Raw genomic sequence first — 1,018,610 nt, 5'->3', positions numbered from 1 at the left:
CCACAAGTGTTGCCGAGAAGAAATGAAATTACCTTACCAGATTGCTTTAAGGTATTAAAAAAATACTGCAATGGTTACTAATATCATAAAGGTAAGATGGTAATAAAATCATAAAGGTAATACAGTGAATCAGATTAAATTTAATTACAAGTGAAAATGTCACCTTTATTTACATTAACCAAACATGACTTTGAGGTTATGTTTTGCCTCCAGTTTATCTGAATTTCTGTATTTTATTATCTGTCTTTGGGGCATGGACAAAACTTTACCTGATTATCTGGAGTCAGCAAAGAAAGACATAACTTCAGGCTTCTTAAGATCTACAGATGGGCCACTTGAGAGTGCTAGCACTGTGCGCAGACACGATCAACTGACTGCTGTGGGGGATTAGGGTATCTGGTCACCAGTTCTAACACTGATAGGAAAAAACAATCTTTCCTTGTACAGATACCACCTAAGGACCAAGTGGAAAAAAGATAGAGGGCTGGAAGGAGAAGGAAAGCCAGTTTAGATATGCCTATGTCTTGTTAATTTTCTTTTTGCAAAGTTCTCTTTGTGTCAGTTGTTTAGGCACAGGAGGAGATATCATATATCGGAAGAGGAATGCCATCACTCCTCCTACAGGGTGACCAATATCCACCGAGGTCTCCTAGGAAGGTACAGAGTTGAATTCCTCCTACTTGAATTTAAATGCAAAAGGGTAATCTTGAAGTCTTAGGAGCTGAGTGTGCAAGAGCCAAACTCACTGCAGGTAATCCAAAGACAAACCCTGAGATGTTCCAGCCTGTGCCCTGCAAGCAGACCAGATTAGGAATAATGGAAATAATGTCCCTTTCTCCCACCTTGCAGGACTCCCTCAGAAATAATGTGATAAGGTATCAAAGCTTCAATCCTGTTTTGCTCCATTTTCCTTTCAGCTCTACAAGGACAACATGGGATGAATTTATCATACAAGACTGATGAGGCCAATCAACAATATTGGGATGAAGACCCTTTCCAAATTTAACACCAGATTTGCCTATGTACTCCAACTGAAACAGCTGTATTACATGAGCATAAGTAACATGGGAAGGTCCTAACCATTTTGGAGACAGTCTCTTGATGTATTTTTTTGTTTGTGATATTTTTCCATTGTGTCTGAGCATAGTTTTAGTTTAATGTCGAAGTGAATCCGAGACTGATAATTTTTATTATTTTTTTACTGAGAAAAGACATTAAGCTACTTACTTTGGCTGCACTTCCTACCCTGCAGAAGTTATTTATCCAAGCACAGCAGCAAAGTGGGTCAGGGGAGGAATAAAAAAGAAACTGCCCACAAAAATCTTGAATCCCTTGCAAAAGTTGGATTAAGACTCAAGACACTGGGCAAAAGCTGCTTGCCACATTCTCCATTTCAAAGGAAAGGTGTCAGCTCAGACAGGGATGTGAAAAGGCTGAAAAGACTGCAGAATTCAAGCTGGAAAATCACTCTCCGGTGGTTTGTAAGGCTACCCACAAAGCAGGCAGCAGAGAGGATTCATCTCTCAAAGCTGCTCTGCCTTTTCCTCAAAGGCATGTAAATCCCAGAGAGTGAGTTGCTTCCTTGACTCCATGAAAATAAAGTGGAGAAAGTGCTTGGGAAAATGTAGGTAAGCAGCAGTGCTCACAGGGAGGATGGGAGGAGGAGGGGGGAATAGAAAGCTTCTTTTCCTGCAGTTTCTACTGCAAACTGCTCTCTTTAAGCTTAATGGAAGAGCTGCATCTTTTCCTGAAGCGAGGGGCGCTTTGCTGAGCCCTAGGAGTGAACTGGGATGTGCACAGATAGCATTGGTGACTGAAGGACTCGTGAGAAAAATAAAGAGCTCAAGTTGCAAAAAAAAGTGGTCTAGGAGTGAAACATGAGAGAAGTATGTAGTCTGCCTGACAGCTCCCTGTATCTCCAACCTAACTATGAAGGCTGCAACAAAACCTTGGACTAACTTATTGCTACAGGGAAAGTCACTTCGGTGCAGCTGGGGGGACTGGAAAACATGCTCGTATAAAACAACATTTGCAGAGTAATCAGAGAAAGAAGAGAGTGCACCATTTGTGAAAGCGATCTGTGCGGATGAGCAGGGAAGCACAAGCAATGCTGGCAGCTCAGCTAATCAAGCAGGATCTAACATTAATAAACCAGAAGGAGATAAGCCCTGGCACGGCTATTGGCAGAAAGGTGTTTTTCTCGCTTCGCAAACAGGAATCCAGCCACCCACAAAACCTCAACATATTTCTCCTTACATTAGCCAATTAAAACTCCAGTCTTAACTGCGATGAACTTCAGGTGGTACTGTACACTGTTACTTATTTGTCCCTCCCTGTACTGATGAGCGATCCTACCGGACCACAAGCAAGCAGTAACACATTTCCACTGCTAGTGCAGCTAAAGGAAGCGATATCATCCCTGGGGAACCCACAGACCAAGGTGATGAGACAAATGAGATTTTCAGAATCACTCTAAGCTGTACAAGGTCTAATCTCACTGATGTTAATTGGAACTTTGTTCTCGGAGCTTCCATAGGAGCTTCGTTACCCTGGTTATCCCAGCCAGGGCCAAGATGGGCTGTGCAGCGTCAGGCAGCGTGCATCAAACAGATGTGGTTGGGCAGGCTGGAAGTGTCTCCTGGATCCCAGCCCTCCCAAGGAATCTGGCCTTGATTAAGCTCGCAAAATATGTTCTTGGGAGTGACATTGCCAGTGACCTCCATTGGGCTATGCAGGGCATCAGGGCAAGCGACCTGTGAGCAAGCTCCACCTCTCCTCACCCTCCAGGAAATGTCTGAGAAGACAAAACTCACACATGGAAAAGCTGAAAAGTGCATGAGATAGTATGGACAGGCTTTTGAACAGAAAAATGGGTAACTTCTGGGGTAAGATGACTGGTAATTGCACAATAACATTCCAGAATTACTCCAGATTCCCCTGATTGAGGCCAGATTTGTTCTTTCACGTTCAAGCAAGTCGGCTGTTAGGTTGCATCTTTCCTGAGGTGTTTCCATGACTACTTAATGAAGCCTTCCCACTAACTCCTTATTGAAAAGTAGGAATACAGACAAGTTTGAAGCCCCTTTGGGGAAAAGAAAAGATAGCAAAGTGAATCTGGCTTCTCCTCTGATCATACACCATAGACATGCTGGCTTCCACAAAGTGATTAGAACCAGAGGTGAGACCCATGGGCAAACTGGAATATACTGTTTGGCTCATCCCACATGATCTTTCCACACCAAAATGTTAGAAAACCAAGCTGCGTTCTATGGAGCAGCCTCAGATTGCTCACAGATGTCAGGATGAAGAGAAGTTCATTTCCGCCTGTGAAAGAAAGGTCACCAAGGAGCATAGCTCATGGCAGCCTCCACCAGTGCATATGTACCCACCAAAGATGACAAAATACTGTTATCAGAGACATTCTCCACTCAGAAAGAACATTTTGCAACTCCGATTTGCATTAGGGTAAGGTTAGGTCTAAGTGCATACTCAACCTCCAACACCCACTACCTTCTGAAAAGTTTTTGAAGTCTTTTCCCCCAGTATTTGCAAAGCGCAGTTCCTCAAGATGGGTGATTTCCAAAGAGGCTGATTGTGCAAACGAGTCATGGTGGATGGTTAGAGCAGGAGAATGCACAGCTGGAAGAGCGGTGGGGCTGTATATTTTGCAGTGTTTGGACTGTTTGTGAGAGTAGCCTGAGTCAGCATTCTGTGTTTTCTCCCAGGCAAGAATAGATATTTCAGACAAACTTTTCCATCCTGTTCTTGTTTCCTGTGTATAAGAAATGACCCGAAAGCAGAGAAGACAATGCAGAAAATTGTTACGTATAAAGGCTATTAACAAACCTTTTAAAAGGAAACTTTTCAGCATCTGAATTATTTAGCAGCAAAAGAATTGGAGAAATAGAGGGGGTTAGTGATTGACTATGGAAACAGGCAGCTGCGTTGGAGCCAACAGGGAGATGTAGCAGTCACTTAAACAAAGTGAGGAAGACAAAGACTTTCTGCCTGAAGTGTGTTGGTATGTACCACTCTGGAGCAGGATGAATTGCTGTTTAATAACTCTGTTTGGGCCCACAGGATTATGCATGCAATTAGCTGCTTCTGTGCCTGATGAAGGCAAAAGGCCTCCTATCGCTGCAGTCCATATGCACCTCTCTCAGCTCCATTTGCATTGCTCCTCGGTTTTGTCCATAAGGCTGGACTGAGCATACCCCATATAAGTACTTATGAATTTGCTCTTGGAGTCTGCCCTGAAGAAAGGAGTTCAAAAGTTTTGAGAACTGCAGACATCTCGTATCTTTGCTGTCAGCAAAGCAGTATATCCACAGGACCTTCTCACTGTGGGTGCCACCTGTCAGCACTACCATTTCAGATTATGATCTTTTTAGCCCTTCTTCTTTCATTGCATTCATGAATTCCTTAAAAATCCAGCAGTTTCAACCAAATACGAATTCTACATTTTTTTAAACAAAAGTACTCTAAAAGGCCTGTATATGTTGTACAACAGTGAATTAATTTCCTTTGCTAAAATTTCCTCTCTGAAAATCAGCTCAGCTTTTCGGGGTTTGACTGTTCACGAGGGCCAATGTACAGCCTGAATTTGAGCCAGCCAAAGCTCAAAACCTCTGAAAATTCATCCTTGGCTCTTCTTGGAACCAGAAGCTAAACAGGCCACGTGAGAGCTGCCAGAGGTGCAGAGCTGGTATCTGGCTCACACATGACTGGGACCATCCGGATGGAAGCGTGCAAAGCCTGGTAGTTTGGACTCATTTTCAGTCAGGGATTCGTGTTCACAGGGTCTGGAGCCGGCCTCTTCTGCTGGCTCAACTTCTCCCAATCAATGACTCCCTCAGTACTTCTTCCCTTCCTCGTGTATATATCTCTTTTGAGACTGTCATAGATCAGGAATTTGTCTTCAGAGGCACTGCTTCTTGCCCAGAGTTTGTCACTGCTTTGGGATCATCATCAGAAAAATTCATCGTCATTATCATAATTATTTCTGTGATTGCTGCTCATTCCCCAGAAATCAATATAAGTTTCTTACACAGCAATCCCTGATACACCATCAGCAAATCCTTTTTTTTAAAAAAAAAATATTTCCAACAGGAATAGCACACACTTCTTTCTCCTTTGGCTGATGGGGGCTCGGAGCTCTCTATGTGTAAGCAGCACGCTTATATGAGTACCAGTGCCAGGCTCTGTATAACCCAAGTGAAAACAGCAAAAGGTAACTGGGAAATAGATGTCAGCAGTGCTTTTAATCATCATGGGCCTCCTTTAACACATGTTTTTAATTGCTTTAAGAAAAAAAAAAAAGGGAAAGAAAAGAAATAAAACCAGTTATGAATAATCTAATAATCTTACCAACCACCTGTGAAACGTGGCTTCCCAGCTGCAGAAAATCAAGCGCAAGAATAGAAAACAGAACGTTCTCCGAGGCAACACACATTCACATTAGGTGCGCGTCATTCCAAAGCCGCAGAAGAAAAATGCATTAATGCCATTTTTGGCTCACAGCATACATGCTGCTCTGTAAAAATTATTTCGGAGGAGTGTTTATTTAAGGAACACAGAGAATCTGCTTTAAAGTCAAAAGGTGGATGGGGAAGATGGAAGAGGGAAACCTGCTCCTTGGCATAATTTCAAATGAAAAAAAGAACATCATCAACAAAATCCCTCATAGCACTGATTTGGGGGCTGGCAGTCCAGCAGGCAGAATTGCACAGGAATGATAAAGAACATTTCCCTGACATAAAGATATTCAGGAATAAGTATTCAAACACAGTTAAAATACAGAGCTGTATAGGCATAGCTTTATTCGAGAAGTAATTTCTTTTCCTGGTATGAAAAGTAGGTTATTTTTGCTGCATTTTGGAGCCATCCGGCAAGTGTCCTCATGAAACTATTTTTCATGGGAAAGATCTGTTTCATGGAGGGAAAAGGTAACATCCTAACATGGAGGGGAAAAAAGTGAACTGTATTTTCAAGGCTGTTTTGACATGTTATTCTTCTACACAGAACCAGACTTCAAATACAGCTTCTTAACCACGACAGCTAAATGACCCACCCAGAGAACTCTTTTTCCACAAACAATATTGTGTAAGGAGAAGGAGCTAGAGAGGAAAAGCAAACAGTCCTTAAAGCAACTGCTTTATTTGGATAGTTCTGAACCACTGGCACTGGGGGCAGGTTTTAAGTCGGTGGGCATGAGGAGCGGAAATCTCATGGTTTTGATTTAAAGTAGCCACATCAAAAACTGTTCTAGAGAAGGGAATGGCAGTATTTTGAAAAATACATCCTTCTTAAGGGGATGTTAGGGAAAACAATTCTATGGCCTGTTGAATGATAAAAGCCAAGATGTTGGCTGAACAAAAAAAAAAAATGCCTGTAAGTGAGGTTCTTGGATAAATCCAGCATATACATTTCCCAGTTGCAGCAATATGTTTAGGTAAAGGAAATTGTCATGCATATATGTTCCTATTGGGAAGAAAAGAGTCAGCGAGCAGGACTGGCGTCAAAATGTTGATTTTTCTTTGGCACCAAATAGACTGCAAACTTGCAGTCATGCACGCAGTGTCAGCAAGAACCTAAAAATCAACTGTCCCACCCTAGAAAGGTCTCAAGACTCTATTATGGATCCATCCACGTGTCATGTCTGGGTGCCTCCTATCAACCAAGAGTCTCCAAGTCATTGCTGATGTAGCATGACGGATGAGACAAAGATCTGCTCACTGGCAGCTGTGGGGTAGTGTTGAATAATAACATTGAGAGGAGCTGCTGGAAAATTAGGATATCTCTTCCAGAGTCTTCTAGCCTTTGACTTCAGCTTTCCCATGCAAACCTGATAACTGTATTATAAACCTACTCTGTGGTTTTTGGTGATAGTATTTCTTTTCCCATGCTACCACAATGTTGCATCTCCCTCAGACAGCTGCTCGTACATCCAAAGGAGATTTTCTTATTCTTTGTGAACCACTTTGCACATTTCAACAGGTGAAGAAAAGCAATGCAAAACATCAAGAAGTTTTTCTGCATTGCCAGAGGCTTCTGGGCAGGCAAGAGAGAAAGCAGAGAGCATAAGATGGGTGATAGCTCCAAGTCCAAGTGTGGGGTGAGTGGCCATGGCACGGCTGGAGCAGGCAAGGACCTACACGCCAGCCACTTCTCCAACGGGCCATGAAGTTTCAGGTTAAGGCAGCCAGAGATCAGAATTGCACTTCCACTAAGGTTTCTGAGGTCTGGAATTGCGTTTTAATTCGGGTGTTGAACAAGAACAAAACTTTTCAAAAGCTTCCCTGAAATGGGTTTGTTTTTTTGTTATTGTTGCCATTGAAACATCTGTTTTCAGATTGAGAAGATCAGGGTCTCTTTTAGATCCTCCTCTGTTTGGAAATTGACCCCAGAAACTCTGAAAATTTTCCCATGGAAATGTTATTAATGGGACTATTTCAGTGTAATTGCAAGATGATTTGGTTTGGGTAAAGTGGTGTTTTCCAACAACAATGACAACAAATCTCATTATAATGTTTGAGTGGCTCCAGTCCCCAAAAGGTCCAAGGCTTTTTTTGAGCATCTTTAGATCCTGCAGCATAAAACATGCAACAACAAAGTAACATTATCATCGCCCATCAGATAGGCAATAATATGGAACTGACTTTGCATATCTGTAATGACTCATCAATGGATCTTTGTTTGCCACAAATCTCTTACAAAAATGAATAAAGGAAAATACCATTATATACCCCTAGACCCTCAATGCCATTCAGCAAGGATGCATTTTGGTCATTAATCACCCACATTTAGGCAAGCAGTTAGAAAAGCCCAGCTGTTTCAGGCCACAATGCTTTCCTTTATTACATTAACATTTCCCTCCTAACAAGACAACTTCAACACAGGATGTTCAAGAAGGGCCATAATGCCTTGTTCCCAAAGTGCTCGTGGTGGCATTATTTTAGACTGAAAAGTTCATGGACTTAATGCCTTTATAAAATCCCAGTTCAACCTAATTATCTTCTGAAGAGTTTTGTATAGGCAATATCTGATTTCAAACCAGCACTGCTCCCAGGAAAGCCTGGGGCCTCTGGGGGGTATGAAAGTGAGCTCTTGTTTTCCCCTGAAAACCTTCACAAAAAGCACATGCTGGAGTGGCTTTGGATACTCCCTTTCAGAGACACACTTTTGGGGTAGGGTCAGGTATGGAACAAGTTCTGAGCTTCAAGTAAGTGAAAGCTGATGTGTTTTGCCTGTGCTTAGTGCCACATCCTGCTAAAGCGCTGACCGAATGACACCTTCCCCTTCCAGTAATGCGTAGTGCAGAGCTGCCGTGTTTCCTCTTCTCCTCTGTATTTCAGAGTCTTTTTTCCCATGAATCAGACATCCTGCTACCGGCCTTTTTTTTCTTGATACTCACACCCACTTCTCTGGCAATATGGTCTTTTCTGCTTCCCACCATTTGCCCTTCTACTCACCGGTGTCTGACAGCACCTGTAGCTTCCAAGTCTGGGCTTTCCTAGGGGATTGGTGCTGGGAGGGATCCGGGCACTGCAGAGGATTTCCAGTTAATGCTCAATGCATATTTTGCTGGATCCAGCTGATGAACATCCTCCAGCACAGGACCATGTGCCCTCATCCTCACCCTGGGGCCAGGGCTGCATGTCTGGAGATGATCTCAGCCACCCCCTCTTTTGGCAGTACCTCTCCCCATCCATGCCTTCCAGGGACTAAATCCACCACTGTTCAAACCCACAGCTTTGGAGTGGGTTTAAAATTTCCCAGGGCACATTCCTATGGCCTCCAGTTTCCAAACTCGGAGGAATTTGCCACACAAACATGTTCCTTCCCTTTATTTGCTTCTTCCAAGTGATTAGATGGGGGATTGTTTGCTACCTGTCATACCTTAGTTTAAGCCATTTGGGAACAAAGTGAGAAAAAAAAAGAGAGACTTGCTGTGGATTAAGACTGCTGATTGTAGTAACAAGAGGAGGTATTTTAATGACAGGTTTAAGACTTGCTAAGTAACTGCCATGAGGATTATGAATACATTTTGTAACAGGGTAAGATTAACAGATAATCCTTTAAGAAAAATATGGCGAATAGGTTTTTTAAAAGAAAAATAAACTATAAAACAACAAAAAGGCTTTGGAAGTTCCACATAAGAAATAAATTTCCCTAGAAATGTTGACATCATTAAATGCTTTCAGGTCAGTGTCTTTGGCAGGATTAAATTTGTGTGTCTTAGTGTGAACGGAACGGTGTTGACTTATACCTCATTTAACTTGGGCATTTTTCAAGTGAACTAACAAGCTTCTTGCCAAGGAGCAGCCTGGCATCCTCAGCTGCAGGGAGCACAGCCCACAAGGAGCAAGCTGCCTTTCTTAGAAAATGAGCTCTTGCTCTAGAACAATGCTGTTATTGATACCTAAATGTCATATGGAAATCTCAAGGACACTTGGGGCCTTTTTCTTTCCTGACTCCACAAGAGTTGATCTTAACCCTCACCAAACTGAATCTCTGACGAGCCATTAACTTTTAGATTTGACCCTTTCATTCTGTATTCATCGCAAGTAACAGAAAAGGCTGTATTTCCACACATTATCAGCAGTGGGAATGTACTGGCTGTAGCACCTTCTTGGCTCTGCATGCACCATTTAGTATCACAAGATCATGTGGGCAGGTCCCTGCTGAAAATGAGTGAGTTTCTGAGTGGGTTTTGGGACTCTGCAAAATCTTCTGAAGATTCAGATGCTTTTTCTTGGTGAGGGACATGGCTACTCAGATGTCTGCCAGCTGTGATGCAAGCCTAGTATCGACGGGGAGGACTATGCATGTTCTCTGCCCAGCAGAAATTTGGGCTGATTTCCATAGCATATTTTTAAAGTGTCACTTATACCAGTACAAAGAAGAGTATAAATTTAGAAGTCACATATAAGTATTTTCAGGAGATGCTATAGGCTCTTTCAGATGACTTACAGCTGAGCTTCACCGGGTCTGTTTTCCAATCGCAAAATCAGGGAGCCACTGGATGCAGCAGGACTTGGAGTCCATAGCATGAATTTCTAATCCAAAGCATATCTGAGCTCTACCTTGGCAAATGATACCATATTTTTTTCCAAGAAGGGAGTACTGATATTACCATACCATGTACAGTGCCCTTGAATGACAGACCTCAATAACCCTTCACTTAAAAGCATCAGAAAAAAACCACTCCATAAAAATAAAAATAATAGATTGGTTTTGGTAGGAAGTATCTCATCAACCTCTTTCCCTCAGTAGAGAGAGATGAAGATCACTGCCTGTCACTCAGCAGGATAAATCCCAACTACCAAAGGCTTCACACACGCATGGGTCTTCTCCCCATCTCAGACAAGCTACTGCTGCTGCTGCTGTGACATTAAATTGCATTTTGGGACAGCAGAAGGGCTTTCTAAGATTAGAGACAGAGAAATGAAAGCAAAATCTGATTTAAATGAAGGCGGGAAATTTAGCTTAAAAGGACAAAATGGTCTGGACATAATCTCCCTCAAGACTCACCGAAATCAGTGCAAAGCATTTCACTTATCAGGACAGGTCTTGCAGCAAGCTTCTGGTTAAGTGTCCAGCCATGGCCTGTGTTTGGTCCACAGCCACAGAGAAGCAGAAACTGCATTTTCTCCTAGATAAGCAGTTTCTCGCGAAGTATCCCCACACAAAGAAAACAAACACACCAGAAGACACCATCACAGATACCTAGGGAGATAAGCTGCAAAAACATGTGCTCTGGGCAAAAGTGCAAGGTGCAGAATGTGAGTTCATGATCTACATGTGTTCTTCACTCTGCTTTGTTTATTTTCGCTTGGTTTTGATGTGTTAAATTAAGGGATAGTTCATGGCCATAAGTCATCTTCTTGCTGTTGGAAGCCAAATAGTGGGAAGCAGGTATCTTGCACATCAGAGGCCAGCTGTTTCACAGGGAGACTTCAAATGACTGGAGCGAGAACACGAGCAGTTGTTCTGTGGCTTGAAGTGTTGAAGTAACTCCAAAGCTTTAGGAACAAAAATTGCCCTAGGTCTCATCTGCAAAGCAGAAAGGGAAGAAAATATCTGCTCCTCAAAGTGCTTCAATTGTTGAGATCATTAAACTACCAGGGGTGAGTCTGAGTCTCCATGATCCTTTGTGGTACTGTTCCTTCAGCTGAAGGCTTTGCTTGGAGGAGGAACAATCTGTGCAGCACACATAGAGGTAAGTCTAAAGGGCCAATTCTGGCCCCATGGTTCAGGAGAAAGAAGGGGAATTACAAGAATCCTTTACCTGCCTCTGGCACTCAGGGTGCAGACACACACACTAGCCCAGCTGTGTCCTCATAGATGACTGTGATGGTCCTGTCTCCCACTGTCATTGAAAGGGGAAGGTCTCCTTTCTCAACTGCTCCTCTCTCCAAATCCTTTTTCCTCCTTCCCTTTCCTGTGCTCCCATCTACAATAACCCATGCTTGGCCATTCTTTGCTTTCTTGCTCATCAGTGCCTTTATCAGCTATGTTCATCTATGGTGGGGACAAAAAAAATGATCCTTCCTTTCACAAACAGATATTTCCTGCTAGATCAGTGAGTCAAACTGGCTTCTGAAGCTCTGCATACAATATGCAATACACAGAGGCAGATAGTCTTGAGAAGGCACAAGCAAAGGAATCCCATAATTTGGAAAAGAGATAGGTACTCTCAATGTATACACATGGACTGTTGAACACTTTTCTTCCCCGTGTCCAATACATCTTTTCCCACTCAGTAGTTGACTGCATTATAAAATTAGTACATAGTAATCTGTAAGTAGACACAAAGACCCCTTAAGGAATTTTAGATAAAGTCATGGAGGGCTTCCCCACTCCTCCAGATGTTTGGCTGTTGGTGTCTGAGAACCAGCATGTGTTTTTCTGGTGCTTGTTTACACAATGCTTGTGATCTTATTGACAAGGGAAACTCAGGCAGTGACAGCAAGACAAAGAAAAATCAAATTTTCTACAGAATTTTCAGTGTCACAGCAAAAAAAACCTGACTATAAATAACACAGCTATTGACATTTAGAGTCCATCATGCTTAAAGTGCAGCAATCCCTTCCGAATGAGTAAACTCTGTGGATTGTCGCAACCTAGATACTAGTGCACCTGGCAAGCATGCTGTCAAGCACCAGACTAAAAGCAGCAGCAATAAAGGCTCCAGAATGATCAAATAATTTCTATTGTGCGTTTCACTGTGATCACCATTTTGATCTTTGGGTTTGTGATGGAATTTTTAAGTGGGAAGCTTCCGGAAGCTAAAATCATGTCATAGCACTAGGATGCACAGACAGTGGCTGGGAACCCAAATATTGTCCAATTTTGCATGTACAACCAATAGGGGCTGCTGGATCAAGTAATGAAAAAAAAAAGTGAATAATTTGCTCTTTTTTTCCCAAAGAACAAACAGTGAAGTTCTCAATTTGTTATTTATGGATTTCATAGCTTCAGCTCTTCTCTGGCAGTGCTTCCAATTGATGAGGTCCACTGAAGTTTGCCATGAACATGAGTTTTCTTGTAAAATTCCAGAAAAGAGATATTCATTCCTAATTACTCAATATCCAGTTCCCCAAGTAAGAAACAGAGGGTTTAAATCATCAGTGGAACACTAGGACTTCAGAGAAATTAAACTAAGTAGTTTTCTAACACGCCTCGGTTGCCAGAAGAGCTTGCATAAAATGCATCCCAATAATGAATGCTTTCATAGACTCATCCATCATTGCAAGCAGGAATTGAATTCATTTGTTAATAAATTTCCAGTGAATAACCCAATCTGTTCAGAATTGGACTCACTACACTGTTTTTCTCAACCATTAAGCATTTCCTATTTACATCCACCCCAACTCACTGATACCTGTGATGTCAACAAATCCATCCAGACAGAATCAGCTTCACCAGCAGTCCTTTTGCTAATGCATGGCTCAGTATCAAGGTTGTAACTCTACTGTATGTTTTCCCAAATCCAGTTTAAGTTCATAACATACTTTATTATCTGCAAACAGAATATTTAAATTAAAAATATTTTTTTTTAAGTTTCATCTTTTGAAATGGCAATTGATGATATTTGAGCCACATGTTAGCCACTTGTTTTTAGGATAGAGGGTGTACCTTAGTACAAACCTTTCTCTGTTTCTTGAAAAAACAACAATAAAACACCCTTTGCCTTTTATCCACATCTGGTTGCAGCAAAAACAGTGACCCATGGAATTCAAAATTTCATACTTCACTGCTGCAGGCAAAGTCCAGAGGTTATTCTTGCTGTGTTTGTGAGAGATGTAGCACTGTCAGAAGGAGAAGTGCTTATTAGAAAAACACATGGGGTTTCTGTTTCCAAAAATTATGGAATTAGCTAGTGATAAGAGACTTTTTAATGCCCTCTAGCCATTCATGGGACTTAATAGGGAATGGCTCAGTTAGTTAGCTGCAAAGCAAGAGCAAACAGTCCGTGTCAGATCTTATGCACAGAGAGTGCTGCCACCACAGTTCAACTGATCTGTGTTGCAGAAGCAATATCTCTACAAAGGTCTACAATTCCAAGGAGATAGTTAGACATAAATAATGAAATAATAATAACCTCAAATTTAACCTTACGCTAAAGATGTTGTAATACTATAATGACTCAAGCTTCTATTAAATTCAAGGAGAAAACAAGTTATCAGAAAGAGGCTGATGAATTTAAGCCATTTTCCCAATGCCACCATCCATAGATTACCATTCTACATTCCTAAGGACCATCAAGTCCAAAGACCATCTTTATTATGTTATCATCCCTTTAACGTATGGCAGGAGGTGCCCAAACTCATCACTCATCGTGCTGCCCTCTAGTGAAAGGGGTTCTCTATGTATCAAGTTAGGAATGAGAAAATATAGTTAGGTGAACAAACTCCGTGGCAACAGAGATGAGAAAAGCCTCTGTCAACCTCACCATTCCCAAATGAATTGTCTCCCATATAGGAGATAGATAGATAGATAGATAGATAGATAGATAGATAGATAGATAGATAGATATGTACACAGAACGGTAAAGTACGCAGCTGTCCTTTGCTGCAGCGGAATTCAGGATTATACCCTGTGGGGGAAGTTGTGCCCTGGGAGCAGCACAAGGTGATCTTCCCACATTTAGCAGGCAGGGAACCTGGAGCATCCAGAAGAAAGACTAATGCAATGTGAGTGACACTAGTGATTCTAGTGATATAATGAGCCCTGTGTGCAGCAAGAACAGGCCAGGAAAAATATTTCTACAGAATAAATGCAGGTCTTTAGAGACAGTGGTAATCAAACCCCTCTTCTATTGATTTTCTACTTCTTGTGTGGGAAGAGGCAGCAAAACATGGGCACTGGCCATGAGCAATGACTTGGCTTCCAGGGTAGACCTGCCACTGTGGTAGGGTACTTGCACAGAGATGCCAGCTGATGCAGGGACACAACGGCACAATAGCAGAGGACAAGGACCTGCCCAGTATGAATGGGTCCCTGCTGCACTTTTCCCCAGTGTTTCCACTGCAAGGTCAGCATGCTGCTGCTCTGAAGGGAAATGTCTGATTCTCAAATCTGGTTTTGGCTGGCATGCAAATCTCATCATCTTTCATGTGAGAGGGGCAGGGGGGTGGATGACTTTACAACCTTAATGATTGCAGAAAAGTATTTATCTGCCAGTAGGACCTTTAGGAAGCACATTTCCTTCTGCCTTGCATGAGATTCTGAAAAACATTTGGTTGACATCTTTCTTTGAAGCTTTCCGATCATCCCACATATCTACAAAATCTGAACAGCAAACCATTAACAGAACCACAGTTTCACAATATTTTGATTAAGAAACTACTCATCCTCTTTGCTTTGATGCTTCCGTGTCTGTGTTTCCTGGAGGCAGGATTTCAACACTGAGAAGGCCATTGGACGTGGTCCATTTAAAGGGTTCCTCTTTGAGGTCTGAGTTCAGGAAAATACTCTGAAAGCAAGGTGTGAAACAGGTATTTAAATGCTTTTCTGTCTTCGTATAGACTTAAGGATGTTTAAGTCCTTTCCTGACTTACCATCGTAAAGTCTCTGAACATGTCATAATAACTACATTGAACATGCTTTGAACAGATGCAGAATAAGGACAGTATTCTTACGCTAGCGTGCATGTGCTCACAAAACATTATGCACTGCAATAACCATTGTAATTCAAACACTGACAAATGAAATAAAATAGCATACCAAGTGGAAAAACTCTTTATATATGTAGTGCCATTTGCCATTCTTATTAGAAGGGAGGTCTGGGTAATAAACTCCCTATTATTTCTTTTAAATTCCAAGCCAAGTGATACGCTGTATCATATTAGTCATATGGGAGCTATGGTAGAAGTATTTCTTTCCATTTGGATTGCCTAAGAGTTAACCTAGGAGAGAGACAGAGCATACTGATGACACCAGGCCCATGTAGATAAATATCATATGTTTTCCAACTCCACCACATTTGGTTTGTATCAGCAGTGCTGAATTCCTCCATAATTCCCGAAATTGCATTCCAACTGGTTGACATCCACATTAGCGGGATATTAATCCAGTTAAAATAAATGCAAATTTCGAAATGAAAATGAACTCATATGTGTTTGGAAAACAAACGATTCCCAGTTTGCTATCTTCTGGGAGACATCAGCAGCCATTCTTCCCCCTTCCTTTTAAAGTCATTTGAGAGGGGTGCCTGAATAAAGTATTTTAAAACAGAAGACCAAACGAAAATGCAAGAGAGAAAATGGCTCACCAGCTTCTCTGAAGGCCACCTTCATCCTAACCTATAAACCAGGTCTTGTGGTTTGCACAGGAAGCCAAGGGATTCGAATGGCCTTGCCACCCACCTGAGTCTCTGTCGTACACGACGTGTGGCTTCCCAGCTGCACCATCGCAGCTGTGCTGCTGTTCCAGTTGCAGAGAAGTGTGATTAAAGACAAAATCTTTCCTGGCACTACTGCTGTCTTTAAAAGGAAATATACTCAAACTTGTATTCTTGTTTTCCTTTTCCCCACAAAATCTGCTTGCCCATCCCGTCAGCCATACTCTGTTTCTGGGGTTACCCATAGTAGCACCATCTGGTGAATCCCAGAGATATTACAGGCTCATTAAGGAAGTCTTAAACTGAGAAAGGAAGCACCAAAGATGTGAGGGGTATCCACTCCTGCAAGAAGAAGCTCCAGGTGATCACGGATGAGCCTGGTCCATGCAACACTTGCCTCCAGCTTTATTTACTTGCCTAGTTCGCTCCCCAAAGCTCTCAGGCTTCCCATGCAATAGTGCACAGTGGCATTTCCATAAGCCTGCAAGGGGGCTGGCCCATGCTGGGCTGGAGTCTGTGTCCCTGATTACAAGGGCTTTAATGTCCATTTACCCACTCCTTTGATCCTGTCTATGGCATGCAGAAGAAAGGAAAATCTGACTTTTTTCTGAAGCACATTTAACCTCCCTGCTCAGAAATGGGACCTTGTCAGTCATTGGATTTCATGGGTGGATGAATGAGATCACAAGTCTTCAATTCATTAAAAATAAAATGCCTTCCTAACTCTTGCTTTAGATCTATTAGGAAATTAATGCTTTTTATGTGAGACCTTAATGACATCAGAACATGGTATTATTACTTTTATAAATACAAGAAGTAGCCAAATAAGTCATCAGCTTCCAAGCTGGGATGGATTTCAGATGAGCTCTTGGTGTGACATCCCAAATAACAGACAGATGGTACCACCATAGATGATACCACTGCAACCAGGGGTTGAACAGTTATGCTGTTAAATTGGTCTGCCAACAGTAACCTGGACATTTGGATTGAATGTCTTTGTCTCTAGCCAGGAATTTCAGAGGAATTTGATGTCAGGAGCAAAGCTGGACAGAATATTTTTTTTTCCTTTCCACTTTAGGGACTTCCAGTATCCATCCTGAGTTCAAGACTTCTGTAGGCACTTCTTCTTTAAAGAAATTAAGCACTTGTAAGAGAAATTTATGTGTCTCCATATCTCTGTTTATAGCAGACGCTGATCAAAGTTTGAGCTATGCTGAGTTAGTTCCCCGATAAAGCAATGATGTTGCTGAGCCAGAGACTGGTACTTTCAAATACAGCCTTCCAAAAACCTGCCCTGGGTTTTGTCACCGTAGGGTCTGCAGCATGACATCCGCTTCTGAGAAGGAGTTGTGACAGAAACAAGAGAGAAGGGTTAAAATTGAGCCCTCTGAAAATTTACTGCTGGCATGAAGAGGAAGAAACACCAAATGCTCAGTGTATTATCTGCTACTGTTTCAGGACTAGCAAGCACCTGCTTTGGAAAGTGACTAGAGCAAGCTGTGTTTAAAATACATCCATGACATGGTATAGGTATTCTTCTTCTGAGCCTGTATTGTTGCATGATCTCAAGTATTTGCCACCACTGATATGAAGTGTGACGTTGGTGTCAAACCAGGGGCAAAACATCATCTGAATTTCTGGGGTTGAACAGATTTCCCATTCAGGTCCCACCAGAGCTGTCACCCTCACACTGGAAGAGCACCTGACACTTGGCAGTGTGCTGTCAGTTCACATTGCATTCAAACAGTCACTAAAATAAATTAAAATAAAATAAAATAAAATAAAATAAACCCGTCAGCAGCAGTCAGAAACAAAAGGTTATTTCCTTGCTCATGCTGAGACCACTGTGTGTCAAGGATGGATTTTTCCTGTGCTAAACTATCTGCCAATGCCAAGGTACAGAAGCAAACAGCTTACTACCTGAAGTAAAATGGGAAAACCAGAAAAATCTTCCATGGTTTGTTTGTAATAAACAAGCTGGAAGCAAGAGCCAAAAGTAGTCACGGCCAAGACTGGAATTATCTCTGTGACAGATATCTGTCCATCTGAAATTTCCTGGCTTAATAGCTGCATGCTGTGTGCACCCATGGGGATTGAAACAGCTTCTTCCTTACCTGCTAGATGATATAGTCATCTATCGGACAAAGAGAAATCTGTGTATATCCAGCAGCCAGAATTAAAGCACTTTCAGCCAGAAAGTAATCATGTTTTGAGCCATCTCAAGGGATGTGGTTGACTCTTCGTCACTTGAAGATTTCTGACCAAGGCTGAGTGTCGGTTCCAGTGCATCGTTACAGTCCTACACATGGGCTCAACACAGTGCTGCAGGAGATGTAGACAGCAAAGGGCAGGCCTTGCAATGCCAAAACAGACAGTGCTAGGAGCAATCAGATCTCAGAGTTCATGTGTTGGTACCTGAACAATGAATTAAACTGGCACTCGAATCCTCCCATTAAATCCAGCAAGCATTAACATTTATTGATGGTAATTAAGACACTGAACATATGACTGTGGAAATACTATGGTTATACAAGCAAGACTCAGCTTGGCATTATCCAACAGGCTTAAAAGGCATGATACCTAATCCTTCGTGTGCTCCTACCTTCATGTCTGAAGTGAGTGAAAAGGAGTCTGTCCGCACTTGCTTTCTGCTCTTGCATAGTTTTTTTACTGACACAGAGACTGCATTGCATCTCTCCAGTGTGCTTTAATTGCAAATAGCTAAAACATCTGATTCATACTTAGCCTAATTATATTAATCCCAGAACAAATAATCCCAGCTCTTATGTTGTCAGTATGTAATTTTGCCATTTCTTCAAAATCACAGAAAATGGAGCTGGAAGGATTTTGCAAGGTCATAGGGCATGACCAGGTGCCAAAAGCTCTCTTAACCATCCCTGCACAGTGGAGGTACCCACCTTCGTACCAAGCAGAAGTGGCAAATCCACAGCCTGTCACAGAAATCCACTCCAGAATGTCCCTACCTTTAATCTAAATCTCCTCTACTACAGATAAGCAATTTCTTTCTGTGATATCTTTCTTCATTCCTTAGTGGGCATAAACCTAGTTTATTAGTTTCCCCTCTATTTAAATATTTGAGTTATAATATCACGCCTTCCCACTCCATCTTCCCTGCTAAGGACAACATGAGCTCAGTTCTTGTCATCGACCTGCAACAATCACATTTTCTAGACCTCTCATCATTCTTTGCTGAACTCTTTCCAGATCTTCCTTGAAGTCTGGGTTGCAAAAGCTGAACCATTCACTGCCGCTGAGGTTTTGCAAGCCTCAAGCAGAGCAGAAGTGATATGCATCTGCAGGTGATGGATCGACACGTAAAATGCACATGATACCTTGTTTTACACACTCCAGACTGTGTTCTGCATTTTATGCAAGTTGTTCAGGATATTGGAATGTCTGTGGCATTTCTGGAACAATCATCCCAGTCTATGGCCCAATTCAGCCCTTTTCTGCAGCAGGCTCCCAGTTCCTTGTGCACTCTTCCCATCTGTCCTAGGGATTTGCCAGGGTTTGCCTTTTTCTGCTCTAAATTACATCCCTTTCCTTTCAGATTAATTCTTTGTTATTTTATACAGATAAATTTTTAAAACACACACATGTACACAGAGTTGCTCTGTTACAACAACCCTTTTCCTGGTTCGGCAAGGCAGGATTGTGTGAGTTGGTAGCACATTAACATCTGGGCTTTCACATCCTCCACACTTCCAGCTTCCTACATTTCAGAAAGCATCATCTCTGGGGCACCCCCAGAGCCGCACTTTGTCCAGATCATTTTGGGCTCTAGTTTTATCCATGAAGGAGCTGACAACACCTCTTGCCTTGTTATCACCTAAGCGTTATTGTTTGAAGTTATTCCAAGTGCAAGGGAAAATTATTTTTTCTCTTGTTACTATTGTTTTTAATTAACCAACAAAGATAAAACCCAAACAAACACCTTCTGGCTTTCCAAATCACCTCAAGTGCTGAATGTCATCATACAATGATAAAGGTAGATTTTCTCAAAACTTGTCCAGCACCTCCAGGCTTTGGCTTCCTCTGTTGGAAACACTAGGATAAATGGTTTTATTTATAGGAGTTCATTATTTCCACTTTCTTTCCCAACTTCTACAAACTCTGAAAAGGTTTGGACACGTTATTGGGAGAAGACTCCAGTCTCGTATTATTTTACACAAATCTGTCTGTTTGCTATTATTTAAGCGTAGTGTTGAGCTAAGCTTAATGCTGCTGTAGTATGAAAATAAGAAAAACTCTAAAATTAATTGTAATCCCAGCATAGGCAGTTTTAAACAGTTCCGCAGAATGGGGTTGACCAAACCTAAAGGTTTTCTCTGCTGCTTTTGAAGTTACCTCAAGTACAGGGGCAGTTTAGGTACAAGAAATGGTATTTTAGCTCAGCTGAATTGCTAAACTTCATGACCTGATGTACTGCTGACCAATGAAACTTGAGTACCTCTGTACAGCCCCGTCCTTCACAGCTGTCTTGCAGGGGATGTAATAAATTTGGAGCATAGAGGGAGAGAAGGAGAATTTGCAAATGAAAGAAAATAAAGATCTTTAAAAATCTATGACATTAGAAACTCAACAAGGGAGCGTTTGGAGAATGAGATCTTTAAAAATAATTGCGGTCCTGTGCACTCCGAATGATTAGCCATGATACTAGGAAAATGTGCCTTATTTCAACACTAGATTAACCCCGAGGATTTGGGGCCATTGCAACACATCCCTGTTTTCCTTCGGTGAATGTGATGATGAAGGAGAACTTCTCCACTGCTGTGAGAAGCTGATCCCAAGTAAAATAAAAAGACAATAGTTCTTGGCTACACCGTGAAAACCAGCCAAGAGTTTCCAAACTGTGATCAAACACCTCATGTGTACTGCCAAGGAAGATGTCAAACCATCTGGGGTTCTGCAACTATTTTCTTTAGCTGCTCTGCAACCGTGAGGATCCCAAGATTGAGAAGAGCCTTGCAGCAAGGGTAACAATTCCTGAACCTGCTTTTAATGTGAAGTTGGATTTGTTTATGAAATGGGTCACATGAAGTGCCAGCATGTGATGGGCATTTCAGCCTTAGGATCCATCTACCCGTGGAACCTATCTGTTCAGCAGAGGGTGAACTTTCACAAATAAATAAACCAACAGTTTTCAACCTGTGCACTGCAGACCCATAGGGGTCCATGGTTTATTTCCAAGAGATCTGCAGAATATAACTAGGAAAATCCTATCATCGTCAGGTTTAAATGTGTTGTGAGGGAATCTGCATGTCCGTGAGTGAATATTGAGGTCTCTGTAAAACAAATTCAAACTGTTAAGCCACTAAAGCATCATCTGGTAAGAGAAAAGTAAGGCAAAAAGTAAATAATAGAATACTACACTTGCAAATCACTGCTCCACTGTGGAAGTAAACACAGAAGAGTAAATGCATAAATTGCACAACATTAAATGCAAAAGAAAAAAAGTCTTCCAAAACAAAAGCCGTCATTGGGGCTGGTGGGTTTCATCTGGGCTTCATAGAGCCGTGTCCTCTGTATGCACAGCACTGCATCATGGCATATATAGCTCAACATCTCTGTGTGTTATTAACCAAACTGAAGTGGATTACAGCCAAACTGTCTTGCTTTCCTGGCTACGTATCAGAACCAACCAGAATTTAACAAGCACTTACCACGATTTTGATGTACAGCCATAATCCAGGTCTGCTTGATTTGCAAAGTTCAGTGAACTCGTAGCTGGACTGGGATGAGTACCATTTTTCCCACCACCCAGCAATGATACAAGCCTGCTTTGAAAGCTTCAGTCTTTAGACCTGAGAAAATTCAGCCTTGTGATTTTGTATTTTCTCCCTTTGTACAATAATGGTATATCCCAGAGCTAAAAGCAATGCTTGTTTCCAGAAAAAAAAAACCAACAACAGAAAATCTTCGTTGAATTAATTCCTTGCGCATATACAACACGACATTCATCTCAGCAGCTGATCGATGTGCAGCTCAGTGAAACCTACTCCCATCACAGCTGGGACAGCCTTCTGGGCTGGGGTTTTTCCTAGCCGTTCACTGTGCCTTAGACTCCATCGATGCTTCTGGGGAGTTACAGCTAAGAGAAAGGAGACTCTGAGTTCTGGAAACATGTATGTGGGAGCAAAATCCCCGTTGAGTCACCTGGCTGCACAAGTACTGTGTCCTCAGCTGCCTCAGCCCCGCTTGGGCTTCTCTGCATGGCAGAGCAGACAGCCAAGGTAAGTGCAAATGCTAAAAGTGAAGTGTGTTTAGGTATTCATCAAGATAAGACACTTCTAGGGTGATGTGAAAAACTGATCTATGCTTGGAAGCATGCATAAGAATAGAGATTATACCTGCAATTATGCCAGGTAGGAGAAAAATGCAAGGCAAAGAGCCAAGATCAAGGAAAAAAATACCTTCCTGTGGTATATTATTGTGCAATTAGTTATGTGTGATAGGGAGCAGATGGGGATCCATCTTACTACGAAACTTGGCAGCAAAGAAACCCTAAGAGCCCCGTAAACTGTTCCCATATGACAGTCCCTAAATTCCTAGACATGACCCATGTTCAGTCTTCAAAGGTACATCTGTAGGGTGCACAAATCTTTTACTCCCTGTCACCATGCTTGAAAAAATCCCCACTTACGCTGCTGTATGAAGCCAGCCACAATGCATTCATTAGAAATGTGTTTGCATGCTGTCTTCTTACACGGGAGGAAGGCATTTTTGGGAGGCCAAGAGCACAGCCTAGGACTGAACATGAGATGAGAGCAGTCCAATAACAGAAGGCACGAACCCAGAATGCTCCACCACTAAATAATCTCCTATACCACTGAGGATTCGCTTTCCGCTAACCATCCCCTAATTAATGCCGGTAGGCCCTGCTGTAATTCCATGCCTGCATCACAGTCCGAGTCTAAGCCTACTCCCACAGACATCAATGTCGAACTTGCCATTTATTTCAGTAACAGCAGGATTGGACCACAAACATCCACCTTTGCTCGACCTTCACCAGGCAAGGGAGTTAAAGCTTCTCTGCCTCTGGTTTTTCTCTTCTTCTTCCCCTACTGGAAACTGTAGGATACTAAAAAGTTGCACCTGAAATGACACCAAGAGCTGCTGCATATGCTATGCATAGCCCTCAGCACGAAAAAATGCATAAAGGGCATTTTAAGGGAGGTATCATTTAATGAAGTATAATCGGGGGTTTCTAAAATTAATAACACCAGAAAGGTTTTGCATGGACCCAGAAGCACGCCACATTTTCCAGTGATGTGCCTCCCATATGTTATAGAAAACCAACCCGAGCCCAAACTTTGCTGCTTCTTCTTTGATGTGGGTGATTGGTGTGACCACGATTTATCCCTCCTGCCCAAGCACTGCTGCACATTTACCATGGCAGTCCAGCACCACCAAGCAGTAGCATTCACCGATCTGTCCTTGATTTCATATTGTGAAATTACATATTGTGATGAATCTCACTGGCTTCAGGTGGCAGCAAGTGTGTTTGTGGCTGCAAGAGAAGATGTTCAAAGCCCTTACTGTGGTTTTCAGGCATGTCAGTCCCAAATCCAAGCCACTTTGATGTGACCTCATGCCCTGGTTTAACAGTTTACAGTCTTCTCTTAGCTTTTTTCCCTATTTCATAAAAATTTGTGGGACTGATTTTAACAAGCAAAACCATTCATTTTCATAATTCTAGTCTTCCACTGGAGGCAGTGAGGGGAGCTGCACGGCTGCAACAAGTTCCAAATCGTTCATTTGAAACACCATCATGAAATAATAAAATGTGTTTGTTGAAAGAAAAGAGTCCAACAATCTCTGTGCAGGCAGCTTGTTAGGGCCAACTTGCCTTTCTCGATGGCATTGGCACAGAGAAACTTGAGCAAAGTCAAATTTTGTTAATTTGGTGTGAATTCTGCATGACTGTCAAACAAATTGACTCTTGAAATGAGTGGTTTTCTTCCTGCAAATGGCATTTTTCCTTCTCTAGAATCACTTTCATTAAATCCTTCCACTGAAATGTGCTTGGTGTTTAATGATAGATGTATTGCATATTTAAATGCAGTTGATTTATTCAAATTAGTTCTATTGATCTTTAGCAAATTTATAAAAAATATCTCAGTACTTTCTTGTTGAATGTAGATGAAACCAAGGATGTCTGTCTTCTTATGGTAGCAGCAGAAGAGAGTAAATACAGTCAGAATCACACCCAGGGCACGTTGAAAGGAGAGAAAATGCCTTCCCACAATGAAACCAACCCACCAACCCCCATCAGAGAGCCTTGGCCCTTCTTACTTTGTGAGAGTTTTTCATGAACTCTCTCCCCTCTTTCAAGCACTCTACAGATGATATTAAGGTACTGAAAGGGCTTTACACAATCAGACATGTCTTCAAAATATCATTATGTTTTTAAATTATCCTTTCATCATAATATGAAATGAGTTTTTCTCCTTCCTTGAATACTTCTATCCACTGCACCAAGCATTCAACTGGACCCATCTCCTTCCCTTCTTCCTCCTGTACTCTATGTCTCTTCCAGGACCATCCCACCATTTATCCTCCCCAGATCTCTGTTTTCCAATGTCAAGCCCTGGATCCTAGCAATGATGCTATGCTGGAAAAATAATGTATTTTATATTTGGCCTTCAAGAAGTCTTATGAGATTTACAAATTTTAAGTGAGAAAGGGAAAGGTGCAATTATCAATAGCTATTACTTTTGTCAGCTTCTTTATATATCTATACTTCATTGTTTTGTGTTCTTTCTACCTGCAGAGGATGCATCCATTTCTCTTCTCAGTCTTTCATGCCTCTAAACAAGGCAAGAGCCTTGATGTCATACTCTCTTTTCAATCTGCTATATAGACTTCTTTGCCCATACAACTTACAGCAGTTGTGAGATCTGGGAATTTGGCATGGGCCAAGTATTTCACTGGATGGGATATGCTTTTCTGATGTTTTTTTTCTGGCAAACCTAGAAGCAGGCTGAAGCCTCCTGTCTGTCCATGGACACTCCCTGCCTGCTTGGTCCTTAGTGTGACAGGCATCATTTGCCCTCACAGCACACCTGATTGTGGCCTTTCTGGATCATATGGTGGGATCAACAGGGTGAGGGGAGAGATGAAAGCAGCCAGGCGTGACTCACCTTGGTGTTTCCCATCCACATCACAGGGGAGTGTCCCTGCCAAACCAATTCTGCTGAACTTGCAAGTAAAATAATTTGATTGTGGATGTTCAGGGGAGTAAAATGAACAAAAATGTCCATAAGGTCCTTTTCAGGAGGTTGCACACAATATGGTCAGGGTCAGGGTGAAGCTGAGAAAAACACCTCAGCTAAGCGTTAGAGGATTTTGTATTCAACAACTCTTATGGCCGGAAAAGAGACTGGATCTGAACTTTAGTTGTTTCCACTTATCCCTCACTTACTAATCCAGAATTTCTAACATTTGTAATATTCTGCTTTATTATTATGCGTTAGCGTAAGCTTATAATGAACAAGGTATGAGATATACATGGCGCAGCATATTATGAACAGCTCTGATTGACGGTGCCGTGCAGTGATGACAGCACTGTGTTTTCCTTTCATTTCTGGAGACTAAGTGACTTACATGTGGTCCCATTTAAAGGATGTCTGGGTGACAGCTGCATTCTCCTATGTGCTTATGAGAGGAAAATGGAACTTTTCAGTCCCGAAATACTGTAAAAAGGGGTTATGTAAAAAGGCTGCATGTAGCTATTGAAGCGGGAAAATATCCTCTCCAGACAACGTGACTTCCTGTTTACAAAATACAAGCATTTTGGACATAGTCTTGAAATATCACGCAAGATTTTTGATGCTTTCCAGAGCAGTGTCCAGCTTGGGATCAGAATGTTTTTTTGAGAGCACTGTCCTCAGAGAATGAGATTTCTTTGAGTCTGTATGCCTGAAACCACCAGCCTGTTTCACAAATATTTAAACACAGAAACCTCATGTTTTACGGATGCTGAGCCTGTGCCCATAGGGACATCCTTCCAGAAATAAGGAGCCCACTGCCCTTGTCTAGATATACCTGTGACTTCTTTCTTTTCTGTTTGCAGACACTTTGCACTTTAAAAACAATGCAGCACTGAAAATGATCAAACCCACGTACCTAATGTAAAGTTAGGATGGGAAAAAGGAACTCTACTCCTGAATGCAGCCTGTTTGGTTTCTGGACACAAAGACAGGAATGTTACTAGTCTGGGAAATGTTGTGAGCTGCCATGGCTGTCCCATGAAATGCCTCTCTTCACCAAGGCCAATTTATCTCTACTGCTTTCTAAGGGTGTCTCGAAGCCAGGGGTGGGAGACATAAACATCCTCTGCAGCTCTTCCTATGGGCCATGGTTGAGGAGGACTTCTCAGCATGTATCTGCTCTCTTTTCTTGGATGCTGGCAAGCAGTAATTTTTTTCCCTTGTCCTTTTCTACAGCATGAACTGTCCCCAGAGCTCAGTGCTCATTTGCGAAGCGGAAGCCAAGGGCAATTGAGGAGCTCTTGTTGTGCTTTGGCACCAAACATCAGAGCTGAGGAGTGAGTGACTAAGCAACCAAGTCCTACCAAGATAAAATGGTCACTTTAAGCGGAGTTGTGGCCTCCAGTCACAAAGTACAAGGAGGTTGCCAACAGAGGGCTGACCCAGCAAAATGTTGGTTTATTTATACATTTTAGCATATGCTGAATGTGTGCAGTGTACTACATTCCTTGAGGGGAGAGAAGGGTGGAACGAGCCAGGGGGAACCATGTTTTGAAAAACATAATCTGTGTGCTTTATACACATGATAGGGCTGCACATCTGAGAGCTGGACAACAATTTTCAGACAGAAAATCTCCCAAGGGACTCCCAGAGGTCCCTACCTCCTGCTTAGGAATCAGACTGACACTACTGAGGGTTGGTGCATATAGCATTTACTACATCCAGTACCCAGAAGGAAAATGGGCTGTAGGCACTCCTGACACAGACTTCCCATCCCTGGTGCTGAATGCAGACATGAACCACTAAGCTCCCTCCTGCACCCACCACCATTATTCAGGGCAGTCACAGATGATGGACTGCACAAGGCTCTCCCCTGGGATGCCAAAGGTGAGCAGTTCTGCTGATTCTCTGCCATCACAGGCCCCTCATATTTGGTGTAAATTTCCTCCTCCTTTCAGCCACCTCTGTCATACAAAGGGGAGGAGATAGAGAAGGAGAATTGGTGTCTATGGTACGAAATCTGCACCAGTCTGGATCGATCCTGCTTCTCACACGTCTGCAAGAATTTCTCATTTCCTTTGGTTTCTTCAAACTTTTGTTTGCATTGTTGTTTTGTTTTACTTAATGTTGTACAGGCTACTCTGAAAAGCTGTGTCCATGAAGCAGTTAAACACGAGTGCATGTCTTCAACTAGCACAAGTCATTGTCTGGGTCATTCCCAGCATGCACACGATGTACCTCAAATGCTCCTTAGATAGTCAGAATATAGGCTGTATCTACATGAGCTAGATCTGCGTTTTTTTTCAGCACTAGAAGGCAAGCACAGAGAGCAGGAGACCTCTCTCAGGCTCCTTGCTTCTGTCTGCTCCCTAAATAAAACATTAATCACACAGACAATGTAACTGAACTCCAGGTTTCTGCCTTCTGCCTTGAAAAATGCACTATCATGTCTGAAATATTAGTATCTGGGAAGCACAATCATTGTCGTGTTTTTCTGAAATCTGACATACTCTGGAGAGTCTCTCCTCTTGAGAGCAATGACTGGGTCCAAGGGTTTGTATGAAGAATTTGTAAAATCTTCCCTGCTGATAAGCTGAGGAAGAGTGCAGTGCTCTATCCTCCACCACACCTAACCTGGATGAACCTTATGTTATTGTATAGACAAGTCCTGTTTTGGTTCAAAGCAGCTGTTTTTATTGTTTAAATTGACATTTGACTTTTTTCACCCATTGCATTTCTGCTCCTACTGCCATTCAAGGGCTATCTAATTCCACTTGAGGCCATGAGGGTTTCTTAAAGTGCATAAAATATCAGGCTGAGATGAATCGTGGATGGTCCAAGCAGAGTGTTAAGCCACGTACGAAGAATATGTCTTTCTGACAAATCCCAGAACCAGCCTGGCAAGGTTGTTGATGGAAAAGTCATACCAAAGCATGGTCAGTGTTACGTGACGGGGTGGGGGGGTGTTCAGCCAAAGTAAAAACACCATGGGGTTCATTGGGAGGAGAAGCATGGCCTTCAGGGTGTCCCAAAGGGCGTTGGTGGCCATGGGCTGGCTGCAGACTGGCCTGATGAAGGATAATCAGGGAATCTGTCCTCCTTACAGAAGGAACAAGAAGAGTAAAACTGAAAATTATTTTAAAAAGACCAAGTGTGAATCCAGGTCTCAAAAACAATAATAGGAAAAAAAAAAAAAAAAGAATTGCAGAAGTATTACCTTGCTAAATGTCTGCTGGAGTCAAGGAAAGAATATGTCTGTGTGGCATTAGGGTATAATTTATGGTGAGAAAACAAGTTAAGGGTGAAAAGAGAGAAGGAGAAGGCACTGAGAAAGTCTAGGGGCATTGTCCTCTCAGAGGTCCCATTTTTATCCCCAGGCTCTGTGCTCTGGCTGATGGAGAAAACCGTGCAGCTCACACCTTCCATCTAGCAGGGCTGCAAGTCTTAATTTAAGATGGCAGCTAAAATTGCTTCCTTTGGACTGTGACAAACCCACTCAGCTGCAGGGCAGAGAGGGCTGAGACATTTTGCAACGAATGTCTCTTACTTTGAGTGAAAGGCTGTTAGAGTAATGGGCAGCTGATTTAGCCTGAGTCCCTTCTGTAGAAACAAAGGAAAAAAAATCACACTAGTAACAACATGGAGTCAGTAATAAAAGAAGGAAAAGGGAGGCAAAAGGAAATGTTAAGTGGAAGATACTAGGCAGGTTTTGGAGTATTGCTTCCCCCATGGATGCTCATGAGACAAAGCATCTTGTCACAGTGCTGAACAAGACATGGGTGAGCTGAGTTCTTGTGCCCTTTAGAAGTGGCATGGGAATCAACAAAGAGAATCTCTGCAGTACATCAGAACCTGAGTGACTATAACATCTTCCTCATGGTGCTGGGGAGACAGCAAGGCGGCGTGCAAAGGGAGGTTACCATTCAGCTACACAAACACACTCGGCTGTCGTGACGAATCTACTTCATGACCCCATCACATCTGCCTCTATCAATCTTCAGTTGGCTTTGAATATTGAGACATGGCGCAGCAGGTTTTGATTATGGCAATGCAATCAGGGCTAGTGATGAGCTGTGGAAAAATCCTCTCTTCCCCCTTATCTCTTTATACTTAGATGGGTGGCTGGGCATTGCTGATTTTTATGCTGTTGGTGGATCAGACTCGGAAGGTTGACCAGAAAGCAGCACGCTCAGAGGGAGTGGGAAACAGATTTTCCTCACCATTTCTTTCTTTTAACACTAACAACTTGGTGACGCTTCCCAGCTCCCTGCTTCCTGCGGCCAGACGTGTATTTGTGGTTAGTGATGAAGTTTGCCCTGCTGAGCAATTCCACTTTGTTATTTTTAAATTATTATAAAAAAAAAAAAAAGAAAAAGAAAAAAGCATTAGGCATGATTTTTTTAGAGGAGGGAAGAAGGCAATCTTTTCCACATTTGATGGGAATGACACTTGCTCTAGCAGAAGTTATGAGTATGGTGCAATGCTGCTGAGTGAAGCTGGTTGGACCATGTAAGGCAGATGGCTGCACTGGAGTGTCACACCAGTTCCATCAGGCCCTAAAACAAATTAATAAATCTTAAAAAAAATAATCATTTCCTTTTTTTCCCCTGCATATCAGAGAAAGCTGAAATGAGCTCAGGGAATACCCAGGGAGTATTCACACCCTTATGGCTTTTTGTGGCTGGTTCATCTTACTGTCAGCTTTACACTGGCAGCATTTATTGGTTTACAGCAAAGTCTACAGACGTTCTGCTGCTGACATGCTATAGACCACGCGCTGCCTTGCTGGCCAGTGCTTCCCTGTTGTTTTGCCGGCTGCTGCGCATGGTGGTCAGACAAACAGAATTTGCCCACTCTAAGCTTACTTGCCAGCAAGGACTGATGGCTCCATGCTATCCCTGTGGTGTGAACGGGCTGCCAAGTCACTCAAAACCACCTCTACTGTATTTTAGCACAGACCCCCCCATTTATGCAGCATCAGCAGTGCAGGAAGAGCTTGAGTGCATCCCTGACACTCTTGCTTATGATATGGTCAGGCTGCCAAAAACCACTAAAGCGCTGTGTCACCTAACGTCAGGCTGTGATGTACTCATGCAGAGCAATGCTGACAAGAGACTGCTCCAACTTCTAGGGAAGCGCAATGCCAGCATACTATTGGGGCTCCGCAGTAGCAGAAGAAGGGGAAGGATGGCATTTGCTGCTGCTTGCAAGCACTAACATTGCTTCATCAGCTTGTGTGCAGCATATTTTGGTCTTTGGTCCAAGTTTCAGCTAAGAGAAATACCACACATAGTGGTTATTATCACCATTATCATTTTACAGAAAAAAAAAGAAACATCGGAGCTTCCCTCAGCGGAGTCACAAATGCCAGCAGTGCAGCTTTTAAAATAGGCAAATATGAAAAAAATGGCAGTTTTGTTTTTTTCTTAGATATTTTATTTTTTTACAAGACTGGTGTGGCTCAAGTCACATTTTCTGGGGAAAGAAAAGTACAAGTCCCACAGCCTGGAATGGCCACATTTCCTGAGCTCTGAATCAGAGCCCTTGATAACAGGGAACCAATGATATGTTTGGAACTGTGCAATCTAGAGGCTAAACAGCAGCATCAGACCAAAGACCAGTTCAGTTCTTCTAGGCAGAGCACACATTCATTGCAGAGTCTCATGGTGTTGTTCAGGGGCCAACTCAAATGGAAGCAAAAAGCTTCCAGGGAACTACTCTTGAGAGGGTGAAGGGATATTCAGAGGAAGATGCTTCGCAATGGCTTCATCATCTCCAGGACATCTCATCTGCATCCATGCTAATAAATGAAGCAGGACCAAAGATGAGTAGCCCATGGATGCCTGTACTAGTCTGTACTCTTCAGTTGCTCACATGCTGCTGTTCTACCTGCCCAGGGGTCCTTCAGGGAGTTCAGCACAAGCAGAATTAAATACAAATCATAGACAGGGCAGGTCCCTCTCTGCCTACAGACTGGTCCCCAGTTTGAGCCCTAGTGGCTGTGGGTCTTCTAAGACTAAAGACTGCCAGTGGCTGAGCTGAGGCCAAGGCTGATGATGAGAGATGGTGGTCCCCTCTGTCCTGTGGTCCATACTATCCTCACACCCAAAAGCCTCCCAGGAGATAAAGGAGTGCTATCACACCATGTCACACGGTTCCTCTGGCCCTGGCAAAGCCCTTGTGGGAACTTTTGTACCTTGTATGGATTTATAAAAGAATAGTCACATTTTGGGACAGGGAAGGTTTCTGTATGATGCACCTACAGCCCTCCTTTCCTTGTATTTTTTTTTGTTGAGCATGGGTGTCCTAGAGGCTCTCAGCCATGTCAGTAAATGCTTTGAAGTCCCCACTTTCCCCACCAGGAATAAGGGTGCTCGAGGTATGAAGGGATGCTGTCATCAGGCAGATCGTGGTACCCAATTTATGCAGTTCCTGGTGATTTCCTGTATTGTCTTTTAGTTACTCAGACATCACTACTCAATTTGAGCACAAAGTGCTGCTTCACTCTGAATTGTCCCAGCTCTGCTTCCTGAGCTCCTCAGCTTGTACCCTCCCCAGTCAGTGTTTGGATTATGATCACAATCGGCACTTTTGCACTTTCCACTTATTTATGCTATGTAACGGCATCATATTACACCCATTTGGCACTGACATGCAGGGGAATCTATTAAATCAACCCCAAAACCCAATATGATACCACTTAGTATACTCCTAAAGCTGCTTAGACAGTCTCCTGGAGGTGTCAGTTGGATCTCCTCTTTCTACGTTCTCCAGAGTGAATTAAGTTCTTCCCTCTAAATATATACAGCCTAGGTGGGACAGAAAACAAAACAGACCATTTCTTTGAGGCCACTTGGCTGGAGGCTCTGAAAAATGCCTGTGATGGTAAGGAAAAATAAAACAATCCCAGATGGTACCACAGCTTTGCCAAGCCTCCTCTGTTCCCCTCTATGAATTTTGCCACTTTGGTGCTCAAAGCCAGCCAGAAGCAGATCAAAGGGACACCCTCACAGGCTGGCTCAGCTGGCTGCCGGCCACCATAACTAAGCACTTTCCCATTCAGGCTGCAAATGGCAAGGGGACTTTTCCTATCCTTTTATTTCCCTTTTTCTTCTGGTTCAGTGTGAATGACAAATAATGTCTTAAACTCATCGAGGAAATTACCTCAGATTTTAAATTCCTTCCTGGGGCAGCTTTGAATATTTAAATATATGTGTGTGCTTTCTGCTTCTTTCTTCTCTCCTATGTATCCGATAAACAGCTTCCTCTCTAGAAACGAATAGGGGATGATATCATAGCTCAGTGAAATGCACTTGTTGCTTTATCCCTCCCTGTGTTTCTAAGGGCTCACTCAAATTTCACTGAAGTTGGCTCTATTTCAAAGCCTACTATGATGGATCACTGGGCTAGATTTCTCCTCTCACTTTTACCATTACAGAGGTATATAAGACAGCAAAATTAATAATACTGTGATTTTACTAGCAAATGTTATATATTAACAACCACGCACTCTTGGATGTAGGTATTTGCCATGACTGACTTGCTGGCTTATTTAAGCACTTCCCTCTCTGTAAGGTCTGGGTCCTTATAGCAGCTCTGACACATCCATTTCTATTTCATAGAAAGAAGGAAAGAAGCACAGGCACATAGAGACAGGAGTCACCTCACTCACCCACAGCTACCTACATTAATTAGCTCCCATTTTAGCCAATGAAGAGATACTGGCACCTCCAAGGTGTGGATCATAGATGTCCACAATATACTCTGGAGACTTAGCCCTCTGTTCACCGAGTACAGACGTCGTTGCGTCACAGTGAAATGAAAACTGCCCTAGCTGCCTTAGCTGAGAGCCCGTATCAAACGTTTATGGGATGAAAGTGCATTAAATCTTACTCTTCCACACCTTTGAACTTCATGGTCACTTCTTCAGAGTCCCAGCACTTGCCTCTGAGCTCAGTCCCACCCTAAACTTAGCAAAGATCAGATCTCTGGGCCATCTACAGAGAAGCATTTGCAGAACAGAGATTACACGTTGTGGACACAATGGTGCTCAGGATTTCAATGGAGAAAAATACATTTATCCAAGGAAAGATAATTTCAAGCTGAACATATTTTAAAGATTATTGTCATTGTTACAGCTACTTCTATACAAAGGTAAGTTTCTTCTGCTGCATAAAGTAGGGAATGTTTATACAGGTTTGCAATCTTTCATTAACAATGGCCCTCCTAGGCCAGGAAGACAGTGTCTTATGAAAAAACATATGGTGCTTTTTTAAGGATTAATCCTCATAAACCATTTGATTTCTTCTGATCCTATCCAAATTCCTTCTATAAAATTGAAGATTATTAAAAACCTCATTTTTAAGAAAGCTTGACACTTATAGCTTTTCTTTTTAGGGGGAGAGGAATAAATATTTACAGTTTGTTATACTTTCCCTAACATGATTTGCAACTTCATCAAGCAATCACCAAAGAAAGAAGAGGGAGACTCATGGTGCCTGGCGTGCTTTTTCTCAGGGATGTTGATTCAATTTTCATCTTGGTAAGTGAACTTCATTCTGTAAAGTGCCTGAGCACCTCACGCAAAAGAAGTCAGAATAACCCTGTTTAAGAGTGATTCTGAAGAAGACAGATCCACAGAAGAGCTAAGGAGGGTTAGATATCAGGTTTGCATCCAAACCTCAGTCAGTGGAAAAAGGATGATATGTCCACAATTATGTTTCTCCAGCTGTTCTGTTAATATCTTTGCCACATGAGTGTAAAATGCTACATCTTCTTCCTCCAGAGAATTCAGTCATACTGTTTCTGCACCAACGGTGATAAAAAATATACCATTCAAGCTAGGCTTATCATGAAGGTATTTAAAGACAGGCAGACAAGCTGAGGCAAAGGCAGTTGGTTACAGAAGGCTGATAAAGGCCAATGGATGAGAAAAGCTTAGGACTTGGTGTGAGTAATGTTTCACGGTTTGTTTGTTAGAGCTGATTTTTTGAACGGTCAAATGCATGTTTTTTTATACATACAGGCATCATTATGCTCTGTCTCACTGGTGCTCACACTGCACCCATGAGGCAAAGTTTTGAGGCTACTGGGACCTAGGAATTCATTTCTCATCCAGACCACAACAGAAGAAATACCACTGCCAGATCACTGCAGCTGACTCCACTGGACAGTTTAGACCAGGATGAACATCAGTTCAGGGTGATGAAGATAGTAAATGAAAAGACTAATTAAAGTTATGCTTAAAATGGCACTGTGCCATGCCAAGTCTCACTGAACACAAATATCTATGAACAAAGAAAAGGAGTTTATATACCTAAAAACTCTAATAATGTGAAGTTTCCAGCTTGCAGTGGGAGATGCTGGTTGGTTCTACACCATTTGGACATATTTTTGAGTACAGGAGATGTCATACATCTGAGGCAAGCACCTGAGAAATTTTTTAGCACAATTTTAATGAACTGCTTAGTTCATCAAAATAAAGACAAACCAAGCAGAAAGACTAGCAAATGAATCCTCAGCCTAGGACAAAGCAGCAAACTCATAACTGATGAAAAGAGCAGCAGACATCAAAGTAAGGAGGATTTAATTTTCAACACACCTGGATGTCACTTCTCCCCCCACCTCACCATCAATGTTTCATGTCAGCAGAAATACATTGGACCCCTCAAGAGCAATAGTAAAGACTTGGGAAAAGATCCAGCATGCACTGAAAGTTTTCAATAACCATGCTCATCATGAGCTCAAGCCCAGTGAGACAGAGTATTGGTTTGCACATTTGGGGTTTTTTTCTCAGGTAAAACTTTTCACCTCCTCGTTCAGTGAGAACAAGTCATTAGACATTTTTAGGATCTTGCCTTTCTTGCATGAGTTGACAGCCCAAGAGTATTTGACAAAAGTTGGGAAAATGCCAGGTTTTCATTAAACCTCTTGTAAACCCCAAGCTGCTGTCCTGCGAGGCTACATCTGGCAAGGAAGCCATCTGCAATGCGTATAGTCTTGCTCCAACAAAACGACAGCAGTGTGAAAAACTCTTTTCTCTGGTCGGCAGTGAACTGTAAAAGTAACATTAGTAATAGCTTCTGCAGGCTCAGTAATGACATAATTGACATTGGCTGAAAGCACAAGCCCCAGCCGCGAGATCTTGCCAAGGCTCTGGATTGATTCATATCATCCTTCAAAAGTAGAGGTTATTGTCAATAGCCCTCTTGGACACTGCTTCTCACATCGGTGTTGAGACTACTTTCCTTCTGAGCAGCGTCTGCAGCAAAATCTCACTGAGTATGAGCCTCCTGACCCCAGCTCTAGTTAAAAAAAAATAGTAGAGGTCTGTTCTGCTTGACTGAAGCCATTTGCTTGATCCACAAACATGGTCTGTATTTCCAATTGTTTAAAAACCTGCAGTTTCACAGAGAAGTGCTCATTGCACCTAGTAATCTCTTGTATCTGTAGCAACATGACTTGGTGCATTTTTTATAATGCAGAACCACAGTGTGGAGACTGGGCTCTAAGCCATCTGCACATATGTTTCTTGGATGCCTGATATTTTCATTTTGCTTCAGATGAGCTGCACTGTTAGGGGGCTCCCATTTATAGCATCCGGGATTTTTTCCAGTATGTTGTGCTCACCCCGTCTGCAAACCCCTCAGCCCCCTTCACCCCCATGACTCAAGAAATACAAACCCCAGCAGATGTCAAAAAAAAAAAAAAAAAGAGAGAGAGACAAAAAGAAAAGTACTGATTTGCTCAAATCTCTTGCTAAAGAAATTGCCCCCCAGCTCCCTTTGTGTTTAAAAGCTTGAGGCCCCTGTTTTAGAGAAATCCTAGAAATACAATTTAAAGACCTCAGTGGGACCATGCAGCGCTGAGAGACTGCCTGCTTACCGATGGAGAATGTTTAGAAAAACAACACCTAATGCCACCAAGGTTTCTAATCACACCTCTCCCCTTCTACACATTTCACGGAGAGCCTGGCTTGCAGTGCAGCAACTTTTCCTGCATTATTTAGACAAGTAAGTGACAAAAAAACACTGGACTGTAGCCTGAACTCTTTACTAAGTCTTCAGACTTTCCTGACTCAGGCAGCAAGTGTGAGTTTAACCAGCTGAAGGAAGACCAAAAGAAGATGAAAAAGAAAAACAGATAGCAAAGGATTATTGAGTAGCACAAAACCAAGTGCCTGGTCTTGACCCTTCCCTGTGCCATGAGTGAATACACATTTGTGAAGATCAGAGGGGTCTCATTGCTGACTGACGTAGGACAGGGACAAAAAAACACTGATAATGTGATTTTTGTTTTAAAAGATGTCAGGGCCAAATGGCCAAATCCAAAGCTGGTGTCAAGGGGTGTACTTCTCTCAGATTCCTTCCTGCTCAGAGTGCCCGGGGGTTTGATGCGGGAAAAGATGAAAAAATCAAAGCCCACACCTGAGCTGAAATGTGATGGTTCAGCTGTTGATGATATTAATGAATGCTGGGTTGGCCAGCGAGACATCTCTCACTACACTGCTTGACATCCTTGCAGGGTGACCTCTGCTCCTTCTCAGCAGCCTCCTCATTGGACTCCATGGTTTTGTCCCTGCTTTTGTAAGACTCCCAGGATCAGACTAATAAAGGGATTCCTCTGAGCTCCATTTCTCCCGCAGTTCCCTCCTTTTGCCATCTGTGATGCCAGAAGCAGAGCCCACACAGACTGCCAGACTGACTGTGTTTCCAAAGCCAGCACTTGAAACCAAGGTCAGGATGCTGGGAACAGGCTCTGAATATGCCCTTCTATGGCTATAGTGTCCATTGGCTCTTTTCTTTCCCCTGGTTTGAAGCTCCCACAGGCCATAATCTGTGGTCGCTTTTTTGTTTCACACTGACTCTTCTACATGAGCCTTTGGGGGATGTTGATGGCCAGCTTGTTGGGTGGGAGGCAGGGAATTCATAAGCTTGCCGGGGCTTGTCTGCCAGAGCTCCCAGCTGGCAATGCAAGGCTCCTCCACAAAGGAAAAATCATGGTCCCTTTTCAACACCCATGCTGATGGAGAGTTGCACAAGCTAGTCATGAAGCAGGGATGGGTCTCAACATGATTTTGTAACACGGATACCCCAGGACAATAGAGCTTAACTGATGCCTTCCAAAAATAAAGCCATCCTCTCCTAAGCATGGCCTGAAGGATGCAAGATTTGAAGGATGCAAGATTTTAAAAGCTCCAGTGCCTCCTGCACAGCTGCTGTCTCCGTTGAACGATGCATCTCTGCTTCAGAGAAGGGTCAAAGGACACCAGGATGGGCAGACACTCTCCATGTCACCGAGACAGCATTTTTTGGTGTGCCAAGGAAAGCCTGGTACTTTGGGGCACCACCAGGCAGATTTCCCCAGTCAGTGGGGACTTTGGGCCAGTCACCCCAGAGTTGCCTTCCCTTCAGAAACCTTTCCACATTGAGGATTTCTGCTTGATGATGCCTCGTAAATCACTCCCTGGGGAGACCTCGGCCCTTTCAGATTGCTGTTCTCACTGGCTGGATGAGTATTAATTCATCAGTCCTGTTAAAGTGGAGTCGGAGCTGATTGCAAAAAGGAAAAATCTGTAATGCAGGCAGGGAAACAGGCAACCTGGGCAGAAATCTGGTCAAGGGTAGTCACTTCCACCATTTGTATGAGGATTCAGGAAGTCCATTACAAAGTACTCTATCACTGTCACTTCATTCCAGCTAGATTACAAAAGATTAATAGTTCAGCTCCTCCTACACCCTGCCAGTGTGTTGCACAAGGTGGTGTTATCAGTCCCTTGGTGTGTGCCAGAATTTCCCAGGACTTTGAGGAGATTTTTTTTGACTCTCTAATACCTTAATAATCTAAGCCAAATCATCACAGGAGCCATTAGTGTCCTTCTAGGCATGTTGATGGAAGAAACATACAGTGGTAACAACAGGGAAATAGCATCATGGTTTTGGGATGCAGGACTGAGGCTGTGATGTCTAAGAGTGACACAGCTGCACTTCCTGGAGAAGGAAGCTTCTTTTTATTAGGTTGCTTCTCAAGCCGCTGTTACTGTCACCACACACCACAGGCCATTAATAACTCTGGGATGCAGCACGAGGGCGATAAGCAAGGCCATTACACACCGCATTCCTGTCTTTGGCCCCAATCTTGTGGTCCTGAGGAATTCAACTTGATCTCCAGATGATTTATAGCCTCTGCTTTTGCTTTTTCTTAATCTTTTCCCAGTTAGCCTGACTTTGATGTGAATTAGCTTTGAGTGAGGAAACCATGACAGCAACCACAAGCAAAAATAGGCATTTGCCAGAGTCTTCACGCTTCCACTACCTATTTACACACCTTGAAACCAAGCATCAGATACCCTTATGCTATTAGCCAGGCATCTTGTCACTATTCAGATGACATCTATACTTCCACATCCTCCACTTTCACCCAGGACCATGATATACTACTATACGTGGCTACCAACCATACATAAAATTCAGAGGGATCAGAGTAAGATGTTAGTTTATGGATGGGAAGGAGGGCAGACCCAAATAGCTTAGCCACACCTGCTCCCTGCCTCGAGCAGTTATAACTGCAGAGGTGGAGAGAGTTTCTATTATATGTTCATTCCTCAAAATGGGATGTGAGGAAGAGAAAGATTGTGAATGGATTCAAACCTGGTGAATAGTTTCTGTGAAAAGAAGGAATGACAGCCTTTGAAAATATCCCTATTTTTCTATTAGTGTTTCTTAAATGCAAAGATTGGCCATGCAAATGCTGCACCGTTTCTTTCATTTTGCTGTTTTCTGGATGTTCATGTGTTTCATCTCTGCTTTTCAAAATGCTTTGCTTTCAAAAAATTAACTTGAACCAAGGAAAAGATTATCAAAAAGATTATATAGCCCCCAAATGAAGTAAAATATTGAATCTCACGTTCAGCCAAAAGTTACAGGTTGATCCACTAATGAAAGTTTCTCTTATCTCTTCCATTTCATTGATAAAAGAAATATGATTTGAGCATTGGACTAGATACAAACTGGTATTCCCTCTCCAGTGATCAGCAGACCGTAAGAACTAAAGGAGAAGAAATGTAAGCTGAAAAGACATGTTATTAGTATAATTATTAATATCGCTGCTGTAGTAGCTACTGGTCCTTGGGTACACAGGCAAATCTTGGTGGTGAAGACGGGTACATACCTCCCTAGTCTGGGGTCCAGAATTACGGACCTGTTTGTATTGTTTTCTTCAAAGCTAATCTGACTAGGGATGCCAAAATACCTGGTTGCCCCTTTTGCTTGGTCTGGTTGGTCTCTGCACAGGGCAGTGAGCAAATAATAATGAATTTAAAAGAGTTGGATAGCTGGCAGAACAAAATGTCAGACTGAAGATCTTGGACACAAATGTACAGGTTGTTCTGATCAACTCCCTTTGAGAAATTGTCTGCTGAAAGACTTGGGTGCTTCTGTACCTTATAGTTCATACATAACAACTTACGTACATTGCCTTGCATTTTTCATTGTCATAATCAGGTAAAGGGTCTTCACTGGTGAGTCTGGATTTTGTGGTCACAGCAAATGCAAGAATAAGCTGCGCACTTTAACTGAAGCAAAGCATGGTCTTAGAGCCATTTTTCCCACATGCTTCTTCAGGGCTGGCTCTTAATTCACTGCTGGCAAAAAAAAACACAAAGATTTTTTTCTTTATTCTTCTAGAGTTTCTTATTCCACTAAGGACATATAATCATTTTAAACTTAGTGGGAATTTAATCAGAAAGGAGCGACGCAGTGACTGGTCACCAGCTGAGCTCTGCAAAGCTCCAACGAATGGGGACCAAGCCCCAGTTCAGCCTGCCAGAGCTGTCTTTTTGGTTTGGAAATCATTACTGCTGCCTCCTGCGGACGGCTCTGTGGTCGTGGCAACTGATTACAGTAACAGCAGAATTAAAACCCTTCACCTGTTGTGGCTCTCGCTCAGCTTTATTGCATGCCAAGTGCTACCTTTGCTGGTAACAGGCTGCAAAACTCCACAGCATCTTACAAATGCGGCAGATGGTTTGCCTTAGTAGGGGGGGGCAGGAGAGGAGGAGGAAAGGGAATTGCTGACAGGTCATGAAGAAGAAAGGTGGGAGGAAAAACAGCAAAATGGAACCGTCCTATGTTCTTTTATAACTCCGTTAGTTGACACAGTAAATAAGAGTGGTACAAACTGTTTTATCTGGGAGGGATGTTATGCTGCCGAGTGGAGAACAAGCTGAAAGTCTCCACCAATTAATTCTCACTGTGTTAGAGCACTTAAAGAAAAATAATCCAGAAGAGCCAGGAAGGTCTCAAAATATAACCCCAAACTAAACTTGGTCCCATTTGGTGCCTCATTAATATCAGTCTAATTTTCTATCCTGTTCCCATACCTCTGAGTTCAGTCTGAGATTTTGTTTTAAATGTCTCTGAAATTCGCAGTTGTTCTGGTCAAGGGTTTTGCTTTGGCACTTGCTTAACTCTTCCTGGCTATTCTTCTGTCACGGGAGGTCCAAGAGTATTTCCAGGTTTATCAGCAACATTTCTTCTGAAAGTTGCTCCTCTAACCCTGCATTTTTGTGTGTGTTGCTGATAACCCATGTCTGAAATAATGGTGTGACTGTGTGCTTGGCTGGAATCCACCTGTATGTTAAAAACGTACATGCCGGAATGGTCTGGTTTTGCCAGCTATATTCCCACTGAGGAGCCTTCTAAGCTAATGAAGACATTCAGGAGGAACGAAGCAAATCCTCAGTGAAATATCAGGGAACTTCAGTTGAACATTTCTCCTCTGCTTTTACATTCTACGCTTCTCAGATGTCTCTTTTAAGCAAACAACAAACTGCCTCTTCTTCCCCAGCCTCATCAACATCTGTAAAGACATCCTCTGTTTTCTTCTTCAACTTTGACACTTCCAAGCCAACAGCAACATCAAAGAAATTTGCAGAACTTCTGAGGTTAGCAGCAAAAAGGAAAGGTGGGATGCCAAAGTTGCTGTGGTACAGCAGGAAAGTAGGAAAGTTTTGTTGGTCTGGTTAGAACAAACCATAAACAAATACAGCTACTACAAGCAGAAAAAAAATAAATCCAACGGATCTCCAGCTCACAGGACTCTCTTAGAAGACCCACTGATTGTGGGGGTCTTCAAAGACAAAAAATAAGAGATGTAGATTATTTGTTCTTCTGCAGAAGAAGAAACTTGATGTGGAGAAAACCCACCTGCTTTCCATTTTTAGGGCATTTTTCCATTCTTGGGAAAGGCTGTGGGCAATTGTGTAACTATATAAAAGCTGTTTTATTTCCACGATTAGAAAAAAAATATATGCAGGATTTGCAACTGTTCTGAGGACAAAATGCGTGACAAGAATGAATGACTCCTTTTTATTAATACGTATGTCTTTTAGCTAAGCTTTTAGTGGAAAAACAGCTCTAAAAAGTCTAAATGTGACTTGAAGTCTGATGCTCTGCTAACTTGGCAAATACCTGAGGATAAAGTATGGAGAAGAGCTAACCTATAAAGTATCCTGCATTTTAACAGCCTGTTTCTCCATTAAGCATTTTTAGACATCAATAGAACAAATTGTCCTGTATTGTATGTTACATGTGAGTGTGCTGTAAAAACATTAAGACTTTTGTCAGCTTGCTTCTTTAACCCTTAAAGATGTTACTGATGGCTGGTCCTCCAAAGTCGTTGTCCTCTGGCTTTTGTTGAAAAGCTGCTGTTGATTTTCTGGCTGTGCAGCCACTTCATCAGTCGTTTGCACCCTCAAGAAGATTCAGATGCTGGTGGTGATTTTATTACAGTTGCTATTGTTATTTGCTTTTGAGCTTCTCCATAGACCAGGATGCTCTCAGATGAAGAAATACATAAACATTAAGCAAAAAGACACCAAAGGCGTTTGTAATTTCATCCTCAGTGAGGCAGGTTCTGCAGGGCAGGAACACCCCTGCAAAATGTTGGCAAAAAAACATCTGTAGCCCATACAGTTATATTCATGTCCTTGGGCTCTTTCACTTGAAAAACTAAAGCATTACAAATGTAAATCTAACCTTGGCAGCTGGAGGTATGGGAGGGATGTAGGGGTAGATAGGGTGACCCTATGTGTAGTGTTAAGGGGAAGCAGTGGGGACTCAAGACCTGTACAAGGAAAAGCTGCAGATGGGCTTTGCTGCAGCTTAGGTCTCCCGCTGTTGACAATGGTTGGTTGTTCTGGCCAGACTTTGAACCTTCTCACTGCGGTTTCTGGCACCATCTTCAATTCTTCCTGCTTCATTCTTGAGCCGGGTGACTCCCTGCATGTCCTGCCTAAACTGGGAAGCACCGATAGCCCCGCCAGTAGCTCCCATTCACACAATATTCACATCGTCCTGGTTGCTTCCTGCATATGTGATGTTGAGATAACCGCTGTCCACCCTGCCTATGGGTACGGCCTCTTGAGCAGGTTCCCACCAGGCAGAGATGGTGGTAACCGCTTGAGCAGTGGCTGCTCTGTGTGTAATTGTCCATGTGCTCACCTTAATCAATGATAAACACAAGTTGACTCACTCCACTTTCATTGAGTGATGAGGACCCCCAGGTCCCATCCCTGTTACCTCAGGACTGTCACAGAAGTGGGGCTGCCACTCTGGAGAGCCCCTTGAGCTCAATCCTAACTAGGTTAGCCACACAACATGCCTCTGCAAGAGCTATTGTCAGGCCATCACTGACTGCGATTTCATGGTGTCTCTGCTTGAAAAAAGAAACAAAATAAAAAATTCCTTGCTGCCCTTTCCCAGTGCATAGTGCTCACCTGTTCTTCACAACTGCACGTTTGGCTGTGGAGAAATTATACTCGTTTAAACTAATTCTCTCTTTCTTCTCCTAAATATATTAGTTACAGCACAGACCATTTCCAGAATCTGGTTCATACCTTGGCAGTATAATTTGGGCAAGAAAGATGATGGAGGCAACACCATTGTGCAGATGCAGGAAGTGTTTAAGCTGATCTTGTATTACAACGAATTATTCACCTTAATGATTCAATCATTCATGACAACCCTCTGGGGTAAGCACAGAAAGCAAGAGCCCTTTGCTAGTCTCACTAGCCATCAATCCATTGGTCCTCAAGCTTCAGCTGTGGACCACCAGGGCTGTAAGAAATAGAAAGAAGAGCTGTGAAATGATTGCCAACTTTCCTCCCTATGGCAGACAACCAAACATGAAATTCAGTCCAATACATTTTCTCAAGAGTGCAACCAAAAAGAAAAACCAAGTAGCATTTTTTGAAAACAGCGCAACGAGTATGCATCTTAGATGCTTTTTTATTTTTTTAGTACTCTTATGAAAAAAGGAGACATGTGATGGCACATGCATAAAAGGTGTACTCTAAGTGCTCCTCAAAAGGATCTATGAACTCCAGTTGAAAAAGCATTGAGGCAAACTGAATTACTGCAATATTTATGCCAAGTTTTAATAAGGGGGTGAGGGGTAGCAGCTGCAAGACTAACCAGGAAATAACTGAGTAGCCGGTGCTTGACCAGCTTGTGGAAGGTGTTTGTGAGGAGGTGGTGACTGAGCCTCGTGATGTAGGTGGTCCCTTCCAGCCCTACATGCCTGGGAATGGCCATGGCTTTCTCCCAAGCACCGTCGGCACTAATGTATTTATGTTCCTTTGCCATGGTATGTGAAGCAGCTTCACTGGAGCCAACAAGTTTTATACCTGGAAGCCCCATAAGAGACTCCCACGGAAATCTGAAGAATTCCCCTAAGGACTGAGATGGTGGTAGCAGCAGCAAGGTCTGCAAACATTGCCGCTGTGCTGCTCAGTGGGAAGAAATACAGTGCCATGGCCCTGTCAGCTTAGATCCCCACTCCCTTATCCCTTTTTTTTAGTGTTTTATTCCTGAACATATCGAAATCTCTCTGTCTGCTGGTGAGCATTTAGCTGAGGGGTAAACAAATCCTCCTCTCTGTCTCTCTTTGTGTTCAAACATGGGAGTTCACATCCTCTGCCTCTTCCTCTCTGCTGCTGGCCCCCTGGAAAGCAGCACACCCCAGGGACAGCACAACAAACAACGCTGAGGGGCGGCAGGGTGAGAACAAAGAGCCCTTCAACTCTGTGAAAAGCTTGTCCTGGAAAAAGGAGTCAATCCCAAGGCAGTATGCATACGGGATTAAAAAAGCACCAGGAAAGCAGAACAAAAGCGAAGATAACGAGGCTTCAGTGGTCTTCTCATGCATATCTTAGACTTCATGCATACGTGGGTTTCCATATATATTTCCAGAAGGGAAATATGAGCCTTGTTTATAAAAATTACAGGCTTGCTTCTGAGTTTAACCTCTACTCTTTGAACACCAGCCTAAGCCTAGGAATTGTTTTGTGCAAGGCAAAGTGTTCCTCTGGCTCAATTTGTATTTGAAAGGAGTAAGCAATTCAAGGTTTTCTCACTTATTTGTTATCTGCCTTTGTCTCCCAGGATTCCAGTGACAGGCAAGAGCTTTGCAAAGAGCTTCAGGACTTACTGTGATTGTATCAGTCCCATCCTTGCATCCATACACTGGCTCCTATTCCTGTGCCCCTTCACACTCCCAATTACAGGCCAAAAGCCTTGTACCTACCTCTGGTACTTATCCTGGTATCTACTTTTTGCAGTTTCCTTTCTAACTACTTTGAAAATATTTCTTGTAAATTACCTTTGCAACTAACACCTGTAGTTATCCCTTGTAGTCATATCTGGTTGCCCTTGTACCTGCAGCTCTGCTGGCTGTAGACACAGCTTCCAAGAACTATGTGATACCTATGATAAACACATATATGTCTATATGGCCTAAATCATGCAGTGTAAATCAGTGGAAGGGTTAGGTATTTACCTAATACGTATATTAGATGCATATATCTATATTAGAGCTTATCCCAGGCTTGAGGACGGACAGCATCAACAAAATCCATATATACATATGCATGTAGTATCATAGAATCATAGAATGGTTTGGATTGGAAGAGACCATGAAGGTCATCCAGTCCAAGCCCCTGCAGTGAGCAGGGACATCTTCAACTATATCAGGTTGCTCAGAGCCCCATCCAACCTGACCTTGAATATTTCCAGCGATAGTGCATCCACCACCTCTCCGAGCAATCTGTTCCACTGTTTCACCACCCTCAGTGAAAAAAGTTTCTTCCTAATATTCTAAACTTCTTCTCTTTTAGTCTAAAACCATTACTCCTTGTCCTATTGCTATATCCTAATATATATTAAACAAACACCTAACTTTTCCATTCATTTATACTGCATGGTTTATGCATGTAGACATACATAGTGGTAGATAGGAACTCAGTCAAAAAAAAGAACTTTCTTTGCAATCCACTGAATTTCACAGAAAATGCATAAATCAGAAGAGGTGGTCAGGGACCTAATAAAAGCCACTGCTCATAGGGATGCCCTTGTAATCTCATGGGCAAACCACTGCTCTGGTCAAAAGAGAAAGTGAAGGACCATAATTAGGTATGGCCTGTTGGCCTTTTGACCCGAGGAAAAACAATGTCAAACTGGATTATTTTTTAATAGCTGAGATGGTAAGAACATCAAGGTACAAGGATTCAAAATCCTCATTTGCATCTAAACTTTGGATATCATGGGGCAATCCAAATTATCACCATATTATGCCTGGGATGGAAGCCCTCACCCAGGAACTCTACTTTGGTTCAACAACACCTATGAGAGATCTACCCCAGCCTTAAGAAGGGACAACACCAAAAAAATCCAGCTCACAAATGACAGAAATTTGTTGTTGTATTGATCATTGCCCTTCTGTCCAGCAAAAGTCCTGCTGGGATCGCCCAAAGTCTTATCCAGTCTTGCATTGCTGCATCAGAGCATCTGGTGACAGAAGTATCAAACCACACTGTTAGATAAATGTGAATTTTCTTGCCCTGAATCTGTTGTTTCGGGTCGCGTGATTCATTAAATGATTCTATTGGAGCCTGTAAATAACTCACTCTCCCCCCTCAATTATTACCCTAATAATTCTCCTGAGATGGAAAATGTGTTTATTTTGACTCTGAGGCTATAAAACCAAAGGAATAAAACAAGTTTAGGCTGCCAGTTCTTTATTTAATTTCTTGCTCTTTTGCCGAAGGTCTGAGAATAACTTCTGTTTCCTGCCAAAGAAGGAAACAGTGTTTTCCTTGTCTTATGTAAATATGACTTCCCTGCTCATATATTTTCCCACTGCTGGAAATAGGCAGGAATCTTCCCTGTGCCTGAAGTTTGAAGCCCATGTATAACATTTTGCCCTGCACCCAGTTCACCATGGACTGGCTTGGAGGGCTTGGAGTTTCTCCAGAGGGAGGTTAAGTCCTTATGGGTGTGCAGAGGCTCAGCAGCATGAGAGGAGATGCCCGCCACATCTGAGCATGGACCTGCCTACAGACCAGAAGGTTCTGACTTCATTTTGACCTCATCTGTGTTCATTTTTTTTCTATGATTTAAGTCATTTGGCCATAACGTATAATTTAGACTTCCCTAACCAAGAGGAACTGCAGCAAGAACAGAGGGAGTAAAATATAGGCTAGCTCTGTAATAGGAGCGTGTGAATGTGGGATGGGAAATGCTAAGGGAAGGACAGGGACGCAGGGATGCAGTATAAAAGCAGCACTGACATAGGGAGTTATTTCTTTAGCATGTGCATAATCACACAATAATATCCAGTCAGGAAAACATGGTATAACATTTCAAACAAAGAAAATGGCCTGTGCCTGGAGCTCCTCTACGTATTTATTACATCAACATAATGATATAGAGCAATAAAAGAGAGGAAGAGGCTGGCATTACAAGCAGACAAGCATTGCCGCTACAGTGTGTAGCACCACTCGGAAGGTGCCTAGCTCAGGCTTGGTGTGGAGGCCGGACTTTGGAGAGGATGTCAGTGAATTATTGAAGGTTTAGGAAAAGCGCTCCTGATAAATGACATTTGAAGACCCATCTGGGTGAGCATCTCACAAGTCTGACCCACTGAGTTCCTCAAGGAGGACAGGACTTAGCTTCATCACAGCTGCAGGGTTCCACAGCAAGGAAAGGGCTGCTGATGGTAAATCAGACATTCACTGAGCCAGCAGAAATAATGCCAGAGCTGGAAGCTCATCCAGATAAGATCAGGCCAAATGGGAGGTGGAAATGTTAAACCATTTCTAGTTGTGACCCTTTCTAAAGGGCAGCTGTAAAGACTGTTCAGGGAGGCATGAAGCTTCTTGGGGCATTTGTGTTCTGGCTTTTTCTCAAAGGCAATCAGGGAATTACAGACTTGATGCAAAGATTATAAAATTTAATTATCTAGTCTCTGTTATGCAAGAAGCCAGGAAAGATAACATTCCTGCCAGGCCTTTAATCAATGATCTGCCTGTTTGCAAAAGCATTGAGTGATCTGGGGCTCCCTCAATTTTCAGGGGTCTTCCTGCAAGAAGCCTGACTTTCCCAGGAGAGGTACCAAGTGCGTCCAGGAAACAGCATCTTCCAGGGTTTCTCCATCTGTCTCTGCAGAAATTAGGCCACTAAAAATTGCTGTTTGCTTCTGAAAATGGTGTTTCCATCATTGTGCTGACAAATGAACTCGTGATCTAGAAAACATAAACCCTTAGGGATCCCCAATCCCCCACTTTTTCCATGAAGACAACTGCTTTCCAATAGCTTGGCTTTTTCATACAAAGATTTTGCAGAGTGCTGTCTGCATAAATTAATACTTTCACCTGAGGAACACATCTATCTGCTTCCCTACTGGGACCATTTCTCTTTTTACTGAACTCCCTGGTATCTTCCAGTTATTTATCTATTTATCTTTTTTTCTTTCCTCTATGTTAGTTCTGAGGTGATGGCAATTCTCTGTAACAATATAATCCTATGTAATTTATCATTAGAAGACTGTCCCACTAATGCAATGGGGTCCCTGCGAGTTAGAAAAAAAAAAATTACAGGCAGGAAAAATCAGCGTAAGCCATATATATCTTGCTACTGCTGTGACTGAAGATGTAAATGGGAAAAACTTGCCTTCTGCAGATAATCAGTGCTGTTGTAGTCTACTCATAATGCTTGAAATGAATTTTTAATTCCTGAAGTCTTGCACAAAGAAAAGAGTTGCACAGAGAGACTGAGGTGGGGAGAGAGGGGCAGTGACGTTTGCAGTGAACTCACATGGAAACAACAATGTATCTCAGCCTTAGCCCGATATTTTTTTTCCCCACAGAATGAAGTCGGCTGTTGGAAACCCAGAAGCACTGGCTGTCAGACACCAGCCAGATCCTGCATGCTTTGTTATTCTAGTATTTAATCCCCAGGGAGGCCAAATCACACTCAGATTTTAGACATGGCAACTAGGTCTGCATTCTTATTGCTCTGGGCGTATTTCTAGATGATCAGAAGTACCCCAGAAAAGTGATCATGGTGATGAGCAGGTTTTGTTGCTGGAGTAAGCCTCACCCATACTCTGGCATCCTTATGCAGTGCACCGATTTCTTTGCAAGATCTTCTTTGTCCAGAACACTACAGATTAAAACATCCAAAAGGAATAACAATGAGGAATGAGTCCCATTATCCCATATATATTATGCATATTATATATCATACATCAAGCATGCAATATTATGGTGAACACTTATTTTTGATGCAAATGATCCATGAAAAATAATTTAAAAATTCCAATGATCCCCCAACTTCTCTGCATCTCCTCCAGTTATTATTTTTTCTCTTGCTCAGAAAAATGTGGCAGGCTGAGGCTCCAGTCTGAGGGTTGCTTTCACACCATTTTGCTTTTGCTGTCTTTTAAAAAGCCATTTATTTCCCCCTTGCTCTTTTCTGTCTAGGCTGCTTGTCATGAGCACTGTTGCCCAATGTCCCCTTACCACCACAGCAGAGTTTGCTGCTGTGGTTATTGTGTGAGATCCTGCACTTCTGAGAGCAAACAAAAAACACCCAAGTTGCTGTCTCTGGCTCCAAGCTTTTCCCCATCAGCCCCCATCTCCGCAAAGAGCAGTCCCATTTCAGCCCTCACTGGAGCTCCTCAGGGTAAGATTGCAAGTGCCAGTGGAAGACACATGTTTCCCATTACACGCCTAAGTCTTCGCAGAGCCCTGGTGACAAGATCTTACAAAATAGCACTCAGTGGAAAAAGGCCGCATGTCGACAAGGGAGTTGCTGGTTAGGGGGTCAGATTAACAGGAGGGAACCCAGTTATTAATAAAATAGGGGAGACAAACAGAGGATAATAGAGAGGATAATCACTTGCAGTGGTTAATTTTAGCTCAAATAAACAAAACCAATTAAATTTATAAAATGGCCTGGTCTGGGGATATGTTGTGCATGGCATTTTTTCAAATCCATGCTATATTGCATGAAGCTGCTGCAAGAAAAAAAACCACCCAACACCTCTGTCTACTACGTAAGTCACTTGATTTAATCCAGGAATCATTCTGAGTGCTGCTCTCACACACCACTGTCCCGTTCTCTCACTCTGCTTGAAAACACTCCCTTGTTTCCAGGGTTGTGTTACAATCCCATTTGTTTCTCACTATAAAACCAGCTCATTACGTGGCTCTTCCCATCCCTGCTGTTACAATACCGTATGCAATTTTGCATTTGCTTATGACACACCATGGTCTGAGCAATATAAATATCATGGCTGATCTGGTGTTTATCATCTTGGTCCTGTCTTATGGGAGAGCAATTGAAATTACACTATAGCTCTGCAGGTTATTCATAGCATCAGCTCACTAATTTTTGCTGGAATACATTCATGTTTGAATGACATGTTTATTGGAACTTCTTTTGCAGTCAAAGAGAGTTATTATGGGCATGGGCTAAATGCATTCAACTGTTATGTTCTGCAAGCCACAGTTAAATGCCAGACCAGGGTTGAGCTTTACTTGAACAGCCTATCTAAAATCTCCTTCGTGTGCCACCAAAACAGACTCGCAGGCTACTAGCTTAATTTATTAGCTTAATACCTTAGTTCTTAGCCTAATATTAAAATAACAATAATTGTCAGAGGTACCAATGTTGCGGCGAAGCAGAGAGCGCTTGGAAAAAGCAGTCCTCAAAGGGAGTGGGTCATCAGCCAAGAGAAATAAATTACCTTCAGTCCCCAGTACACCAGCTGTATCTAAATCAGCTTAAACATATGATGTCCAGGAATTGGATTTTATCTCCTTGGAAGTGGAGGAGGGTTTGTGGTGCCACTTGGTGGGAAGCAGCTATCAGGGGTTCACTTTGCAGCATCCTGTGAGGATGACCATCACCTGCCAGGTCAGAAAGCCTTTGCCTCACAGATCTGCTGGCCCTATCTCCTACGGCAATCTGGGTCCTCTTCCGTTTTCTGTCTCCATATCAGATCCTAAAGTACTTGGCAGTTACTTTGTATGGCAGTGTGCTCTCCTCTGGCTCTGGCATGGGCTCCCCGGGCAGCTGCTCAGGGTTCCACCCCAGCTCCTGAGCCACCCCGAGACCTGCCATGGAGGAGATTCACTTGGGAAGTGAAATCAATGCAGAGATCCTTTGCTAGTTTTTATAGTCTAAGCATGTGCCGTCCTAGAGGACTGGTATTTAGATAAGCTCCATCGGAAAAGCCACTTTCCCGGCAGGATGGTTTTATTAGGCACATTAGCACCTCTGCGCCAGATCCTCCTTTGCTGAGGGCGAGCAGCCTCACTCAAGATGGGACTTAATTCCTCTCCCTCTGCCCCGGGAGCTGTGTGAAACTGGAAACAACACACATTTCAGGTTCACTGAAATCTCGGTAAGTCTTGCACAAAACCTGGTGGAGGCACAAAGCTGCGCTGGAGCTGCCCCCGCACCCCATCACTGGTATGTCTTGCAATAAAATGCTGTGCAGCTCCTGCGGGACACGAGGGGTTGGAGCCTCCAGTTCGGGGTTTTGGGTTGCCTTTGTGAGTCTGAAACCATTTGCCTCACTGCGGGCCCTCTGTTTTTGGCGGAAAAAAAAAAAAAAAAAGAAAAAAGAAAATCTTTGTCCTGCCTTTTCACAAACCAGTGCGAAGCACAGAGCTCAGCAGAGCTGATAGTTTGGCTTTTGTTGTGAACCTGCCTCCACTCAAATGCAAAATTAAATGAATGGAAGACAATCTAAAAAAAAAAAAAGTTGCAAAGTGCTCCTTCATATTTAAAAGAGCCTGGGATTCCAGTCTTTCTTTTATCCCTAATTTGCAAACTCCTCATTTTTTAGGGAGTAAGCCTGTCCCTAGTGAAGGAGATCAGGACAATAATAGCAATAAAAGCTTTCGTGGAGTTGATTCAGACAAGGATTGAATGAAGTGCAGACTTGCAGACTTATGAGAAACAACTTCTTTCCATCTTTGAGATCTCAGTTCCTTTCTAACACCAAAATGTGAATCAAAACCTGAAATAACTCTCACTGGGTTATTTTATTTTTTTTGAAACTTTGCACAACTACAGGCAAAGTTCCAAAACAATGCTGAATGAAAAACACAAATGACTATGCATTACAAACCACTCCAGCTCAAGTATTGAAGAACTGCTCAGAAAGAATCAAAAGGAAGTTTTTTGTTAGTTTCTTTTTTTTCTTCAAGAAGACAACATTTCATATTAAAAATATTACTATTTTTCCCAGACCTCAATTTTGGAAGGAAACTGGAATCTGATTAAAAGTGATGTGAAATGAAAATGTACAATTGGATAATGCAGTATTAACGTCTTTGTCAAGAGTATAAGGCAGAGCGTATCGTCTTTTTAGTTTTACTCTCTTATCTTGCAATTCTTGTTAGAAGAAGTGACAAAAGAAAGAGGCCATGCAAGACTTAAGTATAGGCAGGAAATTTCCCACGAGGATGGGCAGAAAGATTTGCTGACATGTCAAAACAGCCCTACTCACCAGGAAGTAGATGTGAGACCAACACCTTTCAAAGCTACTCGGTAGGAAGAGAGCTCATGCATTGTCCCACAACTCATCACAATCCAGATGTTGAAGGATATGAGCATTTTAAGTATTTTTTGAGAAATAATTAAAGCAGGAGTCTGACAGCATGGAAGATGGCTAGCTGCTATGTATTTTCACTGGATGAACCATGCATTTGTGAGTAACCTGGACCAGCTGCTCTATGCTGGTTAGATGGTGACTTAGAAGATCATCGGGGGTGGAGAGGTTTGGTCACGAAAGTCTGACACAGGATTTGAGTTCCCATATCTCCAGTGAGGGCGTCTGTGGCTACATACACATGTTTTTTGACCACAGAGTACCTTATGATGTTAAGAAATATTTCCTCAAGAGAGCTTTGTTAGGAAGACATGGTTCTTGCAAAATGTTTCTTTTTGAAGAAAATAAAGAACAGAGAAGAATTCTTTCATCTAACACTTCCTAGCCATCTCCTCGCCATTAGGTTTTGGGCAACCTCATGCTAATCTATTTGGGAAAGTAGGTCAGTAGCTCATCTTTAGACTTAGGTACCATGGGGATCCTGATTCTTGCCGCCCCCCTCACTTGACCCCTAGTTTGGAACAAACAAGGTGTTTACCTTTCCCGTACCTCATTTTCTCTGCTGGTAATAATGGGAAGTGATGATTGCTGCCTGCTTTGATGAAGTCTCCTGTGATCTATAAACGAAAAATGTGGTGCAAATGCAAGGAATGTAATTATTATTATCACCAAGAAGCTGCCTGGTGACCTCAGAGCTGGTTTATAGATTCATAATTGGTTCAGATCAAAATGACAATGAAGCAATGTGTTTGAACATGACATCATGTTTTCAATATACCCAATCCAGTCTTGAGGAATAGTAAATATTGCAAGTATAGTTAACCTGTGTTTCAGGACACCACTTATCTTTGCCTTTGATAGTCTTCTGAGCTCCAGCTGCCCCAGTGATGCTGGGATTTGGAAATTCTCAGCCAATACTCATTCTGTCATACGAATCAGGTTAGGTTTGAGCCCATGTTTTGCTACAATGAATAGTGTGCAGACCTTAGGAATGAGAATCAAGTATTATTTTATGTATATGGAGAGTATATAATCTCAGAAAGAGCCTTTGGGTATAGCAGAATCACATAGCAACGAAGAACCCTTTGCGGCCTGAAAAACAGCTGCTCTTTAATATGATACAATAATTTTACACTGCCCTCAAGAACAGAAGTTGAGGATTCGAATGCTGCATCCTGTTAAAATTACAGGAGAAGCCCCTATATACTGAAAGCCATTTTCCAAATGGGAGTTTAGTTGTAATTATGGGTCAAGCAACACCTCTTAAGTAAAAAGTCCCCTTAGGTAATTGATGTGACACAGAATCGCTGTAGGAGCTTTGTTTTTCAGCATTTTTTTCCTATCTCTTTTATTAAATTAATCTGGCCAGAAGGAGAAAACAACACAAGCATGGGGAGGAATACAAATCTATCTGCTTTTGAGCAGAATTTGAGCTCTAAGTAAAGAGAGGCTGGGAAACCACTTCCTCCATCAGCAGGTTGTTCCATGATTATCCTTGCCCAGGCTCTCTCCACCTTCCCCTGCAGCTTTTGGCCGCAGTTAGAACCAAGATCCTAGACAGAGTGGGCACACCAACAGGTCCACCATTTCCCAGTGTTTTGCAATACATTCTCTATTATCAGTGTCCTCAGGATCTTCCCACAGCTGAGACAAAAGATCAGGGGTTATTTGTAGATGACTATAATTTGCAGGGTCCTCCCTTAGTTTGATTTGCTCTTAAATATAGGACTGGTAACTCCTGTGCAGAGTTGTCCCTCTTATTGCTTGATGTTTCCTGTGTACTGAGCATGCTGTCAAAACAAATATTCCCCTACCCTTGTTTACTGTGTTCAAGTCTTTGGCATCTCATATATCAGGCCCAGCTTCCTCCCAGCTCCTTATAATCACGATTGCCTGAATAGGAGCTATTAAAGGCTTTTAGCAGACCTTTTCCTCCCAAGAAAATGAACCTAATCTCTAGGATGTGACATTCGGCTTATTTTTGTGAAAACGGTGGTTAGAAATCCAATTAGCTGCTCAGTAATATCAGGATCATCTGTCATTAGCTTCCAGCCCATCCCCTTGTAGCCAAACTGGCTCCTGGCTGGTTTCCTCCATGGATATTTAAAGACTATCACAGTATTTATCTCTCCTTCCTTTGCTATTTGCGTGCTAGATCCTTGGGGTTGTGTTTCATTGCTGTTTTCATCACTCTTCCCATGTTTTAGCAATAGACAATAGTTGCTTCCGAGGCTGCGGATGGAGGAGAAGACCCATGAACAGGCTGTGCATGGCAGGGCTGGGACTGTCGCATCCTACAACTGCTCCCAAGGTGCCATGTAATGTAGGGCTGGGGTTTCCTACGGGTCCAGCCTGCAGACCCGGCCTGTGCACCAACTTGTTCACACCAGAGCACAAACTCTGTGATGGAAACTTTTAAGCGGAGGCTGAGTTTTTTTCTCCTTTAGGACCACAGGCTGTTCTGGACTTGTGAGCTGCAAGGGGACAAACCTGATGATTTATCCACTAAGCCACACAGGCCCCTCAAACAGCTCCTTAATGTGAAACATGTGCTGCCGAGCCTTGGCAGTTAGTTGTCGCTTCAGCTTAGCCCCTGTTTGCTCGAATGCCAAGCACTGTTGGACAACGGATATTTTTTGGTAAGGAAAGCAACATTCCTGGAAATGCTGTTGCTGTAAGAACATGCTCTTTCTGCTGGCATTTATTTGGACTCTGGCCTGAGTTATTTACAGAAAGTGAAGGATGTTTTGTTTGACTCTTATCTGACTATGATGGGCTTGTGAAGATTAAGCATTGTAGGACTTATGCTATTTATGGCAGACTTGGTGTGTTGGTGCAGCGTGCAGGGCTCATGTTTGGGTGCCGGGGCCGTTACATAAAAGGTTTTTAGACTGGTTGTTCCCAGTTAGTACCAGTTCCTGTTAAAATCTGCAGAGACCTTTAGATGCTTGGCAGTTGCCACACAGCGAACTGCATGAGGAATCGGAGCTGGCCAACTTGTATCACTGGAGTTATTTTAATTTCCATCCCTTCATTATCATCGGCATACTAACTCCCACTTCACCTCTGGGCATTGCTCTGGGGAGAGGAAATTGGTCATTACAACAAATATCACCTTCCCAGAGGTTTTAGCACAGTGATGGCTGTATCCCTTCTAGCATCCTCTAAGTCCTTAGGGGCAATTAGCTCGGGGCTTCTGCACAGCTCTGGGGAAGGAGTCAGGTAACCTCTGCTAACAAACCTGGCAGCTGTGCCGGGAGGACTGAGTTTTGCTGAGCTCAGGAGCGATGCTCCAGGCAACATCTCACAGGTTGGTAAGCAAATACACTCACACAGATGTCACCTCAGTGAACACAAGCTTAGATTATCACAGCTCTTCTTCTACCCCAGCTGGTGGGTTGGCCAAGAGCAAGCGTTGCTACTAGGCTTGCTTAAAAGCAATAAATCTTCTCTTTCTGTTTCACCATGTCTTGAGTTGCTTAAGAAAATAAAAATATACTTGTTGAATCCTTTGAGATTTTAAGTGATGTTGGAGTCAAGGATGCTTCTTTTGTGCTTACGGCTACTTGGGCCTGCATTGTAATTGGGTGAATAGATTGTGCAAAAATGTTTAACGTTTCCTAATGGGGACTTTTTAGAATTTCCCATTCCATGAAAAAATAAAAGTCATATCTTGACTTTCTGTCTCAATTCAGAAGGAAAATGCACAGACAAATATTGGAATTTCTCAAGGGACAGAAGCCTCAGACTGAAAGCTGCTCTAATAAAGTGAGGAATGGCTAGTAGAAACCAAACATTTTTGGTAACTAGAAATACCAGCAGATCTGCTTCCTCTGCATAAAGTTACCTGCCTCGATTGACAGCATAGATAGGGGGAAATACCATACGGATGCCGCTTGAGGATACATTTCTCTTCTGAATCCTGATACCTGCCCCAGTTTCCTGGAGTACCCACAGGTTTTCCACAGGCAGAGAATGGTGATGGCTTTAGAGCCAAACCCATGTCCATGACCCAGCCTCACCCCACTCCTGCCCACCTCAGCACCATACAAACAGTTTTGCTTCTGTGTGTGCTTGCGCTCATTTTCTGTTTGATGAAACTCTTGATTGCCTGACTCTTACCTGCAAAAATGCATAATTCCCCCATAACAAAAGATAAAGCACAGCAGTTGATGTATGGCTGTGAACCACCCCAAAAAGCCTCCCCTTTCCCATGCTGACTCCCCAAGGGTTGCAGCAGTCAGTAAAGGGGCAAATGAAGAAGTGAAGCTCCATCCATACAATTTTTTCCTCTTCTGTACTTAAGCAAACCTAGCTGCTCATAAATGCAACCAAGTTCAGAAAAAAAAAAAAGAAAGTCCTGAGGCAAACTGGAAGTTCATTACAGGCCCTGTACTGGAAATGTTTGTGTTATGTTTCAAATAAAGTACAAGGTGTATTTTGGGAGGTTGGTCATGGGCAGCTTGTTCTCACTGAACCCTCTGGCTCCTTGCAGAGGTGCCAGCATGTCAAAAGCTGTACCGCTATGTGCTTATATTTTCTCTCAGAGAGGTCTGATGGATGGGAGGTTCATTAGCTTAAGCACTAATCCATGCTGCCTTGTACTTGTTTGTATGGAGACCTGCTCTGCAAGAAAGCTACTTTCCATGCTCTTGCCTCTGAACAGTTAATCCACCTGCTCGGTTCCTCTTCCTTGCCTGGCCCATTTCCACAGGGAATTGCTCCCTTCTTTGCAAGATAAGACATGCATGGCTTAACGCCTGGAGTAAGCTAGGCTTCTTTATTCAAATCTTCCTGGAAGAGCTTAGAAAGGCAATTGCCTTCGTATTTTCAGTGCCCATTTAGACAAGGAGCAGGCACACAGTTATTTGAATATTTTGTCCTTAATAAAGAAAACTGAAGTTGTAACCCTCTGCCTAGCATCCCTCCCCTTACTCCTCCAGCCTATTAGCATACAGGTGGGTGGAAAGTCTTCTGCAGCCTTTTGTTCAGCTCATGTTCTAGTGTTTGTACGGTTATTTGTTATCAATCCAGTGTGCTGCTCTTTGCTTTCAGTAAGGTCAAATCTGCATTCAGCTTTGCTCTAGCTCTGCTGGTACATCAGCTGCTGTGCAAGAACGTAGCATAGAGGTAAATTCTAGTTCCTTTGTCGCTCCTTTGGAAAGCTGAAATGATTTCAGATAGTTTTGCTGTGTGAATTTTTAGGTACATGTCAATCCATGATAAAACCCATCTTTCCAAGACTTTTTAACCTTCCAGCTTCACATCACCCCAAGGGGTCATCTCCAGTCCTCCAAGATTTTTGCCATTGGTACCTTAGCTCATGGAGGCTCAGTTCACATGTTTAACAGCATCACACCTGATTTATACCAAGTGTAAAGTGAGTCAGAAGTGACTGACTTGTCCTCCAAGCTCAGAAATGCTGCCCACCCATCAATGTGTCTTGAAGAAATGCATCTTACACATTTGCACAGAAGTCATTAACAAGAAGCCTCTACTGCAGCTTCACACAACTCCACGAGAGAGGGTTATCTGTTTTTCAGAAGCACCCTGAGGTTTAGCAGATAAGGTGCGTGACTGAAGAAGGCATCAAGAAGGGCAAATGCCATCAAGCTGCTATTCTCCTGGGGACTGGAAGGCAGAGGGGTTAAGACCTGATAAAGAATCCACTTTCCTCTTGGAAAGCTCAGATTAAATCTGACCTACAAGCAGAAGGTGCTCGGATCTAATTGCTTGTACAATTAAAAATCAGTCCTCGGTGAGTCCCTTCCCTGCTGACTTTGTATTAACTTGAAGCCTTACATTCTTGCAAGGGGAAAAAAAAACTGAGCAAAAGAGAGCAAGCTTTAAACTTAGAAGCATTATTTATGAGGGTATCCCACGAAAAGCTAACCAGGGGATTACACTAAGGGAAAATTGCCTGATTTAATAAGAAAAAGCTTTTTTTTTTTTAATTAATAAAAGCAAAGGGATACAGGGGATGGGAATGCAGAGGCAGTTAGCAATGAAAAACAAGGGAAGTGTTAACAACACACTTTTAACAGTGAGGCCAGTGAGGTAGTGGGATGGCTGGCCAAGGGATATGGTAAATCCAATGTAATCTGGCACCTCTACTTCAAACATGGATGTCTTTCTAAAGGACATGCAACACCTTAGTCATCGGCTACAAGGTTAGACTCAAGAGCTGCTGGATGATTTCTGGAACATCCTGCTGGCCTTGGCATTGATTCATTTGTTTATGGTTGGTGTCAGAGACTCTTAGTAATAGGTGAGTTGAAAGTGCTATATGTAGCCTGCCCAGCCTTGCCCCACATCCATTCAAAGGGACACTTAAGCTGCCAATGCTGAAAAGAATTACCTCTCTTGAACTAAGCACTGTTTTTTCAGCTTCAGTTGTGTCTTCCTTTACAAGCAGAACTTCTATAGATTTTTCCTAGCTTTTATTATTTTTCCATGGAAAATACTATGCAAAGAAAAAAAGACTCAAACCAAACAACATCTTTGTGTTTTAAAGAAAAGTTTCAATGGGCTTTTCTTTCCCTAGGCTTTGGTAGTTATTCTTCCTTTAATTTAAGCAAGGCTTGTATCAGTTGAAGTTGTACTTGTGCTTACTTGACTTGAGGTAAACAGGAATAATCCTGCTTAAAACTGAACTAAGAATATCTACACAGTTTAATGAAATGGATTAAAATTTTACCCCATATTAAACATTAACAACTTTTCTTGTTCAGACAAGCTTGGGGAGACTCGAGCAATGTTATTCATTTACCTTCAACATCACTAAAATTTCTTTGAAAATAAGCAAATTATGCATTTGTGCAGAAGGTAGGTCCCTTTGCCGGGGTTGTGTTCAGGAGAGACTTGGCGCTCTTTCTCCTTTGATTAGAAAGAGGGTTTATTTATTTTTTAGATTTAAATTTATTTATTTATTTTATTTTGGTTTATTTTCTTTCTGAGTTCCTTATTAAAATAGCACACACAGCTTTTCCGGTTCCACTCATGATGTTTCTTTCTGAGAAAGACCAGCCAGCACGAATTAAATGCTCCTTTATTTATATCTCAGGGTGACCTCAGCTAGCATGTACCACACACCTGGAAATGGAGATGTCAAAGTGCCACTGGAAAGCCAAACTTTTCACACTTGTTCCCCTACAAAGTAAGTGATGGCTTTGTTTCATTTTATTCATTTTTCAGATGGGAAAGAGAAGATACATTATTTCAAGTTTTGGTATAATCTTCATCACTTCAAAGACTTCAGGAGCAGACTGAATTCCTCTCAATTCCCATCTCTCTCATTTATAGGTGTGTGTACACATATTTTGGTGTTGTGGTTCTTTTTCTCAACTTTCTGCTGACACGTGGAAACACTGAAAGGTGTTTTTCTTCAATAATAGCCCATTGTTCCTGCTGTTTATGAACGCTTAGCATAAAGTGAGATCAAACTTTGTAGAGTTCATGCCTTTAAACCCCACAGATACTGGTGCCTTTGCCTCCAACAATGAATTAGCTGGCAGCCTTGCGCTTCATGTGTCCTGGAACACAGCACTGTGAGTCACCTGAAGAGAGATAAAAAAAAAAAAAGCCAAGACGGTTATTTTCTGGGTTAAAGACGAAAATTAAATGCTACACAAGGCTGCATCACTATATATTAAAAGCAGCATTGCCTGCAAGCTACCGCCGCGGTGGCAGCTGGCGGCTCTCGAGCAGGGCAGGAACTCGCAGAACGAGTCTTTCTAAGGAAACTGGGAGATTTTCCCCGGTGACTTCGCTCCCTTCTAGCTATAGATAGGATGGGGTGGGGATGCATCACAACCAGTCTGATCATTACTACTTAAACACATACATAGGTGTAGCCTATGCCCTGAGGAAATTATAACTCAAGACAAGCTAACACAGGCACACCCGTGCTGCCTGGTGCCAGTGGGGGTGGCGTGCAAAGGTGATAATTGAAAGTTGTTGGGTTTTGGGGTTTGTTTGTGTGTTTTTTTCCCCCTGCTGAGTCAACAGGAGGTTGTTTTCTACCTCTTGCTTTCTTCAGTGAAGGCAACAGCTTCTATTCAACCTTGATGTAGCTTGGCAGACAAGCAGTTGGCCATCCAGCACTCATCACCCAGACGACAAGGGCAGGAAACTCTGGAGGAGATGGGCAGTGGCCCCTGTTTGTGGGCAGGTCTGTGGACCATGTTTACAGAAGCTAGGAGGCAAGTGATTCACTTCATTCATAAAATCTGAACCTGTGTTCTGGTCTCCTGAGATAGAGATAAACACAAGACAGGACTTACCTTTTCGAAGGACAGTGGTGGATGAAGGCAAGAGGGTGTGTCAAGAGGAATGGGAGATGGAGGGGAGAAATGCAGCCAATGTGGAGTTCTGGCTCCAGGGATGGCCATGCTGCACCCTAGCCATGGATGCTGGCTTGCCATTAGCCCTCCAGTGCTGTAGGACCTCAGCCCAAGATATCCTCTGACTCCACTGCTGGCTGCTGGTTTTATCTTTACAGACAGTTGGATGAAAACTTCAGACACTCAAAACAAGCCAGGCTTGGAGCATGGTAAAAACAGGTCTCTGCTTGTGGGAGGAATCTCCTCCCTCCCCCTCCCTTGATTGAGAACTTCATATCCGAAAATCATTGAGCAGAAGTACAACAGCTTCAGCCTCTGAAGGCTGCCAAGCATTCTTGCTGAGTGAAGCTGTTTAGGTACACCAAAATACAGTGGCTTGCGTAAACCTTTCTTACCTTGGAACAAAAGACCTACTCCCATAGCTGTCAGGTGCATCCACGAATCCCTGCCTCTAAAAACATGCTGAACCGGTCTCTGCACAAAAAAAGACAGGTTTGACCAGAACGGCCCTTTGTGCAGAAAAGATCTGCCAGCCAGGCCTGAGCATCAAAGGCAGAGGGCTGCACTGGCTGCTCCACAGCCTCCAATTACCATTGACATGAGCAGAGACCTAAAGCAACACCAACGGCCACAACCAGAACGCAGCCTCCGGCTCCAGGAACGTGCCTTGTTTGCATGAGAGCATCTAAGTTTCTTTATCCACCTCCCTCACTGGGATAGCTGCAGAGAGCAGCAGCATGTGGAGCAGCATGCAAATCAGCAGCCCCAAAGTCTCCTGGCTGTTCAGCATGCCTGCTGACGTGAAGGACAAAACATCACAATGGTGCAAGCTCCAGCTGCATGCACTGATGCTGCTTGAGGACCACCCACAGAAGCAGTTGCCTTAAGATCCTAGCACTCATATGGGCTTTGGGTTTGGTTTTTTTTTTACTATTTCACCCATTTCTCTTTCACTTCCCTCCTGCCCTGCAGGAAGTGATGGTGAGAGATAGGCCCCCATCACCATGCTGACTGCTTCAAGTATGCGCAGCTCTGTTCCTTTGGCCAGCCTACCAAATGCTTTCACTTCTCTGCAGAGTTTCATTGAAATGCTTATTTAATATCAGTGCTTGTTCCTCCTACAGCACCTAAACCTTCATTCTATGCTCTCTGATGCAGAAAGGTCTCTGCAGACCGTGCCACCATATATTGCCTTCTTCCATCCACACCTTCAGCAATTATCACTCATCTTTATTTCCTAAGGTGTAAGCAGGGGGAAGCCCTGGCAAAGCTGCACCCTCCCCAGGCACAGGCTGCCGTGGGAAACTGCCCTCCCAGCTTGAGGGCACGGATGGGATCCGACGGCACTGGGAAGTGGACGGGAAGTGGAGGAGGAAACAGTGACAGCACTAAAACCATCATTCAGCCACAAATAGGAATTGATGCTGCTGATGCTCAGCCCTGCCCTATAATGTTCAAGTCTGTTGCCTTCCACAAATTTATCCATGGCTTTTTCTCCTTCTCCACCACTTGACCCACACATCCTGAGCAAGGTCCGTGACTTTCCAGCCCCACAGCCACCAGCTCTGCCCTGGATCTTATCATCTCCTGTGCTGTTTCCCCTCTGACACTTCTCCAAGCCCTCCTCTTTCACCCAGACATCTGTATTCCTGTTTTCTTCCAAGTAGCTGGGGGTTAAGATGCAAAGCAAACACTTTTCTCAGCCCTGTACTCAGTGTACCCGAGCCAGTCGTGCACGTGAAGGAATCTCTGAGGCTGAGCTCTTGCCAGGCACAGGCGGACACAGGGGGGTTTCCTCCTCCCAGCTGGGTTACTTACACCCAGGTAGCATATTTTGGAGATAAATTGGGGATTAAGAGTCTGTCCTCACAGCCTTTGCCCTGAAGCTGAAGTTCACCTCTACAACACTCAACCCCCAAATGCTTTCAAATCACATACAGCACCACAAAAACTCCCTTTGCATTTAGGACAGGTGCAGGTTTTCAAATTTTTTCCAGGCATAATAAATATTACTGCTAATTAGGATAATAATAGCAAGTGCTGAGTTCTGCCTGCTTAATTTCCACCTGCTATTTATTTTCAGTTTGATGTGGTATTTGCTTCCTGTCATGCATTCTCAGAAATTATTTTTGTGCCATGTTATCTTGCTGATGTGGTTCACCCAAGGAGTGGCCGAAACACAGCCCTGACCGTGTGTCACTGCCAAGACATTAATTTTCTTCTGTAGGAGGAAGAAAAAATTAATAATTAAAACAACAAAAAAATCAAGGCTGCCTTGTAACTGTGTGTTATGCACGTGTACACATGGAAGCACATGCTGTTGGGGGCTTGATTTTTTCTTCTTTTCCCCTTCCACGCACATCTTTGCAACCCATCGAGCTGCAGATTTTTTGTTCAGCTGCAAAGCACACGTTCCACATGGGAAAGGTGGTGGTGCAGCCCAGCTGAAGTTCTTCATACTCTTTTTATTTCAATAATATGTATTTAAAGCCTATAACATTGCTAAAGACAAAGGGAGGCCCTAAATTAAAAGGGATGTGCTCAAAGACTGGGCACAGCCAAGAGCAGTGCAATGAAAAACCCTGTGTGTCCCCACTGCACCTTCCCCAGCCGGGAGGTAGTGGGACATTCTGGAGCGTGTCCAGAGAAGAGCAACGAAGCTGGTGAGGGGGCTGGAGAACAAGTCTTATGAGGAGCGGCTGAGAGAGCTGGGGTTGTTTAGTCTGGAGAAGAGGAGACTGAGGGGAGACCTTATTGCTCTCTACAACTACCTGAAAGGAGGTTGTGGAGAGGAGGGAGCTGGCCTCTTCTGTAAGGTGACAGGGGACAGGACAAGAGGGAATGGCCTCAAGCTCCGCCAGGGGAGGTTCAGGCTGGACATCAGGAAAAAATTTTTCATGGAAAGGGTCATTGGGCACTGGAACAGGCTGCCCAGGGAGGTGGTGGAGTCACCTTCCCTGGAAGTGTTTAAGGGATGGGTGGATGAGGTGCTGAGAGGCATGGTTTAGGGAGTGTTAGGAATTGTTGGACTCGATGATCCAGTGGGTCCTTTCCAACCTAGTGATTCTATGATTCTTGCACGCCCAAAGAAAAGTGGCTTCAGGTACTTTTTATAAAGATGCTACCCTCACGTTTTATCCAATGCCAAAGGGTCACCTCCAGTCATCCCATCAGGCAAGGATTAAATTTGGCAGGGGGAAGTCAACCCAACGGCAGAAGGCAACTTGCATTTGGCTGTTTAGTTGTGTTATGAGCTTTTATTTAAAAAGCACATTTATACAGCAATAATTTCGCAGATACAAACTTCAATTTTGTATTCTACAAAAGTCTTTGAATATTCTTCTCTTTACAAAATGGAACATTACAAAAATACAGACAATTTAATATGATTTTTTATACAAACTTCTCTAATTGTAGTTATTTTCATTAAAATATTACTACCACAGAACTACAATATTTTAGTTGACTATAAAAAAATTAATTCAATGCTTTTTTAAGCAGCAAAATGTAAATAACACAGGTCAGGACACAGTTTATAGTCATAGTGGGTATATCTAAAACTGTTTCAGAAATAATATTTTACATAGTTAATTTTTAAGGTTTTATACATTATTTATATAATATTTATATATAAAAAAATCATAGCTTGCTATAGTTGAAATGATAGGACGGATTCTGTAAGAAGGATGTGCAAATGGCCGTTCTGCATGCTTTGCGGGATCCCTTTGCAAAAGCGCTCTGTGAAAGGGCTGCAAACCAAGAACCTGTGGTTTCTGGGCAAAAAAAAATAACAAATCACACTCGCTATAGGCACAACTGATATACCACCAGTGTCACCAAGTGGAGCACAGAACCTGGTACCTGCCATGGTGTGCACCAGGCTGCCCAAGGGAGAAGGTGGGGGGGATGCACAAACTGACTGACACCCAGGCTGGGACGTGCCGCCCAGCAGCCCGTCCCAAAACCGCAGAATAAAAGTTTCCCCGGGACTCAGCCCCGAGGTCGTAGTGCGAACGCGTCTTCGGCAGAGCTGCTGCTACCCACTTGCAAACTGCCAGCTCCCGCGGGTGCACAGAAAGTCTGCTGCAGTGTTTTTGGGAGGATGGCCGGGAAGCGGAGGATGCTATTTTCAGGAAGGGCCATTTGTGGGTCCTGCACACACCTGGGGGCTCAGGCAGGACGAACTCTCACCAGGGAGCGAGCAGAGAGGAAGAAATGTGGCTTCTCTGTGTGGAGGATGGAGTTATTCAGCCTCACTGTGCATCTCAGGACTGCTCATTAAAGGTGTGTAGTGTGATCAGAGACCCTTCGGAGATCTTTGACTGGGCAAGCTTCTTCTAAACTAAGTCACAGTATGGAATAGAGGAGGCAAATAAACTAGTATCAAAATGAGAAAAAAGCAACTCTTACAAACCATTCCCAGATCTTGACTCAGTGCTATTTCTCATATATAGTGCTTTACTATTTAGTCATAAGTTGGTTTTGGTTTTTTTTCTCTCGTAGGCATTGGAAATCTTCATAGTAAAAAAGACCCTAAGATGGCCAGCTTTCCAAAAATCCTTTAGTGTTCATTAGGCTAAGAACAATTTGGCGTTCACTACAACATGAACACTCAAACCAATTGCACATCCAGAACTCCGGCACCTCTCTTTGTTTGTTCGGCTTTTGTTTTTTGTTTGTTTTTCTTTCTCACTGTCGTTTTTGACTTAGTTGACCACCACCCCTTTCATCCAAATGTCACAAGTTGAAAAGACCACAGAATAAGACTTTACTGGTCGGGCAAGAAAGTCTCTCCCTACATTCTACTGTCTGATGAGATTTGAGAGCAGCAGGTAGTTGCTGTCAGCAGTCATTTTTTTGAAAAAAAAAAAAAAAAAATTAAAAAATTAAAAATAAAATGCAACACCCATTGATTTCTCAAAGGTCTACACCATGTTGTGATGGTTATTCCGTTCAATGATGTCCACAGATGAAAGGATCTCCTTCCGGATGGATGGTGGAGGCAGGCAAGTCTTTGTCTTGGGCTTGAAGAGATCTGAGACGTAAAACACCTGTAGGTACAATCAGAAAAGGCAAACTTAGCCAGACTGGGAGATGCCTTGTTCAAAAATTTGGTTTACAGAATATATATATATGTATATGTTTAAGCTGAAAAAACAGCACTTTTGTGCTACTGAACACTTGTCTATAATACCAACAGTTGTGAAATCTCAAGCGCCTGCTACCACAGGCGCTTTCTGTACAACATGGAAAAAGGCTCAGACCACAAAACACAATGTAAAAACAACACAGAACAATTTTATTTCTTACTGAATAATCACTGAGTGCAATACCCAAACCTCCACTGAACGGGTTGAAAAGTCAGGAAACAGATACATGGCTCACACTCCAATAGAACAACAAAGGTCTTCAAAGGGCTGACCTGACTCATGGTGAGTGGGTTTAGGGACAGAGTCAGTGCGAAACCATTCATTCATCCAGACATCAGGTAGGTAATTAAAAGCTTTAAAATCAAAGCTGCATTAAAAGTTATCAGCAATGAGTCAACATTGAGTGATACTCTCCTCATGCCCCACTAAGTCAACTGGTATCAGAGCTGAGGTCTGGTCTTGAAGCCAAAGCCTAAGGAGAGGAGGAGCTCTTCCTGACTACTTCTTCCTAAATAGCCTGTGATGTAACCACTCTCCTGGATGTGAAAAAGTCAGCACTTGGCAATTTCGGAAGGTAGAAACACAATGAGAAACAAAGTGCTGGGAGGAAACTTCCACATCCTCCCTTGGGAGTCGCTGTACAAAGCTTATCAGTCCTCCAGAACCGGGGCACTTTCTCCCTTGCCAAACCTCAGCCCTGTGCCAGAAGGGAAGAGAGAGTCAGACACCACAGATCCTCTGGATGGAGCAAAAAGTGGTGAGGATTCACCATTTTGTTAGCTGGCACCGATGCCCCAAACTTTGGCCCTGCTAGCAGCTGTCTCTTCAGCCCAAATTTGCTGGCTCACCTCAGACATCCCTGAACACCAGTAATTTGGACCAAGCTGTGGGTTTGCTGAGCCTCAGGAAGAGCAGCACACGCTTGCAGGAATTAGCAGCACACTTGAGTTTTCTCCCACAGTACTCAAATGCAAAATTTAGGTAATAAGGTAATTCAGGGAGGGGAAAAAAAAAGTCCAAGGAGCTCATATATTAGATTAGTATATGCAGGCTAGGTAACACACGGAAGGAGCAAAAGTTTTTGCCCATTTGTGTCTCCATGCTTTCTAGCTACCCAGTGCCCTCCATAGCAGGTTTAGCTGTCCTTGAAAAAGAATTCTGCAAGTCCCTATCAACACAGGCAGATAAGGAACTGAACATACAGCAAACTTGCTGTGAGTGGCAATTTACCGCTAAAATTATAACCAGGGATGCAGGAACCCAAGCTGTTGTTGCTCTGCTTTTATTGCTTGGTGAAAAAGCAGGGAAGGAGCTGACATATAAAACAGCCCCTTTTTTGGTGTAAGTCCTGCCGTCTGGCTGTCTAGTTGTATAACAGAGCTGCTAAAAGCTGTTTACAGGGCAACAAAGTGGCAGCACTTGTGCCTTCTGTTAAATAACAGGATCCATCTGAACCCACCAACGATCACAAGCTGGAGTCTGGCCTCTTGCTGCATCGCAGCGAAAAAGCCCATTGAACTGCTCTGGCAATGGTTTTCTTTTGGGTCATTAATAACTGTAAACCCCTCGTTCAGCTGGCTCGGTGCTTTTCTGAGGCCATCTCACTCTCTTGCCCACCTCAGAGAGCTGGATTCAATCAAAAAGATGTCCAATTTCTGCACCAAAATAGCCATGGCAAATCAATTTGTGGGAGGAGATTGCTGAGTGCAAGAAGCATATGCGGATTACATGGAGTCTGGTCCTTATTTTGGACAGGAATGAGTTATGGTGGAGTGTCATCTTGGATATTTTAGCTTTTGCTGTGCTGCTCGCTGCTTTTCAGGGTTTAAATCAGAGACTGGGTAAGAAGTTTCATTTCTCTTTAAACTGTATTTCACTTTAACACGGTTGGAGGTTATATAAACACTTATAGGAATCATGAAATGTGATCTTTGGGGTTAAAACAGTGTGTTAAGTCCTCCTAATGCTTGAACTGTTTAACACAAAAAAAGGACTAATAAATGTGCAAAGTTTTTCACTTGGATTATCTCCATTTCCTGTAGAAGGTGCTCTCCACCCATAAAGAAAACTTGACAGCAGAACACTGAGCATGTATTATACAAAGTAAGCCAATAACTTATATTGCCACTTAACAATTCCTATTCCTTTTCATCATCTTAAAGAAATCTTCAATCGCATACAGAGAGGTTAAAACCTCCTCTATGCTAATGAGAGTCCTTCTGATGTCTTCCTTTTTCTCTCTCTCCATCAGATGAGACATAAACTACACAATATAGAAGGCTGCCTACAATGCACAAGAAACCCATTTCCATTTAAGAAGTTCTCATCGTATTTCACTCTGGATCTGAGTCCAAATGTTTCATCAGCTGGAAGCGCTTGACACTAATGTCTTCTGTTTGTTATTTCAGGCACTGAAGGACAAACATGTCTGCTGCAGCACAACCTCTGGCAGCCCTCAGAGATGAAACCCACAATTGGTTTCTACTGAGTATTACAGCCTGATAACTATGGTATTTTAATGGCCGTTGACTATCAGAGCGGACTCTTCAAGGCTTTCCTGGGAGCACCCCGGGTAGGCTGGAGGTGGTGAGTCTCCAGGTCCATCCTTCTGCTTCAGAGCTCCCTGTGCCTGAGATCTGGATCCCAGAGCTGGGCAAGGACCCTCAGGATATACTATTAATTTTCCTGATACATGAGTAATTTTAGGAAAAAGCTGATAAATTCTGCATTGAACACAAACAGCAGGGAGTTTTGAGGCAATGGTTGGACTTGATAATCTCAAAGGTCTTTTTCAACCTAAATGGTTCTATGATTCTACATCTCCTCTCCCTGTTCCTTTCTACAATCTCCCAAAAGAGGAAAGTCTGCCAACCTACCCTAGGCAACAGCTCATGCCAGTAAAGCTGGGTTTCAGACAACAAGAACATATTGACGGTTCTTTGCAAGCTGATGACACAGGACAAAGCTTGGGTTTAAACCCTGCCTTAAGTACTCAGCTGCTGCCCAAGATGTCCCCAGCCACCAAGCCATGCACGCAAAGGGTATGAAGACAACTGCCTCCTCCACAAGCTGGCTGGCAAGAGCAGCGCAGGTTGCCCCAGCTCGCAGGCAAATTCAAGCCTGCCTGTGAAACTCCAGGCAGCTGCTTCCTATGTTGGTTTGACTCAACACAGGAAAACCAGCCCAGCACGGTCACAGTCTCTCCTTCCCAGCACAGCTTCCAGCTGCCAGAGAACTGGGAGGGGATGGCCAGCCCTGCTGCTCATTCTGGCCAGAAAGCATCCGGATGCTTGTCCTGAGCATCCAGAGAGCTATTGTCTTCCTGAAACCACTGCTGGTTTCCATGGAAGGATCACCTCATCCCTACTCCCCCTGCATACTGCTGTTATCCCACTTCCCAAGCAGGAATGCACATGGAGAGAGAAACACCCCCTTGTAAAACAGCCCGGAAATGTGCATTGGGTGTCTTGACAAACCCACATGACACAAATTCAGGCATTTGGACTGAGACAAGCTGCTTCACTGCTCCCTGCTCTGCCGAAGGCTTTTTCTCTCCAGGACTACCAAAGCTGCTGTCATGCTGCTCCAGATGAGCGCTGGCATAGGAAAAGATTTCCAGGAATTGGAGAAACACCGTGACAGTACTGGTATGAAGGACACAGGACCTGTAATGCTGTGAGCAGGCATTACAGCAGCAGCATGCATCCGTACACATATACTTCTCAAATTTCTCCCTCTAAATTTGCTGACACTGCATGGGACATTGGCATCAGGCAATGGCAAAACCCAACAGCTACCACTCAGAGAGTTAATAATACTTCATAAAAACTTCCCAACAGTAACATTTATATCTTGGCTTTGGAATATTATCAATGACTGGAAAGTACATAAATAACCTATTTTTACACCTTGATAAATATAACATTAGTAAACTTAATTCCTTGCCTCCAAGGACTTTTAGATCAGTACAAAAAAACAACCACCAACCAAAAAAACCCCAACATCCAACAAAGCGGTAAGCTGTTAAAACCTCACTTTCAGGAGTTCATATGGACACAGGAATGATGATAATGCCCAGCCCTTTTGTTTCTTTGTGAGGCAGCTGCCCGACCAAGTGCCCACCACCCTGCCTGCTTTAAACACTTACATCTGTCACTTCAAGTTACAGGGCTGCGCAATCAGGTCACTCTTTGGAAAGTAAATGGCATGAGAACAAGCTCAGCAGCCGCAGACAAGGAAGCACAGCTTTTGTTCACCATTTTCTCACGAGTCCCTTCACTACATTAAAAACCCACCATCAAATGAGGCACCCTGCCTCCCCTCACCAGGCAGGCACTGGGTCCTGCTCCCAGGGGCGGCTTTTGGCTGGGTTGTGTAGGGAAAGGCCATAATCCCAACTGCCCCAGATTCCCCACTTGGACCTGGCAGAAAGACTAGCAAAAAAGGTGGTGCCCATTACTGAGCATGTCTGGAGAATCAAGTGGCAGCAGCTGAAAGGGAAATTCTCCCCCTCATTTGAACACCTTTGCAGCACACCAAGCTGCCTGGGTGAAGGGGCCTTTTGCCCAGGAGCCTCCTGGAATTCAAGGCTAATGGAGGAAAAACCTTAAATGTTGCTTTGTTCACTAAATATGTTGTTTGTTCAGTGGGGCACAAGAATTGTTTCACTCCTCCAGCATGACCACGTTGTTGCTCACAAAGAGGCAAAAGCACCACCAGTGGGTGCATCCTCCTTTGCCAGGTGCCTATCAGAGCACCCACCACACGGCTATCGGGGTGCTCCACTCCAGAGTAAGAGTCCAGCTGAAAATGATATTTGCACGCACTGTCACTCAAGGTGACACTTGCCTGAGCCTCTAGAGCATGCTGCCTCCTGCCACACAGAATCATAGAATAGTTTGGGTTGGACCTTAAAGATCATCCAGTTCCAACCCCCCTGCCATGGACAGGGACATCCCACTGGATCAGGCTGCTCAAGGCCCCATCCAACCTAGCCTTCAACACCTCCAGGGATGGGGCAGCCACAGCTTCCCTGGGCAACCTGTGCCAGTGCCTCACCACTCTCATGGTGAAGAAATTCCTCCTTACGTCTAGCGTAAATCTGCCCCTCTCCAGTTTATAGCCATTGCCGCTAGTCCTATCACTACAAGCTTTTGTAAACAGTCCCTCCCCAGCTTTCTTGTAGGCCTCTTTTCAGGTACTGGAAGGTTGCTAGAAGATCTCCTTGTAGCCTTCTCTTCTCCAGGCCGAACAAGCCCAATTCTCTGAGCCTGTCGTTGTATGGGAGATGCTCCAGCCCTCGGATCATCTTTGTAGCCCTCCTCTGGATCCATTCCAAAAGTTCCATATCCTTCTTATGTTGAGAATTCCAGAACTGGACGCAATATTCCACATATCCCCAGCTGTAATGTGGGCATACATAAGCTCACAGCAGCATGGGCTGGGGAGATGCCCACTGTTCCCCTAGGACTCACATCAGTGCCCCAGCTGCCCTTCCTGGCATGGTTTGCTGTACTCACCACGCAGTAAGCCACCAGGGCTCCCTGTGCGAAGCCTGCCAGCACATCGGTGGGGTGATGCTTGTGGTCCGACACACGGGACAGGCCAGTGTAAAATGCCATCATGATGAGGGTGAACTGGAGGAGGGGACGGAGCAGGCGGGCTCCCTTCCACGTGAATCTGGCCTGCAGATAGAACTGTGGGGAAGAGAGGAAAACGGAAAGTTCCATTAATTTGAGGGCAGCAAAGGAGAACCCATGCCCAAAATGTGTATATGTTGCAGCAACCACTCTGTGAGGCTGGTTGAGGAGCACCTGCACCCTCATGTCTCAAAGAGCAGAGAGCTGGCAAAAAAGGATGCTCTTTGCAGACATGTGGTCTCTATCATACAGAGGGGAGCGGAGCTGGTGGAATTTATCCTGTGGAAGGGATGCAGGCAAAGGTGGCGGGGCACAGCCCTCCCTCAGTGCACCAGGGTCAGGAAACTTGAACACCCACAGCACAGCGCGCCCTCCAGCCCTGCTTCAGCCTCCAAGTCCATCAAGGTCACACATAACATCTCAGCAGGCCAAGCAAGGAAATTCCTCCCCACCACTATTCATTGTGAAACTGAAGGAAGGTCCCAGATTTAGGGCATGCAGGAATCAGCAGCATCTCTTGGAGGAAAACCAGGAATCAGTGCAGCATGCCACACCTTCAGAGCCAGCCTTAAGGATTTCCAGCCACAAGTCCTTTGATGCTGACAATGTGGATGCAAAATGTGATCTTCTATCATTGCTACCATGTTTCCCAGCCTGAGCCCCAGGGTTTGTAGGACTGCAGCAAGCACCCACCCCACCACATGGCATAGGAAGTTGCTCTTACCCAGCAAGGGAAAAGCAAGGTCCCAGCTCAACCTGAAAAGACGAAGCTGACATGACGTCAAATAGACATTGTCGTATTTCCCCATGGCTATCTCGGGCCTGCTTCTGTTTGGGACGGTGGGCATGGCCGGTTCCTGCGGGAACTGGGTAGTCAGGCAGGAAAAGAGGACAGGAAAAGGGCAACCCACTGCCCACAGATGAGCAGGGCCGGGTGCAGTGCAGGGAGGAAGGCTGCAGGAAGGGAGGGACACCACAGCAGCCTTCGGGCTCAGGAGGTGAGAGGCATGCAATGGCTCAAAGAATATAAAAGTGCTTGGAAAATGCTGCTCAGATCCTGCAGCTGGGATTGGCTGCCCATGGGCTCAGCTATAGCAGCTATTTTCAACTTATTCCTAAATGAAGAACTGGAAATCAGACCCAGCATGCTTTGTGGGACTCTGCAACATCAGAGGGCTGGAAAGTGGTTTAATATCCATTTACGATCCCTTTTACACACCCAGAGCAGTTTACACTGCCTTGATATAAAAGGGAATGAAGCTCTTGCTGGGTTCCTGTAACCACAAATAACCACAAATAACTTAATCACATCATTTACCTATAAAAGCAAAATTAATTGGAAAGCTGATAAGGGGGAAGCATCATTTTCGCCAATTTAGTATGTTTGGCTGTTGCATAAACATTGTATTTATCCCTTTTTGGAAAGAACACATGCTGGGCTCTTTAGAGGAAATGAAACATCATGTCATTTGAATGGAGCAGATGCTCCAAATTATCCAAATTGTTAGCCAATTACTAGGGAAGACAGCAGTACCAAAACAGCTCTGCACTGGCTAATACACATTACGATTCTAGGGAATATATCTGCAAACCAACCCGAATCTGGGAACAGAGCCACGTCACCACGGTGCATACTCCACTCCATGCAAACTTGTGCACGCCGTGCTATGGGATGAATTACAGCTCTCTAGATCCTTACAACAAACCCATGCTGATGTAGCCTAGCAAACAGACTGCTGGACTGGTTTTCTAGTTTGCAGTGACAAATTCTATGCTTGGGAGAAAAATGAGTCAACGATCAATGTTATAAAAATAACATGTTCTGCCCAAAAGGATCTAAAAAAAAGACAAAACCAAACAACCAATGAGGAGGTACTTTCCTTCCAGGTAAAACGCAACCACCACTAAGCTGGAAAGCTGGAGCTGTAAAATACCACAACCCCATCCTGCACAGTCACTTGCAGTGATTTAACAGCATGCACTACATCCTGCAAGCAATTATCTACACAGTTCATTAGTAGGGAACTTTATTTTTAGTTTGCTATGCTTAGGCTGGCTGAATTTTCATTGCTACAGCACTTATGCACCCAGAGATCTGCCATCAAGAATAAACTGTGCAGGCACGATGCTCCTGGGAAGTATTCAGGGAAGGTGGTGATAGACAGGCTGGGGACCATCTATCTATATTTTTTAAATACAGCTTCTCAGTGTAGAGACAATGTTCCTGTAAATGGTAGCATTTGTGGAGAGCAGCATTTTTAATGCACACAAAAAATATAAAATACCCTTCTATTGCCATGGTTTTAGCGTTAGGATTATTTTCAGGTTCAAAAGTCTCAGTCCAGCCCAGGCGTGAATGCAAAACTCGAGTTCCAGTACACTGTTGCAGAGCAAAATTAGCTCCAAGTTATGTCTTATAAGCTACTATCCTTAGTTCTACCAGGAAGACTTGAAACCTAACATCTTTAGTCTTGAGGCTCTCACATCAAACCCCTTAAGAAAGAAACTTGCTGCTGAATAATCTGACATTTGACCCTTTTGCACAGCCTTGATATCCCCTCAAATCATTACAAGCTTGGACTAACTAGGTCATCTACAGGTGAAGATGCTAAGTATTAATAAAAAATTAGCAATAAAAAGCTAACACTGAGTTTGAGCACATAACAAAGCAGACACTGTTGGGGCTGAAGCGATTAAAAAATAAACTTGTTTGTATACTGACCCACTCCTTCCAAAGCACAACTCTGAGCTGCTCACCTAATGTACAGTCTTTAGAAAAGGTGTGCAAAGGCAGCATGGCATCATAGTGCCATGCTGGGTGCCACCCATGTCCCCAGCATCTAATTCACACATGTCTACACATCTTGGAAGACTAAAACTCACCCAGACAGATGCATCTCAGACAACAGTATCAGTGTGAATATCTCAACTGAGCTGCTTTTAATACTGCAATAAAAGTCTTGGAAAAAGTCACTTTGCAATCCCTTCATTCATAAGAAAAAAGGGGTAAAAAAAAAAGAGGATAATAGCACTTTTCCACCGGCATATTGTGAGCAAGCAGTATGTCAAAAACTGCTCAAACACCAGAGTGCTGAGGATCCCCTAAGTGCTTTAGAGGCAAGCCTCAGGGTGCTCCAAGCTTTATCTCAGTATGAATGAAAAACCAAGTTAATAAGGTAAAAAAGGAGAAGGGAGGCTTAAAGGACCACAATTTCCCTGAAACAGGAATTACTGCTATTACCAAGAAATCGGAAGTTCCCGGCTGTTTATCTGAAAACCTGCTTTGGAAGGGTTTTTTTTCGAAACCTGGGAGAAAATCTGAAGTACCACCCAATAAAGACTGCCAGATTTGGATGGGAATGTGAGGCACGGAGGAGCAAGACCACAACTAGTGTTATTTCTGCCACAGACCATCACAGGGCAGCAAAAGTCGGAAGGAGCATCAGCAGTAGCAAGAGTGAATTGAATGAAACGGGATCACATGAAGCAAGAGTTATTTGGAGATCCTATCCACTGTCTCCTGGCAGAGGCAGCTACCACAAAGCAGATGGCTTGAAGGATGTCATAGCGCTCTTCTGCCAGGGGACTTCCACAGTGCTGGGGTGGGGATAACCCATGGCCACATGCAACCCCATCAAGGAGGAGCAAACCCATCAAGGAGAAGCTAGCAGGGAATATGGGCTAAATGCATCCTCTCCAGCCTCCTAGGGCTTTCTCCCACTCACAAATCCCATCATGTTCACACTGCCCCCACCACAACACTGAATTCCATCAACCACATCCCTTAGTCACAGCTAAGTTCTCCTTCTGGGAAATGGCTGGTCTTGTTTCTGACTGCCTGACCTGAAGTTACCTCCATCTCCAGCCCCATCCGCACACAAAGCAGTACCCAAAGGGGTATGGAGACAAAACCTCGCAAACCTAAACTCATCCCAGCACAATGCCCCACCCTGGCTGGGCAAAACCAGCTGAAAGTAGGAGAACTGTAGAATTCAGCTTTTAACACCAAGATAGTCAAGGGGACACAAACAGGCAAAGACCTCCCAGCACCAAAGGGATGCCCTGTTTGCCTCTTCCCTGCCTTTGCTGAGCATACAGCATCCTCCCACCCTGCTTGGAATATCCTCATTTAGCTCAGCAACACAGTTCACACCTCAGCCCTGGCTACTGATGCAATTCCAGTTTATTTGCTTACTTAGGTTACTGCTAAACTTGACTCCAAATCCACAACCACCATGGAATTTCCTTTGCACAGGCCATCATCGTTCAATATTGTCAGGGCACTGAGACCTTCTGAACCCTTCAGCAAGAAACCCCAGTGCAACGCTTCACACTTGTCCAAATACACTAAACCAGCAACACCTCTAATTTTTCATATAAACGAGTAGGACACACTAAAACTCAACCTGACCTGATGTTTTCAACCTCAGCCACCAACACATTAAATATGCGAGCTGCCTTCTTTTACTTCCATTTTAGCCAGAATCAGCCAGTGTTGCTGAGGGAATATTAATTTAGGTTTTCTGATATTAATTCAGCTTTCCTGCATCCTTTGTGTTGTTGTCTGTGATTTCAAGGCAACTTTGTGCCATAAAAATACTAAAAATCATCAGCATTACGGCCTCATGTGCTTAAAGCGAGTGGAAAGCCCTCATTGCTCTTTGCAAAACTTTCTCACGTCCAGTGAAACAAAACCGAGAGCTGTGGGTCAGGTCCAGAGGGCTGTGTGTAACAAGCTGTTACCTCCTCTTTCCTCAGCCTACTATAAATATGTATTACAGGGTCACTAAGCCAAGGAGTAACAAAGCAAGGAAAATTAAGACAAAGCAGATTACCCAAGTGTAATTTCCCCTTTTAATTTTTTTATACAAAGGCCTGATGTTAATTGAGTATTCTCAGTGACACAAAGGCTGCAAGAAACTTAGCCCTGAGGTTTCAGCATTTAGAACTAAACCCCAGGAGATTTTACTGTGTTGCAAGCATATTTCCCTGGGACTTTTACCCCAAAGCCCTCTGGTGCTTGGAATCTATCTGTATTTTCTTATCAGAAGCCCTTAGCCAAACTGCCAAACTGTCTCTCCTTGATGGATATCACAAGGCACTGCTGCTGTGCCAGGTAATGGGAAAACCATGGTCACCCATCTGCCCACCAAACACCTGGGAAAATCCAGCCTTGCGCTTCAGGCAAAGCCCCATAGGATGCGTGGGAATCCAAGTATCTTTCAATAGACCAGCTAAAATTTTCTGGCACCAGTCTCCATAAGGTGAGGCAAACTTATAAATCAGAATGGGCTCCAAAAGCGAAGCCAGGGAACGCCAGGAAGGACAGGAAGTGACTTATCCTTGAAATATGGAGTATTGTTCAACAGGGAATGCACTCAGGACATGGCTGACCAACCAAGCCTCTGCAGCACATGCTCAGCCCCACAAATACCCCCACTCTGCAAATACTCCCATCAAATTCCCAGTACCCAATGTATCAGTAGCAACCTGCTGACGCACAACCCTCACTTCCCAGGAACTGCAGAACAATTGTTGTTGTGATTGAGATGATTCCCTGATTAAATCCATCACATCCACCTCTTGCAGGCTCTGGCATAGTAGATAGCATATTTCTAACCAGGCTTTTAAAACTCCACTGGTCCACTGAGCTGGGCAAGACAGTAGAGTCTATTTTGCATTAAATAAAATCTCTCTGGGATATTATAACCTCATATAACGTTATTTTTATTTTTTTTAATATTGTCAGCCTCTCCAACATGACAGCTCTCCTGCCTCCCTTTTTCCAGGCGCTGGCCAGGGAGCTGGAGTGGTGGAGAGCAGGGTGTTGCTAGACATGTTAGAATCACTGAATTACTTCAGTTGGAAAAGCCCTTTAAGATAATTATATCCGCACCTCCGATATGCACTGCATCACACTGTCTTGTCTCAAGCTGCCTTTGTCTCCCTTCAATTTATGACCAAACACTCGGTGAAATTTTTCCCCCGAGTTTTCAAGTGATAAGGCAAGCATACAGCTGGTCAGACAGAACCTGCTACCAACCTTATCCTAGTTTTGGGACAAGGAAAAAAATGACATAATTCTTAAGGGACTGGGCGTCAAAATCCCTCCATGGGGAGGGATAAATGGAGCAGCCTGTTGTCCCAGATCACGGCGGGAGAGGGGCAGAGATTGCTGAGCACTGATAGCTTGAGTGATCCCATATAGGGACAGGGAAGGGCAGCAGAGTTTAAAGGCAGATTTCTGCTCCAGAGTGTTATGCGGGAGCTAAACACCACTTTTGAAGCCTTCTGCAAAGTTAAAAACAAACCCAGCAGCAGGCACTGGTGCAAAGCTGCACTGAAAATATGAGCCACGCCAGTTTTCCATGCAACCCATGAAAATGTTTCATGTATGCTGCAGTTGTGAGGTCTCCAGTTTCCCAGGCATCAGTGTTGCTGTTTGTTTCTTACTTGCTGCATGATTGCTGGCTTTTCAGGAAAACAGAAAAAAAAAAAGGCAAAGGAATATGGTCTGCCTGGTGCCCTGCAAAAACAGGGCAAAAAAAAGTGTATGGAGTGGCAATGAGGAGAGGGGGCAGGCGCTTGCCCAGCTGGGCACAATCCCATGGGTTTGCCCACTATCCTGAAGAAGCTGCACAGTAAAATCCAGTGCGAAAGGTAAAACATCAGTCTTGGCTTCCAAAAAGGACCAGGAGCAGCATCTTCTAAAAATATACGTGGAGGAACAACCAGGATCTTGCTGAGGATTTAGAGAGAAACCACCAACAACTTAATAAGGACTGAAGAGACTGGTAGTCCTTGCTTTTTCTGGATGCCAGTCTCAAAAGCATCCCTGGGCTGGCTTATCTGACCACCTGCAGATCTCCTTGGAAATAAATAATTGTCAGTGTGAGCAATGGTTCCAAAGGCAGCTTGGAAAGTTTTGTGAAGGCAGCAGCAGAGGGCTGAGCCTCCTGAGAAGCATCAATGGGACAGCTCAAAAAGTTTTCCAAGAACAAAGAAAGGGGAGGAAGAAAGAGAAAATAATTTAATATGCTACTCCCAACAGCTTTAAAAGCTTAGTAATTAAATTACAGAAATTGCTTAGAGGAAGAAGGGAACCAGGGCTAATATTCCAAGAGGGAACAATGGTAACTTGAGGGTAAAGGGACAGGGAAAGAGCGTTGCTGATCGATAAAAGTTCACGTTTAATGTTTTTATCAGTGTCATGCTGCTTTTTTGCTTGCTAGTTTGAGCTTACAGGAGATGGGGGAGTACAAATCTTAAAAGGAATCCAAAACCTTTTCCTTGTTTCCTTTTTTGTTTTGTTTTTTTTTTTTCCAATAAATAAATAAAACCCAAACACCACCATCACCCCAGTGGCTATCCAGATCCTCCCAAGAAGCTGCATGTGGGTCCAGCCCCTCAGGGGCGCGGGCAGCGTGCCTCCCACAGCCTCGGCAGGAAGCACCTTGGCAGCCGCCCCGGCCCCAGCCCCACTGCAGGAAGGGTAGAGCCATTTCTCACTGACAAAGAAAAACAAGTCCCAACTCTCTGCATTGGATCCAGGCGGGCAGAGGCTGTTCCACCTGCTCTGCTGGCACATTTGGAAACCAGCCTTTACCCCCTAACAGAGCTGCAATGGCACATCTTCCTGCTCCATTGAGGTAACCTTGTGGCTCGCCCCAAACTCCCTCCAGTGTAAACCACAACGTGGGGTGAACAAAATTGCACAGGTCACCCACAGATTTAGTAGGATTTAGATTTAATTGCAGCCTTGGCTACATCCTAAAGCTGCACAGCTCAGCTGTCACCCCAGAAGTCTCCGTTCCAAAAAATACCACAGGGGCTGGGAGTGGATGTTTCCATCACTGGCTTGTTCAGGCTCTTTTTTTCAACTGACCCTACGTCTCTAATGCTCATCATGTCATTACTGCCACCAAACATGGGTGAGTGCCTCAGGAAAGGGGGAGAGAGGGTAAATCAGCTCAATCGCAAGCAAAGTTGAGGCTACTTACCACCAAGTACAGCATTGTATAGAGGGAGAAGGACGCATGCCCAGAGAAGAAAGATTTCCTGCAAAACAAAGCAAGTGCTAAGAACCAGCCACTATAATCTTCAGTATTATAATTTTACATGTAATATGGTGACTTGCATGCTGCTACCAAAAGGGTGCCAAAGCACAGGGACTCACAATCCCCAGTCTTTCAGGTTATAAAACTTCCATTATCCACCCTGCTCGCTCACGAGGCAGAAAGCAAACGGATGGACAGGATGCTTGCATTGTTCGTCCCTTCCTGGTCTACTCATGGGACAGCAGTTATTTCCAGGGTAGTCTCATAACTCATAATCTCACCTCAAATTACCAGGAAACTGTAAAGAAATAAGAAGTGAGCAACTTCTCTGGTCGCTTAATTTGAGCACATAAAATGTGCCTGTGGAAACGTCAAAATTGAACAGCTGATGGATTTGGTAGAGAACTCGCAGGGGAGATGCTGGCAGTCCTGCCTGCACGAAGCCTCCTTGTAGAAGTCCTCTGTTCTGCTGCATGGGACAGCTTGAGCTGCTCCCCATGAGCCCATCTCTTATAGTGAATTCCCACATTGAGCAACCACTCAGGGAAACAATAGTGTAGGAGTAAAGAGAAAGGAAAAAAAATATTATTCATCCGAATCCTGTAACTCCCAAGGGAAACTGCCCGTCACTGGCAGGCAGTTACAGCTTTCACAGAAAAAGCAGCATTTGAATTATCTACTGCTGACAGAGAAACGCTCAAAAGTATTTAGCCTGAGACACCATTTTGGTGGTGGCAATCCAATGCTTTGCTGCCACAAGATCTCACCTGGCTTCCTGGACCTTGCTGTCACTTCCCCTGCAGGTGTAGTTTTGGATGTAAACTCCCTTAGTGCAGTTGATGGTGGAGAAATCCAAATTGCAAACTTCCAGGAAATGTGGCCGCAAGCGCCCGACGGACACTTTGGCAATGTCTGTGAAGGACTGGCTAATGGCGCAGCCAAAAACGAAGCAGCCAACTTGCTTGTAGAGTGCTGCCACGTACGGATTCTGGATAAAGGAGTGTGACTTCTCCTTCAGATAGTGGATGCGGTAGAGCTCTCCTGTTATAATCTGTGGGGGATATACAACAGAGAGGTTAGAGAGCAAGAAAAATGCTGTGCAAAACCAGTGATGGGTGGCTGAGAGAAGCTCTTGGCGCTTTGAGCATCTCAAACCAGGAATCTGTTTCCTCAGTGAGGAAGGAGAGTCCATAGCCCAGCATCTCTCCATCCTCTTCCTCTTCCCTCTCAATAAAAAACTGCAGGCTTGAAATGCTTTTTACAGAAACATTCCATACACAAGAAGAAAGAAAAAATCCTAACTTTTGGTTTAGCACGTTGGCATATCTTTTCAGTAGTGAAATATTGCCCCAGATCTGTACCAGTGTAATGGAGAAAAAACAATTAACATAAAAAATAGATAAAGAAGCAGCGCGTGTTTGTGAAGAAGAGGCCAGATCCACTACCCTCTTATCAAACTGATTTTGGAGGGGAAAAAAACGGACAACCTTCTTATCTTCCTCTCTACGAAACATGAACACAACAAAGAAGACTAAATAAGCCCCAAACTTTTCAGATTCTGGCCCCAAATTTGCCACCACCAGACTAAATTCAAGCAGCTCAAAGTCTCCATAAATGCCAGCGATTACTGGGCATTTCAAGGTGTTTTTCCATCGTGTGGCAGCAAATTCTATGTTTCTTGTGACAGAGGTGTTGGGGTTTGACAATATTGCCATAAATTACCATCAGGGAGCAGAGGACCCAGCTTCTCATAATCTTAACTCTTAAAAGGCGAGTTAATGAAAATCAGGCTGTGAAATTAAACCCAAATGTCTCACCTCTCCAAAAGAGGCAAGGGCTTAAATTGTACTCCATCACGTTACACACCTAGGTTTTGAGCTCCAGATTTACAGCTTTAGGATTTTATTCATTATTTTAAATGTTTTTATACCTGAGTAATAAATCGAGGCAGCTTTTTTCCAGCTGCTCCCTTGTCCCTGCCCCTCTGTAGTCACGATGACTGTGATATGTAAAATTAACTGTCAGAAAAAATGCCTTCATGTTAATCCCTTTCTGGAGCAGCCAGAAATATTCCTCCCGGTATGGCAGCCTGCCAGTGGCATGCAGAAGACAAGGCTCCCCTGCTTACCTTTTAAAAGCTTGGCACAGCCTTTGGAAACTAATAAACTGGAAAAGTATGGCAATTAGACTAAAAGGAGATGAAGCTGTATCACTGTTTGAATTCACTCACAGCATGGCTTGAAAAAAACAAAAGGTTGACCTAAGGCAGCTGAAATTGCAGCTAAGCAGGCTTTATCAAACAGAGGTACAACTATAAAAATAAAAAATAAAGGCCAAGCTAGAATACCTTTGCTACCATGCACAGGATGACTTTGGGTGGATACACCTCCATTTGGGGTTTACATGTCACCACTGAGATTTATACTTTTGGAAATCTGGTCATGACCAAGAGTTGTCTGGGGAGCTAACCGGCTCCAGCATCATTTTAATCCTCTCAGACTCTGAAGACCAAAGTTTACTTCCATTTTTGACCACCTTCCAGCATAAACTGGCAGCCAGGAAATCTGCTGGGATGAGAACTGCAAAGGGAGGTTGGAGCATCTCCTGCTCCTTTGGCAGAAGGCAACTCCAGGGTGTCCTGGATGGACACAGATGTTGCTGCACAATGGCATGCCCACTGCTTGCAGCCTCCAGAAAGCAAGAAGGGGAGCCACGAAGTTCAAAACTCATGGCTTTTGCAGAAAGGAGACAAGATGAATTAAGGATGACATCCGATACTAGCAGATGTGTCATTACTCCAAACTCACAAACACATACATGTAAACCTGAGGCTCTTGGCCTGGGAAAGGCATGTGACCATTTTAAACAAGGACCAACAAAAGTCTGGGGATTAATACTTTTCTCTCACCGTTGGTGGTCTGGGTAATTGCACACATGTAGCAGATTGTAAATTGGAGACTTCATTCCCTCTCTAACACGCTGCTGGGCAGCCATGAACCCTCCCCGCTTAGTTAAAGCCATGGCTCAATCTTAATGAGAAGCTAAAAAATGGGTAAAGTTGTTTTTTTGGCAGTGCTGTCCCAGATAAAGCAGGACGGTGAAAAACTAATGCAGCGCAGATGTGCATGAACCGAAAAGACATCCTGAAAAAAAAGCCCAAGTCTTAAAGATATTAAGCTGATCTTTTGCCTTGCGCTTCTAGGCAAGCCATCCACATAGGACATGTGCTGTGCCTATGTGATTGGCACAGCTCTGGGCAGATTGACACAAACACTTTAGAAAGAAGATCACTAGAAAGAAGCCAATATCAAACTTTTCTGTCTGTGAATGCCTTTTGCTTGTCATGCAAATTTTAGTGTTATTATAAGGTATCACCAGTAATCCAATTAGCCTGTAAGTACCTTTAAAGCCTTTCTAATCACCTACATCTCTAGTGTAACATTCTCTGTGCCTCTCACACTGAAGCAGTGTATCACCTTCAACTTAAAAACAACTGGCTAATCCAGCTGCGTAATTTAGATGATCTAGGAAATGAATTTGCTGGAGGTATTTTTCATAGCCTTTCAAGACCTATCAGGCGTGGGGACACAGGATGGCTCAGCAGCAGTACCTGTACGAGGCTCAGGGAGAAGAAAACACCACCTTTCCCTGCCCATCCCAGGGCCCATCAACATGCTTCCGTGCCAGTCAAATCAACCACCTTCCACCAAGAAGAGCCATCAGGAGAGATATGAGAGCACACAGCCCAGGGGCACAAGCCTCTCCAGGGTCATCTGCACAGAAATTTTCCTGAGGTCAGTAAATATAGGTATTAAACCCAAATGCTTATCCTCTCACATCCGGATTGAAGTAAAGGTCTTTCGCCTCTGCCATTTATTTAATGAGCACTCTGGGTCTCCTCAAGCCACTCAAAACACGACCTAGACCTTTTACCCAAGACTACACCGCCTGTGATGCCACATAAAGCAAGGCGTGAAATTTTGGCTGTGCCACCCAAAACACCATCTCCCTGGAAGTCCTCATAATCACTGTCCTGCCTTCCGAAGGCAAACACTGTGAGCAAAAGGAGCAGAGTCAGTGCTCTGTGGATTTGGAAGGAATTCCTATTATGCTACAGTAATTCTGGTATCTGGGTTACATCTGAAAAAAGAGGTCAGGCTGACTTCAATTTTCCATGCACGCTGCCACAGCAAAGAAATCTGTTGCTTCAATTCCTCGTTAGCCATTTGTATCACTCAACAGCAAATAACCAAGCTTTTGAATTTACCTTATTAAGTCACATTTGTTGTGGGTACAGTGAAACCAGGGCAGAAACATCTAATCCTTTGGGGATTTTCTTTCTTTTAATTGACCTGCTATTTCGCAGTAGAAAGCTGATGGATCACATAGGCAGCCGATTATGTTTCCAGTTTCTGTTCCAACCCCTGTATTTGCCACTGCCTCATTACTGATCAGAAGCACACTCCACACGGAGCCGGAGTGCCGATAGCTCAGGCAGTAATGTGAAAATGAGAGGCTTTTTCATTTTGTTTTTATGGCTTTTCCACACTCAGAGGTAATTCACCTGCAGGGCAAAACTCTGCCGTGTTTATAGAATTTGGGGTCTGGCACCTTCTGGGCTTGTTTGTGAAGGCATAGCAACAAGGCCATTTTGGGGACCTATTTTGCTAAGCGAGTATCTGATCAGGAAACGATGGCGAGATGAGGAGATGATGGAGATAGTCAGAGCATAAAGCAACAAGTCTTGGGACAGGGTATTACCAAAGCAGGCACCATGCCATGCCTAAATACCTATTGCTCTTACAAGGAAAGATGAATGCTAGGAGGGGAATAAGTGGTCCTGACCTCTCCCTCTCTATTGCTTCCCAGCTGAAGGACCAAGAGGAAGGCGGTGCCTCTAGGAAACCACCTGAGCCATACTGGCAGGAGGTGAAAAGGAAAATGTAGGTACTTTTCATAGGGGAATTTCATCATCAGCTGGAAGCATTTAGCCAGCTACCAGGAGACAGCTCTCATCTTCTACCACACCACCAGATAATACATGTTGGCACGAGGAGGTTCGGCTCCACAGGCTGAATACAGTTTTTTGGCTGACATATAAAGCTTTCACGGTACAACTGTTTCCTAGCACAGCTCTAGGAAACCTGGCAGAAAAAGAGAAACGAGGAGGCATCGGGAAGGTGGTGCACTAACTACTTTTTACAGTCTGCACTCCGGGAATATGCTCTCCATGGAAGGTTTTAATTATCTTTTTAATATGGCTGTAATATAAAATCTCTTAAAAATCTAACGCTAAGCTGTGAAACTTTTCCAGGCACTGGTTAGCTGAAAAAATGTATCCTTTTGTTTTGTTTTTATAAAACAGGTAAATACCAAGAGTTATTTGAATAGGGACAAACCACGCTAAGACCTTATTGACACTCAAGTCTTTCTGCTTCTACTCTGAACTTCTGCTGGAGGGTGAAAAAGCTCTTGTGGAGCTCACAGACTTGCCCAAACAGCTTTGGGCCTGTTTACAAGCTTCAGGAGTAATCTCATTTCTCCTGTTACAAGCTTTCATTTGGAAATATTTATTGCTCCACACTTTACGTGGCAGTCAGATATTGAGAGGAAAAGTGCACCCCGGTAGATAACCCAGACACACTGTCAAGACTGCATTAAAGCCTCAACATCGACAGGACACTGGTGCCATCATCTAAAGAGGTGACAAAAAAACATCAAGGATGTGCAAGGGACAGGACAGGAGGTTTTGGAGGTGGTACTTACAGCGAGGATGGCAATGAGGATGCCTGCAGCACACAGCACTGCGTCATTGATAGTCTCCATCGTCTTCAGCGGGTACCTGATGCTGTCATCATCACAGTAGAAACCCCGCTGATAGGGCTGGATTGTGCTTGTTTCAATGATGAGGAAGGGCAATGCAGCTACAGAGAAAGGGAAGACAATAAAACCCCATTAGTAACACAGGTAAACACAAGTAGCTTGCCAAAAACTAAAGACTCAGCTAGAAAACCCCTTGCAAACCATACAGCACCATTGCTAATGCTTTTTTTCCATACTGCTATCTTTCCAAAGGGAATAGCATTGGGATTTGTTTTTCCAAGTTGCTTTTGCAAGGACAAAGCATCTCCTCTGTTATGGCTATCAGATGTCTCCGCTGCCTGGTTTCAGTTAAGCCTTGTGCATTGCAAATATTAATTTACAGGAACAGACCCCTAAAGCAATCCCTCTGAAAAAAACCATGAAAACGAATCTGGCACTTTTCTCCAGGGAGGGTCCAAAGCTCTGCCGAGCGCCCCACAGCAGGGCAGCCCAGAGCTGTGCAAACAAACACCAGAGGATCAAATATCAGCACAGCTTCTCCTACCTGGTCAGCCCAGCTACACTCCATCCACATTACTTTTATGCCTTTGAAGCCTTCCTTGGCTTCCTCCTCTCTGTATTTACAGGGAACATGAATGTTTGTACCTACTAATGCCATAAGAGTACATGCTTTTAGCAGCTACGGGGCACCCATCCTTGACCCATCTATGCAAGGAGAAGTTGACCACACACCTGACCAGCCCATCCAGAAGAACTGTTGAACCCCCCTCAGAGCCCATTTGCCTTCAATCACAATAAAGCCGCGTGAAATCTGGTTTTACGCTGTTTGTGAGCCCTCTGTGCAGGAGATCTGCATCTGCGCAGCTCAACTGGACCATTGCACCAGGCATGGCACAGATCTGCTCAAAACCACAGGGTGATGTGTTAGGACACCCTGTCGAGGGGGACGCCTTGAAAGTGCTGTGTGTATGTAACTGCATATTCTTCTAAGTATTTTAGAGAAATACAGCATTGCCTCAAATCTGAAAGAGCCCTAGGGTATTTCCTAGGCACACGGTTACCTTGGGCAGGTCACCCTCCTTCCCTTTCCCTCAGTTTCCCCATCCATCTTTACTATCAAGCCCATCACCAAGAAGGACAGTACAACTCCATAAAAACAAGCCTCAAATTCCCCAACACTTGTCTTCATAGTAAATCACAAATCACAAGGTACAGGAAACCCTCCTCCCACTTACAGAGCGAAACCCAGGTAAGGAGAAAACAAACACAAAGTTGTTCAAACTCTCCTTGGGCCAAGACAACAGGTCTCACACCTAGATCCTACAGAGTGCACTAGGGAATATTTGTATACCACTAACTTGTTTAGGTATCTGTGGATTTGTTTACACAGCTAGAAGTCTAAGACATCAGAGGGTTTTTCCTTCTAAAATTAAAAAATAAAATAAAAAATGAAGTGCAGTTGTGTTTCAGAGAAATTTTTCCACATTTTCAGTGATAGTGATCTGCTAGATGCAATTAGCAAAGGTACCATCCAGAGAGTTAAGAAGTGTGATCAAAATAATGTTTCCCATCTCCACATGAACCACTTTCTGCATTTCAGTTTGTACAATGCATTTTGGCTCCTTTTCCTGCATGTCAATAGATTTGCCTCATCTAGGATTACTAGGGGTTTTTGTTTTTTTTTTTTTTTTATTCTTAAGAAAAGGGAAAGTTCCCATTATCTGCTGCGAGAGCAGGGACAACCACATATAGACCTTGAAGCCTTTCAGGTACCCAAGAGCAGTCAGGGCCACAGCTCAGTACCCGTTTCAGATTCCCTCTAAAAACTCAGGATAAAGGTTAACACAAGCGCTGGGCCCCAGAGCACTTGGCAGGGCAGCACAGTTTCCACTGCATGTGTGAATGGGCAAAGAAAGGTTTCAGAACCGCCTGCCCAGCCCAGATTTGGTAAATAAAACTGGAAATCTCATGTGAATCCAGTTGATCTTCATTCCACTATTTAATCATTTTGATGCCTAGCTAGCTTGGCCCCCAAATGTGCCTCCGATGCCAGCAATCCGATATAAATAGGCCACTTAAAAAATCCTTAGGTTCCCAATGAAAAATTGCAGGAGAAGAGCTAATGTTGCTTGGCACGATCCAATTTCACATGCACTTGAAGAAGCGGCGTAACAGTTGAACTCGGGGAATAGACATGCCATGGTTACGTGGCTTATTGTTATTTCTCCAGTTCCTCTTGTTAATAGCTTTCACATGACAGGTCTGTAAAACACATGTTCCCACAGACAATAAAATACATCTGAAAGCTAAAACTGGCTTTAAAAAGAAAAAAAAAAAAAAAGAAAAAAGGACAATAGTGTTCCTATATATTATGTGACCCCAGGAATAATAAAGATTTGTTTTCCCTTCATTCATTGAACAGCAAGGGGTAGTATTTCCGCGTTTCAATTATATGTATGCCTGCAACAGCTATAATAAGAGCATAACTGACCTATATGGTACATATTTTCCTAAAGTGCACATAGGCACAGTTCAGAAAATCCAATGGTTTTGTTTTCTCTCCTACAACCTTGTGGTTTAGTGGGATATTGCCAATCAAGTCTTGACATTTTTCCAGCAAAATAGTAACCTCAAATTCCCTTATTTTTTTTTTCCCTTCCCTCCCTTTTTTTTAACAGGAGAAACATAAACATACTCTCTGTTGCTGAACAGATAGTACTTAGAAGACAGAACATGCCCTTGATTTCAAGGGCTGGGTGAGAGGCTGCTCTTTCAGCCCAAGGAAGAGAAGACCCCTGGCTCATGCCAAACAGTAAATCACGCTCTAGATGGCTCTTCTTCCACGAGGTTATTTCTTAAAGGACAGGTTGTCTAACTTACTAGGTCACCACCCACATTTCTTTTGCAAAGGGGGTCCAGCATGGAGAGCCTGTAGCAGTGCCAAAAGGCAGCCGGAGAATGGGTTTTGCAGAAAAACACTACAGAGGGAAGTGTGGAAGAAGACGGAACATTAATGCAGAAAGAGAGATGCCTTTGGATCCCTCAGCAAAACACCACAGGGACATTATTCACACTAGGAAATCTGTCAGGGGCAAAGGTATCCAGAAGTGGGGCTACAGCCCAGCAGCCTTGGAAATGGAATACAAGCAGCATAGGGTTGTACAATCAAGTTGGTACATCTGGCCTCCTGACTTCTTCTGCTCCAGTTTACCTCTCTGACTCAGTGTTTTAATAGGAAATTCAGACTATGCATTCCTGGCTACAGTGATTTGCATCTACAAATTCAGCAGCTGAACCCCATGAAGGCGCTAAGTTTTCAACCTCCATCACCTCCCATCCCTACCTGCAGTACAAAACTATTGAGAAAACAAGAGGTAACATTTCAGAAAATGGTAACAAATGGTGACTTGCATAGAATTCAACAATAGACATACGTGGCCAGCAAAAGAATACACTGGTTTTGGGATGGTCACTCTTCTCCAAAAAATAGTCCTACTTGGCCATTCTATCTGTGGCTACAATGCTCCTACTGCAAAATCCTTAGTAACATTGTAGAATGAGCTCATATCCCTCCTAAAACCAGTATCTATGAGAAATTACACAACAGCCTGTGAACCATGCCCTGGGACATGGAGGCAACCATGGCACATCCATATAGGACTGTGTAACCAGAAAAGCACTGTTATCCCCATTTTACCGACAAACTAAAGCACAGAAAAAAAGGGATTTGCTTATTCTGATGCAAAAAAAAGGTAAAAGGAGCTGAGATCACCTTCTGAATTGTAACATCCTGCAGAAGGTGAAAGAAAGTTTTTTTTCCCTTATATAAATGAGGTTTTTTTGCTTTATTAACAGAACAAGGAAATCCTAAACACATGCCTTTATCCACACCATGCTGCAGGAGGAAACAGGGGTCCAAACTAAGAGTGTAATAGAAAGCTCTTGGGTACTAATCCTGCCCCATCCAAACAGGCTCAGTACCATCCGGAGCAGCATGGAGCAGGTGTGGACACTAAAAAACTGTGCCAGGCACCATGGGACACTGCAGAGCTGGACATTGAAAAATGATGTTGCTTTTGTTGGGAGGAAGTCCAAGTGACTTTGTGACCTCTAACCACTGGTGTCCTATGGTAAGATAGCTCAGTGCAGGGTTTAAATTTATTTGTCTTTCTATTCAATAAAGTCAATCAAGTTTGGAAAACTAGCACCAAGGGAAAAAAATATTCCTTTCCTTGATGATCCCCTTTATTAAGACACAATTAATAGTCAATAATCTTGGGAAGGTTAGCAGCATGAAAGCTAAAATCCCATCACTAAGCCTAAACAAAAAACCCTTGCAAAACCCCCATGTACTTTCTGATCAGTTTGAAACATGCATAAAATCAAAAGGCAGAACTAACAAGGGCTCTGTGTTGGGTACAGCACTTTGAATCTCAGAGACTTTGAAAAGTTAATACTTGTGCAGATTTAATACGGAAAAAAAAATTTAAAAGGGGATAAGCTTTCATTGGCTACTCATCAGAAAAGCAGGGGGAGCAGGAGCGGAAGGCATTTCTGCAGTGACCCACTCATGCAGCTCTCATCTTCTCAGCCCAACCTTCACCTTTACACTAAATTAAACACCATTTTTTGTCTCTTTTTTTTTAATGTTTGGTTTTGATGGAGGTTGGGTTTTTGCCACTAAATCTTTCTTCTTTCAACTCTGCAGGTCAGTGGGATGCTGCTGGCTATTTCAACAAAGCAATGATAATTTCTAACAAGCACTCTGATGTGTTTGGCTGCCAGTGTCCAGGTCCTGGGTGTGTTTTTAAGGTTTCGGTAGATTAGATGCCTATCTTAATAAGTGAAAAAGATCATTAAATAATCTGGCAAGGCTGAGTAAGGCATCTAATTCTCATTCAAGACACACTCTGTAAATATTTGGGTACCTACAAGTGACGGGCTTTCTATTTGAAGTACTTAGCGACTGATCTTTAGTACATATAAACACTATTTGGTTTACAACATTTGTACATATTTTAAAATGCATAAAAACTAGATTAGCCTATGGTAGACTTTTACTGAGGCTTTAAAAGTGGGCTTCCCAACTTTTAGAGAAATAATGCAGCACTGCAGACCAGCCCAAGCAGCTGCTGCAAGAGAGAACGACTCTTGAACCACTTTACACTATACATACACGCATACACATATAGATAGAATTTACTAACATGAAGAACAGAAGTATTTCCACATTTCCATCATATCAGGCTTGATTCTGCACCAGCATCAAGAAAATGGGAGTAGGAAGGAGGGGTAGGAACTCTGTGAATCAAAAAATAATCTCAAAGGATCTGATTCACAGCTCAGCAGCAGCCAAAAGAAGGATCTCCCTGCAAGCTGGATTGGGCCATTATGTTGGGATTTTCAATGGTCATGAAAGTGTCGGTGATGTGCCTCCTTCCAATGGTTTCTAACTGAATCTGGATACTTGATGTCCATATATTTGCAAGAGACTACTAACCTAACATCAGAAATACAGAGTACCTTCAACTCTGTATTTTATTACCTCTTCAGTCTTAATTGTTCTCCACCTTGGTTCCAGCAGCCCAGAAGACTAATGCGTGCATCTGCCTGTATTTTGGAAACACACCCAATATTTGTGTTTGCAAAAGATTCCCATCCAACTCAATTACAGTTCCACCACTCTTAGTTACACAGACACAAGGATCGACAATTCTCTAAACATGCAAACAAAACCTAGACTTTACTGGAGAACAGGTACCTGCGTTAGAGTACTAAAGGAACTTATAAACAAAGATCAGCATATATTGCATTTCAGATTTGACCAGCTTGGTAAAGTCCTAGAACACAACTGGTTTATTTCCACAAAAAAACCCAAGATATTAGTTAATTTTCTGCTTGCTGTGGGTTGTGGCATGTAAAGTCCAGTTTGCACTGAACTTTTCACCCACCTGTACCAATCTGTCTGGTGTCCTTCCTATCAGGAGGGTGATGCTTCAGTCCACTTTATTATTATTATATTTCAGCCAAATCATAGGAATTTCAGCATAAACCTCACCATTATTAGGTCCTCCAGGTGGTACAGAGTCCAGGAGACTTCCTAGTGGGCAGATACAGGTTAATTTTGACCTAGATGATGATATTGTCTGCATTCTTACTTTTTTTTTGGGGGGGGTAGGGTGGGGTGTTTATTTATTTTTTTAATAAGAACAGGTTATTCAGGAATGCTGAGCAAAATGCCTACTGATGCCAGCTAGTGCAATAGCAAACAAGAAGAAAATCAAGAATATTGATTTTCTGTATGACAAACCCTGTAACACTGATGACCCCAAGCTGCAGAGATATTTGACAAGAGCCTGTAGAAAGAACTGGCAGTGGTGGCAGGAATGAAAAGTATCTCTGCCTGCTGCACAAACCCATGCTCCAGAGACATACCCAACCTTTGCAGTAAATACAGCCCTGTGCAACCTGGAGTGTGCCTACTGACCCAAACACCCTGGAAAAATACTGTTATAGAAAGGCTCTTGGTCACAGACACTTCAACAAAAATGTCTAATTATTCTCACGCACAACAAATTCCGCTCGATTTGAAATCTCAGTAGAAACACTTCTTCATGCCGCTGCAGCACAACATGCCCACCCTACACTCCAAGAGCTCCAGATGAACAGGACTGCTGCCACTGTTTTTTTCTGGAAGAAATATTGCTTTTGGAGCATACCTGTTACCTATTCCCAGAGGCAAAGACCACATACAAAGGAAGAAAGAGGAGAACAGAATTCTAAGAAGTGCGTTAAATTATTCCTCCTGGGAGTTTGGCATGAGTTGATGTATTAAAAGAGCTTTATATTAAAGTGCACATATATTTTTTAATACCTAAAAAATGCATTAGTAAGAACAAAAGGTCTTATCCAAGCCACAATACCTAGATGTATATAAAATTCTGCATTTGTAGGGTAAAAGAGATTCAAGCGACACAAGCAAAGGTTGGAGAGGGTGAATATAAAAGACATTATCAACGGGAATCCAGAGCCAGCTCCAGTCAAAATGTGATGGAAACAATGCCATCATTTCACATTGTCTACAGCAAGGAATAAAAAGTGATATGCCATGAAAATCCCAACATGTCAGTGTCTTTGGTGGTACCTCTATACATCCAAGTGCTTTGGAAGATCTTGCAGATATGAAAAGCCTGACCTTGGATGACCAGCTTGAATAGACGGAGGAAAAAAAAAATAATTAAAAATGTGTCTGTGAACTCTGCAATACTGAGGGCAAACAGATCGTGTGAAAAATATACTGCAGCGACTATTATGTTTTCAATTACAACCGAAGCGAACACAGTTTACTCTGCCGGTTAGTGGGGTTTGGAATAAGCTCTGCCTCTCCATCACTCCTCTGGGCTCTGCCTTCGAGGAAGGGCTCGGACCACTGCCCAGCCTTGACAATGCTCATGCTGCAGGAAAGGGGCAAAACACTGCATTTTTGCAGGGGGAATCTAGGAGCTTTCTTCCAAAACAATGTAATGGTGAGCAGAGTTGCAGCTCCCCTTCACTGATGTCATCTCACTGATAGATATTGGCTGTGTGAATCCCAACATCTCCCCATACAGTAAAAAATCTGCTCCACTCCATCAACTCATCTATTCAAGTAGAAAGGTTTGTGGGCTGTAGGTGTTGTTTTAATATATAAAATACCAAGCAGAAACTCCTTATCTTAGCTTACCACCACATATAAGCCCTCGATCCTTCTCTTTGCATAGCCATGCCAAACCCTAACAAGAACGAGCTGAAATATAAAACTGCAGCCAGCGTGAGGCAGTTGACAAAATTCTCCCTTGATTATTTTAAATCAATAAAGGCACAAAGCTTTTAAAACAAAAATAAAGCCAGTTCACCTGGTTAACATCAGGTCTCTCAAAAAAAATTCATCTGCTGAACTTCCCAAACTTCCTCTCTCCCTTCCCAGAGCATCCCAGCCAGGCACTGCAGCTGTAATTAAGCACGTTTTGGGGAGCAACTGCCCTTACGCAGGAGGCAGCAGAGCCCGTGTCCATAGCACTGAAGCCTGCCGCAAGTAGCTTTCTGACCCAGTTCTGTCAATGTACCTATTGTAAATGCAAAATCCTTCTTTGGATTTGAAGCAGCAGCCACCTGCATAAATAAGGCCAGGTTATAACTCTGTAACCATATACAAGCATTGAAAGCTTAAAAAGTTTGTAGTCCAAAAGGCACTTCTGACCTCTTCCCCAAAAGTTCACTAATCACTTTTAATTTAGAATTTATTTCCTCTTAATATACTTGCTTTATATAATACCCCCCTTTTGTTTCCTCCTCCTCCTCCTCCTTTCTATTTTCTGGAAGTTCCCCAGGAGAAAATGGTATTACACAACTCCCTTGATTACTGGAAATGAAATTTTTCCCCCTTGGTAGTTGAGAATTGGTAGAGCTTCCAGGATATAATGCACTGTACGCAGTGCTGAAAGAAAGGTGAAAAAACATGAACATAAGTGGAAATGATCTCAAGACCCTTCAAGTGATGGGGGTTTGCCTATTCACCAATGGGTTAAAAAGGTATAGGATGCCTCTTTTCTCCCTTCTCTCTATTTTGACTGCAGTTACAGCACGAGAGCGGCACCCTAATTTATAATAATGCATGATATAACTGAGATCATACTGGTACTCAGGTAATATTTAAAAAAGTAAATAAATTATACTCCTAATTAAAATAGCTTGTATTACAGGGAGGACACACTTTGTGGGAGAATGCAGAGGTATGACAGCTGCTGACTTGGCCATGCTGCCAGCAGAAGCTCGAACTAGCTCAGTAGAAAGCAGCTGAGAATGGGATTCTTTGGTGGCAATCCATCACTTGCAGTGACAGAGGCGCCTGCCCCACACTGCTCACAAGAACTCACCTGCCCTGACACACTTGCCCCTGGATGAGACCCTGTGAATTATCTGGGCACCTGAAAGCCAAAGAGATTTTCCTGGGGATAGTATGGTTCCGTGCTGGACACCATCTCAGACTCCTGGGTGCTTTTTATACCCCTAGTAAACTGCATAACTTGCAAATCCAGGCGATGCAGCTTGTCCCACCTGTTGTCACGACAGCCCCTTTCCTATGAACAGCCCCAAATCTCGCCACGTTGTCTGTATTTTGCAGCCAAGTGACATTTCATAGCCCTGCTTCCTTAGGGGATGGTATAAACCGGGTCAGCACAGGCAACAGCCAAGACCCTATTCACACTGACTCAAAGGACACAACATGTACTGTGCTCTTCAAACCCCAAAATGGATAACTCCCAATTTCCCTCTCCATCTCCCCTACAACAATGCTGTGCCCTGCTGTCAAGGAACGTGTGAATATATTGAGAAAAAAATGTTAAAGAAGCCCAAGGGAATAGCAGTCCCTTTTTCTTTATTGTGGTTAATTTTGACAAAGCCTCTTCTGTTCCCCCCACTTTTTTTTTTTTTTTTTTAGAAGGGCTTCATGCCAAGTTACATTCTTCTTCTTCACCATGGTACTGCCATGAAACGCGCCTGGTATGTTTGCCTGAAAATCACAGGTTTTCATGTAAATTGTTTCTATCTCAGCAGCAACTCCTTTTGTCACCTCAGATGTGAAAAGAGGAGGAGAAGGGCTTGGGCTCAAATCTGATCCCAGCAACAAAGCATCCACAGAAAAGCACCATGACTCTCCAAATCCAGCATCACAAAAACCTGCCCTCCCAAGGGGACAGAAACTCTCTAAAAAACATTTTACCACCTTCCTCATAACAGTGATGCAACCTGTGCGACAGGCTGCAACCCACTTTGCACCACCACCATTTTAAACACTTTGAGGCTTGGGAAAAAGCGCGTACCATCAGTGGGGTTGTTTTGAAGGATTTTTAAATGGAAATAGTTTCTTTTCTTGCAGCCCATCATGGCAACTCGAGCCTGCTGGCTTCTGTCAGCAAGGCAGGAGCTCAGCAGCTCATAGGGGGTGTCCTCTATTTCCAGTCTATTTACTGCTCTGTTGAGAAAGGCGCCTATAGATGCTCTAGTTCTCACATGGGAGTTTGGAGGGACTTGGTTATTCAACAAACCAATCCTTTCTAAACGCTGTCAAAGGAGTGATTTGATGCCTTTCAGTGCTTACTATACAAAATGCTGAAAGACCAGCGAACTTCAAAAGCTGCAGAAGCGGAGCTGGAGTTTGGCAGGAGTTCATTAGCTGCCTGTGTCCTTCTGTGTGTGGCTTGTAATTACATGCAGACCTAATGCCAAATCCTCATCTACCAAGGGGTACCAATTAACATACTGCTGAATGATTCACAGGTAGCTAATGTCGAGACTTTTACAACTGGTGTGCCAAATATCCCATGCGTTATTATTATATATATTTTTAGGCTAGCTTCCCCGCCCCCGCCCCCCCCCTTATTTTCAAGTTATTGTACAAGTAAAGTTTTGGCAGCTAAACTAGGATGGACCAGCCTGTTCTCAGGCCACACACTGGTGAGTCTAATCCTGCTGTCACTGTGCACCAGTGTCTGCATCCCTTGGTGCATGGGCCAAGGACTTGCAGGTTGAACCACCTACTGTATTTTTCCTTTGTATAAAGCATACTTTTCTGCTCCAAGGAGAAACACTCTGAAATCGAGGTACAATTTGCACTCCATACTTGCCATTCCTGCTGCTTGTACCCTTTTACTCCTACAGCCAGTACAAGAGTAACAGCAGGAGGTTTAACAGCTGCTGGAGAAGCTAAGGAAGCAGGTACCTAAAAATGATAACCCAGTTTTGGGGAGAGAAACATATATGAAGCTACATCTCCTGCATGAAAATATAGAATTTATTAGACCCTCAGACCAAACTAAAAAAACCTTTCTTCTCTTACTTGAGATCTGCATCCCTCAGCAGCCAGTTGGCTTCCAATGCGACTTGGCAATTAAAACCTTGGGAAGTCAAACACAACGGTATGGAAACACATCTTTTGTTTTATTGCTTTTTCATTCTTGTCTTGTACTTGATCCCCAAGCAGAAACACAGGCACTGATTTCTCAAGTGAAGGAGGAATCATGGGCCCAGCAAAGCATTTTGGCACTGACTTGTAGCAGATCTCCAAGCAGGCTGGTTTGCCGCCATCACTGACTTTCCCATAGAGAAAAAGAGAATCAGTCCTTATTTCCTTCTTTTGCTTGACTTTCTACTTTCCAAAAGCCAAGGCAAGTCCACCAAATTCTCCTCCCCCTAATATGCAGCACCTCAGTGGCCTCCTGTTCCCAGAGGCACCATGAAAGAAGCGAGATAGACATGATTTCAGATTTACTAAAGGTTTCATGCTCCTGGGCAGAAAGAAGCCTGGATACAGGAGGCACAAGAGGGAATTCGCAGAAACGGTCCGCCTTGATGTAACATTGCTCCCAAAGGTATCAGCCACAGGACAACTATGCACTTGAAAATCACGGGTTTGGATGCATTACGGATATACATATAACACCAAGAGACCATCATTACCAGTAATTTGATAGCTTTTGCTTTTCTTCCTTTACCTTTGTCCTACAGCCTTCCCCAACAGCCAGTTTCTATGCTAATTTTTCTGACAGTTGTTCAGCACACAGAAACCTGTGTCTCCCACTCTCCTCTCCAGACACCCCTATTTCCATACATTTCTTCGCTCCATACAAGTAGCAGCTTCTCCATCCCGCTACTCGCTCCCACACCTTTGCAAAAATGCCTTCAGTCCTGCAGGATAATTCAACATCAGAAAAGCTGTGAGCACAACCCAACACACACACCACTTTATCCTTCTAATAAACCTTTCATTACATTTGACACGATACAGGTCTTGTCCAGCCATGAAAGCGTTCCTGCTTATCAGAACAATTTTTAATCAACTAGAAGGAAAAACACGACCTGGTATTTTATTGCTTCCTTGCTCTTTGCTTTTAAATGTTTCAGTTTTCTCCAATTCGTACTCTTGCTAGTATCTTTAACCAGGGATGGGTGGAAATCCTCATCTGTCATGTCCAGAAGCTCCCCCTGGATAATGTGGAGGCTGGGCAGGCAGAGGAGTAGGGGAAGCAGTAGGGGGAGGCCTCATGGTGGGGTGGGAGAAGAAGGCACCAGGCACCAAGCTCTCACACTCCCCGCAGGTTCTGGGACATGGTTTTGTCCTGGCCACAATTACAAAACAACAAACAGCGTCTGTGGGGAAGGGTCATAAGAAGTTCAGCTTTCCTCTATTAAAACCATCTGGTGCCTATAAAAAACCCTAACTTGTTGGTTGGGATGGTTGGTAGCACCTCCTCTGTGCTCGGCTCCCGCGGCAATTTGAGAGCGTGGTGGCACTCGGAGGTGCCACCGTGAGGGACAGGGCTGCTGTGAGAACTGGGGGCCTGGCAGATGCACACCCCACTTTGCATCCCTCTTGCTGCAAAGAAAGTGCTCCAGCATCCACCTCATTTCACTCCTCCTCATCTGAGCCAGGTCCTTCTTTAGGGGGTGCCTGTTCCTCCAGCACCGTAGGCTCCGCAAGCCTGTAGGTGGGTTATTCTTTCTGAGCAAAAGAAAAAGCTGGAAGGCCAGCTTGTGACCCAGGAAAGGGTTTCTCCAGGTTGGAAACACTGATGGGTCCCCCTCCAGCATAGACAGCAAGACGCATCACCAAACCTGCAGGAAAGGCGGGGCAGGGTACGGGAACCTTTATTTTTCCTATATCAAAGAAAAAAAAAAAAAAGTCTAAACCTCTCCTTTGTTTCCAACTGAAATAAAAGAAAATTAAAAAATAAAAAAAAAGGATAAGAAAAGTGAGGAATGCTTACAGCCAGTTCCCCGGCCTGTAACACAAAACCGCTCTGTACTGGGAAACCTTACACCCCGCAGCATCCAGCTCATGTACTCCTGCTCCGCTCACCGCCTCCCGGATGCTTCCCCAAGCCCAAACTGCCCTTGAGAGAAGCCAAGCCTCAGTCTCTGCTGAAAAGCCTCTTTGTTTGGATTCCCTTTACAAATCAGCGTATCCTGAGATTGAACTCCCTCCCACCCCTCTGCAGGGCTTTTTAACGTTGAGATGCCTTGGCAGCGGCCCGCTCTGCCAGCAGGTCTGCGGGCCTGGAATAGCGTTCAAAACCTCGGTGCCGGGGCACGTACAGTCCTCGGAACTTTCTTCACGTTAAAGGGAGGGGGAGAAAACATTGCAGAATCACTTCAAACGATCTTTTAATCATGAATTGTGACCAGAGGAGCTAAGTTCTCCTTAATTAAACAATAGCTTTAATCAGCCTTCAACAGCCTACATTAAGATACACCAGTGAGCTGGAGAGGTGCTTTTTCTCCCCCCACTCTTAAAATGGGATAATTCAAGGACAACTAGACAAGGCATCGCTGCTCCCAGGAGAAACTCAGGCATAAGGTCTGGCCCACACAAGCACCACCAAGAGGGTTCGACTCCAACTGCTGCCATGAGCTGTCCGTGCAGCTTCAAGTCCATCACGCACTGCACACAAAAATTAAATGCATTTTCCTGCGCTGCCCACTTGGTCTGCAAGCACAGTGGGACAAAGTGTGCTACATCCATACAACACTTGGCCCACGAACGGGTCCTCCATCTCCCTCCTGGCTTGCAAGCACCCCAAAATCCTGCAATCTCACAGAGGGCAGGAGATATGGTACTCCCACGCCAGGACCTCTGGTCCAGCACAGACCCACCCAAGACCCACAGATAGCACCAAGGCAATAATTTCAGTTACCATTTGCAGTGAAATATGGCAGATGTTGCAGCAAAGGATTGTAAGGGTATGTCAACGCCAAATCTTGTCCTGAAACCACATGGAGAATCAACCCTGTTCGCTGAAACCAGCCTTGGGCCCAGGACTTAAAGCAATTTCACCGGGGAAAAAGTTACTTTTCAGCTGCAGTCAGCTTTTTAATCGACCTCAGCATTATATCTATCTCTGTGAAAGCAAAACGCTGAGCGTTTAAGCAGGTGGATTTTCAGATTATGGACCCAATCCTGCATTCGTAAAGCAATACCCAGTTTTTCAAACAACTTTAGCGAAAGCAAAAGCAAAGTCCCTGTTGTTATATCCACAATCCAGAGGCGCCCTAAACCCTATTCCACTTGTCTGGCTGTTTTAAATGTGCTGTGTTCCCAGACCCTGCAGTAGGCTCTTAGAGCTTTAGGCACTGGAAAACTTCTTTGTGCCTATGCATGCAGTAACTTATCAAAACAGGCTTTCTCTAAAACGCTGTTTTATTTTTCCCTGGGTTTGCATCTGACAAAGACTTGTCCCAGCTCAGTCGGAAAAATACATGCCACAAAACTTCTCCTTTAAGGAAAAAAAAAAAAAACCAACTAACTCTCCCAGCCCAAAGCTTTTAGAAATGCTTCCACATGCTAATCAGCCTCCTATTCAGCCTAGAGCTGAATAGGACTCCAACAATGACAAAGAAATACGCTGAACCTATTCCACATTTCATCCCCTTCACTCAAAATGTTGCTGTTACCTTGGTTTTCAGCTGCTTTGTGGGAGCTGCAGCAGAATGACAGCTGCATGTTAAAGCTGCAGGGACAGTCAAGAAACATGGAGCGCTACATGAAAAAATATTCATTCTGGATTATGGGAAAAAGTATGGAATTATTTGATGAGAGTGTCATGAATGCTGCAAACTTTGATAAGAATAAATAATTAACCTTCTCAAAAAAAACAAGACCTCTACTGAAAACATAGCCTCTTCTGATCAGGCAGCAAAGGTATTTTTTTTTTTTTTCAGCTTGGCAAGTATGAGTGGGCTACAGCCCCCTCCAAGCCTTTCCTTTGAGAATTAGCCATTTGTACTACGTATTATCAACTAGCAGATGTCTCCGAGGAACTCTCCCCCACCCTCCTTATCCTTAATCAGAAAAATTTCAGCTCTTGTTTTTGGGACCGAAGAGCCAGTTCCTGCTGCAATGGGTGATGCAAGGTCATTTCCCTTTTCTGCAGAACACAGAAACACGGGAACAGAGCCAACCGGGGAAACTTTTGCATGCATCAAGGTGGGAAGCTCTGGGACAGGTGCACACATGTCCTAGGGACACGCATTGGCCTGAGCCCTCCGAGCTGCAGACTTCCTCCGTGGCTGCACATCACTGAGGATCTGATTTCCAAAGGTACCTTTGGAGGCAGGCAATGGCCTGGCTGGGAGAAGTACTGAGGTTTGCATCTTAACGGAAATTGTTAGGAATTAGAGAGAGCTCCGAAAACTCCATGGGGCACCTAGGTGCATCCATACTGGAAATATCGCCTTCAAAATGTGTCTTCACTGGGCTCCAGCTTCCTGCCCACGCATGGAGGTGATGCTCCTCCACATTCCCTGTATCCTTAGACTAGAAATTCCCAGAGGCACAAACCTTCCCTGCAACTTGTCTAGGCAGGACCAAGAGCAGGAGGGCTCAAATCCTGGATTCCTCTGGGGCTTCGTCTTGTTTGCAAGCCAGGAAGCAAAAGGAGAAGCAGCTCCCCAAAGAGCAAAGGCCATCTGACCAGTGATCAAAGAGCAGCTTAAGAAACCTGCTAACACCAAACTGATTCACAGCTATCAACTTCAAAGGAGTTTTGCTGCCTGCCATCAGTTTACTGTCCATGCAAAAAATAGTCCACGAGCATAACTCAGAATGCACCCAGCATTCCCTGGCCAGACCCGCTTACCAGCAGTTTGTCACACTATTTTCCACTTTCCCTTTGGAAACTATTACTTTAAAGAGTGGTAGGCTTTGCAACAAAGCCTTGGAAGCCTTCAAAATGCTTGGAGTGTGGAACTGTTTACCACAGCCACTGCAGGGCTACAAAGACTAGAGCAAAGACCTTGAAGTCATCAGTGAAAACGATAACCAGGGTGGGGCTGGCTGCTTGCTCCAGCCAGCCTCAAGCTTAAAGAATGGCCCATCACACCACCCCAAAACGGAGGTCATAAATAACATCAAGAAGGCAGGAAGCCCAGCTCCCATTTGGCACACTGGCTTTCAAATTCAGTGGCTGGACATTTTGAGGCATGCGATGATGTCTCAATTTGCATAAGCACATGCTAAATTAACGGTAATGCAATTAAAATCTGCATGCAGTGCCCATCTCCAGTACATGCATGGCCAGACACAGGGCACTGCTCTAAAACCTTTCAAAAATGGCTGTCATTCTCGCTAATTTACAGTAAGACCATTTGAAAGCTAATTACAGGATACCATAGAGCTTGTCCCGTCACGCAGCAACCCTGACACTGCTGGGCAAAGTGAGCCCTCACAGGGATCATCATTTGTTGCAAGAGGGACAGCTGCCCAAAACCACTAACCAGTAACTTTCACTTTTCCATTTAACCCCGTGGAAGGAAGAGCTATGCTGTTCTCAGCTCCTCCAACCAGCAAAGCTGAAGCAGGAGTTTTGCAAACTCAAAAAGCAGTGAATGACACCTCCATGCCACAGTTACCTTCACTGTTCAGGGCAAGGTCTGGGTTAGCCCAGCAATGCCAATCCAGTCTCAATCCACGCTCCGCAGGCTAAGACCACTGGTATGTTTCATCAGGAAGGCTGGAGGCACCTCCTAAGCTTCTCTGTGCTATGGTCAACATAACTTTTGGGTATTTTTGAGGAACAGATTAAACATTATGGGAAAATACTAGAAGATTGCAAACACTCATAACTAATTTAGTGTCAACATCATTGTCAGACCAACTGCAGCTTCATTTGGGCTTTGGCTCACAGCCACAGCCTAGCCCTGTAGCTCCTGACTGAGAGCACCATATGCTTAGATAAGACAAGCTCATATATGGGTGCGAGTTATGGGCAGCATTGAACAAGAATACAATGACAAAAAGAGCACAGGCATTTTCAGATCATCAGAAGCTCTGGAGTCAATTTACATGTTCTGCTTCTAACATTTACTTGATGTATAGAGTCAGTTTCCAACCTCCTGTCTTCAAAACATCCAAGATATATGGAAAACAAGATAATTTACATGACCAGTCTGAAAGAATGGAGTTTATAGAGACTCCTGGTAGTTAGAAACCCACTAGGATAAACCTAATTTTCAAACTTATTAATACATTGTCTTGGTAACAAACTTATGCTTAAGGCATGTTTTCCAATAGTTTGTGTTGAAAGTTATATCAGATCTCTCTTTTTGGTGACATTCTGCATCCTCAGATCTAACTTGAGGAGCAGTTTCTGCTGATCACAATCCCACCATCGCACTAAGCCATCGCGTGCAGCTAAAAGGCGAGAAGAGATCCTCAAGCATAACTTCCCAACAGCTGCCCCAACACAGCCTCGAACACAGGCATCTGATCTGCATGAGGAGCTTTTTTCTTGCTAAATTTGTGGAGCAGGCAGTGCTTCAAGGTAGGTGTCATGGGAAAGAGCAATACAGGAATGGATTGGGTGGCTCTGAAAGGGATATGAGTGCCCTTCTGAGAACAGGGCCACACCAATCCACAAGGACACATGACAGACATGTCAGCCTCTTCCCAACTCGTGGCGAGATCCTTCCAGCTGAAGTATCTGCAAAGCCAGACCAAAGGCTGGGGGCAGGCAGAACCCTTGCACGTGCAGCGGGTAGCCTGCAGCATCACTTTAGTGAGGTGGGGAGCACAGAGGACTGCTTTAGCCTCTTCTCTATTGGGCGTCCCACACCTCTGCCACACCAGCCAGTGAAAAAAAAGAGTGATTATGAAGTATATTCAGAAAACTGACTTCAGACCTCATAACTATAGAATAAGTGCTGGATTACCTCTTCTTTTGAGGCTTTATCATTCACTTGATTCTCATTTTCAAGCTTTTTGAAATATGAATCCTGACCTATCAAAAAAGCCCAACACAACTGCCAAAGCCAGGGCCCTAACACAGAAGAAAAGGAAAGAAAGAAATAATAATGTGACTGCACTTGTTCTAAAACCCCAGCTGGCATCCTGCTGCGCAGGAGGAAAAGCCACATCCGGGGAGGGGGTTCCCTACTCCCCCCACCCCATCTCCCAGGACACAGCTCCGTGAGAACGCACAGGGTTGGGAGAAGCTGCTGTTCTCAGCGCCTGCTGTGTTGGTGCTGGGATAGAAGGGTTTGAGGGCTGCTGCCTTTCCCCACGCTGCCTTCAACAGGCATGCCCTTGTTCAAGGCACAGGCAGACTGGGCGACCACAACGGTCCCTTCTGGATTACCAGGCATGAAGCGGGAGCATTGTATGAACGAAACAGAGAGGACGGAGTCTGCTCTGCCAGAGCAAGCTACAGAGAGGAGGGCTGGGCTTTCCACCCCCTCCTCTTTTAAGCTGATTGAGACAGAGATGCAGGCATGCAAACACCCGTCCTATCTCAGAGGCAGGCACTAAAGAGAAGCCCTGGTTCACAAGAGTGTGCCTGCCTAGCGCGGGTTCCTTGACTATGGTATGCAAACCATCTTCAGACGGTATCCGGAGACACATGCATCTGGAGGATATACCATCAGCCTGTACCTAGACAAACAAAGTGAGACCAAAGCAGCCTTAGAAAGGCATGCATATTAAATTGAGATTTAAAGGGCATAAAAATAATCTGTTTGATCTGGGAGTGATGTTTATATTATTTTCTGTGCTCACTACAAACAGAGACGACTGAAAACAAAAGTGTCATCTACTGTAATTGTGATCCCATCTCCTGCCTGTCTCAGCAGCAGGTACATAGGATTCAAAGCACTTCTGGCCATGGAGCAGTTGCACATAATTCTGCTTTCCTTAAGACACATCTTTAGGCTGGCCAAATTCCACCAACTAAGGAAAGCCAACAGATTTATACCCCCCAGGACTGGGTCTGCCACAGGTACAGCATTTCCTTGTTCTGCAATTAACACCTCAAGTTTAATTGTCATTAATAACTTGCTCTTGATAGGTGGGGATTTTTTTTTTGTTTGCCTTTTTTAAAAAAAAAAAAAGCCAACACCAAAAAAAAAAAAGTATTTTAAACACCTCCAAAATATTTCTCTCTCATATTTCTTCCAGTCATCTTTGCCTCCTTTGGTCTTTCAAGGGAGAGCCAAAACTCAGGATGGGTATCATGCTTAAATGCTGACTGCTGATTTAACAAGAAGCTTTTCAAGGCCCAGAAATGCTTCTTTACTCCCAGGTGGTGGTGGGACACAATCACACAGTCCCATGCCAAGATGCCAGCTCTGCAAACCTGCCTTTCCCAAAGCACTTCCAGACTAGTCATCCCTGAGAGAGACCCAGGCTGCCTCGCAGGGAGTTCACTGCCGCCAAAGATCCTGCCAGTATTAAAATAAGCAATACATAAACATTAACGACCAAACCTCATCTAGGGATGCTCAAAACATGATGACGACTCTCTGCCCACACAGCTTCTCGTGTGCGGTATGGACTCAGCCTTCCCCCAACACAGAGAAGACATGGCAGGGAGAAGACAACATCAAGGCACTGGCAGGGCTGCTTGGCTAGTTTAGCACACTTGGATCTTGCTGTCCCTTGCCGAAAATAAGAAATGTCTGGGTCAGCAGTTTCTTCAGGAGTGTATAGAAAGACGTTACCTACACCATGAGTGAGCCCTGCACGGCAGGGTAGTTTTAAAAATACATTAAAAAAAACCAAACCCAAAAACAAATGCCAAACTGAACAAAGAAAAATTGCTTAGCTCATCAAATCAACTTTCAGCATCCAAATAACTCTAACCTCATCCCTCCTCTTTAATTCCTCCCACTCTTTACTCTTAAATGACAATCCCAGGCTGTGTGCGCTGATTTTTGTGATGGAGTGACAGGGCCTCCGGCACAGCTCAAACTCTTTTTGCTTCTGAAAGCTGGATGACAATGCAATTTTCTACACAGAAGAGGACAGTTAAGAGTAATCTAAATTGTTAGCCCAAATTATAAGATTATATCCTTACTTACATAAACATATCAAGGTCCTGCTAGTGTAAATACTAGTTTCAAAGTTCATTTAAGCATCAAGTTCACTACAGAAGAGGAGGTGCCAAATTTGTGAGAAAGATGAAAAGATATTAACATTGTAAGAGGCCTATCCATCTGCTGCTTTAAAACCTCTCAAAGGCAGTAAAACTTGTGCTGTACAGATTAACTGGGGTTGACAGAAAAGAGAAAATTAGAGACAGAAAATAAGAAGGGCAGTAAATTATGTGCAGTTTACATCTCACCAGCCTGAAACATATGCTCCCATAAACCCAATTTCCATGAGCCTAGGAAGCAGGTACGCCAGATGAAATCCCTCTATTTTATAGCTCAAGCAGAATTTTTTGGAAGTTGACGTACCTGCACAAATATAAGCTACCAAAGACCCTAATCTGCTCAATCAGCCTTGCTGACACAGTCTTCCACTCCTTCTTCCAAGATTAAACGCTCAACTTAGCCCCCGCCCATCGGCTGAGCACAGGTGGCTGCTCAGAGTTTGATGAACAGGAACACGGGGAGTCTGTGTTAAGGGAAAAAAAAAAGGAGGAGAGGAGTAAACGTAACCCTAGATGCTACATCTGTGGGGCCAGGCTCCAAAACATCCCACCGCAAGGGTCAGGGCAAGATGCTTTTCCCCACCTGGCCCACGTCTCCTGCAGAAAGGTGGTGGTTGGTTGCAGCAGCTCCACGCAGAGCTGAATCTGGGCAGCAAAAGCCCACAGCACCAGCGTAAGCTGCCCTGTCGGACCAGCCCTGGCCAGGGTCACACCAGTCCTCCTCCTTAGTAACAACTCTATGCTCCAGGTAGGCAGTCCAAGAAACTCCTGACAAAAGGATGGGGCTGAATCGGGCTGAGGATTATCAGTTGAAGTTGGAGTGAGGTCCCCCCATTACACCTCATTTTGCTGCTCAAAACTTCCTCACAGTGCTCTAACACGAAGCAACCGAACAGCTCAGCAGGGGCAGCTTCAGGCCCTTCCAGCTGAGCTCCTCAATCACATTTTCAGATGTGTCACAGTGACCAGCAAGGTAAGGATGGGGTAGCACAGACTCTCCCACACCATCAAGCTCGCCTGCAGCCCTAACAATTTCAGGAAGCATCTTCTAATTTTCTAAACAGAGCCCTCCCAAGAGGAGGAAGCAGATGGAGAAAGTTATTTTCCCCTTCTCAGATGACCTGCTTTAATAAATGCACACTCAGTTCTTTACTGCCTTTTTTACCGAGTTAAATGCCAACATGAAATTTCTGGGAAGTTCATAGTGTCAGTGATGAAACCTCTTGTTCATGCAAGAAACTGGGGATTTGTCAGTGCCAAGTGCACTCATTAGAGAAGTGGGGTATTCCAAAATAGTCATCTCCCTGCCAACCCAAGCTGGAAAGGCAGGAGAAATGGGGGGTCTGGTTCAGCAGATCTTCATCCAACCTACTCCACTTCTCTGAACAGCTCAACAACTTTGCTGCCCATGACCCCCAAGGAACAAAGATACAAATCTTCCCCTTACCATTTACTATCAAGATAACCATTGTAGTTAAGGATGGAAGACAATAGTGTATCTAACGACTCCCGCCAAAGTTAAAGTTGAAGGAAGCTCCTGATAGCTCTGCTTTTCTTATTCCAGCTTTCTTAGATGTTTATGATAATTGTCTTCTGGGTAATTTGTTTAACTTTGTATGTAAACAAAGAAGTGTTTGTACACATCTACCATCTCACACAGAGCTGACCTGTGGCATTCCTGAAAGACATTTCAGTCACAGTGTATTCTTTTCATTTTCCTCCCACAGAAAACCAAATCAGGTCAGAATTACAGCACTACCTGCACTAGAAGCCAATGCAGTGTCACAGACCTCTCTGCAAATCAAATGACCAGTTTTAATACTTCCTAAAGTTGTCCTCGAATGAGGAAAAGCCTTCTGTTTCCCTGCTACCCAACGTTTTTGGGCAGCTGCTCAAGAGGCGTAACTCAGTTTAACTGCACTGGAGGCCATTGGCCATGTGCCTACAGGCACCAGCAGAAGACCTATACTGAGTACCTCCACTTTAAAATCAAGTTGTTTCACTCGGTTCTGCTTGTCATTATCACACATAAGATTCAGGTTTTTTACTGAATGTGCAAAATACCCATTAACTTGTATCTATCCAACTTCCTCCTACAGACTTGAACTAGAGCACCTTTCTCACTTTCAAAGTACTGTTGTTTTTTTGTTTTGTTTTGGTTTTTTTTTAACAAGTTCAGGAAGGAAGAAAGTGGGAATCAAGTGCTTGGAAACTATAACCTCTTAGTCTTCCCCAGCAAAAGGCAGAGAGAAAACCAAGCCAAACCTCCTGCAAGTGAGGCAGCTGGCTCTCACAGCAAGTTATGCCCAGTCATCCACCAGCAGGTCTGATACTACTGGTTTGGGTGTACTTGAAAAGCCCATCCCTAAACACACATCATGGGCTATCCATCATATAACCACCTCCCTTACCACAGTCCTACCCATGCTGTTCATCTGCCATCGATCAGCCAGATCTAAACTTTCCTTCAGCTGTTGAATTCCTGCTCTTACTTTTAAAAATGCTCCTCACGCTAGGAAAAAAACAAACAACTAAAGCCATCAACTCTGGTGTTTACTTTCCGATTTCCACCTGTAGTAATATGAAACAAAGCAACAATCACAGTTTCTGCTGTATCACATTATTCCCCACTAACAATAACTTCCAGTGATGTTTGATAAGTTCTGTTTACCCAAATTATCACAAGTAGAATAACAGATGTCAACTAACTTTTGCTTTTTCATTTAGCACCCTTAGTCTAGAGAAGGGGAAGAAAAACCCCTTTACCCACTCAAATAGCACTTAGTCATGCCAGGAACGCTAAAGTTAAAAAAACTTGGGTAAATTTAAAAGTTGAAAAGTTCTAACTCCTAGGAGTTGTTTTACCAGGAATCCAGCCTTCTCTTTAAATAAGTGAGGTAAGGCAAGCTAGTTACGTTTCTACTTATATTAGTTTCATATATTGAATATCAAGTATTTTTATTTTTTCCAGATACAAGAAGATGAAGCTTTCTGCACTGGCCTCTACTCTTGTGGGAATATAAAGAGAAAACCATGCCTCTCTTCTTAATATGTTAGTGCCTTGTAATACACACCAGATGATCAATAAACTACATAAAAATTAAATCAAACTGACAGTCTTCTAAAAAATGGGCTCTAAGCAGAAACAATTGTTTTTAAGACTGCGGTGTCTGGAGTATTAAACTCACGTGCTGTTGCATTATTAATCTCTTTGTTGGAACCCAGCTGATTTCCCCTGCCTGTGTCTGTCAATTAAATATTCAGCATTGCAGCCATAATTGAACGATGGATGTTTTGGCATGCAAAAATCTTTTTGAGACAGCCTGTTGACAGTTTCCTCACATGCCATGCCGTTCCCAAAAGCCAAGCGGGCTCAGACCTCTGCCAGGGACTACGAGATGCCCAAGAGCACTTCAAAGCGATCTTTTAAAGAAATGAGTTTAGATGCCCGCCCCGGGTGCGAGGAGAGGGGAGGGAGGGCAGGCAGATGCAGTGCTGCACCCGACAGCCCAACAACACAAACTAACCAGAGTGCCAACAGTATCGCTTCTTTTATTCCCCCCAATCTTTAAAAAACAAATGAGTTTAGCGAGACGCCCGCCCCGAGTGCGAGGAGAGGAGAGGGAAGGCAGACGGAGGCAGTGCTACACCCGACAGCCCAACAACACAAACTAACCGGCGTGGCACGAGTATCTCTTCTTTCCCCACTATTCGTGAGCTCCGAGGCGGCCCCACTCGCTGGAGCCGTAGAGCACTACCTCCACCTGGAGCCGGCGGGGTGCGGGGCGGGGTGCGGGGCACGACCGGGGACCCCACGGCCCGCACCCCCCGCCCTGCCGAACCCCGGCGCCGCGGCAGCGGGGGGGGAGGGAAACGATCAATAACTACTAATCGGCACCGACCCGCCGGAGCGGGGCTGGGGGCGGGCGCTCCCCCTCCGGGACGCGCTCCCGGCCCGCGCCGCTCCGCGCTCGCCCCGGCCCCGCTCCGCTTTTGTTCGGGAAGCCGAGCTGTGCCCGCCCTCCCTCCGCCAAACCGTCCCAAAGAGCGAGTCCGGGGGGAGCCGGGAGGGAAGGAGCCCCGCGGCCGCTCACCCATGACGAGGCAGAGGAAGTCGAGGCAGATGAGCAGGGCTTTCTTGCTGCTGCTCTTGGCCGGGTTGTTGTTCAGCGCCGGGCTGCCCCCGTTCTTGCTCTCCGGCGGGATCGCCTTATCGTACTTGTAGCTCTGCATTATCGGGGGCGAGCGCCCGAGCCGTGCCGTGCTGTGCCGAGCCGGGCCGTGCCGAGCCGAGCCGCGCCGGGCTCGCACGCGGTGTGCCGGGAGGTGCTGCCCGCGCCGCTCCGGCCTCGCCGGGGGGACACGGGAGGAGAAAAAAACAAAAGCAGGCGGGTCTTCCCGAAATAAAAAAAAAAAACAAACAAAAAAAAAAACAACCCCAAACCAAAACAAAAAAAAAATAAAAAAAAAAAAAAAGTAGCAAAACAAAACCAAAACAAGCACAAAACCACCAGCAAAGGAGGGGCGGGAGGGAAGTGGGAGTCAAGAAGTTTGCGGGTGTCCCAAGGCGGTGGAAAAGTCCTGGAGGAAAAGCCGGAGGGATAAAAATATGTATAGATCTGTTTGTCTGAAGTCAAAGGACGAGGGGGGGAAAAAGTTTCGGGGCGCTGCTGACCCCGCGGGCAGGTGGGCTCCGCGCTGCGCTGGGGGCTCCGCCGCACCCGCCCCGGCCGCTCTGGGAGCCACCGGCTCGGTTCTGCACTTTTATTTCGCGAGGTCCTTTCCACCCCTTAGGAAAAAAAAAAAAAAAAGGAAAAAGAAGGAGGGGGGGAAATCAGTCACTTCGCCTCGGATGGGATATCCAAGTAAGCACAGCCCCTTTCCTGCATCTGACATTTTACATAGATAATTAAGTCCACATTTTTTTCCTGAGGGAAGTTAAAAAAAAAAAAAAAGGAGTCAGGAACTAAAGTTTTTTCGCAGACCAGAAGGAGCCTCTAGCGTTCACAAACGAAAGAGAGGAGCGCAATGGGAGAGAGAGCGGGGGAAGGAAAACAACCGGCCGATCCAAGGCTGGAGGACTCCCGAGAGGTGGTAACGGTGTGAGGAGAAAACTAGTAACAAATAACTTTAGGCATCTTTCTTCTCTTTTTTTCCTTCCTGCCCTCGAGCTGCGCTCCCTCTGCCGAGACAGAGCCTTTTTGAGGGGATGCGCTGTGTGTGGTACCCACAGACCCCGCGGGGGCCCTCGTGGCAGGGCTGAAGGAGGGGTCGCCGGGTACCACCGCCGAACTGCAGCAGCTTTGCTCCTCTACCCCAAACAACACCACCTTCCAAAAGTGAGGGTAATGAGAGTGTTCGGAGTTGAGTGAGGGATTATTATGTCGGTTAATCGCCCTTTCGGTCTAATTAAAAATCACCAAGGAAGTAAACAAAAGGGTTCCCAGGAACCCTGGCTGGTGGGATGGTGATGCTGGCAGCGCTGAGCGGGCAGCTGCGAGCACAGGTGGTGGGAATGAGCGTGTGGTACCAAAGGAAACTGCTCCGGACAGCATCTAACCACTTTTCCTCTTTTTGGGGGGTTTCGTATCTGACCTCAGCCTTCTGTCTGTGTGCTGGCAAACCACTGCTGGGCCAAATCCTGTGCTGAGGTGCACATCCTGCCGCGTCCGTGGTGTTTCCCTCCCTGCATTCGCAGAGAGGGCAGGCAGGGATGGCAGGTGTGACCCCCCCAAAAGGACACATTTCCCTGCTGCTTTTTGAGAGGCTGCAGACTATAACCTGAGCACTAGAGGTTGCAGTTTGGCAAGGGCAGGTTTTCCAGGAATCTGTTGAGACACATGCCTGGGCATATTGAGGCCAGCCTAGGAGGAAGAAAGCAAAGTGGCTGTTTTCATATTTTACTTTTATATGTACCGTGTAAAAAGAAAGGGGAAAACTAACCTTGGACTTTTGTCCAATTCTTTCATTACACCTCAGTGACATGCACTCAGGTGCCGTCTCCCCCTTATTTTTGAGGGCATGGCTCTCTTTTTCCTCATAGCACTCCACGGCATTAAGCACAAGCCTATCAGGTTTGGACCAAAATGGTGCCCCATGGTGACGGTCACCCATTCAGGGGCCAAGCTGCTTCTGGAGGACACATCTCAAGGTCTTTTTCTCTATCCCCTGACCATGGCAGAGGTGTGGGTGCCTAATTTAGTCTCCTTGGATGCCTGAAGCAAGTGGAAAGAATCCTCACGTGGGAATTCTCCCCCAGCCAAGGGGCACAGCCCCACACCAGCTGTGGGCACGCTGCCCAGCCCAGCTCAACACCTCCTCTGCAGGGGCCAAGCATCCACCCCTCTTCACACCCTACAGAGCCTGGCCCTTGTGAGAGGAGCCCATCACTTTTAGCAGCAGGCTTCAGCCTCCCCGCATCCCCAAATCTGCTGATTAAAAATGATTCTCATTCAAATTCCATGCGTTAAATTAAATTTTGAGTTTAAAGTGAAGAGATAATTAAAAAGGGACATGCTGTCATTGTAACAGCAAACAAGGAAAAAAAAAGACTTTTTTGTACTTAAAGGGAAATTGAATTTATTGTGTTATATTTACATTTACAAGACCCCTCAGGCTATTAATGTTTGCATTTTCATGACAAAAATATTGTAATGTTAATTGATGCAAGCAAGAGCACACAAATAAGTGAATCTTGACAATTTCTTAAGGGAGCAGCCACTACAATTGGTTGGTTCACACTTGACAATGGGTGACTCAGCAATGCCAAAGAGCAGCTTCTGTGCCTTTGTCAATAATATGCATGAGATTCATTGATAATAATTAATTGTTTATTCATAAATGCAATTACCGAATACACCATGCAACAGCTATCTGTGTAGGGCTCAGCTTTTCCTTTCAGTCAGATTCTAAATTTCCCACTGTGGACTGAAGGTTTTTTTCCTTGACATAAATTAACTGAACCAATTGCATTTATGTTATCAATTAATTTTGTCCCACATTTTTGGAGACCAACTGGTCTTACATTTTCACCATCTTCAAATCTCACCTGGACCAGACTTTCAGTGAACGAGGAATGTGACATTGATATAATCTATGGGAAGATAAAATATTTGCTGTAACACTTGCTCTTGCCCCGATTTAAACATTAACTGGGATATTTCAGAACACAACAATATCAAGACATGAATTGTATTGTATTCATTCAATCTTGCTATTTTGAGAGAAGAAGCTCCTTAAGACTACTCCTGTACAGGAAAAGGGGAAGGAACGCCTTTGTACCTTTGTATCTGTGGGACATGACTACGTGGAAACCTGTTCATTATGTGGCAATCATTTAAAATTGAGAAAAGCTCTTCCTCATTCAGCATGACCAGTTGTCATGATCCAGGCCAAAGGGTATCACTTCTGGCAACAACAACAGTGAAAAGTAAATAAGTTTCTATTTTCACTTTTTATCGGTAGCCCATAGCAAAGCACATCTGAGGGAGGCAGTAAGGTCTGGTTTGGGGAAAGAGGAGCCTATCTAGAGCTCATGTTTCCACCTGGTAGACAGGGTGGGTTTAGGAAGAGAGAAGGAAAGGGAGGCAGCTCCATTTTCTGTTCTGAGGCTCATGGACATAGTTTATCTCACACATTATTTAATGGAAAATAACTGTTGGAGCGGGGAGTGGATCTGTAGCCTGCCCTTACGCTCCCATTTACCCCATTCCGCTCTCCTTGTCCCAGCACAACTTTAATTAGTCTCTGCAATGTGTTTCCTCAGTCCAGCATTTCTGCTGGGGTACAGCGACAGCCCAGCAAGCAGCACTGCCCTTCGCTGGCACAGACCCTGTGTTCCTGGGGCTGCTCCTCGGCCAGGCAGCGGCACTCCACGCTGCTCCACTTGCAAGTGTAGAGAATCTCTACTGCTTTTCTTGATGTGCTGCAAACACATCAGATGTTACAGAGCAGTTTGTTATCTAAAGTGTGCATGGTTGGACATTCATTTTGACGCACAGCGTAGCACCAAACTACCACTGCCCCTCAGACCTGCAGCACGGATTTATATAGGAACCCACTTTGCTTTTCCATCATGGGGAGGACTTGGCAGCAGCTCTTCTGGAGAGGGGACATGCAGTGGGGAAGGACCAGGCCCTGGCTATTATATTTCTTGGAGCTGTTAATGACAATATCTCTAGCAAACCTAAAATAAGATAGTGAGCTGTGTTCAGTCGGCTGTATGTTATCTGAGATTGTTCCCCACTGAATGGGGAAATTGGAGCAAAGTTACATACTGTGCATCAGGTGGCGTAAACTGAAGTCACGAGATTCGAATACCAGTAAACTTCTGGGAAGTCCAGAGCTGAACCACCACTACCCTCTTCAAGACTATTTTTAGCACCATCAGCTGCTGCTGGAGAAAACACCTCGAGAAGGACTACGTGTTGCAGAGAGGGAACTGGGGCATTGCCAGGCCCACCCCAAGGCAGGAGGAGGGTAAGGGCAGGAGAACTGTCATGTCTTCTGCTTGCTTTCACACGTGGGCCACCTTCACTGGCGCTGAGTTGTCCAACCTGCGCAATCATTGCTGTCCCGTTAAGAAATGTTTGCTAAAGTTGGACTTAGACCTGTCATTGCAGAGAGAGGCAAATAAAAGTGAAATCCAAAGGAGACCCAGTTCTACCCTCTCCAATGCCACTGGGAAGAATCAAGCCTCATAAATCCTCAGGTCATTTTAAAATATTAGCTGATAAATGTCATCCTGATACAGCATTTGCTGCTGTTCGGGAAATCATGTATCCAGATTGATGCAGGGCAGGAGGGTCATCCCTCAAGTATGTGCCTCAAGTGACCCATGGGGTGGGAAGCTCTGTGGTCACAGACCCATTTCTGGCATCCCAAATCACTTGGAGTCAGATGCATTCAATTTACCAACAACCTTCAAGTCCTGTTTGCTTTGAAAACAGCACCCATACTACTGCCAAGTTTCCTGGTGTTTCTTCTTAATTTAACTTAGTCCACCCAAATCTTGCTGCCTCCTGACGTGGTTACAGGATTCCACGTCACATTTGTACAAATGGGGGGGGGGGGGGAGGGCAATAAATTTCAAATGACATGATTACGACAAAAAGCTTGAAAATGTGACCTCCAAATCTCACCTGAAAGATCAAGATGCGCAAGCTGTAGAGAAGGACGCCTTTTGAGTTATTCTGAAGATTTTCTAAACGCCAGATCCCACTATTGGAAGGAGCCTGATTTATGATTTGGGAGCACCGGGGACTGCTAACACCTTGTGTATAGTGCCAGTTTTGCCTGTGTCTTCAGTCTGCGATCGCTGTCCCCAAAAAAGAGAATAACAGCACCATCTACTGCTCTTCCTTAGCATTTGCTTGGAAAAAACAAACCCTTCAGCTCCACCAGAGCAGCTCCAGCAGGTCAGGGCTATCATTTCCCACTGCCTGGTGATACAGCCCAGTAATGGTAGGGAAACTGGAGGAAACTTGGACTGCAAAAATCAAAAGCAGTGTCTTATTTACAAAAGATACACATTAATTATTAGAAGTTCTATCCCTGAATAATGCACCCTCTCCCCAGCTGGTGGCATTAAAATGTATTTTCATATAATTCTGTGAAACTCTTTCATGTGTTTATTAGCACAGCCTTAAAGGACTGTCTGTATAATTCACAGTTTCTACCGGGAAGGCATTTTCTCCTTCAACAGCAGTTAGTGAAAGAGGTGGTACATCGCCACCCTGTTTCAACCCTGGTAAAATCTGGGTCTGTGTTCTGCACTAGTGAGCTCTCAGAAGTTTGTTTGAAAGTCAAGAATGTGCCATGGTTTAATTACACTTCTAGGTCAGGATCTAAATGAAAGCCCCGTTATAAACAGCAGTCTCAAAAGAAAGGTCCACACTGGAGTTTTAGCCCCATATTGATTACCAGTTAACTGGGGGTAGTTAACACATTTGTAATGTCTGGTCCAGACACTTCCCAGATGTTTGTTGCAGGATACAAACATTTGTGGTTTATAATGTAAACAGGTACACTGACATTTTTTCAGCCTGGACTGATTTCTGTTCACAAACTGTCTCAATAATCTGGTTGAAAGTGCTCAGCATCTAAATGAAAAGTGAAAGAAAAAGAAAAAATTATTTTCCCACGTCTAGACCGAGCCATTTAATGGGCCACCCAACAGCTTTTGGCAGTGCCTTCAAAGTGTGAAGCCCCTGTCAACGAATATGAGCAGTGGCGGGGCAGGTGCATAGCTGGCTACTGCACCGTGGGGCAGCAGGAAAGGCAATGGCTGCGTAAAGGAGCAGACTTGAAGGTGGAGTGCATGGGCTTGCATCTTCTGAGCATGAGCCAAACCGCTACTCTGATGGGTTTATACTGAGGGATCTGGGCTCTAAGTGGGGAAGCAGGGAGAGGCTTTTGAAAGGTAACTTCAGCAAAATATATGTGAAGCAATGGTGGGGCTCGTCAAGAGATGAAGCAGTGCAAGAAAAAGCGAAGCACATAGCCTCACATGTGGAGGTCCCTTTGTCAATCCTGTCTTGCACAACCACACGGCATGAAAATGGAGATGTGCCAGGGAAGAGCTTCAGCATCCCTCTTACTGCTGCCTCATGTGAGGGTCAGAACATGTATTTCTATACAATGTGCAAGTCCTTGGGCTTATCTGATCTCAAGTCTCTGTCTCAATAATGCATTGTCAGCAATCCTCAAGCATTTAAATGTGTTTGTGGGGGCCAAGCTGGACCCTCCCCAGATATTTGCTTCAGCACGCAAATTTGGTTTGCTGTAACCCTGGCCATCCGTGTCTTGATCCCTCTATGCTACACAACGTCCAGGGAGGTGTGAAGGGGCTGCACAGACTGGTTCTGCCATGGAGGAGCTTCCCTCCACCTGCAGTCACGCTGAAAAAACCCTTGCAACAAAACAGGGAGAAAAGAGGTATAATGTTGGATGGGTAATGCTGTAGTACCGTGGACTGTGCAAGGTTGTACCACAGGCTGGCAAAATTTAGTTGGTGATGCTGCAGCCAACCCTTGAGAAGCCCAGGAGCAGATGGGGGTGGTAGGACCTCAGAGTCCCCGCTTGTGGGCTGCAAGTGCTGTACTGAGCCTTTAAGGGTCACAACGCACACACAAAAATCTCACCAACAGCCTTCAAAGCCTGCTCTTTGCTCCCATTTATCTTATCTAGCACTCCACTGAAGTATGGATTTACATAATACATACCTAATAGATTAATGTTCCTATTCATTGAGAGGATCTCAACACTGTTTTCATTGAAAGCCTCGCCAAAACCAATCGAGCTCCTTACAACAGAAAATGGGTTTATAGCTCTGAAAAGGATTTTCTCCCCTGTTTGTCTTCTGAATATTTTCACATAGGCTGTTTGGTACTGTGATAAAAGGCAGGGCCAAAAATTCAAGAGTGGTGGAATCCACCGCTTGGGTTAGTAGCACATTAAAAAACTACAGCACTCCACTTACTGACTCGGTATGAACCCTTTGGTTCACACACTCTCTCTAGCTACAGTGTTTTCTCAGATTATCTTGCAATATAGCCTTTTAATAGCCAGAAGGGGTCAAGCCCAGCCCACTCCCATTTGTCACACACATTTCCAGTTAAATGCCTTTTTCCCCCTCCTTAACTGCACAATTCTCCCTTCCTGCTTCACTTTTCTGTGCCAGTTTAATTTTGCTTGGGACATTGGATTTCAAAAGGTTGAAGAAATTTCTGTAAAGAAGAAAAGCCACTACAAGAAATTATGTTCAAGTTATGATATTGACTTTAATACAGCTCAAATGACTTTACAAATGAATGCAAGCTACCTATGGACCACAGCATCAAACCCCTGGAAGGATGCTGTTCTATTTTCTCTGTACCTAGATTCACTGCAATATATATATATAGCTTATCTTTTGCTTTATTTTGAAAGGGCTAAAGAAATATTTGCTTTTATATGAATGTTTGGGCATAAATTCTTCTTCTATCCAAAGGCAGACAAAGAAAAATGCTAAGTAAATTACTCATTTTATTTCAAATAATGATAATGATCAGACCTTGGAACAAATTATTGGGTTAGTGGTTGATCTTTCCACCTTCATATCATGCCTTTACAGAGGATGTGCTGTAGCTGAACACAAAGTATTGGGCTCAATACAGGAGAGGATGAAGTTAGGTGGTTTGGGCTACCCAGAGGCTCGAACTACAGCATCAGTGGTCTCTTCTGATCTTCAAAATCTGCAAATTTGCTCTGAACTAGGGATTATGAAACAGCAAAGAGTAAACCTCTTTCAAATTCCCAGTAAATATCAGGAATTTCACTTTAAACACACAAAGACACAGGTTCACTGACAGTTGTTGCACAATAGATCACAAATAGCTCATGTGCTCCGTCACAGGCCCCTTTATCTCCTTTATCAAGTACTGCCAACCCCAAATAGTAAATATCACAATCTTTCTATTTCAAAACCCTGAGATTGTTTTGAAATACCGGGATTCAAAAATGAAAGACAAAGACACGTGCCCTCCTCCCCTCCCCAAAGTGATCCATTTTGAGTTCTCGTTTTAGTCGTCCTCATCTGCCTGCCTTTCTCCAGCCACACACCCACACTTCTGCCCTTAGCAAAGCCTCGTACCACCAGCTTCTAGGAAAGTGAAATAAATTACAACCATGAGGTGACTGTTGGGGTAACAAACTTGATGCCAAAATCACAAATTGCGTGAGTCTGAAAAGGCATCATTTCAGTTTGGTTTTGTTTTCATCTTGTTTTCGGAGGTACCAGCCTGGGTGGCTCTGCGACTGCATGGGCACAAGCACCCAATAATGATCCCGAAAAATACCAGTAGCTCACAATGTGCTTTAAGGAACCCAGCCCTGGTTTTACTCTTTCCTACTGGACTTTGATTGAAGGGTCCTGATAATGGTTCTCAAAGAGAAAACATGGTATTTTCCTGTTTCTTCACTCTCAGTCACATTTTCCATATTCAGATAGCAACTTGCTGTTGGAAGCTGAGAAGTTGTTGCTTTTGTATTACATACTCTACCTGAAGGCATGAGGTAGAACAGACTAAAACAGAAAGAAAGAAGTGCAAATGAGCTTAGTACTTGAACTCACATGAAAAATAATTCCATAAAAGGGGAATCCTTCTTCCTAAAATAGCTTGGCACCAGGCTGTAACAAGAGACCCTTTTGCTGATGCCAGCTGAGGAGAGCAAGCACAACACGACTGCTTGCCCTTACAAGAACTCAGCCTGGACAATGGGGAGGTTCCTCTGCTGCGACTGTCTGCTTAATGCCATAGATTTTGAAAGAAAGCAATAAACAACATCTTGCCTCAAAAGTTTCACAGTCCACAGAAATGAAACCCGGTCAGTCCGAAAGGCTATTATTACTGTGCCTTCTTGTGCAGATATGATCTCAAGAAAAACACACATCTAGGTCTAATAATAATAAATAATAAAGCTATTCATACAGCCTGCTGCTTACATGATGGCAATTTCCCCGTAATTACAGGTAGAAGAAACAGGCACACAAACAGCCGTCTGTAGTAACTCCGGACTACATAGGGCTTGGGTTGAAACTATTTCTTAGATGTACATATACTTTTGGGAAGAAAATTATTTCAATCTCCAACCAAAACTCGATAAACCTTTCCTGCATCCCTGCCTGGAGCTGTATTCATACCAGAAAAACACAAGGAAAAATAAAAAAAAAAAAAGTGGGTAAGCACAAACATGTTTCAGAAGGAAAATGTTTTTTGGGTGGTGATGACACCCAGCCCACTTTGCTGCTGGACCTTCAGGCAGTGGAGCAACCATCAAACCCCAACAGCTCCTTCCCCACCTGTCATGCGAACTGGAAGACAAATTTAATCTCAAGAATGAATGTCTATGATTAAGCAGTCCGGGAAATCAAGCAGCTACCCCCATCCTTTCTCCCTCACGGGGCTGCGGGGGTGGCAAGGCGGGGTGCTGTCCCTGATAAGGTCAGGGCAGGTGTTGCCTGCTGTGCTCTGCCTGGCTGCTGCCTGTGCCTGCAGGGCAGCCGGGCTCTGCGGGCAGCCTGGCAGTGCAGGTGCGATGATGCTGCCCTGAGACCCCGTTGCTCATCCAGAGAGAGAGAGAGAAAAGGCTGGGGAGAGATTGTCATAAAGTCACCTCCAGCGTGTGTTGGGACATGTAACTCGGCACTCTCCTAACCAGGGACAGGGTACACGCAAATGATGCTGAGGACATGCAAACCAGGGCTGAGCCGTGGGGCCAAACACAGCTGCCCCTCCCGAGGAGCTTGTTCATGGCTGCTGCTTATCTGAGAGGTGATAAAAGCAAATAGTTTGATACACCAGCTGGGGGTCTAATCCTGCCTGGAGGTGAAGTTGAATGCTCCGTCCCAGGAGTGCACAGAGACATGGGGAAGCAAGCGATGCTGGTCACTCCCCCTCCTCATCCCATGGCAGCAGAAAGGTACCTTCAAAGTAAAGAGGAGTATAAAATCACTCAGGCAAGAGCCATCACATGCAGTTGCTTCTGCATTCTTCTAAAGCCTGTTAATGGCCCACGGACAACTTGGTTTATTTAGAAAACAAGGTGGATGAAGCAAAGGTAATTCCCGCATTAGGAAATGTTTTCCAGCTCAGAGCAAGTGCATTTCCAGTGACCTGCAGCTGTCTCTCAGCTGCGCACCTTAGGGGACACCAAGGGACAGCACATGAACAGACAGCAGCATATGCAATGTGCATCCACGAAACTGGCAACACTCAGGGCAGGAAAGAAGGCATGAATGAATGTGCGCATTCAGGCTTTAATGCACTTTGACTTGTGGATGATGCCTTTACTCTTCACATCCTTGTATTACTTTCCTGCCCTCATGGGCCCCCAACTTGGCTGAGATGGTGGAGCAGACCTTGGAGCTATCTGTACCCCAATGGGATGGCAGCAGAAGCTGGAAAAAGTCCACCTCCTTGGCCCCTTTTGGCTTTTTCCCCATCCAGATGACATCCCCATTTTTTGACCCAGGTGCAATTATTATTTCAGAGCCTAGGACTGCATTCAGGAGCCCAAATTGCCCCCTTGGATGCCATCTAGTGCCCAGTGCTGAGAGTGGAGGAGATGCTGGGAGCTACTGAGAAGGGAGATCTCTGTTCAGTTTCCAGGGGCTGCAGCCACTCTTCTGTTCTTGCTCACATCAGGCTTTATTTCCCAAGATCCCGCTGAAAATCACTTGTGATATGGGTTGGTAAGGCCATTTCCTTCTTTACCTCTTTTTTTTGGCTCTCCAATATTGTATAAATTCAGGAATAAGCAAAGATAGGGCAGCACAGACTAAGGAGGTAGGACTCCTTCATCTGCTGGACTTGTCTAAGATGTGTTAAAAGTGCCAGTCTATCGGATTTATAAGAGAAGGCTGTGGTAGAGTGGGAAGTGCCTATTTCTTTTCATTTGATTGTAAAGTTAACCAAAATGGCTCATATGGATAGTGCCACCTGTTGAGTGGGCAGCATGGATCCCATGCAGGGCTGTCCTCCTGCTTTTGAGGGAATGCTTAAGTGGATTTTCATGAGCCAACACGGTGAATTCAAACATAGGAACTTTCTTCATGGATTATATGAGGTGCGGGGTGTTAGGGGGAAAACAGGTAGAAAATAGCCTAGCACTTAAGAAATACAGAAATATGACTTGCAACTGGAATATAAGGAATGCTGAAGGAAAAATAACCCTAAAATTTCACATGCATTGCAATTTCTTTCAACCTACCTTTTTGTATTCTTTTCATGAGAAGCTCGTTTCACTTGTTTCTACTGTTTTTATTCTTTTCTTGCTGTATGTCCTCATGCATACGGAGCTCAGAGCATTAGCGCAACCTTCAGCCACAGCTGCTTGCATTGACCCACCACATATGCCCATGCACCCCCACCTCACAGCTGGGCACCCACTAAATGCTGCACCCCTTGTGTCTTCTCACACCCTGCAGAGATGGTTTTGGTCTCCAGGAGATGAAGCACCCAATTGAAGGGTTAGGGCTTGTACTAGTGCCAGGGTACCAGGCTGAGGATTCTCAGTCAAACTCCAAGGTTCATGTATCCTAGGGAGGGCAGAAGTGTATTTTACCCAAATCTTCAGTGCTACCAGCCATGATTTTCCTGGGTGATCTCTAGGGAACAGCCATCCCACCAGTAAGCACAGTACATGCCAGCCCATAAGGTACTTTCATCATCCAGCCTCAGTCCCCAAAGTGTCACAAGACTCACTGAGACTGGGAAACCTCAATCTTCCTCCTCTACACCTCTCCCAGAGCCTAGGGACACACGTCCTATATGCCCCTGGTTCATTGCAGCCCCGCAACTCCTAAGTGCTAGCTCAGGTCTGTCTCACCAAGCTCATGTCTCACCTCTGCACTGCAATGTAGACATATCCTCAGGGCACGTCTATTCACCAGGCTCAGGCTGCTCTGCTCCTGCTCAGAGCTGGCAAGGTGCAAGTCAAGTCTGGTTTGGAAGTTGCAGAGCGGCGTAACAGTGCAAAGCAAGACGAATTTGCCTGGGCACCACGCCACGCTGAAATGGCTCTACAGAATGCATCAAGCTTGGGGCGAAAGCAGTGGAGGCTGTGCAGACCTGCTCCTCAAAGCCTCCTGCTCTGGCTCCCAGCTCTCCCATCGCCAGCACTCTGAGAGCCAAGCTGCACTCCCATTCACAGCTAATCCTGATTTCCTCTTCCTCCACTGGCATCTCCCCATCCCAAAGGTGGCATATCCTCGCTCTTGCTGTGACAAGACCATCAGCAGCATCACATCTTAGTACCCTTGGAGTAACGCATGGCTCCTGCCAGAGTCATGTTCCCATTTACTGAAGCACTGGGGCTGAGCCTGCTCTAGCAGAAACTAAAATGATTCACTTGCAGGCTTGCTTGCTGTTTTAGTAATCCCTTTTTTTTTTTTTCATCTGCAATTTCAAATGGTGCAATTTTAAGATCAAAGCCCTTCCCCTCCTCAAATGGCTCCATCTAACTCCTGGCCTTCGTGCATACAGGAGCCTCTGCCTCAAGGAAAGACAGGAGGCTCAATCTTAGCTAACATGAACCAGTTCACCAGAGAAGACAAGCTGGGCTAAATTTTCCTCTCACTCATAGCCCTCCAAAGTTAATTGGCTTTAATGTGGGAAGAACGTACCTATTCAAGTGATCTTAGTCAGATCAGGCCCATCCCTGCTGTGTATTTAGGAAAACTCATTGGATGGTTCTGCCTGTGAAATAACTGCAATTACCCCTGACCTGAGGCAAGAAGGAGTAGCTGGAGTGTGCTGCACAGACAAACAGCCAGCAGGACACAAGGCAGGGGGCTGCTGCACCGTTCCATCTGGAGGAGGGGTGTTTGTGTTGGTCTTCCTGAGCAATACTAACTACGCTATTTACTCTCTACCCAATTTCTTCAACATGCTACAAATAGTCCCATGCATACCCTTCCCTCCCCCATTACAACACTGCTATTATGCAGGACAGGAAGAGATTAAATGGGACCAAAAATGCATGGCTAAATGTAGGTCTGAGAGAGAACAGAACTCCTGCCCAGATGGAGATGCTGGTAGGTGTTGTCCAATGTCATTCAGCACATCAGGAACAGGAAAGCCTGCACTTGGGACAACTGCCAAAGTTTAACATAAGACGAACCTCTACAAAAGGGTAGCAGGGCTGTATTTTGGTTTAGACCTGTCATAGTAAAGCTCAGTTTAAATTGATTAGGTGTTGTCTTATGGTAAAATAAATAGAAAGAAACATCAGAGCTTGCTGTCCTTTGTCCTCCAAGCAGCAGGTCAGTACAGCCGTGCTGGCCAGGAAAAATACATGGCAAGAACAGAGCCAATCTCATCAATTGCATCTGAAGGTGAACATGGTTCATCATCAGTGAAACCACCAGCCCAAAAGCATGGGAGAAGAAGCTTGTGTTGTTTTAGCTGGACCTACTCTCCAGACTCAAGCTCCCCTCAAACATGGTCCCAAGGCAGCCTTCAGATGCCTAAGTGATGCCATCTCTCCCTTGGTTGCTCTCTGAGGCCATGCTGAAGAAAGCATTGAAGAACCCCCAAGCCAACAGTCTCAATTATTTGTTCATTGGATTCCCCTCTCCCTCAAGGCAGATGCTTTGCTGTCACTGTGTGCAACGCAACAGGCTGTCCCCTCCTGGAGGTGCAGCCCAGCTTCACCTCCTGGCCCTTTCTGTGTCACCCTGCCCTTCTGTTTTAGAAGACTGCTCAGGTCATGCGTGTTTTCAGAGCCAGACTGGATCTGTCTCTGATGTGTGACACCTGATGAATCGCTGTGAATCAGGACCAAACTAGCTTCCCTCAGATCTGAAATGAGTTGAATCTTTTTCTCATAGACCTACTCCATCATTCCCCATTTGAAAACATAACTAAAAAACAACGCTCACTCTTTGTTCTCTCACATTTAGCGGAAGCACCTCACAGAATGGGGTCTTTCCCTATTAGGAACTAAGTACATTTGTTGTGCACAGTGCCATTTGATGCATTGCTGATATAACATAGACTCTAGTTTAACAAATCAATACAACAGTCCTGTTCAAAACTGCTCTGAACAAAGGGCTGCTTGATGTTTCATGTTTCCCTATCTGATCTTTCATACTTTGGCATTTCTTTATTTAAAATATCAATAATTAAGAATGCAGAAAGGGATGATCACAAGGAGAGCTTAAAGAACTTTAACAAAATATTTGAAATAATAGCATCACATGATAGGGAACAATGTTTCCTTATTAATTAACTGCTGTGCAATAGTGCCAAGGGATCTCAAGCAGTGGCTCAAACTCACTCTGAGTTAGGTGCTATGCAAAGACAAGAGCTGCTATAAAAAGCATACAAACTCTCTAAGGGATGCAAAAAGCAGCCTAGCAGATGTTTACATCTCCAGTTCCTTTGAGACCGATCCTTAAGTTTTTCTTAGTTGTTACTGAATTCTAAAGGTTGATAAAATGCTGCCTGAACCAAGAATTTAGAAGCTCTATTCTTTGAGCTACTCTGCATTTCATAAAGAGATGTGCATCAGATGACACATCAGTTAAAAATAACTGAGAAATATCAAGCAGTCATAAGTACATGTCCCACAGGTTTGCATGCACTAAGTGACAAGTCCCACTTTTTTTCACGGGAAATAGTGTATGCAACGGCTTCTTGTTTTGTAGGATTTTTATTTCAGAAATCTGTTTTAGTAGACACTGCTCGCTGTTAATGGTAAAGAAGACAGACCAGAGACCTCTGCTTTGCAGCTGGAGTAGAATAAGATTATAGGTTAGTTCTTGTGGGATTTTTCTCAGGAGTCTCATAACAACCCTGTAGCAAGCCTACAGTCACCAGCCTCATCCTTCATAAAAATGGGAGAGCTACCATTGGACTCCAAATGAAGAATAAGCAGCAAGGATTAGAGGCTTTCAGCTATGAGTACCACAAAAACACCACATGCTTTCTTCACTAGGGGTTAATAAATACCAGGGCTGCCTTAAGAGTAAAAACTGCCTCTACTTCACATCAAGATCCAAGAGCATTCTGTGTCATGACCCTATGTAAAGGGCTGGTTGCTATGGATTGAAAAGACATGGAGTTCAAAACCCACCTGGATATCACAGCTACTCTACAAGACAAGATAAATGAGTAAATTCATATTCCGCTCAGAATACAGATCTGGCCATCCAGAGTCATTTCACTGCACAACTAAGCATGAGATGGAATCAATTTCTATTTCTTCCTTTCAACCACAGTACAGCAAAAAAAGCTCATGTAAACCACTGGGGGGAATCCCTGTACAATAGCCCCAAATTGCCTTTAATTGCTAAAATAGTCATTAGCCAACAATCCCATCTACCGTTTCTCATCCATACACACTGATCACTTCAGAAAGGAGGAAAAGCAGCACCCATCATTTATGGGGAGAATACAATATAAATTAATATAATTCCTCAGTTAATGAAAAAGTCATCATGAACATCCTGTGAATTATCTAAAAAAGACATCCTAGCTCTGCAATGAGGCTATGTTCATCTCATGTCTTTACAGAATAAAATAAGATTAGGAAAAGGATGATGGCTCAAGTGCCCACAGGGTTTCTCTAAGCCTCAAATTACTTTCTCCCAGCTCCTTTCCACCCTGTCCCCAACATGTTTGAGAGGCACTTATGGTCACACTTTGCACACTTATCCTTTCCAAAAGATGCTCAGCAGCAGAGAGGACTGCCTCAGCTCTTCCTCACAGGAATTGAGGATGTGGACCAGTGTAGAAGGCCACTCAGCTGAAAGACTTCTAACATGTGGAAGATACACACTTAAGACTTCGTGATCTCAAAGAAGCAGGAACAGGAGCTGAAGGTGAAGACTACTTGTAACAATAAACAGTTATAATTCTCTGCCCCCTTTCCCCCCAGATTTAAGAGATCAAAGGAGGGAAATATATTGGGAATAAAAGGAGGCAACATTAGAGGGATCTAGGCAAAGCACAAGAAAAGTTTGGGGATATCCATCCAAGAAATAGGCAGAAGGGGAAGAGGAAAGGAAAAGCAAAGAAGCAGTGGAGGTGGGGGAGGGAACCTAAGAAGGGAAAGGGAGGTGAAAGGGGCAATGGGAATCAAAGAAGAAGAGAACCAGGTTAAAAAAATAGGCACTCTACAAAGAAAACTGAAAATAAAGACTCACAGAAAGTATGGTCAAGTGAAGGAATAGAGAGCATAAGCTGGAGGCCAGAGGCCAAGATGCAACAAACAGTGAGGAATTCAACAAATAAGAAAGTCTTCAATAGTAGGATGCGTGAATTTGTTGAGCTAATCCCTCTGTTTTCACTGGCTCTAACAGAGTTCGTGTCTGAAACAGAATTTGAAACACAGGCAGGGTAAGTGAAAGATATCAAAGAGGTGAAAAGGATCAGAAGCAGCATTTTTTTTCCTCTATAACCTCTCATATTTTATAGCTCCACCTCATCAGGGTACATGATCATACATGGTATAACCTTCAGGAGGTGAATTTGTAGGTTGTCCTACATGACATGCTGTCAATCACTGTATAAATCATTGCTCTCTTGATTTTTCTCATGCTGCATTCCAAACTAGTCTTTCTCAGGAAAAGCTGCTGTTCAGTCTCAAAGAAGGTTAAATCGTTTTCCAGCTGATCCTTGGCCACAGTTTCTTTCCACTCAGTTCAAAATTAGGGCCAAATCCAAACCTGGCTCTGTGCCGCCTGTTTTCAGTATTACTTGATAAGTTCCTTTCATCTGGAAAAGCTTTCAGATTTATTTTCCACTTTTCTCCCATACAGAGATAATGGCCAAATCACAAGCATTTTCACTGAACATGTGCAACTCAGATGGTTGTGATACATAGCAGGACTTCATTTCGACATGCCGACTTACAAGACCCAAACTCATTTGTTGTTTCCTACTTGTTAGACACCCCATCCCAGTCCAGGATGTCAGAAAGGGACTTAACAAGATCTCATTTAGTTGCTGTGGCAAAACTTCATTAGCAATCCCTGGGCTGCACAGCGATACATGCTGGTGTGGAAAAGGTGGCCAGGAAAGCTCATGAGATTCCACCTACATCTGTGTATCCCAGATTTTTCCTCCCAGCCCAGCAAATTTGGCAAAAACGTTTTAATTTCTAATTAAGTGGGTTGTGGGAAACTAACGTTCTCATCTGAGAGCAGGTCTCTGAAGACTTCCACAGAGGATGTAAGTGCGGCTCCCATGGTCAGGCTAGCCCCAAGGCTCACATCTGAGAGGGCACCCTCAGACTGAAAGTGGACCATGGCCTTAGCAGAGCACAGTGGTTTAAAACACTATAGCTGATTTACCAAAACGATAAAAACAGATCAGGAGATCTAATCTCTAGGCAGCAGAAATAACCGATGGGAAGGCCGGCTGAGAAAAAACCTTTATTTTACAGAACACACAAAAATAGAGCAAAACCAAAAAAAAAAAAAAAGCAACTTATAGAGTGAGGTTCTTCACTAGTTGGTCAGAAAATACTTGCAGAATTACTACAAATTTCTCAAATTAATCAGTACATTTCCGATACAGAATACACTGAAGTCCATGGGGAGAAGCCAACTGCTTTCAGCATGCATCGGAACAAACTGGAAAATTACACTAATGCATAAGACACAAGTAGATTGATATCACTGCTTATAAAGGCAGTCATATCAAGCAGACTGCACAATTAAACTGATGCACTAACATGCAATATGGCCTAAACAAAAAAAATGATATCCCTAGCTATCTAGTAACACTGCTACGTACATCTTGTGGTCATGATTACTGTGTTATGAGGCAGGTACTTAGGTACACAAAATATAACCAAAAGATGTTATTTCTCATGAAATGTGTTTTGGGTTGTTTGTTTTTAACATGGATGGTCAAATTTAGGTTTATTTTTGCAATATACTGTTGAGTTATTAAAGAAAGCATTGTACAGAGGTTAACTCAGAAGTCTAGGAATCAGGGAAAACACCCTTTATTATGTGTGATTTGCGGTTTATCTTCCGATTAGCAAAATACAAGTAACATCCCTTTGGTAAAGCCCTAATTCATTAAGATCTTTTTACATGGCAGTAAGACACCCAGGTTGGAGAGGAATATGACTTCTGAGTGCTACAAGTCAGAATTTACATGCCCTCAGCATGTGTTAGTGGCTTTGACACACAATCAGGTTGCTGCACTGTAGAGCGTTACCGCACTATGGTTGATGGATAGTTATTGCCCATGTGAGTTGTCTTACCCACGTGTGAAAGCAAGGCAACTGCAGGCAGCTTGCTCCGTCAGCGCCAGGGTAAGCCTGAGCAGATGAAGTTCCCGTGGAGCAGCCACCAGACAGCAACTTCTTTGACAATGGCGACTTGCATTAAAGCCTTTAGCAATTATTTCTCATTAAAACCTCTAGACAACTAAGTCCTCTCTCCAAATGAGTGCAACAGTTCACACGTTTCCCACTGCTGTCTTGTTAAGCTTGGTGACCTACATGAACGATGCTGCTGCAGCCTTAGACAAGCCTCCATCTCACAGACACACAAAAATGCCAGACATGTAACTATCCCTGAGCATCTGTTTTGTGGCAGCCTTGGCACAACAATTACAGACACTGAACTTTTCATCCTAGAAGACTATCCGACCAGGATTGATGCACACAGGGGAAATACTCACTTTTTCCTACTGGCCAGCAAAAGCCTGAATTTCTCAGTGTAGATCCAGAAGCAAAGGCATCTTTGGCTAGTTTTCCATCTCCGGGAGGCTCTGATATTTACTTCTGATCTGGCTGGAGTTCAGAAGTGCAACGGAAGTGAAAAATCTCTACTGATCTTGCAAATAAATTGAGCCATCCTGCTGCCATATCATACAAACTTGTAAGGTAAATTTGCTCTCAAGTTTCAACTCTCCTTGCTGTGTATAGCTCTAGGAAGATACAAGAGATCATTCAAAGAATGTCGGCAACTTACAGCCACCCCATCTTAATGGCAGCATACCCTATATCTTTACTAGATTCTGCCTCCCCCCTACCCTGACACATTTTCTTAATTCACCTTCAAAATCCAAGTGGGTGAGAGTGGCTGAGAGGGTCCTGATGCACCTGTGTCCACACACACCCCGTATGAGCCCCTTCCCCCAGGAAAGCAATCCCTGTATCACTGCTGACTGTGGATATTCAAAATTATTCCAGTTGTTTGCAACTGGGGATGGATGGGAGAAGTAGCATGATTTATACTTTGCCAGAAATTAAACTTTTAATTATTTTTTTTCACACTATATCCAGATCCCTGTGACCAGCTGAGCATCCCACTCATTTTGCTTAAAAACTCCTAATTTAGCCAGCTTTCATTGAAAGAGATAGGTAGGGTTTGTTATAGGAAGAGGAACAGCTGCATTATAAACACAGCAGGCAAAAAAAGATGCCCCATGAAGCTTATTGCTCAGGCGGTACCGCCCTGTGCTCCCTGCTTGAGGTAACTCCCCCAGGTGACACTGAACAATACATAAGCTGCACTTAGCAGGGACATATAAAAAATTCCCTGCACAAATGCTCAGGTAAAACAGAGTTGATTCCTAAAAAAATAAAAAAGTCACTTAAGAACTGCAAACTGTCTAAATTCATCCTCCCTGGAAAAAGCACACCCTTTCCTCCACAATTCCCTGAGCACGCAGCCGAGCACACATATCTCCCTGCCCCTCGCCTGCCTTCCTGACAAATCCCCGAGACACAGCTCTCCCCACTCACACTCTACTATGCAAACTGCAGACTCACAGTTCAACCATCTTCCTAACGTTACCATGGTTTCCCAGGTCTCTTATCAAAGTTCGTTCTCACGATGTAACATAAAATGCTTTTCCTGAGACCTACAGGAGATTCCTATGCATGGGCTAAAGTCAGGATCTTTTCTTTTCCCCAGCAGTGGATTTATTAAAAATCCCTAATCCCAACCGTGTCATTTTCTCAAGAACACACCCTGATGGTTTCCATAGGAAGGGCAAGCCTATATAAAGATACAAGAGGGAGGATTTCACAGCCAAAACAGCTAGGAAAGCATCAAATCTAGGGACATAATCACATCGAGTTACAGATGATCCTTATAATGGGGAAAATTATTTAAAGTCATACATCTTTCAGATTTTTTTTCAATTTAATATTTGAAAGAAGCCACTCAAGCCTCTCAAACCAAGATTCCTGATGCAAGCACACCGCAGACCAAAAATAGCAGAATTATGAGTGCTAAAAGTGTCTAGCAAGGCTTTTTATTTTAATTCATATTTGAGAAAGGTTTCTAGCAGCTGGGGAAAGTAAGAGCTGCATTCATGAAATCTCTGGCTATTTGCCACACAAACGGTGCTTTTATTGAAAGATGGGGGTGGGGTGGGGTAGGAAGGGGGATGGGGAATGTGCCTATTCCACATCAGGAATGAGTTTCTCTGATTCATAAATCTTCCCCTTCTCTTCCAGCTGACTAAAGGAAACCTTTCTCAGTTTGCCACTGAGGTGAGAGAGGGCGAAAGCAATTCTCCAAGAGCGCCAGCCCCAGAAAGAGACATTTCAGTTGAAACAACACGCTTATTAAAAACATGCACACAAATAGGACTATGTGTTACAGGCTAGTTGAGGGACGCTCAGACTCGGCACAGACAACAGTGGGGACAAATCACTCAAAGGCGCAGCCAACCCATCACATTAGCAGCCTGCCACGAAGTGTAATGTCCTGCCATAAATACATACATTTTTCAGGACCAATCTGAGAGTTTCCAGTGTAAAATGTCCAGTCAGATACAGGCAGGGAGAAGGAATGAATTACAAAGATGGGGAATTGAAACACAGACAGAGACACAAACAAAACAAAACAAAAAAATCTATATTTACTTTAAAATTGGTGATTGAAGAGGGTACAGAGACACAACTAGAAATGGGAACCAGAACCCCTGATTTTCACCAAGCCAAGCTTTGTCCTGAACTGCAGATACCACAAGGCACTAAAGATGCTCCTAGGATGCAGCTGCTAAGGTGCAGGGGAATATCTGTACCTTGGGTTGTTCTGGGTTTAGTGACTTCACAGCTCAGCACTGTTCAAAATGGAGCAGTTTGTGTTACTAAGAAAGGTCTAACTTTTGGGAGATTCCCAGGAGGGGAGCTTGAAAGTAAAATAAAATAAAAGCCACCTAAACATTAGGGCTTGGCAGCAGCCAAGTATAAGGAGGTTTGGATAGGGACTTATACATTTCAGCCCAGCTCCATCTCTCCCATTTTGGGCACTTTTGCCCTTAACTGTGTGTCATTCTTGCTGGTTTGTCTGGCATCCCACAGGGGCTGAACTCAAAACCCAAGGCCCTGATCAAGACATTAACCAAGTGCTACACGTGCAGGGACCTTGCAGCATCTCTCCACTCCAGGCAGGAACATCTGCACCCCACAGTCCTGTCCAAGTAACAGATTCTGATGCTTGAACAAGCCTAATTTTATTTCTTCATTTCATACCATCTGTGTGTGGTTTAATTTTAGCCCTATTCTTCTCCTAGCCATCATGGATATGGTGAACATGCCGTTCCACCCTTTTTGCAGTAATGCTTTGATACAGAGCAGCAATGCAGAAAGGGCAACAAAATAGTGGAATAACTCTGCAAGACTGTGAATCTTTAAACAGCTTTTCATATCAAGGTCAAAAAAGGCTAGATCTACTGAACTGTTTTAACAGACCAAATCCTAAACTCTTCCTCAGTCAGTCTCTGGAATATAGATGCTCATAGGTTCAAATAAAAGAGTGAGGATAAGGTTCAAGCTCCTCCTCACCAGCAAGTGCTTGCCCAGCTGAGCTAATTAGGCAACGCCAAGAGAAGGTCTGCCAGCTGTCACAGATTATGCCCTAAAAGAAAACGTACTTGGGAAGCCACTGAAAAATGCTATAAGCATCTCACATGGTCACTGCTTTTCACTTTACCTTGCTAGAAGTTATCTTCCAGGATTTGCTGCTGAGCTCCAGGCTACAAATTTTCTGTTGGAATTGTGTTGTCCACAACTTGTAAGCAAAATGAGGGTAAGACTGCATGAAAACAAAAACCACCCTCACCTTTCCATATAGCTCACCTCAAATCCATATTATGCTGCACGTTTTTGGATAAAGCGTAGAAGATTGTTTCCATGATTACAGAAAAAGGACTAGTGTACATACCTGCTTTAAAAATAAACACACACCACCACCACCCCCTCAAACAAATCATCACCCTAACCACAGAGCATATAAAAAATAACAGGAATTCATAACTTCTAATGGAATGAGAAATATAGCTCCTCATTTGTGCCCTTAAAAAATCTTATCCATAAGTCTCATTCTCATGTAGAAGGAGAAAACTACTCAGAAAATGTGTCCTTCTCTAACTGCTGGTTACAGTGTGTATGCTCACAGTACTTGCATATGCAAGCAGTCCCTTTTCAGCAGTCTCCCCAGTAAATAAACGTTTATCACATCACAAACTTAAAATGTTTTATTTTCTATGTAAGGAATACCACACTCCTTCCCTACTCTGACTCAGAGAGGGTTTTCAGCACACATTCCCAGCAGAGCATCGTACATTGCCATACAGCCTAGATTTTCACTTAATACCAAAAAGAGAATGTAACAGACTTTGGACCCATATGCACTATGTTTTTGGAGTAATACTTCCATATTGCATGTTGTTACATTATATTACAATGAGCTAATCACAAGACTGTTTTTTAATAACTAGCCCCCAGAAAAGTTAATTTCCAATGCTGTGGCACAACAGTTTAACATCTGCTCTTTGCCAGTATAGGGGGGGCTGATAAGTAACATCAGTTACAGAATATAAATTGGAATATTTGGTTACAAATCTAATGTGCATAAGCCTTTGATGCATGTAGTTTCTCTAATTAAAAAAAAACATTTCACATGTCACAGTTTACCCACTGATGCATTATCTCATTAACTATCTCCTCCAAAAACAGGCAGGGAAAGCAAATCCTACTGAAAATCCACAGATTTAGGGCACTTACAAGGGTTGGATAGCATTCCCCAGAACCTAAGCTTCTGTATAAACAGATGCACAATGTTCCTGGTCTTTTTTGGTCACATTGAACTGGAAAAATACAGCATCCTAACCTCTTCCCAAACAGGCCAAGAGGCTCAGGGTGCTGAGCTTAAGTCCTTTGAAAGGTCAGCTTTGGCTCAAGATGTTTAGCTCTGAGCCCTTTTGCAGGTTCACGATGGTAAGTGAACCCAGTGCTGCAACAGGCAGCACCCAGCTTTGCTCAGGTGCCCTTCCAACCATGCAGCATGCAGATATTTATCCCCATGTCACTGGAAAAGCCCCTTCCATGTTGACTGAATGGAGTTTGGTGTCTGAGAGAGGAATCGGCAAAATGTGAATGCACAGCATGAGCCCCTGTAAGAGCTGAGAGCCGCCTGTATTTTTGCCCAGGACTCCAGCACACCAACGTGAGTGCAAAAAACCCTCAACGTTTTAGCATTCAGATCTAATTTCTACTGTAAATCCACCCCTGGTAGCACACCTGGGAGAGCTGAGTGCCCCACGCAAAGGCGCCCTGTGGCAGCTTTCCCCATGCTGTCACATAGTCATTGTCTGTAAGGTGCTTGGATCTGACTCCTGGCTGGCACTAGGGTGCAAGAAGGAGCACAAGCAGCAAAACAAGAGAGAACAAGCCCTGGTGGGATGCGTTTAATAAGAAGAAACACAGGAAAAAATGTCTGCTAACACAGTGTATGAAAAAGCAGAGACAAATGGCCACAAAGGAAACAAAAGCATGTGAGGATACCTCCGCTAAACAGAGACATATATTCCGCTGCTCAAATGAAGGATTTCTCAAGGGGGGAGGCAGGGGAAAAAAAACCAACACAAAACACCAACAAAAAAAGCCCAGGGACTCCAAACCACACAGCCTCTAGCTGAGCTGAACAGCACCCAGAATACATTTGATTTCCTTTTTAAACAAGCTGTAACACCACTAAGAACAGACAGATCATTCAGAGATGAATGTGAGCAAAGGGAAGAGATTTCTATTCTGCTTCACAGTCAAACATAATTTCTTATGATCTATACCAAAAATAAAAATGTCACTTTCCAGACACTGGAGTCTCCATCTCCTAGCAACACCTCCCCATCCCAGTATTTTACTCAAGACCCTCCAGCTCCTGCCTATAAGCACAGCGTCTTTCCCCAGTGTGGGCAATTGAGGTACATAGATACATATACATACAAACCTGCACAATACATGGTTTTATTTAAAAGCCAGAGGGAAAATTGAGCAAATTCCCTCAAGCCTGAGCCACAGCACTGCGTTCCAGGAGCACATCAGACTCTGCACAACAACTGTTCTCAGCTCTCACTGACACTGATGCAGGTGGAAGGTGTTCACCCACCTGTGTGGGTGATGTGCTTGCTGCCAAGCAAAGGGCTTTCTATAGTCTCCCGTAAGCCTTACAGCCCCCAGATAGATCTAAATAAAAAACATGTTTAATATTAATTCAAGATTTCTAGTAAACAGCTTCAGTGTGTACAACAAGCTGAAGAAACACTCAGGATGCATTGTTTTGCTCCAAGATTTAGTTACCAACTTTTAAGAACAAGCGTGATAGCAAAATAGTACATCTATATACAGCAGCTCCTGTTAAACATATTAGTTTAATCAGTAAAAATATACTATTCAAGATCTCAACTATTTGTTGTGGTGCTTCATTCAGGCAATGTCAAGGCTTGCCAAGACTGGAAGCAAAGATCAAACAAACCTCACGTGTTCTCATGTGCTAAGACAAAACAGAGCTGCCAAGAGCCTGCAAGGTAAAGACTCGCACAGACTGACAATTTTGCAGTTGTCTGAAGAAGACAGAGAGTTTTTTAAGCTTTCCAGGAGATAGTAAATTTTAGATAATATTTTTTTAAATATCGTTTCTCTTATGCTTTTATGTGCATCTATTGTTCTGATTGAACAGATATGGTTTCATTATACTACATGTGGTTTTGTATTGCAGCAGCCTTCCTGTTTCTATGCCAAGCTTGTTATTTTATAGTTATTTATATCATTTGATTTGTTGAATTAAGTTGTCATTTTACTATTCACGATAATACAGTTGCAAAGTCTGGTCATTATTTTATCAGGTATCCTTTGTTTATACACCTTTCCAAATAGCTCTCTACTGCTTTACTGTGGATTGCATTTGTGATTGCCTTCTGCTACTTCTTGAGGCTGAATAAGAAATGGAGAAGTCAGAATTGACACTATTAAAATGTGGCAGAACCACTCTTCAAATAAACTAGATCAGTGTTCAACTATGCTACTTACTCAGTATAAGCATGCTTTTTTTTTAATATTTTTAACTGTTCACGTGGTCCAGATTTGAAAAAAAACAAAAATCCTGTTTAGGAGATAAGGGAGAACATCCTGCTTCCCTTAGGAAACTTTTTGGACTTCGAGCTGAAATTGTCCACTGGGTGACTCCTTGAAAGAGACAACAAGCTCCTTCCCCTAGCAGAGCTCTCTGAGCTGAGGAGCAGCTCCTTTGCCTAAGCTCTGGTCTGGAGATGCAGAGGTCCCAGGACAGCAGTCTGATCACCCAGGAAAGAAGCAACTGAAGCCATAGAACTGCAAAGCATGGAAACCACCTTATAGCAAACACACCTCACCTGCTTGCCAGCCTCAGGTACCATGCAGCATAGCAAGGGCTTTCTTTTGGGGGCTTGCAATTGTCTTTTTAAATTAGTAAAAAGGGATATCTTCATCACAGAAAAAAAGTTGGGATTCCTAAATGGACATTTCCTTCAGGATAGGGATTTCTCTCCCTCAAAGTGCATTTCTATTGAGATGTTCTAGCAAGAAACAGCCCACTTAGAGCAGCTATGTTATTATTTAATATACGTCAGCACCATACCAGACTGAAGGCTGTCCCATGGCTGAAATGCTAAGGAATGGATAATGCTATTGTTAGGATGAGTTGTTTGCCCATGACAAACAGCAGCTGACAGCACTGCCAAGATATGGAGATGGTTTCAGCTGGCTGCACTTGCTACTAATGCACTGATGTTTTCTTCCTCATGTATTTGTTTTGCTCCTTTGTATTAACACAGCTACTGACCCACAAGAAGGCTCTGGTAACTACTTTGCTAAGGGAGAACCCTTTGTCCACCGTCACACCCCAATGCTTCGCCTAACGGCTGCTAGTGGTAGGTAGCAGCATCATCACCCCAAATCCAGCGCTTCACAACCACACACATGAACTTACTAATACACATCAGCTCTTTACTTCTCCCAGCCTCCCATTCAGGGGAAAGGCAGCAAGGACAACACAACCCCCCCACCTGGCCCTGTTATTTCATTATCATCAATCCCTTCTACCCACCCACCTTGTCTCCCAGCCCAAGCTACAGCTGGGTCTCACAGGATGCATGGGAGACATGCTTCCCACCCCACAGCACATCCCTCATGTGGGGATGTACTTTGTAGTTCAAACACAACTTCCCTGGCTGGTGCCACTCCAAGCAAAGCGTGAGAAAAAGAGGGATCAACCCAAGGAAGGTGGACTGAAAGGAGGACATACCCCATGGACAGTGTCACCGTCAGGTGGGTGTCACTCTGAAGAGGTTCACAGGTTCACACTCTTGGGTGTATGCTCTTCAAGGATGGCACCACCTCCAAGAAGGTGCACCTCAAGGAGGGTGCGCTATGAGAAGACTCCAGCCCAAGTAGGGTGCAGTGTAGCAAGCTGTGTCCTAAGAGGGGTGTCACTCTTAGGCAGCTGCACCCTGTAAACAAGTTACCTTCCAAGGGGGTGCCATCAGCTGACAGACACACCAGCTGACAGGCACCATCCCAAGCCAGGCACACCATAAGGAGGTTCCACCTAAAGGAGGGTGCTGCCCAAGAAGAGCATCCCCATCAGGTAGATGTACCCTAAGCAGCGCGTACCCTAAGGGCAATGCACCCCAAGGAGGGCGCCACTCCCAGGTGGGTGTACAGCAGGGAGGGTGTACCCCGAGGACAACATCCTCCAAGCAGGTTGTCCCTCCCAGGCAGGTGCACTGCAGGGAGAGCCTGCCCCAAGGACAGCATCACCCTAGAAGGTGTCCCTTCCAGGTGGGTGCACAGCAGGGAAAGCATACCCTGAGGACAGCATCACCCTAGAAGGGTGTCCAGCAGGGAGGGCGTACCTTGAGGACAGTATCACCCAAGAAGGTTGTCCCTTCCAGGTGGGTGCATGGCAGGGAGAGTGTACCCTGGGGACAGCATCACTCCAAGAAAGGTGTACTTCCCAGACGGGTGCACACAGTGAGAGCATACCCCTAGGACAGCATCACCCAAGAAGGGTGTCCAGCAGGTAGGGTGTACCCCAAGCACAGCATCACTCGAGCAGGGTGTCCAGAAAGGAGGCTGTACCCTGAGGACAGCCCCCGAGGACAGCATCACCCCAAGGGTGACTCTCACAGGAGGGTATCCAGCACAGTGGGCATACCCTGAGCACAGCATCCCCCAGCAGGATGTCCAGCAGGGAGAGCATACCCTGAGCATAGCATCACCCCAAGGAGGGTGTCCAGCAGGAAGAGCGTACCCCAAGCACATCATCACCCCAAGGAGGGTGTCCCTCCCAGGTGGGTGCATGGCAGGGAGGGGGCACCCCCAACACAGCATCCCCCCAGCAGGGAGGGGGCACCCCCAACACAGCATCCCCCCAGCAGGAAGGGGGCACCCCCAGGACAGCATCCCCCCAGCAGGGAGGGGCACCCCCAGCACAGCATCCCCCCAGCAGAGAGGGGGCACCCCCAACACAGCATCCCCCCAGCAGGGAGGGGGCACCCCCAGCACACCATCCCCCCAGCAGGGAGGGGCACCCCGAGCACAGCATCCCCCCAGCAGGGTGTCCCTCCCCGGCGCCGCCCCCCGAGCCAGGTGCGCCCCTCGCAGCGCCCAGCCCGGAGCGCAGCAGCAGAGGGCCCGCCCCGGCCCGGGTGCCGCTCCCAGGCAGATGCCGCCCTAGCGGACCGTCCCCCCCCCGGCAGGTGCTCCCCGAGGAGGTGCCCCCCCCCGCCCGCGTCCCTCCTCCCCGCCCGCCGCCCCCGCCCGCCGGGCCGGCCCTGTGCATTGTGGTCCTGCGGCGGGGGGCGAACATGGCCGAGAAGCAGAAGCACGACGGGCGGGTGAAGATCGGCCACTACGTGCTGGGAGACACGCTGGGGGTCGGCACCTTCGGCAAAGTCAAGAGCTGAGTACCGCGGCCGCGGGGAGGGGCCGGCTCGCCGCCCTGCGCCCCCCGCTCTGCTCCCCGCGGGGCCTCGCGCGGCATCTCGGGGGGCGGCGGGGCCGGCGCGGCGGCTCGGGGGGAAAGGGCTGAGGAGGGGTCTGGGGGGGGAGGCGCAGACCTCGCCCTCCGGCCGTGCTCCCGGCGGAACCCACCAAAACTTTGCTCCCGAAGTAGGAGGAGGTGATGGGGAGGATGGGCAGCGAGCCGGGCAGCCTTCCCCGTCCGCGCTCGGGCTGCGGTCCCTGCCGCACATCCCTTCCCAGAGGATGAGCGTAGGGAACGGAGAGAAAAAAGGGGTTTTTTCGTGGGAAGCGGCTCCTGCAGCGGGCAGGGCTGGAGGGGTCGGGTCAGGCACGGGCTGCGCGCAGGGATTCCTCTCTCATCCCTACGGTGCAGCCAACCCGCCTTTTCGAGCCGCCAGCTTTGCTTTACCCGACCGTAGGGTTTCCAGATATTTACATTTATTTCTTCTGTGAACTCTGCCGTTACGTGCCAGTGTTATCTTTGAATCAAGATATTAAGAAAAAACCCCCAAACACCAAAGTTTATTGTCTAAGCAAAATGGACAGCGATGGTTACTGGCTGGGAATGGGTTGAGCTCCCACCCTGCCGGGCAGCTGTCCTGCTGGCTGTCTCCCCGGCCCTCTGGGAGGTTCCCCGCGCTCCTGGGGCTGCTCCAAGGGGTGATGTGCCCGCACTTAGCCACTGCAGTTTTAAAATAAACCAAAATTGACAGCAGGGGAAAGAAACCACCGCAACCGCTGGAGCTAAATCCACCTGCGACCATTAATCAGGCCCCTAAAAATATATTACTGTGTTTAATCCCAAACCACAAATTTACTGGGTAAAGAGTTATAAGAATAAATACTTCTAACAGTAAGGACCATTTAAATCACTCGTATACCAGCAGACCTCAAAAGGGCTCCAAAGGCATTTTTTTTTTCTTGTGGCCCAAATTAAGCCAACAGCAGCCTTTTTTTCCTTAACTGCTTTTGAGGTGTAACTAGTACAAACACTTCCCCCTTCCCTGTACGACCTTACTTTGGTAAAAAGGCTTTGGAAACTGACAGTTTCCAAAGAAACATTGCAAATGACATGAAAGAGATTTCCTAGCTCAAAATCCTTTAAGGCTAAGTAGCACCCTTTATACTTTTTTTCCCTTAATCTTTTGCCTGCAGCTGACAGGTGAAATTTGGACTTCAGATTGGAAACTGAGATGAAGAAACTAGATCTCCTATTTATAGAATTACCACATTTTAATCAAATGAGCTTTAGAAAAGCCTTTATACGCCCTGTTTATCAAGAAACATAATAAAAACAAAGAGATTTTTGCCTGAATTGGTTCAGGCTTTGTTTATATTGTGTATAATAATTGCTATTTCACTAGGAAGGCTGGTGCTATCTGTGACATTTCTTGTTGCTGATATGTTTTGTTCAAACTCTGCCTTGCACGAGACTTTGTAAGAGACATTTTTTTCCTGCCTTACTCCTCAAAGTTAAGAAATCATAATTTACAAAAAAATGGCAGTGAAAGGAAGGATTTAGTGATGATAGGGTACTAACCAGAGCTTGAATTTGTGGCTGGAGCTCAACAGTCGGCTTGAGCCATCAGAAATCAGACATATGGTAGAAAAAGTCCCTGCTGCCCTATTGTGACGTTCATTCTGGCTCAGCACTGCTAGTGAAATCCTCCTAAAAATTAGCTAAATGCTGCAAGAGTTGGTTAGTTTTAAGCTTATTCAGTTCCTTGATGTTGTGTATAGAAACACAACATACATGTCATGGACGGGAGCAAATAGCTTGGCAGATGAGAGCAGGATTTTGTCGATAATACTAAAATTCCAACTGGAAATGATGATTAAAATGCAGCAGTTTTTCGAAGAGAAGAAGGTGGAAGGAGTTAATGGGGTGAGTGTGAATGGATAGGAGGTCTCATGACAATTGTCAACATTACTACACAGAATTATGCCAAATACAGGGGGAGCTGGTAACAGTTATTTTCCCTGTCCACCAAGCCAGAGGTAAGATTAATTTGCAGAAAACAGAACCATGGAAATTATCTTGGATTTTGAATTCAGTGAAGCAGTGAAGTAAAGAAGTAGCATCTCCTCCAATGCTGGTTGGTAAGAGCAGATTAGACAAATTGCTGCTGTGTTTGTCCTGGGCACATCCCACCTGTGGGTCCCTGAAGAGCTCTCAGGTGACCACAGCCCTTGCACAACAAGGTTCAGTAGCGGTGGCAGCTTGGAGACCTTAAATCAAAATACATTGGACTAACACAAGTATTTTTCCGTGTGGTGCCACACATGACGTCCCTGGTGGCCACTTGGTGGTTTCTTACCTGACACTTGTTGGTCACCAAGGTGATCAATTTGTGGTCCCTCAAGGACCAGCAGTGGTTGGGTTATGTTTATGCTAGTTATGGTGGCACCTCCATGGGCTCGAATCAGGGTCAGATCCCATTTTTCTAGGGACTGTACCATTGCTGCTGAGGGACAAACCTTGCATTGGAGGGAAGATAAACTAAAAGAGGCTGAACAGATGAAGGAAAGGGAAAGGAAGGATGGTATAATATATAAGCCAGTGGCATTGGGGCTGAATTAATACAGTGTTGCTAAATATATGCTTTGGATGGATTTCATTTTTAACTTTGGGCTAAGATAAGGGCTGCAACAGCTGATAGGAAAGGAGTTCTCTCAACCCTTCATAAACTTTTATCTTTCTCCTCATGCTGCCTGAGCTGCATCAAATACTCACCCAGAGCTGGGCTTCATTGGTACCTGCTGTAAAAAAAACATGCTGTCAAGGGGGTTTAATGATTATCTCAGTTTATGGTATTATAAACACTATTCATCTTCATTTTTTCTCCTATTAAAAATAACTAATTTATTACCTTTCAGTAACTAATTCTATTCTCTCCCTTCCCTTCTCTCCTAATAGCATCTGATGCTGAAGCATTCTCATGCCCAGGCAGTCACATGTGCAAACAGATTGGGTAGCAGCTAAAGACACTCACACTGTGATCAGTTTAATGCTGCTTTTTAGAGTTTAGGGTCAGCGTTTATGGCTGGTTTTTTTTTTTTTTTTTTTTTGTGGCACACTGTGCAATGCTGCTCCTTGTTTCCGTGTCAAATCTATCTCAGTTGCTTGCCCCAGCAGAGTCCTGGTTGCTAGTTTTAAGCTTCAGTGGAGCTTACCTGAGTACTTGTCACTAAAAGACAAGACATGTACAAATTTGCTTTCTAATACTGCCTCTGAGCCCTCCTTCCTCCCGCTGGGCTTTTAATCCAGGGAGGTAGTGAGAGGGAAGGAAGAGCCTTCCTTACCACCACCTGAGACCATTGCCTATCCTTGGACAAGGAGAGGATAAATCCATTAGAGATGAGCTGCACAAGCATCCCCATCCGTGCCTGTGGGAGGCATGGAACCTGCCAGTGCTCCTCATCCTGGGGCTGGATCATCCCACCAAGGTGCTCCAGCACACGTCACAGTGTCTCCGTGAGCAGAGGGAAGGTTGTCCTTACTGCTTCATGTTAAAATTCCTGCATCTACAGGATGCAGCCAGATGGTCCTGAAAGGCTTAAAAATCTCCCACCACATAGCAAATTATGTTCTCTCTTTGTCTCTCTCTCAAGGCATTCAAGTAGGCTTAACAAGCCACTGGGGACCGAAACAATAATATCTCTGTATCGAATGCTTACTGTAAGCAAAAGATAGATTACAAAATAGATTGTTTATTTTTAATTATTAATGTGTTTGAGCTAGCAGACCTTTGCAGAGTTACACATTATTTGTCATGCATGGAAAGAAGATAAACTATTCGGCAATGGTATTGAAAACAATAATTATTCATTCTGGGCATGGCCATTTCCCCTCCCCCAAGCGTATAATAAAAATTTTTCAAAGCATTTACAGGGATAAGGCCAGAAGAAGTTGTCTTGAAACAAAGGATGGCAGAAATCAGGATTTTCTTCCTAGTTCAGCAATAAACTTCTTTGCTATTCATCAGTTTCTCAACTAATGGCTTAATGCATTATAATTCTTTAATGGAGCTGAATGAATCACAGGCAGCTTTCAAAGTACATCTTCTTATGCTCCCGGGAAAGAGAGAGCAGAGTTGTCGCAGTGCTATAGTTGACCAAATCAAATGCTGCTGTAGAAGACTTGATCTCGGAGATGTCCGTTGAAGTTGTCTTGTGCCTTCCCCAGCCTCCTTGGTGTGACATATGCTATGCACATAGCATGAGAACATTGGCAAAGGAAGATCAGTGCCCTTTATAAATAGGCTACTATTGGCACAGTGTGGGAAGAATTTCTTGCAGAAAACAAAAGAGGCTGTACCCCAGTCCCCTTGCAAGCCCCAGTAAAGACATGCTTTGCAGTCTTGGTCCAGTGAAGCCTCCCTGCCACGAGGCAGGCTCAACACTGCCCTGCTCTTCTCTTCCCCAGGGGTGCACAAGGGAAAATGCCTCCTTGTACTGCTTACAGCACTCTCCTTGCACTGCACAAGAGGAATTATCTGTCTCCTCCAGCCCTCAGCTAATCCCTAAATTGCATCTAAACTGCAAAGCTTAGTTTATTTTCATTTCATCTAGTATTTTTAAGTACTGCAAGTAATAAAATGGACATGCAAAGTGGTGCTTTAATTTTCAAGGGCAGTAAAGTGTTTTATTTTTAGGATGCTCTTACTGAGGAAAGAATCTCTGGCGGGTCTTATCTGATGGCTAATAATAGTGACCTCGCGTGCCCTGAGCAGTGCCGGTACTGCTGCCCTATCCTTCTCATGCCGTCTGCTTATGCTGTTTGCTTCTGATCGGCTCATTAAAGCCTCCAGAATTATGGAGTCTAGTAATGTAATAACAAGTTTTGCATGTAATTATTAACTCCTTGCGCTCTATGTTATTACTGGAAGGGTAACGTTTATAATTAGAGAGCACAAATATTTACTGTAAGCAGGTTTTCTGTGCAGTCTTTAGAAAACCATCTGTACGTCACCATTTTAGGATTATACTGGAAAATACTGAGAAAAGGTAGCTTATGGTTAGACAACCCTTTTTAAATATAAATATCCAACTGACAGTTTTCAAGCAGTTTCTGCTGTTAACTTCAGTATAAATTTTGCCTCCAAGGAACTTCTTTTTCATAGTCTGTTTATTGATAACAAAAGGATTAAAAACTGAATTCATTTCACATTATGTTAAGTTAGTGCAATTCCATCAGTGACAGTGGTGCTACACCCAGTCTGTGGTTACCTGTTTGTCCCTGTACGCAGGAGATAAGCATCAGCATCTCGTGCACCAAGTGCATATTATAAAACCCCATATTGAAGTTTGTATCTTTTGTAAAACCAGAATTTGCTCGTGCCATATAGCAGTGTTTGTGCAGCTTGTCATCAAACCAAGAAGCACACTTGAGAAAGTATAAATAGAAATTCATTTTAGTAATGCAAATCCCGTAGTCCTATTTTGAGCAGGGAAAATCCCTATATCATTTTTTTAAAGTTTAGATTTAGTTTTAAGACTGGGCTTCTTAGGGATTTACTTAACCAGTGTGTTATGACAGAGATTCTCCTCTGCCGTTTAAGTATATCTGTTTCCGATTGGTCTAGCTTTACATATTAGAAGTCCTTGAAAATAAACTTTGGGTATGACCTCCTCTAGTAACTCACTCTGTTTTATTTACTTGAGTAGTGTTGTCAGATATCTCCGTTCTCTCCTGCCTTCCATGACTCCACTGGGAAAATAATAAATGAAGAGACAAAACACAAATTTAAAATCTCCTCCCCCAATTTTTTGGGTTTTTTCCCTTTTAAGAGTTTTTTTTACTTATAAATCACAGCGTCCTAAATTGCTTCTGTGAATGTTGCTACTCTATTTAGTGACTTTGCAATGCTCTCTTTCCAATAGTTGGTGAACACCAGCTGACAGGGCACAAAGTAGCAGTAAAAATACTCAACAGACAGAAGATACGCAGCCTGGATGTGGTTGGGAAGATCAAACGAGAAATTCAAAACCTTAAACTCTTCCGGCATCCTCATATTATCAAACTGTAAGTACCCTTTCTGCCATGTGTTCTGCTTACCCTTCGATCTGCAAAGACATACACCGCTGAACTGGTTTCAGGAGATGGCTTAGAATAGTAGAAAATGTTAGGTGCGTGGTCAAGTTTGTGCATGTAAACGCCAAGCATTGTTTTGTGAGAGTCTCCCACTAACTTACAGGGGGGACAGTTGACGCTTTGAGAAATGATGGAAGATGTTTCTTCTGTTGAGAGCCTGGGATATTGCAACAGCCAACAGACTAATGTCCCTGCATCAAATTTGCTCTGTGAAACCTGTCCAAGCTGTCTTCGTTTCCATGCGAAGGCCATTATAAAGATGCATTGACATGCTGTAGAAGTTTTTGTGATGACCATTTTTAGGCTTGATATCTCTGGACTTGGAAGCTGATGAGAATTGTGCCTGAGGAACTGCAGCACAGTCAGACTTGTAGAGTGAAGTCTTGGCCTGAAGTCAATAGGATTTACGTTTTAATGGCCTGATTATCCAGAGCTTAAAGGAACATATTTTTTTTTAAATTTATTATTCAGACATAAGTTTTCAAAGTTGCCACTCTGATAAACCTGAATTTAAGTTGTAAATCAGCACCTGCACTCCAGCCTCTGGGATTCCTTCTCAATCCTCAGCTTGTGCAGCCAGTCCACATTAATGAGGCACTCGATAATATCTTTGGCATTTCTATAAAAGAAATCTGTTGAATGGTAACTGCAGGGATAAGTTGACATTTAGGTCAGCCTTAAAACTGGCATGAGATATAGTAAATACCTGGGACTTAGAGGCAAGGGAAAACAAGTTCTCTCTACAGTTAAATAACTAACCATGCAGCAACTGTTGACTTTAGAGTAACTTCACAGTTCCATGGATTTATTGGAGAACAGATTGGTATTATTTCACAAAAAAGGCAGCAAGATTCCTCATCTGTGCATTCATCATCCTGCAGTTAAGTCCTGTTCACACATTCGTCAAACTAATTATCCCAGTTTAACAATATCAGTGTCCTGTAGTACATACTGCAATTATGAAATACAGTGATTGAGAAAAGACGTGAGGAGGAGACCGTGGTATGTAAACTTCCTCTCTCAATAGCGTTTTACACACGCACACATATATATAAAAGAACTAGTGGGGCAATTACCATTAACGTAGATGTGCAAGTCCAAAGCACTTCAGAAGAATAAGTTGAACCTATTGATCGTTATGGGACTCTCACCCGTTCACTTGCTGATCTCTGAAAATTGTTTGAAATCTGTTTGTTTCAAATTACAACACACAGAAATTCAGCAGAAAAGAAAAAGTCAACAACAATGTGTCTGAAATAAAACCAAGTATGGGTCTCAGCTGGTGCTGATAGGAATTGCTGTAGCTGCATTGACCTCAGCTGATCACTGGCCGTTTGTACCAGCTGGGACACTGAAACGCCCTTGCAGCTCTCAGGGATCATTTTTAGTGAAAAAGGAGAATAAATTTCTGAGTCAAGGGTGATACTCTTCCCTCCCCTTACCTCCTCATTCTAGAATATAGAGAGATTTAATATTTTTAAAATAACTGTGATCTTTTGGGGTGCAATCTTTTGGGGTGCTCATCTTTGTTTCTGTACTTCTCCAAAAGAAGCTCCCTCTAGTGTCTGCATTCTTTATTTTCTTTATCCTTCATATGAGGGACACCAAATAGAGCCTCTCTCCAGCCGTGGCTAACAGTGCCTTAATTTCTAAAGCTGTGTTTGCAGATCTTGGGAAAAATAGAAATTTGAAAGTCGGGAGAGTCATAAATGGGATAAGATTGTCTGGCAAATATTTCAGAGGATTGTTTAAAAGCTTGAAGGGAAACCATAGGTCTGTAAAAGAGATCCTTTCATAGACAAGTGAAAGATGATTCTTGAAATAAGAGATGGCTTTTCAGAAGTGGAAAGCAGTTATAAATGCAAGATCCAAACAAATGCTTATTTTAAGGGTCAATATGAAATCAATAATCTGTTTAAAAGTCTCTCTTCATTCTTTATTATTTTTTTGCTAAATTCACTTGTGTTTTTGAAGGTACCAGGTCATCAGCACACCAACGGACTTCTTCATGGTCATGGAATACGTATCTGGCGGTGAATTATTTGATTACATCTGTAAGCACGGACGTGTAAGTGCCAGTACCGTGTCAGCCCAAACACTTGTGTAGGAAGAGGATGGTGTTTAGAAGCAAAACGACTGCTAAAGGGAATGCGGTTAAGGTTAAGGCCCAAAATAGAAGTTGCTTCACAGCAATCCCATCTGGAGTGTCTCGTATCCGGCTCCCACAAAAGTTGTGTGCGATTTTTTGCAACGTTCTCTGATGTATTTCGATACGCAAACCAAAATATCCAAGGTAACGTGTTGCTTAGTCCAAATATTTGGAAAACTGTCATATTTCTATAATTTTAGCTATGGGTTGCCAGTTAAAAAAAACAGCAGTTCAGCAGCAGATACACATGCGTGCAGGGTGCTGTAGGGGGAAAGCACTCAGTGTGGTCTCCATCTCAGTCATTTGCCTCCCCCTTGGCTCCACATCAGTTTTTTTGAAGACTTTTTAAAGATGTGGCTTATCTGAACACGTTTTCAGATGCCAGTAATCCTGCTGGGTGTAAATCACCTGAGGAATAGGTTGAGTCCATGAAATGTGATATTATGTTTACGAAGAGAATAATTAGTGTCTGCCCAGTGGGCATAGTCATAGGCAAGGGGCAGTTGCAGGGCAAGGAGATAATGGGCTGAAGTGGCCATGCAGAATAAAGCTTCAGGTGAAGGATCAGCCCATTGTACGTTTCCTCTCTGTACTACAAAAATCAATACATTTACAATAAATTGGCTTAGATTAGTGCACTGGTTGATGGAGCTGACTCCCTTTACTTTTCTATGTACGGTTCTGATTTCCAGCACATTTTATCTGGATTTTTCAGTGACTAATTTGGATCCTTTCTGAACTTCTGCATTCAGAAACTAAACTTTTCATTAAGAAACTCTTTAGTCATCAGCAAAAGTAATCAATCTCACCGTTATTTTAAATATAATTTCTCTAATAAAGCTCATACAAGTTCATAGCTAATATAGCTAATTAAAGTAATCACAGTATTCCACCTTTAGCTTTTTTTCCCGAAGCCATCTGTCCATGAGGAATTGTTCCCTGCAGCATCTTCTGCAGTGTTTTTTTTCAGCCTCGATCTCCATAGCAGAACTGGTCCTGTTGTGGCACTGGGGCCATTCCTTCATAAGTGCCACCAATAAGTTCTTCATGATAGCTCAGCTAAATATAGGTTTCTGATTTCATCTCTGGGCTGTATCATTTGCAAACACTAGCACATTATAAAATGCAGAGGGGGGGAAATCTGCTTTATTTGCTGCTTATGGTCACAAGCACGCTGTGATTTTCTCTCTGTACCCTGGAACATTTTGGCTCTTTGCTAAGACAAACCTTCCCTTGCCAGCTCCACACACAGACCAACCTTCAGAACTGTTTCCCTTTGCGTCCATAGGTTGAAGAGGCAGAAGCTCGACGCCTTTTCCAGCAGATTCTCTCTGCGGTGGATTACTGCCACAGACACATGGTTGTCCACCGAGACCTGAAACCGGAGAACGTGCTGCTGGATGCACACATGAATGCAAAGATAGCTGATTTTGGTATGTGACCCCAGCAGCATTCCAGAAATGCAGCCAACTCTGAGGCGCTTGCTGGAGCGTGTCCGTGTAGCACGCCTTACAAAACCCAGAGCCTGTTTTCCTAACCACTAGCAGTTGCTTTACCTGAAAAGCCCACAGTTGCACACAGTGACCTTTTTGCAAAAGCAGGGATTACTTATTGTAGGCTGCTTCTGTACTGGCATTAAGAATGGAGCAGTTAAGTAATTTGCAAATCTTCACTATGTTGTAGTATAATCACCTAATATAAAGATTTAGCTAATTTATGTTTAAGACAGCCTGGGTGCAGTTAAATCCAGAGTGAGCTGGCTGCATATGTTTATTTTCATGTGTGCTCTCTGTACGTTTGGCCATGTGCTCTTGGCCTCACTTCATTTTATAAATGAGCAGTAGTAAGAGTCTTTAAGTGTCATTACTGATTGAAATCCATTGAAATAGCTGGGCTACCAGCTCAGTCCCGGTGAGTCCTTTCTAGCAGTGATAAATCCTTTTAAAGATTTACTAATTTCAAACCTTGCACAATTCCCATATAAAGTAAGTGCTCTGGGATTAATTATGTCTCTTTTTCTCTGTGCTCTGGGACTTGCAGCTTAGAGAAGGAAAATTAGCCTGCAGTGAATGTTCCTTGGTTGGATGTGAAACTAACAACAACAACAATAATAATAATTTGCAGGTCATTTTGAAGGAGTCACATCCCCTCCAAATTTTCCCCTCCACTTCCTATACCTCTCTTCCTCTGTGCAACATGGGAGTCCTCTGTGGCTGAACCTTCACATCGAACATCACTATGTAATAAAAATATTGTTTTTAGGATTGTCCAACATGATGTCAGATGGTGAATTTCTACGCACCAGCTGTGGTTCCCCAAATTATGCAGCCCCTGAAGTCATCTCTGGAAGGTAAGACATTCCACTTCTTATCTGTTCTGGCAGTGGGATGAATGCCTTGCCAGTGGGTGTGCAGGGCAGGGGTGAGCTGGTTCCTGGCACCAGTGGCCTTTGCTGGGTAGGGCACAGGAGCAGCAGAGCGTGACAGCTCAGGTTTCAAAGTCATAAGAGCCTATCTCATTTGGGCTTAGAAGTCCAATCAGCTGTTGAAGCAGAGCAGTTATCAGCAAAAGAATCAGGCTTCCTATTTGTCAGCATTGGAGGAAGGATCGAGGGGGTATCTAGGTATTTGTCCCGATTTCCAAAGTGTATTTACTTTACTGTTGTCCTTGGCCTCAGCAGGGAAAGTCTTGACTATTGGACAAGAAGGTCTGGTGTTTGGGTGGTGTTCAGAGAATGAGCATGTGCATGACTGGTGCTTTTTGTACATCAGTCTATCTGCAGTGGTGTTTTTCAGGAGGAGCAAGTGCAGGATGATGAGGTTTCATGCAGACACTTCTGGATTTTCATTTCAACCTCTGTGTTTTGGTAGGATTTTACAACCCAAGGGCGGGCACCATCTCCCAAAATCTCTGTGAAAACATAGGTTACAGCAAAAAGAGAGAAATCAAGCAAACAAGTAGTAGTAAATCCCATTTATTTGGGGTGTACTGACTTGGTGATGCCAGGGAGCACATTAGCAGCTTGTTGGAAGCAGGAGCACTTGCATACCAGCACACAAACTTCAACTGAAAATAGACACTTGGAGATATAGTATCTGCTGCCATTTAATCTGCCTCACTGAATGAACAGAAATTGCTGGCTAGACCCTTGGAGTGAAGGAGCAAACAGCCTGGTAGAGCTCTTGGATACATGTGATTTAGCTCTTTGGAGGGTCTGTTGGAGGCAGAGACGTACCCGATCCTTATGCCACAGCTGTACAGAGGAGCGTGGGCAGCCCATGCCAGCTCTGCCATGTCATTTCCTCTCACCAATGAGTGATTTTGGCTTAGGCAGGTTTGGCTGGGGGCATCCATGTCAGCAGCCCTGGGGTGGGGTGTGGCTCTGGCCCTGGTGGAGCTGGCAGAGGGTACCCCAGCTCACCCAGCAGGATCTGCACCCTAACTAGGAGAGAAGGATGGAGGGTGACACCTTTCTCCTGCCGTTGCATTTGCACAGGCTGTATGCTGGCCCTGAGGTGGACATCTGGAGCTGCGGTGTTATCCTTTATGCCCTTCTCTGCGGCACTCTGCCTTTTGATGATGAGCACGTCCCCACTCTCTTCAAGAAGATCCGGGGAGGTGTGTTTTACATCCCTGAATACCTCAATCGCTCCGTTGCCACTCTTCTCATGCACATGCTGCAGGTTGACCCCCTCAAGCGAGCAACCATCAAGGACATCAGGTAAGCCCAGGTGGGATGGGGTGGGCTGGCTGCATTTGAGGGGTTCCAGTGGCATTCCAGTGGCAGTGGACAGTAGCTGTCCTGGGGGTCACCTGGTGACAGGTGGGCAGGGTGGTTTACAGGAGTAGTCAGCTAATTCAGATGGTGTTTGTCCCAGGTCATTCAAGGAGCACTACTGCATCCTTGTCTGCTGATGGAGAGGTGGGTACTGCCAGCTGGCAATGGGTGATGATAAACAGGGTGATGATTTGAGATATATATATATATATAATTTATATATATTTATATAATAAATATTTATATAAAATGCTGGTTTTTTACATTATAAAATAGCCTCAAAAATCTCTTAATAATACTTAGCAAAACCAACTGTATCATGCAATAATCCTAAAAACTTAAAAACCATCGTCTGTTTTTCATTACTTTATCTCAAGATGATCTCCGTCTAGGTACCAGTTCAGAATAAGAAGGTAATCATTGCACTTAGTTTCTGTCCAATAAGAATGGAGAAGAAACACAAGAATTACTAACTTAATCCTTAAATATAGGACATAGTTTAAAATGTGATAAAATGGCTCATCTTTAAGTGCAGGGTAGTTTTGTTGTTTAGTCAATGAGCGCAGTGCCCATAAACTTTTTATCTGCATGCGTTACTGTGGAAATTCAGGATAAAGGGAACAGTTGGGCTCTTAAGCAGATATTTGTGCCTTTGGAGATCATTAAAGTTTTGTGGCTTGTAGTAGGACTTCAAATTTCTCGTAATCTGAGTCACATTATGAATGTTTTGTAAAACTGGAACTTGACACACATTTTATGAAATTTACAGTGATCATTACCTCTACCTGGTGTGCTAAACATATATGCAAATGTTACTAGGACTTTGAGGATTTCTTAGAGTTTTAGTGCATTTGCAATGGATGGCCTTAATTTTACACTTCAAGTAAAACTAAGTAAAATGCCTTTTTTATTTCTTAAGTCCTTAAGACTGAAGGATTTAATTACGTGTTAGAGCAGCAGCACATGTAGCAAGATTACAGCTGATAAGTAGAACCTATAGACATGGCATTTAGCCACTTAATTATCATTGACTTCATCATAAAGCAGTGGGAATCAGGTACTTGGATAACTTGGATGCTCTGTATCTCTGTCAGACCCATCATAATCCCAAAGCATGGGTGTCCCATAAGTGCTGAGGTCTTAATTTCAGAGCCAGGTGAGCAAGCAGCTGTGCTTGCAAACTGCTATCACTGTTGCAGTACTGAGGGGCCCATGCAGGGCTGGGTTGAACTTCCCATTCTGAGTCTGGGATTAGTCTTAGCTAGACCAAACAATACAGTTGAGGTGAACGGAGCTATCCAGTTTCTCATCCCCAAGGATCATTTTGGCTGCCATCTCTCTAGTGCAAAAAACACCGCTGTTTTAGGAATGTAGACCTAATGTTGTTTGCCAGTGGGTTTTGGAGACACCTTGCTAGAAACGCATTGCTTATTCTTCAATGAAATGATTTAAACATCAAACCAAAGCTGCCCAGATGCTCTCGGGGAGAAATCCAGGGACTGGTGGCAGTGGTTGCCCCAGCCTGGTTTGCACAGAGCTCACACAGCTACTCTCTGCCTTTCCTCAGGGAACATGAGTGGTTTAAGGAGGAGCTGCCCAGTTACCTGTTCCCAGAGGACCCTTCCTATGATGCCACTGTCATTGACGATGATGCAGTTCGGGAAGTTTGTGAAAAGTTTGAATGCACAGAGTCGGAGGTGATGAATAGCCTGTACAGTGGTGACCCCCAGGACCAGCTGGCAGTGGCTTACCACCTCATCATTGACAACCGGAGGATCATGAACCAAGCCAGTGAGTTCTACCTTGCTTCCAGCCCGCCCACTGGCTCCTTCATGGATGACAGCACCATGCACATCCCTCCTGGTGTGAAGCCGCATCCCGAGCGGATGCCGCCGTTGATAGCAGACAGCCCCAAAGCCCGATGTCCTTTGGATGCCCTTAACACAACAAAGCCAAAACCCTTGACTGTCAAAAAGGCCAAGTGGCACCTGGGAATCCGCAGCCAAAGCAAACCCTATGACATTATGGCCGAGGTGTACCGTGCTATGAAACAGCTGGACTTTGAGTGGAAGGTAGGGAGTGCTGGTGCTTCGTGATGGTTTTCAAGCATCGTTTTCTCACGAGCTGAATTGCTCAGGGAGGTTGGTAGGTATCGTTACAGCCACGTGTTTCCAAATGAATACCCACACCTTGCAATCATCCCTGCTATTTCTCATTTATTCAAGCACGCTGCTTTAAGGTGCTAGGTGGGGTTCAATATCTGTGGCATTGATTTATGGTGTGAAATAAGAGTTCTGTTTCTTAATGCTCTAAGCCTCTGACTGGAAAGATGATTCTGCCTCATTTAACTGCAGGGATAAGAGGAGCCTGTCCCATTTCTAATTTTAGTGGCTAATTCCTTGTGAGGTCATCTCAAGTGCTTCTGAGTAAAGAACTGTCATTATTTCTGCTTGTGTGTGCTGAAATGGCATGATATGCATCTTCTTAAAAGATGTATAGGTAATGGGCAGACGGGACAGGTGGAACTTAAGTTAGCAGTGGTCACTTCAGATATTTCTTCAGAGATACACAGCATTTAGTCACAATCTTTTTCAAAGTCTGATTAATAAATCCCTAAATTAGCCCTTAATATTTTCTCATGAGCCCGATTCCCTAAATCTTGGTGCGGTCGCCGGTGTGAGCTCTCCTGACTCATGGCATTTTGCAGCAGCCTTGTGTGTACATCAGGAGACAGGTAAGGAGAATTTCAGCCCAGATCTTCATCACAAGAGGAAATACTCTCCTCACTCAAGGTCCCCAGGGTTGTTCAATGTGAACATCCCTGTGCCACTTCTTTAAAAGCTCCCATCTCCTCTTTATTTTTGATAATATCCTGTATTTAAAGCAACATAGCACCCAAAAACCTGATTTCACTGCACCAGCCAGGAGATGAACTGTCTCCAGATGCATATGCCTACACTAGCCAGACATTTGTTAGCTGTTTCATTCTAAAGGAAGTGAACAAACCTGATATATTTCTGGTACAGCTTCACAAACCAAGTCAGCCCAACGTCTTCGTGTAGGCAGCGGAGCTTATTTTGTACAAGGAGGTTTCACAATAGTCTTCCCCACCCTAAGAATAACTACAGACATGACTCTTCATCAAAATAGCTTTCTCATCCATGCAATTGCTTCTTAAGCATAACACAGAAAAAAAATCTCATTGCAAATGAGATGCAGCAGATTGTGGGGTGTGAAGCAGCAAGATAAAATATGGCTCAGGGCTGATTCATCAAGACTGAATTTAACTGTGCTGGTCGGAGAGGTTACTCTCCTCAGCTGCCCAGACTGCTCTGGTTTCAGTCCTTGTATGCAGGTCCACAAGTGGACTTTTTGGCTTATCTGATCATTGCTGCTGGTGAGGAAGGAGCAAACTTCATTTGGTGTCTGGCAGGTGGGTCATGGCAGCTTTATCTCCAGCAACAGGTGAATCAGAGAAGCATTTCTAAAGATAGGAGGAAATGGGATATGAAGCCTTTTGCTTAATTTCATAGGCATTTTTCTTTCTAGAAGCTGTGTTTTCCTTAGAAGGTGTCTTTCTAGTATTTAGAAAAAAATAGGGAAAGAAATGTTTTTCTTACTACCTTGAATCTTGCTTCTGAGAGTAAGTTTCCGATTGCAGGTTGTGAACTCCTACCATCTCAGAGTGCGCCGCAAGAACCCAGTGACAGGCAATTATGTGAAGATGAGCCTACAGCTCTACCAGGTTGACAACCGGAGCTATCTCTTGGACTTCAAAAGCATCGATGGTAAGCAGGAAATGGTGTGACACGAGATGTAAAAACACATAAAATGGCAAGTTTAAAAATAAAATTTAAATGATTCTTTTAATTTCAAAAGACTTTCATGCAGCTGTTTCAAGTCAGCAAAAGCCCTTTTGATCCATTTGTCTCCACTATTACTGGGTCCTTACCAAACATGCATTGCAGATGCCAAACTAATGCCACTTTTTTTTTTTTTTTTTAATGTATAAGACGAAGTGATGGAGCAGAGGTCTGGTTCGTCCACACCACAGCGCTCCTGCTCTGCTGCTGGCTTGCACCGACCGAGGCTGAGCATCGATGCTGCTGCAGCTGCTGAGTGCCAGTCACTGATGGGCTCTCTGAGCGGCTCCTTTGTTGGCAGCATCCCCTCAGTGACACCACGCCTGGGGAGCCACACCATGGACTTCTTCGAGATGTGTGCCAGCCTGATCATGGCTTTGGCTCGCTAATATGCAGCACTGAGGCACCAGTCCCTCCACACATGGTATTGCACTGTGAGGATTTGGTCCTACTTGTCTGTTCCTTGTTTCTTCTGCTTCGTCGCTCCTCCTTCCCCACCTCCCCTCACCGCTCCATAGCCTACGACACAGAGCCAATTCCAGACCCAAAACATACTCCCCTCTAACGAGGCACTGAGAAAATTAAGAATAACTTTATTTCCCTCATTATACTGTGGTGAAATGTATCCAATACCTTTTTTTTCCTAGGGAACTGAATGAGAAATGTTGGCATGGCTGTAAAGTAGCCAATGTATTACTGAATTTTTGGAAAACACCTGCCCCCTGGTTCATCCTGAGTTAATGGAGCCACAGCCAAGCTTTCTATGATGTAGGTAGTGTGCAGTGAAGTTGATGTTATGTCCGCTTTGCTGTGCAAAGCAGGGGCAGGATAGACTGAGCCACATCAAAGGGGTCAACTAGGAGCTAGGTGAAAGAGAGTGTAGGGGTAATGAAGTAGCTCTGTGGCAGGTGCACCGAGGTGCCAGCAGGGCTGCTGGCCTCTGCTAACACTTTCCTCCTAAAACTAGCAGCTGCATAGATGCTTCTTGATTAGTGCAATATGCTGTCCCTCCCGTTTTTTTTCTCCTGTTAAAGACAGGGAGGGTAAGGTAGGATGTGCAATGGGCCTGCTGCAAACCTGCCATGGGAAAGCATCTGTGTGTCAAGTCTTTGCAGAGAAGTGTCCCATAAGATGCTTTATTTCCTGCTCCAGAAAGCCCCAGAGCACTGACCTGCTCACCATGTTCAAAGGTGAAGGCTGCTTGCCTTTTTTCCAGCTCTTAATGTCAGTCCCCTCCAACGTACTTACCCTCCCCTGCTGCACTGCCAGCTCCAGGGGCTGAATCCCAAACAGGATTCAGGTGAGCCACCGATGGAGGGCAGGATGCCAAAAGCCACCTGAAAACCCAGCACTTCACAAAAAGGTGGGGATCATCATTGCCAGACAACAGCCAGCAGCATCACGCAGCTCCAAAGCATTTACCTCTCACCTTTCCTATAGGAAGCCTTTGCCTGTTGTCACCACCCTAAAATCGCTGCCAAATCTGCCATCCCTGCCTTCCCCGCTTGCAGTTTTGTGCTGCTGGAGACTCACTTTTAATGCTGAAGGGCTCTCTTGTCCCACTGATGCTCACCAGACTGGGACCTTCACCACTCCGCTGATAAGGCAGGGAAATCTGATTTCAGAGTTTTACTGTTTCTTTACTACTGGCTATCTGAAGGGTAGGATTTTATTTTTTAAGAAAAACTACAGGGATTTTTAAGGTTAAATTCTTGTTATTCAATGGTAAACTCTTAATGCATGTGTGACTTCTTTGTTTGAAAGTTATTTTTGATTACATAGGCTTAATCTAATGGGCAATGTTGGCATCTGCTTGGCTTCACTACGGCATTTAATCCATTTACTTGATTGCAAAGGAACATAATAGTCTAATCAGTCAAGGAACAAATGCTTTATGAAAACTTGCCAAAAAATTCCAAGGTGGGGTTTTTTTTTTCCTTTTTTCTTGGTACTTTTGGGTTTTTTAAGAAACAAAGCAAAGAAGAACTTGAGCAACATTGCTGGTTCCAGGTATGTGGTCATTCAGTTTTAAAAAAAATATTAATCCATCTTTTTGATAACTTCTTATGACCCATCAAGGTTTTTTGCTAGGCTTTTTTGAACAGTTGCACTTTAATTTATACTTTCTGCAAGTTTCTATGAGAAGCAAGGGAGAAAATGATGCATTAAGCCTTTTGTACTAATCATTTTAGGTAATGAAGACAAATGCGGGATGTCTTTGCCATCTACTGGCAGTTAAGTGGACATTTTCAGCTTGAAGTCAAAGTATCTTTTTTTAAAAACCACAAAATTGCCTTACTTTTGTTACAGATTATGCTCGGATTCTCACTAATGTGACTTTACAACTCCAATTATTTCAGCAGCTACCCAAAGTAGAAAGTTTCCAAAAAAATAGTAAGTTTTGCTGTTAAGTTCTTGTACTTTAAATCCAACGCAGCGGTGGTTGGATTATAAACCTGACAGCAAAATAGTTTTGTTTTTAAAAGAAACACCAGAAATATTTGTAGCGCTCCTGGTTTTGTTATGAGCTTTTTATTATATTATCATTGTTAAATGACTATTCTAGAGTCTAGGATGGCTTTGGTACTGTGCCTAGTGGCTCTTGGATGATGTGTGTCTCCAGTGCTGGGGTGTAAGCAGGTCATACCTGGTGAGGATGGAGAATCCAGACTCCTGTATGCAAAAAATAAACTACCCCAGAGCCAAGGCTGAGCAGCACCCAGATCTTCAGCAGCTTTCGGATCGCTGCTGAGACCCAAGCAAATGCTGAGCAAACAGCCTAAATGGGTTTGGGTGCTGGAGATAAATGCCTCTGGAAAGGAGGAGGAGAGGGCGGCTGAGAAGCCATAGGGATAGACATTAATTTCCATCCAGGAAAGAGGAGTGTACATACTCCTGCCATTAAATGTATTTGAAATGTAAAAGGCTGTTTAAATCACTACTCACAACTGAGCATCTTGCCAAGTCGTCTGTCCTGGGAACACCTGAAGCCCAGTTGATAAGGGGCTGGCTCATTAGCTATAATCTGTGGCTCAGAAGCATGTAGATGTACAGATGTCTTGCCTTAAAATAACACTTGTCCTCTTACATTTCCTTCCCAGCAGAACCAACAGTATTAAATGGCAGTAAATGCCCTTGTGAGGAAATATTTCTGTCCTGGCGTCAGGTGAGATTTCCAGGTGGTAGAATAAGCCCTTGTGGCCCTTGGCATCTTAGACCCATGCAAATGTTAACTCATATATGGATCTGCAAAACTAGTCCTGCCTAGAAGGCAGTAGGAGTGGCTCAATTTCTATATGGAGAGACACAACGAGATGAAGCAACTTTCCTATATTGATGTCAGCAGAGGCAGTGGAGCAAGTAGGACCTATGGAATTGCATCCACAATGAACGCATTGGATTAAACTGTCCATTACAGCCTTACTGAAATCCACTCAGCCCATTTTGAAATATTCTGAGAAGTTTTACTTCCTTATTTAGTTTGTTTTACCTTCATATAGGCTGTTTTCTGGTTCCTGGCTGCAGAGAAGCTGCTGACCTCCAGTTACGTATTTCCAGAGGAAAAGTTTAACTTTTACACTGTGGTCAGTGTAAAACTTTTTAACTTCTACACTGTGGTCTAGTTGATTTTTTTAATTTTTTTTGAGTTATGCTGGTACATGCATGAGCATCAGGAAAAACAGGGTAGACTTATTTGAACTATAGAAACTTGAATTACTCCAAGTGCAATTCTTCAAAAGCCACTGGATGGCTGTGCTTTGCAAGCCACAAGCTCACCCAAACTCCGCTTCAGCCCAGGGAGGAGAGAGGCGAAAATGCAAAGGATACAGCATTCAGATAGGCTCCAGCATTAACCTCCAGCTCCAGGTTTATGTCCTTGGCAGGTTAGGTGTGTGCCCTGGACACCTGCCATTGCACACAATAATCCCGGCATGAGAGAGGACCCAGAGAAAGGGGATGATATTTTTACACCTTTTTTTAGGTAAAGCCCATGAGTAGCTTAGCTGACCCTGTCAGTCCCAGCACACCTTTCAAAGCTAAAGTCCTGGTGCTGATGGGGTTTGGGGCAGTTTTATTTACAGGAGTCAGAGCTGAGCAGGCAAAGGCAGCAGGTTTGGGTTTTTTTTAATCTAAAAAGGTCAGAAATGTATGCAGTGTGTGCGTCTGGTTTAGCATTTCATAAGATAAGATGTGTAGAAGCACAGGGGTGTATATATGGGCAGTGTTGTAAAAAATGAAGCAACTGGTTAGTATCTGTTGTATATACATTTTTTTTCTGTGATTATAATGCCGTTCACGTTGGAATAATGTTCAGGCAAAATAACCATTCTGTCTACTCCTTTTCATTTTACTGCTCTTTACCATCAGTGATCTTGTGTGCACTTATGTAGAAGGGAGAGAGACCTATACGCGGGACATGAAATTGTGCCTTCGATATACATCAGGACTGCTGGAATTCTCAGCTTTATTTCAGGAGGTGCACAAATCCCCCAGCTTACACAGGATCCCACCAGTGAGACATGCAGGCCATGTTTCTAAATACTTGAAGCACTGTTTGTTGTGCAATTATTTAGCTTCACCTTCTCATTAGCTGAGAGGAGAAGGGAAGACATATCGCACATCCATCCCTCCGGATGAGCCAAACAAAGCGTCACTCCACCTATTACAGTATTTTACTGGAAAGTTTTAGGATCTGTTTGTTTCACGTGTATGATGAGTCACGGTTCTTATGGTCTTTCCTTCTTTGGTATGGGCTTTCCATTTAGTGCTTTTGTTTGGCTTCCTTGTGTTTTCCTTTTCATCATTCAATTATAAAAAAGCAACAGCTTCCTGTAATTCTGAATTTCCAGTCTGCCCTTTGGACGAGAAGTTGAGGATTCATTTAGAGGTACCTCAGTCCCGTAGCTGAGAAATGAACTGGTTTTCAGAATTCCTATGTTGTACCTATTGACCAAACTCTGACTTTTGCTGAGGGCAAACATGGTGTTACAGGTGTTTGATGTACATAGCTTTGCTCATTTTAATGATCAAAGGAGAACTGGGTGGTAAATCAGAGTTCTATCTGCAAAGCACGACTATGCGTTGGTGTTACAAAAACCTGTTTTCAACAAAAGCCTTGAAATTCCTGCTGAAGCTGCCTTAATTTAAAAATCAAAGTTTATTTGTAAGATTTATCTCCTGTGGGTTTTTTTCAACTTTTGAATAGTCTATTTATCCTCATCTTACAAAACTGTGAAGTAAATACTGTAGACATGGTAATATTTATTCTTGTTGCTGAAAGCATGTTCATTTTTTGTATCATGTTATGTTCACATATTTTGTACCTCAAAGCATTTGTTTTTTTTTCTTTTAGAGCACAAAGCAAAACTGAATCTTAAGATAACTGTAGCACCTGTGGCCCAGCATCTTTGGGTAGACAACATTCAGCTTTATAAGAAAGATGAACTGGACTAGTCCATTGCAGTATTTTGTTCATACTATATGGAGGATTTATGATATCATGTGTTTATGATTTTTTTGTTGTTAAGATACTAAATCTTAAAAAGCTCTGAATATAAGCATCTTTTCGAACATATTAACATGAAGCTCAGAAAAAAACATATCGAGCTCTGTAAATACTCTCATCTTTCTGGGCATTTTGTATGTTGTTAGCTGATGGACTGGAGAAGATTTTGTTTTCAAATTAAATGCTTCAGTACTTTCTGGGTGCACTTTTCTGGTGTTATGGAAGGGCACAGAGCCTAGGTTCAGTTTTGTCCTTTGTGCAAGTAACTGCATTTGATAATCATGATGAAGCCTTTTACCTTCCATTTATGGTGTGGAAAGTGTTTCTTGGTGTATTGCACTGCATGTGATAGCTGTCTCCATGGTTGACATTTGCACTTTAATAAACTCAGAGATGAAAAGAGGCAAAAGAAACAAATCCTTAAAATTTACTTGTTGCACAGTCCCTTTTTGCTGGCTAGGAGTTTCCCTTTGGAAATGCTCCCAGCACATCCCAACTGTGGGGCCATGGGTGCCCCCAGAACTTGGGAGTACGAAGGGGAAGGGAATTAAGACATTTATATGAATAACAACTTCTCAAGCCAGAATACGTGCCGTGAGCCAGGCCGAAAGGCTTCCTTGTACATTAACATGCATCCAGGAGAGCTGATGGACCTGTGCTGACGCAGATGCCAACTCCTTATGCAAAAGCATGGAGAACAAGATTTTAAAGATACTGTGCAAAATAACCTTTCATTGCAGAAAAGGCACCCAGGCTGCTCAGTTCGCCTTCAGATTCAACAATTCAGAACAGTTAGCATGATCTTTTCCATTTTGAAAAGGAACATGGAGGAACAGGGTTTAAAATTCACATGAGAATTACTTCAAGTTTTGATGTGTGTAGCAAGGCTATGGAAGAATAAAGGAAGAATTTGATTTCCTGACCAATATCTTGACTTAAATACAGCCAACCTGTGGTTTAATTGAAGAAATCTTAAGTTGCTATACGTAAGGCATTTGTGTATTGTCTTCAGTCATCCCATATCAAGCACTTTCGTCCTGTACGTGCATTGGATTCTCTCCATGAAGAAAAACAGTTTAAGTGCATTGCAAGGCATCCTTGCATTAAGTCAGCTGTCAATGCTAGTGCAAAAGTTCATGTTTTGCATTGAGTTGGGTCACAACCCTACAAGGATTGTGCATAATTGCGCTGGGAACAGGGCCCAATCACGTATATCACAGGATATATGGGGAGATTTTTTTTTTTAAACAATTTTAAAAAAAAAAGAAAAAACGTTAAATAACTTTCTTAGGAGACAAAAAAAAAGACCTAGCGCATCTGGCTAATATAAGATTTGCCTATAGTGCTTACAGAGTGGGTTCAAGAGTTGTGAGCTAGTGCTAGGTAGGGAGAAGGATGAGGAAGGACTCGAGGAAGGGGACATTTTCTTCACAGGATCTCCTAAACATTGCCATGAAAAGAAAAGCCCCACCAGATAAACTGTTTCCACAAGTTCCATCAGGACAATTCCCTGCAAAGGCTGTAGGTGAAGGGTATGGTGCACATCTCAGCCTGCTCTGAAGCCAAACAATCTCTTCATCTCCCTGAACTCTCATCTCCGTTTGAGAAGTCTAAATATTTGGGCTGGCAAGCCTGCAAAGCTGCGCATGCTTAGCAGGGTTTATTTATTTTTTTATTGAAAGCACAGATACAGGCCAACACACTTAATAGTAACCATATGGTAAAATAAATAAGAATGCCTGTATAGACTTAAAAGTAAATGTTAAATAGTTTGCTCAGTTTTTCTGATGTCTTCTATGCCAGCATTGAAATGGCTGTGTGGCAAACAGCACTTTTCCTCTGTTTTCTTAAGCCAGGAACAGTTAATAATTTCTAATTAAACCATCTACATTTTTAGGATATTTATGAGCAAACTGATACGGCCTCTTAAAAAATGTGCCTGGGAGGGGCAGAAGCTGTACGCTAGAGTCACATTTAAGGTTTTTTTTTTCCTTCCAAAGGCATGTAAAAACCCTATCCACATTTTTCTGCTTTTCAAAAGGTATCCACTGGATACACCAAGGAGAAGCCATTAGTAATTTATATTTCTCTTCCTACATTTAGGAGCATTTTTCTTAAAATAAGCAATCATCTTCCAAGCCCACAGTGGAGAATAGGCTGAACACAGAGGCAACTGTTGGGTAAGTGCCTGCTGCTGCGAGGCAGGGGAAGTCAGAAGTCAGCCTTTACATATCTGGGATGCCAAAGTTAGCTTACAAAAACAAAGTAAATTTTGACTGAATGCCTTATTTACTCCTCTTTAATTTTTTTTTCTTTTTTTTTTTTTAAAGAAATGAGTCAAGTTTGCCACTATTTTAAATATTTAACACAGCAAGAGTGGCGGTACATAACTTCTTGTCCCAGTACTTTTGTCAAGATCAAAACCAGTTCTAATTTATATGGTTTGTTTTTTAAAGAGCAAATCTTTTTGGGAGTCTTGCGATTCCAGCACCTAAACAAGACAATAATGCTATGGACATGAAGCAACTAAACTGTTATGTTCTGCACAAAACTTTACATGCAAATGGAGAAGTGTTATAGCCATTTCAGCGCTGACCAACAGGGTACTTCCAAAAGTGAGTAGCACTAAAAATAACTAATGTTGAGATAATCATTGAAGACATGCTCTAATCAGCAGACAAAAAGAAGGAAATGTCTCTTACACATTTAACAATGTAAGTGTAAAAACCCCTCTTTTTTACACTTTCCAATTTATTTACACTCACATTGGCTCTCCAGTTGACCAATGTGGAAAGCACATTCAGAAAGAAAGAGACCTTCAGGGATGCTCCAGGGGACAGCAGCTCTTGAGGCAGTTAGTACTGTCTGTCTCAAAAAAAAAAAAAGAAAGTTTCACGACACTGGACAACAGGAGGTTCATTTGTATCAATTATGCATGAGCATGCAAGGAAATGATATTGCAGCAGGAGATTTAAGGGGGTGTTTTGGCAAGGCGATGCACGCCAAGTGGCCCATATTTGCTGCAGATGTGAATTAATATGGTGTATTTGCAGGCAGTCAAGAATCTCAAATTTATACAAGTCATGACTGGATGGGTCTTTTTTTTTTAGCTGCAGTTGGAGAGGAAACCTGTATAACAGCAGAATATCAGACTAAAACTGGAAATACTTGTTTAATATTTAATACTGTCTGTTTACATTAAACTTTCCCTGCCTTCAGAAGTTTTAAGTACATTTCTCCAGATCTCGGATATCTATACACAGGAAGGAGAGGAAAGTATGCATCATCATAAATAAAATCTGAGTTTACCTGAAGTTCAAGTGCTCCACTAGAACATATCCGTCTGAGGGAAGGGGGAAAAAAAAGTGGTAAATTAGTAAACCCCTGAGAAATGCAGTGAATAAACACAAAGAACCTACTGTTGGTTGCAAAGCTGGTTTGTCCTGCAAAATTGGATTGGAAAGTGACCACCCATGCCAGAGACTTTCTGCAAACTTACATCTGCCCTCCGAGTTGCGGCAAATGACCATGTTGCCCTCCGTGACATCAATAACATCCAGCTGTTCTCCAGCTGTGACCGGGAGATCAGTTCTGCTCTTACTGGGGACTGTGCACTTGACAGTGGCTGTGTTGATGACACTGATCTCCTTGTCATACTGCAGAGAAGAAATAAAAGTATGAGACATTCTATGCTCACATGCAATGTCTTTAAGGGTAGTAAGGAGGGACAGAAACAACAGATTGCAGAATGGGTGTGAGTTTTTACTTAAGGCTGAAGAAAAGGGAAAATACTCAGCAACATCCCTGATGAAGAACACTGACTTAAGGAGAAAGCAGCAGGTCAGTTGGACATCTATCCCAGCACAGACTGGAACCAACAACTTTCCACTCTAATAGGAGTTACATACCATTGATGTTTCTCTAAAAAACTTCTCCTCTTTTTCCATCTTTTTTCTTTTTTCTGCACTGCTCTTCTTGAATTTGAAGTTACTACTGCATTGAGAGAGAGAAGAGAGACACACACACTTTGGAGCTCCATTTAAATAACACCTGGCACACTGGGAAATGCAACCCAATGCCTAACTCTGGCCTTCTCTGCAATGAAATCTCGGAAGACCAAAAACACACTGTTCACGTCACTGTTTCTCATGAAAGGATGAATATGCAACTCATGTTGCACTCAAGCATGGCTTGAGCCATTTTATATCTCCATTTGGAATAACTGTTTTCTCTCTCTAAGCAGTGTGAGAACAAACAAACTCTATCAAGTGTTTCAAATCAATTGTGTTTTTATAGAAGATAACAATTTGCTCCCGCCCCTCCCCCCGAAATTTGTCTCATTCTGGTTTTATTTATTTATATTCAGAGATAAAGGGTCCTCAGATAACTCTCATCCCGAGTCAATTGTAGAAGTGGGGCTTGACACAGCTCTGCAGATATTTGTTGCTTTTTCAGTGCACAAAGGAGCAAGTCACCCAAACAGACATTTGTATGGCACTGTAAAGTCAAATCAAGCTCTTGTAACAGGCTTAAGAGGAACTATAGCCATTCATGCTGGGACATTCACTGGGTGTGGAGATGCCACACTTCCTGGCTTGTACCTGAATTCCAGCTGTGGCATTCAAACAGGAAAAAACCCAACAACCAAAAACACCCACCCGCAATAAATTGTTTGCTCTTAGCTAACGTTCACGCACTTAAAATTAAGAGGAGAGGAAACAAGAGCTGAAATTAGGGAATTTTAAGCTCTAAAGAGATTCCTCTTTGGCAGTGTCAGCCTGCAGGACCTGCAACCTCTGAGGAATGGATGAAATCACATCAGATTCCTGATGCTCTGTAAAACTATATGTGCGTAATTGCACGACACAACAAGAGGCGTTTGAGCAATCCCATGCGGGAACTCTGTGGTGAGAACCCAGGAAATATGTCTCTGATTTGCATTCATTTGTAAGGCCCACATATTTGGTCATAAAAAAGCTCATTGCAATGTACATTTTTTTGATCTAAAAGGGAAATGAAATCTCTTACTTCCAAGGGAATTTTCACAGCATCCATAAGATAAAGCTTTTTATTTTTTTTGCTTTTATTGACAAATAGTACAGCAAGAGGCAATGCAGTAAATCCAACTGGAAAAAGAAGACCCAAGAAATCGCTGCTTTAAAGAAAGGGCAATAGGAACACATGGGCAATTACTACGCTGTGTACAGGTCTCCTAAACACAGTGGTTTTGCCGAAATACCAATAGCTGACCCACAGAGATCAAATATTTAATCAAGGCACAATTAAAGAAAGAATGGGTCTGAGCACAGCAGAAAAACAGCCCAATATGTATCAACTAATGCCTTTTTGTCTTGGCTAAGTGGGAAGACATGATACAATTTCAGGATGAGATCCTCAGGGTATGTTTTGCCCTCAAGATATTTTCTGCAGTTTCCTGAAAGCTGTGTTCAAAGGGAAAGGACTATAGAGCAGCAGTGAAACAAAATGTTTGTGCAATCAGAGGCAGCCCACTCCTGCAAATGACTCAAGAGAAATGCATATAAAGTTAGACAATGTGGGAAAACACAGAATGGAAATCAAAACCTTTCCACATCATTGTTGCTTTTCCTTTGGTCCTTATCATCTTTTGTCATCAGAAATTTTGGCATCCAGGTTTTATACTTGTCTTTCTCCCTGAAAGGAGAGGAAAGAGCAACACAGAAATTCCTTTTTTATTTTTTTTTCTAGCAGACCATGTCCCTTCTGCAAACCCATGTACCTAAACAGTCACAGGTTTTCTCCCTGTTCCCCCTCCCCAACCACCACTGAAATGCACACACTTGCTGTGATTTGTACCAGCACTTACTGCTGCCACAATCATCTGGCAGCAAGACATCAAGACATGCTGTTCCTATTAAAAGTAATTTTTTCAACAAGGAACTTGCCAGGACGGGGCTGATTATTGGGTCTGGGGGCCACATTTTTCCTTCCTTAGGAAAACTGAATGAATTTTCACTTTTCAGGGAGTAGCCCTCTGCTTTTCACATTTCTGGCACTAAGTAGGTAACATAAAAGAAACATTTTGTGGGATTCTCCTTGCCAAACTAAACAGACATGGAGAGGGCACCTGAACTGTCTCCAGAGGACTGATCCCGACCAGCCCATAACCCTTGGTGGCTTACAGTACATCAGGGTCCTCGTGGCATGGGTCTGTGCCAAGAGGAACATCTCCCTGGCCCAAGGTCAGCCCCAGGAGAGGGCACCCTCCTCACCTCAGCTCTCTCTGCCCCATCTGGATATCATCATACACTGTGTCCTCCTGGGAAATGACCACTGTCAATGAAAATTCAACACAGAAAATTATTAGGAGATGTCATTCCAAGCCTGGTACTCAAATCAATGTATTGCAAAGGAAAATTCAGGCTGCTGTTAGTTGCACAACTCAAAGGGGCCAAGGCAATGCAAAAGAAAGGTCCTTACGGCTCCAAAACCCAGCCAAAACTGCAGCACAAGGCAGTTTGTTAGATGTGTCTGAGGGCAGTTTTCTGGATGGGTTTGTCTGTCCAGCTCCAGGCATGGAGCAGGAGCTTCCCATTGTGGCCAGCCCAGGCAAGGTTTCCATCCTGAGGAAATGGGTACATTCATTCACTCCAGCACCTTCTCAAGGCTTGATTAGTGGGGACGAGTTTTGTGCCCACCCCCACTTACACAAGCACGAACTGGTCCCTCCAGTAGACAGTGATAAGTAGCTTTACAGAGAACTCCTGGGTGGCTGTTAAACACCACCGCCAGTCTGGAAGCAGTAGTTCAGCATGGACTGCTTCACATATTGCCTCCCTAAATATATTCAGATCTGCAGGAAGAATGCTCTTCAAAGAAAAAAAACACCCACAATTGAGAAACCCTCCCCTCCTTAAGTTCAACCTCCACCAACAAAGTTAGCACTGCCATATTACACGATTTTCAGAGATGCACAAGGCACAAAGTTTCTTTTCCATTGTGCAATACATTTGCCTCTTCATACACGCACAAATACTCGAGAGTCAGATACATGTCTGTTGCTTACCTAAATTTGGTACTGAAATTGAAAGCGATCTGTGGATAGAAAGAGGCTTTTAGAAACAAGTTTGCACATCAGTCTCATCCAAAAAACCATGAACACTGACAAACCAGCAGTGCTCACTGCTGAAACAATGGAGGCAGGTCTAGGTGCACAGGTCCCCTGACACCAACAGTATTTGCCAGAATTACATCCCTTGCTAAATAAGCATCTCCATCCTCCAGCAGCAGCAAGAACCATGTGTTCACCAAGTAGGATATGAAAGGATTACATTGCATCCAAAGAACAGTCCGAATCTGCAAAACACCCTCCTCCGGCCCACTCCTAACCCTCTCCCCAGTAGCTAAAGGGATGGTGGACGGTTGGTAACTGTAGTCAGTAGTAATACCCTCCTTGTAGCCTGTCAATATGGGTTGCCCAGGAATTTAAATGTGAGAATGATTACAGGTATCTAAGATACTTGTGGGAGCTTTAAAGGTTCTTTGTGACTGAAGAATGGTATGAAACCTGGTGGCTTCTTCCCAGAAATGGTATTTAACAGTAATGCAGGAAGGAGCCACTGACATGGCAGAGCACCTAGCTTGAAAAGGTTTTTAAGTAAAACAAACCTTCTTCAGATAGAAGAGGAAAGGCTTAATCTGAAATTTCCAAAGAAATAAGAAAAAGTAGCATTTCCCTGGACTTCAGGCATTGTTCACAGGGTGAAGCACACACTGGCAGTGGTGGAGGAGGGGTTCTGCAGGTAGCTAGTATGCACTCAAGAAATGAAGGCATTTTCCATGAAACTTAAACAGGGTTTTGAACATTACGTTAGAGTACCCAAAAGGGTACTATAGGAAGTTATACAATGTTCTCCATCCTAAATTGTTAAAACTACAGACTCAACAGTAAACTTCTTCAGCAGATTTTGTTGCCAGCTTGACTATAAATGGTTCTTGGAATAAAAAAATTCAGCCCTTAGGAGCTACATCAGCAAGCCTTTATCTAATCCTGGCCCACAGGTCTAGGCAGAAGGTGTGTTCTACATTCCCATGTATATCTGCATCATGCTGAGGTATCAGAAAGGTACCAAAGGCAGCAGAAAGCCTGTGAAAACTTGGACACTGCTGTAGGACCAACTCCTGTAGATTGCCGATGCAAGAGACTTTGGAGAAGATGCACAGATGGACCACTGGCCACATCTGCTATAGCAGCTCCTAATGAGTTGGCAGAAATACTTTTGGCATAGCTTTCCCAATAAAGCTGTATTCCTAGACCTCCTGCTCTCAAAATACGGCAAATATGAACAAGTTCAGGTTTGAAGGGAGGAGGAGTTGGACAACAAACATATTCTTACCTGAAGTTTTCCTTCAATCTAGTATTCAGCTTCAGCTTTTCTATCTTAAACAAGTTTCCAAATCTCTTCTGTTTTTCTATTCTGTCCAAAAGAGAATCAGATTTTAAATTGAAGTGTCACTAGGCACTGAAGTATGCGAGAGCTGTAATAGTTGTAGGCCCAGAGATACTGAAGCAGGTAAAAAGGAAGGTCACTAGACCTTAGATGTCAGCTCAACAGTAGGCTTTAAGATTTAACAGCATCTCATGGATGAATGATGGATTCAAGAGGACAGGCACCAACACAGCACAAGCCCAAGCTCTAATACTTGCTTAGCTTTAAACTTTTCTCTGTTAATTGAACTTGTCCTCCTCTGACCCAACAATTACAGAATGATCCAGGTTTATTTGGAGTAAAAATTCCTGTTGAAAGTACAAAAATTACCAAGAAGCATGCAGTGCATATTAAAGGAGTACATCAGGAGCATCTGGCCATTCCACCTTTCCTCACATATTTCTGTTGTGTGTGCTCTAGAGAAAGATGTTCCACTACACACCCTTCCGTCTCAAGTTTATAGGGGCTCTGCAAAGCTACATAGCGATTTCCTACTGAAGTACCTGTGAACAACCAAGATCCTCACAGGGGGCATATTACCCATGTGCAAGTACTATTAAAAATATTTTATGCGTATCAGCACACTTAATCCTGCATGTGGGATCAACAGAAATATTACGTAAAGACTGGTTTGGGCATTAAGACACTGACCTCTGTACCCTGTGAATTTGTACCCTAGCTTTGTTGTGGTATTCCCTTGCAAACCCAGCAAGATGTACGGCTCTTCTGTGAATTAGCAATAGTATTGAATTTCTGCTGCTGTTCAGCACCCAGGTTCAGAGAGGTGCAAAAGAGGCATGGCTGCAATTCCCAGTGGGTAGGGGACATGCATGGTGGGTCTGAGAGCCAGATGCAGATACCAGCACGCTACTCTCTGTCCAGAGAGGTTTGTGCACCTCCACCACACAACTCCCACGGACAATTTGCAGAGAAACGACACTTTCACCTTTTAAGAACTGCCCAGTCACCTCCGGGTTTCAGGTTTCCCACACCTTTTGTCCCCCTTCTCTGACACACACAGACTCTACATGCACATATAATCTAGATTTGAATCCAGATGCAAGCCAGTACAAGTATCACATCCGTAAGGGAAAAGCAGATGTACAGCAACACATTATTATTATTCCTCCCACACTGCTCTTTAGAAGAGAGCCACCAGATGCACTCAAAGCGATTGTGTGTAGCATCCCCAACCCATATGCAGTTCCCAAAGGCTGTCTCTATTTCTTACAAAGGGACACAGGAAAGCTTTTACTGCATGAGCATAAGGAACCGCACAAAATTAATACATGAGAACACAACTAACTTTACATTTCACCTCTTATTCAATTTGGGAAGCTCAGGCAGCGAATAAACCCGAGGCTGCAAAACTCATTGCTTTATAACACACCCTGTGGAAGCAAATATCTTGAGAAGCTATATAAAAAAAGAGCAGGTTGCAAGTTAGTTACAGCATGTCAGCACGGGCTCCTTTCAGCTTTCCAGCCTTCTGTGATCTGAAATATGAGCATTTTGTCCCTTTTACGAGGACAGTGTCCCCATTTGTCCCTTGAGCATTACCTCTTTTGGCACACAAAAAAGGTGCCACTTCTTAGCTACAGCTCAGCAAAGCTTTAGCTCAAGAGAAGCATAGCAAGACTGTCCTGCGTGTTCTATATGAGCAGAGCTCTGTAAGAGGAGTATTTCCAATGCATGAAGAGTGCTACAGGCACTAATAAAAAAGGCCTCACTGCTTAGAGATTTAATTGTTGTAATTATTTTTTGCTCCCTAAGTATCAGCCAAAGGAGAAAGATGGAAGAAGAGGGGGAAGAAGCCATACAACAACCATACAATGCCTTTCTGCACTTGCATTAGAAAAGAAAGACTACGAGACAGTACCTGGCGCGTGAGATTGAAGAAGTACGATTAGTATTTCAAAACACAGGCTAAGAAATTGCAACTTACTCTGGTTTTGCTGGATTATCATCCCCAATCTCAACAACTTCATATGTTTCTTCATAGCCGTTTTCTGAAACTTAAAACCAAGGCATGCAATTATCTCAAACCACACTCAGTAGTGAGGAGGTGAGGTTTACTGGACAAATTGCACCCAGGCTGTTACATTCTCTTACAGAGGCTTCAAGGTTGCTCAAATTAATTCCACAATAGACACGTTTATTTATCTACACTGGTTTTAACGGGGATTTAGAGCAACCAAGCCAGAAGGAGATACTATAGATGTTGAAAGTTAAATAAAGTTATTCACATAGTTTCCCAGGGACCAGCCCAAATTAAAAGCAGCTCCCATTCAAGCTTGCTCATGTGCTGCACTTACTGCTGGCTGAAGAAAACAAACTTGAGGCATCCGATGCTTGGCTGCTAAAAGGCAGAAATATTACATGGGCATGTGTTGCAGCATAATTTTAAAAATACATTTCACAGGCACGGCCATTGTGGGGAACCCAGGTCCATACTCACAGTCTATCTTGCATTTCTTCAACATCGTCATATATATCATCCTCTGGTACCTGTAGAGACTGCCAAGTGCTTTGGTTCAAGGCTGTTCTTTCTACCCCTGGCTTTGGAATACCAATATGCCTGTAGCACACTGGAAATGAGAAAGGACCTTTACTTTAGAAGCTTTTCTGAGGAAGAGCCTGCAGACATACTTTTTATCCCAGGAGTCCAAGAAAGTCTCTGAGCCACTTTGAGAAAGAAAAGTGAAAATTGTAAAATATTTTAAAGTTTTTAAACATTTAGCTCTAAAATATTTTAAAGTTTTAAAATACTATAGGTTTAAAAAAATTAAATCATCTGTCAATATTCTCAGTTGTGGCAGCTCTGACCCAAACACTCTTCACCAGAAAACATCCCAAGTGATTATTCATGTATGTTCGGAAAATTGATCGAAGGGACAAAATTGAAGGCTTGGTGGAGATGCTAAGGTCCAAATAATGGTCCAGTGCATTGGCAATACACCTGTAAAACAACATGTCAGAAAGTAGAGAAGGAGGGGGAGTATCCCAGAGATGTATTTCAGCAAAGGCTGGAATGATGCACAAGAGTTTCAGTTCCAGAAAAAGTTTAGTAATGAAGGACTCTGGTTAAGTGGCAATATTAAATCATTAAAACTGGTTCAGGAGAGTTGGAATAATGTGGAAATGCAGTCACATAAATAAAAGCAGATAATGTTTCTAAATGAACACAGGCTCATGCAGTAAGCCTAACCAAAACCATGTACCACTCCAATATGATCCAGTTAATGAATGAAATTTCTGCAAAATATTCAAGCCCCTATGAAGAAGAAAAGGATGCAGGCAGGTGAGGGAGTGGGGTGGTGTAGGAAAGAACCAAATAAAAGGCGATAGCAGGTTGCTCACCATAAGTACTTCTGAAAAAATTCCTCCCCCCCAAAAAATTACTGCCATCTGTTCAAAGCTCAAGCAAACCCCCTAGATTTCTTACAAAAACAGACACCAACCAAGCCAGAAATTGTTATGAAGTGTTTTAAAATGAAAGAAACCAACGCAAAGACCACACCAATAACAAACACAGCCACCATCAATTTAAGCTTTCTCTTTCACGCTCCTGACCTGTCCACAAGGCCCGACAGAGCTACTTTTTTCTCCTTCATCCTTTATATGCTACCGTATAACACTAACGGCTTGTAGAGTCAGGAGAAAGCATTTGCTGAAGAGAGCTTATGTACACTTACACCTGAAGTTGCAAAATAGTATTTACAAAGGAGACTGGGTTTAACTGCGCAGCTAAGGTGCATATCACCTGCTCTGGGTGCTGTCTCAGAGCATTGCAACAGAAGAAGCCTGTGAAGAGCCGAATTAGAACATTTTGTCTCAAAGATTGCTAAAAGCCACTGCCAGGTTGCTACACAAGAGCCACCTAAATCACAAACTCAGCAAATCAGCACTCCACAGAAGATTGGTTTTGCGGGACAGTGGGGAATGCATGTGATTGCCACGTGCAGAATGAGCTGCAGACACCAGGTAGTAATGCACAAGCACATGTGGGTGAGGATGTATGGTATGTGTAGTATGTGACAACCCGAGCTGAGAAAAGTTATTGAAGGACCTGCCAGAAGCCCACACATGCCTCTGCCCACTACCAACCCTTTGTGGGATCCCCGAGATGCCAACCTTGAAGACGCTGCAGACCCATGGCGGTGATTATTCTTGCTGCTCTATTCCAAACCCTGTATGGCATCTGGCCACGGTTGCGTCTCAACCTTGGTCTAGGGGGATGATAAAAAACCCCTCCAGGCTTCAGTCTGGGACAGATCCCAAAGTCAGAAAAAGACTCACTAGAACTACTAAGAGGATGGAGCAAAAAGCCATCATCCATCTTGGTAAGGGGCAGAGGGAGACTTCAGGCTCTCATCCCGCTCACGTGTGTTTCTACCACAAGCCTTAGCCAAACCCTTTTCTGAGACACAATAAATTACGAGAACCAGAGATAGATTTCAGCTCTCTTGGATAAGGGTAATCTGCTAGAAAAACAAACACCTTGGTCTGAGTTGCGCAGATGGTTAACCAACTTAGGAAGCTATTTGCAAAGCTGAAATAAATTATTCAGACCAGAATACAAATGTGCATGCAACCTTTTGCCCTGGTTTAACTAAATTGGTTCAAGAGTTGCATCCAAATTTCACATCATTTCCCATATGGAATAGACATTTGGGCAACAGATGGGACTGAGAATTGAGGAAACACAACAGCAATGAGATACTCACAGAGTTCTGCTCTGTCTTTTGTCAGCCATTGTCGGGTAGGATGCTCTGCATTCTGGGTACTCGTCACATTCTGCTTCACTTGCAGCACCTTCATCCTGCCTCTACCATCTTCCTTGGTTTGGCTATTGGGAGACACATATTCATTTCCACCTGTCTGAGATCAGATATTTGGTTAGGTCAACACAGTCTTTAGAAACAGCTTTCCAATGTAAATCGATACAACTTATACATTCTTATAGATGTATGTGTATAAGTTATCTTTCCGTGGGCTTAAAACACTTTCACCTCCTTTTCCATCAGGGCTTTCTGGTAGACCTAAGTGCAGCTTGGCAGCACTACCTGCCTTTTAGCCAGCAGCAGTTGAGCAATGGGCAAGCGAAAGTGAAGACAGAAGAAACCAGGTGATTAAGGACTCAAATTTCAACTGTTTCCTGAACACAGGGGGAACAGAAGGAGAAAAGTAATTATTAAAAGTAGTTTTGAGGACACAATACCTTGAAAATGTTCTTTGCTTCAGGTTGCTCTCTCTCAAGTCTTGTTTTTTCCTCTTTTTCACTCTCTATTATAGCTCTTCCAGGACTGAAAATTTCAGAAACGAGAGAGATCTCAGAACAGAGACACTTCAGCAAAGTCACAGAGGGACGGATTGCTTTATGACTACACCAAACTAAGCTGCTCATTTTCCCTTCGAATGAGCCAGGAAAGACCACCATTACTAAACGTAAGGGCAAATCTAAATCTAAAGGCCAGTGGTTGCTTGGAGTAATAGCAATAAGTCTTGGAAAAGTGACAAACTAATATGATTGCTCCCTAGTAGCAGTAATGGACAAGCTAGATCCATTTGCCAGTAGTGGTACCTGTGTCACAAGACTTGCTTCTTATAGTAATATTTTTGTGACACAGAAAAGCATAATCATCTACATTGTCCTGGTATAAAACTATATAAACTATATGACTTTTCTTTGTATTTAATGAGTTCTACAATATTCTAAACATAATCTGGGTTAGTTTTGGGGTTAGAAGCAGCTTGAGAGAAAGACAAGGAAATTACCTGGATTTAGCAAAGAGAAGAGTCTTCTGTTTCTAGAATAAAGAAGAGGAAACCTTCAGTCACTGTGCTTTTTTTTTCAGCAGTCAAGCTTCTATACAAAGCCTCAACTGTCATATAGTATTTAAAGAAATATTTCTTTAGAAAGCCTAGAGACATTTTATGTTTGGAATAGTCATCAGGCAAGGATATTACCTCTACTTTGCAGGACAGCAGACACATACTGACAAACTATATAGGGATAATATAACAGTGCAAGGGATCAGGCCAGTGAAGCTACTGGTCAGAATGAAAGCAATTGCAGGTTGGAGAGCTTACAGAAGAGGAGGAAGTTTTTTTAATTAAATAAACATTTTCCAACCTGCCATAAAATAAAACTACAGCCAAGCCAGAGAAACTCTCTGCAAATCATGCACAGATAAGTGCATTTGGAAGCCTGTACTCTTTCCTGGACAATTTGATTGCTTTGCAAGTCAGGACCAAAAAGTGGACTTTGACATTTTCCAAGGAATCGTTTTCCCTCTTTTAGCAGGGCCAGAACTGATACCCAGTACATGATCACCTCCTGGCATACAGTGACATGTTCTTTCAGCCCAGCTTCCCACTGTGAACTTGGCCAGGCAGTCAAGAAGGTCTTCTCAAGGGACGGCTGGAGCAATTCCTGCCCTGTGCAATGCATTATCCTGCCTTCCCTGCAGGGTGTCTATCTCCACTGCCAAGGTGAATGGCCACCTCCTTTGCAGTCAGGGTGAAATGAAAAGTCAAGCAGTAGTTTGTAGCAGAGAGAACCCTGCAGCAGGGGATGAAAACCCATACAGTTGTGCCTACAAGAGCTGCCCTTGTTTACGAGCCAAAACTTGAAGAGTGCTGCCATGACAAGGAATACAGCTCAATTTTGCTTTTATGCCTTCACAGACGGATTACCTTTGGCAGGAACTTCCAGGTGGTGTTACCACCTCTTTACACATTTGCAGAAGTCAAGGGAACCGACTGTCTCTGTTAGTGTGTCTAGAAACCTCATTAGTCTTTATGCTCCCTCTGCAATTTCTTATTTATTTTTGAGAGTCTTCACAGACAACATACATAAAGAAATTCTTTACAGAAAAGAAACTATAATTTCTGAGATAGGAAAGCATGGTATGTATGGTACAGTCAAGCCTGAAAGATCAAAACTGGTTGTGATGAGACTTACCTTGTGTTCTTGAGGCTCTGCCTTAGGTACTAGAAAAGATATTTGTGAATACATATTACTTTTTAGTCCATGTTAAAGTCACTTGCGAAACCTAACTTCAGCCCACTTATTCAACATCCAGGTAGACACTCACAATTTTCATAGCCTTAGGGATAAACCCAAGAGGGCTGTGGCAGGTCCTCTCAAGGAAGTTGTTTGGCTCCTGTTCCAAGGGGAGAGAAAACCAATGCACAAGGCAGAAACTAACCTCCCCCCAAAAGAGGCAACTTTGAAAAATGTAAAAGCAGAGTGGTGGCAACTCTGATAGAGAAAATTATACTGGGAAGAAGTAGTGATGGAGATGGGAAGCTCTGTATCCTGTGTCCTTCTGTTCCCAAGATGATGCTGAGATTTGCCTCACTATTTTCCATCTCTTTGACATGAGCAGATTCTCATGACTTTTCCCTGATGGAGTTTTATTGTAAAGAGCACTATCTCACCACCAAAACATTAATTCTGTTTTTTGTCTGTGCCCCAAAGTCCTTATACATTGTCACTACACAGAGGAACAGTACAGACAGTCCTATTTGGTCACCCAGAACAATACACAGTTGCTTTTCTCAGCTTGAAGAAACTGTATTATTTCCCTTTTTAGAGGCTTTGTGCCAGATAGCATTTGATTCACGTAGCAGTCTTGCCTTGCAATGTACCTTCAATAACACACAAGGTTGTGGTGTCCCCAGACTGATTCAGGTACGTCCGTGTTTCTTCATAATTATGCTGCTCTTCAAGCTGAGCACTGAGAAGATGAAAGAAAAGAGAGAAGAGATTTTTCTTTCTGGCCCTTGTAGAAGTCTGAAAAAAAAATATTCATCTTAAGGAAAAGGAATTCAAGCGCTTTGATACCATGCCTACAAGATAGCAAAGTGATCACAGGAATTCCTCAGAGGGAGAGGAGACCTGTGCCAGATGTAGGGCTCAGATGAACCCCCGGCTCCACAGTCCCAATGCTTTTCCTTTGAGAGGACAGGCTGTGTTTGTAAGGCTCAAAGCACATAAGGGAACTTTATACTGGGATTATGGTCTTCTGCCTATAAGTAGAAATTTCAAGTAGAAACAGGAACAAAAGTCCAAGAAAACTGGTGTGCACCATTTTTCAAACCGACCACAACTACTTTAAAATTAATAATAACCCAGCCGCACTGTTTGGCATGCTGTTTCTCAACTAAGGAAACCAGAAGGGGAAAACAGACATATCAGATGGAATGTCTAGAGATCCTGCTCCTGAGCTTATCAAGCCACTCCATCCAGGCTGACATAGAGTGCAGCACATGTCAGCCACAAAAGGAGGAAAAGCATCTCAGCCCCAGCACTACACACAGCCTCAGGTACTGGGCTTCCCAGCCCTGCCCCCATCTCCTCATTCTCTGCTTTCCTTTCCTCGTCCAGAAATTCAGATTAGTGTCACTTGGGAATGGGTGCAGAGAGAAATCCAAGCCTTCCTAGATCACCCATGCAAATATAAAAAAATCTCTGCTGCTTCTGCTCACAGCAACAGAGTTTTCAGCAATCAGGAGCATACCAGGAAGTGGCAAATGTAGAAAGTGCAGCATGTAGCATATGCAGGGGATGGGGTAGGGTGGTGAAAGAACACCAGGAAAAGCTATAATGAGAACTTCCAGCTTTTAACAGTAAGTCTATAATAAACATCAGGAAGGGTTTGGTTTTCCTTGAGTCACGCTACTGTCACAATTCAGCTTCAACAGAGTAACGACTAAGCAGTTGTTGCAAACCAGAAGGGGAAGGTGCATTTTAACAACAGCAAAATCAGACTAAGAAACAACACTGAAAGTCTAGTAGAAGCTTGTGCTAATCCCAAAGGCTGCCCCAGCCTCCTGTAGCCCCACCCCCCACCCCTTCAAGGACTGGGAGCAGCACCTACTGGCTTGCTGGTCCCACAGCATGTTTTGGACACGTACATCTCACTGAATAGAACACACATATATATTGCATTAATACCACAAACAGGCATTTTATCCCTGGTGCCTTCGCTTGAGGAATAGAGCAGGAAAATCCCCCACATTTCACTTCCCCAGCTCAGATAAAATGGTGTCCTGGGAGCTTGGCTGGATACCAGACAGTCCTTTGTATACACCACAGTGCTACACCAGACCTGAAATACAGCTAGGCTGGTGGATTCCTGACTAGCATCAGTGAAGGCAAAGTATTTATCCCCAAACAAGGAGTCAGAGCCCAAGGTTAGTTGGTCCAAGCAACTACATCAGGCTTTCCAAGAGACTAGACCTCATTACAAGAGAGGCTTTAAGGGGAGAAATTTCTGGGCCCCAAATACTACGATTTTGCTTTTGTGCTGGAGTTCATTTAATTCATTTCCCTAGTTATCACATGGCTAATATTTAACAAGCAACCTATTTTAAAGATCATATCAAAAGTATTAGAGCAAGATAGCTACTCTTGCTGCAAAAACAGCTTCCTCGTGGTGCATGACAACTTTGGAGCTGGTTATTTTTTGACCAGTCCTCTTCTGATAAGTACAGATTAAAAGTTAAACAAAACACCAACCAACACTGTCAGGAACACCTGTTGACGTGAAAAGCACAACTTACTGTATTGTTGGCTGAAAGAGTTTATTGTTTGGGCACAAAAAGTATTTTAAGAATTCATCCTTCTTTGCTTTGGTTCAGCCATTCTGTTTCCTAATATTCCAGCTGCATATTCCTGAAGCTATAGCAAAACATGTATTCAAATATTTTTCTCCACTTTTGTTATTCTTGTGGCACAGAACTGAAACCACTACAAGTCAGAGACATAGCAGAAAAAGTCAGGATTCCCTTGTAAAGAAAACCAATTAGGCTTTTGAGCTGTTTCAGATGCTTGCAGTATCAGAACCTGAACCAATCAGCTCTGGTGAGTGAGTTTGGACCACAACTCAATAAAATCTCATATCAGCATCTGGAGACAGCTGGAGTCCTTAGGATAGGGAAGGCAGGCAGTGTACCCTGGCTGTGCCGTCTGCACAAACATGCAGGAGGGCAAGTTCCTCTGCTGCTGGCAAAAAAAAAAATCCCCAACACCTGCTGCTTACACCAGAGCTTTGTTTCAGCAACAGTTCTCAAAAGCATCTCTTTTATAAAAACATCAATCTTGAGTACATGGAAAACAGAAAGAGAAAAAACATATGGGTGCCAACTGATCTTTGCAACCAAAGCACTGGCAGTGTTTTCCCCTCAAACCAGCTAAACCAGACCTAAAGACACACAGAGTTCCCATGCTGCTCAAAGAGCCCAAAGGAGAAAATAGAGTTGAAGCTTTCTGCTTTAGAAGGTCATCCCAGCCAGTTTTGAGCTTCCCATATAGGTTCACACAACACCTGCAGCAAGCTGCTGCCTCTGGGAGTGGGATGTTCTCTCCAGAGTGCATGGGGATGCTTTAGCATCATGGGATGGATAGGCTTCCATTGCCTATGAGCCACACCTTCTACATGCTCACCTTTTGGGGGTCAAGTAGTCCTCTTCATGAGCAGCTGCAAACAAATACACAGAGGATTAGTGTTAAAGGCAAGACCATTCTCCCTCAGAACACAGATTGCAGCAACAGGGAGGTGTGACAGGGGTGGTCCTTCCTCTAGGCAGCATGGCATACACAAAGGCAAGCATGAAATAAGATTGCCAGCAGAAGCTAGGGATGTGCCTATGTTAATATGTCATTATTTCATGTTTCCAGGCAACAACCTCAGGCCTTCTAGAGATCAATAACCAAGCAATATTGAGAGAGCATGGAGTTGATGACATATAAATGTAACTACTTTCCTCCATCAAATTAATATATTTAGAAAACGCAAGTTAGTTAGAAAAGAACACCAGTGGAAGCCTCTCTCTTCCCTTCTTATGAAGGCCAGGGCAGACAAACAAACATTGGCATAGTAAAGTCAAAGAGAATTTAGTCAAGCCCTTCCTAGAAAATCAGCTCCCTTTGAATTCAGCCAAAGTTATGCCTAAAGATCTGGCTATAATTAAGGCTATATCTATAAAGAAACATTATTTAGTAGCTTAATAAGCAGTCCAGAATATTCTGTTATGCAACATCAATAGGGTTTTATTATGGGAAACTGAACTTTTGCATTTCTTGATGTTGCAACATTTAATGATGCTGCCCTCTGTTGTATTTAAATCCGAAGGGGGGGATTAGCAGGCCGGTTTCTACCAATTTTATTGTGCCTTCCCACAATTGTGTGCTGCAGAGTCAAGGCATTTTCCATTGAAGAGGCGTGATAAAGATCAGCTCGTGGCATATGCAGCTGCTGCTGTTTTACAGCCAGCTGTAAACTGCTCACAACACACTGCAGTTGAAAGGAAAGTAGTTTTCTGCGTGGGAGATGATGTCCAACTTGGAAGATCACCTCCCTTTTCCAGATTAAGAGCAAAAATCAAACTGCTGATCCCTTTTCAATGTTTGGGGATGTTAGAAAAAAGAAACATCTTATTTCTGTGAAGTTGGAATCATGGTCTTATAGATGTTGATAAACTGTAAATTATGCGTTATTCATTTTCTGCAGAAAACATTTGGGGAGAAAGGCTAGAAATCTCTTACTTGTTTCATTTCCTCTGTGGACTGCAGGCATGCTGCTTTGGAAAGTGCTGAGGTCAAACTTTGGGGGCCTTGCTGGCTTCTCAGGGGCTGGACCCAAAGATTCAGCTGAAGGGAGAGGTTTAATTCTTGGCCACTTGCTCCCAGGGCTGTCAGAGCATTTTCCTGCTCCAGGTTGGCAGAAGGGAGTCTCCAATTCTGCACCAGAGAAGCACAAGGACAGGCAGCAATTGGCCCTCATTTCAGCAAAAAACTGTGTACGATTATTAGTTGTTATACTAACATTTCTAACCATCTCTTCTTCCTCCCAATTTCAGCATCCCATTACACAGTAGGGCTCTTACCACATTACTAGAATAGAAAAGTAAATGGAAATGTCCATTTTTACATATTTTTACAAGGTCAACCATGTTGGGGCTTCAGCTCTTGACAGCTCCCTTCCTTTGGATTATAAAACACTAGCCTAGTTTTTGGTACTGACAACACTTTAATCTGCCACAATTTAGTGGCATAGCTGTTTTCCATACATGGTGCAAGTGAGGTGGCTTTCCAGGGTAAATAAAGACTTAATCTTCTCAGGGCATGGGTATTCAGCCTAACATTAGCAAGGGGAACTTCGTGGCCTTCGAATTTCCTAGTACCAATTTCTGCAAGATATATTGCAAAGATATGCTCAAATATGACCTTCAGCAAAGCAGTGAGGATGCAGAGAAGGAGTTCAGTTTTAAGCCATTTTAATTTGAACTAAACTGTCTTTGCAGCAAAGCCAAACCTTTATATTTCTGTGTGAAAATCAAATAGTAAGGCATAGTCACGTTTACATTGTAATTGCAAAAGGCCAAAGCAGAACATAACTAAAGATACTCCCCTGCCCTCGCACTTCATCCTACTCTCATTTTGGTGACTCTCCCCTTATCCAAGCTCAACAGGAGCGTGGGGCCCGTTTCTCTCCTCCAGGACCTCTGGGGAAGGAAGGAAGCACTCCAACGGGCCCACTTGGCCTCTTTTTTGAAGGTCCCAACTCATAACAGTTTTTCTCTCCAGCTGCTCTATCCTGTACTCTCAGAGCACCCACGCACGTATATGCTTATAAGCAGATAGACATATATAGAGAGACATATATGTGCTCATTGTCAAGAGTATAGCTTACTATACCTTTTTGGTGCCAAGGTTGCTCTATTGGAGCACGAAAACCTGGCTGGCAGAATGCAGTGGCCACTGTGCTTTTAGCACCTGTTTCATCATAGCTCCTGTGTCCTCTGGGAGCCTGGGGAAGAGCCAGCCCACTGCTGCACCGAGTACCCTTCTTCTGAGCATGCAAGACCAGCATGGGCTCACTTCCAGATCGTTGCATCTTACTCTCACTCAAAGCAGCACATGTTACCCTTCTATCCGAGCACGGGTGCATATAGAAGTTTGTTGCCCATTGGGTTGGGAGCAGTGCACTTGCTTTCTCACTGCAGGATAAAGTCTTTTCCCAGATCTGTAGGGCATGCTGGAAAGAATTTGGGACTGAAGGGTCCTCTGGAGAAGTCTGGGCTGATCCTTTTTGGTCAGTGCAATACAATGGCAGAAGCTTCTCTGGACAATTCTTCAAAGAACTCTGCCCTTTGTCCAAGACAGTGCCATTGTACTCTTCATTGTGCCCTGTTGGTTCCATGTAACGCAGTTTGACTCGAGGCAATGCCAAGGGTTTGCTTTGGTTGAGTATGGAAGGTCGGGCAGCAGGATGGGCAGGTTCATTCTTCGGTTTTAGTATTTTAAGTTCTTTCCTTCTCTGGGTCAGAGGGCTGGACACAGCATTACCTCCAGAGCCCATCTTGGGAGGGATTTCAGTGGGAGGCTTCTTACATGGCTGCACCAGCTTGTTGGCCAAGTTGGAATCATTTTGAAATTTTGCTCGTAGAGTTCTGAAATCAGGCACATCCTCCTGGGTTGGGGAAAAGAGGAGAGCACAAAACATCTGCTTTCAGAGACAGCAACAGGCAATTTATATGATCACGATCATTTCAGATAGAAAGAGGCCACAGACCTCACCCTGGTCACCAAAGATATGCAGAGCCTGGTGAAAATTTTAGAGCAGGAGAGGGGAATTAGCTCACTCAAAGGATCCTCCAAAGGCTCACAAATCACTGCTGATAAAGGCAACAGAGCAGAGACAGGGGGAAAACACAGGAACGGAGTGTGGAAACACAACCAAGCAGAGCCTGCAGGACCAGTGGAGTTAGCAAATGCTAAAATGAACATTAGATCTTCCTGGCAGAGCTGCTGTGATACCACTCATGCACCTGTCGTGCAGGAAAGCTGCACTTTATTTTCAGTACACAAGCAGCAGGCAGGGGAGGGGCTGGTGCTGCTCCAGAGATCCTCAGTCCATCCCCCACCTCTTCTAGGAAAATCCAGCATGGGAAGAGAAGCACCAGATGTCCTCCTTGGTGGGCTCCAAATGACCCCTGGGTCAAAACCTTCTTCCTCCACTCTGTTAGTTCAGGGCGGGTTACCCATGGGTCTTTGGATGCTTCTCTTGCTGTTGTTCCCACCCCATGAAGCGGAGGACATACAAATCAAGCATGTAGGACACAAGAACTTCAAGAGCATCTCTCAGTACAGGCGATGAATCCAGGCTAAGATACTCAGAAAGAGAGCTAATCAGTCACAGTGCAGTTTAAAATACTTAAAGAACTTTTTTTTCCCCAGGCCTTTAACCCCAGGAGCCTCGTTGTCCCACGCTGGAGAAAGGGGACCTCATATTTTGTCCGCAACGTTGTGGCTTAAATCCCTGAATCAAACTAGGGAGAAAATATGAAGAAAAATTTATGAGCTACTTAAGTCCTTGAACTGCTCTATAACTTTTTATATGCCATGATTACATTAGATGCACTACTCTGGCAGCTTAGTTCGGTGCAGAGAACTGTAAGGCTTCGCAAGGATCTGTCTAATGAGGAAATTGGAAAAAATTATCTAGGACAGAACTTCGTTATTCTGAAAAAAGCCCCAGCCTTACGTGTTAAGGCAGAACAGATGAATAGCATACTGAGGTTTTATTGCATTTAATTGCACGATTTATTAAACACTGACAATTTCTCTTGAATAACCCCTTTCACTGACTTTATTGCTTTCACAGGGTAGTGCATGATGTAAAGAACCAATCCTTGGGGGAGAGGTTTGAATTGCTCCAATTATATTTCATATTAGTGGTCAGCAGCGTGATGCCATGTAAGCTGCCCAGACAGCCTAATCTAGTGGCGAGCCGATGGGAGTGGGAATTTTCAGAAGCATACGGAGGATGAATCAGATTTTGAAAAAAAAATAATCCCACATGTATCCGATCCCTCCAGCTATGCCAGACATGAAATAAAGCAGCAAAGTGCCCTAATGCAATTGCACTGAGTTTTTGCACATGCTGCAGCAACAGTTGAAGAGTTCAATGCTGTTTACCTCTCCTTACTGATTTTCTTTACTGTAGCTCACCGTTCCTCATCAATGCCCTTGGAGAGATAGAAAATAGAAAAGGAATAGTACCTGCATGTCTCAATGTGCCACAGGCGAGGACTTATGCAAAACAGAGGTTTCAGTCAGGCCTCTTCCTGGCACCAGCTGTAACAGAAAGGGCTGTGACAGTCGCTAGCTTGGCTCTACCTTTAATAAAAGAGGGATGGATACAAGCCTCCCTTCCCCCCCCCCAAGCTGTTGTCCTTCTTGCCTTGAAATGGCAGCTTCAAATGATATGCCTAGTTAACTGGAAGATTATCTGTGCTTAACGCATTCTTGGTGCCCTTCTCTAGAATATGGTTTCCCCCAGTTTGCAGCCTGCTAGAATCTTCACACCACTGCCACAAGTGTACAGCCCCCATTCAAGCACATCAAACCACCCAGGAGGATAGGACTGAATTGCACCCCATGGCCACCTGTGGTACACGCACATTTGGTTGGCCCCAGCTGTCCCTCCCAACAAAGTTCCTGCAAGTACTTCTTCCTTGCACAGGGCTGAGCTTAGCATAGCCCTCTGAGATGCAATGAGTTCTCCCAGTCCCTATGGGGATGATTTTGCATCAGAGCTGGGACTGTTTCAAAACACAGATCCATCCAAGCAACTCTCCAGCTCAACCCACACACCTTAGGTAGCTCAGCCTAAACACAGTGCCAAGTAGGTCATAAACAGGCACAACGCATGTGAAGTCCCAGCCCCAATGCCCCACCAGCCCAGGGAGGGTCCAGCACAGTGGGGAAAGGCACTTTCCTGAAAATGAAACCAGTTGACAACTGGGGAGAAAACGCTAATAAATTTAAAGGACTGCCAAAAGCTCACTATGTCTATTACAGCTACATATGGCCTAATAATTCACTGTGTATGATAATGCATTTGGCAAAAGCCCATGCAAGATGAGAGAGGGAGAGAATAAAAAGGGAAACAACTTTCACTGTCCAGAAAGCTATGAGCATTAGAGTCAGGGGATAGCTAAACTTTCCCTATTTTCTCCCTATAAATAAAATGTTCTGCTAACGTTTATATCACCCTAGGAAGCAGAATAAAGCTCACCTTAAGCCCATGGTAATGATACCTATAGAGCAGCCAGACTTTTCTGCTGATACCAAAGACTAACCAAAAGAAATCTGATTTCTCATTAGCTTTCTGCAGTTGCTTCTGTAAAAACAGTCAACGCTAGGAGAGAAAAACCCTACTCAAGATGTGACATGTAGCACAGCCGAGAAGTAGCGCACGTTCCTTTCCCGAAATTTTAATAGTTTCATCTCATCTTTATCTTGGTGTCCAAGGGAGTTCCCCAGGGTAAATGTTTAACCAGCACTGCCCTCTGGCCCTCAGCAGGGCTGTTGGAGCCGAGCCCAGGCACCCCGGGCATGCAGATGACAACATGCTGCAGATACCATCAACTCATTAACCCACCGGCTTCTCTCAGAAAAAATAAATAAATAAATAAAATCCATTTCTACTTTTTGTTAAGAGGCGGCAACTGCATCTCATCTCTAAGAAAGAGGGGAAGGGGGAGGAAAAAACAGGTACTGGGAGGCCCTCAACCCCTGCTTTGGCGCAGAGAAGCTGCCCCTTTGTGGTCCCCACGCAGAGCAAATGCAGCACCAAGAGCACACACCACCCCCAGGTTAAACTGCTGCTGGGGCTTGATGGACAGAACAGCCCCAAAGCTACCAATCAGCAGCAGAAAAACAAGCAGCCAATATTTCACCCGAGTCGGTGGTGCAAAGGAGACAGAGCAGCCCATTGCTGCAATGAGAGGGGAAAGGATCAACTCCCAGCAGTTACCACATCCATCCCTTCGCTGCTACACACGGACTCCAGCGGCTCAGCCTGGCAGCATGTTTCTCTGTCCTGGCTGCTCCCTGCTCCCGTTGTCCCTCCCTGCCGCTGCCACAGCGCCGACTGAGGCGGGGAGAGCCCCAAACCACACCTGAGCCTCGCACGGGGCTGCCCCCGGGGCGGGGAGGGCCTCACCTGGGCAGGGCGGAGCCTGCAAGGGCACTGCCCTCACCGTCCACCTTTCCTTGACCAAACAAGGTCAGATTGCCCAAAATCACAAACGTCAACACCACGGTAGACTTTAGATGGGCCCAGAAAGGGAAGAATAGGGTTTGGCTTTTTTTTTTTTTCTGGAGAGCTACAGAGAGGAGAAGGACCTGGGGGTGCTGGTTGACAGCCGACTGAACACGAGCCAGCAGTGTGCCCAGGTGGCCAAGAAGGCCAACGGCATCTTGGCTTGGATCAGAAACGGCGTGACCAGCAGGTCCAGGGAGGATATTCTGCCTCTGTACTCAGCACTGGTGAGACCGCACCTTGAGTACTGTGTTCAGTTCTGGGCTCTTCACCACAAGGAGGATGTTGAGGCTCTGGAGCGTGTCCAGAGAAGAGCAATGAAGCTGGTGAGGGGGCTGGAGAACAAGTTTTATGAGGAGCGGCTGAGAGAGCTGGGGTTGTTTAGCCTGGTGAAGAGGAGGCTGAGGGGAGACCCTATTACTCTCTACAACTACCTGAAAGGAGGTTGTGGAGAGGAGGGATCTGGCCTCTTCTCCCAAGTGTCAGGGGACAGGACAAGAGGGAATGGCCTGAAGGTCCGCCAGGGGAGGTTCAGGCTGGATATCAGAAAAAAATTCTTCACAGAAAGAGTCATCAGGCACTGGAACAGGCTGCCCAGGGAGGTGGTTGAGTCACCTTCCCTGGAGGTGTTTAAGGAACGGGTTGATGAAGTGCTTAGGGACATGGTTTAAGGGAGTGTTAGGAATGGTTGGACTCGATGATCCAGTGGGTCCTTTCCAACCTGGTGATTCAATGAAAGAACAGCGCTTCAGTACCCATGTCCATAGGATGTCCATATACATGGGAGTTCTCAGGTCCCTTCTCACACATGAGGCCAGCGAAGCTGAGGAGAGCGACGGAGTCCCGCTACGCAGGGACAGTGATCCTTACTCCCCTCTTTATAGGTTCTCCCATGTGTGACACACCCTGCTGTATCAGCCGAGCCTGTACCAGACTCCTCCCTGAGATGAATCCAGAAACCTCAGAGGAACTAAAACAGACATTTAGTTCTGTAATCCTCAATGTAAGAAGGATATGAAGCTGTTGGAATGGGTCCAGAGGAGGCTACAAAGATGTTCAGAGGGCTGGAGCACCTCCCATACGAGGACAAGCTGAGAGAGTTGGGGTTGTTCAGCCTGGAGAAGAGAAGGTTCAGAGGAGATCTTATAGCGACGTTCCAGTACCTGAAGGGACTACAGGAAAGCTGGGGAGGGGCTATTCCTAAAGGCTTGTAGTGATAGGACAAGGGGGAATGAGTATAAACTGGAGAGGGACGGGTTTAGACTAGACATTAGGAAGAATTTCTTCACCATGTGAGTGGCAAGACATTAGAACAGGTTGCCCAGGGAAGCTGTGGATGCCCCACAAAAATGAACTGAAAGCCCCAGGACTTCTTTTTTCCCCCTCCATAACCGGTCAAATATTATTTCATCGTTCTCTGCAGGAGTGCTTGATGATTTCCTTCAAGCTGAGATGGCTGCTACACAGAGTTTGAGGGCTGGGCAGTATTCAGAGGAGGCTGTCAACAGGCTTTGGGTGGGCAGGGAGCCATAGGCAGCCTGGATGATACTTACCCAATCACAGCCTGCTCCTAGTCCCACATACCAAGACACAGTACCTCTCATATATACACTTCACAAAGAACTGCCTGGAAAAAAAAACCCTGCAGCAGTAGCAGGCCTTGAGGATAGGGAAAAAGGGAGTGGTAAAGCTTGTCTATGAAGTGTGGGGACCTGATAGCAAACCATGTGCATACAATTGTTTGAAGGTGTCCTAGATTTCTCTCCACTGATTTGAAGGGAATGTTGTGGTGCATGGACATTTCTCCTCTGCACATAAGCATCGGGGAAAGCACTGCCTCAAGCATCCCCGGCACTCCTGGAGTGGGACTGATGTTCTCCCAGCTTAAGCTGACCCTGCTTTCCAGAGCCAAGCTTGATAAGACCTTAAAAAACAAAACAAAACAAAAAAAGTCTCAGTCATCAGAGACATGACTTGAAGTGCAAGTCTTGTTCCTCACCACATGAAAAGCCCTGCTGCTGTGTGGTGGTCTCAGAGAAGAAAGGGGTGTCCCACCAAGCCAGGAGTTGGCAGGGAAGTCCCCCAAGCCGGAGCCTGTGATGAAAATGAATGCTGGCTTTGTGTACAGGTAGCTGGGGAGGATTTATGATGTGCCCAGGGTTACAAACACAGGCTATGAATTAAAGCACTGTTGGAGAATCAGGAGGCTGTGACTTCAGAACCGTGGTCCTATGGAAAAGGACAGGGCAGATTCATCTGTATGGGCTCCAAAAATTAAAAAAAAATATGCCAAAGATTTCTTTAAAACATGCATTTTGTGAGTGCTAGTCCTGGTGGGACCTTGCTTGCTTCACCTCCCTTCAACAGCAGCCCCAGGGCTGCCATAAATCACGCTGGACTGTAATATCTGCACAGGGAGCATGGTTTAGCTATGGTGTTGTATAGATCAAACACCGCAGAAGTGGAAGCCGACCTTTTTCCCTGGCTCCGGACCACAGAAATGTGGAATGTCTGATGATAAGGAGCTGGCACTGCTCCATGTAAGTCACCCTTTAATGGGTCACATGGCACAATTTCCTTAGAGAAACTAGACAGATACCTCAAGAGATGAAAAAAGCAGGACTTCACACTCTGAAAATGCTGGAGGCAATGCAGGTAATCCCTTTGATAGCTTTTACCCTCCTACCTCACCTTTCCCTGCAGTGCTGGTGCCTCCCGTCTGTCCCCACCAAGCTGCAAATTGCCATGAACAAAGATGTCCCAGCAAAACACAATGAACGCTTTGTCCATCATGTGTACTAAACAGCAGTTTGGAGCAGAAGCTTGGGGTTTGGTCTGGGTTTGTGTACCAGAGGCACTGACCCAGAACAGGAGCTCCTGGGCACAGGCCCAACTTGAACAAATCCAAATACCTCTACAGGAGCAACAGGACCAAGTACTTCCTGAGACTGCACAGTCTCCCCAAAACAAACAGTTCTAACCTGTTAAAAAATTTAAAATGTTATGATTTGGATGCAGTTTTTGCAGTAATGCAAATACTATTGTACACAGACACATCAGCCCAAAGGCTACAAGAACAATGTTCAGCAAATTTGGGTTTTCCCTGCATTATTCTTTTCAGCTACTTAGTGACTGGTGGGATTTGTCATCGTTTATAGGTATATTATTTTTAGGTTTTGGATTTTATGGAGGTCTTATTATAAACCAGAATCAACATCAGGTTTTGGGAATATAATTTATTTCTAATCTTCCAGACTTCTCAGTAAGGAAAGGCAGTGTGACTGCTGAAGAGCAGGAAAATTTTTGGACAATCCAGTCTCCTTTGGAAGATAACTGAATTTAGGTGCCGCCCATGACATAATTGTTGATAATGTCAACCCAATGCTATAATATTATAGATCAGGGATGCTCTAACAAGTTGTCACAGCTACTGGCCCCGCATGCAGGACAGCACTACAGGAAGGAGACAGGGCACAGAGGAAGGGAAACAGCTGCTCCTAGGTGCAGTGCACTAGGGTCCATTTATCTGAAAAGCCATGTCAGAAACCAGAAAAAAAGGCTGAAGTGGAGAACAGGGCACAATCTTGTGCTAGAGGGGATTTTGGCTTAGTTTTTATGCCCTAGTCTGACCCAGGAGGGCCAGAGCAGCTACTCCAGCCCGGTTCACTGCACATCTCACCCTTTTTCTTTCAGGAGGTCATATCGTGATTTTCCAGCAGAGGGGGAGATAGGATTACTTGTTCCACCATCGAGCTGCTTGCTCTGTTTTTCATTACTGGCGTTAACAAAAAATTAAAGAAAATGCATTATTATCGATCCTCACATTCAAAAACCTAACACTTTCTTTTACTGCCCAGAACGAAGTATTGTTTAGGGGGAGCCAATGTAGATACCAATGTTGTTCCTTTGGAAGTTTTAAGATCAGCCCCCCTGAAGCACTGTAGCAGTAAAGAAAATTAATTTAAAAGCCTTAAAATGTTTAAGCTTTTTACCTATCCAAGGTACAGTGTTGTCTCTGCAGTATGGCCCTGATCCCACACTTAAGTCCATACTTCTTTTTCAGCAGTATAGCATATATAATTACTTGTGTGTTTAAGTCTTTATGCTGATAGAAAGCATGTTATCAGACCAGTTCAGTGTTCAGTTGACACTCAATGAGGACTGGTGTGTCCAGTGCTAGAGCTGTGGTTATCTTTTGGTCCTTAGGTAGACCACTGGGTTCAGTGCCTGGGCTCCCAATGCACATAAATGACTAAATATTGGTACTTAAAATGCACAACATCTCACCGTGAGCACTCAGTGGTTGGAGAATTTAAGCTGGGCATGAAAAACACAAGAACCTCAGAAAATGAACTGGACGGCTGGTGCACAGAGGAAAAGCATGTTAGTGGTTGCAAAGGCTGGCCAGCCCTACTATCAAAACATGACCACTGCCTGTGGTGTTGGACCATCACTGTGACAATGACTACTCCTGCCAACACCTGCAGACTGTGTTTGCTGTCACCCCACTGACATGGAGGATAATCACCAGGTCAGGTACAGCCTGCAGCATCCTTTCCTTGCCCTGCAGTAATGCAGCACACATGGGCATGAGGTCTTCAAGACTGCAGAAACATCATCTAGGGCAGAGCATCTGCTCAGCAACATAAACTACAGCAAACACATTACGTGTTTCTTATCCTTCTTAATACTTTTACTTATGTCTTCTGTTTGCTTCAGAGCATAAATCTAAAGCCTTCTTTTGAAGGTCTTTGTGCTGAGATTTTGATTTTGAAGTTCAGAGATTAAGACCTTGGTAATAATTTTTGCCTCCCTGGCAAAACAGCAGTTATTTTACCAAGCTACTGTGCAGAGAAAGCTCTGCAGCGCTTGCAGAGAGGACGGGATGAGAAAGCCCATGTGTGCTGCAAAAGCACGTGTGAAACGGGGAACTTTGCAAGGGCAGAGCTCCAACTGCTGGGCATAATTTCTTGATTTTGCTATATCTAACCTCTCCATAATCTCTAGACATTGCAGAAATTTTTATATTTTTGAAAAAGCACCACCCTACTTCTGAATGAAAGGCTGTCTGCTCTGCACTTTTCCCTGGGGAACCATGAGAGAGCAAACAGCACATGGCAGCTGTCAGTCTCATCGCTTAATGCATGACAGCAAGAAGTTCAAATACAACTTTGTGAGCATGGTGTAATGAACAGAATAAAAAAGAGCAAGACTCTTCCTTTAGATGTTCATGGTCTTCAAGTCAGGAACAAAATCTAGATTTACAGTGTTGCATGAATAATGTACTACAAAAAATTATAAAGACAATATTGGTGTAAAAAAGGATTATTCTTTTAAGTACCTGTATTGCCTGCAGCAAAAACTATCAACATACGAAGAAAGTACAAATGCTAATTGCTGGACAACAACAACATTGTATTAGCTCTCGTAATACAACTTCACCCTGGAGCTGGACTCCTGTAGACAGCTACGTTACTGAATGTACTGTTCAGGTGTTATTTAAATGATCAATGTATTTTGTAGGAAGACATTAATTTTCCTTATTTGGCCAAAGACATTTGAAGAGGAGACTTTTAGAAGTGGAACAAAACCCTGTATTGCAATCAGAGAGGAAAAGTAGATGCCCAGGCTTGTCCACATTGAGTTAATATGCTCCTGATTTCAGGTATGAAAGAGTTGTAAATGAGGACTTACGTGTCTTCTATAAATAATTAGAGGTTGGTAGTGAAGTGTTCTTCAGTGTTAGGGAAGTTAGCTTTGCAAGGGGAATAGTCCCAAAATGACAATGCAGACTCCCACCCAGGTGTTGCTGCAGTGAGCTCTCTGCGCAGCCCAGCTCACTCTCAGCCCGTAGTACAATATTTTTTAAAAGCCCAAAGACTCCAGTTCATGGCTTATCATTCTGAAGGTGACTGCATAGCTATAGACAGAACAGCTACCATCACAAGCCAGAGGTTCTGAGAGTTAATTCAGGTTTAGAGGCAAGGATCCAACACGCATTTTAGACAAGTTCAATTCATAATGTTATAAATGGAACCATAACTTTTATATATATCACTTTTGGAACATAATACCTTTGAGAAAGGTTCTTTAATTTCACCTCTAACGTGGTGTGCCTTGCTTGCCGCTTAAATCTCTCTCACATGCCTCCCTCCAAACGACCTCACCTATCAGTGCGAAATTGTTGTTGTGCCTGATTGCACAAACCAGCCCAGCCTTTTACCTGAGAGACGTGCCACAAATAACTTTCATTATATATATGGTGTGCTTCTGATGCTGCTATCAGAAAAGAAAAGATATAATGCTTTGACAGTCTTGCTGAGATGCTGAGGAGGCACTTGACTGTGCAAAGCAGCCAGGATGACAGAAGTTTGGAAGATTTAGAAGACAGATTTAGCAGACATCCAGTGAGGATCCCACCACGGGGGCAGAGGGGCCCAGACCTTTATAAGCATTGCTAAAACCTTTTTATGTCCTTCTATCTTAAAAGCAACATGCAGATAGGCAGTAACATGTAATAAGGAGGTAATGATGGGGATAGCCTTAGGCCAGTTTCAATTCCCTGCTTTTCTCCCAGGCAAAAGCAATTTAGGTTTAGTAGTATGTTAAAAAAATATTAAAACCGTTATTTGAGTTGTACTTGTATAGGCGAAGGAAGGAGAAAGACTTTCTGAACTCATCCAAAGTGCATTAGTAGGTAAGGGATTACATTAACATATTCTCGAAGGTCACAAAAAGGCAGTTTTCATTTCATTTCACTGCAGAGTTTACCCATGTGCTCCATTTCTTCGTGTGTAGCAAAGACAAGCCCCAGGGTCATTCTGAACTTTAATTACATTAAAATAACACAGTAAGAGGTCCTTTTATTTTGATAATTTACAATACCAGCTATTGAAATGAGGTTTGCAATTAATTTGGGAAATACACAAAGTGACACTTCTACCCTAGTCTTTTGTGGACAGAGGACAATTCACTGTCTACTTAATAGCTGTAATAGCCCAAGACCAGATTTTCTTACAATAATTACACTTTCTCTTGAATTTATTGAGGTTCAAGCTTTCAGTTGTCTGCTGGGAACACTTCATTTTTGCATGAAGACTCTCAGTCCACTATGAAGAAAAAAAACAAGGAGATACAGACCCTTGTTCAAACAGAAGTGTCCATCGATCTCTTACTCTTTTTTTTTTTTTTTTTTTCTGTTTAAATGATATCTAATGAAGTTAAAGATTCCTTCTGCAATTTAGTGCCTGCCCAGGAGCCTTCAGGAGAAGGGAAGGCTATACACCAACTTGAAGGAAGAGGTATGGGATGACTTGGGTTATAGCATGACCAAATGTGTTTTCTAGTGACCATTTTTTGTTTCTTCAAACACATGAAAACTGAATATTCTTATCTTGCGACTCTTACCTTGATAATAAATAACCCATGGTATTCTTGCTTTGGATGGTTTCTTGCTTTCTTATACTTCTGCACGTTCACTAATTCTATGTTAAGATCCCAACCAGCTAAAAGCATTAGAACAACCACTGACAGATAGGTTCACACAACTTATGGGATAGAAGACAATTTCAGATTTAGAGGGTATCTTTCTTACTCCAAATCACTTTAGAAAACAAAGATTTAGATTTTCATGTTGTGGTGACTCTGTAGAGCCATCCAAAAGCCAGATGGTAACTCACATCAGCTTTGGAGATGGGACACTGCCTTATAGAGATGGCAATGGGAAGAAGCTGAATTGACATTTCCCTGATGTATCTAGAAGCTACATGTTCCTCATAATACAATTTTATGATAATCTTCAATTTGCTGTACTGGGAAGCTTTTCCCCGCTCAAAACCCAAATGCACCAAAATTACAGTTAAGTCACTGAGGGAAATAAAATGAGTTTCCTCCTCCTTCAGATTAAAAGGAGGATACAGACTGGACAAGAAACACACTGATGCAATAGGACTTGATTGACTTTAATGTGGGAACAGTTGCACAGTTTAATATACTCCCTTGACAGAAAACTGGGAATTTGTTTCCAAAAGGGCAAAGGCCCCAGGGATGTGTCCTGATTCTTTGTGATTTGATCTGTGCCATTGTCAATGATTGACCACAGCATTTTGGAGTCCAATGGTCTCTGTGCTTCTTCTAGCGGTGCTTGCTCCATGGAGTCCTGAAGCCTAAAGCTTTTGCTTGCAGCTAATCTACAGAAAACATTTACATATGGAAAAACAATGTGGTGCAACCTGTGTCAGCTTTCTCCTCTGATTCTCTCTATATGCTCACTGTCTTTAATGGCACATCAGGCCACAGCTACGGCACACAGGGAGTTTCAGGCATTGCCTTCCCACAGGTAAGTCTGCCACCCCAACAACTTTACGTATAGGAATTATGGGCAGGTCAGTCAGCCCATCAATTTTGTCCTGACTTCAGGCGTGTGCACACTGTGCTCTCTGTAAACAGCTACCAGAAAAGAAAATATTGGCAGTTGTCCAAAGCCCAAGGTAGGCATCGTAATTCCTTCTTATATGAACTGTTTGCACAATGTTTTTTCTTTCACAGAGAACTACTAAGCCTCCTGAAACTTCCTTAGAAAAATTACCCTACTGGTTTTGGGCACTTGGAATGAATTCCCTATGTAGGATAATTTGCAAGTGAATATTTTTTACATTATTTTTCATTTAATTATTTTAAATTTATCAATCTGATGTTAACAAGTGCATGTTGATAACCCGATTTTCAACCCAAGTCAGATCCTCATGCCTCTGGTTTTTTTTTCTCTGAACAATATAATTAACCTATACAAATATCATTTAGGCTTTGAAGGACAAGAATAAACAAGTTACCTTTTTTATAAAGGTATAGTGTCATGATAGGAAAATGGTTGGATTTTCTTCTACAGCTATTAATTTCAGCCTTGTTCTAAAGGCAAATATGATTTAGAAGGATCAAAAAAGGTATCAGTGATAATTGGAACGTGGAGACAAGGAGAAGGTGGAAAGGAAAAAAAATGTGGTAGTGATACACTTAATTATGAAGGCTTATTCCGATAATCCCTTTTGAAAATGAACAAAGACGAGATTTTTGATGTTTGATGAACTTATCAAACAAGGCAGAATAATGAAGAGGTAAATGTAAAATCCAATCGAAGGTGAGCCAATTAAGTACTTCGTGAATTGCTGAATGATACAACCCACAAATCCTCCTGTCAGAGCAAAAAGGCATCAATACATGCGTGTCCTCCAGCTCTGTGTTTGTCTGCAGGCTCCTGTTGTTTTCCTGGAGACATGGTGGCTTTTCATCTCATGCACTGATCTGCATCCACAGGCTTCCTTACTGAGCTGTTTCGGCTTTCATTTAGTAGACTCTCTTCTACAGCCTCTGATGAATCCCCAAAGTGCTCCACACCTCTGCTAATTATCAATATTTCTCTTTGGACTGCAGTCTCGTAAGTAAAACAGACTGCTCATTAGTTAATCACCAAAATAATAATAATGTTTTGGCTCAGAGTAACCCCTCACAATGCTTTGAAGGCAGTGACAAACAGAGTTGGGTTAGCATGCCACAGATTGCTCCTCAAGATAAAGAAACACATTATAAAAATAAAGATTGTAGGAGCAGGGACAGAAATAGAGATCATAACAACTGATCAGGAAGGCAAGAGAAGTATTTTCTTGCTGTTGTATAATGATAGTCACTGTATGCGTAGAAAGGCTGATCCAAGGGCCATTGTGATACAACTTCCTTACCATGTTCTGCTTTTATACTCTTCCTGTATTTTTTTCTCTCTTCTCAGAATTTGTTTCCTTTTAGAAACAGCCAGCCAACAAATTCCCGTATTCAACATGGCTTTGTACCTTGCCTTCTCAGCTCTGTTGGTGCAGCCATTCCCACCACTTCGCAAAACCCATGGGAATCAGATCCTGATTTCATACTTGTTAGGGAAAATACTGACCATGAGTTCACAATGGTGTAAAATTGTGAAATCAGTAGATTTCAGAACAGACCCAAGGTGATAAACACTTGGACGTTTTTAACGTGCTTTGGAGAAGAAAGCCAAAAAATAAAGCTTCTCCTTGAAACCTCTGTCTTTCCCACATTTCTTCCGTTTACTCAGTGTGTTTGGTCTTATGACGCATATAGATTTTATTGCAGTTTACCTATTGGAAAGGTTTAGGACCTCTTAGGAGAGAAGGAAAATCAAACTGAAATTCTCAGGCACTGCATCTGCTGCCCATGACCAATTCTGATGGTTAAATACTTGGAAGGGGCAGATCAGGTAGCACAGCCACCCTTGACAGAAGTCTGTCCCTGGTGGTGCCGGCTTCCCATTTTCTACAAACTAGGTCCCTGGTGGAAAAACACACACATGTATACAACTTCAAAGACCTTAGACTTCTTTCTCTTCCTCTCCTTAGAAGAAGCAGCAGAGATGTTAATTCTCCAGCTCCTGTCGACTGTCAGCTGAGCCAATGGTCAGAATGGACTGATTGCTTTCCTTGCCAAGAGAGGAAAGTAAGATTCCATCATAATGTATTCATTTATCTTCAGCTGTGTCTGTGATGAGGATGTACACACATTAATTATATATATTATACATATTCATCATTCTGAAGCATCCAGTAAACGCATCCAAATATGATGAAGATGCTCCTTGACTAGAGAGGCTCTTACTTAATCTGGTGTAAACTAGGGAATAAATGCGTTTAAGCTAGCAGAACAGCAAAATGCAAAATCAAGGCAAATAGTGGAAGAATCAGGCCAGAATATTTGCCCAAGACTTTCTTCTTTTCTGTCTCAGATTTAATTAAGTATCCCTTGATTCTTAATGCAAATATTCCAATGAAAAGAAACTAAAGCAGCCTTCATTTATCAGCTCCTGTTCACTATTTTAATATAATTTCACATATGTCTTCATAATTCTAGAATTTATTTTCAAATACCTGACATAATTTTGCTTTCTACCGAGTTCATATTCCTGCGTTGTTTGTTCCTGTGCTTATAATCAGGAGATTATTTAGCTCTTCTCTCTTTCTTTTTTATTTTTTTCCCCCTGGTTTAAAAAGCAGCAGTTCTCATTAATAATCCATCATAAATGTTGCAGGATCAGTGTTGTAATTAGTGTCTGTGTCCATCTGAGCCTGCTACATCCCAAGACAAAACATATGTAGCTGGAAAAATTCCATATTATTTCCAAGGTATAAAATAGGGAAGAGATTTTTTAAAACCACTTATTCCAGCCACCACCCCAATTCATTCATATGAACTTGAAGCAAATCTCCTGAGCTCCCACCTACCTCTGTACTGACTCTCCTCCATTTATCATGGCAGAGTCTTTGGGCCACACAAAAAAGTAACAAGATAGATAAAAGCAATATCTTTAATTGCTTTATAGCCTGTGGAGGGGATCTCTCTGGGGGATAAATGTTAGGTATTGGCAATGTTTTTCTCTCTTATGTGCTTCAGCACCGGTACAGGAGGCTGGTGCAGCCGGCAAGATTCCTGGGGCGGCAATGTGCAGGGCATCTCTGGGGCGAGCAGGCTTGCCATGCCGAGACAACATGTGCTGGACCCCCTAGCTGTGGGAAGGACTTTCGGTGTGAGGAAACAGGTGAGTGAACTGGGCACAAAATTCTGCCAAGGAGATTTCGGTCCCAGCTGGACAGACCTGCGATGATTTCAGTTCCCTGCCACGGGCAGACCTTTGCCAATCTGTGTTCAGCCCAACCAGCAGGATGATGAACTTGTACAAGAGAAAGCAGGAAACGTCCCTGTCTTTGTATTTTCCCCCAACTTTTACAGAAATCCATCCATGTTACACTCATATTTGGATTGAAAGGAAGGCAGTATGACATGGAAAAGGTTAATTTTTTCAGTGGAACAAAGAGATCAGAAATATTCTGCTCCAACTGCTGTGCTACATGCTTACACACCCCTCTATGGGCACTATCACTCCCACAATGCACCACTTTCTCTCCCTGAAAGAGACATAGTTCAATCATGAATCCAACTAGCAATCTGTTGAGGTGACATTTATTTTTAGCCATCCTCAGCTCCGAGGACTGAGATATAATATGGCTGTTAACTGAAAGTTTGACTAGCCTTGACAGATTCTTGTTTTTATACAAATGGCTTAAACTCCAACCTTGAGCATTTAATGAAAATTCTATTGAAATTTAGAAGTACAAGCCAGCTCCTTAAACAGATTATCATCTGGAGCAGGTCATCATCACTCCATTGAAGCAAGAGCAGCAGTACCAGTTCTCTCCTGCCATGAATGTCATGTCAAGGCTTTCTCCTCAATCCCAGAAGCAAAAATGTTTTCAAGTTGCCCTTCCTGCAAATATCCATTCTTGACCTATAATTGTTGCAATTAATTAAATAAATACCTCCTGTAATGGGGAGACGTAAAATTGCACTCTAATAGGATAGATCAGACTTCCTTAAGCCAAGTGGAGAAGCTCTTGCTTCCTGTAGCTTGTTTCCAAGGGCATGAATTTAGATAAAATTATCAGACCAGGGAGGTAACCTGTACTTGATTCCCATCTCATGGGAACCCAAAGGAGCAGCAATCTTGGACTTCTAGCTGCACTCACTCCGGGCTGCAAAGGCAAACCTCCTCTGAAGGATCTGGGAAGAGTAAGCCCCCAATGGAACAGCACTGTGTTTAACACCTAGCATGACTTCTTGTGGCCCCAAGATTGGAGTGGCAAACGTTTTCTGAAGGGTAGATAAGAGACATCTGTACTTGTGCACTTTAGGTCGCTGTATTAAACGGCATCTTGTGTGCAATGGAGAGCCAGACTGCAGAGATGGATCTGATGAGAATAACTGTGAGGATGAAGACATTGAAAGCCCTTGTGAACGTCTGTTCCCAATCCCAGGGTCTGAAAAAGCAGCCCAAGGGTGAGTAGTTAATCTCACCGCTACTTTCACAATCAAAACAGGATTAAGTTTTTCATATTGCTCTTCCTTAGTGATAACAGTGCTCTGTGAATTGATAGGGAGCTGTACAAAACCCAAAGGAGAGTCGCTGTCCCATGTGACCATGGGTAGCAATGAGGGAGGTAGGAGAGTTCATTTTACCTTTTATTTCAAACTCTGTCTTGGATTTACTATCTGACCTTGGCCTTTCCCAGCCACTCTGTATTCGTGATGTTCTCTTTGTACTCACATAAAAATACATCCCAGTTATCTCACAGCTTTCTCCAGCTGATAAAAGCAATATATTCAACCAAACTGTAGACCCTGGAGATGTGGCATCCTAGTGGCATCCATCCTTAAGGAGAAGATTTAACTCCAGAATTTAGGACCTCAGAGCGCAGATTCAAGGCAGAGAGGCTGAGCTCCACATGAATATACGAAGGGTACATACTCCCATCCATTAAAAAGTGTTACCCTCTTCAGTTTCAAATTTTGGCTAGGTAACGCATGCAGCAGAGAAATCAAGAACAACTCAAAAGACAAATTGTATATCATGATATTCTTGTTTTAAATATTGTGGGTTTACAAAGATACTGCCTAGTTTCACTTGTAGAATACAGGCTACAGTATGAGAATGTAGTCAGCAGTTAGACAACTTTCCCATCAGTTTGATTCAATGGTCTCTACAGTCCATGAGATAAATTTCTCTGTGGCCCAGGATCTGGGAGGGTCCATCGAAAGTTTTTCAAGATGTACATTAATTTTCACTGAGTACCCCATGTAATACTGCTCTCTGATGCATTTCTGCCACAGAACACACAAAAGAATAGTCTTGGTCTTAAAGATGATTCCTTGTTGTGAGGAGCAATGCTGCAGTCTAGTTTGAATAATGCTTGCATTTGGGGCCATAGAATTACAGGGAATATTAAGTAACAGCTGTGATGACTGGAGAGCAGGAAGTAAGAGTCATAAGGAAATAACAAGCTAGAGCCTTGGCAAAGTTCAAGCAGAATGCAAGTCTGCTAACTCCTGAGAAATGGGATCATTCCTAAAAGGAAGAAGATGAAATTAAGATAGAAAACAATTACAGGGAATGCCAGGAAACACTTTGTGACAGTGAGATGCATTAGTCTCATGGAAGACCTGGAGGAATTCTGGGACTTTGAGACTTTCATAACTGTTCTTGCTGGGATGGACTGGACAATTTAACTTATTTCTTCCATTTCTAGCAGACTGGTCCAAAGCAATATCGTGGAAATAAAATGGCTGTTTGCCTCCTGTTAGCTTTGGGAAAAGACATAGCAAGGACATAACAAACCCTATCCTTGGATTTTAGGTGATATCCAAATGCAGAAGTCAGAAGCCTAAAGGCAGATAACTTGTCAGGAGAACAGAAAGAACAGAGACTGTTGGGGAAATGAAACGGGAGCTATGGTTAACTTTCTGAATGCTACTTCTTTCCAAGATACAATATATTAACACAGGAAGAGAGACAGTATGTATATGATCCTAGTTTTTTGGGGGGCCACTGTGAGTATGTCTACAATGGAGACTGGCGGGAGCTGAAGTATGACACTGCATGTGAACGTCTGTACTACGGAGATGATGAGAAGTATTACCGCAAACCTTACAACTTCCACATCTACCAGTTCCTAGTAAGTACTTTGGTTAAATTTAACAATGCTTTCCCAGCTAAAAGCAAAAACTTCCCATAAAGATATTATGTACATTTTATCATTCATTACAGATTGTCTTTCAAGATACCTTTCTCTACCTGTCCCCAAGACAATGATATAAACAAGCAATGATATAAACACTGGTTTATGGCACATAAGGAACTAATATGCTTTATTACCCAGACATGCTTACTACTTACTCTAGCCGAGTCAGAGCCAAAAAAAATGGATTCTCTCTAAATTATGTTATTAATGAGCTGTAGAACTTGCACAAGTCACTTGTCTCTCTAGGGTGGGCATGTGTAAAAGGAGAACAAAGCTACCAGTTCAATCTTTGAAAGCATTTTAAGTCTATGGCATGGCTACAATGGACATAAATCCAAATTCTGAGCGAGACAAAGACCCTGAAATCCATCACCCTGTATCACAACACCTATGTTCTGTAGGGTCACATCTGATGTTGGAAACTGAACCAAGCAGAGCAGGGATTCAACACAGGTCTTCCACATCATAAGTGAGTGCCCTAGACACACTCTCTAACAGCTATCATGCTTGTCATAGTATCATAGAATAGTTAGGGTTGGAAAGGACCTTAAAGATCATCTAGTTCCAACCTCCCTGATGTGGGCAGGGACATCCCACTAAATCAGGCTGCCCACTGCCCCATCCAACCTGGCCTTGAACATCTCCAAGGATGAGGCAGCCACAACCTCCCTAGGCAACCTGTTCCAGCGTCTCACCACTCTCATGGTGAAGAAATTCTTCCTAATGTCTGGTCTAAATCTGCCCCTCTCCAGTTTATACCCATTCCCCCTGGTCCTATCACCACAAGCCTTTACGAATAGCCTCCCTCTCCCGCTTTCCTGTAGGCCCCCTTCAGGTACTGGCAGGTCACTACAAGATCTTCTCTGAGCCTTCTCTTTTCCAGGCTGAACAAGCCCCACTCTCTCAGCCTGTTCTCATAGGGAAGGTGCTCCAGCCCTCCGATCATCTTTGTGACCCTCCTCTGGACCCGTTCCAACAGCTCCATATCCTTCTTACATTGAGGATTCCAGAACTGGACGCAGTACTCCAGATGAGGTCTCACAAGAGAGGAATAGAGGGGTAGAATCACCTCCCTTGCCCTGCTGGCCACGCTTCTGATGGACACAGTTGGCCACCTGGGCTGTGAGCACACATTGCCAGCTCATGTCGAGCTTCTCATCCACCAGCACCCCCAAGTCCTTCTCTACGGGGCTCTCTCAATCACATCATCCCCCATCGTGTACTGAAAACGGGGATTGCCCTGACTCAGGTGCAGGACCTTACGCTTGGCCTTGTTGAACCTCACGAGGTTCTCACAGCCCCACTTCTCCAGCCTGTCCAGGTCCCTCTGGATGACATCCTGTCCTTCCGATATGGCAACTACGCCACTCAGCTTGGTGTCATCTGCAAACTTGCTGAGGGTACACTCAATCTCACTGTCAATATCATTGATAAAGATATTAAACAGCCTCGGTCCCAGTACGGACCCCTGAGGGACACCACTCGTCACTGATCTCCATCTGGACTCTGAGCCATTGACAACTACTCTCTGAATATGACTATCCAACCAGTTTCTTATCCACCTTACTGTCCACCCATCAAATCCATCTCTCTCCAGTTTAGAGAGAAGGATGTTGTAGGGGACTGTGTCAAAGGCTTTACAGAAGTCTATATAGATCATATCTGTCGGTTTACCAGTGTCCACTGCTGTGACTACCCCATCATAGAAAGCCACCAAGTTGGTCAGACAGCACTTGACCCTGGTGAAGCCATGCTGGCTGCCACTAATCACCTCCCTGCCCTCCATGTGCTTTAGCATAGCTGCTAGGAAGATCTGTTCCATGATCTTCCCAGGCACAGAGGTGAGGCTGACAGGTCAGTAGTTCTCAGGGTTGTCTTTTCTATCCTTTTTAAAAATGGGCACAACATTAGCCTTCTTCCAGTCACTAGGGACTTCTCCTGATTTCCATGACTTTTGCAATGACTTTTGCATGACTTTTTGCAATAACATGACACACATTTTATTCCAGGGGAATATTACAGGCACTGGCTCAATGCAAGTGGCTTTCATGTCCTCCCAGCAGGCAGAGTCCCTTGCACCCCTTAGTCCCCAGTCCGACTCATCACACAAGGCCAAGTTTTCTCACCCCTTTACCTGCTGCTGTCAGTGGAAGGACATCTACATCATGGTCAGGTACTAAGGAACACTTGAGCACTCCCCATATCCATCTTGACTTAGGAGCTATTACCTTCTGGGGTCTAAGAAGTAACTGAGATGGTTTTTTTTTCAGCATTGGTAATTTTGCTGGCTTTTTATAGATATGGCAAATAGCACAGCCCAGATTCAGCAAGGCTGCTCGGCTCCTTATGCCAGCAAACTACACCAGTCAAGGAAAAGGTCACTTCTCTAAAACACAGGCAAAATAATGTTTGCTCTCTAGTGTTGCCATTGCAAGTGGCTGGATCACTACTGTTGAATTTTCTTCCTAAATAAATTCATCTGGAAGCAGGCTGGAGAGAAAAAAAAATCATTCCAAATCATTGAGATTTGGCAGAGCTGTAAGAAACTGGAAGGAGGGTTTTATTACAGGAAGTGACAGGCTAGCTTAACAGGCACTATTACCAGCTCTCGCTGTAGGGGTACTGCTTTGAGTGGCTAAACACAAACTCTTCCCCTGCCTGGAGATGGATGAAACAAAAGGCATGGCTCTCTGCGTTTCTCATATATTTCCAATGAAATGGCATGTTACTTAATTCTTTATTCCACATTCACTGAAACCAGTGTCAGAGCAGCCAGGAGCATCATGGGCTTCAACAGAGGCACCATCAGCTCCTTAGTGAAATAGGTAAGGAAGGGAAGTACCTGAAAAATTAATGTCTGCTCCTTTCACTTTAGGCTCATGCTGATTCTGGGTTTGCTTTTGAATTTTACGATGATTCAAAGGATCTGCTTGATGCTCTTAAAAGTGATAAATCCAAAACAAAAGGCTTTACCATTGGAATTGGGTCTGCAGGATCAGATTTGCTGTTAAACCTGGGCTTCACTTTATCAAGTGGCAAAGGATCCCTGAAGAATTTCACACAGTACACTGAAAAGGTAAAAAAAAAATAATCAAAAAATTAGTGATGCATATGCTCCAATCCCATCATCTTTGCATCACATGGTCAGGTCGTAACTTATGTCAGTTTATGCTCTCAAATGCATTTTTTAACACATAGTAATTGTACCTTAATTTGTTCATGTAATTGCAAATGTATGATCGTTAGTAATCCTGTTTGTTGTTCTTATTACGTTTTAGAAAACAGGGAATGGGAATAAAATTGAATTACGAAATACCACAACACATGTTATATCACCCCATTCTGTTTCAGGGCTACATTAAGCACATAAATAAAAATATGTTTAAAATGATGATGAGGGAGGAGGAAATATCAAGATGTTGATCAAAACAGTTGTCCTCAGGGAATGATCGCTGGTAGCAAATATATCTTGTCCAAATTAATACAAGCTGTCTTATGGTAGGGAAAGATGCTACTTTTTATGGGAGGTTAAAATACTGTATTAAAAAAAAATACCTGATAACAGTGTATATTTCTCAAAGTGGGTTTATATTATGGACTAGGTGTGACAATCTCTTTCCAATCTAATAATACGAGTGCTGGTATTTCCCACATTTACCGTCCCCATCTCCACTTCTCTCATGGCTGTTGGCAGAAAACAATAAAGAGGAATTACTTTGATGGTGTTCCGAGTTCAAATGCCCTTAAAAGCTGTTTGAAATAGGCACTTTTACCGCATTTACTATGCCCTTGTCTACACTCACACGATGTTTGCAGCTAAATGATGATCAATGATTGGAGGAATCATTTAAAGGGCTGTTCTGGCTGCATGCGAGCCTTGTCCAAGGCAGGGGGCAATCTAGAAAAGGAGTTGTGGATTTAGCAGTATATCTAAGAAATCCTCCCCCTGTCAGCACTCTCCTGACTAAGGCAACACCCCACTGCTGGGGTTGGGCTAGGCTTGCCATCAGCTCTTGTCCTGAATCACTGGCTGAGGCTTAGATAAAAGAAATAGTAGAAATGAAGGATGGAGGGGGATCATGTGGAGCCCCATTCTGAAAGTACTCACACATCAATAAAAAAATCCGATAGCATCCAAGCTCATGGCTTTGCCCTTTACCTCATACAGCACACAAGAAAAAGACACTAAAAATAAATTCTAGTGATTTAATTTAAGCCTGGGCTTCTTTTCATGCCTTCACCATACACTGACAGTCAGAGATTTAAGCTTTCTTCTGCAAACTTAATGACTTGGAATGGTTTTTTTGTTTGGTTGGTTTTTTTAAGTGAATGGTGAGTGGCACCACCTGTTTTCTTTACCTGCAGGAGGTTGGATTCATTAGAGGTGTGACAAAGGTGCAGACAGCCCGATTCAAGATGAGAAGGGACAACATTGTTTTGGATGAAGATGTGCTGCTCTCCCTGCAGGAGCTTCCAGACATCTACAACTATGGCATGTATGCCAAATTTATCAATGACTACGGCACCCATTTCATGACATCTGGTACTATGGGAGGCATCTTTGAGTACATCCTTGTCGTCAATAAGGAGGAAATGAGAAAAAAAGGTTAGAAAACCATAAAGTAGTCCCTGTGCACAACTTCCTGCTCTAAATTAGACATTTCTAACATGGATGCTATGGGGCTGGGCTGGTCCACCAGAGTAATTCATCCATCTCCGGCGGCTCCCCACAGCCATCACATCCCTGGTCCATGGGAGGGCGGGTGCTCATTGGCGCCTCTTTGCTGAGCTAGCTGGCATGTCCTGTCACATGACGGACACATACTCTTTACAAGCCCAAAAATGCACAGGGAGGGGTGGGTTAGAGGTACACATGTGTCATTCACAGGATGGATGCACTACTGGCCACACAGTGGGGGCTAAGCTTAAGATTTTGGTAGCTTAGGAAGGAGCCTGAGTGTCTTTTTCTCCCTTTTTTTCAGTCTAAGGTTCTAGACTTCTCTTAACTTCTCCTGTTTCTTATAGTCTTTGTTCTGGCCATTCATGTACACTCAAGGACTGCAAACTCATCCATAATAAAAAATGAGAGCTGACTCATGATCTACCCTCCTAGTGGTGAGCATTTCAATTTTCTGTAAATTGAAATAATGCATTGCACTTGGCAATACCACTCGACTTTACTCTGGTTAGTGTCAAATCTGAAGACTGACAGACCTCTGTTAGCTCCAGTTCTCAAGAAGTTAGAGTGTATGAGACTGAGAGCCATACCTCTAAATCTCAGTTAAATAAAATAGACACTGCAGCTATCTAGAGTGCAAGAATAGCTATTACTGTTGAGCCAAAGCATAACATTTTTCCTAATCAAAAACATAAGATGCATAATAATAATAATATAGTACTTTAGTACACTAACTGGATCGTCAACTTTTGCAAAGGTGTTGACAATTCAATAGATCCCAGTTCCCAATAGGGCCATCACTCTGCTCTGCTGACAGTAATGCTGCCTTGGTAATGCCAGACTGGACATTTATGCAAAAGAAAAATGTGATTTTGGACAACAGCTGCAAATTGCTGCAATTCCATTGATTCCATTACTTTCCATGTTTCTGCCTCACATTCTGCCTCCAGTCTGGAATGGTTTTGTGTCGTCAGCTCTATGATTAACTGTGCACTCCATACTGAGCATTAACCATGCTATTTTTTCCACAAAAAATTAACTGAGAGAATTTTCATCAAGTTCCTGAACTACTAGTGTTTGGAAACATGATGCCTCTTCATTTATTCACTTTGAAGAGTGATATAGAAGTGAACAAGATCTTGGCAAGCAAGTCTTCAGGAAGCAGACTGCCAATTTCAGAGGAAAAATGAATCAACAGTATGTAGAGAGGGGCTATTATTTTGCTTTATCTTGTGCTTGCTATTTATATAAGGAGGACATTTACTGCTATGAGATGCCCTGTTTTAGGAAAGAAGGATGTTGAAGTTCAGCAAAAGACAAAAATCTGCCACAGCAGAGAAGTAATTTTCATTCTAATGTAGCATGCTTTTGTGATCTTCATCTAACCCAGACTTTGCTAGAAAGTCCACATTTACCAAGTCAGCAGTGCTCTACATCATACAATGTAGATCCAAAAGGACTCGCTTGCAGTGGCTGACATGCCACTGTCTAAAACCATTTAATGAAAAGTTGACTTTCAATGGCAACAAGAGCCATGCTTGAAGGCTGTGTTTGCAAGAGGATTAGCTGCCTCCTCTGAGGAATAGTAAAGATCAGGATATATAGTGCTCAAGTCTTAAAATCATAGCTTCAGAAGACGAGTTTGAAGCCATGCAGGTGCCTGGAGATGTACTGCTGAGTCCCCACGGGGTTGAGCAGCAAGGCACTTACTTTAGATCAGCCACTGCATCCTGAGAGCCCACCTAGCCCATAAGGCTATGTGTTAAATGCTCTGGAAGAGAAATCACTCTTTTTAGATATACCAGTGACTAAAGCACATGCCCAGGAAAAAGATTCCTAGTCTGAATCCTCCCTAAACAAGCGATAACTTGGATGGTTGCTGAGCATGCAGCTAGGAATAGGCATGAGCTGGACTTCAGCCATCTAGAAAACCTGAATTTTGAAAATTAAGTCTGCTCCTGGGTTTACCCAGGAATAGACCACAGTTCAGCAGCACAGAGCATAGGACTGCAGTTTTGCTGCCAGACGCATTTCTAGCTATCAGGCTGCAAGGGCTTGTGTGAATGTGGTCATGAGTGAAATATATACACATGTCAGAATGAGGTCCCTTGTTGCTTTGCCATCAATATTTTTCATTACTTGTTTTTAAAATAGATTGTTACGGTTCTATTATTTAGCAGAAAACAGCATAATGTGTTCACACATTACAAGAACATTTATGGGAGAAACATTATGCACAGAGTAAATTAGAAAGAGTCTTCATATATTCTGATTAATCCAAAATGCAGCAGTAAATCTTATCACTAGAGCACATTTAACTATCGCAAATTATATCATATAAAAAAAACTATCAGGGCTCCCCCCTCAAGAGCCAATATATTCTATGGCCACCCTTTTGCAATGATAACCACTTCTCATTTATCAAGACCCAATCTTGCTGCAACCAATAGCAAATTGTATTGACAGACCCTCGCTGAACATAATTACTCAACAGGAACCATGGTGAATCAATTAATCAGGGTGTTCCTCAAGCTTAATTTTGTGGCACTCCAAACCCAAGATAAGCAATCACTCACATTGCTTTGGGTGAATGAACTTTACCCACTGTGTTTACAACTGCTGAAGAGTTTAGTGTAAGTAATTGAGTGCTACACATTTAATCTTTCTCAAGGGCCTAGTTTTGCAATGGTATGTAACTCCCTTTGAAGTCTTGAATATGCTTCAGCTCTCACCAGTCTGAATTCAGGACTTGTAGTGCTGAGCACCTCTGCTGGTTAGGAACCCCCAAGCCAACAAGCAGATCCATGCCCTGCATGGCTCCCATGAGCCTCTCCTGTAGGGTGTGCAGAAAGGAATAAAAACAGAACTATGGGTATTTTACCAGTATTTTAAACACAAGCAAGACAAGACACTGCTCCAAGGAGATGAGGTGAGACAGTTCAGCAGACAACACTCTGGGTTGGGGCTCAGCTGGAGGTTCAATTTTTAAGCCACGATGCACAAATCCCACTGACCTCTGTGCCTCCCTTTCAAAACCAGGGTATTGATCACCAGGCTGCTTTGTAAAACACTTTAAGGTCCTCCAACAAAAAGGGCAATATAAAAGTTACCTATTACTTACAATACTTATTTATTGAAATCAATGGATTTTCTAACTACTAGAGAAGATGGCCATATATTTGCACCACACTGAAGTGCGTATATTAAACCAGGCTGTATGAAATATGCGCGTTGCTTACCTTGGTGAAACCACCTCATTAGTTCCCTTCTTCCCTCTGCAGTTTCTTCATAGGTCTCCAGTTACATATTTTCATGATGTACGTGATGGTGATGATAGCAGCAGCCCACCAGCAAGCAGAAATGCTTTGGCAGCTCTCAGCAGATGCACCTTTTGCAAGCTGCTGCTGAAGGGTTCTACTTAAACCATTAATACATGGTTCAGACCCTGAGTTTAGGTAAAGTAGCAGGGATCTATTGATTTCAGCTGCTGTTCCCAGCTTTATCCCAGTTACAAGTTAGCTTTATCCCAGTTACAAGTTCTGTCCTCTGTGCCAAATAGCTCTTGACTTTGAAGAAGAGACCATGCAAATAACTGAAAAAAAACTGAGTAGGAAAACGAACATTCTTTCATTCTGAATGAGTCACTGGCTTTACTCATTTCCTTTCTGTTTTGCAGACATCAGCGCTGAGGAGATAAGTGCCTGTATTGGCTATTCAATTGGCCTTACTGGCAGCGAGAGCAAACTGCATTTGGAAGCGTCTGTGTCATCCTCTGACTGCGCAAAGAAAGGATTTCTGAAAACTGGTATGATAGCAGGGTAGATGTCTGCAAAGACATCTTGAGTCACTTCTTTTGGTCACTGGGGCATGGAGTTTTAAGCAGGGTCACACAAGGGTATGAAGAAGGGAGCTCTGGTGCCATCCCCAGCTATGGCTCAGGCCCAGTTGTGGGACCAAAGTGACTCTGAGTCCAAGTCTCCACTGATTGCTCTTGACAGAGCAGGAGTTAAAGTAGCAATACTTGGATTAGAAAACCATGTAAATAGAGGCAGAGGGGTGGCTGGAAGGTTGCAGTCCCTATAGCCACAATAGGGCATGGAGGGCAAGGGCAACATGACAAGCCGCCCAGGGAGGTGGTTGAGTCCCCATCCCTGGAGGTATTTAAAAGATGGGTAGACGAGGTGCTCAGGGACATGGTTTAGTGGCAGAGAGGAATGGTTGGACTTGATGATCCAAGTGGTCTTTTCCAACTTGGTGATTCTATGGCAACTATTATTAAAGAAGTAAAAACTGACTATATGAAGTACTCAGAGAGGTTAGGAAGCCCACGATTTGTAAATCGCTTAACCAGATACAGACAGCATGATCTACTATCCACATATTAACTAAAAACCAAGGCCAGAGGTGTGCAAGCTCTTCAGGTCCTACCAGCTTAGAGCATTAGGGATGCTCAACTTGTCCCCAACCGCTTTGTGATAACATGGCAGGGCTTGCCCCACGAGCAGGGCATACCGAGCTCCCATTGATTTCAGGAGGCAGCATCAGTGCCATTCACTGATAGCCTCTTGCATGATCGATCTTACCTCCATTAAGCAGTTTCTATTGTATGTGTGGAAACAGTAACTAAATAATACAGGTGTAATTCAACTTTTCAGATACTGAGAGCAACAGTGCAGTTGTGGAAGATATTATTCCTCGGATTAGAGGTGGAGATACCAGTTACACCGGAGGGCTCTTAAACAGTTGGGATGGCAATATGTATCGTCACTGGGGAAGGTCATTAAAATATAATCCTGCTGTTATTGATTTTGAGGTAAGGCTTTTCTGCAGGTGAAGAAACTCTGCTGCTATAAGGAATGAAAGTGTAGTCGAGCAGATCATTTTGTATTTTTATTGTGATCCCATCACAGAACAAGATTAAATGTAATGGGCCACTGATCTGGTAACCTCTTATTCATTTCACAATGGGGAGTACATCTCCCACCAGCTGCATCTGCAGGGAGACGGACAAGGAGCTTAATGCTGGATTAGTGCTGAGTTAAGTTTTTGATGTGCCCCCAAATAGCTTCCCAATGAATAGCTCTCCACGGTTGCCTTCATCCCTATTATTCTCCCTGATTCAGTCCACTCTCCTGTATAAGCAGGGCACTCTCAGTAGGCTGGGGAAGGACTTGCTTCCCCAGCAAAGGCTCTACGTAGACCCCCCTGCTTTTCATCTGCCTCAGAGCTGCAGCAGCTATGCCTAACCTCTGCAGACCATGGTGGGTATAGCTGTGAGTGCTTCCAGCAGTTATTAGAGCAGGGGGCTTGTCAGGTGGGTCCTGTCTTTTTCCACATTCCAAAAAGATGGTTCGTGGCCGTAAAAATCAGCCAGGATCTCCTCCTCCTTTTTGTGTAATAGGATGCCCTGTAAAATTGAAAGATCACTGAAGCATCCTACAGGGCTTCAGAGATGGGAAGAAGAGAGGATGGAAAGGGAGTGAGAAGAGGAACCCTACAGACAAATAATCCAGGGACAGAGACTGCAGAGGTGTGTTGAGCTGGGCACAACTCCTTGGCTGGGGTCAAGAGTACCACATCTACCTCAAGATGCTCTCATCGCTGGTCTGCCCCAGGAATGCAGCTGGGGAGTGTGGTGGAGGGAACCACAGTCATGGCAGGGACACGTTGCCACTTCAATCCCTCTCATCTTCATTTCAAAGCACACCCACTCCTCACTCTGACAGAAGGTGGGAGAAGGGAAAATGGAATCAGGAATTATCTGTGTTATTGGCAGAGTAAGAGAGACTCTGCAAACCTTCCTGGGCAGCACCCTGGCTACAGAAAGCCCAGATAACATAGAAGAACTTTCATGTCCAGCTGCAGGTTATTCACCTTCCTGCACAAGTTCCCATCAATTCTGAGCAAAATTTATTGCAATTTTCCAGTAAACCACGGGCTGAGCTCTCTGTTGGCTGCTCTGAAGCTCAGCAGTCACTGTGCAACCAGAGCTACAGATAAGGGCTCATGTCCACTTCAGCAGCTCTTATCTGCAGCTCCCTCTCGTTTGTTAAACACGCTTGGGTAAATTTGTCTAAGAGCTCTTCCCATAGCCCGGCTGATCCTCCCCACAAATTACTCTCAGTGCATCTTGTGCAATGAGACAATGCCCAGCTCTTCTCTGGGACTGGTTTCCACCAATTCCCAGCCAAGATCCACAGCGTTAGCACAGGCATATGGATGGATAAGTGTAAATACGTGTCCTTAGACCAGCCCTGAGCTTTCAACTTTAATATTCAGTTGAATATTAAGATTCAATTGGATGAGTTATAATTAGTTGCCCAAACTGAACTGGCTTTGCTCAATGGCATACAGGAACTGGATTTTGCTGCTGGAAATATTATGAGCATGTTATATTTTTAAACCTGTAAATGGCACAATATTATTTCTCCCAATCAAAGGGCAAAAAGTAGGTAGGCAAAATTCTCCAAGCTCAGCATTTACTGGATGTTTCACAATCTAGTCACCATTAGTGGTAAATTGGCATTAAGTTTTGATGATAACCACTGTCCAAAGCTCTTGCCAAGACATTTTGGTTCAAAAAAGCAAAAAGCATGCAATAATCTCTGAGATCGTGACAGCACTAAGAAATCAATCAAAAAAATGGGCTTACTGGAGTGTTCTAATTTATCATTTGAGTCCACACTGAAACGCCAAAGCACATCCAGAAAAGCCAATCCCATAGAAACCTCTAAGATGAGGAAGGTTTTGGAACGGTGGTTTCTCACTGGGGCCCATCAGTCGTGGCAACACATTTGCATGATGTACATGAATCTGTCGAGGAAGACAAATGAGATTTTTCTGGGCCCTGAGTTTATCCAGCGATATCACAGTTCTCTGACTGTGGTATGGTAGCATCTCAGTGAGTGCCCAGCTGAAATTTCTCTGTGCTCTCTGTCTCCATCCCATGCAGCTGCAGCCAATCCATGAAATTCTCCGCAGAAGCAACCTTGGTGACATGGAAACCAAACGGCAAAACCTCAAACGGGCTTTGGATGATTACTTGTTGGAGTTCAACGCCTGCCGCTGCGGACCATGCCAAAACAACGGTGAACCCATTTTGGTGGGAGACACCTGTTTCTGCCAGTGTCGACCAGGTTACGGAGGCCCTGCCTGTGAGCAGACTAAGCGCCGAGGTAAGAACCTGGTGTGTACACACAGCATAGGAGGGCAAAAAGCAGCAAAGGGACAGGGTTTTCTCCACCACATTGTTAACTGACAGCTCTTTACACCCATGCATGAACCAAGCCTTTGTTTCTCTATCATTTCTGTTTCTACGCTATCCTAAGCAGCCCTGCAAGAGATTTGTATTAGCAGCTCAGATGATTATTATCAACAATTTAGTGGAAATGAGGAGGTGTTTAATAGCTGGAGACTTATTGACACATTGCAAAGAGCTGAGGTGGGGTGCAGTGTGGCAGCAGCCTGGCAAAGCCCAGCTGCCCACATTTCCCACCAAGGGCTGGGCTCTGCTTGCCTGCAGTGCTCTATGGACACAGCTCATTACTGCAAATGAGATCCTCATCTGGTCCTTACTGACTGGCATGTCATGTTCCCCTGGAGGGAATCCCTGTGGCATCCCCCTAAAGATGACTGCTGCAAGGGTGAAAGCACAGACCTCAACAGGCAGGGAGGAAAGGGAGGCTGAAAGAGTCAGGCTAAGCAGCAGGGAAGTGGTGCTCCAGCAATGCCCACCAAAACAGCTGTTTTAGTGAAAAAAATGCCACATTGCCAAATTCAGTGGCCTCCATGGGAAACACTGTAACCAGGAAAGTATCTATTTTGAGGGAGAAAAAAATATGGTTTTCCAAAGTGACAGGCTTTTATTTATGTTTTCTTTATTACTTTATATGCTATCCTAAAAAATTAAATGGGTGGCAAAAAAAGTGAGTCTTGGAATAAGTTTTTTTTAAATTAAAAAAAGTCACAGCTCTTTCTGGATATTTTTGTCCTGATTTGTGATGACGAAAAAAAAAAATGATCCAAATCTCAGTACATGAAGCTGGCAGAAAAATCTATCTTCAGAGCAGTTCCACCAGGCAGAGCTCCAGGCCTTCCACCATGTGCTCATAACTAGGATCTTGCCACTGGAAAATCAAAGCTGTGATGAGATAAGGAGTTAGGGCAGAGCTGGATAGAAAGTTTACGAAGCTGAACTCAAAAGCACTGCTTCAGTGACTGAAATGGGGGTTTCTTTAAAAATCTCAGGTTGAGTTGTCTCCAAATCCAAGGAATCTGCCTTAGAGGACAAGGTTTGAAAGCTCAGGACCTGGACCCAAAGCAGCCCACCAAACTGGCCAGTCCCTGAGCTACCTGCTTTTAGCAAATATTGGGTACAGACACACTTCCAGCTCATAGACAATTTCTAGTTCTATATTTTTACTTCCAAAACTCATTTAGGATCAAACCCAGGTTTTTTTTTTAAAGCACAATGTTGCAGCAGACTGGAAACTCAGCTTCCCACCCTGCACTAAGTAAGAGTGCACATATCTGTTTTTGCTGTCTGGATTAATAAAGTGCCCAAGCCAGGCATGAAGGCCAGTTGAGTAAATAAAAAATGACAGTAAATGACAGCCATCAAGCATTCCCATCATTCAGGAGCACCACCATAATCCATAGTATCAAACACTCCTGACAACTCAGTCTGTACTGTAATGGAAAAGTTTTGAAATGACCCATCCCCAAACGGATGGCCAGAGTTTTCAGAACACCCCCATGATGTTAGGAGACTTCTGTCCCTCTGCCTTGGTCTGAGGTGAGAATGTTAGCGCCCAGAGAGCTATCAGCTGCCCTTTGGGAAAGGAAAGCCAAGCTGCAGCCTTTCATATGAGCAGAGAATAAAAGGAAACAGCGTGTCTGGAGAAGGAGATGCTGCTTGGTCTCCCATTTGAAAGCACCTTGATCTCTACAGCCTTCTGTGGACCGGGGTGGATCAGGGAGTCCCTCTTGCAGCAGAGGTTGCACTCAGAGCTGAAATCATGAAACCGCTGGGGGAATTCAGCTCAATCTTCCTCCTCTGGTCCCACCCAAAATATGCTGCTGCAGTCAGACTATATGTAGCACTTCCGACTGAGTACTTTTTTCTTTCTTTTTTTTTTTTTTAATGCGTTTACAGGCAGTGAGACCAATGGGCGCTGGAGCTGCTGGTCACAGTGGGGTCCCTGCCAGTCAGGCACAGCTCGACGCAGCCGGCAGTGCAACAACCCAGCCCCACAGGGTGGTGGGGAGCCCTGCGTGGGGAGGGATGTGCAGAGCAAGTCCTGCTGAAAGCCCACCGGACAGCATCGCTCCCCACAGGCACGTGGTTGACAGCGGTTTACAGTCTGTGCTGGGCTATAAATACAGGCATAATCCTCCAATGGAATTACGCTGGCAAGAAATAATTGTCAACTACTCCATCTCTCTATGTATGGAGACATTGGATTTGCTGTATAAAACCAGACCAATTGCTCAGGTTGACTGAACGCGTGTCTGGCTGCCCTCTCGCCCCACAAGATGTGATGGGAGCCCCACCAGTTCACAACAGCAAGGCTGCACTACAGGAGATGCTGGAGAACCCACATGGGTGGCTTTGCTGATACAACATGTCATGAAATAAATTTAATAAAAGTGTTTACATAAGTAAGCTTGACTCGCAGAAATTTTTATATTTGCTTTTGGAAAACACATTAAAAGCTCATGATCCTTGCATTTTTGTGCAGTTGGTATTGACATATGTACCATGAAATTTTTATAAGTTAGCGCTGTCAGATTTTTAAGTCCAGCATATTGGCCATGGCTGCATTTGCAGCAAAGCCATATGCTGCTCTGTATGGGAAGCAGCTTAAGCCTAAAGACGCCAAAGCATCATTGTATAATGTGAACCCAAACTGACGAAGAATCTGAAATAAATAAATAAAGCAATAAATAAAGAGGCTTGAACAAGACCATTCGGCAGAGGATGTTCACACACAAGCAAAGGCTACTCTTCTTTAAGATCAGTGATGAATTGACTATTAGCACACAGGCATTTTATCTCCCAGGCACCCAGAGTTGGAGAAGATGCTAACAGGCTGCTTGATTTAAGGGGCTTTTTTGAATGTAAGACGTAAATCTCGGCACAAGAATACACACAGTATTGAACTGCATCCAGAGACTGCGGTGAGAGCCTGCAGCTCCCTCTTCTTAATGAACTGCCACAAAAACCTGGGGTGGATGGGAGTCCAATGGCACTTCATTTAATTGTGCTTTTCATTACAAGGAAAGAAGACAAAAAAAAAGCCATGAGAAGGAATCAGGCATTATGACAACCAACAACAGCAACAAAACCTCAAAGCACAAAGGAGCACTTCTATATACATTTGAATGGAAAGAGAGAACAGAAAGGAATCATGGTTCAGTGAAAGAAATTGCCCATCTATAGCTCTGATTCTTGGAAAGGCTTGATTTTCAAGCACATCAGTGGTGATTTAGAGTCTGACTCTTAGCTGATGTAAATCAGTGTCTCTCCTTCACCGCAGCTGATTTATGCTACCTGAAGATCTGGCCCCGTATTTTATTTGATGTGCATGTTTGCCAAAGGACAATTTTTTCACCACTTCTCTTCTGCTTGAAAATGAAACTATACACTGGGCTTGTATACCAAAACAATAAACCATGTTGTCTTTAACACCGAGATGTAACTCTTCTGTGAAAAATCACTATAATGAGTGGTAAAGTTGTGGCCGTTTTGTCAACTTTGCTCTTCCAGGTAAAGGTGATATTCATCCAGACACAGGTTTCCTCCCGAAGGCTTGAATCTAATGTCTTATGTATTGGGAAAATGCTGATCACAGGTATCACCATGATTAAGAAGCCTCAGAGGAACGTGAAATGTAGGATCCAAACAAGTTTTCTCATCAATGGTTTTATCAATACTGTTTGGCATTGAGCTGGCAGGATACGTAGAAACATGAGACAGTACTCTCACACCAAAGATTGTTTTGCTCCTAGGTGATTCTTACCTTTACATCAACTGTTTAGAACTCAGAAAAATGCCTGAAAGTAAATGAATATAAAGTCACCTTAGTTAGAAAGCCAAGTACACTTCTTTTGTGACCAGAGGGAAGAAATTAATGAAGAGAAAGATTGGATGCCTTGGAGGCTGGGGAGGGATGAGGCCTGCAGGAAGGCAATTTCCATCCTCAGCTTTCCGAGATGTTTCTAGAAGGGTGATCACAGGCTGGAGAACCAGAGGAAAAAAAAAAAATCTAAGTGATTAAAAAAACCACATGTGAAATACAACCAAGAAGCCCACATAAAGAAGTGCAAAATCTGGGATTTACCCGCAGTTTTTCATTCTCCACTTTGAATACCGTGGTGTTGAAATATAGAGATGAAAGTGAGGACACGTGCTGGGCAGAGTTCACCACTGACCTCGCAACCCAAGGCAATGAAATACAAACCCAAGTATTTCCTTCGAATACCAAAAGCAGCCTGGTAGCAGCCCCTCTCCTCCCATTGCAGTCCCCTGTGCATCCAGGGCTCAGACACCTGCACAGCTGAAACGTAGGAGCAGTGAAGCTGAAGTCAAAAGAAAAGAAGAAGCTGGAAAAAAAATTATGAGCAATTACACATTTACAATGCCAGTCAAAGAAGCTAATATATCTCATGCTGAAGTGTCCAGCATGAGAGTTGTGCTAAATGAGATAAGCTGCGAAAATGAATGTTTCTTACTTAAATTAAAAGCTTAGAGGGTACAGTAAAACACTGCAGTTCCACCCTGCTTTTAATGAATGGATTTTCTCTTCTTGCACACTGACATACATTTGATATAGTTATTTATCCTATATATTTCTTGCAGCATATTTCCCGGGAGACCTTGTTTATCTCGCTCATAAGTACATGATGGATGTATGGTGCTTTGGATAAATGGTATCACAATCAGATATTTTTATGGATATAGGCAAACTGGGTTATTAACAAAGGAAGGGCAGAGAGGAACCAGTACGCAAAAGAAAATAGCAAATGATTGATGACAATACACCTGAGGTTGCAAGGTGCAGACTCCAGATAACCAGCTAACAGAAGAGTAGATAAGGGCAGTGCTTGAGACAGTGCTGTTTTCTACCTCAGGGTCAATGTCACGCTGACTATCCACACACCTTCCTCCCTCTGAGCCTGCAATTTTAGAGCAGGCAACAATTCCCCAGCAGGACCAGCTCAAAAATTATTGCCTTCCTTTTTATATAGTGTAAGGCAGAGGCACCAAAAGAGACAAACCAGTTAATTCTACCCCAAAAAACCTCAAACAAAAGAAAGGCCAGATTCTGGAGAGTTTGGGGAGGGACCGGCACTTGTTGTGCTGCTCTGTCATGTGCAACACGGTGGAACTCTTAGTGCTGCATTACAAATAAATAAAAACTATGTGTTCATAACAGTAATAATTACTGTCTTTCTCCCTAGTTTTGTTGATTTACAGAAGCAGAGGGGTGTTAAAACAAGATATAAAAGCAAGACAAATTTGCAGGCATAATTTGACCTGAAATCTGGCAGTTGTCTTGGGTGCTCCCTGGGCTCTTCAGCTATCAAGTTACAAGCACTAGGAGTTGGAAATCTGGGGACTGTTAACACCTCCATATTGACTTACTGGGTTCCTTTCAACAAAATCTCTCTCTGGGAGAGAACCTGAGGAGGAACAATTATATACATCTAATAACAGGAGAAACAAGAGCATGGTAAAGTCATTGAGCAATACTACAGATACAACAGGGTTTGCAAGACCCCAGCCACAGCCTAGACCATGTTCCAGCCTCACAGATAAATGTAAGGTGTCTACAAGACAGGAAAAGACAGGGAACAAGTGAATCCAGGCTGGAAACCAATCTGATTTACCCATTCCTGATGGAGATGTTAGGAGCTGCAGGAGTCAAGTTGGTTTTGTCCTGGGAAAGTTGGATATGACAACTACAACTTACCTAAAATCCTCTTTTGGGAGCTTCCTAAGCCATGCTGACCAGATTCAGCACACACTGCAGTAGTAAAGTCTTCAAGCAAGGAGTGGAGACAATACAGCTACTCCACGTTTACTGAAGTGGGCTTCTTTTTCACAATGAAACTGCTTGTGAAAATACAAAACAGGGCATAGTAAAGCCCATTGAGATAAGTGTCTTAACAGCAGAAATGGGTTAGAGCAGCACAATCGGTGCTGAATGTGCAGGCAACCTGCCTGCAAGCCTTCCCAAGTTTTTTATGTGGGTTATTAACATAAACTTACATAGAAAGTGGAAGTTAGAAACACTAGCAAAAGATAGTACCAAAATTTAATGTATGCTAAAATGAAACAATAAAAGTTTCTGCACAGTATTTTTTATTACTCTCCAGGTGATAATACATCATTAGCTAGATGAATTAAAGCACAAAATCACAAGGACAAGATAAAGTTATGTCCTTTATGGGAGGCTTCTAAGCCTGTAGGCCCAATATTCAACGACTACGGAGATCATACTACAGTTAGACTACCCTGCTGATCTTGAAGATTGTAAAGATCTCTCTTCCTCCAAAAAGTCCCTCAAATTTCCAAATCCAGGCACTGCCACTTCAAAAAATCTGAGCTTTTCTGATCTGGGAACAACAGTCAAAATTCAGGTTGCTACTTTCGGCTTTGCTTGCTGCCTATGTGTCAGAGTGTTTTCTCCAGCTTGATGACCAGGAAAAGTGGTCAAATTTACAAAGCCACTTAACTTATCTGAGAAAGTTCCTTAATCAGATTACATCAATGCTCTGCAAGATGGGTAGGTGGCTGCACTGCAGTATGTGTCCTCACAGGCACCCACGTTCTATGATTACAGTCCTCTGCTGCAGAGGTCCTACAGGGTCCCTTTACAAAGCTTTGAAGAATATCTTACTTCACATAGCAGTGACCGCTTTGACCATGACCCAAAATGAACCTCTTTGCAAATTTCTATCATACAAAAGATATCACAGTTACACAGTGGATAACAGAAATGTTTTGGTTTGGCAGCTCAATTATGAAGCCCATAATGAGTACGGAGCACTCTTCTTTTACATATGCAATGTGCTCTTCTTTTCTTAAAGCTGTCACAGAAACCTTGTCAATAAGTGTGGAGGCGGCATGAGGGCTACAACTAAATGCATGTTCCATTGTTCAGATGTCAGAGAGCCTGAGCTGTTCTTACAAGAATTACATTTAGACAACGTCAGTCTGAAAGGAGAGAAACTGGCAATACCAACGCATCAACACCAGCACTGTTAAAAACCCTGGAAGAGTATTTGACCTTGCAGATATTAGAAGACTCACACCACTTCTGAATAACTTTGCACTGGTGGAATTGTTTTCCTGGAGCAAAGCTATCACTGGTTATTTTACAGCATGAATGTCTTTGCAAAAATCACTAACCACCAACAAAGCTGTAAGGAGGCAAGTCCCTGGAATGATCCTGATCAGGTCAGTTATGAAACAATGCACAATATTCCTCTTTTGTTTGACCTGGATTGTGATGCACAGCTCCAGGGATCATAACAAAGGGCAAACCATTCATTTTGCTTTGGCTCCATCTCAGATGTCCTAACCTGAGTGGATGAGCAAAGCTACTGCTGAAATGCAGATTTTCGCAGAATCAAACTAATGAACCAGAGCCCACTTGGGTCAGAGGCAACTACTAAGTGCTAAAGACCTCGGGAGATGTGCAAAGATGTTTGTTTCAAGATGTTTCATTTACTCTGCTCATGACAAAGGGTTACAGAAAAGCTGGCTGCTGTCCTTCTCCAGTGGAGGATCCTGGAGTTACAATCTCTAATCAGAGTGCAGGAGGTTCAGCCTCCCCTGCAAGTGCAGCCATCTCTCCTGCCTTCCAGTATCCCCAAACAGCTGAAGGAGCAGCAGCTGCTTTACAACTCCCCAACCTAGTAGCATCCTTCTGCCCTTCCTTCTCCTTCCCAAGAAACCAGAGCACTGAGTGTATCTGAGCATACCCAGATGTATTCAATACTCTCAGCATCTCTGTTCTGCTTCAGAAATGCACAGGAGGAAGCTCATTGCTGCAGTAGGAATACCACTGCTCTACAGTCTAACAATGCTTTGGTGTCACCAGACTCTTCTTCACAATTCAATATTTGCTCCTTCAAGACAATATCTAATACAACAGACAATTTAAGCTAAATAAAATAAATTGGGAAACTGGGATAATGAGGTACAGCAGTTTTAAATGTCACACTAGATAATATTGTGCTCATTGAGACTTAGACTTTAATATGCTGTGTTTTGCTCCACATACCACAGCTGTCTTCACAGAAGCTGCATATTAGCAACACATTCTGGTGCACATAAGATCAAACGGTCTTTTCTTATCTGAAAGGAACCTTCAAAAATGAGACAGTAAAATTTAAAATCATACAGCTACTAAATAACACTGGAAGCTTGTTTCAATTAGCCCATTGCAATAAAGACAGAGAAAAGTAAAAATATTAAGAATAGTAAGCACATTCAAACCCACGGGACAACTGCAAAGCACACCCAAAGGTGCGATTCATAGTGCACACTCAGCTCCCATTGCCTTCTGAAATATTTCCAACTTGGATGAGACTCATAAGAAGACTTTGGCCAACTTATCAAGCCGGTCAGGTAAAAACTTCCCACTTAGTTTGCAAACTGCTCATAAGTTTTGTGTAAGTTCCTAATGATTCCCTCTAGCAAGTAACTGTCTCAGCATCTGGCCCTGAGCACGATGAACCACTATTTTGCGGTGCAGGGTTGTTGCACTGTCTTCTCCTTGTTTGTTGACCTCCTGAACATGGAGACCAGCTGGCCCAGCATCCCCAGTTTCCATTAATAGCAGCATCTGAAAAAAACCCAAAGCCAGAAAGGACAATAAAGCCCCTCTTTCCATGGGAAGAGCTGTCAGCTTCCATGAATCATACCTAAATACAAACAGCTCTGTCCCTGTCCACACCACTAACAATATTATCATTAACAATAAGTGATTGTTTTAAAGATGTTAATTCTCTGTTCAGCATTTCTGGTGTTTGTTCAAACTACACTTTATGCAGCAAGGACAATGGAAAAACAAAAAATCAATCAGCTCTGTATTTGCATGTAGGGCATTTCTGTCTCTGATGTAGTCCAAGCCTAGGGAAGAAAAACAGCAACTAAACTTATGTCAGCCACATTTTGAGGTGCTAGGGGAAATGTTCATGTTCTTCTTCAATGAACAACCACTTGAATATTCAGTTTTCTATCCATTGCTGTTCCTATTACACTGTTTCTTCTGGACTCTGAGCATGTGAGTGACATGAATTCAAAATCCTGAGAATCACGGACCTGAACACGGAGGCAATACATAAAAGGAGGAAAGGGGAGTGAGAAAGGAAGTTACATGTTGACAAGTGAATGCATGTGAGTGTTTGGGAGGGTTGGATGTGATTACATGTGTGCTAAGCAGACTGGAACAAGGTGTAAGCGACTCCACAGTTTAAAGCTCCATGGACTTGCTTAGAAACATCTACAAAATTGACCCTCTGCTTGGTGAAATCTTGGCTTAAAATGCATTTCAGCCTGGCTTAGGACACAGTCATGCAGAATGAGAACTGAATAAAAGACTGTAAACAAAGCACAATGATAAATGCAGTGCATCAAATAATGGGATGGTGCCAGAGCTCTGTTTGCCTGAGATCTGGTATTACTTAGTATTTAAATTAATGAGCTGAAAGAAATAAACAAAACGTTTAAATTCACAGATCATCCTCAACTAGAAGGAGTTAAGAACATCAGTCAGGAGACAGCAGTGATATAAAGTGACCAAGAAGCTTTAGTAAATGCTTCAAAACAACATAATAAGATTTTAAGATTAAAATGTGTGGTAGCATATCTGAGGGGAAACCAGTTTGCAACATACTGGCTGTATTAAACAGAAAAGAATAGAAACCAGAGCTGTTGGAGAAGACGTAAGGCTTGTCACGGATTGCAAATTAGGTGAGAATTCATATTTTGATACAATAGCAAGGTGTGTTTATGCAGCTTTGGATTGCAAGAGTAAAATCCCCTCCTCATGAGTGCAAAGAAATTTAGAAGAGGGGAGGCAAAGTATATCCTGCACTTTGCAAGACCCTAACCCCTTGTGCATCCTGCACTTTGCAGGACCCTACCTCCTTGTGCATGGGACCCTAACCCTTGTGCGCTCCTTGCGCCGGGAAGAGTGGGGACAGCCAGCACTGGGCATTACTCCCCATCTATCAGCCAACATCCCTGGACACTCCTACTGCGGGAACTGTCTCCTTGGGCTTGCGGTCCCTCTTACCTTTCCTCTTGCTGATCTCACAGGCAGTGCCACTGTAGCCAAGGGGACAAAGGCATTCACACTTGGTTCCTGGAAGTAAGCAGAGATGGTGGGATTAGAGACTTGGAGACACGTTTGCCTGCAGACACACATTTCTTTTCAGTGCTTCATCTTCTGTGAGGAAGGGACAGCTAGTGAAGTGAGATCAGCGTTTTTCTCCTATGGTGAAAGTATGAAACAGCAATAAAACAGGAGAGCTGTGACTACCCTGCTACCTCTCTCACCTCCCCAGTCCCTTGCTCCTGCTGCTTCTCAACTTCAGCTACATTACTGCAGTAATTCAGCAACCAAGGGAACCCTTGCTCCTTTCTGAAAGAGGTATCTTGGTAGAGCAAACTGCAGCATCAGGAATGAGCACAGCTCCTGGGACAGGAGCATCCTAGCTAAGATTTTGTGCCAGAGGAAAAGCCCATGTAACCCCATGCGAGTTGCCCAGGACTGCAGTGTGCATCTCGGGGCAGGAACCAGGAAGAGATCTCCCACTTAGGAAAATAATGGTAATTTAAAACCTCTTGTTGAGAAGATTCTAAATGAAATACCAACCTGACTCAGCTTCTAAAAAGTTATTTAAACAAGGGTAATCATGAGACGAACTCCTTAAATGCTACAATCAACTAGCTGGTACCTGAAGGGATTGTTTCTGCATTAGGTACATTTAGAGGATAATGATTCTCATCAGGACTTGCGCAGATGCAGATTTGAATTGGGCACTTGACAAAATGGTCCCTTTGTTAGAAGCTCTCATCACATCATATATCTCTGTTTAGACAGTGCAGTTTTCATTCGATTTGATCACTTTTCCCCTTCATTTTTTAAATCACAGCCTGCTTACAAAGGAGGACAGCTTCTCTTAGAAATGGGAGGAGGTGACAGTGATAACTCTGCTTGGCACTTATATGGTGCTTTTCATCTTCAAAACACTTTTACAAACACTAATTAATGCTGAGACAGTAGTCACTTCTCTAGGAGGAGGACGGAAGCAATCTTAAAAGCAAAGGAAGAGACTTAAGGATGTCAAGGTTTTTTTAAATACATAAACAAGACGGAATAAATTCTTCCACAAAAAGGATACAGATGGATACAAAAGGATACAAAAAAGGATACACTCCCTTGACTTTGCTGTCTTTACTTACCCATGGCACTCTACAAATAGACCAGTTTAAAAAATATATTTCATTACCTGAAAGACAAATGACAGGAGACACTAAAGAGCAGATTACTCGCTAAACTTCCCTGCTCCCCACAGATTCCCAGCTCATTTCGTTTAGAAGACAGAGAAGAGGTGCAAAATCCTTCTACCTTGCAGAAAGGGGATCCCATTGTTGTGGCACGGAGCACAGCGACAAGAACTGGTCTCCAGCAGAAACTCATCAAGAGCCCGTCGCAGATTTTCTTTTATTGCCATTGCATTAGCAAAATCTGTTGGACCCACCAGCAGATACAGAGGCTCTGCCTAAAGGGAGGGAAGAAACTGCATTAGTTTCCAAGTTCAAGATGATGTGAGCATTGCAGGGCTCCATGGGAGCACAGCTGGACAGGAAAATTAAAGCCTTGTGGTACAGGCTCCACATTTCCCATTAGCATTGCCTTAAACCTCATGAACAACAAGGTAGTGATGCCAGGAATACTTAAGAGGGATCCTTCCCTAGGTTTACAACACCAAAGCAGTTGCAAATGCGTAACAAAATACCACAGCCATATAGCTGAGAAATGGACAAAGTTTCATGGAAGTTTCATTAAATCCTTTCTAATGCATTTTCCTATTATTGACATTTTAAGACCAGATTTGCTCGTTTCCTGAGGGCTCTGTTACTCTGATTGAGAAAGGATCCCCAAAACCCACCCACAAAAATCTCCTTCCCTCCCTGGAGAGCCACACAGCACAGCCAGAGGCATGTGGTCACAGACATTTGCGTCTCCACGTTCAGCTTGACCACTTCTGCATTTCAAGGCTAATTTCTATCTTTATGAAGCCAAGAAGGGGTTTTGCTGCCTTCAGAAGAGAAAAGATCATCATCCTCATCTGCAAACACCACAGATGGGGTTGGTGGGAGAAGATAAGGGAGTGAAGAAAACGGTGAATGTGCAGTAGGGATCAAGGAGACTTTGGCCTGCTCATTTATTTTTTTTCTGAAAACATAAGAAAGTAAAAGTTCAGTCTTAATACTGCCAGTCACCCACTAATGCCAGTGGGATGATATCGGCATGTGTCATCAGAGAATCCATCCCAAATTCCCACCCTTGCTATAGAGATGCCTGCCATAAAGGCCACGGCAATACAGTAAGCATGAAAGATCACCCTACTGCTAACACAGGCTCTAGCTACAAGAAATAGAAGTATGCTTCAATAAAAAAAAAATGCTAATTTCCTGCTGCTTTACATCCACACTTCATCAATTACCTGTGATTCATATTTTGCTTTTTGAATTCAGATTATATAAATGAGGAAATACACTAAGAGTGACCTGCCAAGTCCCTTCAGCAGAAGATTTATGAACTGATTTGCTTTACTTTTCCCTAACTAAGCATTCTTGGGCTGATATTTAGTCACACTCTGCTGGTACTTTTGATCTTCAAGCCCCACAGGGATATTGGTATGGAAATGAAGGATTATAGATACCAAATCCAAATTACATCCGCCTGGGGTTTTTCACTGGGCAGCCTGGTCACTAATGCCAGGCAAGACAAAGAACATTGCAGTTTCTTGTGGGAGCATTTTCTGTATGTGGGATCTAGTGGGGAGGGTTGCATTGATGTTGTTTCCTGCCCAGAGACCTCCCAGCGCATTTCTGGAAGGTCTATTCACAGCACACCAGGGGCTTGGGAAAGCCGTCTCTGCTGAGCAAGCATCAGACAGGCACTGGCTGTACTTCCAAACTGATTTTTGCTTTGCTTCATATTTTTTGGAAATTATCTTTAAAAAAAAAAACCTCAGAATTTTCAATGATAAACAAACACCTTTTACAAATATAAATATCTTTTGCCTAAAATTAAATTTTACCATGCAAAACAATTATTCAATAATAAAATCAACTTCTACCACCACCAGTTAAAATTCCTATTTAAAAGGACACTCTCTTGTGCCTTTGTACTTTTCCCTCAGAATGAACTTACTTGGACCTTAAAAATGATGATGCAGAACTGCTATATACTTCTGCTTGCTTTCTACTTTTATAGTGCCTTCCAGTTCTGAAACTCTTTGGGATCAAAAACCTTAACTCTTCAAAATCTAACTCAAACGTTTAAGGTCTAGCTCTGCTGCACAAACAGCCAGGCATACATGGTGAACCACCTGACCTTCTGAACCAGAGAGAATTATTACTAAATAACCACTGGTGCTTATGGAAGACAGGAGAAATTGCAAGAAAAAAAAGAAGTTATTGTAAAATAAATGCTGCCAGACCTATTTTTGATAAGCGAGACATTGGTAAAGCAGAAGCCTGACCTGTTTAATTCATGTACTTTCAGCCATGCAACTCTTTTTAACACATCACGCCTTCGACCTTCTGAATACCCATTGCACAATACAGGTCTATTATTTGCACTAGAAATTTCCCTGTGTGGTTTCATTTTGTTTAAATTCAGTTTATTTAAACACAGAGTTCTCCAAGGCATTCAGCTAAGTGAGGCTGAATGAAGAGATGGATAAGGTACCTTTAGCTTTATGATTTCAGGGTTGTACTGCACAGCATCTCCCCACTCCTGCATGAGTGCAGCCGTTGGCAGGTCTTTGTAAGCCAATGTGGTAATGTGTTCACTTGCTCCACCACGAACAAGGACGATGAAATCTTCCACAAACTGTTTTTCAGAGGTGCTGTCTGCAAAAATGCATTCAGAAAGTGGCTGGCTCTGTTCAGGTATGTCTTTTTGGATTGCAGATGAGATATAAGCTCACAGCAAAACACCCCTGTATACGACCCATCCCACTGAGAGAGGAACGGAAAAAGGCTACAAGTGTTTCACACCTGAAGCCTGAGTTTCCGTGCTGTGTGTCCTATGCCGCTCCTGCTCCCACGCAGCAACACTACAATCCTCCTCTCCTGCACCCTACCTATATCTCTCCTCCCAAATTTCTTCCCTGTAAGAAGAAATAAGCTTGTAGGTCCTTCCACAGCCTGAACTCCTCACCACCACAAACATTGCCCGTTTGCTTCTGCATATCTTCAGATACCCCCTCCTCCCACTGCACACCCCCACTTTCCCAAATGTCCCCCGAGGCTCCCATAACACCACTACCTCCCTGCCTTCCTCATTTGGGAGGTGGGTGGATTGGTAACACAGAACCAGCCAGACAGGTAACAGTCGATCTGTCCCTGTTTCCCTAGAACACTGAGCAAATATTTCTTCTCTAACCAGCAAGGAAAACCTTGCAAAAAAACCCCAAGCTTTGAGATATCTACATCTCTGCTAAGCTTAGCTGAGGTTACCCAACAGAATCAAAAGTACCTGCGAGGAAGTGGGGGAAAATTTCAGGCAAGTATGATCACGAAATCTTCTCTTCACTATAACAAAGGCTAGAAATTCAATGGCAGAATTGTTCCATGCTTACCTCCAATCTCTTTCAAAAGGGATTTACAGCCAGCTTCAGTTATTCCAAGCCTCACAGAAATACTTGCATCGATGTTAAAACCATGCTGTGCACATTTCTGGACATCGCTCAAAGAATAACCTTAAATACAAACCAAAAAAATTGTAGTGTTTTAATACAACTGTTGGATGTTTTATGTCCATATACACAGAAAATGTGAATTGATAAATATTTTTCCTTTGGGGGAAAAAAGGAAATAAGAAGCAGCCTTTTTCTGGATATTTAACAGATCTATGTGAAATGAAACTGTATCACGGGCTACATCAAAAGCAATGTAGCCAGTTGGTGGAGAAAGGTGATTCTACCCCTCTACTCTGCTCTCGTGAGACCCTGCCTGGAGGATCGTGTCCAGTTCTGGAATCCCCAACATAAGAAGGATATGGAGCTGTTGGAACGGGTTCAGAGTAGGTCTACAAAGATGATCAGAGGGCTGGAGCAGGTCTGCTATGACAATGGGCTGAGAGAGTGGGGATTGTTCAGCCTGGAGAAGAGGAGGCTGCCGGAAGAACTTATAGCGACCTTCCAGTACCTGAAGGGGCTACAGGAAAGCTGGGGAGGGACTTTTTACAAGTGTATGTAGTGATAGGACGAGGCGGAATGGCTTTAAATTGGAAAGTGGAAGATTTAGACTAGACATTAGGAAGAAATTCTTCACAATGAGGGTGGTGAGCCACAGGTTGCCCAGGGAAGTTGTGGCTGCCCCATCCCTGGAAGTGCTCAAGGCCAGGTTGGATGGGCCTTGGGCACCCTGATCTAGTGGGATGTCCCTGCTCACGGCAGGGAGGTTGGAACTAGATGGTCTTTAAGGTCCCTTCCAACCCAAAGCATTCTATGAGTCTATGATTGTTTTTCTTTCTCTGCTGCAATCTCCCATGTTTCCCTGAAATTTTTAGTCTTTTAGTTAAACCCTTTTCTTAATGATACAAATATTTACATGAGCTTGCAATGCAAGGTATCACTCTATGGCTGTTCTGTTCTTATGCTTTTCTCACACATCTAATATTGGCCATTTTCTATGTCAGAAAAGAGGATGCAGTGGGCTTTGGGTTGATGCAGGATAGCCCAAATAATGTCTGTAGTCGATACACACTTGAAGGCATGAACAACTATTTTATGATATCCTTGTCCAGCACCTGGCACAATCCAGACCTGGCAGTCTACTGCTGTCTTTCCCACAGAAAGCAGCAAATCATGAACTGCAGACACATTTGGTGTACTGGATTATATGTGAGAGAAGTGAAAGCTCCAACCATGTGACAGAGCCCGTGCTACTAAATCTGCAAAAGAAGACTTGATTTCCAGCACAGACAGTACAAACAGAATGATGGATTTGAAGGGAAAAACCTGAATTCTCAGACTGGACCTACCAAATCCCAATACTTACAGCCCAGCTCAGTACTGGGGATAGTGTGAAAATGCTGGTACTACTGCTGGATGCTGATCTAGGACAGGTAGTATTTTGATGCAAACAATAATACAGATTAGTTCAAATAAATGTGGCTTGTGATGGGCCACACCAACAGCTGAGAAATTGGGCAGTGTTTGTTTTTTGAATATCTGAATCTAAGTTCTGCCCCTCTGGGCTGTATTTGACTACAGGATAAGCAAATTCCTAGGGAGCAGAAGAGCAAACAGACGGAGCATCACACACAGCAGAGTCCACTAAATGCTTTCGCAAATAGACAGCAAAGGCAGTTACTCACTCCCATGCCAATGAATACATAAAAGAGTCCAGCTATTGATTAATGTCACATGGCTTGCTCCATCCTACACAACAATCATCATTTCTTGCAAAAAAGGAAGTCAGAGTCAAAGAGCAAGAGCAATGTCAGGCGTAACAGTCACCCACAAAATTATTTACAGTTTCCTACATGCAGGAAAAGCTCTTGAGGCTAAAGGTGTTCCAAAACTGTCATTTGAAAGGCAAAGGAAAAACGAACTTCGGTGAAAATTTTGAAAGAAAACAAAAATGTTAAGCTACATCATCCTCATTCATCTCAACATCCTGTCAGCCTCCAAAACATGTTGTCTAAAATACTTGCTACGAGGCCCCTTTTTTATAGGCACCCATAGTTTAAGAACTAGATGAAGCCCATGATGCTGAGTGTGCTTTGAGAATCAGGCTCTTTATTCACTGCCATAAAGCACTTCTACTCCCATATTTCCTGCAGGCTTTCTTTGAGATGATGTTGACTTCTTCCACCACCTTCCTTTTCTGATCTCAGACCCGAACCATCACTGGGTAACTGCAGAGACGTTTTCCCACCAAAAGTCTAGCCCCAAAGCTTTTTCACAATCATCAGGTGCACGTACCTGCCTTTTGGAGCTCATTGCTGTTCAGGACTAAAGTATACTCATAGATGCCACCAACAGTAGCTTCCGTGACGTAATGGGTCCCATAGTCTCTGTAGAGCTCTCTGTACTCCCCGTAGCTGTACTCTGATGGGAGTTGATGGAGTCTCTGGAGGAACTCATAATGCAGCATCAGGGCTCGGGGCTTCAGCTTATAAACAGCAACGGCCAGCTCAGAACGGGCATGAATGAATTTGCTGGACTACATGAAATGCAGGAACACAAGAGAATCCAGAAGAAGTGAGGGATGCCATTCTTGTGACAACATGTAGTTACTTGCTATTAAACAATTAATGCTGAACAGGATTTATCAATTTAAGTTTCCAACTGGGAATCTTTTAGTTTAGCAAAGCCAGAACTTTTAGTGATAAAGTCGCTGAAAATCAGGATTCTGGTTGGTATTAGAAAGGCATGAAGGAAGAAGGAGAGGAAGATTAGGTGATGGCTCAGGCCATGACTAGGACATCAGGAAAAGCAGGCTCCAGGCGCTGCTCTGACAGACCCAGGATGCAAGGACACAGGCAGCATCCCACAAGACTGCTCTGCCCCTAATAATGTTGAATAGCCTTCATTTCTCACAAGCTCTTCCCTAAAAAATTCTGACATCTGAAATCACGATGCTTTATATATGAAATGTTTAATTCTCTGGCTGACCCAAACTAATATTTATTTTCCACAGAATATGCCATTAACAAAACTCAAAGGACAGAAGAAAACACAAACATACTTACTATATGTCTCTATAGATACATGTACCTCAATACATACTATATCTCCCCTTTCTGGCACAGAATTTAGTAGCAGAAAAGGTCTTTTGTCATGTTCAAAGGACTTAGTGTCCAGTTGTTTGGACCAGCCAGACAAACACACAAGAGTGGGTTCAATGTAAAACCCTGTAGCTTCAATAACAAAACAAAGACGCAGGATTGGGCTTCTTTATGGATATCCATTGCAAATGCTTCTCATATACCTCTGATCTTGCCATGGGAAATGCCTCTTTGCAGGAAGCAAATGCAAGTTTAATAGCAAAAAGGAATACTCCGCCATTCCCCAGTGCACTTTTTAATGACAGGAGACATAGATCAGTGGTATCATTAAAACATTGACAAGAGCTAGGTTTGTCTACAGCCATGACAGAGGGAAAAAAAGAAATCAAATGATGGTGCACACTACCTCAGACTGTATCTCATAAACAAGTCCCAGGAGTCATAGATCAAAGTATCTCCAGCCAGCTTAAAGTGTGCATCAGATCACAGCTGTGACCAAATCTCTGCAGATGAGACTGGGAAGGCTCTGCCATCCGTATTCTGTGTTGTGTGTGTGTCCTGATCTGGTGAATGATGTACTCGGCAGATAGATCACATCAGTTGAAATAAAATGGTACGTGTTAGTCTATAATTAAACCCATGGAAGGCCTGCTAGCAGTTTTCATTCTCTGTTACTGTCAAAGTCGCCCTACAGTTGAACAGCTTGGCTTCACTGTTTGCAATATCATTTACCAAATTGACAGCTCTTGCCTTGCTGAACCCACCTGAAGGAAGGATGGCCTTTCAAGTGTGAGATATTCACATCCAGACTGATTTCTGGACTGTGTGTACAGGTGCAGAAACTCCTGGAACTGCAGAAAATACTATTTGCCCTTCATTCACCCCAAATTTCTCTATTAGTCACCGTAACTCATCCGTAAGGCAGAGGGAAATCTGGGCTCTGAGGTTCGTTACCTAACCTCCAGTTCTACCTGTGCAGATTCCTTTGGGGAATTCACTGTGTTGGTTGCACCGACTCACCTCCCATCTGCCAGGCTGCTTTGGCACCAGTGGTAAGAACTTTTTACCGGCCGACAGGGCAAAGTGCGCAGCATCCCATGGCTGACGTGCAGCATGGAGACCCGGTCACGAGTGTCACTTGTGCACCTCCTACTAGCAAGTTCTGAGAGAAGGCCATTTTTTGAACCTTCTTCTTAGTTTATTTTTTTTTCAGAGACTTCACTACAAACATCCAAATGTGGATGCCCAGCAGGACACTGGACACACTGCACTCAACTGCGGCTGACTTCAGGGGTCAGGCAGTCCGGTTCCTGGCTGACAGGTGAAAGGAAAAGCCCCCAAGTGCTGTAAACACAACGGTGTTGTGGTCTTAGTAAACACTTCACCAATGCAAACTACAAAATCCAGTCAGGAGGAAAGATTTAATTTATCCTAGTAATAGCTGCTGACCCGATGAGGAGGATCAAACTGATACGCGCACACATACAGATAATGCATTAGCAGAGAATTAAGTGGAGCAGTGCTTACAGTTGAAGAAAATCTTTTCATCCTTTGAATGAACTTCTTGAACCTGTTGTCATTTGAATTGTAACCAAGTTCAAACACTCCCGGTATTTTTATGCCAAAGCTGAAGCTAGACTGCGAAGCTTTTGCCTTCAGGACACTGCTTTCATAATTTGAGTAGGAGTCATATTCAGTCATTGTAAATTCATATTTGCCTTTGGTCTAAACGGAAAGCAAAAACAACATGTTTAATTTCCTGCACTGTGATTGTATACCTGAAGCATGGGGAAGGAATACAGATACAAATATACTTGTGAATTAATGCTTGCACTTTGAAGATGAAAAGTCTTGTATAATTGCAAAGCACTATTATTATTAACACTCGTACTACAAGAATACTCGATTTACAGCAGCCAGAAAGCTACTATCTCCTCCATACTGCAAGGACCTCAGGCTTTTATTTAATATGTCAATCTTACATGAAGAAGGTGAAGTCTTGAACAAAAGTGTCAATTAAAGCATGAATTCTAAGAGGAAAAGGTTTCCTAATGGGCAACGCTCAAAAATACCTCAATATATCATCAGAAGCATTAAGGTGAACTACATAATGTGTGAAACACAGCTTTGATGCACCAAAGAAATGAGTTAGGTGCCTTTGCTTTTGGACAAAGTACACAGGGTGCTGTTACATCCCAGACTGTTGCTCAAGGGAAAGCTTTTCCAGCCCGACTCTCAAGGCGTTCTACAATTCTGCCTAAAACTAACCTCCTCATGCCCAGCGGGTGGCTGTAGGGCCCTCCTGTACAAATTGCACCAGCAACATTAGGCTCAGTTTTTGCATTAACAAGGTCCAAAGGAACATTGCTATCTACTTCAGTGCACACAGATGTTATAAGGGGACTTGTCCAAGTTCACAGAGCGCATGGGGTGTGACGGTTCGAGGTGAGGTGAGGAGGGGGGTTAGCAGAACGGCCACATTAAACTTCAAGAGGGCAGACTTTGGACTGTTCAGAAGGCTGGTTGATAAAGTCCCATGGGAGGCAGTCCTTAAGGGCAAGGGAGCCCAAGAGGGCTGGGAACTCTTCAGGAAGGAAATCCTAGCAGCGCAGGAGCAAGCTGTCCCCTTTGCTGGAAAATGAGCCCGTGGGGAAAAAAAACATCCTGGTTGAACAGAGAGATATGGGTGGGCATCAAAAAGAAGAGGAATGTCTACGAACTTTGGAAGAAGGAACAGGCATCTTGGGTGGACTACAGGGAGGAAGTTAGATCATGCAGAGGAAAAATCAGGAGGGCTAAAGCCCAACTAGAGCTCAGATTGGCCAAGTCGGTGAAGCATAATAAAAAATCTTTCTATAAATACATTAATAGTAAAAGGAGGACCAGGGAGAATATTCAGTCCTTACTGGATGCAAAGGGAACAACTATGACAAAGGATGAGGACAAGGCTGAGGTACTTAATGCCTTCTTTACCTCAGCCTTTAATAACAAGGAAAGTTGTTCCCTGTGTGTACATACCCAGGAGCTAGAGGAGCAGAACAAAGCTTCCATGATCCAAGAGGAAGCAGTTAGAGACTTGCTTGGCCAATTAGGCACTCGCAAGTCTATGGGGCCGGATGGGATACACCCAAGGATATGGAGGGAGCTGGTGGACGTGCTTGCCAAACCCCTTTCCATCATCTTCCAACAGTCCTGGCTGACTGGGGAAGTTCCACTGGACTGGAGGCTGGGTGATGTTGTGCCCAGAGAGTGGTGGTAAATGGAGTTAACCCCAGCTGGAGGCCGGTCACAAGTGGGGTTCCCCAGGGCTCAGTACTGGGTCCAGCTCTGTTCAATGTCTTTATCAATGACCTGGATGAGGGGATCAAATGCACCCTAAGTAAGTTTGCGGATGACACTAAGCTGGGTGAAAGTGTGGATCTGCTGGATGGTAGGGAGGCTCTGCAAAGGGATCTGAACAGCCTGGACCGCTGGGCTGAGACAAACAGCATGATGTTTAACAAGGCCAAATGCCGGGTCCTGCACTTGGGGCATAACAACCCTATGCAGTGCTACAGACTAGGAGAAGTCTGGCTAGAAAGCTGCCTAGAGGAGAAGGACCTGGGGGTGTTGGTTGACAGCCAACTGAACATGAGCCAGCAGTGTGCCCAGGTGGCCAAGAAGGCCAATGGCATCTCGGCTTGTATCAGAAATGGTGTGACCAGCAGGGCCAGGGAGGTTATTCTCCCTCTGTACTCAGCACTGGTGAGACTGCACCTTGAATCCTGTTTTCAGTTCTCAGCCCCTCACCACAAGAAGGATGTTGAGGCTCTGGAGTGTGTCCAGAGAAGCGCAATGGAGCTGGTGAGGGGGCTGGAGAACAAGTCTTACGAGAAGCAGGTTGGAGAGCTGGGGTTGTTTAGCCTGGAGAAGAGGAGGCTGAGGGGAGACCTTATTGCTCTCTACAACTACCTGAAGGGAGGTTGGGGAGAGGAGGGATCTGGCCTCTTCTCCCAAGTCACAGGGGACAGGACAAGGGGGAATGGCCTCAAGCTGCACCAGGGGAGGTTCAGGATGGACATCAGAAAAAAAAATTTCACAGAAAGGGTCATTGGGCACTGGAATAGGCTGCCCAGCGAGGTGGTTGAGTCACCTTCCCTGGAGGTATTTAAAAGACGGGTAGATGAGGTGATCAGGGACATGGTTTAGTGGTTGATAGGAATGGTTGGACTCGATGATCCAAGAAGTCTTTTCCAACCTAATGATTCTATGATTCTATGGTGTTCTAGAAGTAGGGACAAATTCAGCCTCAACCCATTTGATCTCATTGGTTTTGTAATTCTTTGTAAAATGATTTAGTTACGATGCTTTGTCAGTACTGCACACTAAATTTATTGGAATATATCTATGTGTACTTATTTGCAGGACAATCTGACACATACCTCTGGCGTGTAGCTTTCCACATTGTATGGTTTTCTGAATCTTGTGTCCCCGATATAATGGGGAGAACATCCCCCACCATAGTACCTGTGATCAAGAACTAAGCCTTCCAAATTGTTTGTAAAGATGTTTAACCTGCAAATGAAACATAACAGCACAATATTATCATCAATTTAGAGGTAAACATAAAATGACTCGGTTGAGAAAGTCAAAAGCTTTTTTTTGCTTCCTTGAGGACTCATTGTTTTGTTTTTGAGGTCTGCTTCATTTTGAAACCTCAAAAGAAAGTTTTGCCTCCTTCACTGTCCGATCAAACTATTTGCTCTAGAAAAACCTAACTGACTAACAAGAAAGCAAAAGACAAAGTAAAATTTTGACACTTCAATGAATATATAAATTACAGAAGGGCAATTTTCACCATCTAGATATGAATGACACCAGAGCATCACTGCCAACAGCACTGGCAGTTTATGTGGCCTTCACTTGTACTCTTTGGGAAGAGCAGAACAAACCGGACCAACCAAACCTGCACCCTACCAGGCTGCCCACTCAAGTATCTCCAGATGTCCATGGCAGTGCAGCAGCATCCAAGAGGAGCTTCAAAGACTGGTTTGTCAACCCATTACATCAGTCCAGGCTGATCTTTAACTCACATTTCTTTATTCTGGTTTATCAGTCATAATCTCTGCTGGATTGGTCAAGGATCAACAGAAGCCAGCAGTGAGTGAAAACTGCAAGGGAACAAGGTCTAGGTACACAGGCAGTTGTACCACTAATCCTTGAAGTCATTGGAAAGTTTTCTTTTGATTTTAGTTGATGATGGACAGTAATCTTAACCTGTCTGCTCTGAGAAAGGTTGCAGCGCTGCAGACATTTTAGATGAGGTGATTAAACCAGGCTCATTTGCTTTTCATATTGCTGCTGGTGTGATCCTTTTGAGTGAAAACCCTTTTGTTGCTCAGTCAGGACACCCTCACATCACCCTTGTGGCACACAGCGGAGGACATGGTACTCACCTCCACAAACTCATACTCAAATAGTAACATGAGTCACTAGAAGAAACCACCAAAAAAAAAAGAGATAGATTGCTAACATTCCATGTTGTGTCCCTGTTAGTGTTCCAGGCCTCTGCTAGATCTGCTTTTCATTCTGGGGAGAGCGACTTGCATGATAATGACTGGGAAGCTGTAAAATATTAACTCTAATTTTAGAACAATCTGAAAAGAAGGGAAGTCCACTAAAAGCAAATTACTGAGCAATTGTAGCTTCAAAGAGATGAGAAGCATGTTCCTATAATTGTCCAACATAATTTTTAATTTTGATTAAACTCAGAAGTACAAAGCATTAGCAATGACATTTGCAGCAGCCATATCTCCAGAGAATAAGGAGGAAATTATATTTTTTCCTTGCAAGACGATTTTTTCTTTTTTTATGTAAAAAGCATTTTTTCCTGCGGAGAGAAAAAACTCTTTTCACACAGTTTGATCTTACAAAAAGTTCCGCAGCCAGCCTAGAAAAGCTGGATCAACTCAGACATAGAGCTTAATCCCAACAAAGTTGCGGTTTGCTAGCATGCAGGTTAATCCTACCCCACTCATACAAAAGACACAAGTTCCACCATATCTTATCGTCATGGAAGAAACCCAAGAAATTCTTGCTCCCTGCCCCGCCCCCAAAACCAATACACTGCAAAAATACAAATCCATACTCAGGTTCAGATTTTAGGTAATCCAAGATGCTGATTTAAGTCACTCTATAAAGACTGCTATAACTGCCAACAGGACCAGGGAAGTGATTGTGCCCCTGTATGAGGTGCTGGTGAGACTGCACGTCAAATAACATGTTCAGTTTTGGGTTCCACACCACAAGAAGGACATTGAGCAGCTGCAGCGCATCCAGAGAAGAGCAAAGGAGGTGGTGAAGAGTCTGGAGCACAAATGCTATGAAGAGCGGCTGAGGTAACTCAGCTTGTTTAGTCTTTAGTTAGAAGAGGAAGCTGAGGGGAGATCTTATTACTGTCTACAACTACTGGAAAGAGGTCATAGCGAGGGATTCTGGTCTCTTCTCCCAAGTAACAAGTGATAGGACAAGAGGAAATGGCCTCATGTAGCACCAGGGGAGGTTCAGTCTGGATATTAGGAAATATTACTTCACTGAAAGGGTTGTCAAGCACTGGAATGGGCTACTCAGGGAAGTGGTTGAGTCACCATCCCTGAAGGTACTTAAAAGAAGTGCAGATGTGGCTCTTGGGGACATGTTTTAGTGGTAAGCTTGGCACTGGTAGGCTTACGGTTTGACACAATGATCTTAAAGGGCTTTTACAACCTAAACAATTCTGTGATTCAGATTTTAACAAACCTTCCTTTGTTTTTATTTCAAAAGCACAGTTTGAAGTAGTCTATTGGTTCTTAAAGGTTAGGATATTCCTGTTCCTCACAGACTGAATTAGGCCAAAATCTAACTTTACTTACATCTGTGCAAAATAACTGGATTACTGAAACTCCTCCACTGATTAATTTAAGCAGACGTACCTGCAGATATTAGAGAAACATTTGATGTTGACCTTTCCTTCTTCACTCACCAAGTTCTGGCAACACGAGCATGGATGGGCTCTTGCAGTACCTATTTTCAAGCTGAGCTGATGATCTCTGGAGCGTGCACAAGTACTTCTGGGTACACCTGGGACTTTTACTCACATCATCTCTCTCTGGAAGACTTGTGGTGTCAATAAGAATTTCCTACCAGGAAGCTGATCAGGATCCCAAAAGCTGTTGGATCCTAACTCCAGGATCCAGCAATTACTACAGCTTTTCTCTGTTCAATATTTACGGCTGAAGACACATAAGATCATTCTTATCCTGAAGTAAGACACCATCTCAGGAGGGTCGAAGGTCGCTGACTTACCCTTTTGCCAGATTCTCTATTCCCCAGTATTCCTCCATCTTCTGGTCACATTTTTTAAACACTTTTTTGCAGTTTTTTTCATCTGATCGGTCCCCACAGTCATCATCCCCATTACAGAACAGCCTCCGTGTAATGCATCTCCCTAGGATCCAAGGTGAAAATTTACACATAAAACAATCTATTATCATGCTTACTCGTACAACTGCAAAACCACTGTCCTTGACTTGTAGTCTAGAAACAAAATAAAATACTCTTTTAGTGCATTGTCCAAAACCACCTGGAAAATATTTTTTCTCTATCTGTTTAGGAAACCTCAGATTTTTATATAACTACATCTACTCAGTTTTGCTCAAAACTTTCAAAATCTTAAAAATTCCTTGTTTATCTAGCAAAAAAACCCCTAAACCTCTAATTAAAAGTATAAAATGGATAGACTTTTTCTGTTGGTAAAATTTTTTAGTTTTGAGCAAACAGACATGCAAGACTGTTCAGACCTTGTATGTGGCATTATTCTCCCCTGCCCCGGCTGTTTCTACAACCATAATTAATGAATTCTTGGTTTTCCATCTCACCAAAACACCAGCTCGGACAGAGATGAGTGACTTTTCTTTGCCCCATCTCCTGTGCTGAGTTCCCTCTGCCCCAGCACACCGCTCCCTGCACACTTCCCTCTCCACTAGCACAGTGCAAATGCAAAGCAAAGGCTGATCAAATTTTGGCTACAGCTAACTGCTGCCTTGCTTCCCATGCTGCTTACAGTGTTCCTGACTAATCAGCCATTGATACATGTGGAAGGAAATGCCATGAGGACCATCATCATAATCTGCTGTGCTCTTGGGCATGTGTCATAGAACCATGGAATGGTTTGGGCTGGAAGGGACCTTAGAGATCATCGAGATCTAACTCCCGTGTCACAGGCAGGGACATCTTCCACTAGACTGGGTTGCTCAAAGCCTCATTCAACTTGGCCTTGTACACCTCTATGGACGGTGCTTCCACGACTTCGCTGGGCAACCTGTTCCAGTGTCTCACCACCTTCACAGTAAACATTTTCTTCCTAACCTCTAATCTAAATCTCCCCTCTTTTAGCCCAAAACCATTACCCTTCATCCTATCACTACACTCGCTGAAAAAGAGCCTCTCTCTCTTCCCTGTAAGCCCCCTTTAAGTACTGGAAGGCTGCTGTAAGGTCTCTTCTCTTTTTTAGGCTGAACATCATCAGCTCTCTCAGTGTTCTCATATGGGAGATGCTCCGCCCCTCTGATCACCTTCATGGCCCTTCATGTGTCAAGGATGCCAAGTGCATGTTCTCCTGTTCCTGTCAGATCCAGAGTTTACTGATACAACTGAGCCTTCATTTCCTTTTTGGAGACTCTAAAGACACACTTTAGACTGACAGATGTTGGCTATTAGACTCACTCAAAATCACTGATGCAAACACAGCATAAGTATGGATGGACCTGGATCAACTCCTGACATCTCTTCGGCCCAGCAAACTCCTGTAGAAGCAAAAAGTTGAGTGTGGTAGTGTCAGAGCTGCCACCTAAACACCACTGCCTCTGACTCTGTAGGTTCTTACCTGTAACTGCACACACAAAACCTTCACATCTAACTTTATTCCTGCAAGGATTATTTGTAACACAGTCTTCAGTTTCTTTGTCAGAGTAATCGCACGGTTCTCCATTGAATTGAGATGGTTGTTCCAGGCGGGCAAATCTGTACTGTGATGAAATAAAAAATACTGAATCAAGTGTACAGAAATTGTGAATTTCATATTGGCCTAGTTAAAAAACAAACTTTGTGTTGGGGAGATATGATCTAAGAGTACTGTCATATTAAAAACAAGTGTCAGCAAGGAAGTGTGATGCTGGTAATGTGCCTCATTTCAAAGGTTTCTGACCTGCAACAGTTCTAATTTTACTAAGGAATAACTGAGGACTGGAAGGGATGAAGGAAAGTTTGCTTTTCTTTGACAGTTTGTTTAAATGAGCCTGACAGGGTAGTGCGGGCATTTGCAAGAGTAAGGAAGAACTCAGTTATATCTCCTCTCTTTCAATTAGCACTGGTAATGACACCCCTTGTTATTTTCTGTCAGTGTATTTACTTGGCCCTCTGTATCATTAGGGATTTTTTTTTCCGCCCACAAGACTGCTGTGAAGCAGTCAATTACTCAGTCCAATATGTTAGCCCTCCTTTTCTTTCCAGCTTTTAAGATTAACTCTTTGATACAAAGCTTCACTGTTCCAAACTCCCATCATTGGTTATTCCCGCTTAAGCCTGGGAACAGCTTCTCCAACTCGTTAGCAGAGGTCCTGCTAGCAACAAGGATTTTGCTCTTCACATTTCCAGGATCACTACTTTCATTCGATGGGGCTTCTCAGACAGAAAATGCTTGTTGGCAGACAAGAAAAAGCATCTTAATCCTGAGAGGCTTAATCCTGAGTGTCTCCAGGTCTCACGGGGGACCATTAACGGGGATGGTGCTTTGCATTGATGGTGGAAGAAGAGGACTGTGTTTGAGAGAATGTCCCTGCAAAGCCTGGACTTCCTGCCTGTGTTTTCACCAAGTCTGGACTTAACACCTTCTCAGTTCTGTGAGGTGGCCTGGAAACCACTGGAGCTACCAGGAGTGAAGAGCTGAACAACTAAAACCACCTTAAAGCAAAAGCCCACAGCCTCACTTGCACAGGGCTTTCCTCAGCAGCTCCTCACTGTTTGCCCAACCCCATGGACAAAAAAGACAAGGCTTGGACAAGGTCCTGCCTCCCAGTGTCTCATCTTTCATGCGTAGACCACAAACACTCACCCTTTTCTTTTGGCAAGGATCACACTTGCTCCACGAGGACCAGGCAGAGAGTGCACAGTCGCGAGGCTGCAGCAGGCTGCTCACAGACCGGGTCTGCCTTCTGTCGGCCAGGCTCTCGTTGGTGCTGCTGAGGTTAAGGGTCTCATTTACCAGAATGCAGTTTTTACCACTGTGTTTAACAACACAAGTGCTTCATTACATAAAAACACTGAGATGCCAGGACAGAGTAACTTGGCCTATAACAGTACAAAGCTACACACCAAGGAGAACCAAGGCTTGTTAGATCTCAGCAAATCTTCCATCTGACCTCTAGATTTTAGTACTCATTTCATACTGCCATTAATTCTGTACAAAACCTGATCCACTTGTCAATGCACCAAAGTAGACTCAGTCTTCTACACCAGCACCACGAGACTAAGTTGGCAGAGCTCTCAGGAGGGGTGACCGCAGGACACACATTTCATCTAGCCAGCATGGGAAACTCAACTCATGTCCTACCAACGTGGGCTTCATCTCAAACTGTGCAAACCCTACCAGATAACTTGGCAAAGCAGTCAGCAGCAAAATCTGTATCATCAGTTGCTGCCCTTGTCCCACTGCTCCCTGTTGCTTGCCATACAGCATTTTGGTACAAACAGCTCTAAGGTCAGAAACCTCCATGACAAACACCAGTTGCAACGCTAGGGGCTGGCACACACTCAGCATTTTTGAAAACCAGGTTTAAGTGCCTCCCTTTGCAAAGCAGGCTATTATTCTCAAGCTCGCCAGTGCCATTAGTCTTAGACTCTATTCTCACTTCACAATAGAGTCATTAACCCGTTAATCCCTTTCATCCCAGTAATGAATTTGAACCCCAAATGTGAGTCTTTGCTCTTCACTCAGCCTCTCTCTTGCTCCCTCACATGCCAACTGTCTCCAAGGTTTCTGCAACGCCACAGCTAAAATGCTGCCTACTCTTTTGGCAGATTCAGTATTTCTGATTAAATTCTCATCCCAGACAAATGCTTCCTTGTAGCACCTAATCTAAGGGGGAAGCTTTAGTAAAACACTGACAATTAGTTTCTTTCCATACCCACTTTGACAAGTGAACTACCACAGCAGTGTTCCCAATTCCTGCACCAAGACAAGCAATAGCATCCTCTGAAGCTTTACATATGGTTTAGTGTCTGGGAAGAGGCTCCCATTACTGCATATTAAAAATCATATGGAATACAGGAAATACAAAAACTCATCAGCTCACTGAGGCATGAAATCAGAGCTCAAAGTTCAGGGAACAGTGGAAGAATATAGTTAGAATGGAAAGATTATAGCCACTGATTGACCGCAGTCCTCTGAAAGAGCAAAATCTACTGAGCCAGCAGAGAAAGAAACAATTATCAGCCTGGTTCTTGCCGTTTAAGTACTCAAAGAAAATAAAACTGTCTTTCCAGCACAGTTGGGCAGCTAGCATGGGAGAAGGCTGCTTATTGCAAACTGAATTCCACGCTACAACACAACCGTGGCAATTTGTCGTCTCAGATTTATCAAATGGGATTACTTTTCTAAAGGCAGACACATTGCACTATGTTAACTTCAAAACAATGTCTTTTGCTATTCATTAGAAATACAGAAATCACTCAGGACAGCAGTTACGTGCCATACCAAGTGAAAGCTGAGAGTTTGTACTGATTTTCACTGTTTACCACATCACCCCACGGACATGGCTTCAGAAGCATTCACTTACCCAAAGCAATGAATGGTTAGGATGCCGAGTACAGCATAAAGCAGCAACAGTTTGACAGGGTATGGAGCAAACACGGTGTGTGCTGTGCTCATCGCTCCAAGGTACCATCGGTGATTCAAAACCACCACCACTCCCATTCTGTCTGCTGCAAGGGCTTGAAAAAGTAGAGAAAGACAAATTACTGGGTTGTTTTTCTACACTGTAAACAGCAGATGACCCACCACCTGGCAGACTCACAAGGTAAATGTTGCAATTGTTAGCACATCGCTTTCTGGAGTCAAGTGGGAAGGAAATAAATATCTGTCTAGAAGCAATTTATGCTTTCATTTTTAATGCTCTTTTCAAGAGACGGGAAAAAATGAATATTTCAACAAATGAAACATACCCCAGTCTTGGCAAGAAGGAAGCGATAAGTAAACTAAAGTCAGCTTTCTAGGAATAGAGTAGATGGCAAAATAATTTATTTATTTCTGCTTTTCATGCCTGCCTTACAGAGGAAGGCCAAGCATGAAGCATCAACAGTCATTCTGGTGGCTCAGTGAAAGCCTTCATCCCTGGCTGGGCCCTTTCATAAAGATCCTCTGCCAAACACATCCGAAGTCAAAAGCCTGTGGAAACACGACCTGTCAGGGTAACAAACTAAACATCTTGGTGTTTTCTAGCTATTACGTCACTCACTCTCTTAAATGGTGCTAACAAGGGCAGAGAACTTACCAAGGACTGATTGCCACCAGTTCAGTTTGGCTTTCCAAGTCAGATAAGGATCTTCAAAACCTTGCAGAATTTTTCTTCAGTTGCTTGTTGAGGCAGCCTTCACATTCTGCTGCTTCTCACTTCAGGTATGGTTCTCTTTGATTGCCGAGACACAGCAGTCTTTCTCTTCTTCTAACCAGTCTTAACCTATTACTGTAGGATCTTAGAAGGAGAAAAGTTCTCTGCATCTGTGTTTCCCTGTACAAACTGATGAATAGCATTTTGTTTTTCCGTCCTTCCTCTTGTTGCAAGGGTGAGCAGAGGTTCTTTGCACTGTGTGCAACAATGACTTTTAACAGCACGGCCTCTCATCCTGGGCTAAATCTGAGTCCTTAGATGATATAAAGAATAAATACATTTGCTCATTGTAGGAATGATGAATGCTCTATATAGAATTAATCATATTCACTAATATAAAACAAACTTGACAACCTCAACATCATTACCTGACCACGTGCTATACCACTTAATGGGCCACGGTTAGCTTACAAATGACAGTATCCTGACTGTGGAGCCATGCCTCCGCACAATCAGCTCCTGGCTGCTGCATCTTTCAAGTTTGGCAGCTTGATGATAAAAATTTAATACAGAGAAGCACATTAACTGATTCCTTGTAGGAATCTGCTCCGAATAAAAAGATTGTGTTTGAGGCAGCCAGTTTTTTAAGCCAATGTTACTGAACAGGCAGTCAGTGATTAACTACCCTTTTATTTCTAGACATGTTGAGCAAACTGTTAGGGAAGATAGCTTAGACTGTTCAAAGCTTTTTATTTGCCTTTTTTTTTTTGCTATATATTTTTGTTTCAAATGACTTTGTCCCAGACCAAGCCCAAGCTGATGCGACACAGCTTGCTCAACCATTGACACAATTGATTGAGCTGTTAATAATTTATGCATGACAGAAAAAACCCAAAACAACTTACAGGAAAGACCTCTCCATCTGCAAGGCTTTTGCTGGCTGGGAAATGCAGTACACATCCAATATTTCAATAGGAGCAAAAGAGAAGCTAAGATTATACGCAGAGCACTCTTTAGATATAAGTGCAAACCATGACAGTGATCCCCGTGTGTGAAGATCTCAAAACAACCTGCTCCCCTTCTGTTGTCTCTCACCACGCACATCTGAGCGGTGATCATGGCTGCTCCCAAGTTAGCGGAAAGAAGTTTAGTTAAAACGCAAGCAGGGACTCCAGAGATGGAACTTCCTACATGTTAACATATTTCTCAGAGAAAAGCAATATCAGGTTTGCTACATAATTTATAGTTTGGTTTAATACGAGGTAGATCTAACATGTAAAATTTACAACAACCACCACAGCTTATTTTCCATCTCCTTGCAGTTTGGGCCTTAGTGGGTAAATGGATCAGTGGGAATGTTGCCTTGTAACACCGCCTGTGTCCTCTTCGCCCAGCCCTGATCCTTGTTCGTTGCTGTCTGTAATCGCTGTGGCTGTCTGTTGAGCTGTTTTTAAGTCCCAAAGCACTTAGTGCTAACAATACTGTAAATCACTGAATGTGGGTTTCATCACACCTGAAAATGAAACTTCAGTAAGGGTCCATCATGAACACCAAGCTTTCAAGCACCACACATCCTTTGCGGAGTTCATAACACCAACGTAACTTTGTGACCCCTCGCTCCCTGTAAATTAAACCTGCACAGCTTCACCAAGGATTTTTTTTTTTTTAAAATGACATTTTCCTGTCCAAAGAAAAACTGTAAAACACATCAGAGATTAAAGGCCTTTCCTGGGAAAGATTATATTGGAGCCAGCAAGCAGTTGTTTATGGTACTGTTAGTGCACTTTTCTAAGAGTTTCTTTTTCTTCTTCTCTGAGACAATCTTTTCATTCCCTGCTTCATAACTCATAAAACATTTCCTTCCGCAGAAGAACACAATCAGCTCATTCAAAGGTAAGAGAAGGTTCACCCACTAATTTGAATGATGAAAAACATAAGGTGGCAAATATATGGTAGAATTTACAAGTAGAAACCCTAAGGAATGTTTTCAGATGTTTACTACAGCTGATTCTGTTGCATCATCATTTTTGTTACTAATACAGTTACTCTCTGGTGGAGGAGCTACTCTCTGAAAGGCCCCAGACAAAAAACTCACCTTGTTGAGCTTAAGTCTCCATTTCTGCCTTCTGTTTCACTAAAAATAATGCCTTATAGGGACTCAGTCCAAACGTGGCACAGGTTTACCTACTCTGAAAGCTCTGATTCTAAGGTCCTCTGAAGAGAGTAAGACAGAGTCTACAGTAATGAGTAGACAAAGAAAGAAAACCCCATCATGCCCCATCTCTAGTCTCCATCTCCTTTCCATTAGATCCCAAGTTAACACACACACACAAACTCATTTCCAAAATAGAAAGAGTATTTTTTAAAGAAAAAACAAGACATTCATAATCTGAATATGGCAAATACTACAACATCTACAAAAAACGTAGCATCTTACAGCATTGTAACTTCTGTTTATTTCTAATAACAACTGGCTTCTGACACTGAGAGCTTTGCTTAGACCTCTAATAAAGTATCTGTTACAGAACAAAAAGATGCCACAAAAGGTCTTCACACAGCTAGTACCTGGCAATAATTCTTCATAATCCTTTATTGTCACAAATGTCTGAGGCTGAATGGACATTGATTTGCTGCCCATTAACCTGGTTTTCTTTTAATCTATTGTGATTTCCTTTCTTTGCTGGTGAGGAGCATTTATGGAAGTGGTGCTGCAGGAGCTATGAAATAGGGTTGAAAAGCCAGAAAATAATATCAGACCTTAAAAGATCTTTTTTTTTTTTTTAAATATTTTCTGTATCTGAAAGCCCCTTGAATGGGTAACATTCTTCTTAGTGAGATTTTTCTGATGCTGATAAAACATTTTAGGGGTGATAGATGAGCCAGAGGGCAAACACGTCCACTGAGATAAGACTATTTAAAGCTCTAAAAACTAATAGCTGGAGAGTCGTTTCACTAATAGACCTGATATTTCCTGCCTCTACTAGGATAATTTTAGAAAGAGACAGGCAATGTTACAGGTAATCAGGAAATCGTATCAGGATATCTCTCCATATCCCTCAATGTCATGCTGAAATGTATAATTCAGTTTCCTCACACTTTCAAACAGCAAGTAAAGCAATAAAAAAAAAAAATACCCTTTTTTCCTTCCCCATGCCTGCTCTTTGCTTTATCTTTGGTATTAAAAAAAAGAAAAAAAAAGAAAAAATTCTAAAGGGGGAAACTGATCCTCAAAAGCAAAACCATATGAGAAGATCTCACCCCAAGAGAGCTGACTGAAGTATATCATGATTTTCGCAGTAGCAACATCAGACCACAGCCAGGAACAGGCAGCAATGCTCACTGATTCCACATACAGAACCAGAACCAGAACTAGAACCAAAAGCAGTGCATGCAGAGTAAGGACAATAACAATAGTGTTGGTATAGATGCTTGTAAATACGACCCAGGCTCACACATTCAACCAAAATGTCCATTTTCTGGTTGCCATATGGACTTACATTTTGTTCCTTTAACAGTGTGTGCTTTCTATGTTGGCTTAGAGATACAATTGTAGACAATGGATTCAAACCTCTGTTGAAAATAGGCAAGACATAGCCCCTTTCATTTCTTTGAAATTATATTCCTCTGATGGAGAACAGTATTTGCCAGAAAACTAATAAATATGCACCTGACAGGGCAGGAGTTATTTAGAAAGAAAAGAAAGAAAACAGGAAACAGTGCATGGAAACATGTATCACAACCTAGCAAAAGGAAGAAAGAGGTGAGCTTGCCTGTTGCAGCAACTGTTAGTGTGTCGTGATTAATGCACATAAAACATCGCCTTTAATCCAATGTAAGCAAGAGAAAATTGCATATTCCCAGTCTATACAATAAATTGCTTTTTTCCAGTCTATACAATAAGTCACTGACACAGAAAAGAAAGATCTGTCAGAGTCCTTACTTCTGTAAAACCACAGGCTGATACTTCAAAACATTTGCTAAATAAGTTCTCACTGCTGTAGGAGATCATGGCCTCAATTAGCATCAGTTAAATTGGGACCACTTCCTGAAATAGTCAGGTTTGAGTTGGATATTCTGCCATACCATCTATGGACTCCTACTGCACTTACGTAACAACAGTATTATTACAAAATATTACACTGAATTAGCACAAACATTTTTTTCCTCCACTTCCAAATGATGCTAAAGCACAGCCAGGTCCTTCCTACTTTGAGATTCCTTACCATCAACATCCTAGATCTCAAACCTACTCATTCTGAATTTTTAAAGTATAGCAACTGTGCAACATGAGCTATTGTAACATAAACCAACTTCACAGTGGGGCTACCAGATGAATAACAACAAAATCAGATTTGGCCTACATTGTAAAAATACATTCCAGTTTAAAACCATGCTTAGCTGTGTCTTATTTCACTTTAACTTGATGTTTCATTGCTTGCTGAAACTGAAACAAATGATTTTCCCTCTTCCAAGGACATCTGAATACAGTTATCTACATACAAAGTCAAAATTACATTAATGCTAACATGTTTTCATCACATCAGAATGACATTTATTCTTACGTGGGATCCAAGCATTTCAATAATGTCCATTGAGAAAAGCAAGTAATGTTTTGGCATGACCTACTGGACGTTTCTGGTAGATGAGAAAGGGATGAGACTATACACACACACATCCACACCTCTCTCTCTTCCTGTTACAGACATGTACTTCTTACTCGTACAGTTCAATATGGTACCTTGCGTATCTGCATTACCCACTTGGAAAAAAAATGGTATTAGTTCTTACAACTGAGACATTGGGTACCTTTTCATATCAAACAATTTTATTTTGCACGTAGCACCAAGATTTTCACACCTACAAAACATTTCAGCCTACCCTTCACATTGCCCCAATCAGCAGAAAGGACCCAGAAGGTCGAATCATTGGTATGTTTTACTGGATCAAGGCTTTGTTCTCAATTCTGTGCCTATATTGGAACGTTTGGGGGCTTTTTAACTTTCAAAATTGTCATGTTTAAATGCACATTTTCCACTTCAATCTTCCACTTCGGTAAATCTTATTTGAAGAGGAAAACGTAAGCAAAATAGCTTCTCTTGCCACAAGGGTACTCCAGCTTTGGTAGTATTAATTTGTTTCTTCTACGAAGATGACATTTTCTAGGAGGTGACAAAAATACCTACTGGTTTGGGATGCTTATTCTCAATCACCCAGAAAGAGGCCAAAAATAGGAAGGAAGCAATTAAAAGCAGCAAATTAAGTATTTGCAAAATAACTAACACTTAGAGTCTTTAGGATTAGGTATTCTCCACACTGAGGCACTACATTTTCTCTTTTCCCAAATGTTTCCACTGTCAAAAATATTGGCAGAAATATGACAGAACCACACTGCGGTGTAAGAAGGGCAGAATTATCACAGAAGAGCAAAAGCTATGAAACAACCTTAGTGAAATGACATCTTTTTTTAATGTTTTTATTCATAACAGTATTACATGGTGTGTTACAGAAATTAATGGAAAATTTCTAAAAATTTGTTGGTTTTTTTTTTGTTGTTGTTGAACGCATTATACATAAAGTTAAAAATAATATGTCCGTATATGTTAACAAATGGTCATTATCTGAGGTAAAGTTAAAGTAGGTTTAGAAATGTACTGCAACAGTCATTTTCTCTTTCTCATCTTTATTAAAAAAATATGCGTCAGAATGCAGAAATAAAAATGAATGAAAACCACGGAGTAAACATCTTTGCAAAGAAGGTGCCCAGTACGTTATTAGATGAAAGGTTTCATCAGACACTTGGATGACTACGATCTATCAAAATATTTTTTCATGACAGGTAAAGATCAAGAGCCTACAAGGGATGATAACAGGATGGCTGGTGGGATTCCCTGTTTTTTAAATTTAAAGTGACGAATTTAGTGCTAGTGAAGGATGAGGGATTAAACAATTGCACAAGCTGGATATTTTAGTTATCTACAATACTGGTACAGTGCGGAGGCCTTCCAGTCCTTTCAACTCAGCATCTCAACCATGACAAGGACGATCTAAATCGTATGACATGACAATTCAGAATTTGCTTTTATTTATGAGCATTGGTAAAGGTAAGACAAAGGTCCATGTTGATGGCCCAGCTGGCTCTCATGAGACACTAAAATCCCAGCCTCATTCCTTCAGCACGTATTCATTACAAGGACTATGTAAATGATCTGCTTCCTACAAATGTGATGTCAATGGATCCTCTGAGACATAAATCTCTTCCTCTTTCAACATTTTACCCCGTAAGTGAAAATGCACTGATGATACTAAACCTCAAATGTCTACGATGAACCAAAACTGTCTTCGTGGTTCCATCTGTAGGAAAAAAACCCAAAAGCCACTGAGGAAGAAAGTAGCACCACTGTGCAAATTAGGAAAATATTCTTAAAGAAATGTCCTTCAGAAACCTTTTTACCTCTGTTTTTAATTCTGAAACACTCCATCTGCCAAGTTGTAATTCATCTTCTCCATTTAGAAAACTTGATCTTTTTTCTGATGGGAAAACAAAGCTGTTTGCACATGACTAAGGAATAAGCATCAAATGACCGTGAATGGGGATAGAAGTTCTCTTCTCTTCTCTGCAGGTTCATTAGGTCTATTCAGAGCTATTTTTTCAACCACATGCTTTCTGTAACGCACATTTCTCTAATTTCTCTAATTCAAAATAAAAGACTGGAATAATCTTGTGAGATTTGGTTGTAGACATGAACAATTGCCATCCCAGTTTTTCTGTCTTCTAAACCACTTTTAGCTTATAATAGAGATGAAATAAAGTAAAATACTTATCACTCCAGGCCTATTTTAATAATGACAAAAATGTAAATCCTAATGTGTCAATTTAAAAACAAAATTTGCACAATAACCCTAAAAACTGATTAACCATTTGATTTCTTTAATTTTTTCCCTTTTTCTATTTTTATTTTTTTTTAATTTTTTCTTTTTTTTTTTTTAATTTTAGTGTTAAATAATTCAATATACTGTAACTGCATAGGAACATCAGGAAAACACATTTGACCTGTATAACAATTCTCTGTAGGGCAAAAATATATAGATTCTTTATGAAAATCATGTGCTAAACATATGAACCCAAACACTGCACTTTTGCTTCATAAATGTAAAAAAAGGAAGTTTTAAATTCTTTTGTTTTGTGTGTAAACAGTTTGATGACTTCTATGCAGAGGTTCTGGAATTGCAAAGGAATGTCAATGAAATGTGATTTCTTGTAAGTGGAGTATGTCCGTGTGATAATGCTAGATCACAAAATCATGTGTTCCCATTAATTTCACTAGTTGCTGATAAGCTGACTGCTTTTGGCAAATGCACTTGAGCTTCAACCCATTACTGTAAGCATGTGAAAAATATGTGTGATGTGAGAACCACAAACTGGGTTTGCCACACCTCCCAAGCAATGCAACTTGCTACCTTCTCTACTGTGTAATGGCATTAGTAAAAGAATTTTCATAACATTTATATTTACAAAAAAACTGGCAATTTTCATTCAAACTCCTTAAAGCCATTTCCCCTTAAACATTTAAAGAGTTTAACAGTAAGACTTTTTTCAAGTTATAAAATAAAAATCCCATTTGATTCTTCTGATGTACAAAAAGTGATAAAGATGAACAATTTGATCACAGAATCAGTTTGTTATTCCAAAATCCATGCCATCCTTGTCCCATTTGTAAAGTCCACTTCATCCAAATTCCTAAACCAGAATCATACCAGTATTATTTGGCAAATGATTTTTTTTTTCATCAAAAATGGCACACAGAGAAGAAAACGCTTGTCTGCATAGCATTACAGCAGCAAGATATTGGAGAAATAAAAATATTCCTTTTCTGCACTTTGTTTAGAGTTTCCTAGGAAATACTGACTCTTTCGTCTTTCCTCAGTGGGACTCGATGTCCATTCTCTACCCACAACATGAGTATTCAAACAGAAAAGCAGCATTTCTTCCTCATGATGCGCTAGAACTTAAAGGTCCATTTGGCAACATTTTCAGTCAGGATGGACAAACAACCAAGTTTTATTCTGTGGTTTCAAGTTAGGAATCATTTCCAAAGGAGGTGTTTTGCTGTTAGATGTGTCACTCATACAAAACTACAGAACAAGAAATAAAAAAAGAGACACCGTCAGTTGTTTTTTAAATATGTCTACACCGGATGGGGGAGGTGGAAAGTCGGGATCAGCCTGACGTAAATGATGATGATAAACATGTCACTATGACATAAAAAGTGCTGACTTGTGCCCAAAAGGCTGTTGAATGATAATGCCACTGCTACATACAGAATCTTTTTGCTCAAAAGAAAAAGGATGTCTAATACTTGATAATTTTCAGATGCTCATTATTTATATGTGGCATACAGAAGACAACAAAATGTTTAGAAGACCGAGGAGTGAGATTTCCTAGTCTGGGTACCCATGACTTGTGGGGACGGGGCTGGACTCGTGGTATGATAAGCCTGAAGAGTTTTTATTTGTGCTGCCATAGGAATCTGCCATTGGTTGCCAAAAAAAGTCAGGAACGCTCAGAGAGCCAGTCCAGGAGGGCACTCATCTCTCCTTTTCAGACAAAATCAATCAGAAAAAAGCATGAAAGCCAAAGGCCTGCCAGGTTGCTGGGTTTCATTTGAGTCTTGGAGCACCACAAGCCTGTAACAATGCTATTTCTTAGGTCTGTTGATCTGGGCGTAGAGAGGTTCTGCTTCCTGGGGATAACAAAAATAAAATAAGTGGAAACGTCTCCAGACACGTTTTATAACATTTGTAAAATATCTGCTTGAGAATAGCAATACCTCATGAGCCAAAACCCAAAGGAAATGTTTGTTTTCTGCACTGCTTTGAGTGATCACAGCACCCCAGCTGAATTGTGAAGAAAATGTCACATTATTTCAGAAAATGAATGCTTACTATCAATTTCCTCTTCCACCTTTGGCTGTACACCGATCCTCAGGAGGTATTGCTGGGCATAAACATATGAAGAAATGAAATGATACTTATATGACTAGATGTTTTGAAGTTTACAGGCCAGAAATGCAGCTGGCATAAAATGCTTTTACTCCAATCAGGTTGAGATGATTCCCCCCCAGCAGCACAACAGCAGAACATAGCTGTGGAATGTTCATAACTCATGGAGAAAACACACTTGCAAACAGAAAACGCTGCCGAAAGCTGAGCTAATGAAGCTGTGATGGAGTTTAAAGTACCAGTATGAGTTGCCTGTGAAGAATGAGGAAAGCCAGCACTGTGCAGTTTGATTAGGAATCTGTGTAACTACTAGTACAATCATTAAAGCTGGAAAGAAAGCAGTCTCGATTTGCTAAGATACTTTCTTGGGAATTTCCTGGATGACAGGGGAAAAAAACCTGCCACGTTCTTCAGTGTTTCTTCATAGCTGACACCCTGTGCTTTAATACTACGTTAATCTTGGCTGCAGTGGGAAGCTAACTATCCATGGACCCTGAAATCCAGTCTACTTCATTTCCAGAAACTAATTTATTAAACTAAGAATGACATCTAAAAAAAGAACAAGAGAGACAGAAAGGCTAATTAATGCCATACTGCATTAACTCTCCACAGCTTGATAAATATTCAAATACCATGCCGTGACGTTGAATTTAACCAAGTTAGAATCAACTCAGGTTAGAGCAGCATCAGCAGAAGCTGACTTTGAGTAAAAAAACCCAAATCTCTGAAGGCTGGTCAACCACTGGGCACTGCAGAACATAAAAATATCAGGGCATGGCAGAGGATTTGAATCACTTCTTATAAAAACGATGCCGGCGGTGAGAAAAACAGCCCAAAGGTAGATCCCTAGGGCTACATTTACTCCCTGCCCAGGGTGCCTGGCCAGTGCTCCAGGCTGTGACCTGTCCCAGTGCTGTCCTGCCTCATTGTGCATCTCATGCTGAATAAGGAGCAACACCACAAATAGAAAATACGACCAGTTTCCTCCATTCCAAGGAAAGTTGCCTCTTGTTCCTTGAAACAACTACAGTTCTGGAGCTTGCAGAGACTCTCTTCCCCATTTCCTACCCATACGAAGCCCTGAGTACACTATGAGCACGGCAAGAGGATGAGAGCAATCCTTTGGAATGATTAAAACAAGGCTGCTGAAATTATACCCAGCAAGAAGCAAATATATTTAGTGACCTTGAAAAACCAAACGTAATCAGAAGAGATGACTGAGAGTAAACAACTGCATTTCAAATACTGCATGTTAAGTCTACCTATGCCAATTTTCATGTACCGCAGACATGAAGCTGGCAGAACGATCCATCACACGTAGTTCAGAGAAAATCTGTACTAATTAATGTGCGAACCTGACACAAACCAGGCCGTTCTTCAGGCATTTGCTGAACCTGAGGTGATTGCAAAGGGAAGCGAAAAGAAAGGAGAAGAAAAGGGGAGGGAGGAAGAACATCCCTTTGGAACAAAAGATGCCAGTTTTTCAAATGCCTCCGAGGGAAAGAATAGCTTTCCAAAATGTCAAGAGTGCTTGTTAGAGCTGTCCTCAAATATCTTTACGATATGCAGATGCACTTTAGTACACCTGTTACTTAGGTGTCATGGAACTTGACATGATTAGGAGAGAAGGAGTCCACCATCGGTCATCAGTACAATGCATGAGGCAGCCTTAAGAATTAGAAATTTCTTTTATTCATACCCGATATTTACCTGAACATATACTTCATGTGGCAAAGTCCTGCATTTCTCATTGATTCAAATAATTTTCTTTTTAGTAGACCAGAGCATTTTCACTCAAAAGTGTGCTCTTACGTTTTCCTTTTAGTTGATTTCCCCCTTCAGAAGCCTAAACACGAAATTAATTGTAGTAATTGTGTGCAATGTTTACAGTCATTTTTTTGGTCAATGACTGAGATTTGTTTTCTAATATTATTTCGAGGCAATTCAAGCAGTGCATCTTGACTGTAGTCACTGTTGCAAGCAGCACCTGTAAAGCATTGATAATGATACTTGAGACAGCAAAAGAGAGTAGAAAGGGACAGAAAAGAGGCAAAAGGAGAGTTGAGTGCTGTTGACTTCACAGATGGCTTCTCTCACAATGCCAGGCAAGGGGGCTTTCACAAGCATTATTTTGGAGGCTCTTGGAAGCAAAAATAACCCTTTTTTTTTTTTTTTTCTCTTCACATCGTCCACAGAAAAGTCACAGGGAATGTCATTAAAAGGCAGGCGAGCCTCACTCTTCTCAAAGCACTGGAATCAACCAATGTTTTCTGCTTTCTGCTTCTACCACTGCATTAGGAACAGATCCAGAAAGAAGGGGATGAAAGAACAGGTCTTCGTTGGGGGGGGGAAAAAAAAAGCAGCATAAAAAGCTTCCAATTCACATCAACACCTTGAATCTTGAAGGGTTTTCCTTTTTGTAGGATTGGCCCAGAAGCACTTCTGATGTGCTTTCATCAACCCACAGGGAGAAACCAAGATGACAACTGGCAGCACCCTTTTTTGCTGCTAAATCCTACTTGACGGCTTCTATCAGCTTTGGGGATACACAATTTCTGGCAGATGTTTGAAAAGTAACTGCTTTCCTTTATGTTGGGAAGCTGCTATCAAAGTGGTGTTTAGCTATATTCTCACATACCAACAGGGCTCTTTATGCTGAACAGTAGCCTTTAAATAATGAGCTATTGCAGGAACAGGCTAGGAATTCACAGGTCAGTTATCTGACCAAAGTGACAGGCTGCAGAAATGTCTATGCACATGCTTTAAAGTTAGAAATACAAATATTTACAAAGCTACAAATATGTCGTGTAAAAGTTGAGGTATGAACCTCAACTTTAATTCAACAGAATTAATTGCAAAAACTGCCAAAGAGAAAATTTTCCCCATATATGCTACGTTTACATATTCTAGAGATACCTCATGCTTAAAACCAGCTTATTTTTCCCATTTTAAGGAACATTTTGCAAAATAAGACTGTAGCAAACAGTAAGCATTGCTGGTATAGTACACTACTGCATGAGGTAACAAGATTGCTAATGGTTTTGACTAACATTATGTAAAAACTAGAAGTGAATTTGCATCCTATTTAAAGTTATTAACATCTGCTCCCTAGCAGAACTAATCACTGGAGAACATCTCCTGAAAGATTCAGCATCTACTTGGGCTTTTGCAGGTGAGCTCACTCACAAAACATAACATGGGACTCGGTTAGGAAGGAACTATTTTTACATCGGCAGTCCTTTCATCATTGTGAGGCACCCTGCTATGTGCAAAGCTTCAGGCAAGATGTACTGAATTGTAGAGGTGAGGCCCGCATAGATTTCTTTGCCCTTTACAATAGATTCTCAGCATCAGGTTTACTTCTGGCTGACTGATCAGAAAGGGCAGGCTCAAACGGCAGAATTTCATGAAATAAGTGTGCTGTAATGCCAGCCAAAATGAGAATCTTGTGCTAGGGATGCAAGTGAAGGGAATGGGAGTGCAATGCATCTTCTCTATTGCATGCTGACTCAATAGAATAGGATATAGTAAACCTGGCAAGCAGAATTAAAATTAAATATCTTTGGTGATAAGACAGGTAATTCCTATTGGCCCAGTGGCTTATCTTTAGTTATTTTTCTTACAGTTAACTTCTATTAGCAGCATAAATACAGCAACCTTCTAATTTGGGACTATGACTGGAGAGTGTTTCTATTTATGGGAGACAGTCCTTAAGGGCAAGGGAACCCACGAGTGCTGGGCACTCTTCAAAAATGAAATCCTAGCAGCTCAGGAGCAAGCCATCCCCATGTTCCGGAAAAGGAGCTGTCGGGGGAAAAAACCAGCTTAGTTGAGTAGGGAGATCTTGAGAGATATAAAATAGAGGAGGAATGTCTATGAGCTTTCGAAGAAGGGACAGGCATCTTGGGTGGACTACAGGGAGGAAGTGAGATCACGCAGGGAAAAAATCAGGAGGGCTAAGGCCCAACTAGGAATCAAACTGGCTAAGTCTGTGAAAGAGAATAAAAGATCTTTCTACAAATACATTAACAAGAAAAGGAGGACTAGGGAGAATATTCAGTCCCTACTGGATGCAGAAGGAACAACAGTGACAAGGGATGAAGACAAGGCTGAGGTAACTTAATGACTTCTTTGCCTCAGCCTTTAATAGTAAGGGAAGTTGTTCCCCCTGCGTACAAATCCAGGAGTTAGAGGAGCAGAATGTGGCCCCCGTGATCCAAGAGGAGGTGGTTAGAGACTTGCTTGTCCAGCTAGACACCCACAGGTCTATGGGGCCGGATGGGATCCACCCAAGAGTATTAAGGGACCTGGCGGATGTCGTTTCCAAACCCCTTTCCATCATCTTCCAACAGTCCTGGCCGACTACGGAAGTTCCACTGGACTGGAGGCTGGCTGATGTTGTGCCCATCTACAAGAAGGGTCAAGGGGAGGATCGAGGGAACAGGTGAAAGGTTCTGCCAAACTAACCTGATCGCCTTCTATGACAAAGATGACCCATCTACTGGATAAGTGAAAGGCTGTGGATGTAGTCTTGGATTTCAGTAAAGCCTTTGACACAGTTTCTCACAGCATTCTGCTTCAGAAACTGTCAGCCTCTGGCTTGGACAGGCGCACACTCTCCTGGGTTGAAAACTGGTTGGATGGCCGGGCCCAGAGAGTGGTGGTAAATGGAGTTAACTCCAGCTGGAGGCCAGTCACAAGTGGAGTTCCTCAGGGCTCAGTACTGGGTCCAGCTCTGTTCAATGTCTTTATCAATGACCTGGATGAAGGCATTGAGTGCACCCTCAGCAAGTTTGCAGATGACACTAAGCTGGGTGGAAGTGTGGATCTGCTGGAGGGTAGGGAGGCTCTGCAAAGGCATCTGAACAGGCTGGACCGCTGGGCTGAGACAAATGGCACGAGGTTTAACAAGGCCAAATGCCGGGTCCTGCACTTGGGGCACAACAACCCTATGCAATGCTACTAGGAGAAGTCTGGCTAGAAAGCTGCCTAGAGGAGTAGGACCTGGGGGTGCTGGTTGACAGCCAACTGAACATGAGCCAGCAGTGTGCCCAGGTGGCCAAGAAGGCCAATGGCATCTTGGCTTGTATCAGAAATGGCGTGACCAGCAGGTCCAGGGAGGTTATTCTCCCTCTGTACTTGGCACTGGTGAGACCGCACCTTGAGTACTGTGTTCAGTTCTGGGCCCCTCACCACAAGAAGGATGTTGAGGCTCTGGAGCGTGTCCAGAGAAGCTGGTGAGGAGGCTGGAGAACAAGTCTTATGAGGAGCGGCTGAGAGAGCTGGGGTTGTTTAGCCTGGAGAAGAGGAGGCTGAGGGGAGACCTTATTGCTCTCTACAACTACCTGAAAGGAGGTTGTGGAGAGGAGGGATCTGGACTCTTCTCCCAAGTGACAGGGGACAGGACAAGGGGGAATGGCCTCAAGCTCCGCCAAGGGAGGTTCGGGCTTGACATCAGAAAAAAATTTTTCATGGAAAGGGTCATTGGGCACTGGAACAGGCTGCCCAGGGAGGTGGTTGAGTCACCTTTCCTGGAGGTGCCGAGGGACATGGTTTAGGGAGTGTTAGGAATTGTTGGACTCGATGACCCAGTGGGTCCCTTCCAACCTAGTGATTCTATGATTCTATGAGTCTATTCTTACCATAAACCTACCCAGGAATATTTCCTAGTCTCTGATATCTAGTTTAATTATTAGCATTTTAAAAGTCTCTTGTCATTTCGTTATCAAGAAAAATACTATAAGATGAAAAAGCAATGAGAACTACTTGGGAAGATGAGGCCTGCTCCATCTTGGTCCTGGCACAATAATGAACTGCAGCAAGGAAACACGTCTTACTTATAGGCCCCTCTCCTAACAAACCAGTAGACACTCAATTGTACTTTCCATCTATGTATCTGTCAATTCTCCTTCACAAATTTTGACCCAACAGCCAACGTGAAGCAAATTTTTTGAAGTCTCAAAGAAAATAAACTATCACAAGTGCCTTTTTAAAATCAGTTGTTGTGCAGAAGACACGGGACTTTTAAATGACCTCATTACAGAGAAAGCTAGTAGAGCTTATTCCCTAATTGAATTGCTGGATTGCCCATCAACAAGTACATGACTCTAGACAAGCTACATAGTATGTTGTCTCTTGTTTAATGGAAGAAGTTGGAGAAATGGAAAGGTGCCTGGCTACTTCATGTGGGCTTAGAGACATTGGAAGAGCTGAAAAACCCACATATGAGCTGGTTGTATTGAAATGGATAGCCTGGAGGACACTGCAGCAGCAGAGAGGAAGGCAAATCTGTAGGATGCCTCTGTTCACAGAGCAGCCTGGGTTTCTCTGGTTTTATCCCTTTAGATTCTCTGGCGAATACGATGATGAACAAAGGAACGTGAGGCCTGAAATGACAACTATTGGATTTCTCCGGAACAAAGCAGTACTTCCCAAACTGTGATCCCTTTCCAAACTAATTCTTCTCTCACAGGTTCCCAGCTCTGCTCAGTGCTGTGTCTTTAGTTTGAGAATGACAGCTCTAGACTCTACAGTAAGAACAGGTCACTTAAAATCATTATGAATTTCTCTTTGGACTCTATTCAGGTTCTGTTGAGCTACATGAATGATAGTAACAGATTCTGCAAATACAGCCTTTGATTTTTTGAGACCCTTCAGAGTCCTAGAGCAATCAAAAGGGTGCAGAAGGAAAAGGAGGATGCAGAATCGGCTCAATATGCTTTCCCGAAGCTCACTAAGCTTGACAGATGAGCCAACGATTTGTTCTTAAGTTGCTATGTTCTTTCAACTTCCTAACAACAGCCCAAATAAAGAGCTATAGTAGTCCATCCTGGATATGACTAAGATTATTGGGAACGTTTATCACTAAGAATGGCACTTGCTCAAAGATGGCTGATGGCAGTGAGCCACCAAATGCTGATAGACAAATATTCTAATGAACTGTTGCTCTCCTGACAGTGCTGATGGCATCATGAAGGCTGTGACATATTCTGAGGGCTTATAATTGTCTGCACACATTTCACAGAACAACAGAACAACTTTTTGAAGAAGATATGCTGTAGCCATAAATGTTTTGAAGGTTTCCTGCCAGAAGACTGCCAGTGCAAGTCTTGAACTTGGGCAGCATATTGAGTTGCATTTGTTAAGGCGTTTAAAATGACTTCTACTGCAATGACAGTGATATCAAGTAGTCCCTTATTCACAGAATCATGGATACAGCTAACTGCTGCCTTGCTCCTCATGCTGCTTACAGCATTCCCGACTAATTAGCTGTTGATATGGATGGAGGAAAATGCTGTGAGGACCATCATTGTAACCTTTGGGATATCTGATCCCAGTATTCAGGCCAAATTTATTCTTTCTACAAACACAATGCTTTGTTAGGTGATGCTGGCCACAGCTATCCAAAGAAGCCTGACATTCGACAGTTAAAGTTTGCTCTTCTCCTTTCCTTTTCTTATCATACTTGAAGGTTCTCTTTTCTACAGCCTTTGCAAAGCTTTCAATTGTATAGCTTCAGGGCTTCCTAGAGTCAGGGGCATGCTAGACCCATTGCCGAGGCTGAGTTAGGGGCTGAGGCTGAAATACCCCCAAGAACAAATATCCACCCTGGCAGGGTCTGCACCTAACACGCAGTAATTCAGGCTGATTGGGTGCATTGATGCAAAGAGAATGATGAGGTGAGAACTCCTCTATTCAAACTTCTTGCTTTATTCCAAAATGTCAGTAGTCAGAAATGTTCAACACGTTTGGCAGAATCATAACACATACAGTTCTTTCCCTCTCCCTCCTTTCACCATACTTATTCCCCACACAATGTCTAAAGACAGCAGCAGGGATTAAACATAAATCAACTGAAGATGGCAGTCTTATTACTCAGTGTTCTCCTCACTCCTTTTGGAAAATCACTATCCATCCTCAACTCTGCTCATGAACAAAGGGAAAACAACAAAATACAGATCTTGCTATGAGCAGCTCTGCAAATAGTTGATTTTATTTTACCTCTGGAAGTTAGGTCTGTCTGCTTCTCATCTCAAATCATAAAGGTACAAAAATGTAGCTTATTCATAAAACAGAACATTTACCTACTAAGAATCCATAGCTATTTGTAGGAGTATGACTTATAAGAACAGCTACTGGTAGGATGAAGATTTTGAGAGCTGAAGTTTAAGACTGTAAAAGGAAGAGAGGAAAAATGGAGAAACAAAAATAGTACTGGAAAGATGCTGAATTATTTCAGAATGAGAATATCGATTATCATTAGGAATAAAAAAAATCAAATTGCAAAGGTACCTTCAAAGATCAGCGTACAAAATACAAGTCAGTGAGTAATCCGAATAAATCAAGATAAGTAAAGATATTGTATGGGCATAGCTGATTTCATAGAGATGTTGGGAACAGACGTATTTGAAATTTCTGAACACAATACCATGTCACGCTCCTGAGAGATCCATTCATCTGAGTTGTATACTGTGCTGTTCTTGGTGTGAAGAACCATGTTCTAAAGAGCAGAGTAATCTCCCATCTAACACACAAAAGTGGCTTTTATGCAGACTGTGAGTCTTTTGTACTACATGTTTCCCCCAATTAAGTTTCTCTCCAAATGTGGAGCTCAGTACACAACACAGTAGTAAGTCTTGAATTGATAATTTTCCATGGGGATTAGACTTTTCATTGCTCTGATGATACCAGGCTTCAGAATTAGATGGTATGGTTTTAGCAAGCAGGTTGCCTGTGGACTACTGTGGAATGGCACTGCACAGAGGCACAATGACTTCAGTGTAACTTCCTTGCATAGAGGCTTTCTTTTTGTTCAGCTTCCTGTTCCTGCTTACAGCATTTAGGAATTACTATAATAAAACAATCAGTAATTTTATTTAACTTTTCCTAGAATATATTTCTGGGAATTATACATATTTTATGCAAGACTCTATAAAGATTAACAAAAATTATGAAAGAACATATAAAATCACTGATAATATACTGTTCTTGTAGCTCTTAGATTCCCTTGACAGATAAAAGAATGTATTTTACTGAGCATTATATAAAAGCAGAACAAAAGGAATCCCTCGCTTTGCTGCCTTACACTGTAATACACATTAAGAGGCTTAAACTACTCTTTCAAATTATCTTCAGAGCTCCTGGTAGGTATGTGTGTGATGGTAGTTTACGAATGATGCTAACTATCTTTGTGACAGTCAGAAAATTAGAAAGAGATTTTATCATGATTCTCCTTGTAATCAATTTCAGAATTAACCTGACTGGGATAAACCATAATAAACAAATGTATATGGGTTTGCAGAGTGTGGGGACTCGGGTAAAAGTCAAACCCTCTTCCTTGATGTAGGAAAGATCTCTTGAAATGGTCTGAAGCTGGGATAGCTGGCAGTGTCAGTACTAGCTGAGGTCAGGCAATGGTAAAGCCAATTTACTATGTGGCATCATCAATCCGCAGAAGCAGTTCTTGCTGGAGTACAATAACCAACCAACGGATTCTCTTGCTAGAGCAGCTCATCCCAGCTTGATTTCACTCTTACACTCATTTTTAGACTCAACGAGACACAAAACTTAATGCTACTTTTGCACTAGCTCCAGAGAACTGAGCATGAAGCTGGTGATGCTAAAGAAGGGGGAGATGTCTTCTCACAGTACTGCATATTACTAAGAGATAATCTTATTACTCCCAAGTGGATCAAAACTATGCTACTAGAAGATTTTTCCACCATATTTAATGTACAAAGTAAACTGATTCCTAATGAAACTATTAATTTTGAGATGAAACCAAATTATTATGGCTTGGGGTGCATAAGTCACTGATAAATACAGTGCAATTTCTGTAGAAAAATAAAGAGGGTTCTACAATTGTTAAGAATTTGCTCCCGGAGCTCTGTGCTGAAGCACAGAAGCCCTACCAGATCATGTATTTGGGTAATACAAAACATGAACAGCAGACAGGAAGAAGATAATGAAACATATCCTTCAAATAGTAACACTAGAGAGTATGTGGATGGAATAACAATGCTCAGCACTCATAAAACTTTGTAGCTTTTCTGTCTTTTTGGTAGAACACATATATTGTATTGAAACAAAGAACATTCAATGGCAGTCACATTTCCTAATGTGTTCTGTAACACGAAAGATGAAAAATCATCTTTCCCACCTGTCTGGATTCAAATGACTTTTGTTCGATGAATAATTTTTAAAACATCAGTATGGCAACGGTAATATGAACCATCATAATTTTCAGATGTTTGTAATTTGCAGTTGGAGACAAAAATACACAAACCCATTTCAATATTTTTTACATACAGATAAATGTGCTGTTTCTACTGATTATGACATTGATTTAGGGTAGAGGTGTTCATGTATCATTACATAATTTTATTTAGTATTTGTTATGTATGTGAGTAAGAGGTTTTATTCCATTTAATATGTTACACCTCACTAAAGGCCAGAGTGAATCTGATATGAAAAAAATGTTCTGCCTAATACATTAGTAATGGCTCAGTTTCCCTATTTCCCCTTAGAATATCAACACAAAAATAAGTCTACATTTCTTTAAAGCATGCAGGCAGCTGAAACACACATTATTTGCATAAGTTGCAACACTTAGTGAATGGCAAAAGCCATGCAAACCACTGAGCATGAAGAATACACTGTGGATAATGGAGAGGAAAAACAGAAGAGATGAAAAGGAAAAACAAACCATGCATCCATGAAAGCAATGGTAGGCACTGGTGGAAGAATAAGTGAGCACCTCAAGTCGTAGAGAAAAAAAGGACAGATACCTACCCCAACCTGCGCTATCTAGCTACCGACCTGTGGACTTATAGTATCACCAGTTGGCTCACCAAATGGATCACTGTTGGATGAGGCCTGAGACCCATCAGGCTAGAATACAAGAACATAACACCTTTTTTTCTCAACCATAAGAAAGTGAAAAGTCAACATGAGGTTATTTTCATGCTGTGGGCATAACAAGTACAGCCTATCTCATGAAAACCACAAAGTGAGACCTCACCAATGATACATTCTCAAAAGTCATAATGGTTTCCTGTAGGTGATGCAGGCAGGAAAGGACCACACCAGTATCTGCTGGAGCCCATGCAGGAGCTACCACAGACTTCAGAAGGTACTGGATCAGCCAAATTGCAAAAGGCCCTGAAAGCCAGTGAATCTATGTAAATCAGAAAGAGTCCACACTTGCATTATCTTGTACATTTGTGTCCCTTTTTGGGACAGACTCCCTCTTGTCTCTGGCTCACTTAGGCTCTCATCTGCCGAAGATACCTTGTGATTTAAAGTCATTGCTTGGACAACATTTCTTGCTTTGGTCCGCTGAGTCTAAGGCAAAGAAATCACATACTGAGGGCCAGAAGATTGAGGAAAGTAACCAGGCAAGCAACTGCGATGCAAGAATGTGCAAGACAGTATCAACAATCATCTTTTAACACACCAACTCTCACACCTCTTTCTGCAGCCTCAGCACGTATGTTGTTTTACCTTGGACTCCCTTACCATCAGTAAGTGAATGCTGGTATGCTAAAAAGGACATTGGATACAACCAACACACATAACCTTACATACAGACTCTGAGTTTTGTTCCTTGTATATAATATTAGTGCATAACAACATAAATGTTATGCTTTCCACTATCAAAACTGAACTGTGAACTGAACGCTGTCTGCTGCTACCCCTTAAATACCACCCAGCCCTATTAGAATAATTATTTCTGACACTATCAAACAATATTTAAGTAACTTTGGTCTTTTCTAGCTAAAAAAAGCTAATCAGTATTTAGAAACCTTGTTGCTACTCACAGCCTCTTGCTCCTCACTTTTGCTTGGGCTTTCAAACCCCTCTTCAAAGAGGTCATCTGCAGCAGGATCACTGGTATGAGATGCTGATGATTTTGATGGAGAACTCTGTCTGGGTGCAGGGGTTGGAGCTAAACAAAAATTAAGGTAACAGCAATAGAATATGTCTGTTAACTTGTTCAGAAAGACACAATAGCACAAAATTTGCTCATGCTTTAGAGCCCTCATCTTCTATTACCCCAAAAATTATTTTCCGACGAGGACGTGTAGAGTTAAATCTGAACACAGAACTCATTACCAATTCCATATACTTTATTTCATTCAGCCGTTTCCAAATTAAGTTTGGCTGCATCTGGCATATGTCTTTAGGAACCAAAGAGATGCCACCGCATTACATTAAGAATGCATGAGTCCTATGGTAGGTAAGTGAAACAGGTCTCTGTCTGGACCCTGGTAAATCTCTGTCTTACTAACTCTTTTCAGCAATCTGCAAAATCCTCCATCTCCTTGCTACAAACACAATGAGCTTATTTTACAGTTTTTCAATGAATTTCCTCAAATGTGCAGTACATCAAGCTATTAAAATAAATATACATCCTCTAATTTTTGCAATGTGTAGTTTGAATGGGACATAAATGAAGCCATTTGTAAGGTTGAATGTAATGGGCATTTTTGTACTAGCTTGCATGTCCCTAGCATAGAATATATATTACTCTCTTCTTATAAATTAAATTTCAGACTGCAGCTGTTGGGGCTGTTGATTTCAATGGTGTCTGAAATTCTTCTCTGATACTTTTCTTTACAGCTGGAACACATTTAATAAGTTAGACCATGCATGAAGGTTTTCAGTTGCAATTTACTGTACAAAAAAGAGGAAGAAATACTTAGAGGAGAAGTCACGTCTGAGGAAAGGTATGGCTGAAAGCATATGAATACTCACGTGAATTTGTAGATGGTGTCGTGGAAGTCACAGGAGTCAAATTTAACTGAGAGATGTCAAAGTCATCACAATCATCTGCTTCCTGTGCCATCCCAACTTTGTTAAAGTAACTTGAGAAGGCCTCTGAGGTACAACTGAGGGAAGGCTGATCTGGTTTTCTTGATGGCACTGGTGGAGGCTGAGCCATCTGAAAATCTTTGAACATTTCTTTTCCCATTTTCTGTCTGGGCCTGTCTGTCTGTGGACTTGATCTGTTGGAATCACTTGTGGGTGGAACAGTAGCTATAGGAGCAATGGTACCTTGAAACATGGCTGCTTGTAAAGGCAAAACAGTTTGTGTTGGCATGAAGGCAGTTGGTTGGAACTGACCAGCGACAGAGGGCCACGGTTGCTGAGTAGGAGGAAAAATACCGGGTTGGCCCCATGCTATCGGCTGTCCTCCCTGCATCACCTGAGCAACTGGAGGCTGAGCACCCATGGCCAACTGCTGTTGAACAAGTGGTTGCTGTCCCCAGAATGAGGGCAGAACAGCTCCCATGGCAACATAACCTTCAAATAAAGAGAGCAAGGAAAAGGAAAAAAAAAAAAGAAAGATTTTAACACTACTGACTAAAGCATGTAGGAAAAAGCTATGCAATGAATCAAAAGCATGCAGGCTACATTAGGGATCCCGCAGCTTCAGTAGACATAAAAGGAAAACTAAAAGACATAGTTGAATTCACACCACTGAACAAATATTTGTATACAAAACCATAAAATGGTGGATGTCGGCAATAATCCATCCTCCTCTGAACAAAAAAGTCACTCTTCCTCAGTGAGTACCCTCATGGGTCTGAGAAGACCTGTGTGCACGGACCTTGCCAGCAGCTGGCCATCTGGCAGCTCCTTTCCCTGGGGCTCTCTCAAAGCACAGCCAGGATCAGTTTGGTCAAACCACTTGCCAGAACCACAGCAGCTCCCAAAACATTTCCTGAACTCACTCCCTGGCAACACAACCCTGCTCCTCACCACAGAGTTTTGCAGGCTCTTCTTGCTTCCTTGACTGCCCACATCCATTTCCTTCTACCTCTGACTGTCTTGCTCCTCTCGAGTCAAGGATCCCGAAGACTGAACATGACGCATTGCGTCAGGCTCTGATGTTGTTAATCTTTTCAAAGTAGCCGGTATGCTGCTAAAAACTGAGTAGCCAGAGCAAGCAGAGGGAAAGAACAGGATGCCGAGGACCCTCAGCATAGCATAGCTTTGCCTCCCCTCTGCATAGCTTTGCCACAATTCCTCACCCTTTTTGCTTATATTAGTTGTTGAGGAGAGTGACTTGAACACCGTTCTTCTGCTGCCAATGGCACAGTGACAAAACTGGTTCTAAGTTACAGGACAGCACCTTCATATACTTTAGATAACATCTTAAGGGCCCTCGAATGACAGGGTGACCTTGCAAGAGAAAGACTCCGTGCCATCGCTTCTGACACAGTCACAGTTCAAAATGCTGGGACTCTGAAGAGCAAAGCAAGTGTCTCAAATTGTGTAATAAAAAGACAGAGCCCAGAAGAAGTCAGATTAAAAAAAAAAAACCCTCACACTTGGTTACGCTATTGCTTGACAACACCAAAAAGTTCCTGAGCTTCTCCTGTACTACATACCTAATAATAACAAACTGCTTCAGGTGTTATGCTAGCACAAAGCCTCTCTAGCTGGGGAGGAAATTAAAGACTAAAACTATAATTACAATTGCTTCTGTCAGAGCTGAACCCTCTTTTCAAGCTACCAAGAGTTCAGCTGTGTAGGAATTATATGATCAGGTGCTTTGCTATTCACAATTTTAAAAACATCACTGAGACGAAACCTACTTTAACAAATGTTACAAAATAAACCACATAATAGAATTATGTTCCACTGAGAGAACTATAACACTTTACAGATATGTTGTTTCACATTTAAATTACCAATTTACTGCTAATACTTTAGAATTAATTTTAACACTGTCACCACTTGAAAATCTTGTTTCTGACCTGATTTCTTAGTCTTCCTGTAGCTTTTTCCTTTTGCTTTATTTGTAGGCTGGTTTGTAACACTAAACATAAGGGTGTGTACAAAACAGTAAAGGGAAAAGCCCATAATAAAATTAAAATAGAAACAGAACTTTGAAAGACTAAATTAATGAGTGATGAAAGAACAGTGACTCAGATATATTTTAATCTACTTCAATAGATGGCTATGATGGATTCTTCAGATGTCCTTTTACCTTGCCCCTACTGTAACCTCATCCAAGCAGCAAGGGTCACCTGCCATTATCCCCAAACTCTTCACCATCAGTGTAACCTTTCTGAGATGCAGTGGTTAATCTGATTCTACAATGCAGCCCATCAGAGGAGTTAACCAATTAAAAAGTCACTGCTGAATGATTCAAGGTACTCCTCCTTCTTTTTCCCCCCCTAAGTGGAGCTGAGAGCACTGCTCTTGCAGTGCTAAAAGTATCCCAGGGAGAGATCAGCAGTGAAAACCACATGCCTTGCATGTCAGTGCAGAATGGTACACAGCTTTTGAATTTTCTGCATTTTGAGGAACACAGAAAAGTCTAAAGGAAATAACAGGATTTGACTAGGTGCAATACCTTTAAATACAATCAAATTCTCCATGTCTCATTCTCTGTTTACTAAAGACAGCACAGGATATTCACTGCTACAAAAAAAAAAAAGGCAACGCTAACCTTAACGCTTTTTTCTCTCTTGCTCCTGTACCTAGAAGGTATATTATCCAGATGGCTGAACTATGGTTGAACTCCCAGAGACTTTATTGGCTTTTGTTTTAAAAAATGTGCGTACATTCAAAATAATGTACTCCCTGCTTGTTAAAGACTTGTTTTGCCTTGCCCTGCAGCATTGTCCTCAAAATCCTTCCCCAATTCCACTGTACTAAATTAATGCACTGAGTACGAAGCACAAAGCAGAGCTGAGAACTCATCACCAAAACTGAGTCAAGTCTATATTTCCAGTAGATTTCTTACCTGAGGGTACGGCAGCAGTGCTGAAAGGTACAGAACCAAACATGTCTGTACTAGCAGGAAGTGACTGGGATGAAGATGGGATAAAGGCATCACCTGGAGTAGCGGGAGTCTGCAAGAAACAAATGAAAAACAATGATGACAAATCAGCTGCAGCTTCTGCAACACATACTTTGCTGTCACATCCTCAGTCACTCTAACAATACAGATTTGGAGGGAAGAAAGAGAAAGAAAAGATAACAGAAAGATGTAGAAGGAAGAAATAGAAATAAAAGTATTAGAATTTGCTGGAGATAGGAGAAAAATAAAGTAAAAGACTTTGTACCACAGAGTAAAAAAAAAGAAAAAAATTCCCTGAAATACACAACAAGCATAATATAAACATCACTTCTTTCTCCAGAACTTATGTACTTGCAATACTAGGTTTTAGGTAATAACCAGTAGAGACAGCAACCAAAGCATCGATATAAGAAACATAAAGGCAGATAAACTGTCTGCAGGGTTTATGGGAAAGCGAATACATATTGTTTCCAATTAACTACCTGCACCAGAACCATAGGTCTACATTACAGGAGAAACATAATCTAACTGAGCAAGCTAAGGATGAGGAGACAGCACGTTCAACATCTAGTCCCAGACATGCTCCAGAATACCTTGCAGATATGAGGCTGCTGACTTCACAACACCTCAGTTTTCTTGGTGTATTCATACTCTTCTACAGGTTAATGTAAGATTCAAAAACTTCACAGTGATTGTGTTTTCATTTTATGATGCAGAAAAGCATGTTGAGAAAATTCTCTTTCCCCTCAAACCACATTGAGCCCTCTCCCTCTTCACTGTTATGTCTTCCTTTAACGGCAGTCGTGGGGTATGTACTTGGTGGAACCAAAGAGACATGATATATAAGGTGTAGCTGGACCTTTCTGCAGTGCAGTGGAGAGACAGAGTGCAGTGAAACATGCACCTCTGATAAACACCAGGAAAGGAGATCTGAAGCTCAGTTTATATCTTATGTGACACCTAGCCTTATATCAGAAAAATAAATATTAAAGATACTTTTGCGTGTCATCATGAAGCAATGACTCCACATTCAATTTGTTTCACTTTTATATTCTTGCAACATAAAAACTACTTTGGAACACTCCCTGTGGGAATGGCTGATGACCTGAATTGTAAACGTGCTCAATAAATGTGCTGAAAATTCAATGTAGAAAAACACACAGTTCAGTTTCCCTGAATACTCACTGGGGGAGAGGTTACATCAGGAGGAGTGGACATGTCCCCAAAAAGCTCTAGTTGGGTAACAGCCTGTAAAAAGAAAAAAATCAAAACATTTCCATTTATCTTCTGAGGAGAAGAAATGGTGAGTGAAGTTACAACGTGTAAGGTTAAGTAGTAACAGCTAGCAATATAAATCCCCCAAAGCCAGTAGGTTTAACTGCCCAGTCCTACATGGAGGAAGCACATGGATTCAAGCTCTGGGATTTTGATACTGCTGATGGACCCAAACAGCCAGCAGCCGACTGTATAAAATGATTCTGTAGGGAATTCTCCACCATAAAAAATGAATAAAGCATGGGAAAACTTTCCAGAATGGGACTGGATGCATTACTGTTCTGCCTTTAACATCAGTGAGCACCGAGCATGATTTATGGCCAGTCCATTTCCTGGCTCCTTTTCTAAATCCACATTTCAAGGTCTTAAAACACAGTACACCGTGGAAATGACAGAAGGATACAGAAGGGAATGGCTTTTAAAAGTGCTGCCTGATTTCCCCTTGCCCGTGGGACAGGTGTGACCTGGATAAGTGGACCTGAAGAAGGATGCACAACTGGGTTATTACAAGTTTGTTGCTCTACATTTAACTCATGCAAGAAATGGTGTCCTTCAAACAGATCCTAAAATAGGTCACCCATACAGGTCTCATTCAACTGGACCAGGAGAGAAAAAGTAACTTCATAATAAGGAGGATCTTGAGTAGCTGCATAATCAAAGCTCCTTCACACGTTCTGGAGTAAAATGACTCTCTTCCACCCAACTGCATCTGCAAATCAGTTCATCTGGAATCCAAGGACAGTAAAGCACACATCCCTTATAGCTCTGCAGGAAACCTAAACACCATCTACTACCCTTATCAGGGTGGCCCTTGTGGAAGGCTTTGATGGGAACTCAAGAATGACTCCTTCTCCACTACCTTCACTCTGCTTATTTGTTTTCCTCCTCCCCTTATATCTTAATCACACCCATGCATAGAGGAAGCCACATCTCTCATTATGAATGGAATTTAATGCAAATCTTAATTCGGTTCATCGAATCTCCTCCCTAGCTTAGGCACATAAACCTTGCAGCCTCCTATAAAACAAATATGCTTGAAATTCAGTTGAGTCTTGACCTACAAATGCAGCCAATGTAGCTCTTTGGACATGAACCACGTAGGCTGGTCAGTCTTTATAACCCAAAAAAGGAGCAAGATTGCCCTAAGATTTCCCTCTGCCCCCAGCCTTCTATTATAAGTCATGCTTTAACAATTAAGACTATAATTCAAAATATAATAATTTCAAAGGTTTATACAATTTCACAACCCAATCTCTATTCCCATATATAAAAGCAATGCTACAATCTCTTGGACTGGAATTTGTGTAGCAGATTGGATAATTTTCATCTAGGGATGAATTATTTCGTATTTCCACACACCATGTCTTATATTAACTAGATCACCTTGCTTTAGTGATATATTTTCTTCCTATGTGTTTATTTATCCCTCTAAGTATCTGCATGGAAATGGAAGAAAGAGAAGAAAAGCCATGTTTTCTTCGGTGTACACCTATTCTTGTATACATTACTCAAATAGTGCTAGAAGCAGTTTTGTGAAAGCAAAAGTCTGTAAGTGACTTCTGCAGTGTGCAAATACACTAGACAAGCACTGCTAAAATGCCAAGAAAAGTTGGAATAGGGGCAACAGCAGCACTCTTTCGGTAGTCATTTCAAGCCTTCTGTAGGCACTACTGACTCAAGAGATGCCAGATGACACCAAATCACATAGAGAGCTGCTTTCTTCTCATGTTTCCAAATTGCTTGTTCAGCACCACCTCTGAATCTGCCCTTTTCCTGCATGACTGTCTTCTCTTCTCTGGCTTGATAACATCCATTCCTTCGAGGAGGCCATGAGCCAAGGCTTGCCTAGTACTTCTATCCCAGGTGTGGAAGCAGGAGAGCAACGCAGAGGGGATGTGAAAGGGTAGGGCAAACTTGGTTACACAGACTAAGAAGTGTTTGTGAAGTCACATATCTTTTGTGGAAAAAATATTATAAGTTTCATATCAATACTGAAAACTGATAGCATACTTTTGAACTTGGGATTATATGGTATGTATTTGACAGGTGGCAACTCGGCTCTCTATGCCTCCATATCCCTGTGAAATGGGAATAATAATACTTTTCAGGGTGCCTCAAGGTGATGGATCTTTGGAAACTCTTCACAGATAAAATTCTGTTAAGGCTCTTAAAAGAAACTCTGCAGATGGATTTCTAAACAGGCGGCTGGAGAATGTGATAGGAAAGCCAACTTCACTATTTGTTGTAATAAAACCTCATTCGCAATATTCCCCAAGCAAAAGAAACATATTTACACGAGAATCATTTCTCACAGAACAGCATTCTTATATTCAACAGGAGCTATAGAACTACGTCAGAGAATGTAAATAGAAATTTAGTGGGAACACAACTTCATCATTTACGTAATAGATACAGTCATAAACAGCCGCACTTAGAGGAGAGATTTTGAAGTCTCAAATAGCTCTGGATTCTTTGTTTAGTTTATTCCTACTACCCAATTCTCAGCCTGAATAAATGAGTGCAACTACTCTGACATAGATGTAGTTTTACCCAATTTCAGCATATGAGATTCTGAACATCAAATAATTATCTTTTATTTGTGTGATTTCACTGTCACTACAGAACTGATTTCACCCATTATAATTCTTTAAATTATTCACATCTGATATTAGCTACGTTCCAGTGAAATTAATCCCAAGAAGAACATTTTCAAATAACACTATTCCTATAGGTGATTTTATCTGTATTTCCTTAAAACATTTTTAGTGTCTCAACCTTACCTGAGTGACTGAAACAAGATTTTCATCAATGTCCAGCAATAAGTTTCCATTCTGCAGCTGTAAAGCATGATTTATGAAATGAAATGAATGATTTATGAAAATGACATGAATTTCTGAGCATGAAAGTGATAACCTCCATAATTATTGACTTCGCTATTGAAATGAAAACCCTTCCCATCTTGCAGTGAGCACAAATATGAAATCACACAGTTAAAACGGTGAGTCTGAACACTGCTGGGACGTGGAGCAAACATACACTTAATTTGTGCTAAATCTCATCTTCCACTGTATAAGGCAATTTCACTGCTGGCATCATAGCTATTTATTTTCCCAGATATTTATTAATTCAGCAATAACCATACCCAGCGAGGTCTGATCCTGCTTACATTAATGGAAATTTTCATTGGCTTCGTGAAAGAAAGGACAACATCCTCAAGGCGGGGGTGAGGGATTGAGTTTTGGACAACAAAAGCTTTAAAAGCAAGTACTTGCAGAAGAACACAGCTTCTTCTTAACTAGGAGAATTATAACATCAACGTAAACATATTTAAGAGGCATGTTTTCTTGCCATAGTAATTTTTAAAGACTTATGTAAGTCAATAAAAGTTAGATTTAAATCTGTCATTTGTGTGTAAACATATGTGGGACTATATTGCCCACACATACATATATATCTATATCCATCTACATATTTAACATATAAATTATGACTTCAGTGTCATCAGAATGCTAAGATTCAGATAACATTTACTGAAGTGTTAGAGACTTTATTTCTTACGAAACCAACATTGACAGCAAGTTATCAAAAATCACATCTTTATTGACTGAAAAGCTTCATACGAGTTACCAACTGGTAATCCCATGCCATCCTTAAACAAAGAAGTTTAAAAATCTCAGAAACAGCCCAGAATGCTTTTTTTTTCCCCCTCTCTCATGTCATGAAAGACCTGATGAGGAAAGAAAAAAAAAAGGCTGGCAAATGGCAAAACTAAAAGAGGAAAATGCCATCATGCACAACCTAAAAAGGACCCAGTCCTGCACTTTCTTGGTGCTGAGAGCATGTTCCCCCAGCCCCAGGTAAGGAAAGTAAGACAAAAGCTACGTCCATGTATTCAAATAATTCCAAAGACCTTGAAAATATTCTTAAACTGAAACCAAAAGGGTTTACACCTTTAGGAGCAACCAGTTTTGTCCAGTAGTTAATCATTTTTTGTTTTGACAGCCGTCTTGTTTAACCTTCCCATCCTCCAGCATCCAGGGTTGCAGCTTGTGTGGCTCTGAAGTGGATCCCGCTCCCAGACACACCAATTGTTCTGTGAAACCAGCTGAGAAATAACCATGTCTCAGCACAGAGAAAACATGTGCACAGTGTTCAACAGCCCATTAGAAATTCCCACCTGTGCTACAGAGGGACCTTGCAGGAAACTTTTGCCCAACATGTCATGGCACATCCCCAAGTGCCCAATTATTATGTAGCACTCAAGCTGCATCTCCCGTCAGCTCGTGTTCTGCATCACACACTGGTGAGGCGACACGTCCTAAGGGTGCAATATCCCTGTCTATTAAGGCATGGAACAGCCTTCAACAGCAACCACGCCGAGGCTGCAACATGGCTACTGAGGGCAGAATTTGGCCCTCTGAGCCTTCCTCTGGTTCTGCTCTTCAATATAAAGTGCTTAACCTTCGCAGTTAAAGCCAACAAACCTTCCCTCCTTCCCCAGTGCACAATAGAAAATAACCAGAAAACTGGAAAGATGCTCCAGTCCTTGATCTTCCTCGAGGACTGCTGTCTGGATTTCTTTGCAGTGATGGAAAAGCTTGGTTTACTTATTCAAAAATGCATCCCCAGAGTATGAAAACACCCCAACAGCTTAGTCAACCAGGAACACACCAGTCACTTCCAACCAGCCATGCAGACCAAGGCAGAGAAAAGAGTATTAATCCTTTTATCGTGGTAACATTAAACCCATAATGAAAGCTACATCTTTCTATACAGACATGTGAGACATACTGTAAATCTTTTAAACGTGAAATATGTAAATCTGGTTTCTAAAAGCAGCAGAAAACTTTTTAAACCACATCAGCCAGTAATGACATTCCTCATGACACTTTTCACTGTTCACTAAAGAAAAACATTCTCTAAGAGCTGGAAAAAAAAATGAGGAGTACAGAAGCCATGACAAGAGATAAATAAACTGCAGCTTTCATAAACTTGAACCAAACCCGATCCACCTCCACTACAGCAGTCACTCTGATCACCAAGTACTCTGAAAAATATCTTCTCTAAGCAATGCAAAAGTTCAGATTTTAGAAGTGAAATGTAAGACATGCCTCTTGTGCTCATAAAAGTGTGAAGCACCTTACTTGTTTCAGTCCTTTAGACAGAACAAGCCAAAATATTCAACTTCTGTTACTCAGTCTAGTTTTACCAACAGCAAGAGATCTACAGTAACTTATAGCATGAGAAAACCGGCTTAATACACTTTTGCAAACAAGATGATAAAAGCAGAGTTGCACAAAATGGGGGTCTGAAATCTCAGAGAATGAAGCAAATGTGGTGCTTAAAATGCATGAAAAATATATCGTAATTAACTTATACTTTGATACAGAGTTCAGCAAGTGAAAAAAAAATGTATGAAGGATACTAAATATAGCAAATAACCAGCAATTAGCAATTAACCTTTGAGCTAGGTATTAGCTATTCAAATTTTTTAAGACAGCAGAGGGATTTAAACTTGGTTTCCTGCATTCAGGGTAAGTGCCGTACCACTCAAGCCAGTAGGCAAAAGAGGGATCATCCACCTGCACTGCCTCTCTGCATTTCCAGTTCTCTTTTTCTAACATGTATTTTACACTGGAAGTCTAATGACAAGTCAAATGGTTAGTTAAACTAAAGATTTTTGTTCTTAATTTAGTTGAAAATGTAAATATTTTGGCTATGTCAAATATTTTTTCTGACAGTTTGAATCATTATTTTAGTTAAGAAAAGCTCCAGTTATTTGCACAACCTTATGCAAGTGTTGATATTACTATGAGATCTATGAGCTGCAAGCAGCTTGCTAATTAACTACAATTCATTCTACAAAACAATTAGAACTATAATGAAGGAGCACATCAGAACCGTGACTAAACTGATCATCAGTCAGACCACGTCTAGTAGGTTGAGACACGCTGAAAACATGCAACAGACATATTGTTTTCCTGCAAAACTACTGTTGCATTAATGAAGTAGCATGATAACCCAACAAAGAATTCCTCAATTACTTACTAATTAATGGCAATACACTGAAGAATATATACATGAAAAAAATACCGTCAATGCTTTTGCAATAATCATCCTCCTCCAGACGCTAAAGATCCTTAAGTGCCATAACCTTTCTCAATTAGAAAGGTAACGGCAGCCACAGTGTTACTATTGACCCAAGTTTACACAGGTATAGCTGAGGACAATCTTTTAGTTGTAAGGCTGCTGTGAACATTTACAGTCATTCCCAAGTGGTACAGGTCACGTCAGCAACACAGGCTGGTATAAAACTACACTGATTGATTTTTATCCAAAACATATGCATTTGGGGATCCATCACTTATATGGGGTTCAAATTCAACACCCATAATCCCATGGGGCAGGTGAACCCTGCTGTTTGAAGTTTCTCTTTTTAGTTTCATAGGCCAACTCTTACTTGTGAGGAGCACTCTCCAGGTAATTCCTCTCCTCCTTACTTCTATTTGCAGTAATAAACCCAAGTACTGACTTTGGTATGATGCACTCAACTACAGGGTAGCCTTGCGCTTCATCATATTCATAAACTGTCCAGTTTCCTTTGTTTTTTCATTGGGAAGCACTGGATGTGCTGGTTAAAAATGCTGCTAAGTCAACCCCGCACAGCTGAAGAGGTGGGATGGTTAAGGATAATTGACATAATAGATTATTGAAGAGTGAGTGAATTGCTTCACTCTTGCTCAATAGCTTCCTTTAAATTAAGGATCTCTTCATAAGATCAAAAGATATGCTTACTCATTCATTATTTTGTTTTCATTTGAAGGGAACTCAATTCTGAATCCCCTGTGTACCTTAGGTATTTACTCTTATAGGAAATGGTATATAAAACGCTTCAATTACCACTTTTCTCTGACAGACTGTAATAAATCAAGAGTTCAAAAGAGTGACTTTAGCTTAGAGCCAGACCCACGCTGCCTCCAGGCAGCACAACACCCAAAATAATTAAAATTCCCATTCTCAGAGGATGCCGATACAAAGGTCTCAGCCACATCGCCACCTCATCGACTTCTTCTTTGGACCCTATGCAGTGGGTTGAGTGTGTGGCATATACACCATGGTGTACACTAGTCACTTATTTAAAACAAATGCTTCAAGTCTAGAAATATCAGCATATTGTTGAACTAAACACTGAGGCTTTCAAAATGCTGATGCAAGCTACAAAAGCTGTTGCACTTTACTATGTGCATTTACTACGCACTAACAAGCCCTGTCTTCAAGCTCCAGATTTAGGAACCTTTACAAATATGTGCAGTTTATTGCATGTGGCTGATGCAATGCAAAGATATTGAAATGAAACATTATTCCACTCAACAGAATACTGGAAATAAAAGGGAAGAGCAAAATATTCATGCTAAAGACTACATAAGTCACGTGTATCACACATGAAGGAACTTCAACACTTTATGTTACAGATACTATAATGTTGAAAGACCAGGGAGGAGAACCTGGTTTCTGCTTCCTGTGCTATTTTTATTAAGGAGTAAAACACAAAATACCCTCAGAAAAATAGCTTGAAGAAAAGAAAAAAAAAAGGAAATAGTTTATATAAAGTCAAATAAAAAAAAGAATGCAGACAGATTTAGTCATTACAGCGCTTGACCAGGGAACTAATGTGCCACCAAGTACAGCAGCCACAAGCTGATGGTTGTGATCTCTGTGAAACATCCCTAACGGTTGCAAGTTCCTCTCCTTGGAAAAGAGGCACAGGTGTTTGAGCAAAGTCTCAGACCCTGCCTCGCACCTCAGCTGAAGGTCAATGGAGTCTGCCAGTGAAAATTCATGTGTTTTAGTGTTTTTTTGTTGTGTATGGAGTCCAACCTATCAGCTGCATAGCTCTTTATGCTAGTGCTGGGTGAGAGTTAAAGGCTTTTATCCAGAGTTTTTACTTGCTTTTTGCACAGGTTTAAACAGAAGCAGAAAGTAAAAAATAGAAGAATATGAGGGCCACGTATGTTGCTAAAAGGAATGAAAAAACACCTTTGTCAAATCTCAGTGACCTTTTACAATATAATGAAATCACACATAATGATAGACCTTGATGAGTAACATGCACACCTAGCAGAAGGTCCAAATTAAACATATGTGTCGGCTATCTGCCCAATGGATCCGGCTAATGCCAATCTCTCCTGCATTAGCCAGATCCACCTGAATGCCAGACACTCTAACCCCAAAGGAAGGAGGTAAAACCCCACAGATTACAAGTATCTCAAGACATGACAGTGCAACATGAGCAACATCACTGGGGATCACCTAGAAACATCTGCTGCAATTGCCCGGAGAATAACATAGGGCAGGTGAGGCATGTTGCAGAGGGGATAGTACCCACACAGCAGACAGAAACAAATGGCTGATGTGTGGAAAAGGTGTTATAATAAGGGTCTCCTGCTACAAGATAAGTCTCACTCTTGAAGACATGTATGTGACATCATCATTTCACCTTCGGGGCTCAGATGTTACCTCTGGCATGGTGCTAAATGCTTCCATTATAAGCCAGTGGTAGTATCAGAGTTAATACTGATATTAAATCAAAAGGCAGGCTGAGAGGAGGAGCACACAAAGCAGAGGTGTTTTCAGTGCTGCACAAAATCTTCTTGGAATAGTTAGTGTGACAACTATTCTAGCGATATTGGTATGTATATCCACTTCTAAGTAAAAACAAAACCAGCAACAGCCCACTAAAGTATCAAAGAAACTCCTGCTACAAGACATTAACACAAGAAACTAATATAATTCCAAACTTATAGCTGTGTTTGTTAAAAATGCATGTACCATACTGTCATATTAAGCCTGGTTGGTGAGGTTTAATTGAGTATAACAAAGTCAGGGCATTTGAACACGGGTATCTCTTTCAGCAAAGGTAAATAAAAATGAGTGGCTTTGTCAGCACAGGTGATCAGAGACTGTGTCAGTCTCTCTCTTCTCACATTTGAAAAGTCGATCGTGAAAGCCCGATTGTGGAGGCTGAAGTCAATGTCACCAGTCTGCAAGCTGCTTCTGTAAAGCCACTGATGCAAACATTGGGAAAAGTCAGAGTTACAAAGCTCTTCTCCAGACCAGGTGTCATAGGAAGACACTTTGCAGAGGCTGGCGAGAGTAGTCAAGAAATCTGCTCTGAACAACTCTATTACTAGACATTTTTGTATGCCATTACTACAGGGAATGATTTTCCGATGCCTTCAAAATGACTCCAGGCACACTGCTCTGAACAAATCAGACCTGCAAATGGCACCATAATGCCAGCCCAAATTCAAACTGAGCTTTCCCAAGTGCAACATCCTATTTCAGGCAGAAGGAGCAGGCATCCCTTCTGTTTTTTCCAGCCCAGCTTCATCCACTTCTCCCATGCCTTGCCCTTAGGGCAGTCGAATTATTCCCTGTCCATTCCACATGGTGTAATATTTTGCACAAGTTGGTACTAGCTAGGAAGACTGCCTACATTGTAAAGCATCAGTTATAATGCTTTAATAAATGCTTTCAAGCTATAATGCCTTGAATCTTTATACAGCAGTAATATGAGTTGTTTGAAAGCCTTCATAAAATTGTAAGCAGATAGTTTAGACATTTTGATGAGAAGCGGTTTTATTGTGATGTGACTGACAGTCTCCGTGAAGGGTATTTACAGTCTGACTCATATTACTAAAAACATCATGACAGGTAGAACTTGATGTGGATGTATAATGGGGAGACGATGGGAAATTATGACAAAAAGAGCTCATTAAAACATTCTGCTTCTTTAGAACAGTTAATTTCATATATAGAACTATAGTTTTTTAGTGGAGCGAGTACTACTTAGCACAGTTTTTTTTGGGATAAGCTTTCTTTATGTGGCTTGATATCTATTCTCAGTGAATGGAGAATAGGAAAATTGGTCTAAGGAAGGATCGGAGAGAAAACAAAAATGACTACCAGAAGTGTGAGTTGATATCAAGGAAGACAGAGATACTAGGAGGATACTAGACATCATGAAAAATATGTGTTTGGAGTTGAGCTGCTTACCCAGCAGAGGAAATCTACAGGACAGCCGGAATTGCTGGGAAGGGATGTAGGAAAGAGATGGGGAAATGCAACAATTACACTGAGTAAGTAGTCTTCTCATCCCAATGTCAGAGAAACGACTTGGCAACCAGTCACCACTCATAATTGAGTTCAATGGGTACATTCAAATTCTGAGATCTGAGACTCATTCCTTTCCACCTCATTTGCACCATATTTACATTACTTGATATCAGAGATCACAAGAAGTCACACTATCAAGTACTTCACCATCTTCTGACAAATGGCCTCACACAATGGCATGGTATTGTGTAAGTACATCTGCTATCTTGATACATATGCATTGTCTGCTTGATGGCACTACCATGATGATGTTTCATACCTTCAGCCACAACGGGATCCCACTATGCCCAGATAAATATTTGCCCAAACGGTTCCGGTTTCTTAGGAAGCTATATCTTATTGACAATCAGTATGAATTACGCTTCCCAGTTTCAAAGTAGTTTTTGAAAAAGGGATTCTGGCTTTTTGTTTTTACACTGTAGTAGATCTCACCTTGCCTAAGTCCAACTATTTAGAAGTTATTATACCTGCAAGTCATTTAAAGTTCCTCTGCAGTCACGGAACAATAATGTCCAGATGTACATTTATTTCCACCTCAAAGGGACACCTCATGCAAACAGGACGAATTTCCCTGTAAAGCAGCTATTTCTCTCCATTGGCTTCAGTGCCCCTCACTTTTAAGTGCAGAGTCTAGAGATAACTTGCCTGAGAATGCATGAGAGGAAAACAATTCCAAGACGGGAAATGAACCTCTGTCCAGGGAACATAGGCAATTCTGTTTGATTTCAAGCAAAACTTACTGCATTTTTATTAAGCGTTGTACTTATTGTCGGGAGAGAGAATTCATGGTGCCTGAAACCTATTAGGAGCTAAAAGTTTCTCTATTTATTAATCTATTACAAAATTAATAAAAGCAAGACCTCCTAATAAAGAAAGTGTCCTTCTATGTTTAAACCAGGTAGATGAGCTAGATTATTTGCCCTCAGATTGAATTTTAGAGGTTTATACAATAATGACAGCTATAAATTGAAAAAAAAAATTATAGCAAGTGTCTCAATGACAGAGATTCTCAGATGTGGAAGGGTAAGCAATAAATCAGATGGGCAGTGGAATATTAAATTGCTCATTTTAAGAGCTATTGCTGCTTTTCTTTTTTTAAATATATACTAATAAAAAGGTGAAACGAAATCACAGCTACATATTTCTTCATCTTCCTTTCTTCCCTTTTTCTTCATAAATTAAAGCATATAACTTGTTTGGACAAAGAACTGTAGTCACTTTAAATTTAACCACGAAATAGTAGGGGAAAAAAAAAAGTCTGCAACCAGCTTCAGGAGATGACAGATTAAATATATATGATGATTACAGAGTAGGTTCCATATGCCATGTATCTCAGAGTCATTACCAGGACAGTCTAATACCAAAGTGTCTGCAGACATGATTGCAAGTGTACTGTACATCCACTCATACTGCAACCACCTAAATTACAGACTATACCCAGAGTAAATTTGAAACATCACTGAAGGAATAATAAAAGTCACAGGAAATGCACAACAGAAAAAATGTAACACTGAATTGTGTGAGAAATGAGTGAAAAAATCTACAGCTATACTGTGTCCACAAATACCTTAATTAGTTATGCAACATAAGTTATTTTACTTGATTTCCCCAGGCAACACAATGTCTCCCCTCATCCCAGTGGCTTATAAGGAAAAAATATGGCAAGTTTTTTTTTTTTTTTTTGTGCAAACCACAGAAGTGTCACAATTCAGGCCCCCATCCAGCATTTATCTTTTTTATTCGGCATCTTGGTCTCCATGCTCAGCCCAAGCTGAGCAAGTAGCACAATTTTATGTGAAAAAGAGTCTGGTTTTCCTCTCTTAAAAACAGGCATTTCCCCCATGCTTACAGCAGACTGAAATTCCTGATCTATCCTTGGTTTTTTTTTTCCATTCTCAGGCAAATCCTCCAAAATACTAATTTGCCATGTAACCAACACAGCTGAACAATTTCTCAAGGTGTTTATAGCAAAAATTTGTATTAAACAGTATAACCCACCCTTCAACAAATGCATGCCTTATTGTTCAGGCATCACTTCTCTGATTCTCTGCTTCTTCTCTCAACCACTTGTTACCATTCCTTATGCATTCTGGGGATGTACACTTCATCTTTTCAAAATGTTAACACACAGGAAGGCAGTGGTGCCATCTGGCTATAGCATCGTATTACACTTGAATAGAGTCAACTGTTCATGCAACGCCAGGACAGAAAGAATTAAGTTGACAGTCTGTATTGACCCTTAGCCTCTTGTACAATTAGACCACTACAGAAATAATACATACCAATACTGGGAGGAAATCTCCTTGTGCCAATTATTGCCCATAATAACCAGGAGAGCAAGGTGATACATAGAGCAAAGATTCTGTCACTCAGGAATTTGTCAGATGAAGTCTTTTTGCATGCTTAATGTTGATGCACTTCTTTTCAGAGCTTCCCAGAGCTGTTTAAACCAATGGCACTTAGATGTGTATCTGCCCTACAACTCTACAGCTCTTAGGAAGCTACCATAGAAGTTGGTTTTATTGGAAAAATGATTGCTTTTTTTTTATGGTGTATGTTAGGTGGGATTTTGATGCAATTTGTTTGGGTCTTTTCTTTTGAAATGACAGAAAAATAATTCCAATGCAAGTTCCCATGTTTTGGTAACATTTGTGGTGAAGGCCCTTATGAAATCTTTACTTATCAGCACACTGTATTGACCAGCAAGTCTTCTGAGAGGTGTAGACGTTCTAGCCACAGAAAATCATCACAGAGGTCACCGACAACGTTCTGACACACCTTTTCCTAATGCTACTACTCTCAACCCCCACTCTACTCAGACCTTGCCTCCTCCACTGTCCTACTAAACCAAGCTGTAAAAAGCACAATATATAAAGCACAACTCTGATTGAGCACACAGGAGAAAATGCAGCCCATGTTCAGTCATTGTGATTATCCTTGTACAGAGGTGGGTAATAGAGGAAATCTTCTAATCCAGGCAATGATGACTCATGCATTAACACATAGAAGGCTCATTGTCGACTCTTAACCATAGATAACACATTTATAAATGGTGACTTTCATAAGAATGAGTTGGAAAAGATAGAAAGGAGAATTAAGTAATGAATGAGATGGATATAAGTGACATTACAACCCTGGTTACTCTTAACCAACCCAATCAACCCATAAAATTCACATTACAAGGAATGTACCAAATGTTATGTACAATAATAAAAGTCACAGAAGCTAAGAAACACATCTTCTTTACTGCATATAAATAAGGAAGATACTTACACTTACAGGTTGACTTTTTGGCACATCATAAACACCTTCCTTCTTTTGGCTGGTAGGAACCTGCAACAGCAAATAGAAACTAAGATCATTACTGATTTGATGAAAAATTGAAATCAGTGACTAGTATTCATGTACAGGGTAGTCATTTAATACAAATGAAATCAAGGATGGTTCCCTTGTCATTCAAGCAGTAAAGTTAATGGAGAATATATTGAAGAAATAAAATTTGCATCTGAATTTTTAAAATCCCAAGGACCAGTAGTGTTCAGAAATGAGATTTTCATCCTCAGTTAAATTTGGTCACATTAAGCCCAGGTGCACATGGATCTCCTTCCTACTGGTCACTATGTCATCTTTCTCCATGGCAGAGATCTAGAGTAGAGCTACCCATCCGAGGAAAAGAGATGTTTGGCCTATGGCATTAGATTCCTTCTTTCCAATTCACTTAATCATCTAAGTTGAGTACAGTCGTAAAACATACCCTGCAGTAATGGGGCCCTGGGGCTGATCTAAGTGACATTTAGTTACAATTCTGCAATTTTATAAGGAATTACCAGCCTGTCAGAGCCTGACACAACCAAGGGAGCTGAAGTCAACAGCCTTGCACAGACAGGCGATGACACTTAAAAATATCTTTGAGTGAGTCCTTACTTGAGTCAACAGTCATGATTTACACCTTGGGCATTTCTAGCCTACTCATGTAAATTCAGTTGCTTTGTAATACTGGCTTTGCTTGCCCAAGGAGTGATGGCTTATATATTACAATTTGTGATTATATTTATTTTCCTTCCTAGAAGCACTGAACATCTATTGTAAATGACAAGAGCAAAAAGAACAACAAAAACATGCTCTAAACAGCCACAAATGTTCTACGTAAATCAGTGTTATTTCTCCACTGAACAAAGACATTCAGTGTTAGAAGATTACATTTCCATTTCAGACATCAAGGAATCCTTATAGGTCAATAAGAGAAATAGTATTCCAAATATAGCAAAATTATTAACTTTTTGTTTTCTAAGATACTTATTATCTTAAAGTTCTGATATTAAGTAGGTCTGATGAAGGGGAAGCTGAAGTAATGTTGGTTATTCATTGAGATGTACTATCATTCCTTATTCTGTATAATAATCAAAAACTCTCTTCTGTTCAAACATTCGCTTGCCTATATTTATATGTCAAAGTCTTCATGAGAAACCATGCATCTTTAACTTGGCGCACATCGAGAAGTTTTTCAAGAGCTTTCAGAGGCATGAACACAGAACCCTCACAGAAACTCAACAAGCTTTGTAAAAGATCTTTTATTCCCATCCCGGGAATGACTTGCTTGCCTTGGTTTTCTCCATGCACTGACCACTTCCATTAAAACAACCTATAAAATTAGATACATGAAACTGGTAAGAGTGGAATAATGCAATTTCACGGAAATAACAGCCTGTAAAGAGAGAGCTTTAAGTGACAGTGTAAGGGCAGAAACCAAGAATGGTCTATTTAGTAAGTCCCTAGAAAGCTTAGTTTTCATAAAAAGGACAAATCTGGTAACAAACTATTTAGAAACTATCATCAGAGTGCATTTTTCTTTCTGGAAAGTTTCCCCTTCAGTCTTTCTCTCCTTCCTCCTTCCAACTTTTCCATGAAGTCATCCCAGTTTGCACACTCCCATCCACAGCAGATTGTGGATTGAGCATTTTCCTGCACTATCCATCACCCGCCTCTCACTCCCGCTTATAATTACATTAAAGAAAAGCTCCTGACTTGTAATATCAACAGAGCAACTTCTCTGAAAGACACTTTCTCTCCCAACTCGATAGCACCTGTCTTCATATTGTCTTACCCATCATGCATCTTCACATTTTTTCATTGCTACTTAGACTGGTGGTCTGCAAGGGGTTTCTCCTGTTTTTCCTTCAATGAGTAAGATCAACAGAGGTACCAGCACTATTGCTGCAAACAATGGTTTGTGGTTCACAGCTCTGTGACAGGCTGTGAACCATTTTGATGTACTCGCATCTTACCAGCTATACAAGCACCACAACTCAGAACCCCCCATCTCAGCTTGTCAACTCCTGACGGAGCAGAACTTGCTCCTCCATAGAGACCTACACAACACAAAACCACTAAACAAAATCCCATCCCCTCCTCATTGCTATAAATCAACAGATAGGCAAAGAGATGCTATTAAGAAATCTGACACTAAGTGAGAGGATCAGTACATAATCAAATCCCTGCACAACCAACACATTAGAGCAACTTACATAGACAGCATTAAAAGAACAGATAGACACAGTCTTTGGGGGCATGTATCAAAGAAAGGTGACAGACAGAGGAAGAACTGTTTAAAAAGGAAACTGTGACCTCTTCTATGTTAAAAAGAAATAAATATTGTCACTTTTAACGTGTATCTTCCACCTCCAGTAAGCCACTGCTTAGGAATCTTTTCCACCAAGGGAGCTCTTGGCTGGAAAACCAGAGCAGCAACAGAAGAAAGACTTGTCGAGGCTTAAGTGACAATGCATGAGGTTACTGGACAGACATTTACCAAAGCATAGTATGCGGAAGGCTTTGTAATAAATAATAGAAGTTGATACCAATTTGCATTGAACTGAAAACAATAAAAACCAAACCAAAACCACCAAACAAGCAACCACAAAAAAAGAGCACCTTTTCTACTTTAATTTCTAACGGTAGCCTGGATGGTTCCAAGATCATCAAGATCTTGTAAGGGAAACAATTTTGCTAGCGATCCAAGTGTAAGATCTGAGCTGTGGGAACTCAGATTTACAGCAAGCCAATTGCTCACAAAGTTCATGGGAACTAGGAAGCTCGTGGCTTTGGGCACGTCTATGGAGCAGTACTTCAGCATCTGTCAATTACAATAGATAACAGAAAAAGACTCATGAATCCCTAATCTCAGCATTTGTTTTACTCGGTATTGCCTGAAGTAAATACAGAGAAAGACAATGCTAGACTGCATATACTGACAGTATGGCATATTATGTATCACAGCTATTTTCTGTGCATCACAATGGGAGGAAAAAAACCCTTAATCACATCCAGACACTTCTATGAAGGTTTAAGCAATTCTCTGGTGACTTACAGGATGGTAACAGCAGTACCTCCAGATGAGGCATGACTTCATTATCTGCTTATCATCTTCCATTTCCACTTCAAGAAAAATAAACTACCCAAAGAGTCTGCCTGTTCTTTAGGCCATTCCTCAGAACACAGTTCCTACTTCTTCCCTACCCACTAGAGTTTGCTCTAAGATCTCCAAACACTGGGAGCGATGACCTCATTTTGCTTGCTTCCACTGGTACTTCTCTACAGTGTCACTAAGAGCTCTGCACTTTGGTGAACTACAAACAGAAATTTCTCATCTGGATGTAGTTGTCATAATAATTTTGTTTCCAGCATAAAACTGACAACTAGAATAGTCATTTATTAAAAGACTACATGCCTTAAAATCGTCAAAAATTCAACATTATGTGGTAGAAAAATCTTCAACCTCAGGCAGAGTCTCACCTTGAGAGCTTTGCATGTCTCGGTCTAGAGAGGCAGAAAGATGCATATTCTAGTCTGTGTGGCAGTGTGCCAGGCAATCAACAGAGACAGGTTAAATGAATCTCATCTTAATGACCTTGTGATGGGATTTGTAAGGTGGCTGTTTTCTAATGTTTAACTTGCATTTCCCTTTCCCACTTAGCTTCTTTCTACTTGGTCTTACAGCTACTCTACCCTTTCATTTTTTTTCTATTATCTTCCTACCTTTTTTCATTACTTAAAAAAAAATACCTTTCCCTTTTTTTTGTTCTATCCCCACTCCTGTCTCCCTCAAGAAAAGCCTTTCCTATTAGCAACCAACATCTAGTACAACTAGATTAAGTGCTTAACCACTGCTTGAATCTTCTTCCTCTCCATACTAAATGATTTCCTCAAATCACAGTTTTCTTACAGCACAGAGACTCCTATCTCCAGATTTGCCTCTGTATGTGACACAAAATGAATTACATTATATTTTAATACACCCTGTACCAATCTCTCGAGTATAAACTGAACAACAAAACATTATTTTATATTGCTTTCAATGCAATTTTTTGTCAATGTGAAGAACGCAAGCCTGGACTCTAACATAACACATGCACTCTGAAAATATCTTCCCTAGTCTGGGTAATATCCACTAAGGGCTCTTAGATTTTCCTCAGTTATTTCCTTGGTTTGTCAGAAAGAAGAGCAGCACCATCGAAACGCCTTTCTAAGAATTGCTTGGATGGTCTGCTCTCCATGAGATTTCAGTATCTGTTTTGTAGACTAGGTGTAAAAAGTTTCAAAAAACAGCAAAGAAGAGCATCCACTGTTTATCACCTTATATGGTGTACTCAAAAGTTTAAGACCCTTAATAATTTGACATGTTTAATAAAACGTGCAGAAGTTGAAATGACAAACAACAGAAAAATCACACTGAGACCAGGCAGACTATTCATGCCACGTTGTCAGAATGAAATTCCAGACGTTTTTGTGATGAATGAAAACTAATAAAAGTGAACCGTGTATGAAATGCACTTTACTAAATGCTTGCAATCTTTGCAATGAAAATACCGAAGTTAGCGAATTTATACCTGATAAATGTTTTCTTCCATTTCAGGCTCACGGATTGGCTCGTGTCCAGCCTCAAACACAATGTACTATTACACCAGCCGCCAGAGAGGAAAAGTCAAAGATGAAACAGAAGGGAAAAAAGGCGATTTGGAATTCCAAGTGAAAACATAGGCAGGCATTAAAGAAACAAGTTCAAAGTATAGGCTGGCAGCAGGACAACCAGTTTGTCAGAAAGCGCAGAGTAAGGTTGTTTCATATTTCATAAACTGGCAATGAATAGACCTAAATCTCCTCTAATGATCATTAGAGCAACTTCCTAATTCTTTCTCACTAGGGAGGCTGCCTGTGGCCCAATATTAATTTTCTGAAGTCAACGTGAAATTTGCCTCTTTTACATAAAAGCAATTATTTCCACATATATTTATTCTCTATGAATAAAAAAAAGCTAAATCCAAACTGGGAGAATAGGCTGGTGCTCACGTAACAGGCCACATGGCAAACTTCTCACAACACTTTTCATATTCCAGTTCTTGCTTTATTGTGAAGAGCACCAAGTAAAACTCCTGACATTATAAAAGCTGAACAGTAATTTAGGACATCCTAATTCTTATCATCTTTCTTGATGCACCTTAAGCACTGCTTAATATTCACTAATGGTTGAATCAGTTTCTTTCAGCGTGCCTCCCACTGACATGCCTAAGTGGAAGAACACAAAATCTCCAGGGGTAAAAAAAAAAAGAAAACTATCATATATTTTGTTTCAGCACAAAACCATGAGAATTAAATTACATCTTTTTCTTCTTCACACTCAGTAGGGTATCGAACATGAATATACTGACATATTTCTGATAATCATCTTTACTCCCAGACATTTTGCTTGGATGAAACAAGACTTAAATTTATTATCTATTACTAAATCATAGCCCAAACACCAACAAGGGAGTGTGTTGCAATTCCACTGTTGTTTTTTTCCAAATATTCACCATTTGAGTTAAGTTCTGGCCTCACAGAAGCCAAAACTAAAATGTCAATTTATTGCTATCAGAACAAGATGTCACTCTTCTTATTCTCAAAGTAACTCACTTTTCAGTTAGAGTTTGTATTAGAAAATGATGACAAATCTCATTTGGAAACATAACATCTGGACTCACCAGCCTCATTTTAGAAAATATACTAATATTTCTATACAGAAATATTGTGCTGTTATAGCTTAATCTCTAAATATGCTACTTTCCGTAAAAATCTGACAAGTTTTTCAGAAGACCAATGTCAGTACATTTCAAGACATCTTGTTAAAAGTTTTGGCTGCATTTGAAGATAATAGTTATCTAGTCATTTCTGAAACTCCAAGGCCATACAGCTTCAGAAATTACCTGGTATACAGGATCTTCTACATCTTCTTCCAAAATTGTCTACAGTAAAGTAAGAGGACAGGCAGTAAAAGCAAAGAACATAAACAGTAGAGATAAAAGAACTGTATTCAGAAATTAAAGGACAGCAAAGAAACAAGCAAAATTGGCAGGTAAGTATATAATTTTCTTTCTTTAGAGTATAAAGTCATGCTACTGTACAAAGTAACTTTATTCAAGTTATTAAACCCAAGTTTAACAAACTGCACCTTATTTGATTTGGTTCAAATACACACAGTCAGAAGTATATGGAATATTCCCTGAGGTATGAGACACTGTTAAAAACCTTACAATACACTGACCTTCATTAAAATTTTCCTCCTGATATAGGAGAAACACTACATGGGAAACAAATAGATCATTTCCAGTTGCTAGACATGTTCATCATCCCCCAAGTGATAGCTGTCATCACTGTTTAATCCTAATTCTGAGCTCACGATGACTGTTAGGTTCATCATTGTCCATTTGAAGCTAGCACCGTTCAAACCCCTTGCTGTTAAGAAATGCTGAAGATACTAAGTGATTCTTTGGAGCAACTTTGGGGGATAATTCAAACCATATTTTTCTTGGCAGTAGTCTAAGCTTACGTGTGTACCTGGTATACCGCTTGTTCACACTGTTTGTCCTTTTGTGCCTTTTTTTCCATTTCTTCCCTTTGTTTCAGTTCATAGATGAGCTGAAACAGGTCTCGCAAGTCCAGAATTACAGGTTCAGCCTATGGAAGCAAGAATAAGAAGCAAAGTTTCTCTATGGAAAATACACACCTCCTACCCTGCTGACGGAGCAGTAGTAGCATCTCTCCACAACTGGAGTGAACTTCCTACAGAATTAGTTTCTACCTCAGCATCCAGGTTCAGGTTAATTTCTATCAAACTAACTACATTTACAAATTAATGATAAATATAATGATGACTATAAAAGGCACTAGGAATATAAAAGGCACATATATGAAGATAAAGGTATATTTATTAGTGGTTCCTCATACAATGTAATTACAGCAGACTATATACAGAGTAGTAATTTGGTATTTATCACTTTCTATTTAAATGAGTGTCGGAATAAACCCAAACATATCTGTATTCAGTCTTTTTTTGTTAGAAAGGAAAACAATAAACAATTATTAAAAAACATGAAGAATGTGAAATAGTGAAATACATTACCCTTTTCTCAAGCTGATTTCATTAAGTTGCTATTTCAGAACACCTAAGCAGACACTTGTAACAAGTCTAGCACAATCACAAACAATACCTGACTGGCCTCTTGAACAGCTTCTTATGAACTTGGCTTTTCTAGTGAGTTACTGTAGAAAATGACAGTGATCCGATACTTACTGCCTGGGCTGTTTTTATTGCCACAAATCTATGATTTCCCTCCTTTCCACATACGTATCCAAATGCTCGATGGTCTGTGATATCCTTTGCGATGTATGAAATTTCATGAACTGCATGGTGGTGCTGTAGTAGCTATTAAAAAAAACAACAACACAGTAAGAAATATCCATCAAGATGTTCCATTAAAAAGCTGTATAATTTCTCTTTCACCAGTGCCTTGCCTTGATCTCAATACACCTATCGAATTAAACCAACCAAACAAAATCTGGTATCAAAATAAATTAAGATTTGAGCTACTTAAGCCTACTCCCTTTTCAAAATCTAGCTGAACTTTACTTGCATTAATAATTTGACCGGAAGCTTCAATAAGATATTTTTCTCAGTATCTTTTGGTGAGATACCATTCAATGTAAAATACATGTTACCTAGTTACTACCTACACAGCATCCTAGGTACAGAATCAATATTTGTAGGTATGTAGAAGCAGCAGCAGCAGCAGTAGCTACCTGTAGCTTCATACAGGGTGAGTCTGAGAACAGACTGATCTACAGGGACTGCAGAGCTAGAGCCAAGATAGACAATCTCTCTAAGAATCGGCACCAGACTCACTTTATCTCTGCAACCCTCAGCATTAGCCAACAAGTGATGCTTCAGTTAAAGCATAACAGAATTCAAGAAACTTCTTTTTCCCAGAAAACTCATGGAAGTGCTATTATTCAACTTGAAATCAATGTTAAAAGTGAAAATGCACATTTTTAAAAAATCCCACTTTGATTAATTGCAATAGTAAAAAGACTCCATTTTGTTTTAAATGTATGACTAAATCTCTCTCTAGAGCCAGGAAATGCATCTGAGATTCTTCTAAGCATGTCTTGGAGTGCCAGAATCTTTCTCACTTCAGCCTAAATACTTGTGTATTTCTACTTAGAATAATGTCCCTGAAAAGTTTATCTAAAACAATCTATCAGTTTGAATTTCTACCTTCTGATATATTGACCTGCCCTTATATCATCTAGGGATAACGCTATTTCTGAGAGCAAGCAAAGCCTCACAAAGAATTCTTTTGAGGTCCAGACTCCTGCTGGTTTTGAGAAAAGCACATTTTGAAAATCAGCATGATACCCGGGCAATCTCTAAACAACTAGTCATTTTTAGAGTTTAAGAAAACATTTTAAAATTCAAAACTGGAGAGGATGTGCGTGTGTAGAAGCAAAAAGGCTGAGCATGTGCAGGGCAAGTGATAAGACCTCTGCACAACACAGACTGAGATTTAAAAGGAGAGGCAGCATGCAAGAGACAGATGACTACATATAAAATAAAAGACTGGACATGTTTCATTTTCATTTTGCAGTAAATGACTCCTAACTTCCCAAGATCAAGATTACTTGCTCATATGAAAATGGAAATGTTGCCATTGACTTCTGGCTGAATGTGGCTAAACTGAAGGTGCACTTCAGACTCTGCCAATGTATAAAGCATTTAAAATTAATGATGGGATCTTACTTAGATAATAGAGGGATATTGATTTATTAGGTTTTTCTGAAAACCAAGTTACATGCTATCTATTACAATGAAATGAAATGTTCCCATCTCTCTATTCTGCATATGACAGGGAATGTTATCCCTGGCTTCTATTAAATCAAAGTTCTTTGACATTGCTTTACTGATTGTGAGACAGCATTTTGCACTGAAATTAAACTGTGATCAGATTTCTTTCTCCTGGAATTAAATTTGAAGATCATTCTACCATGGAAAAGTTATCACCCACAACGTAAGGCAGCAGACGGAGACACTCCAATTTATTTGGGAACCCTCATTAACTGTTCAAAAATCATTACTTTGTAACTGTTCTGATATTTTACACACTGTATCAATACAAGTACCAATTAAGTAAAGGTGACTGCAACATTATCGTTTCATATATTTTACTGTATGGAGTGTTTAGCAAGAGTTTTTTAATTTGTTTGAGGGATATACTCTTTACCATGACAGTGGTGAGACACTGGCACAGGTTGCCAAGGGAGGTTGTGGATGCCCCATCCCTGGAGGTGTTCAAGGCCAGGTTGGATGGGGCTTTGGGCAGCCTGATTTAGTGGGATGGCCCTGCCCATGCCAGGGGTCTTTAAAGTCCCTTCCAAGCCTAATTATTCTATGATTCTATGATATTGAGTTGGGACATACACAAGAAATGCAATGTTACACATCTGTACTCCAATATAGATATAAACAGTACTTTGAACCTGTGTTTTCACAGCTCTTGATTCTAATGTGTCCTTTCTATATATTCCAATGCTCTATTCTAAATATTATTTAACTGGGGCCATTCTTTGCTATTGTAAAGCAGAAATAAAACTCCTGTTGCAGTCAGTAGAGATTTACCACCATAAAATGGAAGGTCAGAACTGCACCCTTTCTGTAAATCTTTTGTTTAAAGGATGCAGCCTGCCCAGTAGCCCAGCACAGCCCTTCACCAGGGGCAAGGCGTGCGCTAGACTCAAGGACAGCCAAAGGGACTGCATGACAAGAAACATGGTCTTATCCAGACACCCAAAAGAGTCTTACAATTGGGGTTATGTATAAATACATGCTCTTTTCATGTGTGGATTAGATTTGCATCTGATGCATTCAGACACATTAATCTGTCCCGTAAAATAAGACCAACCAATAGAAATAGCATCTTTATCCCTCATTTGTAGCTTTCAGGTAGCCACCTGCTCAGTACTTGACATGAACAGTCCTGAAAGGAAATGAAAGAAAAGCCACACAAAATTGCTTACAACAGAACTGTCTGTGCTCAACAGCGAATATTCACAAGCTGATCGGACCATAGAAAGGTGCCCCTCTTTCTCCCCAGCCTCTTTTTAATATCGTCCAGGTTTTATCATCACTTAATCCTGCCTCTAGTGGGTCAGAAGCACATAAAAGAATTATTTCATAACTCAGGGATGTTTATGACACCTCCGTGTTGATGGATTCCGTCAGACACTATTTGATGCTTTTACTATATCTTTGCTACGAGCCATTTACTAATTCATAACTGAAGTATCAAATTGTTTTGGAGGGCTGCAGTATGACAGAACAAATCACAGAGAAGACAATTTATATTATGGTTCAATACAGTCAATTAAATATTGCACAGATTAGAAAGTAATTTAAGATTTAAGCTTCGGTTGTTAAAAAAAAAAATCCAGTGTACATAGTCTCCAATTTATTTCAGGTCCCCTGTGACTTTAGTTACTGTTGCAAAAGTTGAGGACTTTAAATAGAAACAAAGACAAAGTCTCAGACTGGGTAAGTAAGCCAATCTTGAGATGCATGAGTCTTTTACAGGCTAAACACGACATCATTATTATATTTTATTCATACACCATGAAGTTTTTCCCTGGTGTTAAACATAAAGTCATCCAAAATACCCACTTCTACCAAGGCTGCAGTAGTCTTTCTTCCCCTTGAGGTGATCTCTGGTCTCTCCCACTAGCCATTATTTTCTCTCCTTTTCTCCATTCTATCCCCTGCTTCTCCTCTTCCCCCAGGTTGCTCCCTGTACATCACACTGAATTGATTTAGCTGCCTCTGAGATGTGTAGCATTTCTAATTTCCCTCAGGCCGCTTGGCACCTATCATAAATTTTTTCACCCCTTATCCTCATCTTGCCCCTTTATTTCCATGCTGTAGCCTCCAGTGCCACTAAATCAATTAAGTCAATCAATTAAGTACTTGGAGGGTCCAGCAATCATGTCAAATATGTGAGTTAGATGGCAAGAGAAAGTCACTGCTTTACTATCGCTATTTCTCTTTTAATGAGGTTGTCTATTTAGTGGAGCCTGGGGCACAGTGTTAAGAGCCACAACAAAAAATATCCTGCAAGCTCCAAAGCCTTCTATAAAAGCAGCCCCATTGAAAACAGGAAGCATGTACCATACAATATTATATCCATAAAGACAAGTTTCACATAGATTTAAGTTGCACAGCAGTTCACCTTGAATAAGTAAACAGTGAGCCTGTTTTCAGATAGGTGGTAGCAACTGAGAGCTCCGCTGTTAGAATTTCCATGCAATCAATACTAGGTCGTGGGTGACACACATGCCCGAGCATCCTTGTATTTCTATTGCTATATACGCACTTCTATTACATTTGAATAAGCAATAATACATTTTGCAGATCACATAATGCTCCCAAAACATCAAAGCTACTCACCAAACTGCAAAATCCTTAACGGATTCATAATAGAATAACTATAGTTCTATAGAACTATATTAATAATAAAGTAACTATGTATATTCCATTAAGTCATGCTGCTTATCTGCAACTACCCCAAACTCCAAATGATGTTCTGATTTCTCCGCTTCACATTAGGAAATCAGGCCCTACATGTTTAGGAAAACCACCAAACAAATTACAGAAACTGATCCTAATGTGGAAAATTACAGCAATGCCTTAACAACAAGCTTCGCAAGCCAGCGTGCAATAGTACAATGACCATTATTTACAGCAACACATTAAGAGAAAACAACGAATTGTAAAACAGGTGAGTGGTTCTGAGATGAATTTTATCTCACTGCTGCAAGAAATGCTGCAGTGGTACAAATGTGCAGCCAGCTCCTCCATTATACCTAGGAGGCCATTGCGCTCCTCAACAGTGCTCAAGACACACATATTACAGCACTTTGTCAAATGTTCTTCATGGTCATTTTCTTACAATTCCTGCTTGGTTCAGCTGAGATTTGCAGGGATCTTGGGAACAACAACAGGTCACAAGCATGTCTCTAATTGCCTATCTTTGTGCCGCAATGCTTCTCTGCTGTTTTGTTAAAACGTAGTTAGCAGAGGTGGTTTGGAGCTGCTCATCCCCATCATAAACACCCCAAAGTAAAAACACACTCCTAAGGAGCAGATATGAAACCCCTAAATTCTCTGGAGTTACAGATTCAAATCCTAGACCTGTCTAGTTTTATAACTTTCAAGCAAGGATGGAGAGCAGTTGCCTGTATGTAGACAACTAAAAAAACTCTCGCCCATATCCCCAAAAAGCCTTTGCTGGCATGGAGTTGTCCCTCATCTCCATTAAAGGCACATGGATAGCTGTTAAGCAGTTGTGAACCTTCCTTTCCCCTTAGAGACAAATATAGAGTCCCCTTAGGACTGTGTACAGACAATTTGAGGAAAAAGTCAACAATCTCAAGTGAAATGGAAAATGAACCTGTAAATTGAATTTACACAATAAACTTTCCTGTTGTTTTCTGGAACTCAGTTTCTGGGTGGCAGATGGGATGGGAAGGCATCAGCCCACCGAGACACACAGGGAACAAACAGATGGGGGAAACGCAACAAGCTTTTCTCTAACCACTGCTGCAATTTTTAGCTTAATCTGAAATAGAGAAGAGGAGGCAGCTTGTTGTGTTTCAGAGCAACAGTTACTAATGACTCCAAACTCCCTGTGTATTATTGCTGGAAAAAGCACAGGGTGACTGAGAGCAGGGGTGGTGACAGAGCTCCTCCGCTGCCATCAGTGTGCTCACCTACAGCCTTTCCCTGCTTCCCTTGTACTTCCTGAGCACTTGGCTCAGCATAAAAACATTTTAGTGGCATTGTGGGTGTTGATAAAGCATGAACAAAGAGTCAGAACATGCAGATTGCTGTCAGAGGTAGCTAGAATCATAGAATCACTAGGTTGGAAAAGACTTTTGAGACGATCAAGTCCAACTGTACATGCCAACTACTAAATCATACCCCTAAGCACTTTTAAACATCTTTTAAACACCTCCAGGGATGGGGACTCAATTACCTCTCTGGGCAGCCAGTGCCAGTGCCTGATAACCCTTTCAGTGAAGAAATTTTTCCTAACGTCCAATCTGAACCTCCTCTGGCACAACATGAGGCCATTCCCTCTTATCGTATCACCTATCACTTGGGAGAAGAGACCAACAACCACCCCTCTACAACCTCCTTTCGGGTAGTTGTAGACAGTGATAAGGTTTTCCCCTCAGCCTCCTCTTCTCTAAGCTAAATCCAACCTGATAAGGCTTCGCGAAACACCTCGTGAATTTATCACTGCTGCTGATTTCTCAATTAGCAACAGGCAGCTACAAATCATGGTGTTATTGCTGCAGTTTCCTCTGTCCCCACTAGGCAGATGCTTTTAATAATTGTTGTTCTTTTCTATTATTTTGGCCCATGTTCCAAAGATGAACACAAAAAATTCTTTGGATTCTGCTCCGGTATGTCAGAAAGGCAAGAATGGAGGGGTTTACCTAAGCTATATAATACAAAAGGGGATGTTTGAGAAAAAGAGGAAAAATAGTGCACAAAAAAGACACAACTTTACAAATTATGTGTCTAAACAAAGGGCAAGAGAGAAAACATCATATTTCAAATCTGACAATCCTTTCCTACCATGATGAGTACTTCAGTTGCATGTCCATGGGGAGAGGACAGCAGAATAAATAATATATGGCAGATCACAGTATGGTAGAGGCAATATGGTAGACGATGCCGTGTATAAACAATTGATAGACCAGAAGATCTGTTATATAAACACTTACTAATAGTCTGGAAAGACAGCAGTACAGTTTAAACTTAGCAAGTTATCAAAATACCAAATTCCTACTAGAACACCCAAGTCTTGGAAGAAAGTACCATTTTGATTCAGCTTTCAAAAGTTAAATGCCACATATAAATACCTGAAAAGCAAAACCCTCTAGAAACCTTGCAGTTATGGAGATTGCAGAATTGGGAGGTATTTCCAGACACTGGCCAAGACTATCCGAACATACTACCATGGAGTGAGAACTGAACTCTTTTGCTGAGGGAGACTGAACGTGCTATATACTACACAGCTGAAATGAATGGTCCTGAATCCTTTTGACCTGAAGCCACCCACGCAGTTTAGGCTGTGCAACAGGTCATGGACTTCCCATTTGCAAAAAAAATCCAAGAATGGAGCAGAAAAGGAAAATGTAACCTCTAGGATGTCCTCCAAGCCTGAAGGGACTTCACAGATGGCAGCCTTTAAGCATGTCTTCAGAATGAGAAGAAATCCATCTAATCCCTGAGCTTCTTCCACAGACAGATTTTGCAGACAATAACCCAAAGAAAGACTCTTCCAAGTGCCAACTTCTAAAAGGTGTTTCAGTGCACAAGCTTTGCAATAAAAGTAGTTGGCACAAAAAAAGCACACTTTCAGATTACATGCAGATCAAAGCTTGGTCTATGTATCATAAAGGGGCACAAAATATGCTGCTGATAAAGAAAAGAATCAAGATAGATTTAGTCCCAGTTATCACAGACTTGCCCAGAGGGTCAGCAGTCTAGCTGTGACACACAGCAAAACACCCAAAAGATGTGTAAATTTAATTTCCTTGTAATAACAATAATAACAATAATAACAATAAACTATTAAGAGCCTTTCTTTTCCTGCAACTGAGAAGACTGAAGTGAAAACCCCGATTATGTGACTTTCCAAGCTTACATGGCAACATGCAGCTGAGTCAGGAAGGATGGAGGTCAGTGAGCATGATCGTATGTGTGAGGATAAGCATGTCTTCAGGAGCTTAGACTAAGCTAAATTTGTACACTCCAATTCATCCTACATAAAGGCAAGCACTTGGTGAAAGTACCCCAGGTAGGTGCCTGCTTGGTTGGATTCAGGAAGATGGCTTAAAAGGGTACTTCAGCCTCAACTAAAATCTGAAATAATCCTTACCACATCCTTTGCTTGATGAAAAACGTATTCTGCTATTGTCTGTATCTTACCTGGGGAGCAAGAGCAGCAAGTTCTTTAGAAAGCAAATGTGAGTGTTCCTGTTTGTGCTTCCCGCAATCTGCACATGCAGTGGTGCTCTCAACTGGCCTGCAGTCGTCCGTACTTGAGACCCCTGGCATACACCAGGAGTCAATTAAGTTGGCGCGACTTAACTTTGCCAGTGCAGCAGTTTAATTGTGATGAATGGCTCTACAATACTGAGCGAGCTGGATGTTCCAAGAACCTAATTTGTGAAAAAAAACCACAACTAAGGTAATAAACTTCTGTCTGGCTCTCATAATTTGTAATAATGCCTGACGAAGACCAGATATGAATTTAGTTATTGTTCATTGTCTTAGAAAGTAAATGCTAAGTTGCTCATGCAGGAGATCCATTTATTAGATATATGAACTCGTGAAAGGAACAAAACAAAACTGGAATGCACCTGTGGCCAATTTTGTATCTTCACTTCAAAAGGTTTTCCATTTCTTATCATAACAGGAGTGAAACTAGCTAGCTAAATCTAAACCCCTTATTTAAGTATTATTAATCCAGAGTTATATTTTAAATATGTACTTGCAAATATAGTTACAGGACAAAGAAAACTCTAAGGGGCAAGGAATAATTTTCACAGAGCTTTGGAAAAACAAATGTGCTACACTAAAGCCACGATGCTGGATCTCTCGTGAGTCTTGTACTACTTTCTTATTGTTTCTGCATCAGACACGGTCATTGTTTTATCAGGATGGTTAAAACAAAGGATTTGTATGAGAATACCAAAAAGCAGCAACTCTGACCCTTCATACCAAGTTCAATGGCCTCACTAGGCCATAATCATCTCAGTAATGCAATATAAACTTATATTTCAACTGTATGAGACCACCTGTAGACTATAATACATGAGGTTGGATGAGGCTTTCAGCGAGCTGATCCAACGGGAGGTGTCCTGGCCCATGGCAGGGCAGTTGGAACGCGATAATCTTTAAGGTCTCTTCCAACCCAAACCAGTCCACGGTTCTATAATCATCTTGTCTTGCCATTTCACTATTTCAATGTGGTACACAAGTAACAATACTTGCTTATAAGGATATTACTTTATTCTTTGGGATGGCAGCTGCTCAGTGGCCACTGCTGGGTTTCCAGGGCTGTAACGCATCTGTCTGAGCATATTCTCCCTTAGCTCTCACCTCATCACCTTCTCCAAAATGGTCAGTAGATCAGAATAGCCACAATTAGGCCAATATTGCCCTTTGCCCTCATACCAAAGCCTGCATACAGCCTAAGCGTACCGCCTGTAACGAGGTGAACATATTTTGTATTATTTCCTAATACACTCTGAAGTTTCTAAGACTCTTATTGATTAAACCTTAAATTTGAGGGAGCATAATATTCAGTAATGAAACAGTCAATTCATTACAGTATCACTGAACCGCTCCATATTTTTATTGTGTTCATCTTTATAGCCTATGAGTGTCTTTCAAGAAGCCTTTTCTTTCACAAGGTTCTTTTATTCCTTTACACCAACATTTCTCATCTCCTGAAAGGCTTTTTACATGAGCAGCATCAGAAACTCCTTCATACAACTCCTAGGAGCTTTGGAGTTAATTTTGGGGGGTTTAACTGCCTCAGATCTTAACTGCTTCAGATTCAGCAGGCATTATGACCCACCATCTTCTTGTAATCTGTGATTTGAAAAGCTCATCAGTGATAACCAGCCTCTGATTCTCTTCATTTGTCATGCAAAACCTATAAAGCAGACCTTATAAAGATCACAAAAGTCCCGCTCACAATGGTAATACTAAAATTTAATTTGCACTGGATAGTAATCCAACAGCAACTTTCTTAATTCATAAATCTGCTTCCATAATGTTACAAAATTCTCTGGAAAAGAGGCAAAATTACAAAATGTATTTGTTTTATGTTTATCTATCTGTCTCCCAGATACTCATATCGACTTAAGACTTTAACAGGGGCAGAAAGCACATATACAGAGAATAAGAATAGAAAAGGACTCTATGATTTCACAAATTTTGTATAACCAATGTCTTGTTCATAATGCAACTGAAAACGAAGGCAAAAAAGTTGAGAAGTTCACACATCAATGTTTTATATCTTTTAAATACAGAAGTGATTTCCTAATCAGAAATAAACCAAAGCTTGCAAACAAGAAATGCTGTGTTCCACAATGATAGATTGGTCTCAAGTGGCACTCAACCCAACTCTTCACCTTTAATGGCTTAAGTTTCTAGTGGCCAACATATATAGTACCAGCTAAAGGAGATATCCTGAAATGTCTCCTACCACAAACATCAGTTTGTTTCTGATAAACACTTTATTTTACCTTTTCATACCACAAACACTTAAGTTTTTCATCCTGGAATCACTCTTCTCTACTACTACTACTTTTGCCAAACTTCATTATCATGAGAAATTGTCCTGGTTCCTGGCAGACATGTCTGAGCTGCTGGATATTCTTCCCAATGCAGAACTGGCTTGTGAGACTATGGCAGACTTTTTGAAAAGGCTAAGGAACAAGCTCTATCAATACTGTACGATTTGAGACTGTTCCGTAACTGGAGGTGTACAATCACAAAGCATTACAACATCTGTGTTGAAGCTGTCTGAAGGCTTTTGATGGACTCTGTGTATCTGCAGGTTAGCAAAAGATGGCTCCACAGCAACAGCAATGAGCTTTACGATTTAGAACCAGTATCATTAACTACCTATCCTGATCATAAATACCACACTGGTACTTCATGCCATTTTGTTTTTATTTATTTTGAGCTACAGCAGCATGTATAAACAAACTTCAGATAATCCTATAAACGTGCCATGCCTTCGTTTGCTCAGGTCCCACAACAGACACTTAACCTAGGATATAAAGCATCTATAGCAGCACAAGTGCACGCAGTTCTTGCACACTAAGATAAGAATAAAATAGAATGTAAAAGGCAAACCTCAAAGAGACTCCAAAAAGAACAAAGAATTTGCAGTAATCTTTGTCTTAATTTGGTTCACCCCCACCCACCCCCACCACATTATCCCGAGGTAGGAATTCCTGCAGTCACACTCAGTAGGTCCTTGGCACATTGTGTGGCGACAGTTCTACATTACAATCAGGCAAGAGAGAGCATTTGTAAGTCCTGCCCTGGCACCCTCCGAAAGGGAGCCCTAAAGCTCTAATTTGCACATTTTAATGCCCAGACGTGCTTCTATGCTCATGTTCATGTAAAGCAGGCCAAATGTTTGAGTTTAGCCTTCTGCTAATTGAAATCTCCAAAAGCAAACTTTGATTAAACAGCCTGCATGCAGACGCGGCCCAGCAGAGAGCATGGTTCAACCACCCTGGTTTTTCTCCCTGCCTTGCTTTTCTGTCCCAGTAGTGGGTGTCACACAGGCTCTGCCTTTCACAAAAGCTGTCAGGTAGTGTTGCCCTCACTTTTTCACTTCAAGGCACTCAGCAGAGCTTTTCATAGTTTTGATGCATGTATGCTGGCTTGTTTTCTACTACTTATTCCTTTAGCTCTTCCCCACCCTTTACAACTTCTGTGCACAGCATGGCTTCTACTTCTCCTAATCAAAATTGATTTTCCTCATTACTTCAGTCTCAGCACTAAGCCTTATGAATGTATAGGTTACACTCTCATGTGTTTTACACTTTAAAACACTTCCAAATTCCTGTATCATCCACAGGAGCGCATTTGGCTAATTAAAGATCCCATAAGGCTATAAAACCTTCTACAAACCAACTCAGCCTTTTTAAAAGCAAGGACACATCAAAAAAATTGAATTCAGATCCATAGTTTGACTACCTACAAAGAAAAAAAAAAACACCTCAGAGCAACGCAGAGCAGGGGCTGGGAGCTAGATGCGATATTTTCAGATACTGAGACTTCTCATTTGCTTTAAATGTCAAGACACTCAAATTAAATAGTGCTCTGCCTCACCTATTCCACAACACTCCCTTTAAAGTCTGCAGGAATGTTGCTTCTTGTTTCACTGGGAGTACAACGATGTAGACTTAGGACAGGAATCACAAAGGATTAGAGAGTATTAACAGAAAGCTAGAATCCATTAAATGATGCTTTTTCTTCAGGAGTGCTATAATTTAGGAACACGTTAGGCACTGCTACAATTCCACGAGGTGCTGGGTAGCACAACAGGAGATGTTCCAGCCCTTAGGCTCTGTAAGACATGGTTGCCTGCAGGCTGAACATACAGCGCACACACCAGAAAGGTTATGAGTACAATCGTCTCATTTACGAAGACAACATCTATGAGCAGTAATTTATATATTAAGCAAAGACCTATTAGTATCTGAAATTTATTACTTATTGAATTGAAAGACAAGGGTAAAAGCAGGTATTTGTGTTTGGTATCTGCTGATAAATATTAGCATCTAGTGGGATCCAGCATCTTTCCTCCTCTTTTTCTTCCATGGGACCACCTATTACATAAACTAAGCAGAAAAAAAAAGGTATTTACTTGTCCCCCTGGCCTATCAGATTGAACAAAACTTTTGCCGACTTCCCTGTAATCACAAATGTGTTCCTGAGGGCAGAACACCATCCCCTGATTTTATTGTGACTAGAGATCTATTACTATAATCTCACAAACTCCAGGTAACTTTAGAAGTAAACCTTCTTGTAGTTTCCCTCTCCCACGACATTGACAGTGAAGGTCATCTGTCTCCCTTGCATCTGACCCCATCAACAGGAGATGTTAACCAGCCTATGAATTAGCACAGAAATTCAGAAGCATCATGAGTAGTACTGCTATTACCGGGACACACAGAAAATTGCAGAGCAGCCTACCAGATAAAATGCGCTGAATAGGAAGGAAAATCACCAGCACACCTGGGGCATAATGCTCCCCAAACCACCTCCAAGAGGAAGGAACAGCAGATTTCAAAGTGGGACGTAACTTTCTGTCATGGCATCTGCTGCTGAAGGTCCCCCACTGCTCTCCAGGGAGGTTTCAGTGCATCTCAGCTGCCTGCGCTATTATTATGTCAGCATTTCTTTTGCTAAATCCTTTCCTGAGCAATTTGAAATCCAGCCATAATAATTCCGCATGTGCTGAAAATGGGCTTGATTCTTTTTTTTCCTAGTGTGTAATACATTAACCTGGGTTAAAAATATCAGTACTTGCAAGCAACTCCCCTGTCCCAAGGAAGTCTGCACTTTGGGTGCTCTTCTATAAGGCAAAATTGCACCTGGAGAAAAAGAATATAACTCTGCTGGAGTCAGCAGGACTACAATGTGGCTTTCATATACTAATTTATGTATCTGAATCATAAAAGAGTAGAGATTATAGGCAACCACCCCTCCAGTATAACTCTGTACTTCAGGATTTCTACTGTGGGACAATACCTCACCAGAGGGATACTGTGCAGCTCCACTATATAAAGGGATCCATTAACAATAAACAATTTTATAACCAAAAGCTGATTTTCAACATTTTAGGAAAATTCACCTCAAACTCTGTTTAAGCACACCAAACATTAAAACTAGACAAAATCAGAAGTGTTTACATAGTAATTATTACTTCAGCAGCTCTATAGACAAATACCCGCCCCTACATGCAGTGGAGGCCAAACAGCAATTGGGAATATGCATACAGTTAGATTTCCCATACCATAACACAGAATGCAGTAGCAGTACCTCCCTTTCTTAAATCCCCCCTGGGGTGCTTAACAACAGTCTTCCTTAAACAACAGGAGGCCATAAACAGCCAAATGGGACCATTGCTATAGTCATAAAATCTAATTTTCTGCCTTTTTGAAAGCAATCAAATTTTTACCCTTTTCACACTGAAAAATACATCTACAACAAATTCCCATGAATTATTTTCGTTTGAATAAAACATCTGGAATAGTTTTAGTTTATCTTCACGCTAATTAGTGTAAAAAATATCATGAGGCAGTTCATCCAGAAACTCACTACAAGACGGCTGAATTCAGCTCTGGATCACAGCATTTTCAGATGAAAGGAAGGAGAGAAATCTCAGCCTTTCTCTGTATGCCAGGCGTTAGGAGGAAAGACGTATGGTTCAAACCAAAGCTCTAGATCTCAAAATCCTCAAACTTCACAATGAGCAAAATCATATCCAAGTTTTGTCTTTAAAGTTTTTTTTTTTTCCCCACTGTGACAAAACCTTCATAATACAAAACGCTTTTACAATCTTCATACCAAACTGGGCAGCTAAAAATGTTTCTCTATGAGCTTGTGGCTATTAAAAACCCCCGTGGAGCACTCAGAACCATCCAAATTGTCTAGGGCACAGTTTGGAAGGCCAATAAGAAATGAATTACAACAGTCAGTAAGGAGTACAATTATGGAAGTAGGTTCTTCTGACATTTACATTTTGCTAATTGTCAAATGTTATTTATGAAATGTGTTATTGTTTCTCTTTAAGTATCAGAAAACTATAAATACCTTTTTAGAGTAATATGTGGGGGTTTTAACTCCTCCACTCTTCATATTCTAATTAGATATATTTATTGCATGCAGAACAGTAAATGTCATGTCTTAATATTCATATTTACAAGTAGAAAGACAGGAAATTGCCAAGCAACAGGGCAAGCCTCCCAATAGGCCAGAAGGTTCTTTCACAGGCAGAAGCTGCGGACAACGCATACGATTCCTGTAACGCATCAGAAAGGCTACAGATATCACTGTTTTCCAACATCCATGCAGAATTTGACTTTACTGTTTTCCAGTATGCTCTTTATTATTATGACATAGTATTGACCACCATAGTACAGTATGACCACTGTAGTCTACAGAAGACCTCCACATGGCCCAAGACCCAAATTTTCCTATAAAAAGCTCCTATAAAGAGAGAATTCTCATTTAAAAAAAAAAAAAAAGAATTAAAAGGTAATCCCAGAGATTTTACACTTTAATGTCAATCTCTGAAAGCTAAGGGCTACATGGCCCTTGGAACATCTCTCAGACAAGGTCACAAGACAAGACAGCCAGAGGAACAATGTCATGGGCTGGATCTACAAGCCGCTGTATGAGCCGTCCACATCTCAGGCAAATGACAACATGGCAAGAGGCAGCACAGCTCTGCATGACAGGCTGCGATCACAGCGTAGCAGAAGTCTAAGCACCATTGATTTGAACAAGTCTCTAGTATGGAAGTGTTTTAAAAAGGGATATGAAATAAAAATAGGGGGGCACTGCATTAATTCCTGCACAGTATGATGGGCAGGATAGGGAAAAAGCTTGGAGTTGTTTATTTGAAAACTGAATAAATGAATGATGAAAGTTGGTATTGTGGAATGATTCTCTAAAAGAGGATGAAGAGTAAAGACAGCCACGAAGAGCCTGGGAAGAAAACAGTTAGGCTATAAGTTGATAAAATAGAGAAGGCAGATTCAGCGTAGGAAAGCAAAGGGAAGTGTGACATGATCAAAAGAATAAGCTGAGACAGCAATCTTGGCAGTCACGATGGGTTTCAAAAATAAACGTCACATTTGTCAAGGACAAAGCAAAGGATAACAACTGAGATGCAAGATTAAGAGAGGTAGGACTGGATTTTAACTCTAAGTATGACAATAAATGCTGTATTTCAGAGAAGTTGAGAATAGTTTGAAAGATCTGGCTGGAGCTATCCTAGATGTGACAATCAAAAACAAGGTTCAGTCAAAAAGGCTGCTAAATTTACAAGGCTGAACAATAGATGGTGCTGATACTTTCCTCAGCGCTCCAAAAATGGAGGTCAGAGAAAGACCTTTGGGAGTCAGGATTAAAAGGCCTGTTTAGACACGTTAAGCTTGAACTGTTGGCTAAATAGGTAAGGAGAGGGCTGGTGAGACAGGTCAAGACTTGAACAGAAGGAAACAGGGCCTGGCATCATTTGGTTTGACACAATAATTAAATTTATATTTGCAAATTAATAACTCCGATAAAAAGTATAGCAGGAAAAGAAAAAGATATAAAGGAGAGAGCACCCAGGAAATCCCAGATGAAAACTGTAGGAGAGATAAATTAGAAACACAGAGGTAAAATCCAGAGATGAGAGTCAGAGAGGCCAGGAGGAAGGACTTTATTCAAAAGTAGCTCATAAATGAATGATGCTAACAAAGTACCGTACCTCAGATCATCATGAAGAGGCCAGCAGGAACTCTGGGAAGATCAGTCTCAGAGAAATGAACGGATCAAAACCCACCTCTGGAAGAAGCCCCAGGCAGAGACCATTAACATCCTAGCCAAGACCATGTTCTGGCAAACACAAAAATTCAGTGAACTAATAACACCATCTCTCATGCTAACTACAGAGTGAACAGAGAGCAGATTCTTTCTTTTATTTCTATTTTTAAATATCCAGAGACGCTCAGTGATAGAGATTTGACAGTTTGACATTTCATCTGCTTCAGCACATGTGCTTCAAGGAATAACTTCAGATCCATAATCGTACCTCAATTTCTGGTCAAAGTTGCCAGAACCAACAGATTTCCAGTAAAGTCAAGAAGTACCTTTGGTACATTTTAAATGAGGTATCTTCTGCCAACAGTGAGATTTTTAATCTTTCTAAATTTTTCTTTCAGCCAACTTTAGCTGTCCTGTTAGCAATCTATCAGCATAATTAACACTATCATTCTCTTCAAATGGAGAAGAGCACTAAATCCGGGGGTTATCAGCAAAAATCTGATGAAGTCTCAGAACAAGCTGGAAAATGCTTTTTAGAAGCGTTAGCAACAATCTGGGGAAAAAAGAGTTCATTATAAGGTCAGAAGACCTTAAAAGGTCAGGAAGATGGGCAAGATGTAGGCATCTAAACCAGTGGCTGGATCATATCAGAGCCATAACACTATCTCACTAGAACAGAATAGTCTGAGGGCAGCAGGATTATAACTGCCTGCTACAGGTGTTATTTGGACATCATTAAAAATTAGAGCAGAAGCACAATGACTACTAGTTCTGTGGTCAGCATGAACAGGCAAATTAGTTTTTTTTCTGTACAGAACATTACAGATAAGGTCTGGGCACCTTCTACGGACTGAGGAGGTATTATTCACTGAGTAACACCTTCTCAGGCAGGTAAACCCTCCTCTGCATGACAGTCACGTTATTCTCCAAAAATAATAAAGGTTAGAGATGGATAACATGAATGAGGCTAGGCAGTCAACAAGCTGTATACATATATATTTACTGGATTTCATACTTATGCCTACAGATTAAATTCATAAAACATGAGTAAAACACTGCAATGCTTCTCTGTGTTATCATAACCCTATTAGACACTTAAGGTATTCCCAGAAATTTTACAATCCCACAGGCTGTACCCGAGCCCTGTATTTTGAAAAGATAGGGGTCAACATCCCTGAAAGACTAGCCAATCCCTCCGAAGTGTATAATAGAGAATGCAAATCAAACTCCCTCTCAGAATGCTGCATATGACAAAATAAGAAAAACAGGTGAAATGACTGTCAATTTCATAAACTAGGTTACAGTCCATCTGCTTAGGGTACGCCTCACAAATAAATGAGATACTGATACAGGTCTATCATGCTTTTTGGACAATTGTAGAGTCTAGAAAAATACTTAATATATAACAATAACTCATGTAGATATGAATTGCAGTATATTCTGGAAATCTGCATATCCGTGAGCTGAAACAAAATTTTACTTTAACAGAAATAATTCCTTACTTAAATCTAAACAGTAATTTTTTTTGTTTTCTCTCTCCAGCACCCGGGTCTTCTGTTAAAGTCAACAGGATTTTTCAAAACGTGAGTTTATAAGTATACCTTATTAGAGTAACGTAGAGAAAATGTTTTCCCACGTACTTTATAGAACTTATTATTTTTAAATACATTTTTGAAAGTAACCTACAGTAAACAAAGATTTATTGTTACATAAATAAACAATGAGACAATTACAGCCTTTAATGGAGATCCTATTAGTCATGCATGTCTAATGAAGCATTACTAAGCTATCACAGGGAGATAGCCTGATTCGTGTGATTAACAAAATAACACTCATAAATAGATAATGAACAATGATGGTCCTTTAAAAATTTTCCATATACTGCTATATTAAGAATTATGGGTTTTGTTGCTTTCCAAGGAACACATTAACCACCAAGTTCCACCCTGAAAAGGAGAATATTAAATAGGCTAATGCAACTATTTGCATTTTTGCTTTCTACTGACCATGATTTTGAAAATACAGAAGTAGTCTCATGAAAGTCTACTGATGAAGACATATTTCAGCTTGTTCTGTAATGTGTTTGAAAGATTATGTTTTGAGATGTCACCAGGGTGCAGAGGGAGTATGACAGAACAAGTAGTCAAAAATTATTTTCATATAATAGGCAGCCAAGAAAACCTTCAAGTGGCATTAGGTAGAAAAAAAATCTGAGGTTAGTAATAATTGTGCTAGATTTTTTATGTTGTTAGTAATAATAATTTTAAAAGTCTTTCTTTCAGGTGAGCTATATATTTGGCAAGCATTCTGGAGATGGCCAGCACATGACAGCAGACAAAAAACGTACATTTCTAAGAAAAAACAGGGTCAAAGCTCATGTGTAATGACAACTTCCGGCATACAACCGGAGAACACCCTGCTAGTCAAATTAAATACAATTTTGGACTATACACCTACATTTGACAGTTGGGACTTTATCAGCAGAACAATTCGTGGTGTTCTGCCTACACAAGCAGGCTCCTCCAGCAGACGAGTGACTCTATGCAACAGTACATGCAAACTACAGGCTTGCAGGGCGAACTCTGCTAAGCAGGACCCTTACTATCATGTTCTAAATACATAGACAAGAATTTGAGAAGTGGTATGAAGGGATCTATTTAGATTAATTCATGGAATAGAATCATGGCATTATAAGAGAGGAGTGTTGTTATTTCTACCTCAGTGACAAAGATGAACTAAATTGTACTGCATCTACAGCGCAAACTCAAATCCGTATTTTTCTTGGTGAGACAAATTCTTCCCAAATGATATTCCACCTTCAACCTAATCTCCTTCATGGATAAATTTACTCAAAGGGCAGAATTCCTGATGGTTGGAATAATAGCCTTATTAAAATCAATATTCTCTGAAGACTATTAAGTCTGGAACATATTAAAGAGAGCTATAAAGTACAGGGAGAAAAAACCTTACTTATCATTTTCAGTAGTAACCCAAATACAACCCTTCATCTGTAATGAATTATGGAGCGATTCCCTTAAATCATCTGTATGAAGTCAGCTATGACACTGCCAATTTTAAAAAATTTCCTCGTTTTGAGCTACAAATTGATTTTTTATTGTGATAAATTAAAATCCAATAGCAGCCTACAAGATACTAAACATACAGAAGCCTACATCTTTCCAGAAAATTTCTATCACATCAGACTGCTGTTGTGGCAGACATGATAGCAATAGCCAAGGACCAAAACTAACGAAGGACACTCTAGAGAGGTAAATAACCTTTTTCAAATAAGGAATAAAGGAGCACTGTGGCCCAAAATATGCTTTTGGGTATTCCAATATCACAGAAACACAACTAAGGGAGATAGCATTGTGGGAGACAGGGAGGGCTGTTAAAGGAGAAGAAAAGAAAGGAGAGATTATCCAGGCTGTTCCCTACTAAGGGCACATTTTTTTTTGACCTGTTGCATGAATGTGAACATCAGTCTCCAAAGTTTATGAACTCTTAAGTTTAATATGGATATCAGAAGATCTGTGAGAGCAAAACACAACCTTTTTGCAATTCTTTTTGCATCCTTCCCGTTACAAAAGCCTCATCAATTGTACCTGTTCAGTTTTGTCAGCATGTGGTACTTTCCTTGTAGTCTCTAAATCAAGAATGGTATTATCGGTGTCCTGCATCACCCAATTACATGATCCTTATTTTGCCTTATAGTAGGGTCCATATTATAGCAGCAATGCAGCTTTATTTGGGGGTGATTTTACCACACAGACATTGACATGAGACTACATAAACAGTATCATTTATTACTACAACAGCTGACATCTCTTAACATTACACCAGGATGAACCAAAACCATATGGATGAGACAGTGCATCACCCCAATACATGTGTCTCTTGTCCTGTGGAAAGCCCCTTACCACAGGAGTGCTCCTGCAAACTCAGAGAGCCCAGAGACACTGTCGGGAGTCAGTCCATGACTCGTTGCTGATGTTACCCAGTGTACCTTAGATGCTGAGATCGCATGTGACTACCAGCAGAAAAGGGAAAGAGATGACAACTTTAGGTTGGCAAAGCAGAGACAGTCTGGATGAGAGAGACCTATGAGAAGAGTGGCTCAACAAGAAGAAACTTCAGAACACTTTGAGACTCAAGTTAGGGGAAAAAGCCAATGGGACAGTTGCTGTGAAGAACGGGCAGAAGAACCCATGTACTCCTGCTTCAAGGGCTTGACAAGGAAAGCATGATTCTCCTGCTTTCTAAAAAAACAGGTAGAAACTGATGTTGAAAGCTCCCCATATCCTTCTGTGACAGACTCACTTCAAGAGGACAACTCAATATTCCTGTCCATCACTCTGGCAGCTCAGGGGCAGACACGTGGAAGGCGGATTTAAGGGTTTCAGTCTAAGCCTCAGTGAGTGAGTGACAGGGTAACTATAAGGATGATATAAATATGTCAGATTTGGAGTACATGGTGTCAAAGTTATGGAATGAAGGAGACTCGGCCTCACGTCCCTGCCTCACTAGTGGCAGATAGGAGAGCATACAGGACTGCAGGAAAGGAGATTTGGGTAAAGCACACCTTTGTTTCTAAATTCATCCCCTTTTCCTTCTTTATTTTATGAAAATAAATTCTATGTTTGAAAAACATTGAGACAAGTGCCACAGGACAAGCCTCTCTCTTTCTTCTTCCTTATTTTTCCAAGAAAAGACTTAAGTCTTAGGAAAGCAACTGTGACCTCTGTGCAATTTGCAGATGAAAAAGTAAACAAAGTATTACCACACTGTTCAGTCTATTACACAGTGTTCTGCAGAATGAATGAAGCTGGTATTGTGTGGCCAAAAAGAGGTGTGTCATTGCACAGTACTATCCTAATGCCTATTTATTAGAGGACCCAAAGACAACTGCACTGGAAGCCCTAATCCCGACATTTCCTGTCTTCTGAGCACAGGCTGAAACTTCAGCAATGTTCTCTTAAACACTGCTTTTGTATGAATACTTTACATATGCTGTACACAACACATTCCAAATGAGCTTTTCATTACTAACTACTTGTATTATGTATCAGTGAGCTCAATGACATTGATTTTCTAATAATATAAATTAACTGGCAAAGATAATTTCATCTATCATCAGTAGGGTTTTATTTTTGGTATCATGTTAAATAGTTAATCTTTCAAAAGATTAAATCAAGAGCTTTTTAAAATTCAACACAGAGCTTAAACTGCTGTACAATTCTTCTTAATTAGGATTAAAACAGTTTGTGTGTTGTTGCTTTATATCTAAGTAGTATAATATTTTGCTTAGGTTTCTTCTTTCAGAGCAATTTAAAAAATCAAACATGATATTGCACTGGCAAAAAATGTGTAAGGCATGGGAGCATTCTGCAACTTTGTCAACAAGATGCTACTGGACGAGTTGCTGTTTGGCAGCCTCAAACACCAACCTCAAACAAAAATATGTTGTACCTCCATTTCGATACAATATCTATTTCTTCTACCACTGACGATACAAAAGCTTTCATTGTTTTAGTTACTGCGTACCTCAACAAAGACCATCACTGCTATTTATAGGACTATATTACATTGTGTTGACTACAACTGCATTCAATTAGGGACCTGACAGAAATTCTTAGAATTCCCCTGGGACATGCTCAGGGCAATCCCAGCTAAGGCTGTGCCACTCCCAGGAGCTCCCAACCTCCCAGAGCCCTTCCATTTCTTTTTCTAGTTCAGGCAGCAGTGAGGAAATAAAGTTTCACTCTCCTGGAGTTGTTTGCAGCTCCCTGTTTCAGCTTGTTTTCTTCCCCTTGGTTTCCTATGACACAAGGGGCCCAATCCAAGACAATCCCAGCTTCTAATCCCAATACTTTGTCATTAGACTTGCAAAAGCCACTTGGCACTGCTGAGGACTCTTAAACAGCATCCAGACGACTGGTGCAGTGAGGCCCAGGCTGGATGAGAAAACCTATATGAGCAGAGATACCAGTCTGTACCACGGACTGCTAAAACGAGTGGGCTGATACATCCGAGAAGCATTTTTTTAATCTGGCAGAAGGAAAATAAATCCCTTTTTGCCACATTCTGGACTCAGAACTGTGAGAATTTATGCATGCAAAGAGCGCCTGTGTCCTCAAGTAAGTGGTTCTGCAGAAGTATCCAGTACAATGCTTCACAATAAACCACATCCCCATGCTACACTTCACACCTCAGTCACCTAATGGCTTGCTCTGATACATGACGACATGGAAGCCCCATCCCTGGAGGTGTTCAAGGCCAGGTTGGATGAGGCTTTGAGCAACCCGATCCAGAGGAAGGTGTCCCTACCCATGACAGGGGAGTTGGATCTCAATGACCTTCAAAGTCCCTTCCAGGCCAAACCATTCTATGATTCTACGATAACCCTTCATCAAGTTTTTCAGATACTTCATGTGTGCTTACACTGGTGAGAAATTACTGTCCAGTCAGGAAATACTTCTACAGAGACGTTCATGAAAAGACTCAATTTTGTTACATCACACGGTTATTTTACTTACCCCTGTCTTTTCATCGAAGATTTTTATTCCCCCAAAGGAGACAGTTAAGAAGATTTTTTGTTTATGTTCTCCTTTTGAACGAGCCGCAGCAACAATTGCCTATTGAAACAAAGAACAGTTTAGCTGGTTTCATTACTCTTTTAGGTGCCATAGCCAAGCACAAAGACTTGCTTGTGGACAATTCACTACTTTTGAAGGAAAGAGTAAGGACTTCCCAGGAATAGTGCCCCTATTACTTTTAGCTTCCTCCTTTTTTTAGAGGTATGACATCTCTTTACACTGCCCAGACAGCATTTCAAATGTGCTCCCACTTTCAACCCCTGCTAGTTAATCCTCCATGAAAATTGTTTTCATAGAAGTTGAAGGTCATTCCTTGCATACTCTTCACAGATATAAGCTGTTATGTTTTGCTTTGTTTTTAAAGAAAAAAATCCAAATGCCAGTAGCTGACTTCATGGGCACACTTACCCAAAACAAGCAAATAGAGCTTTTTATGGAAGAAAAATATTCTTCTCAAAATCAAACTACACTTTTGCTGAATAAAATGGTTTTGAGCGTTAGTGGTTTTCCTGATCTCAGGTTTTTACTTCACAAATGAAACTGCCTTCCCACATCTCATGTATTATTCTCCCACAGCATAAGTTTAATAGTAACTTCTATTTCCACTGTCTCGGCAGCCTGCCCTGACCAATAGCACTGTACTAACACCAAATGTAATCAACTACACTGGTCAATAAACGAAAGTATTTAGCTTTTATCAGGTGCTCTGCAATTTTGACATGATCTAACAACTACTAACTTATGTCTTAAGACCTTCATGAGGTCATGGTTCTCATTTCCCAGGCATAAAAATTAAAGAGAAAAAATGGAATCATTTGTCAAAAGGCACTCCGAAACCTAGCCTTAAAATTCATGCTGCTAGCCACTAGCTTTCCAGAGCCCATAACTTCATCCTATGCTGTCTTACATACCAACATGAATTGCTAAAGCTCATTTCCCACAACAGTTCTAGTCACCTCAAAACACTGTTTAGATCAATCTCACCACTATGCAAACACATACTGAACATCTGGGAGACATGGAAACAGTAAAGACAGAAAGGCTTGAACAGCCGAACAGTGATGACTCTCTTGGGTTGCTTCTAGGAACTATGAGAAATATCCACTATTCTATTAAACAGATAGGAATATTGTGGCAGATGTGATAAATCAACAGTGCACCTTTTAGAACAGATTACTTTTTGCTCATCATAAAACATTCGTAACTGATTTGTACATTATCTACCAGATCTTGCTTTCTGATTGCTGAATCATAAAATGGATATCACCCTTCGCTGTTTCTTCTTGAATAGCTTATTCCTCACAGCTGCTCAGAACTGAAACCCTGAGATTAGTAGTGTAAAAGATACTATTTATTAATTTAGCCTCCTGAAACTATTAGCAATAGGAGATCCGTCAGCTCTCTTGGTAGACACCTCCAGCTCTTCCACATCTTCCAGGATGCTTCCTATAGAGAGTGCCTTTGTTCCTTCAGGGTTGTAAGAAAACACCGAGTCAGAGAACAATGTCTATCAGGCTCCAGGAAGTCCACTCTACTCTACCAATTAGCGCTTTCAGGACCCTATATACTCTCTAAGTTTGCAGTCTATCCAAAATCTGCTATGCATTTCTTCCCCCAAACTTCTTTAACTCCTCATGATCTCTCCTCTTAGTGCACTGCCTCTTGATCTTGTAACCCATCAACCCTGCCATGACAGGTACAAGATATTCTCCTCCTCCCAATGAGGACACCAGTTCCTCTGGTATCTGGCTACTTACACCATACAATGTCACTCACCCCTCCCTGCCTGTCCCAAGAGGAAACAACAGACAAAGGCAGGGCTGTACTTGATTAGCATCATCACATAAACTGTTCTGATATACCATTTTTCTTCATACTGCTTTACCTCCTTTTGCATAACAAAATTATTCAATTTGCAGATGTGTTGTTTATAATTTGTGGACAAATTGCAGTAGTGTCAATCACGAATAACTACTGAACTCAGAGATAATGTATTAAAATTAAACTCGGATAAGCAATACCAGCCAGGAGTTCATGTAAAATTGACTGATTTCAATACATAATTAACCAGCGTGACTCGGTGTCATGAAATGAGGATGAGTAAAAGTTCAGGTTGAAACTGGCTCCCCTTGACTCCATAAAATTAAACATGAAAAGTTTCACTGCACCTTGAGCTTCATCATGGAGTCTTGACATAACTTGTCTCCTCGTGCGGCAGAAACCTCATCTATCCCAATCAGCTTTGCTTTGTATCGGACACCGTCACCTTTAAACCTCTTTATTAAAGTGGCTTCGCTGCGATCCTGACCTGAAAAAACATAAGGGAAATTAGGAAATTTGCATGAGTGCAAAGGAAAAGAAATGAATAAATACTTGCAATTAAGTGGCAAAGGCAAATTAGAACTAACTCCCTCCTCAATACTTAAACATGTGAACATTCGAACAAAACTACTAGAAAAGTACTAGTTCAATAAAATCTTTTGACCTTACCACCTTAAAAGAATTCACAGTGAAATTGTTGCCATACAAAATCTTCTCCATGAATTTGCATACAAATTAGATTTACAGAAATAAGAGATAAGCCTGAATCAGACCTCATGGATCTGAATACTTCTTATCTGTATGGGTTGTTTTAACCCAAATATACTTGAAAATTCTTCATTGCACAGACAAAACTCTAATACAAACACACTACTACAGCCTCCTATACCAACTTATCTAACTGGATCAGCAATATTTACACTATTACCATTTGAATGGTGAAAAAACAAATGATGCTATTTGCCTATAGAATATTGCTGCTCTGAACCTCACAAGAAATACTGTCACCTTGTTCTTTCTGCTTATAGACTTATACAGAGAAAACATAAACATCAATGTCAGCTCTCACAGGCTCACCCTGAGAACTTTAAAAAAATTCACAAGCACTTGTGACTTAATAAAAAGGCAACTGGCAATAAGGTAGCACAGTATTGATAAGGCCAACGTACATAAATTATAATGCTCGGACTAGCCTGAACTAGATGATGATGACACTACAGCAATACATGCCAGGGACAGTTTTGTCAGGAAGAATTTTTTCTCAAATATCTGCAGAAGGGTTGGTATTGTGTCTTAGCTGGAAGAAGTATGTTAGTTTGTGAATCAGTCTTCTTAAAATTGATTAAAGATATATTTTTCAGTTATCTGTAGAATTTAGGATCTCAAAAAATCAGCGAACTGTAAATAATTGCAAACAAACAACTAACATCCAAGGCACAGAGAAGCAAGCAAATATGTGAGATCTTAAAGGATCTGAAGTTTCTTGGACCCAACAGATTCCACTAGAAAACTTGCTTAACATGGACAGATGCTACTAAAATATATACTACTACTGCCTAGGAGCTTTAGTCATAGATTTTGTCCCATCCTGCTAGCTACTGTACAAAAAGGAAAACAAACAAAGATAGAACCTGCTATAAATGAACCATACATAAGAATCTAGTATTGGCACCTGTATTTGAGAATTCTGGCCTGTATTTTCTCCAAAGCTTATTTGAAAGGTCAGATTCTAGCACAAAAAAATAGTAAAACCGGATTCTGGGCAGCTGTTTTTTTGATAAGCAGAAGTACAGAGCTTTCAGGGAAAAAGGTATTTTGTTTTGCATTTCTATTAAACGCATCTTTTTTCAGCAGTCAAAACTTGGGCCTACTTTGCTGGTGTCACCAACTGGACAAATAAAATAGATTCAAAACTATGGAACTGAAAGTTTTACAATACCATTATAGAAAAAGCTAGGGAGCATACACCATCGTGGAAGAGAACTTCCAAATGAAGATACTCATTTGGTTCTCTTTCCTCCAGAGTACAGCACAGCCCATACTGTGAACTAATGATGGACCAAATGTATGATAAAAAATAGAGTTATTTTAAACTTACTGTGATCTTTGCATGTGTTTGAGGACAAAAATACTAGCCCCTTAGAAATAAGGCAGTTGATTAAGCGTCATTGTGATAGTTCAGAAGCCACTCAAATGTTTCCCTTGATTCTGTTCTGCTCCCTCAAAAAGAATTGAAGTGTTGAAACCTCAGACTCCTACATTATATTTTGCTTTAAAAAAAAATAAATCTAGTGAGACACAAATGGTAAAGCAGAAACTCACAAGTAGTGCTAATCTCATTCCCCAGAGAAATGCCAAGGCAAATGTTGGCACCTTCAGCTAAAAACACTGGAAAAATAATTTTCACTTCCAGCTCTTGAGTAAGGCAGGAGGGAGAACATCTGGAAAAGCAACAAAGTACAACAATAACAGTGGACTTTTCCATATGTCTTTTATTCTTGCAAAGATACCCTGTTGATTTGCAGTAAATAAAATCCAATTCCAACAGCTTTCTAGTCAACAATTTTCAACCTTACGTCTTCATTACAGCTGAAAGCAGCTGTTAGCTAATAGCATGAACATATAAGTGTTCAAGAGTGTTTCCTGGGTCCAAGTGATGATAGCAACCTTGCATTCATCACTTATTTGAGTTTTTATATTTATTTTAACCTATGATCTATTTTGCTGCATGTAGCTAAATCCCTGACGTTAATAGCCCATTCAAACACAAGTTATAGCTGTGTTTGCTTACGCACAAGTCTCATGTCAATTATGACCCAGATTAAGTAGGATAAAGTGCTTTTGGGATAAATGACTAGGAAAAATCATCAACCTGAAAATGATGTAAATATTTTAAACTGTGCAGAAACTGCAAATTACTAGAGACTACAAATTCATCCATAAAACCCCAGAGCATATGTCCCATGAAAAAGCATAAAGAACGAACGTGCGCATGCACACACACACACACACTGCCCTGTATTACACATCAGCAATTTGCAATAGTCACCCTTTCTCCGTGTACATCCAGATCTCACCAGTCAATGCTCATACTGTACTTCCAAATTTTGGTGCTGTAACCTGAAAAAGCTTTCTACCTGCTTAGAAAATTGCCACATGACAAACACTGTCGGTACGTTTGATTTTACAGCACTCATGAGACATAAGATTTATGTAGGGCAACACTTCATTTGCACACTGGACACTTAAAAGGCAGACAGTCCAGACACCCATAAACATCTCATCATTAAAACAAAAAAAGGTTATTTTTTTTTTTTAATGACAAGTTTTGAACAAGGTTCTTTCTGTGTTTGAAAATAAGTAAGAGATAAGAAAACAAACAAGAGATGCCTGAATTACGAGGCTGTAATTCTTCTTATGCTTCAGAGGAGGGCAAGGGGTAACATCCACTAACCCAGAGCTGAGCCTGTGCCAGAAACCTGCCCAGGAAAGTGCTGCCTCTTTCTTTCCATGTACCAAGCAGAGTCAATCTTTTCTCCTTCGCAGCTTCTGCCTTTGTTAGTGGAGACCTGCTGTCACATTCGGCTCTCCAGCCACCCCCTGCCACTGCACTTGCTCGATCCCAGCTCGTGGGAAGGAGGATTATCCTGGATGTGGGGCTGCACTTACTGCTCAGTTAGAGCTCAGTTTTATTTGAATAATGAGAAGCTGTGTTTTGGGGTTTTCACTCTCAGCTTGCCTTCCTCAAACTACCAATAACATCTCAAGGGCAGGAAAGGGGACGTTCACAAACTACGAAGATTTTATGGAAAACTGGAGCTTGAGGTCTCAAATCATTACTAGATAATAATCTACAGCAAAATTAGAAGCACGAGTTTAACGATAACGGCTTCTTTCCGGAACATCCATTTCCTGAGATCACATTTCAAGATTTCTTGAGTACAGAGAACAGGACAGTTGCCAAAGCCATACCAGGTGAGCAGCTGGTGCCCATCTCATTTGTCCACTGTACCCTGTGCAGGTAAGGATCAGCCTGGCATTCTTCATCAGAGGACCAGCATTATTAGGCCATTCTAAAATGACCCTAAACTAAATTTTTCTATCAAACTATTTTTAACTTCAAGACTATTGGATATTTTCTAATAGTTTTCTCTAAAATGTTTTCATAAACTGCCTTTCATAAGCAAAGAAATATGCCAAGCATTTGTTCGCAACTCAACAACAGCTCTTTACAATCCAATATGGAACTAGATTATGAACAAAACTAGAACAATTTGATTCTCATGCCCCAAACTGAGAAAAAAAGTAAAATCGAAAAAATCACTAACATCATCACACAAATTCAAGGTAGACAGGTGATCACTTGTACTTAGAAAACGTGCACTGTTGACAAAGACAAAGAAATGTTTTGTTTGCAGCATATAGATTTATAATCCCCAGAGGTCCTTAAAATGTAAATGTAAGAGTAATTATTTTATCTATTTCCATAGATGTCACCATTTGCCTCTAAGCCATATGTGTTCCAGCTGGAGCCAATGCTCCTGCGTAAGTGGAAAAACACAACCTTTGCTGCTGAGCTGCGACATTGCACTTGGACCTCCACAGTTCCTTAAGAGAATAATAAATCCCCAGAGCCGAGTGATGCAACATGCTCCTGAGCTTGCACCTGCAGTAGAGAGACACTCATCATCACGATCGGCATTGTTATTTTATCCATCTCACTAAAGCTACTGTTGAAGTAATAAACAAGGTTTTTAACACAGCCAATCATTTGTATTCAAGGAAATATGCCTTAATTAAACTAAGATTCCCTCAAGCACGCTAGACAGATCTGAACCCAGTCCCTCAAGTACTCAACCCAAGTACGTCCAGTGCATTCAGTCCCAATACATGACTGGTAAACAGTCGAAGAGGAATGTAAGCTGTTGTGGGAGATCCAGGTCAGAGTGGCCCAAATGGAGTGCCAGAGGTGGGTGTTCCCCAGGCTGTGCCCATCAGCAGCTGTCACTGCAGCCACTCAGGGAGCTGCTCTCAAGATGTTCCCATCACAGGAGCGTACAACCTGCCACTCAACTCTGTCTTTGACATCAAGAGGGACAGTTGTGTTTACATTAGGTTATCTGACTAGATATAATGCTCGTAACTTTGCAAGTTGAAACTCACTTAAGGTTTTAAAGGCCCCTTCCAACCTAAATTATTCTATGATTTTATTTCCAGGCACTGTGTATTTTGGCAAGTATTTTGAGAAGATTTATCCTCATTCTTGGTACAAATCAAGAATTACATCTTATTTCGGCTCTTAGCATAACAGAGCGCTGTAGTAATACTGTATTAATATGCTAACATTTAGAGCAAATACTGTTCATTCTCCCAGAGGATCTGTAAGCGAGCGTATTTCATAAAAAGAAAAAGAAAATAAAATAAAGCATCACTGTAATAAGCACACTATTGCTTTTTCTGTATGCTCTTATAACAAACTACACATTCGTCACAGCACCTGCTAATCTAAACCAATAGCCCTGGAAATGGCTATATCCTTTATTTAAATGTGTGAATCCCTCAGGGCATAACCTGAATTTCTTGATTTTACGACTGTAAAATATATAATGATATTATCAGCAAAGTCAATAACACGCTCCTGGCAATCAATTCGCTGAAGAATGACATATCACCGTGTTGTTTTTTGTTATTTTCTAACTAATAAACTGTCAAAGTTGTATCCATCACACATTCAAATTATAAACCTGAAATAACACCTCCTTAGATCTCGCAGGGCTGAAAACCAATCACACACACACTTACAAACAGCCTACATCTTCATGGGGACAATTAGCATTTTTATAGCACCAACTCAGTGGAAAATACAAAACACTATGATGCAGAATGCTCTCTAAGGTGCTGCTCACACTGAAGACTACCGAATTAATTGCTAAGTGAAAGATATTTCCCACTAGCAGTGCATATATATGTTGCTATGTCCATATATATATAAGCACCCATAATTTTATGTATTTGCACATATGCATACACACATGGTGCACAGCTTCATTTGGCAACAATTACCTAACAAAAATTCATAGTAATTTTAATCAACTACAGATTTCCCTAGCGGAAAAAAACAGTACATAAGCAGGTGTAAAAGAGAAAATACTGATACATAATTGTATGTACCTTTCAGCACAGCAGCAACTAAACAGCAATCCATGAAGGAATCATGAAAAGCTCAAACAGATTAGCCATTTTTAACTCTTTTCAACAACAGTGTTACTTAAGGCTTTAATTTCAAGATGTGTAATTCATCTCAAGTGACCAGAGTACATTCGCAGCAAGATATGCTTGCAACATCAATCACTGCCACCTTTTAAATGAAGATGTACTTCAGATTTCACACTTTATTTCATTGATAAATGTTAGTTCCTAGCGACTGAAAAAAAAAATACTGATGCAGTGAAATGCAATCTATTTATGGGGGTGGATTACAATCTTAAAAAACATGTTAAAATTTTATAGGAAATAAGTATCTCTTTTCTACAAAGGACCCTATACAAACCCCTCGGTTACAGTATATGATACAACTTGATGCAAAGTTCTCCTTTTACTAACTGTTAAACTCCTAAGAAGTCTGCAGGATGTGTTCCCAAGTGCTTTTAGCCTTCTCAGCTGCAAAAAGCTTGCTGCAGAGTCAACAGATGAACCCTGTTGAGGTCTACTGTATTAACGAATTGATATTACCAAAGTACAGGTACATACAACCTCAGCAAACTACCTTTAAAACCTCCTCCTGCCAAGATCCCTACCTCTGCCTATGAGCTGCCCCTGCTGCCATCAGGCGTGCCTCCTAACCCTAAGAACTAGAGGGAAATCCTCCCACCCACTCTGCTGGTGTTTCTGCTCAGAGAAAGGTAAAATGCCTCATTTTGACAGCAACGCAAACATTTGTCCTGAATGCAAAGACCAAGAATATTTCTATGGAACATGATAAACCATTTAAAGAAGGAAACAGAAACCACTCTGAAGGCTCAACAAACTTCTATTATGGTTAAATTTAAAAGCATTACCTACAATTTTAAACACAGATAAGGGCTCTCCAGGAAAACTCAATCATCATTCAGACTATCATCTCAGCAGTACTTCCCGATTGTTCAGCACTGCTATTCACAGTAACCTCCAACTGAGAGATTTTATGGCTTCTGGCATTATTAGCCTGTGAATTACCGTACTCGAAGACACCTACACATCCCCATTCTGAGAACCAACTTTCCTATATAAGTAACTAAGATGTTCCCATATTATTTGCCGTCTTTGATCAGAGGTTTATAAGCAGAGATGTCATTCACAAGGTGACAGCAACTGCACTTGCCACATTTTTATATTAACACTTTGAACTCTACACCAGCTAATACAAATCAAGATGCACGTTTTTCTGTCTCCAAAGCAGATCATCTGTGTGGACTAGATTAAATTATTTCTTTACAGTACAAAGAAGTATGTGTGAGTATGTCAAGAGAAGAATTCAATTATTTACAGAGAAGGCCTCAGTATAAAATAATGTTTGATCAAAATTTTGGACAATTCTCAGTGATGGAGAGTCTAAGGCGAGCACACAGGAGACGGCAGTGATGGAGCACATGTGCTCCACAGGCAGATGACAAAGGACTCATTTTAGTTTTAGCCAGAAGGCTTACTGATCAATTTTATTTTCTTAGATGGTCTTTGAGATGACAGTATATGGCCACATCCTCAGACACAGAAATGACCAAAAGCTGAACATAATTAAACTTCCTTGCAGCCTCTGTACCATGTAAGTCTTCATAAATCTTCAAAAGCCACTTTGTAAGGTGCCTTTTACAGGCTAGACGCAAAAGCAGCTAAAATCCCAAATTCTACACTGTTTAAATTGAAATAAGACACTACAATAAAACTTTGTTTTGGGCTACTAGCCTTGCTCAGTAAACCCCAGGGAACAATCAAAAGTGAAACACGGAAACCTTGGTGGTCCGTTTTCTGCTCTTAAGAGATTAAGAACAAAAATGATGTTTTCTGTACAGCTAGAGGGGAAGGGAGAGGACAGGTGTCTGTGGATTGTTCTCTTTAAAAGACAGAAGATAGTTCAGCAAACTTCGTTCAAGGCCGGAGTAAATGTTTAAAACGAGCAGCCTGTCAAGTAAATAAAGCCCTTGGGAAAACGGGGTCAACAACCAGTTCATTCTACACCTGCTTACCTGAATGTCAGTATGAAATTGGTTGTTTCTGAGACAAGATCACTAAGAAAAGGTAATTGTTTTTATAGTGATCCTTAATTGGCATCGTACATGTGTACTGCAATTGGACAGGGCATGGTATGAACCCAAACGCTTTGAAAACAAAGGGACCCATTACAGCTGCACTAAACATGCTCAAGCAAAACAGCTCTAAACGGGCAGTCAGTAAATACCAACTACTGCTGGAAATCTCCACAGAAGTCTTCCACACTACCAAGAATTGGCCTGTCCAAATGGTGCTGCTAAATTACACCATTTGGTGTAATTTACATTTTCCAACCTAAACTGAATTCCTGGGGAAAAGAAAAGTAAATTAGAATTGCCTTTCCTTCCAAGCTCCACCATAGCACCAAGAGGCACTTTAAAGCAGCTGAAAAACTAGCCAATGCTAGGAAAACTGGTCATTTTAAGACAAGCATCTAAATAATTATTTTGGCATGTGAACATTTAACAAGATTTGCAGAATTGCTGAATTCCCCTGACTCTCTTTAATCCTATAAAACCCAAAAGTGCTCAGAACTTACAAAAAAAATTCAGCTGCTTTTATGTGTCTACCTATATCTGGATTCAAGTATGTAGTTTTCAGGAACAATTTTAATTAGACTTTAACTAATACAGGACACAGACATGCACGTGCTTACACGTGGCGCCCCAAAGTCATGTTGAGACACACAAATTCACAATTTACACTTCAAAGCCTACAAATACATTCTGTTGATGAGTCTATCAAAGAGTTCAGGTTTTGTTATGTAGAAAGAAAAAGAAAGGGTGGAGAATCAGTTCACTTCATACAAATGCCAAATTCTTGTGCTGACCTAAGATAAATGCTAATTCTCCGGGACTATTAAAAGAGCAAGTTATGAAAAGGTTATGCTCTGCTGATTAACATTACCAAATTTCTCACACATTCAATAAGAGAAAAATCTTTCCATTCCAGATAACTAATTACAGACACTAATGTCCTCAAAGAAAAGAGCAATAGCCCATAACAGCTAAAGCAGGAGGACAAAGCCATTCATTGATTTGCACTTTACCCTCTCTTGTCAACATCCCAGTCTCCTACTGCATCAGTGCTGCATGTACATACAGAAATGGGACTGCGCACCACACTGGATGAAGTCACAGCTGTATATCACAGGGCCATTCAGGGCTGCAGCCCTTCTCTTTGAGCCACCCTCTTTTGTCAGTATAGAACTTCAATTTTGTCAAAGACTCATGCCAGTAGTACTTGAAACAATCACAAAACTGATGCAGTAGATCACAACAGGCTGCATCATGCATCACACTGTGATGGCAACTGTGTCACTAATGTGACAGTGGAGATGCAGAACCACTTTGCACCATTCCTCCTATGGAATTAGTAGCACTGACTAATTTCTGGATTTATTAGTTGTCCTGATGATATTGCTACACAACGCAGTTCCGGATTGTGCAGACCTGTGAGTTTCTTGCTTAAAAAGCTTGCTTGAAGCCATGGCATTACAGGCAGCACACGGCCTCAGAAGGGAATTATATACCCACCTTACAAAGCCTATTCTCACATGGAAAAGGGAAAAGAATGAAAATGACTTGTTAAAAACACACAGTAAACAGATTTGTAGAAATTATCCTATGATCATATTAATTCAATAAGAAAAGCAGCTTCTATTTATTTTCCATGGGCAAATGGAAATACCAGTATTCACCACATGGCAGTAAACAAAAAAACCAAACGACTGTTTCCCTGATGAAATTGTTCACATTTTGCTATTCCATCTTTCAGGAAGAAAATTATTTTCGTTTTGGCCTCCCACTGCCTCTCCAACAGCAGAGAATGTCTCGCCCTGTTGGAAAAACAATAGGAGACAAACAGGAAAGCAGGGGTTTTTTTTTTCCCCAGACTTTGGGCTAAAAAACGCCATCAATTTCAAAATTACAACAGTGGCAAAGTGCTTCTTTCAATCTGGTCCTTTCATTTTTGCCTCCTGCTGCTGTTCCTATTGTCAAAGTGGCAGCATGAGGCAGAAACGAAAAGACTACTGCCAGCAATCACCCTTGGGCAAAGCATTAATAAGAATTCAAACCCTCCTGTGCCATAACAAATTCCAGAGGTAAGAAACAGGGATTTGTGCATCTGTTGTGTGTGTAATGCCACAGAGGAACAGCCCATCCCAATAACTGTTCTGTTTCTGGGACTATATTGATCAGGTATCAAGCAGCCAAACTGTTTGGGTTGGTACTCAGGAAACTAAGAATGAAACAGAATATTGTTAGGAAAGCAATAAGATACAACAAAAACAAACTGACAAAACCCCACCTGAATAACTCTATCACAAGAGGAAAGGAAATTACTAAATGGGGAAAAGTTGGGGCACTTTTTAAAGACACTGGGTCAAAAGTTGAGTTGTAAGGGCATGAGGATCCAACTGCTTGCCAAGCCAGCCTAGAATGTTTGAAGACAAAGACTCCATTGGTATGTAAGGGGAAAGTGGAGAAAAGACCAAAGCAGAGTGTTTAGTACTACCCCAGTTTTTACCAACTTTAGCAAATTTGCTGAGCAACCTTAATACCAGTCTAGTATTTCAGAACTGTTCACCTAAAGAACGGCAGGAAGATTTAGTGTGAGCAGAAAGAAATTGCTAACAACCCTTCTTTTCAAGCTCCCTGCAAGCCAGAGAGAAGCTCTTGAAAAGGGTGACTTGTAACTAACCCTGCCAAATAATCACCTCTGTCTCACGACCTTTGGTGAGGTTTCCAAAGGACCCGAGCTGCCCAACTGCAAATCAGTGTTGTACCAACATGATTTATTTAAAAATGATATCTTCATGACCCAAAACGAGAATCTCAGTCTCCAGCTGAGCAGTACCCAAGGCTGTCACTGGTAGCTGGGCAATGCAAGGATGACCAAAATGTACCCTTCTGGGGAAAAGAATGGCTGTTAAAGGTATAGTTTAAGCTAGTGCTAGGAACTTTAAAGCAGCTGGAGTAAATCAAGCTATAGGGCAGGAGCTGTGTCATAATCCTCTGAAGACCTTGGGAATAAAAGTATGAACAAAGTTGACTTTTTCCACAGAAGTCCTTTAAAAACAGAGAAAACTGGGAAGTGAATAAAGGAACAAATGAAACTGAATATAGTATTATTTTTCTGTTGCATAAATTAAAAGAGAGGAGGGTTTTTTTCACTTATGAACAACAAAAATTTATGAAGCCTGAAAACTATATTCTGTGAAAATTGCATCTAAACCGTTTCATCACCTGTGCTTCTTGAAATAATAAAGAAAGTTAATTTCAAAAAAATTTCCACAAGAACTCAAAAGGAGGTTAAGACTGTTTCATTCTTAGTTCAGGGTTCTTTATTGACTTAACCTGTACAAAATCCTTGTTGTATTAACTTTAAGGACATACAGATGAAATCAAAACAAGCATAAAGAGACGCCTCAAGGGAAAAAATACATTCTATTTAAATCATTAAAGTATTACCAGACTTCTAAAACATTATTATTCCTCCTACAGTTGTGCTTATCTTCTGAGGGGTATAAGACCTAACTACTTGGTGCAATACTCTAGTTATTTGGTGGCTGGTACCATCAAGCTTTTGTAGCTGTTTCTACCTCTAACAGTATTTTGTGAGACCATGCTGAAAACACTGTTAGAATGATGCATAAGTCCTCCTTTGGACTGCACTCCAATGCCTCCTCAATAACTTGCCTATAACTTATTCATTTACAAACAAAATTGGCTGTGTCTAATCGCCGTGAAAAAAACCCAACAATCTAATAATTTAATGTCTGTATGCAGCTTAGTGTAATATAAGATAGGGCATTGCTATGCCAGGTTAGTATGCTATTAGCTGGGGGATTCTCAAGCATCTGTCATGCAAAGTAGGTCAATTCCTAGCCATATAATTCTGATTATGTCAAAATATTTATTCATGAGTTTCCTAATTCAACATACTTCAAATAAGTCATATTTACGTTAAAAAAAAATACATCTAAATTATAGTTGTTAACCACTGAGTTATTGCAGTTTCACTCTGGTAATCCAAAGAACGTAGATAAGGTTTTTCCCTTAAGAAGTACCATGTAGTCACAGAGCTGTTTTTATTTCCTATTTGGCATCATTTTAGTTTGGTTCTCCAAAGAAACAAGAGTAACACAACCACATGCTCCATGGGTGTATGCAGGGATTTGCAAACCAATCGAATCCCCCACCTTGTCTTCTCGTGCCTGTTCTTCCTTACTTTAACATTTGAACCTGTGGGTCAATTGCAAATCTCTACTATATTGTGAATTTTTCACTTTACCAGTCAGGGATAAATAGGTGGGTGAATAGAAGCAAGAGATCCTACTAATGGACTTGCTGAGGAAAGGCCATGCTGTGATCCTCTCTTTCCTTAGAGCTCAGTATTCACACAGAAGAACAACACCAAGAAGAAGCCAGGCTTTTGCAGGACTTCAACTCACAGAAGTCTTCCTGTCAAAATTAAAAGGTAACCAGGAGGAAAGAGGGGTATACAATGACTTACATTATCCACATGCTCAGCAAGATCTAACCCCTTCCTGTGAGAGATTACGAATGACATCGAGCTGTAGGTAACACTCCCACAATAACAAAGAAATGGAAAAGTTCATTACCCAACCAAGACCATCTGTGATGATCATATAAAAACAAGAACAAATAGCATCCATAATCCTGATTCAGGATCGTAATTTTCTTCATTGTCTGTGGATTTCCCCTTGCTTTTACCAGCACCCACATGATGGATTTCAGTTATTACTAACTGTATCACTATTAAATGTCTAAAAACTTTAGGCCTCACAGAAGTAAAATCTTATAACTTTCCTGCCCAAGAAAGTGATGATTAAGCCAACATTTCATCTTCCAATATACTGTCAGGAGGTGCAACTGAAAAACACATAGTATATTCCTAAGGGAAAAAAACTATGAGCCTAACTCCTCACTTCAGTATGTTTTCTTTTACGCCATTCTAGCACCGTACTGGTAAGTCAAAATGAAGAGACACTCCTCAGAGCAATGCACACAGTGAGACGCAAATGGCACGAAGACCACATGCAGGTTTCTCCTCTCAGGTCATATAGAATAGCTTATACGTGTCAATAATCTATAGGATTCTTTGCTTTCAGGACAAAGAAATTATCCCTGAACAACAGAAAATGATACATAAGACTTAAACCCTTTTGACCGTTTGTTACTTTTGTGTACTAACAAATCTTTCAATTGCCTTGAAACACCAAAGATAGAAAGGCTGCACCTGAAAAAACTGTTAGAGGATCATAGAATCATTGAATCACTAGGTTGGAAAGGACCCACTGGATCATCGAGTCCAACCATTCCTAACACTCCCTTAAACCATGTCCCTAAGCACTTCATCCACCCATTCCTTAAACACCTCCAGGGAAGGTGACTCGACCACCTCCCTGGGCAGCCTGTTCCAGTGCCCAATGACTCTTTCTGTGAAGAATTTTTTTCTGATATCCAGCCTGAACCTCCCCTGGCGGAGCTTCAGGCCATTCCCCCTTGTCCTGTCCCCTGTCACTTGGGAGAAGAGGCCAGCTCCCTCCTCTCCACAACCTCCTTTCAGGTGGTTATAGAGAGCAATAAGGTCTCCCCTCAGTCTCCTCTTCTCCAGGCTAAACAACCCCAGCTCTCTCAGCCGCTCCTCATAAGACTTGTTCTCCAGCCCCTTCACCAGTTTCGTTGCTCTCCCCTGGACACACTCCAGAGCCTCAACATCCTTCTTGCCATGCAGCTACTTTTATAAGCTTTTAAACACAAATGCACATTTCTGGCCACCATGAAATTTTAAGAAGCTCTGTACCCCCCCCTGCGAGCCCAGTCATCTGACACCTACAAGAGCTGTACAAAGACCTGAGCACACCGCAGCCACTACTCCCACATTTGCTTGAGGTACCATGTACCACATAGCTATGTTCTGTCAACAACCTTTTTAATCAAAGGAAAGGAAGGCATTAACACTTTTAGACGCTTTCAGTTATCAATGTTCTAATATTAATTTTCCAAATGCTCTTCTATGGGGATAATCCAACAGCGATCTATGTTCCTTTGTCTGGCTGCTTCTCATGCTAGCATTTAAATGTTATGTTGCGTTTCATCTTAAATAGTTTTTCCCTTAGACCTTTCTGGTGGAGTCTGCAGGCATTCAATATAATCTTATCGTTGATTATGTCCATAGCAGTTATTTAACTGCTTTTTGGGCTTGTTTGAAAGAAAAGCAACAGTGGCTAACAAGACTAATCGCGGAACTACCATTTAAGAAAAATTCTTTTAAAATTTAAATGCCAATTCTTTCTTCAGCCTCCCCTCTTACTTGATACCACCAAAATAAAATCTATTTCATATTAAAAACCTAAACAGGGAGCCTTAAGAGGATAAAAAATATCGATTCATACGTTGAAAAAATATTTCTATTGCATAATTCTATAATTAAAAGACCACTGTTATATGAAACACCCTTCATGTTTCAGAAAACCTAACAATATAAGACACCACAAGTCACAGCAGCTGTTGTAAAACAAGGAAGACGTGATCCTTACTATTATATTTTGGCAAGTAGCAATTTAAAAGTTATGCAGAACTCATTATGCAAATGCTAACATTTGGTAGTCTGCACTGCCTCTGCAACCCATCCCTCTCACAAATTTCAAGTTGTTTACCTAAACCGTCAATATTTTCCTTCAGAAAATGTGTGGTTAGACTCTGTTTCAGATGATCTGATCTCATCTTTTCACAATCTGAAATATTGGGCATTTGTAAAGTAGTGAGTGCAGATATGCATGACATACAAAAGGGAGATGGTTTCAGCTTGACTTCGATTAGAACAATCTTGTCCAGCAGTGCTTGCAATACCGGTGTTGGTCAGGACTGAGCTGACTAAATATCCGTCTGAATAATGCCACTGGAAAGCTCAGCAAGGGAGGTAATAACAGTAGAAAAAGCAAGCATTTTATCAGCTATATATTTCTCTGATTATAAGAAACAAAAAAACAGGATTGTGTGACAATTTTGAGAGCTTGGTAAACTTCAGCAGTGCCATGTAATGAAACCTTGGCAAGAAATAAGTGAAATACAAAGATTTTTCATATTGAAGCTGTGTAAACAGTTTCCACTTTTAGAAATGTATCCTAGCAACTCACAGAAATGGTTTTAAAAGACAGCTGGACAAAACCATAATTTGGAATAAAACCAGATGTAATTGCTAAACCAGCAAGCCTGGTGGTCCCCAACTGGTCTTGTAGCCTCATCTGAACTACGATTCAAGATGTTGAGAAAAGAAACACCAGGACAAACAGATGTTTTAAAACTAACACCTGCAGGAAAAACTATTAAAAAAAAGTGCATCAGAGTCAGTGGAAATTACTCCGAATTTTGTATTCTTTCCTTACTGATGCAGAAAATCTCTCTGGCTTCCAGTAGAAAGGTCTGTTGGACCTACACCTCATGTTTCATATTTGCATGTTGTTAGACAGAGGTACAAGATTCAAAACTGAGTTTTATTTATCATGTGTTCACTCAATTCCACTGCAAATCAAACTTTTTATTTCATTATTCAGGAGAAAATTGAAAGAATTGACTTGTATAACAATGCACAGACCTTGTTTAAGTGTCTAACCCATAATTCAACAGAGAGATTCTGCTGATATCACCAGCAACAAAAAAGGTTTATAAAGTCTATCATGAATTTAAAAGAAGCCTGAACTATATTTCAGGATTAGTACTCAGACTGCAATTGCATAAGCATTATTGGCAATAGGGATAAATGATGTTAATATATAACAGGTCACCTTATGACCAACCCCCCCCAGAAGCTGAATAATGAGAGAACCCTGCTTCTGAGATGAGAGAATACATTACCACAGAATCATTTAGGTTAGAAACCTTTAAGATCATCAAGTGCAACCATAAACCAAACACTGTCAAGTCCACCAGTAAACAATGTCCCTAAGTACATCTACATGTCTTAAATCCCTCCAGGGATGGTGACTCAACCACTTCCCTGGGCAGCCTGTTGCAATTCTTGTCAACTCTTTTGGTGAAGTAATATTCCTTATATGCAGATTAAACGTCCCCTGACACACCTAGATGCCATTTCCTCTCATCCTATTGCTTGTTACTTGGGAGAAGAGACCAACACCCGCCTTGCTATGACCTCCTGTAGTCAATTTTATTGTGCAGGATTATTTTGCTTTCCAGTGAGTGCTTATGTGTAAACTACAGTATGTGGTATATACAGAATAATTAACTATCCAGAAATAAATTCAGATACTGCTGGGTAATTAGCTCAGTCACAAATCTTCACAACTGCACTCAAAAGTGGTTGTACTCAAAAGCAATAGCAGATACCAGCAAGTGGGCCACAGACTGGGTCCTGCCTTGGTGTTCAAGGACTAAGCGAGAGATTCTTGGGGGAGGGAGAAGAGTTAGGGCTTTTTAGGGAATGAAGTTGATTTTTAAGCCAACACTTGCCATAAATTCCCCTGGTTAGCTTACCTATCAGCAAGAAAGTATATTATACTGAACACCTAATGAGTAAGATGACTTTTTAAACTAACATAGATACGTATAACTTCCTCAAAATTTACATTTAACAGTTTGCCAGAGTATATTTTTCCAAAAGAAATGTCAGTTAACTTTCAGTCTCACAAGCATCCTGCATATTCCAAGAGAGGTTCAACTAATTCTTTGATTTTTCATTTCTCCAAAGATGGAGTTTTAATAATTCTACTATTACGTTTGTCAACGGATATATTATCAAACCAGTAGTACACATTGCAACATATCGCACATTTAATTTTGTTTCCCTCCTTTATGACATATTCTCCAGGTTGCATACAAGTGACCAAACCAGAAATCTGGTTCTGATTCACAGAAAGGGAGTCATGATCTGACAGATCGCAAGCTCTAGCTTTATCAAATCCACCTTTCTAGTGACATAAAGTAAACCACTTCACAGAATCAGAAAATAGTTTGGGTTGGAAGGGACCTTAAAGATCATCTAGTTCTAACCGCCCTGCCATGGGCAGGGACACCTCCCACCAAACTAGGCTCCTCCAAGCCCATTCCAACCTGGCCTTGAACACCTCCAGGTATAGAGCAGCCACAGCTTCCCTGGGCAACCTGTGCCAGTGCCTCACCACTCTCATGGTGAAGACATTCTTCCTAATGTCCAGTCTAAATCTGCCCCTCTCCAGTTTATTCCCGTTCCCCCTGGTCCTATCCCCACAAGCCTTTACAAATAGCCCCTTCCCAGCTTTCCTGTAGGCCCCCTTCACGTACTGGAAGGTTGCTATAAGGTCTCCTCTGAGCCTCCTCTTCTCCAGGCTGAACAACCTCAACTCTCTCAGCCTGTCCTCGTAGGGAAGGTGCTCCAGCCCTCCGATCATCTTTGTAGACCCGTTCCAACAGCTCCATATCTTTCTTACGTTAAGGATTCCAGAACTGGACACAATACTCCAGGTGAGGTCTCACAAGAGCGGACTAGAGGGACAGAATCACCTTCCTTGACCTCCTGGCCACACTTCTTTTGAGGCAGCCCAGGATACAACTGGCCTTCTGGGCTACAAGTGCATTGCCAGCTCATGTTGAGCTTCTTATCAACCAGCACCTCTTTTTCACGGAGAACACATTTCACACCTCTGTGTAATAATCACATCTGCTGAAGGACCACCCATCCTGGACATGGCATTACATCAAGTAAAACCTCCACAACACAGCACCTATGACTTAGTACCAACCAAAATATAAATTACCCTCTGGAGATCCACTGACAGGAAATGGATGCTAAGACTATCAGCACCCTGTGCTGAACATGTCAGTGAAGTTCCTTAAGTTTGGCAGGACAGAAAAGCAGATGGAGATACCACCTTGAAACGCCCTTCCAGACCTCAAGGACTCCTGCACTGGAAGGATCAGCTCTGCAAATCGGTGGTCTCTGATATACTTTTTAACTCCTCCACCTTGCCTAACTGCTTTCTGAACTTCAAGCATCCAACACAAACCTGCTGCCCAAACCATCCCGCAGCAAGGAGTCCTGCTGTTGAGCAACACAGTGTAGGCAGAACAGTGTTCTCCCTCTGAACACAGCTCCAATCAGCTCTCACTGGATACACGCAGCTTCTGCTCAAAAGAACAGTGAACATTTTCTCACTTTGTTTTGAAGAACTAAACTTTCAGATGTCTTTCCAAAGTCGTGGTTGAGAAATGAACGCATATCAGTCTACCTATAGATTTATCATTATTTCTTCCTATGATGAAGAAATATAATTTTACATTATCAGCATTGAATTGTATGTGCTATTTTATTGCCCAGCTATTCAATATAATCATACCTTTCAATTCTTCACTGTTAGCTTCTGGTTTTACCACTTTGGATAGTATTTTAGTGCTTGAAAATGTCTATGCCTCTCTATCTGTCCACTTTCTGGCTTATGTTACTGGTTCAGGTTGACTGACATCAGTCCAATGCAAATGAAGATCACCATTTTATTACAAGTTCCCCTCTTTCCCAATTAGTTTATTACTTCTGAACTTCAACACTTTTGGATTCATGTCACTTCTCAAGAAATGGACTGGAAAAAAAATCAGATAAAGACTAAACTGAAATTCAAATGGAGAGCACACCTAACACTAAATTTGGACTTAATTTAAAAAAACCTTAAGATCTTTTGTTCTAAATAGAGTTACTGACCTAGAAACATATACCCATCTCTGGAAATAAATCAAAATTCTTCCTACATTAATCTAATTGCACCAGTGGAAGCTAAGTAGTCCCTTAAGTAATTTAAGTTTCCTTATTTGAGGGGAAAAAAAAAATCAACCTTCCCCATTGCTGGGATTGTATTTTGTAGAACAAGCTACTTATGATTAATTTCTCTGTTTGCAGTAGTAAATGCATTTTCCCTTAAAACAGGAATAGGTGTTAGCAGATAATCTGGGTGATAGTGAGCACTGTATTAGTGAGTAAATAAATAAATGACTTCAAAGTATATAAAATAGTATTGGTTTGGGGGTTGTTTCTTTTACTGTCACTGCCATAAAACTCCCCACAGAAACTAATAATTTCTGAAATATAGTAAGCCCAGAAACTAGGAATCTTTTTTAGGAGTAGCTTTTAAGAAAAAAAAAGTGGAAACCTTAAGGAATTAATGATCCTTATGGGTTTCTTACCTCCTGCTCCAGTAATCACCAAGCTATTTTATAAAAGGGCAGCAGTACCAATCATCAAACTCATCCCCCTTTTCCTGCAGTGCCAGTACTTACAAGAAAGGAGGATTGCTTGCTCTCTGTCCAAAGATGGGTGCGAATCCCTGAAGCATTCAGGTCACTTGTCTAAATTAGAGGAAATTGTAGCTGTGTAGCATGGCATAGGGTCCTTAAGACACAGAGCACGGTGGCACTTCAGACTCTTGTCTTGATGTCCCTACAGGATCTTCTGAACCTCAGCCTGAGAAATCTGGCTCTCCCTATGCGATACAGAAGGGGTGTGGGACCTGGCAGAGCCTGGACCTCATTGACTGAGTGAGAAGATGGGGACTACACGCTCTGAACTGTACATTGCAGCGTTTAGTCCCTATGCACATGATATGAGACACACCTATACATCTTGTTATACGCAGGTCACAAAGTTACTTTTGGAGGCTGTGCAACCATGTTTCTCAGCTCACTTAAGCACAGATGTAAAATCTTATGAGAAGTCCCCTCTCCCTTTTACAAGTCTATCCAAAAAGTTCTTGCTCGTTTTCAAACACAAGACTTAAATACTGAGAATAAAATTTCAACCCCACCAACCCAAGAAGGATACATCTCTATGGGCAGAGGTACCATTCCCCTAGCAGCTGTTTAGCAGCATGACCCAGTTGTGATTTAAGATCAAGGACAACCAGGGAAACCTGGTCATAGAACACCAAAGAATTTATTGGGGTCTGCGATTTCTTGTGAATCCCCTTCCCTTAGACAAGATGTTCTCTACAAATAGAGTAATTGTTTGGGGATTAGGAAGAGCTAATAAAACCCTCTCTTGAAAGGTTGGATGAATTTGAGATGATAATAAGGTTGTGATGTGCCTAAGGGAGCAGGGACGTCTTTCTGATTGTAATTTAATCAACCTTGATTACAAGAAAGAAACATTTACCTGTATCCTGTTCAATAAATTTTGGTAAAAGTCTATATTCCTGCAGGCAGCCAATCTATTCTTCCTAACATGCTTACTGTAAACACGCTAAACTCAGATTTCCTCTGCTTTTGCTCTATCCCAAGAAAACCAACGGAAGACACGATGGTACACTATATATGCAGTACATATGCTAAAATCTTTGAAGAACACACCTAAAAACCAAAACACATAAGCTGTGTTCTTGAGAGATGTGGTCATGATTTCTGCTTTTAATGGGAGGTTCAACACAAAAATTCAAGACTAAGTCTGCAACTTGGTAACCAAGAGTGGGAGAGAGTCAAAGAGATGGTTGTAGAACATATTCTACCTTGTCACAGTGAGACAAGGCTCAGCTCAATCTCTTCATTCAGTATGTGTGGACACGTGTTCAAATATAGAAATTTTCTTATCCTGAGTCGGAAAATGTTGGTGTACAAGACTGAACAGCGAGTTAACATCATGTGAAACTGAAGAAATCCATGATGGAAATAGGCTTATAGCGAAGAGATATCAAAGATCAAGCTGGTGCCCAAAGGAATCCACTTTTCATCATCAGAAGATGTGACAACAAAGACACAGAGATCCTCAACAGCTTTTCAGAAAATGATCTATGGAATTACTTTGAACATTGGCAGTATCACGTGCAGCTGTGCGTCACCTCAGAAGGGAGCTATTTTGAAAGTGATTGTAGTTGATTTTCCCAAGTTTTTAAAATAAAAATTTAACAGGCAGAGACTAATTTTTTGTGTGTGTGTGTTGAACCTTTAACCTCCAAACTCGCATATCAGTATTGGGGGTAACTGCTTGCTTAGATAAGGGATATACAGCTAGCAAAGCAGTGCTGATGCATTTCCACCACATGCACTCCTAAGCATCACTGCAGAGGTGTAAAATTAGACTTGTGACTCAAAGGACTTTCCTTCTCTGAGAGGAAGGACCACTGCAGAGCTTCTGGCTTCCTGCTCATTGACAGCACTTGGATAGAGTCTTCTGCAGCAGTGCAGACTACTGTTGATGAAATGCTCCCACAGTGATTATCTTTAAAGGAAGACCAATTTATATGAGCTACTTTTTCTTGATATGCTGCAGCTGAGGGGACAACAATAAATAGTAATTATCTGTACTCTTCCCGAAATATCAAGTCTCTGAAATTCCAATTATTTGTTCTCACATATACCAGAGCTCACCATCAGTGTAAATATTTCCTTTCACTATTTCCTTCAGTATTTGAAAGAAAAGCCTATGTAGCGAAAATCTAAGGATGGGATGGATTGGATATGAATAGCTTATTACTTCTGCAAAGTAGCTCAATTATTGTAGGTCTTACTAATCCAGACAATTAAGGCTTGATTAGGCTAATGTTATTTTTCCTACATTAGTCATGTAGTTACTTTTATATACATGAAGAGCCCTAAGCTGCATATGCTTAGAAAGAAACCAAAACATTCAAATACTTACCTTCCAAGTGAATGAGTAGAGAAATACTAGTCAGTGTTGCTTAATTAGAATAGCAATTGCTTAATCCTAGCAATTGACTAAATTTTCCATATTCTTTTAGATAAGCTGAAACAAACCAATTCCTGTAAGATTTTAGACCCTGAGTTTAAATAGGTCAAAAAATAAGAGCACTGAAAATTAAAGACACTCTGCACTCAATACAAATTAACATATTGCAAATCGCCTTCACTAAATGCAAATGGAAGATGAAATTCTGATATGCTTACTCCAGTATTAATTTGAGTGTGCCTGCTGATGAACCGAGGTGCTAATTAACTTGTAAAGCTATCAGTATCTGGCTTTAACTGATTGGCTGTATTACAGAAATCCTAGGATGCTCAGAACACATCAAAAAAAAAGAAAAACAAAACTGAAAAGACTTAGATTCTCACTGTTTTGAGATACTGGTTGTTTTAAAAGCAACAGAAAGGAAATCCAACAGATATGAATTGCTTTGCAAAATAAGGAAGTGAATTACATTAAACTATAGCCTGATGAAAATCACTTAGGAAAATTGCACTAATGATTCTAAGAATGGAATATAACATCTCTCTGACTACACCACACATTCAATAAGCACACTGTGCACATAAAACAATGTAGTGAGTGCAATAAACATAAACCACAATAAAAAGGAGAATGTGCACTTTATATTAGGCCCTACACAGAAACCTAGGCCAATTATGTACATAAAATATTGGTATATGCTTCACACACACACAAGTAAAAGAACAATGAGGGAAAAGCAGGGCAGCAGGCGACATTTTCAAGATGAAAAAACTCCAAACTAGAGCAACAGGAGCTAATTAAAGAGCATATAACATTGTAGGCTCTTCTCTCTCCCTTACCTTGTTGCAAAACGCCTTCAAAATACACGAAGTAACATCAAATGAGGCAGGAGATCATACAGCTATTGCTCTCTTCCCTGCTTATGAATAACAGCATAAATTGACTGCCCAGCAGCTTTTGTTTAAAGCACTTTCCTCTTTCTACTTCTGACTCCGCAGTGCTGGTTGGATACAGAAGACTCCCAAAGAGGCACTTCCACATCTGGCACAGAATAAAGTTCCACATCTGAAAGGCAGAGGGGCACATCCTCACCTGCTGAAAACAGCAGGGTGACAATGCCAAGTACAACTGGTGGCCCCACAAGCTGGAATCTGTATTAGAGCCTGATTAGTTCACTGAAAAACTCACAATTGGCAATTACAGCATAGCTAAAGGAAGGAACCCACCTGTTACCTGGTCATTTATGCACCATTTTGTGTTAATTAAGGATCACGTATACCAAATTTTAAGCCTAGATGTCACACATTTAATACTGAACAGAAGACAGTCACTAGCCCAGTAAAGAAATATACAGGGGAAACCAATTAGCTGGGGGGGAACTCAAAATTGTTAAATACAGATCCTTAAGCGTCTTTTTACATAAATAGTTAATTAAGAATAATTTACAGAAACAATTATCATTACTATATTAACACTAATTGTTCTACACAGGAAGACAGCATTGTATGAAGCAAGATTGCCTGCCTGTTACTTCAGCACATAAAAATGTCAAGGGATTTGCTTTGGTCTCCTTAATTCCCTTCCAGTCTTTTACCATCTTAAGACAGAAAGACTCTAAAACAAATTGATAGAATGGGGGGTTAACATATTAAACACAGCACCTGCCTAATCTTATTGAAATAAATCAAATTATTCTATTAAAAATATTCATCTTTTTTTCCCTTCCTTCATGAAAATACATCACTTGCAACCCTGCCCAGGAAAATGTGTCATTGCTAATATCGTATGGATAACAAGCAGTAAGATTAAATAAATATGAAGAGACATAATTATGTCTACATATGGTTTAAGTCTTGAGATTTAAAATTCAATGAAATTGTCTTCAAAGAGAAAAGAAACAGTGGATATAAAAGGGGGGGGGGGCTCTCAAAAATTAAATGCAGGAGGGATGAAAAGAAAGCTTTCTGCTCACATTTTTTATGCCAACATTGTTTTCTCAAACCTTATAGACAGAAACAGAAGTTAAGTGCATGTGTCTGAGCTCAGAATCTGGCCCATCAGCTCAGGGCTCTCGTGCCTGATTGAGTTTAATTTAAGGCTTCTTCAAATTGCCTCCCCTGTTGCCTATCTGCCAGCAGCTTTCTCTGCACAGCATGTCCTGCCTTCGGGGCAGGGAAGGAGGGAAGCACTGGCTGCAACTCACATTAGCACAGGATTTGCAGCTGCTGCAAACAGTTGCAGCTCTCCAGGTTCTTACTCCTAAGAACTATCCACCTTCTCACCTCACCCATGAGTACCCAAAAGTTACCTGCTTTCAATCACAAATCTGCTTCAGTAAGCAAACGCAGATGTGAACATCTTCTTCTGGATCTCAGATGCGAGTATTTCACTTCAGCCTTCCAAAGTTTTTTTTTCATAGGACAAACGTGAACTTTGAGATTGGAACATTTAATCCATGTATCTCAACAAATCATTCCAAACCTCTCATTCACAAAAACATTACTACAGCGCCTCCCCTAAATACGGTCACTTTCTATTTGCTCATTTAAAAGACAACCCACCAGCGTCCTTGGGTGATGGATGCACTTTATCCCTCTTAGCGAAACCAGCAGCAGTTGATTGAGGCTCCAGAGGAGGCAAAGGTCTGAGCCGCTGCCGTGCCAAGAACTCCTCTAGGAAACCCACAACATGGGGAACAGCTGTGGGTATAACAAGCCTCGTGCTCACTTCTCTTGCATTCAATTTGACTATGAGTCAATCACTTTTATTCCATAAACATGACAGTCTAAGTGAGCCTTCTTTGAGCTCTCCTAGCAGTGTGGCTGCACAGCGATGCTCTCCCCTCGTGCTGGGATGCCCCTCAAGGGTGCTCTTTGGAGCAATGAGATCTTTTACACATGACAGATCGCTGGTGAGCCCCATTTGAATCCTCCCTGAACAGCAGCTGGATTGCACGCCAGGCAACTCTCCTCTTCAGCAGGGATTAGTTGTTTAGCTTAGATAAGTAACATTTTAAATAGAATAAAGCACTTAAGAGTTATAATATTGCATAATTTAGTATGCTGTTTGCTTAGCTTAGCATGAGCAGCCAGACTTGCTGAAGCACTAGGGCACAAGCTGTGATCTTCACCATGTAACTTCTTCAGTCAAAACAAGGCCTCCAGAGTCAAGAAAACCCAAAAAAATACAGAGGCTTCAAGGGTACAGATCATCAACACCAGCTACTCTAAGACAAGATAACAACCCATCTGAAAGACAGAGAAGGAATCTAACGAGGAAATAAGAAGTACCCTAACCCAAATACATCTACTGGACTGAACCATCGCAGGGAGGGCAGGTAAATAATCTGTAAAAGTATATTCACCCAGGGGTTTATTTGTTCATGTTGGTTGTTGTCTCCGGAGCTGACCATGCTGCTGTAACCTTCCATTAAACTATTTATTTCATGAAATCTGATGCTTAAGAGTCTGCTTTGTGAGACCTCAGATTGGGACTATGCAAAGCGACACCTGGCAGCAGTCATCAGGATGCCAAGACAGAATGCGAGTAAAGTGGAGAAGCCCAATTAAACTGGGAAAGCTAAGTTATACAGAGAATCAGGTGTGCACATATAATCTTTTAGCTATAAACACATATAATCCTTACCCTCCATATCTCTTAGACACAAACTGTTGACCAAGCCTGGGGCTAGGATTGGATCCAGCTGCACCTAGGCTCCTCTCTGAGCAGTTTAGAAAGCAAGGGGGTCCATTCTGCACCTCATGACTTGATGGGAGGGCTTCCCTTACCTTTCTACACCTCCAGTTCCTATGCAAAACACTTCACACTGACTATATCTTGATTGTCTCTCCATATAGTTCCTCCATGTAGTAAGCAATAGTGTGACCTTATCACTGAACTCTGTTAATTCACGCTTTTAACTAAATAAGAGATTTATCTAAAGAAACTTTCACTTACAACACATTGGAATTTTCAAGTAACATGCTACAAACCCAGCTGTTTTCCCTTGGTCTGTTCAACAAAGATGCCTGTTATCTCTTGTCTGTCTGCTCAAAGAAAAACTAAAATCAGAAACAGATTATTTATTTACAATTAGCCTTGTTTTTCCTCAGTTGGCATGTAAATTAGAGGGAAGTGTGGAAGGAAAGCAGAGATATTTTCAGTTGTTATCTTCTCATGGGCCAATTCCCTAACCTTCCACTGAAGTCAGAGATATGCAGCACTATGAGCTCTGCATAACCCAGTCAGGTTAGCTCTCATTTTCTCCAGATAAAAAAGGAAGCATTTGCTTCATCTTAGCTAAACACTGAATATTGACCTATTATATAGCCTAGCACAGGAAACTAAGAGAACATTCTTAGCTTTTTTCCTTTTTTGTCAACATCAAGGTGGAAGAGGATGAAACTGTTGTCTAAGAACACACACGAAGGAGACAAACACCAAAAATGGCCTTTCATGAAGACTGTGTCAAAGTACATTAGATACTTAACATTTACGCCAGCAATTACAAAGGTGGTGCTAACAGCTGGATAAGGAGCTTCTAAAACTGTCTTTTCCAGTAGTCGTGGCATATGGAAAAAGGCAATACAAATCATTCACTCCAGTATCTTCCTCTGAGGTGTGTAAGATTTACAGGGCAAATTGGAAAGAGAGCTCTGGAAAATGATATGGTGATATAAACCTCAGAAACTGGCCATAGGCTTGAGAAGAAGAACATCTACTGTAGTGACCCGCAGTGAGGATCAGGAGACCAAAGAAAGAAGGTCAAAAGCAAAAAAACCAGCAACTACATTGTACCTTGAAGGTCATCTGCCTGACATTCAAGAGCACTGGCTGTTCACAGCCTAGTCTAGCGTATGCAGAAGACAACTGGAAACAGCAACGTGACACTGTAGAAGCAGACTACAATAACCCTCTGTACATACTTTGCATAATTATCTCTGACTGTGAGAGGCCGGACTCAAAGTTTCTCCCAATCCAATGATCTCATAAACCAGAAAGTTTTAAGTGCTTGAAGCAAAACTGAGCTTCATTTAGAAACAGCAGTAGATCCTGATGTCTCTGTACAGTCGAATGTCAGTCACTAAAGCTACCTCTTCAAGCTTACAGAGGTCCCAGTAACTACCACCGTCCCACACTCAGTGCTACGTCTGCCGTTCTAGCTCAGTCCACAAGACAGGACTAGCCCATTTTTTGTGGCCAAGAGGAATATCACGACAACCTCTGCAGGCTACCCTGTCACATGAGAATTAGCCAGTTTGAGGGTTTTGCTAAAATAGGTTTCAGGAATTAAGCTTTATTTACTTTGAATCTGAATCCACAGCCTAAATCTTTACTTAAAGTTTTCCCAACCAGCACCTCTTCATCTTAACAATAAATAAAGTGACTGATGCTGGATCTTAAATAAATGCACTGCGACAGTAAAATAACAAAGTAGACATTAATACTCTCTGTGTTAGTGCTGTCATTTCAAAGTTCCGCAGACCTAAAAAAAGCAGTAAAAATATGCACTCATTTATACAAGGGCATCTGCTCACGCCAAGGCTAGACGTGTCATTATTATCCTCTACAAGTTCAGCTTGTGAATAATACAGTAAAATCTGAGAACAAATGCTGAAGACGGACAACTGAATTTTACTATTTCTTATGTTCAAATACTTTCCTCATGTACTTTTCTTGTACACACTAAAGTGTGTACTTGTCCTGTAGCCACACAAGTGCATGAGGAAATCCCATGCACAACAGCAGGCATTTTAATGTGCTAGGTTACTTGTTTAACACATTTTGGTTGACAAATAGGATTTTCAGGCCAGCTTTTTAATAATGATTCTGTGTGGAGCTACTAAATAATGAGGACAACTACTGAAAGTCTTAATGCGTGTCTGGTCTCAGTGTTAGACTTGCCTGGATTCCTGAAGCTCCCCTCAGTGATATCCCACAGCCTCCTGTCATTATGAGCAAAGTGAGCAGCAGCCCAGTGTGCTGAAATCAGACCTCAGCATTTGAGAGTTTCCCTCAAACAATGCTGGCTAATGAAAATGATGGCGGAGGAGAAGAGAATGGTAATGAGACATTTCAAAAAAGTCACGTGTTTGCTTTAAGGTGTGGAAGCACTGAAGAACACTACCCTATTTTTTCCAAATAGATAGAAGTCTAATGACTTCTGTAACAACTGTAGAAGCTTCTATCCAGGTAGCAGCAACTTCTGATTTAAAACAACTTGTAACATGGAATTACACTCGTAAAACCATGAACCTGCGCCACCTCTGGTTAACCCCTCTGTCCCCCTGTACAAAGGTTCAAGGGGAGGATCACGGCACAGGAATGGAAAGGACCTACCCACCAGTAGTGCAGAACGGTAGACTTAGCTTCTCACTCACAGCCAAAGTATCCCACTTAACCACAGACTTCTGTTTCTCCATGAACTTTTACCCTTTGCCGACAGTCTTTGATGCCTGTGCTCATCCCAGCTTTAGTCACCTACTAAGAGCACAAAAAGGCAGAGGTGACCTTTTCCCATACGCATACTGATTCAGAGAGTAATATTTAACATTTAAATGAGGCACAGTAGGTAAACATTTACAGCTGCCCTATCTCTGACTCTGTGCCTCACTGGCTAACATCTAAGTCTTCTGCCTCTCAATTCAGTCAATAGATTTGCAAAATCCATTATCAGAAAGTCTCTGGATGTGACTTGACAGGGTTTTGTCATTTTGTTCCCTCTTTGTTTGTCGTTAGTTTTTTTTTAAAAAAAAAAACAGGCTCTCCAGGTGTTCAGAACAAGCACTTATTGTTTAAAGAGAATTTTATCAGCAGTTCTACCTTGCAGCGCTGAGTTCCACGGGGCACATACCAATTTTATTTTTTAACTTAAACTCACCGCTCTTCAGGTTTTACTTCTTGTTTGATCTATTAGCATGAAACACCTGATTGATCTTTGCCAAGTCACAGCTCTAACCATTCTTTTATCTAACTTCTCTTGTGTTTTCCCGTATGTACCATCTTTTTTACTATGCTTCTCTGTACAATAATGGCATTACAAAATTTTTGCTTTTTTTTTTTTTAATTTATTCCCCTCTGCAGAAATACCATGACATCGTCAGCATCAAGGGGCAAGCAATTCATTTTTCTTGGCATGAAAGGAAGATATGAAGAAATCAGCTAACTTTACAGGGCAGGAATTAAGGAAAACTTTCTGTCCCCTATTTGGTCCATAGGAACACCTACCTACTGACAGTATGCTTCTTCATTAAAGCTTTCATAAAGGCAGCTTAGACGGTCATCTGCCTGGCACAGTCCTGTTATGGTCTGTTATTTCTCAAGAACTTTCAAGACCCATAAGTATGTAAAATTATATCAATGTTTTACTATCATTTAGATTTTTAAGCTAATGTTTTTCAAGGATAAACGGAAGCATTTGTAATTTACCCACCACCTGCAACTGCCAGGACAATGGGGAATGGCCTCAAGCTCTGCCAGGGGAGGTTCAGGCTGGACATCAGGAAAAAATTTCTCATGGAAAGGGTCATTGGGCACTGGAACAGGCTGCCCAGGGAGGTGGTGGAGTCACCTTCCCTGGAGGTGTTTAAGGAACAGGTGGATGAGGTGCTGAGGGGTGTTGTTTAGGGATTGTTAGGAATAGTTGGACTCGATGATCCAGTGGGTCCTTTCCAACCTAGTGATTCTATGATTCTATGAAGTCTAATGAAAAAATTCTTAGAAATTATTAAGCCAAAATGTTCTCATTTGAAGACTGCTGCCTTATCATCTATTACTTCAGTCAAAAATTTACAGCCTTCATCTTCAGCCTTTCTCCTGCAACCATTCTTTGGAGTCATCATTTCTAACAATATTCTTTCTACTCCTTGGCATCAGTTCATTTTGTGTGTTTCACTTGAGAAACATATCCAAGTTGAGTATTATCTCACTGAATTGCTTAGGATTCAGATGAGCCAAAAAAAAAATCATTAATTTTCACTCTATTTTATATTAATAAAAGTTATTAACCATGATTTTCCGAGACACAATTCTGACTCAAATGTTACATCTATAATCTAGTTCTATATATAAAATACATTTTCATGTAAAGTTATATATTTATATATAATGATATATATATTTTATATATATATATTTAGTTATATATTTCGCCCTATGTATAGGAGAGTTCCCTAGAGTCCCTCTAAGTAATGTCACTGTGGTTTGTTTTCTAACCTAAGACCTTCACCATGCTCCTATGGAGGAGAAATATATGGCTATAGCTGTTCATCACTGAGCCCATCAGTGCCATAGCTCCTCTATTAAGTTGGCAGATTACAAGACAAAGGATTTTTTGTTTTTTTTTTTTCCCCCCAAGTGATCCTTTTCCATTCTCATGATTCATAAGCTTGTCTCTGATACAGACAGGATACCCAAACTTTTGTCTCTCTTGTTGAAAGCATTTGAACTACTAATTGCAATTCTATTCAACAGGATACGAAAGATATCAAGTTCCCATAAATTCCATGAAGATCAGAAGCCAGAAAGAGGGGAAAGATTCAAATGAAGGACCCCATGAAGAGAAAAGTTGCAACACCAGTTCAGTCTCATCATTAGACGTTAAATAACCCACATAAGATAAAGTAAGACTAACCTGACACAGAACTACTCATATCCTCTTTTGCTGCCAATCCTGTTCAGTTCATAACCTGGACCACTGACAACCAACACAAGTGATTTTCAAGAAAGCAAAAGTAAAACCTGAAAATCCTCTACAGAATTATATCCGTATTCTCACAGCACAGATGAAAGCAAAAGCCCTGGAAAAACATAAGTCAAGTTAAATTTAAGTTACAAATTATATGCAATAATGACTTCACATCCACTTTCTTTTCCAAGTGCTTCAGATATACATTTACATCTATTAACTGCAGAAACACTTCTGAGAAAGTTGCAACTCAGCTTTTTTTTCTGGGTGTTGTGCTTTTTTTAATCAAAGATATTTCTACATTTTTTTGCCAGTCTGTTTTCTTTTTTTAAATGTCCCCTTGGAGAGCTGCAGAGTTGAGGTGCTTCAATGACTCCCCATCTCCCAAAGGCTGCCAGCATACCACCAATCTCCCCAAGTCTGAGCCTTTTACCTCTACATGAGTACTTGCTGTTCGGTGACACTAGCACCTTTTTCTCAATCAAGAGGAAAGATGAAGAGGCACCCAGGTAGTCTGGTTCAATTTCACTCCATAGATCAAGTAACTAAGAGAGCTGCAGCACAGTATAATTTACATCCCCCGTCAAAAGTCTGAGTGTAGCTGACGGCCAACTTCACACAGCTTTGTCTGATCTTAATCCATTTCTGCACTTTGAGTTTCAGCAGCAACTAACTCAGCCAAATTGAAATGTTTTAACGTCTGATCTATAAACTGCTCATTTGCTCTAGAAAAGCCTATTCTTTAATATATTTTTTAAAAAATGAAAAGACTTGAGCATAGCAAAAGAAATAATTAGAAAATACAGATTAAGCATTCAGCTCTTACCAACAAAGGTATAGTGAAATCCAGGTGAATGTTTCCCAGTAAACAAAAGGGTACATCTGTCTTAATTTTGATTAGTTTTGTATAATTTCTGAGAAACAGATGTTCATCTTTTTTAATCACCTACAAGTCATTCCAGGTCCAACTAACGCATTCACAACTTTGCAGATAGTACAGCTAGCACACCACTTAACTAGGCTGAGCATTTCCATCATCACCTAAAAATGGGTTTGCAATAAAATGGTATCAATTACAACTAATATTCTGACACAGTGTTGATAAAGATGATGTACTAATGAGACACAGTCTCATTGCATTTAACTCTTGCAATTTAATGCATTTAACTCAATGCATTTAACTCTTGCGTCTGTTCAGTGGCAGATCCCAACACAACACTGCTCAGAGCAGCAGCATCTTGCTGAAGCTGTCACCTAACGAACTTATAGACAGCTTTGAAATTTTCACAGAAGTGACAGTGAGGTAAAATTCAGCTCCTCACTCACATTGAGACTGGAAAGTCAGCAAAAACCTTATTTCTTTCAGACCCATTGGTGGTGAGTCCTTCCATAGAAACAGGTACAACTTACCTAGTCTTGAACAGCTTCCAGCCAGCAACATACAAAAACCTGAGTGATGTCATTTAATACAGAAAACCAGCCTTTTCTTTTGTAAAATCAATGTAATGTATCCGCCTTTCATTGATATATAGGATAAAACACAGAACTTGGTAACGTATCATCACAGAAACCACCTGAAGACATTCACGTCTGTGAAGACTCACATTCAGACAGCAGAATCTTTTTTCATTTAACTCTGATGTTATCTAGCAGTTAGGCAAAAAGCCTAACTCTGACTACTGAGTCCATAATTTCACGTCTGGATTTCTAAGATTTACATCTGTCATAAATATCAGAAATGTGAATCTTTGAAATCAAATATTAAAATGAGGGATGATACTGTAATGCGCTGCAGCATATGGTAAATTGCTGTCATTTCTTGAGAGGTGGCAGCATTTCAGTGGTGGCTGATTGCTTTATTACTTTTGCATTCATTGCCCATCACTGATGTATGCAGGTTCATTTTCATTTTCAAAAAGTAGCTCTAAAATAAAATTTTAAAAAGCACTGTCCACAATAGGCAGAGTGTACTCGTGATTTCTACGCAGCATTCTGTGAATCTTGCCTTTATTTAGTTTTAAACTCTGGACAATAAGATGCAGGATAAAAAAAGAAAGAGCTCCATCTCCATACAGAGTATTTATAGATGTGCACAGCATCTCTACCAATTCTGTATTCAAACATGCTATAAGTATCTCTAGCAACAGAAAATGCAAAATGTACATCAGCATTACTAGCTTCATAAAGAGCAGGTTCTCAAAAATACTTCTTAAATTAATCAGGTTAGACCAAACATTAAGCAGCCTTACTCATCTGCCCTTTCTATTCTATAGAAAGAGAAGAAATAAAGCAGCATTTCAAGTTTTTTCAGTTCAAAAAATAACAGAACAATACTAGCCTGTATCCTGCATGTGAACCCAGATGATGGTGTCAAGTAATACAGGCTTGCAGTCCTTCAGTGCATAGACCTCAATCCTAATCAGACCTTTCAGTCACCAGCTCTCCTTCCTACACTGAACCCAAATACTACAATTGTGGATGCACCGGAACTCCATAATCACACAAATACATAACAACTGACAAAGCACAGCATTACTATATGCCTGCAAACCTTCTTTTGGTTTCCTAGACAATGTGCAAGCATAAGGGAAGACTATACAAAACCACATTAAGCTGCTGTAAATCATGACTGTTGTTCAGCCTTCCCCCAAATTATCTTCAGCGTGAATTCAATAAAGTGAAACCTTTGTCAGGATCTTTTCATCAGGTTATTTTCAATTCCACAGTAGCAAAACAGCGCTTATTTTTAAAAGCAGGTTAATTCTGGAAATCTCCATGGGAAGTATATTACAAAAGAATATGCATAGAATAACTTTTTCGAGCAAATCTCAGACTACCATTAGGAAGGATGTATGCATGAGTAGGATTGTGAGGAAGCTCACAGGATACATGGGTATAATAAGCAAAGAAATAACAGACAAAATCGAGGGCAAGCCAGGTTTCAGGCGGCTTCTAGGATGTAGATAGAGAAATAATCCTTGCACGTGGCCAGCAACACCTCTCGGGATAGTGTTGTAAACCAGTTTTAGTGAGAGAATCCCAGCAATATAGGGACGGAAAAAAAAATCTGGACAGGGCAAATAAAAATAAATGTCACAGTTCACTGCAACCCATGACACTTCAGGAAAATAACTGATTACCATATCCGAAACAAATATACAGACACGACTGGTGACTAACCAGAGTCTCAGTTCTGAACTCAGTAGCCTTGTGATATTTTGTTTCATAATTACAACATGCTGCTTCCAGTAATTCATAGAAGTTAAGCCTTGGCTCTTTTCCATGAAGTATGCTGAGCACTGTTTCACGTCCTTGTGAGACTGCATATGCATTATCATTTTCTATTCTGCATCACTGTTATTGCTCTTTACCGGCAACCTCTGGAAAAACACTGCAGAAACATTGCATTTAGACAGAAATGGAAGCAAGACTGTAATGATGCCAAAGAGCTGTAATTAAAGTGAAACAAATCAAATTGGGAAGACACTGAAAGACAATTTATTTGAAATACTGTATTTCAGCCCACCTAAGGAAAAAGAGAACCTACACAGTTTTTCATTTAGAGTTATGTTTAATTAATTCTGAAGGTAAACCCATAAAGATTAACAGCTGTACTAGAAAAACCTTCCACCTGTGTACTTGCAAATACTGCAATTCCCATGTTCCCAAAGTCACTTCTGGGTTGCCAGTTTTGATGAGGAGGTGAGGAAGACTGGAGCTTTTTCAGGACTATTCCACTAAATCCAATTGAAAAGAAAGTTTCATTCAGATTGAGATTATAAGAAGAGGTGAAGAAATCCAAAGTATTAAACATGACAAATCCTAAACAGTCACATGTATTTACTTATTCTTTGGACTTCTAGTAAAGATGCTGCCCCAGCCAACAAGCAGCTAAAATGCAAAGTTGCCCTGACAAAGATTAGCAGTTCTTCAGTACACTTCTCAGTCCATTAACAATAAATATGTATCTGGTCTAACACTCAGTCTGTATACACAAATGCCTGCCTACAAATGGTTAAATTGGACTACAATGGTGTCTTGGCATAGAGGCGATGTTGAGTAGAAAGTGACAAATTTATGTACGTGTTTTCAAAGCAATCACTGAGTTCAGGAAAAATGTACAAGTAAAACTGCACCAGTAAAACCGCTCGATATGCTCCAATAACATCTGTAAATAGTCTTAAGGAAATACCTGAAATTATAGACCAGCTAGTATGTCTAATTTTGATTCAGCATGACAGTTTTCCTCAAGGGAAGACAAGTCATAAATATGAAGCTGTCAGAATTTCCTTAAAACTCAAGGATGATATAGCCTAAATCTGCCACACAGCTGAATAAAAGTGCAAGAAAAAAAAAAAAAACACCAAAAAAGACACCTCAGAAAACAAGACTGAATTGATTTCTGCATGTCTTTTGAAAAAAAAACAAAAACCAAGAGGATTTTCTGCCAAAGTTATTTTTACAAAAGTTATTCAAACCCCAAAATCCTTTTTTCTGTGTCTTGAGTAGAATTCTTGATTTCCTACAAACAGAGTCTGGAGTGCGTTTTAAGACACACCGACACCTTCAGTGCTGTGCTGATGCAACACCTGCCCCTGAAGTTGTCTGTCGTTTTCTCTGATGCGATCAACACACTTTTCCTACTTTTCTCCCTCTGCCAACTCATAAAGGGAAGCTGGAAAGAGATTAGCTTCTGTTGCTGTGCTGCAGAATGGATTCATTAGGAACGTCCTGACAACATGCTCATGAATGAATGGAAAAAATATTTAAGAAATACAGTGAGTATTTTTGTATTTTAATTACATCACACTGCATATTTTACCTGTAGAAGATGAAAATATTCACAGCCTTTTACAGGTTTACAGTAAGATGTATAGCTTTATCAGAGACTGAGGGGGAAAATGGGTCTAAAAAAGAGAAATAAAGGTTTATTTCAGTGAATATGGTCCTGTTACGCGACACCAATGAACCTGCACCTACACAGAACAAGCATTATTTACAAAGGACCAAATCTAGTAGCTATTTAGTTTCTGAAGCAGCTTTTCTGTTCTCTCTAGCAATGTCATTCTTCTTATCTGCAAATGAAAATTTTAGAGACATTCCAATTTACTTTCACTCCATAACCTCTCTGCTTGTTTCGCTAAGAAAGTAAAGCATCTGCATATTTAGTAGCAACTTGGTGTTAAAACATTTAGTTGCTCCTCTTCCAACATGCTTTGCTGTTGGGATCTGCCACATTCCTCATATTGCAAGATTTCTCACAGCATTAAATTGCCACATATAGTACTCTTATTATGATGACCATTATGCATTGAAAAGTCTATTTACTCACATTTAAAGGATAACTAGAAAAATCAATGATATTTATCTTCCTCAAAGTTTTTTGCACAACTCTGCAAGTAGCAAATCTGAAGCCTTATATGTTTACTCTTACAGCTGGAGACCTAAATCCCTTCACAACAACAAGATATTTAAAATCTCTCCTTCCTAGAGAACCAGCTTAGTTTCAGGTATCTTTGACAGACAATCACAGTCTCTTAGCAGAGTGCTCTCCATTAAAAGCCTGGACATGGTTGATGCACTGCGCAGCAGCCAGCAATGAGTAGAATTCAAGGCTTTTAGCCAATCTGAGGCTTTATCTACACAGGAACATTTTGTGGGTTTGCTGTCCAACTGAGTGGGAAGAAAAAAACAAACATTTCACCTTGAGGATACCACTATTTTTTCAGATTTTCTTTTATCTAAATATCGTGCCATGAACAGACACCTGTACCATCGATTCCCTGACATCACTGCAACATCCCCTGCCCTAAGGAAAGCCACCAGACCACTCACAACACTAACGGAGGATGCTTATATTTTATATATTTTTATGTTAAAATATATTAGTTATTTGATTTCTAATTGTCATGAAAATAAGTTGCTCTCAATTTCCTAGTAATGTTTAAATGCTTGGTTTGAACTTGAACTCCATAAATAGCTTCAGAGGAAGCAACAACAACAAGCTGGAGCACCTCTGCTATGAGGATAGGCTGAGAGAGTTTGGGTTGTTCAGCCTGGAGAAAGCTGCGGGGAGACCTTATGGCAGCCCTCCAGTACCTGAAAGGGGATAGAAGAAAGCTGGGGAGGGACTTCTTTATAAGGGCATGTGGGGTGGATGGCTTCCAATTGGAAAGGGGAAGATATAGATTAGTCATTAGGAAGAAATTCGTCACTATGAGGGTGGTGAGGTGCTGGCACAGGTTGCCCAGGGAAGTTGTGGCTGCCCCATCCCTGGAGGTGTTCAAGGCCAGGTTGCATAGAGCTCTGAGCAGCCTGGTCTGGTGGGAGGTGTCCCTGCCCATGGCAGAGGGGTGGAACTGGATGGGCTTTAAGGTCCCTTCCATTCTATGATTCTATGATCTTATCATCCTGCCTAAGGGTACTGCTACTCTCTCAGCCAACACCCGCACAGGAACTGGTCACCTCCAAAATCTTCCACATGAGTGTGTGTAGAATCACAGAATGGTTTGGGTTGTAAGGGACCTTAAAGACCATCTTGTTTCAACTCCCTTGCCATAAGCAGGGAGGTCCCACCAGATCAGGCTGCCCAAAGCCCCATCCAACCTGGCCTTGAACACCTCCAGGGATGGGGCAGCCACAGCTTCCCTGGGCAACCTGTGCCAGTGCCTCACCACTCTCATGGTGAAGAAATTATTCCTAATGTCCAGTCTAAATCTGCCCCTCTCCAGTTTATACCCATTCCCCTGGTTCTATCCCCAGAAGCCTTTACAAATAGCCCCTCTCCAGCTTCCCTGTAGGCCCCTTCAGGTACTGGAAGGTCGCTGTAAGATCTCCTGTGAGCCTTCTCTTCTCCAGGCTGAACAAGCCCAACGCTCTCTGCCTGTCCTTGTATGGAAGGTGCTCCAGCCCTCTGACCATTTTTGTGGCCCTCCTCTTGACCTGTTCCAACAACTCCATATCCTTCTTATGCTGAGGATTCCAGAACTGGACAAAATACTCCAGACGAGGTCTAACAAGAGAAGAATAGAGGGGCAGAATCACTTCTCTCAACCTGCTGGCCACGTGTAGCTTGAATCAAAAAAACACTACAGAAAAATGCCTGACTTGTGCCAGCAGTAATATTGCCATCATTTTTTACAGCTTTACAGTTCCGAAATGAACATAGGAGACTGAAGACCTCGTCCATACAATGAAGAGAACAACAATGCATCTATAATGATTTCAAGAAAAATGTTTTACTTCTCAAGCCACAAGATTTAAATTTCACAAGGACACTAATAAACCCATCAGGATCACAGTATTTCTTGCTGTATCACAGCCCATTTTATAATGGGCACATCTCAGTTTCCTATGATGTTTAGATTTTAATAAAACAGTTTAAAACCAAACATTACTGTTTATTTTCCATAATTATCCACTCTTCAATTCCAGCAAAACATTGTGAATCTAAATTTAGTGGTCACTTATATTTGGAAAGAAAATTATAATAGATAAAATCAATGATAATATAAAAACCAGGCACATCAGCACTACCACAAAACAATTTTGAGTCCTGTTTCTCCAGGACGTTAACAATCCTTACATATTTCAGCTAGTCCTAATTAGGATGAAATGGCTTACCTTGAAAAACAAACATAATTTCATCATACAGCCTTAAAAATACAATGTATGTATGTTCTAGAAAAACATTTCGGTACTGAAGAAGTCTGGCTTCAGCTAATAGGAGATACAATTTAAAATCTTGTCTTGTTTTGTAACTTCTGGGAACACTGTCTGCATTGATTTCAGTAGATGTATTTTGAAACAACTGAGAGCTCAGCCCACCACATTAAATGTGCGAAGCTTTGGAATAGCTCCAAAGTGGAGTCCACAACAAATTTGCCTTAAGTGGGATAGCTCTAGCAAACTGAAATATTAATTCTCTCTTCTTAGTTTCCCAGAAGAGTGTTAACAATTTGTGGCAGGCTTCTTGCTTACATAAATCTCACTGAATATACTTCAGCCTAGAGCTTAATGAACAATACAGCACTGCAGACAGCATTCAGACAGAATAGAGTTTACTAAACATATTCTAATGAATCGACGACCTCAAAAGTCAAATTAAAACTGTTATTTTACAGCATCATGTTTATTCATACTGCAAGAGCTCACTATAAGCAGAGAGCTTTCTCTTTCAAGCCCAAGCTTACCCAAGAGAAGTGAAGAGTAAAGAATCCTGCTCTTTTCAGGCAGGTTTTTACTTATTTAAAATGCATCTATTTCACTATCTCACTACATGTTTCCAATTTGCAGGTTAGATTTTCCACTTAACTGGAAAAATGTGTGGAAGCTGTCAAGAATACTGCCTGAACAACGTGTCAGCATATCCCTGCCCAAGCTGCCCTACGCTGCTATATTGGTGAGGAACTCTTAATTGCCAGAGGAAGCTGCAATTAGTTCAAGCCACTGAGAATAAAATTCAAGCCACTCTTCCGCTGGCATTACAACAGTCACCTACTAGCGATTCAAACTGGGTGCTGCTGCTCCCTGAGAAACATAAACAAAAAAGGTCTGATTGCTTCATTTCCCTATGCATCTATAGTTATCACCTACACGGCTTTCATTAACTTCCTTAGCTCCAGAAGAACCTCTGAGTCCACCACAGTACGTCCAGTCTAATTACAGAGTCAGGACCAGGCACTCTGGCATACAGCTGTGACAAACACTGACCTGCATATTCTAGAGGATAAAGACTCAACTTCTAAGACAAAATAGCAGTCCTTTTGCTGGTATTGTTGTAACTTCAGGAGTTCCTGGAAACAGATTCTTACCTTAAGACAAAATCTTACAGTGAGTCTATGTACAGTGAGTCCATGTTCGTCTGCATAGTTCTATAAAAATTCTTAAGCACAGAGGAACTGTAAGCACAAGGCTGGTTTGACATTTTCTGGATGCATCTAGGATGCAGCACTTCTGTATCTGGAAAGGTAAAAGCCACCAAAATCAGTGGTGACTCCAGCCAGATATAGTGGCCACCTCAACAGCAAGAAATCAAGGCACACACAGAAGAAGAACTTCAAGTTATTCAATACTGATTCAATATTGAAATCCTCTTTCTTGCACTAAAATAAAAATGAAATATTTTTATGTATTTTGAACCTTATTAAATCCTAGTCTTCCTTTTAAAAACAAACCTTAATTGAAACCAGCTATAGTAAGAAAGTTTCACTTATCAAGAAATGATATTTTGTAATTAAAATACAGTTCAGAACAAAATGTTTAGCTTCAAATGCATTTCCCTTCTTCACTGTTGCTGCCAAATTGCTATTATTATGAGTGAAGTTAAAACTAGAAAACTGGCTGTTGCTTCTTTTCACTGAAAATTAACTGAAAGGAAAACAGAGATAGTTTGTCGAGAAATGGCTCCTGACTTCTTCTCTTTTTAAGGAGACAGAGCATGTCAGAGATGCAGTGCTGTGACCACGTACTGAGTTCTGTGGGGGTGGTTCAGGCACGATGGCTAGTGAAAATTAAAGGCCTTGCCTTCCAGCAGGGCTGCCTTCAGCCAACAGCTTCCGTGGGTGACACAACTGCCTGCTCCGAGTAGCACTACGCAGCACACAGCCGAGGAGTAGCCAGTCTGCAGATAAGAGGTGAACCCAATTAGTAGCACCAACCACATGGAGAGATGGAAAACAGCACTGCACTGCAGTCACACAGGGTCAGAGAGGCAGGGCGAGATTGCTGCCAGCCATGTGTCCTATCCTTGATGCTTTTGAGGGGGTAATAAAGGAGAAAACTCACAGGCAAGCAGTACAGGTGGAGTAATTAGATGCCTGAAATAAACTGTTACTCTGGATTAGTATCAGGACATGTCTTAATCGCAGGTTTTTGGTAGCCCTCAGTTATATTTAATGTCTGCATTTCTTCTGGTCCGTGGTACTTCCAATCGTCTACTCTTCCAGGCAGTGGCTGATGACTTGCAGCTGGAACTACAACAAAGAAGTTCCCTGTGCCCCCAACAGTGATGCCCCTCTGCCCTTTTACAGCAGATCCTTTCCTTGACACAGTACAATTCCCTGGAGTTGCAGTAATTATCTCCATATAAACCTGCACTAATAGATTTGCTAATATGGAAAGCAAAAAGGACACAGAAGTTGATCTTCTAATGATAAGTAAGACATGAAACCCTTTCTAAAGATAGCCGTTTTTTTCAATAGATTCTGAAAAAGCTGCGTTTCCAAATCATTTCCTGTATGTAGAGCAATCCTATTCCTCCATTCCTTCACCGCTCTTAATCTTCTGTCCTTGAAGGCTCCATTTTGGGGTCAACGCAGATTTTATTGAAGAATTTGCTGCACGCGATTTCTTCTGAGCATAGTTTCATATTAATGGGGCTGTTTAAATACAGCAGTACCCTCAAAATCATGCTAAAGAATCTGGAAAGCTGAATTTCAGGTCTATGTGGAATAACTGCAAAGAGGCACCAGGTTACATATGGTACCTGACTCTACTTAAACTTCTGTATGCGAGTCTCAACTAAAGAACCAGGTTAGCTTTAAATACATGGATTCTTTCCATATGGTAACCATGAAAACTGTACATGGTGCACATGAGCACTGCCTTTTAAAGAGCTGAAACGGTTCTGCTTGTAGTGACCGTAAGCTGTTGTAAAGTGGAATCCAAAATTGACTGGCAAATTACTTTTGAGATCTACCAAGTAGTTAATTCCTTTTCCTAAAACAACATTAAAGGTGCTAGGAAAATCTCTAACTCTGTGCACAGCAGCAATAAATACAAACCTCATGCAGGCACAGAAAATGCCTAAGAAGTTCCTATTCTTTTAAATGGATCGTAAGATGGAACAATCATTTCCACTGTAGCCTTCTACTTCAAGACACAAATAAAAGGAACATGATTTGGTTTCAAAATCTGTCAGTGAACTATGAGTGATGAAAACACTCTTACTACTCTCACAAAGTGAGTGTGCTCCTAAGGCTTTGAAGTAGGTTAATACCATGATTACAGCATTTGCAGAGTTTTGCAATGGCATGCTGCTCCAATCTCCTTTCATACTTACCAACTACATGAATAAAAATGCTTCTGGTACAAAGGTTAAGTACATTAAAGAAGAGTCATAGGAAGCTTTAGCCACACCTCTGTCTTATATATGAAATAAAAATCTGCAGGATACAATGGCTTAATATACCCACAGTTGCACATACTTTTGGCATCGTCTTGCCATCTTTGACACTGCTTACATGTCACGAGGTTTATATAAAAAGGAGCATAAAGAGCTAACTCTAATCATACAATCAACCTGGTGCTTCAGCTTAATATAATGACTGTTTGGATTCACTGCCAGCCTTCACACGAGGCTGTGATCTGGTTCCCTTTCTAAACTGGTACATGAAATATCATCATTTGGAGAAACACAGTCACTATCATGGGCAACAACTGACTCTGCTGTGTGTACACTCGCACAAGGCTGTTCTAGCTGGACTCCAAATCCTCTTACCTCATTGCTGAATTCCAGAGTAAGAGTTGAAATTTTCTTAAAAAAACCTGTTTTTATCAACAACTGTGACTAAGTAGTAACTTAATACTGGTATCAGGCTTAGCATGAGTAAATTCATAAGTTAAGATCTCAAGTAAATGAAGTTTTGATGAATAGAAGCATATAGACAATGAAATCTCAGACCTCAAAGCCCATCATATGGAACAGATCAAATGAAAGCTCACTCTAAATGCTAGCAAAAGGAACTGTGAAACATAACATACTATAATGTTTTGTCTTGGTCATAGCAGCATAAACGTATTCATGTTTTCTAGACATGAAAGTCTGTCTGGCTAAATAGTCATGTTCCAGGGATGCTTGGCTTACACAAGCAGAACTGGCAACAGGGAACAGTGGTGTTATACACCTACTACTGGCATTTAAAATCATTCACTTCTGAGTGTGAAAATATAAATCTATTAATTTCTAGGAGAACACATCCTCATTTCAATCTTACAAATCTGGCAGTTTTTTCTCCCTCACAGATCACCATTTCTAAATCCTTCAGCTTGTCAGCTCTGAATTGGTTAAAAAAATGATACTTTAAGGGTTTTGAGCTTAATGCAGGCCAGTAACCTGGAATATTTTAAAGTAGCACAAAAGAAGCTTAACCACACATTTCAGCACGTCTAAAGAGACGTATTTTGAAAGGCATTTGTAGCTAGCGTCTCTCTGTTTTCACATCTCAGGCTTTTAGAACCTTTGGTCTAAACCTAAAGGGGTGAATTTTCCCTTTGAACTAGGTTACTTCAAATGGAAATTTCATTACTAACCTTAGAGAATTCAGTCTCCTCCAAATATCATCTGCTTTAGAAAAAAAAAATCACTTGTATTTGGTTATAATCGGTGTGGTTACATAAATGACAAAATCCATCCTGCATAGCAGTGCATTAGCAAAAGATGATGTTGGAATGGCTTAGACTTACCTGCTGGAGATACACAGTATAGAATATAGCATGAAGAAAGGAACCAATACGTAATACTGACCTCACTAAGTCCATCTGATAGCCAGCAAATTCACACGAGTTTCAAGTTACATTTCTCAAGCTATCTTCCTATTTTTGAAAATAAAACCACATCAAGAGATGTGGCTTTGGTATCTTCCCCCCCCCTATCTCTCACGAGCACATTACCGTGCAATTCAACAGTGGAAAACAATGCCTAATATGTGGCACACAAATTTAGAATTTTATATAAAACACAGAAGTCCTCTTTGATAATTCTGTAGAAAACTATAGCTCTGTCTTACCTTTTTTTGTTTGCCAGCAGCTATAAATGAGAGTTTTTCAGGAAGAAGAAACCCCACTGCCACCTTTCAGTGTGTTCTGTATGTCTTTTCAACTCCAGCCACACAAAAACTCATTAACAAGTTTATTCCATATCGTGTCAGACCTTAAATGGTTAAACTGCTGGAGATCAAGTGCTGTGTTTTGCCTTGTGTTACCAATGGGCCCTCAGACTCCGCAATGTGAAAGAGACAGCGAGTGGCATTTCAGAAGAATAGAAAAGCTGCCACTGTTGATTTCAAGCTAATACAGAAGAGTTGCCAGGAGTGTGATAGTTTGCTACAGAAGATTGCTGTAACACAAATGAGCTTTCTCATTATGAAATATTCAAAAATAGATTAAATGTTGATATGACTTTCCTGGAGGCTGAGCTTTAAATAATAGGTGAAAAACAACTCCAAACGTTGATTTTGCAAATTATAAGGCTTCAAATTTCATCCATTGCAGAAGTTATTTTATATAACGGGACTCTAGCAACAAAGACTCATCAGGTCAGGTTAAGATCATCTTAACAGTGATCATCAGGCAAAAGAAAATAGGTTTTCATAGTATGTTTATGAAGTTCTTACTGCATCTTTAAATTTGCATTGATTGCTTTATTATGAAAATGTTCCAAATCTTCCATCACTCTTTTTATTACCTTTTGTTTTAATAGCCGAGGAGTTTAATACAAATATATGATGTATTTCATATAAACACACAATCATTTCACTTACAAAAATTCCTCCATCCAACTATTCTATGGACATTTAGCCCCAAACAATCCATTCCACCAAAAGATTAAAAGAAAAGCAAACTTCTTCTGTGATCTTCATAATCCTTTCTGTATATTGGCAGTTTATGCATTGAATAGAGCATCAGGAATTAAGAATCACTGTAGAGAGTTTACTAGGTTTTCAAATAGATTTCAAACATATTTACTTTATCTTTATTTGCTGAAATGACCGTGTCCCTGAAAACAGTTAGGAGATTAATTATTCATTCCTTTTAAGGTAATTATTATAACATCCTAAATAATTTTAAACACGATGAAAGTTCACTGCTTTCACAAGATCTGACCCCAGAAACCTCGTCACTACCTAAAATATCTCTACATTAAAAAAAAAAAAAAAAAAAACACACCCAAAAAAGCTCTCAAAAAACCACGAATCTACGAATTAGCATCAAAGTGGCTTTCAGGCTGCTGGATCGCTGTTCAAGCTGTTTTTTAACACTCAAGTTGTGTTTGTTTCATTGAAGTAGTCTAGCAGCTAGTGGGACTACCTATACTTGCCTGGTAGGGAATGACTTGGCCCAAAGAGAAAGAAGATAAAATTGCATTATTCTGGATGCACAGATGAGTTGCAAAGTAGGGGCCTTTCTCTCACTTCAGATCAAATTAGAGGACCTCTAATAAACCTCTTCTTAATATAACCCAAGACTTTTCATCCCTCTGTTCTAACAATGTGGCCATGTTAAACATATGTCCCTTAGCCAACTCCTCAACTGCTGCAATCTCAGTCTCTTATTGTTCATCACTTGTTCCTGGTCATCTCTTATTTCTTTAGAAAGCACAACCAAGACAATCCCTCCTGAATACTGCACTGTCTGCATCCCTCTGAAGCCTTGCACTGATTTCCACTCATTCAGACTATTCATTTCAAACATATTGCTCCCTTCTTCCAGCTAAGGTTGGCTCAAAAATAAGATCCACGTTCAAAATATTCAGACTTTTCCTGTTCTGATACTCTCCAAAAGGAATGAGGAGCTGCAAAAGAAAACAAAGGAGGGAAAAAAGCAAGAAGAAGATGGTGAGACGTGCACATATGCCAAAGTGTCACAGGGTAATCTTTTGGGGTATGGCACTTCTTACCCAAAATCACACCCCACAATCAGCACAAGGGTCAAGCTCTTCTCCTTCCCCTGTGAGTGGGAAGGACCCCCAACTCCTCTGACACAAAGTTTCTCCTTCTGAAACACTCTGTTTCATCTGAGGAAGTTTCCCTAATAAAGCAGTAGTTGAAAACAGTACTTTAGAGAAAGTTCCTCTTATTTTGTTGAAAAAATATCCAAGAATAATTCCTGAACACATACCATTTCTATGCAGTCCTTATTTAATTCTGACCTGAACAGTCTGTTTTCCTGCACTGAAGCACCACAGTCAGTTTGGATATTGTGACTATCTTCTCCTTCCAGAAATATTTCCCTGTTCCTTTTGTGTCCCGATGTGACCTTTTGCAAAAGCTATTTATCAAACCACTTCCTCCTTAAAATAATTAAAAACACTCCTAAAAAATTACAAACCCACAACTACCTGTTGGTAGGGTCTGGTTTTTTTTAAAATAAAATAAAATAATTTTATATATATATGAAAAGAATGTCACTAAAACTTAAAGAATTTAGATCTTCAGGTGTTCCTATCAACATTCATTTATTCACATTATAGTTGGAGTATTGTGCAAACAAAGCAGGCAGCTCCATCTTGACTGTCAAGTATAGAAAGCAGCACCAAACGGAGCACATTCCCTGACCACTGTCCTTCCATTCACTGAACAGGGCAAAGGTCTCCAGGAAACAGCAATACGAGCTCAGCTCATTAAAAACGGTATGAAAATGTATATCCAGAAGGGATGTTAAATTAGGCTCACACAGGCAACTTCAAGTCTATGCTTCCTTAGAATTTTAGTGCTTAACCTTATAGCCTCAGCATTTCTTTAATGCAATTAAATACAGAGATATAACATACTGCTTTAGTTATAGTCTAGCAAACAGAAAGAAAATAGGTGAGACAGATAAAAGAACTCTGTAGGTAGCTTTCATTTTGATCTCCAGTGTCTCTCTAGCATTGCCATCTCTTTGACATGCTCACAACAGTAAAGGCTGTGTTCTTCCACATCCAGTCTTACTGAAAGGGCTGATAACACATTATTTTTAAAGACGCTTCAGAGTCTGTGCATTTTTTTTTTAAAAAAACTACAATCCATAAATGTCCCCTCACTAGCAAATATAGCAAACATTAAACACACATAGGTTACCACATCAATATTAAACCTAAGCGATGCCAAAGTAAAGAGAACATCTAATTTCCCTAACGTACTTAATTCGCTTTACATGACTTTGTACATTTGAGCTCAATGTATAAACTCAAATAGGCAACCTAAGGTATACAAAAAGATTAATTCAGTCAAGTACTACTGGTACTTTTGCCTTACACCTAGTTATCAGCACGCTAGCCTACATTATTGTGACATGCAAATATTACCCTCGTATTACTTTGATAGCAATTTTATTTTAAAAATGAAATTAATAGCTAGCCTCAAAAGACTTATTACGCTTAATTTCATTTCGGTCCCTGAATCATCCTTTTTACTACACAATTTCTCCTCTATTTAAGCTAAAAAGAATCAGAGGTGTAATTAGAGATTACAGAATATAGTTAAAATGGGGAGGAGACATTAAAAGCACGTTGACTCCAGAGAAAACTGCTCCTCCTGACATATGTAGAAGAGACTGCAGCAAAATGTTAGTTTTTGTGAAGTCAAGGCTAGAGCCTTCAGTGCTTTCGTACACCTTTACAGGGCTCTCCCAAAGCGGGTCACCCCAGCACCACTGAAACTACTGCTAGAAGGATCTCCTGCCTTCCCCAACTGCATTCACTGAGGTCAATTATGGGTAAAGTAGGAGGCACAATTCCCAAGAATTCTTCACAAGAAACCATTCCCTTCACAGCCATGACACACTGGGGAAGGGCTGAGGCTTGTCTGTGTTAGACAGTCACATAGCAGCCTCCCAAAAAAAATCAGCCCAACAACCTGGAATACATGAATGACATGAAGCCTCGTTCCCCCTTGAGTTCACTCTCTATCCTGGGTCAGGACTTGACTTGCTGGTGTGCTCTCCATTCTGACCTGTGTAAGAGCACCAGCGAACTGCAAACCAAACGAGCTGACAAGTAGGAGGAGAGGTCTGAGCGCCAGCCACCGAAGCAAGGACCTGAAATCCTGAGGGGCACATATGTTCAGTAGGAGACTGATGTTGGGAGGGACAGCTATGGGGCAAACTGGATGCCTAACATCACCTGTGGAGAAAACTGCAGAGAGTGAGAGAGCAGGAGTGCGTGTGCCCATGTCCACTAGCAAGCTTCATACCTGATAAACCAGAGGAGAGGAACGGGACTGAGCCATTTCTGTTGTTCATGTTTATGTACATACTGTTTCTGACTACGCGGGTGCTGGTGTAAGCTTTGCTCTATGTGGAGTGATACGTACGGCTGTTTATACTGCGTGCGTGCATGTGTGTGTATTAAATGGCTATGAGGAGTACGTGCCCAGCCTTGCTGCATCCCGGACCTGGACACACCAAACCGCAACAGCCTTGTATCAGGCTGGGAGAGGATGAATCCCCAGGGTCCTGTAGCCCACCAGACTCAAACAGCAGTAATGGTAGATTCTGGAAACACGATTGTGTTTCCATCTTTGGATCCACTCACACTGACTTTTGTGCTGATAGAGCAACAGCTTGTTTTCTTCCCTAATGCAAGTATCACAAAGCAGACACAAAGCCCATACAGACCACACACTATTTGCACCTCCACTTCAAACTCGATCTTCTTGGAACAAGGAAGGGCGTTTTTACAACTCGGCAGCCAAATGAGTATTTGCCTTACTTCTGTTTTTATTGCTGTTTTGCAGCAATGACTAACGCTGTCTCCACGAAATGGAAGTGAAAGCTACTCTGTTCTTGTCAGAATAATAATGGATATTGTGTTGTCAACTGCCCTCCTGCACTGCACAATGGCATAAATAAAAAGAATTGGGAAAAGCAAACAGCACTACAGGAAATAAAGTGTATAAACTTATCCACCTGCAAATAAGCAATAGCTTCTATAGTTTGGTGTTTCAGCCTGGGCAACAAGAACAGGATAAACACTATCTCCAAAACAGAAGTGAGTCAGCTCCACTGATCCTCATCTATGGAGAGAGGTTGTGGGGGAGAGGCACCAGCTGCTCAAGGAGGGCCAAAGGAGAAAAGTATGGCGAGTAAGATATCAAGAGTGCCTCCCATACATGTTGTGCAGGCAGCAACAGACTGAAAGACGGCCTTCTCCAAATGTCGGGTTAATTCAATGCCGGAATATCAGCTTTGGCCTCACTAGTGTTACTAGCAGAAGGAAAGATGTCAACAAACGTTTTGCTCCTTACAGCCTGGATTCATGTACAGTTTCTGTTCACAGAGGCTACAGATTCACCCAGGGAAGACATGCCTTCTTTCATGGTTTAGGAAATGGATCATCTTTGGAAAATGCCTAACTACAGAGCACAGTAGTAAAACTGTGAAACATGGTGCAGCTCCTACTCGGGATGATCCATTAACGTGTCTGTGCAGCTGGACAGATAGAGACCTCTTCAGCCTGACCTTTGGGCTAGTGGGACACAAGGCAGTTCTGGTGTGAGTGATCTGTATACAGAATGGGAAGTTATTCAGGAAAATAAAAGGTTTCAGAAGGTGGTCCCTAATGATGGAGGTCTTCAGTGAACAGCTGATGATTACCAGTAACTTTATACATTAAATTTACAATCTTTCTGAACTTCATATAGAGCGTTGTATTTTTCCTAAGCAGCAAGAATTCTTAATACTATCAGGGAAAGAACATTTCTAGAACTTTAAAGAAGTGACTAACAGGATCATAGGCACATCATCCATCAGTCTACCACCGAGTTGTTCAGCATTTTTGTAATGTAGGTACCAGGAAACTAGCAAGGGAAACCACTATGGCAGGTGAAGAGGAGAAGAAAAACTCTTGAGATACATGATATGAGGACTATCCTTTATGGGTTTGGTACAATTACTGTACAGTACCGCTCTGCTCTCAAGAGACAGGTTTCTCCCAATTTCATGGCATCAGAACCCATTTAGAGAAGCTACTCCGACGCTTGGTAATGTCTCCACATTTTTTCCTGGCTCTACTAGGGCTTCCTCCACTGTCACCCTCCAGAGAGGCACCTCTTCCTTTGCATCCAAAACCTATTATTCCATGCAGGACTCTAGGATTTTATATGTATCTTTTTTGAGAGATATTTCTGGGAGTGCAAAGTTACTGAAAAGTACTCCTGAGTTCTCTTTTCCTGCAAAAACAGGAGCATTCAGTTGTCTTTGGCACTGGTTGCTAATTTCTCAAAAAAATTTCTCTTTCTTTCTGCTGATATCACAGGAGGCCTTGATTCTTTTTCACACTCATTATACCCGTTTTAAATCCAAAGTTACACATTAAGATCTGATCATCTGGTGCTTGCATTAAAATACACATTGAAAGAACTGTAAAAAAAAAATCAATTAAGTGCATATAATACACCTACACATGATTTCATCAAGAAAAAAACCTGAAAAAAATAGTTTGCTTTTTATTCAGCTTTCTTCTTACAAAAGACCCATATAAACACATTATTTAGCTAAACAAACTAAATATATTGTTGTCTCATCTGCAAAACCAACCAACTGTAAAAGCACAGCAATGCATTTTTTCCTGTCTTTACACTAACACTAGCTATTACAGATAACAATGTTTAGTTAAAAATAATACAAATAATATGTAATTATTTCCAAAGACAAGTTTATCTCTAAGAGAAATTCATTTTCAAGAGGAATGTTATACTTAAACACATTCATCCTCTGCACCGTTAGACAACCCAAATACATAACATATTATATTACCTTTATTCTGGATGGCCAATAATGTGAATATTGATTATATAGCAAGAGCACATCATCTCTAAGAATCACAGCCGCATCTTTTCTTTCCTTCTGAGGAGCACAGAGAATGTCTGGGCCTGGCAAATTTATCACAGGGTGTCTAAGGCTATTACTTGGCCAAATTCACTATATATTTCTTTGAGCTCTTAAAAGAGGAATATGCCGTAAGGCACGAATGAAGGGCTTACAAATTCAGCCACAGTACATTTCAAAAGGCTACTGCAAAGACCACTTTACTTGACTGTTGTGTCTTAAATATTGTCTGAGTGCAGAGCTGCCTGTCTGCACCTGAGGGACTTTTCTGTGGCTCCTGGGTTGGCTGCCGCTGCCAAGAAGGCACTGCAAACATGACGACCCCTCATGGAACCAGCATGAAGAAGTGCTGCTGGGTGGACCACGTTTTCCAGAGGAACTGCTGTGCCCCACAGGAGTGGTGATTATTTTTTCTCTTCCCACTCTTCTATTGCTACCTTACTTACATTACTGTACCTTCATTTTTTTTTTTCCTCAGCTCTATGGTGTATCACATTGAATCAGAGTTATGTCATATCATAGTTTGCTTAGCACCTTGGCTGTGTTCAGACTGTGATCTGACCAGATTTGGATCTGATTTTGCAACTTCGGGAAGTTGCGGCACAGAGGGCACAAGAGTATCTGGTTTGTTATTTTGACTGTGTTCAAAATAAATACTGCATTTGACTTTACCCTGGGAAATTTGTCGGCCTCTAATTTGCCACAGACATCAAAAGACACTCCCTATTCGACTGTGCAGGTCAGGGGGTGGGGGGCAAACCCTTGTGGTGTTGGGAGTGGGCCCTGACAGCTACCAATTCCGTGGGCAAGCTTTTCTTAAAAGTAAGTGATCAGTGTTCAAAAGGTCTGTGACGTTAAAGATTAAGGACACAGTTATTTTTCAGCTACAACTTTGTGACTAATTTACTAAGATACTTGGCTAAACAGAAAATACAGAAACCAAATCTGGCATTTTTCCCTTAACTTGTACGTGGCTCCACACTTTTTTCTTCCCACGCTGACTCTAATGAAATTACCATGTATCATTACTGAGAGAGCAAAACATAGTGGTTGGAGCACAAAATAAGAAATGGGACCCTCAGTTACATATCAAGCTCTGGCCTGATTTGTGCTGTTATCTTAGGAAAGTAACTGAGAGATCAGCACTGGCTTTGGATGCAAAGATCTAACCACCTTCAAAATCAATTTAACTTTCCCCCATATGTACACAGATCATGGAAGCTCATTCCTTTCCATAAATTATCTAAGATTATTTCAGTTTTGAGGAATTTTTCCTAGCAATATGAAAAAGTATACATTGCAACAATGTTGACATTTATGCCTCTATTTCAGGGAAAACTGGTGAGCAGTTCAATGCTTCCAAGATCGCTGGGATCAAGCTCACTTTCCAGGTTTACTTGTCTTTACTCTCCCTTCAGTAAAATGGGAGCATTTCCAAGACAGCTGACACTTCTAACCTACACCTACAATGAGGAACAATGACGTACTTTATTATTACTTGCAAATTTCCCATAATGTCAATGGAAAAGGGAAAATGTTTCAGAAAAGCAGAAATGTTCAAATGCACATAATGCAACATGTTGACAGAAATGCCATTCGTTAATATTTATCAGGCAAGCAAGAACGATATAAAATGGTATTAAAGATATGAAGAATGAAATAAAATGGTATTAAAATCATCAACATACTTGTCCCTGGATAATATTTCTATGTAAGCCACATCAAGAATTTCCACTAATTCAAATCTCTAGAGACATGTTAGCTACTAAGCTCAATGAATTAAGCCACTCCTGATCAGTTCCATTCACTACACGACGGAATTTTCTTGTCTGAACTCTTAAAACAAAGCTTTTTGTTCACAAATATTCTAATATAAACTTCCCTGGAAGTCTTCTCAATGACTGCAAGTAAAGAAAAAGTTTCCCTGAAAATTCCTTTATTTGCCTGTTTTGAAGTTCTATCTCCTTACGAGCCTCAGATCCCCATTTTCTCCATATTTCAGCCAAATCTCATATGTAGTTTAGTAGTGGATGAAGCCAGAAACAATGAACAGCCCAGGTTGAATAGGATGTGTAGGTGATCCTCACTGCCAGCAGCCAACAAATTTCCTAATGCAGAGCCAGCCTTAGAGCACAGTAATACCTACCTGTACTTAATGACTGTTACACGAGTCAAAACCTGTGCAGAACATGCATTGCATTAAGCTCCTAATTACTAGCTTCAACTGAAATGTTTTGACGATTGTTAAACCATTGAGAAATGATAACATAGAAGCTCTCATGATATGTTATTCTTAACACTCAACAGATTATTGATTGCTCTGCTGAGGAGAAGCAAAGTAACAAGAGCTCCAACCTTTACTTAGGCAGACCTGCCTCTCAATTAAAAATGAGAGCAAACATTTTAACCGCAACAAGAGACAACATCCATCACCCACAAAGAATGCCTCAATTAACACAACCATGGATCCCCTTCGGTTGAACACAGTATTTAAAATAGAATTCATGAGCTCCCTAATTTATGATCGGTTATTGGATAACTCTTGCTAATTATAGTTACACAATGTCAAAATTAATGATTTTCCCATCCTCTTTCAAGTTGAGAATGAATTCATAACTTATACCAAGACTCAAAAGATGAACAATTAATATTGTCAGTAACCATTTCATAGAAGAGATTTGTTAAAGGCAGGCATGTGGACATAATTAGTGTATCAATTAATGTTGCTGTTACTTGATCTATAAATTATTGAAAAACTCATAACTACTCCAAGGAAACAAAGCAAGTCCACTCCCCATCAATGAAATCAGCTCCTGACTGGGTCCCACTTTCATTACTCTTTGAATCAAATTTTAATTTTGCTGCATTCCACGAATCTTAGCTCTGAAATCAGAAAAATAAATGAAACCTATACCTACCTCATAATTTGAAATGTCTTACTACAGCAATGATGCTTCACTTGTTGTTAGTTGATCATAATGTTAAAAAAAAAGTTAAATCATTAAAAAAAAATATCCACCATCACTGTTCGTAGCCCTTATTAATTTAAACTGAAGTTCCAATCTGGAAATCAACCATTGAAAATCCCATTAAGATTTCACTGTATCAGCAAAACTAACTTCCACATCAACTGGAAACCTCCACACCACTCTCAAATTTAGCAATGATTTGTCCTAAGATTAGATTCAAATGAGGTCTAAAAAAACCCAAACAGGACTTAGGTAGCATTAGGCACCTATGATGAAAACTGAAAATGACAAAACATAACCTTGTTTAAAGGCTGTTTATCCCCAAAGGCTTTTAAACTAACTAGGTACCTTCTGTCTGATCTTAGCACAACTAGAGTTTTGCTTCTGGGGATGCAAAGGTTTTCCTTTAATAGTTAGACAGACTTCGGTCCCTCATTAGAGTTTAAAAGACCCAGGAAATAGATATGACTCTGCCAGAGGCCCAATCCGATATACATGAATGGTCCTGGAGCCACTGCAGTCCTTTTAATTATTAGTCAAAACAGTTAAAATGGGACAGAAGCTTTTTCCCATCCTGATCCCAAGAGGATTAAACTTTGATCTTCTACCACCAAGAAAGCATTGTCACTCAACACACTCTGCTCTGCTGGTGCAAGCAGGGTAATTCCTTACCCAGCGTTAAACAGCTCTCACTTTCCTTCCTCAAGCACAGCTTCAGATCTTGTATATTCATTCAGCCAAAACAAAGTGCCTAACTCATGACTACGAGCAGACATCTAGCTCTGGTAGAGACATAGCACATCACATCCTCTCCAAATGACAGGTTCCTACTGGCTAGTTATTGCGAGCCTCAGCTTGGCGCCCTGCCCACTGTGAAATCTGTTTCCAGACACCATGGGCTCCCATGCATTGCAGTGGAAATCTATTAAATAAGGGAATTTCATCCCTGGGGTCCCTTAGCATCAAAGATTGTTATGCTGAATGTGAACATGCCTGAGCTCCTCTTTGTATCTTGCATCCATTTTTAGTAGGCCCATTATTCTGAAAATTGACTCAAAAGTCTTACTGTAGGGGATATAATGAGAGACGATTTAAAAAAAAAAAAAATCCTAAGCTTCAAATAGAATAATTACAGAATTTAATTGCAAGTGGAATAAACCAAATCCCTAGAAAAGTCTTCTGGCCTTCCCCAAGTAGAATCATAGAATAGTTAAGGGTTGGAAGAGACCTTAAAGACCATCTAGTTCCAAATCCCTGCCATGGGCAGGGACATCCCACTGGCTCAGGCTGCCCAAGGCCCATCCAACCTGGCCTTGAACACCTCCAGGGATGGGGCAGCCACAGCTTCCCTGGGCAACCTGTGCCAGTGCCTCAGCACTCTCATGGTGAAGAAATTCTTCCTAATGTCCAGTCTAAATCTGCCCCTCTCCAGTTTATACCCATTCCCCCTGGTCCTATCCCCACAAGCCTTTACAAATAGCCCCTCTCCAGCTTTCCTGCAGGCCCCTTCAGGTACTGGAAGGTCACTATAAGATCTCCTCTGAGTCTTCTCTTCTCCAGGCTGAACAACCTCAACTCTCTCAGCCTGCCCTCGTAGGGAAGGTGCTCCAGCCCTCCGATCACCTTTGTAGCCCTCCTCTGGACCTGTTCCAACAGCTCCATATCCTTCTTACATTGAGAATTCCAGAACTGGACGCAGTATTCCAGATGAGGTCTCACAAGAGAGGAATAGAGGGGCAGAATCACCTCCCTTGACCTGATGGCCACGCTTTTTTTGATGCAGCCCAGGATACGGTTGGCCTTCTGGGCTGCGAGCACACACTGCCGGCTCATGTCGAGCTTATCATTGACCAGGACCCCCAAGTCCTTCCCTGCAGGGCTGCTCTCAATCACATCATCCCACATCGTGTACAGAAAATGGGGATTGTCTTGTCCAGGTGCAGGACCTTGCACTTCGCCTTGTTGAACCTCATGAGGTTCTCACAGCCCCACTTCTCCAGTCTGTCCAGGTCCCTCCGGATGACATCCCGTCCTTCCAGTGTGGCGATAACACCACTCAGCTTGGTGTCATCCACTACTCAGCTTGGTGTCATCAAGAAGTAGATGCAGATCTGCATTCAAATTTGGTAGCCTGGCTCACTTCTCTACTGACTTGCCATTACAGCTTCCTACGTAAGTTAATTTTGCAAGACAGGATTTTCCGAGGCAGTTATCAGAGTGGATTCACCATCAATGCAAAACATTTTCCCCCAAGAGATTACAGAATCAATTTTAGTTTGAGTAGGCTCAAGTACATGTTTTCAATTTGATTCAATAATCCATGTACACTTATAAAATGGTTTTCCCTCCATGTAATACAAGATAAACATGGTTTATGTTTCTAGCAACTCTGACTAATAAAAAAATTCAGATTTCCTATCCTGAATAGTAGAAACACGTAATGTTTCTTTACCTCTCAATGAACAACACGACATAAGCAAACGGGGGAAAAAAACCCTGATCCAGCCTCTAAGAACATTATTTGAATCATTAATTCTCTAAATGCTTCTTAAAAAGACATTATTTTTTGCAAAGTGAGACACAGACAAAATATTACCACCAAAAAGTCCTAGAACACAGCTTTTTAAATCTCCTGAGAATTTTGAATTATTTCCTTTTAGAAAGCAACATGAAACCTCTTCAGGATGTGTCTTAAAATTTGAGCAAGTTCTCAAAAAAGGTAATTACAATGCAGTTACTAGTAGACATCAGCCAAGAGTGGCATGAACATTAGGGCTGAAGGTGCAGGACACGAAAAATACAATCTTCTCCAACAGCATCTAATGTGCTGTAAGCTCATAAGATGGAGTAAGGTGCAGAAAGGAGGGCCATGGAGCTCATGGTGAATTGATAAGTACCTTCACAGTACACAGAGCAAAAAGTCACAATGCACACAGGAAGGGAGATGCTTGGCTCACCTCTGTTTTCATGACTATGTCTTCAAGGCAGCTAAAACTCCTATCCTATGCTGTGACTATGACTATGCAGCATTTCTAAAGGCCATTGAATTTTAGATCAGACCAATATTGACTAAATAAAAGGCAAAATTAGAACTTGATTTTTAATAGCCTATTTTTAAGATTACCCAGGGTGATAATGTTAAAACATAAAATTACAATTTGATACAATCGTGTTAATATTGAACTTAGCTACCGTACATTAGAGTTAATTTAGTGGCTGCAATTCTACTTAAATACCACCTTCTGAGAGAATTTTGTATGTAAGTTCATGTCCTAACTATAGTAATAATCCTTCAGTGTTGAAACAGAATACTGTCTTATAAACCAGCTCTGACGATAATGGAGAGAAACTAAAGAGTTGACTATGACTAGAAAGCTTATGGCCATAAAAGCACCATGCCTCATGAGAAACGTTTTAATAATCTCTTGTAAGAGAACTGGATAAATACAAAGAGAGACGTCTTCCCAACACATAAAAGTACTATTTGGTAAGACCCGTAACTTTGCAGGAGCATTCGTGCTGCGTGCCCCATCTGCAGCAGAAATCAAGATATTTACCTGTCACCAAGAAAACAGAAATCTATGCCACAGCACCTAGGAGCGATTGTAAGAAATCATAAAAGAACTTCACACATCCCACTTCACCGCAGGGATGTTAGTCCGTCCCAGCAGAAGGACTTTGCATTCACCCTTCCTGAATATCACGAGACTCCTCCAGGACCTGTATTCTAACCCATCCAGGTTATTTAATTATTTGCTTAACTAATGATAATACAGTGACTTTAACGCAAGACTGGCACTATAATACAAATGTACAAGTCATATCATCTGAATAACCACCGTTTTTCTTCAGCCACAGTTCTTTAGTAAGAATAGAAGTTTGCATTTCTCTAGCATTTTATCATGTTTTGTATTTATATATATTACAAATCTTAGGAATTAAGATTAGTATTATTTCAACAATGCAAACAAGACAACTACCTTACTATATCCTTACACAGATACAGAGAGATGTTGAGATTTAGCTGATGCTACACAGAAGACATGCTGAGATAAAGAAAGAACGCTGTCCCGAGCTTTAACTCCACCCAATGAAGCTAGCAAAGAGGGTGGAGAACAAAGTGTATGAGAGGTGGCTGAGGGGACTGTAGTTGTATAGCCTAGAGAAAAGAAAGGTGAGGGGAGACCTTATCGATGCCTACAACTACCTGAAAGAAGGTTGTAGTGAGGTGGATTTGCTTTTCTCAAGAAGGTTGTAGTGAGGTGGATTTGCTTTTCTCAAGTAACTAGTGATAGGACAAGAGGAAATGGCCTCAGCTTGCACAAGGGGAGGTTCAGATTAGATATCCAAAAGGGTTATCAGGCAGTGGAACAGGCTGCCCTGGGAAGTGGTCGAGTCACCATCCCTGGAGGTACCTAAAAGATGAGCAGGTGAAGTGTTCAGAGATATGTTCAGAGATAGTGGACAGGTACAGCTGGACTCGATGATCTCAAAGGTCTTTTCCTACAAATCAGTTCTCTGATTCTATGATCCTAATCCTTACTCCCCTTCAGTCAGCCCAGATCTTCAGCATGGGATACAACAGTGAGACAGTCATTCCATTAAGAAGTTATTATCAAACTTACTGCCCTTTCTCAGCGCAGCGCCTTGAACTGCGGATGGCGGAACTACCAGAATGGTAAATAATACAGGAAAAGAGGCTCCTCCCTGTTCTGAATGAAAGTGATTGCATGGCTCTTGCAGAAGTACAACAAAACCTGATTAATCAGAAATACATTGGAGTTGAAATTTCTGTTTATAGAGCAAAGATTAATTTCTTGGGAATACTCAGAGTTCCACTGCATAATCAAACTCATTGATTAGTAACATTAGAGACTTCATGTTACCACTTGCTACTTGTCACTCCTTGCAGTTAATGAACTTGGGGAAAAAAGAAGTAGAAAAAAATTCCTTGTTTTTCACACGTCCATCATTTAGACTATAGAGAGGAAGGGTCATTCACTGAAAGATATGCAAATACATACAATTCAATGACAAGTAAATGAGCACACCAAGTTTCTCCTGACTTTCATTATATAGGATTTGAATAGGAAACACTGTCTGAATTGTATACCTTGCCTATATAAAGCCCTGTACCACAAGGGCTTTGGATGGCTAGATGTGATCAGATGCACTCAGACTTGCACATAAAATACAGAACAAGATTAATTCTGGAGATGTGCTACTGCCATACACTGCCCCTTTCAGATCTTCACACAGCTGTAAATGCTGCATGACGTCTGACTGCTGCCACAGAACATTTTATAATTCTCATCAGTAAAGGTAATTCTCAGAATTTCCATTTGGAGGATAGAATCAGATTTTGTGCAGAGAAGCATTCTGTTATTATGATTTATGAAAATGTTTCTAGAAGTTGGATGCTGAATTTTATTAACATAAATATCAAGTTCCTAAAATGGCTGTTTGCTGTTTTCAAAAGTTTCACCCTTCAGCAGAAGAAATAACGTAGAAGACATATAAAAAAGATAGTATCCGTACCGCAAAGAACTGGCATTTTTTAATTTCTTCCCTCCCCGAAAATACTGAGCGTTCATACAACCACACCACTGTTACTTTCCTTATTTGCCTTAATGAGTATCTCTCTCAGATCACGTTCTCATCGATATCAAAGTTCCCCAATTTTTGCCTTTACAAACTACAGTTTTATATCTTAAATGAATCATGTTCTCCTTGTGAGTTCAGGCCTAGTGTAGTCATACGGATTCTAAACCATCTTCTCAAACAAACACTTAAAATTTTTTTAATCGTTCTTTTTAAAAATTATAATAAAAAGATTTCTGATACAAAAGCTAAAACAAACACAAGGCTTTAACCACTGGGTTGGTAGAACTGCTACAGTAAAAGGTACAGCTGTCAGGAAGTTGAACAAGCTATTTCTTGGATATCTAAGATGAGTAAAATTTGCTTATATACAGATATATAAGCAAAGATTAACATTTTTTTGTCTTAAAAAATGTAAAAAACCCCATCAGAAATGGCTATATCACACACCCACAAAAAGAAATAGAATGACAAACTGAAAAGCTCACACAGAAGCTCAAATTTTGCTGCCTCAAGTATTAGAACTGTTATGATTTTTTTTGCTTTACTTTCTTATTTTATTTGAGCAATTCATACTAAATTTGTTTTCAATCTCACTTTCATTATCCACATAAGTTTTTTTAAAAAATGAAAGACAGTGACACAGAACAACGTGAGTTACTACTAGAACTCAAGGTCTTGCCCTCCAAGTTCATCAGTACTTAAAACCACAAGCAATAAAATGGCTAATAAAAATCTAACGACAAAAAGGCCCTACTAAAAAAAAATACTTAGTACTCCTATTCATAAGCACAAAATTCATATAGTTCTATTTCTCACACTTGTCAATCCAAAGAACTGCCCTACGATCTCATTCAAAATTGTAAATACAAATACAAACTTATCCAACCAACTCATTCATAACTTCTCCCTAATTCTGAGTTTTCCTCCTTCTTGTTTATATTTCCTTTACCAGATTACAATTAATCTATTTCTAGATGGCTAACTTCACAAAGTATCAATAAGATTCAACCTCCAGTGACAGAAAGTGCATTTATGCTCTGGTTAGTTCAAAACAAAGTAGAAACAAAGCCTTTAGAAGAAAACTTATTTATCAAAAAAAAAATTTGTTATCTTTGTCTAACAGTAATTTTTAAATTGCATTTCCATTTGTGAAACAGTTGCAGTCGACATACAGATTAGACATTAATTAACTTTGATGCGTAATTTCTTTCTTACATTTTAAAATACACTTCAATAGGATATAGATTTTAATGTCAGAGAATCAAATTCCATGTTCCAATACCAGACTTCATCTAGGCTTAACAAATTTTACTTTCACTAAGCACGCACACGACAGAAGAATCAGAGATGCATAAAAGGTGGTTGATACAAGAGCTGATTAAGTACAAAATACATATGAATAAAGATAAATGAGTCACTACCTTTCTTTTTGGAGTCTTTCTTTGTGCTGGTTTTAACAGCCACTTGAAGTTCTGTCTCAGTTGACATCCTATATTCTTAGTCCTCTTCACACAGATCCAGGATCTCGGTCAGGCTCATTTAGAACGTCTCTCCAAGAGAATAATTTAGCCTTTCAGATACTATAACCCAAACAGTTCATCTCATTCACTCCTTTCGAGTGCTGTTAAAGAAGGAAACAACAAGTAACTGTCATTTTCAGAATTCAAAACATAGAAAAAGCTCAACCTTTGCAAGCTTACTGAGAAAGAAACCTATGAAGTTCTCCACCTACAGAGTCCACTACCCACAACTTTAGATGCTTAAACACAGTCATCGAGCCCTGTCTGAGATGTTTTGGAATATCTGTGATGTCTTCACAAGCTCGAGACACCACGTAAGGTGTACAGAAGACCTGTAGTTCTGGACCAGCAGCTGGAGGACAAAGACTATGATCTGAGAAGTAGCCAGAAATGCCACCAACACAAAAAAATTCTGCAAGGACTTAATTCTTAAATGCAACACTTCCAAAGTAAAAACATATTGTCAGACATTAAGTTCAAATTTTTACTCCATAAATGCTCTTTTAGTGTTCTTTCAACACTTTTGTTCTCCTACTTGAATAAAAACAAATGAAAAATGTATTCATTACTTGTAATGAGAACATCATACTTCACCACCCCTCTTGCTTATGATAATGTTTCCACTATAAAAGAATCTGCCTCCATGTAAACAACACTGTAATTCTTGACACTTACTCTGTAATTTTTCTTGCAAAAAACCTCCAAAAATACACTTTATTAAACCTTACAGTTTCCACAAAATATAAATGCAAAAAAGATAACATTTAAGGAGCAAACTACATCTTTACATAACATATATTTGTTTGGGAGATACACAAATGTGCCAGCTGTAAACCCACAGCAGTTAACTGCAGAAATGTGCTGGAGCAGTATGAGGCTGTAAGGTTGCAAGTAGGACTGGGGACATATGGGCCACAAAGAATACACAGAAAATAAACAACTGAGCAAAGAATAAGCTGTCACTACGATTCTTACTGCTGGTCCCTCTTGCTTTGAAGAATGAGCCACTTACTTCAGCCAGTCTGTCAAGGGCAGAGGACCAGACTGTCCTGAAGCCATTTGTCGTGATGTTCCCTCACTAAATGCATCTTCTTACTGCTCTTTGTTTTTGTGAAAAAGTTCTCATTATTAGCACAATTACAGTGAAGTCCATCTGGCTCGTCTGAACAGTTGCCCAGTTATTAAATAAGCATTTAATAAAGAAATTAACCCGGCATATCAGCTGGTTAGCTGGCCAGAGATTAACTACAGCTGTATTTATTTACTAATGTTGCTTCTCTGTAATTTAAGAAAGTAATACACTGCAAACACTCAAATAATTTTGACAGTTTAAATCACTTTTCACAGTAAGGGCTGTGAACCCACTATTGCTTTCAAATCCATGCTCTTTTAACATTCTAAAATGCTTCAGCAACATTACACCACCGTGCACCGTCTGAAGTGATTTAATATTGCTGAAGTGTGTCAGAAGCTTTCTTTAATAAGCTCTTCAAATCTGTATGTGTATTATGGAATACTGAAAGATAGCTTTTCAAAATCTGCTGAACTGATTTTGAAATACAAAACTCCCTGTTCCTCCTCTGTGGAGTTTGCTTAAGTGCCACACAGCTAAAAGGAGGAAAAATAAAGCAACTCACAAATCAAAGTTGCAGTCCTTGCTAAACACGCCCTTCTTGGAATACCTGCATAAACTAAAAATATTTTGATTAACATTTTTTTTGTTAAAAAATATCTGAAAAGGAAAAAGCAAATTAAGGCTGATCAGAGAAAGAAAAGGAATAAGGCATCAGCCCCTTAACTGACAGTCTTTTGGGATCTGAAGCGCCCGTTGGACAGGTCCACAGCCAGGGAGATGTCTCTCCCCCAAACACAGTAACAGTCGGACACCACGTGCACTGACCACTTGGCGTGGCGTGGACCAACGCATTTCACTGTGCTGTGAAGGAACCATCTCACCCTACCACTGACAGACTCACTCTTCACTTACGCTTGAAATCCCCCCAGCAAACAGGGAGGAAAGCGCTGAAGAGAACAGATGTCCCTCACAACCCCCATTCTCCTTCCCCTCCCCCTGCACGCAACCCAATTTAATAATATTTAGTTTTACAGCACAGTAGGGATGCATCAGTCTTTACAGCTCAATGGCACTTGCTTACAGCATCTCTCAAGTCACAGCTGGATTGACTGTTTATTTTTCTAGAATTTGTATTTATATTTATGTAAAGGTTAAATCTTTAACTCTGCAAGAAGCACTAACATGGACCAGTTAACAAAAGAAAAAAATTATAACAGGTCCATTTACAATAAGAACAAACAAAGTAAAAAAAAGAAAAAAACAACACCAAACAAAATACCCCCAGGGTCAAGAGTTAAGCAAGTTTTAATGTCTTATATCTTAGAAGACTGCTTTGGGTCCAAAGAATCAAGAATGTCATCTCCTGTTGTCAGCTACTTTCAACAGGAAAGCTGAAATAGCAGCATCTGAATGGCACTGAATATTTTAAAATAACAACATATGACTGCTATCTCATTTGAAACTCTCCAGAAAAGCTATATCCCCTCGAGGCTATCCCACTCAGTAATATTTTTTGAAATGAATGCATGTCTATTTTTGGACAGGTTCAGATATTGATTTACTTTAAAACCTAATCAGGTCATACTCTCGCAAGCTCATAGATCCTTGAATAAAGTAATAGGTATCTTTGTAAAGGAGCACATAAACATCTGTCAGATGCAAGCCATAGTTCAAACTGAATTTGCTACAGAGACAATTCCTCCAAAAGTATAGGTCTTTATGTAAGCTACATTAGTAAACTTTCATATACTGTCCATATTTCAGCCATTTATTACCCAGATGAGAATGGCAGTCAATCTGCTCTTCACCGCAACAGCTTTTATTGTCTCCTCCAATCTAGGTCACCGTCGTTAAAATACTACGCTCTTCCAACTGTGGGAAGTACAGCAGCATGTGTTTTATCAATGAGATGCTATTTTCTTTGATCAGTCCTGCCACATTTCTCTTCCTGTTCTAAAGACAAATTTTGTTAGCTGCATTTAAAGAAAAAAAATCCATCACTTTACACATATCCAACTCTAACGATCTTGCATGCTTTGTTACTGTTCCAGCTATTACAGTGCTATGTGCATGCCTCAGCTTTTCATAAAGAGGATTCAGAGTTCTTCATTTTAACAAAATACTGACATTTTCTGTTCCCTTATTAAGTGGATACAGCAGAAACACAATCAGCGCATTCGGGAATTAACTGGCTTTTAATTCCAAGTGAAGTCTTAAGCCTGCGTTCTGTATTACTCCTATACCAGCATAAAACCCAAAGCCTTAGTGAAGGAACATTTTTGTAAATTCACTTTGCGGTTAGGATTAGAACAGGTTGAACCTTTTATGCAAAAGAAAACTAGTAACAATCTCCACCAGCCTCCCCTACGCGCTTGTAAAACAACACAATTTCTGTCAAACCATTTGTCTTTTCAACCACGCTTGAGTGAGCTCATGAAGGGGTTAATAGGCGACTTCCCCTGGCCCAAGTTATGAAGAAGGTCAGACAAGATGATCATAATACTTCCCCTCTGGCTTTAAAATACATGAATTTATTAATTTTCTTTAGGGCTTCAATACTTAAGAAGTTCCCCCCCTTGAAACCAGTTTCCATCTGCTTATGTAAAGGAAAAGCAGTCTTAGAAAGGATTTGTAACTAAGCCCTGGCATTCCCTAGGTATTTAAGTTCTCCACAGCCCCAAACTGGGATTTGACAGGCTCTTCCCAAGAGGATGGGTACCTCCCACACCCTGATTTGACAAAACAAAAACCATGCTACCATCCCCAAATCATGCTTTTATACCTCTGAATTCTTGCAATTAATTTTCTTTTCTCCAAATCACCCCATAGACTCAGGGAATGTTAATGCCCACAATTATGAAAGTGTGAAACAAAGCCCAAGCAGATTAAAAGGGCAAAATAAAGGTGACAAAATTATTTTAAAAGTGCTGTGATCTGGGAAAACTGAACAGTTCAAGCGTGAAAGACTAAGAAAAATATTACTCATCAACTTCTCATATGACCATGAATCCCAACACAGAGAACTTGTGTGACAACATACAAACAGATGGTGGAAAAAACCATCCTTGCCACCAGTGCCGTTTATATCCTCCAGAGAGAGGAGGCCATGAAATTTTTGGAGCTGCTCATATCATTTTGTACTCATCAACTCATTTCCCTAATGGTCAGGTCTTGCAAACATCCTGCAGGAAGCTTTTTGGTATCACAGTATTAATCTTTTACAGAAGGCACTACACTAACTCCAAACTCAAGGGACTGGTGCAAAACCAACTGAAGTATTTCAGTTAATAAGGCCTATAAGTAAGAACCAGAAAAGGAGGATGACGAGGTAGAAGAGAAGGCTTAAGCTACTGACACAGAGGAGAAAATGACAAGGAAGAGAAAAGCAAACAGGAGAAGACATCTATGTAGATACTTCATTAAAGGAAATTCTATAACAAAGTGCATTACAGTTCTGGCTGGCCTGCAAAGAACAATCGGTGACGTTGCATGTGACTGGCTTCTCTTCTCCAGTTTTGTCATTTACCCACAGAACTGCATAATAAACTGCTTCTAGTGACAAAGTTGAACGACTCTGTCATTGCATAGCATGTCAATCCCTACTTTTCCTGCCATTCCTTACCACTATTTCTGTACCCTGTAAAGGTGAAAGGAAGTTTACTGTTCACGTGCACAGAGATCCTACCAAAAAGCCATTCCCTCAGCAGACGTGGTGAAGGTAAATGCCCAGTTTAGCTTCTTGATTCCCCTCTAGCAAACTGCAGACGCTTCTCTGAGACCCAGCACCCTTCTCCTGCCACCTCCCCAACTTACAACGGCTTGCAAAGACTCACAACCACCTTCATACTTTGCTTGGCTTGATCTAAAATAAGCAAGTACTCCTCTCCACCATGGATTTTCTATATATTAAGGTGAAGGAACGATATTTCTGTGCTTTATTATTCTGACTGTACTACGTCTGTAGCGAGTTACCAGGACGATTATTCCAAATAAACCCTCTTCAATTCTTCTGACATCAGAAAACTACTTGGTCCTCAAACCACAACATTTAATTTCCCTTTGAATATTTGCTATTTGTTTAATTGTATGTATAAAATATGTACTACCTTCTGAAAACAAGAAACGTGTTTTCTAAAAACACCTACGTGTAACTAAGGCAAATAACACATTTTATTAAATTTATTTTGGTTTACAATAGGCTTCATTATTCTATCTCTAAGGGCATCTTTCAGGCATGCCACGTAGTTCCTCAAATGGTGTAAATAACATCACTGAAGCTGATTCACCACCAAAAGTGCATCTTGCCAAAAAAACTGACCTATAAAATATCTCCAAAGTAAGATGTTTATTAGTCTTCCAATGACAGCAGGAATAATTACTAAAATTCCTCCTGGAAATCACTCCATGTAGTGGTGAGTACTACATTCCACCTCACCAATTATTCACCAGAAGTGCTGTCAATTTTCTACTCATATAAAATGCTGACTGGATTAAAATACGCTCTTCACAGAAATTAATTGATTTCATCAACATTTTTAATGGGAAATTACTAACTGTTCATTTTAATATTACAGTTTCTATTTTATATTATAGAAGACATAAACACTGGAAACAAAGGCAACACAGAAGAAATCGACTTTGCTGTAACAGGATTTTTTAAATATTCAAAATTATGCCATTTTGCATTTAGGAAAAAATACATGATGTTGGTTCATAATTTCTCTGAGGAAGAATATTAAAATATTTAAAAAAAAAAAGCCAGATTTGAGTCAGTCACTACAGACCGATATAAAAATATTCTTATTTTTTCTTCTTCAATGCTTTCAACACGAAATTTATCCTCTTAAAATAATTACTGTAATCACAATGTAAAATATTTTTTTCTTAAAAAAAACTAAAACAACCCAACAACCACCCAGCACCGAGAACCCAGAACTTGCTGCTGTCCTGTGCTCTGCTCTACTGCTGGCCAGAGCTAACGCTGTGTAATTCCAGTGCTGCTGTGGTCCCTCCAGCTGTTCTCAGTCTATTTTCCAATAACCAGGTATTGGCTTCAACTCTGCCAAATCCCTTCCACAGGTTTTGTTAACACCTACCTGTTCTTTGAGCTATGTATATGCCTGGGAGCATCAGCAGGCATCGCAAGTAGCATTACTTTTAGCAGTCTTGCAAGGCTAGATTGGACAGAATCAAATCCCAAATCTATTACCACAGAAAATTAGAGGCTAGAAATCAAAATGGAAATTACAATTACTAAAACAGGTGGTGGTAGCACTGTATGCCTTCAATTCCAGGAGAAAGCATGCGAGTCTGCTGGAAAAACACATTTGCAGCCTCGAATGAAACAACTCGGTCCTGGAAAAGGCTTAACACACCCAGACCTCCCTGCACTCTCCCATCGGACCCTGGGAAGAACACAGGTACGTGTTTGCTTCTCCTCTACCTGTGTAGTAGGGAATGCAGCTCCAGCCCAGGGAGCTGAAAATGAGTTAAACCTCCTCCGCATTCTGCGGGGTACTAATAAAACACATGCTGTTCCTTTAAGTGTTTTTTTCCTACTCAGAGATGCGAAAGTCCACTCAACGTGGTATTTGTAAGCTTTTGTAGAGTATTACATTTAAAAAAGCATTGCCACTGAATGGAACAGGCTTAAAACCTTCACATCATTCCCTCCAACACTGAAAGGCTGCTATGTTACCAGATAACATCGGAAGACGATCAGATTGGACTAGAGATTCACTCTTATTACAATGAAACTGAATTACCTAAATGCTTTTCCTATATAAATTCCATTATGACAGGACTTTACTACTCCCAGATTACCACATTGCTGACACTGAAGCAGAAAAGAAAAGAATTTCTGATAATACTATGCAATAACAAACACGAACCAAAGTTCACAACTGCCACAAATACTACCCAGGCACAGCTTGACCACGATCTGAGTTCCACTAGCAGAAAAACTGCTTCACCTCCATTAAAGCCAATAAAGTCACACCAGCACAAAATCAATAGCGTTACATTTGACTTATATTGGTATAACTCCATTGATTTTAATGGAGTTGGAGTTACACCAATTTTATGCTAGTGTATCTGCATTAGTGTCAGTGAAGTTATGCCGGCGTGACTGATGTCAACAGCCCCAGACCAACCAACCCCTGTATGTCTAAAATTCAATGTCATTAACTCTTAAAGTAATAACAAAATGCAAACCTGTACATTACCAAAACAGGGTCTTTGAAATCTATTTTTGCAAAGCAGAATAGCTCTTTTGCGATCCTCTGGAACACAGAACAGAGCGAGAATAAGAAGGGAAAAAGGACAAAGTACACAGTTGGGATCACAGTATTCTGTAATTAGAGCTGTTAAATGATTACTAAAGTGCAGTGGTGCAATCATCACACTGAAGGAGAAGTATGCAGTCACAAACATCACCAGAGAGAAGGTAAAAGCAATGTCAGAGACATCACGTTTTATATTTAAATGCAAATTCCTCACAATCAGAATGTGCGCCTTCTAATTGGAAGAAAAGGTTATGGAATTAAACGTCTCACATCCTGGACAGCTCAGCATGTTTTTAAGTGGCACAGTAAGTTGAAGGCAACTTATTCATCTCCTGTCCTTTATAGGAATATCTTAATTCAGCTTTTTAATTTCAAGATTACTTTCCTAATATTGCAAAGAAGACTGAACTGGGCTTATTCTCTCATTCATTTTAAATAAAATAGAGCATGATACTTAAAAAAGATCCAACTTAAGCTACACTTGGAAATCTGAAGCATGGCTTGAAGGGATGCTTTATACTGGCTTTCTTAATGGACGTGAATTTTGTACCAGCTTTTCCAGGTCCCTTTGAGATTTGTTCAGCCACACGAGTTAACCTATACATCATGGCCTTCAATTTTCTGAATGCTTCCTGACATTACAGCAAAGCAAAGCAAACTTTCTTAATGTCAACAACAACCAAAACCCACTATGCCAGGATCTTTATTCACTGCTATTTTTCAACACTCAGCCCTTGTTCCCTGACAGTTAAGTATTAGGAAAACTAATCAGAGGACTTCACCTCTCTGTAAACAGCCTTTTGATTTATTACACCAAACCCAACCACCAGACTTCTACCAAAGTTCATTGACTAGCAAAGCAAAGGAGAAAAAGCAAAAAAAAACTTTCCAGGACTGTAAGTATGAATTTACACAGACAAGCAACAATTATCTTTACCTTGTTCTACAATCAACAAATATCAATTTCTTTAAATAGTAAACAAGCTTTAGCTACAAAAATACTTTTGACAATTCTGTTTAAATACTCCAGTCTTCAAACCAGTGACCATTCATACAGGCAATTCCACACAACTGGCTAAGACGAAGAGAAGGCAGATTGGTGAACATTACCAAATAGAAGCACTGTGGCTGCCCTATCCCTGGAGGCATTCAAGACCAGGCTGGATGGGGCCTTGGGCAGCCTGATCTAGTGGGAGGTGTCCCTGCCCATGGCAGGGGAGTTGGAACTGGATGATCTTTCAGGTCCCTTATAACCCAAACTATTCTATGATTCTGTGATTTGAGAACAGCTGCTAGATTTTACTGGACAAATTTCAAACCACAGATAATTTTCTTGAATTCACTTACCTGTTTTCATCTCATTGTGAATGCAGTACCTTGTATCTGATTATGTCATAAACTGCCCACAAATGCCTCTGCTTAAATCAGTAAGAATGTTAACCACTTTAAAAGTGCAGAAGCACCTCCCATAAGAAGTCAGGCTCTCTGCATTTTCTTTTCATGGGTAGGATTCAGCAATGTTTATAAATGATAAAAGACAGCACTCTTCCTACAGCTGGAAAATATGCTATAGGGGGAACAAAACCCCACCCAACAATCTAACTCTTGAAACCGCACAGGCCACATGTTGTCTTCTGTATCATAACTCCATACAGAGAAATATCCGTACAGGAAAACACACTAGTCTCCACTCTGTTATGAACGTGCAACTGGAGAGGTCTACATAAGCATATATGCATGCACTTACAGATTCAAAGCCTAAGTGCTCAGGTTAGGGACCCTGTAAAAAGTATTACTTAAAGAAGAAGAAAAATCAAGGCATTTTCAGGCTAGAATGTCAACAACAACAAAAAAAGACGCTCTTGATTATTCAGATGGGGAACTCTTAAGCAACTAAATGGGTATATGGACCTGCACGAGTGGTAATGCATCACAAAGCCACGCTTAATTTCTAAACATTTTTTAAAATAACCCACATAGGATGCAGTGAGGAACCATTCACCTTCTACTGTCATGCTACAGTTTATTCTCTCTTGGAAGCAATTATAGGACAAATGCCAAGCTACAGAAGGTATTTTTCCAGCAGCAGCATCTGGCTTCTTGGCAGACTCCTCAGGCAATTTTATTGGAAGCTTTAGAGATGCTATTGGGTCAGTCCTAGTTATATTGCTTGTGAGCTGTCTGGCAGTTGCTTCTTCCTAGATGTCATAATCCTTCTGATTTACCTTGAAGGAATTAGCACACTTTTATCCATTTCAAAAACAGTTGACCTGCAAGGCATTTAGCGGCTATCTACAGAGACACAGTAAAAGTCACTGGTCTAAATCAGTGTACCTTCAAACTAACAGCATTTCAGCACCCATTGCCTAATGCATCATCAAGAAAATAAGCAAGCCATTCAAAAACTGTGTGTGCATGTCTTACTAGCAAATTGAATGCATTCCCTATGATTAAAGGAAAAAAATTTAACATGCATGAAAAATTAATTAGTCAAAAGAAAAAAAGGTAAGCTGGGGCAACAGCAGATCTGTGCCTTTATTTGATATGAACTGCTCTCCCACACTGAAGACAGTACTGCGCTGTTTCTTGTAGTAAGGAATAGCGAACATGAAGTCAACGAACGCTTCTGGCATAAATTGAAATACAGGGGGATGCACTTAGTCAACAGAAGGAAAACAATTCCTAAGAATCTGCTTCTTGCATATTGTCCATTAAATGCAGTGCTTCTGAGGGTAGAAGAGGCACACAGAACTAAAGACATCCTATGTCCTTTGCTCTCTCTGCTGTCCGTCCCTTCCCCCCCTCCAACCCCAGCAGCTAAGATCTGCATTATTCTGCAGCTGTGATCATGATTAATCCTCATCCAGAAGGACGAAAGACAGGATGCTGTTATTACTCTCCCTTTTCGCATACCAACAAAATCAAGTCCAGGATAAAAAGGCTTTATATCAGTTTAGCGCAGACCTCTAGAACTAATATAGAGAAAGGGGACAGAATGTGCATTTACAGTCCATCACACAGGTAGGATCCTCCTTTTCAACAGACTCCCATGCAATTACTTACAAGAAATTAATAATAATTTAAAAAAAAAGTGCAAATACGTTCATTACTACTACTGGGGTTTTTTTAAGACTTTCCCACAAAGGTATGCCTGGATGTCTTCTTGTTCCTTCCCCTCCTGTAAGCTTTCAGAGAGGTTAGAATAAGAAACTCTCACAAAGCCCTGCACCAGGCTATTTTCTAGGAAAAACAGTCCTAATGCCCAAAGGTAAATATTACAGGTACAAGATACGTACTCCATAATTCAATAAAGGGCTATAGATCTTGGATTTTCAGTCACAGTATGCTGAGCAACATAAGAGAAGATTGACAGCACTAAGAAAGATGCACATATCCAGGTCAAACAAAAAGCCAAACGGAGCTCTGTCATCAGCAGGGTGCAACTAAATCCAACCAGACACAGAATTCAGACTTAGCTAATGTGAATTGACTAATATAATTCCATTTTATGCAGGGCAAAACATATTCTGATTACAGGCCAGCAACACTCACAAGTTCTAAATTTAGGTAGCATTAGGGTTAGGTGAACTGTTAAGTGAACTAATCCGAATTTTATCCATATCAAAGATTCGTATTATCCACAAATTAACTTCTCAGATTTAAACCATGTATTCACTCTCATTACTTCATATGTCTTTTGGATATCCCCAGTCATTAATTACAATTTCTGCAGAATCACAGTATGCATTGACAATATAGCCCGCTTTTTAAAATGCTGTGTAACAGCACACACTGAAAAATCAATTATTTAGGCTCCAGTACCTGAACAGAAGTTACCGGCACACTAAAAAGCAAGCCATATTTTAGAGGAGATGTAGAACAGATTCCCTTGTTTACAAGCTTGTTTCTGCAAAGTATTAAGCAGTCTCAATAATCAGGTGAACATCTGAATATACGCTGAAGACTAAACTTCCAGAGATGCCCTAGATTTCACTGACTACACAACTCAGATGAAAGTTGCACACACAGGCAAACAGAGGGCTTCCTGGATACAGCAAAGATCTAAAATATTTTTATAAACTGTATTTGATCATACAGTCTCAACAAGGCCTGTGAGTTGAGAGAGCAATTAGGAACAGCCAGCAAATGAGCCTTCTTCAGCACAGCAAAGAACATCAATCAAAAAAAAGAAGAAAAACATAGATCTACCTTGTACACTGCTTTCCTGAAACATCTGGTACACTTAAGATAACGTACATTATATTCAGGGATAATATAACCTAATTTGAAGTAAAGACTGCTATAATGAAAAACTGTTGTTTAGCCAGCCAAGTTTCAAGCCAAAAGGTGAAGAACATCTAATCATCTACAATGAGAGGGAATTTAGAAATGCAGAATTTAATTACTCCACTTGGAAGGTAGCCAGGACTATTGGGTTAAGCACCTGTGCCCTTGTGAAAGGGCCATGGGAACTCAAATGACTACCAGTGGTCCGGCCCTCAGCTCTTTCTCCTTTCAGCAGGACACCCTTGGCAGCCACAAGCCCTCTAGGTATGCACCAGGTAAGAACGGCAACTCCTGCATTACAGCATTCCCAACTGCTCCATGGGAGCTTCCTTGCAACTCCCAGCATTAGGCAGCCCTGGCCTTGCTCAGCTTGTGAAATCCGACAGGCTCTCAGTACAATATGGTGAGTCTGTAGATGACGTCCAATTAAAGCCATTCAAATAAATAAATATTCAATGAAGTTGTTGCCTATGTGTCACCAACACTTTTGTTTGTTTGGGGTTTTTTCAGTTCCACAGACTAAATAGCAGGCAGTAGTAATATTAGTTTTGGAAGACATGTGATGTTTGTATTACCCACTCAAAGTTAATTAACGAAAATAATGACAGAGTTACAAAAATCAGAGATGATTAAGAACTTGAAGACCATCCTACCCATTTCTCTGCCAGGGATGATTTATTCTTAACAGCACGCTCTTCTGTTCTTCATCAAACTTTAAAAATTACACCAGCAGTAAGAGTCACGTCTCCTTCCTTCAGAGGCATTCATACATTCACACTGATTTAGAGGAAGATGTAAAATCCAAGAATAGAGGTTTTGCCAACTTCATATGATTATTCTGAGTTAAATTCTAGGAAATTATCTTGAGCAATTACTCTCATCCCTTACTGCACATACATTTCAAATACCTGTAATCCTCAACTCTATCAGTGTTAAACCAATCTATCCCCTTCAGGTAAGATCTAATGGCAAAATCACGTACCACTGGGTTTATAACCCAGACTATTACAGCCTCCATTATTCAATATTGCTTATTATTTTGTACTTACAAAGTCAGGGAGATGTGATTTTATTGCTTGCAAATCATTCTTACATTAGTCTTACGCTGTTATAACTTCACTCTGCTCTTCCAGATAAGCTTTTTGCTTTCTGCATATTTAAATAGTAACTCTAATTATCCCTACTTGATTGCCCTGCTCTTGCAAAGCCTTTCCACAGTATCATCTGCAGTGTATTCTTCATCCTACTTAGATTTGAAGAAGTCCAACATACAAGGAAAAAAAAATACTATTGACATGGTAACAGATGAGCAACAAAAAATTTGTTCCTTTGTCTAAAAATACTGCTTCTTTCACAAACTATGCTTACAAGAGTCTTCTGGATTTATTTCCATCCACAGTCACACAAAGCAGTTCATACTTCTAGTACACAGGGACACAGAAGCTACACGTGGATACATAGGCACTAAAACTAATACTATTTAACGCATTAACTCAGGCAATCCAATCAAAGAAATGCAAATTATGGTATCCCAGATCACAACAATAAAAATCTGATTAAAAACTAATGTTTCTTACAAGTATTTTATTAGTCTTTTTGGTCACTTTCATAGTGATTTTGCTGCTGTGGTTACTGACGAGGCATTTTGGTTGAATTATAACAGTGTTCGGTAACACATGTTGTTAAAGTTGCCTGATATTTCCCATTATGAACATATCACCTTAGTATCTTATAACTTTACCACAGTGTATCTATTGAAGCTGAAACCTTCCACACCACAGAGCAAAAGCAATGATATATACAGTTAAAATTCCAAGATTTTGTCCTGCCACCCCGAGGCATGAGATCATCCCTTCCTTCTACCTTGCTCACTGAGCAAAGTTTACTACAGTGACTGCCTTTATCATGCAATGCTGATTCCTCCAGCATGTACCTGTTCTTTTGCACTAAGACTTTATGTGGAAAGAAAAGTTACTAAGTGACTGCATACAGAACTCTGCATTGTTATCTTCCATCTGGACAAGGTTAAATTTAGCATTTCTTTACTGACGTGCTTGGTTCTGTAACAGTAATTAACATTTTTATGTATATGTGTAACAACACACAGGAAGAAGAGGCAATGCAGGTGTACCACAACCATACTGCAGTGCCTTCTTCAATTCAGCTTGCAAGCCACATTCCATCAGCAAGTGTTCCTGCAAACATTCCTTCAGCAATATGTGGTAAGAGTCTGGCAGAAGTGACTTTCTCCCAAGCAAGACTCTGGTAGAGCAGGATAGGAAAGAAACAGGAGGTCTAGTTGTGACCTGTGACTTTCAGGTCTGTTTGCATCAAAGCAGTATCAGAAAGTGTTTGGAAAGACAAACACAGTCTTGAGGCTCTGAATGCTCGCAGAGGGCTTCTATTATCATAAGCAATGCAATACTTTACTACATAAAACAAACCAAGCAACCACACACAGAGTAGTCCATCTTTGAGCCAAAGACTTGCCTAAAGCAATGTGACATTCAGCCAAGAAAAAATAAAGCCTCTCTCATTTTCTCTGTTCCTCACCACAGACTACACATCACTGAAAACTGATGGTATTTTATCTACCACCACCACAAATGCATGTCACAGTACCAGGGTCACTCCCGATGCAGCTGGTTTCATATACAACAGTGCCAAGAAAGCAGGGTGGCAGGGTACTGGTTCTACATGCTTTGGCAAGTCAATCAATGTGCTGACCTGACCAAACTCATCAACTGACTGGGAATAAAATTCTGCTGCTGTGCACGTCCAGCACCAGGACACATTTAGAAGCAGACTGGTTGAAGAAGGGAAGACTATTTGCCCTTTTAGTTTCCCTTATAGCAGCTAGCTCAAAATCTTGTAAGTGCTTGAGATGATGATAGAGAGAGGTCATGAGGCCAAATTCAGAATACCTACTATAGAGCCTCTGGTTCAAATAGACAAGAAAGGATATCTGTCAATGTTCTGGACAGGGGTTTATTTCATTTTATTTTCTCCAGATTGATGACTTTGAAAGGAACACATGCCCTGAGACCCACAGAAGAGATGTCTCATTGTGATTTATGCTTTGCTCTGCTATAATGCTAAATTGCTGATAAGGGTAGAAGCAAGCATATCGATTCCACCAGCTGGGTCCACCTGCACAGACTGGGCCTGAACTGGAGTCAGCCCCACAAGATCGGTGATGGGTCCTCATCGGAGGAGAATGGTTCAGAAGCAACTCAAGAATAACAGAGAGAGATCCACAGCATCTTCACAAAAGCCTTCACAAAGCTGGCCATGATTTAAGAGAAAATTACATTGGTAACTAATGTATTAACAGGTTGAACACATTCTCAAAGCAAATACTTCATATTAATAAAAGCCTTTAAATTATTTTTTTTTAGTAAGACCTAGTATTCCTATCAAGACTGAAGTATAACTGAAGAACAACTGATGTCACCAGATCATAAGCAAACACAGGTGAGGTTGCCTGGCCTTTTAGCAGCCAAAGGATTTTCTGCCAGTCTCAAGGCCAAAACATGGTAACATTCAGAATATTATTTGAGTAATAATTCTGTTTGAAGCTCAGCCATGTTTTTTTTATGTGAACTAATTTGACTCTATTTTTATCCATTAAAGAACAGGTGAGTTAACAAGAGTGAAGAAATTCATTCATGTCTTTATACCTATGAGTGTTACAAACCCTCCCCTCTGCTGCCCACATAACTTAAGAAAATAAAGGCAGAAATTACATTTACATAGTCTTAATCTTTTAAAATCATCATTAACATGCAATTTGAGATTACTTTACTTCTGAGTCCAAAGTTGTATCCTGAATGTCACTTCTGTAGAAATTAAGTGCCAAATATTACCAAGTTCCAATTTTACTATCTATTTTAAAATATCCTGACAGCATTCAGGCAAATTAAATTTAAAATTAAAGCAAAGCCTTTGCATGCCATCATAATATTTCAGGCAACAATTTCAAGAAAGGAAAGGCAAAAAACAGACTGTGTATACATTATAGTTCAAAACAGATCACTCATGTCAAATGGCATAATTTTTCCTTTTTTTCCTCCATTAAAGAGTTATTTTAAGTCTTCTGCTGAATATATTTAAATGGATAAAGAAACTCCTTCAGCCGTTCTTTCTGAATTACTATGTATGCTTTAACAGTGCATACACTAATAGCATACACATATATACAAATCCATACATAAATGTATCCACTCATGCACATAACAAAAGAATTAATGGCATTTTTTGACTGGATCTTACCCCTGTAAATATGTTAAAAGTGAATAGTGCTTACAGCTGGGTCCATTAACCAAAAATGCTGCTGTTGTCTGCACAGCTCCTGTTGCTCACATAAGAATGGATGACATGTAAAATGCTAATTTACAGACTCAGTTTATTTCAATGTACCATCAGCGTCTTTTGCCAATAGGAAGTTCAGTGGTTGCTTACTGGAGTCCTCATAAAATAACTTGACCCGACACCTCACTCAGCACCTTAAGATAAAACTGCAGACAGACTCCTCCAAGAAAGACAGATGAAGAAAATGAAAATAAAAGTTTTGAATGAGCTCTAAACACATATTCTGAACTGCTGCCAAGGAAAAATGGTATCCCAGAAGCCAGAGAATCCATTGTGATTGACAAACAACCCATCTTCCAAGAGAAGAGGCATTATATACTTAGAATAGTAGCTAATGTCATTGTAGATAACTCTTCTCACAACTTCAGCTGCTCATCATTTTCCTCTTCAGTTCTTTTCCTAAAATCCCTAGCTCTAGACCACATGCAATCGGAAAGATCTGCTCACATCCAATCTCAAAGCTACCCTGAACCTCCACACCAAGCATGGAGTTTCACTTCATCAATTATGTTTGGACCTCATCTCCCCACTATAGGTTGTGCTGGATAAACAGATACAATTAAGATATTAACTTTTTATTTCTCCAAACTGAAAGTAACTTTCCACAGGGCCTCATCACCTCTGTGTCAACAGGGCTCCCTACCCCTCGGTGTACAAACTATTTTGGTTTCGAAGATCTATTCTACAGTGTAAGTCTTTTAGTAGCATGTTAGTACCTTTAAATTCTTTTCTGTAGTCTCCGTTTTAGGTTATCAGAGCAGTCATTAAACCTGGGCCCTTTGAGGCTGATGGGTATATCTAAGCCAGCCCACGTCGAGCTAATTGCATTCAATTTAACGTTCTCAAAGCACTGGCAGTCCTCATTCAAGCCAAGTGTGAAAGTTTTTAAATTAGCTTTCACAGTTTGATTCACAGACAGCAAATGCAAAATGGCACAGGATTAATTTTTTCCTGAACAACACAGTGCAACAAAATAGCCCAAAGGCTATTTTAGTTCACTTGCTTTAACTATTAGGGAAGATTCACAGCACAGAGAATGCTCCAACAGAGACAAAAGCTCCAGAGGACTTTCAAAGCTTAATATTGCCCCCATTAATTAAAGCACCATACGTTTGCACAGCCTTCCCACTTTGTCACTAGATGTTAAAATGGAAGACCATTTAAGATGAGCCACACTGATTATTGCTTAAAAGATTAAAATGTTGATACATTTTAGTAGTTTTTATTATGGATCACATTTTTAATATTATTTAATAAAGTCTGGTAGTAGGCTATAAAATGGGCAATACAGAAATCCACATTTTCCTTGGGGAAGTACAAGTCCTGACTTCACATGTATTCTAACAATGTCCCTTTTGTTTGCTCTGCCTTCATTTGCTAAGATATAAATTAAAAAGTTAGCCAGAATATTGCATTACCTTGCGAAAATGATTCCGTAGCTCCCACCAAACAATGGCAGAGCAGGATGGAAATTCAGCTTTCTCGGCATTTGTCATTTTCAAAGCAATAACCACTAGGCCTCCGCACTGAATTTCCATGGTAAACTTTCTGAATATGCAAAGTCTCTACAACAAAACTTTCAAGTACACAAATTTCCCTCTGAGCAAGTACAGACGCTGTGTATGAACTGCTGCATCGAGAAATAGAAAAGTTCGTCACAAAACCTGATGAAATATTCTACACTTACTCTAAGAAAAATACTTCTCCAATTTAAGAGGCAAACTAAAATCTCCACTAAGAATTTAGCTCATCTTGTCGTACTACGTACCAGGATATTAGACAAATCCCCATTCTTATAATGTGGATTATGCATACTAGGCTGCACAACTGCAGACTTAAGTATCAGAAGAAATAACGCTCAGCAAGATCAACGTCAGCTAACTCCAGTGGGAGTTCTTCCATTATCTTCAGAAGTTTTTACTTAAGGTCCAAAAGCCATAACCACTCTTTAATTAAAATTATTTCTAATACTCTAATAACTCATAATTCTAATCTAATTTAATCTAGTAATCTAACAAGTATATCAATATCCATTACAGATGGGAATTTTTTTAAGAAAAAAGTTTTGCATGCACGCATGGATGCAAGCTTCATACTTCAGATTCCAGATTGCCTAGGATATGCAGGTCACATCTGACAAACTGTAAAGTCAAAGGCCCATCCAAAATGTTAAGTCACTGAGGTGGATATAATTTATGCACTTCTTGATAGGTTTCAGAATAATCTCAAAATATCAACCTAGTTTTACAAGCATTTTCTATTTTGCGCTAAGAAGTTACATACTTGCATTACCACTATCATCAATATCACTTTATTTTCTAAATAAGCCTCTTACACAAATTTGCAAGCAAAGGGTATCAGGAAATCCGAATTTGTTAAAATTTGAAAAGAGGAACCACACTGTCTCTTTAGTAAAACATATTTACAGGATATTTTAAAAAATCTTGCAACTCTTTTTCAAGCCAATTCCAGTACTATGCAAAACGACAGACAAGTCCATGAGACCAAATACGAATGCATCACCGTGTCAGCAGACGGTTGGAGGCAAGGGGATAACTGTCATGCAAAGCATCACTACAAGACCGCACACAAAATCCACTACTTACACCTTTGTTTCAGTAGATATTAAAATTTGATGTTTACATTTCAAATCTCCAGTTGCAGTAAAAATAGCCTACACAGAAACCAAGACAGTAGAAATACAGCCTGTGTGAATATAACTATGACAGGCAGAATTCACCAAGACAAGGCTGTGCCAGAGAGCACTGAGAGTGATGGGATGGCTCGCACAGCCTTGTACCCTGAGCTGCCACAGCTGGCACACGAGCAGTACCCTGCTGCCGACATTAAAGATTACTTTGGTACAGCTACAAAGGCCAGAATTGCAGAGTAATTTGTGTATGTCCTTAACATTTATTTTATGACATCTTTTCTGATGATGCTTATGTAACAGAGTAGATGAAATTTTATTGATTTAAGCATACTGAAAAAATATGAGGAAACACAGGCAAAATACAGAACTGAGAAAACAGGTAATTTTAAAAGAACTAATGCCTAATGCTAATGCCTTTAGACCATTAGATCTTGTGTATAACTACAGACAACATAGATCTTTAAGACAAACAATCATGAAGCTTTCCACCCTTAAATATAATCCAGCCCACTATGTATGGAACTCCTTCGGTTGTAAGTACATCGCAAATGTTCTCTGAATTAATTTCCAAAACCTGTAAAGCTTTATCAGCTCAGATGGTAAACAACTACAGGTTATTTGAGAGCTAAACTTGACAGAAACTGCAAGAGATACAATCCAATTGTTATTGAAAGTAATGAATACACTTTTCTGGTCACTTCATGTCAGGTGCTAACAGACATCAGAATCACTAAACACCACATTCACATGAGACATCATATGTTTGTGAATATTTATGCTTAAGAAACTCTGAATTCTATCCAAATGTAAATGCCACAGTATAACTGATCAATCATGATCATGAAAACCTTCCAGGGTATTCTCATTTCTAAAACAAACAAGGATTGTGAAAAATTCAGATTCTGGTGAAAGTGAGCAGTCAATGGATTATTGGCAATTCCACAGCAGGGGCAAAGCATTCCGTCGGAACAGAAAACAGCTCCAATATAAACAAGCCCATGTAGCATGATTGCATAACACTTTGCAAATATCATAGTAAGCAGTAGATGTATAGGCTATCCAGTTGTTAAGCAATGTGCCGAATGTCACCTGACACGTTTTAGATACCAGGAATCTGACATTAAAAGCAGAGCACACAAATGACACAAGCAGCGTGCCCAAATTTTTTGTGGTCATGTCAAAGTCTCAACTGCTGCATTTCAATTTTTGGAAATCCACATGCACTTTAATTTCAAGAAACTAATTACGCTGATCTCTACTGTACATATTAAAGTATGTATGTGTTGATGAAAGACACTCCCCCTAAAAACATTGATTCCACCTGAAAAGGGCCATGAACCCTAGACAAGCACAAACCACAAGCATTCCTATTCCATGTTCTGTCCTTACACAGCTGCAAGCATCTGCAAAGGACAGAACATTTTTTTTCCCAAGCAGATATTGCCATTAGTTGGAGGAAAAGAATATATAATTTCAGCATAATATTGGTTATTCTTACTGAATCTTAGCGAATAAAATGATTCCTGATATTAAGAACTGAGGACCAAGGTGACTTATTTGCATTTGAAAGCAATTATGAAGTGCACTAAAGGCAGCAAGCACAATATACTGTACACTTGCATATACATTTCATCTGCTTTGAAATTTTTTTCCTTCACCTGCTTATTACACTAATTTTATCTTTGGATCCTTAAGCTCTTCAGATGGGTCTTGTTGTTTAATCTTTTCTGTGCACAGTAAGACAGGGACTCGACAGAGACCAGCAGGGACCTTGTTAATGAACATGCATCTCTGCTGAAAAATCACAATATAAATGTACAAGCACATTCAGATCAGTTCTCAGAGAGTTAAGTCCAGTTCATAATTATTTCTTATCAAAATGGCTTCTAGAACTTCTCTTTTTCTACCGCCTACCAAGTGAACTTAATTTACAAAAGTATAGACAAAAGACCACCTTTGAGCTACATACCACCCTTCCCAAGGGTACCAGTGAAAACTCTAGGACCATCAAGTGTGCTTCTTTACAAAGAAGGACAGGGAGTCCTTTACAAAGGACAGGGAGTATTGCTGATGAAAAGGAAGGTAAGATATGAAAAGGCGCTGCCAGTCTGGTGTCCTCAAATTGCCTGAAATTAACTGTTAGCAGACAATTGTTGGGGCTTCCCCATAACTCCTTACCAAGAGAAAACATCCCCACGTAAAAGTTTATAGTGCTAATGATAACTCTAACATCTCCCTGTAAATGCATTTTCGCTCTTGTGAAATAACATGATACCAATACTTTATTTTTTTCCCGTTGAACTGCTGCTCTGAACAAAGTGCAGTTCATATCCTTTCCGAAGCCTTTCTCCCATATCCAGCTTAAAAGCTCACTTTTGGCCTAAGACAAAACTAGGTCTCTGTCCAAACACACCATAAAAGTGCATTCCTTCCGTTCTCACACTTCAGTCATGATGCATCCCACTGCTTTTCTAACATCCCCTTTCACAACGTTTTTCCTATCTTTTAACAGAAATGTCTTGTCAGCTGCTAAACGAGAGACCAAACAAACAGCAGTGTAGTATGTGTGGGAGATGAGTAACGCTTGCCCTTTTGACAGCAATGAGCTGCTCCTGGAAACGTAGCCTCAGTTGTCAAAAAGATACCAAATATAAAGAAACATTGAGCACAATCAGGTCCCATCAAAGTGTAAACCACTGGTAGCAGCATCATTTAATTAGATGTATAAATATATATTTTAGTGCCTAGTTTTAAAATAAACATCTGAAATATCAGTTCAATGCATATACATACACATTTTATAGACTGAACCAAAAGAGTAGGCAAACTGAGATGTGCAAAAGTTATGCCATTTTTGAGGACAAGGCAGCTCCTTGAAGTAAAGGAGAAGTAAGGCTAACTGCTAGGGAGTGGTACCATTTGCATTTATCAGGAACTGAAACTACAAGGAAGACATTAGATACAGCAAAGAGCCGTTGCAGGGGGAAAACCTGCTAAACACATTCTCAAATGAGTAGTAAAACAATGCCACTACTTCAATATATTGCTTTATAGGTTGACTATTTGGTCTATGTGTGTGTATATGTAGAAGGGCATATAGATACACATGAAAAATCCCCTGACAATTTGTAACTCAACAAGCAAGTGTTGCTTAAACTAAATGCTACCAAAGAAAGAGCTAACATGCAAATAGTCATGCAGTTTAATGTAGCTTCTGATCTATAACAGCATGGAACAACCAACTTCCAAACAGCTATGCTGGTGCAACCGAGCTATGCCATTTACTTTGGATCCAGGATCTGTCGCAGTGTATAGTTCCTTCATTCACACCATTAAATCATGTTTGCCAGCAACTACATTGTACTAATGGGTGCATAAAGCTATTCTGCACCTGTCGATTGCCAAGGCATCTGTGCAAACACAATGAAATGGAAAGAAGTGAAGCAAGGAACCCTACCGTTAAAAATAAACCTAAATCAATACAAATGAAAACTTAAGCACTTGGCATGTATGGTTGACTTCTTGCTAAGTATAAATGGCATCAAGGCATGGTTTTAGCCCAATACCACCTAACAGTGTTTAAATAAATCCTTTTATATCCTACCAAACAATACTGTTTGCACTTAACTGTCCTAATACAAAATGAAGTAAAGCTTCAAGTAGCAAATGCTCAAGATGAATGAACATGCTGAGTTTCAGAAAAGTTTGTGTTTCTTTCAAGGAACTACAGAGCTACTTCTGTTTTCTCACAGGGTTTAGTGCTGTTTTATTTTGATGGCTTGGAAAGAACCACCAGTCCTGGGAGAATACCTTCAGCTCTGCTTTGCGTTACCCCTATTTCCGAGACAACCCATACAAAGCAACAGTACAAATCCAAGAAGTGGAATTTTCACAAGATGTTACACTTGCATGAGTAGCTGTTATTGCCAGCTGCAGCAGCCAGAATATCAATTTACTCACTGCACAGATTTTAGAAAGCTTGATACAAAAGTGAAGGCAGCCTTATCATTACCTGCTTGTTTTCATTTCTGAAAGCTGCTTCCCCTTACCTTATTTAAGCAGCTACTAATACTTTTTTTTATTGCAGTTCATCTTGAAAATTAATCACCATAAATTTAAAAACATTTTCTTGCAAATCTGTCAGGTTTGTAGTGTCATTTCATTTATTACAAGACCACATGATGCACCAGAGCTCTGTATTTGAACATGACATATTTTCATTTTGTTTTGATACCACATTCGAAAATTGTTCCTATCAATCTTTCACTGGAGCCAAAACTTAACTGTCTTGTTCACTGAAACATTAAATGCCAAGTCACACAGATGAATAAAAGCACTTGCAAGTTTAACATCTGCATTTGTAGTTGCAAACATTTGCAGAAGTTTCCTGTTGAAAAGGTCTATAGAAGAGAATTCACAAAAATTAATTAACCTCAGTCAGCAGAAAAACTAATTACTCCTAATAATTTTGGTCATTAGATCACTCTGAAAGTCAAAGAGACTTCATGAACAGGCTGATCTCTAAGTATAATTTTCAAAATGTTTACAGTTCAGATTTCTGAAAAGTATTACAACTTGTATGCATTTACTGGACTCAGCTAAGGCATTGTTTAAGAGCCATGATTTTCTGCATCATTCACTAGAGAGTAGTAAAAAACCCAAACAAATCGGGCATATACTTACATTCCCCATAATGCATCATTTTCTCTCTAAACAGTGGCAGCAAACAGGCACATCCAATACTGTATTACTTTCTTCTCTCATTCATGACGATGTCACACACAGGTTCTTTGATTCTGAAAAAGAAGCATTTCCCAGGTTCTAAGAATAAAGGTACCCCAACCAATCCATCATGCTTTGTGTGCTAATGATAGACTCATGCATAAGAGGCACCAGAAGCAGTCAGAGGCAGCAGGCATGAAAAGGAGTGAATCAACTGTCAAGGGTTGTGATCTGAAGGACTGCAAGGCTGTGATTAGAATTTTCAATCAGGACTTCCACAATTCATCACGCTACAAGGGAAGGGGCGGGTGGGGGGCACACATTTCTTCATCAGCCCTTTCTGCTATTGGCATAGCAAGTTCTAGGGCATTAAAAAAAGGAAATCTTAATGTCTTATGCTTATAAGCGGGTATGTTTGAATCCTCAGGGACTGGAGAGTAAAAGATTTTCTGGGACTGCAGAGCTACTACTTTTTGCCTGTATACCCAAAACAAAAATGAGATTATTGCAGCACAGACTTTCAGCTGATGAAAAAGAGAACACAGCTTTTCCTTCCTGTGCTGTTGTACCAATACTTAGAGACACCTGAGCAAGAAGTAGCCCTAGAAACCTTTGACTGTTATCTTTAGGGATATGAAAAGGAATAAACCCCTGCAGGAATCTTTCATCACAATTTGCTAACACACTCTCTGAAACTTCAGAAAATAAAAAGGCAGAGCTCTTCACAAGGACAGTATTCTCACAATCTGCATGAAATCATCTGCAGCAATTGACAGCTGGCATAGTGTCACATTATCTAAATGTAAAAAAGACCAGTGAGTTGACTGAGTCCAGTAAGTTAAGAGTAATCAAACAAGTGGTCTACTCTTTGCTTTCCTTAGGGTGTTTCCCTTGGTATTACCACTAATGACTCACCAAAGAAAAGGCAATCCCACACAGAATAGGCTAAAACAGGACTCAGAGCTCAGCTACAGCCTCCATTTTCAAAACATCACAAAAGCTCTTCATGGGTTTTGCTGCGTCTTCTTCCTATGAAATGCTGTACCTCTGTCTCGCTAAATAATTTTGCAAGAACTCATTCACAAAGGGGATTGCTGCCTCAGAGAACGGGCCTTCTAGTAACAGTGACTTGACCCAAGTGCCACAGGCAATGAGAGGTCTATGTGGATCAACATCACTGCAGAGCCCTTGTCTCAAAATCTAGATCCAAGTGACAGCCCAAGCAGATTAGACATTTATTGAAATATATGAATGCAGCATTATTTTAAAAGGCAATTTTCATGTTAAACTATGAATAATGAACAGTAAAGACAGTTCTTATTTGCATAATTAACGTTTCAGTTATTGATATTCCTTCAGAGGGTCGCTACCCTTTTTTCTCCAAGTTAATTAATTAATAAAGCAACTCCTTTTATGTAGGTAATTGTAATCACTTTAATACTCAAAGGCACATACACTATCTGGCAGGGTTCTTTTTTAAATATTGCAACCCCAGTGACACAACGATCATTTGCATAAATGTAAACACCGAACGAGTCCATTTAACTCCTGACTAGAAAGAAATCCTTCAAAACTAACAGGAAAGAAACATATAAATTATGGACAAACATGGCAATATGGGCAAGACAACCTTCTGTCCTTACATCAAAACAATCCTATCTTCCTTAACGCAAATATCAGCTTCAAGACAACATACTGCTAATGGTGCAAATCTGTCCTCAGATTTAGCTGAAGATTGCTCTGAGGAGTTTAGATAAGAGGAGATGTTTATGGGAAAACAAATGCAAACTAGAAGCCTGTTAACAAGCAGAGAGCTTTAAACGCTCAGTACTGTAAAGGTAATACAGAACTTTTTCCATTAAGAAATACACAAACAAATCCTGTAAACAAAAGTCTGATCCTAGAAAAACTTGTTGCAAAAAGTCTTATTGCCCATGGTCTCACTCCAAGTCAGGTGAGATGGTTATTTTGCCCAGCAGACAGAGCTCACATGCAGGCGCAGCAGATCAGGCATCATGCGAAATTCAACCTGGAAAGATCAAATGAATGAAGTGCTCAAAGAAACTAGGAAAGCTACGAGGTTATACCAGTTACAAAAACTTGTTTCCCTTCCCTCTTCAGAGACAGAACTGAGTGACTAAGTTCAGTACAATATTATGAACATCTCAATCCACAAGTTAAGTTTAAAAGCTACACAGGCTGTCTGTGAGCTGTCTCACAAGCCAATGACTATTGCTTCTTTGTCTGTAAATCTGTCTTGCTCCATTCATAATCCACCCAAAATACTACTGCAAAAATCATTTTAGTGGTCTCTTCCATGATATCTCTCCTTGATGTGGGAGAATGATTATCGGGATTACCATTTTTATCACACATAATATTCTTAAACTACTAAATAACTTGTATTCATCCTGTTTCTGACCCTTTCTATCTACATCATCTCTTTCCTGCCAGATAAACATCTTCATGGGGGAGGGTTTCCAGGCTGCCCTCCTAAACCAGTGCCACACAGTTCTCCGAAGTCAGTTCTCTGCTGTTAAAATTTCACCTCAAATATCTCTTTTATTGCATGATGTAATGAAAGAGAAAGAAAGGGATAGAAGATATCAATATCCAAGTCGACACCACTGACTGGCTGATAATCGGAGCCCCATTATTGTGGTATTTCCTCATCAGAAAACAGCTACTGTCCCTACTATCAAGCTTTCTGAGAGAGAGATTTTGATTTTTCCCATTTTATACGGCACCTAGCATCCCCGAAGAAAACTGAAGGGAAGGCAGGCCCCAATCCACTGCCACAGTTATGGGGAATGGGATGGCAACACAGGTAACAAATGCTATTGTTTTATGCACTCATCTTCATCATATCAGCTGCTAAAACCTTGCAGATATTCCAGATATCATCACGAACCACTGCAACCAGTTTACACACTGTAAATCTCAAATTTGCTCTCCATCTGAGACATTATAACAGAACATGAAATAACCTAAAAACTGGAAGTCATTTCACAGAAAATGGAGACAGATATTGTAGGAAAAAACACCTCAGACTTGCAAATTCTCTCTTTTTTTGTAATCGTTATCCACGAAGTTCCAAGGGGCTATTGGATTTCTCTCTCAACAAGCACACCTCAGAATTTTTAACCACTGCAATCTTTTTAGCCAGCAGTTGATTGTGTATTCAACTGGTTGTTCTAGGCAATGGTATTCAAAACATGCAGGAGTAAGGAATGCAGCCACTAAGTAAGATTATGAATAAAACAGTCAGGTATTCTTTTCCGTATTTCTCAGTAATTACTCAGACTAGGAGCTTAACACAGATCTGCTTCTTCAGTGTCTCACTTCCAAAGGATCGATGTGGTGCAAATAGAGGCACCACAGGACTTAATTGCAAGTTCCAACTGCTTCTTGCAAGACAAGAGTCTCTTCGGCAGCTTTCTCCCAGGCACAAAGGCTAACTAAATAGCTGTTATTAGGGTTTATTTGTGTCTTTTTGTCAAAATCATATTTAATAAACACAAAGCACCTACAACAGGCAGATCCAAGAGAAGTTATAAATGAAATTCTAGATTAACAAAGCTCCATTAAATCAAGTTAGCGACTTTATCTCCAGGGATAACAATTTGGCTTGCAGTGGTGGGCTAAATAATGCAGTTCAACACATTAAGAATAGATCTGTATTCTGACTGAATGGACTGTTAGCTCAGAAAAAAAGGCAGAGGGGAAAAGAAATGCTGAAGTAGCTCTGCTTCCTGCCCCCAGCACACTTTCTCTTTCTTGATCTTCTAAAACTATCATGATCATACATCCATCATCATATCTCGCACATTCTTTGAGAAAGAGACAAAGCAGGTCTCAAAAATTTGAGTCTTAATAGGTCTTATCAAAATTAATACTCATCCATTTGGATGCAGCACAGGTAACATGCATAAAACATCCAGAAATCAGTGTCATCCATCTTTGCCATCCAGCCACTACAATAGTAAGGTCTGTTTCTATCATTTAGAACTGCAGACACTTTCACTTCCCCAGAGTACATTTAGCAGCAAGCCTGGAAATTTCTCCTCTGACCAAGAGGCAAGTCACCTCTTCTCCCTCTCTAGCTGCAGTTCAGCCAAGCAGTTTTCCATGAAACAGTTCACTGTTGCCCTGAAAGCTTCTCCTAAAGTAGTTCTTATTTTCAGTATGCGTCCTCATTTTCATCAAATTTTAGTTCATACGTTTTGTGAAACTGTTTGAAAATCTCAGGATTTCAGTTAGAAAAAGCACATGAAAGGTAGGCTAGGCTATAGTGGGCTTTCTAGGGAATACCCCACTAAAGGAATCACTTGATAGGTAAAGTATCTTCTTGCTGTAAAAGCAATGATCGTTGAGCACAGATTTTCAGAAGGACCTAATTTTGTTAAAAACTATCTGCTTGCTTCCTCTGGACTTTATATCTGTGTGAGTTCAGATGGAATACAGAATTGGGCAAAAGCAACAATGATACTTCACTAATAAGAAACTTTGGTTTAATCTTCTGTATCTTAAATACCATCTAATGCGGTCACATTTGCTACTGAATATTTATTGTTTTGACTACCTAAAAAGGACTTCTTTCAGAACTAAAACCACCACCTAAAGATAAGAAAAAAACCCCCTGTTACTAAATAAAGTTCCGCGGAAAGTGGGCAGAAGGGGCCGGGTGTATTTTTAAAGCACAGATATAAATTTCTGCCAAAGCTTTTATTCCTATTTTTGCTCTACTTGACTAATAATTTGTACTCCAAAAAGGATCCATTTTCACAGGTATTCACACCACTCATCCCATTCCAAAGAAACAGGATTTATTTGTTAGCTGAGTGGCATTTCAGTTTAAACATTCTGCAACATCAACACATAAATCATCCTGAATACAGTTAAAAACTTCTCAGCTGTATATACTAACTAGACAGACAACAAAAAAATTCTAACACCCTGTGTTTTAATCCTTTATATAACTTCTATTGCAATGAGAACCTTGTAAGTAAAAGGATCCCGGACTCATCCTTTGTGCTGCCATTACACGACATGCTAAACATCACAAGCAGTTCAAAGACTGCAAGCAGTGTAGATGACAAGACACTCTAGTGGGCCTTTTTTTTTTTTTCTTTCTCAAGAACTATTTCAACTCATATGTATGACCTCCACAGTTTAACTGATGACTATGCAGTGCATCAGTTACAAAAACCAGCCATTCTCATCTCCTTTACACTCCTCCTCAAAGAAATAAATCAGTATCTTGACTGATTGAAACACTTAACTGCCAGTCATTTGGCTCTGTCCCCTCACTGCATCACACCATCCTGCATGAACTCAAGAGGCACAGAGCAGTGATTAAATTGTAACAAGGAGCACTGAGAGCAATAACTGAGTAGTTATAAACAAATAACACAGTTCTTCATAATTCAGTAAAATACATTATTTGATTTTGTGTGTGGTTCTGAAAACCAGTCAAAGTAGCAGTGCATTTTTACTAATGCAATAACATTACTGCTTAATGGTTTAAAGCACAGGAGAGCAATACATGCCGTACAAGTAAGAGTAAAACGTGCAAGCTTAACAATACAGGTTTATCTTCCTTATCAATTACCTAGGCAGTGCTTTTATTATATGAGATCCATTGTTTCCTGATCTGCAAATTGCTTCCTGAATCTATTAACTATAACAAGAGAAATGTATTTTTCAGTCTTTTTGGAAAAAAACCAACCAAACAAACAAAAAAACCCAACCACCAATGCACAATAGATCAGTCTAAGCAGGTGAGCCTAAACTGGCAACAAGGTCAAGGTATTTCAAGTACTCAGTCACTGGCTCCCTATAACACTAAAGGAATTTTTTGAGGGTGGGAGCACAGAGAGGAAAGGATTTAAGTGTAAATTATACAATGATAGTACAATTCTGGAGTATTATCATGCATGTGAGAGATTATTAAAGATCAGGTAGGATTTTTCTAGCCTTACTTCAGTCACCTCCAGGGAAACAAATTCTGCAATGCTTGTAGGAGATAAAGAACAACCTGAGTATATTAAAAGAGTCATAGATGTAATTCCACGAACTACAAGCTTTCTTTGTAACTCAAATACCTTAAAGTGCACCACACTTCTAACACAGTCCTTGCATTTCATATGTTTTTGAAGGATAACACTTCAACTCCTTCAGTATTTGCATGTCTTGAATTCTCTAATGAGGGCCCAAGAAGAGTAATATTATTTTTATTCATGTATCTATCTTCTTTCCTCTAAATTCCAACTCCCCAAACTCAGTTACCTAAGCAAAACACTTCATAAATGCATAGCCATTAAACCCACCATGATTTTCCTGAATATGAAAGGTAGAGGTGGAAGTACTACTATGTGCTCCTGAATACTGAAGACAACAGTCAATACCAGTATTGTGTGGCAGAAGATATATTTATTTCCTGCTTGCTAGAGACATACCAACTGCTATGAAAAGTCTAATAAGTCAAGTTTGAATCACCACAGGGTGTTTCGGCGGCATTAGAACTGCAAAATAAATACAGAAGGTAAGGCATCTGAATCTGCCCAAGTGCTGTGACTACACGTACCACACTCCCTCTTCTTCAGAAGTTCCTAATCACTTCCCATGTTTAAGAGCTCATCAAGCTGGATTCATTTTCCAAGCTACTCACATTTCAAATCCTCTTCCCACCAAGGCCCAAACACCAGCATAGTTTAAATTATGCTTTAACCAGTCTACTGGAGCCAACAAGACTGCTGGTATCAACGACCTTGGCACTTTACCTCACAGGAGTCATCAGCTTTAATATATGTCCTCAAAATACTCTCTGTCACATGTGCTGATAGGAGAAGGTGGGATTTCCTCCTTCAGTTGCCAGACGGAGCTGTATGCAATACCCTCTTCCAATTACCTCTCAAATCTTTGATCTCAAGGTCAGATATTACAGTGAGAAGTTTAAGCAACTTAATTATGATGCCGCTACGAACAGTAACACTGCTAATTCCCTTTAAATAAATCACTAGTTTAAGTTTTCTCTACTCAAGAAGCACCACCTGAGTAAGGCTGACTGGCACTTTCCACTTGAAGAATCTGTTCAATTGCATGCAGCTTTGCCAGGTTTTTAACTGTTCAGGCTACAATTGTACATTTCAAATGTGTCTGCTTTGGGGTGATTTTCAGTACATGAGGGAAGAAGAATGAGTTTAACCATTTTCAAGACTTAGACTAGAAAATACTGTGTTTTAACCATGTTAAATAATCATTACAAACTTACATTTAAAAAGCTTTCTGGGTTTTGAAACTAGGAGTAAGATTTGGTCTTCATATCATGATCTGTTTTTCTTGCTAATCCTAGAAAAATGCCCCAAACACCAAGAAAACCCCCAACAACCCCCCCTCCACAAACTATAACTATCTAAAATAGTGGTATAAACTGGATATATACGGGTGTAAACTGGAGAGGGGCTGTGGATGCCCCATCTCTGGAGGTGTTGAAGGCCAGGCTGGATGGGGCCTTGGGCAGCCTGATCTAGTGGGATGTCCCTGTCCATGGCAGAGGGGTTGGAACCGGATGATCTATAAGGTCCTTTCCAACCCAAACTATTCTATGATTCTATGAAAATAAAAAATGACAGATTTTATACTTGTCCAATTACGACTCCTTAACACTAAAATTCCTCTACACTATTAACCTCTTCTGCAGCCTCCAGAACAAACTAAAATGAGTGTGCACATTCCTCTAAACATCTTGGAAAATGGGCTATCGCTACAATTACCACTCTGAACTGAAATTGCACAAAACAGTGTTACTGGCAGCAAGAGGTTCGTCTTTAAGGCACCCAGCAAGCTGCTGAATTCAAATGCAGAAGGTACAAGAATCAGACCACAGAAGATAGTAACAGACTTTGACATGAAGTCTTGTATCACAAGAACCAGAAGAGAACGTGTGACTGCTATTTAATAATGGAAGACTTGGGAGGCTTAGTCTGGGAGACGAGGAAAAATGGGTTCATGGGAGGGAAAGGATTAGGGTGGACAGAGACAGTCATCTATAATAGAGGTGCTGCATCCAGATAAGGAGCTAGGAAGAACACAGACCTAACTCATGGTACCCAGGAAATTTGGATTAAGAACTAACATGAAGAATAGGCATTGTATTTGCCTCTATTTAGGGTCACAAAGAATACAGCAGAAGCTTCTGTCACAGCTACTCAGTTAAGCCTCAGGTACAAGAGTGTAGATAGGAAGGACAGAAAAAATCTGGTCTTGATGATACATATGGTTCTCAATGTACTTTGATGTCCCTCTACCTCCCCCAAAACAAAACAGGAACTGCACTTTACTTACTATGTTAAAAAGCAAGATCATTCTACCACTATTGCTGCACCTCTTGCTGAATATGGTAAGTGGAATTATTTCAAATACTTTATTTCATTGGACAAATTTTCTAAGAAGACATAAATTAGGGCATATGGTTCATAACATTTTCACTTCCTTTCCCTGCAACCCATTTCACTAGTTTTACACTTCATCGATTTAAGCATTATTGCTAATATGTAACATTTAAACTGTCAGAAGAGAAAAAAAAAAATCTAAATGTCTAATTAGAAAGCCATGATGGCCATTTTGCAAAGTAGCATTACATTTTCTATCTACATCCAATACATATGAAAGCAACGAGCTCAGAAACAAACGCAGAGCTAACAGGCCTACAGGTTTCTGTGCAGAGCAAGCGCTTTTTTACTGCTTACTTGGGTACAAGGGAAAACTGAATCCCCAGGGTACATAATCCCCATCTTTAAGATTTACAGCTACAAAACAACAGCATAGAGCATTAAAACAGAGCATGAGAATGTCTGTTTTACCAAAGCATAAAAGCAAGGGCAAGTAACATTTTTTATGTTAAGCGTAACACTTTCCTACACATAAATGAATCAACAACAATAATACATGAAGATCACAGGAAGAGCATCTCAGACTAACACCAGAGAAGTTAACTGCTAACATCAGAAAAGCTGCTTTCTACCCAAACCTTTGTAATGAAATGTGAAATATTTCAAACACCAACAGGTGCCAAAAAATCATGCAAGAGGACAACAAAAAGAAGAAACACATGGAAAAGCTCTCACAAAATATGAAGAGAGCTAAAGTCCCCACTACAATGCATTGTATGACTTAGAGTTGCTGAAAAATTTAAGAGGATCTCTTAGAATCTTTCTGAACATACGTGAACTTCACTTCTTCAAAAGAAGCAAGACACATTTCTGTTGTATGCTAAGAATTCTTCTACGGGTTGTATTAGTGTTTTAAAAGCACCACTAATCAATCAAAATTATCACAGGAGGGGATTCATAGTGATGTCAGGTTTATGAATGCTAGAAACATGAAAGCCTTTGTACTACAAAACAACTGGGCTGTTCAAAAATAGAATACATAACATACTCATGCTCCTGAAGAATTAGGCCAGCAGATAACACCTTTGAAAACACCAGCAACTAAAACGTACCCCACTCCAGTTTATTAACAGACCATTACACTCTTTCACAATTTACTGTTTAAATATACAACTATTCACCACACAGAAAGGGAGGCCTTAGGCAATAACACATTATACCTATAGCAGCCACTGTTTCTTTTCCGTACTGAGACCCTCTCCTAATTTTTTTCACACTGCGTTTTTTAAATAATATTTGGTACACTGTAGCACAGCTACTAAGGCTGTAATAGTGAAACGCAATAGACTTCTTTGAAGAGGTAACCTTTAGCATGTAAAACTGGAGGTGGGAGGGTCAATAAGGCTTACTCTCTTCTGTCTGCTTCTCAAGCTCTTATGACAAAAATAAAGAAAGTATGCAGTCAATCAGTATTTAGAAAAACATTACTCTTCTACTTGCACCATCCTTATAAATTGTTCTCCTACAAATTAGTTATTTGATCTCAACATATTAGAAAACAGCACTAAAGTGCAGTTCTCTGTACTGCTCTATAACCTATGAGCTTGTCTTCTTCTAAAAGCTTCTCCTGAAAGTGCTATTAATTGTCAAGCATCAGAACTGTTCCTCCAGACATCATCCCCTACTTTGGAGACAGGCACACACCACTTTCTCCACTTTTTGCAACTGAAGTACAGTACATCTGAATACACAATTCACTCTGTTTAGAGCCGCAACCTGTGAGGCCGAATTCTTACAGGAAGTAATTGTTAAAAAAATTAGGACTCTCATAAGGACCTAAGACCAATACACACTACATCACCACATCTGCACTTTATTTCATACAGTGATACTAAAACGTTAAGGATGCAGTCCAAGAGCAGTACATCAGCAGCGACCAAAATCTGTACAACAACATTCTGTAACTCTAGGCTGCATTTTTGAGCACTTATTTATTAATGTGGAAACTATAGAGCTTTTATGAACTACTTTTTCTTTAATATAATTTAAGTTGCTCTTTCTACTTAACACCTGCAAAATTTGTTTCTGAAATGGGAAGGAATCCTCAAGAGCTGGGTTCCCGCTTGTTTTTTCCAGCATTGTTTGAATACAGAACAGTAATCCTACGCTGATTGAGAATGTTCTGCGAGAAGAAACCCTCTATGTACCCTAATATCTCAGAAATCAGCACAGCTCCTGCTGGTTTCTTGATGCCTGTTTCTCCTAACAAATCAAGCACTAGACAGTCTTGGAAAAATCCAGTGTTAGTCTCTCCCATGAAATTTATGTTCATATATGAAAATGAAATACATTCAATACCATTCAACATGAGTACTTCTCTTTAATAAATGAAACATCACTGTGAAGCAGCCAAAGATAAGACAGTGCAGTCCAGCAAAAATAAGAAAAAAATCTCAGAGGTAGTCCATTACAAACATTAAAATTGATATTATAGCTGCTTTACTCATTGTCTACATGCAAATTATGCACACACTTTCAGCCACAAAGAAGAAAATTAACATTGTATTCATCAAGATAATTTATTCTTGTGTTATTGGATCCTCAAAACAAATTACATCTACCTGTACTATCTTCCTTCTCTGCACTGTACTTCTTACCATCTCCACCAAAAAGTTCCATCTAAAAATACTGATTAGCAGAATCAACCATCCATGATGTTTATGGGTCACTTGCAATCTGTTCTTTGAACTAAAGATGATCTTTGCAATAAAGAACAGAGTTAGTTCTCTACAAAGGCTTGAGCAATATTTCAAAGTTTGATGCACATGATCTGCTCTCCTGCATTTCTACCAACTGGGAAAAGCAAGGCAACTAAAGTTCAGTGACTGAGAATAGGATTCTTGTCACCTAAATTTTAGCTATAAGGATAGGGCATCTTGTGAGTGATAGTACCATCCTGAGGAGAGTCTCCTCCGCGCCATCTCTTCACCTTATCCAAGAGCCCAACAGAACAAAATATGCAAAAATTAAACACGAGAAACACTACGTTCAAAAGGGACAACTGCATCTAAGTAGCTTGTTGGGTCAACAGTCCTGCCACAAAAAAAAAAATGGAGCTGTATACAGAGAGCTCCTTCCTGAAAATCACTTCTTGTTCGTCAAGACAAAATTCAGAATGCTGAAGCCTCACAGCAGTTTTGCAGCTGTGGTACAATCATTTTTCTAGTGCTGTTTCACAATATAAAGAGGATTTCATGTCCTGTCCAGGTTCATACTTTACTGAAATCCAGAAACGGATGTTTGGCACAGAGGGATTTACACAACAATTCTCACTTTCCTCTGAGGATCTGTATGTAATAAAATCAATTAGCCTTTGCTACAAATGTAACATAGCAACAGGACCAAGCCCTCATTTCATGTAAATCAGTGTAGTTCTTCTGACTTGGAAGAACTTTACCAAATGTCATCAGCTGAAACTCTCACACAGTGCTTTTGAATAGCTTGCTCTATCACTAGGGAGGTAAGGATCATAAAATTTGAGTGCCAAGAACAGTACGTGGTCAATTCAATTTGTTATCCTCTTTAGGACTTCTCAAACATTTTATTCCTCTTGTTTTCAGAGGGAAGAAAAATGGGTCTGAATTTATGAAAGCTGTCACACAGGGATAGTGGGTGGAAAACTGTCCTGAAGCCACAATCTCAGATCCAATTACTTCAGCACCAACAAAAAATCCATTCATAACCTAATCTTTACTAAAGTCACTGACATTTCTTTACTGTTTTTAAACTTGAGGGAACTGGCAACACGCTGTGTGAAGCAGCACTTTCTGTTGATTTATTTTGTATTACTTACAGTGTAATTAAAAAGGGTAGTGTCTATTGTAATTGACTACCAGGCTTTTTAAAACAACAAACAGGGGCTTTAACATTTTCAAATTACTGTTACTGACCAAATTTTAAAATACATGCACATTTAAGGAAGAAAATCCTACTATAGGAAAACCTTTATTGTGTCAAAAAAGGGGGGCCGGGGGAATCCATTGATAAAAAGCCTGATATTAGTGGTACAGCTGCTATACTTAAGACATGAACACCTAACAGGTCATCTAATCTTGCCATTAAAAGGTCTGAATTTGCTAATGCACCTCAGAGCTTAAATAAAGCTGTCATAAAAGGCAGTAACAATATAACTTAATTGTGTATTTTGTTATATAAAGGAATGAAATGGAAAATGGAAATACTAATGAAATATTCACTGCATTGACTGTTGATGAACTAAATGGCAATATGATTTCATGAACATCAGCTGGACTGCATTAAAGTTTAAAAGTGTTTTGGGTTTTTTCTTAATTACCTTCACGCTTGGCTTAATCACATAGCTAGTTAGGAATTCCACCCCTGAATCCTCTACTGCAACAATGCACTGAAGTCCAAGCTATCCATGTACTAGCAACCCATCATTGTTACCTTCAAGAGATAGCAAAGATCAAGGAGGCAGTCTCTCCTACACCACCACAGCCACAAGCAAGGTACAGCATGTTAAAAATTATTTAATTGGTAAAGGTTATCTAAGAAAATAAAAAAGGAAGATAAAGCTGAAATTCTTCACACTAACTACCTGTTTAAAATACTCACCATCCTAAATACAGAAAGCTTCACTTTCCTCCCATCAATACTGACAGATTACTGTGAGAGAAAATTAAATGAACAGTATAAACTCAATAAGGGGAGAATTCAAGTGACCCTCTACATGTTAATCTGTCAAAAACTACATGCCAAATGAACTGTTATGGCCAGGCACCAGGCAGAGACTGACAGGTCCTGGAAACACTGTCAAATCACTAACACACTGTCCGCTTCTGCATGAGCACAGAATTCTGCCTGCTTGCATCTCTTCATTCTGGCTTGATCTTGGGAACTACTTGAGGCACCTGAATAAATCCAATGACGGTTAAGATAGCTGAAGTGCTCTTTTTCTTTCCCATTTTAGCACAGTTTATTAAGAGCTGCATCTCAAGTAACTAGGAACACAAATCAAACTTTTTTTTTTTTTTTACAGTGTACAGAGTTAACTCACATTTTTTCCCTCAGTTACTTCAAGTACTGAAAAAATAATTATAATCCTTTAGATTGAGAAATGACCAAGATGACACCCGCTATTCTTTAAGTAGCCAATCTGTCAATGGGTTAGAAGACAGTTATGTAAACGAAAAATAAGATAGGTGTATTGCATCAATTGGATTCCCAGTAATCCAAGTTAATCGTCAGTTAAACATTTCAATTGACTGACAAAATTATTTTTCTTTGGTACAACTAAGACAACCATATGTTTAAGAAGTTACTTCATACTATGCATTAGTGACTCAACTTTTAACCAGCAGCTGTTGGTATGAGTGCAGGTAGCAAAGCAGATGACCAGATACAATAAAAAAGAAACTCTCCCATGACTTCAATACAGTAACACTGCAGAACCCATTGCAACTCTGCAACTTCGTACTGGAAAGCATTCAATCAAACAATTTACTACCACTTAAAAGTAATATCAACTGATATTCTTAATACCCATTGTTGTTCAAATACATATTTTTTCCACTTTTAAAAAAAAATAATTTAAATTTTGTAAGTGATCATCTTCAGACTGTGGACTTTCTTCCAAGTATGTCATGAATCTTAAAGACAGTCAAAGAGAAAAAAACTGTAGCAATGTGACAGTGGAATTACAAATTTATTTGTTGAAGAACCTCTTTTGGTTCTGAATATGATTTACAAGGGCTAAGAACATCATACAGTACATTATTCTATTCTCTCTCTAATGTTGGCCACACACACTCCAAGACAACTGTAACCTCATACAACTTGTTCCACAGCTGGAAAAGAAGCAAATCCTTTCTTATTTTAGAGACATAAAACAGTAAGTGTCACCCAGCGACTGTCAAACTTACTAACTTTCTAATCACTCACCTGTTCTAAAATGGTGTTCATGCTAAGCTGTCCTAAAATGAAAACGGAGGGGAAAACAATCTCTAACAGGAAAGACAAAAGGTTTTAAACACTACGCTTTAAAAGAGAAGAGATACACTTTTAAGCAAAAGAGCAACTCTTGTCAAAAGAGATTAAAGCAAAAACTCCCTGAAGGGCACTGAATAAGCATGAGTCCTGCAGCTGGGATACCTACTCACTCTAAAAGCAAAGAACCATTTACAAGTAACCACCACCATGATCTTGAATTTCTGCAGACCCACAAATTTCCTAAGCTTCCCAAGAATAAAACAGTGCAGGCTTAAAAAGTTCTTCTCTAAAACATGAACATGTGTAGACAGATTGGAAGGCTTCATAACATACCTTGGGACCTACCACGGATAAACTGATGAGTCTTATTACCCGAACAGTAACGCCAGAAAAAGTATTTGCACTCCAGGAACTGCTCTAAGAGGACACAACTGCAGTGCCTGGATGTTAATCAGCTCCCAATAAGCTTCAAAGCAAGCTGGCCCCATATTCAGTAGCACTTAGCAGCAGCCCTGCAAAGATGAAATGCAGCAGTCACTCATAGCAAAACACACCTATCAGTATCCCTATCACGTTGATGACAAAGATATTCATACCGCTTTTTCCTACAAAAAGCATTTTGGGGAGATTCCAGCTCCATCTTTACTAATAATTGGGGGACTCCATATTAGAGGACTCTTGACTACCCTCAGTACTAAACAACGATACAGTCACATTCAAGTATAAGCAATTCTAGAAGCCTTAGTATCATGTCGTGATTGTCTGCCTTTTCACAAATGTCCTGTAAATGTAATTTCCCAGTAACTACTCACTGAAGAAAAGCACCTCCTAAAACCACAGGGACACTGCCTAACATGTAAATCTGAAGTTTTTGCAAGACAGCATTATGCCTGTTAAAAGAAAACAAAACAGCAAGCACACGTGCATGATAAGATTATTTGATTCAATACAATATAAATTAGGTCAGACTCCTCTTAGGAGAATTCTGTGTCAAAAACTAGGTGGTCCACTAAATTTCTATTCATTTGCCTTCAGGCTTGGGGAATTGCAAAGACTGTCAAGAAACTGATGTCCTTCTACCCACAAGAGTAATCACTTAGGGGAGTGTGAGGGGGGCAGAATCTCTCAGTGTAACCACTTGATAATATCCGGAAACTTGAGAAATCTTTATACAATAAAAAGAGGGGCTGACAAATCTTTGCATATATCTAAGACATACCTACATGTAACCATACACACAGATATACAGAATTCAATCCAGAAAAAAACCCTCAATGCTTTTTTGTACTTAGGCATTACACTACCCTACTTTTTACAGTTGTACATATCCTTAAAAAAAGTAACCATTTATGCATCCTCATTAAACCAACAGTAATGGAATGACAGAAGAAGCACTATCTGTAGAAAGTGCAAAGAATTATGGGCTGGAAACTCTGCCCTGAATCTGCTCCCCAGCAGGCTCCTCCTGCTCAGAACACTGCATTTCTAAAAGCTTACCCACCACGACCATCCCTTCTGATTCTATAAGCAACTGATGTAAATCTTAACAGCTCCAAGACCATGCCAGCTACTTCATATACCTAAGAAGAGAACCAAGTCAAAGCAAGATGTGACAAGTAGCCCTTCAGCAGTCCTGTTGCTCTGCTGTGAACAGATTTGGTCAGGAACTGCAGTTTAGTCTAAATAGCTCAGTCCTTGATAACTGCTTCCCCCACAGATGGGACATAACAGCACACAGACTCTGCACCTGCACACATACACAACTGGTCATCCCAGGATAAGAGCTTCACTCCAACTCTTCAAAAAGCAATACATTGATTAAGAGACAAAAAATGGAAATGAAAGAATGATTCATGGATGAAATTCTTAAATCAGCACAATGAAATATAATTTTGCTGTAGCTAGACTGGGCAAAATCTAGTGTTAAGGGCAAAATACAGAGTTGCAAGTGCTCTACATGACAAGTCAAAGTACGAGAATGAAAATATTTAAATCTGATTAATTACTTCATTTAGAATATATTCTTTTCACTTTATTGCATCAAAATAGTCATAATAAAACAGTGCAGCTGATTCAGTCAAGCACTCCCTTACAAAGGCTGGCAAATTTGCAGAACAGCACTTGAGGTTTAGATTAATAAAATCCTAATGAGTATCTACTCTAATACCCATGTAATTGCATGGACTACATTTCCAAGTCCTACAACTATATAAAAATAAAAAATGAAACCATACTAGTGCAACTTAAGTCCAGAATGCGTTTTTAGTGTCAGTTGAAGGAACTTAAGCGACAACCTGGAAGAATGAAGATTCCTACAGGAAAGGAAGAATTGCATTGAAGACTTTCAATTCTTTCCCACATTCCAATATACTTCAATCTAAGTGCTCCAAGTACCGATGACAACATAGCAAACAGCATTGTTCTTGTCCCAGACACCAAAACTGCTTCCATATTCTAACGAACGATTGCAGTATCTGAAGTACATGCCTCTTCATGCACACTATATGAGGAGCTGGGTGCCCAGCAAAAGTTCCTGAAAGACTGTCTTCAAACTACATATGCAAATGTTGCTGCTGCCACACTACACGGTGTAAGGCTATACACGTCCTTTTGGGAGCCAGCACATGGCATCTCTGCACCCCATCTTCCTACCCATGAAAATAGGATAGTACTTATCTCACAGACAGATGAATGCTTTAAAGACAGAATTAGGATTGCAAGAATGAAGTCACAGAAGGGCTGAAGGCAAATGCTGCTGAAATAATATCAAGCCTTATAGAACATACGAGACCAAGTAATAACATACTTTTATTCCTAAGTAACTGGCTGAGAAAACATATTGTGATCTGGTAACTCTGATTAATTTTGCAAGAATACTTGAGTAGTGTTTACAAAAATCAAGTCATTACCTTGACCAAACATTGACTTGGATGCTTAACTTTAACCATCAAGACTCTGACTAAATATTGACTGGGAAAGTTAATTTGAACTACAAAGTCTAGAAAACCTTGGTCCTCTTTGCCAGTATTTACTATCATTTTAAAATGTAAACACACTAAAAATAGAGGTTCTCCCACCAAACAAATATTTAACTTGAATAGCTTGTCTGTTGTTAAATTCAATGCAACTATCTTGCAAAATTTGATATCTAAAATATTTAAAAGAAAACATGCCTCTTAGGAATGAGAGGAAAAGGTCAGTCTTCCTGTGCTTTATTTGAGCAGTAACCTCTCAAAAGCATTAAAAAATAACCACAAAGTTTATGGTTTATAAATATTTTGATATATGTAAGCAGAAGTCTGCCAACATATATTTAAAAAACTCTGCCTTGCCCAAAGAACCAAGCAGGCTGACCACCAGGACAAGGTGTTCATCGTGGTATATCTACTTTTGAAGCCGTAGAAGCAGCTACTTCAAGTCTACATGCTCCACTATTGGTATCACTTCATCATGTAAGGCCACGGGTCAAAGGATATACACAGGGTCTTTCACTAGCTGAGCTAAAAAAAAAAAAAAAAAAAGAAAAAGAAGAAAATCAATTTCAATCCTCCTAAGATGAAACCACTGATGTGTGCAGTCACTAAAGTCCCGAAGGTAATCCTACAAGAAAACATGATGGTGTCCTCCATCACTGTGCTGAGATATTGTTAAAGTGCAGCAAAACCATCTATGAGGTATAGTCCAATATCAGCATCTATATCAAAACACTCCAAACAATAGATCTGAACTTTCAGACCAACGCAAGTAGCGCATTTTAAATGTGTAATGAAACAAAAGTAGTAATGATAAAGGACAAGGAATCTCATGTTTCAGAAAGGTGTGATGTATGGGCTAAAGAAATAAACAATGACTGTGAACCACTAATTCCACCTACGCATTTCAAAAGTTTGAAAGTTCTTTCTAGCTTTGCACCTCAATTCCTTTTCTAATATATCAGTTGTTTTTAGCGCACTCAATGAAAAATAGCTTAAGAGCAAATATAAAAGATATAAATTTCATATCTGAATGTAAATACCAAACTAATCAGTGAAAATTTGCTCTTTCATTATTTTTGAGTATAGTAGTAAGGGACAGATTGATACTGGCGCTCTGGGGGGGGGGGGTGGAGAATGAAACAATAAACAATACAATCATCAGCAGTTTAACACAGCGCTGTGTCTTGCAACGGAAACATACTGTGAAACAGCTTGCAAGATAAGCTTCATCAACGATAAGTAATTTTTATTCCATTTGAGTGGCTGAAAACAATAAACATGATTAAAAGCTTCAGACATGCATTCAGAACTTAGACAAATGGCCAAGAGTCCCAAGGACTTTGCATTAAAAAACTACTTTGGGGAAAGACCTAAACGTTAGCTTAACCAGTTTGAATAGTACAATAGAACAGAAGTTGATAGGGAAATTTAAAACTTCCCAGTCATCTGCCAGCTCCACGGCTGTCCCCGACACAAACATGCCCTGTTCTTCGCCGTTCAGATGAATACCGGTGCCGGTTGCCCACCTCGCTACTTTACCATTCACACAGGCATTTCAATGAATGTGGTGGTCATGAGCGTGAGCTCCCACGGCGAGAAACCCCCTGTGAAGCACCGCGGGAAGAGGTGGCTGTGGCTCCGGGGAGTTCCCAGCCCCGTGCGCTCCTCCTGCCCGCGGCTCCCCAGTCCCGGAGCAACGCACTCATTCAGGGGTGTCTGCGAAAACGCTCCTGCTGACTCGGTGACTACACACCAACACCCAAAAGCACGCGAAACATTCACACCAGGGTGTCTGTTTGGGTTCGCTTCGGGTTTTTTTTTTTTCGCAAAACATAACCGTGACGGTGACGGACACGAACGCACCGCACCCGATAAAGCCACTGCTCGGCTCACCCCGCTGCCAGGCGAGCAGCGGCCGCGGCAGGAGCCCCCCGGCTCGGAAGGGCGAGCCCGTCCCATCGCGCGCCGCTGCCCGCAGCCCCAGGCTCCGCCCGCGGCCGCTCAGTGCCCCGGGGCGACCGGCGCCTCCAGCCGGAGGGCGGCCCCGGGACCGCGGCGGGGCTCCCACGGCGGGGGGGTCCCCCCGTGCCTTTTTCCTTCCTAGCCCCGCTCTGGAAGACGGCGCGATGGGGCTGCAGAGAGCCCGGCTGCGCCCCGGACTCATCTCGGAGAGGGGCAGCCGCGCCCCCCGCTCCCCTCCGAACCGGCAACTTCCCACCACTCGCGGGTGATTTTCCCTCCGGGTGACGGGAAGGAGCAGGGGGAGGGCAGGCGAAAATCCTTCCCTCCGAGAGCAGCTGTGCCCGCGGCCGGACACGGGCTCCCCAACTCGCAGCCCCCGCCCAAGGGAGCCCTCACCTGCCCCAGCGAGCCCTCTCCTCCTCGCATTCCTCTGCTCCCCATCGTGGGCGCAGCAGCTGCTGTTATTCCTTAGGATACACATGGCTCGTCCATGCTGGGAGAGCCGCCTCCCGGCCTCCGCCAGTGCGGCGCTGCGGCCGGAGGGAGGGGAGAGGGGAGGCGGCTGGGGGGCCGGTCTCCTCCTCCTCCTCCCCCTCTCGCAGGGCCGGGGGTGCAGCCGGGCAGGGGGTTGGCGGGGCGGGGGGGAGGACGGTGCTGCCCCCCCCAGGCTGTCACTGGCGCCCCCGCCGAGCCCGCAGCATCTCCCGCGTCCTCACGCCCGACCCGCGGTGTCGGAAAGGTTTTTTTTTGCCCGTGTCGGAGGAGCGCTGGGAGGGCGGTCCCTCCCGCCTCGGCCCTCGCTCCGTGCGCACAGAGCCGCGGCTGCTCGGCGCGCGCCGGGGGCAGCGGGACAGCGGGGTCCCCGCCGCACCGCCACCGGGGCCGCGCTTTTCTCAGGGCTTCTCTCAGTCACCCATGAAAATTTAATGAGGCGTTTAGGGCTGTTACCTTCCGAGTCAATGGAGGAAGCGTATTTAGCCTAATGCACTCGCTGCCGAGCCAATAGGTCTGTAGCGGGAGGATCAGAAGTCGTGAGGAGACTCGCCTTTCAATACAAAATTCACGACCCATTAAACTTATTCTGCGATAACAGCTTCTTTACAAACGAAGCCCCGTGGAAAACGGAGGCCGTCATGCACTTCCTGAAAGGATTTACATACAGCAGAGAGTACCTCGGCGAGGTTATTGCTATTTCTCCAGTATTATCTCCAATCAAGGCATAAAAGCAGCTCTGCTGTAGCTGACTGAGGGAAATGACTGAAAGAAAAGCTTTTTGCAGCCTCCAAATAGATCTGATTCACCTCCCGGGTCTGAGTGGCAGCGTCTCCTTCGGCTGAGAAGAGGGCTCCGACCATTCCAGAGTATCCAACCTGATCAGGAATTGGCAGTGAGGTGTTGTGCTAGGCACGCAAATAGCGAACTGCTGCTGTGCACTCCGAGATGACAGTCAAGGAGTCATCCAAGATGTTCCCAAAGTAGAAAGCCATCTACAGGTTATTTTCCTTCCAGCTGTCAGGCAGGAGACCTGCACCAATGCGGGAACGTGCGTAAAGGGCAGGGAGCGCCCACCCAAGAGCGGAGGGCAAGGCTGAACGAACAGATCGACGGAAAGCGCACGCAGAGATCCAATAACATTCTCTAATATTTTCAGTTTCATCTTCCTCAATTATTCTTTCCGCAGCACATTAGCTATTAAGCATAAAAGATAACCTTTATGACGTGACAAAAATGCACTTCAGAAGTCATACCACATTTATAGAAGCAGTTGATAGAATAGGGACTCTTACTATAGACCTGTTTTCTTCAGTTCCATTTATTACAGAAATGAAAGGCAGGATTATCAATTGAACCCACTTATTCTAATGTGGATGTAAAAAAATAAGTTCTAGTAATAAACTTAATTGCAGCAATATTCCCTATTGGTGAGAATCTCGCTGTCTCAGGAAGACAAAGAACTTAAGAAAAAACAAAGTAATAGAAGTCACCTTTCCATTAGGAAATGACAGACAGCGTACACTAGAAAACATGTGACTATGCTTGCCTATAAGTATCAATTCCAATAAAATGTTGGTGATCCTCAGTTTCCAAAAGATTTTGTTGTTGTTGTTGTTGGAAAAACAGTAAATTAACTGGTCTGTGCCCTTGCCCATGACACTGTAGAATGAAGCACCATTTACCATGTTGCTGGCCTTTCCGAGGTCCTGCAGTCTACAGGAGGGGTGCTAGCTGTTGACTATGAGAAGAAGAGATTTTGAGTAAGTGTAAACTTCATTCTCATTTCTGAAATTTATGGATGCAAGTCACACTTCCTAACAATATTTTTTAAATATAAAAGACTGTACTAGCTCACAGCTTGTAATATGAATGCAAATGAACTTGTAATTATACTATGCAATTCTCTACTTTAAAAAAAAGACCTATGAAAATAGAACAGACCTGAAGAGTGATATGAACTGCAGTTTTTCATCGTGTTCCTCCATTATGCAGAAGTTGCCATAAGCAATCTGCTCTGGTTTAATATAAAATATTTTTTGGGGGGCCATACCTTTGCAACACAAATTTTCACATGACAACATTTATATGGTCATACTTCCTTCTCTCCAGTCAAAAACATGACAGAGAAGCAAAGGAGCAAGAAATCTGTTGTGATGATTGGCATAGTCTTATTTTGGTTTTATCTGTAAAGTTCATTTAAACTCTGCATTGCTGTATTCTGATGATGTACTATACCATCACAGATTAAATGATAAACCATTAAGAATTAAATATATTAAGAACTGTAAGATAAAGACATCATTTCCACTAACCAATGACCAGCTGGAAGAGCTGAATATAGGAACCTGAAAAAGTAGTTATCTAAACTACTTTTCCTGTGTGTTGAATAGTTGCCTCCGCGGCATGCAGTCCCTTAGAACTTGTTAAAATAATTGAAGGGAAAGTATCTTCTTAGTTCTTTATCAGACTTGAGCTAATAGGACAATGATCACAAGCTATTTAAATGTTCCAGTACACATTAGCTGAGATAGGCATGAATTCAATGTTACAAACAAGAGCAGTGCGTAAGTTGTTTAAAGAATTGCCTCAAAATGACATTAAAATATCCACTACTGATACCTGCACATTTGGATTTTAAGTAATTTGTTATATTACCCAATGTACAATAAGAACTGCAGTTGCTAGTAAATCACTGTGACAAGTACCCCACAGAGCAAAAATGTTTATCTGGTAATAAGAGATAATTCGCAGGATAGTTATTGGCAGTGAATTCACTGATAATTCACAGTCAAATTTTCTGACTCCCTAGGAAAAGGGTAGTCAAAACTCTTCCCAGTTTTACCTCATATGCCAGTTAATCAGCATCAGCTAACCCTGGTCAGGCACACAAGCTAAGAATGGAGGTAGTTTCCTTCCAGAGCAGACTCAAATGAGGACCATTTGCGGAAAGATGGATCCCCAGAGCTTCTCTTCCTAAGATCTGCTCTGGTGATGTAGTTGTTTTTTTTCATTCTGCTGGCTACAGAGAAGAAAGTTTTCTTTTGTTTAATCCACTGAGGCTTGTACAGCTGCAAGCCTATATGTTTCTCACATTAAATGCTAAAATAATATCCATGCTGTAGAACTAGTATCATCCTGCATAAACAGTAAATCACTAGGCCGTAAGACCTGTATCGTTATTGTCAGTGCACATGTAACACCCCTTAGTCTTGATGAGAACTAAACATTCTCTGAGATAGAATACAGGTCTTATTATCATTATACTAATTAACGTATTTCAAGCTGTGCTCATTATAAAGGGCTACCAAGCAATATTACAGAGAAGATTTGAGATGTTTAAGAAGGAGCTTTAGGTGGTGCTTTCAAAGAACCTAGAAGTGAAAGATATTTGTAATACTTTACTTGATTAAATTGTAGTTTTTGGAGTGGGTAGTCAAATATTTGAAAAGAGAATCAGCCATTAACATCTTACTAAAAGATGCAGACCACCCCTTGCCAACTGAGCTCTTAAAATGTCAGCTTCCTCACAAAACCACTCTTCACATTCACTGATCTATGTTGTAGCCCCCAGCAGGATCATCTTGATCACTCTGGAGAAACTCTACGTGAATAGCTGCTCACACAATAGTGGTTTCAGTTTAATAAGTTCCTCTAAGGCAATTAGGCACTGACTGAACATAATACCTGCTGCATTATCAGTGGTTATCGTAGTCCATCTCTTACCATCGTAGCCACACAGTTAGCTCCCTAGCCATTCTGTAGAATTAATCATTATTTCGTATTCATCCTCAGTTTTCTTAGATGGGAAGAAAATAAGTCATCTCATTTCACTAAAGATCTATTATGGATATTTTCTTACCCACTCAGCTGATAGGTGACTGAACAGAATATGTTGCTGAGCACTAACTACTCTTGCCCATCAAAAAGATCTACGTAGAAAATTTGTGGTGATCCTTTATGGAAAATTAGATGTCCTTCTATCTTCCAGCAGAGAGTGGCACATCAGGAAGACATTATGATAATTCTTGTCCACACAGTGCAGTCTGGTGAAAGATGTATTATCCTGAAAAATCCCAGATATCTATTAAAAACCAGCACATGAAAATACTTAAAATGAAATTAAATCTGGAAAGTTCCAGAGGTGCATCACTGATTTCTGAAGATGGACCTGTGTACATTCCCACTGCGTTACAACTTGGTCACAGAAGGAAATCTTTTCAACCATTTCATCAAAGATTGCATAATCTTGTAGTTAGACATGCAAAAAGGATTCAGGAGCTTAGTTCAAACCCCAGCTCTGTCAATGACTGGTCGTGTGATCTTGGATAACTCAACCTGTACTTTTTCTACATCCAGCTCTACCACACCTATTTCACAGGCCTACTATGAGACTCTTCAATAATATTTGGAAAGACCACAAAGACATGCAAGGATGTGTAACACTACATAGACACTAACCACTGCTACACGTGTGACCATTCATTCGATTTTGAGTCCCAGGAGGAAAAATAGCAAGAAGATCTTATTGTTGTGTCTGCTAACTCCTGTAATTCTCCATCACATATTCAAAATGTTACTGAACTAACCCTAATGAACTCTTTCCTCACCTGCAAAAGAACAGCTGCAATGTACATTCTAAGACTGCCTCTCTAAAATCAGTCTTCAAGTAGATGGTAGCCAGCAGATGCCCATCTTGCCAAATAATGGAATTCACAAAAGCACCTGGAGATTATGAACCACATTATTTTCCAGATGCCCACAAAAGAATCTGCGATTCTTCAAGTACAGTGATCAATTTCTTCACAAATCCAAACTGCTTCATATTTCAAATCCTTTTTGGCAAGGTGTTTTTCCCTTCACAGACAATTAACCACAAACTAATTTAGAGTGGGTTTGCTTTTGCAAACATAAGTGTCAGGTTCCAACAGAGAATGTGTTGCTAAGAGCATGATATATGCACACATTTTGAGTTCCATTGTTCTTTCATCCCCTCCTCCCCCCCAGACATCACTGATGATCCACCAGAGAAATCTCTGAATTTAATAAGCTTCTTTCTAGGAAAAATTCACAGATGAAGAAAATTTTCGGCATCTCTTATATACTGAAAGCCCACGTTTCCTGCATTACTTTGGAAAGTACTTATTTAAACATACATAAACTTACAGCAAAGGACATCTATTATAGTATAGAAAATGTATATCTAGTATGGAAAATATAGCAAATCTGCTTTACAGAGAATTCTGAAATTTTACATTATTCTGAATTAGAGAGTAAAAGGAGTTTTGAAAATTTTAAACTGCTTCTCCAAGAAGAAAGCTTATTTCAGCTTGTTCTTAAGATGCAGTCTGCTTTAACAAGCACTCAACACATTTAAGCTCTCTGATTTGGACAATGCTGCAACCTCCTCTTACTAAGTATATATTTATCTTCATTATTTCTTCATTTTCAAATGTTAGCTTTACAATCAAAACCTCAGTGGTTCCTAAAGATCTTGGCTGTTGTCATATTCCATGATTCTGACAGCAAAAGATCCACTTGCCATTGTAAAAATCATTTGTGTTAAAAAGAGACAGACAAACATGATATTTAGGACTGTATTCCCCTCAATTTCTGCCAAAATAACAGCTATTCAGAAGACAGCAATTGTGTGTAGTGAATGTCCTCAACAAGTAAGCCAGTTTTTCATTTCCTCCTATGTCACATTACATTTTCCTCTTTATATTTTCCTTTAAATATTTAGACAGAGCAGAGACTTTTAAACGTGTCATTGACACAAATAAATGTTTAAGCAGTCATTCTACCTTGGGTCCAGCTCTTGTCAGATCTGATAAGTTAAATATCACTGGATCTGGTCAGTAATTGGATGAAAGACCTCTCAGGAAAACTCAGGGGCTGAAGTAAGTGGCACTAGTTATTCAGTAGGTGTTTTTCTTAACCTCAGACTTGTACTGAAAAATGCCCTCAGTGTGGTATTATGAGCGCTAGCTGAACAAGGCATTCTCAGGTAAGATTTCTGTTAGGCACCAGAAAAGATTCCCAACACTTTCCTTTAAAACTTCCTTAGCCCACTTCCAAGTTAGTTGAGCCCACTGCTATGTGAAACTATCTTTGAAAGTATGAAATAAATTTTTAATAATGTTTCTTTTAATAATAATACATTCTAAAAATCTATTGTTTAAATACTAATTCCTTTGCCTTTACTACCTGCATACCTGACCTTTCCTTTTACCCTCTCATTTTGTTTCTGAGTGGTCAGCCTCTCATTCCAGCTCATGGTTACCAAAGCACAGGCGTGTGCTTTTCCCATTTCAGAACCAACATCAGCATTTCCAAACCCAGTTATAATGCCTCTTCAACAGCTGCTGCTGATTGACTGTTTTGCCACTGCTCCATCATGATGGAAATAGAACTGACACTGATGGGACCACCCCCAAAGCTCATCCACCCTTCAGGCTCTGGAAGTAGGTTGCGGCCAAGGACTAAGGAATTAAGTGAGGGTGCTTCATTTGCTTAAGAACTCAAGAGTTCATGTATGCAGCTCCACAGTAAACAACTGCCAGGGCTAACACCTGCAGTTCAACTACAAGGTCTCTGTTTTTCTGGGATCCCTACAACATGCCATGAAGTCAACATACTGGTAAACTAACTTCTGGGATGTCAATTTTCTTTGTCCAACAAGGAGTTTGGACACTAAAGCTCCCAATCCCCACTCACTCTGCACAGTAAAGATATGCACAAGTCTGGAAACCTCAGCTATAGGCAGTGTACCAGAGTTCATGCAAACATATTTGCCTAAGTTGATATTTCTGTAGTACATTTCAAAACTTGACAAATCATTACTTTCCAGCGTTTGGTATTCACATTTGTTTCCCTTTAAGCTTTCCAGGCAGAAATGTAAATTGCAAGTGCCACCATAGCAACTCAATGCAATAATATAAATCTTCAAATAACAACTTAAATGAACGATGTTTGAAGTATTTTTATTTTGTAATACATTTATAGGTGTCAAATAGAGCAGGGCTTCTTTTCTAAAGAGGTTTTGCTTTTTGTCTAAAAAGACAATCCTTCACTTGAAAGAGATTATAACATTAGCCTGAGACAAAACATAGGGATTTAACAAAAGATCTCAAATGCATAATATTTATTTATATTAGGGAACTGCTCCATGGCACAGTTTAGGTTCCTAAATGTCTATGTCACTTTTTATTCCTGGCTTTTGTATTTGTATTAGATAGGAAATTATGACAGAACTCAGACAGAATGTATCTAATCCCGTTTTGAGGTCCTCATCCACTGCCACAAGACCAAGATAATTTCAAAGATTGTTAACAAACAGGAAATTTAAAACACTGGTGATTGTCATATGCTTAAGGCTCAGTTTGAGACTATGCAGCATATACATAGAAGATATGGCAGACTTCAGATATGTGGTGCCTGTGGCTAAGGTGGTATTTCTCCAAATCAGGATAACACTCAACAAGTCAGACAATACAATGGCACCCTTTCAACCCAATATGAGGGCCAAGTTCCAGTTTTAGATGCTAAGCACACACTATTCCCACTTTGGTAAGGCTTACTTTCATATATATTGTGCATCAAAGACCAAATCTATATGCCAACCTCTAGCAAAACTGACAAAAAGCAGCATCAATATCCAGAGAAGAAGTTACATGTAATCAAGGTTACATACAGTATAAAAAGAAATCCAAGTTATTGTTAAGCTGAATAACCCGTTCCTTTCTGATTCTTTCGTTTCGTATTAACATCTGCCCAAGTTTATTTCCCTTTACAATGAAGCTTGTTTCCTCAACATAAAAATAAATTTGAAGAAGACATCAAGATGTTTGTCAGCTTTCACAGCAAGGAAAAATCCATGTTGTTTGAAACCCAGGCCTTTTGAACATGCAAGCATGTTCACTCTGGACTTTAAATACATCATAGATATGGTCTTTAGCAAGCAATAGAATCCAAATTTGATGAAATAGGTAATGGATCACAAGAGATCTACACCATTCAACTGACTAGTCACCTTCTCTTGAATTATAAGCACTTGAGACTGACAAATGCCAATAAATAACACAGCTCAGGAGTGGGTGGTAAGCAAGACAAGATCCATCTGGCCTGTTGATGAGGTAGGAAAAGTGCTGTAACACTCACAGCTACAGGACTGTGACCAGGAACACATATGCAAGGGCACATGCTGGATGAGAAATGGAAACGCACGGCTTCCTCAGCCTCATGCCCTTATGTTAACTTCAGATCTGTAGTAAAGTATGCTCCAGTACTGCACATCCCCGGTCCATGTTCGTGCTCGGTATGTATCTCCCATGAACACACAAGCATGAATTGGATTGGAAGAAGTTCATGGGAAAATCTGCCGAAATTGAACAGTACCCCTAAACCAAAGGAGAAGTTGGTAACATTTGTATCCAAGTAGCCATAAATACACCTTCCCACTTTTCATATTCTACTAACATCTTCCTTTTCTAATTCATAGTGGGGTTTGCAGTCTACCTGACATGCTTTCACACCGCTTTGCTTATAACATAGTCTGGAAACTGAATCCTTCCCTTTATAGGACACTAATTTGCTACACCTTCAGAAGATGATTTTGCACTCAGCTCTGGAAGCATGGATTTTGTATGTGTTTTGATGAGCCATCAAGTATTTTAGACACTATTCAAGCTCACCAACAGATTTCAAAATGAAACAAAATCTACCTCTCATCACATGCACAACAGGATATAACAGATGTCACAGAGAAACCAAGTAATAGCAGTTTTCATGGTTGAATTTAACAATTACCTCTATGCTCCACTTTGTGGACTCTGCTATAAAGCTCAATAAGAACAAAAGAGAAACCTACCCCAGGAGTCCAGTGTAAGCTTCTATAAACAAAATCTAGCAACGCACAAGCCAGAAAACCATCCAAATACACCTTTCACACTGAAACCCATCCAAGACTTAGCTTATATGTAATCTTGAATACATTATGTCCTGTTGGAGCAAACAAGGGCATACACTCTTGGAGAAAGAACAAAGCTGATGTCTCTTCTGGGAAGAACAAAGAATATTGTGCCCATATTTAAACTATGATTTCACTTTCATCCATAGTACTTGCTGGCAGGAATGTTCCCTGTTGGTAATTCCATCACTGACCACTTACAGCCTGTATGAACACACTGTAACCCCTCTTGTACAAAATAACAGCATTTGGCAGCTCCTTCCAAAACCCTCTTTAGATGAAAAGTCAATGAAGATCTTTTTCTTCGGCTCATTACACAGGAGTTCTACATGGTTTTTCTGTCCCTGTGTAATTTTCTCCTGCACTGTGTACTCAAGGTTAAAATGCTGTCCTTTCCCCTTCGTGGTGTCTGTCAGTGAACTATCAAAGTAAACACGTTAAAGAGCTTGCCAAGAGGATAGTCAAGTGATGCAAAGATAGGCTTTTGATGTGCATTGTGACCTTAGTGCATTCCCTTTAAACATCTTTAAAAAAGGAAGGAAAAGAGCCTCTTCGCTTTTCCATTTTGGGGGAGGAGGGAATTAAGTGGCTCTTTGGGTACAGTAGCCTTGGCATTTATTGCAATTATTATAGCCCCTAGAGGCTTCAGCTGAGACCAGAATTCTTTTGTGATGAGCGGTGTAAGGCCTAAAGCAAGAGAGAAGCCTTTCCTCAATAATGCATAAACTAAATACAGATAAAAACGGCTGGTAAGAAAATGTCCTTATCACTGTTTCCATAATAAGGAAAGGAGGCATCAGGAATAAGTGAGCTTTCCCCCCCAAATCCTAGTGAAATCTGTGGCAAAGCCAAGGGAAGGACCTAGATCTCTTCAAGCTGCTAGGCTGACACCTTTGTTTCAGAACCACACGTCTATGACACAGACCTCATCTTCGGCGGGTTGCAGCTCTTTCACATTGTGCATAGCCTTTGAAGAGACCTTGTAGACCAGTATATTAGCATTTACAAAGCTAATTGCATATATATATATATATATATATATATATAAATAAATAATTGCCTTTCTGGGATAATGGCAGTTTGTTAGTTTCTCTGTATTTGTCACATAACATGGGAAGAGCAGAAAACCCCATGCTATGGGCAGTACTAATATGAGCTGTAGGAAGCATTCAGACTATGCATTTGACACAACCTCTATCGCTTCTCTTTTACCTGGTCTGCATATCCAGCTAAGAATGTCCAATTTACTACCTATTCACTTGGCCTAGTGTTTGGATACTCACTGTGATTTAAATATTAAAGCATTAAAGCTCAAAGATGACTTAGAACATAGTTTAACAACTATCACAAGGGAACCATCTCAATTTAGTTAAAAGGGAGTGGGATTAAATGCAATTAAGAATTCCCAATGATGCAATGAAGACAACTGAAAAAAAAAATTAAGGCAAGTGGGCAAGAAGCAATCACCTTACTGTCTAGAAACAGTAAAATGACAGTTGGATTGTTCTTAGGGTCACCAAGGCCAAAATGTGCAAAATGACCTTCATTAAGTCATACTTTGTACTTTTGCTAGGGAACTGTTGCATCTGCTCCCTTCAATTTGGCTTGTTTGAGTAACAGAGCTCCCAGTGATCATCTAAACCTCATTTGAAGCACCTGTGAACAATTCATTATATTAATATAACAGCAGGGTAGGAGTACAGATACTAATAAATAGGTTGTTGAGCAGCTTTTGTTGCCAAGGTTGCTTTGGCCAGCAAGGGAATGTCCCCTCCACCCAAAAGCTGGAGCACTGCACTGAGACACTGGGACCTGTTGTACCATAACCTGTCAGAACACACATCTGGTGGTAGAGAAGCATGTAAATTAATTTTTCTTCTCAAAACAGTTGATAAACTTATGTCTAATAATTCTGAGAGATTCCAGCATGATTTGAAACAGTTTGTTCTCGGTTAATGTAGAACAAATGTTCTACAGCTAAAGGTGGCTATGAAAGGCATTTGGTAACGATTTGCACCAGCTGGGCTTCTCACTACTTTGAATAGATTTGTGTAAATCAGCACATAAAGATGAGCAAGTGGTCAATGCCTTTAATTGCATTTGGATGTAGTGCAGTAGTGGCAAATATCTGAACTTCTTCATTTTTCCCTGCATTCTGCAGTTTCAGGAAATAGATTTTTTTTAACAGAAAGAAGAGCAGCAAAAAGATTTTGCTGTTAACATCTATTTAGTGTGGTTCCATTTAGTCACATCTTGCAAATGTCAGTGAAAAGCAAAGGTCAGCTGGGAAAAAACAGAATGCTATGGATCAGTACAATTACAGAACACAGAGTAGTGTGAGGTTATAGAATAAGCTTAGGAGGAAAACATCTGCACTACTGGATGTACACGTGGTAAAATACTGCTCAATGCATCTGCACATCCATCACCTTAAAGCAGTAGGGAAAAAAATATTGTTTATGTTACTAAACTTTAAGATCTTTTTCAAAGAAAAAGAGGAGAATGTCACATTTTCAATTCATTACCTCCTTTTTTTTATATTTGGGCAGCTTTGAAACTGCCTTGGTTTTGAATATCAGTTTGCAGGCCAGGGCATTCTAGTTGTGCTCTTGCTGCAGTGAAATTTTCTTCCACTGCAAAAAGAGACCATAAGAAATAATAAACCATGTCTCCATCAGAGATGTAGGCTGTATTCCTCACCCTATAAAGGACCCTCGGAAAATACCATAAGGCCTAACTTTTAGAAGTGTTTAGTATTATCTAAATCAGTATGCATTAAGCACCTAAAAATCTTTATAGCTCTCTAGCTCTGTCTCTATTATTCTGCTGGGTATGGGAGTATTTCCAGCCACCTCAAGACAGACGATAAGCTTTGACAAGTCAGTGTTGGTAAGGCCCACCAAGGAACTCAGAAGGAATATACAGTTAATAATTGTAAAGTATCTTGCCCTTACATGTGGTTGAAAGTTTTTTACTATTATTATTCTGGAAGGCAAGCAAAATCCATACAGAAGTGTCTCAAGACAGTTGAAATGGAATAGACATTGCCCCATTTTCATTCCTTTACATAAAGAACAGAAAATTAAAAAAGGAAAACTATTACATATACCAACAGCCAGGAGGGAGAACATTTTAAACACTGAAGTTAATACAATTAATATGATTTTGTATCAGTGTAACAGATATTATGTAATTCTCATAACATCACAACCTCACATTTTCTACATCACCACAGACGCGGATTAAAGATCTTCTCTTTATAAGACAACCTTCTTATTCTGTAAATACATGTGCTGGTTTCTCAACATCTAATTAAACATGTAAAGAAAAGCCATAAGGATATCCAATTTATGTTTTTTACTTGTGATGAATTATTTTAAACTTAGAAGCCATAAAGTAACCAAGATCTACTACTATCTCTTTACTGGAATTGTTTTAGCAAAAATTGTAATTGTCACACTGCTTGTTAGGGTGTCAGATATCAACAAACATTTGCACAAGTACTATGAAATCCTTTCCAGCAACATGAAATTGAAAAATAGATAAAATTGCTGTTATTAAAAAAAATAATTTTTATCATTTTTGTGTAAGGGACAATCATTTGAAACCTTTCTTTGAGCTGAAAAGAATCACAGGACAGACGCAGGTTGAGGGATTTTCAGTAACTGTATCTTTCACATCTATCTTCTGCATAGATGGCTATGAAATAAATACTGGATGTGAGCAAGTATAAAAATGTACTTGGGGTACTTCTGTTAGATAGAATCTCATCCCCTTGAAATTGCCTTTCACATGAAAGATGCCCATTGACAACTAGCAGTTTAACTAGCTAGGAATATATATAGTCAGCTACCACTCAGCCTTAAACTGTTATCTGATTTGTCCCATAAAGCAAAATATATGAGGTACATGCTACAGCATGGGGATAATGTACAGTAAATATAACTTACACTGCAAGAAAATTAGTTCCCTTTGGATCATCTCACAATAGAACCAACTGTGTAAGAATCCACCCAATCTGATCAAACTGTTTCCTTGTTTATATTACTTTATCCCATAAGCATAATTAAAACTAGTCTTTTGGGTAAGATAGCTATATGATAGCTTTTAAATTACTTATTCTAGTGAAGCCTGCCCAATTTCACCCCCCTTTTTGAAAACAGAATGTGCATCGCTTGCTGCAGTGGCAAGGGAAGAAAAATCACACTATTCTTTTCTCAGCCTTTCCCTCTGAATTACAGAGCATGCAATCACCATTGTCTTTTTAAGGTTTCTTCTAAGGAGAAGAGGAGCCAAGTTTCAAAAAGAATGGAATATATTTTAAAGTCTTTCAAAGATCATGAAGTTTAACAGGAATCATTACATTATGTCTCCATTAAAAGATAATGGTAAAAGGATTTCTTTATAGGACTTTTTACAATAGTTATTATTTTCTCCCAGTGAATGCAAACTCAATGTTAAGTCTTATCCATTATGCTAAAGTTATGTAATTTTGTATGTATTAATCATCACTTTAGACATTTTGTATCCCTTTAAAGGTATAAGTACTTGTAAAGAAGGTCTTCGACACAGCTTGCATTCTCAAGTAATTGCTATGAAATCAAAGGCGAGGGTTCTCAGTTAACTTTCTTCACCTAAGTATGTGCTTTCTAAATGCTTGCACTGAGGAGTTCCCAACACGTAACCCACACACTACGGAAAAGTACAGAAGCTGTGGCTTCAAGACCCAGAGGCCCATTATAAATTTGTCCTAGATATAGAATAAAAATAGGTCAGGAGGACCTCTGCCCTGATGAACCTATCCTCTAAGTTGCTGATGCAGTCTTTGGCTGAAAGGGACCCCTGAACGCTTGTTTTGATAGCAACAAGTTTATTATTCTAAGTTGTGATTTCTGAATGAAGAAAAAGAGCATTATTAGGTAATCTAATGAGATGAGAACAAAAGGAGATGAGGCAGGGAATTCTGGCAGAGAAAAGCACGGTGCAGGAAAGCTGAAATGGGGATATTGTGCCAAAGGGAGGATGGAGTCAGAGCAAGGCTGTGACACAGGTTCCTCCATGGCTTGTAGGTGGGCAACAGCACAAACTCCTATAACAGCGGCTTTTGCACAGGCAGGTCTATGCACAACAATTCATTATTATTTTAAAAAACAAGCATGTGAAAACCAGTTTTTGGTTCATTTTGGCCACATTCCTGATTTACACCATGGGCTTTTAAGTTCTATGGTTTGTTAGCATTATGCAGACTTCATTTTGAAGAGCACAATCCCTCCCCCCATAGCAGGCTGGAACAAATTTGGCCATAAGTGGGTTTGTACGAAAGAGTAATTCCTGTAAGATTTCCCAAACTTCCCCTTATTGCCACAATTTCACTGCAAACACAGTATGGAATTTTGTCTGTTTTCATTGACCATTTCTCTCTAGCTTTCTTGTGTTGTGGCTTTAATTATTTCTTAATTAGATTACAAACACTTTCTCCAAAACTAGTAAAGCCTTGCCTCTGAGCTGGTTCCTGGTAATAGCATGTTTTAAATGTATATTAACTCAATGTTTTAATTTCAAACTGAATGCAAATTAAATTAATCTTTCAACAGAAACAGTAACTTGTCGTTTTCTTCAGTGCATGTCTCAGGCAAAATTTGTTTACAAAGCCATTTTTTAAACTTAAGTCAACAAAATTAGTTAATGACTTCAGAACAAGCCCTGTTGTCCTCTGTTATTCCAGATTCGTACTTGGTGGAGGGATGTCATCCGGATAGTTTTATCATTTTCCAGTCAGTGCTCTTGCTACAAGCTTATATAAAATCTTACAAGCTGTTGGAAATAATATTATACCTTTCTGGAGTACCACTGCCTGCTTCACTGTCTGGGAGCCTACTTCAAGGTCTTGATAAACATATTTCATTATTTCCTTGACATAGTTAAAAAGCTTGTTTTAAACACAAAATTTGTCTTCCTAATAAAGAGCTATAGGGTGATTAGTTTTTGCAATTAATTTATTCTCATGCTACAGCACTTAGCTAGCTTGGTCCAGAGAATGGTGGGGTAAGGGAGCATTATTTGCAAACAAAGTGACACAAACATCTTGCTATTTGGCCAGCGACCCTTCCTGTGCCCAGAAAGGATGACTGGGGAGGCATCCGTGATTCCCGTGGGGCTTCCTACTTCACAAGTCATGAAAAGGGCAATCAGTGCCAATTGCTCATTAACCTTCTCTACTCTTGGAAATCTGTTGGCGTGCCTGGTTATGAAAACATCTTTATGAAAGCTGAGCTGGGGAAATGGAGGTGCAGGGTGTGGTGGGAAGGGTCACACGTCCTCATCAGCGAGCAACAAAAAGAAATGAAAGGAGGGGTGACATTACAGGATTTTAGTTTCTATTAACATCACAAAAATAACATATTCAGCATAAAACCAAGATATTTTCCACATGACGTGTTTACCTCTAAGACCAGAATGTCTTCCTCCTAACAGTTAAATTACAGAGGAATATCTCCCAGGATTAATCTTAGATTTTAAGCAATTATTTGTTTGTTGTTTAAGACACCTCTGAACAATTTTAGCCAGTACTGCCTAAATACATTCCTAATACATTCCTTCATTCCAGCATGAAGCTGATCACAGGAACTAGGCAGGCACTAACTATGTTTCAGGCTCAGCCAAGTTTCTTTATCGATGTGTCAATACTGAATCAGAGTTGAATGACACCTAATTCCAGTATAGAGCATGACTGCAAAAGGCCTCAGGCACTTGGGGCAAAATAATGCCTCTACTGAAGTCAAAGATCTTTGCAACTGCTTTCAGCAGTCCCAGTTTTATCAGCTCTGTGGGGAGAATATAGAAGTGACCAGTTATTCTCAGAGGTTTTCTGTGTCTTGAGTTCTTAAAAATAATGTTAACTGTAGAGCTTAAATCAGCCCTGTTCTTCCTAACAGAGCAGCCCAAGGCTGCCAGAGGCACTACCAGTGCTCTATTGAAGCTAGCTGTGAGGTGGAAATACAACCCTGGAGTTCCTGACTTTGTAGCTGTAAGAGAAGATATAACTATCAGATCTTATTATACCATCTTATGCCCAACTCAGTAAAAAGGGAAAATCCCATACAGGACTCTGAGGACCAAGAAATCCTAGAAAAGTCATTTGTGGAGGGGGAAAAAATCTAAAACACAAAACCCAAATAGGTGGAAGAAGCAGGTTTGACTTTCCAGCTGCACAGTACAGACACTGAAAACTGGAGAGTTTGCATCCTTATGATCTTTATGTGACTGACACACTAATGAGCAGATTTCCCTCAGGACTGCCATCCCTACTAGTTTTTAACTGTGCATGCTAACCAGCACAACTTGTTCATCAAAAATACGGCATTTGATGGGAGGTTAGTGAGAAATCAGTTTACCTAAAACATTTTTTTTGCAAATATTTCATAGATTCAGGATGAATTTTCTGATCAAAATCCACAAAAGAGACTAAGATAAGAGAAACCCAGTTTAAGTTCATGTTCTCCCTAATTCAAGTTCAAACATTCAGCCTCTCATTCCCTCCCCATTTAGTTCAATGAATATTTATTCTTACAAAGTAGAAGGGCTTTCAAGAGAAGAGATCAAGAGCAACAGAATAAATTCGCAGCCCTGTGGCTGAGTGCCCCTCTACATGGACCGTACAAGGAGAGGTTAGAAACCCCTGCTCCCACTTAGGTGCCCACCAGTGTTCCCCAGGGTTGTTCCTCCTCATCCGTACTGCCATCTCACAGTACTTCATAAGGCTGTGAATAGAAAACAGCTTCTGACTCTTGGTCGTTATGCACGCTGTTCATCTCTTTTTGTGTTGTTATTAATAAACATTTTCATTTTTAGAGCTGCATGTCTGCATTTGATGTTCACCATCCCACCCTACCACCCTTTGTAGGAACGCTTATTCGCTATCTTCCCCCTTAATGATAGTTCATTGAAGGGAAACACCATTAATGTTTCCGTGGTGTTCATTGTAAGCAAGATAGCAACACAAATATTAGCTCAGGTTATTTTTATGTTAGCTTTGCGCACTGAGTGGTAGTGTCGCCAGCAAAGTGATCAGGCAGGATTTCACACGTAATTACAGCCTGAGGATCAACTTTGATGACTTGCAGAAAATATCATGAGATTGATCTACTGCTGAAGAAGACCTGATTCTAACAACTATAAGAAATGAAACTAAGCATTCACTTTCCAGGAGACATTTGTTTTAATTTTAACACAGACCTATGAGTGACACTATAAATATTGCAATTGTTAAAATATTAACACAAATATCTATGCACAAGGAAAAAATAATTGGGTGGTGGTTTCATCTTCTGACAGAGGAAGGAGCCAATTTAAAAAAATATATTACTTACTTTCCTCAGACAGGCCTTGAACGTTAGCTACAAGGAACTCATAGGTCACATAAAAGTGCAATGATAAAAAATGCAGGTGCTGTGAAACATTTATAAAGTGAAAGTATGAGGGAGTATGTAGTTTAGAATCTGAAATGACATTTCGGCATGGAACAGATCTCCCGCAGGGCAGTTTTGAAACTTTCAGAAATTCTTAAAATGACATCTTTCAAAATGAACAATCATCAAATGTGCTATAGTCGTTACCTCGAAGTGCTTTTCTGATAATTCAGGCTGGGAATACGCTAAAAATAAGTTGCCCAGTTTTACAGCTTGCAGGACTGATCCAGCAGGCACATCGATCCAGGAGCTGTGACCCATGTGAGTAATGCCCATGCCATGCACTGTGGGTGAATCCAGTTACAGTTTGCGTTAACTCAGGTTTATTTGCACAGACCAGAAGGAGCACAATGGGGAAATGCATCCCTAGAGGCAAGCGCAGGGCACAAATACACCATGCAGAGGGACACAGTGGCTGGACGCCTAGGCAGGCACTGCCACAAGCCATCCAGAGGTGTGAGCTGACCCAAAACAGCTCCCAGGAGGCAATAACACTTAGTGGCATGTCTGCCCTCTGACTGCTGGGACACCATACGCTTGTTTTGTCTGGTTAGTGGCACAAAAAGCACTCTCAAAAGGCTGAGCTTATAATATTGAGTCTGTTTAGTTTAGTGAGGACATGAGAGGGCAAGAAATGAATGGTACAGTGCAGGCATATAGCCATTTATTTAATATGTTCTGTGGGTCACAGGAAAAAAAAAACTCTTAAAAGGAAATTCCTTTTCTGTGCAATGCATAATTAACCCATGGACCTCTTCTCCCCAGTCTTTGCTAAACATTAAAGTGTAGTAGGACAATATGAATTTGCTGCTGTTCTTAGGTTTGCTGTGGTTCTTTTCTTTCCTAAAAATGGAAAACCTGAGGTGCTAACCATAACCTGACAGATGTCTGGCACTTACAAGTATAGTATTTCACAGTTAGTTTCTTCTATCTGCATTAGAGTTACTAGCCATTGACAAAAAACAGAACAAAGGTATAAACCAGGACAAAAGTATAAACGTTCCATTGCTTTCACCCATTACCATTTTGTATTAATTTCGCTTTTGTATTAATTTCCTTAACTACTACAGATACAAGCAGAAGTCTGCCTTCTGCTCCCAAATGAAAGGTTCATTGAAAATAAGACCTCTCAATGCAGATTGGAGTAATGCTTTACACAAAATCTACTACTGTAATCTTTTAGAAACTCTTCCGTCACCTTTGCCTTGACTATGTGATTCTGAGAGAAGCTGAATTCCATTGATGCCCCCATGTGAGTCCTTCTCCATCACCAGAGGTGCTATCCATGCCAACCTGCTGGCACAGCTCCACATTTGATCACCCACTTCTTCAGTTTGGTTCTACTACAGGAATCTGTGTTAATTTAAACATAAGTGAGTAGTAGTTTTTTTCCTCCAATGTGTGCCTCCCTAAATCCAGGTTAGTAAACAACATTGTGTGCCTTCTCTCAGTCTTTGGTCTTCCACACAGCAACTGGGAAAAGGAAACAAAAACTCCTGTGAAAACCTGAAATAGTCTCTTGTCTGCAGAGGATCCCAAAGATAGGAGGGAAATACCGGTTCAGGCCAGACCCAGAGCTGCAGCTCTCACACTGCATTAAAACCGAGACCTTCAGGAATGTCTTTTCCTGGCAGTTTCAATTCAGCTCAGTTCTACACTGCCCCTTGATGCTGCTTTTCATTTCTTTGTTGCAGGATAGTTGCACATGGAGAGTCCATGAGGGCTGTTCATGCAGCAAGCGGCTATGCAAGAGTACTTCATCTGTCTGACTACAGTGTAATTCCACATTGTATTTACTGCACACCATTCCAGACTGTCTCTGAAGAAAGAGATTGCTCATTTCTTTATAGACTGTTCCAGGCACTCAGCATTATGAAATACAAGCTTTCCACAAGGGTTTATTAACCTCCATAGAAGAGAACGTGTTCTCCCATTTTGTAGACAAGAAACCAATAAAAAGGTTGATTTAACCATTCAAAATCAGTGACCAGCTCTTAAGGGTGTAGTCCAAAGGGTGAGAATCTACAAAGAAAAGGTCACAAATATTTTAGGGTACTTCTTACAAAAACAAAACCTTTCTCCTTCTTCACCTGATTTTCAAAAGCCATACTGAGTTGCATGAAAATTATCCCACTCCCCAAAGACAGCTGGAGGCAAACATTTGCCACGGATCTATTAGTTAAAGACAGGATATATAAAGATCTTGCTTTCATTGCTCATATCATTTGAGCTATAGAGGAAAAATCCACTTCACCAATTGCACAATGGCAGGGCCAGGGCACACACTTCCCAGTAACTAAATGTTTTCTTTGCAAGTGTGTGATCCAGGTTTATGTCAGTAAGGAAGCTTTATAGAACGAAAGAGAATTGGTGCCTATGGAATAACTTAATTCAGAGGGACTAAATCCAGCAACCAGAGCAAATGATGACTTTATTAGGTGCTATCCCAGATATTTGTGTGCTTTTAGTACACCCTGATGTGTAATTGCTCAGCTGGTGAAATAGTGGCATAGCTTCACAAAAATCAACAAAGCTGTAACAGTCCAGCTAAGGATGATGTACAGAGCTATATACACATTTTCTCTCTCCTTCCTTCCTTCCTTCCTTCCTTCCTTCCTTCCTTCCTTCCTTCCTTCCTTCCTTCCTTCCTTCCTTCCTTCCTTCCTTCCTTCCTCCCTTCCTCCCTTCCTCCCTTCCTCCCTTCCTCCCTTCCTCCCTTCCTCCCTTCCTCCCTTCCATAATTTCATAATTTATTCTGATTCCAGAATTCTGACCCCAGACAGGGACTGCAAAAAAGATAGCAACACAAGCTGCCCCTTTTTCCGTATCAACTTATCCCTCTACTAATTGTGTGATTTTGCCTTAAGCAAAGAGTTAAAATGGGACTTCGTTCATTTTCTCTGTGTTCTTAACCACAGATGGAAAATATTTGTAATACACTGCAGATGTCAAATTAGCTTCCAATCCATTTCTGATCTCGCGTAGCTCCACAGGATTTACTGTGGTGTAAGGCAGAGCAGAAACTGTCCGAACGCTGTCACAACTGAAATCCTGCTGGCTCAGTAACACAACAAAATGCAGATGAAAAGCTTTGAGCTATTTCTGCTTATATAGTTCTATGCACAAATCAGACATAACTAGGTTGACTTAACTTCGCTCTAAAATTCAGTGATGGTAATGAATTTTTACATCTTTTCTGCTATTAATGACTTGCATGTAATAATCCCAATAATATTATCTCAAATTCCTATGATACCACAATATTAATGGAAATGTAAAACTAAACTGCTAAAACTTAAAACCGATTAATAAAATATCCCGTCGAACACTTCCTAAAGCAAAGAACTTCACTTGATCTCAGAGCATTAGCTATTTGAAATGCTAAAATATTTTTCTTGCAGTTCTAAAAGATTTTTCCATAGGCAAGAACTTGTTTGTCACTACTCACACGGCAGCTTTCCCACAAAAACAAGAATCCTGCTCTGTATCCTTGTTTTGGCACTGGAGTGTCTAATTACAATAGTTAGAAATTATTCCAGTGAGTTAAATGGGTTTCAGAAATGGTTTGGAAAGAGATGCTCTCTCAGGTTTTCTCCTCTGTTTGGAGGAATATGATTTGCCATTCAAAATAAGGATCTCTCTTAGGAAGGGTAGTAGGAGCAGAACTTTACTCCCATCTGCTTACACAGCCTGGACATGAGACTGAAAAAGCCAACTTGAGGGGAGTTCCACAGTAAAGCCTCAGACGGGAAATGTCTTGGATTTGAATATCTGAGTTCAATCTAAATTTGTGCTGACCTTATCGCAAGTGACTTGTCATGGAGATCCATAACTGGGTTTTACAGAAAAGCCAATTTGAAGCAGTAAAGCAACCCAGCACATCCTCATGACTGCCAGATACAAACATATTTTTCTGGCCTCTTCTCTGGTTTCAACCAAGTTGAATACTCAGTACCCTCACTAGGGACACCAACACGATGAGAATTCCCAAAACACAGGAAGGCGTGATCCTGGTTCAGACATGTTCATGCTGGATGCCAGCTAGGACTAGCACACTCCTCTTCGATGCATCCAACTGTGTTGCAAACTGCTGAGGAGCATGCAGAGCACTGCAAATTAGCATGGCAGTGACAGACATCTCATCTTATCTTTCCGTCAGGAGAAGTGCGATTCACAAATGAGAGAGCAGAAGAGAGAGCTTGGGGCGCAGATGCTGAGAATGCACCCCACTGAACTTCACTCGTTCGTTTAATCCCACTGAAATTGTATATGTAAATACTTGTAAAATAGCAACCCTCATTTGTGCAAGTGGAGCAAATTGATACAGCTTACAACTTTAACACAGCACTGCCACCCATGGAACAGATGGGTCCTTACATGAGATGCATTCAAGCTACCCAGACACAAATAAATCACAGAACTAGAAGCCTCCAGCTTTCATACCACAGTGCAACGAGTAGAGATAAGCTCTGTCCTCAGTCATCTGCCATCATGCAAATCTAGAGTTGCTGGTTTGACTTTGTCAAGGTCACTTCAGGCTCACACCACCACTCATGGGAAGTGGCACCTACATGGCTATCTTCAGGCAGTGAGAGACGTTTTGCTCTCCTGGGCTTTAAAACAAGTAAGAGAAAGAACTGTACACACCTCCATAAAGCATAGCTTTCATTTAAAGACATCTAACATAAAACTGCTCATAGGGGTTTCTTTGCTTTCACCAGAAGCTTCTTTGTTTTATAAGCTCCATTATTACATGCTATTAAAAGGTTTAATGATTTAAATAGCATACTTGATTTAAGCCAGATGCTTTCACTCTCCACCAAGTAACAGAGCTATAGGCAAACACAACCCTGAGAAATCCTCTCTGAAATCTATTAAGGCCAATTGTACTCAATTTAGAATTTTTATTTTAGCCAGAAACTCCTCTGGAAATATTCAAGAATTCACAATATTAAAAAATAACCCACTTACTAAGTTATAAATAATATTTATTTTAGCTAACAGCAGTATTTTAAAAATCCTTGGTTCTATAAGCCTATTAACTTCTAATACTACCAAGTTCAGCTACGGAAAAAAAAACCAACCATCCTCCTCTTGCTGCTTATTGACACAGGATGTCATCTAAATGGCTACAATGCAATGCCATTCCTAGGATTATTACTACACCAGAGAAAAGTATTTAAGAATGGGCTCAAAGGAGAAGCCACACTCACAGAACAAGCAGCACAGAGCTAAACTGTACAGGCAAATACCTCTTATAATTCCAATGTATTTATAGGTCAGCTAGTTTTATTTTGAAGCACAAGAGATTTACTAGGAAAATTCATTACTGCCACTTGCTCTGATTTTCTTTCTCAATATAATTAAGCTTTGCTAATTGTCTCTCATGATTAAAATCATGCCAATAACAACCTTGTTTCCCCATTTGGCTGTGCTCCAGACTCTTCAGAGCTCTTGTTTAAGGGCAGCTCTTCCTGTAGCAGTTGTGAAAGGTCTTTTACCAAACATGTGAGATGAGCTGCTGGCCTGTTTGCCAATAAATTCATAGAAATCAGGAATCTACCCTTGATTTTCTGAGGGAAAAAAGATAGTGAAAAACAAAAGATGCAACCGACAACTGTATTTTAAGTAAAAAGTGAGATTCACTGAAGATTCAGAATTGCAGGTCAGAAAAATGACCTCGAACTACATGCAAAGATATGGAGGTGTTGAAATGAATGATTACTTCAGGGCTGTATTATTCTCCCAGCAATACAAAGCTGATGTTAGGATGGAAATTCAGCCAGAACACAGGAAAGGAGAGAAAAGGAGAGAGAAAAGGGGTGGGACTGGGGAGAGGGAAAAGAAAAAGAAAGAATCTGTGCTGTTCTTTTAGTACAAACTGCTACTTCTCAGTGTCACCCCCTCAGTGGAAGCCAAGCCAGGGGTGCAGAGGGCAAGACCAGGAACTGAAGGCAGCTCTGCTCTGCGTTGAGACCCGCTGCCCGACACGAGAGGACCAGAGAGCGCCCTGGCACGGGGAGCAGGACACAGCTGGGTGGCCAAGGCCACACTTGGCATCTTTCTACCTTCACCTCTTAGGAACTTCCCTTGATGAACAGAGACAGAGCTTGGCTTTTAGCCGTGCTCATCAGCAAATTTCTGACAAAACAGATTTTCAGAGAAAAATATTGATTTATTGACACTGGAGGTGTTTTAACCTTCAATGCTCTTGTTTCCCAATAGCTCATTTGGTGGTTTCCTCGGGAATCAGGACTACCACTGTGCGCTGCCTCAGGCAGTCCTACCTGGCACATACTTCTTCCTGCACCAGGGACAGCAATGCAGGGCGGTCTAACTCGCCACCAGGGCCCCCAAGGTTTTGGCGCTCTGTGCTTCCCAGTAAGGGAGACAGAGATATAAGAAACACTGCAGGTCCCACAATGTGTTTAATGTTTTTTAAAACACTACCTCCACACAGGAACCCAAACCAGCTTCAAGTAAGTGCTTATGTCTGCACATCACTTGTGTCCCAGAGTCCCAGTTCCAGAAGTAAAATAACCAGATGACTACGTGCCTCACCTTTTGGCAGTATAACACGTGTATATGGACTTTTCTAGCTCATTCACAGTCAACTCTGTGCACTTCGGCTATGTAACACATTCTGTGCCTCCTTTCTCTTAGGAAAAGAAAAAAAAAGCTACTGCCTTTCTCTCCACTTCTGTCTAATATTCACTGTAACCTCTTTGGGCCAGGACCTATTCCTTGTTACGTGTTCATACAGTGCCTAACACAAAGGCAACCTAATCTCAGACCCCTTTTTAATGCAAATGTAATAGAGAACTCGGCTGTTTGAACAGAAAGGGTAATTTTGGTTCCCCCTCGGTAATGGACTTTTTCTCTGGGAACAGATAATTGGGCTGTTTTGTCATTATTCTTAAGTGAGGTTAAGGTCTTATTGGTGGTAAAGTGAAATATGTATTGTGGGCTAATCAGCAGTCCACATCAAAATGTGCTGGGGCAGAGCTCACTCTGCATTTACTGAACTCAATAGATAGGTTGTACTAACACAATTAAAGGAAGAATTTGGCTATGTACACATGTAGACCATTATATTAGTGCATCTTTTTTTACTGCACATCATGCAGAGAAGGGTTTGAAGACTAGAATCACGTCCATAACAATTATGGGTCTAGACAGATACTTGCCTAAAAGCATAAGCTACAGTTAAAGCACTTTAAGTTACCACCTCCTCCAGAGGATGCAATCAAAGAGGCACTGGTACCCACGTTCCTCGTCTACCACAATGTGCAGTAAAACAGACTTTGGCCCAGTGGCAGGTTAGGCTGAGCTGTTGCAGGGGACTAGAAGGACACATACAATCAGTCAGTGCATCTCAGCTTGGGGCAGTGGCTTTTAAAGCAATGGAAAGTGAACTTCTTACATTTTCTTGCTCCAGTCAATAGGGTCAGTGAAGATGCAACCCGGTATATCCTACCCAAAGAAAAGGAGATTTGAGTCTTCATTCTTACATGCTACCAGTTATTGAAAGGTTGCTTCTCCTCACAGAGGGAAGCATGTTTTTTACGGTGCCAGGGTACAGAACTAAAAAAAAAATTATTCATCAACTTTGTTGTCAAATACATTTCAAATGCAGCAGCCTCTATCTTGGTGCTATTTGTTTCAGTCCAAGAGAAAGCAAAGGACTGCCAATCTTCCATCATTTCTTAGCAGGAAGGTCAGCTTATCAGAAAATAACATCAATGGCAGGCATTTAAAATACATTTATTCCAAGGTTTCTCCCACCCTTTCCCATGAATAGTAGATTTAAAACTGCCACTACCTAGTCCAGTATTTGCAAAGCAATAATGGGCTATTCTGGTCAGTCTTTTAATGCAGTGAATCCGATTTGCTTCTGGGTGCAAGTCAGAGTGTTGATATGAATTACAAAGCCATATTAGAAACTTTCATATAACCAAGATTTAAATCAAAGAGGTCCTCTCCACTAGCATGCAGCAAGAAAAATCCTTGGCTCCAGGATTTACACCTTTCTTTAGTAAGATGGATCCTAATTCTGACAACCTCCTACAGACATTGCAAAGAAAACCTGCTCATTCCAGCTGTTACCTGAGCCTCAGAATTCCTTTTACACTTAGATTTTAATCCTCTAATTACATGACGCGTAAGCTGCTGAAGTCTCTGTTCATGAGAAATTGCCCAGGCTATCTCGCATTAAAAAAAAAAAAAAAGTGGTACATTTCTGCAATGCTTAATTCTCGCACAATGAAGAAATATTGGACCAAATCTCAAAAGCTGATCTGAGTAAGAAAATAATTAGCATACAGTCATTCCTTTAAATGTCCAGTATATTTGAAATTTCAATGCCTTTTTATCCAACACCTTAGGCATTAATGGCTTTTTAACAGCACAGGGTACGTAATTTTCTTAAGGCAATTTTCAGTGGTTTTCACCTTCAGAAAGAATGCACTGGTTTAATCTTGCCCTGCTGATATCATAAGGACGATTTCTCCAGTTAAAAACGTCTTCAAAACAAAAGGAACAAAAAAAAAAAGAGTTCATTTACAGTTTCTTTGCTGACCAGACAACCCACACTTTAGGATCATTCAATGACAGCCTGTGGGATAATTGTCCATTCAAGTGATTATCATACTGCAATATATGTCCTAGCAGTCCCTGAATAAATTCTTACACTATAGTCCAGACACATAAAAGAATTTAACCATCTCTCATTTGTGACTCAGGAGACCTGGGTTATGCTCCTGGATTTGCCATCGCCCTCTGAAATGCTGCTCTGCAAAAATCTCTTTGCCTGTCTCTCTCTGTTTCTCCACCTCTGTGATGGGGATCAGGATATCTTTGTAAAACACTCTCCTGTAGAGGGATCAACGTATAATTGCTACGTTTCACCCTTCTGAATGGCTCTCCTGGAAAGCAAAGAATTTCGGTCTTCATTTAGAGTACAAAAGTCAGTGTGTCTACAGCATTTTTAAAGGCACTTTCACATCAAGCTCTGAGAATGTGTAAATGAAAATACCTCTGAACAAATTCTGTTTGTTTTTCATCCATTGTCTGTATATACTGACATGCAGTTTATCTTATCTTCAAGGGAAAGAAAGTTAGCACTTAAGCACTTATTTCTGCTGAAAAACCATTCATATAAATAAAAGAGAGACAGAGAGAGACAAAGTGCTCTGTATGGACACTTTAAGCTGACAGAGAAAATGTTCCTACCACAACAAACTGGAGCACGCTCTGGGAGGACGCACTCTGGATTTTCATCTTTTAAAGAAAATGAAGAAGAATGAATAGCTATGCCTCACTTACTCTTGAAGCAAATCAAAAGGAATATTCTGCTATCTATTTTTTATCCCCCTGTTCTTGTTAATGAAAACAAAAGACCTAAATATTTGATTACTTCCCCTCTGTGTGAAAAATAATAGTTCATGTCCTTTCTAGTTTGACAGAAAGGAGACTTGTTAGATCTAAGTCCTTTCATCTGAAACACTATCACACAGGTTTGTAACCAGTCTAACCTATTAAAATAAAGTTGAGCTCTGAAAAGCTGCGGGTTTTTTTTTTTCCCTTTAGGAACTGCACTGCAAGCAATGATTAGATTGCATTTGCCAATAAATCTATAGGGATCAGTGAACCAAAATAGCTACTCCCTCTCAAACCTATCAATTAACAGGCTTCCTCTGTTAATGATGTTACCATTTCATGATTTGCTTTAAACCTTACTCGGTTCCATCCTGTGCCCTTCAGAATGAAAAAGACACACGCTAAAGGCTGTGCAAAATGCATTTAGGACATCCATGTTTGTGAATTTATATTTTAGCAATTTCAGCAGCATTCACAGTTTTAACTAGGTGAAATCTCAGACATGCAGGATCTTTCAAAAACGTGGTTCAGGTGAAAAAACTATATCTGTACAGCAAAAAATTGAAGTGACCAGAAACTGATTATAACTAATAAAGACCTAAAATGATAAGGGAAGATAATTTTAAGACATTTGTATGTAGGGATAAGGAATTATATTTCAGAAAATCACATGTAGCATACAGTTACAAAGAATCAAGGAAGTCATGGAAGAGTGACCTTCTCCCACCGAGGTCATTCAAATTATTCTAAGAGCAACATCCTGCTTGCCAGTATTAGCCATAAATATGGGTGATTTGACTTGTTAGTGGTATGTTTCTTTCCTGATATACTGAATAGTACATTTTATTACAACAGATTCTATTCCATTCCCATCATTTTCCTTCCAACTGCATTTCCAGTTCAGTTGCTGACCCAAAGAACTCAGTCTTTGCACCCAGCTGTACCCTACCTCTGCCACTGTCCCACTCTGGCTCCTCATTTTTCCATCCACACTGAATATGTTTTATACTGTTCTTGAAAATCAATGCTTAGCATGACACATATATTTATTTAAATAGAACTTTTATTTCCAGTAATTATGGGTGCAACAGTATTTTTCTTGCTGATGTTTTAAGTAACCTGAAAAGCAGAAAAGAGAGAGAGAAGCAGGAGATAAAAAAGCAGTTTAAATGGCTCCAACCTTTTAGTGGAGTTGTGCCAGTCTAAGGTGGAATAGATCATTTGGAGTGTTCTTTCCAAATGGTTTTGTAACAAAAAAAAAGGGGAAATAAATCAGGGCATGATTAGTCTCTGTAGCAAGAACTAGGTAAGAGAACAAATCAAATTTAACACTAGGAAAGCAATAATGGAAAATGCCTGTCTCAACGACAGTTCCCTTGAGATAAACAATCTGACAGCCCTGAGCCAAGCCGGGCGAGTCTTCTCATAGATAGCGTGAAAGCCACTTGCCCATGCAAAAGAAAAAAATTCAGCAGCAGTCTGTCCCTTGTTAGCGTTATGGATCTCTACCTTTAGCAAAGATAAGCAATTTAACAACCTGTTATACTCCAGAAACTTTTTAGTCACCCTTTGAGATACTCAATTAACATTTTCACAATTCCAAGGAGTTAATAGGACCCCAAAACTCTCAAGTACCTTTGAAATAGTTAAAGCTATATAAAGACAACAAAATTTTTTTCTTACTGTTTTCCCTTCCCAACCTCATCATGCAACAGTCTCTCTAATGCTCACCCTCAGATCATCACTATGCTAAACATTTCCTACCACACACTGCCTCCTCATGAGCGAAAAACAAGTCACAGGGACTGTAGAGCATAAAAACCCTGCATGCAGATAGACTGTTGATGTAAGAAAACGAATATGAAAACCGCAATAGCTTTGGATCCGTATGGTGAAAGCCAACATCAGTATCGATTACATCGCTCAAAGAGAAGCCAAGCTAATAGAGCACTCACAAATCTTAATTCACTCACTTGGCAATCAGAATTCATTTCATACTAATTTTAGAAGAGTAACATGGCTCTGCCTAAGGCACTACCATCTACTCGAGACAACCCAAACAGGTACTGCATTGTTCAACAGAATATCAACTGCCTATGTGAAATTGGAACTAACAGTTGAACAAAGTGATCAGAGAACCTCATCCTACAATTAGCAAACCAAATTCACTTGATAACCGCTATATGAGGTATTCATGGCCCACTCCTGTGGCACAAGCAAGCCCCAGTCCCTCTGGCTCAGGCCCACAAAGACAGGTTCGGTGCATCAACCCTCACAATCCTGGTTTGTGATCCCCTAAACTGGTAAGGAAATTGTGAAATAGATTCTGCCTCCGCTGTATTAGCTGATACAAGTGATATATCCCTGACACAGAATTTAAGTGGGAGATGCAACCCCATCGTGTGAGCTACGACTGCAGCCTCCCATCTCACCCTACCACCCATTAGGACAGCATTTCATCCCTGACATCTACCAGCCAGGAAAAGTTAGATGGTGAGAAATTTATTAGGCTTTATAATCATGCATAACAATCTGCTGTACATCACAATTTAAACTGGAAAATATGCCTGACAGCAGAATTTCACCCTCGTTAGATAAAACAAGGAAAGGTGATTGTGTGTGATCCTTGTGCCATGCTTCCATTGTGAGACAGAGGAGGCAATTGGCAACAGTGTTTATTATTAATTACATATTATCTCTTTAAATAGACAGGGGTATTGAGATCTGTTTTCTCACTCTCTTCGCTGGTGCAATGTAATACTTATTAATTGGATAACAATACTTCAAGCTACAAGGTATTTAAACTCCTAAACCCTACAGATTAATGTGGAACTAAAACCAGGTTATTTAACTTTCCATTACACAGCAAGGGGAACCAATAGTGAATTTTAACATAACTGAAACTACTAGGCCAAAAAGCCATTCAAAACAACAAGCAGAGACACACGTGCCTTGCTTTTGTCAAATCTCTCTCCTGCAGAAGAAGCTCTGCCCCATTCAATACGCCACTGCCCGTGCCATTTCTATTAAAAATGGATAAGCAAGGAGAAATTACTGCATTTATTCAAAACCAGCTATATAAAGTGTCCCTCGCTCTCTCTGTGTTCCTCCGTGGCCAAAGTATCAGAAAATCAAATTCCACCTAGAGGATCTTCCCCATCTCGTGCAAGAGATCCTGCCTACTGCAGGTTACCCTCAAGCAAATTCCAGATAAACTAAACACAAACATCCGCTGCTCCATTTCCCCACTATGACAAATTTCTAGTTACTCCTGGAACCACTTACCAGTGTCCAAAAAAAGCCAGGTCCCTGATAAGTCTCCCTCCCCGCTCGCAGTCCAGCTCAAGAGCCAACTCTCTTTGCAAGTGTTTCTGTAAGCTCGCAGGTGGACAAGCTCGCTCACCCGCACAGCAGCTGCCCTCCAGGGAGGGCTCTCCCTGGCTCCCTTCAACCTTTTCGCAGACCTTCTGTGAATCATCTATGATCATGAAATTAAAAATTAATGCATCCCAGTGTTTATATTTATACTCATCTCCTGGTTTGCAGAGAGGTTTCTGAGCATTTCAAGTTTTTCCTCCATCAAATATAAAAGCAAAGCAAGCTGAGAGGTCAGATGATGCCCTGAGAAAAAGAGAAGACACCTGAGAGCTGACAAAACTCATTTGAACACTGGCATGATGCTACTACACTGAGCTGCACCGTACATGTCCAGAAGTGACTGGGTTTCTAAGTACTTACCCTGTGCTATCAGAGCACTTCAGAAACCTAAAGCATTAGAGATTAGCGCTTTAAAACCTAACCTGACCTAAAGCAAAAGGGACGGGTGCCAAGGAATAGCTGTTAATCGTTTGTCAGTGATCTTATTCACCCTTACTCCTGCAGTCCTCTGATTCTGCTTGGTGGGTAGTGCCAGAGTAAGGACCATCCCTTCAGACTACCAGTACGGGTCAGGGATGGTAGTCTGCATATAAATTGGCTGTACTCATTTATAATGTTTTCCTTCCTCTGTTGCACTGCTTCTTGATTAATTAGTACCATTAAAGCACCCACACAGAGTACACATGACAACTTGCCTTGCATAACAGTGGGAAGAAAGAACAGGTCCTTCTGAATTCAGGGAGAAGTCTCTGAAGTGTAAATATATAAAGATAATCAAATTCAGACGAGATTAAAATTAACAGACTATCAACCAAGTGACACTATTAATAAATGTCCACAACAAGCAGGGACAGAAAGGACTCCGAAAAGACCAAACATAATTTAATTAAACAAATGAGAGTGTATGAAAGAAACCATAGCAGATAACTGCATGAAAATACAAATGAAGATTTCAGCAATAATTGATGTTATATTATTCACTGATAAAATGAACTGTATCAGTGTTCCTCTTTATTTACATTGCAAGACGTAGGTGGAAAACCTTAGGATTTTAACTGTAACTTTGTACTACATATATATATATACACACACTTGCGCTTCACATTAATAAATGAAGTTCTGTTTTCTGTGTAGCATGTGACATCAGGCCATGAGTGCAGAATTTACATGTGTACTCACAGCAAACTTGTGATGCAAGAGAATACTATTATTCTGATTTTATGGATAGAGTTTTACAACCTCATTAGTCTTGAGGCAACAAAGCTTTGTTGGTAGGGTTTGGCTTGATAGTACAGAGTGTGAAAAATCACATCCTATAATCTACATGACTAAAGTAGGCAAAGTTTCTGATGTAAATGCAATGAGGTTGACAAAACCCTGCCCATCAGCTTTCTTATGTTTATTTACTACACTGACAGAATACCTCTTTCACTGTTTCTCCACTGGAAGTTCAGCCCACCAGGCTAACTGGCGGGGAGGAATTTTGTGGCAGAGCTAAGCCTCAATTCACAAAGCAACAAAGGGACTTGCCAAGGGACATGGATGCCTGTGCTACAGCAGGGAACCAGTCTGTACAAGAACAGCCCGTCCCGGCATACAGGAGAGGAGCAGGCACAGCAGAGGAGTGGCTGTGCAAGGGGCTTCTCTGAGCCCAAATGCAAAAGGGATCTGAACAGGGTTGGGAGCATGGACAGGCTACAGAAGAAGGAATGTGGTCGCATTGGCTGGACATGGCAAGTATAGAAGGTCTCTGCTTTAGACTTGTTTCTTCAGTTACTCAAACGATAAAAGGGAAATCTCGTTTCCCTATTAGCATTTGAAGAAAGAATGCTGTATGTTACCCAAACTCGACAACCATCCACCAGCTTGCACCGAACTTTTGCTGCAATGCCTGCCCTGCTGCTGTTTAGATTAATACTCAGAAATCTCCATTTCTAGTGAGGTAACTCACCAGCCTCAGCTACTACACTTAAATAACAATGCAAACCACTCCAGAAGAAGGCAGCGTATCAGACGGTACCAGCTTTTTCTTTAACCTACTGTCAGTACAGATTTGCCTACACAGGTGAATACATATTGACTCCTTCAGGCAAAAACAAGGCCAGAAAGAAAAGAAACTGAAACAAAACACAACCTTTTAAAAATCATAGCCATGTCGATACTGAAACTTCCTCCAATATAAAAATTCTGCCCTAAAAATTCCCAGTCCAGAACTGTATTATAACAGGTTATTTTCTCTACTGAGACAGTAAAAGTTCTTTTAAAAGACAAGGCAACCAAATGATTTGCCATCAAATTCTACCATCAGAACACTGTATAATGTGGCAGTTTCCTAATTGTCACTGTTTCCTATATCACTTTACTAATCAATTAATTTGATTTTACTGTGTTTCAGTCACACCACACAGGAATGACAGAGTGGTGGGTGTTTCTAATGAGATCCTGTGAGGACTCTGGGTAATTGACCCTCAGCTATACAACATTTTTATCAACAAGCTAGAAGAAAATACGAAAACATTATTTGATAAAAATGTCAAATGACTGACAAAGATCAGGAGAGCAGTAAATAATGAAGTGGAGAAGATATTGATTCAAAGCAACCTGATAAGATCAACACAAGCAAACATTATGTGCTCTGCAGTATAGCTATTGAATGAGTCCTAAATCCTAATTAGGATAAACTGAAGCCTAGGAACAAAGAATATACAGCACTTTTATAGGTTGGAGAAGTCTATTTTGGGAAGCCAGGGGCTAAAAACCAGAAAAACTTGCAAATCATGACCAGGCATTGCCACTGTAGCATAGGGCATATCACGTTCAGTGACCGTGTTAGCAAAATAAAGCCACAGAGGAATAGAAAAGATTATATCATTCTGTTAATGTGAATTGGTACAACTACAACAGCAATGTAGCAGTGTTGTCTCTATTCTGGGTCTTGCAGGAAACAGCCACAAGAATGATTAAAGGAATAGTAAATATATGTTAAGCACAAACAGTAAGGAACTCAATCTATTCAGTTTATCAGAAGAAAGGAGAGGGCACGAGTTGATCACAGCTATTAATACCTACATGGGACACCAGAGTTCAATAATTGAAGCCTCTATGAAATAAACAGAGCTATAATATGATCCAGTAGCTGGGAATTAAGCTAGACAAGTTCTGACTTGAAATGAGATGCTGAATTTCAATAGCGAAAGTAATCAACAACTGGAAATGATTCATCAAGAGTTAAGCTGCATTCTCGAACATTGTAAATCTGTGTTTCACAAGTGGATATTTTCTGACAGATACACACCTGGACTAATTCAGGGTAGCCTTCAGGAGGTCAGAGAAGACTATTACACTGGTCCCTTCTAGCTTTACAAACCACAGGTCTCTAGATCAATCCCCGTTCCTACACCTCTGGCCTTGAGTGTTTCCTTCGGGTCATTAAGTTTAACATCTACTCTCCTTTCATTGAGAATATGCAATTTAAAGCATTAACTGCTGCCTTAATTTAATGTGAATTAAACCCGAGTCAGCCTCAGTGTTTGCTTTAACCAACTTAGTACTGCAAAGGAAGAGTTGAACACAGTCTTGTGGAGCCACCATCCGACCAGGCTGCCAGAGGGGCACAGAGACAATGGCATGGCTAAGCCTCCCACACAGGACAGCCACAGCCGGAAATTTAATTAAGGGTTGTGTCATTAGAAACCATTTTTGGCATGCAGGACCAAAAGAACCGAGTGTCAGTTAAAAGACAATTCTGTCACTAAGATAGGCTTCCTACAGTAATGCAGACCTTTTCCTTGTCTACATTCATTTTATTTCATCAGCAACACAATATGACCAACATTTCCCTTCCTGAAAAAGTTTTTCCCAGTCCTTCTCCTCCCATCTCTTGCCCCCAAGTATGAGCCTTCTCAAGCCTCATGCAGGTTCAGTTAAGCACCACAGTCATTTTGTTGTGGCAAAATAATCCAATTCCAACATCCCGCTCACATGGCTTCTGAAAGAAGATCTATTGGTATTGTATGAAAATACACAGGCTCTTATTTAAAATAAATATGATTTTTAAAGGTTTCCCCTGAAAGCTGGTTCAGCTGGTCAACAAATTGTGCAATGTTGCAAGTATTATTTACAGCCAAAGAGTGCAGGATGCAATATATCCTAGCTGTATAATGCACTCTAAGCAAGTACCCATTAGTGATGATGATTATGCACCAGAGCACCTCATTAAGCCTTTGACACTCTGGTATCCATCTAATCAAGACAACTGTGCACCATTGTCATGTTTCTCAACTACGACATGACCTGCCATGTTGAAAAGGGGCATCTTCTGAAACTGCAAAGGCTCTTGTGCCAACAGCGGAGTGAAAAATAGGAAAGGCTCCATACACTTCAATGGCTCAAAGAGAGAATGCTTAAAAACTGACTCCAATTCCTGCTGTCCTGAAAGGCTAATGTTTCCTCTGAAGGAGTGCACACACAAAACTCCATCAGGAGTGCTAAAACATAAGTGAAGTCTATTTGTTGCTCCTGGTACACTCACACACTTCTCACTACATGCAGCGAGAGCTGTAACTCCATACTCAGGCCTTTGGAGAACTATAAAGAGAAATGCCTTCAATCTTCATAAATACATATGCCTTTATTAAGCTTTACATTTAATTAAATCAAATAAAACAGCACTCATTAAACTAGGCCAATGGAGGTACAAACTTGAAAACTTTAAAATGAAAACTGAACTGGTTTTTCAGACAACACACAGACCAACTGTGGACTCCAGACCAGCTGTGCACTCCCGATTGGCTGTAGACTCCCTCTCACTGCCTGACACACAGCGTAGAACTAATCTGTAAAACGTTAATTATATTGCGACCACCAACCAGGTATTTAGTACTTTTTCATTTGCAAAGCACTTTCCAATCATTAGTTTGGAATCATTAAGTTATCTAACAACTACTTAGCAAAAACATCCCCCAAAACATAGAAAACGAAAAATGGTATGTATTCAGTGATCTGCAAAATCAAGTCTAACAGGTATGCTTTATAATCCCTTCTAGTTAACGCAGAAAGCAGAAAAGAATTTCCTCATTATATATCATCATGCACAGGACTACTAAAGGACTCAATAAATTGCTAGCTTATAGAGAAGAGAGTATGGGATTTATTTAACTACATTGTTTAGCAGACATGACACAATCCATAATCTCATCACTGAAATAAGGAAGAAAGTCTTAAAGCGATATATAAGTTGCTGCCGCCACCACCACCACATGCCACTTAAGATGACAATATACATAAGCAAAACATTTTAAAATAGATAACCTCAGATGAAAAACATTACAATCCTGTCTTTGGATTTTGGCCTGGTCTTAAAATACAACTTGGATTTTATAGGAATACAAGCATCCTTAAAAATGAAAACTAACGCTTCTGTACTACTCTATTTGTAATGCTATAGATCTATCAACCGAAGTGATAAGGAAGACTGAGTCCCAAACACACCACGTTATTTGGTTTCATTCTTTTTATTAGTGAAGGTAATTTATTCTATGTTGTAAACACACGCAGCTCTTGGAAACTATCCGAGGCCTGAGTGGAGAAGACTTTTCTGAGTTGCTTGGGTGAAAGCAGCTTTCCTTCTACTAAACTATCAGCAGGGACATCAGCAATAAAGAACTTAATGTCTTATCTCAAGTGGAATACTAAAAATCTTCTAAAATGAAATTAATTTTCCTGATGTGCTCATGGGAGTTTACATAGAGATAAAGAAGATAACCGTCACGTTTATTCCTCTTGTATCTGATTGTGCAGAACGCAAAAGCCTTTATGCCGAACAGGTTTCAGTTGCAGAACCTCCTGCTGGCAAGGCTGGGTGGCTTCTCCAGCAAGTCAGCATCTTTCTTGCTGATCCACAAGAGAGAAGTGGGGACCATGATGGATTTCTTCCTTAAGATGATGTTGATGGCACCACAGGACAATCTCAGAAGTTTCAGTAATATAATAAAAGTCTCTGTGCTCTGAAATGCGATCAGGAGACTAATGTGACTCTGTGTTTTTCAACAGACCAGAGCCTTGTTGGTATATTGCACACAGTTTAGTGATAGTCATCCCTTTCACAGGGTGCAAAAGTGCCTTTTTTTCCTTTTTTTTTTTTTTTAATAACAGCTACAGAAAATCAATAGATTTCATGAGTTCAATTAATCCCCACAGCTGCTATGCCAGTGTCAGAAGGAAACAAAGAAATTTTCCATTTCTAAGCTTTGGGACTAAGCTACCTGCTGTTGTCTGTCGAGGAGGATGGCACTTGAGTACCTTAGACTGTGGTTCTCATTAAAGCAAGTATTCCTGTAATTTGTGATTTTTAAGGTTAAGCCCTTGCATTTTACAAAGGTAAACCAGTGCTAGACCATGTTCTGAACTAACAGATTCAAGTAGTCATTTATATTTAAATGTGTTGGACAGCCCTTAAATATAAAGCCACTAAGGGTTAGGTTTGGATAATGGATAAAGGTCCTCCAGGCAGCCTCCTCTTAACCTTACTGAGTTACATGGAGGTTCATGCTGGAAGACTTACCTGCTACTGGTATTTATTCTTAAGCAATTAGAGGAACATTGACTACTTGAAAATCAATTTTTACATTTTTTTTCCTAAAGTGCTGTCTTTTGTGACAGTAGGTACTCAGCAGGAGGTTAGCAAGCCTTTGCAGGCAACTTTCCAGAGGAAAGTCCAATATTCAAAAGCTACTGAGCACCCGTGCCCTGGGTGCCACCAAAGCACATCAGACTTCATGTTTTCTTTAGGGACAACTATGTAGGTTGTTTGATCCCAGTTTAACCCCTTTCAACTGTACAATGGAAATCTTCAAGTTACCTCTTATTTATTATATGTTTCCTTCTCCAAACTCCGACTCAGCTGTGACAACCAACTGTTTGGCGGGGCCCTGGCACCTGTGGAGCTGACCTCTGCACACAAAGGACGTTACTGAAATGTGTGACATGTAGCCTACGTCTTCTCCCGGAAAAAGATTAGTGTTCTGTTTCTGCTAAATAGCCAGTTTGGGTCCTGTAAAGGGCCTATAAAGCTGATCTTGACTGATTACTTTGTGGTAAAGCTGTGACCTCAAGTAGATCACTATCCTTTATTACTGCCAGATTTTATACCAACACAGTTATCCCAGTGTAAAAATATGCCTTTTCACGTTGCAGACAAAGTAAAAGCCTTTGCTTTTTCAACTCTCATGTGATATTTTTTGCCAGCGGCATATCTGAGCTAAATTTCAAAAGTTTATTGAGCGCTTCACCTTTTGCACAGCCCAGAACAGCTGCCTCGTGCCAATGCCACTTTGTCCAAAAAAGCAACTTCTACAGGAGCATGTAGCATGTGGTGACAATGTGAATACAGGGGACATAGTGAGGAGCTTTCATGGCCAAGAGAACAGTGATGTGCCTGAGTTCAATGCTACAGCTTTGATCAGGCCATTCACAGCCCTCGCGACAGAGGCAGCATCCTTTTGTCAGACTTGGGTGTGGAGTCTTTGCAGCAACAGAAGATCATCTTACTCTATTCTGTCTATCAAAAAGCAGGGAGAGAAAGGCCAGTACTGGGATCTCCGAACTTCTGGCACTTTGCATACTGGTTTCATGTACTGTTTTATCAGTGGCCACACACCACAGCATTGCAGACACTCGTGTACTCACGGAAGAACGACGAGGAACGTTTTCTCTTGTTGGAGTGTGGATCAGTTTGTATTTTTCAACATGACGATTGTGGCTGCCAAACCCGATAATGAAAAATTGAAAGTCAAATAACCCCTATTAGTCTGTCAAAGGTTGATGGAGCTGGTATTCTATTTTCCCATTGTGAACGACTACCATTGTTAAGAGCTGACAGGCAAATCTCTGCAGAAATATGGACACTTTGTGAGAGCTATTTATAGTAACATATGACAATGCAGTGCTATAATATGCATAGTAAAGCATTGCCTGGGATATGCAAGAGCTCCCTGATACAATTTCTGGATTGTAAGGACAAATTCCATCAAGATAAGAACATCTGATAAGCCCAAACAGATGACATATGGAGAAGTGAGGAGGAATGATTTGGGGTTTGTTATGGCATGGCACCAAGAGCATAAGTACATACAACAGCCTTTTAGGGATAACTAGAGAGCACATTTATCAATAGCACAAGAGAAAGAAATGTCAGGTTTGTGTTTACTTTGCTCTGCTTTTCTTTTTTTGGCAGACTTCTTTTTTTTTGTGGTAGCGATTTATTTTGCGTAAGTTAAAAAGCAAACCAGGTCTGTGCTTGGATCTCAGAAGAAGAAGAAAGTGTTGTTCACGATGACTGATAGGGAATAACAGCAGGATGGATGGCTGTGGGAGGGATTCAGAGGCACTCTCTAGCAAATATCAAATATTATCTGGGAACGAGTACCTATTATGGTTAATGTATGCAGAAGCAGGCCCAGGCTTCACAGCAGTGTCAACAAAAACAGGACAAAGCCTATAGATGAGGATCAAATGAATAATTTCAGCAGTTTCAGAAGATCTGGATGACAGATCGGGAGGAAGTGAACACAGAGTACCGGTGGAAGATAAAAGAGCTGACACTAGTATGGTTAAGCCTCATGCAGATGGCCTTCCCCTCCTCCTTGGATGACAAATTTCATTTTGGGCAGGCAGAGCGGAGCCCTCTGCGCTGCCTGGTCCCCTCCACAGCACATCTTCTTCTGTGTGCAGCCGGCCCTCTCCAAGCTCAAAGTGCCTTTGTTGCTGCTTCTGCCAACTGTTTACTGACACACACAACCTTGAAAGAAGGGGGAGGGAAAGGGAAAGGGGAAAGGGGGTAAAGGACAAGTGGTACCAAGATGTTAGTTTTTTGTGACAGTGTTTGCTGCATGCTTTCAAAGCTCCTGAAGTATTGATGGCCTCTGCTATGCCCCGTCTGCACTAGCCCACAGCCTAAAAAAGCAAAGCATGTCAGAACTTCTCCCTCCACTCAGAAAACCAAATTTTTGAATTTTCGCTTTTCTTTCCCATTTCCAACTTTGAGACATTTCTGTGCTCCTCATTCAAAGAAGCTGGTAAGCAGAAGCACTTTGATTGGATGGCAGAAGGCATCAACGTGTGCTTTGTATACTGCACACTGCAAACTGGGGTTCACTGCCACTGTCGTGGCTGTGAGGGATTTTCACCACTGTCTTTGGTGCTGTTATACAGCCATAATGCTTTTGAACCCTGTGGTGTATCAGTTGGAATAGTAAAAACCAGAGTTAACAGGACAAGAACTCTTCAAAGACAGACTCCGTATGTGGTAATAGCGTAGGCAGTAGAAATATAGTCAGGCTCCTCACTCCCCTAATGCAGGTGTCACTTTTGCAAAGCTTCTGCAGTTTGCATTCCCTTACCTGATACAAAACTTCTGAGCACACAGATAACGCCTTTACAGGCGCCCTACAGTTATCTATCCTGCTAGATACTATTATGGTACTGAGATCAGATAAGAACATACACACATATAAAGGAAAGAAGCTAAGACTGATAAAACTGCACAAGCACAGGGAGCAGCATAAGATTCTCCAACCTTTCTGTCTCTCATTACCAGCTCCTTTAACTAAAAATTCCCACAAAACTTGGAGAAAACCTTTAAAATCCTTGCACAGTTACAGTGAGGTCACCAAATTCCACCCAAGCCAACCAGTGCCTCATGCACTTCTTGTAGTCATCCCCACAAGCTTGCATTTGCTCCAGTCTCTCCAGTTATATTTTCTTCCCTTTCTTGCCTAATTTTCCAGTTACCATAAGAACACTGGATATAAAAGGCAATCTGCATAGTGTCTGGGTTTACATCAATGGCATGCAGTCCTACACATCATAGCCAGATACTTCATCGAGAGAACGGAAGGTCTCCTAAACTACATACAAGTATTAATGAAGCTCCTTTTGAGGAGAAGAAAGAAAGAAAACTGTGCATTTAAGTGATGATTAGAAGTCATATTGGCTCCTCGTGTCTTTTAATAAACATATTTTGGTTAAAAATCAGGATTTTGTTTGGTGCTGGCATCCCACTAGTCACAGGGTGTCTCATCACTGCTTTCAAGGAGAGAAGGGTTGGCCAGCAAAAGCTACTTTAAAACATATTCATGAAATTTTCTATCCCTGCTTTATTATTGTTTTCACAAAACATCAGAGAAGCTCCAAGTAGAAGCCTCTTGCAAGAAACGCAGCCACGCTGAAGACCAAACCCTTCTATTTCAACTTTTCTGGTAAAAATAAAAATGGATTAAAAAATTACTTTAAACAGTCAAAAGTTTTGCTGTAGTAATGCTAAGATGCTTCAGCTTGACCCAATGGAAGAAAATTTTGGATCATAAAACAAGAGAATATAGTATGTGCTATGAATATATACAGTGAGGATTAATGTTTAAGTATGATCTGAAGTATTAAAATACACCTGAACAAAACAGTACTGTGAAAATATTTTACAATATCAAAACACAACAACAAAACCACAATTATGTGTCATTATTTCCTATTTAGAAAGTTTCCAAACTTTTCAGGGTCAACAATTTCTTAGCGATTCTTTACCTGAAATGTTTCCAATGACCCTCTCTGTCCTGACTCTCAGCGTGAGCTGTTGCTTAAAAAGCTGATGCAAATCTCTCTGTTTTCTTTACTTTCCTGTTTGTTTCCTCATAACAAATATTAAACAGAAATAAAAAATCAGAGTTAGCTACTATTAACTAAAAGTTATCTGTTGATTCCAAAGGCTTTTTATTTTAAAATTTTCTTTCCCAACTGTAATTCCCCATAAATGAACGTTGCTTTAGCTATCTTTCTGCATCATCATCTTTCCCATTAGCATTATCAAGCTGGTTTCAGTTCAGAAATCGCCAAACATATATCTTTTTTAAATACAAAATTAAAAAAAAGAATATTTTTTTGCATCAGATCTGCACTGCTCAACCACATTTGACAACTAACTGGCTCCAACACTTAAAAGAAACAACTTATATATGATTTAAAATAATTAAAATCTTAAATAGTATGATTTCAGATATAGAACTAGCCTCAAAGCAAGGATTTCAGTTCTAATCTCAGATGAATAATTAGCTGATTCAGACCTGTATTTATGGGGACAATAGTGTTCCATTAAGCAGGAAGACACTAAAGTAATGACAAGTGAATTAAAGAACCTGTGTTACCAATGTGAGAAGATGACAGCTGACGCCTGTGTTGTCACATAGAGGATGGGTCTGCTATTATTTGGCCCTTTATGAAGCCTTTACACTGCTGACTGATTCAGAAGGTGGAATTATATTTGATTATGGGTACTCAAAATATTTTGTGCAATCATGCAGTGCATTTCTCACAAGAAAGGAAAGAAAGAGTGGGAAGGCGGGAGCTGAACTTGCTGTGAGACATCCTTCTCCACAACTATGACAAAGGTGGATGATTAAAAAAATGCAAATTAATAACAAATCCCTATCAGGCAATACTGGCTGACTGCACATAGCCTCCCTACACCATAACCACGTCAGCCACCCCTGCCCGCAAAGTGTGGGCCATGGCACCTCTGGGTAATGGCAAAGATGCCCTTCTCCTTAATGAATCTTGTCACTGCAAGCCTGGTGTCCGCCTTGCCATCGGAAGTGTTGTGTTCTCACCCTACTCTGTGGATTGGCCTCGAGGCAGCTCACAGACACTGGACATTACTTCAAAGAAAAAATGTCAACATTTGGTTCTACAACTGTTTCTCAAGGCCTCCAGAGAACAAGAGTACAGCATAATTTGGGTTGATTCGGGTGCTAACCTGCCAAACTTGCAAACAACAAGGAGAGCACACTTACAAGTCTCTGTGTAGAATAAGAATTACTGATGTAGTTCCTTAAGTACATTAAATAAGAGACTTTTGACTTTAAATCAATAGAAAAGCTCATAAAATTAAATAGAGAACACAACAGATTATGCAGAAAATGACCCTTGAAAATTTTTGCACTTATGCAGTACTGGAAGATTTTATCCCCTCCAAGACTGGAAGTTTTAGCTCATTAAATGCCAATATTTTGGGCTATTGCTCCAGTTTGTATTAGGGTACCAAGCCCATAAATTTGAGCTGGGTGTATGTGAATAACTGCACTGGGGGGTAGCAATTAAAAAAAATATACAGGAAGGCACAGGATCTTCAGTAAGGAGGAAAGCTGTTGTTCTTTACACAAATCTCTGGAGACTAAGCAATGGAAAAGTGTGTCAGACAGCAAGATTTCACGGTCCAGAAATTAAAAAATAAGATAAAACTCCAAAATCGAATTACCACTTCTGCCAATAAGCTATTACTGTGCAGTTATTAAATACACACAGACATACACATGACCACGTTGCACTGTAAATCACACTTTCAGACAGTTCATTTAATGAACAGCGTTTGAGCAGACAATCTGTTTTGCATTATATTAAATATATAACTTCACTTACTTCAAAATGCATTCATACTTAAACTTTGTTGCAATCCTCACTGGAAAAAAAAGGGGGGAGGTTGAGAAGAAGAAGTCATTGCCAACTAGCAGTTTTCAGTTTTAAGAAGCAGCAAGTGGGAACCAAAGCTTAATTTAATAATTTACCTTTAAAGAATTTATGCTGTGAAGCTGGATGATAGCCCAGAAGAAAATACGTAGGATTTTGCCTGAAGTTTTTAGTAATTAAAATATTACACCATTGATTTTACTTGTGTTACAGTAAATGTTTTCGCCTTGAAATGCACTTTGAGGATGTAAACATTCCATACAGCCTCCTTCTAGCTGCCTCTATGTTATAGCAGTTCCCAGTGCCCCATAGTCACCAGTTAGCTGGGTTCTGCCTTCGACACTGTACATCTCTCTGGTCCTAAACACAGCTCCAGCACCTCCCTGGCGTGTTTCCCTCCCCACCTTTGCAGTCCAAGGTTCTGGGATCGTATCTCACCATGGGCTCAGCAGTAATTGTCCATGATGCCTGACACAGATATGCTGCAATCCCAATTCCCTGTTTTATACGGGAGTTTAGCCGCCTTCTCCCAGGGTCATCTTGTAGTGTGCCCAATCCTCTGCAGCTGCAGCTCAGCTCAGTCTCCACCACGACAAGAGGAGAATACAAAAAAGTGACTTACTCAGTAACTGAACTGTACCACACTTTAACTGCACTGGAGGCAACACCCGATGGATGTGGGGATCACATGAATACTGCAGCTGTAATGTGCATTTTATAAATAGAGAAGATTTAAATGAATATACAGTCTCATGCTGCAGGGGTTTAGCCAGACTCCATTAGGTTTTACATGCAGATTCTGTTGGAGAAAAAGACATTGTCTTAGCAGGGATCTGCTGCCTGAGGACTTTCTTGCATTTTCCTTGGCAGCATCTGGTGGCCCCTCAGCCCTCATCCACAACAGCAATTTTTAAGCCCCACCATTACACCTCAGACTAATGTGCCATAAGACTGTCCTGACTGAGAAGTGTGATGGCACAGGCTCTGTTCCTGCTAGGAACTGAAGGTCACGAGCTGCTGTGACTATGAAGCCCATGCATGGACAGTCCCCATACAGTCCCAGAAGCTATCAAGGACACCGCTTCTAGACCTGATAAATCAAGTTAAAGAGCATCTCAGAATGCTCAGCCAGATGGATCACTTGAATGGCTAAACACTCTAATACATCTTTTTAGAAAAGATATTGGCTTGTGCAATGAAACAGATAATTGACTATTCCATGGAAACTGTTAGGGTTTTCCCTCTGGGATCAGCAGGAACCCATCTCTCTTGCTACAGAGGTAAGCCTGCAAGTCTTTGGGTTTCAATTTATCCTCCCTTCCTTCCAAAAGGAAGATTCAGAACAGAAGCCAAGCCCAAGCTGGTCATCTTGTATCAATCCACTCACTGATGTACTGCGATAATCTGCAATTGAGCACAAGCACAGCAGCCTCATAAATCAATGCAAATAGCATAAGCTTCTAGAACAGCCACAGATGCAGGATAACCTGTCCTTCGCTCAGGTGGGTCAGACTGAAAGGAGCTCTTCAAACCTCCACCATCAATCACAGTAAACTCTCCCTCACTCCATCAATAACACGAATCCAGTGCTTACTCTGATCTGCTGTTATACTGATGAACACAGTGATAACAAGGAAATAATTGTCTTTTTCCTGGATTGCAGTAGAAATGGATGAGAGGAAAGTGTGCCACCTCCCTGGCCCTCTCCTCTCCCACACACAACATCAGCGCCACAATTTCTGAAATTATGGGGAGGAGTAAATATGAAAATTGAAAGAAATCCAGATTACAGTGCTGTAATTCCAGGGCAGAGCTCCACCAAATGCACAGGACTCTTAGCGCTTTATTTCTGTGGTTTCTCAAGACGTGAGCTCCTTGATGGAATTACAGTGCTGTCATTCAAGTTGCTTGTTATTTGTTCTGAATGTAAATAAAGGGAATGCATTTAAAAGACTGCACTAATGTATTCAAATATTTGTAGATAATCCACTGTAAATCTCAAGACTGGAGGATTTTGCATAAATGCTTGAATCTGTAACAGCTAGGAGGGAATTCCAACTCCCTGACCAAGCAAATTACACAAAAAATAGCAGGATGATTAGACCAAACACATTAATATTCACAATAAGTTTTGTCTGTCAGCACATAGACTGAATACAAGGATTGCATCTTTCTTGATATTTGTATAGCAGGAGGAGAAGCCAGCCACAATCAGGGGATAATAATAATAGCAATACACATAATTTAATTTTTATACAGCACCCTAAAACATAAGGGATTGAGCTATTTATTGTATTTACTTATAGCTTTTGTACAATTTTTGAATGACAGCTGATCAGCTGAGAATTTTTATTGTCCAAATATTCCTGCTTTTTACATTTTGATACGTTAGAGAGAGGTTCTGACAGCTCTGAGTCATTTGGATCTTCCACAAATTGCTTGTACATTTGTCTACCAGGAAGAGAAACATCTCCATCAGTAAAGGTGTTAATAATATATACACACATATTATTAACTGAACTTATTTTCATTTCTTGCCCTGGAGTCATCATTAGTGAAGATTAAACATGCATAAATCAGTCTCTCTTAAATTAGTGACATCAAATGTCACCTTGTTGAAAAATAAATATATAAATATTGTTTATTATATAAATTTTTATATTTTGCTGAAACTAAATATATTTATCTATTTATTTATTTTTTAAAAAATGGATTATGTTGAAAGATAGATACAATTATTCCACAATCCACCATTTCTCTTAGCCAGGCCACCAGGCTGCATCTAGTCACTGGTCCCATAAGTCTCTCATTATCTCTAAATCAGAGGAAATCAATGTCAGGGGTGGAACTACCGACTTTTGCCCACACCTCTTATACAAAACCATCTCAATTTAACCAAAAAAATCCTTGGTGGTTTGCAAATCTTATTTTAGGGAGGACTAATTTATGTCTTCAGCTATACATATACTCTGCTATGCCAATCGTTGGAAGTCGCACATGTATAATATAGAGGGGAGATTAACTGTCAATATTGCAAATAAAAACTAATTAAGAGTGAATAGTTTAATGATGGAAGATCATATTTCAATATTGCCAGTTCCTAGTATTTTATCACAAGTCTCTCAAGGAGTTTATTTAAAAGCCTTGCTCTTGAAATAAGGTGATTACATGAGAATCTCACTGTCATTAACCAGAAGTAATTTCCCAGCCTTTCACTTGCAAAGAAAAGCTTAAAGCTGTTAGCTAAGTACACCTTCAAGGCTCAGAAATGAAAACATTCAACATTTATTAATCTCAGTAATTTTTGAGGGCCTGCTCACATTATTAAATGTTTTGGGTTGGCTACACTGAGATAGCAAACGTACCAGAGACATCCCAAATACCAGGAGGCTCTTTGTCCTTTTAAAAAGGGGAACACTGATGCTGTTTATTCATAGCTGCTAAGTTTAGCACAGCGCCAGGCATGAAGTATTAACAAATGTACTTATGTCAATTTGCATTTCTGCTAATTATTTGCACAGAGCTGTCACCTCCAATGTTGCAAGTCAGAATTTGCTCCCCTAAAGGTCACTGGATAGACAGGGACGGAGGGGTCAGATCTGAGACCAGTCAAGCAAAATTGCTCTATGCATCCCACCTCGGGGAAAAAAATAGGAATTCAACATATTCTAGGTTACAGTTGCCTAAATGAGTTATGCACTCGTTGGGATAATCTAGTGATAAAGTGCACACATCCATTCTTTGTATTGCATCTGCAGCATCTTGCTTCACCTTTTCTTCATTTACTTGCTGATCCAGATTTTTTTCTACAAACAGATAATTAATTGGAGTTAGCTTCTGAAAGCCCTTTAGTTGTCTGACAGCTCGAACTTCAGCACAAGTTAGGCATGCAAATGCTTCTGAAAAGTCCATGTTTAAGCAAACAGGGAAGACCTCTCCCATTCTGCAGCCACCTGGGGAACCTCTAACTCTCACTCTTCTCCACTGAGGTCCTTTGGCCATCATTAACACACTTCCCCCAGCAGCCACATGAACCTTTAGGTCTTGCTGACCTTGGCTGGTCTCTTCCTGGGAGCTGCCAGGACTCACAAAAAAAAAAAAAAAGAGTGGCACTAATAGAGTTGCCCTGTTCCCTACTAGCAGTGAGACAGTGGCAGAGCAAGCACAGGAAGGTCTAGAGTGGTTTTGGCTAAGCTGGTTGTGGTTCAACAAGAGTCTGAGCCTGGGCTTGCCGTTATCTCAGCACTGTCATTTGAGGCTGTCCATGTAATGGAGAAGGGCTTTAAAATCTCTGAGTTCCCTCCCTTTACAATGATGATAAAACTCAGAACGTTAAGTGCTGTGCTGACACAGGGCATTAATCTTTACATCCTCACATGCTTTCTAAGTGTTGATGCAGAGCGACAGAAATACTGTAAAATCACAAAATCAAAATATTATCTTAAAAAGAATGCTTTAAAAGTTATTTTTAAATATTTCTATAAAGTTTGAGAGAAGTACCTCAGGACAGACTAATGAATCACCCTAAAACTGGAGCTAAAAGTGGTTTTGATCACATCAATCCTTCCTCCTAGTTAGCACAGCTAAAAACATTTGCTGTAGACCCAGGAAATACTGTTCCCATTAACCAGCTTGACAGTATACTGTGAACATGTACACACAAGCAGATTTTTTTGTGTACTATTACCCTTGAACATGAGTTCAGAGAACACATCTACATATGAAGTAAATAAACACACGGTATAATACAGAATACAAATAATGATAGTTTAGTTCCTGTTGTTCCCTATTCCACATTAAGACCTAGGGGCTGTGGTGAAATTAAGCCAAAATTAACTAAGTGATGAAGACAAATTGACTTTATTGGGTACTGCCGCAACCAGATTAACATTTTGCTGGCACACGGGAGTTTGAAGTTCAGGTTCTTGCATTACCAGAAGTTTAATTTTTAATCTTTCTATAACAGTAAAGGTCTAGAAGAGTAATCTAGACAGGTCCTGTGCTGACACAAAGGAACCTCAGACCGTAAACTTTAAAAGCATTGATAATGGGCATCTGATATTTGCTTCTCCATAAGAAGGAAGTCTCTGGCCTGCTGAACTAGAGGTACTCCTGGAATTAATCACATCTCCATTGTGCTTGTTTTGAAACCAACGTATCATACTGCTCCAAAGGATAAAAGCAGCGATGAGAGAAAGAGAGCAAGGCCCCAGTAGACTGCTGCAACTCTTCTGTTCCCACCTGACAGCCAATGCCACCTCTAAGGACCAGCTCTCAAAGCACCTGTACCTTACCCCAGCCCAAAGTTTTAGTGCACCAAAGACCACAAAGGCAACAAGTATTTGTGACCTACACACGCTTTTACCAGCGCTGTTCTGCCCAACCCTTCACTTCACAAAGACCATCCCTGCAATCAGAAGACACACATTCTTAAAAATTTGCGAAGTCCCACATTTCTGTCAACATTTTATTGTCTGCCTTTATTGTACTTATTAAAGTTGCTAGCAGAATTACTTAACCTAACATCAGTAAACACTTAGCAATAAATGTTTTACACTTGACAAATCCTTTGCTGCTGGTCTTTTTAGATGTTTTATCTCACGCAACAGAGCTTTGATTAAGACTCTCACATCAGCTACTACCTACTACAAAGGTTACAGAAGAAATGAGGGACCTTGTCTCCCACTCACCCTCACTATCCTCTCATAATCAAACCAATTGCTCTTGGATGTAGATGGGGGACATTCAGTACTGTGACATATGGAGACCATATTCTATATGTTGAACATGCCTGCAAGGTAATATTTCAGCTGAATCTATTGTCTGTCACATCTGGTATTTTGAATAATCGGTTAAGTGAACAGTAAATTAAATTAAGCCAAGCCAGTGTCATAAACCTAAAGTGCATTTCCAAAGGTTTTTCCATATGAAAAGAGAGTTAGCTTAGAAGGCTTTAACATCCTGACTCTGAGATCCTTAACGGCAAATAAATCAACAGGCTATGTAGTTGCACACATGGAATAGCCCACTACAATGGATTAAAAAAAACCCAAAACACTTGTGAGAAAAGAAAATGAAAACACAGATGGATTTTCCAGCACAGAAATCTGCCACAAACAAAGAGTTTAGGACACTGGCAACGAGAGCTGACACTAAACCGGCAATATTTGGGGGACACTGTCCCGGTGGTTCTTGCTTTGCCTGCCCTGGGTCTGAGCAGTTGGCTCTGATAGAGCAGGAGAGCCCAGATGCCCTAAGCCCATACCGGCCCTGCCAGCAGCCTTCCCAAGCCGTGATGGCAAAGGCACTCTAGGAAAGATAATGTTGTTTCATCCACCTGACACTGGAATGAGTGATTCTGGTGTCCTAAGCAGCTGCTCTCCAAAGGACCTACCCCAACATTTTATTCCATCTCCTGTCCACAGCTACTGGCTGAATCACTCCAGTATCAACCAAAAGAATGATTTCACTGACAAGGTAAAGCAGCAGTTAATTTGTAAGTTTGTCCTTAGGAATGCCCTACACAGCTTTCTAAATGCAACAATTGTACTAATTTCAGCTGAAAGATTGTCTTTTTGTACACCTCTAATATCACTGAGCACCATGCTTTGCCAATAAATGGCTAATGAACCAAAACTTTTGTTCCTTAGTCCTTCTCCAAAATGTCACAATAAATCTATATTGCTGGATAACAGCAAACAGATGGATATCGTAGCTTGTAATTTGGCATAGGTGTTCTCAATCAAGTGAAAGATTAATTCTCCCCAATGATAACCAGCTTTCTCATTTATTAGAAGCGCATTATCATTTTCTGAAAGGTTTTTCTCAGGACAAGGGTGAAACCAGCTCTCTTTGTCCTATTGCTTTATCGATTGCAGAGAGAATGAGGGATGAACTTCTGGAGACAAGGCAGAGTTAACTACAGAAAACGACATATTCAAATAACCATATAAACAATAGGAGAAAAATACTAGAAACACACTTTGAAGGAGTACCTGGCTTCATGGAAAGTATTTCCTCTTGTTTCCTGAGTAGACCAGGAAAGACTTTTGCCAGCTTTGTTATGATTACTATTTCCTCAATGAGACTGAAAAATAAAAAAGATTGGAACTGAAGAAAAAAAACTCTTCTTGAGAAAGACACCTCTGGCAATAGCAAAAGCAATACATTCTTTTTTGATAAAGCCATCAAACTACACAACAGAATAGAAAAACAATGCAGATTTTACTAGCTGAGCAAAATAAACTGGGGATGCAGTGCCATTTGTAATGATATGGAAAGGCCTAAAATTTGTAAGTGAATGCAAACACTGGCAAATAAGATGAGCTTCAGTCCTGACTTCCAGATCCTGCCTTGTCCCCAGTCCCTCAGGAGGTATGTAGGATGTCTGGGAAGGAAATGTAAATTTTATGTCTCTTCTTCCTCTGCTTTCCTTCCCTTCATGAAATGTTCCTAAAAACATGCCCTTAAGGTATTTGTTACTCTTGAATTTTGTTTGCTAATGAGCTCCTAATCGTGGCATAGCAAGTTCATCAACTACTGTACTTCTGTAAAACAAAGAGGTACGGCAGCAAATGATTTGTTAAACTCATCAGAGCTCTGCTATTGTAAAATTTTATAGCTGTTGAATTTTCCAGCTGACATCCCTCCGCAAGACATTTTGGTAAGGACTCTAGCAGAGGTCTTCTGCCAGACCTTGGTGGGATAGGTGCAGATATTAAAGATGAGTATGTACTAATGCGTTATGCTGAACTGCAAGGAGCACGAAAATGCGGACACTTGCTCCTTCTTCCTCTTGCTGTAGAAATCATAAATGTGGCAGAAGAAGAATGTACATTACTGGTCCCAACAAGCATCAGCAGTGTCTATCCAAACTTAATATACACATCATATCCCAATTTAAAGTATTTTAGTGTCAGTTATTTTTTTTCCTAGTTGAAGAGGCAGTTTTGCATCAAATTTACCAGTAAATACCTTTCGAAGAGAATAAAGACAGAAAGTATCTTCAAAAAAGCCTAAGACTTAAACACCCCAAGCTCCCTAATATTAATTGGGGTTAGGGCTGCTTTGAAAACCTTGAAGTAATAAAACAGCGACTGTGTCAGGAGCTTTAGAGTTCCTACTTTTATTGCAACCTTAGCATCTTCATTGGGGCATCTCAGGGCATTCCAAGAAACTCATGGAAGTCCAGGGAAATCTCTCCACTGACCTTAGCAGGCACTGAGTAGGAATAGTACAGGTGATCGACAAGTTTTCACTCTCTGCACACTAAAGAACGATATATTAGTAGAAAATTAATAGCTCCGTTAGTTATTGATTAACAGAAATGCTACAGTGCTCTTACGATTTCAAATTGTTCCTGATTAATGGAAGAGGCAATGAAATGTAAACAATGATCTTACTGTGTTGGAAGCATCACTGGCAGAGCACAGACAGAAGAGCTTGGACAAGTAGGTGACTAGAGCATTGACTATATTGACTATTGTCTTACATCTGGCCCTGCAAGCGTGGATTACCCAAGCCTGACTAAATAGGGAAGCTGAAATGGAAGATGCGTTTCTGCATCAATCCTGGGGTTAAAACACTAAGATTCTGCCCAGCAGATAATTATATTTCTTTAATCTGTTGGGAGAATGTTTCATTTCCTTTACTGACTCTCTGTTAGTACAGGAGCTCAGGCATCTGGTCTGAACCTCCCTAACTGGTGACACCTGCCATCCCAAAACCCATCATTAATTGTGGTAGATAATAGTTGCTCCCAGCCATTCCCATCTTTTCTTTCTCCTCCCTGTAGTGCATCACAATTAGGGAGCAATGAATAAACAATATGCCTACACCCCCTCCGGACAAATGAAATGTTCTAACCTGAGGAGAGGAGATCTGAAAAAGATTTAAATACAGTTTTGTGTCATCCACCCCAGCTTTGCAAACCTGAGCTTGGAGTCAGCCATCCTCTTCTAAATCACTGCAATTGCAACGTCCTGCAATTCTTCCCACAGCCCTTGGGAATGCAGACTTCTGGGAAGAGTCAGAAGCCAGCACTGAAGTTGCAGAAACAAAACTACTGAAACCGCTCGAGTGCTTGCTCGGCAATGGCATGCCTTAAAGCAGCGCGGACTGAATCAGCAAGTCCCTTCCAAAGACTGTCTGCATACAGAGAAGCCAACTAGAGCAACTTCTAACGCCGACATGAGACACTATATAAAATCAATAAATCACTACAACTGTCTATTAGCAGAATCATATTTCTAAAATTATTAGTGATGTTTTAGACTAGAAAGTTTAGGAAAGAGGGACTGCATTTCCAGTTCTGCCACCGACCTGCCTTGGATGTGACCATGGTCTTTGCTCGCTGAGTAACACATAATACAAATCTGCCATGCAGTGAGCCAAACAGATTGAAAAATAATCTGGGAATCCTCAAAGTAAAACTATGACATTAAGAAATTACATTTCTACACAATATTCATTCTTCTGTCTATTTAAGTAGAACATGAATGCAGGCTACTATGATCTCGCATTACAAAAAAAGACCAACCAACCTCTACTACAGATATAATCACAATAGGTTTTATTGCCTTGAAGGCAGTATTTCGCCATGATAATCAAAAAGAGTTATGCATTTATACTTAAAAATATGATAACCCTACACTATTTGATAGCTGGTGATATTGAATTAATAATTTTAGACAATCAGGAGGAAGTTAATATAATCCTCAATTTGTTTTACATCTTCAAAGTCACCTACGGCATTTTACAAGGCAGGTAATATTATCACAGCTGGACACCTGGGTAATCTTTTGACCTCCTTTTCAAAATAAATGTTACAGATTTGTGATGATACTGCTAAAACAGCTGTTAATTTACTTCAAAAGATGAAAGAAAACAGGTGAATTAACAGAGCCTTGAACACCATCAAAATGAACAGAAATGCCAGCAGAGCAAAATATGAATGTGAGATCCAAAGCTGCAGATGGACCAGCAATGAACCTCCTGCCACATCTCCCCATTTTGGGGGAAGTTTGGATCGAACTTCTTGCATCTTGGGTTCTCGTTTGTCCTTTGTTCCAAAGCTGTGTGATTTCAGAAGATGGCAGGTGCTCTGCAAGAGCAAAGCTGCTATTTGAAAACATTAGGTTGGCTCTTTAAGACTGAAACTGAAAGGACTCCAACAGTGAACAACATTCCTCTTTTCAGTCTGATGTTCACACTCTGGAAACCACTCAAAAAGCTTAATGGGCTCAAAACTGACACTAGGAAAGATTTTACTTTAATTGGCATCCAGTCGATATTTGAAACATTGATTTTAACTCTTCTTCTTTGGGGCACAACTCCTCTTGAGTTTAGCCAGTATCTCGCTTCCCGGAAAAAGCATGGCTTTGCCTATAAATGAAGTTCAGTTTAAAACCTCAAGAGAAACGTACCCATCCCATAAGAAAACGCTGTCAGCTCTCTCTGTGCTTAAGGATCCAAAAGTTTGGTTTAAACCAGTGAGCACAAATTATTTTTCTGCAGAAGACAGTTGTTAGGTTTGTCATCACTTGTTGCCCAGCTGGATTTCTTTCTTACTGAAAAATCCTGCCAACACAAAAGGCCTGAGCAATACCCACTGTACCCACCCACATGGGGCTGTTTAAAGCCCCACAGTGCTGCTGTGGGACCACATGCAGGGTGCTTTCTTATGGACACCAGGTAAAACATACTAATTTACTCTGTAGAGAGATATTATTTAAATAAATATCATAGGATGTGGTGATCTTATTTACCTCTACGATGCTTTTCAGCACCGTTCAGGACATCTGAAAGAGAGCAGGCTCAAAACCTGCTGTACAGAGGCGTACTCTCCACTTGTCATCAACAGTGCAAGGAGCAAGCCCCACCAATTGCTATGCAAGGACCCAGTATAGGAAATCACTTGCAAGTTCATGGTAGTAGTTTGATGTTATCGAGTGCTCCACTGGACAACCATCTCATTTTGTGGCTCTAGTCTAACTTTTAGCAATTACAAAATACTATAGCCAAGGCACACTGACTGCATAAGAGCCCTGCATAAATACATGGTGAATCCTAGAGGGTCTCTTCGCTAACTTTCTGCATAAACTAGCCAACGTTCACTGTTAAGAGTTTCTTTAAATACATGTTCCTCACACAAACATACATCTCAGGCTCCTCTTTAAAGAATAATTGCTATGGGATACTTTTGCCTACTTGTTAAACAGAACTTAAAAAAACCACCAAACATATATATAAAAAATTCACTTACAAACACTTTATCAGAAAAGCCTAATCAAAACCTCCCCGATCTCCATGTCAACTGTCATAGATGTTTTAGCAATCAGCAAGCTTACATAAAAAAAATCATCAAACTGTATTTGTCTTCTTATACAAACTATTACAATAATATAGCATAAAAAGAGAAGAAATCTGAGTGACAGCTGAGTAGGGGGAGCTGTAAAAGCTGGAATGATTGATTTCATAATGTTTTCAGGCATTATAAATAATCCTTAAATGTTTTTTCTACCCTGATTTGCATAAACGATTGACAGTTCATTAGATATGGAGAAAAAAATGAGACAAAACCAAAATTAAGACAATACCAGGGACTTCAGTCTAAACAAGGGTTTAAGGGAGTGACTGTAACTTTGTAAAAGAAAAAGGCCAGTGCACAAAGTCCTTTTGCAGAGCTCATAACTAGCAGGGGGTCAATCAGTGCTGCTTCTCAGATCACTAAAACATGTATTGTAGATTCACCAAGATTAGCACTGGGTTTGCACTGCACTCTGGAAAAGCTGTGAAAATTAATGCAGAAATCAGGGCTGGAGAGCACAACAGCCTGAGAGAGTGGGGCACCTCCCTACAAACTTCATCGGACCTCCACAGGAAATTCACAGGATCTTCAAAGGAAATTCTTCTCAACTTCCAAAGCATTTCCCAAGAGTCCTCCTCACCACACCTCGATGAGCACTCATGCAGCCTCACAAACACGCACCTGAGCTTGCGGCGTTTCTTACCCATGTAAAAAATGAGAGAGTTTTGCTCACGGTCAGACACATCTATTATATTTGCTTTGTGCTGCAGCCCAAGGTAGCAGTTATGGGGCGGGAAAAGGGAGGATGGGAGAGCAGGGGAAGGAATGAAGACAAGAGAAGATAATTGAAAGTACCAGTGCATTAGTTATGTTGCATATATCTAATGTAATTAGTATTAATAAGCTGTCAGTCAGAAGATGTAGTTGTTAAAAGGCAGTTTCAATAGGCGGAAAGGATAATTGAACTCCTCCATGTACTTGTCTGTACTTATTTATTCTGCTGGGTTTTTCTGTGTGTTGCCACAAATACACGTTTAGCAAAAGTGAAATGGAAGAAGTATACTGAGATTTTTGTTTATTAAATACAAAAAACCAAATTATCACACTAAGTTGTACCACCCAGAGGGGCAAGGCTCAGAGAGGTCAATGGTTCAGTCCTGCACTCTGCTTTCACTCAAACCACAACATTTTCAAGCCATGCTGGCTGCCACTAATCTCCTCCCCGTCCTCCATGTGCTTTAGCATAACTTCTAGGAGGATCTGTTCCATGATCTTCCCAGGCACAGAGGTGAGGCTGACAGGGCGGTAGTTCCCAGGGTCATACTTTCTACCTTCTTTAAAAATGGGGACAATGTTGCCCTTCTTCCAATCACCAGGGACTTCTCTCAACTGCCACGACTTTTCAAGTTTCATAGAGAGTGGCTTGGCCACCACGTTAGCCAATTCCCATATATACTTGTTCCTGTGGTACCTGCCATGGTACTGCTGGCACTTCTATTCTCTGGTAAAGACACTTTAGATGCTCTGCAGGGTCCTACCTTGTGGTTTAACACTGCTGTTCCTAAAGGCGGTCAAATCATGTGCGGTTAATAATGTATTCAATGATTTCCCTTTTTTTTTTTTTTTTTCCATTTTCCAATTGTCTGCAAGCAGCTTACAGTGTTCCCTAAAGCATCTGTAATGAGAAATTAGCCACTAAATATTTTATACAAATAGTTATTAGTCTGTATCTTGATCTCAAGCAGTTTGCTGCGCATTCAAGTAGGATTTGGATTGGATTTGTGGTTCTGACTGTAAATTAGATTATACCTAGCTCCTGGAGACAGCTTGCTTTCTCTGCTTCTCTAAACAGCCCTCACAGAATCACAAGGTTGGAAAGGACCCATTGGATCATCGAGTCCAACCATTCCTAACACTCCCTAAACCATGTCCCTAAGCACTTCATCCACCCGTTCCTTAAACACCTCCAGGGAAGGCGACTCGACCACCTCCCTGGGCAGCTGTTCCAGTGCCTGATGACTCTTTCTGTGAAGAATTTTTTTCTGATATCCAACCTGAACCTCCCCTGACAGAGCTTCAGGCCATTCCCTCTTGTCCTGTCCCCTGTCACTTGGGAGAAGAGGCCAGCTCCCTCCGCTCCACAACCTCCTTTCAGGTAGTTGTAGAGAGTAATAAGGTCTCCCCTCAGCCTCCTCTTCTACAGCCTCCTCATGACAACAGTTCAGGTATTCCAGGTTCCAGCATTCAGATGGCCAAGCATAAAGTTACATTAGCGGTGATTGCTCTCAAATATCCGCAGTACATCATCTATACTCAGAGTATCTCTTAGGTCTCAGAGCTACATACAAATGCCACATCCCTATTTTAGAGTGGGCGAGTGGAAGAGGCCTTGACCTATAGATAAGTCTTGACTTTTTATACCTAATATCAAGAAACCTTTCCTCTTCACCTTGACAAAAGAGCCCAGTCCATGTGCCAGACTCTGCATTGCCCACCACATGGTCCTTCAGGTGCCCCTCCATACAGTCATCTGCCTCCCACTGCTCCTCACATCCAAATGGAGACCTGAGAGTTACCATTAACACCAGGAATTTCTTTTCTATGTGTCCTTTAAGTAAAAAATGCTGCTTTTTTTGTCATTTAAATCTATTCCTAAATTTAAGGAGTCTGTAAGTAGTAAAACCATAGCTAGCTTTCCACAAGGCTGGAAAATACTAAAAGCTCCACTCTGACTTCTATAACCAATTTTTAAATTGTGAATTTGTAAAATCCAGGATGAAGTAACTGTCAGGCTGCACTGCTCCTGTCAGCTCACGTTATCACAATGAAGCGGTTCTACCAAGGGATACATGACATATTCTGACTCAGGCTACTAAAGGGAAAAACAGACCTTTGAGGTGATTAGGAAGCAAAATGAGAAATGGGATGCTACCAGAACCCCTGCTCCTGCTTCCAACACCCTGCCCTCCACGGAGTAGCCAAGGTGAGGCTGGAGACACGCCAGACCTCTGGCCTAGCTGTATCAGGGCTCTCCAGTAGCTTAATGTGACTAATTTGGATTACTACAGTTGGAGCTTTGTTTGGAAAACGTTGATTGTTTTCTAAATGTAATTAATTGTCATAATTTGTTGCAGTGATTGAGAACGAGGCCCCATGTAGCACTCAGCAGAACGTGAGGATGCAGAGAAGCTCACAGCTCATTAGCACTGTCCTGGGAACTGTCTTAGACTCGATCAGGCACAAAGTCACACAGTGAAAATGTGCTCCTGGAGCTCTCTGGGACCTTCCTTTGGTGTTTTCTGCCTTCCCTCATCCTCCTGATAAGTACCAAATTAAAAATATGTGATTCTGGTGGTTTTAAAGACAGGAAAGACTGAAGAAGAAAAGACATCCTTTCAGGGCCTTTCACTTTTTCAGGATGAAAGGTTTGCAAGGAGGTTTGGACAGGGGAGAGTTTGTGGTCATTAAATAGCTTGTCCCATAATTGCAAATAAGGATTCAGTTGAGGCAAAACTACTCTGTACAGAGGACTTGATTCTGAACTTCATGCCAAGAGGCAGTGCTCATTTTCAAGATGTGTGGCTGTTCCTCAGCCTCCCCAGCCCTGGGGGGACCTCTTGTCCACCCCTTTACAGAACAGGAGACCCCCCAGAGACACATGGGTGACTGCTGGAGGAATTCTTCTTGAGGCATTGCTGATACAGGAGCTGGATTTCCAGTCCAACCACTGGAGACAGGATTTCAACCCATTTACCAAGTCATTTATTGACACAGGGACAAGAATTATTTTCTTCCAACCAGGTTTTCTTGTGTCAGTCATTCAACGAGCTCCTATGATTTTTTTCCTCCCTTTCTTATTACCTTTTCTGATAGTAAAGACGTTACAGATGGGCATCAAACTGTGCAAAATGTAAATTATGATTGGGTAGAGTCAGAACATAAAAAATAAGTTATTTGGATGCATTTTTTTTTTCCTAAGGACCACAGCACATATGGCATGCTAAAAAAATGTCTCGTGTTCATTAAGGCTAAATGAGACAGGTTAGAGAATCACGGGCACCAAATGGAAAACTCAGGGAAAAAAAATGCTGGCTGGCAACTCATTCTGCTGATAATATTTTTTGGATGTTTCCCTCCTGTCCTCTCTCCCTCATTTTTTTTTAAACTGCAAGGACATTTTTGCAAATATTTCACAAATATCTGATGGCTGTTGCTTAGGAATCTGTCCTCCCCGCTGTGCCTTCCTCATTTGAAGGTCATAATCTTCAGTTTGTGAAATCATCATTATCTTGCTAGCCAGTAACTCTGATGTCACAAATGGAGGATTATGATGACTTCAATGAAAAAGGCAGCAGCGGAGGAAAATGAACTCCTGAGCCACTGAGAACTTATTTTCCTCCCCAAAAAAGATACAGTGGAGAAAAATATCAGCAGAATGATCTCCAAATAGACTATTTTCCGTTTGGTATCAGTGCCTCTCTCAGAATATGAGGGTAATTTCTGCCTTGTGCCAGTTTAACAGAGACTTCCACTTTATTTTAACACATAGCAGGTCTTATATTTAATGTAATAGCAGAATCTTGATACTTCTTGTGGAGCTCATACAGAGACCTCAGAGTTCTATAAAAATGAAATGAGCTTCACTTTAACCCTTTGCAAAATGAAATGGCCAAGATTCATCACAAGGTCACCTACCTGAGGCTTTGGTAATGTTGGATAATTTGGCACTGTATCAAAAAATACAACAAATCAAAGCTGCCTGTCAGATTAATAAGGCGTACTTAATGCGTAACTCTCCTTATTGCTTGTTATTAAGAATCCCTGCCAGCCTAACTCACAGAATTCAGTGACTCGTAATGGGTGATAACTTCTCTCCACGAAAACAAGGTTGAAGAGGGACCACAGCAGAGCCAGGACCACCCTGATGCACTTCCCCTCTCAGTATTCATGGGTTATCCCCTCCCTGTGGTACAGACCAAAATGCGCATCTGCCTCACTTAGATGTTATTTAATTATTGGAACTGTGACTGACATGACAGCACTGACTTTCCTCCACAACAGACACTCTGGGAACACAATTCAGCAATTCTGAATGCCATTATTTTGAATAAAGCTATCAATGTTTCTCCTGAAGAGTATAGAATACAAGTAGATTTCCACTGTCACCATAAATGCCAATGTGTGTCTCTTGGGCATCAAATAAAATACTTTTCAATGTTACTATCTGCTTGAATGAGATATTAAAAGAGCTATATTCTGAAATCCTGCTGTTTTATAAAAACATGAACTAATAGTGCAATTACATGGTTCTACCATCTCTTCTGACTGCTGATTTCAGGCACTATCTTATAATACACTGATGTGCAAAAGCAGCACAGCACTGGGACCAACCTCAAATCTGGAAAATCCTGCCACACCGATGAGAACAAAAGTATTTAAAGCTCAAGGCTTAGAAAAATCTGATATTCCCAAAGCATAACCTTGTTCCCTGTCACTTGGCACTGGTACTCAGCTGTGGAACTGTCACGGTTTGGTCCTCAGCTGTGGAACTGTCACGGTTTGGTCCTGGCCTGGCCGGTTTTGGGGCACAGGATACATTTCCAGCCATCCAGGGTTGATTCAGCTGATCCGGCTGGCTAGACAGGCGAGCTCCATTCTCCCTGGAGTTTAGCTCAAACCACAACAGTAACTAGGGGAGATAAGTGGCAGCAACTGCATCTCCACAGAAGTCTTCCAAAAGCCCGCAACAGCATCCTCAACTCTCTGGATGCAGAGGGGAGAATACAGGGGGAAGTAAAAAGCACAACAGCTGTAGTGCCATAGACCCCTGCCCTAAGGAATATGTTGGGAGACTGACACATACACCTACTGCTCTCATTCATTAGTAACAACATATGGTGGGTTGGTGTTCATGCTGCCTTTCTCTGCCTGTCCTGTTTCTGCTCAAGGTATAAGTACATTAAGAGGGAGTCAGACTGCCCATGTGAGCAGAGCATTGCAGAAAGCAGAACTGTATGGCATCAGAAGGATGCGTAAATTCTTTATCAGGGTTATTTAAAATCTTCACCACATCTTAATCAACTCTAAAAGAACACTGAAAAATTATCCCATCTTGTCTTTGTGGCCGTAACCTTCCTGCACCTTTTTCTGTTTCCACTGCAGATGGTAAGCCCAGTTATCTCCAACTCACAGAGCACAGGGCATAAAAGAATAACATGGTAATTGCAAACAAGGTGACAATAATCGAGATGGCTGACCCATCCCAAGAGTAACCCACAACCCCTCTCTATGTATTAACTACAAACACAGAGAGGTACACATTTGCTTGTGACATGGGTCTAAACACGTGTTGCTTTCCTTGGGAACAGTCCCACAGTGTCAGCTAAACACACAGATGTGCCCAGATGTGGGAGACGGGTCCAGCAAAATGCCTTTCACATGGGCTGCCCTGCAGCAGCCACAGCTGCCACATGAGTATGGCAAGCAAAGAGCAGTCCTGGAGCAGCAGAAGAAGACACAGGAATGATATGGGGTAGCAGTTCAGATGAAGTCACAGGCTCACAGCACTGCCAGGAGACAGATATATTACTAACGCAAGAGATGTGGAAGAGAGCAGGACCAGGACCCTGCTCCACGAGGTCTGTTGCAAAGCAGGCAGCTACACATATCACGGAGTAACTGAGAAAGTTGCAGCGCGCATGAGACATGCACGAAAAAAAAAGAACAAAAGCCTTTAATTCCACATCTGCCAAAAGCAGGACTATGAAATTTTCCTAACATTTAGGCTGACGCAAGGAATGCCATTGCTGCCAGAAGACTCGGGGACGGCAACACCAGGCACCGTCGCAATACTGACTCATCGCGAGAGCTCAGGAGAAATGACACAAGAGTTGGTGTCATGACTGTAGAGTTAACCTTTGTCACTTCTGTATTTAGCTGACTGAGTTTCTCTCTTAATGAAGCAGTCTGATTTATGTCTAAGCCATTTGCCTTCATAATAAATTTATTAAATGATCATCTTTTTTTCCCTCCAGATTTGTCACATGAAATGTGGTAATTGGTGTTTAAACCTGCAACGGCATGTCACCAAATGAGTTCAAACAACGTTACACGTTCCTTGCTCTCCGTGTCGTAATGAAGCTTGGCTGTCAGCACTAACCTGGGGACAGGAGGACTCCAAATATGAGGAAAAAATCCTGGCATGAAGATGCTGCCTTAGGATGCTGATAGCCTGGGAACTGCAGCCTCTTCACTCCCACTGTAACACGAGACTTAATAAGGATGGGGAGCAGCAGGACATGCACTGGTATGTGAAGTGGCAACCTGGGGGTCAGTGCTGGCTTTAAAACACCATCACAGTTCAGCAAAGTGCTTTAGAAAACAAGAAATCCAATGAATTCAATGAGGACTAATTACATGGTTAACGTTAGACATGTTTGAGTACGTTACTGAATCCGATCCTAATCTCTCACTCTCTCGGCATCTCAAAAAATGAAAATAAGTAAGACCATGCCAAGAATCTGCTACAGAAATAATCACTTTCAGTTTAAAAATCTAAGTTTTAAAATACCTATAGAGTTGCAATGGTCTTATTTTCTGTGCAAACATCATTTTACATTACATCACTGTTTTTCATTTACAATTTGAATCAAAAAAGTACTTCTGTTTTAATTAGTTTTATAAATTTGCTGAGCTAAATGAATACAGTAGTAAAACCAAAACTGCAGAAAAATGTGCGTAATCTGAGCAGACTGTATTACTTGTGGAACAAATTGTAAATCTATTGCTTAATTAAAATTATTTGAAATGCCAAGATGTGAAAACTCTGAATTATGCTGCCATATAAAATTTACAGCTCATCTTAATAAACTACGATAGCCTCAGCTACAAAATTTTGTCATTTGAAAGGTTTCTATCTAAATGTGTAATTTTTTTTCCCATGTTATATATACACCTTTAGGACCTTATTTGCATCCTGATTCGATCCATGATTGCATAAAACAGCACTTGTGCTTCCGGTGAGAGCTGCAATGACTGAGAAAGTAATGCAATTGGAACACATGAATAAAGCACAGCTTTCGAGGTGCTAATGCAGGACCCCATTTAACTCATGAGTCTTTAAGGTTTCCTCAGTTTAGCCAAGAGGAACAGCAACGTGCAACACTGCAGTGCAGCATGCCAGAATTGCCCAGAAAGGGTGGCTTTTCCAAAGAGTTAAGCGTCCTTGAAAGTATGTCACTGCTGCACCCTGTGGGTGATCAAGCCAGCATTCTGCTGCGTTTTTGCAAGGACCACGGTCCAGATATAAGCCTTTTTTTCTGGGAATATCATAGACTGCCAAACAGATTAAACCCTTTGCCCCAGAAGCAGTCTGTACAAAGACACCGAACGTGTCATGCTGCAGGCGGCTTCGGATGCCTTGAACCACACTTAAAACTTTGCTGGAAGGATTCTGCAGATGATCTGCTCTGGAGAAATTCACTGGTGTGCAAAGATGAACAGGCCTACATGGCCAAGGGTTCAGATGGAGAGCAGAAGAGTTTTAAATTCATTCTACAGCACTAATAGAATTTTGTTCTATATGATAATCTTAGTTTTCTCAAAACCCATTATGCTCAATCTATAACTTAAACAACACTTCCCTTTCCTTGCAATGGCTCGGTGTCAAAGCACTGTGAGTGGCAGAGATTAGCAATATTTCATTTCAGCTTCCAGGGCATTAATAATCATGTAAAATTATTCTTATAAGCAGGTTTTCCTTGCCCACTGGCCACTCTGTAGATTGCTAGGACAAAACCTACCCAGAAATACAGAAACTATTTCTGTACAGCTCTGCCAGCTGGCCACACCATTATGCATGTAATTCCTTCTACTTGGGTTTCTCAGTAGGAAAAAAAACAAATCCCAAATTGAATACATCTTAGGAATTTCAATTTAATTAAGAGGATGACATAAGGAGATAATAGCAGGAGGGTGTTTATTGTCATAATAGATTTCTACCTGCACTGCACTGATACGCCTATGCCCATGTATTGATACGTTTAGTGGAAAAATCTGTGCAATCTGTACTATGTCATAGCGGACATCAGTATCACATGTACCTGTTTGGAACTGAGCAAAGAGACAAAAAAATCTCACTCCGTGCTGCAAGAAAGGGAACAGATGGTGCAAAAATTCATACACACACAAATTCACACTTTTTTATGACACAAGGTTACTAGCAAGATACTTCCATGCTTATGTTTAAAAAGATCACAGCTAGAGTTAGTCATTCTGGATTAGCCACTAAAATTGAGCTGTGAAAGGACTCCAGCAGGTGAGGAGTTGTGTGGTGGAAGAAGGGATTAGCAGATATCTGCAGCCATGCATACAGCACAGAGGAAGCCACACACACCCTCTCTTCCTGAGCACAGAGAAGTTGGATTGTCTCTTCAGGTGAGTGCTGAGTACTGTGCACGCCTCCACGCGTTCCCACAAATCCCACAGAGCTGGCTGTTTGTACCCAACTCAACCCAACACACACAAACTGCAACCCAGCATCTGCAGACAGTATCCCATGTGTTTTATTTAAGAACATATATGCAGATGGTTCTCTAGAAAGCACACTCTATAAATAAAACATGTTTAATAACCCAAATAAACCAAACAAAATAAATAAACCATGTTACTGAATGGCAACTTCCTCTGCAGAAGAATCTGTAAAACACTTTCTGGAGTTTGCAAAGTGCCTGCAAAATATTTTGCATGATACATAATTACTCCTTAAACGGCTGCAAAGTTGGCACAGCACATCAGCGAACGAATTCCCTGCTGTACAGCTCTCCTGCTCTGAACTGCTACAAACCAAAACAATTCAAATGTCATCTTGAGTCAGTGCTTAATTGTAAAACTACAAGTTATAAATTACTAGAAAACAGTAACTACTAATTTATTTCTCAGGCACCACTGCCTCAGTTCCCACTCCTGGAAGTCAGTGTGTCCTTGTGAGGTTAGTGACGCTGGGCCAACTTGTACCAGCACACTGTCCAGCCTGGCAGATTCCCCACAGCCCATTAAGGAAAGCAGTGGAGCCCTATGTGCTGAATGATGTTCCTACAATATTACATCTTACTTCTGAACACCCTCCTTTCAACCTGCAGAGTTGGGTAATGTGAATGGCATTGAAGCCTCAGCTTATTCTGGGTTTATTTCCAGCTCTCAGATGAAGGGATGAAGTCGACTCGCCTTGGGCTGATGCTGGAAGGATCAGGCAGCAGTCCTGTTCCTGCTTCTGCCGCAAAGACAAGGGCAAGAAATGGGGCACAGTGAAAAAACGTCCCGTCTCAGACAGCCAGGAGGGAGGTGGCCCCTTGGGAGGCAGTGCAGGTGCAGTCTGCTGGAACCTGCTGTGAAACCGCTCTACTAACATTCTGCAGCTGCCTCTGCAGAAGGGATTGTCCACTTCAACTACTTTGTATGTGGGCAGCGGCTCATTTCTATAGGAAGGGTTGGCAGGATTGAAGCCAAGCTTGTAAAGGTGGTTTCCAGAATCAATTTGTTCTTTTCTGCCCTTTTTTATTCTCTGTATAAAGCTCAGCATGCAGGAGGAGACCAAATCCAACTAAGCATCGACTAATTTTTCTCAGGACAGAAGCTCCCTTTCACTACAAAAAAGTAAAAAAAAAAAAAAAATTCTCTGTATTTCCATACATGCCACAACCTGGTGAATTACCAGAATGTATTATTTATATAAAGCCTCCTGCTTTGGAGAGATCCATAATTGTTGGCTTCCTTGCTATGTGCTACAACACAGCTTGCCTTGTTTCACAGCCAGAAGTGCTGCTGTATCTTTTTGTGTTCCTCTCCCCGGCAACTCGGCTATCCTTTTGAGACATACTGTAAGTGTCAACAGGTGGGATGGGGCGTTAGGAGGTAGAGGCTGCCGCGTTACTACAAAGGACCATCTGTGCACTACGTGTGGGCACAGAATGCAGAATACACAGCCAACAACACTGGAACATCTGTCTGCCTCCAGCCCCTTCCCCTATGGTAAAGGTTACACACCGTCACAGTGCCAGCTGTGTCAGGTTCTAGTTCTTAAAAAAAAAAAAACAAAACAAAACCCAAACAACCCCACCCCTTCCATGCCCCCAAAAAGCCCAGCAGTAGCCTGTAGGGACATATTTTTGGCATCTTTACACATTTTAAAAATCACAACATTCTGTTTAATTTGAAGCTAAAGTATCTTCCCACACCTCCCCACACAGGAGATCTTATTGCTGCCGACTACATAGATGTGTTTACTTACTGAGATTCTCCATGCGGATGCAGGACCTGACTCTACACGATAGCAGTGGATCCTATGTGCTCTGCCAGCATGAAACTTTGGAATATACAGACAGCCAAATATTTTTCAGTCAGATTTCCCAATGATATTATCGAAGCAGAGAGCTTAAAACTATTAACACGCTATTAGTCATTCACTTACAAACCCACAGACAACAACTGCCCCCATATCCCTAACAGATTTTTACTATAAATAAATAAAAGCACTCCCACTCCGCACTTTCCCTTTCAAAGACTACTGCCAATGGACATTTTTTATATTCCTCTGAGTAAATCAGTGCCAAAAATTCCCCTATCTTTAATAGTAAGCGAAGCAGCAGCTACTAAGGACTCCTGCAATCCTCAATGCATCACCACAATGACTGAGCCAAACCCCAAAACTTTCAAACAATTCCTCTGGCTAAATCTCAGAGTTTAATCTCTCCTGGTTTTTCAAACTTGCACCATCCCTCTAAGGAAACTGTGCTCCCCATTGATGAGCAGGCAAAAACCAAGGAGGAGGATGCTACATTTCTTGGGCAGCTTGAGCTCAGCAGCCCCGTGGATGCTCCCCAGCTGGCAACACAGGAGGCTGACCTGCATGGGGCACAGAGTTGTTTCCAAGTTGACATCTGAAAAGGAGAAACATGAAAAGCTGGCCAGTTATCTAGCTAGTCTAACATAACCTGAGGACTTTTGGTCCTTTTTATTTGTTTGAACATAGTGCATTTTTAACACATTTTGTTAATACTTCATGGCTTTTTCAGGAAATAAGGGGCAGGACGTACCACCTAAGGGAACAGGACCTTCAATCTCAGGTATGTCCAAATGGCAGGGCCAGACATGAAATGTGGCTCCTCTCCATGTGACATTTTTTGATTCCTAAAAGCTAGACGTTCTGTTTCAATGCCTGTTTGTACACTCCTTGACTCTCCAGGCTTCCTCCCTATTCTTCATCCCAAACAAGCTTGCTCACTGAATGACACCGACGCGGCTGGCACTGCAGCATTCACACTCTGCAAGGCATCACTTTCCAGGGTTATTTTTTTTACACCAACAACTGGCAAATGAGGCTCGCGTGACAGACCACTGGCTGTATAATGAGTTCATTCTCCAGACCCACCGAGAGCAAGGTACTTTCCTGGCCCATCTGTTCACTGAGCTCCTCACAGCAAGGCTCCAGGAATGCTGTTTCTGAAGAGAGCAGCAAACACCCGGTGGACCGCTGATGTGCAATAGACCCCAGTTTGACGGCCTCTGTAACGCACAGGGCAAAGCTTTCTCAGCCAAAAATGGAAAGAGAGAGCACTGGGAGTACTTCAGAGCCATCACTGGAAATTCTTAAACTGAAAAAAAAAAAAAATCAGGGTAGGAAGAAAGCCTCCAGAAGGCTAAACCAAATCTTTAAGAACAGAAGTTGCACAGGCACAATGCTTTTTCTCAGCCACCTCTATTTCCTCACATTTTCTAGGAGAAATAAAAGCGCCAGGAAAGTCACAGGTCTGTAAACAGAAGCAGTCAGAAAGTCAAAATGAATATCTAGAGAGACTAGAATAAGAAATGACGCTGAAAATACCAAGCCAGAAAGTGTATCCAACCTCAACTGAAAGACTAGCACACTTGACCTCAAACAGAAGAAGAAAAGAACAAAGTTTAAAAGCTTCGATACCAGAAGCAAATATTTTCAAATACAAGGAAAACTGGTAGTCTTTTCAATTTAGAGAAGGGATGTATAAAAAGTGATGGGGAGGCTAATATATTTGAGTGGCAAGTAGTATAACGAAGATAAAGCAGGCTCATTAGCATACCATTATCTAAGTCCAAGAGTGGGGCAAACAGATGAGTCTGACAAACATCACATTTAAAACTGCCTTAAAAAAAACACTGTATGTTTTTAAACAGAGCATTGTCCCACAGAACTCACTGCTATTCAATACGAACCAGGTGCAGACGTAAATGATTCATTAATGCACTGAGGGAGATGGAGGTCAGGAGACTATCCCCACTCACATCCAAGAGTGCTTCTTAACAATTAACTCTCATGGTTACGGTTGGGATATGAGCCAACTATTAGCAGACTTCAACAGATGCCTATTCTCTCATATCACGCTTTTTCCTGACATACATAGCACTGTCCATGTAGAAACAGGATCAGATACACCAAAGTTGCAGTACAGTACAGGAAAACCTATTTGGTTGTGCAAATACATTACTGTCTTCTCCCTGACTGTACTAATGTCTGAATTAAACATGACTGGAACTTTTCTTTAATTCATGCTGAAGAGCTCTCACACAATCTGTGGCACTGAACAAAGTAGCAAATTCACCTCAACATCTTTACGCTTTCCCATAGTCTTTAATCATTCATATCCAGACTTTCTGTGTGTTCTGGATGAGACGGAAACGTTTGTAGCCCATAACTTTTCCATTAATTTTTTTGAGGAACAAATTCTTTCAAGAGAAAGCTCTGTTCCTTAATCATCAGGATAAAGAGCTACGCCCATGGTTCAATGTTGCAGGATAAGCCTCAAGAAGCCCCTGGGCTCTAAGCTACCCTCAACTAGCTTGAAAACTGGCAGAAATAAGGCCCTAAATACATCCCTAGTGAAGACCACACACTGCAAATGGAAGGCAGGTGAGATGCCATCTCCCACCCTCTGTTTGCTTGCAAGGGAAGGAAGGGTTAACAGTGCTCAAGATGTCCTCCCCCTGTACGGGCACAGAAGTAGTTAGGCAAACTCTCCCATCTGTCATTCAATGTGCTTCTGTGAATGAAACTTTACAAATGTGCTTCCCTGTAACATATAATGCAATTATTCTCCAGAACTCGATAAAAATTTGAAAACAAGTTTGAGAACAGACTCCGCTGCATCATCTGAAGAAGCCAAGTGGGGCGAACAATAGAGCTGCACAGTAGGAAATGAAAGACTTCACTGCACTGCAACTAATTTGCAAGACAGCTCCCAACATTATCTTCATTGAGAAACAGCATGCCAAGGGCTCACAGGTAAAAAGCATTACTGAGTAGAGCAAAACACATTAAAACAACATTAAGGGGTTTGGCTTAAATGTGCAGCAGAGTTCTGTAAAATTCAGAGAAAGACCTTCCTTAGTAAGAACCCGTTACATCACCATATCAGCCTCTAGGATATTGATGACATTGTCCCTCTCTTTTGGTAACTGCCCTTTTCTTCATTAACTCTTTTTATTCCATGTGTTTAACTCGGAGCTATAAGGTCCCTATAATCATTGCTACAGATGCTGGTAGAAGAACCCCACAGGGTTGCTCTACTGTGAAATTCCCCAAACTAAACGTCATTGAACGTATTTAGCAACGACATAAAGCAGACTGCAGCGGAAATCCTCCTCTCTCTTCATGGAGTCTTCACTGGCAGCTTTGGAGCCACCTTCTACTACTCTGACCATGAACTACCCAACATGACCAACAGCTCTGCTTGATCCCAGTTTGCTTCTGGGAAAAGGATTCTTTGGGGAATCCAATTCCAAAGCATGACATGAAGGCATAGGACACATAGCTGGATAATCTAGAAAGTCCCTACCATTCCTCTGCCCCTACAGCCACTGCTGCTTCAGGATGCTGATGGTAACTTTTGATGCTGTTCATCCATTTTTGCAACTGCAAGGAGGAACTGCTTCTAACCTCCTCTTGCACGGTAAATCAAGCAACATGTGCGGGCAGTAATATCTTTTCTGGTTCCTGCAGAGACTCAGGACATCCCTCCTCAGCACAGCCCTGGGATTTACTCTCAGCAGCAGTAGGGAACTGGAGTCTGGATGGTCCTCACTACAGCACTGCAATGCTGGGGATGTTTATGTGGACACTTGGAAGGACACACTGCTCTCACCAACAGATGACAGTGGCAGGGTCCACAGGGCAAAGCTTCTTTTAGGCCCTCCTGTACCCTGTGTGCCTAGGAAAAAGGACTGTGACACCAGCTGAGATGCCAGCAGCTGACTACTAAAGTCATCCAAATTATCATGGTTTCTTTGAGCCACATATGACTTAAAACTCTTGTAGAGTTTTACCCCTACAAGAACATTTTACTGAAAGCACAAACTTGCTTTTGAAACAGCAGAATACTGCCAGCAAATACAAGCACGGTACAACAGCATATTTCTAGTCTGTATTGTTTCCTTAGATACTTCAAATTTCTGGCTTGAGGCCGGTCTCTCAAACACACTGGGCTCTCCTCCATTCCATGTGTTACCGTGTTTCATGTGTTTCTCCCTACTTCTGAAACTGCTCTGAGATGGTTTGTCCTCCTGCAGTGCTCCTCAGATCCCCTCTTCCCAGCTGCTCAAAGCTTCTGCCTCCAGCCTCTGACCTTTTGATGGCTACCTGGGAAAACCTTAACTCAGTAAGAGACTTTTTAAAGCAAACAGTTTAGTTATGATTAATTCTTCCTGTAGACCTCAAAAAAACCCTCTACCTGATTAACAAAGGTCACTGAATCTCAAAAGTTTATTACAAACAATTCAAACACATTACAGCACCCTTCTAAAAAACCAAGTAAAAGCAAAACCATTTTTCTTTGGACAGATAGACGTGAATGAAGAAAAGGCAAGAAGCTGGCCAATACAAGCTAAATAACCGATGGAAGAGCAGTTTTGTATTAACACCACCAGCAAATTGCTTTTATAAAATGGAGAAGGGCAGGGCAGGACCTCCTGCCAAAGCAGCCCTAAAGGCTCACCAATCACAGCAGGGTGGAAAAAAAATATGTATATATCGTAACAGCAAGTGCTGCCCAGAGCTCCTGCTGGAGTAGGATATTCTCTACATATTTCGAGGCTGCACTTTTCCTTCATAGATGTCAAAACACTTTGCAGAGGTATGACATGACGTTATCTTCATTTTACAGACAGGGGGACTGAAAGGCAGTGAAAGGAAGTTATTTTCTCACGATGAGATAGTGGGTCTTCAGCAAAGTTAAAGCTGTGGTCCTTAACCAATCCAGCATCGCTGCCACTCTCCACAGCCTTCTCACGCAGGACAAGATTTAAAAGCAGCAGCAATTCCCGTTGCAGGTGCTGTGCCTTAGAGCACTCCAGGACTTTTGAGTAGTGACAAACAGCGACAGTGTTAAATAAAGCACAGTATGTAGGGCCATCCAGCTGGGCTGGCACACCAAAAAGATGTGGTGGAACAGAGACCATCTTCCTGCAGAGTAGGTGCTCCTCAGGCAGGGATGCTCCAGCCCTCGCTGGGCTTTTGCAGAAGGAGCAGGATATGAAAATATTAAGAGGAAATCCTCAATCATCTTCCCTCATGTTCCCATCATACCTTTCTCTATTAGGCAGCTGTGATTTTGCTAACCTGACTGATCCATAATTCATAACTATTATCCATGCTCAATAATTACAATGTTAATATTTTGGTAATTTAAAAGTACCTTTCTCTGGCAGGGTTCAGTCTGTAACACTGACTAATGCACAATTTAAGTGTTTATGAACAAAACTGTTCTCTCTCCTCTTTCTTTTCCTCCCCAATTCATGCCTTCAAAATATTTTCAAAATGTTGAGGAAAAGAGGAAATGTCATTACTTTAAGAACAAAATTTAAAATTACAAAATGCATAATGACTGATCTATCAATCAAAGCAAATTCTGCAGCACACAAAGCCCTTCACTTTCTAATCACTAATAGGTAACGCTATCAAATTCAGCCCTACACTCTGTTAGAACTGCAGTAGAAAACCACTTAGTGTAATATCCCAAGACAGCTTACCAAATACCATTTGGCTCAAAGACAAGACCAAATATGTTAAGAATCTGAAAGCTTCCTTAAACAATGAACTTCATCAGCATGCTCAGAAAAGGAAATAAAAATACCTAAATTGAACTTCCACGGATGATTAAAAAAAAGAAAAAAGAACAAAAATCTGAATTGTGTTCAGCCAGAGGACTTTGACTTTTTTCACTATACAGGCAATGATCTGGGAATTACCTGTGGCTGTGTTTCCACCCCGGCTGCAGAGCCGATCATCTCCCAGCTGCAAACCCCAGGAATCATTTCCATTCCCTGCTGTTCCCCACCTTATTTACCTTTTCTTCTGACCATATTTATTTCAGGCTGGTTTGTAGCAGGATTTTTTAATGTCCTCACCTCCCATTTCCTCATTTTCCCATCAGTGTCCTAAGCACTACACACGCACAGTGTTGGTGGGGCTCTGATGACTATTCAGCTCTTCTCTCTCTCAGCTGTGGCTCTCTTCTGTGACCTCCTCCAAGGCATGGACATGCAGAGACACTGAGCATCTGTGACCAGGGCCAGTGCTCACATCCTCTCTTTTCAAATTATTGTCAACCCCAAACTCAATATTTTCTAAGGTTTTCTTGCTCTCCTGAGTAAATGTCACTGACAATGCACTGCTGAAAAACACCCAGAGATTTAGCAGAACCGCCCACCTGCAGGCAGCAGCAGAGTTTCAGTGAGGGGATACAGCAAACATTGAGTTTACACACATAGAGAGACACTGCGTGCCGATGACAAGCAGTACAAAGGCTTATTTGATGCGAAGACAGAATGACTGCATTGCTCATGTCAAAAAGGGATCACTGGAAGCATAACAACAGACCATTCTGCATGCTACACATACCACATAAAACACAGAAATACTCTTTATGTTTCCTACACCTTTTTAGCCTGGTTTCCTGGAAAAAAAAAACCAAGAGACATGTAATTGTTCTGTCAGTCATTGCTTCCCCAAATAACTTCTGAACCTGTTGGCTGATCTCAGGTTTGACAGATAGGCAGAGGTCTTAAAGGGATTACATTCCTACCAGATGCATGAAAATAATAGAGACTCAAAACAGTGCCTTTACTGAACTCACCTCTGCACTGTGCCTTATTCTTGTCTGTTCCTCAGGGGTACCAATTAGACCACAAGCCACTGCAGCTATGCGGATAAGGGTACAGCTGGGGAAATGCTTACTTGTATCATCAGACAATGCACACAAGAAAAATAATGTTGTGAACGCTCCAACCACAGAAGATGCTGAGATGAGAGCTCCTGCCTTCTCAGATCCATCATCCTCCAAGCACAGAAACCCAGAGCAGAATCCAGAAATGCCCACAACCTGAGCAGCTGGCCTTCATGTCTTGGCTCCTTAGTTTGTTCTCAAAACCAAAGTCGCTTATGACATCTGCGAACTCCTACGTGATGTTGGTGCTAACGCCCCAAGGACTGCCCTGTTTCCCCAGGACACAGTCATAAACAGCATCACCTTCCTCAACCTCCCCTCTTTGCCTCTTTGCCCCTTCAGAGGTGCAAAGAAATGAAGACATCTTCTGAGCTGCTAAACCACATGTGGATACATTTTCTTGCTGGCACTACAAAAAAAAAAAAAAAAAAAAAAAAAAGGACAGAAACATTGCCTGGCAAAGAGTGAGATTGGAATTCAGTTTTAAGGTGAAGTCGATGGCAGGGAAGCTACAGGACTCTCATTCTAATAGCCAAGGCTGCTAATTAAAACTGTTTTGGAAGATCTGCAGCTAGCATATAAATCACACCACTATATGCTATAAATAAGAGGCAGATACTGAATTGAATAGCTCCCATTTGTCAACTGAATGAAGAGATTTGATTGTGCCTTTTTGAATAATAAATCCAGACATACCTAGCAGGGCACGGAGAGTTGCTAGAAGTGTCTCTTCTATCAAACAACAATGATTATATTATAGGGTATGCATTATGGGGGATCATCCATTTCTCTTGTTTTCTCATTTATTGCTGACATTCTCCCTCCCAGATGAAACATTTTGCTCTGTACAGCATGCCTTGGTATAAAGATCTTGGAAGTGAGGCAGGAACGAACACTACAGACTCTCTTGTTTTGATGTGCACCAACTAGGATGTGTCAAAGAGCAGAAGGAAGATTTGTAGGGAAACTGAGCTTTGGAAGCCTAAATACGGAGGTTTTTCCTCTCATCCTTTTTCCTATTGCATTTCCAAATGACACTCGAAATGTATCAGATCTCAGATAGAGGAGTCACACAGCTATTATTGGCAATGAATGTCCATTTATACAAAACAACGCAGAGAAACAAAGCTAAACCCCTTAAGATTATCTTATAACAGCAGTGAAGAATGGAAACTCCAAAAGGCACCCATGCACAAGCAATAGATTCACAGTAATAAAAATTTACCTCACTCCTGTGTGGAAAGCTCTTTTCAACCATGAACACTAGATCCCACTCACAATGACCATATTGTTCTCACTGTGGAAAAAAAACAACAAATAATCGGGCTCCAATTAGGAAATGGCATATATTAATCCTAAATTCAGAGTAGCTTCAAATCTTGCACATATACTCATAAAAAAGAAGATTTACACACGGAAGTCTGCAGAAGGTTAATTGAGTTCACTGTGGAGGTATCATTACCTCTATAACGTCTACAGAAAAAAAAAATACTGCATTCAGGTTATGAAGATGGATTTATTTTAAGCCTTTAGATCTATTTGTTAAAATTTTGCCCATTAACAGGATGACGATTCCTCTTGCTTTGCCCCCAATACCCTCTGCAACTGAACAGCAACTTTGACAGAATCCCATCAATCAGTGGGTTTCACACCTTCCCATGCACAGATACTCTCATCCCACCCACCGGAAAGTGTAAGACAGGTGAGCCATGACCTCCAGCTTCTGTTTCCATTTTCCCGAAGGAAAAACATCCTCTGGTCTCACCATGGGATTTAGCACAGGCTTTTCTCCCCTCTGCTGAAGGAACGACTGCTGGCTGGAAGCCAGCAAAACGAGCCCAAGGGCTGCAGAGAGCTTTCCAGGAGCTGTGCCCGTACCTTCTCTCCTTCACCTCCCTCCTTTCAAAACGGCAGCAGCTGCCTATGGTCCTTTCAACATCACCAGGATAAACGGCATCCTTCTCATGGCCGGCTCCTAACCCACTCAAGCTAGTAAAGGCAAAACCTACGTGTACTTATTTTGTCAACAATGACTGCAAGTCAGGACGATTTTACTGTTTTGGGATTATATTTGCCAATAAAAAGGAAAAGACAGCGCTAGGCTGAAAGAATTTGATGGTTACATGTCGATTTTGAAATCTTGGCCATGCTGCCTGCATCCTGAAGTGTGCACCTTGCTGTCTGCCCTCCCCTTGATTCCTTGACTGCTTGAATTCCTGAATTTAAATAATGTTCTAGTCACTACAAGTCAAGCCATGGCTTGTACATCACCAGCTCTGCAAAGCCTTTGCAGTCACTCTTTAGTGCCTGATGACACAGAAGCTACTGCAGAACAATTCACGATATAGGTACAAACACAGAAAGCACAAATGCTGCTTTCCTCACTAAAGCAGACTGGATTCAGGCCACAAAGAAGATAAAACATCATTTTAACAAAGTCAGTTTGCTCAAATGACCTGAACTTGAAATTAAGGTCCTAAAATCCAAGACACAGAGGATTTCTGATTGGCAGTCAGTGATGTCATACCTGTGCCAATTACAGAGATAATTCATGTGGCTGCCTTTAAAAAGAAATAATTCCCTCTCAGATACAGCAATAAGACATTGTAGACAGCCCATTTGCAGAGGATTACATGGCACTTCTCAGGTAGTTAAAGTCACTGAGCCTTTTGACCTTGTGGCTCCCAACACTACTGGAGGCATAATCGCATAGGAATGCACTGCTTATCATGTGTGTCTTATTGCTTAAATAAAGTCCAGCCATCCAGCAACCTAAGCTGTGGGCCTTAGGCTCATTTTCTATGAATTATTATGAGAAAACAACATGAATGTAATAAACACCGCTATTAATTAGTTTATTGTATCAATTCAGCGATAGACTACGCAGAGGAAAGAAACACTAGAGGAAGCCTGTGCCAGGCCAGAATAAAAGCATTTCTCAGGTCATTGCCTTAAACTCAGATATTTCATGCTACCATGATGCTTAGACAAGGCAAGTAAATCTTTGCACAATGCAGTCTCGAAGTCACTAGAACTAATTGCCTTGCCAGATGAGACCCTTGCATGCTCACTGTCATAATATCCAGCATATAATGAGCATCAGGCAAGGTGAAAATTGATATCAAGAGCATTTCTAAGAGCTAAAAAGTTAACACCTAAATTGGAAATCAATATACGCTTTAAGTATTGATCAGCGGAACAGAAATATAACGTGCTTGCCTCTGCTGAGTGAATACTGTTATAGGTTGAGCTACAGTTCACTGAAACGCCATACTTTTAACAGCAATTTAAAAAAATAAAACCCACAAAGCAACCCAATCCTATGCTTTATCGAATGATTGCCTAACTCTACCATAAGCATGTGCATCTGTGCAGAACAATGCTAAGCCAAATACCACTTTTTTTTACTGTCTCTTAGTTTTTGAAGACGTGCTTGCCTCCTGAAGACAAACAGCAAAGACCAGAAGAAACTACAGCCACGGAGAGTCATCTTTGAGGAAAACGGTCTTTGGAATGCGCATGGGGAGGGCAAGTCCTGGGGTGATGGAGCACAGGGCAAAGATTTTGAGCTTACTCACTACACGGAAGCTCAGATCTCATCTCTGCAATGCAGGTCTTCTCACTGTGGGGCAGGTACCATTGCACAAAGGCAACTATTTTGCTTTTGGAAACAAAGTTAGGACCTCTGCACAGTGCTCTGCTGTATGGTGGGGACATATCTCCTTGAGTCAATACTAGGTGAAGAGCAGCTGCAGAATATGTCATCACATGCTGTATATCTGCTCAAAGCAAGCTTTTCAGACTCACTGATGAATGAAATAGCTGTGAAAAACAAATGTCTTACTGTTTGAGTCCTCCAGCCTGCAAGGAAGCAGTAATTTCTGTGCACTACATCAAAGAAACACTTGACCCTATGTGATCAATTCCACCTCCTAATTATTACACTCCCAAAGACCTGCATTTCTGCTAACTTTCTCAGGTGAAATGGGGCAAAAATACTTCAGAAAAGGTTAGAAAAACTGTACATCTCGATAAATATTTGTTGGTCTGAATTCCTTTAACTTTGCATGATTAAATACAGCCCGCTTCTGTTCTTCCATTTAATCCTCCGGGGAAATTTATCATCAAAATTATTGTACAGCATTCATTACTCTAGCCTCATTTAAAACCTTGCCCTACTTATTATTTAGGCTGAAAAAAAAAATGTTGCTTCGTATAGTATTTCCTATAATAGTCTCAATCATTACATTTAAAAGATTGCTGTAAGGCAGCTTAGCCTGCATTAGAGAAAAATAAAGTGGAATTCCACAGTTAAAGTGTTACAGTTCTTATTCAGCTTTTGTTTCCCAAATCACAACAATGCAATGTTTCAGCTCCTTAAAAGGCTCTCGCTGCTAATTAACACAGGACTTCAGGCTTTGAAAGGGACATCTAGTGGCTTTTCTCTGGCTGAAGAGGTAGTGGAGAAAGGCAGAGAGATGGGAAGGGAAGGTGGCAGGAGGCTCCATCAACTCAGAGGTGCAGTGGTCTTTTAAATTAGTAGTGCAAGCAACAATAGTCAGAGCAGTAAAGCAAAGCAAACAAATGCGGGTTTTTAGCTCTTATTCAAAAATTTCTGTTTCAGATAAAAAGACAGACATGGCTATTTAAAAGAAAGAAGACATAGTGCCTGAAGGGCAGGAGAACATCTAACTTAAATCCCAGTAGTAATTTGGGAAATTGTACATACTGATATGTGAAGCCTCTTAATTCATGTTCCTTCACCAACAGAACTACCATAATGTCGGGTACCATCACTGTTTTCTTAGATAATGCTATGGATGTGTTTGTCTAGCCCTTCTGTACTTCTGAAAAAAGGATCATCAATCGGAGTCTGCAGTCGATGCGTTTTTTCCTGAAATACAGACGCTACTGGAGAGGTTATCAGTGAAAGAAAACAAGTCATCTCTTCTCCCATGAGCAGCCTCAACTAGATCTTCTCCTACATGAACTGCAGAATTGGCGACTGCTCTATATCTGATTTGAATATAACAAACTCAAAAGGAAAACACAGGGTGGGCAAACACCATCCACTAAAACTGAACATTTTTTCACAATAAATACGTTGTGTCACATACATGTTGTCTTGTTTAGGTTGTTCCGAGATTACTGTCTTCCCTGGATTTGACTGACCTAAGTAGCTTTTTTGCTGCCCGCAGATCTGTCTACCCTTCCACCTCTTCTCTACCCTAGATCAAAGTCCTGAGCCAGAAGGAACAGAAGGAACCCAAGGAACCCCTGGTTTAACTTTCTGCAATACTGAAAATTTCCTAGTTAAACCTAAAATCTTTGATTCAGGTTTTGATTCACTACTCTACATCTCTCTTTTGCCTGCCTACCTTGTCGCCTTTTTGACCACTTTCTACAAGAGGCCTTGCTAAAGACCTTTCAATATCATAAATAAATGAGATAAAGCAGTTCCTCTCTCTTCATTTCTTATTGACAAGTTCAAAGACTTCTAAGAGATTAAGAGTGAAAGACTGTAAGTGACCTGCTGGGTCATCAAGCGTAGGCTTTTCCTATCACCTCCAGCCATATCCTACAGTACCTTTCTACTGGATAAGCCTGATCTTATCTGCATCTCCCAAATGTTTTCTTTTTTTCTTATCATTCAAACCAGTTTACCAAGTACAAATGAAAGGCTTAGTGGTCTGTAACTCTCTGGATCGTTTTCTTTCTGCTGTCACATGAAGGCATTTTGTTCCTTCACACTCCTCACCACCCATGGGAAGGTAAAGGAAAAGCTAAGTCTTGGTGGAAGGAAGAGAAGGGAACAGGACAATGGAGCTGATGTTCCTACAAGAGGTACTGCCAACTCCAGCACAGGTGATGCACTGACAAACTGGCAAATCAATGAAAATTCCTATTTTATAAGTGAGAGGTGTCAAGGTAGGGATCAATATTTTCCATGGGTATTATTTTATCACTCGACTTAACAGATAAAAATATTTTTTTCCCCCTAATCATACAGATTCAGTGTTAAGAATGAAAAATATGCAGCATCTTGCTATTTGCTGTGTAAAAAAAAGATACAGCTTTTTTTTTTTTTTTTTCTTTTTTTTTTGACTCTGGTCAGCAGAGGCTGTTTCTGATCTGTTATGATGAGTGTCTGTGTGCTTCCTATGACTGGAGGGACTGTGCTTATTAGCTGTGCTGTGCTCTGGAGGGGCAAATTACCATACACGAACCTCACAGCCCCCTGACACCCAGCTCTGTTTGCCAGCAGCTGCTCAGCACATACAGATGCACAGCAGCAATCTTGCTGCCTTTCAACAAAATATGTTAGGGAAATCCATAACGCTAAAATATACCTAGCACCATAAAGGGGGTTTACACAAGAGGAAAGTATTTTGTGCGTCCTCTCCCCAGCAGCCATTTTAAGTGCATAAAAAGCCATAGACTTGTAACTTACTGCAAAGAGCAGCAGAGATCTCACCCAAAGGGGACACTGTTCTGGTTCAGGGCCAGGAGAGGTCAAACGCCACCGCAGTGCTATGGTCACAGGCAATTTCCAGCAAGTCTGAGCTGCGCCCCATTAACCCATGTGCTATACAAACACACCAGGTTATAATGTTTACAAGGGAGGGAGCAGCTTGCAATCCTCTCTAGGTCCATAACAGCCCCAAAACATCTTCTTAGGTTCAGCAAACATTTTAATATGACATGAGTTCACCCCCAGGGACTGACCCGCGAAACACTGGTGCAACCAAAATATCTCCCCAAACCAGGTTACTGGAGCAACCTTGAAAGTACGCTGGGATGCACAAGGCTCGAAGTGAGAAGCGCTCACTAATGCAGCAAAAAAGATCAAGAGGGTGAAGCTAAGTAAATCCTCAGCACTTGCAGAGGAAGGGGAGGAAGAAATTCAGCTTTTTTGTTTGTTTGTTTTTCAGAAAAATTAAGAAGCGTTCTGTTTGTTTTCTGCAATCAGAGCTGTCCTCTGTTTTATAAGGCTGTACTCTGTTTGTACTTGGATATTATGAAATCCTTTACACAAGCATTTAAAGAAAAAAAGTTTACCTTACGAAATGCTTGTGACTTAACGTAACTCCCAGAAAGGGAGAACACAGCTACCTTGTGTCAAACACAAAGCACAGCTGGGGTTTTGGAATCTACAAGGAAAACACATGGAAACCACCTTTTCACCTCATGGACCCACAAACCCAAGCGGGTCCCCGCCACTGCCAGCCACAAACCCTCTCAACAAGGAGAGGCAACCCTCCTGGACACAGCAGCTCTGGTGCCTCTGGTCACGGGGGCAAATCTCCTGCAACAGAATGGAGCAGGATGGATTCTCCTGTGGAGAGGACCACACCAGAGCAGATATCCATGCTTTAATTCCTGGAGCAGCTCCTGGAGGACTCCATGCTGGAAGAGCAGAGTATTTCCTGGAAGAACTGCGTCCTGCAGAGAGCCCATACTGGAGCAGATTTATCATGAAGAACTGCAGCCCATGGAAGGGCCCATGCTGTATCAGGGGAAAAGTGTGAGAAGGAAGGAGCATCAGAGAGGGGCTTTAATGGACTGATCGCAACATCCATTTCCAATTACCATATGCTCTAGTGGGGAGGATGTAGAGTTGAGGATGAAGGAATAGAGTTGATCCTGGGAAGAAGTGCGGAGGATACGTTTTGGTATTCATCTTTGGTTCCCGCTATCCTACTTTATTTTTAATTGGCAATAAATTAAATTAATTTTCTCCAAGTACAGTCTGTTTTCCTCATGACAGTAACTGGTAAAGTGATCGCTCTGTCTTTACCTCAACCCACAAGCTTTTCCTTCCCATTTTCTCCCCCATCCTGTTGACAGGGGGAGTGAAAAGTGGCTTGTTGGACATTTGGCAGCCAGCCAATGCCAACCTGTCACACTTGTCCCCTCATTGGCAAGCATGTCTTTCTTTCCAAGAGTTTATTTGGAAGAGCTTGCTGTCAAGCCAGCATTCAACAGAGAGTTAAGTGAACTGTACAGGACCTGCAGCAGGTTTCCGAATGCCATGATGGGGACCATTGGATATTAGCCATAGTCAGAGACCCTGATAACCACTAATACAACAGTGCTTTTGCTTAAGCAGAACCTCTAAAGGGGCCGGGAGCTGGATAGTCCAGAAGACAGAAAAGTTGATTCCAGCATGACAGCCTTTCTGTCAATCCAATCTCTATCATTTATTTAAGTGTTCTTCTAATCTTCCAGGCTACAGCTCATACATTTATAGTCTTACATTCTTTATGAGGAGCGGGATTAACACCTCTTTCATCAGGCTGGAAGTAAGGCTGACTAGTTTTGATCTGTTCCAAGAACCTCAAAGCATTCAACAGTTGCTGTATTTTGAGCTGTGGTTTCCCCCCAAAGAGATAGCTGCAGATTTTCCTGTGGTACAGCCTACAACAACTTCAACATGTTTGTATCCCATCCTTTCTATGTGAGAGCCTTAACAACTCCACACGCTTCCTGACCCCCAGATGACTTTCCATCAGCAGAAAGGGAAAATACCAGCACTAAGGGGATGGTTGGGGATTATCAGTTTGTTGTCAGAACATGAGTCACAGAAATCACACCCCTCCTCCTACATCTCAAAGCAGAAGAAATGAACTGTCAGGATGGCAAGAGTCTTTTCTGTTCCAGAGTATCTAAAAGAACAGATTTTAAATATTTTAAGCAGAAGTATCCAGGTGCCCAAGTCAAAGGGACGCCTCTTTTTCTATGGTCCTTTTCGCAGGTTTTACAAGAGGTCACCCAGCAAAACAAGATGGTCAAATCATCAGATGCTTGTGGTGTTTCAGGTCTCCCGCAGGTACATGTCAGTGCAGATCCTTCTTTTGCTGTCCCATGTGTAGAACAAAAGAGGTACAGAAACAGGCTGACTTGCCAGGGTATGTCTGCAACCATTGGCCTGAGCCCCAGCTTCTTTCTAGCTTTACGTTCATTATCATTTACACAGAAATGGGAAGCCAGTTGAGTGTTCTACCCTTGGACTTGCCCCCAAACATCATACCACATCTGGACAACCTTTCTGAATTTATTTCCCAGATGCTTCCAGCACTACCTGCCCTTTCTCGGCATTTCATGCCAGCAGTATCCCGGTGATGAGCATAAGAGGGCCCAAGGAAGTTATTTCAAGGGGTGCCGGACAGGAGTTGAACCTTGCTTCCATTGATTTTGTTCCACGGCCAAAAGCCCCCCTGTCCTGATATCAGCCCACCTGCACCTCATAGACGTTAAAATCATATGGGCTTCTCTACCGTTTACAGTGCCTCCCCAAAGCCATGGTTCAGGCCAGAGACTATAAAATGGGCATTTTCCCCTCTGTAATAGTCTGACAATTGAAGAGAAAGAAAAACAGCTCTCCAAACCCCACTTCGGGTAGCAAACACAAACGCGTCAAGGCTGTGGAACTTACCTTCCATGCCAGCCTTCTCCCTCTAGAGAACATTTACTAAATTCAGCCACCTCCCCCATGCTCCTCACCTGTTATTTGGGAAGACTCCATTCCCATCTACCTCTCTTTCACAGATGTGTGAGCTTCATGCAGCCAAAACCTGCCTGATAACATCCAACACCATCTTGCGCACTGTGGATTTCAACTTATGTGCAAGTGCTTGCACTCCAATGAAAATAATGAAAACTGATTATCTCATCATGCCATTTGCAGTGGAAAGAAAGGCTGACTTTGACTTCCGAGTAGTTGGATCTCATTCTCTGTTATGAGTTCACTGCCGCTTTCCCCTCCCCAGCTTTTGTGTCCCTTATCTGTTAAAAATGAAAGGTTTTGAACAGGAACGGGCAAGGGTCATCTCTGCCTCCCCTTCTGTTCCACAGCCAGTGTTGTAGAACAAATACTGATGAGGATCATGATGATAATGAGGAAAATAATAATGAGCATTGATCTCAATGGAGATGCTCCTCCATTCTACCAGGCCACTGAGATGAGAATCGGGAATCCCCTGACATAAAGGATGTGTCACACTAAAGTTTAATTAACAGCAAATCACAACCCAAATGACATATTCCCCCCTTCACACGTTCAATATTCATAACTGACTTTTCACAATAAAACCCCAGGGGACATTCAGAAACAGAGGAGAAAGTAAAAACTCCTGTCCCCACGTACAGCTTTTACACTGAGGGAGTCATCGTCTGTGATTCCTCTCTGCTTTTCTAGAGTGTAAATCATGAGCAACTTCAGTGCAGTCCATGGAGAGACATCAATACAGACAAGAGTGGAATTAGGACCCAATGTGTTTCAAGAAGACACACTTGGCATGTTATTTCACAGCTTCTTTTGCTAATGGCAGCACGTTACCTTCTGATAACACCACCATCCATGCGTCTCAGCTGAACACATACCATCACTCTTTTCAGCTCTTTTACTGCTAAAAAAGGGGGTTACTTACGTCCAGTCAGAACACTTTGCACTTCTCCAGCACTGTTTGCTAACACTTCTCCAACATAAACCAATTAACCTAGGTGAAATGCTCAGAAGAGCCCCATTAGAGTGACAGCATGAGGCCTCATTTGTGGGGTCAGCTCGATTACACATCAAGCCATGCTGCTGTGGTGGAGGTGGGCTTGCTCTAAGACCCCACACCTAAGCCCTCACTACCTGGTGCCACCTTGGCTTTCACATGACCATGCAGAAAACCCCACATCAAACAACCAACCACTGCTGAAAACATTTATTTCTATTATTATTTTTTAAATTATTTTTCAGCCAGATTTTTAACTTGATCTATGTCCCTAGGAGCACTACCAGTGGAACAGGAGAGCCAAACCAAGAGGGGTAGGGAGGGCAGTACCTCCCGGTTTTTTGCAGCAAGGAGGATCTGCATTGGAGTCAATCATGTCACTAAAGCATAAGGAGCTCTACAGATTTATAAGGTTGCTCATATCAGGATCAGAAGAGAAATCAATGCTCAAGGGAAATTCATGTAGCTGTAAAATAATCATGAAATACTGTTCAGGACTGAAATGTTTACTTTTCAGATATGATTTTTCCTACTGGTATTTCTGTAATATAAATATTTTTCTCTTGATTTCAAGTGCCAGACATTTAAAAGTTTTTTCCCCATAAATATAAAACATTTTTTGATTGACATATTCCTCTTTAACTACTCATGCAAGCTACCATGCAGGCAAACACGGGTCCCCTTTCTGTCAAGCCCTAAGGAAGATCTTGTTTCTGAAAAAGTCCAACACACAGAATTCTCTAAAAGCCTTTTTTTTTTGTAATAACTACCATGAAGTAGATGATTCATTTTACCAACTCAGTAAGAGGAACTAAGGAATATCTCAGGTGATTCCATGCATTTATATCCATTACATGTTAATTCATTACATACTGCTCATAGAAGGAATCAATTGTTCAGATTAAATCAATCTCCAACAGGATAAGGTCATAGACTTGTGCTATTAACTGCAATCAGCCACTTAAGAGGCTACCAGCAGAACAATCCAAAAACCAGGTATGTCTTCCATTGATAACCTATCCCATAAACATTCCCCATGGAAAACTTCACATCAAAACCCCACAGCTGAATTCAGAATACAGATGCAGCACTGCACCAGAGATATAGAACACATGACTTTTGGGGCACTGTCTAATGCTATGATCCAGCCATCATCTCCTTCCCATGAGTAGCTTTCCCCCAACAAAGAACAGCCCTTCTTGACACGAGGAGATTCAGCTGATGAAGCAAAGACCACAGACAAAAAAGGACTCAAAGCCGCACAACTCCAGCCTCTCTGAATGGCTCTGCGCTGCACGTGCAGAATCAACATTTACCGGCAGAAGCCGGCACAAGGCAGGCCAGCAGTAAGGGAACCTTGATCCTGTCTTTGAGAGAAAGAAATAATCATACATTCAAAAAAGTGAGTGATAAATAAACCATCAAAACTGCATAAAAATCAAGCAAGTCAGTCTTGCAAATCGTAACTTTACCAGCTCACACTGCTGTAAGACTGAGATCTGTAATCTAATTGAACTGAACAGCTTGAAGTGCACTGCTATTAGAGAATCAAAGCTCCTGCATCTCAGCCTCAATATCTGTGGAACAGAAGTAACAGTGTTTACCCACCTTACAGATATAATAGGAGCAGTTACATTTGTACAGAAATGTCATATAAAGAGCACTGTGGAAAAAAGTGCCAAGTATTATTATTAGGTGTATGTTTTGGTACTCCAAAAGTACTATTCATTCAAGCTCTTCTACTTCTTCGACATTTGTAACAGGCTTCCAATGTGGCTTAAAACCCTTGCTCGAAAATAAACATCAGAATAATGAGCTTTCCTTATTTAATTCACCAAATCAGCACAATAAGCTCATGTTTAAACAAAAAATGAAAAGGAAACTTGCTGCTGTGCCAGAACAGCAGCACAATCAATTTTAATTAGCATTGCTCATTGTGGGAAATGATAAGGTATCAGTCATAGTAATTGGTGGTGTTGACAATTAGTCAAAGTCATTAACATCTCAAGACCCAGGACAAAAAAAAAAAAAAAAAAAAGATCGCTGAATTTTAATATCTGGAGAAGGCTTGCTTCAAAATTCTTAATTTTTGCAGTCTGAAAACATCGCTTAGATTTATTAGTTAGTTTTCCATCAGAGCACAAGCACTGCAATAACTCAACTAACTGAATGTCACCAGCACCTGATCAATACCAGTTTTCCACAGAGAGCGGCGATGAACAGGGCTCCTCTCCTCCCAGAGCTTTGCTGGCAAGCATCACCTGGGCCCCACTTCCCACCTCTCTCACTTTGTTTCCCTGTGCCTTCTCTGGATACTTATCCCAGATCCTATCCCAGCAGACACATGCAGGACCAAATGGACCAGGAAACACTCCAAGCCAAGGGAAACGCCTCCAACTACCGAGTGGGAGCAGTTCCAAACCCTGCAGGGCCCTATCCAGGAAAATAAGCCCTTACGTACATCGAGCTAGGATGGATGCAGGCCATATAAGCAGAAACAACTCCTACCTCCAGGCACTGCCTGGACCACGTCTTTTATTGGCTAATACAAGCAATTTCTCTGGCTTTTTAGAAGCTCAGGTAAAAGTCCAAGTCTAGCACGGGTTACTAAACGCAATATAAAGCACATAAGGACTTTGACCTGGTCTCACACCTGGGCAGCCTCAGTGTCCTTCCTTCCTGTGTTTGCAATCCTATTTATGCAGAACAAGAATCTGTACTGGCAAAGGAGGTCAGCGATTACATTAACTTACAGAGTAAACTAGATAGTCCACTTGTATGGTTCAGGTTAGAATTGACACAAAGATTTCTTCTGATGTTTCAGCAAAGTTAACATGTTAATATCAGGTTATTCTGCTGAATATTAAAACCATAAAGCTTCCATGGCACTGCAGATAGCCAATAGTACCTTCATGTTCAAGTTGGGAATAATTGAGCAGGTGCCAGAGAACAGGAGATGACCTGCTACAAGGAGTTGCATATAGGTCCCTTATGGGCACAGCTGATGCTAAAAAAGGCAGAACAAGATCATCACCTGAACCAAAAAGCATTTAGCTAATCTAAAGGACTCCTGACCACAGGAAGACATAAATCATAGACTACACTGTCAATTGTTTTCTGCTAGAGGAGTTTCAGTGAAAACTCGATATATTGCACATCCCACACCCTTCTGTACCTTTACTGTAAATAAAGATGTATATAATACTACAATAGCCATCCTTCTGGTGTGAGTAGGTGTTATAGTTTAAAATAGGAGAGGTAATATGTATTACTCATTTGTCCTTTCACTCACTTCAACGTGTTTATTTGTATGGAAATTAAAGTCGGGTAAAACCACCACCTTTCTTCCTAGAATATGTATCCATTACACAATCATGGCTATTCTGACCCTGGGCAATTACCCCTCCCAAACAGACACAGCCTTTCAAGCAAGAGTAAAATATGAGATTGCAACAAAAGAATAAATTGTGCCTGCCAGATGCTATTGAGCAGCACCGCTGGCATAACTGCCAGAGAACACAGTTTTGAAAGAAAGTCCCCCAAAACCTAACTGTGGTTCAAAGCAAAGAAACTCCGATTTAAATTCTCCCCTCAGCTGCTGACCTGCAGCAGCAGGGTCCGCAAGATAAACACCGTTTTCAAGGTCAATTTCCTATGACCAGTTGCTTCATTTCTCATCATTTTCTGTCCAACTTCATAGATTACCACTTAAAATTGATTTATTCTTTCCCTTTCTAGCATTACTTTGCACTTCATTTAAAAGGGGGGGGGGGCACAGTCTCTGTTCTGTACAACAGCGCTGTCATAAGACGATGAGGCTCAGCTGGATTTCAATTGACTAAAATGACTGCTCAGTAAAGCAGCGTGTTACAAAAGCTAAACCAAATCAAGAGCTATCTTCCAACCATTTTCCTCTCTCTTCCCTATCACTGGAAATATAGTTTTTTAGCATCTTGCACTTTTACGTTATGGAGTTTTGATCACAAAGATGATGTTTTACTAGCTTCTAATAGAAAACAAAAGTTGTATTTATGTCTTCCCAGGGTTTTGAGATTCCTTTTGCAGGCCAGTAGCACTTGCACTTTAGATCAGATTAAAGCTGACAGAGATGAAACTGCGCTGGCCCACATCCTTGGGCTTGCTCCAGGGCCTCTCATCTGCATTTCATCATGATGTGAGCACATGTTCCCATCATCGGTACACTCATCTGCATCACTCTGAATGTTAATCACAGGCTAACCCAATTTCTTCAGTGAATTTATTACTTACTGTTCATTAAAGTTCATAAAACCTAACGTGAGCCTGAAATAAGCAGAACAACCCTAACAAGTAGTCCTCAACTACACGGCAATTCAGAGGCAGCAACGTAAGCCTGAGGAACTCCTTCTTCGAAGGCGGAAGCAAAAACCTTCCACACGTGCTCCAGAGGACGTAAGCGGGGAGAGGAGGCACCAGGGTACCAAGGGCTGATCGTAGCTCTCTAGGAGACTCTAAAACTGGCATCATTGTAGCAACTCATTTATCAAAACAAACACAGAATATTTTCAGAATTATCTAAAGATAATTCTTTTTCCGTGAACAAGGAAGAAATGTAAAGGGTGAAGGCAGAAAAGCTTCTTTTCTCCCCTTTTGTTCTTCACAGAGGCTTTGATCTCATCGAAACTTGCAAAATGCTGACCACAGAAGACATCCACAGCCCTATCAGTCCAACAAAGCTGCTGCTGTGCATAGAAAAGAAGTGTCCCCAAGTGTCAGGGCCCATGGCTTCTGAATAATGTGGTAATACAAAGAGGAACACCAGCAAAATAAGGGGAGGAGTTTGGCATAGAGTACTCGAGAGGCTGGGGGAGTCTCGGGCAGCACGCATGGCAAATGTTAAATGTTTTCCTGGCACTGGGAAGCGTGCACTTTCTTGCTGATGTCCCTAGCAGTCGGATCTGACAAGTGACACTTCATCACGTTAACCTTTGCAATTTACTAATAACGCGTGGCAGGAACATGCTCAGACAACACACACCCTTAAAAATAAGCACATGCTTAAACGCTTTGCTGAGTAGGCCCAAAGAAGTTGCATTTGTGTTTTTCACAAAAAGAGGTAATCCAGTGTATTCTAATCAACAGCTAGAGTAAACATTAACCTCTACCTCCCGAATGAACTCTGTGCATCCAAAATTATGTCAATTTCCTACATCAGTTCCTCAAAACTCAGGAATACACATGAATCCTAGCCTCCAAAATCCCAAGTGGAAACTGCTTAAACTCTCCAAAGGATGTTATGATTGAAATATTCAATCAGATGATGCTACCATCAGAATAATGAAGCCTTTGGAGGATTTGCTTCATCGAGTATAAAATAATTTTGAGAGACACTTTAAAGGAAGAAACCATGTCTGCAGGAAGAAACATGACCGACTTTTTGCCAGAAAGGGGATTATTCTGCAAGCCAGCAAATGACACCTCTTGGTAGTCCAACACCAGATCCATTTCTAGGCTAAAATTATACATTACAAAACATATAGATATAATTTTTGCACAGCTGTATAAATGAAAACACATCTGTTGAGAAAAGAAATTACAGATGTTTATTCTCCATTCTTCAAAATTTCCATAACCATAGAATGAATCTAGACTGAAATTAAAATTTGCTCTCTCCTTTAATTAAATCAATTTGCATTTTTTTTTCCCAGCTGATTAAATAATAGAAAAGCACAGAGGCAAGGGCGGGCTTTGTGATTAAGGCACTGGACAAAGACCCAGGAGATCTGAATTCAATTCCTGGTCCTGCCACAGACTTCCTTGGCGACCTTGGGTTTAATCTCTTTGCGCCTCTTTTCCCCATCTGCGGAAGATGGATAATATTACTCTCATGGTCTCCGTCTCATCTATTAGATTGTGAGCTCTGCAGAGAAAGGACTATCTATTACAGCTTGTACAGACAATACCCACTAAAATAGAGACTGGATCGGAGTCCAGTCTCTGCCCCTTCAAACTCACAGCAGAGGCAACGGGCCATGACCTTTCATGGGATGGCATCACCACCATTCTCATGTGAGTCATGGATGTACACAAGGAACATAAAATAGGTTCTAGGGAAAAAGACAAGGCTTCTCAGTGACCGTTATAGCCATTTTTCCATAAAAAAAATGCTTTTTGCTTGCTAAGCTAACCCCAAAGCACAAGCATGTGTGCTGCACACAGCGGTGCAGGGTAGAGGAGCGTTGCAGGATGCAGTGCTGAGTGCAGCAGGGCAAGGTTTGCACCAAAGCACAAAACAAGATGCGGCCAAACTTTTTATCACATTTTCTTTTCCCTGTTCTAATCTGATTTCACAGTGGGATTATTCAGCATCACCTTTTTCAGCATTGCATTTTTTTCAAGCAAGGCTGTGGTACAGCCTCCTGAGAGTGTATCAGTCGGATGTTAATAGGGCCAAAATAGCTGGCAGCTCTCCGTCAGGACAGGGCTGCGGATGAATCTTGCAGCCAAGTGATTGCAAACACAGCAAAGAGAAAACAGGAATTCATCTCAGGAAAGAGACTAGATCTTAATGGAATTATTTTAGAGCACAATAAAACACCAAGCTGTCCTCATCACCACTATTACTCTTGGCTGGCTAGACTGCAAGAATATCACATCAAATCAGCAGAAGCAAAATGAATATCTTCAAAAAGAAACAGTTCACCACATAGCACACAGTCCAGCTACCATGATGATAAGTTTCCTGATAGCAATCATCTTAAAAACCTCACTGGTTATGAGAGACTGGGAAATTCATCATTTTTATGGCTTTTTTTTTTAATATAGAATCAAAATAGTATAATTTTAAAACAATATTTCTAGCTGTGCTCTTTTAAAGGATTAACAAACCATTATGTACTGAAGCATACATAATGGAATCAGCAAACAGGAATCAGTAAGTAATCTTCTGTCTCTGCGTAGACTAATGTGTAATCGCCAGAAGCAACGGGGGAATTTCTGCCTTTTGTTAAAGCTTCAGGAGGTGACTGTCGTCAAATTTGACAGAAATAGTGAACACAACAATCAGTTATAGGCATGAAAGGTAATGGTTACTGTTTAACACAATAACACAACTTTCATTAGGGTTAGGAGTTTAAGCCTGTGTATTGATTTACAGATGCGAGTGCTAACTGTTATTATTCAGAAGATAATGCGAAAGGAACACTGAGCTTCTGAACGGCAGGGACAAAGAGAATCATGATATGCAAGATGAATTTTATGAAGCAAATACTCTTCACGGAACCTTTACGCTGATACAGTCTCAGTTTAATTCCATAAACTGATAGCTGTGATCAGACAGCTGATAGGCATCGTATTTCCCTAAGCAATTGCTTTTCCATTAAGAAGCTTGCATCAAACCAAAACACAATAGGAAAGAACACAAAGAATAAATATCAGAGTGAAACCCAGAAATAGAGCAATATTATGAAACTAAACCAAAGTCTGTGTCATTATAGAACAAATGCATCCAGCGTGTTATACGAGTGAGCATCAGAAATGAAGTACCACAAAAAATCCTTCCTATGTGAGTATCTTTAAGTTCAGGGTAACGGAGATCTAGAAACTTACCCCCTGGAGTGACAGCTTTATACACGTGGCATGCTAGTGCTGGAAGAAAGCCTGCAATCCCTACACAAAACCTCAGCAATAATGCATCTGATCACACTGACCCTAGTGGAAGGAGCCGTGTTCAAGAGAGAAGCAGCAAAAGGAGTACTTAAACAAGGATCCCTCCAGCTCTAAAAGGATTACTGGAGAGCTCTTCCAGCTGGTTTCTCTAAAAGGCAGTTATTGGCACCCAGAGAGGAAAGAAAATAGCTATAAACATTGTACAGCCTCATGCTGCACTCAAGGCTCAATGTGTCATCCTACTACAGACTACAACTTTACAAAGTTCACATGAAATTGGATGGACTCAGGTATATATGTTACATTTGGCAGAAAAGTATGCACACTGAATTTAGCTCTTCCTGTTCTTTTTCTCCATTTTAATAATTGCATTTAGATCCTATGGCTAAGGAAGCACTGACAAAAATAGTATTTTAAGAAAGAGTATTTAATTTTGTCCTCTATTTTGGAAGTCATCATGGGCAACTGCAGTACATAATTCTTGAAAACAATTTATCACACTCCAGCATGAACAGCCACACCCAATACCTGCAGAACTTCTGTCACATTTAGGTATATAAAAGAAAACAAAGAACATGAAATGGGATTCTGGCTATAGATTAGGAGATTTCTTCTAAATAATATATTAGAGGTGCTAAAATATCCTAAAATGTTCTGTGGAAGATCAGAGGCCACTCTGAGACTGCTTCTGGGGAATTTGAAAGAGGGACAGAGAGAAACGTGTCTGCTCAAATCACTGTTGCACAACTAACTCATATTCTTGGATTTATTTGAAAAATAAATATTCTCTGGTGCTACGCTCTCTGTACTTTTATTCTTCAGAGTTTTTCACTGTGAAGTAGCCAGCCAAACCATACGAAAGAGCACAGCTGATGATAGACCCTTTCTTGAAAGGTTGTGCGGTATCTACTGAAGAATGCTATGAAGACATTATCCAACTAATACGTAAGATTCATACAACCCCAATTCATAAAGCATAATTTCTACATGCAAACAGCACTCTTTCCTCTGTTCCAGATTCTTATCTGGTATCTCTTAGCCTGCAATAAAATTGGAAGAGCACAAATGCTGAAGCCAACTGCTCAAACACACTGGAGAAGTTAATGCAGTGGCCACCACTGCTCTTGGAAATGCTACTATTTGTGCCAGAGCAGCGTCTAGAGACCCCAGCTAAGATGCATGTTTGCATTTGACAATGTATGAAACATATGTTAAGAGATACTTCCTGCATTCTAAAGTAGGGACGGGAATCAGGAGGTGGACGTAGAAGCACAGTTACTGTGCATGTGGTAGGCAGCGAAGTGGGGAATGGTGCCGGGACAGGCTACAGGTATTAGAGACATCCCAACAACAACAGCCAGCAGCTCACAGCCTGTAATGAGGGAAGGCTTGGAAAGGCACAGGGAGGCAAGAGCTGCGCTTGTGCATAACAACAGGCAGTGTCTGGAGCAGGGGGCAGTGAGAGGGGAAGGTGCTATGGGATAAATCCCTGAAGCGAGAGGAGCAGCAGGATCATGGTAAGATAAATGCAGAGAAATAAACCATCAATAGCTTTAAAAGTTGAGATCAGATGATCACATCCCATATGGTAGAGAAGACTGGCCCACGTCCTCAAAACACTCCAGGTAAAAAGCTGGTTACAGTAGCAGCATTTTGAATGAAGTAGCAGGGACAAGAGGTAGACGATGAGGTCTGTTAAGTCTCCGATTTTATCCAATGAGCATACAAGATGCTGTAATCAATCATAACAACACTAAAAATAGCACCACAGAGCTGGAGTCTTTTACAGTGACTGCTTTTTCCTCAGCTGCTACAGATGAAAAGATATCACTTGAAAGAACGGTGGAAGTTTCTTGTCCTGTAGTTGAGCCTCACTAGTTTGCTGCCTTTGCACAAGGCGGACCACTGGAATTCTGTTGCATTAATCCATCACAGGAGCTTTACTGGATAACATTCCCCTCCTCTGTTTTCTGTGCAAATTGCACACAAACAGCTGCTGGCTAAGCCAGAAAACCACATGCAGGTGTTCAAAAGCACTATTAAAATAAAAAACAGTACAGAGTGCTGAAATAAATACAATTAAAATTAATAAACCTTTTAGCATTGCTTTCTAGCATATACCTCACCTCCTGGCCCTAGTAGAAGTCTGTGTATAACATATATACTCCTTTAACCTTATTATGCTGCAGTGCCTCTGCATTCCAGCAACATCTGAGGTAGGAAGTTGTAGCAATATCGATAAAATTATATTCTGTCCACATCACTAGGGTGCCAGTAATGTTTCCAAATGCCTGGAGGATCAGTGGGCGACTCTCATAATGTGTATATATAAAGGGAAATCTTGTTTTGTCTCCCTGGAGACAGTTTCTCTTCTAATGGAGTGTGGTCAGAGGGACTCTGCTTAATTCATGCATTTACTCCACTTCACAGTGTTTTTGTGCTAACTACAACATATAGAGGCCATTAGGCAGTAAGACTAAGATTAACTTTTCTTCCTTCATGGATTATACAGAAGGAATGGGAGCAGTCAGGCTCATTAGCATATGTTTAAAGAGTTCATGGGGTTGGCAGTAGCAGAAAGTACCCAGCAACCAGCAGAGACATTTAATTCTAAACCTTGCACACCAACATTAAAGGAATATCTCTACTTCTCACTGTTGTATCATTAAATGAACCAGAATAAGTTAAACTAGGACCTCTGGAGGTGCTGACAACAGAGTCGTCTGAGCTTCAAGAAGGATAACATGAATTTTAATTATTGTAGTGAACTAACTGTTAGAGTACTTATTCCCCTTCAGTGGAAGGAATTAGTGTTAAAACGTGTGCCTAAAGTCTTGCAGCGCAGCCAGGCATTCAAGGAACGGGGCTGTGCATTTCTGGAGCCAGAGGAGCGCAGCTCCCTCCCAGCAGCACCATGACCACCACAGACTCTTGCCAGATGCACCACAGCAAGGTCTGGTCGTGTAACTTAGGCTACCACATGCAAACCTGGCACTCGAGGTGCAGACTATACCTTTGAACCCAACATGCAGTGCAGTATCGGCTCTGACAACCTACGCTTCCTCATCCAGAGAAATCGAGTGGTGCTGGTTTGCAAATGCAGATGAGCTCAACCTAGATGACTGAAGGTCCTCTTTCCATAGGGGACTATCCCTGCAGGGAGGTGGCCAAACGGCACATCAGCCTGCTCCCCCATCTCTCTCACTTTGCAGCTGGGCCCCATTAGGGCTGGTTTGAAGATGCAACACTGCTCATCACCAGCCTCGAAGTTATTTCAGGGATGCCTCATTCAAGAGCAGGCTCCTCTCACAGACCAGCAGGACAACCGTGTGAGAGCAGCAGGAGTTTTGGCCACTTCACTTCCACTGATCATACGTACAGACTGGCAGCTTGAGTCACTAAACAACCTTCAGGTGCCACCCACTAGGTCACACTGCCCAAGGAGAAAGGAGGGACTGACAAGTCTCACCATGAGCAGCAAGGAATACATGCACATCATGATAAATGTGAGGACTGGTGTGGAAAGGGGCAGCAGAAGGCTCTCCCGTGCCTTCCCTGCTCCCAGCCCCCTTACCCAGGGCTGGTGGCCCCAGCCTGGGGCTGACAGCAGCAGCCAAGCTCTTGCCTTGCAGATCACCAGCCGGCGGAGAGCAGGTCTCTGCAGAGACAAGTTAAGGCAGGAAGATATAAGCTGCTATTTTCACACAAACCTCCTGAATAATAGACTTTGCTGTAACTGAAATTATGGGAATGGGATAGGGCTTTTCTGCCTAATTCACAGAGAATTTGCATTCTGCTGCTTTCCTCCCCCTATACACACACATCCAAAAATAAAAAACCCTTCACTTAAGGATGTGAACCCCCTCTCGCACAAGACAGGCTCCGAGTGCATGCTGCAGGGCAAGAGGAGAAGCAGGGCAGCACAACAGGCCCACACGTGCTTATGCTGCAAATATCCTTCTTGCCTGAAATTTTGAAAAATGTCAGATATCGTGGAGCATATGTTCAAAGTGCCCCTGGAGCAGTCACAGAACACTACATTTACAAACAGAGAAAACCAATTTGAATCACTTGGTACATTTGCATGCAGTGTCTGTAAGATGTTTTAGAATCAAGATTAATATACACTTTGAAGCAGGGGGGCTGCGATGACAGGCAGGGAGAGCCAGCGTCGCAGCCGGGGAGCTCGTCACAAAACCTCCCTGGGGACAGAAGCAGCTTTCAGGTGCCCTGCCAGCTGGTGAACATTGACCCAAAGGGTATCTATTGCTTTTGCAGGTTACTGCTGTTTACATCGAGGCTGGTAATGGCTATCTGAAATCAGATTTTAGCCTCGTGCCCTATTTGCTGGCAGAGATCACACCTGGGCTCAGCAGCCCACAGGGATAGGTCATGCACCCTCTCAAACACTCCCAAAACCGTGGGCCCTCATACTTCAGCTTCTTCATCATGTCTACTCATGAAGAAGTCACAGAATCACAGAATCAATTAGGCTGGAAAAGACTTTTCAGATCATCAAGTCGAAGCCTTTAACCTTACACTGCTAAGTTCACCACTAAACTGTGTCTGTAAGCACCATATTCTCACATCTTTTAAATACCTCCAGGGATGATGACTCAACCACTTCCTTAGGCAGCCTGTTCCAATGCTTGACAACTCTTTCAGCAAAGTAATATTTCCCAATATACAGTCTAAACCTCCCCTGATGCAACCGGAGGCCATTTCTTCTTGTCCCATCACTTGTTACTTTGCAGAAGAGAGCAACACCCACCTCACTACCACCTCAGTTCAAGTAGTTATAGAAAGTGGTAAGAACTCCCTCCCAGCCTCCTCTTCCCCAGTCTAAACCACCCCAAAGAGTATGCCTGTCCAAGCCACGAGCATCCCGTTTCCCTAAGAGAATGCTGTGGGAAACTGTCAAATTGCAAACTGAGGGAGGCGAAGCTGCCCCCTGCCCCCCACCGGCATCTTCTCAAGCTCGTTTTATGCAGTTATTGGTTATAATGAAATATTTGGGGGTATTTTTTGAAGAACGAATTGCAACAAAAGGCCTTGGCGACATCCTGCTTGCTGACACTACTGTACTTTATTCCTTTCCACAAAGAGGTGCCTTCCACAGTAGGGTTGAGGAGCTGGGGCTTTTGAAGCACAAGGCTTTGGTTTACCAGGTAAAGAAGCCTGGGAGGTGATAAGCCACTCTCTGAAAACCCTTCAATAATTGCAGTTATATATGCCTTGAAATCATACTCCTTTCAGATTTCTCTGGCTTTTTAATGATAGAAAAGAAGATCTCAGTTTCAGAAATATTCAGTGTCCTCTATTGTCATCTCCAGCTTAAAAAATAATTAAGTTTACTCTCCTGCTAGCCTGTTATCAGGTCAGTGCAAGATGCTAAGAGATTAGTATGCCATGGTAAGAAATATTTCTGTCTATTTAACCCCCTAATTCAATCTCAGTAAAGAATGAAACCCAGGAAGTATCTATTTATAAAGTAAATACAGCAAATAGAGATCAAATATTGGTCCTGCGTCAGGATGTTAGCCGAGAGGATGCTGGGAAGGTAATACACACGATTTTCATAGTGTTAAAAAAGCTTGGTTTGTTCCTATCATTCTTTTCCCATAAATGCCATCCTGAAGCTGTTACGGGGAGCACTGGAGAAGTACCTCAACTGCAATCTGAGAAAAATACTCCTGAAGCGTATGTAAGTCCAAGCACTGTGCACAGCAGGACTCGCTGCCCTTCTCTTTACACTGCAGAGGTAAAAAGATCGGACATCAAATGGTGGATGTGCACAGCATCCAGGCAATTACTGCCGACTGTCAACAGCTCATTTAAACATTTTCTTCTGTAAATGCAGTTTTCTGGACTGGCAACTTCTATAGAGGTATTCATTCTCCCTGGAATCTTTCAGGGATTTGCAATAAAAGCCAGTCATTCCTAAATTGAAGTGTTTGCACTCAGCCATCCTCCCTTAGTGCCTCTGAGGGACGGGGGAGGTGGGTTGTTAATTGGATTACTTCACGAAGATTATTTTCCAGTACAGTCTAGACCTAAATATACTGGGATGTGACTTCTCTCATTACACTGATGGGGAACTCTAGCACCTCATGGGCAGCCAGTCTTGGCACACAGAATGACATGGATGCAATGTGGACATTCTGGTGGTGCTCAAGATGCATCATCAAGGCACCGACCAAAATTTTGAGGAAGGAGTATTTAAAAATCTCCAGGTTTTAACATTTCGCGCTCCCTCCACCCCCTTATTTTTTGAGCTAAAGTAGCCCATTATGTCCCCTCCCTTCTTCATCCTCTAACATACAGAGCTGAACCAATTCTGGTCTACCTTTCCCACTTTGCAAATCCAACAGAAATGGTCTATCCTGTATTCAACATTCATTCATCATACAAATGAATGCAGAATTTTCAAGTGTTAAACTAATACAGCTTTAGAGTATAATTAAAAATGCATTTAATTCCACTAATATTTTACATAGAACATTTTCACAAATAGCAACTCCCTTAAAAAAAGAAATTTGAAAAAAAAAAATCACACCGTAAACATCACAAGTGCCTTAAATAAAAGGCACTGCTATGGATCTCTGGGTATCTTAAATCCAGTTAAATATTGTGGCAAAACTGTTTTCTAATGAAACAGTAATTTAAATATCATTAATTTCATATTTGCCATTCCCTTTTTATTACACTGATCCCTAAATTAAGGACCTTAGTGTCTCCTATGTCATTTAGAGATTCAATGGTTTTGATCCAGACTTAAGAGCTTAGAGGTGTTTTGTTTGGTGCTTCTCATATACTCTCCTAGGAGCCATTAAACCCCTGCTAGAATCAGGGTGCAAGCTAACAGTAGTTTCCAAATAAATTGGTATTTTTAAACTAGGGAAGAAAACTGTCTGCATTTCCAATCAACCAACTCCCATTTCTCCCTTTCCATGGCAGAGCAGCAGAGCTGAGGAGGCTTCTGATGGGATGACTTCTGACCCCAAACATTTCAATATGAGATTTTTATTATTTTCCAAAACGAGTCATGAAAAAATAGAGTATGTTAAATCACAAAAGCCCAGCTGCCACAAACCAGATGTTAATGCTGGCCTGTTATGACCACTGCAATCGTTATTAATTTCTTGGACTCCATCCCTTTTGCAGAACATGGGCTGCTTCTCTTGCAACACAGTTGGGCAGCAACAGGTGAACACAGGGAAGGCAGAGTGGCAATACCAGCCTTTCTAACTTTACCAGTTCAAACCACAACACGGAAAATACTGCAGTATTTCTTACAGACCACACACAAAAACTGTACAACACTCCTGGGCAAACCCTCATGTATTTCAGCTGCATGGGACAAGCACAAACCCACTGGAGGTTTGTGACTGTCCTACAAGAAGGACATCAGCTTCAGTTAGTGGCATGCGAGGAGGCACACCTTGCAAATCATGGGAGATATGTTACCCAAAAGGCAGACAGGAGCAAACCCTAAATGCATTTTCTAAGTATAACTGGAAGTCTTTTGAACAGTGGTGCTTTCCTCCATGACTTGTAGGGTTCATGCCATAACTTTAACATACTAAAATTATTGTTGTCTCCCCATATACAGGGATCTTCCCTTAATTGTCCATGTAGATAATTTAAACAGTTCAACATAGAGTTGAATTCCTCATTTAAAAGGTTTGTGTCTTTATTGGATAATCTCTTACATGTGCTTCATTGTATCAATAACAGTAGGAAATTATTGATTTTTCTACAGCCATTAAGTTCAATTAGCTTCACAATTCAAATGGAAAAATAGTAAATTACCTTCATTTGATGATAAAAACAGTAAGGCAAAAAAAAGGTAATACCCTAATTTGCAAAGTATGTGGTAAAGGTAGAGCAAACAAATGAATATTAGCATAACAGCTCTAATCAGCACTGTTCGGCACTGAAAACAGGCATCATTATGCTTACTGGACTGTGTAGCAATAAGTAGTTGTGGTGTTGTTTACCCACTTAATCTCGTGAATAAATTAAAGCAAAATAAATAATAAACAATAGGAAAAACTGTGGAAAACCACTTGGAACAAACGAAGCTTCTGCTTATACTCTATCTAAAGCACACAAAGCATTCCCTAAAAGTTGTTGAATATTGAAATGTAGTGAAGTTGGAAGGAACACAAAGACCAAAAACACCCCAGGGTCTTAGGAGAGAAACCTGGGCAGGCTCCAAGACCCACTCCCCCTCCCAGCCCAACCGCGACCCCACTCCCTGGGAAGGGCAGAGGAAGCCCCCTGGGCAATGCTGCAGATGATGCACAGCGCATGCCACAGGCATGGGGAGCGCTGGCTCTCATCACTGCAGTACGCATGGGATTAGGGGAGGTTTGTCCTCCCCATAAGAGCATTTTAAATATTTCTCTCTTTTTATTATAATTTACCTCATGAGAAAACCACTGATTGTTTTTTAAAATCACTTTCCTGTATTCCTATTGACTCAATCCCTTTGCTACGAGCTTTTGGATCAGTAGGAGTTTCAGTACTATGTGCAGGGGTGTCAGTGCTACATGCAAGTATCGTGCAGGATTCTGCAGAAATTGAACCAAATAACTTCGTCTAGCTTCTGTGTGAACCCTGCCATTGAAACTCAGGTGCATGCAGTTAATGAATTACAAACTAAAAGCCTAACTGAAAAATCCATGACAGCACGTGCTAGTGATCAACCAATATATGATAAGCCACTTAACCTAGAGCTGATTTTACTTATTAATTTTACAAAAATGTAACATTTTTGCTACTGTTCACAACTACCACATAAAAATCCTAGTAGAGACTAGACAAATAAAATAGTAATATAAAATAGAGCATGTAGTTAATGAAATAACCCTTTTAAAAAACTTATATCTAAATTTGTATTTTAAAATTTTACTGAAAAAACCAGCAAAGTTTTATCATTTAATTTATTACTCTCAGAAAAATAGATTCAAAGCTTTTAGCCTTTTTTTTCCCCACAGTAGAAGTCATACCTGTTTCTTTCCATTTACTACAGCACCCAAAGGAACTTTGCAGAAAGCTTTGGGTTGTGTCCTTAATGTAGATTCTCTCCACCCAGATGGACTTTGTGTGAAGTCCAAGGAAGAATTGTAGTGCCATGACAAAGCTATCCAACATGAGAACATTCAAAGAAATAATTTGCCTGACTGGTCGACCAAGACAAGACTGAGCACTTTAAGTCTTCTATATTCAGTTCTCACTAGAAGGTACTGGGCACCTGGGAGGATCAGTATCAGGATTTCTAAAGCCTCTAAGACAGCTCTTCCGTGATGCTGCCTTTCTGCCTAATACTGTTTCAGTTCCCAGCCATGCCCAGACTATTGATTTCTGCAGTGGCTGCAATCAGTCATAATGAGGAAACAAGAAAGAAGCTATCCATCCAGACAAACTCACAATCAGATCTTATCTGGAGCTCAGTGCTGATTTAATTTCTACTGACCCAGTTGTTTGGGTTGGCTAGAGGTTTTGCGCACGACCAAGAGTTCACTTAGTGCCCAACAGTAACCTTAGCATTATTACTGTGTTCATCATCTACAAACAGCAAGAAAACTCTTTTTTTCAAAACTTATTTCTCTTACTCTCACGTGTTGAAATTTGTGCTTATTTTACCTTTACAGGTTGATTTTATTAATAATGTGTCTAGCCATTTCCTTAACAAGTATCATGCTAATCAATCATTTTTACTGAATAATTCATGTTTAATATTCTCCCCATCCTGGATGAACTCCTCCATTTCATACCCAACAGTACATATTAAAAAAAAACCAATCTATTTTATAGACCAAGAAACGGAGAGCTGGATCCAGACCTAGCTCAGGGGAGTACACCACCATGGAGAAATGCATTTTATTCAAGTATTCCCATCTGCAGTGATCACGTGTTGAATGGCTGCTCCTGACTCAAGACGTAGCTCTTGGTCTTTTGCGGCCACATGCTCTCCTGCTGCCATTTGTGGGAAAGGTTTTCCTCCAGCTCTGTTTTTTTAGGACCCTAAAGCAAAATGATGACCGGGCCAAAGACATTAATGGTTTTGTCATCTTCTGACAGCTTTGTGCCTGTCACAGTAGTGCATGATCTTGATCAAGGGTATTTAAAAGACTAGCCTAAAGTCTGGGATGAAGATGGAACGCAGTCTGGTGTCTGCCTACCAAAATTCATCTGTGACTCAATATCTTATTTAAGAGATCTTCCTGTGAGCTACAAAGAATGACTCTGCAGACCGCATGTGCCCGTGGGCCTTCCTTTGGTAATTCTTTCTGTGTGATGAGTTAAAGCTTACCCAGGCAGAAGGCAGATGCTCTTGAAGGCAAGCAGAAGGCTGTGGAATCAACTCCAAAGCTTAGGAGAAAATTTACACCCTTCCATCCCAAATGCAAGATACTAGTGTTGATTCTCCCTGCTTTACCTTCAGTATACAGCAACAGATGCATTAAAAAATAAAAAGAAACTCCTTCTCTTGCCTTGGAAAAGACTTCTGCAATAACAAAACCAACCAAAACAAAAATGCTATTAAAATAAAACACTTCATTGCTCACACTTCTATTCCTGGGGAGAGATGACAGAATAAACACCACATGATGGATGCTAGTCCTGCCGCTTAATGCACTACAGGATGACATTTCTCATGTGATAGGGATGAAAACAGTCTCAGACCAACAGAAAGTAAACTAGGGCAGAAAGCAAGAAGCATCCCAGGCTGAAGTTTCTGGCCCAAGGCTGCTTCTCATTAAAACTATGCAAAAATTGTCACTTCAACATAAAGCTAAATGCAATTCAGCACTATGAACTCAATCTGTGGGCTTTTTTTCTTGAGCCTGACACTGGAGGGGTACCTCCTAGTGCTCCCACAGATACGCTGAGTTAGATGTGCAAAAAGCCCCTAGTTGGGGAAGTCTGCAGAGTTGTCATGCAAACACTTTACTTGCACTTTACTATAAGATGCTCATCTTATACAAAGGATCTTGCAGGTCTCATCCTATTATATAAGGTCTTTTTGCCAATCATTCAATCACTTTATTCCACTTCCCTGGTATGGTCACCCTATCGATTTCTTTCTTTACTAATGCAATCAAAAGTAATGGGAGAATAACAAAGCATCTATCTCAGATCTCAAACCTGCAATCAGATCTCTTCTAGACTTCACTATCGATTTAATTTCTAGTAAATATTTTCAGTCTTAATCATTGGAAGTGTAGCTCTTGTAGATGTCAGGAAAATATTTTCCATTTAACATTTTGAAACAGGCTATGTATAAGAATTGATTTCCAGGTGTTAAGTTGTAAACCAAATGCATCTCTCAACTAAGCCCAATGTGAAATTCAAATAACCCAGTGGCAAAAATAACCCAACACCAAATGCATTTGCACTATCACTATGCTTATTTCTCATTCAACTCATATGTGCATTTCTGATTACTTCCTGACTCTGCTCTGCTCATCTTTGATACTTACAACCACATCTTCAGGAATATAACTTTCATTAGGAACCAATGCTCACAGGCAGCCGGTTATTTGTGATTCAATGTTTATAGTTGTACATACAATAGGAAGGAAGATATTTTGTTTAAAAACTCTGAAGCAGGACTTATCCATAAAACCCACTATATCCTCTTCAAACATCACCTGCATGGTGATGGGATTCTATTAGACCTACATACTCCATACTTCCACCTCTCCCTTATAACACATACATTCATTTATATACATACATAGAGAACAAGAAGGCCTTTCACAGGAGTCCAGATAACAGCATCCCATCTTTGTACTGTGTAGGGCATATTGCAGCACTGGGGCTTAGCTACTTAGCTCCTACAGAAACTGCTGTGGCCTTTCCTAATAAATTTCTAAATCAACGGTGTCCTCACCTTGTAATCTTGACTTTATCGCTGTTATATTGTTAAGAATCAATAACACTTGCTTTTTCTCAGAATTTTTGTATGTTTTTTTTACTAAAAGTTGAAAAAAGAAGTCAACCTTCTGCTGAAAAACTGAAATAACCTAAAGAAGCTAAAGAACCTACGAGCTTGGTTTCAGAAATGCCTTAAAGAAAGCTGGAGAGGGGCTATTCATAAAGGCTTGTGGGGAGAGGAGGAGGGGGAACAGGTATAAACTGGAGAGGGACAGATTTAGACTGGACATTAGGAAGAATTTCTTCACCATGAGAGTAGTGAGGCACTGGCACAGGTTGCCCAGGGAAGCTGTGGCTGCCCCATCCCTGGAGGTGTTCAAGGCCAGGCTGGATGGGGCCCTGGGCAGCCTGATCTGGTGGGATGTCCCTGCCCATGGCAGGGGGGCTGGAACTAGATTATCTTTAAGGTCCCTTCCAACCCAAACTATTCTGTGATTCTGTGATTCTATCCTAAAGAACAAATACCTATTCTTTAGCTATTATTAATTAACTACCTAAAACACAGCACAAGCGCTCATATATTTCGTATGTATGCACAATGGGCCCGAAGTTTTGAAGAACACGGAGCATGGCTGGAGTAGAAATATCAAGAACAGAGAAGCATTGCACAAATAGGAGTTCTCCACTCAGTTCCTGAGGCAGCATAAATAACAAGTAGATGTGTTAAAACCCGAGCAAATTCTTAAGCAACTATAACGAAAGATCCTATAAAATATTTCAACAGTTAAAAGGAAGCCATGGTTGGTCTCTGGGCAGGGAACAACTGATATGGTCCGAATCACACTGATACAGGTCCCTTCAAATATAGGATGTTCTGACTGGCTGCTACACCAAGGTTCCCATTTGGGAGAAAAAGCAGGGTTTCTCCCTTGTTTTTATTTCTGATAAGCAGGGCAGGCAGGATTCACTGTCATTTTACAGAAGTCTGAGTGTATTTCTGAAAGAAGTACTTTGGTTTAAGCACAAAGCATTGAGCCTGATGAAAGGATTGCTGAGTGACATCCTTTGGCCCTGGCTATGCAGGAGGCAGGACTTGACGATCATGATATAACCTCATCTGGCTTTTACCATCTGTGAAGCTGTGAAGCGTAGCCTGAAAGAACCAGAGTTTCTGAACATTCGTAAGGTCTAATTGTATATGTATCCAACCTAGCACGACAGCTGCACATGCCAGAAGAACAGCCAAATATAAAATAAAATGTTTCTCATGACACTCTCCCAAAGGCCATTATTTGAAGGGCAGTCCCACTGCAAATACATCAGAGCTAGTGGCTTGGTTTCAGCATCAGCATATACCAGTCTCATTTATGTCCATTTTTTATAAACAGAGAAAGGTCAGTAGAACTCGAGGTGGTTTTTCCATTGAATCAACCACAATCACAGTCAGCCAAATACCATTTAACATTATAAATGATGTAATTCCACTGGGATGCAGTTAAAACGAGTCCCAACTCACTTTCCCTAGAGGAATGCAATTTATCTGGGCTTACAGCTGTTGCATTCACAGGATAAGATTATAAAATAATCCTTTCAGGAGCATTAGGAGATACGGTGGTTCCAGGGTGGCCAGAGCAATAGAGTCGCACTGATGTCCCAGGAAACGCTCTAACTGTGAATGCGATTTGGGGAAATGAGTGTGTGTCCTGCAGGACCTTTACGCATTTCAATGTGTCTGCTTGAAAGGCTTGGCTTCTCCAAACGCTAGGAATTGGGAAGGGAGCCCATTGCATGACCAGGCATTTTCATGATAATCAATAGTAAAATAAGTAGAGGAGGTATTTAATGGAAACATAACATGAAGTCCATAGGACAGAATTATATCCCCATGATGCTCCTCTGCAAGGATAATAGTTTCATAGAGTTGGTGCAAACCCTTACACCTACAGAGTCCATGAACACATTGATGATTCCCAGCAGGTATGGATTTACTGCCTATTATTCATTCCTCCTTAGTAATAATATCAATTTAGCTGTTAGTTTTTGTTTTGACTCAGTGCTTGGGAATCAGCGGGGCGATAAAGCTATTTAAATGGAAATACTATTCAAATGCACAATCACCTGATTGGAACATGAACAGCTCCTGCTCCTGAACATTTCTCATATAATAGCTGCTTTTTCCCTCATTAAATGCAGAAATCTGATTAACATTTAGATCAGATGTGCTTTACTTACAGCAATTAGGACCAGATACTAGAGTTTTGTTAAACTATGTAGGATTTTTATGCTTTATCATGAAGGGAAGAACAAAGGAGCTCGATAACACTACATCTGGTCCTTTCTACTACTTTTGTTTTACACTCGCTGTCAAGGACAAACGTTAACTTTAAAGACAATTCTGCAGGGACAAACTTATCGAGAAAAAAATTGGACACTTGGACGAACTCAGCTTTGTGATGTAGTACAATGATTGGTAACACTATAATTCTGTATATTTGCTGGCAACACCCAATTAAACAGTCTGAGGGGTTACAACAGCTACAGATAAGGAAAAAAGCTGCTAGAAAACCATGTATGTGGCCTGAAAATGAGAACCTTCTCTGTTCTGATCAAAAAATAATAGTAATCTGCAATTCATAAGGCTCAATCCAAGTTAGGACAACTGAGATTTGATCCTTTCTAAAAGCTTCAGAAATAAGTGAAGAGGTAATTTATGATGTCCACTGTGTTATTTTTCTCAAGTCATGTTGTCACATTCTCGTAAGTTGTCATGATGTTAAACAAATGTTATTCATACAGCTCAGCCCTTTAAAATAAGAAGTACAACCAGAATTAAACAGCAAAACAAAACAAATGAAACTGTATCTTAAGAATCCCCAAGTATATTAACATCTCCTGCAACAGTCTGCTCTGACTAGTCCCAAAAGAAATTCAAATAAATTTAATGAAGCATTTTCCAAAATTAAATTCTACCCTAATGAGCAGGGTGGAAATGTGTTTCCCAGATAGACAGCAGGTCCTGGTGCTACAGGTTTCCCACGGCCTAGGCACAATCTGTGCTTCAGCCTCTTGTCCCATCAGGGGCTCAGCAGAGGAAATGCATTTCCATAGAATGCACCACACTCCACAGCACCACAAACCTGACAGCTTTCGGAGAGGCAGCCACCCACTTCCATGAGTGAAGGATGCACAGCCCAACTGATCCATGGAGCAGACTACTCTTTTTTAGCAGTGATCAACTTCTTCAGGCCATGATCTCTTGGGGTCACACAGACCAGAGAACCCAGCCGGGCGGCTACAAGTACACATGCAGAGCAGCTGCATGGCAGAGGTACAGCAACTCCACTACATCCCACATCAGAGTCTTCACATACTCAGTACAAAGCTGATCTGCACCACACAGCAGATCCGGCCCCAGTCCCACATGCCAGATGTGCTGCTCACACCACGACCGGGTACACACATGTAACACGCAATGAGACATGCAAGACCTCCAACGTGGACAACCTAGGGCTGGATGGGCTTTGACATGTGTGCCAACAGCAAAAGCAGAAAGTCGGTAATTGCATTGCCAGAGGTCTCTAAAGGTTTAGTTCCTTCAGAGCAGAACATCAGAAACACAGTTTGTGCCATGCTTGCTTCTTGCCAGTCTGTTGCACAAGCCAGGCAGAAAGTTTCCTCTCACCTGCCTTCTTTCGATGTGCCGCCCTAACCCCCACATCATCTGGAAACACAAAATGCTGTTTCCACATATAACAGAGTGAATGGGTGTGCATGTGTGGTAGAAAAGTTCTTCTCTCCTCAGCATAAAAAAAACAGGTTTCAAATCAACGCGAATCCATTCTCTCTCTTTACAGGTCACCTTTAATCTTTTATACAAGCAGTAACTCAGGTCAAGGTTGAACCAACTTAAAAGAAGGACTCTGAGTCCTTTGAAAGGGACTGCAAGTACAATCTTGTGTTTGCATTTAATTAATCAGCTGAAGCTTTCAAATCTCTACTATTATCTCTTTAATAGACCAAAACCCTGAAGGCTTTTGCAGAGAGTATCATGGCCCATGGGGTATGCTGATGCAAACCACCTCCAGCAGCAATTCCCTGATTTGTGGCAACTCTACACAACATGAGATACTTGAACAAAAAAGAGCTCCAAGTTTGGGAGACTAAATATTAATTGATGGTAAATAGCATAAGATTTAGTGGCAGTGATTAGCTTCCCCAGTTGCTTTACGGGTAATGTTGTTGTTGGTTAATGAACTGTGTCTTTCTCTCTCTCTCTCTTCTTTTTCTTAATCCTGCAGATGTCCAGCATGGAAGAGCTGTTCCTCAGACAGCTCCCAGATGAACAGCCTGGTGAATGTCTAACTTCCCACGCAGTCTGTATTCCTTAGACACTAATTAGTGATATTTCGGGAGCTGTGAATGATGGAAGAGCGTCCTTTTTTGTTGTTGTTCGAGAGATGTTAATAATCTAAACCAGGCCTGCTCTTGCAATCCCTTTCCACCCCACTAACACAATGCCCACTGAAATGCCTCGAGGGCCTGAAGGGCAGAAAGGAGGTCCCTCACCGTGGCCTGCAGCACAGGGCTGAGGTCTAGCTTCACTTTCTTACAAGAAAGTGAAGGAAAACAGGGAACATTCAGCAACACAAAGTGCATGGATCAACAAGGTTTCATACTACTTATTACTTGCAGCTCAAAGGTAGCAGCAGCTTCTGCTTCAGGTGAAAAGTGCAAGTGAGCCTTTGTGCTTTCCACCATCACTAGTACAGATTTATAAGGGGGCCAATAGCATTCCCATTAGCACCTCTCATGGCATATGGATATGTACATGACCCAGCTGAAACTGCTTAACAACAGATTACCTTTTCTTTTTTTTTTTTCAGATAGCCAATCCCACTGCTCTATGAGATAGTGTGCAGCGGGAAGATGGGAAGACAGCAAATATTTCATACCCCATGGTATGTTGCAGCAATTATTTCAGTTAACTTTCCTACTTAAAATGCATGTCTTGTCTGTAGTTTGCCTGAGGCACAAGTTTTCTTGGGACCACGGGCAGGATCAAGTATTAGTGCCCATGGATGTCCAAGGATGTCCAACACCCTTCAGAAGGGATCAGCCCAGACAAAAGGACAAAGGGTTTCTGCTCCTCCTGCCTTTTTCACCATTCATTTTGGCTCTCCAAGATCCAGCAAGGCAGTGGTCATGGTTATTTTGCTTTTCCTGGCAGTCCTTTGCCCAAAGCAACTGCTGGCCTCACTCACGCTTAAGCCAGCTGACTCCACATCTGTCCCACCTGCAGACAGCGTGCATCTTCCCGTAGACAGCAGGATAAAACTTCACCAATTTATGTAGCAGGGATGAAGGAGCTAAGACAACAAGTACTAGTTGGGTTAAATCAATTTACTATCAGGCACCTCCCTAGTATGTATAGTCTTTTGACATCTTTTTTTCAGAAGATGCTGCTCGTAGTTTGCTGCTGCCACATGAAGCATCCTCTTGCTTTGACAGACTATTGCCAGCAGTCAGCACCCAAGGCACTGGGCAGCCCTGTGGGAAGGCTTTTCCCCTACCCATCCAATCTCAAGTCCCCTTCTTCCCACCAATAACCAAGGTACTTAACACAAGAAAAAGACTAAAGGAGATTTTCTCCAGTCCTGCTATTCACCGTCCCTTACTATACAGGAGGTATACTGCAAATACCTGAAAAATACATTCTTCTGAGCCTCTTTCAGCTTACATTGCTCAATAAAGGTGCCCTCCGTGACCCCAAGAACTAAAGAACAAGATGAGTTGTTAAACACTTGGGTAACAATACCCCAAAACAGTCTCTGAGAACTGATTTCCTAATCGATGTATATGAACCAAGGTTTGACTAGCATCAAGCAGCTGGCTGAATCCGGGATCTGGCTCCCCTAAAGCTCTGTGTCAAACAGGTGGAGAACAACTATCCACTGTTTCTGCTCCCATTCCCAGAAGCTAAGAGAAACCCAGGCTCTTACAGAATAAGTCCTTGCATACAACTGTGCGAAATCAACAGGCACTTAGAGCAATTTTCTGTAACAACAGCAAATCACGTGATAAAAGAATCAGTTCAAAGGAAGAGATGACTTTTTTTATTGCCATATCCAATTTATAATCTAGTCTTTCCAAAGAATGGATTCAAAACAAACCCATGTGCATTTCTGAGAATGCTTCCAAGAGAAACAGCATCACCTAGAAGACGGAAAAAATTCATGTTGGGGTTTTCTCACCCTGCTGCCCTCTCTTCCATTTTGCCTGCCAGAAACCAAATGGTTTGACTATGCCCTTGTTATATAAAAGGCACCCTTTTCGCCTGAATGAAATCCAATTTTGAGGTCAATTATTAGCAAAGATAAATCCTTCTGTAATTTTCATGAGTTAGAAAAAAATCAAAGCAACTTTGATACCCAACTTGTCTCCATGGCCACCTAACTCCTGGGGAAGTGATCAACTAACCTGTCTGTGCTCTGTATTCCACACACACCCCCCCCCCCCCCCATTAGCACTGCAGGTTAAAAGCATAACCAGCATTCTTTCAGTAGAAAAGCCTGGAGCTTTCACCGCTTGCCCATGTGAGAAAAAAAAAAAAAAAGTTATTCACTTCCCTGCTCTTCCCAGGAGGACTCACGCCATGATTCCTGCCTCAAGCATGGTAGCTCCTGCTGCAGCTCCTTCCTGCTCCAGCTCTACCTCTTTCAGCCACAATTTAGCAGGAAAAAAGCTAAACTGGCTCTAACTCTCAAGAAAAAAATGTAAATGTGGAGTTCAGAGGAGGGGTCAGGGTGCAAACGCTGCAGGACAGGACAACAGAGAACCAACCTTAGGAGGTGTTTCCGGATACAACTCATCTCAACATCTCTAAGGCATCAGCTCTCCCTACAGCAACACCTCAACACCTAATTGTGGGCCCTAAATTCCTCTCCAAGTTGTAAGAGAAAACATTAAAGAGAAGGAATTCTTTTTGGATTTGACTCCATGGAGCATCCTTGTTTGCTCTTTTTCTCCTTTAAAAGTAAAAGCTTTCAGCAAAATATAGCTTCTAGGAATCACTGCATTAGAGTGAGGTCAGAGGTCTCATTTTCAAAGGGTGCCTTTTACACTGAAAACACTGGGAAACACGCTGTGTTCCAGCAGGGAGGGAAAATAAGGTTGGCTGGAGGACCACTCATGCTAGATTTGTTTTTCCCTACAAAGGCTCTTGCAGGGTTGAAACAATATATTCACAGCCCCATAAATCCATAAGTGTTGACAAGATATTATTTAGGATCACCAGACTTTGTTGTTTCACCTGAGATCAGAGCCCTTCTGCTTCTGAACAAAACAGCCCCTTCAGCCACCATCAGTACACAAACTTGTCTGATAGTTTGTGCTTTAATCCACACTGTCCACATCAGAGTTGCTACAGAAATTACACCGCGCAGAAGAGAGAAGGAACAATCAGGCGCCATGCAGACCTTGGGATCCCAGGCATGCACTCCCTCTCTTTGGCAGAATTTCACATGCAAATGAGTAAGCAGCATATGCGCAACCTGCCTTAAGGACATACAGACACAGACTACAGACTCATTACAGGATGCTGTAACTGAACTTCCCACTTCTGCAAAAGAGAAAACGAGGTCTGGGTGCACTGCACAGAGGCCTGGACACAAGGATGAGCAGAAAACCATAAACAGGCTCATGGACACAATGGTCTCAGTCTCTAACATTCTGTACTTGCATGCTTTATTACAGCAACTGCTGTTTATTTAGTAGATCTTTATTAAACTTTACTGATGCTCCAAAAATCAATTACCCCCTATTGCACTAATAATGAACGCATAGCCACTTTCCAAGGTGAAGAAATGAAAACACTAATTAAAAAAATAAATAAACCAAACCTAAAATAATTCTCTCAACACATCAGTCTTTCACACAGCAAGGAAGGGACCCTGCTGTGCTATCCTCCCCTTCAAGAACAAGCAAGCATTATCAACAGCGATGATGTTGTCCAGACTGTCAGCCAGGTGAAAGATGGGAGAAGCATCTTTGGGTGGAAGAGCAGTAAAAGACTTGCCAGTATAGGACTTTTATGAGAAGTTCTATACTCTCCCTTGAGAAAGGCCTAGTCATTTGATTGCCAAAATATATTTAAGCATTGCTACCCAAAATAATTTCTTCTGCTACTGTACCATATGTTTGTGGCTCTAACTAGGCTTAAAAAAAAAATTACATCCTCATTACTGTAAGGATAGCCAGTTGAAATTAAAATATTAAGCTATCAGACAATTCCCACTGCAGCCACTGCCTCAAAAGCCTCTATCAGAGACGGTGCATCTCATCACAGCCTGTGCATCGAGTGAGGCAGCTCCAGGACCACATTTTGCCCAACTGAATTACAGTGCAATGGAACAGTTCCTATCTGCATGTCAGATTCACATTTTCACAGGAAATTTGGTTTAGGTTTAGTGCTACATATACTCCTGTTTTAATACCCTACCAGTGAAAAATCACCACGGCAGCCACTCCATACTGTATGGCCAGCAGGTACAAACATATGCTGCACATCCCAAACCTGACCGTCGAGCATGCAGGCACCAGAAGTGACTGTAGGATTGCATTCAATTACCAGAAAAGAAAAACAAACCCTCTGCCCACTGCCTTTATTTTGTGCTAAAAACCTGCAGTGATGACTGCATCGAAAGGAGAGAGCACAATTATTTCTATTTAATTAACATTACTATTTTGCTTTTTAAACTTCAGCCCACCTCAAAAACTTACGAAAACTGCAGTTGATAGCTCCAGACTCTGAATCTCAGTTGATGTGCAGAATGGCTGGAGAGAACACTGACAGACCTGGATACTCTGGCTTTTTTTCTTTGTTTGTTTTTCATGGGCTGATTCAAGAGCAAAAGCTTTGTTTTCATTTCTATTTGTGCGAGGTACTGCAGCACCACAGAAAAAGTCCTTGCTCCCAACAGTGCAGCTTTGGGAGAGACTTAAGAGTAAGCACACAGAAACAGTGGGGTAAGATGCCAAAACAGGCACTAGCACAAAGCAAAACCAATATTTATTGAGGTTTTGTAGGTTCAAAAGTTAGTTTTCAGAAGAGAAAAAGTTTCTTTTGCACATGCATATGGAAATCTCCCCCCCATGAGTAAAGACTCGCTCATATGAGGCGGCATAAAATATTTATTTGAAAATAGGTACTGTCATTATGTTGGTGTCCAGAGGAGTATTCATCACAGGAGGTTGTGAGTCCGTGCCTAGGTCTCCTATAGCCCAAAGCAAAGGGTAGGGCTACAAGATGATTTCCTTCATTCAGGTGTCTGTATTTTTCCCAAAGAGCACCACATGTGGGTAGATACATGCCATCCCCCATGTACCTGACAGGGTGTTTTTTTCCTTAAGAAAGCAGCCAGAAATGGCAATGTTATCTTTGGATAGAGAAACACAAAAGAACTTGCATTCTATTTACAGCTGGATAATCTTCCAGGACATCAATACCCACTAAAACGTTTAGAACAATTTATATACTCTTTATACCCTCTAAAAAGGAAACAGCATTTAAAAGCTGAGTTACACACTATAATTACTCTAATTATCTGCATCTGGCATTCAAAAGAACCCAAATTAAACACCACAGAGCACCTCAAGTGCATCCATGGAGCAATGAAGGTGGAATTAACTCCAAATTAAATGGGACGTCTTCAGAGACTATCAACCCACTATTCAAAGTGCATAGATTAAAGCCTTTTTACATTATTGCACAGATTATTCCTCTTAGGGCAAGGTAAGTATTTTGAGAGTTTACTTCAACACTTCATAACCCTTCTCGGACTAGAGAAATGCTTAAATTGGAAAATCCTGGCGCTAAACATTATAAATATTGGAGAAGTTCTAGGCTGGACTAGCTCCAAACTCTGCAACTTGGAATTAATCATTGATCTTCTGGTGAATAAAGACCTTCCTTCCTTGCTGCTACAGCAAAAGTAAACACAACCAGTACAGCATGCACAGCCACTACAGCTCCAACCTGTTGAACACCTACAGTGAGGCAAGGTCATTAAATTCAATGTATAAAGGATTTTATACTTTGAAGGAGTTGCTGTGTTCTTCATCTTCAGTGCAACACAGCCAATGACCCAAACATCTCACAACTACCAGATTTAGATTTGAAAGCAGCATATCTGAGGCAGGTCGTGTTCAACCCACACACTGGCTCTGCTCGATTGATCTGTAAGGATACAGCAGATTTTTCACACTAATATACTGTCTGGTATCCAAAAGTGCGGAGGATTGCTGCCTACAGAAATAAGATTTAAAGGTCTAATAATTTAGCACATGTGCTTAATATTGAACCAGGCTGATTTTCACTCAAACATGTGAACCCTGCTCACCATGCAAATATTGTAACACCTAAAAAAGCACAACGGCGCATAAAGAAGCAGAAGGACAGTATCTTTGAAGGATGTACCCAAGAGTAACCAATGCCTTTGAGCTGGCAAAAAAAAAAAAAAAAAAGAGGCGGGATGCACAGAATACTGCAGCGCTTTCCCATCACCAGTCTACAAAAGGAATTGGGTTTTTGGGATTTGAGACACTTTGTAAGCCCCAAGCCACACAGATGTCTAGCAAAGGGCAATCCACCTACCACCTTCACAGCATGCCCAGGAGTCTGTCTCCTTGTCATCTGTCAGAAAAGGACAAAGGTGAGAAGACTGAGGAAGGGAATTCACTCTGCTCTAACCTGGAGTTGTGCCACAATTTGCAGCTGCTTCTCCAGAAAGAAAAGAAAACAGACTATAATCACCAAGAAGAGCGGCAAAAAAAAAGGTCATACTTTTGCACTTGGGAACCTACTGTGAGTCAAGTGAATTGTACTCATGCCACAGAGCAGCCTGATCACAGCAACCTGCAGCACATCCTAGTTCATCGGATTTGCAAATGCTATTGATTTATCTACATGGCTCTTTATAAACAGTCATCCTACTACCCACACAGAAATAGCAACAGCTAATAGATTCTCAGAGGATAAATAGCTGAAAGAAACTATCTGGGGAATGAGTTTACATTTAGCAAGTACAGAAATCTCATTGTAGAAGTCTTGAGTGTAATTATAGCATTTCTTCTTGATACTCGCTCCCTTTGCAAGTCTATGGCAATTGTGTGCCTGTAACCAGAAGCCATTACAACAAATTGGTTTTAATGAACGTGCTCAATAAAGCATCTAACAATACAGTGTACGTAAATGTGAGGACAGTGCGTCAAGAGTTCAGAATAAAAACATGCCTGCCCTCTGCCATATGTTGTCTGGGCCTATAGCCAGAAAGACACAGGTAAAGCTATATACACGTGACTGTGGAGGTAGTCCCTGGCTCTTTGTTTGGTGTCAGATTATTTCACCTGATTTAAATGTCATTCTGCTACATGTGCTTTAATATATTGTTCACTGTAATGCACTGATGATAACATTTGTGATGAAGGCAACATCATCCAACTACCTTTCTCATCTGTTCTCTTTCCACCTTGTCAGTGTACAGCCATGGAGGTTATTTTGCTGCGTATTTTATATTTCTTCCTTTGTCTGCCCATAGGCTTATATTGCTTTGCCACAAATTGTGCAGCATGCTTATCTGTCTATGCTCTTAATCTATATGATGTATTAAAAGTATTATAGGCTACTTAGCTTTGCTGCTCTAACTCTTTGTTTCCCAGTTCTGTATCACTGTATATTTTTTTGTTATCCTGCTGCAAATTCCCTTTTCTGGGTTATTAACATATGAAGCATTTACAATTCCTTCTGTTGTCTCCATGCCAATAATTCAAAATTGCTTCGTGTTTTCCAAGTGAAATCCTGTTTGCTGAAGTAGAGACTAAAGACACCTGCCCTTCACAGCTACCAGAGGAAGATGAGCCTTTGAACACTGCGTGGTCTACAGACAGCTTTACCAAACCCATAACAGATTTAGACTCCTTTTTTAGCTACTGACATTGGTTTCCAAAAATAACTAATTAGATACCATACGTGTTTAAATAATTTTGCATGATTACTAGCTATCCTGATGTAAGTTTTCCACATTACATCTTATTTAGATACCAACAGAGTTTGACTCTCTCATTCCAGTGTTAGATTTAAAACCAGATTTTTTGGATCCTGTTTATGAATGTATACCCTAAAGGTCTTTGAAAATTTATCAATGTCTTCTCACACCTAAAACAATGGAATTCTACAGTTTTCTCAATCCTATCTTTTATTTTACCTGTTAAGTTTTCCAATACAAGCATTTAAATGCTTACGCACTGTAATTTTTAGCATGACTTTCCCCTCCCTTCTTCATTCCTGCTTTCTTTTAAAAGCTCAGAAATTTACAGCACTTTCTTATGGCATTTATGCCACTTCCCTGGCAACAGAGAGACAAAGAATTATTATTTTTTATTCAGGCAATAAGTAACCAAACCAGTCCTATTCAGTAGGGCATACATGCACACCTCTCTGTTGCAGCAACACACTTGAAGTGTTTCACTCTGGCCTAAGTTAGTAAATAACACTTACAAGTTCTTGAAGCCCTGACATTTTACACTGAAGGATTTGACAAATGCCTTACTATTTACACCTCTCTCTTATGCACTTTCCCTTCAGCCTCACATCCGCTTTCCACATCATATTCATTCCTTCTCTTTGTTTCATAGTCTTCCTTATCACTGTATTTTATTCTTGATATATGTTTCACCTATACTTTGATTATTCTTATTTTTCCCCTCTTCATTTATATAGACGTCATATTAAATGGCTTTAAACTACCTGATTGAATAGACTTGGAACAGTTCAACATATGATGCTTTATGCCCCGTACCTTTTAGTTTCTCATATTCACCACATCTCATTCCGTTCATCTACTGTTTATTACATTCTTCCAAACTTTGGTCCATAGAATTTACACATCTTTATTTCTTTTTCTTTTGGTTGTACCTTATATTCATTCATTCAAAGCATTTACAGACCCTCATCACCACACATCTAAATGCCAACTGATTAAATTACAGCCAGTATTCTTTGAATACCCTCTCACCTCTTCATTCAATTGTGTCCAGGCACTACTGAAAATGAAAGGTCAGACGCTGTCCCTAATCTGTTTGCACAACTCCCCACGGAGCCCCGGGGTGACTCATTCCTACACAAGGTCTTCCAGCGTATCCCCCTGTTATGAGGATGTTGTACAGGAGACGAAGCGAGCCAAACAAAGAACCAAATCAGTCCCTGTGCTCTCCACCACACAAGGCAGTGTATGTGCATGCCCCGAATGGACACTCGTGGCCCACCACACACACTGACAGTCCCCAGTCCTGCAATCAGCTCTAGGTGGGGTCCCTGGACCTTGGCAGGACCCGGTGATGCCAAGCGGGAGATGCAAGGTGGGTGCTGTAATACACCTCTGTCACACAGAGGACAGAGAACACGCCAGCAAGAAAGCATCTGCATGCACAAAACCTGTTACATTGGAATTGCAGGTGGTGAAAGCTGGACAGATTTGCAATGGAATGGAACATAAGGGAGGATAAAAGGTCCGAATGCACATCTCAACATGCTGAAGGCTACTTATAGCTCACCAGCTAGAAAGAAAGATAGCACAATGGTGCTAGTCCATGCACATTTAAGAACTGACAATATTCCCTCCACAAAGGGGCTTGCAGCAGATTTTTTGACTTTACATTGAGCTTCATCCCCTACAAACACCCGTGTGAGCTTCAGTCAGAGTACAGCTCAAAGGCCAGCACTTGCCCTGTGAGAGCAGCAAGATGCTGCGAACTCAGGGCATCACCATGTGAAGTGTTGGCTACAGCTGGCAACACGCAAACCACACTCTCACCAGGAGCTTCATCTTAAAGGGGCTTTTAACAGAAGCTGGGAGCCGTTGAGCTGCTAGCCTCGGAAGGCTACAAGGTGATCTACAGCCACTCCTAGCACCTTTGGCAGGTGAACAGGAACTTATTTTAAAGAAACAGAGCTACTAAAGAAGGAGGGAAAACCATTGGCATCATTTTCCAGTTAACAGTAGCAGTGCCATGCAGGCCACAACCCCATAACAGAGCAACAGTGTTTATGTGCCACTTGTCTCAAACGATGTTGCCACAGGCAGCCCTTGCAGTCTTGGACACATAAATTACCCAATCAGGCTTTGGAGGAGTCATTTTATCACCACCTACCCACACAAAACACATTCACTAGAAGATAGTCCCACAAGGAAGCAGCCAGGGCAGCATCTCAGTTGCTGGGTCGAGCCCAGCTACTACAGGTCGGGGGTGAGTATAATCCAAGCTAAATTAATGGATGCTTGTACATTTAAGAATCTTGAAAATAGGGTACTAAGTGGACTACAACATTTTATTGAAGCCATGAGTAATTTTCCAACTCGTAGAGCCCAGTGGGTCTCACCAGCCCATGCAGGCAGGCCTGTCAAAATGTTTTCATACTGCCTGAAAAAAATGTAATTGCCAATTGCTTTTTCTGGGGTTGAAATTCAGTATTAAAACCACGTATTACCCAAATACAGTTTCCAAAGGAACTGGGGATTCTAATAGTTTAATGACTGTCTCCTAGAGTTCATTTTTCACTTTTCAATAATTGGTTTTTCAGTTGCATTTGCATAGAGTACATGTAAAATTCCATAGTCCATTAAGTTAATCACAACATGAAGCTAATAAGCATGGACACGCAAAGACATACCTAAGCCCAGATCAATTTTTGAAGCAGTGATTTGAAGTTGCAGCATAATAACTGCTCCTCAAGCCTGCCAATTTGATAGGTAAGAATGCATTTTAAAGAATTGAAATTTTACACTGCTGAGAATAGCCCGTAGTTATTCAACAGACTTATCAACTATAGAAGAACTAAGAAACAAATATAACAAAAAGAAAACCCAGGACACTTTGAGAAGAGGGTTTTAGTGATAGTTTGAGCAATTTAGCCAGCAGTTTCCCTTTTGTGTCTGCTTTTCCCCTCTCCATCCTCCACCCAGTGTCATTTCTCCTGCAACAGGCACTAAGAAATGATGTTCCAGCGCCCAGTTCTGCACAGCCTTGCTTAAGTATCACTCTTCAAGTGCTCTTAATCACCACATTTCCTGTTACACCTCCACTCAACAAAACTGAGTAACACCTATATACCACCAGGCTCCTTCAGTTCTCAGAAACTGGCTTGGATTGCCATTTTTCCAGCCCCTATAGCCTCTGAATAGCCACGCAAGCATTGCCACTCTTCATGTTTCCCTCCAGCTGGCCCAAAAAACATCTACCAGTCACAAACAGGTTCTCCAGCCCTGCCCAGGAGGCTGGAGCCATCTCCTAACCCAGCAGCGAGGATACACACTCCTCTTGACCTCAGAAAACTGGAGATTTCCATGGGAAAGTTTCCACTTTGCAGAACAGTTCTGTGCCGCCGGCTTCCCATCTGCCTGCCTGGAAGGCTTTGCTTGAGCCTGTTCTAAAAAACAAGGGTTTTGTTCTGGAAAGCCATGCCTACGAGAAAAAAAAAAGCCTTTTCCTTCTCTTTTTTTTTTGTCTTTGTTTTTGGGGGGGCCTGGGGGTTGGCGTGTTTTCGGTTTTGGTTGTGTTTTTGTTGTTGTTGTTGTGTTTTGGGTTTTTTTTTTTAAAATAGAATTTCATCCTGATGCAGAACGGGATTTTTTTTTTTAAACACACCCTTTCTCCCATGTGAAAAAGGGATTTCCATTTTCTGGCAAGGTCTGTACGCAAGGACTCAAACAGAATAGATGATGTCAGAGCTTAAGAGCTTTCCGGATGATAGTTTTGTGGTGGCAGAGCTGCTCTCTTTTGAAGATTAAGGATTTGAGTGAAATTATGGGAATGTAGCCAGAGGCGGTTTGTTCAGTGTTGGCTTTACAGAGGTGGGGGCTTGGCAAAAGGAGAGAAATCATCGCTTTTCTTAGCTATAGCATTAAATACATTTGAAGGCATTTTCTCTAGACAGACTTTCTGTTGGTTTGCAGAACTATATGTTATTTGTACCATATGATATAAATGAAGAACAGAGGTGTTTGGTACAGGAAATGTGCCTTCTAACAGGAGAAGCACCAAACCATTGACTCAAGTGCTCTGGTTTTTCCTAGGAGCCTCAACAGGATTTGGCACCAGTTTCCTTTTCATGCCATGGCTATTCTTTGTTTCACCACAATTATTCAGATATGAAGCCTTAATTTTGTTGTTGTTGGTTTTGTTAATCATGACATCACGGGTGGAAATAGGGCAAAGCAAGCAGCCCCAGAGGGAAACAAAAATCAATCCAAGCTGCTCATTAAAAGGTAAACCGTCAATAATCTTTGTCAGGCCTTTTTATCTTGGGTTTTAGCACAGTGTGATCCCTAAGGCAGCATGCGGTATTGAGATTTAAAATGGCTCCTACTTTTCACATCTCCATCAGGAAGATTAACTCCTTCAACACAGGCTGAAATTACCCTGATTCTAATCAGCACATAAAAATGGTACAGGATTAAAGGGATCATTTTGTAACAGCTTTTCTGTATCTGTGCTGACAGAGAAAAAAAATCAGCTTCTGAACTTGATTGAAATGCTGCAAGTCAGAAATATCTCCACTGATAGAGGATCCACAATAAAAACTCAGATTAAGATCTGACCATTTCATACTTCAAGCATTTATATAGAAAAAGATGTAATTGAACACGTGTAGGTCTTCTTTAATATGTCAACTTTTCACATTAGCAACTGGCTACCCAATTTAGGCAAGCTTGGAAAAATAATTTATGTATATACTTGATACCAAGAGTAAAGATTTGTACATGATCAACTGTACAGGAACAGAGTCTCTGCAATATGACTTTATGTCTTTGAAATTAGGGTGAACGCCTATAACATCATTAACATAGGGCTAATTACAGAAGGGATGACAGCTCGTTTCATCAAGAATAGTCATGTTCCCTCCATGTACCACCTATGAAAAATTAGCTTCCCAAAGAAGCATTTGTTTTTCACCACAACACTTTAAGCAGACTGCCAGCTATCTTTACCTACACGTCCTCCTCCATGCGTTTACCACTGTAAAGCGCCATTCGAAACCACATATTTTTGCTTTCCTTTAATATTAAAGCCTTAGTTTGAGAATTTAAGGGGTAGGTTATGGAAAGGTGTGGCTAGTGCATACGCAGATCATGTCTAATCATTACCTCATGCTACAAGAAGAGATTTCCATATTAAAAAAAAATAAATAAATGGAGCAATGACTAAATCTGGATTCCGCGCTCTCAGGCCTTCTTGGAATAAAGATCTTGTTGCACAGGAAGCAAACATCTATATTGTCTGAATGGTCAAAATATTAGGTCAATAGATCCAATTACATCCCTGCAAATCAGTTTGCTAGTGGGATGACTTCAGGACATCAGCTATTTATGATGAAGCAATCTGAGATCAGTAGGAAGGGCTCCCTTTTTCTGCCAAGACCCCACTAAGGTGGCATGGCAGCACACTACAAAAGCAGCACAGCCACCTTCACAGCTCCTGAAGACGCTGTACGCCAGAAGAACACGCTGATATGTTCCATGCAAGTGCAGAAGTTACCCAAGACCCCATTGCGAAGCCACCTCCCCTTCACGAGGGGAGAGAGTGAGGCTGTTACAGGGACGTTACTCAGGTTTGATGCTAATGCTGAATTTTCTAGAAACCATGGGATCTGCAACAGGGGGAACAGCAGAAGGAAAGTAAAACAAAAACATTTAATTCTCAATTATGAAATACTTTAAGAAAATACAAGAAGCTGACACATGCTTTATCATCATCCTACAGCCAAGTTTTCTTTACGTGATGCTTGAACACCACCAGTGAGGTAGGATTAAAAATAAAACCCATCATGAGCACACAAGCTTGCAATTGGAAAAAAAGCTAGTTTTGCAATGCGGTTTTAAAATGATCATATTAAAGAGACAGTAAAACAGCAGCAGAATGCAGCTTATGAGAAGGTCTATAAGAATAGTTGTGCATTTATCAGAGACCTCCCCTACTGAGAAAAAGCTGAACAAAATAAAACAGCAATAACTATCTGCACTGAGGTGTGCACTTGGCTTAATCAACGCTTTTTATTTTCGCTCATCAGTTTGAATAGAGACCTAACAGTGTGAATTATTTAGCTTGTTGCTGCTGGATAACATATTAGGACAATAATCTGCTGCATTTACAATACTGAATAGGTTCTTGATTTTCCTTCCTACTTATCTTCATATGTGAATGTTTAAAAAGAAACACAAAGTTTGACAATGTTTTGTTTGGGACTGGAAGGACCTAACTTAGAAATATCAGCAGTCTTCTTGTTTTAGGGCTAAAACCACAGATGGACATAGGGCAAGACCCCCAGCAGACTGTCCAGGTGGGTGTCCCTACCTGGGGCTGGACACCATCGTTTCCCTGGTGCTATGAGAGCAGGTGGCTCTTGTAAAAAAGACTCCTCACAACAGCAGACTGCCAAGATAGGAAAGGGAAAAGACTCAAACCCCCACCTCTCTTTTGACCTCTGAAAACCTACATTGAAATAAAACGGTGAGACAAAACTTGTTTGCACTGTGGTACCTAAACACAAGCACTGGAAGCATCTTTTGATGTAGGCAAGTAGCTCAACTCTTTTAAAACTGGTAGGAAAAGATGAGCAGGGAAAAGGAAGATGACAGCCTTTTTGCAAGACAGACTGCTTTTCTGTCCCAAAATGAGAAGACTCACCTTTTGCAGCACATCCTTTTGTAAAGGTAAGTGCTCTCGGTCACTTCATACGGGCTATACTGTCACAAGTTACTGGGCAAAACCGACAAAGATATTTCTCAATGTTCACCTAAGAAACGATCTTTAAGCCGCAAAACCTCGTGAAGCTAAAGTTAATTTTTGCCTCAGGCTGTGTATTTGTCTGAAAAGATTTAGTAGGAATCAACCATGAGCTGATAAAACTCGCAAATAAAATCAGGCAGAAAAGGCTACTGGAGGCATGATCTGGACCAGCTCCAGAAGCATTACAAGAAAAGCAAAGACATCACATAAAAATCATGTGAATAACCCAGCCACCAGACAATGCATACATAGTTGCTCGGTTTGGCGTCTGGGAACTGCAGTTGCCAAGAGAGCAGGAGTGCCTGAGACCTCTGGAGCAACAGAAACAGGAGTTTCCACACTATAACATTTTCCCTTTGGATTTGCAAGTAGCAAAGCCTGAGAATATTTGGCCACCTCTCCTGGCCAGGACTGGATAGTTGGGGTGGGAAGATGGTTTGTTTACAATCTGGAAGACAACACTGACTTACCGTGACTAACCCCAAACTGAACTTGGTGTCTGTTCCTCACCCAGGTCCAGTACCCGATCCTCCTACCAAAAGCAAGCATGTAGCTCCAAAAAAGAACAGAATGGAGAAGAAAGAAGAGAAACCTTCAGTTGTGTTTCCACTGATGTACATGCATCCAGAAAGAAAGACTGTAGAAGACACAAGAGTGCCTGGACAAGTTAAGTTATATGGTTTCAACCCACTGGCATAGAAGTTAACCAGTGGGAAAGAAATGATCCCTATTAAAATCATGTGTAAGTTACATTCCCTTTCTTAACTCACCTTCTACCAGCACTTTTTGAGCCTCTCCATCCTCAAGGTACAGTTACCTAGTTCCAAAGCCAAGCAGCCTGTGATCAGTTCCCCTGGCAGGCACAAACTCTTCGCAGCCTACCAACACACTGTGCCATTACCAGTCACCCTAAGCCACCATAGTCTCATCACCACAACTTCACGTGCAGCACCGAGATGAGCGCTGTCAAGGACCCATGTATAGAAGTGCCATGTGAAAGATGAAATAGCAAATCATTCCAGCACACACTGATCTATGTCAGCTTTTGGGATATTAAACAGCATAAAAAGGCAAAGCCTGAATCAAGATCCTTCTCTAAGATTAGCTGATACAAATAAATACATCCTGCCAGGCAAGTGAAATCAAACTCTATTTGCTACAGTGACTTACATCAACTGTGTACTGGCCCCATGTAGCAGGGTGTTTATGGAAAAGATCATGAAGGAAATATGAAAAAACAAATCTGGTGGGCTACATTCATTTGCTCTAGGCTATGAAAAACTAAAATCATTTGAAAACTGATTCCCAGAGCACCTGACATAGTTCAGAAGTACAAGCAAGAATTAGACAGTTCCCTTAGTGATGGCAGGCACCGAACACATTTGATAAAACAGAAGCACTGAACGACGCGGAGTGAGAAATCATAATCTCAGACAGACCGACAATTCCACTGTTGGTAGCTCCTGACACTGTGGAATTCAGTTGCTAATAAGATGTAGCAATTCATTTTGTAATGTGGACCTCTGGAAGTGTTTGCATTTCAAACAAACAGCTAATAAAATGCAGAGATTTATATCGGTTAGTTTAACTCACCATCAATCTCTGTCTGTGCTATCATTATGAAATGCAACAATACATGTTAAGCAAATGAATAGCTTAACATTCATCTGAAATGCCAAAGTTATATTGAAAATTGTGCATTTCTGCCTGTGAGGTTTCTGGAACACTTGAAGTACTCCCAGCAAGTTATTCCATAAAGTATCTAGCAGACCATATGCTTGCTGCCTACAAGTCTGGGCAGGAAGTGTCCAGTAGGAGCCACAACTGAAAGGAGAAAGAAGCAGCAGCCAAGAGCATCCCCATAACTAATCTGCATTTGCAAATGCCACATTCGAGTTGGCAAATGAAGCATTTCAAGTGCAAATAGCTGTGAAGACATTTGTATGTAGCACTAAAAACAATGGGTAGATGCTGGGCTTGTTTCTATTTAATTTTAGTGAAGTTACCCAGGTGCTGGTAGAACAAAGCCACTTTCCTAGGATTTTTTTTTTTTTTTTTTTTTTTTATATAAAGACTGTTCTTACATGGAAAAAAGCCTGTTTCTCTTCTAAATGGTTATTCTGATGCATAGCTAGTTACAATGATTGAGCTAAAAAACCACAACAATTATAAACACTCATCCTGTGAACAACTACGAGCACACTTCTCTAGGCAATATGATCCTAGAAGTTTAAATCACACATGGTTATAAAGTTTATAAAGATATATGCACATGTTCTACATGTAGGCACACATACGACATGCTTCCTTTAAAAAGCAATTTAATCTTGAAACTGACTTTAGAATCCACTTTTATACATTTCAATAAGTATTTGTCTTTTCTATATTTATGCATTATTCTGTGTATAATGTCTGTATTGTCCATGTGCAATTAGTTGATCACATACAAGATGATATGTTTTCCAGTAGCACATTGATATAAATAGTCTAATGCTGGGATAAATCAACACAAAGATGAAATATTATGATCTACGCTTGCATTTACAGGATATAATTCACATTTGATGAAACAGTTTCTGAAATACATCTCTGTCACTTATCATTAATACTGACCAGATATAACCCCATGATTATGCTAATATAAGACAACATTCAATTAGCATACAGAGCACTCGCTAATCAAAAGCCCACACAATATTAGCAGAGTTTGAGGATTAGTTTCCTCCCCTCTGTTCTGTGCCTCTACTCTGTGAGGAAAATGTTCCACTTTCATAGTACACCCTTTTAAAAACAGCCAGTATCCTATAGTTGATCAGCAGTCAATAACGTGTTCCCAGAGGGAACTACCAGACCATATTGATGCAGTAAGCTTCTCTCTTCACCTACATGTTCACCTTCATCCTACCCAATAGGATCATCAAACTAATCAATCCGCAGAAGTATTTTAAAACTGAAAGGCACGTGGGCTACAAAAGATTTTCTTTGTTGAGCTAAAACATTTTCTTAGTAACATTTGACTCTAAAGGCCTCTCGGTCAGAGGGCATAGAAAGGCCTCTTTCCTCTCATCCCCGAAATGGTTTCTGACATGGCAACGCCAGGATGGAGCAGACGGCAGAGGTTCAGGGCTCCTGCTCTGGGAGGGAGGCAGGAGCCAACAGTGCAGGTGCAAGGCTCAGGAAACGCAAAAAATCATCACAACTCCACTGATCCCGAATGAGGATTTATCTCTGGAGGGATATTTATACAAATTGTCACTTCCAAACACACTTCAGTGACCAAAATAACCCATCTCCTTTCCCAGAGGACTCTGCTTCCTGCAGCTGTGCCTCGCCCCAGGAAGGAGCCCAAGTTTTTCAGCTCTTTGGGTAAAAAATTGAACTATTCAGCCAAGTGCTTGCCAGGGCGTACGGCACTGGTTTGAAAACAACCCCAAAACATCTGAAGCCATCTTGTAAGTGCAGCCAGGCAGCTTTACAAACTTCTTAAGCAACATTCCCCCCATTTTAACAACATACAGATCGTATCAGTGTTGAACAAAGCATCCAGTGCATATGTGCATTAGGCGGTTGTGGTTTCACTCAAGCATTGGTTTACACTGTTGTTTCACAGTGCAGATTCAAAGAGAGCAATCAGGAGGACTAACACCCAGCGGGTTGAAGTGATTGGGATTTTAAAGTTCACTAAACACAAAAGTAATTAAAAACTACTGTTTCCAGTACCTGATCCAACGCGTAACCAAGCTGCAGCACAAAACTTGCCTTTTTATCTCTGTTTCAAAGTAAATACTTGTGACTGATCCCTGTTTTATCCTCGCCTCCCACATTGCCATATGGCTACGGATGTTTCAGACAGACATTATTCCAATAGCTCATTACTTACCATCTTGTGCTGAAGAAGAAAAGCTACAGACAGTTTTGACAAAAACAGCAATTGCCTAAAAATGTTAAGTATCACAGTCTTGCATCGTCGTAGACGTTTTTAGTCTGGTAACAAGGATCAGCATTAACGCCACGTGTAGAGAGTAGTGAATCAGCACGTCTGCATTGACTTCACCGTGTCCCCAACAGTTTGCAGAAGCAGAGGCTCTAATCCTGCTTGATTCAGTAGGGAATAGACATTTCTAATTGAATTCAGCACACGTCCAGCCTAATTAAAGGCAATATCCTCTCACTTCAGTATGTTTCAGTATCTCCTTTCTTAAGTAACAAACAAAGATGAGACTTCAACTCGCATACTGACTGGGGCAAATCTTCTACTGTGCTGTGACAGTCTGGAGGGAAGAAAACCCTTCAGTCATTCACCCATGGTAGAGCCATCCCAGGAAGCTGCTGACCGCCGAGCGGGCAGTGAAGCTTACATAGAATCTGAGGTAGGTTTATGCGATGCTTAAATGATTTCCCCTTTTGCATCAGTGAAAGATCAAATTTTGGAGAAATAATACTATTGGTGGCTCCTGGCTGACTTGCTTTTCTTTTGCAGAAGGAAATTCAATGGCGAGCGTGGTCTGAAATAAACATGTAGCAGATCTGAATTTAGCGGGTTTCCCTGTGTTACACCCAAGGCTCATCAGACCTTTCTGGCACTAAGGAGAAAATAGATTTTCTTCCTCCAAGGAAGCAGTAAACTGCTGCAAACCACCATGTTACTGCAATTCTCCTCCTTGTTGGTCAAACGACACAAAGCAACAATGCACATACACACCTTGATGTGTCTCCTTGGGTAAGCTAAACACTTCTATGAACCCTTTGAGCAAATAGATCTCACTCTGTAGAACAGAGCTGGTCTGAGAGTCTACAACAAGAGCAACTGCACCCTACCAAAATGCATTGGCTTTTACATTGCAATAACCCACACCCTTGATATCAATGTAACCGAAAGCTCAGGACAATAATCTGAGGAAAGTCCCTACGTACAGGTCTCCAGCCTCTCAGAGCAACGACTGCCTTCCTGTTGACTTTTCTTTTAAGCTGAGCAGATTTGGGTAAAGGAAGAAGCGTCTGCAAGGAGGATGGATGGGAGAACATGAAGTTCACCCTCATCTTTCTACAAGATCTTATTCCTTTACCACGTGGTCACCTGATTCATAAGCAGATGGAGAACATTAGTTATTAGCAGGAGGTGGCCCTTCAGCTTACAATTAAGTGGCTCTGATTGTATCCTTTAGAGGTGAAAGCACATATGAAGTCATGTGTCCATCCATTATTTCTAGAAATGTCAAATAAGGCAGTAATTAGCTATGATCATCAGACCAGCTCTCCGGTGCTCCACACCAGCACAGACCACCTTCCACTTCTGGCCTATCCTACTTTGATGTGACCCTGAAAACACCAGCCCCACATGTACTGGAGGCTCTACTTCCAATGCACATCAAAATGTGCCAAGAGTCAGCAACGTGATTTCTAGTCCTTTGGCAGGCACTACTGAAGAGCTCCTCCAGAAACATCTGGCTGACAAGACAGGCATCTGGCAGGCTGCTGCCACATTATTGATGAGGAATGTCTGGATTTTAAACAATGCTCGATACTTGAAATAGTCCATTATAACATAATAATATATATTATGTATTTTATATAATTTTATATAAACATTTTTATGTATGTGCACACGTATATGTATACAAGTGTAGGTAAAATAACAATAGTAAAAGTAGGTGCTTGTGTCTTTGAAGGGCAGAAGGCAACGCAGACCAAGAAATCCAAGTACACTAGCACAGAGCCAGTCCAACCTCAGTGTACAGGGATGGCAACTCAGGCAACCGAAGTAGATTCACTATTTTCTGCCACATCAGAAGTTGGGTTATTGAACAGAAGATGACAAAAGAATAAATGAGAGTCCTTACTTTTAAAGCATTACAGGAAATACCCCAAATAACGCCTTCAAAATCATGAAAGAAGGACTTAAAACAAGCCAAGATATATCTGCTTTTGCACCAGAGCTATTTCCCTTGCTAATACCTAGAACTCAAAACATGTTTTGATGATGATAGGACCAGCCAGGCTTTTGACTTCAAAGTACGCCGAGCTAGAGCCTGCCCTCAGGTTAGATGCTGAGTGAAATTAAATTCAGTATTTAATCAGAAGTTAATGCCTGTGACTCCTCAGAAGGTCAGCCTTTTTGTGTGTGCAAGTTTTCCAAGTCAATGGCTTCAGAAGGAAAGACTGCGTTCTTCTCACAATGTCTCTGCCATGACTTTCCATTTAAAAATTAAGAGTTGTTAGTGTTTCTTGCATATTGTATATCAGTTCTGCTTAAAAATAAGAACAACTAGAAAAAAATCCACTCCTCCACTTTCCCCCCTCACAGGGCATTCTACCTTCTTCAGAGAAGAAAGTCTGGTTTTGCTGTAACAATTAATCCAGGGTTAAGAACAGATTTCCTTTATTTTAGTAATTTAAGAAATTTAAAGTTTTGTTGTTCTCCATTTTTCAGGATTAAAGCAACATTCTTCTCTGTGATCTAGACTAGTGAGGTTCCTGGGGCAGGGCACTGCCCAGTCTGAGGAAGCCCTAAGCTCAGGTGGGTCTTGAGTGAGGAAGTAAAGGGAAGCACCTCCAGCAGGACAGGGCAGACTTGAAAGCATGCCGAGAGGAAGAAACTCGATGTGCTCCCTTTACTGCCACCAGGACTAGAGAAGCCTTCCAACTCTATTTTGCTAAAACTTTCTGTTGAAAGGAAAGAAAAGCAAAATAAGTAAGATCTTCAAAAAAAGCTCCTCATTACTTCAAAGGATTGGGACTTGGGAGAGAATGCAGTTTTTCAGTAAGCAGCTCCATCCTCGCTTCCCCTGGACAGAGCAATGCTATTCCAACCTCTCAGGTTCAGCCTTGGACACATCTGCTTCACTTTCTGTAACATCAAGTGACAAGATCTATGTTTCTCTGCTACTGTATTGCAGAGATGGAAAGAAAAGCTGTCTGTAACACTGGCAAACTCCCATGGGAATTAGAAGCAAAGCGTTATAAATTGATGATATTAACTACTTAACTTGATAATAAACTTGTCTTCAAACACAACTGTTGTTCTTGGATTAGAAACCAGGAAAAAACAACTTTGCTGCACACCAGATACATTATCACTACTTATCTTTTTAACTTTGTAAAAGCTCAAAACACAATGCATTTGTGCAATTTTGCAACAACAGGTGCTTAACAAAGCCAGTGGTCACACGGATGCAGGAGGCAGATCTACAGGTTGTAAGAATTTCAGTTTGTTTCCCAGAAGCATGGAATAAATTTAAGAATCCCTATCAGAAAGCTTTTCTTAATTTGAAAAAGTTCAAAAGTTCACAGGAATTCTTGTTTCCAGGATCTATATTGTGGTTACAATGCTGAATTTTTCTATTTGGTAATTTGGCTTTTTTTTTTTTTTTAAATCGGAAATACATAAATACATATTGTATTAAATTCTTTTCAATACATTACAAACCTAAAACGAAATGGACAAAGATACTGAAGGCTTACTCTTCTTTTTTTTTTTTTTTCCCTTAATAACTAAAAAAAAAAAATCCAGACAGCAGCCAGCTAATAATCTTATAATAACTTCAGCTATGCATTTTCCAGCTCTTTTTTTTTTCCTCAGTCACACACCAAGCACTTTTATATGGCACTTTTTGTACTATGAATTTTAATAAAACCAGCAAAAGAATTGGGGAAGAAGCTAATTTTTCTACATGCCTCTGGCAAACAGGAAGAATTCAAGAATAAGTTAAAAGATATCTTTCTACTACTGAAAATTCATTTTCCATAACAAGACACTGTCATCTTCCCAAGGAGCCTGTAATTCCAAGATAAAGATGAAAAGATGTTGTTTTATCATAATGACAAGTATCTGCATCCATATTTATTTTGTGCTCTGACATCACCGTACAGTTTGTATTGTCATGGTACATTGAAAAGTAGGAAAACATTTAGCTATTTCAATAACAAGAGAATAAAGGATAAAGTACCAAAGGGAAATAGCATAGCACAATCATTTCTGAGTATCCCTAGGAAAATATTTGACCCACATAGAGCGAACAGAGAACGTAGTTTGTTTCCTTGCAACTGCTTTTTCCATTTTTCAGTAGCCAGCCCATGCATTTTAATCACCGACTACTACAGCTCTCTCTGTCAGGCAGCCACTTTGCTCCGGCTACATGAATAAAACCAGAACAGATGCCAGCAATCATGGGAGAGCGACCCCAAAACCTCGGCAACTAGTTTAGGATGTCCCAGGTGCCCCGATTTCACCCTGCTCATTGAGCTTAGTGCTACCCGGCCACTGGTTCAACAGGAGGTGGGCGCACACAGGGCAGCACTTTCGGGTATGGCAATGCTGGGGGCGAACCTGGAATTTCGTCAAAACCCCAAACAATAGCGGGTAACTCCTCCTGGTAAATGACTTAATCACTTCTCTGATAACATTCAGAATGGCTGCCTTGTAAATGTCTTACTTGCCTGTTACACGTTACATACGTGTCAGATAGCATTATGTTAGTGGCTTAACTTCCCCCTTGTTTATAAGCTGCACTGAGGTTATCTTTTCACCTTCTTGTTTAAATAAATTCCGAATGTGTCAGTATCAGTGCCTCTACCACAGATTAATAGAATCAGCCAAAAGGATAGCTGACATTTTTGTTGCCATAGAAACTGGTCATGATGTTACACAGCTTGTCTAGTTCCCATTTGCCATATATCTAGCCAGCTTCTGAACATGGTCCCCTTTTGTTTCACGAGGAATTACATTAAAATATTAAAATATAATTCCATCTTAGTTCAGTCCCCATTCTGTAGCAAAGAGGATTATAGAATATTAAGATACTTCCCAAGGAAAGTGCAAAGTGATGATAATATTGCTATGCGGCTTATGTGCATTCCAGATTAAAAGAAAAAGAAACTACAAGTGGAGTAATTTAACCCAGAGCCCTATATCCCAGTTATCCTCCATTCAAGTATCTCCATCAGCTTCAAATAAACAGGCTTTTCCTCACTGAATCTCGAAATAGATGTACTTCAAATATGATTGTACGAGGCAAAAACAAAAATAAAAAGATATTAGTGAAGATATTTTTCAATACGCCATCAACATTTTTCTGCATAATGCGTAACCTTCTCAGTGCTGCTATCAGGCTCCTTCTCCACAGAGGCATCACAGCCTCGAGAGAAAACCACTCACATAGAATTAAGATGTGAAGTTTCAGCACTTAGCGATGCAGTGTGGATGTATATTGTGCCAGAGGGCACTGTACACTTTGAGAAAATGCAAAGCAACTCAAGCAAGAACAATATCTACGGACTGCAAACTGTCATGGCCCTCTTTTACCTCTCCCAGACATAGCAATTCTCATTATTTTAGGGACTATCTGTTGATACAGGGATTAAGGTGAGAAACAGATTTCAGGCAGTTCATTTTTTCCTCTTTTAATATACGTGAAAATCAGGGGGACAGCTGAAGGACCTGAACTCCATTGCATCAGGTGCTACACAAAAAGGCAGCAGCTCCTGTTCCAAAGGGACTTCTTCCAGCCAGAATAGCAACATCTGGACATAACTCTGGTCAAAGACATCCAAACCTACATTCTGGTTACTCTATTTTACGGGTGAACAACTTTTTCCCTATCGCCATTACCAAAATTGGTCACAGCCACTGCAAGAATCCCAGCACTAAGTCTGATCCTTATTTAGAGCTCTAAGCACCATGTTAGTTTGATTTTCACTGTTCAGGTAAGCACAAGCCACTCATCACTGTGGCGAGGGACTGCCCTGAGCTGCTGTCAGGTGCGACTCATAATAACGAACACAAGTAGACAGGTAAGATGGCACAGAAAATCCTCCCCATTTTCCATACTTCCAAGTGTGGTCATCAAGAGCAGCTTCTCAGGGCTTCCCATTGTTGCAGCCCTGCAAGAAGCTCCTGCAGAATTTCTGTTTTACTTCACTCAGGAACATACAAGCAGTCACTGACAGATGTCAGATATTAAGCAAAGATTTTGCCCTAAGCAAAACACTAGATGCTCAAGCTTACGCGTGGCATGCCACAGCCTTTGACTCTGACAATATGCATGCCCAGTGTCAGTCTTTTATTCTCCTTGTAGTTCATAATTATGGTTCACTTAGGGAACAGCAAGACTGAGCGGTGGCTTTCAGGGTTGGCTTTAAGAGGGTACCACAAACCAGTGCTACATCTGCTCAGCAATATTCCTGTTCCCTTGCTTCGGAAACAAGCAAATGAGAAGACCCAAGTGCTTTGCAGGACTGCAGAAGAGCTGCAACAACATCCTCCTCCATGTCACTCCCAAAAGGAGTTAGACACAAAGGCCAGATGGCAGCTGATGTGGTGTGGAAATGGAGAAAGGCAAATTCATATGAGGTTCATTGGACTTGCAGCCTCTCTGCAGCACTGGAATAGTCCCAAGAGCTAGGAAATGGAATGCAAAGAGAGTGGGAACTACAGGCTCATACCACAATTAAAAGGAAAAGAAAAAAAATCAAAAATCTAGGCACAGCCCCTGCAAGAAGCACAGCAAGCCACTCTCCTTTCTCAGCTAACGCAAAAGCCAAAGAGATGTCCATTCTTTTGAACAGCCCTTGACAGAGAAACAGCACCAGTTCAACCCCAATCCAGTCTGGAGTTCTTCACATAGTTTTTAACCAATCATATCTTTCAAAGTATTCCAATCTTGTCTTTTGTATAGAAGGGAGGGAAGACAGGGAATAACAACGTTTGTTGAACAATGCAAGTTGCAGAGAAAGCCTCTTGGTTTTCCTCAATTCCCTGGGTTTGACGGTCAGGTTAATTTTGCATGCCTGGTTGCATCAACATGTTGAGTTATGCAATGTAGCAAGCTGTCGCACTGTACAAAGCATGACGTATCATTTCATTGATGCATGAAATTAAAAAGATGTGGTTTGCTGGGTCACCCACAAATAAACCAAACTTGATTTTCAGTCAATCTCCTTTTAATTATGTTTAAACCTTGCAAGATGAGGAAAAAATAAAAAAAGAAAAGATTACTCAGTCGCTGATTGACTAACAGTAAATAATTCCATCCAGTCAACACTAAAAGTAGGTGCAGCAGTATGAGTATTTTCTGGCCCAGTCTGGACAGTGATGACAAAGTAGTCATGCTTGTTTGTCCCATTCCAGCAAGGCAGGCAGCCTTCATGGGGCACCCCAGGATGGTAGGAGGCTGCTCGAACAGCCTAAGCTGTTAGTAGTTACCTGAAACCAATCCACAAATGGGGTGGGAGCGCTGACACCTGTGCTAAAGCATGGTTTGGGATTATTTCCTTGCGTTGCTGAGGTTAGCAGAGACATTTGGAGATCCTAGTTGCTCAGGGCTGGGTCCTCCACAGCAGGTTCCTCAGGGCTAGGTTCACCTGGGTTTTGAGTATCCCCCCAAGGACAGAGACTCCACAACCCACCTAGGCAGCCACCAGCTGGCAAAAAAAACTCAGAAAAAAAAATAGTTGCAAGGAATGCAAGACTACTCTTTCAGGCAGAATGCATCTCTATTAGAAAACTCTGGTTGTGAGGATCACGCATCCCAGTGCAGGTCGCAAGAGTTCACATTATTGAATACACAGCTGCTACTACAGGGGCTGGTTCTTCAAGTATGCCATTTAGCTATCCCTCCCTTTGCCCAAGAAAGCAAATATTTTAGCATAGACAAAAGACTATAAGCATAATCTTTTAAGTATATTTTTGTAGCAACCGAGATGGCAGCAGGTCAGCAGAGAAAGCATCAGAGCTGGGATATGGGTATTCTGCAACAGTAGTCTATGTATTCAGAACAGGCAACCTGCTCTCTGTCACAAACCACAGTTGCTGTAAGACAGAGCAATCTGGAAATTCAGTGGTAAGCCAGGAGAAACTGCAAGAGGTTAAGAAAAATCATTGGAGCTTTAGGAAGAAGCCTACTCGCCTCATCTCTGGCTTTGGGGAGACTCCCCATGAAACAAGGACAATTATCTTGCAAGACTAGAAACTACCAAAGTTGCATTCAGCAAACAGAAAAGATGTTACACGTGCCCTATCCAGGCACCCTGCAAAGACAAGAGCTTCACTAGTTTCACGTGAAGTAGGAACTCGTTGCAGATCTAAAAATAATGTAGGAAGCGTACAACTGAAGGTAGCGTTGAGGATGGGTTTGGTTTCAGTGGGGTTCTTCCTCCCTCCACTTAAAGAAAGGAGGAGGGAAGGAGTACACAAAGAGTCAAAGGCAGCAAGAAATAGCTTTTCTAGCTCTTTTTGTAGGCAATGCCGGACTTTGCCCAATATAGACAGCAGCTGGCAGAAGATGCAGTGGATTCATGCATTACCTTCCCGGAACATAAATTATTCCCCCCAAGAATGGACAAGTAGTAAAATTTATCTTGAAGAATTTATTACTGTAATAGTTTTTAAAGAGTTTCAGAATATACGGGTTTCACTTTGGGATAAGGGTGGGATGTGAATGGTGCCCAATGCTGATGTTGCCATGGCAACAACTTGTTGCTGGACATAAAAATAAAAATGCTTTCTGTCACTCAGGGAATATAAATCAATAATTGCTAAGGTAGAATGAGAGTTTGTTCTGCCATACCGTATTCACATGATATGTTAATTAAACCTATACTGTTAAGGCCTGTGCTCACAGTGAAAGTGTGGGTGACATGGACCCTTTGGAGCTGGGATAGAGCAAAATCCATACATCACTTAAATCTCATTTTAACTTGCATTGTAGAACTAAGTGGTCTGTGGCCCCCACACACATCTGCTTCTGCACAGCAGTCATTATGTCTCACTATCCATTTTTATGTGTAATAATGAAGGGTCTTTTTATTTAATCATTAATGTCCTGTTGATAACTAAAGCCACTGAGGAGGAAAAGTAAACATCTATACATAATATCACTAGGAAGCCTTGCCAAAAATATAGCACACAACATATAATTGCATACAACATATATTGCATACAATAGGTCCCATTCTTCTGCAAACCACTGTTGAGATCAATCCAGGCAGCGATCTTCAGCAAAAGAGTTCTTGGGACTAAACAGTAGGCTGCAATATGTGCACAAAACTACCTATTCCATGCCTATGAACCACACTGATCAGAAATGCATTAGAAACCAGGTAACTTAACCATCTGGCTTATATGACTTACAGCAAACAGAAAAATTAGTTGAAACAAATGCATATGGATCAGTTCAGTCCTAGGACAATGTGAGAAAAGATAAAGCATAAAGCGCTATGTAGACTCAAAACTGCACAAAAAAAACCCTCAAAGACTCAGAATCGAGATGGCCCCGGGAGTTCTAAAAGCCCCTCAAGCCTGAACTTACAGCAGAGTCCACCCTACCTCAAACTGCTCCATGTCAGCCAGGACACAAGAACAGCCCGAAGCCACTGCTACTTGCTCTGACAATCCATTAGTTTGGTTTTACCCTCTCTATAGAGGTGGCAGATACCCTTTCTCCCCGTGTCCTCGTGGCAGGCCCTCTGCTAATCACCAAGCATTTCCATATCTCAAGTGGAGAAATGAGAGGTTAATGAATATGCAGAAGTCACATCTGCAGCCTAAACATACAGGAATCGTTTCAATGAGTCATGTATTTATAGCAAGAAATTTCTATTATTAGAAACATAATTAGGGCCCGAGATTCATACGCACAACTCTAATCTACTCGAATGAAAGAACATGCAAGTACCCCAAAGCAGTATTTATCCTCCTGTATTCAGATAAAAATACACTAAGTCTTTGACTGAATACAATTTGCAGCAGGAAAAAGAAAGAAAATAACCAGGTTTAATGAGTCCAACAGGTAGTGAAAGAAATTTGTTCTGAAAGTCCTGAACTTGGCTGGCAGCAATGAAATTCAGAGAAAAATTATGATGGTTTTGCCATAACCGATAATCATGAAAAACAGATTAATGGCTTTTAGAATAATACAAAGCAATCAAATATGGAGAAACTCATTAATATATCTATTATGTAGAAGGTTGTGAATTGTAAGCTTTTGTATTGTTAGAAAAGAAATGCTAAGCAAGAGGCTTGGATTTCAATAAAAGACGTAAGTAGCATTTAATATGATGCAAGAGCTGTAATATGATAAAGCATACCCCTGCCTTTCAAGAAATTCCTTTATAATGGAACATTTCTCATTTCAATAACTTTATCTGAGACAAAAAAAAAATCTATCAAAATGAGTATCCACTTTAAGGAGATGTAATATAATGTTATTTCAAACAATGCTCATTTAGCCACCTGCTAACGCAAAAGACATCATTCGCTACGCGTTACACTGCTCATTTTCCCTACTTCTTAACTCAGAAGGACATTAAATTTTGTAATTTTGATTATGGACCTCAAAATGTGGTCACTTCACTTCTGCAGTTTCCACACTAATAAATGCACGATGAGAGTTTAGAATGAATTGGTCTGCCGAGTTTGACTTCTGACTAGGAATCCTATTAAAGCACAGCTTCAGGGAAAGGTTCTTAATGCAGCATAAATTGTCGTGGCAGTTTTTACGGATTGTGTGGCAGTTTCCCCCCTTTTATTTTTTCCCCGTCCAGTTTCAGATTAAACACGGGGTACTGAGCATTTTATGCAAAATGAAGGAACCCGAGTCCTTCCCCTGCTACTCTCCATCCCACCAACGCGCATCTCTGTATTCCCATCTCTATTTAATGACTTTTCAAATGTTGAACTTCATCATGCAAACTCAGTATTTCACACCCTATATAAGTAAATGTATTTGTTCCCACCATAATACTGTGCTATCTCACTCCCAAAAACGACAGGTGTTGGAAGCAAGACAGCCATGTAGGAAACAGCTCCACCTGACCACAAGAGCTTACCAAGCTCGAGCTGTCCATCAAATCTCCAAGTGTGTTTGGATAGGAAAATATTTGGGAGAAGGAGTCACAGGTTCATCTTAAAACCTTGTACTTTCCATGGCCAAATCTTGTCTAAGTTGATAACTACAGCAGCTTTCATGTTAATTGGTGACGTTTCCTTTGGGACATCACCATTGGTTGTATATTAGTGTCAGTGCATGTAAACCAGCTTGGTTTTATGCTTGTGCCGTCTGTCAGCAATAATGAAGATGGGAATTGCCAGGGCTGTCACTGGATTTGCTTTTGTTTCCCCTATAAGTGGTTATTAAACCCATCTTTTCCTTGACACTCCCACCACCTTTGTCTGCAATGTTTTTAAAGCAGCAATAATATAACCATGGCAAAATTAAACAGCACAGCTGAGGAGCAGAGAAACGGGTTGGTAATATTCCTATCCACTTCCTTAGTGACATCAAGCCACCATAGGGAAGTAAAGCAAAGCAAAAGCAAAAAAAACCCCAGTAGTACAAAGAGAAGTTCCCACACCAGTCCCCACAGCCCGTGACATGATAGACATTCTCCTTAGAAAATGCATGTTGCAAGAACTAAACATACAAAACAGAGAATAATCTGGAACTTGGGGGGAGGGGAGGGGGAAGCTGCCTATGTAAATCCTTTTCACAGAGTCGATTCACACAAGTCTGTATGCAAACACTTCCCCAGTTCCCCCAGATCAATAGAATTACACACCTCACACTGTTTTATACACAATTCTATATAATTACACCCCAAGAAAGTACATATCTTTTTTTAAAAAGTACCTTTTTTATATTGCGGAGTCACTCCCACTCTCAGCATCCAAACAGTTAACTAATTCAGTCAGACAAGATAAAAAAAGGCCCATTGCCACTCCAAACATTTCATAGCAGCAACTCATTTTTTTCTTCTTCCTCACGCATCCCAAAGCAAGCTGCTCACAGACAGTACTTACAGAGGAAGCTGTGAAGACCTTTCACAAGAAGTCCTTGCTCAGCTGAGCTTCCCCCAGAAGGGCCAAGGCTGTTCAGAGGTAGCTGATAGCTTGCAGCAGCCATAAAGCCCAGAGAACAAAGCTGATTTTCAGCCTCCACAAGGAGTCGGCAGGGCTGGTGGTTATTACATGCACCTGGCTTGGTAGCTTTGCTTGCAAACGATGCCTGATTGGTATCACCTGTATCCTTATCCAAACCATTCACTGTAACCACTTCAACCAACAAATAATCCCGAGCGGATATTCCCTTGGTGGTCAAAGAAATAGGTTTGCTGCTTCTTTGTAACACAGTTTAATATTTTCAGGAAACAACCAAGTCCTCCTGAACATCTTTAACTAGCTGAGATCTCACAGAAACCTTAGATTTTAGTTAGCTGCACAGACCAACCAAGGTTTGTTTCTCAAAGAACCCCATCTTGTTCTTGTGCACAATGTGCATCCATGTACATCCATGGACCAGCCCCACCTCAACTCTGCCACAACTGAACATTATGACCAAGAGCAGCTCAAAACCACATGTCCCCAGCTGCATTTACAGTGTTTTTACACACATGTGGACTGCACAGTGCTTCTGCACTAGGAGGTGAGCTGAAGGAGTGACATCTATACTCAATACTGATGAGAAGGAAGACTGATAATTACTGTATCCCTTCAGGGAATCCTTCATCAGCCCCAAAACAGCATCCAGGAAAGCTCACTTTCAGCCCAGAGCAGCTTTCCCCTACCCAGAGACCTGGTCTGGACTGGAGAGCATAACTGAGCCAGGGCCACTAAAACCTGCAACAATACCTCCATATTGTGTCACTTAGTGACTGCCCTTCTCACAAGCTGCAGCCAAAGGATGCTTTGTGGAAAGACTGAAAATGTTAATAGTTTAACTGGTAAGAGATCTCAGAAGGACTCAGAAGACCACTGCCCATAAAGTATGCAAGATGACTTGAGACAACAACCTGGTAACATCTTCATAATTCAAACAGGGTTGAATAATTTCAGTGATTATAATTTATTCAACAACTTCAGCCCCTTCACTGTCCATAAATTGTCTTTTAATGAGTTACAATATTCACAGATTTATTATACCTTTTTATTAATTTGCTTTGGTTTTGGTCTGAAGATTCTTCTCAAGTAATTCAGTGTAGTCAACTATGCTAATGAGCTATGTAGCCAAACAAGTCCTATGTTTCTGTTTTGGTCCTCTGAAGGCTAAATTTTAACAGTAAAAAAATAAAAAAGAAATGGGGGTCTCTCCTGTGGTCACTGAAAAATTAACTTTCTGCAACTCCAAATCTGGGTTACTGGCTGCCAACCCCAGCAGCTCCATCTCGCTCCCTTCCTCCCTCCGACAAGGACTGGGATGTGCAATGCTTCCGCACCACACAGTCTTGCTGTGGCTCATGTGATATACATACATGCGGAACACACTGGAAAGATCTTCAAGACAGATTTCCAGAATCATCTCATATGATCTCCTGCTTTAAATTGTTTAAAAAAAAAGCTCATCTAGTAGCTTCTGCATCAAGCCGGACTTCCGACTGCACATTTTCTAGCAGGCTGTGCTACCTCGGTATTGACATTTAATAGATGGGGACTCCAACAAATCTGTATGGACCTGTTCAACTGGCAACTGCCTTTTTAGCTACAAAGGCACACGTAACCCACCTTGGTGATGCCAGGTTAATAAGAAAATAAAATAAATACAGAATCTATAGGAAGTAGAATTAAAATTATGATTTCCAACTATGTCTTGCCTGCAAATTGGTTTTTTCCTCTTAAGGATTTCTAACATGGATATTTAAGGTAAGGACCTAAAATTTATATCCAAGTATCTAAGTACCTAATCTATTTTTCAAGAAAGCTCAACACTCACTGCTCATAAGCCCAAAAGCCAGTCAGTGCTGTCATTCTAGATGGATCTGTCTCCCTTGGATGTTAAACTGGGAGAAGCTGCACTTGGGGCTGCACAGGAGGAGCCCCTACTGACCCAGTGACCGCCACAACATTTGCACTGTTACTACTCCTCCACATGATTTCCCAGAGGTCATTAACCATGTGATGTGCTGCTTGTCCCTTAGGCTATTACGCTGGCATCTCCATATAAACTTGGTATTGAAAGGTCCTTGAGGGACACAAGTAATCAATGGAAACTTGACGGCTCCTAAGAGCAAATTAATAGACATATATATTTTATATATTCATCAAGAAAGGGAAATATGCCTGTGCAGCCATGTATACAACTTCTGCTGGAAGCCAGAGACAAGTACTACTAGTGGAGTTGCAGATCCAGACATGCTTCCACATTTTTCGTCCTGTTAAGACACACAGCCCCGTAACAGCTGTGCAAGTACCACAGAGATTCCGGCAGAGATTTCAGGCGCGACCAAGCCAGCACAACCTTCAGTGTCAGACAGCAGCAGCAATGTTTGCTCTGTCTCCTTTCAACATTAACTAGAATCATGGTGACATTTCCTACACCAAAGCCATCCAACCAGCCGCAGCCGCTGTGACTACATAGAAATGGCCATAGGCAACTTTCGCAAGCAGCACGATTTTCCCAAACAGTTTACTTCAGGCCAGCAAAATTATTTCATGCAGAACACTGAACTGCCATCAATAGTATCAGCTACTATCTGTCATCAAGCTGGGGAGGAGTAGGTGGCACAGACACACAGACGATGGCTTTTGTCACAGAAGTGGCCCGAGAAAGGCTTCTAGCCTTGAACACAAGGATGCTGACAACAGCTTATCCTCAGCATTTTCATGACTTTTTGCTTCACAGACATTAAAGTCACTTCTGGACCTGTGAAACTCAAATTACACTTTGGTATTGAGGATAGGTTCAGACTAAGTTTATTTCACCAAAAAGCTGTGTGAAACCTTTCTTACATCAGCACTACTGCAGGTAATCCATGAGCCAGGTGTTTCAGCTCCAGGAACACTCTGTACCCTTGAGCATGCTCTCTGCTGGGACAGTCTCTCTTATACCTTGGGTACCTACATTTCTGTGCATGTACTTCTGTCACTTTGGAGCTACACTTGATTTAGTAACCATAATACCCAGAAACTGTCTGTCTATAGAATGATTTTCTACTGTGCCTTCTAATCCACAATCTTGCCCCATACTAAGGCAGGAAGGAGGATAAGACTATCTCTACCAGATCTGCACTACGAAAAAGTCCATTCAAGAAGAAAGGAAACCTCGATCACGATGCTGTGCTTTGAAGGATGAGAACCACAAGAACTGTAGCTCCTAGAGAAGGGAAGAGAATAAGGTTACTGGGATGGAAGGATTTCATTCTTCAAAAATGGGAAAAGGAGACCTCCAGCATTCCAGTACTTATTGTGGGTTGGAGATTATTTCATTCTGACTGAGACAACAAAATGTCCCAAGATACTTCTTCTCTTGTGCAACAGCTTTATCCCCAACAACATAATCCTGAGAAATCACTACAACTTGTTCCTACAGGAGTATTTGTTTTCCCTCATGAGTGTTTCAAGGGGTTTGTGGTTTTTTGAAGGAGCCTATCGTCCTGCTCCGTGACTTGTTGCCTCTGGCACATATAGAGGCTTTATGCCATAGTTTTAATTTGCGTTCTCCAATGAATATATTATTAGCAATTGCATTTATAATTAGTAGTTTTGTCATTTAAAGTTCAGCAGTTTTGCAGCCAATTATTGAATAAAAAGCTGCTTATTATTTTCAATATATTATTACTTTATTATGGCTCATTGCTTTAAAATACTTAGTGTAATCCTTCGCAGGTCCTTAAACACAAATATGGCAGCTATTAGCAACCTCTTCAGTCAGGCATAAAATTGTACCCACAGGCCTCATAAACAACGGAGTGCTTTGGAGCGATTAAATCAGTGTATACAGCTGCGAGGGAGGCCATTAGGAAATACATTCTCATTCTGCCTTAGAGTTATTTTGTTTTGCCACTGTGCTCTTGTCAAATCTATCAACTACCTGTGCTCTCTTCTCCATAAATAAGAGATGTCATCTCACCAGGTCCATCCATCAGAAACATTTCAGTCAACATACAATTACATCCTGCAGTCTCCTGCTAATATACTAATTTCTATCATTTGTATTTCAAACAGGACAAGCTGAACGGCAAAGGGTGGAGCTGTGCAAAGGCCAGAACGATCGATCTCATCTGCAAACAGGACAAGCACTGCAGCTCTTAGGGAAGTTTGCATTTATGTAGCATAAACATGGAACAGTTGTCATTCCTGCAGCGCATTCTCAGGCCTAAACTTGGAAAAAAACGTCATTCAGGGCACGTCTGTAATACTCCCCTTAGCTTGGCAATCCCCCTTAAAACACAGAGCAAGATGGAGTCAAGACGTGAAAACTGCTTGCAGCCTCTTGAGTAGAGAGAAGACACTTGGTTTGGCACGTGAATCTTTTCTGCACGTGTACCAGGTGCATCCTTAACATACCTACAGCCTCTTTCCCTCTCACTCTCTACAGTACTGCAAAAAAAAAAAGATTTGCTGAAAGACGGGAAAGCCAACGATGACAGAGTTCAGAATTTCTTCTGCTCCAGTAGCACCTTGTGGAATTTTCCTCCCTATCCCATCCATTAGGTTATTATCCCTAAATCTGTAATCCCCTTGAAATCATCAGGTGAGCCACTTTTCCGTTACATTCCTGACTCAAGATTGCCAAGAGCTCCCTGCAGAGCCAAAGGTAAGGGCGCTATTTTCTAAAGGACAAAACAATCTCAAACGAGGAGGAACTTGTATGGGAAGTAAAAAATATGACACAATTATCATGTAAATTATAGTGGCTGTTTTAAATCCCCTGCCAGCAAGACATGAGGTTATACCACATGTTTCTGAGGCACTGGGAGAATTGCTTTCTTGCCTGGAGACAAGACAGTAATATTAGAAGAACAACAACAAAAAAAATCCAACAAAGCAAATCCCGATCTTTGGTGTAATAAATATTGGCACTACTTGAATATTTCCTGTGTAGTGTCTTCTGTATTGATATGCAGAGTTGCAGATCACGTGGTGCAACATTTCTTGTGAAAAATTAAGGTAACAAAAGCAGCAAAGAAAAACAACTTTGAAATACCAGAATAAAAAGCACATTGTGCTCATTCTGTTTCAAGCCTGATCAAGCCATCTTTCCTAGTTTCTCTTCTCCTCCCTGCTCTGAAACACTGCTGTAAACAAAAGAATAACTATTTAAATAAATAATAATATCAAAAGTCCTTTGAAATCAAAATTATTATTGTTGTTATCTTTTCCAGATCTGATGCATGGAAAGTGACATGTGGAGGCATTTCTTCCCTCCCCCCCATTTCCAAGCCTGGAGTCTGGTGGGACCTGCAGCTCAGCACCATTCATCACATTCATCTTGACGGACTTGCTGGGATTATCTCCTAGGATGTAAGTGAGGAATACAATGGCTTTAAAATCTCTTGTCTCATTTTTTGCTCTGTTTTTGTTCCTTAACCTTTTCTTGATTTACTCTGGTAAGTATTGCAAGTTGCTACCCTTGCTCTAACCAGCTGATATTAGATCTAAAACTCATCTCTCCTTACAATAATGTTTTCTTCACAAGCCAACCACATGGCATCAGCCAGGTCTAGTTGGCCATCTAGCTTCTCTTTTAATTATGCACCTTGTCAGCTGCTGAGGGAATTAAAACAGAGATGGTTTAAATATGCTTTATACAGAATCCATACTTACAGCTTAAAATAAATTGCACCTACTAAAATATCATCACCTATTTCATCAGTTGTATATCGTGTCTCCTCCTATTCAGAAGAGCCTGAAGAAAAGTAGACTTGTGGCTCAGGACTAAATGCCAACCAATTCCCAAAATTCAACATCTATCCTTAGGAGGTAAGAAGCTAGAGAGAATAATCTTGATTCAAATTTCTTAAATTTAAAGCCACTCTTAAAGTTTGGAGTCTGTCTCTGCAGGACACGAATTCCACAAAACACCATCTTCCAGACCCTTTGATCTGAAACTTGTTGAGCTACATACCAATCTGAGTTCATAATGTATTTTTAAGCTTTTTTTTTTTTTAACTTGTAAGATACAAAACTGGAATATCCAACAAAAAAGACTGCTGTAACTTTGATGTGTCCCAGTCTAATTTTGCTCATTTCAGATCAACTTAAATCCTTCCTAACTTTTTTGGTTTTCTCTCGCCTTCAGCCTACATACCTGCTTAAATGAAACATAGTTATGCTCCATCTCGTCAGTCAAACAATCTCTAATGAGAAATCTGAACTCAGGTTACTGCCACCCAGAAAGACCTTCCATGGGATGTCATCAGGAGGTGAAAACAAGTCAATATGTATTCAGTAGTACTCAACAAGACAATGATATTTTACAGTATGCTCACACTCATTCCTGCATTCGCAAAAGGTATTATTGAGTTGTCTCTAAATGAGTGAGACGTAAAAAGGCAGGGATAAAACAGTCACAAAACTGAGTTTTTGAGGTGAAAGATAATAAGGAATAAGTCTTAAGTTCTTACGCTGATATACTAATGTTAAGTCTTCAGCAGAGCTGCTCAGTCAGTAGCTACTGCCAGTGCTTATATGGGTAAAATATAGGGAACGTGCTATTGCTTCAGACCAGCATTCTACCTCCCACAAAACAACCTCTTCCACTTCATAAGATGCCTCCACTCTGCTTAGAAAGTTTATCTGCAGGAACCGAAAATCTGTCAATCAGTATCATCAAATGAAGACATGGCACTGTGATAAGGGAAGAATGAAATCCCATTCCACAATGAGTCAATTAACTTCATGCAATTTAAATGAACTTGGCATCAATAATGTTTGGGCAGAGTCAGCCATACTCCCCACCACAAACAACCAGGACTGTTTGCAAAGAAAACAGTACAATTTCGAAGTGAAAGACTTTGGGCTATGTTCGTTTGAAATGCCACTAGCTCAGCTTCTCCAGAAGAAATGCAGAACTTAAAAGGGAACTTAGACATATTAGCAAGTGATTCTGTTCAGAATGAGTTCAGAATGGGCAGAAACATATACCTTCTGTAATACTGAATTTCCTGCTGATGCTCTGGCAGGTCCGTTTCTCTTTTTTTCCCCTATACTGTTTTCTTCCACAAGCTGATAATGATTTGTGTATTTATTTTAGAATTGGGCAATAGGTCTTCCCTTGTACCTAGGATATAAAATCAGTAGCTGTAAATCTACAGGCTGGACAGGTCTCCTATGGCCAGGACATACACATTGGGCTGCAGGACAGAGAGGAGAATGAAGGAAAAAGACCCAGAACAGACACACAAAAACCCTACTGATTTATGAATGCAACAGTTGGGAAGTGTTGAGCATGCAAATCAAAGCTCCCTTGAGCAAGTTCATTTTACAGCACCCACACTTGTATGGCAGGCTAACCACACTGATGCTGACACAGCAACATCAGGGTAACTTTAACAAAGGTTTGGGGCTTTCTTTTTTTTTCCTTTAAAGGTATAGTTGTGACTCATTTGGGTCCAAAATTTAGATTTGTGAGCGTGAGTTTTAAAAGTTAAATAAATGGTCAGAAATAAGCGATGAAAATGAGAAAAAAAAATCTAGATTGAATATTTCTATGCATTGTTGGATAGTCAAGTCACTGCAGCAGAGCATTAATAGATGAGACATGGGATATGAAATCAGTGAATGAAGTAATCAGACTTACAGACTAACAGGAAACAGCATAAGTCGTAAAAAATAAAATCATCTTGTAATATCTTTCTGGCATTAGTAATGCAAGATGGTGCGTAAAGAAGTGAGAATGTTTTCTGTATTGGTGCTTCGTATCTTTTTATGTATATTACAGTATTTTTGTAAGATGATAGGTTTTGGTAAGAGTCTGCTGAGTATCTTCTTGGCAGAATATAACGACAAGTCTACATCGGTAAAACATATTTTCCTCTGTTTTGCTTTCCATCTTCCACACAATTATCTCCACGCTATACTGTGGCAAAAAAGTCCATCTGCTGATTACAGCCAACACGTTAAAGCTACAGGTTACCACGACATAGATGAGCAAGAAGTTGTTCAGCAAAGAAGTGTTGATCACATGAACAAACTGCTTGTATTAAACCCTTATCAGTCATCCATAAGACACTGTAACTGCACAAAATTATGAACAGGAAATGTGGTTAACAATGTATATCACCATGCACACACACATAGCAGTTAGGGCTAAAATCCTAGCCCTGAATATCTGTCCTAAAGCAGAAACATCAACCAGCTGAGCTAATGGAACTGCTACAAGAACTACAACAACCAGTTGGTTTTCCAGCCATTACTGGGAGGCATTATGACTTAAACACATATGGACAAGCTAGTAGGACCCCTGAGGACTGAAAATTAGTTTCTGACATGTTTTATAAAGATGTAATAAATACAAGAAAATGTGTCTTATCTGAAAGGTTAAGACAGGCCTCTTTCTTCTAAGGCAGTGAGCATTATCTGATATGGCATCAAAACAGTGAGGCAAGCAAAGAGTTGGAATCCATAGAAAGCTTCAGACTCAGATTCTCCAATCACTGAAATATCATCAAATATATGCCTACAACAGTCAGGCCAGGTTAAGATTCCCAGCTGCTGCATCTTCTTAGTCCCTGCTAATTTAGGTCCTCAGTATGTCTACAACCTCATTTTTTAATGAAAAAATGGTGAAAACAAACCTTGACAGAAGACAATTCTTGTCATTCTGCAGGCAAGAAAAACACTGGAGGAGGTGAAAGCAGTAGCTGTTGGTGCTGAGGCAATGGTGACGCCAGACTCATCCTTTACACTTGCCTCCACACTGGTCTCAACTTCTACAGTAATGTATACTGAGCGCATGATTTTGTCCAGTTTGGTCCTATGGTATCTTTGGTAAGACTTCAAGAAAGAAAATGAGTTACAAAGGCACAGCATGTGATGAGCACACAGTTCCGTCCAAAATACAATAGTAGATGTGCTGAGAAACTTCAGGTGACAGTGTTTCAGCTACCACATCCAGAGCCACCAAGTGCCAACATTTTCCTGACCCTTGTCTCACCGCTATAGACACATTAGCAAGTAATTTCACACAGCAGAAGTAAATCATTAGATTCAATCTGGTACTGAGGCTTCTACATCTACACTACATGTAATTCAGGCACTCACTGGGGACTAGATTTAATCTGCTCCCCTCAACCAAACATAACCACCATGCGTGTGGTTCAAAACTTATCACTGTTTCAGACCTTATATCTCCATTAGAGGTTGGGACGCATTGCCTGGGGCAGTTTGTGCACAGCGGAACAGAGCTGTGAACTGAATCAGCACACAATCAGTGGGGACAATGAGAGGCCATACTACAGCTCGGAATCAAAACAGAAATGGAGATGTAGTTGTATTACCTACACTTCAACTAGCAAATTCATGGTGAATAAATTTACTGGCTTGCACTGACTCACTGAGATAGATGTTGTATTTCATTAATGCAGCTACTGTAACCATCCATTCATATGAACGATACACAAAAGGTATAAATTTAAAGCGAAAACCCTTAAAACTGCTGGAAACATGCCCCGTGGATGGTATTACATAACTTTGTATTGTACACAGAACTTATGCTTTAAATGAGGGGAAAATTAAACTATTCAAGACATTCCTTGGTATTTGCTGTAAAGCCACAGGTTAGTCAAAACGAGCAAGATCTCAATTATAGCAGCTATTTTTGGTGTGGTTGCTTTGTATCACACACAAGAGCTTTTTCTTTTGCATCAGATGTAGAGATTTTATAGAACAATCTTATTATATAGGCTACAGGCCTCACCAGGATTTCTTTTTAATAAAATCTATCTCTTTCAATTACTGTGATTGGACGTGTTAATGTTTTGGGACTTGATTAATAATCCTGGGAGATAATTGTGCAAAGATCCAGAGGCACTAAAATGTCCATGCAAATAGGGAATGATGGAGGAATTGTAAATGCAATCTATAACACTCAGCACAGTGGCAAGCCCAGAGCTGTCGCTCTGCTCAGCTGCAAAAAACAAACAGCCCATATGCCATAAGTATAAACTATCCGGTAGCTCAATCTATCATTTCCCTCATGCAGCTGAAGAAGTAATAGAATTAACAGTGTAATACCTTACTGAAGGAGAGCTTTCATCCTTTGGTTGTAATTAGAGATTTATTCAAAGACTCCAGCTATAAGCACACTGAAATCCAGACTCATAAACCTTTGCTTTTATCCTTCCCCCCTCAAATAACGTTGGAGTTACTCAGCAGAGAATTTGCACCCCAAAGAAAGCAGAATATTTGATAAGCAATGATTCCTCTCCTGTGCCGTGAGATAGATCAGGCACTTGATAGAACAACAACGCCTTGTGGGAGCCCAGGCCTGGAGGACAATTTCTGCATCTGCTCTTTGTCTCATTTCTGGAGCAGGAAAATTTTCAGGAAAGTGACTTTCAGAGAGTTATTTCTTAATCACTGCTCACTTGGATCCACTCCTGACAACATACATAAAGAGCCGCCAGACCAGGTGAGGGATGTAGGGTTGGCTGCCGTCCACTCATCCTCAGGTTTCAATACAATTTGCCAAAGCCGTTGCAACCTCGGCAACTCCTCCCTCCTGCACTTCACAAAACAAGGCAACTTTTCTCACTCAAAGAACTAAGACTTGGAAAAGGGAGAGACAGAAAGCAGCTATGGTAGGACCAGTGCTGGGTCTTTCCAGAGAGAATCTTCTTACCTTAACTAGCAAACTATTACAACTTTCCCTTCATTTCCAAGGTGGAGAGGTTTGGTGAACATAAATGAATGCAGTGGCCAAACAGGCTCAACAGAGCTACCACAGCATTCCAGTGCACCAACACCCGCAGTGGATAGCCACATTTTCATCTGTAATGACATTTCCAATTCCCATTGTGTATCCTGGTCATAATCTCACAGATAAAGTGATAAAATATTTACAACTAGAAGACTGCTAAATTTACTCCTCAGTGCCCACATACATCTATTGCACAGCAAGTCCTTTCTGGCTTAAATTCTGCCTGTTAAACCTTAATTACTGCTGTCTGACAAAGTGAGAAATTGGACAGGAAACACAATTTTGAAAAGCTTCAAAGTGACAGAGGTGACTAACAATCATTTTCACAAGCAACTTTAGGCAGTATCTCAAGTAAAACAGGTCATAAATTGTTCTTCTTGAGCTGGAGCTCATGCTGCTGGCTGAACTACAAGGTGCAGACACCTAAAAGTGTCCAGGATCGGGACACACTGTGACAGGAGGATATCACTCATGTCTACAACGCGACAACAAGCACAGATCACGCCAGTCAATGCCATCAGGAAGCTCTGCAACCCACTAGCCATCTTGACTAATACGTCTCAGATTATCTGACAATTTGATGCACAGACTCCTCACCAACCTGGTAACTCTCTTGAACAGCCTTGTGACGCTGTAAGCTTTGCAGAAAGAGGAGCAGCAAATGAATTCTTGTTACATCTCATTACATGGCTCAGGATGTTATTAATTCTCCACCTGGACGGCAGCAAAGCCATACTGCTTCTGCAAGAGTTACCTTGGAAGAGTTATCAACCTGTCTTAGGCCTAACACAGATGTGCACACGAGCTTCTCCCCATTCCCCCAGCCAGCAGCAGCCAGCAATGCATGGGCTGAGGAACAACAGCCTCACACGCTCCCTGGGCCACTTGTCTACCAGCAGCAAACCCTCATTTGCCATTTCCTTCCTTGCCTGTATTCCCACCTCGTGAATCCCTGGACCAGTCAGTAAGACAGAAGTGACCTACACCCACCCAGAAGACACAAATGGCCTACAAATTTCCTCTTCTGCCTGCTTCTCTTTTACACTCTTTAGCTGAATAAGTGGCACTGCAAAGTCCACAAAGCCAGACACTGAAGGCGGTGGCAGTTGGACCTCACCCACAGGATGGAGCTGCCCTTCCATCAGCAGACATTGGGGATTTTGCACTAAAGTTTCCATTCCTTCTGCGTTCCAGTTTACATTAAATAAACTGCTTGAGGAATAATTTTTAGTAGTCAGGGAAGTCCATTTTACTCGTTTAAAAAAAATAGCTGAAATGCCACTGTTCTTTTTATTTATTTCAATTCACTGTGGGCAGACAGCACACATGGATAACCATAACTTAATAAAGATGCCAGGGGACAGAATGGAAACCAAGACATAAAGGCTAGGTTACTGCTTTTCCTATTTTTCCTCCCTCAATCTTCCACCTAAAAATCCTAAACACAAAGTAATGAAACCCTTGCTTCCCCTCAAAAGCCCCGTCCCCGAGCAGAACAAAATCTCAGGGGTAGGGGGACATTTCTTTGACAATACAGCTGTGGTTACTTCATAACCTAAAGAGAGAAAGCTAAAGTGGAACTCATCACCTGTACGCTGAAAGACAGAATTTACCTACCGTAGATGCAAAAGACCGTATCTTCATCGATGACAATACATGGTATATAATGCTCCAGTGAAGTGAGATGAATTGAACTCTCCCTTGGTAACAGGCCCTTAACAAGGGTCATTAATCACTTAAGTATCGCAGGCACATCCACCGCCAAGAGGGGACTTTGTGACAGAAAGAAATCCAACTCCTACTGCCAACGGGTTAAAGGGAGGGAGGAAAAATCCTCTTTCCAAAAAAGGCCTTCCCCTTAGGAAGTCAGCAGGAACCATAGCCTGAGAAACAGATCTTATAATTGAATGGTTTCACCCTGATTTAGAAGAGTGCTTCTCCTCCCTATACTTACAAGCTTGGTTTAGATTGCACGAATTGCCTACAACTACTGGCCAGCATGCCTTTCCCTCCTAATAGAAGGTAAGGCTATACTGACCTAGAAAAAGATATGGCAAAAATGCAAAAACCCTGAGGAAGAAAGGAACCTTGGGAAATTCAGAATGCAATTTTTTGAAATAAGAAAATAATAGACTCATTAAAACATCTCTTTGGAAGGAAAAGTAATTTTCAATTCCTTTATTAACCAGTTTTGGAAATAGAAATCACTGAATACTGACTTCTAAAAAAATCATGATCTCCGATTTCAATTTACCTACCATTTAGGCATACATATAAATTATTATTAAAACAGTCTGAAAGGAAATCTTTCACTCAGATGACTCCTTTATTTCTAAAATTTTACTTTCCTTTTCAGTTAATGAAAATATTCCTGGCTTCAGTTTTTACACCATCTAATAACATTTTCAGAATTCCTACTTTTTCCCATGGTTGGACAAAATATTTTCAATCTCACTAGGTTCTTACAGCTTTCTAATTTTAAAACTTTAAAATTCAGATTTCACTGCAGTTAAAAGCAACATAGTGTGCTTCACTTCAAGTAGGTCTAGGTGCTCTCATCACGTATAAACACACCACAACTCTAAAACATCCCTTTGTTTTAGCAAAAAGGATTTCCTAGATGGAAACCAAGGACACAGCACAAATAACAGGCAATTACAGCAAGGCAGAGATCATGGTCACATTGTCAACTTTTTTGTAATGCGAGACCTGACCTTAGCCAACTCAGAGACTAATCTGGGAGTTGTTCTGGATTAGGTATTTCTAGAGCCTAAGACAGCAGTAAAGGATTTCAACATTTTAGGTGGTGACTTGACTTCAGTCAGACGTACTTTCAACTCTCAGTCAGGACTGTGGCAATACAACCTACTCGCAAATGAAACCATCAGCCCAAAGCAAGCTGGAGGAGAGCACAGCCACAGACCTGCTGGGCATTCCATGTGAAGGAAGCCCTCTGCCCATCCGCTCTGCTGCACGTCCCACAACACACCGTATCCCATCTAAGGTCTTCCTCGCAGCTTCAGACCACTCAACAGCCAAAGCTCAATTCAACACCTCGTAGATTCAAACTCAACAATTTGACAGAAACCTTGTCTGTCAGAAGGATGTCACCAAAGCACAAAGCTCTCTTTCAGAGAATCGGTTAAGGCGGGAAAGGTGTTCTTGTGTACAAATGTCATGAGTCCTTGTTCTGCTGGAAATCCTCAATATCACAGCACAAAATATGACCCTGTAATGACCCTGTAAAGAATAAAGCACGTTCTCCATGGATTTGGTCATCAGAAAATGATGACACATCCTCATTGAAAGTACTAATGGAAGCCTGTGCTTGTTTTTGAAATTAAGAGTTAGGTTGTTACAGAAATATTTAAATTTCAGCCCAGACCCACCTAAGTGGCATTAGATAATACATCGTATTTTAACCTAACAAACTTCATTGATTATCCTGAAATTCAGAATTAGCTGGATGCATTTCATCTGACTCACTTGTCCTGTATTGTAAAATAATGATGTAATTCGTAATAAATTACCAACATAGAGTTTCAACGGTGACAAATTGTTTACTTAACTCAATAAAACAGTGTCACTTTTGTAAAGTGTGTAATCTTAGAGAACTCAGCTGGTTGTGAACTGCAGGTTATGAAGAAAAACATTCATGTCAGTTCAACGTACAGAAGAAATAAGATCTGAAGCAAACTAACTGCATTCCCTCAGATTACTCTTTTGCACTTCAGTGTCAATCTCAATTTAAGTTTTTTCATGAAATCAGCCAGCCTGGAATAGGCAGGATCATTCTCGCTCACTGAGTCTAATATGACATGACTAACAAAAGCAGACAAGATATGTCATAGCAATGAATGACTCATCAGACTGGGAAATTCAAAAAAAAATGCCATTTTCTAAGATACAATTTTTGACCTTTACACTCTCCCTCAACTTATTGTACACAGACCTTTTAGAAACATCTGTGAGAGCAAGAAGCAATAAAACTTGCCAAAGGAAGGAAAAGGATGGGGGAAAGGGATGGTATTTACCCATCTTTGGCAATTTTTTGTATGAGAAACAGTCATCAAAGAAAGCAAAATCTCAGCCTTCCCACTTGTTTGGCCAGAAATTCCTCCATTACAAATCTTTTCTCTGCTGCCAGCTGTTCTGGGGCCTTGGACGAGTGATTTATCCTTGTTACCTTACTCTCTCCATCTCTATAATGAGACACTTGTCTATGTTATATGGTTTCTGTAACAATTCATTACTTAATCTCTGTAAAGTGATTTGGAGATGTGAAGCATTATTACTGATACGCTTTGCACTAATTTTTATGTACCCAGCCAACCTACTGTTCGCATATCTCTGCAGTGTGCAGAAGAACACTAACTGTGCTAAAAGGAAAGCATTATCACAGCCTGTCCTCATGTAGCCAACTTCGGCAAAGATTTCAAAAAAATGGAGGTGATTAATTGATTCTTGCTTTTTCAGACTGATTTGGATTCAAGTGGTGATTAAAGCCAAAATCTTGAACACGTGTGTTTCCACATAAAACTATTCTGAAATCAACGAAGTTCTTGACTTGGTCACCTGAATATTACAGGATGTAAAATTAGGAGCTAAGTAATTTTCCAGATTCCTTGTGCAATAATTTATACTTCATTTTTTTCTTTTGCCACTTATATCTATGGAATCCACTTTAAAAATGACATAAAAATACAGCAGGAAAAAGATAACAAGTTGTATTAGAATAACCACAGAATCATAGAATACTTTGGGTCAGAAAGGACCTTAAAGATCATCTAGTTCCAACCCCCTGCCATGGGCAGGGTCATCCCACTAGATCAGCGTGCCCTGTATTGTATTGTTACAATAATAAGCAATAAATAGCCTACAAGTAATGTATTTAATATGTATAAATGGAATAGAATTTTATTTTTTTAGATGATCAAATTATTTATTTCATTATGGGCATTTTCAAGCAATGAAGACGATTTTCCTTTAAACCAGTACTTGAAAACCAAAAAATCAAGCAATCTGCTCTGCTTTCCTCCACTGGACCTACTGCACAATCCACATCACTTTTCCATGTAGTGTGGGGTAGTTAGGAGAAGGAGCCGTCAGACAGCTTGGAAGTCATATCTGAAGAGATGAGAGAAGACTGTTAAAAGATAGAAAGGAAATGAGGAAAGATCTGAATGCCAGAACAAATACAGGATCTGTGCGTGTCAGTGAAAACAAAGATGAACAGAAGAGCAGGGGAAGCAGTGTTGAGCCCATCAAGAAATGCAAGGCAGGAAACCAAAGTCTGAAAATAATAAGATGAAAAAGGAGCAATGACAGATCTGTGCTGTGTTAAGTGAAAAATACAAAGGAAAGAGGTAATAGTGAAAAGATTATTAGGAAACCTGAAGAAATCAATGATGAAATTTCTTTCATCATTTGGCTCGCAAACCTGCCTGAAATGTCCAAGAAATGAGATTTGCCCATCACAGGAAAAGGAAACACTGGAAAGAAGGAACATGAGTAGCAGGAGTACATACTGCAGTTACTACTGGAACAGGGATGTGCTTGGACACTGTCTTCAGAGCAGGGAAGCACCACTGAGAAGGAAGATCACAGCTGTACCATTGCTTTGAGAGAAGGGGCAGCCCTTGTTCTCAAGGCTGCCATGTAAATTATCATGCACGCCTCAACTCATTTGCAGCTTTCCTTTTGCATGGTGAAATATGATGCCATCCATGAAGTTCAGTTTAGGGGTTTCCCTTGGACTTGAGCTACTGTGAAGTACTCCATTAGAAGCAAGTCTAATGGCCAGCTTGGGTTAACAGCAAGGGTCCCAGATGACGAGGGCAAAACACATCGCAATTCCTTCTCCTCTCCTGCCTTCTTCTAAAACCCATTCTTCTAGAAACAGCTTAAAACACCAGCGCTGTGGGAGGCTGAGAAGGCTTTGCAAACCCAGCTTCTCAGAGCTTCTGAACCCCCCTCAGTTGACTACAACAATGATACATGCACTGAAGCTTCAAGACTTGAGGAAGACACAACCGAAAGGCAGCAGCAGCCCTGACAGCTGCCTCCTCACGGTACTGTCACACTTTCCTTCCTGTCCCTGCAAAACAGCAGCTCCATAAGAAGAAACGTTGTTACTGCACAACAGACTTACTCCGGAAGAAATGCAAACTCAGTAAGGGAGTTAATGTTGCAATAACCCAACATTAATGCAGGTCCCTAGAAAGCAGATACTGTTCAGCTTACCTTTTGCTCAAATGCACGGTACAATTCAAGGTAGGGAGCTTTGGGGGAAAAGAGAAAATGTGAAAGGAGACACACTGTTCATTGTTCATATGTTACCTGAAGAAAAAAATCTGCGTTTTCTTCCTTTTCCTGTGTACACTGAACCATGAATATTACTGTATCTGACTGACTTGAGTGTATTAGGTCCATTCCCACATACGGATTTAAACATAGGTAATTTCTAGGCTTATCTGTTTTAAGCTAGTAAAAATTCAAGAAGAAATTCTCATTCTATCCACAGATATTAAATCTGATTCCAATCTTTCCCTCAGCAATTTGATTTTTAGGGAAATATAAGAAAAGGATTTACAGTCATAGTGCTTTTCAATAAATCATCATTAATTATACATGCTTACTAAGTGCATCAAACAAGTTTGGGCACACAATTACATAACTAATTAGATTGACCCTGCAGTTCCATACTTAAATGGACTCACCTGCCCCCAGATCCACCTGATTATTTCTGGGGGTTCATTTAGTAGTACAATGGTTTCTTTGCTATTAAGCACCAACTGTTGAACATTTTTAAGCAACTGCACTTCCATGCCTAATTAATCATGTAATTGCCATCATTATTTGGACACCTTTTTGAAAATGTAGCCTTTGCAATGCTTCAATTGTAAGAAAGGCATATGGGAGAACTGAGAAGTAACTGTCGCAGCCGTGCGTAATCAGGTAGGTGCTCAGCTTATATGATGCGTAACATCCTCAGCTCTGACAGCAGCCATAAGGAATTAAATTGCTCAGCAGCTCTCAGGGGATGCTGAATACTGAACTCCCCTAAGGATCTGCCCCCTTCCAACTCACCAGACACTGAAAATCATTAGTTTCATAGAAAAGACATCAAAGTACAGTCTAGGTCTACTGGCGCATACACCTTGCCATTTACACCAGCATGATTATAATTCAGCCTGGAGATTTGGAACAACTAAGTATGGTGTCCACACCAGCTCTTCCTTAGATTCTGCCTGTGCCTTACCAAGCATCTTTAGCCGAACGGAACAAAGCCCATCTTGTTTTGGCATAAGCATGTTTGGGCAGGGATCACTGTATACGATTATGACCATTCAAATCCATACCTGATTTCAGCACGGTTATCGTCTGGACAGATAATCAATAGCTGTGTATAACCAGTATTTTATTGCGCTGCATCTGACCATGTGTTACACATTTCTAAGCATAAACATACCATAATGTGTTTACAGAGGGAATATACAAAAGGAAAAGTAAACCTATTCAAATTTTCTCCATACTCAAACCTGTTTCAAAGATGAAAAGGAACAATTAACTCTTATTTCTCCCTCACCATTTGTCTTCTGTTTAAATCTCCAGCAAAGCTAAAAACTGAAGAGTAGAATTACAGGAAAAGCTACATCTGTCTTAGTGGCACTTCTAATTTAGCTTTGCAGACCCAAGAGTTTCAAACTAGGTTTGAGAAACCATCACCACGGTTTGTTGGCTTGTGATTATTCAAATGCAATGCAAAAATTCTGACAAAGTTTTTTCCACCTCTAGGTTGAAATATCATAGAATTTTTACAATATCAGGGTGAAAAGGTGACTGTTACAGAAAAGTATTAAAATAAAACTACAAACGTCTGCATTATGCTTGTATGGGCACAGGCTGCTACAAATAGCGAAGATCACTTCTGATTTACGTGCATAATATCAGAAGCTGCATGTCAAAATTAATATCTCATAGTGACAAAAGTCAACAACGGGATTTCTTTAGAAATGAGGCATTTACCAGCAGAGTAAAGGGCATGCTACCCTTTTTACTGCCTGTTTAGAGGAACCAATGAATGTTTTCACCAACTTCCACGTGCAAATTCCACCAAATACAGTATGATTTGCATATGTGTATACGTGAGAGGCAATATTTGCTAAAAATTCAAAGAGCAGCACCTCAGTCAGCTATCTAGAGGGGCTATTTTCTATCCGGTTAGCATGTGGGGCTCATCTCTGCCTTACTTTGCAACAACTAAAACAATTTCCTACTGATATAGCACTTTAACAGTTTATTCTTCTTCATGCATGTGATAAATACAACAGCTTCAAACCTTTTAAAAATATTAAAGGTTTTACGGCTAGATGTGTGACAGCCTTGATTAATCCCGTGCAGACAGCAAGAGTCAACGTGTGCAGATATCTACATTCAGGACTTTGAAAGTTCTAAGAGTTTCCTTTGATAAAGGTAAAGAAGCTTTGTAAAATATGGCTTGTGACATGCAGCACTGGGAGAGAATTTTAATGCTGCAGTAGATGCTATAGTTTGCTAGAAGTTCAGACAAAGGGCGTGTATGATTGAAAACCACTTTTCTGGTCAGGAAAAAGAAACTAGGAGATGAGGAAGGATGAGCCAAAGTAGAGTTGGTGGGTCTACCCAAGCATAGCATAATGGGCATCTACATAATTTTTCAACTAAAATTCAATGATTCTTCAATGAAAAAAAAAATTCCAATATAAAACCAGTCTCTAGGGCTCTCAGGAGTCTATTAACTGATTATCAGAGAAACAACACACTAAGTGAAAGGGTTAAGACGTAAAAACTTGCTCTTTGGATCACAAAAATAACTCCTCACTATACACACAACACAAACAGGTGATGATATATTACTGTGGTGTGCCTGACACATGGACCCAAAGCAGCACAGCCCACTGGAAAACATGTAAAGGAAGTCAAACATCCCCACAGATGATGTCAAGAGAATGACTCCTCAAAAGTACAGGAAGGCTGGTGCTTTCACAGCAGGCAACTCCACGCTGCAAAAAGAAGTGCTGGAACGGCGCTAAGGCAGGCGGGACGGTATTAAATAAGGTTACAAATGAGACCAGCTTCCTGCATCAACATTTACTGTTAGCAGTTGTCTTCAGAGCAATTTTAAGAAAATGTACTTAGTTAACCAAGTTAAAGACATAGCTGCCCCACCCCATTCTTGGCAGAGGAAGGCAGGAACGTTTGCTTTTGGAGCACAGCAGGGACTTAAATTCTTTGGTCTGATACAAATCCTGAAGGATGGGCAGGATTTATTGCATACCTAGTTACCTCAAAGGCATCTCACTCTTACTTTGGTACCTGTGCTACCTCTTTAGCTGCACAGCTAAAATAACAACTAACCATTCCAAAGTTCTAAATTCAGAAATTAAAAAATAGAGTGGAAGATACCTGCCTCAGAGAGACCACAAGGCAGGTTGTTGTACTCCAGGTCCAGTTTGATTATGATGACAAATGGCAGAGGAAACCTTCTCGTTCACCCAAAGAAAGATCAGCTACTAGCATTTTCAAGTTTCCATAGCAATGTGATAGTCCAGCAGAAGCAGAGCTCGGGGGAGTATGGAGAAACAATAAAAATTCAATTATCTCCATCATTTCAAATGGCTGATTGGGATAGGGGGCAGCTTTAGGAAGACATCCCACTTTCAAGAGAAGAGAAATAATCTCTTTATTTCTGTTTTTTTTTAACTCTGTCAAAGATGGCCTAAATTAGGGAGTAACAACTTGCAAAGCAGGAACATATTCTCTTCTTAAATCAGGCCTGGAAATGCCGTGAGATGAACTCTGATAATGCAGCCTGCAAGCCCTGGGAGCCAAAGCTGTGCAAAATTGTTTAATATGGTCAAATCCTTTAATCCTCATATCTGCTGATGCAGAAAACAGAATATTTCTGCCATTTATTACCAGAAACATTATTTTCAAACTCCATAAATGTTGCCTGAAGATCTTATGCAGCAGAGACAGCAGAGACCTGCATTTTCTTCGCTGGACAATTGTGACTCTAATTTATTTAGGCACAAAGCAATACACATAAATGTACAACTGTTGATTTTTCTTCATCTTCTTCAATGATTTATTTCAAGAACAATTCTATGCCTTTTCATCTTATTCTTTACCATCTGTAAAGTTCAGGAACTTGAATGCCCTGAAAAACTTAGGAATTGATCAAACTTGTAATGAAAAAGGATCTCTTTCTCTCTCTCCCATAATACAGGAAAATAAAACATCGTTAACTCTGCAGGGCAGTATACTGAAGATTGATCAATCCCTCTCTCTTCATACTATCCCATAACACAAGAGCAAAGGGGTCAGTCAATAATTGCCAGTAAATTTGGGATGAATAAAAGGAAATACTTGTTCACAGAGCCAGCCTGAAGAATTTCCTATCACAGAAGGCCATCAAGTCAAATGCTCCAGCTAGATTTTAAAGAGGGGAGAGGTTATTTGCAAGCAATGATTTCTGCACCAGGCAGACGAGATAGAGGGCACAGCACCCAAGGGAGATAAGAGAGCAATAAGATAATGATGATTACATTTCATGCTTCAAAGCACAAAACAACAGGAGTCAGGAAGAATGCCCACACCCCATGCCGTGTTGTTTGGCGAGATGAGTTAGTTGTAGCTGTAGCTGCAGGTATGTCCTGCTCAGACACTAGAACTGGGCTTCACAAGGAGAAATTCATTCTTGCCCAGAAATCGGCATCTTCAAGAATGTGCCACAATCGGTGGAAGATCCACAGAAAATGGTGGGATGTTTTGGGGCTCACAGCACTGTAGGGTTTGGTGAGGGAGGGAGAGAGGGTTGCAGAAATCTAGCCTCAAACTCCCACCTCACATCAACCAAGCTGTGTCACCCCTGCACTCTGCTCCATAGGGCACATCCTGCACTTCTACCATATGCTGTTGCTTTTGAACCCTCTCTGAGCACAGCGTACAGGTTGTAAAAGATACCCATAGGCACAAGTAACAAGAGAGGCTCTACAGGCAGTTTGTCATCAGCCCTACTTGAAATTCTTTTAAGCAAGAAGCATCTAGGAGGCACTGCACCTTGCACAGACATGGCTCCTGGACTGGCCCACAGCCCAACCTGCCACACCAACAGGCACATCTTTGCCCTTTCCACTAGGATAAAGCTGCTGGTGATAACACAGCATTTAATCCATCCTTAAATAGCAATGGCGCTTCATGCCTTTGAAAACTCCTCTCTCTGCCATCACTACTGGAAGGCAATGAGTCCCTTCATCACAGATGTTTGGGGTGATTCTTGCAGGTGATCAAACAAAATCCTACCAAATAACAGTTTATTTGCTGTCAGCCAGCTCCATATCAGAGCAGCCTGGCCCATTAACAAGCCAGTCAGCAGCATTTGCTTCAGAGACCAGAGCTGAGATATCGGCGTGCAGGAAGAAGTACATAATTTGTCCAGATGCAGCGAGGAACCGAATGACTAATTCATGAAAGTGCGATTGATTTTGATGAATCAATGCATTACAGGATCCAGGGGAGGAGGGGGAGGCACCAGGCATTTTACAGGCTCAACTACAGGACCACACTTTGATCTGAGAAACAAAGACAACCTTCTTCTGTATCAGAAGGCAAGTCTGATTTTTTTCAGCCAAAAAGTGGCTTCACTCTTTTAAACAGACAAACATCCCCTGTCCATACATTTTGCAAGGTCCAGGTGCTGCAAATTCAGCTCTCCTGGGTAACCTCATTCACATCAGTTAAAACAACCAATTTTTAAGAATTTTTCCAGTGACTGGTTTGGAATTTGCCCCCAACTGGCACCAAACCCAGTTTTGATGGGAAAAAAAATACCTATAAAGCAGAAAAAATGTTAGCTCTTAACATATTCTCAACCCTAAATTGTTAGGTTTTAGAACAACTTGTTTCAGAAGGAAGCACCCGAAAAGGAGAAATATACATTTATATTTTAATGGAAAGAAAACAATTTTCTGCAGAAAGGAAAGATAAATGAGAAATGCTCCATTTAAGTAAAAAGGAATGAGAAAATCTTTGCTTTCCTCATACTTCTATTACAGATAAGTGGGAAAGCAAATACATTACTAGCTTCACATTTCAATCACTCATTGTCTATCAAATTCCATAATTTACATTTCCCAGCCATTTTCTCCCTTTTTGCAGATCATGACTAAACCAGAGACACTGCCTGGTTAAAGCTAATTCAAAATACGTTCTCTACTGGGATACAAATACATCTCTGTATATATTAGGATGGGGAAAGTTTATGGCGGGTGACTGACTCCAAGGCTGATTTAACATTTGCCATCAGGCAGACAGGCAGAAATGCACATTCACAAATACACTAAGACCAGCAAATTGCTCCCTGATTTCTATTCCCCAGGCACCAGCCTACAAGGAAGACTATTTATGCTTTTTTTCTCACACTGCTATACAAAGTAGTAGTAAACAAACTCTGATCCTCTGCACCATATTTTCCATTGTGCCAACCATATGGGAAATCATTAGCTCTGACCTTTGGGAGAAAAGGACAGAAGAAGAGTTAGATCTACTGAGAAAGATATTTTACACCACGCCTTAGCTCTTTAGGACTTAGAACAGATTTTCATGACCAAACAAGGCTTTCAAGTACCTGCAGCACTTAAAAAATGCTCTCCTCTACTGAAGGTGAAAGCAAGGGTACATACAGGCTTGGTGAGCATCTTCTCCTCTTGTGAAAGACAATGCGGTCAAGGAAGAAAATCAATCTCTGCTCTAACGCATAATCATGATTTCTACTAAGACGGACGGCTGAGCAATTGAGTGCACATATTTCAAAACCTGCCCTTATATATCTCCTGATTATTTAACCTGGAGATCTGAAGGAAAGAAGTCAGAGAAAACCTGCATGCAATAAAAAGAGATAATTATTTTCTTATTCCTGGCATACCAAACCCCAGCAGAAAGCTAAGGGACACGTACGGGTCAGAAACTAAATCGTCAAATCCTTGTTTCTGAAGAAGAGTGCTTCAGGAGAGGCTCAGAAATTAACACCTCATGTGCAACTCCAGCCCTTTCAGGGTCATCTCTTATTTCTTTTTTAATAAAATAAACATTACCAAGATCAAAAATGTTCCTCAGGCTCCAAAATATGTTGGTCACCCTGAGGAAGTGGTCTGAATTGCTCTGAAAATTAAACTCAAAATTAAATGCCTAGATCATTCCTCTGCTAGCAGTGTTCGTCAGTGGTGGCTTTTTTCCCTCCCCACCTCTAGCAGTGAAGATCACAGGGACTTCCCTCATCAACCATCAGAGGCACAGCCTTTCTGAGGGAGCGGCAGGGGTGTCTGGTGGCAGTGACACACTCCAACAGGTACTGCTCAAGCCCTGGTTTACCCCCCTGAGCTGTCGTGTGTCCTTCCTGTTGGCGTGCCAGCAGCACGCAGTCTTTGAGGACATGCTGAATGCTGGTACTCTCTGATGATGCAGGTTACAACTTGACCTTTACAATTATCACACATCCTGCAGGCTGACAGGCAACTGTTGGCTGCAGTCACTAATTTGCAAAGCAAAATGTCCAAAGGATGAATGCATATTTTTCTCTAATTAAAACAAGTCTAAAATTCACACACAAACCACCTGAAATCAGATCTGACAAAGAAAGCAGTATCCTACTGAACGCCAGTGTGACAGGTAGAAGTAACCATAACAAAGTATTGAGGGTTATATTGAAATTCAGACCTGCCCAGGGTACAGGGATGGCTCTTCCAGCCCTGTAGAAGCTTCCCAGGTCTGGGATAAGTGAGAGTCATGTGCTTTAGTATGGCTCCTCAGCCCAACCGCACCTTGGAGAGTAGATGGAACAAGGATCGACCCTGCCTGGCACGCCTGAACCAAGAGGGGAAACAAGAGTGTCAGAAGGAGACTCTTAATTCTCCCCATGAGAGAATTAATAATTTTAATTCTCCCCCATGACAGCATCAAAGATCTAAGTGAACAACCACATCGGCATGAATGTCCAGAGCCACAGCAGGAAGAGTGGTGCGGAAAAAACAGAAAGATGTTAAAAAGAGAAAAGGTGTCAAGGAAGAGCCAGTGGGATAAAGTAAGAGAAGTGAAATATCTTTCTAAAAAATGAAGACCACAACCACCAGCATGAGCATCATTGACAGCCTCAGCCTCGGTGGGAATCGTGCAGAGGAGATGGTGTGACCCACCAGAGCTACCAGGTGGAAGCCACTTACCACTGTCCCTGTTGTGTGGCTTCCCAGGGATAGTAGATTAGTATCAACAATCTTCCCTCCCTGCATGCTTGTAATAATCCAGACAAATCCAGCTCCCACCTCTGCTCAGGACCACACTTCCTTTGCTTTCCCTCCTGCATCTCTCCTGCACTCCCTGCCTTGGCTTCTCTGTATAATTGTCCCAAGCAATTAAAAGAAAGAAGTCAGCATCCCTCCACACGGGAAGAACAGGAACAGTTACCAAGTGACAGACAAGATGCACAAACATAACTCACTGCTGTGAAAGCAATTAATGGCACTCTTGAAACATTTTTCTCAGTAAGAGACATTCAAATTCAGCCAATCTGTCACAATCCTCCATTTGTCATTGTCATTTTTACTATTGTCACGTTATTTGATGCTATTAAGCAGAAAAGAGCAAGCTGTATGAACAACTGAAATAAGCATAAGTTGATAAAATAAATTAGCTCAGAAATTTGTACACAGAGATATTAAGCAAAAAGCAAAATGATGTCAAGGTTGAAAGAATTAGGAATTGAATTTTAACCAGCCCACATGTTTATGGCTGATTTCTTGATGAATATTTTATTTTTAATAACCTTCCTATCACATTCACTAAAAGGTCTTACCAAGGATGGATCAGTAAACAAATCTGAGGGGGGAAAAAAAGCTGCTCTGAAACACAAAACACTTTCAAAGCTTAAACTCCCTGAGGAGTAAGTGTCAAAAGGAACAAAGAAACCTTTAGCATGAAAAGGGAAGACACGGTATGACTAAATAAAAGGGCAATATTTGATAGGTACAAATTGAATATGTTCCTGCTTAGTTCCTGATGCTTAAAAATGTCAAGTCCATATGCAGATTTCCAGAATAAACATCTCTTATGGAATGGACAGGGACTAACACTTGGGCCTAACTCTGAAATCGAAACCTTTACCTTTCACACCGGTTCTTTAGAGCTAATCTGTACTGGAGGGCCGGAGTGCTGCAGAGTGCATCACATCTGACGATGAACACCACTCATTCTGCCAAAGGCTGTGACGTTCTGGTAATCGGGAAGTCTCCCCACATACATTTATTTCATCAAAAGATAATCTCCATTTTCACCTTCAAAAAGGGCAGGTAATTATAAATGCATTCTTTTTATTCAAATATTTTAAGCAAGTAATTATTGCCCATGGGAGTGAGTTTAATTATTTCTGATGAACAGCCAAGACACAAAATCAGGAAAACATGACAGGAAGAGTGTAGAAAATGTGTTCCAGTGCTTAATTGTGTGGCTATCCTGCCTTTTCATCCTGAAAAACCAGGCATTGATTTTTTTCCCCCTTCCAATTGATTTCACACAATCTTCAGTTTAGTAATACAAGGCATATCCAACTGCATCACAGCTCCCTGGGCCTGAGCATCTACGATTTCCCATCACGAATAGGCAAATCTCATGTAGGTCTCTGGGTAGCTCAGCAGTGGGATGGCTTGGGCTTGTCTGTGTGACACCGACTGGAACAGCGGAGGCACTTCTTGACCCTTCCCTACAACGGGCTCAGCTGAGCAGCAGATGTGATAGACCATGCAAAACAAAACCCCGACACTTTATGACCTTTGCTAAATAGAAGTGCAAGTGCACAGTGAGGTAACACCGCACTCAGGAGACAAGAGTTGCCTTGCCACAATAGGACAGCAGCCATAAGTGAACAGGATTGGATGCACTGGAAGATGTACAAAGCCCCTGACTTTTATGGCATGTCTTGTCCATAAAAGACTAATTCTTCTGATTTTATGTCAACTGAGGCTTGCCATGTGACCTGGAGCATATGAGTTTATAGAGCTTTTAAAAGAATTAACTATTACTATCACTCATAAATATTTCCTTTGGTTTCCTGCTCAGTAGCATGCATGTACGAGACAGAGTATTAAGTATGGAAAAAGACAGTTTCATCTCTGTTCCTTAACGGAAAAAATATTTTGCATCAGTTGATCAGATAGGTGATTCATGTGCAACAAAGAATTCTCTAATGCATCTCCTGCATACGTAAGGTTTATCACACACTGTACACTTGAACCTAATCATGATGTGTTGTATAAAGGCTGATTCTGCATTCATACATTAATGATGCCTATGCAGAAGGTTGCAGGTATATAAAAGGCAGGACAAAACCAGCATATGTGAATGGGTACATGATACTAGATTACGATAAGCGAATGCCGTAATCGTTTGGACTTGAAAAGAAAGAAAGATCAAACACGAGACAGGAAAATGCATCTCAGCACTCTCCTTTTCCCAGCCACACACTGGGAAACCATGCGCTTTGCAAATTTCCCCATAGCAGCCATAAAAGTAATGCAGAGAAAGCAAATATCATATATCCTCCCATGACTTCACATTGTCCTGTTCCAAAGAAGTATTCTAAAATGTTACCTTTCACTAGTGCCATCACAGTTTCCTTCCATCATATTTTGAAAAGGACTTTTCCTGCTCTATAAAAAAAACAGTGAAAATAGAACCATGATGGTAGAGAGCCGATGAAGAAGGCCCTATCAGAATGCACCCTATCATTGATGCCATTGCCTTAGGGACAGCCCATTTGTGGAGCAGCACGGTGGAGGTGTGAGTCTGAAGGCAAAACAGAGCTGCAGCTGCTGTCCTCCAACAAAAAGTGGCAGCAGCAGAAAGGACATAGGAATTACTGCAAAGAGCCAGCCCTAACATTCAACATAAGACGGATATGGAACTAATGGAATGGGACCAGAGGATCAGAGGGCTGGAGCACCTTCTATACAAGGGCAGGTTGAGAGGATTGGACTTGTTCAGTCTGGAGAAGAGAAGGCTCTGAGGAGCTCATATAGCGACTTGCCAGTACCTGAAGGGGCTACAAGAAAGCTGGGGAGGGACTGTTTACAAAAGCCTGTAGTGATAGGACGAGGGGCAATGGATATAAACTGGAGAGGGGCAGATTTAGGCTGGACATCAGGAAGAATTTCTTCACCATGAGAAAGGGGAGTCACTGGCACAGGTTGCCCAGGGAAGCTGTGGCTGCCCCATCCCTGGAGGTGTTCAAGGCCAGCCTGGATGGGGCCTTGGGCAGCCTGATCCAGTGGGATGTGTCCCTGCCCATCGCAGCAGAGTTGGAACTGGATGATCTTTAAGGTCCTTTCCAAGCCGAACTATTCTATGACTCTACCATCCCTCAGAGGGCAGGACCAGCCCTAACCATCCTCAGGTCTACCTTCCACCAACATAGACTTCTTACAACCAGAACATGAGTTCAACACTTTCCTTGTTATAGGAAAACGCCCAGGACACGGTAGGGGCTAGCACAAACAGCAAATAATACCTCCATAAATACACTTATGACATGTCTGGGTTAGTGAGGAATGCCTCAAATTGCTCCAAGGAGGCAACAGGAGCAAAGCCAGGAGTCTTAAGGAGCCATTTGCACATCATAAAATAAGAAGAGGGAACAATTAACCAGCACTTACAGATCAAAACAGACTTGTGCTGTTTCCCAAATTCATGGAAATTATTCTCAAAGTCGGGTCTAAGCTACATGCATCAGACTAAAAACAGCAAGTATAGCTCATATATGAATTTGAATAACTTTTCCTTAAGGAAAATAGGGGTAACCTTAACTTACAGCAACTCTCTAAGAACAGTTACGTATCTTCCCAGAGAAAACCCAGGCTGAATTTGTGACCCTGTGGTCAAAAACCCTACACTGGGATTCATTTTTGTTGGCTTGTTCGTGTTCTTTTCAAAGATTATACCTGAATTGCAAGCCCTTTCACTGCTCAACAGATTATTCCACTTAAGGAAGTCGCTGGATAAAGACTCGCAACCTGCTGATGAAAAGAGCTGTGGAAGCACAAAGCCGGGCCAGTGTGAACTGTTGTTTCTCCATCCTGCGAAACCAGCGTGTTAATTAGCAGCCGGCCCCTCAGCAGAGAACTAGAGCAGCTCACTCAGTTCTCTCTCTCCAGCCATCTGCAACTAAAAATAACATTTCTGGGGGTTTGATGGTTGCATTGAACTAACAATTTCCCAGAATTGTTACTTCCATTTATCCCTGCCCCTTCCAAAAAACCCCTCTCTCAAGCCTTATGCCTCTTCCCCAGCATAAGTCTAATTTAATGAGGCACCTGTTTCACAGAAAATCCTGCACCCTCTTGCAATCACAGAAAGAGATTTTGCAACCTGATTGAAATAACCCCAAAAATATTACTTTTAACCTGCATTTGATGTCTATTTTTTCTTAAATTTAAGTGGGCTTTCCCCTGTTGTTTTTCTTTTTTTCTTCCATATTCCAAAATCCTTCAGATGTCACATCACAATGCTCATCAGCTGGGAAGCTCCACAGAAAGTGCAGATCACGTATGAACAAACTCTCAGTGAGGAGAAAAATTCAGTCACAAGAGCTGGAAACTGCATGTACTAAGCATCAGGCTTTGCACTTCTTCCTCTTTCTTTTCATCCCTTTTGTCATCTCTGTGATTTATCTCCTGGTTTGCATTTTGTGCAGCTTTACAGCACAACAAATCCGGGCTAGAACTATTTGTTTCTTGACTTTAGAGAAACATAGAATATACGTAAAAGACTGGTATATCGTTTTGACCATCCATCTGCCAAAATGATTATTTTTTTCACAGTGTTTATTTTAATACTTGCTCGCATCTGACTATCCGGTGTCCCAAGAGATGTGATTCATACCGTCACATCATCTGCACTATGACAAAATGCTGCCAAATACACCCCAAATTTAAATTTACTTTTCATATTGGCACACTTCATTGCAAACTTCTGTCTAATTTATTTCCTTCTATTGCCCTCTCGATCCATTATTTCAGTGCCAGCTGTGTTTTCCAACTGGCTCTCCTAAGCTATGTATACACCTGCATTCCTGTGTTCAAGGTGAAGGCATTTGATTATCTTTTGCCCAGGTTTCTTATTTTTCTGTTCTTTTTATCTGCAAATCTTCTCTGAGATAATTAATTTGCACACTTACTTCTTCTCCCAGCTCATTAATGAAGAGGTTAAACAAAACCAGACCTAACACCTTTCCCAGAAATCCCTATTAGGTGCCTCTCCTGACTGCAATGCTTGGCTATCCATCATTCAGCTTCTGTTGCGCAGTCTCTTGGCCATGCTTCACATCGCAAGCCTCACTAAACTAATTTGTCAAATAGATTTCTTGAAATGCGGTACCAAATGCTTTTGAAAAATCCAAATTTATGACATTAATTATATTACCTGCTGCCAAAAGAGGCTGTGATTCTGTTTTAAACCACGGTATGCTTTCTTCTTGGGATTTACTCTTTAGAAACTTGTATTCTTTATTGCACTTAGTCCCACTAGCCTTCTTACACCAGTGGTTTTAACTCCATTTACTTTGCAGATCATAGAAGATATTTTTAAAACGGAACTGCCAGAATTACTTTACATACTGTTTTCAAACTGATAGTCTATTAGCGTTTCACCAGGTAACCCATGATTCTCCCAATTTTATCAGGTCCACTTTTTCCTACAATTTGTCGTTTTGTTTACACAGGGACTGCTAATAAAATCTCCGCAGGTGAATTTCATTCCTCTGCAGAAGACCAACGTGAGTACGTCTATCTCTAAAGCCTTGTTTCAAATGGTAAAAAAAGATTTCTTCTTACATTAAAAAAGAAAAAACAGGTGGGGGAAGACCAAGGCAGTCAGTGGAGGGTGGAGGGCTGCCACAGGCATGTGTCCTACCTGCCCGAGTACCAAACCCAAGCGTGTTGTCTTATACCCTTCAGATGAAAAATCCCACTTATGCCAACTGAGCCATATTGTCACACTTACAGCCCGCCCTCCCCTCACCCTCTCCCCAAACTCTCTCACTTAGGTTAGACACACAGACATCCAATTGGTTTGCCTTGGCTACTGCTTCAGAAGGTGCTAATTAGATCAAGGCTTGTAACATTGCACCTCTAAATGTTACACCAGCCCATCGGCTCCTTCATCACAGCTCCACTGCAGAGTCCAGTTTAACTCACTGGGCCCTGTAACTCCACAGCACCTGGCCTTCCCAAGCTGCAAAAGTCCAAGGGCTCTCACCATGCTTCTCCCCACCCTTCATCACTGATATTCACATTTATTGCCTCTAGTCTTTCCAGTTTATTTGATGCCAGAGATAACCTATACATACTCCTTCACAACTATTGGGTAAAACATTGTCCCATCAAAGACAAATTACTATTGACACTAATTCTTTGGAGCCAGAAACTAATACATCTCTTCCCTACAGAAATGTTTAAAAATTATTTTAGCACTTTAGCCATTTGAATTACTATTTAAATAGAACCTTCACTTAATTTAGTATAGGCCTGCTCTCCTCCCTGAATTTCCTTCTCCTTTATAGTTTACTTCTAAGGGAGCCTCTTTTTCTTCTTTTTTGCTGACTCCCAGCAAAAAAAAAAAAAAAAACCTCCCAGCTTATCTTTGTCCTTCCGCATTTAACTCAGCTCCGTATTCCTCTTTCACTGCTTTGGCTGTTTGAACATATACTTTCAGCCTCAGTCTCTGAGAAGTTCTTCTTTAAGGCGCAGCAATCGCTGATTGTTCCATATATCCCTTCCAGCTATGCCACTTTTCCTCCTAAAATTTTCTGGATTCTTCAAATATGGTTTCCCGAAACCTTTGTATTACAGCTTTCTGTGAAGCTAATATACTGCTTCTTTTACCTCTGGTTTTCATTTTCTTCTCTATTGTGCGAGTGTGTTTGTGGTTGAGCAAACCCATCTTGTACAATTTCCCAGCTGTATCTACAAAGGCGCTGAACTTGATAGAGACATAGCACAGTCCACAGTCATTATTAACCCATTAGCTTATAAACGATCCACCTTCTCCTTCCCCTGAGTCTTGTCTGCCTGGTCCACCCACTTTTAGATGGATAAATGGGATGCAGCATATGGCTCACCTAGCTCTTTTTCATGCAGTGTGGAAAGCCCCAGCAAACTAGCTAAGAGCCTGTAATGGGATTAAATGTAAACATATTTAATATAGATTAAAAAGAACTGAGTGAGAATGTGAAGATATGGGTAAAGCAGGAACACGAAGGCCAGAATTACAAAAGTACCTACCCAAGTCATCAAGAATTTGTACTAATGGTTTTCCTAAGCAGCACATAAAATTATACATTTTCTTTATTTTTAGTAGTAATTTCTGTTTGGATTAAAACAGCATGCAGTTTCACATCTTCTCAAATGTGCAATGAAGAAAATGAATGAAGAAGAGACCTCAGAATGAGAGGGCGGCAATGTACATCATAACAGTTCATGACTAGCACATGCTTTAGGGATATAGAAGCTGTGAAGAGTCCACCTTATTTTCTAAGGATAATCCATGATGGTCATTTAAATACACATATATTCTCTGGACGGTTACAGCCTTGTTAGCTGTCATTCTAACAGTAGAGAAAAAAAATTTCACGGAAAGGGTCATTGGGCACTGTTAGAGGCTGCCCAGGGAGGTGGTTGAGTCACCATCCCTGGAGGTGTTTAAGGGATGGATGGATGAATGAGGTGCTGAGGGGCATGGTTTAGGGAGTGTCAGGAATGGTTGGACTCAATGACCCAGTGGGTCCCTTCCAACCTAGTGATTGATTCTATGATTCTATGAAATAATTCCTGTGTTCTCTTTGTGAGCAGCTTATTTTTCCATTTGCAGACCCTCACGCAAATATTGGCATTACTTAGAATGAACTCCCAGCCCTCTTGCCAGTTCCCTGCAGCGCTTTGCAACCGTCAGTAAGGCCTGTTCTTCATCCTCTCGCCTTCTTGCTCAAAGGACGCAATCCCAGCTTCTCAACACTGTTTGAATATCCAGAAATGTGCTTGAGCAGGGTCACCCACCTCTGTGATGATGTGCTAACAGAGATTATTAACTTCACACAAATTTGCAGACTGTTTTTGATTCTACAAACACTCCGACACAGGCAGTTTAACCAATATAGATCTATTGCTTAGAAAGGGCGAGCTACACCCCTCTGAGTCCAGTGGGCACCATCTTGCCCTCCAGCAACAGCTGATGCTAATTAGCATTTACACCCTCCGAGATGCTGAGGATGCAATCAATGCAGCATTCCTCCAGCCAGCACCTTGCATTTACTTGTAGAGGGAGGGGGTTACTCTGAACTGCAGCTGCACACAGCTCAGCAGCTGAGAACTGAAGTCCCACAGAGTCCTTCCCCCAAGCTGTAAAATGGTCCAGGTATACCCACAGGTATTTCAGCAGAAGTTAACGGTCTGCCAGGGCTGCTGTGATGCGTATTGCTGGACTGAACACATTTACCTATCTCACAGCTAAACATAAGCGCTAACCTGTGAAAAAAAGAGTCAGAGCTGCTAAATTTTGGGAGCAGAGGAATTCCTTCCGGGGACAAGGATCTTAAGCTATTTCACAGCCAAGGGGAAGCAGAGGCTACCTGGCAGTTTGGATTTGAGCTGTTGCTTTCACAGCACATGCAGAGCGGCTGGCATGATTTCAACTCTCCTCACAGGTACTCTTTGGTCCATAAAGCAACAATGTGAGCAGTTCAGACAAATCTGTATTCTTACATGGTGCTGTTCTCCTCCCAGTCTGCAAACACTTACATAAACAAACGTACCAGGCAGGTGGGGAGGAGGTGGGACCCTTCAAATGTCACCCACTGGATTCCAGGTGGTTTTTCAGGGTGGGCTACTTTGTAGCTAAGAGCTGAGTTACTGACAATATCCAGAAGAAAGAGGATTTAGCCAGAACGCAAGTACCTTTTACCCTTAATTTGTCCTTCAATTTAACACTCCTTCTGTGCCCATCTGGAAGTCCCTCAATAAATAATAAAGTCACAACGCCACAACGGATTTACATGTTTCTTCCCATACCAATGACATTCAATGCTCTGAAGAATCCTATTTTTTTTCCAGAAATAGCTCTGAATAAGGATCCTCTCCTCTCCTCTCCTCTCCTCTCCTCTCCTCTCCTCTCCTCTCCTCTCCTCTCCTCTCCTCTCCTCTCCTCTCCTCTCCTCTCCTCTCCTCTCCTCTCCTCTCCTCTCCTCTCCTCTCCTCTCCTCTCCTCTCCTCTCCTCTCCTCTCCTCTCCTCTCCTCTCCTCTCCTCTCCTCTCCTCTCCTCTCCTCTCCTCTCCTCTCCTCTCCTCTCCTCTCCTCTTTCTTTTATAAGCACCATTAAAAAGAAGAGGAACATAGAATAATCATGAATTCTTTCAGTTCACCATCTATGCCAAGGAAAGTTTCTTACATCTATTCTCTTATTCCTCTTACAACAGAATGCTCATATTATCTCTGAAAGGAACATTTAATACTTCTAAATATTAAAACATATTGTTTTAAGAGTCTGGCTCCTTCTGAAGGGCAAAAGAGAAATATATCTGTGATGACTCACTGATTTGCATAGTTTTGTGGGGTGTTCAGATGATATAGTGATGAGTTCATTCAGATGTGCATATTAAAACACATTAACAGAACATTTGTATTTAATTATCTTAGGAATAGGTGCTTATATTTATACCTTCTCTCCTTTATTTTTATTTCATGATTGCTCAAACATATTTGTGAAAAGAAGATGCTGCCTAACAAGGCACCAAAACTAAGAGGTTAAAAGCAGATTTTAAAAAGCAGGGGGAGAAACTGCTCTTTCTTGTAGTAGTTATCTACTGGGTAATAAAAGCTGCAGAATTTATGCCACTTTGGAAAAAAATACTGCAGAAAACAAAGTATTGCAGGTTTAACTATCTTAATTATGGAAATTTCATATTCAATGAACTCTTGCCAAAATAAACTGTGCACATTATCTAAAAAGCAAATGTTAATTAAAACTGCATCTTGATAGCCTTCCTGGCTCACAAGGCATCCTGAATGTGTGAGATTAAACAAGGTACTTTAGCTGCAATCAGTCCTCCAGCAATGGGTTTCACTTCATTTTTTTGATGTATGTAGGACCAAAAGAAGTCAACATGCACTGATGGCCCTTAGCAGAACCTCATCTTTTTGTCTCTAACATTTTTAATCTACAGTACGTATTTCATGAGCTCCATTACAAATGAGAACAGTTTCATGCAAAACTCTACAATAAACAAAAGACTAAGTTCCAAACGTTAATTAGCTGCTTAATACAAAGATATCTATTTATCATTGTACCCAGTGCACACAATAATTAAAGCCATAAAGAAAAGAGGATGCATTAATATTTCTGTACTCTACAGGCTTTGAGGAGGGATGGCTACGGATTACTGAACAGGCCAGCAAGTTTTTTTTAACCAAGCTTCAGGCAGGAATCATATAAGTCACTTATCTTCTCTGCATCCTTTTTTATGAATTGACAATCAATAATATAACATGCATGTGAGTAAAGAGAGGGATGGTCCACTGCCTAGGTTCTCAAGAATTTCAGGGAGAGGTTCAATACTGTGTTCTGCACAGATCTCTGTAGGTTTGTCTCTTCATAGGGATACTTCATAATGATGCATAAAAGCACAAGTAAAGCATTGCTTTAACAGAAGAATATCACAGCAGTAAAAACACAGGTACATGGGCTTATTAAGGTACATAAAAATCCATCCAGTGATGCTGGAAATGCCTTTACAGCCTGCAGTAAAGCCTGACGCACCACGCTGTTACTGCTACAGCCACCCCTGCTAAGTCAGTTAAGGATGCACAGGTAGGCCTTTGGATATAAAGTCAGGAAACAATCCTTCCCTCCACATCTGTGGCCTGAGTTCACGCCTGCAGACATGCCTCCAGTACATGAATAAGGCCTGAAAGGCGGGAGCTCAGTTACCCTCGCTCAAAGCAGAAAGAGTAGTGATCAATCCACCACATCCCAGGGTGTCTTATCCTCTTCAGTAATTTTAGGTGAAATTTGGCCAACCATACTCTCACCTTAAGTTTCTTGGGTAGGTGAAGCATTCAGTTACGAGTGGAATCCACCTCCTTTCTCCTCCCCAAGAAAAGAGCTGTACTGTCTTCCTCCACATACCTTTGGAAAAGGAGGGCAGCAAGACTTTGAGGAACTTGGGTACAAACAAAGGCAGGTTCATTGCCCGTAGTCAATAACCAGCAAGGTATTAAGACCCTTTATTAAAACTCAGTTACCAAAATGAGGTTCCTTTACACTCTCCTAAAACAAGCTGAAGGCAAACATAAATGTTGACACATTCATGATGGTAAAAGTGAATACATTTCTCAGCATAAGGTAGTACATATATTAGTAGTAGTATTACCATAAAGCTGTGGCCAAATCATCCATATCCAAAAGGCACAGAGCATCCTTGATACCATCTCAGTTCTGTCTCATTTGTAAAAAGCTTCCTGTTAAATACATACAAACATACATAATCTCAAACGCTTCACAGCCAAATTTTCGATCAGTTGCAGCTGATTTCAGAAAGAAGATGCTCAAGTTCACATGCAGTCACAGACTTCTGGAGCTCAGCTATGGAGGTGATGACACACATCAGCTGCAGCCCTTCACACCCGGCCAGGTTCTTTGCTCTGGGGTACACCATTTTTCATCTAACATGAATTAAAACAGATTGTGCACAACAAACTAAATATTTCAATATTAGGGTTATTCAAAAGTCAGGCCAGAGACTTCCTATGTCCAGTTTCCTGCAATCTGTGGCAAGCTTGTCAGTATTTAGACTCTTATGCAGGTATTTTCAGAACGGTTTTTCTACATGGATTTGCATCCCTCTGTAAGAAAAGACCAGGTTTGAGACTATCTAAGGAACCTGAAGGTGCACAAGTCCATGGAAACTGATGAGATGCATCAGTGCCTGAGAGAACTGGCAGATGAAGCTGCTAAGGCACTATCCATCATATTTGAGATGTCGTGGCAGTCTGGCGAAGTTTCCACTGACTGAAAAAGGGGAAACATAATTACCATTTTTACAAAAGGAAAAAAGGAAGACCAGAGAACTACAGGCCAGTCAGTCTTACCTCTGTGCCCAGCAATGTCATAGAGCAGATCCTCCTGGAAAATATGCTAAAGCACATGGAAAATAAGGAGGTGATGGGTGACGGTCACCACAGCTTCACTAAGGGCAAAATGTGCCTGACAAATCTGGTGTCCGTCTAGGACGGGGTTACAGTATTGGTGGACACGGGAAGAGCAACTGATACCATCTATGTGGACTTGTGCAAAGCATTTGACGCTGTCACACATGACCTCCTTGTCTCTAAACTGGAGATGCTGGATTAAATAGATGGACTACTCAGCAGATAAGGTATAGACTGGATGGTCGCATTCAGAGACTTGTGTTCAACAGCTCAATGTCCAAGTAGAGGACAGAGATGACTGGTGTTCCACAGAGGTCAGTATTGGGACCAGTGTTGTTTAACATCTTTGTCAGTGACACGGGCAGCAGGAGTGAGGGTACCGAACACCAAGCTGTGTGGTGCCGTCAACATGATGCAAGTGGGGAAGGGATGTCATTCAGAGGGGCCTGGACAGGCTTGAGAGGTGGGCCTGTGCAAACCTCATGAAGTCCAATAAGGCCAAGGGCAGGGTCCTGCACCTAGGCTGGAGCAATCCCAAGCACAAACACAGGCTGGGCAGAGAATGAATTGAGAGCAGCCCTAAGAAGGACTTAGTGTTGGTGGATGAGAAGCTCAACATGAGACAGCAATGTGCACTTGCAGCCCTGAAAGCAAATCGTATCCTGGGCTGTATCAAAAGAAGTGTGACCAGCAAGTTAATTGAGAGTATTCTCCCCTCTACTCTGCTCTCATGAGACCCCACCTGGAGCACTGCATTCAGTTCTGGAGTCCTCAGCACAGGAGACACATGGGAGTAAGTCCAAAGAAGGGCCACAAAGATGATCAGAGGGCTGGCACACCTCTTCTACAAAGACAGTCTGAGAGAGTTGGGATTATTCAGCCTGGAGAAGAGAAGCCTCCAGGAAGACCTTATAGCAGACTTCCAATACCTAAAGGGGGCTACAGGAAAACTGGAGAGGAACTTTTTACAAGGGCATGTAGTGACAGGACAAGTCAGTCATGTGGGAACCCTAAATGATTTTCCAAATTGTTTAACTGAATCTTCAGTCATCTAAATAACTTCTAAATGCTAGTCTGGGGTGTCTTTAATGCTCAAAACACCTTACTGAAACTCAAAGTGTTTCTGTATTACAGAACTACCTTGGTAAAAATTTTCTCTTTACAGAGAAAGCTGTAGTTTAACAGGTTCGAACTGAGGTGTCCCATGTCCTAAGGAAGTTTTATAACCACCATGCAGCTGGTCTGGAGCCTTTCTCAAGGACTCTGTTTAAAATATTAGCCCCGCAGGTCTCAGTAGGAATGTCAGCTTGTAAGAGAAATACCGAGCTCAGAGCTTGAACTCGTGGCTCCCATATGCCAATGAATTGCACAGCCACTACATCACAAAGCTGACCCTATTTTATTCGATCTTAAGGTGTTCCTAAATCTTGCCTCTTTCCATGGTCAAGGGATAGAATTTAGTCGCTAGTAAGCTATTCAGATTTCATACTTTAGAACATCAAAGTATGAATGATGTTTTTCAATTTTCTTCACTTAAGCTTATTAAGAGAAATATTTTAAAGAGCATTATTCCCTGAAGTTACTGGACACAAAAATCTGCAAAAATCTTTCTCTCTTTGGGCTTTGGGTCAACACTGAACACAGACACAATATATTTCCTTAAGGACATGTCGCAGGATTATACATCCATCACTTAAACCCAGAATGGCTAAAATAGAGCCTGAGACAAAGGGAACCTCACAGCCCATTTTGTTAAGGCATGCTTTAAGGAAAATGCATCCTAATACAGAAGGAATTACATTCTACTGAGCCTTTTTTTCTGCAAAGCATGATGATAACCCTCCCTCTACAACGAGTTTCAGGTTACTCCATTGATGGTCCTACGCCAGTGCTCTGGACTGTCAGCCTACTCCCATTAAAGGACCCGCTCTAAGTCCCTAAGTCAGCACCATCCCTGTGATGCCGAGTCTACTTCCAAATCCCACAGGAGTGATATTTGCTCCTGAAGGCAGCTGAAAACAAGCTCTCTCTCTTCTTTTTCCGTCTTGTCTCATCTTTGTCCATCTTACCTGCTCAGACTGAAACCTATGGGGACAGGCTGGTATATTTATAGCCTGCTGCAGTGGTTATAGAGTAACCAGCACAGCGAGGGTCCCATTTTCAGATGGACCTCGCAAGCACTTTCAAAACGAACACCGACATTTGCAATTACAGAGCTAATTCACTCAAAACACTGGGATAGGTTGCTGGCACGGCTGCAGAGCCACCGGGATTCCTAACTGGCTACCTCAGTGTATGAAGAACTATCGGAATCTATGCCATTTATATGCTTTCCTTCACACAGAGGGCTCACCGAGACAAGTACTTGTTACTACAGGTTTTAAACAGAGTCCCACTGGTGCTTAAAGCTCTGCAGTAAAGACAGAAGGAAAAGGAAAAGAGAAGTGAGAAGATGAAGATCCACCTTGGCTTGGCTGTCAACCTGCGATGGATGTATCAGGCCCTGCCTGGACCCACTCCCCATGCTCTCCGAGGGCTGGCTGTAAGCACAGCCTCTCTCATTTTCCACACACAATCAGCACTGGTCTGACAGCATCAGGCTGGCTGTCAAGCAGTTAGCAGAGAGCTGGATTTTATCTGATCATTGCTCCATTACAACAGAGCTACTTTTGCTTCTATAAGATGCGGACTGGCTATGCAGTACAGAACAGCAATACATGGAAAGCTAACGCAACACTCCACGCCTCAAAAGGCATCCCAGCCTCTGGATGGTACCTCCACATGGCTACTCTGAGGACCATATTCCATCATATCCTAATAAATGTTCTGCTTGAAAACAGTGGAGGAGACTAGCACTTACTGGTTGAAAAAGCAACTGCTCTTCCCAAGTGACACATCCATATACACACCCCTTTTGAAATTTCCTTCTTCCTAGTGCATTCCACAGCCCACACAAACAGCTGCACACCCAAAGCTGGTGGCTGAAAGATCAGCCTGGATGGCTTCAGGAGGCAGCCACGGTTTTGAAATGTGGATTGCCACATTCCTTCCATAGCATCTCTCCAAGGGAGCATTTGCATGGCTCAGGTTAGCCACACTGCACTGAGCAAGCAGCACACAGCTCATTCAGCTGGAGGGGCTTTGTTCAGCTACGTTTCATGCTCCCAGCTCGAACACAATGTTTAACTCCTCGAAGATACGCTACTATACATTTAGTTACCAATCACACATGCCATCATTTTAGATGCCTAAGAAAGTAAAATTAAATACCATGGGGATTATACCAGAAACCAGGTTTAGCTAGTATTACAGCTCTGGGTCATTATTTCATATGCATATATCAAAGGAACATGAGCATGGAATAGGCTGAGAAGCAGACTGTAGACGCAAATGCCAAAATACTAGAAGACTAATAGATTATTTTTAAGGGAACGGAACAGACTGAAAATATAGGAGAAAGTTGCTGAAATAAATCAAAGGTGAGCAGATGCACTTGGCCAAATAGCTTTTTCCTTCGTAGTATTGCGATTTGTTTTATCCTTATGTTTCCCGAATCCAGTCAATACAACTGCATTAAAAATGCATGGACCAATTTGATGTATACAACGTTTGGCTTTTCAGAAAAGCCAAGGCATTTCGAAGGGCATAAGCCCTACATTTATGTACAGAAAAGGAGAACAGAGGTTGGGAGAGGGAAATACTTGTCAGATGACAGGTTTCCCAGTTAGCAAAAATAATAAATTCCTCTTCTTTAGGGAGAAACAGCATTCTTAATCAATAGGAGCTGCCACACTCACATAAGATACCTACAGAGGGGGCAGGAAGAGTAATAGCACCTACAGAAAGAGAGCAGCTTATATTTTTACCACTAGCTGTATTTTAGGACTGCCGTTGATGCAGGCTGGGGCTAGGCATCACCGGTGGCTTTCAGGAAAGCTGGCAGACAATGAGCTTTCATCAAAAAACATAGCTGACATTTTCCAATTTTCTGTCTGGACAAAGAGAAGAAAACACTTCATTTGGAGGGAGCACCAGCTGAGTTGGGGTATTTCATGCGTCGATCTCAGCTGACCCAGTTCAGCAGTTAGCTTCATTCGGTGGCAGCACTTTGTACCGAGAGTTACTTGGGAGCATCCTTCCCCAACATCCCTCTGCAGGACGTGCTCTTTCACATGTGGCTATTCACCGGCTGGTTCTGCCTCCTGCAGCCTCTCCAAATCTATGAAACTACACAACTCATTCCACAGAAAGAGGCAGCTCCAAGCTTTCCTAGGGGCAAGCCAAGGCCACCAACCCCTCTGCAGGGTTGCTAACCCTTTCTGGCTAAGTCCCGGCAGGTTGCCAGCAGATTATGGAGGCACCTCCTGCTCTGCAGGGCCCTCCAGCACAGCTGAGTTACCCTGAATTAATTTCCAAGAGGCCGGGCCAGCTCTGTTGGAGGTCGGAGATGGGCTGATCAATGCATTAAGCAAAGCTTGTCCGCAATAGCTGGACCACTCTGGAGGTCTGTTCTCCAGGACTGAGCTCCCCATAGTGAGCAGAGACAGCCACCAGCCTGCTGCCAGCCTCCTGCCGCACTGATCCCACTGGTTGGGAGCAGGGTATTCACAAGTGGTTTGCAAAGTCTTTTGGATATTTCAGGTTTTTAAAGAAGTTGCCCATGTGGGCATTCAGGCTAAGGCATAAATGAAGGGAAAGGATCTCCGTTTGCAAAGAAAGTGCATAGTCCAAGGAGAGTGAAAGCAGAGAGAGGGGGATGAAGAGATCGAGACCTGCACTCTCTTCATAAAATCTGTCAGAAGATACACGGCTGATTTGCAGCTCTGCTTTCACCCTGGGATGCCTACAGCCAGTCAGGCTGCACAGAAAGGTCTTCCCCGGCAGGAAGGCAGAGAACACATTCTGTGACATAGTAAAACATTTAAATTAAATTTAACAACAGAGGAAAACAAGTTCTGAGAGCTTCTCCAGCAGCAGCAAGAGGTTTGTGCTGCTATAGGAACATCTGAATTTGCAGGAAGTGTAAACACACAGGCACACACACATACACACCCCGCTCCTGTTCACACTGAGAGTGTTCACAAAATAGCACATGTTCTTTCCTTCGCCTCCACCTCGCTGCAGTCACGGCAGTGCCAAAGCCCTGCAAATGGCTGGAAGGAAGCAGGGCTGTCATCCAGCCGCTTCGCAGTCACAATCCACTGGGACAAGATTGTTTCGAACTGTTGTTGGGGACCATTCAAGCGGCAAAACATTAAATGTTTCTATTATTTAGTGCATGCAGCTGGTTAAACTGAACAGCCTAACAGGCTAATGGGAACACAGAATAACCAGGTCAGCCAAAGTACGTGTGAGCAAATGTGTGTGGGTATATATGAGGATATGTATTGCTTGCTGCTTCTTATATGAAGTGTAGATTTAGGAGCAGATAGGCTGTGTTGCAGCACTTCCTACCACCGAGAGCTGTACAAGGCTCTGATTAACTTTTCTAAACTTACTGGGGAATAGCAGGGTCTCTAGGAAGGTCGTACAGGGAGACAACTGCCCTTAACAGGAATGCAAAATATAAGAGCCTTCACATAGCTTTAGGTAGAGCAGGCCAGCCATGCAAAGACCTCCTGGATCTGGGGGGTCAAATGCCTCACAGAAGGAATGTATAAAGAACAGCTGAGGATGGAAATCTGTTACTCATCCATTGTGGAGTTACTGCTGGAGCACTGGCCTGGATCAGAAATCATTCCCTATAAAAATCCAACCTTTCCATATTATCTTTTCACTCTTTGGAAGTTATTTCCGTCATCTGGAATTATACCATCCATTGCAGATCTCCCCGTAAGCATCTCCCTTCTAGGCAGAATCATCATACCAATTAAACTATTATCATCTCAGAGTCTCCCATAATGTTTTGGAAACCAACCTGTAAAGTTTTGTAACATTTAGGGTGGCAAGTAGGAAAAATGAAAGCAAGCAAGCAGAGACACTGCATTAATGCCAGGACTGATTGCTCAGTTACGTTGCCATTTGGTTTAAGAAACAGTCTAAAAAAAATCAAGTCTTCAGTCTTCAGGCATTTAAAGAGAGGGTGGACAAAGCTCAGTGTATGATGGCAGACAGAACAAGCAACCAGCACAATAGATGATTTCATATGTTATTTCTATATCTAATTTCCTTGGGTTTATGGCACTTTCAGTACAAGCACACAGTTCTGGAGGGTTCACAGCCTTAGCTGTTCCTCGGTCCATTCAGAACACCCTGGCAGAGTAGGAGTGCTGCCTGCCACCCACCCATTCTGCTGATTTACAGTGAAAAAAATCCTAACTTCTAAATATTTTTATTCTATTAAAATTCTACCTGATGGTGACTAACAACACACCAAGGTATATTTACCATACACTTTTTTTTTTCACGTTGCAAACTGAGTTCTGCGAAAGATCCATGTTCTGATACCTGGCAAATTTTAAAATTTTGGCATTCAGCTTCATCTCAGTTAACAGCAAATCTTCCCTATTTTGAAATTTTCAATGCCAGAAAATTCTGCAGAAAAGTGCTGAAAGTAAAATGCTCCACAGTGAGTCATCGACTTTCATAAAAATAGAAAACTATTCTAAGTCATAATCATAGATCATAATCACAGAATAGTTTGGCTTGGAAGGGACCTTAAAGATCATCCAGTTCCAACTCCCCTGCCATGGACAAGGACACCTTCCACTGGATCCCGTTGCTCAAAGCCTCGTTCAGCTGGGCTCCGAACACCTCCAGGGATGGAGCATCCACAGCTTCTCTGGGCAACCTGTTCCGGTGTCTCATCACCCTCATTGTGAAGAATTTATTCTATATATCCAATCTAAGTCTCCCTTCTTTCAGTTTAAAGCTGTTAACCTGTGGGAACAAAGCTAAACATGGGAATAAAGCTAATCGCGGGGAGGAATGGGAACTCTAAAGTTTCTGACTACAAGGCAGTTCTTCTTTAAAAGCAAAGTCAGTGGAGATGCAACACACACACAAGTGCAGCACACTTTTCATGATAAAGGAAAGCAGCAAGGGCATCTCGCCTTCTGAAGTAGGAGACAGGATGTTTGGAGACAGACATAGCCAACCCCCACTATCAGCAAGGAGCATGGCACAACTGCCCAATTATTTTCCAAGTCGATGAATCACAGCTGCTGCTCTGACAATCCTGCCCTCCAGCTGACCTGTATTCATTATAACATCATTGTAATATCATTGTAATACTAAGACACACCTGGACACCTAAGGCTACCCGCCTCCTCCCCACCTCTGAGGCAAATCACTCCTTAACCCCTCCTACTGGGCATGAGCAGTTAAGTTTTGGCATGCAAAGTGAGAACTTTTCTCCACCAGTCAGCAGGGCGTGACGTAATGACTTCAGTCACTCAGCCTCCACCTAAAACTCTGCCCTAGAGGTGCAAGTTATTATAAAAATGTAAACAAAGGGGAAGGTTGGGGGTGGGAAATATTATCAAAACTTTTGGGATCAGCCAGTGGGTTGAAACCCATCTCCCTTCTCCCCAAAATTGGGGTGCCATTTTTTTGTGTTACATGTGCTAAAAATATTTATCTTGACATCAAGTTAATCATTAGTACCTCTCTATACTTTGACCTCAACTACATATTTCTTGCCTACACATTGCTCCTATCTATGCTTTTGTGCTTGACTTTCAACGTATTTTCACAAACAGTACCTTATCTCCAGACACCACCAAACCCATGCTTAGTCAGAAATTGTTATAATCAATTATTCTTAATAAAAGTGACTTGTTATACAAGTCTCAGGAATCCTACTAACTGTTAAGGGGGATTTAAAGGGAGTTTCTGATTTAAACTCAGCAAGCCAGACAAGATTAATTGTCCTTGCAAGATTGCTGATAAGAGTTCAGTAAAGAAGTGTAGAACAAGCTGGACAATATTAACTGTCTTTGTGTGATTGCTCAGTGTTTGCTGCAACCTGGCAAGCTGGATGGTATATTTTCATTCTCGTGAGACTGTCTGGGAAAAAGAGGTTAAAACCCAAGTATGTGGTGGAAAGCAAGCTGGAAAATATTAATTGTCCTTGCGCGATTGCTCAGTGTTTACCGTGATCTGACAAGCTGAGCAGTTCATTTCTGTTTTCGTGAAACTGTAGGAAAAAGGGTTAAGCAGACTGGTAAACTCTCCTTCTGAAGTCTCTCCTATTTTCAAATTTAAATCGTGACATACCTCTCATCCTATCACAACACACCCCTGTAAAAAGTTCCTTTCCAGCTTTCTAGTAGCCCCCCACTGAGGTACAATAAGGCCGCTGTAAGGTCTCCCTGGACAAAGTATGATTGGAAATTAAAAATCAAGACATTCTGTTACAAAACTTTAAAATGGGATATTTAGACATATTTCTCTAGATTTCTCTTAAATTAAATAATGGCAAATTCAACCAATTTCAAAAGATATTGCCATTCTAACCCAACGGCAGGACTCAACGTGGTATGGTTTGTCACGTTTCTGCAATCAAATTTACCTGAAAATGAGCTAATATGGCCTAAAAGGTTTGGACTAGTACAACCACACAGGTTTCACACTTTTTCAGTTCCAAAGTGTACACAGCGTACGAGCCATAATCTCATAAAAGGGAGACTTTTTCATTCTTGTCCTACCTATTCACTCCCCTCAATGGCATATTGTTTTCCAGCTCATTATTTTTGCAGTCCGCTGTGTATTTTTGGCTCACGCATCTCTGCTAAAGTAAGCAAACAAAACTTGAAAGACCTGCTAAATCAAACTTATGCTACAGATTCTTTTCATCTTCCCCCCACTCCCCTTTACGGTTTAGCTACTTACTATGGTGGCTTTCATGGCCTTGGAAATCTACTTTAGAAAGAAATGCAACATGGACCCCTGTTGATAATTAGCCTCAAGTTTGAAAGCACTGGAGAAGGAGGAGGTTAACATTCCCCATCAGCAAACTACAAAGAAAGGCAGGCAGTGTCATGCTGCCTCGCTCTCTGTCTGTTGGCAGAAAACCCGTAGCTCTGACATGCAAGAAATATAATTAGAAATTAGTTCCTGCATTTTTTAAATGGAGTAAGAGTTCCAAAGTAATCTCAATATGACTCCAATTTTTGTACGTTATCCTAATAAGATACCCAGATCCCTCCCCTAGGTGCTCAGATAAGTACTAACAGGCACGGAAATCCCTTTCAAACTCCCCCAGAAGAAATTCCCTAGACTAGGGGTGGCAGCAACTGATGAAGAGGGTACATTTGTAGGCAAACAATTCCCACCCAAAGGTGGGAGTTAACTCCGGACCTCCCAGATTTATAGCGAGGGGAAAACAGCAGGAAAGAAACATTTCTTGAAGGCCTAATCCATAGACGTAATCCATAGGTAACGCAATGGGAATAGAACAGAGTAACTAATTACATTTGGAGTGTTTGTGCTATGCACTTTATTGACTAGACCTCTTAAATTGGTATTTATGTTATTGCTGCCTGGAAGCCCGAGGCTGCCTTTGAGTGATCTTACTAGATGAGATAAGTAGAAATTATTTTACAGTTACTGATCTGGTTACTGACATATATGGTTCTTGTTTGCAAATGTCAATTTATTAGCATATGAAGGATAAACTCCTATAATTACTTAAATAACTACATTTTTGTGATAATATCATTAGAAAGAACAAAGTAAAAAACCAACACAAGAACACATTTTCACAACCTCTGAATCTGTTGTGAGGCTGCTTTGGAAGATGCATAAACCAAAGCTTACACTATACTTGATCTCAGCCAAAACCCTTAATAGCAATATTATAGCCTGTAATGCTTTAAATCTGGCAGTGTAAAGATCCTGTTCGTGCATCTATCAATTATTTAACAATTTAGTAAAAATTACTACCCCTACAACCACACCCCATGCCAACCATTCACGTTGTGGGGGAAAATTGCCACCTGGGATGGCAAAACCAGAAACCACTCTAAATTTCAAAGTCCGAGGAGGTTTTCTTTCCCTAGGCTGATTTGCAGTCAGGATGCTACACCAGACTTTGAGAAATCTTGAAAGAGAACACAGCCCTTATAAGAGAAGGTTAGCAAGTCCTTATTGTCCCCTCTCTTATTGGCGTTAGTAGTGCTCAAGGTTGCGCAATCTTGCCTATACTCCACATTTTATAAACCATACTTTTATCTGAGAGGGTGGATAATCCCAGTATGTTAGAGCTATTGGCAAGTATAAGAGTTATTCAGATCTCGAAATCACAGGCATCTGCTGTAGCTCTCACATACTTTAGCATTCATAGGTAGTTTTTTTGCATACAGGATGAACAGCCCAATGTTGTCCCCTGCAGCCTTCAGCTTTTTCTGGTGTAAAACACTATTATTCATTCCAGCCTTCATTGAGCTATCTGAAAGCTGCCGTTTTCTATACAATTCTCTGTGTCCTGACCCAGCAAGTATATGTATGTATCATGTAACCTAGGAAGAGGAAACACAGGCAGAGTTAAGTCATGAGTGGGATTACACTTGCAAGTGTGAAGGGAGTTCTGTCTGTTTTTAAGACCCCTGAAACGCTCTGAAAACGGGCAAGCACCAGACTGCACATGAGCAAAATGCGAAGAGTGGCATATCTCTCGCTCAACAGATAAAGCAAAATATAGAGGACTGCAAGACATAGGCACTTCACAGGGGTATCAGCAAAGCAACATAAACAGGTCCCACGCTGGCACGCGAAATCAGTGGGTACAAAGGGCAAGACCACTCACAAAACCACACATGGCTTTCCCAAAGGTTACATGGATGAAAATTAAGAATCATCCTGCTTTCAGAAATATTTCCCTGGATATTGCAGAAATTATGATACTTTCTCACAACCTCTGGGTGCTATCGACAGAGAAGTGGCACACAGGAAGGGTGTGTGCATCTTGAATTGTCTTCTTACCATGATGTCTTCTCTTAATCACAAAAACAAAACAGCAGCTGTGGAATAAAGCTGTGCCCCACACAGAAAGATATTTTAAAATAAATATTTCGTGCCTTTTTCAAGATAATAGATCTGAAAATATCTTCTGGAGGTGAAAGAATAACGAATTATCAATAGGCAACGTGGGTGTAATCACGTGCATTCCATCTGCCTTCTAGCTGCCTACATCCAGCAACTACCACAGTCCTGCAAATGCTCTATAGCTACAGTATGTGAACAGAGAGACCCTGTACATCTCCTACTGTCTTTAGAGATTAAAACCCTGCTTGGAAGAAACTATCTACCAAGACGTGTCCAAGTTTTTACAGTCCTGATTCAACTGTTGCTGAAATCAGCAGGAGTCCTGCCACTGATCCTAATAGCACTTGGATCGTATTTCCCACAGAGACTTATTCAGGAAATCTAACACAGACATTTTGTCAGGAAAAAGAACACAACCATAGAATATGTACTGAAAAAGAGGAATTTTATATTGGCAGGAAGAGAGATAAAACACCCTAATAAGTATTTTTTTCTTCTTTGAATTCCGTTATTCATGGAACTCTAATGATCTCTTTCTGCATGTGAGACAAAAGTAAACCAAAGCCTCCTGATAGCGAGTGTGGCACTTGGTCATTAATGCAATGTGGATATGTTAATGCAATAGTAATTGCCTACCCTACTGCAGTCAAATCACCTTGCACTGGAAGTGTATCATTGTTGTAGTTTAACTTTCATTAAGATGACAAAAGGGCCCTGAGATGATTGTCTGGTATTGTATCATATTAATGAAAGTGAATATTAACAGAATTGGAAGGGAAATTAGGTGCAAACCCAGAAAGTAGCTAAAATGATGTCCTACCACTGTAAACAAATTGACACGGTGACCTAGTACTTCTCTCTCAGGACCAACCAAAAAGAAGACGATAGCAGATAACTTAATAGGCACCCTGCTCTTCCAGCCAGTGGTGGCTCATAATAAAACTTTCAAAGCATCCAAGCTGCAGTCAACTTTAATCAAGTGAATTTCACATCAACGACGGCCTCTAAAAACAATTAAAAAACCAGGAAGAATTGTAATTTCAAGGCAACGTTGACAGCCAAAGAAAGCATAACCCATATTCGCATTAGGTCCTCATGCATGGTGTCACGTATCTGCACTGAGATCTTCTCCCCATTTGGCACAAAACTTTCTTACTTTCCTAACAGCTACTGAAAAAAGACCATAATTAATTTATCAAAACAGCTCTCAGCCAAAGCACTGAACTCTGTGGGCCACAGTAATGAATTACCGACTTTGGAAAGAAAAGTCTGAGACAGATATGATTAACTTTCTATGCTGGCAATGTGGCTGCCCTGAAAGGGCAAGGAGCGTTGGGAACTGCAGATGGCATCCCGGAACTCAGTGATGAATCGGGAGCATCTTATGTTCCCTGGGGGGATGTTCGCACCGTGTCTGCATCTAGACCTGGAAGATGCCATTGGAATGGCAGGACCCATCATCTGTTTGTGATTCGTACGTGACATAACTCAGTAACTGGATGGGCTGCAAGAAGGGGATATAGAAGCATTAAATAATACGTGAAAAATAACAATTACAGAACCAATGTGGAGGCTTTATATCTCCAAAGAACCTGTTCGGTTCTGTCGAAGTTATCTGAAAGGATACTCCTTGCCAGGGTGGATCCAGCCAGCTAGACTTGAAACATGATTTTTTTTTTACTTCTAGGTTACAAGGGAACAGTGCAGGCGAGGAGGGATGTTGCTGAAATCCAACTCTGTAATGGAAACCTGGATGAAACGGTTGCTGCATCCTTATCACCTCTCTGCAATTCAACACAAATGCTAGCAGACTAACCACGTGCATAAGACAGTTAAAGCAGTTTGTTAGTTTAGCCATGTGTTGCCATTCTGATAAAGGACAAACGGACTCACCATTAGAAGCCAACAACAGCCTTAGAAAATGTACTGTTAAGCATGTTTTTCAGTTTAAAAAAAAATACATTTGATGCATTTTGAAATGATGAATAAAAAATAATTCTGAATATTCAATTGTGTTTTGAATTGCAGAGTAGACACTCAACCTGAAAAATGCTTTGCTGAAGTCATTCATGTCCAGACTTAAAGTATTTTTATTCTTAGTCAGTAGTAAAATGATGCTCAATAGATTATTTCTTTTGTTCACTGTAAGGTTTTTTTCTTCTTTTGGGAAACAAACATCTTTCCCTAGGGACTACGGCATCAAACAGTTCCTGAAGCAAAGACTATTTTTTTGTAGCTGTTCTGAACACGGTTCATTCATAGTTTGACTCAGAAGTGACTTGTGCATCACTAGGGTCAGAGATCATACGAACAGAGAGAATGTCACAAAAGAAAGTACCAACAAGGACAAAAGAAGAAATATGGGAACACTTCCCCATGCACCAAGAATGAACTCATGCTAAAGAAAGGGTAATTACACTCCTGAAGTAAAGCTGCTTCTAAATCAAAGTGGCACAATAGCGTATATTGTTACCAGACTCATGGAATGAGCACAAAGAGCAATACAATAAATAAAAACAAAATTCCATACCCCATCTGCTCTGTTCTCCAAACTGAAGAACATCAAACATTACAGCAACATTTTCTATATTTCATTACAGGTCTGCATTTGTCACTTACATGTATCAGCATCAAGAACTTAAGTGACTATAGTAAGTCATTATGAGAGAACACAGGTCAGTAATCGGGTGCATCCAAAACCTCAACAATCAAACCACTGCTAACCAAAATGTGAAAGAAAACACTGGAAGCGAAATCTGAACCTAATAAACCTTGATGATTCTCACACACCTACGCCATTCGTGAAAGCTGGATGCTGGGGGAAATAAAAAAATACTGAAATATTATCACCTTTTAGAGCTCCTTAAGGAAGCAAACAGCCAGATCAAAGCACAGCTGATTTATGAGCAAATCCCACCTATTCTTTCAAGAGCTTTCCAAAATTATCAGTCTGTATTGTGGCTTTAAAAACAATGGATGAAAAAGTAAAGGTACGAGGGATTTCATTTTGCACATAAAATAATCTCAGTGCAGGGCATAATAATGTTCCTTTGAGGGGCTCTATAAAAGCCCCTACATTAGAGAGATAAGGGAAATATATTGAAATTGGCCAAACTAATCCACAGAGCTAAAAGGCACAACAAAATGTTCGATTACTTGCGCTGTAAATTCTTCTGGGCTCAATCATAAAATCCATCATAAAATCTGGATTATTTATAATCAGCCCTAAAGAATAATGAAGAGGGGGCATGTTAGTCCTTTTGCAATGTCCCTTCACGTCCCTATAATTCACTTGTTTGGAAGGAGCATGTCCTGCTTCACTCGCAAAAACAAGATGCAAGATCACACGTCTCAAGAGACAGAAAGCAGAGAAAATCCACAGGAACAACAAACACGTCCACTCTTACATCCAGCGCTGTCATAGCTAATGACAGAAAAAAAACCTGAAGGGATATAAAACCCTGTGCCTCAGGGGATAGGTCAGTCTCTAAGCATTATAGATCCAAAGGAGACCATGCAGGGAATCACATTATTCCGTATCTCCTTCGTGCACAGCTCTTACACTTTCTCCCCAAAAGACTGTAATGAATATTGTCAGAGACAACATACAGGAATAGATGGACCTTGGGTCTCACTCAGTTCCTGTGCCTATATTATTATGAGAAGATGGGCTGTCACAGGTATCTAAATGATGATGGAGCCCTTAAAATATGGAAGGGAAGAGAAAAAGGAAGGATGCAGCAGGCATTTCAGCCAGCATTTCCTACTGCTCCTCTCCTTTTTCAAGCACAGCTCTAACACTCTGCATGTCTTCATAGTTTTTAAGACTAGGACACCAGCCTCATTCCCAGGAAAAAGAAATAGGTTTGTGTACAGCATGTTTAATTTTTTATAACTTTTTCCTGTAAAGCTGAATATAAAGCTCTGAAAAAGTAACTAATGCTGCCTCCCAAAAGCCTTGTTCATCTCAGCTACCTTCAGGAGAGGCCACCTGGCCCACCACGTGGAAACAAAAAAAGAAACTGCACAGTCAGCCCCCCGAGCTGGTAAGAGAAGATATTTATTCCACTTGTCTGCAGCCTTCAAGGAATTGGTGTGTTTGTGCATAATTTAGTAGGTAGTTGCAGGAGTTCGTTGTTATAGGCTGAACATCTACTTTAATGGTTACAGATACAGTCTGAGTTTTCAATCTGCTTCTCTATTTCTGAAGGGGAAAACAGTGTAAATAGCTACAGCAAAAATGAAGATATAAATAATAGGGTGCAGGGCAAGATCTGGAGTTTGTTCTCAGCAAAAGCTCTGCAGGCCTGTCAGAAGGGTCTCTCCAGCCCTGGTCACTGTGTTATGTCCTGTTCCATTCCTGCCTCAAGCAGACAAAGTGAATGCGCTGCCTGTGGTGACCATGCTGTGACTCCAGCCACATCCCTGGACTGCCCAGAGACTCAGCTGCACACAGAGCCCCACGCGAAACCCACAAAACCCCTCTTCTGTCTCTTCGCCACTGGTGAAAGAAACAACCTTCAAAGCCACAAAACAAATGTGCCACTGCAATAGTGTTGAAGTATTACCTTCTATCCTCCCGTCTCACCTTCACCTCCCCTCCCAAAACCAAATCCCAAGCTTGAAAAGGCACCACTTGATCGTATGATAGGGAAGAATGCACCTGGAAAGTGCCAATACTTGAAGGTTAGGAGTGAGAGGAATTAAACCACTGAGCGGTGCTAAACTGAGGAATACGCTGCTGGCAGTTTGGTTAATCTGTGCCACATTTCTAGTAACAGTTCCTTAAAGTGTAAGTCTAATAACACCTAAGCCCCCTCCAGAAAGTGCTCATTAACTCACTGTTGCTGTTTGGTATATCCACAATTGCTACCTTTAAAAACCTGAAGAAATCATCAAAGACTGTGAGGCTGAAGAGCAAATATTCACTAGTGTCTTAAAATGAAATCTAAGGTAGGGCAATGAGCGGAGGAACAGTTGGTGAACAGTTGGTGAATGGATATTTTTATGCAAGGAATGCCTGAAGGAAAGAGAATGAAAAAAACTGTGTAGGAAGAAGGAGCAATTAATATGCTCCTTTTTTTTTCCTTACGCTTATTTTGATTTAAAAGTCTATTCTTTCAGTATCACAGATTAAGGTCGTTATACAATTTACCATGGGAAAAAAAAGTGGTTGTAGTGGTTGAATAAAGAAATGAAAGGGCCTATGTCAGAGCTTTTAATTATTCAAAAATGATCACAAAGATATTCTGAATTAATTTTCACATTTCTGCATTTGTACATTTCAAATGAGTATGTGTGTAGATATCATTCAATTCGCTGGGAAACGGCACTCATTCTTAAGACCAGCTCCCTCATTAATGTCATTCTTGATTGGGAAGGCCACCAACTGTAACAACGTCTTGCTGAAAATATTAAACACTTGAATGTTTCTTGAGAGCTACTCTCACCAGGAAGTCCCAGTTCCCCCAGAAATATAGGCAATGGCAAGGCTTAGATGCCAAAACCCAATTTAAATAAACAAAAATAAAAATATTAAAAAATACTTTGGATCCAAATTCCCTCTTGCATCTTACTAATCACAGGGTATGGACCCTGGGAGCGCATCTCTTGTTAGCTTACTGGGAGCTGTGAGGCCAATACTTGTCATAGCAGAGCTAAAACTACATCCCAGTTGTTCCCCCCTCACTATTGTTTTACAGCTGCAAAGAAAAAATATTAACAGCAATAACACAATTGTTCATTTCCTATTTTTTGCCACTCAACGTAATACTGCATGTAAAATCTCAACAGCCATCTCAAGCAAAGTATGAGTGCACAGAAGCTAAAGTGAGCAAGGTTGCTCCTCACCGGCGATAGTCACCTTTGTGCTCACCTTTGTGCTGTGTTTCTGCACAGTCTGTTTACATGGCTTATTCTACGAGCAAAGAGCAGACAAGCAGCATCCCAGTGGCCACAGCTTCCAGGCAGTTTGGTGCACACTAGAAGGGTGTAAACGAAGGCCGTCATTATTGAACTTAATGGGTTACAACAGCGTAAAACAGCAGTGACAGCAGCGAGACTCTGTGGCTTTCCTAGGCTGAACGTTCCACCAGAAAATTAGATTTATAACAACGATTTTCAAATAAAGTCTTCTGTAGTTTTTAATTGTGTAGTGCAAATACCCCTATTTCGGGGGTAGCATACCACTGTTCAAAGGGCCTGAGGAGTCCTTTAAGGGCTCCAGGGCCTTCCTTTACATGGGCATAATCAGAAATACAGATTACAAATAAAGCCTCAAAAAGCAGCAAATATCAAGCGCCCATGCAGCTGAGCCGGACTGGATCCTCCCATCTGAAGCTATCATTGGGGTGATAATGCAGCTTCCAGCAGGGACAAGGAAAGAAATCTTCATATCCCCATGTTTTTAAAAACAAGGAATCAGATCCAAACCCCAAGAACTTGTAGATGTGTGGTGAACAGTCTTGGGGGTAATTACCTGAAACTTGGCTATGCTGAGGACTACTGGTAACATATAAATAGGGCTGTGGGGGCAGATGCAGAGAGTTTAATAGTTTTTTGTTAAAACACACTCCTACAAACAGCCTACAGATTTATTTTTTTAAACTATCATAATTATTAATGGCAGTTCCATTTTGAGACGAACATTTTCACAACTGGAACAGAAATGAGCCATCCAACAGATGGGGAGAAGAAAGAACAGAATAGTCAAGTAAAGATCACAGAGGAAAAGCTCTTTAAGAGTCTCTGCAAGAGCAGGACAAATACTGGCATCAAATATTTATGGACAGCCATTCAATCAGGGTCCATGAGTTTCCTTTCAAGCATTTATTCTCCCTTTTATTCACTTCTTGCAAAAATTCACTGCATGAGCAAGGTTTAGCATGACTAGATCTCCATGTAAAATATGTATCCTGGTTGCAAGCAGTAAGTTTTCATATTTGTGAAGAATCTGACATTTGTGAAGTCCGTAGTAATTTTGCTGTGTGTTTCAAAAACACTGAAATTTTACCCTAGACACCTACTAGCTGGTTTCAAAGCAAGATCAATCAATTCTACTGGCAACAGGAATAGCAAATCGTTCATAATCTTACTTCAAATGAGAGAGTTTTTGAAAAAAATCCATTTTCCAAGTTACAGTGATTAACACAGGAACCTAAAGTCAACTCCAGTTTGAGGATAAATTCTACATAGTGGCTACTTGCTTGGACAAAAGTTAACGGGATACTGCAAAAAAACTACAGAAGGCTCTTCCCATAGTTATTTGACACCACCCACACAGATGTGCGCACACACACACAAATATAATCTTTTTTTCGTTCGTCTTTTTCCTTGTTCAGACTTGTGATTTAGGACATTACTCTCCATATGTGAACGTAAAATTAGAGCAAATTGCAGAGCAGTAATTTCTGGGAGCTGTCTATGTCTTCGCTCTGCGGAGGCCAGCCAAGGATTTTCAATTTGTCCATCTTTTGCAGAACCAAGTCCTTATTCACTTTGTGAATAAGCACTCTCAGCTCTCTGAAATGCTGCAGATGTGTATCCAATACCTGCAACTTAATTTCTCATGGTACAGTTTTTAATGCATATATACATTCCAATCGTACACATATCGCTGCACACATGCAGCAAACACTGGGTACATTTTCCTTGTACTCTGTCATTAAGAGTTGTATTGACAGTAAACAAGCTACATATCTTTTTTTTTAACAACATATAATTTTGCTGTTGTTTGCACGTTTTCTCCAAGACATATTGGATACCATTTGCTTTTCATTACAAAAAACGTGCTGACAACAAAATCACATATTTCTGACACACAAAAGAAAGAAGAAATAGCTACCATTTTTGGGGCAGGGGCGTTGTTTCATGGGAAACTTAATACAATGTTAGCTGGGCATGCAGAGCTCGCTAGGAACACACAGGAAAGCACGCAGCACGTGCATCTATCAAGACACAATAGAGGTGCTTGAGGCTTCCCAAACCCCTGTCCTTTCTATTCATACTGCAGTGTTTTGATATATTATTTTTAATTATCTGAAGATAATTAAATCTGGATAGCCAAGGGTAGCCACATGCAAACACATCTGAAGATTTATGCAGTTAGGCTGCTACATTTATAAGTGTGTTTATACCTGTAAAGCCTGTAAGACAGCATTGCGGAGGGGCCTTCACCCGATGCAACTTTAGCCAAGTTAATTTATCACACAAATGCCCGGTAGCAGTAGCAATGTAACATCCAATTTAATGACAAAGCTAATTTCTGACTCTTCATATTCAAGATACACTTAAATCAAAGGTCTGGAAATAGACCTAAATCCAAGATATGTGTAAGAGCTTTTGGAGAAGCCAGAGCCACTATTAATGGTATAGATGTTCAGCAGAGGTGAGATACACTGCTCCACTGGAGTTAAGGGGTAATTTCACACCAGCTGATCTCCTTCTCACTTTGACTCAGATTGCACACGTGCAATCAATACCCACGCACCAGCCTGCCAGACGACATCAGCAGCCCGCAGCTGGATCAGCACCCCGTGGTGGTTGCCGACCAGGGAAGCCAAAAAAAGGCAGTGTCTGCTTATGCAAAAAGTGGCATCTGAGAGGCAAACCAGTACCCTGGTATCTCCTTATAAACTTCCCAGCACATACTGGAAGGCAGATCCAGAACATCAGCTCCATGAGCCTATGACTCTTAACACGCATTTTTTTGGTGAATCTTCGAACTTCACACACCACGTATCTGCGTCACACGCAGGCTTTATGTTTACAACACTCCATGCAAAAAGAGTAAATCCAAATAGTTCAGACACGCTTCTCTGTCCAAACCCTTATCTGGATGTCCGACACCGGAAACATCCAGACTATTTTGTCCATCTGCTTCCTTCCATGGTTTTCCCAGCAGGAAGATTTCTAAAAATTATCTGGGACTACAGAAAGAAAATACGCTGACATTGCTCAAAATGCTGGTACAGGAGAAGAAATTCCCAAAAGAGAAGCAGGTCCCTCGGCTATAGTGTTCCCAGTCTCCAACAGCTCAGGGTACCAGAGAGCTGTATTAGCTATTTTACACTCTTTGGCACACGGCAGCTCTTATGACTGCAAGACGGATCAACAGAGGGAGAGTGGAAGAAAAGTAGCAAGGGGACAGTTTTCCTCCTTTGCCATTTTTAATTATCATTTCTACAGAAAGCCCTCAAAAGGAGTAAGATTGTTAAAGCCAAATGGAGCCACATGAATTTATTGATGAAGGGAAAGTCACACCCAGTTTCTGGTTTGTCCATGAGCTTTATTTATTATTACTAAAAAGCCCACGTTGATCTCTCTGAAGCTGTACTGTCAAAAAGGATGTACTTGCATCTAAAATGTAATTTTTTCCAGTGTGGTCTTTCTGTGTTCCCTTCCCCTGCCCTTTGCCAGCTGGTTGGTAGTTAGTGCAGCTGGCAGTGATACCAAGTGCTTCGCTACAGTGGAGCCCTGGGCATCAGCAAGGATAATAATCAGTGGTCAGGGAAGCATGTACTGAACATGCTGGTGACACTGAGCAATAGCTCCACTGCTCTTCGTATCGTGCACTCCGACCTGCGGGATGCAAAAGGAACTGTGCATCAGAAAAAAGAATGAGTGGTTAAGCACTAGAAAAATGTCAATAGCAGCGGTGACCTATCATCTGTAGCAAGCCTTTCAGCATAAATCAGCATATCACCACTGAAGAAGGCAACTGTGTGTGACTGCTGGGAATCAGACGCTGTGCGCAGCCACAGAGGTCACTGGTGCAGTCCTGCTGCAGCCTCCTGGAGACCAACGCTGCCGAGGCAGCACACAGCCACCGTGTCCAATGGGATTCAGAAATGACCCACGTACTGGCACAAGCACAGTGTCAGGAGCAGAAGCTCCCAACTCCTCTTCACCTCCATGCAGGCAGGGAACAACACCGCTGCGGAGACAGAGCTACAAGCTCCAGCAATTCAGGCTATGTACAAACTTGTTGCAAAACCTGATAGGTTTGATAACATAGAGGAAAAAAGTTAGGAAAAGTCAAATTAAGCCTGTAATCCACACATCCCCATTTCTAAGCGCTGTGCAGCGAATGCATTCAGTGACACAACGCTGCTGATCTGCCCGAGCTCAATCTGCAGGTAAAACAACGTCCCAGGCTCCTGTAACCAATAAGCAAAGCCGCAGCTCGCCTAACCTGGGTGTCTGATGGGCAGAAACCTCACGTGGTCCTTCCTTTGCACAGCCCACACTTCATCCCACAGTCACACTGATTTCACACTCCGGCCTGTCCCACAGGACGTGGTGGAGCATCAGATTTGGCTGTTATGTTCTTCTCCTCTATACTTTTTCTCAGGAGCACTGCAGTAATTATAGCTGGTATTTCAATATAGTTGAGTTTGCCACATTTCTAGCGACTTCCAACATCTACTCTCCCACATAAAAGTATAGTTTACATTGACAGTGGATTCCAGGTGAATGCTCAGCGCAGCACAAACCACTTATCTTGACCAAATGGATGAACACCAGACTAGCATCCCTAAAGAAGGAGCAAGGGACAGACTGAGTCATTTATTTAAAAGGCTGACTGAGAACTCAGCCAACATTTGAGAATCCTGATATTATTTTTTTTTCTTTCTGCAAAATTAAAAGTCATTAAACTGATTTTCTTTTAATGTCTCTTTCCTCTTGTGCTTTGCTAAAATGATTATTTCCCTTCCGTACATGCGCATGTACTCTCAAAACCAGCTGCACACCCATCACCCCAGAGGAGGTCTGAGGGTCTAGGGGCTAATAAAATCCCTGGGACTGATTTCAGCACTGCTGATCAGGGTAGGAATCGCACAAACCAGCAGCAGCAGGTTTGTAGAGCTCAAGGCAACAGATGAATAAAGCTGCAATTTGATGGGATGATTTCCAAAAAGGAGAGGCCAAAAAAAAAAAAACCCAGCAGAAATAAAATAGCTTTTCACTACTGAACTAATGTAGCAATCAGTGGCCATGAAACAGAAGCCTGAGACCTGCTCCAAGGATCCCTACACAAAGCTGGTTAACTACAAAGAAGGTGCAGTTATCAAAAAGCTAGGAGAGAGCAGAAAAAGGCTTGTGATTCTGCAGAAGACAGCAATCTTACTGTCACAGTTTTTATGGAGGTAAAGCTCTCATTAAAATCTTGGAGAGTATTGAGTAAGTGAAAATAAAGACCTCAGGGTTCAGCCTATCCCATCTTACTAATGAACTCTTAAATACATAGAACAAAATTTTGCCCAGGGAGCATCTTCCCTGCTTTACTCCGTGATCTCCTGTGAGTTGACAGCAAAGTTAAGACAGTTCCTGATGTTTAAATCGAGGTGCAACTTGAGTTATTGTGACTGAACAACATGGTGTGTATGTCTGCTTGAGGATTCTTTCTTTCTTCACTTATTTTTTTACATCTCTTTAGAGCACAGGAAACATATGACATAATCTGAATATTTATGGCACGCTGTGTAAAAGCAGAAGCCCATCTTCTGTAACCCATCTCATTACAGGAGTTTACGTTTTTGGGAAGGCTTCTTGTTCAGGACCAACCTAAATTTTTATTTCCGCTCCACTATTAGGCCAGACTAATACAATGGTGTAGATCGTAGATGATTTCATATCTTTCAGCAGCTTTTTCAAAACCAGAGCCCATGTAAAAGAGTACAGCTAGCCACTCTCCTTCATCTGAGGGGAAAGCTTGCCTTAGGCACAAACAAAGCTTCAAATTGATTTAATTTAAAATTTCAAACTTCTGTATGCTGCTCAGCTTCCGACTGCCATCTGCTTTTTCAGCTTGCCGTGACAGAGAGCACATTTTTTATTATGTTTGTTCAAGCAGGTCCATCAGTACAAAATTAATTTTCAGAGTTTGGGAGTTCTGTATGCTTTTAAAAACCAGTAGTTATAAACCTGATTGGAAATTATCAACAAAAGTAACATAGCTCGTTTAGTCAGCTTTCAAAATTGCATCTTCTCAGCCTGAAGCCCCCAGACTCTGTTATATCCTCAAACTGTTCTGCATGTTTATTTGTGCTGCAACAAACACAAAGACCCCTCGTGATCTTAAATCAGGACAATTTATATCAGCCACAATATAAGTCTTCAAAAAGTAGTAATCAAATGTATTTTGATCACATCAGAAGATACCTCTGTTCAGATCATCCCATGAGAACTGGGGTAACACAGGGGCAAAGCCCCTTTTCCTTCCAGATTAAAAAGAAAAAGGGTGTCATTTGTGACGCCTCCACTAAGTTAATCTGCTTCTCCAAACTGCTTAACTGATGTGTTGCATTGCGCCGGGGCAAGAACAAGTAGAGCTCTTCTTCCACTTGCAAATGCACTAAAATTAAGTTCTTCACTAGGCTTTATGTTTAAAATACGGATCTTCTGCAGATCCTCCCAGAACACCCTTCTTCCAGCAAACACCTTCCCAGAGACAGGCATATGTTAGAAATATCCCAATAAAATGAACTTCGGAGGAAACTGCAGCTTGTGCCTGTCCCTGCTGAGAAGCCAGAAACATGCCAAGTCATGGCTAAAACTGGAAAATGGCATTAATAGATGTAAAGCAGCTGAGGAGTAAGTGGCTGTGATTAAATTGTAGGTGTACCCCTGAATTCGCCCCACACCACTCCAAGCCCTCCTTTCTGTCGAAACCAGAAGACTGCTCATCCCTGCCTTGCAGAACGGACCTGAAGTTCCCGTTTGTTTTGCATAAGGAACTACGAAGCCACTAAAAACTCTTTTAGATGAAAAACAGGACCAGGACTCTGTCCCCACTGGTCACGTACGTGTCCAGTGCTCTTTCTACAGATCACTTCAGGCTGTTCTCTCACTTCAGTTCCAGTGTAGATAAGCTCTACCTCTCACCTAAACTCTCCTCACAGTCTCTGGCAGGTGGCCACCAATGGTGTATTTGCTCCCCTGCTCCTCTCCGAGAGATTTGTTTCTATTCAGCAGCAAACTAACAATCCTAGATTCATATTGACACTCGACACAGTGCTTCAAGGTCTCCCGGAGAGGCACTACATAAATGTAAATCCTATAATTATTTGAAAGCGGAGTCTCTTCCAACCTGAGTGAGATCTGATAGCATCTCTGCCTTATAAATAATGTAATGTGCTGGCAGGGTTTGCTTCTCTGAACAAGGCACAGAAGGCCCAGCTGGAGCACAAACAAGCATACAAGAAAAACACAGTTGACAAAAAATGTACCAGGAAACCCAAAAAGATGTTCTCTATAGATCTCGGCATAGATGGACAACAGAGCTTTCTTCTGATTTAGGGCAACATCTGTGATCAGGGAAAACGGGGACTAGTTGGGAACGATTAGACAGCAGAGCAGAGTCATGCTAGAGATACCAGAGTTGCAAATATCCCAAATATTTCAGTGAAATCTTTTTTGTAGTCCTACCTTCAAAGTCACGGATCGTAAAATAATAAAACGCTCTTGTCATGATCCTCAAAACAGTCAAGGGCAAAATAATAAAAAAGACAATAATAATAAATTCAAAAGTGTCTCACCAGTGGCCCCCCCAGCAGCTCTCCCTCTGGCTCGGGGTGATGGGACACAGATGTTGCCAGCTGTGCAGGACAGGAATGCTGCTTAGGACACCTGCGTACATTGGACCTTCCCATCTGATTTATGGCACCAGAATAAGCCAAGGTGGCTTTTTCAATTGCACATTGGTAAAAAGACCCAGATACCTCACAGAGCTCAGAGAAAGCCCCTCGCCTTTTTCAAACTGACTGTATTTTCTGAGATAAAAGGCTGAGGGGAAGGATCTGGCTTACTGTAAATAAACAGCAAACTACTGGACCATCTGGAGCTTTTCTGTAATTTATGCTTGCTCTGCAGTTTTAAGGGGACTTGTTTCCAAATGATGACACAGTTTGGGGATTTAAATCATAATCTTTAAAACACATATTTAAAAGGTATTAGCTAATTATTCAGGCTGTAACTACTGCAAAAACAGCAAATGAACCAGAGTTCTTTGAACTAGTGTTTTTGAAGTCAGCAAGTGTTTGAAGTGAGTTATAGGTAAGAGCATTTGATTGACTTCTGTGGAGACAGACTGTAAATGAGAAGGGGAAAAGGTGCCTTGTCTTTGTGGAGAGAAAAAACTCAGTACTGAACCAGTTGAGGAGAGCTCACCCAGGAGGTGACAGCCCCAACTGAGCTGGAGATGGCAAATTTCTGCCACCATGGCAGGATCTGCTGTGTGGCTTGTAATCCAGTTACAACACGTTTGAACTTTTCCATAGGCTGTCTGACTAGGAACACATTTTTACCAGAGAAACTATGACTTATCACAAATTTAAAGCTTAACTAATGCATTACAAAAAATTTTCATTTTCTTCTGTGCCAGGAGCTTTACTTTATTTACCTGCTGTGGGACTGTCAGTGACGCCTGGTAATTTTTATTTTATTAGCAGACCCATTTTTTCCTGATACGTTTTCCCCAAATATCCATTTTAAAGACAATTGAAAAAAAGGTTCTAAAGCTGAGTGTTATTAATTTGGAGTCGCTGCAACATGGAAGACACAAATCAGCATCAAACTAGTCATATCTAACACATCCCTGAGCACACCCTCCTCAGCATAAGTCCCATACAAGACATCACAAGGCAGTGCGTTTATCCCCATTTTGCCTCATTCCTGTAATTTATCTGGGTGACACGTTTTTGAGCTTGCCTGTACGGGTGATGCTTTCGTGAATTCTGGGTTCAGGGCACCCTATATGAGGCAGGGTACGAAATCTGCCTTCCAGAAGTTGTTCAGATTCCACACAGATTGACAGTGGATAAAAACCTGATAGGCAGCCATTTGTTACTGTTAATGTTTAATTAAGAACAGACGTTATTAGCTTTGCATCAGAAAACCAACAAGTCTTCTATGCATGGATGGCAATTCTGAGTTTGTTGATGAATAAACAACTCATAAATGAATGCAGACAGTTTCTAGAAGGGAATGCTGTCTGAGAATCACATTGTTCACAAGGTCTGAAGAAAAAAACATAGGTCTGATTTCTATTCCTTCTTTCTCATCCTCTAATGTTCACACCGGGATAGAAAAATGGCCAGATCTGTTTTGGGTTTTATACAGAAATCTCTAATTGATTATACACTGAAAAATATGACCCCACTCCTTTCTTTTACAGAAAGTCACCAGACTTCACAGCAGTCACCTGGGCCTGCTGACTGTTCATAAATATAAAAAACTTGAGTACAAATGTTCACTTCCTCTTTTTTTTTTAATATTCCATTATTTATTTTCTTTAAAATAACATGAATCTGTTCCATATAAGTCCTTATTTCCAGTATTCAATTTATTTTAGCCAAATAGTCACGCAGATGAACTTTGTACCTAACTCATGTACTTCAGAAAGAAGATATCACGCAGCCAGCAAACCCATCATGTGTCTATTGTATTTTGGAACAGGGTTAGAATTGGGTAAAGCTCTTGCAAGATGGATGAAAATATTCCTGAATGCATATAAAGGACTATCAAAAAGCCAATAAATACAGTAATATTGCGGCCCCCTACAACAAAATGACATGGCTGGAAAATGATCTCAAGAAACAATTTTCATGCCCGTGTAAGACTTATTAATGAAGAAGAGTGCACCGTTAAAGAGAATGAAAGGAATGCATTGGCAGTACATTTCAGTAACCAGGGACCCTCTGCAACTGGAACTTCAAAATAGGATTTCTTAAAAGCTTTTTCTTTCCTAAATTCCCTTTGCAGAAGCCTGCTTATTCTTTCATAATCACTTCAAAGCAATCCCCAGCCTTGCAATAAAGTAAATTCAAAGCAATTAGAGAGTAGATCTACACACCAAGACCAAACAATGCTTATAGAGGTTTTCTGCAAAGTGGTTCTGCATACATTTTCCTTGGAATGACATTATTTGTATAAAGAAGTAGGGATATATTTTATGAAGGAAAGAAAATACGAAATAAATTTATGATAGCAAATAGAAACACTGCATCTCTGGAGTGTGATATTATACTGCAGTTTGCAAGCACAACCAATATAGCATTACGCTGCTACATTCATACATTTTAGTGAACAATAACAGAGGGGGAAAAAAAGAAAAGAGTCTTCTGCAGCATGCTATGATAAAAGTCACCACGTACTACAATAACAAGCTACACATGTTCAAGAATAAACAGGCATTTTCCTGTCCCATCTCCCCAGCGGCTTTGCTTTGCTACCTTGCCAATTGACGTTCTCACGAAGGCAAAACTATGAAATGTAAAACTGCTTCTTCCCCTGTGCTGGCGAGGCTGTTGCTATAAGACGAGCTGTGCTGTGCTGAACTGAGATGTGGTTATTTCATTGTGATGCAAATAAATGTAACAATTAAGTATATAATTTTGGAAGATGTCAGTGGCGTAATTACTCATATGGCTTCCAGCCAATTAAGCAGTAGGTGAATTAGCCCATTTAATCGGGTTTGGAATTTCAGCGCAAGGTGGTTTATGCTTTGTATTCTGTCAACACTTTGCTGAACTATATGTTAATAATCCTGATTGCTCTCAAAATAACATCTGGGCAAATTTGGTCTGGAGTGCAAGAACCACTACTTGAAAGGTTGCACACACCTGTGATCCCAGTTGTGCAAGCAGCTTGAGTCCAACAGAAGCTCCATTCAAGGAAGATGGAAATCTTGATTTGCTTGTAAACCCATTAAACACACTGAATGGCCACGAAGATGAAATAAGGAAGTGCTTTAGGACTCTGCAGCTAGAAGCCTTAGAGCAGAAATGGCAATAATAAAAGAACAACACAAAGTGATTATTCCCAGTATAAAAAGACAAGCTCATAACATCAACTGAACAGGAAAAAGAGAAAAAAATAGTGCCACATCTCTTGCTTGGGAGACTGCAGTGATTCAGCTAATCTGCTCTATTAGCAGAGGATCACAATACACAATAGTCCTCAGTGTGATGGGAAAACAGAGGAACTCTGGGTTAGTGGTGAAGCACTTTGCAGCTACTCTAAGGAAGCACAAAATAGATGCTAACATTAAGACTGAAGATTTTACTGTTAATGACAATAACAGCATACAAATGAACCCTCCTTCACAGGAAAAGATTAGTTTGAGAACTAAAAATCCTCATGTTAAAAGAGTCTGATGAAACTGAGAGCCAAAGTTATACCGCAGTGAACATCTATTAGCCATAAGAAATGAGAGAGTGCAAGACCTAGATGAGATGCTCTTCTTATGATAGAAGCTGGTTCTTTTCACTTTACTTTCACATCCCTAGTATCACTCCATAATGAAAACAAAGCAGTGGCAAGGAGGAACAATACTGAATGGTTTTATTTTCACATGCACAGCAAGACTGGAATCCCAGGGATACTTTCAGGGGAAGTATCGCATTGGGGCTGGATTGCTTTGTCAGTTTTATACAGTTTCAGACTCCTTGCAAGGATTCCTTGCACTTGCTAATATTATAGAGGAGAAATCAGAGCCATAGGCACACATCTTCTAAGTTCATTGGTGACACTCTGCACAATTAGATACTGTGTAACTCAAGAGAAGTCAGAGGTTGGACTCTGCTGCACAGTGTCTGCGCAGCCGGGGAACAGCCTGCAGGAGTTAAATCTGTAAAATGCAAGCATGAGATCTGGACTGCAGTCCTGGGCTCCACTACTTCTGTATTTAACCACTTTACTCAAACAAGTTGTTAGATGTCTCCATGCCTCATTCTTCTCATTTAGAATATCAGAATATATCAGTGATGCATATTTCAAAAGGATTTTGAGATCTTTGGAAGTAGCGTGCTCCACAGCATTATTGTTATTTATAATTAACAGAAGGGTTATTCCACTATTAATAACACTTAGCAGCAGTGCTTTTCATCTTCAAACCACTTTCTGAGCATTAATTAACTTCAAGCTTCTGTTACTCAGAACATCTTCTTCTCACTCTGCTTCCCTCAGTTCCCTGTGTTACAGGGGTAATGGCGAAAAACACGTGAGTTTCAAGCATCTTGATCCTTGACATTTAAGTTTAGAGGGGTACTTAATAATTTTCACAGTGAGAATTGGTTCCACTTGGACAATTTTTCTCAGAAGTATCCACAAGAGTGCACCCAAACTGCCCCTTTTAATCGGGACCATGCAGACTGAGCAGTGTACGACAACTTTTCTGAGTTTCTCACCTGCCTGACCACTGTCTCTCTCTCTTTGCTGCAATGTGGAATTATCAGAAGCTGCTGAAGAGTGGTTGGGAGCTCTCAAAACATCTTAGCAGTTAGTGCAACAGAACAGAGATGGAACACACTCGTCCTTCAGTTTTCACTTTATCTCATGCAGAACTGCATTCCAGCAGCAACATCTCTGGGCAGCTGGTCCCATTTTTTTCCCAATAAGCCATTCCACAGCTAGAAAATACAGCACATAGTCCAATTTTAGTGAAGGACTTCTTACTCAGTAATGTATTTTATATCTGGCCATCTGCAACATAAGGCAACACACAATACACCTCTCCACAACGAGCTGGTCCACAGTGAGCAACAGGATCCCGCTTTAGTTCCTCTCCTGCCAGCTGGATCAGACCATCCCACTATTTTACCCCCTTCAGATGTAATCAGCATTGCATCTAGGACAGTTGTTTGCTTATATAACTCATCATTCAAGGTGGGCGGTACCAGCACGACATACTTGACTATAATTGTCTTGTGATTGTTCATGAACATAGATGTGTTGCTATTGATGTATTATTTTCTTGACTATATTGTTCTGGGGTTCACAGTCTTCAGACATTTTTTTAATTTTATTGAAGGTACTTAGCCTCAGCCTGGTTTAATGGCAGTCTTTTCTTCTAAAGCTAAGCACGCCATTAATGGAGAACTCCCAGACACCACAGTTTTCAACTGCTTGACTTAAGCAGGGCTCTTCGTCACTTCCAACCATCAATAAGATGCACTTAAGAGTGAAAGAAATCATCCACAGTGGTGTCCCTTTTGGTAGCTGATCTGCTTTGGACCATTGTATTGGCTCAGAGAAATGGGAGAGAGAGAAAGAGAGAGAGAGAAAGAGAGAGAGAGAAAGAGAGAGAGAGAAAGAGAGAGAGAGAAAGAGAGAGAGAAAGAGAGAGAGAGAAAGAGAGAGAGAGAAAGAGAGAGAGAGAAAGAGAGAGAGAGAAAGAGAGAGAGAAAGAGAGAGAGAAAGAGAAAGAGAGAAAGAGAGAGAGAGAGAAAGAGAGAGAGAGAGAAAGAGAGAGAGAGAGAAAGAGAGAGAGAGAAAGAGAGAGAGAGAGAAAGAGAGAGAGAGAAAGAGAGAGAGAAAGAGAGAGAGAGAAAGAGAGAGAGAGAGAGAAAGAGAGAGAGAGAGAAAGAGAGAGAGAGAGAAAGAGAGAGAGAGAGAAAGAGAGAGAGAAAGAGAGAGAGAAAGAGAGAGAGAAAGAGAGAGAGAAAGAGAGAGAGAAAGAGAGAGAGAAAGAGAGAGAGAAAGAGAGAGAGAAAGAGAGTCCTCAGAGCAAAGGTCGTTCTCATCTTTAGAAGAGAAACTGAGAAGAAAGGAGCTGTGGGGGAAAATAAATCTATATAAATGCAATGGGAGAAAAAAATAACCAGCTGTTCTCTGCTGCTCTCCATCTCCTTATGAAAAAGAGCCTGTTACAGTACTGGCTCAACAGGCTATCCCAGGCAACCTTGCTGCTGTAAAGAAAGAATGAATATATCAAAGAAATGTAGATCCCTTACTAAATTATTTTGGCTTGCTATCCTTTGGCTCGTGTACTGTGGGGTTTGGACCAGTTATTTATTGAAGGGACACTGATGAATTTTAATTCACTTGCCAAATTGGTCAGCATCAAACACAAATCAATACAAACCCTATTTATTAGGTCCAGCTTTGCAAATGGCCAACTCCTTACAAGTTTCTTTGCACCCCTGTACTCTGCCAAGAGACAGAGAAGCAATAGACTCAACCACCAGATGCAATTAAAAATTCAACTACACATCTACCTGTGTACAGTGGAATATGCCTTTCCTGTACAGATTCATCATGAAATGGGGTTTTGCATCATTAAGATTGTATGTATGTGTAAAGGGAATGCATTAGCTTGCAATGAAGTATGGTTGCGGTTCATGTAATTTTATCTCATTCATCATACTAAAAGCATAGTTATTTATTCTAGGGCTTCCATTTCTTTAAATGTAAAATCTATAACAGCAAAAATCTCCAATTGGTGAAGCTATCCACACTTTTGCATGATTATAAGAAAAGAAGGCATTATAAGTGGTAGATTATGCCTTCTCAGCATATATTTGGCCCTGGAGTTAAATATAAATTCTTTGTTGGATTCTAATATATTTTAACACCTAAAGATTAGCATGTTCCACCACTTCTATAAATGACAGAACTTCCAGCACATTCCGCATTTAAAATCCAGAAGTGGAATGTATACATTGTTGATTTTAAACAAGAAAATGCTGTTTGCAAACTGACAGAAGTATCTCACTCTGTACATTGCATTAACGTCCAGTGAAACAAATCACAAACCAGCTGCTGGAATAACAGCCAAACATTCTAGACTACTGCAGCACATAATTCAATTGATTGCCCTGAGAAACAATAATATAGTTATAATACTTCTACTAGCTTGATCCCCAGGGGAGCAAATTTACTCTGGTCTCCCTAACTGGTTGATAACATATTTAAATGCCAGTCAGTCACTAATCCGTTGCTGCTCCATCCTCTGAGAGCTGCTTTATTGAACACTGTAATTGCCTGGATGTTGTTTTTCATTTCTGTAGCTGTTGCTGTTAATTAAATATTTCGTAGAAAGCTCTCTCTGACACTTCTTACTGCATTCTTGAATATCTGATAAGATATACAGTTTGAATATTTGTACCTGCTGCTCTCTGCTGATACTCTTGTCCTAGATTCAAACCCCCAAAACACTGAAGAAATGGCATACTTTTAGTGAAATTAGGACTCGCACTGTTAAAGGGCTGAGGGGATCTGAATGAAATAGAGGCATATGCTGTGCCTGTCAGATTGCAGATGTCAGCTAAAGCAGGTTTTATATCTGGACTACAAGATTTACCTTCCTTCTCCCCGTACACACACAGCGGACGTGGGCACACCAGTAGTGGCAGTATTGATTTTCTGGAGTCAAATCTTAGTTGCAAATGTCAGTCTGGGCATTCTTAATGCAAAACATCTTAAAGGCAGATAAGGTTCAGAATTAGTTGGGTTTCTGTATGCCGTGATACAAGAGAAAGACAGCATGAAGAGCCACGGGGATGGCAGGTGGGGTTCCCTCTTAACACTGTCTTAAAGGAAGAATGATGGGATAGAGCCAGCTATGGACATTCAATACCCAGTGGCACCAGAGTATCGACAGGTTAAGACTAAGTCAGGACTCTGAAAATATGAAGAACTTCTCCTAACAGTTGAGATATAATACTGTTGTTTTCACACTGTACTCTAATGACTACTGCCTCCCAAATTAACAAGACTGTTAATGAAAAGAAACTACAGTTAATGCTCTGAATTAAGTTGTCCAATGGTGTCTGACAAATCAGTCTGGAGCGGTAACAAAGGATCTGTTGTAGGCAGCTGTGGATAAACAGAAAATGAGCCATGTAACTATAAGCATACACAGTGCACATCCACAGGAACATAGTGCATGTACGTATGTGTATACACCTACCGATTGCAAATATCTGCATTAGTTAAGCATTTAACTAACACAATTTTAAATTACAATTCAGATGTTTTAAATGTTCAAATAATAAGGACGAAATCCCAGTGCTGTTAAAGTATTTGACAAACCCTCTACTAAGTTCAGGGGAACACAACATTTTATTGTTTTTTTCTATTATTAATTGCTTTAATGCCACCAGTATGAGTAGTGATCCATCACACTTAGAAACTAAGAAACTGCATGGACAATCTAAGGAACAGTTTATTACCAGGTCCTGTATGTCCTTTCAGCAAAGAGAAAAGACTGGTGTATTCCAAAAGTCCCAGAGCCAAGGATGCTAAGACACCAACAGCTTAGTGCAGCCAATATAGAAGACAGTATGCTGTAGAAGACTCATGTAAAGATTAGAAAAAGTTATTTCTGGGACATTATTTTGGAAAGCCCTGTATGTAATTCTTCAACAGCACATCTGCTGAATCCTTACTCTATACATCAGCCTTGTTTTGAGTCTGCTTATTCTTCCAGGGCCTTCCCATGGTCCAGTCACACTAATATTCCTGTCGATGATCACCAAGAAATCTAGCCACATCTCAGTTGCCAGGCTGTTCCTTCTTTCTTTAACATGGTCTGGTTCAAAACTACCTCCCTTTCAAAATGAAAGCATTCAACCTTCTTCATCCCATTGTCCTGGACTACGGGATTTTAAAAACTAGTAGTTTACTCCTCATTGAAAATGAGCAAGAACTTCCTCACTGTGCACGCTGAAACCAGTAACTGCCTGTGCCCTGAGATAACAAGAAGCACAGAGTTTTTTTCACTGCAAATCAAAGCTAAGTTGAATTATTTTGGTTTTGCTGCAGGCCAAAGGCTGGCACAAAGACATTTCTGCTCAGCTGACAAGAGGTAATTTGATCATTAGTGTGAGCCCAGGCCACAGGATTGAGCATCTTTTAACATTTTGGAAAATTCTTAGCTGTCTCTTTCCCTACCTCGCCCACTCCCCATCAACAAGGAGACAAGGCAAACAGATGATATTTCCCGTCACTCTCTTGGCCATAGGACAACATTTCCTTCTAGGTTCTGCCACACAGCTGAATGAACGTTTACTTTGGCTTAGCTATACCATCTCTTATGAAACCTAACAGGAAAACATGGGTTTTCTCTTTGTCCCAAGCTTGCAAGCTCTTCTTCTTTCAGGTATTTATAATTTTAATTCATGCACCACTCCATGTCTGTACTCTGCTCTAATTTAGACTGCATACTTTCTGCTATGTAATTCTACTGCATAATTAGAGATAACTCAAAATGAAATAACCTGTACAAAATACAGTTGCATTGCGTGGCCTGAAGAGGTCTTGTTTCACCTGCACTAAGCAGGCAGGTAGTCATTCCTCTAGACAGACCACAGTATCAAAATCCAGGTGTGCCCCTTGAAGCCTTCCTGCAGTTGCAAGTAAAAATCCACTCCTGCTGAAAATACATAAGGAAATTCCCCATGGGACAGAGCTTGCTTCCCTAAGAGGTGAGGGACAAACATTAGAGCAACAACTGGAGCCTGTCCTCCTTCCTCCACATAGGGGTAATACACAGAGGAAGGCAACACGGTTGGGAAACACTTTCTGTGCTTCATCCGAGCTTTCTCTTGAATCAAGAGTGTGTTTAGGTGGGTGTGTTCCTTTAGATCAAGACAGGGTGACAGGGAAGAGAAGACCATACACACACTGCTGTTCCCACCTTCACACACAGCATCTCAACAGCTCTCCAGGGAGAAGCATAGCGAACAACGACACATACTCTATTGCTTTGGTTTGGTTTATTTGTCACTCTTTGTAGGTTTATAGTTACCTCCTGCTGGCAGCCCCTTATTTCTGCCTAGTTAAGGAAGAATATGCTGGTGTATTCTTTCAAACAAGAAATGTCTTCCTTTACTGCACCGCAGGTGACAGTCCCCTGGTGTCTGGCAGTGCTGGCAGTAGATGATTTTGAGACTTTTTCAACAGTCAGAAATCCTTCTGGAACGACCCTTTTTAGTTTTCCTTTCTGAGTTTAACCTGCCATGTTTCTAATATGATTATGACTCTCAGTTCCCTGCCAGAGTGACAGCACGAGACAAGTGGGATTTGGCAGTGATGCAAGAGGATGAACAGTGGCGAAATCAGGGAGTGTACAACCAAAATATCAGGGTCCTTTTCATTCAAAGGAGCAACATTTACATTTCTCAGTGACCACTGCATGAGCATACTAACAGCTACAAACTGCCAGATAACAACAGATTTGTTACACACCTCTGGGCCAAGAATTAAGGGGAGATGATATTCTTTTCCTTCTACTTAAAAGAGTAAGTGGATACACAAGCAAGCAAGCAGAAAATCTAGTGGAAAGAACACACATACTCACGTATCAAGAAAGAAGGTATTTACAAGCTGACAAGAGCAATATACAAAGATTCTTAAACTACAGATTTCTTTTTGTAAAATAAAAAGAACTGGAGACAAATATTTTAAACCTATTTTGAGTCTGGCAAGTATTCTCAAGCATTGAGCTGAAAGCTTTCTGGGCTGGATCTGCAAGCTTAAATTATATGGTAATTTAAAGCCAGAATAATTATTTCAAGCAATCTTCACCCCCGCCCCATTCCCCAAATCAGAAAAGCATATAGAGATGGACTCCCAAATTTGTATTAAACATATGAAACTGTTTCAACCACCGAACAGCTCATGCTCTAAAAAAGCAAAAATTCTGTTATTAATATTTCAAGGTTTAAAACATGAAATGAATTTTCAAGGTTCCTGTGAGTAAATACTAAAAATCCTTCCTCCAGCCTCTTTATTTCAGTAAGAAATAAGAAACTGTTTCCTTTAGTATTAAACAAAAATTACTGTAAAATAAGTAACAGAATAAAACAACTGAAGCCCTAGACCCGGGCCTTGGCCATGGAGGAGCAAATTTATTACCTCCTGGGCTAAAAGTATGAACTCTTCCAACAGCTCTGGCACTTCAGGAAGGTGACAGCAAGAAGGCGCCCTCCACACTGTCTCTTCCCTGTCCCAACCATGTGCCTGCATGTAGGTCTCCAGGAGAGATCAAGTGGCACACGTTTGTACGTTAACCTTAGTGACTCAAGTGGCCAGTTTTCTACAAATATTCAAAACTGGTAATTATCATCATAACAACCCTGTATTGTCCTTGATTTGTGTTCTAATCTCTGTAATTAAAGTGTCTAGCTGCCACAGCAACAGACGCTCTAGAAGCATGTCTGCTGTATAATCATAATATTAATTAAAACCACAAAGTAGCTACACAATAAGGAAAGAACTAGATGGCATAGGAGACGGGCAGCTTTAAAAAAACAATTTAGAGACTCTTTCACATCAGCATGTCTCATTCAATGTAGCTCAGGCAAGGAGCAGATGCTTTTCCTGCTAAGACTATCGCAGGTATGACCAGAGTTGGAGGGTCTCTCACTGCAGATAAGTATTTGGATCCTCAAGTAATCAGTAGACTGGCACCTTGTGGACACTTTCAGCAAAGTAACTAAAACCCAAACAATAATGAAAGTTTAAAAATTCTGTCATCCTGAGAGAGGGACCCTTTAGAGAGATTAAGGCTTTTCTGTTGCCCATGCTAAATGCCAAGTGCCAAGCAGAGGAAGGTACAAGCAGGCGCCTCTACTAGGACAAAGCACCTCCCTCAAAGATCCTACAGTGTGGTAATTAGTCTGATTTTTACCAAAGCATATTTAAGGAGTATATTCACCTGTCCAACTCCAGGGTGCCTTGCTCACTCTGGCTCTCTACTACACAGCAACATCACCTACTTTTTTCAGAACCTCCAGGTCTATAGTTAACAGCATCCTGAAGGATGGAGATTGGGGATCTGTCCTAAAAGAATTGCCAAATAAAGGGGCAATTTTCTTGCTTAACCCAACTGATGGGGTGCACAGGTGAGCATGTTAGGGAATGTGGACACAAAATTGGGTTGCTGGGCTGTAATCTTAGAGAGCACTGAAACGATGTCTCTCACTTTCGGGGGTGAAGTAACCAACACCATAGAAGAGACCACCTTCAAAACAAACTATGAGAATACAGGCTGTAGGAGCAGGTAAGCAAGTAAATAGAGGAGAAAGGTTCAACGAGGCCCCTTTTGGTTTATAATCAGCAACGACTACAGTGGAGAAACCAGCTGTGAACTTGTCAGATCTGAGGATGATACACAATGATGGGGGACAGTCAATACAGAGCCAAGCAGCGAGGGAACTTCAAAGAGAAACCACATTCACCGTGTAATTGAAGTGAAACAGGGCAAAGAAAAGGGAATAGAGAAGGATACCTGCTGGGGAAACCTGGGGCTTTGGGGAGGGAAAGTAATTTTGTTTTATTTCAAGGAAACGTAACGGCAGGAAGCAACATTGGTAAAAAAATCAGAGTGGAGTCTAGATAACAGTGAGAGTGCATGAACCATGGGAGCAAAGGTTAGCCCTAACTTTGGACAAAATAGAGATCCCTGAACATCACCAGCATCACTCCTCTCAATCACATATGGATGATGGGGAAGGGAATCAGATGTAGAGGAGGGAAAGGTAAAGAAGATTTAAAAACAGGGTTACTAATTAATATATTCTGCATTAAGTGGGCCGAGGCAGTACTTGAAAAAAGCGTATAAGAAAAAGATATTTAAACGAAACTGATTTTTCATCTTTGAGATCTTGGGAATATCAGCTACCAGGAAACCTCCTGGCAGCTGGCCATCCTCTTCTAAGCTACTCTTTGCTAGTGACATTGAAAAACTTAAGGTTTTTCTTTTATCAGTTAGAAGAGCTGACATGCTGTTTCTAATTCTTACATGGGTATCTATTAGCTGGAACAACTAGGATAAGTCATTAAATTATTATGCAATAACTAGCCTTTAGAGTCAGTAAAGACTTCAAAGCCCATAGCTTTCCCTCCTCATAGTCCGGAAAGTAGGCACAGCAAGTAACCAAGTTGCATCCAACCACACCGCAAATCAATGGCAACACCAAGGCCGGAGCTTCAACCTCCCAACTGCCCAGAGCAGCCCCTCACACTCCAGATTGTGTCACCTCCCTGGCCCAGACACTCGGCTCTCCTGTCTTGCTGCAGACACAAGAAGGTCATGGTTGGCTATCAAGTTTGTTCACCGCATGTCGCTGCTTGCGGTGAGAAAGGGCACGGCACTAATTCATTTTTTACTTTCTGTGCATGATATCTGGGAGCTTAGGGCTGATTTTAACCTGTTTGAATACATTCAATAAAGTCGCTAGTGCTTTAACTTTAATCAAGTTGTGGCATATCAACTCCTGGCTTGATCTGCCATGGTAAGGAAAGCCATCTCTAATCTAGTTGCTTTCCTTACCATGGCAAAATTTACGGTAAAGATTCAGTAACATATGTAACAGTCATCTCTTGGATATGGACTGTAGTTTGTAACACAGCTGAATGCTTCTGTTTTCCACAATCCTCAAAAATAGCAGTTAATGATACTAAAATTTTGTTATCTCCTCCTTACAACACACAAAGCACTGGGTAAACGCAAACGAGGTGTGGGAGTGATGACAGTTCTTACCAGCCTTATAGCCAGGCAGAATAAGATGGCGTTTAACATGAAAATAAAGCCGATCCTGCCCAAAGGTGGACACTTGCATTTCTCTTTGTTATCTACACTACCTGAAAAAAGGGAGCTGACACTATCGTGACAGGGGAGATTTTCTCCAAGGCTGGGAAAGCACAGGCAGAAGACTTAAACCAGGGCGCAGGAACTCGAAATGGATACATGGTGCTATGGTAAAGCACATCCATAGAAATACCTTAGCCCTTGCAGAATGAAAAAGGAAATGCTGCTGGGACAAATCAGGTAACATGTGAGGAGCTTGCATTTATCATTTTCTAGTGCCAAAGAGTCTTATGAAGACCTCCAAAGTCCCTCTAATACATATTGTTTATTTACAAGCCATATTTATATGGGCACAGAAAGAGAAGACACCACCTTATTGCTCTTCTGCCAGCCAGCACATAACCCAACTATTTACTCTTGGCTTTTCTCTCACCACACCCCCTTGGTTTTTAGTGTCACTGTTTCATCTCGTTGCCCTGAAACGCAGTCCTACTTACTCCCAGATCATCAGTGACATCATTATTGTACTGGGGGCATCAGCCTTTGGAAATCCTCACTTCGCACAGCATGCTTCTGTTACTGCAGCACTGTGCACTACCTTCCATTTTCACAGCTCTTGATGAACAATATGGCAATGTTGGTGGCTGGCATTTTCTTACAAGTGTAAGAGGGTTCGGTATAATCTATAACCTTTCCCAGAGATGAGCAATACTCCATAGTTCAGCCAAGTGTGAGAAGCTGATCAGCAAGAGGGCTGGCATGCATCCTGATCAAGATAAACACCAGAAACAGTATTTGTTCACAAGGAAGAACCCAAATAGATCTTAAACTGGATCCAGACTTGCCTACAACAGCTCAATAAAAAAAAACTTAAAGGTGGTTTTTATTAAAATAGCCTGAAATTTCATTTATTTTGCCCTCCCCACACAACTGTTTTCCACGTTTCCTACCCTCTACCATACATGTGCACAAAGAACAATGCCAAGAACTCTCCTTTCTCCTTCCACTCCTTTGCTCTTCTGAACCTCTGGCTCTTCTTCTCAGCAATCCTTTTCCAGCTAAGGAAAATATAAGCAGCACACAGCACTTGCTAAAAGTGGTCTTTGTCAGCTGATGAAAATTTTTTCCCTTTTCTGATGGTTGCTTTCAACAAGCCTGTTACCCTTCAATTGACTCGGCTTTCTCACAGCAAGCAGGAGACCTAATTGACCAGCAGGAAGAGGAGACAAGAAAGTCTCCTGGTAGTAGCTAAACAGAAAAGATGGAGAGTCCTAATGGGAAATCGGATTTGACACTGAAAACTATGAAAAGGTAGATGTGACCCTGGAAGCACAGTAGCCCTTTGGTTGTGAGACGAAAGACTTTGGAGATAGAGAGGAAGTCATCGCTATGGTTGTTGTCACCTCCTAGAAGCCAGAAAAAATGGGCAGGTTGCATAGAGCACTGCCCATCACAGATGCACCTTTCGAGCTGGATGGTCTCCAGCTGAATTCAGGCTGCTGACTACTCAGAAAAGCTATGTGGAAAACACAGACTGTCCAAACCTTTCAGCAAGAGCCTGCATTGCACAGCAGCACGTCCTCCTTGCAGTTCAGGCAAAGGCTCTGTCCTTTCTCCTAGTATGGATGACAGTTTTGAGAGGTCTGTATTACAGGTCGCTGAAAGCTTGAGTACAGAATCAAGAAGAGCAAGCTACTCTGTGAAAGTAATTGCATCACAGCAGTAGGAACACGTGTTTAATGGCATGAAGCAGACCTGACTTTTATCTGGAGTAGAAATTAAACTCATCACTTTGACTGAGCGTAGGTTGCTATTGCTGCTGCCTTTGTCATTTAAGTTTCACATCCCGTTTTTTCAACAAACCATCCACTCATCTCTGGTGTTCAGTTTACTACACTTTCCACACATTGGTTTCTGGAAATACATACAAAAGTCTACAGAACAGATATAGGTATTCCTGCTGTTGGGCCACTTCCTTGCACCTACAGCTGCAATCACAGATATTTGCACTGACAATTTAATCAGATTGCGCTGATTTGTCATAAGCGATCACTTACTGTTACTAATAATGTTCTCATTGATTGGTTTGAATGGAAAAATTGACAGTGACTGAAGGTCAGGCTGACATGGGCAACTTGAAACATCAGTAAAATTACAAAGGTTTTCTTTCACAGGTTTTCTTTCCACTCACGTACTATAAATTATTTTGAGGGTGATCCATAACAACGACTCTAAGAGTATAATTGTCTTTTATTACTATGCAAATTATGGAAAAAAATCATCTAAAATCTAGTCCTATTGATGATATACTGCTTCATCTTCTTTTTCTCCTCTGACAGTTCACATCTGCAGCATACAGAAGTGAGATTATGATCTATACTGTTATTAACTCAATTTACTTTTCAAGGTGGTAGTGTGTTTTTTCTTAAAGCAGCTATTTTGACACACCGTACTTAAAAGCTGTGGAATTCAAAGCCAAAAGACAACAATGACTTCCAACTTTCTTCATACACTTTCAAGGCAGTGTTTAAAACTTTCAAAGTCTGATGGGTAACTAATATAATTATATTAAACTTAGAAAGAAAACAGATGGCACAAACCAGGGAAACGAAACATATACCAGAAATAGTTATCAACTGAAAGTATAATGTAGCAATGGTGGGTTTTTTAAGATGCTTTCAGAAATATATTTACCATCATATATTATTTTCCACTTGTGGAACATACTGAGGCTCAAGCCCATATCTACTGAATTAACCAAGAACAGATCTTGTGTTTTATAGCTGTCGCCTCAAGTACAGTCATGATTATTTTCTATAAAAAACATCCAGACATTTTAAGAATCAATATTGCAGATTACTTACCAAGGAGCAAATCAAAGTGTGCCCTCTGCATAAGTCAATTCTGAAAATAAAGTTGTCACAACTATCCATTAGAAGAGATAATGCTTGATATTAATCTTTCATGGAGTAACATGCTTTGACCACATCTAGTGCAACTGCAGAACACAATCAATGTGATTTACTAAAGACCATTCTCAAAAAGGGCTCCAGGGAGTAAAAATAAAAAAGAGGGAAAAAACCAAAATCCTCTTTATCCAAAATGCTTTTGCCCCTTCTTTACCAAATAAAGACAGGATCTAAAAGTTGCAAATTTAAGTAAAATGGAATTTAAATCTCATATGGATATACACCTGAACGTTCAGAAAAAATGTCATTGGCCCAAATATAGTTCTCCTGTGCAGGGACGGTCTCCCGTGGTATACACCACATGGCAGCAACACTGATTTTGAAGTGTGGCTTCTATTAACTACAATCAGTTGTGATGAATGTCATTGTGATAATGAACTTCTGTTTAGTTAATACATGTTACCGTCCTATCTATATCTGCATTTTGAGAGTGAAGCTGAGGTTTTGACAAAAGGGAATTCTTCACATAAGTCCTTATTCTGACAAGTTAAAACACATAATTCATATGGTTTCTAAAGACTCACCCTCACCCCTCTTTTATAAGTCCCTGCTTTCATCCCTTATACCTTGGTGGATAAACAGTATGGTGGAACTAGAGAACTACCGACCTTCTGAAAACACCACAGTGGAACGCTAAACGAGAAAATCCTGTGCACAAACCCACCAGTGAACCACAGCCCAGAGACAGGAGGATGAAGGACCCAAGTGACCCTAACTGCACCCCAGCACAGAGCAAGGGCACAGCCGGTGACGCTGGCTAGAGGTTGATCAGTTATGGCCAACACATTTCACATAGTAATCACAATCACAAAAAAAACAGCCTGGTGACAGACATTACGCAAATAGAAGAGGCTCCATTCAGATAATATGTTTATTGTGAACAGTTACGGGAGATCACTGGTACTGCTGGTTGAATTCTGCCAGGCTACTGCCTCAGTGAATGAAAAAAACCTAAATACTATTCCACAAGGACCCTGCTTTCTGCACACAAGCACAGTCTATGAAAACCAGCACATTTGTGCCTTCTGCTCATCTTCTAAACACACTAAACATTTGACGGAAGAGAGACATCCAAGTGCTAAGTAAGCTCTTGTGATTTTGCTCTTGTTGGAAGGACATTTGTTGGTTTATCAGAAGAATAGTTTTTAGTATTGTAACTGTTTTGGTTTTTTTTTTTTTAAACAAAGCTTGTTTTCTATCAAGTGTCCTGGGTTTTATTTCACAGTCATGTCTGACCCACTCAAGCAAAAAACCTGACTTCAATTAAGAGCTTTGCCTCAGTAAGGACCACTGCTTTCAGTCCTGAATTATTTAAAGATGAGAAACTGCAGCTTTGCAAAGCTTTTGGAATTATAAAAGAGGTAGAAGAAACACCTTGCCCAAAACACTGCTCTTAAAGATTCTTATTAACCCAAAATGCCACCGGTTCAAGGAAATTATTGTGCTACCAGCATAGGAAGGTGACCTTTTCCTCTAAAATATCACCCAGCACCCACAAGTTTTCATTCCGTTACCAGTGTTTTCCATGGTATTTTAATGTGCTCATGCATGGCTGTCGATTGTCTCAGCCTTGCTGAGATTGCTTCAGGGAGAGCTACTGACATCTGATACCAAGGACAATTTCTGGAGCAAGGAAGATTGTTTTTTTTCCCTGAGGACCTACAATACTTCCAGGAACGAGTAGGGTTCGTAGGCCTAAAAAGCAGCACGCCGATTCTGCTGACATGGGACAGCACATGAAGGTAACTTGTACATACTCTCAGTTCCCCAGGGTTAGTTCCCCGCTTGGGAACTAACATACATGTGATTTGCCCTTGTTCGATAACTCCTCTGACTCTAGGACACTGCTGTAATATTATTTATGCTTCTTAGTCACAAAAGCTTTTTTTAATCCAGCTTAGGTGTGACATCTTGGGGCCAGGTGAATAGTGGGGTGGGAAAAAAACATGTATACACTCTGCGGCAGGTCTTATCTTCCGCAATTCAGGCTTGATTTGAGTGTGCAGCCAGATGGAATGAGCTCATTCAATATCTCAAAGATCAAGGACTTGGTAAATCCCAAATGCGAACATGTGACCACTTTGAATAAGGATGGCTGCCTCCCTGTGCACGAAGCACAACTACATCTTCATTTGAACTCTGCTCACATACTAAACTCCATCCAGATTTAGTTTCAATTTTCCTTTTTGCCACAGGCAGGAAGTTGGCTCTCACATACATTGCTGAGAAAGTCACAAACATTTAAAAAAAGGGACCTGATTTCAACTATGGCCATTATGCAAATGCAATTAAGGTACATTATCTTCATTTGGTTTAAAACCTTTAAAACACCTTGAGCAACAACCCTAATTATACTTTCTTCATCATGTCTTGAGTTTCAAACATTGCTTCCATTAATGTAAAAAAAAAAAAGACAAACAAGCAGAAAATCTTGCCATCAATACGTCTCAGATAAACAGAAATAAATTTTTACACTTATTTTCGCCCATTCATCCCAATGAAATGCTTTACAAAGTGTGAAGCCGTGATCACTTTACCTACCTCTGGGATGGAATGTTGGACCAGTTTAATCATACATCAACACCAGGCAACATTTTAGGTTCAGGAACGAAGAACAATATTAAGTCTAATTGAAATTACTGGGGAAATTAAGGCATGCAGAACAGAATTAATCATACTGGACTTTGGCCAGTGCTAACTGGAGTACAAGCCAGGACATGAAGTCCAGCCAGCTAGAGCCTGCCAGAAGTGCCATGAGATCTTTAATGAACACAAGTGGCAAGATCCCACAGTGTTGTGTCCTATACAATATGGCCTTTTAAAGAGAAAACAGCCACTGAACAAGCTCCGATTTTAATGTGTCTCTAGTGTTGAATTAAAAAAAAAAGAAATCTTGCATCATCTACTAAACAAAAACAACATTCTCATAAAAATACAAGGTAAGTACTGATTTGGCAAACTTCAGCGCACTTAAGTACTATGTACCAAGCATTATACCAAATTCTAGACAAAGACTAATGAACCTCTTTAATCAAACGTCCCTGGGCATCAAGAACATCACCATGATTCTTTATTGTGGAAATAAACCTGTTCTATTGAGCACAAACTTCCCTTCAGCACTGTAGACAGAAAGGCGTTAGGGAAAGCAGAGCAAAACCCCAATATCTCATGTGATTGCTCTGCAGTCAGATGCCCCTAGAAATACAAGTGGCTTAGAAGTAGAGCTGTTATTTCTCTCTCCTTGTCTAGATAGATACCACAGTCTCTATTGTAAGTCACCACTGTGTGTAAAGGTGTAGCTCCTCTCCCACAGTGCTCTCTCACTCAAGGTGTCCGTTTACTCTGGGCTCTCCTCAGTGGCACGGGGAGAAACTATTAGAAGAGTAAAAGGAGTCAAGGGAAGCCACTGGAGCTGTGCAGTTGGGACACAAAGCAGAGTCTCATCTTTGGCACTTACAGTACAGTTTATCTAACCACTGCACAGCATCACCCAATAATTAATCAGACCACTCTGGTTTCAAGTGGCCAGCTCTAAAGTAGGAGACACGATTTTATAATAAGAGATAATGTTTGTCTAGTTTTGTAGATGTCCTTGGGATCTAAATGTAGAAAGAGTGCTAAGCATTATTATTATTAAAGCAACAAAACACGTCTGAGTAGTAGATACAAAGGAGCGATTCTCAAAGCACAGAAAAGCATTAAAATAAGGTCACATTCCTTAGAGTCCCACGGGATCTGAAATACAGATGCTGGGAGCAGCCAGCAACTAATTAGTTGCAAGCAACTAATACATCGTGCAGTGCTAACAGATACAGATACACAAACATATCCTCATGTATACAGACAGAGCTTGATTGCGTTTTTAAATATTTCATGCTGCAGACCAATTATCATAAGGGAACTGATACGTAAAATTGCAGAATTCTTAATTATACTGCGTTTTCTTCAACATATTTCCATTTTGACCATGAAACTCTATGCAGCCTTAAAACAATTCATCAGTTACAGTAAAATGAAATTCAAGGATGGTGGAGGGTTTAATGCAAGAATAAAATCCCTGGCTGAATTCTTTGCTATGGAGGACTTAAAAAGAAGCATATGTACAAAGTGGGGGTTTTGTAATAAAATCACAGAGTAGCAGGGAATTTTTGCCAATTTGTATGTATCTCGCCAAACTTTTCTTTTGTCTTCTCCCACCTTTCACCTTCCTCCACGTTAAAACATTTCCTGACTGCAGGTGGAAGTAAGCCCAGGAAAGCTTGAGGAGTGCTGGTCTTGGACAGCCCTGGCTGATGAAGCTGCCACCCCAAGGGTCCTTCAGCTCAGCGATACCTCGACCCAGCATGTGCCACGAACAAACACTGCAACCTTCCCAGAAGGACTCACTATGTTGGCTTTGATTCGCAATGGAAACTATGGTTAACTATGGTTAACTGCTGGACAAGCCAGCTTTAGAACCTGCAGCTACCAGCCACCTTAAAATCTTGCCATTTAAAATGATGTGAAATACAACCATGTGAGCAGAACGACCGAGCTTATTCCTGAGACCCCACTGCCAGCAAAGGGCAGCCAGGCTTCTCCTCCTCAGTCAGCATTCCCAAATGCATGACAGCTCTTTGTTTCCCCCTAAGCCCTCTCCTTTCTTCTCCCTCTCCTCTGTGCCTACCCTTCTCACACCTCTTTTTTCATGCCTCTTTACCCGTCACTTTGCTATGCCTGAGACAATTTCCATTGCCTTGTGTCCTTCCCCAGTGGTCTTGTTATCTTCTTCCCATCCTCCTCCTTAAGGCTCAACATGTTCGGCCCGCTTTCCACTGAGAATCTGCACTTTGCACCCAGAAAAAGTAGATAACAGTTACAAAAGGATAAAAATAACTCCTGTGCTAAAGCTTTATTGATTTTTAATGGGATTTTGGATCCTCGTGGTTTTGTCTCTCTTTTTTTTTTGTCTCCACTTTATTTTCTTCCTCCCTACATCACCATATTTTAATGGTACTACAGTAGTTAAAGTGTAAATCTAGTATGAGATTAGCTATGCATATATTAACACAGTGGACTTCCACATAGGACAAGATAGAAGCTCTGAGCATGAATTCCACACATGCCAAGTCATATCCGATCTGCAGTAGAAGTTGCCATAACACAGGGGGTGTAAGGAATCTGGCCCATGGGCAGGGACCCTTTCCACTGGATCAGGTTGGTCAAACCCTCATCCAGTCTGTCTCCAAACACCACTGGGGATGGGGTCTCTACTGCTTCTCTGGGCAACCTGTTGCAGTGCCTCACGACTCTCTGTAAAAAATTTCTTCCTAATATCTAATCTAAATCTCCTCTCTTTCAGCTTAAAACTGTTACCAAGCCATTCCCCAGCTTTCCCGTAGGCCCCCTTTAAGTACTGGAATAATATGCTGCCACTGGATATAGGAGAAACCTCATTTTTTTTCACTCAAAACAATGTGAAAAATAATATCCACTACCTCTTCATCAGGGTTGGGAATGGATATAAGAGTATTACTGTTGCCTGAAAAAGTTCAGGGAAAACATTACTTATATTTTTTGTTAAATACCGTATGTGCCAATAATGATTTTCTATTTCCATATTATTCTTTGTCAAAAAGACAAGATTAAATCCCTCAGTAAAGCTACCAATAAAAAGGTCAAGTGGATGTCTTTAAAAATGCACCAAAAAATCTATACTTATAATGTACACAGAGTTCCTGCTTTCTCCCCCTCCTTAAATACTCCATCAAAGTTATCTCCAGTCTTCAGTCCCTGAAAAGGGGGGGTCACTCAACATCCAGAAATCTTTCCCAGTGTTTGTTTATCCTTCCTCTGCTCTTCATCTTCACTTGCCCAAGAAACCTTTGCTACCAGAGATGTCCAAGACCAACCCCACAAACGACATGAAGAAGAAACGATGCTGCACAGCTTCGCCTAAAATTGAAACCTGTCTCTACATTTTACAGCTGTCAACTCCTGTAGCACTAACACCATAGCTGCCAACCCAGGTGGAATGAACACGAGAAAGAGAAGTATTATTTCTGCAATTTAGAAAATTGTCGGATCTTATTTCTTTTTTTTATGTGCAGGTTTTTTTAAGATAACTAAAAATGTTCAAGTGTAATAGAAAGTGACCTCTTTCAGGTGCAATAATTTTCTGAAAATCCCTTAAAACAATAGTCTTTTTCTTCAGAGAAGGTAGTTATCCCATAATTAGAATGCAGACATGGAATCAGTATTTACTGGCCCTAGTACTTTTCTCAAATAAATCTAGTATGTCAGGTGCAATCTGAACCTGTTGGATGGTTATTATTTACCTGTTCAGTGCTGACAGAGCGCTGTGCCCAGTATCTGCACAGAAACATTCTTATAAAGAAAAAACTCCTGTTTAGGGAAGGGACAAAACCAGGACCCAAAATATCCAACATTCCATCCTGCAGCTGCCTTAGACATTTATTCTCCTCTTTAAATATGTAAAACTCTGCTTCAGACTCTTATTTATTTATGATAAGAAACTGGCAATATTTAACACACATGTAAGAGAAGAGACGCTCAAAATGTAATGCATTCATCCTGACCTTCAGCTGGAAGGAACTACAGAAAAACAACAAATTAATATTCTTTGCTGTACTCTCATGCTTTCTGCTCATGAGTAGTCTGTGCTCGTGCACTTTATATAGAATTTAAGTTTGTTCATACAAAAGAGCCAATAATGGAGAAAATCAAAGCTTCACTTAATAAAACTTTCTTTGATGTCACTACATTTTCCTCCCATTAGCCTTTCAACTGCCATGGACGTTCTGTCCATATGCGTTCATTTGTCTGGCAAAGTGGAAAATTGCTGGCAGGGTAAGATCTAAAAAGAAACCATCAGACAAGATAAAAAGATCAGATTTATGAAAACCTGCTTCATAGCTCCATGGACTAGAGCACCATAAACTGAAAACTTTGCAATTTACAGTGATATTTAAGGCCTTCAACTTCCATGTCAGCAAAAGCCATCATACCTGTAGAGTTGGAAGCAAAAGTTCACAGATCATGCCCAGCATCAGAGATGACCACCAGGCACAGCACACTTGAAACACAGTTGACAATGTGTTGCTTTTCTTTTTAATCTGATGCCTGTCATGGGATTCATGGGTAGTAAAAGATAAAAATCATGGAGACACAAAAATACAAAGATAATATAACCATATAGAAGGAGGAGAATATAATGTTCTTCATGATATTTGTAGTTGGATCTATTTTTGCCCACTGGATTTCCTTTACTCTTCAGTTGCTTCTTAACCTCTGTAGCCCTCACTCCTGAGTGCTGGACTGCTTTGCCCTGTGGGCCATCTCTCCTGCAATGTAACGACTGTAATCTCAACTCTATGCTAGTCGATGGGAACTTTACTATCAGCTCCACCCACCAGGCTCCCAGCGGAGATTTCACGCACAGTCCTAATGTTGGGGAGCTGGCATTTTGGTTCAAGCCACAACGAGATGCAGTCGTTTACTAACACAACTCAACAAATCAAAGTTATACCTGCACCTCTAATTCTGCCTCTGTGAATCAGTGTGATGCAATTGCAAACACTGTCTGCAGCTTCATTTTTTTCCTAGGGGAGATGGTGTCTCGTCAATGTGCTTGGCTTTTCAAGTTTGTTGCCTTCTCTGCTCAGCAGGCTGCCCTTTAACATGCTCCATCTGGCAGATCCATGGTGACACCCTTCCCCCCTTGCGTGCTGGTAGGATTGTGACGGCAGGCTTTGGGACGGATGCCCTCCTCCCATCGCTTGCCTCAAGCCAACAGAAGAGCAGCCTGTTATTGCCTATTAATTTTCCAGTGGGGAAAAACATCTTGGGGCTCCCTTCTGAGCACATTCTGCTGATCACAAGCTGGCTTCTGCCTCACACAAAAATTAACTGTGCCTCTGTAGGGTTTTTAAACAAGCTTCAACCCAGGTTTTTCTCTAGTTGCCTCAAGATCTGTTCACTTTCCAGTCTACCTTCATGATTCTTTCCAGGAAGAGGGGACAATCTACCGTGGGTGGGGATGGGGACACACAACTAACCCATTTCATCTACTATACCTACAGCCCTACCATTCCATACTTCTCTTTGGAAAGCAATATTTCCTCTTTTTTCAACTATTCTGCAGACTAAAGTCAGGTTTACTTCCTGAATAAACCATATCCATCTCCCATTTCTTCTTCTTCTTAGCATATCTCCAGGGTTTTCTAGTTAGAGTTCACTGGCTCCTTTTGCTTGTTTGCCAGTAAGCAAGCAATGCTGCGTAATTTGCCATTCTAGTATTCAGACTCTTTATGATTCTTCCATAACAGCAAAACATTTTCCTTCCCATTTCAGTGAGGAGACACTGAATTGTGCAAAGTTTTAATGAGCAAAAGTACAACAACGAAATGAACCAGGAGTTCACACATCGTCATGCAAATCCTGATTAGATTGATTTGCAAGCTCAGCCTCAATGCATTCACAAGACCTGCCTGAATCCAGTAAAGGAAGGTACATAAAGACATCTAAATAGATAATAAAAAGTCAACAGACACCTCTGGGACAAGTAATGGAGTGAAGGGCAAACCCAACGTGAGTTTCATACATCTCACGTGTGGCTGACAGCTAGCATTTTCTCAAAATTACAAAGGGGTATAATTAGAAGTTTGCCCCAATTCTTTCTTCAGACACAATAAAAAACCTTGGAAAATGGTCAAGGGCTGTAACAGATTAGAAATAAAAGACGTTGGAACGCCAATCTTAGAGTGCATGAAAGTTCAGGCAACCCTGCAAAACCCCTCTGCTCACTATAGCAAAGAAGTCATGGGTAATTTATAAGGGTAACATGTTTGCCACTAAGAGCACAGAAGTTCTTAAGAACTGACTGTTCAATATTTGGATTCAGAAAGCTGTTTCTGATAAGAACTGCCCTAGTGGTAACTAATGAAAAAAAAATAAAACCTTAGACTTCAGCCTGTCAAAGAGACAGCCGTGACCTTAATTTGCCACAGAGATCTTTGATGGGTAAGAATGTATTTCCCTCAAATATCTTAGAAGGACAGCATACTGCCTAATGAGCTAGAGATCTCAACCCCACAGGCACTGCGGTAATTACAAAGGGGTATTTAATTATCTAACTCTGGCATCTAAAGAATTAACAAACCTTGATAATGAAAGGAAAGCAGAGAGGAAAGAAGAATTTATCGTCTAAGCCACAAAATGCTGGGAAAATCACTGCAGAGATAGATTTCAATAGATTCATATCTGGTATTTCTAAAAGCTTACTGTGTGCTAAAATGCCAGATGTTCACACATTATGGTTGTTATTACTGTTAACAGCATTAATTGGGAGAGAGAGGAAGTTAATCCAATTTAATTCAGGAAGCTAAGTAGAGAAATATATAAGAAAACAAATGGAAGTCTGTAACAAAGACAGATACCCAATATTTTGGCAATCTGCACATTTCATACACTATTGGCACGGTCGCTCCACAAGTGGCCAAACAAGAGAAATGCCCCTCTCTAGGAACTATTTCATTTACATTTGTTCACCACACAGAACCGCAAAATAAATAAAACAAAGCAACTGTTGGTGTCTGGGGCCCTGCGCAGCCTCTCCTCACAGCTCTGGCAATGAAGGAGCTTTGCACATACCTCTGCTTCGCTTCACTTATGTTATTTATTTCCTTCACAGGAAAACTTTTGCCTTCTCACTGTCAGAAAACCACTGGTTACTTGAATTTCAGTACTCTATCAAAAATAAAAGGCACCATTACATGTAAACCCTGTCTCCTTGCAAATGTATGCAAATGCATGTGTATAACAAAGCAATTTACATCTGCCCAAAGCCTCAAAGTGAGTGTATTTGCTTTGATCAAAGCTTAAAATGGGATTTATCTGTAGGGCATAAAAACAATGTTTGCCTTAAAGAAAACAGCAGTGGCTTTAGATCGCTGCAATGAGGCTGTTCTGTTCATTGTGGCATTGCTGTTTGTAATGCTGCTAAGGTTGCGGGAGCATTTCCCTCATAATCCTCTGTATCCAGAAGCTTAGAGCTTGCCAGTGAAATGTCTCTCCAACTTACACTTAGCATGTAAGACATTAATCTATCAGCTAGCCTCACCAAATTATTTTTAAAAACCTCAACCCCACATATTTCTTTATGTTTTATTACCTTGCAGCAAGTTTTGCAAGAAGCAAGATGAATTATCTCAAGATGTTTTAAACCAAAGCAAAACAAAGCTAAGCTTTATCTGAAAAACATTTGCCTAAAAGGAAAGGCCTGTAAACACACAACATACAAAAAAGAAGGTGCCTGTGATGCATTATTTGGTTCACTAAACAGCTGCTGCCCCAAAAAAACCCTACAACACAACAGTGCAAATATTCAGTAGTCCATGGAAATTTTCCTTCAAATTCTGTTAACAGAAAGAAATGTATTTAATGGGAAGTGAACAACTTGCAGAAATCCAGAATTCAGTGATGTTTTGATAAACGTCAGGGAGATTCTCAAAGAGATTTTCTCAACTGCCACAACAGGGAATCCGCCTGCAGTGTCCAACAAACTGCAAAAGTCTGCAATGTCAGTTAATTCATTCTACCGACAAAAGCCCAGCCACACTTCTGGGACAACTTGTTTCAGCTGAAAAATATTTTGGAAAACATGGGCTATTCTGTGTGGAGTTCTGAAAGTCAGCTGCGAAGAGAGTTCAGTTTTAACAAGAAGTCGTGCACGTAAGTCCGTTTAAAGAATTTTCACACAATTACTGAAAGTAAACTAAAAGATGTTTCCAAGTGTAAGCCGTTACCTGAAGTTGCAGAGAGCAGCTTTAAAGACCACTGGAAAAACACCCCACATTTAATAACTCTATTCCACATATTATCCAGGTGAAAACAGGAAGAGAAAACTCTTAGGAAAGATGCATTCAGTGTTAGCTGTTTCTTTCTGTCTTCAGCACTGAAAGTTTATTTAATATCCTGTAAGCATCACAAGGGGTGACGTTCATCACTTGGATGGCACCCAGGTCAACCTCCTGCCCACCAGTAGTTAGAACCCAAAGGCAGAATTTGTCCCATAAATATGAATCCATTCATTAGCATTTCTAGCATCATCTGCATTTTGCATGCTAAGGATGTTAATATAAACTGGGAGTTTCGGCTCTTGCTTACTTAACACTACACAACTGTCTCTCGTGCATACAGGAGAAGACCGCTCACAGGCACGAAACAGTAATTGCATATTCATAAGTATCTCAACACACAATTAATTGCTGAGTGGTGAAAAAGCAGTAGTGAATAGACAAGATTTCTACTTTAGCACTGAACAAAATACATATTAAGCACACACTTTTTGCATGTCACATCACCAACAAATACACTTGGCTTCACACCTGCCACAAACTCATCATTGCATCAGAAATCCAAAAGCCTTAGTTGCTTAATAAAAAAGAGAGACTGTTTGTCCTTCTTCATTTACTACTACTGCAATCACATTAGCTCTTGAACTAACTCATAATAAACACAGATAAGTGTTGCATTTTCTTTTCTTGATGTTTTCTTGAAGCACTGGCAAAGTGCACAGTGATAGACTGCAACATTATCATATTGCTTCCCACTGTGGCATTCAAATAACTAAGCTATAGCTTAGTAAAGACAAGTCTTCTGATGGCTTTGACACTTCCATTCTCACTTCTCAGCTTTGATGCTTCTCATCATTAAATTAACTGTTCTCTGTAATTGTTATTAAATGACTACCAGTAATAGAGCCAAGGAAAATGACTACATTTTTGTATTGACCTCATACATCCATTTAATTGGCTTGTGATTGTCAGACCAGATGAACTTCTGTTGGATCGAGAACTACATCCAAATATGTGAAACCACGAGGCCTTTTCCTCAAGTCTTATTTGGCCCACATACCACCTTTCTCAGGGTTTCATAGTCAGATTTCCTGTGAAGTTTGACAATCTACATGAATACACTGTCCAGCATCATAATCTCGATGTTAGTTACAGAATGTCCGAATCCTTTGTTACACTTAGGATCCAGTTTTAACCATACGGCTAGAAAATGCATTTGTATTGAATTTATATTGCTCCTAAATTAATGCATACAAGGAAGGATGTTAGCATCAAGATTTAGTACTTTTTAACCTTGAAGGTATGCCATATAATAGGTATTGATTTTATCTTTTTTATTACATAGAGAAAATAATAAAATATGTCTACTGGTGAACTGTTATACGACAGAATAAATGGTCAGCAGTGTATGTTATAAAACAGCACGGTGACACCACGTATGTTTGCTTTAAAAGCTTATTATAAAAATCAATGATGATATACATCTTGGTTAGGCTCATTTTTTCTAATTAAAGAGACAGTGTCAAAAAGAGGTTTTCAGTAGTTCAAGCTGTAATTCTTATTTCTCCTCATCATCCGTAATATTTTCTGTTACCGAGGAGGCCTTGCAAATAACATAACTATATAAAATTTGTTCATTTCCACTCAGAAATAATTCTGTACATGGCACTGAGGTTAATGTTGTTCTTTTATGTGTGATCATCATAACGTGCAGTGCTTCAGATTAATCCTCTGCTTTTCCTAAGCAGACTCTAAGGGTGAAATTCTGATCGCCTTTAACTCAAATGAAAATTTCCATTCACTCCAACAGAGTCAGATTTTACACCCTGAAGGTATGAAAGCTGCTTCCCTCTCCTCCAAGAATGCAAGGAGAAACCAAGGGGAATAACCTGGTGGAAAGCAACATAAAAGAAAGCTGGCGCTGGCAGGATCTCCTCTCCAAAGAGATCTCTCCAAGCAAAACAGAAAAAAGAAATACCTTGGGAGAAATGCAGTGCTCTTTCCATCTCTTCTGAAAGGGCAGGGAGGCAGAGTCATAGGATGGAATTAATTTTCACCTTAAGTGATTAAGGTGATCTTCAAGGTTTTAGAAGCTTGCACTGGCACTTGAACATGGTTCAGCTCAAACTCACAAAACAGCCCTGTGGTGTAGCAGTATCTGTTGATACTGCCCTTAACATATCGCAGCAGAGCTACCATCCAGCTTTTAGAGACAGCATTCATTTATATCCCTTTTGGTAGTTAACAGGTACATAACTTTTATAAAAAGCCTTTCCTGTACCTTAAATCTCTTTGAAACATTTTTGTTGGTACTTGCCCCTTTTAAGCTGATTGCTCTTCAATCAAAATGAAATATACCAAAACTATTTCGTTATTCACCCAGAAAATTCACTTTCAGACACAATCATATTTCTTTCCTGAATTCCACCTAATTTGTTAACCTGTTTCTATTATCGAACTACCTGTAGATGAATGCTGTATTCCAAGGCAGAAAAAGGGTCTTTGCGCAGAGGGAACATTACTTCTCTGGCTCCCAGACAAAACCTCATTGGCAATTCTTGAATCTATTTTAAATTGCAAGCTTGGACATTCATAAAGCCCCGTTCATTAAAGATCTCTGCATGAAACTGATTATCGGACATGCATCCTCAGCAAACGTGGATGGTACTAAATTAAAGGGAAGGGTCAACAAAAAGATCAGAGCTTCAGTCCAGAGGGGCTTTGATAAACTTGGAAGATGGAGTCAACAGAAACCTCTTGACCTTCAGTGAAGAGAAATGAGAAGTTTAGCAATTGCCAAAGACTAACCCCATGCATGAGGACAGGCTGGGAATCACCTGGGTGAACAACAATCTTGCTGAAAAAGACCTGGAGGTTTCAGTGGGCAGCAAATCAAATAGAAACCAACAGTGGACACCCACCACAAGTAAGGGGAGCCACAGCATGAGCTACATTAGGAGTTTGGGGAGTTACTAGTCCCCTCTGTCTGGCATCAGTGAAGCCACACCTGGAATAGCATGTTCACTTTTGGATGTCTCCATTCAGAAGCAATGCTCAGAAGCCGTCAAAGGTCCATAAAACTGCTATCAAGATGGGTCAGTGAGCTACAAAACAGATCTGCATGGAAAGCTCGAGGTAGTCGATGTTATTCATCTGGAAGCTACGAGGGGATCTAGCGGCAGCTACAACTACTGTAATGTCTAACACAAAGGTAACAGCCAAATTCTCATTGGTATTGGCAGATAATACAACACAGGAGCAACAGCCACAAACCAGGTGGCAAGGTTCAGACTGGCCATTTGAGAAAGCAGCGTGGGCATACGTTACAAGAGAGGCTGTCAAATCTCTGCCCTCAGACGATTTCAAGACTTATTTTGACCAAGTCACAGCTGACTTGGCTAGTGTTTGCAATTATCCCACTTCAAGCAGGGGGCCAGACTCAAAACATCCAGACCTCCCTCCCAACCAGCACTTCAATGATTTCAATATCACTTTTGTATGGTATCCTCTGTAACTCATCTGTTTTCATACTGTTTTTAATATACCACTTCTGCTGAGTTTTTCAGGTGGTGCAATGCAAGCTATTCTAAAGAAAGAAAGGTGACGCCATGTCAAAGCCTCCTGCCCACACTTCTAACCTTTCCCCATCTGTTTGTATTATTTTCTTTGTCCTCAACAAGAACAGCATTTTAAAATTTTCTTCTTTTTTTAACTGTTTTCTTTTTCAATTTGTTGCTAAGCAAGCCACAAAATGCAAAGAAATGCCTGCAATAAAACAGGACCCTGGCTTCCAAGTAAATTGATTTCTGTCTTAAGACATAGCCTTCCTCCTTTCAAGAAACAGTAGCTAGTACAGTCAATATGTGGTCAGATCCTGCACTGCCTTTTCAGTGTCTTTAGTTTCCTCTCAGCTTCTGAAAAGGAACGTGGATCCTGATTAGTGGAACCAGAGAGAAAAGCCAAATGCAGTTTTCTATCACCTCAGACTGCCTTAGCCCTTCTGGGACCTTGGTATCAGGCAAGAAAGGCAGGAGCTGAAGAAGCTCTTTTCTACTTTCATCTCTCCCCATATTCTTCAGATATCAGTCTGACAACACAGATAAGCAGAGTGACCTATACAGACCTATCAGATATATTTGGATCTCTGGATTCTCTCTCTGGAGATATCCAAATGGGGAAAAAAAGAAGTGCTATCCCAATTCTCTTAAGATATCTTTCATGAAAACTTAAACCACTGACCATGCTTTATCTTGAGTTACCACCATTTCATGCTACTCTCAGGTTACGATTCCTACTGAGGAAGCTCTCACAGTAGTCTTGCTAAATCATATTACACACACCTATTAATACTCTTTTGAGCTTACAATGATGATGTTTACAAAGGCACTAAGTTATCAGCCAATTTTAAAATATCAGATCTTACATGTAAGCAGTATTTTCTCTTTTCTGAAACAAAACTGTACTTGGTGGGATATGCAGAAGCATCTTGCAAAAAGCATAAAGGTATTTGCTTTAGAATCAGAGATACAGTGAATCCGTCTTTTTATCCTTGACTGAGCCTCAACTATTTGATTTAACCTTAGCAAGCGCCAGTGTCAGCACATAAAACATTTCCCTTACTCCACCTCCTAAATCTGAATGTTCTAGACGCAGAATTCACAAGTGCCAAGGGTTTGGGGAGTCTCAGCAGCGGGAAGTGCTGTCATTAGGACTACAAGCCATGTTTCAGTGTGTATTTGGTATGTTTTGAGAGCTTACTTCCTGCTACAGCTCTTAAATCTTTGTTGAGAAAAGACTCTGACTAGGAATGATGAAGTGTGTGAACTAAGGGGATTCTAGTGTCCTTAAAAGAAAAAAAGAGAAAAAAATGGCCTAGCATTCTTTGCAATGGTTATCATCAACAGCCATCCTTTGTGCTTGAGCACTCGCTAAAGCACAAAGTAACTGCAACACATCCCATCTCTATTGATTCAGAAAAGAAAGGTAATTGATTCACCCTCAGGATTTCCTTTAAGAGACACCCTGTAAGAATTATCTCTCCTATATCATATCACAAAACGCACTAAACAAAGCTGCTTGAGATTTGTATACTGTCATCCATCACTGGAATCCCCAAGCTCTTTTCAAGTATCATTGAGAGTAGACAACTATATTTTTTGAGTTGTTGCAGGGCATCTCTCCCTCTTTCAGGGTAAAACCCTCCACTTGGGAAGGGGTGGCTTGGAGTGAAGGAGAGTTGGTTACTTTGTGGATTGACCAGAGTTGGAGGCTTAAAAAGATACAGCAAAATGATCACAGTAAACACTAAAGATTAAACAACATCAACTAAGCCCCTTTCCGTCACTCCCTTCATCATAGTTTCTATTTGCATGCTTCATTTCAGTACATTAAAGCTTCTGCAAAAAGAGATGATGCCAAAGGGCTGAGGCATATCCTGTAGGCATTGCACCCTAGGTTCCACAAAGACTCTTATTCAGCAAATGCAGATCCAATGCTGCCATGATAATTTATACAAAGAAGTTGATTTTTAAACATCCTGAATTCTCCTTTTCTATGACTCTGCATAATTTTGATGCATCTTGGCATATAACCTATAAATGTTGGCCTTTTTTCTGAAATGCTGTCAATTCTCCTGCTACATATTACAAAATATCAATCACAAGACAGGGACGCCTTGCTTCTGACCGCTGGCACTTGTAGTTACTTATAAAACCTATTAGACACTTGGAAGCAAAGCTCTGACAACATTTGAAAATTTGGCATGATGGAGTGAAACCTTCCCTAATAAGGTCAACGAATAACGAGAAAACTGCAATTCTAGTCTACAGCCTCCAAAAACTTTGTTTGAAATTATACTGAATGGTTGTAGCAGTAACAAACCAAGAGAACCAAAGCCAGTAACTCCAGGTTTCTTGGACTGTCTTCCCACAGTAAAAATAAAAATCTCAAAGTTATTACATGCAGGACAGTAACTGATAGCCAAGAAACTGCCTTCCATAATTAATGTGCTGTTTTTCTAGATGAGCCTCTTCACTAAAATATTTTTACTCTGAATTTCTGACAAGTTAAAAAAAGAAGGGCTGAGCACTCAGACTGGCAGATTGCCTGAACCTACTTAGAATCATTAACTGATCTCATGTTGTCACCTGCCGCCACCTTCCCACAGGGGACCAGATGTCCCAAAACAAACAGTGCTAGTATAGGGGGAACACGGAAGTCGGATGAGACACAAAGGGCAGCTCAGAGCTACCACTGCTCAGGGGACTGAAGCCTGACTACGCACCACTTCTGGAAGATACGGTGGTACTCCAAAAAACAAGACAGAGGAACTGTGAAGGTGTGTATGCTACAGTCTATTAGACCTGTGAAAATAAAGAGAAATACTATTCCAGACTTGCCTCCAGATGTTGCTAGAGTGGAGTGATGGCTGAGGAACATCAAACGTTCATCAGCTGCTTCTCTTTCTGCAAATTGACTGTGAAGAATTCATGAGTCTCTTGACTTGATCACCGCAGACACTCATATTACCTGATATTAGCCATTACATAGTTTATTTGACTAGTTTCTAGTCTGTGACGTGTTTCCAAGTATTTGTCTAAGAAACTGAAGTGGATTTGTTAAGACATAATTCACACAGTGTATCTGTTCCTTGACTGGAAAAGGCAATCTTGGAGTCAGATTTCTAGGGTGAACAGCCACAATTATCCTTCCAAAATGTTTCTTCTGGAAACATTTTTCAGTCCTCCTATCTCAGTGCTAACTGCAGCCAGAACACCTAATGGCTAGTCCATTTACAGACAATAAATGTAAAAAGAAAATTAACAGCTAAAGCTGCTTCACTGTCATATCTGAAGGAACATTTGTGCAAGCTTACAGAATCCTGGGAACCAAACCAAGCCTAGGCAGAGCAGCTGCCTTTGGAAAGCACACCTCTGACTGATTTCAGCTGCTAAGCATAGAGACAGGGACTTTAACCTCTTTCAGGCACCAATACAGGAATGATGCGTAGCTAAATAGCTTACTTAGCTGCATGTTTGGGTGTCTGTGAGAAACTAGTGAAAAATTGTGATTATCCTAAGTACAGTATCCTCAAAACACACACACAGCAAATTCCTCCTTTCTCGTTGCGCCCTGCAAGAAAGCAGGGGAAAAATCCAGGTATTTTTTGCCAACTCTCATTATAAGCCATGGAGAAACCATACATTTTAATGTCTCCAATATGCTGATGCATTCCTCTTCGTTACCTGGAAATAATAAACCTACTGTGTACATTATCTGCATGTAGGCTATCCACAGCACAATCCAGGCATGCATCATAGAAGGTAGGGATAAAATACCCAGGGTAAAATAAGACTTTTAAATCTACCCAGAAATGCTGGCTGGAGATCGCCAATAATTTATGTAAATCATTCTTGTGCCTTATAGATGACGCAGATCATTAATGAGCAAATATATTTGCCTGTAGAACAAAACCTGAAATTCCTCCTGATAGCTACAATAGGCATAGGAACAGGCCCTAAATTTGCTAGTACAAATATAAATCTGTCTTTGGTTGAGCTTAATCAGACCTCAGCCACTGCACAGTCTAACACTTGGCTCTCAACGTTTTCAGGCTAATCAAAGAGACAGTTGAGTCAAAGCATTAATAGTTCCTCACTGCAGAGAATACCATAAGGCATCATAATTCACCTGACTCTGCACAGCTGAGAGCAGTAAGGGAGGTACTGATGACTGCCCATGCATCCTGTTATGCACAACAACAGAAAACCACAGCCTGCTTGGCTGAGCAAAAATTTCATCAAAAGAAAAAAAAGGTCTGCCTGATTTTGGCTTTTTGATGTGTACAAATGACAAAGGGTAGATGGACAATATTAAGAAAAAGGGTGTTAGGAACAACGAACATCCCTGCGTGCACAGGATCCTGCCTCCATGCTCCAATTACTGTGTGGGACAACGTGGTTTTAAGGGCAAATTTGCACCTCTGAACGAAGGCTGGCAAAGAAGATAAACACACCTTACCTGGCAAACCAGTACATCTGCAAGAGCATCTGATACATCTCATTATGAAAAAAACTAATGAAAAAATAATATTTTTTATTTGTAAAAACAAAACACTTGTATAGAATTGCTGTGCTGCACACGGGTTCTTAGGCAGCTATTTTTTAATCTTTCTTCACTGACACTCAAACTCCAATAAACAAACTATTAATATTTTTTTTAATCTCCTAAAAGGTCTTCATGGACACTCACTGTGAATTATAACAGGCAGTGTCAGGTGTAAGTCTGTGTAATTGCCCATCCCAAGTCCTTCTAAATGTCAGAGATCCCCATGTTCTCAGCCACACTGCAAAGTGCACAGTCCACAATAATTTTTAAGAGAATGCATTTTCAATTACATAAATAATGCATAGGAAACACACACTTTCCTTGCTACCTTGTGGGAGAGCCGTGTTTGATACACACTAATATTAAGGCTGCAGGGTCTAAGCCTGTCACCGAGGCAGCAGTGTGGGACGGATAATCAGCTCAATGTACAGAGATGAAATTCTCAACCACTTTTCCTTTAACATTAATGAGAATTACATAGCAAAGGCCTGACTCTAAACAAGCTTCCCAAAGACGACTAGTCTTCATCAAACTAGAAGCAGAGACATGCCAGTGCTATGCAAACACAGCCAGAAGGAAGGAAGGCAAGAAAAACTTTAGAAAAAGGAATTTTGTAGAAAAATGGCTAGTTGTTCCCAGGCCTGAGTGAAACACAATAATCCCTTACTCTGAATTATTTTACCTCCCAATGGAGCTGATGAAGGAAAGCAGAATTTGAATACTTTGCAAGATTTTCTACTGCCAAATGGAATGTAAAATCAGTGACTTTAGGGTAATTTTGTCAGGTTTGAGACGCTATGGCCAGGAGCTCTCCAACTGTTCGACAAAACAGAGATTAGTTCTCAGAGCTTTTTACCTATTTTTTTTCCCCTCTTTGCAATATTACGTTCTGTGTTGGGACATCTGGTCCCACTGTGGGAAGGTGATAGAGTCTCTCACATGAGGCGAGGTGGTTCGGGAAACCTGCCAGCAAGAAGGTCTGCTCTCCATCATTGTTTTGTCAGGGACTCGCAGGACGCGGAGTGCCATGCGTTTTCACATCCAGAATCACGTTAGGTATGAAAAATGGCTGTGTGTCACCTACTGCTCTGTGCAATTAATCACCAGGTGAAAAAGACGGGGCACTAGTTACTCTCCAAATGACATGAATACCTGACTGTTTAACTCCTTTGGACAAATAGGTCCCTTGGTCAAGAATGGCCTTTCCATTCATAGCCAGGTATAAATAAACACACAAAATACACAGCTAATCTATCACCTGGAAAGTCAAATGAAGCTTAAATACACTGACAACCACTCCTCTTCAGGATACAACACCTCTGCTGAGGGGCTTCAGTTCTGGTTCCCTTTTACAGGGCTTGGATCAACACAAAAAAAACCAGTCTGCTTCACCAGCCACTTCTTGTTTAAACAAATAAAGGAAACCAGAGTCAGGTCAAAAATTTCTTCTCAGTCCCATCTCCCCTGAATCTAGAGCATAGCAGCTTAAATTATCATGAACTGTTAAAATGGCATTTCAAAACTGATCATGAGTGGTTTGAGATAGACCAGAATCTTAAAAACCTTCACCATGGATGGAAAGTTTCCCACTCAAGTCCTGCGGTGGATGTACCCAGCCAGCACTCCAAAACACGTCTTCATCTGACCACACCCAAAGTTCATTATTTGCTTCCACAGCTTTCAGTTGCATCCAACTCTTAAATTACTACCAGTTTGATAACAAAAACAAATGCTGTCTGTTTGGCTACTAATTAGTCAACAATGATGAAAGGAAAAGAAAATAAAGCAAAACTTCTCTGACAAGCTGCCATAAGGATATGAAGAACACTAAAATAACAAGTTAGCTCCTCTATAGCACGAGACAGCACAGCAGCTCGCTTCAAAGCATGATTCATCCCGTCTCGCAACGCAGCAACCTATGAGTATATGAGCATCACTCTGCCAAGGAAACACGGGAGAGTCCAAAAATCTTCCTAGTCACAGTAGATCAGCTATTGGAGAGATGGTGAGAGACGATGAAAAAAACCAAGTCTGCAGCAGCAGTGCAGTCCAACACTGTAGCCGTTACCAGCAAGATAATGTGATTAACAGACAGCTTGTAGAGGTTTAAGAAAATGCTGTGACTTAAAGCAGTCATTCTGTGAACAGTAGCAGTAAAAGGAATTACATATCCCACTAAGCCCACTGCGGGTAAGTCGAGTTCATAAATTCCCTGAACCTCTCCAACGTACATTCCTGAAACATCACCACTCCATGCACAAAGGAGCACAGTGTGTATTACGCTCATTAAAACCGGTCCCCTGAAAGAGAGGATGGAAGAAGCCATTCTTTTGCTGAGACAGCTCAGCAGCTGAGCAGGAAAATAAGGAAAACTGTTGGCTTCTTTTCTCCTCTCTGCTCTGAGCCACTGCATCCCACCAAAGCCTGCTGCTGCTCCGTGTCCAGCCGGCAGGACGCGTCATGCCACTTTATGCAGCACAGAGGAGGACTGAGGCTTCCAAGCTGCCAAGAAAATGCACAGAAATCAACATGCTATATAGCAGGAACCCTGATACTAGGCAGAGGAAGCCAGAACAGTTAAGCACGTCCCATGGAGCACAGATTACATTATTTTGCTTACGTTGGCAGATCCCATGTCCTGCCCCAAGCTCCCTAGGAAGGACCTAAAATGCAAAAGCTTCCCAGCCCCAGCGGCTGCATCCCTCACGGCTGTCATCTGTGAAGCAATCAGTGCCCTGCACAAGAGGCTGAAAAAACACCCAAATATACCAAAAAACAATTCCAGAACAGTAAATTCCAGGCACATTGCAGGGAGGCTTTCAGGGACTTGGCAGCAGAACAAGTCTGATTCAAGGTCCTGTGATAAAAGTGAAATGAGCTCACATCTCACTGCTATACGTGTAGTTTATGAGCTGACATATTATTTTACATGGTACACTTGCTCTACCCGAGACAAACATTGAACAAATAAGCTTTTGAAGGATTCCCATGAACTGTACAAACACTGGAATCGGATATGAGCAAGACACCAGCCTTCAGAAATGCAGATTGGGAATCACACACATGGCCACAGTCTAAAACCCACAGCATCTAAACCACGTACATATCTGTCACGTCAGCACAGAGAGGCCAACGGCCAATGCCTCAACGCGTATCTTCTTCAAAATGATTTCACTGGTTTGGGGTTCAGCAGTTGGAGGATCAAACTCTTTCAGATTTTCCAGTTTCCTTAGCAAACTCCCAGACTGTTAACAGGAGGGAAGACCCTGAAGCTCTTGGTGAAAATTGACTATATTTTACACCATCGGAAATGTACTGCACTCTCGTAAGTTACCATCCTGTAAAATATATTTTGCTTATAAAAGCTCAAATCCTCTTCTATCTTCTAGAAATGGTAGGCAAAGGCCTTTGTTAATCCAGGTGTTAAACCACTCTGTAGCTGTCAATTAAACAGCTTTGATGCAACAGGAAGAATACAGATGAAATAATCTATATCTCGGGAAATGAACTTCCACTGCAGTTAATGCTAAAAACAAGCCACCCTCTGGGAAGTCATCTGTTGACAGACATTCTAAAATTACTGCTGCTACTTAATTTGAAAAATATTCAAAGAATCCCAATAGGAATCATGGAGCACTGTTTCTTACCTTACTACCTTATGTCAATATTATTTTCATTTACGTGATGTACTTTGTAGTAAACTCTATTCTGAAACCAAACCTGATGTAACATATAACTGCTGCCTTTGGGAGAACAGAGATAATGATTTCTTACCAAAACATCATTTTTATATGACGTTTCATAAGCAGCCAAATGCACAGCTAGAAAACTAGGACTGCTGAATTCCCATCATTTTGGAGAACTTAAGTAGAGACTATAATATTTTGAAGTTAATATAATATTGACTTTCCAGCACTGATGATTGAACTGTTATGATATAGTAAATGATCCACTGTTAATATTTCACTTTTCTTCTGTACCTTTAATTTTTAAAGATAGCCAGAGTTAAAGGATATGTGATTGTAGAAACAGAGACTGGGATTCATAAGGCTGATGTTCCCGATTGTGACATTAAATCTTCAGGCCAAGCACTGCAACTGAAACTTTTTCTTGTTCATGTCAAAACTAAAGCATATACATCATTACACATTACAGAAGCTTTATTTCATCACACACGTATTCCCCATTTGTATTATAATGAAGGTATACTTTGAGCTAGATATATTTTATTTTTAAAAATCACTAGTTTACTTGTTAAAAGAAAAAGTAGTCTTCAAGATCTGGTTAAAGTTTTTCATTGGTCTCAGGTTTGTGGGCGCAGCTGCACTACTCATATGTGCACATCCTTATGTGTTTGATCAATAATGAACATTTTACATTCCAATAGCATCCTGAAGAGGTTTTTTCTTCTAAGAGTGTGTTTCTGGCAAATTAATAATTCAGTGATGTTTTCATGGTGGTTCTTCAACCTTTATTTATTGCCCTGACTGGAAAAGACAAAATTTCCCTTTGGAAAAGGAAGACTAAGAACATAACACTTAGAACAGTGCCTCCAAAAAAAAGGATTTTTTCAAGCTTCACTGTAAATTTTCTGTTTTAAATTACCTTCAGGTCTTCTGGTAATCCCTCTATACTATTTAGGGTTATATTTTTAAAAGTAATGATAACATTAGCAAATGTCAGGATCTCAGGTAACCAAGGTTTTTTAAAAAAATCACATAAGTTTAATAAAGACCTATTACTTCATATTTCAGGTTTACTTTTATTTACGTGTTTCCGTAACTTCAAAGTTGCAAGGAGTTACTACACAGCAAAAGTTCAGGACGTCTGCAGTAAAGGTACAAACCAACATTAACTGATAACTCATATCATCTCCAAACACTGCTTCAGCACAGGATACTTTAATGCACACCTATCTCTGACAGCCCAGGAAATATTTTGCTGTGTCAGCACCGTAAACCCTTTTTCATCCTCAATAAAAGGCAAACCAAAACCAAATTGTAATACATGAAAAATAATTTCTCATGGAGATGAACAATGACTATCACAAATTGACAGAGTTCAGTCCTCTGAAATGGATGTATTTTCAATATTGTTTTCCAAAAATACAGTTTTGAACTGATAATAAAAATCAAGCAAAAACATTTCTTGTTTTTTTAAAATTCTAAGTTCCTTGTTTTAGTCATATATTTTGCCTACTCAAAGAGTGAACAGAATCCCTCTTCTCAACGTGAAGCTGGATACATCATTAATCTAAAGTAGCTAAGCGCTCTGACCAAGGACAACTTCAAACTGAGAAAGCATTGGCTATCAAAGAAAACTTCCCTATGAAACAAACCTCCTGAGATCCAGTGAATGTAGACACTTCAGGAAATTCAGTAAGGCTCTGCATCTTGAAAACATCCTATCAGCAGAAAGATGGACTGCCTGCACCTCCATAGGCCTCCAAACTTCTGCTCAAAATCAGCACTTAAAAAGTAAATTAAATTGGTTGAATGAGATGATGTACTTTATCCCCCCAAAAAGCAGAAGAGTTTCTGTGAAGTCTTTCAGGGAAAGCACTGGAATTCACGGTTATATCCTGAATTTCCTCAAATAACTTGTGGTAAGAGCCAGTAAAAAACTTCGGGAAGTATGCAAAAAAAGAATCTTCATCACAGTACTACAGAAACTCTGCACAACGCAAAGGTGGACACACTGGGCTTGCTGATTTCTACTATTTTTGCAACAAGGTTTGTCACCAATACTCTACTTAAAACAGCTCTTTCTGGCAAACTGCTGCTACCACAGCTCCGTTTAGCCTTCCTTTTAGTGTCAAGAGAGGAAAAAAGCTGACAATGACTACAGATTTTTTTTTTTTTCCAAGTGTATAATAAAACATTTGAGTATGATATGTGTAGGAAAGGTGCAAGAGATTGGATAGTAAGCAACACCACGAACAAAAGAACAGCTTTCTAACATTTCTAAGGTTTCTAATGCAGTGCCCTATTAAGACACTGTGACCTAAAATGTCCCATTGCAAAGGTTCAGAAAGCGTGTCACTCCCTTGGGCCACTTCTGTTTTAGGCCCTCTTCTGAGACTGCTGATAAGCACAGCAATTAATGACATTTTTTAAAAAAGATCTGAGGAGAGGAACGCCTTTGTCAGGGGAAGTAGAGCGAGGCCAGCACGTCTCTGCTGTCAGCCCCTGAGAAGGCTGCTGTCACCAAGAGTCTGAGTTTCAACTGGTTACCCAGAACCTAAATGTTCTTCTGCCATATGAACCTCTTCTCCTGACACTCATGCCTGTCTTTTCTTCTTTCCAAAGATCTTTTCCTGTGCATCACATGTTGATACACAGTCCAGGTAAGAAGTGTGGTTATTTCCATCAACACCATTCTCTACTGGCTTGTGTGCGCAGTTGAAGAGGTGAATATACATCTAACCAGATCTACATAAATACTTTAACTGCCCATCTAAGCTTTCAGTAGGATTTAAAGTTAACTCATCTGCTATTTAAAAATAAATATATATATGTCACATAAACATCTGGCATTCTTTAAAATCTGATCCTGAGGAACTATATTAGTTGATAATTCTCGGCTACGTAGGACTTCACTGCCCAGCACCAGAGTTTCCTCCCTGTAGCAGTTGCCTTTTGGAATCAACCAAGCACACCAGTAAAAACACACCACAGGGGCTTGCATTCAGCTCTCTGTGGTTATTTTCAGTCTGCAGCAAGGTCACCGTACCAATTAGCATTTTTCAGTACAAGATATTCAAAACAAAGCAGCGCAGCCTTATCCTACAGACTCCTGAGTTAACAAGGATCATTCTCTTCAATAAGTTTTATTTCACATAAAAGTGTGTTTTACAGAAACGTCTCCTCATAAGTAAAACAAATAAATAATTCTTCTCTTCCAGAGAAGTCCAGGATTGTAAACTCCAGGTTGTCATGACTGATTTCCACCATCAAAGTTATCGTGCCAGGTAGCTTATACTGCATGTGTTTTCATGACACCTGATTAAAGCTAGTGTCATCACAGTTTTATGGCCTACTTAAATGTGGCAATTTCCATTAAGTGTTTTTAAAAAAGCAATTAACAGTTTTAACAAGAGTTCACTAGTTCAAATCATTTCAGCATTGACTGGTAGATTGTCCTCCTGGGTACCACGCCTGACATTTTCAATCTCTCATCATCTCACGAGTAGCATTTTGGCAAAGTAGGAGGAGAATTATGAACATTACTCAGTACCGCAAATATATCTCTTTTAGAGAAGACAACAGACTAACAGCAAACCAAGGCACCATCTATGAGCATTTAACAAAACTTGCAAACAGTGCTACTAGGGGCAGCGTTCTGCTAAAGAATTTGATCTCCCACCTAGCATGAAATCAAATCCATCTGCAACAATCTACCAAAAAAGACAGGGAGGCAGCTATGTGTGAAGAAGAGTACGAGAAAGACAGCTCACACCTAAAGTGTTTAGTGTGATTGACAGACTTGCAAGGAAAAACAAAAATCAATGAAAATTAGAGTCTTAAGTATTCGTGGAACTGAAAGAAGATCAGGTTTTAGCAGGGTCCTAAACAGAGCAGAGAGCAAAGGGTCAGCAACACAGATGCCAACTTGATCATTTGGAAGACATACCAGAAATCAATACAAAACCAAAGCTTTCTCAGTTGTTAATTATTTTAACTATCCTTTTGCAAATAGGATTTATTATGGTGTTGCAGTGCAAGAGGTCAGGGTTTTGCGATATGGAACCAGTCACCATTTAACTACTAGATTTGAATCTCTCATGCTTTCCTGGGACCAACCACACAATCTTCACTGGCAGGCAGATACAGTGGCTCTTTACTTAAAGCACAGAAAATTTGACAACGTGAAAACAATCAAAGCAATCACAGAATCCTAGAATGATTTGGGTTGGAAGACACCAGAGTATGTTGTCCAGACTAAAGCATGCCTTCTGTCGGGAAACCAAAATGCTGCACCTAAAAGAGATAAAAGGGAAAAAGGACCAGGATAACATCTTTGTTGCAGGACTACATCTCCATGGGAGGATACAGGTTGCTCCTCATTAGTTTGCTCCTTTACACTGCTGGCTACTCAGAGAGCATGACATCCCTCTGACTTCTCCCAGCTTGCTGCTTGTCACATCTACTGGGCGCTGTCTCTGACCCTCCAAAAGGCAGCCAAATGCCAAGGTCAGGCAGGGGACATAGGACATTTATAGAATCATAGGATCATAGAATAGTTTGGGTTGGAAGGGACCTTAAAGATCATCCAGTTCCAACCTCCCTGATGTGGGCAGGGACATCCCACTAGTTCAGGCTGCCCATGGCCCCATCCAACCTGGACTTGAACACCTCCAGGGATGGGGCAGCCTCCCTGGGCAACCTGTGTCAGTGTCTCAGCACTCTCACAGTGAAGAAATTCTTCCTAATGTCCAGTTTAAATCTGTCTCTCTCCAGTTTATATCCGTTTCCCCTTGTCCTGTCCCTACAAGCCTTTACGAATAGCCCCTCTCCAGCTTTCCTGTAGGGCCCCTTCAGGTACTGGAAGGTCACTATAAGATTCCCTCAGAGCCTTCTCTTTTCCAGGCTGAACAAGCCCAGCTCTCTCAGCCCGTCCTCATAGGGAAGGTGCTCCAGCCCTCCGATCATCTTTGTAACCCTCCTCTGGACCCGTTCCAACAGCTCCATATCCTTCTTACATTGAGGATTCCAGAACTGGATGCAGTAATCCAGATGAGGTCTCACAAGAGAGGAATAGAAGGGCAGAATCACCTCCCTCGCCCTGCTGGCCACGCTTCTTTTGATGCAGCCCAGGACATAGTTCACCTCCTGTGTTGCGAGCGCACATTGCCGGTTCATGTTGAGTTTCTCATCCAGCACCTCCAAGTCCTTCTCTACAGGGCTACTCTCAATCACATCATCCCCCATCGTGTACTGAAAACGGGGATTGCCCTGACCCAGGTGCAGGACCTTACACTTGGCCTTGTTGAACCTCACAAGGTTCTCACAGGCCCACTTCTCTACCCTGTCCAGGTCACTCTGGATGACATCCCATCTTTCTGGTGTGGCAATTACACCACTCGTCTTGGTGTCATTCGCAAACTTGCTGAGGGTGCACTCAATCTCACTGTCAATATCATTGATAAAGATATCAAACAGCATTGGTCCCAGTACGGACCCCTGAGGGACACAACTCGTCACTGATCTCCATCTGGACTTTGAGCCACTGACAACTACTCTTTGAATATGACCATCCAACCAGTTTCTTATCCACCTTACCATCCACCCATCAAATCCGTATCTCCCCAGTTTAGAGAGAAGGATGTTGTGGGGGACCACGTCAAAGGCTTTACAAAATTCTAGATAGATCCCATCTGTTGGTTTATCCGTGTCCACTGCTGCGGTTACCCCATCATAGAAAGCCACCAAGTTGGTCAGACAGGACTTGCCCCTGGTGAAGCCATGCTGGCTGCCACTAATCACCTCCCTGCCCTCCATGTGCTTTAGCAGAGCTTCTAGGAGGATCTGTTCATTTCTTCCATGATCTTCCCAGGCACAGAGGTGAGGCTGACAGTAGCTCTCAGGGTTGTCTTTTTTACCCCTTTTAAAAATGGGCACAACATTACCCTTCTTCCAGTCACCAGGGACTTCTCCTGACTGCCATGACTTTTCAAGTACCATGGAGAGTGGCTTGGCAACCACATCCGCCAATTCCCTCAGGACTCTGGGATGCATCTCATCAGGTCCCATGGACTTACATATGTTCAGGTTCCTCAGGTGTTTGCGAACCTGATCCTCCTCTACTGTGGGAGGGGTTTTACCCCCCTGGTCACCACTTCCCAAGGAGCAGTACATTTCTTCAACCCATACTGCAACCCTCTCACTTCGAGGCTTCACTTCTCTTTCTTTTTTTTTTTTTTTTAAGGGTGGTTCAAATGCATTTTGGTGTCATTTATTCACTGGTTTTACAGCATGTTAGGAACAAACCCTATGAAGGAAACAATTTGCTTTCCAGTATCCTCCTCCTTATGAAACACAGGCTGGGAAGTCCCTGCATGAGGGATTCATAGCCTTGCTCTTCTCCCAAGGGGAAAGCGATTTAAGACAAATGTTAGGAAACAGTTATTCTTCTACAATGCTCATTTTGGCAATTTTATTTCAAATCAACATTTCTTTATGTAATTAGCATTTTCCATAACATCCTTCATAAAATCTACAGACAGAGAGTGACATTTCACTGTGACAAATGAGAAGAAGAAAGAGGAAAAGGCACAGGAATTGCCAGCAGTGGGGAGCGGCAAGTCATGATGTTCTCCTACACTTGGATTTTATTGGCACTAGGTCAGCAGGGATGGCTCACTGGAACAGCCCAACCACAGGTCCAAGATGCCTGCTCTCTCCATATCCACTGGTGGTGATCCAGTTTCTTGCTGTCCCAAAGATTCACTAACACAGTCCCATCCTGCAGCACATTTCATGGGTTGTGTTTTAGGCAGATTGCACTATTGCTTATTGCACAGTCAACTTTAACTAGTGCTATCTGTTTCTAGAAAAAAAATTGGGCTTAAATAGTTCACAAGGCTCAGTCATCTACAAATTTTTGCAAAAAAAATCAGCAAGAAACCATGCCCAACAAAGGCAGTTGTTCTAGTCTCAACTATTTTTTCTATCACAGTAGACAACTGAAGGCATACAAGAAAGTGGCTGTCATGCTGATCTCTTAGGGAAAACTCTTAAATTGTTCAGACACACACTGTATTTGATTGGAAGATAACAGCAGTTCCAAAATAAGAAGTTTTTACTATATAATATTAAAGCAACATATTATCTGTTTTGCTTCTTAATTGAGACTGCTTTATATAAATTAAAACAGAGGCTTTCTTAAGTTATCACGTATGCTTACAGAAGTATTAGGAGCACTTTTAATTAAGCCATGAAAAGGAATTTGTTTTCAAGGATGAGGTGGTTTCATCATACTCATTATGGTCTATTCTTAACAGGGGATCTTAGAAGAAGCTCTCATTAAACAGCTGTTTGAAACGAGAGTAGGCTGTTGCATGTCAGCTACTCTCACTATTGCAACATCATACTTACAGCTTAAAACAATTAAAGCTCTACAGTGACCACAGAATTTCTTTATATTGCTCTTCCTAATAAAATTTACCCACAACATCTGTGACTGCCACTGAAAGAAACAACTCCGTTAACATAAGGGTCCAAAGACAGCTTTCTCTTTTCTTTTTCCCCATCCCAAATCTTAAAGCCAGTAGGGTCTATAGATAAAGAATAAAGAAGCCAAGTCAGGAGAGAGCTCTGGAAGTGTCACTCAAACATCTCATCCTGTCTAATTTTCTGTTAGCTGGTCCCTAAAGCCTGGGAACTGCCCACAGCAACAGCCCCTGGTCACTGGGTGCAAGGCTGCACTGTCTCCTCCATCGGAACTAGAAAAAACAGAGGAACAAAGGCCTGGAGGGCTCTACAACCAGGAGCACCCAGGGAGCTCTTTACAAAGGCTGTCCTATGCCTAAGTCTTATTTAGGACAGTGCGGCTGGCTCTGGCACGTTACTGGTCATGTAGCATCACATCCACTTTGATATTCTCTACGTTTCAGTAAAGTCTGTGGAGGTATGAAGCATTATAAGTGTCAGCACTTTAGTAGAAAACCCTGTTTCCACAAGAAAAGTTTGACATTTACGGATGTACATACTCTCCACCCCCCACCCCCAGTACACACTAGTTCAGATTTGAAGCAACCCTAATACAGCCCTGTCAATGAAAGAAAAGCATCACCTGTCCTACAACTTACAGCAGTATCACGCAGTATCACACTCCTTGGGATTATTCTTTGCAGAAAAAACTCAATCAGGATTCCTTTCCTTAAAATATTTGTCATTGTGTGACACATTTCCAGGACAAGCCCAGAGGCTGCAGAGATTGTGCCAGAAAGAAAGGGAGCAGCTGAGCTATTACAGTGAGGGTACCCTAGCTCTAGGGTGGCTCACGTACAGCACTGGACACTTTAAAGACAGTAAACAGGTTTATCCTGTTACAGATACAGTGAAAGTAAGACATGGAAAAGGAAAAAGGATTTGTTTGAAGCCACTCAGGAACTCAGAGACTGCGCTGAAAAATAGAGCATTAATCTGCAAAGAAAACAGAAAATGTAATAGTGCTCAAAATTCCCTCAAAACCCCTTTGACCTCATTAAAACATTCAGTCAGTGAAAACTGTTAAAATCCTGGACTCCATCCTAGAGGCAGTTGAAAGGAAAAGCCACCATGGGCACAAGAAGTCATTTAATTGCAGAGATGAATGAGGGAAGTTCTCATCTCTCAGCAGTAAACCTTTTAGTATTTATGACATTGAAATTACACTGCATAAACAGAGGAAAAGTTAGAAAGGGGCTGGCTTCATAAATAATGGCACATTGTTGTGCCAGCCTGATTGCCTTACGCCTCTCTTCATACAGGCAGAAAGCGCTCTCAGAGCGGTCTGCATTTCCCTCCAGCTCTCCATCCAAGGGAAGGGGGAAAAGTCTCCTTTGCCAAAAGGAAAAAGACCAAACAAAAAGACCATCTTCACTAGAAAACAGCTTCAAAATATATGATATTATGATATGTAACCATCAGGAAAGGAAGGTGCAACAGATTAAGTAGCATCCACTTGGTTGTCAGAGCCAAATACGTATTGACTGGTAAAGGCACAAGCTGCTCAAGAGTCCGTGCTCCTTCCCTGCTCTGAGCCACACACATGGTAACAGCAAAAGGAAGGAAATAATTCTAACAAAGGAAATACTTGACAACCTTAAGTCCACACCATATGTACTTTTGCTTCCTAACCCATCAGCGTCAAGTCCTAACTTCAAGCACAAGCTCACACACATCCTTGCTAGGAAGCAGGGGTGCTGGTGCACTGGCTGCACAGCAAATGCCTGTGCCATCACTTCTGCCCTTCACTCCACTTACCAAAATCCCAAAGACCACAGCCAGCCCTTCACAGAAAAGAACAGAGAGGCAGCATTTGCACAAGAAGATTCAGTACCAAGTCTATTTCTGTACAAACTACTCTCAGGCCACAGAGGTTTATTTACAAGCATACATACATTATAAAAATAATTATTTATTACCTTTAAAAATTATGTAAAGCAGACAGTAAGCAAAGTTGATGGGTAGGGAAGAGAGAACACATCAGCAAGATATGAAGCAGAAGAAAGTTAAAGTAAACAAAAATTCTCTGATTTATCTCACTGAATGGTCTTATTGAATTAAGGTCAATAAATAAATTAAATTATATCAGGCACAAGTTAATTAGCAAAGCACGAGAAATAAAATAAAATGAATAAATAAAATTGTCAGAAGTATCTAAAGACATATCTATATTGCTTACTACAGCGCAGCTAGAGACGCTGAAGCTAGCAGAGGGCAAAGTGAGTTGGTCTGCCTGAACCCCGGAATGCTCTGAGCACTGCTCCCAGCAGAAACTCAGAGACAGCTGGGGTATGTATAGACGGTGGAGCACAGATGTATGTGTTTGTCAAGCGTAGTTAGTGGCCATACCACTAAAGGAAAACAGTGCCTAAACCAGGCTATTGTTGGTGGTTGGTAACAGCCATTAAAAAACACAGAAGAACATGACGAGTTCAAGGCATCATCTTGTCACAGGTCCTGCCAGTGCCCTGATGTGTTCGTGCACTTGTTGAAATCAGCAGTTTGGCATTAGCACAGCTCTGCCGTCAGCTGCCAAGGGTCAGGCTGTTCATTTCACCTCTTTGTCCTCCACCAGCTCTTGTCCTTACCCTGAAGGTCAGGCTGTTAGGAACCCATGCCACAGGAACTACTCACAACAACGGAGCTCCTTATGAGTACACAGCTTTTAAAAGGAGCAAAGTAACACCTTCTGTCTATGAAAAGTATACTACAATTGCTCCAAGAGGGTCTTTGGGCATCACCTAGGTAAAGTGCTTGTAAAGTTAACAGTTATTCAAAGCATAGGCCTTTGGGAGAGGAGCAGAGCATCCAGCAAGCCATGCAGGATTAATCCCATGAGGGATTAGAGGTGCTCATAGAGACCACACTCCAGTTATTCAACAGAAAGGGAGAAACTTCCGTTCCAAATAAATTAGTGGAACTAATTAAGACAGCAATCAGGAATCACACTGAACTACCATGTTGCACAGTAAATAAATTCAGCCTTAAGTGCCCCCAGAGAAACTTGATATAGGTGCCACATCTCCTCTTACAAGAGGGGAGGAGGGTACCGGCAGCCTCCACTTATCCAGCTGGTTTTTAAGCTGTCTTCTCTGCTTTTCAAAATCTAGAATCGGAAACTGGAGTCTGATTCATGGGGTGGGTCCAGATCTACAGCTCTGCTCACCTTTGGGAAGAGAAATTACAGCTCTAACAGTCCCACCAAACACCCATATCTTGGACAAAAAGATCTGGGACTGCTTTCTCCAACGGTAAGCAATGAGGTTGTGGTAGATCTCCTTCCAGGAGATTAATCAAACTGCTACAGCATTTCAGCAGTCAAGGATTATGACAGACATCTCATCCAGAGGCAGGAGGGAAGCTAGATCTTGCAGTCCCAGCTCAACTGCAGACTTGCTGCTGAATGAGCTCACCTGTGCCCTTTACAGTCTGTACAATGGGCACAGCCCCACACACATCACAGGCACTTTAAGTCACCAAGTTAAAATGCTTCCAGGTTTTTATCTGACCTGTCATTGTATCAGTAGGATGCAAAATCAGCAGGACTAACAAAATCCTTCCACCTTGCATTCAGTCCTTGAATATACCACAGCCAACACATGTTATTGTCACCTAATCTGAACTTTAAAGCCAGCTATAGGCTATCCAATTCAGTTTTATTTGCCTTTTGAATCTTCTGCATATGTTGGGCTAAACCACACAGCTACCAGTGCTAAACGAAGGCAGATACTATTATTATGCCCTTACTGTAAAGAGAGGAAATCCAGAACAGAAGAATGTAAGACAGAAGAGGTGGATTTCTTTAAGCACAGTGCAGAAATCATAAGAAATTTTCCTGGTTGTTTGATGACCCATAGCTATATAGCTAATAGCCATATTGATACCCATGAGGAAAAAAAAAACCCAAAAAACCTAGCCTCAACTAAATTCTGACTTTTAACTTGCACTATTTTCCTTAACATTATAAATTGTTTATTATTAAATTACTGATATAAAAGTGGAAGATGTCAGTCTAATGTATGTGTCTAATGAGTATGCGTATATTTGCTGGAGTCCCCAGGAGGTTTCTCCAAATGAGGTGCTCACTTCAATGAACCTAACATGGTAATTAATAAACTCCCTAAACAGACTCAGCTGCTGAAGAAAAGATGCACAGAATTGCAGGGAACTCTGCCACGACGGAAGGGTTTTCAAAAACACTGTGAAGAGTATGCAGAAGGAAAGACATGTTAAAAAGAAAATTAGGGTACCTAGAGTGACAGACGAAGACTGAAAAACTGGTCAACAAAACAAAACTTTTCTGGGTGGACAGACAGATTGCAGGCTATGAACCAAGGCATCAAAGCCTCCACACCATCTCATGCTCCACTTTTGACAGGCTGGGAGGTTTTGTGCTTAAACCTTATTTTAAAAGTTTACATTGGTGCTTATTGTATTTTGCGTTCTGTGAAGTTACAATTCCTCCCCATGAATTGTATTAAAGTGATTTTTCTGTCTATTTAATATGGTGATTTCTTTCTGGTTTTGTCAATGAATTGGATTCTTAAGTAATATACAGCATTATTAAGCAACCTAGTCAATTATTAAAAAAAACACATCAATGATAACTATCAAAATTTTATTTGGTGCTAAAAGGATATTAACACATTACTGCTGGAGGAGTCATTTTTATTTTCTGTTTTCCCATTATGAAGCACTGACCACGACACTGTTCACAGTACGACTTAATTCATTTCCACTTAAGAAGAGGAAACAATTCTGTGAAACTACTGCAGATCTTAATAATAGCACAGGTTCTGCTTTTGTATACAGGCCTGCTAAAAAATAAAAGGAATAACTGTCTGCTTTGGTGACTTTTCCATACAATATTTTGGGGGGGATTCCCTCAGAGTTTTGGTGTATCTGCGAGCGTTGTAAGCCTTCATTCCACACCTCCTCCTCTTCACAGTCAGTCTGCACGTGTAGTACCTGCCCAAGGGTTTGTGGTAGCACAGACTGCCAGAAGCCGTGCTGTCAAGGGTCTGCAGGACCAAGTCTTCTGGCAAATGTGAGAATGGCCTCTGCCTCTTGTTAGCCCCAAGAGTTTCATTGTGTCTCTGGTCTAGGGACACAGTGAGAGACTGAGTGAAGGCTGCCAGAAAGACAATTTAGTTTTAAGTTAATTGAAAACAAATCTTCTCATGCAAGGGGACGGGAGCTTCCCTGCAGTTATGGCACTCACTTGGGATTTGCAAAGCAGAAGTCCAAATCTCAGATCTACCTGCTTCAGGCCCTGCTTCCCCACGACAGATAATAACGCATCAACTACTGAATCTGGTGATGGTTCCTATTCTCCACCCTCAAAAGCTGCTCCAACTTCTCCACTCCCAAAGGCTGTAGTCAATCCTGATTCCAAACCCAAGAACTTTTATGAAGCCTGTAAAATCCATGACCGAAGAAATGTTTCTCACCCAGCTACGCAGCTCAGCTGACGACAATGCATTTTCACCTCTTCTTCTTTCAGCCAGTCATGTGTGAAAGAAAACAGAACACGCGAGGGGACAGCAGCTCTTTTGTGAACGTGTGTTGTGTGAGAGACACTCAACAGCACGTCTCAGCAGCAAGAAAGCATAACACCACGTCACACACTGACTTTTCAAAACAACCATACTTTGGAAAAGCCTTTACTTCACCAGGCTACTGGTCATATAGGCCAAATTGTTGAAAGCCTCAGAACCGCAGTGTAACACTGCAACACATACTAGGAATCCACAGGGTAATCAAAGACCATCTAAAATTATAGCTACTCTAGAGGGGAAGGCAGACACAACAGCGCATGCCACACTGTTTAAGTTGCCCACGAGGCTGTTGGTGAGAAGATGCAATGCTGCCCCTGCAGTAGTGCTGGGAAGGGATGCCAAAGCTGTCAATACAGTGAGATACAGCTAATTTCCAACACAGTAAAGCCCCAAAACGAGGAAAATAATCTCTGTACAAAGCCAGAGGTTCATAAGAAATGGGCATAGCTCCTTTCTCCTACCATTTGCACCACAGAGTCCATGTAGGCGCTGCCAGCACCAGGTAACACTCCACGCACTCCTGTGTGCCAGCTGCCTGACTGCCAGCAAAGTTTCCATCCTAAATCCTTCCCATCAGTGCTGGCTTGTAAATGACTGATGAAGCAGACGGCACCCAACTTGATTTCTTGGATAGCAGGTTGCTGTTGCAAAGCTGGCAGTTAAGAAAAACCTCATTCTGAATATTTAAATGGACCATATTTGATGAGGAAGGCATTGAGGAAGCAAGAATAAACACGAGGCAGCAAGAAGTAATATTGAAGTCCCACATTTCATAGCATAACCACTCTTTGAAGAGCCCTGTTACAGTTGCATTCGAGAATACTCTCCAAGCAATCGCACAGTTGTGCGCGGATGTTAACACGTGGCAGGTGCCTCCCTGCTGGTCAGTGAATCCATGATGCATAAACAGTCCAGTCTCAAACCCGAGCAAACAGCTCTCCTCCTCTGGCTCTCTGCGTGCAAACTCTGGGCTAAATATTCTCTGCTAAGTGCACACATTCACTTTGGCAAGGGACATCACTTCCACCCTCCTCCTTAAAGCCTACTTTCAACCAACAAGCAGGTCATTTCCTTTCCATCAAAGTCAGGACAGAGGATAAGGAAAGGCCAGAAATGACAAATATTTAATCCTAAGTCTAGCAGAAGGCAGCAGCACTTCAGAAGCTGCTAACCAGAGGGCAGGTGGCTGAGGAGAGGAGGCCAAAATGAGCTGCAGAAGCACAATCTTGCCATAAGCTAGTTTTAATCCTAAACACCAGCCCAGGGTTTAAGGGTCACTCTGTAGGGCAGGAGCTCTGCTTTTTATGACTGTATCCCTGCCATCCTCTTCAGGCAAGCTGACTGAAGACATGCTTTAGCGCAACACATGGGCACGTTGGCAGCTGATAATGAAAACCAAGATGGGGAGGGAGGGGGGAAGCAGAATGGACTTCAACAACACAAAAAGGGCAAAACTGAATCACAGAGTCAGTAAAGAAAAGTGTACTTGAATGCAGTTACCTGCAGTATGGTTGAAGCACTTCACAGTTTCTATATTCACTTAGGCTCCTGCATTGTGCAACCTGCAAAAGCAGCTGCCGAACCCCACATCAGAAAATGGCCCACTTGACATTTTAGAGTAAACACCATTCTTTCCACTGGTGGAGTGTAAGGCTTAGAGGGAAGAAGCTGGGAAACATCTTTGCTTTTCTGACACTCTTGTCAATTGGAAAAACATTTATCTTCGCTGCAGTATGCTGAAAATCTTTACTGCACTTGGGCCACAGTCTTCAGAATTAGATCTCACCCCTAAAATTCACAGCCAGCGCGAGGAGGGAAGGAGGACCTGCGAAGACACAAAGCTACTGCTTCTTTCTGGGTTTGAGGGAATGAGCTAGGAAACTGCCTCCATGCAAGGAAGGTAGTTTTGGATCCACCTGTATCATATGCTGAAGCAACATTCTCACTGCTGAAGCGACTCTCCTAAATTTCTGCAATTACTGAGGGAGCTGACAAACACAAATTTGGGGGAATACAGCGGCATCCTACGAAGCCCAACAATCAGGCTCCCCTGTGTTATCAGTGCTCACTCCCCTGGCTTTGTCCCAGTCCTCTCCATCCCAAATTTCTCTGACTACCCTGACCCTTAATCTCTTTCCTTTATACACCTTTTCAACTATTCCCTTAACCACACACACAATCCCCATGACATATATAATAAATCCATATCATAAAAACAGAGAAATAAAATTGAACGTTGAACTCGTGACATTTGCTATCCATTACTGTATTTGTACGCACTGTCTCTTCCCACTGCTCATTATCATTTGTCTCCATATCAGCCCTTGTGGGTTTTTTAATCCAATTCTCACACTATTTGATGCTTTATATAATCACATGCTTTGAAAAGCTAGAGAATCTCAGCTTTTAATGTGAGAATCTCAGCTTTAGTCAAAGTGATTTTCTACCTGCTGGGTTTTGAAAGAGGGGTGCATGGAAGGGAGATAAAATCCTGAATGCATAAATTCTCAGGAGCTCAAGTAACACAATGAGAAAGCTAAAGGAAAAAAACTAAAGGGGAAAAAAAATTCATTTTAATTAAGTCAACTTTCTAAGCGAGTCTCATGAGGTAATGGGCAGTCAGAGTGTGACCCGCACAGCCTCGGTAGCTATAAAGGCAACTGGTCAAGATTAACGCTAATGTCAAGATGGGCTAATACCCTGTTCCAGGAGAGGGTGCGACACAGCATTAAAACCTTCAGAAAATCTTGGCTCTCAGTCTAGACAGACAGAGGCAGAACCGTCTTTAAGCAAAACATTTTTCAAAGCTTTCCATGAGGTAGTGAGGTGAATCTTTGTTTAACTGTAATTGGATTTCCAATGGCAAGAGGTTCTGCTGTTCAGAAACCAGATAAAGGATGAGCTGGGGACACAGGGGAGAAAGTCCCAAGTCAATTGCTGTTTACCGGGCAGTCAATTTCCCATGAACAGGTCAGAGGACCAATAGCTGTTGAGACCTTGTCTTCAGAGCTTAACAAGCTGAATTATTCTTGAGTTGACATTTTTCTTGGGTTTGGAAAATTTTAAAATTCTCCATCAGATCTCTGTTAGTGCCACAAAATGTGGTTATAAAATAATCTTGTTACAAGGTTTCCAAGGGTTCACAGAGTGCCTTGGAGTTTACAGATGTCTTAAGATAACCTCAAACATCACTTTTAAAGTCTGCATGTTAATGAAGTATGATGTATGAAATCCTCTTTACAGCTTTTACGTTGAGATCATTTTGCATCTCCTTTCTTTTCCAGAAGCCATTGAGGGACTCATTTTAGCTACAAAGCTCTCTCCTAATCCTGATATGCTCAGGAAAATATTGGAATGGGTTTGGTATGATAAATACTTATTTTTTTTGTACTTTTGCACAAAAAAAAAAAAAAGCATTTCCATTCCTATGAAGCAGGAGTTATGAATCTGATTAAATAGCCCACTATCTGCATGTTATTCTGTATATCACTTCAGGTCTATATACTAAGCTATAAGGATATTTATACTATCATCTGAGACATGTAACTCAGATATAGTTAATTGTAAAAAAAAAAAAACCCTGCATAAAGAGATTAAAAAAAGATTGACTTGCCCATTGAAAAACAACTTGATAAACAACCTGCTAGGTCTGCTAGACTCAGTGAAACACCTTTAAACTCACCATGCCACACCTGGTTTATAATAATATATTTTTTCTTCTCTGTTAAACTCTAAAAAGTAATTATTGACAGTTAACCTGATGCCTTCAGTTGTGTTTTCCTAATTATAGCTTAAAAATCATCTACGTGATTTGTGTAACCAAAATTAAAATGATGTATATGTTACCACTGCCAAAATATGTACAGAGATGTACATCTGTGTCTACAGACCCTCTCATCAAAATCAAATATTGTATATGTGTATTGCATAAAATCAACTATAAGGATGCCATTATCCTATGACTGTAAAATGTTCAATGCATCATGTTTTGATACTTTCCATTGACTACATCATAGCTGATACAGCTCATTTCAGATTGGACTTGAATTTTGAATACATGCATTAAAATGTAACCAGTCCTATGGAAGAAAAAATATACCTGGGTTTCAAACATGACAGCAAATGAAATAAACTCAATTTTTCATTAATAGTGAATCATTACTCAGTACGACATGGGAAGTCTAGAGAAAACTTAGGGCATGCTTTCTGAATCACTAATCTGTTACAAGGACTCACAATTTGACAAGTGGTGTATTAAAACTACCCTTAAAGAATACAGAGCAATAAATCTACTAACTCAGCAAAACAGAAAAAGGTCACAAGCATTCAGATATCATATGATGTCAGCTACTTCATTGACAGGAGTCCGGATTCCAGGTTAAATTTAGCACTGATGTCCAGTCAAGCATTGGATCTGTTTACACAAAACACTACATTTAGCCCACAAATTATCAAGGCTACCCTCTTCCTTTCCTTTTCGTAGTTACTGTATGATAAACGGAACGCAGCAGACTTCTCTCTCCTGTGAAATCACTGAATACAGTTTTCAGCTCTTTCACTACTCAAGCAAGAGTATCGCACATCAGCATCCAGAAGTCTTAGCTGGCCACGCACTTGAGCCTTGCTTGTAAGCAATCGAGATCAGTTCCCGATGAGCTCGCACAGTCACTGGTCAGTCTCTTACAGTGGGAAAGCCAATACTAAACAGAATAACTATTTAATGATACCTATCTCCTCTTAATGGTACGTCTACAGAGCAACTTCATGCTTTGTGGTACTGGTAGCAGAATCACAGAAAAGATTGTGAGTAAAGACAAGGAGATGGATTTTCCTCCAGTTTGGCATCATCATCAGACATTAAGTAATGAAACCACCACACTTGATCAGTAAATTTTTTGTCACAGTTACATCAGAGTCAAGCCTTCCCCCTCACCACCTCCCGCCCCAAGCAGTGAGACAGACACCAGGTAAGGTTTGCCAGTACAATGCGCGCAATCTGCATATGCATTAAGCAGAAAATCAAATAGCAAGAGAAAAAGTAGAGTTATGCTTTTCTTCAGGCATTCGTTAATGTCTATTCAAATAAAAATACTGAATAAAAAAAATCTACATTTCATATTGCAGGAGAGCTCACTCGTGCCAAATCTTTGGAGATTTGGTTCAAGAACAGTTCATCCCCATCTGAAGATGTGCCTGAAATACTGCCAAAATCTACTAACGCTTTGTGTCAGCTGAAATAAAAGGTACAGTTGCAGAAGAGAGAAATGCAAAGGAGCTTCACAGGACCGTGCTCCCACTCCTGTCCGCATATTCATGTACCTGATCAAATCCTCTTTGGTCTTTGCCTTTCTGCTACAACTTCAACTGTGCCCACGTTGAAAATAGCACAATACACCAATGGCAGGTTTCTTCCAAGTTCTCTACATCACAATCATCAGAGGAGGTACCTCTGGATCTTCCATTTCTTTTTTCGATTTTATAGGTGCCTTTCATGTTTCCCTCAGAAATAAAACTATGAATTGTTCAGTGAAATTCCTACGTGATCCCCATTCTCAGCCTCTTCTCTCCCTTGTTTCTCCCACTCACTGCCTCAGGGATTCAGATTTGCACAAATACAAGACAGACATCAACATAAACAATGTCAGGTTTGGACTCAACCAGGAAGTTCTCACAGAGAAATTTCTGTCCCAAGTAGAACAGATGTGGCATAGGGACAAGGGAAAGATCTCCACGCTTGAAAAGCCCTATACCATAAATCTCCAAAGTCGGACCTCTGCTCTTCACTGCAGTGCAGAGACCATATACACCGACACTGCTTGTGCCCACATCCCCTGCATGATGCACAGATGCCACTAGTCAGCTCAGAGCAGCAAAGGTTATGATTGTTGTGGTATGAAGGCACTTGGTGAGAGTCCCTCTGTGCATGGGGAGGAGAGGTTGTCTCTCCTTCCTGCATAAAGTACATCCACGATGTAGGGCTACTTGAAGTGAACATCAGCTGCATGTCCTCCATCACTGGTTGCTTATTCACCAGCAAGCTTTTTGAAGAGGTTCCTTCAACTCAGCAAGTCACTTTACTACTTCTAAACGCACCTAGGACCTGTTCGCTGTGTTCCAAATGTGCTACTCTACCAACTGAAACATTCAAGCTCCTTAGAGCAGGTCATCAAAAGCACTTGCAATAAGAGATTTTGTACTTCAGAGGATTCTCATCAGCTACCAGGCTCCTGTTCAAGGAAAAGAAGAGTAATGCAACTGTCCTAATTAACCTGGATTTCTGCAACATCAAACACTTGCAAACAAAACACTCGCCTTGTGAGCTGAAAATTGTTAGCATTTTCCCATAGCTTGTTCTGGTTTCTTGTAAACAAGAGTACGGGAGCAAACAGGACACATACATATTCATTTCACAGCATACTGCATTTATCAGCGTAATACTGAGTACCAGTTAAGCAGAAGAGATGCAGACATCTGCAGGACTGAAAGCCTGTCACTTGCACTGGTCAAATGAGGGACCCACACTTTAACAAACTCCTGGAAAGCACAGAGAGGATGATTCCTGATATAAATTTATTCAGGGTAATGAGGATAAAGGCTGACTGCAAGGAACTGCAGAAGGACCTTATGAAATGATATTACATACGAGATGGCAGATGAAATTTGATAGAGATAAATGTCAAGTACGCATGGGGGAAAAGCAATCCTAACTTCACATATGAAATGATAGACACTGAGCCAACCAGAGACTACACAGAAGTGAAATCCTAGATTTACAATGGACAACCCTATGGAAACGTCAGCCCAATGCTAGCAACAGCCAAAGGAAAGAAACACAGTAGAAAAAGATGTTAAGAATCATTAGGCGAAAAGGAAACACATAGCATGGATAGCAACTGCTTCTTCATGGACTTCTCCAATAATGACACAAGGACCTCTCAAACCAAACTGGAACCCTGTTCAGGACAATCAAACAACAGTAATTTTTGTACCTAACAAGAGAAGCTGTGGATGTCTAAACTGGCTTAAGGGGTAGAGAAGATTAAGTTCACAGAAAAATCTATTCATGCTTACGATTTACACAGAAATCACTCCTGGCACGAAGCCCCTGAGCTTCCAACAGCTGGAGTATGGGATGTGCTAGAGAGGCAGTGCTGCATGCGCCTGCCCTGCTCATGTTCCCCTAACCCATGGCCATTGCCAGAGATGGGATGCTGGGCTGGAGCCTGGGAATTAACAGAATTATGTGACATTCAGCTTTGCATCCCTTAGCAGGAATTTGATTTTTATTCTATTTTTAACCCAACATATGTTGAATTGGTAATTTTATATTTCTGGTCCCAATGCTGTAGCATTTACAAAATCATAAAAAGAACAGGAAGAGAGAGTAGCAGAGTAAAGACATTGCTCATTTCAAGAAACATACTGGCCTGACTTCTTACCTCTCAAGAGACAAACCTTACCAAGATTTTGGCTACCTACTTACCTTCTGCAAAAATGTCAGCTGAGGCTGTTTTCAGAAACTAAGCATGTGCTATCCACACAACCACTCCAGTTCTGCCTCCCCCAGTCATAACAACCTGCGACACAGCCACGTGCGAAAACATCCTTGCGTAAGGATACCCATGTGTGGTCCGGAGTGCCCATCCAGGCAGATCTTCTGCATGAAGCCAAGGAGTTGTGTGAAAAGGAGCAGCACCTGGAATAGCACTAATCCAAAGTGATGGAATAGGAAGCTCACAGCAGCAAGTGGTAACATGATAGTTGAATCTCACAGCGAGTTTGTGCTTCTATCAGTGCTCTCTGCGAGAAATTCTGTTCCACAACACACTCCCCTCCGATATTAATTTTGAACGGAAGACAGCTTTGTAGTCCCTAATCCTATTAGCACGCTCCTGAAATCTGTAAGAGCAGAAATGCAGGTCTGGCCCAGGAAGACCAACCCCTTCATGACACAAATTCAGGTTCAAACCAACAGTCCTTAGTCCCCTACGGACTGATTAAGTAACGTTCACCAACGCCAACTGATAGTTATGCACAACAGTAAAGCAAATAAAAATATTTAAATTAAAATACTTTGGACAAGGTAAGTTTTCTTGTCTGGAAAAGTTTATGGATTTTTCCTTCTGTACTTTTCCAAACAAACTGGGGAAAAAAAATCACAAACTCAACTGATTACATTTTTCCTCCACTTTCAGTTTTCACTGAGCTCTCTTCCTACAGTTTCTCTACCATCTTTCCTCTTCCTACTAGGCTTTTTCCAAGGCAGGAATTGAAAAGATACAAAGAAAAGACAAAATAAAGAAAACAGAATGAGAAAGAAAGGAAAATTAAGAGAGAAACAGAGAGACAAGTGCTGGATGTTTGAATGAAAATAGTTCCTGTCAATATTATTTATTTTTAAGAAAAGTTTCATTTTATTAGAAGGTAGCAATTCTGGTAAAGGGGATGAGGTGGAACATATTTGCTTTGGACAGAGGCACCATCCCAGATGTGGGTTTATTCTCTATACAGCTGGGCTGGGTGTCTGCATCCTGCATTAGATGATCCCCAATGACTCTGGCAACAGCTGATAAGAGAGAACCCTATAAATTGCCTACGGCAGCTGATGAGAGCATGTTCGATTAACCAGATTTCTGTCCAAGTTCCTGTTGCATGACAGCCAAAATGTTTTAACATTTTTTGAAGATTTGTTTCTGTGCAAGAGAATGAAGCAGATGTTTTCTATCACAATCTAGGCTGGTGGCTAGGGCTTAGGTCTGGGAGGCGGCAGAGCATCAGTCAACATGATGCAGGATGAAGAATTCCACTGGATATCTGGCAGTGCCTCTGCCAGTTGCTCCCATTATATATGATTCAGCAAATGACGCGGTAACAACTCAATTTTAGCTAAAATGATTTTGTTTTTATTGAATTTTGGAATGAAAACAGGTTTTATATCTTTGAGAGATGCCATGAAATAAAATAAGCAGCTTGTACTCTGCATCCCCCCAGACATCCAGTCTCAGTGCAGAGACAACAGGTTGGCAGCAGGGAACCTTTCCGATTCCAGAAACATGCAATACCTCTTCATGCACATTTGTGTTTTCAGAACAGCTAATTTAGAAAAAAAAAAACCAAAACAATCCACACCACTAAGTAACAACAATTATGTATTGGAGTTCAGTAAATTTCAGCGCTTTTATTCAGCCTCTTGAAATGCTGGCATTTCATTTCTCAAGTATCAAACATACCCCAAACGGTAAATCCATCAACAATGTACTAGAATGACTACGTGGCTTAAATTCCACAACAAACTTCTCAACAATTTTATTACACAGTAAATCTTAACAGACAATGCTGGCTGTGATATAATAACTACTGCACAGAAAAAATACAGCCTGGTATCATGACATGCTGATCTCTAGTCAGCTCCCATCTCAGAAAGGAAGCTCTTCTGGTCATTGCCCGGTGAAGCTGCCCCAGCTTTCCCAGTTCTCTAACCACAACAGTACCAGGGATTTCACTGTTCTGGCAGCCACGGAATTCAAGGCTTAAGACCTACGAAAATGGTCCAGAGTAACAGGCAACAGTAGTCTATGAAACTCCATGCTGTCTACACAGGGACTCCAGACACATCCTGCTAGGCCATGGAGCCTTCTCATCTTCAAAATACTCTGATACAACAGGAAACACCCTTCATAGTGACAGGATCAAGGCTGGGAAAGTTTCCACACATAAAAAGCAGCTTTTGCACTCCAAGGACAGCTGAGTTCATGCACACCCCCTCTGGGGACCCATCTCCCACCCCTTACATTGCTCCACACCTGCACAACCTTTACTCATCCCTGAAGGCCTTGAACTGCATAGCGCTGCACCTCTAAGTCATATCTGTTTCCTACATGGAAAAAACCCAAACAATGACATAAAGACAAAAGAAAAATCTTTTCTTTTGTTTCCTTCCAAGAAAAGTTTTTGTCTACACAGCACAGATATTCTACTTCACATTTCAGATTTTCTTGCTTATTCCGTGCTGGAAGTAGAAATATCTATTGGGATTTCTGTTCAGCTTTATCTCTTTCTCCTCCTCACAAAACCCCATGAAATATTGTTCATTTAAAAACATAAATCCAAGATGGGAATTATTTGAATCACCTGTTCCTCACCTGCTGATGGCCTCTGGTATAACTGGGGGCTGTTATCTTTCATTTATTCATTTCTTATTTCAGGGCATAAGCAATGAGAACCACCACAATCACGAATCTCCTAACTTGCCTGACCCTTGCATTTCAGGAGAGACACAGAATTCAGAAGTGATTTATTAGAGCTTTGAAAAGCTAAAGGGGGTCAAAAGTGGCTATTCCTACCAGAGAATAGCACGCTGACATAAAATGTTTTGAAAAGATGATTCAGAGAAGCATGGATCCCTTGTAAATCAGTCAATACTTGCTTCGTATTGAGACTTTAATGCGACTTTTATCTTCACAAAATTCCTTGAGGTCAAGACTCCACCTTGCTCAGTTTGGGAAGCCGTGGAACTCATTCAGAAGAGCAGAGCACAGGAGAAACAAGGCTTTTAAACAGCATCTGCTTTCCTCAGCTAACACCCAACAGCCTAGTAAACAGTCATTTCCAATAGGTAAGAATCTCCCTGGCATCATTTACCTCCCACTACTGTCTTCTGACACACATGCCTATTGCACCCAATTTTAGATCACTGCAAGAACGTTTTGCAAAACTTAATATATCTTCGTTCCCATTTTTGTCTGATGAACAGTAAGAACTCAAATAGCTGCAGACACATAATGTGAATGAAGCTAATTCCCAATCTGAAGGACTCTCAGGACTGTGACACAATCACAGTCTACCCCAAACAGCAGCGTAGGGTCAGCAGTTTGTCATCAGCCACCCTTACACACAGCTAATGCAGAGAGAGAGCAGTAGTAGCCCACCCTCAATACTTAGCCCAAGGAGCCCTGAACCAGCCAGCTCAAACAGCAGGAACATCACCACGAAGAACTGCCCATGTTGTTCCCAGCAAATGTATCAAACCATATACTGGAATAGAAAAATTAATTAAAAATACTTTTTTTTTTTTTTTAAAAAAAAAAAGACCCTCAGCTAAAACCCAGTTACAGGAGATGGCATTTCCTTAGTGAGTCAGACTAAGCAATTAGCCAAAAATAGAGTAAGTAGTTTCAGGCAGTTCACCTGCTCCTCAGACTTTTCTCAGTTGTGCGTCACTTTATAATCATATTTGCCTAATTTCTAAATTTGTTTTTCCAACTAACTACCTAAGAAACAGCAAAATAGATTGTACCAAAACAGCTGTGAAATGAACATAATAAATCAAAAAGCAAAGGTTATTTACTTTCTATTCCTTTTCAGCTCTTTAACCTACAGCACTCCTAGGCTTTGCCTGCAAGAAGTAGATAAAACAATACAGACAACAAAAACCAAACCACCCAACAATAAAAAACTTGAGGCAGTTTTTGATGGACGGCATTCCTCTCACAGCACAAACCCTGCTGTTTGTTACGGGAACTCTAGAGTGAAAAACCTCCAGAAGACATTAATGATCTCTTATAGAAACATTAAAATATTAAACTATTATGCAAAGCAGGTTTGTGACTTTTTTTTCAAAAAAAGGAATTTAATATAGCTTCATTCACTTAATATGCTTTTGAAGCATTCTAATTCATGCAGTACTACAAGATAATAGTCTCTATCCAGAAGAGAAAAAAAAGGAATACATCACTCAGCTAACATTTCTTTTCCATTTTGTGATATAATTCACTATACCTAGTTAGCTCTCTTTTGAAGCCAGAAAAGAAATACTGTGAAGAATCACAAAACAATGAAAGTGAAATGAAAACAAAGAGAAAAATCACTTATATGAAAATATAAAGATGGCACATTTGAAAAGTCCTGAAGCGTGACATACCAAAATAAAGGTATTTGTAGGGAATGGAAGAAAATGCTCAGTCAGAGATAAGCAGTTTGACGTTCCCTCTTGCCACACACAGGATATAACTCCAGGCAGCTTCTGATAAAATGATGTCAACCTTATTTTGGTTTTGCTGCAATTAAGAGAAGTGGCTGCCTGCACACTGGGCTGCAGGCACCTGCGAAATTCCCTTCTTCCTAAACTCAAGAAATGCCTTCTTAACAAATTGAACTCATATAGGAACCCAATGGAAAAGGCACTGCTCTTCTGGTACTCAGACCATCATCATCTTCAGACCAAGCTACCCCTCGGGGAATTTTGACTTTATACAATAGTCACATTTTCTGACAGTAAAAGCTTCTGTCGTTTCTGTTCCTAAAATGGATTTTGTTGCTATTACAAATTGAACTTTAGTTGGTGGCATTTATTTGATTATAAATTTCAGAGGCTAGTTTCTTTCATGCTTTGAGCCTATGTCGGATCAACTTAATATGCTCCCATGCCACAGAGCTGACTGGAGCAGCTTTCAACCACCACACGAAGCAGCCCAGTTCCACGAGTTTACAGAGATGTGAAAAAGCGAGAAATAGGAATCCTAAGTTTGATGTGTACTGGAGGAGCAGGCAGGGCTGCTCTGAATCACCATTTACCACAAATCTGCACTTTTTTAGCAGGCTTTTGCTGATAGATATCAGTTTAATCCTAAAACTAGATGCTTCAATTATGGGATTAGCGTCAATCGACATACAGAATAACAGAAAGCAGAACTGCTTTCCTTACGGAGGTACTCAATCAGCGTCTCATAGCTGGTTCCACAGAAGCAAGCTGACTACCCTGCAGGGAGATGCTCAGTTTCCTTTGCTGGAAGCAAATAGCAAATTGTTAGACAATAAAAGCATAGAATTCATTGCAAAGTCTTTTAATATGACCTGGGTGGTTTGGGAGTGAAATGCATGGGGTGGGGGGAAAGGGTCCATCCACATCCAGTACTCCTTTCAAAAAGACAAACATGAGGAAAAGAGGGATTCCCAGCACTAGAGCTCAGCATCCTACAGGAGCCAGGATTTTTAAATCTTCTCTCTTTATTCCTAAAACAAAGATCCTCCTCAGAGCTGAGTGTTCCAAAGATACAACTTAGCGAAATGCTAAATCAGCCAAGGAATGCAGAAAAATTGCAGTAAGAAAATGGAGAAACTCTCTCTCTAGATAGTGATTCCTTTCTCTCTGGGGCCATGGACTCACCCACCAAAAGAAAAGTGAACTACAAAAGCTGAAAAAACACCTCAAATAAAATGTTTTTTTTTTTTTTTATTTAAGGAAGGGAAAAGTGCTCCCATATTAGTCATTTTCCTCTTTTTTTCTTTTTTTTCTTTTCTTTTTTAATCCAGCTCTTGGAAATGGAATGTATTTCCAACCAATACACTGGATATATTTGTTGGCTGGATACTGTGATCCTTATTCAAAACAACATCCCAATGCTGCACACTGTCCAAATGTTTTGCTTTGGAATATAACATGAGCTACAGATATACAAGAGATCATGATAATAAGAGGCCAAGTACAATTTAAGTTCTATCCTGAGGAAATTTTATAACCCAGAATTAGAAAAGTCTAACTCATTTGAGAGCACTTCTTTAGAATGATATACTATGAGCTCAGAAAGTAGACACATGCTGCAATGTTTAAGACTCTTAAAAGGACAAATCCACATGCTGAGAATCTGGAAGTTGACTGTGAAAAGCTATTATCAAAGTCTCACCAAAACTGGATCTCCTGGCTACCTTCCCAAGCCCATTCCAATTCTCCTTCACTGCCTAATTCTGGCAGCTGTGGTTCTGTTTCATACTTCAAAGGGCAGTCAAAGGCACCCTTCAGAAAGAAAAAGCAGGAAACAATAAACACTTCAAGTCCTGCTCCTTTGCTTACAGGACGTTAACATCACAAAGAAGCCCAGTGCTCTTTGTGGATTGCCAAGCTGCAGTGGTGAGGGTCAAGTTTGCCTCCAAATTTCTGGGTAAACTCCCTCTGTTGAAATGTGAATGGATATAGAAAGCCAGACAGGAGCCTTTACTGCGCTAAATATGCATGGGATGTCTCCAAAAGTGCATGACAATAATGAGCTTGCACAATCTATGGTAAATTAATTCAACAGCTACATGAATTTAACCATCCTAAAGAGATACTGGAGTAGCAAAAAATGGATAAGCAATGTTGCTTATGATATTTTTACAAAAAAAAAAAACCAAAAAAGAATAATATCAGTCAGAGGGGAAGGGAACATGTTGGAGAAGACAGATTTTCACAAATATTTGTATTTGAATTGCTGATGAACTCTTCCTGCTGTTATTTTTATTAATGTTTTAATTATATATGCAATACACTTCATGAATAACTGAAAATATATAGGAGCTATAACATTTTACAAGCTAGAAAGACAGTTATATAGCCAACTTCAAATATACTTCCTTTCTGTTAAGGAAACAAAATACACTGGGACTGTGACCTTGTATGTAATACAGTTAAAAGCGAATATGTGATGGAGTAGTTCTCCTGAGCTCATGCTAAATCTGATGCTGCCATCTGAACAGCGGTGTTTTACTTCATGACTCCAGGTCATTTTACATCAGTCAACTGAAAACACAATGAATATGAAATGGGGCAGCAAGTTTTGGGTTATGCTCAGGATCTCAGGTCCTAGGACAATAGCTTATTATTTCAAAAACATCTCTAAAATTAGCATAATTTCAAACATGCACCATGCAGCGACCTGGTAAGGTGAGTCTTTCTGCAGTGAGAAAAATCAGAAGCCCTAGTCATAACGCTACAGATGTATACTAAAGCAATATTTTGAGAACCAGTTCATTATGTAGGTGAGTTAAGGACAAACCTTACTTAGCAACAGTCAAGTCCATTCTTCTTGAGTCTTCAGTCAGCCCAAAGCAGTCAGCTTTGGAATAAGCAGAGAGTGATTCCATCCCATCAACCAGATTGTGCAATACCCCCAACACATTTAACATCCAAGAAGAATAAGACCCCCAGTACACTCATCTGAGTCTTCCCAACCACATCTTAACCCACAATGCATTGCTATGTTCAGGACACTGATCCCATTTTGAGTTGAAACCTTAAGGTCTGCTGGAGACTCACTAGGCTGACCCTTCTGAATAGCATGTAATGAAATCTTTATTATAATTTTCTTTCAACTCACACTGCTAAAAAAATTTGTCAGCTGCTTTAAAATAGTCGCTGTGTTTCTGGCCCTGCTTCTGGCAATCTAAGTAGCTGTCATCACTGTAGGAGCAGCCTGCTTGATAAGATTATAATTTTGTTTACATTGTGCTATAGGATGCCATGCTGAGTACAAGGGAAAATGGCAATCGACAGCATGTAATGTGTATTTTCAGTAAAATGTAGGGTATCTTCCTTTATTCCTTCCTCAGAACTGCATGATTTTAGCTGATGTTCTTCAAGGTAAAGAAAAAAAAATGGGTTTAATGTATTTCTTCGCTGGAATGTATTGCAGTAAAAACTGTAATGGCCTTTTTTGGCACCAAACCTGAAATATACAGCATTCAGAAAACTGCTATTTATTGAAGCAGGAAATGCAATACCAAGACTACAAATCACGTTTTACATATAGAAAACTGGAAGTAAATCTGGCTAACTCCTACCTCTCCACCAAAGGTAGAGCCCCCAGTCTCAAACTAGAAGCACCCAATTTTCATTTGCTGTGTGGCTGCAAGTTAAAGACCTTACTGCATCTCATTTTCATCCTCTGTAAAATGAAGATATGGCCACATATTTTAAGAGAGGGTCACGAAGTTTTCTTAGAACGGGAGACTGTAAATCTGCTAGGGAAGTGTACCAATATTTTTACAGCAGTCAGTTGGGTGAGTTTTAATTTGTGTTTGATTAGCAAAGTGCTCTGGGCCAGACACACAGTATTCACATAACTCCCATTGCAGCAAGGCAAAATTTCACAATTATAATGGTAGTAATATGTATTCAGTCTTCGCCATTAGCAGCTGGGAAAATGGGTCAACAATAACATTGCTGTATAGCTGGAGGATTTCTCCACCACCAATTTAAATGCTGCGGTAAAGGGCAGCAAGGAACATGGACCAGATTCCTATTACTTTTAGCATGATCCCTGTTATTTTCCCCTTCCCCATAAATGAAATATTTTCATATGCCTTTCTCTAACTCTCTCCAGAAATTAATTTCCCAGTTGTGTCTCTTTCTCTCCTTCCTATGAAAGGTCGGCCACTGCCGGGAGTACATGGTCCCAGGGGCAAAGTTGAATCTAGGGCTTTGCATTGGAAGGAGAGGCACTGAACAGCTTTGTCAGGTCAACCAAAAGGCAACATAATGAATCCTTAAGCAGTGCAAAGTGCACAGGATTGGTATTTCACGTTAATAATTGATGACTTGCCAACAAGGGTTACTGAGTGGTTTAAGATCCCAAGTCAGCACTGTTAAGCACCATTAGTAGGTAGGAAGCAAGCAAGCCAAGGAGATGCAAGTTTCTGCAGTACACGTGCAGGTTGCCATGTGGGAGGTAAGTACACAGATCCCATTAAGAAAACAAGGGGTCTCTGCATACAGCCGCCCACGCACACTCCGAAAAAGCACTACAGCTCCTCTGCCCGGCCAGCATAACAGAAAACTCCATCTTGGAGTTTGACAAGAGAAATTGTGAAATTTATCTTTCTCAGACTGGATCGTCTTCCGTGTAATGGGAACAAAAGGCAATACCAACAAAAGAAAAAGCTGTATTAAAGCCCTTCTCGAGGATAGAAAAGGAAGCAGTCATACATCAATATGCTAAGTCGGTGCACAACACATCACTGAGGTCTGGAGGCTCAGCTCAAGCCTTATTGACCCACACGACAGCCACTGCAAAAAGGACCTTGAAGCACAGCTGAGTGCTTAAACAACAAGACCTGCCACCACCAAAGAAAGAGAAATAGAAGTACAAACAAGAAATGCTCATCCTTTCCTAACATAAGGCACTCAGCTTTAAATATCTGCTTAGGCAAAATTTTTAAAGAGCACATTATTGCAGTTGACAATGGCATTTTGTTACTTGAGGACAACTGCAAGTGTCAGAATTTATGAAGGTATGAATGTCAAAACATTATTTCTTCATTAATAGCATGAAAGCCTGTGTTTGTCTTAATGGTCACAGTTTTAAGGATTCATCAGTGTCATTCATTTGAAGTCTGCTAAAGCACACAGGTAATTTAGTCTGATTGTTTAGGAATATATTTCATCTATCTCCTGTTGTTACAGAATGGAGTCAGATGATTTTGGCTTCTCTTCTTTTCCTAAGAACTGGAAACAATAGTAGCTGGAATTATACCTTACTTCATACATTCAAATGCAGAGTGACTTAAACATGCTGCTCAGCAAGAAATTGCTGAGACTGAAGCATGCAATTTCACATTTGAGAAGTCTGAATTCCCCATTTGGAAGCACCAGTATATTTCTGTGCAGCAGCAAATACAAAGTACTGAATTATTTCCAGCTCCATTTTATGAAGTAAGGTAAGGAGAAACTAAAATCAGCATTTACATGTGTCAGCAAATACTGTTGCAAACATCAGGACTAGAAATTCAGTCACTCATAATGATACCTTCTTGCTCCTGAGAGGAGAAAGTGCAGTAACCTCCTATAGCCACACTTTCCAGGCTCCCACTCAGCATACACCAACAGCTGCGAAGACCAGACACTACGGATGTTTGGGGTGAGGCCATGTTTAATTGCTTGAGCATTTTCAAGCTGATGGTTGCATACTGAAAATTAGGGCTACATTCTGGCTTTGTTCCCATTGAAGTAGCACAACCTGAGCCAAGAAGCAAGAGAGATGTGTAGGAATGTGCTTTCAAACACAGCATCAGTCTGTCTTCACCAACTACCAATAACAACAAACATGGGAAAGGCATCAGTAGCAGCACAGTTTGCTGCCAGCACTGTTTACTAGGTGCACAAGAACGTACACGCAGGAGGATCCAGGCTGCATACATGCAAAACACCCTCATGAAATTCGCATCTATTAACTGGATGTGACAGTAAGCCATAGCAGAAAAACTCACGCTAACCTGCAAGTTATTCCAGCAGCAGAGTGGTGTGAAGCCAGGAGAGCGCAAGGCAAAGCTCCTAGCCATTATCTCAAAGGAAAAGCAAAAGCCAGTACATGTAATTGAAAACGCAACTGGATGTTCTCCCTGAAATGCACTCTAGGACAGAGTGTCTTGTGACACTTTCAGCCAGACAGACACGTGGATGTAAACATAAAGCGGACAGAAGTTATCAACTGTGATACAGTGGAAGAGGGTCTGGTGCAACCATTCCACTCCTCACACCACCGACTGCACACAAAGCAGATGGCTTTCCACAGATGCACAGATAATTTTTCTGACCAAAATCAACATGCCAAATTATCCTCCAAACCAATGGCAACTGGAGGACACACAAAATGATACCTTTGAAGCCAGCTGGCACATGCTGTCTTGGGCCTGGATGTGATCAGTGGCACAATGGGCACACAACTTTGCTTCCATCTGGCGTGGCTGGCAACAGCGGAGGTCGACACAGGCTGGAGGAGAGTGGTGCTCAGATGAGGCAGTTGATGGATGATAAGGGAGAACTGAATGCAGGGTGGGGAAAAAAATGACCTGCAACAAATCAAATGTGGCTGTATAGATGTGTGTCTCTTTAGCAGACTCAATCAACAGCAAGAGGGTGATAGGGATATTGAAATGGTTAAACAAATAGCTTCATGTCGGCCTGCCCACAATTACGATGAGATGGATAGATGCAGCGAAGAACCACTGACCTTAACAACACAGAAGGAGTGTTCTGGAAAATATATGGATAAGCCAAATACACAGCAGAGACATGAATACCAGTATGTGCTATGATTTGCACGCCAATCCATAAAGCCGAAGGTAAATGAACAGACAAACGAGTAATCTAAATGAAAGAAATGTCAGTACGCAAATTGTTTCACATATTGGTAAGTGGCAAGCAGAGGGACCTCCAAAACCCTGCAAGAGTCTTCAATCTCCAACTTGTCAATGTGACGTATCTTCAAGCAAAAAACCTTTCACTAAATCTTTTTTCCACTTCACTTCCTGTGTCTCAGTTATTACACTGAGAAGTGATCCTATCTTCGGTCAATAAATACACATTACATGTTCAAACACCAACATTCAGGTTTTATCTACACCTGATGTTAGCAGGAGTTTCCACAAACTTCTGCAATACCACCTCCTTATCTTTTTTAAGTCTTTCACTGCAATGCCTTACAAAATATTTTTTTACAAGGAGCACACAGGAGCGGTGGGCACACTGAAATTCCCTGTTCTCAGAGTGATTCATTTAGTTATTTTGCTTAAACATCTATAGAAGTGCAAACATCTCTCATATTTCTAACTCTCAGTAAGGAAAGATTTTCTCTTCTTCAAAATTTACATATAAGTCCTGTTCCACACTGAAGGTTCTTACGCACAATAGAAAGGCTATAATAAGCTATAAGGTTTTAAGACTACAAAACAAAAGCGTGCCAACAAGCATTCTAATTCAACAGTGACTCGCTTTTCTCACCCAGGGAACTTAGCAGAAAGCCTAAAATGGCAAGATGCCAAAATCTAGCTACTCAGCATGAGGGCAGGTTTCCTACACGTCATGATCAGCTGTGGTAGCTGTGAAAAATCATAAGTCAAGAGGCATAGTCTAGCTGTAAAGTGCTCAATGAAGAAAAGGAGGGAGGGGAGGGTTATCATCTAACATTAACAAAAACAGGAGCAAATCTCATTTCCCGCATTGCTGTACCCTCAAGCTCTCTTCTGTTGTTTCAAGCACCTACCTGTTCATCCCAACCACGAACTTCTCAGTTTATCTCAGCACTCTGACTCTGAAAAACCCACCCAAATATAATGATGTATTTAAAAGTTATTAATGACTGTAATGTCTATTAATAGGCCATTACTGTCCACAGTCCAAACACCATTTAGCACTACCTTCTGACCGGTTAGACACCAAGTCCCACAAAACCAGACAGTTCATCTGAGAGGTGTTCAGGTGATAAAGACAACACTGAAAAGGCGTGTGTTCTCCCAGGGTAGTTCTGACAACTGACATTTAAAAACAAGCAAAAGTTTTCTTTTGTTTTTAGGTCTGAGCATCTTATTAAAGGCAAAGGTGTTTGCTTTCTGCCAACCATTCAAGACTCTTTGTTTGGAAGAAAGTAAGGAGAGAGGTTTATCGAGCCAAGGTTGGATAATCACAGATGATCTTAGGACGGGTAATGTTTTCTGAAAGTGGGAGAAAATTAAAACTGGCCTGATATAAGCAGATTTACCTTTTAAAAACATTTCCCCACAGAGCTTCAGATACAATAGGATTAAAGTGTCAACACATAAAATCTACAATCAAGTATCTTTCTCAAGGACTCGTTGGTAAATAAATCTCGAGATCCCAATTCAGTGTCACCCAGGTGTGTTTAGGTCTCAAAGCCAGCCAAGAACATGGCACATCAGGAAGCATCCTGTTGAGAAACATGCGGAGCAATGAGAAGTGAGATTTCTGGAGATCTTCACCAAATTAACTACCATAAGAAAGCCATTAACAGATGTAGCTAAAACCTTTCACACAATTTCACTGCCGTTCAACTTTCATTTTTTAAAAGATGTGTTTAGGCTTATGAGTCATGTTTACTTTTCAAGTAAGAAGTAGCTGAATTTTCATTTTTATATCAACTTCTAATTTACTTTTTATTAGATTTGCATCAAAATGTTCCCATGAGCATGAGGCGAAAAGCAACTAAAGTGTGCAATGCAAAAATAAATCCTCTCATTCCTTCTTAAGAACAGTTTTCCTTCTGATTCTATGATTCACCTGTGCAGCTGTTCCGAGAGACTCCCTATTCAACTGATTAAGAAAGCAAAAGGAGCTGGTCGTAAAATATTAACTTATACATAACTTCTTAACTTCAGGAATCAAACAGATTGTCAAAATTCTCTGTCTTTTCCTCCATCGTATTATTATAGCATAATCGATGGGGAAGAACACCTTGAACAACCCAATACCAGTTAAAATCGTGTATATATTTATCAACAGCCAACTCCATTCTCATCTGCTACTGCATGTCAAACACGTACAAAGCCAATCCGTACAGGACAGTTATCTGTGGTCACTGCAGCCCCATGGGACTGCACAGACTGTGGCTCTTGGATGTTACTCAACAGAAAATACTAACCTGAACAACAGTACTGTAAGGCAGGACTTACTCCCCAAACCTCACCTCTCTCCTTCTGAGCTGGGTTTATTTGTGATATTTATTGTAGCAATGTCTTTTTCATTGTACAAGTAACTGCCCTTGCCAAGCACACTGCTTTCCCTTAGGCTACTTTAAATCTCTCTAAAAAACAATGATGCTTATCTTAATATAAAGTATCTTGAACAGTTGAGAGCAATACAGAAGAGCTTTACATTGAGAGAGAGAGAGGTCAATGATGCACTAAGAGCACTTTGTCCCTAAACATAAAGTAGATCAAAATCCAGTTTTGATCAAAAGCACAAGCTACTTGTGCCTGGCCATGGAAGGGCTCTACTGGTCCCCAACCAGCAAAGCCCTTAACTGTGCAATTAGCTCCAATTCCCACGTGCAATGGGGCTGCCAAAAGCACAAGATAAAGGTCAAGCCCTCCATGCCTAACACTCATCTGTCACATCCCTACCACCTCATTTGGCACAGTAGGTCTTAAATACCAGTCCTTGCTCAGAAAAGAGCTATCAGTGGTGCAGCAGGGCTCTTCTGCAAGTGGTGATGCCCAACACACCTCCTGGGCAGAAGGCAGCCTGCCCAAACAGACAATCCCTGCCACTGCCTCCACCTTTTAACTGCAAAGGGTTCAGTTAGAGGCAAACAAAACCCAGGATCCCTCTTGCTACCGAGTTGCTCATCTTTCCTAACCTTTTTCCTTAGCGCTCAGAACAAAACAAATGCACCCTGACCCCCTGCAAGGCTGGTCCTGCCTGTCACCATCAGATTGATTTGTAGCACAGAGCCTGTTTCACTTTCTGATCGTCCTATTTTCTTGGTCACAGTTGGTCAGACACGCCTACCGGCTGTCGTCCACTGCCATAAATTCTTTATTTTTTGAGAACCCCCAATAAGCTCAGAAAAATCTATGATCTCTTGTCTCCTTATGGAAAAATACTGTATTACAGTTTAATAAATAAAAATTAAGCACTAGCTACACAGGGAAGACATGACCTACACCCACAACTACTGCCTCATTATCACTGTTATCAAGGCCAGGATCATATCCTGAGAGGAGAGAAACTGCAACCACTAGCAAGTGTCTTAGCCTGCTGTGAGGAGCAAATAGACAAGGGATGTGACAACAAAAGAGAATGCACTCAGTGGCATTAGTTCACTTACGGCAACCATTTTTACTCCCAATCTTTTAGACTATGCCACTGTTCATCAGGATGGATTCTAATGAGAGAACAACTGCCATGAGAATGGAAGTGAACCACGTGGGGATTTAGTACCTACTTGGACACCGCAGGTTAAACCTTTCGTAGCAAAAGTGAATTTTTTGGTGTTCAAATTCTATTTCATGGCACCCCTGTAAGACTGGGAGTAAAAAAATATTAGACTGACATTTAACTTGCACCCTGGAGCCAGCAAATCAGACATGGCAGGCAAGCAGGGCAGCATCAGGAAAACATAGGGAAAGGGAGAAAAGAACAATACCAACTGGAAGTGCTGCAGCTGGAAATCAGAGGGAACGGGGTGCAGCAAAGCCCAGGGACAACAGCGATGTGCAGAGGAGGGAGGCAGTGAGGGAGCAAGCAGTGAAAGGATAGAGTTAGAGCACAGGCCAACAAATGGAAGAAAAAAACTGAAGCACAAAAGGAAAGACATTTTGTTTTCATGGGGTAGGAAACATGCTGCACGAGAGCAAAGCAAAGCGAAAGCAAAAGCAGAATGGGAATGCTGGAAGCAATACTGGGAGCATCACAGGGAAAAGAAAAAAAGAGCAAAAGGGGTTCAGGATTTTCAAACAGTATCCAGGAAAAGCAAGAGGGGAAGAAGCAGGGCGAGGGGAGAAAAATCAGAGAGACAGGCCCTAGGAAAGATGCGGAGGCACAGGGAAAGATCTGACTTAGGCAGCATTGGACCATAAGGCAAAAAAACCCAAAGGAGAATTATAAAATGCTGTAAACTCGGAGAACCATAATTCTGTCAAATGTTGTGGTAACCAACAGCACTGTGCATTATATTTTCAAGTGGTATGTGAATAATTATCAGAGAATGCACGAAGGAAAACATCACAAGAACTCATGTAAGGGGATAAATGCATTTCCCTGTAAAAATGCTTTGAATTTTTTTTCCTCTCAAATAAAATGAGGCCTTTTAGATACTGATGTTTCATAGCGTGGGAGGGGGTTTATTTGTTTCTCTAAGCATTTAGAAACAACACAGCAACACTCCCAAATATATCTTGAAGTGTTTTCCTTTTTTTTTCGTTCAGGTTTAAAATTAAGTCTGAAATAATAACAGCTTAAATACAATACATTAGTGTTAGTTTGTGTTTGGAAGCATTTAGTAAAAATAATATTATGAGACCCAAGAATCTCATAATGCTTTAAAACTACACTGTAAATACACATTGCAAGTACATTCATCTGTATGTGGATTGCTACATTCTGACAAGTTCTCCTGAAAACTACCTGAGCTACATGACAATAACTGCAGCTTTTTTCAAGGGAGGGAACAGATCTCTTAACAATTGGTTTTGTTCCTCTTCACTGGAGAGTTAAGGAATACTACTGGTCACAAATGAGAGCACAGCTGATGCTGGCATCAATATAATAGAAGACATAGTTCTAACAGAACAATATAAAATTAATACCATGAAATATTTTTCATTTCAGACAGTTCTAAAACTCTAAATCACTAACAACGTTCAGGAGATAAGCTCTAAACTCTAAAATGTAAATCAACACATATAAATTGTGCAAAGACGATGATTAGCCCTAAGTTTAGAAACTGTTTCTAGTCCTTAGTATAATGCATGGGGGTTGGACATGCAGAGGCTCATGTAAAGCTCTGCTAATAAAGTGGCTCAAGACTTGAAGTCACCAGCTCTTTTCTGACAGATGATCTCTGAAATAGCCACCATCAGCAGTAATGTCAGAGACACCACTACTCTCACAACACTAAATGGCTAGAACGTTTTAACAACTGTAGGTGACACTGAGCTAAGAAATGTGAGCAGAATCAGCAGAGAATGTATCATCAATAGTTGAAGACAAGGATACGATATCCAAAAGCTAAAACGTGATACAGTGCAGCACCTACTTTTTGTTCGTTTTATTTTTCCTTCTAAAATACATGTGGTCAAAGTGTGAGGTGGTAAAAGGCCAAGTGTCTGTACTTCAAAAAGTTAAAATGAATACAAATAAAAAAATATGGTATTACTGGAAAACCAGAAATATCAGAGAAGTTTGACAGTAGCAGGAGATGCTAAGACCAGAGAGCTTATTCTTCCTTTTCTATTGCACTAGAAAGATATGGGCTATCTCAATAGATACCACATTTTGAGTGTCACTTATGGAAAAGTCAATAGGGAGGAAAGGAAAAAAAAAAAACCAAACAAAAAATAATCAAACACCACAAAGAGCTAAGGTCAAAGAGAAAAGAACCAAGATCTCTCTTTTTTTTTTCCCCCCCTTCTTTTCCTGCAGAGTAAAGCTGAGGTTAAGGAGGTGCTAAGCATGATCCAAAAATGTCCAACAAGGCAGTAACAGAAGAGGACATTCATCAGTTCTTCTCCATACAACTGACAGGAAGACAAGGGTAGAAAGAATTTGGTATTAGAAAAATGGAAGTCTTGCTAACTGTAAGAGTGGCAAAGACCCAGAACAGGCTGTCTAGGGAAGATGAGAAATCAATACCCAAGGTTTAAAAAGAGGTTAGACAGACTGTCAGCTTCTGGAGGTGAGACAGGTACACTTGATCTCACCTAAGAGCCTGACAACATCTCTTCCACATCAGCATTTCTGGGATTTTTTTTTAATGCTTCAAGTAATTTGTCTCAATTATGGGATAATTTCATATGTGAAAGAACATAACAGATATTGGTGTTGGCATATGCTAACCAATTGTCCCCCTTCTGTCCTTCTTTTATTTGGAAGACATTAAATTCAGTGAGAAATGAAATGTTACGTTTCCACTCCTTTTGCTTTGTTTTGCTTTCTCATTTAAGGGCTTTGTGCTCTTGGTATTTATATCTTCTAGGGTTGGGTTGATTTTTTTTTCCCCTTCCAAGAGATCTAGGAATGAGAAAATATTTTATGATCCTGCTTTAAGGTTACGACACAATTAATTTTTCTTGTTAAGGTGATGTTTTGATCTTGTCCCTCTGTTATTAAAGTACACAAGGTATGTGCTAATTGATACTGTGCATCTGTTTGCTCCAGTGAGAAGAGAAAAAGTGTCCCTACACATTGAGAGTCCCTTGTTCTCTTTACTCACTGGCATCTCCCTCTGACTTTTGGAAATCCATCCAAGTAATGCAGTTCCAAACCACACAACCGCTTTCTGAAGCAGCTCCGACCCCAGGAGACATATCCTCCCAACTACTAAAAAACTGGGACATTTGACAATCTTGTTCACCCACAAGATAAAAACCTGTCCTTCATTTGTAGTCTGGGGAGCAATACTGAAGGATTTTGCATTGCAAACCAAGTTAGAATATCACCCTTTGGTAAACAAATATTGATTTCAGAACCTGCAAGCAAAAGAAACACAAAACATCCCTTCTGTTGAAAATAGCTGATCGCAGCTTTAACAGCAGCTGAGCAGAAAATTTCTGATAAAAAGAGTCTAGGGACAAATGACACCAGTTTGGTGAGCCTGCAACACCTCCCTGGGAGCCAAGCATTCCAGGTGTTGGGCCAGCAGGGAAGCTCTACAATGCAGGTTGGCATATGGCAATCGTTTGGTAACTACAAGGTGGCCCAGCTCCCACCTTGCAGCTTATTAGGCCCACAGCAACAAACTGAGGATCTGTTTTCCCATAGAGAAGAAAACAGAACTGCTGTCACTTTAAAAAGCAAATATTTCACTTGCATTCAACTCTCAAGTAGGTGCAGAGCCACATCTCTAGATTCCTCTCAACCCAGAAATTTCAACTTCAAACCCAGTGCTGGTTGAGAAGACTGAATCTATTGCTTCTTCAAAAAAGGCATGCAAATTCCCATTTATTTCCAAAACCAGCGAAACACACACCTTTCAGGCAAGGAACGTTGCCAGGACTGTTTCTGCTGTGATGGAGGTGTATTGAGAAAGAAGTACTTTTTCTAGAACAGCTTATTCTAAACAGATTAAATTCACTAGGTGACATTTTTAATCAGTATTTCTATAGGGCATTGCTAAAATGAGAACATTAGCAATTCATTTACGTTTGAAAATAAACCAATTTGAGCAGTACCTGAGCACTAGCAAGGATGCATGAAGTGAAAAGACCGAAAAACAAAAAGCTCTGTGGCACTGCATTATCTTCCCTCTGCTCACCTTTTGCCACATCACTTTAGAAAATGCCATTGCAAGACATATTTCTTTCTATCCCGCTCCTATGTAAATTCAAATTAAAATCCATCTTGTCCAGAACAAGTGCTCTTGGTGCCTAATGAAAGAGAAGTTTGCATTCGGGATTGGGAAGTCCTCTGTTTTGGATGATGCTCCCTCCTGCTGCTGCCTGATCTGCTCGCAGGGTTGCAGTGAGGCATTGCCTTCTCCAAGGCCACCAATAAGCTTTTAACCATGTTTGGTGAGGAGCAAGGAAAGATTAAGGCAGTTGTTGCATTTTTTGGCTTCCAGAGTTGAGAAAAATCACAGTAAGATGACATATCGGATACCTTGTCCCAGTCAAATAGCTGAATTTTTTTTCCAAGAAAATTTGATTAGCTGTAAAGCTGACAGTTTATATTCCAGTCTCCAGTCCAGTCTTGTCTAAAATAAGCTTAAAGGAAACACTAACAGAGCATTAGCTGTAGCTGCTGCACCACTGGGTACTGCTTTAATAACTTTTTAATTGTCCACACAAAAGGTCACATCTCATTCCTAAATAAGTTGGTTAATTTAGAAAGGAAAACCACTCAGAGCTCCCCATTGCGTCTAAAGCTTTGTGAAATTAAAAGTACATTTTATTCCAGTTAAAGAAAATAAGGATGCAAGACAGGATCAAAGCTGGATGTGTGACAGTTCAAATTCATTTCACTTCCGATGATCTTGAGCTCTGAACAGAACACCTGTACCCTCTAGAAACCCTCTTTTCTCTGAAGAAAGGAAAAAGAAACACAATAGGAGAAGATGCAGGAAATCTGTTACAGGAGGTCTAATTGCAATCATTTGTAACATGCACCCAGATACATATCTTATTTTTAAGCAGACCTTCCTAATTAAGCAGAGGAAGTGGTTATCACCAAGTGAATGACTTGCGGAAGGGGGTTATCAACACTATCCATATAACAAAAGAAACCCAAGATATTGATCCAGAATTAGATGGCCATCACAAAGTGCAAGATCCCAGGACCAATCAGGGAACAGGAAAGAAGGATGCAAGACACCAGGACCACAGCTCTTGCATGTGAATAAGGACTCCGCACAACCCTAATCGACTTTTGCCTGGGGAGGTGACAGAGTCTGAAACAGGCTATCTACTTCTTACACATCTTCCCAATATCCAAGACCAACTGTGGTGTGCATGTGTATTCTTACGCCCTTCAAGGTAGGGAATCCGACTGCCTCCCTAACCTAAACAATTTACCAGGAGTTGTATAGAGTCAATAATGGCAGGGGAATTAAACATGAGTCTCTTGCACTGCAGGTTAACTTGCTATGCTACTAGGTCATCGCTCCACTCTACAGATGTTATTCCAGGCTATTAAAGTACTGCATGACTGTAGCAGACTGGCCCGAGTTTTAAGGAAACCAAAGAATATACAAAAAATCATTGTAAATCTGGCAGTCTTAACAAAATTAAAAAGCAACAGCTTTAAGATAAGGGTATTCTGAACTAGCTGTGGTTTTGCATGAAGTCTATCTGCTGATGGGACACAGTAAAGCAAGCAATTCAAAATCTGTGCACTCCTGGTAATTTTTTAAAGAAAAAAACCCCCGAACTCACATCAAAGATCCTAGTTCAAAGCAGTGCTCACACATATCATGGTATTGTTAAGGATAAGGCCCTCGGGGTCAGCAGCATGGTGCTGCAAGACTGTTCCGTGTTTCCGAAGGAGATTCGAGGTCCTGCACCGGACCCTGTTTTACGGCATAGACAGATCCCTAACAAACTCCAGTTTCACTCCAAACAAAATAACATTTTCCATACCTGCAATTTTTTTCTTTTCACAATCTCAGGGTGATGTATGGACATTGAAGAGAGCTTGGCAATAAATCTAAAAGGCAGAAAAAATATTAGCACATTATTTGCAAATGTTAAGACTGAAGTACTGAAGAGTTTCTGGTCAGAAAAAGAATCAAGTCCTTCTGTACTTCAGGCCCTCTTTCAGGCCACTTTCCTAGATCGGAGAGTTATATACAACACCAAAAACCAGGCTCAAGCCCAGCTAAATGCTCCTTGAAAACATAAAATGAAAAGCTCACCAGTCTTACATTGTTTCTGCTAAGCAATGCAAGCTGTGGTGCTGGCTCACGGGTAACACAAATTGCTGCTCTAAGTCTGTTAAAAAGTCAAAAAAAAAGGCTACCATATGGTGCTGACTGCGGTATCTCTTAGCAGGTGAAATGAATCCAAAACAGTAGCTACCATACTTAATTATTGTGACAAATTCAGTGATTCAAGGTGGGAGGTTTTTGTTTGTAGGTTTTTTTGTTATTTTTAAATAGGCCAATGCTTTGACCCCTGACAGAAAAAGTAACACTGGGAATTAGAGACAAGGGGAGGAGAGGAGAAACCACGCACCCACATGAGAGATTTCATCACCCACAAACATGAACAAGTTCAAGCACAGAGTCAGTGACACTTAAGAAAACAGAGGTCTTGGTACACCAAAGGAGAAAAATGCACTAAGTAGTAGATTGTTTCTCACACAACTTCTTTGACTTTCCTTACTATCTAACCTGAACATCTACTGAAATAATGCCAGCATTAAAACCACCTATGCTGATGAAAACATCGGAGGCAGACAGTGTCTGTCCAGACCACCCAAGAGCCTGCTTACACCCAACGTGGACAGTATGAAAATGCTTCATTGAATCTTATTTCCTCCTTCTGATCCACATTGTCACATCCCAACACATCAGAAAGGCTGGAGAGATCTCAGAGATCAGGATAAAAGACCACGCAGGGCTGCTGCCCTCCCTGCACCGGGGTTTGGCTGTCTGTGTGGCACGCTTCACGGGACTTACCAAGTGCCGCCAGGCAGACAGACCAGCACTCGCACATGATTTTGAAAATGTCACTGGAAATAGAAAAGGTTTCCCAGCCCCAGCAGTTCCCAGTACTCACACATGTTTTTATCTCCCCCCACGTTATCTCAGCTGAGTTGTCAGCACAGCTTGATGAAGTTGAACAGAAATTAGATATTTCAAAAGTATTTACAATAAGATGGTGAAGCGGTCTCAGGTTTATTATATCCCAGATTATGCAAGATACGCACACACACAGGGTGTGTCTTTTGATGTGAAAGCACACCAAAGCCTCAGAAATTTACTTGAACAGCTTCACTGTAGCTGTTGTGTGGCTTCAAGGTCCATGATGTCTGGTACATGGAAATACGTGGGCAGCAGCTTTAGCCAGATGCAGTTTCAATCACATGTAAATGAAATTAGTGCTTTCACATTTCAGCGTCTTGCCTTTAACACCAAACCAGACAAACAGTTCAGCCAAACCCAAGACTTTCTGAACTCAAAATCAGGACTGAGGGTCACAGCTTTTCTGCCAGCTCCCACAGGGAGCTGTTGCTAGGGAAACATGATCCCCATCACTAGCAAGCTACCACATCCATCTCACTCCAGTTTGAAGACTCACCTGCTCTGCATGCTGTGAATTAGTCAGGAGATAGAGGGAATCCAAAGGATATCTTAAGTATAAATAAGTACAGAGATCAAAGGCATGTAAGTCATTTAACCCCACGCATAGATGAGACACTTTTCCCAAGTTACTTGCCATCTAGTGTAAAGTTTCACAGGACACTGCCGGGATCTTCCACAGCCACATCTGCTCTTCTCCTACTTCCTCGCTGCATTTCACACTGTCCGTGTGTTATACGTTTACAAGAATCAGATTAAGTTCTTCCAACAATCTGACTTTTTCCCTTTGTAACCCATGCTATTAAGAGTCAAAACCATCATTATGTTCAACAGGAGCGGTCCATGAATAGTTCCCTCAGCTCCTCATGCCCTGAATCATAGCTGTCTCAGCAGTACATCCACAATGTATTAACATAATTCAAGCAACAAGAGAAACCCCTCTCCAATTCAAATAATTAAAAAGTCTCTGCAAAAGGCATAGAGGTTTGATTCACTGTTTTTTCCCCAGGATAAACACTTCAGGTGAACTCAACTAATTATATTTGTCATGAGCTGAGCTCCAGAGTTTCCCACAAGCCAACAGATTAGTTAATCATTCTCACCTGTGAGCGAGAAAGGGGTTACACACATGCCCCCATATAATACACACACATATCTGAAGCAGTGATTAAGTAATTTTCTTTCCCTTCCAAAAGCCTTAATTTAAAATAAAACTTTCTCTATCAGAAACAGCTAAGAAGTCACCCACATTCAAAATCAGAGCTTGCATAATTTTATTTAATTATAAAAAAATTCTTTACTCACCATGAGGTTTGAGGGGTTTTTTCCTCCCCTTTGTAAGATCCTACAAATCTTAAGGGAACAAGCCTTTCTGTGGTCCTTCCATGCTCTCTCGGAATTTGCTCAAAAAGCCTACAGTAGTTTCCCCGAAGAGCTTCCAAAATGAATCCCATAAAACAGCCTCTCTCACTGGGACTGTCTTATTTGTGAGTGGCTTGAAGGACCAGCCTGTAACAGGGCTTGTTTGGAGGGCGGGGTGGGGGGAAACAACCCCAAACAAAAAAGTGTTTGTAATTTCAAATTCATAAATACACATTTTTAAAGGTGCCCACTCTGAGCTACAGGCATCTTTCTGTAACTTAGAAATACACCAAAAGCAACAATCAACGCAGCCACAGCAGCCAATCCTCATGTGGGAAAAGGAAGTCTGACCAGAGAAAATAAAACAACCTTGCCAACAATACCAGCCATGAACTACCCACAACTGATACAGGCAACTGACCTTTGGTAGCAGGGAAGCACCTTCAGGGGAAACCACGGTTTCCTGAAAAGGTCACCACATCCCACATGAGCCTCAGCGTGGGAACCAACATGCAGCGTAACTCAGTGCATGCTTACAGCAGTGATTAACATGAGCTTGAAGCACAGACAACACGAGTCAGGAGTCTCAGCAGCCAAACAAGTATGGTCACAAGCCAAAAGAAGCCTTTCCTTGCAAGAGCTGCTGCTGCATATCCAGCAGCATGGCATTGCAGCATCACCCTCGGGTGGCAAATCCCGGATGACAAACCGCCCACGAAAGGAGCCGAAGGACTGCAGTGAGCTGCCCCATGGAACAAAGCAGTGCAGCCCAAGCCAAGTGAGCTGCAGTGATGTCGGCCTCAGCCACAAGGAGAGGCAAAGGTTTACAAAACAGCCCCACCAGCCTCAGTATCGTCCACAAAGATGGAAAAGAGAAATAAACTAAAGATCAGATGAAAATGTCTGATCTTATAGTCTAAAGATTGCCCTGCAGTCACACTAGTGACTAAGGAAGAGTCACAAGGGGTCTGTTGACAAAAACGGTGTTTCTGAATATCATGAGTGAAAACTGGTGACTGAAACAGGCCGAAGAAACAACACGGGAAAACAGCCAAGAGAAAACAGCGACATAGGTAACATCTACCAGAGCTTGATGTCACTGCCCAGACTATTCAGCAGTTTTGTCTACCTCGAGGGTGCTTGCATCAGTTTGTCACAGCCACATCAGACTCCTCACACAGAAAAGGAACACTTTTCTACTTCAGATGAGTTCCTTCCCACTTCATCTATATTTCCCCCTTTTCCACTTGTTATCAGATTTTTAATCCAACACGCAGATTCACACCAGAACAAGGACACAAGATCCAGAAAACGGTTGCTGTAACCAATGCACCAGCTGCAAGCTGTGTTAAGAACTGAACAGGCTCCTCAGCTGAGGGCACCAGCATTGCTTCACTCTAGCTCACTGCATCACCTCTCTCACCCTCAAACACATTGTCTGCTTCCATTGGTTTTGTCCAAAGAGTTCATCTCTTGCTCTAAACAGAACTAAGCAGCCTGATTATTTGACAGAATAAGACACTTCTGACCAATACCTAAAAATAGGTGACCCTGGTAAGTTTTCATTAAGGTTGTTCTACTAACTACATTATTTCTACTGTGGAATAACCCAGGTTATGAATTCCTTTTCTGGTGCACCTCAACAAACAATCCCAAAATTTAGCAAAAATTTCCGATGCCTTTGAATTCCTGAACGAGGTTAGCTGCTTATTGTATTCTAGAGACACCTTTTAAGCCATCACAATTCACACAAACTGAGGTTTAAAAAGAACCTCTTGCTCTAGGTGCGTACGCTGATAAATTGTTGTGAACATGTGAAAGGCAGCTGAGGTTCTGTGAAAACACAGCCTCATCACCAGGTCACAGGCACCCAGAGGGGACTGTGCAACAGCATCAACATGCCATCTCAACACTTCCACAGTCTGATGATGTGTGACGTGCTTTGCTCCTCAGCGCTCTCCTCACCACCACCTTTTCTTCAACTCCCCAGACAGAAGCACGAGCTGCGTGATGGGCAGCGGTGTGCAGCCAGTGCTTCCCAAGCTGCACACTTCTTTTATGGAGAACACAAAGGCCAAGCCACAAAGTGACAGACCAAAACAAATGTGTTACCCAAGCAAGTAAAGACACTCCTTAAAGCAACTGTAGGAAGACTCGGAATCCTACACACCTCTTTTTTCACCAGCTGGTCTCCCTCCTCCTCCAAAGTCACTAAATATCCCTTATAAAGTGGAACTCGCCATCTGAGAGCAAGTCACCTTAACCAAGGCAAGAAAACTAGAAACAAAACAAAGATGGTTTCTTCTCATTGCAAGTGGATAATCAGGTGCTTCCAATTAGCTCGATCCAGAACACGTCATTTGTCAGGCTTATTTTCAGGCTTATTCAGGTTTATGCCACCAACATCTTACACACATTCTCACTTAATCTGTCATATAATCCAAAGTGATCTGTAAGACTTTAAAAAGCCTTGCTAGTGATGGTAGATCAAAACAACCAAAGTGTACAACAGTCTAGCAGAGAATACCTTTCCTAAAGGCTAACAGTAAAACACACAATTCCACTTTGGAGGGAAGTAAGACAACCACAGAGGAATCCTTTAACAGGAGAAGCAACAGAGAGCTCACGTATTGGGAGTTACGGCCAGTCTCAGACAGTGATCTATTTTCCAAATACTTATCCACCCGTTCAACCTTAAATGCTGTTACCCAGAATGACCATAGTTAACCAATTATGAAAGTCAAGCCACTCACCGCAGTAAACGCTTTACAGAATCACAGAATCACTAGGTTGGAAAAGACCTCCAGGATCATCAAGACCAACCATTCCTATCTTGATCCAATTCCAGCAATTCCATGTGAATCCTGAAGCATTGCTAGTACTGTGAAATGTCTAGCAGCTATCACCAGTCTGGAAATATGAGATCACGTTTCAATTTTGACACAACACACATACCACCACATTGTCGCCCAATGCTTCATCTAGATTTGGATGAATAGATGGAGCGTGGATTACCACAATTGCTCCAACAGCCACCATCAGATCTCAGCACGAACCCTGAACAGGTTTCATTCCACCCAGTATTCCTGCAGTTAAATCTAGAGTCTCTGGATCTAACAGCATACTCTTCCACAAGTAGACATAAGACTCTGTAGCTAACGCTCCAAGGGACAACTCAGTGTTCTGCGATTTATCCCAAACAGACAATACAGTTTGATGAATGGGTTAGGGAGATTTCCCTGTTAATCTGAGCTTCTTCCAATAGTTCAATGCCCGGAGCAGACCATCTTTGACAAACTCCCAGTCCACGCAAAGAGGAAAGTGTAGCGTTTTACCGCTTAGGAAATGAGAAATTAAGAGTGAAGACTATAACGAGGCACCTGCAGGTTAAGCAGAGGGATGGGGAAGGACAGACACTCATGGCTTGCAAGTACAAGACTAGGAACTTCATTTCCAATTCAAATACTAGACAGCTGAAAAACTTATTAGCCATCAGCCTTGTCTTTAATATAATGGACATTATCTCAGAATGTTTGACCATGAACAACTCAGCCTCTCAAAAATTTACTACAGAGAAATGCATTTTAAAATCAAAGCCGAGCATGGTTAAGAATCTCAACTCTTTGTTCCCTGATGCTGCAAGGATGTATCTGGGCAGAGGGTGGAGGGAGAGGTTTTATGAGCAAGCTGGCTCCACTGATTTCTTGTAAATACCATAAAAACGAACACTTGACCATAATCTATGAATTGGATATAAAGAGAGAAAATAATTCTTAAAGAAATCAGCACTTAAGTGCTTCTTGAGCATCAAATTGAAGAAAACATTTATGAATTTTCCATCATGTTGTGAAGCATCAAGTCAGGCAGGATCAACCACATGAAATTATTTTGTGACAATACATGTAAATGGTTTTAACACTCTGTCCCTCTAAAGCAATAGCAAAGACTAGCCAAGCCAGCCGAGGGTTCAGAATTGTAATAAGGCCTTTGAAGAGATTATTTGCAGACTAATCCTATATTTTCTCATGGAAGCATTCTACAGTTTGAAGTACCATATTCACACGGTACATTTCGCCTTCCAAAATTACCTCTGAAAGAGCCAGTGAAAAATTATACACTGCGTAGACAAGCATATATCTAAATAATATGCGTGTCTAACAGAAATAGATTATTTTCAAGGGGTCCTAAACTCAGCTTTTCCATTTGTTTGTACAACTGCATGCAATAATAATTTATGTATCTATGCATTTCAATCAGTTATACACAACTGCTAGGGCTTTCTGTTCGATCATTTTTGTATGTTTATACAAAAATAATAAAAACAAACACATCTCTAAAGGTATTATATTGGGTTTTTTTTTTAAATCCAAAAAAGAATATATTTACAATTCTCAATGCTGGAGCACCTTCAAAGAAGAGATATTGATCAGAATATGGGATTTTAATGACAGCTGCTTGAAAGGAATCAGTGAGTGACATCTTCAACACATCTTAATTCTGCATCCTGTACAGTGCCTTTCCCACAAAACATTTTTGTCTTTATTCCCCACCTATCATTCTCAGGAATTTAGGCTTCTAACCCTGGTCTTCTAGATGCCATCCAAGTCAGATGACTCCAACAGCAATCAGTGAAAAGCGTGACTGTCTCAGTGACATGCTCAAGCACTCCAATGTACCCCACACTCCCACTGAGGCAGGAAATGGCAAGGTACATACACCAAGTAGTTTTTAAATGATAATAATAATCCACACATGTGAGTGCATGCCCACACCCCCCCCTTGTTCAGGATGCAAAGGATAGGTCCTCCAAATCCTGCTTTAAATGATAAAAAGAAACTAAACTACAATGAGACTGGTTTGGTGCTTAGATCAACCCAAAAGAAAAACCTGCTCGTCACCACAGGAAATTTCCCCGATTGCCTGTTTAGGGGAGAGAAAAAAAAAAAAAAAAAAAAAAAGCCTTTTTCTTATCCAAATGTACCAGCAGATAATGAATGAAAGTGGTTAGTGGTTTAGGAAATCTTCATGCAAGCTGTAGAGGAAACTGTTGGGATCCCGCTTGTTCCAAGGCTCAGCCATTTCATCAGGCAGCAGAGAGCGAGCCGTGCTGTGCAGCACTGCGTTACAAGCAGTATGCTCTCCACTGGTTTTGTTTGCTCCTAATGAGCTCCAAAGTAATAACACCACACTGGAAATACAATGGGGCAGCAATAAAAATCTGTAGTTGTGTTCTTACATCTTTGTCACGCCTGAAAATATCCAGATTGAGTAGCAATAACTTGCTAGAAGTTCAACTGAAACAGAAGGGTTTCAATTCACTGCAGCTCTGCTTGGTACAATGAGCTTGAAAGAGTCCTGTACCTGCAACAAACTGCATGAGCCACCAGAGATCTCAGAAAGGGCCAGGGAGAGGCAGGCCTGACCTTGATTTCATGGGTTTGTTAACCTCCAGTCACACTTAAGATAAAACATCTAAAAAGAAAATGTGAAGCAGTTTTAGCAAGTCAGGTGTATTTATACACATACTTTGTAGAACTATAGAGGGTCTGTAGGATAGGTACAAGAAGGCTGCCTGCATCCTTACCACTAAAGGACTGACCCCAAGGTTATAAAAGCTGGAGAAGGAAAAAAAATACACACACTCCCTTTTTTAAAGCTGCATTGTACCAGAAAGCTGAAAGCTACACATTATTACTTCTGTTTCACCAGAAGATGCGTAAATAACAGAAGAGCGACCATTGTCACAGTGAGGTGAGGAGATGAATCGCATCTTACATCACTTATACCACCAAGCTTACACTACTGCATCACATCTCAAAAGCAAACAAGCAAAACCCACGGTATAGGTACAGTTCCTCATCCAAATTTCCTGTCCACCCTATAGAACTATGAAGAAAAATCATGTACTTTCTCGACATTTCAGTGCCACAATTTCTACGATGGCCACAGTTTTGCCTGCCTTTCCCACAAAGGTATTGTTGGCCTCATTCTGTTCTGCAGAAACCACTGACACTGTCTGGATGCTGGACACAAACAAAGGAAAGCACATACAACCTGACTCACAGAATACAGCTGCCTTTAGTATTTTTTTCTAACAGAAAAAAAAAATCTATTTATCTCATAATCAAATGTGAATATCATGTTCAAAAAGCCAGGGATTTTCTCCAATAATAAGCTAAAGTTTATGTTTGTAAAACCCTGTGGCACAGCAACACAAGGTTTTCTTTCTTTGTGTTTTGCCATGGGAGGAGAGAAAAATTCAGTTCCACTGCCATATTCATACTGCATCCCTGATCCTTGGGTCCTTACCGAAGTAACTGACTTCTGGGTGCAATAGTAAGAAGAGTCTCCAAAGTGTCTTTCAATAACTTAATTTTAGTAAAACAAAAACCCCATCAAACTCACGCCACCTTCTAAACTTTCTTTGTGTGAGCAGGAGTGCATTAGATCTGACAAGAGAGATTAAACAGCCTTTAAGTCTGACAGCAAAGAACAGCTCTAATGGGAGTCCCAAATTGTGCTGCTAGCAATATACCGTACTTACCAAACAGCAATATCAAGATGCCGGAACAGTGCCATGACCTATATTTCCTGCAAACCAATTTTCTTCTTTGTAGGGTGGATGGAAAGAATCCAACTGCTTTTTAAGTTCCTCTTCTTTCTGCTGGAACTATGCCTTATCACACACATTTTTGCTACACTCAACTTTTCTATGCCCCACAGCTTTTAAAGTATGAATTATCTACAGTCTATTTATGCAGTTATAAACAATAAATACTGCAATACAGTGTTTAGGCTGCAATTACCAGATCAGAACAGAATTCTTTATCTAATTTCTCTACTTTTAAAAGAAGCCAAATCCCTTAAAGGCAAATGTTATACGGGAGAACAATGTTACATGGGAATGGGGATCACATATTCTGAGGAACTCCTATGGATTCATTATTGACAGAATATAGCTTAGCTGATGCTGTCAGAGCATGTAAGTTCAGACCTCCGCACTTCTGCTCTCAAAATTGTGTTTGCACACTCTCCATGCCTTTTAGTACTGCAGCTTTTTTAAACAGTGTAAGCAGGGGAATCACTAAACTTATACCATAGTGACAGGCCTACCTGAGCTTCTAGTAAGGCAGCACCTAAAAAAATCCACTGTGAGCGAAAGGCAAAGTCATCACTAAGGACTGGGAGACAGAGTCATTTTGTCCCATCTCTGAGGGTCACCGCCTGGGTTTTGCATACATGAAGATGATCAAATTTCCAACACTCATGTTTATGAAAGTGAACTATTCAGTCTTCTGGGTACTCCCATCCTACATAAAACTCCATCCTTCAAGGAGGATATTAAAATCTTGACAATATTTTTAGAAGAAAGGACGTATCTTTGTCTGACTTACTTTACTCCCACTGCCTCACGATATCCCTACAAATTCCATTTTTGTCTCAGAAGGAGGAACTTCACCCATATCTTGTACAGATATACTATGCTCAGAGTGGTCAAGAAAACACCTGAAAGCATTTATTATAAGCTGTTTTTTACAACCCAGCCAGCCCCCTTACAGAGGTCCTTGCCACATGCAAACACACTCCCTCAGGCAGGAAAATTTGGAAACAGAACACCTGATGCAGCTTTTATTCCAAAATTGTCTCACATGTGTTGAGTGTCAATAAGAGCCATGTTGTGCCACAGCATCCACTTGTCTTAGGAAAATTTAAATCATTCCGTGCCTAACACTGAATGGTTTTCCAATTTCTTCCTTGTCCCATCTGCTCCTCTCAGTTAATTCTGATTTGGTTTAGCCTCTGTGTCTTGCAGTGGCACCAACAAAACTGCAGCACCGCTGCAAGTTTGTCTGCTATGAAGCAGTGCCAAGTTCATCGCCAATTCAGACTCCCTCTAACAAAAAACATCAAAAACCAAGATCGCTGTCCCGGTTCCATTTTCTCTCCCTTCTTCCAAAATATGCACAAACAGCCAATTGGTTTCAATGCTAAGCTCTAAAAATAGCATGCCACCTATAAGATAACCCATCTTACAGCCAGGCAATCACAGTGCTCTCCCTGAACTTCAAGAGTCAGGATACACCCTGGGTTTAAACAGGCCTTAAATGTGACGGAAGAAGTTGATACAAATAAGCACATGGAAAAAACACACCACAATCTGCCCATATGAGTCTCCACTGAAAAAAGACTCAGCTCTGACTGAGCAGAACGGTAACAAAAAAAAAACCCAAGAACACCTCACACACACACTTGTTCATTTTCCTCAGGCTTAAAATCAGATGAATGAGGGATGACAAAGATGTAGGTGTACCCATGAGAAAGCAGTTGGTGCAAGACTCTCACTTCCAAGCATCCAAAACCACAACACTGCACAGCAAAAAACAGCCGATGGGGAACAACACACAGCTCACACTCCTAATTTGTGTTCAGTGCCACTGAGAGCATCACACAGAAAACAGTTCAAAACTCTAAGATGCAGACTGCTAGTGGTCTCAAGTTGCCTTAGGTTTAATCTGAAGGCGGCTTCAGGTCAGTGCTAAAAAAATTTAAACTTCTCCAAAAGCTTGGCATATACTTCCTCGGGTGTGAAGTACCAAACCACTGGAGTGACTCAACACATGGCTTGGTTTGGGACTTGCAAGAGATGTTGGAGATGTATCAGGTACCCTGGGCTTCTGCTCTAGCTCCAGTAAAGTACACAGCGATTGTATCCGTATTTACCCGCACTCAGTGCCAGCTCCACTCATTGTGCTGAACCATTTAGCTGGAACTTTTTACAGTAGCCTCCGTGGTATTTTTTTCCCCCTCACTGTTCATTCCTTCCTTCCGGTGGAGTTAATGAAATTTGGCTTTACAATTCAAAAGATGTATGGCTATACATCTTTAAGGAGAACTCACTAAACACACTGCTGCTGCAGCATCCTGAGCAGCCAGTTACAAAGTTGAGCTGGTCCTCAATTCAGGGAACCTCATTCAGCGGTCATTGGGGAGTAAATGAGGCAGAAAGCAAGTTAGCCAGGCGACTGCGGAGCTGAGATGTGGGAGCTGCAGAGGAAGCAGAGGTGAATAGAACCAGAAAGCCAACATCTGACATTTGCAAGGTAAAATATGATGTTAGCAACTAATAGGCAGAAGTACAAAGAGAAATCTTACTGGCGAAAAAAAGGCTGGCTGTTTCATAAACTGCTCTTGTGAAATTCTTTGGAAGACTGAAGAGCGCATCAGTGAGCATGTGTTTATACTGCTGCTTCAATAAAGGGGGGGAAATAAATCAGGATACATATCCAAAGAATGAATAAACCAGCTTTGATGGACGTGCCACTCTCCTTCAAAAAGCACAGTTGTTCCTATCTCTGTTCCTATCTGTTGACGTCTGCTGACAGGTAAAAAATGCTATTCCATTCCCTAATTTGTACTTTTGGAATAAAGGCTGTATGATCTCCTTGTCACTGTGAAATCTTGGCAGCCATGATGTAAAGCATAATTCTAACATTGAAACCGTAGTTTGTTACTGATTTGTTCTACAACATAGCGAAAGAGGAGTTGTCAGGCAAATGTCCCCAGCCAATTTCAAAATACATTATTAATGAAATTAGAGGAAGAGGAACCTTTTGTATGGCTCTTATTAAATAATTCCAAGCGACTCCATTGCACAATTACAGCATCTGAACTTTGCTTTTTAAATGTTGCCATGGGTAAACTCCACCAGGTATTTGCACTTGAAATGATAATCTGAAGGCAACAAAGTATACAGTAAGTGAAATTAATAATAAACTCTACTCCTGCTAACAAATGTCATTGCACCCTAGAGCCCCACACAAGGTGACATTCTTACTACCACATACATATTTTATTCCTTCAAAATTTGTATACAGAAACTTATAGGAATGGATAATCATTTCCACAGGAAAACAATGTACAATGTATTTCCAAGTAGGACAGACATTTAGAATTAAAACTACCTCCTTGATCTCCTGAATTAGGATGAACTGGGCAAATCATAACTGTCGTATTTAGCCTAGATCATTCCCTCACATGGGAAGAGTCCCTGGTCTCCTGTGACTAGGCAGTAGTCAAACTGAGCTTCCACAAAGTAAAATACAAGGGAAATTAAAAATGCCTCATCCCTCCATATCACCATCATCACAGAACTGTTCAATTGAAGGATGGGGTTGTTCGAGGGACTGGTAATGGCACGCGTTCCCTTTCACCTCCATGAAGCCTGTACAAATCTGGCTCAAGTTGATAATGACCAAACCTATTCACAATCTGACAGCTTCTCAGTGTTGCTCACTCTTGAGATTTTATCACAAGTCTCACAATATTTAGCGTTTTTCTTAAGCCCCAATTCCTGTAGTCAAGCAACTACCCAAGGCTCTCCCCTTCCTATAAAAATTAATTGGAGTTTCCACCCCAAGAGCTTGGAACAAAGCTTTAAACATGACCTAAATGCAATATAATGGTTCCTAAACTAAAAAAAAAAAAAAAAAAAAAAAAATAGAAAGCACATATTGTTTAAAAAATGCAAGATTTTTAAACTGAAAAGGTCATGTTTTGAAGACTAAGTCAGGAGCCAGAATGGGTGTCTGACAAAGCTGCATGAGTCATCTTATTTCAGCCTCCAGCACTCAGGAGAGACCTGCAGCTTCTATCACAACCAGCACATCCACGGCCTGTGGAAAAACAGGTTGGAAGAAGAGGCGTGACCCATCACTTGGCCCTCATATTGGCACCAGCATGCCTCCTCTGCAAGCCTTACCTGTCCCTGCTCTCCTTTCAGGGAGCACATTCATTTTCCAAGCTCTCATTTCAACACTTTATAGCAGGACAGTACTTACTGGTTTGTTTTTCAGTTGTTTGGTTTGTTGGTTTTTTTTAATACATAGAGTTAAAATTCTGCTGGGTCACTTCAGGGGCTTCTCAGAGCCGTACAGCCAGACAGAGGGGCACAGATAGATATAAAGTATCCACTAAGAACAAACAACTCCAAGGGATAGATCATTCACTATCAAACAGCAAGGGTAGAACACATATCACGAAATAAGTGAAATAACAGGCTTGAAAACAAAGTCACCAGTTAAAACTACAGCAAAATAAATCACCTGCACAAGGAATTACCTCGAGTTTCTACACCTCTGCAACACTGAGCGCCTGGCTAGAACTCAATAGCTTTCCTCCAGCACTGATGTCTGCCTCTTAGAAACAACTTCTGCCGTCTCCCATGCTCCAGTCAAGCTCAAACAGCTTTAACTCAAGAGAGACCTGGATGGCAGCAGGGGAGAGGAGGTGCTGCACAGTCCTGCACTGGCTTTTGGCCAAGTTCTTCACCTCCGCATAAGAAAGCCCTTCTGTCTGGGAGCAGTGGGCCAGCTGGCCTTGTGTTCAGGGACCGTGACTCCCTGGCAGTCACCAAGAGCAGACACATATTGTGATAGTTCATTGGAACACATTCCCAGCCTCACGACATTCGTGAACCTGGCATTTCTACACTAAAAGCAACAGCCCTCAGTTCCACAAAAACCTTTCCAGGAAAGTCTTTGGTCTGTGCAAGCTCGTAACACCTGCAACATCCCACGGCAGCTCTCCTGCACAACACTACCTTGTGTGAAGACTCTTACTTGTTCTGTATCTGCCACTTGCTTGTTTCATGTGACACCTTATTCAATTCCTTATTCAGTTCTCCATATGATTTTAACAGGTTTCTACCATAAGTGCTCTCTTTTCTGAGCTAACCTTCTCCTGTTCCACTACATCTTTTTTTATGCTGGGGGACATGAAACCCTTCCCGAGGGTAGCTCAATCGCATTCAGAAAATAAGACATTCAGCTAAAAATCTCTCACTTCTTTTTCTATAGAACAGTTCATGTATTCCTAACTTACTTGTCCAATCCAAACCTAGACAGCAGTCCAGAACCTTTAAAAGCAAGATACTTAGCTAATTACTCCAGTTTTCTTCCATACTACACTTAAAAGATGTGACTAGACAGAATACAAATCACAGAGCTCAGAAGGAAAATGAGACACTGATGACTTCTAAATTGAGATAAAATTGCCTTCTTAACAAATTACTTCTAAAATGCCTGGTCTAGTGGGAGATGTCCCTGCCCATGGCAGGGGGGTTGGAACTAGATGATCTTTAAGGTCCCTTCCAACTCAAACCATTCTATGATTCTATGCTTTCTCTGGCTTTGGATCAGTGAAACTTCTGGATCCCCACATCAAACCAGCAGGCTAGAATTTTGGTCATGCAATGAGAAAGATGGTAACACTTCAACCCCTGATGTGCTGTAACAGCCAAAACAGCAAACGCACACTGCAACCCTTCTGTTCTCTTTCTACACTTCATTCCTAAGAGGAACCTCAACTATGCATTATAAAAACTGGAACATTTTAGAGAAGCGTGAGCACAGCTGACCTTTACATACATAAAACTATTTTGATAACGTGTAAAAAATGATGTATGAGCACACAGCATGTCTGCTGCACTTTGTAAAGACATCAGGAATGCTGAAAAGCTTTCTTTTTTTTCCAGTGGTACACCTTTTCATAGCTCTATGCCTAGAATTCATATGCTGCCCCAGCGTGGGATTATGATTTTAGAAGCTGGTGATCCTGATGCCAGGACACATTTTTCCAAAATCTCTCATACAATTTATAATCACATGTCCACTAACCATGGGGGAAACTGTTAGAAGGTTGTTTGTACGGACAACTGCTAAAGAGAATCTGGGATTTAACTGAAGTGACACCAGCATTAACAATAGAGAGCATACTCTCAATGCTAACTCAAGGCATGACTCTACACAGTCCCGTGGACCAAGCCACAAAGCCTTTTCCACATGAAAAATATTGAACTAACATAATTTGAAGCATGAATTTAAGCTCATTTTGAAAGGCTGCAAAACCATGTATAGACATAGTTATTTCAATAGTAAAGTTGCGATTTTCAGTTCAGTCTCAGATAACTGAAGGTATTTAAACATTAAATCTATATAAACCACTTCTAATCTGAAGGATGTTTCCAACAAGCCTGTACCAGCTTAACAGCATAGGGAAAAATAAATCAATTTAAAGTGAGAATTGTTCAGTGACCATGTACAGCTCAGACCTATGACTGGTCGGACTTTGGTCTGTTGACAGTAATCACACACTTCAACACAAGCCCACCATCATCTCTTCATTCACCAGACAAATAAAATTTCACGTTGGAAAACAGTAATGACAACAAGTTAATATTTTCAGTAACAAGTTATCGTCACAAAGAACACTTGACCTTCATTGTAATTTCCACACAGCTTGCAGTAAATGACCTGAGTGTGTATAAAATGTAATGACTAAAGAAATATTAAAAATGATAGAATGTTATTAAAGTAGGTCACAATTCAAACAGCACAATTACTAAAAAAATGATGTTTGAAACTACATCACTCACAATTCTTCTCACATTGGATGAGCTACTCTATAATCTATTTTGCCTAACAACAGCTTCTGTCCATATACTCTCTCTTTATCCCCAAAGACTCTATTAATGCAGCCCCTTGTCCGCATGACAGCATAATGGCCACATGAGGCATGAAATGTCACAGATCACAGCTCTACACCTGGCCAACATAATATATTCATCAAATTCTTTCAAGCAGTGGAAGCATTTGTTGTTATTTTGTGGGTCAAGCTACACAGAGGCAGATGGAATGGGCACTTTAGTTACATGTGAAATCCCTAAGCCCATTCGCTTTATTTATGATGGACAAAATCTGGCCTTATGCAGTCACCTAAGAAGCCTCGGACCAAAGACATTGTTATTTTAAAAAGTTAAGAAGGACTGGCTTCCTCTCAGGCATCTAGATGACAATGAAGATTCATTTTGTTCCTTAATACATACCCTGAACATCTTAAAAAGCTCAGAGTTGTGATTTTCATTCACATCCTCAGAGAAGATCAGCACGATTAAGACCCACCTGTATAGTAAAGCAACTCTGACAGACAGTGACAGAATGATGAGACTCTCCCCAGCATTCAATTGCTGCAGTGAAACCCCACATGTTCTACAGAAACTGCACCATGAGCCTTCATAACATAGGTTGGAGTGGCCAGCTCTTCACTTTTAGCCAGAAATTCAAGACATACGGATGCAGACTTTGGCTTTACCCATCCCTCCGTCAACTATAAAATAATCTGAATTGTTCAAAAATATATGAAAAACTTAGAAAGGAAAACCTTGGATGCAAAATGTATCACTTCATACATTATGTATATTTTGAGTGACTTTGAAACAGCATTTTAAATTATTGACATTGATGTCATCACAAGAATTTTTGGGGAAAATTGTACATAAATAGAAAAAAATCTTTCCTATATGGAGATTAATAACCTCTTCATAGAATCATAAAGGTATGCAAAAGACCTCTAAGATCAAGTCCAACCACCAGCTCAACACCACCATGCCTACTAAACTATGTCCCAAAGTGCCACGTCTACACATTTTCTGAACACCTCCAGGGATGGCCACTTTTTACAGAGAAAAGTTGCATTTTGGTGGGTTGCTTGGGTTTTTTTGGAGAAGTTTAAAATTCAGATAGATGGAAAATCATGATTATAGAGAAGACAATATTTTAGACATCAACTCCGTTCTCCTGAAACTCCACTTACTTTTCAGTAAGATTTATGATTTGTTTACTGTTGATGACTGATTTTTCCATCCACTGGTCCTCATACACCAGGGGTAAGAACTAGCACATTAGAGCTTGGGGGAAAGAAGGTAAATATACCATGGCCAACTCAAACTGAAAGGGGACTTCTCTGTAGGAAGACTTTAGTTATTTAAATTGGAACTAAGCTTTGATGTGTGCTCTTGCAAAAAATACCTTATTAGACCCTGAAATGAGCAATTGCAATGACTGCTATTTTGACACAATCCACTATAAAGATCACCTGGAGTTACAAAGGTGCACTGTGTCATATATATAATAGTCAGCCATGATAATTAACGTTGATCCCATTTAGAAGAATCTGCAACTAATAATATGTATTCAAACAGATTATGGCTAATATGATAAAACCCCAGGGAAGGGAGGAGCAATGGCATACAAGCACCTCTACCTACCCCTCCACAATAGTTAAATAGAACAGAAACATCAAGTAATTTTAAGTGTCTGGATTTCCTTCCACTTTTGCAGGTCGAAGTGAAGAAAACTCCTGGGCACGTGGAGTTGCAAGGCAGGCGTGCCCGGAGAGTCTTGGGCCCATGGGGAGGAAAGCACATTGACCAAACCAATACATGCTGAAGGAAGGCAAAGCACTCGCTTCATCTTCATGACGAAGTGAAAGCTCAGGCTTTCAGCTGAGATGTGAAATAGAGTCCTGACCATTCATCGTCATTAAAGATCCCATGACAATTTTTGCAAGAGTAAAAATGTTAACTAACATGTCCTGGCCAATATCCAACTCAGATAATTGCATTCTGCTTCCTAAATTCCCCTTGCAGTTTCAATTGGATTAGTTTTTCTTCACTCCTCTTCCCTAAACCCCTCCTGCATAATGTTTCCAGCCCAGAATGGCTGCTGTATTCCACTCCAGAGGTGTGTGAATTATCAGTGTTGGGCAATCCCAATATACAATTTGTATACATTAATCAGAGAAAAAGCTCTGTGAGACGGAGTAATACCCTCACCTCTCACTGAGGAGTATTTAACTTCTCAAATGAGAAATCCCACTGACGTTAGTAAGATTTTCTTTTTTCTTAAGTATTGCCCTGCAAGGAACAGTAAGAGTCCCAAACCCAGCCTCCTGCCAATTAGAAAAGCCCTTTGCTGGGCCATATCCTCAGCTTAAGGAACCAGATGCAGTTGCTTTGGCTTAGCAGAACCCTGCTACATTAAAAGAGGAGTAAATGTTCATACAGTATTTTTCCACAAAGTCACTCATGCTTAAACCTTGCAAAAATCAAAGAAGTTGTCTGCTGAATGCACCAATCTGCAGGTATGAGAGAACTATTGGAACGTATTCTGCTTTTTAACTGCTTTGCACAAACTTCATGCTACTTTAAAGGAAAGTTCAAGGTTCCTTAACTTGGCATAGCGATGAAAAATGAAAGTGCTGTGGAATATGAATCTCCCGTTGTTTGTTATGTGTTCTCTACTGTAAGTACTCATAATCCTGCAGAGGCAAACTGAAAAGTCCTGACCCAAAGCATTTTGCTAAACAGGAGAAGCAGAAGTGATATATGTGCATAAAAGCAAAAACTGACAAGCCTTTGATTTTCTGGTAGAACAATCCCAAAACAATTGTCAAAACTGCTTAGGTTTTTCACCCTCTATACTTCCTGTAATAGGACCATTTTATCCAAAATGCTCGTTTATAGACACTGAGTAAAGGGTCATTTCCATCTGCCATCCAGGTTTTTCAAAAGAATACTTTTAATTTCCTCTTCCAAGAACTCTTAACAACAGCCAAGAACAGCTTGTTTTCATTTCCAGCCTGCTTCACCATCCCTGGTAACATGTAAAGCCATAAACATGCCACCTACTCAGTACTTTAGAGGTCTGACAGCAGAACAATGTCCTTAAAAATCTGAGAGCATAACTGTAGGCAGACAGCAGTCAGATGAACGGGGAGCACAGACAATATATTCATTTAGGTATTTCCTCACAAGTATCGTAACTCTTCTCCTTTCCCCCTTGTAGACAGCATCACTTAATAGGTCTCACTGTGAAAGCATCCATATTTGGCATCTCCAGGCTGAGTTAGCTGCAACATCAGGCTTACGTCCCTGCACAAACTGGAAGGGGATGACGTGGGACCTCCAACAGCATCCTAGTTCAGTGGCAAACGCTCCTCGTGCTAAGATATGGAATTGAGTGATGAAATTAAAAGGTTGGTATCACTGGGTCAGTATCAGGCACAAGCATGACCTAAGCTCATCTGATGAGCACAGATGGATCTGCAAAGCAATTCAGATGATTAAAGACATACAGACTATGTTCCTGATCTGCAGCGCACATAGAAAGTTGCTAAGGAGAAAGCTGATCATCGGAAGTGAGTGACTTGATTTTCTGCTGCTTATGTACTGTCATTCCTGGTACCAGTCTTGACTCTAGCTCCGCTCCTTCTGCACACAATAGCTGACAACACATATGGGAAACTGTACCCATCCTCAACCACGCTCTCATCTGTTCTCAGTTTTGCTCCAGTGGGGGGAGAGCTGAACAGTGAAGTGTGCATCCTCGTGATAAGTAATGCTCAAGATTACCTGGCATTTCTTCAGTAAGCACACGACTGAAAGCTTAGTCCTTTCACAGAAATTTAACTTCAAAAGTGTGCAGCTGTTCATCAATGGCCTCAGTTTCATGAACAACCTGAAAAAAGACTGAAGTAAGATGCCTCTTTCAGCCACTCCTTCCTTCCCACTTGCATTTTTTTTAAGACTGCTCTATCAGGAGTGGAGACATTACCATCACTCTGCTCTGAAACACAGTAGTCACTGCCACAACAATCAAAAATTAGGACAACTACAGGAACAGAAGCTCAGGATTACGGAGCTCTAAAACCAGAAGGATTTCCCTACCCTCACCTCTGCATCCTGATGAACCCTTCCAAAATGTGGTTGTAAACATTTTAATCCTGTCAGCTTGTTGGAGGAAATAATTTCAGAGGCAAAATCAGAGGACCATGTGCCAGTCTGCAATAAGCATCTGTCAGTCAAGCACGCATCACCCTGCAAGTTATCCCAAGCACTTCCATCCTCCAATCCAGGAGAAGGGTGCTGGACACAGAGGGCTTGCTCAGAATAGTGCCCGAGTGATCGGGCTGTACTTCAACCAGCCAGTGGTGTGATATTTTAATTTTTTATTTATTATTTAAAATAGAGTCACTCCCCCTCCCCTCCCTAGTTCAAGCAGTTTATACATTTAACTCAATTTTAAGAGATACATGTTTGTTTACTAGAGCAAACAAAAAACAGTAATGAAGAGCTGCAGTTAGAGAGAAGTAAGCAACCTGCTTGTCTTCCACTCAAAATTAAAATTTTAGCACCAAATATTGACATTAGAAGGTAAGCAGCTTTGTTCCATGTCCGCTTTTCACACCTTCCAAGCACGCACCAGAGAATTTCATGCGAGATCAGTGAAGGATACACACTGACCTAGGCTTTCATTTCAATGATTTCAGCATTACATCCAGCAGAAACCACCATCTAAAATGCACCGGAGTTCCTCAGAATAAACCTCCATCACTCAATTTGCCATCACCACCAACCTCAGGAATCTTTTCCCCTTTTATCTCTACTTTTCCTTGCAGCACCGCAGACAGAGTAAACCATTCATAGAAGAGAATGATGGTATCGTGTACCACTGCACTCCACTTCGTTAAGGAAATATATCCAAGCAGGAGACCTCGCTGTCAATTAAGGGAAGAAGGAAGGAGGGGTAGGGGGGGAAGACCAGGAGGACCTGTTGCAAAAAACAGAAATATTATTCAATCCACATTAAAGTGTTGGGGCTGGGGCTTTTCTTTTTTTTAGGTTTTGGGTTTAGATTTACCACCCGTATGGATACCTACGAGCAGTTTAACACTACAATTTTAAAAAGCACAATCAATTCATCCAGATTGCTTCAATTCAACAAAATTATTTCCCATAGAACTACAGACATCTACTGCAAACGTAGCTGCAGCATTAGAGGGTTATTTGCTCCAAGGACCTTTTTAATATGGCTGTATTGTAATACTGCAGTGCAAAAGCCTCTCTTGTCATAAAAAGAAATTCAGCTCAGAAACACAACTTGTGGGCAATAAAGAATACATTTGCTTCAATCAGCACTCATTTAATAATAGCATTATTTAACAAGATGAGTTAAAAAGGCTATCCTCAAAAGACACAGCAGCGCACCTCTCCTCATGAGACTCGTAGGGCATCAAAATGAAATTAATTTCTCCAAACCAAACACTCAGAGCAACCTAGCAAGCCCCTAGTTGAAAGGCAGAAAAACATTTTGTGACTGACCAGGAAAAACAGCCCCTCTCTGTCCTCCCCTCCCACCTCCCGATTTTACTTTAAAGCTACCCTATACTTCATCAGCAAAGAAAATTATCTTCTTCCACTGGAAGTAAAAACGTATTTCTCATTAGACTTTGATTTTCATTCAACATCAAGAGCAGGCTGAATTTGCCCACGTTAGGAAAGAGCTACCAGGATGCGGGTGGATCCTGTACCACCTCGCAAACCCCGCACAGCTCTACCTAATTATTTTCCTACAAGGCTCTGCCTAATTGGCCGCGAACCGAACCGATTAATCATCTGCATTACAAGAAGGCATTGGGGGGGGGAAAGAAGCTGAAGGGTAACAAAATATTTATTGGGGTCGCAAATAGGAAGCCGGGAGCGAAGAGCTGGAGCAAGTCGCTCCTTCCAGCGGCGGGAGGGTGGCAGGAGCCCCGCCGGAGTCACGCACACACGGAGATAAGGGAGGAAACGGTGCCTCACGTTCGCTCGCCGCGAAGATGCTCCGGCTCCAAGTTGGCTCGGGAGGTGTTGGAGCAGCCCTCCCACCACCACCACGGCGGGTCCTCGCGGCTCGCAGCCCTCCCGGCACACAAAACTTTGCTCCCGAGTCCGCCCCGCGCATCCCTCACGCATCCCGCACCTGCAGCGCCGCGCATACCCCGCGCATCCCGCACCTGCATCCCTGCGCATCCCCCGCGCCTCCCGCACCTGCAGCCCCGCGCATCCCCCGGCGCCTCCCGCACCTGCATCCCTGCGCATCCCCCGCGCCTCCCGCACCTGCAGCCCCGCGCATCCCCCCGCGCCTCCCGTACCTGCAACCGGCGCCGCTCCGCGCAGCGCCCCGCGCATCCTCCTCTGCGGCGGGCGGGGAGCGCCCCCCCGTCCCCGACGCGCAGCTCCGCGGCGCCCCCCGCGCACAGCAGCCCCTCGGCGGCGCCGCTCCCCTGCAGCCACCGCGCTACCGCATTCCCCCTAATAGCGGGGCGCGGCGCCACCCCCGCCCCGCACGCACCTGCCGCTGCCCCGGGGGAGGCGGGGGGAGGCTGGAGCGAGCGGTGGTGGGAGAGGGGCCGTGGCGGGGGGGCTGCGGCCACAGCCTGCCGGGGGGAACGGGGCTGCGCAGCATCGTCCTCAGAACGGGCGGCAGCGGCAGCGTCCCTGGGCCGGCAGGGTCGGGTCTCTCGGGGCAAGTGGAGACGCTAAAAGGCGGTCTGGGCCCAGGGGGACGTGGCAGTGAGCTTCCTTCCCACCCTGACTTATTCTCCATGGGCAGTCCTGCCCGGCTCTCCAGAGGGAGGTTTCCTTTCTGGCTCTCCTGGGCAGGGAGGAAGAGTGGAGGTTCTGCTCTTGCTGCTTAAAAACAGACTTTGAAGGCAGAAATACTTTTGAGTGACGGCTTATAGCCGCAGTAGATCAAACTTCCCTTCTTGTTCACAGTTTTAACAGATGTTAAGTGTTTCTCTTGGAAGCTGTGACCTAAGCCAGCGCTGTCAATAGGTGACTGGCCTGCGGGGCAGTGTTCGAGAAGGAGATTTACCATCTGTGTACAGACATCTTTCTCGCTCTTCTTGTCCGCTTTTTCAATGGGATGTCACCAGACCTCAAAATTAATCCCTGATAAGGAAGCAATTCGTGTGAGCTTGGAAACCACAGCAGTGAGGCAGCGATTAAAGTTTTTTGTCTAATTCTAGGAGGTCAAGCTTGTATTAGCTTCAATGAGAGACTTAAGGTGCTTTACATATTCCTTCATATGTAAGATCATTAAAGCATCTGTGGTGACTGTACCTCAGGAGAGGGAGCCTTGCTGGAGGTGTTAATAGTTGCTGAATTCCCTGTCTACCAACACATGCCTTGTGATGGGGTGTTAACCTGTTGACAGTGTGACCCAACACATTTGACTAAACCATTTTTCCTGGCCCCAATCTCTTACCTGCTTTCCTGTGTCACATATTTATTACAAGAATAATAGCTCTTCCTGCTTAATAGGCTGCTTTGACACAAACCTTGAGTCATTTGACAATGGATGCCTCAGACATTTTGTTATCCTTAACTTGTGCACAATAAAAGATGAATAAAGCTGTCACATATCCTATTGATTACGTGATTGAGATTGCCCTTCTTACATTGAGTGCCTTCTCTGTCATTTCTTTTCTGGGATTTGGGTGAGGATGAAAAGAGGAACCCTACAAACAGCACTGAACTTGCAGTCTGTTGGCCCGCTCTTCTCCAACCACACTACATCTGTGTGAAGAATACAACTCTTAGCAAAAATATTTGTCAAATCTCAAGCCCTGCATCTTTCTACCATTCAATTATGACATCTCCGACATGGAGGCCTTGACAGTTTTCTTCCTACCTGGTTTTAGAGGGAGAAGTTTGGTAGAAAATCCAGGTTCACATAGCAATTGGATTAAGCCATGGTTATGGGTTTGGGATTTGAGAGATTAGGGTTTATCTTCTGACTCCAGTACAGATTCCTCTCTGCTTTTAGCAAAAATACTTGGCAAAGAGAGACAGGATCATCAGTTGGGTTCAGAAGCTTACTGTTGGTATGATTAACTCCCCGAGCTTTGTGAAGGAGCATATCGGTACCAAGAACATCTAATGTACAAATCCTTATCTGTAATCCCATCCAAACAAAGAGATACAGAATCGGGGAATGCTTGCAAAAGATCACTGAAAGAGATCTATATGCAAAAGTGACGTTAATTTCCATTTCTTCAACGCAGATGTCTGAGCAAAAAAGCCATACAAGTGCCTTTGAATAAGAGAGCACTGGAGTGCTCGTGCAGAGCTGTCTGAGCTCCAGTGCCTGTGAGTCAGCTGGGAAGCCGAGCACCACAAACAGCCGGGCAAGCGAAGGAGCAAGCCCCAAGAGAGGGAGCAGGAGCAAAGCTGCTGCAGTGCACAACTGCAGTGAGGGACTGATTATACTCATCTCAGAGCAGGCAGAGTTTGAAATGGAAATGAGGAGAAGATTTCCCTGCCACACTACCCAGCAGCTACAGCAAGTGTTGCTCTAAGACAACAGGGAAGCAGGCAGCATGCAGCGTGGACTTGGTTGTGTTTCACCGTTATTTAGCTCATCTCAGAGGTTCATTTAATTGTTACTCAAAAAGTCCCATACAATAATGAAACATTAAGAAAAAACTATTTCTACCTTCACATGTTGACGTTGATATTGAGGTCTCCCTGCATGCAGAGATTTCAGCTTGCATACTCAAAGAAGAGCAAATTACCCGTTCTTTACACAAAGCCCCATCACCTGTGATACGATGCAAAGGCTTCACATCTGAGCTGCAGAGTAAGTGCACTGCTTCCTTTTGCTGTCAGACGTATCCGAGAATGCCTCAGGTTATCATGCCCAGTCAACCCCAGATTCCCATGAGGAAACCAAGCCCACCTTCACTGATGTACTTCAGTTCTCCCTGAACCTACAAGACTTCCACACACTCACTTCCAGGCAATAATCAATACAAACATCTAACCAACTTTTTCCTCTGCCAAAAAGATAAGTTTGGCTTCCCTTGTCATCGTCTTTCATCACAGCTGGAATGTTTTTTCCCCTTCTTTTTTATGACTTTAGAGAACTCTTGGCTCTCACAGGCAGGTCATGCATCTTCTGTTGGTACCTAAAAAAAAACCCAAGCAAACACTCCCTCTGATCTCTATTTTATTTGAGAGAGAGATACTTAATCAAGTACGTGCCCAGGAATACCACGTATTATATGCATAGAAAAATATTCCAACTTGTTATGCTGCAGTGCTTTTACTTTACACTTGCCATGTGTGGATGGAGCCCAATACTGGTGTGTCTACCCTAATTTTACCAAAAAAGCAACTGAAGGGAAGTAGCTGGTGTTTGAGTAGTGGCACCATCTAAAAGCAGATCAGGTAGCATGATTTGACTTTACATCTTTCAGATACACACAAAATGATTTAGATCCTTAGCTGGACTACAAAGAAGATCATTCTTTTTGGAGGTTTCATTTAAACCTTTGTTGTAAAAAATATCCTGTATTCAACAATCAAAAACAGGAGACTGTCCTTCATCTGAAGTCTTTGCTTGAGTGACACGAAGTAGATCGTAGTGCCTTACACCCCTGCTATTCCCAGTACTCCCGTTTCCTCTCCTCCCCCCCTCAAGTCAGCTCCTGTCTCTAGGTACACCTATTTAATTCCTGAGGGTGGAAGAAGGGGGCAGGGAGGCACATTCTGGGATTATTGGTATGCTTCTACCACCTCTATCAGAGACAAATGATGAACTTTTAACTCACTGTATTGGTCCGGAAATCATAAAGAAAAAGGGGGTTCTGGGATACTTCCCAGTAAAATGCATGGCATCACTAACATCCACTGCATATTCCTACGCTAAATTCCAATCTTTTGATTTATATTCAGGTGTAAACATTAGTCTGGATTTACACCCACAGTACACACACCCCCCTTCTTCCACTGAAAGAATAATTTAGTATTTTTATGCAGTAGTCACCTCCAAAAATTACTACTTTCTAAAGGAAAAGTCAAGTAAAACCCATTAATAATAATTGCACTATTTCTTCCTTAAAATATATTCCTCCTTACTATTTCTCTAGAGGAAAACACAGAAAATCTATTTTGACTGCCTCCCGTTCCCTTTCTAAAACATTTGAGAGATCAAACTTTAATAGCCTAAATATGAATCAAGAAAAACAAACTTAAAACCCAAGATTTACATTGCCTAAATATTATGTTTGGACATATTTATACCAGTAGCAATATTGTAGTCATCCAAGCAGGAAAAAAACCCTAATACATATTCTTTCAGTCACAAATAAACTAACTTTAAAAATCAACTATTTTCAGACTACAATTTATTTTCTATTCCTAAAAATAGAAGGATGATGGCTTGAGGGGAATTCATACTCAAAAGTAATTTAACAATAAATTAGTGCAAAACATACATAACATGTATGGCTATTTTACAGAAATAAAGATGCTAAATTCTACCAAGAAATAGTTTGCTTTGAATTATTCACTTAGTTCTGTTGGTTCCTGAACCTTTTTAAAGGTCCTATGGAAAGCAGAAAAAAAAATCCAGCGTATGCAAAGCAAAACACCATCACAAGTCAAAGAAGTCTCCAAGGGAGATGAACTTCGATGCCAGAGTAGGGTAAACAAATGGAATTATTTACAATATTACATTATCATTTGCAATGATATTTTATTCATTATTTAATCACACACTGCGTCTTCTCTCTTGTAGCCTGTGGTAGATGATGTAGCCATTTTGTTCTGCCTTTCACCTGCACGTATGGATGTAAATGCTACAGTTTATTTAACACTTGATAACATCACAGAAAGTCCTGCCTCCTGCCTGGGTTTTAAACATTCTCAATCCCTCCACCTGCTCATAGAGGGTACTCGGATCTCAAGGCTGCAAGAAATCAGTAGATGAAACGACCAACTACACACATTCCCTGTCTCTTAGATTCCCTCATAACAGGCACGTCTGCCTCCAGAGCTTTTCCTCTTCTTCAGCAGGGAAACCTCCCCAAAGGAAGTTCAAGCCCAAAGCCAGTGCGCTAGTGGTGCACTGGACTGAGATTCTGTTAATTGCCCCATGTCACCTTCCACGGCAAACAGAACCATTTCCAACAGTGCAATGCATCTCGGAAAACAGGCAGATGTTTTTTCTTGAAAGAAGTATTAGCACAAACAGCAGCAGCCGTCCTAAAAATCCAGAACAAGACAAAAAGCCCTTCTGCTTGTCCCCATTGCTGTTCATTTGGATTGGTGCAGAATTTTCTTATTGGCAAGCTAAGAAGGAAAAGAAGGATTTGCTCTTCCAGAGCGGTCTTGCACAACGACCTAGAAAGGATGAGCTTTGTGTCCCAGCACAGAGTTAAGCTAAAAGGGCTCAAGATCACAAATATTTTGCTATAACTGGGCCTTAGTTTCTCTGGCTCCTGCTATTTTCTGTATGCTGTCATGTTGAAAATGTCCAATAGTCTAGCTAAGTTTACAGAATCTCATGATTTCCTTCACAATTTGCATAACTATGTGTATCAATTGAGTGCTAAGCTTAAGCACCTCTTCCCTTAATCCCCTAATTTGCAGGGGAGGCGGAAAAGGGACAAGACAGGGGAGGTTCTGTTCAGCAATGCAAATCTGCCAAAGGAGGATACTGCCAGGATTAGCATAATCCAACAGCTACAACTATTCAATTTGGAGTTTAAGGATGATAAAACCTATTTTCGTAGTCAATCAATCATTGTGATCGACTTGCAAAAAAACAGGGTGCAAATCAGTGTGAGTTAATGAAATCAGCAGAATTATGTCGAATGATGCTGCTGAGAGTGAAGCCTTGTGTTAGAAACATCCCACTATTGCTGTGAAGGGAAGTCAACAAATTATAAGAAACTATATAATTAAGAGCTTATCAAAGCACTTTATCCCATCAAGCACTACCTTACGGATAGCAGGTATTACTTTTATTAACACTTAAGGAAATGAAGAGCAATGAGGATGCTTGAGACATCCCAAGGCACTCTGAGCGAGCCAGGAGCGGAAGGTGACATACCACTGTACATCCTAACTGATTAAGGAGGTTACGCAGGGAAACGGGAGAAAAAAGAGTCATCGCTGACTGACGCTGATCCAGGGTCTGCTGTCACTGCCACTTCCATCTGCAAGCAAATCCCAACTACATGACTTTTGAGCTTCCTTCCTGACTACTTGTGCTGTTAGCATGATCTCACGACCAGTCCCTACAAGAACAATTACATGTTCTGTCTCCTTTTCTTTCTATCTGATTATCTCAAATAATAAAGGTGCTCACAAATATTAATTGTCGCACAAAAAGCTATGACCTTCAGATGGTGATTGCTGAAAATGAGGATTTTCCACTGGAAGAATGAACAAACCTTACTAACAAATGCAAACCTACAGGCTGTGAACAATCCGTTGTCACATTACAGGGGATGTCATACTCAGTTTGACTTAACTTTCCAAACTCATTTGATGCTGGTACCGCACGCAGCCTAATGAAAACAGTATCAGCTTCGTTTACTGAAGGTGATTTCTTAATAGCTGATTCACATTCTTCTAATAACTCATCCCCACCTTCCTCATATAGGGTGTACACAGAACCAACCAAGACCTTAATACAGGTTCAGACACTGACAAATGCCTCTTCTTTTTGATCACTCGAGGTTGTATGAATCTATTGCATACACATCAAAATCAAACACAAAGGGGAATGTTAATTAAACTATATCAAACACAGACTTGACAAGACTATAACATAAGCATAGAACTGCCTGAAGAATTGTGATTCAATATTTTAGTTTGTAACCCACTTTTTTATATCATTGTACAGGACTGAAAAAAGGGAACGCTTTCCTCCCTCCGCACCCTTCATCTGTTTTATTTTATCTTTCGACTCAAGTTGGCAAGTCTGTCTCAGCATCGCCTGCGACAAAAGGTGACACAAATTGCACAGAGAGTTGAAAGAGAAGAAAAACTTGTAAACAAGTTACCTATACTCATACTGTGTCCCCTAATTCCAAAGACAGAATCAGCAGCACAATTTTCGGAGAGTGCAGTTTCTTCTCCAGATTCCAAGCCTAAGAATTGCTCCATGAAACTCATGCAGGTACTCCTGTGGTTCTTTATCTCTCTAAAGATCATTCTAGATCAAGGAAATGTTAAAGAAGAGCATGGCCACCCTCAAAAAGCTAGCAAGCACAGCTGCTGTGATCATTAGGCAACAGTGAGGGCTGACACACCAAAGGTTTGCTTTGGATATTAAGCTGGTGCATATACAAATGCTTTAGACTAGAAGTCTTCACACTGAAAACTTGCTAGATTTCTTATACTCCCCACTCAGAGTCCAGCTGGAACCTGAAAGTCTAGAGGATCATGAAGTCTACAAAGAATAAAAATTAAACAAATTAAGTCTAAATACATATATCCGTCTAATGTAAATCACATAACCACTCCTACAGAACATCACTGAGGAATCAGTTGTAGGCAGGAGTAGAAAGATGTGGTGCAAGAGAGGTAGCTGCTGTAACAGTAGCCCAGAAGTCATGCAAAAGGCCAGCAATGTGTGTGGGCATACAACACTTCCCATATTAATTTGTTAAGTGCTTTCCAGCCTATCTCCTACCCTTTAATGTCAGGAAGACATTTTACAATATTAAAAAGGGCAGTCAGGCCTGACATTTGGCACCAGCAGAGGTCAGAGACATGACCTCCAAGCCAGAACCTGTTGGGAGGGTAATGCTAACTTCCCTCTAATACCTTGCCATTTCATTTTTCCTTGACTCTAGGTATATCCACTTTCTTCCTCTTGATTTCAGGCTAGGCTTTTTCCCTATTTACACTTCTCTGTACATAACCTTCTTCTGTTTGTTTCTCTGACTTCATAGGTAAGAAAGAGAAATAATGCCTTTTTGATCAATAGGAATTCATCACTTGCACTTTTTGATAAAAATAGCTACCTTAACTATCTTATTTCACTACTCTTGTATCACTGACATCCAAAAACACCTATCATTTGAGCTTTGGCGCTGTGAAAAGATGATATTCAACAACAATAAGATGCGAAATGTTCCCCTAGGGTGGCAAGAACCTTCCCTGCAAACCTCCTTGTTGTTTGCTGCAAACAGAGCTGGCCTGTTGCTTGCTTAATAATCTTCTGCAGTAGCTGTGGCCTCTGGATTTCTTCAGTTTTCTGATGAGTTTACTACCAAGCTATCTTCGGTGTGCCACTTCTCACTCAGATGTGACAGGGAATGAAATTTCATTCACAGCAGGATTATTATTATTACTGAGTTGGATACATCTGAAGGAGCACAAATGCCATACCATTGCTCCCATACATCACTCACCCTTCCTTGCCAACTGCTCCTTGAGTCGTCAGTCAAAACAGTTTCAGCATTCTCCATTATTGTCTTCAAATTTGCTTCTGCTGACCCAGTTTAATTTCTTATTTGCATCCTCATGTTACCCGGCATGCAAGTTAGTAAAGTTTGTGCATGTCATTTATCTTACTCCTTCCCACCTTTGGAAACATGTACGTTTGGAATTTGATGTTCATTACTCTTTTTGACAGATCCTGGTACAGCTTGAAAATGCTCCACAAGACTTAACTGCATTGGCCACATTGATTTATCAGATTAGTTTAACTTCTTTGAAGAGGCTTTCAGAACTAAGCAGCTCTATTGTGTTCACAAAAGTAATTCTAAATGCAGAAATGTTAATTAAGATCCAGGGCTCTGATTTGGCTTGTTGTTAAGATAAGGACAGCTCTGAAATTCAGTTCTGCTTAGCTTCCAGAACCTCAAAGAGCTTCAGGGGTCCCAGAAGCAAAAGGCCATCTCAAACTCTCCTCCTTACAATAAATAGGCAACTTGTTCAGACCTCTGCTCTGTCTTCCCCTTCATTTCCATAAGGACAAAGCCACACGCAGTGATAGTGTTCATAAGATAAGACTCCTTATTTCTTGGCACAAGTAATGTAAGAGAGATGAAGGCTTTCAAACAACAGAAAAACACACAGATAGGAGAGAATAAATCTAAACTAGAAGATATTAGAAGGTATGCCAATCATTTAACGAACCACACAAATTGTATTAAAACACGCAAAACACTTATTTTTCAAAGTCTCCCCCTACTTTCAGTTAGTATCACCATCACTTGATAAATAAAGCCTCGCTGTTTTCAAAGTAAAAATGCGTTGGCTACAAATGGAGTGCTCTCCTACAGCCTTGTCCTAATGCAAGTGGTGTTACCAAAACTCTGTCTATATGTCTACAGATTGTGTCCTTTCAGGGGTTTTCTAGCCCCCAGTGGGGAGGAAGGGCTTGGATACTACACTTGTTGCTATGGTAGCTACTAAAACTGCTGCTGACTAGAATTTTTGAATTGCTCTCTGTATTCAAACATGGTTTGGAGTAAGGTTAAAAATCAACAGTTACAGCACTATTAAAGAGCCAATTACTGACTGTATTATGTTTTCCAAAATAAAAAAAAAAAAACATAGAAGCAGCATTTAGCATCCCCTCTGCATCTCAGTTGTGTTAATACCAAATCACATGCAGTCTATAAAGAATTTTTTAGAACAGAGGTTTGAAGAAGCCCTAACAAATAATTTAAATTATTTATATAATTAAATTAGAATGTACTACACTACTTTTTCTTGATGATTTCAGATATGAATGCCTGCTGTAAATGTGATCCCTAGTTGGAGACAAACTGCATATCAAACAATACTTGCAAAAAACCCACATGAAAACAGATTTCTAGGCATTGTGTGTATTTCTGGGTTTGAAGAGGTATTTTGCCCAGCTTGCCTCACTGCGCACATTGCACACTGGCTGCCAGACCGGAACACTGCACTTAAGGTCCAGATCTGCCAGTTGCTCGTCCTGTTCTTGCCATCCAACACAAGCAGAGACTTTCCCATGCCATCTCTGTTCATTGTTGCAGAATCATCCGATTGCATTTTCAAGTACAGCCTCCCTAGCCACACTCCCCTCATGACCTGGTACATAGGACCCCACAAGTACAGCTGTCACAGCTAAGGGTGACAATGGGTTTGAATGAACCTTTGGATAGGCAACCACATCTCCCTGGGTTTGCTGAAGCATCTCTAATGCATTTTTGTGCCCCAATTATGGTATTCATTTCATTACTGATAATTAAAAGAGAAACATAAAAATCTGTAGACAGCCCCTCTGTCTGTGCTAGTACATCCAAGATCCTGCCCACTTTGGCCAAGAGCAACACATGCAGTTTTGAGATCCAGATGGAAAAGAAACGGTTGATGCTCAGATGAGACCTGAAGAGATTGAGCTGAATGTTCATTAAGGAGTTTTCCTCTATAACTAGCATCACAGAAGAGAGGTAAAGAAGAGAGCACAGAGCAAAGACTGCGCTGTTCAAGGAGCAACTTTATTTTGCATCACTCTGAGATTTTTGTCTGAATTAATAAACAATGCCCTAAGGGAAGAGGTTGGAAGAGACTTTGGCAAGATGTTAGCCATTCCTTAGCTGGGGAGACAAGCCAACAGTTGTACAGCAGTTACGGAATAATCTGCCCATAGGGAAGCTTCTTAGTTCTCATTAGTTAGAGGTGGGGTTATACCCTCAAGCACGGAGCACAAATCCAAGAATTTTAAAAGCATTAGTAATGAGAAATCCACTATTAGCATTGTTTCAGTTCCTTTTAATTGACCATAATGCAAATATATTTAAACTGTTTAAGATACTTGAGACGAATTCCAGAAAACAGTTGTCTCTGCCAGTATCGTGTTTAAATCTGTTACAATGTCCAAAGAAAATTAACTCATGTCTTAAATAATTCATGCATTTATTGGGTCAGAGGCTCTTTCAGATCTGATGGTCTGCCAATGGAAGTGGCAGAGATACAAATGAGAAATCAGACAGGAGCATTATGCATAAAGTTTGAAACTGGATGCCAGCCCAGCCTCCTTGAAATAAGATGTGTTCTGATGAAAAGGTGGTTTTCAGGCTATCTCCTTCTGAAAGCAATGAAGGTTTCCCCAACAGGTGCACTGCATTCAGGTCATATCAGTTTTACGCAGAGCCACGCAGTTTAGAACAGTAATAACAGAGAGACTGTGTAAGTTGTCTGAATATAGTCAAGAGTTTAACCCAGCCACAGCCACATTAAGTCTTTCTGCAACATCAGTAATGGCCAGCACTGAATTCCAGAGCTACAGAGAGGATAAACTCAACAGTTTAAAGGTGGAAGTACTGTACCTTGATAAAAATCAGCACAGAAACTATGGTGTGCCCAGTACTACAGGTGCACTAAACCCCCAAAATTTCAGCAACATATACCAATGGCATTTTTATGGTTTCATCTCCCTTTAATATCAGTAACTGCTTAACATTCCTATTAATGGATTGCTACAAGTCTGAGTGGAACCAAATGAAGTGTACCCAGGAATCAAGCTTTTGGCATAACTCTGCTATTTCGCGTCAGCTCTGGCTTTAGCACCCCCAGGCAGCCCTTCCTTCTATGAGACAGGACTGTAATCACCATGACCCTTGCCAATCCAGGTTCATATAAACCAGCAGACAAACATCCACTGGAGATGAAGTTTATATCGCAGACAAACGTCAGCTAGAGATGAGGTCAGAGCCACCACTTTACTCATGATTGTAAGTCATTGAGACCTTTGTTTTTAAAGACGAAAAATAACTGCATTAACTCCCACACTGCAAAGTGGGATACAGGTTTCTGTTATCCTGCATCTGTAGGTCAGCACGACATACCCGATCTCTGAGTTAAAATCCAGGAATGAAAACTTTTAGATCGGTTGCTACCAGTGAATTGTCTCTGTTGGAAGCACTCCAGGGATAGCTGAATCAATTCAGCCAGGGTGTTGCAAAAGGCATGGATAAGCAATCCAACATCCATTTGGGAGAGGTGGTAATGCGGCACTACACTGTTCAGAGATAATCAAATGTCAGCCTGGCAACTCTGCTGATACGATCATTAAAAGATGGGCTCAATTCCATGAACACTCCCAGGTTTTTCATCCCTTGAGATGGAAACAGCTTTACCCCACTTAGAAGAAAAATGAATATTTTGCATATATAAAGCTCTTTTATCCCCAAGGCTTTCACTCAATATGGACTAGATTTATAAATAGACTACCAGCAGGTGTCTTTGGAGTTGTGATCAATTACTGGTAGCGTGGACCTACATGTACAGTGGAACCTGCTCGTAGAGGATCTCGCTATAGTCATGAATACACAAAGGACAAAAGGATTAGGGCCCCATTGCTTGTCAGGCACAAGTGTTAGTAGGCAAAAGAGAACGCTGCCTAATAAGTTGAACAGGTTTCACATGACAAATTTTCAGCCAGGGTTCAATTCTGCACATCACTTACTTCCCTGTAACTGGGCAGAAGATGCATTCAAGTAAGTTTAGAGGTCCAAATATAAGGTCAGACAATTCTGATGCTTCTGAAAGTACCTTAGAGTCTTTGTGTAATGCATAGCTTTTTCCAAATAAAAAGTGAGTTCAATTAGATACCCAATTGCTCCAAAGAGAATCATGAAGCCTAACAGAAAACTCTTCACATTTGGAATCTGGCCCTGTCATCGTATGTAAAACTTTCACTACCATCCAGTTAGTATTTCCCATTAGGAATAATTACACCTGAAGTGACCCGACTCTAGTGTTTATCATTCTTGTGGACCCGCTGAAGCCATGTTAGTTTTAGCTCCTTAAGAGGGCATCAGCACCAAGTCAGGAGGTTGTAAGGGCACTAAGAGGCCATCTGGAACACCTACATTTCTGAAAAAAAAGGCCCAAAAGACTAAACCTTGGGATTAAACTCACTAAAAATAAAAGCAAAAGCTAATTATGTACCTAGTAGGGTTATTTCTTCTAACAAAGAGATTTCTTTAACCCAACCACTTGAACTAATCCACCTGCACATTAAATAGATTATTACTTTAAAGGAGGACAGGACAGCTTGTTTCTCTACCGTGCTAGTAGATAGTAAATGACAAGTTGTTTTTGCAGTGAAACAAGAAAGACTATCTATTTTGCATGGATGACATATGCTAACAGAGAGCACATGGGCAGCAGCTACATGACCATTAACCAGCATTTACAAACGAAGGTTCATAGGAAGAATATAAATGTCACAGCGTTTCTTTTAACACATTCTCCCATTATATGTCTATCCCAATAAGCTCCCAGGAAAAGGAGGAGGTCAAGGGAGCAATCAAAGTTGACAATGCTGAATCTCAAAACTACTATTATTAAACTTGGCAATTCGGAAACTGAGAATTGCTGATAGAACGATGATGTGCCAGTTAGACCAAAGGTGACCATAAGGCTAATAAAATACTAGAACAGGGCCATCAGCCAGGACAAAAGAGCAAAGAAAGTAAAAATTGGTCTGAGGGAATCGACACCAACGGTACATTCACAGAAATGAAGGAATGAGTAACATGCCAAGTAAAAAGAAGCATCTAAAACAAAAAGCAAAGTAAAATGACATGTTGCATCTCACGCATCCTCTAGCTCATAAATACAGATGTTGGAATCACAGAAGGCTGCTGGTCTGAGTCATTTCACAGTCTCTTGGGAAGAAAATTGATATACAACACATTGAGGCTTCACGCAGAAACTTATAAATACGGACTCCTAAGAAAGGTGCAAACTAAATCTACAAAAACCACAGATGCAGTACATTAGTGGCAAGAGTTGATTTTTAAGAGAAAGAATTCTGTTCCAAGAGTTTTCCAGAAGCGTATGGCTGCAGCATACAAGTGCGTCTCCTGGGAACTTCTCTCCCATGCAGCTTCTCATGACAGCACCTCCAGAAGGTGACATTTTGTGTAGGCACTACTTAGTACTTTCAGGGATGGTTTCTGACAATGTTTTGATCCACCCAAGAGCACTCATACATCCATAAAGGTCAGCAATAATGCTCAACTATGAAAGATGAAAGGGCTTAGCAGCCCTGGGTCACATTGCATCAGCTTGTTGAATAAAGATTTCTTAGCCACCAATGTCTTCCTTGGCTGTCACTTGTGGTGACTTACCACGGCAACTTTACATAAGCACAAACAAGTAAAATATGTCTAATGGTCCTTCCACAGCTTGCAGCCTACTATATAACCCTCTCCTTTTGCAGATGCTCAGAGCAACAAGAAAAGAGAATACAATTTATTCAAGCAGGTCCAGAAGCCCCCAGATGGCAGGCAATTGCAACAGCCATAAGAAAGAAATAACAGAGCTAAGTAAAAATAAAGCTTACATAGCTATTGCTAAACTTACCAAATAACCCTCCCTCACAGGCTGAACCAAAAAAAAGAAAAGGAAGAACTATTCAGAAGCAAGCCAATTGAAATGAAAACCCTAAAGGCAAACTCGGAGCAAGGTCCTTGTTCACATACAATAGTCTTAATGTATATTCACAGAGAGGAGCAGGGCAACGTGAACTTGGCATATTCTGAATTTCAAGATCTTTCCAGAAATGCATGTGACCTGTTAAGACAGAGTAGAGGTTCAGTTGTGTTCTACATCCCATCTAGAAGAGTCCTAAATAAAGAAATGCTGAATATTTCATGCAAGGCCAGTTCTTCAGGTTAATGCAGAAACTTTGCTCCTACAGAGCCAGAAGCTTCTAATGTCTGCAGCTGCAGAAGGAATAATATCAGAGGAAGGAAGAGGCTCACAGGTAGGGTCAACAAAGTGTTTGGGATTTTTTTTCACTGACATGTAGGATAGTTCATGCTAGAAGGAACCTTGTAAGGTGATGTAGTCCAGCATCCCACCCACACTGGGGTCACTTCTGAAAGGTACATATATTTCTCTTCCACTTCCTACTGCTTCACCTAGGCACAAGATAATCCATGAGCGAGCCCACAGCAGGGAGAGACGCTGAAGTACCTTCTAATCAGGGTGCTTTGCTGTCAGCCAGGGAGCGGCTCCTCCCTGTTCTGTCACCTCAGGAAAACCCTTTTCCCAACCATAACAAATCCAGACAAGCTTCCACTTGTTGGTACCTCTGAACAGAGACAAAGGAGCTACCTGGCTTTGGGATTGCCACTCATGATGGAGGTCATTCACCTGCACCTATAAGGCTGCCTCTGACTCAAGGACCAAGCAATGACCATAAGCATTTCATATTTTAGAGGGCGGTATGGTAACAGTTTTGATTTTTCAGATTCTCCACACATGCCCCAGAAAATTCACTTCTTAATTGTCTTTAGAAAGGAGGGCAGAATTCACGACGGGATATATAGTCGTGTCTGTAGTTTTGTACCAGCAGGCAGACATTGGAACAGTACAGCCTAAATTCAAACCTTTCATTTCCCATTGCTTTCGACTGAAAGGTACAGGGGTTTTACAGCATGGCACGATAGACTGCTTAAATAAATGCTAACTTCTCTAACATTCAGAGGAAAGGCGATTTCCCTTTCTCAGATTGTTTAAGCAAGCATAAAAAAAGACTTCTCAAAGAAAATTTCACTCCCTTCTCCCTGAGCCTGTAACTTCCAGCGCAGAAACATAGCATGCAAGATACAAGAAAGTAGTTACCATTATTAGGCATGGATCTGCATTTTGAGTTGTGGTTGTGGCAGCCTAATATATGATTGCCTAGGTAGTTCAAAGCAGTAGCCACACTGCATACAGTGACTGTTGCGATAATGATACACTGAAGAAGACAGGAGATTAACATTACACATCTCTGCTACCAGATTCCCTAGATCAGTGCTTTTACCCTTTGCAAATCAACCACCAGAGTGTTTCATACAATAGCAGATTGTGAAGCTAGAAGCTTTATAATCTTGTCAAATTAGCAATTGTGTCCCATCCCCCGTACTTCCCCAACAGAAAAAAAAAAATTAAATCGAAATAAATTCTGTTATCCCGACAGGCAGTCAGGATATTCCCTGTTCGGGGCCAGGAATGGGAGGAGGTTCCAAGTTTCTGGGGTTTTAGTTGAGTTTTTTCTATTTCTCATATCCACCAAAGAAATCATAAACACTGCAGTGCTGATGGTGCACCAGCATGGCAAGTTTTTAAGGACTTCAGTTCTGAAGTCCTTGAGGACAGAAAGGCTGTTCTACTCCCAGTCTTGTTCTGAATATATGGTATCAGGATATGATAGCAGCTAACGTGCATGGATATTATTCAGAAGATCTTTCAGGGCTTTCACATATTCATGCAATTGGTTCTCCTGAACAATCTCTGTAAGTACTACACAGCATATCTGAGCTTATATCTGCTCCTTATTCAGCCTATTATTGGCTTTAACTAAGTGAAAGGCAGAAATTAGATGTCACTTCAGATGGATTGCCCTACACTTATTCACTTGTAGCATTATCTAGGATTTACACATTCAAATCCAGAAGATACGTGCTTGCTTTAGTAGGTCTGATATCCTGATAAGAGATGTAACACTTAACTCATCAGCCAAGACGTCTTACTGTCCCATATTCAACACATTATCCAGGCAAAAATTCCTTCTGCAGATTTTGAAATCCCCTTTCAAAACAACATATCCTAACAGCTCTCATCATCATTCAAGTATGGTAAAGCAAAAGAAACCTCCACAGACAAATCTGAAGTACTGGACACAAAAACAAGCGTCAGAATTATTTCTTTATGTCTGTGTTTAAGTCTATGTCTACTTTCACAACCAACCCTTAAATCCATTCTTCCTCCTTCAAATTGAAGAAATAAGTACAATCATACATTCCTCTTGCAGTGGGACTTTCCTGACACCGGTTGTGATGCTTTGGACTCCTCTAGGGCAAATAGAATGAGGAATAAATACAGGCCTATTTCCCTCCCTCTTTTCTAACCATAAGCCTTCATGCTCCCTTTTTGCATGGGGCTGAAATGCCATAAAACCCTCACAGGTTCTTAGCATATACTTAATAAAAAAAAAAAAACCCAAACATAATCTTAACATTTTCCTTACCAGGTGGAAAGTAAAGGCAGAGCATGCAACAGAGGCATCACAGGCTGCCCCAGAGCAACAGGAGCGTACCTGCAGAGCACTGCAGCTCTGCCAAGGGCCCTGCATTCTGGGTTATCTCAGCCTAGCCCGAGCTTGATTTAAGTGGGCTAAGTGTCCATTAGCAGACAGATTATGTGCACTCTTGGAGCATCTCTTCTGACTGAGTTTCATACTAAAGAAATCCACTTTGTGCACTCCAAGAACCACAGTGCAGCGAATGAGAGATTACCTTAAAAGCTTACCACTGACCTGAATTAAAACATCAGGGTAAATCCCCACCTGACAAGCAGACCTTCTTTTCTGTATTCCAAGTACTGTTTTGACCTGATTTACAGCACTGTGCAATACAATCTGAGCAGCTCCCCAATGTTAGGCATTCACTATTCACTAATTAGAGAAATATTACCTTTAGGTAGCTGAAGAAATGAGGTCAACAGGTAAGCAAGAAAAGAACAATGAAATCAACTTACCAATTCAAAATCTTAGGGGTCTTAAGTTACTTTCATTAAAATCCATTTTACCAAGGAAGAAAGAAAATCAACATTTGAAACAAGTTTTCAAAGTCATAAAGCTCCATCCTTTTTAAAACTTTATACTGGCTTTTAACCCATTTTTTGAGAAGTTAGTGCTTTGGTGACAGCTGTGATCAAAGCTTCTCTTTCAGCAGTCAGGAAATAAGGTTGCCACAGCTACCCTGATGACAGATGCATTTCTAGCGCTTCCACACTCTGTTCCAACCTACTGGCTGCAACTGATTTACAGCCTTCTTAGAACAACTTTATTATCTGTCTTTGGGTTTTGTTTAGTTATTCAGCATTCAAATTTTCATTTTATTTGTATGCATTAATAATCCCTGTAGTGGTTTTTCTTTAGCACCTTACAGTTGTGGTTTGCAAAGTAATTTACAGATGCTAAGTCTAATTACTGCCCTTGAGGTTCTGCTCTGCCAGAACATACTGCCTTCTCTGTTTAGAGATTGCACAAAGTGGTAACTCATGCAAGCTGATGCTGGATGAACCTGGAAGACACCAGTGAGGCCGTGACTCCGAAAAGAGTGACTGGCCAACAGCTGCAGGACAGGCTAACAGGGTGACCGTCAGCTGTCCGAGGAATAACAAAGGTCTGTACAAGGCATTCTGATGTCACGTGGACAAAGAGATACAGACTGGAAAGCGTACAACATCAGTATACAAAGATATAGAGCGTGCCTTGAGCACACAGTGCATGCAATATAAATGAAGCCTGCGTGCACACTTTGCAAATAAATTAAATATTCAACCACTTGGTGAGATAAGAAATAGGTGGATGCACGAGAGGATTATGCTGTATAAAGAGAAACTCTAGCTGGAACTGTTTTGGGGTTAAACTCCTTCCCATCTGCTTGATCCCCGCTCCCTAGGGTTATGTTTGCTCTCTATCACATAGACTTGAATAAAGGTTTGTTGAGCCAGTTTCAAGCTGAGCTGAGTGTCTGTGCAAGTCTAAGTAAGTCTGCTCCCCAGTGTTAGTCCCTGGACAAACAGCAGCACCCCAGAGGGCCAGCAGTGGCCAGCAGGACCGAGCAGCCCATGACTGAAGCACCCTTGGAAAAGCTGGTGGTGCTGAGCACTTGCATCACTGGCAGATAGGACACTACAAGCAAGCATCAATTAAAGGCAGAGATAACTTAGTATTTTCTTGACCATCTAATAAACTCAAGTTTTAGAAGCAAAATTCAACCCAGAGTTAGAATATTTGATTTAAGTATTAAAAAAAAAAATGAGTTTCCATTAATTTATATGTATAAATTAAAATTCAATCTACGCATGGCTCATTTTTAGCTGTAGGTGCTAAAAATAAGAACCCTCAAAATAAACAGTTCCTGTTTCCACTAACCACAAAGAAATTGTGAAAACATCTACAGAAGTCTTAACTATCAAAGGCACAGCCAGGGAAATGCTAGATTTTGCTTTTGCTCGGGTATAGAAATAGGCAGCTATAAATCTATTTTAAATGCATATATAATTTTAATGAGCAACCAAATCAATCCTGACAATAGGAGTGCTATTGAATTACATCCATTTCACTAATATACAGCACAAATATATGCATTTCATAAACAGCAACCAATTTGTTTGTGTGTTAAGATCTCAGTTGGTCTATTGAAATTTATACTGGGGAGGTCACAGATGAAAAAACCTTGAGATGCAGAGGACTATTTGCATAGTTGGTACAGCATCTAAGGAGTAGATAATTTTACCAGGTTTTGGTGGGTTGTTTTTATATGGGTTTTTTTCCCAATGTCCAAATACTTCAAAGAAGAGTAAGGAAGATTGCCAAAACCACAGCAAAATGTATTACAACTGGAGCTTACAAATACTGTATAGACTAATAAGCGAGGGTTATCAAGATGCATGATTTGAACGTAAATGCTTAGATCACGCAAATGTCACTTTAAAATGGCAAAGTACAGAGGAAAATACTCAGCCTGCGTGCATGGTTGTTCAAACAGCTGTAATTCTTCCCAAGGTACAGCCTGAGCTCAATTTATCATTCTCTTCAGTTCAAAGGTGTGCTAAAGCAGGGATGAACATGGAAGAAAAGGTCTCATTTTATAGAGCAGAGGCTGCTAGACTAAGGATCATTGCAGTGTAGACATCAGCAGGGCAGTCTTATCAGCCAGAGCTGGACACCAGGTGAATGGAGAGAGAACCAAGGTTAGACCAAAATAAGCCCAAGGTCCAAGAAGAAACTGAGAGTGAAACCAGTGACCTCAGTTCCCGAGCAGCTGAGGAGTAGCTAGAAAACTTCCTAAAGGCCAGTTGCAGTGGGAAGCCTCAGGCCTGATGAAACCCTTTGCACTTCTAGAGGCTGTTAAGAAGCCCCAGCTGGGAAATAGCTCCTACTCACACCTGCATATCCTAGAAATTCACCTCCATCCTGCTGCAAGAGGCTGTCTTGGAGAAGACTTTTTGATGCTGATACCACAGGGCTTATTAGAGAATGAGGCTAAAACTGCCCCTGGCTCCATCTTTCTTTCTCATTTCATATCAGCAGATATTCTTGCTTCCTATGTATTATGTCGATCCTTATGGTGGCAGTGCCAGAGATCCATCCTAATTTACCCCTCAGATTTTCATGGGGAAGACAAGCATGTTGGTGTCTGTTAATTAATTTCCACATCATAGAAAATCAACTAAATCAGGCTCTGAGAGCACACTATGATAGTCAGCATAAGGTGCATGTTCAGTCACAGGGCTTTCTTTCTCATCTGCAATTGCTACCTAAATGTAAATGCAGGACACAGACAACTTTATCATTTCTGTTGCTTATCCGCTTATCTAACACTTCATGAAATGAAAGCCAAAAAAAAAAAAATTAAAATCAAGGCACGCTTTAACAGTAGATACTTTGTGCTGATTTCCTCCCATGAATACATTTTTAACTGGATTTTCTCATTAATTTAAAATGATACCTTGCCATCAATTTAAGATAAAGCAAAGAAATGCTCAATGCTCACACACTGCCTATAGTCAGTTTAGGCTCTATTATTGATATATCTGAGGTTATAGGTGTTTTAAGACTGTGTTGTCCAGCATGTAGCTTATAACTGATCAGATGCCTGGTTTTCAGACTAGATGTACAAGAGCCACTTTAAACTCTCAGACACACAGAAATTGTTGGGCTCTCATTTGATAGCAATGTGCTCTGAGGACATGGTAGGGTTAATGAGGCTAGAGCGTGGGTATGGCTACATGAACAAGCTGCTGCAGGGTAAAAGAGTGCATCTCTACAGTGCATACGCTGCTCCACAGCTGGCTCTTGCCTTGCGGCACATCTCTTCTCCAGCCTTCCCTGCAGGGACTTGTTCTTGTGGCTGCAGCCCTAGGAATATGCTGGCACACCAGCAACGACGCATGCTTATTGAAGGGACCAGATGTTAAGGATACTTTGAAAGGTTCACAGTGCCAGCACGCCTGAAAAGAGAAAGGAAATACACTGTTTACACTTCTAGTTAGCAAGATGGATGCTTGGTTCCCTCTGAAGCCACAGTTGTACCCAGTTGTACATGTGTGTGCTGGAGAACCAAGACTGCAGCTGGGGAACACAGGAGCAGGGAAGTGATGTAGTAACAGAAGAAACAAACTGCTGGGATCTTGAGGCAGTCCTTCACAAAGAGACAAGTGTACAGTCAGACCATCTGAGATCCACCTCCAGATCTCAGCAGACGATATTAAAGGCAGATGGAGAGTGCAAGAGGAGATGTCTGCTCTCACAGCAGTATTTTACTCCTTCTTTGGGGAAAAGGTAGCAAATCACACAGAAATATTCCTCAGGCTGGGCCTTGCTCACAAGCTGTGAGTCAAGATAGACCACGTCGATTATACCCGTGCATCTAGCTGCCATCAGTAGCAAAACAACAAATTTAGCAAAGTACCAAACCTAAGAACTTGCCCTCAAGGAAAACAGAGCAAAGGTCTCTGAACAGGAACCAAACGACAGGCAAAGCTTTCTTTATGCGCATTAGACTGCATACTAGGAAAAAGTACTTTACTGAAGGGGTTGTCAAGCATTGGAACAGGCTGCACAGGGAAGTGGTTGAGTCACCATCCCTGGAGGTGTTTAAGAGACATGGAGATGTGGCACTTAGAGACAGGGTTTAGTGGTGGACTTGGCAGTGCTAGGTTTACGGTTGGAACCGATGATCTTAAAGGTCCTTTCCAATCTAAAGATTCTGTGATTCTATTACCTCTATATTTCAGCTTCCCCTGCCAGACTAGCCTCTGGCATAGCTCACCAAGGATCAGAGAGGAGTTGAAATGGAACCCTGAGCAGCAGAAGCCTGCAGGGAGGCCTCTGGTCAGGGCAAGACAGATCTGCAGATGCACTTGGGCCCTAACACAAGAGCAACGGGTGAGCAAACATTGCTCTTGATGCCTTTCTGTGAGGAAGAGTCAAACATCATCTCACTGAAGCATTATGAGCAGCTAAAGTCTAAGATTTCTAAACCTTTTTCAAGAACGAGGATGATATGCAAGTGCCAATTAGCATAAATCCCACTCATCTAAATACATGTTTTAAATAAAACCATGTAAAGCCCCCTTAAAAATATTTTTTCCCTGGGGTCAATCAATATAATAGCTCTTCATCCTACCAAGACCGACATATTATTTATGTTCTTTTTTCAGTCCCATTGACTTTACCACTACTACTTCTAGAAGAAATTACTATCAAGGCAATGAAGCACTGTCACTTTGCAGTGCTCTAGAAGAGATTAGGTGCATCTTTCTCATTTCACACTGCATAGGAAAGCAAGTTCTGTGCAGTTAAGCAATCAGCAGTAGCATGGCAAGAGCAATGCCCATCCCTATGCTTATTCCAGCTTCTAAGCCAACTCCTCTCCTGTAGCAGTTTCCTCTACCATGTTATTTTTCACCTGATCCCCAGTGAGGATCACTGCACCGCTGTGCCACTGTCTGTGCTGAAACACTAAGAGGGGCAAGGTCAAGCGGAAAGGTTGAGGGCCATTTGACCCTCTCTGGACGCTAAAGGAAAGCGCCCTTTAGCTGTGGCCTGGGTTGCTGTATTTCACACTAGCCTCGCTCTCTCATGCAGCTGTGGTCCAATATGTTCTGGTTTTAGAAAGGATAAACAAAAGCCCACCTTTAATCATAAGTGTCTGTTACAGACTTAATTTTATAATGTCAATCCGTTAAATAAAATAAAACGGGTAGTTAAATTTTCTTGGTTTACATTCTGCAGATTTTACTATACTACTAGATATAGTTACAGTGGGGTTTCTCAGGAGGTGTTAATGTGGCAACAAATGCTGGCAGAGTAATTGGTCTTTACTTCCAAAAAACAAAAAAGAGCCTAACACGAAAATAATAACTCTTTCTTTACAGAGTAAGCTTCAGTAATGAAATTAGGACTTCCAACACAAAGCTATGAAGAGTAACAAATCTCTCTGGCAATTCTTAATTTGTATTAACCCCCTGACTCTAGTGGGTCTGGAGCTCCTGACATTAAGTGCTAATGCATTTAGCATTAAAGACACTTGCTAAACATATTAGAATTATGCCATGCTAATGGAGGCATTTATGGCCTGTCAGATAGGTTGAGTATTTGCTTCACTTGAGTGTTTACTATGCGCAAGGCAGTGTTTCATCATCAAAGCCTTGTCAGAAACTTTCATGATCTTTATTTGGAGAAATTGCATGGCACCATCCTGCATTTTGTTGGGGTTTTTTCCCATTCTTACCAGCTGAACACTGGAAAGTTTTTTTTCAGTTTGAAAGGGTGCTCTAATTAACATCTTACCACTAGCTCATTGATGCGTAATTTGTGAAAAACAAAAATTCTGTTTTATTACCTCTCTAAAGAGGTATCTTTTGGATTTAAAATATAAGCTTGGTGAATATTGAATACAACCTATCTTAAACACAGTAGGAGAAGAGAGTCCTGGGTGAATCTGCTCCTTTCAGTATTTGAGTTCAAGGATTTCAGAGAAAGAGGAACAGAAGCAAAAGAAATTTGTATCATAGAGTATTTGGTTGGTAAAATACTTCTCCTATAATATATTACAAAGTGCACTTGTCAGGAAAAATCACGGTATGCTTTTTGATACTCAGTGACACAAGCATAAGTGAATTGCAGCATGCAACACATTTACATAAACCTCTAAGTATTGTTATTCCAATGAATAGATCTATATATTGTCACATATATTGTTATATCAAATAAACATCCTAAAATAGTCAGGCAAAGTAATTCCAGATCATATATAAATATACATACACACACCAGAGTAACACATTTAGACCATTGCTCGCAGACTGTACTGGAAGTGATGCCTGACTGGGAAAGGGACAGGTTATCCATTATCTGCACCAGGACTTCACGGCCATTGGGGTGGGGAGGTCAGCACCAAGCTCTCATAGCTGCAGGTCTCATCCTTTTCACTGTTGCTTTACTTGTCAGCATCACTATGCAAAACCATAATGCTCTAGAGAATTCATGTTTGCTTTTTAATTTTACGAAGTTAGTCACCTAAATTCTTAAGAATTGAGCACAAATCATCCTGGTAGCCACAGAACACATTCAGTATTTTCCTATGGATTTCAGGTTACGAGGACAATAGAGATTTCAATTCCAGAAAGAAGCTGGCATCTGATTTAGAGTTGCCATACAGACAGATTAGGCAAATGCCTGTGGGAGGAAAATATATGGCACGGCAAACGTTCTGCCCATGACACATTATGAGGTTTGCCCAGGGCAGCAGAAGCTGAAAGCTGACAATGGATGGCATCTGGATTTTCAGAACAAACCGCAAACGCTTCTTGTTATTCACAGCTGACAAAGCATCAGTAAGACATGCTGCTTTTGATTTCTACCTGTCAGGCTACATTTTAGCCCCTGTGATGCATCCACCTGGAAAACTCAGAAAGACAATTTTATGATGGGAGAAATAAGATAGCAACTGAATCTTTGCAAATGAGAAAGCACATTGACTAGTCCATGTTGTTTTCTCCCAACAACTTTCCCCGTAAGCAATCCAACAACTATGACCTGAGTAACCAACTCCTCACTTTCTTCTCTAAAATGCTTTGTTTATGGTGAAATGCATGTCCAGATTCAAATGCTCAATAATTCACCATTAAAAGATCATGACATACTGGAAGACAAAAACACAGAGCTGGACTTGCAGGATGGCACTCGCTGCCTTTTCTTCCCCACCATCCCCCACCCCACAATCCTCTGATGCCCAAGAAAAAAAACCTGCAACTAGTAGGATTTAAAAAAAAGGCAAGCATTAAGATATCTGGTGGGACGACTTGGATATAAGATATTGTCTTTCCTTCAGATTATGAGGAGGAAAAAGATGTCAGTCTTTCTTATATTCTTCAGTAGAAAAGTATCTGCTGTGTGAAATCGCCCTGTTTGTATGCTTTATCCCTGGCCCCACCCTAAATATGTCTTTTTAGGCAGACCCTCCCTGGGGCAGAGGGCATCTTGCATACAATGCTTGGCACAATGAGGCTCCATTCTTGGCGGGCTCTTAAGAACAACCATAAACACAAGCAGTAATAATAATCCCCACTTAAGTTACTGGAGGTATTTTTAGGCTAATGCCCAGCTTAAAAGCATAATTCATTCACGACAATGAATAGAGCCAGCAGAGCATCAGTAATAATCCTCTCACATTACAGAAAGCATACTGAGACATTAGAACAGCACAGTGACGATAACTCCTCCTCATTACCAACTGCGAGCTGCAATCTGTGTGAGATGTCTTTTTCAACATCAAAAAGTACATAGATCAGTGCAGGCAGGGGTAAAAGACAGAGATGGATGACTTACACTACTGAATTTAAAACTAGGATGCTTACTATAAAGAAGCCCAGCCTTTAGAAACAGTATGTAAGAAAAAAAAAAAAAAGAAAGAAAAAAGATCACCTGCCAATTTTATATCATGGAAAAGAGTAACTGCAAACTCCATGAGTCAGCATATCATCAAGTAATCTGAATATAAAAGCAGGAGCACAGCAAAGAACTGTGAATGGTTCAGTAATAATCTCCCATCAGACTTCCTCATCACCATTTTCACTTTTATTAGCAGGTATAGTATTTCCCATTAGCTTATGGCTTCTATGCCTGCTTTAGTTTCCACCAGGCATTTACACTGACTGACTAGCAACCAGCTCCACTATTGCCCACTTTCATGGCCTTAGATTCATTTCTGCAAGTCAACTGAATTAATAAATACTGGGTGTACAGGCAAAGGAGACTCCATGTTTAAAGAACCCACTAAGATTCACTCCAAACAAATATAACAAATGCCACAAAAATAACATGCAACACTCCTGCTTCCCCTGCTAAGGTGCTTCTCCGAGCACCACACAACACTTCTGCTCTCACCTCAAAATGACTTTGTGCTGCAAGTGCAACCAAGTGATTCATGTGTGCTGGAGAAATATAAAATGCTAATTGAAACAATGCAGCTGGGGAAGACTGGTGTTTTCTCCCAGTCCCAGGTGCTTCCTACCTGCTCTCTTTCAAATTGGTATTTCTAAATAATTCAGCTTTTTCATGACAGACTCCTCACCCAGCCAGAAAACCCAGAAATTTATAGACTAATGGCTTAATTCAGCCTCCAGTAAGTGGGTTTCAGTAATGGCACAGCACCATGAGATAAATTACATCTGATGATGAAGTCCAACGAGTGGGACATGTGCTAATAGAGTACCAAGTAACCATAGGAAATACTCTGCACCCAAAGTAGTGCGTGGCTGTGCAAAAGAATAGAACAAGATAAAAAATTGTCCTTCCTATTTGCAATGCCTACAAATTTCCACTGCACTATTCCACCACATACATTAGCAATTCCTAATTTCTTTCAAATGAGCTTCATCATTTCTCTTCTGCCTCACTTACCCTGAGAACCAAAAGAAGGATGGCAGTAGGAGGTCCTTCGAAACTGTAGAGCTTTGAGGATGCTGTGAAGGAAGGGTCCAGAAAAGATAATGGGATACAGGTTTGGTCACCAGCCTGGCAAATGAGGTGACAACTCCAGCAGCCCTCAGACACAGAGCTGAAAAGGCCCTGCAGCGCTGAGAAATTCTGCAGACACTATGGAAAACAGGCAGGAGGAATAGCCAGCTCTAGCAGTATGCTCTGCTGCTTTTCCAGGGGGAGAAATGACACTCACTATGCTCTACCTTTACAAACTCGCATCCCACAAGTGAGACAAATCCCAGGAATACCTGATTTGCAACAATTCTAGGCAAGTGTCACAGTTTAGCCTCACCTGGCTAAATCTTGGCAGCTAAAACCATGCAGCTGAACTTCTAAAATCCCTTCTTCCCCACCCTCCCCATCCTCAGCACTCTGCAGAGACAGGAAAGAGGGAAATGAGAAGAAAAAGACTTGCAGACTTGTGGATTGAAAACTAAAACTACAGCTTTAATGAAATGATGATGATGATGATAATAATAATAATAATTAGAAAATCATAAAATATATATAAACATATGAGATTGCGCCCCCACCCTTCAATGACTGTACGTCACCACAAATGCTTCAGAGGAGACATGTGGGAATGGGTCCACGGCTACGGAGCTGGACTCAGGAACTGGATGCAGGATGACACAGATCTGGGATCAGGAACAACCAGACAGACGTGTCCTCACTGGACAGCAGCCATCGCAAAAGAGAGCAAGACCTTCGTGATCTCTCAATTTTACACAAAGTATGCCATATGTAAGATGGAATATGCTGTTGATCGGTTTAGGGTCACCTGCCCTATTTGCCCTTCCTGGCAGGTGCCACCCCTTTTCCACCAGTTTGAGGATGGCCTTGGTTAAGTATAGGCATTGGCCTTTTTACATACTAATGCCCTGTGTTGTCACTCTGGAAGAAGAACACTGTCTCAAAAAGATGCAGTTAGCTTTCAGAGAATGAAGTTAATTACAGCAACTGAGTTAGTCACAAAACTGACTCTAATTTAGCTCAAACCACAACAGCAAGAAATATTTGTGCCAGAACAAGTCAGAAAAAATGCAAAGAGCAATGCTGCTCTGCATAAGAGGGTATTGTGGTTGTTCATGTCAGGTCACCCATGCTATAGAATAATTGGAAGACTTGTTAATAGATTTGTATCATTTACATAGGTCAACATCAGTCATTTTCATATTGGCATCAAACTACTGAATCTGGGATTTCTGTTAATGTCATCTTCTTGGAGATGACACATAAATGAGTACTATCCTATCTGCAAACCCACCAATAATAGACAACACGGTAAACACAGTCACAGAATCAAGCATCTTTTAAGAGTAATGAATAGCTTTTGAAGAATGTCATGTAAGTCAGTAACTGATTAAACTTCATGACAAAAAGGAACACGGGCTGCTTTGGCTAATCACTGTTCACTCTCTCTGTCCAAACCCCAATCCTTCTTTGGGCCAATGAAGATATATCTGAATGTATACCTGAAACTAAAGTGATCTAATGCAGACCAGTAATTGCTTCCTCTCACTTTCAGCAAGAGGCTATAGATTAACTTGTTAATTCAAAACGTAGCACATTGAACAGTCTTCTCTCTGCACGGATGGTTTCAGAAAGCTCAGAAATAAACCAGGACAACATTTGTTATTGAATTTGTAAGATTTTGTAAAGTAAACAAGAGTCTGTGCAGGTTCTCCATGACTTTCTGTTTTAACTTCCTAAAGGCTGTGGACTAAATTTGATGAAGTCAATTCAACAATACATGTATCCTCAGCTGCTTTTTGCTCAAAGAAAAAGAGATATGTATCAGGAAAGTAAAATGTAAAGGAAACCATACATGTGGATTTATAGACACACAATAAGAAGCAAATGCAAAAAGATAACAGACTTAGATGCTGTCAGAACTTAATCCTAGTTTCTACGTGCCTGCATTCCTCTCTCAGTACATTACAGACCACTATTACGATTTTATTTCTTCTAGATCTGAGAAATAGAATGGGAAGGTCAATTATATCCCTGCACTTGGAAGTTCCTGCTGAGGTGTCTCATAGAATACAGAGCATCCCTATGCTAAAATGTTGTTTGTTAGCTAGAGAAGAAACAGAATTAAATACCATCATTTAGCCTGGAGAGGAGGAGGCTGAGGGGAGGCCTTATTGCTCTCTACAACTACCTAAAAGGAGGTGGCAGAGAGGTGAGTGTTGGTCTGTTCTCCCAAGTGATAGGTGATAGGGGAAGTTTAGATTAGACATTAGGAAAAATTTCTCCACTGAAAGGGTTATCAAGCACTGGAACAGGCTGCTCAGGGAGGTGATTGAGTCCCCATCCCTGGAGGTGTTTAAAAGGCAGGTAGTTAAGGCGCTTGGGGATATGATTTAGTAGTAGATAAGTACGGTTGGAGTTCATGATCTCTAAGGTCTTTTCCAACATAATGATTCTATGATTTGCATAGGCAACAACTTGAGTCCATATCACCGTCTGTAACTCAGTTGTGCCATCACACAGAACACAAATACCACAGCAAACCCTGCATCTTTTTGAGACAGTGTTCTTCCAGAGTGACAACACAAGGCATTGGTATGCAAAAAGGCCAATGCTTATACTTAACCAAGGCCATCCTCAAGCTCATAATTATGCTTATAATTTGCTGAAATGTGTAGTTCAAAGAACAGAGTAACAGAGATAATTTCCTCCTGCTAATAAACCAAAGTGATCTGATGATTTAAGGCATGTCAGTAAACTATTAACAAACTCCAAAATTTCAAACTGGCTAACAAATGCTCCCCTCTCCACTGCTCAGGGAATTTATCCCCCAGCCTGCACACCTGTGCTGAGAATTCTCTAGGCAGAATTTAGCTCGTTTCTGTCCTTTGTGTTGGAAAAAGCAAGCAGGAAGAAACAACCTGGATTTTTAACATGCATAATCAAAAAAAATAAGAAGAGCACCTGCATTTTCTGGGTTTGTGTCTAAACATGCAACTGTTCTATATACCAGATAGGACCGAAATCAGCATTTAAAAAATAAAATAAAAAAAAAGGTTAAATGTAGGACTCTCACAAGGTTACTAGCTGCACACTGTTTGTGAAGGAAAAAAGGTATCTGACTGCTAGTGCCACTGTAAAATTAATCCAAACATAATGTAGTCAGGCTTTTGTTGTTCAGTCAAGGGCCTATTTTGCATTTAAAGAATATTACTGTTTGCTCAAGAAATTTGTCCTTTCTCAGAGCTTATAACATTTTTAAGGCATAAACCAGAGTGCATAAGGATGGTAGAAAAAGCTTGGTCTTTTCCCATAACTGATTCAAACAAACAAAACCATTATCGTTTCTCCTCCCACCTTCATCTTCCAAGTAAAAACACATCAAAGAATGTCACTCCAAGGCCTCTCTTCCTCTTTCCCTGATCACCTTTTCTTCTGCTCCTAAATACAAATTCCAAAAGCCCCTGCTGAATCTTGGTTCCCTGGTTATTTTCTTGATTTCACGTTTCTCATTTCTGATCATCATGATGTAGTAGAGTAAGAAGTGCAGCTTCAGTCAGTATCAAAACTCCACTGTGCTTGCACTGAGCCAGCAGGAGTTTTGAGTCTAAGCTAAATAACCAAGTGGACAACGAATAGCAGAAAACATTCATGGTAGTAATAACCAAGATCCAGACTTGTGTTTTTCCTAGCCGTTCCTGCGCCCTTCAATGCCGCTTTAAGCCAGCATTCCTCCTCCTCCACCAGTCGTGCAGCCCTGGTGCTACCTTTGCTGTTTCACAAGGGCAGGAGGCTGAGTAAGTGAAGAATCAACTACCACAGCTAGAAGCAACTAGCACACAACATTCACTCATCTGGGCTTGCCAATAGCCCACCTCTGTTAGGAACAAATTTTTATCTCAACTTGCAAAAAAAATCAGTGGAACTATTCCAGATTTGCTTTGATTTTCTTGGAATAATAACCCTGAACTTTGCTGTGACCCCCACCCTATTTCTGTTCACCTTCTCTTTGAATTGATATCTACACAATGGGTATTTAAGCCCAGCATCATTCATCACATGCTTTCCATCACAGGGTCAGAGAATAGAAGATGTTCTTTCTCTCTGCAACAGTTACTCATCATGGCCTTCTTTAAAACTACTCTTTTAAAAATAGCATCATAGGCTCTTTGAGTCTCCAGAGCGTTGGATGCATGGCTGTACCAAGTGGTGTCCACAACAGGGCACATCTGCATGGTTTTAGGAAACACCAGTGTTACCTCTGAAGCTTTCGAGACTGCCTCTAACAACTCAGGTGTTATCAAGGCAATCAGCAAATTTCAGAATTCTGTTCAGAATTTGGAAAGCAAAACCTGATCAAATCCAAGTCAGATGCTGCCAACATAATTGTTCTAGTGGAGATGTTGAGAATGTTGCCTCTATTTCCTTTTGGGTGAGAAGAAGATTCAAGCATGACTGTCCATTACATCTTGCACTGTCTGAGCGGGATGGTTTAGAACTATACCAATTTTTAGTTGTTTTATTTTTTTTTCCCACAAAGATTCAAATGCTTATTTAGAGCAAAACTAAATTAAAGTCAATAGAAAGATAGTGTTTAGTTAAAGGCAGTGGTAGTTAAACTGTTCAATTAACCTGCTGAATTGGAGCCTGTGGGATGTTGAGAGCAGAGCACAGTATTTAGAAAACACAGCAAGATGTTTAATATCAACTTCATACAGAAACACATGAGCTAGAATAGCATTACAATTGTGAGTGATTAGTATTTATATTTTAGGGGCAGAAGACAAACACTACCTGGAAGCAATCTCATCTCTGTAGTTTTAAACTGTTAAATGCTTCATCAAGGATTTCTGCCTTTCTCTCCGGCATTAGCAAGTGATGGAGACTAAATGGATCGTTGATCTGTTTCAATACTGAAAATTGGCCCAGGATATGAAGCCTGCCCTTTTGCGGAGGGAAACACCTCAACACCTTATCTTCTCAAGAACGTAAGTGAATTTCAAGCCCTGCTTGGTAACCACATACACTGAGACAAAACTTAATTTTCCACCCTCCTTTTTCATATATCTTGATTTTCTCCCCTCTTTGTCTCTGGAAATTTCTGAATTCATCTCTTCAGCTTTATGAATCAGACCTTAGAGGGCAAGAAGCTGAAACCTTGATGAACTAAATTAACCTCTTTGATACTGCAGCTGCTGCTGGAAAGTAGAGCAGACCTTATCTCTAGAGTTGCCGTTATGTGATATTTGCCTAGAATTAAAAAAGAAGACTGTAGAATCCAACAGTAGAATCCAATTAAAAATTCATTTATAAATTCCTTGCAAACAGGGAGATGACAGGGAAATGGTTAAGCAGATCAGTATTGGTCGCACAAACAGGAACATTCTTACAATTTCTCCATGAATATCAAAAAATGATCATTTGCTCTGCACCTTCTCCCTGAAATATGCCCTGAGGGTTTCTAATTGATTTGTAAGCCAGTGCCAGCTTTCTTCCCAAACAGGCAGGATCACTTACCTCAAAATTTAGGAAATATAAAATCATTATCTGCACCATTTAAGAACATACTTCTCTTTCCCTGTTTTTACACCTTATACCTCCTGTCCTAATCCCTTGCTCTTTTGCAGGGTAATAGCAATCAGATATCCCACAAAATTGTTCTAAAACCTTTCCTTTGTCTTGTGCATCCCCTCCTCCCCTCCATGATTTAGCATTCTGCACTTGGAGCAGAATTCTCCCCTAGCTACAGATTCTAATACGCCCTGATCTTTCCATTTCTAAATCTGATCCCAACTGGAAACAAAAGCAATTTTACAAATAATAGGAAAGCCTGAGGTTTGGTATGGAAAAGCTCAAATGGGCAAGGGGAAGATGTGATCTTTCTGTGATGCAAATAATGTTCTGCATTAAATGTGTATACAAAAATAAAGCTCCCTGGGGTATATCTGCTAGTCTTTACAAGAAACATCTTTAGCATATAAACATAGGGTGTAGATCAAAACATTCCTCTGTGAAGATAACCAAGGACATAATTAGCATGGTTCTTAGGCTCAGTTTTATTTTTTAAGAAGTTTGACTTTGTGATGTTTGCATTGAAAATATTGGCATATTGGGGTATTTGCACAAAGGTAGGACTGTGTACAATCAACCATAAAATGCAGCTGGGAAAAATGTTAAATGCCTTAAATATACAAATGTAAGAAAGTTATGGTAAAAGCTGAAAGTCAGGGTCATTCTCCTCCCTTAATGCAGATGTCCAGAACTAGCAGGAGAGTTTGGTAACAGTGGATGGAGATTCAGAAATTGCACAATGCACACTAAACCAATGCTCTTACTTTTAGCCCTTTGCTATATCTCCTGGACCTTTAAAATAAAAATCAATTATTTAATTTCATTAAATTTTAATATAGATAATTTATTGACAGGTTTAGGGGAGGGGCAGGTTTATGAAAGAAATATGTTTTGGTGTTCTCTTACTATAAGGCCAGTGTTAGTAGATTTGGTGACGGCAGCTGAATCATGTGAAGCTACGTAACTCGCTGGAGTGAAGCCCGAAAGCAAACAAGGTGGCTGTACAGCCATGACTGCTTTGTTTGATTCTGCAGGCAATGGAATTCCACATGCGAGACTTGAAGAAAGCAAATACCCAGTTGTATGACTTCCAGCACCCCTGAAATAAGTCAGTCAAGACCTTTGGAATCTCAGACTATAACCACATTTCCCAGGGCTGGAGAATCTATGTAGCCTGTGACCTATAGCTCTTGGACATCTACTGAAGCGATGCACCCACGCTGCCGTGTTCTCCTCAGAGGCAATCTGTTTGCATGAGATCTGAGAGAACTTAATGGTCTGCCAGATTTGGTTGAAATTAGCTGAGAGCTTCAAAATTTTTCAAAGATCAATTGATTATGCATAAGACAGAGAGATCCAACATGCCTCACTTTCTTATAACACTAAAATAAAAATCATAGACTCTAGCCTTTCTAATTGAAGTCAGGCCTAAATTAGTCAGATCTAGGAAGTAGAACCCAGAAGAACAGTCTACAAACTGAGCCAAAACAACAGTTCGGAAGTATGACTTACCAGACTCAACTCATTCAGAGTCAAATCCAGAAAGTCAGAGCTGATCATTTCAATTCCAACACTTTTGAGTGTTTAATTCTTCAAATAATGAAGAAGGATGTGAACCATGGTTCTGTGCAATTCAGTCTGAGTCAGTATGGCGCAAGAACCACCTGTCAGTCCAAAAGGACCAGCACCCAGTTTCTGACAGTCCCACATTCACTTCCATCAAGGCAAAATCAGCAGGAAGAGATCAGTGAGTCCCCCAAACAATCAATCATGTTTTGACTCTCATGAGCAGCTGAGCAGTACCTCACCTGGGCAAAGGTTATCTGGGGACGTGAAATTTTGCTGATTGATGCAGGGACCTTATAGGGAACCAGATGCACATGCTCACCTGCAGTTCTGCACAAACCTTTCACAATTTATATATTGGTTTTCTTAAACAAGGTTACTGACTGTACACATAAGGGAGGCTGCATTACTATTTCATGTATTTCTATTAGAAAGGTTCAACTCTCAGCCTCTCAGTGCAGATCATGAGTTCTGCATTACAGTAAGAAAGAGGCTTTTATCTTAATAACATTGTTTATAAAAAATCAGCATCATCAGAGACAACATATAAAACACAAAGAACATAAATATTATTAAAACTATTTTTTAAAGAAAATGAGAGTGTTGCTAGTGTTAACTAAATTAAAATGCCTTTTGATAGGTAAATATAGGTAAATGTAGAGTGTACCCCTATCAGGTTTGCTCTAAGAGAAACAATTATTAGAGAACTGATGGAATTTCTTACACAGTTTCCAACTGCCTGGTGCTGGCTGCTACCAAGGAAAGGATTCTGGACAGTAGTGAACGCGGAGCTGAGCAAGTACTGACAATTCTTGATGGTCTTTAAGATCTTTTCCAAACTAAATGATTCTATTCTACGAATTTCTGTATTCCAGCACCCAGATTTCAGAGTTAAAAAAAAAATTCTCCTTAAACCACTTGGTCTTCTTTGATGCGTATTCCCAGCTCAAGGTGTCTGTCTTACCATGTCTCACACCAAAGAGTAACCTGCCATTTCCTTATTAAAATAAAGTAGTGTTATGAATGAGTAAATTCAGTTAATATATATTCAGCCCATTTGTTCAACAAAGCCCCTAGATTCTGACATTACATCAAGTTAATTCAGCAGTGAGTGAGCTGCCTGGGATTGGGATGTGTATCTTTATTTTAATTCAGATGTACCGAGCACCCTTTGCTGAAAGAAACTCCTTTTGCAACATGTCAGCAGGAGACAATGTATTCAGCTCCTTAATTATGTACTTTGGTACAATCACATAGTATTATATACAAAATCACCACACTGCCAAAAAAAAAGCCTGAAATGCTAATTAGTTCACAAATTAACATTGATTTGATTTAATGTTGAATAAGGGTTTGCAGCTTATACTTATGAGAGAACCTCACTTTCAGGCATGCTCAGACACTTATGTTTTAAATAATACTGTGCAGCCTGTACCAGGTGCACAGTGGGTTCATTATTGATGTATAAAGAGGTACGGCTTACTCAAAATAAAATCAAGCACAGAGACTCTAGCACAATGTCATCCTGCAATACAATATCCTCTGGGACTGAGCTACCAAGTAAAAGCAGAATGTAACAATCACTTGTCTTTGTGCTGCATCATGTTGGGGAAAAGGGAGCAGATCATATTTACAGTATGGTGCCCTTTCCTGTCACTGATGTCAGTACTGACAGGTGAAAATCAAAATAATAATGCATATTCTAATCACATTTTGAACTCCTAAGGCATCTTCATGGAAATAACTCAGCTTTCAAAGAGCAGTGAGGATTTCAGTCCCAAACCACTCCCACGTAGGCAGGCAAATAATGCCCTCCCCATTCTGTCCTAATTCTGTTCATTCAAGGGGTGTTTTGACATTGCTGGAACCAAAGTGATGGTTTCAGCCAGGGAAAGTGAAGCAGCAAGGAGTTCAAAGGAGAATTTTTAAAAGGAGCTGTTCAAGCTGGGACAGAGAATATGAACATTATTACTGGCTGCTCCAGCATCTGAGCAGAGGCAATGCTAATGATGTCAGCTCTTGCTGCTGGAGTTCCGAATCCAGTCATATACACAGGTCACCTCACTTTGGAATGGGTCTGTGAGGGTAGTTAAGGGGGCTGGCAGCTGCCAGTCCTTCACTCCCAGTGCCAAAGGCAAGAGTCCCCCTTTGAATCCAGTGCACACAAGCACCAGAAGAGAAGTCAAGCAAGCTGGGTGCAGTTCATTAAGTAGTTGACCACAGTTTTAGAGACACACTCTGATCCAGGAAGGGGCAAAATGTCAGAAGTGACACTTTCTGTCAATTGGAAAGCAAGGTCTGTCCGTGTGCTGTTACTGCAATCGCTCTGGCTACTTACAAGGAAAATGTTTCAGAAGAACAAGCTGCAGCTAAAGGAAATACCTTTATCCTATGGACATTCCTGTGCTGCCAAAGGGAGCAAGAAGCTGCTTTCTTAAAGGCTGTGGTCTGGGGAGGCCAAGACAATAGGATATGGAGAGAGAAGTGAAAAACAGACCTGTCATATGAATTGTTCATTTTGGTGAAGGGTGTGGCAGAAGTAAAAGGTGCCATGGCTAAAGGGGAGGAAGAAGATGGAGACTGATTGACAGAGCTGCGCAAACCACCACTGATTTGTTTGAAATGTTCCAACTTCCAATACCACTGAAGTTAGAGAAAATAATCCTTTAGTACACCATGGCAGGAGAGTGAGACACTAATGTATTTATCTTCTAAATCAAGGAATGGGCATGGCTGTACAGGGAGGGGCAAATGAATATAACTTGAATGATCTGTTTCTAGGATTCCAATAGCTCCTTATCTTTCTCTCTGCAGGCTTGTGTTGGTATTTGCATTATCTCCTTTTGTGCAGCTTAGAAGCAAGAACACCTATAAGCCTATCCCATAACATTCAGCTCCACTTACAAAGCTACAACAACAACCCAAACAGCCTGCAGATAGAAGTTTTGACAAGAAACAAGAAATGGTGAGCTAGAACAGGTCCATACCCCAAAGGAATGAGCCACACGGTAATGCACTAAGCCTATTGCAGCGAAGGGGCGACGCCTTCCCTTCTCAGCACTGCAAGAAAGACCCACAGATCCTAAAGGACCAGTAGCAAACTTTCTAATAGCTATTGTCTTCACCCAAGCTTTAGGCGCCCTGCTCTCCTGAGGGACTGAAACGTTTTAGTCTGCATGCTTAAAAAGCCTCATGCATTCTGCAGTCTGTGCACAGGGGACAACTCATCCACTGACCAACAAAGTGCAGAGAATCATAGAATCATAGAATAGTTTGGGTTGGAAGGGACCTTAAAGATCATCCAGTTCCAACCCCCCTGCCACGGGCAGAGACACCTCCCACTGAATTAGGCTGCTCAGGGCCTCATCCAACCCGGCCTTGAACACTTTCAGGGATGGTCTCAACGAGTTTCAGTGATGGCAACCAGATCACAGCTTTCTAGTGGCACAGTAGCTTCTAGCTCCTCCTCTTTGTTGCCCAAGCTTTGTGCGTTTGTGTAGAGGCCCTTCAGCCAGGCTGTTGGTCACATCATCTTGTTAGTGGAAGACTCTTTATTTCCTTTAGGGTGTTTTGCAGAAGTTTCCTTCCTTTCCTTCCTACTACCTCAGGAGATTCTCATTCATCCCCATAGGACTTCAACTGTGCCACAGCATCCCCAGCAAGCCATTGGGTGGCAGGTGGAGTGCCCATATCCAACCCATCCCTCCACTGGTTATCACAGGCAAGCCTGATATTATCTCCTCCCCCTTCACATCTAAGTTTAAAGCTCCATCAACGAGCCCTGCAAGCTCCTCCCTCTTTGAGAAAGGTGGCTCCCACCTGATACCTGTAAACCTGGTGCATGTAGGCTATCCCATTGTCAAAAAACCTAAAGTTATTACAGTGACACTTTGAGGTTTTTTACAACGGAATGCATCCCTCACTCTATTTTCTGTCCATGTAAGTGCTCTCTCCACAACACAACTAAGCCAGCGGAAAACAAATGATTGTACTGACAACTAAAAGAAAGCAAATATCAGATTTATAAGGATATGTAATGAATTATTTGGCTTACACATGAAAATATATCTAAACATAAATATTCTGGTTTTAAATCCTACTTGAAAACATGGTTCCTTATTTTTTTATGCTAACTTGACACTTATTAAGAAAACATAGACTGGGTATAAAACTACATTCAGTGCAACAGAGCAAATGTTAAAATCAGGACAAAAGAATCCAGGGATAAATTTATGTTTGCTGGGATGAAAATCTAGATGCAAAGTAAGTCTGATATTTTTGCTATTCACAGCTGAGGATTAGTTTTATTAAATAATTTTGCAGTTTTCTGGTTCACTGAGTACATATTTCCTGATAACTCCCCAAGAAGGGAAGTATTTTGTATCTAGCAACTTAGACCAGTACATTGCTTCATTCAAGCAGCACTTGACCTGCAATACACTTATTCTGTTACAGTTCATTTTTTTCACCCTGTTTGGTTCTCTCTCTTCCGCATTTGCTTGACCTAGTAAACTATTCAGCTCACATACAGCACAGTTCACATAATGTAATTGTTGAGTGTCACAAATGAACGCCTACAGGAGACCACCCCCAAAAATATATAAAAGAAGGGAACTCATTATTAAAAAGGTTAATCTTCTCCACTGTTGCTATCAGTTTTAATAGATAAATTCAGGACCTCTTTTTGTTTCTCTTATGCAAAATGTCAGCTTCTGTAAACTGTTGCCCTCTATGCCCCACACTAAACATGTTACAATCGCATTATCATAAAGCATTATGTAAAATAAAGTGAGATTAACTTTCAATTATTTGGGTCAAAAATTATTCCAAATTGAAACTCATTCCCCGCAGTGAATCAGGTTAAAGAATAAAAGCTCTCAAGAGCACGATTTAAGATGTTGTGCTAACCCACAGACAGTGTCTTCACAATTTGTGACCAGCAGCAGTGGCTTACGGGTGGCTCAGCCTATATGAGGCTGGCTGTCACCTTAATGCATGCATAACCTCTTACCCTGAGATAATTTAATACACAACTCCCATTTTCAACAAAAAGCAGCTCTATACCAATGGCAGGAACTGGAAAGCATCTGATTTTTTCATTCACCACACACTAAATAGAATTGCTAATGCAGTAGTTGCTGTTGCATTAATAAACCAAATCAACCAATTAGAGAAACCTCTTCACTCTCTTCTCTCCTAACCTTACTGCAATGAGTCAGTCCTTTAAAAGTGATCTACAATTCTATTTTCTGCCAACAGAGCTGGGACTTCAAGAGCTCTTATTTATTGGATGGTCACTGGAGATTAGAAGTGAAGTAAACTTGGCTCTAATTCTGTATGTGCAGTACATGGCTAGATTTACATCCAACAAAACAATATACTTACCAACCACTGAGAATGATTTTTAATATACAATAATAAATTTGACATCAAAATATATGTACATCCACCGCAGAGAAAACATGCACAACCCCAGTCACTTTAACTGGTGTGAATCACCATGCCAGCACCAAGGTTTCCTCGAGATAAAGGAGTAACAATGAGCTGATAGCAGCATATGCCAGTCTGATCTGTTGAAGCAGCCATTAGAAGAGGAATGTGCTGTATTTCTGAACTGCACTGTCAGTCCAAAGGACCAAATTCTGCTCAGCAGCTCTCAGTAAAGGCAGTGGGAGCTGTACAAAGGCAGCTCATAGAATACTTTAGCCATTGGAAACTGCCTGCCTTTGCTTCCACTGCAGAGAAAAGAACTGTAACTCAGCACACAGTGAATAAAAAAGGTGGGGTGGAGGAAATGTGGTACTTTTTTTCTGGCAGATGCTCAACTGACCCCAAATCTCCTCATACAAGCACTACGGCTTTTCTGGAGAACCAGTTACCACAAACTGGGACATGAGAAGAGGAAACAGACACTTCAATGTGCTTGGCCTTTCAGTTCTCCAGCCCTGACACATACTGTTCTGTGGTTTGAATTTAAGTTGTGATCCTGGAGTAAGGGCAATTCACTATTCTACGATTCTATGATTAGCAATGTTGTTCAAATTACTGGTAGACAGTAATCTGCATTAGCACACCATGCTTACGAGGAGCAGCACATCTTTATGCTAGCAGTAGGAGAGAATAGCCTTTAATTCCTGTAGAAGGGGCTCTTCTCAGGCAGAAATAGGTCAATCACGGGACAGAGCACGAAAAGGCTTGTATTCACACAGCTGGAACTCTCAGGGGCACTTGGTGACTTAACCTTCACAGGTGCCTTTCTCAGTTAGTTGAAGTTACACAGTAAATACAATTGTAAAGAAGCAAGACTTGAGGAGTCCAGTATTTTTGTAGAGAGCTTGGTTCTGTCAGTGTGCCTGCATTACTCTTCTGTCCTCCGACTGCCATTCTACATACAAAGCCCCAAGAAACGCGTCTTGAACAGAAGAATTAATAAGATTGCTGGCATTTTAAAATGTCAGTCAGTTTTTACACAAGCTCTCTGCTGGTGGAAAAACAGGAGAGTCACAATCCATAATTGTCCAGCGGGAGTGTCTTTTTAATGAAAATGTTGAGGATTCATTTAGAGGATCCTCTGGAATGGTCATCTCTTCCACTGCTGTCTGGTGTTGCTCCCAGAGCTCCTGTCCAGCATCAGCAGGAATGTCAGCTGAGACAGATGATAAGATTAAATGCTATCCTCCTCCTAGGGTAAGCGTCAGCACCCCCAGCCCCCTGGGGAGACTCAGCAATGAGACTGCAACTATCTCTAGGGCTAAGGAAACAAGGAGGTCAGTGACTTCTCCCTGACAAATATCTGCCTTGGAGACAGCACTACATGCGCACTGCTGCCCCTTGGTCCTGTGCTAGGCAGGGCAGGTGCTGAGAGGCTGGGGTAGCTCCTGAAACAAATGTACTTTTATTGCTTACCCAAATGTTTTGGGAATGGTAAAGAGAAAGGGGAGAGTAAATTTTGTCTGGCCTTTAAGTCTCAACTTGAAATTCATGTACCACAATTCAAGGTATGCTTCAAGGGGGTCAGATGCACAGATCCTCTTAACCCTAACCAAATTTATGCCTCTAAAACCCCAAATATTTTAGAAAATTTAAGTCATATTTTAAAAAATACTGTAAAAATACTATCTGACAATTGCAGGTGCTTACTATTAGTTTTCTTGTAGAATTCTTAAAGTCATAACACCAGCCAAGCTCTCAAAGCAGCCCGTCAGATTGTACCTCACTCCTGCAGGGAGACGTTATCAAAATAATCTAACCTTTTAATTCCTTCCCTTTTCATTTTTCAAAAACCCAGCAAGGACAAAAACCAGACAAACAGCAAGAAACAGCAAGCATTGCCCAAGTTCATGGCAAAAAGGGACACAGATTAGTGAATCAAACCCCCTCTATAGCAAAGTCAGGACATTTAAAAGTAAATATGTATTCAAAGTCAGCTCAGATTCTGCAGCTAATCCTACAGCCACAGGGGGTCCATACCTGAGTAGGGATATGCTGATCTTGATTGCTCGTGTGACCTTTCTTGCCTGTGCTCCAGTGCCACATGGTGAGCAGAACAAGCTGCTTTTGCGCTGCATGAAAGCTGCAGGGTTAACCCTGGAGGCAATCAACACATTTCATCCTTAGCAGGACTGCGATGGAGTATATCACACGCTACCACTGGTTATCAGGAAACCCTCTCCAGTTCCTAATTTATATATGCATAAATTAATGATCCTTATAATTTTTATTCCAATAAATGGGCAAGTTCTTGTAATACATGTGAATTTAAATTTTCACTCTCATTTTAGGCTTAAATCCTATCCAAATGAGCACAGTGAAGCAGTTTGGCTGCATGTGGAAAAGAAATCATAGCCTTTATCCCCAGGCTCTCAGAGAAGCCAGGGCAAGGGATGGAAATCAAATAGCTTCCCTTTGGGTCTCAGAGAAACTTCAGCCAAACCTGTGTTTATCAATTAAGTTAACTGCTCTTGATATAAATACTCAATAGGAAAAGGAAATTTGATCAGAGGTTCCTGCAGTCACCTGGGAATGTAGCATTATAGGAAGGTCTGGGATCAAAGGGACCTTAAAGATCATCTAGTTCCAAACACCTCCCACTAGATCAGGCTGCTCAAGGCCCCATTTAGCCTGGCCTTGAACACTTCCAGGGATGGGGCAGCCACAACTTCCCTGGGCAACCTGTGCCGGTGCCTCACCACCCTCATCATGAAGAATTCCTTCCTTATGTCTAATCTAAGTCTTGCCCCCTCCAATTTAAAGCCATTCCCCCCTCCTCCTGTTTGATCACTACATGCCGTTATAAGAAGTCCCTCCCCAGCTTTCTTGTAGCTCCTTCAGGTACTGGAAGGTCTCTATAAGGTCTCCTCAGAGCTTTCTCTTCTCCAGGCTGAACAACTCCAACTCTCTCAGCCTGTCCTCATAGCACAGGTGCTCGAGCCCTCTGATCATCTTTGTAGCCTCCTCTGTACCCATTCCAAAGCTCCATATCCTTCTGATATTGAGGATTCTGGAACCGGACACAATACTCTGTACTGGACACAATACTCATATACCTCTACTCCACAGGATTCCTTCATGGGATCACTTTGGTTGCATTCTTATGCTATAAACAAGTTGCTTGTTTGTCTTTAACACAAACTATTTCTTTGGCTGTAAACTTTGGGCCAAGAAAATTTCTGTTGAAATAGAGCTAGACGAAGGCAGCCCTAAGGACAGCTTTGCGTAGCTTAGCCATGATAAATCCACAGCACTTTTTCTCTGATAGGGTTTTACACCGTGAGAGCTGTGTCTGTCATTGTATGGTGAAAACAATTATTTTGCTCTCAATTGGCAGGCAGCATAAAACCTAAGTGCCTGTGTCTCATTTAATAAAACTAATATTTGTACTCCGTTCCTGTACATATATATAGGAAAAGGCTATGCACAGCTTTTACAATAGCAGTGACATTAGAGTTAGCTTTTTCCTATTCATTATCATTGGAGCTGGTTCAATATCCTCAGCTGCATCTCCCTATCTGACAGCCAGCTACAGCATCAAGAGAAAAAGAAAACACCAAAAGCCCTGAAAAAGGCTGGCCAGAGACAACACAAGGCAATAACGTTTTAAAGAAAATTCAAAACATTTCTGGGTTTGAATTTAGAAGTAAGCTTGTCCCCATTTACAGCCCAAGATTGCAGCAATGATTGCTAATAGACCTCTGTGAAGAGTAAAAAATTACTTTGATTAGTTTCCAGCAGTGCCATTTGCCTTTGCAAAAAAGCCTGAAGTAAAATGAGTGTGAGAACTTGTCCATGCTGTGTGAAGGGAAGAATTCAAATTCCACAGCACACTGGGGAACCAGATACAAACCCATTACCTGTGACAAGGGCACCCAGCTGGGTACAAGTGCACTGGACAGCCTGCTTCCTCTGTACAGAGTCTTACCTATATTTATCGTCCATTTTAACCTTGGAGGGTTTTTAATGATGTTTACCTCTTCTAAATGATGGCAGTAAAATCTACTGGTCAAATGGTCGCATGTTTAATGCAAAAACACTTCATGCCAACAGTGAAATGCTAAATGCAAATAAACCTACTATTCGTGCAATCCTGCCTGAAAGAGACAGATCGATATTATTTTTTTCTAAGATACAAGGGAAATTGATAAATAAGATCTTACTGATTGCCCCAGTCATATTTTCACTTCAGTCACGTATTTACTGAGTGTCCACTGGCAGAACTGGAATATAAACTCTGCCAAACTTATGTCAGGGAAAAGTATGCTAAGCGTTTCTCAGACAGAATGCTTTCCTCTAATGCTTTAGCAAGAAGAAAAGGCATTGACCACATGGTTTAAGAGCTGAAGGGTACTTGCAGGATACAGAGACGTGACAGTCTCACGTGGCTCTGGATGTACAACTTCAGGCTTTCCTTCAGAAGTCTTAGATTATCATTTTTCACACCTCGACGCTCTTGAAGAATCTGCTGTTTGATATGTGTGTGAAGAAAATGTCACCCAAATAGAACAGCTATACACTGTCTCCAAATAGTAGACAAGGATACACGTCTTAGTGCCTGAGAAGGTCCCAGGCACAGTGGTGATAAACAGTATTGAAATGCTTAGGTAGGCAAGTGGGTATTAGATACTAATAGAATTTGGAACAATTGCACTAAACATGACCTGTTTTTAACTTGTCTTTGCTTCCATTGCAACCTGCTGCCATGCAGGGATGGCCTCAGCCACTTCTTCAGCAAAAAAGCAAAATCAAGGCTTATTTGTCAAATGTCAAAAAGTGAAAAAACAAAGCTTTTTCAAGATTTGCAGAAATGCTTTATTCACTGGAGGTAAGTGATGTAAAAGTCTTTTTATTGCTTTACTATTCACCTTTAAAAAAAAAGCTTCTTAAAAAGATGCATGCACCATATCAAACCAAAAGCACCAAAGGTCCAACAACTGCTGTAAGTGTGAAATATCTGGAAAATTAAAGCTGCTGAGCAAACTCTGCCAGCAGCTGGAACTGCCAACGTCCAACCTCAGTTGTGTAACAGATGCTGGAAGGAACCTTTGCAATAATGAGCAGCTGAGGAGTGATCTTCATTCATATCATACAGCTCTCATGCACTGGGATATGTTAATTCACCTGATCTCAGTGTGATGTAATTTAATGATAAAATGTTTTATTTCTCTGCCTGTAGAGCACAGTGAGACTGTGAGAATCCTGAATCAACTGAGGGGCCACACACGCACATCATCAATGCCACCACAGCATCGTTTTCCATCTAAGTGCTTGTGCTTATCAGACGATCATCGTATGACGTGGGTGCTGTTGTCATTGTCACCCTGCTCAAAGGGAATATGAGTTTGACACAAAAGAGAAATGACACTCACAAGCGTCAGAGAAAAGCAAGTGATGTCTACCCAAAAACTTGTACAGTTGGAGGATTCCCCTTTCCTATCTCTCTCTTGTATTTTAGCAATGCAAGGGTGGATGGAAAATACATATACAGCATCCTGCTCTAGCTCTCTTCTCCCCTGCTTGTTACTTTATCTTTCTTTTACTTTCAGCTGTCCTGCACCAAGAGCACAGAGCGCAGCAGTTGAGCCTGGAGGATATTCCCCTCCATGAATAAATAAGGTGCTCCCATGGAAGGGCTCAAGCACAGTCGAGAGCGGAAAGAACAAATCTCTCAGGACTAACAGCTCTGAGTTAAGAAGAAGGTCTAACTATCTCTTTCCTCTTAATATTGCTGTGAGTATGGTTCTCTATCTTAACCCTGTATATTTAATTTCTGACACTATCACATATGTTTTTATAATGAGCCCTTTCTAAAACTTGTTCCTTTCACACATACACAAAAAAGGAAGCTAAATATTGATCTATTTTCCATCCTACTGTCCCTGCCTAACAAGACAGATTGATAGGCAGACTGACAATAAAAGTAATGCAAGGGTTTTACTTCATGCCTGCCTACACACCAGTCACTCCCATGCTCTGGAAAGACATTTGCTACCTGCTGTGTTGGTCTGCCTCCTTCCACAGCATAACTGCCTTGGAGACAGCTGATGCATCTGCTTTTGCTCTTACCCTGCCCTTCACAACGATGGAATATGATTTGAGGTGCATTTCTGAGCTGTCTCTGGAGCAGGAGCACACACGCACACGGGTGCACGCATGCACAGACATATATTAACACACATGTATCTATGAGCTGGTGTTGAGCTGAATTCCCCTCAACTTTTCAGGATCTGTACTTTGAGTCTCATTTTCACAGGTAAGTTGTCTTTAAACACACATTTGCACACACAAACAGTTAAACACAGCATAATAGTGTTCACGTTTACAGCCACTTGGCCGGGCTTAGACACTAATGCTGCAGCAGGGAATCAGTCAGTAGCTTACTACATGGAACATCCAACAAAGCAGCAGTTACAGATGAAGCGAGGTAAAAGAAAACAGAGTCTGAATATGCATCACACAATCTAAATTGTGGAAGCAGGGACAGGAACTTTTAGAAAACCTTAAGGAAAGATTACAACAGAGTTATTTTCAGGGAGGATTAGGGCTTAAGGTTGCCCATTTCTAGAGAGAGCAAAGGAAAAGTCATTCATCTTAAGTGGTCGGGACTATGTAGGGACAGAGAGATCAAAATGCCATCAATTGTTGCGCAGCTGGATGCCTGCAGCAGAGCTGGCTGTAATAAGCAGCAGCCAAAATAACCTTTCCTACAACGCCAAACTGACATCAGGATATACTTGCACTCTAACCCCTGCTCTACTGTTGACTCTCTTCATGGCCTCATTCTAATCATTAAAATTTTGGCTTTTTAATAATCTTTAAGATTATTAAAAATCAAGTCCTGATTTAAGAGGTGGCTTTTGCAAATGTTGGTCTTTACTCTTCTGGTTCACTTTTCATATCTGTGAAACGGGAATCTGATGCATGAAGATAAACACTGCAGTTACCTCACGTAGGAGGCCACTTCAAGGGTGAAATATGTCTGAGTGTAAACACTACTTTCTGAAAACATTCATTAGCAATGTTTAGTCTAAGGAAATCTCCAAGGCCATATGGGCTCCAATAGCCTTATTAATCTGCTTCATTAGTGCCAAGCAGAAAGTCGCATTTATTAGACTAGTATCATTTTTTTAAACAGCCGGGGCTTCCCTGTTTCAGTCTGTGCTTCTGTTTGCAGGATTCTCTTTCTCATGTCCCATGTACCTGCACCTCTCGCTGTGTACCTTTCCCAGTACACAGGGAAAGGCAGACTGACACCTAATTTGGTTCACCTCTCCTTTCCTGTTTTTCCCTGCAGCAAGACTTAGTCATAAATTCATCTGGAACTTTTTACAATGCTGTTGCATCTGCACGCTAATCAGCAAAATCTTCATCTCCCAGCCTAGAAGACTGATCAAGCTGTAGGCTTACTGAAACCCTTTGCTGGTAGGGTTAGGAATCCTTTATTACTCCTCAAGTCCCTCTCTGAGCTTCATTTAATCTGTCAGGATTCAAATCTGCCCTATAACCTTGTTCACTCCCTCTCCCCCAGTCCTGGCCAGTATCACAATTTGACATCCTCAGCTCAATGCCATGGATTTTCTGCCTCCAGATGTTCCTTTCTATTCCCCTGTGCTAATACCGGTTACTATAAGGATAAGATTGGATTTTGCAACTCATAGATGAAACACTGGAAGGAAATGACCATTTTAACAACTCCTGCTCACTGATGTTAAAGCGATGATATCATTTTACCATCATTCAGGCCTCTTCTAGACCTTGGCACTTACCAAGCCAAACAAAACACACTTTGATCAGTTCTAATGAGAAGATAAATACATATATACACAGGTGAAGCAAAATCCATTTCTTTGCATGAGATTAATACACACTTTGTTTATGTGTTGTTCAATTTAATCTTTTTCCTGATAGAAATAATTCAAAATGTTTAAAGGAAAAATTTCCATATCCCTAATACAAACCTGGCCTAATTTCAATGCAGTAGCAAATGTTTGTGCTTAGGGTTTTAATTTTTTTTTTTTCCAGTTGCATTTAGCCATCAGTTAACAGCATTTTTAAAAGATATTTAAAGAAGTCATTTCTGGCCCTAAGTTTCACAACAGCTGAGCTCAGCTTACGAGATTTGAACACAGAGCTGTATTCTCTGAAGACCTCCACCTCCAGTATCATAGCTGAGGCTCGTCTCCAGCACAATTACATGTAAAGAAAAACCACTACTTACTCCCTACAGCACAGAAGAACTGGTAGGGTCCGAGTTTCTGCTACTTTGGGCTCCTTTCAGGTTGCAGAACATACACCTTGCCCTGAGCACTGCCCTGTTGGCTTTCCTGAAAGGAACAGCTACAACCACCGTGGCTTATCCAGTTGAACACCATCTGCTTTCCCACGTTCCCCAGACTAGTAACATTCATGAAGCTGTTTGCACATCTTTGTTTCATTAATAAATCAGGAATTTAAATAAGGGAAGACCATTCAGCAGTCAGGTTGTGGTCTGAGGATTCTTGTGTTCCTGTCTTTCTCCTGATAAAGATTTCTGTCAGGCAGGGTAGCATTCATATCACCTAACTCTAGATATCTACAAGTTAGTTGCCACAGGCTCTGAAAGAAAGCTCATGTGCCACTGATTCACCCTCTGGAGAAACCAATTCTTTCTCATTAACTATAAAGGATACCTAAGGCTAACTTCTAGATGCCTAAATTCAGTCGGATGAATCCTACTTTGATAATCAAGTCTCCTCCTGTAACAATAATATCGTCCTACTTCCAGTATGCTGCATAGGATCTGAAGTTGAATGAAAAAGGTGAGTCTAGATATTTTTTCACTGCAGACTTCCAATTCATCCAGTCTCCCATCTACAAATTAAAGTAATTTTCAGAAATAGCACTGGAGAAAACACCAAGCACTGTAAGCACTAATGTAAATTTTCCTTCTTTTCTGCTGGAGGAAAAATCTTTGCTGACAAGAAAGCTTCTTGCTCCCCTGGGTGAATGTAGCTCTGGCTCTGTCTGTTGAGACTGACATAAAGATTATTGCTTCAGATCCTGCTCTTTGTGCTGTGGACATCTGGGACAGGGATTAAAGCCACTGAGCTCATCTGACATATAAGAGACCACTACCCCCTTGGAAAAGGGTAACAGACACCATCTGATTGCCTTCAAGCCAGCTGCCTTAAGGGTCAAAGTTAGTATAACCAGTTTATGGTTATTTAACAAACACAGTAATTTAACAAATAGATGTGTGATTTCAGTAGGACTGAAGGGACAAATAGAAGTTTCCCGTATACAAAATTAAACCTTTAAACAGCTACAATTTTACACCAGAAATCTTAAAACAGATTCATCTTAATACACATTTTCCCTTGGTGTGTGTTAAAATAGCTTTCACTTTTAATGTGCTTTTGTAAGACTATAAAGGTGACTTCCATAGGAGGTGTCCTAGATTGTTTTTTCTCTTTCCTGATTACTAAGAACCAAACCAGATGGCATTTTAAGGATTGTTAACCAGTACTTGTAAACAAAAACTGACCACACAAAAAAGCCCAAATTCTGGAAAGATTTAGTCCAGACCAGGCACAGACCCTAGAAAACATTAATGGCCCAGAAACAGATGAGAAAACACACTGATATCTGACTTTGAAAGCAGCTATCCCCTTCCTTTCTTCTGGGATAACAGCTCCCATCTTCAGCCTTTCTCAACAGGGAAATTAATTTGAAAATGGCTGCTTGAGGTTTGAAGCTGGTAACCTTAGGGAAGCATGGTACCTTTAAATAATCCTAAGTATTTCTTCATGTATTTTCAATCCCAGCAACTGACAGCCTTAACTGGTGTCTAATAGCTAATGGACCTCAGTAGGCACCCAGCTGAAATAATAACCAACCCTTGAATATAAAAAAGCAGGAACTCAGAGCATCTATGACAAGTGAATTTTCTTGAAAACTAGGATTCATGTAATTGGCATGCATTTTTCCCCACACAGCAGAACCCCATCTCTAAACACATTGGGCCCAATTCTGCTTTCAGCCTCTTGCTCTGTCAGGCTTAGTGGATTTATACAGGTGGAGGCATGGGAAGAATCATACTTGGTGCATTTAGCTTTAATTTTAAAATAAATGAATTTCCCAGAACAGCGACAGTATTGACCTTACATATTATCCAAATAGAAATTTTAATGAAACAAGTATAACACTGAGTATAGCCATAATAGATATGCAAATATTGGTCTTTTCTTAAAGGTCTCCCCATCTGGTCACATGGATTTTTCTTGCATATGTGGGGGTGAACGCGGAGATCATTTATTAGAAGCAGAGAGCAAAGGATGGCTGCACAGCCATGGAGAATCAGACCATCAATTAGATTTTCATTCTCATTTCATGAAAATTCTCCCTTGAACAATGATCACAGGAGAGCTGTAAAATTTGCTCCCTTCTTAATTTCTTCTTGCTGTGTGACAGCATCCGCCTTTGCTTTCCACTGGCTCTCAGGAGCAAGCCCTGCTCCAAGCCATGCAAAAGAATTAAACACATTTTATTTTAATTGTGCCTGACTAAACAAGGCATAGGTGTAGAGAATCAGACTCATCCAAACGTATACAAACCCATCAAAAAACCAAAACCACAATAACGGTGTCTCTGAAGGTTCCCAGTCCCAGCAGACCGAAATTGCATTTTGCTTACTTTAAAGCTCAAAGACACTGGAAAGCAAGCAGAAGGCGGTAACTTGGCCTAGATTCATGCATAAAAGTACAAAGGTTATGAAATATTAGGTTTGAAAAACAATCAGAGTCACCAGAAGAGAGGGGGGTTCAGACAACAGCCTAAAATCAGGAGTTCTAAAATAAAAGTCAAATAAGAAAGACCCACTGAGAGTAGCTTAAAAGTACATGATCTGAAATCCCGTTGTCTGTCTACTAGCCAAAATCAATTACCTACCTACCACATCTGCCTAACATTTTATTGGACCTTATTGCCTAATGCCAGATGGTTAAAGGTATTTAGGTACCTAAAGATGCAGAGAGGCGCCTCCTGGGATTTTTCACTCTTCCTAGACATCTAGTTCCCATTTATGTGATTTCCCTGCACTGTTCTGGCTGCATGCAGAGCAGTTGCATCACCTCTCAAAAACAGGATTTGTGAAAGAGATTCCCTAAACATTTCCTTCCCCGGCTTTCAATTTCCACAAAAAATACTGGGTGTACATTTCCTGGTGGAACCTGTGAAGGTTGGAATGCTCTTGAAATCTTGCCTTTTACCTCACTGAAGTGGTTCCTGATTTGTATTGAAGACCATCTTTTCCCAGTCATACAAATGAGGCACTTAAAATCTTTCTCTTCCGGACAGGGGTGCTACGTAGCAGGTGCATGGAGTGACTCAGAGCAATAACATTATCCATTATTCAGAAATGACAGTTGATTGTCATTTGCAAATGATCTGCAGGGTGCAGATCCTAATATTTTACAACTGTGCTGTGGGAATATGCTTGGGTTAAAGAAGAGTTTGCCCAGGAGTCCCTTAGTAGGACAAAATCCTCATAGGCTGAGCTCTTAAACCTTCTTAGAGCTTGTCTGAAACCCAAGGAAAGACAAATAAATCATGAAGCAACTCAAGATCAGGTTCCGAGAGCTTCTTCTCTTTCATTCCTTGCGCTGATCCCAGGACTGTTGCCCGTACTGCTCATTTATGAAGCATGAGCATCATCCAATGGGTCCTTTCCAACCTTGTGATTCTGTGATTCTGTGAAAAGGGTGATAGCCCTGCTGCTCCCATTCAGGCACAAGAGTTGAAAAGTCTAAAACAAAGCAGAGCTGCACCCCAACAGTATAGCAGCAAGAAACCCTGGACAGACCTGAAGGCAGAATACTCTCTGGCCACTCCGCAGCTTTACGAGCACCAGCATCTGCTCTCCAGGACTCAAGGAGCACAGACTCTACAAGGCATTTTTTAACACCTGCCTTGACCTACATATTTGACACACCCACCACTTGCAAAGACAGCCGATAGAACCTGTGGTATCAAGAAAAGTTGGACAGATGCCCATGGAAAATAGAGCTGGGGGGACTCCTGCATTTGGAGTTGGTGCCCTGCAAGAGCCAATAGACTGAACTGTGACATTGGGTTTACTCAGCGTTCCTGAGATGTGACTAAAAAACTCTGCCAGACAGGTTGGTTGCCTGGTTGTCATGCACACAGCTCTGCACTAGGTGACAACTCTTCAGGCCTTGGAGAGGATAAGGTGCAAATACCACATGGGTGTGCATATTCCAGACAGCCAGAAAATATAAATTACTGTGGTAGCTAAACATCACCGCCATTAGAAATGGAGGTGATGTCCAAGGAGAGGCCATAGCCTTTCTTCTCCTTGTTCTACATTCATGCTGCCTCTGCCCTCTCCCTCCCTTTTGGCCTGTTTGAGTCAAAGTACAGGTTTCCTCTGGGATAGTCCAGCCTAGACAGCCATCCATGAACTCCAACTGCTACCCAGCATCAAGCCTTCTCTCAGATCCATGTCATATAAAACTAATTAGTAATAACTACAACACCAATTCATTTTCCCAGAATTCACTTCTCCTCCATACACCAAACTCTACAGGCATTTCTTAACTAGGCTCTGCTTCGCTCCTGCTCTTTGCTCTCTGGTGAACATCCTGTTATCTGATGACTTCTATGGTGATGTTGCTCCTTCCTCTTTGGAAATCTCCCAGGGCTTGGCCTGGGCTCCTTTCTCTTCCTTTGTCTCATGGCGCTCTCTGGCTGTTCCATTAACACCTCTGTGCTGACAACTCACAAATCTGCATTTCCCACCCTACCTTACATACATAAATCTCTTCAGCACATCATCCAGCATAATCCCCTGCCAGCTCAAGGGCAACTTGGACAAAATTGAACACCTCATTTCTTACATCCTCCCCCTTCCCCCTTCCTGCCTTTCTCCATTATTTTCTTAATTTCTCCTCCCTCTTTGCTTCCCTCCCCTTCTCCCAGGCTAGCAATGTCAGCACTACCTTTTATTCTTCTGCCATCTCCTTCTCACGTGCAAGCCAACAAGATTTAATGAACTCTCTCCTCCATAATATCTGACCCTTTCTTTCAGTCATATCAACTCAAATTTTGCCTATACACTTTTCATCTTCAGAACTTTACTCTTCTACAACTACAGCCTCCTCCTTTCCTCCAGGCTGTTTAAGACCCACAATGTTTCCCCTCCAGCTCGTCAGTTAGAACTTGGTGCTCCTTCTGTACATTGTTCATTCTCTTCTATTGTAACAACATTCTAGTCATGAGTCTAAAGCTCTACCCAGAGAGCCTGCTTTATCCTATGTTCCTTTTTGTCGACGGCGAGGGAAGCAAGCGGACAACTCAGTGTGAGTGATAAAGCAAGCTTCGACTTTATTCAAAATCAGCCCGGATTATATACCCTAACATTCAAAAGATGCTTTGTGCTTTGTGCTTTATGCCTTATGCTTTGTTACAACTTATACATGATTACTTACTTAAAACTATTTGCTCTTTATTGATTCATTGTCTTTTGTTAATTCATTATTGATTCATTGTCCTTTGTTAATTCATTATTACTATATTGCTACTTCGAGTTTCGTGTATCTTCTTGCAGGTATATTACAGTTACAGCTGGGCTCAGTGCTCCATCCTGTTCCCTTGGAAAGACTCACTTGTCCTTCAGAAGTTTCTTCTTAGAGATTCCTTCTTGTATGTCTTCTTGTTCTTTCAGTCCATACCTACACTCAGAGTTTAACAAGGTTTCCACTTTACACAATACGTGTCTCACAAAGCCTTTCTGTTACATCATGTCCTTGTTCACTTAACCATTCCTCAATCCATTTTTCAACATTCTCATGTCCTTTTTCACTTAACCATTTCCCAACACCTTTTTGTTCCTTGAGTTTGCCAGCTGGGGCAAACCTGGCATCCATACCTCATGCTATCTACAGTACATTCTCTGTGTTCACAGATTCCAAATAACAGTGTGTCTTTGTCTGTCCAGAACAGAAAAGCCACAACCAAAGAAATTTTGTTTTATTTTTGAAGTGTGTGTTAGATGGAGCTATTTACTATCTCCAGAAATCCTCTCCTGAAGTATGACAGCCCATGTGGTTTGGAAGAAAATGTAGTTCTGGTAGGTAAGCTTTATTGCAAAAATTGTTCTTCACTCCTGCAAAGTGAAGGTAACAATGCACTGAGACTTCTAGCTGTAGAGCTCTAGGTACTTGGTGTAATTCCATGTGTATCCAAAATTGAGTTTAAATATCAGTGTTCTGTCACAGCTTTCTTGCATGGAAAAGGGGAGAGGAGACATTTAGGGTGCATTTGAGTCAAAAGAAGGGCTCCAGCACTGTCCCTGGGAATGTTAGCATCAACAAAAGCCGCACTAGGTGGCAAGAGCAGATTGCTAGTGTGAGACATGGTATACAGAATGGCACCCCTTTATTTCTTAGAGCAGGCAGACAATAGACTGGGGTCTCAAATATGTAGGTTAAGAGGGACATGCCATAGCTCCTCATGTCTGGTAAATCAAACCTTTCTTTTCTTTGGCTATTTTTACATGATACTGAAAAAAACCTATTTCATTCCAAGGTCAAAGAGAATGCTTTGTTTTGTGCTAATTAACTTCCTGGTTTCTATTTCAGGATGAAAAACATTTGATCTACTTTGGTTTCGTCCACACCAAATTCATTTCCTCTATATTTACTGTCTGGCTGCCAAACTGAAAGGCAACTCTTCAGCCCCTTAGATGAAAGCTGATGTTTTGCTCCCATCTCTCACTAAGAGTAGTTTCAGCTGGGCCTTTTCATCTCCATGGTATAAAAAAGACTTTTCTCTCAGTTCTGGCTGGATCCCTTCCAAATGTCTCTCATTTTTCAGTCTTTCTCTGAAAATAAAAAAGGACCCTCTGCAGAAAACTATTTTCTAACCTCTCCTTTGAGTCCCTTCCCAACACAGTCAGTTCACTGGATTCCCTGTGCTCTTTGTATTTCCCAGTAGGAAATGGCTTGGAGTCTCACGTTCCCCTCAAGTGCCCTATGAATTCCTCCTCCTTATTCAGGGCACTGAGATAAGTCCTGTGCAAACTACCCCATCCTACACACTCAAAAAGGGTGTGTTTTTCCCTTAACGGTTCCTTAAGACTTTTCCAAAATAAAGCAAAATGAGAAAAAATCAATTGTATTTGCTCAGAGAGGAAAACAAGTCAAAGCTACAGTTCCATATATCCCTATAAGCCTGCAGCAATTCAAGACCTACAAGGTTGCTCATTGTACTTAATGGCTTTCAAAAAAGAAGGCATTTTGTCTATATCTAGGGGAAATCCTGTGAGCCTTCCCATCGATGTCACTGGAGCTGAAAGGAACCCATTTCTGTGCAAGGTATATAAAAATTAACTCTTAATGCAAACAGGTTTTAGCCTTTTTCGTTTCCTGAAAAAATCTTCCAGCCTCCCAGAAATATCAGCAAATGAAAAAGCTCCCTGTTCCCACAAGCAGAAATCATTTGTTCTGGTCAGAACAGAAGCAGAATGAACAACAGGGAAGAAAACAAAGCTGGTGCTTCCACAGTCGTTGTGACATGCGTTCCCAGATCCTGCACGGGTCACAAAGCAAAAATGAAGACATTTTGCACAGACAGGTGCAGGCACGGCGGTGATTAATCAAGCCATAATTAGGGACCTGTCGGCAGGCACTAAATATATGTTCTAGGGCTTCAACCCTCTTAGAAATCTGTGGATGGAAAACTTGCCAGGCAGAAAATTTATAAAAACAGTGAGTCTTCGGATGATGAATGCATACAAAAAAAAAAAAAAACTTTCATCAGGCTAAGATAATGACAAATCTCTCTATTGCTTCACGTCTGTAAGGCCAAAGTATCCTGGGCTGCATCAAAAGAAGCGTGGCCAGCAGACCGTGGGAGGTGATTCTGCCCCTCTACTCTGTTCTTGTGAGACCCCACTTGGAGTATTGTGTCCAGTTCCGGAATCTTGAACATAAGAAGGGTATGGAACTGTTGGAATGGGTCCAGAGGAGGCTACAAGATGATCAGAGGGCTGGACTATCTCCCATATGAGGACAGGCCTGAGAGAGCTGTGGTTGTTCAGCCTGGAGAAGAGAAGGCTCTGAGGAGACCTTATAGTGGCCCTCCAGTACCTGAGGGTGGTCTACAAGAAAGTCGGGGAGGGACTTTTTATAAAGGCTTGTAGTGATAGGACAATGGGGAATGGCTTGAAATTGGACAGCGGAAGATTTAGACTAGATATTAGGAAGAAATTCTTCACTATGAGGGTGGTGAGGCACCAGCACAGGTTGCCCAGGGAGGTTGTGGATGCCTCCTCCCTGGAAGTGCTCAAGGCCAGGCTGGATGGGGCCTTGAGCAGCTTGGTCTACCGAGAGATGTCCCTGACTACGGCAGAGTGCTGGAACTACGTGATCTAACCCAAACCATTCTATGATTCCTTTCATAATTTTTTTCTTTCTATTTTTCTAAGTTTATTCAAGTATTTTAGTATCAATTGACTGTATAGTTTAACAGACAAATCCTACTCTCCCTTCAGCAAAACGCGTGTAATTTCTGCATCTACAGAGGAGCAGTGTTTTTACTGTTTTACATTGAGTCATGTACCTGCAACAGCCTGCAGAAGCATTGGGAGGTTCAAATACACTCTGAGAAAAAAATGGGTCTCCTCTTCCACTGCCCTCACCTTACATATCTTTGCATCTAGGCAAAAGTGAAGTGTGTCTATTTGACAGTGAACAGAGGGTAAAAAGTTCAGTATAGTGTTGTTTTACAATCTACACATGAATTAGTGCAAAGTCAAGCCTTCAGATATTGTACTTATTTCTATGCAAATGTAAGATAAGGGACCCCCTTCACTGAGTATGGCATCAGCCTGGGGCTGAACCGATCAGTATCCACCACTGCAGAAACTCACATGGTTGGTACTCAAAGGGAAGAAGCTTGGGCAGCCTGATCTAGTGGGAGGTGTCCTTGCTCATCACAGTGAGGGTGGAATTAGATGATCTTTAAGGTCCCTTTGAATCCAAACCAGCAGGTCCTGGGGAAGCTCATAAAATGAAACAGTTATCTGGGGAGTCTTAAAGGGGATCTAAAGGAAAGATGGGGAAGGGTTCTTTGTCCAGGAGTGCAGTGATAGGTTGAGGAATAACCATTTAAGCTGAAAGAGGAGAAATATAGATGAGATATTAGGAAGAATTTTTTCACTGTGATGGTGGTGAGGCAGTTGAACAGGTTGTCCAGAGAAGCCATGAAAGCCCTGTCTCTGAAGGTATTCAGACAGACTTGGTGAGGCTTTGAGCAGCCTGATTCAGTGGAAGGTGTCCCTGCTCACAGCACAGGGGTTAGATCGCAATGGTCATCGGCATCCCTTCCAATCCAAACTACTCTGTGATTCTATGATGATTCTGTGCCAGCTAATGCTGCCCTGTTCAGGATAAAACAGCTGTGGGGCTGATGCCACTGGTTTACAGCCACTCCTCTGACAGATTCATACGGATATCCTCCTCTCTCTGTTCCATAGAACACATTTCTGTCCCTATAGGAACTAGTTCCTTTACATTATAAGACATTTATTTTGGACTGCTCCGACATGTACATGTCTCAGTTACCACAGCTCACAGAAGAACAGTCAATAACACAAAAGTGCAAAACGATGGAAGTCAATGCTTAACAAAATGTCCAGTCATCAGCTTCTCAGCAAGATTTTGTAGCTGGTGCTGACTTTCCCACTAATGCATGTTAGTTAGTTTGAAGCTAGCTCAACTACGTCTTTATGAGCTAAAAAGTCACTTTTGCATAGGATTTTCATATCAAGATATATGTTACCACGTGTGCTGACACCATGATTTGTGATACAGAGGCTGTGTGCTATGTGATTAATATTGTGATTGAATTATACCACGCTATACTCGTAACACTACAATCTTAAATAAAAAGGGATTCCAAGAACTAAAATGCTGCTCTGGACAAAACTCTAACCTACAGACTCAAAACCTAGAAATTCCATAGTCTGAATCTTTGTGTATTTCTTCCTCTCAGTGATCAATTGCTCTACCAAATTTACAGCATTTTATTTCAACTGGATATTGGTTAACTTTTTTTGAGGAAGGTAAATTGATAGGTGTCTGATTGAGCTCAGTGTTATTAAATGTGAGGGGAAGTCATCTAATGTCTGTTTAATTGTACCTTCCTTTGGTGAGTAATATTGATGATTAATCAATTGACCAAAGGGGACAAGCTGAGAAGGGGAATAAGGCTGAATCGATGTGCAGGAGAGGATGGGAAGTAAGATGGACTCTGAATCGATGGTGTTGCTACTTGCTCAGTTAGGCTAGTGATTGGGATGCGCTCTCTGCATGGGCTCACGAGCAATGCAAAGAGGTTGCTTCACAACAAAGACATTTCACTGCTTTTTATTTATATTGATTTCCCAGTGAAGTGTGTCTTGGCATTAGGGATTCCCACAGAGCTAGGAAGAAATATCAGCTTCTTTCCTCAGAGTGTCAAGAAATCCTGAATGATGTATCTTGTCTTCAGAGAAAAAGAGACAGGAGCAGAGGTTCGGCTCTAAGCTGCCTACTAGAAAGGAAGAACTCAAAGTGTGTCATTAAACAGGAGGAAAATATGAAAGTATCTGCAGCAGAAAAGCTGTGATTAGGAGGGAGGAATAGGTAAAAAATGCCTGGGCAAAAGAAAGACACATTGATGAGCTCAGTGCTGTTAAAGGGAGCGTTATCTGATATGGTAAAATTTATTTTTGTATTTATGTAGGACTTTTGAAGTTAAGACAGGTGCTTTCTGTAGACACCAAAACATCACTAGGATAGAAGCTTTCTTCACGCCCCACTCACTCCCAGGCAAGCAGTAAACCGATGAAGCACAACTGGAAGAGGTGCTGTCCTCTGCTGGAAGGAATTCCCATGGCTCAGCTGTGTCAGAGTCATTGAGGTAATGTTCGAAAGTCCCCCAAATTAGTGAACTGTGGCTTAGTGCCAAAGCAGGAGAGAAGGGTGTTTTGCTGGGCAGCACTTCAATTCTGAGCTAGTGTGTATTAACTCTGAAAGATGTGGAGCAGTATGTGGCTATGAAGTTGCTTCAAGCCTTTTCCCTCTTTCTTAATGACGGGGAAATTGGATTAAACACAGAGTAAATGGCAAAACAAAGAGGAGCCCAGACATCCAAGCTCCTAGACAGGAGTTGTACAGGCTGTGCCAAAACAGTTGGATATAGCCAATCCCTGCAGCACCAAATGGGAAAGAGCCTCTGTAATACTGATCAGTCATTTAGATATTGATAAAAATGAAGACACTGCTAACACTGAACTCGGCTTTGCTGCTTTCCTGTACTTACTCTAAGACTTGTTTGGTTTAAAGGAAAATCCGTGTAATACAGCAAGTAAACCAGGCTTGTGAGTAAATACAGTTCCCAGAGAAGCTTATGAGAATAGGCAGCAAGGGCTTGTAACTTTTCCCAGATTCCGTTGCCAGGTGATATTCAAACTCTGGATAATCCTGAGGACTCACATGTACCTTAAATCTTGCAGAGTTTGTGTCTCCATGCCTCATTAGTACTGCATGGAGTATTTCCCCATATCAGTATGTGTTAGTAGACAATAAACTTCACCCTTTAAGCTGCTCCTGAATGTCATAACACAGCCACCTATCTTACAAACTAGAACAAATGAATATGTATATTTTTGTCTCTTTTCAATTTCCCATCTGCATGAAACATATGCCACATACAGTGATTCCAAAAGATCAGAACAGGGTCTATAGTCCACATGCTAAAATTCGTAATAAAATATGCATGATGAAACCTTACAGTGGAAATCACATTTCAAGCCAGGAAAAAAAGTCCTCCGTTTTTAATGAGGGTTTAATTAATGTCAGATGGGCTCAGTTGGTAACATTCTTGCCTCTGGTGTAGAAGGTCATGGTTTTGAGCCCTACATTAGGCTCTGGGCTCATAACCAATGCTGACACTGCAATGTACTTCTGCTACACTGTTAGAGGTTCTGACCTTCAAATGAGGTGTTTAAACTAAGATTCCTCCTGCTAGTCTCTAGTGGTTCTTCCAGCTGGAAGCTAAAGATGTCCTGGCACTTTTTAAGCAGCACAGGGAATAACCCTTGCATCCTAACTTGCCCTTGCTGAACAAAGTAGGTTATAATACACAAAGCAGCAACTCTCAGCCATTACTGACAGTTGACGATACACGCTAATGAGACTGCTCTGTTTATTTATGCACTGACTCCTCTTACTATACGGGAAATGCTCAGTGCTTTGTCATAAAACAGTGAAGGACTTTTTCTCAGTGTCTGAAGAGGAGAAATATAGGGAAGATGTTATAAGAACATAAAGAGTGTTGATTTTCAAAATGAGAATGGCACTGTGTATTTTACAAGAAAAATTGTGCCTCTTAGAATAGGCTAATATTGTAGGCAAGGAAAGAGATTAAATAAAAAAAATGTGAGGCTTATGAAATAGGTAACAGCTGTTCCAAGACTTCTTGCGAACTGTATGTTGCATTAAAATCAAGAGTGACCTTCAGCAGTAACAGGGTTAAAAATCTCAGGAAAAATATTCATGAAATAGCAGTCGGATTGGTATCAATCTATGTGATCCTGTTAATCAGCTGAGTCATCACAAAAGACATCATATGAACCATCAGGAAATTAAGATCTTTATGATCTGTCCATTCAGACCATCACATATGATTTAGAACTAAATATTCAGAACTGCTCCATTTCAAGCTTTGCCAATTCCTCTGTCCCCTGCTCTCCTCCCTCCTCCCACCACATGAACTTACCTAAAGAAGAATTAAATTTGTACCTTAAGGGAAAAGGCACTAATATGGTTCTTAAAAATAAAGTCTCTATGCAAAATATGAAACTAGTAAGAGAGGAAAAACAAACAACAGCAAAGCCCAGAACGTCACCTTGCTGTTTCTCACATGCTCCCTTGAGAAATTTTTCTACACTCACCTAAAATCTTAGATACCTAAGGTACTGAACATTCAAACCTAACAGAAGCTTCCTAACATGATCCTTACTGTCTGTGCCCCTGAACTACCACAGCATCCCACACACGGCAGTGACAATGGTGTGCTGAAGGACAAATAAGTAGAATCCCTCCCAGCAACAGCAACCTTTTTCTATTTACTGTAACATGGCTTAGAGGAAAACAAAACAGGTTACAGAATAAGGCTGTGTACACTGTGCCTGCCACAAAACAACTTGTTGAGAATAACTGAATAAATGCAGCAAGTCAAAGCTTTGATTATCTAGAATCTGCTTTATGTCTGGGTAAATAAAATAGAATCAATTCACATACAGAAATATAATTGGATTTATTTGTTAGACATCCTACCTCCTTCCTTTTGTCTGCTGGGCCAACTGCCACTTGAGCAGAGAAAAATTGAAATGATTCCATCTACCCTTATGAAACTACATCTAAGACATTTAGAGAGGCTCACTTCATATAGATGGACTTTTTTATTCCTCAGTAATTTGTTTCTGGTCTTCAGGTAACAATTCTAGTGTTAGAAAGGCCTGAAAAGTAATTTATGATTCTGAAAATCAGAGAAACTTGAAAAGAACATACATTTTTAAAGGAGAAGCTAAACTATAGTCCTATGAAGCCTGGTCGAGCTCCCAGCCAGCTGAGCATGAGTATTCAGTCATAACGGTTTTGTATGGTTGCATTACCTGAGACCCTGAATAGTGATAGAATTCTAATTTCTTATTTGGCTGATAGCATCTGTATAACTCTAGATATAGCTGGTCTTTTCTAGAGGCAGAAAAAAAGGGGTTTCATGGTTGCTTCCAACTCTATTTCCTGTGATTTTATATGCAGTGTAATGTTGAATCAGCTTCTAAAAAGGCACAGGGTTCAAGCACAGAGCTCTACTGCACGAACAAGAAACTTAAATATCCAGTTACAAAAGAAAAATTAATCCCTGACAATTTAAGCTAAACTGGTTGAGTGCAAATGACATTCTTATTGTCAGAGAGGAAGCTAAAAAGCAGGTTGCTAAAGCCACCCACTGCCCCTCTGAGCAAGGCATGCAACTAACATCATAGGGCAGAATTTGGACCCTGTGAATGAAACTGCTGAGTGGCCGCTAGCGTGAGCGCCTCGCTGGGGACTTATCTTGCCTAATATTTTCAGTCTAACTTCAGCAGGGCATCAAGCCTAAATTAGTTGTGTAGACTCTCATTATACTTAGTGAAGAAAGGATAGGCTCTTCCTCAAAAGACTTCATGGTCTTAAAATGAGTGGGATGAATCATTCTACATGGTTGTTCATGTCCACCTTTGACTCTAGAGAGAATTCAAAAAAGTGAATGAAAACCTTAATGACAAGTCTGAAAAGGGGGCATGTCCTTGGTCTCATATGAAAGAGATGCTACTAAGGAAATGATCAGTAGAGAATCTTGTCCTTTCCTTGTATTCTTTACCGTATAATGAATTAATGTAAAAATGAAGATTAAATAAGGGAAACTTAGAGGATTCTCAGATTTGGACACTTACCCCTTTCAGCAGTGACTCTCAGCCTAGAGCTGACGGGATCACTAGGGGTTCACAGATCTACTTTAATCCTTACAATGTAGTCACTTTTAAGCAATGTCACATCCTGCTAAACTCCAGCCAAGGTTTCCCAAGGCTTTTTAGACAGCGTAACTATAGCAACAGGAACCCAAACAACTCTGTTCCCTACATGACGTGACTTTGTTGGGTGTTTCTTACAGTTGGAACTCAACTGTGATCAAATGTACAGGTGACAGCTCTGCTGAGGAGGTATAACACACACACAGCAGGACCTAATCAGGCTGCAAAGTAACCTAAAGAGATTAGCGCAGTGGGAGCTGGAGGCAATGCAGGTGAACGCAGGAGCAATGCCAGCCCCACACCACACAGTGAAGAAATCAATCGCACTGTCACAAGATGAAGGCTGGAAATAGGAGTTTCTTCCTTCATCAAAGCGAGTAACATATTAATCTTTTTTATTGTGTTCTTTTATTGAAATGTGCTCTGGTTTTTAATGTCAATAGATGCCACACTGGTTACAAGGGACACATGGAAGTGCAAACTAATATTTCTTCAGTGAAAATGTATAAATGGTTCCAGAATCTCTGCTCTGGTGACTTTTTCTGTGGGCCTCTGTCCTTGCCCTGCCGTCACGGCTCACTGGCACTACTTCCAGCAAGAAACAAGGCAGGGTCTTGTGTTCAGCTCTTGGGAAAAGATATTTATGCAAGTATTGATTGAGCAGACTGAAGGGCAGGCAGACTGATAGGTGGCTGCAGTAGCAAGACTGCTTTTATAGTCTGGCCCACAACCATGACAGTGAAATCTTTTTTATTCCTTATCATCACCTCTGTCAGTGCCTTTTAAAGCAAAGTAACAAGATTTAGCATTTGATTGCCACAGTGCATTTAACATATACATGCCATAATAAAATATATTCAAAACCATCTAGAATAAATAAAACCACAACCAAAACGTCAAGTTACTTAATCATTCAACCATTCGTTGGTATCCCAGTAACAAACTTATGGGGCTTTTTGCTTAGGAACTCTCTTAAATGGAAGCTCATATTGCAGCTGAGCAGTTCTTCCCAGCCTGTGGGAGCATGGCCAAGCATGAAGGGACTTCTCTCTGGAAGATGTAGTCACCTCTAGACAGAATACAGGGCAAACAAATGGAAGATAGTGTTCCCTTTCGGAGAACAGACGATTCTGGTTTTTAAGGTTTCTATTTAAATCTCCTTGACTGCAACTTGAGTAAAAACTACTGACCAAATCTCAGTGCATTCAATTACATGGTTTCAGTATACTGTCTCGATATAGATTCCACAATACAATAGCACAAACCCACTCATTAAGCGCAAGTGCTACCCTACCTGACTGTAACGCAGCAAATAATACTAAATTGGTCATAACTACAATGTAAAACTCCTGTTACGTTGTGATTAATTTATTCTTCATTCATATTTGTAGCCAATGAAAATTATATATGCTGATAAATAATTCCTCAAAAGTTCACTCCACTGACGAACAGCACAGGTGTGACCCATGTTCCTATTACCTAAATTGTCCCGGAGAGGAGTTTTAATTTGCCATAAGTACTTTATGCTGCATCTTTAACTACTATATAATTCATTCTCTAGAAAACGTGAAGCGAGTAATCTCGCATGGGAAAACACTGCAGATGGATATTAGCAAGGATTTTTTTCCTTCTCCAATCAGCCTTCAGGGGTTTCTGGAAAGCAGGAAATATTGCTGTTACTGAGAAAGCGGCAAGATCTCCAAGAAGTACGTAGAAAACAGTTTTCCTCTATTGGGAAATGCTTCAAGATTCTTTAGTTTCACCAATGGAAAGTAAAAATGTGAATCATATGTAAAACAGAACTCCCTTTCAGCTGTATGAGACATTTCATTTAGATTTAAAATATTCTTAGAGTTACTTTAATAAAAAATTCAAAAGGAGTCATCATTTCAAACTACAAAACCCAAAAATCCTATCGAATTTCAGAAGTATTCTATATGAACAGTTTGGGGCTCCTCCTCAAAATTCTGACATAAACTCTGCTGTGCTCTAATAAACAGCCACTTGAAAAACTTCCCATCATGCTAAATTTTTGTCATGTTGTGAAAATACAGAAGCCTTTAGGGTGACTTGTTAATGCCAGTTGTTTCTTAAAGTACCCCCAAACTCAACCACAATTTGAGCCTCTTGCTCTATTCTTCCTCAAATAATTTAACACTTTAATCTTTAGGCAGCTCAGAGCAGAACAGCACTTCCCAGTGAAGAGGCCCCTGGGCAAGAACGTGATCCACTTTCTCCAGGAGAAAGTTCTTGACTTAATATTAATTCAGTCTGACAAAAAGCACATTAGACCTGGCTCAAAGCACACTGAAGTTATTTAGAATATTTTTCTACCTGATTATCAAGACCTAAATGGACTTCCTGAAAAAATAAAATAAAATAAAATAAAATAAAATAAAATAAAATAAAATAAAATAAAATAAAATAAAATAAAATAAAATACCTGCTTTTTCCTAACAAGCAAAGAATCTTCAGTGATGGGGCTCAGAAAATGTATTACAATTTAGACCTTCTGAAGCACTGTCAAATCTCCTGATCTTTCTCTTGTCCTGCTCAGCTCCTCTCCTTCCCCTGCTCTGAAAAATAGGTATAAACAACCTCGCCTGCCCTTAGCAGTTTGTCACAGAGCCCATCCGTGTGGCTGGTCTGCAAATCTGCACATCTCAGCCATGCCGCCTTTGGAGGAAATAAATAGATTAAAAAAAAAAAATGGAGTCCAGGATCCCACTCCCATCCTATTGGAATTTGTTCCTTTTGAGCTAAGTGTGCAAGTCTCTTGTATGATCTTTTGCAGAATAACTGACAAGAACAAGGCCCACAATTATTAACCTTTCCACTTCTTCCCATAGTTTATTGTGACAAGACAATGCAATAAGCTTGAAGGTAATCAAAAAGCAATTTTGTAGTAGTGAGCTTAAAATGACAAACCTTTCCTTTTCTAAATAAATCACCATTATTCCCATATGGTCCAGGCTTGACAAGTTTGTTTCCTTAGTAACAGAGTACTTAAACAGGGGTTGTGTGCAAAGATTATACCTTTAGCCACAGAAGTGAAAGAGGAGACAATAGGACAAGAGGTGGACCACCCACCTAAGTCTGTGATTTAAATATTTATCAGTGGGGTGATGGCAGAAGATGAGGATGTGCACAAGCCCACATATGCGTATTCGCTCCACGCATTTGGTACACTTAGTGGAGTGTATGGACTCTGAGGGGTTTTCAGACTACAGTGCCTAAACTGAATTTAACACTCCCTGATGTTTGTTCAATAGCTCACCTAATGTTGAGGTCAGCTGTCTTATAAATTATTGAGCAGATTAACAGTGTTAGGACTACAATATAAATAAAGGATATGCACCAGACAAAGAAGACATACAGTGTGTCTGGCTCAAAGACAAAAGAGTGAACAGACAGAAGAAAAGATTAATACGCTGTGGATACATCTAAGAGCTTTCTGTTTTGTTTCATCAGTAATTAAATGACTGATTGCTTTGTAATAGTAAATGTGTTTGACTGGATACACAAAACCTGATGTTATGCGATACTGAGCTCAATCTACTGCTGGAGAAAAATCCTTCAGCCCACTCTGTTTGTCCATGCCTAATAAATTCCTAGTTCTCTTCCATCAAATGCGGACAAGTCCAGTAAACACAGAATGGGCAGGCCTTTGAAAAATTTAGCTTGCTCTGTAATTAAACAAGCACAGCTTTTCTAGCAACAAGTTAAGCTGGTGCAAAGCACATTGATTTTAAGTCTTTCAGCATTTTTTAAAATATATTTTCCCCCTTTGCCAGCTGATAGATTTCAAATTCCCCTTGATGAGCATATCCTGAACAAGTGCCATAAAAGGCTCTACACAACCAGCATGCTGATAACTCCAAATCAGATATTATACAGCCTATCATTTTTACAGTCCTAGATTCAGCTACCAGCCACTAATATATAAAAACACTGAGAGAACGTCTATAAAAAATCCACTGCTTATCCAAAACACAAAGCTCCTGACTCAACCATTTCAGCAGCTGTCCCGCAGAACCAAATCACAGTAGTTTAAGTGCCACCTAACTTAATGTATCGGAAGACAAAGAAAAGAAAATGTAATGCATCTACTTCTTGCTTCAACATCAACAGCTGGAAGGCATTGTTGTTTGCTAACTCTAAGTAACAGAGGCCAAGATCATTTCTGCATAGGAATTATCTGAATCAGTTTAAACCCAGATTCAAAACTTAATTTCTAATAAAACTGGTGAGACTGTAATGGTGATTAATTATATCAGTTGCTTACACATAAATTTTCTTGGTGAATTTCAAAGGATGTTTGTAAATGAATATTAAATTTGTGATTTATAAAAAAAAGTAAGACAGTATATATTCTAACAGGCACAGTTTATTTTAAATGTCAATCAAAAGCATCAGACTCCAACATTCATTATGATGTTAAGTATTATTCACCAACACTTCTAAATTACCAGGAAGGACAGAAGTGTTCACCCATTTCCTTTCACTTCCCAGCAGCCGTACAGCTTGCTCACAGGTCTGAATAGGCTCAAGATTACAAAATATGCTGCTACTGCCAGCAATATTGCAAAACACTACTGGCCAAGAGATGTCGTGATGGGTGATCCGTTGAAGGTCAACAGATACCTTAGTGTAATGAATTGGGATGAATATTGATAGTTAAGTTACTTTTGAGGAGAGATTTCTTCCTGTCATCGAAGTCATCTAAACTAAATGGTAGAGATGGGAAGCATTTATGCAATTCACTTTTCTTCAATATGAGTTTTCTAGAAGTGGCCCAGAAAACAAGGCTCACGTGCCAAAACGTAAAAGCTCCAGACAAAATCTGAATAGCTGGTGATTTCATTAGTTACTGAGAATTAGTTACCAAGAATGGTTGAGACAAACCAATCCACTTTGTTTGTTATTGGCTGTCAAATAGTGACCACAACAACTGTGAGTCACTATCAGACATATCAGTAGTGTATGAATGTGAGTCTCACAATCAAACCCCTCTTTCCATGTAATTCCTGCCTCCTGAGCACCTACTCTCCCTCTTGCATCTTTTAGTGTAAACAACATTCAATATTGAGATGTAGGATGAAAATCAATACCGAGTTTTGCTAGTAAGACAATTTACCTCTGTGCATGGGAAATAATGAGCCCTATTCCTTTAACTCTTGAAATTAGGCTGTCTTTTTTAAAATGTACTGAAATATAAAGTGTGCTAAATCTAAATTACCAGCTTAATAACGTATTTGCCCAAACATTCTTGGATGAAATATCAATTTGGAAGAGGCGCCAGATTAGATTCATCAGAAAACATGTTGCAGAGTAATTTAGAAAATATTAAAATGTCAACTTCTCTCCAATCCTCCCTCTGAAATGCAAGAGAGGATATTGTTCAGCTCAATAATTCTATAGTGTTGTTTTCTTCCCCCTTCCCCCACATTATGTTCACTTCTAATTGTCTCCTGCTATAGGAGAGGAGGAAAATTATTAAGGGCTTTTGCTGAGTGCTTTGTCTTTATCCTCTCTGACCAGGAGTGAAACTTTTCCTCCTGGTACAACTTCCATCTTCCCAAACCATGTACAGAGAGTAAATTCCATTGTCGCACACACTCAGTAAGAACCTAGAAATTTTGCACAATTTTAAAGAAATAACATTTTGATCTGTGACAACTCAATGTCTATCAAGTATTTCAGTAAGAAAGTAGCATCCGGTATTACAGGACTGAAGTGGTTGGAAGTATTTGCAAAAAAAAATTTACTGTTTGCATCTATTTCAGGAACTGCAGTGAAGATTTATGCATTCCCTACTGCCAATTGCATTAGCAATAATCAGATGAAAAAGGATGAGCCTGCAAGAATGACAGTTCCTTCTGCGTTTAAGAAATCAAGCGTGCAAAGCTATTTCCTAACTTTTTTAAAGTGTTTTTTTAATCAGGTCTATGATAGCCAAAGATACCTGCAAACTACGTATTTGATCTGTGTTTTAGAACACTTTTTGATTAACTGCTAGTAAGTCGATTTTGTTTACTTCTTTACAATATTTTACAGAACAGCATAGAGTACATCTTGCTGCTAAGCAAAGACTCCAGGTTACTTTTATTGACCCTTCTTAGTTTTCCTGTGTGATCTTTGGTAGATCACGTACCTTATCTTTAAACACAAATACGCATATACCGTACAGAGTATTAAGTAAGGGGAATGACCAGATCATCAAAGTCAATTTTTAAGCATGGAAAGGATAACACACTCAGATGTCAAGGTTGTCAGAAAGCCTATGAGCTACTCCGGCAGGATTTAACCTCTGGCAGGTAGATCCTGAAACAATTGGGAAAATAATGAACTGTATTAACATACTAGGCCTGAATCTCTGATCCTTTGACTGCAAACTATTGATGCCAGTAACTTATAAGTGTCAGGAGAAATCTTTTATTCACATATTAAGTGCACTTATTCTTACTTTGTTGATAAATCCCGGAAAGTCTGACTCTGGGGAAAAGGGTATCTTTCTACGACAACCCATTTGTGCCACTCTGCCCTCTGACACTGGCAGTGCTCCTCCTTACTCTGAACTCCCAAATTTATTCTGTAACAGGCTGTACTAAACTTGTACCGCATGATGGATGCACCCCTCATCCCACCATCCCCTCCCACCCCCTCCTTTCCGCAGGTCTGTCTGATGGCCATACTGAGTCCAACAGTAACACAGGGCTGCCCTGGGCTTCTGCTGCAGAAAAGGTAGCAGCCTAGTTTCAGGACACCCTTCAGGGTGCCAAAAGGCACTGAAAACCACTTGCACAAAGCACTCAGTGCCAAGTAGAAACTTCAGTCCCATGTTGGGTTTTCTAGGCTCCTGTGCTAGGAGCTTGCCCCTCTTCAGGCAGCAGGGAATAAGCTAGTTAGGACAGGTATCACTGAAAGACAAGAAAAGCTAAGCAGCATTCTCTTGGCTTCCTTGCCAGAGAGAGGATAACAACTTGAAGCTTGGGTGTCTTGCTCTAGCTCTTGTAAGACCACAGTGAAAGTCTTCTATTTACCCACATAAACATCTGAGATCTTCCGCAAAGTTCTGCTTTAGATCTCAGCCATTACTACTGTAATGCACAAGAAATAATGTCTGACAGGAACTGAAGTTTCTGGACAGATCAGTGGCATCAGGCTATTAATTACCTACTGTCTGTAAGTCTCTTTGAAATGTAATGTGTAAGCTCTAAGCATTATTAATAAATTCGCAATTATCATGCTGATGTGCAGTTCAAATGGTTAGAATAAACTGTTATTCTTGACATTATTCAAATCACTGGAATAAACAGTAAAATCTTAGAATATCATTACTGAGTGTCTGGCTGGAACCTAATAACTTTTACAATGGAAAATAAAATCCTGATAACATATTCTCAATGCAACAGATATGGTAGTGTCCATCTGAATTTGCAGATAGCTTGAGACAATAATTCTGAGAGATGTGAATACCCACGACATCAAGACTTGTTGCTTTGAAGGCTGACCAAGAGGACCAGCGTACATGTGGGAGAGCACATTGCCAGCAGCACAGTCAGCCCAATCCGGATGGACAATTTATGGCTTGTGGTGTAAGTCCTGGGTCTCCTCGCTGCTCTGAAGTCAGCTCAATGAACATAAACTAGAGAAGGATGCTGTAACACTGACTCTGCTAGAGAGCGCTGCAGCAGGGAAGCATCAGACAGACTTACGAGGGCTGAATCACTGCAAAGACCTATATTCTGTAGAGTATCTGATGCCCTGAATTGCTTTAGTAATCACTTTAGACCCAACTGCTTTTAGTGAGTACCTCACCCTCCTCTGCCAGCTTTTCTTACGCAGATATACAATTTTAGATGAATTTCTTGATTAGAAGCTCATAGTTATCCAAGTCCTTTGCTCATCAGTAGTGTGACATTCACAATCTGCCAACACACCACTCTGGGAGATTAAGTAGAATAGATTTTAAATAGTATGTTATTGACATTTCAATTATTTAAGCTTCGGTAGAAAGTGACCAGATGAGGTTTAGATTATATGATCCATCTCACAAAAAAAAGTTCTACCGGAAAGGAGCAGAGGAAAAGAAGTGGTAAGGGGCAGCTCAGATGACCATAAATCATGGCTGAGGAGAAGAGGTAGACAAGCCGGACAGATTCACTACAGGAGACAGATTCAAAAGCGCTTCATAAAACAAATCAAAGTGATACAAGTGCTTTTTCTAAATACCTCAGGAAGACAAAATACCTCAAGGAAGAAGCATGAAGCAAAATGGTATTAGCAGCAAGTATGAAATGAAAGGGTGTTATCAGCCCAAAACCTAGCAGTATTAATCAGCTACCAGCAAAATTAGGAAGCTAGTTAGGTAACTTCTAATCATGAGAAGACCAAGATTCTGGAAGGCTTACAGTGGAAGCAAGACAACCTATTTGTGAATGGAACTGTAGCACGTGCTTGCCAAACCCAGCAACAGGCAGGACTTAAGGACTCAAGAAATCTTTCTCAGCGCTGCTTTCCCCAGAAGCACAGCACTCCATTGAAACCAGATGTCATACTACTATTACAAAAGCATAAGATATAAAAGTGTAAGACGTAAATGATGTAATAACCTAAGACTTCTCTTCATAGAAATTAACAGAGGATATCTCAGGGCTGCCAAATATGCTGTGTGACAGTAGCTGCATCTGGATGGAAGGCCCTGACCACAAAAATGTCAAACCTACTGGAAATTTGTCATTATGCGAGCCTCTCAGAACAGTCTGCCTAAGTTTGCTTAAATTCTTGTTGTAAATGTTCTGTGTTTCAGAACTGTTGTGCCAAAACAGCTGGCCAGCAACATTTTTATTCTTATTAATACTTACACTTCAACAACAGCCAGTCAGATCAGGTGGACCCTCTAAACATGAATAAAATGTTTATGTATGAGGTTTTTGTTTTTCACCTACTAGGTTAATCTTTCCATTTACAAATAAGTACAGACACATTGAACCTCTTGATGACGACCGCAGAGCGAGGAAGAAGCAGTCAAGTTGGGGGTTTGTGTTAATAATTATAATAATTAAAGCCGTCACTGGTAAGAACTGAAAACATAATGGCCAAAATATTCAGCCATGGATGTCTTAATTCAGACATCTAAATTAAAATCCAGTCAGATAAGCAGGGGTCTTTTTTTAGCTGAGCATCTCTGGCTTCAAAGGGGCTGATCTGCTCAAGAACTTTGATAATCACCTATTTATGAACAACTGAAAAATCACTTGTCTTTTCAAAAAAAACACTTCAGCACATGCTGAAGTGCTGATGTAAACCGGGACATTATTTGGACATTATTTGGACATTATTAAGCAGAGTTAGTGCCTAACTTAAGTCCACAAGTTAAAACACCGTGGCATACATCATGCGTTTCTGTGAAGATACTCTCTCCCACATAAATAACAAATCAGAAATTCTTCTTACACTGTAAAACCTCTTGCCAAAGTGTGACAATGAGGATATTCTCTTCAATTTTTAAAGAATATCTGAGGCACACACTACCTGCCAGACTAGGAAGAACACTCTGCCATGAAAAAGCGAAAGATTTTCCAAAATTTAGTCCTGGGGAAAAAGTTTGTCATGCTACCTGAAGTCATGAAAAGAAAACAGTAAATATAATGAAGCATTAGCACCCATCGGGCAGAACGTTTATGGGCAGTTGTCTGCTTCACACACCTTGAATTGTATAATGAGACCAAGTGAGTTTTACTGCTTATGAGGTAATCATCCTCAAATGAGCTGCCTGAAAAGTATTATTGTTATGAAATATAAAACTAACAAAACAGATTTGAGTATTAAGTAGGTCCTTATTGACATGACTGGAAACAACAAAAGCCAACCTGAAATTGCCTGATTTATCACAAAAGAGAGTGGGATCCGGGAAACCACTTTTTCACTCTTCTGTAGACCCTGAAACAATTTTTTTTTTAACTTGAACCTTCCTCAATTCATCACCCTTAGGGCACCACGAAGTTTCCATTAGTAGCTAATTGCAAACTAGTCCCTACTTCAAAATTAGAAAATTCCTCTTTGGTCTTAGCTCAAACTGAAACCTTAGAAGCCTTAAAACAGGGTTCATAAAGCAGACAGTAAATTGACTGCCAACTAGAGAGGCTCAGTCTCAAAGGAGTGCAGAAAGCTCACCTAATATCCCCATCAGGAGAGCCAGAAGCAGTCCACAAATAGCAACTTAACACCAATTAAAAAATGGCAGCATTACAGGATAATGAAAGGAGCATATAACAGATATCAGGCATAAATATAAGACAAATATGACCAGACATTGCTTTTACAGCTTTCTCCAGGAGGACTTGATGCAGGGGTGAATAAATGCAGGGGTCTGTGTATGACAAAGCAGCAGCTCAGATGTTCAAACTACTCTTCACAGCCTCCTTTTCTCTTGGTCTTACTCTCCAGAGGCTTAGCTAGTTCACACTTCAGCCAGTTGGCTCAACAAAACAGACCTCCTTCCCATTTTATGAAGAGACACAGATTTCTAGGTATGAGGGTTTTAAAAGTAGTAAAAACAATCAACCATTATTGCTTACTGTAAACATGGATGGCTGCAGCTCTGAGAGGAAGTAATGAATGTGGAGCTAAGTGACATACCCTTTATGAGCCACAAGAAAGGGAGCTTTCCAGACCTAAGTCCTTAAAACCTAACACAAGGTCCTTTCCCATCAGATTCTAGAAGATGCTCTCTTGGCTTGCACCGCTGGAAAAAAAAGACACCGCTAGGTTTACTCTGCTGTAATAGAAAAGCCACCCACAGATAACCATGCAATAATTAACTACTGGTTAATTACAGTGTAAAAATGGTAAGTCATGTTCCTGCAAAATCTTCCCTTTGTAAGCATAAAGGAATAAAAATGTGTGCTGGACTGACTAACAGATGTCTGATTCCATCTCCTCGTTGGTGGGTGCACTCCAGAAAGCATAACTAAGGAGGGCATCTCTACATGGGGAGAACCAAACTAGTGAATATGAAAAAGTGGACAAATGACAACATTTTGCCCTGCATGTGGCAGTCTGCACAATTACAGATTTTCTTTATAGGAACAGAAAAGGAGGAACCTGAATGTTTTGCGAGTTGGGACAGCTGTCATATGTAAGGATCTCATACATGCAGCCCAGAGGATTTTTTCCCTAAATAAACTTGCAATCATCTGTCTTTTTAAATATAACTTCTGTGGCACACAGAGGGAAATTAGAAAGTGATGCTGAAAGCTTTCCATGCTCTATTAATTTTATTATGTAAATCCACTCCCCAACTGATATTTTCATTCAAAACTAGCACAAGATCTGTCATTATTCCTCGATGTAAAGGGAAGCAAAACAAGTAGTATTTAAGCAAGTACTCTTATTTGGATTATTATTTAAATATAGCACTATTATCTGTAGGTAATTTTTAAAGCATGTTTGCATAGCAGTTCTAGGCTGTTCCTTCTCAGAGGCTGCTTAGCTTTGTCAATATTTATTACTATTGCTTTTGTAAATACAATAAAAAGCAGAAATGTTTGACTTTAACCCAATAAGCAGATTTTGAGAAATGGATAACAAAATCACTTTTCTGCTTTTTGAGTTATCTGTCTCCATACCTAATAATACAGCAACAAAAGGAAAGTGAAACTCACCGGCTGAAAACCCATGGAAATACGTGCAAAGCATCCTCAATGTTTTAACATCAGCTCTACTGCCACAGGTGAGCATTAAATAGTTGGTTAAAAAACACTTTTAAGGTAGTTAATGTAACACACACACACCTATTCCCATGCACATACAGACAAATGTGCGTATTTAAACTGTTACATTCCTTAAACAGTTGGACGAACCGTTCCAGAATGGCATCATCTCTGAATTGTACTTGATCTAAAGGCTAAACACATGGTTTGACTCCACTGTGGATACCGTAACTTAATTACCTAGTTCTAAAACATACAGAAGTCAATTGGAATAAACCAAAGCAATGGAAACTTGTTTCCCCTACAGAAACATATTAGTCATGTTTTCTCCAAAATAGTATCAAATTATGATTCATAGTACAGAAGCAGCTAGCATTTTCAGGTAAAAATTTTGACTAAACACTCCAAATACACAGCAAGAATTAATCCCCAAAGCAAAGAACTTGCAAGCAAAAAAGACAACAGTTGGGAAATCAAAGCAACATAAAGGGAATGTGATTTGCTCTAGCCCAGCACAGACCCACACACCAGTTCTGTGCGCTGCTTGTGATAACTTGGGCAATCAAAGTACAAATTCTGCATCACATTTGACAGTTTAAAACTCTTACAGATTTATTGAACCATAGTATGCCACAATGTACAGATTTAACATTTCCTAGTGGAACTTACCACTAGCTAGTAGAGACCACATCATTTATCTGCCAGACTATCAGGGCTCTAAGGGCACTAAAATCCTTAATAGCCTTGACCAGCCTCACCTGAGTCTTTCACCCACACCCTCAAGGCCACAAACTCTATTTAAGCTCCTCCCTCAGGAGCCCATCAGGACTGAGAAAAGAGCTAGGATTCAATATGAAGATGAAAGAGGGAGCTGGCCTCTTCTCCCAAGTGACAGGGGACAGGACAAGAGGGACTGGCCTGAAGCTCCGTCAGGGGAGGTTCAGGTTGGATATCAGAAAAAAATTCTTCACAGTAAGAGTCATTGGGCACTGGAACAGGTTGCCCAGGGAGGTGGTCGAGTCGCCTTCCCTGGAGGTGTTTAAGGAACCTGTGGATGAAGTGCTGAGGGACATGGTTTAGGGAGTGTTAGGAATGGTTGGACTCGATGATCCAATGGGTCCTTTCCAACCTTGTGATTCTGTGATCTAACTTGGCATGGTCATCCCCTTTTCAAGGTTCACTAGACATCTTCTGATACAGAACAAAATTCCAGGTGGAAGAAGAGTTTTGTAAAAATAGCATAGAAAAGCACATGTCCCCATTTGGCACTGGAGAACTCATTGCTATTGTATTTGTCATAGTTCTGTTTTCAGTCACTTTTGAGTAGGGCTTAGTTGCTTATAGTTGCATTTTGCTTATCCTTAAATGCTATGAGCATGTTTTGGGTGTTTGGATTTTATGGCTCAATTATTTTACTATGGAATAACTACAACAGTGTCTATGTTTTACTAAAGGAAAAAGGCAAGTAAATTTTCCAATTATCAAGGCAATGTAGCACTTGGTGTATATCATTATGAAGCTGTTAACAAAAATGCTACATTTTCATTAGCTAAAAGCCTATTTATCCCTAATGAGTTGTTAAAGACTAAGGGCAAAATTCTGCTCTCAGTTACACCAGCATAAATCTGTAACCCATTTGAGTGCCTCTCGATTTATTTTGGTGTCAGGGAAAGCAGAATTTGACCTGAATGCTCTTGGATTTGACTTTGTAATCTGTTTTCACTTTAAAAAAGTCATTATTCACCAGTAAGGACCAATCAATAACACTAATACTGGGAGGAAGGAGAAATCAAAGGGACTTCTTTTCTTCCCCCCTGTGGATGCTTTAGAACACAATACATCTATTGAAATACAAACTATAGCCTAAAATGTGAAAAGCAAGAGCACATTTCAAGCCTGCTTTGCAGCCTACATGCTGGTGTGCATCTACATCTGAATGATGAACACAGAAATTCAACCTGGCCGATTTCTAGGGCTTCCCATGTAAAGTAACAGTAACCGGCAAGCAGGCAGTTGACGGGCAGTAGAAATGTGTTCTCGGATCAACAGCCTTCTGAACTGTAGCCTACCCACCAGTGAAACACCTTTGGCACAATATTCAGTGTTATTAAACATTTGCGATAATTTCTGAATCACGGCCTTACAAAATTTCAACTAAATTGGTTGTACATGATGGATTTATGCAATATAGCGAATTACAGGTATATAAGGGCCTTACAGGCCATAACACATCCATTAAAGTCAAATATGCTCTAATAATGATGTTTATACGACTAATACACTTAAATATTTCAACTGTCAACATTTTGAAAAATGAATAGAAATAATAAATTTGAAAAGCAAAAGTACAATGATAGCAGAGAACCTGTACAAAGTTTAGATTGGACATTACAAAGAATTTCTTCACCGAAAAAGTTATTCAGCACTGGAACAGCTGCCCAGGGAGGTGGTTGAGTCCTCATCCCTGGAGGTGTTTAAAAGACAGGTAGAAGAACTGCTTAGGGATATGACTTAGTGGTGGACAGGTATGGTTGGAGTTGATCTCAAAGGTCTTTTCCAACTTGATGATTCTATGATCCTATGAAATTATCTAATAGTAATTAATGTGCTACCTCCATTACAGGAACATAGGTGTGCTAGGGACTGTCTACAGGAACCTTAAGAAAAAAGTATTTATCGATAGCTAGTGATACTGTACGATATGTGGTATGGTATTGATCTTCACAGTAATCACTCTGGGTTTATTTTCACCAGATTTCTTTATGTTGCTTCACAACTGCACCATATTGTACCTGATTACACAAATGCTACATCTGGTCCCTTGGATGAATTAACACCTCTACCTGCTAACTGAACTTCTATAGCTAAGAGTGGTACTTCTGCAACCTGTGTTTTTGCTGCATCTCTTTAAAATATTTGGATTAACAGCTTAGATTCCAGGGCAATGATTCGTTACTGATGCAATAGATTTCTCCCTACTTTAGCACTACATACATACAAGAAAGTTACTCCAGCCTTTATAGTTGCAAAGGTAACATGTGAAAACAAAACAGAAGTTAACATTAAGGATTTGGAAATAACAGAGAAGGGAATGGGCTGTGAGATTGATCCCAATGTAACACTTTTATGAAGACTAACAATTAGACTTAATAGGTCAAAGTATTAAAGAGAAGATGCAGTGGCCAAAATTTTCAGAATCTGTAAAAAGATCAACTACTTAGTGGTTTAAACACTATATTTCAGAACAACATTTGATAGGCGGTTTGATGACTCTACAGATTACTTAACCCAAAGATACTGGACAACCCTAGGGTTGCAGGTTGCATTTTTGGTCGTCAGTGACTCTTGCAGAGTGCAATGCAGCCTTTCCTCTCCCAGCCTGATCTCCTTTCAGCTAACCTAATAGGTCTGTCCTTTCTATGAAGTTTTGGAGGCAAAGGTAAGTTCTGTTTGCCAGTAACAGTAGTAAATGTAACCAGAAAGTATCAAGTTCTTGCTTGCCCTAGTTTTTAAAAAACAGCGGATTGTTGCTAACACACATTTTTCCTGTCTTCCATGATTGATTCACCTATTCCTTTTATCTACTTTCATCTATGAAAGCATTTGCCATCCGTAAACAAATAATATAATTATCATTAAATACAAAAGAGAAGGGAGATGCCTTGCACTGTATGAATTATTGCCCAGCATGAATAAAACGATTTTTACTGTAAAAGAAGTAGAAATATGCAGCAGTATGAATATTTCTCAGTATTAGTAGAAGTCTGATTTCTCACTTTCCTTTTCTTTACTTAGTTGAATTCAACTCTGTAATCCTGTAAGCCACTAAACCCTGGAGAGTATAAATAAAAGTCAAGTCACTGAGGGCTAGCACTAATTCATATTACATGGCAGACAGCTACAGGTAAAATACTAATTTACAATGAAACACAGCCTTTAGGAACCAGTGAGTCCATATCTGTTTGGAGCTGATGGGGAAAAAAACCCAATTTTCAAGAGTGAGTTAAGAGAGGAGGCTCATGTAACAAAAATGACAGTATTTCAAGATCAAATGCCCCAGCATCTTCCTTCCAAAATACTCTTACTTTGTCTTGTTTTGATCAAAAAGAACAAAAAGTTGCAAGCAAATAACAAAGAAGCAATATCATGATACCACCAAACACACTTTGGTCCTCGTGCACATCAATCAGCTCGGCAGTTCGTAACACATGTATTTTCACACTCTTTGGAGCTAAAGAGGCAGTTATAACACCTCACTGCTCCTGGACTGGAGCACAACTAAAGGAACTGATTTTCCTGGGTAATACACGAAGCCTGTGACAAAGCAATGAAATTAACCTAGGACTCTTAGGTATAGTCCCTGGCCTCTGAACTATTTATTCTTCCGCTCTTTGGCACTAGAGAGTGAGAAAGCAGATATATTTCTTTGATAGTGTCTTAAGGGGGAAAAGGGAACCCACTAGAGGGGTTCATGAGGTTTTGTTATTTTGTCATTTGTGTTACTGGACAGTTCATCCACTGCAGCACACATTAATCAGTCTCATGTTTTCAACCTTTGTTGAAATCCTCGATTTCTTTTGTTTCCACTTTCTTGTTTCTCTATTTTTTTTTCTTCACTAATTCTGCCATCTGGGGTACAGCCTCTTTTCTTCTATTTATTCACTTTTTTCCCTTTTAGCATGTTTATCACACCTTTGAATAATGTCTCACTGCAGCAGAAGCCAGCAAAGGAACTGTGCACCTACTGCTGATGCGCAGTATACACAGAGGATAAGATGAATCCAGCTCTTCTTCGCATCTTGGATATCTGAGTATGGAATAAGCAGGAACTCCAGTAATCTCTGTCTGTCACAGCTAGCTACCTGGTACTTATGTATCAGGGTTTAAAGTCCTGAGAGAATATCAGCCACTGTAGGACTTGCTTTCAATTTCGAAGTGGAAAAAAGCAGATTAAGCATTCTGCCTGTAAGGAGAACAATGATCTCAAAGCCATAGGTCACAAAGCTCAAGCCTTGACTGTTCCCAGGTTGTGATGAATATGAAAGTCACAGCAAATTTGCAGATACTCTTTGGAGTGCAAACTCAGCTTTGAAAGATAAGTCCATGAAAGTGCTACTGAGGGCCTTGTTAGTGAGCAAAAGTACTTTGAAATTAATATACAATGTCAATCAATTACAAACAGATTGCAAAAAAACACTTGTGCCTGAAGTTAAGAGTGAAGTTTGGAATCAAAATACCAAAGTTGCATAAGGCTTAGGAGAAGATCTGGCCCCAGGCCTCTCAAATCAAAGACTAGTGCAACAAATATTCAGTTCCCTGTATTTTTTGTCTTCCTTCTCCATGCAGCTTAACTTCCAAGTCTCACCTGACCTTTAAAAAGCACTCATTTCTTCATCTCTAATCTTAAAGAACTTGTATCAGTTCTGCATGGGCTTCCAAATGCCCCCACCACTTCATCAGTCAGAAAGACTCGATCCAAAGCATCATCTCAATCCCTTTTAGTTTGTGCTTTTTTATACGTACTTTCCCATTAGTCTATTGGCCAGATTAAAAAGCACGCTCCCCTGACAATACCCTTTGCAGAAGTCCATGAAATGAAATCTACTATTTCCCACAAGGATCTTAGCGCATTTACTTTAAAATTTCAGAGGGAAGCTGAATCCTATTATGATATGCCACTGATTTATATAAGGAAGGCTCGACAACCAGATGTAATTTATCACAGCCTGGTGTTTGGAAAATGAAGCATTCAACACTGCATCTTTTGACAAATGTATGTAGGCACTGGATCCCAGAGGTAGCTCTAACAAATGGTTTTATTCTTGCATCATTCTAGAAACGCCTAAACCCAGCAGCTTTACAGAATTGCTTTCGTAGATTCATAGTAAGTAGTCTCACTACTTTTGGGGAGAATTAAGACCAAACCACTAACCCTCACGCTCAAAAGCTGGAGAACTCATTTATTTTTAAACAAAATAATTAAAAGAAAAAAACTAACCACTAAAACTTCACCTTTAGAGTCAATCAGCCTAATTGAATTTGTCCCTGGAAATCTTACAGCAGTAGGGAAATAAACACACATTAAAGATAGGGTTTCCCTTCCGAGTGAACATTCCACCAAGAAGAGAGAATCTTTTCATTTGCTTTGGATGCAGTCATGTGTCTAATCTTACCATAAATACTGTATGACTGTGTCAGACTCATTTAATGACAACTCTACAAATACAAATCCCCTTGACCTAAAGTACTGGCTCTTCTGCTGCCATGAAGTCAAGATGCTTGCCAGAGCTGAGGGTGTGGGGGGAAGGCCCAGAGCTGCATCCCAACCTAGGAGACATGCCGTTAACAGCTGAAACTTGGACCCCTCCTTCCCTGAGCGATGCATGTTTTGCTGAGAGAGGGTAGACTAGAACAAATCCTCATGTGACAGGACATGACTTGTGAGTTGTTTATGAAACGCTGACTGCTGACAGATGTACAGGGATTGCCATTAGGATGTTGATATTTATTTACAGTTGGAAGTGCTTTGCGTTACCATGGTATTCAGGATACTTGGGGCACTGCAGTAGCTGTATGCCTATGTTCCTCAGAAGACTCTGGGCATCTACTCACTACTGTCTAGATGTTCTTGGCCTCAGAACAGCCAGGTGGTAGAATAAGGTCACACACATTCCATGGCATCTGGGGGATGGACTCACCCTTCCTTGCCTCACCATGGGAATTTTCCAGCCTGCAGCTTTAATTAGCACCTACAAAATTCTCAACTGGCTACAGCCACACTGAAACACTGACCTAAGAGAACCAGACTCACTTGTGCTCTATCCTAGCTGCTACTGACCTGCATATGACCAAAACTATTCGCTTTCCCGGAGACCTTATTTCCCATACACATATGCTTTCTGCCAGTGATAGAGTGAACGGGGCTCAAAGGATATAAAAATGTATTGCATTATCAGTCCAGAGACCAGGATTGGGCTCAGAAATTGAAGCTGAGCTTACTGTGCAGCACAGACATGTGTCTAGCCAACTGGCTAGCTCGGGTATTGCTGCTTGACTCTGCCTTGGTGTTATCACTAAATTCTCCAGACAGTCTCAATACGCCTCTGTGGAGATGACATCATGATATCAAAATGAAATGAGACTATTTAAATGCAAGACTATCGTGGTGCTAGTACAATGTGAAAATGAAACTAACTCAATGTAACCCCCATAGGGAGCAAGTTACAGTTTGAAAGAGAAATAAAACAATGTAAATGCATGTTACACTGGACTTAAAGAGCCCGCTGAGGCCAGGGTCTGTTGCTGAATTTGTTTGGGCGTTCAGCTTAATTTGTGCCATATATCTTGAGCTGGATGCATTGTTTTACTGAATAGCTATTAACTAAAATTAACATGCAGGAATGTATGTTAGTGTTCAGGCAGGATTTGACCTAAGCTGTGAAAAGCAAAGACACACACTCTGGAAGACTGGCATTTCATCCCTAAGCGGGAAATGTCACTGAAACAACTCAGTGCTACAGAATCACACAATTCTGGCATCATCTAAGAAAGATGTTGACAAACTCATTGGAAACTAAAATGGGAAAACATAAATGATAAGGGAATGTGGGGATTCAGTCTGAATCAAGGCTACCAGGGTATGGTGGGGGAAGCAAAAATGCAGTGTCATCAAGTATTTGAAGTGTGTTAAAGGGTAAAAGCTAGTTTTAGTCCTTAGGGGAGCTGTCTAGGGGTAATGGTGCACAATTGAGAATAAGAACTATCAGTCAGATTAACAGAAATAGTCTTGCATTAGTGAGATCTGCCGGGCTGTGACAGGGTCTCCCTTGGAAACAGAAAGTTTCAGCTGGATCTGTACCAGGTGTGCTAGGATTCCTAGTACAGAAATACACCTTCTTGTGCTGCTTAGTATAACAGCAGTGACGTACTCATGAAACACATACTGCAACTGTCCGCAACAGAAATACGTGAAAAAACTGGCATTTTGACAGCCATGCTGCAGGTGATGTCATGGACAGTTCACCAGACATCTTGAAGCCTCAAGGTCTGCCTGGGCAAAATTACACAGTTGGAAAAAGGACATAAACAGGTAGACCCAGAGGCATTGTCATCCTCCCACGGCAGCACATCCATAGATCACCTCTTCCACATATTTAATAACAAGAATGCAAGTTGATACTGATTTCCCAGATGATCACAAATCTTAAATGAATTAATAAGCAACAGGTTTACAAGACACTAAAAGATTTTATTACCATTTATTAAGGAACCACCTGCAATCTATCAGAAGTCTCACAGAAACACGAAGGGATGCTAAAATTTCCCCTCTACTCACTAGTAACAGAAGGAAGGGATAGAGAGATACATAACTGAAATGATCTAGGTCACCCTAGCTCTTTTATTGACATGCATTACTGGAGTGACAGACTACAGATGCTCCCAAAGAAGTATTATAGCTCCCAAGGCCTATAATATCAACAATATTTCGGGAATCTATAATCCAAATAACCAGAGGTATTTCAACACATCCTCAAAGAGCACTTAATCTTTACTACAAAATCCCTGGGAAATTTTGGCTTAGAACTACGTGCCGCCACTATAAAATTCCTGCTTTGTTGAAGTTAAGTGTATCAGCTACACATTTAATAAAAGGAATAATCTTAAGAAGACAGAAAATAAAACAGATCTCAAGTAGACTTGATTAGAGATCAAAGACACGATACATGTCAAAGCAGGTTTTAGGCTAGAGGAGAGTAAAATAACATTAAAACTGTTTGCTGTGCAGCATCATCATTATGAAACCTCCTTGACTCTGTGCAGAGAACTAAGAAGAAAAGGACAAGGAAACACAGCAGGACCTGCAAGCACTAAACCGTGGGTGAAGAAGAAAAATTATCATTCTGACCATATTTAAGGAACTTACAAAGGACCAGAAAACAAAGCAAGGGGAAGCATCAACAGACTCAGGAAAAGATGTAAACTCCTAGCTTTCCAGAGAGAAAGAATATGGAAGAAAAAAAACAAACCAAAGTAAAAAAACCTGAACAACAACAACAAAAATGCATCCTGTAACTCGCATGTTGTTTGGCATCTGAAAGAGCTTGATACAACATTCCAGAGTTGGGGCTGGGGTCGGCTCAGGTAACACAGCTTGCTTAGCACTTGTTTGTTGTGCCTAGATTTTGCCTAGATGTTGGCCCATGTTTGTGATGTGATTTCCATGCCTTTCTGGCAGCTCCTCTAAAGAAACACAGCAGACCGTGATCCAAGAGAGAGAATTACAAAGATAGTGATTTGAAGTGATTGTTTGTGTCCTCAGACATCAATGGAAGAGGAATACAAAAATGTAAAATTCCCATGCTGCAGGCTGATACTTATCATCTAACTTCAAGAGACCCAAACTTGCCAATTTCATCTCTAGGCTTCAGGTCCAGCACCATCTCTTCCAGCCAGCAAGGCCTGTTATTAGGTACAGCTTGCTTATTTCCAGGCCATCAAAGGACTGGACTCTGGGAAGATTCTGATCTCTGGGTAGGTGACAGTTACAAATGATCCACACAGGCCCTATGACAGGCTGCTCACTTGGTAACTGATGAGCTGGTGTCCCGGAGAGCAGAGCCCATGTATTTAGCAAATGACAGAACTGCTATGTTGATCGAATCTATGTGGATAGTAAAGAAAAGCAAATACAGGCTTTACACTAAATGCCCATGATGGATAGATTCATCTTGCTGTGTGCTACTCTGATTCCAATGTATTCATTCAAACTACACATGTAATTCAAAATTTTCTTTGAATTTATTCTTGTTTACAGGAACTCTGAAGCACTGTGCTTCCAAGTGTTTGCAAATGACAAAGTACTATACTCTGCTTCAGGGAAGGATTTGAGTCCATATCCTAAATTAAGTCTGTAGCACAGTCTTGCAAGCTGCAATAAATAAAGGGTAGGCTCTGATTTGTCTATGTGACAGTGTAAATCAAAGGAAGTAGAAGGAACAAAACCCCAACCCGTGGCACCTATGAAATGAGAAGAGGAGGTGCAGAGAAGGTGATTTGCTCTCTTCCACAAAGCTTTGGCCACAATCTAAATTGCTTTGAAAGAGCAAACAGCTGAAACCTCTCACATGGAGGGACCTCAAACACTTCACCTTTGTGTTCCACAGTGTGCAAATCTGCATGTGTTACTTTCAAAATTAATTACAATAGTAGGGTTTTAAAACATTGTTTATACTAAAGGAAAGAATGCTGCAAGATCTTAAGTTTCCTAGGTGACTAGTTTTGGGTTGTCGGGGATGAGAAATACAGATACAGATTCCCTTTTTTCACTCTCCTTTCTACAAATCACACACAGCTTTATCAGGCACCTTTGCAGCAGAATCTCTAAAGTCTCAGGAAGCCTAAGCAAGCTGCAGTTTTTGCCAAGGGTTTTTTAGGTTGGGTTTGGTTTTTTTGTATTCTCTATTCAGGTATTTTTTTCTAGAAGCCAAAAAGGCTAACTAAATTGTCTCAGTATTAACAGTTCCTTTGTTGCGTATTTTCTATTGCCATTTCACTAGTTCATCCTGATGGACTGGAGCAGATGTGTAAAAATACAATCTCATTGAGTCCAACGAGGTACTGCAGTCCAAACCTACCAGCATACTAATCTGAAAATATTCTACTCTACATTCAATTTCATTTTAAAAGATGCAGGATTTACTATGTTAGCCTTTTAAACTAACAAAGATACAGAGTAGCCTTGTCTTACTGAAAACATGAAATCACTGCTATCTGCTTCCAAGACGGGTTTCAGAATTCAGATTTGCACAGGCCAAACTGCCCTGTCTCTGTGACCTGGCAAAGGTCGTTCTCCTGGTGGATGAGTTTTCTGACCTTCTAAAGATGGGGGAATGAAGTTCAATAAGCAGCTTCTGCAGCAAGCCTTTCATCTCTGACCTCCAGGCTGGATTACTGCAACTCATTAGACTGCTATAGTGAAACATGCTAATAGGTTGCACTTCGAGAGTCGTTGATATATCAGCACCTGGGGAGAAAGTCTCTATAGGAAGAGTTCAAGATGCCATGCATTACTTGCAGCCACCGCCATACTCCATGGGTTAAGCCACCTCATCTCGCCAAGCCTTTTCGCTGTCCATTTTTCTTGCTATTTTAAAACAGAGGCGGAAAAGAGTAGTAGCTAGAGTAGCTACTTGGATTTATCCTTAGATTTTTCACAAGCAACCAAGTTTAAGGTAGAAATGCAGGGAATAGGAAAAAAAAAGAAGGTTAGATGGAAGAAGACTTACAGGAAGACAGAGATCACGAAGCAGCTCTGTCCAGTGTTAGAGCAAGAACTGTGTTTATGGCTCCTGCAGGAGAGGCCTGCGTGTCTTTTGTTCCAGTTGTTCCAGGAGGCAGAACTACACGCATAGGCTATAAAGATGACACCAAGTCTAAATGACTATAAGGAACATTTTACTAATACAGAGAAACTTGTAAACCATTAAAGCAAAGCGTTTCTATGCAGGCAAAGTTATACACATGGAATAAATGCATCTTTATTAGCATACCAAACCAAACCAAAACTGGTATAAATGTTTATGGGGCTGTTTTCCCTCTAAAATGGTTAAACTTTTATTATGGCACCTTGCCGTGACCCTTCTGACCATCAGCAGCCTTATCTCTTCACACCCACGCCTGATAGCTATGCTGGCACCTACTGGAAGTGAGTTAAAGCCTGACTCCACACCAGTGGCAACAGAAGGAAGAGTTTAAAGACCCCAAACTCTACAGTTGCTTGGGAAACTGACCAGGTACCAGTGCATGAGAAGCTTCTGAACACTTCTCTTTGCTAATGCTGTGCTCATTTTATTAGCTGCCCTTGTTATTCCCATCAAATTTAAGGTCCTCCTTCATAAAGTCCTAGATGTATCAGCTCATGATAGCCACTGAGAAGCATCCTCCAAGATGTGAGGCCTTTTGACATATATGTCCCACAGGCACTATGAAACATTAAAATGATAAAACTGAAAGTCCAAAGTTATTAGATGGAGATTTCTTCAGGGACAGCCAGATAGATTAGGACCTGCTCACAGAGGAAAATCAAGTCTGTAGGTCCCAATGGCTTCCATAGCCGCACAGAAAAGTCATTTCACTGGATCCTCTCTTCTGCAGTACCAACAACAGAGATAAGGTGAGGTCAGCATGTCAGAAGCAAGTTAGTATTAAAAACAGCTTGTCAGAACAACAATAGAAACCAAACAGCCACAAGGAATTGAAGCTAGAGCACATTTAAATACCGCACCCAGCCATGAGTGAGGGATGTGTAATATGCATGTTACATGAGCTATGCCCACAAACACCTTGTCATTAAAGCTGCACCTAAGGCAGGATGGAGTTGTAACAGAGGTGCAGAAGTGGATGACGCAGGATCAGCAGCATTCATGCCACCAATCACTACTAAAGATAGGATAGTATCAAGATAGGATAGTACAGCACAGCCTCAGACACACTTCCCATAGCTTCAGCTAAAATATAGGCATTCAGCCTATTAATGCCAGCTGTCACAATCCACCATATTGTTCAAGACTGTGTCCATCATTGTTATTCATAATAACAAAGGCTTTAGAGAAAGCAGTAACGCCTTCCACAGACTTATCCAAACTCTGTCTTAAGGGTTAGTGTGTGATCAACTTGGGCCATCACGCATGACACTCTGCGTGAGTGTGCAGTATACGTGGAATACCTAATAGCTATGATTCTGACACACAGCAGCAGCACGCAGTCACTTCATCTTGGATAAAAAAAATAATACACATCACCTGGGATAAACTAACTTCCTTGTCACCAAATCATCATCATGAACTTAACCACTGTCATTACAGCTGAACTTTCAAGCCCAGTCAAATGAAGTAAGTCAATTCCTCTCTGCACTTTTTTTGGATGTTTTCCTTCCTTGGTGGCTAATTATTGAACATTTTTTCTAAGCTCTAATTCATGCCTCCTTCCTGCTTACTGAAGATAAAATGTCATCTCTGCTGGAGCTCATAATCGGCTGATTCTGACAAGCAGAGAATAAAGCACAAAAGAAAGAATATTGTTTTAAGGAGGGAGAAATTCAGATGTAACTATTGGGACGTTTGCCAGGGATTTCAATGAGGAGAGGTCTCATTGTTGACAGTGAAAATTGAACCCTGTTGCTTTTCAAGGGTTTTGTTTCCTTTTAGCTTGTTGGCTGAAAAAAAAATAATGGTGCAGTGTAACCTCATCTTATCAAAGTAATGAGAGAGTGATACAGCTGAGGATATAACAAAGACATGAGCAGAACTCCACCAAACAGTGCTAGCTGAAGTTCTGATTGCTTTAAGAAAGAATGATTCTCAAAGTTCTTAAAGAAGATGCAGAAACCTTCTACAGGCTCAGAAAATACCTCCCAAAGAATTGGGAATGAGAGAGAACACCAAGTGCTGAGACCACAGAACAAAACCAGAGTGTTCTCATTTCACCCCCTCCTTAATATGTAGGGCTGCCTGATGTTAAGAACTGCTATCCTATTATCCCTCCTACTGCAAAAACTGGGTACCAGAGAAGAAAATAAAACCGTCCTAGAGTAATAGCTTTATTTTCTCCTCACCTCAGATACATATCCATCCTGATACACTCTTGCCACCTCAAAATCAATCTATTCTCTCACATTCTTGTGTTACAGAAGAGAAACTTGCTAAAAACCTATGTGACCCCTGCAAGACATCACAGGAAATTGAAATGTGGAGCCTCCATTCCTTAGCTAGGAATTTTGCCATTCTTACATTATACGGTCAAACAGGCTCTCCTATCCCAGGATGGGTATGCCAAAGCCCAGATGGGCCAACAGGCCTTAATTGTCCTGACCGGCCTCAGCAGGGAACTCTGCACAAGTACCCACCACTCAGAGATCCATTTCAGCTCAGCCTCCAGGCCTTGATGAGCTCTGCTGGAGGTAAGCCCATACACAGCTCTGTCCCTTGCTGATCCTGACATCTTTACCGGGCCTCCCGCTGACCTTGGACCAGACCTGTCTCCTAGAATTTGACTGATGATTGCTGGACAGTCAGTGGCACCAACCCTATGCTGCTCACCCTGCTTGTGAGATGACTTAGACAGTATTGCAGTCATCATCAGCTCGTGGCTCACTTTCCCTCATGGAGCAGCCTCACTCTCACTGCACCCTGACAGGTTGTAAAGGACATCAGAAACACAGGTGGAAGCATATGTCTTATGCCCCAAATCCTGCTTTGATCATTAGACAATGACAAGCATGCCGTCAACACCAAAATAAAATGTTGTGTCTTCATTTGTTACCCTACAGTAGCAGGAACGCAGATCAGATTTGCAATACTGGCTCAAAATTGGCTATTATAAGTGTAAATCCAATGGTGCATGCTTAATTTTGGCATGTACAATTTTTCACTCAGTCTGTCACTCCTTTCTGATCATCTGTACTAAAGGAAAGTAATGCTTGCTAGACAGCAGCTTTCTGTGAAGTCATCTGCTATCCAGATAAAGAAGAACTGAAAGCCTTCAACAGAACCGCATGAGATTCACTGGCTCACAAAGATGATGTTTCAAGTTTACTCCAGGGAAGAGTCACTGCAGTTAGCACTAAAAGGGAAAATCACCTTGATAGTTTACCAAAGCAAGACTAAAAATGAAGGTGTTGCAAATGCATCAGTTTCAAGACCAGCTCAGGCAGCCCAGCTGCCATCTCGTGGCTAACAATCACACTGCTGCAACTTTGCTACATTAGTCTTCCTCATTTACTCCTTCATTTTTTATTCCATATATGAATGGGATAAATCTGATGACAAGGTATCCCAGGCAGGAATAAGGAACTCTGATTCTCTAGAATCCAAATATACAATATAGATCCGTGTTGCTTGAAGGGAAAACAATATAAATTTAATTACCTCAAGTCTCAGACTGCACAGTGGTAGGAAGGGGAGCATCTGGGTTGGGGCAGGAGTCATCTAAATTCTGGTACTATTCTGTGCACACTGATCTGACAAAAGAAAACCAACTTCATTGTCTACATTTTGTATTGCCTTACACCTTTTTTTACGCTGTCTTGATGTTGAAACATTGGTTTGTTCATCCTACTTCCATGGCACTTGATGAATTTTTTACATTGAATTGTGTAAAAAAGGCATGGTAAGAACCTGAGAGAAATTTATGGGCCTTGACCACAATGTCATTCATGAATGGGTAAGAAAAAAACCCAAATGTTACCATTTTAATTGAACTCACCTTGGAAAACAGTCTTTGTACCTGTCATTAGAAATGAAAGGCAGAACAATCAAACGGCTGTCCCAATACAGTCATAACAAACACAGCTTTCCCATGAAGAACTACATGCCAGTTGAAGCTGAAGGAAAAAGCGGGCAACTCTGATCACACAGCATATGCCACAAGCAAAATTTTCTACTTCCACTACTTACATGAACTGGTTTTAAGATAAGTTATCAGAGCTCCTTTGTATCTGTGCCTCCACTGACTTTTACAGGAAGGCAGCAGCAAAATGACCAGATTCCGAAGACTTATTACCTTCCCCTTTGCCTGTTCCCTGCAGTTCCAGCTGGAGCTGCTGTCCTGAACTGTTACCCGGAGCTGAAAGAGGTACCTTCAGCTAAAAGATTTGCAAGCAAAATGCTACAAAATAAATTTGTTTAACATATAAATTGGGCTTTATCACCAAGAACTGCTGTCAGCCAGCAGTGTTTCTATCAGATTAAACTACAGAAGACAACCATATCAAATGGAAAGTTATTTTTCAAACATGTATTTTCACATCTGTTCTCCTGGTCTCCAACAATATGAAAGACTGTATTAAGAATATTACACAGGTGACGAAGTTACACATTGGGTTTCTATCAACTGTTGTCCCACCAGATGTTGGTTATGATTTGCTAATCAATCCAGTATTGCCGGAATCCCATTTTAAATTGAAATATTTTAGTAAGCTGTAACAAAAGGTTTAGGAACATCATTTTTAAAAGGTGATTGATATGAACAAATAGAAGACTGCTTGAAAATGTTTATGCCTCAAATCTAGTGACTACTGCACATATCCTTTGCAAGTTTTATGCTCTAGTCAATGTATTATAATTGAGCTCTACTGAATTACTTTTCTAGTGGATAAATACAGTACATGCTGTAGTGTGAAGAGATATCATGTAATGTATACTAATTAAGCCATTATATGTGTAGAGAAGATTGTATCTGAAATATCAAATTAGCAAGAATTAAACATCTCAAAGGATTAATGAAATGTTATGGAGCCATTCACTTCCAGGTCAACAGGTTCAATTTCAGCTTAGTTTAATTGTTATAATGAATTTATGTGCTGGAGACAACAATTCTCTGCATCCATTCATAAATCAGAGGTAAGAGCCCCTGGCTCGTCCTAAGAACAGCAGCCTTTAACCAGCCCAGCCAGAGCAAGGTGGCCAGGAATACTGTGCAAGGCCTATTTTTGGCATGTAGCCTTAGGCTCCATGAGATCAAACAGCACATATGCTGGATGCCTGCAATATACGTAGGCAGCAATGAGGGACACTGACATCAGTCAGTTCTCTTTATGGGTCTGCCAACAATTGCCAACCCCAGTAATAAAATTATCACAGGCAGAATGTTCAACTCCATCTTTTACTTGACTTATTTAAGAGTCCATTTTGCTTATCCTGATTCCTCTCTCAGCAGCCCATGCCGCTTCTAGCAGAGACACCTGCAACACAAGAAAGAGATGGGGCAGGGGGCAAAGGAAAAGAAGAAATGTAGACAACTTTTATGCAGAGTTACCTCACAGCTTATGTAACAGTAAATACACAACAAACTCTGATTTTGTGGTGGAAGGGCGAATTTGAGGTTAAACAATCGATTTACACATCAGCACCTTAATGATGACAGGCAGTGAACAAACAATAACCACTTTACACAACAGAAAAAAGTAGTTAAAAAATAACTATGTCAAGAACAAACAACTATTTCTTAGTCAAGTATGCGTACAGGTACATCCAGTCTCTGCAGATACACATCTAAAGGTGCCAAACTGTATAAACCTAATAATTCACTGATCTCCTGCAAAGCTTTGCTGAAATCCCTGTCTTACTGACCTTCGGTAAGTCCAATAAAACTGTTCAACAGTTCACCTGTGCAAGTACTATGGAAACACTTAAATAGTATCTATGACATGTTTCAAATGATCTAGAAATGCATGTTATTAAGATCAGTCCTTACTGAGGGCAACTAAACAACAGTCAGCAATATGGATTGGAAACCAAAGAAGCCACAGCATACTGCTGACAGTGAAGGCTTATCTTATGACCATCCCGTTCCCCCTTCAAAAGCTACCCAGATATGGAAAAACAAGGATTTTCAGCAGAAAGAATCTTGAAGGCAGTAAAATAGCTTACAACAGACCATTACATTGGAAATAGTTTTTTGAGCTGGTGTACTTAGATATCAACACCACACTGAAAAAAAACCCAAAGCTGTGGCAGCCTACACGATATATGAAAAAAGCACCAAGCTTGCAGGATTGTTCTCTTTTGATGACTACAAATAGAATCCAAGAACAAAGAGCCTTCTAACAGCTGTTTGCTTTGCTTTCCTGGCATGTATGCATTTCAAGCCAAAAAACAATTCCCCAAAACAGTAAACATGACAAACCAAAAGTTAGGAGGAGCAATGCTTATTAGAAGAGTGCCTTGAATGCTTATCTCTTGCTTACCAAATCTCTCAATACTCCCACTACCGTAAACGCATTAAGAGATTTGGTGAAATATGTACTATATACTTAGTCTTTCAACTGGAAGCTGTGGAGTACAGCATGCAGTATTGATGGTGGAAATGCAGGCGCATTTTTACTGACCTATCTTACCTTTTCTTCACTTCAGCCACTATTCCCCCTCTTCCCCCTCTTGTATGACTTGTGCCTTTCAAGTACTGAATTCCTTCAACACCACTTCTAGATATATTTTTCTTGTAACACACTAAGTTAAACAATTGCAGTGAGAAGTTGCTACAGTGAAAGTTTCTGCAATAAGCATATAACCATAGCATTTTCTATGAGATATATTTTAAAGTTATATTATTATAATCTATTATAGTTTTATACATAATTATTTATAGTAATATAATAATTTTAAGTTGTGTGTAGATGTTCTTTAATTTTAAAAGTGCAATTTTTACTATGACTTGTCAGACCTAGGCAAGCAACATTTTTCTGTGGAAGAAAGAAAAAGAAAGTACTGTAACAACATAGCAAGATGTACTGTACAGTATTCTGACAATTAAAGGAAAAAGTGCCCTCCGAGAGCCAGATGAGCATTAGGCATTTTCCGAGTCAGACAGTAAAGAGAAGTAAAAAGAAACCCCTCCCAAAGCACTTGAGAAAAATATTACGGGTAGTTCAAGATGCAAAGTAAAAACTGTAATTTTCAACATCCCATTTTTAAAACTGTAATGGCTTAGTGTACAGGCCCTGTTCTTGTGTTTGTGTACATACTTCATACACACACACACGTATGTGTGTGCATGCGTACATAATGTTCGTAAGAAGAAAGAAGTTTTATCAGACCAGTATAGCTGGACAAAGCACATAAGCCCTTTGTCGATTTAATATAAGCTATTACCTCTCCCTTGAAACATTTCCTCTCACATCATGATGATCATAGTTATAAGACCATTTACAAAAAAATTAAAAGTGATTTCCCGTGGTGAACTTAAAAATTGCAGCTCCAGCATTCCACTGCAATATTTTAGCCAATTAAAATGGACAGTAGAAATGTGAAACTTGTGTAGTCCCATCCTTCCATCTTGAATGTTACAAAAACTCTTCTGTGTTCTCCTTAGTCCTAGCAGGCACAACCATCAAGCTGCATATCAGCTGGGAGCCCTGGATAACAAAACAAGCTTTGACACTGGAGCGTGAGAGAAGCAGCAGCAGGGGTCTTGGTGTTTCAGTATAAACTATAAATCTACAGGGAAATCTACACAGTGTATTTTACTGTTTACCTTCCGGTGACAATGTCCAAATGCTTCAACACATCACTGAATGTCTGTTACAAAAAGTCCTGTCACTAAAAATAAAAATGGATGGATGAATAACGGTCAGGCTGGACCTTCTGCCTCTTGCCAGTAACACTGAGCACAAAACCAACTTGTGAGGGATATGCAGCCAACCTAGACCTATATAATCAGATCTAGACTCATCAACATTACAGATACATCAACTTACCTCTGAATAGAGATAAGTTAGGCAGTTGGCGGTGTTTCTCAAAGGACCCTTCATCAACTGAAGTAAAGAAACTACTTGTTTCACAATCTTTTTTTCCAACCATATTCATTGACAGCATTGAATAGATTATTTCTTTTCCTTTTTAAAAGCTTCCGTTCTGATTTAATTGACGAAATATGATAAAGTCTGCCTCTCTCCATATAAAAAAAAAAAAAGAACGTTTCAAAACACAATACACTAAAATATTTTGACTGTCCCTTTCATGTAAAGTTCTACCATACACAAATCAGATTTTTGTTTTATTACAAGTAATAAAATGACTAATAGCAAGTACAACTTAACAAGATAAAGGAATAGGTGTTCCCTTTTTATTTTCATTCACTGCTGCCTCATTCTATGTTTTCCTGCAAGATCAAAATTTCAATATTCTCATCAACTGCAGAGCAAAGGTGACTCAAACAGTTGCAAATAAAGATTACCATGCTGGCTATACTGACTAGTCCATCAGGAAAGACAGAGCTTTACCTATATTGTGCATATTGCCCTCCAAGATAGTATGTGTGGCTTCAGGGGCCTTGGGGGCAGCGGGGATGCTCAGCAGTAGATGCCAGTTTCTGAAGAGAAGTCACCTTTTAGGATAAGGCACAGCTGTGAAAGCTGTGCAGTCAGGAAACTTTGTTGTATTTGTCTACTGCGTAATAGCCCCACGGCAGGGGGGTTGGAATTAGATGATCTTTAAGGTCCCTTCCAACTCAAACCATTCAACAATTCATTCTATGATTCTATAATATATTTCCACATCAGCAATCTCATCTATCCAAATGGATGTATCCAAATCAAATGTCATTGCAGTAAAACTGCCCTCTGACGAAGAGCCCTTATCATCTGAAAAAGACAACAGCCATCCTTGCAAAGCATTCTAGGCCTACAAACTATGATTCTTACAAAGTGCTTCTTTCAGAAGAAAGAATTCCTTGAAAATTATTTAACTCCTTTTCTAAATTGAACCTTCTGCAACCCTTTCAGGTTGCTTTGAAGAAAAATGTTGAATCAATCCATATTCTAAAATGCCTCAGAAAGAAGAAAAATCCCAGCAGTAAATCCACCTAATTAAGTGGGGGTGTATCTAGCCCATAGGCTATTACCACATCTCAGCTTAATATTTTTAAGCACACTATATGTGGAATGGGTGGTAAGGACTCCTCATTATTTCTCAAATGATGCTGAACAGATCTAACCCAAATTACAGCAAGATAAACCAGACAACTTAAGTGATGAAAATTGTACTTTTTCCTCTGCTTTAGGGACGCTTCTGGCTCATCTGTCCTCTGATCAAGGTGAGCCTGATAAAGGTGAAAATTACACTGTGTGACTGGATTGTACAAGATTATTTTTCCCCAGAGAAGTGATTTATTTTAGTAACTCTTGATGAATAAGAAACTTTCTGTTCCAACACACTGCTCCTTCATGTGTAGGCATGGTTCCTTATTGCTTTGAGTGAGAGATCACATAAAAGAAACACAGAATATGAGTGCCTACATCTTCTTTATGGCTCAAAGACAAATTTGCATTATAAGACAGATGTTCAGGGACCACAAGCTTCATAAAAAGTGAAAATTATTATCATTAGTTTGTAGGTTTAACTGTAAAAGTTACTGGCATATCTACAACTTTTCGAATGTGAGGAAAATCCAGTTTGGGGTTAGAGAGATCTTGCTTTGTAGAATTTGGGGTTTCTTGACCTTTAGACAATTCCAGGAGGTGTTGCATATTAAGTCTGAAAACGAGGCGAGGATCTGGTCCAGAAAGAGATGGGCAATTGCAGCTCTCCCTTATTTTAAGAGCCTGTGAACACATAGGAAAACAAATCAAGCTCATTAAATAAGAAAAACAAAAAAAAAAGTTTCAGTCAGCGACTTCTGGTAAGGTCTGCATTTGCACATAAAGCTCAGTGATTCTGTGTTGTTACTGAACAACTTTTCAACAGAAACTAAGAATTCCTGAGAAAAATGTAGAAATATGGTAAAACAGTGCCAAAAAAAAGACGGAAAATAATTTTCTCACAGACTGTTTCTCAAAGAATGGATATTCTACAAGGTCTGACATAAACAAATAGGAAGTTCTCCAACAATTTTACGTGATATTTGTTTACATCAGCATCTTTTACCTTTTAATTTATATTCACATGTAAATTAAAATGACTGCATTGAAAGGGCTGTGAATAATTTACTTCATCAGATATGTTCTATAATTGAAATAGCTACACACAGATGTCTGACTCAAAAAAGGGGGCAAAATGTAATGGACATTTCACTGTTCAGCGCTAAGATCCAGGCAGTGGATCAGTATAGTTAAGGTCCAGTTACACAAGTGATTTCATCTCCAAGAAGCATGTGAATAGACAGCATTCAAGAGTTCTGAATAGACAGCATTCAATGTCTCTAGAAGTTAAAAAATTATCTGGATAAAAAGATTGGCACTAAGAGACCAAACTTCCAACTACTGCTGGTCATTGAGTAAATGCCACTGCTTCCATTCTCCAGGTTATAAAGTAAAGGTACAAAGAAGCAAAAGAATTTCCCAGAGAATCAAAATCCATTAGCACAGGCACATTTCCCCCTGACATTCTGCTTTGTGGACAACCTGAGAAAGGTATGACAATGGATGACTCTCATGTCTTAGAGGATGGTGGAGAAACTGCTATAGAGCTGTGCGGTCACTTTTCTGCAATATTATCTGTATCTTGACCTCAATTACAGCAAACTGTGGGTTGATTAACATCCAGCTTTATTTTTAATCCTTTCCTGGGAAAGTAAGTTGAAATTTTTATTTTACTCCACTTCATAACCCTCGATTCTTGAAAAAATAATAATAATAATAGTAATAGCCAGACCTGTCCTGAGCTGTAGCCAGGTGCCTCCTGACCGGGACTAGGGACTGTTGGCAGACAGCAAAATTTGATTCATTTGTTCTCGATGGATTAAACAGGGAGAAGACAGTAATAGAGTTTTCATAGCAGTCTTACCACGGCACTTAAAAAACAGAGCAGGAATTTTAATCTGCTTTCTATACAATGGATTTGGCTGAAGTATCAGATCAAATATTCCAGTACACCTAGGCCTAAGTATTTGCGCATCATTTCAAACCAAGTTGGTATTTTTCCACAGCGACACTGGGAACATCTTACTGAAATAGATTTTAAAATAGAAGAGCAGACTTGAACTCATTTCTTTGTATAAGGAGGTAGTAAAACACATTTCTATCAGCTCGCCATAGTAAAGTTAAGGAAAGAGTTTGCTGTAAATGGCTACAAATAAATATGAATTTAAATTTAACAACTGCTTTTGGGGAAAAAAAGCGACACATTCCAGGCATGTTACAAGAGTTTCTCCATCTGTTTCCTGCTGAAATGCAACATTCAAATTACTGGATACACAAGTCTGGGACAGGCATGCAAATACTGCTCTCGTGTAACTTTTAAAAAATATGAATAAAGCTTTCAGGATCTGTTTTTCTGCAGCATGATCGCCCAGGTAGTTGCCCAATGCAACTGTACTGCTGAACAGTCTTCTGCTTCAGTGACCAATTAATTTCTAAACTGACATTCATGCCAAACTGAGAGTTTTCTCTTGTTCTCTTCCAGAACATAAGCTGCTGCAAGACTGCATTAACGTCAAGCAGCATTATTCAAGGCAAATGGAAATATAAAGATTTAGGCTGTATCCTGGAAAGGGCAACATAATCCTCTTTTAAACTAATTTAGCAATTTTATATCTCTGGTTTTCAAGGCTATATAGTGTCTGGCCTATTTCCATAATTTCATTTATCTAAAATACTAAAGTCGTAACAGCAAAGGTAAAAACTCGATACTCCAGAGTTAACATTTTTACCACGTGGATGTCTTTGTGTTCTTGCTAGATGTAAAGCTGTCCAAGGGGGGTAGAAGGCATCTATTCAACCCCATCCACTCAGATGCCATTAAAAAGACTACAGTTATGAGAAGGTAAAGCTATGCTGACACATCACCGCACTGTTAAAGACAGCTATGGCTACACACTCTAGTGAAAGGAGCCTTTGTATGTCTGTTTGTGACTACTACGCAACATTCAACCCCAGTTAGAAAGTGTTCTTCCCTGCTATTCTGTTCTGTGCCAGTAGCTCTGCAATGTTATTAAGATGCCAGTAACAGGCTGAGTAGTCTACAATACAATATTTCCTGAAAGATAAAACAGGCCTACATGGTCAGCTGTACTATACTGCCAGAATCACTTAGCAACTTCAAACTCAGTAATTTAATATTGCTCAAGTAAATTGGTTTTTGATAAGAGGACGAGTAAAAGCATTCTCAGAAAGCACAGGCATACTGATACTACAGTAAGAACATGTTTCATTGACTGTTTTTACTGAAGAGTGTTCTCAATAAAGAAGACGGACAGAACTGAGAGAGGTTACGCAGCTAGAGTGAGTACACAGATTCACCTGGGAACTGAGAATACTTTAATGCCGTTCTTTTCAGGTTAACCTTAAGAGACAAGTACTGCTGTTCAGAACAAAGACTACCTTCATGCTTACTGGTTCAGGAGATCTCAAATAAAATCTCAAAACTAATGCTTTTGAGTAGCAAAGGTGAATCTGTTTTTCTTATCAATACAATTGCAGTCACCTCCTGCAATGTGCTGGGAGGGGAGAAGGCATAAGCATTAGGGAGGTCTGCCTCAGCCTATTGCTTTCATATGAAGTCTAAGAGTGAGGCAAATATAGAAACAATTAATTTTTAGCTCTCGGTATTAATCCTCCACCACTGTCACAGATACCAGGCTATTTGCTGCATCTCAGCCCCTTACAGTCTTTTGGAACACACTGTATCTCTCAGGCTGCCGGCTCTCAGTTACAAGTCACATCATTCTCTGGTCCACAAACCAGGCCAAGGGTTAAAGTCTCTTGTGTATTAACTGTGATTACCTCGGCAGGGCTGACTTCTGCTCTGACCTTGCAATTCTGACAAAAATTAAGAAACGGCACAAGCATATAGGGAAAAAAGAAAAAAAAAAGACATTTAAAAAATCAGAAATGTCGAATTGCAAAACGAATTACGAGTAGCAGACACAGGGAGACAAATGAAGTAGTAGTAAGATGATTAAAAGAACAGATAGACTTATTATTTGATGAGGAAGAAACGCGATTTATATCTCATGTTAATACTTCAAATCTTTCACTGCTTCTGCTAGCATAGAAAAGAAAAATTGTGACAAAATATTTAACAACTTTATGGGGATGACAGAAACACAGGTCAGTATTTTTTATTCTTCTTTTCCTTTAAGTCTTCTACATTGACAGAGCTTAGTTCTAGTACCAGAATATAATAATTATCTGAAGTAATAGTCACAACTTAAGCAAAGGGTAAATATACCAACCTATTTTTGACAACAAAATGAAATAATTTTAATATCCAAAAGGCAGCAGACTGAGGAAACTGTAAGAAAAATAATATACAGCCAATGTGTATTTGATAAGAACAGGTCTTGCCAAAGTAAATTAACTTTTTTTTGACAAGTTAACTGACCTAACAAACAAAAGAGAAGCAGTAGATATGATGTATCCCAGCTTAGTATTACAATCAAAATGGTCTCAACATGGCATTTCCACAAGAAGTGGGAAACGGGAGTTACAGTAAACCAAAAATGGAATCTGAGCCAATAACATGATGCCAAAAAAGCTAATGTTACACCAATAGAGATTTTTGTTTCACAGGCAAGACCCAGTAGGTAACCTTCTGCTTTATTCAGTATAGCTGAGGCTTCAGTTGATGTACAGGGTTCTATTTGAAGAGCATACTAGGAGGAAGGTAAACAAACTACTAAGTCAGAGAACATTAAACTAAAAGGTTCAGCGATGAACTAGAAGATCTATAGCTTCTCTCTGGCATTTCACTTTCACAGTTTTCCTCCCTAGAACAATGGTAAGTATCCTTCCCGCTACTACAAAATTTTTTTTAGATTTCCTTTTCTGAAAATAAAATGCATAGTCCTTCATTGAGCATCTTACCACCTTCCATGCAGGAGCTCAGGCGACTTCAGTTTCCTATTTAACAGTATATTCTGTCTTCCTAGTTTACAATCCAAATCTCTCCCAGTCTGAGGGGTAAATCCTTTTAAAACATTGTAAATAGTTTTAATTTCCCTTTATTTCCTGTCCAGGACAACATCATTTTGTAAATGCTTATAGTCTCTTATATACTAATTCCTCGGCTTGACTGAAGCTTCCAACTTGTTCAGAAAACCAAATGCAAGATCTTTAAAAGACAGGCAGCAAATCAAATTAGTTTTAATTATGTGAAGAGAATCCCTGTGATATTCCTGCTTTAATTCACATTTCCTGAGACTGTTAAGTCACCTCACTGAGACACGCCATTTCACTACCCAAATAAAAAAAAAATCTCACTTTATGTGACTGCATCTTATTGTGAACTTGCTTAGAAGCCTGTAAAGAAACATCTGTGTGGCCTGAGATGTCCAAAAACTTGTCCCCATTTCCCCCAGCTAAAGTAGCTGCTGTAATAACATATATTATATTGTCCTGAAAACCACTTCAGCTTCAAAATCATCAGCAAATGAAACGCACCACTACTCACAATGGATCTGATACCGAGTCTTAAGAAGTACAGTTTGTTCAAAGAGAGATACTAGAGGGATAAAAAGACCCTTCTCAAAATCTGGCTTCTCCCTCTGGGTTCTGAATACCTAATGGCCATTAATATACAGTAAGCATACTGTTCTGAAAGGCTTGAAGTATGTCAACAACGAAACAAAAAGGGGGCTGATATTGAACAACATCAAAGCCTTGGGATTCCCTTTAAATGCCTGACATCCAGCTTCAAGAAAGCAGCTTTCAGATCAAGGGGAATCAATGCTTCAGACAAGAAATCTCCAAACACCTTTACATACTTTATTACATTTTTATTGCACGTTTATAGTATCAACCTCACTTATCTACTGACTTCCCTTAAAAACAGTATACCTTCGGCCTCTGCTTTATCATCCTGCTCCAAAGAACATTTATAGTAAACAGCAAATGAAAACACCTCCTCCTCAATTATCTTTTGGAAGAAAAATTCCTAGCCTCTAATGCTCTTGGAAGTAACAGTGGTTATAAAAATATGAAGGGTACCCTATTTAACTACAAGAGACAGGATAGAAGTAACATGGCTGCCCGTTCTACACAGTTCCTCAATTATTTAAGTTATCTCCTCAGTTCTGGCGTAGAACATAAGTAGTAATTTATTTCATTACTACTTTATAAGGCAGTCAACAACTGTACGAAAATAAAGGATCCTGAACCCTTTATATTCAGTCTAACTAAAATCAAGGCTCCATAACGAGTACAGTTTTCCATTAAGCAGCTCTAATGTGTTAGAAAATCCATCAAAATAGTATCACAACCTGTTTTTGCAAAGTACAGAATTTGAGTATATTAATTTAAAATATTCAGTTTAGCCAGCCTGCAACTTCCTACCCTTAATGCTGATTTTGATTTATGCTACCATTTAGAATATTTACTGAATTAATTCTCAAAGGACTCACGAAAATCTTTTTTTCTCCTTTGAAATCAGCAAACACCTCAACATTTTAGTGCTTCTTCTGTCGATAAATCTTCAATTGTCTTTACAGTTTGGAACTGAGAAAGATTTAAAATGACTGAGCATTTTTAAAATAAAAAAAAAAAAAAAAGAGGAAGAAGAAGAAAATACTAGTTGGTTCCAGAAAGGGAATTTACAAACATAGCTCAGCTTGCTAAAACAATGCAAGTTATTTTTATGTAGTTAAAAAGAACCACACTATTTAAAGAAATAGTTAACAAACTAAGATTACTAAACTTGGAACAGTTCTCTGTCCTTAAGCTGCTAGCGAGTAGCACATCAAATTAAGAGAATCCCCAAATAGCTATCCACTTGGCATTTCTCCGAGAGGAAATCTGAAAGAATGAATACAGAAAAGACTCCAGTTTGATGGGCAATTGCATGAATTAGCTAAATCTCCCTGGAGTGGTGTAAAGTTTGTTCCCTAATGTGACAGAACCGAGATGTGAAGAAAAAAAATCAGGCTGCAAAATCTAGAGAGATCTAGCCTAACTAAGGCTATTAAGAAATCTTGTACTGGGGATCTGACATTCTTCTGCGGCATAGTTCTTTGAGGTGCATTCAATCCCACATCCTATCGTGTATCTGATAGCCTAGGGCTAGCTACAAAAGTGAGAGCTGTCAAGACAGTTTAGGGTTCCAACTTAAAAACTGGCCTCCGAAATGAAAAATAAAAGAGAAATAAAACCTCATGAATCCTGTGATATTGACACATCTATACTGGAAAGGCCGTTCAAAAGCAAAAATATTATACGTTGATCAGAAATCACAAAAAAACCCCAAACCCTAGAACATAATTACATTCTACCTGTGCCATCTTATTTTTTCCTCATTTAATACAACCTTTAAGGTTGGGAGCTGTGTAACAAAAAACTTCTGTAAGGATAAAGAGGAACACAAGCACAATGCTAAAAGAGTAGATTGTGAATCAATACCAAAGTAGCTCATGAATCAATACCAAACTAATTCTGGCAAGCTTCCTAAGAGAAAAGGACACTTCTTTCAACTCTGCTCACCTCTGGGATAAGCCGGTCTAAGTGTTCAGCTCTATTTTCATGAGAAGGGTGTGTGGAGAGCCACTCTGGTAACCTGGGCTGCCCTTGAATGGCTTCTGCAAATTCCATTTGTTGCCAAAATACACTGCTTGCTCTTACATCCATACAAGCCTGGAAACAGAAAGGAAATGAATAAACCACTACATTTTAAAAGTATATTTACCTATATGAAGTATTTAAAGATACTGAACTACGAAAGACATCTTAAATTTTACATCTCTAAAGCCTGTACAGATGGTCCCCAATATATCTGACAGGAAAAGGCTGTTCTAAAACGCAGTAAAAACCTCATCCAGATAAGACAACGCATTTGTTTCTTTTAACGTCTATGTAATTCCATTGATCTTAAAAACCTTACTTATTAGGCAGTTCAGAAGAAAAACAAATTCACAATTTCTGGCATGTATTTGTTCTTAAAAAAAACCCCTCAGCTACTTGTTCCAAGCTACATTTGCAGTACACTGCCTTTTTCAAGGGTGATGGTATAATCCACAATAGAATAAAACAGTCCCACCTCTCTCTCCACAGAGGTATCTATTTAATCACAAAAAGTCATGGAACACTAATATGTAAGAATAGCATTTATACATCACCAACAGACTCCTTTGTATTTGCATTTAAGTGGAGGGGGGGAAAGAACAAGATTTCTTACGTTAATTTTTATCTGTTTAACAGAGAAAGAGACTAGTACTCAGGAACGAAAATGTCTCCCCCGCCAAATACAGAAGTGGTGCTTTAACCTTTGATTTTATGTCTTAAAATTATTAAATTAATTTCTTAAAATTATTATTATAAAAATATTATCCACATAAGCAAAGAAATGCTAAGATACCATTTGGCTTGTTTCTTCCTGGTATGGCCCTACATCTTAGCTATTACACAGCAGTGAGCATCCACGCAGCAATCCCATTTTTTAATGGACTGCATTATTCCCTCAGACGACTTTAAACAACAAATGTGTATTTTTTATCCCAGAATCAAAGTTAATTTAAAAAACTCTTCCTTGAAGAAATATTAACACTTATTAAGAAATAGAAATTTTCCTTATGAAATATTAACACTAGATGGTGCTGCTCTCATAGTTATCCAACATCCAGCTCTATTGCACTTATCTAGGAATAAGTGAGTTGTTTCAGTTTCTTCAGTTTAGAATTAAAATCCACAAGGACAAAAAAAACCAAACACGTGACTTAAAAAAAATATGAAAAAAAAAATTGAGTAGTTTCCGACCAAATTTTTGTCATACTTTAGCAAAGCCACATTATTTTTATGGCTGTATTTAGACTAAATCTCTAAATATGGAAACAATATTGATACAATTAATAATTATTACCAATTATAGCAAATAAAATCACAATATCAGAAAGTTCTTGAATTTCACTGTATTGTTATGAGAACAGACACTATAAATCCGCATATTTTAGGTGCACATCAATACATCAAAGCATTCCTCAGAACTTTTCATAATAGATGGAAACTAAGAAAAACAAAATTCTGAAGAGTAATTAATATCTTTACATACAATTAAGTAAATCCTACTTGTGGAAGCTCACTGTTTGGCATTCTCCTCTTTATAAACATATAGGTGTTTCTTCTAAGAGTAATAAACTACATAGAAAGTATACTATGCAGTTACTAATGCACAAGTTTACAAATTTCGATTTTATTGCATACATTTTAGCCAGAATGAATTTGTCTTTCCCTATGAACTGTTTTATTTCCCACTATTTTATTAATCTACAGATCTTAAAAATTTGGGAATCCTCCCACACAGAGTTTTCAAGTGTGAAACTCACTCTGAGTATAACATAAACTGAAAAATGTCTGGTAAATTGCTAATAAAACAAGCCAGTTGTAGTTACCTTTGCTGCAAACTGAAGTCCCACTTTATCAGCTTCAGCTTCCAATGTTCTGCTGTATGGTCTGTCAAACATAAACTGCAAAGAAGCACACCAAAGCTCTATTTCCTGGGTTTGAAAGTGTACAAAGCTAGATCACTGCAGCTATCTTCTCACAAGAAATGGTGTTTCTCTACCATGTTGATCAGTATTAATCCTAATGTCATCTTCAACTCCATTACGTGTAATTCATCGATTCAAATTATACATATTTTCATGCACCCCCATCAGCCACTCTCACAGCATTTTGCAGCAACTAAAGGGTCAATGCCAAGGTCAAATGAGATTTTTTCACTCCACTCTTTTATTGGCATTAAGGTTTTAGTTGTAGTTTTTTTTGTATGTAAAAATTCCAGTGGTTGCCTTAAACTTCCATGACGATTGTCGTTATGCCTGGTATGATCTATCTGGTATGGCGAACAGCCCACAGTGTGGAATGTAGCCATAAATGTTTTCATGCAGAAATCACTTCTTTGTCATTATTATTCCCCAAAACAAGTTGCAAATTGCCCTTGAGAAATCGAACTAGAAGACATAAATCTGATGAACCCCTCTCCCATCTTTCTAGGGTATGACATTTTATTAACACAACACATATTGAGAGACTGTGACAGTTTTCTCAAATGGCAATTTAGTCATATATAGCAGGATCTTCTGGCATATGTAATTCGTGTAGATTTGGGCAGCCTTGCCCTTGTATATCAGGTTATAGTAAATGCAAGTCAGGACTGCTAAAACATTCTGTTACTCCAGAGGTAAGGAAAACACCACAACCTTCTAACTTACACATTGATTAGGAAATTCCAGCTTAAGAATGGGGATGTGCAAGATTAGTGAAAAAATTTTATCAGCTCTTTATCTGGTTATAAAAACATGTCTTCCTCCTAAGTTCCAGGAAATAAAAAAGACCAGAACACAGAACAGTCTGAAACAAAGAGCACCAAAGAAATGGTCCAGTCCCTTGAGTAGACAGAGATATCTGTAACTTTTTGCTTCTTTCTAAGGCAGAACTGATAATTTTTCCTTACTAGGTCAAAAATAAAAGTCAATCAAAGCTAATCCTATATGGGTTTTGTAAAGCCAAATATGCTGATTTATACGTACACATAGATGATGTCACATTAAATTCTTAGTAAGATGCCCGATACAGTGAATATAAAGTACTGTAACTATAGATGCTTGTGTGCAGGACATGAGTAAAGCTCAGAGTCACACTTTGTGCTATTCCAAGAACAATTCTTAGGCTTTAGCTGCCATATAAAAAACCTGCAGCTGTAAAACTAAAGCAAACGTGTTTCAGTTCAGAAACACATGACTAAAGAACAACCATGAATGAATCCCACAAGAGAACTGGACAATTTCTTAAGGCAAGCTAACACACCAGCTCTGGAGAAAAAAGCAGAACTGGAGCTAACATGCCAGAAGGCTTACAGAGAGTCACTGGAAACTATTTACAGTCAATAATAAAAAATAAACAGTAGTCAGCAGGCAAAAAAGTTAAGCCTCTGAGGATATAAAAGCAAAACAAATACCGAAACAGAAGCAAGTACTGCAATGTGGCTCGAATAACCCTTTCATAAAGTGGAATGCTACAACTTTAAAAAGTAAAATAGTTATGGAAGAAGAGGAAAAGAATCATCCTGAGAAAAGATGCAGAAAGGTTCATTTCCATGTAAGCACAACAGCAACAACTAATGGAGACAGACATGGCACTCCTGGGAGACTAACAGAATTCCTATTCAGCATCTTTTGTATATGGAATGGCAGCATTGCCAGTATTAATTGGTTATTTATTCTGCATTACATATGGATATGTCTAACCTTACTGAAGATGAGTTTGATCAGAGTCTCAAACCAGGACATTACTATATAGTATCTCATATATGACAGATCTTTTCTATAGCGCACTAGGACTATCAGCTTAAACCCAGATTCTATTGGCAATCTAAAGCACAACTCCAGTCCATGATGCCAAAATATCAGTTGCAGTTGGCCTAGAAGAGGAGAAAAGATGCTGACAGGGAGTTAAATCTTGCTGTCTAAATTATGAGCAGTCTCAAGATTGATTCACACTTTGCTTTCTCCAAATGCAAAATGCTGGCTAGCATTTATCCATGTATTGGTTTCTTAGCTACTTGTACAAATACACAAGCTCTTTAGATATAATTTATGTTCAGAAGCCACACATCTATCCATTAGCATAAGAACTACCAAAACAGATTGGTTATGTTTAATTTTATTTTTTGAGGAACCAGGCGAAATTTTCGGAAAAGCATCAAGAGAAGTCAAAGAAACCCAAGAGCTCTTTCACTTAAATTCCAATTCAAATGTTATGACATAAGCAAAATTTCTTTTAAAAAGTGGGTGTTTTAAAAAAATAAATGCATTGGTAACAGTCTGGAAGGAGAGAATAAATTAGACGGCTGAAGAAAAATGGCACCACAAAGCCTCTAAATTCTACTTTATTGGAATACATGCTGACTGAAAAGATTATTTCATTAAGTTTTATTATAGTACGGTTTCTACTTTAAAAGACTATTTAGATTCCAGATTTTCTTATCTTGGAAACACTGACAATGTATTTAAAGAATTCTATATATTTTGTTTGGTTTTAGAAACAATTTAGCGACTACTCAAAATAAAACCATGACATTCCAACATTTACAACCTCAAAGGTGAGCGAGCTACTCTTCAAAAAGACAATCACCTAACTTGATTGGCAAGCAACTACTTGAAGCTTATTCAGCTAGACCCTGTCATTTAGGGCAATCTAAAGTTCTTCCAGATGACAAACAAAAATATATATCACCTGAAGCATATGGAGAGTTACAAACCTATTTCATTCAAAAACATACTTAGATATGAATTTTTGCTTATAATATTTCTCCTCTGGCCTTTTCTCCCAAGCAGACTATCTAGGGATACTACCACCCTATAATTAAAAATGTTTTTCCATCAAAGTCAGGAAGAATAATATGAAACGTCAGTCTTACCTCCTTCAATTTGCTCTGAATCAACTGGCCAAAAACTGCCAAACTATCACGAGGACAGATGGCCCAAATCATAGTGAGGAAGATGAGTGATAGAAAATCCAATAAATGAACCAGGCTGGCTTTCTCTGCCTGCAAACAGAAATTGTCCCATTTTCATTTCTTCTGATGCTTCTTTAGAAAATAACAGAATTTAGAAATACTGTAGAAAACACTGATTTTGTTCTTCTATGCAGCCACAGGAACAGGGCAAGTAAAAGCTCCCCTGCTTGCACAAAAGCACCCCAGGCGGATACAAAGTACTTTCAACTTAGAATCCACACCTACTGCATAAACACAGCTGACATAAATACACCTTGGCTACCTCCCAATTTGAGAATTCAAATTTGAGAGATTCAAAGTTTGAGGTAAGATGATGGCAGCATGCAGACAGAGTTCTTCACTAAAAAGGCCATGAAACACCTTAGTTGAAATGAAACATCCATAGAAAGACCTAGGAGACTGTTCTTCACCTTAATTTGAGACATCTCCAGACCAAGTTCTAAATAACTGTTAATAGTGAGCCATAATCCATCAATACAGCTATGAAAAAAGCACTCAAGAGACTTTGTCCTGACACTGACTACTACAGGACTTCTGATACTTATTAAGTACTGTATGTGTAGTAAGGATATTTTGTATCAGAATACTCTCATTTCAAACTCAATTTTTCATTAATTAGTATGGGGCACACTGAAACTTTGGTTGCTAGTGATAGGAAAAAACATAACTAAAGTGATTAGAATTCATTTCAGAATTTTAGACAGCCTTCTTTAAATACTCACTGCATGTTCCAGGACAGCGTGAGCTATTTCATGTGCCAAAATAAAAGACAGCTGATGAAGATCAGAAACTGCATTTAGCAATCCAGTGAAAACAAATACTTGGCCATTCTGTGAACAAAAAGAGAGTGAAAATTAAATACAAGATACATAAATAAAATGCTCTTTCAGTACTAGTAATAATTTTTTTATCGTGTTTGACTTACTGGAAGCACAAAAGCATTTACACCTGGTTCGTCTACCACGTGGATCACCCACTTGAGTGCCGAGATTTGTGGGATGTCCTCATTGCTTTCAGATAAATGACCAAAAACTGCCTCCACAACCTGATGGCGTGCATCTGTCTCGGGCAATATTTTACTTTCGAATTCCTCCATCCTCTGCAAAAAGAAATCCATCGCTTGCCACGCAGAATAAACACACAGTACATGACAAACTGCTAAACTAATGTAGCAGCTAAACACAACCTAGTTAAATCTAAGTTTTAATACATTTTTCTTTCACATAGCCAACATATTAGATTCAAGCCTTCATACCCACAGTTAAGGATTAACAAACTTAAAAGGAAATAAACTGACCACAGATCAAAAATAAGTAGTATAAACTTGGTCCTACTGCCTCCTGTATCTGTCATTTTCCTCATACACAGCTATGCTCGGCATCACAATCTGGCCCATCTTTCTGTAACTTCCTGAACTTCCATTTGAATTTATAAATTTTCTGTTTCTGTTGTAATTTGTAAGGTGGACAAATTTATATAAAAGATGTAATTTAAATATATCCTTGTACTTCTCTTGCAATATCTCACATTAACCGTCAGATGGAACACAGTGACATTCACATATGGCTGGATTATCAATTTTCACTGACTTCAGCACAGAAAATCACAGAACTCAAAGTCACAGAAATTAGTGCAATGGACAGTTTAAAAGAAAGCAATCAGATAAAAATGAGCTGATCCAATGGAAAAAAAAAAAGTAGAATTGAATGCACTTGGAAAGTACTATCTTAGAAAGTGACATCTTAGAAGAGAGGACCATAAACAAGCACCAAAGAATGCTCAAATCGGCACAGAAAATGAGTTAGATCTGAGCATGCACCTATTATCTACGTTTTTATTACTTCTGCTTTATTTTTAGACCTCTTGCTACATTAAAATAACGCAGTTAGAAACGTTTGTTACATACATATAATGTGTTCTTTAACCATCATGTGCCCCTGACGGTTTGCTGATGGAAAAGGAACTCTTAAAAAGGATGCGGACAAGAGGAGTGTGTAACTGATGGGGGTGCTCTGCAGGGTTCCAAGTATAAAAATCAAAACTTATTAGGATATAAGTAAGTTTGTTTGCCCATCTGATTAATTGCATTATAGCACTAAGAAAATCATTAACAATTTTAGAGTATTTTGATTTAAAAAAAAAATCTTACCATAACATATTCTATCTCTGACAGTTCTCTGAAATGCTCTTTTCCAAACACCAACAGTCGAGGGCGCCCAGTAATGGGTGTCTCCTCCAAATGAGTGAAATAAAACACGACAAATAAAACTCCCAAGCTACCAACACCCAGGAGTATCTTCCATTTATTCTTCCTTGCACTTTCTTTAAAAAGTTCCCGCTTATTAGGAGGAAGTGCCTTCCACCAATTTCTTATGCTCCTGTAAGATACAAACAGTGTTAACTTAGGACATAGTTAAAAACAATTGTTCCAGTGTCTGCCCCTCCTACACATTACAGTCTCAGCTTATGCAAGAGCCTGAGGAAGGCTATACTTTAATTGGCTTCTAATCCACTCCATTTCTTCCCACTACCACATGTAAATGAGAACGAGAAGAGCAAAAGAAAACATCTAACACCTCTGATAACAGAAACAACTTATTGTTGAGCAAACTGACAGTTTAGGCCACAGTCCTACAAAATTTTGCACAGACATTAAAATGAAAAAGTAACAAATACACCTATACCATTTTCTGCGAAAAAAAACCCAACAATGAACTCCTGCACACATCTTTGCACAGTGGAGTCTTACACTGAGATAGGAAGTAAGAAAGTATTTTACCTGCCAAGAAGGATAGCAAATAGTTTCTGAATTGGCTTAACAATAATCCAGAAAAGGGGAAAAGGTACAGCCTGAAATGACGGTGATGTGCGAAAAGATCTGATGCTCTGAATGTTCCAAATAGAAAAACGCTGTGGGAGTTGCCCTACAGAACTGATCTGGAGGGATGCAGTCTTCTCCCAGAATGGCTGAGGGGACTGGAAACAAAAACTTCCTAAATTGTGGTGTGCATTCTTGTGTACTTTTGTATTTGAGGCATTCAAAAGACACCTCTGTCCTTTACAGAGGAGGCTCGTATAGCAGTCAGGGCTTCCAGTCAAAAAACAGATTCTAGTATTTCCACTCAAATTCAGCCTTTGGCATCTGCGTCGTGTACAACTAGCTTGAATTCGGCAATATCCTGCGTAAGATCTATAGAGATTATTGCACTTTCCCTGCTTGGTCAAAGAAGCCAAATGAAAGAAAATACAGTTCATGTCCGACAACTTTAGACCACGGATGTTATTCATAACTTCTTTGGTTAGTTACCCTGAAACAAAGAAAAAAACCAAAATAGAGGTATTAGGAAAACTACCCAAACAGGAAACTCTGAAACAATACTTCATTTCATCTGAACAGCTACCCTGTACTTGCCAACAGCTGCAGTGCACAAAAGGAACATCACAATTAAAACTGCATCCTGCTGCAGTTTTAAGATACCAATCTGCTTTAGAGGAGCCTCAGTGACACCGAAAATGTGGGCAAATAAACTCTCTAAGACTCATTTTGGAGCTTCAGAAAGCAAGCACCTGGTAATCAGGCTTGGGCAGCACAAGGAAGTGATCTCCATCAATCGCACGCAGCGAGACAAGAGCAGGGACAGAATGGATTTCCCACTTACAAGCATATGTACAAATTCTCCCAGAAGTCTTATGCATATTCTACTACTCACCAAGGACTGATTTTAACTTTATTATGAACCTTACAACAGTCAAAACTCTTGCCAATCTGGAGCTTTGGAGACAGCTCTCTGCTTGACCTTGGCTTTGACACAGGGAGAGACTGCAAACAGCGGTGGCTACTGAAGAAAACACATCTGTCAGCACAGAACATAAGGTTCATCTTCAAGGAATAAACAGTGCCTGGAAAAACACTGTTTCTACGAAAAAATGCGATCAGAGGGACATTCTGTCTAACTTTCAAAAAGCCCACAATTATTTAGATGAAACTTAACTCAACTTCAGCTTAAATAAAAAATATTCCACTTTTTTTAACAGTAACCACTTCTTGTATGGATGGATCACTGAGAACAAAACCAAGCATGATTTTCCTTTCACTTTTACTGCCACCAGATCAGAATGACTGCGGCATGCCAGCCGTGTGTGCATCACTCCCTCTCCGTGCTGGCCTCCTTCCACTGATACCAAAAATGCCAGCAAGTAAAATGCTCTAAGACTCATTCTGGAGTTTTAGAAAGCAAGTATCCTTTACCAGGCCTGAGTAACATCTTGGAGTGATCTCCATCAATCGTGTCCAACAAGACAAAAATTGGTTACAGAACATATTTCCCACTTACATGCATCTGTATAAACTTCCCCAGAAATCTTAGATGTATTCTATGCACAGGTCCTACACCTGGGATGGGACAATCCCCGGTTGCAATACAGTATGGGGGATGATGTGATAGAGAGCAGTCCTGCAGAGAAGGACTTGAGGGTGCTGATTGATGAGAAGCTCAACATGAGCTGGCAATGTGCGCTCACAGCCCAGAAGGCCAACCGTATCCTGGGCTGCATCAAAAGAAGCGTGGCCAGCAGGGTGAGGGAGGTGATTCTGCCCTTCTATTCCGCTCTTGTGAGACCTCATCTGGAGTTTTGTGTTCAGTTGTGGAATCCTCAACATAAGGATATGGAACTGTCAGAACGGGTCCAGAGGAGCCTACAAAGATGATCAGAGGGCTGGAGCACCTCCCATATGAGGACAGGCTGAGAGTTGGGGTTGTTCAGCCTGGAGAAGAGATGGCTCCGAGACCTTATAGTGACCTTCCAGTGCCTGAAGGGGGCCTGCGGGAAAGCTGGGAAGAGGCTGTTTACAAAGGCTTGTAGTGATAGGATTAGGGGCAATGGGTATAAACTGGAGGGGGACAGATTTAGACTAGACATAAGGAAGAATTTCTTTACGATGAGAGTGCTGAGGCACTGGCACAGGTTGCCCAGCGAAGCTGTGGCTGCCCCATCCCTGGAGGTGTTCAAGGCCAGGTTGGATGGGCCTTGGGCAGCATGATCTGGTGGGAAGTGTCCCTGCCCATGGCAGGGGGTTGGAACTAGGTGATCTTTAAAGTCCCTTCCAACCCAAACCACTCTCTGATTCTATTACTCTCCAAGGCCTGATTTTAACGCTATTAAACATAACAAGAGTCTAAACTCCTGCTGATCTGGAACCGCCTCCAGCTCCCTGCTTGATTAGTAAGGATTCCAAACAGTGGTGATGACAAGGGACACTCCTGTTCAGCACAGGTGACACCGAACACAAGGAGTTATCAACTTCAAGGACAAATAACGCCTAGAAAACATCATTGTAAAGAAAACCTGTGTAACTCCCCAAAAGTACAATAGCTTAGCCAGAACTTAACTATACTTCAGCTTAAATCAAAACATTCCGCTTTGAAACGCTCCACACGCCGCCTCGCCACAGGTGCCACCGGTCCACAGGGGGAAACCCGGGACCTGTTCAGGGCTTTGCCGATGTTTTGTCTCTAGCGCCGGCCTGGAGCCCCGCACCGGCTCCTCCGCCGGCCCCGACTATCGCGATGCGGGCAGCGCGGGGAACCGGGGGCGGTGCCACCGTGAGGCGCGGGGGAGGCTCTGCCCCCGGTCACAGGCCGGGACCCGTCCCGGGAAACAACAGCTCCACCGCGCCCCCTACTCACCACCCCGGAAGGAGAAGGAGGAGGAGGACGGGGTAGCGCCACGCGGCCACCGCTGGGGCCAGGACGGGCGGGAGGCGGGAACGGCATCATCACCCCCCCAACCCTCACGCGCTCTGGTGCCTGACGAGGCTCCGCCCCCGCCTCGCGCCGCGCCCCGCCCCTCGCCGAGCCTCCGCGACCCCCCGTTCCGCCCCTCGGAGAGGCTCTGCCCCCCGCGGCCCCTGCCAATGGTCCTCGACCCCCTCGTCCTCGCCGAGACTCCCCCCCCTCGCCCTGTTCTTCGTAGAAGCTCCGCCTCCCCGCGTCTCCGCCCCGCCCCCTCGCCCCGCCCCCGCTTCGGGACCCGGCACGCGGGGTCGGCCGAGGCGCGCGCAGCCGCCATTTTGTGGCAGCAGTTGCGGCTTGGTGCGGGTTGCGGGGGTCGCGGTCGGGAAGGGCCCCCTGGTCAGGCGGGAGCTGCCCTGCCTCTCGGCCGGGGCTCACCCGGGTAACCGTGTCCAAGGCCCGGCTGATGAAGGGGAGGCTTTCAGGCCCCTTCAGGCCCTAGAGCTCACAGGAGTCACGCCATGACCTTGCCTGCTGCTGCCTTTGGAGACCTGAAGTCTTTGTTATTGCCAAGGTTTCCAGAATTTGCGGTCAGCCTGGGTGCCAGTAGGGACGTTTCCCAGCTTTACCACTTTTATGATCCCGCTGCCAGGGCTGCTGGTGACCCCCAGTGGAAGGGAGCAGCGGGCTTTGCTGTGGCCCTGCAGCGTGGGGCGGTGCATTCTGTTTTCCCACAGCCAGTAAAATGGCAAGCTGCTAGCGTAATACATAGGTTTTGGCCTGTTCATCCCGCTGGTGGAATGAAGTCTTATGTAAAAAACAGTTTATTTGCTGAATGCAGGGGTGAAGGTTGGAACACATAGGGTGATGGTGGCAGCCCAGGCTTCATCAAGGTCCTAGGGCTTTGCATATAAACAAAGGCAGTCTTGTGAAAGGTAAAGAAACCTAGGCTTTGCCTTCAGCAGTCACGTGCTCTGTGTGTGAGCGTGATCAAGGATTGTTCAGTAGTTGCTGAAATAGTCATTGGTTGCCTAGAGAAATGGAAGCCCCATCCCTGGAGGCATTCAAGGCCAGGTCAGATGGGTCTTGGAGCAACCTGATGCAGCGGGTTGTGTCCCTTCCTGTGTTAGGGAGTTGGAAAAATTATCTTTAAGGTAGCCCCAAACCCAAACCATTCCATGATCCCTTTCTACTGGCAGGGCCCTTTTCCTGTGACTGTTAACAAAGACTGAGGTCTGCTGCAAAGGAAAATACATACTAAAATACTGACCAGCTCTAGGAGTCCAGCCTGAGAAGAAACTTCATCGTGATAGGTGAAAGGTCTGTTTTCATTAGGCATAATTCCTTTAAGACCTGCCCAACCACCATTATCCCAAGAGTCATGAGTAAAATCTGTCAGTCAATTAACACAGCAATAATTTTTGTGACTTTTGGCTCCAGTTACAAAGCCAGCTGAGCTGTAGCAAAGAGAAGCACTTTGTCTAACCTAAGGCCTCTGTGTGTCCCAGCTGTCAGGAAATGAAGACCTGAGGTGGAAGGTCTCATGAATGTTTCCTGATGCTTAATATCCATATTTCTTAGGCTTTGTATTTGCTTGCTTGTCTTGTCTTCTTTATTTAGAATTCAGTGTTCTCAGGCTGAGCATGTGGGCTTTCTACCATTTCTTCTGCGGAGCAAATGTCATTCTCCCACCTCAAAGTGTCCACTTTATTTCAAGTGTGCTGAGAATGTGGTTTTTTTTTCTTTTGCATATTTATTTCTGCTATTATTTGTTTCTCCAGTTGCATGGTTTAACTCTGTGTGCAGAGAGGGCATAGGAGCTAGTTCTGCATTCCTGACTTGCTTATATTCTGTTAAACTCAATGGATGTTTTGAATGTGCAAGGATGGGGCTAAAAATTGAGTAAATACGAACTTAAAAGCTTTTGCTCTCCACATACACTGTATGCATACCTTATGCAGTAGTCCTTAGCACAATTAACCAGTTACACTTTTAACAGGTAGAATTTTCCTGTGTAATGTTTCCATGAGTATTTGTGTTTCTCCCTATATATTAGTTATACTGAACTGAATGAGATTTTGTATGTGTATGAAATTATTCACCCAAGCAAGTGTCAAATACAATAAATGTAATAAACAGTTTAAATGTAAATATGAGAAAAAAAATAGCTGTATATTCAGGTGGAAACAACTTGGTACTAAAGTCTCTCTGCTAACAACTTTTAGATATCCCATATGTACAGTTTGTTAGTGCCTTTTATTCAGCATTGGCATTCCTGGGAATCACTTAGTGCTGCCAGCCTTACACTGACTTGCAGTAGTGTTGGGTACCTTGCTGGCCCAGGATGAGTCAATCCAGAGTTAAGTGTGTTAGCTATTTCTCTTCCTCTCTGGGGTAAGATACAGACAAGATACTTGGGCTTAAGGAACCAGATGTACAAACATTCAGATTAAATACATTTTAGGAAATTCTGCTTTTGAAGGCCTCAAGATGATGTAATGAAAATGAACTCCAGTGTTGCTTTCAGCTTACCAGATCTGACAGTCACTGCACTTCAGAGGGGAACTTGGATGCTCAGTTGTTGGAAAACTGTCAAAAATTTGGATAATCCATCACTTATTTTTTATTCTCTTAGCTTTTAAGCCTTACACATAGTTTGTAAACTGCTGTTGAAGCAGCTGACCTGCATAAAATCGTAAGTGAAAACAGTAAATACAACAATTATTCCATTAGATTTCTCAAATGCAAAATTTATTTGCAGAGATTGGAAAAAGGGGACTGTTAATTAACCTTCTGTACTCAAGAGATTTTGCTTAAGTCCTTCAGCAGAACTAAGACAATTATAAAGCTATCTTATTTCCAACAACAGAAAAGAGCAGATGCAGATAGGAAGCAAAAAGGAGAACTCAACAGACCTGTGCCAAACATGGGTGTGTCTGCAGCGCACAGTGCAGTGGCTGCAGCAGAGCCACATTGAATTACTTTTCTAGTCATTCCACTTAGCTTTGCTGGGAGCGACCAGACTAGGAAAAAAGCCGAGATTTCTCATTTCAAGCCTTACAAGGACAGACGTTTATTTAAAAAAAATAGAACTGAGAAAAGTTGGGTGCATGATGCACCAGCACTGCTGGTGAGTCTCGGGGGAGAATTAGAAGTGCATTCTCATTCAGTCTCATTAGATAATACAAAGTCTCCCTAATTGCTTCTGCGGCGCTTGATTTGTGCTGGAGTAGGACTGTGAGAGTGTTATCCATTGGGGAACAGGGATCGTCATGAAAATGAGATGTGAATCTTGTCAGGACACCTGGCGTGTATGGAATTTTAACTAGATAAATCCTGGGACAAGAAATTTTGTTGGAACTGCTGAATAATAATTGTAAAAGTTTTGGAAGTTAATTTTTGCTGCTCTGATAGCAATTGTAATGACTTAAGATTAATTTTAGCATTAAAAAAAGGTAATTGCAGTACTTAAAACCCTGAGGCAAAACAGTAGAAATGCTTTGGAAAGGATAACTATACCTGCACGAGAAAGACTGTCTGTTTAATAGCATTAACTGGTCCAATTAAGGAGATGGAGGAAAGGCCAATTTGTTACTTCTTTAACTGTTCTCTGAGCAGTGGTTTTGATATGCAAACAATAGAAATTAGTTTGGTTTAGTTTGTTTTTAGTTCTCCCCCCCCCCCCCAAATTTAAACATTTTAAGGACTACTGGGGGGATCTTTTCTCTATTTGTCATTAGGAGCTTAACATCACAGGTGCTGCTGTTTTACCAGCTAAACAAGAAGAGAGGCATTGGGTGTGTTTGTGCAGCAGGGATTTTGTTTCACATCATTAACCTGCTCTGGCCATAACCCCAGTGTAAATAACCACACAGAGATTATTCTTAATCAGAGGAAGATGAGACAAGAAGATGTTTCTTTCTTAGTCCAAAAAAAGCAGGAGGTTTGGTCTATTTTACCACTGATAAGAGCTAGAGCAGGCTGCAGGCTGGCTGGATGTGATGTAGGATTTGCTGCCACAGAGCCTTCCCTAGGGCTTGTCTGCTCTAACAGAAGGATGCGTGTCTTTAAATGTAGGTGTGGGAACACGTGTGTGCACACACCAGTCATTTGCAAACACAGGGATTTTGTGTCAATGCATTTGAGAGTATGTTCTTGCAGCTATAAACAGGCATGGATTTTACCAGAGGAAGTAGAAGGAAAAGAGTTTAAGAGGGTTTTAATCTGTCCAGGAATCGTTATCTTTCATTTCCTTGCTGTAGTACTGGCATTGCTTCTGACACTTTTCTTAGATTCTGAGTGGTTCAAAAAGTTTTAACTAGAAGCTAAAAGCTAAGGCCCAAACCCCTCCGTGCAGCTGCACAAAGGCAGCAGCACTGTGTGGAAGGGGCAGCACTACTGTCTTCCATTGTGGCAGAGACAAGATTTTTTTTCTCTGCCAATGGTTATTTTGAGCTTTCCAAGGGCAGCCCTTCACCAGCTGGAAGCGCAGAACACCATTTAGGTGATGGCTCAACATCCTTAAAGCAAGCAGCCCATCTGTTCTATAACCCCAGGTGGATAGTAGCACAAAGGCACATTTCTGTTTCAGCTACAGGTGTATTTCTGCCTCTACCCACCAACAGGTGCATAAATATTTGTGTATCATACATACAGAGTACTAAAACAGCATTCCAGAACAAAACCACCCCCTGAATGCATTTATGCCTGAGCAGACTTCTAGAAACTCATACAAGACCGATGTTAATCACATTGTTCAGGGCACTGCCCCAAAGCTGTCAGCCAGTGCTGGCTAGACCACCACCTACTATCACTATCACCGTGCTGGCTGTGCCCACAGATCCCACGGCAAAGAGTATAAAGCCTACTTACTTATATAAGACAAACAAACCTACCATTAATACAGAGTGATGTAATCAGGAAAACAATAACTAGAAATTTCTAATTAAAATTAATCATAAAAAGCACTTTAATTTTGCAAAATTTAAAGCCGACGAGGAGTTAATTTTTTCCTTTTCAGTGGGGGTAGTGGCAGTGGACAGAAGGCTAAACAAAGTGGACATCATGGACTGTTACAGTAAAATACATGGTCTACCATGTGCAAAAAGATAGTTACATATAGCCTGAGAGGTGATACAAGTGGAGCAGCAGGAGAGAAATGAGAGCTTAGCAGGAGCAGCGGGTACTGTTGTTATTAACGTCCAGATTCTACAGTAGCTTTACATAGCTTTATTCAAATAGAATGATCTAATCCAAAGAGAGGTTCTCTGAGCTCTGCACTGCAATTAATCTTCCCATTCTTTTGATTAATTGCAGACACATACCTTATCACTTCTGTTAAATGACCCTAGTGCGTTTCCATTCTCCAGCAGCATTCAGCCTGCTGTTGCTTCACGAGGAGCAAGGAAATAACTGACCACAATATGATTTTCAAGGGGCAGTCCTTTAATGATTAATACAAATATGAATGGCACCACAACCACCTCTCTTCTCAATCTCAGCTTCTAAAAAGAAAAATCGGAACAAAAGAAAGACACCGAAACTGTTACTTGTTAATATTCTTTGTTAGTCACTTTAGCTTTTCCTAATCAAATTATGCCCATGTGTTTATATTCTTTTCTAATATAAAATCTCATCATTTACTCCCCCCCGAAACCATCAAGTCTCCCCCTCTATATAAGCAGAGGCAGAAACTGAATGAAAGCATCTGCACTTTTCCTGGTATTCTGTTCATTGAGTAGAAGCACAGATGCGTATTTAACAGTTTGTCCTAGAAGTAGTGTGTTACCGTTATTAGAATTACAAACTAGTAATGTTGCAAGTAATTAACAGAACAAAAGCGCTGACCCTGCTGCAGTGCCTGGATGTAGTGGTCTGATTTTGCACGTAAGCAGATTAGACTGATGGGACTTGCAGACATCCATATGCAGTACGGAGAATGTAACTACCAATATTTCAACATTAAGCAACTAGCATTGTTTCCTTTAAAATGCCCTTCACAGTGGATATGACCTCCCAAACAAGGAACGCAGCAGATGCACAGGTAGCAAAGAAGTCCAGTTGTAGTGTGTTGGCCAAATTCCAACTTCAGTAATTACACTCTGCTCTTAAATTCCCCCTGCAGCTCTGCTAGAATAAAGCTCTTTTTCAGCTTGTCCTAAAGCATTGTGTAGTATTTCTGTGAAGCCGCATAGCACTGAAAAATATCTCCTCCCATTAAAATTGCAAGGGGAATTTAGGTAGACAGAAAACTATTACCAGAGTTTGAATCTGGGCAGCAGACCAAGGTTAACTTACACTTGGATTGGGATCAAGGGATCTTCGCTGACGAGGAGTGTCAGACCCTTGTTAAAGAGCGCAAGTGGGAATAGCTCACTGTGCTGCCTGAATACAAACTTGGAAACTTGGGATCTCTGAACCTGGAAGTGACCACAGAAATGTTTCCTAACAAATGACTGTATAAAAGCCTCTAGTGCTGTAGAGAACTTTATCACAAACTTGTTTGGTTATTTAGTGGCATTGCTGAAAGTATTTGTTGATAAAAATAAGTTCTGGCAACTTGAAAAAAACCCCACAACAACCCATATTTAAAAGCCCTCTTCACCGATGGACAAGTAGCTCTATAACTCAGTTATGCCAAGGCAAGTACTGAAATTTCAGTCCACAGATCAGCCCAGAGCCTCTCAGCATTTCTGCAAGCCAAACCAGGCCTGCAGTACCAGTAAATGTGTTCTGCTGCGCACACACCTTTAACAGTTTTCTTAGCCCCTAAACTGGGACTCATTTAAAATAGGCGGATCACTGACTCACAAATTAGTTTATGTCCAAACCCCAAAAGTCATTCTTACTAAACAAGAATAATTTAGAACAATTATTGTGCAAGTTCCTCAAATTCCTACAAAAAGGAAAAAAAACTTTCTAAATCCATCCACACTGAATGTGTTTGCTATTTGTATTTTGTGCCTTTTTTTCCTTTTCTTCCTGTTGTTGTCTTTCTTTTTTCGTATCAGGGCAGCCGTAACATTGATCCTCTTATTTCACCCATTTTTTTAATCTCAGCTTTCTCCTATTTTCTTGTTGCAGCCCCCTCACAATAACGGTAGCACCAGAGCCACCACTGTCACCAGCACTAACACCAGCAACCAGTTATCTCATGCAAAACTCTGGTGGCTATTCATCAACACAGTAAGTCTGTAGCTTTTCAATATCCAGTGCATTTCCACTGATAGAGACAGTTAACGTACTGCAAGAATGAAATATGGAGTCATCTTTTATCTCTTTTTCAAAGTAACAGGCTATATCAGCACTATCTATATCATGTCTGGAATTCCAAGTCACCATCATTCAGGCAGATTTGGGTAAGCGGGTAATCATACCCAATGGCTGTGATGTACTTGGGGGACAGTTTCTATTGGCTCTCAAACAGATGTTTCAGGGCAGTGCTGTTGGGTTCATTGAAGGCACTGGACCTTTTTTTGTGCTTCAGTTCAATGTAGATCCAGTTCATTCCAACCAGTTCACCACAACTCAGGCTTCTGTCACCGTTTTCAGTTCTTATTCTGACAGCGCTTCCGCACCAGGAAGCATTGGTTTGATCACACTGCCTGGCTTTGACAATACCACTGTCATCAGTCTGCAATGTAAATGCCATCCTTATCCCACAGGCAAAGCCCCAGAAGCGCTTCTCCGTCAGAGGCATAATTTCTCTCTTCATCACAGGCATTTTGACATCAGTGTTGTAAAGCCTGCCTTGTGATTTGAACCTGCCAGCGTGCAGGTGCAGTTCCCAGATCTGTTCCTGGGCACGTACTCACCACTTGTTGCTTGCAGGTACAGTTGTCCTGTGCTGATGAAGCTACCACCCAAGTCAAACTCTGCAAAACCCCAGGCAGAAAAAGCATGGATAAAGTCCCAGGTGGCAGCAGGCAATATCCAAATCTTTAACCCATTGACAGTCTACTCATTTCTACATGCTGGTGTGCTGCTCCCTTTATCAAGATTCATTACAGACCCACCAAGCAGGTTCTCCTTCCAGAAGAACGAACATCTCGTACCCAAATCCTAGAGAAGTCACGAAGCTGTGCTTCCATCTATTACTGCCTGGGGAGCAGCACCAATGCCCAACTCCCCTCTTGCTTTATGAGGAAAACAACAGGGAAGAGACAAAAACTGACCTACCTTGGGCTTCCCTTATGGATTAAGGCACAAGCAGCTCACCCTTTTCCTTCTTTAGACTTTTCATGGATTATGTAAAGGCACGTTTGAGGAACTTCTCCCATTTCTGTTCAAAGAAATCCTACTCTTCCATCATCATTACTCCTGTGACTGCCGTCATAGGGCTTGTTTCATTTCACTGCCTAGAATATTATGAGTTACAGACTTCTTCCTTTCTACTCTCATACACATATAAAATTAGGCCTTTTGGAGTTGTGTCTGCGCTGCCTGGCATAACTGCCAGCTCAGGAGGAATGACTGCTCATCAGTTTGCCAGCTCTTCTCCTGCTTGTAGAGCACAGAAGCACACTCATCTTCCAGCACAGAAAGCTGCCCTCCTGCTTTCCTTCAGCACATCCTCATCCCAAAGCAGTACTAAGAATGATGATTTTCATGCCTGCATTACCCTTACAAAGCTGTTAGCTGTTACAGAAGGAATTTTTCAGTCTGAACTGAGAGTAATGCTTCTCAAAGTACACTCCAGTAGCTCCCAAGCATCCTAAAGATCGACAAAGCACGAGTTACCATTTCCATGTGTTTTGGCTGCTGCTGCAAGCTATTTTCCAGTTTGCATTAAGCAACTCCCATTTATGCGATTTGTCAAACACTGTCAGACACTTTATAAATCATTAGTTTGGGACCAGTAACAACCACAGAACAGTGCAGATGCTGTTCTCCCATCCAGCTACGTGCATATCACCTTGCAGCTAGCTTCTTGTACCTGTGCTGCTGCTGTCCTGAGGGCCTGTCCTGCTTCACATCAGCGCAAGCTGGACTACATGCAGCGAGGCTTGTGTCTGATGAGCAGAGGGAAGTCACCCTGTCTGCCAGCCCGTATTTGTAACAGGGTACAGCTTGAAAGTTAGAGCTCCAGGCGTAGATACCCTCTGTCTCTAGAGAAGTTGAGTTGAACTTTTCAGCCAGACCTATTTCTAAGCAAGCCACAGAAATGCATGCTACTTGAGGCAGCAGAGGCAAGTTCTTCAAATTACTCCTGACTCCTTTATAGCACATTATCACACCTCACCATTTCTCCTGCCTTCACACAGAAATAACAGTAGTTACCTTTCTTAGAAAATAAAAGATGTACAGTTAATAGTATGATAAAAACTGCTTGTGCTTGGAAAGGGACATAGGGACAGGCAGCAAAAGGCCTTTTTGGTAAACAGTAGTTTGGTTGTATGATGCTTATAGACATCTATGGCTGCTCTCAGCTTCATGTTATCATTTGGCAGCTTCCCCTTTTATAGACACAGTGGAGAAAAATTAGGTGGTTTGTCAAAATACGTGAAAGAAAAAACACAGGGAAGATTCTCATTTCTGTTACCATACTTAAAAACTGCATTCATTGTCTCTCCCTTCAAAGCTGGCCAGAGCCTGCTGACAGTTTTCCAGTATGCCCATCTCTAAGCAAAATGTGCCAAACAGAGGCAAGAGAAGGGCAAAGAAGGATTTTAAGTTTCCTTGACAGCTCTGCATAAGTTGTCAAAACAGAAGTGACTTTTTTGTACCAGTGAGTTTTCTCCTCTACAAACAAGAGCAACAGACTTATTTTAAAAATAAAAAGTCTTTCCGAATATCTCTATACATACATCTGTTTATAGGCACGTATACAAATAATGCCTCTGTGACACTAAAAGAAATAAGAAGTATTACTTCCTTGAATCCATGCTAAGATGTAAGGCAACTACAAGAGTTAATTATTTAGAACAGCAGACTGTAAAAGGAATAATCCTGTAGGAAATAGGGAGTGCATTATTTCTTTAGTGATCTCTGCTTCCATGGAAACAATTTCTCAGCACAATTCTAAGTCTCATAAAAACAGGGCACTGGGTCTATGTAAAACAGCAAGACATTTCCAATTAAACAACCGGAATGCTTTTATATAGACCATTAAATACTTTGTTCAGTATCAAATATGATTATCGTGCTCACTGGGATGGGAAAAGCCAGCTACTTCCCATGCGCCAGCTCCAAGGGGCCAGATGAAGTCACCCTGTACGCATCCCAGTGTCCCCTGCAGCCTCAGCGGGGTTTGCAGCAGCAGCACAGCACACCCCCTCGCAGAGGCCAGGTTGTGCTGGTCTGCCACAGCCCACCTTGCCGGGGCACTGGACACCCCGGCTTGCTTGCCTTCCACCTCCATAGCATTGCTTTCACCTGCACAACGTGATGTCTGCACAGTTCAGTAATGCCCAGCAGAGCAGATTCTCTGCTGGTACAATGTAAAGGACCTACTCTGGCTCCTTCTGCTGGCAGAAACAGAGCTAGAACCCACACAGCCAAATCCGTTTTGGCTAATGAATACAGTTGAAATTGTAATTTGATCATTACTTTCACTAGAGTCACCCATGGAACCAAACCCATTACATTAGTGATCCTACAGCAAGGATTACCTGGGAAAACTGTGCAGACAATAAAAATCTACCTTCCTGGCATCCCTGACACAAAGTACCACCAGGAAGGTTTCTGAAGGAGGTGAAAGCAGCAAGTTTGTAAGAACAAATAAAGGAAACAAAGCTACATCAAGGCACACAGCGCTGTACATTAAATTTCATCAGGCACCATTAGGAACGGGTATGCTCTTCCGTGGAACCAGCTGTGACAGAGCTCCCTCCAGTGGTGACACACTCCACGGAATCACTCCTTATTGCTACTGACCTGGAGCAAAAAGCCAGACCTTACACTCTAGACAAGCAGCTGTTACACATACGGAACGCATCTCTCATGGTATGCAGATACAGTCCTTATTACAGACTCCTGAATGCCGTCCCTTAGGAATACCAAAGCAGCAGGCAAAAGACAAAAAAGTACTTAATATCAATGGCAATGATGTTAACCATCAGTTTGGTTGCTGGGGGGGAGGGAGTCCCCTTCCCTCCACTGGAATGCAAGGCATACATACATCCCTGTGGAGGAGCCTCACCGGTAACTGGGACAGCAAAACTTGGCTCAGCCAACAAACACCCATAATCCCCATAAGTTATATGGTCGGGGTTTAAGGTTGGTTGGTTTTTTAAACCATTGACTCTTCCGAGTTTAAATGGTCTCATTCTGCTGGTGGCTCAACCATTTTCCATGTCCTGAGGAACAACATGGCAAGCCATCACAGCTGGTCTTATAAACAGAAACTTGGGATTGGTCCAGCATAGGTGCTCTAAACAAAAGCCAGCACACAAGAGCTGATGGAAACAAAATAAACCCCAGATCTTCCCAATAAGAACATGTAATGCTTTACGTGTTTGATAGTGGGACTGATAGCATTAGTCAAACAGATCTTTATCTTCTTAGAAGCATGCAGCTTCTAAACTTAGTATCAAACATAGTAAAAATAAACAATGAAAAGAGTTTGGTAATTTTCTTACCACGTCTCCTAACAATGAAATTACTTGGCATCACAAATGCAGTATTTCCAATTTACACCCAATATCGTGGGATGATGCTGGATGATAATGGCAATAGCAGTTATGTTTCCTCCCACACCACCCTGCTAACGAACTCCTACAGAACCCACAGGCTGTGTGCGTACCAAAGGCTCAATACTGCACCATGTCCTCTTCTCAAGAGAGAGCTGCTTCAAAAGCATGTCTTGCTCAAAGCTTTTATAACGTTACACCACTGTTAAATAAAAAAAAATAGACCTGTATTCCATTAACTAGTTTTAATCATTAAATAGAGATGTAGCCAGCACATTGTTACCACTACTTGAGTAATGCTGACATCCAGCCTTATCACTTGGGAACAGACTGTATGTGGACAATGAACATAACCTACTTGTTACAAAGAGGTTCAAAATTCCCTCCCTAGGCATCAGAACTAATTACACCTTTTCACACATTTATACTTTGTTATTTTTCTAACCTATGCAAAACCACAAAAGAACACCTTACATCGCAGATCAGGACGCCGCAGGGAAGGAAAGCTTCATTGCCAAGAGGAAAACTAGAAATACAGAACGCCGTGCAATGTTTTTAATGAGGAAGTGCCAAAGATGACATTTTAGTGCATACACAGACTGAGTCAACATGCCTTATACAGAGAGATACAACAGGTTTGTAAATCATACACAGTAGCAGGATCTCAATCTGCGCACCAGACCTGAACAGAGAAGAGAGCACTGGAGATTCATCAGTATTTTTAAGTCCTCAGTTCTTGCATCTGCTCTGGCAGAATCACTGAGTATCAAGGGCTCACATTTTCCTGTGATCAGGTTCTGCACCTTCTACTTCATAACAGAAAGAGACATGTTAATAAAGTAATTTTAATTTCCTGTAAAGGAGTTCCCTCCTTGGGATGTGACTGTATAATATTAAAGCTTTTCAAACTCTTTATACAAATGAAAAGCTGAAGTTAAAAATGTAAATATACAAAATCTCAAAATTCCATTTATGTTATGTAGGACTAGAGACATACACACAAACACACATATATATTTTAAAATAATAATTGAGTCCATTATCACTCCTCTATATATAAACTCAAGGTCTTGCTTGTTTCATGTTTTCAAATATATTTTAGACCTGAAAAACTCTGCCAAAGATAAATCTGTGTCAACAGTAATGACTGTATCTAAGTCAAGTTTCCTCATTATTGAGAAAGCACAACTTAAAGCATATTTTTTCTAAAAAGATTCACAGTGCTACAGCTCATGAAACATTTCCAAGTTGCAATCAAAAACTGCTCAATCAAGATCAATCTGTTTATGACTAATTTATCTGAATACTTACTTGTAGGAAACAGAATAACTGATAAAAAATAGTTATTGAACTGCATATCGTAGAGAAGATTCCGAATGTAAAAGTTGGAGGGTGTTTTTCTTTAAAAAGACAAATTTATTTTTCTGCTCCTTGCACAAAGGTTTGCCATCAGTCAAGAGCTCTTGTTTCCACAGGAAACAGTGGCAATTAGAAGTGGACAAATTCCAATGATTTGGCAGAACAACGTATCGCCTCCCCGTAGAATGGGAGATCAGAAAGACTGCAACCTGTAGTAAGACAGCAGTTACCATTTCCACTGGAAACAAGCACAGCTACTACTGAGGAGCCATGAAAACTCACCAGCTTTTCCTCCACAGCACAGAAGCAAGACTGCAAACATGCCAGAAAGCTACTGGACCGTAGGGATCAATGGGGGAAAAGTAATAAAAAAAATGAGATGATGTATTAAATCACAACTGAATAAAACTTGAGGAAAGCCTGAAATCAGGGAGCTACAACATTTTCATTTAAGTTTTCTTTTGTGAATTCATTCAAACTTACAGTCTCTGAAGCATTAATAAACAAATTCAGAGTTTTTGTGTACCTGTAGATGAAAAATAAAAGAAGATTCCCAAGGTGGAAGACTTGAGGGAGGATAAACTCTAAGTGAAGACCTAAGCACAGCATTCTTGACCAAGCATCCTCCTTCCCAAACGGCTGACACTCAGCCAATCAACTAATTCTGTGGCACTTGTTTTCTACAAAATGTTAGCATTAAGTGTTCGTCATGTAGTCAGGTCATACACATTAGTAGGAGTTTTTCAAAGTATGTTTAAACCACAACAATAATGACACTGGATTCTGTAATGATTACTGTGAAAATGGATAATTCTGAAAGAGTTGACAAAATAGGGAGGAGAGGAAGAAAATGAAAAAAAAAAATCAAAAAATCCATAATTTTTCTTTGTTAAAGCCATCACATTAGCAATTCATTTGAACATCCATTCTCATGTTCTTCAACATTACTCTTGTTCTCACTCTTGTATGTGGAAAGGAATAAGTTCTCTATCTGAGTCAAGAACTCTTCAGCAATGAAGCAGTTTGTTACCTTGCCCAAAGTCTTCCTCATGCACTCCAAGAGCTAGTCAAAAGAAGAGGAGATTTTTAAAAATTGTTAGTTTTACTGAGTTTATTTTTTTCCCCTTTCTACCTGGTAAGTATTCCAAAGGGATTTTTATTTATTTAGGATTAACACTACTCAAAGTGTTTAACCATACAATGGAAATCTTAGAAAGGAACAGTCACACGGGAACACGAGATTTAAAACCAATGCTTTAAAAGGAATTACACAACAGCTAAATTCAAGAGTATTCCAGCAACTCAATTTTAGATTTCAGTTGTTTATAAGCAAAGTCATGTTCAGAAGGGAAAAAAAAAAGGATGTGCGTAATTATTGTGTATATGTTTTCTGTTTATCTTTTGCTTTGGGTAGATTTTGTTACAGCTGTAGTTATTTAGAACTTGCACTGACTTCTAGTTTCCTGTCACTGGAAAACTAAAGTTCCTGCTTCCACGTGACAAATGCAGCGCAGCACAGTTTCACTGACTGATCAAAGGACTAGGAAGTCCAGATCTTCTCTCAAAATGCACACAGTTCTCAGCACTGAAAGCATGCAACACACTGAGAAGAGATATTGTTAATCTGACAGTCATCCTTCACCAAACTGAGGTTAAAACTTGGTGTTTGCATGTCACCGCTGTCCCCATCTCTCTCAAACGAGGATCTTTATTCTCGCTGTGTTTCTAAGTTATTATGCTGCACTACAGAAGTAATTTATTGTGATTAGTTTACATCTCTGATTTGTAAAACCGTAACTTCAGGTGACTTCTAATGATGCAAACCAGATTTTTATTTAAAAACATTTAAAATTTAAAAACTAAAGAAGAAAACTTACTTTCTGCAAACAAGTCAGGTCAGAATCTCTATGAAAAATTTTATCCATGGGGACACTGCTGTTGAAAGAAAAACAAACAAGTCGTGCTGCTGTAGAAAGCAGACACACATCTTTACTGAAACATCAATAATAAACATGCAGAAATTCTAAACTGGCTATTCTGTATAATACAAGTAGACATTTACCTATGGCAGAGTCCATATTTTTCAATTATCCACCTTGTTTTTTCAAATATTAATTCCCACTGAGGTTCCTCCAACATCTGCTGTATTTCAAATTTGTAGGGCAGGCCTGTAAAGAATTGCACATGATTACCCAGTGTTTCCAGTAAACCAAACTTTTTAAATTTCTTTTTCTTTCTTAACTTTAGGTGCAATCCCTTCCTTCCCCATAACTGTCTTAATTTCTTACTGACTGCAGAAGCTTGCAGTCCCATTACTTGCTAACGTTAAAGAGATTAAAGTAAAAGTATGACCTATTTTGGATTCCAAACTTCATTTTGGTGGGAGTAGGGAACAAGCCTGTTCTCTCCCTACCTTTGCCAATTCCTCACGCCATAAAGAAGCATGCAGAAATCTACTATATAACAGAAAAATGGCAAAATAAGCTTAGCTTTTATAATGTGGTGTGACTTACCACTCCTGTCTTTCTAAGATCTGTGTGGTTCATAGAATCATAGAATGGTTTGAGTTGGAAGGGACGTAAAGATCATCCAGTTCCAACCCCCCTGCCATGGGCAGGAACATCCCACCAGATCAGGCTGCCGAAGGCCCCATCCAACCTGGCCTTGAACACCTACAGGGATGGGGCAGCCACAGCTTCCCTGGGCAACCTGTGCCAGTACCTCCCCACCCTTATCTGATTTAAATCTTCTCCCTTCCAATTTAAAGTTAAGTGAATGAAAAAGGTTTTGGTGTTTGTGTATGCACTGGCTGCTGAAGTAGTGAACTACTATTCTAGGTTTCAGAGGAATTTTGTTCCTAAAGGAAAAAATTTCTCTGGTTTTTGCAGATGGTGGAAGAGGAATTTAGAAAGTATTCTAAAGGAACACCAGAAAATTACTAGCAGAACATAGTTCACTGTCCTGAGGGAGAAAGACACTAACTTTCAATAAGTCATCAAAAGTAAAGCCTTCCCAAGATCATGAGACCTTAATGAGATAAATGCATGCTTTCTAACTAGACGTCAGAGTAAGTGAAAAGAAAGCAATAAACTCAATTTCCTATCTGAATACATCTCAAATGTGAAGTGTTCAGTGCAGAATGCGTTTCCAAGCGTAAGAATTCATCTACAGAAATATTTATGGCTGATATGAAACACTAAAGTTTATTCATTTACAGAGTTTACATTTACATTTATACAGCACTACTGCCACTGTATGGCTTTTCTAAAGCGCTGGAGGAGAGACCATGTTGTAAACAGCTGATTTCAGGACATACGTTTTCTGTCTGAGGTGTCCTAATGTTTATGTGACCAAAATAATGTCTACTCTAAAGGCAGATAAAGATTCCAAGTATTTTAACTCCACAGCGCAAGAGTGGGATGCATGGGAAATGAGGATAAGGTTATGGATCTATCAGTATGGTAAACAGGAATCATGGCACAGATGTGGCCGTCACATCACTTCCCCCAGGACTATGAAGCGAGTCTCCAGGCAGATGGTCTCCCTTGCTTACTTCCACAGGAAAAAACAGAGGGGGAACTGTCGGTTCACATGGCCTCTGCAATTACCTTGCCAAGAAAACTGGAAACCTCAGAATCTGGATGCAAAAATCAGGACTTAAATGGGGAAGGAGGAGGAGAGAGAAGAGGCAGCTACCATTTGTCCTCAAATTAATGTCATGGTGTGAGCAGAAGATCTGATCGTCACTTGAAATGCTTTAAGTTTTACATGCTATATGTTCTTAACTATTCAAGAAAGGAAAAAATGCTGTTTTCATGGAATGCCAATGACGCTTTTAATCACAAATTTGTTCTTTTAGTTGGGATTCTCTCCAGTACAGCATTTAATCTTTTATATCTGGTCTTTTCCTGGACACCTGGCAAGTTTGCTCCTTTGACTTTCTGAATGCTATGTTACTCAAATAAGGATTTTTGGCCCCTATAGTGGCCAATTTTTTGCCACAGCACTTCTGCCTCCTGGATCAGAGGATCCATCCGTTCAGAATTGCATGATGCAGCACAGTGTAAGCCACACATACGAAGCAGTTTCTCAGCTGTTCCTATGGATCCAGTCTGTAAATAACAGTGACCCTTGTCCCAGACTTTTAATTTCTTTTACAAGTTATGCAAAATACTAATAAAGGAAAACTATTTTTTATCCATTTATACCTGTATATTCTTGTCATGGCATTATGGATTACCTGCACGACTACTCTGTAAGTGAAATTCCTGGCTTCATACAGCACAAGTGACCGACATAAATATATAACTATTTCTCAAGTCCAAGAATAGACAACATTTTTACCACTAGTATCAAAAAGGCAAAGAAAAATTAAGACAATGGACATATTGGGACTTACGATAGGAACCATCAGAGCTGATCTCATCGCTAATTACTAGACAAGTAATCTGAGAATACGGCAGAGGATTATTTCGGTTGTAAGGACTGATAATCATTCCAATGAACATGGCACCACCCCTGGAGAAATAACTCTAAAAAACAAAACAACACACAACCCCACACACGAGTAATACAACCTCCATCACAACAACATTCTGAAATTAAAATAATAGAATTTCTGTTAATTTAAGAACAAACTGATTTTAAGATGCTTTAGAGCAATAACGTGTAACACTATTGTAAATAGCGGGGAGGCTTCAGGGTTGTTTGTGCTTTTTTTTTTTTGCTATATATTTACTTGTAAAGTACAGACCACAAGTACCTGGTATTTAGCTTGAGTGTCAATATCTCGTATCGAGGGGTTGGGGTCAAAGGCCGGGTGAGAATGGTACCATCCAATAACACTGTACCCTCTGGCAGCCAAAGTTTCTGAGGCCTGCGTTTGAGACACTGGATCCATCTCGCACTGCAGTCCTGTACTGAGACTATTGCATGGCTCTGCTGCACAGACCTGTTAAAAAAGCCTCCAGATGGATAAATGCAAGAAATCTCCATCAGTTAAATAAAACAAAGAATTTTAAGAGTCATATACCAGATCTTCCTCATGACAGAGTTAACAGGCCAACACCTGAACATAAGCATAACTCTTAACACTTCAAGGCTATGGTAATGAACTTCAACTTAAGCATATTATTGTAGTCACCCTTCAGAAATAACATTTACATCTGTTCAAATTATACATAATAATCATAACAGTTCTAATAGTTTAGAGAAAATGGAAAAAGACAAACACTTACTTCTACAATTTTATCAGCTTCAGAGTATCTTCCACCCAGCAGCCCTATTACTTCTGCCATAGACACGTGAGAGTGCTAGAATGATGCCAAACAATTATTGTTATATTCAATAAGTTGAAGTTGTAGAACTTCTAGTTTTGATCCGCACATGACAGAATATATTGGCTTCAAAGCTACAAGTAGGTAATTTCTCAGTGACATTTAGAAAGAAAACTTAGGACAGCTAAAGATTCTCAAATACCTAGTGTTTCCATTGAAAGCAAACAGAACAGATCATGTTTGCTCATTTTATACACACATGCACAGTGCATTTGTATAACGCTTTCACACAGGAAGCTTCAAAACCTGATGCTTGTGCAATGCTGCGCAGTGCTGAACAACTCCACGAATTTTGGTAGAGCTTGTAGTTATGAAAACCCTCCCCCATTGCTTTATAAACACAAAATCTATTCCCAAACTGATAGGAAATGAACCCATAAGATTTCAAAATGGCAGTCTATTTTAGAGAGCAGCTTTAAGCAAATTATATTTAAAGTATGAAGGAGAGTAGTAAGCACTGACACTCTTACTGGTGTAAAACCATATACCTTCTAGAAAAACTAAGCACAATATAAAGACACATTAATCGCTAGGGCCTTCGTTTAGTACCAGATTTTCACTGCTAAAGTTGATTGGAAAGAAGTTAATGTAAGTACTGTATTTCTCAATCTTCTTACACTGCTCATAAAAGAGTAGAGGAAAAAAACCCTATATAACCCCACAACATCTACTTCATAACTGAAAGGTGAAACCATCCTCACCAAATCCATTATTAAAAGTGCTTCAGAAGACACTTTCACCTGAAAAGGCTCCTGAAATGATAAACGCAATAATGAGTACAAGAAAAGTAACCTAAGTAATAAAGCATTCTTGATTCTTCACTCATAGGTACATACCTGTTTTTCTTCAGTGAATAAACAGCATGGTATCAGCTGAAAGGGATCAAAGGAACTATAAAATGAAAGAAAATTTCTCTAAAGATGTAGGACAGTCAGGAAACTTTTATGTTTCCCTCTGTCTCCTTGGCAGAGGAGGAATGACATTTTTCTCTACTGGATTATTCATGCCACACTAGGAAGACTTCCACTAAATATAGAAACTTAACTACCCACACTCTTGAACTTCAATACAAAGCAGTTGAAAGGCACATATTATTTCAGACCGTTATACATATTAATGACTTGCATCCAGTCTGATGCTACCCAAGACATTTGTTTCACTTCTAGAAGATTTATGTTTGGACATAATGTACATCAAATAATACCTTTTTATTTGTCTTGAACCTTTAGAAGACTTTGCAGGTTTAAATTTTTCTTCTTCTCTTCTTCTTGCTAATTCTTCAGCAGAAAGGTGCTAAAAAAATGTTTAAAAAGTAAACTTGTCTTAACATTTTCACTGCTGTTTCAGTACTGTTCTGAAAACCAACCCAGAATATTCTTTACATCACTGTTCTCTTGATACGCTATAAGTTTGTGTGTTACAGGACTATCCAAATAGCCACAAAAGAAACAAGCAGTGTGAACGTAATGACACTCAGAGATCCAGTCCACAAGGTGCCTGATGAGAGGATTCTTACATTCCCCAAGTCAATCAAATTCAGTAAAATCACAGCCTGCATTGCAAGCCAAGCATAAATGCAAAGGTGATAAATAAAGAGAAAATCTGCCATCTCTATCCGTGGACAGCATTTACCATGACCCCTCGGTAAGGACGAGGTTTTTCAAACTTTATTTCAATCCAAATTTGTATTTTGCAGAAAGTGTTAGTATTATTAACCACAGTTACTGAAAAATAAGGATGGCTTTTATAACATTATAGAAAGAATTGTTACATATCCTTATTGTAACACCGTATTCATGTTAGTTATTCTTATTACTGAAGGCTCTACAAGAAAAACAGTATGTTTACAGTTCCTCATTTTTGTCTGGAGGGACAGACATGCTCGAGTGCACATTAAGCTTCCAAATATTCTATAAAATACTTAAAACTTTTAAGAAATTTTCTAAGCATTTCATAAGCCACAGCATTACTGAAGATATTGCTAGCAGCAGAATTAATATTAGGAACTCGTATCTTCTGCGTTATAAGCACAAAGAAATCAATAGGACTGACAAAAAATAAATATTTAAATCTTACTCTCCTATCCCCTACTGTTTGTGTCAGTAGGCAGGTAACCGAAAACAAAGGGTCACTAAATCTCCTGCAAGACAAGGCAAAGAGCTTTCTAGGCTTAAAACAGTGCAGGGCCACACAGGCTCACAACATAAACACCTTTGTAAACACCAAAGTACAGCTGTATTTATCAGCTGCTACATTACTTTCAAACTACTGCTTCCACAGAGAGCACCACCTACTACACAATTGCTTCCCTTGTATATTTGACACACCACCACCTGCTAGCAATTAGCAAGAATTAATTCTGTAAGGAAAGTTTAAGCCATAGAATAGTTACCTCAAACGTCTGTCCTTCCAAATCCTTCGCATCACACCAGTTTCCCCAAGGGTCTCGCACTCGCCGTCTTCTTGTACGCTGCAACAAGGAAATCAGCACAAGTCAAGGACCTTACTCCGGAAAAAATCTTCACTTACTTTATCTAATCAGCCATAAGGACATTGTCCAAAAGGTTACTGCCACATGAATGTCACTAACACTACGATGTATTTCCAGAAAAGAAATAACACCCTGGAGTTCTGTAGGATGAAGTAGTTCACAATCTTCGAGGAAATATCAGTGAAGTTTTCAGGTTTTAAGGCTGTAAAGCATAAAACCTGGCTATTGCTCTAGGGTTCACCAACATCTCTGACAGCAGAAGTGCATTATCATCTAGCTCTGAATTATAGCTCGAACAATGCAAAAAGCTATAAAGCCAGTACACTGACATCTAGGATATGCTACAATTCTTCATGTTTCAGGTATGCTTTTTTTTTTAGAGAGATTTATTTAGTTTTTTTCTCATCAACTCATTTATTTTGCTATGAAGTACTTAAAAACGATATATTAAATGTGAATAAGAAAATTAAACCTGGCAAGCCTTGGTAATTCATGTAGTTATAAAGAAGTTACTACTAATTTTGAGCACAAGGCTCTCAGTAAATCATACTGTATATCCGGTATACTTAACAGTTCAAATGCAAGCAACTTAATCACACACAACACACTCCACTTTTTTCTGGCTAATATGTAACCCATAGAGAAATCAAATACGTAAGATAGCAGGAGTTCAGGCAGAAACCCATCAGACAGCAGAACTTGTACTCAAACCAACACTGGAACTACAGGGCATTCCAATGAAACTGCAAACTGAATGAAAGGGCAAACTTCTTGTGATGCCCTAGCTTGAAACTGAAGGTTGAAGAGGCCTCCTCCACACTGAATGTTTTTTGCTGCCCCCACCTGCCTCACCAAACCATACCATGGATTGCAGACGCTGAGCAAGTTGGTACGCTTCCACTGTGTCTTTGCCTTCTTTGGACCGCGTTTTGTCCGCTGGCTGGGGCCGGTTATAGACAGCCTGTTCTACAGGACACAGGAGAGACACCATGCTTCAGGAAAGTATGAAGCCACTTACTTCTGGTACAGAGCCATGGATCACACAGCTAAGTGGTGAGAACAAATGCCATAAAGAAAAAAGCAACAACAAAAAAACCCACAGTGACAAGACATCTCTTGATGTCCACATTACTAACTGATTATATAACCCTCTCCCACTATCACAGCATTTTTAAGATAGGAAAACATCCTTTCCTATTGTTAATTTATTTCAGACAAAATGTATTTCAGGCCATTCCTTCTCTCCTAGGTGACTATCATCCAGCTTTGGACCAAAGTAAATTCAGAGAGACTAAACCAACTTAGAAGTGTACATATATTTTTAACTTGGCACCTAATTTTAACATTTGAACCTCATAAAAACTTGCCTTGAGAATGAAGACACTGTTTTTCACTTAGGAAACAGTAAAGTCAGTACAGGAAAAGAATGAATAACTTGAACTCTGTCTTACAGAGAGGGAGGGCAGAATTTCAGATACAGAGATATCAGAAAAATAATCCACACTGGACACACAGAAAAGCACAAAACAAAACACCACCCCACCAGCTGGTGTGCAGTAAATGGGAAAGGGCTGGGGCAGGAAAAAAGAACCAAAAAAGAAAGGAAAAGGTCTTTCGTAAAACCAAAAATCCATAATCCTGTAAGCAGGTTACAAGCTCCTCTGGATTTTCACAGGTCATGAGACACAACCTGCTCAGGGCTCCTTCCTAGCAAGGACTAACATGTATCCCTTGTGAGCGGTACACCCTAATGCTGAGCGCCACCTTCAACACTGCTACCAAAGTAGGGTGCAGCTGCATGGTTGGAACACAACTACATTAAACACAGTCCAAGCAGAGATTCTCTCCTACAGAACTGAAATTTAACGACGATTACTATTTAAGACATTAAGACTACAGAGAAGTTGGAGGATTACCCACATGAATGCTTGATTCCGATTAAGTGCAGTCATTCATGCTTCAATGAACCAAACTTATGACTTTTCTTTTAAGGAATCACCTGCTAATCTTCATTCACATGGAAATATTCATTTTAATAAAAAAAAGCTGACAGTCAACAATAGATGTATTCGATGAGAACTGATTAGAATATAAGTTCTGAATTGATTCCAATGAAAACATCCTTACCACAGCCAAAATTAATCGCTCCTATTAATTCCAAGTATGTGTGGATCCGTCCAATGCAGTTAACATCACCACAGTTCTTCAGGCCTGGACGTACTGAAGTCTTATTCAGGTACTTGGGTTTACACCTCTCCCTAAAAAAAAAGTATGGCACATTGTCAAACAGCAAAATAAATCGGGGGGAGGGAGGAGCTGTGTGACTTCAGCCAAGGTTAAGATAAGTCACTGAAGCAGCGTTTTCCCTTCACAATGCACACACTACACAGGGCGATCACAGCAAACACACAAATTTCACAAAACATATATTTTAGAGTTATTTATACACATTCATACTTATGCAGAGTGTAACTTGTGTTCCATGCATTAAAACAAACCCTTCAACACAACTGGTGCCAGGAAGGAATAACTACTTGGACGTACTACGATACCATTAAACTAATCACAGGCTTCCTTGGTGTATTAAATAAGCCTGTTTTGACTTTCTGTTCACTTATTACTTGCTTTAAAACTGACACTGAATCATTACAGTTTAGCACCTCTCTGGTACGGAGTTTTAGAGTTTCTTTGCAACTAGAATAAGCTAATACACAACAGAACTGAATGTGAACAGTGTTAAACTTGGCAATTCTTCCTACCTGAAAGCAAGTTAACCAACACAAGAAGCACACAAATCTCTTAACAGAACACATTAAGCCTGCTACCACTTATCACTAAGGTTCTTTAAACTTAAGGTTCTCTGATTCTTCAGAGGTGGAATATGAAATATCCACTACTCCAAATTGAGTCTTAATTTGAACTATTTTCTTTGGTCAACAACATTTGCTCTAGCACAGACTATTTCTTCTGGCTGCTCTTCTGTAAATGCAGTACCACAATGCCTGCAGAACTCTTTATGGATTTGATTTCATTAGTTATTTTGAGGAACCATTTCTTGAAACCATATATGCATCGATATATATAAGAAGACAAAAGCTGGAAGAAAATAATGTAATCAAAGTGGATGCAGCTTGTTCTGATATACAACACTCATTTTCATAATGCTGCAAAGTATTTTTATTGCTTAGCTTCCAGAATGCCAGAAAAAAATGAGAAGATGCAAAAGAAGCATTAAAAACATCAGCGTTCTTCACTGGCAGTCTTTATAAGGCTACCATAAAAGTATTTTTAGTCTTTTCAGAAGTAAGCTATTAGCATTAAGTAGTAAAACAAAGCAGAACACAAAGCCTTTTAATCACTTATTTCAGTGAATTAAATTAATGCATTTTACCATTGATCCAAAATATAATTCCTAATTTTCAAATAACGCTCTGGTGTTTTGGCCTGGCGCCCTTCAAAAAATTCAGGAACAGCTTGCTTTTCTTCTTCCAGAATGATGCTTCTGTCAACCTCCACTTCTTGATCAGGTGGCTTAAGCTCCTCTGCTTCTTCTTGATGATCCTCATCCACTTGGCGGGGAGAAGGAAAAAGCAATCCGTTACCAGCGAGGTCTCTCTGTTCCTCTCTTGGTTCATGATCAGTAGCTTGTGTAGTACCATGAGATGTTACTACTCTGCCTTGTTCGGCTTTCTCAACAAAGTTATTGCATTGCCGGTAATCTAAGTTCAGGGAATTAGCACCGTTCAGGTGCTGAGAACACGCTGCTGCAACACTTGGAAATACTAATGCATCCACTGTATCTGGCTTGGTAGGTCGAGGATCTTCTTTAGGTAAAGAAATTGCAGAACTATGTCCAACAGATAAAACCACATGTTCCGTTCCTTTTGTTTCTTCTACTGGACTTCTTGAAATAACAGACAATTCAGATTTTCCAGTTTCTTGCTGGAAGGTAGGAGAAAGTAGTTCATCTATGTCATCAGTTATGTCTACTTCCTCATCATCTGACAGCTTTTCAATCTTCACTGCATTCAGATTGGGGTCGGCAAGGCCTCTCAAGTTTCCAGATGACCACGCTGCTACCCTTATCCCATCCTCAACAGGAAGACTGCTGCCACTCTGACTTTGCTCTTCCTTTTCAGAATCACTGTTTTTCGCCTAAGGAAAACAAAAACAAAGAGTATTTTTGGGAGGGAAAACCAAAACAAACCACTCTGCCTCCCAAACAGAACTATTTCAATTGAACAGCAGACATTCTGGTGCATTTCTTAACCTTTTAATACATTTTAATCCATTGCAACTGACTTTTATACAGCATCACAGGTGTATTTCTGTACCAAGTGTAAATTAATATGTATTTCCATTCAGAAAAGCCCAGACAGTAGTCATTTCTTCTTAAATGCTCCCGAAGACTAAAACGAAGCTAAAGCTGAAACTACAACACATCTGAAACAGTTGTGTAGTGGAAAACAAGTATTTTCAGACTAACAACCAACAGTATAAGAGACTGCAATTATACTGCATTTATTGTCTAGTTATGCCAGCAATAAAAACACTGAAGTCATTCTAGGAACTTGAAATCAGCCCGACTCCATATTTAAATCTGCAAAAGAGTATATTCTACTTTTCTGAATGTGGGAATACAGGAAAATCAATGGATGTCACTGCTCTGGACTCTTGTAAAGCCTTTGACACAGTCTCCCACAACATCCTTCTCTCTAAATTGCAGAGATAGGGATTTGATGAGTGGACTGTTCAGTGGATAAGGAACTGGTTGAATGGTCACATCCAGAGAGTAGTGGTCAACAGTTTGATGTCCAGATGGAGATCCGTGACAAGTGGTGTCCCTCAGGACAGGGAAAGATTTAGATCAGACATTAGGAAGAAATTCTTCACCATGAGGGTGGTGAGGCACTGGCACAAGTTGCCCAGGGAAGTTGTGGATGTCCCCTCCCTGAAGGTGTTCAAGGCCACGTTGGATGGGGCTTTGAGCAGCCTGGTTTGGTGGGAGGTATACCTGCCCATGGCAGGGAGGTCAGAACTAGATCTTTGAGGTCCCTCCCAACTCAACCCATCCTATGAGTTTATGAAATGCAACATGTACTTTACCAGCACTACCAGGAAAAGACAGACTAAAATCAAGCTACATGTACAACAGCACACTTGTCAGACAAGCTTTTTGCTAACTACAGAGACATGCTGTTTACCTTGTTCTTAAAATACTGCCGAGCATAGCTCTTTACTTGTAGAACAGTACGACTTCCAATCAACTTGGCAATTTTTGTCCACCGGCGGCCAAATTTCACCTAGTACAGAGCAGCACATTCAAGTTACCCAAACTCTAACATTCCAGACGTTGTGCTTAAAGTGCCAAAAGAGTTTAAAAATTCAATTATTCATTACAAATGCACAAACAGTACAGCAAAACGTGGTAAAGAACCTTGCTACTCATATTGTCTCAAGAAGAAAACTGCATCCAACAGTTATTGCTATTGTTAACTAAAGTATCTTCTTCACCCAATTGAGGCATGCAGTAAATTATGCTACCAACTAACCCAAAGAATCCAACTGAAATGGATTTATACTTAGTGAAGTAAACCCTTTTACATTTAGAGATCATAACCCCTAAAGACTTCAGAACAGTGGTTAAAGGATTTCATTCACGGATTTCCCGTAAACACAAGCTACACTTCCTGTACTTAACTACAGCATTATGGTTGTACTGTTCATAAAGCTCTACATTTGAGATATATTGTGACCTTAAATTGTCATCAGCCTCACATGAATGAAATCTGGTAAACAAAGCCACTTTGGGGGATTCATCAACATAAATCTTACTTATCAGTACACTCTCAGAAGATGACAATTATTTAGAAGTAAAAACCAGAAGCAGATAAATAGAACATGCTTATTTATATTAATTATAACTTTGCTAATAAACTAATGACATCTCTTCACAATACTACATATATAAACAAACTTACCAGTCCGTGTTCAAACAGTTCTTTTTCTTCTGATGTCCACTTTAATGAGTAGCTTGCTGATTTTGTAGGTGATCGCACCCTAGGAAAATAAGAAACAGCAGTGAGTGCTTTCTTAAAAATATATATTCTCAAATCCCAGTAACTGAAGGCAACTTCTGACAGAGGAGGGCTACTGCCCATCTTCTGCAGAACGCATGGTATTGCTCTAAATATGGATGCGGCCGGCAAATAAAGCAACAAGAAACATGTCAGCTCCTCCATCACAAAGGAAGATTCAAGGCAATGCAACTTTCATCACTAACTAATGGGACAAAATACACAGAAGCAGCAAACAGAAAAGTTCATGCAAGAAAGCCAACTAGAAGTAATAGGTGTTTCTTCTGTAAGGACCACTGTGCTAGAAAAAACAAAGTAGCTTACTCCTACTATTACACACAAGAGTATTTCTTTGTGCAGAAAGGTCTCTGAAATAATTTTGTACAGCCAAACAAAAGGAACTAAAGAACTATAGCTTTTTTTTTTAACAAGTGTCTGGAAACTTAACAAAAGTTAAAAGGTAACTTAAAAAAGGTTAAAAATACAACTCAATCTTAAAAAAGATACATACATAACTTTTCCAGTTTTCTTATGCGGGCTGCAAATAAAAAACAAAGTGAAAATAAAAATTAATAATTGCAATGCTGTTGCATATCTCATATCTCAGCAAATAACCGTATTTTGGAAGGACTTTCCATTTCTTCTCAGAATTTTTCCCAGAACACAGCTTACCTTTTTGTAGATCTTTTCTCTGCTTCCTTTTGACTGAGCCATATTTTTTCAGAAAGTGATTTATTAGATAAATAGTATCTGGTTTAGTTACTAAGTAAGGTTTTGAAGCATCAGAGTATGTATTTGTACAGATGAAAATTCTAACAACTGTATAGATTATAATAGTTCATAATTATTCAGATGTAAAAGCAAGTACTGCACTCTTTTCAAACTGAAACAAGCACAACTTCACACACTGCTGCTATTTTAATGCATAAGGAGGTGACATTTGACTTCTGAACCCTCATGCTCACCCTACTTGCAGCAAACTACATACCGTGTTTCTACAGCAGTATTTTTCCTTTTTAACTTAGAAAACATACTAAAGTAATTTTCATCATCCTGATACCTTACCTATTTTCAAAGTAAGCCTAAATAATTGATTTTATTAGGGAAACTTTAATTTTCTAAACTTTATTTTCTTGTTCTTCTATTTGAAACCAGAAATTTTTATGTTGTTATACAGGAAAACATACAAGCAACCAGCAAAAGGATACTCTTCTTCCAGCAACATTTTCTCAATGACAGCCCTGTTTTCTTCACTAATGCTGCTGTCCAGTGTCCATGGCTGCAAACAATATGTTTTAATATTTGAATTTTGCCACGCTGTTTCTTGGTTATCAAGAATACTGAATAGCTTATAATAATAAACAAAAAGCACTGTTTAAAAACCAAGTAAAGCACATACATGGAGGGAAGAAAATGGAGCAAACAGAAGTTCTGATAACCTTGCCACACGTAGCATTCATTTAAAAGCTACTTACCAGGCTGTTATCAGTTCTCCAAGAAGAATCGAGATAGTGATCCTGCAGCAAGCTTGAAGCTATGTTTTCATGATCTCTGAAAAAGATTCCAGTGTTCAAAATAACGTGAGCATATTCAAACAAAATGAATGCTGTCAAGGGATAATAATGTGTAGTAAATAACAAAAAATTTAACTGCAGTTGACAAAATTAGATGCTAAAATTAAAAACATATACTGCAGACTATAATACAACGTTACTCTTTATAGCATTCTACCAGACTCAGCATAAATCCCCCTCAGTGAGTCATTCTTTCAGTAATCTCAGTAGCAGTTCCGCGCCTATCTCTCTGCAGACTGTATGAGATATCAGGGAAACCCCGAACAGTAAAAATTCTTATCTGGAAAGACTGAAATCAGGAGGGACCATGTAAAATACACACAAATTTGAAAAGCCAGAGTTTTGTGGACAACTAAAAAGCTACATTTTTAATATTACAAGTGTCACAGAGCTGTATTATCTCCACTTAAAACTTATACATCTTTCCCTCAATAAGGTAAAAACATCTCCTTATAAAGAAAAAACAAAATTCCTCCACAGGAAAGCTCATATTTGCACAAAGTTTAATAGAAACCTATCGTACAGAATTGCTACCGCTTTTATGGGCTTCATCCAGATTATATTTGATCTTTTCTGTAAATAGCTACTAATTACTTTTAGAAAGCCATCGATCAATTCTTTGATTGTAGAGCAGCATTAAACCTCTTTAGTAATTTCTGTATTTACTTTTTCGTCATTCTTTTCATCCAGGACGTTCAGACTTTTCGAAAGACCAATCAGCCCGACATCTCTTGCAGTCTACCACAATTAAATCCCTTTGCTATCCCAAAACCCTCTGTGCCGGCGGCTCAAACCTCATTTTTTAGGCAAGGATAAACCCCGGCGCGGAGGCAGCGGGCGGCGCACGCCCTGCTGTTTCGGGAGCGCACCGGGACACAGGGGAGCGCACCGGGACACAGGGGAGCGCACCCTCTCGGCCCCCAGCGGCGGCTCCTCCGGGGCAGCACACGCTCCTCTCGTTCCGTCCGTGACAGCGCTGGCAGCGCCCTCCGAGACCGCGGGCTGACCCGACCCGACCCGACCCGATCTCCTGCGCCTCGTCCCCTGCCGGGCCCCCCGCCTTCCCGCGGCAGCCCACAGGCCCCGTTCCCCGCGCCGCCCACGCCGCGGGCCTCCACGGGCTCACGCTGAAGAGCCCGGGCCGCCCCTGGCTCACCCCGGCCCCGCCTCTGCGGGCCCCACCGCCGAGTCACCCTCGATGTCCACCTCCGGCTCCTCGGCCGCAGCCGCCATGCCGCCGGCACCGCAGATCGCGCGAGACCGGGCGGGAACAGCCAAGAGCGCGCGGCGCGTGCGCGACGGCCGCCCCCGGCGGGGGCGGGGCTTAGATAGGCGTGGCTACGCTATGGGATGGGCGGAGCCATGTGAGCCGGTGGGCGGGACTCGAGTAACGTGATGGGCGGGGCGGTGCTAGTGGGCGGGGCGAGGACGGGCGGGGCGGTGCTGCGGTAGGCGGGGCGATTTGCGGTGGCGGGCGGGGAAGCCATGGCGGGAGGGGGCGGAGCGTGAAGCGCGGGTGGGAGAGTGCTCTCAAGGAATGGTTTGGGGTGGAAGGGACCTTAAATGTCGTTCCGTTCCAACCCCCGTGCCATAGGCAGGGACATCCCACCAGATCAGGCTGCCCAAAGCCCCATCCAACCTGGCCTTGAACACTTCCAGGGATGGGGCAGCCACAGCTTCCCTGGGCAACCTGTGCCAGTGCCTCAGCACTCTCACAGTGAAGAAATTATTCCTAATGTGTAGCCTAAATCTGCCCACCTTCCGTTTATACCAATTGACCCGTGTCCTGTCACTACAAGCCTTTGTAGTCCCTCCCCAGCTTTCTTGTAGCCTCTTCAAGTACTGGAAGGTCATTATAAGTTCTCCTCAGAGCCTTCTCCAGGCTGAACAACCCCAACTCTCAGCCTGTCCTCATGTGAGAGGTGCTCCAGCCCTCTTATCATCTTTGTAGCCTCTTCTGGACCCGTTCCAACAGCTCCATTTACTTATATGTTGAGGACTCCAGAACTGGACACAATACTCCAGGTAGGGTCTTACAAGAGCATGGAGGGACAGAATCACCTCTCTCAACCTGCTGGTGATGTGGAAGATGCCACAGGGGTGCAGGATGAGGGTTGTGCAAGTTGTGTTGTAGCGTAGCTATAAAAGTCACAGCTTTATTCCTGTACATTCATAATAATAGAATTATAGAATGGTTTGGGTTGGAAGGGACTTTAAAGATAAGCTAGTTCACCCCCCCTGCCATGCGCAGGGACACCTCCCACCAAATTAGGCTGCCCAAGGCCCCATCCAACCTGGCCTTGAACACCTCCAGGGATGGGGCAGCCACAGCTTCCCTGGGTAACCTGTGCCAGTGCCTCACTACTCTCATCATGAAAAATGTCTTCCTAATGTCTAATCTAAATATTTTGACCTTCCAATTTATAGCTATTTAAATGGAAAATGTATTTCTTTTGCATTTTCATCCAAAAGAAATCTGCGTTTGTTTTCACATTATGTATTTGTCCCCTCATGGCAACGAGGTTCCTGATCATGTATGGATGAGAAGAGCAAAGAACTGTGAGTGCTGATGGATCATTATATAAAAAATGGCCACAGAAAACCTTCCATTGGCTCAAGAAAGCTTTTCTGTTTTAAGAGATGACAGTACAAATATTTTTAACCAATAAGCTCTTGCCACCTTTTATTTTGAACATTTCATTATTCTGGAATTGATTTGAAAGTGAAATTAATAAACAGCAAATATGATAGTTTTCATTATCTTTGCTTAAAAATGCAAAATCTAGACAAATAATGAAAGATAGAAAAATAATTTTACAGTCCTATGTTACGTCAATGCCACATTGCATTTTTTCCATGGCCACCTTAGATTTCTAACTTATTCTGCCTGCCCTAACATAATTCTCAGTCATACTGGGCAACAGAACTATTAAAATGATATTAAAAGAGAATTCTGCATTTAAATTTAGAAGTTATTGCTTTACATTTTCATTTTGTTATTAACATTTTCTTTTTCAAAAGTGTTACAATTTGAGCCTGGTTTTCCGTTTTATTAAATTCTGCTACTTGTAATGGGGTCTTTTTGAGACTATTAGCAGCTAGTAAATTTGCTTTTTCTCCTTGTGGCCAGTTTATGAGGGCATTTACAGCACTAAAATGGCCAGCCTTGCATGCACAATGCAATGGAGTATCCTTGCTGCTGTCTAGGGCATTAACAGCTGCCCCGTAGCTCAGTAGTAGATTTATCAAGTCGCTGTGTCCATATTCCGCTGCAAGATGCAGTGCGGTCTTTCTCCAAACGTTTCTGTCATCAATATTTTTATTGTTCCCTGATGCCAGAAGAATTTTTACGATCTCTGTGTCTCCTTTGATGGCTGCATAGTGCATTGGAGTGCACCCATCCATGTCCTTAGCTCCAAATCTTCCTTTTTTGGCTAACAGAACTTTCACAACACTAAGATGTCCTCTCACAGCTGCAGCGTGCATGGGGGTCTTTTTCTCCTTGTCTTGCGCGTTGGGGTCAGCGTTAGCGTTCAGAAGCATCTCTACCATAGCTTTGTCTCCCTTTTCGGCAGCAAAATGTAAAGGTGATTTTGACTGCTTATCCTTAACGTTAACATTGGCTTTGTGGTGCAACAGCTGTTGTGCAGCATCAGTGTTACCTCTTTGACTTGCAATATGCAGAGGAGTAAGAAACTCTTTAGTGACAGCATTGGTTTTGGCCCCAGCATTAATTAAAAGGCCAACTAATGCTCCTTTGTTATGAAATGCTGCAACGTGGAGTGGGGTTTCATTGGCTTGGTTCATAAGGTTTATTTCCATCCCTTTGCGCAGAAGCAGATTTGCGATGGAAGCAGCCCCAGCTTGAACTGCCAAATGCAAAGCTGTGTCTGAAGCAGGAGTCTTTATTCCGAAGTCTGCTCCCTTTTCGATTAGAACTTGTGCTGATTCAGCCTTGCTTGTTTCACACGCCAGGAGTAAAGGAGTGTATTGTATTTCATTGTAGGCATTTATGTCTGTACCTCTGTCAATTAAAGCTGCTACAATACCATGCAGATTTTTCTGTACAGCTCTAAAAAGAGCTGACTCCATTATGTCAGATGACAAATCTTTAGAATATTCTAGTAGTATTTTGAAGATGGATGGGTGCTTGCTGTTAAAGGCCCTTTCAGCTGTATTGGAATCGACTCTGGCTCCAGCCTCTAGCAATACTTTTGCTGTATTTTCAGACCCCTGAGAAATAGCGTAACTGAGAGCAGTCTGTCCTCTTTTATCCTTTCCATCAATGGAGGCACCAGCCTTCAAAAGCATTTTTGCCAGACAGCTGTCATCTTTAAGAGCTGCCATGTGCAGAAAGTTGTGCTGGTTCCTGTTGCTTCTGGCTTCTTCTTTCACGAGCATCTTCAGTATGTGACTGTGGTTATTCTGTGCAGCCAAATGAAGTGGTGTCTTGCCTTCCATATCCAATCTGTACATATAGGCACCACATTGGAGAAGCACTTTCACCGCATTGCCATGGCCTTTCTCAGCAGCCCTGTGCAGTGGTGTTCTTCCTGCCTTGTCCGTTGCATCTAACTTAGCACCTCTGCTGATCAAATATTCTATCATCTTTGGATGTCCATTAGCGGCTGCCACATGCAGAAGTGTTTCATTTGAAGAGTTTAGTGTATTAATATCGTGATCTTTTGATGTTTTCTGTAACTCGGGCAGATAGCCTTTAGCTACAGCATCAAAGATGCCAACACCAGAAAGGTCTTGTCTGGGTTTTGCTGCTCTTGAAAGTTGAGTTTCTTTTCCTATCTTCTTAATAGCCCGTTCTTGCTTTTTTCTTCTAGGACTGCCTTTTTTCCCCTGGTGCCGCTCACTGCTATTTTCAAACCAAACTTTGTCTTTTTCGAGTAAATATCCTACCAATTGTCTTCTAGCATCTCCAATGCTTTTGTTTACTTCACTGATGTATTTTCTTATCTTGCTGTAAAGTTTTGGCTCCACTTGCTTTAAACATGGATAAAAAAAGAGCCTGCAAGCTCGTTCACCTTGAGACATTAATAAGTCTAAAATGCGAGAGTTCTTTTCAGTTCGTGTCCTGTAGAAGCTCATGACCATCTTTTTTTCTGGGGTAAAAATACCATTGTCTATCAGCCAGTTCAGAAGATGGTCTGGATTATTTATGCCTTCTACTAGTTCTTCTTTTTTAGTCCTGAGGACTTCAATTGCGTAAGGATTTGTAAACAGGCTAGTTGAATGCATGATGATGTTGATAATTAAAAAGTGAATCGAGCTGTTGTTTGAAGTTAAATATGAAATAGCAAAGAAGGATCACATCATTTCACACATTCTTTTCATACAATTATGAACGAGCAGCCATTCTATTTCAGTGATAAATCTTTGAAGAATGAGAAAGAAGTCAAAACTCCCTCACCTTTGGTTTTCTAGTTGTTAGAAGTCCTTTGATCTCCCCTGTTCTTCCTTAGCAACAAGTGAAGTTTAATAACAAAACAAAAAGGCTGTGATGTGTAAAGATATTCCACTTGGGAGACTTCCAGATTTTTTTATGCATAATTTGGAGAAAAAAAAGCTTTTGTGAATCTGATATTTGAATAGAAGATGTTTATTGCGTTCCTCTGTTCCTCTGGCCAGGCTGTGGTTTGTATGTACCTAAATGACTGGTCTATTAAACATGACAAAAGAAAATCCACAGCATAGTTACTGTTGCCATGATTACATACCTTGTATGATCTTAAATGAAAGAGTTTACATTGCCAGCTATGTAGGTGAAAGCCCTATAATGTAATGAAATAAAAACATAAAGACCTAGATAAAAATAAACTATATAAGTGGCTAGTTATAAAAAGTGCTCCGGCCTTTCTAATGCAAGCTATAACTTCAGTCCATGAGGTATATTTAACTTAAAGGCTATTTAGCCTGTCATTCCTGCTGTGACCTGGAGTCTGTCTGGAACTTAATTCTTTTACATGAGGTGGATCAAGGCATGTGATTCAGTGTGCAGCATTTGAAGTATAATTAAATAGTGTTTCACATCTGTGAATATGCATGGTCTTCAATACGAGTGTAGGACCTTTGAATCTAGCTGTAATTAATTTAACTTATTGCTGTTAAAATTTCTTATGGAGAGAAGGAAATAAAATAATAATCTGCACATTTTGAACCCAATTGAGAGAGAAATTGAGATTATGGTGTTCTTTAAGAGCTAGAAGTAAAATGAGCTGAAAAGCTGGAAGCTTGACCTTATTTAAGCAAGTGGGGAATTTTGCCACCTGCTTCTTAGTTCAGTGCCCTTTCTGTTGGGTCCTGCCTTTGCCTATTTTTTCTTTAATAGTATGACAACGTGACCAATAGAACTTTTATTTTTTTTCTGTTGACTTTAGTTTTATAAGTAAGATCACAATACTTACTCTATTAAAAAAAATATTGAAGAAATAGCTGGGAAAGGCAACTTTTAATATATATTTTGAAAGCCAGCCAGTTACCAAGTCAGCAAATTTGACAGCCAATTTAAGAGCCTAATAACTCCTCTGAAATGCAAAGAAGGGCACTACACCAAGAACAGCAAAACCTTTGTCATTTAGTTAATGATTGTTAACGTGTAACATGGAAAACTATGGTTTATTGTAGGGAGTCAGGAGGTATGAACTGTGTTTCCAAATCTGCCAATATCTCAGTCTGTGATCCGCATATTGTGTAGTCTTCAGATTTGACTTAGCAAAGTACTAGAGAGCTATCTGTGCCTTCAGTAAATTAATAGTCCTTACTAAAAATTGGGTGAAATGGGATCTTTATGTCATCGTTATTATTATTCCTAGTTAAACAGAGATAGCCTACTTGACTACCTTCACAGGGAAGGTTTGAGTTCTGGCAGTGCAAGATGTTACATGCTTGCTGAACAGTATCGTCCATCTAGACAGCACAAGGATTTTTGGAACTCATGAAAAATTTAAGACCAGAAATTCTAGTATTCTTTACGAGTCTCTTAGTATGGTGGTAATTTCCTAGAGTTCAGAATACAGAAATTGTACTGGTACACGGTTGCCATGCAAGGGTGCAATACTCCGCACTGGCCTTCAGGAGGAACGTTTGAACAACGTATGGAGGCAGCATCTCTCACAGCCACTGTGGGGCTTTATTTGGGGAAAATAATATGCAGCAAATTACTTCTTGCTAGATGCAACTCACAGTCTTCCAAATATAATTATGCTTTTTTTTAAAAAAGTTCTGTTATAAGTCTGTGCCTTATGAGGAAACACTGTCTTAAGATAAGGATCACATTGGACAAGAAAATCTTGGAAGCTTGTTGCATGAATTAATTTTTAGAAATTATGTTTTAAAAGCCTTTATTTTTTAATTAGTATTTTAACTACTTTTAGAATTTAGCCTTTGTTCCAAAATGACTTCACAGAAAGATTAAAAACCCAAACAGTTGAGAAGAGATTCAGAATTGGCTATTTGAAGCATGCTTTTTGTTTGCATCTTTTAAACTCTGTTTATTTGACATACAACTATTTTAGAGAAGGGAAAAATACCAAGGTTTCACAACTCTTCTCTTTTAGTCAAGTGCCTGAGACCACAAACGTGTGGGATCATCGGGAAGCTCTTCATTAAAAATGTGAATGGCAGAATTTAGACTTACTATAGATCTAAGTGAAACAAGCTGGAGGGAGGGAGAGGCAAATCTTTGGACCTCTTTGTTAACTTTTATATTTATTTATTGTCTGAGGGTGATTTTTTTTTTCTTGCTAGTTACTTCACGGTCCATTTTTATTTCTGCTGGCTCCTTTATCTCCATGTATCCAAGGATGGTTCCTTATTACATTATTTTCAAAATAAAATGATGGGGTTTGCTTCTGTCTTTTTTGTCAGGTAACACGTAAGGGTCTTTGTATTCAGTAGTATGAATACACAGCAGGCATGTACAGCATATTAGCTTATACGCATTAAAGAATTTTTAGATTTTACTCTAGGCAGATATAACAAAAAATTCCAATTGGTGCTGGTGCAGTTTTGGCTTCAATTGCATCAGCAGAGAAACTTCATGCTGTCGGAGTGTAGTTTTGTTTTAATGCAGTGTGTTGTCAAGAAGCCGGTAGCGAGCAGATTGTCATGACACGGAAATACTGAAAGTCTTCACTTTATGAGACCACTGTTGAGAGCAGAAGTCGGACACTGTGTAGATATAAGCTTACTCTGATTCAGATAGGTCTGCGCGTACTCAGCACGGGCTTTGCGGGAGACTATCTGCTGAAAAGAACATGGTAGAGTTTAGAGTAGGCCCTAAAAAGGGCAGGCGGTGCTGTTGATGGGACAGATCTCTGGTTTGGGCACTGCTGAGCACCAGGTTGCAGCTCAGCCAGGCTGGTCCCAGAGAGGGCACTGCACCCAGTGACAGCCTTCCTGACAGGCAGCCCTGGTTTTGCTGCTAATTTGTGTCCTTGGGCACATCACTTAATCTCCGTGCCCTGTTTACACAAGCATTAGGAAAGGAAATTTTTCCCTACCTCTCAGACATGTCCTACATGTTTATTAACATTGGTGCCACGCTTTGAAGTTACAGAGCGCTTTGAAGTCGTTGTCCTTTGAAGTATTGTTTTCTACCTGCTCAGAGATGAACTTGCATTTCTTAAATTAACGCGTGCCCGTGTTTTCTGGCTTATTCCTTGTTGCTATGTCATCACCAAGCACACGTTTAATTGCCCCTGGTTTAATTTCCCCGAGATGAAAGCGGCTGGAGCGGGGGGAGCGGGAGCGGCCGGTAGGGGTCGCCCTCTCCCCGCTGGAGCCTTTGGGGCTCGGGGCATCCTCCGGGTCAAGCGGTGGAGAGCCAGGCACCAGCAGCACGGCTTCCCTCACCGGGGTAGTTTGTGCTTCCCGATGTGTAAGTCCATTTGAGACTATTGTCTGCAGTCATGCCAGACGTTTATCGGGAACATATCTCGCTGCAGTCTATCGTAAAATCACTGAATCATAGAATAATTAGGGTTGGAAGGGACCCTAAATATCATCCAGTTCAAATCCCTCTGCCATGGGCGGGGACAAGTCCCACCAGATCAGGCTGCCCGAGGACCCATCCAACCTGGCCTTGAACGCCTCCAGGGATGGGGCATCCAAGGCTTCCCTGGGCAACCTGTGCCAGTGTGTCACCACTCTCATTGTAAAGAAATTCCTCCTTATGTCTAGTCTAAATCTGCCCCTCTCCAGTTTATACCCATTGCCCCTGGTCCTATCACTACAAGCCTTTGTAAACAGTCCCTTCCCAGCTTTCTTGTAGCCCCTTCAGGAACGGGAAGGTTGCTGTAAGTTCTCCTCAGAGCCTTCTCTTCTCCAGGCTGAACAACCCAAACTCTCTCAGCCTGTCCTCATATGGGAGGTGCTCCAACCCTCTGATCATCTTTGTAACCTCCTCTGAACCTGTTCCAACAGCTCCATATCCTTCTTATGTTGAGAATTCCAGAACTGCACACAATACTCCAGGTGAGGTCTCAAAAGAGCAGAATAGAGGGGCAGAATCACCTCCCTCCACCTGCTGGCCGCACTTCTTTTGATGCAGCCCAGGATACAGTTGGCCTTCTGGGCTGTGAGGGCACATTGCCAGCTCATGTCAAACTTCTCATCAATCAGTAACCCCAAGTCCAGAGTAACTACTCTGTAAGAGATAGTAAAGCCAACATCAGTAATCCAAATGCCATGAGGGATGGAGATATATGTCTGAGTGATCAAAGCATTCTCATCCATAAACATGGCTCAGGAATAAAGCTTTATTTTGGATAACCAGAAACTGAAGTGTGCCCTGGCTCGCTGGGCTATATTTAGGTACAGCTGGATTGAGGAACAGCAGTGTTAGACATGTTCATGAGGATGATTAGAGTGTACTTGACTTATTATAACATTGGAAGAGAAGCTGACTAGTCAGAATGTCTGCAAGAGAGGCAAAATGTAGTGCTTAGTTTTGCCTAAAGATTAACTGCAGTAAATTAGGGAAGTCAAAAGTGGAGGTTTGGCACTGAGCGATCTTGTGTTAGTCATATTTCTGTGGAGAGGAGGCTCGGGGCCTTCCTGGCATTTAAAGTTGAGGTGTTCCCTAGAGTCGTGCCGTCTCTGAGTGGTACTGACACACACAGAACACACATGTCATCACGCCCGAGTGGGGCCTGCCGGAGGGAGGGGATGGCTGCCTTGTCTGATCTCGTGGTTTGCATCCCCTACAAGTACCCTGGGCTCTCTGCAACTCACACGTTGGCAGAGCATCACCACCCTGCAGAGTCCTGTGCCACATCCTGGGTTTGGAAGGGGTACTGAGAGAAGGCACAGCTTCCCCGCATTGTCCACTATTTGTCAGTGCTTTCAAAATACTAAGTAATAATACAACAGCTGCTACAATAATTCCAGTGTTCTGCTCTATTTCTAATACAAGTCACAAATAGCACTTTAGTGCTATTTCCTTAAGTCTAAACAAATGAAGATCGTGTTAATCGTTCCACCCGTACTATAGAAAATGTTCTTTTTTCCACAAAGATTAGTGTGTACTTTGTGAGGTTCTCAACCTGAGGTAACTGTAAATGGATAATACACATTTGCAAAGTGTCGCTGATGGCTGTAAATGCTGATAGAGCCGTGTGTCTATCTGGACTGAACTGTAGGAACGAGGCTTAATGCACATAATACATAACGGCCAAAGTGAGGATTAGGATTACTTCTTAGTTTACCATGTATGTATCAGTGAAGTTTAAGAAGAGTGACTAAACTACTTAGAAACTATTTTTTGCCATTCAGGTTTTTGAATAACTAGATTTAAGGACATTCCCAAAGTTCGTCATGGAATTAGCTGCCAGGTAGTTTTCTGAGAAGTAACACAGTAGAGGTGGAAGGGAAAAACTCTTTCTTAATTGGCTTCACAGAGCTTAGGAAAAGCAAAGTTCTTGTTTCAGAACATAACAAATAAAGCAAAAGTTGGTTTGAAACATGAAAATGTTAGTAATGGTACAGTGAAATATATATTTAGTTATTGTAATTTTCATAGTGCAAAGTAAAAATAAAAAAAATTTTGAGGTCTAAGTGATGAGTATTTGCAGTCATTTGTTTCTATACCTGTTTATTCTGCAGAAGTCTTTACTGTCACATGCTTCATTTAAATTTAAGAACTTATTTGCCTGTTAATCTATTGACTGAACTTGTATGAACACTAGTACTGATTTTACTAATGAGGAGATACCATTTTCCAATTTATTGGTTTAAAGTTGTATCAGTGCTGTGATTTTTATAATAATTATAATTTTAGAAGTTTAAATGTGTCCTTTCTGACCACCACTAAAGGAAAGCAGTCGTGGCAAAATGCTATCCCCTATATCAATTGCATAAAATGTAAATGTTGTCGAAGTGTTAAGTTACTGAATGCTGAGGAGCTTTGCGGACCAGTAAAACCAAATAAAGAGAGGGCCAAGATTTCTCTTCAAAAAGGGCAGATTTTTTTTCCATTTTAAGCCAAACAAGGCCTTGTGGTTTTGAGTCAAGGACACTCTGTCAGTGAAATCTTACAGAAGGAAATGCTTTCTAGAATCTAACTGTAACTGTTGAAGACCAAGATCCTTATTTCATCCCCTGTGCCCGACAAGAAGCATTACTCCCAGAAGGTGAATATGGTGGTATCGCTACATGTGCCACTGAAGCCTTTTGGACAAATTTCCTTTGTAGATGTAGAGTAATTTGTGAGAAACTATCCTGAATTTACACCAGTACGCAAGCAGAATCAGGTCTCACTGGTTATAAAATACTGTAAATATGAATAGAGACTAATGTGGCTTTGAAAGGAAATGATGTTTTGCCACATCATAAACCAGTTTTAATTGCTGTTATTTATTAAGTTATTACAGTTGTCAAATATCAGACACACTACAGACATTAACCTGAACAATGTCCTGCTAATGAAGTCTCCACACACACACTTTGAAATTTTGCCCTCTCTGAGGAATTCAGTTACAGTAAAATGTATATAAATTTTATTTATTATGCCAAAACATTTTTTGAATCCATTTATTTTAGTTTCACAGCTGGTTTTTTTTTCTGAACTTGAAGAAATATAAAACTTATTTCAATTCAGTATGGAAAACAATATCAATATTTTTTGTTCTGGTAAGAGAAAATATGTTATAATGGCTCTGTAAAGAAAAGCAGTTTGTCTTCTGAGTTAAGCTTTAGTTTCTAAAGCTTACCACCATCTTTTTTGCTTACCATCAGCAGCAAAATGATGCTGTAGTCTTGCAAGTGGGAAAGCAGACAGGAGTGAATAAGGGCTCAGTTAATTCCCTCTTTAAACCTGCCAAGGGCAGTTAAAAGTGTTGGGCCTGACTGACTCTAAATGGTCTTCCTGATATACTTCTTGTAGTACAGTGGAGAATATTCCCGGCATCTGTTGCCTTCTCCACAGCTGTTATTTCAGGACTCTACAGCTTTACTTTTTTCCCTTAACATTCTAGCTTTGTTTCTTGTTTCTCTCCTGCAGTCCCTCCTCTCTGAGCTCAAGAAGGTGGCTGGTACAGTGCGAGTCCTTTAGGTTTATACTCATCACCACAGTTTTACAGCAGGCTGATAATGATTAGCAACATTTAAAAAAAATCTGTGCAAGCTAATTTGTGACCCTTGAGTGACTGTAATTCCTGCATTACTGTTTTGCTTCTTGGTTTTTCAACGGCTTTCTTCACTGCAGTAGGGGAAAGCAAGGCAACTCAGGATTAAAAAAGATTGCCTGGTAGCGCTGGTTTGGCATTACTTTTTCTTTGTCTAAAATTTTATATTCAGAGAAAAATAAGTCTGTTTTCGTTATTTCATATTAAATGACTAAAATATAGCTTGCATTTAAATTCTACTTGTCTCACTACTCAAATACCTATTAAGAATACCTCTTCACTATTTGAGGTCTCCCTACCTATAACACTTCCCTAGTCTTTAGATAATTCAGATGACTCAAGGGGCTTGCTTGTAATTAAATCTAGTATTTTATTCTTCATTGTTCTGTAAAAAAATATGGAAGCATTTAATTTTTTTTCTGATTACCTTTATTATCATTCATTTATACCCCATGCTGATCAACTGGTTAAAATCATCTTGGATTTTTATTTTTGCATTCAGTTTATGTTTGTTGTACATCAAAATGAAATTTAACTTGCCTAGTATAACAATGCTAAAAAATCATAGGCATGTGTTTCTTTGTTGTCAAAGGTTTTTTCTGTTCACAGTTCAGAACTTGGTGACTACCTTTTGTTCAATTTTACAGTATTTCTCTTTGCCAGAGGGTTTTCTGAGGCATAAACAGTTGAGTTGATTCTTTCACGTTATCTCCTCTTTCCAGTTCTGACAGTTTCCCTTGGCTTCTGTTTGAACCCTCTGGCTTCAACCAACTACTTTGGTTCCCCCAGAACGTATGTGTTTTCCTGTATGTCAGGATCTGGATTCCTGCACCTCACATTAGTTTCAGTTCTAATTATAGAGGCGTACCTCAACAGAATGTAAGTTTGACTCCCAGAAACTTCAGTAGGACATCAGCACCTCCTGTCTTTTTCTGAATTATGTTTTAGCAGTAAGGAATTGATTACTTGGAACACTGAATCAGGACCTCAGCTATTCTCCTGTCTGTTTGACTCAGTGAAAAATGCCCTTGTTGATTTGGATAGCTCCCTAAATCACAAAGTCCTGACAACTCCTCCAGATTCATGGTGTTTGCTTTCCTTGGCATATCCCAAAAACATCCTTCTCTGTTCAGCTGCACCTGTGATATTCCAGCAGCTCTCTTTGTTCCCAAGCCATTATGTCTTCCTACTCAAATTTCCATTCAAAGAGTGATTCATGCAGCAGGGGAAAGCCATGACCTAGCTGCCCCCTCAGTTTCCATCACTTTGCAAATCATGTGCAGGCTCATCTGAACCAGAGCTTTCATTTCAGACTTCTCTATTCCCATTCCTGGAACTAATTCTTTTGTTCCTTCCTCCTGTAGTCTGCACTGTGAGGAGAGAAATGTTTGCTGCATAGAGGATTTTTTTTTTTTTTTTAAAACTAGCTTTGGTCACAGGAGCGATGAAAACATGTCAGCATAGATTTTCTTTCCCCTATGAGTGCATTTTCTCACAGCAGATATTGTTGTTACCTGTGCTGTAGCTACTCTGTGGACGAAGCATATGCTTGACTGATACCAGCATCCTTTTTTTTTTTTTTTTTTTATTAGTAGCTTTCATACTCTGAATGTTTGGTTCTGATGTCCTGCTGGAGAGACTTGCACACCTCCACCAGCAGTCTTTATGAGAGCTGTGGGCTCTTCTGTCTGTCTTTCTAATGCTTTTGTTGTCTTCCATTGTCCTCTGCACTACTCTCCTCTTCATCCTTTGGGTATTACTACCTTATGCCTCTCCTCTTTCACCATTATTCCTCTATTATCAACCCACTCATTTACAACTTTGGTCTCCTTTACTGTGCGGTAGTAGCATTCCCTGCTTGAGAAACTTTGTAAGGTCACGTCATGTGTGCGTCCCCTTGCCTAAATGACAGTTCTGGGATTAAAAGACTCAGAGTTAAATTGTGTTCTCTGAGACTTCTGGGACTCCTGCCAAGTGACGTGGAAGATGCTGAAGAGGCATCTAAATGCATTTTAGTCTACTTCTACATATATTTTCTGCTGTTATGGTTCCCAGTGAAGCAAACTCTTTGTCTCAATGCAGATAGCATAACAGGACACGGAAGAGTAATGTGCCCACAAGGGATTTTAGAAGGCTCAGATTAAAGAAGGAATAATGATTTTTAACAAGTACTTGCCTGGTGAAATAGCTACAGTGAGTAGAGATGAGCTAGAGAATTTACCTTCTTTTTCTCTTGTGATGCAAGACATAGGAAAAGCTTTGTTTCAACTGAAAACTAATACGGAATTGAGAAAATGGGATCAACATGACACAAAGAAATGAAAGAAGGGATATTTTAGTGGCAGCTCAAGCTATATTAGTACCTTCGTGATTAATTCAATGGAATAGCACTGTTTAAAATTTATCTGAATCAGTGACAGCTTGCAATAGAATTCAGAGCAAACCCACATGGCCATAGCAAGGTTGCTAGAAATATTGGCAAACTTAGCTTAACTGTAGCAGACTGTATCTCAGATTTGCACTTCCCATACTGTTTTGGTTTGGTACCTGTATTACTTGCTTTTTGAATCTTTTAAATCAAAAACTATTAGAGCATCTTTTGTGCTTTGTAGGCTTGTTTTTTGTTAGTTTATTTTACAACAGTTTGCAGTAATGTTATTTAGATGTGACTTTCAATTTTGCATGGATTGGCACCCAAACCACCAGGACGGTAGTTTGTTCCCCCTTCCCCTCTTTTACTCACTGGCATAATTTCCATCCAACAAAGCTTTTCAAAAATAAGGAAGGAAAAGGCCTTCCTGTACAAGCTTCCTGTGAATCCTATCCAGATATAAAAGACTTCTGTAAAAGCTTGGCAGGCAATCCTAGCATATGGCACTTAGCGACTTCCTTATTTTATGCTATCATTCCACGTACAGCAAATGATCTGAAAAACAGAGTAATTTTCATTCATTTTTGAATAAGAAATTTTTAAATGGTAAATTTCCTATCTATGTAGAACGCCCACAGTTCAAATTAAAAGTTTTGAATGCTGACAGGGTTAGTCATAGGAAATCCTGTGTGAACATCCAGCACTGAAGTTGGACCTTCCCCTATACCACACCATACAAGAAGTTTGTAGGAAAACATTCTGTTACTCTAAAAGTCTGTGTTGGTTTTTAACCCTTTACATGCCATTGTTTCTGGTATAGTAGTGCTTTTTTTTCTAGAGCCCATTTCCCATTTTCTTTTGATTGAAATGGTATTGAAAATTTAAGTATTTCATTTCTAAAATTGTCTATATTTTAATAATATACTAGTAGCACTCTATAGATACATATATACACATATATACCCTCCCTTGTGAACACCAGATGTCTTCAGTGTATGCTATTCAGAAGAAAATTACTTTGAATAAAAAATATTGGCTTAGAATATTATATTGGATATAAGGTAACCAAGTGCAAAATACCACAAGATGTAGAATTTCTTGCGTATATATGGTTAATTCTCATAGAATCATAGAATAATTACAGTTAGAAGGGACCTTAAAGATCATCTAGTTCCAACCCTGCTGCCATAGGGAGGGACATCCCACCAGACCAGGCCCCATCCAGCCTGGCCTTGAACACCTCCAGGGATGGGGCAGCCACAACTTCTCTGGGCAACCTGTGCCAGTGCCTCACCAACCTCAAGGTGAAGAAATTCTTCCTTATGTCTAGCCTAAATCTGCCTCTCTCCAGTTTTTACCCATACCACTATATTGCATAAAATGCTGTGCACAGTATAAGTATTTTAAAATATTTGGTGCAAAAAAAAACCCCAAACCACTCTAGTTTTCACAGAAACAGAGAGCTTTGCCACCCGGGCTTTGCTGTGTGCACGGTTATGCTGATTAGCCCATTTCCCACCCTTCTGCTTCTAGTGCACCTAAAACCAGGGCCATACTTGGATATGTGTATCTGGCCCAGCCGATCCACAGCACAGTGTGCTGGCACAGGACAGTGCCATCAGTGTGTGACTTTCTGGAAGGGACCTGTCACCTGTCTTCTTCTGCAACTGGCATTGGAAAGGTGGCCGTGGCTGTCAAGCAATGTAATAAGAAATTGTTGGAGGTAAAATTTTACGTTAGGTGTATCAGGTTACATTCACTCTCTGTTATGGGATACAGACTGTCTTGGATAAAATCGAGACAAAATAGATGGTTACCACAGGCAGCACTTCAGGTGCCCCTCAGGTGCCGTGGAGATAGGCTGTAAGTGGCACTGGGACTAGCACTGCACTCAGAGGAGGGTTAACTGGGCAGGAACATCAGTGTCAGCAGTAAAGAACAGACTTGTACCGTGGTGCTGAGAGGGCAAATGTATTAATATTCACGTATTAATTATTACCATCAAACAAACTGTGTATCTCAGTAGAAATGGAAAGCTAATAAAGCCAGCATAACTTGGTAAATTAAACCATAACACAGTCAGAGCATTGAAGTAACACGTAGAGCTATGTTGCACAGGATCTTTTTCACATTACATGAAACTTTGATAGTTTATTTGTCTTTATTTAAAAGGAGCCATCTCACAACAGACATCATATCTCTTTAAAAAAAAAAATCCTAGTTATAGTTTTGGTTTAGTGGGAAAATCCCACACATGTTGAGTTATTATGGAACAGCTGGCTTAAATTAAGGTTTCAGACTTAAGGAAGGAATCTCAGAGCATAAAGTATCAAATAATAGCTAAATTCAAGATGAGGATGAGGCTTGTGATGTTAGGCACGGCAAGCATATATTAGGAAATGAACTTAAAGAATCATGCGGTGAATCATAGTACTCCAGCTTTAGATAAAAATACAGCAATGTTTAAATAGAGTTTAATGTAGTTTAATAAATGAATCAAAATACATTTTAATATATCATTGTTCGTAGGTGAGAGCCTTTAGATTATGCAAATACTGATAGATAACAATAAAGGAAATAGAAAGCCATTAAAAATTCTCAGTATTTTAGAGCTCTTCTTTTATTCTGACTCTTGCTATGAGTTTTAAGAGTCTTTCATATCTTTTTGGAGCTTTATCGTTATAAGTAATCGATTTTGGTGGCATAGGCAAAAGTGATAATTTTTACTGGCTACACAGAGACCCTGTTTGTTTTCAGCCTATATTTATAAAACTTCACATTTTAAACTCCTAGACTCATGGAGTCATAGAGTTATTTAAATCAGTGTAGACCTTTGTGAAGTCAGTATTATTCTGAAGATCCTTACCAAAGGGAGGATTTTGGCCAAGAAATAGTTCTTCAGTTTTGGGCTTTTCTGTTTTGTTTTTTAAGCCAAGACCTGGACTGCCTGCAAAAAGGACATTTAAGTTCAGCACTTCTCTTCTGCACTGTAGATCTCCCTTGTGCTTCACACAAGCAGCAGTTATGGAAAATCATGTGAAGCACCTTACCTAAAGCTGTAGATGGAATCTGAACTCAAATTCGTTACTTATTGTGCTGTTGTCTGATGTGAGATCAGCTGAACCCCAGAAACACCAAAGAATCTGGTTGTGGGATGATAATGGCTAGTCTTTCTTGTTCCTGTTTCCACACAGTTGTACAAGACAAGCTTTATTTCCTCTTTGTGCCTTTAGATCATTGCTGCCACTGTAGAAGGCAGACCCTCCTGTGGAGGTGGGGAAAGGATGAGATGGTTAGTAGTATGCTTTCACGGATTGATGGGCCTGCAGTTCTGCACTGTGATGGGCAGGGTATTCCCAACAGAGATAATGATAGCTTTTCCTTCTTAGGTCAGTGGTAATACAGTGGTATTATTCTTCAGCTGAGCTGCTGGCATTCCTAATTTGCAACAGATTTGGGAATGGAGCTGTTACTAACAGAAAAAGAATAACTTTGTAAGATCTTTTCTTCCCTGAGCTCATTGCTTAGTTGCTTTTGTTACTATACTTCGTCATGATTGCCTCCAAAGTTTGATTGGAAATGCTTTGCTAGTGGCAAATAGATGTAGATACCAAGTGTGAGAGCCTGTTGTTAACCAAGTTACCACATTCAACCTATGGGCACATAAGCATAGAAGCAACAACAATTAACATGAAGTTAAAGCCTAAGCCTTTCTCTCATTGCCAGTCTGACAATTCCTGTGAAAAACAGAAGCAATTTCTGCTCATAAGAATGATAATGTTGTAAACAGAGGAGTCTGAGGAAATAGCTCGAAACTAATTTGGGGTGTGCTGGTATATTTTGTAAGTAAATTGAAAACAGACAAGAAAGCCAATATCAGGCACACGTGCAAGAAATTCCATTTATGAGACTTTGAATAATAACCTCACTGCCCTCTTAAATAGTTTTAAATGCATATGCATGGTTAGTCATCTAACAAAAACAGCTCCATAAGCATGTACAGTAAGGACTTACAGTTCTTGTTCAAGTTAATGGGTGCATGAAAAAACTTCACTATGAAAGTCAAACCACGTTTTATAGGTTTGTCCATATGGGAAGTTGAGCTTGTTTAACCAAAAGTGTGAATTCAAATTAAGTTGGTAAAACTGGTGCAAAATCTGGCTGGGCATTTTTGCAGTGTAATTTCAATTGGGAAAAAATGAATGTAAGAGTTCTGACTCATTCTCTTGTCATTTGAACATTGCTGGTGAGCATTTCTTTCTGAAGATGCTACATCCCTAGTGCTTGTACCTGCATTTATGTCCCACCCCCACCACTGCCCACCATCATTTCAGGTGTTTGTAGAGCTGTATGTTTAACCAAATAAGGGACGCAATGCAGACTAACGTAAGTATCTTGACGTATTCCAAAAAGCACTACCAGCACAAATGAGGGAGTGGAAAAGAAGAGGCAAAGGAGGAGGGAAAAGACGGCTGCTCTGGCTGGCACAGATGTGAAAAAAGTGCTTACGCACACCAAAGCTGAGCTCCCTGAGGCCAGGAGACGGATCTGTCACTGCTCACCTGGGAGCAGCAGCCCTTGAAGCAGTGGTGGCCAACTGTTGAGCTCCTGCAGGCCACACACAGGCATATAAACCTAAACTGCGTTATTGGGAGCTTCTTGAAACACCACACCTAAAGACGCTGAAGGTCATGCAGCAAGGCCCCAGGTTGTACCAAAAACAGTAAAGGAAGACTTCTTTTGTGTACCAGTTTGAAACAGTCAGGTTTTAAAAGCTAGTGCCATGTAGCTTTCTTGTGAAGCTAAAAGTCTGGTCTGAGATCAGCAAATTCCTGATAAGAAAAAATGTCTCTTGGGACAAAATGTTTTGCCCTTGCTCATTTTCTTTCTTTCTTTCAGCTCTGGAAATTCTGACATCCATGTTTCCAGACATATGAAGATGCTATGATTTTTAAACGTGTTTTCCTGTCAATATTTATCAGTAGCCTGATTTCCCAAACTGGTACAGCCACCATCCTTCAGACTTGTGCTACTTTTTTTTGGTAACTGTCAATCAGTGTTTTGAGAAAGAATCAAATTGGCAAACTTTATTGTTATTTCTGCAAAATTAGATGGAAACAAAAGCTGTCAGTAGCTGTGAAGCTTGGTCAAGGACACTTCCCTATATGTACTGAGCCTGAGTGGTTTGGGAGTGCAGAAGTGGGAAATAAAATTCAGAAGTCTCTAACCAAGCTAATGTATTAGCAGCATAGATTTAATCTGCATAGAGAGCAGCAGCCTGCCTTTTCACTGGTCACAGCCCTGAAAATGGATGTAGTGGGCAATTGGACAAAGGTGTTCATAGCAGGTCTTGTTATCCATGACTTCTTGTAAGGAGTTTTGAAGAGTTGATGTTTGGGGATACCTTAGTGTTTGTATAGGAGACAAAAGGTGTGCATTGTGTATACGATGCAGTAGAGTGAAACTTTACCTATGGAAATTTGTTCCTCACTAGCACCTGGTGGATGTTTACTGATGTTTCTGTTTAGGCAATGGAAGCATCACCTGAATCTCATCAGGTAATCATTACACCCTGGTTCCATCCTATCTGACTAGAGCGTCCTAAGTTAAAAGAAGGAGACTGAAGAGGCATAAGCGCTTCTAATTAGCAATGCAGTCTACCAGATCCCTCTCTGAAGAGGTCTGTTCTTTCCTTTTAACTGTAAGGGGACCCTGTGGTGCCTCCTAACCTAAATAACTGAGTTAGCTGTTGGAAGTTAAACTGAAAAAGTCCTGAGCTGTATCTTTAAAATGTTATAGCATCATTTAAAAAGGAACTTTTTGTGTTTGACTTCTCAAGGTGAAAATAAAACAACAACCAGAGCTTGAGAGGTAGGTGTAGCAACTTACAATTTTTTCTCCTGTTAAAAGTTCTAAACCTCCTTTTGGACATAAATTAAAGTGAACTTTTCATAATTCCCAAGGTGCTTTGATTTGTGATTACTCAGAGGTCAGCAGCTTTGAGAACCACATCACTTGAAATAGGTAGAGTCCTGTTTTGGTAGTGCCATGCCATGCTTTTAAACTTCCTGTTCCACAGAGCTAAGGCTTCTTAAAGTTGTCTTTTTTCAGTGTAAGTGCTATGGGAATGGCTTTGTAGGTTTGAATAGCAGTGTTCACTGCATCAGGCATGTTTCCATGACTTGTTATCTGAGACATATAAAGCATGTTATCAGCAGGTATCTAGAAGTCATGCCCAGTAATTCATTATCGTGGATGAGAATTCAGCAAAATAGCCACAGATGCTTGGCTTTGAGCCCTTAGTGTCCTCTGAAAGATCAGTGGTTATTCCATGATTAAAATAATGCAGGATCTCCCTACTCATTGCAGTGATTATTTTAAGAATTCAGGGAAGCCTTAAAAATAATATTTTTATTTTTAAGTATGTTTGCGTGATAGTGGGCTTCACCTAAGGACTTTTCTGGCTGCATCACCATCTGACCAAAGGCTCCTGTTGCAGGCATCTGTGCAGCTCATTACAGGACTGTTTGCTTTTGAGCTCCATCTGCTGGAATTGTGTCCCGTTTCCCACATCTTTGGTGTTATGCTGCCAGGTTTTACAGGTTTAATTCAGAAAAGAATAAGGAACAAAGTTCATATGCGGAGGAATTTCTAGCATGCCACTGGTCCTTTTGTTTAAGGCACCAACGTAAAGATTGCTTGGAAAGTACAAGGCTCAAACCAAAATAGTTGTGAGACTGAGGAAAAGGAATAGTCTTGCTCCACTTTTGTTTGCAGAGTTAGTTTCTAGGTACTTTACAGGAATTTGGATTAATCAGTTCACTCGTAACCTAACAAGTTGTGTATGAGATTTAAAAAATAAGTTTCTCATTGTATTCATTTTTCTGAATTAGGTTTTTGTTTTGTTTTCCCCCAGTATCTGTTGCTACTCTATAACTAAGATAATTAGCAGTGTTTTAAAAATTTAATTAACTTTTTAAAAAAGCCATTCTTCCCCATTGCAACTATGTTTCTAGTATTTCAGAATATTTAAGGACAGAAAGGACTGTGATGAATGTCTAATTTGATTTCTGTAGTTCCATTGTTCCTTAACAAAAATGTACTGCAAAGCATAATGTGCAAAATTGGGAAAGAGGGCCCTGCTGTGCAAAACCACTCTAAAACTGTTTGTAGTCAGATGCTTTCATGGTAAATTATATGATGGCTTTCTGCAAGTTTGCTTTGTAAGAAACCCCATTCTCTGCTCAGAGGATATATAATGGTGTTCATGTCAACAATAACGTATATGTGTGGAATCAAGGTGGCCACCCATCCTGGGGTGCAGACACTGATGTTGGCAGTGCATGTAATTCTGAAGAACAAGCCCTTCCCTGGAAGGACTGCCTTCTCAAAAAGCAAACCAGCTACATTTTGAATTCTCATTTTCTTTCTCTGGAAGGCTAACACTACCTTTTTTCTCCCTGTCCCTAAACCTGTGCTGGATGTTACTAAGTTATATTCTATTTCAAAATTGGTTTGCATATATGGTAATTTAAAATACTATTCCCTTGCTGTCCATCTGCCTGTTAGCAGTATTTTGTGTTTGCTTATGATGTTTGCAAGTTTTTTTTCTTCTCACAGCAAACTTTGCCTGAACTGGTTTAAGTTTCTTGATGTGGGTAATTCTGCTGTTATACCTAAGTGTTGGGAATAGGGGCAGAGAGGTGCAGAACAGAGAGAGCACTAGGCTTGATATTAAAGATAAGTGTTCCTTTTTCACTTTTAGTTCTGCCTTGTACTTCTCATAGACATGGTACACCACACTCCGTGGTGTACTCCTCAGATGCCTGAGCTTGTTCCAGCCTGAGCTGGTCCATCTGCCTCTGCAGCCTATTCAGTAACGCTGCCCAGGCCAATAAACCCAGCGCCGCCGTCAGGGTTATTCACTCAGGCAGAGCACTGTGCTGATCCAGCTCTGTAATTTCCAATGTTCGGGCTCCACACTCCACCATGCAGTGTCCATACGTGCTGCATGATATGAGATCACTGATATAAGCTGGCTGTTCAGTAACCTGGGCATCTGCAAGCTAGAGTCTTTGCTTCCTGCAGTTGTGAGAATAAGATCATCAATGCGTATGCAGCAATGTACTACACTGAAAGGCCTATTTACTTTTTCAGAAAATAATTAATATAATGGATTTCTTAGGCTCCTGCATGGGACAAAACAGTCAGTCATCTTTCACACGGGCTTTGAGAGATATTGTCTGTATTTCTTGGCAGCTTCCTATAAAGTGGAAAGATAGCTAAAGCATCTCTTGGGTGCTGGACTTCAACGTTAAATAGGCATGCACTGCCTTAGGCTGCTATTTGAGATGCCATGTTTTGAGGTCAGTATTTTTTTAGGCCTGCAGAGATGTAGGCAATCCAAGGATGGGGACTCCCTTAGTAACTGCTACTGTGTTCTGAGAGGGAAACTGGCTGGTGTGTAACTCTTTCCCACTGCAGAATGAGTTAGATTGTTACTGTTGCTTCTGCAATGACAAGTACTTGGGATTTAAAATAATCAGTGAGTAAGCATGGTCAACCCCCCCATTGTAGCTCACTAATGTTCATAGGACCGAAGTGTGAGGGTTTTGTTGGTTTTAATGCAGACCCAAACTGTAATTAATATTCTGCGTCCCAAACATGTTGTTCTGATTAGAGGCTCCTTGCCTAGGCATTTCTGCTTAGCCTGCCCTGTTTGAAACCCTGCCTTTTTCTGACTTCACTTCCTGAATCCATTGACAACACTCACAGCCAAACAAAATACATGTTCACAATGCTGTTATTTGCAAAATATTCCCTTGTGAGTACAGCTGGGGCAACAAAAAGAGAGTTTCTCTCTGAATCTCAAAGAGAACTGACTATTCCTTACAGAAGTAAGTCACATAATGCATTGGGCAATTTTAATCTCAGCAGTTAAGCAAGTGTCAAAACCTTGCATTTCACCATGTACAAATGCATGCACGTCTTTTATTACTCTTGTGTGTATTGATCACTGAGTGATCTAGTAATATGCTAAGAGTGCTGAATTTTAATCTGTGCTGAAGTGAACCAGATGATAGCAACAGGCTCATAGCCCACCGCACTGTTTACAAAACAGATGGAGGGTGGAAAGAATATAAATTTACTTTTGCTCTGTTTTAGGCCTGATCCTCAAATGAGATGCGGGACCAAAGAAAGAGTTCCTATAAATCTTCACCTTGTGAAACTGTGTAACTGGCGCTCAAACCCACCGTTCTTGGTGGCAGGTTCTCTGAGCAGCCAGCCGGACCTCCTGAGCTGGGCCAAGTCAGGAAACTGGGGTCATGGAGACAGCCCGGCAGGCAATGCCCACGTAGCCAGCACTGCTGTTCCTCAGTCACCTTTTTGCCTGTGCTACAGAATGTTGTACTTGAGAGAGAAAACCAGTAAGTGCAATGCTAAACGTCTGTGTGCGTATGCAGGGAGGGTGGAGCAGACTGTCACTCAGCTGTATTTAATTAACATAGTATTTTATATAATGTATTTATTTTTTACGTAATTAGGTGATTAAGCAAAATGCTTGCTAGTAACATCTGTTCCATAACCCAGCACTGTTCAGAGTTAAACATGCACCTTTGCATGTAATTAATCTCCTTGCCCTGCTTATTTTGCTAGTTGGCACTTGCTAAATCCCTGTAAAACCACACCCAGCAATGCTGTGTATTATCCCTCTGCTGTCTATTCCTACATATGGTCAAAATCAACTTACCTTCCGGGTTGCTGACATCAGCAAAATGTACTCTTGGCAAACTACAGTATCCTCCTAGTAACCCTTTGTTTGGTTGGTGTTATTACAATTGTATTCCTCTGACAGCAGCAAACACCATCTAAACAGTGCCTACCTTGACACTTGGATTATGATGTGGAAGAAGATGACCGTATTATCGTATTTTAAACATTAAAACAACACCTCATATGATAGAATTCATTATATATATATATAAGATATTATAATATGGGGGGGAGGTTAGAGGAAAGGTGTTTCTGTGCTTCCTATGAGGAACCAACCCAGATGTTCCAAGTTTCAGGGTATCATTTTGGTAATAGTCAAGGCATGTATTTCCACTTATCTTGTGAAGCTACCTTAAACAAGACTGACACTTCAATTAAAATTGTGCTTATTCCTATTTTAAGGGGGAAAAAAAACAACAAACCCATTCTTAAGACTGTCTGCTATAAAAAGTTAACATTCACTAATAATACAACCCTACTCTTTTCTTGCTGTCTTTTGATAGCATCTACTTCCTCTTAGATGTTTGGCTCTATAAACTGCAAGCAGAAAAACATCTGGTCATCCTTCAAATATATGCTTATTAAACTAAATGAATTGGATAGTGTTGACAATCCTGATACAACATGCGCCTGCTTCCCCCTCCCCCCCCCAAGTTAAGTTGCATGTAAGGTGCATATTTATATTGTAACTGTAGTAAACCCCAAGATTATTTTCTAAAACTTGCATGGGAAGTGCCAGAGGAGTCATTACTTCCAGCAAGCTGCTGAAAACAAGCAACAGGAGTTGCTCTTCTCATTTCCCACCAGGTTCAGTTTTGCCAGTTTCTCTATTGCTAAAAAGTTTAGAACCCACAGTGACACCCAAAAGGGAGAGGATTTCACGGTAGGGAAATGGTTATAAGATTACTTTACTGTTGACAGCAGCACTGTTGTAAGCATCAACAAACAAGGACCACTTCCTACCCAGGAAGAAACACAGGAATAAAGGTGAATATTTCTATTTTTGAAGTCTAGAGCATGGTTTGGGTTTTTTTTTTTTTTTTTTGAAATAAAATAACTTACCTTACCTTGAGGACTTTAAGAATAAGCACATCAGATCAAGTAGTCAGCTGCTCCCATTACGGAGCAGTTTCATACAGTGGCTTTTTACAACTCAACTACCTGCTTGAAGTTGCTGCCTGAAGCCGGCCACTACAACTGGCAGGCAAGCCCATCAGGTTGGGACAACTGTGAACTACAGCTTCAGGACAACTCAAAAAGCTGTATTAATTTGGTGATCAGGATCTAGCAGCTCCCTCTCCACCTCACACATTTTCCAGGACGTGCCTATAGTTACAGAGTAAGCCTAACAATCCCTGGAGATCAGCATAAAGGGCATTTTCCCAACTCGGATACTAGCAAAAAAAAAAAAAAAAAAAAAAAAGTTGTGAGGGGGAAATGCATTTTAATTATTTTATTTTTCTTAAATATAATAGAACCTTCTAGAATTTTTTCCAGAAACAGAAACATTAAAAAATTATACTTTATTACAAATGGTAAACTCAGAGTGCTAAAAAAAAGCCTCTTATTTACAAACAATACTGGGCAGTGCCCAAATAAACAACATAAAAATAACTTACAAAGTCATGAAGTAGTTTATTGACATTAATCAACTTTCATAAAATAAAATAAAAAAGATATGTACATACACAATTTACTTGAAGGCAGGCAGAATAGTTCTTTTTTTTATCAGCCTCCCACAAACCTCCCTCCCACTTTTTTTTTTTTTTTAAGTAATACTACATAAAGCAATCTACAGTTTCTATTGCAATTTAACCTTTAATACTGAATGATCATCGAATGTTAGGTCCATGCAGGTCTTGGTCAATGTTAAACGAAGATCTGACATCTCATCTGAGCAGGAACAGCACTTCTCTGAGCTGTGCTGGCCGCTTCGCTACTAACTCGAGCTGAAAGCTCGCCAGTCTTTCCACACATGCGCTTTGCAGAGCACAGGCAGGACTTGGCCTTTCAGCTTTTACCATTAGCTTTATGCATCTGCTGCTTTTGGTTGGTTGTTGTAGTTATACCACAGTATCACAGTTCTCATTTAAGACAGTCTCTTCAAAACGTTTGCAACTGTTGTGTTAGCATTAGCTGGCACCCGCTGTTGACATGGTTCATGACCTTCTGCTTAAGCTGTGCAACCTGTTCTCTGAGCATGTTGGCAGTGGATGCCAGTTCAGAGTTCTGGGCTTTCAAAGTTTTCACTTTTTCTTCCAACCTGGCAATCCTTTCCAACTTCCTTTTCCGGCATTTGGATGCTGCAATTCTGTTTCTCATGCGTTTTCTCTCTGCTTTGATTCTCTCCTGCGACTCCATGTCAATAGGGGACAGGGGAGGAGTTTCCCCTGGCATTTCAGGTACAGTCTGAGGTTCTTCCTTCAAAGCCTGAAGCCTGGGATGCTGCACCGGCATCTGGGGGTTTATGTGATGCTGAGGTGCATAGCCCATGCCGCTCGCGTTATAGTTGGGTGCGGAGTTGAGCGCGTTAGGGTTGAAGTTGCTGAGATTGGCGTAGACCGGGGGCTCGCTGTGCAAACTGGCGTTGAAGCTCCCGTTGCCGGCCATCGAGGACACCGGGGCCATGCCGCCGGTGACAGGCTGCGCGGCCGAGGTCACGCTGGGCATAGTGTTCTGGTTGTGCAGCTCCGCCAAGGCTCTCACGAAGCCTTCGGCGAACCCCTCCTGCTCGTCGGTAACGTTTTTGGGGCAGAGGAACTGCGTGGGGGTCGGCGTGGTGGTGATCAACCCGTTGCTGGACTGGATGATGAGCCGCTCCAGCTCGGGCGAGGCCAGTTTGAGGAGTCCCACGTCGGGGGAGGTGAGGATGTCCGCGTTCTTGTTCCTCAGGTGCGGCTTCAGGTTGCTGGATGGGTCGGACAGGTTCAGCGTCATGTTCTGCTTCAGCACTTTGGCGTTATTGTATCCGTACCCGCCGCTCTCCGGCGGCGCGAACCCGGCGTTCAGGGCGTCCTCGTAGAAAGTAGGCTCCATCTTCGCACTCATAGAACGGAGCGGCGCCGGCAGCTCGGGGAGAGGCCGCCCGGCCGCCGCCGCTCGCCACGGGGGGAACCGCCGGGGTCCTGCGGGCCGGGCCCGCGCTGCCGCCGCCTCGGAGCCCGCCCGGGCCGATCAGCCGTCCCCGCGCTCTGCGCCCGCTGCCGGCGTGCGGCCCTTCGCTTATCAGCGACCGGGAGCCCGCTAAAAATAGCCCATGATGTCACCCCGCGCGCTCCCCATTGGCTGCCGCCGCCTCTCCCGGGGGAGGCGGGCCGCTGGCCCGGCCCGGTGCGTATCAGCCGGTCGCCATGGTCACCCCGCCCCTAGAAGCTTCTCAGGGCGGGCGCGGGGCCTTGTGGGATGAGGTAATGCGGGGCGGCTCGGGGCATTCTGGGCTGACGTCTTGTTTTTGAATATCTGGTTACCGCGGCCCGCGCGCGAGCCGGGTTGGTCCGGCACCCCCTCAACGCCCGCGCGTACCAACCGCTCCCCCCCGCGGGGGTGGGGGGAGCATCGCGTTGACACCCCCCCACTCCTCCCTTTCTCCGCCGCCGCCCGCCAACGGTGCCTCCCCTTGTTTGTTATCGCGGTTGTTCGTTCATTCTCGCAGTTGCTTGTTTGTGCCCGCTCCGGCGGGTCTCGGCCCGTGCATGTGTTGTTCCCTCCCCCCTCGGTCGCTAATGGTACAGTCCTTCAGGTGGCGCTCCCGGGGAGGCCTCACGTGATTTCCCCTCGGCGCCGCCGTCCGCGCGGTTTCCAGGCAGGGCGCGGGGCGGGGCTCCAGGGGCGCCAACGGCCGCGGGGAGGCCCCGCCCCCCCCGTCGCGCTCCCGCCCCGCCCGGGCCGCGGGGTTCAGCCGGGACCGTGTGGGCGCTGCGGGGGCCGGGGGTGGAGGTTCCCGGACTCGGAGACGTGCCGGGGTCGGGGGGCGAGCCCCGAAGGGAAAGCGGGGTTCCAGATGGGCTTTGGGAGGCGGTGGCTGAGCCGGTGCGGGAGGAATCAAGGCTGGAGTCGGTACCCGCTGCTGGGTGGTCCGGCTTGTGGTGTCGAAAGAACTCGGTCTGAAGGGTTCAGTCGGCTCTTTGCGATACCTGCAGCTGGCGGAGTTCTGTCTAGGTTTGAAAACACTTTCAAATTCTCCAGTGCCATTTTTTCCTAGACGTAATGACATAATTAGCAGTTCCAGCGTGCAACAATGAAGCAAACAGAAACGCAAGCGTCTGGGAAAGAAAAGCGAGGGTTTAGCTCCCCTGTCAAGAGGGAACAAGAAGTTGTTCTCTTCTTTTCTTCTCCCTTTTCCCCTGGTGTTCCCACCTGCCTGCAGCCTGTTTGCCTTTGACCACACGGCGGGCGCTGGTGGGACTTTACAGGCTCACTGGAATTCTGCAAATAAAGCGTGCGCTTCTTTGTACGTTTGTGTGAGCAGTCTGGGGCACGAAATACGAAGTTTTGGCCAGGAAAGGGGGCTCTCCAGTGTGTCCTTGGGATATATGCAGCCTCTACATAGGCAGCATCTATCTGAGTTGCAGGTAACTCGTCTGTACCTTCAGCTGCAAATAGTTTGGCCAAACAGCACTAAGTTACTGCATATGCATAAGAAAATCGCTGAAATTCATTCATGCGGTGAATGCTACAAGCGGTTGTTAAACTCCTTTTTAATGAGACAAGATAAATAGAGGCCGGTGACTGTCTCTTCTGGCACACAAACCAAGTGACATCAAATGGGACTTGAAGGTTTGGGACAAATGAGAGAAATGCCTTCACAGAATTGTAGTTGAGCTGTGGAACTCCTTGGCAAGAATGCTGTGTGGACAGAGAGATTTTGGAGTGGTTAAATGAATTCACAGAAGAACTTAAGGGCTGTTGAATGCAGTGCATCTCTGGCTATGGAAACCCCAAAGCTGTGAATGGCTTGTGCCTGGGAGAGCATCCAGAGGCAAAGCTGCTGCGTACGAGTCCTGGTTTTGAGTGCCTCTCCAGGTTTCTCCTCCTGGCTCCTGTCAGAGATAGGGTATCCAGTTGGACCTAATGTGACGGTCCTTGCTGCATTAAAAGTCCTCCCCCCCCCCATAATCCATAAATGATCTGACTCTGTGGTGTCACTGGGCAGTTTTGATGTTTATGAAGGGCTTGTCTATGCAAGGAAAAAGTTCTGGAGAAATACAAGACGTGAATTTTAAGTAGTTTGATGAGTGATACTTTTTGTTGTGAAATAAGAATTACTTAAAAATTAAGCTAAAAAGTTGTGGTTATTTTTTTTTCTGGTTCCTGTTACATAGGAAGCCATGGAAATAACTTGCTTTAGTCAGTTTTCTGTATAGACAAGTAATTAAGTTTGCTCTGATTAATTGTTGATGTATTTAATTTGTTAGAGTTTTGTTTATCTTTTAGGGGTTTTTTTCTGCATGTTTCTTTTGTCCTACAAAATTGAGTTCAGACTACAAGTGACATAGTGAGTGTAGCTTTATGTTCTCTAGTTAATATATGGAAAACTATGCCTTTAGTCTGCCCAGTTTAGTTCCACTGATATAAATGTAGGTTTTTCATGAGCTTCAGTGAGTGCTGGATTGGGCTGGAGGGATTCATTTAAAGTCACTGAATTTCTCTCTCCTTTTTTTTTTTTTTTCCTATCCTCCACCCATTTTAGTTTTCTACTTCCTTCCTTTTACAGAGGTGGAGTTTCAGGACTAGACATTCCAGTTTGCCAGAGACGTGTTGCTGCTGAGGCCTGTAGCTGTGGGGGACACCCGTCAGTCCAGTCATTATGTTAATTGCTACTCACGTAGAGGTTATTTGGTTGAGGCTGGCAACAGACGGTCAAGCTGGTCAGAAAGGTAGTGCAAGGCAGGAGAACTCTGGAATCAAAGACTAATGCTTTTTGCTGCTCCAAGGGGATTTTCTACCTAATTTGGGACAGACCAGTGCGCAGGCGCTTACAGATGTCTCAGCTTCACTTTTGGGCGAGTGCCCCAAGTTCACCAGCTGAGACTCACTGAGTGCTGTATCAGAAATGGGCCCTGTGAACAGAGACAGTGATCCTTCGTGGCCTTTAGCCAAAGAGCTGAGAGTTTGGGTGACTATGTCCTGATTTATTAAACAGCTATTACTTTAGGGCCCTTTTCCCCCTTGTCTGATCTCCTTAAGTAAATATTCCTTTAGTAGTATGAAAGCACACTTACTGACTCATTTATAAACCATAGCCATTTACATGTCTCAATAAACTAACTTGTGGGTAGGAGTTGGAAATGAACTGTATATCTGTGTTGCTGTGTGAGGCAGATGCTCTGAGCAGCAATAATGCAGATTTTGATTTATAAAGTTCTCTGATCAATCAATACAAGACTGACTGAGGCAATCACAAAATCTGAATAATTAAATGGCTTTTCAGGGACAAATTAAAATTTCTTATACGTACCACATCCATCTAAATTATGTTTGGTGTCCAGGAATAAATGGGTTTGTTGTTTTGTTTCACTTCTATATCACAAATGCTCTTTGCTTCTTTCTAGACCATTTGAAGAAGATAAAAAAAAAGGTAAGTGACAGTTTCCTGCTCTTTTATTTTGGAAATGGTACTCAAAGAAAGAATATGCCTGTGTCCATGCAGTTTTTCTTTAAAATTAGACATATTATACCATCTTGCATTTTCCCCTCGTCAGAAATGTTTCCACAATGTTTTTATTATATAAGCAATTTTTATTATGTAGATTATTTTTTACTCACTTCATGCTTTCAGATGTGACATCCTGCTTCACCTCTGCATGAAGTGAATAAGAGTGGGAATTACTGGATCTTCTCATACTGCTTTTCACTTGCTTAAGGAATTTCTATAGAGCAAGTTTCCCCAGCCGAGGGAGGCAAGAGTTTGCAAGTACTTTAATTTACTACCTCAGAGTGTAGTAAAAGAAGCTGGGATTGAGAGGGCACAAGGAACAGAGTTTCCTTAGGCTAAATGGAAGTAAAATAATTCACAGGTGGTCCTGCTTCCAGTTCCTCCCCGGTTCTTCAGGGTGTGTTTTTGTAGCTGATCAAGTCCACCTAAGTCTGGAGTGCAGCAGAGGTGCGGCAAAGAGGTGCTGCCTCATCCACCCCCAGCTTCCGTGGCCTCTCCTTTTGCTCTTTGCCCCCAGTAGGGCTCGTGGCCAAGTAGACATCCAGGAACTGAATCTGACTGAAAACTGAGCTGAAATAAAATATATATATATATATATATAGCTGAGCATACAAGGGGAGGAGTGGGACTCACAGCCTGAAGTGAAGGACCCTGGAACCACATCTGTACAAGACCAAACACTAATCTTGAGCTAGTCTTCAGTTTGTGCAGGAAAAAGGTTCCTCAGGACTACAGGCATTTGTAAATGAATATCGTGTCCATCTCCTCCACCCTCAATTAGTCATCGCATAACCAAGCTATACACATTTAGTCCTTTTCATCTTTCTTCTTGTCAAGCCCTTTAGCCTGTCCCCCTCAACTACTCATCCCACCAATCATTTTAATTAATCTCTGAATTTCTTTGAAACTAATAGTTTGTGGAATGGAAGAAAATGAGTAGGTTAGAGAGACAAGATTGTGAATGATGGAGGTGGGGCAAAGTTAGGAGACTTTGCAAGACCTGTTGGGTTACCTCTGGGGCAGAACAGCAGCACTGACTGTAAACAGAGAAAGGCTGCAGAAGTAAGGGAGGAAGCACTAGAAACATTTTCCATTTTCTTAAGAAGGCCGCTGCCTGAGCAATTCAAAGCCTGTATGTTTACCTTCGGCAATATAGGAATGAAAGATTTGATACAATTGTTTCTAAAGTGAGTAGGATGATCTCCTTTTTAGGCTGTAGTTACTTATGCTGGATTTCTCACTGCTAGTCTTCCTGTTCCCAGCCACCTTTGTAGAGGATTTTAGTGGTCATTGCAAGTGCGCAGAAATATATTTTCAAATAAGTAATGAACTATGCATTTTCTTATTCAAACAACTGTTGTGTCATATAATTTTTATTAAAAAAATTATCAAATAGAATTTAGCTACGTTGTCCAGGGATGAGTCTGAAAGGCACACTGGGGCCTTGCTCCCCATGCTTTTTAGGGTGACATCTAAATGTCACCCCATTAATGTCTCTGTTCATTTTCTCTATACCATAGCATAGCTGGTGCTCTGAGAAATAGAGGTTTGGGCAAAGTTCCTGTCCTGTGGAGCTTACAGTTGGAAAGATCCTCTACGCACAAAGGTGACTGGCAGAATAGCAGTTGATCCACAGTGGGAGCCCAAAGAATGCAGGTAAGCAGTAGAGGAGGCACTGGAGGACATGTGGCATATGGGAAGCAGACGGCTGCGCTCAGCATTGGGAGTTGGCAGCACGAAAAAAAATACCACACAAATAAAAGCATACAAATGCTGAATGGTGGGAAGGCAGGTGAACATCTTTGGAAAGATATTTATTGTTTAGGGACAAAGATCCCACTGGAAGCGTGTGTTTGTTAACGTATCACTGAGGTGTGGCTTCACTGTTGAGAACTGAAGTTAGCTTTCTGGCATTGTGATGTTTCAATAAACACATATTGAAGTCAGTAGTGGCAACAAGATGCATTGATTTATGGCTGCCAGTTGTGACTGAAAGTCTCAGAATAACTGGATTTAACCATTCAGAGCCCTTGGCAAAATAGCTCAGTTTTGATCAGGGTCTCAGAATGAATACAAAATACCTGGACTTTTAATAAACAATCTGGCACTCTATCAAAGTTGATGCCTCACTCTATCTTAGCAGCTGTTGTAACGGTAGGCTCCTGGCAACCTGGGATAAAGCAGTGCTTGCAACAGGAGAAAGAAAGGAAGCAAGTCTGCGTGAGGCCAAAGATGCGTAGCATAGGGCACCATAGAACTTGGGGATTTCCATTGGGCAATCAAGCTTTCCTTCTTGTGCCGTGTGTTCAGGCTTGGGCATGGGCAATGAGTTTGTTACTGTCACCAGTGGCCACTGGCTGGCAGGTGTACAGACACCTGTCCGAACTTAAGTAATGCTTCTGACAATAGTAGCGATAAACAGAGAAAGCACTGGAACAGTGAAAGCAAGTCCTGCAGGTTGCTGCTTCCCAGGGATTATAGTGGTGGAGCCTGTGGGAAAGTTTACAGAATGCCTGCTCAAGTAATTTAAATGGAATCATTCACTCTGGATGACAGTCATTTGTGTTGGAGTGGTGGTGTAGGAGCAGTTAGGGTTGCCAAAGAGCCAAGGAAGGCATAGTAGTGAGGAGAGGGCACAACCTGGGTAGGACAGTACCTGAAAGCACAAGCAGAGTTAAACGCTCCAGTTTTGGAGAAGGTGCCACTGAGCTGCTACTCTTCCTCAGTCCCATCTGATTAATAATAACCTGATCTCTGCTCAGAGCTGACGTATCACACAGCAACTGCCTTGCTGCTCCTCACTGGTCTGGGCAGCTCTGCCCCTCACGGGATGGAAACATCCTGGTCTCGTCCACAGCAGCCCCTTAGGACTTCCATAAGCCCCTTAGGACCAGCCCCTTAGGACCAGCATACTCGAAACCCTCAAAGTTGCTGTTCTTTTTTCCTCAGTAAAAGTTTTAAACACTTGCCAACACTGTGATGTCAGTATGTTCCCTTGTTTCAGAAGGAAGCAGAGGTGGACAATTTAGTCCAGAATCAGTACTGATCCCTACCCGAGATCTTGTTTTTACAGCAGGTTCAGGCACACTGCTGACATGAGTGCTAGAGGAAGTCTTGCATGAACAGCTGGTGGTGCATTTGGCAGAAGTGGTGGTCAGCCTACAGGACTGTTTGCACAGGTTGTTGCGAATATGTGAAAAGCATATAAAAAGCCATACTATTTGAATACAGTAGAAACAAGTTCACAAGATCAAGGAAAGTTTTTAGGATGAAAGGCCATTAAAGCGAAGGCCTAAGGGCTGAGATGACTGCTAATTGAATTGCAGAGTTTTTTTAAAAATTTTACTTTTTTGTTTTTAGGGAGCACAACTAGAAATACATTCAGTAAACGGCTGTTCGGTATTTAGAAATCTGGGTGCCTGGTGCAGCGTGCACATATTTGGAGAGGCTTCTGTTCAGCTAAGAAAGGGCTGTGGACTCAGGTAAGTCATGTGAGAGAGGTGAAGCACGCGTGTTGTAAGAGCTACTAGTACAACGTAGCCTTGTTCTATATAAGCATGTTTTGTGCTGATGTTTTCCAGTTACTGCGTTCCTTCCAGTCACATAGGAAAAGGTGTGTGGCTGGCAAAACAGCAAGCCCAGACAAAGCAGTTCTGGGTGTGGATGCTTACAGCCTATTGCCAGGTGCTTCAAATAGGCATTTATGTCAAAGATCTGAGGTCAATTCAATGATAGCCAATTTCAGCCCTGGGTGATTACATAAATATTAATAAGAACAGTGGGGTATTTCACGTTTATGTTCTTGGTCTGCAAAGTATCTACCAAGCCCTGTAGCAGTAGTGGTAGGGAATATACAGCCCCGCAAGACAACCAAGAGGATTTACAAGGTGAAGCAAAAATCTGTTCACCTCTTTAATGTGACCTCGTGAGTTTAATGAGAAGTAATCTTATTTTGTGTATACCAGTAGAGAAAAATAGGAGACTAGAATAAAATCAAATGGGGTAGAACTATAGTCTTCCCTAGTTTTGCTTCCCTGCTGAGTGACCCTTAATCACTTTTTGCATCTGTGTGGTTTGGCTTCCCTACCTGTAAAACGGGCATGAGACTGAATTTCTAGTGAAGCAGGCAGATCTGTGGAGAATAAATGCTCTACAAGTGGTACAAACTATTTTTATTTTGAAAAATGCATTAAGGAAAAAGTTATAGAAAAGGAATAGAATTTAATCTGGAAAAAGATCTAGGATTAACTTATTGTATATATTTGTAACTGGTCCCATTTGCTTTTGGGATACCAACAATTGACATTTTTATTGATTCATCAGCTTTGTAATATGTTTTGAATCTGACCCGGGACTGTCTAGAGGCATATACTGGCACTTCTATTTATGCCATTTTCACTGTCTGATATTTTGACCAAATATCTTCCAGCTGCTATGGGCTTGTTTTTTTGTAGTTGTTTGGTTTTGGTTTGTTGTTTTGGGTTTTTTTTTCCCCCTTTGGCTTTAGAGTGTCTGCTGAGAGGCTCTGACGATGATTTGGAGTTGTTAGCGTCAAAAATGCTGTGTAGGAAGGAAATATTACACATCAGCTTCCCAAAAGGGGGGAAGCTGAGGCACAGCAATCAGCACTTCTCCAGAATCACACAGATAGTTTCTTTGAAGAAAAAGCCTTGATACTTAGTCCAAAACTTTGGTAATCGCATGAAACACAGGAACCTTCCTGCCCTGTGCAGCCCTTGGGAAAGCGGATGAGTGCAACAGCTGCTGTCTTTGCAGGAGAGGGCATTGCCAATCCTGGGGAGGTGAAGCTTGCAGCCCCCTTGGACACTTACACCCAATCTGCACCTAAGCTTTCTTGCCAGTTTTTAAGTGTATGTTAAGCTTTAAAATGCTATACATATAGCTGTCATTTTTAAGGCAAACTAAGGAGTGCGTTTTAGCAGATGTAAATCAGCAAAATTTACAATGACCTTGGTTCCCAAAGTGCTTTCAGCCGGCACTGCTGACAAAAGAGGCAGTCCTGCCCTCTTCCTGCTCCCACGCTGTCCCCTCCCTTGTGCTGACACAGCCATGAGGTGAAGTGTGTTAGGAAATATATCCCGTTCAAATCTATCCCAGCAAAAAACCTGAATGGCTGGGGAGAGAAGCATTTGCTTCTTTTCAGGGTGTCAGCAGCACATCCTGGATTAAAGTCCTTGTGGAACCAGTGTGTTAGTGCAATTTGCAGATCTCCATGAGAGCCAGGAGCTTCGCTAGGGTTTGTCCCAACAGCTTCTGGCTAAAAGAGAATTGCGTTGCAGCTGGGAACTCAATCAAGCTAGTTTCAAAACGTTTCATTCATACGTGGTACTCAGTTGATTCTTAGTACACCTTTACTATAGTTGGTACTGCTTCGGGAGCCTTGTCAACGTCACAGTGGAACAAAGACTGGTCTTAAGACTTTGTGTTGTGTAAATAAACCTTGTGCCTAGCAGGGTGTCACTGAGTTAATGTAAAGCCTGAAAAGGGGAGGGCATGGGAGCAGCATGCCAGCGTTAACATTCTGTTTTCTGCACAGGATTGCAACAGGATTGCAACAGCCCAGCCTATCTGAGCTGCTGCACGTACAGTAAACATGTCTCTGCACTTGAATTTGATAGGGGTGGTGATAGAACAATATACCTTTCTGGGAAATGGTAATGGGCAGCAAGGTTTTCTTTTAAGGAAATTCCGAATAAACAATAGCAGTTTTCTTGGGAGTGCTGATGTTTTCCAGGTGGCCCACCAGACAGACAGACAAAGGAAATACATATGGTAGCATTCACTCAAGAGTTAAAGTTTCAGGGTAAGGACAGGGAATGTTGAAAATCCCATGAACTTTTAAGAGTTATGCTTGTATGTTTGTGTTAGCTCGACTCCTTTTTTGCTTCTCACAGGTTGGTAATCTGGGGACAATGGACAGGAATAACCCCCTGGTAAAAATATATAACCATTTTTGAAACAAACAGTATTTTGTATGCAAAGCTGTCTGATAAAGTGCATGCCCAGGGTGTTTTTTCAGGCCTCATGGGAAGTTTTACAGAGAGGGAGATGGCTTTTAGCAAGTCCTCTTCTGTTAGTTTCACAATCCTCTGAATCCTTGAATCGTCTGTTGGGGGTTTTTTGTGTTTTTTTTTTTGGTTTTTTTTTTTTTTTTTTTTTTTTTTTAAGAATGATCTTCCCACAAAAGGTGCTACAAACCATGAGAAAATTCTCAGTAGAGCTTATCCCTCCCTCTGCCTTCTGTCCCTTCCCCCTCCCCCAAACACTGGGAGCTCTCAAATATTTTAGTATCCTGGAGTTCAAAAACCAGTGTCTTTAATTTCTGTTGGTCTTGTGAGAGCTCCGACTTTCACCACCTTGTCCTCCCCTGTATTGGGAGTGCATATGTGAGCACTCCCTCTAATGTTGTTTATACGCTCGCTGTCAGGTTCAATAAGCAGTTTCTTAGCAGGGCAACTTCCCATGTGAAGGAAATGTTTCCAGTTCTTGTCTTACCTCCTGCTTCCTCCATGTGCAGCTTCTTGAGAAGGCACAGCAGAGAACACAAGAAATTACTATCAACGGTATCTGTAAACCTTAGCTGATAAATGGAAATTAACTCTGGAGCCTCGTGAATCTACTGGCAGCTCAGATGCAGCTGTTTACAGGGCATTTTATAGGTGTTGTGGTTATGCGAGTTTTGCGTAGTGCCTATTTTCAGTTTAGGCAATTTATTAATAGTGGATGTGGAAAATTTTAGAACTGTAGTGCACCAATGCACCTCTTAGGTAACATGGAAAAGAATGTGGTAATTGGTTTAAGGATTCTCTATGTAAATAGGGGCATTGCTAAAGAGAATCGAGATAAAATGTAAATGTGAATAATTGATCCTAAGACAAAGAAAAATTGTCAATCAGCCAGATAGAAATTAGAAATTTAACTAGTTTTATACCATGGGTACTAAGTCAAACTGGTGGGTCTCAGGTCTAGTCAAGTGAATGGCAAACCCCCTGCTAACTCATAGGACCGAGGATTTCCCCTTCATGGGTAGGTATAGATAAGTAAAATTTCCCAGAGCAGAAAAATGTGTTGAAGAAGTGGCCAGATTTTTAGCTTTGAAGTAGAAGAGGTACTTTCATTTTCAGTATCTCCATTAGAGCTTCTTTTTACAAGACTCAGGAGTGTTAACTCTTGTGTCTGAGCCAAAATTCCAACCTAAGCAGAATGTGCCCATCTAAATTTCCCTTTTGGTTTCATTTGGACAAGGTATTCTTTGGTGTAGTGTTGCTGTGTACTGTTACAGCAGTTGCTGTATTGGGAGCTTGGGAAGGTGCCCGTGTGGAAGAGGTTACATAAAAATTAGACCATTATAAGCTCAGAGAGACCCCTGAGTGTCATGATTAAAAAGAGTAAACGATTAGGGAAAACACATCAAAGAGTCTCAGTAAGAGTCCTAAAAGGAAAAATACTGATTATATTTGTTTTGATTTTGTCTTACATGAAGTAAAAGATGTGTGGTGTGTCCTGGGTCACCACCCTAAGGGGTGTGTACGTAAAGACAACAGAATCAGACTCCGAGACTGTGATGTGGTTTATTTTGGTTGTAGGGCTGGGAAGATAAGACATAATTGTACCACATACATAGTGGTGCTATCAATCTGATAGATTATACTTCCCGTACACCCCTGACCACCTTGCCCTCTGCCTGTTTCTAGCAGGATAACTCCTCGCTTACTGACCTTTCAAGAAACTTTCAACTACAATTTTTAAAACAGTCACAAAATGTTTTTCTTTCTCCAAATGTGCAGTTGTTTTCTCTGATGAAAGCGGTCAGAGGCACTAGATGGGTAACATTGATTACTAAAGCTCATGCAGAAGTTCAGGTTCAATAAATTGTGAATCTTAGGGGCTAAAAATTGTTTAGAATTCCATTCTGGGTTTGGGAATCAGAGCAGACGTTTATTGATAGTCCTGTTGTTCACACTCCACCAGATTCTAATACTGCTATTTTAGAACAATGTTAGACCTATTCTTTTAGACTTTGTCTGCCCTGGGAACCATGTTAGAAAAGGTTTGAACTAATAAAATATGCAAAATGTGGTTTTAGGGCTCTCCTTTAATGTGGAGAGGGGAAGAAAGGTTTTAGTCAATCATAGCCAGTCCAGTAAGGGAGCTGTTTTCTTAATGCTCTCACAGTTATTTTTTTAATGTACCTTTTCACAGCTTTTCAGCTGGGTTTAGTTCATATGGACTAGCATATTAAATAATGTTTTCTACTGATCTGTGTTTTTTGAGTTATTACTCTGACTTCAGTAGTTACAGTCATTTTCTTTCTGGCATGCTGGTACATTAGATCGCAAAAAGCTAATGGAAAATAAATGAACAGGATTTTGGAAATCGGGGGAATTTAAAATGTAATCCCTATAGACTTAGAATTTAGGTAGGAAGATTGCATGTGAGTTTATTTTCCCATGAATATATCTAGCATGTATAAATTGATGTGGCGTTAAGAACATAACAGATTCTCGTTTGATATGGCTGTATATGTTGTGTGACTTTTTCACTTGAGCAGTGCAGCCCATCCTAAGAAAATGGAAGCCAACAAAGCCTTATACTGTCCTGTTGAGAACATCTTCTCTCTTCCTGACTTCATGTAGTGCTGCTGTGTAACATAAAACCACATTCAATTGGTGCGTGTATCTGAAAATGGCAGAAAAGATGCTTCCCTGGCTGCCTCATATTGATGATAATTTTGGATTTTTTTTTTTTCTTCCACAATGGGAAAGGTGCTGGCAATTGTGCATATTGTTTCCCTATGTCAACAAAAATAGATCATAAAAAATGCAAGATGTAGGAACATACCTAATCTGTGCCAGTTGACACTGACTTTGCTGGTTCTGCATATTTGATTTTGGCCTTTATAGAGGTCTCCCGAGTTTGGGTTCAAGTTGCTTCTGAAAGTGTCTTGTACTTTATGCTTTTGAATATAAACAAGAGGGTGCTTGGAAAAAAAACGTTCTGTGTGAAAGATCCTTGCGTTTTCCTTATATCCTTCTGCCATCTTGATTTGGTGACATGCTGGAAAATCCATTTTTTACTGGCTCATTTGGGACTCTGAAGGGCAATGAGTGAATGAGCGAAACAGTAGAAGCAGAATGAGGGATGGCTGTAGACAGCAGCACTTTCCTTCAGAACTTCAAGGCTGAGAGAATTTTTTCTATGTCTGGAATGTCCTACTCTCATGCATTAGGTAGATTCACTTTTTGTTCAGATCGAGAGTCTAATCATTTTTCCCTTCTTAAAAGAAACGTCAAAAAGTCACTCTGTTTAAATTAACAGTGCGTGGAGGTTCATTTAGTTATGATCTGATCCTCGAAACATGGTTTGCAAAGCTCATAGAAGTGTTATGGCAAGAGCAGCAGTGTCAAGTGGCTTCTTTTTCTTCTTCTTTTTCCTCCTTAATATCAAAGCTAAAAATGTGGTCTTGACTTATATACAGGACTACTGATTCATTATTGGTAAAGCTATATAATAATATATCTAAAGCCTAGCACAGTTTATAAATACACAAAACATATGTAACTTAATAGTTATTTGTGCTGAATCTTTTTTTCCCCCTGCATATTCTATCTACCCTTGTTACCGAGGGCACTAATGGTGCATTAATGTAAGTAGCAAACAGCTGCATTTATCTTCATTTTATTCTTCCAAGTCACAGCAGCATGCTAGAACGAAAGCTGTTGTCTATAGCAAACCTTCTTAAGTCTTTTTGAGGGCATCCATCTGAATAGACTTTGTGGTTATAGAAGGGCTGATGCTGTAAGTATTCATTCCACTAATGGTCTCATTGATTTTTATTTACACTATTTGCAGGCTGAGTCTCAGCTTGAGTAAGAACTGCAGAATCTATGCTGAATTCAAGAATTACAGGCATATGTTAAACTAAAACAAGGTTTCTATATCTGTCTTTAGGATGCTTAATCAAAGTGGTGGCTCAGAAGTAGACTGTTCAGTCTCTAGTGAAGCAGATGAGAAACGCACTTGGTAAGCACTGTTAAAAAACAGGTGCATAAGTTTGAAAATGTTGATCTAAATCACATTATTGTAAGTAGTAGGGAAATGTCATGACTTAGTGAGATTAAACAAAGACCTGCTTAGAATCTTGTGACTTCAGCTCATAAATGGATTTCATCACTCATTACAGCTGCATAAACAAATGCATGTGGTATATATGCATGTTTTGTTTTTCTAAGTTGTTGTTTTTAAAATCCCCTCAGAGTTTTTTTAATTGCTCCTAATGAGCCAACATTCCCTAGTTCTGGAGCGATGCCCTGTGAACCTGAGCAGCATGGCACAGTCATTGTTTTTAAGGGAATAGCTTGCCTGCTTTTCTCCCTTTCTGGCAGCTGTATCACTTTGGCAAGTGAGTTATTTTAGAGGAGAAATTTACAATATGAAACCTGGTGTCAAAACTTTTATTCCTTTTATGAAAGTAGCCTTGCCCTAGTGCTCCTTTGGAGCTTTAGAAATGTAATCCCAGCCCAATCAGCAATTGAGGAAAATCCTGTGCAATGATGAGCTCATCTTGAATAAGTTTGTCATATATCTAGACACTTTTCAGTTGTTTAATGTAATTTTTCATGTTGTTTGTGGCCTCGTTTCTCCTGATGGGCCTCTCCTAAGGAATCCTAGAAATAGATGCCCTGTGATTATCCATGGGTAATTAGTACTTCTCTGTTTTCTTGCCTCTGTGTTGCAAGTGGGATGTGGCAAGACTAACCAAAGTTTTGGTCTTCCTGCTGCGATTGTTACCTGAAGGCACTAATGATGGCGGTAGTTTGTGATGTAGAGGAGATATTTGTCTGTGAATTTTAAATGTGGTACAGATCAAAACTATCACACCATTCTCATATCCCTAGGTTGAAAGTTGCTGCTTTCAGTTAAACCTGTACTGCTCAGCATCCCAAGGCAGGCAGTTATCAGAGTTTAACCTCAAGAAATTAAGATGGTAATTCTTTGAATTTCAATATACCATTTCATATTCAGGACTGGGACACTTTATTATTTCTGGATGGAGAGTGTCTCAATTGAGTATTACACTGCAAATTATTTTTTTAAGCATACCTAAAGAAAAATTACTTTTTTTTGATAAAGAAAAATATTCAACGACATTCCATTTTTTGTTGCCATTTTCTGAGGATTTAAAAATCAAATTTTAAAATGGATACCTCTGGGGAAAAAAGTGTACTTGCTTCCTATTTTATTCACAGCGTCCTCTTTCTAATTCTAAAAAACTAGAGTGAGGAAAGTAAAATATGGGGCAGTTCATGGTCAGGGATGCTTCCACATATATCGTATGTAGATGGATTTGGCCCTATGTGGTTTCATTTGTTTTGCTCCCTAGAAAAATAAAACAGATAATAAAAAGAAACATAACTTAAACTGAATGAAACTAAAATCTTTTCTTGGTTGCTTGATGGAAAAGCAAATTTTTAGGCAGCTGGGGAGGAGTCTTAGTTATGTGTGTTCCTACAACTTGCTACAACAAATTGCTGAGTGTCTGAGGCTTTAATCGTCCTGCCTCTTTCGTTAAAGTCTTCAGAAAATCCAGTTGCTCATCACCTCTGAAAACCTGCCCTCATATGTAGGCAGCTAAAAAGATGCCTGACATTAGAGACTCGCGCTCTAAAATGTTGCCTCAAACACCTTAAAATGTCACATTAAAATCAAGTACGGTTCACCCACAAACCATCTGGCTTTACAGATCCGAAAATGATCTTTCTAATTAATTAAGTTCTGCTTCCTAATAAGGCCTATTTGAAACGCTTGGAGGCTGGAGATGGCAGAGACTGCTCACACACAGAGCAGGAGTGTGGCTATGGCCAAGAGTCCCTTGGCCAGTGGTGGGCCAAGCCTCGCTGGGTGCCTTGCCTTCCTCACCGTGCTGGCTGGGTGCTCCCAGTTTGGCGCTGGGGAAATACCTGGCTTTCTCCTTATAAGGCCAGCGAGCTGCTGCGGGAGCCCAGTTCCTGCCCAGCGCTTCCCGGCTCTGCTCAGCCACAGTCCTAAAAAGGCAGTTCCTTGCTCCTGCTTCCCACAGTTGAGCTCCCCAGGGAGGGCAGCCCTCCCTGACAGGCAGTTTACTTACACCGAGAGCCACGCTTGCGGATTTTGCTGTTGCTTCCCAAGGAAGCTGTTGTGTTTACAAGCACTGCTGGGGTTATCCTCTCGCTTCGTGAATAAGCGGTGGATAATGAAAAGGGCGATAGAGTGCAGTGTCTGAGCCTGCACGCCTCGCTGCGCAGGCACATTTCTGCAACGTATAGATCCCTGTAGGGTCCCGCGTAGGGAAGGAGGTGCACCGTGTGAAGCAGTTCAGAGCTGTAGTCTTGAAAGCATATTAGGTTATGGTTTTCTAATAGAAAGTCCTCAGCAGCAATATGAGCTCAAAGCAATTTTTCCTCCCTTTTTCCCCCCTCCCCTGGCTGTTGTTCCTGTGCTGCCTTTTTGCTCGTGCTTGCTCAGTTCTTTGTGGGGGACGTGCTGTGTGCTTGGTTTGATTTGTTCTGAAAGCCAGAAAAGAATTTTCTGCTCAGATTTGCAGTGTGGCTTCACAAAAAGTTGTGCTAGTGTAACTGAGTGAGTGGTGGATAGGAAAGAGGGGGAAACCCCCTAAGTTATTAATGCCCCATGCTCTTCCTAATGTGAAACTGAAGCTGCTGTTCCAAATAAAAACTTTTCAAATGCTGAATATTTTATTTGATATTTTTACAGGTTTAATTGAAAGTTTCTGAAGGATCTGATTATTGGCTTATTTATTTCACATGCCAAGTTATAAGCTTAGTTACAGTCTGATAGGTTTTTAAGGACAAGTTCTTTACTGGAGCCACATTTTGGGAAGGCTTGAATATGCTAATTCAGAACGGGGTTTGCAGGGGATTTTTTCTTTTTATTAAATCAACAAATCATCCTAGCTTAATTTGAAAAAATAAAAAGGAGTGTTTTTCAAATTGAAGATCTGTGAAATTCAGGCTTGTGCAGTGCACTGAGTGGTCACACACCCTTTTCAGAACGGAGCTGAAAAAAATTGTTTTCCGAGCAGGCTATGTGGGAAAGGCCTGTAGAAGCCGTCCCTGGATAGTGTGCTCTTTCAAGCGTGTGAGACGTTGGGGTGCAGCTTGCAGAGCTCCGAACATATTGTACTTGGGCACAGCAGTTTGTCTCTTCAGAGCCACATACTTCCTTCGTTTATCAGGCTGCTCCTGGCAATTCTGTTCAACCTTTGGACTTTATGGCCTCTCTCAGGATGCAGTATTTGTTCCCTAATATCTCTTCTCTTGTCCTTTGCCAAGTTTCCAGCAGGCAGTGAGGCCGTGACAAGCGGGGTCACAGGTGTTGAAGGAAGTCAGCAGCACAAACAATTATTATTACCAAACCGGATTCTAAGGTTACAGGGGTGAAATACTACTTTTCTTTATGAATCTGTCATGCCATCCCCATCTTCTCTTTTTCTGAGATCATCTGGTGTTTTGTAGCTCATTTTGCTTACGTGCCAGTGCTAGGTGTGTGCCTGTGGATTTAGTAGGAAAGGTTAACAGTATTGATAGTGTAGATTAAGGAAACAAAACCGGATGCTCGACACTCATTTAGTGTACATTGCTAGCTGAGATCTGTTGTGTATTTTCTGATGTTGTTTTTATACTGCTGGTTCCTTAAGTACGTCTGTCATGGAAAATATGTTAAAACTCAAGTTATTTGCATGTTTGAATGGTGGTAAAGGAGATATTCAGGAAAAAACAGAGATCAGTCAACAAGGAAGAGGGTGACTAGAGAGAAACATTGATAGGGCAATAAGGAAGACTGTGATAACAGCTCTGGTATGATGAGGCAGGAGATGGCATGTCTGACCAATGGCTATGGAATTGAATAATTTAGGAGGAAAACTCATTTACAACTATAGGTTTTGGACACTAAATATGGCAAAGGAACGTTTAACAAAATCCTGGTTGGCAAAGGGATGTTCCTGCCTCTGCTATACAAGGTAGGGGGTAGTCAGAAAAGGTTGTGCTGGAATATGGGCAAAACCACTCACTAAAGAAATTCTTCCTCTTAGGATTTCTGGCTGGCTGCTGGTAGTGGTCTCAATGTATACTGTATGTCACCTTCCGTGACCCAGAGTTTTGGAGGATGTTGTTGGGAAGACACACACAGGAAATGATAGTGGGAGGCCTGCCAGAAGCACAGTGGTTATTCTGAATTCAGGAAGTGCCCACATGTAGTTCTTAAAGTGCAAAGCAACTTTCCTGCAAAGTGTCCTGTCTTCCCTACAGTATCACTAAAGTAGACTAAACTGTCAAAGTCTTTCAGAAATTTTAGAGAAAATTAGGGGTTTTTTTTGACTGTTAGAAAAGTTCTCTGTGTATGCATAGCACTGGAATGAACGCAAGCTACAGTCAACTTGAATTATCAGCCCACGTTTCATACTCAGTAGTGCCATTCCCAACCTGTGATTGTGCTGCTTTTCTTAGTCCAAAATGTAGCAGCTCTGCATGGGGCTCTCGCTAGTCCTCCTTTATGTACAAATTTGTAGCAGAGCTACTCTGTCAGCTTTAGTGATGTTAATATTTTTTTATATACTATTCCAACTGTGTTCCTTTGTCTGAACACAGTTATAGTGAAATCCAGTCTCCTTCCAGAATGTGAATTTAGTTGAATTGTAGTATCACATTTCAGAAAATATAAACCTGCCTACTTTAGAAGGTTTCACTGCATTAACCACTCTGATCAAACAGTGAAGACTTGTGAATGTTTTGAAGGTGAAATTGAGAAAACTGTTCAATCATAAAGGTGGTCTGAAGTCCCAGTGCCTAATGGTAACCCTAATGTTAGCCCCGTGCGCAGCCTCAGACCTTTGTTCATTCTCTAATCATCAATCTCCAGTTAATCTAGTGAGACTTGTTGTGGAAAAAAGGTGACTAAAGGTATCAGAATTTGCCCTTTAACCATATGAGGAATTCATCTACAATTCTGATAACGTAGATTAGAACACTTTAGAACAAATGGGTTTAACAAGCTAATGTTGTTAAAACTGCATATTAAATGTAATCTATGCTTATAAATGGGACCTTTATTAGGAGGTGTCACTAAGAATCTAAGCAGTCTTTAATAAATAGCTTATTGCTCCCAGGAATGGACTCTGTAGGGAGCTCATGTAAAGCTAGCATTTTGATATTGGTGTATTTGGTCACTAAGCAAATACACTTTAATAGTAAGTGTATTTTGATGTAAGCAGTACAGGCTCGTGTTTAAAGGTGTCAATGTCATTGTCACTTGTTTAAATCAAACTCAGAGAATTTAAGAATCAACTGTCGCAGCTCAGCTTATTTGTTATTACTTTAGAAGAAAATGTTGGAAATTAGGGCAGAGGAGTTTGTGGTGGGGAAATATGTATTGTTAATTGACTCCTGGTAGCCTGTGGATCACATTCATTAATAGTTCCAAGGCTGTTATAATTTCTTTTTTTTTTTTCACTAATTGTAAATCTTTCTGTTTTAATACAAAACCCAAATTCTTTAGTGCTTGCAATAGGCATCCTAAAGGCAAATGGACTAATTAAAGCACTGAGTAACCTGGTCTGACCTCGTAGCTGATCCTGCTTTGAGCAGAAGGTTGGACTGGATGTCCTTCTGAGGTCCCTTTCAACATGAATTATCCTATGGTCTCATGATCTGTGAAAACGATTAATGCTATTTTTGTATATCCTTTTGGAGTATTGTACTTTGAACCTTTTTGAGATGGTCACTTTTCAGAAGAGGCTGTGACTCTGAGCACTGTCACCTGCTTAACTGATCACACAGTCAGTCCCACTGATGTGAAATGGTAAGCAGATGTGATGTTACCCTTTAAACATGGTTACTCAACTGAGTATGCTACTGTGAAGACAGGATAGTGCTAGAGCCCCAGGTCAGCATGTTCAGTGTGTCACGGGAGCTAGGCCATGTGAGAATTATCTACTTTTTACAAAAGAATAGTTAAGAATACTTTATTTAATTTTATTTAATTTAAGAATACTTTAAGAATATTTTATCTGGCCCACCAAACCCAGCAATGCACGATTAGGTTTTTTTAAAATATCATAGCTCAGGATTCATTTAGGCTGGGAGGGAAAATATGTCATCTTCAGGCATGTGAGACGTCTTCTCTGTATTCTCCAGATTGTACACTTTACATGCCATTTGCATTGCAAAAGGCAAAGTAGTGAAATAGTGTCCAGATGCTTAATACAACTCATGGGGCACAAGTTTTTCACGGCCCAAAGAGCAATGTATGGTGATACTGAGGATGCTTACCGAAAAGAAGGTGGCGTTTTCTAGGGATCTTATCACAAGTAGGTACAGCTCAGCTTTTGAAGGTACTAAATTTTAAAGTGCTGGGCTGTAAACTGCAGCAGACCAGTCTCTGTTGTGCAAGCTGTTTGATTCTTGTGGTGAGTATGAGAACCTTAAAAACTGGGTAGAGCAGAGCAGGAAATGGGAGCCATTACAGCTATCCCAGGGGAAGTGGTTCCGCTCATGAATCACAGTCCTGGTTTCGCCATGCTGCATGGGAGTGGCGTCCTGTCCCAGGCGGATATTGCCAGCTTCTGGGATGTGGCTGGTCTAACTGCTGCAGGAGCAAAAAGAGCAGGAGACTCGCAGTCCCACCAGCACCACTCTTTCATGGTCTGCTAACCATCTTTTGGACAGCTGGAGCAGGGAGAATCAGGACATGCCAAGCCTTGTATGCTGCGTGACTTAAGTGATATGGTTGATTGCTGTTAAGAAGATGACCAGGGAGTGACAAGGACTGCAGTTCTTTACTGGAAGGTTGGACACATAGGCCTTGGGTTATCCCATGGAGAACAAAATTTACTACTGTGTGAGAGCCGAGGTTGCCAGTTGTTGCCTTCCCCCGCCTCATGGGTCTGACAGCTCTGGCAGAGGCTGCAGCCTGTCTCACAATGGCACAGAAAACTTCTGCCGTGCCTTGTACTCCAGCCTATCCTAAAGGAAAACCTCTGTGTAGACTTCTGGGCTCTCTTGCTGTGCCAAAGAGCTGCCACACCCCAGTTTCTTCAGGCTTTCTTGTCAAGCACTGCTGACTTACTCATAACGGATGCAGACGTTGAAACCAAGCAGTCAGTCCTCTGCTCTGTGTGCTCTGTGACTCCTAGAGGCTTTCTCAGTGCTGGAAGGAATGTACGTCTTCACTTTGTCTAGTCCAAAGCCCTTTATGGGAGCTGTTTTCATCCATTCTCAGGAAGAGAAGACAGGAATAAGACAGATTGTGGCAACTGAGTGTTGCCGTTATTTATCTTCCTAAGCCAAATGAGATAAATCCCAAACCCACTACTCTTCCAAGGCCTGTATGTGTTTCTGTAGCAGTATTAGCAGTGACTCCACGTTGGTGGCATGATTCTGCTATTTGCAGTTTGAGAGACAGCGAGTATGCACAATGGATGATGTGGTGAAGAGATGGAGCTGCCTTCGACTTCTGTATCTTTCTGCGCTGATTAAGTGCATCTTCTTCCATCTCTGATACCAAGGTGCACAGAGCTGCACCACAGCTCACTCACCAATGAGCAGATCACTTAGAGGTTTCTATTGTTGATAAATCACAGCAGAGAGAAAGCTAACATCTGAGTCCCTAAGGCTTCTGGTAATGTTGTGGCTCACCAGAGATCTTTCATCTCGGCTTTTATTTCTTGCTAAGAACTTGCCATCTTAATCATGGAGTCAGAGGTGCAGCAGCACCAATAATTTGAGGATCTTAGGTCTTTGATATAAGTTTGAGTTAATTTTATGATTAGGAAATTGGTGCAATGGAATTTTTTTATCATGAGATGTCTTTGCAGCAGTGAAGTCTGCCATTAAATCTTAATGACAATCCAGGAAAGTGCTTGCAGTTTTGGACAAAAGGTGGCACTTAATTAGTGAAGTTAACAAGGGAGTGAAAGGCTCTAGACCTGATTGGAGTGACCTAAAGAAGGTCAATTTGTCCTTTGTGGATGGACTTCAGCTTTGTCTGCTCATATGTCAAGGTAGCCAGATGTAAACTATTTCTGTTAGAGAAGTTGAGTGTTCATTTTGAAGTAGCTTGTGGCCTGAAACAATAACCTCTGCCAAGGGTCTGGGTTTATTAGGACAGGAATTATCTTATTAGGCATAACAGCTGTGCCAGTGTGGGTTTTTGAATTTCGTGTTCCATCTGATGTGTAGCCAGTGAGTTCAGTTTAGTTTGTAAAAGGCAGTTCATGTATACTGCGAAGGGGCTGTTAAAAAGATTTGTTGAAGAGACAAAGGGGAAAATGTCGCATCGGAAGTCTCAGGCTGTGTAGGAGGGCAGAAGGAATGAATGTACCTTTTCTGCAGAAGTTAGGTTTAGCCAAAGGCCCAGTCTAGTTCATAGAAAGCAAGCTGGTCTGGAGGAGCTGTGTGGCTCAGAAGAAAATCCTTGCATCTTCCTGGATCTTGTACCATCATAGAGGACCTAACAAAACCCAGAGAATTTGCTAGAACTATAAAGAAACTGAAACCAGGTAATCAATCTGCACACTGCTGATTTCTGGGTTTTCAGGAGCAGCTTTGCACATGCTTCTAAACTCACAGTTGGTCTGCTTTGCTGTGTTTTCACTATCATATAGCCCACCAGGATTACACAGTGAGCTGGGATCTTTCGCTAGCTGCGGTTACAGGGAAGAGTGCGTGCAAGTCACAGGGGAATCATCAGGGTCAACCAAAGACCCCTGGATGAAACAATTTGACTGTCATACTCGGGAAGGAGCGCTGGAAAGAGGATCCATACTGTGTGCTTAGAAGAGCCAAACTAGGTTGATACCTGGACTTTGCTCGCTCCACAGAAACTCACCACACATTGTACCATGCAGGTTAGAGAGCCGATTATATGTTCAAACAGAGAAGGATGATCAGTTTTCTAGAGGCAGTGGTCATCTCTGCTTTCATTAGCATCTCGAGGGCAGTGCTTTCAGGTGAATTCCCCACCTGCCTAGAGGCTTAGATGAGAGGAAACAGGCACATAGGAGGGTCTTAATGGTAGGGACATTAAAAGAAGAATCTTACTGAGAACTGGAAAGCGTGGAAAGACTTTCAGCTGTGGGTGTGCAATATCTTCTGAAAGGTAGAAAAACACTCAGAAAAATTGGATCTATTTAGATGGAAACAACTTATTTGATATTTGGTATCTGATATTTGAGACATCTGATAAGAATTTCCACAGTCAATACACTTTTTACTTCAAAAGTTGTAAAGAGATTCTTCTGCATTAGGGTGGACTGAAAGCAACTCAAAACCCTGACTACCCCTCTGTAACTGCCGTTTTCCTAGGTAGGTACAGCCTCTTGGAAGTTTGTCCTGCATGGTGAAAAGAGGATATCTTTTAATTTCTGCATAATAGAACAGTCTTCCCGAAGTCATGGTAGTTTTGTACAATACCTTAAATCAAACTGTATACCTGAACATAAACCCCAACAATCTTACCAGTTATATTGTATGTGTTATTTTATGTTTTTGTTAAAGACAATGTAGTCAATGAAGTCAGGAGGGGAAGTGAAATTGCTTGCTACCAAGTTTTAGTTATTTTTAATGTAACAGTACCCCGTTCCTGGATGGGGAATATGCATGAGGTGACAGGTGGATGCAGATGGAACGCTGGGAAACTGGGAGGTTAGGTCAGGCCACTGATGCCAGGAATTGAACAAGAGCTAGGGCTAAGATTCCTGGTAAACCTTCAATCAGGTATTGAAGCTAACGAAAGAGAGGCTTTACCTTAAAGACATCCTCTTCCTGGTAGTTTCTTGTACTCCTGTGCGCCAAGGGTTGTTGTGGTGTTATGAGCAGAGATCCGTAACAGCAGCCTTAATGGAAGTATTGTATACAGCTCAGCTATCTATCCAGTATCACTGGAGAATTAGAGGGCACAGGAGCTAAATTAGCATTTCCGATTAACCTGTGCTTTTTGTGCACATGTTCCAGGGTGTTAATCCTCATGTTAATATACCGAGCTGGAAAAGCTTTAGGTTGAAATGCAAGCAGCATCTTAAAAAATAAACTAAAATGTTTTTGTCATTGTCTTGATGGGTAGGCTGGACCCAACTTGATCCAATCATTTTGCAAGTACTAAGTGCGCACAGACTAACAGCTTGTATGTGGTGGTTTATCTTCCAAAAGAATTTTTACAGTCTCTAGTTATAAGCTTTCAAAATAGTACAGGTTTATAACTGAAAGACTGGCAGATGTTTAGCTGTTGTGGATAAAAGCAAAGTTTGAGTACAGCTGTTAATTTCATGTGCTGGTATCTCATAAAGCAGTGCAGAAGACCAGTGTGTTATAGTTGGCTTTTAGGGGTGCTGGCGCCCTAAGAAATAGTTTGTATCTCTCCTGCCTATTCTTTGTAACTCTTTGTAATACTTCCAGTGACTACAGTGATATACTTAGATAGAAAAGCTGATCTACTGAAGCCTTACCCTAAGAATGAACTCCACTAATCAACTGCTCATGACTCCAACAGATGTTTCTGTTTTTCAGACAATTGGAACCTCATGTTCTGATTTTTTTTTTTTTTTCCTTCTTTTCCTACTAGCAGCAAAAGCCCCGTTACACATGCAAGCCTCAAAAACTTGTCACATGATACCAGGAACAAATTGTTAAGCCAGTCAGCAAAGTTCAGGTTTGAAGTGGTGGTCTGATGAAGGCAACTGGGTCTTGGAAGCTGGAGGAGTGGTTTACGGAACTACCATGCTGTGGTTTCATTGTAAATGCCAATACTCTATTTCAGCCTCTCTTATGAAATTTGGAAGTGTCAGATGAACTCAGATCACAACTCTTTTTTTCAAAGACTGAATCACTTTAGGATGTGGAGATAAAGTTAAGTGATACTTTTGAGGATATGAGTATTATACTCTTGAAACCACAGAAAAGGGATGAAAATTGTTTATACGAGTTGTTTTATAAGGACTTACCTCCTGCAGCAGGTTAAAATTGGTGACATTTCAGACATAGTGGAAATACAGATGCAAATAATTTACTTCAATTTGTTTAGTCTGTTGCATTTTAATTTACCATTCCATGTTTTTCTAAATGATAAGTGACCAGTGGACCCTTGATCAATCAATGTTTTTTGCATAATTTGGGCAGAAGGAAAAATAATGTGGGTGGAACGGGTGATAGATTGTCACTCCACAAAGATGCAGCTACTCTGCTGTCAACAAAATCAAAACTATTTAGTGGAAACAAAACACCTGTTAAAGAGTACAATGAAACCATTACTAACTGTAGGCACTGGAGACATACTTCTTTGGGATTAAAGCAACTCATTTGCAAACCATTTCTCTGTTAGCAGTGAGTAATTAACCATGAACCTTCCCCTGCCCACAGCTCACCCAAGCTGGATTGATTCAGGAGCTATGGCAGAACATGGCTAAACAGGCGTGACCAGGAAGTTTATCAGCATTCACACTTTGTTAACTTAGCAGGATCCTAACCAAATGTGGGATACCATAACCAGAACTTGTTCCTTTCACCCTTCCCCAAAGTAAATACGTTAACTTGCTGCTATTGCTGGTCTTGACTGTCACAATAAACGAAAATACAAAGAGCAGTGTGAATTGCAAACTGTTTCATTAAGTGAATGAAGAAAGGTGAGAGTGAGGTTAGAGAGGGGTGGTGACTGCCTCTGCAGCCGCTTATAGGATACTAGGTACTTCTGAAGCATTTCTTAGCTGATAAAGATTGAATCACTTAAGAATACAGCCAACAATATTCATTGGGTATGTTCATAGCTGTTTTCAAACTGGTGGTATGCTCTCTTTGAACATCTCATTCCTTCCTGTTATTTTAAAGCCAAACCCTAACCTCCTGGTGCTGGTGGCATATATTTGATGGAACTTGAACTTAGGTTGAAGGCCTGGAGTACAGAAGGATTTGTGTCTGCATAGAGGTTCTGTATTTGTTTCGTGGCAGTGGATGAGATTTCTTTGCTGCTTGTACTCTGTGTAGAGAAGGAAACTGAGAAGCCTATAAAAGATGGGTAGCAGAAATCCAGTGGATGATCCTCATTAGGACACGTGCATAGAGTGATGGGAGTGGAAGAAGAGGAATTGTTAGAGGAGAGAACCACTTAAGCCAAGACTCCCAGAAGAGCTTGATTAGAAGTGCTAAAGTTGGCTGAGAAGCCATGGGGAACAAAAATAAAGCATTGCTTTGAAACTTTGGCAAGTGCCTTTTGAAACCAAGAGAAGAATGATTTTGGTGGAAGAAAGGAGCAGGAGTAGACTGAGCAGAGTCTGACATGAACCTGGAAGCAGAGAAATGCAGATGTTGTTGCAAATGGTGAGCTCAGTGGTCTGCTCTACTGAGTGGCCAGTACTGGAAAAGACAAAGCTGGGCAAAGAATCAGTTCTGGTTATTTTAAGTTAGCAGAAATTTAAATGAGCACAAGCATGGTGATGTAGAGCTTGCTGAAATAAATGCAAAGACTCCAACTGATGTTAGTGATATTGGACCAGTCTGTCTGATTATGTCTGAAGAAATGTCTTCATGATGAGAGTGGTGAGGCATTGGCTCAGGCTGCCCAGGGAAGTTGTGGCTGCCCCATCCCCAGAGGTGTTTAAGGCCAGGTTGGATGGGCCTTGGGCAGCCTGGTCTAGTGAGACATGTCCCTGCCCATGGCAGGGGGTTTGGAACTAGGTGATCTTTAAGGTGCCTTCCAACCCAAACTATTCTATGATTCTATGATTAAAATTCAGTTTTCCTTTGGCTGTGTTTTCAATCTCTTTCACACATTTAGGAGAGTTACACTATGAAAAGCACAAATCAAAGTGTATCTAAAGGGAAATGATAAGAGTGAAAAGAATTGAAATGTTGAGAGATGCTTTTAGGCTTAACAACTTCTACAGTGGTGGTCTCATTTCTGGAGACTGTGATCAGTGTTCTTTTTGAAGTATCTAGCGCAGATACCTCGTTACTATGTTAACCTTACCTTTGAAAATAGACCTGGGGACTACAGAGACTGAAAGTCTGAACGGTCAGTGAGAATAATTTCAAGTCATTCCCCAGACTCAAGGGTTCAAATAGTTCCCAGACACACAGAGATGAGAAAGAAGATATGTGGTCAGCCTGACAGAAGCATTTCCCCTCCCCATTCTGGGGCCAGTTAGTAAACCAAAGCCAGCTTTGCCTGTAACTCTAATGAAGGAACTTCTGCAGATTTTGGACGGGTGTAAGAAAACTCTGTTACTCTCTGCCCTGCTTCCAACCGTGTGGCCAGGGAGTTGGAGACATTCCTCCTTTCAGTAAGGATTTCCAGAAGTCTCAAATCTGCTGTAGGGTTGACTCGTAGCAATCCCATGTGTACGTGTGTGTGTCTAAAGCACATGACTGGGATGAACAGGTCTACTTGGGAGGGCAGGGATGGGAGATCTGCTCTACTCGTAGCCAGTCAAAGCAGTGGTTGGGCTACCCGGGGTAGTTCACTCCTTGGGGGTTTCAGTCTGGCACCTCTCACTACTACGTTCATGCGCCCGCTCACATACACACAGTGCCATCAATGAGGAGTCATCTGCCGGTTGCACGCCCACAGAGCACATCAGGAAGGAAACGGCTGGGCTCTCAAAGTCAGGAGTATTTAAAAAAAATAAATAAAGGAGGGTTGGGGGGGAAGGGCAGTAAACAGCAGGCAGCCTGTGTGTTGTACCGATTCCTCTCCGACTGAAGGAATCCTTTGCCCCATGATTCATGCTGAGCTGTCCACTCCATCCGGCAGCAGCCGTGTCAGGCTGCCACCCACTTGAACTGGGTGCCGGCTCTGCCGCTGCTGGCACTGGAGCCTGCAGCGTTTCAGGATTCTTTTGTTAGTCAGGGCACTGGCACTTCCTTTGGCGTTTGTCAATCCCCAGGAAGCTGGTGTGTTTTTTGTTTGTTTTTTTTGGATTTTTTTTTTTTTGTTATTATTTTGTTCGTTTACACATTTGGAGCCTGAAGTTTTGATTCAGACGTCTTCCTTGCTCTCCGCTTCCTGTAGGCTGAAGTCTCTGTTTTCTGATGATTAGCCAAAAGCGGCTGTTCTGGCAATGAAGATGTCTCAAATCAATCCTATCCTGTCTGGCTTTCCAGGAAGGGCTGCCCCTCCCCTCGCTCTCCACAGCCCCTGTCATCCAAGACTGAAATTTATCAGAGCTGCTGCGAGCAGGAAATTAGCTCCTTTACAACTTGTTCTCCACTGCTTCTCCTTCATTTTATTGTTTTAACATTTTCCAGAAAATAAGGCAGAAAACAAACCTGCTTCCTCTTTGGGGAAGTTGTGCCGTTAACCTGTGAAATACTTATTTCCCTGGCAGAATGCTTCTTATCTTTGTAGCAGAATCACAAGATTAAAATCAGTTTAAGTTGAACAGAGATAATGAATAAAACACTGGAAAACACTTAGTCATCCTTTAGCGTCCTGAAGATAAGAATTTCTATATATAGGCATCAAAGGTCTAATGAACACCAAGGGAGGAATAGGCTCAGGAAATATGGAGGGAAGGTTGCTGCCTACAGCCTTAGGAATGTGCCAGTGAGGAATGTATTTGGGGGCTTGGGACTTCAACATCTATGTTAAGTTGACTTGACTTTCCTTGAAGGTCTGAGCACCTGCTACTTATATACATGCAAATCTCACCTTAGAATTGCGTTCAGGTAACAGAAAAGTGGGTTTTGCTTATTTATATCTAACTTTAAATATGGATATATTCATGTTTTCTGCGTGTCCTTCCAACAGCAAAATTGGAAGATTATTTTTTATATATATATATGCAGAAAGAAGACACTCTCTTAATTAGTATCAGACACTTCTGATGTTATTCAGCATTAAAAATAAACCTCTGCCTTTGCCAGAAGTAAATTTGGCAGTGGTGTTCTCCCTGCTGCAGGAAAACAATGTCTCTCTTCAGAGCTCAGAACCAAGCTTTGGCAATGTGGTGGGGCCCAATGTCCATTGATCTCAATAGAAAACCTATTATTAGAAAGATCCCTGTGACCACATCCTGCCTTCATTTTGAGCTGGGAACCACCACTGAGGTCAGCAGGATTTTTATGCAAATATTTATGGCAGGATATAGCCCACTTCAGGGCATTCTGAGGGTTGACGAGCCTTCAGCTGAATTGTTCCTTCTTCATGTTGATCCTATCAACCCACTAAAATCTGATCCAGGAACAATTCAAAATCCCACCATCCAAGCTGGTGTTGACTGAAACCAAGTAAGTCAGCTCGAGCAATTTGAATGCAGACATGAGGCAAGACTCTGGCATTGCACAATGTCCTGACTGGTTATACTGTGCCTTGAACACCGCATGGGTTGTATCCTTCTGACGTTTCAAAACAACGGCAAGGAAAGGAGTAAGTTGCTGCTGTGATGGATAGGCCTGTGGCTTCGGCAAGTGAAAACTGTTGTTAATTGAGTAACTCAAGATTTTTGTTTTCAGCAAATGCTTTGCATATGTGACTTGTGCAGCAAATTTCCTGCTTGCCAAATTCAGTTCTATCAACACTTATTGGAACCATGAGCTCGGATAGCAGAGGGAATGCACTCTCTTTTTTCCTTTTGATATGGGGAATAAATGAATTCTTTTCGGCTTACTGTACATCCGTGTTTTCACTGGACAGCAGAAAACTGTGTCACTGACTCATTGTTTGATCTTGGGTAAATCGTCTAATCCTGTCTATCCCAGTACCCTTGTGTGCATAAATAATGTAATGACTCTCATCTGTCTTCACAAGCTGTTGGAATAACTTGAGTTTATATAGTTTTAGCTTTACTTCAGTCTTTTCCACAATGCCTTATTGGTGAAAGAAGGAGGCTTTTACCCAAGTCAGAGCCAAAAGGTTTCTTATCCCTGTCTGGGTGCTGAAGTAATCAGTATTCACAGGTTTTTATAGTCTGCATAAGTGACAGCATTTTAACTAAAGCATTTCTCATATGAATTTGGCACTGCAGAAATTTCTCTGATAAAATGGCAACCTGGCATTTTCAGCAACTGCTGTTGGAGCTCAACTGGAAAGTGGGAACATACCTGTGCTGTGAACCTAGGTCATGTACTTCAAAACTCTGTACACTAATTCCCTGTAAAAGGTGAAACAGGCATAACAACAAATTGATGGTCGCCTAAAAGAAGTCACACTGTTGCCTTGTTCATCTGAAGAATGTATTTTAGATAGAAGCCTAAAAACTTACAGAACAAATGAAAAGCTTAATAATTTCACTGTGTATCAACGGTGATAGAGAGAAAAAACCCTAATGTAATAAAACCAAAAAGAACCAACAAAAACCCAATCCCATAATGTGACCCGAAAAAAATAAATGGGGTGTTCAGCAATAGCAAGCCCGTAAAACATTTTCAGCTATAGTCTGCACAAAATGATTCTTTGTGTTATAATCTGTATCTTGAGGCCCAGGACTAACGTGGTTTATGGCCTTCTTCTGAAGTTCTGTGCCTAGAGACAATGTCACTCTAAGGCTGGGAAAATGGTGCCTTGCTAATAACAGAGCTTTGGGTAGAAATGTATTAGTTTCAAAGAAACTTGTCTCTTGGAAACCTTCTTCATTCAGAGATAGAACTTCGGGAGGGAAGAGACTGCAGTATGTGAGGATCTGAGAGTACAGTAGATGGATGATATTCTCAGTAAGGGAATTTTGAAGGGATGCAGGAGAGAAAGTTGTGTGTCTCTGCTGGGTTTTTTTTTTTGTTTTTTTTTCACCTGACTCTTCTCTTTGGCTTTGGTGGAAAAAAGTCTACTTTTCCATTTCGGTATATCCCAATGCAAGAATACAACTAAAACCTCAAAAATGGTTGTCAAATGGAAATCTTGTTTGCCAGCCAGTTATGGGCCAGAACAATTCTATGTTTGTGGAAGGCTGGAGAGGTTTCCTCTTAAACAGGAAAAGTGTAATCCTGCTGCTGCACCTTCGTCAGAGGAGATGTCTGGTTCCCTGATACAGCTTGTTGTAAGCAGTTTGCGTTCAGTCCTACACAGCAACCACAGCACAGGCAGTAAGTGCACCAGTGGAGACAGCTTTGTGATTAATGTGCTGAATTGGGACTCAGCCTTGGTTCAGTTCTGGCTTGCCCAGAGATTTCTTGTTTAATCTTGAGCAATGCATTTAATCTGTCTGTGTTTCAGTTTCCTATCTGTGAGCGTTTGCCTGTATGAGTCATCAGTGAACTGCCTTAAGTACAGAAGTGATATTAATTTAGTGCAACCTGCTAAGCAGGCTAACTGCTGTAAGGTTAGCTCACGCTTTTTTGGAATAGGCTTAAGCTAAACTGAAGTACCTAATTTTTAACAGAGAATGCATATTTTGCCCAGGTGCATCTAAAAAATCTGATTGAATCAAGATGATAAAGCAGAAAGGTCAGCTAAGAAATAGTTTTTTCTCTATACCTTGTCTGGAAGGATAAAAACTGTCTTTTGTCCGGATCCCTACACAAATGATCAAATAGTTTCTAGACAGTCCTATAGGTGTGAGTCTACCGGTACCCTGCTAGTTGGGGCCCTTATCCTGTGGGGTCCCTGCCTGAAAAGACCCTGTATTCATATATGTTTTAGAGGGAGAATGAGATACTCGGACTTCAGAAGGGGCACAAAACCTCATGAATGAGATTTCTTACACGGCTCTAATAGAAGGTGAGGGAAAATCTTGACATTGGTCTCCATTGTTGCCCAATATAAGACAGAAGGCTCTGAATTCAGTAATTTTATTGATGCCCTTAGAATGAAAATGTGCAGGTTCGGCCTGCACAAAGAGGTCACATCGTTGAAATGAAAGGGAATCTTTTAACTGCTTCCTTCTATTGTCTTGTCTTGCTATCTGCTTTACCATCCATGTTCTTTTTTTGTTGGAATTAACACCATGTTCCCAGGAATAATAACAGCAATAATAGAAAATTATTGCTTTGCAAATAGTTTTGGAAAGTACATACGGAAATCTTTAGGAGTGAAAATAGCTGCACTGGATGGTAGTTGCTACTAGCAATGAAAATGTTTGGCTTAAGGTATAAAAATGAAAAAAAAGCATGTCAGAGATTCTGAAATTTCATCTGGGTAGATGTATGCATAGGCTGAGTACAGGGTTCTCTCAGGCACTGGAAGGATGGAGGGGAGGTGGTGAATACCCCAAAGTCCTGACCTGCCTTCTCAACATTCTCCTTACCACAGGCACTAAGTGTTCTTTAATGCAAGTCAAGCACTCCAAATGAGGAAAGGGAGAGAAATTAGTCTGAACAGGAAGCTTCAAATATTCTAAGACTAATTGAGTTTAGATAATTAAGGGGTTTTAGAGCAGTAATTCAGAGGAGGATGAGAGGGGAGGACAGTTTAATTGAGATTGCCTGTCCATCTGTGAATTCTCCGTGCAGCCTTCTGTGGCATGTCCCGGTTGTCATTCGTTCTGACCTAAAGGAGTTGATGTCATTTGTATTGACCTTATTAGTGAGCAACACTGCAGGCTTCAATTTGCGTTTTGTAGCTATTCACATACTGCCTCTAGTCCAGCGCCTGGGTGACAGTTGTCTGTGTTGTCCTTGACTGGAGGAAATGCCCTGCCCTGGCACATCTGCCCTTTTGAGACCTCGCAGTCTGCTCTGGGGTCATGCCAGGATTTGGGGGAATGAGGAGCTGTGTTTGAATGCTGCTTTGTAGTTCAGTAGAGGCTGTTCCATGCTTATGGGAGTGAAGTCTTCATCTCTGCTACAGCAAGGCAGCCAAAATTAGAATCAAACCCCAAACTCCTGCTGCTAGGAGCAGGTTGAAGGTGTTGGTAAGCCTGGCTGGTCCAGTAGGTGAGAGGAGATGGCAGCCAAGCCTCATAACTTGCCAAGGGAAAAGATTCCCGATAGCTTTGCAGAGACTGCCACTAAGAAAATAACTTCTGGAAAGGATGCCATCATATATTCTGCGCCTTCGGAGCAAACATTCCTGTGCTAGCTGCAGTGCAGCACCGTGACTATCCTCCTGCTCTGCAGCTCTGTACAGATGCAGCTGGTTGATGTCTCTCAGGTGAAGCTTGCCTGCTGACTTCAGCGGCCAGGGCGTGTGACAGAGAGAGACCTCATCATGGGACTGTGGGTGTGCAGGGTTTGGGCACGATGGGCAGGAAGCAAATGAGTGAGACTGCCCTTTGGTGCAGGAGATATGCTAGTTGTTGAAAATAGTGCCCAAGAGCTCACAGCCATTGACTCAGCTACTGCTATGACAGTGTGGACAAACCCAGAGTGCTGCAAGAGCAGAGCTGACATCTGAATTTTGATTGAGTATTGAAAAAATGAGAGATATGATGCTAGAGCTGTGTCCTGCTTGATCATCCCTCTCTTCAGCCATGTCCACTCCACAGGCAAATGGTGTGAATTCTAATTTTATGCCCATAGACGCTCCAGTGATTTAAGCCGGGCCGGCCTAGCACCATGCCAAATGTAATGAGATCAAAATGCTGTTTAAACTGCAGCAAATTACATTTCTTATCTTAGAAGCAAGCAGAGATTGAGAGGAAGAGCCTTGATGCCTCTGCAAGCACTGGCAAATTGTAACGTGCTTCTTGTGCTGTGTTTGTACATACACACAACTTGACATAGGGCTCCACAGGACGTTCCCTCACCATAAGAACCTCTGAGAAAGTAATAAAGGCATCTGGAAATGGATTGTCTGGAGTTTTCTTCCTGTCTCCTTCTTTTCTTTTACAAGTGTTGCAGCAAAGCTCAAGAGGCCCTTTTCGGACAGATCAGAAGCCAGCATCTGCTTCAAAAATGAGGAAACAAACTCTAGGATGTCTTCATGGGGAGAGCAGGGCAAATTCTCTGTACTAACCTGTTATGATCAGGTGTTTTCCTAGTGATTATTACCCCTCTGGGGCTATTCAGATATGGGAAAGTGGAATAAATAATCGAAGAGGATGTTCCTAGCTGCTAATTTTCAGTCAGATTTGATATTGTCCAAGATTTAACACTTCCTTTCTCTGCCAGCCACATACTAAAAGTAGTATATTTTCAGGATATTGGAGACCACTAGAAACCTGTGATATTTGGCACCTGAATATTGCCTTTCATCTGGAGATACCAAAGCAAAAAGTTGGAGCCTCACCACATCTACTTGGAATTGTGAGAATTTGAGACATTTTTGGAGCTGTTTGAGATGTAGGTAAACAAAAGGCAGAAATCTCAGAATGGCTTAAAAGGTCTGAATTTCCTTGTTGAGTGACATCTATTTCAAAAAAGAAATAGCACCTTTACCTTGATGGTTGATGGTGTTCTGTCTGTGCCTCAGAGCGCTGTTAGTCAGGGCCAGGAGAGACGGTTCCCTCTGCAGAGGGGTTACAGCCTACAGCAAAGGTTGGAGACGAATTAATTCACTTGTTGTTAGGTTTCTTTTTTTTTTTTCTTTTTTTTTTTTCTCTTCTAGTTAAGCAGGGCTTTAGACTGCCTTCCAGTGATCAGACTTGTTAACTAATACTTCTGGCATAGGGAATGTTTTTTTGTCAGAAGGTTTCCTTTCTTTTTGTTTTTGTTTTCCTTCTCTGTACTTTATTTTTCTCTTTGGTCTTAGTCATTGGTAACATAGAGATGGTGGAAGCAACTAAAAAAATAAAAGCACAGTTTGGCTGGAAGCAAACCAGATTAGGTCTGTTTGTGTAGATAGGATGTAATGTCACCAAGAGTCAGGAGGGTTCTCTGCTGGTTTGATAGGCTGCCTGTTGTGCCCTGAGTATAATGTGTCAGATGAGTCTTCTCTGGCCTTGGGAAAGCAGCTGCTTTTTCTCTGTGGAGAGGTGCAGTGGAAGAACTTAAATAGAGACTGATCTGAAAGGCGAGCTGAGAGCAAGACACAAGTTCCCCAAGGAAATAGGATTATTTGGATTCTCTCCCCGAGTGGTTGAGCTCTTTTCTCCCAAGACTCAAAGCAGCTGTGGAACCTCTTCCCTCCTGAGCCAAAGAACAGCTAGTGATTTCTTGTGTTTGGTGGGTTTGATTGTTCTGCTCATTTTGATAATTTGCTTAAATCTCTCAAAGCACCTGTAACTTAATCAAACTGGCAGCAATAGCCACTTGCATGGAAAACAGCGAGACTGTTCATCCCACAGTGGTGGTCTGCACAGGTGGACATTGGGCCATGTGCAATTGCTGAGGGCAAAGCTGATTCTGCTGGGAATCCCTGTTTTGAGCAGCTCACGCATCAGTTGATTTTCATGTGCCACCTCTTACAAAATGGGAGGTAGATCAGGCCTTAAATTCCCACAGGTGCTGAGGTGTTTTTGTTACTGGGAAGGGGCTATTCTTACTCTGTGATGCTGGTGGTGTGATGGCATGGAGATAACTACAAGAGCCTCCTTACTGTGAGCAAGCGTTGGATTGTTTATTTGACATAAATAATGAAGTCACCTGCCTGATGAGAGATTTAAATGTTAGGGAAATGTCAAAACTGCCCACAACTATTTGATCTGCCAAATCTCAGGGAAGTTATAATTTCCACCATGCTTGGGGAAGGTGTTTTTGTTATATTTTAGCAGGGTGGCTGTACTCTGTTGTCTACCTACCTGACTGTGCACTGAACCAACTTGTTACCATCTGCTTGCCTTATCTCACCCATCCTGACAGATATTAAGAAGCACAGGTGGATCACAGAAGACTTTTTTCCCCCAGTACTGATGATAAGGTACAAGCACCAAGTCTGGTTACAGATATTTCATGCCTGGCCGTTGCATCATGCTTAGCGACCTTCAGACTCCTGCTTGTGTGGAGACCGTGGGGACCTTTTGATTTACAGCACTGCTATTAAAGTGGTTGTACACCTTGGCAAGGGCCAAATTACTAGTTCAGTTCAAATCTGTGGGTGATGAGTGAAGAGACACATCTTGCACTTCTGTCACACTGCTGAGAGTTTTATTTATTTTAGAATGTTACAGATGTCATTTGAAGTAAGAAAAGACCTTTTTTTGCCTAAAGAACAAAATGTCTTGATGAAACATTTCTGTATCTCTTACTTTACCTATCATTCCTTAGGGGTTGCTTCCTCAAGGAATCTTGGTCCCAGCTTCTCCTCCAGCTCCTGATTGTTCTGGGACTTTCTCCCCATGTTAGTAATTTCTGGCTCTTGTTTGGGTTTCTTCCAGTGCCCTCTTCTTCATCATCATTTGACAAAAAAAAAAAAAATCTTCCCTTTGCATCTCAACTGTCTTTTCCCTTGGCAGGGAAAAGGAAGGCAGTGCTTGTGGAAAAGTAACCCACTTTCAGACCTATGAACACAAAATGAGGCTGAGAATCATGCTCTCCAGATCTGGAGATGCTGCGCCTAATGTAGAGATTGAGAGATAGTAGATGTTTGAGGAATTCCTGCTTTGCTTCTGGGCTGGAGGCAGAAGTGAAAGACAAGACAGCTGTGGAGGGGGGCAGAATTCATTCCCTATCTCTCTGTCAATACTCTTGGGCCTTCTTGGATGACAAGCAAGCAGGTGCCTGTCTGCTGAATTGCAGTGGATATTGCACAAGATGCTGTAGGCTGGTGGAAAGACTCCAGGGAGCCAGCTTCAGCCTACGGACAGTAGGTTTGACTCCCTTAGTCTAGACACTCTCACAGGGATTACATCAACAATAATTTGTCAGTCTCTATTTATTTTCCAGTGGCATGGTTAGTATTTACTAGTGCTGAGATTCTCCTTATATTCTTCCATAGTCTGTCATACAAGATTCACTCCTAGCTGGGTGGCTGCCTAAGCCAAAATTTCAATAGATTTTTAAATAATACTAGTGATACTGATGCTTAGGAGAAGGAAGGGCATAGAATGTACCTAAACATACATATCCCACTGAGAAGCAGGAACATCTTTCATGTGTTTTGGAAATCTCCGCTTCCAGATGACAACCCAAGAGCATCAGATAATTTAGTAAGGGTCGTACATACACATATAGATACATCAGGTCTGGGAATAAGATTTGAGAGTACATTGCCGTCACAATAGGAGAAAATTCCTTCAGTCTCAAAACCAATGGTGAAACAAGTGTCACAATTCCAGTTCTTTGCAAAAAAAGCTACTGCTTTCTGGTACAGTGACTTGAGCAAAATTACACACAGTCCCTGGGGGTTGTAAATGCAGCCCAACTTTAAACATTAATTTAGGTGCCTAACATAAGAGAGGAGTGTCTCTGGATTCTCTGTGTAGTTAATGAACAGATCACTCTCAGCTGCCTTCTGCAGAAGCTTTTCAAGTAAACTTCTGCTCTGAATCACCTTCTGGAAGAGTCTTCCTCTCCTATGGACTGGAGAGGAGGTCTGAATTAGGTAGAATAATATTTTAAAATAGAGCTATGTGAATAACTGCATTTTTACTTCCTCCCTCCTTTTTGCAACTAAGATTGGAAGTTCAAGTGCTGATAACACTTGATAACATTTTACGCCCTAACTTCTGGACTCTGTTCCCTCCAATGGCATCATGTCATGTTTCCATAATACAGTGAGTGGACAATTGAAGAATTGCATATGTTAGGGATCTGATATCAAATAACCTAAGTCTACAAACTAGAGACTTCTTAGACCGTGTTTAATGTAGTGCTTGGCTGATTCTATGCAGCAAGATAATACAAGTTTTGCAAGATTTGTCTTTTAATGTTTTGGATCCCCCCTGCAACGTACTGAAAGGGCATTAAACAGTGCGACTTGTTGGTTGTTGGGAAACCCTTGGAAAAATAAATCTTTAACTCAAAACAAAAACCAAGGAGCTCTCTCAAACTCAGAGGATCAATGTTGTTTTATTATTAAACCACTGTGCTGTTGTTCCCATGGAAACAAAGAAACAAATATTTGGAGCTGTGTAACACCTTCCACCAAAATTCCAGTTAAGAATGTTTTGGAAAGTGTTTCTGTCGACGAGAGCTCTTCTGTTCTCTGAATGACTGCTTTGTGCAGCCTTCCTGGACTGTTGCACAGGCGTCAAGGTGAAACTCCACACTCAACCTCATGCACATTAGTTATCTTTACAATTCTTTAAAAGGAGTTAATTGCATCAGGAGGCCTTTGGCCTGTACAAATGACGAGTTTGAGGCTGCAGCAGTGACCCAAATGAAATGTGCGAGAGCACTGGCATTTGGTCATCTGCTGTTGTTTTGGGTGGGGTTTTTTTTATCTATATATTTCTACAGATCAATCCTAGCAGCATGCCAAATGATTTCACCTTGAAACCAGCATCATCTGTTCAGAAACAAGGAAAATGGGGAATGGAGATTGAGGAGAGGAATGAGAGGGGGTGGGGAATGAGGAGAGGGGCAAGAGACAGGGGGGATTGAGGAGAGGGATGAGAGGGGATGGGGATTGAGGAGGGGGGAGAAGGGATGGGGACTGAGGAGAGGGATGTGAGGGGATGGGTTGTGAGGAGATGGGGAGTGAGGATGGGGACGGAGGAGAGGGGAGTGAAGGCAGCCATGAGGGGAGGGTAGCATCGTGCGGAGAGGGGTGTGAGGAGAGGGGTGTGAGGCAGCCATGAAGGGAGGGGGCATTGTGAGGAGAGGGGTGTGAGGAGAGGAGTGTGAGGGGATGGGATCTCCTGCCTCCAGGAGATTCCCCTTGGAAATGAAAGCTTTTGGAGCTGTTGTGAAACAGATTTTAAAATAACGACTTCTAACAGGACTCCTTTTCACAAGAAATGTGCTCTTTAGACTAGACAGTGCATTTTTGTAGACAGACAGTGGTTTAGAATTTTGGAGTTAACAAAACCCTACGGAAACCTGCAGAGAAAAGTGCTCCGTTTTTCCCAAAATCCCTACTTCCTTGGTCTCTGATTTTTTCCTGGTGCTCCCAGGCCTCACTGCCTGTTGGCATGTGTGTAGCAGATGTTGATGTTCATCAGATTCCGTGTTCCCTTCCATTGAATTGGCTTCAAGTAACCAAGTAACTTTCAAATTTGCGGTTAGGTACAAGGTTTCATCAGGTTACAGTGTTGCTGGTATTTCTTTTTGCAAAATCGTTTTGCACTTTTGGTTTGTTTGAGCATTTCTATATAAAGAAGTGGTGTAAATGTTGTTGTCAAAGGAATGTGAAGGCCTGATTGTCTACCCACTGGAAAAAGAAGGAATGCCAAGGGAATGGCAGGAGGATGCGCCAGGAGAGTGTTAGGTTGGATGTTAGGAAAAGATTCTTCACACAGAGGGTGGTGAAGCACTGGAACAGCTCCTGAGGGAAGCAGTCACGGCACCAAACCTGGCAATATCCAAGAAGCATTTGGAGAACGCACTCAGACACATGGTGTGAATGGTGGGGCTGTCCTATGCAGGGACAGGAGCTGGACTTGGCAATCCTTGTGGGTCCCTTCTAACTCAGGACATTCCGTGATTCTGTGATTCTCTATAAAAAAAAACCAAACACATGAAGCGCAACTGACGTTTTGGCTAAAAATCGTATTTACTTTTCTAAGATAATATGGTCTATGTACTCATTACCAGTGGGAAGAGATCTTTCCATGCTGCCAGATATCTTTTACCCGAGGCACCCCATCTGCTTATATTTGCAAGCTGGGATGAGAGGAGGAAATCTGATCAAACTTAGCAGGTGCTCCATTTTTTTTTTTTAATAGATTACAATGCTGCTATTTTCTTCTCTTTGTCTGCGCACTTGCATTCACCTGCAGGTCAACCATGACATTTGAACTATTTTAACCAGAAAGTTTTCTTGTTACCTTGTTTTCCAAACAAAGAGTTTAATCCAAACATGGAGTAATAAAATGCATTGCTTCTGGTTTTCTGTGTTGGATTTTTTGTAGTGAATATAAGGTCAAAACTGTAATTAAATATCTCACCACTGGGAAAAGCATCATACTTCTCATTTCCAGTGTGGAAAATAGTTGGTGATGTCTTATTAAGTGTGAGCCCATTTTGCAACCTTTACCTTGCTGGAAGCACTAATCACCTTTTTCTTGTCTACCCACATACCTGTTTTCTCATAGTTCATAGAAGTTTAATATCTTAAAAATCTCTTCTTCTCTATTAAATGCATTTCAAATCTGCTGGTTGGTTTGAAAGTTATTGAGGATAGGAGTGGGGAAAGATATTTACATAATGCTTTTGCACATTAGGCTAAACTACGCATTTCTGATGTGTGAGGAGGCATTACAGTGAATTTGACTGTGCTCCCCTTGTGAACTAGAGCTCATTATGCTGCATTCACTCTGTGCAATATTGCTTGTACAAGGATGCTGAATGTGAAATAAAACAGTGTACTAAACAGTTGTCTAAAATTTTCTAAATTTTAATGGATTCTTTCTCTCATTTCCCTCTCTAATGAATGTTGATATTATAGCCCAGAAACTGCTTGAAGCTGGAAGATTTAAATTGTAACCAGCTCTAAAATACATAATTTTTAAATTATAGGCAGCATAGGAAAAGCTTCGTTTGCTGTAGGGTGAGTGAACAGTTCAGATGCCTTTGATGGACCACACACTATAATACCTTTCAGTATTATCAAATAATAACACGGAAACCCTTGGCCATATGCTATTTGAACTGAAGTCAGAGGGCATATTTTGCATGTGGTTTGTGGTCTCTGGAATGGATTGTGACGATTGGAATATCTCAAAATGAGGGGCTAGGAAGTAGTGCTTTTATTTGTAAAGTCCTGCTTAAGATAATTAAAATAGTGTAAAGCAGAAAGAAGTCTTGCCTAGACCAGTGGTTATCTGTGTATCATGGCCTAGCACGTCTTCTGTCTCAAAGGAGGATGTAATTCAAGAAGTGTCCCTATGAAAGGGAGGAGTAGCTTTTGTTCTCAAACCCAGCATTGTCGTGATTGAGGCCACATGTTCCCTATGGCCCCTAATCTGTTTGAGGCTGATTCCTATTTAGTTCCTTTCAACCACTGTTATTCCAGCTTTATGCTATTGTAAATTCACTCGTTCTCATTGAGTTATGCTGGAGTGACTCTCTAGTGTGTCAGGCTCTGAGTACATAGATACTGATATTCTTTCTAATGTACTTTTGCTGCCTTATGCTGGATAATATTTTTCTACGTGATGATTCACAGTGCCTCAGGCAGTGGCTTGAGCTTAAAGGTTGTGCAGCAGAGCTGCAATACTGTAAAATACCAATTTTGATTTTAAAGCGATGCGAGAAAAGGGGAGAGTATTCTTCGGCTGAGGATAGCTTATACAATTTGAACATGTTGCAGTATGGTTTAGAATAACCCAGCATCTTGAAGGGATTCATTGTGAAAACTTCTGTCTCCTCCTGAGGGAAGGTCCCGCTGCAGTTGCAAAGTTACTGGTCATGAAGGTTTCAGGAGACACACTCAATTGATCAAGGTGGCTGTGCATTAATATTTTATAATTATAGCTTATTTTTCAGAACTGTAGTTTTGCTGGAAAACACAGTTGGTACTGCTCCCAGTTAGTTTCATCCTTAATTTGTCTAATAATTGATAATACTTTCTTTGTTATGAATGCATTGCTGTTTTATCAAATACTGATAATTGGATTTATAGAATAACAAAATAGTGAGTCTAATAAAGATAATTCTTACTCAGGGTGCAGGAAATCTGAGTTCTAGTCCCTTTTCTCCAGAGGGACTTGAATCCCTGTTTCCAGCTTCCAGGGGTGGTTGTCATCATTACATTTGAGGACTGGATTTTTATTTTGAAAAGAAACCATTATGTTTTCTGGATCACTCACTGGAACTGGTCTCTTCCCCTTGAGGTGTGTGTCAAGTCCACAGAGCTGCTGATTTATAGGTCATTTTCATTCCCACTTTCTGGCTTGATGCTTTTTGAGGTTCTTCAAACAAGGGAAGAGTACAGAGTACAAGTAGAGGGCGATTTTGGGGGCCATAGCCCCAAATATGCTGCTCTGCCCAGTTGGGAAACTGGTCCTGATGGGCTTTCTGTGTACTTTGATTGGTGGGCAAAGAGCCAATATGTCAGTTGTTTGCTCCACAGAATTTAAAATATGAATTTGTCTGCCAGTTTTTCCCCAAGTCTTCAGAGTACATGAACAAAAATAATTCACTCTGCAATTGCTGTTATTAAACCCAGCATGACTGTATTTCAACCAATGCGTTTGTGTTTAAACCAGTGAAATAATGATCGAATCCACAGCTTCAAATTGCAACCAGCACATCATGTTGTAAACATGATGCAGATGGCCTTGCTACCCTGTTAGCTTCCAGCTGAAAAAAATAAAATTAAATTTACTGGCCACTTAACCCTGTATGTCTGAGTCTCAGCCTAGCATCGTTAACATGTATTTGTTGACCACTAAAATTCGCCTACTTGCACTTTTACTCTTCCTTCTGTTAATGCGATCATTTTGAATTTGACATTGGCTGCAGAATCTGCAGAACTTAAGCATGTAATTTTTAGGAGAAAACAGAGTTGCTATGGAATAGTAAAAATGATTATTCTTCCTTTAGCCTAAGTTACTCACTTAGCAACAGTCTTAAACCAGATCTGCTGAGCCTGAATTGGTGCTTCTGTGTAGTTGTTTGCCTGTTAAAAATATGACAGTATCTTTATTCTTTCCTGAATGCTAATTCTATCTTCGTTACTTGCTTTTGATGGAGACAAAATTTGTCCCAGCTCATACTTTTCCTTGACTGCTCCGACTGAGTAATTAAGTGCATGCCTAATGACAGTAACCTGAGTAGTATGACTAACTAGAGAATGATTCCTCTTGCGCGTAAGAGATTGTGAATATTGGGTGGGTTGGGACTGTTACAAGCCAGCTCATGCTTTAATGACTTTTTTGTAGGGATGGCCAACTACATACTTTCTATGGTGTATTTTGACAAATTAAAGGTACTTTTGATAAGTTTTGTAAAAGGAGGATGGGAACAGTTTTCAGGAGAAGTAGTTAAGAATCAAGCTTTTTCTTCTGAATTAAACAGTGGTTTAAACCCTGTGACAAGTCTGCAATGAGCTTTAAGAGACAGCTTATTTTTTGGCTGGACAAGTCCCCAGCTATGGCACGTCTTTTTTCCAAATACAGTCCAGTGGTACTGCTTTATTTTTTTCCCCAAAGCAGATTTGGGAAGATAAGAAGTTAACATTGGCACGGAGGAGGAGGAATGATGTTCAAAGAGAGCGCTGGTATTTCTGCAGCTCTGGAAAGCAGGCCACCTCCATGGGGGTCAAAGCTGCTGGAGGAGTAGAAGGAAGACAATACAACATAAGCTGTACTTATTGTAGTGAAATATCTGCCCATATCATGTCAAGTGCTTCAATACTTTGAAAGTCTTGTTTATTCTCTATTGATGCAGCACGTGAAACACCAGAGTTCTGATCTTTGAGTGGGACTTATGAGTGGGTGCTGCTGTTATATGAAAAATGAAAAAATTGGAGAGGAACGCTACTAGGACCAAACATGAGATTCTCTATATTAAGGGCACTGAAGGACACAGGAATCTAAGAATATGTTTGACAATCTGTCATTGTAACCATTGAAAACTTAAAGGTCCAATTAAAACCTCATAAAGAATAATTCAGTGATGTTTGCATATGTAAAATGAAATGCTTTCATAGCTCAGCTTTATGAGCATGTATGGACTCTAAGAATTCTGAAAACATTTGTGTATTTTTATGAATGTCATGAACTCAAAATTATTTAGCAAATTTTGCCACGTTTTTTTCTCTGCAGGCTTTCACCATTGCTTGCAACCCAAACCACAAATAAAGCATTAAAATTATTGATGTGAGCTAAGCAGGAGGGTTATTGTCAAAAATAGCAGTATTCACTCAGGCTCATTCTGTGTAACTCTGGAAAAATTATTCCCATGCTACAGCAAAGATCACATTTTTTCCTTTCTTCACTAATAGCAAAAATATTACCTTTCAAGTGGTCTGTTATTCCTGCAGCTGGGGGATAAGCAGGTTGGATGAAGTTTAAGGTAGCTAAATGAGCAAGGCTTGCCGATCCAGCCTCCTGCTAATACAATGAATGATTTATGATGCTTTTCTCTCGTGGTGCCTTCCTACCCCTTATATTTGCCTTCAAGATGACGGCAAAATGAGGCAAATGGGCGAATGAAACCTTATATTTGATCTAACTGAGTTCCAGGAGCATTGCTCTGTTTGGTTTTTTTTTTCATTTTAATGAAGGGCATGGGAGCATTTTAAGTGCGTAGTTGGGCTCTCAGAGAGTATGTTCTGAATGGATGCTCACAGGTTTGCCTTGCTGTGACCAAAAAGGTGCTCAAACACCAGTAAAAACATGGGCACTCTGAAGTGTGAAAAGAGTACAGGTAAGTAGGTGCATGAGACTTGTCTTGTGTAGTGTGTCAGCATCCTCTCAGAGAGATTCAATCCGCTTGGCAGTCATGGAAAGACATTTGGGTGAGAGTCCTATGAGTGGTGCTCTCCTAAAACCAAGATTCCCGTCTTGGATGACCTCCTCCCCCATGGTAGCAGCAGCACACAGGAGATCTGCTGGTGACTGATCCCTAAATGTACAGAAGACTCTGCATCACATGCTGAATAGAGTAAGCTCAAACTAAGGTATGTGTGCAAACTTTCTGTGCCTGGGGCTTGCTAGGAGTTTCAAGGTTGCTTCACACAGGAGCTGATATGTCCTTCCACGAGGTTCTCCTTGTACACATGACGTCACAGGTATTGACGCATGGAGGTGTAGGGGAGAGGTGTATGAGCAGCCTTTGTGGGCAAGGCCCATCTCCCACATTTTATCAGATCAGCATTTCTGACTGTCTCCTTCAAGAGAACACAGCACACTCGCTGGCCAGTCCCTTATTAGTTTGTGGCATTCTTGATGGGAGAAGCTAAGCCAGCACTTGGCATACAGAATCTTTCAAGCCTCCAGAAGTGAAGCAGCTGTTTTATGGGGTTCAAACGGCAGCCCTGGGAGCCGTAGAGAATTGTACTCAGGCTCAGTCAATACCTGTGGTAGAAAGAGCCCACCAGTGCTGATGTGGAGAGGAGACAGAAGACTTTGGAAGGCAGGTGGAATTTAGAGAGCGATCCAATCAAGTGTTGAGAAAGGTGAGATGTTTAAAGGAGACTCTAAAAAACCCTGATAATCCTGAGACGTGTTACATTGTTGAAGGGGATGAAGGGCGAAGAATTGATATTGTCCATTGCGTTAAGTTCTCTTTGATAGGTACTAATTACTAAGAAAATGCACTTCTGTGCTTCCTTTTGGTCAGTGAGAGTTAGCTTTTGTGCTAAGCAGTTCTGCTTTCTGCACTGAAATTAACCGCAGCACAAAGACTCAGAAGATTTGTTGGCTGGTGCTCCAAGTGATTTAGAAAACAATTTCGGCAGCAAGTTTTGGAGCTGGATTCTCTTACCACCAGCATCCAGGTTTGTCTTTTGGCAGATCTTTAACTACCTCACTGTAGTAAGATGAGTACAGCTACTTCTTATCGTCCCCAGATAATTTGAAAGGCTTAATTTGTTTGTCTGAGAGTATAGGTTTTAGAGATCTTAGCACCATATCAGCACAAAGAATGATCATTGCCAGTTTTAAAATCCATCCTTGAGTTCATGATTCAGAAACAAAATGATCACGAGCAAAAATGAGAAAGAAACTTGATATCCCTGTAAAGCTCAACCACAGAGTGCAGCTCATCCTGTTGAAGAGCTATAACAGAGATGGGATAGCAGAGAAAACACACAAGTGCTGTGTGGTGTTTTAGCAGTGACCCTGGAACCCATTCTGCCGTGACCGAACCCAGCTGGGCTTTTGTGTCTGCCTTCAGAAAACCCGGTGTTGTAGTGGGCAAATAAGCAGTGATGAGGAACTTGGTCAGCATTGTACAACAGGTTATGTGAAGCTAGATTGAGATCATTCAGGCACTTGCTGTGTGTAGAAGGTTTCACCTTGGAGAATAGTAGCATTACCCTCCAGAGAGGGCAGGTAAAATGTGGGGATGCTGATGGGTGCATGGTGAAAGCAAAAAGAAAGTATGGACATTTAGGTCCAGGGGAGATAAAAGCTTGTTAAACTGAGAGAGGGGTGGCGGTAAAGGTAGGACCTACAGAAAAGTAGGATCCTGGGAGAGATGTGTGCCTCTAAGCCCCTTTGCTAAATAATGTGGAAAGAAACACACGCACATCATTGTTGTAGGAGTTTTTCTCATTAGATCAAAAGGACAACATCACAGCAATCTGTTGCTTCTGTAGAAAACACAGCAACTAAGAGGAGGAGGAGACACATGTGGGCAGCAAGAAAGCTCTTGAAAAACAACTAAGGAGGCAGCATGGAAGAAAGAGCAGACGGGGTGGGGTCAGAGCAGTCCCAGTGCAGGCAGAGAGGAATGAGAAGGCAGCTGAGTGGGTGAGGACAGACACCCTACTGAATGTTGATTTGTGGCAAAGCCTCCATCTGTCCTTCCTTGGTGCACCCACTCCTAGTGCTCGGAATAAGCTGTGATACCATGGAATCAGATTGCTGTTTGTAATGGTAAAACTGCTGCTGAGAAACACAAGATTTGTTTCCTAGTGAATGATAAAGAAACAATAATAAGTGGCGTTCACAGGCCTGAGTTGTTTAACCTTTGCAGCAGTGCTCTGTTCCTCTACAAACCGTTCTGCCCATGCCATCACAGCCTGGAGACCCTATGCAATTCATGCATAGGTGACTTACCTTTCTTAAGAGTCAATAATTTGTGGCTATGAGACCAAGGCACTTGTGTACCAAACAACCTCCATATTAAATAATCACTACAGGAATTGGTGCTAATACAGAGCTACATCCAAGAATTCAATAACCTTCACTGCTGATAACCCAGTAGAGTTTCAGCAATTAACATTTCCTGTTGTAAAGGTTCTCCTTGAGGACTATGGAGTAAATTAAGTCTAGACTTGGTTAACTTGTGTGTACCAGTTTAGGCATTAAACTAAAATTTTAATTTACCTTCAGGAAGTAGAACATCTGCAATCTCATTTAATTCTTGATACATCCATCAAAATGACTTTGTCTTTGTCACCACACCTATCTTCCCATCAAGAAACTGGAATATCAGATGAAAAAGAGGAATTTTTCCCCTCCTCGTTCTTCCTGACAGAAGACAGAGGACAGAGCCATTCAGAAACAGCCATACTATGCTGCTTTAGCTACAGGGCAAGTATTCAAATATCAGCAATACTGGCATAGTTTGAAAAGCAGACAGAAAGGTCAGACTGGCTTCCAGACCCCAGGTTTGATGTTAGAAGAGTTCTTTCTTGACTCGTGTGCTTGGCACTTCCCTTATATCGGCCTTGATACTGAGGTTGGCTCTACAGCTCCAGATGTCTGTATTTTGTGCTGCTGGTAGAGTCATGTTTCAGAAAACAATCCTTACGCAAAGGCACAATGAAATGTCAGAAGTAAGTAAAGAAATGTATTTTTATTTTGGTGCTGAATTTCCTTTGATAGTATTAGCTGTAACTCTTGGTATGGAATGAATGACTGCTGTACGTGAGGGTGTTATCGTGTTCTGAACCTGACTTCAATGTGGTCTAATTTAGAGCCAGGAGAAGTCTCAGGCAAAGATGAGCTGTGTGTTCTGTCTCGATGTAATAGTATGTGAACCTGTGGGTTTGTTTTAGGCACATGTAAAGTGAAAAAGAAATCCAGGGGAAAAAAGTAGCTAAATACTTATGTGTGTTTTCTTTTAGGAGGTAACACCTGTCTGGGGTAATACTTCATTGCATGCATTCATGAGAAGTAGGAAAGCAGCTCTATTTACTGCAACTTCATTAGTAGCAGAGCAGCTTCGCAAGTGAACACAATGTTTCTTTTTTTGCCAGCTCCAAACAGATAAAATTACTACTTGGTAAATTCCACATAGCCTTTAAGGCTTTCAATCACAGCAGTAAATGCTACTGTGCCCCAGCTCCTGCTTTTACTAAATTGTATTATAAGCACCTTAATTATAGTGCACACTGTCTGATGGGCCATGGAAAAGGTCATTTTCCGAAGAATGTATGATAACAAGGGTGACGCGATAACAGTCATTTTTCATCTGTTGGGAAAGAAAGGGCTTTGCAGAGAAGAGGATTAATAGTAAACAATGTTCATCTAAATATATCTCAGACAAAATATCACATTCCTTCAGGCTTGCCTTCTCAGGAGGTGCCGACACTAGCCATTTTACTACACAAAGACATGCTCCTGTTTGGAGCAGAGCTAAAAATGAGGTATGTTGTTGTTTTCATTTTACTGTTGAAGCTGCCGCAGTACAATGAGGTCTGTCGCTTGCGCTGCTTTTAGCAGTTGAGTTCAGGGCTTCCAGATTGAAATGTAGTTCAAGGGCAGAGAAGTGAACAGGAACACTGGGAGTGACTTCATGGTGGTTTGAACGAATTCTCCACGCCACTGCAAAAGAGAAGAATCAGACCTGGGTCTTACAGATAGATTAGTCCCCCATTATAGCCCGTGTCTGCCTCTTTACTTATTTAATTATTTTTATAGGTCAGGTCAAATATAAGTTGGAGCAGCTCACGTTTAAAGTACTGTGCTCAGTATAGCAAAGCATCTGGCAGGACAATTTCATTCCTGACTCCCACTGCTAATGGCATGGCTTTGGGCCTTCGGGCAGGCAGGCTAGCCTTATCACCTTGGCAGGCTTCCAGCTCCAAATAATAATCCATTAACGTCTGCCCTGCTGGCATTCTTGCCAAATACAGGGGATATCTTTTAAATAAACATTGGCAGTTCCCGGTCGGAGGAAAGAGAAAGGGAGTAGAGGAAAAACAATCCTTGACATTTCAGTGACTTTGCAGGGCTAGCTGACACCTGGTACCACCCTGATCTGCGGGTGTTTATGCAGAGCTGCAAAACACAGCTTCTTTGGTTGACTCTTGCTTTCTTTAAATAGAACTGGAAAGACTTACAATGATAGGAGTAACTTTCCTGGATAGGCACACTTTTCCTTTTTTATTCCCAGTCTAGGGAGACCCCTCCATTAACATCTGTGCTCCTGGTTTCCTCTGAAGTTCAGCAAGAATAGCGTGGCAGACTTGTGTTCCTCTTACTCTGCCAACAGTATTTTTTTCCCACAGTTTTTCTCCCTAGTGGATTAGATACAATGTAGGTTTGCTTTCATGGGGGCATTTTTCCATCTGACTTCCTATCTCTTCAGCCACCAAACTGAACAGCCACATTGATCTGCCAGCAATTAGAGCAACTGGTGCTCACCCCATTCTCAGTGTTCCCCAGGAAGTGCTTTTCTCTTTGTTTCAGCCATTTCACTTTCTTTCTCTGTAGCTGAACTCTCAATGACAGCTTGAGGTTTATTTTTCCAGATGTTATATTTTGCTTAATAGCAATGAAATTACTTGTTTTGATATTTCACAGTATCAGTAAATGAGCTGTCTAAGTTTTATTTTTGTAGTCCAGTTAAGATCTGGAGTAGGATTCGTTCTTCCAGAATGCATCTGGGAGACAGTAAAATATTTATCGCTCAAAGAATAACGTAGGGTCAAACCTGGAGTTTGCTACGCAAGTCTGGAAGTGGATTTAATTTCTGCTTGTTTTGCCTTGATTCACTGATTGTTCTGATGCTACCCTAGTGTATATCAGTGGTAGCTAAGTTCCAAATGAATCTCTTTTATTCCATCCTTATAGCATGTTCGTTTAAAGATTGGACAGTATTTTGAGGGATTTGAGGTCTTGATTGTAAAAATATTTTTGTACTTAACCCTCTCCTGCTAATGACGTGGGACTTGGTTTGCAACTGCTCCCTTGCCAGAATTCCCTCAATTTTTATATTGCATTTGCAGTGCTACATTCTGCTTGCCCCTTTTAATCTGGTTGAGGGTATTCCTGTCAGGCTAGCATTATTACTGAATTTTCTGATATGCAGGTAAACTTTTCCTCGAGCCCCATTACTTGTTCGTGGGGTGGGGCAGATGGGGACTCCCTGGCTGCTAAAGGGCACAGAGACAAACTGGCAAAGTCCAAAATGCATTTCTTGACCAGATCCTCATTTTGGGGCACTAAGCTTTCATGTCTCAGTGCTTCCCTTTCTGAAGCATGGTGACATTTGGTTATGTGAATGTGTTTTCAATGAAGATAACTTAATCACCAGCACTGGGAACTTCTGTATCTCCTAATTAAAATGGAACCAATCCAAATTTCTCCAAACCAATCTTTGCTTTATTTTTAGTTCATTATACCGCTCCGCCCCTGGCCAGCCTGTATATGGTAAACATTCTGCTATTTCCTGCTCAGTTACTTAATGCTGGAGCCAAGCTAGTTTCAGTTCCTGAAGCAGAACCAAGCAAAGCAAATGTGGTTAGAATGGAGTTAACTGGAAACATTCCCAAAAGATAGCCAATTCACTTCCAAGTGCATACTGATCCACCTACAGTGGAAAAGAAACATAATTTACAAATCATAACCTCTTCACTCCGTCTGGACACTTGCAGGCCTTTGTTAATATTCTGTACTTAAAAAGACGTGTTCAGTTCTTACACTGTAGGCTCTTTGCAAGCAGATGATAATTAAAAATGCTGTTAAGCATCTTTGCAGTGAAAATTATTCCCTTAGTTGTCAAAATATTGCAGCTGAAGTGTAGCAAGAGGGCAAGAGAAGAAGTGTGCAATATTGAGAGGCTGCTTAAAACAGGCAAATGCATATTAAGTCAATGTAGGTCCCTCAGCTGGATTAAGGTGACGCATCTACTGATCTTGTCTCATTGTTTTATTAGACTGTACCAAACCCATGTATTGTCTCTAGTTTTGCTGGCCAGGAAGGTCCTTAAATGCAAGCTTGCCCAGGCAGGGAGAAAGGAGGCAGCTGCGGTTGCTGTGTGGGCTAGTAAAACTCTGTGGTGGGCATCTTAAGCAGGGAAGAGCACTCCATAGTAGCATCCATTGGAGTCCAAATCTGGAGCTGTAAAGCTGTCACTAGTACCTACTTCCCTTAGGGGATAAAGCTTGCAGGGCAGGGAGGATATTTATCATTGTTTACTGAAGAAATGTCTGAATTTCTTCTCTGGTAACTTTTCAACCTGTTCTTCAAGTTAGAAAGGTAGGGGTCTTGAAAATAAAATCCTGCATGTTTTGTGCAATATAAAGTTGAATACTGTGCAGAGACCCAAGTTGTGTCTCCCACTATTGTGCCTTTCCCAAGGGATGACGACAGGAGAGGTGAAACACTTGCTAGACACTGGGGAATCCATGTAGGAATTAGTGTCAAGGAATAAAATCATTGGCAAATCTGGCTTCAGTAACGCTTCTGTTCATAGGGTTAATTGTTTAAGTAAAGGAATGCAGTAATGGAGACACTTTGCTTCAGGCCTCTTTTAGATGCTCTGTAAGTATTTTCTAACCCAGATTTCAAGAACAACAATGTGTAACTGTGCTGGAAAAAGTGCTATTTTTAAATTTCCTGTAGTTTGAGAAATTGTCAAATTTCTCTGTCTGAAGGATTGAGGGATCCAGAAAACAGTTCTAAGTTTCTGGTATGAATGTTGAATGAATGCAAAAATGAATAGACACTGATTTTCTGCATTGTGGCAGATGAAAGAAGATTAAAGATCGCAGCTATGCTAATGTCAGTCCAGAGCACCTCCAGCATCTGCAGGCTTTAGTTAAATAAATGTTATTTAACCTAGTTCAGGAAAATCCCTCCACTACTACAAAACAAGTTTTTCCACTCTTACGGGTCATGACCGTGTACGGAAGCAACCCACACTGATAACCCATTGCGCAATTGGTACTGAGTAAGAGTCTTCAAAGAGCGAATCTCTGCCCTTGCTGACCTCTGGTCTCTCCAGCAGGCCTGTCCAGGTTCAATTGATGTAAGCTGCCATCTCCTGTACATATCTAGTGCTGGCCACTAGCCTGCCATGCACGACTGGTGCCTTTTTTTGGTGCCGGCAGAGACAGTTCACATGCAGAGATCTATGTATGTCCTGTTGTCCATGGGAAGATGCTGTCTGTCTTCTGGCTGCATCTGTGGAGCTGTGGCCTACCTGCTGCTGTGTGGATTTTGTTACAGTGCAATTTCTGGAGCTCTGCTGGCTCTTACTGGTGTGGTTGTTCCTGCGTGTATGTGTTATTTGGCCTCATACAATGTGTTCAGACTATGCAGTAAAAGTACTTTTCTTTTTAGTTGTTATAACAACATAGGTGCTATTAATGGGTTTGATGTGCTCCCTGTGACAGACCCTTTCTTGTTTCACAGCCAGAAGTGCCCATGCACATCTTTCTTCTCTGTCTCTCCTGCCTTTGTATTCACACGGCCCATAAATATCGATAGTCATGCTTAAATATAAAAGAGGTGCAGTGCCAGTACTTGTGTGTTGGCATATGGGAATAAGAAGACAGAGAAGATGTAAGAGTTTTGGGTTTATGCAGACTGAAACGTTATAGTAGCAGAAACAGTGGCACTTACAGTAATGTCACAGTCTTCTGAATAGCATGATTCCATCATTACCTGGAAACGTAGCACACAGGGCTGTATTTCACTCCTGGGTAATAATATAGTATCTCAGCAAATGAGTGTTACTTCATACATCCAGGAGATCATGATGGCTCATCCATATCTGTTGACCACAAGACTTCTTTCCAGCAGTGCTACTAGCATAGGCCTTCCCGTGCACCTTCGAAACAAATTACCCTCCAGACCACACATCGCCCTGTGTCCTCTGCAAGCGGAGGGCTTTGATGAGGTTGTGATGGGAGCCTGGTGCTTACTCTTGTGTAGACTAAGTAGAAGCTCTGCATTGCTCCTTGCAATTCAGAAAGTTGCTGGAGGCATACGCCTGACTTTCAGGCTTTTTTTGTCTTTGTTTGATATTCTCTCTGTTTCTTCCTCTGATTTAACTTCAAGGCACTGAAACCTTTCCCACATCATCTGTGTTTAGCTAGTGTCTGTTTTAAGACCTTCAGTGGTAGCACAGCAACAGTCCTTCTGGTTCACGTGAATTTATAAGAATCCAGAAGCCTTTCCTGGGTGACATTAGACCAGAGAAACCAACGGTATGGTTCAACCCAACTAGGGGCAGAAGGCAGCATAGATACAATGCTCCTAGCAGGGACTTTTGTATGAGAAATGTCACATTTTGTGCCATACAATGCAGTGATCCTGGAAACAGACTTTAAAAATCTGATACAGGAATGGTACACAAATGAGCAGTTGCATGGCTTATAAAATTCTGGTGTGGCTTTACAATGCAAAATGACACATCTGGCATCTGGCTGAGAGAGCTTTTCCTCTTTTTTTTCCTACCCCAAAGTGCTTTCTCCAGGGAAAAAAGTATGTCAATTTGCCCAAAATAACATGCTTTCAGTATTAACAGTATATGGCTATCTCTGCCTTGTAAAAGTGGAGAAAATATCACATATACAATCAGCACATTATGTTGTTGACTAGAACAACACTGGAAAGTTTTAAGAACAACCACTGTATAATGTCAGATTACCACGGTGTCTGGTTTGGAGAGCCTCGTTCTCTTCTTTGAGAGTTATTATGCCAACATAGAAAGGAGAGAACTAAATGGAAACCGAGAAAGATATCATTTTCCCTCTTTTTTTTGCCCCCTTTCTTTTCCTGTTGGGAGTGTTTCTGTTTGTCTGAATAAAACTTACCCATTCCAGTACGTAACTACTATTTAAGAATCCTTGCCAGTCTGGGAAGTTGTTATGCAGGTTCCCCTTAAATAGCTCGCATTTGACTGCAGAGCACCTGTTAGTTGATTGGGAGACAGTAAAATTCAGGGCAAAGGCTTCCCAAACACAAAGGATTGCTTGTGGAAAAAGACCTTGTTGATCTTGGATGGAGTTGTAACCACCACTTGATGACTGTAGCAAGGCATTGTATGTTGTACCAAGTCTGTACATGTGTTCCTGTGTGAAAAAACAACACCTGAGCTAAACAGGAGAGCACAGAGCTAAACTGAGTCTCCTCTTAATGGTCTTTCTGGAAGTGTATTTTGTGGAACACTCTTGAAAGGACTTTTTGTGTAAGCCCCTTGGAAACTCTTTTCAGAGCTGCCGCACAAAAGTCTTGGAGCCTGCAGGCCACCTTCCTGCTCACAGCTTGCATCTTGTAGCTCACACCTTCCCAGTTCAGACTTTGGTCCATCAGATCAGGTGTTCCAGACCCTAGAAGAGCCTTTTGCCTTGGTAGGAGCTGCAGGAGAGAATTTTTATAGACAAGAGTTCTCTCCTTATCCCAGTCCCTGTGTGTTCAACTGTTACCATGCGCTGCTGCGCCCTTAATTTCACTTCATGCCTCCTGCTTGCTGTGCTCTCTGGAGGCATTTATCCCTCCTGTGAGCATCGGCTCTGTGTTCTGACTCATTCATTATTGTGTTTGTGTTCATTTTATGGGGCAAAGCAACTGGGATAACCTGTGAAGATCAAAACAGTACTTTTAAGTGACACATGGTTACACTAGTAATTTTCAAATACATTTAGGAATATTGACATTCATTTGTTCTTTACAGGAGCATGCTTGTTTTGAAAGAGAGACAAGCAAAATATTTTCTTGATAACACAATTTATCTATGAAATAACTTGTTCATTTTCAGAAATTCTTCTTTAAAACAGCTACTCTAAACTGCCAGGATTCATGAATCTGCTCCCCGGAAGGCATCAATTGGTCTAATCCAGAGCCTGCTAGAGTCTGTGAACATCTTTGTGTTTTGCTGACTTAGTTTCCAGTAAAGGACTGAGTTGTGAAATATGGTGACACCTCTTGGTCATGCTGACTTGCATCTGTAGGATCTCCTCGCTCCTCAGGACCTCTCCTGTTGTGGTTCAGCTGTTGTCTTCCAGAATAGTTTTGCTTTCCTAGCAAGAGAAACTTTGCACTGGCAAAGCTTGTGAAAACTTCCACTCACTTTCAGAGTTGGACAACTTAGTGAATTGGCACAATATGAAGAGCTGTGCCCAAAATGTTTACGGTGAACAAAGCCATATTGGCATATTTTGGCAAACAGCTTTATTCTGAATGTTTGAGGGATCTTTTCAATAACCGCTGTGTCCTTGCCCAGCATGCTCTGAGGGGATGGGGAGGCTGCTTTGCCAGTGGACAGGGCAGCCTGCTCCATCCATAGTGCCTGCAGGAGCTGAGTAGGAGCTTTCTTCCCATTCAAGTTACTTCAAGTTACTTCATACTTTTCTTTTAACATCTCAACCAGAAATTAGTTGCTTCTTAACCACCGTGCAAGGCAGCACCTCAGAAATCTTGCTGAGTTTGGGATTTACCAGCCCACTACACACACACAATACTTTCTACCCTACTCCAAATGCCAGAATGAACACAATCCACGTGTTTGAACATAAGGCATCCAGGCTCAGGCTGAGGAAAAGCCAAGCAGTACATCGGTCACACGCAGCAAACTGATCTTTTGCTGTAGTTTTTGTTTAAAACCTGATTTTTTGTGCAGGCTACATTCTGAATCATTTGGTTTGAAGCTGGGCAAGCAGAACTGACAAACTGGATGATTGCCCGGTGTGCTACAACAAATGCAGAGAAAGAAGGAGCCTTTGGTATCATTCAAAGGCTTGACTGTTTTTTTTTTCAGTAGGTATTTTTCAATTCACAGCAGGCCATTGACACCAGAAAGCGCAGCAACAGCAACCTCAGTGGTGAAACTGCCAATGTTACAATTGGAGGGACATAAAGTGAAGTATTTGTTGGAGTGGCAGTACCAGGAAATGGCTGAGACATCACATGGTGGAGGATGTGCCCTCTGTAGCAGAGGGAGGTATTTACGTACAGGATAGACTTCCACTAAACTTGACCAAAGGCAGTTTGGGCTGGTTGATTGAATTACCTGACCCGCTTGCTGTAGGAAGTCATTGTATAGATGGCAAACACCTCCCCCACCCATAGCAGGCAGACACTCTTTGCCAAAATGATCTAACTTAGCTTCAGAGAGCATAAAATATTGTACCTGTCTAGTTAAAACTGTTGTTGCAAAGGCAGCTACTGGAACTGCTGTTCCAATGAAGCGCTCCACTTCTTGGCATCTGAACATTGTGGAGAAAGCCTCTGGGATTTACCTCTTAGCACCACCTGAAATGCAAATAACAGGCAAAGAATACATCTGAAATTTTTCTAAGGTTCAAATCATTTGTTTCTACCACTGATGAGAAAAGCTCCAAGGCCCTCTAGCAGTCAGGGAAGCTGCCTGCGATGGAGGATACTGATAGGAACTTTACAGAAGTGTTCATTGGAACGGTAAATAGAGTTTCCAAGATAGTATTTCCTCGACTTTTTGGTTTTAACTTCTTGTTAGGAAATCTGCAGCTGACTTAGTGCATGTAACATGCTTGGTGGTTAATTATTGTTGACAGGAGAGTGGGGTTAAATTTTAAACAAAGTGCTTGAAACATTGTCTACAAGGTATATTTAAAAAAAAAATCATGTGGCTGCTATAATAATTTGTAAGTGTAAATTATTTTCCCATAAATAATTGATATTTCACCAAAACCTGTGACCTGCACCAATGCTGACCTTTAAAATAACCCTGCAATTTATCACCAAAATAAGATTCTGACCTTACATGAGAGTCCATGGGAAGACAGCAGATTTATAGTTAAGAACAGATCTAGTCCAAAATAGATTTTAAAGTAAGAGGGCTTCTTTCAAATTAAAATGATGATGGCCTTTGCTTGGGCTGTAGGAATAGGTGATGATAGAAAAGGAAGAAGAGAAGAACTGTCATGTCTTCTACTGCACAAATATCTCAGTTTAATTTTGCTTATACTTTGTGAGACTTACATGAGGCTTATATTATGTGAGAGTTCAGATGCTGATACTTGAGATTCTGGGATGGGCTGTGGCAGTTCATTTAGCAGAAACCAAAGTGAAATTTTAATTTCCTTCAAAGGTCACTTCTCAGAGTTCAGGGAGTAATTTTTCATTTTATAAAGCCAGGGGATGATCTTGCTAGTCCTTTTCTGCAAAACTAGTGACTATTTGCTGGAGTTGACCTGACCTGTCTGTTTGCATGGGGCTCGTGTATTGCTGCTGACTTCTCTGTGTACCACATGCTTGCTGACTGGGCTGGATGGGCTTAGGAGAGACCACAGCTCAGTTAAAAGGATCCTGTCCTCCTGGATCATGAGTCATGTATGTATGGTGTTAAGGACAATGTGTTGTGTAGGGCTCAGTGGGGGATATTAATGTTCTAAGGCAAAGATCCATAAAGGATGTAAGCATCCAGCTCTGAGGCTGGGATTTGGAAGCCTTAGGAGGATGCTACTTTACCTGCACAGCGAGTTGGGAGAATTCAGTGTTTAAAAGTGGGATTCACAAGTGCCAGTACTCTGAGAAAGGGGCATTGAGTTAGGGAGGTGGAAAAATGCTGAAGAAAGAGATATGTATCTCTGCTTCAGTTGGTGCCTAAGCTCTTTTCCTGGATCTGACTCTGGATGCTGAAGTTTCAGTAATATGTACCAGTCAGCCTGTGTTTACAATTCCATTGAATTTCCTTAGGGAAGTAAATCAGATTAAACTTTTTTTCATTTGACTCTGTTATTGAAGTAGAAAGCCTAGCACCAAATTGCACTGGAGGCCTGGTGCTGTGCTGGAGCCACACTTTCCTGGTTTTCATTCTACTTATGAATGCCCTTCATCAACTAATCACTGTTTGGCACAGTATTAAATTTAATCATTGAACTCCAAAACGTTGTAATGTGTCTACCTACTCCATGGTTCCATTTGGATGGAAATTTTCTATCTCCTTTAAAGACTATTAAAGCCCTGCCTTTCTTGCACAGAACAAAGGGGTACTGTTTACTTTGTTTTTTGTTATTTTCCTATTCAACAAAAGATGATTATTCTGTCTCCTCAGTGCTGTGATCCCTGTGAACATGTAGACCTCCTCTCTACTTTCTTTTCCACCCCCCGGGTGACTATAAAATAGAAAAATGTTCTTCACGTAGAGGCTTACAGTTGAGATACACAAAAGCAAATGTTATTTATCTAAACTTTCAAGGTTTTCTTAATGAAGGTATTGATTAAAAACTTGATGTGAGGCATAATTGAATAAAGAAATAATGTTACAAGGCACAGTAGCAGTAGCGATGAGAATAACATGCATTGACGATCCAGAATTAATCTTTCATGATGTAAAACCAGTTGTTTCAGTGAAAGCCTTTTTAAGAGAGATGCAGCAAACCCACAAACATGTAGTTGTTTGTTTGGATCCCATTATTGCCATTACATTGTAACCTAGGGAGAACAGCTTTTTGATCCTACAACAAGGCAGCCTGTGGGCAGGAGAGCAGGGTTCTTGCTTTTTGAGAGCTTGCAGCCCATTCACAGTGGGTTGACTTTCAAAAGACCCATTTATTGAATGACGCAAGGTGCAAATTGTGACTCATTCTGCATAGGTTAAGTTTGTAAAATCAACCTATATTCATCTTCCTAGCACCTACACAGCTGCATAATGTATTTATTATCTCTAGAGTCCCATTAACCCTTTTAGAGGCTTAAAAGTGATTAGCAATACAACCTAGGCAAACCGATGTTTGTATCTAGTAAACTGAAGCTTTTCTCTTTTCTCAGTGGTGAAATAGTGAATGGCAGATTTTCTTCTCCCTGGCCAGGACTGGGTCACAGAGTGGCCCAGCAGTCTGGGTTTGAACATTTCATCCTGTTCTAACACCCCTCATAAAAAACAAGTTGATTGTTGGTGTTTGCTGATATTGACGTTGTGTTTTCCAGGTCTCAACCAGATGTACCAGATACTCTTCCATCTCCAAGTCCTCTAATGATCTTGCAATGACACTGTAAGTAATCATTGTTTATTATAAACAGCTTTTTAAGAAGAAGTGTCCGACCAGAGCATTTTATTAGTTGAAACGTTTGTATTTCCCACTTGAATCACAACATAGTTTTAATGGTAGATAAGGGAGCAGTTTTGCTGTGTTTGCAAGGCCTTTAAAAGGTCAGAACCACCTCTTCACCTTCTCCACCCATCTCCTTCTCCATCTTTCCTCCTTTCAAAGGGAGAACATCAGGAAATTTGGAGATTTGGATGTGGTTCCTAAACCTGTGTCAATGAGGAAGGTCTGCTGTGTTGCTGGAAGTGGTGTGCAGCCACTTGTTCCTGTATTTGAGCTCTCCTTCCTCTCAGGAAACACAGACTTCCAGGGAAGGAAAACCCCAAACGACCCTTGTACCTATCATTGCAAAAGGTGGTGGTTGCTTAAAAAAAGAGCATTACCTTGTACGCATGGCTTCATTTCTCTACCCGTTCCTCTGCCGTGTAGGTTACAAATAAAGGCAGACATTACAGGACAGGCTGAGAAATAAAGCATCTCTTTCTTCGACCTCTTGCCTGTAGCTCTAACTCAGCAGAGTTTTCCTTGCCTGGTAACATGGCCAGACTAGAGGATGGACTGTACCTTCTCTTATTACTCTGGGCAAATAAATACTGCAAAAAGCCTTTCTCTAATGTTGAATCATTCACTGAGATTAACCTACTTCCTCTGTGTTGATAAATACTGTGTGTCAGCTTTCTGCAAGCCACGGTCTGAAACCTACTTGCAGAGATTCCTAAGGGAAAGGAAGTGGCAAAATTGCACGTAAGATTATTCACAGCAAACTGATGTGAAAAATGAACATTACCCGGATACTTGGTGTCTTTACGCAGGGAACACTTATTACCCTGTAACTTCAATGGACAATCACATCTAAACATAAAATGTGAGATTCAGAAGATATGCAGAGAACAGATTGGAATTGAGTGTAAAGATATATGTGCTGCTGGTTTTGCGCCTATAATAAAACTTAATAAAACAAATAAAACGATAATAAAACAAATAATACTGATGAATAATAAATGCATTTAAAGGAAATTATGATCTGCTCCTGTTTAATCCTTGAACGAAAAAAGCAAATTCACTTATAAATTCTCTGTAATGGTTTATTCTTTAAGACAGAACAGTGGAGGCTTGGTATGAAATTCAATAAAAAGACTCTCATTTTATGCCCCAAGTTTGTAGCCTACACAGAATTCTGTTATGGCAGCTGCCACCTTGGCTAACACACCAGAGTTGGGACCAGGTTCCTCCAGGGCTCTAGCGGTAACGGCTCTTAAGTCTCTCTTTGAAACAGTCTGATATTCCCTGTGGGTCAGGCACAGAGGTGGACCTATAATACACACTCACCTGTGCGTTACGTCAGTAAGTCTAGTATGCGCTGTTCCAGTTGTAGCTCTTGTAAATTAAACAGAGAAATAAGCTGCTTTTTCGCTTCATGCCACTGCTGAAATATAATCCAAGGCTCAGGTAGATTCCAGCTGTGATCTTTCTCCTTGGTTATGAACATACATTTATGTTCTCAAGACACTAGAGCTCCTTCTACACAGGCAAAAATTGTAAAAACAAAATGAACAACGTTCTTTGTGTACAGTAGAGTTATTTAAAGTGCCTGAGGGTTTGAACATAAGCAGACACTGTGTTCGCATACAATATAAGCAAGACTTCTGGGTTTTGGCATTTAAAATGACAGTTAAAAATACAGCAGGCATGTTTCAGCAACTTTATGGGATGCCATAAACATCCAGAAAAGGATTGTGGACAAAAGTAAAGATTCACAGTAAGGATTGTGTTCTTCTTTCTGTGTCCTACCTCGGGTTTTAGCGTGATGTGTTGTGACACAACTCAAAACTAGTGAAAAAAAAGTGAAGGACAGAAGGCGTCTCACTCCTTGGAAGGCTTCTTTGGGAGAGTCAAAGTAGTCAGTCTGTACGGCTCTGTTCAGGTAATTGTTTTAGCTTCCTGCTCAAGATTTTTCTGAAAAATCTTGAGGAGAAAAAGCCCCAAAGAAGTCTGGAAGGTGAAAAACACTTCCCTTCCTCAACACAGAAAGAGGCACAATAGTCTTAAAATCTCTCCCTGACGCAATTTTGCATACCATGACACTACCTGAATTTTCTTAGATATGTTTTTCCCAGAAATGATGCTACTGCAATCAGTCAGCTGTTCCCACTATTGCCTTCTAACAGCTTGGCATGGATTATGAAATTATATGGTCTATCATATAGCTTTAAGCAACATAGTTTTTACGAATATGTAAGGCATCTCTCGTAGTGAAGGTATTTTAGATGTTAAGCTAAGGTGAGAAGAAGAACCTGAATCTCAAGCTGAGGGTTTAATTACAAGGTCTTTCTTCTGCAATAGTTTTTTTTTTCTGCCACTTGTAAAACTTTGACAAAAAGAGTTGCTCGGCTTCTTTATTTTGTTTTATGTGGTTTCTCCTTAATTAACTGCTCCATCTCCAAAATGCTTTGAAATCTTGTTATGACATTGACTGGAATTTCCTCTAGGATGGTCAGCTCTTTCCTGGCCTTAATATGGGACACAAATTGCAGTTTGGCGTTAGATACTTCTGAAATCCATCTGTTCTCTTTGTGACACTTCAGCAATGTTTTGTTTTGTGCATGCATTGAAACCAGATGGTGATTGACTGACCCACCTAAGGACGCTCAGCCAAAACAAATCCCCCTCCAGCTTTCCTGGGTTTCTCTCAGTTCGCCCCCCCACCCCCCCCTCGCCACCACCATGTAGGTGGAGTTTTGTTTTCCACCTCTCAGTTTTGCATTCGGATTAAAATGTATTGTCTTGTATAATTTGGGGGGTATTTGCAGGGAATTTATCTTCTTCCTCCATGCAGAACCAAGCACAAATTAGTCTCTTCTTTCCTGGCACTGGACACCAGCACTGGCATTGTTTTTCAGGAGTCAGGGCTAAGTGAGCATTAGGTTCCTGACACTTCTGAGTTAAGCAATGCTCCACATTAGTGATCCAGGGTCTCAGTCAGGGCAGGAAGTGGACAAACCAATCCACAGGGACTAGGAAGGAGACATCTGCCAGAAAAGAGGGAGATAGAAAGTATCTTAGGGTTACATTTGTTTCCTGTGGCTGTGCATTTGCTTTGTTGTGTTTTCCTTTCCCCTCCCCCTTACCACAATTCAAGACTATGGAGGAGCTCTTTTTTTTCCCCTTTACCTGTATTTATTTCCCTTAATTATGCAATAATTTTGCAGTCTGAGGGATTCGGAGGCAATTGCATTCTCCCTTTTTGCCTTGCTAGATGTAGCCTCTTGTTCCTGACCCTGCCACAGTTGCAATGCCATGCTGTGAAACAAAGTTCAAAGGTCTTTTTTGTTTGTTTGTGTTTTTTCACCTTGCATTCTTTCACTTGCCTTCCTGCTCAGTGTTGCCCCAGCAGTTCTTTTCCCACAACTGGAGCATTAGGCACATCCCTTAGGCCTCCTGCTGAATTCCTTACCTCCCTCAAACTCAACCTTGGGCTGGATCTCACCCTTCATGCAGGTGCTCAGCACAGAACAAAGTTCAAGTCAATTTTAGAGCTATTTCAGGGACTTGAAGGAAGCATGAGGTTGGATGCAGTTTTAACACTCATCCTCTGTGCGGGATAAATCTGATGTTAATTGTGGTGAAACTGCTGTGGTGAGTGGTCTTTGTAGCTATGCGTGATCTTGTGTGCATATTTGTAGAATCATAGAATCATAGAATGATTTGCGTTAGAAAGGACCTTAAAGATCATCCAGTTCCACCCCCCTGCCATGGGCTGGAACACCTTCCACTGGATCAGTTTGCTCAAAGCCCCATCTAGCCTGGCATTGAACACCTCAGGAATTGCAGCTGTGTGACTTTTTCTTTTATGCAATCAACCTGAAAATGCCTTGATGAAATAAGGTTTGCAATTGCTGCTATCACAGAAGTCACAACAGGAAAAGCGGTTTCAGTATGTCTCCAGAATGCTGCCTCCAACTCCTGTACCATGCTGAACACTGCAGATAACTTTGCCAGTGCTGGAGAAGTTGAGCTCATCTGAACATGGGACAGGTTTGAATAATCTCTGTCACTTGTCCAGCAACACAGAATTGTTCCTTGCCTTTCATTTGTTTTGCCCAGGCTGGTCACAACCAATTAAACTTCAGATGTTTAGGCAAGTGTATCGCAAGCAGCTGCACCTCAGTCTTAGGAAATTTGTCTTGCTGTTCAAAACAGTTCTTCAAACTTCTTGACATTTACTCCTATGGGTATTTGTAGACTGTTAGGTCTGCTATTACTTGTTGTTTAACCTAGCGATAAGCATTAAACTCTGTCCTCATAAATCAATTCCCCTCAGCTCTTTAGCTGCCTGTGCTCCTAAATATGAAAAACCCAGGGTAAGCCTACCCTTTCAATGACTGCTCCCCTTAGGATTTTACTGGTGGCACAAAAACATTGCTCAAGGCACTATTTCATTCCTGGCTTATTGCATGATCCTTTGCTGATTATACTGGCCTAAGAATCTATATCAGCAATTCTCAGGCTTTCTTTCCGGCATCCTCCCATATGCTCTTAAGGTTTGTTCCACCTCTTCCCCCAACTTTAAAGCTACTAATTCAGGCTTCCCATTCCTTTTCTCCAAGATCGCATCTTCTAGGAGAAACAGAGGCTGCAGGGAGTGTCCCACTGCCTTCACCCCTCACTCTTCACTGAAGGACTTCACTGAAGAAGCTGGTACCCAGGGGCAGCTGGAAACTGGGCTTCCACACCACATCTCCCAGGACTGGTGCCTGGTGGGTGCAGCTCCCTGGATAGAGAAGAGCAACTGGCTGGATTCCAACCTGCTCTGCCCAGTTCTGTGGCAGGAGCTGGTGGGCAGGGAGCTGGGATGGGAAGCTTACCAGCTGACTGGGAGAGCATGGGAAATGCTTGCTTTTTTGTCCCTCCTGTGGGCACCTGTCTGTGTTTTTGGAGTGGCTTGTCTGGACTTAACATGTACGAATTTCAGGAGCTTTGTGATGAACGCAGATTGTGCTGTTGATTAAGGTATCTCAATCTTAAAACAAATTAATTGCCACAAAATATCACCAGGAGGAACTCAAGATGACCCTGAAAAAGGAGCGTTTATCCAGTTTATGAGGACATTTATAGGAAGGGTTGAAAACAGTTGAGAGCTGTGTAAGGCACAGGAATTGCTGTAGAATGCAAATCAGGCTTTGACTTTCAGGGAGAAGAAACTTCTTGTAGGCAGGTTTGCCCATAGCTGCCTATTGCAAACTTCCTTTTACTTTTTTTTAGAATTTTTGTTAGTGGTTACAACCACAGATACAAGAAGGACAAGAGAGATCCCTAATCTGCTATAGGATATCATCTCACCAGCCCAGAGTATTCTACTGTCACGTGCGAAGTAGAGTATTGTTTTCTTTTTAGCTGGTAAAATTTGGAAATGGCAAAATGATCGTGAAAGTAAGAGAGAGGATGTGATGGAAAGCAATTATTTTACTAAGAACCTGAAAATTTAGACAAGCCTCAAGTCTGCGCTGCATTTCTTTCTTACTTCATTTTATCCACTCCACTCTCATCACATCTGTTGTTAAATGTGGTTGATGACTGCAGTGCGGGTTTTTTTCTGACTCTTCTTTCTCCAGGCTGGAAGAATCATCCATTTACCTTGTAGCAGAAGAAGAGTTGGATTCTGCATTTAGGATTACTTGTTGAAAAGCTACTTTTGTTTCACTTCTGAGCTACAGGTCCACTCCTTAGAACTGTGAACATTTATTTTTGTTTTTCTGAAGACTGAATTGTCTTCTGTCATGAGCAAGAGGGTCCTGTATGATCATGAATTAAGTTAAATTCTATCTGTGAAGTTTAGTCTTGTATAACAACTTTCTTCAGTTACTATACCTGTTCATTATCTTTACATAAACATGAAAATCATACGCTCTTTCCATTTTCTCTTCTAAAATCAAGGAGGTTCTTATAAGAAACTTAACTCTCTGCATGTTTTCTTTGTTTCTGTATGACTGTAAATGTGCACTTTTTGATTTTGTTTAATGACTTCTTTAACCACGTTTTCCCCTTCTGTTTATGTCCTTTCAGACACAAAGCAAGCACAGAAGAAAAATTCCCAGTGTAATGATAAAAAAGAAAAATCTGTTTCCTCCTTTAGATCTTCATAATCATGAGTACATTGCATGTCTGTTTAAGCTGTTGTAGAAAAAGCCACTGGTGTCCATCAAATGTATTAGGGTTTTCAAAACCATGACATCATTTGCTGAAAATTTATTTTCTAGGTCCCAAAATGAGAAAGAAGAAAAGATGCTGTAATCCACCTGGAAGTAAGGGATTTCTGCCTGGTTAGTAGGTTAGTAAAAGTTTAGCTATGTAAACACTTATTCACCAGGAAAAGTTAGTCATTGCCATGCTTTCTTATACTGTGTTACCAGCTTTCATGTTCTTTTTCTGGGCCTTTCTCATGAGGTCTGTGAAGCCTGACCTCTCTTACTGGCTTCTTATATTCCTTCGTTATGTATCAATCATGCTAGAATGATGACCTCTATAGAAACTCCTGGAATTAGGTGCATTAGGCATTGAGGCAGCCTTGGCACCTGCTATACATTCGTCAGACTAAATCAGAAACAAAATTGAAATCCCTTCCAAAAGTGAGGTTGAACATTGAAAATGAGCCAGAGGAGGTTTCATCGGAAATGTCCGTATTATCGCTGTCCTCTCTTCTTTAAACAGCACGAGGACTGAAGCAGTCTGTCTGCTAGAAACAGGTTCTGCACTAGTGTTGCACAAACAAATACTGGAACACTGTAGTTTAGGAATAGACTAAGATCTGTGAAAATATACTGTAATCCCTCTGACCTCCTTATGACGTGTCAGCATGTTATAGGGAGAGATGTGGGAGGAGCTAATAATCTTTGTGTCGGCATTTCTAGCTTTCTGTGCTGCAAAAAACATGGGCATTCTTGATTTAAGGTTGGTCCCATGGCCTTATGCCCACTGACTCAGGGCAGCGTATTTAAGCTGGGTAAGCAGAAGCTAATTGCCTCCTGTACAACATCTCTTCTCTTGAATCTGGGTGGGCCATTTTGTCCCAAGGCTAATTACATGTCTCTTCCCTTACATTTGATGCAGCCTCCAGAGAAGGCAGTAGGAGTTAATTTTCTGATTTTCCTGGGAAAAAAAACCAGACCCTGCCTTTCGCAAGTTAATTTCTCTGAGCTGACTGGTGTGCAGGTTGTTGCTTAACAGTGCATCGAGGGCAAGGATTCTGCAAGAAGGACAGGCTGAAGGCAATCCTTTGGTCTTAGTCAGGAGAAGATATTTGGCAGACAGAGCAGAGTGGGCCAATCCATTCTCTCTAACAAATGGAAGCACGTATTTCTGTGGCTTTTTCTGCAAACACCTTCCTCTTAGAGGTGGTGCATTTAGAGCACCAAGAGTTGAGGGAAGTGTATGAGGGTTTCTGACTACTTCCCAGACCATTTCTAAGAAAAAAAAAATGCAGTTTAGAATTCAGCTGACTTGCACATTAAATAGAATACATTTAAAAAGCCATTACATTTTTTGAGCGAGGCTGCATTTACAAAACTTCCTCTTTTTTTGTCTAAACCACGTTTGTAGTGTGAGCTGTGGACACAAAATTATTACTACTTCATACCTGTAGCTGAAAAAGGAACTGTGTACCTTTGAATGTCAAATGTGGCTTTAATCTGCTTCTCAGCTTGTTTTGTTTTGTTTTTCTCTGTTTCATTTCCCCTTGCAATGTTAAGCTCTGACCCTGAAGGTGAGGAAGTGAAGGAAATGGAAGAGTGAAATTTGGGGAGTATGAGGCTAAAAAGCCAAGGGAACCACGAAGCAGCCTGTCTGGTTGTAAGTTTGAAATGAAGTGGACTCCTCAAATTAATTACTTTGGAACCCACTTACTTATGTATGTGGACTCCCTTAAGTGTAAGTCTTACATTATGTCACTGAGATGGCATTTGGACTTGATTTATGTTGGCACAGAACTAGCTATAAACGGCACACGTGTGCCCATAGTAGCCCCTTTTCAAACAGAGCATGTTTATAGAAACGGGAAGCGTGGCTGCAAAAGGAGTACATCAAGCCTCTGCTGTGTCAACAGCATTGCAAATACAGGCATCCAGGATCTGTGTTTTCCATGTATTTCAGCTCAGTTGGTAACTTGGAACACCATTACCAGAGATTAGTGGTTGGTTGATGGAGCAAAAATGACTTATTAGGTGAAATTTATTCTACTAAAGATGTGTATCTGAACAAGAGCCACAATCCACATTTTAATCTTTTCTTTCATACTCTATCTAATCTATATTAATTATATCGTGTTCTGTAGTCATGTAATTTATCTTTAAAAAGGTATGTGCTTTCCTGCCTGAATAAATTCGAAGCCTTCAGGTCATGTTCAGGGAAGTGTAAACTCTTCACTGTTCTTTTATAGTACATTAGAAACAGTGAAATATATATAAGCATAATTCAAGATTTCTTTTAGGAGATAGAAAGACAAAGATAAATGAAGGTCAAGAACAGCAGAGCATTTTCGGTGACCAAGAATACTGTATTTTTTGGTTCCTCAGATGCGTTTATTTGCATATTCAGTCTTCAACCTGTTTGAGCTGTGAGGTGCCATGAATTGACAGAAATAACCCTCTCAGGGGTCCACTTGGATCTGCTGTGCCTGCAGTGAAATAAGAGGGTTTTTGTCTTTCAAGAATGCAGCACCCTTGAACAACTTGTCTGTGACGCTCATGAAACCCTTCCCAGCAGGAAGATGCTTATGAAGATGAGAGCCTTGTCTCTTCCATCTGGGTTGACCTACTGGGAGACCAAATGAGCTGCGTGCAGTAGGAGTTCTCTTTCACAACATCCCTTTTTTTGCAGACTTTAAAGAAGTCTGTAACAGAGACAATGTTGTTGTGTACACAAAACAGTCTCCTCTAAGTTTCTAAGGAGAACCAATGATGCAGGAGGAATTGTTCTTTTTCATGTGGTATATACCCCTTTCTTTCTCTCCCTCAGTTGGGAGAATCCTTGTGTTGGTATTTAAATAATCCAGGAGATTTTTTAGGGCACATCTTATATTGAGAGTTGGAAGGAAAAAGTTTTTTGTGTTGTGTTTGAGAAACTGAGAGGAAATGCATGTGAATCTTAAAGCCTAACTTCAAAAGAAGCAATGTTGTCAGTGAAGGTTAACTTGAAACACAAACGAGTACCAACGTCTTTTAAATGGAAATACTCTACCTCTTGCAGCTTTAGAGCTGACAGAAGGTGTGAACATTGCTTGTGGGAGCATGCCCTTAGTGCAGGAAGCTGTAGCATTAACCGAGTAACCCAGAGAGTTTGGTCTATTCTATTCTCAGGCTGTACTGAAAAATAGCAGTAATGGGCATTGCAGTTCTTGCCTGGTGGATGTCGGTAATCTCAGAGACAACTGGAGTAGGCTATAGGAGCGGGACTATTGTATTACTCACTGACGGCTTACACTCCCTTTGGGGATGGCAAGGGAATGTATTTCTGTCTGGGACATACAGTTCCCACATCAGGTGTCTTAGGACTGCCTTATTTACTGATTGCAAGTCAGATAAATTTGTGAAAACATTTGTAAGCTACAGCATGCAATCCAGAACCAAACAGCCTGCACTTGGTGTTCTCTTACATGAAATATTTCACGTCTGATAGCTGAATGTAGCCCGCGGTGTCCTGGCATGGTCGCCGTTATTAGAGGATCGCAGGCACTAAAGACAGTAGCTGCAGCATTCTGTTGGCTTGGGCTTTTTACCTCTTTGGTTAGAAAATTGCTTGCAGGTCAATGCTTAGTTTGAGTTATCCTCCTTCTCTGTTTACCTTACGGGTGTACTGTTGTGTTTGGGACGATATTAGAACAGAATAACAGGCACGCTTATCAGAAGAACCGGGAAACAGCTCCTGTAGTGCTGAGTGGGTGTCATGGGGGTGAGTTTTTTAGCTTCCCTGGATTAGTGCCCAGCACAGGAGTGGATGGTAGGAAAAATGTCGGCAGAGAATTGCCCGTTGGGTCTCTGTGGGTGTGAACTGAGGATGCCCCACAGAAGCCTGTAATCCCATCTCTGCTTTCAAGAATAGCAGGCGCAGGCAGCACAACCTTCAGGAGCGATCTGATGGCAAAAAGGGCTGCACAGTCTGCCTTGCCAGAGCTATGTCTGTGTGGCATTATGGCCTTCAGATGCAAAAAGATCTGTCTGTTATAAATTAAAACAGTTATTTCTAAACAGGTAAGAAATAGGATGTTTCCTAAGTTCCGCAGCATGTTCCAACTGTTTGAGAGAAATGTTTCCCTTCAAATTCATGGAAGTGCTTGTATCTGTTACCACTCACTGTTCCTGTCTTGCAGAGATCCGCTGCTTCTGAAGGACCTATAGCAATGTAGTTTATTTAGATGAATAAGAGTTGTTGGCTCTAGCATTAGGTTTGTGACATTTGTAAGGACTCTGAAAGTTGGGAGGTCTCTGAAGGTGCGCATTAGAAGGTTGCTGGAAATCAAGTGACTTATTTTTGCACCTGAAATACAGCTCATGGTGTTGTGTTGTCCATATGTTTGTGCAGTGGAAGTGTGAGTTTGACACTAAGCTTTCTTGTAGCCCCTAAGAAATTCTCATGTATTATAATCTTTATGCATACTGACTTTTTTTTTTTCCCCTCTGTATACTTGAAATTAATTTACTTGATAAATGTAGAGCAATCAGAACAAGATATGAAACAGGAACCTCTGGAGTGAGCATTAGTAGGACACAGATGTAATAGCCTTCAAAAGCACACGCTGCTTGCTGACGTTTGTTAGTAAGGGATTGGCCTGGAATCCCAGCCGAAGCAGATGTGTTGCAATAGGCAGAGGAAGACATCAGTTTTAGTGTCCCTTGATGGCTTCTCCTTAAGATTTGAGGTTATGCCAGCTGCTGCACTGAGTGCCAGCTTTCGTCTCTTGTTCCAGACTGGATCTGGGATGAAGTATTTCTTCCCAGCTGTGATGTGTTCGCATTTTGATATCTGTGAAGCAAAGACTTGATGGGAACATGGATGGGGGATCAGCAGCTTCTTGTAATTGGACCTTGCCTGTATTTGCATAAGAAGAAGGAAGAGAAATATTTACACTCTTTTTGTACATAACATGTAAAAATTAGAGATCCATACTGAGATCTGCCAGCTGTGTTGATCACAGAGGTTTGCAGGCTGCACTGCAAGTTTGCCCCAGAGCATCTTGCAATGCGATTCAGCTCCAGCTTTTCATCGTGCGTAACTCCCTTTCCGCCTGCTCACCCCCATATCCTTCCATCTTCCTTATCACTGATACCTCTCATCTGACCGCTCTGTTCCTGGCTTCAGTGTGTCTCCTCCAGAAGCTGGACAGATCTGTTGAGAGGTGCAGGAATGGAACCAGGGGTTATCTGAGTGTGCAGGTTATCTAAGGGAGTGCTCTCAAGAAACACTATCTGTAAGCAGTTCAAGTTATCCAAGGCCAGAGACAAGTAAGGGCTGGGCCAGTGAGTTCATCGGGGCCAGCTGTCTTGTGGATATGGGTGAAAGATGAGAAGTCTGAAAATAGTGGTCGCCCTGAAGCCAGAAAGAGGTGCCTGCGATTGAGAAACATGGAAGGAAGGTTATTTTTTTGGTATGTATCTGGGGCCTTTGAATTAGCTTCCTTGGTAAGGATGGGCTTCCTGGAATTCTTCGACTGGTTTTATATCCAGGAGGGAATGATTTGGCACTGGTTTCAATATACATGTGGGATTTGACTTTGCAGTGAGACAAACCCCCTTCAAAATAAAATTAGCAAACTTTTCCTCAGATGCAAACTCTGTGTCTGCTTCCAAGTTGGACTCCTGCTTGCTCATTCCTAAGCTGGGTTTGTCAAAACTTCACAACATTTAGTCTTGCTTTTCCTTGCAGTGCTGAGTCATTCTCTGATTTGAGTGAGAATTAAAATGTTTGTTACTGTAAATTTTGCTAGCCCCTGTCTGAAATACAAGTGAAAAAACCTGCAATGTCAGTTTGCTCAAAAACTTGGTTTTTGGAAGAATTTGTATCCTCAATACTTTTATATTTAACACTTGCACATATTTTGTTTTCTCTGTCACTTGTGATGTCTTCAGTTACACCATTGGAATCTGAATTGGGGCACGATAAGATACAGAAAAAGTGTGACCAAAGGAAAGCAGAAGTGTCATTGGTTTTGAACAGATTTTTCAATGTAAGAAGTGACTCCTCCAAAAAGGCAATGTGACATCTTTCTGTCTGCTAAGTTTTCTCTGTCCTGTAAAAGTGTGGGATTTTTATGTCAGGCTGAGCTTCTTTAGGTTGTTGTATAATGCACTGTTTGGGGGTGTGTAGAGAACACTGGTCTTTAGTAGCTCTTTAGAGACTTGAGGTTTTAGCACTATGGTTCCGTATGTCTGTCCCTGTTCATCCTGGTCAGGCAGGAAGCGCATGAAAGCTGATTGGAACAGATCTGGACCCGTGGAAGTTAGATGGCAGGTGTTACAAGGAACAAGTGACAGGACTAGAGGAAATGGTTTCAAGTTGCACCAGGGGAGGTTTAGATAGGATATTAGAAAAAATTTCTTTACCAAAAGAGTGGTGAAGCTTTGGAACAAGCTGCCCAGGGAAGTGGTGGTGTCTCCTTACCTGGAGGTGTTAAAAAAATGTGTAGAAGTGGCATTTTGTGACATGGTTTAGTAAGCACGGTGGTCTTGGGCTGACAGTTGGACTGGATGATTGTAGAGGTCTTTTCCAACCTTACTAATTCTATGATTCTATGTGTAATGCACCTTTCCATGAGCAAAAGATGCTCACTTCAGGCAGGCATATCTGCTGAAATCCAGATGTACGTGGAGGTACATAGAGCTGACTTGGGGGGATACACTGGGGAGTTCTGAACGTCAAAACGTCAATCACAGTGGAGCTAACAAGCTAGGAAGCTTCTGTGGTGGCAAGGCAGGAGCTTCGTGGTGGGAGTGGAAAACAGGATACTCTCATGCATGCAGTGACTGGTGGGGTACATATGCACTGCAAAGTTTTTGCTGGGTACGGGGTATTGCACAAATATTACCAAGGCCATAATTTTAAGGTTTATACTCATGCACACAGAGGAAAATGTAGTTCTCAAAATTCTTTACTGGTGATGAAACATAATCCAGAAAGAACACTGTTGAGTTTTCTGATGTCAGTGTGAACTGACAGAGTTGGCAAGAAGAAAAATTATCCTTCAGTTGTAGGCTAAACAAATTCAAAAGAAGTCACTGAGACATAGCTGGTATGGAGCCCCATATTGCTGTTATTATATTTGACTCTCAGAAAAAAGGCATGCTTAAAACTCCATAAGCTGTTCTCTCTCCTTCTCCCTCCTCTGTTGAAAACATTAGTCTCTTTGTCACATGTAAGAGCTGTACAAGAACAGGAACAAAACATGTAGGTGTTCTGAATAAAGTCATTAAACAACATGCAATTTGTTAAGCACGTCAGATTCTGGACAAATTAATACCGCAGCTTTTCTGTTTCATGTGCTCAGGTGATAAAGAATATTGCAGAACTCCCATCAGCAAAAAGTTCATTACTCGCCTTGAATCCATTTGTGAACTCAGAATGGAAATTTCACTGAGACATGGGCTGTAGTGAGACTATGTGACCACGGTCTCCATTCACCCTGTAATTAGAAGAGATTTTTGTTGGTACTGCATGAGCTAAGATAACCTCTGTAGGGCTAGGACAAGAATTAAATGCTGCTTTCATCAGAAAAGACAGTAGTTGATAAGCCATGAGTTGAAAAATGTTACATTCAATGGCTCTTCATAGAAAGAGCACTATTAATGACATGGAAGCATTTCATGGTAAGAGATCTGTTCCCTCGGAAGTTAAAATGGGATAGAAACACACTTTTCCAATTCTTTTTTTCCTATGTTCTTTCTGAATTTTCTGTGATTTATGATGTGCTAATGGTATCATATCATCTATGATAATAATGATAAATAAAGATTAACATTAGAAGTTATATATTCGTGTATATATATATAACATGGCACCAGTTTTGGTTGTGGTGGTTGCCATCAACATGTATCTTTCCAGACAGGGATTAGTTTAGTTTTGGAAGCATCCAGCCCTTAGAATACATAGTTTCATACACCAAGGAAGTCTGGGAACTTCTGGTCTTGGGCTGAAGGCACCCACTCAGGTATTTTTTATGCACTCCCACTCGGGATTTAGTCTACCTACGTTCGCTGTAGAGTTTTTAAAATGCCATTACGCTGAATGATTCATCGCCCACATAGGGAGGGAGGAATTCAAATCAGATGGGGAGCAAAGAGCTCTCCGCTGGGAATAGGAGGAGACAGGGCTTCTGGCAATGGGAGAAGTTGAGGAAGAAATGAAAACTCTGATGGGGAGAATGGAGTTCTGTGGTAGAGAAAGATGTTGATGTAGTTAAGTGGGACCATGATGGGAAAGCAACAGAGACATTAGTAGTGGGGAAAAGGGAAGTGGTTGTTCCTTAAGCCTTAACCCTTGGAAGAGAATAGAGGACAATACAGTGGCGGGGGGAAAAAGAAACTGTCTTTTTCCGTGAGGATACTGAGCTTTCGTATTTGAGGTAGCGCTTGTCTTTCTGGTTCACTCCAGAACTAACATCCCTGTCTAGAAAGATAATGCACTTCTGGCCATATCCATGCAGGCCAAAGCAATGGTATTATCAATGCTATCACCCCTGTGGGTTGCTGGACAGCTTGAGATGATTGCAGGAAGCAGGAACCACTGGTGGCACCCGGCACACATCAACTTGCAGTACACAACGCATCAGTTAGTAGAATTGTACGGGATTAAAAAAGTCCCGTGAAGAAGTATCACATTTGTGAAATGCCTCAGTTGCACTAGTTTCTATTTATTTATATATTTACATGTTTGTTTACTGCAAAGGTAGTGCAAAAGTACTAGGTGTTTTGTTTAGATAAAAACAAAACATTACATTCCTAAAAGTGAGAGAGTGAAATCAGATGATAGATTCTGATTGCTAAATTTAGACATATTTACCGTCTTTCAAATATAACTGTTTTAGGAAGGAGAAGGTTAAAGTGGAAAATACCCACTCTTCATTATGCAGTGAAACTGGAAGCCAGTCAAAACATTGGGCGCTGTTGTCTTCTGCTTCAAAGTGTGTCTCCTTCTGTCTGTAGGGCACAGAGAACACTGACCGAGTTGTCCACACTGTTTGGATACTGAGGAACTTCCCAGTTCTCCAGTTGCCCCTATTTCTTGATTTCTCTCCTTTCTGACATGGTTCAAATACTTCTTGAGTATATTCTCTTTGTTTTGAGATAACGTGAAAAGGAAATATCTTATTTTTTTTTATTAATTGTTGAAGTCTTTTCCTTTTTTCCCTTCTCAAATTCACATGACTCTCAGAAGTCGAGGAGCAGATAGGTAAGCGCTAAAAACAATCGCAGAAGAGCGAGCCATCTGGTGTGTGGAGGAGGGCCGACTCCTACAGCTCTGATCTCAGCACTAACACACAGCATCTGTGCAGGACTGGGGATGGCATAACGATGATGTGCAGCACAATTAACCACAGGAAAAGGTGGCATCTGGACACCTTGCGGGGTGAAGTGCATGATGCCGAGGCAGTTCTCCATAGCAGCCTAAGGAGCAGAAACAGCCCCAGGGTAGTGAGAAGGGGGTTGGAGAAACATATCTCAGGTTCCTTACTGGGAAGCATCATTCACGGGTAAGCGGGGCCATTATTTAAGTGTTGTTTTGGTTGTTCCCTGTGAAAAAAGTGTCGTAACAAGAAAATCAGAAGTGGTTACTCAGCCCAACTGAGTTTCGGCTTCCTTCCCCAACTAACATAATAAGCACAGTGTTCCCTAATGGAATGGAGGGGAGGCCTGAAATTCCTCACTACTGCTTTTGTGGGAGCTTCTTTGGGCTGTATCAGTGCCAGGGAAAATGGGTTCCGGGTTTTAGTTTTCTTGAAAGCTAGACGTCTTGTAGATTAACCAGCCCTAGACTAGTGTCATTCCATGCTCTGCTTTGCTGTGCAGCGGTGCTGCCAACCCTGAGATGAACTTGGTAACTCTTCACATCCACTGGGAAAAACAACTCAGCTTCTGAAAAATACCACTGCTTTTGCTGTCTGTTTTGGGGTTATATTTAGCCCTCGCTCTACAGCTGCTCCTGAGAGAGAACTTTTCTTGATAGAAGTGAAACTGATGATTCCTGAGGTTGGGATAAGATGAACTGTTGTAGAGCCAGCAACAATATAGCACGGCAAGCTGTTAGGCAGTGACCTCCTACTCTGTATAAAGCCTTCTACCTGCTGTTTTACCTCTCCTTCTTAGTGAAACTAATATTACTTAAGGATGCTCCTGAATGTGTAAGTAGTTTCTATTTACAGCAAGCTCCAAAGACATAAATTGCTGCAGAGATGCAAAGTATTGTTTTCTGCCACTTTGGAATGATAATCCAGATTTCTGCGAGTTTTTGGAAAATTAGGCTGTTTATTCTACGATTCACTGGAAAGATAAGTTTCTATAGAAACTACCACTTCAGAGGCATTTACATTTCTCTACTATGAAGCATCTTCAGAAAGAGCATTCTCATAAATAGCAAATAGAAGTTGTTGTGTTTAGAATAATAAGATAATATTTACAAAAGACTGTGTGTGTTCTAAGTATTATTATGGGGTTGCTGTATAAACTGTAGATCCATTGAATATATTATAAGAGACTCCAATCTCCCCTGTGAAAAAATGAGATAGTGACATGTAAAAGTAATGTGTAAAAGTTCCTCCATGCCCTCCCTGGTGATGAGTCTGCACTGAAACAGAACTTTGGATCTACTATCTTTAACAGAGCTGATTCTTTCAAAGCTTGCTTCTGAGTAAGGTAACAAGGAAAACACTGACATTTTTAGATTTAGATGAGACGCTACCTGTATATGCACGTGCTTGCAGGTAGAATTTGAGTATTTGTTACTGGTACTTAGCTTTGCAGTTTCCTTCAGCTCTGCAGTTGTAATGCACCACGTAAGTGTATTGCTCTGTAGTTATCTATCAATGAAAACAGTTTAAATAGAATAAAGAAAATATAAATAGTATCTGCTGTTATTTGCAGTGGTGGCAGGGGAATTAGATTTTGAAAGGCTGATGAGCAGTGAATTGTGTGTATGCATCCCTACTTCCATCCTGTGTCCATCCTTTTCTATGAATAGATTAAGCATTGCAAGGGCTTTTGTGCTTCTTTCCTTGTATATAGGCCCACTGTGATAAATGAGATTACAGCCTAGAGAAAAAACACCACCTGCCAGCATCTGCAAGCTCAACCTGATGTTGATGGAGAATTTGGGTTGTCCCTGTTGTGTACAGTGCAAACTCACCTGGGAGGATAAGGTTAGGATCTGGTATGATGTCCTTATTCATCATGCTCTTGCTCCTGCAAATCGTAGAATCACAGAATGATTTAGGTTGGAAGGGATCTTAAAGATCATCCAGTTCCACTCCCTCTGACATGGGCAGGGAGTACGATCTTAACCCAAAAATGAAGCAAAGCAATTATACAATTAGCTGGAAATGGGAAGGTATCAAGTACACCTCCCAGCTTCCTCAGGAAAGCAAATGTAGATGCCTGAATGTTACTGATGTCCTCATTGTCGGTGAGATGCTTTGGAAAATGTTAACCAAAGCCTTTTATCAGACCAGTAGCAGTGAAAGTCAGTACTGTAGATGTAATTAATCACTCCATTCATAAATAAAGCCTAAAGTGGTTCTCCATACCAAAACATCTTATGATGACTGCTGCAGGTGCAGAAGTAAAAAACCCCAAGGTACTGGTATCATCTTTTCAAGGTAGTAGTTTAAGACAATTAACTGCCAAATGCAACCCTCAAATAAGAGCCAATAAAAAAGGGTGGGCCAGACTGCTGCTTCCTAAATCGGATTTGCTCTCTGACAAATGACTGAATTATAGATCTTAGGTAGAGTGTAACAATGAATAACAATGAATGCAGTGTATCGGTGCTGTCTTGACCCATTTACTTGATCATGGTGTCTCTCCCTTGCCGTTGTTTTGTTGTTTTCCTTGCCCAAGACTTCTCAGAAGCCTTGAATGCAAGACATAATAACACAGATCCTGCCCTGGCAGCACATTGTGCACTCTTCTGTTTCATGCACACAGCATGCACCCAGACTTGCTCATAAAATATCCATAGCAAAATCACGCAATGCCTGTCTCTCTTATACATTTTTAAGAGCTGTGCCCTAAATCCATTAAAAGACTGTGAGGTATGAATAGAAGAGTAATCCTTCCTACCATATGAGTGAGAAAGGGTTTGGGATCAAGTAACTGCTCATACAAAATGAAAAATTTGAATTTGCTGACTACCGGACTCCTGCTAGGATACCTTTTGAGGTCCAGTTCTTTTGTCTAAACTGATGAAAAGTATTTTGCATTATAGAGCAGAGGAAATTGTACAATAGAAATGGATCTGGCATAAAGAGAGGTCAGAGAAATAGAGCTGTGCAAGTCAGAAGATGGTGAGGACGATGTGTACAGATAGAAGATGCTTTCTGATTTCAGGACAACTAAGTTGAGGGGAAAATGTCTTTATGATAAAAGCAATTACTTTTGAACTATGCGGTGGTTGCTTTTACTCTAGAAGTGAACCTTGGAAATCTGATTCTATACATTGGGAAAAATGGCCCTCATTGTTTTACCCTTAGGAGAGAAGCAGGGAACCTAATGACATCCCACATCACCTCAGTGGATGTTCAAAGGAGGAGAAGGGAATTAGCCACTCAGAATGAAAAGGAATTGGGTGTCTATGTCCCTAAGGCTCTTTATAAAATTACATACTACTCGTCTTTCCAGGAGTAATCTCATCTGATAATTTCTGTAGAACTATGGTGTCTTCAATTTGTAAAATTTACACTCTGCTTAAGTCTAGGTGCCAGATACTAACTTATCCTATTCAATGTCTTGCATCTTGGAACCACTTGCGGGTGCCCTTAGAGGTACATTTTGCTCTTTATTCGTGTCCAGGATCACTCACAGGATTTCAGACATATAAATGGGGTACGTGAGCAGCTGGTTTTGTTCTCATGGAAGCTGAGTGGACACTGGGAGAGTATGGAGACATTGCCTTTATGAGGAGCAGGCTGCTGCGCTCGTGCTCCTCTGTCACTGCCCAGTGATGCAGGGCCCCTCGCACTCTCCAGGGCCCACCCTCCTTCAGCGTTGTGTACCGAGGCAAGTTACAGAAAGAAATTGCATTGGTATTTATTGTCAAAGCTTACAGCCATAAGGCTGACTGAAGATTTCCATAGTTCAGTGGGTGTGCGCTGTGACTGAATACAGCTCCTCAGCCACTGCCACAGGTGGATTCCTTGGCAGGTCAGAAACTCCCAGAAAAGTGGCACAGTGGTTTCTGGGCAGAGGGTTTGAGAGAAAAGGTGGCTCCAGCATTTAGGAACTAATTTCTGTAGAATCTACTCACAAGTGCTTTGGTATCTTTACTATGAGGTGATGTGTACAAGTCGTCTGGTGCTTTTACACACTTGAAACCAAAAGCCATGTGCTCTGTTAAAGGAAGAAAAGAGGAAAGCTTCATAATGTATTCTGGGGAGCCTTAACTGTATGAACTGTGGGACTGCATGACTTTCCCACTGTGAATTCATCTTCCTTCAGAAATGGATCATATATTGACCTCACTTGTTGGTGCCACTCCACTGAGCCTGGTGGAATTCCTTGAGTGAGCAGAGTCAGTGTTTGCTATTTAGAAACACACTAGAGGACAGAACAGCCTCCGTACACGCTAGGACTTCACTCTGAAGAAAATCCTGTTGACAGAATCTTCAGTAACTAACTTATCGCACAATGTTAAGAGCAAAGTTTACTGTAAATATTAATCTGGGATTTTTCTGTCTTGGTCATCTGCTTTTTAAAATGACTTGTTACTAGAATTGCCTTTGTGATTCTGTTTTCTACTTTCAGTTTTCCTTCTGTACTGCCTCAGTTGTAAGTAGGCTGTGGTTTTCTGAAAATGTAGCTGTGATCTTCTCTCTGTTTCCTTATACAAGACCTGTGTTCAAAAAAAGAAGAAAACCAAATCTCAAATGACCACCCCAAAAAAAACTATCAACCCAAGTCAAAATCTAATTCTTCTCCACACACTTGTTACTACTATTAAGATAAGTTTAACATACACAGCATACTTGCTACACCAGGATGCTGTGTTCACACCACACTGTCCTTGTGCATAGATTGAGATTTTTTAGTAACATTTTTATTGTAGCGGGATCCCATGGCACAGGGAGAGTGTATGCACAGGTTGGCTTGAACACATGGTATGTGAATAATTGACTGTAACTACAGGTGATGAAGTCTTCACAATCATAGTCTGCCTCCTGTGTTTGTTTCTTTTACAAATAGCAACCCTAATCTTGCATTTGTGTCCCTGGATCCCAAGTAATGTCAGGAGGTTTCTGTATTGAGTGGGAGCCCACGCTCCTGGTTTGACTGCTGGTGAGGAATTACAAAACACTCTGACTTTCTGCACTTTTCTCAGAAGAGAGATGTGACTTTAGTACCTCATTCTCCGTATTTCTCTTTTGATGTCTCCTTTGATTTTTATTTCATTTTCATATGGTAAGTTTAATACTTTTGTCTTTCCATTTTACTTCAGGCACAAATTTTCTTGGTCAATAGGTGACCTCAGCTATTGTTACCATCAGCTTGTACTAAAATCAGCAGTGCCTATTTTCCTCACATTTCGTCTGGGCTGCTAAATGTGCTCAGGGAAGTTAGATTCCCAAATCAAGAGCATGGTATACTCTAATTGCCTTTTCCTTCTGTGAGCTGACTTCTGTTTCTGGGATCTGTACACACGTCTCTGGAGGTTTGAGGGTCAATCTGCCTTTGGTGCTGCTGCTGCCATCCCAGGAGATGTGATCTCACTGATGTTTCCTGCACCACTCAGTCATGGGAAGGACATAGAGTTCAACATTTTGCATGGAGTTTATTTGTTTGAGCATGTTTAGCCATCTAAAACTGTCCAGTCCAAGGTTGTCTGGTCTCCTCCTGTGAAGAACACCTTCAGAGACGTGAACCATCACCTGAACACATCTGCTCTTCTAGTAAGGGAAAGCTTCAGCTGGTTGCTGGCACCTGGCTGTCTGGCAGGTAAAGGTGGATGTGATGAAGCGTCACTTTTATTTAAAGGATAAAATGGTCTTGTGTGTGGGTTTGTACATTCAGCAGTGGAAGCAGCAGCTTCTAGGGCTGTGTCCTCCTTCTGGTGATGAACAAAGCATTTCTGGGAATTTCAGCGAAGGTATGAATCAAAAGGCAGGTTCCCCTCCTCTTCCTCAAATGGAGGGATCAAATGGAGGGATCCCCTATTCCCTGGGAAGTGCCACCCTGGTGAGTTCTGATTTTCCATGAGTAGGCATGACCTGAGCAGATGTAAGCATGGAGAGACGTCTGCCCGCTGTGCTGGGCTCTGCATTTCTGCTGCAGGCACTCTTGCCTTCCTTTCCTGCAAAGCTGTCCTTGCCATGTCTGGCCTGGCAGCTGCCTGAAGCCAGTTCTTCCCTTCACATCCCATTTGCCTCTAACAGTCCTGAACTTGTTGACCTTTGTGCCTATTAATTATTGATTTAATGTTGCATTATTTAGGCTTGTTTCAGCAGACGGATACATTATTACCAGACAGACATTTGCCAGACAGGCTGATAGATAACATCCTAAAAAAAGTCTCCAATTGCATTTGCCCAGCAAGGATTGTAACTTCATTACTCTTCCCCCATCCCGCTCCTCTTGCTGGCAAATTAGTGCTACGCTACCTTGAAACCGTAATAGAAATCTTAAGTATTATAATGATCTCTTTAGGCAGTGGACCTAATCTTGGCTTTGTTGGAGCTCTGGTCCTGATATTGGTCAGTCCTCACAAAAACCAGAGGAAGTCTTCTTAACCAATCTGCTGAAGCTGCTTCTCTTAAGATAGGAGGAATTGGTTTGTTTTTCAAGGCCTTGACTTGGAAGGGAGAACTGATTTCTCCCCGGTTGCTACGAGCTGTATTGCAACACTCCAGAGACACAGGCTTAGCTTGGTGTGTGTCTCCCAGGGAAACCTGCCTTTGATATTTTCAAACACCGCTGCAGTCATTTTGTCCACGTATCTAAGAAAAAGGCATATCAAAATGAATGAGCTGTAATTTAAAACATACATGCTGAGCATTTCTGAACCTTTGTAACTGCAGTGTAGCTTCAGATGAAGCAAGAAAGAAGGAAATAGAGTCCCTTGTGCAGATTTGTATCGATGTTATGAATGCAGCGTGTGGTCACAGTTGATGGGCCGTGTTGAATACGTGAGAAGCTTGTTTGCGTCTGTGTGCTGCCCTCTTCCCTCTTTCTGTGCTCGTCATGCTTCTCTCTGTCGCAACCAATTTCTCCTCTGATGTCAAAATCCTACTGCTCGATATATTGTCCATACCAAAGCAGAAGAGGCAAGAAAAGAGGAAGGAAGGCAGATGGAGGAGGATGAGGACAAGAAATGCAGTGTCAAGTGTTACAAATATGATGGCTTGTTTGTCTTCCAGGGGCTTCCTCAGGAGAAACTGTCAGGTTTAGGGAAACAATTTCAGAGAGACTCAGCTGTTGGTTTTGAAAGTGCTTGAGCATCAACTTCTTCATGTTGTGTGGGTCCTTACTACTGCAGTTAGGCATACTGGGGGGTTTTCAGAGATGCGTATCCTCCTGCTGCTTTGGGTACCAGTGGAGGTTTTTTTCACCCTTCATGAGTCGCCTCTGTCTGATTTCTGATTCACTTCTACAGCAGAACCTTACCTGGGGAACCTCCCTTTGTTCAACCCCAACCCCAGTGTGTTTGGCGCATTTTTCAGGGTCATCTCTCTCTCAGACTCTCCTTATTATACAGCCACACTGGCAGTTTCCCTGGCTTTTGGGAATACCAGCCTCACGTGCTGCCCTTCCACAAAAACAGGAGCTCAGTCTCCAACCCTGTGCTAATGCCTTCATTTCCCACCCTGTTCAAGCAGTCTTTTACAGAGGTCCAGCCTTGTTCAGCAGGAGGAGGTCTGTTCAGAAGAGATCCTGTAGGTCTGTCAAAAATTATTAACAGACCTACATAAAACAACAAAATAGGAAACCTACACTGGTTTCCTCACTCCCCTATAGTGTATTGTGGGTCTTCAAGACACCCAAGTTTCACCCAGCTCATAGCTTCTCCCCAAGTTTGCACAGTCTCTCTTACTCCTGCCAATGATTTGCTGTTCTTTTTTGAGACTGATTAGTGAGGGACTGTTGTCTCATCTCCTCCGTGCAGTTCTGTCCATCAGTGCTATCAGGCCATGCCAGCCTTCCACTAGACGATCAGTTCCCACCTCTTTAAAGTCTGCACTTGAAAAATGGTTTTCCAGAATGGTAACCATCTCTTTTTACCCAGTACTCCTGTATTTGAATAGGTGAGCATCATAGTTTAGCAGCCCTCCCTTCAAATCCTGATAAGATGGAAGAATTTACCCTGCTGCATGGTGTCATTTTTATCTCCGTGTAGGGACAGGGAAGAAACTAACTCCCACACTCAGATCAAATTTTAATTCTGACACAAGTAAATCTATGAAACGCGAATCCTTAACACTGAATTCACAAAATATCTGTAGACTTTCTAAATTATTTCAGACTAGTTTACTGAAATTAAATTACATAAAAGTCCTACAAACCAGCACATTATTATGTAAAACTCCACAAAACAAGTGCTGATTTTAACTGAGTTTAACAAATAAAACACTAAGTGTATTTTTTGTTCGGGGCCATGTGTTAGCTTTTAAAAACAAGGAGTAAATCAATGAACCAAGTCGCACAAAACATATTCCTGCCGAATAATGATAAAACATACACTGTATCTGAACATTTTTTAAGTGTGGTTTTAATTCTTGCTGCTGTTGTGGCGGGAGGCTTTGACTGTGCAAAAAAGCTGAACTGTGTTCATAATTCAATACAGAATGACTTTTATTCCTACTTCATCATGAATAATGTAACGCTTTTGCAATAGCGTGATGGGTTCAGAGTCCTTCATCTGAAGCACCTTCCAGGGGAGGGACGGAAACTTTCAGAAAGACTCTGTTCAGTCCTACTGTCTGTGATATGGGTCACCTATCAACGCACCCAGGATATGAAAGGGACTGACTTCAGCCTTGGTGGACAAACCCCTGAACTTTGAGACTAAGAAGCCCAAAGAAAGGGTCAGTGTGTGACCAGCTAAATTTTAAAAGTCTCATACCAATATTTCTGTCACTATGCTCTTAGAGCTGTTTTCTTAAAATGTGACAAGTGGTGTGTTTTTCTGTTCTCCCTACTGTGCACAGACCACATTTTGGGAAGAGAGGCTGTGGTTGTGCCTCTGACCACCCCAAGAAGACTCTCCTGCTATGTACAGGGTAGAAAGGCACTTGCTTCTCTTGACAGGTTGTGATTCATGCCAGGATAAAGCAAGAAGGCATTCTCAGAGGTATTTACAAGGTCTCTGTGGTAGCTAAGGACCTGCCTATTCCCTGGATTCATGACTGCCTTACCATCCGTCATCCTATCATCTGCCTGAACTTGTCTTCCACAGCTGATGCTGCATCCCAAGCCTTGGCTCCCATAGACTGCTCTTGGAAAACAAGTACCCTGTCTTGCAATTCTGCTCTTGCATCCTTGTCATTCTCTGGGCAGTGCAGTTGTGCTGCATTTCTCTCAGTGTCCAGGGCATGGGCCAAGAGTGTAAAGTCTTGGTATTTTTCCTGGTGGGCATGATTTCATATGGTAGGTACACGTGCTCAGCTGTCAGCCTGATTCTTGCAACAAGAGGAAAAAGCATCCAGTAATAAATAGAGAAGTTGCACAAGCGAATCTTTAAATAATGGCATTGGGTGGAACACGTGAAAGAGAAGCCGTGGCTACAAAGCAGATTGCTGCTTCTTATTCCTCCTGTGAGCACGGTATAAATTACAGCTGTTTAAACTGATGTAGCAACCAAGGACAATAAGCCTGAATATGCCCCTGTATCCCTCTCACTACTCCTGTTTCAAGTTTGTAGACTAAGAAGTGCAGAAGCAAGCCCCAGGCCTTGTTTTCTTTCCCTGAAGACTGGTTTACTTCCAGTGTGCAGGGCAAAATAATTGCAAATTCACACTCATATTTCCTGATGTGACAGTCACTGGTGCTGCACAGGGCTTTGAGGTCCCAAGTCACAAAGAACTAAGTAATGAGGCACTGACTTCCCAGTACTCTTTTGAGCAGCTGTGGGAAGAGATTTCTGAATACTAAAAGAAATCAGGCCTAAAAAATTGAAGCATGGTATTCCAAAAAATATGGAAACATGGCTTTTAAAAGTCTTCCATCATTTTAGTTTTTTAAAAGTCTTAGTTTAAATTTAGGAGGTATTGACTAATTTTTGCAGCATGGCATATTTTGTTTGGTGAAGACAGGTTAATGTGACCAGTAGGTACGTATTCATCTATCAGTACATTCATATTTAAATCAATGAGTAGTTTAAATGATTAATACCATTCCGGATTTCTTCAAACGTCATCGTTTAACATTAAGCCACATTAAGACATTAAATGTCTTCTTTTGAAAGAAACACTTTTTCAGGTGTTTATTTTTGTAGCTATGATCATGTTACGTACTTGAAATACGAAGGTATTTAAAGTGGCAGGATGACCTGAAATTTTCTTGCAATCTAAATGCTTCCAAAAACATATTGTAAAATGTGTAAAATTTAGATTTTTGCAGCACAAGTTCCTCAGGATTCCTACAGTTATCTCCATATTATATAAAAAACCTGAAAGTAAGTACTGAATTTTAGTCTTTCTTGCATAAGTCATTGACACAACTTCTTCCAAATTCATTATTTACATGCCAGTATTACAAAATTCTGGAAAGAATGAGAAAAATGGGTTCTTTGGGACAGAAGTAAGAGCTATCTGTAATACCATGTGCCAGAATGTTTCTCCTAGCCCTCAGCTCACACTTTGCTATGCTTTTTCTCGGGGACTTCTCTGACTTGGGCAGTAAGTTATCACGAGGAATTGTTCTGATGCTCTACTGCTGACTCCGAGCTCTCCTCTTTCTGGAGAGCTTCATGTGCTTTTCCTTGTCGTGGAGTCAAATGCAGGCGCTGCAGATGGCAGCATGCAAGAACAGCCTCTTGCTGCATAATAGAGGAACAAAAATACCAAGCACTGTGGCTTTATGAGACAAAAAATGTTTCAAAACCAAAAGAACTTGGTGTCTCCATTTTCAGGTATTTTATCTTACTAGACATATTTGAAACTCCCCTCTCTAAAGTATTTTTACACGTGTACCTTAATGGTACTACCATAGCAGTCCTGAGGATTTTCTTCCTTCACAGGTTAAATTTATACCCTCATTTTGGTTGTGACTTGACTTAGCTTTTATAGTTGCCTAGGACAAATAATGCTCTCGATTGAAATGTTACTGACAAATTTGTCGTTTACTTGAATCTAGGCACAAACATGGCCTTTGAACTTCTTGAGGAAGAAGCTCGTTTTTAACATGCATTTTTCACCAGAAAAACAAAAACTTGGAGATGCTTTAAACCACAATTGTTTGCTTAATCGTCATCATCTTTTTTTAATGAAATGGTAATGTTTTAGGGGGGAGGGAGCAATAATTTTCTGGGCAGTTCTCTTCTGAACTAAACCCATCTGATGTAGATATAATGAAGGTTTTACAACTTTTTAAATGCATCAGAGCAAGATAGAGCCATTTCTACTCCCCTGGAATTGGGGAGTGATGCATACGTACCATCCTCACAGATACTTGATTGAACTTCAAGAAGAATGCTGTTAATTTTTTTGCATTAATTATGCTTAAAACCATCCCTCTAAGGATGCTGAGGCTAATTTTTAGTTGATATACTTAAATCAGTTCCTTCATGGATAGACATTTGTTGATTATGAACTGATTTTTACGCACAGCCACTCTCAGAGAAAGCAAGCTAATATTGTTCCGTCAGCAGTCAGGTACATTAGGCAAGCAATTGCTATACGTCTCCTTCTGATGTGCTTTGATGGTGCTCATTTCTTCTGGCATGCTTTTAGCTCCCAGTGATTCAGATGTGTCAGCTACTATAGCTGTAAGAAAACATTGGTGATGGATTTATAACACCCAGGCTTCAACTTACTGAGCTGAAAAATGGCTAAGTAGTTGCTTTTGAAGCAAAATTGGTTTTATCCATACAAAAAAAACCTTACTTCCTAAGTTCTCCTCTCTGTATTTTAATGAAAAAAATTATCCTGGTTATAATTCATGACTCTTGTCAGATGAGATTTTCTCCAAGAGGCACAGTTGGGGTAGCTACTGAATTTAGAGGAAGGAATCAACCTAATCTCTTTAAAAATTAAGTTGTTTGGTAAGGTGTCAGTTGAAGTGTATTGTATAATGGTTCTGAAATGTCTCACTGTCTATACTAAGGAGGAATTTCTCTAGGCAGAGAGATGCTAGAGCTGTGTCAGGACAATGGTTGTCCAAGGAGGGATGTTCTTCAGACCTCCCACTGCGAGCAAATGAAGTGGACTGTTGTTCTTATTTCTTGGCTTTAGAGCAGTTCCCATCCCAAATCGGGTCTCATCTGATGAGGTGCTGAAGAGGCATGAGGAAAGCACAGCCTCTGCACCAAAGGTTAACAGTCCAGACAGACAGGTTAGAAGAATCCAAGGATTAGTGAAAAATTGCAATATATGCAGACAGAACTTTCTTCCTGCCAGATGAATTCCAGTGGTGAGATCTGATATCAAGGCTCCAGTCCTGCCATCCTCATGCAGAGAGAAATCCAGCAGTACTTCTGAGCAAGCTGTTCTACCATAAACCCCAACTGACTATTCAATAATGAATTGGATGTATCTAATATTTATTTTCCTATGTACAGATTTACCTGTGCCCTTGGGTTAGCTATTCAACCTCGCTCTTTCTTCGTTGACCATCAACAAAATGCGAATGACAGTACTTCCTTCCCTGACAAGGAACAGTCCCCTACTCTGGTACCACCCTAAACTGTAGGGATATATTCTTGGACTGTTTTGTCTCAAGTAAATAGGCTCTCCCATGTGCAAGTTAAATGGGATAACTCTCATGTAGTCATATTTTGAGGGCTAGCTGGATTAGGGAGGACAAGAAAAAGAGCCTGCATATTTTAAATGATTTTCATGTTGCAAATCAGTTTAAGTGTTTTGAAGTTACATAAAATCATCCCATGTTCATGTTGGACAGGAGGAGTCAGGTTATTTGCTTTTCAAGTACATCAGAAAGTGGCTTCTTCTCCCTTCTCCAGCAACTACTATAATACCTCTTCCATCCCACAGGCAGAATTTAGCTTCTGGTACAGGCTACCCCTGGAGCACCTCAAAGTGCATTTCTAATAGGGCTATGGGGATTTTGTAGTATATAATTCATAACCAGAAACACTTCCCTTATGGACAGCTTCCTTGACACACCCTAGGCTGAGGGCAGACAACTGTGGTTTTCCTTCGGCTTCAGGAGACTGGGTTAACCTTCCTTTTGCAAGTCACTAATGGAGATATTTATTTCTTGTCACCCCTGCTGCTGCAATGGTGAATGAAAAATAGAAGTTACTGAGCCCTGAACAGCCAGAAATCGGGCAGAGAGCAGCAAGATGCCCATATGTGCTGCTGCACTGGAACCTTAGCTTTAGCTCTTAGCCTCCTGATTGAAGGTACACTTATGAGACCGTTTTTTGTGTCATGGGCCTCCCTGGAAATACGGTGGAAGCAGAGGCCATCCAACCATGATCAGCCAGGCAATGGCTTTTGGTCATTACCACGTCACTCTGCATGTTGACCTGTAGCGGGTGCACGAGAGTGAACAAAGGAGCTGTTCCCTTCTGGCAGAGAACGAATGCATTTGGGCTCCTCATATGATGAGAATGGCCCAGCAGGAAAAGCAGAGCTGGATCGTGGTTCTTAACATTGTGAGATATGGTCTTTGCTTGCCCATGGAGGGGACTTGGGAGCTGGCAGAGGGAGAGATGCGAGACCGGCGGTCGCAGAAGTGCAGAGCTGTGCCCCTTGACCTGAGGAGACAGCAGAGCCCAGGAAAGGCTGCTGCTGGTTTGGGGAAGCAGAAAGAAACCAAACCCATTTGTATGTCCTTCTTCCACCCCTCTCCCTGCCAGCCTCCTCGAAGGGGGCCCCAGCCACTTTGCTGCACGAGAGCCTGCACTGGGAGTTCCTACCTGCTCACTTGTTTACAGTTCCCTGCTCAGACCTGATGTCTGCTCTCTCCTTTCAGCTTGCTGGCAGACAGAAGCCTCGAGGGGTTTGGTGTGGTGCCATCAGACTCCTGCTTGCTCCAGCGGTGGGATTCTTCCCCAGACAGTGACTTCAATAGCCTCCGGGCACCCCAGAACCTCCTAACAAACATCACTCATAACTGCCTTATGAACTGATTACCATAGTAAGATAATAATTAACACCCTTACTTGTGTCTTGGCTCAGCCAAATATTTTCTCAAGTGGACTTAGAAATGCATAAAATGAATAAATGATTTATGTTTACTGTTTTAAATGGAGCTACTTATTAGCAACGCTCTAATACAGAGCACCATAAACCACTCCTGATTTTGTTACAGATTTAGAAGCTGGTAATGAAAAGCTGCAGGGAATAAAACAGGGAAACACTCCCTGAGCCAAATTCTGCTCTTGATTGCATTTAAAGATCTTGCTGAGTTGAATCCTAGAGGGGATTTGGGCCAGAAAAGCATTGAAATGGAGAGAAATCTCTGCCATGTACTCATTCTAGCTCGCCCATTCAGAAACTATCAGCCAAGAGAAGGGTACCTACTCTGTACATACAGACAGGGGAACGTGAGTGCAGGGGGAGTGTATCTGCAGCAGATCAGAAGGGCTGTGTTTGCACATGCGCTCTGGCTGTGTGAGACATGAGACAGTGGGGAATTTTACCGTGGCAGCCCGTGCTGCCTTCAGGACGCAGGCCATGCAGTGCCAGCAGCTCTGACCTCCACGGGAAGTGGGAAGGTTCTTGTGGCAAATCTTCTCTAATTTATGTTGTGTCTTACAGTGATAGGAACAGTAATTAGGAGAACATGGTGGCCTTCAGAGTGCAACATTAGTGCTACACCTTGCACTGTTGCTGGGTACAAGAAGTGCCACCTTCTTCCATGTCCTCTATACAAAAGGGAAGGAGGCACTGACCTTTTTTAAGGTCCACATGCATTTAGGAGCCTTGATATACAGGAACAGAGCATGTGAACTTCTCACAGTAGGTGAGTTTACTCTTAATTTAATTCTTCAGTCACAAATATTTTTTGCTGTACTGTTCCCAAAATGAAGAGATGGGAGTCCATTGCAAGCTGCTGTAACACACACCATGCACTGTAGTCAGCTTTGTTTGTCTGACCATCTGAATCACGTTGGTTTATTCCAACGCAGAGAGAAGTCCTAAGCTCCACCTTCTACTCTTCAAGGTCTTCTACTGTTCTCTTTTCAATGAAGATAACCATGCAGGCTGGTTGTGGGTTTGAACAAAGATACATCTTCAGTATTTAGGATATTTCTTTTTGCATGCAAATGCCAATAGAACACTTTTGCAAGTGCCATTAAATACCTGCAAATATTTTCTTGCTGTCTTTGCTCCCATCTGTTGTGAGAGTTAATGGTGTTCATCAGCTGAAGTTCCCCAAAAGAACTTGAAATGCCTGCCTAGCAGCACCATTAAAGGCATCTGATATTCCTTCTAGATGGGCAGGATTTCAGCACCCTCTGAATAATCAGGGTATTTTAAGGTGCTGGAAGTGTCAGCTCAGTAGTTTCTTGAGGTACTAGAGAATTTTCCAAACTACTATTTTCTAACTAATGCGTAAGTAAAACATCCTGTGCCTATTATCAACAATTCTTAGGCAGTCGTATCAGTCAGTCACATACAAGCTAAAGACTACAAAACTACACTGATGGTAGTCATGGAGAAATACGGTATTTTAAGATAACTACCATACCAACCTCTCTGATGTGTCTTAAAATGATGTATTACTCTGTTTTTCTTAATTTCCAGAAATAAAAATTAGTTTGCTTTAGGGCAGAGACAGTCTAAAAGCATGTGCTAATAAATCTATGCAAGTTTACTAGTGCTTAATACATATTCTGCTTCAAGTGCTTTTTAAATGCATTATCACCTTTAAGTAAATATAGTGGAAGACTGCCAAATGCCTGGATGCTGTTCTCTGTAAATTTATGCATTTATATCATTAATGAAATGAAATGTTTAAACTTTCATTGAATTTTGCTAACTGATTTGCAGTTTGAATGGTAGCAATTTTATGCATTTATCAATTACCCTTTAAGTAGCTGCTATAATATTTCTGTTTAGGCGGGCAAAGTACATTCAGCAAAATACTTTTCATCTACATTAGGTTTGGGATGAAGACTTCAAGTAATGGCAAAACAGAGGACACATCCAAGCTATAAAGAGTCTAGAGTTGCTCATTCGTGATAAGGAACAATATTGAGCCTTGCAGAAATTATGTGACCTTATTACTCTCTACAACTACCTGAAAGGAGGTTGTGGAGAGGAGGGAACTGGCCTTTTCTCCCAAGTGACTGAGGACAGGACAAGGGGGAATGGCCTGAAGCTCCGCCAGGGGAGGTTCAGGCTGGATATGAGAAAAAAATTCTTCACAGAAACAGTCATCGAGCACTGGAACAGGCTGCCCAGGGAGGTGGTTGAGTTGCCTTCCCTGGAGGTGTTCAAGGAATGGGTTGATGAAGTGCTTAGGGACATGGTTTAAGGGAGTGTTAGGAACGGTTGGACTCGATGATCCAGTGGGTCTTTTCCAACCTGGTGATTCTATGAATCTATGAAATATATTTGAGGGAGTTTCTCATGTTCTTGGCCTACTGGGCCAACCCTTCTCTGGGGCACGCTTGTGATGCAAGTGGGTCTAAGTGCTGCCTTGTCAGCGTTATCAATCTATCGTGTTGCTGTTATGCTGAAAACCTGTGGCTCCATTGCACAGTGTGCTGCAGCGAATTCAGAGGATAACCTTTGCCTCTGTGAGCTGATATCCTAAAGGTCCATGGCCACTGTATGCAGCTGTAAGTGGCTGTATGGGGTTCAAGGCAGCAGTGAATTAAGGCTACTGTGTTGTGTCATGATGCCACGTGTCAGCTTTTGCGAGCTGTTTTCCTGCTCCTTTTGTTCTTCTGGGTACCTCCCAGCATTTCTGCACCGTGTCCTCGCTGCTGTCAGTGCCTGTCCAGCCTGAAGTATCAGGCACTGCAATAATCGCAGCAGCAACCGCTTGAGGGGAGAAAGAAAGGATTGGTGCAGGGCCCCCATCTCCATGTCCTGGCTGCTGCTAGCATCGGGGGGGCTGGACAAGGAGACCTAGTCTGCAGCTGTATGGCACAGGGAGATGCGACTGTCTCATCTCCATCCACTGCCTGCGTGGAGGGAAGGAGGCCACAGACCACATCTGTGCGCACCCGCCTCTTCTCGTAGGATTGGCATGTGGGGCTTTGGTTGTTAACAGGGGAGGAAGAGGAAGCTGCTGTGGCAGTCGGATGAGAATCTTCTGGTAAAGCGTTTCACCAACTATGTTCTGTAGTAAATTATGCACATTTTGGTTTGAACTGTTTTTCCTCCAGCTAGGCAGGTCTCTAGGTTTCATGTGGGTTATGTATATGTAGCTGAAAGATTTACCTACAAAATGGGAGTAGGTGTGAGGATCAGTAGTTTGAGCGCTGCCACGTCCAATAGAAGTCAATACACAGCAGAAGATTATGTTTACCATTTTTTAAAATCAAGCCCTACCTGTTTAGGAGCCTACCTGGGGGGTAGCCATTATAGAAAAGTAGTTCTAAAAAGGGCTCTGTACTGTCTTTTTTAATTTATGCTAATTTACTAGAAGCTTGTGGCAAAATATTAACCTGTATGTTAAAAATAGTCTCTAATTTATAAGTGAATTGGTTCGCCTTAGTGGATGATAATTCCTTCTGAAATTTTACTATAAGAAAAAAAAAAAGAGTATATGATGATCCTGAATATTTTCTGCTTGCTTTGCTCAAGTTTAAAGTTTAGAAATAAGTGAAGAATGGATCAAATGCCTTGTTTGAAAAAGATTTTTCAGCTTTCCCTGGATTTAGTTTTCAAGAGTGACTAATAAGAAGGTGGCGAGTGCATCATTAGTATGCACTGAACTGAGTGCACAATATAATTATATATTTCAGTTATAATTAGGACATTGAATTGATTTGTTTTAACTAAATTAAGTGACATTATAAAAAAAGAAGATTTGTGGCAGATTTTGAAATGTTTTCCACACAGCCGGCTGGGCTCAAGTGAGCAGAAGTATCTGTCTTGTTTCTGGGTAGTGATCAAAACCCTTGCTATTAAGAAACTGTTATGAAATAATCTTGCATTTCTTCAGCTCTCTGCTTTACATAGCAAAAAACTACTAGTTTAATTTTACGGCATTCCTATGAGATGGGTATGGATACCTTTGGGGAGAGGAAAAGTGAAGGACAGAAATTCCTCCAAATGGAGATGTTTCCACGCATTTCCATAAGAAACACGGTTAAAATACAGATTTTCTCTTATTGGGTTTGGTACTGATAACTTTGCTACCCAGTAAGGCAAATATAAGCATTATTTAGAAACCATCTTCTTCCTCCTTTTGGTCACCTACTTCCCTCTGGTTTTTTTCCTGGTTTTGCAACCTGGCTCCGTTCTTCTTCTTGATTCTGGATTATTTTAATGAGATGGCTTTGCACTTTCAATTTTCAGTATAGAAGCAGAAATGCTGATACAGCAGGAGGGAGTATGCAGAGATACTCAGCATGCAGTGTGGCTGCTACAGACTCTTTGTGGAAGCACTACAAGGCCTCTTCCATCACTTTTTTAGCAGCCTTTTGTCTTGGAGAAGAAAAGGAAGAAACCCGAGAAAGTCTGTAAGTAGAAATCCATCTACAGTATTTCCATCCAGGCAGATGCTTTAGTTACCTGGGCCACTGGATCCATATGACCAACAACGGCTCCCCAACCAGCCCCTGGCCCCAGGGCTGAGAAGACTGGACATCCTGACCCAGAAAGTGCTTACACGACTGACTTTATGTGGCTTTTCATTTCTGTTTCTATGGATCACATGCTATTTTGATTTTTCCTGATTTCAGTACACCCATCTTGCAAAAATATACAGCCCCCAGAACCTACCCGATACAACTTGGCATGAGAAAAGTGCTGCAAATGAGCGTAGAGACAAGGCATGCCTGGAGGCAGTGGTGGTTTGCAGCTCGTGCATATCTGTAGTAGCTGACAGTAAGGAGCAGTTTAGAAACCTCTGCTGTGAGAATGAGGCGAGGCAGCTGAAAGCTCTGTGGTTCCTAAGTTTATGCTGCCCATACATTTACAAGAATACGTGGAATTGGGTGTGTAGCTACATGCACACAGAAGAGGAGAAAGAAAAACTAAAGGAAAGACCACAGCTGGGCACTCTTCTGGTAAAACCTATTCTAGTTTTTAGGAACAGCTCATAATCCACTGTTTACAAACAGCAGTGCCATCAATGTACAGCACAACTGAGTCATATTGAGACAAAACCACAAAAAAGAAAGAAAGCAAAATCCCCAAATTGCTATTGAGTTCTGACACAGGGCACTAAAAATAAGCAAATTCAGAATGAAAGTTATAGCACGGCAAACAGCTCCCCGCTATTAATGAGTCGTGTAGGGGCTCTAAACTAAATATGGGTGAGAGACAGATTTTCTCTGAAACGTTGTTCTTTGAAAATGTGGTTTCATTTGAACTAAAAATGTCTTCAGGAACTTGTCAGAAACAGTTGATTTTATTTAGATATCTTGAGGCAAAGAGATCATTTGATAACGTCAATCATTTTATGTCAATATTCTCAGAATGTACACTGTGTATTTTTATTTTAAATGATTGTTCATGTCAACATACTTTTTTGGTCCTTCAAGAAATGTTTAAAATTCAGTTTGGAAACCAGGGTGGGATGGATTCATTTGGAAATAATCCACTTGAGATACAATGCTTTTTTATTTTTAACAACATTATATGGAGAATTACTGGGACAGTAAGATGGTGACCGGGGTGGGGGGTAGACCCCCTCCCACAGTAGAGGAGGATCAGGTTCGCGAACACCTGAGGAAACTGAACATATATAAGTCCATGGGACCTGATGAGATGCATCCCAGAGTCCTGAGGGAATTGGCGGATGTGGTTGCCAAGCCACTCTCCATGACATTTGAAAAGTTGTGGCAGTCAGGAGAAGTCCCTGGTGACTGGAAGAAGGGTAACATTGTTCCCGTTTTTAAAAAGGGTAGAAAAGACGACCCTGAGAACTACTGACCTGTCAGCCTCACCTCTGTGCCTGGGAACATCATGGAACAGATCCTCCTAGAAGCTATGCTAAAGCACATGGAGGGCAGGGAGTGGCAGCCAGCATGGTTTCACCAGGGGCAAGTCCTGTCTGACCAACTTGGTGACTTTCTGTGATTGGGTAACCACAGCAGTGGACACAGGTAAACCGATGGATGTGATCTATCTAGACTTCCGTAAAGCCCTTGACATCGTCCCCCACAACATCCTTCTCTCTAAACTGGAGAGATAGGGATTTGATGGGTGGACGATAAGGTGGATAAGAAACTGGTTGGATGGTCGTATTCAAAGAGTAGTTGTCAATGGCTCAATGTCCAGATGGAGATCCGTGACGAGTCCTGTCCCTCAGGGGTCCGTACTGGGACTGGTGCTGTTTAATATCTTTATCAATGATATTGACAGTGAGATTGAGTGCACCCTCAGCAAGTTTGCAGATGACACCAAGCTGAGTGGTGTAGTTGCCACACCAGAAAGACGGGATGTCATCCAAAGGGACCTGGACAGGGTGGAGAAGTGGGGCTGTGAGAACCTCATGGGGTTCAACAAGGCCAAGTGTAAGGTCCTGCACCTGGGTCAGGGCAATCTCTGTTTTCAGTACACGATGGGGGATGACGTGCTTGAGAGCAGCCCTGCAGGGAAGGACTTGGGGGTGCTGGGTGATGAGCAGCTTGACATAAGCTGGCAATGTGCGCTCACAGCCCAGAAGGCCAACTGTGTCCTGGGCTGCATCAGAAGCGTGGCCAGCAGGGTGAGGGAGGTGATTCTGCCCCTCTATTCCTCTCTTAGGAGACCTCATCTGGAGTACTGCATCCAGTTCTGGAATTCTCAACATAAGAAGGATATGGAGCTGTTGGAACGGGTCCAGAGGAGGGTTACAAAGATGATTGGAGGGCTGGAGCACCTTCCCTATGAGGACAGGCTGAGAGAGTTGGGCTTGTTCAGCCTGGAAAAGAGAAGGCTCCAAGGGAATCTTATAGTGACCTTCCAGTACCTGAAGGGAGCCTACAGGAAAGCTGGAGAGGGGCTATTTGTAAAGGCTTGTGGGGGTAGGATGAGGGGAAATGCGTATAAACTGGAGAGGGGCAGATTTAGACTGGACATTAGAAAGAATTTCTTCACTGTGAGAGTGCTGAGGCACTGGCACAGGTTGCCCAGGGAGGCTGTGGCTGCCCCATCCCTGGAGGTGTTCAAGGCCAGGTTAGATGGGACCATGGGCAGCCTGAGCCAGTGGGATGTCCCTGTCCATGGCGGGGGGGTGGAACTGGATGATCTTTAATGTCTCTTCCAACCCTTACTATATCCTGTGATATAGTAAGCCTTATAACCCTTACTAGATCCTATGATACAGAATTTATTGCAATCCTGTTAATACAGACTCCAAACTTATGGAAAAATGTTTACCTTAACAGCGATGTATGTTACCGGGAAATCTTGAAGCACATGGTTTGTTCTGAAAACCATTTTGTGTTGTGTTTGCATTGAGAGTGTTGGATGGATCATTATGGTTCTGCTTAGGAATGAAAACAAGCTTCTAATGAAACAGTAGTGTAAGTTTTTTTCGAGCTGTAGGAGCAAGCAGGGTTCCCAAACACCCTTTAAAGCACAGAACGTTCTGAACTCTACAGTCAAACCAAACGAAAGCCATGGGGGACATGTAGAGAAAACTTGTACACATGCTGTTGATTTGCACATGGACTGCCAGGCTGTATTTTGCTTTGCTGTGAACAGACAGCTCCACATTTCCATCTTGGCAGCGTGCGGCGGGAGCGAGGGTGTGCCCCCGCTTGGGCAGGGCCAGCGGCTGCCTCTGGGCCTGGGGTGCAACTGGGGGTGCTGCGTGGATGTGGTTACATCTGCAGGGAGCTCCAGTAGGCTCTTCATCCTGGAGATGCGGATCCTGATTTTGCTACTCTTTTCTTAGTTTCAGATAGAATCCTGTTTTTCTGACATTTGGAGTTCTTGTTGCCACAGTACAACAGTATATACAAGAGCTTAGCACCTTGGAAATATGGCCTTATACCATATGTCATATTTCCATTTTCAACGGTAAAATGAGGAGACTTAAACTTCTGTTGTTTCTTGCCCTTCCTCATCCCATCAGGTTAGATCATTGGCTGTCTCACGCTAGTTGTTTTGAGTCCAATCTCCATTTGTATCTGCAAGGTCAATTATATTACTTTTAGTATTAGTATATATTACGCTTCTGCAGAAAAATACGGCAAAACAGGGAAGGAATGATGTATTTGGATCATCAGCACATCAGGGTGATTCACAGCAAGAAAATGGCCCATTTTACTACCCTTTCTATCACTTAGTAGCCAAAATTTGTGGTTCATAAAATGTTGAAAGTATTTTATATCTTTAATGTAACACTTTTATAAGGAATAGTTCTGAATGGAAATACATGTAGTTAGTTGCTTGCTTCTTGGCACTCCAGGAAAGTTGTACATCCAAAGATTGTATTTTGGTGCCACGTTGCAACAGGAAGTAAAGAGGTCTACAAAGGGGAAGTGAAAGCACATCAGCCCACTTTACCTTTCATTTAGGGGGCAGAAATGCAAACTTTAAAAGCACGAATAGTAATCAGACCTCAACTTTGCACTTTTAATGAGTATAGATTCCACAGCCAAAGAGTAAAATTAAAGAGCAGTCCCATGTGCCCTTTCAAAAGTTTGACGTTTATAGTCCTTTCTCTTTTTATTGTAGGAAACCAAGAATCTGTTTATTATCTGTTTATTATAAAGCAAAAACACTTTCAAATGAAATATCTTTGAATTAGGAAAGACTAAGCCTCAAATTAAATGGAGGAGCTTGAATGTGCTGTTGAACTCCTGCTGTCACTTAGCAGAATACAGGAGTTTCTGGAATCTGAAAGGAAACTGATCCAGGAGTACCAGTAATAGTAGTAAATTACTTTAGGTTTGAAGCAATATATGCGTGGGTGAAAAGTGCTAGAGAAGCCAGTGAAGCTGGCTGAAGTGAGTTTCCTATTCTGGAAGAAGCTGTAGTCTAAAACTAGAATCAATTAAGCATATTAAAAAGTATCTATTTCTTTGCCCCTGTGAGTAGACCTGGGGAGCAAACCGCAGTATCAATTAATTGTAAGTTCAGTGGTTGCTACAGTCTGCATGTAGCTGATGATCACGTCTCAATGCTTCCCTGGGAATGCAGTGTTTAGTCGAAAACATGGAAGGAACAGTGCAGATGGCAGGAGCAAAGGGTTTGGATGAAGTAGCAGGGAGCTAACTTGCACCGCATGCTATGGCGTTGTGGCACCTTTGCCGGTAATTCCCAAAGGTAGTTCTATGAGCCGCTGAGTCTTCCACTGTTTGCAGGATATGGGCTATGGTTGCACGTGGCCTGTGCAGAGGTCTCTGCAGCCCCTGGCCTCTCAGAATCTTAGCCCGGCACTGATATCATTTAAGCCCCTTTCTGTGGCTTGTCCTGTCTTGTGGCTGTTGAGGTGGGGTGGGATATGTGTTCCCTTTCATTTGCAACTTTGACCCAATCACTCACATTTTGTAGGCTGAGAAGAGTACGCTGAGAGATTTGAGCTTCTTGTAACTTGTTAATGGTGCTCAGAGTAGTGGGAGAGGAAGGGCTCTAATGAGAACATTATATGGCTGCTCTACCAGAAAGTACAACCTGGGGGTGGTTTAACAGCTGTGAAGAGGAGTTTCTTCTTGTCTTGGCTGTGCTTTTGAAATGTAACCAGGTGTTTGAAGGAGGAGGAACAGCCTGGATGCTGTGTTGGGTGTAGATTGTCTCTGCAATGACTTTTTTTCTCACAGTTCTCCTATATTTCATCAACATCTAGTGGAGGGGTTGGTCCATTTTGTCACAAACTCCACTCAAGTATTTTGAACAGAAATGCTTAAAGGAATCAGCTGTGATATACCTGGGTGGATGGTACCTAGACGGAAACTGTATGGCTTATGGTCTCAGTGGGGTTTGTTATCTCACTGAGATAATTTTTGCTGGGCAGAGAGGTGTATCCCAGAGCTGTTTGTGATTTCCTAGGATAACTTCCATAGCTTTGCAGTGCCTGAAACTGGCCAAGGAGGCCCATCCAAGGTAAGTGTTCCCCATCACATGTGTCACCAATTTCTAGTTCAAATGCAGATTAAGTTCTAACTGGAGGAATGAAAAAAATGTCTTGTCAGATAACAGCGTTGGGGAAATATATGGAATTAGTTTGTAGTGGGAAGTCAACCCCAACAAAACTGTAGTCAGCCGTTGGGAGGGTGGGAGTGTGTTCTGCTGGGGCATGGTGTGTTGCTGAATCACAGAATCACAGAATCACAGAATCACAAGGTTGGAAAGGACCCATTGGATCATCGAGTCCAACCATTCCTAACACTCCCTAAACCATGTCCCTAAGCACTTCATCCACCCGTTCCTTAAACACCTCCAGGGAGGGTGACTCGACCACCTCCCTGGGCAGCCTGTTCCAGTAGCCAATGACTCTTACTGTGAAGAATTTTTTTCTGATATCCAACCTGAACCTCCCCTGACGGAGTTTCAGGCCACTCTTCATGGCTGAAGAGTGATGGGGCCAGCAGACAGCTGAGAAAAGGCAGCAAGCATGAGCTAAAGGTTCACAGAGCACTACCTGTGAGACTATAAGAAGAGTCTATACTCTGTTTAGTCCTAAAGATGAGACAATGGTACCTACATTAGCTGGCACAAAAGCAGCATGTTCCTTAGAAGAAGATATGATGTACCTGAACAGTGGACTCAAATATTTCAGAAAGCAAACTGTGAGTTGAGGTTTGCAGGCTCTTCATGGCCAGTATGACCGGGTATTATGACTCCTGCTAGAGAGACACTAAGGCCAGGACTACTTCCAAGTAACTGGGTATTATAAAAATCCTATCCAACAGGTAGCATACTAATTACTGGCTCTTGCAATGTTACCCTTTGCTTCTCCAGGAAAGCTGTATTTGCTTCAAGCCTTTGGGTTTGGTGTTAAGAAGGGAAAAGTGCTTGTCCGCAAGAAAACCTAGTTGAGGTAATTCATGTTTTGAGGTCTTTGGATAAAGGCTTGATTTATTTTTCAGAGGATCTCTTTAGTGATCATTTTGGAAACTTCCTGGCACAAGAGTTACTGAAAAACACTTAACATCTTGTTAGCTTTGCTCATTTCCAAGGAAATGTTGAGTCTCCCTGTTATTGTAGTAAAAATAATAATGTCTGCTTTCGAGCCCTTCCTGAAGGTGTTATGTGTTGCTTCGGTAGTTAACCATATCAAATACTTCAAACTGAGAAAAAAGTATCTTTCTGGAGAATAGTGAAGCACTACAGAAAGGCACAAATATTTGCATTGGAAAGAATGTTGTTAATAACTCGTATTCTTCCAAGAACTGTAACATTTCAGTGCCTGCTGGTTTTTGTTGTTTAAATCAATGTAGTAGTCTGTATAGGTTAAGCTTCCTAACTAACTTATTAAGTGTAATTATACTAAGAAATGCATAGCCAAAGACCCCAATTTGTGTTGAGAGATAAATGGGATTTGTAGCAGAGGAGAATTACATTTTATGTGAGGCTAGCTTATGAAGTATTTTGCATTTAGCATGAACAGTCTCCTGTCTGCTCTGTTGTGTAGATTCCTAATCTGGTTTAATTCAATTTACTTTCCTCTTGTGGGCAGCTGTAGCACCTTTTGCACCAGCTTTAAGACCTATAAATTCTGCATTCATACCATCAGCTACTACTTTCCCTGAGGGCTTAAGGAAAACTTAGATCTTGGAGTACTTGAAAAGGGTGCTTTGACCCGAGCTGAAGAGTTAATCTGACGAAAACTCGAGCGCAGCCTCAGCTGAGCTCTGTGCTCAGTTGTGGTATTGCGCCAGGGAAGGACCAAGCCAATGAGCATATTCTGGCATCAGCTCTTGGAGGTTACAAGAACCTTATGTATCATTTTATGTATTTTCTTTTCATGTGTATATAATCAATTCCAGTGGCGAGGCTTGTGTTTTGGTTCATACAGCCAAGCCAGGCAATTGACTTGGCTCCATTTTCAAACCTCTTGGCTTGCTAAATGTCAGAGCCTAAGTAGGGCTTCTCTTTGTACTCCAATCTCATACAATTGGCCTGAGTTATGTGTGTTCCCTGAGAGTACATGCACAGCCGTGAATACAAATCAAACCTAGTTAGGAGCCAAACACAGAGGTCAGTGAAGCAAATATTTTTGTCTCCCCAAACTACCTTTCTTGCCTCCTGGCACAGCTCTGTGAGGCCCAAGCCTAGCGAGTCTTCTGAGACCCATATGCCAAGAACTGAAAATGAAATAAAGTAATAATGCTAATAGTGTAAATGCATTGACAGTCTCTGTTAAAGTTCCCTGGTGACTTACTGGATTCTTGCAGTTCTGCACCTAAGAGAAACTATAAATTCTCTGGAAGAAGGAGGCACTGGAGAGTTGGGTTTTTTGGGTTTTTTTTTGATGGTTTCCTCAGAGTGTTGATTATCTTGGATCTCCTTAAATAAGGTGCTGGAAAATACAAACTGCTGCAAACAAAAGTGATCAGTTCACCGTGTGATATTAAAATTACCAGTAATACCTAGGAAGCAGTGAGATAGTGAACAAAAGAATGTTTAGGGAGTTAATTTTAAATACATTATCTTTAGACGAATCTCACAGGCTTTGACTGAAGAGACCAACAGATGCAATGTTGCAACAGTTTTATTGGAGCATGGTCAGAGATGCTATTCCAGTTGCAGCTGAACTGAGTCAAGAAGCTATCACTCTCAAGATGAGCTAGCTCAAACAACAACAACAAAAATCCCAAATAATAAACCTACTAAAACGTATTTAAGCTAAGCTGGGTCATTCTGATGGAGCCAGATTTGGGAGTGTCCACACATGTGGTTATTTGGCTCATGGAAAAGGGTGGTAACCCCTAATGGGGGGCAGTGGATAAACAGCTGCGGGCAGGCTGGAGGTGGTAACCTTTTAACCTGGTTCAGCTGCTGCTGAAACAGCACATGGGGCTGTGCCGTGACTTACACAGAACTGGGATTTCTTAATAGACCAATCTTTAGATGGAAGAGCAAGCTGCTGTCCAAGTCTGGGATGGGATGTGCCCCATCCCAAAATGTATGCATTAATACACATTCTAAGTGAACATTCAGTCCTTAAGAGCACCAGCACATAATACTGGCTCTGATTCGTCCCGTAGCCATTGTGGTTGGAGCACAATATGTTCCAAACAGCACATTTTGCTGCATGAGTCTCAGCTGTAGATCTTGAACAGAGAGAGGCTTCTATTAAATGCATCTGTACTTGTGTGTCTTTGGTCTGCATCAGATTCTCCTTAGGTTACTTAAACTGCTTCCAGACTGAACTCTGTTATGCCCCCACTGCTCCACGATATTCTTAACCCTCTCCTGACCTACCATCCATCAATCAGGACAAGTCACTTGCCTGAATTCGGTACAGCACCCAATGCTGTTTCGCCATGTGGGAAGGGTTATTAATTGGTTAAGCATGAAGTGCGCAAGCTGAAAACAAGGCACTGCTCCACATATCTCTCTAAACATGAGGAGAAACGAAGGGCTGTGCTTTGCTGAAAGGTCATAGTGAGCTCACGCCAGCAGGACAGCTTTTTGGGCAGGACTCTTTCTGGGTGGAGGGAGCTTCCTGAATCGTTCCAGGGCTGAACTGGCAAAGAGGCTGCGTGGAGGGGAAAGCCTGACCACACCAAAAGAAAAAGGGGTGTGGGGGAGAAGTGGATATAAGGGCTCCTAGTGTTGAATTGGTTTAGATTTGATGCAAAGAGATGGAAAGATATGGTTTACCGCTATTAATACCTTTGTTTCATTTTTTGCCCCCAGAGCATCGAAAAGGGTAATGACGAGACCAGTTGCATGCTTTATCATGAGGTTTTTCCTCAGGCTTTTTGTACCATACACTCTCAATCTCTGCTGCACCTCAGGACTGCAGTATCTGTAATTATGTGGATCACAGAGACCCTCTAGCAGTTAGTCCTAGCCCTTCTCCTGAGTGTCCTGTACCAGAGGAGGGGTTGCTGCCGTGCCCTGTGCTTGCCACACGCCAGCATGAGAAGAGCTCCACGCTCTGCTGACTTGTGCTGTGTCTTGGAGAGGGTGAGGTAGGGAAGATCCCACATTATGCTGCCCAACTGTCCCTCAGGCATGTCCCTTTGTCTGCCGAGCTGCTTTCAGTGCCTTGTCAGGAAGGAAAACCTTCAGGGTCAAGACAATACTTTGAGGTGCTGTCAAATGAGATAAATATTTGGGAGTCTCCAAATTTCTTTTTTAATGGTATGAACCTCCCTGGCATTGATTACTTTCTCAGAGTGAACGTTTAACACTGGGATATGTCTCAGGAGAAGAGTGAAAATCAGACTTTAAACAGGATATTCACTTATGGTTTGCAAGGTGAAGCTTGTGGGTTTCATTCTGGTCTGGTTTTGCTGAAGAAGGTGGATGCCCTGTGGAAGACTTTAATCTTCCCACCTTCAAGTCCTGCCTTGAGAGCCCAGCTCTGCAGCAGGTGGGCTGCGGCAGCCTGCACCTCATCCAGGACAAAGCACAGGCGACAGGTCTGACTTCCCTGGCTAGTGTTTTTGGTCATGCTCAGAAAGACTCACGTCATTCAAACCTGCTGCTCTACAGGACTTCCCTGGCACTGGCGCTGCGAGGGAGGACCACGTGCCAAAACCTGCAGAGGTGGAAGAGTGAATCGCCCTGACTTTTTGCAGGAGCTGTGAAGCCTCTTGGACGCCGTGTCTTGCTGAGAGAGGGGAATTCCCTGAAGTATTTGTACATGAAAGCTGGGCGAAGTGGACTGTGAAGCAGCTCATGAGAAAACATGGGAGGAAGTTAATAAACAAGTAGGAGGAGGAACTAATACGGATGTGTTTGAAGGCCCAGAGAGGGAACTTGGCTTTTTCTGCATGCTGGCCACATGTTTGGACCTGTATAGAGAGAAGTGACATTGTACAAAGCTTGTATGGTTTTCCAACTTGAAAGGCTGAGGTTCAGCTTAGCTTAATTTGATTAGAGTTATTTGCTTAGAACAGATTTTAGTCCTTCTAAAAATGAAGGAAGACGTGGTCTTTTGTTGTAGAGATACAATGTTACAGCATCAGATATTCAACAAAGTGGCTTAAGAAGGGCATGGAGACACATCTTAAGGGTGGTGGTGGGAGTAAACTATCAGGATGAAGCAGAAGCAGTTTCTTCTTCTCTGCAGGGTGTCAAATGTATGTGATTCTTGGCATAAGGTTTCTCAGTGACCTTAGTGTAGGGATATAAATTTTAATTGCAACTTTAAATGATGTTGGGACCAGATGTTTAAAGACTAAAGAAACACTGTTAGCTCTGCCCACCTCCTCTCTTTAATAGCTTTGCTTGCTGAGTACAGAGAATAGCTTTGGGAGAGGACTCAGGTAAGGATCATATGGTTTAGGGATATCAGTGGAGTAGGAGTGCACGTTACCCCCATCAGTTTGTTTGTATGTGGATCAGTGCTGTGGAAAAAGCTCTTAATGAGCTGTATAGACCATGATGGTGGGTTGTGAGGCTTGGTTTGGCCTGCCTGACGCTGGAGGCCATGTCACCTCAGCACGGCCACCTGTAGTGCAGAGTCTGAAGGATGTGTTTGCAGCTGGCCCAAAGAACAAGCTGTCATCCAGCAACACTATTTTTCAAAGACACAGGAGAACTTCTCTTTGTGCTATTTAGCTGGTTTTCTGTGAGTAGTTGCTTCCAACTAAAATGAAAGACTAGAAGCTTTGGGAGAAGCTGTCAAGCATCTGCTGGGGTGATGATCAATTAGTCCACTGCGCGACTCTTGCTTTGCTAGCATTTGTGAGGCATGAAGGTTTCCTTTCCAATGAAATGTCTTAAAGAAATGAGTAGTTTTATCTCATACCTAAAATTTAATGGTGGTTGCAGCTAATTTCACGCAGCAAATTAGACAAAATATTTGAGCCACTTCCACCGTCTGAACCCGACAACAAATGAAAATAGCTTTTAGGAGGGTAACTTGAGAGTTACTCGAGAGGGTTAAATGTGTCTTACCGGTACACTCGGTTTGACAGGCTGATGCACTTTGTCTAGATGATAGATATGAAAAACTAATATCTCAGTTTTCAGAGAGGGTTCTGAAACCTAAAATCGAAACCAGATGTGCAACAAAAAAAGAGCAGTGTGTATTACAAAGTGTTGTGAAATAGCCCAAGGGAGGCAAGTAAGCAAAAACAGCCTTGTGTCTTAGCAACCTGCAAAACAAAACAAGTAACAGCTTGGTTGGCATCTGACAGGGCAGGTTTTGGTCTCTGCAGTGGAAAAGAAGGCTGGAGAAATCTTGGAATAATTCTGGAATTTTTGGTGACCCGGAAACACCTTTCTTTTCAACTGAGTGATTACCTGATTTCTCGCCTCCCCTGGATCTCTTTCCTTCCTGCAAGTGCATAGCAGTTGAGAAATACCGGTGCTCTCTTCTTGTCTTTCCTATCTCGCTACACCCTAATGTGGTGTGGGACATCAGCCTCCCTTTTTTCCCTTGCTTTCTCTCTTACTAAAGCAAATCACCCCATGAAGAGTGAGTGCAAAGTGATGTAAAAGCTGCCAAACTGAAATAATTTCAGATTTTGCACAACTCTAAATGATGGGATGAAGTTCAGTTCCTCAAGCATGGAGGAATATCGAAGTGTGACTTTTCTGTAGAAACATAAAGAAGTGTTCAGTAACAAGGTAAACTGAAATACGTAATTAATAATTTCCAGTGGAGTATTTAGATGAGTTTCTGGAAATCTGATCTTTTTCATTTGGTTTTATTCCATTTCCTAATTAAATTAAGGTATTCTCTCACCCCCAAAAATATAAAATTCACAACTGAGATCCCAAAATGTTATTAGATAGGTTCACAATTCAGTCCTATAAACAAGAGAGGCACCCTGATCTAGTGGGATGTCCCTGTCCGTGGCAGGGACGTTTGAACTAGATGATCTTTAAGGTCCCTTTGAGCCTAAACTATGCTATGATTTTAGGGTTCAATGTCTCGCTCACTCCAGTGAGCACCGTGGTGTACACTGGGAAGCTCTACTGGCACAGCTGTGTCCATCAGGAGAATGAAAAAGCCCTACATCTCAGCAGCAGCTGTGCTGCCAGATGCTGTGGTGGGAATGGGCTTCTACCTTCAAAGCAGTCCTTTTGGCGAAAGATCTTATTCTGTTTTACAATGGCCATCATAGCTCTTTGCCAAGACAGATCTTCTGGCATTTCTCTCTGACTAAATTCTTTCTGAGAAAATCCTTTCTAGCCTGGGCAAGCCATGGGGTGTTCCTGTAATCAGCCTGGCTCCTGGACCTGCATCTTGAAGGAAAACCACAGCATGCCCAAAGGTTTCTAATCAAGTCGTGAGAGGCAGCATTTGTGATGGAGAAGAAAGATGGGGGGGATTTGACTTGGCTTAGTTATTTTTAGATAATATTTTAGGTTGAGGCTGCCAGGCAGCCAGGTTCTATGATTTTGGACTTTTGTTTTGTGTTGTGATTTTTTATTATTTTAACAGAATTAATTTCTTTTGGAAAATGCTGTCTTGCCAGTATTAGAATTTTGGGGGAAATTCATCTTGGTGAAGTTTCCAACGGAAAATTTGATACTTCTTGATACTGAAATAGTGACTTTCATTTTGACTCGTTGTTTCAGAATTTAGTTCTTTTTAGCTTCTAAAAATTACTACAATATTAAAGATTAATTATAGATATGAATGGTTTGACATTATCAGATAGATATTCTTAATGAACTAATAACTCAGCGTTTCCATTCTGCAAATTATTTGATGTTTTGCTTTTCTCTCTGATTAGCAGGAAAGAAAATGTCAGTGTCAGATTCTTCCATAGCATGAAAATCCCATTTTTGGGCTACCTCCAGTAAAGCCTTTAAGTCACTACCAAGCTGACTAGATCTGAACTGGTATCTTCAAAAGAAGCTGTGTTTTTATAAGTCTTAGGTGAAAAACTGGAAGGGAACACGGTTGTGTTACTGACTTCTTTCTCACATACTGAAACTGTCATTTGTCTTGAGGCTTCTAACAGTTCTGTAGGACGTGAGGCCTCCTCAGCTTCAAGTCCTTTTAGAAAGATGCAACCGAAAGTGATGAAAGCAATAGAAAGTGATCCCAACGTGATCTCTGAAATAGGGGTCTCTGTCTATTCTGGTCCTACTTCATGGCACCCACGGACACTGTCATGGCTTAGCTTGTTTTCCACTCAGCATTGTATTTCTTCTGCGGGTGAATCAAAGTGGCGGGATTTGCCCTCTAGTGCTGCCACGTGTCTGCTGGAATCAGTTTAACAGTTAATTTTTTCTCTAACAACTGACCAAAAGGAAAGCAGCACACTGCAACAATAAAACAAAGCAGGGATTGAAACTGCCTGACCTAAAGAAATTCATAACTGATCAAGGTGTTGTGCACCTTTCTATCCATGTCCTGATGCCTCTACTGTTCCTGATGAGTGTGAAACTCTTCTTTCTTTCTGTGGGATTTCTGGCAGGGAAGTCCCTGGCCCAAGCCCCTCAATAGCAGGCATTATAGTAAGTATGTTTGGGGTAGAAGTTTATTATTGTTTGCAAATGTATCACGATGCAGAAATTTGTTTTCCTGATGATGACGAGGTGGACTGTTTTCAGCAGGCATATATTTTGGGTGGCAGAATTGTTGCTACTTGTATCTTGCAGTGAGCAAAGGCCGTTCTCACTGGTAGGACGCAGCCAGAAGGAATGCAGGCGCTAGACAGATGGATGGGCAGGTTTTGTGCATCAGTACTAGAGTCTCCAAAGAACCATCTTTGTCATCATAGAGCAGCAGCAGAGTGTCATGGAGATTTACCTCTCAGTAACAAGGTATCCTGATGCTCATCATGCATTTCTTTTTGTTTTGCCCCATATAACTATCGTAGCTGGGTTTCCTGCATGAAGAGGAGAGTAATTCTTAGATTAAAAACACGATGGAAAATTGCATCCACTGTAAGGTGCTTGCCAGTCTACTGTATTCGCTGTTTGTATTTAAACTCAAAGTATACCAATAAAAATGGGTGAGCGCAGTCCAGGTCTGACGTGGCCAGCCAGGTGATGTCGATGTACACACTCTTTTTTACCTGTGGAGAGAAATGCGGGCATGTTTACCATTATTAGTGCCTGAGATCCACAATGTTTAATAAATGAAAATGGTTCTTTTCAGACTGCAAAGGCTTTTACATTTGACTTGCATTGGCCAGTGAAGTCCATTAGTGCCTGAGTAAGTGGTAATTAGTGGTAAGAGTCACTGTCATTAGTGTGTCTTAGCTCCCTCTTTGTAAATCACAATTGGCAGCTGAGAGATTCTTCAGCAGCCCTGACCAGTACCTGGGGCAGGAAAGAGAGGGCCCCAAGGGAGCCTTTTGGAAGTGGCTGTTTCTAGTGGTCTTTTTGTAGGGATGGAATGGGGTAACCCATCTGTAGTGGGCACCTCATTGTAGAGGATGCTCTTCAAGAGAGGGGATACTTAGGGGGAGATGGCAAGTCTGGCAGTTCTAGGAGATTCACATCTCTTCCTCTGGTGTCCAAGACACGCTGAATTCATTGCAACCATACTGTGTAAAATCAGCTTTCTCCTGCACAATGTCTTCTGTGTTCCCACATCAGGCTCACAAATGTCACTGGGTTTCTTCTCCTCTGCAGCTTGTGAAGGGTGGCACTCCTGAAATGTTTGGGAGTAAAGGATGGTAGAGAAGATGCAGGGATGCATTTTGCATACATTTAATTTTCTCTTGAGGCAGCAAAGGAGTATGCAGTATTCCAACTGTGATAATGTAAATCAGGCAAAGACATGCTTGAAGTTGTTGTGCATCAGTTGTGCTCTTGCCACTCCTTGAGTGTCAAGGACTTCTCAGAGTGGAGGATTTAGATAAAATGCATTGTGATTAGTTTTCTATTCTGCATTTGAGAACAAACTGTTTCTGTCCTAGAAGCTTATTTTCATCATGAGGCAATTCTAGTCACTCTGTTATGCCAGTAATTGCCTTGACTTTATACTGGTGAGCTTGAGTGTCTTTCATGATACAGTGCTATCATTCATACTTCCAGGAAAGATGAGCAGAGAGATAGCCAGGCCTTGTGACTCAGTGTAAAATTATTTATCACATTTGACATCCATAAGTCAGCTTTGGTGCTTCTCACAGGTACCTGTCCCATCTGTGAGAACATGCAGAGGTGGATGGAGGAGGAATTTCTAGTCACTTTGCAGCTGTATTTTGTTGCAGGATGAAAGTGCGAGATACAGATCAGATACAGCTGCTGAAAACCAAATTGAAACAAAGAGTCTCACAAAGAGAATGGCTGCAGCTAGAGTTCATAAAAGGGCTCTATATGCTTTCTAATGTAATAAGCCTTTATTCTGCCTGGCTAGCCCTTTGAGTAATCCTAAGAGAAAAACTGACATCTCTTTTCAATAGGAAAGAAGAACATTTATTTTATTCCTAACAGTTTTAACAAACCTCTCCATGATGATTTATATATTTATTGTAACTGCACGCTCCACAGCCACAAATTCTTCCAGTCTCTTTCCAGCTGAAAGGTCCAATAAAAGACTTCCCCAGATAAAGGCCAGAGGATTTGAGCCACGATTTTTGTACTTAGATTAATTCAGTTACTCTGATTTCTCTGGATTGGAGATTTCACAGACCAGATCAGTCAAGAGTGCAATAAATGAAATTACAGAATATTTAAAAATAGTAATTTGGGAGCCATGTGCCTCAGTTTCTATTAGCTTCCTTCCCTGGTTTTTATTTTCCCACTTTTCCCCATCAGCTACAGCTTTTCCTCTCTTTCATTCTTTCCTTCATATAACACCGAATCCAGCAGTGCTGACAACTTGTCTTCATTCAGAATAGATGTAAAAAGCAGTCAAGTTTTGGAAAAAAAAAAGGCAAGAAAGGAGCCGTTACCCCCAAAGAAACAATCATTTGCCAGCCAGGATGAAATTCAGCATTGTGGGCAGAGGGCAGCTGCATGCCCCTGGGAGCAGAAGCAGTGGGGAGCAGCCAGAGGGGAGGCTGACTGACAGGGAGAACCAGAAATAAAAACTGAAAATACAGCCATAAAAGATGCTGCGGATACAGGTATTTGTCCATGGAGGATAGGAGGAAAACAGGCTTTCAGCTGTGAGTGAAGAGCCGGACTCCAGCTGATCTAGTCTTGTTTTGTTCTGGGAAACAGGACCTCATAAATAAGATTGCACTGGAGAAATACCTGACACTGTTCTGTGGTTGATGGAAACCTCTTAAAAGTCTCTGAATGTAGGCCAAGTATGTGGGTCAGTAGAGAAACTACTATTTGGACCTGCCCATGAATACAGAATAATATCCAGCTGCTGCAAATGCTAAGAGAAAAGTTGCAGGAAAGTTTTTTAGCTATAAAATGCCAAAGATTTTTCCAGGTGATGTTGCTGTTAGAACTGCAAATTTACTTCCATCTCCTGTGAATTCAGTGGGCAGCTTCTTAAACCTTGGCAAGGTTATCTTTAATCTGGTGAGTAAAAAGGATCTGCTCCCTGAGTAAAAACCTCACTGAATCACAGCATAGAAATGAAATGTGAAATTGTATACACTGAAAGTGAATTTTGCTGTGAATATTTAAGTATTTCTACAGACTTTCAGATTCTAAGAACTATCTCCCTATACTTGCTGACTTGACAAATCCACTTCTGTCTTGGGAAAGTTCCTACTCACAGGGTAGAGGATCTCAGGAATTTTCACTGGGTTTGACCATGCGTGCTGCAGGCGAGCTGTATACGCGTGCTAAACCAGGGGCTTGAAACATGTGAGCTCCCTATCCACAAAACATGCCTTGTAAATTATTCTTGCCTTGTAAAGAACATCTGTTACAGGATTTAGGATGTGATGCATCCCTTATAAAAAGAGAGAGGGAGAAAAGGTTGCAGGAATCGCTGAAAAGGGTGTTCATTATAGTTCCTCCACAAGTATAAGCAATGAGTGTTTTGGGAGATCTAGGGCTGAGCTCGATTTTGGAAGAGGCCCATGGCATCAGTGGGAGTTTTCTGTTGGTGGGGCGGAGGATTTTGCTTTCTATCAGAGCTGTGGGGTCTTGTTCTTTATCATAAAAAATGTATCACACTCCATTCTCTACTACATCCATTGATGCAGGATAAAGGCTGTTATTTATGGCCAAGCTGGGCAGTAAGTTTGTGGGTTTTTTTTTTCTTTAAGGCTTTTACAATTCAAATCTATAAGAAAACAGCCAAAATGTAATTTTGCATTTAAAGAAAAGGACTTTTTCCGCCCCATAAATGCAATTTAGACAATTTGAAGGTGCAGCTGGAGAGAAAAGTAGAATGCTATGTAGAAGGGTGTAGTTGAGTAAAAGGAAGTTTTTCCAGAGGACATAGGGGGCCTGGGAGGGGAGAAATTGGCCATGAAACCTTCCAAACAAGGCCAGAGTGCAAGTCTATTGCAATATCTGACAGCTTGCATTGCACTGGCAGCTGGAGCTCCTGCTGAGGGGCTGAATTTTGCTCCCTGCCATCTTTATTGATGAGCCTAATACGCACCTTACCTGGGTGCAATTCTGTTTACTCTTGGTGGTCTGCAGGAGAAGGGTAACTGAGAGCAAAGTTAAATTCCTTGTATTTAGATACTAGCTCTTTCTGAAAGCCTTGAAGATCTGCAAATAAACTTCCTGGGAAGTTAGAGCAAATAGAGAAAATGATGTTCAGGAGAGGTCAGGTCACCAGAGCAAGACGACAGGGTGAGAGCAAGGTCCTAGTCAGGAACCTCCACTTTGCTCCCAACTGCAGTGCTTGCCATATTTCATCCTGCCTGAAAGAAGTGGAAAAAATACTTTCATAATCCTTTGTCATGGGGTTAGGTGTACTGCAGCTCAAAGCCATTTGTTCAAGTAGCTTAAGCTAAGGACTCCTCAAAAGCTGTTGAAATCTCACAGCCTCTCTTTCTTCAAAGGAGTAGAGTCCTGCATCCAAACTAAACATGTACGGCTCCTTCCCCGTTTAATCTTGAGCACTGACCAAGAGCTCCTTCCTTGTTCTAAACAGTGTCTTTTTATCTGAGAGATTTTGTTGCCCTTTCTGTGGCATCCTTTAAGGACGGTAGACCAAGATGAACTAAAAAGCAGTCTTCCGCTCTGAACATTTTAAATTATTGCAGTTTGTCAAACTTTTTAAAAGCAGCAGCATTGATAATATTTGGTGTTTTGGCGGTTTGGCCGAGCCCTCACTGCTGGTGTTGTTGTTGGTGTGTCACTGTCAGTATTTTGTACTGAACTATCTAACAGCTGTCTTGGCTTCCTTCCCCACTGGAACAACTGCTGCTTCACAAAGAACACAGATAATTTTGTCTTCCTTGATATTAACAGATCAAGAGAGGCCTTTGCCAATACAAACTCATCTTTTATTTTTACAGACTGAGAGAGACCCTTGGTAAAATTTGTTGTTCTCTTTTATTCTGGACTTGGAGATTAGTTGACATCTAATCTTTTCATTTCAAGTGATGCTGAGTGGGTGGGACATCTAGAAGGGGGATAAAAACTCTCACAAAAGAATTGAAGTCAAAAGGAAGCCAAAGGCAAAACAAAAAGCCCTGCACAAGGCACCAAAATGAAAGGGCTTGTTTGAAGGCAGGGGAACAGTAACAGCACAGTCTTCATCTAGGGTTTGAAAGGCAGTAAGATCAGAGGAGCTGCTCTGAGATTAATGTTTATCTCCCACCATGTCTATAAATTCCATGCTTGCGCGTGGGAAGGAGAGTGGCATCATACACCAAATGGGCAATGCTGCTGCTCCTGCTTTAAAAGCCAGACCTGGACAAAGGTCTGCAGTATCCACAGCAGGCCATTTTCCTCCTGCTCTACAAAGCTCTTCTGTGTGGTGACAGAGCTGTTCACCATGGACGTGTTCACAGTATAGAGCCCATGGAGTTCATAGAATCATAGAATCATAGAATAGTTTGGGTTGGAAGGGACCTTAAAGATCATCCAGTTTGAACCCCCCTGCCATGGGCAGGGACATCCCACTGGCTCAGGCTGCCCAAGGTCCCATCCAACGTGGCCTTGAACACCTCCAGGGATGGGGCAGCCACAGCTTCCCTGGGCAACCTGTGCCAGTGCCTCAACACTCTCATGGTGAAGAAATTCCTCCTTATGTCTAGGTTACTCGTTCATTACCAGTGTCTCTAGCAAGACTAAAATGCAGACGTGTGTACGGATGATCCCTGGGCTTGTCCAGCTGCAGTCAGTGGCAGACATCCTGGTGTGCTCAGTGGTTTAACACCTGATGAGGGGCCAGGACTTGGTACGTGATACCTGTTGACTGTAGGAAGTTAGATGCATCCCCTCTCAAACCGGAAGAGAGAGTCCTTCCTGGTGTGAAACTGCTTACTTCCGTGATCATTCTAGGTCCAGTTTTTAGTGAATTGTCTAGCAGATCAGTTATGGATGAAAGTAAGACCATTTCAATTTTAAAATAGGGAAAGGAAGTGGTTAGGGGAAAATTTTAAACTCAGGTGAAATTTTGGGATGTAAAATAGGGACAGTTTTTCATTTTTATGTTCTTGAGAGCAAAACTCCTGTCAAATTCATAGTATTGAAGGGCTTGTTCTCCATAATGCCCTACGGGATTTTAGATGGTGAATCCTCCAGCGTTTTAGAGATGACTTAAGTTCTCTGAAAAATCTGCTGAGTGCCTTGAAGACTTAGCTTGTGACAGCTGCAGGCTATTCAATTCCAGCAAGTTGGTCTTTAAAATGCCTTAAGTCATGCATCGCTAGTCTATCCGGCAGAACTAAGGTCCTTTCCAGGGCACACTCACATCTGCATGTTGAATCCCAGTCATCCCAACAGTCACAGAGCAGGCTGCCATGGCTTCCTTTCGCCTGTTTCTTCTAGAGCCATCCAGCCAAAAATGTGGTGCGCTTTCCAGGTGTTTCCCTCATGTTCAGATCTCTGGGTCTTTCTTGTTTGGGCTGATTGGAGGTACCTGTGTGTTTCAGTGCCCCTTTGGCTTTGTAGCAGTTTTTAATGGACTTAATTGCAAACTGAAAAGTTCCAGAGGAGTGGAAGGAGCAGAATAAAGACTTTTTCAGACCCAAGGTGAAATCCTGAGTTTGGAGTCAGAAAGATGAGAATTTTATGCAATCCAATTCAGATTTAGAATTCCAAATTCAGTGCTTGGCCTTGCATGTATACACATGTCCTGTTGTGCATACACCCGTACATACTTATACAGCCACTGGTCTGTTTAACTGTGAAGGATACCTCTTAGCAGAGTTGGCCATAGAGTATTCTTCGCAAGTTTTATTTTTGGAGTCAGGATGGAAGAAAAGTAGTACAGCAGCATGGGGGAAATCTGTTAGTTTCAGAGCGTTTAGGTGGGTAAACGGGAGTATTTCTCACTCCCTCATTCCCACATAGATAATGAGCTGAACATGTACTATGAGTAATTTGGGTTTTAAAACTGAAATTGACCCTTGATTAGAGTGTCCGTACCATACTTAATGTGTTGGTGAATAAACTGGAAGCTCATCTTTTGAATTTGGAATAAAATGTATAAAATGCATTAACATGAAATTATATGGGGAAAGGATCTTATATGAAAGATGCAAGAGATTATTTTAAGATTATTTTTAAGGGACTACCAGAGGGCACCTGGACAGTATGGTATACTATAAAACCTACAGATTGCATTAGAAAGCATTCTACCCCTCCTCCCCTACCCCAGCATCTGTCAAGCGATTCCCATTTATTTATCGCGCAACCTCAATGACTTCAAGTTTCAGAAATTACACATGTGTACCTGCAAACAAAAAAAGCCATCTATTAAATCAGTGGAATACTCAGTGAGATGTTTTCTTTTGTGTTCAAGATGTACCTTCACTCTGGTGATAACAGACTGGTGTACCCGACAGTCCCTTTGCATTTCTGTGTCACCAACTTTTGTGTGTGTAACAGTTAAGTTGTTTCTTTACATCTGGTGTTATTTTGCATGCCTGGTTAAGATCCCCACCTATCAGATTTATATTTATTTAATGACTAGCGCTAGGTAGCAAATAAGCAACTTGTGTGAAGAGTAGTATAAAGTACGTAAGTATGTTGGTCACTGCCAGGTCACCCTCTGGCTGGAGACACCACACACCACTGTGGCAGGGTCAGTTTTGCCTCCTGCTTAGAGAAAAAAACTCCTGTGACAGCTTGTGTTCCACCATGGTACTGTTGGCACACGGTGACTCTTTAACGGCTTTCCTATATATAAAAGCAAAAGATCTTCATGATAGAATTCCTTCTGGAAAGGCATCAGTGGTAGTTTGTTAGGTAGATATTTCACAGCAAGGTCATGTTTCTCCACAATATTTGTGTGATACCAAGTGCCTGAGTCTTCTCCAAAGGCTGTGCTAAATGGAAGAATTCATGAGACTGTTTTCTGCCTCTTCTGTATGGGCTGTGTCTGGTCACAATCCAGCCAGCCGGCCCACCTCCCATCAGAGACACTCGACAGAAGTGGAGACCTGGTTCCCACACCCGCTCCGTCCTGAAGCCCAGGTGCAGCGAGGTCCAGCCACTTGGCCAGGTGAAGCTCAAGCCTGCACGTAAGCAAGGGAGCTTAGGCATGGCCAAGATGTTTCTGGAACAAAAAAATGCGTAAGGGGAATTACTGTTCCCTCCTCCTGCACCACAGGTCTCAGGCTGGTCAGGGTGAGCAAAAGGAAGCTGTGTGCAGAGCTTGAGGAGGCGAGGTGGGAGAAAGAGGGTTGGAGAAAAAGAGACAGCATCCATGATCTTATCGCCCCTTTCCTTACCACTGTAAATGCTGGCCGTGGTGTGTTCACTCCTGAGCCAGGTTAACCCTCCTGAGGACACAGGATTCCAGTAGCTGGTGTACAGGACCTTCCTACTGTTTGCCGTTTCTCCCACGCTGCTTCATGCAAGTGCGAAAAATCCAGCTTGAATCTCTAACTTTGTATTTCCAGCTCCTTCTGTGTGCTAAAACTAAGCAAACTGCTTCTGGTACAGCTCTGCACTGGGATGGATATGCCTTTGTCAAAGCTTCTGCATGGCTTTCAGGTTCATTTATAAACTCCATTTCAAGTGTACAGTGGAAGCACTGACACAGCCTCTGCCAAGGCGGTCTGACTGAGGCACTTCAGATAAGCATCACTTGAATTGTGTGCCCAAGCACATTTTAGTGCCTGGTCTTCCACTCGTGTCTTATAACTTGGGTTTGTTCCTTCAATCAAATGCTTAGCCCTGACCTTTACAAACTGTTTACCTAAAATACAAATACTGAGGCTTTTTAAAGTTTAGAAAATTATTTCCAAGCTGGAAGAAATTAAAAAATGATAACACTTCAGGTTGAAGTGGGAATAAGCAATATAATTGGTTTTCTTACCTTGGTAAATATTGAGGTGAAACAGTTGGTTATGATGAGCTGTGCCTGGTAACAACCACTCAAGTTTGAGAGAGAGATATATTTTTTAACACCTTTAAAGAGTATAAGTTCATCCCCAAACCAGCAAGATCCCAAACTACTTCAATGTATTAAAAAATTCTCCTGCAAGTCTTGGGTTAGAAACATTGACTCATGAGAGACCTTAAGGGTTACGTGGTTTGAAACAAGATCAAGACCTCTAAGACAAGTTAATTAAATGTACTGAAACCTCTTTCTTCCAAAACCTGTTAATCCAAATGACTTCGCCAGCTGAATGGTAATGTTTTATCCCTTCTGCCACTCCTGCTGACACGGCTACATTTAGTCTTAGGTCAAAACTTTGGCTTTAAGGAAAAATAGAAAAAAAAAAAAAAAGCAGCACTCTGGTATGTCTGATGACATACTAATATTAGCAAAGATAACCTTGAAATAGCATCGACATCTGAACACTGTTCTAGTCCCAAAATGCTCAGATTACTGACGTTCACTGCACTTTTCTTCCTCACTGCCACTATCAATAGCAGTCTTAATACCAATCTTTGGATATACTAATTGCCTCAAACTACCTTTAGGCGAATAAATAATCCCGTGATGCAAGATGAGGGAAAGGAGATAGATTTCTGAGTAGGTTAACTTGGGCATTTTCCAGTCTGCAGGTAAGTATATGCCCTCATTTAGCTATTTACAAATTTTCTGCTACAGGAGTTTGTTAATGCATTTAATGCCCATAGGTGGAAACTGAAGGCAAACCTGGGCTGCTCTTCAGCTGATGAAGTCACTGTAGCTCAGCAGAAATCAAGAGCTCTTCCAGCTGACACCAGCTACTGCTTTGAGAATCTGTGAGCTGTCTTTGACCTCCGAGCTCAGCTCCAACTGTAAAGGAGTTTTCATGGCTTCACATATACATTAAGGGTATGAGGAAGTATTCCTCATGAAATTGCAGGTTTCAAAGAAGCGCCTTTTCAGTCTCTGAGAACACGAGAGCACATCCTTTTAAGATGTGTTAGTACGTACTGCAGATTTTAAGTAAATGCTAATTGCTATATTGCGTTAATTTGTCTCCAGAATGTCTTCACTCAGCCTAAGAAAACAATCTCTAATACATACAAACCCAAAATTGTTAACTTATTATATACAATGATGTTTGTCCTCACTTGTATCTGTTAAACAATTCTAGACACCCACATATAGGAAGTTAATTTAGGATTTTAAGAATTATTATTTTTTGCTGGTGCTCTCTCAGCACCAAGTACATAAATAGATCCAGAACATAGCTAGTAAATTTAGAAGGGGCAGGCAGAGGGGACTCGGTTGTGTCTGGGTCAGCTGTGGTTGATGTCCTGGTTTCACCATGGTGGAACCCTTGGGAAGACAGAATCCTGTACCCACGTGCTTCACCATTCCTTCAGAAACAACATGTTCGCTGCTGTCACCACCACCTCCCCACAGAAACTGCATAGGCTGAACAAGATAAGGAACACATGTAGTGTTCCTCATAGTTTTAATCAATGTGCTCTAAAATAACTTTGTGGTCCCAGTTTTTTTAAAACTCTGTAAACTGGAAGAGCTGATGGTTTCATTAAGCAAAAGGATTTGGGCGAGACTTGACTGGTAGAGTGTTTTTAAAAAATACACTAAGTAAAAGAGCACTCAGTAAAGTGAACTTTACATATGAATTGCCAGCTTCTCTCTGCAAACAGACATAATAACTGGAACTTGTCCTCATCTATTGTTTCCTTCCTGCAGAATATAAAAATGATGAGGTGCCCAGTTTCAGCAAATGCTTCATTGTGATTTCTATAGCTTGCTGATTTTTTTCTCTGTGTTGACTTTTGAGACTCGCATCCCTAAACAGAGCATCATAGGCGGTCATGAGTCACTGGAACTAAATGTCAAAGTTGAAATAAAGTTTACTGCCACAGTTGGTGTGAACAGTGTGACTGGCGGTGTGTCATTCCCATAGCATGGATGTCTGGGCAGCAGAAAGCTCGGTTGCCCTCCTTGTAGAGGAGAGCATAGTTCGACAGAGGTGTCACTGAAAGCATGTTGGCTTCTGCCTTGATGATCTTTAAAACGTACATTTGAGGGATTCAGGAGACCTTGAAAACAAATGTAGTGACCTGAAAGGACATACAAGACCAAGAACCCGCCAAGCCGGGAGAGCCACCTGTGTGCCACAGCGTGACTCTGCAGACGTGCCCCAGCAGGAAGGCGTGTTTTTCTGACACAGATGCGTATGGATAACTAAGGAGATCTCAAACTTTGAGGCGCCACACAGAAGGCAAGGCTCTGCTGGGCTCTCTCCCATGGCCTTATGCTGGGACAGTATGTGAAAATTGTCTGTCTCAGGTCCTCATCTGACCTCCTCTCAACAGAAACTGCTATAGCATTTAATGGGGAGAGCTAAAGGATCATGATAGAAAACTCTACCCTGCTCCCGTATTAGGAGGTAACACTCAAGACACTTACTTTGGCTCATTTCCTGCCCTAATGCCACCCCTGCCATCACGGGCTCCCCTTCCTGCAACTCATAGGTAGAAAATAGGAAAAGATGGAAGGGTCACTAGGGCAGCAGAGACTGGGCTCCCTGCTGCTGACTTGCCCAGGTAGCTCGGATCAATTCCTGCAGTGTGCTAAGGCTCTGGTTTGTCTTCTGGAAACTGTGTGGGTTTTTTGGACGATTTTGAGATCGGTGGCCAAAACCTGTTGTTTCACTAAAGTGCTACAAAACAGAAGAAGTTATAACATGAGAATTAAAAACAAGAACCAGAAACAAAATGAGTGGCAAGAATTCCTTGCTACTTAAATTGAGACTTCTTGGGAGAAAGGATGATCCTAAGAAAGTGTTGAATGACAACTGTAAATAGTCAACGATGGTTTAGGACCATGGCTTTGGGCTAGGTTCTTCCACTCTGGTGGGAACTAAGCACCTTTGATTTCTAAGGACGTGAAAGGCACACAGCATCTTCCAGTTTGAATATTAGTTTTTTCTCTTTTCTTACCTGGTTTTAAGGCTTCATCCTCTTTCAATAGAACTCCATAAAAAAATAAAATAACTTTAAAACCCCCAACAAATCACAAACTGCCCTTTTGGTATTTTTAGGTCTTTTATGGAACCTTGTTTACAGAATGCTATTTATAGATTTTTTATATGCTCCCAGCTAACCTGCCTGGCTGGCTTTTTGCAGAAGCCTCTCTCTACTACAATACATAGCAGCACCCCTGTGAGTGTCAGCATTCCTCTGCAAAGCTGGCACTTCAGCAAGGACGTGCTAGGTACATGACCCAGCTCAGGAGGTACGTATTGTCCTACATACAGAGCCAGTGCTGAGCCTGTTCCAGTTTTATTAATTCCCGTTGCCTACATACAGCTTCTACAGTGCTCCAAACAAAGATTCTTGCTCCTCCTAACTTGTGCCTCCTGGTTGCAGACTATAATGCATCCTAAGGACAGGAGAGAAAAACCCGGAGCAGTGCGTCGTAGGAGTCTGGTGCTGTGGAATAAAATTCAGAGCAGGAAGGGGAGTCGTCAGTTGCTAGACTTCCCCAAATCAAAGTGAATTAAGTAAATCTTTTTAAATAGGAATGAGACAGGGTAGGATTCGTGGTTGGGCAGCATCTTGGTATCAGAGACTTGGTGGATGCAAATGGTGGAGACCTGCAATTCTGAAATGTATTCCAAACCTGGTCCTCCCAAAGATCAGTCACAGTTGCTCTCTGTGTGTGGTTGTTTGCTACTTGCCAGGACGAGGCTTGGACTGAATGCCACTGGTCTCAGAAAGCAAGTAAGGCGCCAGGTCAGAGTCTGAGCATTGCTGACTTGTAGCAGCTGTGGCGTGGCTTGGATACTGTCAGGATATTCTGCTTTGCTGTCAGACTCTGAATGTCACATTGACCCTTTGGGCACTTCTGGCCTAAAAGAGCAAGGGTGTGCTTATGGACCCGAGTCCTTTCCACAGATGCCAAAAAGGCCGGAAGAGCCATGGCTAATGGTAACAGGGGTTAGATTCAGTTGAAGGAGGCACGCGTAAGAAGCAGCTTTTCCCAAAACTCAAGAAAAGGTAAAAGCACGTGGAGTTAGCATTCTGGGACAGCCCCGCTGCTCATAACTCATGTAACTGTATCCATATGAAGCTATTCCCAGCATTCAGCTCCTTCCCAGGAAAATGTGAAACCATTTCAACTTTGAGAAAATACCTGGACATCACAATTATCTTACTGTAGACCACTTACACTTTCACCTCTGTCTCATAAGACCCTAAAAATAACTAATTTTTGTCTCCAGAGCCTTGGTATCTCTCCAAGCTGTGCTCTTATTGCTTTTGGACCTCCAGCTCTTGTGAGTCATATCTGCAAATTACATGAATCGGGTTTCAGTGGTGACCATCTCAAACTGGTTGGCCATTTAAGGTGGAAGAATTCACCATTAGTTCATGTGTTTTTATTTGGTGTATGGTCTTTGTGCTATAAGTCTTTGCCGTTTCTCTTTTCTCTTATTTTTTAAAGTATAATGACACTCAGTTGTAAGTCTGCATTCAGGGCCGTTGTAAGGAAAATTTTGCTCTGCTGGCCTTAGGTCCCTTATTAGCTTCTTAAGACGTCCTTAAAACCAAAAAATTACTTTCAAGTTCTCTGATTCCCCTAAAATCTGTAGAGTCTGCAGGTAACAAATAGTATGAGGAGCCTGAGCAGGCCTTGGCAAGCTGGAGGGCACTTGGCCAGCAGGGCTGTGCTGAGCAGGGGTGATGAGTATTGACAGGCACAAGCTATGGGAAATGTGGAGGTGCCTCCAGCCGCTGCCAGGAGTTTGCAGAGATGCCGAGGCAAGATGCACTTGCCATGCAGAAGGTAACACAGGAAACATTACGTTTCCCCAAGCAGTGGTGGGGAATGGCAACGAGTGTCCTCTATGAGCTCCAATTTACGAAAAGGAAAGCATTTTGTCAGCTGCAGCTTCTGACAGAATAAGGATTGTGGGTTTCTGCATTCAAAACCAGATTTCATTAAATTGGCAGGCAGCTACTAGTGCTAATGTGAAGAGAAGGAATTTACACCATGCTGAATACAGCAATGAAGTCAGCCTGCTTCCGTCCTCGCTGCAGCCAGCCTTTGTCCTGCGCTCACCGTGCCTGCTGTTCCAGAGGAGACGGGGCACTGCTCACACTGCTTGTCTGGAAGATAGGAACATAGAATAAGACAGCTATTCAAGGGCTACTGCTGTCTTGCCAGTGATTTATGGTACGCAGGAAAGATAGATTCTGATGTGTCATGCTGCAGGGGGAAAGGAAAGCGGGACCGGGGTCATGAACAAAAAGGAATTTGCTTATCCGATTTCCGTCTCTTTCTGAATTTGATTGGAACTCACAGTTGTCAGGCTGTGTTTAAGTCTCATCTTTACCAACGCCTCCTTAACTGCAGAAGGTCAAAACCAATTATTGTTTTGCCTCCAGGGACTTTCCTTCTTCAGAGAGAGACCTTACAGTGGATATTCTCTTAAAACCTTTTCCTTCCAATTAAGGCAGCAAAATGCCTTTTTTAGAGGTTTTTGCAGGGGGTGGGGGGACAGTAATCAGGAGACTGATAGATTTATCAATAGCCTTGGAAAACAAAGCCTATGTGTCTCAGGAAGCTTGAAATCTCATGCTTTTCAATGACTTTTCTCACTCTGAACTTTAAATCTGTCATTTTGTTACACCGGGAATGGAAAGCCCCTAATTTTCCCAGGCTCCAGTTTTCCTCTATTTTTTAACCCTAAAATACCATGTGGATCTGTGCCTCTGACTACCTGGTATTTAAATTTTCCATGCAGATCAAAATGTTTAAGTTCTCTTTTTGGTAGGAATGCACAGTTTTATGGACTGGAGGCAGCTGTGAGAGTCTGTACCTACATCAGCAGCCGCAGTCAGACAAGTAATTAAGAAATCTTCCAGATCTTCAGGGTGGAAAGGGCGAAGATCCTGAGATGCTTAGATTTTTTTTTTTCTTTTCCCTTCTATTATTGACAGCCCCAATTTCAGTTTTACAGACAGTATCTCCTCCTGCTTCAATCCACTGATACCTATTAAAGCTTGTGTTAGCAAATGACTTCTTTAAATTTACATAGATATCATGGACTGCTGTCACTATTCTTTTACACATTGGAGGTGCTGAAGGTACTGTTTTCCCTGTATTTTGTGGTTGGAGAAATAGCAGCAGAGCAGACAGAAAATAATGTCTTTTTGAAAGAGAAAATCCAACCGAATATCAGGAGAGGGAGGCTGCGGAGGGACAGTAGGTAGAGGAAGTGATACTTTGGTGTTGCAGTTGGTACAATGCATTGCAAAAATACTTTATAATTGCTGTTTGCATCAGGATGCACTGTAAAAACATAGTACGTGGTGTGAAGTGTAATCCTTGCACTTCACCAGGTACACTCTGATGTTTAGGTGCCTGAGATTATATTGACTGCCCTGGCTGCTCCTATAAAAACAATAGATTATGCAAAATATTAAAGGCAATCTGTTTTTTTCTGGAGCTGGCAGATTTAAGACCCTTGATTAAATGCATTCACAGTTTCACTGAAGAATTGCAGAACTATGATTATGTGATTATAGGGCGGCTGTGGTCTTGTGGACTGAGAATAAGGACAGGAATTAGGAGATGTGGGTCTTGTTATTGATCTGTCACAGTTTGTTTTGCAAGATCCTGGGCAGGTCACCTAAAATGCTACAGCTGCAATTTGATAGACCTATTTTAGATGTTTACTTTTGAAGTTCTCGACTCACTCCTTTGACTGTGTAACCCACAGAGAGAGTATGGAGTGAGCAGCTCAGATGCTCAGGTTTCCATCCTAGATGCCCACATTTAACCACGTAATTCCTATTTGCTGTGCATGATGGAGCTGATGAGCATCCTGTCTATTGAGCTACTATTTGCAGTTGGTTTATAAAGGGTTATCTCTTGATCAGTCATTACATACAAAGTTGAATATGTCGAGGGGCTGCTGATAGATGACTTAAAATTTACTGTTCCTGTCCGCAAGAAGTGTATAGCAGGGGATAGCCAGGTATTAATCCCTTATAAAATGTTTATAAATAAAACTTGAATACCAAGTCTGAGGTACAACTCTGAAAGCAGAGGTGCAGAGTACTATTTGCTTTTGACACGGTGTTAAGCTTTTGGCCCTAAGATCACATCTGGGCAGACACCTCAGCAGCAGGGCTAAGAAATATTTTATTGGTTGAAAGAATGATTCCCTTCTTTCCCAGAGTGAAGAAAGTCATCCAGACCTAATAATAACTTGCTAATCTCACCCCACCGGAGTCACGCAGATAGCGCAACGGAAATTTCCTTTGCAACTGCTGGGAGAGCCTGTCCCCAGAGAGGGCTTTTCTTTTGATAAGGTGTCTCTCCTATCCCGGCTGCTGAACCAGCCTGAATCAGCACGTCACCATGTGAGTGCAGGAAGATCCCGGTCTCAGCCGCTGAGTCACATGAATAACTGGAATAGTTCTGCAAAGCAGAATTAATTCCCAGAACCTCTTCAGGCATATACCAGCAGGCACATGCGTTTGCTCCAGCATTACTTTACAGCTCTCTGATGCAGTGGAAAGGACACTACTGATATTTTTAATTGAGATAAAGCAGTTTACCTGGTCTTAGAGCGTTAAAGCTTACAAGTTTATTGTTGACACTCCTACTTCCAAGAAGATTTAAGAATAAGCCACAACATAACAGAGCTATTAGGGTTAAGCTCAAATCAACTGTGCAATGACTCAGAGCTTGTAGTCCTTTCAGACCAAGTGCTGGGGGGAGAAGCTTGTTATTATTAACTACCGAGTAGCTTGTGGGTCATGCAGACTGTTTAGCCAGCACAGATATGTAATGAAACTCTCTGGGTTTTTTGATCTATTATACTTTGGCAAAAAGATCCGAGTTACAAGAACAGCCATCGGCAGCACTGAGAGTGTGGTTTAGCAAAGTCCTTAGACTGCATGCTTGAAATTTGGACAGAGATATGAAATTTCTCTATGGAATCATTCAGTTCCTAAAACTTGTAAAGATTTCCTAGATGTTAAAGAAATGAACATGTTTAAAACAAGGCTGTGAGGGAAGAAGGCTCTGTAGAAAATGCAGAATCCAGGTATTGCTCCAGAAAGTAGACCAGGGTGTGGGGCTGTAATAGGGGAATAGGACAAAAGAGAAAGGAAAGCACAAAGACGGTTAGTGGTTAATGGAAATTTTGAGAGTTTATCCTTTTAAGCAGTGTTTTATGTTGTCTGAATAATAGAGATAAGCTGAGCAGGTACAAATGGGAATGAAGAAGAAACCTCCCTTGTACTTCTACCTGTTGCTAGTAAATATATTATAAAGGGATACAGGATAATCTGCTCTACAATCCAGCATTGCTGATAGGAGGAACTGATTACATGGCTTTTATTTCTGCTCCCTGTTCATTGTTGTAGAATATTAAAGTCAAAGTTCACGCCATTTTTCTACAAAATGCTGTAGTTTTTAATATGCTAGAACTTTAGAAAACCTTATGTGGTGTTACTCAGGGCATGTTATTTTCAACAACCATCGCAAAAGAACATGAAATTTAGAAGTTCAACATAATTGGGAAATATTCCTGAAGAGGAGCTCTAAGCTCTAGGGCCAGCATTTAGAATTCTGGATACCTATGTTTGTACTTTGCCCACAGATGAAAATATCCCCCTTGCTTGGGCTCAAAGGCAGGACCTTTCCCCGTGGTGTATCTGAAATGCATGCTCACCAAACCTAAACATTATTTTTGACATCTGTTGCTTGTTTGGATGGCAAAATTTGTGATAATTGTCAGAGACAGTACACAGTCCAGTAGCCATGGAAACACCATATAGTTTTTTCCTGTTTCTTTTTCTACTTTTTCTAGTGAATGAATTGCTGCTGAATCCAGCTGGATGGGAGCCTGAGAGCCTGCAGTCCTCGGCTCAGCCACAGCAAGGTCAAACCTAGTCAAAAGCAAGGAGGTTTTTCTTTGCATACTCTCACTAAAAGTGCTGTTTTCAGTAAGCAACTTTTTATTTTTTTCAGGAAGACTAGTCCAGTGCCTCAAAACTAGTGGCCGTTTGTTCCCTGGTATCTCTACCTATGGCTATAAAATAAAATAACCCAAACACAAAGTAGCATATTATGATTCGTATCTACATGATTCAACTCTTTTCCCCCATTCCTGCATCCCAAACAGGTGGCCTCATCCAGACTGCCTGCTGGGAACGGTCCTTGGTTTTTGCTGTCACGCAAGTGTGCTCAGGCATCCTCTGGGAGAGCGCCAGCTGGGACAGGCCAGTGCCACTCCAGGGAGCATCCTAGCAGTTACACAGCTCGAGAGATCAAAACTGTGCCCTGGTCCTTCTGAGTTTACAATATAGATTTAACCTCTGTGATAGCTGTAAGCAGGGAAAGCGGACAGTGCCAGCAGTGGTTTTGGTTGTGCAAGAGGGGCAGGAGAACGAGGCCAGCACTAGCAGCCTCTTCACAACACACATTGGCTCCAAATGCTAATTCACAGAAAAACTTCTCTCAAATCAGGCAGTTCATAGGTAGGACAGGGATGTCTGGGATTTTCAGGAACTATCTGGGGTAATCTGGATGGTTTTGTGCAGTACCTACAACTAAAGGATCTAGATCCATTCCTGATGCACTGAGATGCCGCTGCAATTCAGCTGCTAATTCTCGGTACACCACCAAACAATTAAGGTGGTTTAAGTACATTTCATACTGTCTAGATATCGTGCAAGTCTGCGCAGTCATGACTTGCGTACTTTATCAGTGCAATGCATAGGACAGACACACTGCTGCCAACAAAAGGTTTCTCAAATTTGAGTTGCACTATCATATTTCGCAACAAAGAGCACTCGCATGAGGGCTCAGCCCAAGGACTGCTGGTGCTTATAGCAGCTTTCCTGGAGATTTCAGTGGGTCCAATATTGGGCCCCCAACATTTTCACTGGGACAGCAGGAGCACTGGAGCCAAACGTGCTCAGCTGCTCTTACAATCACTGCTTTCAAAAACTCCTTATTTTGTAGGGCTGGCCTGGTATTGTCTGAGGATCCAGTCAGCACCTTCACCCAAATGAAACCAGTGCATTTTTTCAGTGTTGTCCTCTGAAGGAACTAGATGAGCCCTAAAACTGTACAGCTGCTTTGTGTGATATTCATATATGCATTTTGTAGCTCCATCAAGGAAGGGTTAAACAAACAGGTATCATGGTCCTGTTCAGCTTTGCCTCTTACTTATTTTCTCTTCAGACAGACAGGAGGTTGATAGCAAAACTGTGATTTTAGGGTTCTGGCTGAGCAGTAAAGCTGAGTTTGTGTTCCAAAATGGAGCAGGACAGGTATTTATTACAGGAAAGCCCCAGAGTGCAATAGTTAGTGCAATGTTCTTTTTATAAAATTTTACAACCAGTTTATAGAATTCCACAGAGAAGATTGTCAAGATGCAATCTTTGTTATATTTCAGTCCAAATCTCTGTGTGGCTTCTAAATATCTGTAATAAGTGTGTCTCTTAATGGACTTGTCCCTGGTCACATGGGAAGCGCGTCATGCCAGAATTATTATCATCATTGGATTATCCTACTTGTTAGCACTTCTGTCTTCCTAATGCACTTTGAAGTCTTCAGAGGAAAAGCTTCCTGGGAATATTTGGAGAGCCTGATTCAGTTCTTAATTGGACTGACTCATGTTGAGTCACCAGGAGATCCATTAGCTGCGTCTTTAAAACCCAACACTTGAGTTTTCAGAGGACTAAGAGGGAATCAGACACCCCCAGCAGCTGCTGAGGTTCCATAGGATTGGGATATATACTTCCATCGTGCTCTCTGGAAAGTGCTGATTTCTGGTCTACCAACCAACACAGCACTGGCTGCTAAGCCAGCCTCTTTCTGTGTTCCTCTGAGACCCAGTTGGCCAACTGCTTGCCAGGCAGCTTTGGAAAATTATCTCTTACTCCCTGGCTTTGGCGTCACTGGCATCTATTGCGCATAAAGAGTTCACTACACCCACAGTTTGCTGTGCTGCAGGAAGTACTTGGCTAACAGAAGCAAAGTTAAAAATGCAAGAAGCATTTTCTTCTTAATTTCTAGGAAAAACTTTTTACTCCATAAATCAGCTGCTTGAACAGAACAGCAAAAAGCAGTGAGTAGGGCACCTGATGACTAAAATCATTTAAGTTGTGGGAAGCAGCAGAATTTGATGTTGAATAAAAATCTGAGTGGGATTCATTTCACCTAACTTAAGCCATCTGAAGTTAAGCATTCAGTCTACACAAGGCGTCCAACTCTTGATCCTTTGTCAGTGGGGATAAGTGGGTGCTCTGAGGTGGTGACTCATCCCGTCTGTCTTCATTTTGCTGGGCTGCAAGGAATTGCCCTTTGAAGCTGCTTTCCACTTCCTAATACTCAACAAAATGTGTAGAGAATCTAAGGTGGGTAATTGAGTATTGCCGGTTGATGTTAGGCACCTAAAGTTAGGTAAGATGAAGACTAGCACTGATACATTGCCATGTGCAAAGGACCATATTTAATAAAAGAGAACATTGTTTATAAGGCCAAAGTCTGACTTGTATGAAAACAGTCATGGAATTGCCTAAACTGTATATAATCAACCAGATATAACTGGTCTTTGAAATAGTCATACTGGTGCTGACAGACATGCAGATGTGAGATTGGGCATCTGCTCCTGCTTCACAGGTGTGCTCTGGATGCTAGCAGAGTTAGAACTTAGCCTTGTTCCAGACATGCCCATGGACTGAATGTGTCTTAGCAACTTTCTTTTCCTTTATAGTGGAATTGTTAGTAGATTTTTGGCTCACTTACCACTCCTTTTGGGGTGGAAAAAAGGGCAGGCATCTCACCTGTGGACCACCTTGTCAATCTCTGCCCTAGAAGACCCTTTCCTAGAGGAAGACATTTGCTTCATTCTGTAGTAGCAACACAGATGACAGGTGAGATAACGAGCAATTCCAACCATTAGGATAATGAGGGGAAAAGAATTGGGCCACTAAGTCATAAAATTAAACTTTGGCAAACCTGGCCAAACCCGTATGTGTGTTTTGGACCCACATTATTTTAATTCTTTTTGAGGATGCAGAGAAAGATCTACAGACCCCAGTAGCATTATAGGGCTGCTGAAATGTCCATCCTGTAGATGCATATGGGCCAAGATTTGAAAACTTGGGTTTGTTGGAGCAAAAAGTATCCTGACAAGGTGTTTGCAGAATTGAGGGCCAAGTACTAATGCTACAGCCTCAGCTGAGGTGGGATTTTGCTCTTTCATTTTGATAAAGTAAAACCCTAAAACTAAGAAAAATGAGTCCTGACTTTGACTCACTAAAAAGACTGCATGAAACAACGTCAGTGATCTGTGACAGCTCTCTCTGAACAGCAGGAGGTTTGACTTGAGAGTAACTGTGCGCAATTAAATATTGAATGTAATAAGAAGAATATTTCCTTTGTGTTTCTTATGACATTTCTTCAGTTAATTATATCATGCATCTATTGAATATGAAAAGCGTGCAGCTAAAAATGTTCTACTTCTAAAATTAATAAAAATATGCCAGAAAACTAGATGTTATGAATAATACTAGAAATGTTACACATGATGACGACTATGGAGCCAACAGGCCTACTCCCACAAGTGAAAATTATCAGGCATGAATAAGAACCGCAGGATGACAACTGTAGCACTTTAAATCTTTGAAAGACTTCACACACTTTTACCCTGGAGACACCTTGCAACAAAAGGAGAGGAGAGACACAGGACCTGATCCTTTACTGTTACGTCAAGCAGACCTTTGCTTCAGTAGGTCTAGGATCAAGCTGTATAATTTGCCTAAGGCTGAACTGTATGTCAGTGGTAGGATGAGCTCAGGCTTCTCTTCTCCAGCCCTGGGTACTCTCCATGAAAGCATGCGACCACTTACACGGTGTTATCTTTTAACCTGGTGGTGACCACATAAATCTCTTCTGCCTTTTGATTTCAGAGCATTTGAATGGCTAGAAGTTTAGGAAACAGCAATATTTATATGTATTTATATACTACACTTGAGAGCTGGACGTGGAACGAACTCCTTTACCTAAACCAGCTTGAGGACCATGAAGACTAAGGCTGGTTTAAGGCTTTCTTTCTGATGGCCACACTTTTCCCTTCTTTTGTCCTAGGAGAAAGAGTAGTAGAAGTGAAATTGAGCTGGGGTAGTAAGGGCTGAAGCAAATCAAAATGGAAGGGCTTAGCGGAAGTTACTGCGTTTTCTCACAAGATTGATAAATGTGTAATTCTGGAATAAACCCCATGATTTGAAAAGAGAAGGGATTGGCAGAGCTTGAAAGCAAGGGGAAGGGGTGGATCTGGCCCTGTTTTCAGCTTGCCTTTTGGGCCTATTCCTGCTGTTATATCACTCGGTGATGTTTGGCATCCTGGTACTTGCAGGTTGTTACTCATGAAGAAAATCATTTGGGCTGACTGGCAGTATGTGGGTTATGCTCTAGGGGTAATATTTGCTAAGAAAGCTGAAGACTTGACGTAGGCAGTGTACTTCTGTTTTGCCCACGCCTGCACACACGTAATTCCCACTGATGCTGCTGATGCTTGTTTGTGAAACGCCTAAGTGAAACCCCACGTTATTTCTCTTTGCGCTATCAATGTTCCAGTCTGAACTAACAGCGGTATTTATAAGAACTGATGGGATTGAAGTCTTACCATATATGTTACAGGACTTTGGTCTGAATCCTAGCAAAGAGCAAATTTTGACATTTCTTACCACATTGCAAATATGTTCTATATTATTTGCTTATTGTTTAGTAATACTTGATTTTGGAAACTATTTTGGAAATAGTCTGGGCTAAAGAAAACAGACCAACCCCTGATTTTTATTTGGATTTTTTTTTTCTACTTTGGTTATTTTAGTGATCCTGTTCTCATTGCAATCCCACAACAGTTGTCTTGCCACATGAACAGGTCACACGCTTAGCACACGGGCAAAAAAAAGTTTTGGGAAAAACTTTTGGGAAAGCCTTGCTGCTGTCATAAGGTAGCACTGAACTCCGGTGCTGAGCGCTCCCTAACGAGTAGCTGAAATGCTTTGGTTTCACACTGTATCTCACTTTGCTTTAACGTGTTTGTGCAGTCACCACCAAGAGCCACTGGCAGCTATCAATCACCTGTATGTTTCTTAAGCAAATCATCATAAGTGCCTTCTGTGAAATAACTTCAAACCTCACAAAAGCTTAACTTATTAACTCTAAGACCTGGTCTTGCTTCTATTGTCATAAATGGCAGAACTCTCCTGATAGCAAGGCTGGCTGCAAAACTGAAACGTCATTGTAAAAGCTTTAAGACAAACAGTTTTAGGGATTTCCTCAAGCACTTTATAGTTATGTTCCCAGCTTTGTCCTCGCATCACTCTCAGTTGTCTACTGCTGTCTCTAATCCTCCCTGGGCTTTCTGGAGCTCTATCTTCCCTTCCTGCTGACAGATAAAAATTTATTGTTGGTAGCTTTAACATTCTTGATGTATTGAGATCTCATTCCTTTCATGTAAATTTAGGACTGTTTTGGTGTTTTCTTTTAGGCTCCAATAGTTTAAAGATAATTCATTCAATCTAGTATTCTGTTAATTTTAGTGACCTAACATCTCTTAATTGGTTGGAGCTCTTAATTACTCCAACCTTGTGTTTAATTAGTTAAAGCTCGCTCATCCCTTTGAAAATTAAAGTATAAAATACTTTCACAACGTGATTATTTTGTATTTGCTGAACGATTAGCATCAGGATGTTTTAAAGCTTTTCTTTATATCCATGGATGGAGTAATATCCTTCACCACTTCTCTCCAGAAACCAAAGATGTAGACCAAAATCATCCATAGAGTAATTTTTATAACATCATTTGACTTCTGACAGGGAGAGATTTAGCTCCATGCTACTGTTTGTTGTCTTTGCCTCAGCTTTCCCCACTTTTGCAGTCCTCTTTCTGCTATTGATCCTTTTCAAGTGGTTGCTTAAATGAATCCCAGAAAGACTTGGGCATAGTGCTGCTGATGCATTTGTCTGTAGCAGAACCTACTTGCCCATGCCAGGAATGTATTCGTGGTGCACCTATTTCGATTTATGCATTGGGAGATTAAAATTCAGTGCACCTGGGTTGGTTATAATTACAGAATTGTATCTCTTATCCAGCAACACTAAATGTGGAACAGCTGTCCTGTGTCGGTCTTTGTCAGGGGAAGGAATGCATGCAGTTACCTGAGTACCTCTGAAGCTGTGGGAATATTCACACTGAAAAATTAAAAAAAAACCCTCAGAACTTCATATTCTTTTTTTTTAAAGCAATTTACCTGCAAAAGAGATGTAGGTGTATTATTCAATAGTAGCCAACAAGTGATTCGGATATTTAGGCTTGTGAATCACTTGAATTCTCCAGAACTATTACTTTATGTGTTAGGTCTTATAATTACTGCTTGTTATTCGCCACTTAAGTCACCACGTTTCCTTATCACTGACTGGATAACTCCCAAACCCACAGAGACTCATCACTTTACTAAGGTCGTGTTTCTGAGGCAGATTCATGAGAAGAGATTTGTGTGAATACTTACAACACTGCTGTTCCTGAACATACTCCCTCCTGTAACTCTCTGTTGAGAACAGGTAAAAGACGAGAGTAAGGTTGAAGCAAATTTAGTTTGTAAGCATGTGTACCTTTTGGTTACACTTGATCATTGTTGCAAGAGGTTTCACCGACAGAAATACTTGAGTTTCTAGTCTGCACTAATTTTAAGACATGGAAAAATCCTGATAGCAATGGCAACAGGGAGTTCTTCAGATTGAATTTCCCAGAAGGCCATTAGAGACTTTTTTTCTTCTATGATTTCCAATCTTTTTCTACTCAGATTTGATAATAAATATCCCTGGAGGACAGCAAACATGAACCTATTGAGAATCTTGGATCAGGGATTTTAATGATTTCATTTAAAGTGCTGTTTGTTATATTCTTGCAATGTCTGTCTTCCTTCAATTCCTCATATTTTTACTCAAAGAATTCTCCCTTCCAATTAAGTGAATGAACCTTAGAATTAAGTAAGGCTGTCATAGGAAGTAGAATGAATATGACTGATTTTTACAATATAAATTGGAAGCAATTACCAGTTTTCTATCTTCGTGCCTCCTTGGAAAATTTACACTTAACCCAGCAATATACCTTAATTAAAGGCCTATCTGTCTATCTATATAACTTTCTCTTTATAGCAAAAGTCCTTCTGTGAGCTATATTAAATTTACTAAGGTTTCATCTCTTTATTAATAACCTTTTCATATATTTTCAATTAAGTTTCTGGTCACATTATAGCACTGAGGTAAGAGCTCTGTCTGACCTTTAATAGGATATGGATAATATAACCTCTTTGGCTCATGTTCTCCTTTGGCAGCACAACCTCCCACTTTTAGTAAAAACATCTATGGAATTTGTAGACAGCTAAACGTGCATGTTGCATCTAGAAAGGCTCCTCCAGACTGCAGTATAACTGGATGGACATCCCTTCACAGTCTCTGAGACTAGACAGTGCTTAAGCAACCTCACTTTTTCTTGGTTTAATGGCAAACACCAGTGGGAGATTGTGACTGATATTTTATTTTGACTGATGTTTTCCATACTGAAGTCATGCTTCTCCCCACATGAACCTCAAGGAGGGTACTGTGGGGCAAGTGGTGTAGCTACTTCCAGGTGATGAGGACCACATAATATTTGAATTCAGATGTTAATGTTCTTGCATTTAGACACCAAGTGGAATTGGCAATTAATGATATAGAATAAGAGATGTTCATGTTCCCTGCAAGCCCAAATTATTTCTGAGTGGGAAAAGTATATCTGGTAGCCAGCCAGAATTTTGTCAGTATGAATATCTGAACCAGCTGCTTTTCTTGCTGTACATGGTTGGATTGATTTGTTCTTCTT

General features: G+C 41.3%; 11 protein-coding genes across 29 annotated transcripts; 2 read left to right on the top strand and 9 right to left on the bottom strand.

Moving 5' to 3' along the window:
* Positions 1-65,175: 65,175 nt before the first annotated feature.
* PLPP3 (phospholipid phosphatase 3) lies at positions 65,176-109,756 on the bottom strand. Its single transcript, XM_009569200.2, has 6 exons — positions 109,108-109,756; positions 84,996-85,153; positions 79,997-80,280; positions 79,173-79,230; positions 71,053-71,229; positions 65,176-65,434 (listed from the first exon to the last, which is right to left on the bottom strand). Exons 1-6 carry the CDS (start codon positions 109,244-109,246, stop codon positions 65,309-65,311), a joined length of 942 nt encoding a protein of 313 aa, XP_009567495.2. The 5' UTR covers positions 109,247-109,756; the 3' UTR covers positions 65,176-65,308.
* A 27,859-nt stretch (positions 109,757-137,615) lies between these two features.
* Positions 137,616-159,207, top strand: PRKAA2 (protein kinase AMP-activated catalytic subunit alpha 2). 6 transcript variants are annotated; one of them, XM_054072393.1, is made up of 10 exons: positions 137,616-137,755; positions 143,702-143,843; positions 145,887-145,980; positions 147,350-147,494; positions 148,324-148,411; positions 149,558-149,782; positions 151,407-151,911; positions 153,501-153,627; positions 153,853-154,126; positions 158,071-159,207. In XM_054072393.1, exons 1-9 carry the CDS (start codon positions 137,662-137,664, stop codon positions 154,089-154,091), a joined length of 1,659 nt encoding a protein of 552 aa, XP_053928368.1. In that variant the 5' UTR covers positions 137,616-137,661; the 3' UTR covers positions 154,092-154,126; positions 158,071-159,207. The 6 variants fall into 6 exon arrangements, with proteins under 6 accessions (XP_053928368.1, XP_053928369.1, XP_053928367.1 ...); XM_054072394.1 differs by lacking the exon at positions 153,853-154,126; XM_054072392.1 differs by having other exon boundaries at positions 153,853-159,207.
* FYB2 (FYN binding protein 2) lies at positions 155,138-184,643 on the bottom strand. Its single transcript, XM_054072391.1, has 20 exons — positions 184,512-184,643; positions 180,386-182,827; positions 179,234-179,428; positions 178,133-178,166; positions 175,333-175,421; positions 174,644-174,672; positions 173,455-173,486; positions 172,898-172,982; positions 172,404-172,557; positions 170,135-170,264; positions 169,992-170,035; positions 169,622-169,691; positions 167,584-167,664; positions 166,254-166,282; positions 165,460-165,520; positions 164,792-164,881; positions 163,117-163,201; positions 162,708-162,864; positions 162,518-162,551; positions 155,138-162,073 (listed from the first exon to the last, which is right to left on the bottom strand). The coding sequence occupies exons 2-20, from the start codon at positions 181,191-181,193 to the stop codon at positions 162,064-162,066; spliced, it is 2,217 nt and encodes a 738-aa protein (XP_053928366.1). The 5' UTR covers positions 181,194-182,827; positions 184,512-184,643; the 3' UTR covers positions 155,138-162,063.
* An 8,208-nt stretch (positions 184,644-192,851) lies between these two features.
* Positions 192,852-213,726, top strand: C8A (complement C8 alpha chain). Its single transcript, XM_054073083.1, has 11 exons — positions 192,852-193,137; positions 195,203-195,299; positions 196,251-196,395; positions 197,546-197,690; positions 199,174-199,363; positions 202,305-202,505; positions 203,795-204,035; positions 207,784-207,912; positions 208,763-208,920; positions 211,060-211,282; positions 213,262-213,726. The coding sequence occupies exons 1-11, from the start codon at positions 193,019-193,021 to the stop codon at positions 213,411-213,413; spliced, it is 1,800 nt and encodes a 599-aa protein (XP_053929058.1). The 5' UTR covers positions 192,852-193,018; the 3' UTR covers positions 213,414-213,726.
* Positions 213,727-213,866: 140 nt separating this feature from the next.
* C8B (complement C8 beta chain) lies at positions 213,867-242,374 on the bottom strand. 5 transcript variants are annotated; one of them, XR_008450999.1, is made up of 15 exons: positions 241,732-242,370; positions 241,018-241,171; positions 239,295-239,421; positions 238,068-238,209; positions 236,489-236,630; positions 233,587-233,719; positions 230,693-230,890; positions 228,360-228,600; positions 226,008-226,127; positions 225,113-225,276; positions 222,758-222,911; positions 221,420-221,488; positions 219,401-219,964; positions 217,082-217,221; positions 213,867-215,711 (listed from the first exon to the last, which is right to left on the bottom strand). XR_008450999.1 is itself a non-coding variant. In XM_054073084.1 (13 exons), the coding sequence occupies exons 2-13, from the start codon at positions 241,152-241,154 to the stop codon at positions 219,813-219,815; spliced, it is 1,779 nt and encodes a 592-aa protein (XP_053929059.1). In that variant the 5' UTR covers positions 241,155-241,171; positions 241,732-242,370; the 3' UTR covers positions 218,908-219,812. The 5 variants fall into 5 exon arrangements, 2 of the variants coding, with proteins under 2 accessions (XP_053929059.1, XP_053929060.1); XR_008450997.1 differs by having other exon boundaries at positions 213,867-217,221; XR_008451000.1 differs by having other exon boundaries at positions 213,867-217,221; positions 239,295-239,418.
* A 4,222-nt stretch (positions 242,375-246,596) lies between these two features.
* DAB1 (DAB adaptor protein 1) lies at positions 246,597-695,960 on the bottom strand. 7 transcript variants are annotated; one of them, XM_054073181.1, is made up of 20 exons: positions 380,581-380,653; positions 379,453-379,581; positions 376,132-376,309; positions 374,919-374,972; positions 373,183-373,382; positions 313,327-313,466; positions 311,099-311,197; positions 288,663-288,794; positions 287,927-288,046; positions 287,296-287,334; positions 285,943-286,008; positions 281,330-281,389; positions 270,661-270,717; positions 267,791-267,853; positions 266,549-266,657; positions 263,545-264,093; positions 262,608-262,735; positions 261,607-261,678; positions 250,732-250,783; positions 246,598-250,529 (listed from the first exon to the last, which is right to left on the bottom strand). In XM_054073181.1, exons 5-20 carry the CDS (start codon positions 373,247-373,249, stop codon positions 250,492-250,494), a joined length of 1,791 nt encoding a protein of 596 aa, XP_053929156.1. In that variant the 5' UTR covers positions 373,250-373,382; positions 374,919-374,972; positions 376,132-376,309; positions 379,453-379,581; positions 380,581-380,653; the 3' UTR covers positions 246,598-250,491. The 7 variants fall into 7 exon arrangements, with proteins under 7 accessions (XP_053929158.1, XP_053929157.1, XP_053929159.1 ...); XM_009569158.2 differs by lacking the exons at positions 250,732-250,783; positions 270,661-270,717; positions 374,919-374,972; ... (1 more) ...; positions 379,453-379,581; positions 380,581-380,653 and adding exons at positions 396,635-396,747; positions 489,991-490,062; positions 607,415-607,520; positions 695,893-695,959 and having other exon boundaries at positions 246,599-250,529; positions 261,580-261,678; XM_009569159.2 differs by lacking the exons at positions 250,732-250,783; positions 285,943-286,008; positions 287,296-287,334; ... (2 more) ...; positions 379,453-379,581; positions 380,581-380,653 and adding exons at positions 396,635-396,747; positions 489,991-490,062; positions 607,415-607,520; positions 695,893-695,960 and having other exon boundaries at positions 246,600-250,529; positions 261,580-261,678.
* Positions 695,961-799,673: 103,713 nt separating this feature from the next.
* On the bottom strand, positions 799,674-830,141 carry OMA1 (OMA1 zinc metallopeptidase). Of its 3 annotated transcripts, none has more exons than XM_054072944.1 (9): positions 829,983-830,141; positions 827,075-827,603; positions 826,445-826,673; positions 825,221-825,394; positions 825,018-825,125; positions 824,197-824,325; positions 821,168-821,242; positions 819,267-819,416; positions 799,674-812,459 (listed from the first exon to the last, which is right to left on the bottom strand). In XM_054072944.1, exons 2-9 carry the CDS (start codon positions 827,581-827,583, stop codon positions 812,241-812,243), a joined length of 1,593 nt encoding a protein of 530 aa, XP_053928919.1. In that variant the 5' UTR covers positions 827,584-827,603; positions 829,983-830,141; the 3' UTR covers positions 799,674-812,240. The 3 variants fall into 3 exon arrangements, with proteins under 3 accessions (XP_053928919.1, XP_053928920.1, XP_053928921.1); XM_054072945.1 differs by lacking the exon at positions 829,983-830,141 and adding an exon at positions 829,686-829,974; XM_054072946.1 differs by lacking the exon at positions 799,674-812,459 and adding an exon at positions 815,484-815,612.
* Positions 830,142-834,792: 4,651 nt separating this feature from the next.
* Positions 834,793-842,338, bottom strand: TACSTD2 (tumor associated calcium signal transducer 2). Its single transcript, XM_054072991.1, is given in 4 exon segments — positions 834,793-837,354; positions 837,356-837,743; positions 837,746-837,829; positions 837,832-842,338. Coding segments are annotated over 4 exon segments (864 nt in total). The 5' UTR covers positions 837,929-842,338; the 3' UTR covers positions 834,793-837,059.
* Positions 842,339-842,486: 148 nt separating this feature from the next.
* MYSM1 (Myb like, SWIRM and MPN domains 1) lies at positions 842,487-859,802 on the bottom strand. 2 transcript variants are annotated; one of them, XM_054072989.1, is made up of 20 exons: positions 859,651-859,802; positions 858,396-858,471; positions 858,129-858,199; positions 857,593-857,670; positions 857,432-857,458; positions 856,825-856,903; positions 856,048-856,146; positions 854,235-854,998; positions 852,971-853,101; positions 851,706-851,809; positions 850,745-850,822; positions 849,557-849,645; positions 849,189-849,243; positions 849,054-849,104; positions 848,254-848,328; positions 847,779-847,967; positions 847,416-847,548; positions 845,079-845,184; positions 844,894-844,951; positions 842,487-844,079 (listed from the first exon to the last, which is right to left on the bottom strand). In XM_054072989.1, exons 1-20 carry the CDS (start codon positions 859,725-859,727, stop codon positions 843,915-843,917), a joined length of 2,505 nt encoding a protein of 834 aa, XP_053928964.1. In that variant the 5' UTR covers positions 859,728-859,802; the 3' UTR covers positions 842,487-843,914. The 2 variants fall into 2 exon arrangements, with proteins under 2 accessions (XP_053928964.1, XP_053928965.1); XM_054072990.1 differs by lacking the exons at positions 842,487-844,079; positions 844,894-844,951; positions 847,416-847,548 and having other exon boundaries at positions 845,126-845,184.
* Positions 859,803-861,325: 1,523 nt separating this feature from the next.
* Positions 861,326-863,744, bottom strand: LOC104066581 (CARD- and ANK-domain containing inflammasome adapter protein). The gene has a single exon (XM_054073294.1). It carries the CDS (start codon positions 863,742-863,744, stop codon positions 861,483-861,485), a length of 2,262 nt encoding a protein of 753 aa, XP_053929269.1. The 3' UTR covers positions 861,326-861,482.
* A 21,002-nt stretch (positions 863,745-884,746) lies between these two features.
* On the bottom strand, positions 884,747-886,497 carry JUN (Jun proto-oncogene, AP-1 transcription factor subunit). Its single transcript, XM_009569161.2, has one exon. The coding sequence runs from the start codon at positions 886,320-886,322 to the stop codon at positions 885,378-885,380; it is 945 nt and encodes a 314-aa protein (XP_009567456.2). The 5' UTR covers positions 886,323-886,497; the 3' UTR covers positions 884,747-885,377.
* Between the last annotated feature and the right edge of the window lie 132,113 nt (positions 886,498-1,018,610).

The sequence above is a fragment of the Cuculus canorus genome, chromosome 8 (genome assembly GCF_017976375.1).
Source record: "Cuculus canorus isolate bCucCan1 chromosome 8, bCucCan1.pri, whole genome shotgun sequence".
Lineage (NCBI taxonomy): Eukaryota > Metazoa > Chordata > Aves > Cuculiformes > Cuculidae > Cuculus > Cuculus canorus.
This window is presented reverse-complemented; position numbering and strand designations above follow the sequence as displayed.

Bases quoted from the DNA above. Each gene is read 5' to 3' on its own strand.
- PLPP3 (XM_009569200.2), bottom strand. From the start codon at position 109,246: ATGCAGAGCTACAAGTACGATAAGGCGATCCCGCCGGAGAGCAAGAAC. The intron at 85,154-109,107 runs GTGAGCGGCCGC...CTTTCTCTGTAG, and splicing joins CTTCCTCTGCCTCGTCATGG to CTGCATTGCCCTTCCTCATC. The intron at 65,435-71,052 runs GTGAGTACAGCA...TTGTACCTACAG, and splicing joins CCCTGGTGGCTTACTGCGTG to GTGTTTTACGTCTCAGATCT.
- MYSM1 (XM_054072989.1), bottom strand. From the start codon at position 859,727: ATGGCGGCTGCGGCCGAGGAGCCGGAGGTGGACATCGAGGGTGACTCG. The intron at 853,102-854,234 runs GTAAAATGCATT...CTTTTTTTTTAG, and splicing joins AATTATATTTTGGATCAATG to GGAGAGGTGTAAACCCAAGT. The intron at 847,968-848,253 runs GTAAGTGTTTGT...CTTTTTTAACAG, and splicing joins AAGCTGATAAAATTGTAGAA to GTCTGTGCAGCAGAGCCATG.
- C8A (XM_054073083.1), top strand. From the start codon at position 193,019: ATGTGGTGCAACCTGTGTCAGCTTTCTCCTCTGATTCTCTCTATATGC. The intron at 193,138-195,202 runs GTAAGTCTGCCA...TCCTCTCCTTAG, and splicing joins CAGGCATTGCCTTCCCACAG to AAGAAGCAGCAGAGATGTTA. The intron at 197,691-199,173 runs GTGAGTAGTTAA...CTTCTTTCCAAG, and splicing joins TCTGAAAAAGCAGCCCAAGG to ATACAATATATTAACACAGG.
- OMA1 (XM_054072944.1), bottom strand. From the start codon at position 827,583: ATGAATAACATCCGTGGTCTAAAGTTGTCGGACATGAACTGTATTTTC. The intron at 819,417-821,167 runs GTAACTACAACT...TTCTGTTTCCAG, and splicing joins GACTTCAGTTTGCAGCAAAG to GCTTGTATGGATGTAAGAGC. The intron at 812,460-819,266 runs GTGAGCAGAGTT...ATGTGTTCACAG, and splicing joins TAGACCGGCTTATCCCAGAG to GCTCTTAAAATAAGGGAGAG.
- FYB2 (XM_054072391.1), bottom strand. From the start codon at position 181,193: ATGTTTTGTGCTCTCCTCTTTTCCCCAACCCAGGAGGATGTGCCTGAT. The intron at 175,422-178,132 runs GTGAGCATGTAG...TCATCTTCTCAG, and splicing joins GACTACTTGACCCCCAAAAG to TGCTCAGCTTGAAGAGCAGC. The intron at 170,036-170,134 runs GTGAGTATGGAC...TCTGCCTTTTAG, and splicing joins GAAGAAATGCAAGATAGACT to CAGCCAAGCATCGGATGCCT.
- JUN (XM_009569161.2), bottom strand. From the start codon at position 886,322: ATGAGTGCGAAGATGGAGCCTACTTTCTACGAGGACGCCCTGAACGCC.
- LOC104066581 (XM_054073294.1), bottom strand. From the start codon at position 863,744: ATGCATTCAACTAGCCTGTTTACAAATCCTTACGCAATTGAAGTCCTC.
- C8B (XM_054073084.1), bottom strand. From the start codon at position 241,154: ATGGGAGTGGTGGTGGTTTTGAATCACCGATGGTACCTTGGAGCGATG. The intron at 230,891-233,586 runs GTATGTGTCAGA...CTTTCCGTTTAG, and splicing joins TGGAAAGCTACACGCCAGAG to ACCAAAGGCAAATATGAATT. The intron at 221,489-222,757 runs GTAGAAGGATTT...GCTTACTTCCAG, and splicing joins TGGGATCCCCTTTCTGCAAG to GAACCAAGTGTGAATGCCTT.
- DAB1 (XM_054073181.1), bottom strand. From the start codon at position 373,249: ATGTCAACTGAGACAGAACTTCAAGTGGCTGTTAAAACCAGCACAAAG. The intron at 262,736-263,544 runs GTGAGTATTCAT...ATTTTTGTTTAG, and splicing joins GACACCATCTACAAATTCAC to CTCCAACCCCTGCACCCAGA. The intron at 261,679-262,607 runs GTGAGTAGCAAC...CTTGTATTCTAG, and splicing joins AAAGTGAGGAGCAAGAGGCT to CCTGATGGGTCTCAGGCCTC.
- PRKAA2 (XM_054072393.1), top strand. From the start codon at position 137,662: ATGGCCGAGAAGCAGAAGCACGACGGGCGGGTGAAGATCGGCCACTAC. The intron at 147,495-148,323 runs GTATGTGACCCC...TATTGTTTTTAG, and splicing joins TGCAAAGATAGCTGATTTTG to GATTGTCCAACATGATGTCA. The intron at 149,783-151,406 runs GTAAGCCCAGGT...GCCTTTCCTCAG, and splicing joins GCAACCATCAAGGACATCAG to GGAACATGAGTGGTTTAAGG.